We start from the raw sequence: 1,153,433 nt of genomic DNA on the forward strand, positions 1-1,153,433 counted from the left end.
TTTTCAAAATACAATGCCTCGGGGATTTCCGATAATGTCCTTGTAGAAGGCAACAACTCTTGAATAAGTTATAAAACAAATAAAACAATTATTGTATTTAAAGAATTTTGTATACTGACGTGAAAAATCACAGGCACGCGTTAAAACGATTAAAAGTACCGTGGTTAATTACGGATTGGGTGGCATGAAATAACATTCCACTATTTCACTTCCAAAACATTTAATATTTTCATTTCAAGATGGCGGAAACTTTCGCCTGTTTTCCTCAGCCGTCACCTTCCCTACCACTTCGAAACGAGCCAGACAGCTCAATGTACCCGCGGAGGCGCATGCAGACACGACTGTTACGTCACAGCTCGCGACTACCTCTCCAATGTGAATTCTAACACTAACGGCCAGAGTGGCCGGTCCGCTCCTGAAGCGACACCCCCTCCTCCTGATACTGGGTTCTCGGGCCACGGATGGAGGAGGGGGGAGGGCCAACTCACTCCCGGACCAGCCGTGCCGGGAGGCGAGCGTGTGGCAATCCCTCCCCTCTACGCGGGGTGTGCTGTAGAGGAAACCTGATCCCTCCCATTAGGCGCGCGTCCTCTCTTTTCCTTGCTCGTGCTGTCACTGGTGGGCGGAGAGGGGTCTCATTGCAACCGCGCGTGCGCGGTTGCCAAGGCGGCGTAAGGAGTAAAAGTTTAAATTCCCTGCGCGCATGCGCAGTTTCTTCCTCTCCCGGCTCGAGCGATAGGACGCCGCCACATTGGTCCAGCGTTTCAGTTTGAAGGAGCCAGAGAGCGGATCCTTGAGACAGCAACAGCTCGCCCCTAACATCACGTTCATCCATAACCTTCCCTCCCTGCGCGCGCCTAGCCCCACTGACAGACCGGGAATGGCACCAGTGCCTCTGTGAAGCCCCCGCGCGGCCCCTGCATGGATCCCAGAGTAGGCTGGATTCAGCCGGAGCAGAAGGGCCCTGCCAATGCCTTCTGGATGCAAATATGGGAGACCTCCCAACAAGGCTTGCGTGGCTCCTCCGCCGGGGGCTCCCGTGCCCCAGGGGGTCCAGACTGCTGTTACCCGCACTATCTCTGCTTGAACACTCCTGCCGAGATAAGCCCTCCGCCCTCCCCCGTTTCTTCCCCGGATCATGACAGTCCCCCTCCCCCTGGCTACATCAACTCTCATCGGGCGCACTGCCCGCAGCAGCAGCTCCCACGGCATCGGCGCTCCGTGCACTGTCCGGCCTGTACCCGGCCAGAACCCGCGCCTACCACTCCCTTACACCACCCAAACTACTATGACCACCTTCACCAGTACCACCCTGGCCGCCGGAAGCGCGAGAACAAGGCAAGCACCTACGGCATGAATTATCTGCTGCCGCACGGGGCCCCGCGGAGTTCCCCTGGGACCCCCTGGAGGAGGAGGAGTGGCAACTACAGTCCAGGCCTGCAGGGGTAAGAGTTTGGCGACTAAGGGGTTGGATTTTAAGTCATTGAACTAACGTTAAATTCCAAATGTTGAGATCTCTAAGGTTTCCGTCTTTTAGTCATATTGCCACGGCTGACTTTATTCAGGGTCCGGTTAAGTGGTGTCATGTACGTGTGACTCATGACAGCTGAGAGCGAGTGGGCCTGGCCCCTCTAGTAAGACGCGTGTAGGTAAAGGTAGCTCTGAAATCTCTGACCCTGGATCTTAGCAGTTGATAACCGCGCTCACACGTGGGTAGCTGTCAAAGGCGCTAGGTTTCGTTTCTCGAGCTGCTGTTCCTGGCACTGTCAGCCTCCCACCCCCGGGCTCTTCCCGCTGCTGTCACTGCGGTCTGTTTCCGCTGACACCGCATTTGACCCGGCCTTCCACGCTATCATACGGCATTTCTGGAAAGCTTTTTAATTCATGCCGTTTTCTATCAGAGTTTATATGCTAATTGCTGACCCGTCTGAAAATGTAGCATGCAATTTTCGAGGCTGCGAACCCAGTGTCACGTGTGCTACAGGCTGTCATTTTTGGTGCATTTGTGAAGCGAAGAGGTGTCCCCTTTTTGGGGCAACCCGAGCTTGTGTTTTGTCGAAGTACCGTGTACTAAGATGTCAAATTCTGTTTCAAAGATATAACGCCTACAATTTTGAAAATGGAGAAGTGGTTTTGGAAGGGTCGCCACTATTTTGACATAAGCCCGTGTAACTTTGTTTTGATGGGACAAATGCTTTTCTTGACTATATTAGACGTAAGTGTCTATTGTGAATAATTTCCTACGTTTTTGTAGAACGTCTTTTTTGGTTTTGGGAAAATCACCTGTGAAAGTTATTGCCAAAAGCCACTATGGTAGTTTTACGTATGTATTGTCGTAAAGTGACTTACTCGTGATTGTCTCATCGTGGTTATCGGTGGCATCGCTCCACTAAAACGAGCCCAGTGCGGATCGTGCCGACCAGGAGGGCTGACCTTTCCCTTCTAAAGTAGGCGCTGCCTTCATGCCCAAAGCATGCAGCAGCTTCGCTTTGATTTGCTAGTCGTGAACTCGATCCAGACCTTTTGGCCAGGAACCTCTCTGGTCTACTAGTATCAGTTTGTTGGCGGTGTTTTAATGTAAATGAGACTCCCCGTAGTGGTATCGTATTTCTTTTGCTGTGTTTACGATGAACCGTATTTTTGGTTATATGTTTAATTTTTAGAGTAACTGCAATTGCACATGTATTTATTTAGTGCTTACGACCCCTCATATAACATTGACGCGCTTTTTCGGGGAGTAAAAGTTACTCAACCCAACATTATTAATTAGTATGTTGGTACGTTTTTGTATGTTTTTGTTCCTTAGTTAATTTTGTTCCTTTGATTTCTTGCGTGTTTAGTAGAGTTTGCAGTAGGTATAGAATAATGGGAATGGAATTGAAAAGTGGAAGTAAGGTTTTTGTAAGTAGTGGTCATATGTGCGTGTTGGGTGGCATGGCTAAAAACGAGGGATTAACGTTTCAGAAGGATGTTTAGGAGTTAAGTCAGGTAGGTTTGACATGAGACGGTGGAGTGATGGAAAGGCGAGAAGGCATTCGTTTTTAATAGCAAAATGTGTGTATGTATGTGTGTATATGTGTGTGTATATATACACAATGCTTGATGAAGTTGTTTGCTTTATTAAATACCCATATGTACATTGAGCAATATTTGCATGGTTTGCAGTTCCCATTTATCTTGTGGTACAATTTTTTAAATGGGTTCAAATAGCTGTACCTAATATATATGTACACAGGCCATTTATTGAAGTTGTTAGTAGTAGGCATAACTATCTATTTATGCACCTATATGTTCAGGTAAGCAACAGTTTCAACATGATCCGAAATACACATGTATCTTGTGGTGTAGTATTTAGTTCTCCCCTCACATAAATGTATCTATTCATCACAAAGGTTACAAGTACAACAGCTATTTTTCCATACTGTAAGGAGTATAGTTTGACGTGTCGGAGAATACTGTTGTGGTATATTCTTGAGTTATGACTATAGTCATGTGGGTAAGAGCCAGCAGCTCTTGGCCAATCTTCTGAAGTTGAGATGGTTTTCTGTGGATCTTAAGTTTGACGGTAGGGAATGCCATAGATTGGCTGCTTAAGCAGAAATGGATGTTCCACCCATGTTTTGTATTCTTGTATGTAGCCATTGTTGACAATTATCCACTTTTGAGCATAGGTTCCTATATAGTATGTATTAGATTTCTCCCCCCCCCCCATTAAGTTGTCCGTTGTCCTATTTTGCTTTGTGTGTGATACAGAGCAGCATGAATGAGCATTTTGAAACTGGTAAATAGTGTAGCAAGCACCCTCAAAGCAGGTGAGATGTGTGCTTGTGGCTTTACATTTAGGTGGGAGTCTAGAAACAGCATTTTGAATTCTTTGTAATCTTAAAATAGTTGTTAAAGGTGAGCTGTGATATAGATCATAAGCATAATCCTGTTTTGATAGGACAAGATGGATGGTAGCTTGAACCTTGTGTGGGAATCCTAGATGCGGGAAGATGTCTTGCAGTGTTTTCATTGTGAGAAAGCATCATTTGGCTACCTTATCCACTTGTGGATTAATTGATAGTTAGGAGTCCATGGTAATTCTAAAGCCTTGTACCTCCTTATATATTTTTGGAGGTATTCTTATATCTGGCCAGGCGCAAAGAGCATTGTTGTTTTTTTAATTACCACAGCTGAGTATATCAGTTTTTGAGGCCTTCAATTAACAAGTATAACATCTTTTCTGTTTTTGTAGGGGTTGCTCCAAAATAGAGCTGTGCCCTCAATTCTGACTTTTTTTAAGTCTTTGGATGAGTGTATAATCAGCTGTGTCAAAGGCTGCTGAAAGGTCCCAAGAGAAGAAGGGTAGCAACTCTGTTCTGGTTTGTGTTTTTAAGGCCACCCGAGATGGAGATTAGGGACCATTTAGTGCCTCTTCCTGGATGGAATCTAGTTTCTAAGTTAAAATATGGCATTGCCAATGAATTGTGACATCTGGACTTAAGCTGCTCTTTCTATAGGTTTGCACAGGAATGATCAATTTGCTATTGCTCTGTAGTTGTCTGGTCTTGATCAGGTTTCGTTTTTTTTTTGGTGGCGTACGTGTGCCTTTTTAAGGTCTTTTGGGAAAACTCCTGTTAAGGAGTTGTTGATAGTGCTCTTACTGGGATGACCATTGAAGTTGATAGAATCTTTTTTAACATTTGAGGTGGACAATGGTCAGAGACCCAGTTGCCTGGCTTGCTCACTTTGACGAGCTCCAGAAATTCAGGAGGCCATAGTTCATTAAAGGGGTATAGTTGCTGTGTTTGCCTTATAGTTACTTTAGTCTTGCCTTTGTGTGTTGAGCCTGGTGTGATAGCAGGTCACTTTTGATGTAACCAAGGCTCATTAACCCCTTCAGCGCGGCTTGGATTTCCGCGCCACGCTGAAGGTTCCGTGCGCGGGCGGGGCCATGACGGAACCGTTCCGTCATGCGCGTCGAACGGGTTAAAGCCTCATCCGTTTCTGTCTCCTGTGAAAAGCATTGTACATTGCTTTGAGGTCCTTATCGGACTACTGCTGTGTCACAGCATAACAGATTTGCTGTTTTGAAATTGCCCTGTATTAAGTTTTCCCCTTCTTCCTTAACCTCTTCGCTGCTAGGCCTTTTCCCCTCCTGTGCTAAGCCTTTTTTGGGCTGTTTGGGGTAGTGCGCGCTTAGGCCCCTGTAACTTTTTGACCACATTAGGTATCCACGCCAAATTTGCGTCCTTTTCTTCCAGCATCATGGGGATTCTAAAGGTACCCAGGGTTTGTGGATTCTCCTAGAGGGTTCCCAGAAATTAGTCAAAATGCAACAACATTTTGTTTTTTTTGTGAAAAATGGGGAAAAACTGGAAAGCGTCTGGGTTTTTCTCTGCAAATGGTATCAAAAAAGGGTTTGTGGGGCTGAAATCACCGTTTCTCCAGCTTTTAGGGAATGACAGATTTTTGTCAGAATTCCAACATTTTTTACACAGTTTTGGCATTTTTCTGGGACATACCCTATTTTTGCTATTTTTTGTGCTTTCAACCTCCTTCCAGTTAATGATAGAAATGGGTACAAAAGCAATAATGGATCCTGGAAAGCTATACATTTTTGAAAAGTAGACAATTCTGAATTCAGCAAGGTCATTTGTGTAGATCCATCAAGTTTTCTTTTTAGAAGCTGACAGTTAAATATAGGGAAAATTAGTTGAAAAAAGCAGCCTTTTGTGTCAACGTTTTCACCTGTAACTTCTTCGAATTATGACATCTCTCTGAAAGTAATGTACCGTTAAATCCGCTGGACCTTCCTGGTTGTGGGGATGTATAGGACTTGTAGGTTCACCAAGAGCCCAACGAACCCAGAGTAAAAAAACTGACCAGCATTTTGTAATGGTTTTTTATTATGTTCTGGGAATGTAGCAATTATTGTGGGAAAATGTATACATGGAAAAATCGGTATGAAAGTCACCTATGTATTTCTGAAATGGGAACAAATTACAGAGTTTAGAAACAGTGCATAGTTGCACGTTTTCGAAATTGGGAATACTCGTACTAGCATGAGAATTATTGGTCCTTTTTAAAAATGACTTTTTTTTTTACACAATGTCTTTCATTTGGAAGGCAGAAATGCATCAAAAATCAATAGGTAATAACAGTTGCTTTACAAATCTGAATTACCCCAAGTCTCCCAATGAAAATGGTACCTCACTTGTGTGGGACCTCACTTGAGTGGGTAGGCATAGTGCCCACGACAGGAAGTGGCTCAAAACCCAACGTGAACATACCACATTTTCACAATGCAAATTTACAATTTTTTTGCGAAGAGTCAAGCTGTAGTTTTTGAACCCTAGCTCTGCCGGCACCTAGGGAAACCTAGCAAACCTATATATTTTTGAAAGCTAGACACCCAGGGGAATCCAGGATGGGGTGACTTGACTGCCTCCCACCAGGGTCTGTTACCCAGAATCCCTTGCAAACCTAAATAATTGACAAAAAAAACACATTTTCCCCACATTTCTGTGATGGAAAGTTCTGGAATCTGCGTGGATCCACAAATTTCCACCCACCCCGTGTTCCACAAAGTCCTACGAGAAAAATGGTACCTCACTTGTGCGGGTCGGCCTAGTGCCAGCGACAGAAAACGGCGCAAAACGCAACATGGTCACACCTCAATTTTCCAGTGAAAAATGACCCTTTTTTGGCAAAGTGCATAGCTGTAGTTTTTGAACCCGAACTCTGCCGGCACATAGGGAAACCTACCAAACCCATACATTTCTGAAAACTAGACACCCGGGGGCTTCCAGGGAGGTATGGCTCGCGTGGATCCCCCAACGTTTCCTTACCCAGAATCCCCTGCAAACCTCAATTTTAGCTGAAAAAATCACTTTTTACACGCATTTTGGTGTGGGGAAAGTTGTGGCATCACCGGGCTCACACAAATTTTCCACCACCCAGCATTCCCCCAGGTGTCCCGGTAAAAATGGTGCCTCACTTGTGTGGGAGGCCCAAGTACCCGCAACAGGCAAGGGCCCAAACATATTTTGGATAGGTAATGTTGATTTCGCCTCACGTCTTGAGCCCTTGCCTGCCGCGGGTACTTGGGCCTCCCACACAAGTGATGCACCATTTTTACCGGGAGACCTGGGGGAACGCTGGGTGGTGGAAAATTTGTGTGAGCCCGGTGATGCCACAACTTTCCCCACACCAAAATGTGTGAAAAAAGCGGTTTTTTTTCCCAGCTAAAATTGAGGTTTGCAGGGGATTCTGGGAAAGGAAACGTTGGGGGACACGCGCAAGCCATACCTCCCTGGAAGCCGCCGGGTGTCTAGTTTTCAGAAATGTATGGGTTTGGTAGGTTTCCCTAGATGGCCACCGAGCACCGGGCCAAAAACCCAAGTGACCCCCCTTGCAAAACCAGACTGTTTAGACATAATTATTGGTTTGTTCCTACAGCGTGAGAATTTTGGAACAATATTGCAATGAAAATGTGGCAGACATTTTGAGGATTGCAGGACATTGGGGATAAAAAAAACTTTTTGAATTCACAAGAGAGACATCACCATGAACTCCCATGGGTTTTCGACAATATCTACAGTTGGTGGGTTATTCTTACATGGAAAGTGTACCTTGGCAGAGAAACTAAAGACAAAGATTCCTGCACAACCATCTATTCCTCAAACACACACACATACTGGTTGGATTTGGCACGAGGTCAAGTCATGGTTCAGTGTATTAAATGTTATTAACAAGAGATTTCACAAAAATGAAATGCACTGTCAATAATTAAATGCACAAAAAACCAAGCCTATGACCCGCAGCTCGTGAGCTGTAATGCCACGTCAAGGCACCAACCACTTTACAGGCCATTCACACACCTTTCATACGTGATACAAACAAGACCATTCACACCACCAGGCACAAAAGCAACACATTACTAAAGTCACAAAAAGGGACAAGGTACACCCTGCTTCAGAAAAACAAATATTACTGCACAGCCATCTAACCCTCAAGCACACACACATACTGGTTGGATTTGGCACGAGGGTGAGTGATGGTTCAGTATCTACAATTGTATTAGCAAGTGATTTCACAAAAATGAAAAGCACTGTTAATAATTGAAAGGGTGAGAAACTGAACCATTGACTCGCAGCTCGTGAGCTGTAAAGCCACGACAAGGCACCAACCTGTTTACAGGCCATTCATACACCTTTCAAACGTGTGAGACATACACCTTTCATACGTGTGAGACATACAAAACCATTCACACCGCCAGCCGCGGGCCCATCACATAACAAAACTCACACCAGCACACAGCGCCATTCAAGGGCCCATCACTTTCACACGCCCACAATCCTGACACAGTAATTACACAGGCAGATGGATTGCGTGGAGTGGCTCTCAGCTAGTATTGTGTGTAGTGACCAGCAGAAAGTCACTACTCACACACCGCTAGCCGAGCGCCAGTCCACGCACACCGCCATCCAAGCGCCAGTCCAGGCACACCGCCATCCAAGCGCCAGTCCACGCACACCGCCAGCCAAGCTCCAGTCCACGCACACCGCCAGCCAAGCTCCAGTCCACGCACACAGAATCAAATTTTCCAAAGACTACAGACCAGGCAGTTCACTTTACCACTCATGGATGCTCCCAAAACTTCTTTTGCGTGTGGTACGCTCTAAAACAAGCAGGGACACACAGCCCAGGTTTAGAAGGACAGTCGGGGCAGTACATATGAATCTCCTTCCACGTACCTCTTCACCAACAGACTCTACATCTCCTACTGGGAAAATCTTTTGAGGGTGTGGGAGGAATGTGATCAGGAAAGTGGCGATCTCTCAATCTAGCAACATCCTCCATCGCTCCTACTCTAGGAACACTTGCCTGTTCCACTACAACAAGGCTGCCTATTACAGACTCCTGAAACTTAGCAAAAGTCATCTTTGACTCAGGGCAAGAATCCTGGAACACAACAAAAGCATTAAAGATTGCCAAGTGGAAAAGATGGATAGACAACTTCTTGTACCAAATGTAAGCCTTACGAAGAGCAGCGTAAGGTTCCAACCTCTGATCTACTGTGTCAACACCACCTATGTGCCTATTATAGTCTAAAATGCACATAGGTTTGCGCACTTAAGCGACCTGACCCCAAACAGTCACAGGTGCAGTGCTTTCATCATGGATGGTAGTCGGCATGTAGACATCTCTCCTGTCTGAAAACTTCACAGCAAGAAGCTCCTCGCAACGCAATGCACTGCACTGTCCCCGCACAAGCTTTTGACAAACAAGTTCTTTTGGGAAACCTTTACGGTTAGAGCAGATTGTGCCACAAGCAACAGTGTCCACTTTGGCCAATTCCCTGAACAACCGCACACCAGTGTAGAAGTTATCTACATATAAATGGTGGCCTTTGTTAAAAAAATCCTCTACCAAGTTCCCAAACAATTTTCTCAGTCACTCCAAAAGTGGACAGACAACCAGGGAGGTTAATCCTGGATTCCTTACCGGTGTACACCCCGAAATTAGAGACCTATCCAGTCCTACTGTCACACAGCATTTACAGCTTTATTCCATAGCGTGCCCTCTTACTAGGAATGTATTGCCTAAAAACCAAGCGGCCCTTGAACAACACCAAAGACTCATCCACTGCAATTTCTTTCCCAGGAGGATAGATCTCAGAAAATCGATCAACAAAGTGATCAAGGACAGGCCTAATCTTAAAAAGACGGTCACACTCGGGGTGATCTCGTGGCAACGCTAAACCATTATCAACAAAATGCATCATCCGAAGCAGAAGCAAATACCTGTCATGACTCATGACTGCCGGAAAAATAGCAGTTGCCAACAAGGGACTAGTAGACCAATATGAAGACATTGATGGCTTCCTTAGCAAGCCCATCAATATAGTTAAACCCAAGAACTTCTTCATCTCCAAGATTTGTGGGAGTCCACCGGGTAGTTCTAGAGTGTGGCTTAAGACTGGCACAGTTGTCCCTCAAAAATTGTTCGGCATACAAATTAGTCTGCTCAACAATCTCTGCCAAAAACACATCGTCCATAAACAACTGAAATCTTTTATCGGCAAACAATTTTCAGTATTCACTCTACACCCTGGAACACCAGTAAAGTCTGGCAATGCCGGCTGCACCATGCCAGGGGCAACCCAGAGGTCATAACTTTCAAAAGGAAACCTTGCAGCCCCAGCCTGCAGCCCAGATGCCCCTTGCCGCACTACACCAACGGGAAGCCTTGCAGTCCTAGGCTGCAGCCCAGATGCCTCTTGCCGCACTATCGGCACATCAGTCTCCTCCTCTAACACAGTCACTTCATCCGCACTAAGAGTATCTTCATCATCCGATGACTCCATATGGAGAGAACTCGCAGCCAGAATCGTCCCCTGCCTCCTCTTCCCTCAGATGCAGTCAGTCTCTGAACCATGGTCAGAGGAAGACTCAAAAAGCAAACCAACAACCTGCTGAGCAGTAATCCTGCGGCTAGCTATTATACTTACTAAGATAGAAGACTGCACAAACAAGTCAACAACAACAAACAATGTGCAAACCAAGTAAGTAAAGAAATGTGTACCTTTATCACAAAGATCAATGTACTCCAACTATAGAATTCAATTTCAAGAGACAGCTACACTCACCAGAACCTACTCTGCAGTGACACAGCAAAAACCAACGATATCCAACTAGAAAGAAGACAAAAAAAACAAATTACTCACAAGACAACAAAATACACATCGAGCACAAATGCAGACAGTTTTTGACACTCAAAACCAAATATACTGCTATTACACCATTTGCAAAAAAAAATTCATGCAGAGAAATCAAACACATTTACATTGTACAAAGAAAAGTCTCTTACCAAACTACACAAACAGCAGAATCACCAGTAACGAAACCGCAAACTGAAAAGAGCAAAAGCCTTCACCTAGAACAAAAAAGTAAAAAAAAAAAAACAATTGCAATTCACAAAAAATATAACACTAAACATTACAACATGCTATGTTACTACCCAAATGGTAAATCGGGTTGTGTGCCAGATGGGGCAGAAAACAGCAGGAAAAAAACAGGCTAATTTGTCCCGGGGCAGGGGGGGCAAAATACATATTATAAAAAATTGCCCCCTGGAAGCGACCCTTGCCCAAGGGGTCACTTCCATTTTTATTTAAACTAATTCCCTGGTGGCTAGTGGGCTTTTCTGCCCCCCCCCTAAGGACCAGAAATGGCTACACAAAAGACTGATCTGCCCCCAGGGGGGGCAGAAAAGTCCTAATAAAAATTTGGGCCCCCAGGAAGCGACCCTTGCCCAAGGGGTCGCTTCCTTACTGCTAAAACAGACATCCCTGGTGTCTAGTGGGCTATTCTGCCCTCCCTGGGAGCAGAAACTGATACAAACACGACCGATCTGCCCCCAGCGGGGGCAGAAAAGTCTTAATATTTATTTTGCCCCCAGGAAGCGACCCTTGCCCAAGGGGTCGCTTCCTTTCTGCAGAAAAAGACATCCCTGGTGTCTAGTGGGGCAGCCCTGCTCCACGATCGTGACGCTGTGCGCGATCGTGAAGCAGGAATGCCCAGCATTGAGACATCAGGGGAGAGGAAACACTCTTTCCTCTCCCCCCGATGCCTCAATACTTTCAAACATGCCCCCGCAGCCCCACCGGACAAGAACTCACCTGCTGGGACGCCTGGAAACAAATGGCTTCCAGGCGTCCCAGCGCGCTCTGTGCGTGCTGACGTCATGGGGAAGCGTGGGGGGCCTCGGGGGTGGCAGCGGAAACTCTTCCGCTGCCATCCCCCTCTGTGGGGGCAAGATCGATGCCCCAGGGGGGTTGCGCCAGCGCTTCCCCCAGGGGCTGTGCTCATGATGGAGCGGTTCCGTCATGAGCACCGAAGGGGTTAAAGGCAAACGGTTAGTAGCTAATGCCAGACAGATTAGCTGTTTTATAGGTCTGCTAGCCAATACCTTTCTGCGTTTACTAAAATTATGTATATAACCTAGTTTCTTACAGGGGATTTCAGCCAGCCGTTATCCATTGGTCTGTGGTTGTCATTCACATTTGTCAAGGGACAATGCGTCCGCCCACTGCAGCCACTGGCTGATTTTTTTTTTTTGTTACAGCACGTGTTTCTTACACAAGGAGCAAATCCACACACTAAGTAGTTCCCTTCAGTTTCATGGAGTATTATGGCAATGTGTTTGGTTTTTTGGGATTCCAAAACACTTTTGCCTTAATCCAATGTTTTATTTTACATTGTTCGTCTGGTAGCTTCCCAAACCGGTTTTTTATTTGTTTTTGGAGTAAAAACCATGAGAAAACAAAACAAACAGCTAAAAGGCTGGCTGCCGATGCCAGACCTATTGCAGAGGCGTGGAACTAATTAAAATCTCTACTTGTCGACAGGATAAGTTGCTTCCTAAATCTAACTGTCCTGTAAAGTAAAAAAAAAAAAAACAACTTGTCTCTTTGATGCCATGTAGTGCAGCTACAAATCATGCCAGCTATCTCATTATATAAAAGATCAGACATTAACCTTTCTGATTATGCCAGGGCTCATACAATTAGTAAGGTTTGAATTCTAGCAATTGCCTTATTTTACCACCTTTCCGCAGATCTACATACTGGGGCTGGAGGTAGCGTTAAGCAACATCTCCAGGGCTGGAATGCCCTCTTGAGTCTGAGCAAACCTACTAAATTGCATGTTTTAGGAGTTTTCACCAGCTGTTCACTAATCTTTACTCGTACTGAGGTTGGAAATTTATTCCTGACAATGTAGCATTAAAACTTCATCAAGATTGGGGGAAAAAGTGGTTCAGGGAAAGAAATTGTAAAGGCTCAATAGATTTCTCATGTGTCAATCTACACATGCACCTTTAATTGTGCTAAAAAGCAGTTCCCAACAATTTCCTATCCTATTTCTGTATTTATTTGTATATTTATGAAAGACCTAAATCTGCGCTTATGCAAGGACTTATACCATGGGTGCAATTTTGGCATTTTTGAAGAATCGGGCCCCGAATTAGGTCTCGAGTTACCTAAGACACTTGTGTTTTTTTTATTTTTTATTTCATAATTCTCTTTTGCACTATCTAACGAATGGCTTCCTCTGTTGCACAAGGAGCATATTGGCACTCAAAATAGTTTTTCCAGTGTTGGGAACTGCGTGCTTTTTGCAATCCCAAAAATGTGATTGATTTTTGCCAATGTTTGTTATAATGGTGAGGTCCTGGCAGCTCCCACAAAGTTTTACAAAAACCATATCAAAAGACACGCATTGATAATACCAAAATGATGACCACCAATATCGGGCCTATTGGCTTTACCAATGCTCGTTTATTTCCATGTTTACCATTATCTTTTTTAATAAGGTTGCACTGATTTTTCTATTATGAATGTTTTGGTAAAACACTCATGCATCAACACATTTTACTAAATGATGCTTTAAAGAAATGTCACCTACAACTTCACAGAAATTTAGAAACTTTTTTTTTCTAGTTTAATTTTTTTGTCAACATTTTGAGAGCAAAGGATCATGAGTCTTGCTTAAAAGCTTCTGCAGATATTTGCATCTAATTGGAGAGCCTTCTTGGAGCATTGTACTCTGTTACACAGGAGCCACTGTCAGTAGTGCCGTCCAAGCTTACGTTTCCTTAGAGCGCTCACCCTAATCAGAGACTTTTTATTAATCCTAAATACACTTTCAAACCGCATTAATATATGGACGCAATTAATCCCTGAATTGCAGACAATGCCCTTCCCTGATCCATAATGTGGTAGTGAACGGAAAGCCAAAGTATTTGTGCTGCAGGGGGATGGGCCAACTTGTACCAAGGACGAAATAAATATGAAAACTTGTCGTCCTTGACCCCAAACAATATGTCCTGGGTGTCAGGCTATAGGAATTCCAAACCCCGGTTTTGGCTTAGTTAGTCCTTATTTTTTCAGGATAGATTACTTCACTGCAGGTGGCATTAGAAGATTAGGTAGCATGATTCAAAGGAAGAATGTCAAATTCATGAAAAAAATCCAGTAAGAAGTAAAACTAGTGTCCATCGCGCTACACATTTACCTTGTCATGCTTCTTTCTGAGATGCTCAGCAATCCGAGGGATTGCAGTATTTTTCTACTTTAATACTTATGCATTGGGACAGACTTTACATTCACCAGCAGTTGCCTGATGGTTCATACTGCTTAGGACCTGTCTCTAGAGTGGCTAAGGTATTGGGCAAATATATAATCAGTGTTGTTAATTCCACAACAGGCGAGAACTCACTTTTACGAACAGTAGTATTACTATTTTTGCCAGACACAAAGTATATACATTACATTTTAAATCGTTATTCAGTGACTTTGTCCTTCTGAATGGTCCTATTCGTGGTTTAGTTAGACTATATAGAGTTTGAGCCAGCCTCAAACTTGAAGGTTCTGAACTTTTTGAAACCCTTGTTCAATATTATCTTGCATCATAATCTTGAAAAGTCTCTGAAGATTTCTTTGATATTTTCTAATGGGATCAAAACCTTTCAGAAACGCATTCTATTGTGTTAGGAGCCGCCCCCCCAACCCCAGATGACCTTTCCTGACAACCCTCCGTTAACTGCTACTTGAGTCACATAACTGGTCTTTAAAGTAAACATTTCTTGTGTCCCATGTGGAAGTAAAATGTATGTTACAGTATGCTAGGCACCACGATTAGAATCACTTGCTTATTGAGATTTGTGATGTTCACAAGGTACTATTCATTTTTGATTTTTAAACCTTTCTTTCTGAAAATTGTTAATACTTTTGATCGATTTTTAAATGAAATGTTAATATATAGAACCATGGTATACATTTTGTTTTCCTTCAATCCTCACCCCCCCCCCCCCCCCCCCCCCCATTTGGCCCAAGTTTGTAACAGACCCATTCAAACGAGCCATGTCTCCCCAGTCTTGGTGTCTACCTGGAAACCACCTCACTCCCAGTTGTCCAGCCCTCGTGTATGTGTTCTTTGAAGTCTCAATCATTTGTTGTAGCGTATGGCCAACACTGTTTCTGGGCATGCATTGCCTGGTGTTTCATTTTACTTGTGGTCTCATTTCTCAGATTAGAGAACATTTCTCATTGGCTGTAATTCTAGACCAGCTGTGGATGTCAGGTGGCTTAATCTTTTTCCAGTTAAGTGATGTTTATTTAGTTGCTAGTAACATCTGGAATATAAGTGGTCAGTCTGTACTCTTCATTCCTTACATTGACGTTGGGCATTTTTCCAGTACTCAAACAATTCACTAGGCTTTGGAAATCCTGTCACTTTTTTTTTTAATGTCTTGACTTATCTCCAAAATATTTGTTGGCTCGGTGGGTGTCCAACACCTACATTGTGCTCCCTCCATTCTGCTCTCCCTTTCACATTTACCCTCTCTAAGGATGGAGGTTTATCAATCCAGTCTGTGCTGTCATGCCATAACTTTCTCGATTCTGCAGTTATTTCCTTCCCTGCGAGTTTTGTTCATTAATGGGGATTATGACCCTAAACCAGAGAGATTTTCAATTTCAGCTGTGGGATTTCAGGACTGTAGGTGGTAAAAAATGTGATCAATGAAGTTGGAAGGCAGCTATGTAGAAGAAGCTTGCTTGGTTCGATGAAGTTGGCAGGCTGCTATGTAGAAGAAGCTTGCTTTGTTCTGCCAATTAATTCCTTGCAATGCATTGCATTGTCCAATGTACGGAGCCCCAGGAGACAGTTTTTTTTAAAAGATTTAAATTATATTTTGTTTTCATATAGTAAGGCGAAAGACATTACAGAATACCTCACCTACATCCATCGGCCAGGGAGCGAGGGGGGGGAAATGGAAGGGGAGAGGAATAGAAAGGGTATAAGCAGTTGCAGAGGGTGTGGTGGAGTAGCGAACGCTTCTTGTTCAGGAAGATGCCTTGTCTAGGTAATGGCTTATACTGATGCCTGCAATATCATGTGAGGGTATATACACAAGGGAACTCTTTAGCTATTCAATCAGTAGTGTTCTGTTGGCTTGAGGCAAAGTACACACAGGTATGTCTGTTAAGTCCATTCTATGAATTCATCTGTTAGAATTACTAAACGGGGGCCCCAGGTTTTATTCAATTGAGGTCATCGCTGCTTGGAGGCAACAGACATTTTTTCCTTACCTAATCCCAGATTTTATGGAGCCAATCGGTTTGACATGGTATTTTGGACACCCCGCAGCGAGCCATGAGAGCTTGTTTGGCAGAGCATATGGTTAACATGATTGCTTGTCCCATCGCAGCTGTCCCGGGATAGGTTAGGGGATTGGGGAGGCCCAAGAGGACACAACTCTGGAATCTAGGAAGTGTAGTGTCATACGCTAGATCAATGGCATCCAGAACTTCCCACCATTAATGGGTAAGCTTAGGGCAGTGTCAAAGGTGGTGTTAAATTCACCACCTGCCCACAACCCCTTCAGCAGTTTGCGTTTTGCCCCTCCCCTGTTTCCATTGTGCTGTGTGTTCTCGGGTATCGCACCAGTAATGCGCCAATTTGAGAAGTCTCCCTGCCAGCAGCACTGTCCGCGAAAGTGTTGGCCCTTTACTGAATGTCCTACCATTTTTTTTGTGAAGGGGCGTTCACCTTTTTGTTTCCCATCTCAGTTGATTTGGTGTGGGTTGGGTTGGGTTTGTGATGCGTTGAGAGGTTTATATGTGGGAGAGCAGGTGTCTGTCTGGGTATTGAGTAAGGAGCCACCTCAAGTGTCAGTAGGGGCCTATTAGCATGTGGGCGTACAGAGTTGTGTCCCAGTGTTGAAGTGGCATGTATTGCTAATGCGCCGTTGAGCGTAAGCCGTAATTGGGTCGAATCTGGTGGAAATCTATTGGCCCTGTATGGTCAAAGGGGTCACATATTCTCTTGCAATTAGCCTGCTGCCAAGATAAATAGTCAGATCCCTTCCCTGGTAGGCTGGGGCAAAGTCAGGGTTAAAAAATCATCGGGGTTTGTGGAGAGATGCGGGTGGATAGCTACTTGGATGTTGCACCTTATCCCAGGCCCCCATAGTAGTTTGGAGTACTAGAGAAATATCTAGATCTCCCCCTCCCCGGTCTGGGTAATCAAGGGATCTTCCAAATATGGTTACCTGCAATAGCCTGATAAAGCACCAATGTTTTCCGTAGTGGGCCTAGCCCATTTCACCAGATAGCAGAGTTGTCGCTTGATAGTAATGCATGAGAGAGGTTTTTCAAGGCCTCCTTCCAGGGTGTACAAGTATTCCTGTTACTTAAATATGCGTGCTTTTTTACCTTCCTACATGTAATTTTCTGTGAGATGTTGTAGCCTACCCAGGATTTGCAGTGGCGGTTGTAGAGGAAGAGTTTACATGTACAGGATCGTAGGCAGGAGTGTTATCTTGATACCCGTGAGTTGCCCCAGCCAAGAGAGAGCTTAATTCTTCGATGTCTGCAGTTTCGATCGCACGTTTGATAAGAGGATCCCTTAGCTGTTTTTGGCTGTCTGATGTGTTGTATACCTGGAGCTCCATATTCACTAGTCCCTACATGGCCCATGGGAAGGGAAGGAGGTGTTGGAAAGTGACCCTTTCAGCTTAACATCTGTGACGTTAGATGTCTGTGATTTTTGAAGGTTGACCTTGAATCCAGAGGCCTTCCCAAAGGCCTCTAGTTCCCACATAGGTGCCTCCCCTCCCCCCCCCCTCCTATTGAAATACCTGATATTGTGTGGATTCCACATACACATCCAGCAAATGGCTCCATATAAAGAGCAAAAAGGCGTGGTGACAGAGTGCACCCCCTGTCGTCTTCTGTGGGCAATATCAAAACGCAGGGATGTAAGGCCATTAGTTAGGACTGTCGCTTGCACTTTTAAGTAGCTACACCGTACACATTGTCTAAACGAATGGCTTTGTAGTACCAGATGTAAGTAAGGCCAGTGGACCCAATCAAAGGCCTTTTCCGCATGGACTGAGAAAAGGCGCACAAGCACTCTCGAACGTTGAGCTTTATCTAAAAGGTAACAGATGTGTTTGGTATCGCCGTAGTCAAAAAAGAAAGACCTCCCTTGGATCTGTATATATCGACAATCACTCAAACACACAAGTCTTAACCCCTTCAGTGCCCATGACGAGCTGGACTCGTCATGGGCCGCGGTGGCGCTGTGCCCATGACGAGTCCAGCTCGTCATAGACCCCGCCCGCTAATGCAACGGCCGGCACTGGGCGGGGAAAGGGGCGGGCACTGAAGGGGTTAAATTAGCAGGGTGAGATTCGGCATCAGCGAAGCAAACAAACTATTTGATCATAAATTTATTCAAGTTAATCACATATATCTCACAGAATGTAAGAAGTTATACACATACATTATAAAACAAATTTTTAATGTATGTGTATAACTTCTTGCATTCTGTGAGATATATGTGATTAACTTGAATAAATTTATGATCAAATAGTTTGTTTGCTTCGCTGATGCCGAATCTCACCCTGCTAATTTAAGACTTGTGTGTTTGAGTGATTGTCGATATATACAGATCCAAGGGAGGTCTTTCTTTTTTGACTACGGTCCTGCTTGGCATCCCTCTCCCTTGGTTTAGGGGTCCCTCTCTCTTTGTTACAAAAAAGTGTTTGGTATCGCTACAGCTCCGTTCGGGTAGAAAACCTGCATGATCTGGGTCCACTAGGAACTGCATTTATGGGGCCAGGCGAGTCGCCAATATGATGATTTTAGCATCCACATTAAGTAGCAAGATCGGCTGATGGGATGAACACAGAGTAGGGTCTTTGCCATGCTTGGGTAAGACCGTAACTGGTATCTTTCATGGTGTCTGAGTATTCTGTTTCACTGAAAAAAGGTATATAAGTGCCAGACAATGGGGGTAGGAGAGGAGGCAAAAGGTTTAAAGTCAGGGGGGATAACCATCTTGTCCTGGGGCTTTGCCTAATTAGATATGGGCGATCGCTTTCATCACTTCATCTGTGTATTTGTCATGCTCCAGGTGGCCTGGTCGAAGTGGCAGCATCCTCTGCCAAGTCTTCAGCTGAATAGAGGGCAGCATAGAAATGCTGTAAGGCTTGGCAGTATTTTTAGGTCTCGCCTGAGCCAGCGCATGTGCTGCACTGCGAGACATTTAGTAGGTGGGTTTTCAAAGTGCTAACAAAAATTTTGTGCTGGCTACAAGCTTGAGTGCACCATGGCGTGCACGTGAACAGCTGCTCCCCGCGTTCCCCCCTACCTTCTCGCCCAGCCATCTGCCTTTCCTGCGCCAGCCTTCAGCATAATCTCTGCCCCTCCCCCCGCTGCTGCGCGCGCATCCCTTTCAGAGAGATCGCGATGACTTTCGCTTTTACGGCCGCGCGGCATTACTTTTACTGCCACGGGGCCAATGCTTGTTTGCACTCTTGCACTATTTCCTCTGTTTGTTTCTTGCTGTTTTGCCCCTTCCTTCTCTCTTTGCCTCTCATTCTTGCTCCAATTCGCTGTAACCCTTTTGTTGCTATCCTGCTTTTTTTGTTGCCATGTCTGCTTCCGCATATTTTCTCATTTTTACCTCTTTTTAATTATGCATCCTGTTTCCTCTTGTTTCCTCTTTCACTCTTGCTTGCCTCAGTCTTGTTTTGCCTATTTCCCCCATTCCACTCTTTTTCCCTCACATTCTCCTACATCCAATTCCCACCTCCCTTACCTGCCTGCTTCTCCTGCCCCCAAACCTCAAGCTGACCAGTCCTGGCCACCGTATCTCCTCCCTCATCCTCCAGATCTTTATGGTGGCTGCACCGCAGACACCTAGCTGGCGTGCCAAACCCGCCCACTCAGCAGATGTGTGCCTCTCCCTCAAAGCAGACGCCTCTCCCCTCACTGTGCCAGGGCCTCCTCCACCCGGATGTTTGGAGCCTTGACCTGCTCCCCCTGCCTCCTCTCCTGCAGCTCGCCCTCATTTCGCCCAAGCACACTACCAGTGCATGGAACCCTGGCCCCTCACCACCCACCCCAGTCCCATCTCCCTCTGCCTCATAAGGAGCGAGCAGCCATCACGTGCCACGCTCCAATGATGTGTAAAAACATTTATTAGGACAGGAATGCAAGCATTTAAAGCGCGTCAATGTTTATCATAACATCAAAATGTCTTAAACATGTTCCCTCTCTCCACCCCAGCATTCTCGCGCCAATTTGCTTCACTCATTCTTTTCACCTTTCTCCCTATAACCTCCTTCGATTCCCAGACTCTTTCTTACTACTTTTTCTCAATCATCCTCCAATGAAGCCTCCTTCGCCTGTGTTTCCTACTCCCCCCCCCCCCCCCCCCCCCCCCCCCCCCATGGGTGGATCCGCCCACATCTGACTCTTTACCTCTCCAGCTACCTCCACCCAGAACAAGCATTGGCATAGCCAATAGGTCTCGCCTTTGGGACCTTATAAGTATTTAGTTATGCAGCACAATATCCTTGGTGTCATTAACACAAACTGTTGCATGGCTAAACACTTATGCTTGTTTTATCTTGGCTTAGCGGAGTTCTCTGTACTCCTTCTACCTCAACCACTCGTTGCCTGGTCACCTGTGCCAAAAGGCAATGAGCCAAGAAGTGACCCATTTTATTGCCCCTGTACAATACTTCTACGAAAAAAACAGAAGAGCGTATTCTGCCCTGTCCATGTTTAGTGCTTTAAGCTGCTTCTGTGCAGCAGTAAGCTGTCTGTGGACTTTGTGGGTACCCATTTAAATGTATTTCTTCCAGCTTTCTCACCTGCCCCTCTGAATCAATTCACATGTCATGCCTCTCTGTTGTGGCATTCAGTGATGGCAGTTATTGGACCCTAGATCACCACCTTCAATGTTTCCCATAACAGCACTATGGGCATCTCTGGGGTGGCATTAGTCTCCAATAATACCTTGATGGCCTCTGAGCTCGGTGACTGTTGCCACATATGTGAGTTGTTAAAGGTTAAGGTGCCAGCGGCAGCGCTGGGGAGATAAGCTAGGCACATACACAATGACTCTGATTGGAGAGTCCTCGGAGGGTAGCAACCCCGATCTCAGCATCCATAAGGGATGCCAACAAGAGTGATGTCACCAAGAAGTCCATTTGTGTTAATGGGCTGCTGAGAAAATTAAATAGGTTTTCTCCTTGGGTGGTGCCCACCCCATACATCAGTTAGACCATACTCATTTAGCTTTTGATGACCTTGACGTTTGAGTGCGTTTGTCTGTCCCACCCTTTGTAGTGAACTTTAAAGGTTGGCCTCCAAGACTAGGTTGTAGTCCCCTCTTAGGACGTCTGCTTCTGAGGTAGCCATTACCTGGCTCAATGCCTAAAGGACAAAATGCCTCCTGAGGATCCTTTGGAGCATAAATGGAGGTGGACGTAAATGAGCATACCCCAATAGAGATGTGCAGTGAAAGGATGACACCAGGAATTGCTTCTTGCATTTGAACCACCCTGCCAGCGAAGTGCGAGGCCAGCAAAATCGCAACCCCTGCGCTTTTCCCCGTGCAGAATGAAAAATATTGGCAATCAAACCAACTTCATCACATGCGCCGCCAATGTATATATCACATTTGGACTCCGTAGTATAGATCGGAAGGCCACATGTTTTGCTGGGTCGTTAAGGATTTTAACCATTAGTGAGTCTGGGTAAAGTAGATCCGTATGAGGCCTATGACATTAGTCGTAGCTGCCCTGAGAGATCAAGGAGTGGAATGTGGATGTGGGGAAATGCACCTGCATGCACAGTGATTGAAGCGGAATAAGTAAATTAGTGAAGAAATGACATATAGAACATTAAATACCAGAGCTTCGGTGGGCCCCTCTCTGGTTCGTCTGACACTTTGAGGGTTGGGTCCTAGGCGCAGCTGCACCACTTGGGGGAACTCTTCCGCCTGAAGATTATCATTCCTGATGGCGGGAACGGGGACTTAAACATGCACTGAATACAACTGGAGAGCGTCCCATCCTTCGAGTAAAGGGGCCTCAGCTGGAAGTCCTCAAGGATGGCTGCCGTTGAGCGCTATCAGTTTCCATGTGTCTCATGTCCTTTACGTTAATGTAACAGGGCCCGTCGTTCATTACGGCTTTCCATCTCCGAGGGTTTATTTGACTTTTTCTGTTTCGGTCTTGTAAAACATCTTGAACTCGTAATAGAACGGGAGATGTTATGCTGAGCAGAACTAGAATTCTCACTAGTGGGTTGTGCCTCAATGTGTAGGGACTTTTCTCGCCTCCTCTGTGGTGCTTATAGTTTGTGTCTCATTCTCCCAGACGAAGGTGAGGCAAAATAGGTGTCCCGAACAGCAACTAATCCCCTTCTCCTGCCACATTTTGGTGAGTGGTTTCAGCTTGCGGCGGTGCTGCAGTGTCATGGGGTAGAGGCTTGATAAAGTTTGATCTTATTACCTTTTATGTCTACAGCATTGTGAATCTCACTGCCACCATAATGGCCTCTTATTGCTTATAATAGTGTAAGCACCCGAGGCTGTCTTAAGGCATTCCCTGGGAGCTAGCAGGTTGGCCCTCTCTGGGGGTATGATCCAGCAGGATTTCTTGTGATTCAAAATTCTATGATAGGTGATGGAAAAGCCTTTGAACGTAGTTTTCTAGGTTTCCAGAAACTGCTTGGAGAGGGAACCCCTTGATATGCAAGTTCGACTGGATCTATTTTCAAGGTCCTCTACCTGGTATTGTAATTCTGTATTTTTATCTTGAAGATCCAGTAACTCGCGGTGGTAGGAGTAAAGTTCTTTGTTGCAAGAGTCGCTCGTGTGTTAATCCTCTGGTCTGGTTTACCCATTTCCCTCCTAAGATCTTTAATGTCTGTCGCCAATTCTTGTTTGAGAGTTGCAATATCTGCTTGTAGGGTACCAAAGAGGGCCTCCAAGAAAGCCCTGGTAACCGGTGCATCATCTTCTCCCTGGTCCGCTGCGGAATCTTCTGTCCGGGATGACACTGATTTACCTCCTCATGGTGTGCCACTTTCTAACCCACCGGTTTAGTGAGCAGGCCTTTGATAGAACAGTCTTTCTTACTGTTGCACGATGTGGTCATGCGCAAGGGTCCAGGCCAGTTATGTAGGTGTTGCTGGTCCTTCTGTGGCCTATATCTTGTGGGTGATGGATTTGACTCCGGGCTTCAACTTGGCCACTACAGTCCGGCGTGGTGGGCAGTGGGTTGTAATGGATACTATAGTTCCTCTTGGATGAGTTGTGAACGGTCTAACATGCCAGCTGCTTCAGGTTGCGTATTTCTCTGCAAAGCAGAGGGTCCAGTCTCTCGAAACAGCCGTGAGCGACCCCCTACTTTAGTCGATCCTCTTATATCCCTGCAGTTGGTGTAGACATCTGTAGCGGTGGGCCCCCCAATGTAATGCTTCATATAGGGGTTTCGTTGGTATGTCACAATTGGGATCTTAAGGTCGGGGCGAGAGTATGCACATTCGATGAGGCCTTGAATAGTGGGCCGGAAAAGTCTGTGTGCACCAGAGGTTGAGTCCTCAAGTAAAGTTACTTGTGCACTAGTTATGCTACAGGAGTAGGCTCCAAGGTCACATGCAGGGCTGCAGAACAGCTGGGCCTGAACTCCACTCTCCAGCTCTGCTCCCCACCTCCAAGCAGGAATCCTATAGGCCCAAGTGTCACAATGGCTTGGGTACCCTCTCTTAGCCTCCAGCGATCAATTGGTCCCCAGGTTGGCCTGCTACCATCAGCCTGCCCAAGCGCTCACACTCGGCCTGCATTGGGCTGTGCTGTTGTGGGATTACTTCTCACCATACCTGGAGCTGATGTCGTCTGGATCTTCATGCTGCTCCTGCTCGTAGCCTCAGGCCCTGCTGGTCAGCATCGGCATGCGGGGCTGCTTTGCTCCTCAAATTCTTTCCCGGGCAAAGCTCCTGCCTGGGGTGGTTGGACCCCTAGTCACCTGCGTTCTACGGTTCCGTCTGCTTCACCCTTGAGCTGTCGCCATCTTGTGCAGTTGCAACTTGGATCCCTGAAGAGGCAGGATATCTGTATCTCTGTGGCTGTTGGTGGTCGTCGGGTGCATTTGGTGGTCTCGGTGGGGGGGTGGGGGGGGCTGGTCTCCTGGGTAATGAAGGGTGGTTCTGGTTACCCTGTGTCTGCAGCTAAGGACGCTGTTGGCGATGGAGCTCTGAGAATCTGCTACCGCCCGGTCGCCGGAATAAACAAGTTGATGATTTTTATTTTGTTCTTTATATTCTGTGCCATTGAGCAGTCAAACTCTTAAAATGCTAGTCCACTTCTAAGGGTTATGTTGCCGCCTGCCTCCTGTTAAGCAGTTGTAAAAAAAAATTCAAGAACACATCTTAAAAAAAAAAAAATATATAATCATGTACATATTACATGGTTATAAAAAGTGAAATATAAAATTTGATGTCCTTAGTAAAAAAAGTAGTTTTCATGTTATTAAATGCAAACCAGCCTTTTGCTGATCTTGTGAAGATCCACCGTACATCTATTACTTAATCTACATGGCTTAAAATAACCTAATCTAAAAATGTTTTCTGTATGCCTTGATATTTTTTGTAATGTTTAAGGTTAAATTGAAACTTCTAGGAGAAGAATTTTAGGCTCGTCAGCCCCCAAGCAGGGGCAGAAAAGCAGGAAAAGTTTGACTGATGGTCTGCATGTACTAACCATTGGCTGACATTTTGCTGGTGGAGTACATGGTCTGGTGCTTGGTGGCAGAGTACGTGGACTGCCGCTTGGCTGGCATTGTGACTTGCATGGATCCCCCAGTGTTTTCTTACACAGAATCCCCCAAAAACCTTAAATTTACCTTAAGTCATATTTTCTTAACCATCTTTATCGGGAGATGTTGCAGAAGGCTGGGTGGGTGGAAATCTGTTGGCCTGATGATCCCACACAAACGTGAGGTGTGTTTTTTTATTTTTTTTATTTTTTTTTTTTTAGCTAAATTTGAGGCATGCAGGAGATTCTGGGTAGGAAAACGTTGGGAGATCCATGCAAGCCACGCCTCCCTAGACTCCACCAGGTGTCTAGTTTTCAGAAATTTCTGGCTTCAGTAGGTTTCCGTAGATGCCTGTTGAGCCGGGTCCAAAAACGCAGGTGACTCCTCCGCAAAACCAAGTCTTTGTGATTGATAATTTTGAAGTCTCCACCGTACGATGTGGGCTATTTCCTGTTGCGGACACCAGGCCTACCCACACAAGTGAGGTACTGTTTTTATTGGGAGATTTAGGGGAACACAGACCAGTAGAGCCAGTATTACCAGTTGACTTTCCATGCATTTCTGTCTTCCAAGTGTAAGAATGTGTACAAAAAAATGCTCTCCTAATTCACATTCTAGTATGGGTACCCACAAATTCGGAGATGTGCAAATAACCACTGCTTCTAAATTCTATATCTTGTTCCCATTTTACAAACACTTAGATTTCTGTGATACCTATTTTTCACTCCTAATATTTTACCAAATTAATTGCTGTATACCCGGTGCACAATAAAAAAACAATTGCAAGGTGCAGCTCCATTATTGGCTCTGGGTACCTCAGGTTCTTGATGAATCTAGAAATCCTCTACATCCCCACAACCAGAAGGGTCCAGCAGACATAACGGTATATTGCTCTCAAAATCTGCCATACCTTGAAGTTGTTAAAGGTGAAAATGTTGGCACAGATGGCTGTTTTTTCCAGCTCAATTTCAATATTCTTTTTGTTTCAACAGTTAGTTTTTATAGGAAAACCTTGAATACCCGTTGCTGAATTCAGAATGTTGTGTTAGGTTACAGAAATGTATAGCTTTTCGTGATCCAATATCGGTTTCACACCCATTACTACTAACTGGAGTAATCCCTCAGGGAGAGGAGTTGGCCTAACGGCTATGGCGGTCGACCTGGAATCTGGGTAGCTGGGTTCGAGTCTCTGCAATGATGCTCACCATCCTGTGATTCTGGGCAAATCACTTAATCTTCCTGCGCCTAATAAAATAAATGTGTCCTCATGTAATGCAACTGGGGCTATGTAAAGCGCTCTGATACCCGATTCGGGTCAAGTTTGCGCTATATAAAACTTTCTAGAAAATTGGTTTTTCTGACTAACCTGTTCCTGAAAGCCGGGAAGATGGTGATTTTAGCACTGCAAATCTTACATTTATGCCATTTGTAGGGGAAAAAACCCACTTTCTTCTGTAGCACTTTCCCATTTTTGTCCCAAAAACAATTTATCTGTATTTTTAACTAATTTCTTGGTCCACTCCAGGGGAATCCACAAACGCTAGGTAGCATTTAGAATTCTCACGATGTTGAAAGAAAAGGACACAAATGTGGCATGGATACCTTGTGAGGACAAAAAGGTACAGGGGTCAAAGCACCAACGACCCCAAATAGCACCAAAAAAAGGCTTTGCACGGGGGTGGGGGGGGTGGTGTCTGTGGAAAGCCTAACAAATGGGTTAATACTTAGATTGCCAAGGAATACTCCTAACGAGAAGGATAAGATTAGTATATGCCTATAGCTTGAATTGCAGAGACCTTCAGTCAGTTGTTAGTTTCTGATTAATTCTTTGTAGAATTTATAGTTCAGGAGCCAGGATGAAAAAAGATAGCGGGTATTTTTGTCACAAATGTATTTGAAGATTACACATGCCTGAAAATGCAGTTAGTGAGGCACCCTGAAGAGAGGAGCCTACCTTAATCCATAAACGTTTTTAAAGCTTTCCCTGCCTGTAGGGGGCTGTCAAAACTGTTTGTTCCTCCTGCTGGTTTTGTCCTGGATGGCGAGTATCTCCTGTTGACAGTACTAGCCCGACGTTACCGTGTTTGTCTTAGCACCTTCATTGAATATTCTTTCTGTTGCCAGTAAAGTCAAGAAGAGAACCTACTGGGCTAGTGTAAACTAAAGTCCTTCTCCAGGCATTTTCCTCTTTATAGAACACGAAACCGCTGGTAGATTCGCTGTGGTTGGTATGCTTCCTGATGCACATTTGTATGCCTATAAAAAAGATCTGTTGTGTGAATGTAATTATGAACGCAGCAAACTACAATATAATCAAGGGTGTCATTGGGTATATTTAGAAGGCATAGTTGGAACTGAAGATGTTTGCAAACAATTTTAGTCCATTTTGAATTGGACATGTAAATATAAGGTAATACCTGCATAACAAGGAAGATAAATCAATTTATAATTTACTGGGTAATCATTGCATTGGTGTTGGTGCATGAATCCGTGTCTCTAGGTGTACATAAATATTTTTACTTTAATAGCTCCGAAACTACTGAACACATTTACACCAAATTACAAAGAACTTTCTGGACCATGATCTACCTTACTGCTAAATTTAGTGTGATTTTGTTCAGCAGTTTGGGCTGTAGTGGTGTTTAAAAGTTATTAGCATAAGAAATGCTCTTCCTATTGAAACTAGTTCCTAACTATAACTCCCTATGTGTGTCGATTCTGGAGGGGTGCATCCCTATTGTTAGACCTGTCAGCCCTTTGGGTGGTCCCTCCTCATCATTATTTATTTTGTCCCACTTTTGCCTCAAACCCTGTTTGAATTTTTCCTTTTTGGGAACCACCAGACTTTTTCGTGTTGCTACAGATTCAGGGAGCCATTTTAGCTACCCCTGAAACTTCTGTCTGAGGGCCTGGAGCACAAAATGGTGGCCACCTGTGACATCACCAGCATCCACTGGAACCTACCAGCACCTTCCAGAACATTCCAGGAGATTCCAGAACTCTGTGACAGTTGGAGACCGTTTAGAATGTTGGGAGGATAAGAGAGGCAGTTGGCAGTTGGAGCTGGCAGTTGGCACCTGACTGGTGAAGGGAGAGGAGCACAACAGTGAAGGAGGAAGGAGTGAAGCAGCAGGGGTGGAAACTTGTGCCTGGAGTGGGGTCCATAAACCCACCCTTGATACTTGTCCCTACTGATGGATCCCAGCCTATAGCCCTGTGTGGGAAGAAGACAGAAAAACTCATCCTAAGGACCTGAACAGCAGGAACAGGCCTTAGAAGCAGAAAGCAGCAAGATCCTGACCTGGAAACTGGTTTCCCTGGAGTCCGGCGTCGAGTAGCCTGAGACCTGGAGCCCGAGGTGGAGAAGCGGCGCTGACTGAAGTAGCAGACGTCGTACCCGGAGCCGCCTGAGGTCGTGAGAGGGCGCCGACGGGGGTCGAGAGGAATACCAGAGGTCGAGGAGGAAGTGAACCGAGGTCGAGCGAGCGGCGTCATCGGAGGAGTGAAGTCCGCCCTCCGGAGTCGTCGGAGACCGAGGTAGAGGTGAACCGGAGGTCGGGAGTGAGGATCGCACTCCGGAGTCGCCCGGAACCTGAGAGGAGGAGCACCGGAGGTCGGGGGTGAGGATCGCACCCCGGAGTCGCCGGAAGTCGACATCGAGGCCAGGCCGGCCGACGTCATCGGAGCCGAGAGCGCCATCGGACCGGAGCCGCCCGAAGTCGACATCGTGAAGAGACTGCCCGACGCCGTCGAATCGGAGGTCGAGATCGAACCGAGGCCACCGACATCGGACCGGAACCGCCTGCCGGCGTCGTCAAAGAACTGACATTGTGCCGAGGCCGCCGAACCGGAACCGCCTCACGGCGTCGACACGACTCCAGCGGCGTCGGAACATCAGAAAAAGGGCAGTAAGTGGAGTAGAGGGCGCCTAAGGCCCTGCGGAGACCTGAGAGACTGCTCTAAGGGGCTAGGGAGGTGCTGAAACCAACCTGACTGTGCAAGGGGTGAACTGGGACTAACCTAGAGAGGTTGTGTGGAGAAGGAAAGCCAGGGCATTGGTATTTCCCCCCTTTGATCTACCTCAGTTTAGGCCTCAGCCTTGTCCCAGCCAGGGAGTAGCCTCCCCCTCAAGCCTTCCACAACCCTACAAGCTGTGCCTGGGCCAAATCAGCCCTTAAGAAGTGAAGTGTCATCTGATTATATGAGGGGTGCTGTATACTTGTAATTATTTATTGGGGATACTGTATTTATTGAATTTTTATCTATTTATTGCTGCACTATATTTATAGGTCCACAGGACTGGATGGTGTACAATATTTATTGGTACAGTATTTATTGCCTCAAAGTATTTAATTGTCTGTATATATTGCACTTGTATTTATGCCCTGTTATTTATGATCACCCCTATTTATTTCATCAAACAGCAAATATTTATTTGACCTGCTCTATTTAAGAATGTATATATTGTGATTGACTTATTTATTTTCCCAATCAGCAACTAAGAGAAGAAAGATAAAGAAAGAATATTTTCATAATTTTTACGGTGTAGAGTCGTTTTTGGAACGGATGCACGCATGGTTATTGTAAGGGTATATTGTATGCTTAGCACTGTGCCTGTTTCCTGACCACTCGAGCCAAGCTACCACAGTGTGTTCGAGGAGTCCACCACCACCCTGCGGAGTGGGAGTGGGCTGTTTCCAACACCTATCCACTGAATATAGTACAGAAAAACAATGTGGACGAACCCACAAATATAGCAAACTCACTAGTACTTTATTTTGAGAGCCAAAAACCCATTAGGTTTATAAAAAGACCCCTCACCCACCAACCTGTACACAACTTCCCAAGGAGTTACATCTTCCATCTATCATATATGGACACAAGTTATCTCAACATGGCCCCCTAGGTTGATGGGGTGGTGCGTTCTTGGCAGCGCGGGTCGCCGCCAATATATCCAGCTCCAAATCACCCTTCCGGTAAGAAGCACTCTAACGGCAGTATAACCTAGAGGGCCACGTGGGTCGGAAGTTTCCGGCCTCATTCTGTGGGGCACCAGCATTGGATTGAAGAGGTCTTCGTCTGCGGAGGCTCATCTATGGGCTTACACTGAACCAACAGTGAATTCTATGCTCTATAGTATGGAACTTGAATTCCTGCCGGCACTACAGTTCCCATGATACTGCGCGCAGTCTCATACAGAGCCGCCCATAGAGGGCGCGTGATCAAAAGTATTTCAGTGGATGTGATGACCGGACTGTGCATGTTCTTTCACACCACTAGCCTTTGAGAAAGAAGATTTCCTTCGAAACGCGTCAGGCACAGAGTGGTGCTGCAAGCTGTGAAAGGGGTCTGCAGATTGACGACTTCTGTACCATTTAAAAGCTCAAAGCTTATGCTGGCGTTAGAGTGCTTCTTACCAGAAGGGTGATTTGGAGCTAGATATATATATAAACACAATCTATATTGAGGTGTAAATTGTAAATGTTGGCACTGTGTGACGTGTAAGTAGTGTTGGGTAAAAGTTTTCAAAACGTAGTTGTATATTGTGCTGCGGTATAATGCAGTAAATACGAATAAGAAGCATGTATGTGATTGGCTAATGGCTTTTTTTGCCAACAATAAAGGGCAGCCATGTAGATTTTAGTCGTGTGTGGCTGCGTTCTGCATTTCTCTGCGTTCTGGGTTACGGTATTAGAATTAGGTAAGTAGCATTTTTTATTGTTCACTACCTATCACCACTTTATTAAAAGTGATAAGTAGAGAAATGTATTTATAATTTTCTATGTTTATAGCTGTTCATGGAGAACTGCACATTAAAAAAAAATTCCCATACTTACTATTACTTTATTAAACGATTATATATGTAGGGGGGAGAATATCAAACACAATACTTAACTATATCTGAATGTGGCATGGTGCAGAACACAGCCAGTACCTAAAAACATGTCTGCCTTTAACTTATATAAAGGCAGTCTTTAGCCAATCACAAAATGACTGATCATTGCTATGTACCCCAAAACTTTCACGAGAGTACAGCAACTACACATCACCAAGTTAAAATGCCTTATAACCAAGGCCACTGGAATTATGCAACAGAGGAGGGCCACATTAAGCGGCAGCGCTGAATGTATTATGCCGCAAGAAAAGGAAAATTAACTGAAATTATGAGGCACATTTTGAAACCGTATTGTCATTTTTTATTTTAAGAATGTCTGGGCATTAGTTGCAGCTCATTAATACCAGTTTAACACCCAAACACAGCAATAAGCTACAGAAACATGACCAGGCACATTTTGCAATGGTCCTTCCACTGTGTGGCAACACCTGTTGCTGTTTTTAGTAACTCTCTAAATGTTAAAGTTAGAAACCATTTTTTGTTTCTAAATCTGCTGATCATGCAGTAGATAATGATTATGTGGCAAATGTATAATTATGCAAAAATCTGTAATGGGTAATTGGATGAGTGCATGGGTGATTGGATGAGTCCATATTTGTTTATTATTAATACTATACTACACTTTATTGCAAAATCCTCACTAGGTAATCTTACCTGCCTTCTAAAACAATGAACCTAGACCTCCCCAATTTGTAACAAGCATTAGAAATGTAATGTGTCTCGCATATTTTTTTAGTTGGAGCTATTGGCGTATTAAAAGGCAATGTCTCTGACCCTTGTGTTATGGAGTCAATATATGTGGTTTGAGTAGAATTAGGTGTGTTGGTTTTGTTGTGTAATTGTGTGGTGTGGATTTGTGTAGTGAAAATGTGGTGTGAACTGGAATTGTGTATTATGTGGTGTAGAGCGCGATGGTGTAGAGTAAAGTTATGTATAGTGATATAGAGTGGCGCTATGCATATTGCAGTGGAGTGGCACTGCTTGTAAAAAAATTTAAGTGGCTTTGCGTGGTATAGCATAGTGTAACGGCATAGAGTGAAGTGGTATAGAGTGAAATGATAAAGAGTAGAGTGAATTGGCGTAGAGTGCATTGCCATAGAGTGCAGTTTTATATAGCAGAATAGCATGGAGGGGCGTGGAGTGGTTCAAAGTACAGTAGAGTACCCTATCCTGGAGTTGTATAGACTGCAGTTGTATATGGTAGAGAGCATTAGCATACAGTAAATTGGGGCAAAGTAGAGTAGAGCAGTGTTTAACATGCACTTATCGTTTTTGCATCTAGAATAAATAAAAAGATTTTTTCTTTCCTTGCTTGTATTTCCTCGGTTATCCTCCGGCCCGTTACGGAGTCTTTTACATCCAGGGTGACAAGACATGCATGTGTCTGAGATGATTTTGGGAGTTGACAGCTGGATAAATAAAGATTACTGCTGCAAGGAGGCCGAGCACTTTTTTTGGTCGAAGCGTACAAAACATGCACTCCTGCCTCCTAATGTGGATGGAGGTAAAGCCCCTCTCTTGATGTACATAATTTTCTGGCGATAGCTGTGCTGTCACTCCAGGCTATAATAAAAATGCTGTTTAACATTTAAGCTATCGGCAGATTTGCATCCCTCCTCTTGTGTAACTCTAAAACAATGAAGTAATAGCCCAACAGGTTTATGCATCTGCTGCAATGATCCTTGTGCAGCCTGCACATGGGAATCCGGAGCGGGGCATATCGGAAAAGTATCCTTCTGAAGTCCATAACATGTGCATTGCTGTGTAGCACAATAACCCCTATGAGCCACTGTGCTGTGAAGTCTGAAAGCTGTGGCAGAAACCACTTTATAAAAACAGGTCATTTCTGATGGATACATCTGCCTGTGGATTTCTCGCCTTTTGAATTACCCCAATGCGCAGTATTCCACAGAAACGTTTCTCCTCTGTTTTCCCACGTCGATGAGGACTTCCCCAATGGAACCGCTCTGTATGAGACTCCGCATGACTTCATCAGAGCAATAAGAAGACCTTGTTGGCTTGCTGATGATGATTCCCTTTTTTTCCGCGCCGTCGACGTGTAACAGTTTTTTCCTTGGCTCTCCATTTCTGGGAGTTTTGTTGGATACTGTTGCGATGTTTCAGCCAGCTGAAGATGACTGCTCCTAGGAAGTCTGGATTCAAGCCTTGCATAGAATGCCGAGGTCAGATGTCCATCACTGACCCGCACGAAGATTGCTTGTGGTGCCTGTCTTAGAATCATTAAGTCAAAACCTGCACTTCATGTAAGTGAATTAATCCGAAGGCCTTGAAGGAGAGGGAGGCAGAGTTGTTCATGGTCTAGACCAAATGGCAGAAGAAGGGTTGCAGGAGATCTCGGACCCGGTCGAAGTCGCCAACGGTACATGCCGCAAGATACTCCAAGAAGTGGCGCCATGGTTCTCAGCGTTGTTCTTCTAAGAATGCAACTCCAAAGTTTGTGTCTGAGTCCAAGGTGCCATTGTAAGGATAAGGTTTCTCCCAACTCTTTCTCGGGGGTGTGGGGAGCTCTGTCTCCGTCTCAGGCACCAAGGTCTGATACTCCTCCAACTTTGAGGAATTTCTCTACTCCTCTGGTACTGAGATCTCTGGCTCACGCGCTGAGAGAACAGACTACAAAAAATGAACCACATTTGGTGCCTCCACAAATGGCTCCAGAGCTCTTTGTTCTGGATCCTTATCCTGGGTTTCCGACTACGGTATCGGATCAATCACATTTCTCAAATGCCATGTTCGGTATTTTCGCAAGGCCTGCAAATCCATCTGGTGCACTGGCTAGCGCCATGGGTCTGCTAGCTTAATCTGGGAGGGGTTCCCCCTATTTTCCACAGGTGCCTTCTGACTTTCATGCTTGGGACGTCAGGGAGTTTGTCTCTACTGGCGCAGAGGTTGCTGATGCAGTCACAGGGTCGTGCTTCGTTGGATGGTTTTTTGGCGAGGTCAGAATCTGCACTGACTCCGGTACGTCCTCAACTGGTTTCAAATCCTGTTCACTCAGATCCTCCCCCAATGCTGGTACCGAAATAGCCGGCGCCGCGTCTGGAGAAGTCTGTTACGAAGATGAGGTCTTGCAGAGGCTGTTGGAGGAAGAATAATATCTTGAGCTTGAAGAAGGGGAAATTATAGAACTTGACCCCAGAAATGAAGGTTTGCAAGAGCCCTTGATACCTCCCCTGAAAAGGAATTGACCTCACCTAAGGACTTACCACCTCCTGAAGTGACTTCCTATCTACAGTAATTAAAAAAGCTGCGGACCATTTAGAATTGTCTCTAAGACTATTTGATTTCAATTCAACTGTAGGCAAAGTGGTGCTCCATACATCTACTTCTGATTTATTGCTGCTGTTCAATGAGGCTTTAACGGAGCCTATTTTGGATGTTTGTCAAAAGCCAATTTCCTCTCCTGCAGTTCCCAGGACAATGGCTAGGAGGTACAAGGTAGCTGCTGGGGACCCGGCTTTTCTATTGCCCTTCCTTCACGGACAACTTGGTGGTCCAGGCTTCTTGCCCTTCGAAGATGTCGGCAGGATCTTTTCCATCAACACCTGCTGATGGGGAGTCAAAACGTATGGAACAGTCGGGCAAAAACGTTTTCTCTTGGAGTATGACACTGAAATCCACCAACGCCACATGTCTCTTGGGACGTTACATCCATGCCCTCATGGACTCAGCCCATGGAGGTTGTACCGAAGTTGCCCATGAAGGTCCAAGGGCAGTTATCTGAAATGTTGGGTGCCCAGGGTTATGGTCCGCCAGGTAATCCAGTCTGGCCTGGTCACAGTGCACTCTGTTGCTAGAGCATTGGGATCTTCTGTAGCGAGACAAAATCATGCCTGGTTACGTGGTTTATGCTTTTCACCTGATCAGTCTACGTTGCTGGATTTGCCCTTAGATGGGTCCTGCTTGTTCGAGGCTAAGGGAGATTCTGTGCTACAGCATTTATAAGACCGCAAAGCTACAGCAAGGTTCTTGGGGTTTCAGACCCAGTCCAAGGATTATAGATCATTTTGTAGGTTTCGTGGCTCTGTGAAGAACTTGTCTTTTTGCAGTAGACAGCAGCAGAAGACCAATCCTCTGTATAGGTCCTACAGGGGAAGAGGAAGAGGCAGTCTGCTGGGTTCTGCCCAGCAACAAGTCTCCTAATCTTACTTCTCCTCCAACAGTTGTTGCACGGAAGCAGCTCTAGATCCGACACCTTAAATCATGCAGGTCCCAGGGTGGATGGGTGGCCTACTTTCTACCTCATTGGAGGTTTGTCACTTCAGACATCTGGGTTTTAATCATAATAGAAAATGTGTATGCCCTACCCTTCCAGGAGTTTCCCCCTATTTTCCCTCCCAGTCAAGGCATTTGCTTTGAAGAGCATCTCCTGCTTCAGCAGGAAGTACTGTTTATTACTTCAAAATGTGCAATCAAGATAGTTCCAGAGCAGGAAAGGGGTCAGGGGTGCTTCTCATGGTACTTTCTGATTCCCTAAAAGTATGGTCGTTTGTGGACGATTCTCGACCTCTGGATTCTACATTTTTACCTCAAACAGGAGAAGTTCAAAATGTTTACCCAGCTCTGATTCAACTTTTTCAGAAAGGAGCGGCTTTTCCGGTCCTGAAGGTCTTGCGCCTGCTTGGTCTGTTTGCTTCCTGCATACTGTTCGTCAACCATGCATGCTGCCATGAGGGCCCTCCAGTGGTGACTCTGCAGGCAGTGGTTTTAAAACAACTGAGACCTTGAAGAGGTTTTCAGAATCTTCAAACACACTGCAGTGGATCTGCAATGTTGGAGTGTTCCAGCAACTTGTCACAAGGGAAGCAGTTTCACCCTCCTTTTCCAGTGGCCAACGTGATAACGGATGTCTCCACTTTAGGGTAGGGAGCTTATCTGGGGGATCTGGAGGTCCTAGATCTTTGGTCTCTAGAGAACATGGTTTTACATCAATCGTTTGGAATTGCGAGCAATTTATTTGGCTCTCAAGGCCTTCCTCCGCAGTCTGTCCATTCATTTCTTGATGGACAACACTACCGCGATGTGGTAAATCAACAAACAAGGAGTAGTGTTGTATCTTCTCTGCAGATAGTCTCTAAGACTCTGGTCCTGGCCTCGTGACCATCAGATTTGCGTAATCTCAAATCTGGCTGGAGAGCTGTGTGTGTGTGTGGACAGTCTACAATATCGTCCGATTCAGAGTGTTGTCTCCACCTGGAGGTGATTCTTCATATTTTCAGATTGGGGGGGGGGGTTCCCTCCGTTGGACTGGTTTGCGATTCAAAAGAAAGCGTACTGTAAATCATTCTGCAGTCTCCAGTATCTGATGCGGGGATCGTTGGGTGATGCGTTTCAGTTAGATTGGAGCTCGCAGCTTGTTTACGCGTTTTCCCCCTATACCCATAATTCCTCGTTCTGAGGAAGATTCGCCAAGACCGGTCCCAAGTCATATTGATCACCCTGGATTGGTTGTGAAGGACTGGGTACACAGACCTTCTTTACCTCTCATTGCATCCTCCGCTCCTTCTCCCTCTCAGGCCAGACCTCTCGCAATCGCAGGAGCAGGTTTCACCCCCCCCACCTCCAGAGCCTGCACCTGTATGCCTAGAGATTGAATGGGGCAGCTGGTGTTCTTTCTTGCTCCCACCGGATGTGGTTGACGTTATTTTATCAGCCAGAAGATACTCTAACAAATCTTTTTATTCTGGTAGGTGGGCATAATTTGAAATGATGTGGAGTTTATTGACTCTTTTGAAGACCAATTTATCTGATGTTTGAGTTTTTCTTTCCTTGGCGCAACATGGTTGCGCAGTAGCAACTGTTAAGGGCTACTTATCTGCGGGTCGGCTTTTCCCTGTTTAACAGATCAACCATCGTTTTTTAAATTTCCCTCACTTATGATATTCATTAAGTGTCTCACTAATGGGTTTCCTCCCACTTCCTTTATTATGCCCCTGTGGGATTTGAATCTAGTTATTGTGTTACTGATGGCATCTCCCTTTGAACCTTTGCATAGTTGCCCTTTAAGGTTACTTGCGTTTAAGGCTATATTTGTAGTGACAATTACTTTAGCTAGGAGGGTGAGTGAATTGCAGGCTTAGTTCCAAGCCTTCTTTTACATCTTTCCATGTGGATAAGATGGTTCATAGGACCAGAGCTGCTTTCCTGTCTAAGGTGGTCACTCCATTCCACTTGGGACAGTATCACTTTACCTACTTTATACCCTCCCCTTCCTAAGGAGGAGGAGAGACTTAATCGTCTGGACCCCAAGAACGCAGTCAGCTTCTAATTTGACAGACTAAGAATTCAAGATTAGAAGATCAACTCCTCATTGGTTATGTTGGCAAAATGAAAGGCAAGGCTGTCCACAAAAAACGCTGTCCAGGTTGATACTGTGCATCAAGAACTTCTAAACCTTTGCCAAGAAGGGGCCTCCTGAAGATATTCATGCTCATTCTACCAGATCCAAGTCTTCCTGACTTTGGCTAGAGGTGTGCCTGTGGTTGACATTTGTAAAGGGGCAATTTGTGCCAACCTCCACACTTTTGCAAAGTACTATTGCTTAAATTCAGAAGTGAGGAGGGGCTACCATTTTGCTTGTTCTGTGTTGCAAGATATTTTGTATAGGCAGCCGTGCACCCTTCTCCGATTTCAGGACTGCTTGGGGATTCAATTCAAAAGGTGAGGATTTCACAGGCAGATGTATCCATCAGAAGAACAAGTTACTTACCAACGGTAAGACTTTTTTTCTGGTGGATACAGTATCTGCCTGTGGATACCTCACTTACCCACCTGCCTCCCTGTTATACCGAAAATTAATTGATTTGTGATTTATTACTTGAATCATGGGTTTAACTGGAACTAGGAAATATCTATGGCATTGGAATTTCCATGTTTTGGTTGTTTTGTGTAAGTTGTATACTTGTAAGAAGGTGGCTGCTTCACCCAATTCGACCCGAACGCATGGAAAAAATGTGTGAAACTGACGTCAACATGTCAACGAGGTCTTATAATGGCTCCGATGACATCAAGCAGACTCGTGCGGAGCCATTCCATTGTGTCCTACTCCGAGGAAAAATGTTTCTGTGGAATGTTGTGCATTGGGGTAATTCAAAAGGGGAGTAATCCACAGGCAGATACTGTATCCACAGGCAGATACTGTATCCACCAGAAAAAGCGTTATGGAAGGTTGTCGTTTATGAATACAAGCCTTCGCTTACTAATAAAGTATGTGTTTGCTACTAAATCAATGAAGTCTAAGTAATACTAATTGTATGTTTTTACTATAGGGTTTTGTTTAGGGCATTGCCTTTTTATTTTATACTATCTCTTATGGTAAACGGGACGCAAGTTAATGTTTTCCAGTTTGCAAAGGCACACTTTGATCTTAACCCCTTCACTGCCAGGCCTCCCACCCTTGCCGCTCCATTGTTGGGTTATTAGGGGTAGTTTGCACTTAGGCCCTCAAGTTCTTGTCCACAAACTGTATCCATGCCAAAATTGCGTCTGGTTCAATCATCTTGAGGATTCCAGATGGTACCCAGGGTTCGTTAATTTCCCTTTAGGGACCTGCAAAATTTGGTTTATTTTGTAACAATTGAGAAAGTGCTGCAGAACGAAACTTCTGGTATTTTCCTTGCAATGGTATCAACAAAGTTTGCTGTGCTATAATCCCCATCTTTTATGTACAGACTGACATTTGCCAGAAAACAAAAATATTCTATAGTTTTGAAATTGTACTTGGGCATAGCTTATTTTTTGTGCTTTCAACCTCATTCCAGTTTGTGGTACAAATGGGTGTGAAACCAAAAATGGATCCTGGGCAGTAGACCAAATTCTGAATTCAGCAAGGTGTCATTTGTGTAGATCCTTCTAGTTTTTCTATAGAAATTATTTGTAATAAATATTGAAATTGAGTTGGGAAAAAAAAACAGCTGTTTGTGCCTACGTTCTGATGGATACATCTGCCAGTGGGTTCCTCACCTTGTGAATATCCCCTGCGCCAGCAACATTCGGAAACTTTAGTAGCAGTCCACGCCGATGAGGTCGAAGACTACGTCACAGAGACACGGCTCCGCTCGCGACTCCGCTGACGTCACCGGCTCCATAAGAATACCTCGTCGGCGTGATGACGTCGGTTCCCTTTTTTCCGCGCCGTCAACGCCACCGGCTTTCGGGAACTGCTGTTGGTAGCTTCCCTGTTACTTTGTGTTTTTTTTTCTGGTTTTCTCTGTTTCTCTTTCGAGAAATATGTCGACAAGGAAGTCGGGCTTAAAGCCCTGTCGGGAATGTGGCAAGCACATGTCCATTACAGACCCACATGAAGACTGTGTTTGGTGTCTCTCGTCTGACCATGATGTGGATGGTTGTTCATGTTGCCGGAAGATGAGTTCAAAGGCTCTTAAAGAAAGGGAGGCAAAGCTTTTCATCGCCGGGATGAAGAAAGAAAAGAGAGGAAGGAGAAAGTCCTGGTCGAGGTCGGCGCCCAAATAGACTTCGGGACATGCTTCGAGAGGCAAGAAGCATAAGAAGAGGAGGCATTCTTCACAGCGTCACTCCGATAAGAGTTCGGCTCCGAAGTCGCCGGCTCGGCGTCGGAGGGAATCTGTGTCTCCTTCTCCAGTCCCGACCTCACCTCTGGTTCCTTCTTCTCAGGTGGCTTCGCTGGCTCCGGCTTCATCTCCGGTTCCGGTGATATCCCCGACGCCAGCTTCATCTCCGGCTCCGAATTCATCTCCAGCTCCGTCTCCGGCTCCGGTTGAGGATCTTTCAGTCCCGGGTGAGCCTGCGACGCCGTTTATTCCACCGTCGTCGCCGGTAGGCCCGAGTCCGGTGAGCCTGACCAGTACCCTGCCTTCCCTGGACCTGGTCAGGACCCCTCGCATTATTTGAATGCGATGTATGGGGTGTTTTCGAGGGCCATGTATACCACTGGTGCACCTGCAGGTCCGATTGGTCCAATGGCTTTTAACTTGGGAGTGTGGCAGGTCTATCCTCAAGCTCCATTCATGCCATTCTTTCAAGCGACGCCGTCTTGGCATCTGCCGGCGCAGAGGACGTCGACTCCGCTTCCCTCTTCACCAGGCGCCGGCTCGACCTCGTTCGACGCCGGCTGCTCCTGTGGATCCACGTTCGACGCCGCTGCTGGCGCCGTCTGATTCGAACACGGCGCCGCTGGTGTGGATTCGATCCAGAAGGAAGGCAGAGTGGTGGATGAAAGGAGGTATCTTTTGGAGGAAGCTGAACCTGAAGAGGGAGAGTTGGTTGAGTCAGATGAGGGGTATGAGGAGCTAAAGGACGCAAGTGGTTTGGATTTGTCTCCGGAGTGGGAGATCACTCCCATCAGATGAGCCCTCAAAGGATGCAGCGCCGTATCATGCGGTTATTAGGAAGGCTGCAGAGCTGCTTTATCTCCAGTTGCCAACTACGGAGTTTAAGTCAAATATATTGACTGAGGTATTGCATTCTCCTACGGCAGTGTCAGAGCCATTGCTTCCCTTCAATGAGGCTATTGTTGACCCGGTTTTAGAGGTCTGGCGTAAGCCTTTTTCTGCTCCTGCGGTTTCCAAGACTGTTGCTCGGAGATGCAGAGCAGCCCCAGGGGACCCGGAGTTGTTCGGGGATGTCCAGGGGTGCTTTTCCTCAGGTGCCTGGTGACAGAGGCTAAGAAATTAGATCAGTCGGCCACGAAGGTCTTTTCATCGGCCAGCATGGCACTTAAATCGACAAATGCAACTTGCCTCTTGGCATGCGCTTATGGATTCGGCTAAGAAACTGGCGCAAAAACTGCCTGAGGAGGATAGGGCTGGATTCAATGAGATCTTGTCGGATGCCCAGGCGGCTGCAGCCAGGTGATCCAGAGTGGATTGGACACGGCGGATTCGGTGGCGAGAGTCATGGGATCTTCTGTTGCCACCAGAAGGAGTGCATGGTTAAGATCTTCGGAGTTTTCACAGGATGTGCAATCGACTATTTTGGACCTGCCATTTGATGGTTCTGGCCTGTTTGGCAAAAAGGCAGATGCTGCTTTGGAGCGATTTAAAGACAGCAAGGCGACCGCTAAATCTCTGGGCCTGCAGTCTCAGTCGAGGGGGTCTTTTAAAAGATAGAGGTTTCGGAAGGACATCTTTTCAAACCTATAGGCAGACCCAGCAGCAGCAGCAGCAGCTGCAGCAAGGTTCCTCGTCTAGAGGTTACAGAGGAAGAATCAGGGGTCGCTCACGTGGCCGTCAGCTCTCGTCCTCCTCTTCATCCTCCTCAGCCCCTCCCACCACCGCAAAGCAGCCCTAGATCCGCCATTCCGGATCATGCTGGTCCTGTGGGGGGCCGGCTTACCCATTTTCTGCAAGATTGGGAGTCTGTAACTACAGATCTCTGGGTTCTGGATCTTGTAGAAAATGGGTACGCCCTTCCCTTTCGGGAGTTCCCTCCGAATTACCCTCCTTGTCAAGGTGCTTGCTCGGAGGACCACAGTCTTCTCCTACAGGAGGAAGTCCTGAAGCTGTTTAAAAAAGGTGCGATAGAGGTGGTTCCAGAGCAGGAGAGGGGTCGGGGATGCTACTCCCGGTATTTCCTGATTCCCAAAAAGGACGGCAAATTGCGTCCGATACTGGACCTCAGAATCTTTAACTTTTACCTTAAACAGGAGAAGTTCAAGATGCTCACCCTTGCGCAGGTTCTTCAAGCGCTGAATCAGGAGGACTGGATGGTGTCGCTCGACTTGCAGGATGCGTATTTTTACATCCCCATCCTGAAGTCGCACAGGAGGTATCGCCGGTTTACGGTAGGGTCGCAACATTATCAGTTTGCGGTCCTCCCGTTTGGTCTTACTTCGGCACCTCGAGTCTTCACGAAGGTGATGGCAGTGGTGGCAGCCCATCTCAGAAGGTCGGGGGTCTCGGTTTTCCCTTATTTGGCGTATCAAGGCAGAGTCGCTGGAGAAGGTGCTGCGTCATCTGCAGGATACAACTCGGGTGTTGTACAAATTGGGTTTTTCGATAAACGTGCCCAAGTCTCACCTGGTGCCCTCTCAGCGCAACCTGCCCATAGGTGTGGTACTGTACACTGTTTGTCGAGCATTCCCTCCTCAAAGGATTCTCGACATACAGGAAATGATTCCTTTATTTTACAACAGAGCGGTCGTTCCAGTTCTGAAGGTCCTTCGCCTGCTCGGTCTGTTCGCCTCCTGCATCCTGTTGGTCAACCATGCACGCTGGCACATGAGGGCGCTCCAGTGGTGTCTCCACAAGCAGTGGTATCAGCACAAGGGAGATCTCAGGGAGTCTGTGAGGATCTCCAGAGAAGCTGCAGCGGATCTATCTTGGTGGAGCGTGGAGGGCCATCTGTCCCAAGGAAAGACTTCCATCTACCTCCATTGGTGGCCACAGTGATAACTGATGCATCCACCTTAGGGTGGGGTGCTCATCTGGGGGATCTGGAGATCAAGGGGCTTTGGTCTCCAGAGGAAAGGTTGCTTCACATCAACCTTCTGGAATTGCGGGCGATTCGTTTGGCTCTCAAGGCCTTCCTCCCTTCCCTTCGCGGTCAGTCTGTTCAAGTCCTAACGGACAACACTACTGCGATGTGGTAAATAAACAAACAGGGAGGAGTGGGGTCTCTTTGTCTCTGCAGGGAGGCCCTGCGTCTATGGTCCTGGGCTCAGGACCATCAGATTTGTCTAATGGCAAATCATCTGGCCGGGGTGCTGAACGTACGTGCGGACAGTCTCAGTCGGCAGTTCTCCGCCGTTCACGAGTGGAGGCTTCATCCGGAGGTAGTTTGTCACGTCTTTCGGATGTGGAGAACTCCTCGGGTGGACCTGTTTGCCACTCACGAGAATGCTCACTGCCCGTCATTCTGCAGTCTCCAGTATCCGATGCAGGGAGCGTTGGGGGACGCGCTTCAGTTGAGTTGGAGATCCTTTATGCGTTTCCTCCCATACCCTTGATTCCTCGGGTTCTGAGGAAGATTCGCCAAGACCGGGCCCAAGTCTTATTGATCGCCCCGGATTGGCCAAGAAGAGTGTGGTATACAGATCTTCTCCACCTCTCCTCGTGCCCTCCGCTCCGTCTCCCTCTGAGGGCAGACCTCCTCTCGCAGTCGGAGGGGCAGGTTCTACACCACCACCTCCAGAGCTTACACCTTCATGCCTGGAGATTGAACGGGGCAACCTGAATTCTTTCTCTCTCCCACCAGATGTGGTGGATGTTATTTTATCGGCCAGGCGACACTCCACCAAATCTATATATTCATATAGGTGGTCTAAATTTGTGGTTTGGTGCTGAGAGAGGTCCATTGATCCCTTGAAGGCTCGTCTATCTAACATTCTACAGTTTGCCCTTTTCACTTGCTCAGCAAGGCTTTGCTGTGGCTACTGTGAAAGGATACTTGTCGGCTTTGTCTGCTTTCCTCTGTTTGCCGGATCAGCCGTCATTATTCAAATCACCAATTGTTCTTCGTTTTATAAAGGGCCTTACAAACGAGTTTCCTCGTTTTATAAAGGGCCTTACAAACGAGTTTCCTCCAACTCCTTTTATTATGCCTCAATGAGACTTAAACCATGTGTTAACTTATCTTATGGGTTCTCCCTTCGAGCCCTTATACAAGTGTCCTTTGAGGCTGTTGTCCTTTAAGACAGTATTCCTCATTGCAATCACCTCGGCAAGGAGGGTAAGTGAGCTTCAAGCTCCAATTTCAAAACCCCCATTCTTGACTGTTCATGCTGAACGAATGGTACTCGGGACCAGGGCTGCGTTTTTGCCTAAGGTGGTAACTCCCTTCCATCTGGGTCAGTCCACTACCCTTCCTTCCTTCTATCCTCCCCCTCACCCTTGCAAGGAGGAGGAGTGGCTTCACCGCTTGGACCCTAAGAGGGCGGTGAGCTTCTACCTGGACAGGGCAAAGAACTTCAGGGTTGATGACCAGCTCTTCGTGGGCTTTGCTGGCTGCAGGAAAGGTTGAGCCGTGCACAAGCGCACCCTTTCCAGGTGGATTGTTTTGTGCATCGAGATCTGCTACTCCCTGGCTGGTAAGGAACCTCCGTAGGGTTTGAGGGCTCATTCCACTAGAGCAAAGTCTTCCACGTCTGCTTTGTCTAGGGGTGTTCCTGTGGAGGACATTTTTAGGGCGGCAATGTGGGCCTCCCTCCACACCTTCGCAAAACATTATTGCTTAGACACTGAGGTGAGGAGGGACGGGCACTTTGCGCGATCCGTCCTTCAAGATTTTCTGGTATAGAAGGGTGGGTACCCTCCTCCGGGAGTGGGGACTGCTGTGGAACCTATTCACAAGGTGAGGAATCCACTGGCAGATGTATCCATCAGAAGAACAAGTTACTTACCTTCGGTAACGCTTTTTCTGGTGGATACAGTATCTGCCTGTGGATTCCTCACTGACCCACCCGCCTCCCCGTTGTCCATCCTTCTATACCTGTAATTCTATTGATGGTATTTCAAATGTGTTTTGTTACGGTCAAAGGCATTGTTATTGCTTGTGCCTTGCTATTTATTCTCCACACTGTGTGTTGCTTTGTATATCATGTACTGTGTATACTGTGTATATATTGCTGTCGGTCCGTCCGTGTGCCTCGAAGGCACGGAAAAAAGGGCGGAACTGACGTCCTCACGCCGACTAGGTCTTCTTATGGAGCCGGTGACGTCAGCGGAGTCGCGAGCCGTGTCTGTGACGGCGTCTTCGACCTCATCGGTGTGGACTGCTACAAAAGATTCCGAATGTTGCTGGCGCAGGGGATATTCACAAGGTGAGGAATCCACAGGCAGATACTGTATCCACCAGAAAAAGCGTTACCGAAGGGAAGTAACTTGTTCTCTTCACCTGTAATTTCTAACTAGGCTAGATTTTTTTTTTTTTTAAAGCAAGGGTCCGCGGGACCCTTCTGGTTGCAGGTATATAAAGGGCTTGTAGGTTCACCAAGAACCCGAGGTAGCCAGAGCCAGACACTGAGCGGCACCTTGCAGTGGCTTTTCATTGTGTACTGGGTGTACAGCAATTCATTTGGTAAAATATGAAGAGTGAAAAATAGTTGTCAGGAAACCTTTTGCTTTTTCAAAATGGGAACAAGATATGCAGTCTAGAACCTGTGGTTACTTGCACAGCTCTAAATTTGAGGGTACCCATACCAGCATGTGAATTAGAGGGCATTTTTCAAAATGTCTCTTACACACTATCTCGCATTCGGAAGACAGAAATGCGTAGCAATACTATTCTGTGTTACCTGAAGTCTCCCAATTAACGGTACCTCATTTATGTGGTAGGCCTAGTGCCTGCATCAGGAAACGTCCCGAAACGCTAACACATCACTTGCCACAGAAAACTGACTTTTTTTTTTTGTTTTTGTGCCGTGTGCCTAGATGTTGATTTTGGGCCCTAGCTCAGCCACCAGCTTGGGAGACCTAGCAAACCTGTATATTGTTGTGAACTAGACACCCAGGGGGATCCAGGATGGGGTGTTTTGTTGGCTTTCACCAGGTTGTTACCCAAAATTTGAGGTTTGCAGGGGATTCTGGGTAGGAAAACATTGGGGGATCCACGCAAGCCACACCACCCTGAACTCTCCCCGGTGTCTAGTTTTTTTTTTTCTCTGTAAAAAGTTTTGGGCCCTTCCCTGTCATGGGCACTTGGCCCAACCACACAAGTGAGGTACTATTTATATCAGGAGACCTGGGGGAATGCTGGGTTGGTAGGAAGTTTGTGTAGGCCCTTTGATCTCACAACTTCACAACACAGAAATGTGAGGAAAATGTGATTTATTTTTAGCAATTTGAGGTTTGCAGAGTATTATGGGTAAAAAAAGTTGGGGGATCCACACAAGTCACACCTCCCTAGACTTCCCTGAGTGCCCAGTTTTCAGAAATGTCTAAGTTTGGTAGGTGATCCCAGGACCAAAAACGCAGGCGACCCCTTTGCAAAACCACGTCGTTTTGTGATCGATTGATCTTTGATGCCTCCATTGTACATTTTGTACCCTTCCCTGTCACGGGCACTTGTCCCACCTACACAAGTGAGTGAGGTACTATTTTTATCAGGAGACCTGTGTGATCACTGGGTGGTAGGAAATTTGTTGTTGGTTTCTGACTCTGGAAGAATGTCACAGTAATTCAAGAAAAATGTATCTGTAGTCTCATTTTGAGGTTTGCAGGGCATTTTGGATAAGAAAACTTTGATGGATCCACGAGAGGGAGACCATCCTGTGCTCCCCTGGGTTTTTAGCTTAGGAAAATATCTAGAATTGGTAGATGTAGGAAAGTAGGATCTACTTCATATGGTTACCCCCACTTTTTACTTAATGTAATACTGTGTTTGACTAGTTTGAGTGGAATCCTGCGAATCAGGACCCCAGTCTATCTACTTTCTCGCTCAACTGTTATGTACTTGGGTACACCAGTTTGGATTCTGGGGTACCCTTGTCAGCCCCTAGTATATGGTACCCATGGCATAGGTACCCCAGAGGCCTCCCGTGGGCTGAAGCATGTATTAAGGCACCCATTAGAGGCCATAAAAAAATGGAACTACAGGCCCCCAATTGCAGCAAGTGTAAATTGGTTCATGCACCACTTAAGATATAGGTTTACTATATCTAAGGGTAACTACACTTCAAACCTATCAGTCACCCCTATAGCAGGCCTTGACAATCCTGAAGGCAGGGGTGCTTGGTTCTAAGTGAGAGGTGCCACTCACCCCTGCAGCCATTTAGGACATAGAGTGGCATTATGCGACTGCGTGATGACCAACTCTAAACCGGCTGAAAGTAACCCTATTGTATTTGGTGTCAAATATTGTGCAATCATACCCCCACACCAGTAACCGGTGTGGGAGGTATGATTTCACCCCTCAAACAGCTTTGTGAAGTCCCTCGTGTTCCTGGTACCAGCCTTTTAGTCCCGGGCAGCCCAAAATGGGTGCTACTGACCAGAGACCCATTTCTGCCCTCCTGCTGCTGAGCCAAACTCGAGCATGGGGAAGGCAGAAAAATAGGCATCCTGTCACAGGGTGGTGTGACCACCTCCCAGACAGGATTTAGTTTATTAGGCCTGGGTGGGTGCGCTTGCCAGTGACAAAGTCTGCATGAGGGGCACATTTGGTGCCCTGTGCATAGTCCAGTTCAAACCAGTCCTGGGAGCTGTTGGCTCCTACTCTGGCGCGAAGCTGGACAAAGAACATGGGAGTACATCCCCACTGTCTTGACCCTCCCCTGGGAGGGTCCTCGATCTGTCCAACCCTCTCCCGTGGGTACAAAAGGGCTTACCTGGCTGTAGGACTCTAGATTTGCGGTGGACAAGATTCTGCTCAAGAAACCACTGAATTTTGTTCGTCTTGACACTCTGGACTTTGTTTGGGCCCGACTTTCTCTCACTCCGTCCAAAGCATCGTCTGTGCCCGTGCACCATACAGGTTTCCTGCAGAAACTATGGAGTTTCATGGACTGTTGAACATATTGTGGAAATGTGCCCAAAAGTGAGCACACTGGTGCAGTGTCACCCTCTTGTCCACAGGTTCAAAGACCAAAACAATGGAGATCGGCACTGGTGTTGAAATAAAATAATTCAAGTTTATCACTCATGAGTGGGACCACGTCCACACAACTCTCGTGTTGCAGGAGTTAGTACTCTGAATTCACAAACCATCGTCCCTTTTATACCTGTTTTTTTGCAATGTAAGCATGTGGACAGAAAGGGAAAGAAAGTTTTAGAAATAGCTATCAGCAAACAAGGGCAGATGAATAACCACTTGGTCAGTAAAGTGGGAGGGGGAGCAGGAATGCTTATGGCAGCAGTAAATGGTCAACAGTTAACATCTGAGACGAGGTGCACTGGCAGCTACAAACCCCCAGCATGTACATTGCTTAGCCATGTCAGGAGGTCAACTAAAATAGATAACACAAGCAGAGTGAAAAAGAAGAGCAGCAGAGGGCGGAACAATTACGAAGGAAACAAAATGGACACCACAGCCAAAATGACTGTGGCTTATGCGAAGTAAAATATTACACTTTTCCACAATATCGCCCTTTGAGTGAAGGAGTCACTCCCCTGCAACCGCAGGCACCACATCTCAACTGACCAGTCTGCTGTTCCTGGACTCCGAAGGCTCCAGCAGCACAGGAGGTGGGTTTCCAAGTCCCTCAAGGTCTGAGCTGCCCTCTCACCAAGTTTGAGGTCAGAATCCTCGTTGGGGATTCAATACCCGTACCCCTGTGCACCGCATACTTGCGTTTCCAAAACAAGTGCCTCCGGCACCATTTCCTACAAAGAACTCTGGCCTCCTCGCAGCAAGTTCTCTGTGGGCTGCTGCTTTGTGAAACTGCTCTAGGTACCCTCACAACTCCTGTGGGTCCTCTTGTGGGTCAACACTGCTTTTCTTGGGCTTCCCTGGCTGCTCCAGGCCTGCCCCGACTCACCTGTGTTTGGTTAGTCCCCTAGACCTTGCTGGTCCAAACCGTAACCTTTCTTGACCTTCTGCGTGGGTTTCCCCTGCCAAGGCTTGTTGATGCTACAGCCGGATATCGACCCCTCAGCACTCGACATCCTTCGTGGGACAGCTCACATCTGGCTCCTGGTTGTCCTCGATGTCTCCTTGTCCTTGTGGCTGCAGAGTCAAGAACACTTAATGCACCTGAAGCACCTGACATCGGTGGGCATTGGTCTACCAAGCCCCTGGTCACTCTTGAGTGACCCAGACTCTGTTCCCTCTGCTTTCCGGTACCCTTCAACCAGAATCCACCCTTGGATTCCATCAGACCCTTTTCTTCTTGCCAGCAGTGGCTCTTCTTCGAAGTCCTCCATGGAGCTCGACAACGGTTTCCGACACCACTTCAGACCTATGCAGCAGCCTTCCCTGGGATAGTTAACTCTGGTACTATGGTTTCCACAGGTGGGGTGGCTCTCCAACCTCCCAACTTCCACTGGGTTTCTTCAAAATCCACTAAAAAGGGTCCCTAAACTTTAAAACTGCAACCGTGACTCTTCTATAGAATTGTAGGTAGCACGCGGTTGTGTTCCCACTCTGCAACTGTCCTCCGTGGGGTCCCTACTTAATCACCTTGGGTGGTTCCTTGGGGTCCCAGCGATTCTACAACCACTAGACACTGTTTTGACTCTAGTCGTAGTTTAAGGTTTTGTCTCCCCTGGAGCCCACTGTGTATTAGTGCTATTTACATTGTTTCTGTGCTACAGTATTGTTTGGTTTCTGATTATCTGCATATAGCAGATACTTTTATTGTACTTGGTGTGTTATACTAATAAATATATATTTTTAGAACTACTGTGTGGTTCTCCTTTTATTTAACCAATACTATAACGTTGCATTCTGGTAAAACAAGCTGCTTAACATACCTTAAAGACTAAGCCTGATGGCTGCTCTCCACAGCTACCACTTGGATAGCTTTCTAAGGTTAACTTGACCTCTTAAATCACCATAAGGGTTGTTTGGACTGGTATAGGGTGCCCACTTTAATTAGTGGACAGCATATACCAGGCCAATTTCTCACAGTAGATTTTTCCTAGAGACCATGTACACCTTGGGACATAAAAGACAAATATTACTTCACAGACAACTATCCCTCAAGTGTGTACACATACTGATTGGATTTCGTACGAGGGTGAGTGAATGTTCTAGATACCTCTTCGGGTATAGACTACATTTCTTAGCTGGCAAGGTGTTTATTTTTTTTATTTTTTTACTGTGGGCGGAATGTGGTCAGAAAAGTGGCTATCTTTCAATCTAAAAACAAAAAGAACAATTGATTGACAGAATGCAGAACAATGTCATAAATTCACCAAGGTACAGAGATCTGGGCCTAAATCCGTCGTGTTTATGCTCACCATGCCATTCCAGTCATGACCCTGCACCCTATGGGAACAGTCCAGCCCAAACTACCAGACCAGGTCCTCCCTGGACTGGAAACAAGCATCTTAAGACCGATTTCACCCCTCATCACCCAGGATAGCTTGACTCCAGTGGCATAGAGAGCACGGGACCCACGTCTGGGCATAACCGTCCCACTCTGGATGACAAATGCAAAAAGAACAATTGATGGACAGAATGCAGCACACTGTCATACATTCACTCCAGTACAGAGATCTGGGCCTAAATCCGTCGTGTTTATGCTCACCATGCCATTCCAGTCTTGACCCTGCGCCCAGTGGTAACAGTCCAGCTAGAACTGCCAGGCCAGGTCCTCCCTGTCCTGGAAACGAGCATCCTAGGACCGGTTTCGGTGTTTCATCCCTCATCAGCCTCAAGCACTGCTCCTCTAAAGAACTCTTGCCTGTTCCACTACAACAAGGCTGCCTATCAAACTGCTGAAACTGAACAAAAGTCACATTTGACTCTAGAGAATAATCCTTAAATCCAACAAAATCATTGGAGGTTGCTAAATGGAATAAGGGGATAACCAACTTCTTATACCAAACATATGTCTTATACGCAGCGGTGTAATGTTACAACCTCTGATATACTCTATCTCTACTACCCATCTGCTTATTGTAGTCTAAAATGCTCACCGGTTTGCTCTCTTCAGCAACCTGACCCCAAACAGTCAGTTGAATTAGTTGCATCGTGGATGGTAGTCCGCATATAGACATCTCTACTGTCAGACATCTCTACTGTCAGAAAATTTCAGAGCCAGAAGTTCATTGCTTCACAAGGAATTGCACTGTCCTTTCAAAAGTTTTTTTTTTTTTTTTTTTTTTTTTCTTTTTTTCAAACAAGCTCTTTTGGGTAACCCTTACTGTTAGAGCTGATAGTGCCACAAGCAAGATTGTCCACTTTGAGCAGTTCCCTGAACAATGGCTCACCAGTGTAAAAGTAATCCACGTACAAATGGTGACCTTTGTTAAAACATCCTCTACCAATTTTCCACACAATTTTCTCCAACTTCAAAAGTGGATGGACAACCAGGGGGGGCTAAATACTGGAATACCTACTTGTGTGGACCCTGATATTAATGATATATCCAGTACTTCTATGACCTCATATACATCTTAATTTTATAACGTGCCCTCTTACTGGGAATGTACTGCCTAAAAACAAATCTTCTCTTTAACCGGACCAAAGACTCACCCACAGCTGTTTCTTTTCCTGGCTCATAGATCTCTGTAAATCAATCTACCAAGTGATCACGGACAGGGTGAGCCTTTTAAAAGACAGTCCCAAGGCGGGTGAACTTGTCGCAACGCTAAATCTTTAGCAGCTAAATGCAACATCCGAAAAGCAAATATGGATTACAACTCATGGTTGCAGGAAATGTAGCCATTGCCATTAGACCAATATGAAGACCGTGAAGGTTTCCTCGTCAGGCCTATCCAAGTTAAACCCTTTAAGTTCTTCAACTTTTCCAGATTTGTCAGTCCACAGAGCAGCTCTAGAGTGGGATTTAAGTCTGACACTGCTGTCCCTCGAATACTGTTCAGCGTGCAAATTAGTCTGCTCAACAATCTCCTCAAATAATTCTCACAATTCACTCTACACCCTGCCACACCACTAAAGGCAGGCAACATCGGCTGCACCATATTTGGGTCAACCCAGAGTCCAGCACTTACAATGGGAAGCCTTTCAGCCCTAGGCTGCAAACCAGATACCTCTTACAGCACTATTGGCACACCAGTGTCTTCCTCTAACACTTTACCTGCACTGAGAGTGACTTCGTCATCAGATTCATCTCGGACAGAAAATTCACTGTTGGAATCCTGGCCTCTTTCCTCTGCCTCAGATGCAGAATCAGTCTCATAATCATGGTCAGAAGAAAACTCAAAGCATACCAACAACCTGCTGAGCTGGTCATCCTATGGCTAGCCATAATCCTTAGTTATACAAGTAACTTGACAAATCAACAGTACCAAATACTGTAAAAACAAAGTAATTCAGTGCAGATTTATAAAAAACCAAAACAGGAAAACATCTGGCCTATAGCAGATGTGAGGTAAAGTCAATCAATTCAAAGCACACAAAGACGTATATACTGTAAGAAAATACTACTCACTTGCCAGAAACTTCTAGACTCACCAGCACCTAGTCTGCGCTGACACAGCAAGCACCAACGATTTCCCACTCGAAAAGACAACAAAATGAAATTACACACAAGGCAACACAATACACATTGTGCACAAATACAAGGAAAATGTCACACATTCAAACGGAAGCTAAAAAGACTATTACATTCCAAAAAAAACACATTCATGCATTTCAGTGATGCTCATTTGGAGTAAACAATATAAGGTTTCCTTACCAAACGCTTGCAACTACACAAACTGCAGCTCTACCAGTGCTGTAACCGCAACAGTAATGACATCAAAGTAAAACAAAAGCTTTGCACTAAAATGAAAAGGAGAATAAAGTTCTGATTACAAATGATAGCAAAACATGCAGACCATCAGACGAACTACATTTCACACACAAACTTTCCCTGGTTGTTTAGTGGCTTTTGTCCCCCTTTGGGGCTCATGAGCCTAAAAATACAGGGCCTATTTGCCCCCAAAGTGGCAGAAACAGTCTAAATATTCACCCCCAAAAATGGGAGCAACCCTTGCCCAAGGGGCCACTCCCCAAAACATTTTACGCCAATAACAAAATCCCTGTTGGCCTAGTGGCTTCTGCCTCTCTTGGGGGCAGATGGGCCTAAAAATATAAGGCTGGTCTGCCCTTTAAGGGGGGGCAGAAATGGCCAAAACATAAATCCCCAAAAAAGGAGCGATCTGTACCCAAGGGATCGCTCCCCATAATTATTAAATATCTAATCCCTGGCTTCCAGTGGGATTCAATCCCCCCCCGGGCTAGATCAACCCCAAAATATGCCCATTCTAGCCCTGGGGTAGTGGTTTGGGGGACACAGAAAAAGCAAATTGACCCCTGGGGAACGACCCTTGTCCAAAATGCACAAAAATTAAATCCCTGGCGACTAGTGGGTTTGGGCCCCGGTGGGACTGATTGGCCTAAAAAACAGGCGAATCAGTCCCCGTGGGCTACACATGCTCTCCGGGGTTGCTCCCCCACCACCCAAAAAATCCCTGGTGGTCCAGTGGATGAATTCCTGCTCCACGAAAGTGTGCCACACCCGCGATTGTGGAGCAGAATTCCATTAAAAACTGGCTCATTCCTTTCCCACTGTCTGTTTACCCCCCCCCCCTGACAGAAGGACTTAGCCCAAATCCGTCCTCTCCGGGAGCGTTGGAAGCAAATGGCTTCTAGCACGTCCCCGGCAGCCTATGTCTGCTTGCTGCGAGCATGCTGATGCCATCACATCATTGCCGAGAGGGGATGGGGGGGTATGGCAGCAGAGGAAGCTATTCCGCTGCCATCCCCAGGAGGGGGGTATGTAGGTGGGTGGCCCACAGAGGGAGCACCGAACCCCCCCTCCCCCCGTGCCAGTGCCAGGACACAATGGTTACGTCTTTGGCACGGCAGCACCACTACTGAGGACGTAATCATTTCGACTACGGCACAGGTTAACGCTGGCAATGCAGTATCCTTAAAATCCAGGCTGTCTTTAGGTACAACACTGAGATATCCTAAGAGGCCAGTGCTGCTAGCTGCTTCTCTTGTCCCATAAGTATTTCCTCATTTTAAGTCCCCTAGGCAGTGCTACTTCAGACTCCTAGGACAATTCCTCATTCTTAGTTCTCTAGGCAGTGCTGCTGTGCTTGTCAATGTTTGGGCTGTAATAGCCTCTCGGCGCATACCTTTTTCCATACACCTTAACGTTAGCTATGGCCCATCTCCCTTTTTTGTCTACAGTGAACTACTCCAAAGTTGCTCCTATAGACCTTTTTAACCCCTTCCCTGCTCATGACGGAACCGTTCCGTCATGAGCCACGGTTGGCGTGTGCTCATGACGGAACGGTTCCGTCATGACAATCCTGTTGGCGGCCGCTCCGCCTCCGCGGCGCTGTTTCCCCGCCTGTGCGAGGGGACAACGCAAATGGGCGGAGTCATGACGGAACCGTTCCGTCATGAGCACAGCTCAACTGTGGCTCATGACGGAGCGGCTCCGTCATGAGCACAGGCCCACCGCGCTGCTCCCCTGCCCCCCCCCAGCGCTGCAGCGGAATGTCCGCAGCAGCGAAGGGGTTAAAGAGAATTACCACCTCTTTTACACAACATTCCTGGTTTGTACACACAATGTTCAACGCAATTTTGCTTTTCTTTAAAATGTTCGCCCATTCCTCTTAACAAATTTGTTTCTTGTATTCTTTCACTACTTGATAAAATGAAATGAAAATGTGACTTGTAGAGCGCTACAGTTGCCCTGAGGCGTCAAGGCGCTAAAACAGATGGAGCCCTCTTGAGGTTACTTTATTAGGCATTAAACAGCAGGGTTTTTAGCTGTTTGCGAAAAGTAGTCAGATTGGGGTTGTTCCTCAACTGCAGGGGGAGAGAGTTCCAAAGTTTGGAAACATTATACGAGATAGCCTCCAATACTCCAAGATTTTTATTTGGTTACTAGCTACTCTAAGGCCATTAATATTCCATGTTAGAATCCTAAGGGGCCTAACTTTAGATGGATCTGTCATGGTTCTATCCTGGGTTATAGGATGGTAGGGTATAAATAGCCTACCCTGGTCCCTGTAGTTTTTTTTACTACATGCGCCCACACCCTATCTCAAGTAAAAAAGAATCTCCTTTGTGCTCATAAGCTACCCACCCCACCCATGGGAACCCTCCATATCTCATCGGGAGATCTGTTTAGAAACTACCCATTCGAGCTCTCTTTTCTCTCCAGCATCCATTAAGCAAGTTAATTTTGTTGTGCTTTTATTTGCTCAAAGTCTCCACTTCTTTGGGGTCCTTAATATTTTGAATTTTGTTTTTCCACATTATTCTCAGTGTGGCCGGTAAGTGCATCTGGGCTGTGTCTCCTAATCTTAATTCTTGATTTTATTTGCCCAGCTCCCATTGCCTGTCTTGGGTGGCTCTCTATTTATCTGATCCAATGTGGAAAGACCACTCACTTTGTGTAAGTGCCCGCTTTAATGGCCTCAGTATTTTCTCTAAGTGCATATGTTTTGAAGTTAATCAATTTTTTTGAAGCCTTTCTGACAGGGGATTTATGAATGTGGTCTAGATTAATGAGTTGTATGTCTTCCTTAAGAGTACAAATCTCAAGATTTGGGATACATTCTTTCAGGAGGCCTACCACGGACCTGCTATCCCCCTTGAAACCTTCTGAAACATTTAGAACTCTAATATTGTTTCTTCTGGAGTTACTTTCAAGGACTTGGATCTTTTCCTGTAAGTCTTTCATCCATTTTGAGAGATTTCCTTTTGATTTAGTCCTACTTTCCTGTTAAGCTTTTTCACTGAGACTTCCATTAACTCCAGTCTTTGTACTAGGGAGTTTATCTTGGTTTCTAAGCCCTCCTGAAACTTCTCTGGATTCTTCTCCTATGTATCAAACCTTTTCCTGAATAAGGGGGTCATAATATTTTCCATTTCTGGCTGTGGACCTTTTTCTGTCTGCTGAGAGATCTCTGGCTGTGATTTGGTACTGCCCTGAGGTGGTTCTTCTGCCTCTTACTCTGCCCACACCTGTAATCTTAAATCTCCAAGGTTCGCTTTGTGTGGGACTCTCGGCTACTCCCCATAATGTCAGCTGCTGCTTGGTTATGCTGACCCTCTAACTAGAAGGTGGGTTCCCCCTTATGTTCCTGTGAGATCAATAATAGTGCTGATTTTTGATGGGCTCCCCCGAGGGTTTGCTTTTTGAACTAACATCTGGGGGACGGGTTTTATTTTTACTCTGTCCACTGTCTCTGCCCCTTTCCGCCCTCCCTTTTTCAATATTCTCTGGTCTTCTGGAGAGTTATTTGGCCTCTTTGCTGGACGCAGCAAACTCTAAGTGTCCTGATGTGGCAATACTTTTAATGATAGAACTGTAGTTTTAGAATTCTCTAGAATATGCTTATTCCTTGAAGCATATCTGTTCACCTGCCCCTCCCCTCCTTATATTCACCTACAATCTCTTTACCTGGTTTGTTTATAATTATTTTTCCTTTTCTTTTCCCTACTGCAGAGAACCTCAAAGCAGCCCCAACAGGATTCCTTCCACCCTTCTTTTTTGCATTTATGATCAAGTCCCCATCTTCATATGCAGCACCTTTCGTTACCTCTAATTCATCCAGCGTGGTGGTCAGCTGCTTGTTCCTGCTTCGGAGTTCAAATTTCCCCGAGTAATGTTTTCCATGCTGGTCTCAGCCTGGCTGACTCTACTGGGCGTGCTCCGGAAACAAAACCATGTAGAGGCTCGCTGGTCACTGTGCACTGCTGCCTCCAACACTCCGATTCTGTGTTGGAACAGAGCACCTGCAGCCGCCTAAGCTTCCTCTTGGGGCGCGGCATACATGGAATATCCTGGGATGACGCCAGAAGAGGCCCCTGCTGGCACCAACAGTTGCACACGTCTCCTAGAGACTCCAACTCGCCCTTCGCCAAAAGAAACCTACGGCTGCGACAAGCACCACCTAAGAAATCGCCAGAGAGGTAGGATAGCTCCCGGCCTGCCTAACTGCCGGCCACCATGTTCCCCCTCTGCCAGGCCCCTTGATTGGACAAGTGGGTCTTGCAGATTATTCAGGAGGGCTATTCTCTGCCTTTCCTTTACTCCTATTTCGCCAAATCAAGAACGACTGGTGTAGGATCATTTAAAATTGTTCGAAGAGGAAGTTGCAGCTCTCCTGGCCAAAGGAGCTATAGACAGGGCTCTGGTTTCAGAAGTAGGAATGGCTGTTAATCCTGCTACTTTCTGATTCCGAAGGAGAAAAGGGGGTTATGGCCCATTTTAGATCTTCGGACGTCAATTTCTTCCTCAAAAATAAGTTAATGATGCTCATGTTGGCTCAGATCTCTTCTGCTGCAGACCAAGAAGACTGGATGGCAACCTTGGACCTGCAGCATGTGTATTTTCACATCTCATCACCTTCGGTTCAAGGTAGGCCATGAGCACTTTCAGTTCATCGTGGTCCCCTTTGACCTTAATGGTGCCTCTCTGGTGTTCAAGGTTATGGTGGTGGTTTCAACTTTTCCTCGCAGATTGGAGGTTTCAGTTTTCACCTACCTAAGACGACTGGCTGTTGAAGGCGTCTAAGCCCCAGGCTGTCGTCTCCCACCTTCAGACTACAGAGGACCTCCTGCATTCACTGGGGTTCTCTCTAAATGTGCCAAAGTCACACATGTCTCCTTCTCAGACGATCCCTTTCATCTGAGCTGTTCTGGACACAGTGCAGTTTCAGGCTTAAACTCCCAATTTGAGAGTCCAGGATATTCAGGTTATGATTCCGATGTTTGAGCCTCTATACTTCTTTTCGGTGAGACTGAGGCTTTTGGGCCTCATGGCCTCCTGCATTCTGTTGGTAAAGCATGCCAGGTGGCATATGCAAGCTCTGCAGTGGGACCTGAAGTTCAGTGGGCACCGCATTGAGAACTTACTGATGTCGTCCAGATCTTGGAAGGAAGTGCAAGAAATCTGTAGTGGTGGTAGATGAACCGCGATTGAGTCGAAGGCAGACCTCTCTCCCTTCCCCAACCAGATCACACAGTGGTGATGGATGCGTCGCTTCTGGAATCGGATTGCCATCTGGGGGAGGTGGAGATTAAGGAACACGTCTCCGGCAGAGTCTGTGTTCCACATCCATTTGCTGGAGCTTTGAGCGATTCAGCTGGCATTAAAAGCATTTCTCCCCTCAGTCAAGAGGAAGTTAGTGCAGGTGTTCACGGACAACACAGCTGCCATGGGGTACTGCAATGGACAGGACAGGGTTGGGGACCCTTTGTCAAGCAGCCCGGCGTCTCTAAACATGGCTGCAACAGCGGGGCATATCCCTGGTGGTTCAACACCTGCCAGGTTCTCTGCACGCAAGGCGGACTAACTTGGCTAACAAAGCACAGTGGATCACGAATTGTCTCCAATCGGAGGTGGCGCAATGTCTTTCTACAGTGGGGAGAGCCTTAGTTGGATTGGTTTGCCTCCTGAAGAGAATGTGCAATGTCAGCAGTTTTGGGCGTTTTAGTTTCCAAGGCGGATTTCGCTCAGTGACGCGTTTTCATTGCGGGTGGAGGTAAGGCCTGCTGTATGCCTTAATGCCCTTACCACTTCTGACCAGAGTTCTGAAGATCAAGAGTGACTAGGCCCAAGTCATTCTTGGGGCTCTGGATTGGGCAAGGAGTCTGGTATCCAGAGCTTCTCAAAATAAGCATTGATCTTCTGATCAGGCTGCCTCTTCGGGAGGATCTTCTGTTGCAGCAGCAGGGGAGGGTTCGCCTCCCGAACTGGTCAATTCTCCGCCTTCATGTGTGGAGATTGAGTGGCGGCAGTTGATGGCTTTTGACCTTCCTCCCAAAGTTGCAATGTTATTTTGGCATCAAGGCGGCCCTCTACTAAGACGGTGTTGGCAAATGTTTGTGTAATATTGTGCAGAAAGGTCTATTGATCCTCCTTTCTGCTTCTGTCTACTGTTCTTTTTATTCATACCCTTGCCCAGGTACTCTAAAGGGTTTTCTTCCAGATCTATCTGCTTTTTTGCGGTCGCCAGACCAACCCTCTCTTTTTTAAGTTCCCAATTCTAAAGAGGTCCTTGAAGGGTCTGGTTCACTTGTTTCCACCCACGACCTTTTATAATGCCACAGTGGGACTTAAATTTGGTCCTCACTTTTTCTTGTGTGCTCCTTTTCAGTCTTTACGCAACTTTTCCCTCTGGCTGCTTGCCATCAAGACACTTATTCTGGTTTTATAACATCTGCCCGTAGGGTGCATAAGTTTCAGGCACTAACATGTAAGCCCCCCCTCTAGATGATGGCCTTTTCAGATAGTGGTGCTTCGCACACGTGCTTCATTCTTGTCGAAGTTGGTGATCCCAATCCATCTGGGTCAATCAATCATGCTGCCCAACTTCTTTGCTCCCCTGCATTCCTCTAAAGATGAGCATCTCCCCCGCCTGGACCCATAAAGAGCATTGTTGACCACACGAGTTCCGGGTGGACGACAAATTCTTTGTGGGGTACATGGTAGCTAAGAAAGGTCAGGAAGTGTAGAAAAGGATCATTTCATGCTGGTTCGTTCTCTACATAACGATCTGCTATGCTTTGGCTGAGAAGCAGCCCCCTTGAGAGATTAAGAGCCCATTCCAGCAGGGGAAGGGCTGCGATTGCATCCTTTGTTCGGGGTGTCCCGGTCCTGGATATCTGCCAGGCAGCAACGTGTGTCTCTGCACACGTTTGGCAAGCACTACTGCCTGGACAGTCAGGTCTGCAAGGATGGGCCTTTTGCCCGTTTGGTTCCGCAGGACTTTCTAGTTTGAGTAGTTTGTCTGCAGCCCACCACCAGGAGGGTATAGCTTGGATTTTTATTCTAAGGTAAGGAATCTGCAGTTGTTGATCTCTATCAGATCTACAAGTTACTTACCTTTGGTAACGCATTATCTGGTAGAGACATCTAGCTGGTGATTCCTAAAAGACCCACCCATGCCTCCCCACTCTTCGGACTTATTCTTTAGGCTAGGGTTATTCCTTTTTTTTAGGGCCATAGTTTTGGCACACACATCAGTCACTTCATGAATCCACACTTCTGGTGTGGAGAAGTGAAAAGTACGGACGTCGGTGCGCCTAACCGACTAACGAGGCAGTTGCATAGAGCCAAATGGAGCCACCTGACAAAGTGCGGAAGGGCTATTGTTCGAGGAAAAGTTCCCAAATCCAGCCTGACGCCTGGGAAGTTCTAAGGAACGGAATCTGCATCTAGATTTTCTCTCTACCAGATAATGAGTTACCGAAGGGAAGTAACTTGTTCTTCTGGTCTAATTGGATTTGCAGTCCTACCTCTGGGGAGGTAATGCTTGGGTATCTATTCTAAGGTAAGGAATCTGCAGCAATAGTCTGTCTGAACCAGTTTCTTACATTCAGTACTCCTTATCTGGTAGAGACTACCTGCAGATTACTTACCAACACGTTCATTCTTCCCGCACTGGGAAACCATTACTGTATACGGAACACTTCAAGGTCCTTAGCTTGTCACACCAGTGCTCATCCTGGCATCGAAAGTAACGGACAGCGGTGTGCTGAGGTGGCACCTGTATAAGTGCCACAGACGTCCCTTTTGATGCGGACTGAGCCATGCGGAACTGAACTACACCACCTACTGGTCACAGTGCTGCAGCGCAAATCTTCCGGATCCAGTTTTACACTTGGGTGTTATTTTTTAGGTAAGGAACCTGTGACTAGATAGTCTCTTCTAGACAAGGCGTTACCAAAGGTAAGCAACTAATTCTTCGAGCTAGAGCTGCTTACAGTAAAGAGTACGTCAACCTAATCCATCTGGGTCAATTCATCACCATCCCTCCTGTCTATTCTCCTACACATTCCATCAAAGAAGGAGGTGTGATGGGGAATGCCTTTCGGCAATAATTGCTCGAAGGGAGCGGTGAGGGAAGAATGCAACATGTGATCTGCTGTGTCCAATTTGTTGCTTGCGTAATGCCAGAGATGCCATGCTGTGCCATCTCTGCATAATGTCTTGCTTCATTTAGGCATTTGTAGATCCCTTACCTGAAAAGGTACTTGATCTATTTTTATTACGCAAGACTTTCTTTCAAGCAAACACAAAGTTCATATTAACATATTTATGAACAGGCCTTTGCTTGGGTTATAATAATGTGGTCCTTGGAAAGATTTTCACAAACCTGATTAACATTAATGTTCTTTGTTTAGGATAAAATTTCATTATATTACTTTTGTTTCTTTTGATTATCTACTTGCTCACATATACTAAGTTTGAAGAATCGTCATTTATATTTATATAGACTTCCAGCTTACCAATTCATGGGAACAGACAGAAGTGTTTGGTAATTGTCTATACTAAGAAGCACTGGAACCTACAACGCATCTAATCTGCAAGTCTTGCCATACAATTCACAATAATGAGGACATTACCTTCACTTTTTTTCAGTGGTGTAAGTGTCTGGCAAGTCGGACGGCTTGTTCAGAATAGTCTATGGATCGTGTAAAAATACAGAAAAGTAGCATTCTCATTTGATATATTCCTGACGTGTTTTTGTTGGTGACTAGCAATACACATTCTATCATCCATGCAATTGGCTGGTTTACAATAAAGTTGACGGTAATCTGTTCTCTTTGTAGTTTAGTAGGAAGCGTCCCACTGTGCTCACTGCACTTTATTCTATTTTTCTTATTAGGCTGCATGAAGAAATCATAGATTTTTATGAGTTCATGTCTCCGTGTCCTGAAGAAGCAGCAATGCGGAGAGAGGTTGTGAAAAGAATAGAAACGGTCATCAAAGACCTCTGGCCTACAGCTGATGTAAGTAGATAATCCTCATACTTTTTATGCAGATTATGTGGAAAATGTTAGTGAGGACATCAATGCTTTAAACTTCCTGATGGCATGTCTGATAACTTTATCTTCACCCTAATAGTGGGTTATGTAATGCACTAGTGGAGGATGTAGTTAAGACCTGTCTATGCTATGCTCATGGGCGTCTGCAGGAGGGGGCAAGGAGGGGCGCATGACCGCCCCGAGCGCCCCTCCTTGCCCCCCCTGCGTACGCCAATGCTTAGTGTCTGTTAGTCTCTACCTTCGTTTGCTGCTCATCTTTTTATTCACTCAGGTGTGCATTGATGGGAGATTTTATATATTTATAGTGTTCCGACGTGTGATGCTTGCATCAGGAATTGCCTTTTGTTAAAGGTGTAAGTTGTACTTCCAGGTTTCGGCTGCAGTTGTCTGTCTGTCCTTTGTTGTTTTCATGACCCCGCTAGTTTCTCAGGTGACTGCTGTTTGTTCGTGATGGGTCTGGTTCTTGGCTCTAGTGAAAGGCGTCCTTTGGCTGCTTTGTTGTGCTAAGAAGTGTGCGTTTCTTCATTTTACCGATATAAAGCAATGGGGTAGCCCAGTCTAGTGCAGAACCTGGGGATTAACAGTACAAGTACAACAGTGGTTCTGCCACTCTTAAAATTCAAAGGAACTTTTGTAAATTAGGTCTCTTTAAATAAAGGAGAGCAATCAACAAATGAGAAAAAAGGGAGGGCTTTTTGTCCAAACCACAAAACTCAATACTCAATACTCGTAACTTGTATCTAACGATATTTTATCTGTTTTAAGAAGAACAGTGTATCTTTATCATGTTACATATATTTTCATACACACAATCTCTTTTGACTTACATTTAAGACTACAAAATGCACATACATTGAAATATTTATATGTCACAAAAGTTCCACAGAATACACAAACCTACATTACATAGAAAAATTATATTTGAACACTGTTCAAATATAATTTTCTATGTAATGTATGTTTTTACAAAAGTTCCTTTGAATTTTAAGAGTGGCAGAACCACTGTTTCACTTATACTTTATTCATTTTACAACACCAGGCTCCCAGCGGAGCGTCTGCTTCTTGCTCTGGTGTTTTTGTCCTCCGGCTGCTCACCACCCCTTAACTCTGAGAGCCAGTGCCCCCTTTGACCCTCTACCTGCTGCCCAACCCCTCCCCCGCCTCTTCTCCCGGTTCACACCTTGGTGCTTTCACACTTAAAGTCTCCTCCAGTTCGCATTTTCAGAGGGGGCCCCGGGCTCCCTATCACTGACATGAGGAGGAAGAGAGAGGGAGGGAGGGGGGGGGGGGGTGGACTTTGGAAGACTTGGTGGGGTCGGGGAGACTGATACAGTGGGGGGGGGGGAGGGGGGGAGTGAAGGAAGAGGGGGGTAGAGAAAGAGGGAAGCAGTGGGGAAAGAGACCTAGGGGAGGAAGGAAGATGAGAGAGCAAGTGGAGAGAGTGGGGGGGACCTGTGTGAGGGAGAGCAGCTTCAGAGAAGTGAGACCTGTGTCCTAACTCCGCCTGTGAAGACAGCCGGTCCAAAGGAGAAAGAACCAGGCCAGACATAGTAGGTCCAGGCAGTGTGCACGGAGGCAGGCTCGGTGCGTCCGGAAGAGGGACAGGGCAGGCAGAACAGCTCCAGAAAAGGACTAGCATATCCTCACGTGCAGATCCTCACGAGCAGATAGGCGCGATACACAATCCGAATGTAGTGTTCAGCTTTTGGGGTGCCAGGGGGCAACGTTGGGGTTCAGGGTGGGTGTGGGTTTTAGGGTGCCAGGGGGACAATTTCTGATTGATACATCTGCAAGTGGATTCCTCACCTTGTGAATATCCCCTGCAACATTCGGAAACTTTTGTAGCAGTCCACGCCGATTAGGTCGAAGACGACGTCACAGACACGGCTCCGCTATCGACTCCGCTGACGTCACCGGCTCCATAAGAAGACCTTGTCGGCGTGATGACGTCCGTTCCCTTTTTTTCCGCGCCGTCGACGGATTTTGGGAATCTCTATCTGTAGCTTCACTGTTACTTTGTATTTCTACTGGGTTTCTCTGTTCCTCTTTTTTTCTCAAAAATGTCAACAAAGAAATCTGGCTTCAAGCCTTGTCATGAATGTGGAAAACATATGTCGATCACGGATCCACATGATGACTGTGTATGGTGTTCGTCATCTGATCATGATATGGATGGATTCTCTTGCTGTCGCAAGATGAGCTCCAAGGCTCTCAGGGAAAGGGAGGCGAAACTCTTAATCGCAAGGACGAAAAAGGAGAAGAGGAAGAAGGAAGTCTAGAACGAGATCGAGGTCGGCGTCTTAAGTCGACTTCGAGGCATGCTTTGAGATCCAAGAAGCTCAAAAAGAAGCGGAGACATTTTTCTCGACGTCACTCTGACAAGAGTTCGGCGTCGAAGTCACCTGCTCAACGCTGTAAGGACTGTGTCTCCTTCACCCGTTCCGGATTCGCCTGCTGGTCCTTCTCCAGTGGCTTCACCGGTATCCGGTTCCGTCTCCGACGCCGCTTCCATCTCCGGACCCGGGTTCGTCTCCGGCTCCAGTGGAGGAGCTTCAAGCACCGGGTGAGCCTGCGACGCCTCTGATTCCAGTCTGCGCCGGTTGGCCCGAGTCCGGTGATGCCTGATCAGTACCCTGCGTTCCCTGGACCAGGTCAGGACCCCTCGCATTTTTTAAATGCTATGTACGGGGTATTTTCGAGAGCCATGTACACCATTGGTGCACCTTTCGGGTCCGATGGGTCCAATGGCCTTCAATATGGGGGTGCCTCAAGTATATCCACAGGCCGCTTTCATGCCATTTTTTCCGGCGACGCCATCTTGGCATCTACCGGCGCCGAGGACATCGACGCCGCTCCCTTCACCGGCGCCGGCTCGACCTCATAAGACGTCGGCTGCTCCTGTGGATCCACGTTCGACACCGGCGCGGTCTGATTCGAACACTGCGCCGCCGACGCCGTTTGTACGAATCTGTTCCAGAAGGGATGCTCAAATGGTGCTTGATGAGCGAAGGTACATTTTGGAAGAAGCAGAAGAAGGTGAGCTGGTGGAGTCTGACAAAGTTTTTGAGGAGCTTAAAGAGGCTAGTGGATTGGATTTGTCTCCAGAGTGGGAAATTACTCCACCTTCTGATGAACCCTCGAAGGATGTGGCTCCATATCATGCATTCATTAGGAAGGCTGCACAACTGTTGAATCTTAAGTTGCCTACTACTGAATTCAAATCAAATATTCTGACTGAAGTACTGCATTCTCCTACTACAGTTTCAGAGCCGTTGTTGCCTTTTAATGACGCCATTATTGACCCTGTGTTGGAGGTGTGGCGTAAGCCTTTTTCTGCTCCTGCAGTGTCTAAGACGGTTGCTAGGAGGTATAGGGCAGCTCCAGGGGACCCTGAGTTCTTGACATCGCATCCATCGCCTGAGAGCCTGGTGGTTCAGGCTGCTTGTTCAGGAAAATCCAAAGGGTGCTTTTCCTCAGGTTCCGGGGGACAGAGAGGCTAAAAAGCTGGACCAGTCGGCCAAAAAGGTCTTTTCGTCGGCCAGCATGGCACTAAAATCAACAAATGCCACTTGCCTTTTGGGACGCTATATTCATGCGCTCATGGACTCTGCTAAGAAACTGGCACCAAAAGTATCTGAGGAGGATAGGGTTGGTTTTAATGAGATCTTGTCGGATGCCCAGGCAGCAGCATGCCAGGTGATCCAAAGTGGGCTGGACACAGTGGATTCAGTGGCAAGGGTCATGGGGTCTTCTGTTGCCACTAGGAGTGGTGCGTGGCTGAAGTCTTCTGAGTTTTCCCCGGAAGTACAGTCAACAACATTGTTGGACTTGCCATTTGGCTCTGGTTTATTTGGCAAAAAGGCAGATGCTGCTCTTGAACGTTTTAAGGAGAGCAAGGCTACGGCCAAGTCGTTGGGCCTTCAATCCCAGTCAAGGGGATCGTTTAAGAGATACAGGGGTTTCGGAAGGGCAACCTTTCGTTCCTACAGGCAGACCCAACAGCAGCAAGGCTCTCTGTATAAGGGATACAGAGGCAGAATCGGGGGTCGCACACGTGGCTGTCAGCTCTCTTCCTCTGCCCCAGCCCCTCTCACCACCGCAAAGCTGCCATTCTGGATCATGCTGGTCCTGTGGGGGGCCGGCTTACCCATTTTCTACAAGATTGGGAATCTGTTACTACAGAGCTTTGGGTTCTAGATCTTGTAGAAAATTGGTACGCCCTTCCCTTTCGGGAATTCCCTCCAAATTACCCTCCTTGTCAAGGGGCTTGCTCAGAGAACCACAGTCTTCTCCTACAGGAGGAAGTCCTGAAGTTACTACAGAAAGGTGCGATAGAGGTTGTTTCAGAGCAGGAGAGGGGTCAGGGATGCTACTGCCGGTATTTCCTGATTCCGAAGGAGGACGGCAGATTGCGTCCGATATTGGACCTCAGGATCTTGAATCTTTATCTGAAGCAAGAGAAGTTCAAGATGCTCACCCTTGCGCGGATTCTTCAAGCGCTGAGTCGGGAGGACTGGATGGTGTCGGTCGACTTGCAGGATGCGTATTTCCACATCCTGTAGTCACACGAAGTATCTCCGGTTTACAGTAGGATCGCAACATTATCAGTTTGAGGTTCTTCCGTTTGGTCTTACTACTGCACCCAGAGTCTTCACGAAGGTAATGGCAGTGGTAGCAGCCCATCTCAGAAGGTCGGAGATTTCCGTTTTCCCCTATCTGGACGACTGGCTGATCAAAGCAGAGTCGCCAGAGAAGGTGCTACATCATCTGCAGGATACAACTCAGCTGTTGTTCAAATTGGGTTTCTCGATAAACGTGCCCAAATCTCACCTGGTGCCCTCTCAGCGCAACCTGTTCATAGGTGCGGTACTGGACACTACTGTGTGTCGAGCATTCCCTCCTCCACAAAGGGTTCTCGACATACAGGAAATGATTCCTTTATTTTGCAATGGAGCGGTCGTTCCAGTCCTGAAGGTCCTTCGCCTGCTCGGTCTGTTTGCTTCCTGCATTCTGTTGGTCAACAATGCACGCTGGCACATGAGGGCGCTCCAGTGGTGCCTCCGCAGGCAGTGGTATCAGCACAAAGGAGATCTCGCAGTCTGTGAGGATCTCCAGAGAAGCTGCGGCGGATCTGTCTTGGTGGAGCGTGGAGGGCAATCTGTCCCAAGGAAAGCCCTTCCATCTACCTCCATCGGTGGCCACAGTGATAACGGATGCATCCACTTTAGGGTGGGGTGCGCATCTGGGGGATCTGGAGATCAAAGGTCTTTGGTCTCCAGAGGGAAAGTTTGCTTCACATCAACCATCTGGAATTGCGGGCGATACGTTTGGCATTCAAGGCCTTTCTCCCTTCCCAGTCACTGTTCAAGTCCTAACGGACAACACTACCGCAATGTGGTATGTCAACAAGCAGGGAGGAGTGGGGTCTCTTTGTCTCTGCATGAGGCTCTGCGTCTGTGGTCCTGGGCTCAGGACCATCAGATTTGTCCGATGGCAAATCACCTGGCTGGGGTGCTGAACATGCGTGCGGACAGTCTCAGTCGGCAGTTCTCCGCCGACCACAAGTGGAGGCTCCATCCAGAGGTGTTTCGTCACGTCTTTCGGACGTGGGGAGCTCCTCGGGTGGACAGGTTTGCCACTCACGAACGCTCACCTCTCCTTGTGCCCTCCGCTCCGTCTCCCTCGGAGGGCAGACCTCCTCTCGCAATCGGAGGGGCAGGTTCTACACCCCCACCTCCAGAGCTTACACCTTCATGCCTGGATATTGAACGGGGCAACCTGAATTCTTTTTCTCTCCCACCTGATGTGGTAGATGTAATTTTGTCTGCCAGACGTCATTCCACCAAATCTATCTATTCTTATAGGTGGTATAAATTTGTTCAAGAAACAGTACGAAACCCTGAGGTCTAATAATCCAAAAAACTAATCAAAAAGAACGGTGAAGTGTAGGCACAGACTAAGCCCGAAGGATACTTCCTGGGGCAATCCCTTTTTAGGACGTAATCCCTCAATCACCAAAAGGTGACATGCTTCATCATTTGGGATTCTCCTCCCAGAGGAAAAACCTAGTTCCTCTGGGGGCTACAACCCCCTCTCTGAGAGTGATGAGCTCAGGGATGTTTTAATGGAGGATAGACTAAATCCACAAATGATGAGCTAATAGTGTGAGTGAGGAGTGCAGTGCTGATCAGAAAACAATTAAGTGAAAAAGGTGTAATAAAACTAGTTCAAGGACGGCAAATGCAGAAACAAAATAGTCATTAACAGCCGTACATGACCAGGATTAAAATAGTGTACGCCAACAGTCAAAAGGTCATAGACTGTGGTGAATTACTAACAAATATTGGTCGACTTGTTTCAGCCACAACACCAGGAGGCTAGGCTTTCTTCAGGACCACTCAAGCTACTGCAGAAACAGACGTGTGGAAACCACACACATAAAGGATACAGAAGACGCATGAAACCACATGACATGTGTCCGTCACTGGTGTGTTACACCTTCACCCGTCAAGACTGGGTGAGTCACCAACCTCCGCCTGGCAACCGCTCAGGAAAGGACCACCGCTCTGTCGGTGAACCGGCTTTACAATGAGCCTGAAGCCGGAGGACAAATTTGTTCTCAGGTGTGGAGAGAAGTTAATTTATCCTTTGAGGGCTTGTTTATCTGACATTCTGCAGTTTGCCCTTTCTCTTGCTCAGCAAGGCTTTGCTGTGGCCACTGTAAACGGATACTTATCAGCTTTGTCGGCTTTCCTGTGTTTGCCGGATCAGCCGTCATTATTCAAATCACCTATTGTTTTACGATTTCTCACGGGCCTCACAAACAGGATTCCTCTTACTCCCTTTATTGTGCCTCAATGGGACTTAAACCTTGTCTTGAGTTATCTTATGGGTTCTCCCTTCGAGCCCTTACACAAGTCTCGCTTGAGACTGCTGTCTTTTAAGACGGTTTTCCTCATTGCAATCACCTTGGCAAGGAGGGTAAGTGAGCTTCAAGCTCTATGTTCAAAACCCCCATTCTTGACTGTTCATGCTAAACGAATGGTACTCGGGACCAGGGCTGCGTTTCTGCCTAAGGTGGTAACTCCCTTCCATCTGGGGCAGTCCATTACCCTTCCTACCTTTTTTATCCTTCCCCCCCCCCCCCCCGAAACCCCCCCCCCATCCTTCCAAGGAGGAGGAGAGACTTCACCGCTTGGACCCTAAGAAGGCGGTGAGCTTCTATCTGGACAGGACAAAAGACTTCAGAGTTGACCAGCTCTTCGTGGACTTTGTTGGCTGCAGGAAAGGCAGAGCGGTGCACAAGCGCACCCTTTCCAGATGGATTGTCTTGTGCATCTAGATATGCTACTCTTTGGCTGGTAAGGAACCTTCAGAGGGTTTAAGGGCCCATTCCACTAGAGCGAAGTCTTCCACTTCTGCTTTGTCTAGGGGTGTTCCTGTGGAGGACATTTGTAGGGCGGCAACTTGGGCCTCCCTCCCAACTTTCGCAAAACATTATTGCTTCGACACTGAGGTGAGGAGGGACGGACACTTTGCTTGTTCCGTCCTTCAGGACTTTTTGGTATAGAATGGTGGACACCCTCCTCCGGGAGTGGGACTGCTGTGGGAATCTATTCACAAGGAACGTTAGGAACATTATCTAAGATATAAGGAGTATGTCGTCCGCTCACCTGCAACTCATGTGGCATTACTTCTAAGACTCTGAAGGAGAGAACCGGACTCTGCGTTAAAGATCTTTTTATCTGGATTAAACTCCGGTCAACGACGTACGTCCTACGTCATTGTACGTATGCGTGTAATGTCATGGAAACGGGATAAACACCGCTCTAAGTGCAAATAGTGATTATAAAAATCTAAACTAAAACGACGTATATAACTCATACGTACAAAATGAAAAATGACCATTCCTTTTGTACATTATTTGTGTGAAAATCAATATACAGCTGTTCTGTTTTTTTTGTTTTTAAAGAGGTACAGAGCCTTCGGTACAATATGGATAGGACTAAAGATGAGCAGAACATTACAATTTCCTGGATCTCTAACTTTGATTTCTTCATGTGTTCAAAAATTTTGATTAGTGTCAAATGTCCGTTTAGTATGAAAAGATTTCAAAGCCCAAAATATTTTCCCCAAGAGTTGCTCAACTATAATTTATCAAATGCTTCACAGCAAGGTGGGCAGAGCTGCAGTGTCAAAACAGAGGACAGTGTTTTTTTTTTTAACAACACTTTTATTAATCAAGAAGGCAAAGGCTGCAGGCCCCTGTAGAACCAGGGGATCTGCCACATAGTAAATAGCAACAGCTCTTGATATTTTGACCATAACAAGGAACATTGGAGAGCTATTCATACATCATCTGTCAAGAAAACCCCCTCCCTTCCCAACACCCTGTCCCCCCCCCCCCCCGCCCCCCCCACCCCCCCCGACCGCACCACCGCCAGAGTCCACCAGCACCATCTCTATACAATTAGTACTCCGCGCCATACTTGAGGACAGTGTTCTTAGTTGTATAACCTGGTCTAGCTGTAAAAACAAAATACATCTAGAAACATACGATACAATCAATACAAATAGCTTTATTCGACATGTCATAAAAGCACAAACGATAAATATAACACAAACAATTAAATAGTACCTAAGTTTACACATGTTAAGAAATTATTATATACAGTTCATTATTGTCGAATAATTCATTATAAAATTCATATATAGCCACTAAAAAATATTTTCCTAAAAACCAGCAATAATAAAACCATCCTACATTATTTAACTAGCAGCTAGGATTGTACAAAACGTGAACGTATAATCCAAGCCCCTCTTAGAAATTTTGCTACAGCAATAGCTATGCAAGGGGAGCAATCTGACTCCAATATCCTCATGGCTTCGATATGCCGTTGTGTACCCATGTTTGAGCAGATGGGTTTCAACCACTTGCGTCTTGGACCAATGTATAGGGGACATGCAAAAAATAAATGAACAATCAATTTGCAAGTAAAAGCTTTAACTGGCAGTGATCCTACCCTGAACTGAAAAAACTGTTTGCGATCTAGGGGACTTTCAATAACATCCCAGTAGGATTCACGCCATGGTTTGGACTTAAATTTTAAAAAAAACAGCCTGTGAGGTTAGTATTCATATTGGCAGTATGAAGTGTAGGAAGGACCACTTCCCAATATGTGGCTTTTAGTTGCTTTTTTGATGGGAAGGATGTTGAATCCGGTGCTTCCCATAGGGAATTGAGGTCTAATTTTTTTTATTAGCAACCTGATCTCGCTAAGCCAATGGATTTTGTGGAATCGATCAGCCCGAATTACATCCTTCAGAGCTTGAGCTTAATGTAACAGTTCTGGTGTGGTCCAGATTCGCCTCCAGTATAGGAGAGGACGCAACCTCACTATATCGACCATTTTTCCTACCTAAATCAAGTAAAAGAGGGACAGTGGGAGTACTTTGGGGGACACCAGCTAAACTACGTAGGGTTTTGTTTTCTGCTTTGGACAGTTGGCTCAGATTGTTGAACCCCCATAATTCTGACCCATACAAGGTGGCACTCAGCACTTTCATATTATATACCTCCAGTGCAGGGGTGATTGGTTTAGTGAGAGAAGATTTGAATGTGGACAATAAAACGCCTGCATGCTGATGGAATTTTAAGGTTGCCATATCCAGATGGCGATTCCAACACATATTACTCTGGAGTAGAATTCCTAAATATGTAAAAGCCTCTACTTGCTCCAAAGGAGTTTTATTTAGTATGATACTACCTCTAAAGGATTTATGTGGATTGATAGACATGAACTTTGTTTTCGATGTATTAATTACAAATCCACGCTCCTGACAAAAATCACTAAAGGCATTAACTGCCTTCTGTAGCCCGTTAGGAGTCTTTGAAATAATCATCGTATCGTCCGCAAACATGAGGACAGGTACATGTTCCCCAGCTATTACAGGGGCGTCAGTGGGGGGGGAACTACGAAGATGGTTAACTATTCCGTTTATATATAATGAAAATAGGGTGGGGGCCAGGACACAAACCTGCCGAACACCGCGCTCGACAGGGAATGTGTCCGTGACCTCCCCCGTGCCCCCCATCTGATTCTAGCAAAATTGCCCTCATGCAAGCGGACGAGAATAGTCAATAACTCCGGGGCCATTCCCAGTTCAGCAAGGACTCTCCAAAGTTTGCAGCGGGGAGCCAGGTCAAAGGCCGATTTTAAATCTACAAAAACCGCGTAGAGCGACCCTTTAGTTAAAACCACATTCCTCCAGAAAAGCATAATAAAATAAAAAACCTGATCTACAGAGCTGGTACAGGGGCGAAAACCAGCTTGATATGGAGATAAAATGATGTTTCCCTCAATCCAGGATTGCACTTTAATTAAAACTAAACGACCCACCAGTTTTTGCGCAGAGTCAATAAGACTGATGGGTCTATAGTTACTTGGGAGGGATTTGTCACCTTTCTTAAAAACCAGAATGATTTCTGCTCCCTTCCAGGATATTGGGATTGGAGCACCCCTGGCCACAGCATTTGCTAGAATTACAAAGTATTGACACCAAGTTGGTCTGTCAACTCAAAAAAACATCAGCCGGAATGCCATCCATACCTGGGGCTCTGCCCCCTGTCACACAATCCAATGCCAAGCTGACATCGGTAATAGTAAATACCTGGGTTTGATAAAATATTTCTCGTGGTAATGGACACTCCTCCTCACCTAGGCTGCGAGCATATTGGGGTTTAAAAAAATCTAGCCATTGAGTCTGGGCAACATTATGGGGAGGTTCCGCATAACCTCCTCTATCCCATTTTATGATGTTCCAAAACTGCTTGGAATGTTTAGCTGCACAGGCATGTTTCAAATCCTGCCACCTCTCCTCATCCCATTGTTTTTTCGCCACTTGTTGAAGAGCTCTATATTGATCTCTCGCCTCTTATTTTGGTGGGGTTCCTTGTCCTTAATGCAGAACTTAGATTGTGCCGGGCAGACTTGCAATGTGTGCTATACCACTTGGCCTTTATTTGCTCTGCACATTTTTTTCCTGGGTTCCCATCCCTCACAAAGAATGTTTTAAGTCTAGAAAAGAGGAGAGAATATGTCTGTCATAATGGTGGGAAAGGCTAGATCACTGCTTTGGATCCTGAGTCGGGCCAGTTCACCCACAACCTCTGCTTTAAGCGCATCCATTTTTCCAGGATCCTCTGAGTTTACTCCACTTGATCCGATGCAGGTTGTTGGAAGCAACTATATCTAACGTGACTAACCCTTCTCCTGTGAGATCAGCTCTGTCCCCCTTTTGGATTTGGAATTTCGAACAGAGGGGGTTATGATCGCTTTCCAACTGGGTTTCAATGACCATATCTATTAAACAGTGCCATATCCTTAAGTCCACCAGGAGATAGTCAATTCAACTACAGTTCCTTCCATTATCAAACGTATTGGCTCCCTGTGTGTCTGAGGGAGTTCTCCCGTTTGCTGCTCTAAGATCTCTTTCTAGACACAACGCTTTTAATTGAATAGCTATGGAGGACCATCTTTTTATTACGGGAATTTCCAATTTGGGTACTCCCCATCTAAGGTCCTGCTCCTCTGAGAGGTCCTGGTCCTATAGGCCTAGTGGTTCGTAGGTGGTGTTAAAATCCCCTCCTACTATAGTAAAAATCTGTTCTGAGAGGGCTCCCAGTCTGGTATCAAGGGCTGCAATAACCTCTGAGCTATACCCCCCTATTATCCCCCTAGCGTACACATTAAAAATAGCCACCCTGTGGCCGTTAGGCCATTCTAATTCGATCATCAAAATATCCTATTCCTTAAACTCAGCCTGTACAACTTTACAGCACAAACTCCGTCGAACCCAAATCACCAATTCCCCTGCAGGCCGGCCCTTTGATTTTTTTTGTGGCTGGAACATAAAAATTGAGGTATCCCAGGCGACATATAGGAGTAATAGACCAGGTCTCCTGAAAAATATTAATATCATATCGGTCTATGAAACTACACCAATCCGGGGACTCAATCTTGTTACCCAGGCCCGCAATATTCCACGAGAGCAGGGTTAAATCTACCAATTGTTGTGAAGAGGTATTCGAGATGGAGGAGCTCTCCTTTCCTCCCTTTATGACACCCTCCTTCGTTAGAATCTGATTAGATATGTTAGACCTGGGAGATTGGGAATTCAACATAGTGCTAGTCATTGTTGTACAACCCTCATGCATTCTATGTTTATAATTTAAGCCTGAAGGAAACTTAGCATCGTGAGTTAGCCCCAGGTTAGCAAGCTGACATACTTTGGGGTAGGGGGATATAATGGGATCTTGGCATGTGACATCATGACCCAAGGACCAGTTGGTAACACCATTGCTCAGGGAATTATTACCTATAGGTATTGTTCGTTCATCCTAAAGTCAATCGCAATCTTCCATATTAGTAAGAACCCCAAACCTGTTCCTTGTACTTATTCCATCCCACAGAGGTACAATTCGCCTCCCCATTGGATTGTGGATATGCAAATTTCCCCCCCAAAACCTATGAGAGATTCTTGTGCGTCCAAGTTCTCCATAGAAGAAGTCCAATGTCAAGGGTTTTATCATCGACTCTGTGTTGTGGGGGAAATAGATTATTCAATACTTTTGTCATCACATGGGGACTGGAAAAGTTTATAGCTATACAGTCACCCTTAAATTATTTCTTTTGATTACCAAGCCATGACACCCTTCTAGCCATTATAATTTCGCTTGCCAATTTTTGCCTACCCTCTCTGGATATCCTCATGTTATTGGTTAACCAATGCGTTGCTTTATTAATGAGTGTGGATGCTGTTTCCACCTGACCTGGACCCAAGGGTGGAGCATTGGCCAAAACAAGTACCAAGGGGAAAGCCTCTGGGATAAACTGGAATGGTTCTCCCTCTGGTGGTGGCTCGTAATTACCCACCAGGACATTCCCATCTGTCACAGAATTAGCTGGTGGGGCCTCTTTCTCTATTATTGTACTGTCACCAGTGGTTGGTTGTAGATCTTTTGCCATTAAAGTTGAGCCTTCGTTCTCAGGAAGGACGCATGGATTAGAGCGACTTAGAGGGGTTTTCTTTTTCTCCGCCTGTCTATTGTTAATAGTAATTAGTTGCGTATCAGCCTCCTGTGAACCAGACATAGGTCGTCTGAGGGTAGGGATAGCTTGAGATACTATCCCTATATTTCGCTCTAAAGCAGACATCTTATCTTCTATAGAGGTCAATCTAATCATAATAGGTGCTAAGGCGGTGTCTAGTTTCTCTTGAAAAATCACTGAAAGGGAACTAGATAAGTCCTCTAGAGAAGGATGGGTATTTGGAGATGGTTGGTCAGATACTTTAAGTATGGTTTTTGATACCCGACCTCTATTTTGTTTTGTAGCTTTACTAGAGCGTCCCAACCCACCTGCCCTATTGCGTCGGTTCAACATAGGCGAAGGAGATAGACTAGACAATACATCTCTATTACTAATACGTGACATTTCAACGTGAGAATGATCACAATTTTCCTGGGGGACGCTAGATAGGTTGGCTTGACTAATGAGGGCCCGGGAAATACCTGGCGATATGATTGATACCAGGGGAGTTGTGCTTTCTACCCTTTCTCCACCTGTGAGATCAACAATACATATTTGGTCCAATGAAAGCCTTCGTTCTGTTCTTTCGATTTCATCATTTAACAAAGTCGAGACCTTCACCAGATATGAATCCAACGTTGCTACTCCCCCCGCCATTAGATTTTGCCAAGTCAAGACGCTTTTTCCCCATAGTTTTACTGGTTTGCGGAACTTTACTTGGGACAGTACCTCTTTTTTCTTGCAGATATTAGGTGGATGGCCCAGCCTCGTCCTGCCCCGGACGGCCACAGACGGCCCGCCCTTTGCCCGGGCTTCGCCCGGCGCGACCCCGCGACGCGGAGCCTGTCGCGGATTTATGGCGCCTCCGGGCGCAGGAACAGCGGTGCTGAGCAGGCTGGGAGATGTAGTCTCTCCCCTTCCTCCGCTCGGCGGCCGCTGGCTGGACTAATACAGCGGCGGGAGGGAGGGCGATGAAGGCAGCAGCAGCTTATGGGTAAGTTTCCCCCTGAAAACACAGCGCCCGCTCCACCGAGCCTGTCGCTGATTTATGGCGCCTCCGGGCGCGGGAACAGCGGTGCTGAGCAGGCTGAGAGGTGTAGTCTCTCCCCTTCCTCCGCCCGGCGGCCGCTGGCTGGACTACTACGGCGGCGGGAGGGAGGGCGATGACGGCAGCAGCTTGTGGGTAAGTTTCCCCCTGAAAAAACAGCGCCCGCTCCACCGAGCCTGTCACTGAAATATGGCGCCTCCGGGCGCGGGAACAGCGGTGCTGAGCAGGCTGGGAGGTGTAGTCTTTCCCCTTCCTCCGCTCGGTGGCCGCTGGCTGGACTACTACGGCGGCGGGAGGGAGGGCGATGAAGGCAGCAGCAGCTTGTGGGTAAGTTTCCCCCTGAAAACACACATACATGGGTGCACACTGAGAAAGATTACATTGATAGTTAGCTATTGAACACCAAAACTTGCATTTAAATTGAAAAACTGATTGGCCAGTTCTAGTTCAGTGAGATAACTATACCTTGTACCCAATCATGCATTGCTTGTGACTTCACATATATCACTCATGATATTGACATTCATGACCGTACTGATAGAAAAATCACTGATTACATCAGTTTTTTTGTTCGCTTTAAAATCACTGATTACATCAGTTTTTTTGTTCGCTTTACTACATAAGCTGTTATGTCATTCGTTAAGGGCCTATAGTAAAATACAGCATAGAATGCCTGTGTACACGTCTGTGTGGATAGAATGGAGATGGTATAATTCCTTGAAGTAAAGTGTGGCTGTGCATGGTGAAAGTTTAATAAGGTGCATGATTTACCAACCAGTAAAGTTTCAAGTGCGAGTAGTACTGCGTGTTCAAAAAGGCAATAGTTAAGCACACCTTGTTAATTGCAGAGGTATTATTCAAAGTAAGCTGTGGCCTAAAGCCTATTGCCAAAAACATGTGAGCAAAGCAAAACCTTCTGTTCACAATAGATCAGCCAGTGTATCTTTGGGTAAGTGCCCAGGTTAAATAGTTATGCTCTTCTATAGACCATTTATCTGTAAAGATTTTGAGACCTTGCAAATCCTTGTATATAGTGGAATATCGGTGTACCCCACTTAGATGGTTTAACTCTACATGGTTGCAAGCTTTGCTCAAAGTTAACATCAATCTGCTCTCACTTAACACATGGTGTAATTTAACATCCTATGGAGAGTTGTCAATAGGGCCTGGCTTAAGGGGTCTCTTCTGTGGCTAATGCATACCCATCAACCTCTTGAATCAAAATGGCAGCTCATATGCAGTCTAGTCTTTGAGAGTGTGAGGTCATTAAGAGAATCGCCACTTTTTGAAGAGTAGGTGAAAAATAGGGGAGACAGAATATCGGCCCTGTGCTTAATTCCAGAGCACGGTTCCCCATGCAGTAAATAAGTGAAAACACTAATGCTGTAACATCCAGGAAAAACTAATATCAAAATACTTCCATGGACAAATGAAAGTTTGTCTGTTTGCTGTCCTTTATTCCATCATGTAACTTCCAATTTCGATAAATTCCACAGGAATTTCCATGCAACCAAAGAAGCCAAAAATGTTTGTGAAAAAGGACCGGTCTCAGGGCAAACGGTACCTGTCCAGTTATACAATCTAAATAGAAAATAGCTCTAGATGTCATCAATGAAATCCCCATTGGGGGTGGACATGGGAGTCTGTCTGCTGCTATGGTTTCCCCACACATCGCGCACGAAAGTCACGAGTAAGTTTTGCGACTTAGGGCTGGTGGTGGCTAAAAGAGAAATTACCCTACACTGGAAATCGAGAACTGGTCCCAGCTTTGCGAGGTGGAGAGCTACCTTCACAAAATGGGCGGGTAGCGAGAGTACGCTCAGGTTGCAGCTAGCGCTGCGGGGAAACGATGAAAAGGCGCTAGCCATGGCACATGCATGGGAAGCACTAGTGGTTGACCTCCGGGGGTGGGGCACAGAAGCGGAGGAGGGCTCTGGAGCAGCATGCAGCAGCGTAGTGGCGGAGAGGCAGCTGACGGATCATGCATGAGGGCGGGAGGGCTTCCCTTCTCCTTTCTGCTTGGCGCCTGACCATGGGGGTGGGGAGTAGCCCGCGGCCGCTCACACGGCTAATTACGAGACACTTATCCCGGTACCTGCGGTTATGGCACACTGACATGTGGGTGGGGGGAGGGAGTATTTGCATTGGGGAGTGTTGGGGGGCAGTGCATTGGTAGTTGGAAGTTGTCTACACTGTACAATGCTATGGTGTTTATTACTGGGAGAAGACCAAGGATATGCTGGTCGTTGCGGATGGCAATTGTAATTGAATTATGCAATAAAAATTGTTTTTGCAAAAAAAAAAAAAATGAAATCCCCATGGTACTCTGATCAGGCTGCCACTTCGGGGTGGGGGGACCCTCTCTTTAAGCAGTTGGGCAGGGCCTTCACCTGAACCTACGCTCGCTCCACGCAAAGATAATGAGTAGTAACAGTTTAATGCCTTTGACCTGCCTCCCGTGATCTGAAATGTAATTTTGATTTTCGGGTGTCTCAACATAACTGTTTAGGCCTGCCTTTGGAACAAATCTGTGGCTTGGTGCTTCTCCTGTCATGTAGATCAGCTTTTCGCCCCCTTGTCGTAGGTTTTGCGGTTTGTGCTGTCCTTACCATGACAAGGCCTTAACCTGTCAGCATTTGTATTAATGTTCGATTGATTAAAATCATTACATGTCTAGAACTACATTGCAATTATACACAATAAGACCGCAGATATTAAAACCGGGGTAGTATTGCAAGACGATTTAAAATAATGCAGTCTGGTGTTTAATAACTAGAGACTCAGTACCTCCTAAACATGGATTAATCAGATTTAAAAAAAATGGTTTTAACATGTTAAAAAGTCAGTCCAAATAGTTTTGGCACCTTAAACCGTAAAGAGCAGTGACCAAGGTTGTGAGGATAGGGGAATAAACTGCGACGTGCCAAGTGTAAACTGGTACGGCCTCCTGCTGCTTGGGCTCAGGCTGCTGACGACTGGACACCTCAGGGTGGTTTAATATTGGCTGGTAGGGTGTCCCTACCCCCACTAGGCGAGTATCGGCAGAAGATGTGTTTAAGGCTGGCTGTCTTTTGAGCGTGGCGCCACATGACCATGTAGAGCGCTGCGTGTGTCCCTTGAAGTTGTCACTGCTGGTTGGCAGCTCTCCTGAAAGCTGACCGCTGAATGCCTATCCTATGGTGTGCGGCCAGTAGCTATTGCCATTCCTTCAATTAGACTTAATAAGGCTCCTAAGTTTCCAGTCTGGCTAGGGTGCTGGGTGTGTTTTCAGTGAAGAACAGATCTGAGGTCTCCCTGCAGCACGACTCCTTTAGACTGAACCAAGAGGAGAAGGCGGTATCAATCCTCTGTGAATTTGGGGCAGCAAAACAGCAGATGGAGCCAAGATTCTCTACGATCGTTTCATACCCTGCATGAAATTGCCTGTTCTTGATGGGCTCAGGCAATATTGAAATCTTAAAGTGGCAAAGTGATGATCCTCATATAGAGAATTTTCCTTCTAGCCTGGGTTTAAAGTGAATGTTGAAATTAGGTTTGTTCCTTCCCCGGGATGTAAGATGCGTCCAACGCCTTGGTCAGGGAGGGGGCTCACACGGAGAGGTTAGATGTCCTGTTGAAAGGAAGTTAACACCTGCCTGTTCACAACTTTTTTCTAGGTTGAGAATATATGCAGGCTATCTGCCCTAATCTTAAAAGTGCTGGTTACAGTTGCTAGCTGTGATTGCCAGGGAGACCCCGCTCCATCAACGATTGTTCTCCGATGGTATTTGAGCGATGTCTCTGAGCTTTATTAAATCCCCTGGCCCTTGACATCTGGGCTCTCGAGACTCGGCTCTGGTCTCTGACATGACCTGGGCACCGTTAAAGGTTACCTTTTGGCTGTATCTGCTTGATTGCAGTTGCTGGATCAACCCTTAAACTGTTTGTGCTTTAAGGCCTTGCAACATGGTACAAATACGCCAAGTCCAGTATAAAGGGGTTGAGGCCCCTCTAGTTAGCTATTTACACCGTTAATACTGTTCTATCCGGTTTAATGAAAGGTCTGCCCCCATCGGCAGAGACTGGACCACTGAGGAAACATATGTTTATTTCTGTTTGTTTAAACTGACCAACTGTGTTCAACAAATCGTTCGGAATTTATTTTTCTATCCCACAAGTAAGGGCTGTTTCATCTAAAGCTAATATTGATAGTAACATTACAAACTGTGAATCACGTTGATTTCACATTTATAGATTTCTTTAGGGATACATCCGTTCCTTGGGTTCTTCAGGAGGGAGATGGACTGTCTAGTCAAGATTATCGACCCAAGCGAGTATTTCGTAGGTGCCTGAAAGCAGACCATTTGTGTAAGTAAACCTGCTTCGGAGTATTATTCTGTATTACATCTATATGGTAAAGGGTAGGCTTCACTTGCAGTTTTTTAGAGCGCTGGGCACAAACGTAGGTGTTAGCATCTGTTTACAGATCAATGGCATTTAGCTTGAAACCAAAGAATGACTGTTTAGATGTTCTGTTTGTACGAACACCAACTAAGGCAAAGCCTGTCTTTAATGTGCTGATAATATTCCGATGGGGGCACTTGTGCATGTCTGTCCTCTGCCTCTACATTCACTTCTCTCATCTACAGAGCACGAAATAGCTCCCAGAAACCCTGTACTTCAATCATGCAATTTCTTTCAATTATTTTTAGTTTTCAGAAGTTCTGACCTTGTGCTACTGAAAGCCTTTCCCCATCTCACAGATAAATAAGTGAAATATTGAAATGTTGTTAATGTATTTTTGATATTTTTACTTTTAATATCCAAGGCAAATTAATCTGCATGTCAAAATGAAAGACTAAATCGCATCTTAATTTAAAAACAAAGTAATTTCTGGGGAAAAAAAACAATTATTCATTGTGATGGGTTCTTCTAACTGAAGTTTTTGGTTGTATGTCGTTACAACGCATTACGTTGCAACGCATGCATTTACCACGCATGCGTTACAACAAAATGCTATTCCCACGCACAACCTTTTCCACGAATATTCCTTTACCCCGCATACTTGCTCGGTAATGGAATACTCTTGGTAAAGGTTGTACCCCTCCCCTGTACCCTTACGTGACCACCCAATTATTATTACCCCTGCCCGTTACCCTTAAACAGTATAAATATTTTTAATACTTTTATTCTCCTTACCTCTTCACGTCTTCTCCTCGATCTTCTTTGATTACGTCCTACGTCGTAAAGAGGAAGCGTCATTCCGTTTCCTCTAAAACGACGCCGATTGTCAACACTTTCCTTCGTTTTTACATGTTCGTTTTTTTGGGGGTGGGAGACACCCACCCCCGCCCCCTTTTTCTGCATGCATTTTATTTTTGGGTGGAGAACCAGCCCCCCTTTTCTTTTTTTTTTTTTTTACCTTTCAACACACGTCTTTGCCGCCGACATAAAAAACTGACAACCTGAGAAAGATTAACTGGTTCCCGTGAAGCTTGCGTGGTAAAGACGGTCGTGGAAGGCATACGCGTGGTATATACGTTTACGTGGTAAGTGTACCGTTGTAAACGTAATGCGTAGAAAAGCCATTGTGGTTAAGGATGTTTCCCGAAGTTTTTTCGGTTACAGAATATTCCTCTGGCACTAAACTGAATCTGGTAACTTTGACAGTGCTTATGCATGCCTTTAGGTAGGCAGGTGCAACACATTGGCACTGATGGAGCAGAGCCGCTCATAAGCTCCACCGCTGCGCAAAGTCTGTCCTTTTATTTCTGTTTCTTCGTACATGATTTAGGAGCTCTGCCATGTCAGTTGACCAATATTTTTTTTTCGAAGTTCTTTTCCAGTATGCAGGGGATGAATGTCTTCACCGAGGATTACATGGTTCAAAAGTGGAAGAGGTGTGGCTCAACGGCCAGGGTGCCTGACTTCGGACCATGGGGTTCATGGTTCAGTGCCGGTGGCAGGTTAGCCCAGCACCATATGACTCTGGGCCATAACTCGCTTAATCTTCCTAACGGCCCCCAGTGCCGGGACACCTCTCCGGAGGTAGCTGTAAGCTTTACAAATGCTGGTATTTCATTTCAGTGCTGTGAGCATCTTAAGCAGATGTAGGTGACCAGCATACATGGTCTGCTTCAGGTTTTTATTCTCCGGGCACAACTCCAAGACACGTGAAACTTGTACCCTCATGCAACTGAAGGGCGATACGTGATGCAAAGTTTTATGTCGCATAACATCTGACTCTCAAAACTGTTTTAGTCAGTGAGATTGTTTCAGTTAGTCACATGAGTGGTATCCAGGCTCCAAATGTGCAGCCTCCTTATACCCTTTTTTCCTGACAAGTTTGTGCTGAAGATCATAGTGGCATTTTTGCCGAAAATCGTGATTTGTGTTTTTGCACTGGGCAATCGTCCCTCTTTTTCTTTGCTGCACCTAAGCCCTCAAAAGAATAGATATCGTTTGGACCCCAAAAGAGCTTAAGCTTCATTGATCGCACAAAGGATCAGGTTGGATGATCCGCTCTTTGTAGGGTTCTCTGGCAGAAACTAAGGTACGGCGTTGCAGAAATGGACTGGTGGTTAGTACTCTGCATTAAGACCAGGTATACATTTTCCAAGAAGCAGGTCTCAGGACTAATGAAGGCTCAATCCACCAGAGATTCATCCAGTGCTGCCTTTCTTCCATGTGGTGCTTTTATCCTCCTGTTGCATTTACCTCCCACCAACACCCTGTTGCTTTTATGTCTGTTGCTTATACCCCCCCCCCCCCCCCTCCAGCCAAATGTTGCATTTATCCTTATGTGCTACGTTTTTTATGCCACCCAACCTGGTGGTTTATTTTTCAACCCCTCCACACAGTATTGGTTGTTCTGATGGATACATCTGCCAGTGGATTCCTCACCTTGTGAATATCCCCTGCGCCAGCATTCCACGGAACTTTTCTTCCCCAGCATTCCACGTCGACGTGGGCGACGTCACAATACACCGGCTCCGCACGCGACTCCGATCGACGTCACCGGAGCCATAAGAAGCCCACGTCGGCGTGATGACGTCAGTTCCCTTTTTTCCGCGCCTTCGACGCGCAACGGTTTTTCTCCAGTGCTACTTTGTAGTTTGGTCGTGTATCTCTCTTTTCTTCGACAATGTCTTCGACTAGGAAGTCGGGCTTTAAGCCCTGTAGGGAGTGTGGAGGCCTGATGTCGATGACGGATCCACACCAGAATTGTTTATGGTGCCTTTCCTCGGAGCATGATATGGAGGAGTGCGGATGCTGTAGGAGCATGAACCCGAAGGCACTCAAGGAAAGGAAGACCAAACTCTTTATGAAGAAGGTTGGTGAAGAGAAAAGAGGGAGGAAGAAGGAGAGATCGAAGAGGGAGTCATCGACTTCGAAGTTGTCGAGGTCGAAGAAACACCATAAGAAGAGTAAACACTCTCGACGTCGATCCTCGAAGTCCAAGAAGTCGAAGTCGAGGTCGGCGTCGTCTCATCGACGTCGGAGCAGAGGTTTGTCTCCTTCTCCTTCTCCTTCGAAGTCGCCGGAAGGTTCTCCTTCGGGAAAGCAGACTCCGACTCAGTCTCCGACGAGGTCTTCGGCTCCGTCTAAGACGTCGACTCCGGTTCGTGTGGAGTCGGATGCTTATATGCATGAGTAGCAGGAAGAGTCGGTTCCAGTACCTGAAGGTTCGGAGGCTCCAGTGGAGGATATTGCGGAGCCGGTGCCGGAGGCCCCACAAGAGGTTCCTTTGCCTCAGTTCCCTGCCCCAGGTACGGATTCGGCTAATTTCTTGAATGCTATGTATGGCATTTTTAATAGGGCGGCCTACCCATCCGGAGCACCAGCTGGTCCCGTGGGTCCGATGGCCTTTACAATGGGGGTGCCACAGCAGTATGCTCAAGCCCCCTTTATGCCCTTTATGCCGATGGCGCCTTCTTGGCAGTTTCCGGCGCCGCCTGTGGATTCGAGTCGACCTCGGAAGGTTCGGCAGGCTTCGGGGACTCCTTAGATGCCGAGACTGGCTCCATCGACGCCGAAGCTGACTCCATCGACGTCGAGGCTGACTCCATCTGCGCCGTGTCTGGCGCCGTCGACGCCGGTTCCTCTGGTTCCTCCGACGCCGCGTACGGCGTCGCCGACGTCGGTTCCCCGAATCCGGTCGAGGAGGGAAGCCCAGAGGGTGTTGGAGGAAAGAAGAGTTCGAGGCATGTGGGCTGCTGAATTCATATCTGTGCATAGATCGCCGCCTAGTGTTGGGTCCGGATGTTTGCACGTTGTTGTCCTGGAAGAGTCTTCGAAGTATCCTTGGATAGGTGACTCCTCCCCTGGACTACAGTGCGCATGGGCATCCTCTCCATCCTCAGATTGTTTTTTTCCGCCATTGGGTTCGGATGTGCTATCTTAGCTCAAGTTAGGAAAAACTTTTGTCGAGGCCACAAGGCCTTTAGTTCGCGTCGGTACTGTTTATCGATCGGGTTTCGATACTATCTGTTAGTTTACTGACTTTCAGCACCGACTTTGTTCGCATTTACCTGTCCATCGACTACTTCGACGATGGAATCGAGGACGCCATTCAAAAGGTGTCCGGTATGTAATGCGAAGTACCCACACATCGACGTCCATCCGGTGTGCAACAAATGCCTTTCGCCGGACCACGACGAATCGACATGCATGGCCTGTGCCCGATTCCGTTCCAAGAAGACTCTGCGGAATCGTCGAGCGGCGAGGCTCGAGGCGCAGCACGCGGCACCGGCCCCAGCTGACATCTTCGACGAAGCCGACGACGTCGAAGAAGTAGAAGTCTTACCCTCCGGTCCCGTTTCCGACCACGACCCCGGATCGGACGAGGCCGAAGAGTCACTCTTCCACAGAGGTGAAGACGACACCGAGGTAGGAGACGACGAGGAGGCCTTAGGGGCCGAAGAGAGTAGCGCCGATGATGAACAAGGCCTACCTGTTCAAACCGAAAACTCACCAGTGCCACAGACTATGGCTCCGGTCGAGGGATCGCCTTCGGGCCTTACCCGAGACCTATCACACAGTCCTTCGGCCCCGCCCTCGGGCCCGGCCTCGGACGTTCAGCGGCAGCCATTACCGCTTAAATCAGCTGGTTTCCCTTCCACGAAACCGAAACCGAAAGCTGCTCAAGCTCCTACGAAACCGAAACTGAAAGTGGCGCAAGTCGGATCGAAGCCTTCCACACCTTCGACGCCAGCGCACCGTGTCGGCACCGACCGCACCAAGAGAGACTTCGGTGCCGAACTCGAAAGGGGCGACGTGGGAGTCGACAAACGGAAGAAGGTCATCGGCGCCGACAAACCTGCTCGGTTACCGGCTTCGACGCCGCCGACACCGAGGGCCGTACCGCCTGCTACGCCTCGCATCACTCCCTCGACGACACCAAAACCTCACGTGTCGAAGACGTCGACGGTGGTCTCCGCACCTCGACTCGATGCACCACTGGCGCCGAAGATATCTACAGCCGCGACCCAGACCGGGGCCACGTCCTCTAAGGCGCCCCGAGTACGACCTGGTGCACAGCCAGGCTGCAAAACCACGGCTGCCCTCCAGGACCCGTCGGGTTCCGGTTCGATCGGGGCTCCAGCGGTTTCGTCGGCGCCGACCAACATTACCTTCGGCTTGCCTCCATCCACAATTCCGAAGGTGTTTCAACTCAGGACACGGGTCACCAAGACTACGGTTACACCTGTTGAGACGCCTCCGTCACACGTCATCGACGCCAACACTGGCAGGATGATTCTCCACGACCGAAGGATAACTTCGGAACCGCCATTGGAACCTTTCAGGATCCCGCTAAAGAGGAAGCTGCCGGTGGACTCAGAACCTCTCCTGTATGAACCTTTCCATTCACCCTACCAGGATCCACACCGGGCCTCCCCCACACGCTCCGACACGGATGCATTGGGGGACTACATGGATGAACAAGTCCCCTACCATGTGGACACGGACCCTGATGACCAGCAGGACCCTGACCAAACTTGGGGCGACCCTGCAGACCCCAGTGCACCTCTGGATGCACAGGACCCACAGCTATATGGGGCAAAAACATCACCCACAGAGGATACTGCAGCGTTCAACGCTCTGATTGAACGTGCGGCAAACAACCACGATGTGCAGCTTCACTCTGATATCATCGAAGATGACTTTCTAATGGACACCTTTGCATCCTCAGAAAGACATGTAAAAACTCTGCCAATGTTGAAGGGGGTCCTCAAGCCAGCCACTGACATTTTCAAGGAACCCACCAGGGCACGAGTGATAAACCCCAGGATCGACAAAAAATACAGATCAGCACCTGGGGATCCTACTTACATCAGAGGCCAATTACCACTCGACTCCATCGTTGTGGCGAATGCCCGCAAGAGGGCACACTCACAGACAACGGGTGACGCTCCTCCCCCGGACAAAGAGTCCAAGGTGCTAGAGACCTCCGGCAAGCGAGTTGCCGCACAAGCTGCAAACATATGGCGCATAGCTAACACTCAAGCGCTCCTCGCTCGCTACGATAGAGCGCACTATGACACGCTGGAACAACTTCTTCAACACCTCCCTGACCCCTACAAAGAAGGTGCAGAAATCCTTATCAGAGAGGGACAGCTACTCACAAATGCTGCCATCAAATGTGCACTAGACGCCGCAGACACGGCTGCCAGAGCCATCAACACTAGCGTCATCCTACGACGTCACGCCTGGCTACGTATCTCAGGATTCAAGCCTGAGGTACAAAACAATATACTTAACCAGCCCGTCAACCCCGACTATTTGTTCGGGCCTGAGGTTGACACCACCCTCGAAGATAAAAAAGGACACGGACACTGCAAAGTCCATGGGCGCCCTACAAACTCAGTCCTTTCGGAGCGGCTCCTTTCGTCGCCCCGGAAACAAGGGAGCAGGCAGAGGACAGGGGTCACCACAAACATATAACAAGGGCAATACGCAGACCACCTACGATAAGAACACCCGAGGTGGCTATCGTGGCTCCAGTACCAAGGGCAGAGGACGTGGCTACGGCAACACCAGGTCCTCCCCCAAGAACAAGCAGTGACGCCCTCTCCCTTCCTCCCGACCACATAACACCTGTCGGGGGAAGGCTACAACGGTTCCTGTCCATGTGGAACTCCATCACCACGGACAGGTGGGTCAAAGATATTATAAAATACGGTTACTGTCTGGAGTTGACCTCCACTCCACCCACAATACCACCAAGAAACCGTCCTATGTCCTCAGAGCACTTAACGCTCTTACAGCAAGAGGTAGAAAGTATGCTTCTAAAAGGCGCTATCGAGGTCGTACCCATCCACGAGCAGGGCACGGGGGTTTACTCCCTCTACTTCTTAATCCCAAAAAAGGACGGGTCGCTCAGGCCTATATTAGACCTGAGACCCCTGAACCAGTACATTCTTTCAGAGCACTTTCACATGCTCACTCTACAGCAAGTCCTTCCGCTTCTCAAGCAGGGAGACTTCCTAGCATCACTGGACCTCAAGGATGCGTATTTTCACATACCCATCCACCCCTCACACAAAAGGTACCTCAGGTTCACTGTTCAGGGGCAGCACTATCAGTTCAAAGTCCTTCCCTTCGGCGTGACAACAGCGCCCAGGGTTTTCACGAAGTGCCTAGCTACGGTGGCAGCACATTTACGGAGACAGCACATACACGTCTACCCCTACCTAGACGACTGGCTCGTTCAAGCGAGGTCAGCCCAGCAATGTGCAAGCCACGTGTCCCGTACCATTCACCTTCTTCACAGTCTGGGATTCTCACTAAATTACCCAAAGTCCCATCTCCAGCCCGCACACGTACAACAGTACCTAGGTGCGACTATAGACACTCTGGCGGCCACAGCTCAGCCAAATTTAGTGAGGATCAACAGCATACAACTGCTGATCTCCAAGTTCAAACCCAATCACTCACTTCCAGCGCGAGTGTTTATGCAGTTGATAGGCATGATGGCTTCCTGCATCTTCATAGTCCCGCACGCGAGGTTACATATGCGCCCACTTCAGGAGTGCCTAGCACGTCAGTGGAATCAGGCTCACGGACAGTTGAAAGACCTAGTGTTGGTGAGCGGTCGGGCGTACAACTCTCTGCATTGGTGGAATCCACAAAACCTTTGCAAGGGCCGACCGTTCCAAGAGCCTGTCCCACAGATAGTACTGACAGCGGACGCGTCTCTCCAGGGTTGGGGAGCTCATGTACTCCACTACACAGTGCAGGGACTATGGACGACACAACAGAAGAAGATGCACATCAACCTTCTGGAACTGATGGCAATCTTCCTGGCCATGAAGGCTTTCAAAGTACACCTGTGCAACAAGGTCGTGTTGATCCGGACGGACAACATGACCGCAATGTACTACATACAGAAGCAGGGAGGAACACACTCTCCACAGTTGTCTCATCTGGCTCAGAGCATGTGGAAGTGGGCCATTCAGAGGAACATGTTCCTCATGGCAGAACACCTCCCTGGCAAGGACAACCAGATGGCGGATCTGCTCAGCAGACACAGCCACCAGATGCACGAGTGGGAGTTACACCCATCGGTACTCAAACCGTACTTCCAGCAGTGGGGTCACCCAGAGATAGACCTATTCGCGACAAGCGAAAACGCAAAATGCCAAAGCTTCGCCGCCAGATTCCCACATCCGCAGTCGCAGGGCAATGCGATATGGATGAACTGGTCCGGCAGATTTGCGTACGCTTTTCCCCCAGCACCGTTGATACCGCTGGTGGCTCGCAAACTCCGACAACACTCCCTGACACTTGTCCTAGTTGCTCCCACGTGGGCACGCCAGCCGTGGTACACCACCTTCCTCGAACTTTCCGTGGTGCCGCATCAAAGGCTGCGGATCAAACCCGCGCATTTGACCCAGAACCATGGAGAGGTTCAGCACCCAGATCCGCAACAGCTGAACCTGGCGATCTGGCTCCTGAAGTCCTAGAGTTTGGCTATCTCAACCTGCCACCTGACTGTATGGACATCATCAAGGAGGCCAGGAGACCCACTACCAGAGCTTGCTATGCAGCCAAATGGAAACGGTTCGTCATTTATTGCGGTAATAATGACGTTAACCCGCTGGACGCATCCATCCAAAACATCATCTGTTACCTCTTACACCTATACCGATGCAATCTGGCGTACACCTCTATACGTGTCCATTTGACCGCAATCTCAGCCTATCTGCAAACCAGGCAGCACCTCTCTCTATTCAGAGTACCTGCCATCAAAGCATTCTTGGAAGGGCTCAAACGAGTCATTCCACCTAGTCACCCACCGGCTCCAATGTGGAACCTCAACTTGGTCCTCACACGCCTGATGGGTCCACCTTTTGAACCTCTACACATGCGAGATTCAATTCCTTACCTGGAAAGTGGCCTTCCTTGTAGCGATCACTTCCCTACGAAGAGTTAGTGAACTCCAGGCACTAACCGTTCAAGAGCCATTTATACAGGTTCACGCCAACAGGGTCGTGCTACGTACCAACCCCAAATTCATGCCCAAAGTAATATCGCAGTTCCACATGAATCAAACTATTGAACTGCCCGTTTTCTTCCAAAACCCACAAACTGTTGCAGAAAGGGCACTACATACACTAGATGTACGGAGGGCCCTCATGTACTACATCGACAGGACTAAACCCTTCAGGAAGACAAAACAACTGTTCGTTGCCTTTGCCCCACAACACAAAGGTAACGCCATCTCCAAAGCAGGGATAGCCAGATGGATAGTTAAGTGTATTCAAATCTGTTATCAAAAGGCAAAACGCACATTAACTATTCCACCACGAGCCCACTCAACACGCAAGTTGGGGGCTTCCATGGCCTTCCTAGGAAATATTCCCCTGCATGATATATGCAGAGCAGCCACATGGTCCACTACACACACATTTACAAAACACTATTGCGTAGATGTGCAGTCAAAACAGCAGGCAGCTGTAGGACAGGCTGTTCTCAAAACACTTTTTCAGACCGCTGCAGCTGGCACGGGTAGCCGCCGCCAATAGAGGGCACTGCTATGTATTCTATGCACAGATATGAATTCAGCAGCCCACATGCCTCGAACTGAATATGCTACTTACCAGTATGCATCTGTTCTTGGCATGTAGGGCTGCTGACATTCATATCGCCCTCCCTCCTCCCCGGCGCCTGTCGCAGCTGCAGCTCTCAGAATTACTGCAAGCATGGTCATCACTTTCTGTATCAACTCCATCACTGCCACAATGGCGAAAAACAATCTGAGGATGGAGAGGATGCCCATGCGCACTGTAGTCCAGGGGAGGAGTCACCTATCCAAGGATACTTCGAAGACTCTTCCAGGACAACAACGTGCAAACATCCGGACCCAACACTAGGCGGCGATCTATGCACAGATATGAATGTCAGCAGCCCTACATGCCAAGAACAGATGCATACTGGTAAGTAGCATATTCATTTCGTGAGTTGGAAGAAGGCGAGGTTGATTCTTCTTCGGACGAGTTCGAGGGCATTGAGGATGCCAGTGGGCTGGATACGACCCCAGAGTGGGAACACGCATCTGGCAGGTCTTCTCCTCCTCATGAGTTGGCTCCCTATCACGTGGTGATTAAGAAAGCAGCAGAGCTTCTGGATTTGCAGCTGCCTTCTGTGGAGTATAAGTCCAACCTACTCACAGAGGTGTTACATTCTCCAACTGCGACATCGGAGCCGTTGCTACCTTTCAATGAGGCCATATTGGAGCCGGTTTTAGAGGTATGGAAGAAGCCCCTTTCTTCTCCTGCAGTGTGTAGGCAGGTGGCAAGGAGGTACAAGGTTGCTCCAGGGGACCCTGACTTTTTATCTTATCATCCGTCCACGGACAGTTTGGTTGTGCAGGCTTCTTGCTCCAAGCATGCTTCCGGTGCTTTCCCTCAGTCTCCAGCTGACAGGGAATCCAAAAAAGCTGATCAGGCGGCCAAAAAGACCTTTTCAACAGGAAGCATGGCGTTGAAGTCCACTAATGCTACATGCCTGCTGGGGCGTTGCGTGCATGCTCTTATGGATTCCATTAAGTCCTTGGCCCCAAAGTTGCCTGAAGGGGATAAGTCATCCTTCATGGAGGTTGTAGCTGACACTCAGGCGGCTGCCAGGCAAGTTATCCAGTCAGGATTGGATACTGCGGACTCCGTGGCAAGGATCATGGGGTCGTCTGTTGCAGTAAGAAGGCAGGCTTGGCTCCGTAACTCTGGTTTCTCGGCGGATGTTCAGGCTACTCTGGTCGATCTTCCATTTGATGGTCAGAAGCTGTTTGGGGAGAAGGCGAACTCTGCCCTTCAGCGTTTTAAGGACAGCCGATTGACTGCAAAATCTTTGGGTCTGCAAGTGCCACCAAAGGGTTCGTCCTTTCGGAAATTTAGGGGCTTTGGGCGATCGTCTTTTCGCTCTTACCGGCAGCAGCAGAATCACCTCTATAAGTCCTATAGAGGGAGACAAAGGGGTCTGAGAGGTTCTGGACGCAACCCCTCTTCTTCCTCCTCCTCTGCTCCCAATGAGGCCTCAGGGAAGCAGCCCTAGATCCCCCATCCCGGATCATGTAAGACCTGTAGGGGGTCGGGTGTCCTACTTTCTACGGGGTTGGAAATCTGTTACAACCGACCTTTGGGTTTTGAACCTCGTAGAGACTGGGTACGCCCTTCCCTTTCGGGAGTTTCCTCCCCCTTACCCTCCTTGACAAGGTTATTGCTCGAAGGACCACCTGCTTCTCCTGCAGAAAGAAGGTCTAGCCTTGCTTCAGAAGGGTGCAATAGAGGTGGTTCCGGAGCAGGAAAGGGGTCAGGGATGCTACTCCCGGTATTTTCTGATTCCCAAAAAGGACGGCAGATTGCGTCCAATTCTGGACCTCAGGATCTTGAACTTTTACCTGAAACAGGAGAAGTTCAAGATGCTGACCCTTGCGCAGGTTCTTCAAGCGTTGCAGCAAGGAGACTGGATGGTGTCGCTCGACTTGCAGGACGCGTACTTCCATGTCCCAATCCTGAAGTCGCACAGGAAGTATCTCCGGTTTACGGTTGGGTCGCAACACTACCAATTTGCGGTCCTCCCGTTTGGTCTTACTACCGCACCTCGAGTCTTCACCAAGGTGATGGCGGTGGTGGCTGCTCATCTCAGGAGGTCAGGTGTCCCGGTTTTCCCTTACCTGGACGACTGGCTTCTGAAGGCAGAGTCCCCAGAGATGGTGCAGTGCCATCTGCAGGTGACAACTCAGCTGTTGTTCGACTTGGGTTTTTCGATCAATGTGCCCAAATCTCACCTGGTGCCCTCACAACGCAACCTGTTTATAGGGGCAGTACTGGACACTACTGTGTGTCGGGCATTCCCTCCTCCTCAAAGGACTCTCGACATTCAGGAGATGGTCCCTTTCTTCCACAATGGAGCGGTTGTTCCAGTTCTGAAGGTCCTTCGCCTGCTCGGTCTGTTCGCTTCCTGCATTCTGTTGGTCAACCATGCACGCTGGCACATGAGGGCGCTCCAGTGGTGTCTCCGCAGGCAGTGGTATCAGCACAACGGGGATCTCGGGGAGTCGATCAAGATCTCCGGAGAAGCTGCGGCGGATCTGTCTTGGTGGAGCGTGGAGGGCAATCTGTCTCAAGGAAAGCCCTTCCATCTACCTCCATCGGTGGCCACGGTGATAACGGATGCATCCACTTTAGGGTGGGGTGCGCATCTGGGGGATCTGGAGATCAAAGGACTTTGGTCTCCAGAGGAAAGGTTGCTTCATATCAACCTTCTGGAATTGCGGGCGATTCGTTTGGCACTCAAGGCCTTCCTCCCTTCCCTTCGCGGTCGGTCTGTTCAAGTCCTGACGGACAACACGACAGCGATGTGGTATATAAACAAACAGGGAGGAGTAGGGTCTCTTTGTCTCTGCAGAGAGGCCCTGCGTCTGTAGTCCTGGGCTCAGGAACATCAGATTTGTCTGATGGCAAATCATCTGGCCGGGGTTCTGAACGTGCGTGCGGACAGTCTCAGTCGGCAGTTCTCCGCCGACCACGAGTGGAGGCTCCATCCGGAGGTGATTCGTCACGTCTTTCGGACGTGGGGGACACCTCGGGTGGATCTGTTTGCCACTTTCGAGAATGCGCACTGCCCGTCATTCTGCAGTCTCCAGTATCCGATGCAGGGGGCGTTGGGGGGACGCGTTTCAGTTGAGTTGGAGCTCGCGACTCCTTTACGCGTTTCCTCCTATACCCTTGATTCCTCGGGTTCTGAGGAAGATTCGCCAAGATCGGGCCCAAGTCATATTGGTCGCCCCGGATTGGCCAAGAAGGGTGTGGTACACAGATCTTCTCCACATCTCCTTGTGCCCTCCGCTCCGTCTCCCTCTGAGGGCAGACCTCCTCTCGCAGTCGGAGGGGCAGGTTCTACACCCCCACCTCCAGAGCTTACACCTTCATGCCTGGATATTGAACGGGGCAACCTGAGTTCTTTCTCTCTCCCGCCTGATGTGGTGGACGTTATTTTATCGGCCAGGCGACACTCCACCAAGTCCATTTACTCCTACAGGTGGTCTAAATTTGTAAAGTGGTGTGGAGAGAGATCCATTGGTCCTTTAAAGGCCCGTCTGTCCAATGTGCTCCAGTTTGCTCTTTCCTTGGCTCGGCAGGGTTTTGCTGTGGCCACGGTCAAGGGCTACCTTTCGGCCTTATCGGCATTTCTGTGCCTCCCAGATCAACCTTCGCTATTTAAATCGCCGGTTGTTCTGAGGTTCATCAAGGGCCTTACAAACATGTTTCCTCCTACTCCATTTGTAATGCCTCAGTGGGACCTTAATCTTGTTTTAACCTTTTTAATGGGGTCCCCTTTTGAGCCTCTACATAGTTGTCCTTTGAGGCTGTTGTCCTTTAAGGTGGTTTTTCTTGTAGCCATAACCTCGGCAAGGAGGGTGAGTGAGCTTCAAGCTCTTAGTTCCAAACCTCCTTTTCTTACCTTACATGCTGAAAGGATGGTTCTCATGACCAGGGCTGCTTTCCTGCCAAAAGTTGTTACTCCTTTCCATTTAGGGCAGTCTATTACCCTCCCTGTTTTCTATCCACCCCCTCATCCTTCCAAAGAAGAGGAAAGACTCCATCGCCTTGACCCAAAGAGGGCTATGAGTTTTTATCTGGACAGGATCAAGGACTTTCGTATTGATGACCAGCCTTTTATTGGCTACGTTGGTCGTTCTAAAGGTAAAGCGGTGCGCAAGCGCACGCTGTCAAGATGGATTATACTGACCATCAAGATCTGCTACGCCCTGGCTGGTAAGACTCCTCCTGAGGGTATTCGTGCTCACTCTACTAGAGCTAAGTCTTCGACATCTGCCCTGGCCCGGGGTGTTCCTGTGGCAGATATTTGTAAGGCCGCGACTTGGGCCTCCCTCCATACTTTCGCAAAGCATTATTGCTTGGACTCTGAGATGAGAAGGGAGGGCCATTTCGCGCGCTCTGTTTTGCAAGATTTTCTGGTAGAAGAAGGTGGACACCCTCCTCCGGGAGTGGGACTGCTGTGGGAATCTATTCACAAGGTGAGGAATCCACTGGCAGATGTATCCATCAGAAGAACAAGTTACTTACCTTCGGTAACGCTTTTTCTGGTGGATACAGTATCTGCCTGTGGATTCCTCACCTACCCACCCGCCTCCCCGTTGTCCACCTTTGTATACCATGAAATAGGTCTTGTGGTAATGTTTTTATGCTTTGTTGTGCAATTGTAGGAAATGCTTGTTTATTTAGCATTCTTTTCCTTTGTATGCTATGCATATGTGTTGGTGTATTGTATACTGTGTATACTTTGAGTCTGTCGTTAGTCCACCTGTTTGCCTCTAAGGCACGGGGAAAAAATGGGTGGAACTGACGTCATCACGCCGACGTGGGCTTCTTATGGCTCCGGTGACGTCGATCGGAGTCGCGTGCGGAGCCGGTGTATTGTGACGTCGCCCACGTCGACGTGGAATGCTGGGGAAGAAAAGTTCAGTGGAATGCTGGCGCAGGGGATATTCACAAGGTGAGGAATCCACAGGCAGATACTGTATCCACCAGAAAAAGCGTTACCGAAGGTAAGTAACTTGTTCTTTACTCCCTCCTCCCCTTAGTGTTGGTTTTGCCCCCCTCTTCTCCCAGTATTGATTTTACCCCCCAGCCAATGTGGCTTGTGTCCACCCCCTCAAAATCCTTTTACCCTACATTTTATTTACCAATCAAAGTTAGATCCGTAAAGAGCCTCCTTTTTTAGGTGTGGGCATGCATGTCGCACCTACCAAATGGGGTGAGTGGATGAGGCGTAGCGTTTACTTATACTCTTTAGCCGTACTGCACAGACATTGGCATAGCCAGTTTATTTTTAAAGACTAGACCTATTGGCTTTGTGCATACTCTCTCTCTATATATATATATATATATATATATATATATATATATATCATTCAGTTGGTACTCCATGATCTTGAACCATAACCTGCTTAAGTTATTGTTAATCAGGTTGTGGAGCTGTTGCCCAATACCCTTCTCTTCTACAGTGATCTCAAGTACCACTCTAACATATGTAAAAGACAGGGTAATTATCACCTGTGGTTATTTTGCACATTTTACTTAATGATCAAACGTGTTTGAAAACATTTTTTTAATTTAAAGTCACTGCATAAATATGTACAGATGCAAAAGAAGGCTCCCTGCCTTTTCTATTGAGGCCCTAGGGAGGAAAGATTCTAACATCTCGATCTACATTATGGAACCTCACCTGCGCACAGCACTAATAGGTTAAGCAATTTTACTCGTAGTTTATTTGGAACTTTATGTAGAGACTCCAAAAATTGAGAGTAGGCAAGCAGAATATAATTAAAAGGTGTGAGGGAGGTCTTCAAGGGAAAGAGATGCAGGCAAGAGGACAGATCTATGGAAGGTAAGCTTATAAATAGCCAGGCCAGGGCGAATTATTTAAGGGGGATGCACTACTTCTCCTACCCCTTTAAAAGATAAAATGGACTTTAATTTCAGATTAAGTATGGGCTATTGAATTTAAGGTGCAACGAATGAAACCAAGAAATGCACTTAAGTTACTTTTTAAAGGGGAAAAAAAACCCTTTCACCCTTTCCAATCGTTACACATGCAAAAGTATAGCTGCTGTGTCCTTCCATTTTTTTTTTTGTTTTGCCACCCTTGTATATGGAAAGGGACTACTTGCCCCCCGGACACAATTTAGCACTTTATTACTGGAGATCGAATACACAGTTGCAAGAATAAAGACCTCAAGCATAAATAGGTTAGGTAAGTGTTTTATATTGCATCGAAGTAGAATGAGTAATTCAACTGCATTGTCCACGAGTCATAGTTTTTCTTTAAATATGTTGAAGATCCTATTTTCTTTTTTTTTTTTGAAAACCTTTATTGACAGTTCTATCAAGAACAAGTATGGGCCTACAACCCCCCGGGGCCGGCCGCTAAGCAATCAGAGCAAAAACAGGCAAGTGTAAACACAGGCAGCACTTCGGGGAGCAGAATCGTAATGCTACTACCATGAACAAAGTAGGTAGGGCACCAGGAGAAAAAGGTTTTCATTTTATAATGAAACAAGGCAGAAGGATCAGGTGCCAAACAATTTTCAAACAGCAATTACAGATATGCAGAGTAATAAACGTAAGCGATTTACAGCAATCCATTAGGTCAATGGCGCAAACACAAGAACATCAGGATGGGGAAAAATATCATAAGCAGTTGCGCCTGCAGTCCTACGCCAGAACTCCCGGAGAGCGCCCCGGAAATTGCGGTACACACGGAGCGGCAACGAGTCATAGCAAAGGAGGTGTATCACGCTGATCCCAGAAAAGAAAAACAAAAAGAATCGGAGAAGAAAAAGGAGGCCATGGAAAAAGAGATAAAAGACGAAAGAATCCCCTCCCCCAACCCCCCACCCTGCACCTCTGCAGATGAGTACGGCCCCCCCCCCCAGCAGTGTGCCTGTCGCCCTGGAACCAGACCCGAAATATAGGAGAATAGGGAAAAAGAAGTAGGAAAAGAACCCCACCAGACGGGGGGGGGTAGAGAAAGTATTAATAAACTGGAGGAGGGCCTTCAAAACATACCCCCGGCTTCTCCCTCCCGCACGGTAAGTTTCCCCCAAAGTGAACAATAAACGGCACAAAATCTATCTTCTCAAAGAAAAATGGGGAGCATTATGCACCTATTATGCTGTTAGCTATGCCAGGAGAGCACGCAACCCCTGAGCCCGCCCGTCCACTAGATGACCACCCCTGAAGGATCAGCCTCATCCCTGACCACTCTTTGGGAGTCTGCCCATGCCTACCCCTCGACCCAGCACCATATCCGATGTTCCAAGGTAGAGGATTGTCCAAAAACGTCCGAGAAGCGACGCACACAGGTGGGGTGGAAGTCTCTGAGCATCAACACAGTCCGCAGCGTGGAGAAACAGGCTTCCCAGTGCTGCACAAGGATATGCACTGCACTCCAGGTCCAGGAAGGCAGAAGCAGCCAAAGCAGACAATAGTTGCTGGAGTTGTCTCTGGGTCGCAGGAGGGCACGTACGGGACGAGGCTACCACATCCCACTCAGGTCTAGTGCCTCCGGGGCAGATCAGGTCCTCAGCTGGACGAACACACTGTAGCATACTGGCCGGAGTGTCCAGCTGTGCACTAACCTCAGGGGTGGCCGCCAAAGTGTCCTCCTGTGCGCAGTGTGGGTAGTCCCTGTGTACGTGCGGACAGGCGGGCCGCCACTGCCCCAACGCCGACGCCACACCGTCGAGCTTACTCCCCAAGACCCCGACACCATGAATCAAGGAGGAGTGAAGAGCACCAAGGGCCTCGAGGAGGTCGCCGTACCCCAGCACAGCTCTCTGCGATCGCGCCGCCATACTCCCGAAAGTCGCACTCTCACAATCCCGCTGCGGCCCAGCGGACAGGATGGTAGGCTTCATTGCAACAAGATGGCCGCCAAGTATGCCCGACCCTCACCGGGGCCGGGACCCTGGGACAAGCGTCTCGATGTCCACGTCGCTGGTGACCGGGTTCCGGGGGCAGGCGAAAAGTTATCCGTTGCGTGGTCACGGGCAACAGTCGTCCCCACTACGGACCAGCTCCCGTAAAAATTCGGGGGCGGCCCGCAATGATCAGGGCAGGATACGGGCGGCGGCCGGGCAGCTCACCATCAAAGGCAGGAGCAGCCACCGGAGGGTCTGAGACTTGCACCCCCGAGCATGCACTCGGTCCGCTACGCATGACAGTAGAGACGACCACGACGAAATGTAGGCCGAGTTTGGCACCGCTCCGGTGGACCGACTCCACCCAGTCACAACAGGCCGCTGTTGTTGAACTGCCACCCGGCCACGGCGTCCACTCGAGGTCCCGGCTCCAGGGCCGCAAAGTTCAAATGCACATTTCTCCGGCGATACCGCAGCCAGAAACCTCAGAGTCACACAGTCGGGTGCCTCTCTCCTTCAGAAACACGACCGCGTAGCACAGGTTAAGGATCTCGTGCAGGATATCCGTGCGGGATGCGGAGGTTCACGGAGCCGGGAGTCTACGCTGCCGTCCCGGTCGCCATCTTGGCTCCTCCCCTGAAGAAGATCCTATTTTCTGATGGTTACTTGTAACACTCTACGGCAAAACTTTATTGCTGAGATTTGTTCGCAGGGCTCAAAGTTCATGTGACATGAATGCCCTTAATTTTGATGAGGTGGCTTCCTTAGAGCGGATTGTTTTTTGTTTTTTTTCCTTCTCATTCTATTGTATTTCAAAGAAAACAAATGTTCCGGAAAATCTTGGCGATGTGAAATTAAAATACATTTGTCCTCCAGGGAGGTTTTGTTTGTGTGATCATATGGTAATTCTTTGTTTCATTAGTTAGGGCTTAACTGGTTCGTTCTAGTTACTGCCAGTTCTTAGAAACCATTCCATGATTGAGGAAAAAAGGCTGAGTCTTCAGAGACATTTTTACCCATGTTAACTAGTTTTTCTACTGTATAACGTTATAGCTACCTATCCGTTCTTTCTGTTTTGTTGTCAATCTTTCCTTTTCTGGTTGGTGGTAGTAAATGGAAGGAAAAGTGTGTTAGACCAGAATCCTGTAATTGACCCTATCTGTACTATGTCACATGGTCCGGCCTTACTTTTCAGAGGTTACTGTATGTGAAGGGCACGAAAGCTCGAGGTTTCTGCTATTGCAATTAGGTTGAATAATGTGCTGTCTCTTTTATAGTTTCTTTTGCCTGTATGTTGCATGAAAGTTTTAAAGTAGCCACTCTTTAGGAATCTATAAATTGGATGCATATGGATAAAACCTTAACGATGGACCTTTTGCTAGAATTCGAATCAAATACTCTCCTATAACGGTGTGTAGTGCTTTTGTCCTGCAAAAACCAGCATAGGTCACCCGCATTTTGTATTGCGCATATTGAAAATCTAGGACATATATTTTTTAGTTACTTTAATGTCCTCCTCTAGTGTGCCACGTCGTACTTGGAAGTGGTTGACAAGCTGGATGAATTACGGAAAGAGTTAACCGTAATATCATCCTCGAAAATGTAACATCCGTAACTTTTAATTTTGTTTGTTTAACATGTTGCTTGTCTACTTTCAGGTTGAAATATTTGGCAGCTTCAGTACGGGACTTTATTTGCCAACAAGGTAATGCAAGTTGATGCTCTTATTCATACGTTTACTCAGTATTTAATTGGTCTCACTGGTATGCATTGTTTTTCTCACTTGCTGTTCATTATACTTCCCTACATGTTGACTTTTCCATCGCATTCAAGTTGAGGTTATTAAACCGCTTATATCTGAGACTTCTAGCTGCAGATTCCTTAACTTTAAATTTCCCAGGCGTCAGGCTGGATCCCAAAACATTTGCGTGAGCAGTACCCCTTGTGCACGTACTTGGGTGGCTCCATTCGGCTCAGCGTGACGTCTTTGTTTGTTGGTTATGACGTCGCCGTCACCTATATAGGCGCCACACAGGCTCATGGACCTCAGTTCTTTTCTGCTCGGGCCAGTTAAGTGCAGAAACAGAGAACTACTACCCCTCTGATTGGGCTTTTTCAACTTTGTAGACCAATCTTTTCTGTGTCGAGGGATGTCTTCTAGAAAGACAGGGTTTAAACCATGTGGGGACTGACAGCGCCATGTTGGTAACTGACCACCACCTCATCTGTCTCCGGTGTCTTAAACGCAACCAAGACTCTGTCGTGCTCGGATTGTAGGGCCATGGCTTCGAAGGCCTCTGGAAGCAAGCTATAAAGCTCCGTGCAGCCCGGCAGTCAACATCAGCCAGCAAGACTCTGCTGAGATCCTGGTCCTGAACGAAGAAATGGTCGCGGGACAGCTCCCAGAGTCCCAAGTACTCTAACTCCCACTCAATGTCTTTGGGACACTCTGGAAAGAACCCTGAGCAGACTTTATTTTCGCCTCAGCTGTTGTCCGTCGATAAACGAGGTAAGGAGCACTGATCCTCTAGGCATGGTTCTGTGGAGCCAGGGTCGACTAGCTCCTCCATCAGTTTCTGGGAGCCGGAGTAACCCCCACTCAAACAAAAATGTTACGAGTCCATGTGTTGCATTTTTGATTGGGCCGACCCCTCTGGTGAGCCTATGGGCCCAGTGAGGTCATAAGGGATCCCATGCGATTCAATGCTGTCTGCTCCGGGCTTTGTGCCGGTGGGGCCTCATGGATCTGATCCGGGACTACGATGGTCGTGCTAATGTGACCTTTCCTGGTGTCTGATTCGAAGTCTATGCCTTTGAAACCTCAGCTGTACCATCTCAATCCTTATTCCTGACTAGTCAATCTGATTGACATTACTTGATGCAGGGATAGCACCCAGAGGTTCTGTGTTGTCATTTTGAGGACTTTTCGTGCACGAGAGAGGACTGGGAGGGGTCTGTGGACCCTTTAGAACACCAGCTGTAGAACAGATTAACTGATCTGAGGAACTTGGAAGCCAGTGGACTTGATACATCTCCAGATGCTGGCATGCTCTTTTAGCTGACTAGGACTATGGAGCAGAGGGCTTCTTATGCCGTTGTGGTAAGGAGGTCAGCAGAAGTGGGGGGGGGGGGGAAGGGGGTGAGGATTGGTGGTGGCACAAGTCTCCGGCAGAGTCAGGGCTCCACATCAAATTGTTGGAGCTTCAGGTGATCCGATTGGCATTGAAAGCATATCTTCACTCTGTCAAGGGGAAGTTAATGCAGGTGTAAACGGACCACTCTACCGCCATGTGGGACTGCAGCAAGCAAGGCAGGGTGGGATGGTGGACACAGTAAAGAGGCCCTGCGTCTTTGGACATGGCTGGAACAGCAGGGTATAACCATGGTGGTTAATCACCTGGCAGGTTCTCTGAATGCCAGTGCAGGATAACTCAGTCGTCTGTCTAGCAGATCATGAACGGCGTCACCAGTCAGGTGGTGCTAGGTCTTCTTCAACAAGGGGGAGAGCCTTGGTTCTATCTGTTAGCCTCTGCAGAGAAAGTGAGATGTCAGCAGTTTTGCGTGCTGGCATTTCCAATGTGGCTATCACTCCTTGACTTTTTTCGGCACGAGTGGAGCTCAAGCCTACTGTATGCCTTTCAGCTCATACCACTTCTGCTGACTTCATCTTTGTGGCCCCGGACTGGGCAAACGAATCCTGGTATCCAGAGCTACTGAAAATAAGCATTGATCCTCTGATCCTGTTCTGTCGCAGCAACAGGTGAGGGTCCTCCACCAGTTTGTCAACTCTCCGCTTCAGGTGGGGGGGGGGGGGTCAGAGTTCAAAAACGATAATCTGTCACCACTCAGTCAACATGCATGAAGTGAGTGAGGTTATTTTGGCGGACAGGAAGCCCCCCACTACCAAAAATGTGTTAGAGGGTCAATAGACCTTTCTGCACAATATTTATCTACCTTCATTCTTTTCATTCTTACCCTTACTCAGCTGGGCTCTGCGTTGGCCCCTCCTCAAGGTTGATCTTTCTGCTCAGACTGCTTTCTTGTTGCTGCTGGAACAACCCTCTGTGCTTAAATCTCCTGTTGTAAATTGATTCTTAAAAGCGCTTGTACGTATGTTTCCACCTACGCTCTTTGTCCTGTCTCAGTGGTACCTTAATTTGGTCCTCACTTTTACTTCTGTGTGCTCCTTTTGAGTCTTTGCATAATTATCCCCTCTGGCGTCTTACCATCAAAACTGTATTTCTGGTGGCAATAACATTGGCCCGGAGGATGAGTGTGCTGCAGGCATGGTCATCCAAGCCTCCATATAGGATGATCTTTGCAGATAAAGTGGTGCTTCGCACTTGGGCTTCCTTTTTGCCAAAGGTGGTGATACCATTCCATTTGGGTCAATCCTTCACATTGGCTACCTTTTTTGCTCCCCCCCGCATCCCTCCAAGGACCCAAATAGTGTTGTTCTACCTTGACCGCACAAGAGTTCCGGGTTGACGACAACTCTTTGTAAGGTACGTGGGAACTAAAAATGGTAGGGCAGTGCAGTAGCAGACCATTTCTGGCTGGGCTGTTCTCTGCATTAAGATCTGCTAAGCTCTGGCTATGAAGCAGCCTCCTGAGGGCGTACAAGCTTATTCCACTGGGGTTGAAGGCTGCAACCACAGAGTTAGCTTGGGGTGTCCCAGTGCTGGACATCTGCCAGGCAGCAACCTGGTCATCTTTGCACCCATTTGCTGTGCACTACTGCCTGGACAGTCCGATCTGCAGTGATGGGTATTTTGCCAGTTTAGTCATGCAGGACTTGAGTGTAATCTCTCTGCAGCTTAACGCCAGGTTGGTATGGCTTGGGTATTTATTCAAAGGTAAAGAATCTGCAGCTAGAAATCTCCATCAGATGAAGTTACTTACCATCGGTAAACACATTTTCTGGTAGAGACCAGATCTAGCTGCAGATAACTTAGTCCCACCCATGCCTCTCTGGACTTACTCATTGGGCAAAGGTTATTCCCTTTTTCAGGGCCCCTACTTATGACACACATTCAAGTCAGTCATTTCATCGTTCTATGCTTCTGGGGTGTGAAAGCGAAAAGTACTGACTTACATGCCTCCGGGGTGTAGCCTATATAGGTGACTGCAACTTCATGAATAACGCCTACAGGTCTCATGGAGCCATCCGACTGCACACACAAGGGGTACTGCTCACTCAAGTTTCCAGATCCAGTCTGGGAATGTCCAAGGTAAGAAATCTGCAGCTAGAAAATGTCTACCAGATAATGCGTTACCAAAGGTAAGTAACTTGTTGTTTTATCACACCAACATAGTTTTGGTCATTATGTCAAAATGCACTGCCAAAACTGGCATAGCTTAGGCAGTCCACAATATTCAAGCATTAAATGGACTTGGTCTGTAATACATTCAGACTATAATGTTTTTCTTGACAGGAGTGATGTTAGGATTTTTTTTTTATATAACTCTTAACAAACATCGGCAAATCATACATTACAGAGGATCGGGTGAGTCAGTGATCACATTACACATAGTTGAAGGGACATACATACATACATACATACATTACAATATCTTTGGAACGTTACGGGGAGTCAGGGTCTTCATGATCATTGCTACAAGGTGGTGCACAAATCTCCCCTCTATAGCTATTCCACTGGCCCCAGACTCGCGACCACTTCTTGGGGCATCCCCTTGCCAGATACACCGTTTTTTCTCTGAACATGCACCAGCCGAGGTTTCTCTCCCAGTCCTCTAGGGTGGGCGGACGTGCCGCTCCCCATAGCTGAGCAATAATTTGTTTAGCTAACATGAATCCCAAAGTGGCCCACTGAGTCTGCGAGGTATTCGAATCTGTGGGCTCCCATATATTTAGTAGTCATCTCCGTGCCTCTGGTCGGAGTGGTGTGTAGTACCTTACTTGATTGTCGTGTATTTGAAGCCAATATGAGCGAATATGTGCACATTCCCAAATAGTGTGCCGATAAGGCCGCATTGTCTCTTGCATCCCCCCATGTCAGCCCACCCTATTATCACCAATCGGGTCCCCGTTAGATATATTCTGTGAAGGATTTTTAATTGAACCAGCCGTAGGCACGCTGTAATCGCCACCACTCAGAGGATATTGCCGACTGCCAGTCCTCGTCATCCATTTCTATCCCGTCCTGCACCCATTTATCTCTCAGTGACTGTAGAGGATCTGCCTTGTGGTTAATCAACTTTTTATATATTAGAGAGATCGTTATCTTGGGGAGGTGACCATCCAGCACCCTGTCCTCCAGTGGGGAGGCCTCCGGGGGAACTGTCCTTGGGTAACGCGGACCGGAGCGAATGACGAACCTGCATATAGCAGAAACGCTCCGCGTCTGCCAGCTCGTATTCAGTTTGAAGGTCTTGATCCCACCCTTCCCCCACATATCTTTGATAGCAGAAATTCCAATAAGATCCCACCTGTCTAAGCCCTTTGTTTTCCTTGGATCGCCCAGCTTCTCTGAGTCCCACAGAGGGATGGCTAAAGTTAACTTGTTTATCCATCCCAGGGAGTTTGTGGCGTCATGCCAAATTTGAACTGAATGTTTTGTGGGGCCTGATAATCAATCTCTTGGGACGGGAATAAAGAGCTCTATTGTAGTTCCCACCAGGTAGGATCCATTTATCCATGGCGTAGCCCGGATCGTCTACGCGGCCGAACGTGCCATGGTTAATAGCTGCCAAGTGGGAGGCCCAATAGTACTTCCTGATATCTGGGATACTGATGGCTCCATCGTACCAGTTCAACGTTGGTTTGTTTAGTGCAATTCGAGGTCTACTGTCCCACAGTAGGTCTCTTTGTAGGCCCTCAATTTACCTGATATAGGACGCTGGAACAAACTCTAACGTGTTTTGCAGGACGTATAGGAATCTAGGCAGGGCCATCATTTTGAAAAGGGCGGCCCTACCCAGGAGTGAGCTGGGGAGCTTCCTCCAATTTGCAATGTCACTTTTTTGAGCTTTTGGGGGGGGAGGTTACGAGCATATCGAACTGAAGGGTCGAGAGAAATAAAGATTGTAGGAAGGTGGAATCTGACTATATGGTTGCCCCCACTTTTTTCCTGGTGTTTGAATGGTTTTTGACTAGTCTGGCTGGGATCCTGCTATCCAGGACCCCAGCCTATCTGCTTTCTCCCTTAAATGACTTGGTGTGCATATTAGATGCACTAGTGATTGGATACTGTGGTACCTTATGAGCCCCTAGTATATGGTACCTTAGGTACCTAGGGCATAGGTACTTCACAGGCCTACCAGGGGATGCAGCATGTATTATGCCACCCCTGGGAAGCAGACTCAATCTGACACCACAGGCCTGCTACTGCAGCCTGTGTGAGGTAGTGTTAGCACTCCTCAAAGAGGTATAGGTTTCTATATCTCACCATACACACACATATAAACCTATCAGCCATCCCTGTGGCAAGCCCTATCAATCCTGAGGGCAGGGTGCTTGGTTTACAATGTGAGGGGTTGCCTCTGCCTGAGCAGGGCCCCTCTGCAGCTGGCAGGGTCTATTCATTGTGGCTGTTTCGATGCGGTTAAACACTATACCCTTAAGTGCATTATAACCTCACGGAAAATGCTAAATTTGGAATGACTGCATCAAAACATGTTGTGTTTGGTATCAAACAACTTTGAATCATACCCCCACACCAGTAACTGGTGTGGGAGTATGATCCCACCCTTCTAGAGGTGACGACATGTACCTACTGTGGTAACACAGTAGAAATCTGAAAGAGCCCTGGCATCACAAAATGGATGCCACCAGCACAGACACTGAGCTGCCCTCCTGCTGCTAACAAACTCGCAGTGGAGGAAGCCCAACAAAAGGCATCCTGTCACAGGGAGGTGTCACCACCTTCCAGACAGGATTTAGTGTATTGGAGCTGGGTGGGTGCACTCCTAGAGTGCTTTGAAGTCCTGCACTGGGGGAGCAGTAGGCTCCTCTGTGCATATGCCAGCTCAAACCGGTTCAGGGGCTACCTGTCCCAGCTCTGGCGCGAAACTGGACAAAGGGAAGTGGGTGTAACCACCCCCTACCCTGACCCTCCCAGAGGAGTAGTCATAGAGCTAGTCCCTCCCCTATCTTCACTATAAGATAGCAAGCTTTGCCATTGCAAATCAGATAACCCTGGACGACGCTCTACAAAGAAGAATCCTGGCCCTTCGACGTTCCACTACCTTTGGAAGACAGAAGAATCTCCCTTGGAGTCAAGAAGTGACTCCCCTGCTTGGCAGGCACCAAGAACCTTAATCAACGGTTGCAAACTTTCCCGCTCCCGCCGGAGTTCGAAGTCCCTGCTGCCCCGAAAGTGGATTTCCTGACTTCTCGACGGCCATTGTGAGTCCCCAGCAAAGCTGTGGCGAGTGGACCCCACGAGGAACAGCAATACCCGGGGACCGTGCACTATTGTCGAGGGCAATCCCTTCACGATGTTCTACGAAGTTGTGCTTTGGACCATTTAAGGCATTAGAGTAGGGGGACCGTGCCTTTAAGACCAGCAGGCGACCCCTTGCTCCCATGATGCACCACAGGTGACAGTTAGGCCAGTTCTTTTTTCCGGCTCCTTCTGAGGATCCTGGAGCTTGAGCTCTTCAGTTTTTTGACTGAAAGTTTTGTACTTCAGATTTTTTCAGAAAATTCGACATTTTCTGGCTCCTAAAAGCTGGTTTCCTGAATAATTTCTCATTTTTTCCAGTCAGAATGCCTGCCTTATTCAGGAAATACCCTTCCTGTGGCAATAAGATGGCACTGGCGGATCCACACTGTGTGTATTGTGTGTTGGCCAACTTCACACAATCCTGACCGGTGCCCCCACTGCCAGAAGTTTTCCAGGCGCACTCTGCGCGATGGAGAGCGCATTAAGCTGCATGCCCAGCTGGAGAAGGAAGCCATCGTGAAGGCGACCATTCATCCTTAAAACCACCCTCTTCAGCTAGACTACCTCAGAAATGGCGACATACCACCTCTCCTGACCCCAGGAAGACCAAGGTTCCATTAGATTCGCAGTCTACGTCGAAGGTACTGTCTAAAATATCCAGGACGACTTCTGCGTCAAGAGATTCATCTCGACGTCGAGATTCTCAGCCGCATACAAGTAAGTCGGCATTGAGGCACAGCCCTTCGGGCTCGAAGGCTGTTAGTCCGATGAGATCCGGACAGTCTCCGACGTCGAGACATTTGCCGCCGCCCTCGAGGGGGTCGGTGTCGAGAGCTGCGACATATGTCTCGCCGCGAGTGGGTCGATCGACGTCCAGGCATTCGACGTTGAAGATCAACCTCAACTCGACGTCATGGAAGCATACCGGACCGCCGGCGAAGGTAGACGTCAAAGTCACCGGCTCGACGACAGAGGTCGACGTTGAGGTCTCCGCAACGCCGTAGGCGATTGGCGTCGACCACTGTCCAGGGCGGAGCGGCATTCCCAGCAATCGGCACCGATGGTGACACAAACATCATCGACGTTGAGACGTTCAACGTCGAAGGATAGAACTGCAGTGGCCACGGAGAGGATTAGAGCCAGATCTAGATCTTCAGGAGATCGCTCATCTCCAGGTCTTCATATCGTGCAGATCTCTCCGGAGAAATCACCCAAGGCACCAGATAAGTTTGGTCTTTCACCTCGCTGGTTGGAGAATGTTGTTACAGGTGACTGCAGAAGTCCGTGCTCGGACTATTCTCGCATGTACTCTCCCTCCAGGATTTCTCCGCGTAGAAGCAAGTCTCCTGGTAGACCAAAGTCACCTTCTCCACGCCGGTTACGACCCAGGGATCGCCCTTCCTCTCACAGAAGGCCAAGATCTCCTTAACACAGATCACGATCCAGGGCTCATCTCAGTGACCGTCCCCACAAGAGGCGACGCACTAGATCACCCACCTGGTCTTCCTCCACAAGGTCTCGGTCTGGGACTATTCTCCGACATGGCTACTCTCATGGCGTATGCTCTCGGCGCTCAGCCTGGCGCGGCTAACGGGCCTCCAGCCTGACGCTCAAAAGAAGTTTCTTAATTTGCATTTTAACGGGTCATCCTTGTTTCGGTCTCTTGCTGATGACCAAATGAACAAGATGAAAACAGAGATGGACACTGTTAAAGCTGTTGGTCTGGAAAAGCGCAAGGAATATCGGAGGTGCTTTCGTCGGGGCGACGAGCGCGCTTTTCATCAGCGCGTACTAACACCCCAATGGTCCTCTCAGAACCAGCAGAGGCCCCAGTTCCAACAAAGGGGTTGTGGCAGAGGTAGAGGAAACGCCAAGCAGCAACAGTCCTCCACCAAGCATCCCTCCAAGCAGTGAGATCTTAATTCCTCCGCGCCCGTTCGCCACTCCGGTAGGAGAAGTATCAGTTTTCACCTGGAAGAGTGGGAAGCCATTACAAGAGACAAATCGGAACTGAATATTGTACAGCATGGCTACCTGCTGAGGTTCAAGTCTCCTCCTCCGCAAGTATCTCCACGGAGGCAGCACCTTCCTCAAATTCAAAATTGGCTTTTACTGGATGAAGTAGCTACTCTCCTCTCCAAGAACGCCATAGAGGAAGTACCTCCCCTGCAAAGAAATCAAGGAGTATACTCCCGTTTTTTTCTAGCTCAAAAATGAGTAGTCAAAGAGTACAGACCCATTCTCGACCTGCGTCTGCTCAACGGATTTGTCAAGAAGGAAAAGTTCAGAATGCTAGCCCTGCATCAAATCTTTCCGCATCTTCACCAGGGAGACTGGATGTGTGCCATTGACCTACAGGATGCCTATTTCCATATCCCTGTCTCAGTGAAACATCAAATTCCTCAGGTTTCAGATCTCTCGTCAGCACTACCAGTACAGAGTTCTGCCGTTTGGCCTCAAATCCGTCCCACGGACATTCTCCAAGTGTATGGCGGTGGTAGCTGCCTTCCTCCGCAAACGGGAGATATTAGTCTATCCCTATCTAGACGACTGGCTCCTGAAGAGTTCCACTCCTGTTCGACTCCAGAGCCATCTCTCGTTTTGCCTCAATCTGCTTCAGTCGCTGGGCTTACAGGTCAACTACAAAAAGTCAGTCCTCAATCCCACTCAGCGGATTCATTTCCTGGGCGCCTCTCTGGACTCCGCAAAGGCAAGCGTGTGTCCTTCGGAGGAGAGGTTATTATCCATGCTTCAGAAATGCCACGCACTTCTTGACACTGCATTCCCCACAGCCAGGCAAGTGTTGTCACTTCTGGGGTAGATGGCTTCGTGTATTTACATTGTATCCAATGCACGTCTTCACATGCGTCCTCTACAACAAGAGCTAGAGGATCAGTGGTTGCAGAGGTCCGGTCGCTGGGAAGATCTGATCTCTCTTCACCAAGCTGCCAAAGACTCCATCAGACGGTGGATGAAACGCTCCCATCTGCTTCACGGCGTCCCCTTCCATCAGACGCCTCCGACACAGACCGTGGTCACAGATGCCTCCATGCAGGGCTGGGGTGCTCATATGGACCAGCTTCAGGTACAAGGTCTCTGGTCCAATACCGAACAGAGTTATCACATACACTTCTTGGAGCTACGAGCAGTCCATCTGGCTCTCAAATCCCTGTACCAGTCTCTCCAAACCAGCCACTTTCAGATTCAGACAGACAACACGACCACTATGTTCTATCTGAACAAGCAAGGAGGCACCAGATCACAAGTCCTATCTCTGGAAGCTCAATCCATTTGGCGATGGCTACTGGCGAGAGGCCTTTCGATCATCGCTGTTCACCTGCCAGGGACCCTGAACGTGCAGGCAGACAGCCTCAGCAGAGACTTCGTTGAAGCGCATGACTGGGTGCTCAACGAAGACGTCGCCCAAGAGGTCTTCCGGCAGTGGGGAGTACCGGACATCGAACTTTTTGCAGACGCAGCAAACAAAGTGCCCCGTCTTCGCCTCCAGGTTTCCCCAACGGGGATCTCAGGGGAACGCACTTTTGATCAGCTGGTCGCGGACATTGCTGTACTCTTTTCCTCCTCTCCCTCTCATCCCTGCGGTGATACAGAAATTCTACAGGACCAGAATGCGGATGATCCTGAAAGCTCCAGTGGCCCCGCCAGTGGTGGTACCCGGATCTACTCCAGCTGTCAGAGGTACCACACCGGAGATTGCCTTGCCTGCCGAACTTACTGACCAAGAGCCAGGGGGGGAGTGTTCCATCCCAACCTCCCCTCTCTTCGCTTGACGGCATTGCTCCTGAACTCAGCCAGTACGGACATTTAGATCTTCGGGCGGACTGTATGAACATTCTTTGAGAAGCAAAAAGGCCCTCCACTAGGAAGTCTTATGCCTTCAAGTGGAAGAGGTTCTACATTTGGTGTAGAGAACGCCCTTGATCCAATCCAGGGTCAAGAACAGGTTATTCTCCCCTACGTATTACACTTAGCAAAGTCTGGTCTGAAGTATACATCTGTCAGTCTACTTAGCTGCTATCACAGCTTATAGAAAATCTCCTACCCAGATGCCGGTAGTCAAAGATTTCCTAGAAGGGCTTAAAGTATTTACACCGGTGAAGTCTCCTTCCCCTTCCTGGGAACTCAACATTGTTCTCTCTAAGTTGATGGGAGCTCCTTTCGAGCCTGTTCATAAGGCATTCTTGCAGCATCTGACCTGTAAGGCTGCCTTCTTAGTAGCCATCACTTCTGCCTGCACGGTAAGTGAAATTCAGGCCCTCTGCTGCAAGGAACTTTATACTGTGTTCCATACCAATAGAGAGGTGCTACATACTCATCCAAGCTTCCTGCCCAAGGTGGTCTCGGATTTCCACATTAATCAGGTTATCACGCTGCCCACTTTCTTTCCTCAGCCAACCACTCCTCCGGAGAGAGCTTTACATTCTCTAGATCTCCGGAGGGTATTGAAATTTTATCTTGCTAAAACCCTTTTGCTTAGAAAGTCTGACCGGCTTTGTCAATTGTGGTCCAACAAATACCGAGCTGGCTGCCTCCAAGAGGTCTATTTCTAGATGGATTGTTTCATGTATAGCCTTGGCTTATCAACTGTCTCACAAGGTTCTACAGGTTAGACCAAGAGCACACTACTAGAGGGAAAGCTTCTACTGTAGCTCTCCTTCGCAACGTTCCTGTAGGACTTGGCCCTTTTTCCCTCATTTGTTTTCGTTTTTCGTGTTGCTGCAGATTCAGGGAGCTATTTTAGCTACCCCTGAAACTTCTGTCTGAGGGCCTGGAGCACAAAATGGTGGCCACCTGTGACATCACCAGCATCCACTGGAACCTACCAGCACCTTCCAGAACATTCCAGAACCCTGTGACGGTTGGAGGCGGTTTAGAATGTTGGGAAGCTAAGACAGAGAGTTGGCAGTTGGAGCTGGCAGTTGGCACCTGACTGGTGAAGAGAGAGGAGCAGAAACCTGAAGGAGGAAGGAGTGAGGCAGCAGGGGTGGAAACTTGTGCCTGGAGTGGGGTCCATAAACCCACCCTTGATACTAGTCCCTACTGACTGAGCCCAGCCTGGAGCCCTGTGTGGGAAGAAGCAAGAAAAACCATCCTAAGGACCTGGACAGCAGGAACAGGCCTTAGAAGTCAAGGAAGCAAGTACCTGACCTGTTTATTGGTTTCCCTGGAGTCCGACGTCGAGTAGCCTGGAGACCTGGAGCCCGAGGTGGAGAAGCGGCGCTGACTGGAAAAGCAGACGTCGTACCCGGAGCCGCCAGAGGTCGAGAGAGGGCGCCGACGGAGGTCGGAGAAGTACCAGAGGTCGAGGAGGAAGTCACCCGAGGTCGAGTGAGCGGCGTCAACGGGGGAGTGAAGTCCGCCCTCCGGAGTCGCCGGAGACCGAGGTGAAGCGTGCCGGAGGTCGGGAGTGGAGGTCGCACTCCGGAGTCGCCGGAAGTCGACATCGAGTCAAGTCTGCCCGACGCCATCGAATCGGAGGACGAGATCGAGCCGAGGCCGCCGACATCGAACCGGAGCCGCCTACCGGCGCCGTCAGGAACTGACATTGTGCCGAGGCCGCCGCCGACGTCGAACCGGATCCGCCTCACGGCGTCGACACGACTCCAGCGGCGTCGGAGCTTCAGAAAAAGGGCAGTAAGTGGAGTAGAGGGCGCCAAAGGCCCTGTGGAATCCTAAGAGACTACTCTAGGGGTTAGAGAGGTGCTGGAACCAGCTGGACTGTGCCAGGGGAGAGCTGAGACTAATTTAGAGGGGTTGTGTGGAGTGAGAGAGCCAGGTCTCTGGTATTCCCCCCTTGATCTACCTCAGTTTAGGCCTCAGCCTTGTCCAAGCCAGGGAGTAGACCCCCTCAAGCCTTCCACATCCCCACAAGCTGTGCCTAGGCCAAATCAGCCCTTAGGAATTCAAATGTGATCTGATTCTATGAGTGTCACTGTCAGCTTTTAATTATTTATTGGAGGCACTGTATTTATTGTATTTAACCTATTTATTGTTTCACTGTATTTATTGGTCCACAGTATTTATTGATGCACAATATTTATTGGTTTACAGTATTTATTGCCTCAGAATATTTAATTGCCTGTATGAATTGCACTTATATTTATGCCTTTAATATTTATGATCACCCCTATTTATTGAATCATTAAGCCAGTATTTATTTGACCTGCACTATTTAAAAAGTTTGTATATTGTGATTGTGTTATTATTTATCTAATCAGCAACTAAGAGAAAAAGAAGATAAAGAAAGATATTTTCATAATTTTTACGGTGTAGAGTCGTTTTTGGAACGGATGCACGCATGGTTATTGTATGGGTATGTCGTATGCTTAGCACGGTGCCTGTTTCCTGACCACTCGAGCCAAGCTACCACTGTGTGTCTGGAAATACTCCGTTACCACCAACCCTTACCGGTGTGGGAGTGGAAGAATTTCTAACAGTTCCCATGTCTGAAATTTGCAAAGCGGCTACATGGCGATCCATACATACCTTTACACGCCATTATTGCCTAGATTCAGACGCACAGGCTGAAGCCCAGGTGGGGCAGGCCTCTTTGAGAAATTTGTTTGCATAACTGCTATGCTAATGGGATGTTAATGCATGTTCTGGATGCTATATTGCTCGTCCGCGAGACTTTGGGTATGGGCTTGCTACTCTAGTCATAGATTATGACTATTGATGAGTATCCCCTGAATGAGAAGGATTAGTTACTTACCTGTAATCCTAGTTCTCATCCAGGGGTATACTCCTCAAAGTCCTAAGCGACCCACCCACCTCCCCGGACGAGCATTTCTCATCAAGTTATTGTTTATTGATTGCAGATCTACTCGGGTGCAAGTGCACCGTCAAAAAGAACTGACCTAACTGTCACCTGTGGTGCATCATGGGAGCAAGGGGTCTCCTGCAGGTCTTAAAGGCACGGCCCCCCTACTCTAATGCCTTAAAGGCAAGGTGTCCGTTTTCTTTGTTTTCTTGATACTCTACTGCAGCCTACAGGCAAATGCCTGCAATTACAAGTTTGCTTTATGGCAATAAAGCATTGTTGTGTGACAATTGGCTTAGTGCTTCCTTTTTTCCTTATGGTTTAGGGGGTACTACATTGCAAACCTATGTAATTTCAGCATTGCCATGTTTGAAACATTTTAGACTGCATGTATATGTTTTCACATATGCATATATATGTACTTTCTATATGCTCCGGGATCCCGCACGTGGGCGGGGATTATTCATAGATTATGACTTTGAGTATACCCCTGGATGAGAACTAGGATTACAGGTAAGTAACTAATCCTTCAGTGCCGCTCGAGGTCCCGGTCGCAGAGTAGGTCGAGGGACCAGTCGTGTAGCCTACACTATTTTTCGTCGAAGTCTTCGCACTTGGGGTCAGGTAAATTGAAGCACTTAAAGTCGAAGCATAGTCGCTCTTCGACTTATCCCCGTCGGCGATGCGACGAGGCATGCGGGTGGTGCCCCTCCCGTAGTTCCGCATGCGGAGCCTGCTAGGTAGACTTTGGGTTTTCCTCCCTTACCGGGGCCCAGTGCGACCCCTGCCCAGCTTTGGAGTTTCTACAAAGTGATGCATGCCATCTTTGGGCAGCCCAACTCCGCCGGCGCGCCTTCGTACCCCGGGGCCCTGGGGACTTCGGGCGCTGCAGGGTCTCCCTGGATCCAGGCCTGGATTGGCCCCAGTCTTCCTCTTCTGATGGATACATCTGCCAGTGGATTCCTCACCTTGTGAATATCCCCAGCGCCAGCATTCCACGGAATTTTTCCTAGCTCTCCACGCCGACGTGGACGACATAATTCCACGGCTCCCCTCGCGACTCCGTATAACGTCACGAGAGCCATAAGAGCCACGTCGGCGTGATGACATTGTTTCCTTTTTTTTCCACGTCGGTAAGGCCTAACTGTTTTCTAGCACTCTCCTTGGTTGAAGAGTTACTTTGTTGTCAACTTGTGAGTTGCTGTTTTTTAAAGTACGCATGTCTTCGTCGAAGTCAGGATTTAAGCCGTGTAGTGAATGTGGGGGTCACATGTCCATCACTGACCCCCATGAAGATTGCTTATGGTGTATGTCGTCAGATCACGACGTGGAAGACTGTTCCTGTTGCAGGAAAATGAACCCAAAGGCACTTAAGGAACGGTAAGCCAAGGCGAAGAAGGAAGGTAGAGGTCGCAAGCGAGACAAGTCCGAGTCATCGACTTCGCACTTGTCGAAGTCGAGAAGACATAAGAAAGAGGAAGCATGAGTCTCGGCGCCAATCGACGAAGGGTAGGGCTTCGAAGTTGCCTTCATCTCGACGTCTCAGTAGATACTTTGTTCCACCTTCGCCTTCTCCTCGTGTCACTCCGGAGAAGTCTCCTTCGCCTAAGGTAACTCTGGCGCAGTCCCTGGAGCCGAGGGATTCGCCAGCTTCCAACGCCGGGCTGGATCAGGATGCTGAAAACTCTCCTGTGCCTGAAGGTGAACCAGTGGGTCTGGTAGAGGATCAGTCGGCTCCGGCGCCGATTACTCCCCAGCTGGATACAGGTTTGATTCCATACCCGCAATTCCCGGCTCCCGGGGCGGATCTGTCGCATTTTTTAAATGCCATGTATGGAGTTTTTCATAGAGCAACCTTCCCATCCAGTCCCTTGGGTTCACCGCCATTTATGCTCTTCATGCCGATGGCGCAGTCATGGCAGTTTCCGGCACCGTCTGGAGAGCCTTCCTCCCGGCGTAGTCTGGATCATGTGCCTTTGTCGCAGCCTCCCTCGACGCCGGTTCCAGCTGCGCCGTGTGTGACGCAGCAGACTCCATGAACGGCGCCGCCGACGCCGTGTGCACTGATTCGTTCCCAGAGAGCGGCTCAGAGGCTTATAGAAGAAGAGCAGTATCTTGCAGAGGAAGTAGAGGAAGGTGAATTAGACGACTCAATGGATGAGATCGAAGGAATTCAAGAGCATGCGGATTGGACACCACTCCTGAGTGGGACCTTTCTTTTTCGAGGTCTTCTCCGCCTTAAAAGCTGGCTCCTTATCATTTGGTAATAAAGAAGGCTGCTGAGCTTTTAGACTTGCAGTTTCCTTCTGCTGAATATAAGCCTAACTTATTGACTGAGGTTCTACATTCACCTTCCTCAATTGTTGAGCCTATGTTGCCTTTTAATGAGGCCATCCTAGATCCTATCATGGACGTTTGGCTCAAGCCACTTTCTTCACCTGCTGTTTCAAGGGCTGTGGCTGGAACATATAGAGTAGCTCCAGGGGATCCAAGCTTCCTTTCTTCACATCCATCTCCAGAGTTTGGTAGTGCAAGCATCCTGCTCCAAACAATCTTCGTGAGCATTTCCACAAGCTCCAGCTGACAGAGACTCAAAGAAGATTGAACAGTCAGCTAAAAAGGTTTTGTCTTCAGCTAGTATGGCACTGAAGTCAACCAATGCCACTTGTTTGTTGGGCCGCTACATTCACGCTTTAATGGACTCTGTAAAGCAATTGGCCCCCAAATTGCCTGATGAGGAGAAGGGTTGCTTCATGGAAGTTCTTTCAGACGCTCAGGCTGCAGTTAGGCAGGTAATCCAGTCAGGCTTGGATACGGCTGACTGTTGCCAGAGTTATGGGATCTTCCATAGCCACAAAAAGACAGGCTTGGCTCCGGTCTTCTGGATTTTCACATGATGTTCACGCCACTGTTGACTTACCCTTTGATGGGACAAAGCTTTTTGGAGAAAAAGCGATTTCTGCCTTAGAGGTTCAAGGATAGCAGGGCGACTGCGAAATCCTTGGGATTGCAGATCCAGTCGAAGGGTTTTGGCTTCAGAAAGTTTAGGGTTTTTGGAAGGTCTTCCTTTCGCACCTTCCGTCAACCTCGACAGCAGCAAAAGCCACTCTATAAGGCATATAGAGGAAGACAAAGGGGTCGACGTGATTCTGGCCGCAATCTCTCCCCCTCCGCCTTTTCTGCTCCCAATGATGCTACAGGGAAGCAGCCCTAGATTCCCCCCCAAAATCTTGGTTCATGTGGGGTCGGGTGTCCCACTTTCTGCAAGGTTGGAAATTGGTCTCAAAGGACATTTTGGGTTTTAAACCTTGTGGATAATGGGTACGCCCTTCCCTTTCTGGAATTTCCTCCCCCTTACCCTCCTTGTAAAGGTTTTTGCTCAGAGGACCATTGGCTTCTTCTGCAGAAGAAGGTTCTTGCTACAAAAAGGTGCAATACAGGTGGTTCCAGAGCAGGAAAGAAGTCAGGGATGCTACTCCCGGTATTTCCTGATTCCCAAAAAGGACGGCAGATTGCGTCTGATCCTGAACCTTTACCTGAAGCAGGAGAAATTCAAGATGCTAACCCTTGCTCAGGTTCTTCAGGCGTTGCAGCAAGAAGACTGGATGGTGTAGATCGACTATCAGTATGCGTATTTCCACATCCCAATCCTGAAGTCACACAGGAAGTATCTCCAATTTACGGTTGGGTCGCAACACTACCAGTTTGCGGTCCTCCCGTTTGGTCTTACTACTGCACCGCGAGTCTTCACCAAGGTGATGGCGGTGGTGGCTGCCCATCTCAGGAGGTCGGGGATTCAGTTTTTCCCCTACCTGGACGACTGGCTACTGAAAGTCGCCAGAGATAGTGCAACATCATCTGCAGGTAACATCTCCTCTGTTATTCAACTTAGGTTTTTCAATCAATGTGCCCAAATCTCACCTGGTGCCCTCTCGGCGCAACCTGTTCATAGGGGAGGTTCTCCTCAAAGAATTCTCGACATTCAGGAGATGATACCTTTATTCCACAATGGAGCGGTTGTTCCAGTTCTGACGGTCCTTTGTCTGCTCGGTCTGTTCGCCTCCTGCATTCTGTTGGTCAACCATGCATGGTGGCACATGAGGGCGCTCCTGTGGTGTCTCCGCAGGCAGTGGTATCAGCACAACGGGGATCTCAGGGAGTCAGTCAGGATCTCCAGAGAAGCTGTCTCAAGGAAAGCCCTTTCATCTTCCTCCGACTGTGGCCACATTGATATCGGATGCTTCCACCCTAGGGTGGGGTGCTCATCTGGGGGATCTGGCGATCAAGGGTCTTTGGTCTCCAGAGGAAAGATTGCTTCATATCAATCTTCTGGAATTGCGGGCGATACGTTTGGCGCTCAAGGCCTTTCTCCCTTCCCTTCGCGGTCAGTCGGTTCAAGTCCTGATGGACAACACTACCGCGATGTGGTATGTTAACAAGCAGGGAGGAGTAGGGTCGTACCGTCTCTGCAGAGAGGCTTTGCGACTCTGGTCCTGGGCTCAGGACCATCGGATTTGCTTGATGGTGAATCATCTGGCTAGGTTGCTGAACGTACGTGCGGACAGTCTGTCGACAGTTTTCCACCAACCATGAGTTGAGGCTTCATCCAGAGGTAGTTCAGCACATCTTCGGACGTGGGGGAGTCCTCGGGTGGACCTGTTTGCCATTCAAGAAAACACCCATTCTGCAATCTCAAGTTTCCGATGCAGGGGGCGTTGGGGGACGCATTTCAGTTGATTTGGGGATCACAACTCCTTTCCTCTGGTTCTGAGGAAGATTAGTCAAGACCGGGCCCAAGTTATATTGATCGCCCCGGATTGGCCAAGAAGGGTGTGGTACACAGATCTACTTCACCTTTCGTCGCACCCTCCGCTCCGTCTCCCTCTCAGGGCAGACCTCCTCTCGCAGTCGGAGGGGCAGGTTCTACACCCCCACCTCCCGAGCCTGCACCTTCATGCCTGGAGATTGAACGGGGCAACCAGAGTTCTTTATCTCTCCCACCGGACGTAGTGGATGTTATATTATCATCCAGGCGACACTCCACTAAGTCAATTTATTCCTATAGATGGTCTAATTTTGTAAAATGGTGTGGAGAGATCCATTAACCCTTTAAAGGCCCACTTGTCAAATGTGCTTTAGTTTGCTCTTTCCTTGGCTCAGCACGGTTGTGCTGTTGTCACGGTTAAGGGCTATTTATCAGCCTTATTGGCTTTTCTGTGTCTTTCGGATCAGCCGTCGTTATTTAAATCTCCTATTTTTTTTTAAATATTTATCAAAGGTCTTACTAATAGGTTTCCACCTACTCCCTTTGTAATGCCACAGTGGGACCTTAATCTTGTTTTAACTTTTTTGATGGGGTCCCTTTTTGAGCCCCTTCATAGCTGTCCTTTGAGGCTGTTGTCCTTTAAAACGGTCTTTCTTTTTTTATTTTTTTTTTGGTCCTCATTTTCCGCCCTTGGTTGCCAAATAGGAGCGCAAGAAGTTACACCTCCCTAGGACAACCATTGAGAGAGAAGGGGTAATATTGCTGCAATCAAATACCCATTGCTATTATCGTGGACGCCCTGATGGATATAACAGCACATGGAGTTCCCCAAGCAGCTTAATCATTGGACCATGGGGGGAACCCCCCCCCCCAAAAAAAAAACCCCATCGCCCTGTATACCAATTACGCCCAATTCAACAAAAACCCCAAACTTCTTTTATCAGCATTACCAACTCTTGTTAAATCAACTTTAGATGTTTGTAAAACTGAGGTACGCCAGACCAGCAAAATAGGTGGAGTCGGGTCCTTCCATTTTTTACAGATTTCTCTTCGAGCCAAAAGTATGTAATAGAAGAGAAGGTTCTTCGCCGGACCCCCAACTTCACGTGAAACTCCAAAGATTACAAGAGGAGAGGTTATCGGGATTTCAAAGCCCAGAGCAGATGAAAGTGATATACTTATCGCATTCCAGTACAGGGCCAGAAGGGGACACTCGAAGATGTGTGTATCAGAGGCAGCTATCCGCCCATATTTCGGACATGCCACTAAAGTGCCCTTAGAAAATTTTGAGTCTCTGTGGCGAATAGTAGGCCCTATGTAGGGTAAAAAGGTGGTTCCTACCAAGCCAAGCAGGTTTCACTATATCCCACATGATCTTGAAAGATGAAAACCACAAATTCTCGATATTCTGATCAGTAATGGTAGAGGCCCACAGCAACTCTGGCAGTTTGAATTCGCCATCCATCTCTTCTAATAGTAGCTCATACCATGTGGAAACCTCCTTTCGGGCTGGAGGCTTATCCAATAGCTGCGTCGCTAGATTACTATCTCCTCCTAACACAACAGCCCCTAGCAGAAATCTGTGAGTGTGTCCAACTTGCAATCTGAAGGTACTTAAACCTAGAGAGGCCCGGCCCTATTTTAGATAGCAGAGCCTCCCATGGAAGCAAACAACCTTCCACAAATAAATCCCCCCAGACCTCCAAACCTGCCTCCCTCAATGGTGTTGCAAGACTGTCCTTCAGCCAATCTGGACAACCTGGTGAATTCCACAATGGTGACCTACTTATAAAATAGCCAATCTTTAGAGAACCCCTGAGTTTACCCCAAGTTTTTGCCATGTCTCGCAACACCTTCAATATCACTTTTTTTTTAAAATTACGGATCTCCAAATTTAAGCAAAAAACCCTGCTGGGTCACACCTTCTCCACTAAGTAGTGCTGCAAACATACGTCCAATTGCAGAGTTTGTGGGCATTTTTAGCAACATCCTGGCATGGGACAACTGAAATGCCCATGCATATAGTTGAATATCAGGCGCCGCTAAGCCCCCCTTCTCTCTACGCCGTCTAAGTTTTTTCCAGGCAATCCTGGGTATATGGTAATTCCATATAAAGGAACTAATGAATCTGAAGTTTAGTTAACAGAGAAGGTTCAAAAAAGAGGGGAATGGTGTTAAATAAAAGATTTTTGGCAAGACAGACATTTTTATTAAGTTTAGCAACATTAGAAAAGTTTAATAATGCAATTTTATTTAGATCCGACAATATTAATACCTAGATACCGTAGACTAGAGCTTAACTGAGCCCCTGCCACGGGTGCGTGGTCATTCCAAACCATGATGTCCGTTTTGGAAGCATTAATCTCATAGCCTGATACTTTTCCAAAATCAAGTGCCAGAGCAATCACAGATGGAAAAGCCGTACTTGGCTCCGAGGAGAAGACAAGAATATCATCCGCGTACAAGGCTACCCTCTTCTCCCACCCCCCATAAATAAAAGGTTTAATATTACGCTCATCTCTCAACGGTTGAGCGAAGGATTCAATATATAAATCGAATAGGAGGTGGGAAAGAGGGCAGCCTTGACGCGTACCCCGTGATATATTAAATGGCATTGTCAACTCTCCGTTTACCAACAAGGAAGCTGAAGGGTTCTGATATAGGAGTCTCACAGCGCGCCGGAATCTCTTCCCAATGTTAAACCTACTCAGGACCCTTCACAGGTACATCCTGTTCACCCTATCGAAGGCCTTGGTGGCGTCCAATGTAAGTACAGCCAAAGGGAGAGACTCTACCGTTGCGATATCAATGGCTGCTATGAGATCATGTCAGCTCATGTAGTTGTCTGCCCCTCATGAAACCCTTCTGATCTGGGTGCAGAACTCCCGTTACTACTGCTCCCAACCTATCTGCCAGAACTGACGTAAATATTTTATAGTCAGAATTTAAGATGGAAATCGGTCTATATGAACCGCAACCAGTAGCTGGCTTTCCTGGTTTCAATATGAGGGTTATAGAAGCTTTATTCCATGAAGTAGGGGGAGACAGACCTTCCCGAAGAATCTTATTGAACAGAGCTGTAAGAAAAGGGAGGATTTTTGTCTCTAAGGCAATATACATTTCAGATGGCAAGCCTTCTGGGCCAGTTGCCTTACCCGTCTTACACTTTAAGATAGCACGCCTAACCTCTTCCTGTGAAATCTCACGATCCAGGGAGATACTCTGTTCAGGCGTCAATTCTGGAAGGGATATATCCTTCAGCCAATCCTCCACTTGCACTTCCTCAATGTCTTTGTCTTCCTGATATATGTTGCTAAAGAAATCCCGAAATGCTCCTCTAATATCTTCATCGGAGGAGTATGTTACTCCCCCAGAAGTCAGTCTATATTGTTTCTAACCTGGTCGGTTTTTACCTTCCAAGCTAACGACTTCCCTGCTCCCTCTCCATATTGGAAGTGAGCTAATTTGCTCGCTTCCCACCTCTCAAGAACCCGTGAATTCAAAACTGAGTCCAATTCCCCTTTCAAGACAACTAGCTTACTCTGCCATTCCTGGAGTGTTAGCAGGTACGTCCGGACATAGCACTATTTCTGTTTGCACTCTAACCATCTCAGCTTCCAATGAAGTTACTAATTCACTATAGATCTTTTTCTTGTATGTGGCCTTGTTCGTTATCAGGCCCCTTAAAAATGCTTTAAAAGCATCCCAAACACACTCGGGGGAGGCTGAGCCAATATTGTTGTCCATAAAGTTCTGGACTTCAATTTGAAGAGTTAATAACCTTTGACGATGAAAGCAAAGAGCGATCAAAAGACCAGCTTCTCATAGGGTTTAAAAAAAAAAAAAAAAAACATTCTAAAAAGACTGCCGCGTGGTCCGAGAGATGAAATGGGAGATACAAGATAAATTGCGTCGAGCTAACCAATTTTTGACTGATCAAAATATAGTCCATTCTCGACTGATAGTTACGAAATGAAACTGCTCTTTGTTGCGCAAACTTTCCCCTCCAGATATCTATATAACCTAACTGTTTCATATTATCAAGCAGAAAAGACCTGGTTTTAGACAAAACTATAGCTCTGCTAGTCGGGGACTTATCCAGTAAAGGATCTAAAACTATATTAAAGTCTCCTGCTATGATAGTTGGCTCTGGAAACAAAATCAAGTGGGAAAATCTAGTTTTCAGGACTGAAGGGTCATCGCAATTAGGGCCATAGTATCCTACTATAGTAATAGGAGATCCAGCTACGATTACTGATACAATAACCCATCTACCCCCTGGGTCCACCATCTTAGAAACTAATCTCACTTTTACAGCTTTCTTACAAAGAATTGCTACGCCCCTAATATATGATGTTTGCGAGGTCGATACACAAAGGTCAATCCATCTGTTCTTTTTAACCACTGAGAGCAACTCCCGTTCCGTTAAATGTGTCTCCTGGAGTATAATTACCTGCGCATCAGAGTCACGAAGATATTGCATTATCTTATTTTTCCTGGGACTAGTGCGCAGGCCATTAATATTCCAAGAGATAATCTTTAAGTTATTCATGACAAAAAGATCCTCTCTTCATTAACACCACCACCCTCATTCCAGAGCAACCCCAATAGCTTCTCCCACTCCCGAAAATAAACTAAAACAAGAACGAAAATGAGGAATTTTTTTGTTATTACCCAATGCAACCTTTCCCTGTGCCCCACCCATCCCCTCACCCCCCATGGAAAACCCTAACCCTGCCTATCTGGAAGCTCCAGAAAGTGGTATCCCCTCACTAAGCTCCCGTCCTTAACCTACTATACCTAATAGCCGTCTGCTAATTACGTGCTAATAATAAAAAAGTGTGTGTGTGTGTGTGTATGTATATATATATATATTCACTCAAATTGCCCAAGCATATCTGGACGCACTCAGTGCTACTGTGATCTTTATTTCTTGGCAGCAACCAGCAATTACATCCTGAATTAAAATCACATTGCCGACGCGTTTCGAGGACTTTCTCCTCTTCTTCATGGGCAGCTGCATTCAAAGTTTTTTCGGCGGCCCAGCACGCTTGTTAAGTAACGTCCCGCCCTGAGTGGGTGTAGCTAAGTGCACGGTGCATGCTGGACCCTGTAGTACATACCCTGAGTGGGTTCCAAGTATCTTCGTGTAGCAGCTCGTAAACAGACTCGAAGTAGAGCTCAGGTTGGAATGCTGATTTGGTTAAGCCCCAGAAGGGTATGTACTACAGGGTCCAGCATGCACCGTGCACTTAGCTACACCCACTCAGGGCGGGACGTTACTTAACCAGCATGCTGGGCCGCCGAAAAAACTTTGAATGCAGCTGCCCATGAAGAAGAGGAGAAAGTCCTCGAAACGCGTCGGCAATGTGATTTTAATTCAGGATGTAATTGCTGGTTGCTGCCAAGAAATAAAGATCACAGTAGCACTGAGTGCGTCCAGATATGCTTGGGCAATTTGAGTGAAGATATATATATATAATGTGTATATATATATATATATGTGTGTGTGTGTATATATGTGTGTGTGTGTATATATATATATATATGTATATGTAACTAGGTGTCTATTCTCGTAATAATTTCATACAATTTCAAAATGGTTTTACATATGATGACACTAGGCTTGCCCAGATGTCCCCTTATCTTTCCCCATATTCGTCAATAGCTCATCTGCTGCCAGCACCGACGTAATATTGTGCATTTTTTTTTTTATACATGATTTTCAAGGCAGCAGGAAAAACTAACTGAGCCACTGCGCCATAACCTCTGAAAGCTTCTAGCCTTCTTCCGAACTCCCATTGTTTAGCTAAGGTGGTCCTGGAAAGATCAGATCGAATCTGGAAATGATATCCCTCCCCACTCAGATTTCTGCTTAAGGGCCAGATTGAGAATTGCCTCCTTAAGAGAATATGTACGAGAATTCACCAAGATCTTCCTTGGCTTGGTTCTTTGGGGATTCTTCTTAAAAGGTTCTCTATGGATACGCTGAATGTCCAGGGTTAGTTCTTCCACTGATTGATCTAATCTCAAAGACTCTTTCAACAATAAGAGGATATATTTCTTTATATCTGAGCCTTCGCTGTCTTCCGGGACATTCAGAATACGGAGGTTATTGCGTCGAGCATGAGTCTCCATTCTCTCGGCCAACATCAAATCCTCTTTTAAGCTTAACTATGTCTTGGCTTCGTCCAAATATAGGGACAGTTCTGTTACAGTACTTTCCAAAGTTTCTGTTCTTGTAGAGACCACTGATTTTACTGTCCAGGGACTCGCAAAAACTTCTTATTTCAGACTGGTTCGCTGCTGATGTTTCGCACCCTTTTTTAATGTCTGCAGATAGAGAAGTAAACATGCCCTGTAGGGAGTTGATTAATGACGCGCTGTCATAATCCTCGGCTCGGGGGCCAGAGAGAGCAGATATGCAGTCTTGAAAAACTTCATGCTGTAAAGCCCCATTACCCCTACCAGATGCTCCCAGTAAGGAGTTAAGAGGAGCCAATAAAGGTGTTGGATCCAGTTCTAGGGCGGGAGGGGGAAGAGGGTACAAAGGCTCCAGATTTTCTGGAGTACAAATAAAAGACTCGCATGCTTTTAGAGCCCCATCTACTCGAACGCCCCCCCCTTCATCATCTGACCCACATCATCTAAAGTAACCCCATCTGCGATATTATTATTTTCCGCTACCCTACTGAGAGATATATTCGCAGGATTCACGGGAGTCACCTCGTCTGGATCTAATGATGCCATAGGAATCTGCGCGTTTCCTGAGTGCTCTTTCCAAAGATACTGTTCTGCAAGATGTAGAAACTGTGGGACTACTTTAAAGTAGAATCGAAGGGACGGGGTTATCTTCGACCCTGCGTTGTTAGCGTTTTTAGGATTATTAGCAGCCCTGCCAGTTTTGTTTGTATATGCTCTCTTAGCTTTAACCTGCCCAGTCAAAAAAGATGAAACTTTCTTTTTATTCGATGAGCAGGTAGAGTTTGACTCAGGGAGAAGTTGTTCAGGCTCCTTATTTAAATCCGAAGCAGGGCCAATTTTAATTTTTGCTGTTTCTATATTTTTTTTCCCCTTAGTCCCATTGCAGATTAGACCGCCCTTTACTTCCCCTGGGTCTTCTACAAAAACACCGTAGTTCACAGGATCAAGACAAGCCACAGAAGCACCGGCACCCCCCTGGAACCTCCTACCAGCGTTGTTACCGTGCAGCTGACGCTCTCTCTCCGTTCGGTACACTGGCACAAACACCGGCAGAAACACCGCGGGGTCTCGGATGAGGCTGCGGGTTTTTCTCCCCCGCCGCAGCTCCAGGGCGGCTAGACTCCAGCGCCGCAAGCCTGTGCCAGCCCGCAGCAGTTCCAAAGAAACCGAGTAAGGCTGTGCGAGACGCGGTGACGAGGCTCGGTCCGTCGATCCCGAAGAGCCTAGACCCGCTCCGTCCACACACATGGGGCTCAGCGTGGAAGTACAGGGCAAACAGAGGTAAACGGGGGGAAAAAAAGGATAACCAGACATCCAAATAATCAAAAAATATAAAGCCTCAAAAATTGCCTAAAACATCAAAAAGCAGGCCGAATCATGTAGACGAGTAAGTTTTAGCTAAAAAGAGAAAGCTGGACGGGAGCCCGTGAGCGGGACACCACGGCAGCTCAGCTCACCGCCGCCATGTTTTCCCTCGCCGTGATCGGTCTTTCTTGTAGCCATAGCCTCAGCAAGCAAGGAAGGTGAGTGAGCTTCAAGCACTTAGTTCAAAATCCCCGTTTTAACCTTACATGCTGAAAGGATGGTGATCAGGACCAGGGATGCTTTCCTACCTAAGGTAGTTACTCCTTTTCATCTGGGGCAGTCCATTACACTCAATGTTTTATCCTCCCCTCCCCCTTCCAAAGAGGAGGAGAGACTTCACCGCTGGGATCCTAAAAAAATCAGTGAGCTTTAATTTGGACAGAACAAAAGATATGCGTTTGGAAGTTAAGCTCTTCGTGGGCTATGTTGGACACTCAAAAGGCAAAGCTGTGCACAAGCGCACTCTGTCCAGGTGGATCATCCTAACCAACATCTGCTACGCCCTGGTTGGTAAGGTTCCACCTGAGGGTATTAGAGCTCATTCTACCAGAGCTAAGTCTTCAACCTCTGCTTTGGCCAGGGGTGTTCCAGTTGCAGACATTTGTAAGGCTGCGACTTGGGCTTCCCTCCATACTTTCGCATAGCATTATTGCTTAGACTCTGAGATGAGGAGGGAGGGCCGTTTTGCGTGCTGTCTTGCAGGACTTTTTGGTATAGGAAAGGTGGACACCCTCCTCCGGGAGGGGGACTGCTGTGGGAATCTATTCACAAGGTGAGGAATCCACTGGCAGATGTATACATCAGAAGAACAAGTTAATTACCTTCGGTAATGCTTTTTCTGGTGGATACGGTATCTGCCTGTGGATTCCTCACTGACCTACCCGCCTCCCCGTTGTCCACCTTTTGTATACCTAAAAAGATTCCTTTTTGGCTGGTTGTTTATTCATTGTATTTTCTATCTAGTACATTTATAGGCATGCTGTTTTTAGCTTTCCTTTTTGACTCTGTGCTGTATATATTGGTTCAAATGTTGTGTACTATGTATACTTGTCAATCAATCATGGAATTTATATCGCTCACTACTCACCCGGAAGGGTCTCAAGGCGCTTGGGGAAAGGGGTCTGCTACTGCTCGAACAGCCAGGTCTTGAGCTGTTTCCTGAAGGCCAGGTGGTCCTGGGTCAGCCGCAGGTGGACGGGTAGGGAGTTCCAAGTCTTAGCCACCAGGTAGGAGAAGGATCTTCCTCCGGCGGTGGCTCTCTGGATGCGAGGGACGACGGCGAGGTTCGCGGAACGTAGCTGGCGGGTGGGGTGTAGAAGGTGAGGCGGTCGTTGAGGTACCCTGGGCCCAGGTCGTGGAGGGATTTATGTGCGTGGGTGAGGAGTCTGAACGTGATCCTCTTGTTGACAGGGAGCCAGTGCAGGTCTCTCGTGGCACGAGATGTGGCTGCGTCGGGGGACGTCCAGGATGAGTCGGGCGGAGGCGTTCTGGATACGCTGAAGTCTTTTCTGAAGCTTGGCTGTTGTACCGGCGTAGAGGGTGTTTCCGTAGTCTAGTCTGCTGGTGACGAGAGCCTGGGTGACCGTCTTCCTGGTCTCGGTCGGGATCCATCGGAAGATCTTCCGGAGCATGCGGAGGTTGTGGAAGCAAGCTGAGGAGACGGCGTTGACTTGTCTGGCCATCGATAGGGAGGAGTCCAGGATGACGCCCAAGTTGCGTGCGTGGTCCGTTGGTTTGGGTGCGGTGCCTAGTGCCGGAGGCCACCAGGAGTCCCATGCGGAGGGCGATGGTCCCAGGATGAGGACTTCTGTCTTGTCCATGTTCAATTTCAGGCGGCTGATGTTCATCCATTCAGCGACGTCTGTCATCCCTTCGTGTAGGCTGGCTTTGGCGGTGTCGGGGTCTCTGGAGAGGGAGAGAATCAGCTGGGTGTCATCGGCGTAGGAAATGATGTTGAGGTTGTGTTGGCGTGCGATGGCAGCGAGGGGTTTCATGTAGATGTTGAAGAGTGGGGCTGAGCGACGATCCTTGCGGGATGCCGCAGATGACTTTGGTGGCCTCGGAACGGAGGGAGGCGTACTCTGTGTTCTGCCGGAGAGGTATGAGATGATCCATTCCAGAGCCTTCCCTTGGATGCCTTTGTCGTTGAGGCGTTGGACTAGTGTGCGGTGGCAGACAGTGTCAAATGCTGCGGAGAGGTCTAGGAGGATGAGTGCCGCTGTTTCACCGTTGTCGAGCAGGGCTCGGATGTCATCGGTGGCTGCGATGAGGGCGGTCTCGGTGCTGTGGTTGGCTCTGAATCCGGACTGCGATGGGTGGTGGGGTGCGATGGTAGAGGCGGCCTTGTTGAAGACATGATGGGGGCACGGGTCGGTCGGAGATCCGGAGTGGATGGTGTTCATCATGCGTGACGTGTCTTCGGGGGTCACCTCGGTCCATGTCTGGAGGGTGGCGGCGGGGTGCGTAGGTTCGACCGATGGGTGCAGGGGTGGAATGCCGAAGCTGTTGTGGATGTCGGCGATCTTGCGGTGGAAGTACGAGGAGAGGGAGTCGCAGAGGTCCTGTGAGGGAGTGATGTCGTTGTTGCCGGTGCTGGGGTTGGAGAACTCCTTGACGATGTTGAAGAGCTCCTTGCTGTCATGGGCGTTCTTGTCTAGTCGTTCCTTCAGAGATTTCTTCTTGGTGGTGCGGATGAGCTGGTGATGTCTGCGAGTGGCAAATTTGAGTGCGGTCATGTTGGCGGTCTTGTTGAGGAGCCAGGCCTTCTCGAAGGTGCGGCAGGCCTTCTTGGAGTCCTTAACTTCATCGGTGAACCAGGGGGCCTTCTTGCTTCTGGGCCTGGTGAGTGGGTTCTTCAGTGGGGCAAGGTCGTCGGCACAGGAGGTCAGCCACTGTGTGAGGTAGAGGGCTGCTGTGTTAGGGTACGTAGTCCTGACAGGTGGGCTCTGGCTGAGGGAGGTGGCGAGCTGGTCGGCGGTGATCTTACTCCAGTTTCTGTGGGGAACCTGCTTCGGGTGATGGTGGACCGTGTTCTTTCTGAAGCTGAAGTGGACGCAGCTGTGGTCAGTCCAGTGAAGTCCGGTGGAGTGGCTGAAGGTGACTTGTTTGCTGGATGAGAAGAGGGGGTCGAGCGTGTGGCCGGCGTAGTGGGTGGGGGTGTTGACCAGTTGCTGGAGTCCAAGGTTGGCTAGGTTGTCCAGCAGGGCGGTGGTGTTGCGGTCATTGTTGTTCTCCAGGTGGAAGTTGAGGTCCCCGAGGAGGATGTAGTCGGCGGAGGGGATGGCGTGAGGGCTGATGAAGTCCGTGATGTCCTCGCAGAATTGTGCGCGTGGTCCCGGGGGTCTGTAGATGAGGGTGCCTCTGAGGGTAGTCTTGGGGTCGGTGTGGATCTGGAAGTGCAGGTATTCGGCGGCGTTGAATACGTCGATGGAGTCCGTCGAGATGCGAATGGTGCTCTTGTGTACGATGGCGATACCTCCTCCGGTCTGGTTGACGCGATCCTTCCTGATGATCTTGTAGCCGTCCGGGATGGCTATGGCGATGTCGGGGGCTGAAGAGTCGTTCATCCAGGTTTCCGTGAGAAAGGCGACGTCTGGAGATGCTGTGTCGAGGAGGTTCCAGAGTTCCACGGCGTGTCTGTGGACGGAGCGGGTGTTGAGCAGGATGCACTTGAGGTGGTTGCTGTTGTTCGTCCTGATGGGTGCGGTGCCGGCTCGGAGGCAGGAGAAGTTGCAGGATCGGCAGGCGAAGGGTCCATGGGTGCGTCGCGGGGATGCTCGGTAGCACCCGGGGGCTCGGGCGGTGTTGAGTGCGATGAGTGTGGCGGCATCGTAGGTCCTGCGGGGGGCTGGCGGGGGCCAGGGGGTCTGGCGCTGGGCGCGGTCCAGGCGCAGCGGGCGCAGACGGGCTTACCTTTGGCGCACCTTCGGCGCTCAATCGATCAATCGGCGCGTCCGCTGCGCGGTCGCTGAGGGGGCGTCATAAGTAGGTAGCCGGGTGGGAAGGTCGGCTGGGAGGCGGAAGGCTGGGCGACCAATGGGAGGCGAGGGGAGGCGGGTCTGGGGTCAGCGGCGGGAGGAGCGACTCACCAGGGGCAGCGGCGGCGGGAAAAGGCACCAAGAAGCTTAGCGTCCGGCGGGGAGCAGGAGGTGTTCCCCACCTGAGGGAGAGAGGCAGCGGCAGCAGGCGGCGTCAGAGCGGAGCAGAGGTAAAGAGCGACCGACTGTGAGGGCACAGTGGGTCACTTGTCTGTCAGTCCACCTGTTTGCCTCGGAGGCACGGAGAAAATGGGTGTAACTGACGTCATCACGTCGGCGTGGAGAGCTAGAAAAAATTCAGTGGAATGCTGGTGCAGGGGATATTCACAAGGTGAGGAATCCACAGGCAGATACTGTATCCACCAGAAAAAGCGTTACCGAAGGTAAGTAACTTGTTCGTTACTCGTCCACCGCCGTCGGCTGTGTCCCCAGCCGGCGTCGACCCCGGCCTCCACCTCGAGGTAGACGGAGTCGGATCGGTGTCGACAGACGCCGGGTACTTTAGTGCACCCTGTTTTACCCTGGCTCCTTAAGAACAGATTGGCAGCCAGAGGAGGACTGGGAGGGGTCTGGAGACCCTTTAACAGACCAGCTGGTGTATAAGCAGGACTCGAGAGAGGAACCGGGGGAAGTCAGGGGTTTTAATACCTCACCAGACCTTGGCATGTTGTCTACTCCTGTGTTGCGTAGTGCGGCCGAGGCTCTCCACCTCAAGCTACCTACGGTGGCATTCTGATGGGATACATCTGCCAGTGGATTCCTCACCTTGTGAATATCCCCTGCGCCAGCAACATTTGGAATTTTTTCGGAGCTCTCCACGCCGACGAGGACTGCGTCACAATAGCGTGGCTCCGCTGACGCCACTGGAGCCATAAGAGGACCTCGTCGGCGTGATGACATCCGTTCCCTTTTTTCCGCGCTGTCGATTCTAACTGTTTTCTGGGACTCTACATAGCTTGTCTGGTTACTTTGTTTTTCTGGAGTGTTTTTGGTCCTCTCTTGCTTCTTTCCTGAAAATGTCGTCGATGAAGTCTGGGTTCATGCCCTGTAGAGAATGCGGAGGACATATGTCCATCAAGGATCCACACGAAGATTGTGTCTGATCCCTGTCGGATCACAACGTCGAGGTGTGTGCTTGCTGCCGTAAGATGAAACCAAAGGCTTTAAAGGAGAGAGGTGCCAAGCTGTTCATAGCGAAGATGAGGAAGGAGAAGAGTGGTCGAAGGTGGTCGAGGTCCAGGTCGAGTTCGAAGTCTACGTCTGGTCATGCTTTAAGATCAAAGAAGCATAAGAGGCACGGCTCTCGACGCCGTTCAGATAAGGAGACTGCTCCGAAATCGACTTCTCCAGTTCCTCTGCGTTGTAAGAAATGTTTCACCTTCTCCTTCGGCTTCGAATCCGGCTTCACCTGTTTGTCCGGCCTCGCCTGCAGCTTCTCCGGAGTGTTCTCCAGCTCTGGCTCTATCTCCGGCACGGACACATTCTCCGGCTCCGGTGGAAGATGCTCCGTTACCTGATGAGTCTAAGACTCCATTGGCTCCACCGTCTGCGCCGATTGGCCTGAGTCCGGTAATGCCTCAGCCTTTATTGAGCCCTTACCCGCCTTTTCCTGGCCCGGGTCAATACCCATCTTGAATGCCATGTATGGTGTCTTTTCAAGAGCAATGTACCCCTCTGGAGCACAAAGTTCTCTCAAATTCTTGCCTCTTGTGTAGGCATGTAATGGCTTCTCATTGATTAAGTCATTGAAATCTGATTCATTTTCCAATAGTTCCTTCTTGTGTTGATCACTCTCTTAATTGCTCTCTAGCAAGTCTAATATTTTTTGACAAAAGCCAAAGCATCATCTTTGGGCTTGTTTTGTTTAATGAACAGATCATCCTCTTTTTTTGGTTGACCCGTGTAATGCATTCCATGAGGGTATCTTCTGGGGTACCCTCTTTCAATTTATTTGTATTCTGTAATCTTTTGGACGCTTGTGGTTTGGTCCCAGCAGATACTCTTTATCCTCAAACTGCGAAAATGGTAGATTACAAATTCAACTCCTGGGATGAAAACTGGAAAATACCAATGCAATATTCCTGTCGGTTGTTTTAGCATAGATCTGAGTCTCTAACTTGGTCTGTTTTTCGTGACTTATACATCCAAAAAATGTATCTCTAATTTATCAATGCTGTGAGTGAACTTTATTCTAGGGTTCTGTGCATCCAAAAACAGAATCATATCTTCAAGCTCACTTCTCAGTTCCCAGTAAAAATATAATGCTATCTTTGTCTTCCACCTTAGGTTACATAAGATGTATTGATCCTCAAACTGTGCTATAAAAATATTGGCATACACAGGTGCTCCCGAAAAGCCCATGGATGTCCCCGTCTGAGTGTAGAATTTTTCTTGCCATCGGAAATGGCTATGATGCAGGCAAAAATGAAGTAATTCCAGTAAACACCTTTTTTGCCTCAATATAGTGTGATTGCAACAGCGCTCCTTTTACAGCTTCCATCCCTGCATCACAGGGAATGGAGGTATAAAGTGCCGTAACATCTATGGTGCTTAGCAGCCAAAGATCGCGTATTGATGCCTCTATTGTCTGGAGTTTTTGCATGAAATCTGTAGTGTCCCCGATATAGGAATACCATGTCTATGCAAATCTTTGAAGAAAATAATCGAGATACTTCTCTAATGGTTCAAATAATGAACTGCAACCTGAAACTATTGGTCAAAATGGCGGATCCTTCAGATCTTTATGAATCTTTGGAATCCTGTATAGTTTGGATATGCGTGGGTTTGTTTTTTTCAAGTATATTCTAATCTTTTCGTCTATCCAACCCATATCCTCTGCCTTTTGTAAAATCTTCATTAAGATTCCAATAAGTTGTGCTGTTGTGTCACTATCCAAAGGCGTGTATGAGATTTCATCATACGCGTGTTGATTGACCTTGAATTGATAATAAGGCGTATCTATCACAAGAAGAGCTCCCCCTTTGTCAGCTGGTTGAAACATGAGATTGGGGTTGTTTGCTAAAGACCATATAGCTTTCTTGTCATACAGTTCCAAGTTCTGACCCCTGCTGTTTCTAAATTTTACCTTCCTGATGTCATTCTTTAACATAATCTCAAATGTATCTAACATTTTATGAGATGCCAGAGCTTGGTATGTACTCTTAGGTTTGAAATGTATTTCTTCTTCTTCTTGGTTTTGATTGTCGATCATTATGTTGATGAAAATGTCTGAGTTGTTAGGGGCGCATGAATCTAAATATCTGTCTGTTTCCAATTCTTTTGTGAAATTTGTGGGCACAAAGGACCTGCCCTTACTTAAAACATTGGTTTGTTTGGTGCGTCAGTGTGACCGATGATATATTGACTTTTGTATTTTTGATGCGCAAGTTCTTTACTCCTTTTTCCTTGTCCTCTCAGGGTTTTACGATTGCCCCTTGTGCCCCTCGTCCCGTATGAGCTGGTGGTTGCCCCTGATCGTGAATCTGAGACAAAAAGATACCGATGTATTAGGCTGTGCGAATTTGCCGTATTCCGTGGGTGGTCCAGTTAGAGTTAGATCTACTGTTGTTGATTTGATAGTTTCTCTATTTGCTTCTGTGTCCTTATCAGTTGCTATACTCTCTTCAGACGATGTTGGTACCTTCTTTGTGTTTAATCTCCTTGATTAGATTTCCATCCTCGTGTACACTTAGTTTAGCTTGTAATCTATTGTATCTCTCTTGTATTTCCGTAGTTTTCCTTCTTGGAGTTCTTTACTGTACTTATCCAACTTCTGATTGAGTCCTTCTAAGGTGATCTTCCATGTGTCATTCTCCATCCTTATTTCTAATTCACTTTTCAGATGATATACTTTCCCCTCCAGTTCTCCTATTATTTTAGTTAATTCTTCAATAAGTAGTAATAAGTCCAGTGAGCATTTATTTATAATGGAATACCATTTTTCCATGAAATTAGTATTCAGATGGAACCTAAATAATATTGGTTTGATGGATAAGCTGAGGCCCCTAGGTATCCGTTTGGCTTTGTGATAGTGGACCTAAGGTAAAGCATGCAGTCTTTGAGTTAATGTCTGGTTAGATATTCTAGTTGCTTGAGTTGTTGGGAGATTTGATCCTCCGTGCGTATCTGTTAGTCTGACTTCCTGTATCAGAGCATAAATTTCAGATGCTTGGTCTGTTGTGTATTTCAGAGTTGTTGCTCTATTCTCAGTAATGTTTGATATTGAAACAAACTACATTTTAGTGGTTACTACCTCTTATATTTGACAGTGCTCAAGAAAAAATAACAAAGTTAGAGCAGCACTCCTTTATTTTCCTTTTTATTTTCAAAGGGGAACACACTATACAAGATAAACCAGTGGTACTACACCACTACGTGTGCTGTTGACGCACATAAATCATAAATGTACATGCAATAACAAGCCCATCCACTCAAATGCAGTGTGCGCTGTTAACTACTAAGCAATTAAACAATTTATAAATCACAATATGACCCTTAGTTTATAGTTGTTTAGTGATACAACATAGCTCTTAAATGAGCAGTGATATTCATAACTGGTTTGTTTCCAGCTGTTTGCTTAGTTATCTCTTTGGACTTCAATAGTATGAGATTAGTAACCTGTTCGACTGCATTGGGTAGGCAAATTGGTGTTTACCACTAGGGTGATGGCTATGATTACAGACACGGATGTGATTTGAAGCACTGAGTGATCAAGCATGATTGTAGTTAGGCTTATTTCTTCACAAATAAGCCTTCATTACCACAATTTTCACTTTCATTAAACACGTGTTCGAGGCATATGAGCTGTAGATCATATACTGTGCATAGATCGCCATCTGGTGGGCTCGGATGTTTGCAGTTTGTTTTTGTTCGACGAAGTCTTTGTAGTCACAAGATAGGTGACTCCTCCTTACGATGATCGTGCGCATGGTCACCGACTCCATCCCCAGATTTTTTTTTTTTCCCGCCATCGTGTTCGAATGTGATTTCCTGCGCTCCTCGTTGGTATAGTCTTCGAACCCCCTTTGACATGCAATCCTTCACCACTCGACTGTATTGTTCTCGAATGCGTTCCCCTATCGACACACGTCCTCCAACTTCAAAAAATCTGCGTTGGCAGTTGGGCCTAGCTGCTCCGACCACGACAGCTGTCGATGGAACAGACTTCGTTTAAAAAAAAAAATGCCCCATGTATTGTGCTAAATTCCCACACATTAAGTGTATAACCTCTGCGTCTCCCCCGAGCATGAGGAAAAACACTGCGAGGTCTGTACTTCGTTTAAGTCGCAGAAAACCATCCGTGATCGTCGGGCTTGATAACACAATGTCCCGCAGCTGCTCTATTCTAGACATCTTCGAAGCAGGTTCCACAGTCCATCCAGAAGTTCAACCTGCAGAGAAGGATATCTCCGTCTCCGAAGCAGACTACTCCGAGGACTACTAGCAGACTGTCACCCCGGCTCAGCGGACAGCGAGTACTACTACCCGGCCCGCCCCCAAACCTAAGGCTCCAGTAACACCTTTGCTCTCTGGCTCAGGTCAACACTGTGTTCATACTTCAGACACCCTACCCGTGGGCCTGGCTACGAAACCGAAACAAAAGCCTTACGATTCGTGCTCAAGTCGTCCCCACCGAAAACATTATTGCCGAAAACACCGACTCCAAAGCCACCAAGAGACAAAGCTTTGGAGCCAAAGCAGGACAAACCAAAAGCTTCGGAGCCGAAAACTCCCTCACCAAATATTTTGGTGCCGAAAACACCTACAAAACCGTCACAGCTTAAGCCTGGTAAGGGTTACTCTACAGCCAAGCTGCCGGCTCCGAAACAAGTCACCACTCAAAGAACTTTCTCTTCTAGAATCTTCAGATCCAAAGCAGAACGCACTGCATATTGACCCCAAAACTGGCAAACTTCTCACCAAACCTCCTAAAAAAACTGGAACTAGACCTTCCAGAGGATCCTCCCATACCTCTCAAATGCAAGGACATGGTTACTAACCCTTCTCCTCCTTGTAAACCTCCCTCTCCTCCTCATCCTTACTTATTCATCTCTTCATCACCTACACACTCACCTGTACCACAAGATGGTGGTGGTGGTGATGATGGTGGGGATGGGGTTACACCAGGGGATGACGACGACCATAACATACCACAGGACCCAGAGCCATGGGATGACTATGATTGAGATCCAAATCTCCACAATGATCCTGATCTGTATCCCTCCAGGCCATCACCACCTGATGAGAACATTGGGGTTGCACAACTTATCAATAGGGCTGCTCACTACCATGGGGTGGAACTAGACACTGATCCCCTAGATGAGGACTTCTTAATGGAAACATTTGCACCTTCACAAAAATCCACCCACACCCTGCCTATTTAAAAGGCATGTTAAAACACGCAACAGAAGTATTCAAAGACCCTGTTAGAGCCCGAATACTTACACTAAGGGTGGATGCAAAATAAAGCAGCTCCTACAGACCCAGTATACATCAAAAGCCAGCTACCTTTAGACTCTCTTGTTGCCTAATGCATGCAAAAGGGCTAATTCCTAGTCTACAGGTGACGCCCCTCCTCCTGACAAGTCAAAGCTTATAGAAGCTTCAGGGAAACAATTGCGTCTCAGGCTGCTAACCCTTGGCGCATCGCCAATGAGCAATCCCTCCTAGCTCTATGACCAAGCGCACTATGACGAGCTTGAAAAAACGAATGCAGTATTTACCAGCCTAACACAAAAACAAAGCTAACTCATTCAAGAGGGCGAACTGATAACTAACACGTCCATAAAATGCGCCCTAGATGCGTCTGATACAGCATCCTGTGCCATTAACACCAGCATATTACTGAGTAGGCATGCTTGGCTTCAAATCTCCGGCTTCAAGCAAGAAGTTCAAACCACCATACTCTATCAGCCCCTCTATCAAGAGCATCTTTGTGGACATACAGTAGATACTTCATTGGAGAAAATGAAGAAAGATACCGAGACTGCGAAGTCCTTCGGGGCTTTGCAACTCCCTTCCAACAGGGATTCCTATCGCCGCTCCTTTTACAGGGGTGGCTCCAACATAATCTCAGAAAATCCCTCCATCTTAAAAAAGCCTCAATCAATCTACCTCCCCTAAAGGACATTTTCGGGGAGGATACAGAGGGAACAAAAATAGGGGAAGAGACCGAGGTAACACCACCTGCAATTTCCCTAACACCAAGCAGTGACTTCCCTTCACTACCCCCTGGCCATTCCACTCCTGTCGGGGGACGTCTCACAGTTCCTACCTGTCTGCAACTCCATCACAACAGACAAGTGGGTAAAACAAATTATCCAGTATGGTTATTGCCTGGAACTCCCCTCTACTCCCCCCAAATATCCCTCCCAAGCATCGTCCTATGTCAATAGAACATCTGACTCTCCTAAAACAAGAGGTTACAAAAGCATGCAATAGAACCAGTCCCATTGCCTCATCAGGGCACAGGGGTTTACTCCCTATATTTCCTAATTCCAAAAAGGATGGCTCTTAGGCCAATACTGGACCTCAGAACACTCAATCTCTATATCCAATCAGATCACTTCCACATGGTCACCCTCCAACAGGTGCTCCCATTGATTCAACAAGGCAACTTTCTTTCCACTCTGGATTTAAACGACGCCTACTTCCATATTCCCATTCATCCAGCTCATAGGAAATATCTCAGGTTCCTGGTGGATGGTCAACGCTACCAGTTCAAATTCCTCCTGTTCGGGGTGACCACAGCACCCAGAGTCTTCATTAAGTGCATCACAGTAGTTGCAGCTCACTTAAGACAACACATTCACATGTTTCCTTACTGGACGACTGACTCATAAAAGCCAAGTCACACAGCAGCTGCGTTCACCACACCCGCAAAAGTTGCTTCATGATGGGGGATTTACCGTAAACTTCACCAAGTTCCACCTCCAGCCATCCAACAAACAAATGTATCTAGGAGCTACAATAGACCCTTCCAAAGCTCTAGCATACCCCAACCCAGTCAGAATACGCAACATACAGGAAATAATATCACAATTTCAGCCTCAACACTCATTACCAGCTCGAGTGTTCATGCAATGAATCGGGAGGATGGCTTCTTGCATTCTAATTGTCCCTTATGCAAGACTCCACATGCGTCCTCTACAGGAATGCTTAGCATGCCAGTGGAACCAGGCTCAAGGTCTGCTAACAAATCTGGTGTTGGTGGACCGACTCACATATCGTTCTCTGCACTGGTGGAACACACAAAACCTTTCCAAGGGGCGGTTGCTCCTCGACCCGGTTCCACAGATAGTGCTAACAGACTCATCGCTCACTGGCTGGGGAGCTTCTCTCCAAAACCTTACCATTCAAGGCATATGGACTACAAAGCAGAAACAATTCCACATAAACTACCTGGAATTACTGGCAATGTTTCTGGCATTAATCCTTTCAACTCCATCTAGTAGGCAAAGCTGTCTTAGTTTGTACGGACAACATGACAGAATTGTAATACATACAAAAGCAGGGAGGAACACATTCTCTACAACTTTCACACTTAGCTTAACGCATTAGGAAATGAGCAATCCCATAAACATACATCTCCTGGCAGAACACCTCCCAGGAGTACACAATCACAGTGCGGATCTGCTCAGTTGTCAACAACGGATCCACGAATGGGAACTTCATCCTCAAGTTCTTCTTCCATTCTTTCAAATGTGGGGCTACCCAGAAATATATCTATTTGCCACACACCAAAACTCAAAATGTCCAATTTTCGCATCTAGGTATCCACACCCATTGTCCAAAGGCAATGTGATATGGATGAACTGGTCAGGGAATTTGCTTACGCTTTTCCGCCTCTCCCACTCATTCCATTAGTGGTCCGGAAGCTCATACAGTCTTCCCACACACTAATACTGGTTGCTCCCACATAGGCTCAACAACCCTGGTTCACAACACTGTGAAACCAGAATGTCAGTAGTTCCTCATCAAAAACTGCAACTCTCTCCCAAACCTCACTCAGAACCATGGAGAGATGAGGCATCCAGATGCCAATCAACTCAACCTGGCGATCTGGCACCTGAAGTCTTAGTTTGGCTACCTTTTAATCTCCTGCCAGACTGCATGAACGTCATTAAAGAGGCTAGACGTCCTACCACCAGGGCATGCTACGCAGCAAAGTGGAAACTATTTGTAATTTACTGTACAACCTATAAAATCAATCCATTAGACTCTTCCACTCAAAACATGATCTGCTATCTATTACACCTACAATGCTGTAATCTAGCATACACATCTCTAAGACTACATCTAGCTGCAATAGCAGCTTATCTACAAAACCGACAACACTTGTCTTTGTTTCGAGTACCCGCTATTAAAGCTTTTATGGAAGGACTTAAAAGAATAATTCCCCCTAGAGTTCCGCCCTCTCCAGTGTGAAATCTTAATATCGCCCTTACAAGGCTCATGGTCCCACCATTTCAACTACAATTCCTCACTTGAAAAGTAGCCTTCCTTATAGCCATCACATCTCTTAAAGTGAGTGAGCTCCAGGCACTAACAATACAAGAACCATTTTTGCAAATTCATCATAACAAAGTGGTTCTCAGACCTAATACAAACTTTTTATCTAAAGTTGTCTGCCTTTCATCTTAACCAGTCTGTTTAGCTATCAGTTTTTTTTCCCCTCAACCAGACTCGGTGGCAGAAAGGGCACTTTACACGCTAGACTTTAAAAGAGCACTACTCTATTACATTGCACAAACAAAGTCCTTTAGACAGACTAAACAATTTTTCGTTGCTTTTTCCCCACCTCAAAGGCAATCCCATTTCAAAAGTGGGCATTGCATGGTGGATTGTTGATTGCATCCAAATATGCTACCTTCAAGCCAAACATACATTAAGCATTCCCTCTAGAGCTCATTCTACCCGCAAACCAGGGGCTTCTATGGTATTCTTGGGGAACATTCCCTTAGATGACATCTGCAAAGCTGCAACTTGGTCTACACCGCACACATTTACAAAACACTTGTGTAGATGTGCACGCAAAACAAGCTAGTGTGGGCCAGGCTGTCTTAAGAACACTCTTTCAAACCACTGCAACAGATGCAGCTTTGCCACCGCCACATACAAAACTACTGTATAGTCTATGCACAGTATATGATCTACAGCTCCGATGCCTCGAACGGAAAATGCTACTTACCAGTATGCATTTTTTCTTGGCATGTAGAGCTGTAGATTCATATACGCCCACCTGTCTCCCGGTTACCTTTATCTGTTGCAGTGTTATCTTACTTAGATACATCTCACATGGACATCTCTTTCTATTTCTTACTAACTTCATCACCTTTCTTGGTGAAAACAATCTGGGGGATGGAGTTGATGCCTATGCACACTATCATCGTAAGGAGGCGTCACCTGTCTCGTGACTACAAAGACTTCTTCAAACAAAAACAAACTGCAAACATCCAAGCCCAACACCAGATGGTGATCTCTGCACAGTATATGAATCTACAGCTCTACATGCCAAGAACAGATGCATACTGTAAGAAGCATTTTCCTTTAAGCTGATACGCGAGTACTCGCATATGGTGGTATCATTCTGTCCAAGGTTGGCAATTAGGTAGCACATTGTAATTGTGCACCAGCATGTATAAAATGGGTAATTGTTTTTTTTTATTTTACTCCATGTACTTAAAAGCAATGATTAAAAAGTGATGTTTCATTTGGGTTGTCAGGCATGCCTCTGAGGAAGGGACTTAATTGTCCCGAAATGCTTCGGGCATGAAAGGAATCTGGATGTGCATCTTCAGTATTATGTAAAATGTTATAGTATCAGTTTGATACTAATGAAGTGTAAAGTGAACTCATGTTTGAGAAAGTATTGTTCATATATTGTATGAGACATTGAAAATAATTCTGAAATACAAAACGACGTTGAAAACAAATTAAAAATAAGTTAGAATAAAGTACCTTGCATATTGTGATTTATAAATTGCTTAGTAGTGAACAGTGCACACTGCATTCGACTCGATGGGCTTGTTATAGCATGTACAGTCCTCTTAGCAGCACAGCAGTCCTTTCTGGCAGAGAATTCATTGGCCCAGAAGTGTACTTTAGTGGTGTCTGAGTTCTTCCTTTAATACACTGGTGCTCTGGTTCTGGAAGGTGGGTGAAGTTACTAGACGGAGTCTGTGAAGTGCATTAGATTCTCTACTTGCCCTGCCCTGGCTCCAAGCTGGGCAAAGTAACAATGCAGGGTTGTTGAGTCCTTTGTAAGGGAACAGGACACAGCCTATTGAGGTGTGAGGCTGGGCCAAGCTCATACCTCCCAACCTGCCAGTAATGGCCCATCCTCTCACCTAAGCTCCCATTGTGTGGCTGTCTAGGAGGAATACACATAGCCCTACCACACCCACCTCCTCGTCCGTGTTTGCTGCATATGTCCATTATTCCTTAATTACTCCTTATGCACATTGTTGCCTGGCCACTGTCGCTCGCCACTTCTTACTTATGCTCACCCGCCATACGAAAATCAGTCTAACAATGGAATCTATGCCCATGGTATCACCAACTAGGAAAAGAGTCACGAGAGATCCTCTAATTCAAAATTAGTCTTCAAACAAGGCAAATTGCAATGTCTGAGCCAAATACTAGAGCGCAGGAGCATACAGAACATATGATTCTACAGCACTATATGTAACAGATGCCTACAGAGCTACAATCTCATTTTCATGAAAGTTCCTGGTACTTTGCCCACTTACATTCTGGAATCTAGGTTAGTAGTTGTCTGTGATCAAGACATCTCCTCAGACTGCATACAGCCCTGCACAGCTAGATGGGTGTTAAATGATTTTTTAGGACTCTTTGGGAGAAAAGGAAAACCAAGAATAGGACTGTCCTCCACAAACCTTTGTAGCTGACAACCTCCACGTGGACTATTACTACAAAGAACCTCAAGTGATACAAAGTATCTTGGGTTCATGACATTTCAACGGGTGTTGGACACTTTTCAAAGGTTGCTTCCTTAAGCTTTTGGTCAACCAGCTATTACCCCTCAGTCTTCATTTTCATTGAGTAGTCGTTTTTGCCGTAACAGGCAAGTCCTGAACTTCAGACAAATTAGTGCAGCAGATTGTAAGCTCTGGACACAACCTACAGTTCATATATATACTACCTATCATCTCACCCAGGAAGAAGGAACATCTTCACTTGAGTTACAACAGGAATTACTTTTCCTAAAGGGAGCAAATGAGATAATCCAGAGATCGCAGAGAAACCGGGGAATTACTTTTTGGAGCATTACCATGTGAAACTACCATTTCTATAGGAACTTGTTCAGCAGCCCGGGGTCTAGACTAGACCTCCTCCATTGTCCTGTTTTCTTTGTAATGGAAGTGACTCTGGAATATAATTCCTGGTTTTTCTAAGATCATCTGTTATTGACTCATGATAAGCTAGAAAGGAAAATTCTTCCCTGATCTGAGGGGTTGGAAATTGCAGGGGGCAGCTGCACAGCAAATGTTGCATCTGGAGACTGTTGCCCGTGACCTCTTGACCGTGTTAAAGATTTTGCAGGGTTATCGCCAAACATTTGTCTTCTTCCTCCTATGTTTTCCTGACCTGTTTTTGTTGATTATAGGACTCTGGGCACTTGAACACTGCTATTCAGTGCTAAAGTACATATGCTTTCTGTGAAATTTGCATTATCGATTGGTGTTTCCACGATTGGCATATTTGATTTACCAGTAAGCCCCTAGTAAAGTGCACAGTGTGCCAGGGCCAGTAAATCAAATGCAACTAGTGGGCCTGCAGATTGATTGTGCTACCCACATGAATAGCACTGAAAAGGTAACTCAAGTCTGCCATTGCATAGCCTGTGTGCAGTCTGGTACTGCTTATCAACCTGGCAAGTGCACCCACTTGCCAAGTCTTAAGCCTTCCCTTTTCCTACATGTGCATCACCCCTAAGTTAGGCCCAAGGTACCCCTTTGGGCACGGTGCAGTGTATGTGAAAGGTAGGACATGCTCTGTGTGACACACGTCCTGGTAGTGAATCACAGTGCATTTTGTTTTTCGCTACTGAAAGGCTTTCTGTCCCATAGAGTAAATGGGACTTTATTCATAACATCTTATAAATATAACTTCCCGTTAGGACCAGATAGGAAGATAAAGGTTAGTATGCCTGAATTCAGAATGTTAAAATGCATCTTTTAGTGAGGGTGATTTTTACATTCTGTGTTTGAAAATACCACTTTTAGAAAGTAGGTTTTTTCTTGCTTAGCCATCCAGTGTGGCTCTGCTAGGATGTGTATTGACTGGCTTTGGAGTGTCAGGGGCTGGAGATGTGCAGTGGCTCCAAAGAATCTGGTTGAGTCGGGCTCAGCTCAATAGACTTGGGCTGCATTCATAGTAGTGGGAGGAGTTTTCACTAGCACCTGAAATGTCCCGGTCTGCATTTAGAGTAGTGGGAGATTTCCTTGCACGTGAATGGGCCTAGTCTGCTGTAGACTATGCTGTCTCCACCTTCTGCTGGGAAGCTGGGCCAAAGCGGACCAAACAGTTTGAACTAAGCACAGACACTGTCTGAGAGGACAAAGGATTTTGGGCTATATAAAGTGGGGCCCAGACCCAGAACATCAGAACTCTTTTGAACCAAGAAGTTTGCCAAGAAGAAGAGCTGGAGAAGCTGTGAGGAGAAACTACCGCGTTGCTGAGTGCTTTGCTTTGTTGGCCTGCAGTAGCTGCTTCTGTCTTGGGCAGTGAAAGAACTGGACTGAAATTTCTGCAACTTCTTTTTTGAATCTCAACAAGGGCTTGAGGTAGACCTTGCTGTGAGAAAGTGCCATCTTTCTTGCATGGTATGCCCCCACTTTTTGCTTAATTGCTGAATGTACTTTGACTGAGTGTGCCCTGGACTCCTGCCAGCCAGGTTCCCAGGGCAGATGTTCCTTACCTAAAAACCTCAAACCCAAATTGGCAAACCCTGGCCTCATGTCAGCCCCTGGTAAATGGTACCCTAGGTACCCAGGGCCTTGTGACCAGGGAAGGCCTCTAAGGGCTGCAGCACTCACTGTGCCACCCTTAGAGGCCCAGTATACACTCACTCACATCCCTGTGTGCCACGCCCACCACCTACACTGCCCTGGCATACTTCGGCCACCCCTCTAGCTGGGTGCCCTATGCCAGTGGTGTGGGCACAGGAGCATGAGCCCTGTGCCCCTACAGTACCCAGGTCCATTCCTGGGCACTAAGTGCAGTACTGCCATTTAAGAGTAAATGGTACTGAGAGCTCGTCAAACACGAACTCCACAGCACCATAATAGCAACACTGAAGACTGAGAAGTTTGGTATCAAACTTCTCAGCACATTAAACTCGCACTGATGCCAGTGTGGGATTTAATGTACCAAGCACCACAGAGGGCATCTTAGAGATGCCCCCTGAAACCTAATCTACAATCCACGTCTGGTCTGGGAGGCTGCCTAGGCTGCCACACAGCAGACATGTTGCTGGACCCCTGGGTAGGAGAGCCCCTGCTCTCCTGCGCCTGCAACAATGCACATCCTGGGGTGAGGTGCCATGTCTCCTCCCCCAGGATGGTCAGGGGGAAGCTTCAAAGGCATGCCACCTCTGTGAGCTTCCCCAGGCCACTTGCAGCCCCCACTCTGGCTGGAAGTCTGTCCGGAAACCCCAAATAAGGACAGGGGATGTGTCAGCCTGCCAACCCCACCCCTCAGGTGGGGGAGGCAAGTGAAGCACATCTCCGGGCACTCGCCATCTTGAAGATGGGAGGCCCTGCCCAATCAGGACTAGGCTACTGCCCCCCCCCCCACAGGAGTGTGGCAGAATAGGGGGTGTACCCACCCCAGGAAGGGAACGCATTGGTCCCTGCCATTTACCTACCTGTAACGCCCCTAAATCTAATATTTAGGGGCACCCTGAACCCTCCTTCCTCAGATTCCAAAATACAAAGGAGCAAGAAAGAATACCTGCCGTGCAGCTGCTAAGAGGAAGACACCAACTGCTTTGGCCCCAGCCCTACCGGCCTGTCGACCCTCGAACCTGCTCCTGCTACATCCCGGCACCTCTTGTGGCCAGCAACCTCACAAACCCTGGAGGACCTGTCTACCTTTTGGCTCTAAGCACCTGGGACTCCCATGAGCAGAGGCTCTGCTCAAAACCAGCTTCTAATCCCTGGCATCAGCCCGTAACCGCGAACCATGCACACTCTGCACCCGCCAACCCTGGCCTGTGCCGGAGTAAACAAAGACCATGAGGATGACCCCCCCCCCCCCCGGCAACTGTAAACCAGAGTCCGGCACCCAAGGACTTCCCTCGACGCTCCTGAGGATGCCTGCAGCCTCAGAACCAGCCCCCCCCCCCCCACCACTATAACAGAGGGTAAGATTTTCCGGCACTCCTGGATACCTACCTATCCTCCAACTACCCAACTTACCTCTCAAAGTGGTGGTGGCACCTGAAGAATCTTCGTCCCCGAGCTTGCAGCCTTTTTTCAACCAGGAGCTTTCCCATGGAAATCAATTGAGTGCCCGAAGGCTCAAAAGCACCCTGCACTTAGCCGCCAGAGTGGCCCTGGCAGTGTAAACTCTACACCGGTCTACTAACCCCTTTTGCCCTGAGCAAGTGACCAGCAGCCCAGCTCCCACAGCCGCGTGGCCTGCTAGTCAGCAGCCACCAACCAAGGCCCCCCTGCCTCCCATAGAATAACATTGGGCTTAACTCACACTGCACCCGGCTGCCCCTGCACCGCTGAGGGTGTAACAACTGTACCTACCTGACCATGGGAGACCAGAGTCTGTTCCCAGAACCTTAACTCTGCCAGTTGATTACTTACCCAAAAGCGGATAAACTCCATTTTCTCCATAGGGTAACATTGACTGGTTTCTGCTGACATTTCTTTTAAGTGTGGAGTTTCTAAACTTCAAATATTCACCAAAAATCAGCCGAGTAACAAACGAAAATACTCACCTGCTATTAGGAGAGATCCTAGTGCTGGATCTTGGTGCCCAGCACTCACCCTGAAAACTATTCACAACCGTACTTACCAGTAACCCAATTTTCACCCATAGGAAATCATTGACTGTTTTTCTGTGAAATTTCTTATGAGTGTCGATTTTTGCAAACTTCAAATTCTTTAAAAATCGTGCGAACTGTAAAAACGTAATTACTTACCTGTTTTCGATAGAGGTCCCAGTACTGGGTCTAGGAGCCCAGTACTGGATTACAAAAGTAACGAGAACATACTTTACCTGCAACTTGAATTTTCTTCCATAGGCAATCATTGACTGTTTTTCTATGAAATGAAGTGTCAACTTTTAAAATGGCAAAATATTGCCTAAAAATCACAACAGTAACTAAGGTGTGGGACCATTTGCTGACGGAGTGTGTGCAGCAAATGCTTTCCACTGTCCTCTGATACTGCCTTACTACTCGACCAAGCTACCACTTTGGAGAATAAGGTTATATCTAACTTTAGCCTCTGCCAAACCTCTGGGAACTGTGTACTCTGTACTCATTGTACCCATTTGGGAACAGTATATACAGAGCCACTTTCTCACACTTGCCCCATGTTCGAGAAGTCCCAGGAACAGCAAAGACTTAAAGTTCTTCTGCCATCATCACTGGGAACTGTGTGTTTTGTGCTGCAACAGAAGAAAGCAACCCAACACAGTCTACGCTGTCGACTGTGTCCTGAAGGCACCACAGAGAGCACTGCTGCACTACAACCCTGGTCTCACCGGCGACGTCCCCCGACGCTGCCACTGAGCCGCTGCTTGCACCACGACCTGGGGGTACTGCTCTTCACACCACCTCACTTAACAACTACGCCCTGGTATCCCCGACTACGCTGCTCCACGACATCGCTGCCGCTGCTTGCACTGTTCGAGGACACCGCTCGTAAGTTACACGACACACCATCCTCATCCCGCAGCCTTGGCCTGCCGGCACCATCGACTCCTATTTGTTTAGCAGACAACGTTTCAGCAACGACTACGTCGCTGCTTGCACCGTGACCTGCCAGAACTGCAACGAGCACCGCATTACTTTGCACTGCATCCCTGATCTCACCGACTATGCTGGACAACCGTCACTGAGCCGCTGCCTCCACTGCGACCTGAGGACACTGCACACTGCACCGCTGCACTTCGCACCGCAGCCCCAACGCTCCAGGAGTTAGATCGGCAACACGTGAGACTTCTAGGGCCCGACTAATCCTGCTCTGACCTCAGGAACAGACGCCGGCTCTTCAGGGCTCATTGAAAGTTTGCCGATGCCCTGCATTTCTAAAGGTACTGATTTGTGGGTATTCCCGACACCGTAGGTGGCCCGGGATGCTGTGATCAGCCAGAACTGTTTGGATTTGTTCACCATGGTGTGATAGCCCCAGACGGCTCGATCGACTTCAAGGAACTGTATTTCAAGTCTATTTTGATTATTGAAGATTTCTGACAACTTATGGTGGAGTTTTGTTTTAGTCTTGTTTTAGATATAGAAACATAATGGATATTTTTCTAAACTGGTGTGGTTTACTTTTGTAGTGCTATTACTGTTGGTTATGTGCAAATGCTTTACACACTGCCTCTAAGATAAGCCAGACTGCTTGTGCCAAACTACCAAGGGGGTGAGCAGGAGTTATTTTAGGAGTGTAACTCCCTTATCCTGACAAGGAAGGGTCCCTTGTATTAAAGGTGCAAACCCTTGCCAGCTAGAGACCCCCATTTCTAACGGGGGAGCATTTTTCCTCACCAGTCCACAGTTTGGGAGGAGTATTCATAAGGGAAGGAATCTGCACAACTATGCATCCACCAAAAATATTACCAAAGGTAATTAACTGTTTCTACTGTATACTTTCAAGTTTCAGACTAATGACTGAAAGTATTCAAAGCATGTGTGATATGAAGCTATGAATGTTGAAACACCAGTCCAAGTAACTTTTGGTTAGTGAGATGACTGTGCTTTTTCTCATCTACAGTATTTTTTTTAATATAAATGCTTACTAAACTTGAGGATTTTAACTTGCTTAATTGTCAATGTCTGATTTTGTTTGTATTGGCTTTTTTTCAGTGACATAGATTTGGTGGTGTTTGGGAAATGGGAGCGTCCTCCTTTAAATCTATTGGAACAAGCACTGCGAAAACGCAATGTCGCTGAGCCTGGTTCCATAAAAGTACTTGATAAAGCTACGGTAAGTGGCATGTTTTGTGTTTTTCTTAGTTACAGATCAGAGTTTATTTGGACAATAGTCTTGTAGACTAAATTTGGAGCAGAACATTGTAAAACCGTAAGAACAGCTCCAAAGTGTGTTATAGTAAGACTTTTGGAACTGTCATCCTTTGTGTGGCCTTCCCCAAACATTTTGCCTGCTCACCTCCACTTTTTGCTGTATCTTTTTGTTGACCTTTAGTACTCTTAGTACTTTACCACTGCTTACCAGTGCTAAAGCACAAGTAATTCTCCCCTAAACATGGAGACATTGGTGTATACATGATTGCCATTTTTAGTTTGCTTAGAAGTCCCTTGTAAAGCGGTATACCATACCCAGTGACTGCTTTGCATCGATCGGAACCGATGTAGTGTCTTTTCACGCTGACGCAGTCCCGACCCGAGGACATCCCTGCACAGCTCAATGCCAGACCCTACTGCAAGGGTCCACGACGACTCATCTACCCGAGCATGGGAATCTGAACCCCGACGGATGGGGACTGACGCTTGCTCCATCCAAGGTTCTTTTTCAGCAGACAGTGTGCGAATCTTGTATCTGGTCTACCCTCCATTGTGGTTAGCCTGAACTTTGGATTTGCCCTGGTCGAGTGCGACCAAAAGTAACTCTTTATCGCTTTTGTCTTCTAAGCATTACTGTTTGATTTAATCTTAAAATATTCATAACTCCACGTTCGTTGCATACGAGTCTGATTTTACACTATGCATAGATCGCCATCTGGTGTTGGGCTCGGATGCTTGCGCTTAGTTGTTGTCTTGGAAGAGTCTTTTGTAGTCACGAGATAGGTGACTCCTCCCTTGGGCGATAGTGCGCATGGGCATAGACTCCATCCTCTGTTTTTTCCCACCGTCTGGTTCGGATGTAACTTTTGCGGTTCGGTACTTTATTTTCCAAACCTTTTCGATGCGCAAACTATAACTCGACGGTATTGTGTTCGATCGCGTGATCTTCAACGGGAATCTCCACTAATTGATTCCAGTCCTCAATGTGGGCCGTTGGGCCTATCGGCGCAGTTCGGGCCTACAGCTAATGGAAAGTACTCAATTTATAAAATGCCCCCAGTGTGGAGCGAAATTCCCACACAGTGACCCTCACAAGGTCTGTAACCTGTGTCTCGAGCACGATGAGAACAAGTGCCAGGCCTGTGCTTCTTTCCGATCGAAGAAAACCATCTGTGATGGACTGGCCCGACGACGCATCATGGCGCAGCAATCAGCTCCGGCACCACTGGACATATTCGAAGGCCCCGATGTCCCGAAGGAGCATTCTGAAGACCTGGAAATCGTGTCCGAAGCAGACTACTCAGACTACCATATCACTCTGGTCAACGAGTACAACTGCCCCTACCCCAACTCCACCCGAAATAAAGAAGGTCCTGGTCAAGACTTCGCCTGCTGGCCCCAGTTGTGACCAAAAATAAGCTTCAGAAGCCCCGCCCTCGGACTCTACTCCGAAGATAAAGGACAAGCCTTCCGGTAGCTCGGGCTGAGCAGACCGCATATCAGTGTCCCACAGGCGCCTTTGACACCGAAGAAGGGAGACCAACCTACTCCCAAAAAGAAGTCTGCACAGACCACCTCGACACCGAAAGAAAAACTATCAGTTCCGAAGCCAAAAGCTTCAGAACCGAAAAAGATTTCCAGTCCATAGCCAAGCCAAAGGACCCTAAACCGAATCCTAGGGCCTCGGAGCAAAAATCCAAACCTCGCTTGGACCCGAAGGTCTGCGCCGAAAGCGGTTACCAAAGAGGAGGAACTCTTTCGACTGAATCCTGTCGATCCCAAGCAGAAAAAACTGCATATAGACCCTAAAACAGGACATGTGGCTGCTGTTCCACACAAGAAGAGGAAGCTGGACACATCAGACACTCCTGCAGTGCCTGTAAAGAAAAGACTGTGCCACTTCACCGATAAGACCCTCTTCTCCTGTTTCTCCTTCTGAGCCTGTCCCTCCTTCTGAGCCAGTTCTTCCTCCTAAACCGGTCTCTCCTCTGCAGCCTCCAAAACTTCCACCTCCACCACACGAGGATGATGACGATAATTTAGGGGGTGGGAGATGCAACAGTGACCCTTTCACTGATCCTGATGATGATACAGACGTACCACAGGACGATTGAGACGATTGATAACCCAAACATTCCCCAATAGAGGATATTTTAGAGGCGGATACAGGTTAAACAACAACAAAGGGAGAGGTCGAAGTAGCAACAACACTCGTACCTCCCCCACTACCGAACAGTGACTTCCCTCCGCTCCCTCCAGACCACTCTGGTCGGGGGAAGACTCTCACAGTTCCTACCTGTCTGGGATTCCATCACAACACACAAGCGGGTAAGACAAATTATCCAGTATGGTTACTGCCTAGAACTCGCAGCAACCCTGCCCAACATTCCACCCAAACAGCGTCCAATGTCCACAGAACACCATAAGCTCTTACAACAAGAGGTTCTCTCACTGCTTCAAAAGCAAGCAATAGAACCAGTCCCCTTACACCATCAAGGAACAGGGGTTTACTCACTGTATTTCCTAATCCCCAAAAAAGACTGGACCCTAAGGCCAATACTCTACCTCAGACCCCTCAATCTCTATATACAGTCCAATCATTTTTATATGATCACTCTTCAACAGGTTCTCCCACTGCTACAACAAGGCGACTAACTTGCCAGAGTAGATCTCAAGGACGCCTACTTCCACATTCCATACACCCTACTCACAGGAATTATCTAAGGTTCATAGTGGACGGACAACACTATCAGTTAAAAGTCCTTCCATTTGGGGTAACCACCCCACCCCGAGTGTTCAGAAAATGCCTTGCTATAGTAGCAGCACACTTGAAGACGACAAATCCATATCTTTCCATATCTCGACGATTGGCTGATAAAAGCAAAGTTCATCGCACATCAAACTATCCAACTGCTACATGACTTGGGATTCACACTAAATTACCCCAAGTCAAATCTCCAGCCCTCCCACATACATCAGTATCTAGGGGCCACAGTAGACCCCTTCAAAACTCTGGCATATCCCAGGATAGCCAGTATGCAAGCCCTAAGCAGCAAATTTCCACCGCAGCAATCCCTCCCAGCTAAAGTATTCATGCAACTCATAGGGATGGCCTCTTGCATCTTTATCGTACCTCATGCAAGACTTCAGATGCTCCCCTTAAAGGAATGCCTAGCACGTCAGTGGAACCAGGCTCAAGGACAGCTTACAGATCTGGTGTTGGTGGACAGTCGAACACATTGCTCTGTAGTTTAGTTCCGATTTCCCTTATAGGCTCTGTGCAATGGAATAATATACAGTATAGTTTTTGCATTGGACTAAGGTCCGTATGCTCCTATCAAGTACATTAAACTTAATTACTTGTGTGTGCCAGCTAACTCGGAGGTCACTAGAAACTTCTCGAAAGAACAAGAAGGGATTAGTTTCTGACAACTGCATAAACATGATGACTTTGTTTCCCTTCGAATCGGAACACGTCTTAATTGTGGAAACAATAGATAAGTTTCACTTCGTCAATCGTGCATGCTTAGTTTCTCCAGAGTTGCACAGAAAATAGAAAGATGGGCGCTTCAATAAAAGGGTTTATTTAACAGTCTTGTTTCTCGTGTAAGATATGAGCTGTTATGATCATTAGACAGAAAAAAATATATAATACTACGCACAGCATAAGCAGTAAGAAGAAATAATATTGCAATAGCAATGTCTTTTAGCTATGACCTCTATTCATATATACATACATAAATAAAACAGGCTAAAATGTGAATTCTTGTCTGATGCTTCTAAATAGTCCTACCCTGGTGTACCTAATCTAAGTGCGGTGCGAGGTAAAAGTATCTGGTATGGTATATACGAAGTTTAGTATGCCAAGAGTCCCTCTAGGTTGTAGTCTGCTACATACCGTTAGAATGAGCAAGGTGGGAATCTCTATCCGGGTCTCAAACTCTAACACCCTGTGAAGGGAGTCAGAACACTGGAAACTGGATTCTCTGCGAGCAGGGATAACAGCATCTGGTCAGTGCGTCAAGCCTGGATATGGTCTCTGCCGAACTTGCCATGGCGAACCGTGCAGTCAAGTCGTGCGGTGTAACCGCCATGCCTTTGTTTGCCATGGTAAGGGAAGGTATATTTATACCCGGAAGGTATTTAGGAATGATAGCATTGACCTAAAGTCGGGCAGAGGAAGTCATGGATGAACCCCTAAGGAATAGTAGTTCATGCATAATAGATGAGTTCTTGGAGAAATCAATAATCCTAGCTAGGGAAAGTCCTGTTCGGCTTAAGGGTCTGGTTTCTAAGAACTCATTGTGACGTGGGATGGATGGATGGATGTAGGTGACCATGCCTGTATTTGGTTAGCATGGCTAATGCCTAAATAAGGACTGGGATTCTGTGCCTAAATAAGGGCAATGCAAATTGTGCCTATATAAGGACATGATTCAGGGAAAACTATATACAGGCATCTAAATCAAAACCCAACAGCTCTCTGCATTGGTGGAACACAACCTGTCCAAAGGGTGGCCGTTCCTCGGGCCAGTTCCGCAGATAGTGCTGACAGCAGACACATCACTCACCGGTTGGGGAGCCCATCTTCTAAACCATACAATTCAAGGCAAATGGACAACTCAACAGAAAGTGCTCCATATCAATCACCTTGAATTGCTGGCAATATTTCTGGCATTAAAATCATTCCAAGTACATCTACAGCACAAAACTGTCCTAGTCTGGACAGACATCATGATAGCCATGTATTACATACAAAAACAAGGAGGCACATTCTCTGCAGTTGTCCCAGCTCACACAAAACATTTGGAGATGTGCTATTCCTCAAAATATATACCTGCTGGCAGGAGTTCACAATCAGATTGCGGATAGAAGATCATCCCCAGATTCTCCAACCTTTCTTTCAAATGTGGGGTCAGCCAGACATAGATCTATTCGCCACAAACGCAAAATGCCCAACCTTTGCCGCCAGGTTCCCACACCCGTTGTCTAAAGGCTATGCGATATGGATGAACTGGTCAGGCAGATTTGCGTACGCTTTTTCCCCACTCCCACTGATTCCCCTAGTAGTACGCAAGCTCAGACAAGTCTCAAGATCCTGGTGGCTCCCACATGGGCACGCCAACCGTGGTTCACAATACTACTGGAACTCTCAGTAGTTCCACATCAAAAACTACGCCTCTCCCCAACAATGCTAAAACAGAACCGTGGAGAGATAAGGCACCTCGATCCAGGTCAACTGAATCTAACGATCTGGCTCCTGAAGTCCTAGAGTTCGGTTATCTTAACCTTCCACCAGACTGTAATATCCTTAAAGAAGCCAGACGCCCTACTACTAGAGCTTACTATGCAGCAAAATGGAAAAGATTGGTTATCTACTGCAAAAACCATAAGATTGATTCGCTGGATGCTTCAATCCAGGACCTCATTTGCTATTTGCTGCACTATGATCTAGCATACTCATCCATACGATTACATCTAGCAGCCCTTGCTGCTTATTTACAAAACAGACAACACTTGTCATTAATTAGAGTACCTGCATTTAAAGCCTTTATGGAGGGCATTAAAAGAATAATTCCTCCCAGACAGCCACCCTCTCCGGTGTGGAATTTAAACGTTGTTCTTACCAGGCTCATGGGTCCCCCATTTGAACCTCTACATAAATGTGAACTTGCGTTCCTCACATGGAAAGTAGCTTTCCTTGTCGCAGTTACCTCTCTCAGAAGGGTAAGTGAGATCCAGGCTTTAACCATACAAGAACCATTCTTACAAATACATCAGAACAAAGTGGTTCTCTGAACCAATCCAAAATTCCTTCCCAAAGTCCTCTCTGATTTTCATCTTAACCAATCAGTTGAGTTACCTGTGTTTTTTTCAAAACCCAGACTCTGGCAGAGCGCTCTTCACACACTAGACGTCAACAGAGCACTAATTTATTACATTGACAGAACTAAACCCTTTCGTAAAACAACTGTTTGTAGCCTGCTCCCCACCTCATAAAGGTAATCTCATCTCCAAAGCTGGGATTGCATGGTGGATAGTAAAATGCGTTCAAATGCTACCAAAAGGCTAAACGCCCATTAACAATTACCCCTAGATCGCATTCAACACGCAAACTAGGGGCTTCCTTGGCATTCTTGGGGGAACATCCCCTAAGATGACATACGTAAAGCAGCCACATGGTCTATACCACACACCTTCACCAAACACTATTGTGTTGACGTACAAGCAAGCAGCAAGCTTCTGTAGGCCAGGCTGTTCTTGAAACATTCTTTCAAACCACTACAACAGATACAGGTGACCACCGCTAGGGGAGACACTGCTGTACAGTCTATGCATAGCGTACAATCTGCAGCTCGTATGCCTCTGACGGAAAATGCGACTTACCAGTATGCATCTGTTCTTGGCATGTAGAGCTGCAGAGTTGTACATGCCCACCCACCTCCCTGGAACCTGTATCTGTTCCAGTATTATCTTAATTAGATACATTCACATGGACATCTCTTACTTCTTACTGACTCCATTTCCCTTCATGGCGAAAAACAATCTGAGGATGAAGTCGATGCCCATGCGCACTATCGTCCAAGGGAGGAGTCCCCTATTTCTTGATTACAAAAGACTCTTCCAAGACAACAAAGTGCAAGCATCCGAGCCCAACACCAGATTGCGATCTATGCATAGTGTACAAGTCTGCAGCTCTACATGCCAAGAACAGAGGCATACTGGTAAGTAGCATTTTCCTTTTACCTATTGGATATTTGTAATTTTGGTCCAGTTTTATTCATAATTCTCTACTTCGCTAAACCTGTGTGGAGCTTTTTTGTGATGTTGTCGTTACTGTGTGTTGCACAAATACATTACACAATGCCCCTTTAGATGAGCCTGACAGCTCTGTGCCAAGCTTCCAGAGGGTGAGCATTGGTTATCTTTTAGTGTGTATCTAGCTTGCCCTTACTAGGATTGTGGTCCTTACTTGGACAGGGTGCATACCTCTGCCAACTAGAGACTTAATTTCTAACAAAGATATTAAGTTTGGTGACTGCGTGAAGGAATAGTCCTATAGTGATATCTAAAAAGGAATCTAAACTGATTTGATAGTAGTTTCCCATGGACACATTCTAGATCTTCCATTAGAGCTGATCCGATAAGGTTCTCTGCATTAAATGATGAGTTGTAACTTGCCGGCACAAAACATTCCTCTCACATTGTCAGTCTTGGTTAATGTATTTGAATAAATCCAACTTTTCTGTCATGTAATTCTCGCATATCCTTCAATTGTTGAAGTTGAAAATCTCTGCACGTGTGGTATCCTTGGAATACTTTAACAAAAAAAAAAGAGAAATTTTTAAACGACCAATCTTATTAGTAGAGTTAACATTACATTGTATTTGTATGTAAACACCACTGCCCTAGAAACTTTTAGAAACCCCAGAAGGCTGGGTGTACATTGTACTAATTGACCCTGTACCTTAAAGTAATTCTAGCCACTTCGAGCCAACCTATCATGCAGTGCAAGGTTAATGAAGCTCTTAGTTAAGTTTACAGGTCATCAGAAAAGGATTCCAAACTCCAGTCTAGCTAAAAACTAGTTTGTTTTTTTTTTCTTTTTTTTTTATCTGCACTTGACCTTTTAGAATTCTTATATTGTATATTTTTCTGAAGTGCCGATTTCCTGAGCTGGTTCTCCTTATCTCTCATCACAATTGAGACTCTTCTTAACTAATGCCCTTTTGCAAGAAAGCAATCCTAGAAGGATGAGCTCAGTGACATTTGTCTGTCTGCAATTGTTGGTCGAAGTACAAAGTCCACCAAATGTATGGTGAGAGTATAGTGGCTCATTTCTGCAACCAGTAAGCTCATGTTAAACTTACTTGAACAAGCGTTGATAACCTAACTGTTCAGCAAAACATTAGTTTCCTAACTTAGTGTTCACCATCCATTGTATCTGAGAGACATCTAGCCTCAGATTCCTTATATTAGAGTCCTCCCGAGGCACCAGACGGGATCTGGGGGGAAAAAAAAACATGTCGGTAGAGGGCGTTGAGCAACTCCGTAGCGATGTCTTCCGAATGGGACATCAACAGAGTCCATGTAAGCTGTTCTCAGACGCGCTGACTTCTTTCTTTTGGGACTATTTTTACACCAACAACAGAGCCACTTGCAGAAACAGTCTCTGGAAACTGTGTGCCAAAAAGGGAAAGAACTTTTATCAACAAGTACAGGTTGAACGAAATGTAGCAGTATGCAAAGAGGGCTTCTTGGAGACAACAGGAGCCTCTGATCGCAGAGCGGGGAGGATGGGTGGGTTGATGAGGAATATGCGGTTACATCCTGTCTCTGCCTGATATGGCGTTACTGAAGCTAAGTAACTTGCGCATGTGACAGACATCTAGCTGCAGATCCCTCATCTTTGAATTGGATACTCGAGCAATAACATCCTTGGAGGAGGGACTGCAAACTGACCTCACCAAAGATCCCCAAATAGGAGAAGCCAGTCCAAGGGAAGGCAAGGGACCAGACTATCCCAGAAATAGGTGCAGTAAAGAGGCTCCCTGAAAGGACTCTTGTCCAAGAAAGACTATGGGAAGCCTGTAGGAAGTAGAAAGCTATAAGATCCTGTGAAAAGCCGAGTAGAACTAGTAAGAGGCAACCACAAAAAGGGATGCACCCCAAATTCGGGGAATGGAGAGGGCCCTAGTACAATAGTGCTATGAGACGTGTTCATGTCAAACCTTCTCCATGTTAAAGGAATGCAGTTTAAGGCATGTGTGGCTGTAAATGCACATGCTGTGCATGCTCCTGCCATCTGGTGTTGGGTCCTAATGTGTTCAATTTTTCCTTGGGTCCTAAATCACGAGGTAGAATGACTCCTCCTGTTTGATAATGCGCATGTTCATAGACTCCATTGTTAGATTGTTTTCTTTGTCGTTTGGTTCAGACATGTGCTCCGGTTCAGCACTGTTGCGGTGCCTCTTTCGGTTCACTGTACCTTACCTCCATCTCGGTCCCAGGCAAAACATTGAATTACAAACCCTCTACGGGCTGCATCCTTGCCTGCGATTTGACCTCTGCTTCTCCAACATCCAAATGACTATCATTTGGACACGCCTGTTCCTGAGAAAATGCAAGGAGGCAGATATGGCCTCCACCCTCTTACTTCTAGCACTATCACTATCAACTATTACCTGCCTTTGCCTTTTGACAACATTGATTCTTTTACAAGATGACTGATATAGACCATCAGAGTATACACACCCTGGCCTTTACCCTGCCAGCCCCTCCCGATGACTCTACATCATATTGGAAGGGCTGCCTCCATTTATCTGGTGCAACTTCACAAATGAGCCCTTAGAGGAGGATTTCCTTTTTGAAACTTCTTGCTCCACTTCCCGCTCTACCAAATATCTCCCAATGCTCAAGGGCATGCTTAGTCACACCCCAGACATTTTTATAGACCTTGTCAGAGCAAGGGTTAAAACAACCGGGGTGGACAAAAAATACAAGGCCTCCCCATCTAACCTAATTTATATTTGTGGTCCGTTTCCCTCAGACTCAGCAGTCCTCACCACTACCTGTAAACAAGTGAACTCCCAGGCCAGCGCAGATACCACGCTGCCTGATAGAGTAAACTTACTAGCAGGGCTAAGGATAGCATTGCAATCCGCCAACTACTGGCGTCTTTGAAAATCTATGGGCCTCCTTGCTAAGTATGACTGTGCCCACTGGAATGAAAAGGAGGACCTTCTCCAATACCTCTCTGAGGAGCACAGCAAATGGGGCCATCAACTGGTATACAAGGACAAACTAATTTCAGACCCATCCATTTGTTGTGCTCTAAATTCAGCTGATGGTGCTACTAGTAGGATATACACCAGCATTATCCTCCGAAGGCATGCATGTCTGCATCTCTGGCTTTAGCCAGAGGTCCAGCAAGATCTGCTGAGCATGTTTTTTTGATGGCAACCATCTTTTTGGCCCCCAGGTGGATCAAACTTTAGAAAAAAAATAAGCCACATACCGCAAAAGCAATGGGGGCACTGCAAACACCCTGTAGCTCCTTTCGCCACCCCTCCTACGGTGGAGGTTCATAGACCACCTCCACCTCTTATCGGCGCACCCAGGGCCTGCAATTCCCTCCCAGCAGTTATTTTAGAGTTCACAAGAGCAACCACTTCAGAGGTAGCTTCCAAAATGAGCTACACCGCCACCAAACCCGGACTTTTCTCTTCTACCCTCTGACTACATAACACCTATCGGGACGACTGAAAAAAAATCTTAAGCACATGGTAAACCAGTCACTAAGACCAGTGGGTGTTAGATGCTATCAAACAAGGTTGTCTGGAGCTCACTTGCACGCCTCCCACCATTCCACCTTGCAAACAGACTATCAGCTGCCCATGAGACCCTACTCAAAGACTTGACAAAAGCTCTCCTCCTCAAAGGGGCTATAGAACCCGTTGCAAACCATCGACAGAGTACATGAGTGTACTCTGTATACTTCGTCATACCGAGAAATGAAGGGTCCCTCCGCCAATTCTAGACTTCAGGCCCCTAAATAAATCCTTTCAGAGCACTTCCAGATGGTAACCCTTAAGGATGCCATCCTGCTTCTCCAGCAAGGCGACTTGAAGACTGCACAAGATCTAAAGGAAGCCTATTTCCACATTCCAATACACCGGCACATCATAGATATCTCAGGTTTGTGGTAGGCAGAAGGAACTACCAGTTCAAAGTTCTTTCATTTGGGGTCACTACTACACCGCAGGCATTCACCAAGTTCCTTGATGTGGTAGCCGCTTACTTACGCAGACAGGACGTTCATGTCTTCCCTTACCTGTAAGATTGGCTTATCAAAGTGGCCACCAGTCAACATTGCCTAAACCACACGCAAATATTGATCTGCTTTATCACTTTAGATTCCCCATCAACGCCACCAAATCCCTCATTCAACCCCTACAGATTGAGCCTTACACAGAAGTAGGCGTATTTCCATTCTGTAAGGACACTATCCTTTCAAGCACAGATTTCCTTGTTCCAACTAAATTGGCAGCTCACAGGGCTGTAATGCATCTTTAAGACATGATGGCCTCCTGCATAGCCATAGTTTATTTAGGAGTTTTATATAGCGCTAGCCAGACCCGAGGGTATCCGAGCGCTTTACAACAAAAATAATGGTGAAATTAGTCAAAGAAAAACAATATCATACAATTGAGTCACGGCTAATCAAAAGTCTGAGAATATAATCATATTCTTGGCGTAAAAACGCATTGTATGAGAGTCATAACTAAATTGATTTGAGTGAGGACCTATTACTGGAGGGGAGGTCCCGGTACAGATTGGCTGGTGGGTGAGGTAGAAGATTTGATGCTCAGGTGGCTGAGTGCTGCGTAGGCCAGGAGTTTGCGTTTGAGCAGCGGCTATTCAGTCGGAAGGGATCGGTTGAGGAAGAGGTCTTTGAGTTATCTTTTGAAATTTACAAAGGAGGGAGTGGTCCTGATATGGACTGGGAACGGAGTGCCAGATTTTTGGCACCTTTCCCGAGATGGAACAAGATGCGTTTTTTTGTTTTTGTTTGTGAGTTCTTGGAGGGAAGAGTAGAGTGTTGCTACTCCTGAGGCTCCTTGTCTGGCCTGCTTTTTTGAGTTTTGCGGCCAGTTAGGTGGGTTTTCCGGTGTGTAGGGCTTTGTGCCTGAGACAGGCAGTTCTGAAGTTCGCACACATTTCTATTGGTAACCATTTTAGTTCTCTGAGCGCAGGCAAGATTTGTTCACATTTCTTCACTCCTGTGACCATTCTGGCTGCTGCATTCAGAGTGGTTCGGAGGGGAGCCAGGTGGGATTTTGCTGCTCCTGTGGGTTGCATTCCCATAGTCCAGTTTGGACAGCACTAGGGCTTAAGTAGCTTGTTTGAGGCCATTCAAAGGGATGAAGGGCTTTATTTTGTTGAGGAAGGCGCTCTTAGTGGAGTTTTTGATGTGTTTGGTCATGTCTAAATTGGGGTCCAGTATGATTCCCAGTGATTTCACGGAGTCGGCCGGGGTGAGATTGCAGTTTAGAGCATTCAAGGATTTGAGCCATTCTATGACTTGGGTTTCTGTTCCTTGTTGGAGATGAGGAAGATTTCTGTTTTGTCTTGGTTGAGTTTCAAGTGATTGAGTGATAGCCAGTGTTGGACTTCTTTTAAAGTGTTATTTAGTCTTCGGATGTTGTCCATGGAAGAGGTTTTGAGATGCATCTGAGTGTGGTCCGCATAGAGGTGGAAGGAGATGTTGGATCTTTTTAGTATGGCGGTGAGTGGTTCCATGTAGATGTTGAAGAGTTGCGGGGAGAGGACCAATCCTTGAGGTACACCCCTGTTGACGTGGCTTAGGTCCGACAGGATGTTGTTGATTTTTATCCTTTGGGTGCGCTTCTGTAGAAAGGAGGTGAACCACTGTAAGACCACCTCATCCGCTCCCACCCTTTCCTGTAGTACTTTAATGAGTAGTTTGTGGTCAACCGTGTCGAAGGCTGCCGATAGGTCTAAGAGTATGGGTAGACAGCATTGGTAGTTGTCTAGAGTTGCGGATGTCATCTATGACGTTCAGGATCGCTCTGTCTGTGCTGCATCCTTTTCTAAAATCCGATTGGTGAGGGTCTAGAAGATTATTGTTCATGCGTGCGTGGCAGGCATTGTGTGGTTTGGTTGATGTGTAATCGAACTAAGTGGTGGTCTGACCAGTCCACCGGCAGTATGTGGTTGATAGTGACTGTGTCTGCTTGGGCTATGATGGTATCCAGGGTTCATCCTCTGTGTTTCTTCTGTACAATGTTGGTAAAGATTGGTGTTATGTAGCAGTCCATTCAAGCTTTGGATCATAGTTGCTTTCCTCATTCCATTGTAGGTTGAGGTCACCAAGAATTATGCTGTTGGAGTCCCGGAGTGCACAGTGAGTTATCAGGTCGGAGAGGTGTTCACCGAATGCGGTGGTGTTGCCAGGTGGATGGTAGAGGAGATGGCATGGTAGAGTTTTGTTATCACTCAAGTTAATGTTGGCAGTTAGACATTCAAATGAGTTGTAGTTGAATGAGTCCATTTCCGTTACAGATATGCTGTTCTTGTGTGTGATTGCAGTACCCCCACCTCGTTTGATTTTTCTGTTTTTGTTAATGATTGACAATCCTGGGGGTACGATCATGTCCATGAATGGGGCAGAGAACTCATTGAGCCATGTTTCAGTTTTGAACATGTCTGTCGTGTTCAAGGATGCTTTCTACCAGTTCGGTAGCATGCTTTGTGGCTGATCTGCAGTTAGTGAGTAGGCATTTGATGTTGCTCTCCTTGTTAAGGGGTGGGGGCATGGGAATAGAAGAGAGGAAAGCAGGTGGTCTTGACCATCTGGGCGGTCTCTACCGAATCCGGTGATAACCAGGATCTTGGAGTTGGGTGTGCTAGTAGGGGATATTTTATGAGGTGGCAAGTTCAATCGCCTCTCATGGGCACAGCTGTATTTGTTCTATTGGGTCTCTGTGATATGTTTGTGAGGGGTGTTGTTTTCCAGCTTTGCCATTGAGCCTTTAGAGGTCTTGGGTGTTTCGTGTAATTGTGGGGTGTGGGCATTGCTGAATTCCGGAGTGAGGCGAGTTGTAATTTCATTGAGTCCCACGATAACGGTTTCAAACTGGCTTTCCAGTAAAGAGTCTGTTTCGTCTCCCAGGAGTGGGGGGGTGAGGGCTTTGGGGTGCTGGCTGTCATGGGAGTGTTGCCCAGGGAGGAGGGGAGGTTGGAATTGAGATAATGGCTTTAGGTGGTAATGTTGCCGGAGTTATTCCTGTGAGTGGCCTTGGACCTGTGGTGAGGAGGGTCACGTCGTGATTAGTGTGATAGCCTCTGGCTTGTGGGTATAGTGAGCGAGGTAGGAATCCATGATTGAGGATTCATTTTGGTAGTTGATAGTGGGGAAGAGTAATTTAGATGGGGAGTGGGTAGGTGACGGTCAGGGGGTTGTAATGGCTCGTCTGGGGCATGCCACTGTTTGGTGTTGGTAGGTAGGTGTGATTTGTGCATTTCAGAGGAGATGATGGGCGTGGTTGTTGCCCGGGGGGGCGGTTGGCGTTAATGGTGTAGCTGCTCGGGCGAGAGTGTCGTCGGTGATTGAGGGAGTTTCGTAGCGAGGGGAAGAGGTGGTCGAATGCGTCTAGGTTATCGTTGTTGGCTTGGATCATGACTGTACCATTAGTGTAGATGGTCGCCGAGGTGTTGCCACTACACGCGGGGTGGTTAGGGAATGAGTTAGTTAGTTTGGAGCTGTATGGAGTGTGGGTTGTTTTGGATATGTGGAGGTGTGTTCTCAGAATGGTATTCCAGTTTGTGGGACTTTTGTTGTGGAAAATAAGATACATTTCAGCTGGCCTTTAGATGTGCAGTGGTATGTCGGCGAATAGTGTATCCGGGTGTTGTCTGAATCAATGTTCGAAGTTTCTTTTCGCTTTTAGTGATCGGTTGGGGGGGGAAGATGATGGAGTTGGGGACATGTGGTTTCATGTAGTGTGGGAGGGAGAGGTCATGGAAGGTTGTGGTGGCTGGCGCCATTAGGTCTCCGTTGCGATGGGAAGGGGTGGGGGGGGGGGGGGAGTAGGACCCTGGAGCTTCAGTCAGTTGGAATGAGTGGGCTGGGACTGTGAGGTGTTTGCCGTTAGTGACCCATACCAGGATTAGGAGGCAGATCGAGGAGAGGTATTTCATTTGATTCCACTACCTCATAAGTGTTCAGGCTCAATGTATGAGTTGACTGGAATCCAAGGGGACGAGTTCACGTACTGGGATCCTGTGAGATGAGGGTATTGGGGGTGACTGTGGTTTTATTCAAGTTCCAGGGGGTGTTTCAGAACCCCTTCCTAGGGCAGCGCAATGGTGAAGCTTTCTTCAGGTTCCAAGGGGCTGAGTTCATGTTCTGAGATCATGTGATATGTGGGTATTGGGGGCCTCCGATCAAGTGAGGGACGGGTCAATGAGCGATAAGTTGGGGCAGGTCAGGCCCCAACTTATCGCTCATGATAAAGCATGACACCTGCAAGGGTGTGTGAGGGCATTTAAATCCGACATAAGGATTTTCCACAATAATTATACGGTGCTTTTTATCCACCTTAGCCTTCGCGGTGATACCACTCTTTCTCTCTCCTTTTTTTTTTTTTGAGGAACTATAGGAACATCCTTTGCCATTATTGGATCCGTGGAGTGAGTCACTTTATATTGTTTTCATGGGTCTCGTCTCGAAGGAGAATGATAGTGTGGGACCGGCAGCCATTTTGGTGTCAGTCATCAGGTAGTGTGGCTGGGGCTCCGGTTGTTGAGAGTGCTTTGTTTTAACGAAAGTTTCAATTCAGTTTGGTAATCAGTTTCCCGGGGTTTGAGATTTAGGATCCGATGCTCCGGTGCGTGGATCTAATCCGCTTAGTTGCACGGGAGCTCGCTCAGTGGGAGAATGATAGCCGCCAATTTGATGTAAAATGCAAAAACAGTTGATGGACAGAATGCAGAACAAGGTCATATATTCACCCCAGTACAGAGATCTGGTTGTAAATCCATTGTTTGCTCACCATGTCATTCCAGTTTGAAACCAGCCATATGCAGATCAGTCTTGACCCTGTGCCTCATGTGAACAGTCCAGCCCGAACTGCCATTCGCAGTCTCACCCTGTGCCTCATTCCCATGAGGCACAGGGTCAGTCTGATTTGCATATGGCCATGTCTGAACTGGGGTGGCGGAGTGAGCTAAAGAATGATGGATTAAACCCAGATCAGTCGACTGGGGGTGAGTGCTTGTATTGTTCTACACTCAGTTCATCACCCCCTTTGGTTTTGCCATTTTGATGTCCGGCATGATGACTGGGGCTCTCATTGCTGGAACAGCGCCTCTGTTGGGTCTAGTTTCAGATTCCTCGTGGATTCTTCTGAGGGCACCTTCACGACTCTAGTGTACCGGTGAGTGGACCCTTTTAATTTGTTTTGAGGGTGTACATTGGTGCTGCTTCCCATTCTTGGTGGGAGTGCGGATGCTTTTGGTGGGGGGAGCTCACTCCATTGCTTATGGAGTCTTACAGCAGTAATTTATTCCGGTAGGGCTGCCTCCCGTGGCTTTCTGGCGCCGGGTGTAGCTTGGGACTTGTTGGGACTCTTCCGGGTCCAAGCGTGGATATCCCGGACCAACAGCTTAGCGTCCTTCGGCCGTTCTCTCCCTCCGTAAGCGAGGGTACCGAGGAGCGGTTCTGCGATCCCGGTTGAGGTATCGTAGTGCGATTTTCGGGATACCCTCTTGGCGTTGTTGCATCGGTGGGTCCCTTGGTCTAAGAAGGGGTCCTTAAGGGGGGACGACCAGGATTTACACTAAGAAGTGATCCCTTGCCCCAAGAGCTTGCTCTCAGACCTCTCCTCCGGCAGCCATCTTAGTACCTCATGCAAGGCTTCACATGTGTCGGCTACAGGAATGTTTAGCGCAAAAGTGGTCTCGGTCAGAGGGTCATCGAGACGCTCCCAAAACCCCACTTGTCATTGGATACAGTAAGTCTCCACCCATGCGCATTGCAAACCACAAATTAAATCAGCTATTTAGGTTTCACATTTTTATGGAGCCAGATTGAAACGGCTCCATTCTTTTTTTTGCTTTCATTCAAAACCAGTTTTAAAGTCTGGATGTTTTCTGCTGAAGATAGAAGAGAATGAAGAGCAGGATGAAGGCAACTTGCCACCTCCAAAGAAGTCCTTGGACGTTTGGAAATATTTCTCCATCCCTTCAGGATAGTGTGGCAAAAATCGGGCAATTCAATATGCAGCAAAAACTGAGGTGTACAGAGAAGTATTAACATGACGCGTCCTCTGTGAGAACATCTGAAAAACATAAATGCAAGGACGGATGAGAGGGGGAAGGTGGCGCAGCATCAGCAGCTGGACCATCTGCGGGACCCATACCACCTGACCAAATGGTTGTCATCCCTGCTGTTTCACCAAAATTGCAAGACATTGTGACTCACTGTGGCAAGTGCCGTATGCCAGTTGTACTAAAAATGTAATCTGTTGCCCAGTTTATGGATGCTGTCAACAAGCAAATTTCTTTTTTTACCTAACCGTTCCACCTTCCATTCCTCTTAAAGACTGAAGCCAGTTACTACTTCCAAGTTGCCTTCCCTTACCACTTTTACTACCCTTGTTTTTCTCCATAACAAAAAAACCCCCAAAAATATTACTTTTTTGAGAAGTCCCCTTGCCGAAACTTTTTTAAACTACTTCATCTGGTGAAAGAGTGATAACTACATAGTTTGTTTTTGTTCAATTGTGTGTTTTTAGTGTTAGTGAGTTTTTCTATTTATACATGTATCTTAAGCTCCCATAAGTGAAATCAAGGTTGCACCTCTGATTACTTTAATATTCACAAAGGGAAATGCACCTTTAAAGTATTAAGAATACACTAGCAAATGTTTTGTAATGTCACCTAGAATACGGAAATGCAACTGGATATGTAAGTGCCTGTATGTGTCTCAGTAGATGTCAGTGCGTGTATGAGTATATCAGTGCTTGTGTAAATGGCTCTCTGGATGTGCAAGTGGCTTTGTGGGTGCCAGTAGCTGTGCGAGTGTCTGGGTGTATGAGTGGAGATGTAAGTGTGTGTGTGTATGTGAGTAGCTTTGCGAGTCTCTGGGTGTACAGGTGGGTCTCTGAGTGACTGTGGCTATGTGAGAAGTTAGCATCTGTATAGGGGTGAATGAATTTGTAAACCACATTATTCCTATAGATTGTGCCATTCTTGTGTGCAAAAAAGAAAAAAAACAAATGAATTAGTATTACAATTTATAATATAAATCAAATTTAGTAATTTCCATGCTCTAAAGCGGTTATAATAAAAATAAAGATTTAATTTTCCCTTATTTACTGTTCTCAGACTTCATACTTATTCAATATAAATGTTGTACTGTATAAAAAATCATCCTTGAACATTGGGGGACAAAAACAATCTCTGCATTAAAAAGCAGTTTACAGTATTTTACTGTAACACAGTGCACTGCACACACTACAGTTTTTAAACTATAAATATTTTCTATAATGGTGTACTAACCCAAGGGAAAACAAGTAGTTTAATTATTAGAAGTGCTACAGTAGCTCTACTAGATATATAATGTAGAGCAAACTTTATAGAGGCCACCTTTGGAAGGGGGCATGTCGTACATCCTGATGCATCTACAATAACTAGACTATTCAACTTTTATACTATCACTGTCATTAGAACATTGGTTTTTGAAAATCTTATTTTATATAGGTATTTTCGCTTATGGACAATTTTTTCTGTATTGTTTGTTCATGTTCATTATTATGAAAATTCAATAAAACATTTTGAACTCAGAACATTGGTTCCAAAAACAAAAGGTAGGAATTGGGTAACTTCAAAGGCAGCCATAGCCTGAATTTAAGGTTCCTAGCATTGCGTTCTGTTCATACGCTTCTGCTTTTAGATAGCCAGTACAATGACCAGATTTAATACTAACTCTTTTGTGAAATATGATAAAGTTAGCATGTTTTACCAGACATAGATATTTGTCCTGCTTTAAAATTTGTAATGTCAATAACTAATTTGCTGTCATCTGCTCTTTATTGTGGAGTTAAAATGACATACTTGTCAGTTCTTGCTACACGCAAAGTCCACAGAATATCTGTTTGATAATTTGGACATAGATTCTTTTGTGTAGCTTTTCTTATTAATCTCTCAAAAGGCACAGTCCCGGAATCTGGTAATGTTAAATAAAAAGGTCAGATACTATTTGTCTAGTTGATGTGTATGTGCAATCTTTACATTCATGGTGCCAAGAGTAACTAATTCCAAATAACTCGTTAACAGAAATTGTCTCTTGTTCTAAAACACCAAACATCATTTGCAACACCCATGCACCCGAGAGTATTTTGAGTAAACTGTACAGATCCACTACCTAGATCTACAAATTCTCGCATGCCTGGTGCAGTGTTTTAGTTCTCTCTACGCATTCCGTCCAACAAAACACTCAGTACAAAACAAAATACCTTCTGTTTCTCTCTAATTGCATCTACAACATGAGCTAATGCGAACAAAAAGATTACCACGCTCAGTAGTTCACTCCAGAAGGGATTGACAATTGGTAACCATTAATGTCTCTCTCGTTTTTAATTTCTTTGACACATTTCCTCCTTTTATTTCCTTCTAACAGCATCACTACACTGCTTTGAAACTTTCTGCTTTGGAAAGATGGAACGTTTCTCATAAACTGGATTCTGTCCTAAATGATGAGCATGCAGACTTCTTAATCTGTTGTATTCTTTAACACAACTTAAGTCTGCGTTTACTCTGCTCTCATCAAATGCAACCAGATACAAACCAGACAATGTTCTAACTCAAGACCAAGCTACATATGACATACCTCCCTTAAACACTGTACTACCAATATTAAAGAAAAGCTGGATCTACACTTAAACCTTGTGATTTATAAATAGTAAAAGCATATGGGAGACACATTGGACATTGTTGCCACTGAACATATAGATCTTTCATGAGAAATAAACTTTCCTTTTTTTTGTCCGGTTTGCATCACAAGGTATTCCACCTCATTCCCATAAGGAAAATTAATCAAATCAACCACTTGATTCATAGCGCCATTAATCAAACCTTCAACATTTACATTTTGGTGCAAAATCACCCTACAGTTTTTTGCTCGTACACTTCTCCAATCCTTCAGTTCTTTAATAGATTTTTCAATTTAATCCAATTTTGCTTGCAACTTTTCATTTAGAATGTGCAGTGGCACCTTGATGTTACATTTTATCTACTGCCTTTAGCTGCAAAAGTTCTTTATCCAATTCCGGGAACTCACTGTTAAAAGATGCACACTCCTCCAATGTAGGCATTAAGCACACAATGTTTACCTATTTATTAAGAGGGGGACTCTCGGAGCTATTCAAGAAGTCCAGTGACCCGTGCTCCCGAAGTTAAACTTGTACCAAAAGGGAGTCACCGTTCCTAAGTAGAGAGAGTAAGAATGGAAGTAAGAGGTACTCTCATCGTGTGCTACTCTAATTGTGGGGGGCAGTGTCATCTTGATGCCCTCACACACCCTGAAGGATGTCATGCTTTATCATTGGGCTTTTGCTCCTCGTCTGGCTGGAGCTACAATGCCCTACGGGTCCCCCGCAGGGTCTCCTTTTCGGACATCTTTTGATGAAGCCGTGTGGGTGTAAGTGGCAATGAAGTCCTAGAAGGTGTATTAAATGGCTAGGGGGAGAGTGATGAATTTTTACTTAGGTGATCCCTCTCATATTATCAAACCAAGTGTATGGTGCTGCTTTAAGGAGTAATATGTCCCTTGGTAGCTAAGTAACTATATGTCCCTAGTGGGCATATGATCTAGTCAACATGTTTTGCGCCATAGTGGTCTCCGGGGGAGATCCAGGGCGCTTTGTCAGGACCGAGTAAGAAAGTTGTATCTACAGTGGCCCGAAATTTTTGATGCCTCAACCCCCCCCCCCCCCCCCCCCACCTCCCCTTCACCCCGATGAGGAAAGGGAGCGAGAAGCACACAGCCCAGATGCACCGAGAACCCCCTCTTAAGTGACCCTCGCTGATCTCATGGGATCTTACCCTACCTACTAAGGGAAGTTCTACTCCTTTCGTTTAGCCGAGGGCACTGAACATTTCGGATCCTTTGGTATAGTACAGCACTCAGTGTCTATCCGAAAATTCCTTCTGGTATTTTCCCAGAAAGTAGCTGGTAGCCCATATTTTTGTGGCTTTGGCGTTTCGCCTAGTACTTACGTTTAGGTGATAGATGATGTTATTTATGTTTGATGGTAAAAGTTCTCTTTCTGAGGATCCTCATGGATAGTCCTAAGCATGTGAATATTCCCGCCCATGCGTGGGGACCCCGGAAAATATATAAAAATTGTATACGAAAATATTAGCATTTAAAAAACCTTAGAAATTCACTGAAAAAAACATAGGTTTTAGGGATGTTCTATTTAGCTGGACATTTCACTCTAACAAAACCATTGAAATTCCTCTGATATAGTTAGTTGTACTAACTACATCTTGCGCGCCCGCAATCCACTGCTGATGATGTCACATTACATCATTCATGACATGGTCAGTGACATCAATGACATCTCAAATGACATCATTCAGTGAATGTGGTTTGGTTCGTTATTTAAATATGTATTATATATTTATATTGATATTGAGATAATCTATATATATATATATATATATATATATATATATATATATATATATATATATATATATATATATATAGATTATCTATATATATATCTATATCTACTGGCGGTCGCCAGTAGATAGGTATAGTTACAACCTAGTTTCCATAGTAAATGTCAAAATTCTATTTTGAATAACTTTGGCGCCGGTTGACGAATCCTCGCAAAATTTTCAAAACTAATGGGGCGCTCCGTTCAGCTCCTACCCTGAAAGTCTCGGGGTTGTTCGTCAAGCGGGGGCCGAGAAAAAGGGGCGGTCCCAAAACGCGTTTTCCCCATGCATTTTCCCATAGGACCTTTAGTCGCAGCTACAGCCCGAACGGCTGAACAGAATTACGTGAAATTTGGCAGAGGTAGCCATAAGGTAAAGGAAGTGCCTTTTGCAGGTCTGGTGTAAATCTGTTCAGTATTTCCTGAAAAAATAGCATTTAAAAGCATATCCATATCTATACGCGCGCACCGTGCACGCACGGTGCGCGCACCCTGCCGTGCACGAGCGCAATTCTGATTGGTTGTTAGATGTCGGTAAACATTCGAATCAGTCGAAACCAGGAAGTGTCGGACACCATTTTGTGTGTGGCAGTGAAAAACAAAGGTGGAGAACGTGAAAAGGGGGCAGGGTAGAGTTCCTGACCTCCTAGCCTTTGTCAGGGGATCCCTGAAGGACCCCGAAGGGTGAATAAAACATTTTTTTTTTTTTTTCAAAAAATCGCGGGGTGCGCGCACGGCTGCAAAAAATTCATATAATAAGTGTTTATATGTTGGTTGGCTCTAAAAAGAGCCGTTGTGTTCATTGAGTGTTTTTTGGTACCTATAAGTAAGTACCGATGCAGAGTCTTTAGTTCAAGAGGAAGACTCTGTTCCCTTCATCTATGAAATGTACACCGTCTCCTCTATAAATGCCTTGCCACTCCCCTCACTATTTCTTCTTATTTCCTGGGAAAAGGAGCTGAACAGGTATCAAATTTACTTGTAAATAGCAGAACAGCAGTCTACTTCAGGGAGTGAGGAGGAGACCTGGATACACTCAGAAGGTGTCTTTCAGTAGAATGGCAATATGAAAAGAAAGATAGTTGTAAAATGGAGGCTTACATACTTTTTTTTTTTAATAAAAATAACTCATTGGCTGTTTCACACCATTCTACACTAAAAACTAGGCTGTATGTTTACATTTTTACAAGCAAGTTTTGTATTCGTTCAGAAAAATGTGTTCCCACAGAACATTACTTTGGATTTGCTGTTAAGTTTGAAAAGTCCAGCACTCTTGCTCTTTGGATTAGAAACATTGTGTGCTGAACTTCTGACCTCCCTGCTCACACCAGTGTTCCATGACCTGTTGCTATGCTAGCAGGCAGAAGTCATGTTGGGGGTAGGAATCATTTGGAAAGGGTTGAAATTTGCAACCAATAGAAATGTGTGTTTCCGTTTGAAAAAATGGCGGGAAGCAATGTGAACATGTATAATGTGTGAAAAAAGAGAGGGAAAGTTTGCCATTTACTGGTTCTGGTGAGAGGTGTACAGCTCAGATTCTGGCTCTGATAATCTGCTGTGTGAGTGCCACATTTCTTTCTCAACTAAATACTTTTAAAGGTGAGTTATGAATTTGAGAGTGGATGTATGTGGTGCATTTTGATATAAATAATAGAAATTTGTTTCTTCTTTTAAAGTTGTGTTTTACATTTTATGTTTTGGAAGAGATTTAACTGCCTTGAACTTGTAAGATATTATGGAGTATGTCTTCACCATAAGTTAAGGTGTACTGGTATCACTCAGGAATACTGTTTTGTGCCTAGAATCACTTCATGCGTCTGTGTGCACACAGGAATTGTTGTCGGAAATTTAATTCGTGTTGCTCTTGTTCTGTAAGACTTGCACTCGCAGGAAAGGGGCAGCTTGTTTTCTTGAACTGTGATGGTTAGCATTCAGCACAAATCAATATCTCACAAATGAGAGACAAATGCTAACACATTTGAAATCAACATGGTATATTTTCCTTCCACTCCTGCAATGGGTGAGGTAGTTCCTACTTGTTCAAAACTCCAATTAACCCTTACCACACATGTACTCTTACATACATCTCTGCAGTCTTCATGCAGTTGTGCAAGCGTCCATGCAGATCTCTCTTGCACCTGACAATACACATTCTCCAGAAGCACACTCTTAGCACACAGGCAGCTGATTTTCCTGCACTCCCATGCTTACTATTAAGCACTGTGTGGTATTTCAGATAGCAGTGTGTAACGCTAACACATTCAACGTCACCTAGGCTCATTTCCTTTGCTCTAATCTAATCACTCATCCAGGTTCCACATGCTCATGGTCTCAAGTAGCTGTTAGGACATGTGCTCTTTTCTGCCTCTCTAAACTATAAGGAAAATGTGTCAGGCTGTTACAGTAATTATCATTTGCTCTACCACAGTAGTAAATGTGCTTTGAAATTGCCAATCAAATATTGTTTTCTGCCTAGAATCACACCATGAGTCTGTCTGCACACAGGAATTGTTGTCAGATTTAATTAGTGTTGCTCTTGTTCTGTAAGACTTGCACTCGTAGGAAAGGGGCAGCTCATATGATAGGATTTGAAAAGCTCAAAATAAATATAGTAATGTATTTAAATTACATAAAGGTATTTTTTTTTTAGTTTCTTTTAGGTATTGCTGAACAACACTGAAATAAATTAAACATGCCTATAAAATCAAAAGAGAGAAGAACAGCAACATCTATATTTGAAGACAACTGGACAATACAAATTAGTTGAAGAACCTCATGTTGGAAAAAAAAGTCTTCTGGTAAGCAGACTAAGGATTTTTTTTTTAAATATCCTCAAACATAAAAAAAATGTAAAAAATATATCCATTGCAAATAGTGTTTCAAGTAGAAATCAACAAGACAATAGAAAGAAAATGCTAATGTACAATCAGAAGCAAGAAAGAATGACTTAAAAAGAAACAGAATTTCAAAACATTCGTAGAAAAATGTTTCAGAGAAGAGTGATGTTCAATTTGCTAAAGGATGTGAAAAAATATAGGAAGAAAGCAAAATTTTATAAAAAAAAAACGTATTGAATCAATTGTTGCAAAGGCTTTGGAATTAAAAAGAAAACTATTCATTTTAATTTTGAACAGGATCCGTACATTAGATAAAACAGTCAATGTAATGAAGTCAAAAAGGAAGAGTAGTGAAAAAATAACTTTTGTAAAGTGTTCCTATGAGAATGGAAGCATAGTTCAAGTACTGAACCATTTTTTAATGAAGAGAGTTATCTTCAAAGTAATAGTTTGCTGCATGCAGTTGACACCAGTGGTCGAGCTTATGAAGTTAAAGATGGTTGTGTAATGGAAAAGGAGAAAATGGTTCCAAGAAATGAGGAAGAAGTGATAGCTGATGAGGTTATGGGGAAACGTCCTAAAGCCCCAGTGTACACTTGGAATTGTAGTAGTATTTGTACTGTACGACAAGAATCTATTGATAAATTACGTGACTTTCTGAGAGAATATAGTAAAAGTGTTAAACAGAAGATTAAGGTGCTTCAAAGACTAGATCCATGCAGAGTGAGAAAGAATACTGGTTTGCAAGGACATTCTCTGGCTTGTCTTTCTAGGAAAGTTTGTCAGTGTTTTTCACCATTTTAGGATGCTGGCAGTACATCATACTGAAATGAGAGTTTGTGAGAAGATTGTATTTTGCTAAAAGTCCAGCACTAAAGTTAAATGAGTTGAATAATGCTCTGTTCCGTGGATCTGTATCAGATGTAGTGAAGGTTACTGATGAGATTCAGTTTTTTTACTTTGGTCCAGAGCAAGAAAGTGCAGGAATTGACAGTTATTGAGGAAAATGTGGAAGAGAGTGTAGAACTCACTGTTAGTAAAGATTTTGAAGATCAAATGACAAAATTTACTCATCTCTAATGAAAGACCAAATATTACTTGTATTTGTTTCCGGAGAAGCAATTATAAAACTCAAACAAGGAATGTTTATCTCTATAAAAAAAAAGTGAAAAAGAAAATTGAGTGGAAGGATTTTGCTACATATTTATTTCTGGAAAATTGTTTTGATTTGGGTGAAGATCAGCGTATTTGTAAATACTGTTATAACAAGTTAGAAGAAAATAAAATGCCAGCTAGAGCTGTACATAATAATTTAGAATTGGTTGATATTCCTGCAGAATTTAGTGATTTAAATATGTATGAGTCTATACTCATTCAATGTGTCCATCCGTTTCAGACTATAGTTCGTATGGAGCCCAAAACAGGTAAATTACCTCCTTTAGATTTACAAAGAGGTTTAAAAGGAAGAGTTGTCTATTTGCCATTAGATTTGATAAAAAATATTGAAACAATTGATGCAGATAGTTTGGAAACTGAACCATTAGTTATTCTGGTTAATGGTGTACCTACAAAGAATAAGAATTTGGCAGGAGCTAGTAGATGTACAAAGAGCAAATTTATATTTGAAAAGAAATAAGTACTATGAATCCATGTATATGGATGAAGATGACCAAGTTTTACTAGCATTACAACAAACAATTGATGGACGGAATGCTGACTGCAGGCATTCTCCCCCAGTCAAGGGTCGAGACTGATTTGCATATGGCAGTGTCTAAACTGGGGTGGCGTAGTGGGCAAAAGAACGATGGATTCAACCCAGATCTCTTGACTGGGGGAGAATGTCTGCATTGTCAGCATTCCGTCCAATTGTTTGTTGTAACGCTTTTCGCCCTAAGTGGGATGGGTATTCCCAGACGTGGGACCCGTGCTCACAACGCCACTGGAGTCCAGCTATCCTGGCTGATGACGGCTGATAGCCAGAAACCGGTCCTAGGATGCTTGATTCCGGTCCAGGGAAGACATGGCTTGGCAGTTCGGGCTAGACTGTTCCCATGAGGCACAGGGTCGAGACTGATTTGCATATGGCCATGTCTAAACTGGGGTGGTGTAGTGGGCAAAAGAACGATGGGTTCAACCCAGATCTCTTGACTGGGGGAGAATGTCTGCATTGTCAGCATTCCGTCCATCAATTGTTTGTTGTAAAGTTTTACTAGCAGACACAGGAATACTAACTGGGCAAATTGAAAAAGTGGATAAGTCAAAAGAAGAAATTTATGAACATTTCAGCATACATCCTCTTCTTTCTAAAAAAGTTATAGGAAACACTATTGATCTGTTTCAGATGAAAAAAGCAAAAGGAACTCCTGTGAGTGTATGGGAGGAGAGCTTGGAAGCTCGTTGTTTTCCCCAGCTGTTTCCTACAGGAAAAGGTGGACGATATGATGAACGTCAGTACAGATTCCTGCTTCTGAGTATCGGACTACAAGATTATATGCAGAAGATCCAAGATTTCATCAAAGTATTCCTTATTCGTTTCATCTTTTATTTGAAAGTGACTTGTCTGCACTATCTTATGCAGTAAATCACATTTTAAAAAGTGGAGTACATCTACATAATGTCTGCAAAGGATTTTATAAACAAAGTGCAACAGCGAGATGATCATTTGGAATCTCAATTGATTAATCTGATGGCTTGTCAGCATGGGACTAATTAATATCGGTACCGACGCCGTGGAGAATTGAAATGTATGTTACGGAATTTAGGAACTCCTACATGGTTCCTTACCCTAAGCTGTGCTGAGTACGCTTGGGATGATTTACTGGATTTTCTTCGAGAGGCAAATTCAAATATTGAAAACATCCAATACAAGACAGCAGGAGAATGTTTGCAGATATTTCAATCATAGATTTGAGGCTATGATGTCCTTCATCTGCAATCAATAAACTCCACCTTTTGGAGAAGTTGTGGATTTATTTTGGAGAAAAGAGTACCAAGCAAGAGGTGCTCCTCCTATTCATATGCTGTTGTGGATCAAGGATGCCCCAAAATTTGGAACAGATTCTGATGATGCATGCAGTTTTATCTTTCATTGAAGAATATGCAACATGTGCTATACCTAAAAGCACAGAAGAAAAAAACTTAAAAGAGCAAGTTTTACGTTTCCAAAGTCATCAGTGTGGAAAATACTGTCGACGAAAGTACAAGAGTAAAGATAAATTCTACACAAAATGTCGATTTGGATTTCCACGACCTGTTCTTTCAAAAGGAAGAGTAAACAGTTTTATGTCAGCTGTGCGACATACCATTACAAGAAAATCTCCGAAAAATACCTACAACCTAAGAAGAAAAGAAGAGTCAAAATATATAAATGACTGCAACCCAGTCATTTTATCCATGTGGAATGCTAACATAGATATTCAGTATGTAGCTGACAATTCTATTGCTGTTGCTCGGTATGTCACATCTTACATCACTAAATCTGAGAAAACGGAATTGAAAAATGTGGGAAGAGATTTCTCACGAGAAGACTCAGTAAAAAGCTAGACAGGTTCAGTTTAAAGATGTTATCGCATCGAGAAATTGGGTCAAATGAATGCTCAGATAGGTTATCATCTGCAAGTCTGTACTCCAAATCCAGAAGAATAATTTGGGTAAGTTTAGGCCTTGCAGGAATGCGAAATCGGGTATGGAAGTTTATTTGAGAAATTGAATGTTTTGCAGAGAACGAACCAGAAAGTACAGACATTTTGAAAACAAACCTGTTGGACACATATTACCCAAACAGAAGTCATCATCTCGAACATGTGTCTCTATGAAGTGCTGCAGAACTACATTTATAAACGGAATGCCACAGAAGACATCAACAATGGAAAATATAAAGTCATTGGTGAGGAAGGATGTTTGGTGAAACAAACAAAAGGAAGTTTGATTAATCGCAGAAAGTGGAGTTGCGACACTACTGACAAAGGAATTTTACTACTTAGCACTTTTACTGCTGTTTAAACCATGGCGTTCAGAGGATGAATTACTTGGACATTTTCAGAGCTATGAAGATTCCTTTAATGCAAGCAAAGGTAACCTAGAATGCAGTAGTTTCTCAAACTATGTACAAATGTTAAATGAAGAAATTGAAGAAGCTACAATTGCAGCTGAAGTAGCTAGAGACAGTTCTCAAGACAGTCAAAGTTCTGGTACGCTCAGTCAAGATCCCCTAGAACAACCAATCGTAGAAAATGAAGCTGCAATAGCCATGACTGAAGTTGAAACAGCTATGAATCAAGCTCAGGAAGATTTAATAGGCTTATCAAATTTGGAACAACTGAATGATGAACAACAACAAATTTATGAGGAAGTCACAAAACAAATTGATCATCGATTACTACATGAAAATAAAGAGTGCTCATGCACATCATTTGAACCAATCGGAATGTATGTGAGTGGACAAGCTGGAACTGGAAAACGTTTCTTAATTAAAGTAATTAGAAGCTACCTACAGAAAAAAACTGATTCAACTTTGTCTTGTGTTACTGCTCCAACTGGGTTAGCAGCATATAACATAAAAGGAATTACCTTACATCGTTTGCTAATGTTACCAGTAGAGCATGAGAACAAAATAGAATACCACAAGCTAACAGGAGAAGCATGTTTTGAAGTTTCAAGAGTGTTGAAGAAAATGAAAGTTCTCAATATTGATGAGGTAAGCATGGTATCAAACTTAATGCTTGCCTTTGTGCATTTAAGAATGCAGCAAATTCTAAAGACAGACTACGACCTGTTATTTGGAGGAAAACATGTTATAGTTTTTGGGGATCTACTGCAGCTCACTCCAGTTAAAGGACAACCAGTATTTCATACTCTTACACATGAAGACACGAAAAAGTTGTTAGGAAGTATAGGTAATGTGAATATTTGGACATACTTTGAGTACAAAGAACTCATTACCAATATGTGGCAAGCAAATGATGATGATTATGCAAGTATTCTCAAAGATATCAGAATTGGACTACTCACAGAAAATGGCAGAAAAGCTTTACAGAGTCGATTGCTATGTAATTTGTTTCCAACAGATCAAATAGTTCCAGAGAAAATATACAAGGAAATTGCAGAAAAAAATACTGTAATCTGCTTAATGCCAACACTACATGAATGCTCTATATTAAATGAAGAACTTTTGAAATTGGAAAATGAAGAGATTATAAAAATGGAAGCCGTGGATAAAATACAGCATGAAGGAATAACTATTACATTGACAGGCAAATTGAAAACTAAATTGGATTCTCTAGAGAAAAACCTATCCAACAGCTGGTTTAGAAAAGAATCTTTATGTATGTATGAACTGTCGAGTAATTTTAAGACTTAATTTGAATGTAGAAAAAGGTTTAGTGAATGGAGCTATGGGTAAAGTTGTGGGTCTTGTTAACTACCAGAAAAAAGATGGAATTGAATTTTTAAAAATAAAATTTGAGCAGATGGAAGAGGTTAAAGACATTAGTCGTTGTTCAGTTCGTTTTTTGCTTGTGAAAGACATATGTACGTAGGAAGCTGTTTCCCTTTTCTCTAGCATATGCTGTAACTATTCACAAATCTCAAGGATTAACTGTAGATAGTGCTTTTGTAAACATTGGATCTAGTGTGTTTAAAGAAGGTATGGCATATGTTGCTTTGTCACGAGTGAAAAAATTATCTTGTTTATTCATGATAGACTTTGACTCAAAAGTTAGTGCTGATGCAAATTGTGTAAAGGAGTATAATAGATTAAGAAGCTATGCTCCTCATTTAGGTCAGTATCCTGTGTTTGAAAAACGTGTTTGTCGGAAAAGGAGAGTTGATAATATCTGTAATGAGGATGCACAGAAGAGAAAACAAAAGGAGAGTGATGTGATTGCAAGCAAAAGGAAAATGTTGAAGAGGTTGTTGGTTGTCATTTTGAAAACAGCTCTGGTGTCAACTGCTACGCTAATGTAGTGCTGAATGTTGTATTTTATCTTGAAAGTTTGCAAGAGCAGATAATACTAAATCATGAAAAAAGATTTTGTTTTCTCCTGAGTTTCCTTTATGAGAAGTTGAGTAATGATCAAACTAAAATAGAAAGTGCTTCTGATGTTAGAAATCTTTTAGATGTATGTTCTGGATGTACAGTTTACTGAAAATGTCCAGCAAGATGCACAGGAATTCTTAATGTATATGCTTATGGTACTGGAAGATGAAGGGGTAGAAATAGAAAATATGTTTGGTCTCTTATAAATGGGAACATTGTTGTGAAAACTGTATGAACACATGCATCACTAATGTTGATTCTGAAAGGTTCATACATTTAACATTACCAGAGTAAATCAGTGACTTTTAGTAACTTAGTTAAAGATGCAAATCCCAACATGGAATGTTCTCAATGTAAATCAGAAATGGTATCAACGTTATTTTTAAAGAAATATGGACAGTATATAATTTTAATGATGCAACGTTGTAGAGCTGATGAAACCAAATTGGTCACTTTAATAAAGAAGTTTGTAGGAAATAAATTATCAATATCAGGAAAGACTTTTGTTGCAGTTGCAATAATTTTCCATGATGGACCTTCTATAACTTCTGGTCATTACAGTTTATCTAAAATGTGAAAAAGGCTGGACACTGTAATTCTCAATTGATTTTCAAGCAACGTTTGCCTGCAGAATTGCCAAATTCCTACTTAATTTTTCTAAAACCAAAATTTTAGATATAAATTGCAGCATCTGAAGAAACCAATATTTCGATTTTATAGGATTACCATTGGATATTTCACCTAAAAAGTGTTTAAAAATTACCATTTGGCCTCATGGAAAGGTAAATGTTTCTATTGTGGACTTCTTTGACAGATATTATTTTGGTGTATGTGCTTAAGCAACAAGATTTACAGACGTTATTTATTGCAAATAGTTATTGTTCTTAGAAGATAGTTTTAATATATATGTTACATTTCTATGAAGGTATGTTTTACTGAGGATAGATTCAGGGCTTTTTTTAAACAATCTTTCAGATTGTTTATTTTTTTGCCCGGTGTTAAGTGATGAATGCAATTGATATCACTATTTTCAGTGAAATTCAATATATTCTGAAAACAGCAAAAAAAGGGCAAAAAATTACTTTGTTAAATATGAAAATGTGTACTGTATTCTAAAATATATTAAATATTACTACTTTTTTCTTTTTTTTCAGACCGAGAAAGAAAATGTAGGAAATTGAATCCATTTTTCTTGTAATTAAAAAAAACAAACATTTATTTCTAATTAAGTTATTTTGTTGGTCAGGTAAGTTTAAAATATCTGTATTCCTCACCCCTTCACTTTCATGCTCCCTTTTCTTCACTTCTCACTCTGCTTTTCTCATTCCCCTTCCCTCTCTCTTCTTCCTTTACTGCTCTTTTGTAACTCCCTCACTCCTTCTCGACTACTCCCCTAGGTTTACTGCCTCCATCACTATTTTTTCAACCATGTTTCTCTCCCTGTTTCCATATGTCTCAGTCATTCTAACTGCCTTACTCCTTCTCAGTTCCTTGCTCTGTTTCTGTCTCTCTCCCTTTGTCTGTCTTACCCTTAATTTCCTTACTATCTCTGGGGCAGATTTACAAGCCCCCTGCGCCACCACTACATCACTTTTCATGACGTACTGGTGGCGCAGGGGGCTCCTCCATATTTACAAGGAGAGGAAAAGCCACCTTGCGTGACATTTCCTCTCCTCGTAAATACAGCCACTTCACACGAAGCACTGTGCGTTGAAGGGGCGTTCCATGGGTGGTGGTGTGGGTGTTCCCACGCAACACCCATAGAACTAGACACCTCTCCAGATTTACGAGAAATCGTAACTCTGGAGATGCGTGTGAATGCTACGCCACCCTAGAGGTGGCGTAGCGAGGCACAATGAGGAGAAATGTTTTCATTTCTCCTCGTTTTTCCTCTTTCAGTGCGTGCTGCATGCTACAGCACGCATTGAAAGAGGAAAAAGCCTCTTGTGATTGATCTTCTGCAGGAAGGGACACCTTCCTGCACAAAAAACAATCTCCCCACCACGCAGGCATCCTTGCAGCATGGTGCAAGGGAGCCTGCGCCGGCACATGGCTGCAGTTTGTGCGCCAGCGCAGGGGAAGCATAGAGATGCGACATATTCTTGTAAATGTCGCATCTCTGTGCTTCGAAACTAACGCAGCAATGCGCAGCAAAATTACTTGCTGCACCGTGCTGCGTTAGTTTGTTATAAATCTGCCCCTCTGTTTCTACCACTCCTCCTCTCTCCATCACTCATTTTCCTTCTGTTAATTTTTTAACCTTCTCCGTCATTCTCCTTCCCTCACCTTCCCTAACTGTCACTATGCTTTACTCATAGTCACTCCTATTCTCCTAATTCCCTTCCTCCTGTCTGTATCTCACACCCCTTCACCTTTTCGCATTCTTTCCTTTACTCTCCCTCATTCTGCTTTGCTCATTGAAATCCTGACTCCCTTTCTCTCGCTCCAGTTTCCTAAATCCCTCCATCCCCTCACTCCCCATCTCTCACTTTCTCTTACCCCCTTTTTTAATCCTCATACCTGTTATCTCACCATCACTCCACTTCTCTTACTTTCAATCCCTTTACCCTGCTGTACTTCCTCCGCTTCGTCTGTTACTCCCTTTTCCTATCTCCGTCCCTTACTCCCCTTATCTCACTCCCCCCTCCCTCTGTCTCCATTACTCACTGCCATAAACTTACTCATTCACTCTTCTTACCTGTATCCTCTACCCTTAGTCCTTTTGTTGCGGTCAGTCTTTCACTTCCCTTTCATGACTGATTATACTTTCCTTTTCTCACTCATTCTGACAGTCGTTTCCTCCTCTTCACTCAGTCATTTCAATCATTTCAATCATTTCAATCATTTATGTATACACTACATTCATTCAATAAAATTACAACACAGTATATTAGGAATATAGCTCTTCTTGGAGAAGTGAAGTGAGTTCTGAAAAGAACTGGTTTTTTTTGTCTTTTTTGTGTTGTATTTTTTTTGTTTTTTAACAATTTTGTATTTTTTTTATTTATTTATTTATTTATTTTTGAGCAGCAAAAAAAAACAGGGAATGAAAAACTGTTCAACAGGAACAAAAAGAAAAAATGAAAAATTATGGGGTGGAGCATGTGTGCTGCTGTATTTTGTTCTCTATTAAGTTAATGCTGCTCTCACCACAACAGAGAACAGCATTGCACACATTGCACCGTATATGAACCTTCTGGAACAGAGGGTGGATATCCAGAGGTCTTGAAGCGGGTGAATCTGCGGCCGCAGATGATGTGCTCGGCTGAGCAGCTGGAGGGTTGTCTCTTGTGGCTCTTCTAGACTCAAGTACATAAGCCACAGGATGCACTGTTTGGAAGTGCCTCAACATAGAATGAATACTAAAGGAGTATTTTTTTTGGGATCTCCTCTAGATAAGACAACTCTACAAACAGTGCATGTGACTTTTGGGGCATTCACCTTCTGCTGGCCCTCTGGAAAAGTAAAGAACTTCCATATGAATGAGTCCTTTTTGTTTTCTCTGCCTTCGTGGTACAAAGGTCTCCTTCACTCCCTGATGAAGATTGCTGTTATGCCATTTTCACGTACTGGAAAAGCTGTTCAGCTCCTTCACCCAGGAAATAAGAAGAAATAATGAGGGGAGTGGGTGTGGTGTTTGAAGATTCTGGAACTGAAACTACTATGAACCAATGAAGTGTTGTTTCATAATCACATGACTTGCCGTGCGCGCACCGTGCACACACGGAGCACGCAAGCGCGCACGGAGCACGCACGCATGCGCACATGGAGCACGCACACGGAGCACGCATGCGCTCACGGAGACGGTGCGCACACCGCGAAAAACCCTAAAATAAACGGTTTATAAGTTTATTGAAGATATTAACTATATTAACTATGCTGTTCAACTTTATCCAAATTAAAAAAAAAAAGAGCTGAGCCATTCCATATTACAGGATACAGTCAATCAATAACTATATATATTGGTAGTTTATTGTAAAATAAATATATATAAAATATAATGCATACATAAATTAGCATTTAAAAAAACCTTGAAAAGTCACTGAAAAAACCATAGGTTTCACACACGTTATAGTTAGGAATTAGCATTTAAAAAACCTTGGAAATTCACTGAAAAAACCATTGGTTTCACACATGTTATAATTAGCTGGACATTTCTCTCGTACAAAACCATTGAAATTCCCCCGTTATAGTTAGTTCAGCTAACTATAACTCACGCGCCCGCAATCCACTGCTGATGATGTCACATATTACATCACTGATGACCTGGTCAGTGACATCACTGATGACATCTCAAATGACATCACTGTTGACATCACTGATGACGTCTTCCATGTGATAAATTACAGCATCTTCTCACACCGTAATATAACCTTTGATACACGACTCAACATTTCAGAGTTTCATTCTCAAAACCATAGATACTCCAATACCAATAACTACATACCCACTTATTAACTCTTAGGTCGACATACACCTCCACTCATTCACCTGTACAGTCACTCATACTTACAGTCACTCCATACAAGACTATCGTATGCTTTTATACACCTATATAGACACACACACACCACCAATCATCCTTAGAGGTACTCTCACACCTAGTCAGTCATGCAAATAATTACACTCCCATTTACTCACCTATGCGGTTATACACACTAAAGTTCACTTACTCATAAAAATAGTACCACATTCTTACGCTCTTATAGAATCATTGATACAAGCACACACTCATCCATACAGTCACTCTCACAATCGCATCTACCCACTTATATACTCTTACACGCATATATACTGCCTTTCACATATGTAGTTAGTCACAAATGTACCCCTGAGATATACATTCAATCCCTATCATACCCATGCATACACTCACTCAACCATACAGTTCATCACAGATGCACTCTTAACCATGCACCCACTCACACATCTAGTCAGAGTAACACACACCCTACCCACACAAACACTCAGGAACCCATACAGATACTCAGACAAGCAATCAATAACTCATATAGACACTCATATAGCTACTCCCAAAACCATGCAGCCACTTATACACCAACATACAGACACTCACACAGTTTAGTCACTAGTCTGCAGTAAGATACATGTAATGACTCACTTATAGAGTCAGTTACGCACCACAGAAAATCATCCATTTACACACTTGTACTCCCACTTATTCTTCAACAGGCCTTTCCCTATATATATATATTAAACATATTAAAACTGTTCAGAAACACATACTCAATGGATGACGTCATCAGTGATGTCATTTGAGACGTCATCAGTGATGTCATGAGTGATGTCACGGACCATGTCATGAGTGATGTAATATGTGACGTCATCAGCAGTGGATTGCGGGCGCGCGAGTTATAGTTAGCTGAACTAACTAACGGGGGAATTTCAGTGGTTTTGTACGAGTGAAATGTCCAGCTAACTATAACATGTGAAACCTATGGTTTTTTCAGTGAATATATATATATATATATATATATATATATAATATATTTATCAATTTGCATTGAAGAATGAGTGGATATATGAATATAAATATCTGGATAGAGGATTTAGGAGCAGCGTAATTGACTGTTTACTTGACTAATTTAGTGTCTCACTAAATATGTTGGATAGTGCCTAAACTGTGTGAAGATCTGTATCACTTTGTCAGTTGTTGTGTAAACTGCTGCACCAGTTAGTTACTAGCTACGTGAAAGTCTATATTAGTTATTGATTAGTTAACTGAGTATTTGTATTGGAGTGTGTGTGTGGGGTTCGGTGGAGGGTGTGTGACAGCTCAAAGATGTGTGAATAGTCGATTCAGTAGGTATATGAAGTTAAAACTACATGTTATAACAGTTGTTTGTGTGAGTTAATATCTTTATGGGTGTGGTGATGAGCAAATATGTTTCAATGGTACATGTCCAACAAACTAGAAAAATAAAAGCCAGTGTATATATCAGTTGTATATAAATAAGTATACATAAGACTCCGTGATTGTATGAGTGACTGTATGGTTAACTGTATAGTTGTAATAGTGATTTTAAAACACACTAAGTATGAGCTATTATCTATATGAATAGAGGAAGTGGTGTTTTATAAGTGTATAGCTAAGTAAAAGTAAGTATGATCCATTGTTTGCATAAGTGAGTAGGATGTCTTCATAAGTGATTATGATGTGTGCTGGTGTGTAATGTAGATTCTGATGGATACATCTGCCAGTGGATTCCTCACCTTGTGAATATCCCCTGCGTCAGCATTCCACGGAACTTTTCTTTCGACGTGGGCGACGTCACAATGCATCGGCTCCGCTCGCGACTCCGTACGACGTCACCGGAGCCATAAGAAGCCCACGTCGGCGTGATGACGTCCGTTCCCTTTTTTCCGCGCCGTCGACGCGCAACGGTTTTTTTCCAGTGCTCTCCAGCTACTTTGTAGTTTAGCTGTGTTACTGTTTAAAATTCGGTATGTCTTCGACGAGGAAGTCTGGCTTTAAGCCCTGTAGGGAATGTGGAGGTCTGGTGTTCATGACTGATCCGCATCAAGACTGCTTGTGGTGCCTTTCTTCGGACCACGATGTGGAAGATTGTGCGTGCTGTAGGAGGATGAATCCTAAAGCGCTGAAGGAGAGGAAGACTAAACTCTTTATGAAGAAGATCGGTGAGGAGAAAAAAAGTCGAGGCGGGAGTAGTCGACTTCGAGGTAGTCGAAGAAGCATCACAAAAAGAGAAAGCATTCTTCTCGACGTCGGTCCTCGAAGACCAGGAAGTCGAGATCGACTTCGCCCCGTCGGCGTCGAAGCAAGGACTTGTCACCGTCTCCTTCGAAGTCTCAGAGGTTCTCCTTCGCCGAAGCGGGTTCCAGCTCAGTCCCCGGCGCAGTCACCGGCTCCGTCTAAGGCTTCGACTCCGGTTCGAGTGGAGTCGGAGGTCTCTATGGATGAACAGGAAGAGCCTACTCCGGTGCCTGATGAATCTGCGGCTCCGGTGGAAGACACTGCGGAGCCGATGCCGGAGACTCCACAAAGGGATACAGGGTCTGTTCCTTATCCACAATTCCCGGCTTCAGGTTCCGATTCAACACATTTTCTGAATGCCATGTATGGTATTTTCATTAGGGCAGCCTTCCCATCTGGAGCACCAACTGGTCCCGTGGGTCCGATGGCATATACGCTAGGGGTGCCGCAGCATTATGCTCAGGCCCCCTTTTTGCCCTTTATGCCGATGGTGCCTTCGTGGCAGTTTCCGGCGCCTTCTGGGGATCCGACACGACTTCGGATGGACCGTTAGACTTCAGAACCTTCCTCGACGCCGCAACCGACTCAATCGGCGCCGCGTCTGGCGCCGATGACTCCACCTATGGCGCCGCCGACTCCGGTACCTCTGGCTCCACCGACGCCGCGTACGACGACTACGCTGGCTCCCTGGATTCGATCGAGAAGGGTGGCCCAGAGGGTTTTGGAGGAAGGAAGATATAGAGCAGAGGTGGAAGAAGGTGAAGTCGACACTTCTTCGGATGAGTTTGAGGGTATAGAAGAAGCAAGTGGTTTGGATACAACCCCAGAGTGGGAACATACTTCTGCTAGATCTTCTCCACCTCAGGAATTGGCACCCTATCATGTGGTGATTAAGAAGGCCGCAGATCTTAGATTTGCAGCTGCCCTCTGTGGAGTACAAATCAAACTTGCTTACGGAGGTGTTGCATTCTCCGACATCAACTTCGGAGCCTTTGTTGCCCTTTAATGAGGCCATCTTGGAGCCGGTCTTGGAGGTGTGGAAGAAACCTCTTTCATCTCCGGCGGTTTCCAGACAGGTGGCAAGAAGGTACAGGGTTGCACCTGGGGATCCTGATTTTTTGTCTACACATCCCTCTCCGGAGAGTCTAGTTGTGCAGGCTTCTTGTTCAAAACATGCTTCGGGTGCTTTCCCTCAGTCTCCAGCAGATAGGGAGTCCAAGAAAATTGATCAAGCTGCTAAAAAGTACTTCTCTTCAGGAAGTATGGCGCTGAAATCATCTAATGCCACATGCCTGCTGGGGCGTTATGTTCATGCCTTGATGGACTCTATTAAATCTTTGGCCCCTAAATTGCCTGAGGGGGCTAAGTCGTCCTTCTTGGAGGTTGTTGCGGACACTCAGGCAGCTGCCAGACAGGTGATCCAGTCAGGGCTGGATACGGCGGACTCGGTGGCGAGAATTATGGGGTCATCTATAGCGGCAAGAAGGCAGGCTTGGCTCCGTTCCTCTAGATTCTCGGCGGATGTTCAGGCCACATTGGTTGATCTGCCATTCAACGGACAGACTGTTTGGGGAGAAAGCAGACTCTGCCCTTCAACGATTTAAGGACAGCAGATTGACGGCAAACTCCTTGGGTCTGCAGGCACCTGCTAGGGGTTCAGCTTTTCGGAAGTTTAGGGGTTTCAGAAGAACATCCTTTCGCTCCTTCCGACAGCCCCAACAGCAGCAGCAGCAACAGAATCCCCTCTATAGGTGCTATAGAGGGAAGCAAAGGGGTCGGAGAGGTTCTGGTCGTAACCCCTCGTCTTCCTCCTCCTCCTCTGCTCCCAATGAGGCTTCAGGGAAGCAGCCCTAGATCCCCCATCCCGGATCATGTAAGTGCTGTGGGGGGTCGGGTGTCCTATTTTCTACGGGGTTAGAAATCTATTACAACAGACCTTTGGGTTTTGAACCTCGTAGAGACTGGGTACGCCCTTCCATTTCGGGAGTTTCCTCCCCCTTACCCTCCTTGCCAAGGTTATTGCTCGGAAGACCATCTGCTTCTCCTACAAGAAGAGGTTCTAGCCTTGCTTCAGAAGGGTGCAATAGAGGTGGTTCCGGAGCAGGAAAGGGGTCAGGGATGCTACTCCCGGTATTTTCTGATTCCCAAAAAGGACGGCAGATTGTGTCCGATTCTGGACCTCAGAATCTTAAACTTTTACCTGAAACAGGAGAAATTCAAGATGCTGACCCTTGCACAGTTTCTTCAGGCGTTGCAGCAAGGAGACTGGATGGTGTCGCTCGACTTGCAGGACGCGTACTTCCATGCCCCAATCCTGAAGTCGCACAGGAAGTATCTCCGTTTTACGGTTGGGTCGCAACATTACCAGTTTGCGGTCCTCCCGTTTGTGTAAACTTGAGGTGCGGTAGTAAGACCAAAGGTGATGGCAGTGGTAGCTGCTCATCTCAGGAGGTCGGGGATTCTGGTTTTCCCCTACCTGGACGACTGGCTTCTGAAGGCAGTGTCCCCAGGGATGGTGCAGCGTCATCTGCAGGTAACATCTCAGCTGTTATTCGACTTGGGTTTCTCGATCAATGTGCCCAAATCTCACCTGGTGCCCTCTCAACGCAGCCTGTTCATAGGGGCGGTACTGGACACTACTGTGTGTCGGGCATTCCCTCCTCCTCAAAGGATTCTCGACATTCAGGAAATGGTCCCTTTATTCTACAATGGAGCGGTTGTTCCAGTTCTGAAGGTCCTTCGCCTGCTCGGTCTGTTCGCCTCCTGCATTCTGTTGGTCAACCATGCACGCTGGCACATGAGGGCGCTCCAGTGGTGCCTCCACAGGCAGTGGTATCAGCACAATGGAGATCTCAGGCAGTCGATCAGGATCTCCGGAGAAGCTGCAGCGGATCGATCTTGGTGGAGCGTGGAGGGCAATCTGTCCCAAGGAAAGCCCTTCCATCTTCCTCCATCGGTGGCCACAGTGATAACGGATGCATCCACCCTAGGGTGGGGTGCTCATCTGGGGGATCTGGAGATCAAGGGTCTTTGGTCTCCAGAGGAGAGGTTGCTTCACATCAACCTTCTGGAATTGCGGGCGATTCGTTTAGCTCTCAAGGCCTTCCTCCCTTCCCTTCGCGGTCAGTTTGTCGAAGTCCTGACGGACAACACTACCGCGATGTGGTATGTCAACAAGCAGGGAGGTGTGGGGGTCGCGTTGTCTCTGCAGAGAGGCTCTGCGTCTCTGGTCCTGGGCTCAGGACCATCAGATTTGTTTGGTGGCAAATCATCTGGCCGGGGTGTTGTGCGTGCGGACAGTCTCAGTCGGCAGTTCTCCGCCCACGAGTGGAGGCTCCATCCGGAGGTGGTTCGTCACGTCTCTCGGACGTGGGGGACACCTCGGGTGGATCTGTTCGCCACTTGCGAGAACGCGCACTGCCCGTCGATTTGCAGTCTCCAGTATCCGGTGCAGGGGGCGTTGGGAGATGCGTTTCAGTTGAGATGGGGCTCACAACTCCTTTACGCATTTCCTCCCATACCCCTGATTCCTCGGGTTCTGAGGAAGGTTCGCCAAGACAGGGCCCAAGTTATATTGGTCGCCCCGGATTGGCCAAGAAGGGTGTGGTATACAGATCTTCTCCACCTCTCCTCGTGCCCTCCGCTCCTTCTCCCTCTGAGGGTAGACCTCCTCTCGCAGTCGGAGGGGCAGGTTCTACACCCCCCACCTCCAGAGCTTACACCTTCATGCCTGGATATTGAACAGGGCAACCAGAGTTCCTTCTCTCTCCCGCCAGATGTGGTGGATGTTATTTTATCGGCCAGGCGACACTCCACCAAGTCCATTTACTCCTACCGCTGGTCCAAGTTTGTAAAATGGTGTGGAGAGAGTTCCATTGACCCTTTAAAAGCACGTCTTTCGGAGGTGCTCCAGTTTGCCCTTTCCTTGGTTCAGCAGGGCTGTGCTGTGGCCACGGTCAAGGGCTATCTTTCGGCCTTGTCGGCTTTTCTATGCCTTCCGGATCAACCGTCGCTATTTAAATCTCCGGTTTGTTCTGAGGTTCATCAAGGGCCTTACAAACATGTTTCCTCCCACTCCTTTTGTAATGCCTCAGTGGGACCTTAATCTTGTTTTAACCTTTCTGATGGGGTCCCCATTTGAGCCTCTACATAGCTGTCCGTTGAGGCTGTTGTCCTTTAAGGTGGTTTTTCTTGTAGCCATAACCTCGGCCAGGAGGGTGAGGGAGCTCCAAGCTCTTAGTTCAAAACCCCCTTCTCACATTACATGCTGAAAGGATGGTTCTTAGGACAAGGGCTGGTTTCCTGCCAAAAGTTGTTACTCCGTTCCATTTGGGGCAGTCTGTTACTCTCCCTGTTTTTTATCCTCCTCCACATCCTTCCAAAGAGGAGGAAAGACTCCATCGCCTGGACCCATAGAGGGCTGTGAGTATTTATCTGGACAGGACTAAGGACTTTCGTCTTGATGATCAACTCTTCATTGGCTACGTTGGTCATTCGAAGGGTAAAGCGGTGCACAAACGCACGCTATCGAGATGGATCATCCTTGCCATCAAGATCTGCTACGCCCTGGCTGGTAAGACCCCTCCTGAGGGCATTAGAGCTCATTCGACTAGAGCCAAGTCATCTACATCCGCTTTGGCCCGGGGTGTTCCTGTGGCAGATATTTGTAAGGCCGCGACTTGAGCCTCCCGCCATGCTTTCGCAAAGCATTATTGCTTGGACTCTGAGATGAGGAGGGAAGGCCACTTTGCGCGCTCTGTCTTGCAAGACTTTCTGGTATAGGAAGGTGGACACCCTCCTCCGGGAGTGGGGACTGCTGTGGGAATCTATTCACAAGGTGAGGAATCCACTGGCAAATGTATCCATCAGAAGAACAAGTTACTTACCTTCGGTAACGCTTTTTCTGGTGGATACAGTATCTGCCTGTGGATTCCTCACTGACCCACCCGCTTCCCCGTTGTCCACCTTTGTATACCATGAAATCGGTCTGGTTATGTTTTTTACACTTTCTTGTACATTTGTAGGAAATGCTTGTTTATTTAGCATTCCTTTCCTTTGTATACTATGCATATGTGTTGGTATATTGTATACTGTGTATACTTTGAGTCTGTTGTTGGTCCACCTGTTCGCCTCGAAGGCACGGAAAAAATGGGTGGAACTGACGTCATCACGCCGACGTGGGCTTCTTATGGCTCCGGTAACGTCGTACGGAGTCGCGAGCGGAGCCGATGCATTGTGACGTCGCCCATGTCGACGTGGAGTGCTGGGAAAGAAAAGTTCCGTGGAATGCTGGCGCAGGGGATATTCACAAGGTGAGGAATCCACAGGCAGATACTGTATCCACCAGAAAAAGCGTTACCGAAGGTAAGTAACTTGTTCTATAGGTGTATAAGTATATTTGATAGTGTTCTAGTGATGATTGACAGCATGTATGAGTGAATCTATAGGTAAGTGATTAGATGTGTGTATAGATCTAGGAATCACTGAGTGGGTGTTTAGAAACTAGTAATGGTGTGTCAATGGTTTTAAATCTGGTACTCTGTATTTTATAGTGAGTGATGAAAGGTTATAGTAGTGTATGATGAGGTGTATCTGATACATGGATGTCATCAGTGATGTCATCAGCAGTGGGTTGCGGGCGCGCGAGATGTTAGTACAACTAACTATATCGGAGGAATTTCAATGGTTTTGTTCGAGTGAAATGTCCAGCTAACTATAGCAACCCTAAAACCTATGGTTTTTTCTGTGAATTTCAAAGGTTTTGTAAATGACAATTTTTAATGTATTGTTATACTGATTTTTTTTCTATACTGATTTACTACATTTTTTAAACTATTTATTTTTAGATATTTTATTTTTTTAATTACATTATACATTACAATGCAAAATATACTTTCTCAGAATGAATTACTTTAGTTTAAATAATTTGCAAATAGGCAATAGACTTTTAAGTACAGTAGTTAGTTGTTGCAATGGGCAACACAATGCAACATTGAGCTCATTGTGAATTTCTAGTCAAATGCAATTAGTTACTTTATGGATTACTTTTCTACCACAGGACTGGATCCTAGATTCAGTCCTTGGACATCTCCTGTTAAGGAATTTTATTGTATTTTAAAAGTTGACACTTAAATGTTTTCACTTAGAATCACCAATGTTATCCTATGGCAGAAAATTCACTTAGCAGGTAAGTAGTGTTATTGTTACTTTTTCTTACTCAGTGGTGGATCCTGGATCCAGCACCGGTGCATCTCCTGTAAACAGTTGACAGAATGTGTTTAAGTCATACAGATGATTTTTTAGGAATATTTTTAGTTTGTGAAAATAGACGTTTAGAAACTTTTCTGCTGAAAACCACACAATGGATTCCTCTGGAAGGAAATACAAGTTACTGGTAAGTACGGTTACAATTACTTTTCAGGATCAGTATTGGACTCAAAGAAGCAGCACTGACGTCTCTCCTGATAACAGATGAGTAAATCGGAATTCGTAGTTCGGCTGATTTTAGAGGAATATTTGCACAATGGTGAAGGAAGGGGGCGGGGCCCGAGGTGACATGTGTGCAAACGCGCCCTGTTGTGTGTTTTAAGTAAGGGAATTCATCTTAAATCCTGAGGTCCCCTGGGGGCCAACTAGTCCACCAGGTACCTCCAGTGAGCTGCGTTGCAGAGGTGTTCAGAGGCCACGCCCCACTTTACAACACTCTGCAGCGCAGCTCCGTGGCGCTTACTGGAAGTACCTGGTGCGCTAGTTGGCCCTCAGGAGACCTCAGAATTGAAGAGGAATTAATTCCCCAACTTAAAACGCACCACAGGGCGTGTTTGCACACCTGTCACCTCAGGCCCCGCCACCTTCCTTTATCATTGTGCAAACGCGCCCGTGGCGCGTTTTTAAATTGGGGGATTAAGTCCCTTTGAATCCTGAGGGTCCCTGGGATCCAACTAGCCCACCAGGTACCTCCAGTAAGCGCCACAAGGCTGCGTTGCAGAGGTGTAAGGGGCGTGGCCTGGAGCACCTCTGCAACGCACCCCGGGTTGGCACCCCGGGACACTGCAGGAGCCGGCCCTGGGGGGTGGTGGTCCCCAGGGCCTGTACAAGACTCCAGGAGGGGGGCAGCGCGGCCCCCCTCCCACATCTGTAAGAAGCCCCGGGGGTGGCAGTCCCCGTGGCTGGGGGGCATCAGAGCCTTGGGTCTTTGTGAGACCCCCTGAGCAGGCTTAGGGGGTCAGGGTGTTTCTACTCTGCCCCCTTTTCGCGTTTTGCGACGTTTTGAGGGTTTCTTGTGCCTCGGTTCTACCGATGTAAAAACAACAATTGATGGACAGAATGCAGAACAATGTCATACATTCACCCCAGTACAGAGATCTGGGCCTAAATCCATCGTTTTTTTGCTCACCATGCAATTCCAGTTTGAACCCTGCCATATGCAAATCAGTCTTGACCCTGTGCCTCATGGGAACAGTCCAGCCCGAACTGCCAAGCCAGGTCCTCCCTGGACTGGAACCAAGCATCCTAGGACCGGTTTCGGGGTTTCACCCCTCTTCAGCCAGGATAGCTTGATTCCAGTGGCATGGAGAGCACGGGACTCACTTCTGAGCATACCCTTCCCAAGCAAGCCTGGCTGAAGACTGCTGAAATGCCAGAAACCGGTCCTAGGAAGCTTGTTTCCGGTCCAGGTATGACATGGCTTGGCAGTTCGGGCTGGACTGTTCCCATGAGGCACAGGGTCAGACTGATTTGCATATGGCCATGTCTGAACTGGGGTGGCAGAGTGGGCTAAAGAACGGTGATGGATTAAACCCAGATCAGTTGACTGGGGGTGAGTGCTTGCAATGTTCAACACTCCATCCATCATTTCCTTTGTTTTTTGCTAGGTTCTACCGAGGCACAAGATGGCTGCCAACACTTCCTGATTAGTGTTGACAGCCAATTAAAATACAGCTCGTGCACGGCAGGGTGCACTTAGGCTGCGCTTAGTGTACGCGGATTCTCCGAGGCCATAGATATATATGTACTTTTAAATGTAGTTTTCTCTGGAACTACAGAACGGATTTACACCATTTAAGCAAAAGGCACGAGTCTGAACTAAGGACTACCTCTTTGCCAAATTTGGTGTAATTCCGTTCAGCAGTTTGGGCTGTAGCTGTGGCTAAAGGACCTACGGCAAATTGCATGGGCAAAACTCGTTTTGGGACCCTCCTATTTTCTTGGCCCCCGCTTGACAAATCACCGTGAAACTTTCAGGATAGGAGCGGACGGGAGCTGGCCGAAAATTTAGCAAAGATTCGTCCATCTGCGCCAAAGTTATTCCAAATAGAATGTTGCGGATTTCCTATGGAAAATAGGTTCCCAACTAGATCTACCTACTGGTGACCGTCAGTAGGTAATATATATACATATATACATATACACATATATATATATATATACATATACATAGATATATATATATATATATATATCTATATCTATCTATCTCGCCTAGCAGCTCGCTTGCGCTGCTCTGAGACTTATTGCGAGGGTTCAAAAAGCTCACCCCACACGCCCTTGTGCGTGTGGCCTATTGCTTGCGGTTACCCGCACGGCGCCATATGTTTTGAGTTATCGTGCCCAGACACTGGCGCGATAATTTAAAACATATGGCCTGGTGCTCGCTCTCTCCACTCGTGGGACGTTGCATTCCGTGTTTCTGGTTACAAATCACCCATAGCTAGCCTTCTTGTTTTTTAGGTGTTGCCTGAGCCAGCGCATGCGCTGGTCTGGCGAGATGTTTAGTAAGTGGGCTTTAAAATTCCGACCACACGCTCTTGCTTGTGGTTTAACGCTTGGGGTTACGTGCACAGGCACCATCTGGCTTTACTCTGTCGTCATGGCTCATTAAGCCAGACGTGCCTCCTTGTTCCATGAAGCATCGGGCACTTTCTTTATTTTGCCTCTGGTAGCCGAGTTCTTTGGACAGCTTTTTTCACTTTCTGCTCCATTGAAGTGCACTAGTGACATAGAAACAAAAGTGGCTCCTTCAACGTTCCACAGGCTAAATACTACAGATTCGATTAAGATACAATTTTGCCATTATCCTGAAATAATTTTTTCTTGACAACTTCAAGCTCTGCTCAAATAAATACTTGCAACAACTCCTTTTATCCACTGGGTTTCGCTGCAACCTTAAGAATAATAGTGCTGCAGGAAACTTGTTTGATCGTGCACCTAAATATTTGAATACAACTGCAGTTTCAATAGTGGAAAATGCATTCTATATTTGTTTTGTCTGATGTACTAATGTTCGAGGCATGTGGGCTGCTGAATTCATATCTGTGCATAGATCGCCGCCTAGTGTTGGGTCCGGATGTTTGCACGTTGTTGTCCTGGAAGAGTCTTCGAAGTATCCTTGGATAGGTGACTCCTCCCCTGGACTACAGTGCGCATGGGCATCCTCTCCATCCTCAGATTGTTTTTTTCCGCCATTGGGTTCGGATGTGCTATCTTAGCTCAAGTTAGGAAAATATTTTTTCGAGGCCAAAAGGCCTTTAGTTCGCGTCGGTACTGTTTATCGATCGGGTTTCGATAGAATTTGTTAGTTTACTAACTTTCAGCACCGACTGCTTTCGCATTTACCTGTCCATCGACGATGGAATCCAGGACGCCGTTCAAAAGGTGTCCGGTATGCAATGCGAAGTACCCACACATCGACGTCCATCCGGTGTGCAACAAATGCCTTTCGCCGGACCACGACGAATCAACATGCATGGCCTGTGCCCGGTTCCGCTCGAAGAAGACTCTGCGGAATCGACGAGCGGCGAGACTCGAGGCGCAGCACGCGGCACCGGCCCCGACAGACATCTTCGGCGAGGCCGAGGACGTCGAGGAATTGGAAGTCTTGCCCTCCAGTCCCGTTTCCGAACACGAACCCGGATCGGACGAGGAAGACGAGTCACTCTTCCACAGAGGTGAAGACGACACCGAGGTAGGAGACGACGAGGAGGCCTTCGGGGCCGAAGAAAGTAGCTCCAATGATGAACAAGGCCTACCTGTTCAAACCGTTCAAACACCAGTGCCACAGCCTATGGCTCCGGTCGAGGGATCGCCTTCGGGCCTTACCCGAGACCCATCCCGCAGTTCTTAGGCCCCGCCCTCGGGCCCGGCCTCGGACGTTCAGCAGCAGCCATTACTACATAAACAGGCTGGTTTCCCTATCACAAAACCGAAACCGAAAGCTGCTCAGGTTCCACCGAAACCGAAACTGAAAGTAGCGCTGGTCGGATCGAGGCCTTCGACGCCAGCGCACCGCGTCGGCACCGACCGCACCAAGAGGGACTTCGGTGCCGAACTTGAGGCGGGCGACGTTGGAGTCGACAAACGGAAAAAAGCCATCGGCACCGACAAACCTGCTCGGCTACCGGCACCGACGACACCAAGGGCCGTACCGCCTGCTGTGTCTCACATCGCTCCCTCGACGACACCTAAGCCTCAGGTATCGAAGACTTCGACGGTGATCTCTTCACCCCGACTCGATGACCCTCCGGCACCGAAAAAATCTACGGCCGCCTCTACGAGCCTGGCCGGTGCCAAAGCCTCGAAGGCGCCCCAAGTACGACCTGGTGTGACGCAAGGCAGCAAAACCACACCTGTCCTCCAGGACACGTCGGGCTCCGGTTCGGTCGGAGCTCCCGCAGCCTCTTCGGTGCCGACCAACATTACCTTCGGCTTGCCTCCGTCAACAATCCCAAAAATGTTCCAACTCAGGACACGGGTCACCCAACCTACGGTCACACCTGCTGAGACGTCTCCAGCACGTATCGACGCCGGCACTGGCAGAATGATTCTCCAGGACCGAAGGATAACTTCGGAGCCGCCATTGGACCCTTTCAGGATCCCACTAAAAAGGAAGTTGCCTGCAGAATCGGAACCTCTCCTTTATGAACCCTTCCATTCATCCTACCAGGATCCACACCGGTTCTCCCCCACACGCTCCGATACAGACGCATTGGAGGACTACATGGCTGACCAAGTCCCCTACCATGTAGACACGGACCCTGATGACCAGCAGGACCCTGATCAAACTTGGGGCGACCCTGCAGACCCCAGTGCACCTCTCGATGCACAGGATCCACAACTCTATGGGGCAAAGACATCTCCTACGGAGGATACTGCAGCGTTCAATGCTCTTATCGAACGTGCTGCCAATAACCATGGGGTGCAGCTTCACTCTGATACCATCGAAGATGACTTTCTAATGGACACCTTTGCATCCTCAGAAAGACATGTAAAGACTCTGCCAATGTTGAAGGGGGTCCTCAAACCAGCCAAGGACATTTTCAAAGAACCCACCAGGGCACGAGTGATAAACCCCAGGATTGATAAAAAATACAGATCAGCACCTGGGGATCCTACTTACATCAGAGGACAATTACCACTCGACTCCATCGTCGTAGCGAATGCACGCAAGAGGGCACACTCGCAAACAACAGGTGACGCTCCTCCCCCGGACAAAGAGTCCAAGGTGTTAGAAACCTCTGGCAAGCGAGTTGCCGCCCAAGCTGCCAACATATGGCGCATAGCCAACACTCAGGCGCTCCTTGCTCGCTATGATAGAGCGCACTATGACACACTTGAGCAAATATTCCAACATCTCCCTGACCAGTTCAAGGAAGGCGCAGAAATGCTCATCAGAGAAGGACAGCTACTAACGAACGCTTCCATCAAATGCGCACTAGATGTTGCAGACACGGCTGCCAGAGCCATAAACACAAGCGTCATGTTGCGACGACATGCCTGGCTACGGATCTCAGGATTCAAGCCTGAGGTACAAAACAATATACTGAACCAGCCCGTCAACCCCGACTATTTATTCGGGCCAGAGGTTGACACCACCCTCGAAAAGATAAAAAAGGATACGGACACTGCAAAGTCCATGGGCGCACTACAAACTCAGTCCTTTCGGAGCGGCTCCTTTCGTCGCCCCGGAAACAAGGGAGCAGGTAGAGGACAGGGGTCACAACAAACATATAACAAAGGCAATACACAGACCACCTATGATAAAAACACCCGAGGTGGATATCGTGGCTCCAGCACAAAGGGCAGAGGACGCGGCTACGGCAACACCAGGTCCTCCCCCAAGAACAAGCAGTGACGCCCTCTCCCTTCCTCCCGACCACATAACACCTGTCGGGGGAAGGCTACAAAGGTTCCTGTCCACGTGGAATTCCATCACCACGGACAGGTGGGTCAAAGATATTATAAAATACGGTTACTGTCTGGAGTTAACCTCCACTCCACCCACAATACCACCAAGAAGCCGTCCTATGTCCTCAGAGCACTTAACGCTCTTACAGCAAGAAGTGCAAAGTATGCTTCTAAAAGGCGCTATAGAGGTCGTACCCATCCACGAGCAGGGTGCGGGAGTGTACTCCCTCTACTTCTTAATTCCAAAAAAGGACGGGTCGCTCAGACCTATATTGGACCTGAGACCCCTGAACCAGTACATTCTTTCAGAGCACTTTCATATGCTCACTCTACAGCAAGTCCTTCCGCTTCTCAAGCAGGGAGACTTCCTAGCCACACTGGACCTCAAGGATGCGTACTTTCACATACCCATCCACCCCTCACACAAAAAATACCTCAGGTTCACTGTTCAGGGGCAGCACTATCAGTTCAAAGTCCTTCCCTTCGGCGTGACAACAGCGCCCAGGGTTTTCACGAAGTGCCTCGCTACGGTGGCAGCACATCTACGGAGGCAGCATATACACGTCTACCCCTACCTAGACGACTGGCTCGTTCAAGCGAAGTCAGCCCAGCAATGTGCAAGCCACATGTCCCGCACCATTCACCTTCTTCACAGTCTGGGATTCTCACTGAATTATCCAAAGTCCCATCTCCAGCCCGCACACGTACAACAGTACCTAGGTGCGACTATAGACACTCTGGCGGCCACAGCTCAGCCAAATTTAGTGAGGATCGACAGCATACAACTGCTGATCTCCAAATTCAAACCCAATCACTCACTTCCAGCGCGAGTGTTCATGCAGTTGATAGGCATGATGGCCTCCTGCATCTTCATAGTCCCGCACGCGAGATTACATATGCGCCCACTTCAGGAGTGCCTAGCACGTCAGTGGAATCAGGCTCAAGGACAGTTAAAGGACCTAGTGTTGGTGAGCGGTCGGGCATACAACTCTCTGCATTGGTGGAATCCACAAAACCTTTGCAAGGGCCGACCGTTCCAAGAGCCTGTCCCACAAATAGTACTGACAGCGGACGCGTCTCTCCAGGGATGGGGAGCTCATGTACTCCACTACACAGTGCAAGGACTATGGACAACACAACAAAAGAAGTTGCACATCAACCTTCTGGAATTGATGGCAATCTTCCTAGCCATGAAGGCGTTCAAAGTACATCTATGCAACAAGGTCGTGTTGATCCGGACGGACAACATGACCGCAATGTACTACATACAGAAACAGGGAGGCACACACTCTCCACAGTTGTCTCATCTGGCTCAGAGCATGTGGAAGTGGGCCATTCAAAGGAACATGTTCCTCATGGCGGAACACCTCCCTGGCAAGGACAACCAGATGGCGGATCTGCTCAGCAGACACAGCCACCAAATGCACGAGTGGGAGTTACACCCATCAGTACTCCAACCGTACTTTCAGCAGTGGGGTCATCCGGAGATAGACCTATTCGCGACAAGCGAAAACGCAAAATGCCCAAGCTTCGCCGCCAGATTCCCACATCCGCAGTCGCAGGGCAATGCGATATGGATGAACTGGTCCGGCAGATTTGCGTACGCTTTTCCCCCAGCGCCATTGATACCGCTAGTGGCCCGCAAACTCCGACAACACTCCCTGACACTCGTCCTAGTTGCTCCCACGTGGGCACGCCAGCCGTGGTACACCACCTTCCTCGAACTTTCCGTGGTGCCGCATCAAAGGCTGCGGATCAAACCCGCGCATTTGACGCAGAACCATGGAGAGGTTCAGCACCCAGATCCGCAACAGCTGAATCTGGCGATCTGGCTCCTGAAGTCCTAGAGTTTGGCTATCTCAACCTGCCACCTGACTGTATGGACATCATCAAGGAGGCCAGGAGACCCACTACCAGAGCTTGCTATGCAGCCAAATGGAAAAGGTTCGTCATTTATTGCGGAAATAATGACATCAACCCGCTGGACGCATCCATCCAAAACATCATCTGTTATCTCTTACACCTATATCGATGCAATCTGGCGTACACCTCTATACGTGTCCATTTGACCGCAATATCAGCCTATCTGCAAACCAGGCAGCACCTCTCTCTATTCAGAGTGCCTGCCATCAAAGCATTCTTGGAAGGGCTCAAACGAGTCATTCCACCTAGTCACCCACCGGCTCCAATGTGGAACCTCAACTTGGTCCTCACACGCCTGATGGGTCCACCCTTTGAACCTCTACACTCATGCGAGATTCAATTCCTTACCTGGAAAGTGGCCTTCCTAGTAGCGATCACTTCCCTCAGAAGAGTTAGTGAACTCCAGGCACTAACCGTTCAAGAGCCATTTATTCAGGTTCACGCTAACAGGGTCGTACTACGTACCAACCCCAAGTTCATGCCCAAGGTAATATCACAGTTCCACATGAACCAGACTATTGAACTGCCCGTTTTCTTCCAAAACCCACAAACTGTTGCAGAAAGGGCACTACATACACTAGATGTACGGAGGGCCCTCATGTACTACATCGACAGGACTAAACCATTCAGGAAGACAAAACAACTGTTCGTTGCCTTTGCCCCACACCACAAAGGTAACGCCATCTCCAAAGCAGGGATAGCCAGATGGATAGTTAAGTGTATTCAAATCTGTTATCAAAAGGCAAAACGCACATTAACTATTCCACCACGAGCCCACTCAACACGTAAGTTGGGGGCTTCCATGGCCTTCCTAGGAAATATTCCCCTGCATGATATATGCAGAGCAGCCACATGGTCCACTACACACACATTTACAAAACACTATTGCGTAGATGTGCAGTCAAAACAGCAGGCAGCTGTAGGACAGGCTGTTCTCAAAACACTTTTTCAGACCGCTGCAGCTGGCACGGGTAGCCGCCGCTAATAGAGGGCACTGCTATGTATTCTATGCACAGATATGAATTCAGCAGCCCACATGCCTCGAACTGAATATGCTACTTACCAGTATGCATCTGTTCTTGGCATGTAGGGCTGCTGACATTCATATCGCCCTCCCTCCTCCCCGGCGCCTGTCGCAGCTGCAGCTCTCAGAATTACTGCAAGCATGGTCATCACTTTCTGTATCTACTCCATCACTGCCACAATGGCGAAAAACAATCTGAGGATGGAGAGGATGCCCATGCGCACTGTAGTCCAGGGGAGGAGTCACCTATCCAAGGATACTTCGAAGACTCTTCCAGGACAACAACGTGCAAACATCCGGACCCAACACTAGGCGGCGATCTATGCACAGATATGAATGTCAGCAGCCCTACATGCCAAGAACAGATGCATACTGGTAAGTAGCATATTCATTATTAGTTATGCAAATCGAATAACTAGGTTTATGCCCAAGTTAGTTTTTGCTTAACCTGAATGTGAGTAACATACTTGGTGTCTGCTAATCACACATACTTTAGAAGAGACCCGAACAATGCTAATCGCCATCAATCAATACTGAATCGAGGCAGCGGCGGCTTTCAAATATATATTTGTTTCCACCCTTTACAGGTTCACAAACAAAAGTAATTACCTTGAGGTGGGTTGTGAAGTTTGGTGTAAGGCAACTAAACTGACCTGGGAACCCGAAACCCCCTATATCAACATATTTTTATTTAGGTTTGTAAAGTGCTGTCTTGACGTTTTGCCGCTTCGTAGGCTAACTGTAGGGAACGGGGCAATTTTCGGTTAATGTACAGTTACTATTTTTGGATGAGGTCGGAGTGTATCTGACAGGATGATCCTCCTTGGGGAGAGGGGGGGAATGAGGGTGCAGAGGGGGCTGGAAGGCTCCATTAAATAGACTTCTTTTTAGGTTTGTGTGCAATGTAAAGGTGTAAATATGTGAAAACGAGCGGTTTAGTGCCAACTAAATTTTCCTACTTCCAGGCCCACATGGCACCACCTTAGGTATCTGAATCCTCTTTCAGAAGGACCCTAAGCATGATATTGTACAGAACCTTGTATTCGAGGAGTACTTGCTACAATAACCAGCATTGGCATAGCCAATAGGTCTCGCCTTTGGGACCTTATAAGTGTTTAGCCATGCAACACTTGATGTTGTTGTACCAAGGATATTGTGCTGGATAATTTAACACTTATAAGGTCCCAAAGGCGAGACCTATTGGATATGCCAATGCTTGTTAAAGCAGCCTTCCAGACCCAACAGGCTAAGCAATGCTGTAAACGCTTTCTTTGCACCTATCCAAATGAAGCAGGAAAACCAAAAGACATTTGAGATGCTTTTAATGAACAGAAGAATTGATATCCCTGAAAACGGACAAAGCGGGCATTGCTAGCCCTTAGGCTGCATAATAACTTAAATAGCATAGAATGGTGAAAACCAGTAAAGTGAAAAAAAACTGGCACCAAGCCTTTAAGGCAGCCATTGCCCCTAGCTTCCCATCATGCCTCAGGGGTGACAGGTTAGTTCTTTCTGGCTCCTGCAGTCAGGACTCTGGTTCATCAGCTCCACAGATTTTTTTTTTTGTCTTTTTCCATCAGAAATGTGATTCTTTTTCACTTAAAACTAATTACTTTGACATATTTTGCTTGTTGGAGTAGCGCTTCACTATTTTCAGGCGGTTTGGGCATTTTTCTTTCCATCTCAAAAATGCCTTCTTTATTCGATCCTTGACTCTCTTGTGGCAAAAAAAAGGCCAAAACGGACTCTCATCCAGTTTGTATCCTTTGCCTACGGGATTCTCATGTTCCTGTGAATTGCCTCCACTGCCAGCCTTTGTCAAGGAGTGCTCTCAAGGTTGGAGAGAGGCTTCGCCTTTATGGACTTTGAGACAGGTAAGGCTTCAACCTCTAGAGGCAGGTCTCCTGAGTGACATAAGAGACCCAGATCATCTTCCAGGAGCAAGATTACGGTCTGTTCTTCATCGGTGTCAGGCTCTGTGTCGAATGCCTCAATCAGCTAACGAAGCTAGAACAATCCCATCGACAGCGAGCTTGTCATCGAGAGAACCTCTGTAGTCTAAGACTTCCAAATACAGAGGTACGTCGTCTGCATCGAATCCGCCACCACAGTCAACCCGACGATTGTCGGCGTTGAGGAGTCTTTTTCCGTTTGTGCGGGATTGCCAACGTCTAGGCATCGCTTTGTCACTGTTGATATGGTGTTCGATGTTGAGGTGCAGTCCCAGTTGCTATCAAGCAGGCGGCGGTTAACGCCGAGGCCTAGGTCATCTTTGGCAAGAAAAGGTTCGACGTCGAAGCAGACTCACTTGGGACGTCGTTCAATGCCGAGGTGCAGGTCTCCTGGGATGTCTAGGCAGACTCCTCTGCGCTCAACGGTGAGGCTGGGGACGAGAATCTCGAAAGGTTTGACATCAAAGGAATTCTCAGTCACCCTCTCCTTGGGCTACGTCAAGACTTGGTACCCCATTAGGTACTCTTCTTCCAATGTCAATTCATAAGCCTCTGTCGGTGGGACACAGGTCGACATCGAGGAAGATCTATACACCCGACGTAGAGGCCAAAGTCTCCTTCAAAGGACTCCAGTCTTAGTGACGCATAGTCGCTCGACGTCGACACTACTGTTGACGTAGTCACATCATTCAAACACAGGCAGACGCTATTCCACGTCTAAAGACCGTTCTGAGCAGTCCGTATCTGCTGCAGGATCTCTGCTTCTGTCTCCAGAGAGGCGGGGGCAGAAAACCACCACCCAGATCGCGACTCCTCCGACACAAGAAGCACACAGGTCTCCGTCTATCCATCTTTCTCCAAGGTTGCTTAAAGGACTCCATCACTGGCAGAAAGAACAAGGTGCAGCAGCCTTTGGAGTATTGTAGTCCACTGCATAGATATCCACTGGCTCTGCTAGGCATGCAGTTGACCGACCACCCACCACACTACCCAGACAGCGCCACAGGGACAAGTTTCCACGTAGATCTGTTTCTCATGGATGTCATAGGAGACTAGGATATCCTTCTTGGACTTAGTCTTCGACCCACTCCTCCAAGAGATTATTCTCCCACTCTTGTGGACAGTCCACCCTCAAGAGTGTCACTGGTTGACAATGACGCATTCCATGATGTCCTGTCAAGAGGAGCACACAAGTTAAACATAGAAATGTCTACACCTAAAACTTCTACATCCGTTATATTCAAGACCGCATCAAAGGTGAGACCTTTGCCATTAATTCCTGGTTTGCTGCAGCCAGTCATGGATATTTTCCTTACCCCAGAAACCATAAAAACGTCTCTGGCAAGGGTTTTAAAGAAATACAGACCAGCAGAACAAGACCCTCTTTTTCTCAGGTCAGATCCTCAGTCGTATTCAGTGATCATCGCAGCTGCGACGTCTCATGCAGTGGCTTTGTCGGTCCCCTTAGACAAGGAGAGCAAAGCCCAAGATTCTTGTGTGAGAAAAGCTTGTGGTTCTGCAGTGGCCTCCTTGAAAATATCCAAGCGCTGCTGCCCTGCTGGGTTGTTAAGATAGAGCGCTGTGGGATTCCCTAGAACGTTTCAAGGAGAAATTGCCTAAAGGACGGCCAAGATTTTGGAGAAAATCTCCAGGAGGGGGCACTGGTGGCTAACCAGATTATCAGTGCGACAGCTGATGGGGCCTCTCTAGCTGCTCACTCATTTACGCATGGCATATGCACAAGAACGTCCTCCTGGTTGCGTCTTAAATGTATAAAACCTGAAGCCCAACAACGCATTCTGAATCTTCCATTCTTGGGAACTTCCCTTTTCGGTTCTCACACCGTTAAGGAGATGACCAGTATGAAGTCTGAACTGGACACAAAGCGGTGGTGCTAGAGAAAAAGGAGTACAAACGTCTGCACAGGCTCTATGATCAGAGAGGCTTCCATCAGAGGGTTCAAACTCCTCAATGGTCCCAAAGGCAGTACCATCAATACAAGCCCAGTTATCAGGGACATTGCCCTTCCAGAGGCAGAGGTGCGCCACAACAGTCCACTGCAACAACCAAGAAAACCGGCAAACCAGAAGTATTTATTTCTTCGGACGACGTTGCCCACTTCAGTGGGAGGAAGTATCGCCGGACATGTAAGGGTGGAGCAACCTAAACGATCGGTGGGTGCTGAATATATTTCAGAATAAGTGTGCACTACGTTTTCGGGCTCCTCCAAAGTGCATTCCTCTAGCAAAGTCAACCCACCAGCTGCTGTTGTGTCAAGGTATCCATTCTTCAGAAATCGGCCATTGGGGAGGTTCCTCCATCTCAACGAGGAAAAGGGGTGTACTCCAGATATTTCCTCTTTCTGAAGGAAGATCAAAAACAGTTTCAGACCAATTCTGGATCTCTGTTACCTCAACAAAGTAATCCTAAAATAAGTTTCATATGTTGGCGCTCCATCAAATCTATCCACGTCTTCAGAAAGGGGATTGTATGTGCTCTGTAGATCTCCAGGAAGCTTACTTCTATGTTCCGATGTTGTGGTGCAAAAGGAAGTTCCTGCGCTTATTGGTAGGCTCCAAGCACTAGCAGTACAGAGTCTTACCGTTTGGCCTGAAATCTGCACCTCTAGTATTCACGAAATGCATGGCTGTGGTAGCCGCTGCTTTGTGTCGCCAAGGCTTGTTCGTCCATCCATATCTCGATGACTGGCTTCTAAAGGGCACATCTCCTCAGACGGTAAAAAAACCACTATCAGATCTGCCTGAGCTTACATCGCTTGGGCTTGCATGTAAACATGGAGAATTCGAACTATCAGCCCACGCAAAGAATTCACTACCTTGGGTCCACTCTGGATTTATTTAGGTAAAACCAAGACAATTATAAAGTCTGATCGACTTTTTCTAAACTATGGTGCCATCAGGACAGGTTTCCCAGCCTCCAAGCGTTCCATCTCCAGATGGATAGTGTCATGCATCAAGCTGCCTCATCAATTGGCAAATAAACCCTTTGTTTTCTCCCAAAGCACACTCCACTGGGGAAAAGCAGCTACAGTAGCTTTTTTTACACAATGTACAGATGGCCGAGCTCTGCAAGGCAGCGACTTGGAAATCAGTGCATACTTTTCCGAGACCCTATTGTCTTGACTGATTCCAGAGCAGATACTCAAGTAGGGCAAGCCTCCTTGAGGAATTTGTTTCAATGCTAGTCTTTTGAATGCTATTCTTTGTTACGGTCATTTATGGTTCTCATTTGCCTGCACGAAGAGGGGATGGGCTTGTTACTCAAGTGCTTATGACTATTGATGTGGATCCCCTGGAAGAGTAGGATAAGTTACTTACCTGTAATCCTAGTTCTCTTCCAGGGGTATCCTCCTCAAAGTCATAAGCAACCCACCCACCTCCCCGGGCAAATGAACCATAATTGTTGATCTTTGAGTCTCGACCCCTGGGTCTCCGCAAATAACTGACCTAACTGTCACCCCTGAGACATGATGGGAATTTAGGGGTCATGGCTGCCTTAAAGGCATAGTGCCAGTTTTTGTTTTCACTGTATTAGCTTTTAGCTTTCTATGCTAATGAACTTAGAGTGCAGCCTAAGGGCTAGCAATGCCTGCTTATTTGCTTTTTGCAGAGATGTTTCCTGCTGTTCATTAAAAGCAGTTCAAGTGTCCTCTGGTTTCCCGGCTTTATTTGCATATATGCAAAGATAATGTTTACAGCATTGCTTAGCCAGTTATGTTTGGAAGGCTGCAATGGTTGTTTAAAAAAGGGTGTGTGTCTATATATGTGTGTGTGTGTGTGTGTGTGTATATATATAATTATATATATATAATTATATATATATATATTTATAATGTTTTCCGGGTTCCCCGCGCATGGGCGGGAATATTCAAGTGCTTATGACTTTGCTGAGGATACCCCTGGAAGAGAACTAGGATTACAGGTAAGTAACTTATCCTTAAGGACAAATCCTCAATTCCTACCTAAGGTAGTCAACAGATTCCATCTAACCAAAGCAAACAGCTAGCAGTCTTCTTCAAAGATCCACAGACACGACTAGAAAGGAGCATCCACACCTTAAACATAAGGAGGGCTTTATTGTACTATCTACAACAGACCAGACAAATTCGTCAAAAGAATCAAATGTTTGTCTCTTACTCAAACTCCAAAAAAGGAGCACCCATGACAAAGGGGACAATTGCTAATTTGCTTGCAGAAACACTCCAGATAATGCTATGCCTCAGCAGGCAAAAACCTGAACACACGGCCAAAGGCACATTCAGGGCACATTTAACAAGGGAAAAAAAACCCTAGTGTTCATGGCCAACATGCCAATAGACTCCATATGTGGTGCTGCAACATGTGCACGTCCACATACATTCATGAAACATTACTGTGTGGATATACAGATGCCTAAGGAAGCTCAAGTAGGACAAAAGGTACTTCAGCCCCTGTTCACAAAGTCTTTCTCATCTTACCGCAGCCACCCCCAGGAGGGAGACACCACTATATAATCTTATATCCGGCAGGTGAATCCAGAAAAGGATTCATGCTGCAAAATGAAAGTTACTTGCCTGTAGGATTAGTTTTACAGCTTGAAGAGTTTTCTGTATTTACATGCGAAAAAGACTATTCCGGACCCAACCACTAGATGGCGGAATAATGCACAGCATGTGAATCCAGATATCTTTTCAAGGTGATGAACTACTCCAGATAAGTAACCATTTAGTTTTATACTGCAGTCCCATAAGCAATATGCTTTCAGACCACTCATTTTTGTTCATGTATGGGCTTTGTTTACAAGGTAACTGGAATGTGTGCAAAGATACTTGGTGTGGTGGCCTCTGCATAGGCAGTAAGGTGTACCAAAGCAAGTTCAAATGTGCATTTATTTAATCTTTTGAAAGCAGCGTTCTTTCTTATTATAGTACAGGCAATAATGGTAAGGCTTGATTTCATTTTTCATTACCATAGTAGTTTTGGTGCAAATTCTATATGGAAATTCTTTCTAGACAACATTGTTTTTACCTCCTTTTTAAAAGTTGCCCACCACCCAAATACCTCTCCTACTTGGGCCTTCACAAGTTTAAGTGAAATGTTTTCTATTATCCTCCTGGAAGTTTGCGTTGTAAGCAAACAGCTGTTTAACATTCCATTCTAGGTAGCTTTCCATTTAAAACAAAAAATTGAAGCTTTTGTCAAACAGTGTTCGGTGTCAAATAATTGCATTTATTTTAAATTATCTGATCTGTTAAATAGTTCCTTTAGTAATATAGTATTTCAGAAACTTAATGCAGTACCTTACATTATATTTTTGTTTATAGGTACCAATCATAAAGCTTACAGATCAGGAAACTGATGTGAAAGTTGACATCAGTTTCAATGTAGAAACTGGTGTAAAGGCAGCTCGGCTTATCAAGGATTACATGAAGGTAAGAATGTTGAACTGTTCAAAACACTATTATTTCAGAATGTGTACGGCACAACAAATGATTCTTCTTAATAGTTCTTACTGTAGATTCCTCACCTCATGTATATGCCCCCGGTTCACATTGAATCCAGAAAACGTTTTCCTCCAATAACTCCCCAAGTTGGAGCCTCAACTCCAGTTGTAATTCCTTTCTGTGAGGATGTGAAGTTTTTCCATTTATTTTGTCTCTTGGTCCCTTTTTACCATGTCTTACTGATGCGGGGTTAGAGCAATTTATGGTAGTAGGTGAAACTACTTGTAAAATAAAAAGCAAAGTCAATTGTCAACCCCCTATAGTTTTGAGTTTGAACCTTCTCTATTGGCAGATGACTTTTTCTGTCCCAGCAAAAGACAATCTGCCTTGACTATAATTCTTTAGCGTGCGGCTCCTGCACCTCTGTGAACCGGAACTGTCTGAGCTGCTAACAAATTTCTTTTCCAACTCCAGCAGTAGTGCCTGCTCTAGTGCCCACCTTTCCTCCAGTATACCCTGAATTTCTGGTGCCCAGCATCAACTTGGCACAATAAATCATTTTTACGAAAGATGAAATTGTATGAAGGGGAAAAAACTGCAGCCTTTGAGGCTTTTGTTATAGAGAGAAAGGGTGTTGTCCTCTTAAGAATCCTTGAAGGTTCTTAACCCACAGTGCACCCTACTGGCAGTTTGTTTCAGACAACCTGTTATTTTTTTCTGCTCATGTGAGCAGGATCTTGAGCAATTGTGAGGGTTTTGAACCTCCATTCTTTTCCAATTTATATCTAAATATCCGCTTTAACAGCTTCAATCAACACTTTCAACCTTTTCTGTCGAATTCTGCCAAACAATCTGGATTCCTGCGAGGTTTTTTCCCTCAAAATGCCTTCTCTTTTCCTGAAGTACACCCAAGCCCCCCTCAAAAAAAAAAAAAGCCTACAAGGCTTGTGTGGTGTTTGGCAAAGCTTTGATAGATGCTGTGATAAAAAAGGCAGTGGATGCGTTAGTACTGTGCTAGGTGATGCTGCTGCTAAGTCTTCCAGACTATTTCAAATGCATCTTGTAGAAGTGGTCCTTGATGGACAGGATGCTAGAAAGCAGAACCCTGAGAAGCAGGTCTTGACATCATTCAGTTGCCAGAGTCTGTTAATCAACCTGACTTCACTGAATGTTATTTCTATGGAATGTTCAGGCAAATGTTATTTGCATGCCCTTTGATGGTCTCAGCTGCTTGGCGAAAAAGCAGATTTGGCCCTTTGAGTAAGGTCTGGCCATGGCTTGGGCTTTAGGATTAGCATCCCTGCCTGTCACTTTTTATAGGCAGTACTGCAAGTATTGTGCCTAATGGAAGGATATTCCTTTTCTTCAATGCTAAGTCTTCTAGCACTCAAACCAGCTCCTGCATTGGTACAGGGGTTGGCGGATTCATGGCAGGCAGTCCCAACAGTTTTCTGCTCTTTCTTTCATGCACCACCCAGAAATCCCTTTTCCTTAAGGGGTCACATGTGGCCTGTTGAGGTAGTTGTGGGGGTTAGTGTACCACCCCATTCTAAGGTCTGGTGGGCTATTGGTATTGTTAAAAATGTTAAATCATTCTTTCCATAGCAAACGTTTCCTACTTCTGTTCTACCAACCCCCCCCCTCCCCCCCCCCCCCTGGTTTTCTACTCCCAGTCAGGGGAGAATTTAAAGGTCTCAACGTTTTGTAGAAATGAGTAATGGATTAGTCTTCGAGCAGAAGTTTGTGCCGTTATATTACTTTTGTTACTTATGCTCAGGAAGCACACAAACTGTGCCCCGTTCTTGGCCTCTGATTTTGCAGCATAGACGTCTTGGATTCACATACGGTGCATATCCTGATCCCGCAATCTAACGGTTGGAGTTGGAAAGTGCCTTTCTTTTACTTTTTCTCTTGTCTTTTTTTTACCCCCCGAGGGGTGGTTGTAAAACCAGATCTTCCTGGTCAGCCTAGAAGAACCCCCTTTGTGTGTGTGCAAGCTCTCAGATTATTTTTTCCGCCATGGAGATCGGAGGTGCTGCTAAGACTTCTGTGGAAATTCAGCATCAAACGTATGCAAGAAAGGAAGCCCACCATACACTCCAAAGAGGTGGTACTAAGGAAGGTTGCATGAGGGGAACTATTGAGCAAAGCAGCTTGTTTGGTGCAGCTCACATTCTTCCTCATGCAACAGGACTAGTACACTTTCACTGCCCTTTTTAGGTCTTGCCTAGCATTGCTGCGCACATGCCCAGCTCGCTGGCGAGATTTATTGTAAAAGAAGAGTTTGAGAAAAGGGCTTGAAGCCCCGCCCCATATTTCCATTTGCTTGCGTCACCGTTTACGGTAAACGGTGGGCTGCCATTGGAAATAAGCTTTCTGGCGTGCCTCCTTTTTGCTTTTTTTGTCCGGCCCACCCGGACTGGCTCGCCTGCTTTCCTTCTGTCGTGCATGTATTTCTTATCTTTATGGGAACCATATGTTTTCACTCAGCCCCGTTAACACGGGGCTGAGTGACAACAGATGGCGAGCGCTTGTTTTTTTCTGGCTCCCATCCCTCATCGTGTCTTTAGTTTACATGATGATTTTGTCTTCGTTTGCATGATATTTGAGATCTTTTTTTATTTTCTGTCTTCCATCCTTCACTGTGTGTTTAGTTTGCGCCATGCTGGTGTTTTGTTTTTTCCCTGCTCTCATCCCTCACCGTGTCTTTAGTTAACATGTTGGTGATTTGTTTTTTCATCTCCCATCCCTCGCTGTGTCCCTATGCCTCTTCTGTGATTAGGACAGATTGCCTTGCAGCCCCTGCAGCAGGGGCAGCGAAGAGGCTCTTCCAGTTGTCCATTATGGGACAAGGGAAATAGCCATCTTAATGCCTCCGTCTGCAGCCCTAATGTCAGCGCTACCAGAAATTATGGGATGTCGGTTATTGGAAGGTGTCTAATAATTCCTCCGTGCCCGCGGCGGGGGAGTGTTTCTTGGCAGAACAGAGAAGCAGCCTGCCTGTAACAAAGGGAACTGAGAGCTGCAGCTCTGTTTACTCTGGGGCTGACAGAGCTGGGGACTAGGAACCGCTGCCCAAGGTGGCAAGGTCAGGGCCTGGTGCTCCCTTTCATCCTCTGACATGCGCACCTCAGGCTGTCTGCGCTGCTTGCTACCGCCTTTAACACACACCTGTCCGTATGTCGGAGTGTCTTCGCTGCTTGCTACCTCCTACCTCCTTTAATGCACAACTCCTTGTACCTCCTGCTGTCTGCGCTGCCTGCTACTTCCCTCAACGCACAACTCCCTGTACCTTGGGCTGTCTGTGCTGCTTGCTGTGAGAAAGTGCCATCTTTCTTGCATGGTATGCCCCCACTTTTTGTTGAATTGCTGAATGTACTTTGACTGAGTGTGCCTTGGACTCCTGCCAATCAGGTCCCCAGGGCCTATGTTCCTTCCCTAAAACAAACAAAACCCAAATTGGCAAACCCTGGCCACATGTCAGCCCCTGGTAAATGGTACCCTAGGTACCCAGGGCCTTGTGACCAGGGAAGGCCTCTAAAGGCTGCAGCACTCATTGTGCCACCCTTAGAGACCCTGTACCCTTATACACACACACTGCCTTTGCAGGCTGAGTGTTTGGGTGCAAGACAAAAACAAAGTCGACATGACACACGTCCCTGTGCCATGCCCATCACCTACACTGCCATGGCATACATCAGCCACCCCTCTAGCTGGGTGCCTTATGCCAATGGTGTGGGCACAGGAGCAGGAGCCCTGTGCCCCTACAGTACCCAGGTCCATTCCTGAGCACTAAGTGCAGTGCTGCCATTTAAGAGTACATGGTGCTGAGAGCTCGTCAAACACGAGCTCCACAGCACCATAATGGCAGCACTGAAGACTGAGAAGTTTGGTATCAAACTTCTCAGCACATTAGACCCACACTGATGCCAGTGTGGGATTTAATGTACCAAGCACCCCAGAGGGCATCTTAGAGATGCCCCCTTAAACCTAACCTACAATCCACGTCTGCTCTGAGGCTGCCTAGGCTGCCACACAGCATACATGTTGCTGGACCCCTGGGTGGGAGAGCCCCTGCTCTCCTGGGCCTGCAACAATGCACATCCTGGGCGAGGTGCTAAATCTCCTCCCCCCAGGATGGGCAGTGGGAAGCTTCAAAGGCATGCCGCCTCTGTGAGCTTTCCCAGGCCACTACAACCCCCCACTCTGGCGGGAAGCTTTGGCCGGAAACCCCAAATAAGGACCGGGGATGTGCCAGCCTGCCAACCCCACCCCTCAGGTGGGGGAGGCGAGGTGAAGCACATCTCCGGGCTCTCACCATCATGAAGATGGGAAGCCCTACCCTATCAGGACTAGGCTACTGCCCCCCTCCCACAGGAGAGAGGCAGGATAGGGGGTGTACCCACCCCAGGACAGGGACCCATTGGTCCCTGCCCTTCACCTACCTGTAACGCCCCTAAATCTAGTATTTAGGGGCACCCTGAACCTTCCTTCCCCAGATTCCAGATTCCAAAATACAAAGAAGAGCAAGAAGAAAGAAGACCTGCTCTGCAGCTGCTAAGAAGAGGAACACACCAACTGCTTTGGCCCCAGCCCTACCGGCCTGTCGACCCTCGAACCTGCTCCTCCTCCTGCTCCAACCCGGCATCTCTTGTGGCCAGCAACCTCACAAACCCCGGAGGACCTGGCTACCTTTTGGCTCTAAGCCCCTGGGACTCCCGTGAGTAGAGGCTCTACGCAAAACCTACCTCTGATCCCTGGCAGCAGCCCGGAACCGCAAACCCAGCACACTCTGCACCAGCCAAGCCTGGCCAGTGCCTGAGTGAACAAAGACCACAAGGACGACCCCACGGCGACTGTGACCCCGAGTTCGGCACCCAAGGACCTCCCTCGACACTCCTGAAGAAGCCTGCAGACTCCGAACAAGGTGCCACCCCTACCGCGTTCAACAGAGGGTAAGATTTCCCGACACCAAAAGGCACCCCTGCACGCGGCGCCCCGCGGTCCCCTGTGCCCAATCCCGGGCTACCTACCCATACTCCAACTACCCAACTTACCTCTCGAAGTGGTGCTGGCACCTGAAGAATCCTCGTCCCCGAGCTTGCAGTCTTTTTCCAAACCGGAGATTTCCCATTGAAATCAATTGAGCGCCCGAAGGCTCAAAAGCACCCTGCACTTATCCGCACGAGTGGCCCTGGCAGTGCAACCTCTACACCGATCTACTTCCCCACTTGCCCTGAGTAAGTGACCAGGAGCCCAGCTCCCACAGCCGCGTGGCTTGCCAGTCAGCAGCCACCAACCAAGGCCCCCCTATCCTTCATAGGATAGCATTGGACCTAACTCTCTCTGCACCCGGCCGCCCTAGAGTCGCTGAGGGTGAACCAACTGTTCCTACCTGACCCTGGGGGATCCCTGAGTCTATGCCCAGAACCTCAACTCTGCCAGTTGAGTACTTGCCTCTAAACCGATAACTCTATTTTCTTCATAGGGTAACATTGACTGGCTTTTTCCTCAAATTTCTTCTAAGTGTGGACTTTTCAAATCTTAAAATATTCACCAAAAATCAGCCGAGTGACAAAGGAAAATACTCACCTGCTCTTAGGTGAGCTCCCAGTGCTGGATCTTGGTGCCCAGCACTGACTCTGAAAAATACTTACAACTGTACTTACCCGTAACCCAATTTTCTTCCATAGGAAATCATTGACTGTTTTTCTGTATATTTCTTGTAAGTGTCTGTTGGACCTAACGTCCTAGAGGTAGCTTGGCTTAGGCCATCTGGCTTTTAACCCAACATCGCATCAGGTGCTTGCACCACACCCAGTTCACACCTTAATGCAACACCACGTAAAAAGGACACTACACCGATTAATGTTAAAGATTACCAGAAGTCTTTATCTTATCTTTTCAACTGTGGTTAAACATGTTCACATCTCAGAAGGAAACATTTCATTACATTTAGATCGACAGTACAATTCCCTTTGTTACTTCAGTATAGCATTTTCCTACACCTTTTCTGTTACAACCCAGCCCTGTACCTCTGGAGCGCCACTTTAAATCCTCACCAACGCGCTCCCCATAACATTTACATTTCTGCAGACGTCAGCTGGTTACTTAGACTACACAATGCTCTTCTGACAATTGGCTTCCCTAACCGCTATACCTCTTGGTCCTTGTTGCTGTCGTCAATACTCAGACTACTACATTTAAGACTAAGCTGGAGATTTACTCTATTACTGGCCTTCAATTGGTGACCTCTATGCCGTGTACATGTAAACTACTTTAACACTAGACAATAATGCATTACATTTAGGCATTGCACCTGAAGTCTTGCGGCCACTAGAGATTAAACTGCTATTTCAAACACTTTACTTCAAATTCTTAATACATAGACTTCAGTCTCACAGGTGTTTGTGTCAATGTACCCGTTTTATTACTTTAGAACCTGGCTTCCCCAGGGACCAATCGAGTATAATCAGGACATTAACCGTCCGTAGCTGCGTGCTCTCCTGGTCTCTCCCCCCTTCCTCCAAGGCCCAGCTTACTGTGCAATCCTGGTGTCCTCCGCTCAAGAAGTCCAGCAGGAACTGGAGCGGAGTACCCCTTTCTTTGGGAATGACGGGGCTCTCTGCGCCGGCGAGGAGATCTCTTCAACGGAGAGAAGGGCGAAAATCTAGGCACACCCACTGATACCCTCCCCCGAGGAATACCCTGCTGATGGATCCCCTCCGGTAGTGTAAGCCTTGCTCTGACACTCACCACAGATCCGAGCCTCACTCCTCAGCGGCCTCTGTCAGCCTCCAGAAGCAGTGCGGCATGCGGGGGCGCGGCCTTCCGCAACTACAGGCAATGGAGGGCGGCGCTTCGGCCCCTTTCCACGTGACCCGAGGACGGCGGTCTCCAGGCCTGTCACCCCCCCCCCCCCCCCCCCCCCCTCTTCCTGCGGCGACTCTCCTCACCCGGTCAGCGGCGTCGCTGGCTCCCCCGCCCCTCACCTTCACAGAACTCTGGACAACGGCGAGTCAACTCCAGGCCACCCTCCGATCACCGGGTGGCGGTGGTGTTCGTTCCAGGTAGGGACTCGTAGAAGGAGTGAAGGGGGGGGGGGGGCTGAACTTAAGGGTGCCAGGAACTCTCTGGTGCAGCTGACTGGGATGGCAAAGCCCTCCTATCTACGGGGCGCAGACATCTCCTCTTCAGTCAGGGATGTTGGGTAATCGCCACGGCCAGTCTAATTCCACATCTCCGGCCAAGAAGGGATGAGGGGGAGGTAGTCCCAGACAGCGATCCTTCCCCTGGTCCTCTTTCAGGGATACTGGCTACCTGTGAGTCTTCAGGGTAACGGTGTTCTACAGAGTCACTGACTGCGTTCAGGGACCGGTCAGAAGGTTGAGGGTGGTGTCAACAGATTTGGGAAGCTGTGCAGACCCTTAGACCTCTCCCTTCCCTATCTAGCGCAACCACCTCCCCACACAGGTGCCTTACTCCTGATTACCTCACAGCTCAACAACCTCTAAAATGGCCACCCCGCCCTCACCTCTATTTATCACCTGGGGCCTGACTGGCCAGAGTGGCCCAGAAGGTTCCGGAACCTCTCATGGCAGTGTATGGCCCAGGTGCTGAGGTGAAAGTTGGAACCACCATTTTATGAGACGCCCCTCCTCTTCCTGTCTCCTCAGTGAAGCACCTTGCACCTCTCCCTCAATTGTTAAGGATGAGGCGCCCAGAGCCTCTACATCGACACCAAAAGTGATTAGTGGACAGGAAAAAAAATGAGAAGGGAAAAAGAATAAAAAAATATGCGGAGGGAACTAACAAAGGCTGACAGGTCTAACAGTGTCAATTTCTGCAATCTTTAAATATTCTTTAAAAATCGTATAATATCTGAAAACGTAATTACTTACCTGTTTTGGATAAAGGTCCCAGTACTGAGTCTAGTCACCCAGTACTGGATTACAAAAGTAACAAGAACATACTGTACCTGCAACTTGAATTTTCTCCCATAGGGAATCATTGACTGTTTTCTTTGAAATAAAGTGTCAACTTTTAAAATAGCTAAATATTGTTTAAAAATAATCGCAGTAATTTAGTCGACTTTCATCACTTGATTCTAAGTACTGACCCAGGACTGAATCTAGGATCCAGTCTTGGAATTCCAAAAGTAATCCTAAAAGTAATCGGTTGCAAATAACTTGAAATTTCCATTGAGCTCAATGCATTGTTGTGTTTAAAATAGTTGCTTATTGCAACCACTTGTAACTGTTTACAAAAGTCAATTGCATATCGCAAAAGTATTTATATAAAACATCTCATTATGAGAAAGTATATTTTAAATCCAATTGTTGGCTCTAAAATCAAACAAGCATATATTTTTTATATATAAACCATTGGCCTAGAGTTCAGTTAGAGTGTGTGAGACCATTTGCTGACTGAGTGTGTACAACAAATGCTTTACACTGTCCTCTGATACTGCCTTACTGCTCGACCAAGCTACCACTTTAGAGAATAAGGTTATATCTAACTTTAGCCTCTGTCAAACCCTTGGGGACTGTGGACTCTGTACTCCCTGTACCCATTAAGGAACAGTATATACAGAGCCACTTTCTCACACTTGCGATCTCCTTTAATGCACACCTGTCTGTACATGGCAGTGTGTGCTGAGTGCTACCTCCTTTAAAGTACACCTCTGTACCTGGTACTATCTGCGCTGCTTCATTTAACACACACCGCTCCGTACCTCAAACTCCTACACTACTTACTTCCTCCTTTTAAAACACAGCGCTCCAAACCTCACACTCTGCACCTCATACAGTCTCCTCTAACTGACAGTCATTCCGTGATGGGTGAGTCTAGACCGAGTGTTGGCCAAGCACACAAACCGCTTTCTCTCCTCACACCCAACGTGCAAGTCAGTGGTGTGCCTTCAATTGATGCTGCCTCCTGGTTGCAGCGGAGTTTTACAGCAACTGAGTCACAAAGTGGCCCTCACCTTCCCAATGTAAAGTGGAGCCGGATACCTGTCCGTTCATCTCAACGCAGTCTGAAATAAACACACGCATGGTTAATTGGCAGAGATGATCAAATACTGGGAGCTACGCAGCAGCACCTACTTAAGCAATGTTAGCACATGCAAGAAGGAGAGATGGCGTCATGAATGCGTCCCTCAACAGGTCACTGCCTGCTCCCGTATCTGCTGCTTATGATTTAACCGACTATATATAACGCATGGGCCATTCAGCATAATAATCGATGCATCCATTTGATTAAGGAGGCAGCTGTGGCGGAGAGCACCACAGGGTGGCTCCACCCCCTCTCGCCTTCCTTCTGGGACAGCCTTCCCCTTTCCAGATGTGTCTGCTGTGGCCGCTAGGTGGTCTGCAACATCACCCTCCCACCTCACACCTCCACTCCTGCCTCTAATGTGGAGTCGGTACAAGAGGGCATGGGCATGCGCGAGGCCTTCGGGGTGCTTTCTTATTTCCCCACTCTGCTCTAGTCTGGCAGAGTCTTGCCTAGACTGGGGCACCGTAGAGCATAGTGTGTCTCCTGGGAAGTACAGGGATGGGGGTATCTTTTCTGGAGGTGGGAGGCCGCCTCGGCTGACTGATGTCTCACCTTGTTAAGATTCTCTGCCTCCCGCAGTAGAACACGCTCCCTGGATTTTCTCAGAAAACCAACAGATTTCTAGAAACATTGAAGCCGGCGCCCTCCCCAGCTGGGTCATTCAAACACCCTCATTAGAAGCCGAGAGCGCCAGTTCCTTGGGCGCTAGAAATTGAGGCAGTGCTGCTGGTGTCCGCCCAGATTAACAACTCAAATATTCTTTTTAAATTCTGCGCCCAAAAATACTTCATTTGGGCTCTATTTATTTTCAGCGCCTACTGCAAAGACTTCTTGGATTTGACATTTGCCAGCTTCAAGAATAAAAGTAATGCAATCGCAAGCATTTGCAATGCAACAGGTCTTGCATTTACGCAGGGTTAAGCTATTGGCATTGTAACGACAATGCGTTTTATTTGTGTTTCAAAAACTAAAACCTAAATAAAAGGCATTGTCATTTACAATGCCTATAGCTAAAACTCGCGTAAATGTGAGACCTGTTGCATTGCAAATGCTAGTTCAATACTGTCCCGAGACCGTTGGGGGATGCTCTGCAGGGATCTTTTGAAGAATAGTCAGCCCAGAAGGGGAGTTTCTTCCCTACTATTTTACTCTTTGGCATAAACATTTATAGAAGCACGAAATACCACTTAGGGCGGCTGTGAAGCAAGCCTTTTATTGCACGCAGTACAACTACAACGCAGCACAACTACAACACGGCTTCAGGTACAGATAAAATCTGAGAAGCTTCTGCCAGGCGACTGTGAAGGCCATGCACTTGACCCTTGACCCCCCCCCCCCCCCCCCCCCCCCCCCCACACACACACACACACACACACACACACACACACACACACCTTTAAGGCCGAACACAAGGGATTGTAAACATCAAGGGGCCTTCATGTCGAGCTCAAAGATCTCATAAATCAGATGCTTATCTCCGAGAAGCACATTCCATGCTGCCCTCTAAGCAGAGACCTGAAGGTAGGATTATAGTTGTACAAAGAGGAAAAAATAGATAAATAAAAGCACTTCATTATGTTTTTAGGTCAAGCCAAGGCAGGGCGCATGCATTGTCTGCAAGACCTTTAGTAATTAGTAGATGGAGTGTAATCCTGCCTTCTTTACGGTTAATTCAGGTGTTGCTCTGCTTTCCTGGCTCATTATTGGGTGGTGTTCCGAAACGTCACTTCTGCTTTAAGGCAAGCAGCATTGATCAACTACAGCTTAGTGATGCTGGTGGTCTCTCTGCTTCGTGTAGGGACTATTTCGTTTTTTTTATTAAGTTGCCGTGGCGCACGCTCCTCAGGCTGCCAGCCCATAAGTTTAACATGCACGGCGCATGCTTTCATAACTAATTCCTTACCATGTTGCCTGCTTCACAGGCCTCCATGCGTCTAATTTATGTGCCAGGGCGCCATGCTTTCTTTCAGCACGGCGCCGCTTTCATATATTTCCAGAAGCAGTCTGCTCAGCCTGCTTGCGCAGCTACGTTGTCACCGACTGTACGGTGTAAGGTTTGTTTTATTTCATATTTTATTTACACAGATGGGAGCTGAGGCTTTGACGTGTGCTTAGTCTGGAATCATTAAAAGGAAAGGGGAGTTCAGGTATTCGGTGTAAAGTAAGTCCACTATTTAATTTAATATTTCTTTGGAAAAAAAAAAATTGACAGCGTTGGGATTCGAACCCAGGCCTCCAGAGACTAGAGCCTTAATCAAGCGTGTTAGACCGCTCGGCACACTATTGCGAGTGCATTTTGTCTTCCTTCTGCTTATGGGTCTGTCCTAGCGTCAATGCGTCCACATGTTGATGTTTATAGCTTAAAATCAATGAGCGAGTGAAAATCATACCGGCGACAACTACGAAAGACTTGATTGGAAATTAATGTGATACCGTGATCAGCGACTAGGCTAAAGAGTGTTGCCAGATGGCAAAGTGTGAAACACTGTTATCCAGTATTGAGTTATCTTTCATAGATTCACATGTATGAATCATTACCCGTCGTTGAGATGGGAGTCCTCTGTTTAATCAAGCAGTAGCCAAATAATGCTGCAGGCTATAATGATCTTGAGCCGTGCTAATAGAGCCTATGTCTTTTTAAAAAGAGACCAAATGTTGAATGCAGCCAATTAGATGTTGGCACCCCCTAGAACCTTCCAAGCAGAGGCAGTTTCCCTCCGATTTTCCCAGCACAAGTGAGAAGATGTAAATCTATGAAAGATACCAATACTGGATAACCATGGTTACAGGTAAGTAACTTATTTTCTTATCCAGCATTGGGCTATCGTTCATAGATTCACATGCCTAAATCAGAATAGCAAGCAGTGACATCCAATCTTTCAGTTTCTGTTGCAGATGGTGGGAGACTTTAACATGTGTTGAACCCAAACAATCTTAGGTAACAAGAACAAAACCTCTGAGGGCTATACCTGTGCGAAGTGAATGGATGCCCAGCATATACTCTTAAAAGCATGGTAAAACATCACTTATGTAACAACATCTCCATCTACATGGTTTTAGCGAGAGGGAAATAATGTAACATATATACACACACACACATAATATAAAATTCGCAACAACCATAAAAACAAGACTTTCCAATGGTAAGAAAGAGGCTTACCTTAATGGAATAGATGACAAAGTACTGCCTGGCCCACCACCGCATCTGCGTCTTGTGCGGATTCCAGACAATAGTACTGCGTGAAAGTATGAGCGGTTCTCCCGGTTGCAGCACAACAGATTTTCTCTAACGTTACTCCTGCGAAGAGAGCCGCAGAAGTTGCAACCGCTCTGGTAGAGTGTGCATTTGCTATCCTTTTCAAATGGTTCTTGGCTTTGATATGACAGAATTGGATCGCAGCTGATATTCATCTTGCGACAGTGGCTTTTGTTATTGCAACCTCTTCTCTGACTTGGCCATAGGCAACAAGTAATTGATCAGTTTTTCAAATGTCCTTTGTTCTCTGAAGATAGAACTTGAGGCAGCGTTTAACATCAAGTGTATGTAGCGCCTGCTCCGCAGGCGTTGATGGTTGCAGAAAACTGGACTAGAGTATAACCAGCTCATTGAGGTGGAACTGAGACGGTACCTAAGTGATAAACGTGGGATTAGTCCTTAGTATCACAGCTTTCTCCTTAAATATTAAAGGATTTCTTGATTGTGAAAGCCTGGATTTTGCATACCCTCCTGGTTGAGGTGAGGGCCAGTAGAGCAACATTTTACATGTGAAGTATTTAATTTCAGCTTTATGAATGGGTTCAAATGGTCTTCATGAGCTGAGCAAGAACCCAGTTTAAATTCCATTCCGGTGGGGGTGCTCGCACTTGAGGAAAAGCACAGAACAGCCCCTTCATGAATTGTTTGATAAGGCTTGAGGCATACAGAGAAGTGCCACTGGAATGTTTTTCTAAAGAGATGGAAGCCAGATGCACCTTAACCCAAGAGAAGGTTAAACCTGATTTTGCCAAAGAGAGAAGATATGGTAAAATCTGTTGTGGGGATATTTGAAATTGATGCAGGTCTTTTTGTTGGCAGCAGACACATTTGAGAGAATATCGCTACAAGAAATGCTCATGTCTTTAAACTCCAAGAATTTAAGAGCCAGGTGTGTAAATGCAGAGACTCTGGATTCGGATGGTGCACTTGACTGTTGTCCCTGGAAAAAAGAGGAAACCGCTGCAGACAAATGGGTCTTGTTTCTGGAGGTGAAGTAGTTTCGGAAACCAATGTTGCCTGGGCCACCTGGATGCGATGACAATCTAGCGACATCCTTCCAGCTTCATTTTGGTCAGTACTCTGGGGATCAATGAGATGGGGAAGTGTAGGCATACAGCCTTGACCATCGCATTGGGGTACCTGCTGGCATAGGACCGGCATTTGATGTTTGTTTGTGGCAAACGGTCCAGAGCTCAGGGCCATTAATAGCCTATGGCATTATTTGGATACTGTTTGATTGTTATTCCGTGGGACTCATCTCGACGATTGGGAATGCTTCAGGCATGTGAATTGATGAAAGATACCAATACTGGGCAACCGTAGTTACAGATAAGTAACTGATTTTCTTTTGGATCAGGAACAACAGCAGGAATTAGTAGTGGAAGAGATTTAAAAAAATGATGAATAAAATGTCAGGTGTGCATTTTTCAACTCCTAATTGGGGCACAAGTTCCCCAAAAAATTTTGAAGGGATTAATTATTCCTGATGACGCTCTGATAACACAAGGAGTGACATCACAGGAAGTGATGCCAAAGTCCTATCAAATCCTTTTACGAAAATCAATGCATTTTACCCTCCTTGCCCGTTTTGCCTTTACCCTACAGCCACTTCCTGTGACAGATAACCGAGCTTCGGGCAAAACATGTTGTCTCAGCGATTGCTTTGGCACACCAACAGGCTGGAAATGCTTGGGACACAGGCGTTACTCCTATCCCTACTCATCCCCCCAGTCCTCACTCATGAAGATTACTGGTAAGTAATTGTGTTATTAGCTCTAAGCAGGGCTTTAGGTGGCATAAATAAACTGGGGGAAGGGGAGGTCTCTTAGAGGGGCATGGCCAATGTAATCACAAGCATTTGCAATGCAATAGGTCTTGCATTTACGGGTACATTGTAAATGACAATGCCTTTAATGTTTCAAAAACTGAAACATAAAAGGCATTGTCATTTACAATTTACACGTAAATGCGAGACCTGTAGCATTGCAAATGCTTGTTTATCCTTGCCTTCTCAAAGGCCAAATAGAACATAATCCTTTCAAAACGCATAAGAAGTTTGTTTGCAATTCCCAAAGCTATGCTGCAAAACATATTGCAACCACAGTAACACAGCACATGTGCCTAAATAAAGCACAAACAAGTGCGAGACTGCAACATTTAGCAGTTACTACAGCAGCTGGCAAACAATTCACTGCAAAGCATTTCGCTTGCGCAATAGAGAACAAGAGTTCACAGGTACCCTATACATATACCCTAAAAATGCACTAACGGAGGTACCTGTGCAACATAGCACAGCGACTGCAGAAAATAATTTGCTTTAAAGCATATAGCACATGCAATAAAACAAATGTTTCATAAGGCAACTACTAATGCATGTACATGTGCGACTTGTGCAAATGGGCCACAAGAACTTTAGAAACAAATTGTGCTATATAACATATAGCACTCCCAGTGAAAGAACATGTATCCCTAAGGAACACACTGATACAGGTACTCCACCGACATTTACCAGTTGCTGCCAAGGGAAATATGAATAACATTGTCAAGATCTCCCTTGGCACTGCAACCGATCTGCAGATGACTTCAGCTGTGGAACGTTTATTTGACCACCACCAGCGGTGCATCTAGTTTAATAGGGTGACCAAGTGCCCCTCAGAACCTGGGTGTACAAGAAGGTGGAGAATGTTGGTTCTGTCTGGTACTGGATTGATTCTTGGTTTCCTGAATATTAACCAATCAAAAACAATACTCAAACCTTTCAGTAATTCATGAAAAGGCAAGAGAACAAACAAGCATTTGCAATGCAATAGGTCTCGCATTTATACGAGCTTGAGCTATTGGCATTGTAAATGATAATGCCTTTTATTTATGTTTTAAAAACCCACACATAAATAAAAGGCATTGCCATTTACAGTGCCAATAGCTCAAACTCTTAACTGCGAGACCTGTTGCATTGCAAATGCTTGTTCTTTTATATTGTAATTTCGCGACTGTGGCATCACACTTAAAAGTGTCCGCCTGTAGGAAATGAGAAAGCTGGACGTTGTTTTGGTGTGACCCGTGATGTAACATGGGGGCTTTAAGCTATTAAACAACTGGTAACTGTTATCAACAGAGCGAACTCTGTGCCATGACGTCGGAATGAGCCGCGCCGGTCTTCATTTCTTCACAGTGCCAAGAAGTCTGGCATGGTGGGAAATCGTCCAATTGTTCTTTTATCGGAGGCTGTGGCAGCAAATAAAACCCACAGAGCCTGACTTTGAGATTGTTATCTGTTTGAGAGCACCGAATGATTGATGTCTGGTGACCCCTAGGTAAGAAGTATCCCACAAACACTGCAATGTTGCTTTGAACCTTAGATCCCGTTTGTGGTGATTGCTACAGTTGTAGGCGCTGTTCTGTTTTATAGGAGCAGTGAAAGGGAATCCCATTATGATAGAAGGAAGACGGAAACTTTATAATAAGAAAAGAGCAAACTGTGTGTGCTAGGAGAGGAATACTAACATATATGAAGTTGAGGGTAAAAAGGCACAAAAATACTAATTTTGAAAAAAGTATTTACCAAACCTGAAATCCTATTGGTAATTATTATTCCGTGTTAAATTATAATGCATTCTGGGATATATACAAAGCGACAGACGCGTCCACCTTTGATAAAGGGCCAGGCCGGATGACCTGTGCAGCGAACGTTAAAAGAAGGACTTTTCTACAGTGTCTGCTTTCATTTTCCAGCTGCTGGGTAATCCCAGCCTGTGTTGGAGTTTTGCACAAGGAAATGCCTGAATTTAAAGGAGCAGATGAATGAGGAGCGTATAATGGGAAGGGCAGAGAGGGGGCCACAGGCAGAAACACTAGCCCTGTGGGCAGCAGTCGGAAGTCCCTTTGTCGGTGTGGCCCCAAGCCTTGCAACCGGTTTGTAAAATAAAAGGGGTCTGCGGGTTTTATATTGTGAAGGGGGAATATTGCATGTACTTGAAGCGCAAACTTTATAAACTCGGTTACTTTTCCTGGCAGCAGAAGAGGGATCCACTGGCAGCAGAGGAGGGAAAAGTGCCTAGCACGTTAGAGTTCCACCGAGGGCGTGCTTTTGTCACTCTAGCTGAGGGGAGGGAAGGGGGAGGTGAAATGAAAGGGGGAGGGGGAAGCAAATGGAGGTCTGGCAGCACCCTGCCGCGGAGCTCTAATCTCGTGCTTTAAGAATGGAGGCGGCGGGGGAGGAGCAGGTGGCCAGTTGGTTTCAGTGCGTGAAGAGGTCAGTGCTCTGCTTTATATAACACTGCCCCCCTTCGGGGGGTTTCTAGGGTTTGACTCGCCTTTTGCAGCAACTGCTGCAGAAAGTTGCACAGGGGACGTCTCCACGCAGCTCTGTTTCCTGTCCCGTTTGCTTTACGTTTAACCGCTCTCTGACCAGTTTTCTGCTCAGTATGTTGACTAGCTGTTCTTTTCGTCCACACCGTAAATAAACACATAATCATTTTCTTGCAAAGCAACAACAAAAAATACACGCTATTACTGCACACCCATTGCATTACGTTGTGGCTGCTAAAAAAGGAGCATACCACACTGGATTCCGAGGTGAAGTGGGGGATGGTAGTGGGGAGGGGGTCGGGGGTGTAAACAGTATAACATCCGAGGTGGTCGACAAGTTAATAGAGGGAGTCAGAGCCGAGTGATGAAAAGCCGGGCTTGCCTCAGTCCGTGCACCAAATGAACATTGAAAATATTTGGCATGTAAATCACGCAAACGATGTCATGTAAATAACAAGCTCTCTCAATTTTAGAGTAACTAATTCAAAACACATTATACAGAAACTGTGAATATTCGTTTTAGGACAGTGTGTAGTGATTAAATTAGGAAAGATTATTTTTGAAAATGGTGCACAATGTCTGTTCGATGGATCAAACTAACGTGCTCTTATTAAGAAACTGCATCGTTCCAAGATGTCCGCGTTCTTTGCCTGGTCTGTGCACTGAAGCCTTTTGTTTATTGTTAATAATTGTATTAGTCACGGCGCTTTGATGAACATTGCGATATAGTTGTGAAATTGTGAAGAACAACCTCGCCGAAGTAACCCGAGCTGGATGGTGACAGGTACCACGTGCGGGTGGCTCGAAGGGTGGAGCTTGGGGAACAAAAAGGCTCCTTGATTATGTACATCAGTACCCCTAACTGCCATTCTGCATGGCGAGTACAGGCAGTGTTAAACGGCGTTTAATATGTGGGAGTGCAGCGCTCTGATGTTACACAAACCCTTTCGTGAGAAACACATCGCATCCTGATATATCGCTGCATGCTTGTTTTGTAGTCCTGTTGAATACATTATAAACAAGCGTGAGGTACAGGCATGGAAAGAGTAAGGGAAGGAGGGGAACGATAGAGGCATGCAGGAAGGAAAGAAAGTAAAGGAGAGGTATTCATGGAGGGAGGAAGGGAAGCGGCTGTGCGGGCGTGAAAGTGATCGCGATCGCTTTCAGGCTGCCAAATGGTGCGCGCGCACATGCACTGTATTTGGAGGCCTGAAAGCACTAGTTTGCACTTCCAGATCCCCCATTTACAAAAGCTCTCGCGAGAGCAGCGCTAAAGCGCTGGCTCAGGCGAGACCTAAAAACAACCATGAGTCAAAACTAAGAACACACCAAAATTGACTTAATCGAACTATGTATTCTAGGATAAATATATATATATTTTTTACATTTTATAGTGTCGAGATGACATTAGAAGGCTGTCAAAGCTCATGAACATACAATTTGTTCCAACGGCACAAGTGATGTTGTGAAAAGTGCAGAAAGTGCTAAAATGTGAACAATATCTATACAGTGCTGTAAGAATTGTTGAAACGGGTCATTCAATAGACAACCATCCCTAGGTACCTGAAGCTCCGCACAGCTTGGAATTTTACATTTCCATTTCATGTTGGACGGAGAGAGTAGGGTCAAGATTATCACAAGCATGTCGACGTTTCGACCCAAAGAGGTGTGTGATTGAGAATTAGGCACTGCGGGTCTTCCTCAGGACAAGGCGATACAACGGACAGCCAGTATTAATGGAAGAAAAGTCTTCGCGTAATGGTCCACGGTGGGTTGCACTCAAAGGAAGGTCCTTCATGGTGATAAATCGCATCAAAGGGGCAGCGTAATTCAGTGGCTCTCGGGCGAACTTTTAGTTCCAGAGCAGTCGCTACTTAATGTTAGCCTATTGCTCACATGATGTCTGTATAATGTTATTTTAAGGTTTTGGTCATCTTGGGGATTGAGTACTGAAATGATTCTCATTTGACTTGGACTGTAGAGCAATTCCTAGTGTATATAAAAGTGCCTATCCAGTGGAGAGACCAACATTCTTTACTTGGTACTGATTCTTGACCAGTGATATGCATTCTTGAATTTTTCCTTGTTTGATATCTTTGTTTTGAGATCAGTCATTCACCGGCTGGCTCCTCTAATCCTATAGCTATATAGGTAAATGTGCATGAAGTACTTTTAAATCCTCTCTAAGCATGATAGTTTGAAATATAATGAGCTAAAATGATAAACGTGTCTGTTTCTTTTGTCTTTTAGAAATACACCTTGCTGCCTTTTTTGATTTTAGTGTTGAAACAGTTTCTCCTTGAAAGGGATTTGAATGAAGTTTTTACTGGTGGAATTAGTTCTTATAGCCTAATTTTAATGGCCATTAGCTTCCTACAGGTAAGTTTCTTTCATGATGTGAATATTGTTTTGCAGTTTATAGTTAATTTAACGGAGATACTGTGAATGTGTACTTAACAAAGGTATGCCACTGCAATCATTTTACTATTCAGTCAATATTTGTTTTTCTACTTCTGAAGTATATTGTTTACTCTTTTACCTGTTAGACATTGATCCTAATAATCTGCTAGGGTTTGCCCACTAAGAACCTTCTTGTGATGAAAGACTGGCTCCAATGTAATTCCTTTCCAACATCATGAAAGTAGCCCTCTATAAATTCAGCGGAGACCAGATCCTAGCTAGCTGAATAGGTATGGTAACAGATCTGGTTTACTAAGGTATGGCTAGTGATCTTCCATTATTTCAATATTTGTGGCTGCAATTGAACCACCTCTTCCATATACCTGTGATTGCCCGGATAGGATAGATCTGACAGCAGCATACTTCCTAATAAACGTTTTTGACCTTATACGAAGCTCAAAGATGAGAAGCTCTCCAGCATTGGCTCTTTCCTAGACACAATGTAATCATGCCCTGTTGAGCCAGGGGTGACATGAGACTGGCACTGCAATGTTAAACATCTTTGATTATGCCTTGGTCATTGTCACTTTAAAATACCATTAACATTGCAAAAGACTGAAACTTCAGCCATTGAGTTAAAAGCACAGCACAGATTCTCCAAAGAGGATATCTTACCTTTGTTTTTTAATGCACATCATTAATTACAGAATCCTTCCGACACCAGCGTAAACAATTTCAGATTAATTTTCTTTAAATTTTCGCTCGTCTTAAGCTAGATGTAGAAAACTAATACCTCAAGTGTATGATCAAGCCTTTGTTATTGATACTTCTACCTTTGATTCCTCACTCTGTGAATCTCCCCAAGTCCCTTTATTATCAGAGTATAAAAGCCTCAAGTGCACCATTCTCGCCCCATTCTCCCCCGCCCCCCCTCCCAAAGAGAACCTATTGGGGCTCTAACTAGGCTGTATGTGCCACAAACAGTCCCAGAGCAACAACAAGGTGATGGATGGAATGCTTGAATTGATCTCTGCCACTGGCAGTCACTTAGGGCCCACCCCAATCCATTGTTTTCTGCTCACCATGCCACCTCAGGTTGGACCCAGCCATACCCCAATCAGCCTCAAACCTGCTCCTCATGGTAACAGTCCAGTCTGAACTGCCCAGCCAGGTCCTACCTGAACTGGAATACAAACAACCTAGGGCCTTTTTCACCCTAATAAGGGTGTCCTCAGCCAGGTATAACTTGATTCTAGTGGCTCAATTAGTTGATCCAAACTTTCTTCTGCTCCACCAGACAGATTTGCAAAAGATTGACGTTCTTCAGCCTAGTGCTTCAAACGTTAAAAATGCTCTTCATCCCCTGGGTTGTTGCTCTTGTGCCCTTTGGGGCATGGCAAGTAAAGTTCTTCTACCTTAGATTTCAGTCTGGTCTAGAGTCTGTTGCCTGGGCAAATGCACCAGTGTTGACGTGCACCAAGCTTAGATGCATGCCACTTGGTATTCTGAGGATGTCAATTTTTTTTATCATCGACATGCCCTTTTATGGGGTTCAGTAGTGTGGTGGGAAAGCTGATTCTCTAGCTTTCATAGTTTTGCAGGCTTGAATGGTTCCCAGTGTCGAAGTGGGAGTCCCACGGTACTATAATAAAGCAATGTGTAAAATCACAATAGGCTATAATGACAAAGAACCATTGATATATAGCCTATCCATTTCCGTTTTGAAAAAATACAAAACTACCATCTTTAAGCAATCAGGTGATGGCAACCTCTAAAACACTCCCAAGAGGCTGAATCCCTCAGATTTTCTACCGCATGTTAGGAGTCTCCTTGAGCTCTGCTCAACTTCATACCTTTTTTTTCAGTCCTTGAGAGGAATTTTCTTCAGAATTGTAGACCAGCATGTCTACCAAGACAGGATTTTTTAGATCCTGTGACTCATGTGGGAAGATGAGGCTTTATTCTAAGAACCCACATACATAATGTATATACTGTCTTCATCAAGAGTTTAGGGGGAGAGACTGCAAGATCTGATGTATCTTTTCTCAATCTTGAGAGATGGGAAGGTAGACTTTTATATGGCTTAAAACTAATAACAAAGGAGTGCCCTTTGTCGGAAGTTGAGCGAGTCTTCTAAAACCGTCTCACCTAAGAAAAGACAGATATGTAGAAGAAAAAGCTCTTCAGACTCTCCTTATAAGTCATCTAAGGAACATTCTTGGACCTTAGAGGCAGGAGGCACACACTTCTAAAACACAATGTGTCCTCCTTTTAAGAAGTTCCTCCTTATATCTTTGAAGTCTCTATAAATGACGACTGCATCATTGTCCTCTTCAGGCTTCAGATCAGTATTCTCATCTACTACCGCATCGTCCACAACCAACTCGTCGGCGGTAGTGTCAATGTTTGACTATCGCCATGTCAATTTTCACTGCAACTACTTTGCCTATCATGATATCCTCTTCTCTGCTGTCAACTACTATCATTACAACAAGGATATTCAAGGACAGTGAACAGGACTGAAGAGAGGAACTGGGGGATGCCAGTGGTTTGGACACCTCCCCTGACCTTGGCATGTTGTCTCCTACTGTGGCTACGGAGGAGGGAGCGTCGTATGCAGTGGTGTTGCGTAGGGCAGCCGAGGCGCTCAACCTCGAGCTTCCTACGCTGGTGGTCAGGATAAACCTGACAGAGGTGCTTCAACCGGCTGCAAGCTCTTCGGAGCACTTGCTACAGTTTGAGGCCCTCACCGACATCCTTTTGGGCACATGGTCCAGGCCCAACACGGGGGCTCCTGTGGACAGGATGATTGCCAGACGCCACCGCCTGGCTCTGGGCAACCCCACTTTCCATATCCAAGAAGCTGGACCACATTGGAAATAAAATGTTCTATTCTGCCAGCTTAGAACTGCGGATCCTTAACACTGCTTGTCTCGTGGGCCATTATTCCCACTCTGTGTAGTATAAGGTAGCGCAGGTGCTGCCTCAGTGTCCAGAGGAGGCCCAGACAGTGCTCTCCCAGGCTGTTGCCGCCAGGAGGGATGCAGCTACATTCGCGATACGTTGTGGGCTGGACACTACCGACTCTGGGCAGAACCATTTCAATGTCTGTAGCGCTTTGTCGCTACACCTGGATGAGGTCGACTGGTTTTTCAGGGGTTGTCCAGAACACCTTGATGGACATGCCCTTTGATGGCCGTAGCCTTTTTGGCAACAAAGCAGACAACTCTCTAGAGCGTTTCAAGGACTCACGGGCTATGGTCAAGTCCTTGAGCCTCTCCACCCACCCTGCGCAGTCTGCTTTTTGCCCCTTTTGTGACTACGGAAGGGGTGCCCCGCTATGTCCCGTCCAGAGCCACAGGCTGCAGCAAGTTACCCAACCTTTGCGCGGCTGGAGACGTGTGAACTGTTGTGGTTCCGGGAGCCAGCGGGTGGGCCAGTCCACCAACCCGCAGCAGCCTCCAAACCCTTCTAATCCGATCTTTCAGGCCCATCAAACACCAGTCGGTGGCAGGATTCGCCATCACCTCCCCCACTGGCGCACCAGCACGTCGGACAGGTGGATTTTGCAGATAGTCTGAAGGGGCTACTCCCTCCCCTTCGAGACTATCCCTCCAGCCATGCCATCAAGATACCACCACATGTCGATCTGGCCCTTCTCCAGCAGGAAGGTACTGCTCTCTTGGCTAAGGGAGCCATCGAGCACGTTCCTGTCCCAGAAGTAGGTGGTGGCTGTTACTCCCACTACTTTCTGGTCCCCAAGAAGGACAAGGCCTGCGTCCTATCTTGGAACTCAGGGACGTCAACCACTTCCTCTGGAAGGAGAAGTTCAAAGTGTTGACGCTTGTTCAGGTCTTGTCTGCCCTCGACCCGGAAGACAGGATGGTAGCGTTGGACGTGCAGGACGCTTAATTTCATATCCCTGTCCTGCTGGCCCACCGGCGTTACCTACTGTTCACGATAGTCTACGAGCATTTTCAATTTACCGTGCTCCACTTTGGCTTTACCAGAGCCCCTCGGGTGTACACGAAAGTGATGGCGGTGGTTGCAGCTCAGCTGCGCATATCGGGGGTTTCAGTCTTCCCCCTATCTCGACGACTGACTGACTGGCTGTTAAAGGCGTGCTTGCCCGAGGCAGTCCTCTCCAACCTCCAGACTACGGCCAACCTGCATTTGCTGGGGTTCTCCATCAATGTGCCGAAGTCACACCTGATTCACTCTCAGAATCTCCTCTTCATCGGAGCGGTTCTGGACACGACGTGGTTTCAGGTCTATCCTCCCGAACAGAGAGTCCAGGATATTCGGGCTATGATTCCGATCTTTTAGCCTCTATCCCAGGTTTTGGTCAGAATGACTGACTACTGAGCCTCATGGCCTCCTGCATCCTGCTGGTCAATTATGCCCGGTGGCATTAGTGGGCTCTGCAGTGGGACCTGATGTTCCAGTGGGTGCAGTATCGGGATTCTGTCCGATTGCGTCCAGATCTCGGTGGGCACTGCAAGACAACTGCAGTGGTGGCTCACGAACCAGGATTTGGTCAATGGCAGATCCCTCTCCCTTCCCCAAGCAGACCACACTGTGGTGACGGATGCATCCCTTCTGGGATGGGGTGGCCACATGGGAGAGGCGGAGCTCAGAGGCCTCTGGTCTCCGGCGGAGTCTGGGCTCCACATCAACCTTCTGTAGCTCCTAGCGATTTGTCTTGCACTGAAAGCATTCTTCCCTCTGTCTGGGGAAGAGTAGTGCAGGTGTTCACCGACAACACCATGTGGTACTGCAACAAACAGGGTAGGGTGGGGTTGTTGACCCTATGTCAGGAGGCCCTCCGTGTCTGGACATGGCTGGAACATCAGGGCACCAGGGCACCAGGGCGGGCAAACTCCACCGCAGGTGCATGATGGATCACGAATGGCGTCTTCACTCGGAGGTGGTGCAAGGTCTGTTTCAACAGTGGGGACAGCCTTGGTTAGATCTATTCGCCCCCCCAAGAGAACGCGTAATGTCAGCAATTCTGTGCATTGGAATTTCCAAGGCGGCACTCGCTAGGTGACTCTTTTCGTCGCAAGTGGAGTTGCGGTCTGTTGTATGCCTTTTCACCTATTCCAATTCTGCCCCAAGTGTTGAAGATCAGGCGCGACTGGGCCCAAGTCATTCTTGTGGCTCTGGATTGGGCACAGTCTGGTATCCCAGTGCTCAACATGGCCATCGATCCTCCTATCAGACTTCCTCTTCGGGAGGATCTTCTGTCGCAGCAGCATGGGACGGTCCTCCACTTGAACCTGTCCAGCCTCCACCTCCTTGCGTGGTGATTGAGCGGCGGCAGTTGATGTCTTTCGACCTGCCTCCTGAAGTCTGTGATGTAATCTTGGCAGCCAGGTGTCCCTCCACTAAGACTGTATACGCCTGCCGGTGGAACAAGTTTGTGGCATGGTGCGCAGCAAAGGCTGTGGATACCCTTTCTGATGGATACATCTGCCAGTGGATTCCTCACCTTGTGAATATCCCCTGCGCCAGCAACATTCGGAAACTTTTGTAGCAGTCCACGCTGATGAAGTCGAAGACGACGTCACAGACACGGCTGCGCTCGCGACTCCGCTGACGTCACCGGCTCCATAAGAAGACCTCGTCGGCGTGATGACGTCAGTTCCCTTTTTTCCACGCCGTCGACGCCAATGGATTTCGGGAACCTCTATCTGTAGCTTCACTGTTACTTTGTATTTCTACTGGATTTCTCTGTTCCTTTTTTCGAAAAAATGTCGACAAAGAAATCGGGCTTCAAGACATGTCGTGAATATGGGAAACATATGTCGATCACGGATCCACATGACGACTGTGTATGGTGTTTATCATCTGATCATGATATGGATGGTTGCTCTTGCTGTCGCAAGATGAGCTCCAAGGCTCTCAAGGAAAGGGAGGCGAAACTCTTCATTACAAGGATGAAAAAGGAGAAGAGGAAGAAGGAAGTCGAACGAGGTCGCGTCTGTCGACTTCAGGGCATGCTTCAAGATCCAAGAAGCACAAAAAGAAGAGGAGACCTTCTTCTCGACGTCACTCTGACAAGAGTTCGGCGTCGAAGTCGCCTGCTCGAAGCTGTAAGGACTGTGTGTTTCCTTCACCCGTTCCGGATTCGCCTGCTGCTCCTTCTTCTCCAGTGGCTTCTCCGGCTCCGGCTACATCCCCGGCTCCAGTTCCATCTCCGACGCCGGTTGCATCTCCGGCCCCGGGTTCGTCTCCGGCTCCGGTGGAGGACCTTCAAGCACCGGGTGAGGCTGTGACGCCTCGAATTCCACCGTCGGCGCCGGTTGGCCTGAGTCCGGTGATGCCTGATAAGTACCCTGCGTTCCCTGGACCAGGTCAGGACCCCTCGCGTTATTTAAATGCTATATACTGGGTATTTTCGAGAGCCATGTACAGCACTGGTGCACCTTCGAGTCCGATGGTTCCAATGGACTTCAATATGGGGGTGCCTCAAGTATATCCACAGGCCCCTTTCATGCCATTTTTTCCGGCGACGCCGTATTGGCATCTACCAGCGCCGAGGACATCGACGCTGCTCCCTTCACCGGCGCCGGCTCGACCTCGTTCGCCGGCTGCTCCTGTGGATCCACGTTCGACACCGGCTCCGGCGCAGTCTGATTCGAACACGGCGCCGCCGACGCAGTTTGTACGAATCCGTTCCAGGAGGGAAGCTCAAAGGGTGCTTGATGAGCGAAGGTACCTTTTGGAAGAAGCAGAAGAAGGTGAGCTGGTGGAGTCTGACAAAGTTTTTGAGAAGCTTAAAGAGGCTAGTGGATTGGATTTGTCTCCATAGTGGGAAATTACTCCACCTTCCGATGAACCCTCGAAGGATGTGGCTCCATATCATGCAGTCATCAGGAAGGCTGTTAGATCTTCAGGTGCCTACTACTGAATTCAAATCAAATAGTCTGACTGAAGTATTGCATTCTCCTACTACACTTTCAGAGCCGTTGTTGCCTTTTAATGAGGCCATTATTGACCCTGTGTTGGAGGTGTTGCGTAAGACTTTTTCTGCTCCCGCAGTCTCTAAGACTGTTGCTAGGAGGTATAGGGCAGCTCCAGGGGACCCTGAGTTCTTGACATCGCATCCGTCGCCTGAGAGCCTGGTGGTTCAGGCTGCTTGTACAGGAAAATCCAAGGGTGCTTTTCTTCAGGTTCCGGGGGACAGAGAGGCTAAAAAGCTGGACCAGTCGGCCAAAAAGGTCTTCATCGGCCAACATGGCACTAAAATCAACAAATGCCACTTGCCTTTTGGGACGCTATATTCATGCACTCATGGACTCTGCGAAGAAACTGGCACCAAAAGTATCTGAGGAGGATAGGGTTGGTTTTAATGAGATCTTGACTGATTCCCTGGCAGCAGCACGCCAGGTGATCCAAAGTGGGCTGGACACGGCGGATTCAGTGGCAAGGGTCATGGGGTCTTCTTTTGCCTCTAGGAGGGGTGCGTGGCTGAAGTCTTCTGAGTTTTCACCCGATGTACAGTCGACAATGTTGGACTTGCCATTTGATGGATCTGGTTTATTTGGCAAAAAGGCAGATGCTGCTCTTGAAAGTTTTAAGGAGAGCAAGGCTACGGTTAAGTCGTTGGGCTTTCAATCCCAGTCAAGGGCATCGTTTAAGAGATACAGGGGTTTCGGAAGGGCATCCTTTCGTTCCTACAGGCAGACCCAACAGCAGCAAGGCTCTCTGTATAAGGGATACAGAGGCAGACTCCGGGGTCGCACACGTGGCCGTCAGCTCTCCTTCTCCTCTTCCTCAGCCCCTCCCACCACCGCAAAGCAGCCGTAGATCCACCATTCTGGATCATGCTGGTCCTGTGGGGGGCTGGCTTACCCATTTTCTACAAGATTGGGAATCTGTTACTACAGATCAATGGGTTCTAGATCTTGTAGAAAATGGGTACGCCCATCCCTTTCGGGAATTCCCTCCAAATTACCCTCCTTGTCAAGGGGCTTGCTCAGAGAACCACAGTCTTCTCCTACAGGAGGAAGTCCAAAGTTACTACAGAAAGGTGCGATAGAGGTTGTTCCAGAGCAGGAGAGGGGGTCAGGGATACTACTCCCGGTATTTCCCGATTCCGAAAAAGGACGGCAGATTGCGTCCGATATTGGACCTCAGGATCTTGAATCTTTATCTGAAGCAAGAGAAGTTCAAGATGCTCACCCTTGCGCAGGTTCTTCAGGCACTGAATCGGGAGGACTGGATGGTGTCGATCGACTTGCAGGATGTGTATTTCCACATCCCCATCCTGAAGTCGCACAGGAAGTATCTCCGGTTTACGGTAGGATCGCAACATTATCAGTTTGCGGTCCTTCCGTTTGGTCTTACTACTGCACCCCGAGTCTTCACGAAGGTGATGGCAGCCCATCTCAGAAGGTCGGGGATTTCCGTTTTCCCCTATTTGGACGACTGGCTGATCAAAGCGGAGTCACCAGAGAAGGTGCTACATCATCTGCAGGATACAACTCAGCTGTTGTTCAAATTGGGCTTCTCGATAAATGTGCCCAAATCTCACCTGTTGCCCTCTCAGCGCAACCTGTTCATAGGTGCGGTACTGGACACTACTGTGTGTCGAGCATTCCCGCCTCCTCAAAGGATTCGTGACCTACAGTAAATGATTCCTTTATTTTGCAATGGAGTGGTCGTTCCAGTCCTGAAGGTCCTTCGCCTGCTCGGTCTGTTTGCTTCCTGCATTCTGTTGGTCAACCATGCATGCTGGCACATGAGGGCGCTCCAGTGGGGCCTCCGCAGGCAGTGGTATTGGCACAAGGGAGATCTCAGGGAGTCTGTGAGGATCTCCGGAGAAGCTGCGGCGGATCTGTCTTGGTGGAGGGCAATCTCTCAAGGAAAGCCCTTCCATCTACCTCCATCGATGGCCACAGTGATAACGGATGCATCCACTTTAGGGTGGGGTGCGCATCTGGGGGATCTGGAGATCAAAGGTCTTCGGTCTCCAGAGGAAAGGTTGCTTCACATCAACCTTCTGGAATTGCGGGCGATACGTTTTGCACTCAAGGCCTTTCTCCCTTCCCTTCGCGGTCAGTCCGTTCAAGTCCTGACTGACTACACTACCGCGATGTGGTATGTCAACAAGCAGGGAGGAGTGGGGTTTCTTTGTCTCTGCAGAGAGGCTTTGTGTCTGGTCCTGGGATCAGGACCATCAGATTTGTCTGATGGCAAATCATCTGGCTGGGGTGCTGAATGTGCGTGCGGACAGTCTGTCGGCAGTTCTCCGCCGACCACGAGTGGAGGCTCCATCCGGAGGTGGTTCGTCACGTTTTTCAGATGTGGGGGAACTCCTCGGATAGATCTATACGCCACCCACGAGAACGCGCACTGCCTGTCATTCTGCAGTCTCCAGTTTCTGATGCAGGGGGCGTTGGGGGGACACGTTTCAGTTGAGTTGGGGCTCACGACTCCTTTACGCGTTTCCTCTCATACCCTTGATTCCATGGGTTCTGAGGAAGATTCGCCGGGCCCAAGTCATATTGATCGCCCCGGATTGGCCAAGAAGGGTGTGGTACACAGATCTTTTCTACCTCTCCTCGTGCCCTCCGCATCGTCTCCCTCTGAGAGCAGACCAACTCTCGCAATCAGAGGGGCACGTTCTACACCCCCACCTCCAGAGCTTACACCTTCATGCCTGGAGATTGAACGGGGCAATCTGAATTCTTTTTCTCTCCCACCTGATGTGGTAGATGTGATTTTGTCTGCCAGACGTCATTCCACCAAATCTATCTATTCTTATAGGTGGTCTAAATTTGTACTCTGAAGTGGAGAGAAGTCAATTGATCCTTTGAGGGCTCGTTTATCTGACATTCTGCAGTTTGCCCTTTCTCTTGCTCTGCAAGGATTTGCTCTGGCTACTGTTAAGGGATATTTATCGGCTTTGTCGGCTTTACTTTGCTTGCCAGATCAGCCGTCATTGTTCAAATCGCCTATTGTACGCTTTCTAAAGGGCCTTACAAACAGGTTTCCTCCTACTCCCTTTATTGTGCCTCAATGGGAAGGGTTCTCCCTTCGAGCCCTTACACAAGTGTCCTTTGAGACTGTTGTCTTTTAAGACGGTTTTTCTCATTGCAATCACCTCGGCAAGGAGGGTAAGTGAGCTTCAAGCTCAAAACCCCCATTTTTGACCATTCATGCTGAAAGAATGGTACTCAGGACCAGGGCTGCATTTCTGCCCAAGGTGGTAACTCCCTTCCATCTGGGGCAGTCCATTAACCTTCCTACCTTTTATCCTCCCCCTCACCCTTCCAAGGAGGAGGAGAGACTTCACCGCTTGGACCCTAAGAGGGCGGTGAGCTTCTACCTGGACAGGATAAAAGACTTCAGAGTTGATGACCAGCTCTTCGTGGGCTTTGTTGGCTGCAGGAAAGGCAGAGCGGTGCACAAGCGCACCCTTTCCAGATGGATTGTCTTGTGCAACAAGATATGTTACTCTCTGGCTGGTAAGGAGACTCCAGAGTGTTTAAGGGCCCATTCCACTAGAGCTAAGTCTTCCACTTCTGCTTTGTCTAGGAGTGTTCCTGTGGAGGACATTTGTAGGGCGGCAACTTGGGCCTCCCTCCACTCTTTCGCAAAACATTATTGCTTAGTCACTGAGGTGAGGAGCGACGGACACTTTGCTCGTTCCGTCCTTCAGGACGTTTTGGTATAGAATGGTGGACACCCTCCTCCGGGAGTGGGACTGCTGTGGGAATCGATTCACAAGATGAGGAATCCACTGGCAGATGTATCCATCAGAAGAACAAGTTACTTACCTTCGGTAACGCTTTGTTCGAGGCATATGAGCTGCAGATTGTACACTTAGCATAGATCGCCATCTGGTGTTGGGCCCGGATGTTTGCAGTTTGTTTTTGTTCTTTGGACAGTCTTTGGAAGTCACGAGTTCGGTGACTCCTCCTTCGGTCCGTACTGCGCATGGGCTTCGGCTCCATCCTCAGATTGTTTTTTTTCCGCCATCGGGCTCAGATGTGATACTTCGTGCTCCGGCTTCGAACTTCTACGGTTCCAGCCTCGACGGAAAATCCTCGTTCTTCGAGTTTTCTTCATCATCATCTTCATCCCTCGAAGCGGCACTTTTCTCCATCCCGTACATCGGCACCGGCCTTCGGGCCCTCCTCGACTCCGGTCCCAGCCGATGGAAAGGACTCCGTTCAAAAAGTGCCCAAAATGTGGGTCTACATTTCCCCACACCGACCTCCATCAGGTGTGTAACCTTTGCCTCTCTCCAGAACACTAGGCTAGAGACTGCCCCGCCTGTAAGTCTTTTCGATCAAAAAAGACCATCCGGGATCGAAGAGCTCGACGCACCATGGCGCACTCATCGTCCGCAGCTCCACCGGACATCTTCGGAGACTACGCCGAAGCTTCGGGGCAACTACACACCGAGCAGGAGGACGACGTCGTCAGCGCTTCCGAGGCCGACGACTCCGACGTGGAGGACATCACACCGGCGCAGCGGGTCGTGAGTACTGTACCCCCTCCCACCCCCGTGCCCAAAACCAAAGAGACTCCGGTTACACCCTCTCCTGCAGGCCTGGGCAAAACCAAGCACACAGCTTCTATCACCCCACCTTCGGGCCCGGTGTCGAAGCCTCAAAAGTCTCACGGCAGATCGGGCTCGAGCCAGCCGATGCCTGGTGCCGAAAAACGCCATCCGGCACCGAAGAAAGTGATACCCAGCTCGACTCCGAAGCCACCTGTGCCGAAGCCTGGACTCTCGGTGCCGACCAAACACAAATCTGTCGGCACCGACGCTCCGGCGCCGAAAACTCCTTCGACGCCGAAAAAACCGGAGGCTCCCAAAAAGCATGGCGCACAGAAACCATCGAAGCTCTCTGCTCCGAAACCATCGGCGCCAGCGGACGATTCGGCGCCTCTGGACCTCTTTACACCAGACCCTTTGCAAAAGACTCTATCTAAAGATCCAAAGACTGGGCTATTGACTTTAATTGTCAAAAAAAGACGTCTTGACACACCAGCTCCTCCTCCACCACCCAAGCGGAAGGTCTCTGCTACTTCTCCTCTCAGAGTACCCTTCCCATTACCTCCTCCTCCGCCTCCTCCACCTCCTCCACCCCCTCCCAGGTCTCCGCCACCCTTACCTTATCACTCCCCGACCCCGTCCCCAGATCCGGATTTCGGGGATCCACATTATGACCCAGCGGACGCCCCAATGGACCCCACTCCACCGGGGACCCCAGACCCATGGGAAGACTACCATAACCCTGACATACCTGATATGCCTCAGGACAACCTATACCCATCCAGGCCGTCTCCTCCAGAGGACTCCTTAGGTTTTCACCACTTACTGCAGAGAGCAGCACACTACCATGGGGTGCAAATGCATAGTGAACCAGTGGAAGACGACTTCCTACTGGACACATTTGAGATTCAGGACAAGTCCACGTCTATTTTGCCCATGCTTAAAGGTGTCACCAAGCATGCTGCAGAGGTGTTCAAAGACCCTGTCAGGGCCAGGGTATTGAACCCTAGAATAGAAAAAAAGTACAAGGCGGCACCCACAGACCCTGCATACATCAAGGGCCCTGCTCCCTTAGATTCCCTAGTTGTGTACACAGCTAGAAAGCGGGCTAACTCCCAGTCCTCAGGAGAAGCCCCACCGCCAGATAAAGAATCCTAACTTCTAGACGCGTCTGGCAAACGCACCGCCTCCCAAGCTGCAAACATGTGGCGCATTGCAAAAGCACAAGCGCTACTTGCGCGCTATGACAGAGCACACTACGACGAGCTTGAGGCTCTTATGCAGCACCTCCCCGAAAAACACAAACGCAAGGCTCATGACCTAATACAGGAGGGTAAACTAATTACTAACACCTCTATTAAGTGTGCCCTCGATGCAGCTGACCCTGCTTCTAGAGCCATAAACACTAGTGTCCTGCTTCGTCGTCATGCCTGGCTCAGGATCTCAGGTTTCAAGCCTGAAGTCCAGGCGTCCATACTAAATCACCCCTTTGACCAACAAACTCTCTTTGGGCCAAAGGTGGACGAAGCATTAGAAAAGATGAAAAAGGACACAGACACAGCAAAGTCTATGGGGGCACTACAATCACAAGCCCCCAAGCGCTCCTTTCGACGCTCATCCTTTCGTAGCACAGGCAGAGGCTACTCCACCGATAGCGCCTCTACCTCCTACAAGTCCCCTCCTCAAAATACCTTTTCAAAGGGCAACCAAAGGGGTGGTTACAGAGGCAACAACAATAAGGGCAGGGGCAAAACTAACACCACCCGTTCTGCCACCCCGCCCGCACAATGACTTCCCTTTGCTCCCCCCAGACCATTCCACTCCAGTCGGGGGCAGACTACAAAACTTTATACACGCATGGGAGTCCATAACATCGGACAAATGGGTGACCCAAATTATTCGGTCAGGGTACTGTCTCGAGCTAACATCTACCCCACCCAATATCCCACCAAGACACCGTCCAATGTCTCAAAAACATTCCACACTACTCAAACAGGAGGTGCTCTCCCTCCTCCAAAAACACGCTATAGAGAAGGTCCCCGTCAATCAGCAAAATCTAGGGGTCTACTCTCTGTATTTCCTGATACCAAAGAAAGACGGGACCCTGAGGCCCATTCTGGACCTCCGGCCTCTCAATACATACATACATTCAGACCATTTCCACATGGTCACCCTACAAGAAGTCCTCCCGCTCCTCTGTCAGGGAGACTTTCTCACTACCTTGGATCTGAAAGATGCATACTTTCACATTCCAATACACCCTTCTCACAGGAAGTACCTCAGGTTCGTCGTGGACGGTCAGCATTACCAATTCACGGTTCTCCCCTTCGGGGTCACCACCGCACCACGGGTGTTTACCAAATGCCTAGCGGTAGTAGCAGCACACCTCAGACGTCAACAGATTCACGTCTTCCCCTACTTAGACGACTGGCTGATAAAAGCCGCGTCCTACCACCAATGTGTGCAACATACAAACAGCACCATCCAACTGCTCCACCAGCTAGGCTTCACGGTGAACTACCAAAAGTCCCACCTCATACCATCTCACACAAAGCAATATCTCTGGGCCACTATAGACACCTCCAAAGGTATTGCCTATCCAAACTCAGCCAGAATCGCAAGCATACAAGCCTTGCGCAAAACATTCCTTCCTCAACACTCTCTTCCAGCAAGAGTGTTTATGAAGCTCATAGGAATGATGGCGTCTTGCATTTTCATAGTGCCCCATGCAAGACTTCACATGCGTCCACTTCAAGAGTGCCTAGCACAACAGTGGAACCAGGCCCAGGGTCAGCTGACAGATCTGGTGTTGGTGGACGGCCGCACCCATCACTCTGCAGTGGTGGAACACCACAAACCTTTCCAAAGGGCGGCCGTTCCTGGACCCGATTCCTCAGGTGATTCTAACAGCAGACGCATCGCTCTCCGGCTGGGGAGCGCACCTCTTACACCTCACCATGCAAGGTCTATGGACGCCACAGCAAAAATCGCTCCACATCAACCATCTGGAGCTCTTGGCGATCTTTCTAGCCCTAAAATCTTTTCAGAAACAGATTTCGGGCAAAGCAGTCCTCATTCGCACAGACAACATGACTGCAATGTATTATATCCAGAAACAGGGGGGGGACACACTCTCCCCAGCTCTCCCGCTTAGCCCAGAGCATATGGAGATGGGCAATTCCCCAAAACATCTTTCTCCTGGCACAGCACGTTCCAGGCGTACAAAACACCATGGCAGATCTGCTCAGCAGACAAACGCAACAACTACACGAATGGGAACTGCATCCACAAGTTCTTCACCCATTCTTCCAACAGTGGGGGCATCCTCAGATAGACCTCTTCGCCACCCACGAAAACAAAAAATGCCCAAGCTTCGCCGCCAGATACCCACACCCATTGTCCAAAGGCAATGCGATATGGATAAACTGGTCAGGCAAATTTGCATACGCCTTTCCACCTCTCCCACTAATTCCGTTAGTCGTAAGGAAGCTACAACAGCACTCCCTCACACTCATTCTGGTAGCCCCAACATGGGCCAGGCAGCCGTGGTACACCACACTACTACAGCTATCGGTGGTGCCACATCAAAAACTGCACCTGTCCCCATGCCTCCTAACCCAGAACCATGGAGAAATCAGGCACCCGGACCCAGCTCAGCTCAACCTGGCGATCTGGCTCCTGAAATCTTAGAATTTGGATACCTTAACCTTCCCCCTGATTGCATGAACATCATCATGGAAGCCAGACGTCCTACCACTAGAGCATGCTATGCCGCAAAGTGGAAAAGATTTGTAATTTACTGCCGTAACAATACAGTCAACCCTTTAGATGCATCCATACAGCACATCATATGCTATCTGCTCCATCTTCACAGGTGTTACCTAGCATATTCATCCATACGTCTACACCTAGCAGCGATTGCTGCTTATCTACAAAACAGACAGCATTTATCACTGTTCAGAGTACCTGCTATTAAAGCCTTTATGGAAGGCCTTAAACGAGTAATTCCTCCCAGGGCACCACCTTCCCCTGTGTGGAATCTAAATGTAGTTCTTACACGGCTAATGGGTCCACCCTTCGAACCAATGCATAAATGTGAGCTACAGTTCCTCACCTGGAAAACAGCTTTCCTCGTAGCTATCACTTCCCTTAGAAGGGTTGGTGAAATACAAGCGTTCACTATACAGGAACCCTTCCTACAAATACATCACAGCAAGGTCATACTTCGTACAAATCCGAAGTTTCTGCCCAAGGTCATTTTCCCCTTCCATCTCAATCAATCGGTGGAATTACCTGTCTTTTTTTCTCGCAACCTCAATCTGTTGCAGAAAGGGCCTTACACACACTTGATGTTAAAAGGGCTTTGCTGTACTACATACAAAGAACGCAACCTTTCAGAAAGACTAAACAATTGTTCGTCTCCTTCTCTCCACCACATAAAGGCAACCCCATCTCTAAATCAGGGATAGCTAGGTGGATTGTAAAGTGCATACAAATTTGCTATCAAAAGGCAAAAAGAACATTATCTGTTCCACCTAAAGCCCACTCTACTAGAAAGTTAGGGGCTTCTATGGCTTTTCTATGGAACATACCCTTAGATGACATCTGCAAGGCAGCCACATGGTCAACACCGCACACCTTCACAAAACATTACTGTGTAGATGTGCATTCCAAGCAGCAAGCTAGTGTGGGCCAGGCTGTACTAAAGACACTTTTTCAAACCACTGCAACGGATACCGGTGGTCGCCGCTAAGGTTGGGTACTGCTATACAATATATGCTAAGTGTACAATCTGCAGCTCATATGCCTCGAACGGAATATGCTACTTACCAGTATGCATCTGTTCTTGGCATGTAGAGCTGCAGAGTTGTACACGCCCACCCGCCTCCCCGGCTACCTGTATCCGTTCCAGTCCATCTTATTTAGATACAACACACATGGGTTTCTCACTGTTATTACTACGCTCCATCATTTCCCTGTTGGCGAAAAACAATCTGAGGATGGAGCCGAAGCCCATGCGCAGTACGGACCGAAGGAGGAGTCACCAAACTCGTGACTTCCAAAGACTGTCCAAGAAGAAAAACAAACTGCAAACATCCGGGCCCAACACCAGATGGCGATCTATGCGCAGTGTACAACTCTGCAGCTCTACATGCCAAGAACAGATGCATACTGGTAAGTAGCATATTCCTTTTTTTTTATACAAACCATTGGCCTAGAGTTCAGTTATTGAGTGTGTGAGACCATTTGCTGACTGAGTGTGTGCAACAAATGCTTTACACTGTCCCTGATACTGCCTTACTGCTCGACCAAGCTACCACTTTAGAGAGTAAGGTTATATCTAACTTTAGCCTCTGCCAAACCTTTGGGGACTGTGGACTTTTTACACACTACCTTTTTGGGAACAGTATATACATAGCCACTTTCTCACAGACGGGCACCGCAAGTTTAGCGTTTACGAGGTCTTACTCAGGAGAGCGTGTCTAAGGAAACATTAAAACATCTAATTTCATAAAAGCAATACAGAATTAAAAAAGCACAGTGGACACACTCGCAGCCAGAGTACAGCCTTTCAGCAGCGCTGCCCCAGCTTTACACCCGCTGCGCACTCGCGCCAGCGTGACTTTTAAGGAGTTTAAAGGGGAAGAACTAGAGCGCTAACCCAGGTGGAGGCGGGCCCGCTCGCACGGACAGGCACCGCAAATTTAGCGTTTACAAAGTCTTACTTAGAGCGTGTCCCAAGTGACCCAAAGTTGCTCAAAGAACCAGTCCCCTCCCACCATCATTCCTCCGGACAGGGATGAACATAGGCTCAATAGTAGTGGAAAGAGATTCTTTTCCATAGCAGTCTCAATAGTGAGTGGCAATTTCTCTTGCAGTTTTAGACCACTTTGACTGCCAAATAAGATCCGATATTTCCACATACATAGGCCTCTTACCAGAAGAGTCCAAACTGGAAGCCCGTAAGATCCTACATGAGGGGTAAAGAATCTCAGCAGATCATAGATCCTTCCATTGACCTATTCTCTACAGGATTCAAGCAGCTTGCAGGGCCTGCTATACTCAGTCGCCAGGGATAGCTCAAACCTACCTCTTTCCGCCTGCAAATCCAAAGCAAAATACTGGACATGCCTTATGATGGCGAGTCGCTGTTTGTGAAACATTGACCACACTCTCCTGCCCAAGGCTGACCAGGATACTGTCAAGTCCCTTGGAAAACTTCAGTTTAACAAGAAGCCTTTTCAAGGAGCCAGAGGGGCTTACCTCTTGGGGGAGGTTACCAGCCCCATCGACAACTATCAGTTTAGTACCACTCAGTACCGGCCACAGTACTCTCACTAACAGCAGCAATCCAGATGGCCACAGCATACAAACACTCAGCCAGAGGAAAATCTGCTTCTTCATCAGTCTTTAACTGAAAAGAACCTATACATGGTGTGGCTGCCCCTCTCTGTTCTCCAATCAAACTTTGGGGGCCGAATTTCAAACTATCTTACTCAGTTTTCCAAGATAAAATCTGACAGATGGGTGCTCTGTCATTACCTTGGGACGCACCCTAGAGTTAACTGAAATTCTTTCAAACGCCATGCCAAAAGGACCACCCCACCTAAAACCATTCTTAATTCAACTATCAACCATGCTGAAAAAAGGGTGATGGAAGTGGTTCCAAAACCAGAGGATTCTGCTTTTACACTCGCTTCTTCCTTATCCGCATAAAGTCAGGAGAATGGCGCCCTATTTTGGATCTCAGAAAACTATAAATACATTTCTAAAGTAATCTTTCCACATGGTGACACTCCAAGATGTACTGCCCCTTCTCAACTAAGAAAACATGAAAACCCTGGACCTCCAGGATGCATACTTCCAGGTCTCAATCAACCAAAAACACAGCGTATTCCTGCGTTTCAAGGTAGCTGCACCCACTGCCAGTTCTGAGTGCTTCCATTCAGACTGAAATCAGCACCACACATTTTCACCAAGGTGTTAGCTCCAGTGGTGGCCTATCTCAGACAGAGCGGAGTACAGGCATTCCCATACCTGACGACTGGCTGATAAAGGCAAACCCACATTAACAAATAGCCAAAGCCACAGCAACCTACCTATCACTATTTGACAGACTACATCTCACACTAAGTGGACAGAAGTCTCATCTAAATCGAACTACAACTTTGACATTTCTAGGAACGTTTCTGGACAAGGTCCAGACCAAAGCATTTGCATCACTGGACAGGCAGACAGGAATTTGACAATTAACACAATTATTGGCTGCTAAAAAGTTTGTATCTGGAGGTACAAATCACTACTCTGAATGATTTCCTCTTGCATCCCGCTCATTCCAAATTGCTGTCTACGGATGCACACACTTCAAGAAGAACTTGACAAAAATGGCTGCAGGCAACAGGGTTATTTGAGAATACCATACAAATAACTCTATTAACCAGAGACCTGCTTTGGTGGGCACAAACGTCAAATATTTTCAAGGGTCTCATTTCTGACACCAATTCCCGAATGTGATAACTATAGATGCGTCCCTTGAAAGTTGAGGTGCTCACCTCCAAAGCCTTACTTTAAGCAGCAAAAGGGATACCCAGCAAACAAAGATGTACATCAGTCTCCTAGAACTGAAGGCCATCGTCTTGGCATTAAACTCCTCATGGACGCACACTACGCAGTGCTAATTCGGACAGACAATTTCACAAACCTGTTCTACATAAATAGGGAGGCACAAATTTAACAGCTCTCTAAGTGCAGCAGATATGGAACTGGGCTCTCAATCACCAAATAGCACTCAGAGCAGAACACGTACCAGGAGTATCCAATACCCTTGCAGGACCAATACCACATTCCAAGAACGGGAACAAACCATCACATTCTTGACAACCTCTTCCATCGTTGAAACAAGCCTAACTTCGACCTGCTTGCAGCAAATGAGAACAGCAAATGCCAATACTTTGCCAAAGTTGTTACCGACATGAGGGTTAGTGGGGGAATGCCACCCCCCAATTCAGTTGATTTCATGGCTTCTCAACAAAATGAAGAGCCCTGTTGATTTCGCCTAATTGCTCCCAGGTGGCTCTGACCGTTTTGGTTTACAGAACTTTTGCTTCTGTCAGAGCATCCTCAGCCTACAGCAACATTGCTGATAAGCCACAGACCGGTCCGTCATCCCAACCCGACATAACTGCATTTTTTGACTTGGCGCGAGTACAATGAGTCTGCCATGCTAGACATTCCTTCAGATTGCAGGGAGGTACTTGCGAAGGCAAGGGCAGAAACAACCAACAAAAGAAGCAAACTCAAATGGTTGGAAGCATTTTTGCATCTGGAGTACTTAGTCCCAAGTTCACCCTTTTACTAAACCAGAAGAAATTCTTCCATATGTACTGTTATTTTTTTTTTAGTTATTTTATTTATTTGCAGAGTTATTTAAAATTAGTGCAGTACATGCAAAAATAAAACCATACATAAAATTTTCTGCCACCGTAATAAAATGTCATACTGGAAATGGAAAACGCTTCTGTTGCTTTACAAGTTAAAATACAAATTTAAACATGCGGTAGCCACCTATGCAAGTAGCCCAATCACCTGCATTAATTGGAGCTCCCCCTACGAAAATTAATAGAACAAAGACTCCAGTGCCCAAAAGCTTTAGTGTCAGTTTGGCATTTTTGCCCAGGCCGCTTCGAGAAATATAACTAGTCTAGTGTTCAATTGTGGTGATGCTGGGTCGAAGCAGGCCAATACTGCATGCCTCCTTGTCCGAATCCCCCTTTGATTAAAAAGATTTTTTAGCAATTGCCTCCTTTCTTGAAGCATCTCCGTGCAAGAACAGATGGTGTGGATGATGTCCCCTGGCCGTTTTTACACAGACTGCATACTGTGAAAGTCTGCGCCCTTTTCCATGGGGGGAGATGCTGTGTGCATGGCATCACTCTGAGTCGTAACATTAGGAATTTAAATTTCAGTGCTTTTGAATAGCCCAAGTTAAAGTATTGTTGCGGGGCTAGGGTCTTATACGAATTCAAAGTCATCCAAGCATGCGCTCTGGCGGAGAAGGCAGCTTTGTCCTCCACCAGTGACTGAATTTTCAGTGCCTTCCACACTAATTTTTTTTAAACTGAATGGTGACAATGTGTATCCCATAGGGGCGATAAGCCTGTGTTTGCCAGAGCCTCCTGCAGGTACAGTCTACAGGGCTAATTCTCCCTCTGTTGTAGATCTTGCCACAGCAGGTGGTTTAATGTGTTCGGGTTTGATGTTCTGATTTTATTCCAACAGTTGATGTATACTCAGTAGCTGGCACAAGTTTGCTTTATAAGGCCAAATTCCAATCGGATTTGCGCCGGGGAGGTATAGGTCGGGGAAGCTGAACATAGTTCTGTATGCTTTTACAAGCGTTTTGTCCAAAAGATTGGTATCTCTCCCGCGCAGTGCTTCACTACCATAGGTGATAGTATGAAGGATTTTGGCCCTTGCTACCACCAAGAGAGGGCTCAGCGCAGGGCCCAATAGTTTGGCTGATAAGCCTTTCATGGTTAAGGCAAGGATCATCCCTTTTCTTTTGATCTCTTCTTGTTGACGGGTGAATGATCCTTCTTTATCAAAATAGACTCCCAGATACTTGTAAGCCTCCGCTGGTTCAATATGTTTGTCACCCAGATACCATAGGTAGCTCTTTTTTCATTTGCTGTTGATTGTCATGGTCCTGGTTTTATTTAGGTTTATTGAAAGGCTGTTCTCTTCTACGTAGACCTGCAGACCATTAAGATGTTGCAAGCCAACTGCCGTATGGCTAAGTAGGACTACGTCGTCCGCGTATAGTAGATTGGACAATGAGGTGCCCCCTATTCTAGGCTCATGAGAATTACAGATGTTCAGTGTCTGTGTTAAGTCTGCCATGAATAAGTTGAATAAGATATGGGCCAGCACACAGCCCTGTTTCAGTCCTTTCGTTGTTTTAACTCTTCTTGAGAGATGGAACCCTGAACCTAACTTGACCTGTACCCAGGTATTGGTATGTAAAAGCATTATCATTGATAGAAGGGTGTTTGGAATGCCCCATCTGGCTAGCTTGGTCCAGTTTGGACCTCTCCACGTTGTTGAACGCGGCGCTGAAGTCGATAAAACAGACATGCAACTGTGTTTTCCTCATTTTTGTCGTGTCCTTTATCAGTGATATTGCCATGTTATTGGATATCGTGCCAGAGTTTTTTCGGAATCCTGTCGGATTTAGCGGAATTATTTCATTATTTTCAGATCAAGTTGTCAGTTCCTCCAGCAGTGTTCCCGGCAAGTATTTAGCCTCGTTATCGATCAGTGTTACTAATCGATAATTGGCTGGCAAGACCTTGCTGCCACTTTTATGGATTGGAATGATCGTTGAACCTTTTCATGAGTCTGGGATTATACCCAGTCGTCTTACTTCCAGAAATAGTGAATGGAATATTTCTGCCCAATCTTCTTTCTTTAAACACTGCTGGTGGGATTGGATTCGGGCCCGGCGCTCCTTCCTTTCTTCCCCTCCTGATCTGTTTCCTGATTGTTAGCTGATCGGTGACGAATGGCCTTTCCTCCTCATGATTAAGTCAGACAAATTCAGTGTCATTTGCCCTTAAGCGGAGAACGGCGGCGGAGCAGTCAAGGAAATAGTTGGTTCGAGGCATGTGGGCTGCTGAATTCATATCTGTGCATAGATCGCCGCCTAGTGTTGGGTCCGGATGTTTGCACGTTGTTGTCCTGGAAGAGTCTTCGAAGTATCCTGAGATAGGTGACTCCTCCCCTGGACCATAGTGCGCATGGGCATCCTCAGATTGTTTTTTTCCGCCATTGGGTTCGGATGTGCTTATCTTGACTCAAGTTAGGAAAAACTTTTTTCAGGCCAAAAGGCCTTTAGTTCGCGTCGGTACTGTTCCCGATCGGTATCGACAGTTACTTGTTAGTTTATTAACTTCAAAAACAACTTTTTTGCATCGACCATCAACACCATCGACTATGGAATCGAGGACACCATTCAAGCGGTGTCCTGTTTGCAATGCGAAATATCCCCATATCGACGTCCACCCGGTGTGCAACAAATGCCTTTCACCGGATCACGACGAATCCACATGTATGGCCTGTGCCCGATTCCGATCCAAGAAGACCCTTCGGAATCAACGAGCGGCGAGACTTGAAGCGCAGCAAGCGGCACCGGCCCCGACCAACATCTTCAGCGCCGAGGACGAAGATGTAGAAAGCGTGGAGAACCTGCCCTCCAGCCCCGCTTCCGTACACGATTCCGGATCGGAAGACATCGAAGAACAACTCTTTCACAGAGATGAAGACGACACCGAGGTAGGAGACTACGATGAGGCCTTAGGGGCCGAAGAAAGTGGCTCCGGTGACGAGCAAGGCCTACCCGTACAGACGGAGGATATCCCAGTGCGTCAGTCTATGGCTCCGGTCGAGGGATCGCCTTCGGGCCTTACCCAAGACCTACCTCGCGGTTCTTCGGGCCCGGCCTCGGACATTCAGCGACATCCATTAGGACCCAAACCGGCTGGTTTCCCTTCATCGAAACCGAAACCAAAAGTCGTGTCGGTTCCACAGAAACCGAAACTGAAAGTGGTACTGGTCGGATCGAAGCTCACTACACCTTCGACGCCAGCAAAACCCGTCGGCACCGACCGTGCCGAACTCCCAGCAGAAGACGTCGGCGCCGACACACGGAAAAAGGCCATCGGCACCGACAAACCGCCTCGGCACCAGGCACCGAAACAATCGGCTCCGGCCACGAAGGTCAAAATGGCCACGAAGGTCAAAATGGCCGCTGCGTCGCACACCCCTTCGAAAGCAGCACCTAAGGCACAATCATCGACGCGGTCAACTGCTACCGCCTCTCCTTGACTCGATGACCCCGTGGCCCCGAAGAAGCCCACGCCTGCCTCTACTGAACCACTCGGCGCCAAACAACCGTCGGCGCTCCAGGTGCGACAAGTTGCAGAATCCTTGCAACGCATCAAAGAAAAGGCAGCCCTCCAGGACACGTCGGGCCCAGAGCCGAAAAAAGCTCAAAAAGCTTCTCCAGCGACACCTCATATCACTTTTGGCCTGCCACCATCCACGGCGCCAAAAATGTTTGAAATAAGAACTAGTGTCACCCAAACTAGGATCACACCTGCCGAACGCTCTCCTACGGAGACGTCACCATCTAACATCATCGATGCCGACACCGGCAGAATTATGCTCCACAAGCAGAGAATATCTTCCGAACACGCTTTGGACTCCTACCGGATCCCGCTGAAGAAAAAGCTGCCAGCGGATTCGGAGCCAGTTCTTTACGAACGTCTCCATACCTCCTACCCAGTTCCACAGTCCTTCTCCCCGACACAATCCGAAACCGACGTTTTGAAGGACTATATGGGTGACGACGTCCCCTACCCAAGAGGGATGGACCCTGCGGGCCAACAGGACCCTGACCAGGCTTGGGATGACCCTGTAGACACAGGTGCACCTATGGATACACAGGACACGCAGCTCTATGGCGCAAAAACATCTCCCACAGAGGACACTGCCGCATTCAACGCCCTAATTGAACGTGCTGCGGAAAATCATGGTGTGCAACTCCACTCTGACTCAATCGAGGACGATTTTCTAATGGATACTTTCGCATCCTCAGAAAGGAATATCAAACTCTACCCATGCTAAAAGGTGTCCTCAAACCAGCAAAGGACATTTTCAAAGAACCCACCAGGGCAAGAGTGATAAACCCCAGGATTGACAAGAAATATAGGTCGGCTCCTGGGGACCCTACGTACATTAGAGGCCAGTTGCCTCTGGATTCCATCGTAGTCGCAAATGCTCGCAAACGGGCACACTCGCAAACAACTGGGGATGCTCCTCCCCCGGACAAAGAGTCCAAGGTGCTAGAGTCCTCCGGCAAACGGGTGGCAGCTAACATATGGCGTATTGCCAATACACAGGCGCTCCTAGCTCGCTACGATCGCGCACACTATGACACATTAGAAACCCTACTCCAACATCTCCCTGACCAATACAAAGAGGGAGCAGAGATCCTCATCAGGGAGGGACAACTCCTCACAAACGCATCCATTAAGTGTGCACTGGATGCCGCAGATACAGCTGCCAGAGCAATAAACACCAGCGTCATGCTACGACGACACGCCTGGTTACGAATCTCCGGATTCAAACCTGAGGTTCAAAATACCATTCTCAATCAGCCGGTCAACCCCGACTACTTATTCGGGCCGGAAGTTGACGCCACCCTAGAGAAAATAAAAAAGGACACAGACACTGCAAAGTCCATGGGGGCTCTCCAAACACAGACCTTTCGGAGTGGCTCCTTTCTTCGCCCCGGGAATAGAGGAGCAGGCAGAGGACAGGGGTCACAGCAAACCTACAACAAGGGCAACACACAAAGTACCTACGATAAAAACACCCGGGGTGGGTATCGTGGCTCCAGCACAAAGGGCAGAGGACGCGGATACGGCAATACCAGGTCCTCCCCCAAGAACAAACAGTGACGCCCTCTCCCTTCCTCCCGACCACATAACACCTGTCGGGGGAAGGCTACAACGGTTCCTGTCCACGTGGAACTCCATCACCACGGACAGGTGGGTCAAAGATATTATCAAACACGGTTACTGCCTGGAATTAACCTCCACTCCACCCACAATACCGCCAAAACACCGTCCTATGTCCTCAGAGCACTTAGCGCTCCTACAGCAGGAAGTACTAAGTATGCTGGAAAAAGGCGCAATAGAGGTCGTACCCGTCCACGAGCAAGGCATGGGGATATACTCCCTGTACTTCTTAATACCAAAAAAGGACGGGTCACTCAGACCTATACTAGACCTGAGACCCCTCAACCGCTACATTCTGTCAGAGCATTTCCACATGCTCACCCTACAACAAGTCCTCCCGCTGCTCAAACAGGGAGACTTCCTAGCCACGCTAGATCTCAAAGACACATATTTCCACATACCCATTCACCCCTCACACAGAAAATATCTCAGGTTCACTATTCAAGGGCAGCACTACCAATTCAAGGTTCTCCCCTTCGGCGTGACAACAGCACCCAGAGTTTTCACAAAGTGCCTAGCTACTGTGGCTGCACATCTACGGAGGCAACACATTCACGTCTACCCTTACCTGGACGACTGGCTTGTTCAGGCAAAGTCAGCCCAGCAATGTGCCAGCCACATGTCCCACACCATTCACCTTCTTCACAGTCTGGGGTTCTCACTAAATTACCCAAAATCACATCTCCAACCCGCACACGTACAACAGTACCTAGGTGCGACCATAGACACTCTGGCAGCCACAGCTCAGCCGAATTTAGTGAGGATCAACAGCATACAAATGCTGATTTCCAAGTTCAAACCACAACACTCCCTTCCTGCGCGAGTGTTCATGCAGTTGATAGGCATGATGGCCTCCTGCATCTTCATAGTCCCACACGCGAGACTACATATGCGCCCGCTTCAGGAGTGCTTAGCACGTCAATGGAATCAGTCTCACGGGCAACTGAAAGACCTAGTGTTGGTGAGCAGTCGGGCATAGAACTCTCTGCATTGGTGGAACCCACAAAACCTTTGCAAGGGCCGACTGTTCCAAGAGCCTGTTCCACAAATAATACTGACAGCGGACGCGTCTCTCCAGGGATGGGGAGCTCATGTACTCAATTACACAGTGCAGGGACTATGGACAACACAACAAAAGAAGATGCACATCAACCTTCTGGAACTGATGGCAATCTTCCTAGCCATGAAGGCATTCAAAGTACATCTGTGCAACAAGGTCGTGTTGAACCGGCCGGACATGACCGCCATGTACTACATACAAAAGCAGGGAGGAACACACTCTCCACAGTTGTCTCATCTGGCTCAGAGCATGTGGAAGTGGGCCATTCAGAGGAACATGTTCCTCATGGCGGAACACCTCCCCGGCAAGGACAACCAGATGGCGGATCTGCTCAGCAGACACAGCCACCAGATGCACGAGTGGGAGTTACACCCATCAGTACTCCAACCGTACTTCCAGCAGTGGGATCATCCAGAGATAGACCTATTCGCCACAAGCGAAAACGCAAAATGCCAAAGCTTTGCCGCCAGGTTCCCACATCCGCAGTCGCAGGGCAATGCGATATGGATGAACTGGTCCGGCAGATTTGCGTACGCTTTTCCCCCAGCACCACTGATACCGCTGGTGGCGCGCAAACTCAGACAACACTCACTGACACTCGTCCTGGTTGCTCCAACGTGGGCACGCCAACCATGGTACACCACCTTTCTCGAACTTTCCGTGGTGCCGCATCAAAGGCTGCGGATCAAACCCGCGCATTTGACGCAGAACCATGGAGAGATTCAGCACCCAGATCCGCAACAGCTGAACCTGGCAATCTGGCTCCTGAAGTCCTAGAGTTTGGCTACCTGAATCTGCCACCTGACTGTATGGACATCATTAAGGAAGCTAGAAGACCCACTACCAGAGCTTGCTATGCAGCCAAATGGAAAAGGTTCGTAATTTATTGCAATAACAATGACATTAACCCGCTAGATGCATCCATCCAAAACATAATTTGTTACCTCTTACTCCTATACTGATGCAATCTGGCATACACCTCAATACGTGTCCATTTGACCGCAATATCAGCCTATCTCCAGACCAGGCAGCACCTCTCTCTATTCAGAGTGCCTGCCATCAAAGCATTCTTGGAAGGACTCAAACGAGTAATTCCTCCAAGCCACCCACCAGCTCCAATGTGGAACCTCAACTTGGTCCTCACACGCCTGATGGGTCCACCCTTCGAACCTCTACACTCATGCGAGATTCAGTTCCTCACCTGGAAAGTAGCTTTCCTAGTAGCGATCACTTCTTTAAGGAGAGTTAGTGAACTCCAGGCACTAACCATTCAAGAGCCATTCATACAGGTTCACGCAAACAGGGTTGTACTACGTACCAACCCAAAATTCATGCCCAAAGTGATCTTGCAGTTCCACATGACTCAAACTATTGAACTGCCTGTTTTCTTTCAAAACCCACAAACTGTCGCAGAAAGAGCACTCCATACACTGGATGTAAAGAGAGCCCTCATGTACTATATAGACAGGACTAAAGTCTTCAGGAAAACAAAACAACTTTTTGTTGCCTTTGCCCCACACCACAAAGGGAACGCCATCTCCAAAGCAGGTATAGCCAGATGGATCGTTAAATGTATTCAAATTTGCTATCAAAAGGCTAAACGCACATTAACGATTCCCCCACGAGCCCACTCAACACGTAAGTTAGGGGCCTCCATGGCTTTCCTGGGAAACATTCCTTTGCATGATATATGTAGAGCAGCCACCTGGTCCACTACACATACATTTACCAAACACTACTGTGTAGATGTGCAATCAAAACAGCAGGCAGCTGTAGGACAGGCTGTTCTCAATACTCTTTTTCAGACCGCTGCAGCTGGCACTGGTAGCCGCCGCTAATAGGAGGTACTGCTATGTATTCTATGCACAGATATGAATTCAGCAGCCCACATGCCTCGAACTGAATATGCTACTTACCAGTATGCATCTGTTCTTGGCATGTAGGGCTGCTGACATTCATATCGCCCACCCTCCTCCCCGGCGCCTGTAGCAGCTGCAGCTCTTAGAATTACTGTATAGCATGGTCATCACTTTCTGTATCTACTCCATCACTGCCACAATGGCGAAAAACAATCTGAGGATGGAGAGGATGCCCATGCGCACTATGGTCCAGGGGAGGAGTCACCTATCTCAGGATACTTCGAAGACTCTTCCAGGACAACAACGTGCAAACATCCGGACCCAACACTAGGCGGCGATCTATGCACAGATATGAATGTCAGCAGCCCTACATGCCAAGAACAGATGCATACTGGTAAGTAGCATATTCATTACCTCTTTCCCTTCTTCCTATGTTGCTATTATGTTCGTCTGTGGCTGCTCTGCTCCAGTGTGGGCTAATTAATGCTTTGGCTGATGAAGTGGGAGTTTAAGTAGCTTGCCCAGGTTTCCTCTAATATGGAGGAAGCAAGTCCCCCATGATGCGGGTGTATGATAGTGTTTGTTTTCCAGAAACGATCGCTGGCATTGTGCATATTGTGCAAGAGTTTTGCCCAGAAAACCTGTTCATTGTTATTAATGTTCCATTTCAGCCTCTTTAGTTGAGTTCTTTGTTGCCGCAGGGATAAGAGGAGCAGTGGGTTACCTGGTTTGTGGCGTAGAGATCTTACAGAGCCGTTTATCAATCTCTGAAGTGCTTTTATTTGCGCTCTTTGAACTTTGGTTATCTTTTTTTCTCTTGTCTGTACCGGAAAACTCCTTTTTTTTTATGGCTGTTGCCTTTAAGTTGCTGATGCAAAAACAACAATTGATGGACAGAATGCAGAACAATGTCATACATTCACCCCAGTACAGAGATCTGGGCCTAAATCCATCGTTTTTTTGCTCACCATGCCATTCCAGTTTGAACCCAGCCATATGCAAATCAGTCTTGACCCTGTTCCCCATGGGAACAGTCCAGCCCGAACTGCCAAGCCAGGTCCTCCCTGGACTGGAAACAAGCATCCTAGGACCGGTTTCGGGCTTTCAGCCCTCATCAGCCAGGATAGCTTGATTCCAGTGGCATGGAGAGCAAGGGACTCACGTCTGAGCACACCCTTCCCACTCGGGGTGACAAATGCAAAAACAACAATTGATGGACAGAATGCAGAACAATGTCATACATTCACCCCAGTACAGAGATCTGGGCCTAAATCCTTCGTTTTTTTGCTCACCATGCCATTCCAGTTTGAACCCAGCCATATGCAAATCAGTCTTGACCCTGTGCCCCATGGGAACAGTCCAGCCCGAACTGCCAAGCCAGGTCCTCCCTGGACTGGAAACAAGCATCCTAGGACCGGTTTCGGGCTTTCAGCCCTCATCAGCCAGGATAGCTTGATTCCAGTGGCATGGAGAGCAAGGGACTCACGTCTGAGCACACCCTTCCCACTCGGGGTGACAAATGCAAAAACAACAATTGATGGACAGAATGCAGAACAATGTCATACATTCACCCCAGTACAGAGATCTGGGCCTAAATCCATCGTTTTTTTGCTCACCATGCCATTCCAGTTTGAACCCAGCCATATGCAAATCAGTCTTGACCCTGTGCCCCATGGGAACAGTCCAGCCCGAACTGCCAAGCCAGGTCCTCCCTGGACTGGAAACAAGCATCCTAGGACCGGTTACGGGCTTTCAGCCCTCATCAGCCAGGATAGCTTGATTCCAGTGGCATGGAGAGCAAGGGACTCACGTCTGAGCACACCCTTCCCACTCGGGGTGACAAATGCAAAAACAACAATTGATGGACAGAATGCAGAACAATGTCATACATTCACCCCAGTACAGAGATCTGGGCCTAAATCCATCGTTTTTTTGCTCACCATGCCATTCCAGTTTGAACCCAGCCATATGCAAATCAGTCTTGACCCTGTGCCCCATGGGAACAGTCCAGCCCGAACTGCCAAGCCAGGTCCTCCCTGGACTGGAAACAAGCATCCTAGGACCGGTTTCGGGCTTTCAGCCCTCATCAGCCAGGATAGCTTGATTCCAGTGGCATGGAGAGCAAGGGACTCACGTCTGAGCATACCCTTGATTTGTGGCGTAGAGATCTTACAGAGCCGTTTATCAATCTCTGAAGTGCTTTTATTTGCGCTCTTTGAACTTTGGTTATCTTTTTTTCTCTTGTCTGCACCGGAAAACTCCTTTTTTTTTTATGGCTGTTGCCTTTAAGTTGCTGAGGTTAGTTGTGAAGCATTCCCAGGTTTGTTTCAGGTTCTTTCCGAGCAGTTGAGCGGTATCTGTTATGGACTCTATGCTTTCTGTCGTAAACTTGATCCTCTTATAATTCGTTGTGTAACTTGAGCCTAGATGTGGGGCAGGATGAATACTAGTCGTAGCAGTTGCCGCTAGAGTAGTCTCTTATGGACGGTGATCGCTGTCCCCTTTGTCTCCCATTCTAAAGCCTGTTACGTGTTGAAACGAGAGGCTGACCAACGTGTAATCTAGAAGCGAACTTGTTAGTTCAGTGTGATAGCTTGCCACTGGGGGAGTATCGCCGTCTGTTCTTCCATTGAGGGCCCTAAGATTTAGGTGTTCTAGTTCTTCCAGCAGGAGTCTGTTTACCCTGTTAGGCCTCCCATGCGTAAAGGATCCCTGTATTGATAAATTGTAATTTAACGATTGGAGTGAGACCTCCTTTGGATGATCCCATTCGGTATAAATTCATGTCCCCCGATAGTATTAGATTTGGGATTTCGGCGCTGCCTAAGTAGGAAGTTATTTGATCTGTTAACTTCACTGAGTCAATTGCTGTCCGTTTTGGGTGGATATATGCGTTAAGCAGTTAATTCATTTTGTGCCCCTGCCAAGGAAATGGTGAGTTTGACTGCTAAAGCTGTTTCCTGCCAATTGCCACCGCTGTTATGGATGTTGTTGAAAAATAGCTTGCCAGCCCCCCTGAAGAATGGCCTATTTACTACCCTTGACGGCAGGACGGTCAGAGCAAAGGAACCTGTGTATGTGTAGTGGTTCCATGAACCATGATTCCTGTAGCATAATGATATAAAAGTTAAGATATATTGTAGGAATTCAGGGTCTTGAATTTTTTACGCTAAGCCGTTTACATTCCACAAGCAGAGACCTATCGCTGGTTCATTGAGTTGCTGTCTCAAGGGTTATGGTTCTTGTAATTGGATCAGCGTACCAGGAGTTGTGTTCGCGTAGCATATCCGCCCTTGGAGATCCGTGTTGCATGCCTTGGATGAAATCCCTTCTCGGCGCTAAGTGGCCAAGTGCCCCTCTTAATAGAACCCCTGTTTACCCTGTTAGGCCTCCCATGCGTAAAGGATCCCTGTATTGATAAATTGTAATTTAACGATTGGAGGGAGACTTCCTTTGCTTTGGATGATCCCATTAGGTATAAATTCATGTCCTCCGATAGTATTAGATTTAGCATTTCGGTGCTGCTTAAGTAGGAAGTTATTTGATCTGTATGTGTGTTGGTTCCATGAGCCATGTTTCCTGTAGCATAATGATATCCAAGTTATTAAGATATTGCAGGAATTCAGGGTCTTGAATTTTATACGCTAAGCAGTATACATTCCACGAGAAGAGACATATCGCTGGTTCTTTTTGTCTATTGTTACTAAGGTCTGTATGGTTATTATGTCATTGAGTTGCTGTCTCAAGGGTTATGGTTCTTGTAATTGGATCAGCGTACCAGGAGTTGCATCCGCATAGCATATCAGCCCTTGGAGATCCGTGTTGTATGCCTTGGGTGAAAGCCCTTCTCGGCGCTAAGTGGCCAAGTGCCCCTCTTAATACAGAGGTTGAGGGCCTTGAGCATTCTTTGGTGCCTGGCCTTGAGCTCAGGTTTAGTAGTGGTTCTGGATAGGCTGGAGGTTGGTAGGGGCTGATTTGGATGCCCCAGTCTTTAAAGGTGAGATGGTGCTTTAGTACTCTCTGCGCTGTTGCGGCTGTTTTCCATAATGCCGTTGTTATTTCTGGCTTGGCTGGATTATCTGCGGTGAGAAACTCAATTGCGAGAATCTGTTGTATTCAGGTCTGCAAAAGTGGGTATGGCCCGGAGTAATTTTAAAACGTTGCCTCGGTTAAGCAAATCGTGGCGTCTTTTTGTAATATACTCTGATTTGAGCAATATGTATCTCGAGGCCAATGACTAATCATTTGGGGGATAGGTTGTGATTTCGAGTGTCCCCGTCCATTTAGCAGCGGTGTGTTGTTGTATTAGCCGGTGAGGCTCATTCTGACCTGATTGCACAACTGCACAAATGGTATTAGAATCTTTTTCCATATTTATTGTTGAAGTTGAGTTTCCTAGTTGACTCTGTTGTTGCCAGGGAAGAGAAGCCTGAGGTAGTTGGTCCGGGGCTATCCTCTAGTGCTTCCCCCCGTTGAGGATGCCACTATCTGAGTTGTGCAGATCATTCTCTTTGCTGTTTTATCTGTTCCAGCTGGGAGGATGGTGGGAAGTTGCCCAGTTTCCTGCCGGGTATGCTCCTGGTTGCTATCCTTTACTAGGGCCTTGATTTTATGGTGGTCAGCTAGCCCAGCATGCCAATTTGAGTTAGATCTGGTGGTTTGTAAAAGAGGATCGGGAACTGAACTGTTGACGACTTTGTTCCTTTCTGACCCTGGGACCACCTCATCTTGCTTCGAAGGCCTTTCCTCTGTTCCTGCTAGAGGCCCTCCAAGGTTATAGGAACAAGAGGGTGCTGCTATGACTTGAATTTTTTATGTGAGCCAGATTGTCTTGCGTGTCACCCTCTTTTGGAGCAATGGTTGGATTCAGGCATTGTTTACTGAAAATTGAATAAGTGGCTGTTTGAGGAGAAGTAATTTCTGATTGCGACCTTTTATTCTCAACTGGCGGGTGTTTGGTGTTTGTTTTTATCTCAGCTGAAGTAACCAAAGCTGTCTTTGAAAGGTCGCTGCTGCTACCAGTGGTGCCCGCGCTTTGTTGTGAGTCGGTTTGAGTGTTTTTGCAGAACTGCTTTAAGTTGCTGTCCGCTATCGGGAGTGCGGTGAAGTCGTCAGCGGGGCAGCTAACACTGGCAGTGGTGGTTGATTTGTTCTTCAACTCATTGAGTGTAGTGGAAAGCATTGTCGGAAGGGTTGCCAGCTTGTCCACAATCTGGCTACACCCGCATTGGAGGTATGTCTGTTTGTGCCCTTCTTAGTGTATTGAGTTCCCCCAGTTTTTTGTCAATCCCTGATGTAAACACTGACCGTGTTTAATAATGAAAGCTGTATGTCCATCTTGTCTGATTTGGTATTGTAGTGCCTCAACTGACAGTTGCATGGTTTTTAGGAGGGAGGCACAGGCGCTACCATCCTGCTGATTTGGGTCCCCCCGCTCCTTTGGGCCCACTTCCTTTTTGCCTCACGAGGGCTGATTGTCTGATAAAGGCGGGTGCAGATGCTTTGTCTTCTCAGAGTTGGTCTGGGGAGTATGCTGCCAGCATGTCCTCACATTCCTGTGTTCCTAAGTAGGATAAAACAGCCCTACCTTCATCCTGCTTTGGGGATTATAGGTTGGCTGGCGGGGGTGTCATCTTATGTCTACCTGTAAAGTGCTGAATGCGCGATCAAGACCATTTATGTATAACGTAAACAGGAAGGGAGCTAATATGCAACCCTGTCTGACACACTAGAGCACATAAAAGGTTCTGTTTTATTTCCAGCCTGACTGTATCTGACCGCAGCAGTGGTGTTCAAGTGCAAGGTTTTTAGTTGTCATCTTACAGTGCCAGACCAGCCAGGTCAGAGGAAGTATTGGGGCATTGTGGTCACTATTCCCTCTTTCTATAACTAGCATATCTGAAAGAGACCGTAGATAAAATTCCTTACCTTCGAATAATCCCTAGCGTCAGAATGGATCCGAAGAAATGTTTTTGTAGCAGTACCCCTGCGTGGTGGTGCGTCTGTCGTCTGCATCGTGGTCACCAGGGTAACGTTGCGATCTCTACTTAGACGCCGCCCCTGACGCTGATGTCAGTTTTCTTTTTCTGTGACAGCCAGCGCAGATACAGAGCGTGCCCCTTAGTCATTTTTTGCCTATCCCTTTTTCAACTTTTGTTGTCTTTTTAGTAATTGACTCCTGCTGCATGAGGTATGTCCCGTTGTCGGACTGGTTTCAAGCCCTGTGACGCCTGTCACAAGCTGATGTCGGTCACCAATCCTCACCCTGTCTCTTTGGTGCTGGAGCGCGACCACAAACTGAAATCGTGCTTCGATTGCTGTGCCATGAACCCAAAATCTTTGTTGGACTCTGGAAGATATTGGGGGTTTCCATAATCTTCTGGAGAGAGCAGACAAGCGTTTTGAATTACCAATGCCTGTGCATCAACAAGATTGCTTCCTGTATGATTTTAAAGAGCCTTGCAGGAAGTCTGTAAGGGCTATGCCTATTGATTATATTTGGATAGAGGGACTGAGAATCATGCAAAATCCAGCTATTGTTCCACCTGTTTTGCCAAGGCTTGACAAAAAATATAAAGCTCCGGATAACGCTCCTGCTTGCTTAATAGGTCATTCAAAACCAGACTCTGTGATCTCACAAGCAGTGCAGCGATGATCTAAATCATTCAGCTCCTCTGACTGCGCCTCCAGATGAAGAAGGTAAAAGACTCGTCAACATTGGAAAGCGTTTTTCGACTGTCAGCCTTAACTGTATGAGCTGCAAACTCTCTTGCTTTACTGGGCCGTTATAATAGGCAAATGTGGTCCAATTTGGCACCTTTCTTGCATAGACTCCCACCAGAGGAAAAGGAGGAAGCTATGAAAATTCTTCTAGAAGGCGAGCGTTCTGCCTCGGAAGTAATAGACTGCACTATGGATGTGGCATCCACTGGTTTCCAGCAACTAGCTGGAGCGGCTGTCCTGAGGCATCAAGGTTGGCTGAAAGCCACTTCATTCAGGCCGGAAGTGCAAACAAAAATATTCGCTCTACCTTATAATGGAGAAGAATTGTTTGGCAGCCATGTTGATGAAGCTTTACAAGCTATTAAAGACATGGATACGACTAAGTCTTTAGTTACTTTACAGTACTGGAAAATGCATTTCCATTGCTCCCGAGGAAAAGGTCACCAAATACAGGCCTCCTTTTCCTCCCCGCCAACCACCTGTGGCCGCTTACAACAAGACTTCCTTCAGATGCAAATCAGGATGCCAGAATAAGGACACCGGTCGCCACAAATAACTTCTCCTAGCTGCCTGCCTCCGCTCCACCTATTCCAAGCTCTTTTGGCGGCAAAATATCCCATTATTTTCAGCAGTGGCAGGAAATAACCTCGGGACAATGGGTTCTACATCTAATCCAGTACAGCCACTCTTTGGAATTCATAAAGATCCCTCCACCAACACCTCCTGTGCCCCGCTTTCAAAAACACCTACATCTCTTAAAGATGTAACTTACCAACATGTTGAAAAATGGAGCAATAGAAACCGTTCCCCTCCACCAAAGAGGAAAAGGTTTCTACTCCCATTTCTTCTTGATTCGAAAGAAGTGGAGACCGATCTTGGATTTAAGGAACCTAAACAAATTCCTCGAAAAACAATTGTTCTGCCTGATCTCTATTCAAGATGTGTTGCACCTCCTCAACGGAAAGGATTACATGTAGTCTCTGGACCTCCTGGATGCATATTTTCATATACCCATATGCCGAAAGCTCAAGTGTCTAAGATTCACGGTGGCCGGCAGGCACTATAAATTCCACGTCCTGCCTTTCGGACTAAAATCTGCTCCCCGCGTTTTCACGAAGTGTCTAGCGCCAGTTGCAGCATATCTGAGTTCTAGGAATTTCCTTCAAGACTTGCAAGTCAGCGAAAATGGCCATCCTCCCACCGAGATCTTCATATCAATCTTCTCGAGCTGAGATCAGTTTTTCTGGTGCTTCAGGCGTTCCTGTAAAAAATACAAAATGCTTTGGTGCTTGTCAGAACAGACAATACCACGACAATGCACTACGTGAACAAACAAGGAGGAACAAGATCTCTCTTGCACACTCAGGAAGCCCTGCTTTTTTGGCGCTTGATGATTCAACTAAAAAGGGCATATATCAGCGTAGTGCGTTCCAGGAGAACGGAACATCATAGCAGATACTTTGAGCAGACAAAAGACAACCTGCCACTAGTGGGAATTGGATCAACGCACTCCTCGACAGCATCTTCCTCCGATGGGGCAAGCCGAACATAGACCTGTTCGCATCTCCAGACAGCGCGAAATGCCGGAACTTCGCAAGTTGGCGTCACCATTAGGGTTCATGGGGGAATACCTTTTCAATAGCTTGGCCTGGCGTATTTGCTTACGCACCTCCCCCCCCCCCCACCCCCCATGCCTCTACTTCATGAGTACTGAAGTTACACTGAACCCTGCAAAATCATACTAATGGCAGCAGCCTGGCCTCGCGAAAATTGGTGCACAGAACTTCGCCTACTCTCAGTCAAGCCTCCGATCCATCTCAAACCATTTCCGTCCCTTTTGACGATGAACCAGGGACAAGTTTGTCATCCGAACCCCAGTTCTCTAAAATCATCAGCTTGGCTCCGGAGTTCCAGGATTTTCAACATTTAAAGATCCCACAGGAGTTTAGGCAGGTGCTGGCTAGGGCATCAGCAGACGGCACTAAAAGTACTTATTCGCTCGAATGGAAAAGATTCTGCATCAGTTGTGCATCTTCTAAAGTCAATCCTCTCTTCACCTCCAGAGGAAGTTTTACCTTCTCCTACGCCGGGCTCGCTCCAGCTTAGCTCGCGCATCAGTTAAAGTTCATTTAGCTGCCATCTCCAGTTTTTGCATGTTAGCTAATGTCCCATCTCTATGGTCCAGCACGCTGGTCATACAGTTTCTCAATGGGCTGTTCAGGATGTTTCCTCCAGTAAGGGTGCCTCCTCCTACATGGCAGCCGAATACAGTACTGAGTCAATTAATGAAGCATCCGTTTGAACCTTTTCACAAAGCTGATATGAAGTTATTATCCTGGAAGGTGGCTCTCCTCCTAGCTCTTACTTCAGAGAGAAGTTAGTGAACTCCAGGCTTTACTACCCAAGAACCTTTCTTACAATTTAAACTTTACAAAGTTATTCTATGAACAGATCTTAAGTTCATCCCCAAGGTTCCTTCGGACTTTCACCTTAATGAGCCAATTGTTTTGAAATCATTCTTTCCAACTCCACAAACTGCAGCAGAGCGTGCTCTGCACTCTCTGGATGTCAAACAGTGCCGAAAATGTTACCTGAACAGGACAATCCTATTGCTAGTCAAATCAACTTTTTATAGCGTACAGTGCATCTAGGGAAGGTTTCCCTATCACTAAACAGAGCATTTCAAGATGGATATCGAGTGCCATTGTTTTCTGTCATCAGCAAGTGGGCCAACTTCTGACGTCAAGAGTCCATGCTCACTATCAGAGCAATATCCACATCTACAGCGCTGTTTGCAGGTGTCCTTTCCTGACATTTGCAGTGCAGGAACTTTGAGAACGCTGCACACATCCACCAAGCACTACTGCTTGGACGCTGAGATCAAGCGGCAGTGGGACAAGTGGTTCTCAGACATCTTTTTCAATAAGGTGAGCTTTCTTTAATTTTTTGGTCCTTCCCGCCATCCTTTACTGGCTCACATTTTCGATGATTTCTGGTCTATCTGTATACATGAAATTAATTTACACGTGTGTGTGTGCGCGTGCAATACTATTTGGTGTGACTATCGTTGGTGGTTATGACCAATGTGGTATACGCTGCTCGCTACTCTGATTCAAGCATGTGAATCTGACGGTTTCAATACTGGAGTAAGAAATTAATTACTTGTAACTGTAGTTCTCCAGTAGATTCATAGATGCACATGCGACCAGCCCACCTCCCCTGGAGAAGGATCACTTGGATAACTCAGTTTTTTCTATGTGTGCGCACTTGTGCTTGGAAATCTGAGGAACTGGAGCTTCTCTCAGGAAGGTCCTACAGGGTGATGTCTATTGATTGGCTGGGTCTAAGTTTAGTCTTTTTTAGGTCACGCCTGAGCCAGCGCATGCGTTGCTCTGCGAGACATTTAGTAAGTGGCTTTTAAAAGTGCTGCCACACGCTTGCGGTTACCCGCGAGCGCAGCTGCCAGCTTTCAGCGCCCGATCAGGTGCCATCTGTCTTTCCTTTATGGCTTTCCTTTGCCGCGCGCACCACTCGCAGGCACCCTTACAGCGCACGATAATACTTTCACGGCCGCGTCAGTTTCACAGCCGCGCGGCCAATGCTTGTTTACAGAGCTCTCTTGCACGTTTTGTCCTTCGTAGATCTGTAAGTAACTCATGTTGCTTTTACCCAACTCGTTGGAGATGTTTTATCGACCTCGGAAGGGTGGGCGAACAAGTCGATGTCTGGGTTTCGCGGATCTGTGTTGGGGAACTATGAATTATTTTTGTTCCTTGAGTTTTAAGTGCTGGTGCTGCAACACATGGGTAGGCGCTCTCTCTCTCCCCTCAGCCCTCTCCCCCACTCCTTTCTCAGTCTGCTCTGTCCGCCCGTCTGTCATTTCTGTTAAACGTAAAATGTTCATATAAATAAGCGGTTTTGAGCTGAATCACTCTGACGCTGCAAATGCTCGTTTTGTGTGGGATGGCAGTGCTGGCTATGATTAGCTTTTGAAATCCCATGGAAAAATATTTTCTCATCTAGTGGTTAATAGGTTTTGGATGCCTGTAAGCAAATACTTAAGTGGTCTAGGCTACACTCACACTATGGCCATGTTATTTTGCTACTAACTTAAGTTACCCTGTACAAGCGTGCCTTGATTTTCTCCACAGGCTTTTCTGTGGGCATCTAGCCTGCTGTATTGGGCATACCTTTTGACTTCAAGAGGCTTTTCAGGGAGAAAGCTACAGTGTGCTTGCTGGAACATGCATCCTCTGTGTGCTTGCTGGAAAATGCATCCTCAACCAAGCAGTTCCACCAACAATATTGTTGCTTTTCTGGGGGACAAGCGCTCTCGGCAGGGTCAGTCCTCCCCAGTTGGTTCAGCCCCTGCAACATACCCACGTCTCCTTTAATGGGATGGGTGGACCGAAGAGTTAAGAGCAGCAGCTCCAGTTTCGCCAAAGTTTCTCTGGCACTGCTTCTTTTAAACAGCTCTGCATTAGACTATTTTCTCTGTGGTGATCCACTGGCTTTTAACCTGCATGTGAATGGAAATGTCCTTCATCACCTGTCTCTGGAGAATCACAAATGAGTGCTTTAAGTCAGTGTGACTGACATCTTGCCAGGCTTTAATATCTACACATGGGTCTCTCTGCCATGGTTCTGAACAGGAAATGCCCTCTGTCCTACACTCTGTCCTTCCCCCTGTTCCCTTGGGAACATATTTTAGTTCTGCTGACGACAGTACCGGATGTATGCGTTTTCTCTCCCTTTTTGTTTTATCTGTCTTGCAGAAGGTGCAAGGCCATCAAGCACAATCTATTCCCATCATCCCATATTGAATGAGGAGTGACAGGATTTGTTACGCCTATCTTTTGGAACTCCATGTTCCACACTGTTTGCAGCAGGATGCTTCTTCTAAATGCTTGGAGGTTGAACTGTGTGAATTCGAGGCCATAAGACGTGGATGTATTTTTAGCTGCTTGCAAGTCCATTACAAATTTAGTCTTTGTGGGCCTGCTGGATTAAGCTTGTTCTTTTGTTGCGAGTTGTCATACTTGAACTCCTTTCATGCTTGCCTTTCTGGCGTTCTGTGCTTCAAGTTGCTCAGCAAGATTTAGCAGTCTCTACTCTGCAAGGATGTTTAGCTGGCCTATCTCCATTTGTTTTCTCTACTAGCCTTCTTTAGGTTGTCTTTAGTTGCTTGGGTCTCAAAATGTTACCATTTGACCTAATGCACCTTTGTGCTGTTCACCTGCTGATGCTGAAAATCCTTTTTGCTAGTAGTAATTATCTCAGCCTGCAGGGTTTGCAAGTTGCAGGCCCTTTTAGTTTATATAAGGAGGACCCTAAAGCTTGCTGTAAAAAGGTGCCACAAAAAGTGCCTCTCTTCTTACTTGAATCAGGCAGCAACACAGGAACATCTATGTTTACTTGACCTGTTGCTGTTTTGTCATTTACGAGTAATAAGTATGCACAAAGAATGAGTATATAAAGTGGTAAAGTGTAAGAGCATATTTAGATTTTGACTGGTAATATGGACTTAATTGACCAACACAGTAAATGTACAGTACAACTTCTAATAAATGGTCTTATTGGCCAAACAACCCAGTAGACTTAACACCCTCATCACAGCCCTTATGTATACCAGCATGGCATCGTGATAGATGAACTCTGCAGACTTTTACCACCTCATCCTACAATGAAAAACATTCAACCATGTCAACCAGCTCTGAAATCACTTCACTGCCTAACCTCTCGATTACCTTTGATCACATCAAATTAAAATCATTATTGGTGATCTTCAGTCATCTAGCGTTTCAGTGACTGTATTAGTGTTTTCCAAGGAATCTGTGCTACATGCTTTTTTTCATTAGCAATGAAATAACAAGCATTGGCATACCAATAGGTCTTACCTTTGGGACCTTGTAAGTGTTTAGCCATGCAACGGTTGGTGGTGTTGCACCAAGGATATTGTCCTGCATAACTAAATACTTCTAAGGTCCCAAAAGCGAGATCAATTGGCTATGCCAATGCTTGTTACAAGAGGACCGGAATATGTTACAAATGTTTTAAGGCCTTGGGCCTTATGTTCTATGTCTAATAGGACATTACTTTTAATAATACCGGCGAAAAATAGTGACCCTGCATCATGTAGACTTTGTGGATCCAAGAAGGAGGACTTCATACATTTAATTTGAATGTGCCCCTTTTTACAAAAGTCACGCGTCACTTTGGTAGAAAAGAGCTTTAACTCTTGGGGCATACGAGCAAGTAAGGCTGCCATAATTCTTGCACCTGTTGACCCCCAACTAAACTGCAAGCCGATGAAATGTGTTGCATGAAAAAGCAGTACAACTCAAAGCGAAAGATCCCTACTGCCAACTGCCATGGCTAGAATGGCGATAAAGGCACTGAACTTTGCTAAGGAACCTCTTGACAAATACTTGTACTAATCAGATGGTGGCACGATTTTAGCACTATTGCACTTAATCAGTGTACTTTATTTTATTAACACAGTTAAGTTGTTGCCAATTTTATCTGTCAATAAATTGGAATTGTTGCAGTTTATAAAGTTGTTCTCATTTTAAGTATTTTATCTAGTATATCTGTAACTTAATTAACATTTTTGCTGTTTTAATTAACAAATCAATTAAATGTATTCCCGCTACAAGGAAGGTTGTGTTTTTCAAACAATTGTATACTGCATTTAATTTTGCACGTCTTTGTATATAGTCAGCAGAAGCCTGTGCCCAGGGAATAAAATGTAAAGCACTGCATCAAATCCGTTAATTTTTTTAGCCTTCATTTTGTACTGGTCCCTATGTTCACACAGCTGTAATATTTGTTCATGGATTTAAAATAATAGTAGAATAGCAAACATTTGATTGTCATGGAGTTGTGGAAGACTATTTAGGCCGTCTCTCGCTGAATGCTTCAGAATAATGTTTTGAGCCTCTTGGGTAATACCATTCAAATTACAAACTCCTTTGTCTGGTGAGCCCTATTAATGATTCCCTTGTGGACATAACCTTCACAATGTCCCTTATAATGAGCTACGAGAGGAAGTTGGCTGTGACAGCTGATACTGTTTTTATCCAATATAGATGGGGTTTCATGAACATTATAGCTGTGATGGAATTAGCGATCTGTTTAATTGTGTGGTTTCCAGGAATACATTCACTGTTTTGTTATGGATTAGCAAACCATGCAGTTGCCAAAAGTCTTTGACAGTAGCAAACCCCTGTTGATATTGACACATAATTTGCAAATAGTTTAAATGGGTAATGTTTGTGTCAAATGTCTGACTTCTTGTCAAGGAGTCTCTATCCCGTAAGTAGTCATTTTGGCTTGCTAATTCCCTGGTTTCAGAGCAGACACCAATGGTGGCACACTCACTGCTGCGGAGTACACCATGGCCCCAAGTCGCAAAATGTTGTTCATCCCAGACTGGTTAACATGCACACAGGATCGCTCATGTAAGGGCTTTGTACCCAGAAGGCTTATTAGTGTCCTATAACTTGAGGCAGTTTCAGACATTTTCTCAGTGTGGTGGTATTGCACAGACATTGCAACGATGTACTACTTGCAGAAAAGGCACTTGTTCTCATGTCAGCAGTTTAAAAACTGCCAGAACTTTAAGACCTGCTTGACCAACATTTCCACAAGAATTCTGATCCTAACAATTGATCACTAAATTCTGCACGCGAAGTATTCCTTTCTTGATAACTCCATTCACCCATAGAATTTACATCTTTAATTACAGAAGCTCACCTTTCAACAAGTGCATATTATCCTACTAATTGAAGCTTTTTGTAAATCACTGAGTTACTCTATTGCCATAACTTTTCAGTGCACGATGATTGATAATTACTTAAACAATTTGGTTTAGCCTTCACTTGCATTCATGTGCATTTAACAGCAGTTGCCAGATTTCTAAAATAGTACATCACAGAATTTATGGAAAGGCCAGAGTCATTCCACCTGTAGCAAGTCATACCTTTTGTAATAATGTTCCCCACTAATGGGACTGTCTTTTTGAGTCCGAACACTACGATGAATGTCAAAGTTGTGGAATGGCTTTTTTTCTTTGATTTGGAGGCGGGCTATTACTTTAACTCAGTGCTGGCCTTCACTGTGAAGGAAGTGGTCAGATTGAGAAGCAGTAATATTGCACACAAATCCTATTTCAGTTGAAGGTTGTCACCTTTTCACAGTTTCCAGTCAAGTTTCCTTTATCCAGGGATCACTCTCCTGTATTTCAGTGCAGGACCTTTTTGTTCTACTGAACTGGATGTGGTTGTTACACAACCACAGCACAGGAAAGCTAGTTCCAAACTTGGAATAGGTCACTGGATAGTGTGTACATGTGTTGTACCGATTTGAATGGTGCTCTTCATATGTTTGTTTTCAGTAAATGGAGTACTACTGTGTGCTTCTTAGGAGATATGTATTGAGCTGATATTCCCCTGACAGCAGAGGACATCTGAACATATTTACTAAACATTCTGTCGACTACATGCTTGAACGAAAGGCTGATGGGGTGAGAGAAATTTGGTTGAACTTATTTGCTTCCATTTAACGCTAACCTGCAGTCTGTTCATTTTTTTTTTTAATTGACATGTTTTTATTAGGGTTTTTTCATGGAATGCATTACAAGTAATAATCATCAGTATTATCATAAGTTCTTGTACTACGGCACAGCATAACATTAGGGATCTATAGGGAAGTCAGCGTGTGTATGTGCTGTTGTCCGGCAGTGGCTCATATCTCTCGTGGTGTCTTGAGAGACTCGTCTTCCCAGTGGTCGGCTCCGTCTGGCCCCCATGTATGCCGACCTAGTCGTGCCTACATTTTCGGCCTCGGTCGGGGGACGGTTGCCCCTTCCTATCGAGGTCCGAGCTGCGGTCCCCTCCCTCCTGGATTCCCTGTCATGTCATGTAACTACAAACAACTGTGTTGAAACCGCTAACTGGGGCTCTTGCTGCCTACGGGGCGGCTTGAACAGGGCTCTTGGGTAGGGGAGGGGTCTCGTAACTAGGTAGAGTAGGGGAGGGAGGGAGGTGATGGGGAAAGCATGGGGGGAAGAGGGAGTGCGGGGTCGGCAGACGAAATAATCTCGTGGTAGGTTGGGTATGGACCGGTGGTAGGTGTGTGTGGCGTGTCCCGGGTATCCCTGGGCGGGGGGGGGAGGCGGGTCCGCTACCTGACATTAGGCGGGGGGGGGGTCGGGTTCATACGTGTTCTCGTGTCTAGGCATGTTGTCTGCCTTATGGTTCGCCTTTGTCTCTTGTCGTATCGGGGCCACCGGGGGGGGCCACTGGGGCGTGGGGGGCGAAATGTGTTAGGTCTAGGGTTTCCCCCGTTGCTCCTGTTTGCTTAAAAAGGATGAGGAGCTGAGCCCACTCCATAGATATCGGGTGTTTGCGGGCGCCGTTCGCCTCCTCCTCTCGCAGTAGCTCCTCCTCTGCTGCACCCCACTTGAGCACCGCGCCCACCCATGCCTGGCTGGAGGGCCCTTCCGGGGCCCTCCAGTACATCGCGATGTTCCTCTTCGCGAGTAGAAGGGCCAAGGAAATGAACTTCCCGGATACCTTCGCGGATTTTCTCCTCGGGGTCATCCCCAACGCGCATTCCTCCCATGTGGTTGGGGGCGGGAGGTCGGTCGTCTCTTGAAGGGCTTGGTGCACTCCCCCCCCCAGAAACATTGTATGGACGGGCAGGCCCAGAACATATGTTTGAAATCGGCGTCTACTTGGTGGCATCGGGGACATTCGAATCTCGTATCGGGGTAAAACCGGTGGAGCCTGTCCGGGGTGAGGTATGCCCGGTGTAGGATATTAAATTGGATATTTTTAAAACGCGCATTCCTGGACACCTTTTTAGTAGATTCCAGGGCTTTACGCCATTCCACGTCGTTGAATACTCTGCCGGCGTCGTTTTCCCACGCTTCTCGGAGTTTGTCTAGGGAGACTTCTGTGAGCTCCCGGATCGCTTTATATAGCCAGGTGATGAGGTGGTTGCCCGCCCCCATCCGCAGCACTGTGTGCAGCACCGGGTGTGTCGGGGGTTCCCCATCGCGTGTATGCCAGAATTGGCCGCCACTCTCCAGCAGCTGTCTGTGTGTCAAAAACTGCCCCTGAGGGAGGTCATGCCACTCCACCAGCTGTGCGTACGTCCGCAGTTGTCCCTCTTGGAACAGTGCCTCCATCTCAGTGACCCCGTGCTCCGTCCACACCCGGAGGGCCTCCGCGGTGTAGTATCCGCTCCGTCGGGGGAAGCCCACAAGGGGGAGCAGAGGGGAATATATTGGCTGGCCCCTCGACATGCGGTGTATCCGCATCATGCATCTGCGGGCTATAGCAACCTGGAGCGGGTGTGTACGTGCCGGTTTGGAGCCCGGCATGAGCAGCCGGCGGATCATCGGTAGAGGAAGTTTGCCGCCCTCCGTGATCGTCTCCCCCACATGTCGCTCCGCCGTCCAGTGTGACAGCCACTGGAGCTGCGCCGCGAGAAAATACGATTCAAAGGATGGCGCTCCCAGGCCGCCAGCGGTCGTGGGGAGGTACAGTGTACGCAGCGCCACCCGGTGGCGACCGCCCCCCCCAAATCAGGGTCGTCAGCAACGTGTCTAGCTCCCGGAAGAAGGAACGTGGCGGTATGATGGGGAGATTCGCGAAGTAGTAGAGCATCCTTGGGACCATGATCATTTTTGCCAGAGCGACGCGCCCTATAGGGGCTAACGGCAATGTCTTCCAGAACCCTACCGCCGAACGCAGCCCCGTCAACGCTCTTCGGTGGTTCCCCTCAAAGAGGTCACTGGGGGAGTGATATAGGCGTACCCCCAAGTATCTGGGGGCCGTCCCGTCCCATCGCAGCGCCCGATCGCCCAACGTGATCTCTAGGGGTTCCGTGCGGGCGCCCAAAGGGAAGATGGACGATTTCTCCCAGTTGACCCGGAGTCCCGAGGGTTCCCCGTATTCTCGCAACGTTGCCCAAATGGGCGTGAGGTCTGCCGAGATATCACGGACATATATCAGGAGGTCGTCCGCATATAGTGACACACAGTGGGTAACGTCCGCTATGGGTATCCCCCATGCGTCCCCATCCCGTCGTAGTCGTATTGCCAGAGGCTCCATGGCTAGGGCGAAAAGGAGAGGAGAGAGGGGGCATCCCTGCCTAGTTCCGCGGGTCACCGGAAACGGCGCCGATATGAGTTTGCCGAGTCGCACTCTGGAGGTGAGGCCGTTGTACAGCAGGCGGGTGTAGGCCAGTAGCGTGGGCCCCACACCCACGAGCCGCAGAGCCTCGAAGAGGTACGGCCATAGCAGGGTATCGAACGCCTTCTCCAGGTCCAGGACCAGACATGCCGCCCGGGGATATCGTTCTTTTGTCTGATCCTGAATGTGGAAGAGGCGACGCAGATTATGTGAGGTGTTTCGCCGGGGAACGAATCCACACTGGTCCGAGTGGACCAGTGCGGGAAGAATTTGGCTATAACGATCCGCTAAGATTTTCCCGAGGATCTTGCAGTCCGCGTTCAAAAGTGTTATCGGCCGATAGGACGCCGGGAGCTCGGGGTCTCTATATGGCTTCAAGAAGGTCACTAACATCGACGTCCGCATCGAGTCCGGGAGCATTTGGCGGGTCACCGCCTCTTCGTATATGGAGACCAGCCGCGGCGCTAAGAGCATCGCGAACGTGTGGTAGTACTCGACCGGGAATCCATCCATTCCCGGTGCCTTCCCGCGTGCCAGAGCTTTAATCGCTTGTTTCACATCGACCGGTTTGAGTTTCTTGTCGAGATCTTTTCCGATCTCGGGGGGGATCCGGGGTAGAATCAAGCCATCCAGGAATCCGGTAAGGTCTCCCGAGGGCTCGTCCCGTGGGGAGCGGTACAGGGTCGCGTAGTACGTGCGGAAGACGTGTAGGATATCCGTCTGTGTACTTTTGAGTTGCCCGTCCGTGGCCCGGATTTCAGTGATTGGGCGCGACACTGTGTCTTGCTTGGCTAGCCAAGCCAGCAGGGATCCCGCCCTATTCCCCTCCCTGTGTGTCCGAGCTGCATATGCTCGGAAGTTATATTTGCGCAGATCTCGCATCGCCGAGGCATGGGAGGATTTGGCCGCTGATAGTTGCGCCTCAGTGGCGGCTCCTTGGTCTACTCGCCTTGAGAGTTCCGCGAGCCGGGTCTCCGCCCCCTGCAGTGTCCTATCTAGCATTCTTCTGACCCCCACTACTTGTTGAATGCAGTGGCCTCTGGCGCTTACTTTGAACGCATCCCATTCAAACGATCGTGCGGTCGCCGTGTTATCGTTTTGTCTAAAGTGGCCTTGCATAAATTCCTCTAGGCTTTGGCGGAATACCGGGTCTGTCAGGCATTCTCGGGGCATCCTCCATGTTGGGATTGGGGGGTGAGTGGGTGTCCATCTGAGGACCGCCGTGTGTGCGTCGTGATCCGACACTACTCTACCTAGGTAGTCCGACTCTTGTACCGAGGATAGGAGCGACGCGGAACATAGGAATCTGTCTAATCGGACCCTCAGATCGTGTGGGATCGAGTGAAAGGAGTACAGCTTCGTGGTGGGATGGCGTGCTCTCCAAATGTCGGTCAGTCCCCATCTGTCTGCCCAGTTGCGTAGGTCCGTGGCTTGTTTGTATGCTGGCGAGTGGGCCTGTGGCGGGTGTGAACGGTCGAGGTGTGGATCCAGGGTGCAATTGAAATCCCCTCCCAGAAGCCATGGGACCGATGTGTGGGGGGCCAATGTGTGGGTGAGCTTGCCCCAGAAACTCTACTGCTCTGTGTTAGGGGCATATATACTCCCTATCATCAGTTGTCGGCCCTCTAACAGTCCCGTCAGTAGTGCATAGCGGCCCTCTTTATCCACAAGTCTGTTTTGCTCTTTAAAGGGTACCCCCGGTCTGATCCAGACGAGCGCACCCCTAGCGAACGCTGAGTAGGTCGTGGCACAAATGATGCCTCGCCATTTTCTCTGTAGTCGGTCCACCTCCCCTGCCGTCAGATGTGTTTCTTGTAAGAGTGCTATCTGGGCTTTTTGTCGCTTGATGTATGCATAGACGGAATAACGCTTGCGGGCTGTATGCATCCCCCGAATATTAAGTGTCAGGAATTTTATGTCCGTGTTGGGAGAGTTGTGGGATATGGTGTGGGAGGTCATGTGAATACGTCTTTGTAATAGTGTGGGCCCTTCGGCCGTCTCCCCCAGTCGCACGTCCCCCACCCACCATCCATCTGTGTATTGTCTCGTCTGCGAAGGTTATCTTGTCCGCGCTGGGAATGACGGGGAAGGAACATAGGGGATAAGGAAATGAACCGTAACAAGGGTGGGAAACAGTCCCAATGCTGGGGGCACATCGTGCGAAGCGATGCGCTCAAACTGGTTGCCTTGGCGTAGCTTTAGTTCGTAAGCGCGGGGGTGGTGGATCTAGTGGCTGCCGATTCCTGCTCCGGCGGTCATCCGTAAATTATTGAAGTCTATACATGTTCTGCCCAGTGTCGGGCCTCGTGGCTATACTGTTCCTCGTAGTCTGCTGGGCTGGTCGTGCTTGTTTTGTCGCCGACCCGATCCGTGGGTCCCTTGTCAGATGAGCGTGTCCGCGGTCTGGGGGGTCACCACAGGGGGTGTCATCGAGCCCTCTCGTGATCCTGGCGTTGCGCTCTTTTCGTCATCTGAGCTGAAAATGTGAGGGCCTCGCTCCGAGTCCGAGCCCCTATCCTGGGGACTCAGGGTGGCCACTGCCTGGAGCGCCCTCCGTCGCTCCGCGATTATCTGAGCGAGGTCTGGAGAGCTGGCGGTGGTAGTTCCGGTTTGTCGGTTAAGCGGTGTGGAGGACGTCCCACGGGTCCGGCGGCCCGGGCGTCCGGGTTTCGTGGGCAGGCGAGGGCCGGGGCTATCTCCAAGTTGTCGTGTGTGCTGCTCCGCCCAGACCGCCGCGGCGCCCGGGTCCGTGAAGAAGTGTGTCTCACCCCCATAGATGATCTTAAGGCGGGCCGGGAACAGGAGCGCATATTGGATGTTCTGCGAGCGTAGGGTACGCTTCACTGCCAGGAAGGTGGCCCGTTGCTGCTGGACTGCACGGGAGTAGTCCGGGAACAGCATAACTTGTTTGTCTTCCAGCTGTAGCCGTCCCCGCTGTCTGGCTGCCCGTAGGATAGCGTCTCTGTCCTGATAATGGAGGAGTTTAAGCAAGAAGGGGCGAGGGGGCATACCCGGTGGCGGTCTGCGAGCCGGTACTCTGTGAGCCCTTTCCACGGAGAAAAACGCGGTGAGTGTGTCTGCGGGTGTGAATGTGGCTATCCAGTCCGCAATGTATTTGACCGGATTGGGCCCTTCAATGCCTTCCGGCAGGTTCATGATGCGGATGTTGCTTTGCCTGGATCGCCCTTCCAAATCATCTGTCTTAGACTCCAATACCTTTACCCTAGCGAGTAGGTCCTGGAGCGTGGTGTCGTGCTTTTGCACCTGCGGTTCCAGTGTTTGGAGAGCGTGCGTGTTGTGCGTCACTTTGTCCGCCAATTTTCTGTGGTCGTCGCGAAGAAGGCCCAGGTCCGATGACAGCTCGCCGAATTTCCCTTCTAGTGCCACTCGTGATTGTTCTATGGCTACCAGGACCTGGTCCAGTTTTCTTGACATGGAGTCATCTGTGACTGACTCCGCGGTGTGGGGGGGTCTCGCCGGTGTCGACTCGGTTGTCCTGGCCTGATGAGAGGCCGGCGGCATCCCCGCCGTTTTTTGACGGCCCATCGTGGGAGGGGTCCTTTCGCGTCTGTGAGCACGGCCACTCACCTATGCCCACACGCTGGTTCGTCCGATAGGTCCGCTCTTCACGCCGTCGTGGCACTTCAGGCGGCCATCCCCATCGGGTCACGTCTCGTCGGGAAGTGCACCACCCGTGGTCCTCCTATCCCCTACTCGGTCACGGGGTTGGCGTATGGGGCGTCGCGATCCTGCAGCACCCGCTGATCCCGCGTCTATGGCGGAGATGTGCGTGCCGTCCTCCTCTGTCTCCGGGTGTTACTACCAGGCCCGTCGAGTCCGCTGGGCCTCTTAAATTCAGGGCCATATGCTGCACGCACCTCCCGATCTGCCAGTCCCGTGGAGGTCGCGCGGCCCGCTCGACAGGACCGGTCCAGCGCCGGCACACGGTCGGGGCGCCCCTCTCTCCCTCGTCGGTGTCCCAGTCCGAGGTTTCCCGATATGGTCGTGGTTGGGGTCCCTCGTCGCGAGTTCTCTACGCCGGACCACCCCTCGCACCCCCGTCCAGCGCTGCTCCAGCTCCCTCCCTTATATATGGCGCTGGGGGGGGGGGGCGGGGGCCTTGGGGTCTCTCGGGTGCCCGCGCCCCGCTCGGGGCTCACCTGCTACGTGGGTCGTCCTGCCCAGTCGTCCTTGTCCTGGCTCGAGTCCCGCCTGGTATCCTCCGGTCGCCGCCACTGAGGGGAAGGGCAGGGGATCCGCGCCGCCTCTCTCTCCCGGAGCCGCTGGGGCTCCCAGATCGACCCTCCGGGTCCCGCTCCTGCCTCGGCCGTGCTGTGCACCCTACCGGGTGGTCGCGGTCTCCTGTCCGGCCACACACCTCGGCCGAGACGTCGCGGTTCACCCCTCTTGTCGCCGTGTCTCTCCGCTCTGTCCGCCATCTTGTGTGAACCTCATCCGAGGTCACTCAGGGAGTCTCTAGCGTCGTTCCAGCCTTGACCGCGTAGAGTCGGAGCCAGTCCTGCGGATCGCCGCTGTTCTTGTACCCGGTGCGTTTTTCTGCAGGGTCGATGGACGCACGGGTATGCAGGGTCGATGGCAGTCCCGTCTATCCACTGCCGCAGGGGGGAAGGGCAGGGAGAGCAGCGTTCTCTCGTCACCCCGCTCTCGGATCCTCCGGGTCCTGCTCCTACTTCAGCGCCGCAATGCACCACCACGGGCGGTCGCGACCCCCAGCCAGGTCACATATAGCGTCTGGGACACTGCGGCTCCCTCCTCTCTTCGCCGCCGCGGTCCGCTCCGTCCGCCATCTTGTGTGTAGCTTGATCGCGGCCACACACTGAGCTTCCAGCGCCGTCCCGGCTCCGATCTCGGAGCTCCGGAGACCGTCGGGTGTGTCGCTGCCGCGGTCTGATGCAGTGCGCTTCGTTGCGGGGCCGATGAGTGCCCGGGGCAGGTAGGGATAAATGTTTTACGGGCCGCCGAGCAGGAGCCTTAGGAAGAGGAGTCCGCCATCTTGGCTGGCTCGGCCACCAACCTGCAGTCTGTTCATAGTGAGTGAATCTGGAAATGCTGCTATCCTGGAAGAACTAGTTAGATTCACATGGGTCCTCCCACTCTCCCTAGTGTTTAGTGCAGATGTTTCATTTTTGCATTGGAACATAGGCTTGATACATGTTTCAGGGACTAAGGGTGGATACAACGCTAGAATTTAAATTAGTGTTTATCCTGGTGGACTTGATAAATCATTACATTATTGCCTGAAGCCCGAATACACCCCAAAACACATTACAGATAGGAATGGCAATAAAAAACTGAAAAGGCTGCTGGCCATATGTAACAGGTAAGTAACACTTTGTTTTTTAAGCACTCAACCACTTATTCTAACCATCTTGCTGTCCTGGCTCATGGCTTTGTGTTGTAAGGGGAGTGGGACACATTTTAATTTGCAAGCAACAAGAGGTACAGAAATACTAACAAAAGGTGTAAGGGGAAATTGAACGAGCTAGATTTTGGGCTCAAGAGGGTTATGGAGTATTGAATGCGTGTCCCTAAAATGTGCGCTTTTCAGGAACTTCTATGCTGCTAAATCATAAATGTTAGCTGGTGTGTATATGTGTGCATCTGCATCTATATTTGTTTCTCTCCTTTTATTCAACATTGCTTTAGTTGCTTTTTAATTTTAATGCATCTTTAGTTAATTCTGTGGCAGTTGCCTTCCTCAGTTAACCAAAACATACTTTGTTTTACAGTTACATCCAAGAATTGACGCGAGGAAAGACAACGAGAACCTAGGAATGCTTCTTGTTGAGTTCTTTGAACTGTATGGAAGAAATTTTAACTACTTAAAAACTGGTATTAGAATAAGGAATGGAGGTGCCTACATCGCCAAAGAAGAAATCATGAAAGCCATGACGAATGGGTATAGGCCATCAATGTTGTGTATTGAAGATCCTCTCTTGCCTGGTAGGAACTGCGCTGGACTTTCAATACCAGCAATGGTACAGCAGAATAGATTGTGGTGCTCAAGTTAATGATTTTAATTGTGACTAGCTCATTCAGAACTAAGCATGGAAATCTAGAAAATGTTTTCAATATAAAAACATTTAGCTTCTGTAAGAGTACACGTTTTCCACTGTATTGGTGTTGATACTGTGTTATTCATACAGAAAGATCTCCACACAAGCCATACAACATTGGTAACAAATAGTCATCAAATTAGGCAGCCCTGGATATTATATAGATCCTTTAGCCTGCTGTAAATCACCGAGTGAGTGTACAACTAAAGTGAGTACTGAACTTTACAAAAGTGGTGTTTTCTTTGTTCCCTTGCAGATTAAGTGTCAATTGGATGCTTCTTGGCATTGTACAGGATTGTCGTGTACTTGCTGTTGAACATTAACGCTTCATTGCATGATAATCAGTTTAGCCTGGGTGGTATCTCAATTAACTTTTCACTACCAGACATATCCCTCTGTAGATTGTCAACCATAAATTGGAATTACCCCATTCCATCCATCAGCCCTACAGCAACCACCTTCCCTATTTTCCCAGAAACGTTTGTGTCAAATGCATTGTGTAGCAAGTTATATATGTAAATTCAATGAATGAAGACTGCAATCAAATTTGTAGTGTCCAATCTCTCACTGTTAGCCATATATTCTAGCTTTCACCTAAACAGATTTTTTTGGTGTGGTAAAGCATGTATCATTTTTTGTTGAGCAGTTGGTTTGACTTTCAAACGGAATAGCTAGTACTGAATACAGTTGTAGATTTAGCAACCCTTATTGTGTGCCTGTTTTACTTCAGGTGTTCATTCCAAAGAAGGCTTGATTTTAATTGCAAGAAGACTTGTACTCCATCACCATTCATTCTTAACGCCACCTTAATTTTTTTCTTGCATTGCTGTCTTAAAAGTTTCCGGGATATTAAGATGTTTTAGTTAATCTGTCTCTTCCCCTCCATGCATGTGCCAGCGTTATGCTGACAGATTGCACTTTGTGAGCCCCTGTTTGTATAATTGGGGTTAACTGTTATTTTTAGCATTGGCCCTTTCTTAGAATAAGTAACTTGAATTCCCCACTCCCTCCAGTAGGGCTCGGGACTGCCTGCTTATTTTAAATCTAGCAGTAAAGTTATGTCGTCAAGCAAACTGTGTTCTTTTAGTAATCTATTGACATCATTGTAAGCTGGTTGCTCTAGCCTTGTTCATGTAAGTTTTTTCCCTGCTTATTTTAGTTTTTCCTGACTGTGCTTCCCAACCCATATTTAGCCTCATACCTCTTTAAGGGGGGTGGGGGAGGTTGGTATGGTTTGCTGGGCAAGGAGTTGACATTGGCCTTTTCCAAACTGACACACACCTTTTTAAGGAGAAAATTCACTTTTTTGGGCATGTTATTAGGATACTTAAAAATCTATGCTGGTGAAACAGTACTCCGAAATCCTTTCCTGGTACACCCACACCATGTCACAAAAGATTGTGAAATTAACTTTTCAGGTGGAGCTATTCCAAGCATGCATCCTCGGCTTGTGTTGCGCTTAAGATACCATCTTTATACCAGACCGTGATCCACCATCGGTTGCCACTAAAGGTGTAAAATATTTCGAAATTCCATAATTGAGATGAACTTCCACACAGATGTGGGGCATGTTATATCACTTAATTACAAAGCTTTACTGAAGCATTGGCATTGATTACCTATCTGCTTGGTAGATCAATGTAACTATCAAAATTAACTTATTACACAAACTTTTTTTTTTCTGATCAATATTGTTTAGCCTTACTAATCCTTTTTTCACTTGGATTGATTCTGCTATTAATAGTTTTATCTGGGGCTATCATAAACTAAGAAGGGCCCTCCAATTTATTAAGATTCCTCTACATAAAGGTGGATGGTCCCTTCCAGGTTTTAAATATTATCTAGGAATAATGTCTGTATATTCAGTACTGAATATCTAATAATGGGGAGAGTAACCCTTCTATCAAATGATCTTTGATACTAAGGGTAGTGGAATTTAGCTCAAAATGACAGCTCCTAATTATAATTAAGGCACCCTGTTTTGCTGTTTTATACTGATAATATAGATTACACTGATACAGACCAAAAATATAATCCTATTGATTTTATGATCTGTGGGTGTATTCATCATTGAAAATTGTCAGACATTCAAGAAGATGTGTATTTTTTGTTAAATGTGGAAGTATACACGATTCAGCTTTGTGTTTTTTCACCCCCAACACCCAAAAATGGATAAATACAGATGGAAATTTGAAAAAATGAATTTCATAAAACCGGGAGACGTAATTATAATAGGGTGTGCTGCAGGACTGTTCACTTCATTCATAAAGTCTGGTCTCCGATATTTCATTAGACTGGGAATAAGCAGATTATTCGATTAACAGTAAAGTTTTCTATTACAGAATGAGACCAATGTGGATCAAAGTGATCTATTTATGTGGGCCAAATTTATAAAGAGGAAAACGTTTATTTGAGGCAATGCATAGTAGTTATGCACTGCCTAGAAATAGCTTTACATTTTTACAAATTCACATATACTTTGAGTGTTTCTTCAAGAAGTGAGTTTAGAACATATAGAATTATATTGAAAATGCATACTGGCCATCAGGCTAAAAATACATACACAGGAAATGTATGATACTTTGACTAGAAAGCTTGAAGATGGTATTGGGGAAACTGCGGATAAATGGGCAGTGAAACTGGAGATTGAAGCTACTCCAAATTATGTTTTGTTTTTTATATTCAATACCACATGTGAGCTATCAGAACACCAGTTTTAAAACGAAGCAGGTTAAGATGGTCAATTATTTTCACAATATTACACTGAAATTATATTAATGGGGTAAAAAGGTACATTCAAACTGACCTTGATGTGGACAGTCTGATCAAGTTCAAATGCTTGCAAGCTGTTCCAAAATATACATTTTGGACTTAGACTTCTAAAAAGCGTAAATAATAATAAATAGGATCTGGTCTTAACTGTACAAAGCAGCATGCTTGATTTAAATAATATACCTAACAATTTACGCAGGCAATGTATGAGGTAATAACTGCCTAGATTAATTGACACGTGTGGAGCTATAGTGGTACTTGAGATTTTCATTATGAACATAATCTTGCAATCCCAAGAAATAAGGCTGTGCTAACATGAAGATTTAGAAGAATGAGCATTACTTAATTTAATGTGAAAAATGTACTGCCACTTACAGGTGAATCGTTATAGTAGTGGATAATATACACGTTTGTTTGAATCATTTGTAAAATGACTATTAAGAGTAATTCTTAAATGTTTTGTAATCCTTACCTGAGCTCTATAATGTATACAAATATTTTAAGTGCTAAGTTGGCTAGTGTGTAGTTCAGACTTGGATCAGATCTTCTAAAATGTGTTGCAACTATTAAAAGCAAAAAAGCAGTAAAAGCAACTGTAGGGCTCCTGTTTCCCTAGGCCAAATTATTGTCCATGTCAACCTCCAATTTTTCCATGCAAATCAGACTGCATAGGCGTCTTTGACTTATTACAAAATGTGTGTTGCGTGGCAATAAAACACTAAATGCATTTTCCCTTTGTCACATCAGTCCATAGCTGTACAGCTGGCAGCTTCTTCCTTGTTAATGATTGTCCCATCTACTGCAGTCTCAATCTGTCTTATCTGATGGAAACTTCTAGCTACAGATTCCTCACCTTTGAATTCCCAGGCATCCAGCTGGATCCAGAACCTTTGGCTGAGTAGTACCCTGTGCACGCTGTGTTGGGTGGCTCCATTCGGCTCCGCGTGACGTCGTCCATGTCTGTTATAACGTTGCGGTGCCTATATAGGCGCCACCCAGGCGCACGGATGTCAGTTCTTCTCTTTCCACGCCAGTTAAGAGCTGATTCAGGAATAGCTATCTCTCTGCTGCTTTTTGGCAGGCTTTTTCTCTACTTTTGTCAGTCTTTTCACTTCGTGTGCGAGGGATATCTTCGAGGAAGACTGGGTTCAAGCCATGTGTTGCTTGTCACCGCATGTTTTCGGTAACCGATACCCATCCGATCTGTCTTTGGTGTCTCGAGCACGACCATGATACAAAGTCGTGCTCAGACTGCCAGGCAATGGCTCCCAAGACCTTAAGGTATCGGGCGCTGAAGGTCCTCCCAGCCCGACAGTTGCCACCCAGCGAGACTCCGCAGTGGTCCCGATCAAAGAAGTCGTCCAAAAACTTCTCTGAGCACAAAGTTCTGTTCATCCCACTTGAGGTCCTCTGGACACTCGGGGAAGAGACACAAGAAGTCCAAACAGACTTTTTCTTCACCTCGTCTGGCGTCCATGGAGCCGGAGCCTAAGTCGACTTCGCGCCTCCCATCCTTTCTGGGAGCCAGAGTGTCTCGCGGTCAAATTAGTTTGACATGGCCATGCGCCACATATTTGAGCAGAAGGACCTTGCTGGGGAGCCTTCTGGCACTGCAAGGTCAGAAGGGGCCCCATTGGGTTTGATGCAGTCTGCTCCGGCCCCTGCGATGGTGGGACCTGAGGGATCCGAACACTGATCCGGGCCGATGCTGGTCATGCCATTGCGACCTCCCCGGCGTCAGACCCAAAGTCTGTGCCTGCAACGCTGCCGCTGGTGCCCGAATGCAGCGCCATCCCCAGCCCCATCCTCCTTCCCAATGACATTGAGCCGGAACGACGTCGCTCAACGCAGATTCGGACACTGCATGAACGCAGAGGTTCTATTATCGCCTAAGCACTTTGAAGATGTGCTAGGCTCATGAGAGAAATGGGAGGAGTCTAGAGACCCCCTGGAACACCATGAAGTTTCTGGGGAGAACTTGGACTGGTATAGGGAACTTGGGGATGCCAGTGGACTGGACACCTCCTTACTGGCATGCTCTCTGCCAATAGTGTCTACAGAGGAAGGAACCTCCTATGCCATGGTTGTAAGGAGGGCAACTGAGGTCCTTGGACTGGAGTTACCCACTGTGCAGGTCAGGACTAATCTCCTGACCGAGGTGCTTCAACCGGGGGCTTATACATCCAAACCCCTTTTGCCCTTGAAGCACCTACGGATTTCCTTCCAGGCATGTGGTCCAAGCCTTGCACAGGGGTTCCTGTGAATAGGACCGTTGCACGCAGTCATCGCCCGGCTCCCATCTACCCAAAGTTCCTCAGCCAACACCCCACCCCAGAAAGCTTGGTAGTGCAGGCCCCCCAATGCGCTTTCCCTTGCGCCCCTCCGGACAGGGAATCCAAGAGGTTGGATGCATTTAGGAAGAGGTTTTCTTCATCCACCCTGGCATTGCAGTCAGTATAAACCGCATGCTTATTGGGCCGTTTCTCCCATTCCTTATGGGAGACTGTTGCGTAAGTGCTACCACAGGTCCCGGAGGAGTCCCTTTGATGGAACCTGCCTTTTGGGGGGACAAGGAGGGCTCGGCCCTGGTCCGGTTTAAGGAGTCCAGTGCTACCGCCAGATCCTTGGGCCTCTCCTCCACTCCTCATGTCCAGTTGTCCTTTCGTGGTAACGAAAGGGGTCTCCAGCCATATCCCAGACACCATCCCGCACAGGCTGCAGAAGCCGGGCAAAGTCACTGTGCATTCCAATCCAGGAATGAAGGCCAGAAGTCTTTGGCCACACTTCCTTCTACAGACTCTGCCTCCAAGCATTCCTAGGCTGATTCTGCAGGACACACTACTCCAGTTGGTGGTAGAATTTGACCGACTGGAGGAAGACCGGGATACACCATAGATATCCAGTGAGGGAGTACCTTGACAAAGACTACAGGACTCCCTCCCCGCCCCTCCATGAGGCACAACTTTTAAAGTACAGGAAAAGGTTCCTCCAGTTAATAAAGAACCAGATTCGTGCCAGATGTCACATGTTGTAGAGAAGCACCATAGGGACACATCAGGTTCATCGCGGTCCTGAAGAAAGCCCCGGACCCCTTATGGGGCCACAACAGCGCTGACGCATGTTGGCCTGATCTAGTGGACAACTAGCACCAGAACAGGGCTATTATTGTCCTAGATTTCATATTTTTAATTATCGCTCCATCACCAACAAATACAATTTAGAATAGGTGACTGGCAGGCGGTAGGGATTTTTTTTTTAAACCACCCCCACCCTCTTTCTCCTTTCTTTTTCACCTTGGTTTCCTACTAATATTGGAACTATCACCCTAACATGGACTCATTCGCCATTGGAGGATTCTTTGGCAAATGTGGGATGGCCGATGATGAAGTCTGACACCTGGGAGGTGTGTTAGGCCATCCTTTTCAATTTTTTGCACACAATTGTGCTGGTCCATAATATTGGAATATCTAAGTAGCTAGAGTTATTCCTCGGCGAAGGTGAACAAAAATCCCCAATAAGCGGGGTTGATAACAGAAGGGCCTGTTAGTTTCTTTAGTGAAAACGGGTGAATTGGTCATCTCCCCCACTGTAGACCCATAACATTTGACAAGTGGGTTTTTGCTGATCTTCCAGGATGGTTATTCTCTGCATTTCCTTTATTTTCCTCCTCCCCTTCTGCCAAAACAGGAACCGCTGACAGAGGATCATTTAAAATTTCTCTGGGAGGAAGTTGCAGTTCTCTTGGCCAAGGGAGCTATAGAAAGGGTCCCAGTTTTAGAAGTAGGCAGTGGCTGTTATTCCTGCCACTCCCTGATTCAAAAGAAGGGGCTACAGCCCATTCTAGATCGTCAGGCATTCAATCTTAGTCAAATAGTAGAAATTCAAAATGCTCACTGGGGCTCAGGTCTAGTCTACCCCAGTCCAAGAAGACTGGATGGTAGCATTGTACCTGCAGGATGAGTATTTTCACATCCCTATCTTGCCGGGGCACAGGTGTTACCTGTGGTTCATGGTAGGCCACGAGCACTTTGTTTACCGTGCTCCCCTTCGGCTGTACCAGTGCCCCTCGTGTGTTCACAAAGGTGATGGCGGTAGTCGCAGCTCATCAGCACAGATTAGCGGTGTCAGTCTTCCCCTACCTCGACGAGTGGCTGTTGAAGGTGTCCTCGCCCCAGGCAGTCGTCTCCCACCTTCAGACCAGGGCTGACCTCCTGCATTCACTGTGGTTCTCTATTATGGTGCTGAAGTCACACCTGACTCCCTTCTCAGACGCACGCTTTCATCGGAGATGTTCTGGACATAGTGCAGTTTTGGGCCTATCCTCCTGTGCAGCGAGTCCAGGATATTCAGGTTATGATTCTGATGTTTCGGCCTCAATTCTGGATTTCGGTAAGACTGAGGCTGTTGGGCCTTATCGCATCCTGTTGGTGAAGCATGCCAGGTGGTGTATACGGGCTCTGCAGTGAGACCGAAAGTCCAAATGGCCCAGCATCGGGGGAATCTCACCAACATAGTCCAGATCTTGGAAGGAACTGGAGAGATCTGCAGTGGTGGTTGACGAACGGCAATTGGGTCAATGGCAGACCCCTCTCCCTTCCCCAACCAGATCTGTTGTGACAGATGTGCCCCTTCTGGGTTGGGGCGATCATCTGGGAGAGGTGGAGATCAGGTGTCACTGGTTTCCACTTGAGACGGGGCTCCACATAAATTTATTGGAGCTCCGAGCGATTCGATTGGCATTGAAAGCATTTCTTCCCTCTGTCAAAGGGAAGCTGTTGCAGGTATTAAGACAAAGCCACCGCCATGTGGTAATGCAACAAGCAGGGTGTGGTCTTGGATCTTCTGAGAGGCTCTGCGTCTCTGGACATGGCTGCAAGAGCAGGGCATAATCCTGCTGGTTCAACACCTGGCAGGTTCTCAGAATGCCAGGGCAGACTAACTCAGCCATCGATGCCTACCGGATCACAAATGGCATCTCCAGTCTGAGGTAGCACAAGGTCTCTTTCAGCAGTTGGGAGAACCTTGTTAAGATTTGTTCGCCTCTGAAGATATCGCATTGTCGGCAATACTGTGCGCTGGAGTCTACAATGCCGCTATCGCTCGGCGACCCCTTAAAACGCAAGTAGAGCTCAGGACTGCTGTATGCCTTTCTGCCTGTAGCACTCCTGCCCAGGGTTCTGAAGAAGATCAGGAACGACTTCACCCCTGTCATTCTTGTGGCTCTGGACTGGGCAAGGAGTCTGGTATCCAGAGCTTCTGAGAATGAGCATCGATCCTCCGATCAGGCTGCCCCTTCGGGTGTATCACCTGTCACAGGAGCAGGGGATGGTTTTCCACCCGAACCCATCATCTCTGCGCCTCCATGCATTGAGATTGAGCAGTGGCAGTTAATAGCTTTTGACCTTCATCCGGAAGTCTAACATTATTCTAGTGGACAGGTGTCCCTCCAACAAGACTGGGTATGCCTGCCGTTGGCAGAAATTGGTATTCTACTGTACAGAAAGGTCTATTCACCCTCATGCTGCTTCTCTTTCCACTGTTCGTCTATTAATTTTAACCGTTGCCCAGCAGGGCACTCTTAAGGGTTACCTCTCTGCTCCGTCTTTCTTTTTGGTTTTTTTTGTGGCTGCCAGACCAACCTTCTCTCTTCAAATCTCCCATTGTGCATAGATTTCTAAAGGGGTTTGCTCACCTATTTCCACCTATGCCCTTTGTCATGCCACTGAGGGATCTTCATTTGGTCCTCACCTATCTGATGTGCACTCCCTTCAAGCATTTTGAACAATTGTCCCCTCCGGCTGTTGACCATCATAGTGGCGATTACATTGGCCCGGCGTGTGAGGTGAGTTGCAGGCGTTACCTTGTTTGCCTCCTTATCTTATGTCATTTCCGGACAAGATGGTGCTTGGCACCAAGACTTTTTTGCCAGAAGTTGTGACCCCATTCCATCTGGGACAGTCCATCATTTTGCCTGCCGCCTTTGCTCCCCCGCATCCCTCTAAAGGAGAGGACCGTCTTCTCCGTCTGGACCCAAAAAAGAGCATTGTTGTTCTACCTTGACCGCATTAGAGTTCTGGGTCAACGACCAACTCTCTGAGGCACTGCAGGCCTTCTTGGCTCCTCCTTCCCTTCCTGGGACATCCACGGACCCCTCGCCATGCGCGTGGCCTTCTGTGGAGTCACCAGCGGCTCCGGCTCAGACAGGTTTGGCTCCAGGTTTCGGGGATATGGTGTCGGTGTGCGGCCCTACGGGGGGTTCCCCTCCTTCGGCCCACGACGACTCTGCTTCGCCACAAATCCCCGTGGTATCACGTGAGGTTGCCGGAAGTCGTGGCTTGTCCTCAAGTCCTCCTTGGTCCCTTGGGCAGGCGGTGGCCTTGTCCGAGGCAGAGTTGACACCGCTCAGGCGCCGGCGGCTGTCGACCCTGACTGCACCGCTGGGCGCTGGGGCATTTCCCCGGGTCCCCCCTAGTCACTTCACGCAGGCAGCTGCCTCGTCTGAGGTCGAGTCAGCGCCTTGTCGGCGTCGCTCTTTAGCTGCCCTGGCCCCGACCCCTGCTGCGCTGGTAGTGGTGGTCGTCTCAGCGTCCCCTTCGGTGCCGGTTGATGTCGAGCTGGCGCCTGTGGCGGACTCCACGGCGACGTGCTGGCGTTGTGTCGTTGATTTGTCTTCGGAGGCCCCCAGAGGTTCAGCAACCTTTTGTATCTTCTTCTCCGGTGACGGGACGCCACGTTGTTGCCTTTTTCCCTGACGTCTTCCAAGGAGGGCTCTTCGCCGTCCCCCGCCCCCAGTCTTCCACTGAGGCGCCGCAGGCTCCCCACTCGTCTGTCCAGCCTTCTCCTGTCCGTGCTTGGCCGTTTCTTCCTCCGGTTGGGCTGGGGGATGGCCGGCTTAGCTTACAGCAGTCTCCCATGGAGGAATTGCTCTCCCCACCGTGTTGCCTTACGGAGGCGAGTGCTGCCTTCGCACCGGCTGTCTCCACGGCCGCTGGAGTTTTACGCATGGGCGACCCGGCTGCCCATTTCCCCGCGGACCATTTGCTGGAGGTACTCCATCGGGGCTCTGGGGGACGGGAGCTGCTTCTTCCTTCCCCTTCCCTAGTGCTTGGTAGCCCCTGTTGCGTGTTCTGTCTGGTTGGTGTGCTTTCAGGGTCTTTAAGTTGGCCCTTCGGTACTGTTAGCTGCTGGTCTGGCCCTTTTTTGACGTGTGGATTTGGCTGTTCGTAAAGCAGTGTGGGTTCTGTGATTAGGCCTTTTGTGTCTTTTATTGGCCGATTGACAAGCCGTCTGCGGTTTCCCCCCAGGTCTTTGTTTGTACTCTGCTGCGGAGATTTTTTCCTAAGAGGTGTTCCCATGTTTACTTGGGATGTAACATGCGCTATGTGGGGCAATGGTAGCTATTACATAGCTCTGTCATGTGCTGGGGAGGTGTGGTTGCCCTTTTCGGGCTCCTTGCTCTCCGTGGCGTCATTGTATGCCTCGGGTGCGATCTTCTTGCCAATTGTATTGCGGCAGCTTGCGTTGCGCCCAGGTCCGTCCTCCTGTTCACTACGTCGCTAGGCCAGTCTAGCCTGCTGTCTGCTGCATCGTGTTGTGGTGGTTCTGTCCGGTGTTCCGGCTTGGTCCTCTGTCTGATGTTCCAGAGGGACTGGCTTTCCTTGGCTTCTGTGTTCTGGTGGACGGCTTGGTCCGTCCTCCGCTTCCTTCTTTTCTGCCTGGTTCCTCTTTGGTGGGTCTGTGAGTGTTTCTGGACCAGCCCCTCCTTTGGGGGTGTTGCCTGGCCCTCTCTGACCTCTGCCTTCGGCTGGCATCTGGCTTGTCCTAGTTGCGCTATTCTGTGGTGTTGGCTGCGCATGCCCGTGTAGGCCTGCTTGTTCTACTCCTCCGTTGTGGCCTTTGATGTGTTCCTTTGTGCCCCTATCTCTGGTTTTGCTGGGGCTTTGCGCAACTGTGCCTTATTTCTTCCACCTGTGCTATTGGCGGTAGAGCCGTTCCTGCCTTGTCCGCTGCTTGCGGCCGAGGTGTGTTCATCTTTTTCTATCACTGTCTGTGTTTCTTACGGTGAACCCTGCCTCCAGTTCTACCTCTTCTCCTTGGGGGTTTGAGGTGGTCCTTGTGTTCCTTGAGGTTTTTCGGACGCTGTCTGCCCCTGCGGGGTGTTGGGCGGTTCTCCCTTGGTTGTGCTTAGGATATCCTGGCCTTTCCCTTCATGTCCCTTTGACATGTCCCCTGCTGGGGCCCTGTCTCTCTCTTGGTGAGGAAGCTCTCTCGCAGGCCCTCCTCCCTTCTGGGTATGGCTAGGGTACCTATTCTACGTTGAGGAGTCTGCGGCTAGTAGTCTCTATCAGATGTACAAGTTACTTACCTTCGGTAACGATATATCTTGTAGACGATTTTAGCCGCAGATTTCTACTCGACCCGCCCTTCCTCCACGTTCTGCGAGGACCCTCACCTTGTTTTTCTGCGCTCGCCTCCCTCTGGGTGGCTTGTCTTCTGGTCAGGCATCCCTCTAGCTGGTTTTTCTCGAATGTAGGGGCCTACTTTTGCTCCTTTCCCTCTGTGGTTAGACTTTTTGATCCCCTTGCGGTCTTCTACATTAGGGATTCTTTTGCCTGTCCTTTGGCCTCCTGCTCCTTGACAGTGTAGTCTGGGTGTGGATTGCTGTTGCTCCTCTGTTCCGGGCTTGTCTCCCTTCACTGGGTGGTTTGTGGTTGCAGACTCTCGCTCTTTTTGTTACGGCGCTTTCACATGCTTGTGCCTCCAGGATGGCCAACGCCTTGGCTTGTACGGTGGTTCCACGGAATGGTGCTTTGCACTTTCCCTGCTATGGCCTTCTGGTACTTTGGTGCCATCTGGTGCTATCGCCTTGGCTTGCACGGTTGTTCCTCAGAGTGGTGCTCTGCTCTTTCCCTGCTCTGGCTTTGCTGTTGTAGCCTCCTGGTACCTTGTTGCCAACTGGTGCTGTTTCTCACCTTTTTGTTTCTCTTTGTTTTGTTTTTGGGTTTTTCGCACACTGTTCCCATGCTCTCCTCAGTTTTGTTGTGATGGCTCTGCGTTTTGGCGCGTAAAAATTCTTTGAAGCAAACTGACGTCAGCGCGCCGGGGTGGGGTTTATGTGACCTTGCTGACGTCATGCCCACGGAAGACGTCTAGGCGGAGTCGCATGGTACCGCCCCCCCGGCGTGCAGAGATGCTGAGCAAGAAAGGTTTCCGGGTCCAGTCTCACGCCTGGGGATAATTCTACATTGAGGAATGTGCGGCTAGAATTGTCTCTACCAGATACATCTGAAAGAAACACGTTAGTTAGATTCCTCACCTTAGAATATCCCCAGGCATCCGGCTGGATCCGGAAAGATTTTTGTGGCAATACCCCTTGCGCGTCGCTAGGCGTCGTCTGCGGCTCCGCGTCTGTCGTCGGCATCGTGCGCCTGAATGACGTCGTCGGAGTACTTGAACGCCGCCCTAGCGCGCTAATGTCAGTTATTCTTTCCGCGCCAGTAAGCGCCGATCCGGGAAGAGCTTACCCAGAGTCATTTTTTGAGTAACTTTTTTGACTCTTTTTGGTCTATCGACTCGACTCTGGTGCCAGTAGGATGCCTGGTTTCAAGGCCTGTGGCGCCTGTCATCGCCTGATGTCGGTGACTGATCACCATCGCCGGTGCCTTTATTGCCTGGGGGCCGACCATGACGCGGAGTAGTTTCTCGATTGCCAGGCCTTGACATCGAAAGCTAGGCGGGAGCGGTCCTGTAAGCTTCTCGAGCTTCGCCACTCCGCTCCGCTCTCGGTCCAGGAGGAGGTCCAAGGACCAATCGCGGAGCCGCAGCCATCGTCATCGCTCGTTTGGGTCTTCGGGTAAGTCGAAGCACTCCAAGAAGTCCAAGAGACGACATCGCTCTTCGGACTCCCCTCGCGTGACTCGGCCGAGGGTCAGGGTGGTCCCACCCCCGCGGCGCCGCAGGAGCCGCGTCCGTCCCCATACCCGCCGGTCCCTGGGACTGACGCAACTCCGGTGGAGGTCAGTGCCTTCCTCTCGGCCATGAGGGGCCTGGCTCCGCCGTCGACGCCTGTAGGCGCACCTTCGGGCCCCGCAGGTTCGACTGGGCGACCTCGTGTGCCGGCGGCCCCGACGCCGCAGGTCCCCGAGGGATCCAGGCCTGGATCTCGGTCGGCGCCGGTCGACCTCATGACTCCTCCTCCGCCGGTGCCGACACCGGTTCCACCTCCGACGCCGTCCCCGGACGACGACGTTCCCCAGTTTAGCCCCGGTCTGGGCCCGACGCCGGCACGGCGCTGCTGCCGGCGCTGATTGGTGAACGCTTCTTCTACTGCCCGGCTCCGATCGTTCCTCCTGTTTATTGGGAATCGGATGACGAGGGCGACTGGGAGGGGTCTGATGACCCTATGGCCACTCAGGCCCAACTTTCTCAGGACTGGGCAGAGGAATTGGGGGATGCCAGCGGTCTGGATACCTCCCCGGATGCTGGTTTCATCTCTCCTCCGACTGTGGCCTCGGAGGAGGGTGCAGCCTTCTCAGTGGTGCTGCGCAAGGCGGCCGAAGCCCTAGGGCTCGAGTTGCCTGCTGTGGCCGTGAGGACTAACGTCCTCACTGAGGTCCTTCAACAGACAGCAAGCTCCACTGAGCCTCTGCTGCAGTTTAATGAGGCCCTCATTGACGTTTTCTGCAGGGCACTTGGTCCAAGTCCTCCACAGTTCCTCCTGTGGACCAGAACGTTGCCCGGCGCCACCGCCCTGCTCCGGGTGACCCCAGTTTCCTCTCCCAACACCCCACCCCCGAGAGTCTGGTTATCCAGGCCTCCACCTCCCAATCCTCCTTTCCGTCCGCTCCTCCGGATCGGGAATCCAAGAGGTTGGAACAGTTTGGCAAGAAACTGTTCTCGTCCCTGAGTTTGGGACTGCGGTCTTAAATACCGCTTGCTTTTTGGACCGTTATTCCCACTCTCTGTGGGATACGGTGGAGGACGTGCTGCCCTTGTGCCCGGTGGAGGCCCGGACACGACTCACTCAAGCACTTGCTGACGGTCGAGATGCAGCACGGCATGCCATACGGTGTGGACTTGACACCACGGACTTGCTGGATCGGATGATTTCCACCATGGTGGCCCTTCGGCGTCACGCCTGGCTGAGGTCCACGTCATTTTCGAGGGATGTTCAGAGTTCCCTCATGGACATGCCCTTTGATGGCACTCGCCTTTTTGGCAAGAAGGCGTACAGTGCGCTGGCTCTGTTCAAGGACTCCCGGGCACGGCCGAGTCCTTGGGTCTTTCGGCCCCGCGGCCGCAAACTTCCGCCTTTCATCCCTTTCGTGGCCAAGGAAGGGACGCCTCCTCACGTCCGCCCAGCCACCGGCCGCAGAACCAACCTGGTCGCGGACGTGGATTCCGCCGAGGCGGTACTAAATCCGCCTCAAAGCCCTCCTAGTCCGAACTTTCAGGCCCATTCCACGCCAGTGGGCGGCAGAGTTCGCCATCACCTGCTCCACTGGCGCTTCATCACGTCGGACAGGTGGGTGCTGCAAATCGTCCGAAGGGGCTACTCCCCTTCGAGACGAGTCCTCCAGCCATGCCACCGCGGAACCACCGTATGTCGGGGGATCATTTGCATCTTCAACAAGAGGAAGTTTCGGCCCTCTTGGCCAAAGAGGCCGTTGAGCGCGTTCCTGGTCTAGAAGTAGGTCGTGGTTGTTATTCCCACTTTCTGGTTCCCAAGAAGGGCAAAGGGGGCCTACGCCCGATCTTGGACCTCAGGAGCGTCAACGCCTTCCTCCGGAAGGACCGGTTCAAGATGCTCACTTTAGCCCTAGACCCTGGAGACTGGATGGTAGCGTTGGACTTGCAGGACGCTTATTTCCACATCCCCGTCCTGCCGGCCCACCGGCGTTACCTGCAGTTCACGGTGGGTCAGGAGCACTTTCAGTTCACCGTGCTCCCCTTCGGCCTCACCAGTGCCCCTCGGGTGTTCACAAGTGTGATGGCGGTAGTCGCAGCTCAGGGGTTCCAGTCTTCCCCGATCACTACGACTGGCTGTTGAAGGCGGGCTCGCCCCAGCAAGTCGTCTCCCACCTCCAGACTACGGCCGACCTCCTGCATTCGCTGGGGTTCTCCATCAATGTGCCGAAGTCGCACCCGAGTCCCTCCCAGGAGCTCCTTTTCATCGGAGCGGTTCTCGATTTGGCGCAGTTCTGGGTCTATCTGCCGGAACAGCGGGTCCAGGACATTCAGGCCCTGATTTCCATCTTCCGGCCTTTGTCCTGGGTTTCGGTCAGGTTGGTGCTGCGGCTTCTGGGGCTGATGGCCTCCTGCATCCTGTTGGTACCTCACGCCAGGTGGTGGATGCGGGCTGTGCAGTGGGACCTGAAGTTTCAGTGGGCCCAGCATCGCGGCAACCTGTCCGACCATGTCCTGATCTCGAAGGGCACTGCGAACCAGCTGCAGTGGTGGCTCACTAATCGCGATTGGGTCAGCAGCAGATCCCTCTCCCTACCCCAACCGGAGCATGTCGTAGTGACGGATGCGTCCCTCCTGGGATGGGGGGGGCCATATGGGAGAGGCGGAGATCAGAGGACTGGGAAGTGTCGTGCAGGTGTTCACGGACAACACCACCGCCATGTGGTATTGCAAGAAACAGGGCGGGGTGGGGTCATGGACCCTTTGTGAGGAGGCTCTGCGCCTATGGACATGGCTGGAACATCAGGGCATCACCCTGGTGGTTCAACATCTGGCGGGCTCTCTGAACGCCAGAGCAGACCAACTCAGCCGCCGGTGCATGATGGATCACGAAGGGCGTCTGAACTCGGACGTGGCGCAAGGTCTCTTTCTGCAGTGGGGAGAGCCTTGGTTAGATCTATTCGCCACCGAAGAGAACGCTCAATGTCAGCAGTTCTGCGAGTTTTAATTTCCAAGGCGGCACTCGCTCGGAGATGCTTTTCGTCGCGAGTGGAGTTGCGGTCTGTTGTACGCCTTTCCGCCTATACCACGTCTGCTCAGAGTGCTGAAGAAGATCAGGCGCGACTGGGCCCAAGTCATCTTGGTGGCTCCGGATTGGGCACGAAGGTACTGGTATCCCGAGCTACTCAGTATGTCCATCGATCCCCCGATATGACTGCCTCTTCAGGAGGACCTTCTGTCGCAGCAGCAGGGGACGGTCCTCCACCCGAACCTGTCCAGCCTTCACCTCCATGCGTGGAGATTGAGCGGCGGCAGTTGATGCCATTTGACTTGCCTCCTGAAGTCTGTGATGCCATTCTGGCAGCCAGGCGTCCCTCCACAAAGACGGTATACGCCTGCCGGTGGAACAAATTTGTGGCATGGTGCACAGCAAAGGCTGTGGATCCCCTTTCTGCCCCTCTTTCTGAGGTTCTACTCTTTATTCTTTCCTTGGCCCAGCAGGGCTCTGCTCTGGGCACCTTTAAGGGTTATCTTGCTGCAATCTCTGCCTTCTTAAGGCTTCCTGATCAGCCTTCTCTTTTCAAGTCCCCTGTTTCACGTTTTCTCAAGGGCATTACTCATATGGTCCCTCCTGTTCCATTCATAATGCCTCAGTGGGACTTGAACCTTGTTCTTACTTTTCTAATGTGCGCTCCCTTTGAGCCCCTTCACAACTGTCCACTTCGTCTACTGACTCTGAAAACTGCCTTCCTGGTGGCTATCACCTCCGCTAGGCGGGTGAGTGAGCTCCAGGTTCTGTCAGCTAAGCCTCCCTTCCTTTCGGTTCATCTGGATAAGGTTGTCCTCTGGACCCGTCCTTCTTTCCTTCCTAAAGTCGTGACCCCCTTCCACATCGGGTAATCTGTCACGCTGCCCACCACCTTTCCGCCTCTGCCTCCGCATCCTTCAAAAGATGAAGAGAGGCTCCACCGTCTGGACCCAAAACATGCGCTGTCATTTTATTTGGCCCGCACAAACCAGTTTCCGGGTGGACGACCAACTTTTTGTTGGATATGTAGGTGCGAAGAAGGGTAAATCTGTGTACAAGCGGACCATCTCGCGATGGGTCATGTTGTGTATTAAACTCTGCTATTCTTTGGCGAAAAAGTTCCCTTCTGTTGGGCTGCGAGCCCATTCCACCCGGGCCACAGAGGCGACAACTGCCCTGGGACGGGGAGTCCCCTTGCAGGACATCTGTCAGGCGGCGACGTGGGCTTTACTGCATACGTTCGTCAAGCACTATTGCCTGGACAGCCAAGTCCGGAGAGATGGCCACTTTGGCCGTTCTGTTCTCCAGGACTTTCTGGTGTGATCTTGGTTTGCAGGCCCACCTCTGGGGTTGGTATTGCTGGGGTATCTATTCTAAGGTGAGGAATCTAACTAACGTGTTTCTTTCAGATGAACAAGTTACTTACCTTCGGTAACGATGTATCTGTAAGAAACATTAGTTAGATTCCTCACCGACCCACCCAGCCTCCCCGTTCTGCGAACCGACATCTAGGGTTAAGGTTCTCCCTTTCAGAGCCCTAGATTTTTTGGCACCAGTGTCTGTCTCTTGCATGGCTCAGCGTCCCTGGCGCGGAAAGCTATGTATAAGAACTGACGTCAGCACGCGAGGGTGGCGTCTAAGTACTCCGTCATTCCGGCGCACGACGCCGACGACTGACGCGGAGCCGCAGACGACGCCTAGCGACGCGCAAGGGGTATTGCTACAAAAATCTTTCCGGATCCAGCCTGGCGCCTGGGGATATTCTAAGGTGAGGAATCTAATGTTTCTTACAGATACATCGCTACCGAAGGTAAGTAACTTGTTCTTTTGTCCATATTGCTCTTGACTGTACTTTTGTGGCTGAGGATGCATCTCCCACAAACCATTTAGGGCCAAAAATCAAAGGTCTGCCTAATCTGCTCCTGTACAACCCCATCCCACTCCTAGGGGCAGTGGCATAGTCATAGGCTCATTAACTAGCCGTCAGTACATCCAGTTGACAGCAGAATCAGATACTATCTGCATCAATGAAGGGGGATTACATCAAATTCCAGATTGTTCGACGGGGTACACCCTCCTTCTCCAAACCCCACAGCCACTCCCTCCATCCCCACATCAACTGACAGAGTACCACCATGTGCTCTTGTGACAGGTAGTATTAGCCCTTCTGCCCAAATGAACCATCGATGGGGTGCCAGCATCAGAAGGTCATGGTGGTGGTTCCGGCTACTTTTTGGTGCCACAGAAGGTGGGAGGCCTCTGTCCTATCTTAGATCTGTGTCCTCTCAAGTACTTCTTAAAAAAGGAAAAGTTCAAGATGCCCACCCTTACTCTGGTTTCGTCACTTGACCCTTGCGACTGGATGGTAGTATTGGACTTGCAGGGTGCCTATTTTCACATTCGAATACTGCCTGTCCACAGGCACTGCTTCATGGTGGACCAGGAGCATCAGTTCGCTGTGCTCCCCTTTCGCCTTACTAGTGCCCCTTGGGTGTTCATAAAGGTGATGGTTGTGGTTATAGCACATCTGTGGAGGTCAGCGGTGCCAGTCTTTCCCCACCTAGAAGATTGGCTGTAAAAGGTGGGCTTGCCACATGCATTCGTCTCCCATCTCCAGGCTATGGCGGACCTCTTGTACTCACTGGGTTTCACGATCAACGTACCAAAGTCACACCTGACTCCCTCTCAGACACTTTCATCTGAGCTTTTCTGGATACATTGTAGTTTCAGGCTTATCCTCTGGAAGAGCGTGCCCACGATATATTTGGGCTATTATTATTCTGATGTTTGAGCCTCTATTCTGGATCTTAGTCAGACTTACTCTTACACTTGGGCCTTATCGTCTGCTCCATCCTGTTGGTATAGGTGGGCTCTGCAGTGGTACTTGAAGACCTAATAGGCACAGCAGTAGAGGAATATCTCTGGCCTAGCGCAGATAATGCAGGGAACTGCAAGACCTGTGGTTGTGGCTCAAGGACCACAATCTTGTCAACGGCTGACCTCTCTTCCCCACACAGAGCTCTCAGTAGTGACAAATGCGTCACTTCTGGGTTGGGAAGGTCACCTGGAAGAGATGGAGTTCAGAGACCTCTGGTCTATGGCAGAGAATCGGCTCCGAAATTAGTTTTTTGCGACTGAGAGTGAGCTGTTAGGCATTGAAAGCCTTTCTTCCTTCCATCAAGGGAAGGGTAGTTCAGATGTTCACGGACAACACCACCTCCATGTGTTACTGAAATAAGCAAATGAGGGTGGGGTTGTGGACAGTTTGTCGAACCTCTACATCACTGGACATGGCAGGTCAACAGTACATATTCCAGGTGGTTTACCACCTGGTGGGTGCTCTGAACTCCAGAACAGACTAACTCAGCCTTCAATGTATAGCGTATTGCGAATGGCGTCTGCATCCGGAGGTGGTAAAAAGACTCTTCCAAGATTGGGGAAAGCCTGGTTATATCCGTTCGCTACTGCCAAAACGCAGTGTTCGCACTAATGCGCACTGGAGTTTTCAAAGCTGGTCTCACTTGGCGACTCCTTTAGTCGCGAGCAGAGATCAGGACTCCAATATGCCTTAACACAGATACCACTCCTTTCCAGAGTTCTCGATATCTGGTACAACTGGGTCCTAGTTATCATGGTAACACTGGACTGGGCACAGATTATGGTATTCTGAACTTTTGAGCATATCCTAATCTGGCCTCCAGTCTGGCTGCCCCTTCGGGAGGATCTTCTGTTGCAGCTACAGGGCAGGGTACTGCACCCAAACCTATCCACACTCGATCTTTATGCTTGGAGGTTGAGCGGCAACAGTTGAAGTGTCATTCAGGCAGCCAGGTGTTATACTAAAACCATCTGTGCCTGCCAATGAGACAGGTTTGTGGCTTGGTGTAAATCTAAATCAATTGATCCTCTGTCTTGCACCCTTTGTCTGAAGTTATTCTGGTTTTCCTCTCCCTGGCCCAGGAAGGCTTTGATTTTGGCGCAGTTAAAGGCATCTGTCCACCATTTCTACCTTCCTGTGGTTGCCGGACTAACTCTTCTTGTTCAAGTCGCTTTTGTGTATATTGCCTAAAGGTTTGCAGCATATCTTTACTCCCAGGCCCTTCATTATGCCTCAATGGTACTTGAATTTAGTTCTTACTTTTTAAATGTTTTTCTTTTGAGCAGATGCACAGCTGGATTCTGCTGCTCTTATTTCTGCACATTTTTCCTTGTGGCGATAGCCTCTGCCAGTAGCGTTAGCGAATTGCAGGCACTTTCAGTTAACCCTCCCTACACTTCATTCTTAGACAAGTTGGTTCTTCCAACTAGAGATCCTTTTGACCAAAAGTGGTCGCACTTTTTTACATCTGGCAAAAAATCACCCTGGATAACTTATTCCCCCCCCCCCCCAGCCCCCCTTTCCAAAGAAGAGACTGTCTGGATCCAAAGAAGGCGTTATTTTTTGTATATTGATTTGTATCAAAGAATTCCTTCAGAAGAGAATAATTTCTACTGATCATCCTCTGCTTTGTTTTTCTACGCAATAGCTAAGAAACAGTCTCCTGAAGGCTTACAAGCTCGAGCTGCATCTGTGAACACTATTTTGGCTAGAAGAGCCCCAGTCCTGGAAATCTTGGGCCACTAAGTAGGCATCACTGCACACATTAGCCAAACCTACTGTCTCTACAGACCGGTTCAGTGAGAGAGGCATTTTAACTGTTCGAACCTCCAGAACTTTGGTTTACAACAGTCCACAGACCCCCTTCAGAGGAGTGATTGATTTGGTATCTATTCTAAGTTAAGTGTCTGGAAGTCTCTATAAGATAAACAAGTTAATTGCAAGTTACTAACCTGTAGAGACTATCTAGCTTGCACATTACTTGCTTTAGAATATTCCTAAGCATCAGACTGGATCTGGAATTATTTTAGCAATCCTCCTTGCACGACGTTAAGGAGGGTCGTTCAGTTCCACGAGGCGTCCTAGTCCGTAGTTACATGCATGGTTCCTATATAGCAACCCCCCCAGTGCACTTATCTTTTTTTGACTATTTTCCACACCAGAAGCAGAGACAACCTGAGGCTCCATGTACCACGTGTGCCAAAGTGAGGTCGCAATGGATTTCATAATGTGAAGACAGTTGGCAGAAAGGGGGGGGGGTGGATGGAATGGGAGGGCCAGAAAGGAATCTGCAGTTAGAGGGAGTCTCTCCCAGGTAGTATTACCAAAGATAAGCAACTTTTGTTTTTAGTCCATTGTCGAAGGCTAAACAGTATCCCCAACATACAAACCAATATAAAGCCAACAAGCTGCCAACCAACGCTAAACATATTGATTTTGCCTATGATTGTTTACTATAGCTTTAAACCTTTGTTCACGGATATGGGGTGGTATCGTGGTATACAAATTTTACCTTTCTGCTTTGTTTGACATTTTCCACTCCTGCCTTGAGTGGCGTAGTAGAAATTTGTAGAAAATCAAACCAGCGTCTACAAATACCTTGGCTAGCTGGGCATTAATCTTTAATAGTTGTAATTTAGGGTTTGACAGATTTCTTCTAACACACCACTTGTTGACCACTTAGCTTTTAGGACTTGGTTTTTCAGCAATAGTTTAAAGGCAAGTGCATGGAAATAGCTTTAATAAAACTCTGCACTTGGTGTGAGAATAAATCTATACAGAATACCCTTTAAGAAAGTTAGCCATTTAAAAGCTGTGATTTCATTGTGCACGTCTCACTTAAAGTTCTCTTTGTTCCAGGAAATGATGTAGGCAGAAGTTCGTACGGTGCTATGCATGTCCAGCAGGTCTTTCATTATGCCTACCTTGTCCTAACTCATGCACTATCACCACTCGCAAGACTGTATCCAAATCGAGACCTTGAGAGGTACTTAAATTATAACTTTTATTATGTTATCACATTTGACTTCTCAGTTAAAACGGAGTAATTCATGTTAACCTGTCTTTTAATTACAGGGATGACTACAGCTATTGAAGTCTTTCTTGGTCGAATTTGGTGGTTAGCATACTGTGATGGAGATACAAAGTGTTAGTCTTTTAGTTGACAATGATTGCTTTCTAGCAATGGGCTATATATTCCTTTTACTAGTAATATGTGGATGTTTTTGAAGTTGAATGTACTAGCAAGTTTAAGTGGTTGGAATGGATTTAGACCATTGTATAACTCCTTAGCTGCAAGGATGTAAACTATTTTGTGATCATCCCTACTAGCATTTAGTCATAGACTGTAAATTTGGTTTGTATGAAGAATTCATGATTTAAAATTCGTAACAGTAGAACTTTGTAATGAACATTTACATTTTGCCCCGCTTCCTTGCCAGTTCTAAAAGGATGTTCTAAGTAGTTCTCCAGCATTGCTATGTTTATTCATTCACGTGTTTAAATTTTTTGTCAGGCTGGGAACCCTTGGTACCCAATGTTAACAATGCAATGTGCACTACAGTCAACCTTGAAAAGGCTATCTACTACACACAAGCAGTCTATCTTTTTATGACCCACACTTCAGCCAGAGCAGCACCTTCATCTTTTCCCCTGACAGGGTTTTCGTACTGCCAGAATTTCTACTGCACTTTCAGTGATGCAGAATCTTCTGGAGCTGTCTCGAGTAGAACTTTCAAAAAAAATTCTTCAGCCCTGCAATGATTTCTTCACCTACAGCTGTGAGGCAGAGTTCTGTACTTGACAATGAGGCTACTAGCCTTTCCACAGTAAAAATAAACAATTCTGAGTTTTTACTGCTGATACATGTAAAAGTACATGTTCCACTTTTTAACTTAGACCACCCGAAGTTGGGCTATCCCAATTGGGCATGCAAATCAAACGTACACCATTTAAAGATCAGAGCACATGCACAGAGTCCTGATTAGCATGGTTCAGGGCATGGCTGCCATTACACCAGTTTCTTGAGGTCAAAATGGGGACAAAGTGGGGGGAAACCCGTAAATAGTCTTTCCTTTCACACGGTCTGTTCCTCTTGAACCTGTATTAAGTTTCGCTTTGGTGCAGGTATTAATTTCTGTACCAATTTCTTTTTTTTTTTCATTGACTGCACCAGAAAATGAGCTTATTGTGGGATTCTGGCTGTCACAGCTATGTCTAGCTTGTGTCATCTGGTTTCTCTAGGTTCTTATTATGATGTAGGAATGTTCTAGCTGTTACCTAGGTTAAGGAATGTGTAGGTTTGAAGGTGTGGGCTGGGTCAAGCGACAGTTGAGTGATAACTGTTGTCCTGATGAGCTGGATGTAGGTTTGGATGGGTCCTATCATTTGGAATAAACCTGCGTTTACTTCAAGAATTTCCTGCGTCAAAGCATCTTATTTCGCCTTAAGGAGATTCTTAGATTTATTTATTGTGATCTCATCCTCAGACTGCTTTAAATCAACCTTGAGCGTGGAATGGCACGCAACCTTTAACCAATCTTTTAGACTACAATATCTTGTTCCTACCACACAGTAAAGCCCACACCATGCACCCGCTCTGTGGAACAGATTGTGATAGCCAGGAGTACGATGAAGAGGACAGATTTGCAACTCAATATTATTGGTATGCTGAATTGCAGAATGCCAGTGGTCCTGATACTTGCCTAGACAGTTCCAAAGACACTGTCATAAAGTGCACTCTTTTTGCATGGTTGCCCCCCACTTCCTTGTACTGAATGATGGAGGCCTTCGTCCTATTTTCGAACTCTGCTCTCAATTCCTTGCTGTGAAAGTACACTCCTCTTAATCTGAGCTATCCTGGATATTGTGCAAATTTTCTATCCCCCCTGGAGTATGAACCTGATGTTTCAACCTCTAGCCTAGATTGCTGGGAACATGGCATGGAGGTTGCTTGGACTCCTCGACTGTTGCATCCTGCTAGTCCTGCGCACCAAATAGGACATGCGGGCTCTGCAGTGGGATCTGAAGTCCCAGTGGGCACAGCTCCAGGGGAACAGGTCTGATTACATTCAGGTTGTCTCAGACAGCAAAAGATTTGCAGTGGCGTGAATTTCCCCAATGGATGGCAACCTGTCTTAACCAAAAGCAGTGCAAGGGCGCAAAAACTCCTGGATGATTTGGGCATCCCTCCAACATAACCTAGTAAGGCCATGAGGGGGGTGGGGTTCTTCCAGCATTAAAGACAGCGCCTCAAACACTTTCATCCAAAAGAAGGCGACTTTGGTGCAAGCCCACGCCATGTGTGGGAAATTGGCCATGGGAGTCTTACATCGGGGACACATGAGGTCTGGAGGAGTCCATACGGTGGACGGTGCTTGGCGTTACATATGCCCGCGGTAGGAATTTGAAATTTAGCAATTTATGCCTGTAATTAAAGGAAACCTTACGGGTTTGCGCACAACAAACACCACTGCTCATCTAAAAGGGGGTGACCCAGATCTTTATCCCATGCCTGCCGCAGATTCGAATCCCAAGGCAGGAGAAGAGCAATAGAGGCCTTGTACATTTTGGATTTTAAATGATCTCCACCGGCATCCTTGATTAGGAGAGACAGAGGGGGAAAGTCGGGTGGTTCTATCGGGTAAGTCTGGATAGTGGCTCTCCACACGCTTAGTAGTCTGCATAGTATAAAGTGGTCTAAGAATGTGACGTCAGTGAAACTAGTGTCTTCGCAGCGAGAGAAAATGTGATTCTTCGGAAAGAGATCCCCAAATGTTCCCAAATGGAATTTAGAGAGTGAGCTGCACTACTGCCTCTTTGGTGATGGGGAGCCAAAGGTTTCCGTCTAGTGGGAGGGAAGGGTAATACAGCAGTGGAACCCCTGCTGCCTGGGCCAATCGCTTCCATGCCCAACTGGTTGTGGAGTGTCTGCAAATCCTGGGGATCCCAGGACAACCCGATCGTTAATAGGGCTGACAGAGGAGCAGGGAGAGCGAGGTCCGCTTCAGGCCTGAGATATCGTATCCGGGCATCGGAGTGGAACCAATTATGGGAGAAGCTGCATTGCGCAATCAAACTGTAAAAGCGAAAGTTAGGAACACCGAATCCCCCGTGCTCAAAAGGCAGTCAGGGCGTCCCAGCTGACCTGGGGTTGGCCACCCTGTAAGAAAGTGGGTTTCTGTTGCAGGAGCCAGTTTCCCCAGATCCGTGGCGCCAGTCACGTTTCTACCCCTTCCAGAACAGCTGTCAGTTACACGGTCTGGGATACTCCAGGGATATAGAGACTTTGGGCCAGTGGTAGAACTTCCTATCCCTAGTCCCTTCAGAAGTCCTGACTAGGCAAATAGCCCATAAAGTAGGCTTGTTCCCCCATGGTCAGAGGCTAGAGGCAGGGTTAGGTCACAAGGTAGGGGACAGTGTCGACTGGGGTGGGAAAAGCAGGCCCTAGGTACGGTCAATTCCCCCCTCTAGCGCACCCACCTCCCTACTCAGGTGCCTGGCTCCTGTCTACCTCACATCACACCTACTGCACAAAATGGCCGCCGCCCCTCACCCCTATATATAGCCTGAGCCCTGACTAGTCAGAGTGACCCAGAAGGTTCTGGAACCCCTCATGACAGCCTATGGCCCAGGTTCTGAGGTGACAGTTTAGGCCACCATTTTGTAGAGTAGACCTCATCCACCCTCCATTTTGGAGAAGTACCTTGTGCCTCACCCTCAATTGGTGAGAATGGGCACCCAGGGCCTCTACGTCCACACCAAAAAGTGACTAGTAGACAGAAAAAAATTGGAGGGTAAAGGGAAAAAAAATAAGGAGGGAGCAGCCAAAGGACTGGCAGGTCTAACAGCCACCCTGTAAGAAAGTGGGTTTCTGTTGCAGTAACACCCCCCCCCCTTTTATTTTGCCTAATAGCTGATGCACTTTTCCTTGTTGTGCCCTGGGCTCCTGCCAATCAGGTGCCCAGGGCCTGTGTTCCTTCCCTAAAAACTGCCTAACAGTCAAAATCCAAGTTGGCAAACCCTGGCCACATGTCAGCCCCTGGTAAATGGTACCCTAGGTACCCAGGGCCTTGTGACCAGGGAAGGCCTCATTGTGCCACCCTTAGAGGCCCTGTACCCTAACACACACGCACTGCTCTTGCAGTTTGAGTGTGTGGATACAAGACAACAGAGTCGACATGGCACACATCCCTTTGTGCCCTGCCCACAACCTACACTGCCCTGGCATACATCAGCCACCCCTCTAGCTGGGTGCCCTATGCCAGTGGTGTGGGCACAGAGGCAGAAGCCCTGTGCCCCTACTGTACCCAGGTCCTTTCCTGGGTCCTGTAAGTGCAGTGCTGCCATCTAAGAGTATATGGTGCTGGGAGCTTGTCAAACACGAACTCCACAGCACCATAATGGCAGCACTGAAGACTGAAGTTTGGTATCAAACTGCTCAGCACATTAAATCCACACTGATGCCAGTGTGGGATTTAATGTACCAAGCACTAAAGAGGGCATCTTAGAGAGGCCCCCTGAAACCTAAACCTACAATCCATGTCTGTTCTGAGGCTGCCTAGGCTGCCACACAGCAGACATGTTGCTGGACCCCTGGGTGGGAGAGCCCCTGCTCTCCTGGGTCTGCAACAATGCACATCCTGGGCGAGGTGCTAAATCTCCTCCCCCAGGATGGGCAGGGGGAAGCTTCAAAGGCATGTCGCCTCTGTGAGCTTCCCCAGGCCACTGCAACCCCCCACTCTGGCGGGAAGCTTGGCCGGAAACCCCAAATAAGGACAGGGGATGTGCCAGCCTGCCAACCCCACCCCTCAGGTGGGGGAAGCGAGGTGAAGCACATCTCCGGGCTCTCGCCATCTTCAAGATGGGAAGCCGTACCCAATCAGGACTAGGCTCCTGCCCCCCTCCCACAGCAGAGAGGCAGGATAGGGGGTGTACCCACCCCAGGACAGGGACCCATTGGCCCCTGCCCTTCACCTACCTGTAACGCCCCTAAATCTAGTATTTAGGGGCACCCTGAACCTTCCTTCCCCAGATTCCAAAATACAAAGAGCAAGAAGAAAGAAGACCTGCCCTGCAGCTGCTAAGAAGAGGAAGACACCAACTGCTTTGGCCCAGCCCTACCGGCCTGTCGACCCTCGAACCTGCTCCTGCTCCAACATGGCATCTCTTGTGGCCAGCAACCTCACAAACCCCTGAGGACCTGGCTACCTTTTTGGCTCTTAAGCCTCTGGGACTCCCATGAATAGAGGCTCTACTCAAAACCTACTTCTAATCCCTGGCAGCAGCCCGGAACCGCGAACACAGCACACTCTGCACCAGCCAAGCCCGGCCAGTGCCAGAGTGAACAAAGACCACGAGGACGACCCCACGGCGACTGTGACCCCGAGTCTGGCACCCAAGGACCTCCCTCGACACTCCTGAAGAAGCCTGCAGCCTCAGAACAAGGTGCCCCCCCCCCCTACCACGATTAACAGAGGGTAAGATTTCCTGACACCAAAAGGCACCCCTGCACGCGGTGCCCCGCCGCCCCCTGTGCCCAATCCCGGGGTACCTACCTATCCTCAGACTACCTAACTTACCTCTCGAAGTGGTGGTGGCACCTGAAGAATCCTCGTCCCCGAGCTTGCAGTGTTTTTCTAAACCGGAGATTTCCCATTGAAACCAATTGAGCGCCCGAAGGCTCAAAAGCACCCTGCACCCAGCTGCCAGAGTGGCCCTGGCAGTGCAACTTCTACACCTACCTACTTCCCCTCTTGCCCTGAGTAAGTGACCAGGAGCCCAGCTCCCACAGCCGCATGGCTTGCTAGTCAGCAGCCACCAACCAAGGCCCCCCTATCCCTGATAGGATAGCATTGGACCTAACTCTCTCTGCACCCGGCCGCCCTAGAGTCGCTGAGGGTGAACCAACTGTACCTACCTGACCCTGGGGGACCTGTGAGTCTATGCCCAGAATCTCAACTCTGCCAGTCGAGTACTTACCTCTAAACCGATAACTCTATTCTTCATTTTTTTATTTTTTTTATTTTAATAATTCTTTTTATTGGCATTTGATAATTTAAGCGTACAAACATCGTGTTTCGTAAAGAGGACTGTGATACATAAGTAGCAGAGTAGACCATCAATACATAGAGTACGTTTTACATCTTATTCAGTGTGAATGCGGTCTGTGTTGTAGCAGGTCTTTTGCCAGTAAGAAAAACTGGGGGAAAACTAAACTGGGATGTGCCATGGGGTTTTCGGTGTTTAGGCCAGACGTGTACTGTGGGTCTGTTATTGCCTACTCGCTAGTGCAGCTACTATTCACCCGGGAGGAAGCGGGTGCGCGGGCCGACGTGGGGGGCCGTGGAGTGTGGCAGACGGGCGAGGACAGACCCGGTGGGTCTAGGAGTGGCGCGGGAAGTTGTGGAGGGGAATCCCCTGCCTCGGGAGCCTGTGCAGTGTGAGGCTGTACGGTGTCGGGGGTATGTAGGTCCGTGCCCGGGACCTCCGGGGTCTGGGATTGTCTGAATTGGTGCAGTAGAAGCGCCCATTCTAAAGAGATTGGGACCTTGCGGATACCTTTGGCTTCTTCCTCGCGAACTGCATCCTCCTCGGCTGCCGCCCATTTCAGAACCGCACCCACCCATGCCACTAGTGGAGGACCCGATGGGGCTGCCAATGCATGGCTATACAGCGTTTGGCCAACAGGTGGGCTAGGAAAACAAAGCGCATTGTTATTTTGTGTTGTTTCCTCCGTCGGAGTATGCCCACCGCGCACTCCTCCCAGGTAGTCAAGTGGTTCCCCGATGTAAGGTCGGAGTATGGTCGGTAGTGGCTGAGAAGTTGGCGGTGGAGCAAGAACTGGCCTGGGGGCAGGTCAGAATCGTCCATCAGTTGTCGGTACGACCGGAGCTGTCCTTCTTCGAACAATGCTTCTGCCTCGACTATGTCTCTAGACGTCCATTCCCAAATCATAGCAGAGGTGAAAAACCCCCGTGTCTGGGCCAGCCGACTAGCGGTAGCAATGGTGTGTATGGGGGGCATTCTGGTGCCATGGGATGTGTACGTTGAACGCACTTCCGGGCGATGTCTACTTGTAGGGGGTAGGTTCGAGTGGGGCGGGATCCCGGTATAAGTAGGCGGCATAACTCTGGTATGGGCATACGACCTGTGGTAGTACATGTTTCGAGTGTATCTGTCCGCCGTCCAATATGAGAGCCACTGAAGCTGCGATGCCAGGAAGTAGGCGTCAAATGACGGCGCGCTGAGCCCCCCCTGTGTCGTGGGTAATTTCAGCTTTGCTAACGCGATCCTGTGCCGCCCTTTACCCCATATTAGGGAACTTAGGAGTGTGTCCAAGTCCTTGAAGGAACAGGGTGGGATTACTGGGAGGTTGGAGAAGTAATATAAGAGCCGCGGGACCAGTATCATCCTTGCGAGGGCTACCCGGCCTCTCGGGGCCAACGGGAGGCTCCGCCAGAACCCGATGGAGGATCGTATCCCTGCGAGTGCCCTGCGGTGGTTACCCTCGTAGATGTCGGCTGGGGAGTGGTATAAACTAATCCCGAGGTATCGGGGACCCTCTGCCGCCCAATGTATTTTCCGGTCACCGATCCAGACATCTTGGGAGGAGGCGCCTGGATGGAGGGGGTACACCATCGACTTGTCCCAGTTCACTTTCAAGCCCGAGGCCGCCGTGAACTCCAGGGCGGTCTCGAGCATGGTGAGATCCGCCGTCACGTCTCGTATGTATATGAGTAGGTCGTCTGCGTACATGGACACGCAGTGCGTGACGTCCGCTAGTGGAATACCGCAGGTCTGCCCGTCCCGGCTAAGGGCTCCACCGTGAGCGCGAATAATAAGGGCGAGAGGGGGCACCCCTGTCGCGTGCCTCTGTGTATTGCGAATTCCGGGGAGGTGTAGCGACCAAGGCGGACCTGAGATGTAAGGTTGGTGTAGAGCAGGCGAGTGTAGGCTATGAGCGTGGGACCCAATCCCGCCCGTCCGAGGACGGCAAAGAGGAACTGCCATGTTAGGGTGTTAAACGCCTTCTCAAGGTCCAAAATCAGACACGCCGCCCAAGGGAATCGGTCGCCAAGCTGATCCTGGTTGTGAAAGAGGCGCCGGGTATTGTGAGAAGTATTCCTCCCCGGGACAAAACCACATTGGTCAGGATGTACCAACGGGCGTATAATTTGTGAATATCTATCTGATAAGATTTTCCCTAGGATTTTGCAGTCGGCTGTAAGTAGTGTGATGGGGCGGTAAGAGGCTAGGAGTTGGGGGTCCCGGTCGAGCTTCGGGAATGTCACTATCACCGACGCCCTCATGGAACTGGGTAGTTCACCGATTCGGAGTGCCGAGTCCAGCACTGCTGATAAACGGGGTGTCAGCAGCGGGCCAAAGGTGGCGTAGTATTCGAGTGGAAACCCGTCCAGGCTTGGGGCCTTACCACGGGCCAGGGCGCATATAGCGCTTGTAATCTCAGTGGCTTGTATCTTTGCATCCAACCCCTTCTTGTCTGCCTCAGATCTGGGGGAGGGGGAGAGGATCAAGGAAGTGGTCGACAGCCCCTGGAACGAGAGGTGAGGGGACAGTATAGACCGCTGAATAATGTTGGTAGAATGCCTGGAGGATTTCATCCTGGGAGTGCACCAGGGTGCCATGGGGGTTTATGATTGCTGTGATGGGTCGGACTTTAGCATCTTGTTTGGCGAGCCATGCCAGGAGTGTGCCAGTTTTATCACGGTCCTTGTGCATTCGGGTTGCATAGGTCCAGAAATTGTGACGCCGTAGGTCCATGCACACCGCTTGATATGTTGATTTAGCTTGGGCGACTTGGGTCACCGTAATTTCCGACTGGTCTGCGGTTTTAGTGGCCGTGGCCAGTCGCTGTTCGGCCTTCGCTAGGGCTCTCTCTAAGGTATGACTCATCCCGACCCTCTGCTGAATACATTCCCCGCGGGCTACCACCTTGAAGCCGTCCCACTCGACCAGGGTCGAAGATGCGGTCCCCGTATTATGCGTAAAGTAATCTGGAATGCTGCGTTGGTGTTCGAGTGTGAAAACCTGGTCTGTGAGGCATTCCCGAGATAATCGCCATGTGGGGACTGGGGGGTGCGGGGGTCTCCACTGGAGGCCGAGAATGTGTGCATCGTGATCTGAAACGAGACTGCCCAGATAATCTGAGTGGCATACTTGCGGGAGAAGCGTTGCGGTGCAGAGGAATCGGTCGAGCCGGACTCGCAGGTTGTGTGGGATGGAATGGAAAGAATAGATGCGGGCCTGGGGGTGGTGCAGTCTCCATGAGTCTGTGAGCGACCAGTGTGCGACCCATGCTTTAAATCGTTCGATTTGTCTGTAGGTGGGGGATGGAGGGGAGGGGGGGGGGGGAGGGAGGGGGGGGGGGGGGTCTGCGGCGATCGGTCCAGTCTCGGATCCAGGATACAGTTATAGTCCCCGCATAGTATCCAGGGTATATGTGTGAATTGGGCAAGGGAGGTTGTGAGTCGGTCCCAGAATTTATCCTGATCGACATTCGGGGCGTATACACTCCCCAAAAGGATAGCCCTCCCGTCCAAAAGTCCCTCCAGTAGGGCGAATCTGCCTTCTTCGTCCACCACCCGTCTTAAGTTCCAGGAATGGGGTTCCTGGGCGGATCCAGATCAGTGCCCCCCCGGGCAAACTAGGAGTAGGTCGTGGCGCAGATAAGTCCGCGCCATTTTACTCGTAGTTTGCCCACTTCAGCTGAATTAAGGTGGGTTTCCTGCAGGCAAAGAATGGACGCTTTCTGTCGCTTCGCATAGGCGTAGAACGCATAGCGCTTGCGTGGAGTGTGTAGACCACGTGTATTGAGCGTGAGTATGTTAATGTCTGCGTTGTTCATCAGCTGTGCCATGAGTAGTCTGGTCTGTGTGTGGGTCGGGTGAGGTGCCCGCTAGGTAGATTATTGAATGGCCTCCGAGGGATGCGCCGCATCTGGGGGGAGAAGTTATGTGGGGAGCCTGTCCAATCTGATGGTCTGTGACATGAAGCCCCATGGCGGGGTGGGACATGTGTGAACCGGGGTATTAACAACGTGTGGGGTTGCGGGAAACTGTCCCAATACATAGGACTCATAGTTACGGAAACGGTGTGTCCAAACTTCCTCCCGTAACATGAGGGGGGGGATAACTGCTCTGTGATAGGGGGTGACGGTATGCAAGTGCGAGGCCACCCGGTGAGTGGGCATGTAGAAGGAGCAATGCGTGTCGTGTGTAGGGTGGCAGCCCCTGTGTTGGAGACAGTGGGCATGAGGTGAACAGTTCATATAAGGATACAGTGCGGCAGTCTGTGTGCCTGAGTTGCCTCAGGGCGAGGCATGAGAGGTCAGTCTGTCCAGCAGCCCATCTGCGGTTTGCGGGGTGGCGTGGGGGAGTGCAGCCAGGTCTGCTCCCGAGCCGGTGCTGTCGCTGTCGTGTTCGCCTTCCGAGGAGAACAGGTTCGGGGGTCGATCTATGGGTTCCGAGGGTGGCGTGAAGCGTAGATCGATTACTGCTTGCAGAGCCTCGCGTCTCAATCGCATAATCTGTTCGAGGTCGGGCGAGTCATGGGAGCCACTCGTTGTTCTGGGCTCTATGTGGTGAAGCTTCTTGGGACGTTTCCGAGAGCGGAAAGTTTTGAGAGGCGAGCCCCTTTGGGGATGAGGATTGGGTGCCCGCGAGTAGTGCTGATCTGCCCAGTCTTGTGCGGCTTCCACAGATGTGAAGAAGAGGGAAGACCCGTTATGGAGGACCTTTAGGCGGGCGGGGAAGAGCAGAGCGTATTGAATGTTATTGTCTCGTAGTCTCCGCTTTACGTCTAGGAAGGAGGATCTCTGCTGTTGGACTGCTCGGGCATAATCCGGGAAAATCATTATTTGGTCGTTTTCCACCCGCAGTGGCGCCGCCAGTCGTGCCGCCCGGAGTACCGCATCCCGGTCCCGGAAGTGTAAGAACTTAGCTAGGAGTGGCCGGGGCGCCGCACCAGGCGGGGGTCTCTGGGTCGTCACTCGATGAGCTCGCTCTATGGAGAAGAAAGCTGTTCGGTCTGAGGGCGGGGTAAAGGATTTCAGCCATGTGTCCATATAGCCAATGGGGTTTCCTCCCTCGATATCCTCCGGTAGCCCCAGCACTCGGATGTTGCATCGTCTCGAGCGACCTTCCAAGCCGGTGGCGCGCTCTTATTTATTTATGTAGTTTGTAGAGCGCGCAGCTACCCCCGAAGGGGTGTCCCGGCGCTAGAACCTGAGCCTCAGGGGGAGAAAAAGAGGGAGGAAGTCAGCAATGTGAGTATCAGAGTCCAGAAAATAGCCAGGTTTTGAGTCTAGCCCGAAAGATGGATTCAGAAGGGCAGAATCTAAGATCGATAGGAAGAGCGTTCCACAATTTGGCAGAGAACACTGAACCCTCTGCCGCCCATTCTGGTGAGTCTAAAACGGGGAGAGATCAGAAGGCGGAGGTCGTTGGATCTCAAGGATCTGATGGAGTGAGATATTGACACTCGTTTTTTCAAGTAATTGGGTCCGAGGTCATTGACAGCTCGGTAAGCAAGGGTAAGGATCTTGAACTGGATGCGGCTGGCAACGGGAAGCCAGTGAAGCTTTGTACGATAGACGGTGACTGACTGACGGTAGGGGATATTTCCAATCAGTCTGGCAGCCGCGTTCTGGACAATCTGAAGCCGGTCGATCAGATATTGAGGGGCACCAGCATAAAGGCTATTGGCGAAGTCTAGGTGAGACGTAATGAGAGCATGGGTTACTGTTCGGCGGGAGTCCAGGGGGAGATAGGGAAGTATCTTTTTAATCATGCGCAGCTTCAGGAAGCAGGCAGATGTAACTTTATTAACCTGAGTTTTGCATGAGAGAGAGTCGTCGAACTGAAATCCCAGGTTGCGGGCAGAGTGAACGGGGGAGGGAGCGGGATCAAGTGCCGTGGGCCACCACCGTGAGGAAGGGATGGGATTTTTCTGGTTAAAAAACAGCACCTCTGTCTTGTCTGCATTAAGCCTTAGATGGTTGTTAGTCATCCAGACACTGATGCTGTCGAGACACTGGCGGAAGTTGGCGAACGTGGAGTCCGAGTGGTCTCTGAAAGAAAACATCAGCTGAGTATCATCAGCATAAGAGACCACCCTGACTCCACAGGACTCCACAACATCGGCCAGTGGGGCGAGATAGACGTTGAAAAAAAGAGGGCTGAGGGCAGAGCCCTGTGGCACACCACATGACAAGGGTTTATCCTCAGATTTGAACGGCCTCAGCAAGACCCTCTGACTTCTACCTGTAAGGAAAGACTCGATCCAGCTGATGGCAGTGCCGCCAATGCCTATCTGTTTGAGTCGGTCAAGGAGGATGGGGTGGGAGACCGTATCAAAAGCAGCGGACAGGTCGAGGAGGACAAGCATGGCCTCCTCGCCCCTGTCCACGCACTCCCGGACCGTCTCCGACACCTCCAACAGAGCCGTCTCTGTGCTGAATCCCGCTCGAAATCCGGATTGTGAGTCGTGTAGCAAAGAGTTGTTCTCCAAGTACTCCGTAAGTTGCAGCTGCACAGCTTTTTCCAGGACTTTAGCGGGTTTGGGGAGAAGGGAAATGGGGCGGTAGTTGGCAAAAATAGTAGGGTCGGCATCTGACTTTTTAAGGATGGGAATCACCAAAGCCTCCTTCCAAGTGGTTGGGAAAAAGCCATAGTGGAGGGAGGCATTCCAGATGGATAGGAAGGAGGTGGCTAGTGAAGGAGCTAGCTCGCCCATAAGTTTAGCAGGGACCGGGTCGGAGGGGGCACCAGATTTGCAGTGGGTGAGTAGCCTAATAGCAGTGTCCATGGTAAGTTTATTGAAGGATAGTAGGGACGAGGAAACTGGGGACCTAGTGAGGGGAGGCAGGGAAAATAGCCCATTAGGGAAAGAGATACAAAGGTTGTTTATTTTATCGAGGAAATAGTCAGAGAGTCCATCGCATAGGGCCTGACTAGCAGAGTTCTGTGTGGCCCTAGCGGGGGGGTTAATGAAGTCTTTGACAATGGTGAAAAGGATTTTAGACGAGTTTTTGGCATTTGCAATTTGAAGAGAGAAATGATCTCTCATAGTAGTTTTTTTTAGTTTGAGGAATTTTTTCAGAGCAGATTTATAGGTAAGTTTGGCTTCAGGGTCGTAGTTCTGTCTCCACTTACGTTCCAGTGCCTTGCATCTGCTTTTTTCCTCACGGAGGGAAGTGGAGAACCAAGGGGCGGATGGGCAGGATCGAGCGGAGGAAATGATTTTTTGGGGGGCAATGGCGTCAATAGCTTGGAGTAGGGCGGTGTTAAGCCTAGAAACATTTCCATCAATGTCAGTGGAGAGATGTTCCGCCTGGAAGTGGAATACTGGGTCCAAAGTGGCACAGGAGACCCTGTGCCACTTTCTTCCCAGCTCTTTCCTGGGGACCGTAGGGGCAGGTTTCAAGCCCAAAGCAAGGATAAAGGGGATAAGATAGTGGTCAGACCAGGTGAGGGGGATGGGGGGGGGGGAGGACTGTGATAGTCGAAGTTGGCAAAGATAAGATCCAGAGTGTCACCAGCCACATGAGTGGGGCCAGTGACTAATTGTATAAGATTCAAACTTTTCATGATTTCCAACAGATTGTTGGCTTTCACGCAGAGAGGATTGTCTACGTGGAGATTAAAATCACCTAGCACTAGAAAGTGTTGGTGTTTGAGGGAGAGATCAGCCAGCAGGTGAGTAAGTGCAGTAAGTGACAGGGAGGCGGCAGCTGGGGGGTTGTAAACTAGAGTACCAGCCAGTATTGCTGCCGCGGAGTCAGAGACAGAGAAGTACATAGCTTCAATTATCCCGATGTTAGTTAGTTTGGTAGTGGTTAAATGAAGATGGGATTTAAGGATGACGGCTAAGCCGCCTCCCGATTTGCCCCCAGCCCGATTGATGCACTTTATGTCATACCCTGGCGGGGTGGCAAGGTAGATATCTGGGGAAGAGGAGTCGGTGATCCATGACTCAGTGAGAAATAAAATGTCCCAATCGTCAGAGGTGATTGACATCCAGATATCGTTGGCATGGCGGGGCAGTGAGCGGCAGTTGACCAGGCCTGCTTTCAACGTCCGGGGGTGAGACGTAGGGTGCTGCGGTGTAGGGTATGGAGGACGACGAGGTATATAGGGCGGGAGTGTGAAGTTACATTGAGGGCAGTGGAAGGAGGCATTTTCCAAGTGGTCAGGGCTGCAGCGGATAGTGGCCGAGCAGGAGGAAGGATTAAAAAGGAGTAGTTGGGTATTAGTCCAGCACGTGCGGGCAGAGCCAGCTGGACAGGCAGGGTGCCTGGCCCTGAGCACTGTCCAGGCGCGGACGGGCGCAGACGGGCTTGCCTTAGGCGCGCCTTCGGCGTGCAAACGGCGCGCCCGCTGCGCCCGTCCGCTGCGCTTACGGAAGTGACACATGTTTTAAGTAGGAGTAGGGAGGGGCGTGGCCACCAAGGGGGCGTGGTTCAATCGCACGCCGGCAATGGCGCCGAGTTAGTTTTGCCTGAAATCCGCTGTCAGCGCTGAGGCGGCGCTGAGCCCGCAGAGCGGTGGAGATGGCGGTAAAAGTCCCTAAACAGAGGTGAGAGTGCTCGTAAAATCAGCAATTTCAAATAGTGACATAGAATAGTTAAAACAGATTTAAAACAGGCTCCCGGCTTTTCGCCTCAGGAGTATCAAGGCTCTTCCACTGCAGTTAGACGTGGAGGACCCCCTGGAGCGTCGTCTGGTGTTCTTTCAGCCTTGGCTGTATTTCCTCTAATGTCCGTTCCTCTGTGCGCACCCGGTCAGCCAATTTACGGTGATCGTCGCGGAGAAGGTTGACATCTGTTGCCAGGGTACCAAGGCGTTCCTCCATAGACTGACAGGATAGCTCAATGGTGGCGAGGACCTTATCCGCTTGTCCGAGATTGATAGGTCTGCGGAGGACGCCGTACTGGGGGACCAGGTCGAGGTCTTTGGCATGTTCTCCGGGGCTGTCTCTGGGACCGCTTGGTGTTGCGCGGGCCTTGATTTCCCCACCTTGACTCCACGTGGGGTGGGAGGGCCGGTGCCGTTGGTCAGGTCCCGAGAGCCCACAGTGGCGCCAGGGGTCCGCCAGGGGAGGAGGGCGCAATGGTGAAGGGTGGCGAGTGAGCGGCACTGGAAAACAGCAGCCCGGGCTGGTACTCCGGGTCTCCCTTCGCAGGCGGGGAACAGGAGTCACCAATGTCAGGCCTCAGGGGCCACACGTATGGCGCTTCCAATCGTTGACCACCCACACAGAGATCACGTCTGCGTCCGATGTTATGGGTGGGAGATCACTTGCGGTGTCCTCGTGAATTGGGGCGCCTTACACAGGAATCGAGGGATACTCCGAAAAAAAAAAAAAAAAACGGAGCACAAGGAGACACTTGAACTTGCTTTGATGAACAGCAGAAAGCTGTAATGTAACATAGCGGGCATTATTAGCCCCTAGGCTACATTGGAAACTTAATAGCATAGTCAAATGAAAACAATTGTAAGAGCAAAACTGGCACCATGGCTTTAAGGCTGCCATGAACCCCTGCTTCCCACCATGCCTCGGGGGAGACCTTTCAGTTCTTTCCAGCTCCTTCAGTCAGGACCCTGGATTTTCAGCTCTGTATTTTTTTGGGGCTTTTTGTCCACATTTTCTTTACTAGCTTGGAACTTCTGTTCATTTGAAGTTGAAGTAAGAAGTTACCTTTTTCTGACAAATGTTGCTTTTTTTCTGTGGAATTAAGCCTTCTCTTTTTGATTCTTGCCCCTCCTGTGGCAAAAACGCCAAACAGATCATCTTTCTGTTTGTATTCGGTCTTCCTGAGTCTCAAACACCTGAGACCTGCTGACACTGCAATAATCTTTCTAGACTCATTCTCAAGGAGAGAGAAAATTTGACTTTATGGCCTCTTAGAGAAGAAATCTACCGCCAGAAGCAGATCTCCAATGAGGCACAAGGCGAGACCCATGTCAACCTCTAAGAGTAAGGCCCAGTCTGTTCTCCTTCGACGTTGGGCTACTCCTCAAAATTGCTTTCAACTGCAAAGAAAACTACTTCAAGAGTCTTTCCGTTGACTAGGCTTCTGTTGAAAGTATCGGAACACCGCTTGTAGTCTAATTCTCTGGAAAATAGATAGAATAGAATGTATACCCATTGACGTCATACACCGGAATCATACCCACCACCTCAGTTGCTGTCAACTCTGCAACAGTCAACATCGAGGAGTCTTATCTCTGTTGACGCCTATACAGCGCTCAACATCGAGACATCGCACTCTGACGCAGTAACTAAGGCACTCCACGTCGAAGTACACTCCCAACGTTGAAGCACCAGTCTCCATCGGCAGGTCATCACTAGACATCGAAGCAAAAAACTCACTCGACGTCCAGACTACAGTCGCCGTTGGCGACTCATCTCCTGACCTCAAATTAGAACTCAGTCAGTGTCTTACCAGCCAGAGGTCTTGGTGGTGCATAGCCGCTTGATGTCAAGGTAATCTCCTCTCGATGTCGACACCGACCACCATCGGAAAGACGCTCAGTCTACCTGCTCAGCGTTGAAGGAGCGCTCAGTGTCCTCAAACTCGCAGACGTGAGCTCCGCAAGTGCCTCTCTAGGCATCAAGGAGCTCCATTTCTCCGTCTCCTGAACGGCGGGCACGGAAGGGCACACTAAAGACTGCCTCCTGCACAGCAAGATAAAGGGGCAGAGATCACCTTGCATTTATCTATCTCCCAGATGGCTCATAAATCTTCCACTATGCAAGCTCAACAGCCTCAGGACTACTCTAATCCTCTCCACGGATCGCCTCTGACTCACTTGGTGCAAGCGGTCGACCTGTCCCCTATCACTCCTTCCAGAGGTCAACAATGTGGCTCGACTTAAACTCCATCACCGCTTTGGAGGTCCACTGCACGCAGCCACCGCAAAAGGAATAGGTCACCTTCATAGTCCTCTTTTTCGCACTCTCCCAAAAGGGACCATTCTCCCACGTTAACACAGTCCACCTTCTAGAATATCTCCAGTGGATTACATTAATACCTTTCACGAGGTGCTTGCACATATATTGAATATTGAGATGCCCACTCATTAATCAACGGCTTTGGTTATCTTTGAGACTTTGCACTAAAGATCTGCAACAAGACCATAGCTACCTTTGGTACAGGGACTTTTACAACCAGTCATGAATAACTTCCTCACTCCAGCATCTCTCAGAATGGTTCTAGGGAGCATCCTAAAGAAATATAAACCTCCAGAGCAAGACTTTATAATCCGGAGAGTGGATCCGCCTCCTGATTTCATTATTCTAATTGCTGCAAAAAAGACTTCTGCAGTGGCCTCTTCAATGGTGCCTCCAAAAAGATTAGAGCACAGGACTCTTGGGGAAGAAAGTTTTGTGGCACTGCAGCTTCATGTTTCGTTATCTAGGGCTTCAGCTCTCTAAGAGGCTATGGTGGGGCCCTGTGGGACGACTTTGAGTGCTTCAAAGACAAGCTACCCAAGGAGGATCTCCGGGACTTCGAGGAGATTCTTCAGGAAGGAGGTTTAGCGGCGAACCAGATGATTAGTGCGGCAGCAAATTGGGTATCTCTACCTGCACACTTACTCCCACAGTATCTGTGCTAGATCATCCTGGTTATGGCTCACTGCCCTGAAACCCGGACGCTCAACAGCGCATTCTAAACTTTTCTTTTTCCAGAAACTCTCTTTGCCGCTCACATGGATAAGGAAATGGCCAGGATGAAAATCAAATTAGACACTCTAAAGGTGGTAGGTCTGGAGAAGAGAAGAGTTCAGTTGCCGATACAGACATTACGACATCAGGCCATTCCATCAGAGGGTTCAAACCCCTCGATGGTCTCAAAGGCAGCATCACCAGACCAGAATGCACTACCAATTTCATCGGCCCTCCCATGGTAGAGGCACTCCACGCCAACCCTCCTCCACCTCCAAGAATACAACCAAATGATGAGCAGCCACTTCCCCGGTCGCCGTTACCCACTCCAGTGGGTGGGTGGTGGGGGGGGGGGGGGGGGGGGTGAAGAGTATCGCCTAACATGTGCAAGAGTGGCGCAGCATCATAAAGGATCAATGGTACTGAATATGCTGCAGAATAAATACTCAACGTTTCCGCTATCCACCTCAAGCAATCCCTTCAGTAAAAACAAGGTGTCTCCAGCTGTCACAGCGAGAAGTAGCCACTCTTACAACAAGCATTTGCAATGCAATTGGTCTCGCAGTTACGCAAGTTTGAGCTATTGGCATTGTAAATGGCTATACTTTTTGTTTTGGTATTGATTTTTAAAACCTAAATAAAATACATTGTCATTTACAGTGACAATAGCTTAAACTCTCATAAATGCAAGACCTATTGCATTGCAAATGCTTGTTAGAAATGTTGTAGCAAGGTTGCCACTGAGCCCAATGCCAATAAGGAAAAGGGCCACTGCCCCCGGTTGGCAGCAGAAGACAGCCAATGACAAGGCCAAGCCCCTGCGCAAACCTTTTGTAAATAATTTCTTCACTGTTTACGGAATTAGCAATCAGTTCCCCAATCTATCTCACGTGGGATCGCAATATGCACTGTGCGCATTACCCAGAGGATTAGCTATCAGGAGTGAAGCAGGTGCAGTGGCACCGGGGCTCAGCAGTGTGAAGGACCTGTTGCCCCCTACTTATTGCTGATTTTTGTTACCAAACCAGGACATGGAGGGATGGGGTGGTGCATTCTCCTTTCTTGCATTCGGGCCCCTGGCACCTTGGTTACTCCTCTGCTGGTAGTACCACATTTCCACGAAGGAAATCTGCGCGACATTGTGTAAAAGTACACAAGCTGTTTTACATATATATGCTCTCTAAGGGCCTGATGTGTGAATGAGTTCGTTATCCAGGGATGCAGAATTGAAAGAAAGTAGAGAGTTCGGGCGCGCACATGTCCTTTACAAGTCAGGGCTTGACTTTTTGCCTATCGTCCCGCTGTATAAACTCGATTTGAAGCGTGAGGCGGGCCTGTGTACTACGGGCCTGTCGCAGCCCTGTCTGAGAGTCAGGGAGGGGCCCCCCTGGGGTGGAGGGATGGCTGTCCAATCTGAGGGTTGAATCCCAGGAAGAGGTGTGTGGTGGATCCGAGGGAGCACCTGAAAGACAAAAGTACCCGAGTGGGCACACCAGAGCTGAATGTGGCCTGGTGCCAGGGTCGGACCCAGCAGGGAGAACTGATCTGCTGAGCCAGTCAGCGTACTGAGAACACCTATCCTGGGCTAAGTGAACTGGGGAGGGTGAGAGATGGGAGGGGGGGCGCGAGAGAAGAGAAAACAATAGGTGAGGTGGTGTGAGACGGAAACTCGTACAGTAGGTAAAGAAACTGTGGAGCGGGAGTAAGACTAGCATAATCATGGTGGGTGAGCGATAGGAACAGGGGAGGGGGGGCAGGGGTGAGTGATGGAAATAGTGTGAGGTGGGAACAGGGAGGAGGGGTGAGAAGAGGTTGGAGGTGATAAACGGGAGAGGGTGAAAGTTAGAGATAGGTGGAGGGTGAGAGATGAGAAGAGGGTGCAAAGATGAGACAATAGTGAGATGGATGTGATATGTTAGCAACATGGCAGAGGGGAGAGGAATGGGAACAAAGTGGGGGGGCGAAGTGGGAACAGTGGAGTGGTGGGAAGCGGCTAGAGCGATTGAGAGATGGGAAGAGAATGGAAAGAGGAGAGGAAGACAGTAGTGAGTTGGATGAGACATACAGGAGTGGGGTGCAGAGGCTGGGGATGGGATACAGGGCGTAGAGGTAAGAAAGTAACAATAGTGTGAGGTGCCGGGAGAGGGAAAGGAACTGGATGGATGAGTGAGATGGGAACTGTCTGGAGAAGTGAGAAATAGAGCAGTGGGCGAGGAGTGCAGATTGGGACAGTGCGGAGGTAGAGGTGGATGGGTTGAGAAAGAAACAAGCAGGTGGTGAAGAGATTGTTGGGGTAGTAATAGGCACCTTGAGGGTAGATGGGTGAGGGATCAGTGGATAGGTGAGGGACTGACTGATAGACTGACGAGAGTCCAGGTCAGGGTGACTGACGTGTAGAATGGGGAGAGAGGAGGCAAGCGGATTGGGAGAAGCAGTTGAGAATAGTGAGAGGCGGCTGACGAGGTGAGAGCGATAGGTGGATGGGGGACCGCAAGAGGGAGCGGAGGGCCGATGGGTGAGTACACGAATTGAGATGAAAAGCGGACGAGTGACTACTTGGGGAGTAATGAACGGTTGGAAAGTCATTGGGTCATTAATTGCGATGACACATGACGAGAGAGGAAAGCCAGATGGCGCCTGTGTGCGTAACCGTGCGCATAACCACACGCTTTAGGCCACACAAAGGGTGTGGTCGGATTTTTGAAGCCCACTTACTAAAAGTCTAGCCAGTGCAGTGCATGCACTGGCTCAGGCGAGACCTAAAAATCTGCCATTGAGGAAGTTTCCCCCTCCCAACGAGGGAAAGGGGTCTACTCAAGGTACTTTATAGTGGGAATAGGTCGCAAAGCAGAGTTTAGACCTATATTAGGCCTTCGCATTCTCAACCAATCCATCCAAAGAGAAACATTTCGTATGTTGGCTCCATCAAATATATCATCTCCAGCAAGGAGACTAAATGTGCTCGGTAGATCTTCAGGATGCATATTTTCATGTCCCAGTCACCTTACGCCACCGTAAGTTCCTACGCTTCATGGTATGGACCAAACACTACCAGTACAAGAGTCTTCCGTTCGGATTGAAGTTGGCCCCGTGAGGGTTCATTAAGTGCATGGTGGTAGTAGCGGCTACTCTGTCTCAAGGGACAATTCATATATCTGTACCTGGTCGATCTGCTCCTGAAGAGCTCCACTTCTCGGGTTGTGAAAGACCATTACCAGATCTGTCTAGTCTGGTTACAATGGCTGGGCCTTCCGGTCATTTTGGAAAAATCAGTTCATTTACCTACTCAAAGAATACACTACCTGGGTGGTAATCTAGGCTCCACCACAGGAAGAGTGTATCCTTCGGAGGAGACACTATCCTCTATCACTCTGAAGTGCAAAGAACTTTACTCTCCCCATCCCACGGTCCAACAGGTTGCCTCACTTCTAGGGTCGATGGTATCTTGCATCTTCCTAGTTCCCAATGTCAGACTGAGGATAAGACTTCTGCAGCAGGATCTGGAGGACAAGTGGGATCATAAAACCCCTTGATGGGACCACAGGGTTCTACTTTCCTAAGCTGCAAGATCGTTCATGATGTGCTCATCGGAAAAATGTTCTGTAGAAATTCCTTTCCATCAGACCCCGCCAACACAATCTCTGATCAGATGCCTTCCTTCAGGGTTGGGGAGCTCACATGGGATCTCTTCACACTCTGGGTCTGCGGTCAAGCAAGGAACAGGCATGTCACATCAAGATGCTGAAGCTACGGGCAGTACATCTAGTCCTCAAAGCCTTCTACCCCTCCATCCAGACCAGATCCATGTCGGTCCAGACGGACAACATGACCACTATGTGCTATCTAAACCAGCAGGGAGGGACGTGCTCTCGCCCTCTGTCCTTGGGGCTCAGCTGATCTGGCATTGGCTTCTGGCCAGACGACTTTCAATCATGGCAGTTCATCTGCCAGGAGATCAAAATGCTCAGGCAGATTCCCTAAGTTGTCACTTCGACGGTCAACAAGACTGGGTTCTGCATGATGAGGTGGTGGCAGACTTCTTCCAAGAAAGGGGTCTTCCAAGTATCGATCTCTTCGTGGACAACACAAAAAAATGGCAAGACTTTGCGTCAAGATTTTACTGGCCAGGGTTGAAAGGGAATGCCTATTTTAGCAATTGGTCGCGGGACTGCTTGTATGCTTTTCCTCCTCTTCCTCTCATCCCGAAGGTCATAATCAAGATCTCACACTCCAGAGCGAGGATAATACTGATAGCATCAGGCTGGCCACAACAGTGGTTGTACCCAAACCTTCTACATTTCACTGAGCATCCACACAGGAGGCTTCTGTGCAGACCAGACCTGCTTTCCAAGCTGACCTGGAGAATCCATCCCAACCTGTTCTTTGCTGAACTTAGCTGCATGGCTCCTGAGGCCCTCCAGTATGGCCATCTAGGACTTCCTCAGGACTGCATGAACATTTTTATCGGAATCTAGAAGGCCTTCCTCAAGGCTCTTATGCCTTTAAATGAAATATTCTACATGTGGTGTATGCAAAAGGGTTTCCAGCCGACCCAAGGGCAGGAGGATGTAATCCTTCCGTATCTCCTACACTTTGCCAAGTCAGGCTTAAAATTTGCCTCGATAAAAGTACATCTTGCCACCATTACGGCATACAGTAGGTCATCTTCCAACCATCCTTCTTCCAGATTCAGGTTGTTAATGATTTTTTACAAGGGTTAGTCCTTTCCCCGATTCGTCCTTCTACTCACTGGGAGCTCAATATGGTTCTTTCTAAACTCATGGGTCCTCCCTTTGAACCAATTGATAAGGTGACCATGCAACATCTCACATGGAAAGCCTCCTTGGTGGCAATCACTTCTGCTCGTAGGGTGAGCGAGATTCAGGCTCTCTGCTCTAAAGAGACATGCACAGTTTTCCACAACAGTGTAGTAACGAGAACATACCCGTTCTTCCTCCCAAAGGTGGTCTGATTTTCATGTTAACCAATCCATCTCACTGCCTACTTTCTTTCCAAATCCCTCCACGCCAGTTGAAAGGTGTCTCCATTCTTTAGACCTAAAAAGAGTCTTAAAGTTCCATCTGGACAAGTCTAAGGCTATTAGGACGTCTCATCACTTGTTAGTAAGCTATGGTCCATCAGAACAGGTTTCCCAGCCTCTAAACATTCCATCTCCAGATGGATAGTGTCCTGTATCAAGTTGGCTTACCAGTTATCAAATAAGCCCCTCTTGTCTTCTCCCAAAGCTCATTCCACAAGGAGAAAAGCAGCTACGGTGGCTTTTCTACACAATGTACCGTTTACTGAGATCTGCAAAGCAGCCACTTGGAAGTAGGTACATACATTCACAAGACACTATTGCATTGATTTGGATACTAGAGCAGATACTCGGGTAGGCCAGGCCTCCTGGAGTAATTTAATTCAATGCTGAATTCAGCTGTTATAGATTCTAATCATTTGCCCGCAGGGGCAAAGTATCAACTTGCTTTTCGATTGAGTGCTTATGACTATTGATAAGGATCCCCTGGAAGAGAGGGATAAGTTACTTAACTGTAATCCTAGTTCTCTTCCAGGGGTATCCTCGTCAAAGTAATAAACAACCCACAAGCCTCCCCGGACAAATGACCTATTGGTTCATTGTTGCGCCCTGAGCTTCGAATCTCCGCAAAGAACTGACCTAACTGTCACCCCTGAGGCATGATGTGAAGCTGGGGGTCATGGCTGCCTTAAAGGGACAGTGACAGTTTTGCTCTTACATATGCTTTCATTTTCTATGCTATTAAGTTTTCAATGCTGCCTATGGGCTAATAATGACTGCTATGTCACATTGCAGCTTTCTGATGTTTTTTTTTTTAAACAGTTCAAGTGGCTCCTTGTCCTCCAGTTTTCTTTTGTTTTCTTCCTGTGGTTAAAAAAAAAAAAGAGAAACCGTGATGTATATAGCTGCAAAAGCAAATCATAGCATTGGTTAGCCTTTATTTTTTTCTTAAAGGCTACATTGGCTTGTGAAAATTGTGTATATGTATGTATGTATTTATATATGCATGTGTTATATATATGTGTATATATATATATGTATGTATGTATATGTATGTATATGTATATATGTATGTATATGTATATATGTATGTATATGTATATGTATATTCACTGAAAAAACCATAGGTTTACTGATAAAAAACCAGTGAAATTCCCCCGTTATAGTTAGTGCAGGCAACTATAACTCACGCGACCGCAATCCTCTGCTGATGCTAATACTGTATTTAGACACTTATTTGCCCATGTCTTCTTCCATACATTTTTAGCTATACATATATTACAAATATTTTTTTTTCATAAAGACACATATGTCATCAGCAGAAGATTGCGGTCGCGTGAGTTATAGTTGCCTGCACTAACTATAACGGGGGAATTTCACTGGTTTTTTATCAGTAAAATTTCCGCTAACTATAACATGTGTGAAACCTATGGTTTTTTCAGTGAATTTGCAAGGTTTTTTAAATGCTAATTCCTAACTATAACGTGTGTGAAACCTATGGTTTTTTCAGTGAATTTGTACGGTTTTTTAAATGCTAAGTTACTTTACGCCAATCGTGGCGTGCGCGCCCACTTAACGCAGTTCGTTCCGTGCGCGCACGGTGCGCTTCGCGCACCGTGCGCGCACAGTAAGCACGCGGTGCGCACCGCGTGCCCACGTTACGCTAGATGGGCCATGTACGCCTTGGGGGATCTTTGGGGACTCCCTCAACATGGCTATGTGTGTGGGAGCTGTCTAAACAGCCCCTTTACATGTTTTTTGGCTTTATTTTAAAACCTAACTCTCAGTGCGAGAGAGAAAATGGCGGCCGCCGCTTCCTGGTTTCGGCCGATTCGAATGTTTACTAAGATCTAAGAGCCAATCAGAATCGCGCACGCCACCGTACGCGTACGGTAAGCGTACCGTAAGCGCACCGTAAGCTGGCTCAGATATATATATTGATTTAAAGGCTATTTTCTCAGAATCTACTGAACAGATTTACACCAAACCTACAAAAGGCACTTCCTTGACCTGAGGACTACCTCTCTGCCAAATTTCTAGTAATTCTGTTCAGCCGTTCGGGCTGTAGCCCTGTCTAAAGGTCCTATGGAAAAATGCATGGGAAAAACGCGTTTTGGGACCCCCCTTTTATCTCAGCCCCCGCTTGACGAATCCCCCCGAGACTTTCAGGGTAGGAGCGGAGCGTAGCGCCCCACCTATTTTGAAAAATTTGCGAGGATTCGTCGACCGGCGCCAAAGTTATTCAAAATAGAATGTTGAGGATTTCCTATGGAAACGTGGTCCTAACTATAACTGCCTACTGGCGACCGCCAGTAGGTAATATATATGTATGTATATATATATATGTATGTATATGTATGTATATGTATATATATATATATATATATATATATGTATGTATATGTATATATATATATGTATGTATATATATATAATATACACACACACATCTTATATTCCGGCGTCGTCCCCGCATATGGGTGGGAATATGCAGTGCTTATGACTTTGAGGATATCCTTGGGAGAGAACTAGGATTACAGGTAAGTAACTAATCCTTATTTCAAAAATTATGTATTTCATTGATTTGGAGTATACATAAAACATTCAGAACAATACTACAGACACTCTGCTAGTATGTTCATTCACTAAAACTACTTACATTTCCAAATTCACATTAAAAATGCAATATTTAATCGTAGCAATTTATCAACTTCTAGTAGGAAAAATTAAAGCCAAACCCCACAATTCATACCAATCACTAAATAAAACCTTTTCCAAACGCTATTCCCTCCCCCACGGGTGTCCCTGTAGCAGCATAAAGAGGAGACCCCCCCTCTTCAGTCTTCCATTAATGTCTTGATCAGGGAGGGTCAATAGTCAATACATGGTTCGGTAGCCTCTAACTCATAACCACCTTCAGGATCCTTTTTCAGTGTCCTTTTTAGGTCTCGCCTGGCATAGACTGCGCAGACCTGTGCAGTCTCGCTGGTGAGATTTAATGAGTTGGGGTAGATTTCTCTAGTGGTCTTTAAGCCCCGCCCCTCTTTTCCATTGGCTGGTGTCACCGTTTATGCTAAACGATGGCCAGCCATTGGAAAAGAGCATCAAGTGACGTACACTTTTCTCTTTTAGAGCCGTCCCAGTTGGACTGGCTCGGTTGCTTTACGTTTGTAGTAAAGGCTTTTCTTATCTTTATGGGGCCATGTGCTTCAAACATATGGCCCCATAAAGACAAGAGATCGGCTACAGCGCGGTCCTCCTTCACTTTCGGGACCGCGTTGCTCTGCCTTGACATTTTATTTCGTTGGTTACGTGAGAAAAGTCCCCTCTGAAAAAACAGGAACTGCTTTTGAGTGTGACTACGCATTAAATTGCGGTCAAGAGAAGAACAAATTCCTACGGTCTTAGGGAAGGAAACACAGATGAAACCACTTCGGCAAAAGCTACACTGCATCCTTTGAGGTTCGGGCGCAGCTGCCCATACACTCTCGCAACTTTTCTCTTGTGGAAAAATAAATCTTTGATTTGTGATGCGTTCTGCTTTCATTTTTCCCTTGAGTAGGAAAACAGGAACCGCGCGTGGAGGTGAGGCGTTTGTGTGCCGTCATTAGCGTGCTCCCCAGGCTGGCTGTGCAAGGCTGAGGTGCGCGCAACGCCGCTGGCTGTCAGCGCGTGCTCTTCTGTCAGCAGTTTCCCGCCTCCGCCGCCGCTGATTTGTCTGGCGATCTACAGTGTACACCGGCGGCCAGGAAGCACGGGGTGGGAAAATGCGCTGCCTGCATAGGATTTCCAGCCACCTGCAGTCGCTCCACCGCGGTTCCGTCTTCCCTTCCCTAACATATCTGTTCCCAGACCAGTGGCTTCCTCCCCACGCTTCACCTCAGCTGAGGGAACGTTGCATCATTCTGTCCGCTGCCTGCTACCTCACTTGCCCTCTGCTACAGCTCGTGTTTTGTCGCATTCAGCACCTTTTTTTTTGTTCATTTTTTTTCATTAAGAATGTCTTGTGCACTATTCACTGTTGCGTCCTGCTTTACTGCGCTCTGTTTATTAAACGTTGTCTGACCATTTGTTATAACTGCTGTAGCTGGATTAATAAACGCCATTCACATTGCAGGTTTTTCTTTTTGTTGTGCTTGTTGCTTGTAAACACATGGGGTTTCCTTTAATCCTGATCCCTACAGGTTGCCAGCTGGCTGGAATATTCTAACAGATATGCCTCCCCCCATCGCTATACAGCATGCTTTGTGTTGGCTGTTTCTCCAAATGTTATAAAAGCTTTTATATTTTTACAACCATGATAAATAGCTCATTTCGAATAGTAAAGTCCTCTTTAGCACAGCCACAGAGATGGCAAATATACCTGTCCAAAATTGATGACAAATTTCCCTTGATCCTTGAAAAGCCCTGGTGTTGGCAACACCATGACGCAGTGGTATTTTTGCCTTTTAAAACTAGCATTGGCATAGCCAATAGGTCTCGCTTTTGGACCTTATAAGTGTTTAGCCATGCAACAGTTGATGTTGTTGCACCAAGGATATTGTGCTGCCTAACTAAATACTTATAAGGTCCCAAAAGTGAGACCTGTTGGCTATGGCAATGCTTGTTCTTATAAACATGTAGGGTTTGCATAGATGTCACTCAATGATTCCTTCAATGTTTCCTGCATCTGGTATATCTCCTCAGTCGAACCTTCTATGCAGTGTATCTAGGCCTCTATTAAATACTAAGTAGTAGAGCTTTGTAAATAGCAGTTTTACTGCATCACAACTCTAGGTGACACATCAATTAGGATGATTGCTGGTATGGAGAACCGCTTTTTGAAAGTGAAAAGTTGTTAGCTGCCACATATATGCATACACATCACGTTTATCTTTTTGGAAGTGGCATTTGAGAAGAACTATAGTGGACGTTTTTTTTTTTACTTCTATACAAACCCTGCATTTTCATACGAAAACTGTGTAGGAAACTGGCTCTATATATACTACACCAAAATGAGGTGTAGTGTATATAGAGTCCAGGTGACCCCAGAGGTTGGCAGAGGTTAAAGTCCGATAGAACCTTACTCTCTATTTGTGGTAGTGGTTGAGCAGTAAGGCAGTATCACGACAGTGTTAAGCATTTGATGTACACCCTCAACCAGCACATGAATTTACACACTCGAACTGAACTCTAGGCCAATTGTTTTTGTATAAAAAATATACTGTTTTATTTTTAGCAGCAAGCCTGGCCCAGGTAAGTATGAAATACTTTACAGTAATAAGTTGCTGATTGTAGAACAGTTTGAAAATGTAATAGGAATTGTACTTTGTTTGATTTACGGGGGATGCAGTAGGTTGCAGTACTTAGCAAAACAGTACATTGAAATGAATAGGATTTTTCAGTAAATTACAGGTTAGTTACTTTTTACGCTACTTTTCTAACTCAGTGCTGGATGCCTAGATTCAGCACTGGGAAATTTCCTGCAAACAGGTAAGTAAATGCGTTTTGGTTATTCGTGTGATTTTTAAAGAATATTTTTAGATTTCAAAACTCCACACTTTGACAATTTTTCTCCCAAAAAGTTTCTATGTTATCCTATGGAGGTAAAACAAGTTATCGGTTCAAAGGTAAGTTATCGACTGTGGGAGTTAAGGTTCTGGGGTTAGACTCAGGGGTCCCCCAGGGTCAGTGATGCACTCTTATTACACCCTCAGCGGCACTAGTATGGCCGGGTGCAGAGTGTTGAGGCCCAATGTTCTCCCATGGATGATAGCGGGTCTCCGGTTGGTGGCTGCTAGCAAGTAGGCCACACGGCTGTGGGAGCAAAGCTCCTAGGGTTTAGCTCACGGCAATTGGGATTGCAGGTCAGCACAAAAGGTGCACCCTCAGCGGCACTGGGGCGGCCGGATGCAGAGTGTTTTGGCACCGGGCACACTGTTTGCTATTGAGAGAATCCGGTCGAAGGAACACTGCAGGCTCGGGGACAAAGATCTTCTGGGTGTGACCAGCACTTTCAGGGGTAAGTTGGGATTTAGCAGGAGCAGGTTCGAGGGGAGACAGGCTGCTAGGGCTGGGGCCAAATCAGTGGGCGTCGTCCTCCTGTTAGCTCTGCACTGTTCTTCGGTCCTTCTACTTGTCGTTTTTGTCGTTTATGGATCTGAGGAAGCAAGGTTCAGGGTGCCCCTAAATACTAGATTTAGGGGCGTTGCAGGCAGGTAGAGGGCAGGTACCAATGGATCCCTTCCCTGGGGTGGGTACACCCACTATTGTGCCACCCTCCCGTGGGAGGGGGCAGGAGCCTGTCCCTGGTTGATTGTGTCCCCCCAGCCTTAAGATGGCCGGACTCGGTTGTGCTTCACCTCGCCTCCCCCACCTGAGGGGTGCAGTTGGCAGAGGTGGGCACACCTCTCTCCTTCACTTGTTTTTCCCGCCTGTTCTCCTGCCCAAAGTGGGGGGCAGAACCAGTGGGACCCAGTTGCTGAAAGCAGTAAATGGTCTGGGGAAGCTCACAAAGGCGGCATGCCTTTGAAGCTTCCCCTTCGTGAACCCTGCCCATCCTGGGGGAGGAGGCTTGGCACCTCGTCCCAGGATGTGCATTGTTTCATGCCTCCGAGAGCAGCAGGCTCTTGACCCAGGGTTCCAGAAACATATCTATTGATGGCAGCCTAAGCAGCCACTGAGTCGGGACACTAGAAGTTGGTCGAGTTTCAGGGGGCACCTCTAAGATGCCCTCAGTTGTGCATCTTACATCAAATCCTACACTGGCATCAGCGTGGGTTTAATGTGCTGAGATGTTTGATACCAAACTTCCCAGTCTTCAGTGTAGCCATTATGGTGTTATGGCGTTTGTAATGACAAACTCCCAGCACCATATACTCTTTAATGGCAGCACTGCACTTACAATGCTGAAGAATGGACTTGGACACTGTAGGAGTACAGGGCTCATGCACCTGTACCATCACCACTGGCATAGTTCACCCAGCTGAAGGGGTGGCTGATCTAGTCCAGGGCAGTGGGTTGTAGGCATGGCACACAGGGATGTGTGCCAGGTAGACTCTTAACTTTTTTTCTGCACCAAGACACGCAGCCTGCAAGGCAGTGTCTGAGTGCAGGGTCTCTAAGGGTGGCACAATACGTGCTGCAGCCCTTATAGGTTTTCCATGGCCACAGTGACCTGGGTACCTGTGGTGCCATTTACCAGGGGCTGACCTGTGGACAGAGATGCCAATTGGGTTAGTTTTGGGGGAAACACAGGACCTGGGAACTTGAGTGGCAGGGTCCCAGGGCACATAGTCAAAGTGCATCAGTGGTCTGGAGAAACGTATGCAGGTTATTGCAACAGAAACACACTGTTCGAGGCATACGAGCTGCAGATTACACACTATGCATAGATTGCCATCTGGTGTTGGACCTGGATGTTTGCACTTGTTTTTGTCCTGGAAAGTCTTTGGAAGTCGCGAGATAGGTGACTCCTCCTTAGGATGCTAGTGCGCATGGGCATCGGCTCCATCCTCAGATTGTATTTTTCCGCCATGGGGATCGGATGTGTTTCTCGTGCTCCAGTTCGGAACAGTTATCGATTCAATTTCGATGCGCAATCCTTCACCGAAAAAGAAACCGCCCTCCTCTTCCATGTAGACCGCTGCTTCCACCTCAAAGCTCTAGACACCGAAAACAAGCACCGACTCGCCGGCACCGAAAAAACACTCGGAGCCAACCAAGAAGCCACTCACCAAGAGTTCGGACACTCTTTGGTGCGGAAAAAATCATCGGGACCCAAAAAACATTCAGACTGCAAAACACGGGTCCAAACTCACACTCTGGAGTCGATGCCTAAAAAGTCCTCAGAACCGAAACACTCAGCGCTGAAAAACCAAGAATCATCAGAAGAGGTTTATTGACCAGATCCTGCCCAAAAAACTCTGGTTAAAGACCCTAAAACTGGTCATTTGACACTAAGCTCCAGGAAAAGACCACTGGACAAGCCTACACCTGCTCCACGACCCTAAAAGAGGGACATTGCTACATCCACCTTCTCCTCCACCACCTCCACCCCCCCCCCCCCCCCTCCTCCTCCACCACCACCTAACTCTCCTACACCATCTCCTACACCAGTAGACGTTGACACCTCTGACACGGGGGGTGCGGATGATGTGCCACTAGGTGATCCCAGCCCACCTGGTTCCCCTGACCCTTGGGATGACTATAATACACCTGATGGCCCAAATCTCCTTTAAGACTACGTCTGCCCTTCTAGGCCTTCCCCACCAGAGGACACCATGGGCTTTAATCAGCTCGTACAACGAGCTGCCCAGTACCACTGGGTCGACCTACACACACACCCCGTTGAGGAGGATTTCTTGTTGTACACTTTTGACACCACACAAAGGTCAACATCTACTTTACCCATGCTCAAAGGGATTATTAAGCATGCTCCTGATATATTCAAAGATCCTGTTAGGGCTCGGGTCATCCACCCTCGCATAGAAAAGAAATACAAAGCTGCCCCTACAGACCCAGCTTACATTAAGGGCCCTGTTAAATTAGACTCCATGGTGGTATCCAATGCCAGGAAGAGAGCTAACTCTCAAACATCAAGTGACGCAGCCCCACCTGATAAAGTCTAAACTCTTGGACGCCTCTGGCAAGTAGACAGCCTCACAAGTGGCTAACATATGGCGCATCGCCAGCACTCAGGCCCTGCTAGCCAGATATGATTGGGCACATTATGACGAGTTAGAGTCCCTATTGCAACACCTTCCAGACAAATCTAAAAACAAAGCCAACAATCTCATACAGGAGGGTAAACTAATCACCAATACCTCCATTCATTGCGCTCTCGATGTGGCAGATACCGCCTCCAGAGCTGTAAATACCAGTGTGCTTTTGCGTGGGCACGCTTGGCTACCCATTTCTGGCTTTAAGCCTGAGGTACAAAGTTCGATCCTGAACCAGCCATTAGACCAACAGCACCTCTTTGGCCCTGATGAAGACTCCTTCCTGGAGAAAATGAAAAAGGACACTGCCACAGCCAAGTCAATGGGTGCCTTGCAATCGCAAGCTCCCAGACGTTCTTTTCGACGCTCCTCTTACAGAGGCAACTCTAGAGGATACTCATCAGACAACCCTTCCACCTCTTACAAGGCTTCCACCCAGTCAACCTTCACCAGAGGTTACCATAGAGGAGGGACCGAGGCAACCATAACAAGGGCAGAGGCAAGACTAACACCCGCTCTGCCTCCACACCCACCCAATGACTTCCCTCTACTTTCCCTGGACCATTCCATTCCTGTCGGGGGAAGACTATAACAGTTCCTTCCTGTCTGGACCAACATCACCACAGACAGGTGGGTGCGACAGATAGTTCAATCAGGTTACTGTCTAGGACTCACGTCTACCCCCCCAAACATACCACCCAAACAGCGTCCAATGTCAAAAGAACATACATCTCTGCTAAAGCAGGAGGTAATCTCCCTTCTACAAAAAAATGCAATAGAACTGGTTCCCCTGCGACAACAAAACACGGGCGTGAACTCCCTGTATTTTCTCATACCAAAGGACGGCTCTCTGAGACCTATTTTAGACCTCCGACTCCTAAACCTATACATACACTCAGACCATTTCCACGTGGACACACTCCAGCAGGTCCTTCCTCTTCTTTCACAAGGCGACTTCCTTGCTACCATAGATCTTAAGGACGCCTACTTCCATATTCCCATTCACGCAGCTCACAGGAAGTATCCCAGGTTTGTAGTGGACGGGCAGCACTATCAATTCAAAGTACTCCCGTTCAGAGTCACAACAGCACCAAGGGTATTCACCAAGTGCCTAGCGGTAGCAAGCTCACTTAAGAAGACAGCAAATTCACATCTTCCCATATCTCAACGACTGGCTTATAAAAGCCAGCTCATACAACCAGTGTGTACACCACACTCCTGCTACTATCCAACTACCCCACGACCTGGGGTTCACAGTAAACTACGCCAAGTCTCATCTGCAACCGTCCCACACACAATACCTCGGTGCCACCATAGACACCTCAAAAGCACTAGCCTATCCCACTCCAGCCAGGATAGCGAGCATCCAAGCTCTTCTCACCAAATTCCAACCGCAACACTTCCAGCTAGAGTGTTCATGCAACTCATAGGCATGATGGCCTCTTGCATATTTATAGTGCCTCATGCAAGACTCCAGATGCGTCCGCTACAAGAGTGCTTAGCACGCCAATGGAACCAAGCTCAAGGTCAGATCTGGTGTTGGTAGACAGTCGCACTCATCGCTCTCTGCAGTGGTGGAACACCAAGAACCTTTCCATAGGGCGACCGTTCCTAGAGCCAGTTCCCCAAATTGTCATGACAGTGGACCCATCGCTCTCAGGATGGGGGAGCTCACCTATCACATCACACCATGCAGGGCAGATGGACACCTCAACATAAGTTACTCCACATCAACCACCTAGAGTTACTAGCCATATTCTTAACCTTAAAAGCATTCCAAAAGCAAATATCAGGCAAAGCTGCTTTAGTCCGCACAGACAACATGACAGCCATGTACTACATACAGAAACAAGGTGGGACACACTCTGCAGCTCTCTCAGCTAGCACAGAGCATATGGAGATGGGCTATACCACAGAATATATTATATATTTCTCTTAGCCCAACATGTCCCGGGAGTCCACAACACAATCGCCAATCTGTTAAGTCGTCAAACACGAGATCCACGAGTGGGAACTTCATCCTCAAGTTCTTCAGCCATTCTTTCAAATGTGGGGGCAACCACAGATAGACCTCTTTGCCACCCACAAACGCCAAATGCCCAAGCTTCGCCACCATATATCCACACCCATTGTCCAAAGGCAATGCGATATGGATAAACCGGTCGGGCAGATTTGCCTACGCTTTTCCGCCTCTCCCACTCATTCCACTGGCGGTGCGCAAACTACAGCAACATTCACTAACTCTCATTCTAGTTGCTCCAACTTGCCCCCCCCCCCCCCCCCCCCCCCCCCACCCTGAAGAAGATAGTTAAGTTATTGTGGCCACCAAAATATGCATTGACTGCTTTGATCTCCCTGGTTAAGACACTTTGATGAAAGACTGCAGAGGGGTCTCCTCTTTATGCCGTTATGAGGATACCTGGAGGCTATAGTGTTTGGGGTATGTTATTGAGTGATTGGTAGGAAGAGATGAATGGTTAGGGGTTTGTTTTTGTTTACATTTTTCCTTCTGATAAATTGCTATGATATATTAACTTTGTAATGTGAATTTGGAAATCTAAGAAGTAATTATATTGAATGTGCAGATCAATGGAATCTTTTTGTATTTTTAATGAAGTATTCATAAAATATTCATTAAATGAAAAACTTTTTTTTAATTAAGTGTTGGCAATGATTGAAGATTGATTAGTTGCAAACAAATTAGCTAGTGCGTTCTTGAATGTATATTTCCACCCATTCCTAAGCCACAAAGATTTTTTTGGGGGTATACTTTACCAAACCGTTCTTGCAGAAAGGGTCCTAGACACTCTAGATGTCAAGAGGGTGCTACTATATTACATATCAAGTGCAGTGAACTTTGTTTAGTCTTTGCCAAACCCTACAAGGGCCACCCCATCTCTAAATTGGCTTTCCAAGATGAATTGTCAAGTGCTAATTCCATGCTTACTCCAAGGTCCCGGAGGGCCCACTCCACACACTGAGTGCCACATTGGTCTTCATGGGTAACATCCTGTTCGAGGCAAATGAGCTGCAGATTATACACTGTGCATAGATCGCCATCTGGTGTTGGGCCCGGATGTTTGCTGTTTGTTTTTCCTCTTGGAAAGTCTTATGGAAGTCATGAGGTCGGTGACTCCTCCTTTGGTTCGTATTGCGCATGGGCTTCGGCTCCATCCTCAGATTGTTTTTTTCCGCCATCGGGCTCGGATGTAATACTTCGCACTCCGGTTCCGAACTTTTCCAGTTCAACGATCGACGCAAAATCCTCGCTCATCGAGATCCTTCAGATAATAAATCATCTTAATCACCTTCTCTTCGGCACTTCTTCGATTCCGGTTGTCGACGGCGGCCTTCGAGCCTATTCCGGCTCCGGTCTCGGCTGATGGAAAGAACTCCCTTCAAGAAGTGCCCTCGATGTGGGTCCATATTCCCCCACACCGATCTTCATGAGGTGTGCAACCTCTGCCTCTCCCCTGAACACGAGGCCCGAGACTGTCCCGCCTGCAAGTCTTTTAGATCCAAAAAGACTATTCGAGATCGAAGGGCCAGACGCAACATGACGCACTTCTCGACCTCCGCTCCAGTCAACATCTTCGGGGACGACGTCTAAGCTCCGGGACAGCAGAACATCGAAGAAGAGGAAGACTACCTCCTCGGTGCTTCCGAGGCCGACGACTCGGATGTGGAGGACATCATCCCGGCGCAGAGGGTCGTGAGTACTATACCCCCTCCCACACCGATACCCAAAAAGGCTTCGGTCACGCCTTCCCCTTCGAGCCTAGGCAAGACCAAGGACACTGCTTCTCACACCCCACCTTCGGGCCCGGTAAAGAAGCCTATTAAGCCTTCCGGCAGCTCGAGCTCGAGCCAGCCTACCAGCGGTACCGAAAAACACCCTTCGGCACCGAAGAAAAAATCGGCCTCCACCCCGAGCCCAGCACCAAAGCCCTCGGTGTCGAAACCCGCCCTCTCGGTGCCGACCCAACATCATAAGGCCCTCGGCACCGACACTCCCGTGCCGAAGCCTCTTTCGGCACCAAAAAAAAAATCGGAGGTTCCGAAGAAGCACGGCTTAGACAAGCCTAAAAAGCAGTCTGCCCTGAAAACCTCGGCGCCGACCGAACAACCAGTGTCGCAAGAACTTTTCACACCGGATCCTCTGCAAAAGACACTTACCAAGGATCCAAAAACTGGACATATGACACTGTCTTCAAAAAGACACTTGGACAAACCAGCTCCACCTCCAAAGAGGAAGGACACTGCTACCTCCCCTTGCAGAGTGCCTTTCCCGCCTCCTCCACCTCCTCCACCCTCCCCACCTCCACCTTCTCCACCCCTGCCTCATCGCTCTCCGACCCGGTCTCCAGACCAGGATGATCTAGGGGACCCTTACTATGATCCAGCAGATGTGCCACAAGACCCCACCCCTACTGGATCCCCAGACCCATGGAATGACTAACAATCCGAACATCCCAGATGTCCCACAGGATGACCTTTACCCATCTAGGCCATCCCCACCAGAAGACTCGTTAGGATTTCACCACCTACTACAGAGGGCGGCACATTATCATGGGGTGGAGTTACATACTGACCCAGTGGAGGAATATTTTCTCCTAGACACCTTCGATAATGCACATAGGTCTACTGCCATACTACCTATGCTAAAAGGAGTAACCAAACATGCACCGGGGGTTTTTAAAGACCCAGTCAGGGCTAGGGTCCTAAACCCCCGTATAGAGAAGAAATATAAAGCCGCCCCCACAGATCCTTCATACATTAAAGGCCCTGCACCACTGGATTCCTTAGTGGTATCCACAGCTAGGAAGCGTTCAAATTCTCAGGCGTCTGACGAAGCACCACCACCCGACAAAGAGTCCAAGCTCCTAGACGCGTCAGGGAAGCGCACTGCGTCACAAGCCGCCAATATATGGTGTATCGTCAACATGCAAGCACTATTGGCCAGATACGACAGGGCGCATTATGATGAGTTGGAGACCATCATGCACCATCTCCCTGAAAATTACAGAAATAGGGCTAATGAATTGATCCATGAGGGAAAAACTGTAACTAATACCTCTATACGCTGTGCCCTAGATGCGGCAGATACAGCCTCCAGGGCCATGAACACCAGTGTCCTTCTCCGTCGCCACGCCTGGCTAAGAGTTTCAGGTTCTAAACCTGAGGTGCATGCCTCCATATTGAATTACCCATTCGACCAACAACATTTATTTGGTCCAAAAGTTGATGAAGCCCTCGAAGATGACGAAAGATACAGATACGGCGAAATCCATGGGAGCCCTACAGTCACACACTCCTAGGCGCTCCTTTCGCCGCTCTTCCTTTCGGGGCACGGGCAGAGGCTACTCCTCAGATAGCGCATCCACGTCCTACAAATCCCCTCCTCAGTCTACCTTCACAAAGGGTTATCAAAGAAGTGGATACAGAGGCAATAATAAAGGCAGAGGCAAGACCAATACTGCCTGCTCTGCCACACCGCCTACCCAATGACTTCCCCCGCTCCCTCCAGACCATTCCACTCCGGTCGGGGGCAGAATACAAGATTTCCTTCACGTCTGGGAGACAATCACCTCAGACAGATGGGTGACTAAAATTATTCAGTCAGGGTATTGCCTAGAATTAACATTCCCCCCCCCCCCCCCCCCCCAAACATTCCACCCAGGCAACGCCCAATGTCTCAAGAACATGCCACGTTACTAAAACAGGAGGTAATCTCCCTCATGCAAAAACAAGCCATAGAGCAAGTCCCCATCGATCAACAAAATTTAGGGGTCTACTCCCTGTACTTTCTGATTCCAAAAAGAGACGAGACTCTACGACCTATCCTAGATCTCAGACCTCTAAATACTTGCATACATTCAGACCATTTTCACATGGTAACCCTTCAACAGGTTCTTCCACTCCTCTCCCAGAATGACTTTCTCACCACCCTGGACTTGAAAGACGCATACTTTCACATCCCAGCACACCATGCTCACAGAAAGTACCTCAGATTTGTAGTGGACGAGCAACACTACCAGTTCAAGGTGCTCCCGTTCGGGGTCACAACAGCACCAAGGGTATTCACCAAGTTTCACGGTGAACCACCAAAAGTCCCACCTGGTACCATCACACACAAAACAATACCTCGGTGCCACCATAGACACCTCAAAAGCCATAGCCTATCCCAATCCTGCCAGGATTGCAAACATACAGGCTCTTCGTCAAAAATTCATACTTCAACACTCTCTCCCAGCAAGGGTGTTTATGCTACTGATAGGGATGATGGCCTCTTACATTTTCATAGTGCCCCATGCAAGACTCCAGATGCGTCCACTCCAAGAGTGTTTAGCGCGCCAGTGGAACCAGGCCCAGGGGCAACTGACAGATCTGGTGTTGGTGGACGGTCGCACCCATCGCTCTCTGCAGTGGTGGAACACCACAAACCTTTCCAAAGGTCGACCGTTCCTGGACCCAGTTCCACAAATAATCCTAACAGACGCATCGCTCTCCGGCTGGGGAGCTAATCTGTTACATCTCACAGTACAGGGCACATGGACGCCGTAAAAGAAGTTACTCCACATCAACCATTTGGAGTTACTGGCAATCTTCCTGGCCCTAAAATCTTTCCAGACGCAGATTTCGGGCAAGGCAGTCCTCATTCGCACAGACAACATGACTGCCATGTACTACATTCAAAAACAGGGGGGCACACACTCTCCACAGCTCTCTCAATTAGCACAGAGCATATGGAGATGGGCAATTCCACAAATCTTTCTCCTGGCCCAACACGTCCCAGGAGTCCAACACTGTGGCAGATCTGCTCAGCAGACAAACCCAACACATTCACGAATAGGAACTTCACCCACAGGTTCTTCACCCGTTCTTTCGGAAGTGGGGGCATCCACCGGTAGACATATTCGCCACCCACGAAAACAAAAAATGCCCAAGCTTCGCCGCAAGATATCTACACCCATTGTCCAAAGGCAATGCGATATGGATGAACTGGTCAAACAAATTTGCATACGCTTTTCCACCTCTCCCACTAATTCCATTAGTGGTGCGAAAGCTACAACAGCATTCCCTAACACTGATCCTAGTAGCTCCAACATGGGCCAGACAACCGTGGTACACCACACTGCTGGAACTCTCGGTAGTACCACACCAAAAGCTGCACCTCTCACCATGCCTCCTAACCCAGAACCATGGAGAGATCAGGCACCCGGACCCAGCTCAGCTCAACCTTGCGATCTGGCTCCTAGAATTTGGATACCTTAACCTTCCCCCTGATTGCATGAATATTATCAGGGAAGCTAGACGCCCTACTACTAGGGCATGCTATGCTGCAAAGTGGAAAAGATTTGTTGTTTACTGCCACAACAACACAATCAACCCTCTAAATGTGTCCATACAGCACATCATATGTTACTTACTCCATCTACAAAGGTGTAACCTAGCATATACTCCAGTATTGGAGCCTTTCATAGATTCACATGCCTGAATCATTCCCCGTCGTCGAGACTGGAGTCTCCGGTACATAAAAAAAGCATTGCTTAATATCATAGCAAACAGAAAAAAGGCCTAGGCCCATTTTCCTTTGCAACCCATATCCTTCGTTATGTAAAAAAGGACTAAACTTGTCCCTGAACCAATCGGAGCCTCTCACCCTCTAGAACACTCCTGAGAGAACCTTCTGCCCTCAGATTTTCTACCGCACGTTGTGTTAGGGAGTCTCCTTTGAGCTCTGCTCAAATTCTACAGTTGGTTTTAGATTGAGGAGATTTTTTCAACTGAAATTTCTACATCATCTTGGAGAATGGCTGATAAAGAAAATAAAGGCTTGTTTAGGGCCTGTGCCACCTGTTCAAAGAAGAGATTATATACTGATGGTCCTCATAAAGACTGTATATACTGCCTTTACCCACACCACCAGGCGAAGGAGTGTAAGGTATGTCGCACCTTTTCTAATAAGACTCTAAGGGATCGTGAAGGCAGACTGCTAATTTGGCTCCAAAAACCTAAAACCAGGAAGGACGTCGTGTCTAGTGACCGTGAGGAGGCGTCAACTGTTTCAAGTAGATCTCAGAAGAGAGGAAGTTATCCTCAGGCTCATACCTCAGGGGAGAAACCTGAGAAGGCTCTTAAAAAGACCACTTCTGGGTCTTCAGAGCGCGGTCCCTCAATCTCCTAAAACTAAAGAAAAGGAGAGCAAGGGTCATGCTTCAGGGGTGAAACAGCCAAAGAAAACCAGTTCTAAGCCTTCAAAATCACCCCTTAAAATTAAACATGCGCTTAAAAAGCCTGCGTCTACTTCACCTGAGGAAAAATTAGAAAAATCTACATCGTCGACGGGATCGTCGCCGAAGAAGGTAGCGTAGTCGACGAAGAAGAGTGAAGTAAAAGTCATTATTAAACCTATACTCATCGACGATGGCATCGTCGACGGCAGTGTCGACGACGAGAGCGTCGACGACGACAATGACTACCACAACTACATCGTCGACGGTGACGGCTGCATCGTCGACGGCGGCAATGACGATGTCTACAGCGTCGACGACGGCATCGACGAGTGTGTCGTCGGTGGTTACTATGGCAATCTCGTCGACGGGCTAGTCGACTAGGGAAAAAACCCCAGAAAAGCGGGATTTTGCCAGGAAAAGGATTACTCCGGATATTACGTCTCCTAGTAAGGCAACGCCTCTGGTTCCATCCCATTTATTGGAGGAGGAAGATTCGCAGGAAGATGATAATGAGGGTCCATTTGGCTATGCAAGTAGCCCCTCTCAGTTGCATGTTAAATGTCAGGAGGATGACTTGGAGGATGAGTATGGGGGTTATCAGGACTGCCCCCCACAACATGATCAGGAAGAGATGGAGAGTGTTCCAGCTTCTCTTCTGACGGATTTGCAGTTCATGTTGGATGTTTACAAGAAGAGGCATACTTTGCCTCAGTCTACCCAAAGGATGCCAGGGGCTCTGGCGCACTCTGTTCCATGTACACCAGTGTGAAGACAGGAGGTACCGGTTCCGTGGCCAATATCACCTTTGCCACAGCCGGTTCTGGACACTTCTGAGGATGAAGAGCAGGAGGAAGGGGAGATAACAGATCCTAGTAAGGAATGGGATGAGTATTTGATTCCGTCCCCTTCATCTCCGTCACCAAGACCTGTGGATTCCCCTCCGGAGGACATTGGAGGGTTCCATAATCTGATGGAAAGAGCCGCGCAGAGATTTGCGCTCAATATGTCATCAGATAAAGCAGAATGCTTTTTATGATTTCAAAGAACCGTTTCGCAAGACTGTTAGATCTCTTCCAATTGTGAGTCATCTATGGGAGGAAGGTCTCAAAGTTATGGAGACGCCGGCAACGGTTACTCCAGTGCTTGCTAGGCTGGACAAAAAATACAAAGCGCCTTCCGATGCTCCGGCTTGTTTATTAGGTCACCCCAAACCGGACTCGGTTATAACTCAAGCGGCGCAGCAAAAATCGAGGAATCCGTCTGCTCCAATTTCGACGCCACCGGACAGAGGGTAGGCGCTTGGATAATGCAGGGAAAAGGTTTTCGTCCATGTCTGCTCTTCTGGTCAAGGCAGCAAATGCACTAGCCATCCTGGGCAGGTATGATAGGCAGATGTGGTGCGACATATCACCATACATTGATAGCATACCTGAAGCGGACAGACAAGAGGCCAGAAAAATCCTCCAGGAAGGTGAAAGGACTTCGGCTGAAGTCATAGATTGTGCAATGGACATTGCGACCACGGCCTTCAGATCTCTGGGAGGAGCGGCTGTTTTACGCAGAAAAGGATGGTTGAGAGCAACATCTTTTAGGCCTGAAGTCCAGAATAAGATCTTGGATCTTCCGTTCAATGGGGAAGATCTGTTCGGAAAGCATGTGGATGAGGCCTTACAGAGTATCAAGAAGGATACGGAAACAACGAAATCTCTGAACATTGCAGTATAGAAAAGTTCCTTTTCGTGGCTCACGAGGTAGGGGCCAGCCTTCTTATAGAGGAGGTTATCAACAAGGCCGCTATTCTTCCTACTCCACATCATCTCAACCATATCGTCAACAACAATATTCACAGAGGTTTCACAAAATCTACTCCTAGAGGTCGAGGAGGTCGCCAAGGGAAAGACACCACCCGAACACAATGACATTCTGGTGACACTCACTCCTCATATGTCACATATTCCCCTGGGTGGAAGTATTTCCTATCATCATCAAAATTGGCAGCAGATAACGGACCAATGGGTCCTCCACATAATACAATTCGGTCATACTCTAAAGTTTCTGGAAATACCCCTTCACCTCCAAGAGTTCAAGAGGTCAAGTATTTACATCAGATGCGTCAAATTCGGACAATGCTCCGAAAGGGAGCAATAGAACCGGTACCGAATTCCCAGAAAGGAAGGGGATTTTATTCCCAGTTTTTTCTGATCAAGAAAAACATTCTTCAATGGCGCCCCATTTTGGATCTCAGATCCCTAAATACTTACCTCAAGGATCAGACCTTCAGAATGATCTCCCTCCAGGATATTCTCCTGCTGTTAAACCCAGGGGATTATATGACCAAACTGGACTTACGGGATGCGTATTTTCGTATTTCCATATCCCAATCAATCCTTCACACAGGCAGTACCTTCGGTTCGTGGTGGCCGAAGATCATTACCAATTCAAGGTGCTTCCTTTTGGTCTGAAATAGGCCCGAGCATTTTTGCAAAATGCCTGGCTCCAGTGGCAGCGGTTCTAAGGAGACAGAAACACCAAGTGTTTCCTTACCTCGACGACTGGCTAGTCAAGGCTCCATCGAAAGCGTCAGCCCAGTTGTCAACAGAGGCTTGCATAGAACTATTTGCCAGTTTAGGCCTCACTCTAAACGAGGAGAAGTCTACTCTGCAACCATCAAGAAATATAACTTTCTTGGGAGCGATTCTGGATACGGAGGTAAACTAAGCGTTCCCCTCCGAGGAGAGACAGCGGGGAATAATATCTCTATCCCAGGCGTTTATAAAAAGGTCTCTTTCAGTACGCAAGTAAGTCTTTGCTGGGAACGATGTCATCTTGCATTCCCCTCGTACCTTGCTGCAGGCTACGGATCCGTCCGTTACAAGAGCAGTTGGATCTTCAGTGGCATCAAGCGACAGGATCCTTCGAGGATATAATCAAAGTGACGCCGATCATGATCCACGCGGCGACATGGTGGACCCGAAAACGAAACATCTCGCAGGGTCTTTATTTCCTGACTCAGCCAGCTCCATTGGTCATTACGACAGATGTGTCCTTGGAAGGATGGGGAGCATTCCTTCAGGATCTGCAGGTCAGCGGTCGTTTGAAAGCGGACAAACCGCAATTGCTTATCAACCTTTTGGAGCCCAGAGCCGTCCGCTTAGCATTGTTGGCGTTCCTGCCAAGGATTCAAGGTGCAGCCGTGTTGGTAAGAACAGACAACACAACAGCAATGCACTATTAGAACAAACAGGGAGGAACAAGATCACGCTCTCTGTCTCTGGAAGCCCAGTGGATATGGGAATGGGCTCTACGACACGAAGTGTCCATTACAGCGGAACATCTTCCATGGGACCAGAACACCAAAGCGGATACTCTAAGCAGACTAAAGTCTGTCTGTCACGATTGGGAAATCGACAACGGGATTTTGAACAACATCTTCCAGAAATGGGGAACTCCAATAGTAGATCTTTTTGCGACAAGGGAGAACAGAAAATGCCGGTTCTTCGCAAGCTGGCTTCCCCAACGGGGATCTTGGGAGAATGCGTTTTTGATGGCATGGTCAGGCATCTTTGCCTATCCCTTTCCTCCAATTCCCCTCCTGCCGCGGGTTCTCATGAAGATCAAGAAAGAACCATGCAGGTTAATCCTGGTAGCTCCGTGGTGGCGCAGACAGCATTGGTTTGCGGAGCTTCTTCTACTGTCGTAGGAGCGCCCGATTTGCCTGCAGCCGATACCGTCTCTGCTGACAATGTTCCATGGGGAAGTTCTGTGTCCGGATCCGAAATCTCTGCAGTTAGCAGCCTGGCTCCTGAATACCATGAATTTCAGCATCTGAATATCCCTACGGAGTGCAGAGAGATTCTATCTAGAGCCAGAGCGGATAGTACAAACAAGACATATCGGATGAAGTGGAAAAGGTTCTGTTTATGGTGCAAAAGGTCTAACATTCATCCGCTGCTTTCAGAAGCTCACAAAATTATTCCATACCTCTTGCTTTAGGCTAAGTCAGGTTTGGCTCATGCGTCTATAAAAGTACACCTAGCTGCAATTTCACGCTTTAGAAGAACGGCCTCTTGTCCATCTCTGTGGTCTGCTAGAGTCATCAAGCAATTTATGAAAGGTCTGTTCCGAGTTTTCCCTCCAATAAAACCGCCACCACCTCTCTGGCAATTGAACGTCGTTCTTTCCCAGTTGATGAAACAGCCCTTTGAGCCAATTCACAGGGCGGAACTGAAATTTCTTTCCTGGAAAGTTGCGCTTCTCATTGCGCTCACTTCAGCCAGAAGAGTGGGAGAAATTCAGGCTCTCACGATCCAAGAGCCTTTCTTGCAGTTCAAGGAGGACAGACTAATACTCGGGACTAATCCAAGATTCATCCCTAAGGTTCCAACTGACTTTCATTTGAACGAACCTTTAATTCTCAAAAGATTTTTTCCACAACCATCAACAGCGGCGGAAAGATCTTTCCACTCGCTGGATGTCCAGTGTTGTTTGAAATTCTATTTGCAGAAAACTAAGCCTTTCCGCAAGTCTTCACAGCTTTTTGTGGCCTACAGCGCACCCAGAAAGGGTTTCCCTTTGTCAAAGAGAGAAATTGCCAGATGGATATCAAGTGCCATAGGGTATTGTCATCAGGCAGCTGGCCGACATTTGAATGCACGAGTCCGTGCACATTCTACAAGAGCGGTCTCGACCTCTACTGCTCTATTTGCAGGAGTACCGATCCAGGATATCTGCAGAGCGGCGACCTGGACGAGTACGCACACATTCACCAGGCATTACTGCTTGGATGCAGCCACAGAGCGAGATGTGGCAGTGGGAGAAGCGGTGCTGAGGAACCTTATCCAGTAACGGTGAGCCTTCTTTACCATCCTGCCTCCCTTGGTTATGTACGTTGGCACATTTTATTGTTGTTTATTTCATTACCATTTGCAAAGAATTTTTGATATGTGGAATTTGGTTTACAGAAGCCATTTTTATCACACTGTATATGTTTCCTGGTTTCACTTTCTAGGTAACAAAAAATGTGCATTTATTTACTGCTCGCTATTCTGATTCAGGCATGTGAATCTATGAAAGGCTCCAATACTGGAGTAAGAAAACAAGTTACTTACCTGTAACTGTAGTTCTCCAGTATTGGACCTTTCATAGATTCACATGCAACCCACCCTCCTCCCCTGAGAGGCTCACCTCGGATTTAGCACAAAGAGTGGTATTGCACAAGTGCACGAAAATCTGAGGGCAGAAGGTTCTCTCAGGAGTGTTCTAGAGGGTGAGAGGCTCTGATTGGTTCAGGGACAAGTTTAGTCCTTTTTTACATAACGAAGGTTATGGGTTGCAAAGGAAAATGGGCCTAGGCCTTTTTTCTGTTTGCTATGATATTAAGCAATGCTTTTTTTATGTACCGGAGACTCCCATCTCGACGACGGGGAATGATTCAGGCATGTGAATCTATGAAAGGTCCAATACTGGAGAACTACAGTTACAGGTAACTTGTTTTCATACATCCATTCGGTTACACCTCGCAGCAATTGCTGCTTACTTACAAAACAGGCAGCACCTATCACTTTTCAGGGTGCCTGCCATCAAAGCCTTTATGGAAGGCCTCAAAAGAGTAATTCCACCCAGAGTACCACCCTCACCTGTCTGGAACTTAAATATAGTTCTCACAAGGCTAATGGGACCCCCTTTCGAACCATTACATAAATGTGAGCTGCAATTTCTCACATGGAAAACAGCTTTTCTAGTGGCCATCACTTCCCTTAGAAGGGTTAGTGAAATACAATCTCTCACTATACAGGAACCTTTTCTTCAAATGCATCAGAACAAGGTTGTACTCCGCACCAATCCAAAATTTCTACCCAAAGTCATTTCTCCCTTCCATCTAAACCAGTCGGTAGAATTACCAGTCTTTTTCTCACAACCTCAAACCGTTGCGGAAAGGGCTTTACACACACTGGATGTTAAAAGGGCCTTACTTTACTACATCCAAAGAACACAACCTTTCAGAAAAACCAAACAGCTATTTGTCTCTTTCTCTCCACCACTTAAAGGCAACCCTATTTCTAAATCGGGGATAGCTAGGTGGATTGTAAAATGTATACAGATTTGCTACCAGAAAGCAAAACGAACGCTATCTGTTCCCCCTAAAGCCCACTCTACAAGGACGATAGGGGCTTCTATGGCTTTTCTAGGGAACATACCATTAGATGACATCTGCAAAGCAGCGACATGGTCAACACCGCACTCTTTCACAAAACATTACTGTGTAGATGTGCAAACCAAGCAACAAGCTAGGGTGGGCCAGGCTGTACTAAAAACACTGTTCCAAACAACTGCAACGGATGCCGGTGGTCGCCGCTAGGGTTGGGTACTGCTATATAGTCTATGCACAGTGTATATTCTGCAGCTCATATGCCTCAAACGGAATATGCTACTTACCAGTATGCATCTGTTCTTGGCATGTAGAGCTGCAGATCTATACACGCCTCCCCGGCTACCTGTATCCGTTCCAGTATATCTTATTTAGATACAACACACATGGGTTTCTTTACTGTTACTACGCTCCATCTTTCCCTGCTGGCGAAAAACAATCTGAGGATGGAGCCGAAGACCATGCGCAATACGAACCAAAGAAGGAGTCACCGACCTCGTGACTTCCAAAGACTTTCCAAGAGGAAAAACAAACTGCAAACATCCGGGCTCAACACCAGATGGCGATCTATGCACAGTGTATAGATCTGCAGCTCTACATGCCAAGAACAGATGCATACTGGTAAGTAGCATATTCCTTTAGTAGATAACTGCTAGGAAGCCACTTTGTCAACTCCACAAATTCAACAAGCACTACTGTGTGGATATTCTAACCCTTTAAATGGGACACTATTTCAAACATCTGCATAATCTGCTTTCTTGCCACCTCTTTGGGATGAAACTTCTGTATTATCTATACAGAACATGTCTCTAAAGCCACACATGCTACGAGTGGAAACTTTACTTGTAGTTTAACCATCTGTTCGTAGCATGTAGTGCTGTAGATTAACACGTGCCCACTCGCATCTACAAAAGCTAGACATAATCAGATGTTTCTTCACTTTGTTACAGTGTACAGCAAACTCTTCGCTTCACTCAGCTTACAGTACTTGCCCACTGAACAGAAAACAATCTGAGGTGGAGTCTGTCCTGGTGCATTGTGGGCGAAGGGTCAAGTCACAACAGGTCTTGTGACTCAAATTTCAAAGACAGCCAAGTTGTAGACATGCAGACCCAACACTAATGGTGTGAGTATGCCTGCAGAGCATTTGAATCTACAGCACTACCCACTATGATCAAATGGTTAGAGGAGAAAGTTTGTAGCATGTGTTGCCTTGAAGAGACACACTGTGCATAGTCCTGCCATCTATTGTTTTGCTCTGACATTTGCAAGTTTATTTTCTTTAAAGTCTTCTTTCGCATCACAAATTATAGGGTGACTTCAGCCATGGATGCTGCTGACACCACGGCCTGAGGAGTTAATAAGTGTACTGGTTAAATGCAATACTTTCTGTGACTCTAGTTTTAGACCTGAAGTTCAACAGCATCTCTCTAACCTGCACTTTGATGAAAACCTTTGGACCACAACTTGACCAGTTGCTGGAAAAAGTAGAGGACACTAACATTACCAAAACTATGTGTAGATGCTTTTCGGACTATTTCACCTAGGGCTTCCTTTCGGAGGCAGCAGATTAGGGCAGATTTCAAGGCCACCTCACACGACCCTACTCCCTCCTACCAGAGGCAGCTGCTCAGTCACGTAACGTTTGCTCCCTCTCACACATACATCAATGGATCAATCTGCTTAAGTTATGTGAAACACAAATTTTTACTATCCTCATCTTGCTTGTATTTATTTATACACCACTTAAAATAAAGACCTGCCCTCACCCTGCTAGGTTAATGTATGAAGGAGCTTCTGTTTGCCAATGAACGCTAGGACACATATACAGTAGTGTCATTACTTCAATAAAAATCAATGTATTTACATTTGTAAAATATTCATCATGATTAGCTTTGGCACTTTATCCTGTGGTAAAAACACAGATCACTGAAATAGTGTATACACATTTATATGTTGAAACACCCCTTCAGCTCTTCAACGGTCATTTAAACCACTAGCATGTGACTCGAGGGATACCTAGTAACCACTTGAGGTACTGCAGCTTCAGTGAAGAATTTTCGATGTTTGACACCAGACTCATGAGGCACCTCTAACTAAAGGTACTGCTGGTTTTAGAATGTGTTACCAACTTCTAGAAAAATCCACAGTACATCCAATACATTTATGGCCCCACCAGGCACTACTTAGGACTTCACATATGACATGTTTTGACTTGATTTATGACATCTGTGACATCTCAAATTGTTGTAAATTGAAACAACGATGTGATTAAGCATTTACTAAAGACATTAATTCCCCTTTTATAGATCGTGTTTTCTCTGTTATGTTGACCGAAGCTTGGACTCCATTTTGTATTGTCATGCTTCCACGTGTTCCCCACGAGAAGAGTCCAACCTCTGTGTTAGTTGCTCTTGTAATCTGCCTAGTAACAGTCTATAAATAGCTCCTTTGTCTATCTGGCACATGCCCAGACTTGACCACATCTGTTATCAGTTAGCCTTGCTTGACCATGTTTTCGCGGGCTCAAGGAGTGCGTTAGCTCCGCCCACATATTGATTCAGTATCGAAAATGACCATAAATGGTAATGTTCTTCGTCTTCATGTTGTATCCACCCACTTATGAGCCCCTCTACTGTGTATAAAAGGGGACCATGTACGTAAGTTCTTTGTGCTACTCTATGCAATACTGAAGAGTGTTGTGTGGATTGTAGGACCACCCTTAAGGGTTAATAAATGCTGTCTTTGTACTTTGCAGTTTCCGTGCCAACTTCCTTATAGATTCCATTACAGGAGAGCGAACCCTTGTGTCCTGCGGGCCTAGCTGGGGCCTGTATTCATCAAAATGACGTATCTTTGTTTTTTTTCCTGTTAAAATATATTTTATATATCACTTGGTGGCATCGCCACTACGTAGTTGTAGTTAGGTCTGCTTATCCATAGGCATAGTAGAACTACTTCCCGGGAAGTTTATTGGTGATCTGTGAAATGCGGGATAAGAAATTGGGGAGCGGGAACTCAAAATGCAAAATCCCGATTCATTTTCCATAGGCTTCTTTAGACAAGGCTACAGCAATAACTGCTGAATGGAATTACATCAAAATTGGCAGGAAGCTAGATCTTGGTCCACAGATGGTGCATTCTGTGCTATGTAAGGTCTGTAATTTAAGAAATTATGGGTAAAAGATAATTGTGTAATTTGGCAACTGGGCTCACAAGAGTCTGACGCTCATGGGAGCGCCAGTTTAAAAATAGTGTTTTGATTTGCCAGGTGAGCTTTTATTTGTGTTGGCAGCCAATCTGACCGCTCACTCCTGCAGGAGCGAGTTGGCCCGACGGAAATTAATCTGCAGTGGCCAATAAGAATGCTCTATTTTTAAACTTGTGCTCCTTCAGGTCTCAAGACTCAGACCCAACCATCTAGATACACAATTAGTTTTAACCTGAATTTCCCATAAACTACTGAATGTTTTTACGCCAAATCACAAAAAGCACAATCTGTTGTCCAAGATCTAGTTTACTGCCAAATTCGGTGTAATTCTGTTCTGCACTTTTTGCTTTAGCCACTCCTAGAGAAGTCTATGGAAAATGCGTGGGAATTTTGCGTTTTGAGACCTGCCCCCTTTCTCTGCCCCAGCTTTATAGAACTTTGTGCACCTTTTCATGCACATGGAGGTGCACCTTTTTGGAACTTTTTGTGGTGTTTCGTCAAACGGTGCCAAAGTTATTAGCAACACAAATGCTTTTTCTGTGTTACAGCTGACCTAACTATAACTGTTTAGTAGCTGTTCCTGGGGCCGGAGAAGACTTGGGGGAGGGAGGCCGCCCAGTCCCCCTCCTATTTATGGAAACAAATTCCCTGGTTAGTTTGGTCCCCAGGGCCTTATGAGGCTCGGGGAGGAGAGCACATGGCCAAACTCCCCTTTATTAAAGAAATAAAAGGTGCTGTGGCCAACCCTTTGGCCCTAATCTGCGGGGGTTGGCTTTGTTTGGTATTAAAACATTACATTAAAAACGCTATCGTTCACTGAAAAAAAACAAATGTTAAAATAACTTAATTACATTAATGTCTGACAAAATTAACTTAATGAACTGAAAACCCCCCACAAATTCACAAGTTAGTTAGCAGAGCTAGCTATAACCTTCTCACCAGCCATACACTACTTATAACCTCACATTTTAAATCACTCATGATCTGTTCTATGACCTCATTTGACATCACTGACAACTATAATGACATTTAATGACATTCTTCACCTTTCCTTGATTACATTTGCAGCACTCTGGGGCGGATTATTAAGGTAACACAGGAAGTGATCGACTACCGGGAGTGGATTAGGAAAAAATGGGGAAGCAAAGTAAATGAATCATCCGATCTGCTGGGTAAGTACTTCCCTAGTACCCACTTTTTAAAACTTCCTTTTAATGTCTTAACTGAAAATATTTCTGTTCATGGGATTGTCTTAAGTACGTATGAGCCCTCTGCATGTGCGGGACCCATGACCCCTTTTAAAATGCACTTAATTTGTGTAAAGCAAAAACTCCTGGACCAAATGTTCTTTTTCTAAACCCTTCACTTGAATTTCTTTCGCATTTAGGAAACATTGTGTATACTTAATTGTCATATAAATCCATCCGGCACATTGCATCCATTGCAGCGTTTATATATCCAATAAGGTATATACATCCAGGATTGAGCTCTGCGATGCCATCCTGTTGAGATTCCTAGGATCCCTCAGTTTGGGTGTTAAGTCTACTGGTCGCCTTTCTTCGTTGCCAGGTGTGCAACCCCTTCCCAGTACTCTTGAATTATCTCGAAAGCCCAGACTGCATGGAAAAATACTTATTGCAGAGTGGCAAATAACAGTGCCCTACCAGCCTTCTAGAGATGATCAGTGTTTCAAATGACTGTGGAGATGTGTGAACCGAATGACTAGTAGCTTGGCGAATGTGGCAAAGTCTCTAGGAGCCATCTTTGCTTCCCTTCACTCATCCTCTCTTAACTGACCCAGATCTTGGTTCAAAAGGATTGCAGCTTTAGGAGTAGTTTAGGAGTATTTATCTATACAATTAATTTCAGGATATCTGGTCCTGCTGTTACATCTGTAGCAAATGTGCACTATAATTGGATATACGTGGGCAGATTTACTAAATCTGTGATGTAGTTCTTAGTCATGTCTTGGATGTCTCCGATTTCTTAGAACTGAGATTTGTGGAGTTAATGTTCTTTGCTTAATTTAGGAAAATACTTTGTCTTCCTTTCCAAAAGTTGCCTATCTCTGAGATCCCAATACGTTCCCATGACCGTTATCAACGTACATTAGTAGTGCTCCTAACCATTTGCCCGGCCACAGCATGAATTTCGTGAGTTAAATTGACCTCCTTTCTAGAGTAGGATCTTGCATCAGCAGTGTAACACCACTTTGATAACAGATGAAAAACTGTTGTTTGCGACCCATTAAGGAAATCTATTAAGTCAGGTACCAAGAATACGTCCATCTCTAGTCTTAGCGTGGTCATCCGACAAGCTAATGGTTTACAAGAAATAGCTGGTTGGTCCAATAATAGAGGTCCATGTCTGCCATACCTAAACCTAGTCTTGCACTAACTGTTAACTTGTTGAATGCAATCTTGAGTCTTGTTTACTGACAAACATGTTCTATATAGTGTTAAAGTGTGCAGGTTATCATGGCGATATTTCAGTGGACAGGATGTAGGGTGTTTATTTTTAATAGAAAGAATAGGTCTACAGTACCGAAAATAATCAGTAATCTGTCCAGCTGACTAGGTCTCTCTGCAGTCTTAATTGGAATATTGTTAAAAGATTCTAGTATAACATACCATTGCCCATCCATCTGGACCGCTATAGGATATCTCAATCAAGAACTCCCAGCAGAATATGGAGTTTGGAAACCTTCCTCATTCTTTCCCAAGTTTGAGATCCCTTAATATGCGTAGAAAGCAGCTGAGCATGTTAAAGCATGCATGCATGCACACACACTGACATTTTTCATCCTGTATAGTTTGATACAGCCATTGAGGAAGTCTGTTATCTATTTAGGCAGCATCTGGGAGAGGTTATCTGGAGGGCACATTACCTGTAAGCATTTGTATTAGTTTTCTATACTCTAAGGCAAGCAGTGTGATGAAAGGGGTTTGTCCATAAAGCAAGTGCCACTTTCACCACCACCATCTTTCATTGCGTGTTGTTTCCCTGTGTGATCTGGGAGATGTCCTGCTGGAAAAGGTTGGCACAGAAGTATTTCACTAAGGTCCTCAGGTACTTGAATCTGAAATACTCTGATCTCCAAAATTACTTCTTCCCTAAATTTACCTTACCTGATGGACTTCCTGTCGGATTCCTTACGTTAGAATTTTCCTTGGTCATCAGACTGGATACAGAAAGCTTTTCTGAGCAGTCCCTTTGCGCACTGACCGGAAGTAATCGTTCAACTTGGCATCATTGGCATAGTCCTCTCCAGCAGTGACTTGTGCTGTGCCTATAGAGGCACCACCCTAGTGTGCTGACCTCAGTTTCATGACTTCCTTCGTTTCTGTGCCTGCATCTTGGATCCGGTTCGCACTCGCCTCAATCACTTTGACTCAGTGTTTTGTCAAACGCTTCGGCCTGGAGGCAGACCATGATTCCCAAGGCCTGCCCAGGTTGTAAGACCATGAATCCTAGAGTCATCAATGAGTGAGCCATGAAGCTCCTGGCCACACAACATACAACTCTGCACTGCTTCTTGTCAAGAGGGAGGGCCCGGGACCTCTGAGTCACTCGCGCCATTCATCATGATTCAGGACTACTCCAGGTAAGTCTCTCAAGAAGTCGAAGTGCATTTTGACTTCTCCAGGCTGGTCCAAGATATAAGACGACATGTGAGAAGAACGCCTTGAGTCTAGGCCCTGCTCCCACGTCTTGCCCATGATGCCTCATCCTGGATCTGTTCCACGATCCCCAGGGTTTGCCAGAGTGACTCTTGACCACTTATGCCTTGAATGTCATTTTTGGGTTGCTGGGTGCCTCTGGAGCACCTTTGGACCCCATGGGTTTGGGAGGAACACCAACTGGATTTTGGCTGACTGGTTTGCCCTTTGCCAGTTGAAACCCCTGGATCCATTTGTGGATCGGGATCGCCCCGGCCGTGACTTAACTTCTTTCGGTGTCTGTTCCAATGACACCGTTGCCAACATCGCCAACCCCATTGTAATTCTTGAGTCCGATACAGAGCTCGTCTTGCACGCTACCAACTGGACCTAGCATCAAAGGGCACATTTACCTCTCCAGTGCACAGCTTTTGGTACTGTTTTATTACTGGCCGATGACTTGAGAGGTCTGTGCCCGTATGTGTGAAATAACACTTGCCTAAAACCTTGTTGGACCATGTGCCTGTCAGTCTAGAGCCGAGTCCCCACCTGTCTTACTACAGTTTGTGGCAGTTCCTACCCATTTCTCAGTTAGACCTTGTATTCTGTGAGATGCTACACTCTGCAATTATTGTGTATTTTATTGATGAAGGTTCCTTCGTAGGTTTCTGATGGATACATCTGCCAGTGGATTCCTCACCTTGTGAATATCCCCTGCGCCAGCATTCCACGAAACTTTTCTTCCCCAGCATTCCACGTCGACGTGGGCGACGTCATAATACATCGGCTCCGCTCGCGACTCCGTATGACGTCACCGGAGCCATAAGAGGCCCACGTCGGCGTGATGACGTCAGTTCCCTTTTTTCCGCGCCATCGACGCGCAACGGTTTTTTCCCAGTGCTCTCTAGCTACTTTGTAGTCTAGTGGTGTATCTTTGTTAAAATCGGTATGTCTTCGACGAGGAAGTCGGGCTTTAAGCCCTGTAGGGAATGCGGAGGCCTGATGTCCATGACTGATCCGCATCAGAACTGTTTATGGTTTCTTTCCTCTGATCATGACATGGAAGAGTGCGGGTGCTGTAGGAGCATGAATCCTAAAGCGCTGAAGGAGAGGAAGACCAAACTCTTCATGAAGAAGATCGGTGAGGAGAAGAGGGGGAGAAAAAAGGAGAAATCCAGGCGAGAGTCATCGACTTCGAGGTCGTCGAAGTCGAAAAAGAACCGCACGAAGAAGAAGCATTCTTCTCGACGTCGGTCCTCGAAGTCTAGGAGGTCGAGGTCGGCTTCGCCCCGTCGACGTCAGAGCAAGGCCTTGTCCCCTTCTCCTGATAAGTCTCCGAAGTCTCCCTCGCCGAAGCGGGCTCCAGCTCGTTCCCCGACGCCGTCACCGGCACCTTCCAAGGCTTCGACTCCGGGTCGAGTGGAATCTGATGTTCATTTGGATGAGCAGGAGGAGGCTGTTCTGGTGCCTGATGACTCTGCGGCTCCGGTGGATGATTCTGAGGAGCCGACGCCGGTGACTCCACAAGGGGATACAGGGACGGTCCCTTATCCCCAATTCCCGGCTCCAGGTACGGATCCTTCGGGATTTCTGAATGCCATGTATGGTATTTTTCAGAAGGCATCCTTCCCATCCGAAGCACCAGCTGGTCCCGTGGGTCCGATGGCGTTTACACTGGGAGTGCCGCAGCAATACGCTCAGGCGCCCTTTATGCCGATGGCGCCTTCTTGGCAGTTTCCGGCGCCGGTTGGGGATCCGATTCGACCTCGGATGGACCGTCATTCTTCGGAGCCTTCTTCGACGCCGAGGCCGACTCCATCGGCGCCGCAGACTCCACCTATGGCGCCTCCGACGCCGGTGGCCTTGGCTCCACCGACGCCGCGTACGACGTCGACGACGCCGGCTCCCCGGATCCGATCGAGGCGTGAGGCCGAAAGGGTATTAGAGGAAGGAAGATATCGGGCAGAGGTGGAAGAAGGTGAAGTCGACTCTTCTTCGGATGAGTTTGAAGGAATAGAGGAAGCAAGTGGTTTGGATACCACCCCAGAGTGGGAGCATGCTTCTGCAAGGTCTTCTCCTCCACAGGAATTGGCACCCTACCATGTCGTGATCAAGAAGGCCGCGGAGTTGTTAGATCTGCAGCTACCCTCTGTGGAGTACAAATCCAACCTGCTTACAGAGGTGTTGCACTCTCCGACGTCGGCTTCGGAGCCTTTGTTACCTTTCAATGAGGCTCTCTTGGAAGCCATTCTGATGTCGGCTAAGTAGCCAACTCGTGAAGATACATACGAGATAAAAATCTTTATGGGCAGGATTCAAAGTGCAAATGGGCAGATAGTATTAAAATACAAAACTTCAATTATCTTTTCCTATGAACCATCTTACAATGCAAAAACTTTGCTAAACATACAGTACAAACTTTTATAAAGTGCAAGGTGCAATCGAACAAGCTCATACATCTGAAAGAAACACGTTAGTTAGATTCCTCACCTTAGAATATCCCCAGGCGTCAGGCTGGATCCGGAAAGATTTTTGTAGCAATACCCCTTGCGCGTCGCTAGGCGTCGTCTGCGGCTCCGCGTCCATCGTTGGCGTCGTGCATCCGTAATGACGTCGTCGGAGAACTTAGACGCCGCCCTCGCGCGCTGACGTCAGTTCTTTTTTCCACGCCAGACAGCGCCGATCCGGGAAGAGCTTACCCCTTAGTCAATTTTTGACTAAACTTTTTTGACTCTTTTTGGTCTTCTGTCGGTAGGATGCCCGGGTTTAAAGCCTGTGACTCCTGTCATCGACTGATGTCGGTGACGGACCACCATCGCCGGTGCCTTTACTGCCTGGGGGCCGACCATGACGCGTTGTCGTGCCCTGATTGTCAGGCCTTGACCTCGAAGGCTAGGCGGGAGCGGTCCCGTAAGCTTCCCGAGCTTCGGCACTCAGCTCCGCGCTGCTCACGGTCCCGGTCCAGGAGGAGGTCCAAGGACCGTTCGCGGAGCCGCAGTCACCATCGCTCGTTGGGCTTGAAGTCTTCGGTTAAGTCGAAGCGATCTAAGTAGCCCGAGAGGCGACACCGCTCTAAGGACTCCCCTCGCCGGTCGCGCGACTCTGCCAAGGGTCAGGGTGGTCTCACCCACGTGTCTTCGTCTCACCCACGTGTCTTCGTCTCACCCACGTGTCTTCGTCTCACCCACGTGTCTTCGTCTCACCCACGTGTCTTCGTCTCACCCACGTGTCTTCGTCTCACCCACGTGTCTTCGTCTCACCCACGTGTCTTCGTCTCACCCACGTGTCTTCGTCTCACCCACGTGTCTTCGTCGGAGCCACAGTAGCCGCATCCGTCCCCATACCCGCCGGTCCCTGGGACTGACGCGACTCCGGTGGAGGTCAGTGCCTTCCTCTCGGCCATGAGGGGCCTGGCTCCGCTGTCGACGCCTGCCGGCGCGCCTTCGGGCCCCGCGGGCTCGACTGGACGACCTCGCGTGCCGGCGGCTCCGGCGCCGTTGACGACTTCGGCCCCGACACTGCAGGTCCCCGAGGGATCCAGGCCTGGATCTCTGCTGGCGCCGGTTGACCTCAACGCCTCCTCCGCCGACACCGGTTCCACCCCTGGCACCGTCTCCGGACGCCGCCGTGGTTTAGCCCCTGTCTGGCCAGTCGCCGGTGCGGCGCCGCCCCAGACGCCGATGGATGAGGTTTTCATCTACCGCCCGGCTCCGATCATTCCTCCTGTTTATCAGGAATCGGGTGACGGGGGTGACTGGGAGGGGTCTGAGGACCCTATGGCCCTACAGGGCCAACTTTCACAGGACTGGGCAGACTAACTGGGGGATGCCAGTGGTCTGGACACTTCCCCGGACGCTGGTTTCATCTCTCCTCCGACTGTGGCCTCGGAGGAAGGTGCAGCTTTTTCAGTGGTGCTGCGCAAGGCGGCCGCAGCCCTGGGGCTCGAACGTCCTCAGAGGTGCTTCAATCGTCAGCAAGCTACACTGAGCCTTTGCTGCAGTTCAATGAGGCCCTCATGAACGTTATGCAGGGCACTTGGTACAAGTCCTCCACAGTTCCTCCTGTGGATCGTAACGTGCCCGGCACCACTTCCCTGCTCCGGGCGACCCCAGTTTCCTGTTCAAACACCCCACCCCCGAGAGTCTGGTTATCCAGGCCTCCACTTCCCAATCCTCCTTCCTGTCCGCTCCTCCGGATCGGGAATCCAAGAGGCTAGAACAGTTCGGAAAGAAGCTGTTCTCTTCCCTGAGTTTGGGCCTGCGGTCTTTGAACACTGCTTGCTTCTTGGACCGTTTCTCCCACTCTGTGGGATACGGTGGAGGACGTGCTGACCCTGTGTCCGGAGGAGGCCCGGACAAGTCTCTCCCAGGCGCTTGCTGACGGGCGAGATGCAGCACGACATGCCATACGGTGTGCACTAGACACCACGGACTCGCTGGGTAGGGCGATTTCCACCACGGTGGCGCTCCGGCACCACGCCTGGCTGCGGTCCACGTCTTTTTCGGGGGATGTCCAGAGTTCCCTCATGGATATGCCCTTTGATGGCACTCGCCTTTTTGGTGAGAAGGCGGATAGTGCGCTGGCTCGTTTAAAGGACTCCCGGGCTACGGCCAGGTCCTTGGGTCTCTCGGCCCCACGGCCGCAAACTTCCGCCTTTCGCCCCTTTCGTGGCCAAGGAAGGGGCGCCTCCTCACGCCCGCCTTGCCACCGGCCGCAGACCCAATCTGCACGCGGACGTGGATTCCGCTGTGGCGGTACTGGAGGACAACGTGCCGGTCAGTCCACATCCACCCCGGCAGCATCCGCCTCAAAGCCCTAGTCCGAGCTTTCAGGCCCATTCCACGCCAGTGGGCGGCAGAGTTCGCCATCACCTGCTCCACTGGCGATCCATCACTTCGGACAGGGGGGTGCTGCAAATCGTCCGAAGGAGCTACTCCCTCCCCTTCGAGACGATCCCTCCAGCCATGCCACCGCTGTGCCACCGTATATCGGAGGATCACTTGAATCTTATGTGGGAGGAAGTTACGGCCCTCTTGGCCAAAGAGGCCGTCAAGCGTGTTCCTGGTCCAGAAGTAGGCCGTGGTTGCTATTCCTACTACTTTCTGGTTCCCAAGAAGGGCAAAGAGGGCCTACGCCCTATCTTGGACCTAGCTCAGGTTCTGGCTGCCCTCGACCCTGGAGACTGGATGGTAGCATTGGACTTGCAGGACGCCTATTTTCACATCCCCGTCCTGCTGGCCCACCGGCGTTACCTGTGGTTCACGGTGGGTTAGGAGCACTTTCAGTTCACCGTGCTCCCCTTCGGCCTCACCAGTGCCCCTCGGGTGTTCACGAAGGTGATGGGGGTGGTCGCAGCTCATCTGCGCGGATCAGGGGTTCCAGTCTTCCCCTATCTCGACGACTGGCTGAAGGCGGGCTCGCCCCAGCAAGTCGTCTCCCACCTCCAGACTACGGCCGAGTTCCTGCCTTTGCTGGGGTTCTCCATCAACGTGCCGAAGTCACACCTGAGACCCTCCCAGAAGCTCCTTCATCAGAGCGGTTCTCGATTCGGCGCAGTTCCGGGCTTATCCTCCGGAACAGCGGGTCCAGGATATTCAGGCTCTGATTCCCATCTTTCGGCCTCTATCCTGGGTTTCGGTCAGGTTGGTGCTGCGGCTTCTGGGGCTGATGGCCTCCTGCATCCTGTTGGTGCATTACGCCAGGTGGCGAATGCGGGCTCTGCAGTGGGACCTGAAGTTTCAGTGGGCCCAGCATCGAGGCAACCTGTCCGACCATGTCTTGATCTCGGAGGGCACTGCGAAACAGTTGCAGTGGTGGCTCACGGACCGCAATTGGGTCAGGGGCAGATGCCTCTCCCTACCCCAACCGGTGCACGTAGTAGTGACGGACGCGTCCCTCCTTGGATGGGGGGGGGCCATATGGGAGAGGCGGAGATCAGAGGCCTCTGGTCTCCGGCGGAGTCTCAACTCCATATCAACCTGTTTGAGCTGAGAGCGATCCGGCTTGCACTGAAAGCCTTCCTTCCCTCTGTCCGGGGAAGTGTCGTGCAGGTGTTCACGGACAACACCACCGCCATGTGGTATTGCAACAAACAGGGCGGGTGGGGTCGTGGACCTTTTGTCAGGAGGCTCTGCGCCTCTGGACATGGCTGGAACACCAGGGCATCATCCTGGTGGTTCAACATCTGGCGGGCTCTCTGAACGCCAGAGCAGACGAACTCAGCCGCCGGTGCATGATGGATCACGAATGGCGTCTGAACTCGGACGTTGCGCAAGGTCTCTTTCTGCAGTGGGGAGAGCCTTGGTTAGATCTATTCACCACCGAAGAGAACGCTCAATGTCAGCAGTTCTGCGTGTTGGAATTTCCAAGGCGGCACTCGCTCTGAGACGCTTTTCGTCGCAAGTGGAGTTGCGGTCTGTTGTACGCCTTTCCGCCTAAACTACGTCTGCCCAGAGTGCTGAAGATGATCAGGCGCGACCAGGCCCAAGTCATCTTAGTGGCTCCGGATTGGGCACGAAGGTACTGGTATCCCGAGCTACTCAGTATGTCAATCGATCCTCCGATACGACCGCCTCTTCAGGAGGACCTTCTGTCGCAGGGGACGGTCCTCCACCCGAACCTGTCCAGTCTCCACCTCCATGCGTGGAGACTGAGCGGCGACAGTTGATGCCATTTGACTTGCCGCCTGAAGTCTGTGATGTGATTCTGGCAGCCAGGCGTCCCTCCACAAAATCGGTATACGCCTGCAGGTGGAACAAATATGTGGCATGGTGCACAACAAAGGCTGTGGATCCCCTTTCTGCCCCTCTTTGAGGTTCTACTCTTTCTTCTTTCTTTGGCCCAGCAGGGCTCTGCTCTGGGCACCTTGAAAGGTTATCTTTCTGCAATCTCTGCTTTCTTACGGCTTCCTGATCAGCCTTCTCTTAAAGTCACCTGTTTCGCGCTTTCTTAAAGGCATTACTCACATGTCCCCTACGTAATGCCTCAGTGGGATTTGAATCTTGTTTTGACCTTTCTGATGTGTGCTCCCTTTGAGCCCCTTCACAATTGTCCACTTCGTCTTCTGACTCTTAAGACTGCTTTCTTGGTTGCTATCACCTTGGCTAGATGGGTGAGTGAGCTCCAGGCTCTGCAATCTCAGCCTCCCTTTCTGTTCATCCGGACAAGGTTGACTCGTCCTTCTTTTCCTCCGAAAGAGGTGACCCCCTTTCACATCGGGCAATCTGTCACTTTGCCCACCTTCTTTCCGCCTCCGCATCCTTCGAAAGAGGAAGAGAGGCTCCACCGTCTGGACCCAAAACGTGCGCTGTCCTTTTATTTGGACTGCACCAGACAGTTCCGTGTGGACGACCAACTTTTTGTTCGATACGTAGGTGCTAAGAAGGGGAGAGCCGAACACAAACGGACCATCTCACGGTGGGTCGTCTTGTGTATAAAAGTTTGTTACTCCTTGGCGAAAAAGGACCCTTCTGTTGGGCTGAGAGCCCATTCCACCCGGGCCACGGCGGCGACTTCTGCCCTGGGACGGGGAGTTCCCTTGCAGGACATCTGTCAGGCGGCGACGTGGTCCTCACTGCACACGTTCGCCAAGCACTATTGCCTGGACAGCCAAGTCCGGTGAGATGGCTTCTTTGGCCGTTCGGTTATCCAGGACTTTCTGGTGTGATCTTGGTTCGCAGACCCTCCAAGGGGGTTGGTATTGCTGGGGTATCTATTCTAAGGTGAGGAATCTAACGCGTTTCTTTCAGATGAACAAGTTACTTACCTTCGGTAACGATGTATCTGTAAGAAACATTAGTTAGTTAGATTCCTCACCGACCCACCCATCCTCCCCGCTCTCCGAACCAACATCTAGGGTTCAGGGCCCTAGAGTTTTTGGCACCAGTGTCTGTCTCTTGCATGGTTCTGCGTTCCTGGCGCGGAAAGCTATGTACAAGAACTGATGTCAGCACGCGACGGCGGCGTTCAAGTACTCCGATGTCATTCCGGCGCACGACGCCAACGACGGACGCGGAGCCGCAGACAACGCCTACCGACGCGCAAGGGGTATTGCTACAAAAATCTTTCCGGATCCAGCCTGACACCTGGGGATATTCTAAGGTGAGGAATCTAACTAACTAATGTTTCTTACAGATACATTGTTACCGAAGGTAAGTAACTTGTTCATTAGGACAAAACATATTAGTCCTCAAGATAATAGCATATTAAACACTTTTGAGCAAAATTCAAAGTGCAAAAGGGCAGACATATTAAAACAAAACTTTGATTATCTTGCCCTATAATACATCTTAAAGTGCAAAATTTTTATACAGTGCAAAATGCTAAAAGGATATACTCCAGACGGGGTAGACTACAGACATATCATTCCTGACAACCATAGAGGGTACCAAGGCCTGCTCTACATACAATACAAAAACATTATGTTAAGTGCGATAGGGCAAACTCTGATATTAGGATGATCTCTGATTTTAACACATAATGGGCCTCCGAATAAAAACAAATTAGGAACCATAATATCAATTAAAAGACCATTTTTTCCTACGCCTAATGGTTCCAGTTAGGAAACTTGCCACTCTAAAACAAACCATGGGGGATGCTAGCATCTAAAGATACAGTAAGTCTGGCCTAACTTGGACAAAGTGACAGTCTCTAAGCAATGGTAATATACATTTCTTACGTAGGACCTAATAATCACAAAAGACAGTGAAGAATGTCCTGTTGTGAAAAATTGTCACACTGGCATGGTTTTAAAGTGCCAGGTTTAGAAAAGCCCTAAGGTAGATAGAAGCCAATGAGCCATTTGCAGACAATCTTAATAGAAAACAAGAAAAGGTTTGCCAAAACTTAATAGGTAAGGTTGGACTTGATTGTTCATAGATAATGTGACATAACGTCTTATAGATGGCTTTTGCAGCTCCTCTTCTAGCAGATGGTTTTTGTAGATCCTCTTCTTCCCTCAGACCGTGGCGCTTAGACAGAAACTGAAATCTAATATTTTTGATTGTAAGTTTATCCATGGGTTTGGGGCTTAAGAATAAGACACGGCAACCTAACCAAGTAGTCCTTTCCTTTAGGTACCTAAACCAGGGAATATGTGTGGCTCTATCTAATGCTAAGCAGTAAGTAATTATTTGATTTAGGTTTATAGTGGGACTTGCCCAAATTCTCAACCAACGCATCAATGGAGTCACTGCAATCTGATCTGCAATGTATCCTATCCCTAGTTCTTCATGTGTTACACAAGTGGTGGTGGAATACGGGACTGCCAAGACCTTACATAAAAATGTACTTTCCTCCTGCTGAATACCCCTCCCTTTGTATCCCCAAATGTCACTGCCGTAGGTTGCCATTGGGATGCATTTTTCCTTGTACATTTTCATCAGGGCTGCAATGGGTTTGGTCCCTAGTTTTTTTTTTAGCAAAATTTAGTGCAGCCCCTGTAGCCCTTGCAAGGATATTCATTTTTTTTTTTTTGTGCATAATTTGTGGGCACCATGAAGCATTTTCGTCAAAGTACCCCTAGGTAGGGGAAGCTTGGGACCTTTGTTAGCTCTATCCCTTTGCACTAGAATTTTCTTTTTTTTGTGGGACTTTTCAAGGCTAATGGACATAGTGTGCGATTTTTAAAAATGTATTGATAAATCTAAAGAATCCATAAAAACTATAGAAGCATTTAAATGATTGGAGGCCCATTGCCGTTCTTGCTAATATAACTGCGTCATCTGCATATAATACGAGATCTTGTCGCCGAATCTAGGGATGTCTTTACATCGGACTATTAAGGAGTCTCCCAAATTGTTTATATATATAATGTGAACAAGAGAGGGGCCAGGATACAGCCTTGGCGTACCCCTCTTTTCACATCCCAGGTAGATGTCCGGTCCCCATTGCAATTCTACCTAACAGCTGTTGTGGTGTTCTTATGAATGGCATATAAAAAGGCCCATGTCACTCAGGATAGACCACAACTTTGATCTGTTAACAGTCAAACGCTTGCGTTAAATCCATAAATGCCAAATGGATTGTTATTTTTTTGGCGATGGTGTACTTGCCTACCGTTAAGTGTACGTTTAAGCATTGGTCCAGGGTCCCTTTACCTGGCCAAAAATGGATTCTTTAGATTTATCAATACATTTTTAAAAATCGCACACTATGTCCATTAACCTTGATCTATACAGTCTGTGCCTCCGAAATTGAGCTTTGCTTAGTTCCCGATATGCAGGATAGCTCCAGTATAAAAGCCTTCGAGAAATTAACAAAACAGATCCAATCAGATCTTACAATTACTGGTGGGCTTAGACGCCCCAAATAGCAGGTGATAACAGGAAAAAGGAGCTAAAAACAATCCTGGGACGCACTACAACAAGCAAGAATATTGAAAGAGAGTGCGAATTTCTGTTCGGTAGTTAATTGCCCCTTCCTCTCTGAAACCGCCAAATCAAATACTGACTGGCTAGTCCCAGCAGATAAATGGGTATCGCATTTCAGAAATATCTTTAGCGATGCAAATTTTGATTGGGGTCCTATTAACTAGGGAGGAAACCTGTTTATCACCTTGCTCTAGTCAGTCATTTTCATCCAAATTTTGGCAATCTGCCAGAGCTTGAAATTTATAGTATTTTGGCAAATTATTTCCTATCTTACTTATAGCCACGGGTTCCCTGACTTTCGTGTTTGCCATTGCCCTTGCATAAAACCTCCACGCTGTCTTGGGGGGGTAAAGGTATTGTAGTGAGACTTATTTTATTTGAGAATTTAAATTGCTCTGGGATGCACTGTTTTAGAATCTTCGCTTTCTCAGGATCCTTAAAATTAACTACTATGCAATCTCCTACACCAATCTTACTAGTTTGTTGGCCTATCCACCCACTCTTCTAGCCATTATAATGTAAGATGATAGATACTGGCCATGTATTACATTTTTTGTGCACCAATGGGTCACTTTATGGATTAAGTCCTGGGTGGTTTCCCTAGTTTCTTGGGAGAGGGGGGACCTCTAGTAAGACTGCTACTAAATGGGCAGATGCAGGGGGTAAGTCAAGGATACTTCGGTTCGCAACTTTAGGTATGCCATGTGTAGGCTGACTGCGTGTAGATAAGGGTGCCCTATATAAATCCAGGGGTCCTTTGGCCTGAGCTGCCTCAGCGTTCTGGGCTGCAAGTTCTGTTACTTCAGGTGTATTTAACTGACTTAGGCCATTTGATATACCAGTGCTCCCTGGAATAATGGGGACACTTAAGCTTCGACCAGGTAGGACAGGTTCAGTGTAGGTTTGAGTCTTCTTTTGCAAAACAATTCCACCCCCTGCCCCTAAAAGGTTTGGCACAATAGACGTAGAGCGATTGTTACAATTGGTTATTACATTTTGGACCAATTCCTCAACTTTTTCTATTTTTTGTGGTGTTGGCACTAAGAGGGTCTTCATCATAAGTTCCAGCTTTAAAAAATAGTCCAATAACCGCCCTCGGCCTGGGTCAGGTTGTGAGAATAGCTGGGTCTGCATTTGTAACCGTGGGGATTTCCTTATAGACTTTTTGTAAACAGTTTGTTTCTCTTCGGCGGTGGTAGGTCCGGGGCCACTTCAGTACACTCTGATATTTTATCGATTAGAGTTTTAGGGGACATGTCCAACTCGCCAGAAATTAGTGTCTCGCTTAGGGGTGCACAGATTGTTAGAGCAGGTTTCTGGGGGGACCATATTAGCCGCAGAGTCCCCTTGTTCTCCCTCCTTGCTAATGATTTGGCTTTGGAGGCATTTACTAGCCTCTATGGATAGCCTCTGCTCAGTCAAAGCTATTTCCTTCGTAATTGCATGCGCGGCTTTGGTCAGAAAGCAATCAATTTTGCCCACCTCTCATCCCTCCCTGAGCACCCCCCGTGAGGCGAGTGTATTCCTTTTACCCATATCGGCGTAGGTCATTAGAACCCCCTATCTCAGTTCAAAGTCTTCTGTAGAGTACTTGAAAGTACTTTTAAGTTCAGAAAAAAAGTGATTAAAAGTTACCTTGCTGCTTTGGCTGACTGCCGTACTGGGACTCAAAAATTCAAGACTTCCGGGCACACTTTACAGATTTCAGCCTGAAAATGGCCTTGGTGACTGGCCCAGCCCCGCCTCCTCCAGTCGCAGACTGGCCCGCCCTTGGCCTGGGCTTTCCCGGGTGCGGCGTGGGCACACCTGCGCGCTTCCCGGGCACGCCTGCACGCGTCCTGCGCTGTGGGAGGGCCGCTGTGATTTTATCGTGCCCCCCCGGTGCGGTGACGAGTTCGCAGGAGTACAATGGCCTCTGGGTAATGTGGTTTCATTGGGCCGTTCCCCTCACGGCCGAGAAAGGAGAGATCCAACCGTTCACCTCACGGCGGCAGCGGAGGCTGCTCAGCAAAGGCCCCAGTCAGGTTAGTGTCCCTTAGACACATTTGATAACCTTGGTGTGGGCTGGGAAGCAACCTAGAAGCAAATTGGATTCAATTACTCTACCATATGCGCAGGGCGGTTTTAATGTCCCAAACCTGGAGCTGCATTACTTGTGCGCACCAACCCACTTCGCTCACTACTAGCATCTCGCCTACGCTCCACATTTAGCAATGGAGCATGATGCTCTCCCCATTCCGCTGGATGTCATCTTGCCCCATACAAGAGATCCCATTGCACCCATTGAATTTAATACCCTTCTCTTTACCATGTAAGCATGGCTCATGCTCTGGATACATGCAAATCTGGAACCCTTATATTCACCGGCACTCCTTTTATTAAATCACCCAGCTATCAGGCACGCAGTAACCCAGGGCGCTGGAGATCCTTCGTAATGTGGAGTTGCGTACAATGAAGTAGATCTATCTCGGGGTAAATTTATAGCACTAGAAGACATACCCGAGGCACAACATCGCGCCTCGCTGCTGACCTTTATGTACATGTGGCTCCCTGCTGCAGTGCGAGCTCTATTCCCTCTATTTCCATGTGAGCCTCCTGCTCTACACGTGCTACATACATTGCTGACGGGCACCACACACAAAGATTACTACTAGAATATACATCTCTATGCAAAATGTAGACTAGCTCCTGATGTGGCGCTTGTAAGATGGAATGACTTGCTGAATCGGACATTGGATTTCGCTTATTGGGTGGTCGTCTTTTGTACTCAAACTAGCATGCTCATGTCTAGTTGCAACTTGAATATAATGGATTAAGTATCTCCATCAAATTTATTATACCTCTGTCAAACTGTATAGGTTTAGCTTGTGGGAAGAAGCAAAATGTGTGCAGTGCAGAACACCAGACGCTGGCTTTATGCACCTGCCATGGACTTGGCTTCCAGTATACCAATATTGGGTGCAGATCACTGGAACGTAGTCTGCAAGTATGTCTTCTTGATTTGGTAATAAAACTTGCAACCCACAGTACTTATTCTTATGACTGTAGTGCTGCTGTTAGCTAAGAGAAGAGTTGTGCTTTGCTGAGGCAAACCACACCAACGAAACTTCAATGTCTCGAGGACATGACCAACTGTAAAGAACAGTTGCAGTTGTATGCTAAAGAACTGCCGGAACCTTTGTGGCCTGAGAATATCTGGGCCCCCTTGACTACATTCACCACTCCGAATCTCTTCCGGATAGACCCGTCACGGTCAATAGCCTATGAACTGGGTCATAATGTCTGGTATTGCCCTTACCGGGTTTATGAAGTAGCTGCTTACATTGCTTCTGTAATATGCTGTGGCATTGTTTCTGTGTTTATACTCTGAACTGCATAATGAAAAATATTTCTGGCAGGAGTGTTCCCAACCTGGCAGCCAGTATTCCAGTTAAGTTTAAGTCTATTTAAGAGTTATAGGCCTGTACGAAAAGCAGATTCTTATTGGGTTTAGTGATAACTAACCTAGATGATTCTCATTGTGGCAGTCTCCATGTCTGCTTCACCGAGATAGCTAAGGTATTGAGTCTAATTTACTACAGTTTGTTAAAGGTGGCTATCAAGCCATCTTCGCCGATTGACTTTTTTTTTTTTTTTAATCTGGTGATCACAACCACAATTTCCTCTGTGGGTTCATCTAATGTATCTCTCAAATCTATAGGAATGGGAAGTTTGATATTTATGGGCATATTCCAATCCAGAATCTGAGGCGAGTGTCTCCCTCGTGTAAAATTGTTTACAAGAGACATGAAAGGCCACCGCAATAGTCTTTTAACTTTCTCACCTTTATGGATGGTGATCACTTTGGTTCTCGCTGTTCTTTATATTCACTTTTGCTTCTAGCCTTTCTCTATACTTATCCAGTATTGGGGTATCTTTCATAGATTCACATGCCTTAATCATTCCCCGTCGCCGAGATGGGAGGCCCACGGTAAAATACAAAAGTAGTGCTGTAAGTAATAGGCCAAAAGAGGCCAAAGGCTATATCTTAGTAGCCTATCTACGTCCTTATAGGAAAAGAACTAAGTCAGCTCAAACCAATCAGCTATCAGCACCCTCTAGAACACTCCCAACAGAAGCAGTTCTCTTTAGATTTTCACCGCACGTCATGTGGAAGGGAGTCTCCCGGAGTGCTACTCATTTTTCTTCTCTTAAGCTCTTCAAGCAAGTATTTCTGACAAAAAGGGCCTCTTCCGCCCCTGCAGGACCTGTGGGAAGAAGAGGGTCCATGTAGATGATCTACATAAAGATGGTCTTTATTGCCTCTACCCTAAGTATGAGGCTAAAGACTGTAAGATCTGCTGTACCTTTCCCAGCAAGACTCTAAGGGACAGAGAAGCAAGATTACTTCTATGGCTCAAAACTACCTAAGAGCGTCCTCCTACAGCTGAGGAAGAGGACCAAGCTTCCACATCTAGTAAGAGGGCTAGATCTCAAGAAAACTCCTCAGGTGAGGGCAGGAAACATCTTAAAACTTCCCAGGATAGGCCTGGTCATAAAGAGGATTTCTAAACATTCCTCTGAGCCAACGTCGTCTCCGCCCTCTACACCAATCAGAGTGTCCAAGATAGTCTTCTACTGACTGTGTAGAAAACACATCAAAAAATGTGTCGACGACTGTTCCTTCATCGTCGACTGTGTTACGTCGACGCCAACTGTCACAAAGACTGGTATTTCCTCTCCTATCTAGTCGACAAGGATCACTATTACGAGGAGGCCATCGTCGAAGTCCGTCGATGACCCATCGTCGACGAAGAAGCCAACGATAAACTGACCGTCGACCGTGTCAGCGCCGACTACGGCCGAGCCATCAACTGCACCACTGACGACGAGCCTGCAGACAACGTAGTCTGAGTGCGCCGGTTATCTTGCCACCATCGAGGGACCTTCCTACAATACTTATTTCAGCACTGTCGACACCCCTGTCGACTAGTTTCTCAACTGAAAACATTTCCGAGGCCTTTTCAACAGCCTTTTCAGGACTATAGTAAAGTCACTAATCTTTTGCCATCCCACCTTTTGGTGAGTTTCGTAGATAAGGTTTATGATAATGATGAGGGTCCATACAGAGTAGCTCATAGTCCATCTGAGCTCAATGTTAAATGCCAAGACCTTGACGATAATTGCCAGGAGGAACATTGTTATCATGAACAATATATGGCTCCACGTAATGCTTCAGTTCCATCACAGACCGTAATCTCGCCATAGATAACTTATCTTCCTCCAGCACTTATTCAGGATCTGTAGGCTGTGTTGGCCGATTATCGTCAAAGATTTCCTCCAACAAAATCAGACAGAGAACCCTCTTCTTCAAGTAGAGGTTCCTGCTCCGGTACCAGAGCCTACTTTACCTAGTACACCGGCTCCTGCACAGGGTCCACCTGAAACTGAACACCAGGACACTGTTTCCTCAGATGAGGAAGTTGAGGAAGGTGAATTGCCTAATAAGGCAAATGCTTTGGATCCCTGGAATGATTATATAATCCGAACACTATCTCAGCCTCCGCACTTACCCTCCGATTCTCCTCCTGAAGACATCGGAAGACTTCATAATTTGATGCAGAGCAGCCACTAGGTTCCAACTGCCTTTTACTGTCAAGCAAACAGTTTTTTTTGCATGATTTTAAAGAGGACACTAGAAAGGTGATATCCTCTGTTCTTATTCTAGATTACTTTGGCAGGAGGGCGTAAAATTCATGAAGATGCTGTTGCAGGGATTCTGCTTATACACAGAACTATGCGTAGAACCCCAGGACCTCAGTGAGTTGTGGTGTACCAGAAACTCACCTCAGAACCCAGAACCCAGTATCCGGCTAGCATAAGTGTCCCATTCGTTATCCGAGATTTAGCTCGGCGGTCCCAATGAAAAGACAACCCAGAACACGCGACTCAGTACATACTCAGGAATGGTGGGAATCGGAAATACCTGTTCGTATATTATTCTCACATCAGTCCACAACAAGAATCAACAGAGACACGGTGAAAATAAAAAGAGTTTATTTTTATAGACCACGTGTCCTAATATGCAGTACTTTGGCTAATACAAGCAGACAAATGATTAAAATCAAAACCTTCAACATAGTTACAATTCCATAGAATATAAAAGGGGTGATCATGTTATAATGACAGTGGATACTACCACTTTCCCTTTACTAAGAAGCTAATATTATTATTAGTCTAACAGAAGGTCTCTTAGGCTTGAATAGGGGACCCCATACCTCAAAGATCAGCTTAGTGAAATCACATCACAGGAGCATCAGGAGTCTTCTCGCAGGAAGGCTCGTCTTCGGTCTGAATAATAAACATGATGTCCGTGATATTAAAAGCACCAACTTTCAGGTATGTGCAGCTGCTCGTGTGTTATGACTAAATAGTGGGTCGATCAACCTAGAGTGGAAAACATGCATTGTCTAACAACTCAGACTGTTTGTCACATCGTGTGCAGACCAAGGTCGCTTCGCAGAGCTCGGGATGGTAACAACAGATTGCTCTCGTGTGAGGCAAAACTCGAGTCAGCAGTTCGTTTAAGCAATAACATGTGAACGCAGTGTCGTGTGCAAAAGCAGCAAGATGGCTTTCTAACGTGGTTATGCTAACTTAACAATGTATGTACGTATTAAGGGAGTCCTTACTACAATGCCAGCATCCATACCAGCGGTGCTACCTCATGTAGACAAAAAATAACGCGCTCCTGAGGACAGGCCATCTTGCCTTGTAGGACACCAGAGTCCAGATTCGGTCATATCTCAGGCCGCACAGAGGTGTTCGAAAAACCCTGCAACACCTATTACCTCTCCTCCAGACAGAGAGGGACATCGTATGGACCTTATGGGGAAGAAATTCTCTTTTATGACAGCGGCATCAATGAGAGTTGCTAATGCTTTAGCAATCATTGGCCGTTATGACCGCCAAATGTGGTCCGATATGGCGGGATTGATAGAGCTCATCCCGAAGGAGCAAAGACAGGAAGCCCGGAAGATTTTATTAGAGGGTGAACGAGCTGCCTTCGAAACAATTGATTGTGTGTTTAGACATTGCCAACACAAGCTTTCGGCAATTAGCTGGTGTAGCAGTTCTTCGACGCCAGGGGTGGCTTAAAGCTACTACCTTCAGACCTGAGGTTCAGACTAAGATCCTGGACATGGCGTACGATGGGGACTCACTGTTCGAGAAACATATTGATGACGCTCTTTTAGAAATAAAGGACACGGACCCTGCAAAGTCTCTGGGTGCTCTGCAATATAGACGTGTACCTTTCAGAGGAGCCAGAAAGCGAGAATTCACAACATACCGGGGCAGATATCAGTCGAATCAATAGTATAGTCAATACCAGCCTCCATATCGCCAGTCTTACAATTGTCATACCGTCAGTCATCGACAGCTGGTTTCTCTTGTCAGGGCAGCCTTAAGCGAACACAGCAACAAGGCCGTGACTCTGCCAGGAAGCAATGAGCTTCTCAGGGTGGCAGTCAACTTTCCCTTCCTACCCGTGGGTGCGAAAATTTCTGCTTAAGCACAGCGTTGGCACGAGATCACTTCAGACCGCTGGGTGCTGGACCTGGTCAAGGGTCACACTAGAATTTGTCCAGAAACCACCTACCACTCCGCCCAGGGGGCCCCCTCCCCTTCGTATTCACTTATTGCACAAAGAAGTCTTGAACATGCTGCTTTAGGGAGCGATAGAAGTACCATCCACACAGAAAGGAACAGGTTTCTATTCTTGTATCTTTCTAATCAGAAAGCAGTCAGGAGAATGGCGACCGAATCTGGACCTCCGAAAACTCTACAAGTTTCTCAAACAAACATTCTGGATGGTAACGCTTTCCAATATTCTGGGATGCTTAAACGAACGGGATTTTATGACTTCTCTGGCATTGGAAGACTCATACTTTCATATCCCTATCCATCCAAAACATCTAAAATATCTACGATTTACAGTGGCTGTCACCCACTATCAATTCAAGGTGCACCTGTTTGGCCCAAAATCAGCGCCACAGATTTTCACCAAGTGCTTAGCACCAGTAGCAGCGACCTTACGATCCCAGGGAAATCCAAGTTTTCCCATACCTCGATTGGCTGCTCAAAGCTCCGTCACAGCAGGAAGCCAATATTGCCGCTACAACTTTTCTCCATTTGTTCAATACACTGGTACACTTTGAACAAGGACAAACTGAGTTGGAAGCAAATTCGATCATTTTGTTCCTAGGAGTGTCCCTGGACACCGTCCAGTGCAAAGCATTCTTGTCGCAATCCCGTCAAGTGCGCCTTCAAATATTAGCGACGACCATTTAAAAAAGAAAGTCAGTTTCTGTTCGAACATTCAAATCGCTCCTAGGGATGTGCTCTTAAGCAATCAACGTAGTCCTTTTGGAACGGCTCAAGATGAGACCTCTTCAAGAAGAATTACAGAAACCATGGCAACAAGCATTGTGTTCTTTTGAGGATGTTATCCGAATAACTGCACGAATGGTGGATGCACTCCATTGGTGGTCCCAAAAAGCAAATCTTGCCCAGGGTCTCACCTTTCTGCAGAACATCCCGGTCTTCGTCTTGACAACAAACTCTGCTATGGAAGAATGGGGAGGTCATCTGCAGGATTTGCAAATCCAGGGAAAGTGGTCTCAAACACCACATCAACAGTTTGGAACTCCGAGCCATATTTTTCTCTTCAGACTTTCCTTCCAAGGATAGCAGGTTCCTCAGTGCTGGTCCGTTCCGACAATATGACCAGCATGTATTACATAAACAAGGAGGAAAAAGTCTGACGCTTTCCCAAGAAGCTCAGGAATTATGGTAATTGTCAACCTTCAATGGCATATCCTTGAAGGCAGAGCATGTCAGGGGTCTGCACAATACCCTAGCAGATACACTAAGCAGGTCTCAATCCGGCGGCCATGAGTGGGAGTTGGAACAAACTCAGGTGAACAAGATCTTTCGGACATGGGGCAAAACAGCTATAGTTCTGTTTGCATCGAAGGAGAACAAATGCCAATATTATGCCAGCAGGTTCCCTTAACCGGGGTCAGGGGAATGCCCTTTCAATGAGATGGTCCGGGATCTATGCCTACGTTTTCCCCCCATTCCATGAATCCCTAGGGTGCTCAAAAAGATGAAACCGGAGGGCTGCTGCCTAATTCTGATTGCACCTCGATGGCCCAGACAGTATTGGTTCCAGGAGCTTCTTCTGTTGTCACAAGACAGACCCATTCGCCTTCATCCAACGACGACGATGTTATCACGGAACAAGGGTCAGGTAGTCCATCCAGATCCAAGTCCCTGCACTTGCACGCATGGCTCCTGAATTCCTAGAGTTCAAAGACCTCAATATTTCACAGGACTGTCGAGACATACTGTCTAAATTCCTTGCTGAAAGCACTGTCAAAACATATCGTTTAAAATGGAAAAGATTCTGTTGGTGGTGTGAAACCAATAATGTTCATCCAGTTCAAGCCCCTGCTGAACAGATTTTCCCTTACTTACTCTCACTGGCCAAGTCTGGCCTCACGTTTTCGTCAGTCAAGGTTCACCTGGCTGCTCTTTCCGGGTACAGGAAATATCCCCAGCTTCCATCTTTATGTTAATCTTCTCTGACAAAACAGTTTGAGGACTTTTTCGCCCTTTTCCTCTTGTGCGTTCACCTCCAGAGTAGAAACTCCATGTGGTTTTAGCACAACTGATGAGATGACCATTTGAACCAGTCCATAAAGCAGAACTCCAATTTCTCACATGTAAAGTAGCCCTCTTGCTAGCTCTTACTTCTGCAAGAAGGTTTAGTGAGATTCAGGCTTTTACAATCAAAGAACCCTTCTTACGCTTTACACAGGATTACGTAATCCTTCGGACAAATCCTAAATTCATGCCAAAGGTACTTGCACAATTTCACGTGAATGAACCAGTAATGCTGCAAACTTTATTTCCGAATCCATCCAGTCCAGCTGAAAGCGCTTTACATTTATTGGATGTAAAAAGGTGTTTGAAATGTTATCTTCAAAAGATATCAGAAAGATGGATCAACTGTTAGTGGCCTACAGTCAAGGAAAGCTGGGACCCGCAGTAACCAATGCCACAATAGCCAGATGGGTCGCAACTGCCATTCAATTATGCCATGAAAAAGCCAATAAACCTCACTGTGAAGGCTAAAGCACACGCCACCAGAACTATTGCTGCATCTACAGCTTTTTTTGCTGGGGTTACACTGGACAAAATATGCTGTGCTGCGACATGGAAGAATGTCCACACGTTCACAAGACACTACTGCCTCCAAACTGCACAAAGGGAGGATGCAGGAGTTGGACAAGCTGTTACGCCATCTTTCACTAAGGTCAGATTCTTTACATTTCTTTAAGGCATTTCTATTATTGGCTTTCTTTACTGTTATATTGCTTACAGTGTTCATGTTCCTATGTTTCTCAATTTGTACGTTTCTCATGCTGATATCCGCTATCTCTTTTAATATGATTTATTCCTTTTTATGCTGTCTCATTACAATATTTCAAGGTTGTGGATGTCCATTGGGAGTTTTAGAATACATGTCTCCCACCATCCGCTAACGACAGTACAATTGAGGTACTGCTTGATATTCTGATTCAGGCATGGGAATCTATGAAAGATACCCCACTACTGGATAAGAAAACCAGTTACTTACCTGTAACTTCAGTTATCCAGTATTAGTATTTTTCATTGATTGACATGCCTGAATCTTTCCCCATCGCCGAGATGGGAGTCCCACGGTAAAATACAAACGTAGTGCCATAAGTAATAAATGGGCCACAAGAGGCCAAAGGCTTTATCTTAGTAGCCTATATATATCCTTATAGGAAAAGGACCAAAAGTCAGCTCCAACTAATCAGCACCCTCTAGAACACTCCCAACAGAAGCAGTTCTCCTCAGATTTTCCAAGCACAAGTGGCAAGTAAATATCTCTAAAATCCTGGAGAACTGATTCCACGGGCAGGAGGGTGGGTGCATGTAAATCTATGAAAGATACCAATACTGGATGACTGTAGTTACAGGTAAGTAACTTGTTTTCTTCTGCAAGTATTGAGTGCCTCACTGCCTGCATTCCTGGTACCTCCCAGTTTCTGCCTGCTGCCCTCACATTCTCCGCTTCCTTGAATCTTCAACGCCACAGATGCCAGCTTCACTCAGTGTAACTTCCCTACATGGGGCCGTATTATATACTGTCTTCAAGTGTGTGCTACTGCTTTGTGACTATGCCAGCGCTATGATGAATGTATTCCATCATTTGCCTGGAGGCGTAGCTCCATGCAATTGATGGAATATCTTTGCCTCTGCGACCACACCATATTATAGAAGGGGGCACAGGAGCAAATTGGCCTGTAAGAGGTGCACTTACAGTGCGCAAAAAACGGGCAGTACATTTTCAGTCCCCTCCTGAAGGCAACACCCTCGATGGGTCAAGGGGGTCTCGAACAATCTCCCCACCCCCCTGCACCCCCTTCTCCAACATCCTCTTGCAGGTGGTTGCAGTCGGTCACTGCACCCACCTGTAAGGGAATCTTTCCCCTCTTCAAAGTGCAGGCGGGTTGCCTCTTGCACAAACAGAGCGGATTTGAAGCAGCCACTCCATATTTCAAGGAATGTGCTGCTCCCGGGGCAGTGTGGGTTTACTGCTGCCTTCGGAGCAGCTCATTTTTTGGAATTGAGCGCACTATGCCTGTTAGTGTCCGGCACACCTATGAGGTACACCATGGTGCATACAGGGAACGTGCGCCTACTGGCAATACGGGCCAGAATCGTTCAGGCACCTGTTCCTAGTATACTGTTCCTGTACAGAAAGTAATTGGGTAGCAGGTCCTGTAGTCTAACACAACCTTTAATTTTATTACCTGATTAACACATGTAGGCTTAGGGCACAAATTGAAGTAAATATGCAATAAACTGTTAATGCCGTTAAATGGAGTATTTTACTTGTAAGCCTCATCTTCTAAAAGATGAAGCCGGTTTTTCCCTTAAATTTATTATGATGAGACAATGCTAGAACTAGACATTGTTACCCTGTGCAACACCAACAGTAAGCCTTGAAGACTGAATTGACAATTCGTTCAGCTTAGTCGTACCTGGTGTATTTACAGGGACACAACAAGCTTTGATCCAAGGTTCGCTGGACTGCTCTTGAGTCCTAGATTGTATTGTAATTGCATTTATATAGTGCTTACTAACCCTGTCGAAGTGCTTTTTCGGTGAGTAGCACGCTACTCCAGAACCCATAAAGGATTAGTGTTGTTAGTATGGTGCAATATTAAAGTTATTTGGTGAATAGGTCAGTTATTTGGTTAGATGACCCCAATAACTAGTCTGACATGTTTAAAATAGTCAAATACCACCTGGGTTAAACAATCTACCTAGTATGTTTGTGAGAAAAGTAAGGACCCTGCTGTTAATTTCAAAGCAGTAACAGCTGGGAAATTATTTGATGCCCTATCATGTTCCCTGGGCACAGGAGACCTTTGCATTTAACATCAAGAAGAATGCAAATTACTGTGACTGTACAATGTGATTCATTATTCTAAGTGGCCAGACGTCTTCTGGACCTTTCCCTCTTGATCTAATATTTCTTCTCCAAAAAGAGTAAAGAAATATTGCAGCTTTACCTAAATGCTGACGCAAAACACTTGACACACATCAAATAAGTTGGCCAACCCATATTTACAGGGATTCCGGTTTCCTAACTTCTAGGTATTTTAATTCACCGAATGACAAAAGCCCTTATGCAAACCATGTGCTCCAGAAAGAAGCCAAGTTTCTTGTTCCATATGGCCTCGAAGGAGACTGGCAGGTTTTCTATTGAGCCTTGCTAGGCTTTACAAAATATGGAAGTCAAGTGGACAATTCTGCCCACTTCACATGGAAACTGCTGACTGGGCAGGGATCGAACCGGGCAATTATCTTCTGCTCCTGGGGAACTTGTTCTTCCTTGTCTGCAGTAAAAAGCTATACATTAAGCTTCAGTTGAACAATGGTAGCTGAAATTGTCCATGTGAAGGACAACTTATGGCTGTGGGTGCTGCACCTTTCCGTGCGTAAATATTTACTCTGCAAGACAATGTAAGCTTTTTCTAGCCTGGTCAAAATAGACATTGAGTGCTTAACAATACTGAGTTGCCGTTTAGAATATTGAATTGTATCATTTCAGTCAACTTGTCTTTGAATGGGCAGTGGAAGTACAGTAGGTTTCTGTGAGAAAGTGCCATCTTTCTTGCATGGTATGCCCCCCCTTTTTGCTAAATTGCTGAATGTACTTTGAATGAGTGTACCCTGGACTCCTGCCAATCAGGTGCCCAGGGCCTATGTTCCTTCCCTAAAACCCCAAATTGGCAAACCCTGGCCACATGTCAGCCCCTGGTAAATGGTACCCTAGGTACCCAGGGCCTTGTGACCAGGGAAGGCCCCTAAGGGCTGCAGCACTCATTGTGCCACCCTTAGAGGCCCTGTACCCTTACACACACACACACACTGCCTTTGCAGGCTGAGTGTCTGGGAGCAGGACAAAAATGAAGAGTCGACATGGCACACATCTCTGTGTGCCATGCCCATTACCTACACTGCCAAGGCATACGTCAGCCACCCCTCTAGCTGGGTGCCTTATGCCCATGGTGTGGGCACAGGAGCAGGAGCCCTGTCTCTACAGTACCCAGGTCCATTCCCGGGCACTGTAAGTGCAGTGCTGCCATTTAAGAATACATGGTGCTGAGAGCTCGTCAAACACGAGCTCCACAGCACCATAATGGCAACACTGCAGACTGGGAAGTTTGGTATCAAACTTCTCAGCACATTAAACCCACACTGATGCCAGTGTGGGATTTAATGTACCAAGCACCCCAGAGGGCATCTTAGAGATGCCCCCTTACAACTAACCTACAATCCACGTCTGCTCTGAGGCTGCCCAGGCTGCCACACAGCAGACACGTTGCTGGACCCCTGGGTGGGAGAGCCCCTGCTCTCCCGGGCCTGCGACAATGCACATCCTGGGTGAGGTGATAAATCTCCTCCCCCAGGATGAGCGAAGGGAAGCTTCAAAGGCCTGCCGCCTCTAGGAGTTTCCCCAGGCCACTGCAAACCTCCCACTCTGGTGGGAAGCTTGGCCGGAAACCCCATACAAGGACAGGGGATGTGCCAGCCTGCCCACCCCACCCCTCAGGTGGGGGAGGCGAGGTGAAGCACATCTCCGGGCTCTCGCCATCTTGAAGATGGGAGGCCCTACCCTATCAGGATTAGGCTACTGCCCCCCTCCCACAGGAGAGGGGCAGGATAGGGGTTGTACCCACCCCAGGACAAGGACCCATTGGTCCCTAGCCTTCACCTACCTGTAACGCCCCTAAATCTAGTATTTAGGGGCACCCTGAACCTTCCTTTCCCAGATTCGAAACTACAAGAAGAGCAAGAAGAACAAAGACCTGCCCTGCAGCTGCTAAAAAGAGGAAGACACCAACTGCTTTGGCCCCAGCCCTACCGGCCTGTCGACCCTCGAACCTGCTCCTGCTCCAGCGCGGCATCTCTTGTGGCCAGCAACCTCAGAAACCCCGGAGGACCTGGCTACCTTTGAACTCTGATTCCCTGGGACTCCCATGAGTAGAGGCTCTACTCAGAACCTACCTTTCACCCCTGGCAGCAGCCCGGAACCGCGATCCCAGCCCACTCTGCACCCGCCAAGCGTGGCCGGTGCCGGAGTGAACTAAACCCACGAGGACGACCCCACGACGACTGTGACCCCGAGTCCGGCACCCAAGGACCCCCCTCGACAATCCTGGAGAAGCCTGCAGCCTCAGAATAGAGTGCCACCCCAACCGCGATCAACAGAGGTTAAGATTTCCCGACACCAAAAGGCACCCCTGCACCCGGCGCCCCCACGGCCCTCTGTGCCCAATCCCGGGGTACCTACCTATCCTCAAACTACCCAACTTACCTCTCGAAGTGGTGGTGGCACCTGAAGAGTCCTCGTCCTCGAGCCTGCATTCTTTTTCCAAACAGGAGATTTCCCGTAGAAATCAATTGAGCGCCCGACGGCTCAAAAGCACCCTGCACCCAGCCGCCCGAGTGGCCCTGGCAGTGAAAACTCTACTCTAAACTACCTCCCCACTTGCCCTGAGTAAGTGACCAGGAGCCCAGCTCCCACAGCCGCGTGGCTTGCCAGACAGCAGCCACCAACCAAGGCCGCCCTATCCCTCATTGGATAACATTGGGCCTAACTCTCTCTGCACCCGGCCGTCCTGAAACCGCTGAGAGTGAACTAACTGTACCTACCTGACACTGGGGGACCCCTGAGTCTATGCCCAGAACTTCAACTCTGCCAGTCGAGTACTTGCCCTTAAACCGCTAACTTCATTTTTCTCATAGGGTAACATTGACTGGCTTTTTCTTGAAAATTCTTCTGTGTGGACTTTTCAAATCTTCAAATAATCACCAAAAATCAGCCGAGTGATAAAAACGAATTTACTCACCTGCTCTTAGGTGAGCTCCCAGTGCTGGATCTTGGTGCCCAGCACTGACTCTGAAAATTACCCACAACTATACTTACCTTTAACTCATTTTTCTTCCATAGGAAACCATTGACTGCTTTTCTGTGAAATTTCTTCTAAGTGTTGATTTCTGCAATTTCTAAATATTCATCAAAAATCGTATACCATCTGAAAACGTAATTACTTACCTGTTTTGGATAAAGGTCCCAGTACTGAGTCTAGACACCCAGTACTGGATTACAGAAGTAACGATAACCTACTGTACCTGTAACCTAGATTTCCTTCCATAGGGAATCATTGATTGTTTGCTCTGAAATATTTTCTAAGTGCTAACTCTTGAAATAGCTAAATATTAGTTAAAAATCATTACAGTACCAAAGTCGACTTTCAACAGCTGATTATGAGAACTGACCCAGGACTGGATCTAGGATCCAGGCCTGGAATTACAAAAGTAATCTAAAAAGTAATGTTGCTTATCATTTGAATTTATCATTGAGCTCAATGTATTGTGTTTAGAAATAGAGTTGCCTACTGCAACTACTTGTAACTGTTTACTAAAGTCTATTGCATATACAAAAGTATTCTTATGAAACCTCTCCTGTCGAGAAAGTATATTTTAATTCCAATTGTTGATTCTAAAATAAAACAAGCATATATTTTTTATATACAAACCATTGGCCTAGAGTTCAGTTATTGAGTGTGTGGAACCATTTGCTGACTGAGTGTGTACAACAAATGCTTTACACTGTCCTCGGATACTGCCTTACTGCTCGACCAGGCTACCAATTTGGAGAGTAAGGTTATATCTAACTTTAACCTCTGTTAAACCCTTGGGGTCTGTGGACTCTGTACACCCTGTACCTATTAAGGAACAGTATATACAAAGCCGTTTTCTCAGTTTCCAACTGCTTAATATAGCCGTTCAATCAGTATGCATACAATAAATCTATGTACCACAAGATAATTGGGCCCTCTGTTTTCATTAATCCTTGAAATTGTAGGGTTGGGTGCCAGCTACAGTCAGACCATAAAGCAGAATGAAAAAGTGAATATATAAAAGCATGTTTGTCAGCCCTACTTTGTCTATCTCTCCTTCCTCCTTACAGTTTACTTATTTAGCATTTAACCTTGTATGCCTCTTTATACTTTTCTTGTATTGACGTGTCCTTTTCAAGTATGGCGAACCGCATTATTTCTGATGGATACATCTGCCTGTGGATCCCTCATCTTTACCCAAATCGTAGCATTCCACAGAAACTTCTCCATAGCTATCCCACGTCGACGAGGACGTTCTAATGCCACGCCTTCGCACGCATCTGTGCGATGTCATTGGAGCCATAAGACCTTCTCGGTGTGCTGATAGCTATTCCCTTTTTCCGCACCGTCGACGCGTAACTGTTTTCCCAGGCTCTTCGTTCTCCGGGAGATATCTTTTATTCTGTAGGTGTAACTTAGTTACTTGTGAATAAGTCTCTGGCAAGGAAGTCTGGCTTTAAACAGGTGTAGGGAATGCAGTGGTCAGATGTCTATTAAACCGCATGAAGACAGTCTCTGGTATTTGCCATCAGACCATGACTTTGAAACCTGCTCGTCATGTCGCCAGATGAATCCGAAGGCCTTAAAGGAAAGGGAAGCAAAGTTGTTCAAGTTAAAAGCTAAGAGTCAGAAGTGAGGTTGTGGGAGATCTCTACCAGATCTTGTGCTGGATTTGAGAGGCATTGATATTCCTTGAATTGGAGCATCTCTTATCCCACATTAAGGGGTTATGAAGCGAGCTAGAGTGCAAGACTGTGAGTGAAAGCTGCAAGTACTCAAACATCAAGTGGCTTGCAAAGTAGAGATCTTCATTTACCTCTGGTGGAAAGAACACAACTGGAACATACACATGAAAGGGTGGATAAAGTGTAGGGAGGTGAGCAGCACACATGCAAGGAAAAGTAGATGTATGGAAAGTTATATCTGAAAGAAACACATTAGTTATAGATTCCTTACCTTCGAATTACCCCCAGGCGTCAGACTGGATCTGGAATGTTTTTTTGTCAGCAGTACCTCTGCTCTCGAAAGGTGGCATCGGTTGGCTCTGCGTCCGTCGTTGGCGTCGTGGTTGCCGGGATGACGTTGCGGCAGCTACTTAGACGCCGCCCTCGCGCACTATCGGGTCTTTCTCTTTTTTTCGCACCAGCCAGCGCAGATCTGGGCAGAGGGGTACCTCTAGACATTTTTTTGCCCGGCTTCAATCCATGCGGGTCCTGTCATCGGAACATGTTGACGGATCCGCACCACGTATTTTAAATTTTTTTTTGTCTGGAGCGTGACCACGACCCCAAGTCGTGCTCTGACTGCCGATCGATGCTGCCCAAGGTTTTGCGCGAGCGGTCCCGAAAGCTGCTTGAGCACCGGCAGTCGGCTCCGCACCGTTCAAGGTCCTGGTCGTGAGGGAGGTCAAGGGACCGGTCACCGAGCCACCATCATTCGGGTTCGAAGTCTTCGCACTCTGGGTCGGGTAACTCAAAGCATAAGTCGAAGAAGCACGAGGCTCTTAGACTTCTCCTCGGCTGACCTGACGAATGCGGGTGGTGCCCCTCCCGCGGCTCTTCACGCGGAGCCCGAAGAGTCTACTTCGCCTTTCCTTCCCTTTCCGGGACCCGGAGTGACTCCGTCCAGCTTGGTATGTTCTACGAGGCAATGCACGCCATCTTTGTGTGGCCTGAACCCGCCGGCTCGCCTTCGGTCCTGCAGGCTCATTTGGGGGGCCTAGGCCTATTCTGCACACGTGTCTGGCTCCGGCGTAGCAGGCCCCGTTTGGATTCAGGACTGGCTCCGGATTGGCGCCTGTTGAGCTGATTACTCCTCCTCTGGTGCCTCTTCCTCCGGCTCCATGACCGCGTTCGACGCCGGTCGGCCCCCCGGCCAGCGTCTACCCCGGTCTCCATCCCGAAGTGGCCCTGGAGCAGGACTGGCATCGTTTGACGCCAGAACGGCGCCAAGAGGGTTTGTTGTGCCCCTGTTCACTCCTGGGGTCCCTTTTCAGCCAGATTGGCACCCAGAGGATGAGGACTGGGAGGGGTCAGGAGACCCTTTTGCTGAGGTAGAATCTGAACAGGACTGGAGAGAGGAACTGGGGGATGCCAGTGGTCAGGACACCTTCCCTGACCTTGGCATGTTTTCTCCTCCTACCGTGTCTATGGAGGAGGGAGCTTCGTACGCAGTGGTGTTGCGCAAGGCAGCTGAGGCTCTCAACCTCTAACTCCCCCACTGTGGCAGTCAGGGCTAAGCTCCTGACAGAGGTGCCTCAGCCGGCGGTGAGCTCTTTGGAGCCTCTGCTTCCGTTCAATGAGGCCCCTACTGACATCCTTTTGGGCATTTGGTCAAGGCCCAACACGGGGTTCCCGTACACAGGAAGATTGCTGCCGGCTCCGGGCGACCCCCACTTTCCTTTTCCAATACCCCACCCCAGAGAGCTTGGTGGTACAAGCCTCCACTTCTAAAAGCGCCTTCCCTACCGCTCCACCGGAAAGGGAATCCAAGAAGCTGGACCACCTTGGAAAGAAAATGTTCTCTTCTGCCAGCTTAGGACTGCTGTCTGTAAACACCGCATGTCTCTTGGGCCGTTCCCACTCGGTGTGGGATAAGGTGGCGCAGGTGCTGCTCCCGTGTCCAGAGGAGGCCCAGACAGTGCTCTCCCAGGCTGTTGCTGCCGGTAGGGATGCAGCAAAGTTTGTGATACGTTTAGGGCTGGACACCGCCGACTCTCTAGGCAGAACCATTTCATCGTCGGTAGCGCTTCGTCGCTGCTCCTGGATGAGGTCGACTGGTTTTTCAGGGGATGTCCAGAACACCTTGATGGACATGACCTTTCATGGCCGTCTCCTTTTTTGGCGACAAAGCAGATAAAGCTCCAGAGTGTTTCAAGGACTTGCGGGCAACGGCCAAGTCCTTGGGCCTCTCCACCCACCCTGCGCAGTCTGCTTTTGGCCCCTTTCGTGTCTACGGAAGGGGTGCCCCGCTACGTCCTACCCAGAGCCACAGGCCGCAGCAAGTTACCCAACCTTCACGCAGCTGGGGACGTGGGAACTACTATTGTGGTTCCGGCGGTCAGCAGGCGTTCCAGTCCACCAACCCCCCTCTGCAGCAGCCTCCAAACCCTCCTAGTTCAACCTTTCAGGCCCATCAAACACCTTGGGGGCGGCAGGATTCGCCATCACCTCCCCCACTGCGCTCTATCACGTCGGCCAGGTGGGGTTTGCAAATAGTCCGAAAGGGCTACTCCCCCTTCGAGACTACCCTCCAGCCATGCCACCAAGATACCAACGCATGTCGGAGGATCATCTGGCCCTTCTCCAGCAGGGAGTTACAGCTCTCTTGGCCAAGGGAGCCATGAAGTGTGTTCCTGTCCCATAAGTATGTCGTGGTTGTTACTCCCACTACTTTCTGGTCTCCAAGAAGGACAAGGGCCTGCGTCCTGTCTTGGATCTCGGGGACGTCAACCGCTTCCTCCGGAAGGAGAAGTTCAAGATGTTGACTCTTGCTCAGGTCTGGTCTGCCCTCGACCCGGAAGGCTGGATGGTAGCGTTGGACTTGAAGGACGCTTAATTTCATATCCCTGTCCTGCCGGCCCACCGGCGTTACCTACTGTTCACAGTAGGCCACAAGCATTTTCAATTTACCGGGCTCCACTTTTGCCTTACCAGAACCCCTCCGGTGTTCATGAAAATGATGGCAGTGGTCACAGCTCATCCGCGCAGATGAGGGGTTTCAGTCTTCCCCTATCTCGATGACTGGCTGTTAAAGGCGGGCTCGTCCCTGGCAGTTGTCTCCCACCTCCAGACTACGGCTGACCTGCGTTCGCTGGGGTTCTCCATCAATGTGCCATAGTCACACCTGATTCCCTCTCAGAAGGTTCTCTTCATCGGAGCGGTTCTGGACACGGCGCGGTTTCAGGTACATCCTCCCGAACAGCGAGTCTGGGATATTCAGGCTATGATTCCGATCCTTCAGCCTCTATCTCTGGTTTTTGATCAGAATGACTCTGAGGCTGCTGGGCCTCCTGCTTCCTGCTGGTCGATCATATGTGGGCTCTGCAAGTGGGACCTGAAGTTCCAGTTGGCGCAGCATATGGGGAATCTGTCAGATTGCATCCAGATCTGAGGGCACTGCTCATCGACTGCAGTGGTGGCTCACGAACCAGGATTGGGTCAATGGCAGATCCCTCTCCCTTCCCCAACCAGACCACACTGGTGACAGATGCATCCCTTCTGAGATGGGTCGCCACATGGGAGAGGTGGAGATCAGAGGCCTCTGGTCTCTGGTGAGTCTGGGCTCCACCTCCACCTTCTGGAGCTCTGGGTGATTTGTCTTGCACTGAAAGCATTCCTTCACTCTGTCTGGGGAAGAGTAGTGCGGGTGTTCACGGACAACACCACCGCCATGAGGTACTGCAACAAACTGGGAGGGGTGGCGTTGTGGACCCTATGTCAAGAAGCCCTTGAAAGGCATAACTCATCTCTTTCCTCCTAGTCCCTTCGTTATGCCTCAGTGTGACTTGAACCTGGTTTTAACTTATTGAATGTGGGCTCCCTTTGAGCCGCTTCACAAGTGTCCTTTAAGACTTGACTCTCAAAACTGCGTTCCTAGTGGCCATCACCTCTGCCAGACCAGTGAGTGAGCTCCAGGCGCTTTCTTCTAAGCCTCCTTTTCGCTTTGTACATCCAGACAAAGTTGTCCTTAGGACTCCCCGATCCTTACTGCCCAAGGTTTTCACTGCCTTCCACATCGGGCAGACTTTCACTTTGCCCACTTTTCTGGGTCATTTTGTGTATAAAAGCATGCTATTCTGTGGCTAAAAAGAAGCCTCCAGTGGGGCTATGCGCCCATTCCACCAGGGCGACGCAGCCACTACTGCCTTGGGAAGAGGAGTTCCTCTGCATGACATCTGTCAGGCAGCTACGTGGGCATCACTGCACACATTTACCAAACACTACTGCCTTGACAGTCCAGAGAGATGACTTCTTTGGCCGTTCTTTTCTCCAGGACTTTCTGGTGTGATCTTGGTTCGCATACCCACCACCGGGGTTGGTATTGCTGGGGTATCTATTCTAAGGTAAGGAATCTATAACTAACGTGTTTCTTTCAGTTGAACAAGTTACTTACCTTAGGTAACCATATATCTCTAAGAGACATATATTAGTTCTAGATGCCTTACCGCCCCATCCATCTTCCCCGTTCTGCAAACTGATTTCTAGGGTTAAGGACATCCTTTCAGGGCCCTAGTTTTGTGCACCAGTGGTCCGTGACTTGCATGGCTCTGCGTTTCTGGTGCAGAAAGTCATGTACAGAACTAACTTCAACGCGCGAGGGCGGCGTTTAAGTAGCTGCCGCGCCATCATTCCGGTGACCACGACCACGACCACGACAACGACGACGGACGCGGTGCCGACCGACACCACCTTCCGACGCGCAGAGGTACTGCTGACAAAAAAAAAACTTCCGGATCCTGTGACGCATGGGGATAATTCTAAGGTAAGCAATCTATAACTAACGTTTCTTAGATATATGGTTACCTAAGGTAAGTAACTTGTTCATTTAGACTTACTGATTTTGAAGAACCGGTTTAGTTGATCTCCAATACTCTATTGGTAAATCAGCATCAATAAAGGTTGATTGTTGGTGTGCAGCAGTTATTATGCCTGTACTTTATTTTGGCATAATTATGGTATGCATTTTTTCTTCAGTTTAGTTTTGCCTTTGTTGCTTACTATAAAATCTTGTCAGGTGGCAAGTGTTTAAGCATCTGTACATGGTTAATGAAATTCCAGTGTGGCTCTAGAGTTTCGGTATTCTATTCTGAAAGGATGAGGGAAGATAAATTGCATTCTCAAAACATTGCATGAGGTTCTAACTTGACTGACTTCTAATTTTGTTTGAAAAATATTAACACTGTTTTCAAATGTCTTGCAATAAATGTTTATTTTGTGGTTGTTACAAACAGGTTCAATTGGTGTTAAAGAACTTATTTCTCCCTCAAATGAAGAACAGCAGCAGAACAGGGATACTGATTCTCCTTGCAGCCAGCTCGTGAGCTTGTCCAGCACTCAGCTTCTCTCTTCTGGATCATCAGCATCTTCTGTATCTTCATTGTCTGGAAGTGACGTGGTAAGCTCAAATTGCTATGCCAAGGTGTTTGCAATTTGCCTAGTGTACCAGTCTATACCAAATCAGTACTGGAGTAATGAACGACTAAAACCAGGGCCTTCATTCTACCCCAATGAGTGTTTACAGCATGTGATTCAAATGGAGATCGCTCATGTGGTCTTGTTTTTTTGAAGATTTTTTGTTGATTTTTGCTAGATCCAAAATCATTCCGAAGTTTGCGTCACTTGTATTATGTTAACAGGCTTCTTTCATTGATTTAATACATCAAATTTACTCAACACTTGTGGTCTGCTGGAGGAGAACAGTAATAGGGGCCCACACTATCCAATTCCCCCCTAGATTTTCAGGTTTGTGCGGGCAGTCATGCTATGTGTGTGTAAGTATGTTTATATGGATATGTGTACATATATATTTTCCTCTGTAATGCTACAGGGATGAACCTACCCACCCCAATATTGTCCCCCTGTTTTTTTTAATTACCATTTCAGTATTGTAGTCTCATTAAACACATTAACCACTTACGGCACTCCTGGGACCTGTGGCTCTTTGGAGGACCTTGATGGCATGGTAGACTTCCTTAACACCCTCTTCTGCGGTCATTGTTGGCAATCTCCGTCCAAGCCACCAGCACAAAATCCTGCTTTGATATCCGGCTACTTGCTGACAAACTCACTGCTCCCCAGTACCCTAGCATGGCAAGTTAATGAATCTCATTGTGCTGCACAGCGAGTGCCTCACTTCATTACAGCCCCCTTTAAGCATTGTAGTACCTTAATTGATCGCCCTTAATGCTGCAATATTCTGTACTGCTTTACATTGACCATGGAAAACCTTTTTCATCATTATCTTCCATGGAAACAATAGAAAATGTCTGCCCCTTTCCCACAGTGCCTTTTACTGGCAGTTGCCTCCCCTTGGCAGTTATTTTTCTTGCTCCTGAGAGAGGGATCTCCGAACAAATGTGAGGATTTTACACCTCAACCTTTTTTCCTGTGTTAGTGCTGAACTGGACATCAAGTTACATATGCCATCCAATGCACTTGTTTCAAGCTCATTTAGGCAAGGCTTCATAATGCTTCCCCTTTCCTCAGTGTCCCTAGTGTGTGTGGGGAAAATGCAGTTATTGATGCTCATATGTTCTGTGCAGCCTGCCCCCTCACCCCACTCACACCTCACACTGTCAAGGAATGACACTTGCCCCCAAAAAATCAGACCTTTAAAAGACAGTTGGCATCAGATTGAGAGGCATTCTTAAATATGAAAGCAGAGAGAAGAAAGAAAAATGCTGCCTCGTCCTTACAAGGACTCTTACTAGGGTTGAGAATAAAGTGTCAGACTCCATGGTCATTGTAGCTGTTCTAGAAAAACGACAAAAGCATTGATAACTCGTTCAAAAGCATCAGCGGTGACCTGTTTGCTGTCAAAGTATGTACTAGTCTCAAACATTGTCAAAACAGAAGGTCAGTGCCAAATAACATCCGTCGATTCATCATCCTTAATCATATAGTCATGCCCTCAACGACCATCTCCAGCAACTGCGCTAAAACGTGTTTCAGTGGCTTCACATTCAGCGATGGTGAAAGCACCAAGCTGATCTGCGACATGCCAGTGGCGTGAAAAACCAAGATTGACGTCTCAACCCAAGTCTCCTGCACTGTGATCTGTGCCACCATCCGCTTAATTATTTTATGTTGCGCTCAGACCTTCAGTAGATAAGCATGCTTCATATTCACCAAAATACAGATCGGAAACTTATATGCCTCTTTGTTGTAGAGTAGCTACATCACTTGATCCTACTCTTTTACCTTATTGACTGTTACAGCTAATCATAGCTTTTGAGAATCAGACTGACACCTTGATCTTTATCCTCAAAAGCGTCTAATGTGCTGCCAGTTAAAGTGGAAACCATCTCCTCCACAGGAGTCTACAAGGAGCAAATCTTATTCTCCTCCCTCTACTCCTATAGGTATATAACAGAGATCATACGTAAGATCCCGATCTCTTTATTAGATCACGTATGTCTCGCACATAGTACACACACACCTGTCTCAAACAAGAGCATCACTAATGGCTGGCTTCCTCACAATTCAAGCAGTGCTTGCAAGAGGAGCTGATGAAACTAATATTGCATTGGAGATTTTGCAACCACCAGTTTCTGTCATACTCCAAACTCTACAACTAAGGGAAACACTAAAACTTCTAATGCCTTAATTACCAGGCCTTTTAGAAATAGCATCGGAATTTGTCTTAACATATGCTGCATTCAAGGTAGTATCAACTTACCCAAAGAAAAAATAAAGACCACCTCAACAAGATCTGGATTTTCTAAAGGCTGGCCCAAATCTGTATTCTGAATGTTGCAGCAGTCTTGAGACCTTTATCTGCGTCTGTCATTTGCACTGTTAGAAAGGCAAAGCAAGAGGTTAAACCCCATTAGCAAAATGCATACTGCTTTTGCTCATTTAAAAAAGGGCAGATTAACAGTACTATAGAAATATCACTCAGAAATATGGGATGGCATGCATATTTCCTTCCTGATTTGCCGAGATATCTGCAACAAGATTTGATAGAAATGTAAGCTTAGTTGTTTGTTTTCAAACCAGGTAATAAGCTCTACAGTCGACTGCAGAAATAGCTGCTACAAGATATTTTACATGATATCACTTTGAGGAGGCATTCATGGCTTAAACTGTCAGTCCTGAAGCTAGATGTGCTTTAGAAAATGGTAGATCTGCCCTATCCATGTTAGTTTATTTGCACAGCCCACTAAAGAAGAGATGTTGCACATGAAGAATGAGGCGGAGAAAATTAAAGCGGTCAACCTAAGAGGACAAATTCTTTTTGCAACAATACAGACCCAGAGAGAGGCCATACTTCCATGCAAGAGTTAAATTACCAAGATTGTCGTACCGCTCTCAAGAGGTGTCAAAGAAATCGGTACCACAAGAAATTACACCCCCACAATCACCTCTCTGGAAAGGTCTTATTCTAGAGGAAGATACAACAGCAAAATTGACAATGAGGCTACAACTCCCCTCATGCATTTTTCTGCTTCTGAATGAGTGGTGGAGTCCCACCAGGAAGAGTAGAAATTAATCACCACAGAAAATGGGTCAATAGCATATCCATTGAATAAATGTACTGCAATCCCACCCTAGTATTTCAATTGTTAGTTGTTTACATTAGGGAGTCACACATGCTACTATCAAAGTGTGCAAAACAAAAGATCCCATTGAAAACAACAAATCAAGCGAAGTGTACTCAAGCTACTACTTAAAATTAAAGGTCATCCTCCATATTTCAGGCCGGTTCTAAAGATCTATGGTTGATCAAAAAAATAATCCTTAAGAAAAAATCTGGAATCTCACTGCACCAAATTTTCCCGCAAATGACAATTGACTGTTGTGTAGATCTCCAGGACTCCTATTTTTTATTTTTCAGTTTGTTAATCAGAGAATCCTTCATATTCACAGTGGAAGGTTATTACCAATAAACTCTTTCTTTTCAGACTAAAGTCAGTTCCCCTACACTTCTTAAAATGTTTGGCAGTTGTAGCCCAACTATGAAATATTTGTTTACCCATATCTCTGACTAGCTTACAAAGACATGTACTCAAAAGCAGAACAGGATTTCCAAACTACTGCAGATCTGCTAAAACACTAGGCTTACAAATCAGTATGGAAATCATTCCAGTGTCTTGTGTACTTGGTAGCCAAAATAGCTACCAAAGCAAGTGTCAAATGTGGAGGAGGGAGCTTAATCTAATCTGATAGACTTCTGGCTGCAACTTCTCTGCCTTAGAAGTATCCCCAGACGTCCAACTAGATCTATAATTTGTTTGTGAGCTGTACCCCTGTGTACTGTTAGGAGCCGTTGTCTGTCTGTGTGTAATGTTGTCTGCACCAGAAACCTCATGCGCGGTGCCTATATAGGCACCACAGCGTGCTGATGTCAGTTCTTTTCTTTCTGCGTCTGTCACTGCAGATCCTGTAAGAGCTACCCCAGTCAATTTTTGACTGAGCTTTTTTTTTTTTTTTTAGGAATTCTCCTGGTGTGGCATTGGTGTCCACTAGGACTGTCAGCTTCAAGCCCTGCGGCGACTGTCATCAACAGATGTCGGTGACAGACCCGCATCTTCTTTGTCACTGATCCCTTGAGCGTGACTACAACAAAACCTACTCCCATTGCTTTGCCATGCACTCAAGTCCTTGAGGGTGAAGTCGCTCAAGAACTCCCTGCTGCCCGATGGCCCAGCTGTCTCGACCACGGCTGAGAGGAAGATCCTGTGTTCGGTCACGGAGTCCAAGATCCTCGTTGCTTTTAACTAGTCAGGCCACTCTTAAGTCCCCCAAAAAGAGGTGAAGTAAGAAGTTATAAGTCTTCAACTTCACTACATCTGTTGCGGTCTTCAGACTAGACGAGCGACCATCATGTGAAGCTAGGTGGTTGAGCCGGTGCCTGGGCTGACTCAACACCTCCCTGTGATTTCGGGAGCTGGAACAGCTCCCGCTCAACTTTAGGAGTTTTGAGACCATGTGCCTCATATTTCATCACCAGTTCCCACCGGAGAGCCTTCGGGTTCCACATCGGTGGCTCTGCCTCTGGTGCCAGTCGGGCCCCTTTGATCCACAGATGAATCTGGACAAGAACCTGTCGTACGATCTCTACCTTCTCCGTCTCCATCCCCTTCTGATTCCGACACTGAGTAGGAGGGCCATCGTGGACTCCAGTGCCAACTGGACCCATGCCTTCCTGTCCGTTGCCTGAGCCCTTAACCTATGAGCTAGGACTCAGAAGATTAGGAGGGGTCTCTGGACCCTGACGAATACCAAGCCCTTAGATACCAAAATGGACTGAGTACTTGGCAGAGGCCGTTGACTGGATGGTTCTCCAGATACTGCTGTGCTTTCTCCCCCTACTGTGGCTACTGATCAGGGAGTGTTTCAATTGGTGGTAAGGGCGGCCAAGGTCCTGGACTTTAGACTACCCTCACTGGCAGTCGAGACTAATTTCTTGACAGATGTTTCAGCTGTGGTGACACCATCAGTACTGCTTCTCCCATTTAATAAAGCCCTTTCCGACATGTTGATTGCTTGGTCCAAGTATAGCCCTGGGGTTCATGTGATCTGGACATTTGGCCCACCCGCGTTGTAGGGGACCCCAATTTCGTCACACAATAGCTTATCCAGGAGAGCTTGTTTGTCCAAGCCTCCACTTCCTGTGTAAATCTGGCACATCCAGCCATGTCTATACTCTCCCAGCCACCAAGCCCTGCACGCTTTCCAGCCTCTGTTTGGCAGAGGACATGGTACCCACACTCTGTGGGTCTGGCTGCCAGAGGTTGGGCCAGTCCATGCCTCCTCCCCACCCACAGCTTCCAAACCTTTATAGATGATCCTTTTGCCATCATAAGCACCCAGTGGTAGGCAGGGCCCTTCATCACCTGTCCCACTGGGGATTTATAATATCAGACAGTAGGGTATTTCAGATTGCCTGAAGGGGCTACTCCCTAAAGCCCAGCCCCCCCCCCCCCATGCCGCATGCTTGCAACAGGCTAATGGAGGACAATCTTGCCTTTCTCCAACAGGAGGTGACTGCTCTTGACCAAGGGAGCCATAGAAAGGGTGAGTATGCCAGAAGTAGGTCATGGTCGCCTTTCCTGCTTTTTTGTAGTGCAAAACAATGACCGAGGCCTTTGTCCTATCCTAGACCTGAACCCTATAAATTTCTTCCTTGAGGTCACAATTACTTTCAGTTCACAATGCTCCCTTTTGGCCTTATCCTCGTCTCTCAGGTGTTCACCAAGGTGATGGCGGTGGTTGCAGCTTATCTGCGGAGATGACTGGAGCCAGTCTTCCCTTATCTCGATGACTGACTGAATGCTCTCACCTCCAGACTACGGTGGACCACCTTCAATTACTGGGGTTCACTAGCGACGTGCCGAAGTCGCACCTGACTCCCTGGGAGATGCTTTCTTTCAATTGAGTTATTCTGGGCATGGCGCGGTTTCAGGGCTATCCTTCCAAATGGCGAGTCCAGGATATTTATGCTTTGATAAAAATGTTTCAGCATCTATCCTAGATTTTGGCGAGCCTGCCTCTGAGGATGCTGGGTCTCATGGCCTCCTGCCTGTAACACATGGCCACTGACATATGCAGTATGCGGGCTCTGCAGTGGGATCTAATGTTCCAGTGGGTGCAGCATCAGGGGAATCTCAGATATGGTCCAGAACTCGGAGGGAACTGCACAAAATCCGCAGTGGTGGTTATTTCATTGGCGTCCTCCGACCCAACTCTCTGTCCCTTCCCCAACCAGATCTGGTGGTAGTGACAGATGCAAAAACCAAAGGAAATGATGGACGGAGTGTTGAACATTGCAAGCACTCTCCCCCCCCCCCCCCCCCAATCAACTGATCTGGGTTTAATCCATCACCGTTCTTTAGCCTACACTGCCACCCCAGTTCAGACATGGCCATATGGAATTCAGTCTGACCCTGTGCCTCATGGGAACAGTCCAGCCCGAACTGCCAAGCCATGTCTTCCCTGGACCGGAAACAAGCTTCCTAGGACCGGTTTCTGGCATTTCAGCCGTCTTCAGCCAGGCTTGCTTGAATCCAGTGGCAAAGTGAGCAATGGCTTGGCAGTTTGGGCTGGACTGTTCCCTGCTCTGAAACGGATTACTTGAACATGGGTTTCCCCTTTAAGAGCTTCAATATTCCACACCAGTTGTCAGTTCTTTGTGGCTCCGCGCTCCTGGTGTGGAAAGTCACAAAGTTACTGATGGCATGCTGGGGTGGCGCCTACATAGTCACTGCACATGTCACATCTGGCGCCACGTGGAGCAGATAGACGCCACTTACCGGCGCTCAGGGGTACTGCTCATGATCGCTTTCTGGATCCAGTATGATGCTTGGGGATAATTCTAAGGTAAAGAATCTGTGGCTATTTAGTCTATACCAGATAAGGTGTCACTGAATGTATGTAATTTGTTCTCCATGGCCAAAGAGAAAACGGTTGGCGAGAGGGCAACCCTCTCTATCCCAAATCAGCCTAATTTGATTTGAGAGTTCACCTTTTTATTTATTTTTTCCCATGGTTGGAGATGATTGGATGTTTGCTTCTGTCCAAGCCCTTATCTCAGGTCACCATCTAATCTTTAAAGTTTCAGATGGGAAGGATCTTTCGATTCTATCATATGTCCTCTTTGCATCTTGTGAGAGAATGACTATTTGTGTACTGGATTTTTCAGCAAATTCAAATGTATCAACTCCCAATTGTGTATTGTGACTAGTCTAAGAATGAAACCAGATTGGCACAAGGATATAACCTTTGGGCTTATTTCATTCAGGTGAGTAACCAATGTAGGTGTGAATATTTTCACAGTAACATTCAATAGAAATCTAGCTGTCTACAGGAAACTTAAGCAGATCTTTATCTGTTTTTAATAGTAAAATAATGGTTGACTTATTGATTTAGTTATAGATTTGAAACCTAGGCAATGGTTATACACTTGACAGTGGTTGTAATCTAGCTTCTAATAGGTATTTAGATAAGAAATAATCAATGCCTTAAGCTTTGTTTCCTTCCAGTCTCTAAAGGCAGCCCTAATTTCCTCAATTGGCATGGACTCCTCCCTATGTTAATAAATCGTAGTCCAAATTTGGAGTGACTTCTGTCTCTAAATATTAAATTTAGATTTCTTCTATGGGTTTACACGTATGAAGGTTTGTATGGTAAGATTCAGATTCTTTCAATATGGCATGGGTTGACTCTGCCTTGAATCTAGTTGGATGTAATATCTGGGACATTGCAGCATCAGTTTGTAAGCTAAAAGCCTATCTGCTTTTTAATCTTTATATTTTTGGTTTGCAGGTTTGCTTGCTGCCTCTTACGTATAGGTGTTAAGTTCCCCTTTAGTTGTAGTGAACCTTTTCTAAATTTTCTATAAGCAGTCGTTTATATTTTTCTAATGGAGTCAGTTATGATTCAAATTGTTGCTTTATCTTACAAAAGTCTTACAAAAGTGGTATCAGTTTGTAAAATACCTCTTATTACTGCTTTTAAGGCATCCCAAATTATATCCATGCAACCTTTTCGTTATTTTCTCAAAATTGTTTTAATCCTTCTGACACATTCTGAAAGTGGGACCCCTGAATGTTACCTCTTTGATAAACCATCGAGTGGGTTGCAATGGTAGTGTGGAAACATCTAGATGTAAAACCACAGGTGCATGGTCAGGCTACACCTGTCCCTATATTACCAACTATACGTGGTGTCAGCCTGTTGCTTATTAGAAATAAAACAATCCTTGTAAGTGGTTGTGTATAAGTAAAATGTGTAGTTTGTATCGCCTAAACTCTGCTCTCAGGTCTTGCATTTCTTGGAAGTCGCTGGTTATTTGTTTTATGGACCTGTCTGGTTCAATAGTACATTGTAGTACCTCCCCCACTCCTACACTCCAGCACGGGTCTAAGTTTTCATGGAAAAAATACTCTTGCCAGGAATACTGCTGTAAAGAATTCTTCCCTTTTCTTATTTGGGTCTTAATCCTAGAATTAAGGTCCATCTAATAGGCCCCAGTTCCCCTTAACCCCTCTCCTGCTACCAGTTATGGCTTTTCTTCGCTATTTAATTTTAAAGGAAGCTGAAAATTAGGGAAATTTGAAGCTGTGAGCATGGAGCTAAAACCGGAGGAATTATATTCTTATTCGCTGTGTCCCTTTTGAGACAAAAGTAGAAATGTGCAGGGTTTTAAATAGAGTCCGACCGGCAGGTTGGGAATTGGTGTAGCAGAGATGGCAAGGAAAGAGGCAAGGTGAGTGAGGCAGTGAATCGAACTATGGCGGTTTCCTCTCTGTATTTTTACTTTTACCTGCTTGAAGACCTCTCCAAGGGACAGATTTCATCAGATTTTGTCAGCAGCCAGTGATCGGATTACTGGCAATAGGTATTGGCCGGGGCAATTTCTTTTTTGCAGTTTGGAGGTTGGTATTACGTTAAAATATGCCCGATAAAGAAAACTGCTCATTTGTTCATTTCGAAGCATTTCAAAGCTTGCTTGGCTTTCTGAAATGTACGGTTACAAGCTTGCACGCTGGGCCTCTTGTGTACATACACTACACATTGCCTGCTCATTATGCACACACTTTGCATCAAGACTGTTCAAGTCCTGTGGGTTGAACTTAGCACACGCCTGTTACCTGTACATGTAACTTGATCCCCGGGGGCTCTCGCTGTGAAAGCTCAATCCTTGACTGGCCAGTGGAGACAAGCCAGACTCTAGTGCTAGTGCAAAACAAAGGTGCAAAATCTTTTGCACAAGAGAAATTAATATTGGGTGGGTACTGCCCCCCTCCCTCTCGACTTTTGCTCTTTGTTCTCTGAGGGAGTAAAAGAAATGGCTTCTTGAAATGCCATAGTACCAAAGGCCTGTGAACCCTCTGATTTCATTCTGAGTGCCCTTTCAAATCTGCCCCTTCAGCGTTACAAGATCCGCTGCAGATCTTGCATCGTTCACCCAGAAGCCACACATGCTAAAAAAAACTGTCCCCCCCGGGAAAATAGCAGCAGAAATAATGAAGGGAATCTGGACTGGAATTACCAATTTCACCGATAATTCCTCATTTTCAAGGAGGCCCTCCGAGTCTCCCCTGTAAATGGCTGGTAGTTACTCATCTATGGAGTTACGGTACCCTCAGTATGGGCATCTTGTGGGGCAGGGGAATTATTGGTGCTTGTATACTACGACAATGGATGCGATTTTGTGTTGTAAAAAGACCTTCACATCAAGTGATTGACGCCTTTATGAGCATGCAAAACTGGAAGGTTTTTTTCCATTATTCCTCAGGGATGCACATCTTATTTGCAGAAATATAACGAAGGGTAAACGGAGTTGCAGATTTCTTGAAATTGCAATGTCTACAAACCTGGGTTTGCGCAGGGATCACAAAATAAAGATATAATCAAAACGGAGGCCTAAATGTTAAGTTCAGAAACGCAGATTAAAATCTATGGTTTATATTCCCAAGGTTTGTAAGGTTTTTTTTTTTTACTTTTCTCTTTTTTTTACAAAAGAGCATACAGCCGTCTTCAGTATACAATGACTGAATATGTATTCCACGGAAAAAAACAAAGGATGGTTCAACCTTTGGATGAACCATCTCACTACCTTCAACTGCTCCCCCATTATTGATTCAGCCAAATCTTTGAATCACCCTGGACAAGCATTTAAATATGAAGAATCATATTAGCAAGGTGTACAAGGGAGTGAACCACCAGATGAGATTACTCCGGAATATCAAACCTTTCCTTCCACAAGCTGATTTCAAGCAGGTGGTCCAAGCGCTGGTTTTGCAGAGGCTAGACTAGGGCAGTGCTACACTTGGTGGCCTTCCTAAATATACCGTGGCCCCACTTAGGGTTGCACTGAATCCTGTGGCCAGACTGACCACAAGCACAAAGAAATGCTCACATTTCCCCATTCTTAAAATCTCTAAATTGGTTGCCTTTTGAAGCAAGAATACAGCTAAAGATCGCCTGCCTGTCTCACAAAGCTCTCTATTTCAAAACCCCCAAGTATCTAGTCCAAAGGTTAGAATTATCTGGTGGTTGTAGACCCTCAAGAAGTGTTAACTCCTTCCTCCTGAATCCACAGATCTTTCGCAATAACAGAACTGGTCAAAGAGCTTTCTCCAGCTCTGCCCAGAGGATCTGGAACGCTCTCCCTCCTGAAGTACGCAGACTCACCTCCAAATTGGAAGTAAAAAGATTCCTTATGAGGAAGTTCAAACCTTAATTGGGTTTGGATCATCTGTTGTACGATACTGGACTGACACCTTCAAGTCTTGTACTGATTTGCTATATTTCCTAAATTAATCTTTTCTTCCCTTCCCAGATTCGCTATTGTGCTGTTTTTGATGCACCCTTTGTAACTTTCATTTGAAATGTATTCCTCCCGTAATTGTGAAGAGCTCTTGTATCCCTCGGGATCATGTTCGTGCCATATAAAACTTTATAAATAAAGGGAGCTCCTCTTCCGATCAAGTATTGCCAAACCTTTGGTTTTATCTGTACTATTAGCATTGTATTGTATGGGGTACTAGTACAATCTCAGATGATTTAAGATGGATCTCCTGGAGATTTGCTACATTAACTTAGTAGTTTGGAACCAGTTCAAGAGTGCTTTGTGTTTCATAGACTACCTTAAACGAGTTCTGAGAGGTTGAGTGATCAGGATCACACCAGACAGTCGTCCTCTCACAAAAGATCTACCTCTTCACTTGCATTGGTTCCAATGGCACCCTTTTAGGAACCAGCTACTCAAAAAATCGGTCTATGGATCCGTCAACAAAAACCACTTTCAACGCCAGTGACTACAGCAATGTCGACGCCGCCTACTAAGAGGGCAATGACAACCACCTCGTAGTCGTCTAGGGCAAGGATAACAACCCCATTGTTGAGGAGGCAGTCAGCAGCAAGAATCTAAACTGTTACTCCATAGATGCAGTCTCCTGATGATTAAGATTCAGTCGACTACCTCGACTGCACTGTTAACTGCAGTAAAAAAAAAAAAGACCATTATCTCTACATAGGGAATCCCGGTGTCTCTACAAGTTGACAATTCCAAAGTGTCAACTTTGCCTCTGGTTAAACCATTGAAGATGCGGCACTCCGGGGATGAAGGTTTGTTTGGCCCTGCGTACAGTCCATTTCAATTAAATGTCAAGTGCCAGGAGACTGAAGATGTTGACCAGGGTCCTTCTACTCATCTCCACAGCGATTACTCTTTTCGAGATCGAGGCAAAGAGTCAGTTCCAGGTTAGGTTACGTTTCAAGAACATCATCCCTATGAGGATCCTGAGGATGAACATCAAGCACAAGGGCCCTCTATTGCAGTCCCAGTGTCTCTGGCTACATAAATTTGTATAATAAACGATTACTACAAGTGGTTTCCAAATGCCAATCCATCAGCTCTATGGACGGTGATGCTAATGGATGTCTATTAAACAGCTCCCCTCCAAAAATCCCTATAGATACCTATTCCATCTCCCATCACTATCTCTGGGATACCTTGGTGGCTAGCCATGGCGACCAGAAAACTGATTAAGGAGTGATGGCTTTTGACTCATCTGGGGATAATCCTCAATGGGATGACTGCCTCTTTCCTCTACCTGCATCACCTACTCTACCTCCTGCTGACTTACAGCAGTAGACAAAGTTAGCTTCCACGACCTCTAGGAGTGTGGGTCCAAGCGTTTTGATTTACTGCTCCTGACTGAGCATACAGTGTGCTTCCTGTATGATTTCAGATACAGTTCAGCGCATGATAAGATCCATGCCAATTGTGGAGTAAATGTGTCAAGAGGGGCTAAAACTAAAAGTCTCTACATCAGTGGGAGCAGTGATGCAGAAACTGGACAAAAATATAGAGCCCCTAGAATGCACCAGCATGCCTTATCGGTTGCCCTAGACCTGATTCAATTATAATACAGGTAGCATATAGGAGAGCTAAACATATTGCTCAGCTCCACCTGTTAAAGGTCACAGGCTTGATAATATCGGTAAGAGGTTCTCTGCCATGGCTGCCACATCATAAAAGCCTCAACCTCTATAGCAATTTTGAGACTTTATAATTGTCAGATGTGGTTTGACATGTCAGCATGTTTAGAATTTCTCCCAGAAGAAAAAAAGAATGGAGGCAGGGGGAAAAACTACCGGAGGGCAAAAAGTCCTCTTTGTAGATTGATGCGGCGAAGGACATATCTACTGCTTTCTGTCAAATGGCTCTGGCGGTTTAGCGACGTCAGGGCTGGTTACGGCTAAATCTTCCCTCCCGGAAGTTCAAGCAAAAATTTTGAACATGCCATTTGATGGAGGAAACCTATTTGGAGAGCATGTAGGTGACGCTCTACAGTCCAGTTAGTCTGACACCAACTACCCACTCATTGGGCACGCTCCAACACATTTTCCTTCCTTTTGGGGAGGAAGTGAGAGGTCAGTTTACATCTGAAACACTTTACCAACAGCCCAGGTACCTGCCATATGCCCATCAGGGATTTCGGTCATTTTAACCTTTCCAGAAAACCTACAGGTTGGCGACAGGTTCTTCCTACACTAGGCAGCCAGCTTGAAGACTTCCTCTGGCTGGAAAAAAACAATAACTCTTCTCAGAAGACAATATGTTCCAGGCGCTGGCCATCTCAGTCCCACATCAACAATTCAGCAATTTCCTTTCCAAATTTTATAGCTGGAAAAACAGCTCTTCAGACAAATTGTTCAACATAATCCAGCTTAGTCACACCCTGGAATTTGTTCTAAAGCCTCCAAATTTATCACCATGCAGAACATCGTGCCAGCATTTGTTTCTGCTAAAACAGGAGATCAGTTTGCTTCTCCCCAAAAATGCAGTAGAGGAAGTCCCGTTGGATCAGCAGAACAAGGGATTCTGTTATTTTTGCCTCATCTGAAAGAAATCAGGCAAGTGGAGGCAGGTGATAGGCTTAACAATCTTGAAGGGATTCATCAAGAAACAGTCCTTTCGAATACTGTTCCTACAGAAATTTCTACAGCTTGTGGATCCAGGAGATTTCATGACATCCCTGGATCTGCTGGATGCGTATTTCCATATCCTCATCAAGCATCTAAAGGTCCCTGTGGTTCAAGGTGGCAGGGTGCTATTATCGGTTTATGGTGCTTCCTTTTGGCTGTCGATCTATGCCAGTGGTCTTCACGAAATGCATGGCTCCGGGAGTCATTTTTCTGAGAAGATCAGGGCACCAGGTTTTCCTGTACCTGGGCGACTGGTTTATAAAAGGATCCTCCTTCCGTTTGGCCAGAAGCTCGACTCTTGTATGTCTGACGCTATTTAAAACTCTAGGACTCAAACTAAACAGGGAGAATTCCTCTCAAATTCAGTCAAGATCAGCAGTTTTCCTGAGAGCAGTTAGTGACCTGAAAGTCTCAAAGGCCTTTCCTACTATGGAGGGGCTTCATTGAATCAAAACATCCGTCAGCAAGATATTCCACTTCTGTACGAAAGTACAAATCATTTTTGGGAATGTTATCCTGCATCCTGTTGATTCCAAACTGCTGCCTTCGTATGTGTCTGTTGCAGGAAGAGCGTTAGAGCAATGGATTCAGTGCCAGTATCCTTAGAAGATTCCATCACAATCACTCTGCAGATGAAATCCGCATTGTCTTGGTGGATGGACAAGAGCAATATTTCGAGGGTCTCTTTCATTCCTGTTCGATCACACATAGTGATGACTATAGAGTCCTCCTTGGAGGGATGGGGAGCTCCTATGCAGGATTTGGAAATCCATGGAAAGTGGACCGCCCACAAAGCTTAATCTCCAATCAATCTACTGGAGTGGAACGCAGTCTTCCTGGGTCTTCAAGCTTTCTTCCCCTGGCTCCGCAACTTCTCAGTATCAGTGAGAATGGACAACTATATCAGTGTATTACCTCATCTAACAAAGAGGAACAAGATCAAAGATTCTCTCGGCTCAAGCACAAGGAATCTGGGAATGGGTGCTCCCAAACACCACCCTAATGGTGGAACATGTTTCAGGTGAACAGAGGGAATAGGCAGATATCTTAAGCAGGACAGACCGACAATGCCACGAGTGGGAACTCAGTCAGCATCATCTAAGTCAGGTGTTTTAACGTAGGGGGATCTCCCAACCTGGATCTCTTTGCTACCCAATACAACAAAAAATTCTGGTTGTTCGCCAGCAGGTACCCTCCATTAGATCTTGAGGAAATCCATTCCATCTGGCATGGACGGGTCATCAGAAAAATAAACCTTATCCTTGCCCTCTCATACGAATATCTCCAGCTTGGCCAAAACAGTACTGGTACACCAAGCTTAATTTTCTATTGGAGTGTTCACACCTCTCATTCCAACCAGCAGAGGATCATCTTTTGTTGAACGTAGGAAGAGTTCTTCATCCACAGATTCAATCTCTAAACTTGTCTGCTCTGCTCCTCACAACACTGAGTTTAAAACAGGTGGTCTCTCAGCGGATTGCTGAGTGATTCTACAAGCTCGAGCAGAGTCCACAAATAAATATAAATCTGCAAAGTGGAAAAGGTTTTGTCTGGTGTAATTCTCAAACACTGCACCCCATTTCCTCTTCTCCAGAAAAGGTTCTTCCTTATCTGCTGCAGCTTGCGAGGTCAGGTGTAACTCGTTCATACATTAAGGTACACCTAGAGGTGTTGTCCAGATTCAGGAGATGCAAAGTAGAGCTCTTTGTGTTCCAGTGTACTGCTAGAGGAGGTTGACTGTCTTGTTTTGGGCCTTACCTCCGGTTAAACCTCCACCATTAGCATAACAACTTAAACATTTTCAGCTGATAAGAGCTCATTTTGAATCAATCCAAAAGGTGATTTAACGTTTGTTCTTGAAAGTTGGTTTTCTTTCAGCTGTCACCTCTGCAAGAAAAATAAGCGAAATTCAGGCATTCACAATCCGTGAACCATATTTGCAGTTTTGAGAGGATAGGGTTATTTTGAGAAGCAATCCAAAGTTAATCCCAAAGGGGCACCCACTTTTCACCTCAATGAGCTGATTATATTACCCCCTTTTTTCTGAAAACTATCTTTGTTAGCTGAAAGTCTTACATTTACTGCATATTAAACGCTATCTCAAGTTTTACATAGAGCTAATTAGTTCAGGAAATCCAATCAACTCTTGGTTTCCTTTGTTTCACCGAGAAAAGGACAAGCTCTATCAACGGAGAGTGTCACTCGCTGGATAACTGCGGTGATTGTGTTCTGCCATGAGAAAGCAGGAGATCGCTGGCGGCGATAGTGAAGGCCACAAAGGTCGCTTCTGCTTCACCCCTCATTGCGGTGGTATCGCATTCTGACTCCTGCAGGGAAGCCACGTAGGTTAATGCCCATACTTTCACATACCACTACTGCATGGATTTATGGCAAAGCGCAGAGAGAGAATATGAATGAATATTTAGGTGTTTTACTTTTTAGAGGTATCTTCTTCACATGTAACACATGCCTGCATATATGACTAACAATACTTGAATTTTACAGTTACGGTTGCATTTGTTTTAATGGTGGGGAAGTTTGCCTACCCCACCACCAAGTCTTGTGATACTGCTTGCTAATGTGATTCAAGCATGTGAATCAATGAAAGCTATCATACTGGAGAAAAAGCAGGTTACTTACCTGTACACTGTGATTCTCCAGTATTAATCTTTCATGGATTCACATGGGACCTGCCCACTTCCCCGTTCAGGCTCACCATTTTGTACCTCTCATCTTTCTTGTATTACTCTTGTGCTTGAATTCTGAGGTATGGTGGCTCTGCAGGGGAAGAATGCTTCAGGTTCTCTGCTTTCCTGAAGTTTGGATGGATGGATGCATTAAAACAATGTCAATTGGTTAATGTCTATTGTTTTCAATGGGTTTTCTAAGGCCTATCTAGTAGCATTGCTTTTTTTATTGCTGTTAACGTGGGACTCCCATGACTATTTGGAAGATTCAAGCATGTGAATTTATGAAATGTATAAATATTGGTGAACCATAGTGTACAGATAAGTAACTTATTTTTTCTTGATGCTCACCTTGGCCCAGGCTTTGTCTGCACTTGACCCCAGAGACTGAATGATACTGCTGTACCTGCAAGATGCTTATTTCCCCCTCCGCAGTCACACAGACTTTACCTGGGGTTCACAGTGGTCCTGGAGCATTTTCAGTTTGTTGTGCTCCCCTTTAGGCTTACCATTGCCCCTTGGGTGTTCACAAAAGTGGGGTTGGTTGCAACACCTCTTCAGAGATCAGGATCCTAGTCTTTCTCTACCGAGGGCGGACTCGCCCCAGGCAGTCATCACCCACCTGTAGACTACAGCAAACTTATTAACATTTTAGTTGCTCACAATCCCCATGCCCAGCTCACACCTGACTGGTTTGCAGATGCTCCTCATTGTCAGAGCCTTTGCGCTGTTGAAGTTTTGTGCCTCCCTCTCTAGATAATACAGTTCCAGACTTTCTGGCTATGATTCTAATGACTCAGTCATCCTTGTTGAGATTTAGGACCGAGGCGAAGGCTGGTGGAACTGATGGCCTGCCAGGTGGAAAATGCAGGCTCTGCAGTGGGATTTGAAGACGTAGTGGGCACAGCACTGAGGGGTTGAGGGGGGGGGGGTGTAAGGGGAGGTTATGGGGAAAGTGGTGTCTCATGGGGAAAGTGGTGTCTCATGGGGAAAGGGGTGTCTCTGATTGAATTTATATTTTGCAGGATGCTGTAAAAGTTCTGCATTAGTGGCTGCTGGACTGCGATTGGAACATTGTAGATCCCTACCCCACCCAGAGCAGTCGGTGGTTTTGGATGCATTACTACTGGGTTGGGGAGGCCATCTGAGAGAGGTGGGAGATTAGAAGGGCCTGGTCTGTGGCAGAGCCTTAGTTCCACATTAACTTTCTGCAGTCACTTGGCATTGAAAGTCTTCCTACCATCCATCAAAGAGATTGGTGCAGGTGCTCACTGACAGCACCAAAGGGATTGTGGACTCTGCCAGAAGGGGTCTATGCCTCCAATTGGCCACACCAGGGGATTTTCCTGGTGGTGAACCGCCGGGGGGGAAATCTCTAAACTCCAGCGTGGACAAAAGTAGGTGTTGAGATTTAGCTGATCATAATTGTCGGTTACATCTGTAGATTGCACTGTATCTCTTCTGGAAATGAGGAGAATCTTTGCTCGATCACTTAGCCACTACAAGCATGTGCAATGTGAGTACTTCTCTGCATTGAAGTTTCCAAGTTGTCTCCCACTCGGAAAGGCATTCCATTTTGATTACATCTCTGGATTACTGTACACCTTTAGGCCAATACTTATCCTACCCATAGTCTGAAAAAGATTAAGAACCCAGCCCAATTCATCCTAGTGGCCCTAGATTGAGCAAAGAGTATGGTATCTAGTAATCATGAGCATCTGTTCTCCAATCAGTCTGCTCCTTAAGTAAGATCCACTTTCGCAGCAGTGCAGATTCCTGCACGTGAGCCTGCACACACTGCTCCTCCACGCTTCCTGATAACTACCTTGGACCTTTCACTTGAAGTTGATTTAGTCTTTGCTGCTAGGAGTCCCTCAACGAAGTCTGTATACGCCTCTTTGGGACAGTTTTGTGGCTTGGTGGAGCATCCACCAGATTGACCCGCTTCAGACAAAAATTCCTTATGTGTTGCTGTTTGCATTTTCCTTAGCCCAGGAAAGCTTTGCTTTGGGCACAGTAAATGGGTATTTGTCACCTCTTTCGGCTTTGCAATAGGTTTTGTCCTCCATTAGTTATACCCCAGTGAACCCTGAATTTGGTTTGTACGTTCCTTATGTGTACTCCCTTTCAACCTATTGACAGCCACTTTCAAGGCAGCCTTCCTCACTGCTGTAACATCTGAACAAAAGGTAGGTGAGCTGCAGGCTCTCTCCCTCAAGCCGCCACACACCATGTTCTACCCAAACTGGTTTTGAGGACCCGAACCTTCTTTCTTGTGAAAGTGGTTCTGTAGTAGGGGATCTCTGTGTATAGTCCTAATCATGTGAATAGTCCTGCCAATGTGCATGGACCCGGAGCACTTGAATAGATAGTCTCTTAAGCTGTCTTCTGCAGTCCTGCATAGACACTTAAGAGATAATAAGACAATAATGCAGCCTGAAAACACTAGGCTTCTCTGGCCATTACTTCATCTGAAGTGAAAAGAATAGCCAGGTAACAGTTAAATTTAACTTTTTCACTAAGTTTCACACATATAGAAACTTTCCTTCACATAAATCCCTCTTTCATGATAGAGATGAAGGGTTGGACAGACAAGCCCCATAGGCTGCCATTATGTCTGTAAATGTGTACCATGCCTTTAAGAATCCTTCCAGAGACCCTCGGTATCCTATGATGCACAGCCAAAGGCCAGTTACTTTCAGTTCTTTTTTCCGGCTCCTGGAGGATTGAGCTGTACCGTTTTGGTATATCTTTCAATTGTTGAGCTTTAAAAAGTTAGTTTGAGTGCTTTACTCGACGTCTTTGGCCTTTCCCTTCCTTTTGCTGTCTTTTTTGGGCAGTTAGCCCACTTTTTTCTTGTCAAAATGCCATCTTTATTTGACAAGTGTCCTGAGTGTGGCAGGAAGAAGGACAAATCGGACTCCCACAGAGTTTGTATTCGGTCTTCCATCATCACATGTTCCTGAATCCTGCGCCATCTGCAAATCCTTCTCCAGGAGGACACTGCGTGACAGGGAGAAGATTTGTCTTCAAGGCCTGGAGCAGAGAAGACAACAGGCTGCAGGTGCGAAATCTGGGCAAAGAGTTTTTCCTCCTCCACAACCCATGCGTCTCCCTCTGGGGGGGGGGGGGGGGCTCCCCACAGTCGAAAAAAAGCTCAAACTACGCCTGTCCCGGTCGACATCGACGTCGAGACCTGGTATGACCACGATATGCTTCCCGTCGACTCAAGGCTCTGAGTCTAAGCAACATCGAGGTCGAGGGGCATGACGTCGAGATCTCGGTCGAGACCGACGTCTAAGACATCCCAGTCAACGTCGACACATCATTGCCGTCGATCTGGGTCTCAAAGACATCAGCGCTCGCTGCCGAGGCGACACTGCCGCTCACCGTTTACGTCGACGCGAAGGTCGGCGTTAAGGAGACAAGGTTCGGCGTGGAAGAGGTTCGACCGACATCGAGAAACAGGTCTTAGTCTGTGATCAGCATCTCAATGTCAGCGAGTTCTAGATCACGTCGACGTCTGTGCTCGCCGTCAAGGGGCACATCCAGGGCTCCCTCTTCAAGGCCAGCATGCAAATGGAGGAGAGAAGTAGCCACCTCAGACTGAGTATTCCAGGACCTACACTCCATCAAGAATGCTGGAACCTGCTCAACCAGTGTCTCCACGTCCGTCGCCTCGGCGACACAGGACTCCTACTCCACCGCCTACACCAAAAACACCTACGCCTCCTCCCCCTGCTCCTCCGCCTCCTGCAGCTCCGCATGTGATCTCTGCAGAACTGAGAAGGCCAAGATCATGGTCCCGGCCAAGACCTCGCCCTCGCAGCACCCTAGGGTTTCACCGGTCGCTGACATTACGTTTCAGGAGGTTCTGGTGAGGGGAGCGACGAACCTGGGCATTGTGCGGTCTGTGCCCACGCCAACTACATCGGTGATCTTTGAGACACTGCAACATTAGCAAACCTCGTGTCCTCTGCTTCTTTTGGTGCCCGGGTTGGAGGAACCAGCGATGGAACTGTTCCTTACGCCTGCCTCTGTGAAATCGGCTCCTTCAAGGCTCCAAAAGAAATACCGTCCCCCGGACTCTGACCCTGCATTTTTTCGGACGGACCCCGTCCCGGATTCAGTCATTGTGGTGGCGGCGAAGAAGCAGCACACTACGGCTCCTTCGTCTACAGTCACTCCGGACAAGGAAAGCCGAAAGCTGGACTCTGCAGGGAGCTAAGTCTGCAGCACTGCAGCCACATCAATGAAGGCGGCTAGTTCAACTGCCCTGCTGGGCCGTTGCGACCTTTCCTTGTGGGAGTCTCTTCACCAGTTCATGGACCTCCTGCCTAGGGACAAACGTGAAGATTTCCAGGGGATACTCCACGAGGGGCTGATGGTCTCTAACCAGATCAGCGTGGCAGCGGACACCTCTCTCCTGGCAGCCCATGGGTATTGCCATGGTGTTGCTCTCCGGCATTCCTGGTTGCGTCTCACCTCCCTAAAACCGGAGGCTCAGCAGCGCATCGCAAACCTCCCTTTCTCAGGTACAACCCTCTTTGGTTCCCATGCGGGCAAGGAAATAGCCTGCATGAAGGCTGAGGTTGAGACTCTCAAAGATTCCAGCGCGGGCAGGGCCATCAGTCTGGACGACAACAAGTTTGAACTGCAACTGCTTCGGCCTGAAGTCAGCACCCAGGGCTTTCTCAAAATGCATGGCGGTAGTCGCAGCACACCTTCGGAAGAACAAGGTGTTCGTCTATCCCTACCTGGACGACTGGCTGTTCAAGGCAGCCACGTTTCAGGAGGCATGACATTTCAACACGACGTCCGCTCTGCTGACTCGCTTGGGTCTACACATCAATCTGGTGTAATCTGTCTCGATTCCTGTACAGTGTCTGCAGTATCTGGGAGCCTCCATTGATACACGCGAGGCAAGCGTGTGTCCTTCGGAGGAGAGACGCTCATCAATCCTTCTGAAGGCTCAGGCTCTCATGACCATTCCCTCGCCGACGGTGAGGACGGTATCCTCTCTCCTGGGTTCCATGGCGTCTTGCATCTTCCTCACTCCACATGCACGCCTCCACATGTGTCCTCTACAAGAATTTTTCTGGAGGATCAGTGGGACCAGAGACGAGGGAACTGGGAGGACAGGATTCAGCTGTCGCAGCACGCCCTCCAGTCCATCAAGTGGTGGTGTTCGCCTCACAATCTTCTCCGAGGGGTTGCGTTCCACAAGGAGTTACCCGCTCGGACCATTGTGACAGATGCATCTCTCCATGGCTGGGGAGCGCGTTCGGACCACCTTCAGATACAGGCAACGTGGTCCCAGGAGGCCACGTATCGCATCAAATTCCTGGAACTCCGAGCGGTTCACCTGGCGCTGAAAGCCTTCCAGCCGTCCTTTCCCACCAGTACCCTGCTTGTCTAGATGGACAACACAACAACGATGTACTATCTCAACAAGCAGAGGGGATCGAGATCGCAAACATTGTCTCGGGAAGCACAGTTGATCTGGAACTAGCTGCTCTTCAGGGATCTGACCATAATGGCGACCCATCTGCCAGATGTGCAGAATGTGCAGGCGGGCGCTCTCAGCAGACTCGTTCAGCAAAATCACGAATGGGTCTTAAACGACGAGGTAATAAGAGAAATCTTCTGAAGATGTGGCATTCAGACATCGATCTGTTTGCCACCGCAGAAAACAGCAAATGCCGAGACTTCGCCTCCAGGTTCTACCAACCAGGAACGCTGAGGAATGCACTGTGGATCAACTGGTCAAACAGCTTTCTCTACGCTTTTCCACCCATTCCCCTGATCCCGGCAGTGCTGATCAAGCTTTCCCACTCCCGGGCCAATATGATTCTCATTGCTCTGGAGTGGCCTAGTAAGTGGTGGTTCACCGACCTACTACACCGGTCTCTCCTGCCACACCTTCGACTTCAGTGTCGGCCGGACCTTCTCACGAAGTTTGGAGGGCAGATAGTGCATCCCAACCTCTCGTCGCTGAATTTGGCAGCATGGCTCCTGAGCTAGTGCAGTATGGACATTTAAATCTCCCTCAGAACTGCATGGAGATACTAAAAGAAGCGAAAAGACCATCTACCCGGACTTCCTATGCATGTAAATGGAAGAGATTTTGCATCTGGTGTGCCTCTAAGAATGCTGATCCTACCTGCAAAGAGGATGTCGTTCTCCCTTACTTGCTGCATTTAGCGCAATCTGGTCTTAATTTTCATTCCATTAAGGTTCACCTAGCAGCATTAACTGAGTATAGAAAATGTCCTTCACAAACTTCCTTTTTCCAAATCCCTGTCATCAGATTTTCCAGAAGGTTTGAAGGTGTTTCCTCCCATTAGGCGTACTTTGCCCCCGTGGGAGCTTAATGTGGTGCTGTCTAGATTTATGAGGGAGCCTTTTGAGCCCATTCATAAGGCTTCTCTTCAGCATCTGTCCTGGAAGGTGGCGTTCCTTGTAGCCATAACATCAACTCGCCGGGTGAGTGAAATTCAGGCTCTGTTAAGGGCCTTACACTGATTCGTTCTTCTAAGGTAGTCATGAGAACTCACCCTAAATTCCTTCCTAAAGTGGTGTCGGAATTTCACGTGAATCAAAATATTTCTTTGCCCACGGTTTTTCAGCATCCTTCCTCTCCTGCTGAGAGGTCCATTCACTCTTTTGATGTGTGAGAAGGGTGGTGAAATTCTACTTAGACAAGACAAAGGAGATCCGTAGATCGGATCAGTTGTTTAACTATGGCTCTGTCAGGACTGGTCTTGCTACCTCTAAGCAATCCAGATCGAGGTGGATTGTGTCCTGTATTCAATTGTGTTATCAGAAAGCCAACAAGACTCTGGGTAGTAGACCTAATGCTCACTCTACCAGAGGTAAGGCTGCTACAGCGGCTTTACTACGCAACGTCCCTATTGCAGAAGTCTGTAAGCCTGCCACTTGGAAGTCCATAACTGCCAAGCACTACTGCCTGAACTCTGATGCCAGTGCATATGCTCAGGTTGAGCAGGCTTCGCTAAGGAATCTATTTGCACAATAGTGGGTATGCTTGTTTCTTCCACCGCTGGGTTGTTTTTTGGGGATGGGCTTGCCGTTCTATTCACATGATTAACTATACACAGAGATCACATATTACAGTAGGAGTAGTTTCTTACCTGTAACTCCAGTTCTGTAGTAGGGGTATCTCTGTGATAACTGAGATATAGCTGGTGAACAGTCACCAGTGTACTGAGTGCACTGCTATGGAAAGAAACAAATGAGATAATTTTGTACAACTCAACTGGGTTACCATAAAATCTTGATGTGTTTAAACTGTAGTGAAATAACCAGCAGTCTGGTAAACAATCAATTAAACAAACAGCACTTAATTTGTTGCTTACTATTGTATTGAGAACGAAAAATGCAGTTACTGTTCAAGCTGTAACCAGTGAAACAATTGAAAAATAATAGTACACACAGTAATAAACTGCCCTAGAGCAGCGGATTGTATCATCAATTCTAAAGAAAATCAAGAACAAGCCCAATGCATTTCGGGATGATTCTCATCCCTTCTTCAGGGGCAGCTGAAAAAAATGAGAACAAAACAACATTGAGAACCGTAGCTATCTACATGCAAGAAATCTTTTTTGTCATCAAACATATACAATTGTGTGCAAAATGCAGCGTATCAAGGCACAAAGGATTCACGACTGGCCTGTGTTAGAGCATTAGCAATTCAATGGAGAAGAGGTTATAGAGATGCAGAAAAGAGTGAATTACTCTAAATTTGTGATTGAAGAATATACGCAAATGTGCCCAAGAATACTGTTTTTGAAAACATTTTGAATGAAAGACACCCGTGAAAATGTGACTGTGAAAAGAATGGGAAGAAATCTAGAAACTCTTACTGATGTGCGAAGTGACGATTCAATGCAAAACTAACCAATAGCGCCGAAGGCTGCCAAACACTGGGGTAAGTAATGAAAAAATAAGCGTCAACTCGTAGTGAAGAGAAAGGATGAATGAAGTGTAAACGAGACTAAACACAACTTACTCTCGTGCCGTGATGGTAAAATGCTGTGTCGCTTATGTGTAGCTGAGTCAATAACTGTTCTGCTTTGTGTTAAAGTTTGGCTGTAGAATGAGAGAGAAAAAAACAACCAAGATTTTGACGGGGAAACGAAAACAACTGATGTTGAAATGGGAAACAAAAAAAGAAGAAAGAAGCGGAAGGATGGGAACAGGAACCTACCCATGGGCTGGATGGGACCCTGCATGAAATGTAATCAATCCTCGGGTACTCAGTGCGAACGGGAATGAATCTGCCAACGGGCTGCTGAACGCGTGGACCTCCGGGAGGACCGGTGGTCAGAGACTGACTGGCTGGATTTTTAATTGGAACGAGCTGCGTGAACGCGTCCAGACGGACGTGATGGAAATGAAAAGAGGACTGGACAGACTGTGAATGCTGAAATGTGGAATAAAGTTATGCTGAAAGGAAGGGAAAGAAAGAAATAAGGGGATGCACACGTGTGGGTGTGTGTAGCCGAACTGAATGGTTGATGTGGGAACGAACAAACGCTGAAAATAAAAATAAAAAAGAAGGGAAAAATTCTTGAAACTGACTAATGATGGTATGATGGTGGAAGAGTGAGTTGGTGATAGGTGAAGAAACGCTGATGTGAAAGGAGGTGAACTCAGACTAGGAAAAAGCTGAATGAAGATAGGAATTTAGACGGAGGAGAAAAAAATAGTGGTAAGATAGTGTCTGATAAGACAATATTGCTAAGTAAAGCAGAAAAGGACTGTGGAACGGCTGATAAAAAAGATACAATGAAACATAGTAAAATGCCCAAACGAACCAAATATAAAGCGTACATAGCTGAGACACATATTGAATTGCTTAGTCTCTACAGACGTACAATCTGAAGGAAATTACTAAGGTATGATACTCTATTGAAAACGGGACTGGAGAGATGGTGAGTCCGAATGAACACAAGATTCCCATATCATGTAATAAGTATGAATGACCAGAACCCTGGTGCTGGGGATGTCGTTTTATAGAAAACATTGCATCTCAAATCTGTCATTAAGACCAAAAGGTGTAAGGGTTTGTAAATACTTGATCCACCACGCTTCTCTCTGTGAGAGTAATTTGTCTGTGTTGATCTGAGTGTTGCGAGGCATCATCTCAAGTATGGTAAATCTGAGTTGTGCGATAGTGTGATGATGTTCTGACCAATGTGAAAACAACGGAGATTTGAGGTTGTTGGTGCGGATTGAGCTTTTGTGTTCTGAAATTCTGGTTTTGATCTTTCGGGAAGTTTTACCAACGTACATTGAACCGCAGGGACACTTGATAGTATAGATGACATTGGTACTGTCACAAGTGCCAGTGTATCGAAGTTTAATGGCTATGCCTGAACGCGGATGGTGGATGACGCTGCCAGTGATTGCATTGTGGCAATTGACACAGTTGTAGCATTTTTGCATGCCCTTGAACTCATCACAATCAATTGTGGAAGGTGTTGATAAAATGTCTCTGATATTTTTGCTCCGAGTGAAGGCGAAGATGGGTTCAGTAGAGAAAAGATCTTTGAAATCCGGTTCCTGTTTTAACACTTCCCATCTTCTTCTGATGATCTGGCGAATACGCCGTGAACTTGTGGAAAATGTAGAAACAAAAACATGTCTGGCATGGGTATTTTTCTCTGTGGGTGCAAGAAGTTCCGCTCGTGTTTTGTTTGAAGTTCTAGACATGGCTGCCTCTAGAACTGGTGCTGGATAACCCCGCTGTCGGAATTTCTCTACTTGTCTTTGGAGTGATGGTCCTAGAAGATGGCTGTCTGAAATGATTCTTTTGGTTCTGATCAGCTGTGAATACGGAAGATTGCGAATCAATGATGGAGGATGGAAGCTGGAGTAAAGAAGGAGATTATTTCTATCTGTGGGTTTTGAGTAGATAGTTGTGACCAGAGAATTGAATTGTTTCTTGATTAGTACATCCAGAAAAGATATTTGTTCCGGACTGATGTTGTAAGTGAATTGAATGCGTGGATTCTTTTGATTTAATTGACTGATTTGTTCAATCAACAAATCTTCAGAATTCTTCCAAATTAAAAAGATGTCATCAATGAACCTGGCAAAAAACGCCAAGTTGTCAGTCCAAGTGTTGTCAGAAAAGATATGGTCTTCTTCAAATTTGGCCATGAACGTGTTGGCGTAAGCAGGAGCGCCAGAAAAACCCATAGATGTTCCACTTATCTGTAGATAGAAATCACTGTTCCACTCGAGATAACTGTGTTGGAGGCAAAAGGTAAGTAACTCCATGATGAAAACTTTGTCTATGGCGGTTTCTTCAAGCTGGAGTAGCGCCCATTCACTGGCTTCAAGGCCTTCCAACAATGGTATGGATGTGTATAGGGCTGTGACATCTATTGTACAAAGAAGCCATGATTCTGAGACATTGTTAACTTGATCAAGAAGAGTTAAAAAATGAGTGGTGTCCTTGATGTAGCTTTTCCATGACTGCACAAACTTCTGTAGGAAATGATCCACTAGTTGACCTGCTGGCATGAAAATTGAGTCGCATCCAGACACAATGGGTCTGAACGGTGGATTTTGTGAATTTTTGTGTATCTTGGGCAACATGTAAAATTTAGGTCGTCTGGGGAATGGAACCGTGAGAAAAGTGCGGATTTTGTTGGTTATCCAAGACATTTCTTCTGCGTGATTCAAGATCTGTGTCAGAACTGCTTGAAATGATGATGTTGGATCCTCTTGAAGTTTGATGTAGGTGTTGGTGTCTTGTAGATGAAGGACTACATTGCGTTCATAAAATGCTCGATCCATAATCACCAAGGCGCCACCTTTGTCCGCTGGCTTCATTGTCAATCTGTTGTCTTTGGCTAGGTTCTTAATAATAGCCAGTTCATGTTTTTTCAAATTGGTGGGAAATTGTTGTTTCAAATTGAGTTTAGACAGATCGTTGCGGACAAGTGTTTCGAACGTGTCCAACGTTTTATGAGACATGGGTGGCATGAAAGTCGATTTTGGTTTGAATTGCTGGAGATCTGGATTGCTTTCCTCTGTTTGTCCAACTGGAGAATCTTGCAAGGGTACAATGTTAGAAAAGAAATGCTTTAGTCTGAGGTTCCTCATGAATTTGAATAAGGAGATTTCTACCTCTAAGGGGTTGGTGTGATACACTGGAACAAAGGACAAGCCTTTATTCAAAACTTGTTCTTGACTTAGAGATAAAGCAATCGATGAAATATTTATGGCAAGGGTTTGCCTTTGCTCCTGAGGTTCCGAGCTTCCAATTCCTTTTCCTTTTCTTTTGCTCCTCCTGGTTTTCTTGGATCTGGTGGTCGGCTGGATGGTGGGCCCTTGGACAAAAAAGAAGAAGAGGAAGAAGAAGTGCTTGGTTGAACAATCGTGTCTTGGTCAGTAAGTGAAGCACTCGTTGTTGGTGGATCTTCAACCAGTGATGCAGGTGTACGGGAAGCGTCAAGTTCACGATCTGAGACGACAGACTCTTGAGATGAGGTGTTAGGTCTCTGAAATGGTCTTCGCCGAGCGTACACTTCAGCCCATGTATAAACTTCGTTAAGTTTATAATCTATGGTGTCTCTACGAAATTTCCGTAATTTGCGCTCTTGCAATTCCTTTCCATAAGACTCTAATTTATTGTTGATGTCATCGAGAGTGAGTTTCCAATAGTCTGCTTCACACCGAGTGGACAATTCTGTTTTGAGAGAATCTATTTCCTCATCTAGTTCACGGATTGTTCTGGCCAATTCTTCAATGAGCAATAAGATGAGGTCCAGTGAACATTTGTTTAATACGGCTTGCCACTTATCCATGAAGGTTTTATTGAATTGGAACTTGTAGAGTAGCGGTTTGATAGGTAGGCGTAGTCCCCGTGGAATCCGTTGAACTTTATGGTATTGAATGAGTGTTGAAGCGTGAAGTCTCTGGCTCAAGGCCCTGCGGGTAACAAATTCGAGTTGGCGTATCTGTTGTGATACTGATCCACTTTGTGCGTTGAAAGACGGTGCATCTTGAATGAGTGAGTAAATTTGATTGACTTGTGATGAAGAGTATGTTAAAGTATCAGCTCGATTGTCAGTTAAATTTGAAATGCTATCAAATGACATGGTGTAAGGAATGTCTCTTGGACCAGGAGGTGCTGCTAACTAAAACGGGCTGACTGGGTTCAATGAGGAATATTTCGAAGTTAGCGCACACAGGGGATAGACAAACGAATCATATATTGCTCTAATGAAAAAATTGTGGCGTGCTACTCAGAAACGAGGAAGCCCACCTCGCTGAACTAAACTGAGATATAGCTGGTGAACAGTCACCAGTGTACTGAGTGCACTGCTATGGAAAGAAACAAATGAGATAATTTTGTACAACTCAACTGGGTTACCATAAAATCTTGATGTGTTTAAACTGTAGTGAAATAACCAGCAGTCTGGTAAACAATCAATTAAACAAACAGCACTTAATTTGTTGCTTACTATTGTATTGAGAACGAAAAATGCAGTTACTGTTCAAGCTGTAACCAGTGAAACAATTGAAAAATAATAGTACACACAGTAATAAACTGCCCTAGAGCAGCGGATTGTATCATCAATTCTAAAGAAAATCAAGAACAAGCCCAATGCATTTCGGGATGATTCTCATCCCTTCTTCAGGGGCAGCTGAAAAAAATGAGAACAAAACAACATTGAGAACCGTAGCTATCTACATGCAAGAAATCTTTTTTGTCATCAAACATATACAATTGTGTGCAAAATGCAGCGTATCAAGGCACAAAGGATTCACGACTGGCCTGTGTTAGAGCATTAGCAATTCAATGGAGAAGAGGTTATAGAGATGCAGAAAAGAGTGAATTACTCTAAATTTGTGATTGAAGAATATACGCAAATGTGCCCAAGAATACTGTTTTTGAAAACATTTTGAATGAAAGACACCCGTGAAAATGTGACTGTGAAAAGAATGGGAAGAAATCTAGAAACTCTTACTGATGTGCGAAGTGACGATTCAATGCAAAACTAACCAATAGCGCCGAAGGCTGCCAAACACTGGGGTAAGTAATGAAAAAATAAGCGTCAACTCGTAGTGAAGAGAAAGGATGAATGAAGTGTAAACGAGACTAAACACAACTTACTCTCGTGCCGTGATGGTAAAATGCTGTGTCGCTTATGTGTAGCTGAGTCAATAACTGTTCTGCTTTGTGTTAAAGTTTGGCTGTAGAATGAGAGAGAAAAAAACAACCAAGATTTTGACGGGGAAACGAAAACAACTGATGTTGAAATGGGAAACAAAAAAAGAAGAAAGAAGCGGAAGGATGGGAACAGGAACCTACCCATGGGCTGGATGGGACCCTGCATGAAATGTAATCAATCCTCGGGTACTCAGTGCGAACGGGAATGAATCTGCCAACACAAAGCAGAACAGTTATTGACTCAGCTACACATAAGCGACACAGCATTTTACCATCACGGCACGAGAGTAAGTTGTGTTTAGTCTCGTTTACACTTCATTCATCCTTTCTCTTCACTACGAGTTGACGCTTATTTTTTCATTACTTACCCCAGTGTTTGGCAGCCTTCGGCGCTATTGGTTAGTTTTGCATTGAATCGTCACTTCGCACATCAGTAAGAGTTTCTAGATTTCTTCCCATTCTTTTCACAGTCACATTTTCACGGGTGTCTTTCATTCAAAATGTTTTCAAAAACAGTATTCTTGGGCACATTTGCGTATATTCTTCAATCACAAATTTAGAGTAATTCACTCTTTTCTGCATCTCTATAACCTCTTCTCCATTGAATTGCTAATGCTCTAACACAGGCCAGTCGTGAATCCTTTGTGCCTTGATACGCTGCATTTTGCACACAATTGTATATGTTTGATGACAAAAAAGATTTCTTGCATGTAGATAGCTACGGTTCTCAATGTTGTTTTGTTCTCATTTTTTTCAGCTGCCCCTGAAGAAGGGATGAGAATCATCCCGAAATGCATTGGGCTTGTTCTTGATTTTCTTTAGAATTGATGATACAATCCGCTGCTCTAGGGCAGTTTATTACTGTGTGTACTATTATTTTTCAATTGTTTCACTGGTTACAGCTTGAACAGTAACTGCATTTTTCGTTCTCAATACAATAGTAAGCAACAAATTAAGTGCTGTTTGTTTAATTGATTGTTTACCAGACTGCTGGTTATTTCACTACAGTTTAAACACATCAAGATTTTATGGTAACCCAGTTGAGTTGTACAAAATTATCTCATTTGTTTCTTTCCATAGCAGTGCACTCAGTACACTGGTGACTGTTCACCAGCTATATCTCAGTTTAGTTCAGCGAGGTGGGCTTCCTCGTTTCTGAGTAGCACGCCACAATTTTTTCATTAGAGCAATATATGATTCGTTTGTCTATCCCCTGTGTGCGCTAACTTCGAAATATTCCTCGTATCTCTGTGATAGTCATAAGCAACCCACCCTCCTCCCCGGTGGATGAAACAGTGATATCCTGAATGCATCAGGCCTTACTTTATACGCCTTCAAAAAGAACTGAAAGTAACTGGCCTTTGGCTGTGCATCATGGGATACCGAGGGTCTCTGGAAGGATTCTTAAAGGCACGGTACCCATTTACAGACATATAATGGCAGCCTATGGGGCTTCTTTGTCAAACCCTGCATCTCTATCATGAAAGAGGGATTTTTGTGAAGGAAAGTTTCTATGTGTGAAACTTAGTGAAAAAGTTTAATTTAACTGTTACCTGGCCTTTTCACTTCAGGATGAAGTAATGGCCAGCGTAACCTAGTGTTTTCAGGCTGCATTATTGGCTTTTATTATCTCTTAAGTGTCTATGCAGGACTGCAGAAGAAGACAGCTTAAGAGACTATAGCTATTGAAGTGCTCCGGGTCCACGCACATGGGCGGGACTTTTCACATGATTGACTATCGGAGATACCCCTACTACAGAACTGGAGTTACAGGTAAGAAACTACTCCTTACTCCTTTTCACGTTGACCATATCATCCTCCCGTAGTCCTTTGCTCACCTCACCCCTCTGAGTAGGAGGTTTAAGAGATCGGTTGGATCCTTAAAGAGAAGTTAGTGTTTAATCTATCCTTCCAGGAAACAATGTGTGGGCAACAGCTTTGTTGGATTTGCTGGAACAAAAAAGTGAAGAAGAGGACCATCTCATTAGATTGTGATCTGCATTAAAATCTACTGCTCACTGGCTAAAAATCTGCCTCCAGAAAGATTGTGTGCTCATTCCTCCAGATCAAAGTGTTTTACCACTGCACTGGTACGTGGTACAATTCTGAACATTTGCATGGCTGCTGCGTGTGTATCACTTAAGATAGCCAGGTTTATCAATGGCTCTTTGGTCCCGAAGAAAAATGTTGGTTTGCGCCAGCTCACATACTCACCTCCTGGATTGTACTACCTTGATATCTGCTCAAAAAGTGAGGAATCTACGTTTAGAAGTCTATCAGAAGAACAAGTTACTTGCCCTTTGGTAATGCATTTAATGGTAATGTCCAGCTTTAGGCATCTGTACACTAGCCCAAGCAAATCTGATTATGCTCAGTATCTGAATGCACGGACAATTCAGAAGGAAACTGATGTCAGTGTGCCTGGCTCGTTCCTAAATGCAACTCTGCACCTCAATTGCGGAGCAACATCGTTACAGAACTGTGCAACACCATCTACGATGCTTTCTGCTGCAGGTTTTCCAGATCGTGTCTGGCGCCTTATGGAATATTCAAAAGCGGATAAATCGGCAGTTAGTCTGTGCTAGAAAATGTGGTGTTGATCCCAAGCATACAGTGACATACTTATCAAGGTCTGCACTGCAGGACTTTCTTGGATAATTTGAGACTCCTGCTTCTTAGAGATTGGTGTGATGAGGATTCAGTTCGAAGATGTATTGCAGGAAAATGTAAGTATCTTTGGCTATTTCTTCAGATTCTTCACTGCCACCTTTCCTATTGAGTGAGTGAAAGATATCTAAATTTGAGGTCACTGTCATTGACGCACTGTTCCTATGTACATTCCTCACTGGGGTGTGGGAAAATCATCAGGATCTCAGTCTGTAGATGAATGCTTGTAATATACAGGTGTCCTGTTTGGCAGGTGGAGTTGCTGAAGGAGCACATCTACCTGCCAGCACTGAAGAGGTACTGCTGGGGAACATATTCCAGACCAGTAAGACACCTAGGAGAATAGTAAGATAAGGAAATCTGTAGGACTTTTATGTATCCACCAGAAATATTTCTCTGAAGCTAAAGCTAATGAAGTATTTTTTTTTTTGCTTAGGGCCATTGTTAATGGCAAGAGTTTTCTATGCTTTGACCCCAAAATATCCTCCAGATCGCTTACCTGCCCCTCAGCAGCTTACATTACTGTCAGCAAAGGCTGTCGTTGTTGGTATTTCAATGTCCAGCTAGTCATCCTTGCATACTTCTGCCAAACATAACTGAGTTTCTGCCCAAGCACAAAGTGATAGGTATTTTGCCCCTGTTGTATTGCATGATATCCTTGGATAATTGGCACTACTCAATCCCACCAGTGGAGGGCATTGGTGTGGTACTCCTTCATAAGTTGAAACAAGAGAGGGGCCCTACTAACACGACAGGGCACCAACCCAACAATAAGTTAGTTTTCCTCTTGGGTAACCTCACAAGTTAGCTTTCAGTCATTCACTTCAAAGACCAACCAATACCGCCAAAAAAAGCTAAAATAAATCTTCTATAGAAATAGAGCTGTTAGAGATGTAATATACAATGGTTGAAAACATTACATATGGAATTTTCTAATCCAAGTATATTTAACATGTAGAAAAAGCGCAGTGATCATATCGCGAATGGGTAAAAAAGGACAATGAAGAAGACAAAAACATTAAACCTTCATCTGCACATTGAAAAATAACAGGAGAGTATATTAGAAAATTAGTTTTGTCATTCGAGGGAGATCAATCGCAGATAAATCATTAATTGAACCAAACCCTTATTAAAATGAGGTGATTTGTCTTCCATAGTTTAATTAAATGTTTAGGTGATCTAGTCTACAGGTTTTCATAGCATTGACGCGTTTCTGTGGATTAATTTCTCGACCACTTTCCTCAGGGAAAAAGATATCTCCCACCAACGTTATGTCTTTATGTATAGACTTTTATCTGACAATAGGGGATTAATCCTTCACTCCTTAAACCAATTAATGCTGGTTGGAATCTCTAAACGTTGTACCACAGGTTCTGCCAGACAAAGAATATGCACTTTCGAAGTGCTTAAAATGGCATTGTAAACCTCCACTTCTTGCTGGTTTGTAGGCTTATGCCACCATCAAATTTAACAGGTCCCAATAGCCTCAGCCGTGCTTCAGGTAGGGGATAGAGCCTTTACGTTTATAATGCAAAGCCTTTTAAATAGCTGTCCGATATATTTTAGGTTCTTTTTTTTGGTGAAATTTGTTGGCCCTTGGAGTGAATGACTGAAAGCTGACTTGTGAGGTTACCCAAGTGGAAACCTTTTTGACTTATTGTACTTCTTCGTAAGGTCGGCAATCTGTATTAAGGTGTTTCTTTCCTTTGATACCAATATTTGTGGTGAACACAATCTTCCAACAAATTCTTCAGTGCCCTCCCTCCTTCCCTGAAGAGTAGTCCAGTGATTAAAAGAGTGCAAGATGTAGAAACATGTTTGGTTTATTTGTTGCTGATCCACTTACGCTCAGCACACCTCAAGAGGGCTCGGTAAAGAAGTTCTATTTAGTGATGCAAGTGGATTGTATACTTCTTTGTCAAATCCAGGGTAAGTAGAGTCTGTGTTCAAGCTTCAGGATGCTACCTGGAACCCTGGAAAGCCCTTGCTGGTGGAAAAGGGTTCCATAACTAGTCTGGCAGCTAGAATATTTATAAAGTCTGGCATCTAGTGGAAGATTATGTATCCATCAGATATAGTTGCAGAAGGTTAGCAATGTTTTCTTCCTAGTAGGGGTGGGCGGAATTGGTGGAGTTTGATTCCACAGAATGACATTAAAATTCCACTAAATTCCGGAGCAGGGTGGGCATTTGGCACTGTTTTCGTAGCGCAAAATGAAACCTTGAGTCCAAAAATTATTGCAATGATGCGTTTGTGCTAAGCAAATAGCGCAGCCGAATATCACTTGTTGCCCTAACATTATCTGCAGTGATTACCGCAGAGTATGTAAGGGCACCGAGGGGTATGCACTGCAGTGGTCTGTTTTCTAACAGGGGCCCCAAGAGGGAGCAGTTTCTCTGTTTAAAAGCCACTGCAATTTAAACTTTTGTTCTAATAACCAACACTACAGGCTAATTCCGCCAACGGAGTTCATCACTAATTCTGGGTTACAAGAGTAACATGGAATTGTAAAATTTCTTTGCTTCGGATTAAACATTCTGTCCAGGTCTTTTTCGGAGTCTTGTTCAGAATGCTAACTGGAGATGCTTGAAGACAGAATCTACATATGGCATGGAGGTATGGTAAAAAGTGAACTCTAATCCTTGGAAAGTTGCTTAACAGGGATTGTGTGTAGACACATGTTCCATGATTTATCTACCAGTTCAGCTTGACACGTGGGATGATTCAAATGGCATGCAAGTCTAAAAGCTAATGTTGGGATGGAGTACCCTTTAAAGTTAGGTAAATTCTCTTTCTACAGCTAATGGACTTCATTTATAATATCTGTTTAGGAGAGCATCTCTGTTTAGCAACATGTTAAAAAGATAGCTAGACTGGATTATTGGACCAGGGTGGTTACTGCTTAGTTGTAACATCTGTTAGTTTTAGTGTGTTACTAATAATTTCTATTAATGGCAGGTTACACATAATGAATTCAGATCTAGATCTTCACAGCCTGGAACTGAAGAAAACTCCACATTGGTGAATGATGTGGGTCCTGAAGTCCCCTTGATCCAGCCTTATGATTTTGAGACCGTAAGTGTTTTTGTAAAATCATTTGAGGCACTTTGAGATATGTGAACACTTTGATATCGAAAGGGCAAGAGATGCAACTGTTAGGATAGAGTAACTCTTGTGCTTATAGTATGTAATGCCATATGATTTTGAGCAGTAGTTGGTGTAAATTTTGAGCACTTATAGTTTTCTTTGATTCATCAGTATCTACCTGATCATTCTTCGCAGGGAGCACGTTTAAAAATGCATAAAAGTATGATGGACCCGTAATTATTGTAATGCCTGTAACACAGTTGGGGTTTTAGTTAAGTTTAAATGTTGATTTGTTTAGTAGGCTGCATTTGCCATCCTCTGAGTCAAAATGTGAAAATTGCTCTTCTTTGATTGTTGAACGCTCCTCTGCGTACTCCTGGGTTAAGATGGCCCAGTTAATTTGTCTCCTTTGCTGAATTGAATTCCTGGCATTGGGCATTACAATTAAAACAAGAGGCTGAAAGCTGCCTTCTTGAGCACCAACCTCTGAAATGCCAGCTGAATACAGACTAATGTGGTATCAAATGCATATTAATTTTCACAAGGGCTATATTAATGAATTTCGATTTAAGATAGTGGTGAAAAAGAACATATGACTGGTTTGTTTTAGTTATTGAGATAATAGGTGTAGAACTTATTTGAGGTATTAGGCAAGTCTTCAGTTACAGAACAGTGAGTACTACATAACCTCTGAACATGTTAACTATTGTGCAACACTGCAATAAACATTTATGTGTAGAAGTACACCTGCCACTGCAGCTTAGTTCTCACTGTAACATGCTCATATTGTAGAGCCAAAACAAGCATGTTCAGTTAATTTTTTTTAATGAAACGTTTTTACAGGCAATTCGGAGGTGAGCCCCTCAACTACTGTCACACCCCATGCCTGCACAGACCCTGGAGTCTTGTTCCTTTCTTATTCAACTACTTTAGTGCCCTTGCTCCTTTGATAAAATCCCGACTGAGAGCCACAGCTACCAGGGTTAGACTAAGGTTTTCCAAACTAATCTGAATGGACACAGTACAGGTAGTGAGTTTATTACAGTTTGAGTTCTCATAACCACACCATATAATAACCAGCTTTCCTTACAATAATAGATTACAAATGAAAGTATTGGGAAGAATTTACCTAGTAAGTAACATTTTGGGTGCTTGTTTAGGTCTAGGACTATATATATTTCGGATGTATACTTTCAGCAGATTACTCATTTTAAGAATATCCCAGAGAACAGACTAGATCTGGAAGCTTCACCAGAATTGTGTCTTTCAAATATTCACATACTTGTATCTTTCCCTGCCTGCAGACTGGAAAGATAACTTCAAGTAGCAGTAAAGTGTTAAAATGGCTATAAGCCTCAAAAGGGTATTCCTGAAGGATTACTTCTAGCTGCAGATTCCTCACCTTGTGAATATTATCTGGGTGCCCTACAAGATCTGTAAACTTTAAAGCAGAGTCCCTGCATGCTGGAAGATGTTGTGCTTTTCCCGGTCAGCATAGTTTTGGATGTGGTGAGCGGTTCCACATATGTGCCACCCATACCTGCTGATGTCCACTTTTGTTTCATGCCTTCAGGCGTGGTTCCGGAGCTGCTGCTTGGTCTTTTCAAACCCCGTTTCAGGTTTTGTCTGCATAGCGCTTATGAAATCTAGTCTATTTAATATAAATCTTAAAAGGGACTTACAGGCCGCCCTTAATTTTCATTGTTTTATGTGCCTGGGACTTTTCCGCCATTTCTATTGGCTGTAAAATAAGATTTCCTGTTCCTGTGTCTTATCCAGTGTGTCAGTATCCCATGACCCAAGTATGGCTTGCATCCATTTTTTTTGCATGCACAGTGCAATGCTTGCGCTGTGCTTGTTTACATAATCTCTCTGTGGTTGCATGCATTTCTGCTTTACTAAGGTTTGCCCTATACGGTGCATGTTTTTTGGTGCAATTTTATAAACCGCGATACATGAGCACCCAGTTCCATTACAGACCACACATTCACACAGAGATTAAGTGATAGTGAATTGCCCAGAATCACAGATACTCCTTCTACAAGCTTTGCTCTGCGTTTAGTGAATGCTAGGTGTCTTCTTGGTCGCTACTCCAATGCTTTTGTGGATACAGTGGCTAAAATATTGTCTGCAGTTCTGGAAGACCTTAGGGCATCTGACTCAAGCTATCCAGGATGGCCACCACATAGCAAAGTTTGTCATCAGGTATAGTTTGTAAACCGTGATCGCCTCCGTTGGGGCCACTAATGCCAGTGTGGCGCTTTGGCTCCATTCCTATGTGAGGTGTGCAGGCTTCTCCAGATATGTCCAGGCATGGCCATGCTGTTCTATGGCGCACTGGTCTTTTTAGGAAACAGATTATGCCCTGGAGCGATTTGAGGAAATGTGAATGTGTGAATGTGTGTGTACTTGTAAAGCGCACTATCACTCCTGTCGGAGTATCCTGGCGCTGAAGACCGCTGGGGAACCCGTCCTGGTTTTCCCTGTGAGATGGTCCCTTACTGGGTATCTCCAAGGTGAAACCAGGCATCCCCGGCGTCTGTGGGGGGCCGTTGTAGAGATGAGGCAAGCTTAATGCCCAGAGTTGCCGAGTGTGTTCCTGGTTAGAGTAGGTACCGAGGCGAGAATTATCGAGTCCGTTTTGACCCTGGTCCACGACCCTGCCGCGTCGGGAATTGAACCCTGGTCCCTGGCCGATTCTCTGCTTACGGGTCTGCCGCCTCTAACCAGTGAGCCACACCTCTCCACAAATCAGGGCCACAGTTTCATTCCTTGGGTCTTTCCTTCCCTCTACTTGACACATCCACCACTATCGTTGGATTGTTGTAACTACTTACCCTAACATCCATGTTAAAAGGCTGTAATGAGTGTTAACATATTTCTTTTTAGAAACCCAAAGGATTTAATTGAGCGGTGCTTCTTCAGGCTTCACCTTGAGATGAAACTCTGGCAAAAATGAAAAAACCCAAAACGGTTTCAACAATTTTTCCCTCTTTTGTGGCTATTGCAAGGTGGAGTTCGGTTTTTCCAGCATCCGGCCCCTCCACCAGCCCAGCAGGCTCTTCAGCCCTTTCATGGCCGAGTCCACGGCTCAGAGGCAATGCCCAGATCAGCAGAGACAACATTCAGTTTAGGTACTTGCCCCGTCATCATCCACCACTGTCAAAACTGCTTTAGTGTCCTTGCTCATACACAACCTCCTTGTAAGGGGCGGGGTCCAATGTTTCCTCTAAGGGTGGCAAGCATCATGTCTGACAAGTTGGGTCCTCCAAGTTGTATGCCATACCCCACTTTCCGTTTGTCATGGTGGAAGTCATGTTGGTTTTGTTGTAATAAGTTAATGCCCGATCTAATAAGTAGGAACTGGGTGTTTATGATGGATATAGCGGTCTGTGGATTCCTCAACTTATGACTCACCTCACTGCGCAGACTTCGCCAGAATTTTTTCTCCTTAGTACTCCCACATCGACTAGGATGTAACTTTAGAACGTCTCCATATGCTGCTCCGTGTAATGTCATCGGAGCCATAAGAAGACCTCGTGGGAGTGCTGACATCCGTTCCCTCTTTTCCGTGCCGTCGAAATGTAATTTATTTTTCCCAAGCTCTACATTTTTGGGAGTTCTTCTATACTGTTGTTGCTACTTTGTATCCTTTGAAGATGAGTCCTAGAAAGTTTGGATTCAAGTCGCACAGGTGATGTGGGGGTCAGATGACCATCACCGACCCGCATGAAGATTGTTTGTGGTGTTTGTCTTCTATCACGACATCGGTGCATGCTCTTTCTGCAAACGGATGAATCCAAAGGCCTTGAAGGAGAGGGAGGCCAAGTTATTCATGGCCAAAGCCAAGAGACAGAAGAGGGATTGCATGAGATCTCGGACCTGGTCGAAGTCAGACACCACATACTTTGAGATCCTCCATGAAACATAAGCGGTGCTCCGATTCTCTGCTTCCCCTTTGAAGGATGCAACTAAAGTCTGTGTCTCGGAGTCCTAGGTGACATCGCAAAGATGAAATGTCTCCAACACCTTCTCCACATGTGTCGTTGGCTTTGTCTCCGGCACAGAGGGCTGTTACTCCTCGGGCTCTGAGGAATGTTACTCCAGTGCCAGGGTTTGCAACTCCAGTGCCGAGAACTCCAACCGGAGCCAAATGTAGTTTCTCCATGTACTGCTCTAGAGCCCTTTGTTCCAGATCCTCCATATCCGTAATCCTGGCTCCGGGTTCAGATCCGTCTCCTTTTTTAAATGCTATGTCAGCATTTCTGCAAGGACTGCGAATAATCTGGTGCACCTGCTGGCTCCATGGGTCCACTTGCAATACTCTTGGTGGTTCCCCCTCATTTTCCACAGGCACCTTTTATGCCCTTTATACCAGTGACTCCAGGAAGTTGCCTTTACCAGTGCAGAGGCTGTTGATGCCATTGCATTTTCAAGAGGGCTGCTTGGAGGGTTTATCTCCAGTGCCGCCTAGATCTGATCTGGCACCGGCTTGACCTCAACCGACTTCAAACCCAGTTCTTTTTGAACCGGCATTGCCTAAGCATCCAAAATCACCGGAGCCGCCTTTGGCGCAGTCTACACTGATACCAAGAATGAGATCTTGGAGAGAGGCTCAAAGGCTGGTAGAATACCAAGAGGAGCATGAGGGAGCTGAAGAAGGAAAACGTGGACCTTGACCCTGAGTTTTAGGGATTACAAGAGGTAAGTGGTCTGGATACCTCCCCTGAGTGGGAATTTGCATCACCTAAGGGTTTACCACCTCCTGAGGTGACTTCATATCAGTTATTCGTAAAGCTGTAGATCTTTGGGAGTTTCCACTTCCCACAGCTGAACTGAAATGGAATATCCTCACTGAGGTGCTCCATTCTTCAGCTTCTGCACCAGAACCATTGTTGTCCTTCAATGAGGCTTTCACTGAGCCTATTTCAGAAGTCTGATAGAAGCCAATGTCCTCTCCTGCAGTTTCCAGGACAGTGTCTAGAAGATTAAAGGTAGCTCCTGGGGATCAGTCTTTTTTAACTTCCCATCACTCACTGGAAAGCCTAGTTGCCCAAGCTTCTTGCTATTCAAAGTTGTCAGCTGGGTCTTTTCGAACCACTCCTGCTGATAGGGAATCAAAAAGAATGGAGCAGTCGGCCAAAAGTTTTTTCGTTCGGGATTGTCTTGAAATCTACAAATTGCACATGTCTTTTGTGCTATTACATTCACGCCCTCATGGATTTGTCTAAAGAGGTCGTCCCAAAATAACCTAAGGTCCAGGGGCGTTTTTCTGAGCTGCTGTCGGATGCTCAGGCTGCTGCCCATCAAATAATTCAATCCCGGCTGGACGCAGCCGACTGTGGCGAGAGAAGGCCTGTATTGTGAGGGGTTCAGGTTTTTCGCCCAATGTTCAGTCTACATTGCTGGACTTGCCTTTTGATGGATCCTGCTTGTTCAGATCTAAGGCAGACTCTACACTGCTATGCTTTAAAGACAGCAAGGTCCTTAGGACTTCAGACCCAGCCCGGGGACTATAGACCGTTTTGGGGCTTTGCTAAGAACTTGTCCTTTTATTGCAGACAACATCCACATCAGCAGACAAATCCGCTATACACATCCTATAGGGTAAGGGGCAAAGGTTGTGGGGTTCTGCCTGGCAAAATGGCTACTTCTGCCTCTCCGACTGTTGCAGGTAAGCTGCTCTAGCGCCGCCATCTTAGAGCATGCTTTTCCCGTGGGAAGACGGGTGGCCTATTTTCTACGTCATTGGAGGTCTGTCAGTACAGACCTCTGGGTTTTAAACATCGTAGAAAATGGGTATGCCCTACTCTTTCAGGAGTTTCCCCCGTCATTTCCTCCCTGACAAGGCCTTTTCTTGGAAGAGCATCTTCTGCTTCTCCAGCAGTAGGTACTGTCATTGCTTCAAAAGGGTGTAATCGAGATAGTTCCAGAGCAGGAAAGGAGTCAGGAGTGATACACTCGCTATTTCCCGATTCCTAAAAGAGGATTGTCGTTTATGACCAGTTCGCGACCTCTGGATTTTTATCTTTTTCCTGAAACAGAAGTTCAAAATGTTGACCTTGGCCCAGGTCCTTTTTGCGTTGGAGAAGGAAGACTGGATGGTGTTGAGTACAGGATGCCTATTTTCACATCCTCATTCTGATGTCGCATCGAAAGTATCTTGTTTTGATGGTGGGTACTCTGCATTATCAGTTTGCAGTCCTTCCGTTTGGCCTTATTCCCCAATTCGAGTTTTCACAAAGGTTTTGCCAGAGGTGGCAGCACATCTCACAAGATCAGGGATTTCTGTGCTTCCTTATCTGGACTACTGCCTGATCAAAACAAATTCGCCGGAGATAGTGTTGCATCATTTGCAGGTAACACAGCTATTCAGTTTGGGATTTTCAGTAAATGTACCCAACTATCACCTGGTTCCCTCTGTGCAACCTGTTCATGGGGGCAGTCGTTCCTTCCTGTCTCCAAAGGATTCAAGACAGCCAGGCTATGATTCCACTATTTAAGAGTGGAGCGTCTGTTCCAGTCCTGAAGGTCTTGCACCTGCTTGGTCTGTTTGCTTCCTGCATTCTGTTGGTCAACCATGCATGCTGGCATATGAGGGCCCTCCAGTGGTGCATCCGCAGGCAGTGGCTTCAACAAAATGGAGATCTCAAGGAATTCGTCAAAATCTCCAGAGACACTGTAGCGTCTCTGCAATGGTGGAGTAATACAGGCAATCTGTCTCAATGGAAGATGTTTCACCCTCCTTCTCCTGTGGCCACAGTGATCACTGATTCCTCCACTTTAGGATGAGGAGCTCCTCTGGTGGATCTGGAGGTCAAACTTTTTTGGTCTCCAGTGGAAAGATTTTCACATCAATCTTTTGGAAGTGCAGTGATAACGTCTGGCTCTCAAGGCCTTCTTTCTTCCCTTTTTCCCTTTTCCCCTTTTCCCCTTTTCCCCTTTTTCCCTTTTCCCCTTTTTCCCCTTTTTCCCCTTTTTCCCCTTTTTCCCCTTTTTCCCCTTTTTCCCCTTTTTCCCCTTTTTCCCCTTTTTTCCCCTTTTTTCCCCTTTTTTCCCCTTTTTTCCCCTTTTTTCCCCTTTTTTCCCCTTTTTTTCCCTTTTTCCCTTTTTCCCCTTTTTCCCTTTTTCCCTTTTTCCCTTTTTCCCTTTTTCCCTTTTTCCCTTGCACTCCAGTTCTGGGCTCAGGGCCATTAGATTTGTGTAATTGCAAATCTGGCTTGAGTGCATGCCCACAGTATCAGTCAGCAATATTCGGGTGATCCCGAGTGGCGTCTCCATCCGGAGGTGGTACTTCACATTTTCTGGATATGGGGGTTTCCTCAATTGGACCTGTTTGCCACTCACGAACGCACACTGCCCATCATTCTGCAATGTCCAGTATCCGACACAGGGAGTGTTGGGGATGTGTTTCAGTTAGATGGGGGCTCAAAGCTTTATGCCGCCCCCATATCCTTGAGTTCTGAGGAAGATTAGCCAACACCTTATCCAAGTTATAATGATCGCCCCAGATTGGCCTCATAGGGTGTGGTACACATACCTCTGTTACCTCTCATTGCAACCTCTGTCTCCCTCTTGGGGCAGATAGCTCGCAGGATCAGGTTCTACACCATTCCACTTGGGGCAGTACTTTATTGTACCTACTTTCTACCCTGCCTCTCACCCTTCTGAGGAGGAGAGAATTTATTGTCTGGACCCCAATAGGACAGTGAGCTTCTACTTGGACAGAACCAAGGACTTCATGCTGGTTGATCAACTCTTCATGGGATATGTAGGCAAGATGCAGGGCAAGGCTGTCTACAAAAGGATGCTGTCCAAGTGGATAGTCCTGTGCATTAACATCAGCTTATCCTTGGCCAAGAAGGAGCCTCCTGAAGGTATTTGTACTTATTATACCAGAGCAAAGTCTTCTTCGGCTTTGGCAAGAGGTGTCCCTGTTAACATCTGCAAAGTGGCAACTTGTGCCTCCCTCCACACTTTTGAAAAGCACTATTGCTTGGATTCGGAAGTGAGGGACGACTATTTTGCTCTGACTGTTGCATAATTTTTGGTATAGGCAGACAGGCACCCTCCTCCAAGAGCGAGACTGCTTTGGGATTCAAGATGTGAGGAATCCACAGGCAGAATTATCCATCAAAAGTTCACTCCCATGAGATCCTCATCAATAGTCATAAGCACTGAATATTCCCGCCCATGCGCGGACACCCAGGAAAACTATAAAAAATTGTATTTGAAGACCGAAAGATAGAGAGAGATATATATATATCATATTTCCACATATCAGTGTAGCCTTCAATAAGACAGGCTAATCCGAGGCAAAAATCACTAATAAAATTGACAAAGTCAAAATTTGTCAGAGCTGTAAACTCCAGGGTCCTGATTGAAGGAGCCAGAAAGAACTGACCTAACTGTCATCCCTGAAGCATGATGGAAAGCTGGTGGTCATGGCTGCCTTAAAGGCACGGTGGCAGTTTTTATGTTTAAAATTGCTTTTATTTTCTATGCTAGTGTTTTTCAGTGCAGCCTATAGGCTAATAATGACTGCTGTTTAGCAGATGGAGTATTTTGGATTCTACTCATTAAACAGTTAGTGATGCTTTTCCTCCTGTTGACTATATATCTAAATTATATGGTTGCTAAAACAGTGTTAGTGAATTGATTAGCCTTTTTAGGTCTCGGCTAGCGAATGCTGCGCTTGCGTAGTCTCGCTTGGCGAGATTTAATGTTTTCTAGTATGGGGCTTGAACCCGCCCCTCTTCTCCATTGGCTGGCTTCCTAAACGGAGGCCAGCCATTGGAGGAGAGGGGCGTCTGTCCATTTAAGCCCCGTCTTTTTCGGATTCGGGGCGTGTTTTTTACTTTCTTTCTTCCAGCCAATGGCAAGAGGAGAGAAAGAAAAGCATGCCCCTGAATCCGAAAAAGACGCTGCGTTTCTCCGAGGCATTTCTGCTTGACCTCGGAGAAAGATGGTGGTGTTCATGGCGTCATCCCCGTCCACACGGCCCGGCTGGTGCTCGTCCCCTCCCCCTGCTCTCGGCTCCCTCGGTGCTCGTGCTCTTTTGTTTTGCTTAGGAGGGAGGGTGATGGCAGACTCCACGTGCATAGTCTCCCCAGTAGTCTCTATGAAGGGCAGGCTGCTGGGCTCCGCAGCGTGACAGACGTGTAATACGATCCATAAATCTGTCCCTGCCAGTGCTGCGAAGCGCCGGCCAGCGCTCCGCCGTCTGCAGCGGTCCTGGAGCCCCTGAAGGGTTATTGCCGCAGGCCCCGCCTCTTGAACCCCCGTAGGGGCGGATCGGAGCCTGGCTGCTGCACACATGCCCCCGCCAGTGCCCTGATCTCCGGCACACTGGCCGCCTACGAGGGACATGTCTCCATCCCCGGTGCGCTCTCCATCCCGCTCCCCCTGCTGGAGCCTGAGCCCCTTCAGGAAGGCACCCACCCGGGACCACCCGGCCCTCAGGTAGGCAGGGGGATGGGGGCGTCCAGGGGGCTGTCCAGCCGTCAGGCAGAGGGATTTGGGGGGAGGGGCGCGTTGAAGGGGCTTCCGCCTCTCCGTCTGGGACCACCCGGCCCTCAAAGGCATGGGCATGGGGTCTGTCCGGCCATCAGGTAGGCCGAGACGGGGGAGGGGCCATAAAAGGGACTGTCGTTTCTCCGGTAGGCAGGGGGATGGGGGTGTCCAGGGGTCTATCCGGCCGTCGGGTACGCAGAGATCTGGGTGCCAGGGTGTAGGCAAGGGGTGTTAAGACTCTCTGTTTAGACCTTTGCAAGTTCAACCGGGCGTACGGGGCACGTGGCAGAGGTAGTGGTGTTGTGAGTGACATCTATGTGCTGGCAGATATCTGAGGTGTTCGGGGCAAGTGGTGGCGGTGTGCGACAGCAATATATCATAATTAGGGGCCACCGGAGCATTGTGGAGAACGACCCCATGTGTTTGTTTGCGGGTGCGAGACTGGTACTGCCAACTTAGTCACACAAATCCGTCCAGGGCCGGCTGGGTTGAGTGGTCTAGCGCGGCGCAGGAAGGATGGGAGAAAGGGAGGAGAGCATCGCTAAGGGGCCCCACCTGCAACCACCGGTTCACATTTACCGGTGTGTGTGTGTGTGTGGTGTCAGTGTTATGCCGTTGTGTGCTGCGAAATGCACGCATGCGTTGTGGTTGTGTTAACTATTGTTACGATTATTTTGGATATAGAAATGCGTTTAAGCGTTGAACGTGGTTCCTTATGCCAACGAAGGTGCACTCATATGCAGAAATGTGTGTTTGTTGAAGTTTGTGTGCGTTTCTTGTGCGTGCTTGTGAGGCTGTAAGAAAATAAAACTTTATTAAAGATAATAAAAACCCTAATGTGTATCCGTGCTTTGCGGCGAATGTCTATACGGGTTGTGTATTTAGAGCAGACGATTGTCACGCCATCATAAACCTTTTAATAACTGTGTAGGTGGCTCTATGGGTGGCTCTATTTGTGTGTGGGTTGCTCTGTGTGTGTGGGTGGCTTTGTGTGTGGGGCTCTGTGTGTGGGTGCAAATGCAATAGGTCTCACATTTGAGAGTGATTAAGCTATTGACATTGTAAATAACAATGCAGTTTCTTTAAATGTTTTAAAAACAAACATCGACAAAAATAATGTCATGAGCAATGCCAATAGCTCTAACTTTAACAATGCCGAGACCATTGCATTGTAAATGCTTGTTTCTTATTGAAGGCTGCATTACTATGTGGAAAAATTAGAGGGATATAGATAGATTTAAATTTTTTAATAGTTTACCGGGGTCCCCGCCCATGGGCGGGAATATTCATTACTTATGACTTTCGAGGATACCACCGGAAGAGAACTAGGATTGCAGGTAAGTAACTTCCCGTTACTTACCTTCGGTAATGCTTTTTCTGGAAGATACAGTATCTGCCTGTGTATTCCTCACTGACCCACTGCCTCACCATTGCCTGTCTACTTATACCAAAAATTGATTGTTTTATATGATTTTATTGCTTGAATCGTGACGCAACTTCTATAGGGGAAATATCTATGATGTAGTATTTCCATATTTAGTTGTCTTTTGTATACTATGTATACTTGTGAGAAGATGGTTTGCTCACCCATTTCGCCTCAAAGGCACAGAAAAAATGGGTGGCAATGACGTCAGCACACCGACCAGGTCGTCCTATGGCTCTGAGCCATAGTTAGTTTTTCCCCATACCATTCATAGTTACTTTGGGTCACTTCATCAGTTAGTTTCCCCATCTACTTCATAACCTTGGTGCATGAATAAATGAATGAAAGATGTATTTAGAGCTCAACATCAAACAGATGCAAAGGAACAGAACGCAGCCAGCTACCCAGTGCCTTCAGACTAAAGAGATATGTTTTCAATGCTTTGGTAAAACATGTTTCCTCTGTCATCAATCGCAGATGTCCAGGCAGCTGATGCCACATGCATTTGGTCAGAACCATAAAGGCGGATCCTCCTCTCGGATGCTTTTCAAAGCTGGGTACAGATAACAGCCCTGCCTGAGTAGAGCACTGCACATAAGCGATCCTCCAATAGGGGTCAAGCCCCCACATTTTGGAACGTGTCCACATGTGAAAGGAGAGGACCTGATGTAACAAGTCTTCAATTGGCGTGCGAGAACATTTTTAGGTCGAAGCGCTGTCGCTAGCGAGATCTATTGTTACTGACTTGCTTCGAAAGGGAGACAGGAGATGGGCACGCGCCAGTGAACACGTACAACAGCGTTACTTTCACTTTCCATCCCCCCCACCCCCACCCCCATCGCTTTTTACATTGGTCTCTATAATATGAAGACCATAACTTGGTGCATTTTTAACACCAATGAGAGCATTAGAGCGGGCTATGTGAGAAGCAATTGCTTGCTGGAATTAATAAAATAGTTATGGTTTCCGAAAGAGCTTAAGCTCAATAGGCATCAGATTTAGAATAACTTGCATACAGGAGAGGCAGGTAGAAGGGAAACAGTGGTGCACTTACAAAAAATAGGGACTGGAAGTAAGTAAAACATTTGATAGAATATACATTTTTAATGCAGGATTTTATGGAATATAGCAGGTTGAGAATTTTTACATGCAATGTATATATGTAAAGCTGTTGAAAGACACTTTTTAAAATTCTGCTCCTAAGAATTGTAGCTTACACAATCTTTCTAGAGGCACTTACAAGGTGACCGATACTTCCAACACTGAAAAGTAAGCCCAGTCAGTGCTCGAAAAATCATAAACTTTTACTAGGCCTGCAGGTCTAGTAACTTTAATAATCTACTTGACCTAGCTGTAATGTACTTAACCCGTGAACTGGTCACAAATTGTGTGATCCAAGGCAAATATTTTGTTGTATGGAGCCACCTTTTTCTTTAATATCACATAAAAGAGCACATTCAAATATGCAAGTTCAGTGTTTCTGCTGTACAAAAAAAACTTTATTTACTATACTAAATGTTTGTTCCATGTATAACAAGAATCAAGCCCATATATAGGGTACACATGATTCCTGTCTTGCCTCTTACTTCACTAATAGCATTGTCATCTGGGCAGGAGCATTAATAATTCCCAGAGCATGTTTAACAAGCATTTGCAATGCAATAGGTCTCGCATTTGCGAGAGTTTGAGCTATTTTTATTGTAAATGACATTGCCTTTTATTTATGTTTTGGTTTTTGAAACATAAATAAAAGCCATTGTCATTTACAATGCCAATAGGTCAAACTTGCGTAAATGCGAGACCTATTGCATTGCAAATGCTTGTTCTTTAAATTGAACTAACTAGCACTTTGACCGGGCTTTCTCCATACTAACACGAGAGATTATTGCCTTTTCCCATCTCAGTATAGTTGCTTTTTTTTTCTCCAGAGTGCTTTGGTTTTATGAAGTTTAACAAGGGATGTACTCAAGGCGAAATTTCTTCTATTCTTCCCTTATAGGCTCTACCCATAAACAGAGGGTACTACCTTGCCTTAATTTGGCAAAAGTCTTCAGTTTTCCTATTCAATACGTTTAGCTATCATTACTGTTTGCACAGAAAAGTCCTACCCAGGTACCATTTCCACTGTTATTGAGGATTTCCTAGAATTCCTGACTCAGGTTTTTCCATTAATTAGAAGACCTTATCCCCCATCAATTTCCAGCCCCTATCCCAGCTCAATATTTGCCTTTTCAAGTCAACGTGCCCTCTGTTTGAACTTGTTCCAACACTGATCTTGAACATCTTGCATGGATAGATTTTCTCAATGGGATTAAAACTGCTCGGATGTTGAGTCTGCTTGAAGCTCTTCAGATCAACCTTACCTGCTTTTTCATTGTGTCTCCTCCAGTACTTTCACTTTGTCCTAAAGTCAATTCAGATTGTTATATTCATTGAACATTTATCACCACTTTCTTTCCGGAACATACCCCTGGCAGACAGCACCCTACAAACGTTACTACAAAACCTGTTTTTCATTTTCTGGATACGAATAAGGTTATCGCAGCAAAAAGAGCATACAGCCGACTTAAGTGTACAAAGACTGAATGAATATGTATTCTACGGAAAAAAACAACAAACTATGTTTCAACCTCTGGATTAACCATCTCACTGCCTTCAACTGCTCCTTCATCTCCCCCCCCCCCCCCCCCCCCCCCCCTTCATTATTGATTCAGCCAAATCTCTCAATCGCCCTGGACAAGAATTTAAATATGAAGAATCATATTAGCAATATGTGCAACTGAGCGAACCACCAGATGAGATTACTCAGGAATCTCAAACCTTTCCTTCCACAAGGTGATTTCTAGCAGGTGGTCTAAGTGCTGGGTTTGCCAAAGCTAAACTATGGCAGCGCTACGCTCTGTGGCCTTCCTAAATATACCTTGGCCCCACTTAAAGCTGCACTGAATGCTGTGGCCAGACTGACCACGGGCACAAAAATAAATGCGCACATTTCCCCAGTCTTAAAATCTCTAAATTGGTTGCCTTTTTAAGCAAGAATACAGCTAGAGATCGCCTTACTGTCTTACAAAGCTCTCAATTTCAAAACCCCCAAGTCTCTAGTCCAGAGGTCAGAATTATCTGGAGGTGGTAGAACCTCAAGAAGTGCTACCTCCTGAAACCACAGATCTTTCGCAAAATGAGAACTGGTCAAAGAGCTTTCTCCGGCTCTGTCCCGAGGATCTGGACACCTCTTCCCCCCCCTGAAGTATGCAGACTCTCCTCCAAATTGGAAGTAAAAAGATTCCTTATGAACAAGTTCTTACCTTAATTGGGTTTGGATCATCTGTTGTAAGATACTGGACTGACACCTTAACGTCTTGTATTGATTTGCTATATTTCCTTAATTAATCTTTTCTTCCCCTCCCAGATTCGTGATTGTGATGTTTTTGATGCACCCTTTGTAACTGTTTCGTTTGATATGTATTTGATGCCTGATCATCCTTCCTTCCCGTAATTGTGAAGCGCTCCGATATCCCTCGGGATCATGTTCGCGCTATATTAAACTTTATAGATAAATCGGTGTTCTATTTATCATGCAATTTAAACCGGCCAGCTGTACTCTAAGCAAACCGAGCTAAATGAATAGTCTTGTGTGATGATGCATGTTGCCAAAAGGCTAATCAGTCTTAACCATGCAAGCATAAGGCACGTTTCACTATAGGGAAGGAAAGCTGCTATGGGCAGCCGTAATAGGAAATGTTCCATTTGCAGACCAATGACCTGGACATTAGTTCATTCATCTAAGCATTATTTTATTTACTAATACTCTGGAACAGATACCCTATTGGGGTCAGTCCTTGTTACTGTCGATTTGCTAAGACATTCTTTTTTAGCTGCCCATGCCTTTGATCCTTCATCTAGGGCTGAATGTTTAGCTACTCTGTACTACTGTTTATGAATATGAGAGATTTCGCAGTTGAAATTAAGTTACTTTCATGTTTTCAATATTAGTTCTGTTAGGAATGGAGTTAGTTTCATGTATTCAATATCTGAAAGACACGTTAGTGATAGATTCCTTACCTTAGAATATCCCCAGGCGTCAGACTGGATCTGGACAGTTTTCGTCAGCACTACCCCTGCGCGTCGGTAGGCATCGTCGTACGTCACTGGCGTCGTAGCCGCCGAGATGACGTCGTCTGAGCTACTTGGACGCGCCCACGGGCGTTGACATCAGGTCTTTCTTTTTCTACGCGGCAGCGCAGATCCGAGAGCAGTACCCCTAGTTAAAAGTTTTAACTTGGTTTCTGACCACTTGTTTTGTCGAGTACTCTACTCCTGGTGCAGTAGGAATTCCCGGGTTTAAGTCTTGTAGGGCCTGCTGCCAGTACATGTTGGTAGCAGACCCGCCCGACTCGTCTCTTTTGCTTGGGGCACGCCCATGACCCCGAGGCGTTCCCCGATTGACGGTCCATGGCGCTGAAAACTTTGCGGGAGCGTTCCTGAACGTTGTTGGAGGTCCAGCAATTGGTTCTGCACAGATCGAGGTCCAGCTCCCCTGGGAGGTCGAGGGATCAGTCGCGGAGCCATCGGCATCGCTCACCGGATACGGGGACAAGTACGTCATGGCGCCATAAAAGGTTGAAGAAGCGACGTCGCTCTTCTACCCCTCACCCATCGTGAGACGTGGTGGAGGGGGCGGCCCGTCACTCCCCCACGGCTACGTTGGAGCCTTCGTTGTTGCCTGCGGCATACCCACCCTTTTCCAGGCCCGCACGCGACTTCGGACGAGATACAGGCCTTCGTGTCGTCTTTGTGCAATTTGTTTTCCCCATCGGGTCCCTCCGGAGTGCTTTTGGGCCCCGCGGACCCGTTGGGTGGATCTGCCCCTGTGCCGCTGCCTTTGGCCTAGGCTATGCCGGCACCATACCCTGCGGCAGCGGTGGCTCTGGCCTCGGCGCCGACACCGGACGGCGCCGAACCAAGATTGGTCTCTTACCCCCAATTCCATATCTTGGTGGGGAATTTGTCCCTTTTCCCAGGGCACCTTGTCCCTACCGGCCTCCACAACAACCAGTGGATGAAGGAGTACTGGGAGGGATCTGAAGACCCTCTTGCAGCTCAATGCGAGGATGAGCCTGAATAGGAAGGCAACATGGAGGGTCTAGTGATCTGAATTTTTCTCCACACCCTGGTACTGTCCCCTTCTTCCGTGGCTACGGAAGAGGTTGGGACTTTTTCAGTGGTTTTGCGTTGGGCGTCCGAGGCTCTGAACCTCGAGCTCCCTTCTGTACCCATCAGGACCAATCTCCTGACCGAGGTGCTGCAGCCACCGTCGTCCTCCGCGGTGCCGCTGCTGCCCTTCAATGAGGCGCTTTCTGACATCCTATTGACCACCTGGACCAAACCTGTAAGATAAGGGTGTGGCATGCCGCCATCGCCTAGCGCTGGGCAACCCCAGCTTCCTCACACAACACCCGACGCCTGAGAGTCTGGTTGTCCAGGCTTCTGCCTCGCCGAGCACATTCCCTTCTGCTCCTCTGGACTAGGAATCTAGGAAACTGGAGCAGTTTGGGAAAAAGATTTTCACTTCTGCCAGTTTCGGGTTGCGAGCGGTGAATACTGCGTGCCTGTTGGGCTGCTATTCCCATTCTGTGTGGGACACCGTGGCACATGTGCCTCCTCAGTGCCCTGTGGAAGCACGGGCGGTTCTCTCCCAGGCCATTACCAAAGGGAGGGATGCTGCTAAATTTACTATCCGTTGTGGGCTTTACACGGCCGATTCCCTCGGCAGGGCACTTTCCACAACAGTGGCGCTCAGCCATTACGCTTGCCTCAGAACTACGGTCCTCTCCGGGGATGTCCAGAACACTTTGTTGAACATGTCCTTTGATGGCACTCGCCTCCTTTGGTGACAAGGTGGATAGCACCCTGCAAAGCTTTAAGGAGTCTCGGGCTACGGCCCAGTCCTTGGGTCTCGCCACCACGTGTCCACTTTTCGCTCCTTTCGAGGTCAGGGTTGAGGTGCCCAAGCGCGTTCCTTTCAGAGCCGCAATCTCAGCGCGGACGTGGGACCCGCCATGGCGGGTCCTGAGGGCAGCGGGCAGGTCAATCCTCCACCACCCCAGCCGCCACGGCCTCAAAACCTTCCTACTCTGGTCTTTCAGGCCCACCAGACGCCAGTGGGTGGCAGTATTCGCCATCACCTTCCCCACTGGCGCACCATCACCTCGGACAGGTGTGTTCTGCAAATAGTCCGAAGGGGCTACTCACTTCCCTTCGAGTCTACCCCTCCAGCCATGCCACCTCAGTACCACTGCATGTTGGGGGATCACTTGGCACTTCTCCAGCAGGAAGTTGTGGCCCTCTTGGCTAAGGGGGCCAACAAGCGCGTTCAGACGCTAGAAGTAGGTCGTGGTTGTTCCCACTACTTCCGGAACGTCAATCGCTTCCTCCGGAAGGAGAAGTTCAAGATGATCATGCTTGCTCAGGTCTTGTCTGCCCTGGACCCGCAAGACTGGCTGGTAGCGCTGGACTTGCAGGATGCTTACTCTCATATACCCATCCTGCCTGCCCACCGGCGTTGCCTACGGTTCACGGTAGGCCACAAGTATTTTCAGTTCACCGTGCTCCCTTTTGGCCTTACCAGCGCCCCTCGGGTGTTCACGAAAGTGATGGCGGTGGTCACAGCTCATATGCGCAGATCAGGGGTTTCAGTCTTCCCCCTATCTCAACGACTTGCTGTTGAAGGCGGGCTCGCCCCAGGCAGTCGTCTCCCACCTCCAGACTACAGCCGACCTCCTGCATTTGCTGGGATTTTCCATCAACGTGCTGAAGTCGCACCTGATTCCCTCCCAGAAGCTCCTCTTCATCGGAGCGGTTCTGGATACGGCGCAGTTTCAGGTTTATCCTCCCGAACAGCGACGGGACATTCGGACTATGGTTCTGATCTTTTGGTCCTGGATTTCGGTCAGGAAGACCCTGAGGCTGCTGGGCCTCATGGGCTGCTGCATCCTGCTGATCTAGATGGCCTATGCGGCTCTGCAGTGGGACCTGAAGTTCCAGGGGACGCAGCATCGGGGGAACCTGCCTGACTACTTTCAGAGGACACTGCACAGGACTTGCAGTGGTGGCTCACGAACCAGCATTTGCTCAGCGGCAGATCCCCCTCCCTTCGCCAACCGAAGCACACAGTAGTGACGGACGCGTCCCTCCTGGGATGGGGTGGCCACATGGGGGAGGTGGCGATCAGAGGCCTCTGGTCTCCGGCAGAGTCCAAGCTCCATATCAATCTTTTGGAGCTCAGGGCGTTACTACTTGCACTGTGGGCATTTCTTCCCTCTGTCAAGGGAGAGTAGTGCAGGTATTCACAGACAACACCACCGCCATGTGGTACTGTATCAAGCAGGGCGGGGTGGGGTCGTGGACCCAATGTCAGGAGGCTGTACGTCTCTGGACGTGGCTGGAACGTAAAGGCATTTCCTTGGTGGTTCAACACCTGGCAGGTACCCTGAACGCCAGGGCGGACAAACTCCGCTGCAGGTGCATGTTGGATCACGAATGTCGTCTTCACTCTGAGGTGGTGCAAGGTCTCTTTCAGCAGTGGAGAGAACCTTGGTTAGATCTATTCACCACCGAAGAGAACGCGCAATATCAGCAGTTCTGCGCGTTGGAGTTTCCAAGGCGGCACTCGCTCGGAGATGCTTTTCGTCGCGAGTGGAGTTGCGGTCTATTGTCCGCCTTTCTGCCTATACCACTTCTGCCCAGAGTGCTGAAGATCAAACGCGACTGGGCCCAAGTTATTCTTGTGGAGCCGGACTGGGCTCGAAGAGTTTGGTATCCCGAGCTACTCAGTATGAGCGTAGATCGCCCTATCAGATTTCCTCTTCGGGAGGATCTTCAGTCACAGCAACAGGGGATGGTCTTTCACCCGAACCTGTCCAGCCTCCACCTCCTTGTGTGGAGATTGAGCGGCGACAGCTGATTCCATTTGACTTGCCTCATGAAGTCTGTAATGTAATTCTGCAAGCCAGGCGTCCCTCCCACTAAAACGGTATACGCCTGTTGGTGGAAAAAATGTGTGGCATGTTGCACAGCGAAAGCTGTAGATCCACTTGCTGCCCCTTTTTCTGAGGTACTATTGTTCCTTCTCTCTTTGACCCAGCAGGGCTCTGCTCTGGGCACTATCAAGGGCTACCTTTCAGCCTTTCTTAGGCTGCCTGATCAGCCCTCATTTTTCAAGTCCCCAGTTGTCAATAGATTTCTCAAAGGCCTTACCTTTTCCCTCCTATTTCTTTCTAGATGCCTCAATGGGACTTAAACCTGGTTCTCATATACTTGATGTGCGCTCCCTTTGAACCTCTTCATAACTGTCCTTTGTGATTTATTAACTTTGAAAACTGTCTTCCTGGAGGCCATCGCCTCCGCTTGGTGGGTGAATGAGCCCCAAGCTCTTTCCTGTAAACCTCCTTTCCGGACAAGGTTGTGCTTCAACCACGTCCCTCCTTTCTACCAAAAGTAGTCTGTCTTTCATCTCGGGCAAACTGTCACTCTGCCTACTTACTTTCCGCCTCCGTACCCTTCAAGAGAGGAGGATAGTTTTCACCGTCTGGACCCAAAACGTGCGCTTTCGTTCTCTCTCAACTCCACACAATTCCAGGTGGATGACCAGCTCTTTGTTGGCTACGTGGGTGCCAAGAAAGTTCGGGCTGTGCACAAGCAGATTATCTCCCGATGGGTTGTCTTGTGCATTAAAGCCTGTTACTCTCTGGCTAAAAAGGAACCTCCGGTTGGACTCCGTGCCCATTCTACCATGGCGACAGCAGCTACTTTCACTAAGCACTATTGCCTTGACAGTCAGGTCCGGAGAGGTGCTTTCTTTGGGCGTTCAGTTCTCCGTGGCTTTCTGGTGTAATCTCACTTCACAGACCCACCACCGGGGTTGGTATTGTTTGGGTATGTATTATAAGGTAAGGAATCTATCACCGTGTCTTTCAGATGCACAAGTTACTTACTTGTGTAACAATATATCTGTTAGAGACATTAGTGATAGATTCCTTACCGCCCGCCCATCCTCCCCGCTCTGCAAACTGTTCTCTAGGGTTCAGGTCATCCCTTTCAGGGCCTTAGTTCTATTGCACCAGTAGTCTGTCTCTGGCATGGCTCTACGCTCCTGGTGTGGAAAAGTTGTGTTCAGAACTGACATCCGCACGCGTAGGTGTCTAAGTAGCTCCGTCATCTCGGCGTCTACGATGCCAGCGACGTGCAGGGATACTGCTGATGAAAACTTTGCGGATCCAGTCTGACGCCTGGGGATATTCTAAGGTAAGGAATTTATCACTAACTTCTTTTACAGATATATTGTTACACAAGTAACTAACTAGTGCATTAGTTATGTTAGGGGTGTTCTTTGAATCCATACAGGACCCTTATGCCTTCCTGTTCCAGTGACTTGGATGGACATTTTTTAGTAGTTATCATTCTAATTACTTATAACAAACTGCCTCCCTAACCCTGCACTTCATGATTGGGATTGAAGGTGCAGTGTCATTGGGCATGGTCAACATACAGCATCTTGGACGGTACATTTTCTCTTTCTTTTTTTGTGTGCTTATATGTGCCTTTTTAGCCAAATAGTTTTAACCCAAGTAAATTTTAATTCATGTATTCTTTTTTTTCCCCCCAAGATAAAGAATGTTTACAAAAATATCCAAAGTTTTCGCTTGTACTGGGACCTATTTTGTTTATGGATTTAGCAAGAATACCCATGTTTAATGTAGGATTGTAGGTGAAAAACACATTTCTTCCGCAGATTTTTAATCTTCTGGTGCAGGATTGCATCTAGAATTTTTTATTATTGCTACCCAAGTGTGACAAAGGGCATCTAGGTGCTCCAGGTGGGTGCAGCCCCTATTCCATCCCTAGTCCTGACAAGGAACCATGTAAGGTGCCACCCTCCTTTTTGACATCCGTTATGTTTTTTATTGTTGTAGCACCTTTTCCAGATTTGGAACTCCATTTGAGGATTACCAATTTTGCATTGTGCCGCTTCACTTGCTGTCCTATTTGAAGTTTTTTTAAAGTGGGATCCATATGACCTCTACCTCTGCGCCAAACATGACTCTATTTCCTTTCCTAAACCATCACTCATGCGTCTAAAGATCCTCAAGAATAATAGGCGTTTCTCTGTTTAGCCTGGACTCCCAAAAAGACTGTCTACTCGCCAAAACTCTTGTTTAGGTAAGTTGTGGCGGAAGAATGTTTCTGCACCTTGATGACTCGTTGCTAAAGGCTGACTTACCTCACAAGTTCAGACTGCTTGCAAACAACTATTTCATTGTTATCCACCATGGGTTCTCCATTAATGAGCTGAAATCTCACCTTCGAATTGTGCAGATTAGTCCCTTTACAGGGGCTATCTTGGACACTTGCTTTGAAGACCTTTCCTCTGCAACAAATGCTTTCTCAAGGACACTAACCACATATTCCTCTCTGCCTGCTTATTCTCTTGTTCTGGGATGTGGACTCTTTGGGAAATGGGGCCAGAGTTAGAATTTGCTCATTGTCAGTATTTTAATTTCTGATGGATACATCTGCCAGTGGATTCCTCACCTTGTGAATATCCCCTGCAACATTCGGAAACTTTTGTAGCTCTCCACGCCGACTAGGACGACGTCACAGAAGCACGGCTCCGCTCGCGGCTCCGCTGACGTCACTGGATCCATGAGAGGACCTAGTCGGCGTGATGACGTCCGTTCCCTTTTTTCTGCGCCGTTGACGCCAACTGTTGTCTGGGACTCTCCGTAGCTTTGGCTAGTTACTTTGTTTTTCTGCTGGTGTCTCTTTCTTCTTGCTTCCTGTTAGATGTCGACAAAAGTCCGGTTAAGCCGTGCAGGGAGTGCGGTAAGCACATGTCCATCACGGATCTGCACGAGGACTGTCTGGTGCCTGTCGTTGGATCACGACGTCGCGGGATGCTCGTGCTGCCGGAAGATGAGTTCTAAAGCTTTAAAAGTAAGAGAAGCCAAGTTGTTTGTTGCTAGAATGAAAAAAGAGAAGAGGTCGAAGACTATCCAGATCGAGGTCGGCGTCTAAGTCTACGTCTGGGCATGCTTCGAAGTCCAAGAAGCACAAAAAGAAGAGGCATGGTTCTCGACACCATTCGGATAAAGAAGCGGCTCCAAGATCGACTTCGCCTACTCGACGTCGTAAGGACTGTCTCCTTCTCCTGTCTCTCTTCCTGCTTCTTCTTTTGGCCTGAGCTTGCCTGTGGCTTCACCGGAACGTTCTCCATCTCCGACTCATTCTCCGGCTCCAGTTGAAGATCTGGCTCCTGATGAGTCTTCGACTCCGTTGGCTCTACCGTCAGCGCCGATCGGCCAGAGTCCGGTTATGCCTCAGTCAGAGCCCTATCCCCCCCCCCCTTTCCAGGCCCTGGTCAAGATCCATTGCATTATTTGAATGCGATGTATGGAGTCTTCACTAGAGCGATGTAACCCTCTGGAGCACCTTCGGGTCCCATGGGTCCAATGGCTTTCAATCTGGGGGTACCTCAAGCCTACGCTCAGGCTCCATTTATGCCTTTTTTCCCGGCGCCGAGGACATCAACGCCGCTTCCATCTTCACCGACTCCAGCTCGACCTCGTTCGACTCCGGCTGCTCCTCCGGATCCATGTTCGATGCCGGCTCTGTCGGAGTCTGTTGCGGCGCCTCTGACGCCGGTCATAAGGATTAGGTCCAGGAGAGAAGCTCAAAGGGTCCTGGAAGAGCAAAGGTACCAGGTTGAGATGGAAGAGTGAGCTCATGGAGTCTGATTTATTTGAAGAGTTGAAAAAGGCTGGTGGCCTGCATTTATCACCAGAGTGGGAGATTACTCCTCCAGCTGATACTCCCTCTAAAGATGTGGCCCCCTACCAGACTGTTATTAGGAAGGCTGTGGAGCTTTTGGATCTTCAGCTACCAACTTCTGAATTCAGGCCAAACATCCTCACTGAGGTCTTGCATTCTCCCTCCACTGTATCAGAGCCCTTACTACCATTTAATGAGGCTATCACTGAACCAGACATGGAGGTATGGCGAAAGCCCTTTTCAGCTCCTGCGGTCTCTAAAACTGTGGCTAGAAGGTACAGGGCGGCTCCAGGAGATCCAGACTTTCTTACTTCCCATACTTCTCTGGAAAGTCTGGTGGTTCAGTCTGCTTGCTCTATGAGGTCTTCAGGTACATTTCCTCAGGTCCCTAGTGACAGGGATGCTAACCAACTTGACCAATCAGCCAAGGTGGTCTTCTCCTCGGCCAGTATGGCTTAATCGACAAATGCCACCTGTCTTGGACCGTTATGTTCATGCTCTCATTGATTCCGCAAAACTGGCCCCTAAGTTATCAGAGGAGGACAGACAACTTTAATGAGGTGCTATCAGACACTCGGGCGGCTGCACATCAGGTTATCCAGAGTGGCCTGGATACTGCGGACTCTGTCGCTAGAATTATGGGCTCTTCTGTTGCCACAAGGAGGAGTGCGTGGCTGAAGTCATCTGAGTTCTCCCCTGATGTGCAGGCAACGCTTCTGGACCTGCCTTTTGACGGTTCTGGGCTTTTTGGATAAAAGGCTGATGCTGCATTAGAGAGATTTAAGGAAAGTAAAGCTACAGCCAAATCTGTGTCTGCAGTCACAACCTAGGTGTTCTATTAAGAGGTACAGAGACTTTGGAAGGTCGTCCTTTCAAACCTACAGACAGCCCCAGCCCCAGCAGCAGCAGCAACAACAGCAACAGAACACCCTGTATAAGAGCTACAGGGGCAGAATCAGGTCGTGCTCTAGGTCTGCATCTCTCCTCCCCCTCCCCCTCTTCCTCTTCCTCCATCCCTCCCACCATTGCAAAGCAGCCCTAGATCCACCATTCTGGATCATGTTGGTCCTGTGGGGGGCCGGCTTACCCATTTTCTACCAGATTGGGAATCGGTCACTTCAGAACTCTGGGTTCTAGATCTTGTAGAAAATGGGTACGCCCTTCCCTTTCGGCAATTCCCTCCAAATTACCCTCTGTGAGAAGTTGGCCTGGCATATGCTGGTCACTAGTTATAGTGGCCACCTTGCACCAGTCCAATTCGACTCTTATGGTAGATAGGTTTAAGACAACCTTTTAAAGAAAGCTATCCTAGTGGTAGCTGTGGAGAGCAGCCTTCAGGCTAAGTCTCAGAGGAATGTAAAGCAGCTTGATTTACATTTATAATCTCTTGAATTACCAAATGAAAGGATACCACACAGGTGTGTGTATATATCGAATATATATGTATTTATTACTAGACCCACTACTAATCTATGAGATTAGAAACCAGGTACACATTCAAATGTCAACGTTTCACAATAAATTAAGCACAAATATGGCTGGAGCCCTAGGGGCGTACCAGACCATATACTAAAAGTGGTATAAGGATGACGACTTGCAAAATGACAAGGCCTAGGGCCTGGAGAATCGCTGGGGCTTCACTACTGCAGTGTTAGCAGGTAAGTAACAAACCCACGGGAGACGCGTGCAGTGTGTGAACACAGCCGCGGGTTCCCTATTGATTACAATGGAGCAAGTCGCGGTTTGATTTTTAAAGTTTTAGGGTACTTCGAGGAAGTCTACAAGCAAGCCACTTACAAGGTAAGTACTTCGAGGGCCAACACACAATAGGGCACCGGAGTGCACGAGTTACCTCACCGAGGGAAGCCGGGTGCATAGGTGTCGGGTCGTGTCGTTTTCTATGGAGATCAAAGAAGACTTGCTGATTGCGTCGACTGAAGAAGTGTCTGGTGGAATCCGAAGGTGGATTCAAGAAGATGAAGACCTGAAAATTGAGGGGACAGTGTTCAAGGTCACTTGCCAGTGACCGGTGGCCAGCAAGATGGATGACCACAGATGTCGCGTCGATTCAGGTCGTCGATTGTGTTTTGTCTCTTCGCTCACGAGGTCCAGGAGGTATCGACTAAGACCAGCAGCTGGATTTGGAGTGTCCCACGACGTCTGCAGCTGATGGCGCGATGTCTGCAACCGGATTGGAGCCAACAAGTCATGGCAACTGCAAGTCTCGTGTAGACTGAAGAAAGTCGATGGTGCAGACCAGCAAGGTCTGAGGGACTCACCCAGCGAGGGTTAGTGAGGGCAGGCCTGGAGCAACCAGGGGAGCCCTTTGAGTCGGTGAGAGTCTTCGGGGGACCCACTGACCAACGGGCAAGTGATTGTGAAGATGCCTCCTCAGGAAATGCTTCACAGGAGCCCGCAGTCACTCGGGACGGGGTAGGCAGCTGATTTTTGGTGCAAGACCTGCTGGAGGCTCGTAGAACGATGCTTAAGGTTTGCACTCGACAATAGTGCATGGTCCCCGGGTATTGCTGTTCCTCGTCACTCATGGGGTCCACTCGCCACAGCTCTGCTGGGGACTCACAATGGCCGTCGAGGTCAGGAAATCCACTTCCGGGGCAGCAGGGACTTGGAACTCCGGCGGGAGCGGGAAAGTTTGCAACCGTTGATTAAGGTTTATTTATTTTATTTATTTATTGGATTTATTAAGCGCGACAGATGCCCAAAAAGGGCTTCCCGGCGCTAGAGCAGAATACTGAATCCAAGAGGCAGGAAAAGGCAGATCACTGATTAAAAAGCCAGGTCTTAATGGCTTTACGGAAGTGAGTGTACCTTGTTTCTAGGCGGAGAGGTAACGGAAGGGAGTTCCAAAGCTTCGGGCCTAGGAGGGAGAAAGATCTACCTCCCATCCTTGCACGGAAGGTTTTGGGGACACAAAACAGACCTTGTGTAGTAGATCTCAGGCATCGGGCAGGAGTGTAGGTGTATACAAGGGTTTGGAGATATCTGGGAGCATTGCCCCATTTTATCCTGTGCATGAGGCTCAGTTTTGAATTTGACCCTGTTGTCAATTTTTAGCCAGTGGAGTGCCTTTAAGTGACTGGACATACGCTCTCTCCTGTTGCACTTGCAAAGCAATCTAGCTGCTGCGTTCTGTACCAGTTGAAGGCGCCTTATGATTGCCTGAGATGCCCCTAAATAAAGGACATTCCCGTAGTCCAAACGGGAGGTGATTAATGCATTAATCACTGTCTTTTGAGTGTCTGCAGGGAGCATCCACATGATTTTCCTGAGCCATCTCAAGATAATGAAGCAGGTGGCTGTGAGATTGTTCACCTGGGGCTCCATGGTAAAGCCACTATCAATGATAAAGCCCAGATTGCGTACTTGGTGCAATGGAGTAGGCAGGGTGCCCATTTCGGATGGCCAATGTCTGGAATTCCAGAGATTATGATTGGGACCTACTATCAGAACTTCGGTTTTACTTCCATTGAGTTTAAGCATATTTTCATTCATCCAGAAGAAAATATTCCTAAGGCCAGTCTGAAGGCGTGAAGGAAGATCTTGGTTTTCGTTTGATAGTGAGAAAACGATTTGGGAATCGTCCGCGTATGTGAACATGTTGAGACCAGCTGATTCAGCGATCTGGGCCAGCGGGGCTGCATAAAGGTTAAATAGCAGGGGGCTTAATACTGATCCTTGTGGAACTCCATATGGAGAAAAGTGGACCTTAGATGCCGCATTACTGGAAGAGATTTGGAATGTCCTACGAGTCAGAAAAGATGCAATCCAATCTAGTGCAATTCCTCTTATGCCTATGTTGAAAAGGGAAGCGAGCAGTGTGTCATGGGAGATGGTGTCAAACGCCGCGCTGAGATCCAGTAGAATCAGCGCGGCAGAATTACCCTTATCGACCATTTGTCGGAGGTTTTCCACAACTCCAAGTAATGTGGTCTCCGTCGAGAATCCGGTGCGGAAACCCGATTGGGAGGGGTGAAGAATACTGTTTGCCTCCGTGAAGTTGGTGAGATGTTCATGGACATGCTTCTCCAGGATTTTGGAGAAAGCAGGCAGAAGAGATATTGGTCGAAAATTTGCCAAATTTTTAGGGTCGGCTGATGGTTTCTTAAGAAGGGGTGAAACCAAGGCATGTTTCCAAGATGGCGGGACCGTGGCGGAGGAAAGAGATAAATTTAAGAATTGACATAACACGGCAAGAAGAGGGGTGTCCAGGAGTCTAAGAGTAGAAATCGGAAGGGGGTCAGCAGGGGATCCAGATTTGACCTTCCCTAAGATGTCACGCAGACCCCGGACATCCATCTCGGGCCAAGAAGCAAGCGGCGCGTAGGATAGATGGGGTTGGACATAGATGTCATCTGTGTTGGATCCAAGGTTTTGGGTACTGTTGGATTGGGCCTGCTGTTGTGTTGCTATATTCTGGTAGATATTCTCGAACTTAGATGTAAAATATTTCGCCAGTTCCTCGCATTGAAGACTATTAAGGGGCGGAGGTTTGGGAGGAGTGTTTGCACCTGCTAACTCTTTTACAAGGTTAAAAAGAATTTTCGATTTGTTGGTAGCTTCAGATATGGATTTTGCTACATAGTCAGCTTTTGCCTTGTTACATGCTTTATGATAAAGCTTGAGCTCGCTTTTGTAGTGTGTACTGGCAGCCGAAGAATAATCCTTCCTCCATAGGCGTTCTAGTCGTTTGCATTTTGATTTGGTGGCTTTCAGGTGTCCGTTGTACCATGGGGCAGGCGGGTTGTGGGAAGTGGTTTTTTTGTAAGCTAGGGGCAGACAGATGTGTAACGCCCCTAGGAGCCATTTATTGATATTAGTGTCTTCAATTTCAATATCTCTGGTGTTTAAAAATTCCTCCGGTATGGTCGCATTAAGGATGGACATAAGGCTGTTGATGTCCAAATTTTTCTGATTTCTTTTAAGGGACTTATTAGTCCCGCTGGGGGGGCCGACGGCTGTATGGTCCCCCAGATGACATTTTATTAAGAAATGGTCTGACCAGTCTAAGGGCAGAGCCTGCTGGCACTGAGGCTGGGGAAGGCTGGAGAAAAAAGGATCCAGAAGGTGTCCCCTTATGTGGGTGGGACCTGAGTTCCATAGGGTGAGATTCATAGCAGCCAGGTCATGTATTAGATTTATGCCTGGTTTGTTTGTAGGGTCATCGAAATGAATGTTTAGATCGCCTAGTATGGATAGATTGCTGTAATTCACCCATACGGAAGCAATCCAGTCCACTAATTGGGTAGCCCAAGGGAGAGTGGGGCCGGGCGGACGGTAAATCAAAAGGCCTGTGAAAGTGAAGGTCGGGTGGAGTTGAAGTTTGAACAGAGCAGCCTCGCATGCGAGTAAAGGAGTGGGCTCCAAAATACACTGCAACAATTTTTTAAAGATGACTGCTATCCCACCTCCAATTCCGGAAGTTCAGTCTTGTCGAATGATGGCATAATTGGACGGCAGGGCTTCGGCGATGTCTGGGCCAGAACTGGCATGTAGCCACGTCTCAGTAAGAAAGAGGGCATCTAGGGAGTTGTCAGACAGAAGATCGAAAATGTCCCTTTTGTGTTTGCAGAGCAACCTACAGTTAAGACTACCAAGTAACCATGAACGCGTTGGCTTGAGGCCGTTAGGTCTGGGCCGCTGGGCACATAGTTTCGGGGTGTCAAGATAGAAGTTACATGCACAACATGCAATACTATTATTCCTGTAGTTAGATAGTATTTTGCAGGTGTGTTTGACAGGGGGACGTAAGGACCGCAATAGGTTGGACGTGTAACTAATCACTTCTGCAGCGTATATGGGCCCTGGTTTTTGGTGCCTGCCAAGCAGGGGAGTCACTCCTTGACTCCAAGCGAGATTCTTCTGTCTTCCAAAGGTAGTGGAACGTCGAAGAGCCAGGATTCTTCTTTGTAGAGTCGTCCAGGGTAATCTGAATTGCTTTGGCAATGCTTGCTATCTTATAGTGAAGATAGGGTAGGGACTAGCTCTATGACCACTCCTCTAGGAGGGTCAGGGAAGGGGATGGTTACACCCACTTCCCATTGTCCAGTTTCGCGCCAGAGCAGGGACAGGTAGCCCCTGAACTGGTTTGAGCTGGCATATGCACAGAGGAGCCTACTGCTCCCCCAGTGCAGGACTTCAAAGCACTCTAGGAGTGCACCCACCCAGCCCCAATACACTAAATCCTGTCTGGAAGGTGGTTACACCTCCCTGTGACAGGATGCCTATTGTTGGGCCTCCTCCACTGCGAGTTTTAGTCAGCAGCAGGAGGGCAGACCAGTGTCTGTGCTGGTGGCATCCATTTTGTGATGCCAGGGCTCTTTCAGGATTCTACCGTGTTTCCACAGTAGGTACATGTCAATCCCTCTAGAAGGGTGTGATCATACTCTCACACCAGTTACTAGTGTGGGGGTATGATTCCAAGGCGTTTGACAACAAACACAACATGTTTTGATGCAGCCTGTGACCGGATGCCTTTTGTTGGGCTTCCACCACTGCGAGTTTCAGTCAGCAGCAGGAGGGCAGCCCAGTGTGTGCTGGTGGCATCCATTTTGTGATGCCAGGGCTCTATAGGATTTCTGTTGTTTAGTACAGTGGGTACATGTTATCCCCTCTAGAAGGGTGGGATCATACTGCCACACCAGTTACTGGTGTGGGGGTATGATTCCAAGTTGTTCGACACCAAACACCACATGTTTTGATGCAGTCATTCCAAAGTTAGCATTTACCGGGAGGTTATAATGCACTTAAGAATATATGGGTTAACCGCATCCACAAACCGCTATAGAGAATAGACTCTGGTAGCTGCAGAGGGGTCCTGCTCATGCAGAGGCACCCCCTCACATAGTAAACCAAGCACCCTGCCCTCAGGATTGATAGGGCCTGCCATAGGGGTGGCTGATAGGTTTATGTGTGTGTGTATGGTGAGATATAGAAACCTATACATCTGTGAGGAGTGTTGACACTACCTCACACAGGCTGCAGTAGCAGGCCCGTGGTGTCAGATTGAGCCTGCTTCCCAGGGGTGGCATAATACATTCTGCATCCCCTGGTAGGCCTGTGAAGTACCAATGCCCTAGGTGCCATATACTAGGGGCTCATAAGGTACCACAGTATCCAATCACTAGTGCATCTAATATGCACACCAAGTCGTTTAAGGGAGAAAACAGATAGGCTGCGGTCCTGTATAGCAGGATCCCAGGCAGACTAGTCAACAACCATTCAAACGCCAGGAAAAAAGTGGGGGCAACCATATAGTCAGATTCCATCTTCCTACACCCTCCTTGTCAAGGTACTTGCCCGGAGGACCGCCTTCTTCTCCTGCAGGAGGAAGTCCTACAGTTGTTAAAAAAAAAAAGGTGCGATAGAGGTGGTTCCAGAGCAGGAGAGGGGTTAGGGATGCTACTCCCGGTATTTCCTGATTCCGAAAAAGGATGGCAGGCTACATCAAATTCTGGACCTCAGGATCTTGAACCTTTTTCTGAAGCAAGAGACGTTCAAGATGCTCACCCTTGCACAGGTTCTTCAAGCACTGCAACAGGAGGACTGGATGGTGTCGATCGACTTGCAGGATGCGTATTTCCACATACCCATCCTGAAGTCTCACAGGAAGTATCTCCGTTTTACAGTAGGGTCGCAACAGTATCAGTTTGCGGTCCTTCTGTTTGGTCTTACTACTGCACCTCGAGTCTTCACCAAGGTGATTGCAGTGGTGGCAGCCCATCTCAGAAGGTCGGGGATTCCAGTTTTTCCCTATCTGGACGACTGGCTGATCAAAGCAGAGTCACCGGAGGAGGTGCTTCATCTGCAGGATACAACCCAGTTGTTGTACAAATTGAGTTTCTCGATAAAGGTGCCCAAATCTGACCTGGTGCCCTCTCAGCGCAACCTGTTCATAGGGGCGGTACTCGACACTACTGTGTCGAGCATTTCCACCTCCACAAAGGGTTCTCGACATACAGGAAATTATTCCCTTGTTTTACAGTTGAGCGGTCGTTCCAGTCCTGAAGGTCCTTGGTCTGCTCGGTTTGTTTGTTTCCTGCATTCTGTTGGTCAACCATGCACGCTGGCACATGAGGGCCCTCCAGTGGTGCCTCCGCAGGCAGTGGTATCAGCACAAAGGAGATCTCAGAGTCTGTGAGGATCTCCAGAGAAGCTGCAGTGGATCTGTCTTGGTGGAGCGTGGAGGGCAATCGGTCTCAAGGAAAGCCCTTCCATCGGTGGCCACAGTGATAACGGATGCATCCACTTTAGGGTGGGGTGCGCATCTGGGGGATCTGGAGATCAAGGGTCTTTGGTCTCCAGAGGAAAGGTTGCTTCACATCAACCTTTTGGAGTTGCAGGCGATATGTTTGGCACTCAAAGCCTTCCTCCCTTCCCTTTGCGGTCAGTCCGTTCAAATCCTGACGGACAACAATACCGCGATGTGGTATGTCAACAAGCAGTGAGGTATGGGGTTGCGTTGTCTCTGCAGAGAGGCTCTGCATCTCTGGTCCTGGGCTCAGGATCATCAGATTTGTCTCATGGCAAATCTGGCCGGAGTTCTGAACGTGCGTGCGGACAGTCTCAGTCGGCAGTTCTCTGCCGACCACGAGTGGAGACTTCATCCGGAGGTGGTTCATGACGTCTTTCGGACTTGGGGAACCCCTCGTGTGGATCTGTTTGCCACTCACGAGAATGCTCACTGCCCGTCATTCTGCAGTCTCCAGTATCCGATGCAGGGAGCTTTAGGGGACGCGTTTCAGTTGAGATGGGACTCGCATCTCCTTAACGCATTTCCTCCCATACCCTTGATTCCTCGGGTTCTGAGGAAGATTTGCCAAGACCCGGCCCAAGTCATATTGATCGCTCCGGATTGGCCAAGAAGGGTGTGGTATACAGATCTTTTCCACCTCTCCTCGTGCCCTCCACTCCATCTCCCTCTCAGGGCAGATCTCCTCTTGCAGTCGGAGGGGCAGGTTCTACACCCCCACCTGCAGAGCTTACTCCTTCATGCCTGGAGATTGAACAGGGCAACCTGAATTCTTTTTCTCTCCTGGTGTAATATAGTCTGCCAGTCGTCATTCCACTAAATCTATTCTTATAGGTGGTCTAAATTTGTTCTTTGGTGCGGAGAGAAGTCTATTGACCCTTTGAGGGCTCGTTTAGCCAACATCCTTCAGTTTGCTCTTTCTCTTGCTCAGCAAGGCTTTGCTGTAGCTACTGTAAAGGGATATTTATCTGCTTTGTTGGCTTTCCTTTGCTTCCCGGATCAGTCGTCTTTGTTTGTCACCTATTGTATTACGATTCCTTAAAGGACTTACCAATAAGTTTCCGCCTACTCCTTTTATTGTGCCTCAATGGGACTTAAATCTTGTCTTAACTTACCTGATGGGTTCTCCTTTCGAGCCCTTGCACAAGTGTCCCTTAAGGCTGTTGTCTTTCAAAACGGTTTTTCTCATTGCTATTACCTCGGCAAGGAGGGTAAGTGAGCTTCAAGCTCTGAGTTCTAAACCCCTGTTCTTGACCATTCATGCCGAAAGAATAGTACTCAGGACCAGGACTGCTTTTCTGCCAAAGGTGGTAACTCCTTTCTATCTGGGGCAGTCAATTACCCTTCCTACCTTCTATCCTCCCCCCTCACCCTTCCTATGAGGAGCGGCTTCACCGTTTGGACCCTAAGAGGGCGGTGAGCTTTTACCTCGATAGGACTAAAGACTTTCGAGTGGACGACCAGCTCTTCGTGGGCTTTGTTGGCTGCAGGAAAGGCAGAGCGGTGCACAAGCGCACCCTTTCCATATGGATTATCTTGTGCATCAAGATTTGTTACTCTTTGGCCGGTAAGGAACCTCTAGAGGGTATAAGGGCTCATTCTACCAGGGCAAAGTCCTCCTACATCTGCCTTGTCTAGAGGTGTTCCTGTGGAGAACATTTGTAGGGCAGCAACTTGGGCCTCCCTCCACACTTTCGCGAAGCATTACTGCTTGGATTCTGAGGTGAGGAGGGACGGACACTTAGCTCGTTCCGTCCTTAAGGACTTTCTGGTTTAGAAGGGTGGACACCCTCCTCCGGGAGTGGGACTGCTGTGGGAATCTTTTCACAAGGTGAGTAATCCACTGGCAGATGTATCCATCAGAAAAACAAATTACTTACCTTCGGTAACGCTTTTTCTGGTGGATACAGTATCTGCCTGTGGATTCCTCTCTGACCCACCCGCCTCCCCGTTGTCCACCCTTGTATACCTACAATAGTGATGATGTTTCAAAACTGTATTTATTACTGTCAAACGAAGTGTGTTTCTTTTGCCTTCCTGCATTGTCTTAACTGTGTGTTGGTTTGTATATTATGTACTGTGTATACTGTATATTGCTGTGTCCGTCCGTGTGCCTCTAAGGCACGAAAAAAAGGGTGGAACTGACATAATCACGTCGACTAGGTCCTCTTATGGATCCAGTGACGTCAGCGGAGCCGCTATCGGAGCCGTGCTTCTGTGACATTGTCCTCGTCGGCGTGGAGAGCTACAAAAGTTTCCAAATGTTGCTGGCGCAGGGAGTATTCACAAGGTGAGGAATCCACAGGCAGATACTGTATCCACCAGAAAAAGCATTAGCGAAGGTAAGTAACTTGTTCTTTTCAGATGCTCCACATCTGAAGGATTGAAAACAGTCTGAAATTGCTGAAATTTTCTAGTACTAGAAAGATTCTGTAGGTGAGTAATCTGCACTCGGTGAATCAACCAAAAAGTGTTGGAGAGTAACTTACAACTATAACACTAAATATTTATTAAAGTAAATGTACTACAAACCCAAGTGTAAAAAAATATAGAAACGTTTAATTGTTTGGTGAAATCATTTAAACGCCTACCAAAAGTTACTGCATTTTAATTTAAATGAAAACTAGGAACATGATCATAGACAACACGAAATTCAGTTGCAAAAATTTCGTCAACATGAAACTACTCACCCAGGTCTCCAGTAAAACTCTTAACCTATACTATAAACTTCATTATACAGGCCAAAAATACATTAACATTTCAGAAAATATATCAAATCAGTTTATTAAGAATGGAATTTTTACATAAAGCACTACCCCAAAACACCCCTAGATATGTACCCCATTTCAAATAAAAACACGTGTGAACCCTCAGTTCTTAATTTAACACTAACAGTACCCGAACAACTCGCCCTTAAAATAAGCAAGGCTTTATTCTCAAAAGAAATGGTAATGTATATTACATTATAAATGTTATAAAATCATTTAAAATAAATTAAAAATGTAATAGCAAAATTCTAAACTTAACTTCCTCCCTTTTGAGTCTACTCCTGCCTCCAAGCCACCTACTTATGATTTATACATGATGACACCTATCCCTTCTCTGTCTGCAAAGGACAGCTGTTTTGGCTGAAGGAGCAATAAAGAGTACGTGCACCAGAAGTGGGTCTTGGTTGTTATTCCCTCTACTTTCTGGTGCCCAAGAAGGATGACCACCTTTGTCCTATCCTCCACCTGCACACTCAACTTCTTTCTCAAGAAGTTCAAAATACTCACTCTTGTTCAGGTCCTATCTGCCCGGGACCCTGGAGACTGGATGGTAGCATTGGACTTTCAGGACGCATTTTTCTATATTCCTGATATGCTTGCCTACGGGTTTTACCAGCATTTCACGGTGGGCCACGAGCACTTTCAGTTCACATTGCTCCCTTTTGGCCTCATCAGCACCCCTCAGTTATTCACCGAGGTGATGGTGGTGTTTCAGCTCATCTGCAGAGTTCAGGGGTTCCAGGCTTCCCCTATCTCGATGACTGGCTGTTGAAGATGGTCTTGCTCCTTGTGGTCATCTCTAGATTATAGCGGACAGTCTTTATTCACTGGGGTTCACTATCAACATGCCAAAGTCACACCTGACTCCCTCTCAGATGCTCCCTTTCATCGGATCTATTCTGGACACTGTCCAGTATCGGGCCTAACCTCCTAAATGGCGATACCAGGCCTTTCATGCCATGGTACTGATGTTTCAGCCTCTCCTGGATTTCTATGAGACTGACTCTGAGGCTACTGGGACACAAGGTCTCCTGCATCATGTTGCTGACCCATGCCTGTTGGCATTTGTGGGCTCTGGAGTAGGACCTGAAGTTCCAATGGGCGCAGCATAAGGAGAATCTCTCAGACATGGTCCAGGTCTCGGAAGGGACTGCAAAAGATCTGCAGTGGCTGTTAATAAACCATGATTGGGTCAGCGGCAGACCCCTCTCCCTTCCCCAACCAGATCAGACAGTAGTGGTATGCGTCACTCCTGGGCTGGGGCGACAATCTGGGAGATGTGGAGATCAGAAGACTCTATTCTCAGGCGGAATCCAGACTACACATTAGCCTGTTGGAGTTTCAAGTCATCTGGTTGGCATTGATAGCCTTCTTCGCCTGATCCAGGGAAGGCTAGTGCAAGTGTTCAGAAGTCACCGCCATGTGGTACTGCAACTAGCAGGGAGGGTTGGGTTCGTGGACCTTTCTGTCAAGAGGCCCAGCGTCTCTGGACATGGCTGGAACAGCAGGGCATATCCCTGGTGTTTCAACATCTGGGGGCTCTCAACCACAGATGCATCGGAGATCACAAGAGTCTCCATCCAGAGGTGGTGCAAGGTTGCTTTCAGTAGTGGGGGTATTGCCTTGGCTAGATCTGGTCACTACTGACCATGCACAATGTCAACAGTTCTGTGTGCTGTCATTTCCAAGGTGGCCCTCGCTCTGACACTTTCACCTCGAATGGAGCTCAGACCTCCTGTACGCCTTTCCTCCCATACCACTCCTGCCCAGAGTTCTCATGAAGATCAGGAACAACTGGGCCCAAGTCATCATTGTGGCTCCTGATTTGGCATGGAGATTCTTGGATCCCCAGCTGTTGAGCATGGCCATTGGTCCGCCGATCAGGCTGCCCCTTTGGGAGGATCATCTTTTGCAGCAGCTGAGGGTTTTCCTCCAGATCCTGTCAGCTTTCCTGCAGGGAGATTACGTGGCAACAGTTGACGGCTTTCGACCTTCCTCCTGAAGTCGGCAATGTTATTCTGTCAGCTAGGGTATGCGCCTGACGTTGGGGCGAGTGTGTGGCATGGTGTGCAGAGAAACAAGCGGACCCTCTTTCTGCTCCCCTCTCTCAAGTTCTCCTGTTTGTTCATTCCCTCGCCCAGTAGGGCTCTGCTGTTAAGTAAGGGATATGGGCTCTGCTGTTCAGTAAGGGATATGTCTGTTATCTGCTTTTTTGTGGTTGTCTGATCAACCTTCCCTTTTCCAGTCTCCGTGCAGTGTAGTTCCTAGGAATCCCCAGGACCTGCGCGTTTTGAATGACCTAAACTGAGGGCTTGGTGTCCAAACTGCCCCCCAACAGGGTATGTCAGCCGTCAGACCAGCTAGATCTACAGTGCCACTACCACACCCCTGTATCTTACAATGGTGTAGATAGTTTCATGCATCCACTGAACATCACAACCCTGATTCCTCTGGGATCGTGGAAAACAGTACAGTACTTTTCGCTCAGTCACTTGTGCTTACTTATTCACAGGATGGCGATTAGGACGTTTCACTAATTTTTTATTGGTCTAGCGTCAGTCTTGTGTAAAACCATATGTTTGAGGCATATGAGCTGCAGATCACACACTAGGATAGATTGCCATCTGGTGTTGGGCTCGGATGCTTGCAGGTTGTTGTCTTCAGAAGAAGTCTTTGTGGTCACGAGATAGGGGACTCCTCCCTTGGATGACAGTGCGCATGGGCATCAACTCCATCGTTAGATTATTTTTTTCCGTCATTGGGTTCGGATGCAACTTTTCCGCTCTGGTTGGAAATCTCAATTCCAAGCTTTTCGTAGCGCAAAACTTCCACAAAACATCGAAGCACCTTCATTCTCGACATCGATTTAATTAGCTCGATTCCGGACATCGACGCGGGCCGCTGGGCCTATCCACGCCGTTAGACCTACGGCTCATGGAAAGGACGCCTTTCAAAAAATGCCCCCAGTGTGGAGCAAAATTTCCTCACAGTGACGACCACAAAGTCTGCAAATGTGCCTTTCACCTGAACACAGAGTCCAGCTGTCCAGCCTGCGCATCCTTTCGGTCCAAAAAGACCATTCGAGATCGAAGGGCTTGAAGACACATCATGGCACAGAGAACAGCTCCGGAACCAGGACATCTTTGATGAAGGCCCCGATGTCCCAGAAGACGATTCCGAGGATCTACAAATAATCTCCGAAGCAGACGACTCAGACGACCCCATCACTCCTGGGCAACGTTTGAGTACTTCTGCCCCTGCCCCAACCCCTCCAAAATCAAAGGCATTGGTCAAGACTTCACCTGCTGGCCCCAGTCGAGACCGAAAATATCCTTCAGAAGCCCCGCCTCCGGACTCTGCTCCGAAGAAACATAAGCCTTCCGGTAGCTCAGGACCAAGCAAACCGCATGTCATTGTTCAACCGGCACCTTCGGCACCGAAGACAAAAGACCACGCTGCACCGAAATTGGCTCCCACGCCTTCGGCCTTGAAAACACCAAGGCCAATAGATAAACCGGCACCGAAGGTTCCCAAGCCTAAGGATACAACTTCGGCTCTGAAACCATCATCGGCACCAAAACCAACGGCTAAGGACTCTCATACACCTCCTAAAGCCAAAAACTTCATGATCAACCAAAACCTCGATCAGAACTGAAAAAATCGGTACCAAAGACTGTTCCCGGGAACAAGAACTTTTTCATCCAGATCCCATCGACCCAAGGCAGAAAAAGATTTATATTAACCCAAAGACTGGACATGTGCCCAAGGGTAAGTCGAGCGCTATATAAGAACACACATACACACACACATACATGTCACTGCGGTGCCATGTAAAAAACGGAAACATCGCCTATGCCCCCTTCCTCTCCTATACTGCCTTCTAACCCTCCCCCTCTGCCTACACCACCCTTACCTATACCCTCTCCATCACATACACCATCTCCACAGGATGATGATGACCTGGGGGTGGGGGTGACCCTAATGATCCGTTCACGGATCTAGATACCTCACCACTTGATTGGTGTAGGACAGTAGGATCTGCACTTATGTTGCCCCCACTTTTTTCTGATGTATACACTGGTTTCTGGCCCTAGTCTGGCTCCCTGCTAATCAGGGCCCCAGTCTCTCTGAGCATATTAGATGCACTATTGATTGGATACTGAGGTACTTTATGAGCCCCTAGTATATGGTTCCCTAGGTACCTAGGGCATAGGTACTTCACAGCCCTACCAGAGGCTGCAGCATGTATAATGCCACCCCTGGGAAGCAGACTCCATCTGACACCACGGGCCTGCTACTGCAGCCATTGAGGTAGTTTTAGCACTCCTCACAGAGATATAGGTTTCTCTATCTCACCATACACACACACAAACCTATCCGCCACCCCTATGGCAGGCCCTTTCAATCCTGAGGGCAGGGTGCTTGGTTTACAATGTGAGGGGGTGCCTCTGCCTGAGCAGGGCCCCTCTGCAGCTGGCAGGGTCTATTCATTGTGGCGGTTTGTGGATGCTGTTAAACCATATACTCTTGTGTATTATAACCTCGTGGTAAATGCTAACTTTGGAATGACTGCATCAAAACCTGTCGTGTTTGGTGTCAAACAACTTGGAATCATACCCCCACACCAGTAACTGGTGTGAGTATGATCTCACCCTTCTAGAGGGGACGACATGTACCTACTGTGGTAACACGGTAGAAATCTGAAAGAGCCCTGGCATCACAAAATGGATGCCACCAGCACAGACACGGGGCTGCCCTCCTGCTGCTGACTGAAACTCGCAGTGGAGGAAGCCAACAAAAGGCATCCTGTCACAGGGAGGTGTCACCACCTTCCAGACAGGATTTAGTGTATTGGAGCTGGGTGGGTGCACTCCTAGAGTGCTTTGAAGTCCTGCACTGGGGGAGCAGTAGGCTCCTCTGTGCATATGCCAGCTCAAACCAGATCAGGGGCTACCTGTCCCTGCTCTGGCGCGAAACTGGACAAAGGGAAATGGGTGTAACCATCCCCTTCCCTGACCCTCCCAGAGGAGTGGTCATAGAGCTAGTCCCTCCCCTATCTTCACTATAAGATAGCAAGCTTTGCCACTGCAAATCAGATAACCCTGGACGACGCTCTACAAAGAAAAATCCTGGCCCTTCGACGTTCCACTACCTTTGGAAGACAGAAGAATCTCCCTTGGAGTCAAGGAGTGACTCCCCTGCTTGGCAGGCACCAAAAACCTTAATCAATGATTACAAACGTTCCCACTCCCGCTGGAGTTCGAAGTCCCTGCTGCCCCGGAAGTGGATTTCCTGACTTCTCGACAGCCATTGTGAGTCCCCAGCAAAGCTGTGGCGAGTGGACCCCACGAGTGACTAGGAACAGTAATACCCGGGGACCGTGCACTATTGTCGAGTGCAATCCCTTCACGACGTTCTACGAACTTGTGCTTTGGACTATTTGTGGCCCAAGCCTCCAGCAGGTCTTGCAGCAACAATCAGCGGCCTACCCTGTCCCGAGTGACCGTGGGCTCCTGTGAAGCATTTCCCGAAGAGGCGTCTTCGCGATCCCTTGCCCGTTGGCTTGCGGGTCCTCCGAAGACTTAACGACTCAAAGGGCTCCCCTGGTTGCTCCAGGCCTGCCCTCACTTACCCTCACTGGGTGCGTCCCTCATACCTTGCTGGTCTGCACCATCGACTTTTTTCAGTCTACACAAGACTTGCAGTTGCCAAGGCTTGTTGGCTCCAATCCAGTTGCCGACACTGCCATCAGCTGCAGACGTCGTGGGACACTCCGAATCCAGCTGCTGGTCATCGTCGATCCCTCCTGGACCTCATGTGCGAAGAGTCAAAACACCAGCGACGACCTGAAATCACCCGACATCCTTGGTCAGCCATTTTCCTGGCCACCAGTCACTGGCAAGTGACTTTGAACACTGTCCCTTCAATTTTCAGGTCTTCAGCTTCTTGAAGCCACCCTTGGATTCCACCAGACACTTCTTCAGCCGACACAAGCAGCAAGTCTTCTTTGGTCTCCATAGAAAACAGCGACGCGACCGACACCAAAAGATACCTATGCACCCGGCTGCCCTGGATGAGGTAACTCGTGCACTCCTGTGCCCTAGTGTGTGTTGGCCCTCGAAGTACTTACCTTGAAAGTGGCTTGCTTGTAGACTTCCTCGAAGTGCCCTAAAACTTTAAAAATCAAACCGCTACTTGCACCATTATAATCCATAGGGAACCCGCGGCTGTGTTCAAACACTGCACGCGTCTCCTGTGGGCCTGTTACTTACCTGCTAACACTGCAGTAGTGAAGCCCCAGCGATTCTCCAGGCCCTAGGCCTTGTCATTTTGCAAGTCGTCATTCTTATACCATTTTCTTAGTATATGGTCTGGTACGCCCCTAGGGGTCCAGCAATATTTGTGCTTAATTTATTGTGAAACGTTGACATTTGAATGTGTATCTGGCTTCTTATCTCATAAAGAGATTAGTAGAATGTGTCTAGTAATAAATACATATATATTTGAGATATATATCTGTGTGGTGTCCTTTCATTTGGTAATTCAAGAGATTATAAGGTAGAACAAGCTGCTCTACATTCCTCTGAGACTTAGCCTGAAGACTGCTCTCCACAGCTACCACTAGGATAGCTTTCTTTAAAAGGTTCTTAAACCTATCTACCATAAGAGTCGAATTGGACTGGTGCAAGGTGGCCACTATAACTAGTGACCAGCATATGCCAGGCCTACTTCTCACAATTGAGCATTCCCTCTACCAGACATGCCTGACCCTCAGCCATATCCCTCCAAACCATCGCCTCCAGACGATCACCTGGGGTTAGGCCAATTATTAAATAGAGCAGCACTTTACCACGGCGTCACAATGCACTCTGACGCACCAGAGGAAGACTTCCTATTAGATACTTTTTTTTTTTATTATTATTATTATTAAAGTTAGGGCAGAGCACAATCACAGGAATAGCTATACAAATGCATTCTGTTGGTACATTATTAGACGTCACCGCTCATAACACTGTTACATCAGAATATTGGTCAGATCTCATCTACGGACCCATAGATAGCGCCTCACCCCTTCCACGCTTCAGATGGAAATATCCTCATTCGGCAATTCCGGTGGTTCACAGATAAAGCCCCTGTACTTGTTCCAGGCACCCCAAACCTTCCCCCATTTCTGCGGACAACCACGGTTAACATATGTAGTTTTCTCTGCTACCATTGCTTCATCCATGTCCCCACACCATGCCCTGACCCTCGGCAGGCATCTGGAGCCCCACAACCTGGCTATATTCCGTTTGGCGACCATCATGCCTAATGTGGCCCAGTCCTGTGCCGTATGGTTTAGATCATTTGGCTCCCATATATTCAACAAACATCTTTTAGGTTCTGGTGTTACCGATACCCCCTCCACTTGTGAGATAGTACGCATTACTGCCACCCAGTATGTCATAATCCTTGGACACTACCATATAGTATGATAAAAAGTCCCCTCTTCTCCGCATTCTCGCAGACCATACGGGTGTAAGGCATGCCCTATTTTGTGTAAGGTTAATCTAGTGAAGTATACCCGGTGCAGTATCTTCAACTGTATGAGTCTCAATCTAGAGGGTATTGCAACTTCCCGCGGTGAAGAGAGTGCCATCTGCCATTCCGAGTCATCCATGTCCCCAAGGTTTGCAAACCATTTGACCTTCAGCGCCTGTGTCGGGTCAGGTAGGTTATTTACTAATTTACGGTAAGTGAAGGAGGTGGCTTTTTTCGTCATGTAGTCAGTGAGGAGTCTGTCCTCTAATGGAGAGGCCTCCGGCAGGACGGTGTTGGGCGGTATTGCTGCCTGCAGTGCATGCCTAATCTGTATGTACCTGAATTGTTCAGCCGCGGCCAGCTCGTATTGTTCCTGCAGGCGTTCGAACGCCACCACCCCACCCCTCACCCACAGGTCTCCCACCGTAGAAATGCCTATGGCCTCCCAGGCGTTGAATCCTTTACTCTTTCTAAGCTTTCCCAGCCTTCCTGTATCCCAAAGTGGTGTAAGCTGTGTGATAACCCCCTGCCATCCCAGTTTCTTTTGCGCCATATACCATACGTCTATTGTATGTGCCGTCGGGCCAATCAGTGGGTTAGGTTGTTTTTTATTGTATAGGGCTGCCATAACTCCTCCATCTCCTAATAGATATCTGTCCGCCTGGAACGCAGGGTCGGACTGCGGGGCGTGTATCCATTGATTATTTTTAACTGCGCAGCCCAATAGTACAGCTGTATGTTGGGTAGCGCTATTCCCCCATCATACCAACCCCTAACCAGCTTTTCCATTGCAATTTGCACTGGTTTGTTTCCCCACAATAGACTAGAGACCTCTGTGGCTATTGCTTTAAAATAGCTCGCTGGTACCGGGAATGGAGTATTTTCCAGAGCATACAAGAATCGGGGGAGTGCCATCATTTTAAAGAGTGCTGCTTTCCCAGGCAGCGTCAAGGGCAATGCGTGCCAATGCACGGTATCCCGTTTTAGACGGTCCAAGGGGGCAGTACATTTTTGGTAATAAAGTCTTCTGGCTTAGGTGTCACATAGATCCCTAAATACTTAAAGCAGTCTGTCGTGATTAGGAGGTCACACCCTTTAGGCAGTTGTGGTGGCGGACCGTTAAGTATAAACAAGACCGATTTAGACCAATTTATGGTGTAACCCAACACCCTCCCATAGTTTTCACAAACGTTCAGCAGCACCATAAGGGAACGTCTGGGTGAGGCCAGGTATAGTAAGATATCATCTGCATACGATATGCGGTCCTCCCACCCCACCGCCCACTTGAGTCCCCTGATGGTTGGTTCCCACCTGATCAGTGCTGCCAATGGCTCCAACACTATGGCAAACAGCAAGGGGGATAACGGGCAGCCCTGGCGAGTGCCGCGTCCTAGCGGGAAATCCCCTGACATGTGCCCATTGGCCGTGACATGTGCAAGCGGCTTCGCGTATAACAGGCTCACCCATGCGCAGAATTTAGTGCCAAAGCCCGGATGCCGAAGGACCACAAACAAGAAGGGACACTCCACCATATCAAACGCCATGCGGGCATCTAAGGAGAGAATAACAGCCGGTTCTTCGATATAAGGCGTACGGGCCAGTACCCCATGGAGCCGTCGCAGGTTAAGGGCCGTGTTTCGACCTGGCATGAAGCCCGATTGGTCCGGGTGTATGAGGGTCGCCATATATGGCGATAAGCGCGTTGCCAGAAGTTATGTGAGTATTTTAGTTTCAGCATTAAGTAAGGATATGGGGCGATATGAGGTGCATTCCGCGGGAGGCTTTCCCGGTTTCGGAATTGCCACAATGGTCGCCATGTTTATGTATACAAAAGGCTATTGAAAATGATTTTCCTTTTGCCTAAAGGGTGGAGAGGATTCTGGGTCAGAGTAACACCTCCCTATATAATCAATTACACAATTAATTTTACTCCAACTGACCAACAAATGGTCAATATCAATACACGTGGATGGAATGATGTGAAGGAAATAATGAGGGGAAATTGAACTTCACCAATAGGTGAGCAAGGAAGCAATTCCTTTTGATTTAGGTACCCTCACACACCCTAGTGGTGTCATGCTTCATCATCGGGTCACCCCGACGCCTAAAAGTCGGGGTGGGCTCAACCACAGTGTTTGGAGCTCTTTGAAGATATTATAGACCAGGGGGGCTAGAAAATTAAAAACCTCAGGCAGATCCCCAGTTTCCCTTTATTATCGGGTCTGTCTGGGTTATTAAAATTACTAAAAATGGGGTCTTGATAGGAGTGGTATGGTCCTATGACCCTAGTGCCATCCGGGTGTATGAGGGTCGCCATATATGGCGTTAAGCGCGTTGCCAGAAGTTTTGCGAGTATTTTAGTTTAAGCATTAAGTAAGGATATGGGGCGCTATGAGGTGCATTCCGCGGGAGGCTTTCCCGGTTTCGGAATTGCCACAATGGTCGCCACCCTTTGGTCCCTCGGTAGTTCTCCCACTTCCAGACTTTAAGTGTACATGTTTAAGAGGTGAGGGGAGAGTGTACCCGCCATCTTCTCATAATATTCAACGGGTATGCCGTTAGGCCCGATCGCCTTCCCCGACTGTAATGACTCAATTGCTGACTTCAGTTCGTCCGCCGTGAGGTCAGCTTCCAGCGTGGCTGCCGCCTCCGGTGGTAACGTGGGCATTTTTATGTCGTGGAGGTAAGCCAGCGCCTCCTCCATGGTGTTGGTCGTCGCAGGGGTGTACACCTGTGCGAAGTAAGCGGCTAAGCCGTTTACAATTTCCTGAGGGTCGGATACCATCCCTCCCTCCTGTCAAGCTGCGCTATCCAGCTCCTCGCTCGTTCTTTCTTGACCAGCCAAGCCAGAAGCCTACCCGCCTTATCCCCAATTTCATATATCTTATGTTGTGTACTCTTTAACTTGGACTTCGTAATCCCCTTTAAGTGTTCTCTATATTCCTGCTGCTTAACACAGAGGGATTGTGCCGTTTCTGGTGTTGGGTGCTGCGTATGGTGGTCTTCAGCCTGCTGCAGACTCGATTCTATGTCCGCTAATTCCCGTCGCTGCTCACGTTTATGACCAACTATGGATGCAATGGCTTGCCCTCAGATAACAGTTTTGTAGGCCTCCCAAAGTGTGACTGAAGATGAGGCTGACTGTGTATTTTCTGTAAAGTAGAGGTGCGTCGCCTTGGTTAGGTCGTCAACGATTTTGTGATTATTTAAATACCCTGGGTATATGAGGTAAATGCGTCGCCTAACTGTGCGGTGACACGTATATGTAAGCATCAGTGGGGAATGATCCGATATCCCTCTGGAGTGGATCTCTATGTCCACTACGTTCTGTAGGCTGTCTGCCGATGTCAAGAAGTAATCTATCCTGGATAGACTATTATGAACTCCTGATTGGTAAGTGAACTGTCGGGTTGTGGGGTGACGGCATCTCCAGGCATCTAGGAGACCAAGGGCATCTATGAAACTCGTTATATTACTAGTGTGGGGTTTGGGAGGATGCCGGTCATTAGTCCCGCTGATTGTCGCATTGAGGTCACCCCCAATTATCATTTCTCCCGCTGGGAGGGCGAGCAGAAATTTACTGAGCGCTGGCAGGGCCACAGCGTGGAGCGCCGGAGGGATGTAGACGGACACTATATTAAAGGATCTTCCCTCCCACTGACAAGCTATAGCCGCGAAGCAGCCCTGTTCATCTGTCCATGATTGATGGATAATCAGGGGGGATTGTTTGGGTACCAGGATGCCTACTCCCCGTGACCCGGAAGAGAACTCGGAGTGCGCAACCATTTTAAAACCAAATCTGTCCAACGATTTACATTTTATCCCCCAGCCCGCGGACATTCCATATAACCAATGAGAACGGAACAATTGGGCCCATCTGACTGCAGTGCCTCAGCGTTTGCGTGATCCTGAGCCATCATGTCTATCCAGTTTGAAACTTAGTCTGTGCCATTGCGCGTCTGCCTTCTCTGTACCCAGTGTCTGTGTACCCTGGTGCATCCAATGCCCTAATAAAAACAACTAAAAGCATCCAACAGTGTGCTAACAGTCCCAGCCCCGCCTCCCTGCCTCCCTGCTTGACGGACCCCAAACTACCTGCCACCCCAACAGTGCAGAGTGCCTAAAACCCCTCCCCGATACCATTACGTGGGGGCGAGAGCTATCGCCCGCTGTCCTCGGAGACCCATCTTTCCCTCTGGATTCGTAGCGGTCTCGTTGTCCCTCTCTGATAGTTCGCATAGAGCGAGCGATGGGGCAGTCTCACTTCACTCCCTCGGATCTTTCTGGTTGCATCAATGACTCCCCCCGATCCTCTGCGCGAGGAAGTCTCGGTGGTGGCCCAGCAAGGTCAATGAGTATCAGGCCTGTTGGCCTATTCCCAGATTGCAGCCGTTAGGCTCCGTCCGCCTTGGTAGTGCCGTTTATTCCTCCGCACTGCAGCTAAGAATGCCACCCTCGCCTGCAGTCTGTTACATTACAACTTCTCGCTCTTCAGGTTCCTCACGGTGAGTGTGTCCTCCTTGTCGGCGCTCTGAACGCGGGGTTCTACGCCATCCCTCCAGCCATTCTTGTGCTTCTTCCGGCGACTGAAAGAACCATGTTTTACCGTTGGCTTCCACTCTCAACTTCGCAGGGAACAGCATCGAATATTTGTGTCCACGGTCACGGAACAGTTTTTTTACTTCCTGAAATCCGCGGCGCTGCTTCGTGACTGCAGCAGTGTAGTCTGGGAAGATGGTAATATTAGCGTTATCGAGTCTCAGAGGGGGGGGCGACACGCGCAGCCTGCAGTATCGCGTCTCTATCCCGGTAGTTGAAAATGCGGGCCAGGATAGGGCGCGGCGGGGCCCCAGGCTTAGGCTTACCCCCCGGCACTCTGTGCGCCCGCTTCACGGAGAAGTAATTGGATAGGCCCTGGGGGCGGAGATGCTTTGTGATAAGATCTTCTACAAACAGGTCAATGGCAGGACCCCCTGCCTGTACCGGCATCTCAATAAGGCGTATGTTCCGTCTGGAAAGCCCTTCCTGGTCCTCCAGCTTGGCTGCTAGTAGTTTGTCTGCTGTGAGCTGCTGCTTAAGTGCGGCCGTGTCGGTGGTGAGAGTTGTTGCCGTCACTTCCACCTCAGTTACCCTGTCGGACATCTTATTAAGGTCCACCCGGATTAAGGATAGTTCTACCGACCGGGATCCAATGCGTGCATCCAAGGATGTGTGCACTTTATTCAGTGTGGCCATAATGTCTTGCAGCGTCACTTCTTTGGCATCCCCCGTGGTCGGGCCCGGCCCCGCCTCGTGACTCGCAGGCTCCGGTTGCGATTTTGTGTATGCGTACTTTTCCAGCTTCGCCTGGTTTGGCCCCTTCGCATTTCTGCCGCTCATTGTCACTTGGGGTATGCTCGCACTGGGAAGACGCGCAGGAGTGGTAGTCACCGCCGCCTGCCAAAGGGCTGACTCCGCCCGAGCGGCCTGTCGGGTTTCCCACCCTGCTTCGCTGGGTCAGTATGCGCAACGTGCCGTCGGCCAGGCGCTCCGGACCAGGACTTCTGCTCTGGGCTAGGTTGGCGCCGTGTGCCACTCCGTGGCGCCCTCTGTAGCTATGGGCACGCTCACTCGCCCTCTCACTTGTGCTTCTCCTTGGGGCCGCTGTCGGAAGACGAAGCGCGCCGGGACTAAGCGTGTTCCGCCCCTTCTGGCGCTACCTGCAGCAGGGGGAAAAGAGCCCCACGAATATGCTCACTGTTAAGTCTCAAGCGGGTGGGGGGGGTCTCCCCCTCGGTCACCGTCGAAGCCGCTGAGGCGCTGCTCGTGTGAGCGGGCGTGTGGACCAGCGGGACGGCGCTTGCTGCCCGATAGCATTTGGCTGGTGTTGCAGAGCGCCACAGTACCTGGGCAGTCCCTCGACTCCTGCGGTGGGTCGCGCTGTCGTGGTCGCGGCTCCTTGGGCAGCCCGCGGGCGTGTGCCACCAACTCCTCGGTGTGGCAGCGGCGGGGGACACGTCTCGCCCCCGGGGCGGCAGTCCGCTCCCCCTCGCCTGCACCAGTATTATGCCTGCCTCTGTCCCGCTGGCTCAGGGGCGCCGCATCCAATGCCCCGCCCGTGTGGGGGGGGCCCTTCTCAGGCCGTCAGCCACTGCGCACTCACGCTCTGCGCGCCTCGCGGGCCGTCCCGCCGAAACTGCACTCCCCGGCTCTGTGCGCCGGGAGCAGGCCCCTCGCCGCTGCCGATGGTGTCAGCGCCCTCCGCTCCGCTTCAGACCGGGATGATCGGTCGCTCTCTGATTTCCGCCACCACCAGTCGAGGTATTTGCTGCAGGAAACCGCCGGATAAGTGCTCGGATGGTTAGAGGGCTCCTCGGATTACGGAGCTTCTCTAGTCTGCGGCCATTTTCCACGGCCGTTAGCCACGCCCCCCCCTATTAGATACTTTTGAAGAATCTCAAGTCTGTACACATTCTGCCTATGATTAAAGGAGTCATAAAACACGCCCCCGAGGTATTTAAAGACCCCGTCCGTGCCAGGATTCTTAACCCGAGGATAGACAAATATAGGCCTGCCCCTGAAGAACCTAATTACATCAAAGGGCAGCTCCCTTTGGATTCTTTGGTCATTTCCAATGCTTGGAAACGTGCCAACTCCCAAACCACAGGAGATACACCACCCCCCGACAAAGAATCCAAACTGTTAGAAGCCTCTGGCAAAAGAGTAGCAGCACAAGCCGCTAATCATTGGTGTATTTCCAACACCCAAGCCCTTCTAGCACACTATGACAGGGCCCACTACGACTAGTTAGAGAATCTATTACAACATCTGTCAGAGCAATTTAAAACCCAGGTAAATGACCTTATCCAGGAGGGAAAACTTAATTCAAATGCGTCAATTAAATGTGCGCTTGACGCCGCAGACACCGCCTCTAGAGCAATTAACACCAGTGTGCTCCTTAGACGACATGCCTGGCTACTCATTTCAGGCTTTAAGCCAGAGGTACAAACTACCATACTTAGTCAGCCATTCAATGGGAGCGGACACCTCCTCAACATTCAAAGCCGCTGCACAAACATCCCCCAGTAGAAGATATTTTAGAGGCGGATACAGAGGAAACCACAACAAATGGTGAGGTCGAGGTAATAACATTCGTCATTCGTACCTCCCCTGCTACAAAACAGTGACTTTCCTCCACGACCCCCCCCCCCCCGACCATTCCACACCGGTTGGGGGAAGACTTAAACAGTTCCTACTTGTCTGGAACTCCATCACAACAGACAAGTGGGTAAGGCAAATTATCCAGTATGGTTACTGCCTGGAACTCCCAACTAACCCCCGACCCCACATATACCACCCAAACAGCGTTCCATGTCACCAGACCATCTTACGCTCCTCAAACAAGAGGTTCTCTCATTGGTTCAAAAACACGTAATAGAACCAGTTCTCTTAGAACAGCAGGGTACAGGGGTATATTCACTCTACTTCCTAATCCCCAAGAAGGACGGGACTCTAAGACCAATACTCGACCTCAGAACCCTAATCTGTATATAAACTCAGATCATTTCCATATGATCACTCTTCAACAAGTGCTACTGCAACGAGGCGATTTCCTTGCCACACAAGATCTCAAGGACGCCTACTTCCACATACCCATACATCCTGCCCCCAGGAAGTATCTAATCTAAGGTTTGTGGTGGACAGACCACACTACCAGTTTAGTCCTTCCTTTCGGGGTAACAACCGTGCCCAGAGTATTCACGAAATGTCTGGCAGTAGTAGCAGCACATCTCAGAAGACAACAAATTCATGTCTTCCTGTATCTAGACGACTGGCCAATAAAAGCCAAGTCATTCAACAAATGTGTTCTACACACTCACCAAACCATCCAAATCTTACACAACTTGGGATTCACAATCAACTATCCCAAATCTCTTCCCCAACCCTCTCATATACAATCAGTATCTAGGAGCCACCATAAACAACTCCACAGCCCTAGCATATCCCAGCCCAGCCAGGATAGCCAATATACAAGCTCTTATCACGAAATTTCAAATCCAGCACTCTTTTAGCAAGACTGTTCATGCAACTCATAGGCATGATGGCGTCATGCATCTTCATTGTACCTTATGCAAGACTTCAAATGTGTCCCTTGCAAGAATGTCTAGCACGTCAGTGGAACCAGGCTCATGGACAACTCACAGATCTGGTGTTGGCAGACAGCGGCACACATCGCTCTCTGAAATGGTGGAACATAACAAACCTGTCCAAAGGGCGGCTGTTCCTAGAGCCTCTTCCACAGATAGTGCTGACAACGGACGAATCACTAACAGGATGGGGAGCCCATCTCCTCGGACACACCACTCAGGGCAAATGGACCACGCAACAGAGTGCTCCATATCAATTACCTGGAACTGCTAGCAGTGTTTCTAGCACTAAAATCATTCCAACTACATCTCCAGAACAAAACTGTCCTCATCCGGACAGACAACATGACAGCCATCTATTACATACAAAAACAAGGAGGCACACATTCTCTCCAGCTGTCCTAGCTCGCACAGAAATTTGGAGATGGGCCATTCCTCAGAACATATACCTACTTGCAGAACACCTTCCAGGGGTTCACAATCAAATTGCTGATCTGTTAAGTCAACAAACACAACAGATCCACGAATGGTAACTACATCCCCAAGTCCTACTGCCCTTTTTCCAACAATGAGGCCAGCCAGACATAGATCTGTTCGCCACACACAAACGCAAAATGCCCAACCTTCGCCGCCAGGTTTCCCCACCTGGAGTCAAAGGACAATGCGATATGGATGAACTAGTCAGGCAGATTTGCGTACGCTTTTCCGCATCTCCCACTCATTCCATTAGTGGTACGCAAGCTCAGGCAACAGTCTCTCAAACTGATCCTAGTAGCTCCCACATGGGCACGCCAGCCATGGTTCCCAACACTACTAGAACTCTCGCTAGTTGCACGCCAAAAACTGCATCTCTCCCCGTCCTTATTAACCCAGAACCATGGAGAAATCAGACACCCAGATCCAGGTCAACTGAATCTGGCGATCTGGCTCCTGAAGTCCTAGAGTTCGGTTACCTCAACCTGCCACCAGACTGCATGAACATTATAAAAGAGGCCAGAAGACCTACCACTAGAGCTTGTTATGCTGCAAAATTGAAAAGATTTGCCATTTACTGCACTAACAATCCTATACACCCACTGGATGCATCCATCCAGGACATCATTTGCTACTTACTACACTTGCAAAGATGTAATTTGGCATACTCATCCATACGTCTCCACCTAGCAGCATTAGCAGCCTACTTGCAAAATCGACAGCACTTGTCACTCTTTAGAGTACCTGCGATCAAAGACTTCATGGAAGGACTCAAAAGGATTATTCCTCCCAGATTACCACCCTCTCCAGTGTGGAATCTAAACATTGTTCTTACCAGGCTCATGGGACCCCCATTTGAACCTCTGCATAAATGCGAACTACAGTTCCTCACATGGAAAGTGGCTTTCCCTATCGTTATCACATCCCTCAGAAGGGTAAGGGAAATCCAGGCTTTAACCATACAAGAACCATTCTTACAATTACACCGTAACGAAGTGGTTCTTAGGACAAATCCGAAATTCCTTCCAAAAGTCATATCTCCGTTCCATCTTAACTAATCAGTAGAGTTACCAGTGTTCTTCCCAAATCCAGACTCGGTAGCTGAAAGAGCTCTTCATACCTTAGACGTTAAGAGCCCTTCTTTACTACATTGACCGAACCAAATCATTCCGCAAAACAATTTTGTAGCTTTCTCTCCACCACATAAAGGCAACCCCATTTCCAAATATGGGATAGCTAGGTGGATAGTTAAATGTATCCAAATATGCTACCACAAAGCTAAACGCACATTAACGGTTCCCCCTAGAGAGCATTCCACACGCAAAATAGGGGCTTCCATGGCATTCTTAGGAAACATTCCCTAAGAAGATATTTGTAAGGCAGCCAAATGGTCTACAACACACACCTTCACTAAACACTATTGTGCTGACGTGCAAGCAAAGCAACAAGCTTCTGTGGGACAGGCTGTCCTTAAAACTTTATTTCAAACTGCTGCAACCGATACAGGTGACCACCGCTAGGGGAGATACTGCTATATAGTCTATCCTAGTGTGTGATCTGCAGCTCATATGCCGCGAACGGAATATGCTACTTACCTGTATGCATCTGTTCTTGGCATGTAGAGCTGCAGAGCCACACACGCCCACCCACCTCCCTGGGACCTGTATCTGTTCCAGCATTGTCTTACTTAGACATCCCACATGGACAGCGCTCTCTTTTCTACATACTCCATTTCCCATCATGGCGAAAAATAATCTAACTATGGAGTTGATGCCCATGTGCACTGTCATCCAAGGGAGGAGTCACCCATCTCGTGACCACAAAGACTTCTTCCGAAGACAATAACCTGCAAGCATCCGAGCCCAACACCAGATGGCGATCTACTATCCTAGTGTGTGGCTCTGCAGCTCTACATGCCAAGAACAGATGCATACTGGTAAGTAGCATATTCCTTTATGCGACAATCAGGAGACAAAAGCCTATGAAAAATCGCAAGTACTAAAATAGGAAACAGATATATTTCTACCATAGTGCTAAGAAGATGAACATAAACAGTTCAGATACGACAGTAGCACTTGCATACTCCTATGATGCGCCCTACGTAATTTGCCTTAATGTACCTAGCCTTGATATGTAGGTGTAGCATGTATAGGTGTATAGATATACATGTATGTATATAGCCAAGAATACCCTAGGGAAGAACCAACCTCACTTGATGGTAGAGAATGAAGGACCCCATCTCTGCTCAGAGGATGACACCCCACAAGGTAGAGTAGAGTTCTCTTCTATTTGGCAGGGGGTAAATAAGGGTCTTATATACTAGAGTGGTCACTCCAGGGTTTCTTCTAGAATCGATATGTTTTGAAAACAATCATAAATGTTTTTCTAAAATACATGCGATCATGTGCAGCAGGCCTGTTGGCCAAGGATGGAAAAAAGTGATTACCTTTATACAGAATAATTAGGCAGTGCCTGAGGACAGGTTTATGTACAGGTTTATGTACATCAGGTACAGGGGTTATGATGGAATACTAAAACATGAGCAAGTTACTAGGTAAAAGCTCACCTGTTCAGGACCGTTATTGTTGAGTGGATGGGACGATGTATGCGAAAACGGGATATACATGACAGGACTAGCCTATAGGACATGACATCCTTTTGTACATAGGTTTTGAAAGTTTGCAACATGCATTTCCTTCTCCTTGTTATTCCTCAGTGGGACCTTAGTCTGGTCCTGATGTTCCAGATGTGCTCTCCATTAAAGCTTTTACAACTGTTCTCTCAGGCTCCTTACCATCAAGACAGCCTTCCTGCTGGAGATAATCTTTACCCAGAGTGTCTGTGAGCTTCAGGCCTTCTCATATGAGGCTCCAAACCATCATTCTGCCCACTTCTTATGTTCTGCTTCATCCCTCCAAGGAAGAGGAGTGATTTTACCACCTGGACCCTAAAAACATAGAGTTCTACATTTACAGTTCTGGGTGGATGACCTACGATTTGTGGGGTATTTCAGAGTGAAGAAAGAACCCTGGACATCTGCCTTGGGGCAACGTGGGCTTCCTTGCACACATTTATCAAACACTACTACTTGGGCATTCAGGTCCGTAGGAACGGCCTCTTTGCCCGTTTGGTCCTGCAGGACTTCCTCATATGAAATTGGTCTGCACACCCACCTCCTGGGGAGGTATTGCTTGTGCATATTTTCTAAGGTGAGAAATCTGCTGCTAGAAGCATCTATTTAATGAACCAGTTATTTACCTTTGACGCCTTATCTGGTAGAGACTTTCTAGCAACAGATTCTTTACTGACCCACCCATCCTCCTCGCTCCTCCTCCAGCAGGGTTGACACCACACAGAGCTGTGCAACACCACCTACCGGCACACTGGGGTACTGCTAAAGGAAAAATCTGAATCCAGTTTGACGCCTGGGGATAGTTCGAAGGTAAAGAATCTGGGGCTAGATAGTCTCTACCAGATTATGCGTTATAGAATGTAAGTAACTTGTTATTTCACTCTCCTTCCTCAGGCATTTCCCGCCACATTCTCTTGACGACCCTCATTTATATAAATGTTAATGGGCAGAAAATTGATTGGCCAGCAACTGCTGCACTTAGGATTTATTTTCAACTCCTATAAAGTTTAACTTGGCCTACCGTATTTTGACATTATGTTTCTTCTGTACGAACGAAGGTGGGTGAAGGCCAATTAACTTTTTGTACAGCTTTGCAATAGTCTGCATGTAGTTCGATCCTCATTGCCCTTTTTTCTCCTAATATTCCAGGACCGGATCCCATTATCTTCTACCGTTGGTGATCCCCAACCTCCCTTCAGACCGGTTAGTATCGCATTTGACTTATTGTAGTAGCTCATGCCTCTGTTAGCAGTATCCTGTTGTCCTTCATTCCAAAGTGTGCTATGTTTTTCACAGATTTGTTTGTTGTCGTGAATCAGCTGACCATATTAAAAATGTGCTGCTGTGAGCTAGTACGATGGAAATATGCAAAAGTTACATTTTTAATAGGTTTTTCGTTTCAAATACAATGAATGACACAGGGCTTTACATTTAGAGTTTGCAGATCCAATGTAGAGCTTTCTCATACTTTTCTGTGCTACTTACTGCAGTGAGTACTACGGTGATTTTGCACATCTGAAATATTTCAAATGGTGGAAGTCAGTGAGCCATGTGTGGCGCATTAACAGCTAGGGGCTGCAGATGCTGAGCCTTTTTTTTGTTTGCAGCACTTAACGATTAGGCTTTCATAAATTGACACCAAAGGTTTTTGGGTCAGCTTTGTGTCCATTGTTCCTACTTGTTGGGCTTATTATAGGTGCCCAGGATTTGTGAATCATTCTAGAAGGAACCTAGAAGTGGTCAAAATTTGTAGTTTCTTCTATGGCAAGAAAGTCTGCTTTTCCTGTGTAAAAAATGCCTTCAATCGAGGGTTTGAGGTACACATTTTACAGCGTTCAGGAGCAGGCTGTTAAAAAAAAAATTGTAACTAGTTTTTTTCAATTATTCCAAGTTGTAGTCAATTATAGTTTTGTGTTTTTTACCTCCGTGGAGTTTGTAGTGGAAATGGGTGTGAAATCCTTGATGGCAAAAGAAAGTTTTCTACTTTTTGAAAAGTAGACAATATTTGGAATACTTGCGTCCATTTTTTCATCTGGAATTGTGTCCCAATGTCCAATTTAGAAAAGCAGTATACATTTTTGTCAGAATCTTCTGTTTGCTGGTACATGTAGTGTTGGTTGGTTGTCCTTAAAACTGGAATACTCAAAGCCAACGACTGAGCTGCAGCTTATGATTTCTCAGGGTGTCCAGACATGCATATGAATTTATAAGTTAAAAATCGAATGAAAAACTGGTTTGAAGGAAACCTGTGAATTTGTGAAATGTGCTGAAAACATTGAGTTTAAGAATAGTGATTATTTGTACACTACTGAATATAAGGTTACCCATAATACAGTGTGATTCACAGGGCATTTTGGAAGCCAAAAATGTAAAGGAATTTCTCCTGGTAAACACTGCACCCACGTATGTGGCTGGGCCTATCTTCCTTGATATGGAAGGCCCTAAAACGCTACACAGACAGGTTATGATTTTGCTCTGAAAATTGACCCATTTTGGCAATGTGAGTAACACCAGTATTTAGGCCTGGCCTCTGCCACCATGTAGGGAAACCTACTAAACAAGCAAGTTCTGAAACCTAGAAACCCAGGTAAGATTACAGGGTGGTGTCTTGTGTGGATCTCATTGTCTCCCTACCCCGAATGCTTTGCAAATTTAAAGCTTTTGCTTAAATCTGTAATCTTACTGGGAATATTTCAGAAATCTGAAAGGATCCACAGAATACCGAACATTCAGTATTGCGGCTTTGTGGCTCACTCCTGCCTTGACCCATTTGTTGTCTTTCTACATGTGATCCCTATGAAAACGTGTCTCTCTCTCTGCCCTGACTAATACTGTAAGGGTGCCAGGGGACCATTAACTAACTTTTAACGCAGTCACTGCACTAAATCAAGCTCATTCCTCTGCATGTAGCAAGTGTGATGGATTGGTCCACAAGACTGACACCCCCAACTTAGTACCATGACTTGTTGACCTGTCCCTCAAACAATATGAGCGTATTTGAAAAATGAAGTAAACATACAGAGGCAAACTATCCCAAGTTCCCTAAAATGCTTCTAGAAAGACTAATTACCTTGGGGTTTGGCTTACTAGGTACTATGTCAAAATGTGGTTGCTGTCCTATCCACCGTTGTAGTGCATGGACTAAAATAAATTTGTAATATTGGCGACCAAACATCTACCGTATTTTTACAGAGAATGAAAGCGACAAGCAGGACAAATGTGTGTACCATGTGTATCTATGTACTAATATCTGAAAAACACCTAGTGGCTCAGAATTTATTAAAGAATTAACAGTGTTGGATTATGTTGGTACTCCTTTGCCAAGAACTTATATTCAGCATTTGAAGGATCAAGCTGAAAGGCTGCATAGCAAGTCAAGTAATGGGTCAGGGAAAAGCATGTATCTATGCACAGCCATTTAAAGTTGCATGCTAACCCTTATTCAGACTTCACCACTTCAGTCAGTTTTCCAGAACCTCTTTTTTGTAGTATAAAGTCAAAGAAGTTGGTGAAAAGGGCTTGGCTCAAATGGGCACTGGAGACACTAGTAACCACATAATTGCTGCTTTCCTTGGCAAGTACAAAGTGCATCTGTGATATGGTTGACTCTTTGTTGCAGAAATTCAGATGTACTGATCCTGCGGCTTTGCAATGTCTTTAACAACAGATGAAGTAGAGATTGCTGCTTCTACAGCAGTAAGACTAAGAACTGCCTACTGAACATCAAAGGAGGGCATCTGTCTTCCCATGGTAGTCTTAGACGACATACGCATTGTATGCACATGCATCTAACTGGAGTAGGTGGACATCCACCTTCTTGTACCTCATGCAAGTTTTAAAAGTTAAATCTTATGATTCAAATAGCTGGTCAGTTATAACTCTTCCTATGCATTTATTATAGTTTGGTATACAGTTGGGCTTGTATACTTCTGCTAGTTGGCCCCTGACTGGAGAAGTGCTCTCCTAGTGAATTGTAGTGAGCACCTGTACTCCCAGTCACAACCAGCAGTTCGCTGTAACACGCTGCTTTTCGTTTTTTAATAAAACCATTTTTTTAGCTTCTTACAAACAAGCTCCAGAGGGAATTATTTGCTGTGACTTAGAATTGTTCTGCTGGGCTCATGTACAGAAATCTTCCACATAAAGGTTCAAAACTTCATGAAAAAGTGGGAAAGATCCATGCAATCTTTCAATAATTCCTAATGTGGAAGGCAAACTGCAGGTTTTAAACTTTAGTCTATCCCAGTATACGCTTTCGGGCTGCATGCATAACCAATGGAGCGCTCACACATGTACAGTTTGGTGTAACAATCTCTTATGCATGAAATTAACTGCTTGAACAGCAGCTACCATTTGCACAATATCGGAGACTTGTCAACCTCTAGATTCTCCTGTAGTATAAGTCTCTGGAAACTTGCAGGCTAATTTCTGCAATATTCTGAATTTGGAATAACCTGCAAAGGTATGTTTGTAAATGTCAAGGTAAATGTCAAGGTACTTATAGAGCGCACTGTCACCAGACGGCCACCTTGCGGTGTCGCCTTTGCGGTTTCCTGGCGCTGATACTCATACCGCTGTGGAACCCCTCCTGGCTTTCCCTGTGAAGTGTCCACTCCTGGGCAACCCCAGGGTGAAGCCAGGCATCCTTAGCGCTGTTGGGGCCGGTGTGGAGGCTAAGCAAGCTATTGCCCAGAGTTGCAGCGTGGGGCCCATGATTAGAATAGGCACCGAGGCGAGAATAGACAGGTCCGAGGAAATTGAGCCCGAGCCCTGCCGAGGCGGGAATCGAACCCTGGTCCCTGGCCAGAACTCTGCTTCAGGGTCTGCCGCTCTAACCATTGAGCCACACTCCTCCTCTATGTTTGACCCCCTGGTAATGCTGCAGAGCTATCTGTCAGATACAGCGTGCACTTCAGATTCAGAAATCAATCTCTGGACACGCCAGACCGAAATAGGGGGGTGTTGCCCAAGTTGAGTAGAACAGTACGATTTTACTGTTGGTTTGTGCAATATATATACACAAGTAGTTTAAGGCCCCAACATGTTTTCAACACGAAGTGGGAGTTCAAGGGAGTGCTCTAGAATGAGGCACCAGTGTGCAGACATGCTACATCAAGCTGTTCACAACATGTAGATTTGCTTGGTGTCTATTTGCTCAAGGATCATATCCGCAATAAAAAGATGGCAATAGTCAATGGGCAAAACATTTGCAGTGTTCACTTTACATCAGCTTCTCTAGTGTATGTGGGGAGTTAACTGCGGAAATCTAATAGTAGGCTGCTGAGGGAGCATGCCGGCTGCGCTCTGAGCGGCTCATGCCTGTAATTCAGATTAAACTACTCTTGCTACTTGCACAGGCTATGCTTTTGAAGCAACAGCCATGCAAATGCTGCTTGGCTATATTTTGAATCTCTGGAAGACCAGTTCTCATCAGATTGAAATCCATCAACTGAAATCTCTGCTGGATATTTCCACCTGCAGATTCCTCACCTTTTGAATATCCTAGGTGTAAAACTGAATCCGGAAACTGTTAAGCTTTAATAGCTGTCCATGCTGGTGACTCCACTTTAACACCAGAAGTCACTCCATTGTGGCAACACTGGAGCTATAAAATACCCCACTGGCGCCCTGATGTCAGTTCCCCCTTTTTCTGCTTCATCCGCTTAAATCCAGAGGTTATCTCTCCTGGGGAAATCTCCTGAAGTTTAGGTTTTTTAAAGTTTTCTTACAAGTGCAGTAAAGGGGTGTCTCCTATGTGATCAGGGTTCCTAACCTTGCAGGGACTGTGATCTACAAATGTCCATCGTGGTCCCACACAACATCTACTTTTAGTCTTTGGGTTCTGATCACAATATCAAGGACTGTGCTTATTGCTGTAGGTTCGTTTGTGTCAGCCTGGGAAAAACAGGCCATACAATATAGGGTACAATGATAAAATACAAATTATATTTTGGACAACATATCACCATTTCATACACAAGTTTGAAAGCCACTCTCCTTGTGAAAACACACTTGTATTACAAAATGATTCCAGTTAGTAAAGTGCAAGTTCTCATTAGTTCAGCACTAAAAGTAAGTGCTGATATCTATAAGTGCATAGGCGACTGCCCAGCCAAAAGTGCCATCTGGCTGGTTTAGAAAACAATTAAAACACCTAATATTTCCTTGAACCTAATGCTTAAAAAGCTCAAAGTGCAGATGCCACTGATTGGAGAGGTCAGGTCAGGTTAGGTTGTAAAAATAGACCAACTGCTCTTGATGGGATTATCCTAGCATACAAAATTGGCGCTTGTAGATGCAAACAATAAAATACTAGCTACTATGTAATAAAACTTTAGACCGTGCAGTAGCATGACCTGTTGGAACCGGACTTTTATTGTGAAACCTAGATCATCGCAGCTGGCAGTGGCTAGTGGTCTATTTGCCCTCCACATTACATATAGATATGAAGACACCTGATTCAAGATTGGTTTGGAATCTGTACACACATTTAAAATCTGTGCCCTAAGTGTCTCGTCCCATGAACAGTAAAAAGTAGGCTGAGGTAATAACTTCTGGCCTTCCAGGAAAAGGAGCAGAATGTAAATTTATTACTGATTCTATTCCCCCAGCCCCCCTTACCCCCCTCCCCAACAAAAACTTGAACTAAAAGTTGGTGGGCTTCTGTCTTTTTTTCAATGTACTAGCATAGACTTTCACTGGCAGGGTGCCTAACCTAAATCTGATGTATAAGAACCATTTCGGGTCTGGATACAGCATGTCCAGGTATTATTTAATTATAGGAATGTGTTGAGGATCTGGAGATGGTCTTAACATTTTCCTTCTTTTCAAGTGGTTGAGATTGTAAAGCCAAAGATTCTCCTTTACCAACTGTCCACTTTCTGCGGCCATGCTTTCTGGTTAGAACCAACATTCTGGGCTGCCGATGGTTTTCAGTGTGATGGCCAAACAATTGTACCAAGGTAGTTGTTCTAGCTTGACCTGCGACAAGACATCCCGCATTGTATCCCGATAATTCAGTAACTCTGGTTTTGTCCATTTTCTTATCCTGTATTGGAGTGGGTATAGTGCCACATGCTGCTCGACTGAATTGAGGCCCTAGTCAAGCCTCAGTGCATCCATTGGGGTCCCTGAGTCAAGCAAGAGAAGTTGGTGTAAAAACAGATTCTCTGCCCATACAAACCCATGTGCTTATCATAGCCCCACAACTCTTCCTTATTAGTCCTTGCTGCAATGGCTTGCGCTCAATATGCCTCAAGAGCGGGCCTACTAATCCTCGGCCCAGGCTTTTAGTAAAACTGAACTCATCTGACATACTGGCTCAGCTTGACCTCTGTTTAGTAAGTGGACCAACCAAGAGTGCTTGGAGTTGAACCTCACTTCAAGGTAATTGTAAAGATCCATCAATTCTAGAGGAATTCCATACATTTTAAAAGCCTTCATAGGCATAGTACTTTTCTTTAGAATCATGTATTTTGTTTTTGAGGTGTTGAACTGCAGCTTCTTTATTTTGCAGTAACCCCCAGATGCCTTAAGAAATTTGTGCATGGCCATCTCCGTGCCACACAAGCACAGCATCATCCACAAAAAGCAAGATTGCCATTTTTTTTCCCACCACAGACAGGCACATTGATGTTTTGGGTCCTTCAAATAGCTGTCAATGTCATTGGTGAAGATAATAAATCTAGGGCTAGAGCACAGCACTGCCTGAACCCAACATTGATATCAACTCTGACAGTTACTTCTCCTCTCGTGCCGTAACTGATGCCAGTTTTTCAATGCAGCCTGATAAGTGTCTGCCAGAGCAACTCAGTGTAAATAGTGTCGAAGGCCATTTTAAGATTGAAATGTCATGCGCAATCTTGACTTTTTAATGCAGGTGTATTCCAGGCTGATGTTGAATAGCCTCATGGCTTAATCTATAGCCTCATGGATTAATCTATAGCAGCCTGGCCTCTTCTAAAACCTGTACAACAATAAGGAGCTATAGAGGGAACAAAACCTAGGTCGCCCTCCTCTCAATCATTATGTTTCACTACAGACCTAGGTCTTTAGAAGGTATACTGGTCAAACACAATATGGTTCAAAACCCTTTCAATTAGGTTTTTCCATGCTCCCCATATTTTCAAACTTTGGGGTAGTAACCACAAGATTCGCCACCTTCAATTTCAATAAATAAACTCTTTACTTGAAGCAGTCTCCCCAATGAGGCTCCTGGTGTAAAGACTCGTGTAAAATACACCAGATGTTTCTCTAATCAGTCGATTTAATAGAAGAAACGTGAAAACAAAAATGTGAAAAGACGTGATAGCACCTCACTTGCGCAACACCAATTGAGCCTGCTGACTGGTACTCATCAGCTATGCCCACTTTTATCATCATCGGTAACCATCACGCTAAAAAAGAAGAGTAAAGAAAGTGTCCACACTGTAAACCCAAAAGAAATTGTTGAAGGTAAGTGATGAGACTAAATAGTGAAGATTAAAAAATGAAAGGGATGCACCCTCTATAGGTTCCAACTTTATTCTTCCTTAGAAGTGCACCCAATCCAAAACTTAAAGGTTGCTAAATATGCATACCATTAGTATGTGCCAACATGTTTCATCGCCAGGTTTATTTGTGGCGATTTCATCAGGGCAACTACAGTCGCTAGGCACACGTCAAGGACACTTCTTAGAGTTTCATCGGGGGACTGCCAAAAGTAAAACACAGAGATACACACAACTTAACCATTACCACAACTCGTTATATACGGGAACAAAAATATCTCTCATCTTAATTAAAGATATCAGTTACCCTTGTGGAGCCACGGTCTCTCGTACCGGCTCATTCATGAAGGTCACCCAAAGGCTCCTAGTGTGAGTCCTCGTGATGAGAAAGCATTCAGCCGTAATGCCAATTTATGGATAGTATGGTTTCGATACGTTCAGACATCCAATATTTACAAATCTAATATTTACAAACTCGTGACCACCGACTCACATCAAATAGTAATACTCTTTACCCCTTGTTCTAAAACCTGCCTGTGAGGCATTGATCCAGTTGTCGCGCCTTCAATTATCTAGACTAGTATGGATCTTCCCTACTGCGTCGAGTAAGTAAATTGGTTGGTAATTGGTGGGTTCTTCTGAGGGCCTTTCTTATAGAGTGGAAAAATTATGTCTGTTTTCAATGAGCCGGTACTATCTCCTGGTGCCAGATGGTGGGGTAGACAGATACTAAAATGGGTACCGAAGCTGTGAGGTCTGATCGAAATAGGTGAGCTGGTACCCCGTCGGGCCGTGGGCCTCGTTTTGCTTCTAAGATTTACTACATAAACCTCACCTATGGTGAATTCAAAACAAAGTGGGACATTTCCAGGTGGCACGATCAGAGGCCGGCCTTAGGGCCTCCTCCCGATATTCTTCTTCGCCCAGTGCACTCGTAGTAGATGTTCTGTCGTACAGTTCGTACTTTCTCAGTAAAACTATTAGTTTGCTGGACAACAAAAGTTTAAATTGCGCAAGACTGATTCTAGGCACACCATCAGGATAAATTGGCTTTAGTCCTGCTAGTTCAAAGTGCACCATCTGTACCCCTAACAGGTGGATTGGGCAACATCCGAACATAACAGCCCTGACTCCCCCAGGTAATCGTGGAAACTGATCTAGAACCCTTTTGTTTGGTAACTAATGCATACACCTAGATCTACAAGAAATACGCAACTTGACGTTTTAGTATTTATTGAAGCAATATTGTGTAATATAAGTGTGCTGCAATTATTAATGTAAGGAAACAAAACTATGTAATCGGTATTACAAGAATTGTAAAGAAAAATTCAACCATTGTGCCGTTACATAGACTATATGTTCCTATATACAAAGCTTTTAATTATAAACGCGCATTGACTTTACTTAAAGATATTATTGTTCACAGTACGGACTCTAATTCCCATCATGCATTGCTGTACTAAACAAACGCCCATTGGGGGTCTACAATGAAATAAAAGAACACCGGAAGTACTGTGAAATCTTCAGTGTGATGTTTTCTCAGAAGCAGCCCAGGAAGAAGAGGATTCTTACCTCGAAACGCGTCGGCTCCAAACATGAAATCGGAGCATTTGGGGGAAGCTGCATTACAATGCTGAATTGGCCAGAGCGATATCGAGTGACCTCTTAAATGCTTAAGGGCACTTTGTTTTCAGATGTTCCTATATGAGTACTATTCTATTTGGTGCTCCAAAATAGTGCTTCCTGTGTACCCATGTCTAGGGTGGGTGAAGCTGCCAGAATCCCTGTAGGGTGATCTAACTCCCAGTTACCTGTTGGTGTCGTTAGGGAGCCCATATTGGTGTGGATAGCTGGGCATCTTCCGAAATCAGCTGGGCTGGAATTTGGGCATGGGGCGACCTCCGCAATGTCTGCTAAATGCTCCTGTGTCTAAAAAAAAGTGTTTATTTAATAAAATACACTCATGTAATCATGCAGAAGCCCTAATCTGGCTGCTAATGATTCCTGCATGATAGCCCTGTTGCCGGGCTGACATTATTAAACATTTTGTGCAGTAAATGTTAAAGGCAATCGATGATATGCGTGCGAAAGTGTAAATGTAAACTAAGCTATTTAGAGAATATTATCCGGCAAAGGCACGCAAGCAAATGAATGTCAAATGTCGACCTTTAAGGAAAGATAACTTCAAACCTGAGCCTGTAAAATACGTATGTATCTATTCGGGCCTTAATATAACCACATGGCATTTCCGTGGCCAGCAGCGCTGTACAAAGATGAAAAGTAGTTTGCTGTACCTTCAGGTCCCAATCGGAATAATTCCCGGAAGTGCTTGGTATTCTTGCTTCTCAGTGCTTCCGTAAGTGCCTCGCACGCTTTTACGTGCATATGGCTTTTTAAATTTCACAGGCTGCTCATACTACTGTCCTAGTGTTTTTAAACTGATTTTGCTGTCTGGAGTGCAGTGCTTTGTTTTAATGAGATGGATAGAGATTGGTTTGATGTGGAGTGCAGCCAGTAAAAACATTCAATAAGCGTATGGTTGCTGCTGTTGGTATGTATGTGTGCTTGAACATATTGCGGCATGCTTATCCACAGAGATAGATTAAATAGGATTTCAGATGTTGAAATTGCCTCTGGATCAAGGGGGTTCTCCTTTTGCCAGGTTTTCTGTGGTCTTAAGTTGCCAGCAATTAAAGACTGGTTCGTGGCGAGTGCTATCCTTGTTAATCTGCCCCCAGGCAATGGACTTCCTGTTTAACTGCTGTGTTCCTGTTCTTGATTTTTGATGTGTGGGTAGAAGATGCCCTCATTGGGACTCTGAGGTGTGCTATCAGTGGGTCATGGTCGCTCTCGATTCTTTGCTTCTTTGCAAGAGACTAGCTGCCATGCTTCCAGATTGACAAATATGTAATCTAACAAACTTGGAAGGTCCCCAGATTGAAACGTATACTGAGCCGGTGATCCTGAGGGCATGGATCTATTTAAGGGACGTAAGTCGTTAAGCATGAAAGAGGAGGCGCCAGCTTCTCTCCTTGAACTATAAATTGTCAAAGTTAAAGGGTATGTAGGACTGCAGACCACGGAATTGCGTGGAACATCTAGGTTGTTCTGCATGACAACCGGTTTGGTGTTACAATCCCTGCATACCAAAACAATTGGGGACCTTGCCCCAAACTAGCTGGGTTGTGGGATAGAGTTGCAACAGAGTGCCAACATGTTTCTCAAATACAGCAAGCTTTTTGTGAAATTCTGACTGAAGCCCCAGCAAAGAAATATCCATTTAGAAATGCTAATTTTATTTTAGCCCTGCAATGATCCACTTTTGCACATTTATCTGGGCTTCAAGGCCTGAAGGAGAGGCTAGCTCATATGGGTGGTACACTACAAGAGCTGATGGTCCTGTGAAGCATAAGTCTGTGGGCCTAGGCAATCTGCTTGGTGTGGTTTATTATAACATAGGATTCCTGTTGGCAGATAATTGATAGTCACTTAGGCTCTGGGAGTTAATGCTTGCTGTAGATTGCATGTTTCTTCTCAGGCTGCAAAAATTGTTCTTAAAGCTACAGCTATCAGGACCTAGGGCTGATACCAAGACCGATTACATGGGGTGCTCTTCATGCTGTTGGCTTGCGGATGCGGCTTACCAAATTTTTAATTCCATTGGGTATGGCCTGTACGCACCAATTGCCCCAATTAGCCAGAGTAGTGAGACACTTTTAAAAGTTGATGTATGAAATTATTGTGGCATGTCAAAAACTTCATTTTTTGTTCATTGTATCATATATTGTATGGCCTGTTTTTCCCAGGCTGAAGCAGTGGCTAGACATTGCAAAATATTCTATGATTTGAAAATACATGAAGTCTAGAGCATTTCATGTTCTGGAATGAATTGTTCATTGATTTGTCATAAGGCCCATTTCCAACAAACTTCCTAAGCTCAACAGTTGCTACCTTTTTGTTGTTTTGGTCTCTAATCTATAAAAAACATTACTCCTTAGTTCCTACAGATTTTAATTAGAGCAAACTACATAGAATCCACTACTACAGTAACTCATGGCACAGCCACAAACATTTGGTTCCAACCAGAACACCAGCCCACAAACCAGTCTAACCCGTACTCCAGCAGCTGCTGGAGCAGCTCAAACCCCCATCAGAAACAAATTGTCTATCTGATAGACTTCTAAAATCAGATTCCTTACCTTAGAATTTGGCAGTAACCATGCGTGCCAGTAGGTGGCGTCGTTCGGCTCTGTGGCGTTGTCTTCACCTGAAGTGACGTGCGCGGTGCCTATGTAGGCACCACCACTGCGCGCTGCATAAATTCATTTCTTTCCGCGCAGGTCCATTTTTTGCCTTACTTTTTTTGACTTTTTGGCCAAGTGTTTTGTGTGGTGTTTTTTTTTAGGGTGGGATGGGTTCCTCCTGGTGTGGCAAGCATGTCATCTAAGGCGGCCAACTTTAAGCGCTGCGGTGCTGGTCACTGCTCAATGTCAGTCTCAAACCTTCAGTGGCTGTGGTGCTTCGAGCTGGACAACAACCCAAAGGCCTGCTCTGATTGCTGCACCATGCACCCAAAGACCTTGAGGGCGTGATCCCTCGAGGTCCTGGCGATACGATGTGCAACACAGCGACTATCTAGATCCTGACCGAGAAGGTGGTCCCAGGAGCAGTCTCTCAGTCCGTGAAGCTCATCGCACTCCACCGTCTGGCCATTCGGGCACAAGAAGTCAAAGCGTGCTTTGACTTCACCTCATCTGTTGGCCAACGAAGGACTGTCACTCTAGGCCTGGCTCCACGGTTGCACCTGGGCCGACTCCACACCTCCCCAAGTTGACAGCAGCTGGAGTGCCACCCGCCCAATTGAGTTTTGAGTGTATGCACCTCATATTTGGGAGGGCTGTTCCCTCTAATGCGCCTTTGGGCCCCGCTGGTTCAGGAGGGACCCTGACTGGATCTGCACCAGGCAGCTCTGGCACCAATCAGGCCCCAGGGATCCACAGATGGATTGGGATCAGCGCTGGTTGTGCAATGTCAACCTTCCCGATTTATAGTCCAGACTCAGACACGGAGCCAAGGGGCATCGACCAATGCCAACGGGAGCCATGCCTTCCAGTCCGGAGTCTCAGCCCTATTTTAGGACTCGGGAGGAATGGAAGGGGTTGCTGGACCCCGAAGAATACCAGCCATATGATGTCAACATGGACTAGTGTGAGGATTTGCATTGGTGGGGAGGAGGGCGGCTGAGGTCCTGGACCTTAACTTGCCCTTGGTGGCAGTCAAGACAAATGTCTTGACGGAAGTGCTTCAGCCAAGAGTGTCTGCTTCAGAACCGCTTCTCTCATTTAATGAAGCACTTACTAAGGTCCTGCTTAGGACCTGGTCCAGGCCTAACACAGGGGCTCCTATGAACAGGACAATACTCTGCTGCCACCCCTGCTTCAGGGGACCCCAAATTCTTCACAGGACACCCTACCCCGGAAGCTTGGTGGTCCAAGCCTCCACTTCCCACATAAATCCTGGTGCATTCTCAACTGCTCCTGCTGATCAGGAATTCAAGAGGCTCGACAACTTGGGCAAGATGTTTTCGTCCAGCCTGGCACTGCGAACCATCAAGAGTGTGCCCTTTGAACCACTATTCCCACTCTGTTTGATACGGTTGCGCAGGTGCTGCCCAGTGTCCTGGAGGAGGCCCGATCCGTGCTCACCCAGGCTGTTGCCGAAGGGAGGGATGCAGCCAAGTTCACCATAAATTGTGGACTTGCCACCACCGACTAACCGGGCAGAGGTTTTGTCTACAATGGCACTTTGGCACCACACCTGGTTGAGGACCACTGTTTTTTCTGGGGATGTCCATACATCGCTCATGGACATGTCCTTTGGCTCCTGTCTCTTCGGAGACCAGGCGGAGACCAGGCGGATTCAATGCAGGAGTGCTTTAATGACAGCAGGGCTACCCCCAGAACCTTGGGCCTTTCTGTGGCCCCTCGTCATCACCAATCTGCATTTCGTGGCCACAGAAGGGAGTTTCTAGCCATATTGTAACATGCCCAAGCTTCCCAGCCTCTGCGTGGCCGTAAACACAGTACCAACAGACCCTGCTGGCTGGGCAGCCGGAAGTCTGGCCATCTCACCACTCCTCTGGCAGCCTCTGCCTCCAAAGCCTTAGTCTGCCCTCTTACCAACATGGGTACAGAGTGGGTGGCATGATCTGCCATCACCGCACCCCCCCAGGCTGTCTGTTACATTGGGTCAGTGGATTTTGCATATCGTTGGAAGGGGCTACTACTCCCTTTGAGACTACCCATCCCTCCATGCCACCTACTTACGACAGGCTGACGGAGGACCACCTTTCTCTTCTCTGCCAGGAAGTTAATAACTTTTGTGGCCAAATGAGCAATAGAGGATTCCGACGCCAACAGTAGGTTGTGGCTGCTATTCCCATTATTGCCTGGTGCCCAAAAAGTACATAGGCATTCGTACTATCCTTGACCTGCTCTTGAGTAAGAAATTGAGAAAGAAGTTCAACAAACTCACTCTTGCTCAGATCCCGTCTGCCCTGGACACGAGACTGGATGGTAAAGTTGGACTTGCAGGATGCATATTTTTAAAATCCCCATCCTGCTTACACAGACGTTACTCGCTGTTCACAGTAGGCCATGAGCACTTTAAGTTCACCTTGCGCCCCTTGGGTGTTAACAATGGTGGTTGCAGCTAATCTGCAGAGATCCGGGCTGCCAGTCTTCCCCTCTCGATGACTGACTGTAGAAGGCTGGTTCGTTTAGGTTTTCTTCCACCTCTAGTCTAAGGCAAACCTCTTGCATTCGCTGTGGTTCACTATCAACGTGTTGAAGTCACACCAGACTCCCTTTCAGATGCTCTTTCATCTGAGCCTTTCTGAACACAGTGCATTTTTGGGCCTATCCTCCCGATCGGCGAGTCCGAGATATTCAGGCTATCATACCGATATTTCAGCCACTATACTGGTTTTCGGTGAGATTGCTGAGGCTGCTGGGCCTCATGGTCTCCAGCATTGGGGGAATCGCTCTACTGTACCCTAGACCTTGGAGGGGGTTGCAAAAAATCTGAAGTGGTGGTGAACGGACTGACTGGCTCAGCAGCAGACCCCTCTTCCCAGCAAGATCTGACTATAGTGACATGAGTCACTCCTGGGATGGGGTGTCCATCTGGGAGAGATAGAGATCAGATCTCTGGTGGAATCCAGACTCCACATCAACCTGTTGGGGTTCAGGGCGATCTGGCTGGCTCTTGATGCCTTTCTACTGTCCATCAATGGGAGGCTAGTCTGAGTGTTTATGGACACCACCATCATCATGTGGTACTGCAATAAACTGGGAGGGGGTAGTCGTGGACCCTTTGTCATGAGACTGTGCATCCCTGGACATGGCTGGAACAGCAGGGCATCCCTGGTGATTCGACATCTGGTGGCTAACTGAACGCCACAGCTGACAAACACAGCTGGAGTTGCCTAGTGGCTCACGAGTGGTGTCTCCATCCGGAGGTGGTGCAAGCAGTGGGGAGAGCCTTGTTTAGATCTTTTCACCATGGACGAGAAAGTGCAAGCTCAGCAGTTCTGCGCACTGGAGTTTCCAAGGCGACTCGCTCAGGGATGCTTTTTGTCTCCAGTGAAAAATGTATGTTCAAGGCATATGAGCTGCAGATTACACACTTTTACATAGATCGCCATCTGGTGTTGGGCCCGGATGTTTGCAGTTTGTTTTTCCTCTTGGAAAGTCTTTGGAAGTCACGAGGTCGGTGACTCCTCCTTTGGTCCGTATTGCGCATGGGCTTCGGCTCCATCCTCAGATCTTTTTTCCGCCATCTGGCTTGGATGGAATACTTTGCGCTCCGGTTCCAAACCTTTCCAGTTCGACAATTGAAGCGGAATCCTCGCTCTTGGCGGTATTGTTCAGATCCTGATCTCCTCAATCACCTTCTCTTCCAGTCGTCGACGGCGGCCTTCGGCCCTATCCAAGCTCCGGTCCCTGCTGATGGAAAGAACTCCATTCAAGAAGTGCCCTCGATGTGGGTCCAAATTCCCCCACACCGATCTGCCTCTCCCCTGAACACGAGGCTAGAGACTGTCCCGCCTGCAAGTTTTTCAGATCCAAAAAGACTATTCGAGATCGAAGGGCCAGACGAAACATGGTGCACTCCTCGACCTCCGTTCCAGTCGACATCTTCGGGGACGACGTCGAAGCTCCGGGAGAGGGCACACCGAAGAGGACCTCGTCAGTGCTTCCAAAGCCAACGACTCGGATGTGGAGGACATCACCCCAGCGCAGAGGGTCGTGAGTAAAATACCCCCTTCCACACCCGCGCCGACACCCAAAAAGGCTTCGGTCATGCCTTCACCTCCTGGCCTAGGTAAGACCAAAGACACTGCTTCGAACACCCCACCTTCGGGCCCGGTGAAGAAGCCTAATAAGCCTTCCGGCGGCTCGAGTTCGAGCAAGCCTGCCAGCGGTGCCGATAAACACACTTCGGCACCGAAGAAGAGATCGGCCCCTACCTCAACACCGAGCTCCGCACCAAAGCCCTCGGTGTCAAAACCCAGACTCTCGGTACCGACCAAACATCATAAGGCCCTGGGCACCGACACTCCCGCGCCGAAGCCTGCCTCGGCGCCGACCACAAAATCGGAGGTTCCAAAAAAGCATGGCACAGACAAGCCTAAAAAGCCATCGGCCCCGAAACCTTTGGCACCGACCGAACAGCCATTGTCTCAAGAACTGTTTACACCGGATCCTTTGCAAAAGACACTTACCAAGGATCCAAAAACTGGACATTTGGCACTGTCTTCTAAAAAGAGACATTTGGACAAACCAGCTTCACCTCCAAAGAGGAAAGACTCTGCTACCTCCCCTTTCAGAGTGCCTTCCCCACCTTCTCCACCCTCTCCACCTCCTCCTTCTCCACCCCTGCCTCATCACTCTCCGACCCAGTCTCCAGACCATGATGATCAGGGGGACCCATACTACGATCCAGCAGATGTGCCACTTGACCCCACCCCTACAGGATCCTCAGACCCATGGGACGATTATAATAATCCAGACATTCCAGATGTCCCACAAGATGACCTTTATCCATCCAGGCCATCGCCACCAGAAGACTCATTAGGTTTTCACCACCTACTTCAGAGGGCGGCACATTATCACGGGGTAGAGCTACACACTGACCCGGTAGAGGAAGATTTCCTCCTTGACACCTTTGATACCGCACATAGGTCTACTTCTATACTACCTATGCTCAAGGGGGTAATAAAACATGCGCCAGAGGTTTTTAAAGACCCAGTCAGGGCTAGGGTCCTAAACCCACGCATAGAGAAAGTATAAAGCTGCCCCCACAGATCTTGCCTACATCAAAGGGCCAGCGCCACTGGATTCCCTAGTGGTATCCACTGCACGGAAGAGGTCAAATTCCCAGGCGTCAGGCGAAGCACCACCACCTGACAGAGTCAAAGCTACTGGATGCGTCAGGAAAGCGCACTGCGTCACAGGCAGCCAATATATGGCGTATCGCCAACACTCAAGCGCTATTGGCCAGATACGACAGAGCGCATTATGATAAATTGGAAACCATCCTGCACCATCTCCCAGAAAAATACAGAAATAGGGCCAATTAATTAATTCAAGAGGGTAAGACCATAACTAACACCTCTATACGCTGTGCCTTAGACGCAGCAGACACAGCCTCCAGGGCCATCAACACTAGCGTCCTCCTCCGTCGCCATACTTGGCTCAGAGTTTCAGGCTTTAAACCGGAGGTACAAGCCTCCATATTAAATCATCCATTTGATCAAGAACATTTATTTGGTCCAAAAGTAGATGAGGCCCTCGAAGATGAAGAAAGACACAGATACGGTGAAATCTATGGGAGCCCTACAGTCACACCCTCCTAGGCGCTCCTTTCGCCGCTCTTCCTTTCGGGGCAGAGGCTACTCCTCAGATAGCGCGTCCACTTCCTACAAATCCCCTGTTCAATCCACCTTCACAAGAGGTTATCAAAGAGGCGGCTATAGAGGCAATAACAATAAAGGCAGAGGCAATACAAATACCGCCCGCTCTGCCACACCGCCTACCCAATGACTTCCCCCTGCTCCCTCCAGACCATCCCACTCCGGTCGGGGGCAGACTACAAAATTTCCTTCACGTCTGGGAGTCCATCACATCAGACAGATGGGTGACCCAAATTATTCGTTTAGGGTACTGCCTAAAATTGACATCTACCCCCCCCAACATTCCACCGAGGCAACGCCCAATGTCACAAGAACATTCCACGTTACTAAAACGGGAGGTAATCTCCCTCCTACAAAAAGAGGCGATAGAACAAGTCCCCGCCAATCGGCAAAATTTAGGGGTCTACTCCCTATATTTCCTGATAACAAAGAGACGAGACTCTACGACCTATCTTGGATCTCCGACCTCTAAACACATACATACATTCGGACCTTTTTCACATGGTAACACTTCAGCAGGTACTTCGGCTCCTCTCCCAGAACGACTTTCTCACCACACTGGACTTGAAAGACGCATTCTTTCACATTCCGGTACACCATGCCCACAGAAAGTACCTCAGATTTGTAGTGGACGGGCAACACTACCAGTTCAAGGTGCTCCCATTCTGGGTCACAACAGCACCAAGGGTATTCACCAAGTGCCTAGCGGTAGTGGCGGCACACCTCAGAAGACAGCACATTCATGTCTTCCCATATTTGGACGACTGGCTGATAAAAGCCACGTCCTACAATCTATTTGTACATAACACTGCTACTACAATCCAACTACTTCACCAGCTAGGTTTCACGGTGAACCACCAAAAGTCCCAGCTAATACCATCCCACACAAAGCAATACCTCGGTGCCACCATAGACACCTCAAAAGCCATAGCCTACCCCAATCCTGCCAGGATTGCAAGCATTCAGTCTTTGCATCAAAGATTCATGCCTCAACACTCTCTCCCAGCAAGAGTGTTTATGCAACTGATAGGGATGATGGCCTCTTGCATTTTCATAGTACCTCATGCAAGACTCCAGATGCGTCCACTCCAAGAGTGCTTAGCGTGCCAATGGAACCAGGCCCAGGGGCAACTGACAGATCTGGTGCTGGTGGAAGGTCGCACCCTTCGCTCTCTGCAGTGGTGGAACACCACATCTTTCCAGAGGTCGACCGTTCCTGGACCCGGTTCCACAAATAATCCGAACAGGCGCATCGCTCTCCGGCTGGGGAGCTCATCTACTACACCTCACAGTGCAGGGCACATGGACACCGCAACAAGTTACTCCACATCAACCATCTGGAGTTACTGGCAATCTTTCTAGCCCTGAAATCCTTTCACACACAGATTTTAGGCAAGGCAGTCCTTATTCGCACAGACAACATGACGGCCATGTACTACATTCAAAAACAAGGCGGCACACACACTCCACAGCTCTCTCAACTAGCACAGAGCATATGGAGATGGGCAATTCCACACACAATCTTTCTCCTAGCCCAACATGTCCCAGGAGTCCAAAACACCATGGCAGATCTGCTCAGCAGACAGACGCAGCAGATCCACGAGTGGGAACTTCACCCGCAGGTTCTTCACCCGTTCTTTCAGATGTGGGGGCATCCACACACAGACCGCTTCGCCACCCACGAAAACAAAAAATGCCCAAGCTTCGCCGCCAGATACCCACACCCATTGTCCAAAGGCAATGCGATACGGATGAACTGGTCAGGCAAATTTGCGTACGCCTTTCCACCTCTCCCACTAATTCCATTAGTGGTGCGAAAGCTACAACAGCACTCCCTCACACTAATTCTAGTAGCTCCAACATGGGCCAGACAACCGTGGTACACCACGCTGCTGGAACTCTCGGTAGTGCCACACCAAAAGTTACACCTCTCACCATGCCTCCTAACCCAGAACCATGGAGAGATCAGACACCCGGACCCAGCTCAGCTCAACCTTGCGATCTGGCTCCTGAGATCTTGGAATTCAGATACCTAAACCTTCCCCCTGACTGTATGAACGTCATCAGAGAAGCTAGACACCCTTCTACTAGAGCCTGCTACGCTGCAAAATGGAACAGATTTGTTGTTTATTGCCATAACACAATCAACCCTCTAGACGGATCTATAAAGCATATCATGCTACTTACTCCATCTACAAATGTGTAACCTAGCATATACATCCATTCGGCTACACCTCGCAGCAATTGCCGCTTACCTACAAAACAGACAGCACCTATCACTTTTCAGAGTGCCTGCGAATAAAGCCTTCATGGATGCCTCAAACTAATAATTCCCCCCAGAATACCACCCTCACCTGTGTGGAACTTGAATATAGTTCTCACGAAGCTAATGGGACCGCCTTTCGAACCTGTGCATAAATGTGAACTGCAATTTCTCACATGGAAAACAGCTTTCCTTGTAGCCATCGCTTCCCTTAGAAGGGTCAGTGAGATACAAGCACTTACTATACAAGAACTTTTTCTCCAAATGCACCCAAACAAGGTTGTTCTCCGTACCAACCCAAAATTCCTACCCAAAGTAATTTCCCCCTTTCATCTAAACCAATCTGTAGAGTTACCGGTTTTTTTCTCGCAACCTCAAACTGTTGCAGAAAGGGCTCTACACACACTGGATGTTAAAAGGGCCTTACTTTGCTATATCCAAAGAACACAACCTTTCAGAAAGACAAAAAAACTGTTTCTCTTTTTCTCTCCACCACATAAAGGCAACCCCATCTCGAAATCTGGGATAGCTAGGTGGATTGTAAAATGCATACAGATTTGCTACCACAAGGCAAAACGCACGCTATCTGTTTCCCCTAAAGCCCACTCTACACGAAAGATAGGGGCTTCTGTGGCTTTTCTAGTGAACATCCCATTAGATGATATCTGCAAAGCAGCTACATGGTCAACACCGCACACTTTCACTAAACATTACTGTGTAGATGTGCAAACCAAGCAACAAGCTAGTGTGGGCCAGGCTGTACTAAAAACACTTTTTCAAACCACTGCAACGGATACCGGTGGTCGCCGCTAGGGTTGGGAACTGCTATATAGTCTATGCAAAAGTGTGTAATCTGCAGCTCATATGCCTCGAACGGAATATGCTACTTACCAGTATGCATCTGTTCTTGGCATGTAGAGCTGCAGATCTACACACGCCCACCCGGCTACCTGTATCTGTTCCAGTCTATCTTATTTAGATGCAACACACATGGGTTTCTTCACTATTATTACTACGCTCCATCTTTCCCTGTTGGCGAAAAACAATCTGAGGATGGAGCCGAAGCCCATGCGCAATACGGACCAAAGGAGGAGTCGCCGACCTTGTGACTTCCAAAGACTTTCCAAGAGGAAAAACAAACTGCAAAGATCCGGGCCCAACACCAGATGGCGATCTATGCAAAAGTGTGTAGATCTGCAGCTCTACATGCCAAGAACAGATGCATACTGGTAAGTAGCATATTCCTTATTTGTGTTTTGTAATTGAATAAATACCTTTACATTTCTAAATAAAAAGCTCTTCTGACGAACTTATTAGTTTCTGTGGTCATTGTTCTGTTAAAATTCATATTGAGGGACGACCTGTTACTCTATAATCAAGTGGAGCTCAGGCTTCTTGTACACCTTTTTCATCACAACTCCTGTCCAGAGCCGTCAAGAATATTGGGTGCAACAGGGCCCAACTCATCCTTGTGGGCATGGAGAGTCTGGTATACTGAGCTGTTTAGTATGGCTTTTGGTCCTCTGATCAAACTGCCCCTTCGGGAGGATCTTCTGTCTGAGCAGCAGGGGAGGGTTCTACATCTGAATCTGTCAACACTCTGCCTTGCGCAGAGATTGAGTAGCAACAGTTGACAGTTTTCGACCTTCTGCCTTAAATCTGCAATGTTATTCTGGCAGCCAGGTGTCGCTCCACCAAAACAATATCCGCCTGCAGTTGGTGCGAGTTTGTGACATTTGTGCCGAGAAACAAGTTGACCCTCTGCTCCCCTTTCTCAGATTCATGTTTGTTCTTTCCCTTGCCCGGCAGGGCTCTGGGCACGAAGGGATACCTTTCTGCTACCTCAACTTTTCTGCGGTTGCTTGACAAGTTCCCTTTTCCAGTCCCCTATTGAAAGGTTTGCAACATACATTTCCTTCATCTCCCTTCATTATGCCTCAGTGGGACCATAATCTGGTCATGAAGTTTCTGATGTGCGCTCCATTTGAGCCCTTGCACAACTGTCCTTTTAGTCTCCTTACCGTCAAGACGGCCTTCCTGATCGCAATAACTTCTCCCCGGGTCAGTGAGCTTCAAGCCTTGTCATCCATGCCTCCATACCTGAACAAACCGGACAAACTGGTACTTTTCACGAGGGCTTCCTTTCTACTGAAAGGGGTCACACATTTTACGTAGGCCAATCCATCACCCTGCCTAATTTTTATGCTCTGCCTCATACCTCAAAAGGAAGAGGAGCGATTTCACTGTCTGGACCCAAAAAGAGCACTGTTCTACCTTGAACGCACACGAGTTCTGGGTGAATAACTTTATGGGGTGTCTGAGCGAAGAAAGGATGGTCCTTACAGAAGAGGACCATCACATGATGGATCGTGCTCTGTATTCAAATCTGCTATGCATTGGCTAAGAATCAACCCCCTGAGGTTTTGCGTGCTCATCCCACCAGAGCAAAAGCTGCAAGCACTGCATTAGCACACGGGGTTCTGGTCCTAAACATCCATCTAGCATCGTGGGTTTTCTTGCTCACATTTACCAAATTCTGCCTGGACAGTCTTGTCCTTAAGGATTGTCATTTTGCCCATTGGGTTCTGCGGATTTCCTTGTGTGAAATTGGTCCGCAGACCCACTATAATAATCCACATTTGTAAAGTGCGAACAATCACCCGTAAGGGTCTCTAGGCACTGGGGGCCGTCGGGAAGATTAAGCAAGCTATTGCCCAGAGTCACATGGTGCTGGGCTAATCTGGCGCCAGGGATCGAACGATTATCCCCAGATTCCGGAGTCAGTCGCCCTGGCTGCGGCGCCACACCTCTTCCCCTTTCCCTCCGAATAAGTATTACTTTGATATCTGTTCTAAGGTACGGAATTTGTAGCTAGAAGTCCATATCAGGTGAAAACGTTACTTGCCTTTGCTAATGCCTTATCTGGTTAACTCTCTACTGCAGATTCCTTACCGATCCAGCCATCCAACCGGTACTGCGAACGGAATTCTAAGGACTCGGCTGTCACCTTTCAGGGCCCTTGTATTCCACACCAGTTGTGAGTGTGCTTCATGGCTCGGTGAGTCTGGCGTGAAAGTCACAAAGTAACTGACGCACATGTCCCTTCTGGTGCAGATGCTGCTGCCATGTGGGGCTGAGCAATGCCACCTACTGGCACGTAGGGGTACAGCTCAAGAAAAATATCCAGATTATCCTTAGTCATCATTCTAAGGTAAAGTATTTGTGGATAGATCTATATTGGGTAAGGAGTTAGCACAGGGAAGTAATTTGTTCTTCGTCCCCAAACGGACTGGATACTGACCCCGCCTCAAACGCCGGATCCTCTGCCTCTGAAGAGGCAGCTCAACTTTGAAGAAGCTCATGAGCCACCATATACAAAGCAGTGGAAGAAGCAGGATAAAGCCACTAGCGTACTACTTGACCCTGAACTGCCTCTGCCCGCTAACACTACACCCAGACCCCCACTATCACCTTCCCCACCCTTTCTTTGCCTGACTCAGTTACACTCCACAGGGGTCACCACATTCTGACAAGGTTGAAAACAGTGAGGGGGGACTTATGAAGTTCTGCATGCGAATTCTGATCCCAAACTCTACTCTTCCCGACCTTTCCCGCCTAATGACACCTTCTTACCAGGAAACTCTTGGTAGAGCTGCTGCTTAACCCAACGTTCAAATGCATAAAGAACTCATCAAGGAGGATTTCCTCTTTGAGACTTACTTCAGCTCATCTTTCCATGCAGTATCTGCCCATGCTGAAGGGTATGCTCAAACCCGCTACTGATACCTTCAAGGAGCAGGTAAAGTCCTATATTACCTCACTGGCTTGCAAAAAGTACCAAACCTCCCCTTAAGACCCCATTTGTAGAGGCCAACTCCCACCAGATTATCTAGTGGTTCATACTGCTTGTAAGTAGGCAAATGCTCCTCTGACTGGCAGTGCTCCTCTGACCAGCATCGAGAGTAAAAGGATAGATGCTGCTGGAAAGAGTAGCGTAACAGTCTGCCAACCATTGGCGCCTCACCAATTCCATTGGTTTGCTCTCTAGGTATGACTGGGACAAAATAGAGGTACTTCTCCAACACCTCCTAGAGTACTGTAAAACGGGACGTGAGTTGTCACAGAATGCAAACTGATTTCCAACACAATCATCTGGTGTGCCCAAGATGCTGCTGGCACCGCTGCTCAGTTATCCTAGTGTCCACCTCCACAGGCTTTCCTGTCTGTTTCCAGCTTTAAGTCGAATGTTAAACCCAATCTCCCCAACCTGCCCTTTGAATCGCAACATCTATTTGGGCCTCAGGTTGAGGAGATGCTGGAGAAAATGTAAAAATACAAACGGTGAAAACAATGGCGCCTTGCAGACTCCTTCCCCGCGGGGGTCCTGTCGCAATTCCAAGTATCGCGGAGGCTCCACGACCATGTCCCTCAAAGCTTCCTCATACTTACAATGCCAGCCTTCCCAGCCAGCTTTCACAAGGGGCTACTTTAGGGATTTCTATTGATAAAGTAACACCAAAGGTAGCTCCCCCAAGTGAGCTGCCCCAGCCAATCAATGACTTGCCACTCCTCCCCCCACAATCACACACCTGCCGGGAGACAACTTCATATGTTCTCTCCTACGTTGCAACATTTCTCCTCAGATCAGAGGGTTTGGACATCATCCAAAACTGTTATTGCCTGAAGCTCACCTCACCTCCACACCACATAACACCCCACAGACATGTCCTCTCACCCGGACACCAATGCTTCGGGAACAGGTCAAAGCACTGCTCAAGGGAGCCATAGAGCCTGTGCCACAACACTAGGACAGGTCCCTCAAGCCCATTCAGGACCTCAGACTCCTGAACGAGTACATCCTATCAGAAAACTTTCACATGGTCACTTTTCAGGCAGTCATACCTCTGCTGCAGCAAGGCAACATCATGGCTGCACTCTACCTCAGATGCCTACTTCCATATTCCGCGTCATCCGCTCATTACTACCTCTGGTTTGTGGTAAGTGGTCAGCATTACCAGTTTAAAGTGCTACCCTTCAGGTTCAACACAGTACCCTGAGTTTTTACTTAATGCCTTGCTGTCGTAGCTGCGCACCTGCGAAGACTAGTCATTCATGTATTCCCCTACCTGGGTGATTGGCTGATAAAGAACGCAACAGCAGTGCTGTGCACCCACCCTTGTCACAATAGACCTCTTGTGCAAACTGGGCTGTAAAGTCCTATCTCCAACCCCTTCAAATTCGTCCCTGTCTGGGAGCTATCCTACGTTCAGAGGTCGGCAAGGCCTATCCCAGTCCGGCAAAAGTCCTGTGCCTTCAAGCTTTGCTGCCTCTTTTTCAGCCAAATCACCAGTTCACAGTACATAGTCATGCGCCTCCTAGGCATGATGGCCTCCATTGCTATAGTACCCCACACAAGATTGCACATGCGCCCGTTGCAGGAATACTCATTGCATCGGGTGTCTCAAAAGGAGTGTCATTGGGACGATTTACTGTTGATCAGCTGCCACTCGTCACTCCCTACAGTCTTGTAACACAAACAGCTTGTTGCTGGAAAGGCTTTCTCGACCGAGCTCCAGAGATTAGTTACAACTGACACATTCCTCAGTGAGTGGGGTGTGCACCTACAAAACTTGACTGTCCAGTACCAGTCTTGTCCCATCCACCAGGAGCTCCAAATCAGTTATCCGGAGCTGCTAGCTGTCTAGCCCTCAAGGCCTCCCCCTCCACTTACTGGGCAGAGTTGTCCTAATACGGATAAACATGACAGCCATGTATTATATTTAAAAGATCGGGGCACTCACTATCCTCTGCTTTCTCTGTTAACTCAGTCCATCTGGTGCTCAGCTCTCCGCCACAGGATCCACCTCTTGGTGGAATACCTTGCAAGAGTGGACATAGACTTTGCCAACCTTCTCAATGGGTTGGGGCAACAAGTCCCTGATTGTGAACTCCACCTGACAGTCCTCCTTTGCTACTTCCAGCGATGGGGGTTTACAGACCTGGGCCTCTTTGCCACAGCAGGAAATGCAAGATGCCCAAACTTTGCCTCCAGATTCCACCAGTCCATGAAGAATGCACTATGGATGAACTGGTAAGGGATATTCTCCTACGTTGTGCAGGAAAAACAATGGTGACAATGGAGCTGCCAATGACCATGCGTATTTCAAGCAAGAGGTGAAGTCACACTACCTCGTGACTCTAGAAGAACAAAGTGCACACATCCAAACCTAACACTAGATTGCAGGAGTATGACCAGCCTGTAAATTTACAATACTGCATGCCACTAACATATGGTTACATGGTAATTAACTTTTTTCCCTTTTTCCTAGCAATTCCATCCAAGGCTCGCATGTAAGGTCATTCAGGTCGGTCTGGTGCATCCAAACTCAAGTGATGCAGGGTCCACCACATTTGTGCACTGACAGTTCTTTTCTTTCCTTCTCACTGTGATCTGAAGCTCGCTTCCTCCTGTTGTCAGGCTTCACATTAGCTTTTCCCAATTTTTTTTTTACTTTTTTTGGTACATGTCTTCCCCCAAAGACTATCAGTTTCAATCCCGGTATGGTTTGCTTCTAATAGATGTCAGTAAAGCACCCCTACGAGGTCTGTCATATCTGGGCTCCTAACATGACTGGAAGTCTTGCAGCAGCTATGTACAAATGAGCCCAAATGCCACCTGCAACAGTGAGGCCAAATTATATGTTGCTAAGCACCGCAGGATGTAGCGGTCCACATTGTGGGCAGGATGTGCTCTTGTTTAAGAGGCTGGTCCCAAGATAGAGGTCCTCACTTTAGAAATCCTCAGGTAAGTTAAAAAAAAAAGCACAAGACATCAAAGCACGGCTCCCCTTTATCCCACCTCTCCCACTAAGAACAGTCACGGGCTCGGTCTTAAACCTCCAAAAAATCTTTGGTTTAGGCCTGTCTGTTTCTGGGTCCATTGGTGACACCGCAGCTGGTTCAGTGCTTCCTTTCCTGCCAGATCCCTCTGGAGAGTCCTTCAGCCCAACAGATCCACGGAGGCCTCCAGTCATGATACCACCTGCAGATTTGACCCATACTCTGGGGCAGACACCTTCTCCGACACCTCAACCGGTGCTGAGTCCGGCACGAGATCCCCAAGCATTGACTCTAGAGGAGGAGCTGATAGTCCTTTTGGACTCCGAAGCCAATTCACAGCAACCTCAATTGAAGTCTCACCTCACTCAACCTCAATCGTGTATCTGATAGAAGTCTAGCTGCAGATTCCTCAACTTAGAATATCCACAGGCTGATGACTGGTCCGGAAACTTTTGCGCAGCAGCACCTCTGCGCGCTGGGGGGCGGTGCCGTACGGCTCCGGCCTGATGTAGTCCATGGACGTGACTTCAGCGGAGCCATATATGCCCCGCCCCGGTGCGCCAACATCCGTTTTCTTTTCCGCGTCACGACGCGGTGTCGTACCGGAACAGTGTGCAATGCCCTCCGGGTTCAAAGCCTGTGAGGCCTGTGCGCGTCAGATGTCGGGCACTGACCCGCACCTTATTTGAATGTACTGCCTTGGTTTGCACCATGATTCCAAACAATGCAGCGACTGTCAACAGATGAAGCCGAAGTCCCTATGGGAACGCCATATGAAGTTGTTGGCTGCACGGCTGTCCGGCCCAGCTTCTTCTCGTCAACGCTCTCTCCTTCCAGAGAAAGTTCGTTCCCGAGGCCGCTCCCGGCGCCCTAAAAAAGGTAAGCGGAGCCACAATCGTCCACTGAGGTCCACCTCTTGTAGGCGTGCCGCTGGCGCCCATTCCTCTCGCAAGATGTCCGCTACGGGCGCCCGGAGGTCACCTCCTCCATACCCTCCTTTTCCAGGAGTCGAAGCGATGTGCGCCCAAATAGAGGCCTCCTCCCGGGCTCTTCAGGCCTACTTTGAGTCCCCCTCTCTCCTTGGCGTGCCTTCGGGCCCCACAGAGGCAGAGAGTACTCTGGCTGGGCCCTCGTCGGCGGATCCTTCCCCGACCAGGGTTGTGTGCACAGACTCCGACTCCAGGGCTGAGGCGACGACATTGGGCCGTGGCCCAGACCGTCCTGGTCGCTCTAGCACACTCCGCCAGTCAGCGCATAGCCCTGGGCGGCTTCCTGCGTGGATGGCGGGAGCGGCGTTGGTGACGCCAGGCTCGACGGCAGGTTCGACCCCAGGCTCACACCGCCAGTCAACGCATAGCCCTGTGCAGCTTCCTGCGCGGATGGCGGATGCCGCATTGGCAATGCCGAGCTCAGAGCCGGGCACCACGTCGGACCCAATGACTGGCTCGACGTCCAAACCCACACCAAGCTCTAAGCCTGATCCCACGTCTGGGGCAACGCATCATCCGACGTCAGTCAACGCCTGGGGTTCACCTTCCTCCGGATTCCTCGTTTCTGTCCCCTCAGTGGGGTCGGGCGACTCCGGTATACGCTACGGCCTTTTCGGAGGCGGCTGCTGCTGCTTCCCCTTGTCTGGGGCCACTGGTGCAGGTCCCTAGTGTGGCACGGCCTTCGGGTCGTTACCCAGCCCCGCTCTTTTTGGCAACTGGGAGAATAAGCCTCCAACTGTCTCCTACAGACTGCCTCTTGTCCCCTCCAGACTGCCTCTTGTCCCCTCCTAGGGTGACTACTGAGCTAGGGGCTGCCTATGTGCGGACTATAAACCAGGCATCTGCTGTCCTCTGCTTTCAGCCTCCTGTGGTACCCCTTATCCCCGATCCCTTAATGGCTCTGCTCCACCTCGAGCCCATTACCATGGAACCCTTGCTACCCCTTCGGGGTGCTTTATTAGAAGCCCTGCATGGCACGTGGGCATGACCCTCTTCCGGAGCCCCAGTTGATCAGGCCATTGCTGGTAGGCACCGTCCCGGGGGATCCACTTTGCCTGTCCCTCCACCCTGCCGCTCAGGGTCTGCTAATTCAGGCGGCCTTTGGGTTGCAGGACTCCTCCACTTTGCCCTGGTTTCCTCCCACATGGGAATCCAGGTGGCTGGATCCATGTGGAAGACAGCTTTTTGCTTCTTCTATGGCGGCCATCTGCGCTTTAAACACCACATGTGTGTTTGCACGTGCGTCCTCTGCACACTGGGACTCGGTGGCTAACCTTCTCCTTTCCTTTCCGGAGGAACTGTGCCCGGAGTTACTCAGTCTTGTCCTTCACGGCAAGGAAATGGCTCATTTTACAAAACGCTCCTCCCTGGATACCACAGACTCTGTGGGCCGTGCTCTTGCACGGTCGGTGGCTTTGCGCCGTCATGCTTGGATGCGTGATAGTCACTTTCCTGATAATGTTCGGGAGAGCCTCCAAGACCTGCCGTTTAATGGAATAGACCATTTTGGGTCCCACGCTGACTCTGCGATCTCCAGGCTTCTGTCAGGGCTACCATAATTCTGCCGTGCCACTGACTGCTTGGATTTTCTTCTTCGTTGCGGTCGTCCTTTCTGGACCAGTTTTTATCAGAGGCAGGTTGGTGCCTCTGTATTGTCTGTATAGCTGTATGGCTGGGTTGTTTTTGTTTCAAGTCCTCTGACTGTCTGTTTTGCCAAGAGGACCCCCTTCTTGCCAGGGGTTGACCCTTGCCCTATGTGGGGTATTCCCTTGTTAGGCTAGTCTTCTAAATTGTCCTGCGAGGGGACTGTTCTCTCTCTTCCAAACTGGCGACTGATGTTGCTTGTAGCCTGGCCAAGTTCCAATTTCAGTGTAACTGCGGGTACTTTTGAGCGTACCCTAGTGTCTGGGTTTGGCCGGGTTTCAGCATCTTCTTGAGGGTGTTTCATGCGTCCTGTTCCTCACGGCTGGTGCGGCCCGTTGCCTTCCTCCTATTGGGCGCATCGCAGCTGTTCCTGTTTTCTTGCTTCCTGGTGTTCCTCCTGGCCGCTTATGAGCATCTCTTGGGCTGTGTAGCGGCATACTTTCAGTGCTCTCCACATGTCTGACTGGCAAGGGTTTCCGCAGTACTCTTCCTCTGTGGTACATGTGAGGGCGCTACGCGTTCTCTCCACCATACCACTTAACCAGTCCTTTGGGTTGGCTTGTTGACTGCCACATCTTGCAGTTCTTTCGCGCCATAGGGTTCAGTTCTACTTCCTGCGAGGTACTGAACTATCTTTTGACGCCAGTTTCTTTGCTGGGTGTTTTTCTTCCATGTCTAACAGTGCTGGGCGTGGGTCAGTATCCTGCTTCATTCGTATCTTTACGGGAGCAGGTTTGACAGTGTTTTACGCTGTTCAAGTTATTTAGCTGGAGCTAGCGCTGGCTTCTTGTCTACACCTTGGATACTGTGTATCCTTCATGCCTCTTGGTCTTTTTTCGAAGTTCGGCATTTGTTTTTCAATCCGGCACAAGCATTCTGGCTTGGTGTTTTCCTTCTCTCATTTCAACTACATGTGGGGGTTTTCGTGTTATTCTGGATGGGCTGTGGTGCCCTTGCCTCCCCTTGATTCCTTGCTCTCATCAGGACTTATGGGTCTGGTGGTTGGCTGCGCTGTCACTTCTGTCCCCACTGTTTCGCCCTTTGGTTGACAACACTCTTTTGGTCATGTTATTGACGTCTGGGTTCTCTCTGGACCTTCGTGGGGTTTAGTCGCAGTCCCACCTCCTCTAGGGGTATGGCTTTGGTATCTATTTTAAGTTAAGGAATCTGCAGCTAGACATCTCTATCAGAGGAACAAGTTACTTACCTTCGGCAACGATGTATCTGGTAGAGACATAGTCTAGCTGCAGATTCCTTAACGCCCGCCCGTCCTGCGACAATCTTTTCAGGTTGGGCTTCTTGCCTTCGCCTCCCTTTAGGTGGCTTTATTCCTCTGCCGGGTGACTTCGTTTCTTCACTCCAACTCACGAAGCTACGTTCTGTTTCGGGGCTCTGCTATGCCCATTCTTGTGATTGGACGGTATGCTAATGTGTCATGTGTCCCTTACAACCCCTACCCTGGGTTGTCCAATGTGAGTCTAATTCCCTTCTATCTTCTTCAACTGCTTGAGGTCTCTTGCCTCTCCTGCAATCTAGCGGTTGCAGTCTCTGACAATGCTGCGTTCGGCGGTCCATTTTTCGGATCGGACTTCTACTTTTGGGTGACGCTTTATGGTACTTTGTCTTTGCTCCTGGGTTGTCAGTGAACTGACCTATATTGTGGTTGCAGCCTTTCTGCCGGCTGCTGTGATGGTTCACCACAGAGCTATGTCTCAATGGTGAGTCTTGTGCCTCTGGTGGCACAGGCTCACACAGGCCAATGGTTCAATCCTGCCTATGCTCTGCATCTTCTTCTGCCTCCAGGGGAGGTTTTGGACTTAACGATTGAAGGAGTCCCTCCCAGAGTGGTGCTCTGTTCTTTTCCCTCCCTCAGTTTACAATATACGGTGCCTGGCACTCTTTATATGGTGATGTTTTTTTCACTTACCTTGTTTTTTATTTTATTTTCCTGCACACTGTCCCCAAATTTCACAGTTTTTGGTGGTGGCTTCGTGTCCTGACGCGGAAAGGTCTTCTGACAAACTGATGTAGGTGCGCTGGGGTGGGGCATTTATGGGTCCGCTAACGTCACGTCCATGGACGGCGTCCGATGAGCCATACGGCGCCGCCTCCCAGCGTGCAGAGGTGCAGCTGCGCAAAATTTTACAGACCAGTCTGACGCCTGGGGATATTCTAAGTTACGGAATCTGCGGCTAGACTATGTCTCTACCAGATACATTGTTACCTAAGGTAAGTAACTTGTTCTTTCTTCCTATAAAATACAGGTACTTGCAGACAGAGCCACGTTCACATTAGGACAATCGGTCTCATCTTTAAAATGACCAAAACCTTTTTCTCAGTTTCAAGAGGCCGGTGCTCTTGATAAATCACCAGTCACTGGCCTGAATTCGCCAGCTCCTTTTACTTGAAATGTACCCTTCTACTTAAGAATCTGCCTCCTTAGCATGGTTTAACCCCTTCAGTGCCCGCCCCTTTCCCCGCCCTGTGCCGGCCGTTGTATTAGCGGGCGGGGTTTATGACGAGCTGGTCTCGTCATGGGCACAGCGCAACCGCGGCCCATGACGAGACCAGCTCGTCACGGGCATTGAAGAGGTTAAGGAGGGCAGCTGAAATACTGGATTACTAATTCCATCAATGGAAGTAAAAGTAATGTGCTTAAAGAGGTCCTGCGACCAGGGTGGACCTCCCAGGAACTCTCCTATCTTATAATGAAGCATTAACAGGTTCACTTGGGCAAAGGCAGGATCTTGTTCTCCAGCAAACAGGGAAATTGGCCGGAGACATAGGCCCGTTCCAGTAAGCCCATCTGGTCTCCTGTAGCACTCAACACCTGACAGTCTAGTGGCTTGAGGCTTTGATCTCCAGGTTGAATCCCAATGCTTTTCAGACCACTCCACCAGACAGTCCAAATACATGGAAGCATTTGGCAAAAGCATATTCTCTCTCATGGGATCTCCATTGATAGTCTCAAGCACTGAATGGTCCTGCCCACATGCAGGGATCCCGGAGCAAAATGTCTAAAGTGTAGTCTTTTTTGGATTTTTTCAACAAAAATCTCACTAAGGAATGTTTTGAGACGTTTTACTTAACAGATTTAACCTATCCCAAGGTTTTTCTGCCTTTTTCTGACCATTTATTTTTATCCTGTTAAATAAAATGCCACATATACTTGACAAGTGTCCTGCCTGTGAAAGAAATGCGAAGTTAGACACTCATGTTGTCTGCGTCTTCTGCCTTCCTGAGAGCCATGTACCTGATAGATGTCCACACTGCTAGAAGTTGTCCAGGCACACCCTGAGGGAAAGGGAGCAGATTCACTTCCATGGTCTAGAGGAGAGGCACCGGCAGCAGGCAAGGTGGGACTTCCAGAGAGTGAGGAGAGTCAGCCCTCTACCATGCCTCTTCCACTTTTTTCTAATGACTCCAGGTGTGAGAGATCCAAAGAGAAGCCCACTTTGTAAATGTCATTCCAGATAGACATCGAGAGTATCGATGTAGAGACCAGGTACAATACCTACATGTTCACATTAGAGAGTTGGGTTGATGTTGAAGAGATGACTTTCGACGTCAAGACCTATAAGGTCGATTTGAAGACCATCCAGATATGTGGAAAAGGTTAAAAAAATAAAATAAAGCAAAAGTCTTCCATCTCCAGAGTGAGTACCCCAGAGCATATTCTCCTTCGTCACCTATATTGCTTCCAGACTCTCCTCTTCGATCTCCACCAGCATCCGTCATCTGGTGCCTCTTCCAACTCTAGCGCCAGCACCTCTTCCACAACCTTTGGAAGCCCCTCCTTGGAGGCATCTAACTTCACAACGAAGATCATGTTCCACATCGCACCATCATTCACAGTGTGACAGGCATCGCTGCAGATCTGTTCCCTTATCACAGCCATCTTCAAGATGCGCACATCACCATCATGCATCCAGGTCAAGAAATCGATCAAGATATCATTCAGCTTATTATTCTTTCACTTCTCCCAGCGCTGGCAGCTATACACCAACATGGTTGGATTCCCCCAAACGAGGGTCTCTCCAGTGGATGTTAGAACACCTTTCCGGAGATTGTTGCGAGGTGCTTCATAATTGAACATCCTGATGCCAGCTCCTTCGCCATCTACATCTGTAATTTTCTAGACTGTTCACCACCCATCAGCATCCAGAGCTCTCCTGCCATTAGTTCAGGGCCAATTAGGCCCAGCATGGAACTGTTCCTCACACCAGCCTCAGCCAAAGCTGCTCAGTCCAGACTACAAAAGAAATATAGACCTCCAGAGCAGGGCCTACTGTTTCGCCGCTCAGATCTTCTCCCACATTCTGTGGTCATCCTTGCGGCTAATATTCCACCACTCCGCCTACAGTACAATCAGACAAGGTAAGTAATAAGTTTGATTTACTGGGTCGCAAGGTTTGTGGTATAGTGTCCACCATGAAGGCTGCAAGTGCATTGGCTTTCTTGGGCAGGTATGACCGAGCCTTGCAGGAATTTGCAATGACTGCCGTATTGATAAACTACAGGACTTCAACGTGGTAAACGAGGGCATGATGGTCTCCAACCAAATAATTAGTGCTGCTACTGATTCATCATTATTGGCAGCCCATGAATACGGTCATGGTCTGACCTTGATGAGGCACTCTTGGTTTCCTGCCCTTAAACACAAATCCCAATAATGGATTCTTAATATTCTATTCTCTGGATCTAATTTATTCTGCAGCCATATGGATGACGAAATGACGACCCTGAAGGCAGTAGGTCTTGGAAAAACAAAGACGTCACACCTACTGGCCTTACCAATTATGTTTATTTCCCACAGAGCGTTCGAATCACTCAATGCTACCAAGCAAGATTGCCAACAAACCTTACTACAAAGCCTTTACCACAGCAATGACTGCCCTGAGGAACGGGTATTGTCGCCGATTTACCAGTCTTCTGACCTATAATCCCACCAAGACTCTCCACTGCAAATTCTTAAAGTTTGTCAATCATGATCATTACCAGTACAGCCTCAAATCAGCCTCCAGAACTTTCCCAAACTGTATGGCAGTGGAATCTGCACACCTCAGAAAAGTCAGTTTCTTTCTACCGATTAACTAGATGGCTCGCTGGCCAAGGCTCCAACACCTCAAGAAGCTGAACTACATTACCAGTTGACAAGCCATCTTCTCCACAGATTAGGGCTGCATATCAATTGCAGCAAGTCAACCTCTATAGTCCAAACAAATTACTTGGGGGCCACCATGGACACCATTCAAGCATGTATCCTTTAGAGGATTGACGGTCATCAATCCGTTTGAATTGTCACTCACATGAGTCTATCACCCCACAGAGAGAACAGTGTCCTATCTGATCAAGAGCTTGATGTATTTTTCTGACTCCAAACTCCTGTCTGCACATGCAACCTATACAGGAATGTCTCTAAGACCAGTGGAATAAATTTTCAGGAAATTGTGACAACAAGATCACCCGTTCTCCCAATGCAAAGCAGTCTCTAAAATGCTGAAGCTCTCAGACAAATCTGCTTCATCAGGATCTCCTTTATCAGACAATAGTGACAGATGCTTTGCTGTTAAGATGGGGAGGGCATATGGGTCACCTTCAAATCCAGGGAACATAGTATCCAAGAGCAATGATGCACCACTTCAGTCTCCTCCAGCTACGAGCAGTTCATCTAGTGTTGAAGACTTTTCTGTTCAAGACACAATCCCTTCTTATTCACACACGCAACAGGACAACCATGTACTGAGTCAACAAGCAGGGAGGGACAAGGTCTAGGCATTTGTCTCACAAAGCCCATTCAATTTGGAAATGGCTTCTATATTAAGTCTTGTGGATCACTGCAACTCATCTCCCAAGTGTTCGAAATGTTCAAGCAAACTCCCTAAGCAGAGTCCTTCAGGAAAACCACAAATGGGCCTTTTATAATGAACTTTTTCAGTATGTGGGACACTGCACACGTGTTTACTTGCCCCAGCAGAAAATAAATTGCCCAGGCTTTGCCTTAATGTAATTCTAGCCAGGGACACTGGGGAATGCCATATGTATCGAATGGCCCGGCAAATTTATCTACACCTTTTCTCCTTGATTCCATCAGTTTTCAAACTGTCTTACTTGAGGGCCAGAATGATCTCGATTGCTCCGAATTAGCCCCTGCAATATTGTTTTGCAGACCTTTTCCATGTGTCTGAGCGTCCACATCTGAAGCTGCTGTGCAGACCGGATCTTCTCAATCAATATCGGTGACAGTCATTTGGCACAATACAGCATAAGTAGCTTTTACTTCCACATTAGAGCTTAGCTGCACAGCTCATTTTTACATCACATGCTGGCTGTCTGTTGATTTTCCTTTACTTAGCTGTGGGAGCAATGTTTCTTTGCAGTTGCCTGAAGGCGCCGTTCTTAGTAGCCATTGCCTATACATTTAGTAATGTTCCTTTGCAGCGAGCATGCCTCTGTGGCTGCAGCGGTTCTGGCAACTTACACTTCAAATGTTCCACCAAATGCCACTCTAAAATTGAACTCCATTGAACGGGTGCATCCGCATCGTTAGATTAGCTTCACGTCTATTAATTTACCATCAACATTACACAAGGAGCACTCTGCAGGTTGCTAAAACTGCGCTTTAATTGCCAATATTGCCAGTAGAGACGTTACGTCAGACTACCTTTCTCAATACTGGCTTTACGTGTGAAATGTTGATGGTAAATTAATCGACGTCAAACTACTCTCATGATGCGGATGTACCCTTCAATGGTCTTGCTGCACTTTTAGAGTGGCATTTGGTCTGTATTTCCTACTGGCAGCGTAGTGCTTCTATAGAAAAATCGTTCTTGACTTGCCTATATCTTTGGCACCTTTTGATAAATCTTCACAATTTTCCCCAAAAAGTGTCATAGGGAGACTTGTGTGCATGGAAAGTTTCAGGGTGATCTGTCAAGTGGGGGCCAAGGAAAAAAGGGGGGGGGGGGTACGGGGTTTGAAAAAATAAAGATTTCCGATAGGCACTTTGAACTCTACTACAGCCCGAATCGCTGGACGGAATGACACCAAATTTGTCAGGAAGGTAGATTTTGGTTTGCAGATCACTTTTTAGCTGATGTAAATCGGTTCTGTAGTTGAGAAATGTATGGGAAACCCACTGTGGATTTTTGGGCAGATCTTAAGCACACATCTCACGGTGAGATCTGATAGGCTGCCAACACTTCAACCAGGCAGTGTTGACAACCATCTTAGGACTGCTCCAGCAGAGTCCGGCCCCCACAACGTTTGAATAAAAGGGGCCAGGGTAAGAATACCCTGAACAAGGCCCTATCCCCTTTCTCAACTCAGCAAATGCGCTTCCTGTCTTACCACTTGTTGGGGGGATGAAGTCATTAGTCCTTTGGGGGGGGGGGGGGGCAGCGGGATAGCTCGGACCTTGTCTGAGGCCCTGGCCCCTTTCTCAACCACTCTGCAAATGCACCTCTGGGTACACTATTAGTTGGGGGGTTGAAGTACCCTTGTCTGCTGAAGGTCGTTGGGGCCAAGAACCCCTATTGTTGCCACAAGTCTTCCACAGCAGGATTGCTCAGACCTCATCTGAAGCCCTGCCCCCTTTCTCAACCACTCTGCCAACGTGCCTCCCGGTTAACTACTCTTGGGGGGGTATAGTCTATGGGGTGAGAGTGCCGGTAAACTCTGCTCTGCCGGTGGTTGGCGGTCTTTTTGCCAAACTCCGCATTCCAAGCAGTGTGTGGAGTGGCAAAACTCTGCTGGCAGAGTGGAGTTTTATCATACAAACTGGTCACTCACACCCACTCTTACTCTCTCACACCCACTTACAAACCCGCTGAGGCACCCCTACACCCACTGAGGCACTCACAATGTCACAGGTTAGTGGTTACAGTTCGAAAATAACATTTAAAAAACGTATACATTCACTTAATCAAAGGTTACAATAACGTCCTAGTTGGGAAATGGGATTTTAAAAAACGTAGAAATTCTCTGAAAAAAACAAAGGTTACAGGGACGTTCTAGTTGGGCTCGGATCTCACTCGTACAAAATCAGTTCTAGTTAGCTGAGATACAACTTCCAACCCTACAATGCACTGCTTATGACCTCCCATATTACATCACTCCTGACATGGTCATTGACATTACTGATGGCATCTCAAATGACATTACTGACATCCACAGAACTTACACCCCCGTACAACCTTTCATACGGCTACTCGCACTCATACCCATTCACAGACCCACACAAGTATTTACACAACCACTCAGCCATATAGCCACTTGCACACCCACCCACAGAGCCTGATCATACAACCAGCCACTCACCCATACAGCCACACACCCATACAGCCACACACCCACCCAGTCACTCACCCATACAGCTACACACCCACCCAGTCAGTCACTATTCCATAGTCACTCACACACCCACCCACTCACTCTTCAATACACTCACACACCCAGTCACTCACTCTTCCATACAGTCACACACTCTTATAGTCACACACACCACCTCAATTAACTGAACTCTCACTCAAACAGCCATTCTCTCACCTATTCACCCACCCACCCACCCATACAAACCCACCCACTTACTGTCACTGACACACCTACTCACTCAACAATACAGCCACTCGCACACCTGTACAGTCACTCGGATACGCACTCATACACATATACACGGTCACACAGTGACTCATATAAACTATGATAAAGGGAATCACTTAGTAGTGCCCAAGGTATACTAATTTAATTTTTGTGGTACCTTAGTACATACTTTTAGCACACAAAGATTTAGAAAATGATCATAATCACTGAATAATGTCATTGATGTAATCCGTGACATCTCAAATTAAATCACTGATGTCATCGGTGATGTTACTGAGCATGACATGAGTGATTTAATGTGAGGTCATAAGCAGTAGTTAGCTGGGTCGTAAGTTATAGTTAGCTCAGGTAACTGCTGAATTTAACTGGTTTTGTACGAGTGAAATCGGAGCATGTATGTGTGTATATATATATATATATATATATATATGTGTGTATATATATATATATATATCACCCCCACGAAACCACTCCCATCTACAGGTTAAAACGGAGTACAAAATTACTATCTGGTGCGAGCAAAATTTCTTCTGATGGAATTTCTAAAACCGATATCTGGACTCAAAATGAATTAGTGTGTGATTGATCTCAGGAAATTAATTATCTGAAAGAAACACGTTAGTTAGATTCCTCACCTTAGAATATCCCCAGGCGTCAGGCTGGATCTGGAAAGATTTTTCGCCAGCAATACCCCTTGCGCGTCGCTAGGCGGCGTCTGCGGCTCTGCATCCGTCGTCGTGCGCCGGAATGACGTCGTCGGATTACTTAGACGCCGCCCTCGCACGCTGACGTCAGTTCGCGCCGGACAGCGCCGATCCGGGAAGAGCTTACCCCTTAGTCATTTTTTGACTAAACTTTTTGACTCTTTTTGGTCTACTGTCGACTCAACTCTGGTGCCGGTAGGATGTCTGGGTTTAAAGCCTGTGACTCCTGTCACAGACTGTCTGTGACGGATCACCATCGCCGGTGCCTTTACTGTTTGGGGCCCGACCACGATGCAGAATAGTTTATCAACTGTCAGGCCTTGACCTCGAAGGCTAGGCGGGAGCGGTCCCGTAAGCTTCTCGAGCTTTGACACTGCTCTGCGCCGTTCATTTAGCACTGGACTGGGCGGACGAACTGGGGGATGCCAGTGGTCTGGACACCTCCCCGGACACTGGTTTCCTCGCTCCTCCGACTGTGGCCTCGGTGGAAGGTGCAGCTTTTTCAGTGGCGCTGCGCAAGGCGGCCGACGCCCTTGGGCTGGAGTTGCCTGCTGTGAGGACTAACCTCCTCACTGAAGTGCTTCAACCGTCAGCAAGCTCCTCGGAGCCTCTGCTGCAGTTCAATGAGGCACTGGTGGACGTTCTGCAGGGCACCTGGTCCAAGCCCTCCACAGTACCTCCTGTGGATCGGAACGTGGCCCGGCGCCACCGCCCCGGGTGACAATAGTTTTCTCTCCCACCACCCCACGCCCGAGAGTCTGGTTATCCAGGTCTCTACTTACCAATCCTCCTTCCCATCTGCTCTCCGGATCGGGAATCCAAGAGGCTAGAACAGTTCTGAAAGAAGCTGTTCTCTTCCCTTAGTTTGGGCCTGCGGTCTTTGAATACCGCTTGCCTCTTGGACAGTTACTCCCACTCTCTGTCGGATACGGTGGAGGACGTGCTGCCCCTGTGTCCGGAGGAGTCCCGGACACGGCTCTCCCAGGCTCTCGCCGATGGGAGAGATGCAGCACGACATGCTATACGATGTGGACTAGACACTACGGACTCGCTGGGTAGGGCGATGTCAACCACGGTGGCGCTCCGTCGCCACGCCTGGCTGCGGTCCACGTCTTTCTCAGGGGATGTCCTTTTTGGCGAGAAGGCGGATAGTGCGCTGGCGCGCTTCAAGGACTCCCGGGCTACGGCCAAGTCCTTGGGCCTCTCGGCACCGCGACAGCAAACTTTCACCTTTTGCCCCTTTCGTGGCCAAGGAAGGGGGGCCCCCTCACGTCCGCCTAGCCACCGGCCGCAGACTCAACTTGGACGTGGATTCTGCCGAGGCGGTACCGGGGAACAACGTGCCGGTCAGTCCACATCCACCCCTGGCAGCATCCACCTCAAAGCCCTCCTAGTCCGAGCTTTCAGGCCCATTCCACGCCAGTGGCGGCAGAGTTCGCCATCACCTGCTCCTCTGGCGTTCCATCACGTCGGACAGGTGGGTGCTGCAAATCGTCCGAAGGGGCTACTCCCTCCCCTTCGAGACGACCCCTCCAGCCATGCCACCGCAGTACCACCGTATGTCTGGGGATCACTTGAATCTTCTGCGGGAGGAAGTTGCAGCCCTCTTTGCCAAAGGGGCTGTCGAGCGCGTTCCTGGTCCAGAAGTGGGTCGTGGTTGCTATTCCCACTACTTTCTGGTTCCTAAGAAGGGCAAAGGGGGCCTACGCCCTATCTTGGACCTCAGTAGCGTCAACGCCTTCCTCCGGAAGGAGAGGTTCAAGATGCTCACCTTAGCTCAGGTTCCGGCTTCCCTAGACCCTGGAGACTGGATGGTAGCGTTAAACGTGCAGGACGCGTATTTCCACATCCCCGTCCTACCGGCGTTAACTGCGATTCACGGTGGGTCAGGGGCATTTTCAGTTCACTGTGCTCCCCTTCGGCCTCACCAGTGCCCCTCGGGTGTTTACGAAAGTGATGGCGGTGGTCGCAGCTGATCTGCGCAGATTAGGGGTTCCAGTCTTCCCCTATCTCGACGACTGGCTGTTGAAGGCGGGTTTGCCCCAGCAAGTTGTCTCCCACCTCCAGACTACGGCCGACCTCCTGCATTTGCTGGGGTTCTCCATCAACGTGCCGAAGTCGAATCTGAGTCCCTCTCAGAAGCTCCTTTTCATGGGGGCGGTTCTGGACTCGGCGCAGTTCCGGACTTATCCTCCGGAGCAGCGGGTCTGGGATATTCAGGCTCTGATTCCCATCTTTCAGCCTTAATCCCGGGTTTCTGTCACGTTGGTGCTGAGGCTTCTGGGTCTGATGGCCTCCTGCATCCTGTTAGTACATCACGCCAGGTGGCAAATGAGGGCTCTGCAGTGGGACCTGAAGTTTCAGTGGGCCCAGCATCGGGGCAACCTGTCCGACCATGTCTTGATCTCGGAGGGCACTGCAAAATAGTTGCAGTGGTGGCTCACGAACCGCGATTGGGTCAGCAGCAGATCCCTCTTCCTACCCCACGCGGAGCACGTAGTGGTGACGGATGCTTCCCTCCTGGGATGGGGGGGCCACATGGGGGAGGCTGAGATCAGAGGACTCTTGTCTCCGGCGGAGTCTCGGCTCCATATCAACCTTTTGGAACTGAGAGCGATCAGACTTGCACTGAAGGCATTCCTTCCAGTTGTCCGGGGAAGTGTGGTGCAGGTGTTCACGGACAACACCACCGCCATGTGGTATTGCAACAAACAGGGCGGGGTGGGTCTCTACTAAGCCTCCTTTCCTTTCTATTCATCCGGACAAGGTTGTGCTCCGCACTCGCCCTTCCTTCCTTCCTAAGGTTGTGACTGCCTTTCACATCTGGCAGTCTGTTACGCTGCCCACCTTCTTTCCACCTCTGCATCCTTCGAAAGAGGAAGAGCGGCTCCACCGTCTGGACCCAAAACGTGTGCTCTCCTATCTGGACCGCACAAAACAGTTCCGGGTGGATGACCAACCCTTCGTTGGCTACGTGGGCGCTAAGAAGGGGCGGGCGGTGCACAAGCGAACCATCTCTCAGTGGGTCGTTTTGTGCATCAAAGCTTGTTACTCCTTAGCTAAAAAGGAACCTCCTGTTGGGTTGAGGGCCCATTCCACTCGGGCCACGGCGGCGACGACGGCCGTGGGTCGGGGAGTCCCCTTGCAGGACATCTGTCGGGCAGCAACGTGGGCCTCGCTGCACACGTTTGCCAAGCATTATTGCCGGGACAGGTAAGTCCGGAGAGACGAGTTCTTTGGCCGTTCTGATCTCCAGGACTTTCTGGTGTGATCTTGGTTCGCAGACCCACTACCGGGGTTGGTATTGCTGGGGTATCTATTCTAAGGTGAGGAATCTAACTAACGTGTTTCTTTCGGATGAAAAAGTTACTTACCTTCGGTAACGATTGTAGGAGAGTAGGGTCTGCTTTCTATGTTCACCCCCACTTTTTGCTTTTGCTTCACTGGTTTTCGACTTAGATGTGGCTGTGGGCCTGCTAATCAGACCCACAGCCCAGCTGTTCTCTCTAAATTCACTATGCACTTTAGGTGCATAACCCAATTGGTAGGATCACCTTTTTGGACCTTGTACAGTGTACCTTGGGTACCCAGGGCATAGGTGTACCCTAGGCCTACCAGGGGCTGCAGCATGTATTATGCCACCCCTGGCCTGGCCTTCCATTATGACACAACTGGCTGATCACTCAGCTGGGGCAAGGTCGTGTAATCACCCCTTGCTTAGGTGTAGTATTCCAATACATACCTTATATATAGACATATAGACACATGGGTAACCTATCAGTCACTCCTATGGCAGGCCTTAACAATCCTGAAGGGAGAGTGCTTGGTAACATGTGAGATGGTGCTCTAGCATGAGCTGAGCCTGTCTGCAGCTTTCTGAACCATGTCCTTATAGCTGTTCTATGATATCGCCTACCATATATTCTTAAAGTGCCTTATAATCCTCGCGGTTATGGTAACTATGGTTTGGCTTTATCAAAACATGTCGTGTAAGGTGTCTAACACTTTGGAATACTACCCCCACACCATTTCTGGCGGTGAGGATAGTATTCCTCCCTTCTAGAGGGAGAAGACATGTTGAAGACCTACTGCCTGGTTAAAGTTAACCAGAGCCCCAGCGTCACAAAATGGACGCTGCTGCCACAGACACGAGTCTGACCTCCTGCTTCTGGGAGACCTTCCAGCGAGGGAGGCTTGGACAATTGGTTTCCTGCCTTGGGAGGTGCTAGCACCACCCTAGACAGACCTTAGTGTATTGGGGCAGGGATGGATGAATGAAACGAGACACTGCCTGGGGCACACAAGGTGTCCCATGCATAGTCCAGTTCAAACCAGTGCTGGGGCACTCCAGCCCCAGTCCAGGCGCAAAACTGGACAAAGGGAAGGGGGTGTAACCACCCCCCTCCCTGGTCCCACCCATAGGAGGGACCTAGCAGGTAACCCAGCCCCCCAGATTAGTATAAGAGTGGGAGCTGAGTCCCTAGGACTTTGGATTATCCTGTTAACTGAATCTTGAACAGAAATTCTGGACCTTCGACATTAGACTACGGAAGAAGACTGAAGAATCTCCCTTGTGGCCAAGGAGTGACCACCCTGTGCAAACAGGCACCATCAAGCGACCTGCCATTTGCTTTGCTCAACGTTCTACGAGGAACCGACTGCAGAGCCCGACCAGCGCCTTGACTGCCAGACTTCTCAGACCCTGATCCACAGCAAAGCTGAGATCCGTGGAGGCGACGAGAGACGTGGGACTGGCTACCTGGGAGAATTGGCGACTTGCTTCCAGCGCAGCTTCTGAGGCATCCTTGAAGTTGTGCTCTGGGGATTGAGAAGCCCCAACCCCGAGCACCATCTGCACCGAAGATCAGCCCTCCACACTCCAAGAGTTCTGCGTGGGGCCCTTCTGCATTTTCCTGCTCGACGCGTCTGTCCGGTTGCTTGCCCGTTGGCTGGTTACCCCTGCGACGACGAACCTGTAACTTTCCACCGCTGGTTTGGCTCCTCCAGACTGGCCCTTGCTTCCCTGCAAAAGAGAAGCACCTCAGACCTTCCTGGTCTGCAACAGAAGCGAATCCTTCATTCTGCGTGGGTTGCGCTTGCCAAGGCTTGTTGTGTCCCAACTCGACATCGCCGCCGCCGACAGCAAGAGCCCTCGTGGGACAGCTCAACTCCTGGTTCTGGTCGTCCTCGACGCCTCCTGGTACCCGTGGCTGCTGCGACAAGCTTCACCTCTTCACCTGCATCTTCACGACATCGCCTGGTTCCTTCCCGGCTCCTGGCTGGTGACCTAGACTCTGTCCCCTCTGCTTGCAGGTATCTCCTTCCTGATTCCATCCTTGGAATCCAACGGACATTTCACTGACTGCCTGTCAGCAACTTTCTTCAGGCATCCATAGGAGTCGACGACGAAACCAGACGCAAGTTCACACCTATGCACCCGCAGGCCGTAGGCTAGGTAACTTGAGTACTCCGGTGCTCACAAGGGTATTGACTATCCAAGTGTCTAGTTTCCAAGTCTCTAACTCCTAGCTCCTTCCGAAGTGTCCTAAAACTCTTAATTGCGCAAATACTACTATTTCTATCGACTAACGCATTACGCGTGAGTGTTTCCACTCTGCACCTGAATCCCGTGGGCCTCCCACTGCCTAGCAACTGATAGGATAGTGTAGCCCCAGCGATTCCCTAGGCCTAGGCCTAACCTGTGTTCGTGACAGTGGTTCTTATACCACTTACTTAGTATATGGTTTGCGTGGCCCCTAGGGCCTAACTGTATTACTTACCTGTGTGACTTATGTATGCTTAAATAAGACTGTTGTACTTACCTCGAATCTCATAAATAGTGCTGAGGGTTTGACTAGAATAAATACATTCTATTTTTATAATATATCTGTTGTGGTGTCCTTTCATTTGGTATTCAAGGGGTTGCAAATGGTAGAACAGCTGGCTTCACATGCCATACAGAGTTTAGCTTAAGACTGCTCTTGTCCATGCTACCACTAGGATAGCTGGTCTATAAGGTTGACTTTACAACCAATCACCATAAGGGTTGTTTAGACTGATACAAGGTGTACACTAGAACTAGTGACATCATATATCAGGCCAACTTCTCACAACGATGTATCTGTAAGAAACATTAGTTAGATTCCTCACCGACCCACCCATCCTCCCTGTTCTGCGAACAGACATCTAGGGTTAACGTTATCCTTTTCAGGCCCCTAGACTTTTTTGGCACCAGTGTCGGTCTCTTGCATGGCTCTGCGTTCCTGGCGCAGAAAGCTATGTACAAGAACTGACGTCAGTACGCGAGGGCGGCGGTTAAGTACTCCGTCATTCCGGCGCAAGACGACTGACGCGGACCCGCAGACAACGCCTAGCGACGTGCAAGGGGTATTGCTGACAAAAAATCTTTCCGGATCCAGCTAGACGCCTGGGGATATTCTAAGGTGAGGAATTTAACTAACTAATGTTTCTTACAGATACATCGTTACCGAAGGTAAGTAACTTGTTCGATAGGTAGTTAATTGTCCCAACGTACACCAAGCTGCTTTTTACATAGGGAGTGAAAGAGGTAAGCCATGCACTGCTACCAGTGCTGGAATTGGAAAAACTTCACTCTGGGAACCCATTATTTGGGGGTTCAAGGTATGGCAACTAAAAGGGGGTGGTGTCAAAAGGGGCAGTCTCATGAAAAACAGTCAGTCAACTTTATACTTTTTTTTTTAATGCATAACTGTCACAAATTAGCAACAAGGAGGAACTTAAAAGTAAATCTGTTCTGCCTTAATGGATTGCAAAGGCTGCATTTTAAAATATCTTATGGGGTTAAGACACATGCTGCAGAGAGCTTTGTGTGCCCATTAAATGTCAGTGAATAGTAATGCTAAGAACTCTGGTGGTTAATGCGCTTGCTATAGAAATCTGCGTTTTTTTAAAGTTAGTTTTGACTCGTAAAGTAGCATAGGAGGTTAATGTCTCCTGCAAAGTGCATTGCGTATCTTGCAGATAGGTGGTCCTGTAGATAGGTAAGTGGGTCACTCACTGCTTTTCACACATATCCTTTTATTACTTGCCGTTCATGAATTGCAATCCTTCTAATATAGCACTGAGCTATTATTATTATTATTATTATTTACATTTATAGGGCACAACAGCTACCCAAAAAGGGTTTCCCGGCGCCAGACAGACCACGGAATGTAAAACTGCTTAAATGTATATTGGTTAAAAAGCCACGTTTTCAAGGATTTGCGAAATTGGACATGTACTGTTTCATTCCGAATAGATGTGGGAAGGGAATTTCAGAGTATTCAAATGAGTCTGCCACCCATCCGAGATAGTCTGACTCTGGGCACAGAGAATTTCCCTTGAGTAGATGAGTGAAGACATATAAGCGGCACATAGGGGCAAATCAGGGCTGCAGGTACTGAGTGGCTACACCTGTTTTGATTTTGAACATGTAGCTCCGGTCTTTGAACTTAATTCGGTTCTAGAACTTGTCAGTGCAGATCCCACAGGTGACCGGAAACAGAAGAGACTTTAAGAAACCGTCAAAGTAGCCTTGCTTCGGAGTTCTGAACCATATGCAGCCTGCGAGTGACCTACTTACTGGACCCTAGGTAAAGAAAATTACCGTAGTACAGTCTTGAGGTGATTAGCGCCTGGGGTACTGTTCTCTTGGTGGATTCTGGCAGCGTCCAAATAATTTTTTTTTTTTTTTTAGCCACTTCAGTATGGTGAAGCATGTGGCAGCCACCTTGGTAGCATGATGTTGCATAGTTAGTCATCAATGATGACCCCCCAAATTACGGACTTGACGGGACGGTTGGGGAAGTATGCCCATCCCGCTAGGCCAATGTTGTGGATCCCAGAGATCTTTGCTTTTTCCCCAATATCAAGACCTTGGTCTTCTCCCCGTTGAGCTTAAGGTAATTAGCCACATCCAAGATGCGATTTTCCCCAAGCCCAGTCGTCCGTGTAAGAGAACAGGGACCGCCTGGCATTTTCAGCGACTTCGGCCAAAGGTCTAACGTAACATTGAATAGTAAAGGGCTAAGGATGGAGCCCTGAGGTACCCCATAAGGAGAAGAATGGGTATCAGAACAAGCTGTTGGGGAGAAGACTTGGAATGTGCGGTTGGCAAGAAATGAGCCAATTTAGTGCTGGGCCGCAGATGCCTAATAGTCTTAATGTTTTATCTAACACGGTGTGAGACACCATGTCGAATGCTGCGCTTAAGTCCAACAGAATAAGGGCCACTGTGTCTCCAGCATCCAAGTGAAGCCGCAGTCTTTCCGTTACCCCAAGTAGAGTTGTTTCCATGGAGAAACCGGCTCTGAAGCCGGACTGGGATGGGTGAAGAAACTTTTGTGATTCTACAAAGTTGGAAAGCGGAGCGTGTGTGTTTCTCTAAAATGTTTGAGAAAACCGGCAGCAAAGAGATGGGCCGATAGTTGGAGGGCGTCTGGGTCCGCATTGGCCTTCTTCAAAAGGGGGAGCTCCATAGCATGCTTCCACTCTGATGGAACTGTGGCTTCCTGTAGGGAGGCGTTTAAAAGATCCATAATTACAAGCAGAGATGGCGGCTCAAGCTGCTTGAGCACAGAGATAGGAAGAAGGTCCCTAGGCGATCCTGATTTGACGCTGTCAAGAAGACCTTTAAAATAAGTTGTGTTAAGTAGGGGCCATGTATCTAGTTTCTTGGAAGGCTCATTAAGCACTCTGTCATGGTCAGAGTGAATATTTTCAGCTGAGGGCAATGTCAGTTTGAGTTGGAGTGAGTTAATGGGCTGCGGTGGAGGGAGGCTATCATACTGCAAGCAAACTATTTCTGAATGTATTTTTTCAACTTTCTGGACAAAAAAAGCAGCCAGACCCTCGCATTGCCAGTTAAGTATGGGGGCCCTAGATTGAGTTTCGGAGCCAGCGAGTTCCCTGACCATGCTAAATAATGTTTTGGAGCAATTCAGAGGACCAAAGATGGTGGTTGTTACATGCTCCGCGTGTGCTGACCTACAAAGATTGTGATATTCTCTTTTGGCCTTCAAGCTATCAACTGGCAACACAGACCTGAATGCAAACTGCAAGGCATAGGTTTAGAAACTTGTTTTTTCTCAATTTGTTTTATAAGGCTGCTGAAAAGGGTTTCTTTGGGTAGTACTGATTTACACACTTGCATGATTTATTGGCAATGTTTAATTTGCACATGATGAAAAGCGCTGATAACCTACATTAGCCTATTAATAAAAGTATTACATAAAAAATTGTAAGGGCTATCTATTAACAGTGTGTAAATATACATACTAGTGCATCTGACATTCTTAGGGTGCATGCAAATCTTTCATGTAAGTGGTTGCATAAAGTCAACAACCTGCCTCCAAATCGTAGTTCCCAATTACTTGTGAAATTATAGCAATCTGATGGAGACTTCTAGCTGCAGATTCCTTACCTTTGAATTTCACAGGCGTCAGGCTGCATCCGGAAACTTTTGCTGAGCAATAAATACCCCTTGGACTCGCTGTTGGGTGGCTCTATTCAGCTCCGCGAGACATCTGTAGCATCGGTTATGTCATCGCGGTGCCTATATAGTCGCCACCCAGGTGCACAGACTTCAGTTCTATTCTTTCCATGCCTGTCTCTGGTGTCTTGAGCGCGACTTGAAGTTGTGCTTGGACGATCGGGCCATGGCTCTGAAGGCCTTGAGGGAGGGGCGATTTAGCTCCTCGCAGACCGATAGTCTAGCGAGACTCCACGTAGGTTCTGATCGGAGGTCACAAGGCCGCTCCTGGAGCCTTTATCCTTTTTTCCCCACTTGATGTCCTTGGGACACTCGGGAAGAGGCATTAAAAAAAATGAAGTCCAAGCGGACTTAATCTTCACTTCGGCTGTCTGACAACGAGGGAGGTAAGGAGCACCAACGCTCTAGGCATGGTTACACGAAGCTGGAGCCTGGGTTGACTTTGCGCCTTCCTCCCTTTCTGGGGGCTTGATCAGCCCCTGCTCAAGTAAAAATTTTAAAAGTCCATGGGCCGCGTATTTGAGTGGATCAATCCCGCAGGCGAGCCCTCGGGGCCCCGCAGAGTCAGAAGTGGCCCATCTGGTTAAACGCAGTCTGCTCCGGCCACAGCGCTGAAGGGGCCCTCGTTAATCTGATCCAGGTCGACACCGGTCATGCCAACGCAACCTCTGGCATCAGACCTAAAGTCTGTGCCTGCGGCTCCTCCTGTGGCCATCGGCAGTGACCGCTCCATCCTTATCCCTTAAGACACAGAGCCGGCGCCCATTGAATTCAGAGGTTCTAAGTTGTCGCCTGAGCCCCTTGAAGATGTGCTAGGCGAAGGAGAGGAATGGGAGGGGTCTATGGACCCTTTGGAACACCAGGAGGAGACTGTGGAGCATTTTGACCGGTATGGGGAACTTACTGAAGCCTTTGGACTGGACACTTCTCCAGATACGGGCATGCTCTCTCTGCCAACAGTGGCAACGGAGTAGGGGGCATCCTATGCCATGGTAGTTAAGAGGGCAGCTGAGGTCCTTGGAATAGAACTGCCCTCAGTGCAGGTCATGGTTAATCTCCTGACCGAAGTGCTTCAACCTGGGGCTTACATTTCCGAATCCCTCTTGCCCTTTGAGGCACCTACAGATGTCCAAGGCATGTAGCGCAGGGGTTCTTTGAATAGGATGATTGTATGCCACCATCACCCAGCACTGGGTGATCTAAAGTTCCTCTGCCAACATCCCACCCCTGAAAGTTTGGTGGTGCAGGTCTCTACATCCCGGGGTGCGTTCCCTTTCGCCCTCTGGATAGGGAATCCAAGAGGCTGAACTCATTTAAGAAGTTTTCTTCCGCTAGCCTGGCATTGTGGTCGGTAAATACAGTATGCTTTTTGGGCCGTTTCTCCCACTCCCTCTGGGAGACGGTGCGCAAGTGCTGCCACAAGTCCAAGCAGTCAAGGATGGGAGAGATGCAGCAAAATTCACCATACGGTGTGGCCTAGATATGACCGATTTGCTGGGCAGATAAATTTCAACAGCATGGCCTTGAGGCGCCAAGCCTGGCTTAGGACAACTGACTTCTCGGGCGATGTCCAAGCCAATCTGATGGAAATGCTTTGAGATGGAACCTGTCTTTTCGAGGAAAAGGCAGGCTAGACCCCTGTCGGGTTAAAGGCCTCTCGTGCTACGGCCAGATCATTGGGTCTCTCCTCTACCTCTTGTGGCCAGTCTTCCTTTTGCCCCTTTCGTGGCAACTGTAGGGGTTTCCAGCTGCGTCGGCCCTATCGCAGCCACCGTCCTGCACAAACGGCCTAAGCCATGCGAGGGCATGGACGCAGTGCATACCGATCCAGGAATGGAGACCGGAATTGTCTGCCGCTGTGCCCCTAACAGCCGCAGCCTCCAAGCACTTCTAGACTGAGTCTGCAAGACCACTCTACCCCAGTTGATGGGAGAATTCGTCCTCTCCCCCACTGGAAATCCATAACATTGGACAAGTGTGTATTGCAGATCAATTCTGCAGGGCTATTCTCTTTCTTTCCTCCATTCCTCTTCTCATTCTGCCAAATCAGTAATCGCTGACAGAGGATCATTTAAGGTTGCTCCAAGAGGAAGATTCTGCTCTCTTGGCAAGAGAGCTATAGAAAGGGTCCTGGTTTCAGAAGTAGACAGTGGTTTTTATTTTCGCTACTTTGTTTCTGAAGAACAAATGGTTGGGGCCCATCTTGGTTGTTCGGACCGTCAGTCTCTTCCTCAAGAAGTTCAAGATGCTCGCTCTAGCTCAGGTCTGGTCTGCCCTAGACCAAAAAGACTGGATGGTATCGTTGAACCCGCAGGAAGCGTATTTTCGCACCCATCTTGCTTGGCCACAGGCGTTATTCGATTTCAACGTAGGCTGCAAGCTCTTCAGTTTACGTTGCTCCCCTTCGGCAGGACCAGCGTCCCTCGGGTGTTCTCCAAGGTGATGGGTGTGGTCACAGCTCATCTGCACAGGTTAGGGTTGTCAGTCTTGCCCTACCTCGACGAATGACTGTTGAAAGCGTCCTCTCCCCAGGCGGTCGTCTCCGACCTTCAGACTAAGGCGGACCTCCAGCATTCTGTGGGGTTCTGTATAAACATGCCAAAGTCACACCTGACTCCTTCTCAGACGTCACTTTCATCAGAGCGGTTCAGGACACAGTGCAGTTTCGGGCCTATCCTCCTGAGCAGCGAGTCCAGGCTATTCAGGTTCTGATTCTGATGATTCAGCTTCTATCCTGGATTTCGGTGAGACTGACTGAGGCTGTAGGGGCCCCAGGGCCTCCTGCATCCTGTTGATAAAGCATGCCAGGCAGCGTATGCGGGCTCTGCAGTGGGACCTGAAGTTCCAGTGGGTACAGCATCGAGGAAATCTCACTGACATGGTCCAGATCTCGAAAGAAACTGCCAGAGATCTTCAGTGGTGGTTGACTAACCGTGATTGGGTCAACGGCAGACCCTCTTACTTCCCCAATCTGAACTCACAGTAGTGACGGATGCAGCACTTCTGGGATGGGGCAGCCATCTGGGAGAGGTGGTGATCAGAGGCCACTGGTCTCTTGCGGAGTCGGGACTCCGCATAAATCTGTTGGAGCTCTGAGCGATTTGATTGCCATTGAAAGCATGTCTTCCCTCTGTCAGGGGTAAGTTAGTGCGGGTGTTCACGGACAACACCACCACCATGTGGTACTGCAACAAGCAGGGTAGGGTGGGGTTATAGACACTTTGTTGAGAGGCTCTGCATCTCTGGACATGGCTGAAACAGCAGGGCATAACACTTGTGGTTCAACACTTGGCAGGTTCTCGGAACGCCAGGCTGTTAGAACTCAGCCGTCAATGCCTAGCAGATCACAAATAGCATCTCCAGTCTGAGGTAGCATAAGGTCTCTTTCAGCAGTTGGGACAACCTTGGTTAGATTTGTTCATCTCGGAAGAGATTGCACAGTCAGCAGTATTGTGCGCTGGAGTTTCTAAGGCGGCTATCGTTTGGCTGCGCCTTTCATTGCACGTGGAGCTCAGCCCTGCTGTACGCCTTTCCGCCAGTAGCACTCCTGCCCAGGGTTCTGAAGATCAGGAACAACTGGGCGCCAGTCATCCTTGTGGCTCTGTACTGGGCAGGGAGACTCTGGTATCAAGAGCTTCTGAGTGAGCATTGATCCTCCGATCAGGCTGCCCCTTTGGGAGTATCTTCAGTTGCAGCAGCAGGGGAGGGTTCTCCACCCGAACCTGTTGAATCTGCGCCTCCATGCGTGGAGATTGAGCAGCGACAGTTGAGAGCTTTTGACCTTCCTCCCAAAGTCTGTAATGTTATTCTGGCGGCCCTCAACTAAGGCGGTATACGCCTGCGATTGCCAGAAATTTGTATTTTACTGTTCAGAAAGGTCTAGTGACCCTCTTTCTGCTTCTCGTTCTACTGTTCCTTTGTTGATTTTGACCCTTTCCCAATAGGGCTCTCATTTGAGAGCTCTTAAGGGTTACCTTTCTGCTCTGCATTTTTGAGGCTGCCAGTCCAGCCCCCTCTCAAGTTTCATATTGTACATAGATTTTTAAAAGGCTGGCTCACCTGTTTCCACCCACGCCTTTTGTTATGCCACAGTGGGACCTTGATTTGGTCCTCACTTACTGATGTGTGCTCCTTTTGAGCCTTTACACAAGTGTCCCCTCTGGCTGTTGACCATCAACACAGCCTTCTTAGTGGTGATTATTATCGGCCTGAGGGTTAGTGAATTTCAGGCGTTATCTTGCTCGCCTGCTTATCTGATGTCCGTAATGACAATTTGGTTCTTCGCACTCTGGCATCCTTTTTTCCAAAGGTTGACCCCTTTCCACCTGGGTCAATCCATCATGTTGCCCACCTTCTTTGCTCCCACACATCCCTCTAAGGAAGAGGAGCGTCTCCACCAGATGGACCCAAAAAGAGTGTAGTTTTACCTTGACCACACGCGTCCCGGGTGGATGACCAACTCTTTGTGGAGTACATGGGAACGAGGAAGGGAAGGGCATTGCAGAAAAGGACCATATCTTACTGGGTCATTCTCTGCATCAAGATCTGTTGTGCCCTGGCAAAGAAGCGGCCCCTGAGGGATTATGCGCCCATTCCACCAGGGGAAAGACTGAGACTACGGCCTTGGCTCGGGGTGTCCCAGTTCAAGACATCTGTCAGACGGCAACGTGGGCATCTTTGCACACGTTTGCAAAACACTACTTCCTGGACGGTCCGGTCCGCAGGGACGGACATTTTTGCCTCTGTCCTGCAGGACTTCCTAGCATTGGATATTGTTCCGCAGCCCAACGCTGGGATGGTATGGCTTGGGTATCCAATTCAAAGGTAAGGAATCTGCAGCTAGAAGTCGTTATCAGATGAACAAGTTATTTACCTTTGGTAACTCATTATCTGGTAGAGACTCTATCTAGCTGCTGATTCCTTACAGCCCCACCCATGCCCCTCTGCTTTGCGGACTAATATTGTAGGGCTAGGGTTACTCCCCCTTTCAGGGCCCTAGTTTTGCACACTGCTTTGCCAGTTACTTCGTGGCTCTGCACTTCTGCCGTGGAAAAAACAAAGTGCTGACGTCCATACCTGGGTGGCGCCTATGTCAGAACAGATGCTGCCGACTACCTCACCAGTAGCTGAATGGAGCCACCCGATGGTGCTTGACATTACCGGAGCCGAATGGAGCCACCAGACGGTGCACGCAAGGGGTATCGCTCAGCAAAAGTTTACGGATCCAGTCTGACGCCTGGGAAATTCAAAGGTAAAGATTCTGCAGTTAGATAGTCTCTACCAGATAATGCTTTACTGACGGTAACGTAACTTGTTCAACTGTGCCTTTGTTGCCCTCATTGCATTGGCATTCTGATGGATACATCTGCCTGTGGATTCCTCACCTTATGAATATCCCCTGCGCCAGCATTCCTTGGAAACTTTTTCTCCTAGCTCTCCACGCCGACAAGTTCGTCACAATGCCACGGCTCCGCACGCGGCTCCGTGTGACGTCACTGGAGCCATAAGAGGGCCATGTCCCGGTGATGTCAGTTCCCTTTTTTCCCGCGCTGTTGACGCGAACGGTTTCTTCTGGGACTCTCCTTACTTTTGTCTGGATTCATTGTAACTTTGATTGTATCCCTCTCTGTTTTGGCATGTTGGCCCGAGGAAGTCGGGCTTTCAGCCCTGTAAAGAATGCGGGGCTCACATGTCAATTACTGACCCTCATGAGGACTGTCTTTGGTGCATGTTGTCTGACCACGACATCGAGGGCTGTTCATGCAGGAAGATGAGCCCGAAGGCTCCAAAGGAGAGGGAGGCCAAACTGTAGATGGCTAAGGCAAGAAAAGAAAAAAGGGGTCGCAAAAGGTCGAAATCGGGATCTTCGCATGATTCCAAGAGAAAGCATAAGAGGCATGCATCTCGGCACTGTTCTTTGAAGGCTGTGGCTTCGAGGTCGCCTTCTCCAGCCCATCGACATAGAGTAAAGGACTTTCTCTCCTTCAGTTTCTCCTCCGGTGACTCCGGTTCATTCTCCATCCTACAAGGGGACTCCGGAGCGTTCAGACGCCGGGATTTTCACAGACTCCAGAGGGTTTGTCGAATCCGGCTGATGCTGAGGTTCCTTCGGCTCTGTCTGGGACTCCGGCGGCTCCGACTCAAGAGGTGCCTCGTTCAGATCCTGAACCGGCTCCGTACCCTCAGTTTCCGGCACCGGGTTTGGATCCATCGCATTTTTTTAAATGCGATGTATGGTGTTTTCGCTAGGGCCTCGTACCCCTCTGGAGCACCTTCAGGTCCCGTGGGTCCAATGGCTTTTACTTTGGGTGTGCCTCATCAGTATCCTCAGGCCCGCTTTGTACCATTTATGCCGACGATGCCGTCCTGGCAATTTCCGGCTCCGAGGATGTCGACGCCGTATGGGCAATCCGCGGCTCCATCCTGTGAGCCTTCTCGGATTCGATCGGTGCCAGTTACAGCGGATCCTCCTTTGACGCCACTCCCGGAGCCATCGACGCCGCAACCGAAGATACGCTCGAGGAGAAGCGCAGAGGTTGTTAGAGGAGGAACAGTACCAAGCTGGGGAGATTGAGGAAGGGGAAGTTTGATGCAGAAGATTTGTTTGAAGGCTTGTGTGAGGCAAGTGGACTTTATACTTCCCCAGAGTGGGATTTTGCTGCTCAGGCTTCCCCCTCGAAAGGAGTTGCACCTTATCATATTGTAATAAGGAAGGCTGCTGAACTTTTGTATTTGCAGCTTCCTATGGCTGAATATAAGCCTAACTTACTTAGAGGTGCTTCATTCTCCTTCCTCTGTGGTTGAGCCTTTTACCTTTCAACTATATAAGACGTTATAAATAAATAAACAAAGCATTCACTGAGCCAATCCTTGATGTATTGAGGAACCCACTTTCTGCTCCTGCGGTATCAAGGTCGGTGTCCAGAAGATATAGACCTGCTCCAGGGGATCCGGTTTTCCTGTCATCCCACCCTTCTCCTGAGAGCTTGGTGGTGCAGGCTTCTTGTTCCAAGCAGTCCACAGATGCTTTTCCGCAGGCTCCTGCTGACAGTGATTCCAAGAAGTTGGAACAATTGGTGAAGGTGTTTTCATCAGCTAGCATGACTCTGAAATCTACCAATGCCATTTGTCTGTTGGGTAGATACATTCATGCCCTTATGGACTCTGCCAAACGACTTCTTCCTAAATTGTCTGAGGAGGGTAGGGGAAATCTGAGTGAGGTGCTGGCAGATTCTCAGGCTGCGGCTCGCCAAGTCATCCAGTCTGGTCTGGACACGGCGGATTCGGTTGTCAGGCTGATGGGTTCGTCCATTGCAACAAGAAAACATGCGTGGTTGAGGTCTTCTGGTTTCTCTCCCGATGTACAGACTGCTCTTCTTGATCTGCCTTTTGATGGCTCTAGACTATTTGGGGAGAAAGCTGATTCTGCTCTGCAAAGATTTAAGGACAGTAAGGCCACAGCGAAGTCTTTAGGTCTGCAGACGTAGGCGAAAGGTTACGGCTATAGATGTTACTGTGGCTTCCTCAAGTCTTCCTTTCGTGGTTACAGACAGCAGCAACAAAACCCCTTGTGCAAATCCTGTAGGGGTAAGGGCAGAGGTCGCCTTTGTGGAGCCAGACGTCAGCCCTCTTCCTCATCCTCCTACCTCCCCAACCCCTCCTGGTAAGGCAGGAAAGCAGCCCTAGATCCGCCATCCTGGATCATGTTGGTCCCGTGGGAGGTCGGCTTACCCATTATCTACAAAAATGGAAGTTGATCACTTAGGACCTTTGGGTTCTAGATCTGGTAGAAAATGGGTACGCCCTTTCCTTCAGGGAATTCCCTCCTCCTTGCCAAGGGTTTTGCACGGAGGATCATTTGCTACTTCAGAAGGAGGTGCTTGTCCTTCTACAAAAAGGTGCGATGGAGGTGGTTCAGAAGCAGGAATGCTACTCCCGGTATTTCCTGATTCCTAAGAAGGATGGCAGGTTATGACCCATCCTTGATCTCAGAATCTTGAATTTGTTTCTCAAGCAGGAGAGGTACAAGATGCTCACCCAAGCGCAGGTTCTTCAGGCGCTGCAACAGGAGGACTGGATTGTGTTCATCGACTTGCAGGATGCGTATTTTCACATCCCAATCCTGAAGTCTCACAGGAAGTATCTCCGGTTTACGGTTGGTTTGCAACATTACCAGTTTGCGGTCCTTCCGTTGGGTCTTACTACTGCACCTAGAGTCTTCACCAAGGTGATGGCGGTGGTGGCTGCCCATCTCAGGATGTCGGGGATCCCGGTATTCCCCTACCTGGACGACTGGCTTCTGAAGGCAGAATCGCCAGAGATGGTACGTCATCTGCAGGTAACAACTCTGCTGTTGTTCAATTTGGGGTTTTCAAAAAATGTGCCCAAGTCTCACCTGGTGCCCTCTCAGCGCAGCCTGTTCATAGGGGCGGTACTGTCGAGCTTTTCCTCCTCTAAGGATTTTCCACATTCAGGAAATGATTCCTTTGTTCCGCAATGGAGCGGTTGTTCCAGTTCTGAAGGTCCTACGCCTGCTCGGTCTGTTCGCCTCCTGCATTCTGTTGGTCAACCATGCACGCTGGCACATGAGGGTACTCCAGTGGTGCCTCCGCAGGCAGTGGTATCAGCACAACGGCGATCTCAGGGAGTCTGTCAGGATCTCCAGGGAAGCTGCAGTGGATCTGTCTTGGTATAGTGTTGAGGGCAATCTGTCAAGGAAAGCCTTCATCTTCCTCAATCGGTGACCACAGTGATAACGGTTGCCTCTACCCTAGGGTGGGTTAGTCATCTGGTGGATCTGGAGATCAAGGGTCTTTGGTCTCCAAAGGAAAGATTGTCTCATATCACTTTTGGAATTGCGGGCAATGCATTTGGCACTCAAGGCCTTTCTATCTTCCCTTCGCGGTCAGTCGGTTCAAGTACTGATGGACAACACTGCCGTGATGTGGTATGTCAACAGGCAGGGAGGAGTAGGGTCGTACTGTCTCTGCAAAGAGGACTTGTGACTTTGATCCTGGGCTCAGGATCATCAGATTTGCTTGATGGCAAATCATCTGGCCGGGGTGCTGAAAGTGCGTGCGGACAGTCTGTTGGCAGTTCGCTGCCGACCACGAGTGGAGGATTCATCCGGAGGTAGTTCAACACATCTTCCAGATGTGGGGGGCTCCTCGGATGGACCTGTTTGCCACTCTCGAACGCGCACTGCCTGTCATTCTGCAGTCTCCTGTTTCCGATGCAGGGGGTGTTGGGGGACGCGTTTCAGTTGAGTTGAAGCTCGCAACTCCTTTATGCGTTTCCTCCCATACCCTTGATTCCTCGGGTTCTGAGGAAGATTCGCCAAGACCAGGCCCAAGTCCTATTGATTGCCTTGGATTGACAAAGAAGGGTGTGGTACACAGATATACTTCACATCTCATCTCACCATCCGTTCCGTCTCCCTCTCAGGGCAGACCTCCTCTTGCCTTCGCAGGGGCAGGTTCTTCACCTCCAGAGCCTGCACCTTCATGCCTGGAGATTGAACAGGACAACCTGAGTTCCTTCTCTCTCCCTCCTGATGTGGTGGATGTTATCTTATGGGCCAGGCAACACTCCACTTAGTCAATTTACTCCTACAGGTCGTCAAAATGTGTTAAATGGTGTGGAGAGGGGTCTATTGATCCCTTAAAGGCTCGTCTCTCTGATGTTCTTTCTTTTTCGCTGTATTTGGCCCAGCAGAGTTTTGCTGTGGCTACTGTTAAAGGATATTTGTCAGCTTTATTGACATTTCTTTGTTTGCCTGATCAGCCGTCTCTCTTCAAATCTCCTGTTTTAAGGTTTATTAAGGGCCTTACTAATGTTTCCACCTACTCCATTCATTATGCCCCAATGGGACTTGAATCTAGTTTTAACGTTCTTAATGGGTTCCCCTTTCGAACCTATGCATAGTCCTTTGAGACTGCTGTCTCTGAAAACGGTCTTCCTTGTGGCTATCGCCTGTGCTAGGAGGGTGAGTGAGCTTCAGGCTTAGAGTTCAAAGCCTCCGTTTTTGACCATACATGCTGGAAGGATGGTACTCCGGACCAGGGCTGCTTTTCTGCCTAAGGTGGTAACTCCCATCTGGGACAGTCCATTACCCTCCCTATTTTCTTATCCCCCCCCACCTTTCCAAGGAGGAGGAGGAGAAGCTTCATCGCTTGGACCCTAAGCGGTCGATTAGTTTCTGGATAGAACAAAGGACTTGCGACAGGACGATCGGTTCTTTGTGGGCTACGTTGGACGCATGAAGGGCAAGGCGGTGCACAAGCGCACTCTATCCAGGTGTATTATCTTGTGCATCAAGATGTGCTACACTCTGGCCGGTAAGGAGCCTACTGAAGGCATTAGAGCTGATTCCACCAGGGCGAAGTAATCTACTTCTGCCTTGTCCAGAGTTGTTCCTGTGCTGGACATCTGTAATGCCGCAACTTGGGCCTCCCTCCACACTTTCGCGAAGCATTACTGCTTAGATTCTGAAGTGAGGAGGGACGGCCAGCGATTTTGCGCTCTGTTTTGCAGGACTTTTTGGTATAGAATGATGGACACCCTCCTCCGGGAGTGGGACTGCTGTGGGATTCTATTCATAAGGAGAGGAATCCACAGGCAGATGTATCCATCAGAAAACCAAGTTACTTACCTTTGGTAATGCTTTTTCTGGTGGATACAGTATCTGGCTGTGGATTCTTCACTGACCCACCTGCCTCCCCGCTGTCTACAGTCTTATATCTTGAAAGAGGTGTTCATTAATATGTTTCATATTGTCATTCTGTATTGCCTCTGTTTGCCTTTCTGTAGGTTTAAAGGAAATGCTTGCTTTCTTTTGCTTTCCCTTTTTCACTTTACACTGTGTGTATTGGTGTGAATACTGTGTACTATGTATGCATTGTCTATATGGTCCGTCCACTTGTTTCGCCTTGGTGGCACGGAAAAAATGGGTGGAACTGAAATCATCACGCCCACGTGACCCTCTTATGGCTCCAGTGACATCACGCGGAGCCGCATGCGGAGCCATGGCATTGTGACTACCTAGTCGCCGTGGAGAGCTAGGATAGTTTCAGAGGAATGCTGGCGCAGGGGATATTCATAAGGTGAGGAATCCACAGGCAGATACTGTATCCACCAGAAAGTGTTACCAAAGGTAAGTAACTTGTTCTTTAGGTGTTAGGCCTCATATAGCTCCCTGCCAGGATTATATTCGAACAAAAGGGCTTTTATCACTTTAAATTCGGTCATTGTTTTGGTCCCAGCTGTGAAAGAAAGCCCCCTCGCCGCCTGCAGGTTGTTAAATTGCGTCCCACACAGGACCAATTCAGCATATTCTACTGGGACCCAGGAGGATCCACGATCCGATTCAATATTAGGTGCCAGATGTGGAATCCGTATCGTTCCTCCTGAATTTCACCACAGATTGCCACAAGAAAAATAGTTAAAACATGTCAGCTGTGGAGAATGCAACTCCTCCAGTCATATGGACAGTAAAAAGTAAATGCTCCTTGGGCCTGACAAACACAAATACGGAGGAAAGCCAACCGCTCAGAAGTGCTTTGTAAATTCTGCTGCCACAACAAGGAACTGGAATCTCAGTATCCTCCGACACAGTATTGAGTCTTAGTAGCCACGCCCTCCACAGCCGCTGGAACGCTACCTAAATTTAAAACACGCGCGTAATCTAATCTTAAAGTCCACAATAAAGCCATGGAATTCTTTCATACAATTTGTTAAAGGAAGCGCAGGGGAAACACCTCAGTGGGGTGAAAAACGCGAAGCAGATAACCATCAAAGACGCAGACCAGAAATAGACTGGTTCACCAATCAACCCGGAAGACCGAATTTGCCAGTAACGTGACTTGTGCAAAATACAGTTTCCCCTATCGCTCCACCCCCTACAAAACACTCGGGCACCTATTTCCCCACTTCTTTTGTTATCCCTTTAAAAAGTATTGCATTCTAGGTTACCTGCCAAGAAATTAATAGCAGCAAAATAAGTATGCATTTTGCACACAAAAAATGCATTGTGCTTAAAAGATGGTCTTCAAAAATCTTTTAAACTGTCCTGGACAGACTGTAATAGTTGAATGTGTTTTTCATGTTTTCTTTGGCAGCGTTTGTACAATGTACAATTGCAAAACCCTATAGTAAATAATTTGGCATTAGTTAGTTGCAACGAGGTTGGACACGTTACTGACTATGCTTAACGTCTGTTTTTTCCTCATCTTTCAGCAACACGGGATGAAGTATTCCATCAAAGTTTACAATCACAACCAAGGCAACTCCCTTAGTCCCATCAACAGAGGCATGAAGCAACCCGCTGGCAACAGGGGGTTCTACCAGTATAACCACAACAGCTGGAGAAGGAAAAAGCATACGCGAGAAAGCTTGCCGATCAGTCTCAGCAGATAATGACTCCGTCTTCCTAGTTTTATTTTACTGACTGAAACTACAACGCTTGTGGATTGAGTGGGGATGGTGGTCTCGGACCAGCATTTGGCTTTTAACCTCGTGGACATTGCCAAACTCTGCAGAAGCTGAGACGTTGCATGTTTTTCTGTGGTGGTCAAGTCCGTTTGAAAAGAAATAGTTGTGCACATCTGTGAAGCCTTATTAAATGTGGAAGTTTTTCTTCTTCCCGTGATTATTTTGTGCCGAAGCATCTCTTGCAACCAGGCTGCAGAGATGATGCTCTGCCATTTGTTCGCAGTAGATGCACCTATTTCTTTGAATCCTTTTCTTTAATACGAGCAGGTGAACATTCTGTCCCCGGGCTTATTTTTTGCAACGTATGGAGCCCAGAGTTCATCAAGAGTTTGCTGCCCTCATGTTTCAGAATTTTATTTTGTACTATGTTCTGTAAATATTGAAAATATTTGTGCAATAACATTTTATTTAATTTCATACGGTCACCTAAGTTATATTCATGGGGCGGAGGGAAGTAATTTTGTTTACAGATCCTTTCCAAGGTTGCATCGTATAAGTTGGGTTCACAGGTTTATCAGCAGGTGAAGTTTCTGAACTATTTTGTAAGCATTGCAAGGATTTTTTTTAGTTTTACAATGGAGGTTTCTTGGTTCACACTGTAAGGGCTTGTTTTGTTAGTTTTAAGAGGCTTTCTAAGCTCCAAATAATTCTAACTTGTATGCATCTACTTATGCGATGTTATTCTGGCTTCCGTCAGTTGTCATTCTCGATTTGTGGGTTTTAATTTTTCTTATTCCTTTTAATCTACACAACTAATCCAGCATTTCAAGTGCTTTAATGAAACTTCATAAAGGTGAGAGAAAGGGAGCTGTGATAAGTAGGGTTTTTGCACTATAAAGTTGTGAACCAAGAAAGTCTTCAGTTTTAGTAACCTGCCTGATAGGGTCCTAACACTTTTTGAAAGGGACCCAGTTTAAAGAATGCTAAGAAAGGAATTATGTTGATTCCATTGTGGAATCTGTATAGCAGTATGCATTCGTTCTGTTAAGAGCAAATATATACATATATATAGTACTTGAGCTGCTGTATGCATTATAAGAAGCATCTTTTAATGTATTGCAGAAGAGCACATTCTGTTGCGCACAGTCTGCGTGGCTGGCACTTAATGTACAGATGCATACAGGTATACTATGCAAGTGTATTTTGCCATGACAACCACTGTTTTATTGCCTTTTCTTGAACGAGATAAATTACACCCTATCTAGCCCTTACTTTTAAAAAGTACCGCAGTTGTCCTAGGAGCTAGAAAGAGTGTACTGCAACTAGCTTTCGGTTTTTAAAAATAACTGTGGTCTTAAAGTGAATTCACACTGCTGGTTAGATGGATGGCTGCAGTCCATTAGTGGAGAGTTGAGCTGAATGCATATTACCATGACATCCTAATGATGTACTGAAGTGGGCGTTTTAACTGACAAGCTGTTATGAACTAATGATGGGCATCTAGCATGATTAAGCTTTAGAATATCTACACTATGCCTCATGCAGGAATAGCTCAGTCATTTATAGGTTGCATTCAAATGCAGTTTTTATATGCGTGCTAGGTAAGGTTAACATTCCAAAGTAGTTTAGCACATTTTTTTATCTGCAGTACTTGATCTGGATTTATCATGCTCAAAATGTTAAGCCATTTTTGAAGTGCAGATAAACAGATCTTATACCAATTTTTACACATTGGCAATAGAGTATACGAAGGTACATTAGGGAGAACACTACAAAGGCTTTATTTGGTGTCTACATTAGTGCGCATTTTAGAACTAGATTTATAGGACATGCATCATGTTCCATGTCAGTCATGGTAAACCAAATCAATTGGCCCGACTACCACTGTGGTTTTGTGCTACAGGTCATAAAATATCATGTGTATTTTTTTGTTTGGGACAACAGTGTGGGGCTAAAATCAGACATATTTTTATGTAAAGTTTTTCTATTCTTTAATTTTTAATAAACTTTGAAGACCACTTGTTACTTTCTCGAAGCAGTCTTTAATTTTGGTTGTACTTTTCCTTCAGTAATTTGATATTCTTTGGAAACAGATCAGTACCACAATACTTAGTGTGGATTAGGATACCTTACCAATAAGTCATTTTTTTCACCACATTTACTCTCTAAGAACCGAACATCTTGGAGCCAGTCTTTTCTGCATCACACAATTTTAAATTCGCATAAGCATATTTCTGCTGGGTGTGACACAAACACTAAAGTATGTATATTTATATATATGCACACACGCCTGTACATTTATGTTCTGATGAACATTTCTACCCACAGATTCCTCACCTTAAGAGTATTCACCAGGCAGGATCTGGAAAAAATTCAAATCCGTGCTCCCATGCGGCGCTAGGTAGTATCGTGCCACTCCACTTTGTTTCTGCACTAGAGGTGACACACCAAGCTGCATATAAGAAACCCCTTTGTGTTGGCATGAGTTCCTTTCTTTCCACACCTCTGAACGCGGATCAGAAGCTCCGCTCCATCTTTTGCCTGGATTAGATGCCTTCAAATCTTGTAATCCAGTGTGCAAAGAAACTGTGTCCCCCATCTAAAACTACAGGATTCAAACTGCCGTAACTGAAGAAAACCAATGTAGCTGAACCCCATGAGGTGTGTTTAGTGCTTGGGTTCGGGACAGGACTTCAGATCGTTCGATGAGTGTGCCTTCATGATCGGCGACCATGATGCAAAGCTGTATGTTGCCGAACATTGGAAGAAGTCACAGACCTTGCATAAGTCGCATTGCAAGTAAAGGATGTGCCACCTGAGCCCCTGGAACCCAGATCTGCTTTCACAAAGACTCTGGTGCAGACTTCCACTCCAGCAACGGACCTGCTTAATCTGTTCCTGTGCTGCTGTTGCCCAAGGGGAATTGAGTGCAGACTTCAGTGTCTAACCCCCAGCTGAATCCGTCTTGATGCCAACTGAGGTTTTGCTCTGATTCCATCCCAGCGCACCCTATTCCCAAACAGCCTGATTCGGACAATGTAACTCCACTACAGCAGAGCTGTTTTCTGAGTCTCAGGCTTTTTGGTTCCAACTCTGATCATAGTTTACCGCCACCGAGAGATAATGAAGGAAATGACTTAGTCCCACATTTTGATCGTTTCTACATGGATTTTCAGGAGCCAGTTGGATTGATAATTCTGATAAAGGGTTTATTTTCTCCAACTTTTGATGTAATAGGAGCTAATTTTCAGTGAAAATCATTGAAAGATAATATGATCCATATTTTAATAGTGACCGCATCATACATATTTCATTAGTAGCCACCCATGCAAGATTATCAGCTGTGATGACCTCAGTGCATTAGGCAGGGTTGCCAGCAGTAGTGTAAAAAAGGCTTTATTAATATTGAATGTCTGCATGGATAATGCAAAACAGCTACATCTGTGATGCACCAAGATAGTAATAATTCCCCAGTGACATATGATTTATCACTTACAGATCGGATTTAATGGTAACATCTGTCAAGCGCACATTCACACTGAAGGCAATCTTCAAGTTGAAATAACAATGTTTGTTACCCAAGTCAGTGATTCCAATTGTTGAATTGGAAATTCAGTGGTTTATCTCCAAAGATCATCTTACGAGTTCTGAAAATACTCACATTTTCATCTTGAATACACTTTTCAGTTTCGTTTTAAATCCATTGATTTAACCAAGCATACACTTTTACAGTAGCTGAAGTGCTACCAGTAGCTCTCAGGCTACTTATTGGCGAAAAGGTGGGCTTGATTAAAGCTGGCTCTTGCCCGTCAGTTGCAAATAGAACATTTGATGGACGGAATGTTGAACAATGTCAAACCATCACTACCAGTACAGAGATCTGGGCATAAAACCATCGTTTTCTCGCCCCATGCCATTCCAGTTTGGACCCAGCCATTTGCAAATATGTCTTGACCCTGCTCCCCATGGGAACATTTCAGCCTGAATTGCCAGGCCAGATCCTCCCCCAGACCGGAAACCAACATCCTAGTACCAGTTGCGAGTTATCACCCCTGATCAGTCAGGAGAGTGTGACTCCAGTGGCATGGCAATCATGAGACCCACATCTAGGCATCCCCGTTCCACTTAAACCAACACAGGTTAGCAGACAGGGCCAAAGCGCCATAGACCGATGCCTGGCGAACTTGATTTTCTTATGCAGCATACTACTCTGCTGCAGCTTCTTCCCACGTCAGAATGACTGAGGAACACCTGTCCATCTTGCTGCAAGAGGTGCAAGCTCTACTTACCAAAGGAGCAATCGAGAGGCTTTTGGTCATGTAAATAGTGGCAGGTTATTGCTCCTGCTTTTTTCTCATTCTTAATAAGGTTAGAGGCCTTCGGCCTATTTTAGACCTTCGCCACAGATGGACAAATTCAAAATGTTCATGATGGCCCAGACTGTCTTCCCTGCATCCGAGCGACTTGGTAGCCTTGGATCTGAAGTATGCATTTTTATACGCCCCTCCTGCAGTATGAGAAATGTCACCTGCAGTTCAAGGTAGGCCAAGATCAATTTCATTTTACTATGCTCCCTTTCAGCCTCGACAATTGCCCTCTGGTCTTCTGGAAAGTGATGGCAGTAGTGGTAGCTTCTCTTCAGAGGTTAGGGATATCAGTTTACCCAGCCTCAACTGGCTGAAGATTGGTTCACCAGTCAGTCAGGGACAGGTTCAAGCCAACGTCAAACTTCTTGACATCGTTGGGGTTCTCGAGCAACAGGCTGAAGTTGCACCTGACTCTTTCCCAGGAACGTTTCTTTTATATACGCTATCTTTTTTTTGGTTTTTAATTTTTTATTGAAAATCGTATTAATGAATCATTGGTACAATACTGTGTACAAATTGCAAAAGAAAAGGGAAAAAAGGGGGACGAAGGCGAGGTTTAGGGGGAATCGCTCATTACATAAAATAGACAGTAACCTCAGAAAAACATTGTCAAGAAGTAAGAGAAACCAATTGCTCCACTGGGAGGAGTCGCACACTAAAAGCATTAAGCAAGGAAGTACGTGAATTCGTGTGGGGGGGGGGGGAGGGGGGAGAGGTTGAATGTCAGGGGAATATGACAAGGAAAAGAGGTGGAAAACATACCTTGTCATCGGCAAGAAGCGGTCATAGGGGAAAGAGCAGGTGGTGGTGCATGAATCTGCAGAACAGGGCTCTGCATATGTTGTGACAAGGCGTGTCTGGTGGGGGGGAGAAGAAAAGAAAAAAAAAAGGGTGTAAGTGAGTAAGAACAAGAGTGAGATATGAGGAGGAAAAGATAAGGGGCGGGGTGAGTCTGGGACCACACTGATGTTGCTGTCTGGATTCGGTGACGCAAGCTGCCAGATGCTATAGGAATTGTCGCGGACGAAAAGCGACCAAGTCTGCATAAAAAATTGGTCTGGTCTTGAAGATTACAAATGATTCATTCTTGGGCTGCCGTCTGAATCTTTGCCACTATCTAGTCCTCCTGTGAAGGAGGTATTGGGGAGTGTCATTGGTGGAGGATACAGATTTTTGGCTGTCGCCAGGGCTGTATAGGAGGCGGCGTTGGAGACTGGATAAGTCCAGGGACTTTCCCACGTCATGCAGAATAATCAGATAGCGGGTGAAGAGGGATCCTAAGTGTCATGGAGTCCCCCAGCAGTCCAGTTCAGAGCCTTCCCACTGTCTCAACGAGCCCAGGACATTCTGGCTGTGAGCCCGATGTTTAATCTTCTGTCCTGGATCGTGGTGAGAGTAGCTCTGAGGCTTCTTGAACTGCTAGCCTCTTGCAGCCTGTGTGTTTGCTGCACCAGTTAGCATATGTAGACTCTGCAGTGTAATTTGAAGTCTCAGAAGGCCCGACACCATGGAAACTTGTCGGATATCCTGGTTTTGAAGGAGACTGCACAAGATTTGCAGTGGTGACTTATCTACCTCAATCTGACCAGCAGCAGGGCCCGCTTTCCCCACCTAGAACTGGTGGTAATGTTGGGTGTGTTACTGCTGGTCTGGTGATATGTCAGAGGGGGGTAATCGGAGGACTCTGGCTCCATATTAGTCTTGTAGTTGTGGGCCATTTGTCTGGCTCTGAAGGTCTTTACTGTCCATCGAGGAGAGGCTGGTGCGTGTTTTCAGACAGCACCAGCAACCAGCATGGTGGAGTGGGATCCTGGGTCCCATTTCAGGAGGTTCTAGGACTTTGGGTGTGGTTGGAACATCACTGCAGCTCCCTCATGGCTAGATACCTGGCAGGAGTCTTGAATCCCAGGGAGGACCATCTCAGCCGGTGGTACTTGGCAGATCACAAATGGCAGCTGCACACCTGTGGTGGCACAGGGAGTCTTCCGACACTGGAGAGAACCCTGACTAGATCTTTGCTGCTGTCAAATCTGCAGTGTTCAAACATTTGTGTGTTTGAGTTCCTATGAAGATTTGGCTAGGAGATGCAGTTCATCTGGAGTCCTGTACAGCTTTTTAACTCTTCCTCTCATGCCCAGAGTACTGCAGAAGAACAGGAACAACCGGGCTAAGTCACCCTGGTGGCTCTAGATTGGGCCCACGCAAGTGTGGTACCCGGAATATCTAGGTGTGGCCATCTGCCCCCTGGTAAGGCTACTACTTCTAGAGGATCTTCTGTACCAGCAGCAGGGCATGATTCTCCACTCGCATCAGCACCATCTGCACTTCCATGCATAGAGATTGAGCGGCGTTAGTTGACTGCATTTTATTTGGCACCGAAAGTTGTGGGTGTCATCCTGGCTGGCAGGTGCCCATTTACATAGTCTATTTAAACACACTGACTAATTTATGGCATGATGTCGAGTCCGCACGACACATTTTACAGGCGAACTGTCTGAAATGTTTATTTTTTCTAACCCAGCAAGGTCTTGCAGTGGGCACTATTAAAGGTTATTTTTTCTGTGTGTATTAGACTAACCGTCCTTCAAATCACCTGTTGTGATGAGTTTTTTCTTAAAGGTTTGGCCCATATGTATTCTCCCAGACAATTTGTGATGCCACATTGGGAACCTAATTTATTCCTGATATTTTTGTACTCCCTTCAAGCCAGTGCAAAGCTGGCTTCTGTCGTATGACTCTAAAGACTGTTTTCTTCATCTCAATCACTTGAGGTCATTTCATGAGTGAGTTGCAGGCACTCTCTGCAGTTATACACCACCTTTTTTCCAGAAAAACTGGTGCTAATTACCCTTCTTGCCAAATTTTGACTCATTTTCCCATTGGGCAATCCATAACTCTAAGAGTGATCCTTGCCTGACTCAGCCCTCAAAAGAGAAGCTCCAGCAGCTGAACCCCAAAAGAGCTTTAAACTTTTATATCAATTACACTAAAAACCATAAGGTGGATGATCAGCTTTCTGAGGTTTTAAGGGTCAAAGAAAGGAAAGGCATTGCAGAAAAGGACCGTCAATGTGTATAGTGCTCAGTATTCAGATCTGCTACGCATTGGCCGAAAATCACCCCCTGGAAGGACTGACTGCCTGTTCTACCAGGGCCAAGGCTGACACCACTGTGTTGGAATACAGAATATCACAAATATCACAAAAAAATACAGAATGCCTGTCCTTGACATCTGTCAGTCTGTTGCGTGTGCATCCGTGCACACGTTCGCAAAGCACCACTGCCACGATAACTTTCAAGTTGGGAGAGCATTTTGCCTATTTTTGTTCTACTAGATTTCTTGATCTGAGCCCATGCCATCGACCCTCCACCTTTAAGAGGTACAGCTTTGGCATCTATTTTGAAGGTAAAGTTTGTGGTTAGAAGTATTAACCCCTTCCCCGCTCGTGACGGAACCACTCCGTCACGAGCCACGGTTGAGCTGTGCTCATGACGGAGTGGTTCCGTCATGCTACGGCCGTTGGCGGCCGCTCCGCCCACGCGGCGCTAATTCCCCGCCTGTGCGGGCGATTAGCGCAGTGGGCGGAGACGTGACGGAACCACTCCGTCATGAGCACAGCTCAACCGTGGCTCGTGACGGAGCCGTTCCGTCACGAGCACCGCGCTGCCCCCAAACCCCCCCCAGCCCAGCGGTGGAATTCCTGCCGCGGCGAAGGGGTTAATCAGAAGAACTAGTTACTTACCGTCAACGTTCTTTTTGATGAATTTTCTAATTAGCCTCCCACTTCCCCTTTCTATGTTTTTCTAGCAACTAAAAATGTCGCAAATTAGTGATCTGTGAACTGTTGCCCCCAGTAATGTGATCCCGGTCCAGGGCATGGAAAGACTTTGGCAAGAAACTAACATCTCATGCAGCGGTGATGTTTACATGCAGCTCTGTTCTGTCACTTCTGTGGTGGAACAAAGCCAACGTGAAGCTGCACGGGAGCAGTGATATGAAAAATGTCCAGATCTAGTCTGTCTCCTGGGAAATATTCTAAAGGTGAGCAGTCTGCAGTTAGAGAATCCACCAGAAAGAGCGTTGCAGAAAGTAAGTGACTTATTCTTTGTGTATGTATTTAGAAGAGTGTAGAGTACATAATGGGCCAGTGTTGTATGGTCATGTCACCACTGGCCAGTTCTGGTGACCTAAATCATAAGGCTAATGGCCGATTGGTTTTCAGATACCACCATAACCCTGAGATGGCTATATACAAACATATTCCACCTTTAACAATGTTTTTTTCCAGTCTGGAAAATGTTATTGAAACATTGTGCATAATACTATAGTTCTGCAGTACAAGGAACAGAATTAGGCAGCTATTAAGAGTTCTAGAGAAAAGTGCCTTGCTTTGTTAAAGTATATTGTCTGTAGAAGTCAGTTTGTTGAAGCTATTGCCAGCTAACAATTGAACATAATTGCACTCGGATTGGCGCTACACTTGCAGTATTCAACTATCGCATCAGACAGCAATTGAGAAGATCCTATTCTGTTTGTAGCATGTGTGGCTATAAGTGCACATGCTCTTACCATCTAGTGTTCTGTTCAGAAGTTTGCAATTTATTTTATTTCGAAGAAGTCTTCCAAGTAATATGATATAGTGACTCCTCCCTTAGTTGGCAATGCTCGTGGCTACCAGTTCTATTGTTTTTTTTCCCACCATTGGCTTCAGACGTGTACCAATCATACTCTGTTTGGTGCCTAACAGTGCTTTATTATTGACCCACTCTATTGCTCAACTCCTCTCATTACAGAATAACTCACTGCAATTGATCTTCGGTCCAGTTTTTTTTGTCTTGGACGTACACTGAAGACTGAGCTCCTCTCGACACCACCTCACTCCTGGGACACTGCCTCATGTTTCGAACCTCATCAATGAGAATTCAAGGTCAGTGATGTAACTGGTGCCCTTCCAGTACTGCCCCAGTGGTGTTCCACGTTCCCCTGGACTGACCAAGTCTGCAATCTCTGCCTCTCCCAGTAGCACCACAGCACGTGCCACGTCTTCCTTGAATTCTAGCTGAAGAAGGCTGTTTGGTACAGATGCAGGGGGAGGTGGGTTCATCAGATAAAGCAGAGGCAGGAGTCTGTCTGGACCCAGACCTCTTTGGAGAGCACTGTGTTGAAGTGAAGGAAGAAGCCAATCCCTCAGAGGCCCAACTGATACAGTCCAGCGGAAAGCGAAATCCTTCAGTCAAAGGAAGAAAAGCCAACAAGGCCCCCACGATTCACAACCACAATTTCTAACCATGAGTATGGTCAGCACCAACAGGCAAATCACTCTCTCAAAGGCCACGTGTACAGGCAGAGCAGCGCCCCAGAATTGGTCTGGTGTCCAACCCAGAGTCTAAACAGCAGCTTTTCTAGACAAAGCACTCTCCTCTGGCCATAAAGATGCCTGAAAAAGCCTCCGGCCCCTTGAAGCCAGCAGGGTCTTTGACACTGGCACCAAATCCTACAACGGCTTCAAAGACATCAGCACCACCCCCCCTAGCTCTGAGTATTCAGACCAACCTATCCTGTCTCCAGAAGAATTTAAATGCTCTCCGAAACTGTCTGTTAAAAATTTCCACAAAGCTGCCTCCAAAATGGGAGACTCTCCCAAGGAAGAGGGAATTAACACTGAAGAGCAAATTGCTTTGCAGCCTGCTCAATCTCTCAAGCATAAGAGGCACAAGGACAGGAACTCTAGCTTCCTCCCTGCTCAACCTAGACCTCTCATCACCACCACCTCCTCCACTACCTCAAGCTCCATATCGTTCACATTTACCAGAAGGATTAATCCGCATCTTTTAGGGAGGGTAGCCCACTCGAACCTGCTGATCCCAGGCCCCCCACATTCTTATTCATTTTCTCGAGGAACAAGCAAGATCCAATCTATGAATTCGTTTCACCGAAGCAACCCAATCTAGTATTAATTGGGGTTGAAATGTGGATATGTTGGCAAAAGGTTGTTGTACCTTCTGTCCCTCCTACGCTTCCTTGTTAATTTGGATGTCCACACAGTGTTTTGTGAAAGTGTGTGGAGATGAACAGGTTGCTGTTGTGCAGATTTCATCAATGGGTACATTTGCTAGGAACGGAAGTGATGCATCCTCCTTTCCGCTGGACTGCACTCTGGGGGACAAGTGTAATGTCTTTCCCGCTCTGGTTTTAGTAGGTCGGTGTAGTTTTCACTATCCATTGTGCGATTGTTCGCTTGGTACCAGTGATCCCTTGCTTGCACTGGCAAAGTAGACAATTGGTTTCCCTTATGAAATCCTTTTGTTTACTGTAGGTAGTACATTAGTGCCCTCCGCACGTCCAGTTTGTGAAGGGCCCCTTCTGCCCTTGTTTACTTCTTGGAAGAAAGCTGGTAGTTTTATGCTTTGGCTGACATGGAATTGTCACCACCTTTGGTAGGAACTGTGGATTTGTTCTAAGGACCACCTTGTCCTTGTGGATCTGCAGGTAAGGTTCCTGTATTGGAGCTTGTAATTTGCTGACTCTGCGTACGGATGTAATAGCTGATGGAAATGTTTTAAGGGCTAGAGATTTTAAATCCGTCTTGTGCAAAGGTTCTAAAGGCAATGTCATCAGTTGTGCTAGGACAGTGTTTAGATTCCACTTTGGGGTTGATGCTCTTTTTTTATTTTTTTAGTGACATTTTTTGTCCTAATTTATAAATAAGCGGATAATCTTTAAGCAAACAAGCGGGGGCACCTCCAGGGATCAGTCAAAACCAGCTGCAAAGATCCTAGGGAAGGTATTTGGTGGAGAGGAAAAAACACCTCCCCAAGATCGTGCCCCTTCCTCTAATCTCACTTATTTTATAATCATTGATCTTGTAAGTGTTGTGTATTTTTCAGGATATTGTATTATCAAGATTATTAACCCACCCATTCCAGGCCCCCCACATTCTGATTCTTTTTCTCGAGGAACCAGCAAGATCCAATCTATGAATTAGATTCACCGAAGCAACCTATTCTAGTATTACTGGGGGTTAAGAGGAAATCCATTTTAAGCAAATTTCCATCCTTGCAAGAAAATAATAGCGATGCTTGAAAGTTAGAAAGCTTATGGCTGGCACTGTTCTCAGAGTACCCCCAAAATAACCAAAATCAGGCTTACCTTAATCTCTTGCCCCAAGACCTCCGAAACAGTCTTACTAACATTGTGCCAGAAGCCCTAGATAGGAGAACACTGCCAGAACATGTGCAAATCGTCTGCATCACCCGAGGCAGACCTTCCACCCTTCACCTCCTAATTTTGAAAGTTTCTTCAGGGTCCAATATGCCCTATTGAGTGTAAACATATGATTTCTCCGGAGATGGGAGGTTTAACCACATTCCATAAAGTTTGCATCAATACTTTGCCATAAGTGTGTTAAGTTGAACAAAGGCAGGTCCCTACTCCAGGACTTCTCCATGGGTACTAGTGGTGGCTCCCCCTTAACCAAAAGCCAATACCATTTAGAAACCTCTTTACGTTGATGGAGGGGGCCTCGAATGATATTCTCATGTTCTTCATTTACCTCTCCCTCCTGATCCAACTTCGCGGCCCAGCTGGATAGCTGATAAAACTTGCATCTTGAGTCTTTGATCGTGGTGTTAGAGTACATCCCATGGAAGATCTTTATTATCTCATAGGAGTTGACCCCATTTCAGAATACCTTCCGCCAATAAAGGAATCGATAAACTATCTTTAAGACACACAGGAGTGCCTGAAGACTTCCAAAATGGGGCACCCGGGCTATAGTATGGAATCTTAAAACTTTTCCTGGCATAGTACTAAACTTCACAAGCAGATCTTAGGACCTTAAGTTAGATTTTTTTTTTATTTATTTATTTTTTAATTTTTTTTTGTTAAATATTTTTGGGTGCCCAAACTTTAACAAACCTCTATCGACGCCCTTGGGTGTAAAAATGTGTAATTTGTATGCCTAGATATCTGATTTGCTGTTTAACTGTTAAGTTATTGATTGCGTATTCCACAACATAATTTCAGTTTTTTGGGCATTAATTAAGTTCCCTGAAACCCTCCCAAAACTAGTCATAATTTTCTCCAGACTAGGCAGAATAGCAGGGGGAGTCCCTAATGAAGATCATCAAATTGTCTGCATATAGCGCGACATTTTTTCCCATGCCTCCCATCCAAATGGGGCAAAGATATAACTGGTCCTAATACTGCAAGCCAATGGTTCTATATGTAGATCAAAAAGTAAGGGGGACGGGGCATCCCTGTCTCATGCCCCGCTCCAACATAATCAACTTAGTCAGGTTTCCATTAACAATGATCGTAGCTGTAGGGTTTTTATAGATGTTACTAATAACTCTGACATAGTGATCCCCCAACCTAAAAGCTCGCATTATAGCTTAAAAAGCACCAATTCACTCTATCGAACGCCGTGGCTGCATCAAAAGTAAAGATTGTAAAAGGGTAGGCTGTTGGTCGAGGCGATGTCAATCACGCCAATCAGTTAATGTGTTAAATCATGAAGTTGACGGCCCTTGATTAACCCCTTCTGATCAGGATGAATCAAAGTACTCGTTACAGGGTTCAACCTCCCCGCTAGGATTTGCACAAAGATTTTATAAACTCGATTCAGCAGGGAGATGGGCCTGTATGACTCATTTTCTTGAGTCTTTATTTGGCTTTAAAATCAAGGAGACAGAGGCCTCATCCCGGGACCTAGGGATTGGGTTTTTTGAGAAGATCCTATCGAGTAGAACCACAATAAGAGGGGCAATCTCCTCAATCAAAGCCACATAAAATGTGTTGGGGATACCATCTGTCCTGGCAGCCCTACCTCTTTTTAGATGTTTCATCACGATCTTAAGTTCTGCCAGAGAGATGTTCTGATTCAGCAAACTAGTTTGATCATCTGCGAGAGATGGTAAGGTTATAACCTCAATATATATTTTTTTTTTTTTGAGACTCCTAGACCACTTGGTCCTCTGTGTATATATCCTGAAAAAAAAAGTCAAAAGCCTGTTCTATTTTGGACTTATCTGAGAATCTCGTCTGAATCTACGATAATTACCTCCTTAATTATATTCCTAGTCTGGTTTATCCAGAACTTGCAGGCAAGGCGCTTCCTGCATCCTTCACCATATTCATAATTCGCTAGCTTCCCGTTTTTTCCTGGTAACGTCATCTAAGTGGTCTATTAGCACCAATCTCTTAGCTATATCCTCCCTGCTATCCTCCCGGTGCAATTGCTTAACTTGGTGAAATTTATTTTCAGTCCTTGCCCTAGAAATGCCATCTTCCAATTTCTTAATCTTCGCTCTACCCTCCTTATGTTTCTTAGCTCCCAAACGTATTACTCTACCTCTAATAAATGCCTTATAGGCATCCCATATTACCTGCAATGGAGCTGAATCTTTGTTAATTTAAAAAAAGGATGTTTCTTTCTTCAATTGTGAGATTAGGAGCTCTAGGAGTAGGGTTCTATTAAAAGTTCACTTTTTAGTTAACATAGCTCCCACCAATTGTAACTCTAGGACTACAGCAGAGTGGTCAGAGAGGTGCTCCAGGACATGCGTTGCTGAAGTGATGTAATTAAACAGTCTGCCATCTACCAAGTAATATAAATCCTGGAAAAGTGCCCATGTTTTTTATTATGGAATTGAAAGTCTGAGGGGCTGCCCTATCCCTTACATTTCTTTCTCCAGATATCTATCAGGCCTAGGTCTTTCATTAACACTATGAAAGAACCCATCTTTGTGGTCACTACCCTTCCCTCTTTAGATCTATCAAGAACGGGATTCAAAAGAATATTAAAATCACCCCCCATGATGATGGGTAAGTTGGATTGAATCAGATCACTATAAATAATATTTCGAGGCCCATCGTCGTCTATATTCGGACCATAATACCCTAGCCACTCATTTTGGATTTTAACATCCGCAATAAACCAACGCCCCTTAGTGTCTGCCTTAACATCCCCTATTGTTTAGCTAAGTGTTTGAAAATCAAGACCACTCCTTTGGTACAACACGTTTGGGGTGTATGAATAAAACTTTTGATCCGTCTCTGCTTGGATTGAATAGTCTCCCATTTATCGGAAGTTAAACGTGTTTCTTGGAGGATAATATACTTCGATTGACTCTGGTATTGGAGGATTCTCCTCTGTCTGCCCAGAACTCGAAGTCCATTAATATTCCACATTAAATTTTTTAATGTTTAAAGGAGGCATTACGATTTTATCCTGCCCACCATTAGATATTACAGGCAGCCAACAGATTCCTTGATCAAGGACTACTCTATTTTTATTTACAATAGCCTTTAGGTTAAACACATGAAGACTTTTTTTTTTTCCCTAATATGCTCCCCACCCAGTGAAAACCAAAAATAACTTTCTCCATCTGTGACCCCCACCTCTGAAGGGAACCCTCCCTGATGATGCCCTGGGCCTGGTGATGAACCACCGAGTGGAGCTCACACCCTCCTCGGGAAGGAGATAAATGCAAAGTATAGTTTATCCCGGAGCTTTGATTTGATCAATAAATGTCCCTACCTCCTTAGGGTCTAGACTAGAGCGGTCAGCTGAGGGCACATGGCAGCTGGTTAGACCTGCTGCGAGCTCTCTCCACACTCCTCTGGTAGTTTTGGCTTAACGTCCCAGATCCTTCGAGTTGATTGTACTGGAGAAAGTGCCTTCTTACCTGCCTTTCGCCTGTTGAGTCTTCAACGTTATTTTCCTCGTTGCCCATTTTCTGCAGAGCCGGAGCCGGCTACTTGGTCTTGACAATCTGGGAAGAGCTGTTCGTGCCGGTATTCAGTTAGGTGAGACGCTTGTCCCTGCCCGCTTCCTTCTGCTTGTTGCCTTTACTGGACTGCAGGTAACTGTGGGGGGAGGCTGGTGACCTGGAAACGCTGCCGGCTGTTACAGGGGGTTTGTTGTGGTTTTGGAGACTGGCCGGGTGTGTACACAAGCCGGCCCCGTGCTGTACCGGGGGTTGGCTGCGTAAGGCTGCAGGTGGTGTTTGTCTTGAAAGGCTGGTGGCCGCAAGGATCTCCTTCTGGGGCACTCTGGACAGAATCAGTTGCTGCGGAGTGTCCCGATATGTTAACCAGAGTGTGGATGGTGTTGAGGTAGGTGAGACTCCGTTGAAGGGAGCACTGGTATCTGTTATACAGCAAATCTGCTAGTGGTATCGGCATTAAGTCACACTCTGTAGTTATTTCAACAGTTACTCTTTCCGCATTGCACATGAGCCCTAGACGTTCTAAAGGAGCACTTGGCAGGAATCTGATTTTATCACAATAGACCCCTCTGAAGAGAGGGGTAGAGAAAAATAAACCAGAGTCAAGGGGACTCTCACAGCTTAGCCCTAAGCAGTACCACCTTGGATATTAATACTGGCGCCACGGGCCCTTGGCATCAGATTGTGGGCATGGGTAGTATAGCTGATGTGAAGGGGGTGGAGGTCCCTAGTAGGTATACTTTAAGAAATAAAATCTTCAGCACTTCGAAATCCATAGGTAATTCCACCACTGCTCCTTCGCCTCCTGGCTGGCAGAATTGTCTAAAAAGTCTGGCAGGAGGAAAGATACCTCCAAAGCCCCTAAACTCTCAACTACCCCCTCCAACTTAATTGGCACGGTAGCGAAAGGAACTGTCCCAGGTGAGAATTAGCCCATCCCTTAGATCATATTTTAAGGTGTATCCTAAAATCCGACAAGCTGGTGTATCCCTGTTGGAAATGGTGGAGTCATATCAAGCTGTGAGCCCCCTGATAAAACTCCGTATGTAACAATGGACCCTAAATGTGATAACGTATCGGCTGCACAGGGAGCTCATTAGAACCTTCCGACCTCAAATAGGTATCGGGTGTTGGCGGATTGCGATAGCGACCTTGCCAACTTCACTGTGGAAATTAGCCAGCACCCCATACGATTTTTTCTTTTCTTTTCAGGTTCCTCCAAAACCGACTCGTTCCAACCAATCTGAGCTGATGAAGTTAGTGGAGTTATCCTCAGAGATCAGGAGCAAGTTTGCCATCTCAGAAAAAAATCAGGCAATAATACAAGACACTTGCGAAGCTCTAGAGGTTAAAATATCTGCAATTACAGAGAATTTGTTTGATGGAGGCCTCTGTCGAGGCTCTGAAAAAGGAAGTTAAGATCCATCGTGTTGAGATTCAATCATTAAATAGTGGTGTAAAATCTATTCTGGATAAAAGTGAATCTCTCGAATAACTGTAGACGTAACAATATCAAAGTTCTTAATGTCCTAGAAGGTCTGAAGGGCGATAACATCAACGTTTTTTTTTATAGGCCTCTTAAAAGTTTATCACAACTGTTGATCCTCTAGAACCTGAGGCCGATATTCAGAGAATCCATAGAGATCTGTTTTCAAAAAATCCAAATAGGAAAACCCCCAGGAGAATCTTAGTTAACTTTAAAATGTTCCTATTAAGAGCGCGTATTATCCAAGTCACTTAAAGCAGGTTGTTATACTAAAGGAGACTGGTCGTTCCAGATTTGGTCAGACCTTTCCAGAATTACGCAGGGTACACAATGGGAACTGGGGAAGTTTATCCCACTGCTAAGATCCCTAGGTGCAACAGCCAACTGAGGTGTCCCACTCTTTTGAAAGTAATGTGGAAGAATAAAATGTTTAATTGGTTGGAACTGTTCTTGGTGATGAAACACTTTTTGAACCTTCCTAGAATCTTTTCACTACAGGGACTGTAAAGAGACCGGTTTTTGATGTACCTCTGGTATACACTTCTATTGCTGCTAGCTATACCTTTATTGAAGTATTTTTATCTGGGTCAGTCGGACACTGTTTGACCCTTTTTCGTTTCTTGTAATATAGGGAGGTGCGTGGCTCCACTGTTTTCTTATAACTCTGTAGAGTCCTTTTGTGTATGGTTTGGTTTTTACCCTATTACTGTAGTTACTTTTCCTTGGTAGTGTGTGGATCAAGGGCGCTTGACCTCACACACCAGATCTGCCGCAATCTAGTTTGTTTTTGTTTGCCCCCCCCCCCCTCCCTTTAACTGTTAAAGCTCTGTACTAGTGCATTGCTAAGTGTCTGCAAAGCGGACATGTCGCTAGCACGCCATAGGCTAGCCCGTCTGCCCCTGGACCGCACCCAGTAACATCCCCCCTTGCTACTTGATTTCAGCTCTAGCCAGATAGTTGGCAGTAACTTCTAGAGCTCAAATGTATATTTAAGCTCCTGCATGATGTAAAGTCTGAATAACCCCCATCACTCCCAAAGGCTTGTCGATTTATATTTTGTTTGCTCCTAGCCATTCTCCGCCCTTTAATAATAAAACATCCAACCCTCGTATATATGAAGTATACCTAATTAAAAGTCCATTCTTTGCCTAGGCATAGATTGGATATTTTTGATTTTGCTCTTTCCTTACTGAAGCCTGGTTGCAGGCTAGCTCGTTACCGGGCATCACAGAAGCCATTCCAGCTAATTCACCCATTTTGCAGCACAATAGGCTGGAAAGGCATGGCGATGCAATGGTTTTTAAAGAAGCCTTTACCTGCTTCAGGTTTCCTATTACTTATCGCTGTAATTTTGATGGCCTGATTTATTTTTTTCATTGACTGACGCCTAATTTCACCCTATTGAGGGCTCTGACTTACAGAGCAGCAGGATATGGCCTGGTCTTCCCCAGTGCATTAATGGTTCTGCTAACATCCTGCATTATCAAAGCATTCAAGTTTATGGTGCTGAGTGATTTTAATTATATTAATAATCCAGATGCCCCCTCCTCGGTTTCTTAAAGAGCTGACCTCTTCAAATCCCTAGTTTGTCTTGTTCTCCCCATTAAGCAGGAAATAGTCAGGATTTAATGTTCATAAACTTGAATAATGTTTGACACACCTATTTCCTTAAACTGGTTGGACCATTTAGCAGTACCTTTTTCTATCTCAAATACCAGCAAGAGAACGCTGCCTGAATCCTTTTTTAAAGCTCCTCCGGCACTGCATTATTGATCGAGGCATTGAATGCCCTTTTAACTAATGCACAACCAGCTTTCTCCGGCGATCTGGCAGAAGATTGGTCCATCTTTCAGTCTTGTATTACCTCAACTCTGGACATCCTTGCCCCTTAGAAATTAAAACATGTTGGAGACAAGCAAACCCCATGGTTCAAACCCAATCTTCTAACTTTGAAGAGATGATGCAGACAATGTGAATAAGAGGCGCTTATCTTTCACTATATCAGATAAATTGATACATATACGGAGAGCATAAAGATAAATTATAAAGAAATTCGGTGAGCAACAACCTCTTTGTACACCTATAAAATATTAATTGAAGACCATTTTCAATTTTTTTAAAAATCTAATACCTCTTGAAGTGGCTAAGGCATCAGTTAATCCTTCCCAAACTAGATGTGATGGATTGGCGCCCTATTTTAGTGATAATGTTGTTTATTCAAACAACTTTTGAAATTCTTGAGGCTACATTTACTCAGTCGAGGGAGATTCATGATGGCCCTAAACTTAGACTTTGTTATTTCTAATTCTGAAATGATGACTGTTACATTGCTCTTCCAGAGCACCAAATGTCCTCTCTGTATTTTTAATTCCGATTGATACATCTGCCTGTGGATTCCTCAACTTTTGATTTACCACAGCGCCAGCATTCCACAGAAACTTTTTCCATAGCTCTCCATGTCGACGAGGACGTCACAACAGCACGGCTTCGCTCACGACTCCGTATGTCGTCATCGGAGCCATCAGAAGACCTTGTCAGCGTGATGTCAGTTCCCTTTTTTCCGCGCCGTCAATGCGTAACATTTTTTCTGGTACTCTCCATTTCCTTAAGGATTGCTTTGTTTCATTTTCTGTCTTTGGTGTAATAGTGTGATGGCTACACAAAATAATTCCAGGTTCAAGGCTTGCAGGGACTGTGGGGGATATATGTCCATCACTGACCCCCACGAAGATTGCCCGTGTTGTCTGTTGTCAGATCACAACATCGAGAGATGTTCATCTTGTCGGAGGATAAATCCGAAGGCATGCCAGGAGTGAGGTGAAGCTATTCATGGCCCGGGCGAGAAAGGAGAAGAGGGGCCGCAAGAGATCCAAGTCTAAGTCGGCGACCCCTCACACCTCGAGGTTGTTGAAGAAGCACAAAAAAGCATCTGCATGTTGCTCAACGTCTGTCTTTGAAAGGCAGGTCAGCTTCTCCAGTCCACTGGCGTCATAGGAAAGATGACATCTCGCCCTCTCCTTCTCCACAGGCATCTCTGGTGCCGTCTCCGTGGCGCCAAGAGATTCGCCGGCACCCAGACAGTTGTCTCCAGCTCCTCTGGCTTCACTTGCCCCGGCTCCAGTGTAACCGGTGCTGCAGCCGCAGCCCGCCTCCTGGCCTCTGACGCATCAGACAATGCGGCTCCGGATCCTTACCTACCCTTCCAGGTCCGGATCCATCGCCTTTTCTCAATGCGTTCTTTAGCATGTTTGCCAAAGAAGCTCACCCATCCGGCGCACCAACTGGCCCTGGTGGGTCTGCTTGCATACAACTTGAGCATCCCCCAACAGTATGCCCCGGCACCATTTGTGCCCTTTATCCCGATGAACCCATCTTGGAATCTCCCAGTGCCAATCCCACAGTCTCCAGCGCTGTCTGGTTTTGGGCCGATGCCTTCCCGGCTTCGAGCGGCACCGATAACCACTACTGAGGGTCCTCCTTCGGATCAGATGTCACCAGTGCCGGGCCTAGCGCCTTAGACGCTGATCTCGAAGATGCTTTCCGGGAGGGATGCTCAGACTGCTTGAAGAGGAGTTCCAGGGGCAGCTGGAACAAGCTGAAAAGGGGGAAATCCTTGAGTTCGTGGGTGACTTTGAAGGTCTTCAGGAGGCCAGTGGATTGGGCACTTCCCCCGAGTGGGAGCTTTCTATCCCAAAAGCAATGCCTTCTCAGGACGTGGCTCCCTCTCATGCGGTCATCAGGAAAGCTGCTGACCTGTTGGATCTGCAATTGCCACAAAAAACCTCTCCTTAACGTTGAATTACTATTCGATTGATACCTCCATCATCAAAAAATACATTGTCCCACTAATTGTATTAATTATTCATCTTTTTATTTGTCACAACTTTTTCTTTTCTTTTTTTATATATATATATATATATATATATATATATATTTTTTTTTTTTTTCTCTCAAACAATGGCCCTTACGCTTCGGGAGATCACTCGACGGCGCTCGTGTGCCATGCAGCTTGCCTTCTTGATTCACAATTTATTAGTTTGCCCAACGCGTTTCAAGGTAAAACACCTCTTCCTCTGGGGCTGCAAATTATACATCTGGGGCTCGCATCATGTGTTTCACATCGGATTTTATTAGCTTCTCACACCGCCCCCAGTGGGCATGTGCACAGTGCCTGTTGTTGTAATGCATGATGGGACATTTAGTCCTTGATGCGAGAGTCAGTGATAATTTCAAATGTTCATTTGCATATTTTTTCTGTATATTGTTACCTTAGTAGGTCGTTTTTCATTCCAGCAAGTAAAATTTGCATATGGAGCGTCGTGCTCAGCAGGTTCAGACAGTGCAGACCTGCAGCCTCGTTCGTCTGGTTTCCATTTCGCTGCCTGATGACGATGGTGCCTCTCCCCACGGCCAGGCTGCCGTGTAACAATATTTCAAACAATGGCCCTTACGCTTCGGGAGATCACTCGACGGCGCTCATGTGCCATGCAGCTTGCCTTCTTGATTCACAATTTATTAGTTTGCCCAACGCGTTTCAAGGTAAAACACCTCTTCCTCTGGGGCTGCAAATTATACATCTGGGGCTCGCATCATGTGTTTCACATCTGATTTTATTAGCTTCTCACACCGCCCCCAGTGGGCATGTGCACAGTGCCTGTTGTTGTAATGCATGATGGGACATTTAGTCCTTGATGCGAGAGTCAGTGATAAATGAAAAACGACCTACTAAGGTAACAATATACAGAAATATGCAAATGAACATTTGAAATTATCACTGACTGATGTGAAACACATGATGCGAGCCCCAGATGTATAATTTGTCTGAACCTGCTGAGCACGACGCTCCATATGCAAATTTAACTTGCTGGAATGAAAAACGACCTACTAAGGTAACAATATACAGAAAAAATATGCAAATGAACATTTGAAATTATCACTGACTCTCGCATCAAGGACTAAATGTCCCATCATGCATTACAACAACGGGCACTGTGCACACGCCCACTGGGGGCGGTGTGAGAAGCTAATAAAATCAGATGTGAAACACATGATGCGAGCCCCAGATGTATAATTTGCAGCCCCAGAGGAAGAGGTGTTTTACCTTGAAACACGTTGGGCAAACTAATAAATTGTGAATCAAGAAGGCAAGCTGCATGGCACACGAGCGCCGTCGAGTGATCTCCCGAAGCGTAAAGGCCCTTGTTTGAAATATTGTTACACGGCAGCCTGGCCGTGGGGAGAGGCACCATCGTCATCTGGCAGCGAAATGGAAACCAGACGAACGAGGCTGCAGGTCTGCACTGTCTGAACCTGCTGAGCACGACGCTCCATATGCAAATTTAACTTGCTGGAATGAAAAACGACCTACTAAGGTAACAATATACAGAAAAAATATGCAAATGAACATTTGAAATTATCACTGACTCTCGCATCAAGGACTAAATGTCCCATCATGCATTACAACAGGCACTGTGCACACGCCCACTGGGGGCGGTGTGAGAAGCTAATAAAATCAGATGTGAAACACATGATGCGAGCCCCAGATGTATAATTTGCAGCCCCAGAGGAAGAGGTGTTTTACCTTGAAACGCGTTGGGCAAACTAATAAATTGTGAATCAAGAAGGCAAGCTGCATGGCACACGAGCGCAGTCGAGTGATCTCCCGAAGCGTAAGGGCCATTGTTTGAAATATATATATATATATATATATATATATATATATATTCACTGAAAAAACCATAGGTTTCACACATGTTATAGTTAGGAATTAGCATTTAAAAAACCTTGCAAATTCACTGAAAAAACCATAGGTTTCACACATGTTATAGTTAGCGGAAATTTTACTGATAAAAAACCAGTGAAATTCCCCCGTTATAGTTAGTGTAGGCAACTATAACTCACGTTACGCTAGATGGGCCATGTACGCAAGATGCGCTTTGCGCACATGGAGGACATATGATGCACTTCGTTTTGAAAGGTAATATTTTAATTTTTCGTAATTTTTATAAGCCATGCACAAATGGTGCCCTTCGGACATCATTTGCACACGGGGTGGAGAGAGTGTTGTTAATTTTTTCTTTTATTATTTTTGTTTAAAATATTGTGGTTTTTCACAACAATAAAAAGCCCTGTACATTTGGGGGCCTTCGGCCACCAAAAGCACAGGGGGTGGGGAGAGTGTGGATAGTGTTTTTTTTTTTTTACATTTTTTACCGTACGCGTACGGTAAGCGTAATCGGCGAAATTAGCGAAAAAATAAGAATTGCATTTTTGGCCTTGGGGGGTCTTTGGGGACTCCCTCAACATGGCTATGTGTGTGGGAGCTGTCTAAACAGCCCCTTTATATGTTTATTGGTTTTATTTAACAACATAGCTCTCAGTGCGAGAGAGAAAATGGCGACCGCCGCTTCCTGGTTTCGGCTGTTTCGAATGTTTACTAAGATCTAAGAGCCAATCAGAATCGCGCTCGCGCACGCCACCGTACGCGTACGGTAAGCTTACGGTAAGCGTACCGTAAGCTGGCTCAGATATATATATTGATTTAAAGGCTATTTTCTCAGAATCTACTGAACAGATTTACACCAAACCTACAAAAGGCACTTTCTTGACCTGAGGACTACCTCTCTGCCAAATTTCTAGTAATTCTGTTCAGCCGTTCGGGCTGTAGCCCTGTCTAAAGGTCCTATGGAAAAATGCATGGGAAAAACGCGTTTTGGGACCCCCCTTTTATCTCAGCCCCCGCTTGACGAATCCCCCCGAGACTTTCAGGGTAGGAGCGGAGCGTAGCGCCCCACCTATTTTGAGAAATTCGCGAGGATTCGTCGACCGGCGCCAAAGTTATTCAAAATAGAATGTTGCGGATTTCCTATGGAAAAGGGGTCCTAACTATAACTACCTACTGGCGACCGCCAGTAGGTAATATATATATATATATATATATAGTTTTCAAAATATAATACAAAATCTCAACATATTTTGTGAGCACCAAGACAAAAACAGATAAATTAAATCTCTCACGAATGCGCTCAACTATCCCCAAACACACAACTAGCAGTCATACCACAACTCAGTCATACTCAGACATAACTTAACATATCAATTCTTATTATAGTTCATTTAATAAATACAGTAAAAACAGGGGAAGGAGAGCGCAGACGCCCATTGCTGGTACCCACAGATGTGGCGATTGCCATGCTTGTCGTTCAGATATTGTATCTGCAGAATTGGAATGGGGAAAGAAAAAATTCTCCTTCAATGAAATGACTAATTGTAGATCAGCTAATGTCTACTTAATTTTCTGCCCTTGCCACAAAGGATATGTGGGTGAGACTAGTAGAGTTTAGAATCAGATTGAGTGAACATAAATACTAAATCGAAAATAAATGAATAGGGGCTCCTCTTGTTGCACATTGGCTCAAGAAACAACATATGACAACTGAGCTTAGATGGATCATTTTAGAGTGCACAATCCAAAAGATAATAACATTGATGCCTTAAGAAAACAAGCATTTACAATGCAACGGTCTCGGCATTGTTAAAGTTAAAGCTATTGGCATTGCTCATGACATTATTTTTGTTTGTTTTTATAAGATTTAAAGAAACGGCATTGTTATTTACAATGTCAATAGCTTAATCACTCTCAAATGCGAGACCTATTGCATTTGCACCCACACACACAAAGCCACCCACACACACAGCCACCCACAGAGCCACTCACGTAGAGCAACCCACACACAAATAGAGCCACCTACACAAACAGACACGCAGTAGCCCACTGACCTATTTACATTATGTGCACTTTGTGATCTGCATGGTACATGTTATTTGCTGCAGGCACATTAACCCTATGTGCTACCTTTCCAGGAGTCAAAACTTCCACTAGACAAAACTCCGATCTCTCTCTAGGAAGAACATTAAACACCAGAGTCATCATGACATTTTTATTGTTGCCGAAAATTGCTGGAGGCCAGGAAGGAGGCAGCAAGCGCTTTTAAAACCTTAACTTACTTGCAAACAATGTCTCCACCCAAAGTCAGTGCCCAGTCTCTCCGGTTGCACTGCCCTAGAGCTGGCCCTTCTCAAGGGTCCTGTGACCTAAGTGACAGTCACTGTTCTTGGCTGTGCTGCTTTATAGGCCTGCTAGCAAAACTGGAGGTGAACTTCAGTAAGAGAAGAACTGCTAGACAGAAAGAAAGGGAGGAATGAAAGAGTGGGGGGGAGGAAGTAAGAGACAACATTTTTTAAAGACCGGAAGTATTTGCTTACCTAGCTTTGGTTTGCTCTGGCAACGTTCTCAGCGTTTAGTCCTCTGAAAATAAGAATGAAGTAATTCGGGGAGGAGCCTAGCGCGCATCCAAGATGGTCGCGTGAGCACAGGGCTCCCCGGACCCTTGCTGCTCCTCGGAATTTATCCTGAGACTATCCTGATGTGGTTTGTGGAATCTGGCAGATGAAGACCGGCTGAGCACGTATCTCTTTTCAGAACTCGAATCGGACCTGGGAATCCTGAGTTGTCGTTGTTCGAACTTTTGGGACCCACCCGACGGAGGTGCCCGGGGCGAAGGTGAACCGTGGAGCCGTGTCGTAATTGAACAACAGCGGCTGCAGCGCGGTGCCAGTGGCCGCTCTACCACTTTCGGTTTCACTTTCGGACTTCAGGGGGCTGGCCTGCGAATGCAATTGATGTGGCGGGGTGTTTCCTTGGCCTCTGTGCGAGGCCTTGTCACCACCGGCCACTAGAGTGCCCATCGCCTTGGGTCCCCCCGCACCGGTATATTGTGGTCTCTGGTGAGGCGCTGGTCTGCGGTGCCGTTGCCCCTACGACTATCGATCAGCGATCCCTTTCGGTGTCCGTGACCACATGGGGGGCAAGGGGGGCCCCGAGGGGCGTAAGACTAAGACCTCCCTCCGCGGGGGACCGGTCCAGGCCAACAACATGGACCGCTATACTCAGGGCAGAGGGTCCCCTGGAGCGACCGCCCCCCCCCCGGATGCCGTCGGTGGTGGCACGACCGTCTCTCCGGAGCTCTCCCTGCAGGATATCATGGGCGCCATTGATGGCATCAGGGAAACCATCGCCACGCAATACGAGTCCCTGCCCCTTTAAATCTACACGGTGGCGATTGATGTCACCTTAATTCGGGCAGATCTCTCCAAAACAAATGAGAGGGTCCAGGCTCTCGATGTGCGGACCTCCACCCTTGGTACGGATGTGTCGGACCTGCAGGCCGCGCTTGGTGACATTAAGGCGGTCAACGACCAGATGGCCCGGCGGCTGGAGGACTTCGAGGGACGGGCCCGACGCAACAACATCCGTGTCATAGGCGTACCGGAGTCCTCCGATAGCCGCCCGGTTGACCTCCTGGTTGAGGAACTCATCCTCCAACAGTTGGCCCCTGCAGGCCTAAGTAAGTTCTTTGCCGTGGAGCGGGCACATCGAGTTCCGGGCGGTCGGCCACGGCCGGGGGCCCCCCCGAGGCCTATCGTGGCCAAACTGTTCCACTACAGAGACCGAGATGCGATTCTGCAGGCCTCACGGCCCGGTGCGTCATGAGAACTCATCCATTAACTTTTATCCGGACTTTACCCAACTTGTTCAGAAACAGCGGATGGGATTCCAGGGGGTGAAGCGACATCTCCGTGAACTGGGCCTAAAGTACTCTATGCTCTACCCTGCAAAACTCCGGGTGGAACATGAGGATCGGACTGCCTTTTTTGACTCTCCTGTGGCCGTGAGTGACTGGCTGGACTCGTTGCCGGACAGAGGTGACCGTCCCGGGCCCTCTGCAGGCGCCGAAGGTGACGGGTCCCCTTTGGAGTGACTTTTGGTCCTTGATTTTGCCATTTTGCACTGTTCAGCTGGGTTTTACTTCTTTTGTTCATTTTGTCTCACTAGGACCTGTGTGTGGGGCGGGCGGGGACGGGTCCCTTTCCTCCTCCGGGGTCTTTTCGTAGAATGGGGTTAGTAGGGCGACAGGCACACTGCAAGTTGGGGGGGTTTTCAGGCCCGCAGGGGTGCAGGGTGGGGGGAGTTGGATTTGGGGGGGGGTTGGGGGGAGGGAGGGGTTGTTTTGCTGTGTGTTTTTTGTTTACAGGGCGAGGTATTGATTTTTGTCCAGATACGGGAACTGTGCTACTGACTGGGGGGCCTTTGATCTATTGGAGGGGATGGGGGGGGACGGGTTGAGACTGATGTCATGGAACCTCAATGGGTTGGGGGATCGTATCAAACGGGGTATAGTACTGCAGTATTTGCGTCGTCTTACTCCTGATGTGGTGTTTATCCAGGAGACGCATCTGGTGGGCAATGTCTGTCATGCAATGAACAGGGGAGGATACCGCCTCGTGGCCCATTCTGGTTTCACAACTGGTTCCAGGGGGGCGGGCATTCTCCTGCGATCCTCACTTCCGTTGGATATCACTAGGGTAATCTCGGATGACAGAGGGCGCTATGTGTGTCTGTCTGGGAGGTGGGAGGGGCAGCCCCTTTCCCTGGTCTCAGTTTACGTCCCCCCGGGCCTCCAGAACTCCACCTTCGCGGACTTGGGTCGAATGCTGCTTGAACTTCCGGATGGCCTTTTGCTTATGGGCGGGGATTTTAATTCGGTTGTTTCGGGTGACCTGGATCGTCACCCACCCAGGGCCCTCCCCGCTGCCCAGGCATGGCTTGGTGGCCTGCTGGAGACCTTCGGCCTGGTAGATAGCTGGAGATTAATGCATCCGACCCAATGTCAGTACACCTTTCACTCTGGGGCGCATGGGAGTCTTTCTAGGTTAGACTATTTCCTTATGCCCGCGGCACAGACGGGTCGGATTAGGGAGGTTAGGCACCTGGCGCGGGGTATTTCCGATCACTCCCCGCTTTGGCTGCTCTTTGACACCGAGACGCGGTCTGCAGGGCGGATTGCTCCCATTAACCCGTGGTACCTGCGAGACCCTATGACTCGCGACAGCCTGGTTAAGGCTATGGACCAATACTTCCTTGACAACGAGGGGTCGGTGTCGTCCGCAATGTCCCTGTGGGAAGCCTTTAAAACCGTAATCCGCGGACACGCCCTCTCCCAGATAGTGGTGGCTAAGAAACTCAAGAGTGAGGCAGTGGTGAAGCTGGAGACTGACATTTCGGGGCTGGAGTCGGCCTTGGAGGCGGGTGTCACTCCGGACGGGCTCCATGCCCTCAGCCTGAAACAGTTTGAATACAGGTCTCTTGTCACTGACGCCGCCAAAACGTTGTATAGGGAACAGCAGGGTCGATTGTATGAGGCCGGGGACAAGGCGGGAAAGTTGATTGCGTGGCTGGATAGGAAGGAGAGAGTGAACCGTGTGGTCCCGGAGCTGTGTGTCTCGGATGGAGTGTGTGTGACTGAGCCTGGCGAGATTGTGGAATGTTTCGCTGACCACCTCCGGGCCGTATACTCCCCGGTGACTGATAGGGATGAAGAAGACTCTCGCCTTCTGCTGAGGGATATTGCTTTGCCCGGCCTGTCTGTCGAAGACCGTGAGCAGCTGGACGCCCCCTTGTCTGTAGATGAAATTGCAACGGCGATTCGGTCCCTTCGTTCGGGCAAGGCGATGGGCCCCAACGGGCTGCCTATTGAATTATATAAGTTGCGCCCGGATAAACTCGCGCCCTTCCTCCGTCGTATGTTTCAGGAGTCCCTTGAGGCAGGCTCCCTTCCTGATGACCAACGTCTGGCAACGATAGTCGTGATCCCCAAGGACGGTAAGCCACGAGACCGCTGTGCCTCCTACAGGCCTATTTCGCTGCTAAATGCAGAGCCTAAAATCCTGGCGAAAGTCCTTGCCAACCGTTTGTTGAGCGTCCTCTGCGATTTGATTCATCCTGATCAATGCGGCTTCATCCCTCACCGTAACACCGCTCTTAACTTGCGGCGTCTTCACGGCGCCCTCGCCAGGGCGGAGTATCTCTCCGAACCAGCCGTGCTGGTTTCTTTAGACGCCACGATGGCCTTTGACACCATCGAGTGGCCATTTCTCTGGGCTGTCTTGACCGAATCCGGCTTTGGGGAGGGATTTCTTGGCTGGGTGAAGCTTCTTTACACGGGACCCATGGCTCAGGTGGTGGTTAATGGGCGGGTCTCTCGGCCCTTCGCTCTCGGTAGGGGTACGAGGCAGGGGTGCCCGTTGTCCCCTCTGCTCTTTGCTCTTGCCTTGGAGCCGCTCGCTGCTTGGCTCCGCTGGGAGCCCTCGATCAGAGGGATCCGTTGGGCCCCGGGCTTCGAGGATCGGGTCTCGTTGTATGCGGACGATATTCTCCTGTATCTCACCTCGCCGCGGCAGTCGCTTAATGTTCTCTTTGATGTTCTGACTTCCTTTGGGAGAAATTCGGGTCTAACGTTCAACTGGTCTAAATCCTGTGTCTATCCTATCTCCGGTGACCCTCCTCTCTTGCCGCCTCGGCTTCCGATCCAGTTATCTCTGTCCGGCTTTAAATACCTGGGAATATACGTCTCGATGGACCCGGTGGCTCGCTATGAGCAGAATCTCCTGCTTCCACTTCGGCGTTTGAGGGAGGACACGGCTCGGTGGTGTAAGCTGCCCTTGTCCCCGCTGGGCCGGGCAGCACTGTTTAAAATGATGTCTCTTCCCAGATTTCTCTATGCACTTCAGAACTCCTTCGATGTTATTCCTGTGTCCTACTTTCGGGAGGTGGAGAGCCTGCAGAGGAGATTGGTGTGGGACGGACGGGCGCGTATCGCTCTGGCAAAGCTTACTCTCCCCTGGTACGACGGGGGCATCGCGCTTCCCGACATTCGCAGGTATTATTGGGCCTCCCAGCTGTCGGCCATTAACCATGCCACGTATGCGCCTGGCTTGAATCCGGCGTATGAGATGGATAAATTCCTGCTTCCCGGCGGCAACTATAACAGGGCACTTTACTCCAGCTCGGCTGGACGGACCCTTACGGGCCCTACTAAGATTGCGGTACGGATCTGGAAGTCGGCCAATGTAGCCTTGGGCTGGAGTGAGCGTTTAACATGTGCTACTCCTCTGTTTGCCTCCGACCGCCTGGGAAGCCTTTGGACAACGAAGGGGTTTGAACGTTGGGACACGATTGGTATTAGTAGAGTGGGAGACTTATGGATTAAGGGTGCTGTTAAAACATTCGCGGCGCTCCAGAGCGAATACGAACTTACGGAAAGGGAGTTCTTCCGCTACGCCCAGATTCGGTATGCCCTGCTCTCTGTTTTTGGGGAGGGGACCAATATCCCGGCTTCTTCGCCCCTCGAGGACCGCATACTCGACGGTCATGTCCCCGACAGTACTATTTCATTAATTTATAAAAAACTTATCAATAATCGGGCTGACCTCTTGGTGCGCCTCCGGGAGGCGTGGACGGGGGACGGGGTGGAACTGGACGACGAGGACTGGCAGTCCGCACTGGCGTCACCCAAGGAAGTGGCCATTCCAGCCCGTCTCCGCCTGGTCCAACTTAAGATTCTCCACCGGGTGTATGTGACAGGTCCCCGTTTGGTCTTGATGGGATTTTCTGAAGACGGGCTCTGTAAGCGGGGATGTGGACTCAGAGCCACCTTTCTCCATATCCTTTGGGAGTGTCGCGAGGTGGCGGAATACTGGCGTCTGGTTCATGTGATCATGGGTCAAGTCACCGGGGTAGTGCTGCTGCCGGAGGTGCGTCGCTGTGTCCTGAATGTGTGGGAGCCCAACGATTATAACGCGGCTCAGACTCGGTGGGCGGCCCTGGGGAACATGATTGCCAAGAGAGATATAGCGCAGCTTTGGGGTTCCCAGCGGCCTCCCACCGTGTCCGTATGGAAGGAGAACATGGACTGGTGCATGTTCAGGGAGAAGACCGTGTATGTGGCTCGTGGCAAACCGGGGGCATGGGGTAGAATCTGGGGGCAATGGAACGCGTATCGTGGGGGTATCTGTGTTCCCCCCCTAGTGGACACCGATATTGCCTTGTCCCCCTGACCCTTGATGGTTCCCTGCGACTTTTGGGATAATCGAATATAGACGTTCCTCTCCCGTGACCCCCCCCCCCCCCGACCTATCATTACTCCTTCCTTTTAGTAGCTATTTGAAGGTCAGAAGTAGAGTCCCCCGGATGTAGCCAGACCCACATTTTTTGCGCTTACGCCTCGCCTTTTGTTTTTTATTTGTTATTTATGTTAAACCTATGTATCCTGCTTCCCTAGGACTATCCGGAGTCATGTACGGGGCTGGACCCCGGGAGTCGACTACTGCCTTAACCTCTGTATGATCCTTCCCGAATCTAGCAGCCGGCCCTGGTGGTTGTAGGCCCATGCTTGTAATTGATTTATTGTTCAATAAAATTTTCAAAAAAAAAGAATGAAGTAATTCAAAGATGGCGTTCTATTTACCCATGCAAACCCAGAGACCGACAGCATGATAGTCCTTTCTCCATGGTTACATGCAGTTACCGTGAGGCTAGAGTGTGTGCCTACAACTGCAAAACGAGAAAAAACAAGAAATCAGACTTTTAAAGAGACAAGTAAAGACTAGCCTTATTAAAGCCAAGAAACCATCACAGCCCAGCTTTTAGGATTAATTTCTAACAGACTGAATATCACCATATAAATATATCCCTACAAAATTGACATGCTGCGAATAACATTTTAAAAGAAAGTTGTTGCAGTATGGCTACTTTGACCATTATATCACCTAGTACCCACATACCTCGACACTTAAGCTTTCATGACTTCTTAAGAAACCAAATTCAGATCTCTTGGGCTTGTAGATCAGTTGACAGCATAATGTTTGCCGCATATCCTAATAGAAAAGGCAACTGGTAAGCCGTCTTGGTTTTCGAAGACCAATGGCATTTAACGTGACCAGGTAAGTTTTAGTAACAGACGAGGGGAAAGGGTGTCAACAATCTAAAGCGCCTGGCGTGGCCGGGAACTCCGACATGGCGGCCGCATATTAGCGAGGCTCTGTCCCCTAACTAATCCTAACCTTAACCGCTCTGGGGCGACCCCGCTGCGTACCGGAGGTGTGGATACCCCGCAGCCCGGCACCGGCAACCAGAGAAGTGGAGAAAAGGAGCCTGACGCCGTGCAGCTCCGCAGTGCAGAGAGATCATTGGGCCATAGGCCTTGTGACTCAGAGCACTCTCAAAATGGAGGCGGCCCCTGGAGGGACCTGGCGTGGGGCGCGTCGGAGCTGCGATGCCTGGGTCCGGCGGACAGACGAAGGGGCAGGAGAAGTTGAAAGCGGTATTTTAGTGGGGGGAGGGAGTAACGTACGCGAGGAGGTACATAGAGATAAAAGGGACTAGCTTGTCAAAGCATCTTCTTGAGGTTTTAAAAAAAAAAAATTCATAGAAACCGAAGGAGGACCGGCATGTTAGTTTGCGGAGTTTGAGTGGGTTTAAGTAATTGGCTTTTGTTTCTCTGCAGTTTGGTACAGTTGGGCATTGTAGTGTTCTATTTCTTTTATGTTTTATATTATCAATTATTTGGTTTACACGAAAGTGAAGAAGAGCTGTAAAGAACCCAGCAGTGATGTACCTACTGATTATTTGATAAATTAAGAAACTCAAACAAGGTAGCGTTGATTGAGACCTTTTACAAAGAGGCTGTTGTTAGACGGTTGCACACCAAATAGGTTTCATGTGTTTTTACAAAGTAGATGCTATGCAGGCCTGCCAAGTATCACCCATTTCAGTGTGGCGTAAAATCACGCTAATTCCTTCAACGAAGGATGCTTTTCAAATGTTTTCAACCCGCAGTCCTAACATCACGGAGCTAGGCTTGGGTCACGCCATGAACACCACCGCCTTTCTCCGAGGTCAAGCAGAAATGCCTTGGAGAAACACAGCGGCATTTTCGGATTCGGGGGCGTGTTTTTCTTTATCTCCTCTTGCCATTGGCTGGAATGTTTACATTCCAGAGGAGAGAAAGAAAGTAAAAAACACGCCCCCGAATCCCAAAAAGACGGGGCTTTTTTGGAGTTAAAGTTTTACTCCAATGGCTGACCAGCATTTAAGAGGCCAGCCAATGGAGAAGAGGGAGAAGAGGGGCGGGTTCAAGCCCCTCTTCTGAAAAACATTAAATCTCGGAGCGAGACTGTGCAAGCGCAGCCTTCGCAGCCGAGACCTAAAAAGGGAAGTATCTTGGATGTTCACCCTCTAGACAGTAACCTCAGGACTCAGTGAGCACTTACCATGGGAAAATGCTTTACTCTAAATCACACCCTGGCAGAGTGCTCGGTGCCATACTCTATTCCTAACCGTTTAGGATACTTTTACGCAGAAGTGGTTTTCCTTTTCATACTTTAGTTATCTTAGGGTGATTCTATGTATGGAACTATCAATCTTGCCATCCCTCAATAGATTATAGTTATTTTAACATCCTTCCTTATAGTCCATGTCCTTGAGAAAGGTTCTGTCACTAACCCTGGCACTTTAGGGGATGCCCGTTACTCTGTCTGCCTTTGCTGGCTGTTATAACTGTGGTACCCAATCTAGATTGGACTTTATCAGACTTTTTTTCTCCAGGGTAGTATCCACTTTTTTTTTACCATCACATCTATCAGCGCATTACTTAACCGGATATCTCCTCAGCGATCGGAAATTCAGGGTGCTGCATATTAGCGTTTTGATTTACAATCCTTATGGTTCTCATTAGAATCCATTTCGATTGAAAGTGTGTGAATTCAGGGGGATTTCGTTAACTTGCGATTCGTTTCTCTATTGTTATTCCCCTTTAATCATTAGTCATCTGATTCCACACTGGTCATTATGTCCCTAAAAGCATATTTTCCAAAGAACTTTCGTTCGTTACTTTTAGTACTTTGCCGATAGGTCTTTGAGTAATTTCTAGGAGTTGCCACTTTTTTCATTCGTTAGGTATTACTCAAACATTTGGTATTTTATATTCTGTTCCATATTTTTCTTTTCACTCCTCTTAGCGGTTGTTCATGTTGCGATGTTACTCCCAATATTGCGCCCAAAGTTCCCGACCCCACCCTCTTGGAGTCTGTGACCTAGGGTATCATTCACCTCTCCACGCACGCCGTGCTCTTAAGCAAATTACGTAAAACACTCAATAGTATACTCTGCGTCTCTAGGTATATATACCCCAGCCTATTTCCTGTGTAAACGCGTATGCCCGGTGCCTGAAGGTATGGAGGAAACATCCCGTCTGCGGTCCTGAAAGTATATAACAGGTACGTGAGGTTTGGGATAGCGATTATTTTACCTAGGCTGTACTCCTGACTTTATATATAATTGATGCACCTCCTTTCATCTTTTTGTAGTGCATTGTCACCTTGATACGCAATATTTATGTATGTGGAGCGGGACCAGAGCCAATAAGGACTAAATCCTTGCTAACTCTAGCTACATATTATGTAAGTAACCTGTTGTAGCGTTCAGCCTTTGCGCGCTGAATCCCTTTCGTAGTAGATTACTAATTTTCCTTTTTCCGTTTTCCTTAGAGTTTCTGCCAATAGATTAACTAGTTTTATCTGCTAACAGATCGACTCGATTATCAGCCGAGCATTCTTATGCTGTAGCCATATTTCTTTCTTTGTATATAGAGTGAACTCATGTAGGTTTTTCTTCATTTTAGAAACGACAAACACACCCACAGTATTTCTGCCATTGAAGATTGCTGTAGGGACCTGATTCACTTTTCTCTTGGTAAGAATTTTTGGCGCTAGCTTTTGGGGGCCATTCCATGGTCTATAGTTGTCATTTGTTCAGTATAATAGGATATGTTAAACTCAATCTAGTACTTCAAAATTCTTTATTTCGATTCATTTAGAACCATAAAAGATGCATATAAAATTACATTCCATAATTCAAATACATTTGTTAAAATATAAATACTATACAATACATACATCGCAATAAGGGGCTTTGGGACGAATTTATGGAGTGCAACCTGCCCCTACTACAGCCAATAAAACTATATAATACAATAAATATCTAAAAGCAGGTATTTATAATCATAAAATCAGTTTAGGCCAATTCAGTAACATTTCTATATAGAATGTGCTTCCTCACAGGATCCCTTTGTAGTTTCATAATACCACAGGTAACATCAATGTGGATCTCACTTCATAATTCCAATATTCCACCATTCTATCATGTGTATAAATATTTCAGCTTCCTAGTACAACATAAAAAGGAATATAAAATAGTTTATGCAGAATGATAACATAGGCGCAGTTTTCCTCTGGTTCTTCTATTGTTTACCAAAGTATCAATTTTTCAAGCTTTAATCCTACTTTGGCTCTTATAAGATTCACATTAAATAAGTACCTACTTACGCCAAAGACAATTACTTGCAATGTGTCAGTTTTCAAAATTCTCTCTGCCTCTTTACAAACCCTAATATTCAAGTTTTTACAAATGGGTATAATCCATTTCTTCCTTGGTATGTTATACGATGGGCAGAAAAATACATGCAGATCATTTTCTTTGGCTTCACTTTGACATAGTAGACACAGTTCACTACTTTCACTTCCAGGATTGCTACGCCATCTGGATCTATTAACATTTGTTTGTAACACCCCGTACCTAAATTTTGCATATAGGGACTGTAGGAGAGTAGGGTCTGCTTTCTATGTTCACCCCACTTTTTGCTTTTACTTTACTGGTTTTCGACTTAGATGTGGCTGTGGGCCTGCTAATCAGACCCACAGCCCTGCTGTTCTCTCTCTAAATTGATACTATGTACTTTTGGTGCATAACCCATTTGGATAGGATCACCTTATTGGCCCCTGTACAGTGTACCTTAGGTACCCAGGGCATAGGTGTACCCTAGGCCTACCAGGGGCTGCAGCATGTATTATGCCACCCCTGGCCTGGCCTTCCATTATGACACAACTGGCTGATCACTCAGCTGGGGCAAGGCCGTGTAATCACCCCTTGCTTAGGTGTAGTATTCCTATACCTATCCTATATATAGACACATGTGTACCTATCAGCCACTCCTATGGCTGGCCTTAACAATCCTGCAGGCAGAGTGCTTGGTAACATGTGAGATGGTGCTCTAGCATGAGCTGAGCCTGTCTGCAGCTTTCGGAACCATGTCCTTATAGCTGTTCTATGATATAGCCTACCATATACTCTTAAAGTGCCTTATAATCTTAAACGGTTATGGTAACTATGGTTTGGCTGTATCGAAACATGTTGTGTAAGGTGTCTAACACTTTGGAATAATACCCCCATCCCATTTCTGGGGATGAGGATATTATCCCTCCCTTCTAGAGGGAGAAGACATGTTGAAACCTACTTACCCGGTTAAAGATAACCAGAGCCCCAGCATCACAAAATGGATGCTGCTGCCACGACACGAGTCTGACCCCCTACTGCTGGGAGTGATCTAGGCAAGGGAGGCTTGGACAATAGGTTTCCTGCCTTGGGAGGTGCGAACACCACCCCAGACAGGCCTTAGTGTATTGGGGCAGGGAGGGATGAAAGAAACGAGACACTGCCTGGGGCACACAAAGTGTCCCATGCATAGTCCAGTTCAAACCGGTGCTGGAGCACACCAGCCCCAGTCCTGGCGCGAAACTGGACAAAGGGTAGGGGGTGTAACCACCCCCCTCCCAGGTCCCACCCATAAGGCGTGACCTAGCAGGCAACCCAGCCCCCCAGATTTGGATAAGAGTGGTAGCTGGGCCCCAGGAGATTAGATTATCCTGAACCTGCAACTTGAACAGAAACTCTGGACCTTCGACATTCGACGCAAGAAGAAGACTGAAGCTCCCTTGTGGCCAAGGAGTGGCTACCCTGTGCAAACAGGCACCATCAAGAGACTTGCCCTTTGCTTTGCTGAAGTTCTACGAGGGACCGACTGCAGAGCCTGACCAGAGCCTTGACTTCCAGACTTCTCCAACCCTGATCCACATCCACAGCCGAGGCGACTAGAGACGTGGGACCGGCTACCTGGGAAAAGTGGCAAGTATCTTCCAGCGCAGCTTCTGACGCACCCTCGAAGTTGTGCACCGGGGATTGAGAAGCCCCAACCCCAAGCACCATCTGCACCGAAGATCAGCCCCCCACACTCCACGAGTCCTGCGTGGGGCCCTTCTGCATTTTCCTGCTTGCCGCGTCTGTCCGGTTGCTTGCCCGTTTGCTAGCGGCCTTTGTGACGAAACACCTTTAAATCTTCACTGCTGGTTTGGCTCCTCCAGACTGGCTCCCGCTTCTTTGCAAAAGAGAAGCACCCCAGACCTTCCTGGTCTGCACCAGAAGCAAGTCCTCCGTTCTTCGTGGGTTCCGCCTGCCAAGGCTTGGTGAGTCCTAGTTCGACTTCGACGCCGCCGACAGCAAGAGCCTTCGTGGGACAGCTCACCTCCTGGTCCTGGTCGTCCTCGACGTCTCCTGGTACCCGTGGCTGCTGCGACAAGCTTCACCCTTCACCTGCAATCTTCACGACATCGCCTGGTTCCTTCCTGGTTCCACATGGTCACTGGCTAGTGACCTTGACTCTGTCCCTTCTGCTTGCAGGTACCCTTCCTTCTTGATCCCGGCCTTGGGATCCACTGGACACTCTGCACTGACTGCCGGTCAGCAACATTCCTTCAGGCATCCATAGAAGTCCACGACGAAACCCAACGCAAGTTCACACCTATGCACCCGCAGCCTGTGGGCTAGGTAACTTGGGTACTTCGGTGCTCACAAGGGTAGTGACTATCCTAGGGTCTAGTTTCCGAGTCTCGACTTTCTAGCTACTCCAGAAGTGTTCTAAAACTGCTTATTACAGAACTGTACTATTTCTATCGATTATACGCATTACGTGTGAGTGTTTCCACTCTGCACCTGAATCCCGTGGGCCTCCCACTTCCTAACTGTTGGTAGTGTAGTGTAGCCCCAGCGATTCCCTAGGCCTATTCTATTTCCGTGACAGTGGTCCCTATACCACTTCTTTCGTATATGGTTTGCGTGGCCCCTAGGGCCTAACTGTATTACTTACCTGTGTGACTTAATGTATGCTTGAATAAGACTGTGTTGTACTTACCTCGAATCTCATAAAGAGTGCTGAGGGTTTGACTAGAATAAATTCTATTTTATATATATATATCTGTTGTGGTGTCCTTTCATTTGGTATTCAAGGGATTATATATGGTATCACAGCTGGCTTCACATGCCATTCAGAGTTTAGCCTAAGACTGCTCTTGTCCATGCTACCACTAGGATAGCTGGTCTATAAGGTTGACTCTACAACCAATCACCATAAAGGTTGTTTGGACTGATATAAGGTGTACACTAGAACTAGTGACATCATACATCAGGCCAACTTCTCACAGGGACTTAGCTAATTGAGGGCGCACCTCGTCCATAAATGGCTCAAAGCATGGGACATCTTTAAAAAGAAGAAACTTATTTGTAAGTGACCCTTTATTGGAGCTATATAACATGCTGTTTTTGATATGAGCCCAAAAGGTTATTTTTAGCAGTTTCTTTGATATCAGCTGGGTCGGATCTCCCCAAAAATAAGATGTACCTAGCTTTGAGAACCAAAAGGAGATCTGTTTGAACCAAGGAATATCCTTGCTCCTATCGTTCTTTAATATCTCCTCTAGACCTTCCCTATAGTGTTTCAGTTCCGGGGTTATCCAAAGTCTTACCCAGAATAGGAGCGGTCTTAGTTGGGCAGCAGAGTCAGTGCGTTTAACATTCAGGTCCATCGTGATAGGAATCAGGGGAGTTCTTATGGGAAGACTTAATATTTTCCTAAAGAATTTGTTTTCTCCCAGTTCAAAGTTCTTTTTACAGTAAGGCCCCCAGATTTCAGCTCCATAAAGGGAAGCTGATTGGGCTTTGTGTTTAAAAACCTCCAAAGCTGGAGAAACTGCTTTCGAAGTGCTAACCTGATGTTTTTAGGCTATCGGCACCGTATTTTGCAGAAGGATTATCTTGTTTTTTTCCAACTGGGTTTTCCAACACATTTTTGTATCTAAGGTTATACCCAAATAATTAAAACTTTGCACGTACTCTAATTTTTCGTTATTTAGTACTAGATTCTTTTTAAATTATCTGTGCGGATTTATTGCCATATACTTAGTTTTTTGGGAGTTTATTTCAAGGCCTTTAGTTACACAGTATGTATAGAAACGATCTATTAAACACTGTAGTCCTTTCGGGGTCTGTGATATCAGTATAGTATCATCAGCAAATAGTAATGCTGGTACCAGATCCCCCCCAACTTAGGAGCATCATTAGCGCAACCATACAGATACTCGGGAATATCATTCACATATAAAGAAAATAGAGTGGGCACCGGTACGCACCCCTGGTGCACACCTCTTCTTACAGAGATTCGCTCTGTGAGTTCGCCCCGTGGTCCCCATCTCACTTTAGCGAAGATTTTCTCATGTAGTCTCATAATTTGTACTATCAATTCGCTAGGCACCCCTTGGCGTTTTAGTGAATCCCGTAATAAATTCCGTGGTAGCGAGTCGAATGCAGCTTTCAGATCTACGAAAGCAATATACAAATGGCCCTTTCTTAGATTTATATACTTCCAACAAATACACATAAATCTAAATACTTGATCGATTGTGCTGGTTTTAATTCTGAATCCTGCCTGAAATTTTGAAAGCACATTTTCTTCTTCTATCCAGTCAGTGTCTATTTAAAATATGCCTGGCATAAATCTTTTGTAAAATGTCAATTAAACTAATTGGGCAATAGTTTACGGGATCATAACGGTTGCCCTTCTTAAAAATCGTCACAATTTATGCTCAATCTAGTATTATGTCTTGGACTTGGCCACTTTTCTTTAATTTCATAATGGTTATAAGTGGAAATTGAACATGATTGAAAGTGGACACGATTTAAACTCATTAAATACATTGAGTTGGAGGATATTATGCACCACGCAACTCACTAAGTGTATATTCTATCTGAAAGAAACACGTTAGATTCCTTACCTTAGAATTTTCCCAGGCGTCAGGCTGGATCTGGAAACATTTTTCGTCAGCAGTACCCCTGCGCGTCTGTAGGCGTCATCTGCGGCTCCGCGTCCGTCATCAGGGTCGTGATCGCCGGGATGACATCGTCGAAGTACTTAGATGCCTCCCTCGCACGCTGACGTCAGTTCTTTTTTCTGCGCCAGCGAGCGCAGATCCGGGAAGAGCGTACCCTTAGTCATTTTTTGACTAACTTTTTGGACATTTTTGTCTATCTTTTTCAAGTCGACTTCGACTCCTGGTGCCGGTAGGGATGCCCGGGTTCAAGCCTTGTGACGTCTGTCATCGACTGATGTTGGATACCGACCCCCACCATCGGTTTCTCTACTGTGTTGGGGCCGACCACGATGACAAGTCGTGCCCCGACTGCTGGGCCTTGACGTTGATAGCTAGGCGGGAGCGGTCCCACAAGCTCCTCGAGATCCGGCAGTGTGCTCCGCGCCAGTCGAGGTCCTGGTCGAGGAGGAAGTCGAGGGACCGGTCGCGGAGCCGCAGTCCTCACCGCTCGTCGGGATCCAAGTCCTTGCACTCAAGTAAGTTGAGGCTTGGCAAAAAGAAGTTGAAGAAGCGACATCGCTCTTCTGACTTCCCTCGCGGGTCACGCGACTCGGCCGAGGGGTCGGGTGGCATCACCCGTGCCGCTCCGCCGGAGTCTCATCCGGCCCCACACCCTCCGGTTCCTGGGCTTCATGCGACTCCGGGCGAGATTCAAGACTTCCTCGTTGCCATGAGGAGTCTCTTTCCACCGTCGAGGCCTGCCGGAGCGCCTCCGGGCCCCGCAGGTCCGACTGGGGGTCCTAGCGAGCCAGCGGCTTCGGTGCCGTTGTCGACTTCGGTCCCAACGCCGCAGGTCCCCGTGGGATCCAGGCCTGGATCCCGGTCGATTCCTCCCCTGGTGCCGACCCCCATGGTGTCGCTCCCGGCGCCGTCCTCGGACGACGCCGTCCCTAGTTTCAGGTCGGGGTCTAGCGTCGATGGGTGAGCCTTTCACCTATGACCCGGCTCCGTCATTTATGCCTGTTTACCAGGACACGGATGAAGGGGAGGACTGGGAGGGGGTCTGAGGACCCTCTGGCACAGCAGTGCCAGTTAAGTCAGGACTGGGGAGATGAGCTGGGGGACGCCAGTGGTCTCGACACTTCACCTGACACTGGTTTCATCTCTCCTCCTTCTGTGGCTTCGGAGGAGGGTGCTACTTATGCTGTGGTGTTGCGCAGGGCGGCCCAGGCCTTGTGCCTGGAGCTCCCTGCAGCGGCCGTGAGTACTAACCTCCTCACTGAGGTGCTTCAACCGCCAGTAAGCTCTTCGGAGCCTCTGCTGCAGTTTAATGAGGCCCTCAACGACGTTCTGATGGGCACTTGGTCCAAGCCCTCCACAGTCTCTCCTGTGGATCGGAACCTTTCCCGGTGCCAGCTCCGGGCGACCCTAGCTTTCTGTCCGTACACCCCACCCCTGAGAGTCTGGTTATCCAGGCCTCCACGTCCCAAACCGCCTTCCCGTCCGCACCTCCGGATCGGGAATCCAAAAGGATGGTACAGTTTGGCAAGAAACTGTTTTCCTCCCTCAGTCTGGAGTTGCGGTCCATTATTACTGCGTGCCTTTTGGACCGTTACACCCACTCCTGTGGGATACGGTGGCGGACGTGCTGGCCCAAGTGTCCAGAGGAGTCCAGGACACGGTTCGCCCAGGCTCTTGCTGAGGGGCGTGATGCAGCACGGTATTCCATCAGATGTGAACTTGACACCACGGACTCGCTGGGTAGAGCCATTGCAACGACGATGGCGATTCGTCGTTACGCCTGGCTGAGGCCCCCAAACTTTTCAGGGGATGTCTAGAGCACTGTCATGGACATGCCCTTTGATGGCCGTCACCTTTTTGGCGACAGAGCAGATAGCGCGCTGGAGCACTTAAAGGACTCCAGGGCTACAGCCAAGTCCTTGGGCCTGTCGGCCCAGCGCCAGCAATCTTCTGCTTTCCGCACCTTTCGTGGCCAAGGAAGGGGCACCCCCACACGTTCGTCCAGCCACAGGCCGCAGAACCAGCCTCAACGCGGTCATGGACGTGGATTCCGCTGTGTCGGAGCAGGGGGACAGAGCCGGTCAGTCCACATCTGCTCCCGCATCTGCCTCAAAGCCTTCCTAGTCCGAGCTTTGGCCCATTCCACGCCAGTGGGAGGCAGAGTTCGCCATCACCTGCTCCACTGGCGTACAATCACTTCGGACAGGTGGGTGCTGCAAATCGTCCGAAGGGGCTACTCCCTTCCCTTTGAGGCAACCCCTCCAGCCATGCCACCGCAGTACCACTGCATGTTGGGGGATCACTTGCAACTTCTGCAGGAGGAAGTTACAGCCCTCTTGGCCAAGGGGGCCATCAAGCGTGTTCCTGGCCCAGAAGTAGGACGGGGTTGTTACTCCCACTATTTTCTGGTTCCCAAGAAGGGCAAAGGGGGCCTACGCCCTAACTTGGACCTCAGGAGCGTCAACGCCTTCCTCCGGAAGGAGAAGTTCAAGATGCTGACTTTAGCTCAGGTTCTGGCTGCCCTAGACCCTGGAGACTGGATTGTAGCGTTGGACTTGCAGGACGCTTATTTCCACATCCCCGTCCTGCTGGCCCACTGGCGTTACCTGCGGTTCACGGTAGGCCACGAGCACTTTCAGTTTACCGTGCTCCCCTTCGGCCTCACCAGTGCCCCTCGAGTGTTCACGAAAGTGATGGCGGTGGTCGCAGCTCATCTGCACAGATTAGGGGTTCCAGTCTTCCCCTATCTCGACAACTGGTTGTTGAAAGCGGGCTCGCCCCGAACAGTCGTCTCCCCCCTCCAGACTAGGGTCGACCTCCTGCATTTGCTGGGGTTCTCCAACGTGCCGAAGTCGCATCTGAGTCCCTCCCAGAAGCTCCTCTTCATCGGAGCATTTCTGGACTCGGCGCAGTTTCGGGTCTATCCTCCCAAACAGCGGGTTCGGGATATTCAGGCTCTGATTCCGATCTTTCAGCATTTATCCTGATTTTCGGTCAGGATGGCCCTATGGCTGCTGGGTCTGATGGCCTCCTGCATCTTGCTGGTACATCACGCCAGGGGACAGATGTGGGCTCTGCAGTGGGACCTGAAGTTCCAGTGGGCTCAACATTGGGGCAACCTGTCCGACCATGTCCTGTTCTCGGAGGGCACTGCAAGACAGTTGCAGTGGTGGCTCACGGACTGCGCTTTGGTCAGTGGCAGTTTAACAAAACAATGTCTCAACTGGATATCATTACAATGGCAAATTTCAAAACAATAATGAAATCACTAGGGAAAGGAAGGGAGACCACAAAGGAAAGTATGGAAAAGGTATATATTGTAGGTAGTTCAAACAGCACTACGGTACAATAAAGGTACAAATGACCAAACCACATAAGTGAGCACTGAGCGTGCTAGTGAAAGTGAACGGCGCAGTGAACACAGTAAGTGAAGACAGCGTGAACGGCGATAAAATAATAATGACAATGTGGTCAAGAAAACCTAATTATATACAATCTAGTTTGAACAAATTTATAAGTGACCACAGAAAAGCCAAAGTTCTTTGCTGAAGATTGTCGACGGCGTTTCAGCCTGATTGATTTCAGGCCATCATCAGGACAATGGTCATAAATAAACGTGTGCTGGGCGTAGTACAAGTAAGTATGGGGAATCCAATAGAAGTGAATCAAGCCGGGTATAAGTCAGCGTACAATCAGTAATTTAGTAGTCTGGGATCAACATCAAGGGGGTCTGCAACCGGAAGGCACTTGAAGTCCGGGAGCCAGGCAATGCCATTAAATTTACGTGCCTCGAGAAAAGAAATCTCAATCAAATAGATGACTGGATCGAAGGGCAGGAACAAATCCACAAAGATTACGGGGCGGGACGGGCGAATCAAGCGTCCATGCCGGTGAGTGGCAGATCCCTCTCCCTACCCCAACTGGAGCACGTAGTGGTGACTGATGCGTCTCTCCTGGGATGGGGGGGGGGCACATGGGAGAGGCGGAGATCAGAGGCCTGTGGTCTCCGGCGGAGTCCCGGCTCCATATCAACCTATTGGAGCTGCGGGCGATCCGGCTTGCACTGAAGGCATTCCTTCCCTCTGTCTGGGGTGGTATTGCAAAAAACAGGGCGGGGTGGGGTCGTGAACCCTTTGTCAGGAGGCTCTGCGCCTCTGGACATGGCTGGAACATCAGGGCATCACCCTGGTGGTTCAACACCTGGCGGGCTCTTTGAACGCCAGGGCGGAAGAACTCAGCCGCCGGTGCATAATGGATCACGAGTGGCGTCTGAACTCTGACGTGGTGCAAGGCATCTTTCGGCAGTGGGGAGAGCCTTGGTTAGATCTATTCGCCACCGAAGAGAACGCACAATGTCATCAGTTCTGCGTGTTGGAATTTCCAAGGCGGCACTCGCTCGGCTACGCTTTTCTTCACGAGTGGAGTTGCGGTCTGTTATACGTCTTTCCGCCTATACCACTTCTGCCCAGAGTGCTGAAGATCAGGCGCGACCGGGCCCAAGTCATCCTTGTGGCTCTGGATTTGGCACGAAGATACTGGTATCCCGAGCTACTCAGTCTGTCAATCGATCCCCCGATTCGGCTGCCTCTTCAGGAGGAACTTCTGTCACAGCAGCAGGGGACGGTCCTCCACCCGAACCTGTCCAGCCTCCACCTCCATGCGTGGAGATTGAGCGGCGGCAGTTGATGCCATTTGACTTGCCTCCTGATGTCTGTGATGTCATTATGGCAGCCAGGCGTCCATCCACTAAAACACATACGCCTGCAGGTGGAATACATTTGTGGCATGGTGCACAGCAAAGGCTGTGGATCCCCTTTCCGCCCCTCTTTCTGAGGTTCTCCACTTTCTTCTTTCCCTGGCCCAGCAAGGCTCTGCTCTGGGCACCATCAAGGGATATCTTTCAACTGTTTCAGCCTTCTTGAGGCTTCCTGATCAGCCTTCTCTTTTCAAGTCTCCTGTTGTCAATAGATTCTTGAAATGCATTACTCACATGTTCCCTCCTGTTCCCTTTGTAATGCCTCAGTGGGACTTGAATCTGGTGTTAACTTATCTGATGTGCACTCCTTTTGAGACACTTCATAACTGTCCTCTTTGTCTTCTGACTCTCAAGACTGCTTTCCTGGTTGCCGTCACCTCTGCCAGAAGAGTGAGTGAGCTCCAGGCTCTTTCTTTTAAACCTCCTTTCCTCTGTCCATCCGGACAAGGTTATTCTGAGGACTCGCCCTTCTTTTCTTCCTAAGGTGGTTACTGCCTTTAACATCGGGCAGTCCATTACCTTACTCACCTTCTTTCCGCATCCCTCGAAAGAGGAAGAGAAGCTCCACCGTCTGGACCCAAAACGTGCGCTCTCCTTTTATCTGGATCGCACAAAACCGTTCCAAGTGGACGACCAACTCTTAGTTGGCTACGTGGGTGCTAAGAAGGGGCGGGCAGTGCACAAGCAAACCATCTCTCGGTGGGTCGTTTTGTGCATTAAGGTCTGTTATTCCTTGGCTAAGAAGGATCCTCCTGTGGGGCTGAGGACCCATTCCACTCGGGCTACAGCGGCTACTACTGCTTTGGGATGGGGAGTCCCTCGGCAGTACATTTGTCAGGCAGCTACGTGGGCCTCGCTGTACACGTTTGCCAAGCATTACTGCCTGGACAGCTAAGTCTGGCGAGACTGCTTCTTTGGCCGTTCCGTTCTCCCTGGTGTGATCTTGGTTCGCAGACCCACCACCGGGGTTGGTATTGCTGGGGTATCTCTTCTAAGGTAAGGAATCTAACTAACGTGTTTCTTTCAGATGCACAAGATACTTACCTTCGGTAACGATATATCTGTAAGAAACATTAGTTAGATTCCTTACCGCCCCACCCATCCTCCCCGTTCTGCGGACCGATATCTAGGGTTAAGGTCCTCCCTTTCAGGGCCCTAGTTTCATGGCACCAGTGTCGGTTTCTTGCATGGCTCTGCGTTCCTGGCGCGGAAAGCTATGTACAGAACAGACGTCAGCGCGCAAGGGGGGGCGTCTAAGTACTCCGAAGTCATCCCGGCGATCACGACGGACGCGGAGCCGCAGACGACGCCTACCGACGCACAGGGGTACTGCTGACAATCTTTCCGGATCCAGCCTGACGCCTGGGGATATTCTAAGGTAAGGAATCTAACTAATGTTTCTTACAGATATATCATTACCGAAGGTAAGTAACTTGTGCATCTATCCCATCGTTTTGTCTTGACCAGGTTTCTATATCTAGAAGGAAAGATACCAGGCCCGTTGGGCCTCAAACTATTTTTGTGTGCGAGACGCAGTTCTTTTCACTCTGAAAATGTAGGTTTGTACTTTTATTTGTGAACTATCTTCCTGCATGCACACTTGATCGGGTGTTGGAAATTGGATTTATTTAAATTAACACTTCCTGTTTCTCTTCATATCACTTGGAGCACAAATACTACTGCTTTCTAACTCTATCTCCTTGGGTTTCTGCCAATGCTTCATGTTCATTGTTCTGTACCTATATTAAATTAAAAAAATAAGCTTATATGGTTTTCTCATTGTTCCCACAGATTGTTTTTAAGTCCCAAATTATCGTTACATAGAGCCCTTGTTGCAACTCATATAAGAAAGCATTTGTATGGTTCTGGAATACAATTGACCTCCTCATGAATAATTGAAACTCTGCGCCCTGACAAAGGAATTGTGGTTGTTTCACTCCACTCCGAAACACGCGTCGGCGCTCTCCTTCCCCTGTTTGTACTGCATGTATTTATGAAATTAACTATAATATGCATTGATATGTTAAGTTATGTCTGAGTATGACTGAGTTGTGGTTTGAGTGCTTGGTGATAGTTGAGTGCATTCGTGAGAGATTTCATTTATCTGTTTTTGTTTTGGGGCCCACTAAAAGTTGTTGAGATTTTGTATTATATTTTTGAAAACTCATAAATGTATATATATGAGAACGTTTTGTGATAAATAAAAAGATGAATAATTAATACAATCAGTGGGACAATGTATTTTTTGATGATGGAGGTATCACCCGAATAGTAATTCAACGTTAAGGAGAGGTTTTTTGTTGCTATTGTTCTATTGATCCCTGCCTTCCTCACCTTACACGATATAACTCAGGGACCCTCTTTTGTTCACTAATGGATCTGCAATTGCCCACGGCTGAGGTTAGGTCGAATATTCTAACTGAAGTTTTGCATTCTCAGTCTTCAGTAGTTGAGCCTTTACTACTATTCAATGAGGCGATTGTAGAAGTGTGGCAGAAGCCCTTGTGTGCCCCGGCAGTTTCAAGAGCAGTCGCAAGACGCTATAAGCCTTCTCTGCAGGATCTGGCTTTTCTAACCTCTCACCCTTCTCCTAGGAGCTTGGTGGTTCAAGGGTCTTGTTCATCCAAACAGTCAGCAGGATCCTTCCCCCACCACCCTGGGGGATAGGGATTCCAAAAAGTTGCAGCAGTCAGCCAAAAAGGTGTTCTCTGCAAGTATGGCTTTAAAATCTACACTCGCCACATGCTTGTTGAGAAGATATACCCACGCTCTGATGGACTAAGCCATAGAGGTGGCTCCTAAACTGCCTGATGATGTGCAAGGGCACTTTCTGGAGGTATTGACTGACACGCAGGCTGTAGCTCGTCAAATGATTCAGTCAAGTCTGGATACCGCGTACTCAGACGCCAGGGCGATGGGCTCCTTGGTGGCTACCAGGAGGCAAGCCTGATTGAGAGGTTTGGTGTTTTCGCCAGATGTGCAGGCAGCTCTTCTTGAGCTTCCTTTTGATGGATCCAGACTCTTTGGGACAAAGGCTGATTCTGCTCTGCAACGCTTCAAGGATAGCTGGGTTACTGCTTAATCCTTAGGCCTGCAGTCCCAACCAAGTGGCTATGGTTACAGGAGGTTTCGTAGTTTTGGAAAGGTGGCTTCCTTTTGAGGCAGTCGGTAACAGCAGCAGCAGAACCCCTAGTACAAGTCGTACAGAGGGAAAGGAAGATGCCGCTTTTGGGGAGCTGCTCAGCAACGGTCCTTCTCTCCTGTCCCACCCCCCTCCCCCACCGGTTCCACAGGGAAGCAGCTCTAGATCCCCCATCTTGGAGCATGTTGGTCCTGTAGGTCAGGTGTCCCATTTTCTACAAAATTGGAAATCTGTTACTTCAGATCTTTGGGTTTTGAATCTTGTAAAAAATGGGTACGCCCTTCCTTTCCAGGAGTTTCCCCCTCCTTACCCTCCTTGCCAGGGCTGGAATTAGGAGGACCATCTGCTGCTTCTTCAGCAGGAGGTCCTGGCCTTGCTTCCGAAAGATGTGATAGAGGTGGATCTGGAGCAGGAAAGGGGCCAGGGGTGTTAATTCCGATACTTCCTAATTCCCGAAAAAGACGGGCGATTGAGGCTGATCCTGGACCTCTGGGTCTTGAATTTTTACCTCAAACAGGAGAAGTTCAAGATGACCCTAGCTCTAGTTCTTCTGGTGCTGCAGCAGGAAGACTGGATGGTGTCGATCGTTTTGCAGGATGCGGATTTCCACACACCCATCCCGAGGTCACATTGGAAGTATCTGTTTTACAGTGGGATCCCAACACTACCAATTTTCTGTCCTTCCGTTCGGACTTACTTCTGCACCGCAAGCCTTCACAAAGGGGATGGCGGTGGTTGCATAAATCAACATGAGTAGTGTCCCCGACTAAATATTCATAAAAACAGGTAGTTTATCCAAATGTATTTATCATCCACAGAGTTTTTAGTTTTCAGATGGCGGTGGTTGCAGCTCATCTTCGAAGGTCTGGGATTTCGGTTGTCCCCTATCTGGATGACTGGCTGCACAAGGCGAAGTCTCCAGAGTTGGTGCTGCATCATCTGCAAATAACAGCTCGGCTGTTTGACTTGGGTTTTTCGATAAATGTACCCAAATCACATCTGGTGCCCTCCCACCACAACCTGTTCATAGAGGCATTACTGGACACTACTGTGAATCTTCCCTTCCTGCCTCCTTGGAGGATCCTAGATATCCAGGCTATGATTCGATTGTTGCAAGAAGGGGCAGAAGTTTCAGTCCTGAAAGTCTTAAACGTGCTCAGTCTGTTCGCTTCCTGCATACTGTTGGTCGACCATGCACGCTGGCATATGAGGGCACTCCAGTGGTGCCTCCGCAGGCAGTGGTTTCAGCACAACAGAGATCTCAGGGAGGTGGTCAGAATATCTGTGGCAGATCTGTTATGGTGGAGTGTTCCGGGCAACTGGTCTCAAGGGAAGCCTTTTCAACCTCCTTCACCAGTGACCACAGTGATAACTGATGCCTTCACTCTGGGGTGGGGAGCTCATCTTGGGGATCTGGAGAGCAAAGGCCGTTGGTCTCCAGAGGAAAGATTGTTTCACATCAATCTTCTAGAATTGTGGCGATACGTTTGGCTCTCAAGGCTTTTCTTCCCTCCCTTCACGGTCCGCCAGTTCTGGTCCTGACGGACAACAATACCGCGATGTGATACATCAACAAACAGGGAGGAGTAGGGTCGTATCTCCTCTGCAGAGAGGCTCTGGTCCTTGGGCTCAGGGCAATTGTATTTGCGTGATTGCGAATCATCTGGCTGGAGGGCTGAATGTGCATGCGGACAGTCTGTCGGCAGTACTTGGCAGATCACGAGCAGCGTCTCCATCCAGAGGTGGTCTGCCACATTTTCAGGATGTGGGGGTTTCCTCAGTTGGATCGGTTTGCCACTCACAAGAATGCGCACTGCCTGTCGTTTTGCAGTATATGTTGCAGGGAACATTGGGGAACGCGTTTCAGCTAGACTGGGCCCGCAGCTTCTTTATGTATTACCCCCATACCTGTGTCCTCGGGATCTGAGGAAGATTTGCCAAGACCGTGCTTTAAGTCCAATTTATTGCCCCGAATTGGCCAAAAAGGGTGTGGCACACAGACCACCTTCATCTCTCATCGAACCCGCCGCTCTGTCTCCCTCTCAGGGCAGACCTCCTCTCGCAATCACTGGGGCAGGTTCTACAACCCCACCTCCAGAGCCTGCACCTTCATGCCTGGACATTGAACGGGGTAACTTGAGTTCTTCTTCACTCCCACTGTATGTGGTGCATTTTATTTTATCGGCCAGAAGACACTCCAACAAATCAGCTTATTCCTGTAGATGGGCCAGATTTATGAAGTGGTGTGGAGAGAAATCGATTGATCCCTGGAAGGCTCATTTATCTGAGGTGCTTACCTTTTCACTTTCCTTGGCCCAGCAAGGTTTTGCTGTGGCTGCTGTTAAGGGTTACTTGTCTGCTTTATCTGCCTTACTTTGTTTTCCAGACCAGCCTACGTTGTTCAAGTCTCTCATAGTTAGGAGATTCATTAAGGTCCTCACTAATTCATTTCATTTCCTCCCACTCCCTTCATTATGCCTCAGTGGGACTTGAATTTGGTTCCGACTTTCCTGATGGGTTCTCCTTTTGAGCCTCTTCATAGTTTGCCCGTTGAGGTTTCTCACATTCAAGACTATTGTTCTAATTGTTATTACCTCTACCTGGAGGGTAAGTGAGCTTAAGGCGCTTAGTTTTTTTTTTTTTTTTGAAACCTTTATTACAGAATGCAAAAGATATACAAGGATGGGCCTACAACCTTCAGGCCGGCCGCCAGCAAACAGTGGGAACATAAAACACAATTATTAAACACAAGCGGCAAGTGATAAAGGTCCCAGAAATCGAAGGAAGCGTTGGCGGCCACACCGTCCGGAGCCCCCAAATGGCGGTTCCATTTTTTATAAGAAACTACAAACAAATCCACAAGGCAGCAAAAGTCAAAGCAGCATTATGAGCTCTCCTGGGGAGGACCCTACCGATCCACAGGAATAGGGGAGGCGCTTAGTTTTAAGCCTCCTTTCAAAGCATCCATGCAGACAAGATGGTTATCAGGACCAGAGTTGCTTTTCTGCCTAAGGTGGTCACTCCGATTCATCTAGGGCATTCCATTACTTTACCAACTTTCTATCCTACCCCTCCCAAGGAGGAGGAGAGACTTCACAGTAGGGATCCTAGAAGGGCCATCCGCTTCTACTTGGCTCTTTGTTGGTTACGTGGGTCAAATAAAGGGCAAAACTGTCCCTGCGCCGTTCATGATTCAGGGGCTGCTCCAGAGAACGCTCGCGGGGCCACCATTATCGCTGCTCGGGCTCCAAGTCTTCACCCTTGGATTTGGGTAAGAAACGATACAAAAAGAAGTCGAGGAAGCATTGTTGCTCTCAAATGTCCCCCTGTCGGTCCCTGGATGCGGACGAGGGGGACAGGGGTTCTGCCCCTGCGGCTCCCTCAGAGTCCGGGAGTCCCATGGCCTACCCACCTTACCCGGGTCTGTAGGCGACTCCCGCACAGGTGCAAGAATTTCTTGCTACCATGGACTGCCTGTTTAGGCCTCGGGCTCCCGCCGGCATGCCCTTGGGCCCTGCGGTCCCGTGTCAGGATCCTGGCGGGCCGTCGGCGGCTCTGGCCCCGGTGCCGCAGGATCCTGCGCCGCTGACTCCGGCCACGGCACCACAAGGTCCCGCACTGCCAGCTCTGGCCCCAGCACCGCCGGCTCTGGCCCCAGCACCGCCCTCGGCTCCGCCTCCGATGCCGCAGTGGATGCCATTTGTTCCGCCCCTGCCCAGGTTCTCTGACAACTTTGTCCCTACCTGGGATTTGCATTGGGACACTGTGCCGGTTCGGCCCCGTTCCCGGCACAGTTTGTTCCCTGCCCTGCCGCCACAGTCTGTCCCACATACGGCTGAGGTGGACGACGACTGGGAGGGGTCCGAGGACCCTCTTGCTCGCCAGTGTGACTCTGAGCAGGACTGGGCGGACGAGTTAAAGGTGGCCGGCGGCCTTGATCTCTCCTCTGACTCGGAGCTTGCCTCTCCTCTGCCTACCATGGAGGAGGGCGCTTCGTACACCATGGTGCTTCGTTGGTCCTCAGAGGTCCTCCACCTTGATCTCCCTACGGTGGCCCTAAAAACTAATCTCACTGAGGTGCTCCAGACGGCGTCCACGTTGTTGGAACCTCTGCTGCCATTTAACGACACCCTCACTGACGTCTTACTGGGCACTTGGTCGAGGCCAGCCACAAGGGCCCCGGTGGATACGAATGTCGCCAGGCGTCATCGCCCGGCGCCGAGTGACACTGCCTTTCTGACCACTCATCTTACGCTTGAGAGCCTGGTCAACCAAGCTTCGACGTCCCAGAGTGCCTTTCCCATGGCTCCTCTGGATAAGGACTCTAAGAATATGGAGCAGTTCGGCAAGTGGTTATCTTCGGCCAGCTTAGGGCTGCGGTCGGTGAACACTGCTTGCCTCTTGGGCCACTATTCCCACGCGGTGTGGGATGCCGTTGCACAGGTGTTGTCTCAGTATCCTGAAGAGACCCAAGCTGTGCTGTCTCAAGCTGTTGCCGAGGGTAAGGATGCGGCTAAGTTCGCCATTCGGTGTGGTTTGGACACCGCAGACTCACTTGGTAGCGCCATTTATATGACACTGGCACTTCGTCGCCATGCCTGGTTGAGATCTACCGGGTTCTCGCCAGATGTACAGAGCTCACTCATGGACATGCCCTTTGATGGCACCCGCTTGTTTGGCGATAAGGCCAACAGTGCACTGGAGCGTTTTAAGGACTCGCGGGCTATGGCCAAGTCCTTAGGTCTTTCCACGAAAAGCCCAGCCACTCCTGGTTTTCGTTCCTTTCGTGGCCACGGCAGGGGCACCCAGGCACGTTCCTTCAGCAAGCCTGTGCAGAACCAGCATCAGCGCGGACACGACTTCCGCAGGGGCGGGTCTGGGAATCAGCGTGGGGGTCAGTCCACCTCCGCCCCGCTGCTTTCACCTCCAAACCTTCCTAATCCGAGCTTTGTGGAGCACCCCACACCAGTGGGTGGCAGGATCCGCCATCACCTCTCCCACTGGCACGCTATCACATCGGACAAGTGGGTGTTGCAGATCATCCGCAATGGTTACTCCCTTCACTTTCAGTCCACCCCTCCAGCTATGCCACCTCAGTACCACCGCATGTTGGGGGAACACTTGGCAACTCTCCAGCAGGAAGTTACGACCCTCTTGGCCAAGGGGTCCATCAAATGCGTTCCTGGGCCGGAAGTAGGAAGTGGTTGTTATTCCCACTACTTTCTGGTCCCCAAGAAGGACAAAGGGGGTCTGTGTCCCATCTTGGACCTCCGGAACGTCAACCACTTCCTCCGGAAGGAGAAGTTCAAAATGCTGACTCTGGCTCAGGTCTTGGCTGCCCTCGACCCTGGAGACTGGATGACAGTGTTGGACTTGCAGGACGCATATTTTCACATCCCCGTCCTGCCGGCCCACCGGCATTACCTGCGGTTCATGGTAGGCCCAGGGCATTTTCAGTTTGCCGTGCTCCCCTTCGGCCTTACCTGCGCCCCTCGGATGTTCACGAAAGTGATGGCGGTGGTTGCAGCTCATCTGCGCAGGTCAGGGGTGTCAGTCTTCTACCTCGACGACTGGTTGTTGAAGGCGGGCTCGCCCCAGGCAGTCGTCTCCCACCTTCAGACTACAGCAGACCTCCTGCATTTGCTGGGGTTCTCCAACGTGTTGAAGTTGCACCTGAGTCCCTCTCAGCAGCTCCCCTTCATCGGAGCGGTTCTGGATTCGACGTGGTATGTGGTTTATCCTCCCGAGCAGTGAGTCTGGGATATTCAGGCTATGAATCCAATCTTTCAGCCTCTATCCTGGGTTTCAGTCAGGATGACCCTCTGGCTCCTCGGCCTGATGGCCTCCTGCATCCTGCTAGTGCAACATGCCAGATGGCATATGCTGGCTCTGCAGTGGGACCTGAAGTTCCAGTGGGCGCAGCATCAGTGTAACCTGTCTGATCATGTCCAGGTCTCGGAGGGCTCTGAACGACAATTGCAGTGGTGGCTCACAAATCGCGATTGGGTCAATGGCAGATCCCTCTCCCTTCCCCAACCGGAGCACATAGTGGTGATGGATGCGTCCCTCCTGGGATGGGGAGGCCACTTGGGAGAGGCGGAGATCAGAGGACTTTGGTCTCCGGCGGAGTCCCAGCTCCATATCAACCTTTTGGAGCTTCGGGCGATCCGACTTGCACTGAAGGCATTCCTTCCCTTTGTCCGGGGAAGTGCGGTGCAGGTGTTCACGGACAACACCACCGCTATGCGGTATTGCAACAAACAGGGCGGGGTGGGGTCGTGGACCCTATGTCAGGAGGCTCTGCACCTCTGGACATGATTGGAACATCAAGGCATTACCTTGGTGGTTCAACGCCTGGCAGGTTCTCTGAACGCCAGGGCGGACAAACTCAATCGCTGGTGCTTGATGGATCACGAATGGCGTCTGCACTCTGACGTGGCACAAGGTCTCTTTCTGTAGTGGGGAGAGCCTTGGTTAGATCTGTTCACCACCAAAGAGAACGCACAATGTCATCAGTTCTGCCCGTTGGAATTTCCAAGGCAGCCCTCGCTCGGCGACGCTTTTCGTCGCGAGTGGAGTTGCGGTCTCTTGTACGCCTTTCTGCCTATGCCACTTCTGCCCAGAGTGCTGAAGAAGATTCGGCGCGACCGGGCCCAAGTCATCCTTGTGGCTCCGGATTGGGCACGAATATACTGGTATCCCGAGCTACTCAGCATGGCGATCGATCCCCCGATCCGTCTGCCTATTCGGGAAGATCTTCTGTCACAGCAGCAGGGGCCAGTCCTCCACCCAAACCTGTCCAACCTCCACCTCCATGCGTGGAGATTGAGCGGCGACAGTTGACAGCTTTCGATCTTCCTCCCGAAGTCTGTGATATCATTCTGGCAGCCAGGCGTCCATCCACTAAGACGGTATACGCCTGCTGGTGGAACAAGTTTGTGGCATGGTGCACAGCAATGTCTGTGGATCACCTTTCTGCCCATCTTTCTGGGGTCCTTCTGTTCCTACTGTCCTTGGCCCAGCAGGGCTCTGCTCTGGGCACTATTAAAGGTTATCTTTCGGCCATCTCCACCTTTCTAAGGCTTCCAGATCAGCCTTCTCTCCAAGTCCCTGGTTGTTGACCGTTTCCTGATGGGCATTATGTACACGTTTCCTCCCGTGCCTTTCATAATGCCTCAATGGAACTTAAATCTTGTCTTGACCTATCTGATGTGCGCTCCCACTTGGGCCCCTTCATAACTGTTCTTAACGTCTTCTCAAGACGGCTTTCCTGGTAGCTATCACCTCTGCCAGAAGAGTGAGCGAGCTCCAGGCTCTTTCTTCTAAACCTCCTTTCCTTTCTGTTCATCCGGACAAGGTGGTTTTAAGGACCCGTCCTTCTTTTTTGCCAAAGGTTGTCACGCCCTTCCACATCGGGCAGACCATCACCTTGCCCACCTTCTTTCCGCCTCCGCATCCTTCAAAAGAGGAAGAGAGGCTCCACCGTCTGGACCCAAAACGTGTGCTCTCGTTCTATCTGAAGCGCACACAGCAGTTCCGGGTGGATGACCAACCCTTTGTTGGCTACGTGGGCGCCAAAAAAGGTTGGGCCATGCACCAACGAATCGTCTCTCGGTGGGTCGTTCTGTGCATCAAAGCATGTTACTCATTGGCTAAGAAGGAGCCTCTTGTGGGGGCTGCGTACCCATTCGACCAGGGCAACTTCAGCCACTACTGCCTTGGGACGCGGCATTCCCTTGCAGGATATTTGTCAGGCAGCCACATGGGCCTCGCTGCACACGTTTACCAAGCATTACTGCCTTAACAGTAAAGTCCAGAGAGATGGCTTCTTTGGCCGTTCTGTTCTCCGTCACTTTCGGGTGTAATCTATTCGCAGACCCACCACCGCAGTTGGTATAGCTGGGGTATTTATTCTAAGGTAAGGAATCTATCACTAACGTGTCTCTTTCAGATGCACAAGTTACTACTTGTGTAACGATATATCTGTAAGAGATGCAAGTTAGAGATAGATTCCTTACCGCCCCACCCATCCTCCCCGCTCTGCGAACTGATTTCTAGGGTTAAGGTCATCCCTTTCAGGGCCCTAGTTTCATGGCACCAGTGGTCAGTTTCTTGCATGGCTGTGTTCCTGGCGCGGAACGTTGTGTACAGAACGGACGTCAGCGTGCATGGTTGGCCCCTAAGTAGTCTCCGTGACGTCTTCTCGGCGCTTACGACGCCAGCGACGGATACGGAGCTGCATGATGCCACCTACCGACGCGCAGGGGTACTGATAACGAAAAACTTTTCCGCATCCAATCTGACGCCTGGGAATATTCTAAGGTATGCAATCTATCACTAACTAATGTCTCTTACAGATATATCGTTACACAAGTAGTAACTTGTGCATCAGCACTGCAGCTGATGGGGCTATTCTTTCGGCTCATGCCTATGCGCATGGAATATGCGCTAGAAGAACATCTTGGCTCTGGCTCACTGTGCTCAAGCCAGAAGCCAGTCACGCTTCCTGAATCTTCCCTTCTCCGGTTCCTCTCTGTTCGGGGGCTCACATGGAGGAAGAAATGTCCCAGATGAAGACAGAGCTGGACACACTAAAGGCCGTGGATCTCGAAAGAAGGAATTCTGCAAGCGATTCAGGCCTTACAATTGGCGATCCTCCCAACAGAGGATTCAAACCCTTCATTGGCCGAAAAATTAGGATCAGTAAGGTCAGCAAAGGTCTCAGTATCAGGGCAGGCGTTCCTCCAGAGGAAGAGGAAACCAGCATCAGAATAACATCTCTGCCAAGGCGCAGGCCACACAATGAGTGCCCACTCCCCCCGTCGCCGTTCACCACTCCAGTGGGAGGGGAAATATTGCAAATCATCTCGAAGAGTGGCGAGCTATCACAAAAGACCAGTGGGTGTTAGCTGCACTGCAGAATGGGTACTCTACATTTTCGACGACACCCTCCCTCTGTCCCTCCGGTTCCATCATCGTATCATCAGCTGAAAAGCTTACAGAAAGAAGTTGCCACCCTTCTCAGAAAGTCTGCCATCGAGAAGGTGCCAATATCTGAAAGAGGGAGAGCGGTTTACTCAAGATACTTCTTGGTAAAGAATGGTTGAAAAGCAGAATACAGACCCCTGCGAACACTCAACAAATCAATCAGAAAGGCGAAGTTTCGCCTGTTAGCTCTCCATCAAATATATCCATATCTCAGGCAGGGAGATTGGATATGTTCGCTGGATCTGCAAGATGCATTCTTTCACGTTCCGGTCAATCAGCATCTCAGACAATACCTAAGATTCCTGGTGGGATCTTATCACTACCAGTTCAAAGTACTACCCTTCGGGTTGAAGTCCGCTCCCCGGGTGTTCACGAAGTGCATGGCAGTAGTGGCAGCCTCACTGCGCCGCAGAGGCATCTTTGTGTACCCGTATTTGGACGACTGACTGTTGAAGGGTCCCTCACCACACAGCGTGAAGACATTTCCTACACTGCCTAGAACTTTGTCGCCGGCTGGGCCTTCATGTGAACTTCGACAAATCGACTCCACAACCAACACAGAGAATCCATTATTTAGGTGCTCTGGTAGACTCCGAGGCAGGAAAAGGGTTTCCTTCAGAGGAGAGGCAGTGTTCCATCATACAGAAATGCAAACTTGTTCTGGACAACAGACGGCTGTCAGTGCGTCGGATTGCCTCCCTGTTAGGGTCGATTGGCATCCTGCATCTTTCTTGTTCCCAATGCCAGACTACGAATGCGTCCTCTTCAGCTGGATCTGGAGGACAAGTGGAACCAGCAGACAGCTCGCTGGGACGACAAAATAAGTCTCTCAAACGTGGCAAGAGCTTCCATCCCTTGGTGGATGAGGAAGGAGAATATGCAAATCGGGATATCTTTTCATCAAGCACCGCCCTCTCAAACGCTGATCACGCACGCTTCCCTCCAGGGCTGGGGAGCCCACATGGGATCTCTCCAGACACGAGGTCTATGGTCACAAAAAGAGCGGTCCTATCACATCAACATGCTGGAGCTGAGGGCAGTTCACCTGGCCCTCAAGGCTTTCCTCCCCTCAATTCAGGCAGGTTCAATCTTAGTACAGACGGACAATACAACCAGCATGTACTACCTGAACAACAGGGGGGAACTCGCTCAAGCATACTGTCACTGGAAGTTCAAACTCTCTGGCATTGGCTCCTGGCACGGAACTTATCAATCACAGCAGTCCACCTGCCGGGAGAACAGAACGTGAGAGCAGATGCTCTCAGTCGTCACTTCATAGACAGACAAGACTGGGTTCTCAGCAACAAGGTTGTCGCAGACATATTCCAGGCTTGGGGTCGTCCCACCATCGACCTCTTCGCGGATGACGAAAATACAAAATGCCGAGACTTCGCCTCAAGATTCTACTGACCAGGGTCGAAAGGGAATGCCCTTTTGATAGACTGGTCAGGGGCATTTGTGTACGCCTTTCCACCCCTTCCTCTCATCCCGAAGGTGGTGACCAAGCTGTCTCATTCCCACACGAGGATGATACTAATTGCCCCGGACTGACAGAGACAATGGTGGTACCCGGACTTTCTGCACCGGTTGGAATCCCCTCACAGGAGGCTGCCGTGCGGACCGGACCTGCTGTCCAAAATGAACGGGAGGATTCATCACCCCAACCTTCCCTCACTGAACTTGGCAGCATGGCTCCTGAGGTCCTCCAGTATGGCCATTTAGGACTGCCACAGGACTGCATGTCCATCTTAAAAGAAGCAAGAAGGCCGTCCACTAGGCACTCATATGCTTGCAAGTGGAAGCGTTTTTATATGTGGTGTGTTCAAAACAATTGTAACCCAACCAAAGGACAGGAAGTGGTCATCCTTCCATACCTGCTTTTTCTGGCGAAAGCAGGTTTGAAGTTTCCTTCCATTAAGGTGCACTTAGCAGCTATCACTGCATATAGGCGATCACCTTCTTTCTTTCAACTGCAGGTTGTTAAAGACTTTATACAGGGTTTAAAGAAGGTATACCCTCCGGTCCGGCCTCCTTCACCACCCTGGGAGCTAAACCTGGTGCTATCAAAATTGATGGGTCCGCCTTTCGAACCCATATCATATACAAAGCAACCTTACAACACCTTTCTTGGAAGGCGGCTTTCTTGGTAGCGATCACGTCAGCTTGCAGAGTGAGCGAAATACAGGCTCTCTCATCTAAGGAACCTTATACCGTTTTCCATCTTAATAGGGTTGTAGACTCACCCCTCTTTCCTCCCTAAGGTGGTGTCAGATTTTCATGTAAATCCAAATATATCTCTGGCCACTTTTTTCCCTAATCCCTCCACTCCAGCTGAGAGGGCTTTACACTCCCTGGACCTGAAAAGAGTTTTAAAATTCGATCTGGATAGGTCCAAGTCCACGAGAAAATCTGATCAGCTATTTGTTAACTATAGGTCGATCAGAACAGGTTTTCCAGCTTCAAAGCGGTCCATGTCCAGATGGATAGTTTCATGTATCAAGCTAGCTGATTAATTAGCGCAGAGGCCCCTTGGGTTTACTCCCAAGGCGCATTCTACCAGAGGAAATGCAGCTATGACTGCTTTTCTTCATAACGTGCCCATATCTGAAATCTGTAAGGCGGCGACTTGGAAGTCCGTCCATACATTTACGAGGCACTATTGTCTAGATTTAGACACCAGACAGACACCCAAGTAGGCCAGGCCTCCTTGAGGAATTTGTTCAACAGCTGATTGCAGCTGTTATTGTTTGTTGGGTCATATTACTCTCATTTGCCTGCAGGTGGAAGATGGGGCTTGCTATTCTATTCAGTGCTTATGACTATTGATGAGGATCCCCTGGAAGAGAACGATAAGTTACTTACCTATAATCTTCCAGGGGTATCTTCATCAAAGTAATAAGCAACCCACCATCCTCCCCAGGCAAATTAGATTTTTTCCTCATGGTTAAGCAATATCTTTGTACTCTGTTCTTCAGGATTACACAAAGAACAACTGACCAAACTGTCACCCCTGAGGTATGATGGGAAGCTAGGGATCGTGGCTGCCTCAAAAGCACAGTGCCAGTTTTTGTGTGAAAATGCTTTCATTTCCTATGCTATTGGTTTACAATGCAGCCTGTAGGCTAACAATGTCTACTTTATTTGCAGTTTTCTCTTCCTGAGTTTTACTCATTAAAAAACAGAGTTAAAGTGCTACATGCCCTCTTGTGTTTTTATATATTTGCAAATACAGGGTTTGTGTGTTATTACATTGTTTAGCCTCCTAGATTGGAGCTGTATTGGTTAAAAAAATGTATATATATATATAGAGCTGTATATATGTATGTTTTCCATATATATTTTTAATATTATTTCTGGGGTCTCCGCACATGGGCGGGAATATTCGGTGCTTATAACTTTGATTAGGGTACCCCTGGAAGAAAACTAGGATTACAGGTATGTAACTTATCCTTACTCCATGTCTCTGGCTTTATACCACAACAGCATCTGCTAAACCTGCTGTTAGACGACAAAACGGCTCTTCGGACTGCGGTGGGCCAGATGCTGGAAAAACATACAAAGAAACAATCAAAGCTATGGGTGCCCTTCAGACATCTACTCTAAGGGGGTCATTTCAGAGACTACAATCTAAGGAAGACCACCTTCTCAGACCCTCCCACCTCTTATCAGAGGCAATAGTAAGCCTACCACCGGCTGTGAGAATGGTGGTACCAAAGTAGGGCCTGAGGAGGCCACACCACCAGGTGTAGGGTCAACGGAGGCTCAGGCGAGTTTAGCTGGCTCCTTAAGGCATTGACTCCCTTTGCCTTCCCCACCCCCCAAAATCACACAACTCCTGTCGGGTGAGACTTCAGTTTTTTTTTTCCTCACTGGGATCAGATCACCTCGATCATAGAACATGGCTACAGCCTCAAGCTCACCTTAACCTCACCAAACATCACACTTCTCAGACACCCTCCCTCTCGAACACCAGTACAGTTTTCAGGAGTGGTTCCGAAGCTAATCTCCAAAAAGACCATAAAGGCCTTACTTTTACCACACTGCTGTAAGGGAGTCTACTTCCTATACTTCATCATTCCTCAAAAAGGACAGATCCTTAAGTCCCATTCCAGACCCTAGCCTCTCAACAAGTACATTCATTCTGAATAGTTCCACATGGTCACTGCAGGCTTCCATTCCATGGCAGGTGACTTCATGACCGCACTCTATCTGAACGATGCCTCTTTCCACATACCTATCTATCCTGCTCATCATAGATACCTATGTTTTGTGGTATGTGGTCAACATTAATAGTTCAGTGTTGCCACTCTGTGTCACCACAGCCCCAGGGTATTCACCAAATGCCTAGCTGTGTTAGCTGCCCATCTCAGAAGGGGGCACCCATGTGTACCCCTACCTTAACGATTGGATGATCAAGAGTGCAGGCAAGTGAGAATCTCGCTTACACCCAAGCCACCATATCCCTCCGCCACAGATTGGGGCTCAACCTAAATGCAGTGAAAGTCCAATGCCCAGCCCCTTCAGATCCAGCCCTTTTTTGGCCATATTCTCAATACAGCCATGGGCAAGGCCTACCCATGCCATATCGGGGTGTAGGTATTCCAACAGTTACGTCCTCTTTTTCAGCCAGATCATCAAATTCATCAGTTATGCGTCTCCTTGGGTAGCCTTAGACCCCTATGCCAGACGGTACATGTCTGCTCTGACAGTGCCTATAAGCACAATAGTCACAAGCAGAGGGTTACTTGGAAGATATAGTGGTGATACAGGGTAGAACCCATCACACTCTGCAGTGGTGGAACAGCAACATTATGTTGCATGTCCAACCCTTCAAAAGACACTGTTCTGCAGGTGACAATCACCATGGATGTCTCACTCTCGGGCGGGTATCGCAACTTAAACAAGTAACTTTACAGTGCTGTGGTTAATGTAATAGAGGTGTTTCCACATGAATTACCTCAAGGTCCTGGCCATCCTGCTAGCTCTCCAGGCCTTCTTTCACGAGATTTAGTGCTGAGCAGTTCTCATAAAGACTGACATGACAGCCATGCAATTTCTCCAAAAGCAAGGCGGCACAAACTCACTGCAGTAGCACAGAGTATTTGGCACTGGGCGATTTAACACCCGGTACCTCTCCTGGTGGAGTACCTTCCAGTAGTGGACAACACATTTTCAGACCTGCTCAGCAGGATGCAACAAGTTCAAAAGTATGGAGTCCACCCACATGTTCTACCCCCCATACTTCTGCCGCGGGGGTCCCAACCTTTCCACCACTGCCCACTATGCCAAAGGTTCACCTCTAGGTTCCCCCCCCCTCCCCAGTCTATGGGCAATGCTGGATGGGTGAATAGTTGGGGATATTTGCCTATACTTTTCCTCTTCTCTCATTCCTGTGTGTGGTCCGGAAGCATCAGCAAACTTCCCTCACTCTTATCCTGGTGACTCGTACATGGCCCAGACAACCCTGGTTCTCTATCTTCTTCGAGATGTCTGTTCCTCATGCGCAGCTTCTCAACAGGCTGAGCCTTCTCACTCATCTGAACCAAGGCAAAATCAGGCAACCCAACTGTTGGATAAAATATATATAGTCATAAGTGTAAGCGGGAGAGCATAAGTCTCTCTCCCGCTATTTGGAAGTAGGCAGAGTCCCGCGCGGGCTCTGCATCATGTTAGCTCCCAGCTACGAGAATCCTGACCCTAAAATGTTATCTGAATGGGCAGAGTGTAATCTGGATTCTTCTTGCCGCCTATTGAGAATACTGGTGAGATAGGCAGAGAGTGATAGAGCTGCCTTGCAAGTAAAAATCAATGATTTAAACGAGCAAATAGCCAAACTTGGTGCAAGTGAGCAAGAGAAGAAATATCGTGAAGAGATGCATGCCAGATTAACCAAGGAGGAAGAGATCATTAAAAAGCGCAAAGCGTTTAAATTTCAAAGGGACAAAATTGACTATCAGAATGGGCAGATATTCACATATGCGAAGAAATATGATTTCATGAAGAAGTCAAAAATATCAACACATGCACAGCCCTCTAGTTCCAACATGGGAGATAGGGCACAATTATCTACCTCTGTGTCCGATCTGAGTTCAGCGCCTGGGAGTGAGTCTGAGAACGAGCAAGCGACAACAAACCCCCAATTGGGGTTTATAAAACTATCATTGGCCCAGGAGTTAGATTGCCTGCGACAAGATCGCAGACAAACTTTAAGACCGCGAGCAATTCATCAAAAACCAGACAAAGAGCCAATATCAAACGTCACGAACGCAGACACTGTCACGCCATCAGACAGCAGAAAGAGGTCAAATTACAAGAAGCCGCAAAGGAAATGGAACTGCAAGTGATTAACCCTCCTTTGAAATCTTTGTCAATCATCAACCTAACTGACATGCCACTCACTCCTAGTGAGATCAACACTCTTTCACTGGGATTAACGTATTGCCCTCCTAACAATTTTAATTATGCTCAAACACGCATCGACTTTTACAAATACATCCGCAAAATTAAATTGCGCAAATTCTTTCTACTCAACAAAACCAGACAAGAGACAGTACAACCATTGAATGTTATTGCAGGTTCCAAGCCCCCCACAATGACTGCAGGGGAATATGAATTGTTATGTGATTTACAAGACAAGCACAATGAAGGGACCATTGACGAAATGACATCAGTTGCCGATACTACACCTAAACTAGATCTGCCAGGGCTTACAAAGTTCAAACCGAAATCTGTTTTTAACCCTATTCTGTTGCACGATAACATTGGCGTATACAGTGATCTTGTAACTTCTCAATTAAATAGGCTACACAGAACAACTTTGCAGACCCAACAAAAACTTGGCAGACAAAACAACTGCTATGGGAGTCTGATGAAGAAACTACAAAGCAATGACAATGTTATAATACGGCAATCAGACAAAGGGGGCAACATTGTCCTGTGGTCCAGACCCTTGTACATGGAAGAAGCTTTACATCACCTGAATGATCGGCAATGCTACAAACGTAGCGACTGGCCAACAGTTAAATCAGCCTGGAATAACTTTAACATCAAACTATTGGCTTGGAAAAGTCTGGGGTTGTTGAGCAGCAATGAATTTAAATTTTTGAAAGTAAATCACCCGGTCATTCCTGTTTTTTATCTAATCCCCAAGGTACATAAGAACTCAGAAAAACCTCCGGGTAGGCCAATCATCTCCGCTAAGAACAGTATTATGGAGAACACTTCTAGATACATTGACTTTTTTCTCCAAGAACATGTAAAGAACTTACCATCCTATTTACAGGACACGGGGGACTTCTTAAGAAAGATTGATGCTATTGTTTGGCAGGATGATTTTTTGTTGGTGACATTAGATGTCACAGCTCTATATACCAGCATACACCATCTTGACTGTATTAGAGCTGTGGAATATTTTCTGCGTTCAAGATCTGTCAATATGCTGGAGCACAATAGGATGTTGATAGACATGATTCGTACTTGTCTTCATCACAATTATTTTTTGTTTCAGAAGCAGGTGTTCCAGCAGTTGCGAGGCGTGGCCATGGGGGCTTGCTTCTCCCCCAGTTATGCCTGCTTGCATATGGGTCTGTGGGAGGAGCAAGTCCTCAAACTTCAATTTGGCCACATCCTTGACAATCACATTATAGCATGGCACCGCTATATTGACGATTTATTCTTTATATGGCGGGGATCAGAATCATCAGTCAACCTGTCTATCGAGGGTATAAATAAAAACCAGCTTAATCTCGAGTTTACAGGGCATGTGAGTAAGACCTCAGTGAACTTTTTGGACGTAGAAGTATACATAAATGACAATAATTTGGAGACCCGTTTGCACCGCAAATTGACAGCAGGCAACACGGTCTTGCATGCCACCAGTCACCACCCTGACCTTCTGATACGCAGTATCCCCTACGGGGAGATGCTGCGGATCAGAAGGATTTGCAGTGTAGAATCAGACTGTGCAGAGGCACAGTTGTCTAGCAAGTTGAGGTTTTTGGCCAGAGGATATGCTGTGGAAACAATCAACACAGCAATCAGAAAGGCCAATTCAGTTCCCCGGCATGTAACATTAGCAAAAGTCAACGTACAGAGAAGTACATTAGTGGAACCCTCAACAAGCACAGAACCACCCAGACTGATTACTACCTATAATCGCCAGCACAGAGCATTAGGCATGATCTTTAACAAAAACTGGCCAGTAGTTCAAAATGATCCAATCATTGGTCACCTTCTTAAGAAGAATCCAGAGATATCATTTCGTAGGGCCAGATCCATGAATGATATGCTAGTTAAGAGCAGTCCTGAAATTTGTACCAATGTTACCTGGTTACAATCCACCAATGGCTTCATTAAATGTGCTTCATGCAAAGCCTGTAAGTACGGTAGGAACAAGACTGGCTATAAAACACCTTTCAGCGATATCATTGTGCCCATTTCCAAAAAAATGACATGCAAATCTGACTTGGCGGTGTATGTGCTGGAGTGTACATGTGGCCTGCAATATGTTGGTAGTACCAAATTGCAGGTCCACAAACGTATACTCCAGCACATGCGGGCCATCAGCAACAACGATGCAACGTACCCGGTCGCTAGGCACTTTAAAGAGGTACATGGTAGCTGTCTAGACTGTTATTTTGTGGTAGACCTGGTTCCACCACTATGCCGGGGGGTAAACCGTGAGGTTCAGCTTAGGCAGCTTGAAACAAAATACATTCTCGAGCTGGATACCAAAAATCCGAATGGCTTGAATTCAAGTGAGGACCTCTTTACTTGCCTTCATTAACAGTACCATGATATTTAGTATTGACAGTCCTACGATCCATGTAACAGAAGTATACATAAACTGCACCATACAAACTTTTAATATCTTTTGTATCTGAGACATTTTAAAAAATATTGCAGACATGTAAATACATCTGGTATACTTTTTTAAAAAAACATTTTTTTTTTTTTTTTTTTGTGTCCCCTTCTGTCCCCTTCTGTCACTTCACCCCTCCTTTCACTTTTTATCTGTGATTTAGTGGCCAAATTAGTCTTATATGCTGGTAATGGACATATAAGATTAAAAGAATTTCTAGGGCAGTTTTTACAAACAAATAATTTTTCCTATTTTAGGAGAAGAACATACAAGTGAGCCAGCAAGCTGTATTATATATGCTAGTAGATATTTAATCTCAGGAGATATCAGTCATGCAGCAAGGTCCCTTTTTCCTAATCCCACAGCTACACTAGCTAGAGGAGTAAGTCGGCTCACATGAGCATTTACATAACTTGTGTAAACACGGGTTTTTACCGAGGGTTCTAAAGTATTATCATACACACAAATGAGCTGTGGCGAGTTGATTATATGCTATTTTTTGCACTTGCATTATTTGCACATAAATACTCGCTATTTGCACTTGCGCAACTTTGCACATTTAGGACTTTACCGGGTAACAGCAGTGTATTAAACATATAAAGGAGCCAGGGTAACTTCACTGTGACTACGGTACGTACCTAATGAGGTCACTTGCATACAATCTGCACTTGCATTTTTTTGCACATTTGTACCTGTCATTGCACTATTTTGCACAATTGGGATTAACCCCTTGAGTGCCCCGCCCTTTACACGCCCTGTGCCGGGCGTTTCATTAGCGGGCGGGGTTCATGACGAGATAGTCTCGTCATGGGCACAGCGCAACCGCGCTCCATGACGAGACTATCTCGTCATGGGCACTGAAGGGGTTAATCCCAATATTAGCAGTGTAGGGATTTTAGAATTATCACCTGGCTTGACTTCTCTTCATATATTTCTTGCGAATGACATATGCGACTTGTAAGCTCACTATTTTCTGTCTTTGCATTTTGTCAAGTAAGTGAGTATTTGTCTCTCTTTTTTATAAAACCATAATTGTGGGTTTTTGTACAAAGAAAATTGTAATATTAACCAAGTGGTTTATATGATCCTGCAAATTGCCAAATGTGTTCGTTGAATATCAGCATGTAATATATTGACACAATGTATGTTTTTTATGTCTATTGGCCCACCTATCACCTGATTCGCACTGTTGCACTTTATAAACCTATGGGCTGCCTAAGACAGCGTCATGTGATCAAGGCCTATCTGAGGCCGAAACGCGTCATGGCGGTGCTGAACATACCTTCGAATTAAATTGCTTGCACTCATATTGGGTCTGCTTCGTCCTTTTCTGCCACTTTGAATATTGTGGCGAAGTTCCTGCATATATATATATATATATATTACCTACTGGCGGTCGCCAGTAGGTAGTTATAGTTAGGACCCTGTTTCCATAGGAAAACCGCAACATTCTATTTTGAATAACTTTGGCGCCGGTCGACGAATCCTCGCAAAATTTTCAAAATAGGTGGGGCGCTGCGCTCCGCTCCTACCCTGAAAGTCTCGGGGGGATTCGTCAAGCGGGGTCTGAGATAAAAGGGGGGTCCCAAAACGCGTTTTTCCCATGCATTTTTCCATAGGACCTTTAGACACAGCTACAGCCCGAACGGCTGAACAGAGTTCCTTGAAATTTGGCAGAGAGGTAGTCTACAGGTCAAGGAAGTGCCTTTTGTAGGTTTGGTGTAAATCTGTTCAGTAGATTCTGAGAAAATAGCCTTTAAATCAGTATATATATCTGAGCCAGCTTACGGTGCGCTTACGGTGCGCTTACCGTACGCGTACGGTGACGTGCGCGAGCGCGAATCTGATTGGCTGTTCGATCTAAGTAAACATTCGAATCGGTCGAAACCAGGAAGCGGCTGCCGCCATTTTCTCTCTCGCACTCTGAGGGGGGCAGCATAAACAAAGTCAAAAAACATCTAAAGGGGTAGTATATTTAGTTCTTAACCACCCAGCATCGATATAGGTGTCCCCCAAAAACCCCCAAGGCCAAAAAAACAATTTTAATTTTTTTCGAAAAATCGTCGATTACGCTTACCGTACGCGTACGGTTAAAATTATTAAAAAAAAAAAAATTATCCACACTTTCCCCACCCCGTGTGCAAATGGTGCCCGAAGGGCAGCATTGGTGCATGGCATATAATTCGCAAGGAAACTAAAAATGAATACCTTTCACAACGAAGCACATAATATGTCCCCCATGTGCGCACGGTGCGCGAAGCGCATCGTGCGTACATTGCCCATCCCGCGTAACGTGGGCACGCGGTGCGCGCAGCGCACCGCGTGACCACCGTGCGTGCACGGCACTAACTGCGTAAAGTGGGCGCACGGTGCGCGAAGCGCACCGCGTGCTCACTGTGCACGCACGGTGCGCGAAGCGCACCGTGCGCGCACGGAACGAACTGCGTTAACTGGGCGCGCACGCCACGAATGGCGTAAAGTAACTTAGCATTTAAAAAACCGTACAAATTCACTGAAAAAACCATAGGTTTCACACACGTTATAGTTAGGAATTAGCATTTAAAAAACCTTGCAAATTCACTGAAAAAACCATAGGTTTCACACAAGTTATAGTTAGCTGTACATTTCACTCGTAAAAAACCAATGAAATTCCCCCATTATAGTTAGTGCAGGCAACTATAACTCACGCGACCGCAATCCTCTGCTGATGACATATGTGTCTTTATGAAAAAAAAATATTTGTAATATATGTATAGCTAAAATTTAATGGAAGAAGACATGGGCAAATAAGTGTCTAAATACAGTATTAGCATCAGCAGAAGATTGCGGTCGCGTGAGTTATAGTTGCCTGCACTAACTATAACGGGGGAATTTCATTGTTTTTTTACGAGTGAAATGTACAGCTAACTATAACTTGTGTGAAACCTATGGTTTTTTCAGTGAATATATATATATATATATATATTCACTGAAAAAACCATAGGTTTCACACATGTTATAGTTAGCTGGACATTTCACTCGTACAAAACCATTGAAATTCCCCCGCGCGACCGCAATCCACTGCTGATGTCACATATTACATCACTCATGACATGCTCAGTGACATCACTGATGACATCTCAAATGACATCACTGATGACATCACTCATGACATCATACAGTGAATGTGTCTTTCTGAAAAATAAATATTTTTTATATATGTATATCTAAAGGTTAATGGAAGAATAAATGGGTAAATAAGTGTCTAAATGGATGGTATTTTTGGAAAATTAATTGTATAACTGACTTATTAACAGTATCTTAGTGAATACAAGTATTAGTAATGTTTAAATATTTAAATATCTGTATCAGTGTCTCACTTTGTGTATAAGTGGCTGCATGGGTTGGTGAGTAGCTACATGAGTGTGTATATGGGTTATTAGTTTGTTTTTAGAGTATCAGTATGAGTGTCTGTATGGTTCAGTGGGGGATGTTACTTAGCGTATAGATGCATGAATGAGTGACTCCCTGTTTGTATGTGTTTTGAAGACAGTATGTGAGCAGAACAGTATGGGTGGATGAGTGTGTGTATGGGTGAGTAAGAGTGTGAATGACTGTCTCAATAGTGTCTTTATGAGTAAGTCCATATGTTTTAAACTAGTATATGTGAGTATTGATGTATATAAGTGAGGATATATGAGTGAGAGATTGGAAGAGTTCCTGTATAAATAAGTTTGTGTTTCTAGAAGTGATTGTTTTATAGAGTAAGTATGTGTATGTTTCTGTAGAAGTAAGTGTAGTGGTGTGTGTATAGCTGTATATGCAAGTAAATGGATGTTTATTTGCATGTGTGACTGTGTGTGAGTAACTATGTATGAGTGTAGGTGTGTAACAGGATGTATAGGTGTATGAGTACATATGATGACTGAGTGCATGTATGAGTGACTATATAGAAGTGTTGATGAATGAGTGGATGTGTATGTAGATTTTGGAATTACTGAATAGGTTGTTCTAACTGGTATTGGTATCTATAGTTTTCAAAACTTTAGTTTGTATTTTTCAATGTGTGTATCAAAGTTTATATTAGGATAAGAGGAGGTCTGCCACTCTTACACAAGGATGATGTCATTTGAGATGTCATGAGTGATGTCATGAGTGATGTCACTGAGCATGTCATGAGTGATGTAATATGTGACGTCATCAGCAGTGGATTGCGGTCGCGCGAATTATAGTTAGCTGAACTAACTATAACGGGGGAATTTCAATGGTTTTGTATGAGTGAAATGTCCAGCTAACTATAACATGTGTGAAACCTATGGTTTTTTCAGTGAATTTGCAATGTTTTTTAAATGCTAATTCCTAACTATAATGTGTGTGAAACCTATGGTTTTTTCAGTGAATTTGCAAGGTTTTTTAAATGCTAATTTATGAATGTATTCTATTTTTTAAATATTTATTTTACAATAAGCTACCTATGTATATAGTTATAGATTGACTGTAATATGGAATGGCTCAGCTCTTTTTTTTTTTTTTAATTTGGATAAAGTTGAACAGCATAGTTAATATCTTATATAAACTTATAAACAGTTACATTTTTTTAAAATGTTTTTTTTTTAGGGTTTTTGACGGTTCCGCGCACCGTGCGCGCACCGTGCGCGCACGAATACGTGCTCCGTGTGCGCATGCGTACGTGCTCCGTGTGCGCATGCGTACATCGCGCGTGCTCCGTGCGCGCATGCGCGCGTGCTCCTTGCGCGCACAGTGCGCGCACGGTGCGCGCACGGCAAGTCATGTGATTACGAAATAACACTTTTCAGTGGTTCATAGTAGTTTCAGTTCCAGAATCTTCCAACACCACACCCACTCCCCTCATTATTTCTTCTGATTCCCTGGGAGAAGGAGCTGAGCAGCTTTTCCAGTACCCCAGTACTTGAAAATGGCAGAGCAGCAGTCATCTTCTGGGAGTGAGGAGGAGAGCTTTGTGCCACCAAGACAGAGGAAACAAAAAGACTCATTTGTTTGGAAATATTTTACTTTTCCAGAGGGCCAGAAGATGGTGAATGCTCCTAAAGTCACCTGCACTATTTGTGGAGTGGTCTTATCAAGAGGAGATCTTAAAAAAAAAATACTCTTTTAGTATCTACTCTATCTCAAGGCACTTTAGTGGAGTACATCCTGTGGCTTATGCTCAGGAGTGTACTCGAGCTGCAAGAGACAAACCTCCAGCAGCTCAGCCGAGCACTTCATCTGCGGCCGCAGCTTCACCTTCTTCTCGACCTCTGGTCATATACGGTGCAATATGTGCAATGCTGTTCTCTCTTATGGTGACACCAGCATTAACCTAATAGAGACCAAGATACAGCAGCACACATGCCCCACCCCATAATTTTTGTTTCTTTTTGTTCCTCTGTTCCTCAATTAACACAACGGCTCTTTTTAGAGCCAACCAACATCTAAACACTTGCACTTGATTTTTAATTCTATTTTTTTTAATGATTTTTTTCTGCCGTGCGCGCACCCCGCGCGCACCCCGCGGTTTTTTGAAAAAAAAATAAAATGTTTTTTTAACCCTTCGGGGTCCTTCAGGGACCCCCTGACAAAGGCTAGGGGGTCAGGAACTCTCTACCCTGCCCCCTTTTCACATTCTCCACCTTTCTTTTTCCCTGTCACACACACAACACACAAAATGGTGGCCGACACTTCCTAATTCCGACCGATTCAAATGTTGACTGACATGTAACCAGCAATCAGAATTACGCTCGCGCACGTTATGGTGCGCGCACGGTGCGCGGCTATAGATATTTATGTATTTTTAACTGCAATTTTCTCAGGAACTACTGAACAGATTGACACCATATATGCAAAAGGCACATGCCTGACCTGAGGACTACTACCTCTTTGCCAAATTTCAAGTAATTCTGTTCAGCCGTTCGGACTGTACCTTCGACTAAAGGTCCTATGGGAAAATGCATGGGGAAAACGCGTTTTGGGATCTCCCTTTATTCTCAGCCCCTGCTTGACGAATCACCCCGAGACTTTCAGGGTAGGAGCTGAGCGGAGCGCCCCATTAGTTTTGAAAATTTCGCGAGGATTCGTCAACCGGCGCCAAAGTTATTCAAAATAGAATTTTGAGATTTCCTATGGAAACTCGGTCCTAACTAGAAGTATCTACTGGCGACCGCCAGTAGATAATATAGTTATATATCCATATGTATGCACTACATAGATATCATACTTGGTTCTAGTTTTCACCCACACTATCTTAAACCTACTAAACTATCTCACTTTTCCCTGTTACAATCTGCTCAGGCTTCCATTCTGACCTTGCCTGGACAAACTTCAGCAGCTGTTCAGAGCCCACTTAAAGATCACTTTGCTTTTTATAACTTCCTGTTAATTTTCTCATCAGGTTCACTTCTGCTTACATTGTATGTCTGTATTATATTTGGCGCAGTGTTGATCTTTCATTTCTCTATTGCACATGTTTAGCACTGTCCTTTTCCTGGTTCTGCTGCAGTTGCATTACTGTATTGTATATATTGCCCAAAGACCAGTCACTCAGGGAAGAAGCAGACTGAGATCACCATTGTGTGCACTTATTCCTTACTGGCAAGCAAGTCTGCTTTGGTACCTACAAATACATTTCATTTTCTTTCTAAGCAACTGCTGTGTATTATTTTTTTCATCGCTCCTTGGAGGGTGCAAATGTTTTTGCTGACAAAATGGTTCTGTGACTATCATGGTGTGAATTGTCGCACCGATAAGTAAGCTGAATACCGATCCGATTTGGCCCTTCAACGTTTCGAATATAGCTGGCAGTGAAACGGAGGACTAAGTAGTAACTGCTGTTACTGCATGTCAGTAATATTAACTGACAGTGGCCGATCCCTTTCTGGCGATTGTAACCCACGGAGGAGAGTCTGTGCCGGAAGAGGATCTTTTTAGGGTGACCCCAGGAGCAAAACTCTGATTGTAGCGAGGGGAACATCTGATTGGCAAGTTGCATCAGGACAGAGGGAAATGTTTTTGAAATGTGCATAAGTGTAACAAGTTATTTATCAATAACTGTACTCAGAATATGTTGACTAATGGTGCTGTGCAGAAATGTTTTGTTACATTTTTGCATAGAGCGGTGTTTCTTTAAGAAATGCGTAAAAATTGTCAACAGTTGCTTTTTCTCAATCCCCCTGTCTACTGCATAACATTTGTTTTTGTATGAGACCTTTTCTTGTTTTTATCTTTCTGGGCATAAGTGCACATTGTGACTAAAAAGCACCCTTCACATAAGTGGATCTCGGAGGAAACCATGGTAAGCCTACTAGAAAGTTAGCTCTGCAGCTAAAGTTAAGGAGACAGATTGTCTAAAATATGTAAAATAGTTTGCGCATTAGTGTGGAAAGGGAGAGGTAAGGCATGAAGTGTAGCTGACACCCAGACTCTATGTATTGAAGACAGGCTGCATTCACACACAACCACAAGAGCAGAGAAATGCCTACGTTCCGGAAGTTTTATTTTTTTAAACAGTAATGTTAAAACTAACTTTACTAGTAAAGAGCCTCCCAATAGGAGTGGGTCTCACAGTAGTAAAAAACGAATTTGTGTGTTTGGTACCACCAAGATGTGTAAAACTTAAAAGTACATTCTCCACCTTTTATTTATTCTGAGGCCTGCCCTATTAGCTACTTATGGCCTACCTTAGGAGTGGCTTACATGTAGGAAGAGGGACGTTTAAGGCTTGGCAGTAGTTTTACGTGCCAAGTCAAAATAAAAACTGCACACACAGGACCTGCAGTGGCAGGTCTGAGACAGGTTTGAAAGGCTACTTTGGGAGGGTAGCACAAGAAGTGCTGCAGCCCGCTGGTGGCATTTTATTTACAGGCCCTGGGCATGTGGAATACAACTTATAATGGACTTACAAGTAAGCTAAAAATGTCAATTGAGTATACATGTTATAAAATAGTTAATAAAAATAGGAAAAGGAGCGAGAGGTGGCTTAGACTTGCTTCTCCTTAGATGATATTAAATATTGATGGGATTTGCGCTGTATGAGTGATAGTTTGCTGCAGTCGGATTAAACTGTTGAAAAGAAAGCCCTCCTTCTATTGCACCTTAAACAATGATTGACTGGCATGGAATGAGTGGTTTTAAAAAGACCGAACTGAGTTTGTGACCAGCATGAGCTCAGTATGAGCTTTAAAAGCTGCTGAGGGCCACAGTGTTTTCAGTGCATCATCCAGTAAAAAGGGAATACTAAAATTAGCATACAGTATTCACAGTGAGGTGCAGTTAATTCATTGATACTGTGGGACCAGCAGTATGGGTGTATTTACACTGTCCCAGGCGTACTGATGAGCAAAGAGTGGAATCTGAAAGACAGTTATGGATTCCTTACCTTAAAATTACCCCCAGACGTCAGACTGGATCCGGAGAATTCTTTCCTCAGCACTACCTCTGGGCGTCGAACGTGGCGTCGGTCGACTCCACATTCGTCGTGGTAGCTGGAATGACGTTGTGGTATCTACTTAAATGCCGCCCTAGCGCGCTGACTTCAGTTCTTTCTTTTTCCGCGCCAGCCAGCGCAGATCCTGAGCGAGTGGTACCTAGAGTCACTTTTTGACTCTGTTTTTTGCATCTTTTGTCGACACATTTTATGATTCGATTGACTCCTGGTGCATGCAGGGATGTCACGTTTGACCCGCTTCTAAGGCTTGTGATGCCTGTCACAAATTGATGTCGGTTACGGACCCGCACCTCATGTGCCTTTGGTGCCTGGAGCGCGACACGACCCAAAGTCGTGCTCCGACTGCAAGGCCATGAACCCGAAGTCTTTGCGTGAGTGGTCCCGAAAGTTTCTCGAGGCCCTGGTCGAGAGGGAAGGTCCCAGGACCGGTCGCGGAGCCACCACCACCACCACTCGTCATCGAGTCTTCATGTAAGTCAAAGCTCTCCCCGTCCATCGGCATGCGGGATGCAGGAGGTAGTCATCCGGCTCCCCCGCAGAGCCTGTTGGGTCGACTCTGGCCTTCCCTAGCTTTCCAGGACCCGGAGTAACCCATGCCCGAAGCTTTTTTGAAGCCATACATTCCAGGCAGCCAGACTCTGCCGGTGCGCCCTTGGCCCCGCAGACTCGGTTGGGGGCTCTAGGCCTTCGATGGCAGCTTCGGCGCCGCAGGGCCTCCAAGGATCCAGGCCTGGAACTGGATTGGCGCCGATCAACCTTGTGACACCTCCGGCACGGAATCCAGTGACGACACCACCGCCGCCCCTGCTGGTTGTGTCCCAAGCAGGTGTCAACCCCGGCATCCCCCTCAATGAGGATATAGAGCCAGAACAACGTCGTCCAACGTTGGGACCGGTGCCGACCGGTACTTTTGTACCCCTGTTCTTGCCTGATGCTTTGTACTACCCTGAGTGACTCACAGGAGAAGGTGAAGAGGACTGGGAGGGGTCTGTGGACCCTCTTGCAGGCCACTTGGAGGAACAGGACTGGAGAGAGGAGTTTGGTGAGGCCAGTGGTCTGGACACCTCCCCAGACCTTGGCATGTTATCTCCACCTACTATGGCTACAGAGGAGGGTGCATCTTACGCAGTAGTGTCACTTAGGGCAGCTGAGGCCCCTCTCTACGGTGGCGGTCAGGACTAACCTCTGCGGCAGCCTCCTAATCTGACCTTTCAGGCCCATCACTCGCCAGTGGGCAGCTGGATTCCCCATCTGCAGATAGTCCGAAGGGGCTGCTCCCTCCCCTTCGAGACTACCTGTCAGGGACTGTCCGGGACTATGTCAGGAACACTATCAGGCACTTGGGCAAGAACTGGGAACGGAGTCGAAAATGTACACAGAGAGAAGTATAGCGCTGCCCAGGATCACACAGGAAGTCAGAGGAGGAAAAGGGATACAAAGGGGGGAAGCATGTACAAGTGAACAAGATGGCTAAGACCCAGAAAGGACAGGCACTTATGAAGCAATTTAGCATTCAAAAAACTACACACAGGACAAATGTGCAGGACATATATAAGAAACAACATTAACAATAAAGGGGAGTGTGGGGTAAAGCACTCAGGAGCTCCACACGGTAAGACAGAAGCTCAGTAAGTTTCTCACCCACAATTGCTGTTACAGATACTGACTGCAAATACCCACATATAGGATATGCATGCAAAGGCAGGGTCTGTGGAGCGGATACCTATGGTGATGTTATAAATGCAACTCAAAGGCAATACTCACAGTGAACAAGAAACACCACCTAGGTAGTCAGCTGTGCCCACGGATCCTGGCGATCAAACAGGAACACGCAAGACAGTAACAGCAAGGGGGTAGAACTAAACACAAGCACAATAGACAAGGAGCGAGCAAGGAGAGTGCTTAACAGGAAATGAGGGAAATCACAGTGCACACTTGGCAGAAATCAGGTAACAAACATACAAGGCAACAGAAGCAAGACAGCAGAATAGAAGGACAGCAAACTAGGAACTGGAACTAAGGAAATTGGAAGAAAGGCAGGGACTTGAAAAGGATATACAGAAAGGGAGGCTACACAGGTATACTAGATAAGTGCATGTTCAGGAATCAAGAAAACAAAGTAGCACTGCAGGCAGTGCTGGTTCAGGAACAGGGAATTACTAAAGCTTCAGGGATCAAGGCAGGGATCAAGGTAGCACAGGCAGTGCTGGTTCAAGGAAACAGGAAATAGCTACAGCACAGGAAACAAGGAGCCAAGAGAGCACTGTAAGCAGTGCTAATCAGGAACAAGAAATAGGTGAAGCCCAGGAACAGGAACTAAGAATAACTACAGCCCAGGAAACGAGGTCAGGCACAAGGAATGGCTATAGCTCAGGACTCAAGGAACAAGGATTAACTATAGCTCTGGAATCAAGGAATAGCAAAAGCTCAGGGACAAGGACTGGTCTCACCGGAACACAGCTACGACGGGGGCTGGGGCTTAAATTAAGAGCTCACAGTAATTACATGCATGAGCTGAATTCCTCCACCCATCCTTGGCCTGCAGGGGTGGAGACAAAGCAGTGAGCAGGGAATTATAGGTAATGGAGTTCCCAACATGAGCAGACTGGCTTCCACAAAACCCGGCATGGATTGAGAATGGATGTCAATTCCTAAATGGTGTCCAAATGCCTGGAAGTCAGGATATGCATGCAGGGGAGTGTCTGGAAGCATATTAGAACACTGGAAAGCCCCACAATGTGGCCCCCTGGTGGTGGGCACGAGAGCACAGGGAGTGAATCGTGACACTACACCCCCTCCAACGACCGGCTCCTGGAATCTGGGGATGGATTCAAAGCCTTTGCTGCTATGCAATAAGTACATTTCAATCAGATATAGAGCAAGATACCAGAGGACTACAGGAAAACTGTGATGTTCTGGAGGGTTGGATAATAGGCTGTAAATTAACAGCAGTATTGAAGGCAGTAGTTGAAGAGTCCAAATCCAGTAACGGGGGCTTAGAAGCCTGAATTAAAGGTGTTTGAAGTGCTGATGATGGCAGGCTAGAGTAGCACTCTGAAAACAAAGGCAGGTTGACTAGGGTCAAAAGCATACAACAGATTGGCAGGAGGCAGAGAGGTCAAAGGCAACCTGGCTGAAGACGAAGGAGGTGACTGGAAGCAGAGCTTTTTATGGTCCTGGAGGAAAACATACAGAAGACTCACATGCAGGAGACTTTGGAAGCAGGTATGCAGGAGACCCAGGCACTGGAGGCTTACATGTTGAGAGTTTTGTCTCTGATGCTGGAGGTTCAGTCTCTGAATTTATATGTACGCAAACTGGGTGCACAGGGTCAAAAAGTAGGCAAGATAGAGGCTCAAGACTAGAAGGCAGGGAGCCTGGAAGCTCTGGTGCTGAAGGCAGGGAGCCTGGAAGCTCCGGTGCAGAAGACCGGCAGCCTGGAAGCTCTGGTGCGGAAAGCATGCAGCCTGGAAGCTCTGGTTCGGAAGTCAGACAGGCTGGAGACTCTGACTTAGTAGGCATGTGAGCTGAGGGCTTGTGCTCTGTATGCATGCAGTCTGGAGGCTCCAGTACTAATGGCAGGTAGGCTGCAGGCTCGGGCTCAGATGTCAGGCAGGCTTGGGCTCAGATGGCAGCAGGCTGGCTGAGGACTCTGAAAGCAGCAGTCCGGCTGAGCACTCTGGGGACTCTGAAAGCAGCTGGCTGGCTGAGGACTCTGGAGAGACTGAAAGCAGCAGGCCAGCTGAGGATTCTGGAGGCTCGTAAAGAATACAAGCTGATGGCAGAGAGGCACAAGTATAATAGACTTTGAAGGCTGGGAATGGCGATAGCCCGTGAACAATAGATTCCCTATTGTCAGTAATGAAATCTTCACAGTCCCTTGACTCATTAAAACACACTGAAGTGCTTTCTTCGGGATGGCTAAAAGTCCTGCTTCTCTTAGAGTCTCTGTTGGTCAGACTTCCTTTACTTTTTGGCACTTCACATCTCTTAGAGGAAATAGGTCAGAGACCTCTTGTCATGGGAGATTTGTTCAATTCCTTCTGCATTACAAGGTGGTACAGATGCATCAGAGCATAGAGTAATACTATTTCCTGACTTTCCAATATGTGGCGTGCTTGAAGGCGAGCATACAAACAAGGGGTCAGGATTTTGTTCCTTCTCAGTGAGGAGGTTGGCTTCAGTCGCAGAAGTTAGACCAAGAGCTTAGCATGTTGTCACATCTGGGATTATGTTGGATACTGGTTTAGGTTTTGTCCGTATGCCAATGGCCAGTGTATGTGACACCCCTGGGGGTGGAACTGACCTCACTACCAGGAAGAGAAAGCAAACAAGTATTCAGTGTCTTTCCTGGCATCCGGGGTTCCTTAGCCCCTTAACTGCTGGGTCTTTTCCCCTCCAGTGCTGAGCCCTTTTTTGGCTATTTGGGGTAGTTTGCGCTTAGGCCCCTGTAACGTATTGACCACATAAGGTATCTACGCCAAATTCGCGTCGTTTTCTTCCAACATCATGGGGATTCTTAAGGTATCCAGGGTTTGAGGATTCCCCTGGAAGGGACCCTGAAATTCCCAAAATACAGCTAAATTTGGTTTTTTGGGGAAAAAATGGGGGTAAAAGTGCTTGAAATGAAAGAGTCTGGTTTTTTCCCTGCAAATGGTATCAACAAAGGGTTTGTGGGGCTGAAATCACAATTTTCCCATCTTATGGGGACTGACAGACTTTTGTCAGAAAACCACCTCTTTTTTTTTTTTACACAGTTTTGGTATTTTACTGGGATATAGCCTATTTTTGCTATTTTTTGTGCTTTCAACCTTCTTCCAGTTAATGGTAGAAATGGGTATAAAAGCAATAATGGACCCTAGAAAGCTATACATTTTAGAACAGACAACATTCTGAATTCAGCAAGGGGTCATTTGTGTAGATCCTTCAAGGTTTCTTTATAGAAACTAACAGTTGAATATAGGAAAAATTGAAAATTAGTTGAAAAGCCATTTGTGGCAACTTTTTCACCTGTAAGTGACAGCTGTTTGAAAGCAATATACCCTTACATCCGCTGGATCTTTCTGGTTGTGGGGATATATAGGACTTGTAGGTTCACCAAGAACCCGACGAACCCAGAGCCAATAACAGAGCTTCGTCTTGCAATGATTTTTCATTATGTACCGGGTTTATATCAATTAATTTGGGAAATTATACACATGGAAAAATCGGTATGAAAGACACCTATGTATTTCTGAAATTGGAACAAAATATAGAGTTTAGAAACAGTAGATATTTGCACATTTCTGAAATTGAGTGCCCATACTAGTAGGAGAATTATAGGTCATTTTTCAAAATAACTTCTTTTTTACACATGGTTTTTCATTTGGAACGCAGAAATGCATTAAATGTCAATAGGTAATAACAGTTGCCCTACAATTCTGTGTTACCCTAAGTCTCCCGATAAAAATGGTACCTCACTTGTATGGGTAGGTCTAGTGCCCGCGACAGGAAACGGCCCAAAACGCAACGTGGACATACCACATTTTCATTATGAAAACTGACCCTTTTTGTTTTTTGCAAAGTGCCTAGCTGTAGATTTGGAACCCTTGCTCTACCGGCACCTAGGGAAACCTAGCAAACCTATACATTTTTGAAAACTAGACACCCAGGGAAATCTAGGATGGGGTGACTTGTCTGGCTCTCACCAGGTTCTGGCAACCAGAATCCCTTTCAAACCTCAAATTGTAAAAAATAAAAATAATAATAATAATTTCCGCACATTTCTGTGGTAGAAAGTTCTGGAATGTGTGTGGATCTACAAAATCCCACCCACCCCACATTCCCCAAAGTCTTCCAAGAAAAATGGTACCTCAATTGTGTGGGTGGGTCAAGTACCCGCAACTGGCAAGGCCCAGAACGTATTGAGGAGACCTCAAAATAGCCTACCACAAAACGACCTGGTTTTGCAAGGTGGGTCACCTGTGTTTTTGGCCCCTTGCTCTGCAGCTATCTAGGGAAACCTATGAAACCCACACATGTATGAAAACTAGACACCGGAGGGATTCCAGGGAGGTATGGCTTGCGTGGATGCCCCATGTTTTCCTACCCAGAATCCCCTGCCAACGTCAAATTTAGCTGAAAAAAAACACTTTTTCCACACATTTTTGTGTGGGAGAGTTGTGGCATTACTGGGCTGACAAAAATTTGCTACCACCCAGCGTTCCCCCAGGTCTCCCGAGAAAAATGGTGCCTCACTTATGTGGGAGGCCCAACACGTATTAAGGAGACATCAAAATTGCCTATCACAAAACGACACGGTTTTGCAGAGGGGTCACCTGGGTTTTCGGCCCGTGCTCGGCGGCCAGCTAGGGAAACCTACCAAACCCACACATTTCTGAAAATTAGACACCTGGGGGATTTCAGGGAGGTATGGCTTGCTTGGATCCCCCAACGTTTTCTTACCCAGAATCCCCTGCAAACCTCACATTTAGCTGAAAAAATCACTTTTCCCACACATTTTTGTGTGGCAAAGTTGTGGGATCACCGGGCTGACACACATTTCCTACCACCCAGCGTTTCCCCAGGTCTCCCGATGAAAATGGTGACTCGTGTGGGAGGCCCAAGTACCTCCTCAGGCCACTTATGCCCCCGGGGACCCCATCCCCCGGGGCCAGCCTTTGTTTTTTATTTTTATTTTTTTATTTTGACATTTTGGGGAGGGGGCTGCGTGTAGCTGGCCCTCTCCGTTGGGGAGCGTTGGGGGGGGGGTCCCAAACCCCCCACAGTCCTGCCGGCTCCCCGGCATTGCTTTTCCACATGGGAAGCTGCTAAGAAGCAGCTCCCCGTGTGGAAAAGCAATTTGGTTTGCATTTTGAAAGAGAGCAGGTTTCCTGCTCTCTTTCAAAATCCAACCCTAGTCTGCCATAGCAAGCTACAGTGTCCCGGGGGTGGGCACCCGGGGACACTGCAGGAGCCGGCCCTGGGGGGGGTGGCGGTCCCCAGGGCCATGACCAGGCTCCAGGAGGGGGGCTGCGCAGCCCACCCTCCCACAATTTACAAAGCCCCAGGGGTGGTGGTTCCTGGGGCTGGGGTGTCCGTCACGGACCCCCCAATTTTAATATTTAGAGCCCCAGAGAGGTGGCGGTCCCCGGGGCATGTGGGGGGACTTGAGCCCCCCACACAGGTTTTTTTTTTTTTAAAAGCCCCAGGGAGTGGTGGTCCCGGGGCTGCGGGGGGGCAGTGTGCCCCCATGCAATAACAATTAAGTAAAGCCCCAGGGGGTGGCAGTCCCCTGGGCTGTGGGGGGGCAGTGAGCCCCCCCACAATTGTTTGAAAAGCCCCGGGATTTGGCCCACCGGGGGCTAAATATTAACGAAGCCCACGCTTCATTTTTTAAAAAGATTTCGGCTGCCTTTTTGCGCATTACTTTTTCTGCTTTCTTGTGCCTTGGTTCTACCGAGGGCTAGTTGGCCCCCAGGGACCGCCTGTATTCAAGGGGAATTCGTTCCCCATCTGCAAACGTGCCAGGGGGCGCGTTTGCAGAGGGGGGCTGTGTGGCCCCCCCTTCTTTTTCTAATTTATTGGTCCTGGGGTCCCCATCCCGCAGGGCCTGCCCCCTATTATTATTTTTTTTTAATTTGGAAGGGTCCGCGTGGCCCCCCCTCCAGAGGCCTTAATCGGCCCCGGGGACCCCATCCCCCAGGGCATGGCCTTTTATTTTTATTTTTTCAATTCTTTAGGAGGGGGGGCTGCATTGCCCCCCTCCTCAGGCCACTTATGCCCCTGGGGACCCCATCCCCCGGGGCCAGCCTTTGTTTTTTATTTTTATTTTTTTATTTTGACATTTTGTGGAGGGGGCTGCGTGTAGCTGGCCCTCTCCGTTGAGGAGCGTGGGGGGGGTCCCAAACCCCCCACAGTCCTGCCGGCTCCCCGCGTCCCTCGGGAGCCGGCATTGCTTTTCCACATGGGGCGCTGCTAAGAAGCAGCTCCCCGTGTGGAAAAGCAATTTGGTTTGCATTTTGAAAGAGAGCAGGTTTCCTGCTCTCTTTCAAAATCCAACCCTAGTCTGCCATAGCAAGCTACAGTGTCCCGGGGTGGGCACCCCGGGACACTGCAGGAGCCGGCCCTGGGGGGTGGCGGTCCCCAGGGCCATGACCAGGCTCCAGGAGGGGGGCTACGCAGCCCACCCTCCCACAATTTACAAAGCCCCGGGGGTGGTGGTTCCTGGGGCTGGGGGGTCCGTCACCCCCCAGCCCCAGGTTTTTTCAGTGAATTTCAAAGGTTTTTTAAATGCTAATTCCTATCTATAACTTATCTCTGAAGATATCATGAAAAGTATTCTTTTTTAAAAGTAGGGTGCACATTAGTTTTGTGGAAAAGCATATTTGTGATTGGTTAAGAAAAGGCAGTTTCAACGTGGAGTACATATCATAGGATAAAATTTGCTCAGCTCAACCACACCTGCTACTTGCATTTGGAAGGCACTGTTCAAACTTAAAACAATCGTCAACTTTTAACCTGCACGTGTCGCTAAATGTTCAAAAAAATGTTACAAAAAAATATCGTAAAGTTTTAAAAAATTGATGAACTTTTAACCTGCATGTAATGTAGAATGTTCTAGAAAGTGTGTTGATAGAATAAGTTGCACTTCTGACTTCTATGTGTTGTTGAATATTTAAAAAAAACGGTTCATATGGAAAATTAAAAAGAAACCAATAGAGAAGTTTTGAAACCTAAAAGAATCAAGGAACTATTCTAATTTATTCTTTACATGTATTTATGTGTGCAGCAACAAAATTATAGACACAACAGCACTAGGAAGAGGAAGAAGCAGGGAGTGGGGGGAGGGGGGGAGATGGGCAGAATGGCACACATGCACAATTAAGTACAACACACATATAGACTAACAATGGCCAAAATGGAACACACCAACAAGGAGCACAAGTCACACAACCTGCCAACATCACACCACGGAACGAGCATAGAAGTGAAAACCACGCTGCATTCATACAGGATGTGTACAAAGGCCAGTTGTTGGTGTTGTGGGATGTCTGCGACCGTGGTCATCATGGATGAGATGCCCAGCATGTGGCACATGGTCGAGTTCACTGTGTGTTATGTTGCCGTGTTATGTTGCCAAACGGCTGCTCCTCCCTCCCACGAGCCCCCACACTTTTGTACGGTGAGCTGTTGTATCTCGTGCACTCGTACGGCACGCCATTGTAATGCCTATTTGCGCATGTCCCGCTACATTCCAACTACAACATCACAGTGCCGTTTGGAGGTGGTGCATGCCACTTTACAACATCGACTGCTGCGGCTCTTGTATCAGGCCACACCAGAACACAGAGACACACTTACCGCACTTCCTGTACACGGACATGTCCGAGACACCCCGTTCCCCTTGCCGGATAGGCACACCCCTGCACTGACCTGTGAACGACAGACCAGCACACGCCAGTTGTGCATGCAGGAGGATGCGTACGTAGCTACACATCCAGGCTCACGGCCAACGCTGAGGTGACAGCACACTGTGATGTTGCAGGGCTCGTGCCTATCATGCTAAGACAATGACCACAGGGACACACTTACTAAGATGTGTGTTTGGGGGGCATTGGCGGTCCTGGAGTTGTTGAGATGAGTCTTCTGGCCCTCATGGGTATCCCTGTATCATGCTCATTGACTCTATGGCACCTGTGGGTGTTCTGGTGTGGCTCTTGGCTGTGTTCCCTTTCATGGTGCAGGTAGTTGTCCTGCTTAACACCAGCAGAAAGCAAGTGTAAAATCCCTGGTGCTAACGTGTCTTATCGCCGGAATTTGTTTTGCATTGCAATTGGTGTGAAAGTTGTGATGTGATTTTTTTCGTGTGCACAACAATATACGAACTGAGCAGTGTATCTCGTCAAGATCCAGCACCTGACGCACTATTCCCAATCAATATAAATACAATGAGATTTCTTAATAGATTTTGTGTGTACACTGTAAGTGCAGCCAATACCTCAGTGCAATACAATACAGGATTTTACTATTTAGAATAAATCGCAAAGGTGCACCTTGTGTCTTTTTGCACGGGAACGGCTACTCTCCATTTCATTATCAGCACTTTAACGGAAGTAAAGTTGAGATAAATCTAACACACTATTCACAAGTTGGTGCAAACTGCAGACATCACCAGTATTCCCGCGATAAGTGCCCTAAAATGTAACACCATGGTGGAATCCATCAAATAACAGTAATAAGAACAAGAAAGAGAGAGTCACACAGCAGTTAAGAGAACAACCCAAAACATTATTTATTTTTTTTTCAAACTTTATTTTTTATAATAATAAATATATAAACGATAAACTATTTTCAAACGTTATTTTTTTATTAACATAAATATAAACAATAAACTAATAAACAAAATGTAACAACAATAATACAAAACAACAAGGCGGAACACTCCTGTGGGAACCACGGATGTCGACGACAGACCTGGAAAATCAGAAAGATTGTTATAAAAAAACCAACATGGTAGTCTCAACAAAATACCACAAGAAACAAATCACAGATATATATAACTATAACATGTGTGAAACCTATGGTTTTTTAAGTGAATTTGCAAGGTTTTTTAAATGCTAATTCCTAACTATAACGTGTGTGAAACCTATGGTTTTTTCAGTGAATTTGTACGTTTTTTTAAATGCTAAGTTAGGTATTTTTTTTTTTTAAGGTTTGTCACCGTGCGCGTACCGTACGCGCACGAAGCCCTTCGCGCGCCCACGTTACGCAGTTCGCGGAATTTTTCCGTTTTTACCGTACGCGCACGCTACACGTACTCCGCAATTTTTCGCAAAAAAATTAAAGGAAATTTTGGCCCTTGGGGGTCCTTCTGGGACCCCCTGACAAAGGCGAGGGGGTCAGGAACTGTCCACCCTGCGTCCTTTTCACGTTCTCCACCTTTGTTTTTCATCCCCTCAGACTGCGAGAGACAAAATGGCGACCGACACTTCCTGCTTTCGACCGATTCGAATGTTTACTAAGATCTAACAACCAATCAGAATCGCGCTCGCGTACGGTAAGTTTTACCGTACGCGCACGGTGCGCGCTTATAGATATATATATGCTTTTAAATGCTATTTTCTCAGGAAATACTGAACAGATTTACACCAGACTTGCAAAAGGCACATCCCTGACCTGAGGACTACCTCTCTGCCAAATTTCAAGTAATTCTGTTCAGCCGTTCGGGCTGTAGCTTGGACTAAAGGTCCTATGGAAAAATGCATGGGGAAAACGCGTTTTGGGACCCCCCCTTTTTCTCAGCCCCCGCTTGACAAATCCCCCCGAGACTTTCAGGGAAGGAGCGGAGCGGAGCGCCCCACCTATTTTGAACATTTCGCGAGGATTCGTCAATCGGCGCCAAAGTTATTCCAAATAGAATGTTGCGGATTTCCTATGGAAACACAATCCTAACTATAACTATCTACTGGCGACCGCCAGTAGATAATATATATATATATATATATATATATATATATGAGATCTCTTTCTAGATTTTTTTTACAGTTATGGCTTCCCTGGGGGCTGATTGTGGCCCCCATGAAAAGCACATGACGGCCAATGAGCAGGAGAACCGACACCCTGCCAATATTGCTGCCATTTTTTTAATACCTTTTAAAAAAAATCTTTTTTCTTTTTTTTATCGTGTCCCCCCCCCCCCCCCCCCAGAAAGCCAAAGTATTTTATTAAATATAAGCCCCCAAGGAGGGGGGGGGGGGTGACCCCCCAAAGACATCCCTGGTGTCTAGTGGGGTTTCCTGGCCGTGGATCACAGCGCTGCTGCGATCCACGGCCAGGAAACGCTTTCAGGAAGGCCTCGTTTGAAAGGGGAGACTGACAGCTGAGGAGGCAGTTTTTGGCCTGATTTCCCCATCGGAGTCTAGCGTAGCCTTACCAGCAGCTGTCCTCGGCTCCTGTGGGATAAAGGCGGCCCTCCCTGGAGACGGACAATGGTTGTGTTCCGTACCAGGAGCGCCAAAAGGGTTAGAAGTGAAGGGACACATCTCAAATGTACTACCTATACACAGTTTAGCACTAGAAGACAACACATCAGAGGAGGTAGAAATTTCAGACTTCAAACAAATACCTTCATTGACTGCCCTGTGAGACAAGGTACTATGGCTATTCTGAGTGGAATATGAGTGATAAGCCACAGTATTATTCACACAATCGCTGGACCAGCTCTGAGGGGAACGCAAAAGAGCGCAAGGTTTCATTCGCCATTTCTAAGGAGGCTAAACTAGAGGTGGAAAAGTTGTTTTCTACAGGGGTTTTAGATTCCCACTTGAACTCTGGTTTATAATTTTTTAACAGTCTGAAACATTTTATTCTCTCCTTGTAATTCAAGAATAGTAGATATAACTATATCCCGTGAAGACTGCAGATCTTTCTCTAAAAGGACAGTGGTAGACTTGGCAACTTCACAACAAGCAACAGAGCTATACCTTCGACTTTGTTCAAAGTGGCTGTTAGCCTCCTGTGTTCTAGTAGGTCTTTTCTCTTTTTTGTTAAACTGATTGTTTACTTTGAATGTGGTATCTAACAAGGTCCCTTTAGTATCCGGGACTGTGATCTCTACTGGACTACAAGACTCGGTAACATTATTTGAATGGAGAACCGAGGTTATGAAATGAATCTGCTCTTTCTTTGGCTGCTGTGTGGTTAAACATGTTTTAACTGGGGCCATTGAACTACCAGTTTGGTAAGATTCTGATAAATACTGTCTCTGGAAATTGTCTTAAAAGAAAACATTGTTTTGACAGGGGGTCTCTGAGTTACAAACTTGAGAAAAATTTCCCCTAATAGTACCACTCTCTAAATTAATCTAAATTACTATTTTGTCTTTCTGCAGCTAACAAGGTGTGCAGAGATTAGTTTTCATCCTGTAGGTCACAGGTTGACATAAGGTGCGGATCAGGGTTACAGAGGGAATGAAAATCTAACATAGAAGGATCAGCCAACCACAGGGAATAATATTCAGCACGTAGAGAGTCTGTTTTGTTCCATGAATCTATCTGTAGAGTCCAAGGACTTTCTAATAGGTTGTACGGAACTGCGCTGCCTTGGCAATGGATGTCTGCCATCATACGCAGACTTTCTGGTTCTGATGCTAAACATCTTGACAAGGACTGACTTAGGGAGCTTTGAGGAAAAAAGGTGGTAGCTAACTGAATGCAAGGAAACCTCACAAGTGACCCTGGAAATGTAGGTTGGTCATTCTGTCAGGGACTGTCTGGGACTATGTCAGGAGCACAGTCAGGGACTTGGGCAAGGACTGGGAATGGGGTAGAAAATGTACACAGAGGAGTACATCGCTGCCCAGGATCACACAGGAAGTCAGAGGAGGAAAAGGGATCCAAAGGGGAGGCCTGTACGAGTGAAAAAGATGGCTAAGACCCAGGAAGGACAGGCACTTATGAAGTAATTTAGCATTCAGAAAAACGACACCCAGGACGAATGTACAGGACATATATATGAAACAACATTAACAATAAAGGGGAGTGTGGGGTAAAGCACTCAGGAGCTCCACATGGTAAGACTGAAGCTCAGTAAGTTTCTCACCCACAATTGCTGTTACAGATACTGACTGCAAATACCCACATATAGGATATGCATGCAAAGGCAGGGTCTGTGGAGCGGATACCTATGGTGATGTTATAAATGCAACTCAAAGGCAATACTCACAGTGAACAAGAAACACCACCTAGGTAGTCAGCTGTGCCCACGGATCCTGGCGATCAAACAGGAACACGCAAGACAGTAACAGCAAGGGGGTAGAACTAAACACAAGAACAATAGACAAGGAGCTAGCAAGGAGGAGTGCTTAACAGGAAAGGAGGGAAATCACAGTGCACACTTGGCAGAAAGCAGGTAACAAACATACAAGGCAACAGAAGCAAGACAGCAGAATAGAAAGACAGCAAACTAGGAACTGGAACCAAGGAAATGGGAAGAAAGGCAGGGACTGGAAAGGGATATACAGAAGGGGAGGCTACAAGGGTATACTAGATAAGTGCATGTTCAGGAATCAAGAAAACAAAGTAGCATTTAAGGCAGTGCTGGGGTAGGAACAATAATTGAGATAATACTCAGGATTCAAGGTAGCACTGCAGGCAGTGCTAGTTCAAGAACAGGTAATTACTAAAGCCCAGGAGTCAAGGTAGCACTGCAGGCAGTGCTGTTTCAGGAACATAGAATTACTAAAGCTTCAGGGGTCAAGGTAGCACTGCTGACAGTGCTAGTTCAAGGAAACAGGAAATAGCTACGGCAAAGGAAACAAGGAGCCAAGAAAGAGAGCACTGCAAGCAGTGCAAATCAGGAACAAGAAATAGCTGAAGTGCAGGAACAGGAAAAAAGACTAACTACAGTCCAGGAAACAAGGTAGCACTGCAAGCAGTGCTAATTCAGGCACAATGAATGGCTATAGCTCAGGAATCAAGGAATAGCAAAAGCTCAGGAACAAGGACTGGTCTCACGGAACACAGCTACAATGACGGGTGCTGGAGCTTAAATTAAAAGAGCTCACAGTAATTACATGCATCAGGTGTGAGCAGGCCAGCAGCAGCCAGCCACAGGTGAGCTGAATTCATCCACGCATCCTTGGTCTGCAGGGGTGGAGACAAAGCAGTGAGCAGGGGATTATAGGTAATGGAGTTTCCAGCATGAGCAGACTGACTTCCACAAAACCCGGCATGGATTGGGAATGGATGTCAATTCCTAAATGGTGTCCAAATGCCTGGAAGTCAGGATATGCATGCAGGGGTATCTGGAAGCATATTTGAACACTAGAACGCCCCACAATTCGGCCCCCTGGTGGTGGGCACAAGAGCACAGGGAGTGAATCGTGACACTACCCCTCCATCCATGCCACCTTAATTCCATTGCATTTCGGTGGATCACCTGGCCCTTCTCCAACAGAAAGTTACGGCTCCCTTGGCCAAGGGAGCCATTGAGCGCGTTCCTGCCCCAGAAGTAGGTCGCAGTTGTTATTCCTACTACTTTCTAGTGCCCAAGAAGGATAAGAGCCTGCGTCCTATCTTGGATCTCAGGAACATCAACCACTTCCTCCGGAAGGGTAAGTTGAAGATGTTGACACTGGCTCAGGTCTTGTCTGCTCTTGATCCTGGAGACTGGATGGTAGAGTTGGACTTGCAGGTTGCTTATTTTCATATCCCCTTCCTGCCAGTCCCCCGGTGTTACCTTTGGTTCACGGTAGGCCACGAGCACTTTCAGTTTACCGTGCTCTCCTTTGGCCTTACCAGCACCCCTCGGGTGTTTATGAAAGTGATGGCGGTGGTCGCAGCGCATCTGTGCAGATCAGGGGTTTCCAGACTTCCCCTATCTCGACTTCTGGCTGTTGAAGTCTGGCTAGCCCCAGGCTGTCGTCTCCCACCTCCAGACTACGGCCGACCTCCTGCATTCGTGGGGTTCACCATCAATGTGCCGAAGTCGCACCTGATTCCCTCTCAGAAGCTCCTTTTCATCGGAGCGGTTCTGGACACAGCGTTGTTTCGGGCTTATCCTCCTGAGTAGCAAGTCCGGGATATTCGGGCTATGTTTCCGATCTTTCAGCTTCAATCCTGTGTTTTGGTCAGAATGACCCTGAGGCTACTGGGCCTCATGGCCTCCTGCATCCTGCTGGTGGACTATACCAGATGACATATGCGGGCTCTACAGGGGGACCTGAAGTTCCAGTGGGCACAGCATCAGGGGAATCTTTCCGATTGCGTCCAGATCTTGTAAGGCACTGCACATCAAATGCAGTGGTAGCTAACGAACCAGGATTGGGTTCACAGCAGCTCCCTCGCCCTTTCCCAACCAGAGTTCACAGTGGTGACGGATGCATCATTGCTGGGGTGGGGTGGCCACATGGGAGAGGCGGAGATCAGAGGCTTCTGGTCTCCGGCGGAGTCCGGGCTCCACGTTAACCTTCTGGAGCTTCGTGCGATTCAGCTTGCACTCAAAGCATTCCTTCCCTCTGTCCGGGGAAGAGTAGTGCAGGTGTTCACGGACAACACCACTGTTATGTAGTACTGCAACAAACAGGGCGAGTGGGGTCCTGGACCCTATGTCAAGAGGCTATCCGCCTTTGGACATGGCTGGAACATCATGGGATGTCCCTGGTGGTTCAACACCTGGCAGGTTCACCGAACGCCAGGGCAGACGAACTCAGCCGCAGGTGCATGATGGATCACGAATGGTATCTTCATTCGAAGGTAGTGAGGTCTCTTTCAGCAGTGGGGAGAGCCTAAGTTAGATCTATTTGCCACCAAAGAGAACGCGCAATGTCAGCGGTTTCGCATGTTTGAATTTCCAAGGCGAATCTTGTTACCAATATTTTATATTGTGGAGAAGTGTGGCTCAATGATTAGAGCGGCAGACTCTGATGCAGAGGTCCAGCCCTGGACCAGGGTTCAATTCCCCGCCTTGGCGGGTCTTGGGCTCAAAAAATTCCACGGACTTGATAATTCTCTCCTCGGTGCCTATTCCAATCATGGAGTCCCACTCTGCAACTCTGGGCAATAGCTTGCTTAATCTCCACAAAGGCCTCCACAACGCTAAGGATGCCTGTCCTCCACCTTGGGGGTGCCCAGGAGTGGACGCCTCACAGGGAAAGCCAGGATGGGTCCACAGCGGTATTCGTACAAGCGCCTTGAGACCCTTGCGGGTGAGTAGTGCGCTATACAAGTATCAAATTTACATTTATATGATTCTCTGCTTAACCAATATGCCGCAGAGTAAAAGTGGGCTAAGGCACAGCGCGCAACAAAGTGAATATTGGAACACAACAGTACAACAAAAAAACTCCAAATTGTTTGAAAAAATTATTTGCTATTTTTGAGCTTTTCACAAAACATATTGAAAATACGGACTGCTAAATGAGAGGCGTTCACACCTATGGACTTTTTGACTGGTTTTACTTCATATTTTCCTGAGTCATTTCCTACTCAACATAGGGCACAACTTTGCTGTGTTATTTCAAGGCGAATTAATCAGTTTACCTCATCTCAGAGATTCCACATACCTGAGCTTTACTGACAAGTGCAGGTAACGTTTTCATTCAGCGCGCCAGGTTTTTCCTGTCCCCCACAACTATGGTTCCCATTATAACTTTCTGATACCATTTCAGATCTTTCTGGCAGCCTCGACTCCGCAAGGGACACCTAGGGATACTTCCTACTTGCTGGGCTGTCTTTTGTCCTGAAGAAGACCCGCTTTGACACCATACTAATGCAGGATCGGGGTTGAAACGTCGACGATACCACATGGCTCAGTCTTAACAAATCTCTTGGTGCACACTAACCCCGCCACAACCAGAGATATTCGTCGTTGTTGTGACCATTCTTCAACTTGTACATATTTGTATATAGCTTCACTCTTGTATATATGTACTGCACCATCAGCATTGGGCACCCATTGTCACATTGAAACACTTGTCACTTTATAGTTATGCCTCACCTTGACAGCCCTTGAAAAATGTATTTTCAATATGGTTTGTGAAAAACTCAAAAATAGCAAATAATATTTGAAAACAATTTGGAGTTTTTTGTTGTAATGTTGTGTTCCAATATTCACTTTGTTGCGTGCTGTGACTTAATGCGACCTTCCTCCCGAAGTCTGCAATGTTATCTTGGCAGCCAGGCGTCCCTCTACCAAAACAGTATACGCCTGTAGATGGAACAAGTTTGTGGCATGGTGTGCAGCAAAGGCTGTGGATCCCCTTTCTGCCCCTCTTTCAGAGGTTCTCCTCTTCATTCTTTCTTTGCTCTGGGCACTCTCAAAGGATATATTTCGGCCTTCCTTAGGCTGCCTGACGAAGCTTTTTCTTTTTAAATCCCCCATTGTAATTCGCTTTATTAAGGGCATTACTCACTTGTTTCCTCCAACTCCTTTTGTGATGCCCCAGTGGGACTTGAACCTGGTTCTTACTTTTCTTGTGTGCTCCCTTCGCGCAGCTACATAACTGTCCTCTCAGAATCTTAACCCTTAAAACTGCCTTTCTGGTTGCCATCACCTCTGCTCGCAGGGTGAGTGACCTACATCCCTTTCTTCTAAGCCTCCTTTCCTGGCTGTTCATCCGGACAAAGTTGTCCTCCGCACTCGGCCTTCTTTCCTTCCCAAAGTGGTTACCTCTTTCCATATAGGACAGACCATCAGTTTGCCCACCTTCTTTCCCCATCCTTCTAAAGAGGGAGAGGCTCCACCGTCTGGATCCAAAACGTGTGCTTTCCTTCTATCTGGATCGCACAAGTCAATTCGGGGTGGATGACCAGCTCTTTGGTGGTTATGTGGGCGCCAAGATAGTTCCGGGCGAGCAAAAACAAACCATCTCCCAATGGGTCATTCTTTGCATCAAAATCTGCCATTCCTTAGTGAAAAAGGAGCCTCCAGTTGGGTTGCGTGCCCATTCCACCAGGGCGACGGCAGCCACTACTGCTTTGGGAAGTGGAGTCCCCCTTCTTAACATCTGCCAGGCAGCTACGTGGGCTTTACTGCACACGTTTACCAAACACTACTGCCTGGACAGCCAAGTCCGGAGGGGTGGCTTCTTCAGCCAATCGGTTCGCCAGAACTTTCGGGTGTGAACTTGGTTCACAGACCTACCACCTGGTTGGTATTGCTGGGGTATCTATTCTAAGGTGAGGAATCCATAACTAATTGTCTCTTTCAGATGAACAAGTTACTTACCTTTGGTAACGATATATCTGTAAGAGCCATAGATTTGTTATGGATTCCTCCCTGTTCTGCGATCTGACTTCTAGGGTAGGGGACTTCCTTTCAGGGCCCTAGTTTTCGTGCACCAGTGGTCAGTGTCTTGCATGGCTCTGCGCTTCTTGTGTGGAATGTCGTGTAAAGAACTGACGTCAGCGCCCGAGGGCGGTGTCTAAGTAGATACTGCGACATCATTCTGGCGACCATGACGCCAACGACGAATGCAGAGTCGACCGACGCCACCGATCTACGCGCAGAGGTACTGCTGAGGAAACAAATCTCTGGATCCAGTCTGACGCCTGGGGGTAATTCTAAGGTGAGGAATCCATAACTAATCTATGTCTCTTACAGATATATTGTTACTGAAGGTAAGTAACTTGTTTTTTTCGCACATTTCCGGGTTTTGGTGCTACACTGTTCTCTCGACTTGCCAGATAGCCTCCCTTTTGCTTAAGTTTTGCATTAATTTCACAGCTTGTGGTCGGCCTGTGCTTAGGAGCACCTAGTTTTGCATTTTGAAAGGGAGACCATTGCAATTGCTAAAGAGGCTAAAATGCAGGTTGTGTGATGTAGCCATTGAGTCTAAAGACATTGGGGGGATGACTTCATGCCGATTTTAAAATAACATCGACAATCCATATTATATACCATTTTGCAGTTCACTGAAAATGTATCCATATTATTTGAATCACAAACTCAATTGTGCAAGCTAAAAGCAGTATTTGTAAAAGTAGGTCACAACTTTCCAAAGCCTCTTAAAATTGTTTTGTAATTACAAATTTCTTGTATAGTCCCAGTTTCTTGTGGTAACTGTTGGGATGGCTTCAAAACTTAGTGATGTAATACTGAAGGGTCTACATTAGACTGTGAAATCATGACAGACAGTCAGCAGCTTATTTTAAATGAGCTATATATGTATATGTGTACATTTTTAATTGTGTAAATGCAATATGTGCATTTTGTATATAGCCTTTGTAGTAATAACTATAAAGAAACTGACCAGGGTGAGCTGGTTGGGAAGGGAATCTTTCTTTTCAGCAGTTTTGCTTCTTTTTTTGGTCTGCAACAGAAGCTTCATGTAGGGAAACTTGCAGCCATGTCCTCATTTGAGACCGCTCTCTCTGCCACACATGTGCAAACAGCCTTGTATTGTGATATCCCTCACCACACTGAATGAGGACAGTTTGCAAAAAATCTAGTAAAAGCACACTGGAGTGCATCTTGTTCTACATAGGCACTCCGGACCAGAGGAAAAAATATATATAATGGATGCTGGTGATTTTGTAGTTTGACAATTATTTAATTCCTTTGTATTAGATTTTCCAAATATTCCATGGTGGGAGAGCACGCTCTGAGTAATGACAGTCAAGAACATAATAGTTAAAAATAAATAAAAATAAGTGCTAATTTATGAAAATGTTAAATAGACCTTGGCTCTGATAGTGTAGTGGGGCTTTCATGTGATAGGAAAAAGAGGATCAAATTGATGCTGAATACATGTTAAAATTGTCAAGATATCGTCATTAGTAATTGTGAGAGGCTGGCCTGGTATATGATGTCCACTAATGTAAGTGGGCACCCGGCACCAGTCCAGACAACCCTTATGGTGATTTAAGAGGTCTTAAACAACCTTAAAAAGCTCTCCAAGTGATAGCTATGCAGATCAGCCTTCAGGCTTAGTCCAGAAGGAATGTTAAGCAGCTTGTTTTTACCAGAATGCAACCTTATAGTATAGACAAATGAAAAAGAACCACATAAGATATTTATAAAAATATGTATTTAATATATAATACTGTCAGGATTGCCGTCCCTCCGGAGCAGGAATACAACCGTGGACAGCGAATGCGCAAACAAGTCCGGCAGCCTCAAATGCCTGGCTTCCCCCGGAACACACGCTTTGCGATCCGCAACATGGAAACCCCGTGTCCTGAAGCCCGTTCCCTGTTTGAACTTGGAATCTGAAGGCTCAGACCTTTACCTCCACGAATCTTTTGGAGTCCCGTCTCCTTCTCTGGAAAATTAGGGCCGTAGTTGCTCCTGGAAAACTTTGCCGACTCGCGAGGAGTCCGTATCCTTTTTTTTTTTTTACAAAGTAGTATTGGGTGTTGGTTCTGGTGGTTGGGTTCCGGTCGGAGCAGTTCCGCCTTTGAGTGGTGACGGCGGCTGAAGATTCCGCCCACGGGCCGGACTAGTGTTCCGCTCGTCGGCCGGATCGGGGGCTTGCCGCTCAACTCTTGGCGGGATTCTCCGCTCCGGGGTCCCATCTCCCGCTGCCTACATTTCTGCTACTTATTCAGGGGTCCTCAACTCCTCTCTACAGAACGACAGAAACAACCCGTCTCTGTCTCCTTCTGCCGATGTGTTAGGAAGATAGAGAGCACCTCTGCACGTCTACAGCTTCTTCAGTGTGGACAACTTGGACTTCCGTCTTCGGATCATTTAGACACAGAACACCGGTAACAGCGGGGTGTCCGCTGCTTAATTTCTTCTTTTTCGTATTTGATGTACATACCTTATAATTACTTTAAGGACTTACGTATCCTGCGAAGCCAGATTGAGTGTCCTTACCCTATGACAATGAAGAGTTCATAACCTTTAATACCTGGCTGACCCTATTGTGAGTCCTAGAATATTCCACCAAGGCAGCGAGTACTCAGAGTGGTGAGCGTAGTGTATATAATGTGCTCATACGTATAAGAAGATATCACATTGTATGGTAATTCTGTTTTCTGTTTTCCTTGTTTATGCAGCCTCGCTTTTGCCTTACCTGAGTTTGTTAGTGGTTCCAGATGGGAAGAGGGAAACATTAAGGTATTGGTTCGAATTGCTAGAGATATAAGAAGCGAAAGGTGTGTACTCTGTTTTCTAACCCCTCCTCTTTATTGTAGTTGCTTTGAGGAAAACACTTCTGGAAGCGGTGACAACCTGAGGACTTCCTCCCCTTTTTTTATCTCTTCCTTTCCTTGTTTTGTTTCCCCTCTTCCCCAGGTTGCCCTTGTTGCATAGGATCTGATATGCTCAAGAGGTAATCAGGGGAAGTGGAGGACCTTGTCTTCAGTTCCTGGGCGTCTCTGCAGAATCACAGGTGAGAAGTCGCTTACCTGACTGAACCTGACAATACTCCCTAGTACGTTACAGTATCTCCCACACGGAGATATACACAAAGCACACAATACTATAGCAAAGAAATCACAGTAAATATCACTAATACACAGTGGGCCCGGGGGGGGGGGGGGGGCCAAACCATGTACTAAGAAAGTGGTATATTAACCACAACTTGAGTCAGGACAATGTCAGGAGGATGTAGAAGTGCTGGGGACCCAAGGAACCAGTCAAGGGGAGTAGATCGGGACCCCACAGAGAGCGTGGCAAGTGTGGGAACACAGCCACGTTCTCCGTACAAGTCAACGTGTAAGTGGTGGTTGGAATTTGAAAGAATAGGGACCCTTCCAGTTGACCCTGAAGAAACCCCTTAGAAGACAGAAGGTTGGAGAGCCACCCCACCCGTGAGTACCTTAGTACCCGTGTTACCTACACCAGGGAAGCTGGGTGCATAGTTGTGAAGTGGTGTTGGAAACCGTCGTCGAACCCAATGGAGGACTTCAGGAAAGTCCCGCTGCTGGAGAAGGAGAAAGTGTACTGTGGAATTCGAAGGTGGATTCTGGATAAGAAGTACCTGCAAGCAGAGGGAACAGTCTGTCACTCAGGAGTGACCAGGAGATCTGGAAGACGAATGCCCACCGATGTCAGGTGTTGCAGGAGAGTTGACGATGACCCTGACTCTGCAGCTGTGAGGACCAGGCAACGCTGTGGAAGACCAGGAGCCGTGCACGAGCTGTCCCACGTCGGATGCCGAATGCTGAGGGGTCGGCGTCCGTAAGCACCAACAAAACTTGGCAAGTGAAAATGACATGAAGGTCGAAGGTGCAATATCGGGACCAGCAAGATTCAGGGGACTCACCGCAAGCAAGGGAGTCAGGTCAGGCCTGAGCAATCAGGAGAGCCCAAAAGAAACAAAGGTGACCCTCAACAGGACCCACAGGCCAGAGGTACTGGAGTCACAAGAGGACCTCGAGCAGCTCACCAAAAGATGCAGACCACTGTGCAAGCAATACGGTGTGGACAAAGATTCTGGTCACTGGAGATGCTTGAGGTTGGGGCTACTTGGAGCCCATAGATCTTGGTGGAAGTAAGCCAACAAGTCTTTGCAACAGCAAGTCGACGCAGTGCACAAGGGTTCGGATCCTGCGGCTCCCACGAGGGACGCTGGCCTTAAACTTGGTGAGAGGGCAGGGAAAGCTTCGCGAGCTGTGGAGAACCACCACCTGTGATGCAGAACCTTTCGGAGTCCGTAGGAGCTCAGGATCAACAGACTGGTCAGCTTGGTTGTGTAGAAGCCATCTTTCTTATGTGAAACCAGATGCAGTAAGCTTCTAGGCCCTGTTAAGGTGACGTGAAAATCACTGCACAAGATGCTTGTACTTTTCCTTGGCTTCAGAGAAACGGCTTTAGTAACGCAAGGCTTGCTCAAGACAGATACGTGACAACGGGAGATGGTCGCTTAGACACAAACATTTCAACATATCCCAGTTCGCAATATTTCTGGTCATTACTATTATGTTGCAATTATTAACTGGAAAAGAACCAAAACTGATATCTTACATTACAGTGGAAAGTCCCAGAAACTGCCTACTTGGGACACGTGGTCAACAACAGTATATTTCGAACCTTAAATGGTCTAGCACAGCTTAGGCCTTTGCTAATTTGTCAAATGAACTATGCTTATTTTGTACTACGTATGTTATGATGCTGCATCCTTTGAGGTTTGGGCCTATAAAGGCTGTCAAACATCACATCGTTGGACATTCAGTATCTGAGCTGTCTGTCTCCATGTGTCACGTATTTTGCATTGTTTGTTGGCCTCCAATAAATTGCACTATTTTCTGTGCTGACCGAGAACTGTATTTGTGGTATTATTTCTTAATATTTCAGATCCCACATTTGGTGTGAGAATGCGACTCCAGGATCACTGACGACTTCACAAGCTGGCTGCTGGACTCCAGCTTCCATCGGAGTTTGAAGACCTGAGGTGCGATAACCTTTTACATTTGTCTTTTCTCTCCTCAGATCCCTTGGACACTGGCAGACTGTATGCCTGTAAGTTGACTTCGTCATTTCTCTCTCTCCGCACAGTTGTATGGCTTTCGCCTAATGAGTTTTTCTCTTGCGCTCTTCTTCCGCTCTTGATCCCTTGATCCCTCCTTATGCATGGGACGGTCTGTTTGTGTCCCGGTGATATCTACATCTCTTGCTTTACGGATACCATACCTCTCGTTGCAGCAGTTCGTATCACTTTCTTCTGCGCCCTTTTCGTGGCTCTGGTAATTTATTTTTCGGTCTGTCACCATTCTGCTGAAGACTGTGCCTCTGTTTAACGTCAGCACTTGATAAATGGTGCAGACAGAATTTTTTCTCCTGTTCTGTTTGCGGTTCTTGACCTCTGACATTGCTGCGGATCTCTGCCAGATTCCTCTAATGTACATTTTTGCTCTACGTTTGTGTCTGGTCCTGATACCTTCCCCACCTGGCCGGTGACAGCGTTGTTCTGCAAGTTCCTTGCACGCAGTGATTCCCTGATGCTAAGCAGCACCTAGCTGACGGTGTACCAAGGATGGCAAACTACTGCGCCCCTCTGTCTTGCCAGCGGAGAGTCCCCGGCCGATGGGGGTGGAGGACGTTCACAGCTGCTTCCCATTGACTGGAGCTGAGGACGGTACGCTTTGCCAGATCCAACATACACCGGTGAGTCTTGTTTGAGGATTTCCATCCTCCATGTTGGGTTGTAGCAGGTAGCCCCTCGTTTTAGAGTTGGGGCAGTTTTGCTCCCCGGGTACAGGTGGTGGCGGTAAAAGCACCCCTGTGGCTGCACACACTTCATGTGCAGAAACAATATTGTGGGATTTGTAGCTAGGTAGGCTGTTCCTTGAAGTTGCAACAAGATTTCAGGTAGACAGATACTAGGTTTTTATGAGCTCAGATCCAGGTCCAGATAACTCTCCCCGCAACCGCTGGCCAAATTTATCAGCTTTCATGAAAGCAGGTTTTGGTGCAGCTAACCCACCCCAGCACCGCTGGCTGCCTCCCCCTGGGCGCCCCAGGTGGGCTCCAGCTGTGCTTAGGGAATACTCCTAGGCACAAACAGGAGCGAGTGTCGGTTCTTATATTGTCTGTAATTGTTGATTTCACTGCATTTTTCTATTGTCATTGTCATCTGCCTCTCATACATTGTGGTTAAATACAGTTAGGATTGTAGGGTGTTTCCAGTACTTTTCAGGTTATTCTTTATTTGGGTATTGTGACGCTACGTGACTGGCATTTGACGCTGCTACCTCCCTGACAACGAACTTAGCACCCCCAAAAATACTACTCATCACTGGACCAGTTGTCCCTTTCTATTACCATCCCCCTAAAATGAACTGGCTGTCTGACTTACTAATACTTGCCCTATACTGTACAATACCTCCTATTTGCATCTTGCGACCTCGGATCCGTTAAAATACCAATATTATTGTTCCTCTTACCCCTGTTACTCTTCTGGGATTAGTGTAATCACACTGCGCATATTCGCAGCACATACACTCTCAGACAACGCTGCCGTGCAGGGATGCCAGAGTTTGCGTTTGTTTCATGTGTTTGTCTGAACTGCACGAAGAGTTCACCACTTCTGCACTGTTTATTTGAATTACTGGACCTATTGGCACTGTCCATAGGGTATTCTATTCCGTCTAGCCACTCCTTCTGCCCATTTAGGGAACAACGGGAGATTGCAAGGAGACGGAAACACTAATCTTTCTTCTAAATACTTTCCTGTCATCTTTTGTTCTGTCCATGGAGTGCCAGTAAAATGCCACAAAGCACCCAGGACATTTTCTCTTTCCTACTTGTGAATGCTTTGGTGAGCTAGTACAGATTGAACTGTCTGTTTGCCTGATGAATGGCTTCCTCTGCTATCGTGAAAGCTGGAGCATGGCTGAAAAGCACATGATAACGTTCGTCCACCCATTGTGTTGTCTGTTTGCAGTATAGTGCGACACCCCATTCCCCACCCTCCATCTGCTTGGTATATCTGAGCTGTCGTCGCAAAGCAACGAAGGTTAGCGCTTGCACTCTGCACACACTGTATAGCACACTCACTCGCCATGGGGAACCCTCTAAGTGATAATAATTTAAACAGTAGTCAGCCAGTTCCACCGAAAGACTCACCAGCATACAATGTAGCCTTACGCTAAGGACTGAGTTCCATATTTATACATAAATGGCATGATCTGATAGCTAGAAGACCGGACTTACAATTTCCGTGTCACTGGACATACAACATAAACAAATTGTCATATTTGAGACAAATGCTGAAGTTAAAAGGAAAAAAGGTCAGGCCGGCCGAGTGGGAATCGTATTTTCAGTTTGGATTTGGTCCTGCGCGACATGCGCGCAACTAATGACGTGAAATCAAAGATCCACAAGGAATTGTTAGACGTTAAGAACAGAATGCTAAATGAGATGACAAAACAGAAGATAAATGAAAATTGGAGGAAAGTGCAAATGGATGTGGTGGGGGTATATCCATGCATCCCTGTTACAAAAGAGAAGCAAGGAAGTAAGGAGGGAGGGACAGAAGAAGACTCGCTACTTGAGGACCTTTTGATGGGACGAATGAGAGGGGCAAACAAACTCCCGTTCCTAAAACAGACAAAGCCACTTCACCCTCCGCTCCCCCGCCACTACCCACTGAGCTAACTCACGAACAGCAGGCAGCTGCTATAGCTTTAACACACAGGCTTCTCAACGAAGAGGCTACCAAAATAGACTTGGACACTGTCCAAAGCCATTGCCGTCTTATGACTAATGAGGACAGAAGCTGCCAACAAATATTCTGATAAGAAAAAACAGCTGCTGACTCAATGCGCACACAAAGACATAATACCTCCAAAACTAATAGATCAGGCATGGCTACAACTGTTCGACAAGTCAACAGACGACCTTCTAACATTAAGCCAGTGGCAATACCTGGTATGGGACGCTTGTACATATACACTACAGACGGCCCATGACATTACTACAGTAGAGCAGGCTCTAGAACGGGCTAATCAGCCTCCACCACCGGCCAGGCGAGACAGCATTAGTAAAACAATTAGTGCGACTTCATCTACACACAGCTCACCAACAGCGCAAAGGAAATTGCTGAAATCAGACACCACTAAATGCCAGACTTTCTTACACCAGAACTCTGCAAGTAGAGGCCTTCACAGAATACCAGAGCAGACAATACTTAGAAAAAGTACTGTCATTGGCACGAGCACAGTTAATGGAAAAGGGTCCCCAAGCTCACAACGCATATGTCCAGCGGGCCAAGAGCAAATGCCCAGATCTTACAGGTGTACCTCCACCACTACCTGCACAGTATGACTGGGACATAGCAAGGTTCCGCTTCACAGACTCCGAACTGCAAACATGTGTTGAGAACAAAATAAGATACAATAAATACGCAGTAGAAAAACTGCAACAGTGGAAGCAGCTGGTGCACACATTTGCAGTGTTAAAAGTAGTCCAGACCCTCACCCCTTACATGGGGGCACCAGCCCCCGCAGCAGCACCACCAACCCTCAATATGCCCCTACGAGAGGTACCCCACCCACCAGGTAGTAAGGACAACTAATTGACATATGTCCATGTCCCCTGGTCCAGACAAGACATTATGTGCTTTACTAAAGGCTTCCCAAAGCTTCAGAGAGGAACCAAGGAAGTGGTACGCAAAGTTAGACAGAATGGCAGTGTTGGGAGGACTGTTATGGAGAGATTTTGACACCCTATTTAACATAATTGTGCCAAAGGACTTGTAGGAAGATTGTAAAAGGAAAGTGGAGTGGCCAAAGGGGGAGCCGCAGAGGGTTAAGGGAGGAGTACCAGGAGATGAGGTTGAACAGAAGTATGAAGAGGTAGTAAAATATTTAAAAGAGAAGATTCCGGAGGACAAGGTAGATTGGAATAAGATCACAAATACAAAACAAGAAAAAGATGAGTGATAACTCTTACTTTGACCGCCTTCTGCAAGTCTACCAGCAGAACAGTGGACTAAAGAACCTAATGTGAGAAGCTATGCCAGCATTTGTCACCACGTTTGTCCAAGACCCCCCATTAAAGCACATCTACAAACATCATTTTTTTGCTGGCAACAAGAGGCCATAGAAAAGGTGCTGGCAGCAGCCATATACTGCTCTGATTATCAGTCCAACGCACAGACAATGGAGGCAGAAAAAAATAAAGAAAAAGTAAGACTGATGGTAGCACAAGAAAGATTTTACACGAATCAGCAAGGCAGAGGCAGGGGGAGAGGGAGGAGTAAAGGAAGACCACAGAATGGCAGGTCAGCTTCCCTACCCCCACCAGGTATAGCTTGCTTCTACTGTAAGGACCCCAACCACTGGAAGGCGGACTGCCCAATATTAAAAAAGAAAAATGCGGAAAACAGACCCATACAGAATAGGGGACAGGGCAAACAACAATACCAGTTTAACACCCAGAACACAGGGTATAGAGATAATGACCAGCAAGGATATATGTCAGATGACATGCCTCCAGCACAGCAGGACTGAACAGGGAGGAACGGCCTCGCAAGAGTGCCACAGTACAAGATTTCCAAGGAAGGGGAGGAGGGCATAGCATCAGTAATACAAGACCTCCTGAAGCAGCGAATAATAAAGGAGATACGCTCCAGCCCATGCAACACACCAATACTCCCTGTAAAGAAAGCATCTAAGGGCCCGGATGGGGTCCCTGTATATCGTTTTATCCAAGACTTGAGAGAATCAAACAAAATAGTGGTACCGTCCTTCCCAGTGGTTCCAAACCCAGCAACAATATTGTCCAATATCTCAGTGACAGCCACACACTTCACGGTACTGGATCTGAGCTGCGCCTTCTTTACCATCCCCTTGCATCCAGACAGCCAGTCCTCCTCCTGTTTCCGGTCTAGGAGATTCACCTGGTGTCGTCTCCCACAAGGCTATACAGAGTCTCCCTCCATCTTCACACATGCATTAAAGACAGATTTAGACTCCCTGGTACTAAACGAAGGCTCCACACTTATCCAGTACATAGACGATTTACTACTGGCCTCACCGTCAAGGGATGCTTGTGCAAAGGACACCATTGCCGTTCTGTGCCATCTGGCACTGAAAGGTAACAAGGTTTCCCCAAAGAAATTACAGGTCTGCCTTACTGCTGTAAAATATTTAGGCCACGAACTGTCCGAAGGGACCAGAAAATTACTACCTGACAGAATACAACCAGGCCGGCAGAGGAAGAGACTGCACAAGAGCAGGCACAGCCCTCGGACCGCCCGCTGAAGCCCGCACTTTGGCATTCAAGGTTCTAATTGAACATTTGATAATTGGGTCAATATACCCTATTTCCAGGAGACCTTAACAGGATACGGCCTCCCCCCCTTCGTTTTCTAGGTCCTGAAGAAAGCCTACCTGACCCACTAGGGCAGCTGCAAGGAATGAAACATGTCGACCTTTTTATGGACACCCTTAGTACACTAGACCATTAATAGTCTTCCACTGCACGACAAGATTTTTTAAATTTCTCCAATCCGGTTTGATTAAAATACGCATCTGGATGTACGAGATTTTAACATCACTTCTATTCACTTCACTTAACACCATCACCTATTTTCTGATCACTACTGCAATAACCAGTGGTTCAACCTCCTGTTGGGGGAAGCACAAAACTAACCCTATGATGATGCTGTCACGTAACTAATAGCAGAGCAGAGAATCAAGATATTTCGCTTTCTCGACTTGCGTAGGTGAATGAGGGTTTTTTATCGGTATACTATACGAATATTGCAAACCCTGGTTACTCAGGTCAAGTGACCCATTCCCCATTTGATATTACGAGTATAACTAAGGAAGCTGAATGGATCATGAATCCTTCTTTCTCCCCCCTTTTTAAATGTGATAAATACCTGACAGAATATCCACCATCATCCATTTTCCCCGACCACGCACACAAAAAGAGGTCCGGGCTTTGCTGGGGGTGGCGGGATACTGTCGGCACTGGATCCCAAACTTCTCCCTGATTGCCAAGCCATTACAAGCACTAACACACATAGAGGTCCCAGACATGGTACCTTGGTCACAGGACTGTCACCAGGCATTCCACAAACTCAAAAGCGAACTCAGCGAAGCACCAGCACTAGGCCTCCCAGATTACAGCAAAGCCTTCCACCTGTTCTGCCATGAGAAGGGAGGGTGCTCATTGGGGGTATTAAGTCAAAATCACGAATCATTCTACCGCCCAGAGGCATACTATTCCGCCACACTAGACCCAGTGGCCTCCGTGCTCCTGCCTTGCCTCCGAGCAGTGGCGGCAGCAGCACTGTCAGTAAAAAAGTCTGAAAATATAGTGCTGGCACACACTATGGTTTTGCACATTCCCCATGCAGTGGACACACTACTCACCTCCACTAAAACCCAGCACCTAACAAACGCACGCTTCACCAGGTATAAGCTGGTGTTAATAGCACCACCCCTTGTTATCAAGAGATGCACCACACTGAACCCAGCATGCCTTTTACCAACAGAGCATGATCTGGATGATTTTGACTCAGATGATGCCTTTCATGATGCCCACTAGCTATAGACAGGCACACAAAGGTGCGCCCAGACTTAAAAGACACACCACTGCCAGATGCCCAAGGGGATTTGTTTGTAGATGGGTCATGTCTAAGGGACGATAAAGGGATGCTGCAGGCCTCCTATGCAGTGGGCACCGCTACTGGAATGGGGAAGGCTGATGGCTGCCAAAAGCGCACAGGCGGCCAAACTCATGGCACTGACGAGGGCATGCACAATGGCTAGAGGAAAAAGAGCACACATATACACAGACAACCAGTATGCCTTCGGGGTTGTCCATGACTTTGGCCAGCTGTGGTCAATGAGGGGATTCCTCACATCAGCAGGCCAACAAATACAGCACGCACAATTGATCAGTGACCTTCTCCAAGCTTTGCTACTGCCATCGAAAGTAGCCACCATAAAATGTATAGCACACACTTCATTTAAAGACTACGTATCAAAAGGCAACACATTCATTGATGGGGAAGCAAAGAGAATAGCACTGACACGCTGCCAGCTAGCAATGGTACAGCTCATAAGCCACGACAAAGACACAGATACTAGCAATGATTCATTACATTTTGACCCTATACACATTCAGGAAAGGGTTGAGAAACATGAGAAGGAGGAGTGGGCAAAAGGAGGGTGTGTGCATATGCCTGCCTTCATCAATGCTTCCCTCCAAAGCACGTTCCTTCCATGGTCCTTCACTTGTGGGCCGAGACGGCATGATCAGATTATTTTCCCAATGTTGGTACAGCTGCAAGTTTCGTCAAATAGCAGAAAGACTTTATAGGCAATCCACTGTTTGCGCACAGTATATTACTGGGAAGGGTACACCAACTGCACCTGGCCATTTCCCACCGCCCCACGGACCCTTCGAAAGTCTTCAACTAGACTTCATTGACATGCCACCCACCCAGAAGTACAAACATATGTGGGTAATTGTGTGCATGTTCAGCAAGTGGGCCGAGGCATATACAACAAAGAACTGTCATGCACATACTGTTGCTAAATGCCTTCTGAAAGAACTTATCCCTCGTTTTGGAATTCCAGCCCTCCTCGGCTCCGACAGTGGACCTGTGTTCTTTTCCCATGTCATAAGGGGAATATGTAAGGGGCTTGGAGTCCCACAAACTACACTGTGCCTATCACCCACCTGCAGCGGGTGCTGTGGAGAGAAAGAATGGGGTGTTAAAAAATAAGATTGGAAAAATCTGTGCATCAACTGAACTTTCTTGGGTGGATGCACTACCACTAGCCCTGTTGGCAATGAGAAGCACACCAGACAGGGTAACGAAGCTCAGCCCCAATGAAATAGTGTTTGGCCGCCCTTTGAACATTGCAGGCCACATGTCCACTCCCCACTGTCGATAGCAGACTATTTGCTTTTGTGCTATTGCAAGACATTAACAGAGACATTACGTTCTCTTCATCGCCAGGTTCTGCAGGCTCTTCCAGAAGCAGCAACTCCACCGCCAAATGACCTGCAGCCTGGTTATTGGGTCCGGGTAAAGGCCCACACCAGACGACACTGCCTCCAGCCGAGGTGGAAAGGCCCCCACCAGGTCCTGCTGACAACAGCTACTGCAGTGAAGTGCGAACGGCTGACATCCTAGATCCACAGCTCCCACACAAAGAAAGCACCAGGGACGGGAAACGGAGAGCAAGCACCACCAGTGGCAGCTGAGGCACCTCGCAGGTACAAACTTCGCTCCACCAGGCAAGAAAATACCGACAAGAGATAAGAGGCAGTTACCTGCTCGCTGCAGGCCAGGCCTCCAACAGAAGACAACATACCAGAGGCAGTCCCCTGCTGCGTACAGCAGCCCAGGCCTCCGGTTATCATCCTTCCAAAGACACCTGTTTTCTTCAAAAGTGCCCACTGTCATGTGCTGGTAACCTCTGACGGTACACAACAAAGGCACCAATGACTCTCTTCAAGTGTTGCTGGTGTCTGTGCTAATATCAATAGCAGCGCAGACCCTGCTAGTTAACGTTGCTGGCGTCTGTATCATACACCCGTAGCGTTGCAGACCCTGCTAGGTAGATACCAAAGACAAAGCTATCATGGACATGCCCAAAACATAAATAGACTCATCTGATCACAAATGCCAGTGATAAGATCTGGAAGACTCCGATGTATAAAAGTGAAAGTGGAAGAGTCAGAACTAATAATGAACATAAGACTATTGTTCCCTGGAATAGATATAAACAAAGTACTGCAACTGACTGTGCCAAACCCCCTGCTACGGAGTGGGTTAAGAGACCTGATTTTTCAAAACATTTAATTCCCCACATTTGGATATCAGGCATCAGCACAAGATATCGCAGACACATGCCTTGACATTTTAGATTGCGTGATCTACGCCATAGAAGCCATTGGATCTGGTTTTATCAGAGACGTTAACTGAACAGTGAACTGGAAATAGGTAGGAAAATAGGAACTATGCAAGGAACAAGAAGAGAGGAAAGGAAATGGCCATCAGTGCTACTGGCAATACTATCACCAGTCCCAGGGATATTAGTGACTACACTGATAATATTATATGCAAAAGATCTGGAAATACCGTTCCTTAATTTCGAGGTGAGGGATGGAAGTGGTTCAAATGTAACATATGAAGAAAGGAAAATTATTATGACAGAGCAAGACATTCCGGGGTAGGTTGTAATTAAAGGAGAAAAGGAACGGGAATTATGGGACGAGTACCAAGGAAATAAATATGTTGAAATGCTAAAAATATATGTATGCATTATGAACATATCAGGATGTTATGTTTGCACACATCTACCAACAAACACTGTAAACAGCATAAGCTACAATGTCCTACCTGTCTCTAAATATATGCGGTGTGTCCTAATGCGCAATATACTCATCAGACAGCATAACATGTCCATAAATGTTGCAGTTTCTACGAAGGGGATAGCAGTAGGACCAGCAACTGCAAGACCTAAGACACAGAGAGTGCCATGCATGAACATGCAACCAACAAAAAGAGATCAGGCACTGCTCGATACATTTGACAAGACTGCTAGGAATGAGGAGTTGTAAGACAGAGATGGTTGGGACAAAGGGGCTGAGGTAAAAATCCCAAGATTAAGGGTAAGACAACAGCTCATCGCACCATCATGCATTCAGAATGATAAATGGATGGCCCCTAAAAAGCCAGCTGTGCTGATGCGCCCCCTCAAGCAACCATGCCCAATATCACAACTAGTGAAGTGAAGGGAATAATGGAAGAAATGCAGTTCGGGTGTAGCATTGCAGAATTAGCAAAGGGTGAGCAAGGATTAAGGGAATGCGACGAAAGGAATGATAGTCCTAGGAATTTCAGAAGGAGAATATTCAGTAACACCATCCATTTTCGTTGGTGAGAGTAACTGCACACACAACAAAGCTATCACGGATTAGGAAGAGTGATCAAACTAGAGGGTTTCAAAGGACTGTTCTTCGTCTGTGGCCAATGGGCGTACTCCTATTTGCCCCCGGGATGGTATGGTAGTTGCTACCTTGCCTCCATCCTGCCTCGAATTACACACTTCACTGACCTAGTACAGGTTGAGCACCAAGAGAAATTGATCTCCACATGTTTTTGAATTGGCTTAATAACCTCGATGAGTGTCTAAAGTTCACTTGGACCATTAATAGGTCAACAGCGACCTATTTGGATATGGATATTAAGGTGGAAAATCACAAACTAGCCACTAATGTTCACCAGACAAGAATTCGCTATTACATTATAGGTCCTATCATCCTAGGGCCCTTCGGGACAATTTACCCGTAGGACAGTTTTTGCGATATCGAAGTAACTGTTCCTCTACTGAGGTATATATAGAGCAAGCAGATGACCTGTCCCGTAAACTGGAAGAGGAGCATATCCCAGAAAAGTCATTAAGCGAGCAAAAAAGAGAGCTCTTAACACTCCACGATCTGCGCTGCTTGAAAGAACACCCAAGAATAATGGGGATTGTATTCCAGTGGTCACTACATTCGGACCACTCTCGACAAAAATCAGACAAATAATCAGAAAACACTGGCACTTGCTGAACACTTCCACCATGACTATGCCCCAACCTAGATTTGCTTTTAAGCGATCCACTAATTTGCGAGATCGCCTGGTTCACTCACGACCCACACTAGAAACTAGAGACACAGGTATACCATCGAGACATTATCAATGTGGGGGATGCTCAGTTTGCGAGCTCACTGAATCTGTTAAAAGTGTCACCTTGGCGGGAGGTAAGATCTGGCACCTTAACAGGTTCAATAATTGCAACACCTCAAATGTTATCTACAGACTCACATGTCCATGTGGACTCCATTACATCGGTCTCACGACACGTAAGGTCAAGATTAGGATACAGGAACACCTTAGCACCCTGAGAATAGGTAAATTGACCACGAAGCTTGTGCCGCACTTTCGAACAGCCAAACAGTCCCCAGGATTTACAATGGTTAGTTTTGGAAAGACTTCTGGGTGACCAATACAATATGGAAACGAGGCTGAGTACAAAAGAAGCACGTTGGATTTATCAGGAGGGGGTGGACCAACAGGGGCTGAATGACTTCATTGAATGGCACAAGGTTGCGGTTCGATGAATGTGTAGTCAGTGTCCCCCCTTCCTTTACACCAGTGAATATAGCTGTGTTGTTTACCTGTACATGGCCTTGCTGGCCCCAGTTTAAGGGCTTCTCTATTGAGGTATACTTGGAGTTCATAAGTACAGTATTTGAGTGAGCTTATGCATCAGCATACTGAAAAAGAATAAATTTTCAGAAGAAAATGCTTTTCTTGGAGACACTCCCCCGTATTAGTTAGTTATGGATGGCACAAGTTCAATAACGAGCCACACGTCTTTTCACGAAGTGTGATATCTACGAGTCATTTTTAATATGCAAATTGTATTTACGGGATAACGTGCGTATGAATATCCATTATGACAAACTTGTTTCCAGATAACAGGCTCATTGGATATGGAGATACAGAGCCGTGTTTTTTAAACATCTGGGATTTAAAATATCGGAGATAAATTACCTACAGTTGATTATTTCAATAGTATGGGTTACCTAGGGTAACACCTACATAAGAGGGCGGCCGTTCCCCTCGATACTTACAAAGCATACAACAAGGAAACACGCATGCGCGAACGCGACGCGCCGTGCGTTAAAGACACGGGTAAACCGGTGCAGTATTGAGAGGCTGAGCTAAGGCCGGGTTCTCGGGCTGACCAGGTGAGCGGGCAATGATTTATCAAGCAAATTGGGCATTGTTTGACACAGGGTTTTAAACAGGGACATGGTAGCATATACACATTGAAACATCGAAACACGCAACGCGATATGCCTAATACGCTCATATGTAGTCTAGGTAGTTTTTAATCCTGAGAATTATCAAGCTTTTGCATTTAAGAAAGAGACAACCCCATATTCACCATTGCTCGAGCAATTTTGTATCAGGCTTTCCATGGACTAACGTACGATAAAGAAGTATGTTGGAGGGCACAGGTGAATGTACTTATACAAATACGACGCTGGTTTTAAATCTTTTATTTTGCTCCATAGACTGACGCACATTCAGATTATTTGGCGGCCAGTGAAAGAGTGGACTGGTACACTCATACACAAATTTAACCCAATAATCAGAGGGGTATAGGTATGCAAACGGTGGAAACTTTCCTGACTGCTGAACAGTAGAAGCGTGTGTTGCCATTTTTCGTGCACTTACTGCCTGGGGATAATTTCTCTGCTCGTGGACCTCCTACCGCTTGTCTTCCGCCGCCCTTTGCTCTCCTGACAACTGAGCGGGGCCGCCGAGCGGAGACGAGCGAGGACTGCACTACAATCCCCAGAAGCCCCAGCGCCCTGCCGCGTCACGTGCTAGCGCCAGGAGGCGCTCAAAAGCAGCATTACCACGATCGAGTGGGTGGAAACTTTCCTGACTGCTGAACAGTAGAAGCGTGTGTTGCCATTTTTCGTGCACTTACTGCCTGGGGATAATTTCTCTGCTCGTGGACCTCTTACCGCTTGTCTTCCGCCGCCCTTCGCTCTCCTGACAACTGAGCGGGGCCGCCGAGCGGAGACGAGCGAGGACTGCACTACAATCCCCAGAAGCCCCAGCGCCCTGCCGCGTCATGTGCTAGCGCCAGGAGGCGCTCAAAAGCAGCATCACCACCGTCTCGCGGGACGCGAGCAAGACGCCGGGCGAAGCCCGGGCAAAGGGCGGGCCCTCTGTGGCCCTCAGTGGCCGAGGTAGGCCGGGCAGGGCCCTGTTATTTTTATTTTAAGTAAGTCCTGACAGTGATCGAAGGCGAGTAAACTGTGAAGGAGATATATCTATTGACTGGCCGCATATTTACTTCTTTTTCTCCGTGGATTCATACCTTATTAACTGTTTATTTATTCATATAAATTTAAAAACATTCACATATTCCGTTTAAAAAAAAAACAAAAAAAAAAACCTGCTGCTTGGTTAGTCATTTTCCACATAAAATGACAGCAAAGAAATTACGCTCTGGAAGAGTCCTAGGGGGGAGGTCATGTATAAAAACCAGATCCAACCCCTTGAGTAATAAATATGAAAATAGCGTACAACTTAAGGGACAGATGCAGTTGTTGAAATTATGGGAAAAACCAGTGAACAAATATATGGAAGTTCCAATAATCACTGACGATGAGATGATAACAATGACGGAACCGCAGTTAGAAGTAGTGAACGATACTAATCCTGTGCTAACTACGGAAAAAAACTCGCCCACCCGGTCTCTGACTAAAGATGTAGATCTCCTAGTATGTTTATCCAAAGGAGACAACTCTGACCTTATGAAAGCAAATTCGAAAGTTCTTCAGCTTAACACTCTTAAGGACACAGAAAATCAGGAGGTGGATATAAAAGAAATCTCTATTCCGTCCAGTATCGATCTTGAATTGTGTGGTCGCTATATGGACGAGAGAATCTTGAAACAGCCTGAACCTAGTAAAACTCCAAATGGAGCAACGCCATCAGGATTACTGTTATATAGTAGCACTCCTTCTATAACATCCAATGATATTCCCTCAATGCAGAGTGATTTGAAATCTCCGCAATTCAATTTATCAGGTATCTGCTCTCTCACTGCATCTGGATATTCAAAAAATGATAAACCAATTTCTGATTCTCTGATAGCACTTGAACATTTATTGGCTTCCATATTATGTTTATTGGGTAAATTTGTTGGGAGTTCTGACTGCATTTTGGGCTCAGTTACTGAGATATTGAAAGTATTAATTGCTAAAAATGCTGAGAATGGGTCTATTTCCCCTATTGAACCTGTTGTCCAGAATGTTCCTGACAGCAATAATTCATTGAGAAAAAATGTACCAGTGGGGATGTCATTAAAAGTAGATATTCGTGAGCCCTCTAAGACTCCTACTCCATTCTCTTTAAATTGGAGGAAAGAGTTGGAACCGACTTTGAAGGAAGAAAGTTTGGTAGAGGTTAATCAAACCGCTGGAAACAAACTTTTTCCCATTTTTAATCAGGATAAAAAAGAACCTGAAGGAACCGTAGTGACTAAGGGGATAGTAAAAGAAAAAAGTAGAAAGAACAAAGGGAAAAATAGGAAACCTGTTCGCAAATATAAGAACAAAAGACAGAGGCAAATTATTTTTCAAAAGCACGTAAATACAGAAGCACTTGATGTTATAGAAACTCCAGATAGTTTATTATTGGATACTTCCTCTAATGAGGCTGCTGGTTGTTTCACTAACCCTATAGCAGAAGGTCCCCTTGATGACAGCACTATGAATGGGGGAGTCCTATGTTCTGAGGTTAATGAGATAGAGCCTCCGGCACCAATGGATGAAGTTACAAGAAATATGCCTACTGTAACAAGGGTACTTAATCCATCGGCACCTATTTTTCGGTCCCCAGCTGATGTGACCACAAATGTAACTATTGCACCTTTAAAATTTTTTAATCCATGTGTGGATACCTTGTCACTGGATTTTCTTCCCTTATTTGATTCAGACCTAAATTTGAACAGATCATGGTTGCTCAATTGCTTTAAGGATATTGACAGCTTAAAACTTATTTTGTCAAGTGATATTGATTTTGTTTCAGTAATAAGGTTTGAAAATGGGCAACGAGCAAGGGTAAAATTCTGTTCAAAAATAATTGCTAATCTTGTCCTCCAACAAGCGGAAACATTCCAACGTAGAGGGATTGACGTGTTACCCTTTTTTAATAATGGAAAGCGTATTTTCTCCAGAGAAGGAGTTTCAAAGTTGGGTTTTCGGCAGGAAGACCCGTCCATCCACATTAAAGATCTAAAGATCTGGGTCTCTAGAGGTAAACGCATGGTTTCTCAGGTACTCCCACCCCCTGAGAATTTGGATATTCCTCTAACAGAAGATAATCAACACTGGAATTGGCTACCAGGAGTCTTATCTAATAACACATCGAATAATCCAAGACTGTTTCAACATCTTTAACAGACAATTAAAAGTCATATCTTGGAATGCAGCAGGATTATATAATTTCCCAGAGAAGCTAGATTATCTATTCTCCTTGAACGCAGATGTGCTATGTATTCAGGAAACATGGTGTAAAAATATCCTATATGGGGGGAAAGATTATTTTGTCTTCGAGGCCGCCGCTATACCCTCAAAAAAAGGTCATGCGAAAGGTGGAATTGCCTGTTTTTTATCTAATTCATTACAATGGCAATTTTCCCATTATAAGGACACTAGAATCTCTTTCAATCAATAACTATCAATAATCTAGCGTCTGTAGGTAGACGGACTTCTCTTGTAATTTTAAATGCATACATACCACCTGAAGATATTTTTAACATTGTCTTGAAGCGAATGTTTTCCTATGTAAAACAATTATTAGAGCTTGATCAGCCCCCATATATCTTACTCATGGGTGACTTAAATAGCAAAGTGTCCACTTCAAGTATAGATATGTTTAGAAGCAAATTTAAGGAAGAAGCATATAATATACCCCAAGCAATCTTTCCTAGTAAAATAAAAACTAATAAAAGAGGAAAGATATTACTTGAAGAACTTAGTTATTTAGAGGGGCTAACCGTAAATGGTAGGATGCCTTCTGACATTCCCGCTAAATTTACACATAAGTCATTTAGGGGTGAATCCATCCTGGATTATGTAATTACGGACTATGATACATTCTCTTATATTCGAGACATAATGATCTCTCAATCCTCCTTGAGCGACCATAATGTGATTAATATAACTGTCTCATTACAACCTCCAGATACTGACTCTTGGTCTTTAATCAATAAAGGTGTTTCTATTCATTGTAAGTCTGGAAGGTGCTTCTGGGACCCTTCCACTATGAAAGATGTACAAAATATTCTTGCCCAAACTTTATTTGAATTAGATGAATGGCAGGGTAGGGAATTCTCACACTTTGAAATTTTTAAGAAGAAGCTTACCATGACAGCTAAGAAATCAAGAAATCCTAAGAAGTTACACTTCCCTCCTAATATATTACTACCTTTAAATAAGGAAATAAATAAACTTGTGAGGCAACAGTACCTTAGTAGATCTAGGGAAAATGAGCATAAGTTAGCCTTACTAAGAAGAAGGAGGGCCAGACCTAGAACAAAATTAAAAAGAGAAAAAGAAGATTCTCTCTGGATTAGGTTAAGAGAGGCATCGGCCTTTAATAAATCTAGAGAATTCTGGTCCATAATAGGGAAGGGATGTGGTGCAAGAACTTCCCCCATCCCCATCTCTATTGCTGAAGATGTCTAGATACTATTTATATCTAGTTTGTACGCATCTAACAGTGTAGAGGGTGATAACTGGGACCTAGCCCCGAATAGTGAGCCTAATATAGAGCTTCCGACCGAGAAAACCATAGCTTCGGTGATAGAGTATGCGCGCTTCCGGAGCTATGGGTCCAGACGAGTTGCCCATGTCAATAATAAAGCAAGATGTCTCTTCCTGGAGTAGGATTCTTTTTCCAGTGTTTCATGCATGCTTCCTATCGAGATCAGTCCCTAACTCTTGGAGGGGAAGTATATTAATTCCCATATTTAAAAAGGGAGAGCGGGATAATCCTGCGAATTATCGTCTAATAGCTCTATTGGACTCTATAGGAAAAATCTTTGCTAAATGTCTTTTGATTTTAATTACTGAATGGATAGAATTAAATGATATTTTACCCTTGGAACAAACTGGATTTCGCAAAGAGCATGGTACACTTGATAATTTAACAGCATTACAGGTGATCGTTGATAAATACGTACGTGTTCGAGGTGGTGGAATATATGCGGCATTTATCGATTTCTCCACAGCGTTCGACAAGGTACATCGTCCAAAGCTGTGGAGAAAGCTTGCTACATTAGGCATGCCAATACAGTTACTTGAACTTGTAAAATCTCTTCACTCGAACACGTGGTGTAAGGTACTACAAGGCGGAGAAAGGGGTCTTTCTCAATCTATCCCTTCTCCGAATGGGTTGAAACAAGGGTGCATACTGGCCCCTATATTGTTTTCACTATATACGGTAGACCTACCTACTTCCATTTCAGTGTGTGGTGGGATAGCCCCGATAATTGGAGGATCATCAATATCAGTTTTAATGTATGCAGATGATATCTTCATATTAGATTTAACCCCGAAGGGCTTGTCTAACCGCCTACATGCATTAAATCAATTTGCAGAAGCACATTACATGAAGATTAACGCTTCGAAAAGTAAAATTATGTGCATTTTTGGAAAGAAAAAATGTAGGTCTGAAAACTATAGATGGGCCATAGGAGGACAGAAACTAGAGGTGGTTAAAACCTACATCTTCTTAGGTAAAATAATTTCAGCAAACCTAAGTGAGAAACCCCACATTGAGCATAATTCGCGTAAAGCATCGGCTCATGGTATGGGGTTATGTTCCTTGTACAATGCTACAGGGAAGAGACATTTCACACTATTTTTGGATGTATTTAGAGCAAAGATCCCTGCAACTCTACTGTATGGATTAGAATTAGTGGAGTTAAAACACTGGGGATTCTTGCATAAAATGGAAGGAAAGGTACTAAGAAGAATTTCTTCTTTTAACACAGCTTGCACTGTATCTTCATGCAGGCTGGAATTCGGACTCCGAAGTTGTTGGGTACAGGGGTTGATTGCCCTCGTAAGGTGGGTAGCTTGCTTAGCTAGAGGTAAATCGGATTCCTTACGGGAAGCCATTAAAAATGAGCTACTGGGCAATTTTAACGAGTTTTCCCTGTTAGTAAAAAACTTTAGAAAAGCAGTAACTTTGTTAGAGTTGGATGTAAGCACTTTGTTTTTACTTACTCCCTCTGAACTAAAGTCTAAATTAAAAAGTGCATCTTGGGAACTCAGTTATAAATTGGATATGATTGCCCAACAAGGAAAAAAAGAAAGGCAATTACTCCTAAACACATACACACCAAAGCTGGCACAACAATACCTTACCTGGAATATCCCCCACAGAGTCCGTAGGTTATGGTACCTTTTAAGACAAGATTTGCTCCCACTAAATCTCCTTTTTGCAAAATGGTATGGTGTATCTCCAATATGTAATCTTTGTTATAATACTGTACAGGATCGTAATCATGTCTTGTTTATTTGTCCCGCACTACGCTCATTGCGCTATAAATGGTTAAAACCTATTTGTCTACAATTAGGAATTTTAAATGTAAAAACTTTTTTCCATGCACTTTATTGTCCGCCAAATGAAATGTTCTGTTTCAGAATTTTTAACTTTTTTAAAGGGTTTTTAGATATTTATTAATGATACATAGAGAAATGTTAGACGACTGTTCGACCAGTGAATATGAAGTATTACCTTTTTTCTGTCTTTTTTGTGATTTTATTGTAATTAATGTTGTATAATTGTGTTTATTTTATGTGGCCCTCATTTGAGAGCCAAAAACATAATAAACTTAAACTTGAAAAACTTGAAAACCTATGCAAACGGAGGGCGACAATTTGGTAAATATACTTGTTTGTTTCAGGTGACTTTTCATAAAGCACAATACAATACATGATTTTATTTGGTGCAGATTGATTGGTTGTTTTTTGTTTGTTTGTCTCCCCTAGATGCAGATAAAATAAAAAACAAAATAATTGATAAATAATGGTGCAGTGTGGCTAGTTGACCCTTGCCCTGATGAAATTGCCGCAAGTCCCCCGAGGCAATGAAACATGTTGGTTTTTAAGTGAGCAAACACACAGCATGGAATAAAAAGATAAATAGCTAGTGGTGTTTAGCTTATTTTTAACTAGGATTGGCGCGGGTTCTGAATAGACCACGTCACTCTTTTTAGGGTTGACATTACTTTGGGCCCGGATGAGCTTACCGGTGTCTAGTGTTCACACGTAGCACTTTTTGTATTTGTTTTCATATCACACATCATTTTTGTTACAGGGTGGCAGTTGCTAATGATGAGAACCTGAGGAAGCAGGCGAGTACCAGTTTGCTAAACTCCCATGGTGTTACTCCCGTGAGGCACTGCCATCCTTTTTCACTCATTTTTTCACTCTTGCATGTTTTTCTTTCTCGTACACTGTTTGTAGGGAGAAAGCCGTGGAATATATACACAGTCTTTTTTTTAATAAAGATTTAGGTGATCCAGGACCCCTTCTTTAGACGGTATAAAGATAGCTGCTATTTGGTCATGACAATTAGGATGACGTTTGAAGTTTGAAGGGGCCACTGTTGAAAGTTTATCACTGTTTATTTTGAGCAGGTCCTTTGTTGTTACTGATTGATGAGTGGGGGGCGACCTGCCCATTTACCCCCTAAGCTCCTTGTTGCACATGAGCACCAAGAGCACCATACAGGAAGGGTTAGGAGGACACGAGAATGTCAGGATGACTTGCTGACAGGGTTAGGGGCCATAGTGCCTGTTGTAGGGGTAGTATATACCTCCATACCGATGCACCAGTTAGCAAGGAGGATTGAAGATCTTGCAGATTCAACAGTAGCAGCTTTGGGAAAAATCTCTGAAGAACTCACTGCCATGAGAGCAGTAGTAATATGGAACAGGGTTGCATTAGACATCATCCTGGCGAAGGAAGGTGGAGTATGTCACACCATCCACCAGGTGTGGTGTTTCTGGATACCTGACAACAGCCGTAATATAGACAAGGCAATACATAACATAAAAGACATAAAGGACGAAGCACACGGCATACACACTGGAGGGATGAGGGAACAGTTACTGCTATGGTTAGGGAACTGGGGATCAAGGATATTAGAGGTGATTATTGTAATAACAGTGTTAATCACCCTCTGCATAGTGATCCATGTTTGTCCAGCATGCTGCACAGTCTTTATATCCTGCTGTGCACAATGTATGCCCCACAACAAATGGCAGGGACCTCACGAACATCACACCAATACTGATGATGAAGAGGAGATGGTGGTCAGACGTTAGGAATTAGTGATTTGGTATCAGATAGGGCAATGTAGAAGCCATCTTTCTTATGTGATTCCAAATGCAGTAAGCTTCTAGGTCCTGTTAAGTTGACGTGAAAATCACTGCACAAGATGCTTGTACTTTTCCTTGGCTTCAGAGAAACGGCTTTAGTAACGCAAGGCTTGCTCAAGACAGATACGTGACAAAGGAAGATGCTCGCTTAGACACAAACATCTCAGCATATCCCATTTCGCAATATTTCTGGTCATTGCTATTATGTTGCAATTATTAACTGGAAAAGTACTAGAACTGATATCTTACATTACAGTGGAAAGTCCCAGAAACTGCCAACTTGGGACCCGTGGTCAACAACAGTATATTTCGGACCTTAAATGGTATAGCACAACTTAGGCCTTTGCTAATTAGTCAAATGAAGAATGCTTAATTTGTACTACGTATGTTATGATGCTGCATCCTTTGCCGTTTGGGCCTATAAAAGCTTTCAGAAACGTCACATCGTTGGACATTCAGTATCTATGCTGTCTGTCTCCGTGCCGCACATATTTTGCATTGTTTGTTGGCCTCCAATAAATTCTGCTATCTTCTGTTCTGACAAAGAACTGTATTTGTGGTATTATTTCTTAATATTATTATTTCAGATCCCACAGTTGTGGTGCCTGCAGATGCAGGGAAGTGACTCCTTCACTTCAAGGGAGATTTCTTCAAGTGTCTTGGATGCCCACTGGCCTTGGAAGGTTCCTGTATGGTGCACAGGCATAGACAATGCAGCAGACTGAAAGGGGGACGAAGTCCAGTGAAGTTCAGAGTGTCCAGATGGTAGAAGAAGTGGTGTATGAATTGAATCTTGTCCCATGATGAATCTAGGGACCCACCCACAGGTAAGCCCTTATGTACCCTTTGCAAAGGGTTGGGACGATTCAGGGTACCTTTCCAGGGTAGGGTCTGGACGGGGGAGGTTACCAAGTCCTGTTTACAGTTTTGCTCCAGAGCGGGTGCCAACGGCTCCCAGAGCTGGTTTGAACTGGACTATGCATGGGGACACCAAATGTGCCCCTCATGTAGACTGAGTGGCGCTGGCAAGGGCGCCCACCCAGTCCCAATACACTACATCCTGTCTGGGAAGTGGTCACACCTCCCTGTGACAGGATACCTATTGTTCTGCCTTCCCCTGCTCGAGCCTGGCTCAGCAGCAGGAGGGCAGAATCGTGTCTCTGGTCGGCAGCAGCCATGTTGTGCTGTCCAGGTGTAGGAGACTTGTACCGGGTGCATGGAGAGCCTAACGTGGGGGCTCTTCCAGTGCTTAGAGTCATACCTTCCACACCGTTTATGGCGTGGAAGGTATGATTCCAACTTGGTGTGGAAGATATGATTCCAACATGTTTTATACCAAACATGATAGGATTCGTTGCAGCTGTTTTGGAGATGGTCATCGTGTAATTACGTGGTGCCCCTCTATATTGTATATGGCTGCTTCACTTAAAACCTGGCAGAATGGACTCCGTAGGCTGGAGGGTGGTTCTGCTCATGCAGGGACACTCTCATACTTAGAACAAAGCACCCTGCCTTCAGGATTGCAAAGGGTTACTTATAGGGGGGACTTATAGGTTTTAAGTGCAGTGACCCTAGATATAGGAAGCTTGAGTTTGAATGGTCTCCCATGGGTGCCATAATACATACTTCAGCCCATTGGGGGACCTCTGGGGTACCTATGCCCTGGGTACCTTAGTACCATATACTAGGGACTGATAAGGGTAACCCAGTATCCAATCCGGGATGTACCCAAGTACTGAGCATACCAAATTAAGGGAGAAAGCAGTGAGACTGGCGTCCTGATTAGCAGGATCCCAGTCAGACTAGTCAAAAACAGCTTAGCACCAGACAAAACGTGGGGGAACCATGCAGAAGGATCCTACCTTCCTACAGTAATTTAAATGCATTTTACAAATGGAAGAATTTACATAGTGGTTGCAATGAAATTCTGGCCTTGAGTCAGCTCTCCTAGGACTAGATTGGACACCACAGGTCTGTTCTAGTTCCGAGAATGAAAATAATGGACCCTTTATGGTGCATCTTGGAGTGATGATCAACACTAACTAAAAGGAGACCGTCTCTCGCTGGATTGTGACTTGCTTCAGAGACTGGCTAAAAGATTAATTGCAATTTGTTAGGAGTAGAGCTAACATCTGCTTTCTTGAGGAAAAGTACTCTTGTTGGAGATATGCAAGGTGGGGCTTACCTTACTGAATAACATTACCATTGGCACAGCGTAGATAAGATGGAGGGCGAGGATACCAGAGAGGAGACATTAGTAGTGATCCGTGTTATTCCTGCTGATACCAAGAGACTTACAGGAGAAACAGCGCTACATGAGGAACACTTTCCAGTAAAAACAAGGATTAGCACAGGATGTCGTGGAGAGATAGACGATCACCCTATTTGCAGAACACCCAGCCAGTGTTTTAAGATGAAGGTATCAAACACGTATGAGAAGAATGCCATGTTTCCACCTAAGGTAGGAGAGGACAACAATTTTTTTTATTTTACTATAGATACGCCCGCCAATTTGCTAGGATTTACTTAAAAGTATCGGACCACAGGTTAGAATTGGCTAATAGAGCACTAACTGCGGTGGTGAGCATTGAACTAGGCTCACAGGAAGCAATTATTTTATTGCAAGCTCCAGAACCACACGTCGATATAGCCTAAACATTTGGGCCTTATAGTAAAACGCCTTCAGGACTAGCAAAGAACTAAAGATATTACATTTACATTGGGACTTGTGTATGTGTTGAGAGATTATGCATTATGGTCTTAAACTGCAGTTTTTATAAAACTGAAGGAAATATGGCTTTATAGATGACTAAAAATAATGTTCTAGAACTAGTGAACTCGGAGGTTTGGGGAAAAAAAACACAAACTAGTAAGGATTGTTGGGTGCAAAAACCCTCCCCATAAAGTGACACCTATGGAGAATGCAGAGTTACCTTATGCATGTCAGGACAGACTGTCACCTCAGGCAGAGGAGGGAATAAAACTGATGATTTAGTATTTCTTATAGCAGGGTTTCATTAATAAAGACCATTTGTACCTGTAATAATCCTTTTATTCCACTGCCCAAAGACAATTCAGAGTGTACAAGATTTAAGTCGGGTAAACAAATTTGTTGTTTACTCGGAGCCTTCACCTGAAGGGCCATAGCGGACAATAAAGATAAGATCCGGGTGTAGGCACATAGTGTCCGTAAGTCGCAATCCACTCCTATTTTACCTATTAAATCCCACAGCTTCATGTGATACACAAGATAAAAGGCACTGGATAAATCAATGAAAGCAAGATGCAAAGAGCCTTTCTTAGCCTTCATGCACTACCCCCAAATTAGATAAAGATATAGAGATTTCTCAATTGTCCCAACACTGTGTCTAAAACTAAATTGGACATCTGATAAGATGGTTTTTGCAAGAGCCCATGCTGCAATGCATGCCTGTAAAACTTGGCCTAAAATCTTAGCACTAAAGTCGATCAGAGAGATCGGCTGTTAACAGGTCGTCTGAGACGATTCCCTTTTTTTAAAAATAGGTACTATGATAGTGGACTTGTAAGACTTAGGAATCGGCCCATGCACTAAGGATCTAAACACGTTAGTAAGGGTGCCCATAAAGAGGGGTTTGTTTAAAAATTAAAAAAAAAACACTGGTAATCCATCTGGGCTGGGAGCCTTGTCTCCTATACTCTTATTTATAGCATTAATAATCTAATAAAGTTCAAAAGGAGATTGGAAATCACATGGGAGTAAAGATGAATATCAGTCATACCCTCGTAAAGGGGACATATCCTCTGAGAGTGAGTACCTCTTTGCCTTCGCCCCAAGATATTCAGTACACTTCCTTCTCTGAGAATCCCAATATCAATGTGCAGGCACTAAAAAGATACTTGGATCACCTACTCCTGGAAAGTAGTAGTGTCTTTCACTACGCTGATGACCTCCTTATAGCATCTCCATTACTTGACATCTGTGAAAGATACTGAAGCTCTGCTGAACAACCTCCAAGAGAGAAGACACAAAGCCTCATTGTCAAAATGCCAGTGAAAATAGGTCACTTACCTGGGTTATGTGATATCCCAAGGTACACTCCTCATATCACTTGACAGAAAAAAATGATTCAGGCTTGCAGCCCCTACCCACTGAGAAATAAATGTCCTTCCTGGTGATGATGAACTGCTGCTGCCAGTGGATCTCCGAGTACAGATCCAATGATGCCATCTTGAGACAATGTATGCTAAAAGATGCACCCAACAACATTGTATGGACTAAGGAACTTGCAAACTGTTTCAAGAAACTGAAAGAGACATTGTGTACTGCGCCCGCATGTGGGTTGCCTGACTACAAACTGCCCTTTCATCTGTCAGAGCAAAATGGCAATGTAAATGGTGTGCTGTTGCAGATGGTGTGCTGATATAGCTGGAAAAAGACATGTGGCATACTACTATGTGACTTTGCCTTCAGCAGTGACTGGGAGTTGGCTGCTGTGATGGTAGAGAGAAGGGCTGCCATTGTGTTGGACTATACTTGTATTGTTTCGGTGCCACATTCGGTACTGTTGTTTTTGTCATCTGCAGCAACACAAATTTCGCCCACAAGGCACACAGTTTATAAGGTCACCTTGTTGTCTAAACAATATCACAATTAAAAGATTCCCATCTGTCAATTTGGCAACATTACCTGCAATAAGTGATTCTGATTATACCCCTAAGCATGACTGTGTTGACACTGTAGAAAATTGCTTCACACCAAGACCAGATTTACAGCAGACACCATTAGAAATGGCAGACTGAGCGGTACACAGAGTGTTCCTCCGGCAGACTGAAGAAAGCTAATTACAGAGCAGGGTATGCTATTACAACAGTTAACACCATACTTGAAAGTCTGGTCCCAATGTCTTGTCTATGCCCAACATTCTAAAGGTTGGTCCACTGCTACACATGATCACTTGCCGGTCGCACAAGGTCTCCTTAAAAACTTGCAGATAGATTTGCTTCCCAGTGAATGGATTGAAATATTTGCGTGTGTGTGTGTGTGTGTGTGTGTGTGTGTGTGTGTGTGGATAAGTTTTCAAAATTGATGGATGCGTTTTAAACAAGGAAGCTTGATGCAGCAACAGTTGTGCAATGCTTGATGAAAGATAGCATACAGAGGTTTTGTATTCACCAGGGCATAAAAGGTGTCAGAGGCGGGGGACTGTATGGCTGCAGTTGTGAAAAAGATGTCTAAGTGTTTGGGAATAGATTGGAAATTGCATGTCCTACACCACCCCCCAATGTTCAGGACTAGGTGGAGAGGATGTACTCAAATAAAAAATAGATTTCTTAAGATAACTGATGCAACTGTCCTGATGCTCTGTCTTTAGTAATGCACGTTGTAAAGGAAAATCCATCTAAACCAATGCTGGAGACCTGGTCATGGTGAGAAAAATAAGATGTTTCTTCTAGTTCTAGGTGGACTAGACTAAAGACGGTGAACAAACACCCTGCATGGATTAAAGGAACAAGATGCAAAGCTGCACCACCAGTGCCCTGAGGTGGAGGTACCAGATATTGATGAACATCTGTCACCAGTGGAGCTGCACAACACACCAGATAAGGAGAGGACAGACCACACAAGTCGCTCTAAGGGCCCATGATTAAGTGTCACAGGGACGGTGACACAAACTGATGCTTTCAAGTAAAGCACACAAGTCTTGAAGGAAGGTGATGGTCTACGCCTGCAGAAAAATAGATCGAAGAAGACAATACAGGGCAGGTCTGTAAAACCGCAACTGAACAAAACTGTGGCCAAGGAGGAGAAGCAGATGACCGCATACTGGGTGCCTTTACATTACTGACACTTAGAGAAAGTGCCCTGGAACTGCGTGGCTGAGGGACATTGTACAAATATGCAGCACTTTTGCTAACAATATTTGTTAGACAATTGTGTGCTGCCTGTATTACAACCAACCGCTGACGACATAATCAAACAAGAAGTAGAAGAACCACAAAGAAATATTTGAATTAAAGACTATAGGCTTATAGCATATAAATGCATTGAGTACTAGTATATCATTTTCTCTGTTTCAATGATTCTCATCGGTGTGTATCTATGTGACAATATATTCATTTTATCTAAGCTGTGTAATGCCATCCAAAGGTATGTAACTGTTTCTACTATATATGTACATATTTTGCACTACATATATATATCATGCTTAGTTCTAGTTTTCACCGACACTATCTCAAACCTACTGAACTATCTCTCTTCTCCCTGTTACAAGCTGCTCGGAGCTGCTCAGGCTTCCAATCTGGCCTTTCCTGGACAAGCTTCAACAGCTGTTCAGAGCTCACTTAGAGGTCACTTTGCTTTTCTGGGCTTCAACCTTGGTTAGCTCATCAGGTTGTTAATTTCTGCTTATACTGTATGTATTATATTTGGCACGGTGCTGATCTTCCATTTCTTTGTTGCCCATGTTTTGCACAATGTCCGTTTCCGGTTCTGCTGAAGTTGTATTACTGTACTGTATATGTGACAGAGACATCTAGCAGCAGATTCCTTATCTTTTGAATTCTCGCCAGCTGTCCAACTGAATCCAGAAATGTGTCAGCAGGCCCTCTGCATGCTGGTGGACGTCAGTGGAATTAGAAGTCCCCTCTGTTGAGCAGACCTCAGTTTCTTCTTTTCCGCTCTGCACTGCAGATCCGGAGACGCGGTTCCTCAGGCCATTTTTCTGACCTATTTCAACAGTTTTGCTGGTTGGAAACGGTGTGTCTTTTTTCCTATGTCAGGCTTTAAGCCTTGTGGGTCTTGTACTTGGCAAATGTCAGCTACAGACCAGTATTCCATGTATATGTGGTGTTTTGGAGAACACCACAACTCTGAGGATTGTGGCTCCTGTCAGAGGCTGTATGAAGTTACTGGTGGTGCGTCTTTCGCGGTCCTCTGAGACTTTCCTTTTGTCTGTCTTAATCTTCCAAAATGGAGGTCCATTCCAGGAGCCGAAGTTGATCTCTGGGACGTCGCTCTCCAGGGAACTCCAAAGCTTGGCGCAGGCATTTGAAGTCATGTGTAGACTGTCTCCCATGGCTCGTCCCGCTTCCCGGTTGAGGAGGCCGTACATGACTCCACCTTGCATCTCCCAGTCTTTCTGGAAGCCGGGCATTGATGGCCCAGATGAGGGAGTACTATAACTCTCTACATCTCATCTTTGGACACCTGCCTACTCTAGAGCGTCTTTGGGTCCCAAGGATGTGAGTGGAGCTACATTGGTGGGTTCGTCCTCTGTGGTGCCATCTGAGTCGTTGGGTCACTGCCGGTCAGCATAGTCTGACTCTGCATCAGCGCCGGTGCACAGCCCTCCTGGGACTCCACCTTCGGCGCCCGTTCTTGATCAGCTGACTTCCGCATTGACGGCGCCGATCAAAGTCACTCCTCCTCCTCTTATCGATGTCAGGTGCGGCGGCGACAGAGCAAACTGTGGGGAATGTGGCATTTTTACCTCCTACTCATGGTGAGATGTCTGGGAGTCACCTTGTGGAGGGTGATACAAGGGAGTCTGTGGCATTTCTGAGCCTATTCCACCTCAAGTGGAGGAGAGTTGGATATCTGCACTTGGTGAGACTACTGGGCTGGAATCTTCCTCAGCTTCTGGGTTACTTTCCTCTCCTAGTTCTGCTACTGAAGCAAGTTCCTATGTTGCTGATATGTTGAGGAGAGTGGCTGCAGTTGTGGAGTTGTCACTGCCTATGGTGGAGAAGTCCACCAACCCTCTTGATATCCTTCATCAAAGTCAGATGGAAGAAGAACCTGTTCTTCCATACTTTGAGGCTCTCTTTGACAAATTGTTGGGAACTTGGGCCAAACCTGATACAGGGGTCTCAGTGGACCATGCTATCTCTTGCAGGCACCTGCCTGCTCTTAGAGACCCAGATTGTCTCCTCAAGCACCCTACCACTTGTAGTCTAGTAGTTCTGGCTTTTAAAGCTTCACAGGATGTGGATTCTTTGCCTAAGACTCCATTGAATAGAGTTGAGGAGTCAAGATGCATGTGTCAAATCTTTTCTTCTGCTAGTTCTTTTTTAAGGTCCACCAACACGTCTTGTGTTCTTGAGCGTTTTCCCCACACTTTGTGAGATTCTTTGCAGACTGTTGCCATCACTTCTGGATAACCTCTGTTCTGATGTTGAGCAGCTGATTAGAGAAGGCCAACAGACAGCTAAGCTAGTATGTAGAATGGATACTGCTGATTCAGTAGGTAGGGTTATGGCATCTTCGGTGGCGCTTCAGCGTTGTGCATGGTTAAGAACTTCAGGTTTTGCTGAGGTTGTCCAGTCAACTATGGTCGATATGCCCTTTGAGGCCACCCATCTTTTTGGGGCTCAGGCCGACTTGGCATTAAGGTACTTCCATGATGGGCGAAGTGATACAGTCTTTATTACTCTCTCTGTTTGTGTTATTCAGTTGTCCCTCTACTTGGGTTGTATAGGTGATACAGGATGTTGTTTCTTCAAGCTAACCTTTTTAGAATTTTGGCATGTTCGCTTTTTGGTTACATCAGATTGGTGTCTCTGCAAGTAGCAGATGTTATTATTTCAATATTGTATTTAACAGTTTTTGTGGTAAAAGATGTCTGAGGTTTGTTTTTCCTTTTTCCTCTGTAAATTGGCTTCATGTTCAAAAGGTCATTTGCAGGTCCACCTTCGTGTTAGGGAGTTTACCTTTTGACATGCTACTTCAAAGCAGTTTGGTATGCTAGTGTGCTTTTCTGTGCCTTACAGCAATTTGCATAGAGCATCTACTTATGCCAATTATGAGACCTTGTATGTAGAGTGTTAACTTGTTTGTGTATACTCTGAATTTCCACTTCAGGGTAATTTTGGTCTGCTTTTGAGGTTAGCTGAGATGCAGTGGCTGAACATTTACCTCAGGGCTGTTTACGGCCATGTCTGACATGATTGAGAAGATTTCTGTCTTTTCAGAAGAGAAGGGTTTTTTAAAAATCTTTATTCACTTTAAGAACATCCTGGATATTTTCATATTCATTGGCCTTGGCGCTATTGATAGCCATAAATTTCCTGTTGGGAGATTGGATCTTCTGTCTGTTTGGGGACATTTCTCTTTCTCTATTAAGAATTTGTTGTTTTCTGTACCTTACAGCCTTTTAAGGGTTTATACAGTGATGAATGATCTGGTGCTTCGTGTGTTGTTATATAATTACATTTGCATATTACAGTCCTAGTTGGCCTTACCGTCAGATTGGATTTTGGTTCATATGCTAATGTGGACAGTTTCTTCAACCAGGTTGACTTTTTTGTGTTTTTTTCCATTGGTTTGGTTTATCTTATTTGTCTTTGCCTTCTAGGCCAAGCATGGTAGTAAGTGCTTGCTGCCGGCAAAGGCTCAATTTTCCTGTGGGTTCACCCTTAGGTAGCGCCAGCCTGTTAGTATTCTTTTGACAGGCAGCATTATCTTAATGCTAACTCACTCAAGGTGTTTCATTAGGGTGCGATATCTTTTTGGATGTTATATTGTATGGTATTTTGGTACTGGTTTTAAGTTCCCTTTATCCATGTGTCCATACAGAGTTTACACAACTGTGTTGCACATGTGTTTACACATGCTGAGATATAGTTCTGCTAGATGTAATAAGAAGGATATTACATTCTATTTTAAAGTTCGGATCTCTATGTAGACTTGGAACGCGGATATATAGTTCTGGATCTAGTTGATCAATAGTTATAGCAGATTTTTATCAGTTTAGTTGCTATTTTTTTCATCTCTATGGACATTATGCATTGTGATCCTTCGGGTGGTCATTTTGTCTAATGTAAAAAAAGTTTTAGGACTGGACTGACGTTCATCCTTGTAGACACTTGGTCTGATCTTCCCGACCTTGCAGTGAAAGGGTTTATTCATCTTGGTTTTATTAGGAATGAGGTTTGAAAGCCCTTCTTTTCTGGCGTTATTCTGGCATTTACGTTGCCTTTGGCCTTTCAAGAGCTCACTTACCCTTTGGGGGTTAAATACTATTGTCTGTCTGTGAGATGTCTTCTCACAGGGTATTTTACTGTTTCCCTAGAGGCTTTAGTTTTTCTGTGCCTGTTGGGCTCTTTCTTCTTTACATTGGCTGTGGTGGCTACCACTGTTTTTATAGAGATCCACGATTTTATTTATTTAGTGTTTTATATAGTGCGAACAAGACCCAGAAATGGGTATCAGATCGCTTCACATAAATTGTAGTTTTAAACAGTACAATTGAAACCTATAAGTAGTTGTAGTTGTCTCAATAAAAATGTGAAACAAGGAAAAACATTTGTATAATCACTAATACAATTAGAAAGAGCCTAGGTTAACGTATAATACATCTGTACTTGTTCTGGGTATTTGCAAATGTGACAGTAGATGTAGCAGTCCTCCAGCAGAAATCTCAGTGTAAGTTAAGGACAAGCTGGATGCGCCTAGCAATAGAGTGAAGAGCTCCATCTAGAGTCTGGTAATGGGTGAGCTTAAAGAGAGTTACTTGGCAGGCGTGAGTGGGTAGAGCGATTGTCTGCATGGGGCTTCTAGAAAATGGAGTGAATAGGCTGCTGTGGATTAAGGGAGGAATTTGCTCATTAGGAAGGACTTACCTTCTTTTTTGAAAGTAGAAGTAGATGAGATTTTTCTGATGCTTGGTGGGAGCGAGTTCCATATTCTTGGTGCAGCCCTGGAGAAGGCTCTTATGTATGTTTTTTTTCTTACCGTAGAGTGGAGGTTTTAGAAGAAAAGTACCTGCGCTCCGTAAGAGTCTGCTTCATCCAGAAATCAAAATTTTCTGTGCTAGGTACAGTGGAGTTTTGTGATAGATCACTTTGAGTGATGCAGACTATCTTTAGTTAGATTATTGCTTCATAAGGCAGCCAGTTGAGAGCTTCAGATGTGGGGTGATGTGGTCAAATATTTTTATCCTGTTAAGTGTCTAGCGGCTGCATTGAGACAGGCTTTAAGCAGGGCTGTTGAGATAAAGTAGTACATCCATATTCAAGTCTCAAAATGACTAATGACTGAACTGCAGTTTTGAGGTCTTGTGGTTCGATATAAGGTTTTATTTTTCTAAGATAGCTGTGGTGGAATCAGGCATTTTTAGCCATCAAGTTGATAGGTGATTGCATATTAAGGTTCTTGTCTAGAGTGATTCCTAGCTACTTGGTAGAGTGCAGTTTAGTGCAGTGATCAGCTTGATCCAATCCTTTCTCACCATGGAGTTTTCTTGGGGAGAGATTGGAAGGAATTCGGTTTTTGAGAGTTTAGCTTATTGTGATTGTTAGCAACTCGACGGGGTTTTTTTTTTTTTTTTTAATAAATCTTTTTTTATTAACAATCATTAACATTTACATATAGTACGACGGATTAGGCATGTATGCTGACAGAGAGAACAAGCAGAGATCATCAACAAATACATCTATATAATGGAAGTCATGGGGTGGAGGCAGCATCACAATCAATTTCATGGGGCGGGCCACAGATATCCCCCCTATAGGTGTTCCAATGGTCCCAAATTTTGGACCATTTGCGGGGGCAGCCACGGGCGATACAGACAGATTTTTCTCTGAACATGCACCAATCGAGGTCTTTTTTCCAGTCTGCTATCGTAGGAGTATTTGTGGCTCCCAGAGCTGTGCAAAGTTCCTTTTGGCTATTGTAAGACCTAGGGTGGCCTACTGGGTTTGATAGCTATTTAAATATGTAGGCTCCCAGATGTTAAGGAGGCAACAGCGTGCCTCTGGGCGGTGTGAAATTCCCAGGACCTCACTAAGTACCTCTTGTAGTTTTCCCCAGTACGATTGGATATGAGTGCAGTCCCAAATGATGTGGACGGTCTTTTTTGATGCTTGGTTCATCGTCTTAATCTCTTCTAGGGAAGTGATCTTAATATATAGCTGGGTGTCGTCCACATACATGTAGAAGGAGATCTTAGCCTGCTGTAATATTTCAGTTAAGGGTTCGATATAGAGATTAAATAGTGATGGGGATAGTGTTGAGCCTTGTGGTACTCCTAATAGCTTAGGGGATGGTGTGGATAGATTTTGATTAAACAGGAATCTTTGTGTTCTGTTATCTAAGAAGGATTTAAACCATTTTAGGATTGTTCCCGATATACCCATCCTGTTCTCAAGTCTCTCGAGTATTTTGCCATGATTAACAGTGTCGAAAGCAGACGAGAGTTTAAGCAGACATGTTTCATTACGGTCTAATGCTACTAGGGCGCGTCATCTACTATATGTAGAATTGCTGTTTCGGTGCTGTGCCTGGGTCTGAAACCTGATTGGCAGATGTTAAGTAGCTTGAATTCCATATTGTGTTGGTTAAGCTGTTGTTGAACACATTTTTCTATTACTTTGGCTAGCTTGGAAATGTTGGTTATCGGTCACAAATTGTTTGGGTCGGAAGGGTTCTCTGATTTTTTTTTAGGATGGGGGTGACTTGGCCGGTTTTTAGGCAATACGGGATGTATCCTTGTGAAAGCAATGCATTGATTATCTTGGTCCAAATGGGGATGACAGTATGGTTGATAGATGACAAACAATTCTATGGGAGGGGGTCGTTGTAGTGGTTGTTCGGTGTTATAGTCAATAAGATTTTGGTGATGTCTCTGTGGTCGTAAAGTTTAAAGGAGGTCCACTGGGCTTTATTTTTGGACCCTGACAGAGTAGGTTGGGTTGGATGATTGGTTGGAGAATTTTTAGGGGGAGTGGGGCTGTCAGCAGCAATCTTGAGTTCCTGCTCTAGGGAAGTGTCTTTAGCAGTAAAGAAGGAAGAGAATTCTTCGCTGCTTAAATGTGATTTTGATGTCAAGAGTTCAGATTTGGCCATTTTGTTTGATTGCTGTTTTAATTTTTCGAATAGTTTCGTCAGTCTGTTTTTGGCGTTGTCAAGTTGCGATCTAAGAAATCTTTTTTAGATTTTAGGATACTTTTGTTGTAGGAGTTTCTGGACTTTCTTAGCAGTCTTAAGTGAGAGGATGTAGGATCATGATCTTTCTCATTTAATTCCTATATCTGTCTGGTCTGTGGTGAATTTCGAACAGCTAGCTCTCTTCGAGAGCTTTTGTAGGTTTAGTTTGCACACCCTCCTTCGGGTGGGTATACAGTGGTATTTAATTAAAAAGTTAAGGAATCTGCTGCTAGATGTCTCTATCAGATTAACACGTTACTTACCTTCGGTAACTTATTATCTGGAGGCAGTCCAGCTGCAGATTCCTTAACGCCCTGCCCATCCTCCCCTCTCTGTGAACGGTCTGTAGTTTACGGGTTATACTCTTTTCAGTACTGATTTTATATACCAGTGATTACTGTTTCACGTAATATGATTTAATCGACTATTCGATCTTACTCCTTAAATTTTGTCTTTGATATTGCCATACCCTTCATTTCCAGTTGCTGCGTCTCACCATTAGATCTTTCCTCATGGGCCTTGTCCGGGTATTATCGTACCATTTATTTCCATTTTTGAATTGTTTTTAATAATTCATTTATCTTTTTTGGCACACTGTTTACATAGCCAGTTTGTACAGTGGCTCTGCATTTTGGGACATAAGGTTTCACAGAAGAAACTGATGTCCGCGTGCCAGAGGGGACTTATGACTCTGATGATGTCACAACCAGAGTCGACGTCATCACAGAGTCATAAGGCACCGTCCCGCGGCAGGCAGAGAGACTCATGAAAGGTTCTGGATCCAGTCTAACACCTGGGGAGAATTCAAAAGTTGAGGAATCTGCGGCTAGACTGTCTCTACCAGATAATACGTTACCATAGGTAAGTAACTGGTTCATATGGCCCAAAAACAAGTCACTCTGGAAAGAAGCAGACAGAGCACCATTGTGTGCATGGATTTCTACGTTGATAGACAGCAAGCATGCATTGGTATCTACAGATCTATTAAATTTTGTTCCTGAGCAACTGCTGTGTATTGTGTGTTCCTTTCATTGCTCCTGGGAGGGAGCAAACTTTTTTCCTTGACACCAATCCCAGGCCGCTCAATCTAGCATTCTAGCTCCTAGCGTTTGGTTATCTCAAGTTCCTGCAACTCAACGCATAGACCTTCTGAAGGAAGAATACAGGGCCACTATGCGTTCCGGTTATGCTGCCAAGTGGAAAAGGTTTGTTCATTTGTGCATTCCCAAGCACCTGGACCCTAAACTCTGCAGTTCAAGATATGCTGTTAACTCCATTTCTCCAGTATTGGATCTTTTGTAAATTCACATGCTTGAATCTCACTAGTCATGGTGGGAGTTCCGCAGTAACAGTGAAAATAGCAATGCTAAAGCATTAGCCTTTAATCTCCATTGAAATAAATAGTATTTAGCAACCTATTTACATGGTTTTAAAATATCCAAACTTCAGCCAATCAGAGCAGAGACCCTGGCATATTCATTCCCTGCAGAGCCACCATACCTCATATTTCTTACTGCACATCATCTTAGGGTGTCTCCCTGAGCCCTGCTCAGTCAATGTTTCAGCTGTTACCCTCTTGTACTTAGTTTCCAGTTCATCTCCTCACCTCATATATTCATCTGATGTACAGTTCGGAAGTGTCTGCCTGTGTTTCTACAGAAGGTCTGAGTCTGGAAAAAGGTTGTTTTGGCCCTGCAAGTGGAAAATCCAGACTTTACTCTGAAGATCCACACAAACTGTCTCTATTGCCTATATCCAGACCATAAGCCCAGAGAATGCAAGTATGGTCTTACTTTTTCTGCAAAAACCCTCAAGATCTGCCAGGGTAGATTTCTTCTCTGGCTACAGAAAAAGATGGCTGCCAAGGAGTCAGACTCTGAATGTGAGGAGAAGCCTCATACCTCCTCTAGAAAGAGGAAGGAGAGAGAACCATCCTCTTCTCAAAGAAACTCTAAAAAAAAAATCTAGGTGTCGAGGGATAGAAACGTCTGAGGAAAAGAGGGCAAAAAAGGAACTGTCTGGTCCTTCTACCTCATAGCAAAGAGCTGGTTCAGCATCACAATCTGGGTCTCACAGTCCCTTCAGAGAGTCATCTTCAAAGAAAGACTGCCCGTCAACTACCCCGTTAACAAGCACTCACCTTCTATGGCTTGGTCTCTTCAGGATCAGGCCCACCGTTAACTGTCTCATCAGCGGAAATGGTGATGTTACTGTTGTCTGCAGCTTAGAGTCCAGCTCAGTCAACGAAGATTTCCTCATCGACCACATCACTGTTGATGGCCGCACTTGTGAAGGTCCTGTCGGTGGAGATCCCTATTCAAGCTACTACATTGGCATTACTGTTGACGATTACGTGAGCGATCCCGATGATGGGGGAAATAATGTTGCACTTCCAAAGACCTTTTTATATGTGCTTCAGTATTTCTCAAAAATCTCTCCATTGCCTCCTAGATTTTCAAGAATTTGAGGATGAAGGTTCGTATGGCCCGGCATACAGCACCTCGAAACTCAGTCAAATGCCAAGACTCGGGGAAAGATTAGGCACTGGACAATCCTTCAGCCTATCTTGAGGGCGAATACTCCTTCTCTGATAGAGGGCATCCAAGAACATTACCCTTATGAGGATCAGGAAAATCAGCGGCATCTCTCTCAGGAGGCTTCCATCAATGTACGGATTTTCTTAGTAGCAGATTTAAGTTTGATGAAAAATGATTATTACAAGCGCTTACAACTCTGCTCAGATGCCTCCTTCCGTACAGGAAGTTCCTATTGTCATTCCTGTGCCACAAGCCTCACCTTCGCTATCAAAGAAAAAAAATATACCACCCCCATTATTAATACAGGATGATGTGCAGGACAACGATGACCAGCAATAAGAGGAATGGGAGCTGCAATTAGACCCGGATGCCATGATGAATGGGCCGCACCTATGCCATCTTTGTCGGCTCCTCCTCTGGCTGATTGGCTGCCTGTGGAATCTGATAGAAACTTCTAGCTTCAGATCCCTTACCTTTGAATTTCCCAGGCATCCGGCTGGATCAGGAAACTTTTACTGAGCAATACCCCTTGCACACGACGTCGGGTGGCTCCATGTGACGTCGTTGGCGTCGGTAGCATCGGTTATGACGTCGCGGTGCCTATATAGGTGCCACACAGGCGTGCGTACATCACTTCTTTTCTTTCCACGCCAGTTAAGCGCCGATCTGGGAAGAGCTACCCCTTTGCCGCTTTTTGGCAGGCTTTTTTCTTGACTTTTGTCGACATTTTTGAGTACAACTTTGTGTGCGAGGGATGTCTGGTAGGAAGACAGGTTTTAAACCATGCAGGACTTGTTCCCGCATGATGTCGGTTACCGATCCCCACCGCGTATGTCTGTGGTGTCTTGAAAGCGACCACAATTTGAAGTCCTGTACAGGCTGGTGGGCGATGGCCCCGAAGGCCTTGAGGGAGTGGGCGATGAAGTTGCTTGCGGCCCGACAGTCAACCTGGTTAAGCGAGACTCCGAGGAGGTCATGGTCCCATTCGAAGAAGAGTGGGTCACGGGACCGGTCACGGAGCCCTAAGTCCTCTTCTTCCCATTCGAGGTCATCTGGACACTCGGGGAAGAGGCACAAGAAAAAGTAGTCATCAAACGGACTTCGACTTCACTTCAACTGGCGTCTGTCGTCGAGAGAGGTAAGGAGCACCGACACTCTAGGCACGGTTCTGCGGAGCTGGAGCCTGAGTCGACTTTGCGCCTCCCACCCTTTCCGGGAGCCGGAGTGACTTCCGCTCAAATAAAAGATTTTTACGAGGCCATGCGACGTGTATTTGAGCAGAATGACCCTGTTGGTGAGCCCTCGGGCCCCACGGGGTCGGATGGAGCCCCATTGGGTTCTACGTCGTCTGCTTTGGCCACGACGCCTGTGGGGCCTCAGGGATCCGATCCCGGATCCGGTTCGACGCCGGTCATGCCAAAGGGACCTTTGCCAGCGTCGAACGCGAAGTCGGTGCCTTGGACGTCACCGACGCTAGTCAGTGACGCAAGCCCCATCCTCATCCCCGTCAACACAGAGCCGGGGTTCTATGTTGTCGCCGGAGCACTTTATGGACGTGCTGGGCTCAGGAGAGGAATGGGAGGAGTCTGGTGACCCATTAAAGAACCAGGATGTCTCTGAGGAGACTATGGACTGGTATGTGGAACTTGGGGAAGCCAGTGCTCTGGATACTTCCCCAGACATGCTCTCTCCGCTTACAGTGGCTATGGAGGAGGGGGCTTCCTATGCCATGGTGGTTAAGAGGGCAGCTGAGGTCCTTGGACTAGAGCTGCCTCAGTGCAGGTCAGGACTAATCTCCTGACTGAAGTGCTTCAAACTAGGCCTTCCACCTCTGAGCCACTATTGCTCTTTAATGAGGTACTTACGGACCTCCTTCTAGGAACATGGTCCAAGCCTAGCACAGGGACTCCTGTGAATAAGACGATTGCATGCCGCCATCGCCCACATCCAGGCGACCCAAAGTTCCTGAGCCAACACCCCACCCCAGAAAGTTTGGTGGTGCAGGCCTCTACTTCCCTGGGCGCATTCCCTTCCGCCCCTCCAGATAGGGAATCCAAGAGACTGGACTCATTTGGGAAGATGCTTTCTTCCTCTAGTCTGGCATTGCGGTCGGTGAATACTGCATGCGTGTTGGGCCGTTTCTCCCACTCTTTGTGGGAGACAGTTGCGCAGGTTCTGCCACAAGTCCCGGAGGAGGACCAGCTGTGCTCTCCCAAGCTGTCAAGGACAGGAGAGATGCAGCAAAATTTGCCACACAGTATGGTTTGGATACAACAGATTCACTGGGCAGATCAATTTCCACGATGCTGGCCTTAAGGCGTCACGCCTGGCTTTATACAACTGGCTTCACGGGGGATGTCTAGGCCAATTTGATGGACATGCCCTTTGATGGAACCCACATTTTGGGGGGAAAGGCAGACTCTACCCTAGTCCATTTCAAGGACTCTCGAGCGATGGCCAGATCCTTGGGCCTCTCCTCCACTCCTCGTCGCCAGTCTTCCTTTCGCCCATTTCGTGGCAATGCGTCAGCCCTATCCTAGCCACCGTCCCGCTCAGACTACCCAAGCAGTGCGTGGACGTGGTACATTCTGTCCTCGGAATGGGGGCCAAAAGTAGTCTGCCACACTGCCCCCAGCAGCCACAGCCTCCAAGCACTCCTAGGCTGATTCTGCAGGACCATACTACTCTAGTCATCATCCCCCCCGCTGTAGATATATAACAATAGACAAGTGGGTCTTGCAGATCGTTCAGGTGGGCTATTCTCTTCCTTTCCTTTCTTTTCATCCTACCATTCCGCCAACTCAGTAAAGGCTGACGGAGGATCATTTGAAGTTGCTCCAAGAGGAAGTTACAGCTCTTTTGGCCAAGGGAGCTATCGAAAGGGCCCCAGCTTCAGAAGTAGGTGGTGGCTGTTATTCCTTCTACTTTCTGATTCTGAAGAAGAACAAGGGGCTTCGGCCCATTTTAGATCTTCAGACTGTCAATCTCTTCCTCAAAAAGGAGAAATTCAAAATGCTCACTTTGGCTAAGGTCTTGTCTGCCCTAGACCAAGGAGACTGGATGGTGGCATTGGACCTGCAGGATGCATATTTTCACATTCCCATCCTGCCGGGCCACAGGCATTACCTGCGGTTCAAGGTAGGCCACGAGCACTTTCAGTTTACCGTGCTCCCCTTCGGTCTTACCAGTGCCCCTCGGGTGTTCACCAAGGTGATGGCAGTGGTTGCAGCTCATCTGCGCAGGTTAGGGTTTTCAGTCTTCCCCTACCTGGATGACTGGCTGTTGAAGGCGTCCTCACCCCAGGCAGTCATCTCCCACCTTCAGACTACGGCGGACCACCTGCATTCGCTGGGGTTCTCTATAAACATGCCAAAGTCACACTTGACTGCTTCTCAGAAGCTCCCTTTCATCAGAGCAGTTCTGGACACAGTGCAGTTTCTTGCTTATCCTCCCGAGCAGTGAGTCCAGGATATTCAGTTTATGATTCCGATATTTCAGCCTCCATCCTGGATTTCGGTGAGGTTGACTCTGAGGCTGTTGGGTCTCATGGCCTCCTGCATCCTGTTGGTAAGACACGCCAAGTGGCTTATGCGGGCTCTGCAGTGGGACTTGAAGTTCCAATGGGCATAGCATCGAGGAAATCTCACCAACTTGGTTCAGATCTCACCGCAAAGGATATGCAGTGGTGGTTAATGAACCGCGATTGGGTCAACGGCAGACCTCTCTCCCTTCCCCAACCAGATTTCACAGTTGGGACGGATGCCTCCCTTTTGGGATGGGGCACCCACATGGGAGAGGTGGAGATCAGAGGTCACTGGTCTCTGGCGGAGACGGGGCTCCACATTACTTGTTGGAGCTCCGAGCGATTCGGTTGGCATTTCTTCCCTCTGTCAAGGGGAGGTTAGTGCAGGTGTTCACGAACAACGCCACCGCCATGTGGTACTGCAACAAGCAGGGCGGGGGTGGGGTCGTGGACCCTTTGTCGAGAGGCTCTGTCTCTCTGGACATGGCTGGAACAGCAGGGCATAACCCTGGTGTTTCGAAACCTGGCAGGTTCTCTGAACACCAGGGCGGACAATCTAAGCCGTCGATGCCTTCAGGATTACGAATGGCGTCTCCAGACAGAGGTGGCGCAAGGTCTCTTTCAGCAGTGGGGAGAACCTTGGTTAGATTTGTTTGCCTCCGAAGAGAATGCGCAATGTCAGCAGTACTGCGCGCTGGAGTTTCCAAGGCGGCTATCGCTCGGTGACGTGTTTCATCGCGATTGGAGTTAAAGCCTGTTGTACGCCTTTCCACCCATACCACTCCTGCCCAGGGTTCTGAAGATCAGGAGCGACCAGGCCCAAGTCATCCTTGTGGTGCCGGACTGGGCAAGGAGAGTCTGGTAGTGTAGTTCCTCCGATCCGGCTGCCCTTTCGGGAGGATCTACTGTCGCAGCAGCAGGGGAGGGTTCTCCACCAAAACCTGTCAACTCTGCGCCTCCATACGTGGAGATTGAGCGGCAGCAGTTGATGGTCTTTGACCTTCCTCCTTAAGTCTGTAATGTTATTCTGGCGGCCAGGTGGTATACGCCCGAAATTGGCAGAAATTTGTATTGTTCTGTACAGAAAGGACTATTGACCCTCTTTCTGCTACTCTTTCTACTGTCCTTTTATTCATTCTAACCCTTCCCCAGCAGGGCTCTGCTTTGGGAACTCTCTAGGGGTTACCTTTCTGCTCTGTCTGTGTTTTTTGCGGCTGCCAGACAAGCCTTCTCTCTTTAAATCTCCTATTGTAAATAGTTTCCTAAAAGGTCTGGCTCATTTATTTCAACCCACGCCATTTATTATGCCACAATGGGACCCTAATTTGGTCCTCACTTACCTGATGTGCGCTCCGTTTGAGCCTTTACACAATTGTCCCATCCGGCTGTTGTCCTTCAAACGGCCTTTTTAGTGGTGATTACATCGGCCCGGAGGGTGAGCGAATTGCAGGCATTATCCAGGCCGCCTCCTTATGCAGTTGTCCTTTCCGGACAAGGTGATGCTTTGCACCAGGGCATCCTTTTTGCCAAAGGTTGTAACCCCATTCCATCTGGGTCAGCCCATTACCTTGCCCACCTTCTTTGCTCCCCCACATTCCTCTAAGGAAGAGGAGCGTCTCCACCGACTGGACCCAAAAAGAGCAATGTCGTTCTACCTTGACCGCACAAAAGAGTTCTGGGTGGATGACCAATTCCTTGTGGGGTGTGTGGGAGCAAAGAAGTGAAAGGCAGTGCAGAAAAGAACCATCTCTCGCTGGGTTGTTCTCTGCATTAAAATCTGTTATATCTTGGCGAAGAAGCAGCCCCCTGAGTGATTAAGAGCCCATTCCACCAGGGGAAAGGCTGTGACTACGGTCTTGGCACGGGGTGTGCCAGTCCAAGACATCTGTCAGGCAGCGACGTGGGCATCACTGCACACATTCGCAAAACATTATTGCCTTGATGGTCAAGTGCTCAGGGACGGGCACTTTGCCTGTTGAGTCCTGCAAGACTTTTTAGTCTAGGTCGTGAGTCTGCAACCCACCACCGGGATGGTATGGCTCGGGTATCTGATTAAAAGGTAAGGAATCTGCAGCTAAAAGTCCCTATCAGATGAACAAGTTACTTACCTTCGGTAACTCATCATCTGGTAGATGCTATCTAGCTACAGATTCCTTACAGCCCCACCCATGCCTCCCCGCTTTGCGGGCTGATGTAGTAGATCTAGGGTTACTCCCCTTTCAGGGCCCTAGTTTTGCACACGTTTACGTCAGTCACTTCGTGGCTCAGCGCTTCTGGCATGGCAAAAGACAAAAAGTACCAATGTTACGCAGAGCCGAATGGAGCCACCCGACGTCGAGCGCAAGAGGTATTGCTCAGCAAAAGTTTCCGGATCAAGCCTGACTCCTGGGAAATTCAAAGGTAAGGAATCTGCAGCTAGAGTCTCTACCAGATAATGCGTTACCGAAGGGAAGTAACTTGTCCATTAGGCTGGTTTTCATGACCTTCTGTAATGAGCGTCGAAACACTTTGACCCTCCTATGCCTGCCAAACATACAGAGTGCTTCCTTTATCATTTTAAGTCTTGTACACAGTGCGCCACTCAAGCCATTCCCATCATGGATTTTTTGTGGTTTGAAGGCCTAAAATGAATGACGCCAGCTTCTATTCCTGCTGTTGTTCCAAAGCTGGATAAAATTCTCTAACATGCCTCTTTGGTCATACTCGATCTTCATGCAGTCTGCTCAGAGGAGATCTAAAAATCCTTCCTCGCCATGTACAGCCCCATTGGACCAAGAGGGATGCCGGCCAAGTACATTGGCAATAGGTTCTCCGTACTGGTGGCTACTTCCATCAGAGCCTCCAATGCATGGCTATCTTGGGGAGATATGACCGACAAATGTGGTCTGACATCTCGTCTGTTGGAATATCTCCCTGAGGGCATGAAGGGAGCAAAGGACATTTTATCAGAAGGTCACTTCTGAGATAATTGATACAGCTATGGAAATTTCATTCACAGCTTTCAGGCAGATGGCCGGAGCGGCGGTGTTGAAGGACAAGGTTGGTTCAGGGCTACAGCATTCTGCCCAGAAGTCCCAGCCAAAGTGCTAGATATACCGTTCAATGACGAATATCTCTTTGAAAAGCACGTTGATGACGCCCTACGGTCAATCAAGTCTGATACTGACACGGCTAAGTCGCTGGGGTGCTTACAGCAGAGACATTTTAATCCTTTCTGGGCAGAGGAAGAGGACAGTATCTCTCTTGGCCGCAAGTACAACAGCGTTTTCAACCCTATTACTAGCAGGGGTTTTGATCACAGTGTTTGACTCGGGGTTGCCGACCAACTTCGATGCCTGCTTATTCTAGAGCATCAAGATGTCTACATCCAGCATCAGGAGGAAAATCTCAAGATTCCAGCAGGAGATGATGAGGATTTTCAGTCCCCTGCCACCACTGTCCCACTTCAGCACGGTCCCAACTTACCCAAATTCTTCAATCAATCGAAGCCCATATCTTCTGACAAATGGGTGTTAAACTTATTCCGGCATGGTCACACCCTGTAATTTGTTCAACAGCATCCAAATTTCCCACTATGGAAGACTTCACATCAGCTTCTTCCAGTTCTCAAAAAAGAAATTGGATCACTTCTCTGCAGACAAGCAATAAAGGGTTTCTACTCTCACTTTTTTCTAATCAACAAAGACAAAGTGAAGGCAAAAGATGGGCATCAGGTTACTAAACAGGGTAATCAAAAATCAACACTTCAGAATGCTGTCTCTCCAGGAGATTATGCTACTCATTGATATGGGAGAATAAATGTCTTCCCTTGATCTGCTGGATTAATATTTTCACATCCTCATACGTCCAAAGTACCAAAGGTTTCTCAGATTCGAGATGGCAAAGTGCCATTACCAATTCAAGGTACTTCCCTTCGGGCAGAAGTCGACACCCAGGGTCTTCTCCAAATGCATGGTGTCAATGGCAGCCTCTCTCCGACTTTCCGATCACTAGGTATTTTCCTACCTGGATGACTGGTTGGTCAAAGCTCCATCCTTCCAGGTTTCAGCTTTTTCAATCCATAGGTCTCAAACTCAACAGAGAGAAATAGTTTTTCATCTCTTCCAGGTCGCTGGTGTTTCTAGGCACAACCCTGGACACAACACTTTCAAAGGCTTTTCCCACAGAGGAAAGGACTTCCCGCCTACAGAAGATAACCCAGTCACTCTCTTCAAAAAGGTGCATTTCTGTAAGGACATAAAAAATACATGCTAGGAATGACATCCTACATCCCATTGATAACAAACTGCCACCAACAAATGAGGACTCTACAGGAGCAGCTCGACGTGCAGTGAACTCAATCTTGGGGCTCCTTTAACTACAACATTTCAATAACCTCAGAAATGACCTCAGTGATTTCCTGCTGGATGGTCAAAGACAACATCTCTCAGGGTATCTCCTACCTCCCGGCAAAACCAAAGGTTGTGATATCGGATGTTTCCGTAGAGGGGTGGGGAGCCCACCTGCAAGAATTGCAAATCCGCTGGAAGTGGTCTACACAAGAAGCAATGTGTCACATACATTTACTTGAATTAAAGGCAGTTTTTTTCTGTCTCTAAGCTTTTCTTCCAAGGATCCGGTGATCATCAGAACAGACAACACCACCACAACCATGTTTTATCTACGGAAACAAGGTGGAACAAGGTCTCAAGCCCTCTCAGCCCCAGCACAACAAATAGGGGAGTGGCTGATGGATAATGAAATCTCGTTACAAGTGGAACATGTACCAGGAGTCCAAAACAAGTGGGCCGACTCCCTCAGCAGGGACTCCAAGCAATGTCACGAGTGGGAGCTCAATCAGGGACAGTTACAAAAGGTTTTTCAGTCTTGGGGATTTCCAACCGTAGATCTATTCGCTACATCCCTCAACAAAAAAATGCTAACTGTTTGCCATCTGTTTTCCTCAACCAGGCTCTATGGGGAACGCCCTCCACTTTTCATGTGAAGGAATGTTTGCTTATGTGTTCCCTCAGTTTCCTCTCATTCCAAGAGGTCTACAGAAGCTGAAACAAGAACCGTGCCGGCTCATCCTCGTTGTCCAGGCAAGACAATACTAGCACACTGAGCTGCATCACCAGTCAGTGCTCTCCAATTCAGTTTTGGCCAACGGAGGATCCCCTGTCTATGAACCAGTGCCAGGTAGTCCATCCACAGATTCACACTCTACATTTGTCTGCCTGGTTCCTCACTATGCTGAATTCGGAGCTTTAGCAATCCCTGACAAATGTTGGTCTATATTTCAAAAAGCCTGATCTCCTTCTACGCTCAGTGCTACTTGGCAAAAATGAAGAGATTTTGTTCATAGTGTGTCGCACAGTCGTGCCATCCTCTCTTCCACACCTGAGGACATTCTACCCTATCTTCTACATCTTGCCAAATCAGGCTTTACCCATTCATCCATTAAGGTACACCTGGTGTCAATCTCCAGATGAAAACTACGTTCTGGTCAATTGTCCTTGTGGTCTAACAGACTTGTGAAGGAGTTTATGAAAGTCTATTCAGAACTCATCCGCCTGTTAAGCGTCCCTGAGTGCTTTGGCAGCTGAATACTGTCTTATCACAGCTCATGAGTTTCACATTTGAGCCGATACACAAATTTGACTTCAAATTCCTTTCATGTAACGTGGCTTTTCTATTGCCCAATATGTCTGCTATACACATTAGCAAGATCAAGACTTTTCCCACAACAGAACCTTACCTACAGATTCTTCAGTACAGACTTGTCCTACCAATCCTGCTTTGATTCCCAAGGTGCCTTCAGCATTTCATTTAAATGAGCAAGTGATTATGCTTCCATTTTTTCCTGGTCCGACTTCACCTGCAGAGAAATGCAGAAACAACAGTTGATGGACAGAATGCAGAACAATGTCATACATTCACTTCAGTACAGAGATCTGGGCCTAAATCCATCGTTTTTTTGCTCACCATGCCGTTCCAGTTTGAACCCAGCCATATGCAAATCAGTCTTGACCCTGTGCCTCATGGGTACAGTCCAGCCCGAACTACCAAGCCAGGTCCTCCCTGGACTGGAAACAAGCATCCTAGGACCAGTTTCGGGGTTTCACCCCTATTCAGCCAGGATAGCTTGATTCCAATGGCATGGAGAGCACGGGACCCACGTCTGAGCATACCCTTCCCACTCGGGGTGACAAATGCAAAAACAACAGTTGATGGACAGAATGCAGAACAATGTCATACATTCACCCCAGTACAGAGATCTGGGCCTAAATCCATCGTTTTTTTGCTCACCATGCCGTTCCAGTTTGAACCCAGCCATATGCAAATCAGTCTTGACCCTGTGCCTCATGGGTACAGTCCAGCCCGAACTGCCAAGCCAGGTCCTCCCTGGACTGGAAACAAGCATCCTAGGACCGGTTTCGGGGTTTCTGGTCCAGGGAAGACATGGCTTGGCAGTTTGGGCTGGACTGTTCCCATGAGGCACAGGGTCAGACTGATTTGCATATGGCCATATCTGAACTGGGGTGGTGGAGTGAGCTAAAGAATGATGATGGATTAAACCCAGATCAGTTGACTGGGGGTGAGTGTTTGCAATGTTCAACACTCCGTCCATCATCCCCTTTGTTATCGCTTTGTTCGCCCTAAGTTGGCAGGGTATGCCCAGACGTGGGTCCCTTGCTTACTTTGCCACTGGCTTCAAGATAGCCTGGCTGATGAGGGTTATGAACCCGAAACCGGTCCCAGGATGCTTGTTTCCGGTCCAGGGAAGACATGGCTTTGCAGTTCGGGCTGGACTGTTCCAATGAGGCACAGGGTCAGACTGATTTGCATATGGCCATGTCTGATCTGGGGTGGTGGAGTGAGCTAAAGAATGATGATGGATTAAACCCAGATGAGCTGACTGGGGGTGAGTGTTTGATTTGCTCAAGCGCTCCGTCCATCATCCACTTTGGTATCGCTATGTTCACCTGCAGAGAAAGCGTTACACTCACTTGACATTAAACGTTGTTTCAAATTCTACTTGCAAAGAACAGACTTTCCGTAAATCTACTCAGTTGCACATCATCTTCTCTGTTCCCAGAAAGGGTCAGGCCTCAACACAGGCTACTATTGCCTGCTAGCTCTCTTCGACTATAATAATTTGCCATGAGAAGGCAGGGCGTTCGCTCACTACAAAGGTGAAAGCTCACTCAGCTCAAAGTTGCAACGTCCTCAACTCTGTTTGCCGGAGTGTCTTTGCCCGACATCTGCAGGGCAGCGACGTGGGCAAATGTCCATACATTCGCAAGCCACTACTGCCTGAATGCCTGGAGGAAGGCGTATGTAGCAGTCGGCCAAGCTGCCCTACGAAGGCTGTTCGCTTAAGGTATACACCTACTAATGTTTTTTTGTTTCTTCATTTTAATATTTGTTAGTTGCATAATTTTTGTGCTTTTATTTTGATGAATTAATAAGACTGTGCCTGTCTTTGTTTCTGCAATTCCAGTAACTGCTTTCGACTATAGTATTTTAGTTTGGGTCGCATGATGGGATGATTTGCCTTACCTGCTGCCATTGCCATTTGGATTCTGCTTACTATTCTGATTCAAGCATGTGAATCTATAAAAGATACAATACTGGAGAAAAAAAACAAGTTACTTGTACACTGTGGTTCTCCAGTATTTTATAGATTCACATGCGACCCTCCCTCCCTCGTTCAGACTCACTTTTATATACCTCTATTGGCTTTTATTTACTCGTGCTCGAAATCTGAGGTATGGTGGCTCTGCACTGAATGGATTTGCCAGGGTCTCTGTTCTGATTGGCAGAGTTTGGATTTTTAAAACAATGTAGCTAGGTTGCTAAATACTATTGTTTTCAATGGAGATTAAAGGCCAATGCTTTAGCACTGCTATTTCTACTGTTTCTGTGGGACTCCCACCATGATGAAGGGGAAGATTAAGGCATGTGAATCTATAAAGGATATCAATACTGGGGAGCCACAGTGTACAGGTTAGTAACTTTTAAAAAAAATCTTATTTTATTAAAGTTCTTTTTTTTTTTTTAGTTAGTAAACATACATGTGTAGTTAGGCCTTCATAAAATAGCATCTTTCAGATATTGGGCATGTAAATACATACATTTTCCAATTTCGTCTTTAATCAGTGTAAATTACAGCATTCCTATAAATGACATCTAGAACTGATTTAGCGTTGAAGCCGCAACATCCATCTTGCAACAAGTGGACGTTTGCTTATTATGTTTAAAGCAATATTTCAAATTCTTATATCTGAACATGTTAAATAACAGTTACTTATAGAACTTCACTAACAATGAGAGCACCCAAGGGTTATTGTTAAGGATAGTTCGGTATCTAACTAGTTGTCTTGATGGCTCGTGGTATATGCGTATATTTGGTATAGTCTAGTGCTACTGGTAAGGCAATATGGGAGTCGTGAAATCGAAGTGTTTGAGTTGAGCAGAGTTATTTACAGGTTAGTAACTTTTTTGTTGTGTTTTTTTACAAAAATCGGTCCTAGCTTACACATCCATGCACCTTCACTTAGACGCTTTTGCAGCCTACTTGCAGAACAGGTAACACCCTCCTTTATTCCATACCCATCTTAATGAGATTTCATGGAATTACTCAAATTGCTTAATCCACACAGAGTTCCCTCTGCCTGGAACCTTAATGTTGTTCTCACCCCAGACTCATGGGACCTCCTTTGGAACCATTACGCATGTGCCCTTTACAGTGTCACTATTGCATGCTTAAGACGTGTTAGTGAGCTGCCGGCCCTCTCTTTTGCAGGAGCTCTTCTTCCAGGTTCATAACAGGGTTGTCCTCAGGACTAAAACTTATTTTCTTCAGAAGCTGATGTCCCCCCCGTCTACCTCAACCCGACCATAGAGCTCCATCTTTTTCCCTCATACGGATACTGTAGCATACAGGGCCCATCAAAAACATTTTGCCAAGCGAGCCTTTGTGTACCACATTAATGGGACCAACCCTTCTGCAAAACATAGCAACTTTGTTGCTTTCGCTAAATCTCACAAAGGACATGATTCGTCAGAGGCAGGCATAGCCAGATGTATTGTCAAGTGCATGAAAAACTGCTATACTAGGGATAAAATAACTTCTCCTGCCCTGCCTAGGGTGTATCGGCACATAAAAAAGGGGCAACTGACATTCCTTGGAAATATTCCCATAGCTAGAGAGAGAGAGAGATTTAAGCTCTTTGTATAGAGCTCCCTTGCATGGTCGCCAAACAATCCTTTCTATTGCTTCTTGTCAACCCTCACCCAGTGTGTGAAAAACAATCTAACAATGGTGCTGGTGCCCATGCTCATTGCCACATTAAGGAAGAGTCCTTATACCTCTTGATTTGAAATACTTCTTAGAAGAAAAATACATTGCAAACATCCAAGCTCAACAGTAGATGGCAGGAGTGTGCAGAGCATGTGAATCTACAGCACTAAATGCTAGGAACAGACGCTTACAGGCTAAGTAACATATTCCTTATCTATTATGAAAAGATTGCTATTGAAACAATGAACCATAGTTAAATTCTGTATACATAACTGTGGCTGTCCTTCCAAGCACAATGTTGTGCTTGGAGAAATTCATAATTTACAGGTATATGTAAAATTATATCTGATTTCTGAGAAATATGGGTTTTTATATCACTGCCTTTTTATGGAGTAGAAGAAGCCCATTGGGGGTGTGTGTGTGTGTGTGCGTGCGTGTGTGTGTGTGTGTGTGTGTGTGTGTGTATATATATATATATAGGGAGAGAGATAGAAAAACTGTTAAATCTAAGTTATGGTTAAGTTTGCTCATAAAATAGTACCACTTGTTTGCTAATATAGTGATTGACTTTGCGTGTTGAAGAGGACAAATTAAATGATGCGCAGCATCTTTGGGAACATCACCAATCGCTTAATTTCACATCACTATGGATTTGCCGTTGCGTGCATGCTACCAGTGTTACTGTCATTTATTGAAAAAGGTCACCTGACCTTTGGCCAAGCACTGGCCCCAGCCTCAATGTGGTCAATAAACCTCTGGGATTGGCCATAGGTTCTCATGAAGGCTGTGCCCTGTGCTGAGACCCTATTCAGACACAATCTACTGTGCAGGGTGTATTTGGAGTGGGGGTGGAGAGCAGGGTTGAGGGTAGTACCTAGCTGTGCTCAGACCTTTGATATACTTAACCCCAGGTCTCTATTTCTGGTCATGCATAGTGGGTGGATGAACGCAGGTCTTGTGCCCAAACCCTGTATGGACCTACCCACTGTTGATTGTAGGGCTTAGCATTTAACCACATCATGCCCGCAGGCCCCATTCGTACTAACCTAAAGAGGTTCTTGCATCTGCATGAGCTTTGCCCTAGATCATTAGCAGGATCCTACCCATTTGTCTAGCCAGATTACTGCATCTGAAAGACATCTAGCTGCAGATTACATATCTTAGAATTCTCCCCAGGAATCAGACTGGGTCAGGAAATGTTTCAGCATTACCTCTGCATGCCGGGGGATGGTGCCATATGGCTCCATGACGTCAACTCCAGTCATGACATCAGTGGAGCCATATAAATTCCCTCCGGTATGCGGATGTCTGCTTCTTCTTTTCCACACTGCAACGTGTATCCAAAGAAGCAGTTACTCAGACCGTTTTCAGCCTGCTTTGAAATTTTTTGTCGCTGGAAACAGTGTGCCTTTTTCCCTCCATGTCATCAGGCTTTAAGCCGTGTGAGTCCTGTAGTCTCCAAATATCGGTTACAGACCCACATGTATGTGGTGTTTTGACGAACACCATGATTCCGAGGATTGCATCTCCTGTCAAAATCTGAAGCTGAAGGCGCTTAAAGAGCACCAGATGAAGTTCCTGGCAGTGCGTATGTCACGATCTTCTGAGACTTCCTGGCCTCGTTCTTCGTCGTCCCAGAAAGAGGTCCATTTGCGGGCCGATCTAGAAGTTGGAGCTGGTCCAGGGCACATCGTACTCCAGAGTCGTCAAAAGGTAGGAAGCGATTGAAGTCACGGCATCCCCCGGCTTCTGTCTCCACAGCTCCTCCTGCTCGACGATTGAGGAGGCCTTACGTGACTCCACACAGAGTCTGTCTGTCTTACTGGGAGCCGGGGTGTCGATGGCCCAGATGAGGGAGTCTTATAACTCTCTACACCTCATCTTTGGGACTCCATCTTCTTCTGGAGTGCCTTTGGGCCCCAAGGAAGTGAGTGGGCACTGTCAAAGAGTTCGACCTCAGTGATGGTTAGGCAATCTGACTCATTGGGTTGGCGCTGATTGGCATCGGCCAGCTCCGCTTTGGTGCAGGTATACAGTCCTTCGGGATCTCGACCTATGGCACCTGTTTTTGATCAGCAGACTCCAACCCTGACGTTGGCGGCACCAGTTAAAGTAGTCCCTCCTCCTACTGATTTCTAGGTGTCGCCTTCTCGGTGTCGTATTTTGTTGAATAGGGAGTCGACAGTACAGTCTGAGGGGAATGTGCTGTTGTTGGTTCCTTCTCAGTAGTAGACTTCTGAAAGGCACTTTGTGTCTGCTGAGACAGGGCTTTTTCAGCCTTTTTCGGATGCTATTACAGCTCAGATGGAGGAGAGCTGGATATCTGCTCTTTGAGAAGATAGTGGACTGGATTGCTCACCAGCTTCGGGATTACTTTCTCCCAGTAGTCTTGCTACTGAGGAGAGTTCATCCTTCACAGAGTTCCTGAGAAAACTGGCTATAGTTTGAGACTGGTCGCTACCTACAGTGCTGAGTTCTACTGACCCTCTAATTGAAGTCCTTTACCATGAACAGATGGGGGAAGAGTCTGTTCTTCCATACAGTGAGGCCCTGTTTGATATTTTATTAGAGAATTGGGCCAAGCGTGAGTCAAGGGTCTCAGTAGATCAGAATATTGCACGCAGACATTTGCCTGCACATGGGCACCAGTTTGCCTCCATAGACATCCTTCCCCTCATTGCCTGTTGGTTCAGGCTGCAACATCTTGACATGATGTAGATTCTGCGCCTAAGACTCCAGTGAATAAGGATTCTAGGAGTCAAGATGCATGTGGCAAAACATCTTTGTTTCTGCCAGCTCTGCCATGAGTCCACCAACGCGTTTTGTGTGCGGGGGCATTTTTTCCCATGCTTTGTGGGATTCTTTGCAGAATATGTTGCAGTCTCTTCCCGATAACCTCCAGTCTGAGGTTTCTGGCTTGATAAGAGATGGTCAATAAACAGCTAAGCTTTCAAATAGGTGTGGCATGGACACTTCAGATTCTGTAGGTCACGCCATGGCATTGGCAATGGTGCTGTTAAATTTAAAATTCCCTTTCCTATGACCCCTCTGCCGTGCTGTTTTAGATTAGCAGTGTGTGGCTAAATTACATGTATTGATGCTCGCATCCAGTATCCCGTCAAGTATTCCTCGACGTATGCAGGCCCCATAGCCAGTGTGACTCCATTTGGTATTTCGCAATTCTTACAAGACTACTTGTGCCGTGCTCATGTTAGGCCTTAGAATTTAGAATTGCTTGCCTCAGCAGAACATTGCATTTCGTTATATTTTCTGTTAATGTTCAAGGCTGCAACTCGACTTGCTAACAGGACAATTATTCTGCTCTGCATTCCATTGTATACATGTAACTCTGCTCCCACGTTAAGAGACACTGAGACTCGGCACAGTGGCCTTGGGCCGCTGACAGTGCGCCCATCTGGCAGGTGTTAGCCCATCTTTCTGTGCCTTCTTTGTTCGTGTTCGGCTCAGGCCGGTACTTTTCCATTAGAGCCGTAGCCGAAGTCTCCTGAAGGCTTTATCATCTATTAGCGAATGTTGGAGAGCCAGTCCCTCGGCATCCATCTCAGGGTGAAGGCCTGACAGGGCTCTTCTGCAGAGAATATATAATAAATAACTTGAGTTTTCATTCTCTACTGTCTGATCAACTCTTCATTTTGGGAAGGCATAGCAGGTGGTCGCAGGTACCCACGTGGCCCTAGAGGGCCATGTTCTTTAGTGCTGTACTTGGCTAGCAGCTTCAGGTTTTTGGGAGACTGTATAGTCGACTTTGGTCGATATGCCATTTGATGGTTCCCAGCTCCTAGGGTCTCAGGCTGATGTGGCATTAAGATGTCTCTGTAATAGGTGAAGGAATACAGAGTTGTAATTCCTCATTCTCTATTTATATGCTATTTGGCCTATACTAGGATTGTATAGGTTATCAAGGGTTAAGCCTTGTTAAGGCATTGTCATGTCCACTTTTGGTGCATCAGATGGTGTTCTTGCGAGGAGCAGATGTTTTTGTATCAATATGATTTTTATTGGTGTCTAAAGGAGGGTTTTTTCTTTTACCTTTGAGGATGAGTTTATTCTCAAGAGGTTTATTGAAAGAAAAGTCTCTTCCCGTTGGTCTGTTCAAAAGCTTCTTTGAAGCAGTTCAGTATGCTAAATTTGCATGGCTTCTATTTCTTATAGAGACCTATTGTTATGCTGGTTATGAGACCTAGTACATAGGGTGTATATCTGTTTTTGCATATACTCTGATTTTCCTTGCAAGATAATCAGCGCAGTCCTTTTTCACTATTTAGAGTGCATGTTCACTGTGGGTGCTTCTCTTTGTTGAAGTGTTGCACTGGCAAGCTCAGTCTTTTTTGTATTCTTTCGCATACTCACACTCTGGGTTGCCTCCTTTATTAGAGGGTATATGTAATTCCTGTGTTCAGTTTTGGAACAGTGGGATTGTGTGTCTAAAGTTATCTAACAGGCAGTGTCTGAAAAGACTTTACCTTCATGCTGTTTTCAGCTATGTCTTACATAGTAGGAGAATTTGTCTTATTTTTCTTTATTTTCCTGCAATGTTCTCGACATGCATTATTCTGTCTGGGTGTTAGATGTCACCTGTCTCCTTGAGGACATTTGTTCCTCTAGTATGCATCTGTTTTCTTTGTACTCTACAGTCCTTGAGAGCTCATGATGTGAGCATATGATCTGTTGCTTCTTGAAGGAGCAAGTGTGATAGTGTGTGCTTGTTGCTAGCAAGGGTTCATTTTTTGTGTTTTCTTTTAGGTAATATAGACTTTTTGTCAGACAGCATTATCTTTATGCAAGTACCTACAGTGTATTTGTGATGGTGCGATATTCTTTTCTATTATATATGGCATGGTGTTATGAGGATGGTTTTTCAGTTCCATTTATCTGTTGTGTATACAGGGTATACATAAGTGTGCGCATAGATGTTGCACATGTTTGGATATAGTTCAGAGATATATATATATATATATATATTCACTGAAAAAACCATAGGTTTCATGCACGTTATAGTTAGGAATTGGCATTTAAAAAACCTTAGAAATTCACTGAAAAAACCATAGGTTTCAGGGGTGTTATAGTTAGCTGGACATTTCCCTCGTACAAAACCCTAGAAATTCCCCTGTTATAGTTAGTTCAGCTAACTACAACTCGCGCCCCCCCGCAATGCACTGCTGATGACGTCACATATTACATCACTCATGACATGGTCAGTGACATCACTGATGACATCACTGATGACATCTAAAATGACATCACTGATGACGTCATCCAGTAAGTCTGTGTTTCTGTAGAGTTTTAATATGTTTAATATATATAGGGAAAGACCTATGGAAGAATGAGTGGGTGTATAAGTGTGTGAATGGATGATTTTCTAGGTGTGTGACTGACTCTATAAGTGAGTCATTAAATGTATCTTACTGCAGACTAGTGACTAAACTGTGTGAATGTCTATCTGTCTGTATGTTGGTGTATAAGTAGCTGCATGGTTTTGTGAATAGCTATATGAGTGTCTAAATGGGTTATTGATTGGTTGTCTGAGTATCTGTATGGGTGCCTGAGTGTTTGTGTGGGTAGGGTGTGTGTGACTCCGTGCATAGATGTGTGAGTGGGTGATTCTATGGGTGCATGGTTTTAAGAGTGCATCTGTGATGGGTGTGTTAGTGATTGAATGGATATCTCAGTGGTACATGCGTGAGTAACTGCATATGTGAAAGGCAGGGTATCTGTGTGTAAGAGTATATAACTGGGTATATGTGAGAGTGTGTGATTGTGAGAGTGGCTGTATGGATGAGTGTGTGCTTGTATCAGTAATTGTATAAGATATTATGAATGGGGTAGTATTTTTATGAGTACGTGAACTTGTGTGTGTATAACTGTATAGGTGAGTAAATTGGAGTGTGATTAATTATTTGCATGATTGACTAGGTGTGTGAGTATTTCTATGGATGATTGGCGGTGTCTGAGTGTCTATATAGGTGTATAAATGCATATGATAGTCCTGTACTGAGTGACTGTAAGTATGAGTGACTCTACAGGTGAGTGAGTGGAGGTGTGTGTAGACCTAAGAGTCAATAAGTGTGTATGTAGTTATTGGTATTGGAGTATCTATGGTTTTGAGAATGGCCGTCTGAAATTTTGAGTCGGTGTATCAAAGGTTATATTAGGGTGTGAGAAGATGCACTAATTTATTACATGGATGATGTCATCAGTGGTGTCATTTGAGATGTCATCAGTGATGTCACTGACCATGTCATGAGTGATGTAATATGTGACGTCATCAGCAGTGCATTGCGGGGGCGCACGAGTTATAGTTAGCTGAACTAACTATAACGGGTGAATTCCTAGGGTTTTGTACGAGGGAAATGTCCAGCTAACTATAACACCCCTGAAACCTATGGTTTTTTCAATGAATTTCTAAGGTTTTTTAAATGCCGATTCCTAACTATAACGTGCATGAAACCTATGTTTTTTTTCAGTAAATTTCAAAGGTTTTTTAAATGCTAATTCCTTTCTATAATTTATCTCTAAAGCTATGATGTTTAATGATTTTCATTGAATTTCTAAATTTTTCAATTTCAGTGTGTCAATTCCTTTAATTGTTTTTTAAAAATACTTTATCACCTTTTTTAACTTATTTTTTCAATTAATTCTTTTAAAAATAAAAAAATATTTGTTTTTAGTGGGTTTAAAAAAAAATTAAGGTTTTAAAATATAGTTTTATATTTTTTTAAATATTTTGTAAACTATATTTTCAAAATCTTTTTTTTTTGGATCCGCGCACCCAACGCACTAGGAACCGCGCACCCTGTGTGCATTTCGCCATTTAAAAAAAAATTGTTAATGTTTTAAAATATAGTTTTATATTTTTTAAATATTTTTTAAACTATATTTTCAAAACGTAATTTTTTTTTTTTCCATTTTTTGGGAATCCGCGCACTCTGCGCGCATTTTGCCATTAAAAAAAAAAAAAGGGGGGCCCCAGGGGGTCCTTCTGGGACCCCCTAAGCAACACTAGAGGGTCAGAGTATTTCTACCCTGCCCCCTTTATATGTTTTAAACACTTATTCCCCTTACTTCTTCAGCCTCGCTTCTACCGAGGCACAAAATGGCTGCCAATGGTTCCTGGTTTCGAATGTAGACAGAAATTTGACAGCCAATTAGCATTCAGCGCGTGATCGGGAAGGTGCGCGCTCGGTTCGGGGAGGGTGCGCTTAGGGTGCGCGGATCCTCCGAGGCCATAGATATATCTATCTTTTTTACTCTAATTTTCTCAGGAACTACTGAACGGATTTACACTATTTATGCAAAAGGCACGTGTCTGAACTGAGGACTACCTCTTTGCCAAATTTGGTGTAATTCCGTTCAGCAGTTCGGGCTGTAGCTGCGTCAACAGGTCCTATGGGAAATTGCATGGAGAAAACGTGTTTTGGGACCCCCCTTTTTTCTCAGCCCCCGCTTGACGAATCACCACAAAACTTTCAGGATAGGTGCGGACTGGAGCTGGCCAAAAGTTTGGAAAATTTCACGAAGATTCGTCAACCGGCATCAGACTTATTGGGAATAGAATGTTGCGGATCTCCTATATATATATATATATATATATATATATATATATATATATATATATATATATATATATATATATATATATATATATATATATATATATATATATATATATATATTTTTTCCTACAAAGAAAAAAGAAAGAGGAAAGATTTTATTGTGGGATGCGATGCCTTCTGTTTTCACTGTTGCTATGTGATACCCGATCAATATCTATAACAGACTCAAATCTGTTTGGTTGTCATCTTTACGTCTTCGCTATCAATATGTAAACCTTCGGGAGGTCATTTTGCCTAAAGAAATGTTTTTTGTTCCAAGGATGGACTATTGTTCATCTTTCTTGTAACATTTTTTGTGTCTCCAGACCTTGCAATGATGGTTTATTCATCTTGGTTTTAATGGGAATGAATGCTGGAAGTCCTTCCTTGGACTTATTTGGACAGGTCTTCTTCAAATATTTCTTTATTCATATAGAGAATGCGGTGGCATGGCATTCCTTTTCTGCTTGGCTCTTCTGGTCTAGGAGTTTCCTTTCCCTTTTGAGGTTATTTACTAATGTCTGACTGTTGTAAGATGTTCTTGCTTGTTGGGTTGTATCCTGTTCCCCTTTAGTCTTGATTATTTCGTGCATGTGGGGTTGTTTCTTCTTTATATTGTCTGTGGTCTATGCCATGGTTTTTATGATAAGAGGCCAGGCTTTTTTTTCTTATTACTATATTTGGTTGGATGTTGATTATGACTGACTGGCTCTCTTGGAGAGCTTTTGTAGGATTAGTTTGCAGGCCCTCCTCGGGGTGGAAATCGCTATGGTGTTTAATTCAAAGGTAAGGAATCTGTGGCTAGATGTCCACATCAGATGAACAAGTTACTTACCTTCGGTAAAGTATTATCTGGTAGAGACACCGTCTAGCTGTAGATTCCTTAACACCCCTCATGCTGCAAACGACCTATGAGGTAAGGGTTGTACCCTTTTTCAGTTCTGATTTTATATACCGGTATTCAATGTCTCAAATAACATTGGAACTCAACAGATCACTTGGTTTTGCCACAAAGGTATTGTTTAGATGTTGCCATGCCATCCATTTCCAATGGTGAGTGATTGGTAGAGTGGAGTGTGTTTTCTCTTTTACACTTGATTAAGCACCAGTGATCAGTGTTGGTTTAGTTGGTTCTTTCTTTTAAAGTCTGTCTAGGATTATCATACCTTGTCACTACCTCACGTAATGGTGTGATTCAACAAACAGCTTGGTGGTGTTTTCATAGGTTTTGTTTGGATAGTACCATGCCATTCATTACTATTGGTGAATAGTCTGGAGAGTGTAAGGTGCTTTCCCTTACATGCTGGTTATACACCAGGGTGAGGGGTTTCACGTAGTCCTGTGCTTTGTTGATTTTTTGGGGGTTTTCTTTAAAATCCATGACTGGTATTATCATACCATTTGATGATTCTTTTTTGTTACTGTTTCAAAGATTTGTATACTTTTTAGAACACTGTTTCCACAGCCAGTTTCTATAGTGGCTCCACTAGATTCAAGCTAGCCTGGCTGAAGAGGTCTGTTGGCCCAAAACCGGTCCCAGGATGCTTGTTTCCTGTCCAGGGAAGACATGGCTTGGCAGTTTGGGCTGGACTGTTCCCATGAGGCACAGGGTCAAGACTGATTTGCATATAGCTGTGTCTGAACTGGGGTGGCAAAGTGTGCTAAAGAATGATGATGGATTCAACCCAGATCTGTGACTGGTGGTGAGTGTTTGAAAAGTTTCAGCACTCCGCCCATCATCTCCTTTTGTTTACTCTCCATATACTTTCCAGACAAACTGGTTCTTAAAACATGTCGACCAGACCATTACACTACTAACCTTTACTCCGCCACACCCTTCCAAAGAGGATAGAGACTCCATCTCCTAGACCTTAAAGGAGCGTTGTTGTTCTACATTGATTGTACCAAGGAACACGGAGTGGATGATCAACTCTGCATTGTGTTCGCTGGAAAAAGGTGAGGAAAGACCTTGCAGAAAAGGGCCATGTCAAGATAGATCGTGCGATGCTTTATAATCTGCGACACACTGAAGCAATCTCCTTAGTGCTTGCAGACTCCTTCCACCAAAGCCAAGGCTGCAACTACAGCATTTCAGGCTGTGATGTGGGCGTCTCTTCACAAGTTCACCAGCACTACTGCCTGGACAGTCAGGTCCATCGCGATGGGAAGTTTGCCTGTTAAGTACTCCAGGACTTCCTGATCTAAATCTGTTTCCAGACCCTCCTCCAGAGAGGTATTGCTTGAGTATTCAATCTAAGGTAAGAAATTGCCAGCTAGAAGTCTCTATCAGGCGAACAAGTCACACACCTTATCTGGTAGAGACTGCCTAGCTGCAGGTTCCTTACCAACCCTCCCGGCAATCGGATTTCTCCATATAGGGTAACCCTTATGAGGTCCTTATTGTGTCCACACTGGTACACCAGAAACCTTAGTGGCGACACGCTTCTGGCATGGAAAGGTCGTGATAAGTAACTGTCAGTGTGCTGGGGTGGTGCCTAAATAGACACTCCTCACGTTACTTCTGGCGCTGACGTAGATTCGGACCACACCATCTACTAGTGTGCAAAGGTACTGCTCAAAGTTTCTGGATCCAGTCAGATGCCTGGGAAATATTCTAAGGTAAGGAATCTGCAGCAAGATTGTCTCAACCAGATAAGGTGTTACAAAAGGTAAGAAACTTGTTCATCATCTTAGTGGTTTGCCTTCTTAATCAACTACCCAGCAGAGTATCTTGCAGAGTATTTTTTATCAAATGATACATTGTGTTGTTTTGTGTCAGTTTTGCCCATGACTGTCCCATGACTGAGCTTAATGTTATAGATCCAGTACACTTGTAAGACGGTCAGTGGGGCACCTTTTGTTCTTTTGCCTTTCCTAGGCCTTAACACCGCCAAGAGTATTGCTTACATCCCCAGTTACCAGCAGTGTATTGCGGTAACTACTCTCTCTTCTAACACACCTCATCACAGGCAAAGAGGGTTAAATCAGCATGTTGATCCAGTATCAAGCAATCTGCTAGATACTTCTAGTTTCAGATTCCTTACCTGAGAAAATTCCTCAGGTGTTGGACTGAATCCTGAAACTTTTGACTTGCATGGTGCCTATATAGATGCCACCCCAGTGCGCTGACTTCAGCTCTTTTCTTTCCACCCTAAGGTGCTAAGCGACAACTCCCTAAAGCTCCTTGAAGCCAGATGTCAATCAACTCCATGACTGTCGTGAGGAAGGTCCCAAGATCATTTTCAGTCGTACCTGGCTTTTGTTCCAATCCAAGTCTTCGGAAGTCACACAAGAAGAAAAAGAAATTCAAGATGTCTTAGACTTCACTGTGCAAGCCTTCAGACGAGTCGCAGGGCCGTCGGAACTCGAGGCCGAGCTCTGAGTGGAGACTGGGCCGTCTCTTCATTTCTGGGAGCCAGAGCGACTCCCGCCCAACGTAGAAAATGTTATGGGCCCATGAACCTCATTTTTGGGCAGGCCCACACCTCTGGATAGCCAAGGGTCCGGGAGGGGCCTCTACTTGTCTCCCGCTGGTGGTTCGCACTAGACGCCTGTTGGCCCCCAAGGATCCATTGACAGAGCTGGAATCATGCCAGTCAAGCAACCTAGACCTTTCTTGGTGCCTGCTCTAGTGCAGACTCCCCCAGTACCACTGACACCTATTGGTGGTGCCCCCCATTATTTCCTAATCCAGTACAGGGCCAGTTTGGTACAGACTTGGATCAGACTCCCCATATTGAAGCCAGTGCCTTATTCATACAACAGGCCTAAATTGGGTGCTGATTTGGAGCAGGTTGCTGTCCCTTATGAATATCAGACATTGGAAGATCCCAATTTAGCAGATGCCAGTAAACTGGATACCTCCCCAGACACTGGTCGGATCTCTCCTCCTACCTTGGCTATGGAGGAGGGTGCCTCATTCGCAATTGTGGTGTGGAGGGTGGCTGAGGTCATGGACCTTACACTTACCTCAGTGGCAGTCAAGACAAACTTCTTGACGGAGGTGCTTCAGCCAGGAGTTACCCCCAAGAACTATTACTTCTATTTAATGAAGCTGGTACCAATGTCCTACTCTGGGTCTGGTCCAAGCCCTGCATGGGGATTTCTGTGCATAAGAAAATTGCCCACCTACATTTCCCTGGCCAGGGGACCCCAGTTTCCTCACCCTGGAGATCTTGATTGTCTAACCCTCCACCTCTAAAATCAACCCAGCACATTCCCTGCCACTCCATCGTATAGGGAATCCAAAAGGTTGGAAAACTTTGGAAAAGGGATGTTCTCTTCTGCCAGCCTGACACTGTGGTGGGTGAACACTTATGTCCAGCCTGTTGCACAACAGAGTACCAGATGGTATGGCAGTATGGACCCAAGTGCTGCCCATGGTCTAGGAGGAGGCCTGAGCCATATTTTGCTGACCAGAGGAAAGCAGACAAGTTTACCTTAAGATGTGGGCTGAACATTACAGACAGAGCAATTTAATAGTCTGTGGACTCCAGGTGTCACATCTGTTTGAGAATCACTGGCTTTTTGGGGAACGTCCAAGCTTCACCCATGACCATGCTTTTTCGTGGCCCTCGTATGTTTGGAGAGAAAGCTGACTCATTGCTGGAGCGCTTGAACTGTCTTTGACTTTCCGGGGGGGGGGGGGGGGCAGGATACACAATCACCAGCACCACTAGAGGTCAATTACATCCAACATTTGAGTTTTGCAGCTCGTCCAAAAGGGCCAATCCCTCCCTTTTGTGACCAACCACCCCCACCCATGCCAACCACTTACTACTGTTCAAAGTATCAAAAGGCGATTTGGCATGATACCTCGGCGTAAGCACTGCCTCGTGCATGCGGGGTCTGTGTTGCTGGCTCTAATATAGTTACCTGGTATAGAATAGGGGGACCAGAGCCTGGTAGTCCCATCGTAGAGTTTTCTGTTAGACTATTGACTGCCTTTGGTTCAGAAAGAGGCTGCCACTGGGACTGAGCTGGCGCTATAATCAGGGAAGGAGGAGAACCTGCAAAATGTTCGGATGTTACGATGCCTGGGGCATTTGCTGGAGGAAAATAGGTGCTTCCATCCATCTTCTTGAATGGTGCTTGGACGTATGTGTGCCCCAGGTCGGGACTTGCCTCGTCCGAGGCCTGAGGTTCTGGTGTGTTCTTAAAGGGAAGGTGGGTCTTTGTTCCCTGAGCAGTGCCCACCTGTGATGAGTGATTTGGAGCCATTTTAGAGTTGAAGATTTGATATAACAGAACGTGCTTATTGGCTCTCGGTATATGACTGTTCAGTGTGGATGGCTACTGCACCACTCTTTTGACTGTAGGTTTGTTTCCTCAGCTTTTTATTAGCCCTTCTGGACAGAGAGACTTCAATTCTGCAAGTAGCTGAAGACCTGGCTCTTCGGCTAACTGTGCGAGGTAGAAATCCAACACCTTCAGTTGTGCGCCAACTCGCCTGATACAGCTCCTGGATACCCTCAAGGGTGGTCAGTTGTGCTATACAAATCCATATGACAAATCACTTACCTAGGTATGGTTTCCCCAACTTTTGACTGGTGCATACAAAAGGCTTTTTTTGTAGCTAAGTAAAACCCCTTTTTAAATGACTTAATACAGACCCATAATTTTATTAAATGTATATGACTGAATTACTGCTAAACAAGATTTACTCTATGTGGCGAGTTTCTGATTAATAGTGGACTTTATTCTGTCACGTCATTTGGTATCAAATGCATGCTACTCAGCTAAGGCTTTGGAATTCTAAGAATATTATGCCATACCAGTCGTAGTATAAGTAACTGGAGCAAAAGCGTTTGATCTTCTCAGCTAGAGTTTTCTTTTTATTGTTCGGCATTAGTTTAATTCTGCCTGGCTCAGAAAGCTGATAGTGTTGCTATATCTGAATATACCAATTGCCATAGTCATTCATACAGCATAGATAATGGCTGCATGTAGAGTGCACCATTGGAAACTTTTATCTCAAATTTATTTACCCTCATCATTGAACTCTGGCCATCTCTATACATAGTCCAAATCCTATCCACACAGTGGTAGGGACATTGTAATTTAAACTATGCAAATGAAATTAAACTTGTACAAGTTCTAATTTTTAATGCCACATTTGACACTTCCTCCAGTCCTTGAAGAGGGGTAGGTTTATGGCCTCAAGCGCTATTTAGGTGTAAGAGTATCTATCGACAGTGCATAATGTCCATCTGTGATTGAAGTGGTGTTCTGATGAGTACATCTAGCCTTAGTCACCCTATGAATGCTCTTTCCAGGCTTCAGACTGGGTTGAAACTTTGCCCAGCAATGAGACTCCTGCACTGCCAGGTGATGGCACGCTACTCCAGCCATAGCTGCACCTTTGCATGTGAGGTTGTCAGTGTATATTAATTGCCAACTGGCGCGCTTCAGTCATTTGCTTTTTGTGCTTCATTGACATGGTTTGGAGCTTTGTCTCTTACAGTGTTGCATAAACTGAATCTCTGGCTTATGTCTACAAGGTTTGCTTTCATACCCGCGGGTGACAAAAGGGACCTTAGTTCAATGCACCAATGCTTGAATGTGAGAGACAGGGTATTCCAAGACGTGGGTCCTATGCTCACTATGCGACTGGATTCAAGCTAGCCTGGCTGATCAGGGGTGATACCCTGAAACCAGTCCTAGGATGCCTGTGTCCAGTCCAGAGAGGACATGGCTTGGTAGTTCGGGCTTGACTGTTGCCCTGAGGAACAGGGTCAAAACTGATTTGCATATGGCTGGGTCCAAACTGGGGTGGCATGGTGAGCAAAAGAACGATGGATTAAACCCAGATCTCTGACTGGGGGTGAGTGGTTGAAAAGTTTCAGCACTCCGTCCATCATCTTGTTGTGTTGTATTTCTGGCAGTCATGAAATTGAAAGCTTGTAATCGGTAGTGAAATAATGCCGTCTATTAGACAGAAAATAGGTGGGTGGTCAGTAACAGAAAATGGTGCTTCTTTCACTTGCTAGGAACTAAACAAAGTATATTGTGGTTCTTTTTTGCCATTGTTTCTGTGTTAAGGTTAGATTGTGAAGTCCAAAAATGACTATTTGGTTAAAAAGTTGCCAAGGTGCAAAACCTGATCTCAGTGTTTGTACTGCCCAGCTATAGTGAATAAAAGCTCTTAAATTTGCCTGACCTTGTTGTAACAGATCTGAGTTTCCTTTGAGAAAGTCTAAGGCTGAGGGCAGAATGTGATTTAATGAATGCACTCTTAGAGAACATGTGCATACCATTGTTGCTAACTTAAAAAATTGCTTGCAGGTTTTAAAAAAAATATATTTGTCTCATTCTCTCTGCAGCTTCTTTTTCTGAGTATCTGTTCCATTCATTATAAATGACATAGATGCTTTTGCCAAGAATAGGTTATTTCTAATGGAATCTGGTCCCATATATAAGTCTGTGAAATCCATGTTTTCTTTGAGAAGTGTTATTTCACAGCTGGAATGGTGTAATGTGCTTATCAGTGCTGGCACAGTTTGCCTACACTATATGTGGTAACTACTACAGGTGCTTGTGTATTATATTGCTGATCAGGTTTATTAGCTTTAGGGCAAAGGGTGTTGGAAAGAAATCAACGCATGCAGGTATCATAGGGCCACAAGGCTAAACCTTCTGGAGGGAACTTAGCGGAATTAAATGGTCCATTTTGAAATATTTAATTTATATCTGAATCAGAAATTGAAATGTTAATTTGTGATTGCCAGTTACTACACAGAGTTGAATTACCTTTTGGTATTGAAGGTTCTTTAAAGTCTATCACAGTACTAAATCCCAGACAGGTAGTCTGGATAGTTGTTTTCAAGAAAATCATTTTCTTAGATGTGACATGCCCAAAGTAAGGTCTCTGCCTTGAATCTGCCGAAATGTTGTTCCACAAATACTTCTCATCAATATTTTCCTTTCCAATACTTATAGCCTTGGATGTCCGGGGTGTGACTGAACTCATTTGAGTAAATCAGCTTATTGATTGCAATCAGATTCTTCTGAAGTTGTTGTGGACTTTGTGAAAAATAGAAAGCTGAAGGAGGTGACCTGTTGTCACTCTGAAAGTATGGAAATTTCTTCAAGGAATATGGGTAACTATTAGTAGGTGGAGCTTCACAATGCTTCCATTGTGTAAAATTGTAGACCTCCCAAGCGTAGCTAGTTCTGTATATGTTTTAATGCGCATAGTGATAACTGTACATTTCTTTATAATTCACGAAATTCAAATAAGTATCTTAAATATTTAAAGTGACATATGCCTGTAAATCAGACATTATTCGCTTTACCGTCTCTATAAAAACCAGGGATAACAATATCATTCATGGAAGCTTTAGAAACATAAGGTAAATGCAATATCTCACTTGGGCCTATAATTGAATTTGCAACTTTTTTCACATGCTATGCCCTAAGGCACAGGGTATCGCTTTGTTCGCCCTAAGTTGGCAGGGTATGCCCAGACGTGGGTCCCTTGCTCACTTTGCCACTGGATTCAAGATAGCCTGGCTGACGAGGGTTATGAACCCGAAACCGGTCCCAGGATGCTTGTTTCCGGTCCAGGGAAGACGTGGCTTGGCAGCTCGTGCTGGACTGTTCCCATGAGGCACAGGGTCAGACTGATTTGCATATGGCCAAGTCTGAACTGGGGTGGTGGAGTGAGCTAAAGAATGATTATGGATTAAACCCAGATCAGTTAACTGGGGGCGAGTGTAACTGGGGGCGAGTGTTTGATTTGCTCTAACGCTCCGTCCATCATCTCCTTTGGAATCGCTTTGTTCGCCCTAAGTTGGCAGGGTATGCCCAGACGTCGGTCCCTTGCTCACTTTGCCACTGGATTCAAGATAGCCTGACTGACGAGGGTTATTAACCCGAAACCGGTCCCAGGATGCTTGTTTCCGGTCCAGGGAAGACATGGCTTGGCAGTTTGGGCTGGACTGTTCCCATGAGGCACAGGGTCAGACTGATTTGCATATGGCCATGTCTGAACTGGGGTGGTGGAGTGAGCTAAAGAATGATGATGGATTAAACCCAGATCAGTTGACTGGGGGGCGAGTGTTTGATTTTCTCTAACGCTCCGTCCATCATCCCCTTTGGTATCGCTTTGTTCGCCCTAAGTTGGCAGGGTATGCCCAGACGTGGGTCCCCTGCTCACTTTGCCACTGGATTCAAGATAGCCTGGCTGACGAGGGTTATGAACCCGAAACCGGTCCCAGGATGCTTGTTTCCGGTCCAGGGAAGACATGGCTTGGCAGTTCGGGCTGGACTGTTCCCATGAGGCACAGGGTCAGACTGATTTGCATATGGCCATGTCTGAACTGGGGTGGTGGAGTGAGCTAAAGAATGATGATGGATTAAACCCAGATCAGTTGACTGGGGGCGAGTGTTTGATTTGCTCTAACGCTCCGTCCATCATCCCCTTTGGTATCGCTAAGGCACAGGGTAAGCAGTGTTATTTGCAGCATAGATACCTCTTCGAGCTCTGTGAGATGAAAGATACAACTACAGTTCACTAGCCATAGGTTGTGCAATTGTTCTTTCTGGAACATAGTATCCATTTAGTAGTAATAGAACAGTAATCATTGTTGAGAGCCATATGATGAGTAGAAATATGCCTAGAGTAGTCCAGACGTAGGGCCAAGGTGGAATTAAAGTACTGGTCACAAACCAGTGATCAGCATGAAGCAGCTTTGGCGTGAAGCGAGGCGGTGCGGAGTGCGCTGCCCACAGATTGCGGTGCAAGCAGCGGCTCGGTGGCGGCGTCAACGGGCGTCGATGAGAACAAGGTTGCGGTGCGGCATTGCAGCGGTGCCCTCTGTGGTGCCTTCAGCACACGGCAGCGGCGTAGTAGACATCGTCGAGTTGCTTTTCCTCTGTTACAGCACAAAACACACAGTCCCCAGTGCTGTGGCAGAAGAGCTTGAAGTTTTTGCTGTTCCTGAGAATTAGTGAACAGGGGGCAAGCTCTACCTCAAGCCCTTGGAGAGACGCACAAGTAAGGTTGCAGAAAGTCCAGTCCAGGCCTTTCAATGCCCATGACAGAAGCAGCCACTGCAGGTCAGCCCAGCAAAGCACTCAGCAAAGCGGTTGTCCCTTCTCGCAGCTTCTCTAGCTCTTCTTCTTGATCCAGATGAGTTCTAAAGTTACGGGGTCTGGGACCCAATATTTATGTCCAAAAATCCTTTGATCTCTTAGGCAGAGAGGGCCTGTGCCCGGCCAGAACCAGTTCTGCCTTCTCTGGTGTGAATTCCTGGCAGGAGGTGGAGACTGCATGGTCAGAGGCAGACCAGACCCTTTGAGGTGCAAGGAAATCTCCTCCCTCTTTCCCCATCACAGCCCAGGTCTATTCAGCCCTTTCCTGTCCTACCTAGACTATCAGGAGCCACTCTTGCTTCCTAGTCATCTGTCGTCCAAAACCCAGACAGGCAATCCACATTCCAGCAGAGGCACACGTGATGACTGAGCAAGGAAATACCCACTTTCTAAAAGTGGAATTTTCAAACCCAGAATGTAAAAATCCCCTCCACTCAAAGATACATCTTTAGATTCTGAGTTCAGGCATACAATACTTCATTTTCTTACCTAATTCCCTGGGCCAGTTATGTTTAGAAGATGTTATGAACAAGCCTCTCATTCTCTCCTACGGGGAACCGGTAGATTTGCATTGGTGAAAAATGACATGCCACACACACCCGGGCATGTCCCACCTTTCACATACACTGCATCCTGCCCACAGGGTTACCTTGGGCCTACCTGAGGGCTGCCTGACGTGTAAGGAAAGGGAAGGTTAGGAACTGGCAGTGTGTGCACTGATCAGGATGATATGGCGATTCCGGACCACACACGGGCTCTGCGATGGCAGGCCCGAGTTACCTTTTTACGGGTTGTTCAGGTGGGTGGCACAATCCAGTGCTGCAGCCCGCCGACGGCGCTTGAGTCGTAGGCCCTGGCACACGCAGTGCACTCTACTAGGGACTGACACATGAGTCAAGCAGGCCAATCATGGAAACGCCAATCCATACTCATTTTACCACAGGAGCACCTGCTCTTTACCACTGATCAGCAGTGCGAAAAGTGCGCAGAAACGCTAAACCAGCAAAAACAGAGTGAGAACCAGGAGGTCAGAAAGCAGAAACTCAGGGGAAACACGCCAAAAGATGCCAAGTCTAACAACTGTCTATTCCCATTCATCTATGTTTGGAGTTTTATTATACGTCTGATTTTATTGCTATTCGGTTAACTTTGTCTTTTGCGGTTTGTGCCACTTTGTGTTGTGTTATTTTATTAAATTGTAAATCATGCTACTACTGTTTATAGTGTATGTTACGTGATCCCATGGTGGTATTAATAGTGAGACTTTTTGATTTTTAAAAAACTTTATGATGAAACGATTGTTTGTTCTTAATATCCGTACACACTGATACAAATTGACTTGTAAGATCTATTTAGTAGTTAAATTATGTATACTGTGTTGAACTTGCTTTTCTGACAATATTGTTGAAAAAAAGCTTTTTGAAGTGAAGTTAATCACTCTGTGTAGAGTTTGAGACACCGAATACTCAAATATCCCTGGTTGGGAATTCAAGCCAGTGATGCTACTGCTCTCATTATGGGGTATTTCAGTCAGAGTATGGAGAGGCGTAGAGGTTTACTCCGAATCATTCTTGGTGTCTGCGATGGTCTGCTATAGTGAATCGGCAGCGTCGATTTTTCACATGATTGACGGACACCTGTCTGTTTTTCTTTGAACCAGACAAAGGAGGCAGAATGACATTTCCTTTGCCTTTTACCCCCAAGAACAGTAAAGGTTGGTCTGTATGATGGTTCTAAAACATGCTTGTTGTAGATTTTTTCACATACTAGATCCCCTCCTTTAGGAATCCACCCGTAGGCAATGGTTTCAACTTTCTCTTTGCTGGTGGTAGCTTCAGAATGGCTCACACTAGACAGATTGTCTCTGCCCTCTTTAATACTCTGTAAGATTGTGAGAAGTTGGCCTGGTATATGCTGTCCACTAATTAAAGTAGGCACCTTGTACCAGTCCAAACAACCCTTATGGTGATTCAAGAGGTCAAAGATAGCCTTAGAAAGTTACTCAAGTGGTAGCTGTGGAGAGCAACCTTCAGGCTTAGTCTTGAAGGAATGGTAAGCAGCTTGTTTTACCAGAATGCAACCTTATACTATTGGTTAAATAAAAGGAGAACCACACAGTAGTTATAAAAATATGTATTTATTAATATAACACTCTCTAGTACATAATAGTATCCGCTACATGTTGATAAACACAAAGCACACACTACTGTAGCACAGCACAGAAACAATAGTAAATAGCACTAATACACAGTGGGCGACCAAACCATATACTAAAATAGTGGTACAAGAACCACAACTCGAGTCAAGACAGTGGTTAGAGGAAGTAGAATCGCTGGGATCCCAAGGTGAGTAAGTAGCGACCCTATGGAGGAAGGGTGCAGTGTGGGAACACAACCACGTGCTCCGTACAATTCTATCTGGAAGTTGCGGTTGAAGTTTTAAAGTTTAAGGACACTTTCCGGTGGACTTCGAGGAAACCTCATGGAACTTAGGAGGTTGGAGAGCCACCCCACCCGTGGATACTGTAATACTAGTTACCTATCCCAAGGAAGCTGGGTGCATAGGTCTGAAGTGGCGTCAGAAACAGCAGGCGAACTCTATGGTGGACCTCAAAGAAGAGCCACTGCTTGGAAGAAGAAAAGTGTACATCGGAATCCAAAGGTGGATTCTTATTGAAGAGTACCTGAAAGCAGAGGGTACAGAGTCTGGGCCACTCAGGAGTGACCATGGGCTCGGTAGACGAATGCCCACCGATGTCGGGTGCTTCAGGCGCGTTGAGGGAGTTCTTGACTCTGCAGCCACAGGGACTAGGAGCTGGATGCCAGCTGTCCGACGGAGGATGTCGAGTGCTGAGAGTTCGGTGTCCGGATGGAGCACCAACAAGCCTTGGCAGCGCCAACCCACGCAGAAGGTAAAGGAAGGTTACGGTTTGGACCAGCAAGATCCAGGAGACTCACCAAACACAGGGGAGTCAGGGCAAGCCTGGAGCGACCAGGGGAGCCAAGGAAAAAGAGTGCTGACCCTCAAGGGTACCGACAGGTCAGGAGGCACATGAGTCACAAGCCGACCTTTAGTATTTTCACAAAACAGCAGCCCATGGAGCACTTGGTGCGAGGAGGGCTGAGTTCTTTGTAGGAAATGGTGCCGAGGTTGGGGCTACTTGGAGCCCAGTGCAGTTGTTCTGGAAACGCCAACAAGCAATGTGCCCCTCATGCAGACTTTCGGTCGCTGGCAAGTGCACCCACCCAGGTCTAATACACTAAACCCTGTCTGGGATGTGGTAACACCTCCCTGTGACAGGATGCCTATTGTTCTGCCTTCCCCCGCTCCAGCTTGGCTCAGCAGCAGGAGGGCAGAAATGTGTCTCTGGTCAGCAGCAACCATTCTGGGCTGCCTGGGACTAGAAGCCTGGTACCGGGAACACCGGGGACCTAACAAAGCTTGTTTCGGAGGGGTGGAATCATACCTCACACACCAGTTACCGGTGTCCGGGTATGATTCCACAATGTTTGACACCAAACACGATGGGGTTACTTTCAGCCGTTTAAGAATTGGTCATCACGCGGTCACATAATGCCACTCTATATGTCATATATGGCTGCAGCACTAACAACCGGGGCGAATGGACTTCGTAGGTTGCAGGGGTGTCCTGCTCATGCAGTGGCATCTCTCACTTAGAAGCAAGCATCGTGCCTCCAGGATTGTTAAGGCCTGCTATAGGGGTGACTGATTGGTTTTATGTGTAGTGACCCCTAGATATAGTAAACCTATATCTAAAGTAAGTGGTGCATGCACCAACTTACATAGGCTGCAATGGCAGACCTGTAGTTCCATTTTGCATGGCCTCTCATGGGTGGCATAATACATGCTTCAGCCCATGGGAGGTCTCTGGAGTAACTATGCCCTGGGCACATGGGTACCATATACTAGGGGCTGACAAGGGTACCCCAGTATCCAATCTGGAGTGTACCTAAGTACATAACATAACAGTTTAGGGAGAAAGCAGATAGACTGGGGTTCTGATTAGCAGGATCCTAGTCAGACTAGTCAAAAACAGTATCACATGAAGCAAAAAGTGGGGGTAACCATAAGATGCAGATCCTACTTTCCTACAAAGATATTGAAACTTTTTTTTTGTAAGTAAAACTTTTCTCCGATCTGCCAACCCACATGGTTATCTAGGCCAGGCACATACACAGTAACCCCAAAGAAAACCTCACATGGAGTGCATCCCCCCAGTACTCATTTTGGCAAGTTCTTTAATGCTCTTTAAACTCTATACAGATTATGCTCCCAACTAAAACCACAACTTAGTACCCTAGTGGTCAAGGCTTGTTTAATCATGCCATTAGCATGCTCAACTAACCCACTGGATTCTGTCCTAAAGAGTTTGCTGAATTTCAGACAAACTCCCATTGCCAACAATGTTTACCAGTAAGCCTTGGAGGCGAACGCAGAGCCATTATCCCAGTGAAATGAATTAACTGCCCCCATCGCTACTCAACACTGCAAATCCTTTGACTGCTGAATCACTCACATTTCTCTGTGACCACACCCATAGGAATCGAAAGCATGAATCAATGGCTACCAGTGTGTATTTATGTCAGTTGACAGAATTTATTGGGCCGATGCTGTCCAAATAAATTACCCTGAAAGATGTTGCAGACTGTGAGGTGAGTTGGAAGGCATCTCTTAACAGTACAAGGTTTGATCTGCTGAGAAATGTCATACTTCCTGATTCAGTCACTAGTCTGTTTATATAAAAAATAATGCTACCAGTAGCGTTGCTGCAGCATGGCTACGGTATCATGAAGCCCAGATTGGGCAGTAGCCATTCCGTCAAAAATGAGCATATAAAGACAAAGCAGAACTTGTGCCCATCCCACCACTTGAAGTCCCGCAAGAAGGCACAAGAGCCTCAGATAAGGGTTACTCCCCTTCAGTCCTGCGAATTCAAGCCAGTGCCACAACTGCTCCTGGAATGCCCCACGTTCCCTGGACATCAACCCTACAGTAGATATGGGCCTTCAAAGAGATCATGCTGCAGTTTTTCGCCACACTTCTGGCTCCCTCTGGCACACCTCCCAGCCCCAAGGAGCCACAGGGGTCTTTAGTCTTGAAGAACCAGGCTGAATTAGGCCTGGCGGCGCAGGGCCCGCCTTAATCTCCTGAGTTCACCTGCTTTGTTGAACAGAGACACAGGACACTTTTGAGCGTAGAAGATCAGGTTTATTAGCTGCAGCTAAGTACAGTTTTCCGAGAAGTACACCTGGTATGTTCTTAGGAGACTGCCACTTTACTCCATGGCGCACAATCTTTTATAGCACATAGATTCACCAAGAACACTCCCAATGCATACATGATTAGCCAATGAGAAGAGTTTGAAAACAAGGTATAACCAATGAAAAAAGTTTGAAAACAAGATATCAAGTAACCCAAATAAACCTCTTTTCCAACTGTTTTTGTCACCACTCTCCACAAGTTAATCAGTGGTAGTAAATACAACTCAACTTGCAGGTGGCAGGACACATTTGTATGCTTTGGAGGACAGTTGTAAAATGAGAGAATACAAGTAGAGAATAGCGAAGGCCAGAAGATAAGATTAAGTCAGGAAAGAATGGTGCGAACCAACAGACAGTTGAGACAGGGATCAGTCAGACCAGACGGGAATTAGTGGATTTAGCTAGTCCCTGACATCAGTCTCGTGAACAGAGGCAGGAGGTTATTTTGACACGTTGCAGTGAGACCAGCAGAAAAACCTCGTTTATTGTGCTGCCTGAGTGAGGGCAACACAAAATGGCGGTGGAACCCAAAATGGTGGCTAAATACAAGCAAGATCGAAAATCGAATTTCCTCAGACCCTCCTTTTGCCATTACTCAGGCAAATCCTAATTCATTGCTAGGTGAGCATTTTCCATTCTACACATTTCATTTAAGCAGGTATATGTAAGCTATCAACAGGGATACAAAGAGAACAAAGCATCGGGTCATAATTAACATTCAGATAGCAGAAGGCAGTAATGACCACTATTACAAACAGGATTATCATTTTTTCACAACCCTAGGCAAAAGCAAATCCTAAAATTATTTAGCGAACCTTTTGAGGGCTCCTATGCATTTCAGTGACTATTGTATACTCAGGTGAAACAGTGGCGATCCTTATCAATGCTCTCAGGTGAAATGGAGATACTCTTCAACAGAGGATAGACTTCATTCTGCTTTTACTAAACAGAATACTATTCTAAAACAATGCCAGCAAAACAATAAGAATCAGTCTCCTAACACCCATTCTATGCAATTGCACGGGAACCCCTTGTGCAACCATAACTATGCCAAAGTCCGTTATAAGCCTCTCTGGTAGGCTTCTATCGTCCCTCAAATCTTCTTCTGTTGTTTTCTTCCGCATTGGGCCTCTTCATTTAGGCCTTCCATGAAAATAGTGCTTCTCAGTATCCGTTGGAGTGCGCTCCTGGCAAACACTCACAGCTCACTCGAAAGTCTCAATGTCTCAAGGCAGTGCACCAATATATTTCCTCTGCGGCAGGCACTACATATATTGTGCTCTTCGTTGGTCATGGGCACAGATCATCTCGTGCAGATCCAAGTACTAGTAATTGGAAAGAGCAACAGACTTTCACGCTCAGCAACACTTTCAGGCTCCAACACTCGCTATTCAGTGTCAGAGGATGTTCGGGCTGCTCTTTCATTTAATTTTCCTTTCATCATGTAGTGCCTTAGATCCTCCGGTGCACTGCCCTTCCGTTGGAGCAAAGAAAAGAGAGGGGGGAGGCAAAACTCAGGCCAAGGGGCTCAAGGGACTGCACACTGTCAGAGGTTACCAGCACATGACAGGTAGAAAACTGAAGCCTCAAACCAGCCCTGCTATCAACAACAGGGATCCTTCTCTTTCGCTCTTTTACACTGAAACTCTGGTTTTGTGATGTCCAATGCCATCTGATGGAGCAAGTACAATGCTTTGGAGATACCATTGATGGCGCGCTGGCGATCGCTGTCCAGCCTTGCTACTTTCTGGGTGCTGGGACTGTAGGGCCAAGACGTCCGTCTTTCATCTGTAGCTGTCACTGATGGGAATTAGGCTTAAATCAGTGTTCTGCAGGTTATGACTTAATTCCCGCAGAATCTAGTGACGTAGGGAATGTGACACAGTTGTTAGTTTCCTTCAGTTTAGTATATAAACAGTTCATTGTATTTAACAATAGGACTGCAGGCAGGTGGGCTGCAATCTTCAAGGGAGTGGCCAGAAGCCATGGGACAACTCTGGTTTAGAATACACTGTCACTCTCATATGATGCAAAGGCAAAGGCAGTACTTCTAGTCCAGGGGTCTCCAACGAGTAGCTCGGGAGCCACTGGTAGCTCACCAGTACCTTCAAAGTAGCTCTCTGAGGTGAAGTTAAGCCCAGAATCAATTTCAGAGTAGGTGCCTATTAAAGAAGGCAGCACTGATCATCTCAAGACCCTAAGAGTGACAGCCAGCCAAACGTATCACAGTAACTCATACTAACACTCAAACACACAGTGTGCCAGCCTATAGGATCTGCTACATGACAGTCTGTATCCAATCTCAATATAATTAAGCCACAAGGAGATTGACCATGTTGCAGTCTCTCCTTTATCAGTCACAACATGTGTGTGAACAGTGCACCATCAAAAAGGTATGGCAGCAGTAGCCTGAGCTGTAATCAGTGCTGACCCACCAAAATGCGGGACTGCAGGAGTCAGAGTGAAAATGTGTCAGTTTAGATGCATGATCAGCTCAAAACCTGAGGAGACCAGGGAAAACTAAGAGACTTTTAGAACAGATCACCATATTAAATGCTCCTAATAGAGAAAGAGGTTGCTCCAAGGGGAGTGTGAAAAAAAGAAAGTGCTCATGAGGTAGGACAGATATCAAGGAGGGGAATCCAAAAGGCAAATTCAATAAGTAATCAATTAAACATTCTGGTATCATTAGTAAAACTGGACGTGGTTCATAGTGGCACCAGTTTTACAGATAGGCCAGTCCCTTATGGATTTACAAATATTCATTTCATGATTTTCTAATGGGATAAACATCTCTTAAATTACTACATCTGTGTGTTCCTACATTCCTTATCTAGAACACCTCAAAAGAGGAAACGCATGACACAAATTATCAGGGGTATGCAGATACCTCCCTTTATTAATTGTGCAGCAAGTGCACCATGCAATACACAGGCTAAACAATATCTCCACTGAGAATACCTGTCACCCTAGTCTAATAATTCTCAGGTCTCTGGTGTCTGATCTACAATTTTTCCTTTCCCTAGTCACCTGTCCAGAGGGGGCACTATACCCACTTAAAATCACAATCCTGCTACTCAGGACAGCAAATAAGAAACTCTTGGTGTCTCTTATGACTACATGTAGAAGTGCAATATCATAAGGAAAGTTAGGTCACCTTTAGCAAGAGCCACAGATTTATAGTTCATCCTTAGGGTCTAATCAGGGAATATCAATCTAGGCTGCTCGTCCCTTAAAGGAAGGAGCAGTAACATGACTAACTGCAGGTGACACACTTTTAATCCTGTATCTCTCTTTTGTTTTTTTTGTTTTTTTTTCAATACCATTATAGCCAAATAGACGTGCACTGGTGAAGTGTTGTCTATCATATTCACAGCATGAAATATCATATCTGTGAAATTTAGTAACCAGAACAAGTCCAACCAACTGTTGCGTAGCGATGGGCATCGTCATGACCATCCCCTCACAACACAGGGGAGCTTGTAACAGTATTAAAAGCAAAAGCGTAAACACAACGCAAAAAAAAAAAAACGTGCATAAAATAAAAACACACATGCCAAGCCATCAGGTATACTTGCTGTATACCAAGCACAGAAAGCATAGACAAATTTCAATATCATATGTAAATGAATGGTGACGCACAACACTATGTCATGTACTTTATGCCCAATGAACCTGCAACTCAACAACTAATATTCTGGCCTGCTTAATTTGTCAGGCTGCACAAAAATAAACCCAAACATTTCTTTCCAAAGAAGTTATGCAAAAACACATCTGTTTCAACACACAGCTGACAGCACCCTCCTTTTTGCAATTTGCACATTGATTAGGTCCCACAGGCACATATGGAACACTCGTTCCACCACCTCATGATATGGACCATTGCTGTTTCATTGGCTGTTAACCCCTGCTTTTTTCACTACTCCTCTTCACCTACTGTAACATTCTTAGTCCTTTCTAGCCTTCTCTCACCCTGATTTCCTGCCTATAGCCATTCAGGGCGCTCATTTCACCATTATTCCTTCACAACTGCCATCTTCGTCAAACCAACTCATGTGTCCAACTGTAGTCTTGTCAGCCCTCGAACCACCCAGAGCAATCCATGAATGATCTGTGGACAGAAGCAAAAAAATGCACACAAAAACACTTCACATAACACACAAAAATATCAACTATAACTTTTAATCAGGAGACAAAACATAATACATATTAACAAAACACAAAAAAAATAAAAAAATACAAACCTAGTGGTACTTAACTGTAACCATCTTGTCAACTTAACAATGACTAAAACATGTAAGCATGTTAAGCCACCTTAATTTTAACTGTCTAAAAGGAAAACATTTTCACAGACACTCTGTGTTCCCTTGCGCCACAATTCCTCCTGTGAAAAATGAATCTTAATTTGCTGATCGTTTTTACCTAGGCATGTAGCCCACAAAATTCTAAGAAAGAGCTTCATCTTACTTTTTGTCTGAGGCTAATGCCACATTTGTTAAATGAAGGCAACTACGTGGACATTATTTTTCAAAAGCAGAAATACCAATGTATCATTTTCTTCTCAGCACTCCTTTTTTTTTTATTTTGTCTTGAACAATATGGGAACAGACAGGGCTCCGTAACGATTTTCGGCTGTCCTATCTTATCAGAAAAGCTAAAAATAGCACCTCAGCGCGGAACCAGCCACTGTGAGCACTCCTGGCCCCCACCTCTTTCCAAGGCTCTCCTGCTGCAAGCATTACACATTTTCATGTCAGAGAAGCTTTCTAAGCAGTGATTTCACCTCCTGGTTTACTCGCTCCTATTTCTAGCCCCCACCTTACAGGCTTCAAGGTCAAAATCTGCCTTCAATTTCTGCATCGCATTCTGCGCTCTTTAGCCCCGTTTCTCTCCTCACCCTGAAGCTTGTCACAGACAAAAAAAACCTTCCTAACTCTTCCTAACCTGCAATAATTAACCGTTTTTAAAAACACATGTTATATATATTACTTCTTTTAGGGGCTACAATTTATTTCTATTCTTAAATTTTTAAAACATTTACTGTGAATAACTCACAGAACATAATAACATAACATACTAGCTTTAGAACAAATGTTTGTTACTACCCTATGCAACGGTACTTAGAAGGATGAACGTCTCAGTAGGTCTAGCTAGAGTTAGAGCCTTCAATCTTGATATTAAACTCAAACCTCTGCACTGGGCACATTGGCTCACTGAGACATTAAAAGCAACCCCAAATGGGAACAACCTGCAAATTTGTATTATACCTAAATATATGCATTTACTGAAGCCTAAGGCACTTTAAAGCTATTGTTAAGGGCAAGAATGCTGTTAAAATAGTCTATTTTACCCAATTTCGACTTTGATATTTGGGGCACTTAAAAATAAAAATAAATATCCTATAATTGTGCTACATATTAATCATCCTCAGAATGTTCTTTACAGATTGCAGATATTGGATATTAGACATATCTCTTGCAAATCCTTTAAAAAAAAGTTTTTTTAAAGCCTGCGCCAAGTGAAATTCCATATACAAATGTCCACATTATGCAGTACAACACAACTTATAAAAATGCTTAAAGAGAGGAAACCCTTAATTGAAATGTCTTCCTGTAATACAAAATAATGAACCTTAGTTTTGGAACCTTTTTAAAACAACATTTTGAAATGCAAAGTTTCACCCGTGTTCAACTGAGGGCGAAGTCCTGGTTGAGTAAACATTCCTGTCTATTAGAGCTGCTTGCTTAGCGACAATAAAAGCTTGTCTCTCAGTGTTGTAACATGAGCACGGTGGCAGTTTGTTTTCCAAACGAAGACATATCAATGCGTGTTGGGTTTGAGTTCAGCAAAAATTTACTTCAGCTGAAGTGTTTGCCTGTTAATATCTAATACAATGTATGTAAGTAAAAAATACTATAAGTTTATTTTTCTACAAAACACACAATTTAGTTTTTGAGGCCATTGTATTCCTAGTGAATGTGAATTTTAATTTATTTTTTTAAGCATTTAACAGTTTGTACATGTGCATAATTGCTTACTCTATAAATTATATAGCAACATATAGCTATTTAGCATATCACATGGTTCATTTCTGGATTTTTATTTAATTTCTACTGACATTTTGCTTAACAGACTGAAAACATCAAGAAAAACAACAAACACACATTGAGCTCATTTCAGACATAAACAGAAACACTTAGGACAGAAACAAAGGACAGCCCACAGATTGTACTTAAACCAAACCATTTGTAAATACTAGTTGCAAGTCATATTTACAAGAAACACTTCTTAATAGTGTTCCAAAAGACTGCAAAAAAAAAAAACCAGCCCAACAGACTGCTATATGTCCAAGAAGCCAAAATACACTTCATTCATAAGATTGCGCAGAACAAAGGATCCTTGTATGTATTATGTCCATATTTTAATTCCATGGGGATACAGAATCACCAAGGAAGAAATATGTTTTTATACCTAAACCTATTTAGGTATTCCCTCAAGGGAGCCGGCTAATTTAATTCACATAGTTCCAACCGGAGGAATTGGACAAGAGTCCTCCAGCCGGGAATCCCTATCACAACCAAAACAACAAAACTTTCTAAACTTACTCAGACCAGGCATCGTTATTTCACTGGACTGTTCACAAACATCAAGGGGTTAAATCAAATAACACAGCACAAATGTACTCACCCCTGGGCTTCGGCTTTTGCAATAGCCGAATCAAAGACCCAAATCAAACAAAATTGTGGGAGCTACCCACCAATACTTAACTAAGTGTCTTCTTACGCCAACAGAGGCCCGTCTAACGTCTCGCATTACCATACATCACCAAAAAGGGCCAAAGCAAGGCGGCAGTCAGGGCAGCAGTCAGCAGCCGTCAGGAAGGAGAAACCGCGCTGAAAAAGACCTTCAGACCACTTTGACATACAGGGGTCGCTTGACGTGGTTCGCGATTCCTCCAGAATTTTCTTGCGGGGTTCCTCACGACCTTCAGGCAAAACCGCTACCTCTGAAGCCGCCTCACAGAGGGCACCATTTGAAGAACCAGGCTGAATTAGGCCTGGCGGCGCAGGGTACGCTTTAATCTCCTGAGTTCACCTGCTTTGTTGAACAAAGACACAGGACACTCTGTTGAGCGTAGAAGATCAGGTTTATTAGCTGCAGCTAAGTACAGTTGTCCCAGAAGTACACCTGGTATGCAGTTAGGAGACTGCCACTTTACTCCATGGCGCACACTCTTTTATAGCACATAGATTCACCAAGAACACTCCCAATGCATACATGATTAGCCAATGAGAAGAGTTTGAAAACAAGGTATCAAGTAACCCAAATAAACCTCTTTTCCAACTGTTTTTGTCACCCCTCACCACAAGTTAATCAGTGGTAGTATCTACAACTCAACTTGCAGGTGGCAGGACACATTTGTATGCTTTGGAGGACAGTTGTGAAATGAGAGAATACAAGTAGAGAATAGCGAAGGCCAGAAGATAAGATAAAGTCAGGAAAGAATGGTGCGAACCAACAGACAGTTGAGACAGGGATCAGTCGGACCAGACGGGAATTAGTGGACTTAGCTAGTCCCTGACATCAGTCTCGTAAACAGAGGCAGGAGGTTATTTTGACACGTTGCAGTGAGACCAGCAGAAAAACTTCGTTTATTGTGCTGCCTGAGTGAGGGCAACACAAAATGGCGGTGGAACCCAAAATGGTGGCTAAATACAAGCAAGATCGAAAATCGAATTTCCTCAGACCCTCCTTTTGCCATTACTCAGGCAAATCCTAATTCATTGCTAGGTGAGCATTTTCCATTCTACACATTTCATTTAAGCAGGTATATGTAAGCTATCAACAGGGATACAAAGAGAACAAAGCATCGGGTCATAATTAACATTCAGATAGCAGAAGGCAGTAATGACCACTATTACAAACAGGATTATCATTTTTTCACAACCCTAGGCAAAAGCAAATCCTAAAATTATTTAGCGAACCTTTTGAGGGCTCCTATGCATTTCAGTGACTATTGTATACTCAGGTGAAACAGTGGCGATCCTTATCAATGCTCTCAGGTGAAATGGAGATACTCTTCAACAGAGGATAGACTTCATTCTGCTTTTACTAAACAGAATACTATTCTAAAACAATGCCAGCAAAACAATAAGAATCAGTCTCCTAACACCCATTCTATGCAATTGCACGGGAACCCCTTGTGCAACCATAACCATGCCAAAGTCCGTTATAAGCCTCTCTGGTAGGCTTCTATCGTCCATCAAATCTTCTTCTGTTGTTTTCTTCCGCATTGGGCCTCTTCATTTAGGCCTTCCATGAAAATAGTGCTTCTCAGTATCCGTTGGAGTGCGCTCCTGGCAAACACTCACAGCTCACTCGAAAGTCTCAATGTCTCAAGGCAGTGCACCAATATATTTCCTCTGCGGCAGGCACTACATATATTGTGCTCTTCGTTGGTCATGGGCACAGATCATCTCGTGCAGATCCAAGTACTAGTAATTGGAAAGAGCAACAGACTTTCACGCTCAGCAACACTTTCAGGCTCCAACACTCGCTATTCAGTGTCAGAGGATGTTCGGGCTGCTCTTTCATTTAATTTTCCTTTCATCATGTAGTGCCTTAGATCCTCCGGTGCACTGCCCTTCCGTTGGAGCAAAGAAAAGAGGGGGGGAGGCAAAACTCAGGCCAAGGGGCTCAAGGGACTGCACACTGTCAGAGGTTACCAGCACATGACAGGTAGAAAACTGAAGCCTCAAACCAGCCCTGCTATCAACAACAGGGATCCTTCTCTTTCGCTCTTTTACACTGAAACTCTGGTTTTGTGATGTCCAATGCCATCTGATGGAGCAAGTACAATGCTTTGGAGATACCATTGATGGCGCGCTGGCGATCGCTGTCCAGCCTTGCTACTTTCTGGGTGCTGGGACTGTAGGGCCAAGACGTCCGTCTTTCATCTGTAGCTGTCACTGATGAGAATTAGGCTTAAATCAGTGTTCTGCAGGTTATGACTTAATTCCCGCAGAATCTAGTGACGTAGGGAATGTGACACAGTTGTTAGTTTCCTTCAGTTTAGTATATAAACAGTTCATTGTATTTAACAGTAGGACTGCAGGCAGGTGGGCTGCAATCTTCAAGGGAGTGGCCAGAAGCCATGGGACAACTCTGGTTTAGAATGCACTGTCACTCTCATATGATGCAAAGGCAAAGGCAGTACTTCTAGTCCAGGGGTCTCCAACGAGTAGCTCGGGAGCCACTGGTAGCTCACCAGTACCTTCAAAGTAGCTCTCTGAGGTGAAGTTAAGCCCAGAATCAATTTCAGAGTAGGTGCCTATTAAAGAAGGCAGCACTGATCATCTCAAGACCCTAAGAGTGACAGCCAGCCAAACGTATCACAGTAACTCATACTAACACTCAAACACACAGTGTGCCAGCCTATAGGATCTGCTACATGACAGTCTGTATCCAATCTCAATATAATTAAGCCACAAGGAGATTGACCATGTTGTAGTCTCTCCTTTATCAGTCACAACATGTGTGTGAACAGTGCACCATCAAAAAGGTATGGCAGCAGTAGCCTGAGCTGTAATCAGTGCTGACCCACCAAAATGCGGGACTGCAGGAGTCAGAGTGAAAATGTGTCAGTTTAGATGCATGATCAGCTCAAAACCTGAGGAGAACAGGGTATGATACAGACCAGAGAAAACTAAGAGACTTTTAGAACAGATCACCATATTAAATGCTCCTAATAGAGAAAGAGGTTGCTCCAAGGGGAGTGTGAAAAAAAGAAAGTGCTCATGAGGTAGGACAGATATCAAGGAGGGGAATCCAAAAGGCAAATTCAATAAGTAATCAATTAAACATTCTGGTATCATTAGTAAAACTGGACGTGGTTCATAGTGGCACCAGTTTTACAGATAGGCCAGTCCCTTATGGATTTACAAATATTCATTTCATGATTTTCTAATGGGATAAACATCTCTTAAATTACTACATCTGTGTGTTCCTACATTCCTTATCTAGAACACCTCAAAAGAGGAAACGCATGACACAAATTATCAGGGGCATGCAGATACCTCCCTTTAATAATTGTGCAGCAAGTGCACCATGCAATACACAGGCTAAACAATATCTCCACTGAGAATACCTGTCACCCTAGTCTAATAATTCTCAGGTCTCTGGTGTCTGATCTACAATTTTTCCTTTCCCTAGTCACCTGTCCAGAGGGGGCACTATACCCACTTAAAATCACAATCCTGCTACTCAGGACAGCAAATAAGAAACTCTTGGTGTCTCTTATGACTACATGTAGAAGTGCAATATCATAAGGAAAGTTAGGTCACCTTTAGCAAGAGCCACAGACTTATAGTTCATCCTTAGGGTCTAATCAGGGAATATCAATCTAGGCTGCTCGTCCCTTAAAGGAAGGAGCAGTAACATGACTAACTGCAGGTGACACACTTTTAATCCTGTATCTCTTTTTTTTTTTTTTTTTTAAATACCATTATAGCCAAATAGACGTGCACTGGTGAAGTGTTGTCTATCATATTCACAGCATGAAATATCATATCTGTGAAATTTAGTAACCAGAACAAGTCCAACCAACTGTTGCGTAGCGATGGGCATCGTCATGACCATCCCCTCACAACACAGGGGAGCTTGTAACAGTATTAAAAGCAAAAGCGTAAACACAACGCAAAAAAAAAAAACCGTGCATAAAATAAAAACACACATGCCAAGCCATCAGGTATACTTGCTGTATACCAAGCACAGAAAGCATAGACAAATTTCAATATCATATGTAAATGAATGGTGACGCACAACACTATGTCATGTACTTTATGCCCAATGAACCTGCAACTCAACAACTAATATTCTGGCCTGCTTAATTTGTCAGGCTGCACAAAAATAAACCCAAACATTTCTTTCCAAAGAAGTTATGCAAAAACACATCTGTTTCAACACACAGCAATTTGCACATTGATTAGGTCCCACAGGGACATATGGAACACTCGTTCCACCACCTCATGATATGGACCATTGCTGTTTCATTGGCTGTTAACCCCTGCTTTTTTCACTACTCCTCTTCACCTACTGTAACATTCTTAGTCCTTTCTAGCCTTCTCTCACCCTGATTTCCTGCCTATAGCCATTCAGGGCGCTCATTTCACCATTATTCCTTCACAACTGCCATCTTCGTCAAACCAACTCATGTGTCCAACTGTAGTCTTGTCAGCCCTCGAACCACCCAGAACAATCCATGAATGATCTATGGACAGAAGCAAAAAAATACACACAAAAACACTTCACATAACACACAAAAATATCAACTATAACTTTTAATCAGGAGACAAAACATAATACACATTAACAAAACACAAAAAAAATAAAAAAATACAAACCTAGTGGTACTTAACTGCAACCATCTTGTCAACTTTGCAATGACTAAAACATGTAAGCATGTTAAGCCACCTTAATTTTAACTGTCTAAAAGGAAAACATTTTCACAGACACTCTGTGTTCCCTTGCGCCACAATTCCTCCTGTGAAAAATGAATCTTAATTTGCTGATCGTTTTTACCTAGGCATGTAGCCCACAAAATTCTAAGAAAGAGCTTCATCTTACTTTTTGTCTGAGGCTAATGCCACATTTGTTAAATGAAGGCAACTACGTGGACATTATTTTTCAAAAGCAGAAATACCAATGTATCATTTTCTTCTCAGCACTCCTTTTTTTTTTTATTTTGTCTTGAACAATATGGGAACAGACAGGGCTCCGTAACCATTTTCGGCTGTCCTATCTTATCAGAAAAGCTAAAAATAGCACCTCAGCGCGGAACCAGCCACTGTGAGCACTCCTGGCCCCCACCTCTTTCCAAGGCTCTCCTGCTGCAAGCATTACACATTTTCATGTCAGAGAAGCTTTCTAAGCAGTGATTTCACCTACTGGTTTACTCGCTCCTATTTCTAGCCCCCACCTTACAGGCTTCAAGGTCAAAATCTGCCTTCAATTTCTGCATCGCATTCTGCGCTCTTTAGCCCCGTTTCTCTCCTCACCCTGAAGCTTGTCACAGACAAAAAAAACCTTCCTAACTCTTCCTAACCTGCAATAATTAACCGTTTTTAAAAACACATGTTATATATATTACTTCTTTTAGGGGCTACAATTTATTTCTATTCTTAAATTTTTAAAACATTTACTGTGAATAACTCACAGAACATAATAACATAACATACTAGCTTTAGAACAAATGTTTGTTACTACCCTATGCAACGGTACTTAGAAGGATGAACGTCTCAGTAGGTCTAGCTAGAGTTAGAGCCTTCAATCTTGATATTAAACTCAAACCTCTGCACTGGGCACATTGGCTCACTGAGACATTAAAAGCAACCCCAAATGGGAACAACCTGCAAATTTGTATTATACCTAAATATATGCATTTACTGAAGCCTAAGGCACTTTAAAGCTATTGTTAAGGGCAAGAATGCTGTTAAAATAGTCTATTTTACCCAATTTCGACTTTGATATTTGGGGCACTTAAAAATAAAAATAAATATCCTATAATTGTGCTACATATTAATCATCCTCAGAATGTTCTTTACAGATTGCAGATATTGGATATTAGACATATCTCTTGCAAATCCTTTAAAAAAAAGTTTTTTTAAAGCCTGCGCCAAGTGAAATTCCATATACAAATGTCCACATTATGCAGTACAACACAACTTATAAAAATGCTTAAAGAGAGGAAACCCTTAATTGAAATGTCTTCCTGTAATACAAAATAATGAACCTTAGTTTTGGAACCTTTTTAAAACAACATTTTGAAATGCAAAGTTTCACCCGTGTTCAACTGAGGGCGAAGTCCTGGTTGAGTAAACATTCCTGTCTATTAGAGCTGCTTGCTTAGCGACAATAAAAGCTTGTCTCTCAGTGTTGTAACATGAGCACGGTGGCAGTTTTTTTTCCAAACGAAGACATATCAATGCGTGTTGGGTTTGAGTTCAGCAAAAATTTACTTCAGCTGAAGTGTTTGCCTGTTAATATCTAATACAATGTATGTAAGTAAAAAATACTATAAGTTTGTTTTTCTACAAAACACACAATTTAGTTTTTGAGGCCATTGTATTCCTAGTGAATGTGAATGTGAATTTTATTTTTTAAGCATTTAACAGTTTGTACATGTGCATAATTGCTTACTCTATAAATTATATAGCAACATATAGCTATTTAGCATATCACATGGTTCATTTCTGGATTTTTATTTAATTTCTACTGACATTTTGCTTAACAGACTGAAAACATCAAGAAAAACAACAAACACACATTGAGCTCATTTCAGACATAAACAGAAACACTTAGGACAGAAACAAAGGACAGCCCACAGATTGTACTTAAACCAAACCATTTGTAAATACTAGTTGCAAGTCATATTTACAAGAAACACTTCTTAATAGTGTTCCAAAAGACTGCAAAAAAAAAAACCAGCCCAACAGACTGCTATATGTCCAAGAAGCCAAAATACACTTCATTCATAAGATTGCGCAGAACAAAGGATCCTTGTATGTATTATGTCCATATTTTAATTCCATGGGGATACAGAATCACCAAGGAAGAAATATGTTTTTATACCTAAACCTATTTAGGTATTCCCTCAAGGGAGCCGGCTAATTTAATTCACATAGTTCCAACCGGAGGAATTGGACAAGAGTCCTCCAGCCGGGAATCCCTATCACAACCAAAACAACAAAACTTTCTAAACTTACTCAGACCAGGCATCGTTATTTCACTGGACTGTTCACAAACATCAAGGGGTTAAATCAAATAACACAGCACAAATGTACTCACCCCTCGGCTTCGGCTTTTGCAATAGCCGAATCAAAGACCCAAATCAAACAAAATTGTGGGAGCTACCCACCAATACTTAACTAAGTGTCTTCTTACGCCAACAGAGGCCCGTCTAACGTCTCGCATTACCATACATCACCAAAAAGGGCCAAAGCAAGGCGGTAGTCAGGGCAGCAGTCAGCAGCCGTCAGGAAGGAGAAACCGCACTGAAAAAGACCTTCAGACCACTTTGACATACAGGGGTCGCTTGACGTGGTTCGCGATTCCTCCAGAATTTTCTTGCGGGGTTCCTCACGACCTTCAGGCAAAACCGCTACCTCTGAAGCCGCCTCACAGAGGGCACCATTTGAAGAACCAGGCTGAATTAGGCCTGGCGGCGCAGGGTACGCCTTAATCTCCTGAGTTCACCTGCTTTGTTGAACAAAGACACAGGACACTCTGTTGAGCGTAGAAGATCAGGTTTATTAGCTGCAGCTAAGTACAATTGTCCCAGAAGTACACCTGGTATGTTCTTAGGAGACTGCCACTTTACTCCATGGCGCACACTCTTTTATAGCACATAGATTCACCAAGAACACTCCCAATGCATACATGATTAGCCAATGAGAAGAGTTTGAAAACAAGGTATAACCAATGAAAAAAGTTTGAAAACAAGATATCAAGTAACCCAAATAAACCTCTTTTCCAACTGTTTTTGTCACCCCTCACCACAAGTTAATCAGTGGTAGTATCTACAACTCAACTTGCAGGTGGCAGGACACATTTGTATGCTTTGGAGGACAGTTGTGAAATGAGAGAATACAAGTAGAGAATAGCGAAGGCCAGAAGATAAGATAAAGTCAGGAAAGAATGGTGCGAACCAACAGACAGTTGAGACAGGGATCAGTCGGACCAGACGGGAATTAGTGGACTTAGCTAGTCCCTGACATCAGTCTCGTAAACAGAGGCAGGAGGTTATTTTGACACGTTGCAGTGAGACCAGCAGAAAAACTTTGTTTATTGTGCTGCCTGAGTGAGGGCAACACAAAATGGCGGTGGAACACAAAATGGTGGCTAAATACAAGCAAGATCGAAAATCGAATTTCCTCAGTCTGACTACTGCCAGTGAGCCCAACACTGCCTGCCCCTCACACCCACTACAGGGTCTGTACTGGCTCCTAGGTACACACCAGTCCCTTTCATGCGAGAACAGACTGCCGCTAAATGAACATCTGGTTCCAGTACCAATCATGGACTCTGTGCCAGCATCTGTCTGATCTTGACTGATCTTATGCTGTGAGATCACAGTAGTGAAACCACTTTTAATTCAACCTGAATTTGATCCGAGACACCATTATCAGAAGAGGATCCTCGTGCTCTCTCGCTCTGACTTGATTCCAAGAGCCACCCTATGTTCCTCAGGACCCTGATGACTAGGAAGGGGACAGGTTGCTCACAAATGCAGTATATTTGGTCTTACAGTACACTAGCAGGCCACCTACTGAGGATAGCCCCTTATTCTCACTGCTGGTTCGGAAGGCAGCTAAGGCACTATAACTACAGTTACCCCCCTGGATATAAAATCAAATGTGCTGACTGAAAACCTTCAACCAGGATCCACATCATCTGAGCCACGGCTGCTATTCAATGAATCCCTTACTTATGTACTCATGTCTGCCAGTCAGTTGCCCCATAGCTCGAAGGCATTGACATACCTCTGGTGATCCGGACTTTCTACTAGCCTGATCTTTACCCACAATATAGATGGTCAACCTCGGTTCCTTACCGAGCAATCTCATGGATAGGAAAGCAAAAAGAATATATGCCTTTGGTAAGAGGATGTTCTTTCGCTAGTCTAGCACGTAGCTCTGTCAACTCAGTACACACATGCCTTATGGAATACGACACGTTAGAACGCATGTGTTTACAACGCATGCCATTACAACGCAGTCATTACAACAACCACGCTGTTGCTATGCATACCATTACAACACAAGTCATTACAACGACTTGCTGTAGGGGGGCGCTGGAGCTTGGAATAGTATAATTTACTATTCCAACTCAAGTCTGTGCAATAGTAGGGAAGGTTTTGGATTTAAAATCCAACACCTTCTGCCCCCTACTGCAAGTCGTCGTAATTACTTGCGTTGTAATGTTATGCAATGTAACAGCGCGGTCGTTGTAATAACCGTTTTGTAACAGCATGCGTTGTATCACATGCATTGTATGGTACATAGCCAAGTATATTTTGCCAGCAGTATGAGAGGATCTCCGGGCTTCCAGTCTATTATGACGCTCAAACAATGATAAAACTGTATATAATGGGGATCGATTACATCCAAACTGTTAATCACAATGAAACACTTAATTCACATTGGAATCTGATTGAATCAAGTATATGAACCATGTTATATAACCCATCCCTCTTTACATCTCATGTACCGCACAGTCCCTAAATACATATATATGTGCATTTTTGCACGACCTATACCACAAACACGTGCAGAATTCTTTATACACCAATAAAATCTTTGTTCTATTGTCTCTCCAGGACAGTTCTTGGCTCTTGATGTAAAAACTGCCTTTCTAATTGCCATCACATCAGCACTCTTCATTACTGAACCGCAGGCGCTGTTGATACGGCCACCTTACACCCCCTTTTTCCTGGTCGAATCGGTATTGCGAAGACTGGTTGTGTTCCTTCCAAAAGTCATGACCCCTCTTGACTGCTCTTGATCACTCTGCCAGCATTCCTCGTTCCAAGTCATGCCTCGAAAGAGGAAAAGTGACTTTGTCTTGAACTCTCACGTGAGTGCTTAGCTTTTACATCGACCGCTCAAAGGAATATCAGCTGAACGATACGCTCTGTTGGATTTTCAGATGAGGAGAAAGACAAAAAAGTGCAAAACAGGACCTTGCCAATGTGGATGGTCCTCTACCTTAAGATCTGCTATCTACTGGCCAAAAAGAAGCCCACTGAAGGATAGGTGCCCATTCCACCAGTTATAATAGCGCCACTATGACTTTGACGCCAGGAGTGTCTCTTCTAGATGTTTTTCTGGTTCCAACATGATTCGTGTTGTTTATGTAACTGGAACACTATTGTCTTGACAGCCAGGTCTGGCAGGAAGGTCACTTTGCCTGCTCGTTTCGGCCGAACCTTTTAGTCTGAGTCCACTTCTCAGACAGTTCACCTTTGAGAGGTACTGCTGTGGTAGCTATTCCAAAAGTGAGGATCTGTGGTTAGAAATATCCATCAGAAGAACATGTTATTTATCTTTAGTGACACTCTTTCTGTTACATAATCTAACTTTAGATTCCTCTCTGCCATCACCCCTCTCCGTTCTGTGGCATGACCTCTTTATCATCCTATAAAAGTCCTAAGTTAGAGATCAGCAGACTGTCACCCAAACTTTGTTCAATGCACCACATCAGATGGCGCAATTGAAGAAAGATACAAGAAACTGATGTCCGCTGGTTGGGGTGGTGGTGACCTAGTCTGATACCTGGGTCTTTTCTCTAAGAAGGGAATCTATGGTTAAATGGAATACCATCAGAAACAGCTTTATCCTTAGTAGGTAACTTTTATACTGATGAGTGATAACTTTAATGCAGTGTATAGGTATGTAACATTTGTATTCAGTTGGACGGCTAAACTACTGAAATTGGAAAACCAATTCTTGCATTTATTTATTATTTCATGCGTGATCTAATGTTATAGTAAAACCTTGTGTACATCTGACTTGCGGGGTGTAAATTAAGCAATTATTCGCAATTTATCAGTTGGCTATAATTTGTTTTTTGATTAAACAGTGGTGTGCTGCTACTTGTGAGAAAGTATTTATTTTGTTAATTATATTTATAATTGCAACATTGGAGCTGTCCAGTTCCTTCTACCATATTTGACTTATTTATTGGGAGATGTGGTTCTTGTAGTCTTGTCTGTTGAATCACCTAAGGATGGCATTTGTGCTCAGTTGGGAGTGCTGGTTCTTTTTTGCTTTTTACTGAATGATTTCATATGGTTATTTTGGTGTTGGGGTTGCTTTCACTAACAAGCTGTTGGAAAGTGGATTATTGGTAGGGGCAAATGTAGGTCTGCCACTGGCAATAAGGCCACTAACACATGGTAGGACTCAGCATAGGTCTTAGAAAATTATTCCCATGCTCAACCCTTGGTAGCTTGGCTGCGAGCAGACAGGCTTAACTTCAAAGACAGGTATGTAAAGCATTCAAAAACACAATTTCAGTAAATAATTCAGACACATCACATAATAAAAGCCCAACACCAAATTATAAAAATAGGAAATATTTTTATCTTTAAAATGACACCATGCCCTGTCATGGTGGGGTTTCAATCTATTCACATGCAGGACCCTATGAGGGTTCATGGGGGTGCCAAGGTCAACCAAATAGGTAACCTCACCAATCTTTTCTAAGATTGGATAGGGCCCACTCCACTTGTCATGGAGGGCCCTGGGAGCCACAGGCTCCAACACCCACACCAATTTTCCTGGAGTATACTCAGGCATAGTAGCCTTTTGATCATACCAGTGCTTCATGGGCTCCTGGCTGGCCTCCAGTTTCCTGTTTGCCTTGTACATGTACTCTACCATTCTAGATCTCAGGCCTAGCACATAGTCAAGCACATTGTCCTTAGCTTCTTTAAGAGGCTTCTCTAAAGACACTTTCAGCAGGCTCAATGGCCCCCTCACAAGGTGTTCAAACACCAACTCAAAGGGACTGAAACCAACCCTTTCTGTGGCACCTCCCTGTAGGCAAACAGTAAGCATGGGAGGAGAACATCCCATCTCCGCCTGAGTTTCTCTGACAACCCATTTATACTGCCCTTCAGGGTTTGTTGAATCTCTCAACAAGACTATTTGCTTTGTGGGTGATAGGGGGTGGTGAACTTGTAGTTGACACCACACTCATCCCACATAGCAGTCCGATAGCTGGACAGGAAGTTTGTGCCCCTATCTGACACCACCTCTTTTGGAAAACCCACTCTGGTGAACACACCAAGCAGTGCTCTAGCCACCGCAGGAGCATCAATGGTTCTACGAGGTATGGCAGGGTATCTAGAGGCATGGTCAACCACCACTAAGATATACCTATTCCCTGATGCTGTAGGTGGGTCCAGGGGACCAACAGTGTCCATCCCCACCCTTTCAAAAGGAACCTCAACCACTGGCAGTGGTATTAGGGGAGCCTTTGTCTTGCCCCCTGCCTTGCCACTGGCCTGACAGGTGACACAGGAGCTGCAAAACTCCTTTACCATTTTAGACATATGGGGCCAGTAGAAATGGTTCACCAACCGGTTCCATGTCTTTGTCTGTCCCAAATGTCCTGCCAAGGGGATATCATGACCCGAAGTCAGGATGAACTCTTTGTACTTCTGGGGCACCACCAACCTCTTGGTGGCCTCCTCCTTGAGGTTTCTGGTCTCAGTATAAAGCAGTCCATCTTCCCAGTAGAGTTTGTGAAACCCACTGTCATCCCCTTCCTCTTGCTTGGAAGCAATCCGCCTCAAGCCCTCAAGGGTGGGACAATCACGCTGTCCCTGACTGAACTCCTCTCTGGAGGATCCACCTGCTCCTGTCAGTTCTGCCAAATCTGACAGCTCTGGCACAGATGGAGTCCCTCTCTCAGAGGCCAGATCCTCCCATTTCAGGGTTAGATTCTTCCTGCACCTCTGGAGTTCCCTGGGCTGGCTCACCAGGCCCAGTGCCCTTGGAAGCTTGGCCCTTTGTTCCAGGGTCCAAGTGTCCAGCCCCTCCCTTCTGGCTAGTCTGTGACCTAGTCACAGCACATACCCACTCAGGGAGCTCCAATATTTTCATATGGAGTCCTCTCTCCACCTCTGACCACACAGAGGCTTCAAAACCATTGCCCAGTAAACACTGGACTGGGAGCACCTTTGACACAGCTACTGTAGTGGAGACGGAGTTCCAGGTACACATTGCTGTGTTAGCATAAGCGTCTTAGATTTAAAACACCATCTTGCCACTTTTGCTGCTTTTGCACACAACACTGCAGGTAGCTGTTATTATGAGAAAACTGCTTGCTTGCTTTTTCTTCACATGAGAACGGTCTGTTGTTCCTATCCCTAGACGTGCATCGCGACCTTGGTCTGAACAATGTGTTTAGAAGCAGTCAGGGCCAAATAACAATGAATGCTTTTGAATTCATGTTGATCGGCCCACGCTCTAGCCATAACACACACACAGCTGCAAATTTCTGAAACTCGAGTGCCTTTAATATTGCAGTTTGGATGCATGATTCAGACGCTTTGGAGAAGACCTTTTCCAGACATAGATCAAAGCTCATCCTGTGATGTGATTCACCTAAGCTGATCTTTACGGTATGGGGCTCCCCATTCAAACCTAGAGACCTTATAATAGTTTAATAATACTAGCTTTCTTATGAAGGGAGGGTGACTATAATACACTATCATTTATAACATGATTTCTCCCTTCATTTTATATGGTATTGTAACAATGCTGATGGTTTTATTTTTAATCATTTGTCTGCTTACGTTAGCCAAAGTACTGCATCTTAGGGCACGTAGTTAAAAATAAAGATTTTAAACTATATTGTGTCTCTGATTACTCTTGTTGTGGACTGATATGAGAATAATAATGAAAAGGTGTTTCTAATTCCCACCATTCCTGAGAGTACTCTAAGTCTCTTGTTCTGGGTTGTCTAATCATTGGTAGCTTCGGGATGATACGGAGAACGAATGAGACACTGATGCTAGTCGGATAGGGGTTCTGGGTACTGAGGTGAGTTTTTTGGTACACCACAATTCACTGAGGTCCTGGTTTCCTGCGCATAGTTCTGTGCATGAGCAGAATCCCTGCAAGATGGCGCACCTAACGTTTTGTCTTATGATTTGAGACGCCTTAGTAATGCGTATATCAGGTCCACAACGCCCTCACTCTTGTTTCCGGATAACAGGAGTGACGGCTTTTAACCTACCTATTAGTGAATATATAGGTTCTTTCAAGCTTGTCAATGAAAAAGGTTTTTACTTTATACCCTTTTTGTGCTACTGGTTATATAGATTGTCTATCTTCCCTGTGTCCTTATGGCTGAGGTCGCTATTGCGGTGCATAGCCGCGCACCTCTCCGGCGTCATTTGACGCAGTTCGGGGTGCGTGACGACGCAGATGTCTATTATATTTTTAGTGAGTGCCGATGCATCATATCCCTATGAGTTGTTTTACTCTTGGGTTACCTTGCCGGCGGTGAGTGCGGACGATCATACGTTTCACTCTTACACTCCTACGGCAGTCCCAGCGGATTATACTCCGTATAGGACGCAGGAGATTCCTGTTTCAGCTTGGCAGCATCGTATTTGGTTTAATGGCGCCCTCCCCCATATTGTTACACCGGTTCGAATGGGCCCTTTGTCCATTCCAGGGGCCAGTTGGGCGGATTTACGCCTCGTTATTTACGTGCAACGGTGGATGAATTACGTCAACTTCATACAGCCCTGATTACTATTCATCGGGCTTTGGTACAATATGTTTCACGCAACGTGCAGGAAGGGGCACCTGTTGTTGCGGGGCAACCAGCTGGCCCGGCCGGGATTGTTATTAGTTAATTCGGTAATGGGCAAGCGCCCCCAGAATAAGGACGATTTGCCTTATTGGCTTGCTGAGAAATTTGGACAGCTGGAAGCAGTAGTTCTGAACTCTACTCCTGTGGAGCAGCACAGGATACTCACCATCAGTTTGCAGAAAGACTTAGTCCCAGAAGTGTCCGATTGTGAGAACTGGGGTAAGGTTTTTGCAGTGGCCTACTCGAAGTGCTTCGGCACCCTGTCTATGGCCGTACTGCCCTCCGTGATCAAACGTGTTCAAGATCAACACGGTCCGGAGGTGGCGGTCAATTTGGGAATGAGGCTTGTCGGTGTATTCGACGTGGTTGCCACTCTCATCCTTGGTAACCTCAAGGGAGATGCGGTTCACTTTCAAGTGGCAAATGGTCTAGCCCTCGTAGACGACGTCGATAAACCCCAAGAGTTGCCCAAAATTATTGCAGAGGCATATAGGACCATAGTTTAGGGGTTAAGCCTTCTGTTCAGACCACAGTTGTGCAACAGCAAACTACGATGGGTTCGTCTTTCAAAGACGATCGTCCTGCCTTTCCTAAACAAAATTGGAGATCTAAAAAACAAGGTAAGCAGCAACAGAAACAGGGATGTCGTCCAGCGTCGCCTGTACTGCCGACTGGTGAGCGCACATATGACTTGCGCGATCGCACTAGGATTAGGTCTCCTGATAGATTTCAGGTTACTGAACAACGTTCTCCTCGTTCTTCACAGGAAACATCGGTCTCACAGTCCGGTGGAGGAGAACGTAGCAAGGGTCGGGGTGCCCAACAAGGACGTGAGCAACCCCGTCAGCCTGACGGTAAAGGCATGCAGGACAAGTTTGCACGTCAACTTGCCCCGTTTCAGAAGAAGAAAGTTGCTGCACTAACAGCAAGGTATGCCACAGATAGTGAGAACGCAGCTTCGGAACCTGACATGGGCACGAACGCTGCTCGACAGCGCAGCGGAGGTTACAGTAGTGCGGCAAGCACTGCGTCCATATCTGGAGGCGACAGTAACTGACACATTCATTACTGTAGAAACTACGGATACTAGAGTGGCTCCCCCTGACAGACTATATGACATAGTCCTTTTAATAGAAGGTGACATACAACGTACCAGAAACTGGATTTTTTTGGGAAAATCTGACCTCTACATATGACATTGTTAGCAGAGGCAGACTGGCCCCCAGCTTTCGTTTTGGCCGCTCCTAGAGGGGAGGAGGTCATCCTCCCATCTTTCGCGCACACTGTGCCGAAGGATCAGGCACAGAACTTTGCAGAAGAGTGGGTTCAGGTACTTGCTCCGGCGTTGTACCGTACTCAGGTTGGGTGGGATAAGTTGTCGCCCAGCCATAAGATTCCATTACGGTCTATGCCCCAGCCGCAACCCCAATATCCAATGCATCGCGAAGCTAGATCTCACGTCGCAGAAATCCTTGAACAATTGGAATATCAAGGTGTTATTGAAACGTGTGTCACCCATGAATAATCCTTTATTCACTGTAACTAAACCTGATGGGTCGTACTGCCTAGTTTTGGATTACCGGCATTTGAACTCTCATTGTCGGACCTGTGCGTACAGAATACCCACAGTTCTGCCCTCGTTGATAGTCTCGTGAGAAAAAGGTTTAAGACCACACTTGACATCTCAAATGGCTTTTATAGCCATAATCTGTCCTTAATTAGTAGTCAGTGGACAGCCTTTACTTCTGGCGGCAAACAAAAACAGTTTAAGAGATTAGCCATGGGCTATAAAAACAGTCCAGGCGTCTTTGCCGCATGTGTAGTCTCTCCTGACGCGTACTCGTATGTTGATGATATCTATCTCACAGACGAATTATGGCCGCATCTGTGTCGCGTTGACCGCATCATTGTCATGTTTGCGGACTTCGGTTACAAATTCAATTTTGCAAAATCACACATTACAGAGTATACAGTGTTGTTTTTGAGCTATGAACTCAACAATGAAGGTCGAGGTTTGGCCCCTCATTTCCTGGAGAAGTGCGCATGTTTGCGTGCTCCGACAACACTGAAGAAACTACAATCTTTGCTGGGTTTTCTAAATTTCGGGCGTACTTACATTCCCGATTATGCCCAGCGTATCAAGCCGCTATATGCCTTGATACAACCTACTTTTTCCAAATCGAGCTGGCTGCCAGAGCATTCAGCTATCTTGCAATCTTTGCAGGCTGATCTTGCTTCAAAGTACTTATTTACACGTGATAACCACACTAACTTGGTGATAAGAATTGTGCCTGGTGCAGTGGGTTTCACGTACCTAACGTTCAATGAGGGTGACAAAGTCCCCATTGCATACAAATCACACTTGTACACTTCGGCTGAAATGTGTTTTTCCACTGTCGAGAAAGTTTTGCCTGCAATGCAGATGGCAATTCTGAAAGAAAGAGCGCTGTCGCAAGGGAAACGCATGTTGGTTGTCACACCGTATCCTGCTCTAGAGGCAGTGACGAAAGCCAGTGTACCTAATTCTAAAGCTTTGCACCCACGTTGGATACAATGGGCCACTTCATTGACATCACCGGATGTCACCTACATCTTTGATGCCTCATTGCAGACTCAGGAGTATTTGCAGTATGAATTCGTTCATCCAGCCCCTCTGTCTTTGTGCCTGCTTGAGGATTACCATTGTGTCATTTACACGGACGGGTCGGCGCAACCGGCGACGGAATCAAAGCATGCATTTTCAGCGGCCTGTGCAATTGTGGCTGGTACTTTAGTGAATGGTGAATTCAAGTCTGATGTCATGCATACGCAGTCATTGGGTGATTGTACCGCCCAGTTGGCAGAGCTACGTGCTCTGGTGCTCACACTGGAGTTTGCTGATCCTCGAGTTACAACTCTTATAGTGAGTGACTCCTTTTACTGTGTTCAGTCTTTTAACAACAATTTATTCTTTTGGTCTCGAAATGAATATCGTGATTCCAAGGGTAGCACAATCAAGCATAAAATGCTTTGGGTTCGAGTTGCAGAACTTAAACAGAATCTGCCTCTCGTGAGTGTAATTCATACCCTTGGGCACCAGCGAGTTGGTGTCCACGCTGTCGGAAACAGCTTCGCTGACGAGGCAGCGAAAACAGCAGTGGCAACATATCTAGTAGCAGCAGTTACAAGATCCAAAAGTAAGATTGATGATGACATCTCTACAGCTATTGCTGCGACCGAGAAGGGGAGTAATTACCCGAGAGGTTTCCCTTCTAAATACTCTTATCATTTAAGTCCTGATAAAGTTCCTTATGTGTGAATTAACAAAGTTGGTAACAGATTGATTCCCAACGCGGACTGCAGACTTTCCTTGATAACAGCCGTTCACGAAGGCATGGCTTCTGCGCATGCCGGCGTTTCAGCGACTGTTACTCTCTTACAACAACGTTACTGGTGGCACAGGTTGTATAAACAGACTGAAGCTTATGTTCTTAATTGTGACATATGCCAGCAGATTAAACCTTCGACTGCTGCGCCCCCACCACGAATACAGTTGTACATATCTAATAAACCACTTGGGTGTCTTTATTTGGATCACTGCGGTCCTTTCTCCTCTGATACTGCGTACAAATACATCTTAGTTGCAGTGGATTCGTTCACACGTTTTCTTTGGGTATGGCCACAACGGAGTGCTGATGCTCGAACTGTCATCATGGATTTGCGTGTCTTTGTGGGAATTTTCGCATGTGGTACCCTTCAGTCTGACCAAGGTCCTGCGTTCGCCTCTAAGGCATACAAAGAAGCCATGAGATCTTTGGGGGTCCAAGTCAAATATTCGTCTCCATACCGGCCTGAGGGCAATAGTGTTGTGGAGCGAATGAACCGTGACTTAAAGCAATCCCTGACAGCTAGGGTTTTAGGCACTGGCAGGAACTGGTTAGCCCATCTGTATAACGTTCAACGTGCACTTAATAATCTCCTTAGAAGGTCTCTGGGTGGGCGGACCCCATACAAAATGCTCTTTGGCATAAAGATGTTTGCTCTGGACCTTGATGGTCAAGACATGGCGCGACGGCCGCACCCTTTGACGTAGATGATCACTGTGCTGTATTACAGAATCTACAAGAGACCAGAGACGGTCTCGCAAAGGAACACTTGCCCTCCACGACTGATGCTGCGCTTCAGATTCTGGTAGTCGGCTGGCTACCTCGAGTTGGTGACTGGGTCCGTGAGAAGGTGGAGAGCAAGAAGGAGTTTGGCCCCTCTTATCGTGCTCCAGTACCAGTGCTTGGCATGCAGGGTACAAGAACAGTCATTTTATCTCCACTTCCTGGTAGCAAGGATAACAGGTACATCTCCATTGACAATGTAAAACTACAGCGAGTGGCCGATTCTTCTTAGTATGACTCCAGCGGTCTCTTGTCCAGCGATGCTGAGAAATTCTGTTTTGGTTCCGGCGTCTACCGATGGCCTGACATTGCCATCGAGGTGCATACGGTTACTAATCCTTTGTTGCCACCACCGGCTGGTGGTCCACCTGAAGATACTGAGTATACTTATCCCACAGATGTGTCGTTGCCTGGTTCACAATCAACTGCAGTTGACCAGTCACGTTTTTCATTTGACATTAACTCTGACTTCCGAATCCCCATCAAAAATTTCTATTTTTGCTGCTTGGTTTAAAAAACATTTTTTAATTCCCCCCTGGATTTACATTTGGCTGCTGCTCATAAGTATTTTCTTATTTCTGTCCATCGGATTTGTGGTGGTATTTTTTCGTCTTGTAAATGGACACTATCTCACCAAAAGATCTGCAATTAGATTAATTGATGGAACTTTGGCCCCCCACTCCTCATCACACATTATGAAAAGGGACCAGACTTTTGTGAATATTACTGCCTGGCCTGTGTTGGATGGGATTGTGTGGGATGCTGTTAAATTTCAAATTCATGGTCGCACAGAGGTGATTAATGTCCCCAATGTACTTCGTGTTGCTATGGGGGATGTTGTGAAACAAAACATCCGCTCTGATGATTGGGACGTCCAGGTCATTGAGGCACTTTTTCTGATTTGAAATATTATGCTGCTTTTGATGCTGAAGATTTGTATTTAGACACGGCTAACTATGGGGAGTTGTTTTGCTGCCAACACTATGGCAATCATTTCCTGCATAAAGCGAATACATTTAGAAATGTTGTCAATTACACACAATGAGAGCATTGCCCTGCGCCCATTGAAGGCAGCTCTAAAACTTTAGTGAAAAAATTTACATATTTTACCGATTTCAGTGTATCTATACCTGAAGCATTTTATTTTAAATTGGCTGTGGAACCAGCTTCTAAGGTTAGACTGACCCACACTAAATTATTATATTCCAAATCCTTTATGGATGATTTGGCTATAGGGGGCTATGAGCTGTGGAAAGATACCATTGATCTTAAATCACTTTGGGGTTCTAAAAAGTGGCAGGTACAAGGTGCGGAAGCTCTGCATCTACTATTTTCAAACCACCTGCTTTGGATTGGCTACTACTAAAAAGATGAATTCACCCTCTATTCCTGCTCTGGGTACTTATCCAAAATGGAATAATCACACAGATCTGTCCCTTGATGCGTTGCAGTCATACATTACTAATACATCCTTCAACATTTCCGAATAAGATCCTGAAGGATGGTTGATATGGCAGAAGAGCTCGGATTCCTGTCAACATCGTTTTCTGGGTCTATACCCTGGATATACACAGGTTAGAGTGGACCCCCGCTTTGAATCTTCCCATTCGGTTACTACCTATTCTGTAGGGAAGTTATGTGAGAACTGGCTGCAACATTCCACTTTAGCATCTGTTAAACTTCATTTATTAAAATTAATTGACAAAGTAGATTTGAATGGTTTTGTTAAGGGTCCTGTGGGTGGCAGGTCCAAAAGATGGGTGTATGCTATTTATAACAAAGTTTGGAAATTATCTCAAATTGAAGCTGCTTCCAGATTAAGAGCTATTGATCAAGCAAATTTGGAAAAAGTGCTAGCTGTCATCGATAATAGCATTAACACCCTTTCTTCCAGAATTTACACACTAGATAGTATTGTTTAATCCACTGTGGATATTGTACAAGATGATATGTCTGTTTTATACCATGGTCAAAATCAATTGCGTTCTGTTATGCAGTTTGCATGGACTTTGCAAACATTGAAGGCTGGGAAAGTTCCATTGGGATTACATGAATACATCTTCTTTATTTCTGCCGTTTAATCTAACAACAAAACAAGAATTCATGTCCATGAAAGATACAACATACTCATTACTGCATATTGAGAAGTTAGAACCTTTACCTTTCTCTGTGGCCGAGTCGAACTCAGCTGTGTGGCTTATCCACGGTTTGATCACCTAAATTCAGTTTGTGTATGAAACATTATGCCCTAGGCAGATATGAACCATTGGGTACTGCTTTCCTACATGAAGTTTGGTCACTCCCATTTACATACAGATGCATGAGAGAGGGTAAAGAGGTTTATTTGAAAGGAGAGGAATGCACTTCCACACCTGATCATTCAGTAGTCTGTAGGCATATCCAATTGGCGCATGCAACGTTCAGGCACCAAATTTAGCTTGCGTTCTAAAGGGAAATCCTGTGCCAGCGATTACGCCCACTTTTACATTATTAGCTAATGGTAGTTATTTGCTTTTAAATAATGAGGCATGCTGCGGGATGCTAATAGGAATCCCGTACATTGTAACTGTCTCACAACGCGTAGTATGCTGTCAAAATTTCCTTTTCCCGCTCCTGCATGGGAGACTGGATGTCTCCATCTGGCCTTCCATCCCAACCTTGAAAGCAGAGTTCAACAAGATGAGCAGAATAAGGGCTCTATTGTCTCAAAAAGAAGTCGCACTGACTTCCTCCCATGAAACATTCGTCCTTCACGTAGCTAACACCCGCACCGAGGTGCATGCGCTTTTAAATACTGATCTCCCCCTTCATTTCGGTGCTCTGATTCATACTATATTCAATGCCTCGTCCACAACTGGCTTAGCGCATTTTTTCAAAGTTGTGGGCTCCGGCCTCGTAACCTCCTTCCAGACAATCTTTGGTGTGATACCGGCATTTTTTCATTCTATTTTTTCCAGCATCTTCGGCGGGCTCCCGTTGATTCTCGCCCTCACGGCTGGTGTGCTCCTGTTGCTCTGCTTGCTGCGCAATGGCTGCACAATTTGTATCACAAGACAGCCTGCCCCGGCTGCTCCAACTTCGTAACTGGATGCTTGAATATTATGGAACAGTACCACTGCCACTTTAAGCGTAGCCTATGGATTGTCCTTCCGGTTTTCCTACTTTACTTGCGTGCAACCTGTTTTTCATTGCCTAGATTGTCCTCTCGAATGGGCTCTGGATTTGTGCCTGTCGAACTCGGTGTCTCCTGCCCTCGATTATGATCGACTGATGAGTCCCTTAGTGGCTCATGAGTTGGACTGTTCTGGTATCGGGATTATGGCCAGTGGAGTGGCACATGGAGTCCTAGGGAATAGGGATATCAATACGGCAGCGTATGACTTCTTGGCGAGAAGTTATCTTGAAGAACACGCAAGTTGTCCTCTGATTGTGCTAGAGGCTCCAGTTACCGAAGAACATGTATGTTCATTTACTTTGCTAGACTGGATGGCGGAATCTTTTACAGAGCATTATAATGACTTCCTCTTGGAGGCTGACGCTACTTATTGTGCTTACACGTTGATGGATTAACTTGGAAGTTGTGCATCTTCCAATAGTCAAACCACAAGTTTTTTAGTTTTTCCCATTTTTTATTTTTTTATTTTACTCCACATCTAGGCTCTGTCGAGCCTTTTCGAGATGTTACATATTTTTTTTCTTCCTCCTTTTTCAAGCGGGTTTTTCGACCTGTCTCTACCATTTATATGGATGGACAATACATGAACTTGGTTCTGCCTCTGTCGAACTTGAACTCTGCGTTCCTAATTTGCATCCCTATTTGTTTGTGGTCCGATCAAGGGAGGGTGTAGTAGAGACGTGTTCCAGGTACACACATTGCTATGTTAGCATAAGCGTCTTAGATTTAAAACGCCATCTTGCCACTTTTACTGCTTTTGCACACGACACTGCAGGTAGCTGTTAATATGAGAAAACTGCTTGCTTTTTCTTCACATGAGAACGGTCTGTTGTTCCCATCCCTAGACGTGCCTCGCGACCTTGGTCTGAACACTGTGTGCAGAAGCAGTCGGGGCCAAATAACAATGTATGCTTTTGAATTTATGTTTATCGGCCCACGCTCTAGCCATAACACACACACAGCTGCAAATATCTGAAACTCAAGTGCCTTTAATATTGCAATTTGCATGCATGATTCAGACACTTTGGAGAAGACCTTTTCCAGACATAGAGCAAAGCTGATCCTGTGATGTGATTCACCTAAGCTGATCTTTACGGTATGGGGTTCCCCATTCAAACCTAGAGACCTTCTAATAGTTTAATAATACTAGCTTTCTTATGAAGGGAGAGTGACTATAATACACTATCATTTATAACATGATTTCTCCCTTCATTTTATATGGTATTGTAACAATGCTGATGGTTTTATTTTTAATCATTTGTCTGCTTATGTTAGCCAAAGTACTGCATCTTAGGGCACGTAGTTAAAAATAAACATTTTAAACTATATTGTGTCTCTGATTACTCTTGTTGTGGACTGATATGAGAATAATAATGAAAAGGTGTTTCTAATTCCCACCATTCATGAGAGTACTCTAAGTCGCTTGTTCTGGGTTGTCTAATCATTGGTTGCTTCGAGATGATACGGAGAAAAAATTTGACACTGATGCTAGTCGGATAGGGGTTCTGGGTACTGAGGTGAGTTTTTTGGTACACCACAATTCACTGAGGTCCTGGTTTCCTGCGCATAGTTCTGTGCATGAGCAGAATCCCTGCAACACTACCTTCATGGGGCCTGTCACACCTCCCCATTCCAAATCCACCACAGCCATAGGATGGAGTTTGGTAGTGCTGTCTGCATAAGTCACCTGGTGAAACTCACCAGGTAACAACCTCTCTGGAGGCACCAGTTCGTCCAGGACCATAGTTAAACTATCCCCAGTGTCTCTGATAGCCTCAACCTCAGTCCCATTCACTTTAGGCCTCTGCCTGTACTTGTCCATGTTTGGAGGTAAGGCAGCAAGGGTGGCAATATTCACCCCACCCAGTTGCTTCCACCACCTGACTACCACTCTCTGGGGCACCACTCTCCACCCCTACACTGGCAATCCCTGTGGATGGCCCCTTAGGGGGGAGCTTCTTGGCGCAGACAGCATCTCCCTGCTTGTGCCCTGGCTGGTTACAGTCAAAGCACTTACCCACCTTAGAGGGATCAAAGAACCTACCAGGCTTTCCCTGTACCCCCTCCCTTTGAATTTGTGTTTGCTCTGGCCCCCCTCCTTGTGCAGGTTTTTGTGGGTCTTTGGTGGACTCCTTAGGTTTTTGACCTTCATTTCCCTGGGCTTTCCCTTGGGAAGGGACCTGTCCTCCTTTCTTCTGGTCACTCCCCTGGTGCTGAATGGAAACCCAGGTTCTCCCCCACTCATCAGCTGACTCCCCCAACTCTCTGGGGTCTGTCAGCTTACAGTCCACTAGATACTGGCATAACTTCTCTTCTGCACAATGAGTCAAAATATGTTCCTTCAAGAACAAATTATACAATCCCTCATATGTGTCAACTTTGTTACCTACAATCCAGCCTTCCAGTGCCTTTACTGAAACATCCACAAAGTCTACCCAAGACTTTGAACTCAATTTCTGGGTGCCTCTAAACTTCACCCTGTACTGTTCTGGAGTCAGCCCAAATCTCTTGACTAAGCATGCTTTAATCTGCTGGTATGAGTCTGCATCCTCTCCCTTCAGGGTCAGGAGCCTATCCCTCCCAGCTACTGGAATCAACTCCCACAGGAGTGCACCCAAAAACCTAGAGGGGACCCTAATCATTTTAAGGGCCCTCTCAAAAGCTGCTAGCCACCTGTCAATGCCATACCCCTCAGTGTACTTGGGCATTACACCCTTGGGAAGTTTAGGTTCAAATGCACCTCCCCTGGACATCTCAAAATCGTCATCATTTTCACTGTCACCATTTCTTCTCAACTCCTCCCTCTCCCATCTCCTCTTTACCAATTCCGATTTCTCCTTCTCCAAGGCAATCAACTCTAATTTAGACTGCAGCTGTCTCTCTGCAAGAGACGGTAGTGCTGCCTGCGTAAGGGACCCTACCCCACTCCCACCACCACCTTGATTCACCTGGCTAACACTAGTCACATTGGAAGAGGTCTCTTCCTTATCTCCCTCTTGAGTGAGGTTGGGGGAAACATCCTCCCACCCCCCTGCGTTCTCCTCAGCTGCCCAACCCAGGCCTGTAGGGACTCGAGCAACCCTGCCTTCCTCATCTTCTTGGCAGCAGGCAGCCCCCTAAGCCTAAGCTGTCCCCTAAGCTCAGAAAGCTTGAACTGGGACAGTTTTGCCAGGTCCAGCTCCATGGTTCCCTAGTTTTGGGTCACAACAACTAGGCACAACAGACTTAGAACAATTTGGAAAAATCAAAACAATGGATTAAAAACAGTTTAGTCCAAATTCCAAAAATACACTCAAAAGTTTTGTTCTAAGGCAATTTAGAGGATTTTTATAATCTTAAATCATTCACTAAAAGGTGTACTTTTTAAACACAAGTCCGCATCCACACCGCTGAGCACCAAATGTTGGAAAGTGGATTATTGGTAGAGGCAAATGTAGGTCTGCCACTGGCAATAAGGCCACTAACACATGGTAGGACTCAGCATAGGTCTTAAAAAATTATTCCCATGCTCAACCCTTAGTAGCTTGGCTGCGAGCAGACAGGCTTAACTTCAAAGACAGGTATGTAAAGCATTCAAAAACACCATTTCAGTAAATATTTAAGTCACAACACATAATAAAAATCTAACACCAATTTATAAAAATAGGAAATATTTTTATCTTTAAAATGACACCAAAACTACAAACATCCAATGTAGGGACCCGGAGATATGAATTTTCAAAGATTTATTAAAATATAGCACTTAGAAGTTTATAGCACCATATTGTGATACCTGCTTGAGATAGACCGGGCACGATGGAGCTCTCAGCGGCTACGGCTCGCGGCAGGTCCTGGTCTCAGTTTCTACCTTCACACTTATAAACTTTTCTGGAGTTTTTCTTCCCGAGTGCCCTCAAAGCTCCCAGCCAGTCTGGATCTGGTGAGGGTTCGCCGTCATGACTTGTGACGAGGTCCCGGTCAACTTCCCTGGAGCAGACCTTTTCTACGAGCGGACTTAGAAACTTTTCTGGAGCTTTTTCTCGCGGGGCTCTTCATGTAGCTGGATCCGGTGAGGGTTCGCGGGCTTCAGTTTTCTTCTAGTCCCGGTCAAACTCTGGAAGTTGGACCCATGGAGCTTTTAACTGGACGAACCTGGTTGGCTTGGATGCCTCGCCGTTGAAGGCAGGCGGCCTGGCTGGCCAGGTTGAATTGGTCCCATTATGGAGCTTTTTTTTAAACGTTGCTCTAAAGTTCTCCAAACTTCTTGAACTTCTTCCTGAAGTTCCTCAAGGGGTCCCAAAGTGTCTCAGACCTACTCCAAGGGTCTGGAAGCTCCAAGATGGTCCTTGAAAGTTGAGGACGTCAGTTCCCACATTCCACTGGTACAAAACCCTTACAAAGCACTGATGGTTCACCAAGGTGTAGATTTAGCTGGTGATGTTCCAGATGAGCTCTTTTAACCTGTAGCTTTCAGGGAGTCCACACCTTAGTTCTTTTTCAGCAAGATAACCCACAGGGCTGTAGTTTCAGATGGTGCAAGCTTCAGAGGTCAGGCCTCGGAAATCTTTGCACAGCAAAACTTCTCAACAGGGCACTTCCTCCTTTAGTTAGTTTCGAGCAGCAGATCTGGAGGGCTCTGCCCCTCTCAGATACTTATTCCTAGTTCTCTGGGTCAAGCAGGAGGTCACTTCTGACCATTGGGAGCAGGGTAACTCCTCCAATATATGACCACATCCTGTAGAGTGTGGCATTATGTTGTCCCAGAGTGCATCAAATCTTCCAAATCCATAATGGCTGATTTTCCAGCAAGGACGTAAGAGCTGGCTAAAAGCACCCCTAGAATGGCTAATTTACTTACTCTTCCCCCTGCATCTGCTCATACCTTCCTTAATCCTACAACCTGCCTAAGGTGGGAAGTTCAGAGCTGTAAATGACACAGGTCTCTACTCTCCTCTTTGAAGAACATATTGTGACTCCTCCCCCTGGCCTAGCATTCCTATGGAACAGCACACCGCCCTGCCAGCAGAGCTGGTTAATCCACTTAACTCTGACCAATTAGGCTGAATTTGGACTTACAAACAAGAAAGTCCTATAACTTCTTGTATGTACACTTTAGGAGAAATTCAACAATATGATATTGTTGGATTTATGAATACCATTCTGGAAAGTATTTGAATGGCATTTCTAGCCCTCTCCTATCAAGAGTTATTAATCAATAACTTCCTACCATTTTAACCTATGTAGCAGGGGATTTGCAAAAATGACTTGGACCATTTTCCCAGCACCAGGACTTACAAAAACATAATTTAGAAGTACTTGTCTTATATCTACAGGAACCCCACCCCATGTGCAACTAGGAGAGACTTTAGGGGTTCTGAATTTGTATAAATATTGCAGACCCTCCCTCCACAGTGCACCTAGCATTAAAGTCGAATTTGAGCAGCACTTTACCACAATGTGGGGAGTGAAATGTGAAATTTCACTTTACCCAGGCATATAAAAACTCATTTTATAAGGTTGTACCTTCTAAATACCTGACTCCCCACCCCTGGGATACCTAGGGGAGGCCGTGAGGGTTCCTAATATGCCAAAACATTGTAGGTTATCCATGTTTAAGTGCCCCAAACACCAAAGTCGAGTTTGTGCAAAATTTACCTTTTAAAAGCAGTCCTGGTACCCAGGGCTGTTTTTAACCTGACCTCAGGCTTCAGCAGTGCACACGTGCAAGTGCAGAAAAAGGCTGATGGCCTCTAAACTGCCATGCCCCCCCAGGGTACTGGTGACTTCTAGGTAGTTTCAATCCCCCTGCCCTATTATATACTAGGGGCTTATAGGGTAGGTCCTGCCAATCACAGGGGTACCCCACCATACCATTGTGTACCCTAGTGTATGTAGGTGTCTTAACTGTATTCTAATGTGTCACTTTCAGCATACCGCTGACCCTGGGCCTGGTTAGGCCGAGCCCACAGTCAGTCAGAGTCAGTTACCACCAGTATCATTCAGCAAAAAGTTGGGGGGTGCCCAGGGCACAGGATGACTTTGCAACACAAGCCCAAATGCAGGGAAAAGAAAAATAAATTCCCTGTAATCTAAGGGTCGAACTATCAATATTGGCTCAACACAGGTGGCCTTCAGTAAGTTGTAGGCTATATAAATTGAGAGTGCTATGTTTGTCTTTCCTATGGTCAACATAAATCCTTAAAGTCTTTGACATAATGTAGTAAATAGAAGCAAACCACAGGCTCCCAACAGAACAGCCTAAGACCCACTTACTGTCCACTAGATCATCTTCAAGATGATGGTGAGATTGTAGTTTTAGAGATTAAAATAGAATAACAAGATACTAATTAATAATAAAAAGCAAAGCTTCACTGTTAAAGACCACTTAAGTCGGGGAAGAGGAGAACAAGTAGAAAACAAAATACTTTAACAGCGGTGGACTAACACTCACCTCTTAGTCTTTAATAGAATTTGGACTTCCTTCTTTAGAAATGAGAAAATCTGCATTTTATGAAATGTTCAGTGTCTACTGTTATGCATGCCCAAAAGGTATTGTTAACATGTATAGAAGGATGAAAAATAGGTATATGGTAGAAAGTCCAGCAGGTAAAAACTGAGGAACAGTCTGCAGCCTTACCATCTCTTTATCAAACAATCAGGATTTATAGAGCGTAGCTAATCACCCGATAAGATAAACAGGAGTTTGCAGGTCCAGGCGGCTTATTCAAACAACAAAAAGGTCTTGAGGACGATTCAGAATTCCAGAAGTGAGGTGATGGTCTGGAGGTGTGTGGGGAGGCTGTTCCACCTCTTTGCTACGATGTGAGAGAAGGAGTACCATCCACTTCTGCAGCAGTAGATGCGTGGAGTATGGGCAAGTTAAAGGGAGGTGGAGCATAGTCTTCTCGATGGTTGGTGGAATTTCAGGCAGTGGTTAATGTATGCAGGTCCTTGGTTGTGTAGAGCCTTGTGCGCGTGAGTCAGCAGTTTGAATTGGCAACTCTTCTTATGGAGAGCCAGTGGAGTAGCCTGAGTTTGGATGTGATGTGGGTTTATCGGGCAAGGCCGAGGATGACTGTCTGTGGCGTTCTGTATGGTCTGAAGTCTCTGTAGGTGTGCAGTGCTTCCTACATAGAGGGCATTGCCATTATCCAGTTGGCTGGTGATATGGGCATGTTTCGCAGTGCACCTCGTGTGTAGGGGTAACCACTTGAAGATCTTACGCAGCATGTGCAGAGTAAGAAGGCAGGCAGAGGAGGTGGTATTGATCTGTGATTTCATGGTGAGTTTGTTGTCAATGATGATTCTGAGGTTTCTGTAGTGGTGCAGTACCTAGGTTTTATGCCACTCAGAGTCATTCCATGTGTTGCTGCTGTTGCCAAAGATAAGTACTTCATCATGTCTGTGTTCAGCTGCAGGCAGTTGTTTTTCATCCAGTCTGTGACGTTTGTCATGCAACCGTGGAAGTTGCTTCTGGTGGGGTCGTCGATGTGGGAGAGGATCAGTTGGGTGTCATCTGTGTAGGATATTATGTTGAGACCATGGGATCTGACGATGTTGGCCAGCAGGGTCATATATGCGTTGAAGAGTGTGGGGCTGAGGGATGAGCCCTGGAGGATACCGCAAGTGGTCTCCTTGGGTTCAGAGGTGGGAGGTTGATCCTCTGGGTTCTTTTGGTGAGGAAGGCGGTCATCCGAGTGCAACCCCTTGGATGCCGATGTGGTGGAGTCTTTCAATGTGGTGGGATATGGCAGCTGGCAGGTCAAGGTGGATCAAAGCTGCTGTTTCTCCTCAGTCTAGGAGGGTTTGGATGTCATCAGTGGCTGCGATCAGGGCAGTTTCAGTGCTGTGATAGCTGTGGTATCTGGATTGGGAGGCATAGAGTAGCTGGTTCTGCTCCAGGTGTGTCATGACTTGATTGTCGTTGATCTTTTCCAGTACCTTGTCTTGGAATGGGAACTGGGATATTGGCCGGTAGTTTGTGAGTTTGCTGGGGTTGTTGGAGGTTTTTTTGTGTTGTGGTCAGATTTTAGCATGTTTCCAGGCATTGGGAAATGTTGCTGTGGTGATAGAGGTGTTGAGTAAGGTTGTGAGTTACTGGCTGATTCTTTGGTTTCCGAGGTTGAAGATGTAGTGCGGGCATGGGTCTGTTGTAGCTCCCGAGTGGATGGATTTCATTATGGAGGTGGTGTCCTGGGTGGAGAGGATGTTCCAGGTGGTTCGATTACGGTGATGGCTTCTCTGTTGAGGAAGTCTGTATGTTTGGGTTTGGCTTGGGGTTTGAAGTTTCTATATATGGTTGCGAATGTGTTGTGGAAGAAGTGATCGACGTCGCACAGCTCCTGTGAGGGTATGATGTTGTTTTTGTTGGAGAATTCCTTAATGATGTTGAAAAGGCCCATGATGTTGTTGGCTGTGGTTTTGATGCGCACAGCAAGAGCTGTCTTTGTTGTACTCAGCAGGCGGTGGTAGAGGTAGGTCTAGAAGGCTGCCCTGATGTGGGTGTCCTTGCTGGTGTGCTATTTCCTCTCCAACTGCTTGCTGTCCCATTTTGCTTTTATGAACTCTTGGGTGTACCAGCTAGCATTTTTGGAGGATTTTCTTTCGATGTTGCAGTTGATGAGGTTGATGTGGTCTGCACAATTGGTGATCCAGCCGTTAATGTTTTTCACTCCCTGATCGAGGTTGATGGCAGTAGTAGAGTTGGAGGTGGTGAGGGCGTTCACCCAGCTGGTCTCTGAGTTCGTTCCACCTCCGGTAGGGGCAGTGGTCATGTTGGAGGTGGTGGTGCAGGGGCTGGAGATGATGAAGTAGATGATGGAGGAATCGGTCCATGTGAGTTCTGTGACATGGCTGTATTTGACATGGTTGCTGAAGTGAAAACTTGTTACAGCTTGTGTCCTGCAGTGTGTGTTAGGTTGTGAACGATCCGGACCAATCCAAGGCTGCTCAAACTGTTGAGGAAGTGTGCCATATTTTTGTTATTTGGGTTGTATATGTGGAAATTTAGGTCACTGAGGAAGATGAAGTCATTGGAGTCTAAGGCTAGGGGTGCAATGAAGTCTGTGATGGTGTTGCAGAAGCTTGTGGGGTCGGTATGCGAGGGTTGTCTTGTCATCTGTCTTGAGCTTTAAGTTGAGATGTTCCATGGGGGGATGGTGTTGGTGGTGGTACACTGCATGGTCTCTTTGTGGATGATGGCTGTTCCTCTTACCGACTTGGTCCTGGTGAGTGATTATATTCACCTGGGATCGCTGTGGCATTGTCTGGAGTGGATGTGGAATTGAGCCAGGTCTCAGTGGGGAAGACTATGTTAGGTGCGAGGATGGCGATGAGATCACATAGTTCAATGGAATGCTTGCACAGTACGTGTGTGTTGAAAAGGGCGCATGCGAGTTGGTGTTTTTATTCAGGTGGAGCTGGTTGGTGGGCTGGTGTGTGTACAATGCGATACCAAAGGGGATGATGGACGGAGCGTTTGAGAAAATCAAACACACACCCCCAGTCAACTGATCTGGGTTTAATCCATCATCATTCTTTAGCTCACTCCACCACACCAGTTCAGACATGGCCACATGCAAATCAGTCTGACCCTGTGCCTCATGGGAACAGTCCAGCCCGAACTGCCAAGCCATGTCTTCCCTGGACCGGAAACAAGCATCCTGGGACCGGTTTCGGGTTCATAACCCTCATCAGCCAGGCTATCTTGAATCCAGTGGCAAAGTAAGCAAGGGACCGACGTCTGGGCATACCCTGCCAACTTAGGGTGAACAAAGCGATACCAAAGTGGATGATGGATGGAGCGTTTGAGCAAATCAAACACTCACCCCCAGTCAACTGAACTGGGTTTAATCCATCATCATTCTTTAGCTCACTCCACCACCCCAGTTCAGACATGGCCATCTGCAAATCAGTCTGACCCTGTGCCTCATGGGAACAGTCCAGCCCGAACTGCCAAGCCATATCTTCCCTGGACTGGAAACCAGCATCCTGGGACCGGTATCGGGTTCATAACCCTCATCAGCCAGGCTATCTTGAATCCAGTGGCAAAGTGAGCAAGGGACCCACGTCTGGGCATACCCTGCCAACTTAGGGCGAACAAAGCAATACCAAAGGGGATGATGGACGGAGCTTTTGAGCAAATCAAACACTCATCCCCAGTCAACTGATCTGGGTTTAATCCATCATCATTCTTTAGCTCACTCCACCACCCCAGTTCAGACATGGCCATATGCAAATCAGTCTGACCCTGTGCATCATGGGAACAGTCCAGCACGAACTGCCATGCCATGTCTCCCCTGGACCGGAAACAAGCATCCTGGGACCTGTTTCGGGTTCATAACCCTCATCAGCCAGTCTATCTTGAATCCAGTGGCAAAGTGAGCAAGGGACCCACGTCTGGGCATACCCTGCCAACTTAGGGCGAACAAAGCGATACCAAAGGGGATGATGGACGGAGCGTTTGAGCAAATCAAACACACACCCCCAGTCAACTGATCTGGGTTTAATCCATCATCATTCTTTAGCTCACTCCACCACCCCAGTTCAGACATGGCAGGTGAAGTGACAGTGGGTGCAGTTGAAAGGTCCTACCGTGAAGCATGGGTCAGTGTGATGGCAGTGTTTGTTGTGGCATCGAGGGTGTTGAGCTCTGCGATGGTGTATCTTCGGGCGGGCAGCAGGGCCAGGAGCGCAGGGCAAGGTCCAGGCATGGACAGGTGCAGACGGGCTTGCTTTTGGCGTGCCTTCGATGCGTTCACACTACAGCCTGAATTAAGTAGGTCCTGAGGTGGCCGGGGGTTCTGTTGGTGGGAAGAATGGTGAGTGGGAAGACCCAGTCAGAAAAAAAAACAAAGGGAAAGCCCAGGCAGCTGCGGAGTCACTGGATCAGTCGGGAACAAGCAGGAATTGGAGGCCACAGCCAAGTGTCAAGCTGGTTGGCCAGGTGCCAACTGATGTGATCGCGCTGTGGCCTGCATTAAGTAGGTCCTGGGGTGGGCGGGGCTTCTGTTGGCAGGAAGAACAGTGATTGGGAAAACTCAGTCGGGAACACCCGGGCAGCTGCAGTGTTAATGGATGAGTGGAACAAGCAGAAACTGGAGGCCACAGACAAGTGGCAAGCTCGGTGTCCAGGTGCCTACTTCTCCACTATGCATGTCGCCATACAAATTGTTTTATTGGCCATATCTCCTTGGGGACAGTGAGCCCCTAAAAACTATCAATTGGGCTTACATTCATAACTTGCAGGATCCACATGGAAAGATTTAGAGAAGTGTTAAATGGGGTTTTCTAAAATAAATCAACAATTGGAAGGCAGAAAATCTTAATAAAATGGTCTTTGACATGCCATTCCACAGTTTTGCATGATCTGGGAACCGCTACTGGAAGGTGGTCTGGGTTCTTCTAGAAATAAAGACCAAATCTCCAGAGGACTTAAATTGTTTGCCGGACATGTCCAAGGCTCTGACATCAGGCACTCTTGAAAGCAATAAACATAGGGATGTTGTTAATTTGGCAGACAGAACTTTCAATAAAATGGCATGATTATTGTTCCATGACTCAATCATTTGCAAAACTACATTTAAATTCTATAACTGATATTTGGATGTAGGGGAATGACTAACCCAATCCTCTGAAAAAGTTGGCTTACTATTGGGTATTTACCCACTGGTTAACCTTTAATTAACTGGTACTGGAGAGAAATTGCTGCTCTGCAAGTGTTGACAGTCCTGTAACTTTTACCTTAGGGTGTCAAAGAAGCTAGAAAATGTTCTACCTGTTGGACCTGTGCTAAAATGGGATTGGTTTCTGATTCTAGGCACCAGCTTAACTAAAATGGTCAGGCAGGTTTGTATATCTTCTAGATAAAAGTGGCCCGGTCACTGTTGATGGAGACAGAGTCTGATGAAAGTCTTGGGACATTGAAAACTTTGGCAAATATGTTCCAAGCCATTAGCCGTGGTTTGCCTGAGAGGATGAGGTGGTGGGGGTGATGTCCACAACAATTGGTGAACAGATGATTTTAAGATGGAAGTAGGACAGGAAAGTTCACTGACATTTTTAGAGGGTCTGGAAACCAAACTTTGGAGCTCAAAATGGGAGTTTTTTTAGTTAGTTCCTTGTTCTCTCTAGATGTGTAAGAGATGCCTGTATATACTCTGAAATGAAGGAAACTCTCAGGGAAGACCCAGAGACCCTCTACAGCTTTGGGGTCCAACCTCAAACTGCAGAATCTGGGGTGTTGATTATTGAGGGGAGTAGAGAATAGGTCAATGAACAGGCTCCACCACATTTGGAGTGCTTTGAAGACAGGAGCATGTAGTTGTCAGTCGCTTTAGTCTGACAGATGACGAGACTGCCAAACTGCTACTGCGTTGCTGAAGCCTGAATGTATTCTAGTTTCACAAAAAATAATAGTTAATTCAAACTTCTGATGATTTCTATACTGGACTGCTGTGAGATTGTCAATTTTTGTTCTTTGGCGAAGAGTTGGATTGCAGAGGAGCCGCCAAGTAGCTCTTAACAGTTGATGTGCATAAACAACTCTGTTAGAGACCATGGTCTGCAATTGAGGCCTGGCCGCAGGAGCAAGCCATCAGACATAAATACAGGTTACTGATTTTTTTGTTTACATTTATTTTATTAGTTCTAACAGTTATCAGCAGACATTCCCATGTGTATAAATCAGAGGTAGACACATACAGATCACTGTTACATGACCATGACATCATTGGTGTGTTTTCTGTGCACACACAGTCTGTGGGATCTAGGGTAAGAGGGGTGGTAGGGAACTGGAAATGGGGTAAGGAGGATAATGGATAGGTAAACGAGGTGTTAAATGCTGCCTAACTACTTATACTGTTGCCCTCCTGCAACTGCACCACTGCTGTGTCTTTGATTATTAATCCTCGTATTGAGTGTGATCTAGTTGTGTGATATAGTCTCCATCTTACTAATCCACTGTAGTGTGCCCTGGATATGTGTATGAGGTGCCCCAGGTATGAGGTCATGCAGAGCACCAGGCCATGGGTCCTATTTGGCTACCTGTGTTACTCTGCGCTGGTTACTGGTTTTTGCATCTCATCTGCGTACTGTGAGGTCTCTTGCATCTCTTCGCCCTCCTGCCAGGTATTGCAGAGGTCTAATAGGATTGTGTCCCATGCCACCGCTATCGGAAGTGTTCGCAACCCTAGAGTATCCTCACTGTGATGCAACGCTTTCTGCCTGAACCCAATTCACCAGTGACTGAGACCAAGCTTTCTTAGGCATGGATTCTGAGGACTTCCAGTGTCTAGTAATCAAACGCTTAGTCACGGTTATCCCCAAATCTATGAATCGGGATGTCACCTTGTGTTTTTTGGATCTGCGATATAGACTTAAAAGACAGACTTCCCAATTACATTCCACGGCTCGGCCAATGCATTGCGATAAATATGTAGAGACAGCCTCCCTGTAAGGGACGAGAGCAGTGAAGGCCCTTAACCTGTCCTGTCTTCCTGTCTACATCTGGGACAGTGGGCATCAGTGCATGTTGAAGTATTTGTTTATCTTAGCTGATATCAGGTATGCTCTGTGTATTCTGAAGTATTGTATCAGTCGGGACCTGGCATTTTTAGCAATGCGTGTGGGTCCCTCAAGTATGGTCGACCATTCCCATTCCATGCATTGCCTCTGGAGGTCAGTGCCCCAGTGCTGTTTGAGTGACGCCAATGAGTGTGCTGCATGCATCCTCAGTGATTCTGCACACCACTTTGTGAGGTGTCTCCCGGTGCCCATCTCGTGCATGTATTGGACTGTAAGGTGTTGTGGGCTCTTGCGTGATGTCTTCCCACAATGTTTGCAATGCCAGTATCAGAGAGGCGTGTAATAGGAATTGGCCTCGTGGCAGGTCACTCTCCTTGGCCTGAGTGTCAAAGGGCATTAATTGTTTGTCATGGTACATATCTCCTAGTGTCTGCGTCCCCGCTCCCCCCCAGGCAGAAAGTTATGTTGCGGTGACAGTTTTGCACTTTCTGGGCGTGCCCTGTATCGGTTGAGTAGGCGCATATGAGATGACATTCCTTATGCGTCGCAAACTGCGGTGCAAATAGTTATAGGCCACCGATAGCATCAATTTGGTGGGTGTGTCTCCCTTTCTGCTGGCATGGAACAGGCTTATGATGTAGGGATGCATGTGCGTCGGTTGCTGTCTGGCAGTGTCTGCAGTCCGCTAATCCAATGGTCTGTCCACTATAATTGCGCTGCTAGGTAATAATTAAGGCTTCCATTTTTCCATTTTTCCAGATAAATACAGACAGAAAACAATGTGTTTCCCATCTGTATTTATTTTTAAAAGCGGAAAAATACTGACAATGTTGCTTTTTGTGAGAAACTTTCCATGCTGTCTTTCATGAATTCTAGGCACCAGCTGAGCAGGCAGACAGCTTGGAGGGTTAAATACAGGATGAGATTTCCTTAAATACAGGCATATGTTAACATGTATTTGTAGTATGATGCTAATATGTACCTGTGAGTGTAGTGTTTTGTTATATGTGGCTGCTTAGTTTGCTAAACTGTGACAGGCATCCATGTTTGAGTGCACATCGAAGAGTCATATCAATGCAGATATATACCATTTTACAGCTACATTTATTCTTGAAACACAAAATAAATACCAATAAGCTGGCCAAAAAATAAATATGGATAAATACAGACGGAAATGTTAGAAAAATAAATACCATAAAACCGGGAGCCCTAGTAATAATGCTCTATATAGAGTAGAGCCAGCCCTCCCTGATCCGTTGGCTGGTAGAGCTTGGTAAGTACTAATCTGCATCTTGAACCATGCCATATGAAGTTCCGCATAGTGTGCTCAAACTTGATATATAGTGGAAGGTTGGTGAAATAGTATAGCAGACGTGGGAGGACCACCATTTTCAAGAGCGTGATTCAGCCCATGACCGCGAGTAGAAGAGTGTGCCAAAATGTCATTTGTGATTTAATCACATTGATGGCTCGTGTGAGGTTCCCTTCTAGCAGATCCTTGGGTTGGTGGTAAATCCGGACACCCAGGTAGTGGAATGCCGATGGTTGCCATTACACTGCGGTGTACCTGACCACGAGTGCCGGATCAGAAGCTGCCTCAGTGAATGGGTATAGGCATGATTTTCCCCAGTTTATATGCAAAACCCACCGGGAGGCAAAGTTTGATAGTGTCTTTACTATGGTATCACATGGTCTCCTTGCATCTTGGAGGTATATATACAGGTCATCAGCGTTCAGGGATACCACGCGTACACCATCTCCCAGGGGGATTCCCCATTCTCCCCCCCCGTGCAAAGTCTTGGCCAGTGGTTCTGTGGCTAGGGAAAAAAGTAATTGAGAAAGTGGGCACCCTTTCCTGGTGTCGCGTCCAATGGGTATTGAGTCTGTTATGTAGGGACCTGTCTTGATTTGTGCGGTGGGCTGGGTGTATAGGAGTTTAACCAAACTCAGGAAATGGGTGCCTAGTTCGTGCCTGCTTAGGGCGGCAAATAGGAATTCCCATGCTAGCGTGTCGAACGCTTTCTCCAGGTCGAGTATTAAGCAACCTGTGGCTAGCATTCCACAGAGTAAGTAGCTACTCAGAAAAAGCGTTGTAAGTTCAACGATGTGCTACGAGCTGGCACAAAACCATTTTGATCTATGTGGACCAACTGGGGTACCATTGGGGCCAATCGATTCGTCAGGATTTTGGCCAGTATCTTGTAGTCTGTGTTTAGTTGTACTAATGGATGATAAGAACCCAGTAGCTCAGGATTCCTGTCGGGCTTAGACAGTGATACAAGGAGAGACTCCCGGAGTGACACTGGAAGGGTGGAGGCCTCCAATGAGCTATTGTACAATGACAGTAGATGCGGAGCTAGAACTGTTGTATAGGCCTTGTAATTTTCAGCTGGTAGCCCGTCTGGCCCAGGTGCCTTGCCCTTAGCTAATGCTTGTATGTCAGTCTGACCCTCCAAGAGTGTTATTGGTTCATCTAGTTCTGACCTCTGAGCTGGGGTCACCACCGGCGTGGGCAGAGGGGACAAGAAGGCCATCAGTGTCGTGGGATCTACTTTGACAACTGACTTATATAGTTTAGTGTAGTGTTCAGTCAAATCTTGGTGAATTTTGTGTTGGGTAGTCAGTGAATGTCTGGACATAATGCGTAGCGAAAGAACCAAGTGTTGTGCTTGTTCTTTTCTGATGAGTCGCGGTAGCAAGCGTCCCACCCCGTCCACTGTTGTGTGGGCTCGTGCTGAGTGCACAGCATAATTCAGACATGCAGTTGCTCTATAGCTTCTGTGTGCTCTCGTCTCAACTTGTCCAAGGTCGGCCGAGCGGCAGTGTTCCGCACTCCATCTGACTCCAGTCTGAGGAGCGAGTCTTCGATGCACGTCACCTCTCAGTACAGCTGGCGACAAATGCCCCAACTGAGACCTAAGCATTGTCCTCTCACCACTGTTTTAAATGCTTCCTACTCTGCCTTTGTTTAGTTTCGCAGTAAGTATCCATGGTTGTGTGCAGTGATGCTCTGAAAGGGGGTTCCTCCATTGCAGTTGGTTCCAGTCTCCACAGGCACTTGGCCTGCCCTACTCGCCCTCCCCGAAGCTGAAGTACGTGTGGATTGTGATCTGAGTGTGTGCGGCTTGGGTAATCCACTTGAGTGCAGTCGATGATTAAGTTGTGATTAGCAATCGATACGGACATGAAGCCCACTTGGGGGGGGATTGAAAGGAGGAGAACCGTGTTTTCTGCTTCAGTATTCTCCACACATCAAGTAGTTGCCAGTGATGGGGCCACTCTTTCAGGGCCCTGGCAATTGAAGTGGTGGTGGTTTGTGGAAGTGGTGGGAAGGACCTATCAAGACTGGGGTCCAATACTACATTAAAATCCCGTCCTAGCAGGCAGGAGACATCCCACCAGTGAGATAACACTCTGGATAATGTATGCCAGAAAGTTGCCTGTTCTGTGTTTGAGGCTTAAATGGACCCTAACAGTAAGGCTGCCTTTTACCGACACAAAGCAACCGTGTGTGTCTAATTCCACCTTGTCAGCGATAAAGGGGGTTCCCTGGCTAATCCAGACAAGGGATCCTCTAGTGTATGATGAGTATGCTATGGTGATTACTTGCCCTCGCCATCTGTGTTGTAACCTTCGTAACTTGAGTTGCGCAAGGTGTCTCTTGTAGTAATGCTATGTGAGTTGCATGGCATTTGAAGTAAGCGTAATTTTCATATCAATGCGCTGGCGTATGCATACCGCTTACATTCCAGGTGATTGTTTGTGAGTGACATATATTATGTAGGTTGGAGCATCGCTGAAAGAGGGTGGCGCTGCTCGCTGGGGGTGAATCAGCTGTGATATTCTTGGGTTATAGGCGGCAGCTGCGCCTGTGCAAACGATAGTTGCATGAATATGAAAAATAGTGTATCAAACTAAATGTGTAATATTGCTTAACAAGGAATGAGTAGAAGGACAACATGTGTCTGCCCAAACTATGAAGTTTGCCAAATGGCAACTACCAACTGGTCGCGTCTGGGTCTTGGGCGGTGGTTGTGTTTTTTGGGGGTGTGCAATAGCGCATCCCCTGGATTAACATTAAATTGGGCGTGTGGTGCATCTGTGGATATGTGGAATTCAGTAGCTATGTGGTGCTCTGTAGCTAGGTGGCTGACCAAGCCCCCTGAGCATGACTTATGTATAGACCCCTATCCTGGTGCCCCCTGTGTCTGCTGGCGGCATGCAGGTTTGGGACGCACATGTTAGTGTAACTGTCATGCAACTTCATAAGAGTCATAATTGCCATCAGATCATCTGCTGTCTGGGGTGTCACTGTCGGACGTTGCGCTTCTGTGTCAGGGAGACTCCAATCTTTTCCACTGCCTGGAGTACAAAGTCTATTTTAGATTCCAGTGTGAGTGTTGGGGTAGAATTTAATGGCTCTTGGTCCTACCCGGGTTGCTTGGCACTGATGGTTGGTTGCCTTCCTCTAAGGAGCTCCAAGGGAGGGCGCTGCCCCACCGTCGCTAATGTGTGGAGTAAATCAAGGATAAGATATGGTATCCATTCATGACTGCGTGACAGGGGTGAGGGCGCTTCACGGGTAGCGCAGTTGGGGGCACTGCAAGCAATGAGAGGTCAGCACCACCGCACATCCAGAGGGCCGCAAGCCCCGCAGGAGGCCCACAAGCCAAGGGTGCCCCTGAACAGTCCTCTTCTGGTGGATGGCACTGCAGGCCAGCAAGCAGCGCTGGCTGCTTTATCCCTGTGCGTGAGGCAGTGGGTGATAGGTCTGTGCCTGGTGGGGTCCCTGGATCATAGGGTTGTGGGGGAAGTGTTTGGTGGTGGTGCAGAACCTGCGCAACTGGTCTGGTCGCGTTATGGCAGACTTTGTAGCAAAGGCGGTATCGTGGGTTTTCCTTCTCTTCACTTCCTCTGGGCAGGCAGCCGTTACAGTGCCATGGGCGAGAGGGGTTCCCCTCGTGCAGTCTCCCCTCCTTCCCAGTCTCTGGCAGGGCAACAGTTTGCGTGTATGCCTCAAGATGGGAATGGATAGCAGTCCATTCTTCCAGTTTGGACTGGTGTGTCTTTGATAACGTGAACCTGGGTCCTATATGGCCCCCGTGCCCTAGCACTGTAATAGCCCTCCCCCCCCTTCACCTGAATGAGCCGTGGATCACCGACACCAATTCAGGTCCTCAGGAGTCACGTGGCATATCTCATGTTCCCTGTGTGTTGTAGGCTTCCAGCTGGTGCCACAAGTCTGGACCTGGCAGGACTCCCAGGTCCTCACATCGTTCCACTGCGCACACCACTCCTGTCAGGTGCGTCAGTGCCTCCCGCCGCAGACTGCTGTGGCACACAGGGTGTTCCATAGTTGTTCTTGCTTAGTGCTTGACTGAACGCTGGTGTCGCGGGTCCTGCCCCGACGAGGCCCCCTGGTTACCGACGGGGGCAGGGCACCTCAGTTTTGCTCAGCCTAGGTGACAACTCACAGCTTCAGGTCAGGCCCTAGTGGGTGTGCAGGGAGTACCGCAGAACTTTCCACGTGGCGGCGGCTATGGGTACCTTGCTGCCTCAAAGTCCATTGTGAGGGGTGCACTGCTTGGTGGTGTTCAACGTGAGACACGCTGTTCACATCCGACCCAGCCAGGTCATCCATTGCGTCTAGCACTGGTTCAGGAACCTGGCCTTGCACCGTCCCTATCTCGGATAGCTTGTTCAATCCCCAGAGTCTCTGCTCCCACCTCTGGGCTCACGTCTCCTCCTTCTCCGCGGTGGATCGTCTCTAAAGCTGTCTGAAGCCCTGGAGTCCTCCCCTCTAACCACTCGCGTTAGCGGGCACTTGCGGAGGTCCGCAGGGTCTGCTTCTTGAGGTTCTGCTCCGTGCAACTCCTGGTGAAGCAGCGGCCCACAGGGTGCAGGAGCTTGGGGGTCAGACTCCCTAGGCACCAGGCTGCCGCTCAGCTCTCAGCAGATCATTTCTCCGCATCATATTGGTGTCTGCCATACAGGGGGCTCAGCCAGATAAGTAGATGGCACTGCAATCTGGATTATTGAGGCGGATAACAGGGCCGAGTTGCGGAGCTGCGTTAGAGTGCGACCGCCAACTTGGCTGGCTATGACATACATGTTATTGATGCCAATAAATCTGGGATGGAATTTAGTATTGTTCTGCAGTTCCAACCTTGAACATGTTCTAGCCATCACACTGTTTCCTCCTTTGTCTTTAAATTTACAGGTACTAGATCTGAGTAGGAAAGACCCTTGTTCAAGCGATGTAGCCATGGTCTCTTAAGAGCTCAAGAGCCTGTAAATATTACCTGAATGGAGGATTCTAAGACAACTAAAACTGTGGCTAGCTCAGAGTGACCTGAAAAAAGGGATATCAAGTGTAAGATTTTTGACTGAGGTAACTAAAGAGGGGTTGAAAGCAGTTCACCTGAAACCCTAGGAAGTCTAGAAGTCTACACGAGAGAAAGAACTTCGATTGACTATATGCAAACCTTCCAATAAATAAATTTGCAAGTCTAGGAAAAGAAGGCATTAGTTGTTGGCTAACAGAATGCCATCCAAATAAATGTAGTCTGATGCCCCACGTTCTGGGAAGAGCCACAAAAGATTTGTTAAGCTCGGTGAAATAAAAGGAGCTGAGGGAAAGCAAGTCAGAAGAGTGGTGAATTGAAAGCATTGACTTCCAGGTGAATTGAAGGTAGTATTTTGAGAACTGAATATAAACACTAAAAAAGGAGGGGTACTAGTTGAACTGCTTCTGTTGTTGGTGGCAGACCTTGAAAGATGTCTGCTGAACTGTTGCCTTAACCTTCTATACGGCTGGGAGAAGGCAGCTGGTCTTGTTTACTAATAACGCAATCCCTCTAAACTGTTAAAAGGGTTAGATTAGGAATGTGGGTCTGGTTGTCATAGGCAAAGCCTTTTCAAAGAGTTGTTGAGCTGTGCCTATTGTGGAAAAAAGTTGTTACATTTTTTGAAATTTCTTTGATTAAATTTTTTCCAAAGAGAAAGCTGCAGGTCCATCTTTGGAAGATGCCAATTCAAATAATGTTTGCGTTCCCTTTAAAAACAGGTGCCTCTCTGTAGCCAATCAGATAGTTCTGAAGGATCAATTTTAAACATTTGTTTCCTTAGCATGCTCAGCTAATTCAGATTTGTTTTTATCACGGGACCTTTAGCTCCTAATTTATCCTGCCAAGATAGACATGCCCAGTCAATTTATTTTTTGGGACCTTTGCCAAACTTCCCAATTAAAGTTGGCAATTTGGGTTCAAAAGTTAGAGTCAGCACCTAATCTGGGATTAAAGAGTTAGGACATTCAGTCTTACTTCTATTTTGAATGGACTTTTCCAGAGAAGAACATATGGGCCACCCTTTCAAATTCAGCAATATTTGGTACAGGAGATAACTCTTAAGACATTGGACAGATAATGAGAGTGGAAGCAAATACATGTTTGTCCATGGGATCAAGAATCTCCTGAAGATCAGATCTTTTTTTTGTTTTCATTTTCAATTCTTTATGGATATTTTTGGTTGGTTCTGTCATGGCTTGCCACACGTGTTCGCTCCCTCTCCCATCCACTTCTGGTACTGGATATTTTTGCCCCCCCCCCCCCCTTGCTCTCAGTTGTCTGCGCTGGTGAAATGATTGTGGCTTCTTTGTGTGCTGAGGAGTTGAGATTCCCCCTCCCTCCCCCCATCACCAGCGCAGTCAATCCTGCCTTCATGGAGGCGATACAGAAGTCATGACAATAATGCCCCATCTGAGATTCAGGCTATAGTGGGATTCGAGGATCCTGGGGTTTGATGATCTACTGCAGGATTTGAGAATTCCACAGTCTATAAAAGTCACACCCAGCTTGTGGTATCCTGACTGTTGACGAGAGGAAACTCTGCTAGGCATCTGCTCTTCACCTGTGGTATTCTGCTTGGGTTCTGCTCGTTACCTGTATTCTAGGGGCTCCTGTTGAAAGTCTTTAAGCTGGATACATAGTTTATCTCAGAAGTATACTGCATGGGGGTTGGTTTCGGCTCTGATCCAAGATGGCGTGACCGCGCGAAGCTCTGACGGACAGAGGAACCTTTTCACAGCCAGAGACCGCTTCCAGCACTCACCGAGGGACGAGATTTTAGGCATCTCTCCCTCATGCTGTGGTGAGTCGCTGGAGCTGTTTAAAAATCTACGCTGCAGTACTTTCAGTGCCATAATGTCTTCGAGGGATTTCTCCTCATCTTACGATGGTGTCCGCCATCTTGAATGCCGAGAGCGCTTTTTCTTTCCCAGATGAGACAGCCTTCTTTGAATTTACCGCGCTCCTATACTTAAGGCATCCTTAATCAGATTAATTTGAAGCCTCTTCTCAGCGCTTTAGTTTTCTTTTACGCTGCTGGCATATTCATTTTTAAAAGAAACATGAATATTACGTTTTTTGAACCCTTCACTCTGAGTAATTCATTTTTGTGAAGAAGTCTCTTCATTATAAGTTGGATAGGTTAATTACCCTCATTATGTGAACATTACTCTCTGCTGTTTGAATCTATAGTAACACTATTGGATAAGGAGGTAGACCCTGCGGTTTCCTGATATATTCCAGTGTGCTCAGCTCTTCTAGACCTGAAGTTTTCTTTTTCTCACAGTGTGCCTGATTTTGTTGTACTTCTTTTGGAGGTTCAAATTACGCACAGTTTTACAAAACCTCCTTTTTCTTATTTATGGGGAAACTAAGAAACCTTAAACTTTCTGCTTCCTCCAAACATACTGCGCACTCAGATTCAGACTCTACTCATAAAAAAATGGAAGACATTTCTCTTCATAAATCTGACCATACACCAGGCGCCATCCCAAAATCACAGCTTTCAAGCAAGAGATCTGTGATACCCACCATGCGACCAAAAAAAGACCCCCTTCTCCAGTGAACTCTTCCTCAGCTTTCATTGATGTAATTCTTGAGGAAATTCGAGCTTTGAAACCCTTCATGGAAGAAACCAATAAAACTCTGCAACATCTGGGATGACAAGTGGTCTTTTTTAGAATCAATTGTACTCATTGTGGAACAAAGAACAGAATCTCTTCAATTCTCATACTCAAGCATTTCATTTCTAGAATATCTCTCCTCGAAAAGCATACTGAAGATTTAGAGAATTGAAATCATAGGCATAACCTCCGAATCTATGGTTTCCCCGGATATATAGAGGGTTCCAATCCGACTGTTTATTTTCAGACATTTGTGCCTAAGCTTCTGGACATATCTGCTACTTCTCCACTTAACATTCAACGGGCTCATAGACTTGGTCCCAAGATTTCAGCAAAACCACGTGGAGCATCATGTTCTTCTTGCAATATACTGACCTCCGACAAGTCCTGTCTGCTCTCAAGTCTAAAAAACAAATTTTTTGGGAAGGTCATCGACTATTTTTCTCTCAGGATGTGGCTAAAATTACAGAGGATCGTCGGAAAAAATTCCTTGATCTCCGTCCTCAGTTGCGATCGATTAATGCCAGATATGGACTAATTCATCCCTGCCTTTTCAAAGTTACCTATAAGGAAAAGACTACCGCTTTTGAGGAACCAGCTGCTTCATTCTTTTCTTGTCTGTGTAACTCCTCGAATGTCATTTTGCTCGTGTTTACTTTTGTAATGCTCAAGTATTAAGTCTTTTTGTCTATTTTCTTTCTTATCCCTCTCTTTTAGGAAAATATCTTATTCATAATGTATTCTTTCATCCTTATACAGTTTTTTCACTTCCCATTTCCCATATGATCTCCCATTATGTTGACATCCTTACCCATCCATGGTTCCCCTGAGGTTCGGTGGAGTTCGAGTGCTGTTGTTGTCGTCTTCTGGTGTCGCCACCCCCCATTTCATCTTGTGTTTTATAGGTATGTTCTTCAGTCGTCATTTGTATTACCTATATTGTCTTTTTGTTCTCTGATTCTTCTTTTAGTGTTTTTTTCCATGGTTTCTTTATATCATCCTCTTTTTTCTTTTATTTATTTGACCTCTTCCTCCTTCATGCTTTTTTTCACAAAACAAATGCCTTACTTCTTTCACTTTTCTTCCTTATGTCTGTCTTATTCTAACTTCATTTTCGTTCTTGTAAGCATATTGTTTGTTCATGCTCTTATCTGTAAGTTAGATTTCGGGTTACTACTTGGAACATTAAAGGAATAATCAACACTATTAAAAGGCTACAGGTGTTATCTCATCTAGCTAAATTAAAAACTGATATTGCATTGCTTCAAGAATCTGATATTTCCGAAGATGAAGCAATGTTGGGTGGGCATGTGTTTAACTCTTCAGCTTTAGGTAAGAAAAATGGGGTTTTGATCTTATGCCATAAAAAATTTCATGTCTCTGTTGTTAAGCAGGAATCTGATATTGAAGGTCGATGGGTTATTGTTAAGTAACTTATAGATACGATTCCTTTAGTTATTTTTAATATATATGGCTCTACTTTGGTTGATAAGGTTTGCTGGACAAAAGTTTCTAACAAACTGCTTTTATATAATGATGACTACATTATATTTGGTGGTGACTGTAACCAAATTCATGATCCCATATTTGAAAAGATTTATGTCCCGCACTCCATATTTTCAAGTTAATCAAAAGTTGAAAGAGAGCTATCCTGGTATTACGCCTTAGATACAGCATGTTAAAATCCCAAGCTCCGAATAATGTCAGAAGTTTAACCCAATGCATTTCGAGCGATTACTGCCCTTCGTCAGGGGTTCTTTTCTGTAAAGTTAAAAAACAAAAGGAATTGCCATTACACTAATATGGACTTGGTATTCACAACATTACATCTTCTCTTCCCAGTTATCCAAACTCCCATGAAAACGACCCTTTCCCTCTACGAAAGCGCAACTGAACGCTTTCACAATTAATTACCAAATTTGACCAGATCTTTATCAACCTCCCAACATTCTCCATATTCTACAATAACCATAAACTGAAATTGATAAGGTGATCCTCCATACCTCAAATATCCATTCAGATGCAAACATAACATATTTCACCTTCCCCGTAAGGTTCGGGTCGTTTTACCCTCCCGCGTGATGCAACGCAATTTATACGTAATGATTGTTCCCACCTGATTGATCACAGGTTTCAACCCGCCCATAATACTCTGTTGAAAAACTACATTTCCCACAAATCACCCTGTCTGTCAGTTAACGTTCCTGAACCAAATCTTTATTCATTTGTGTACTTGCTGTTATGAAACCTCTCTTGATAATACATATAGAATGCCCCGCCCTTCCCTAAGATGTCAATCAAATGTGCTGTTTCTATACCAACGTTGTTAACAATATTTAGCATGTGTACGATAAAAATCACATATCGAGTTTGAAACTTAATACAATGTTAAAAGTCCAAATTTCTTCTATCCCAATGTAGCAAACAACCCTTGTTTTCCACTTGTTATAATGTCCATGAATGATTTGCTTATTTTTAAATTGAGTGTAATCCTTGGGTGCTGGGTCACGGTATAGGACGACTGAGTCAATACTATGAAAAGATTTATGTCCCGCACTCCATATTTTCAAGTTAATCAAAAGTTGAAAGGGAGCTATCCTGGTATGCACTTCGTCCTCAAGAGCGCGATGAGAGTAATCAAAACGGTTGCTGATATTGATGATATCAGACCCAGGATGCATCGTGCCAATGGAGGTAATGAAATCCTCGTAAACCAAATGTATTCAATTTCAACGAATGTACAATATAATGAATCTTATGTGAGAAAACGTGGTGGACATTTAATACATTTGGTTTACGTGGATTTCATTACCTCCATTGGCACGATGCATCCGGGGTCTGATATCATCAATATCAGCAACCGTTTTGATGATCCCATATTAGACAGACACTCAACAGTTAAGTTTTTTCCCCTCTAAAATGCATTCACAATTTACATCCGCAAATTTACATCGCAAATCGTTGGTTGATATTTGGCGACTTTGCCACCCAGCTCTTCGGGTGTACAGTTTCTATTCAGCTCCACATCACTCACAATCCTGTACAGATTATCTTTTCCAAGCAAATCTTTGGCCCAATATGCTATTCAATCTGAAATTGGATCAATTTTAATCTCAGATCACACTCCAGTACATGTAGATATAGACCTTATCACTTTTTCTCCCTGCCCAGGACGATAGCGCCTTAATAATTCCCTACGTCTAGATCCTAATTTCTGACAACAATTCAATTCCGTTGCCTCCAAATTTTTTACTATTAACTCAACCCCAGAATCTCCTTTTGTTATGATATGGGATTCCTTTAAGGCAGCCGCCAGGGGTTTTATTATAAATGTTGTATCACGAAAGAAAAAAATCCCTAGAGGCCCAATCCACTCAATTACTTAATAAAATTAAACAGTTGGAATATACTTTTTATCATTCTAATAATGAGTCTTCCTTGACAAATCTTATTGATGCTAAATTTTTAATAGATTATCTACCAACGCTGTCTCCTCTTACTTATTGAAAAGTAGTACTCGCTATTATGGGGGTCAAAACAAAATGGGGAAACTGCTGGCTAACTATTTAAAAGTAAGAAAGGACAGAACTAGAATAGAATCTTTATAGGTCCCTACAGGTACTCCTATTTTTAAAGATAATGATATTTTAAATGAATTTGTATCATTTTATAAAAACTTGAATTAGCCTGTATATCAATCAGAACAGTCTAATCTTTCTACTTCTTTTCAATCCATTGCTTCTCCTCCTTCCCATTACATTGATTTTGATTCCTTGGGAATAGATATTTCTTTAGCTGAAATTTCCCATGCAGTCTCGGTGTTAAAACGCGGGAAGGCACCGGGGCCGGATGGCTTTACTATTGAGTTTTATGATCACTTTGCAAAACACCTCTTACCCAATCTTTAACTTTTATTTAAATCTTTCTCTAATAATGGTACATCTCAGGGCACGTTCCAAGAAGCCTTGATCTGCTTAATTACAAAAGAAGATAAAGATCACTTCTTGGCAAGAATTATTGTCCCATCTGCTTAATTAATACTTCCTATGAGATCTTTGCAAAGATTTTGGCACTTCGTATTTATCCCGTTCTGCCTGATCTGATAGGCCCTGAACAATCCAGCTTTGTTGAGGGAAGACTAGCCTCTGACAATTCTCCAATCTTTTTCATTGTCCTCAGCAAAGCCTCATCTTTAGATTGCCCTATTGCCGCTATCGCTTAAGACACAGAAAAAGCCTTTGATAGGATCGGCTGAGATTTTATGTTCCACGCATTAAAATGGGCTGGCTTTCCTCCTAAGTTGATTGCATTCATTTCTTTGTTATACTCAGGCCCAAAAGCTTCAATATTTGTAAATGGTAAAACCTCAGTGTTGTATCCTGCTTTCCCTCCTGTTTGTCCTTTTTCAGTGTCTTGTTCTCTGCTGCTCAGCCAATCTCTGTGATGTCATCTTCTGTTCCATCTGTGTATGTTCAAATGTACTGTCAGTTACCTTGGAGGCTGAGCAGCAGGGCAGCTGCTCCTGGTGGGGCCTTTACTGGATTCTACTGTCTTGATTATATGTTGTGTCTATTTATCCTATGACTTCATATCAACAATAAATCTACATCTGGAACACAGCAACCAAAGAGTCATCTTTATTTTATGGAATGTTACACTGGTGACAATTGGAGAAAAGAAACCACGCGTAAAGAGAAGAAATTGCTAAAGAAAAAGAGAAACTAGCTAAGCCTTATGCCCAACCCCTTAGATGCCCCACCGGTGTCTACAACATCAGACAGCCTACAGAAGTAAGTTTTGGGCGTATGTTTAAGAACTTTTGTGAAAGTCTGAAGTCGGTGCAGTCTACTTATGCATTCATCTGCCTTGTATTAACTTTTACATGACTGAGAGTGACATTGTTTATTCTGATTGGTTTTGGTGCGCTACGAACAATTGGCACTTCTACTGTTTGGCTGTGCAACTGAGAGTAGCCGGGGAGTCTGTGAACCTTGATCGGCTAACCGCTGCCACACCGTTTTTCCCGACTCCAGAAAGGATTTTGATGCCATGAAACTGATTTTAACGCATTAGAGCTCCCCATTCCTCTCCTGCATTTTTTGATTGACCTGCCGTTAGTCTGCTTCGTCACTCCCACGCGAAGCACCTACTACAGCTACCTGAAGGGCAGAGGATGGTGCTACGGATTCTGTTGCCAAGGCGGCATTTGTTGTAGTTTCCTGGATACGAAGAGGCGTAGACGATGTGGATGCCCAACTTCGTTTCTGTTACCATGGCAGCACGCATACGCTGTGGTGAAACGCTCTGTCAAGTCCCTCTTACAATGCGAAGACGTCATCATGCAGCGCGGTGTTTCAAAGCATTTGCGTCACCGTCTGGCGCCGTCTTTGATTTCCCTTCCCAGCGTTGATGCGCACGACTGCACCCAATGTACTCCAGGATTTCCCTTAATTCCTCCAGTGTCGGTGCACACGACAGCGCTTGGGAAGTTATTTCTTTTTCTTAATTACAATCTGTTTATACTGAAACCCACGCTGACTTTGTGCTATTACCACAGCTAACTAACGGTACTGATGTTCATATAACTTCATTTAACCGTCGACAACTTCTGCACGTCACGCTGATGTGCACAGCTGCCTATAATTATTTTTCACTTATTTCTTGCCATGACAGTGTAATGTATAGTGCTTTTATTACACTGTTGGAAATTTTGCAATTGTTTTGTATATTCCCAGTACTTATCTTTTACTGTGCAGTTAGGCACTGTCTTTGGAACAAGTAGAGCGTCTGAAACCATTTCTCTACGTTATAAAAGCTTCTACTATATTCGAGTACTGGCACATTTTCTCTCCAGATTTATCCATGGTGAAAAAGGTTTACTGTTTTCCTGCTTGAATATTTTCTTTGCGTTGTTATACATGCTTATCATTTACATGATGGTATATTTATCTTCTTTTTACTTACCTGCAATGTAATGCTCTATGAAGGTTATTGCATATGTGTCTGTTTACAGTGCTTTCTTTAAGGTACGAGGATAGCTCAGTTCTGGCAATCTAACTTATTGTGGTGAACCACTCATGTGCTCATGTGCTCAATATCTATTGAGCTGCTCAATGTTTATCTTTCTGGTGCATTCTATTCCGTTATGCTTGCTAGACCTGAACCACTTTTGTGCTCAATCTTTTTGAGGTGTTCATTTTCTATTTGAAATTGCTGTGATGAGTTTTTGAGATGCTCATTCTGCTTTATTTGCTTTTACTGAGCTGAACCACTTTAGTGCTCAATTTTTTTTTTTTGAGGTGTTCATTCCTATTTGCATTTGCTGGTGATGCGTTTTTGAAGTATTTGATTCTATTGATGCATACTTGTGCGGAGACACTTTTGTGCTCAATTTCTATTGAGGTGCTCCAGTCTTTTCATGCTTATTGGTGATGAGCCATAGCGGTGCTCAGTGTTGTTTATGCTTACTGGTGAGGAGCAGTAGAGGTGCTCAGTTTTGTTTATGCTTACTTGTTATGAACCACTTAGGTGCTCTATTTCGCTAGAGGTGTTCAAATTGTATTTACGTTTGGCGGTATTGAACCTTTTTTGCTCAATATCTATTGAGGTGTTTAGTTCCACTTTCTTTGTGATTAATTAAATTATTCTTGCATTCATTTGTTATCTTCTGGTGTTGGTACAACCTTTAGTACTGACGCCCCTTTTTGTGTTTAACCTCTTCTCCCTACTATTGCGAAGAGGGTGTATTTGTGGTGTGTGTTCTTTTATTCTTTTGCTCCTCTACTTACTGTTCTCTCTTCCTCATTGTTTCTGTTAAGGGAAAAGGTGTGTTGTATCCTGCTTTCCCTCCTCTTTGTCCTTAACCAGTGTCTTGTTCTCTGCTGCTCAGCTGGTCCCTGTGAGGCCATCTTCTGTTCTATCTATGTATGTTTAAGTGTACTGTCAGTTACCTTGGAGGCTGAGCAGCAGGGCAGCTGCTCCCGGTGGGGCCTTTACTGGATTCTACTATTTTGATTATATGCTGTGTCTATTTATCCTAGGACTTCATAGCAACAATAAATCTACATCTGGAACACAGCAACCAAAGAGTCATCTTTATTTTATGGAATGTTACACTCAGATTACTTCCCACTGCTTAGAATGGTACGACAAGGGTGCCCCTTATCACGTTTATAGTTTGACATAGCGTTGGAACCCTTTTTAACCAAAATTAGGCAGGATGTTCATATTTCAGGTTTTCAATTTGGTCCCCATCAGGTCAAAATGTCAGTATATGCATGTGACATTCTCTTATACTGTTCTAACCCTGTAACTTATCTCCCCCCTTTTCTTCAACAAGTAGCCACTTTTTCTCAACTTTCAGGATATCATCTTACTACCGACAAATGTGAAGTTTTGCCTTTAAATGTTTTATGTCAAAAACATTTCTTTGTCCACTCCGTTTTTTCATGGCAACCATCTAAAATAAAATATTTGGGCTTGTGGTTCGCCCCGACAATTCCTGAAACACTAAAATTACATTTCGATTATATCACCCAAAAATTATTTGACACTATTGCATGTTGGCATCCCCTTTTTCTCTCTTGGTGGGGCCGAATGGATTCGATTAAAATGATGCTTTCCTCTGATACTATATATTATCTCCATGATTCCGGTTCACATTCCTGGGTATTACTTTAAGAAAATTGATTCTATTTTAACAAAATTTCTATGGAAAGGCAAACCCCATTGCATAGCTTTGTCTTCTCTAAAAAAGGATAGATCTAACGGACGTCTTAGGTTTCTCGATTTCAAAACTTATCACTCCGCTTTCTCCCTAAACCAAGCTGCCCGTTGGCTCTCTTTGGAACGCCCTGTATGTGGATACAAATAGAGAAATTTCTTATTGCCCCCTTCGATTTTCAGGAAATCCTTGCTTTTACTAGTAATATTTCATCTTTATGCTCCCCCATCTTTTCTCATTCCCTTAAACTCTTGGTTCCTCTCTTACCATCATCATATCCCTCAATTAACTCCAATCAACAACAACCCATTTGGCATAATAAATCACTACAAATCCATAACTGTTCTATATATTGGAAAACATGGCGTTCTATGGGCTTACGTTGGATATCTCAACTTCTACTTGATGATCAACCCCTTTCTTTCACTGATCTCCAAGCTAAATTTTCTTTACCAGCTTCCTTTAGATTGGAATATAATCTTCTTTGTCCCTCCCTCAATCATTATCTTCTTACTTTACCAAGTACTTCCAACCTCCCTGCAAATTGCAAAAACCTTTTTTCAATATTGGATACTTCCCTCTCTGCATCCGCTATATACAAATCTTTACGACTGCCCCCAGACAGACTCAAATCTAAGATTGAATTGGCTTGGGAAAAAGATTTTCACAAAGTTGGACAATCACTACATCGGATAAATTATGATCTAAGCTTCGCAAAACCTCTCGAGCTGTTAATACCACACAAACCCTTTACTTCATTTATCAACAGGTGTTATTTTCTCCAATGACTCAAGCATCTTTCTCACCAAATTTGTCCTCTGCTTGTTGGTCCTGTCCTTGCGAGGCTGCCGACTTAAAACACGTTATTTGAGTGCCGCCATAGACACCAATTTTGGCAGTTGGTTTGGTCCCAAATTGGGACATTTTTTAAAGTTAAGGTTCCTTTTTCTTTAATAGACATATTCCTAGGTACTCTGTCACCGCAATGGCCCCAGTCACCACTGAGTTTTAAACTTTTAGATTTACTGTTAGCTATTGACTTTCATTTAATAACTTCAAATTGGAAGCAAGCACATAGTCACTTACATATCCTGGTGGAACGCTGTGTGTTCATCACAGACTAGACACTAATTATGTTTCCCCTATATCTCTAGCAATTAAAAGAGATCTCTTATGGCTTCCGTTAACAATATATTTATCTGCCTCTTCTATTGTTAAACTTCTGAATGTATCAGATGATGTACGGAAGCCAACTTCACCCTTTGCCTCTCTGTTCCTAAATGGTTAGAAGATTTGTATTCCTCTATATTTATACCCTGTTATTCAGTTTTAGTTATTATTATGCTTACAATGTTAAAATATTTATTTCTTATGTCTTTTACTTTTAATTATTATAAACTAATTTCATATTGCTCCCCTTCCCTTGCCCTCCCCCCTATTGTTTATATTGTGTATATTCCTTTTTTGTATAAAGCTTGATAGTTCTATTCCGCATATATTCTTGCTTTCCCTACAAATTTTATGTTAAATACGATTTGTTGTATTCATTTAATTGCTGTTCATTTTCTTGTTATTCTTTGATAAACTCAAACTTAAAAAAAGAAGTATTCTGCCTGAGAGACATCTAGGAACAACTTCAGCATCACTTCAAACAATGTACCTTTTCTCCAAGGAACTCATTGACTTCTTCCAGCACTCTCTTCAGGGGCCCCAAGTTAGTGATGAGCTAGGAAGAGTTAGATGTATTTATTTGGATTTTGAAGTTATTGTTTTATTCCTGGACTGCTTGTTGCACCTACGTAGTGGAACTCTACCTTACCTTCTAAGTTGTGCTGTAACAACTGTCTCTTCTGCCTACAAAGAGTTATTTACAGATGTTGAAAGGACCTTAGTTTCTATTTGGTGCTTCGAGTTGTGGAGCTTTATGGTTTAAATCTTTTATTAATTTTCAAAGACAAATAAAGAAAAAAGGAAACCAGACCCCAGCTCCTAGATACAATTTATGACGGACACAATTGTCGGGACTAGTAGCATTACCCAGGTAAAAGGCATGGAGCGAGTCTGTCAGCAAAACAAATATAAATAAAAAACAAAAAAAGAAACCCTCAACAGACATTATCCCAAAAGAGGAAAAAAAAAAATAAACATGTCCACCCTCCACACCGCCCCTCCCCCTCTCGTCAACCAACTGAAAACCCTCGGGAAAGGGAACAAAGGGATTAGAATACCTGCAGAGGATCATCTTAATCCGAAAGCTCTGCGCGAGGGGGCCTTCTGTGGGATTTGTGTGCCAACCAGGCGAAGTAGTCTTAAGTAGCGGGGGCAAGTCAGTTCCCTGAATTCAGTGATAAGGAGGGTGAGGAAGGGACGCCAGAGCTCCGGAAACTCAGACCCTCTGCCCGCCAGAGTAAAAGTGAGCTTCTACATCCCCCAATACCAGCCAGAGTCTCTGCAGCCATCCAGAGTGAGGTGGGGGCAGAGGGGAGCGCCAGTATGCCAGTATGTTCTGAGTAGCCGCACCCAGGGCGATGGCGATCAGGCGGCCTCTTCGGGATTTTAGGGGGTACATCAGCGGATTAGGCATGCCCAAGAGGATGTAGGCGGGAAAGCGTGGAAGTTGTGTGTCCAGATGGGTATCTATTTCATCCAGGGTGTGAGACCAATATGGTTGAATGCGGTCACAGCTCCATAAAAGATGTTCTAGGATACCCACCTCCCCACAACCCCTCCAACACAGAGCACTCCGGCGGGGATCAAAATGATGGAGGCGCTCCGGCATATAGTACCAGTAGGTAACCACCTTAGTCAATGTCTCAGTAAGGCCTGTGTGGTACGCTGAGTGTCGAGCCCTGTAATAGATATTGTCCCATTCCTTATGGGTAAGGGACCTGCCTATTTCCTGTTACCAGCGCGCCCGACCAGCATTGTGAGTGAGTGTGGTAGTAGCCAGGAGGTGCTTGTAAAGATCGGAAATAAGCTTTTATTCAGAAGTGCGGGTGATAAGCCATTTCTCGAATGTGGTCAGGGGGCGCTTTGCACCAGGCTTCACATGCGGCTGCAGGGCCCAATGTCTAAGCTGTAGATATGGGAGTCTCTCAGTTACCGGGATGCCATATTCTGTACGGAGCTGTGGGAATGAAAGGACGCTCTCCATGTCGAACAAATGCCCTAAGCGTCTGCAGGGAAAGGGCCGCAAATGCTCAAAGGCCTTGGCTTCCATGCCGGGTCGGAATTCTGGATTGATAAAAAGTGGCGTTAAGGGGGAGAGGAAGGAGGTCAGGTTGTGAGTAGTCGCGGTACGGTCCCAAGCCTCCAAAATTGTGCTCGTGATATAAGATGCATAGAGATTTTGCGGCATATGAGCCTTACGGAGAAAGGGAACGCCCTGCAGGGTCGTCGCCGTGACTGCCTGGTCTTGAAACAACCAGTGCTTCTCGGACTCTATGCGGCTCCATTCTACAAGATAGCGGAGCTGTGATGCGTAAAAATAAAGCTGTAAGTCAGGAATCCCCACCCCACCCCGCTCCGGCGGCAAGATCGCTATTGCATGCTTGAACCGGGGCTTGGGCCCTGCCAAATGAATTGCGCCAAATCCAATTGAGTTTGCTGAATCCAGCCTGCCGGAGGACGAAGAGGAAGCGTCTGGAAAAGACATAGGATCCGGGGCAGGATAGTCATTTTAGTAGCCGCAATTCTACCCAGCCAGGAGAGGGAGTGATTCTTCCATTGACCCAGTTCCTTGCGGATATGAGTGCGCAGCCTATCATAATTCGCGGTGACTGTAGCTTGGATAGTGGGACCTAAGTGCACCCCCAGGTAGGGGACCGTGGAAGCAGCCCACTGTATCGGGTGTTTATCTTGTATACGGGCCAACGTGTGCGGAGTAACGGAGATATTAAGCGGGGTCGATTTGTCCATGTTATTTTAAAGCCCGAGGCCTGCCCAAAACCGTGTAGTTCGATGAAAAGCGCTCTCAGTGACTGAACCGGGTTAGTAAGGGATAAAAGAATGTCGTCTGCATAGAGGCTAATGGCGTGGACGTCTCTGCCGAATTTGATGCCGGTTATGAGGGGGTGGTGCCGAATCCGTAGCGCTAGCGGTTCCATATAGTGCGAAAAGAGGAGGGGGGGGAGAGGAAACCCCTGCCTTGTGCCTCTACCGATGGGGAACCGAGAAGATGTCTGCCCGTTCACCCGAACCGTGGCCTTGGGTAAACGATAACAATTCAAAATCCGCGTACGTAGCTTCTCACCGAGGCCGAATCGCAACAGGACCTGCTCCAGGTATGGCCAATGCACCCTGTCAAAGGCCTTCTCTGCATCAATGGCCAATAAGATGTATTCCCCGGAGGTGTGCAAAGCTTTTTCAATGAGATGGAGGACTCTCTTCGTGTTATCACTCGTCTGCCTTTGCAGTATGAATCCCGCCTGGTCCGGTTCCACCAGTTGGGACATATAAGGCCCTAAACGGGTTGCAAGGGTGCTCGTGTAGGGTTTAAGATCGACATTGAGGAGGGAAATCGGTCTGTATGCGCTTTGTGGAGCTTTAACAACTGTGCGTTGGAAATTGTAAGAGGGCCAGTCTCGCAACTGTTCCCGTGGCTCTAACAAGATAAAGATACTGTGTTATTGATATGTTGATTGTGTACTATTAAGTGTCTGCTACCATAGCAACCGGGACTTGGAGCACGTACACTCGACCACGTGAGAGCGTGCGCTATGCCGGGCCCCCTCTTCCCACCCTATCACACGATGATACAGATGCACAGTCGACGCAGGATGCGCAAGACCATGCCTACTATTCTCGGCCAAGAACCGAGTATTTCACCAACGCCTACTCCCTTCTGAGACAAGCAGGGGAGCGGAGCACAGTTGTTCTCCTCTGGGAATAGACCTTTTATGAAGTACGTTCTTTTTTTTAGGTAACTATACCACTGGCATTTGATCAAAACACACGGAGCTTCCGTTCCACGGCTCCGTGCCTTAAGTACTATACTTACCTACTCTGTACGTTTTCTCTTTTCTTGACTTACAGAGTGTAACTGTAAGGCCTCCCCCTCTAAGCCCCTCTTTGGGAGCTTAAGCCCTGTCATTCCGGGGTGAGTGTCTTAACCTTACCGCCTCTACAAGAAACTCGCTTTTAGTCAGCAGTCACTACATGGTTTTCAAACAAGATAAACAACAACAAATACGAGTAACATTTTTCATGTGTATGTATGTGTGACACGTAGTGGTAACACTCATTGCGTATGGCATGAATTAAATAAATCTGCTGCCTGCATGATTTTCCATAAATTACATGGCAAAACCACAAATCCGTGAATGAATGTCACTGGTACAATTTCCCTTTAGTGATAAATCCACCCTATGGTGCTCCTCACACCATACCAGTCACTCTCACGCTAATTCACCCAGGGGAACAACAACGATGAAGCTTCCTTGCAATCGACAATTTTTGACACTACCGCACATAAGTCACAAATTGTCCATTTATGTGTATGCACGCATTTTCCTTTTTCTTTCAGAAAATACCTTTATGAAAACAGCGGCAGGTATCAAACTTGTCCCTTAAATAATAATAACATATATACTAATGTGTTACATGTCAATTGCATGACACCTTTGCACTCGCGTCTCTGGGGTTAGTGACCTCTTCGCATCCCAGCCTGACAAAAGCCCAGGACCATAAATAGGCCAGCATTAGGGCTGAAACATGTTGATGATCAGTTAGGGTCATAGGACCATCACATCCTCCCACCCTACCATTTTCTTTTTTGACCTTTCCCTCCCATTCCACTAATAAAGGATACTTTAGGAGTGGGAGAGGAATTTGTATCTTAACGCTATGCCCCATACCAAAATATCTTCATTAGTGCTCCCTGAAACACGGTCGAGCCCACCCTGACCTCTAGGAGCCAGGGTGAGCCCAATGATGAAGCATGTCACTATTAGAGTGAGTGAGGGCTATAATAAAGAAAAGGGTCTCCCTCCCTTATCATCTTTCAACCAAGGAATATCACTGAACTAGCCAGTGTAGCCAGGTGTAGACTCTTTTGGGTGCTCTGTATTTTTCCAGAACCTGGTTGTTCTTTGTCTCCCCCCGCCCACACTCCCATCCGTCATATAGGGACCTTGCCAGGTCTCCTGAAGTGATATATTTTGAGTACAGTGGAGTGGCAAACACTGCAGTGGGATAGAGTGGAAAAGCATACAGTGGAAAAGAGTGGAGTGGTGTCCAATGGAATAGTGTGGAGGGGAGTAGCATACAGTGGAGTGGAATGAAATGGAATTGCGAACATTGGATTGTCAGTGTGTAGTTGCATACAATGGACTACCGTTCAGTGCAGAGGCATACAGTGGATTTGCGTATAGTGGAATAGCATATAATAGAGCAGTGTACAGTGGAGTGGCTTATAGTGGAGTAGAGTGGAATACCATACAGTTGAGCGGCAGACAGTGGTGTGGCACCCAATGGGATAGCGTAGAATGTAGTGGTGTAAACTGGAGTTGCGTACAGTGGAGTGACATACAGTGGAGTGGCATACAGTGGAATAGCATAGAGTGGAGTGTCATACAATGGAGTACCATACAGTGCAATAGCGTACAGTGGACTGGCATAGAGTGAAATAGCGTATACTGGCATAGACTGTAGTGTCAAATATTGGAGTGGAGTATACTGAAATACCACACTCAGTAGTGGGGTAAATTTACATTCTAGTGTTCAGAGTAACTAAAAACTGCAAATTATGCTCCTTTGCGTTTCTCAAACTTTATCCGACAGGGTCTCGCAAGGTGTCCTTGCATGGGTTTGTAAATGTGATCTAAGTATTGCGTTGCCCATGTGACACAATGCGTGCTACAATGGTATCGCCATACATTAGTACAAGTAGGCATTCGTTATATTTTGTGGCATGGTATACCGTTTTAACGTTTCAGTATTGCATGGTACAGGGCGATAATATTGGTGGGAGAGGCACTCACTGTATAGTTCAGAAAGATCAACGAATTTCTTATTTCAAGTTCATAAGATAAGCGTGCTGTAGAGGAGGCATACAACAGTCAAGAATGCCAAGTATACTCACCAATTTCAGGGTTTGTGGGACCCTACCTCTACGCACTGTTGCTCTCAGGTATCAAATACTTTTATGAATATTCAACATATATACATGAATTTCTTTTCTTGTTAAAAATTTGAATTTCACTTTTTGCTTTGCATTGAAGAATAAGGCGATACTTTGTTACAGGTTCATCTCAATTTTATTCATTGGATGTCCGAAGTGTTCATTTTGTAGATTCAAATTGAAGAAATTATAGAAATTGTGATTTCAATACATTTGTTATGATTGCCCAATGCATTTCGAGCCGTTAGGCTCTTCCTCAGGGGCTCAATTTCTATGAAATAAACAACAATAAATCAACTTCACAATGATGCTAGAGCGTCATATTGCCAAAAAAACAATAATAATGGACATTCAGGGTTTATAGTGGTTTCTGTGATGGACATTGACCAGGTATCACCACCACCAGCAAAGTGACTGAATAGAGATGTGAGTGGGTGTGTAAAGATGCAAGCAATAAGTCGATTTGTGATAGAAACGGGAAGGAATGAAGCATGTATGAATAAAACCTGTACCTTGACCTTGGGGAAATGAAATGGATTCAAGATAAGTGTCGCGTTCTGGAAGAAAAAACTCAAATAAGTGGGCTGGTCTTAGTACCGTCTCAGATTAACTCGCTTTCAAAATAACTGGTGCGTTAGTTACTCGGTCTTACCGATAACGAGGAAACCCTTTTCCCGATCGCTGTACGAAATGGTAACAGAACGGAAGGTCCAACCGAAGGTCTTCTTCGTGTTCAGTTCCCTAAGTTGACTGCGTATAAATAAGAGTCTAAACCAACTTACGAGAATGAGAATCTCTCGCGATGCAGTAGTAGATTAGTTTCCCGTCACTCCATTACAGCGATTCTTTTCTATAGATCTTTCTTCCACCCCATTATAAGATGGCGACTCCTTTTTTCACCGTTATCTTTCGTCAGTTTCCATTACCATCGCCACGCTACTGCATCGCGAGAGATTCTCATTCTCGTAAGTTGGTTTAGACTCTTATTTATACGCTTGGTGAGCTACTGCTTGGACTCCAGCTTCTGCTCCACCCCTACTCGTCATCTCCCTGAGGGGGCCTCCTGTTGCTGCAGGCCAGATGTCGAGGTACTGAGAGTTGCCACCCTTGCTGCTGCCTCTCCATTGCCTGATCAGGGCGTGGAGTGGCGGGCAGCCTTGCAACGTCGCAAGCAGGGAGTATTGCTGCTGTAGTCTGTGCCTCTCTGCCAGCCATCTTTCTTCCAGCAACCACTCCAGCTACCAGCCCACCGGCCTGAATTCCTGCGGAGGCAGCAGCATGGGTCAGCAGTTGGCATCAGAGCCAGAGATCCGAGGTGAGGCTGGTACTTGATCTGTGTCCTCATGCAGAGGGTGGCGGCATAAGCACAGCGAAGGTGGAGATGGGGGCTGCAGCCCCACATACCCCTGGACCTGCTCCCTGCTCACTCATCCACTGATTTCTTTCCTCTCTATCTCCTACCCCCTACCTCCTCACTGCCTCACACCCCAGGCCCACGTACAAACATGAGCATGCTTAAGGGGGTGGAGAAAAGGAAAGGCAAGCAGCTTCCCAGGCCAAGCTCCTGCTTGTGTGCTTAGCCCTTGTCACCATCATATTCATAACCACAAATCACAACCATAATGGCAGGCTTCTCCCCTTCTTCGGTCCCACTCCATCGCCAAGCAGCAACACAGCAACCCGCTAGTTGCTGGCCAGGCAAGTCAGATGGGAGCTGCTGGCAGCCGCCATTACTCCGCACCTCGGGAAAGGACCTGTTTCCTATCAGACCTATTAGTCTACCAGTCTGCAGGAGCCTTGAGTGACCAACCTTCCTGACCACTCAATCTGATTCTTAAGCGTCAGCCAACCTAGCTCGGACAGTCCTGAACTCTCTGGACATCAGACATCAGTCATCTCACCGGCCACTCCACTAATGATGTAACTTTGCACTGAGTTCTTGAGGCCCAGGGGGACCAGGGCTTACACTAAGGACTCCACTGACATCAAGTATCGGAAAACTCAGAGTGATTCCGATTCAGACCCACCCTTGGTCCCCCGCCCTTTTAATGTCCTTGGCATTACCCTTAGATAGAACAGGGGCCGATCTCCCACTAACTCCTGGGATTCTGATTACTGACTTTTTCTGAGGATAACAAAAGCAGCATCGGCGGGTGATTCCAGAAACTGCAAAGGGGGGTAGCAAATGTCACAGCAATTAGCGCAGCAACCAGCACACCACCTCATAAGTCTTCTACAGTACCTCAAGCACAGGCTTGGTATCACACACAGATGCTGAGCTCTCCCGCCCAGCAGCCCAGTGACGCGAGGAAAACATCAGTCAGAACAGCCATAGCTTTGAGCAACCAAGATCCAGTCTTTCCTAGATCATCTAGATCAACAGCTAAAGAGACCCCGACCCATTTGATATTGCCCTCACCATGGAAGTCTTAATGCCTATGCTTAATTGACACTCGATTTCATGATGAAGCAGGTTCATCCAGACCGGTGAGAGGCAAACAGCAGTCAAAGCACCATGGTTGCCAAGGAAAGCTAAGTGAGGCACAAATGAGGTCCTATGTAGGCACCTCCTTCACCGCTTCCAACCTACCAACTTCATTTGTGGCTCCCCTATCTACTTCAGTCCTCATAATTGAAACAGCGCCCAAGGCATCTGATCAGAACATTATCACATCCTAAGCCCACGTAGGGCTCAGAGCTCAAGGGAACCAGCCCTTAAACAGCAAAAACTCTTCCATCTCAACAACGCAAACAATGGACACTTGGAACTCTTTGCTGAGCACCATTCAATCCACGGCAGCTAACCTGACTTACCACTCTGGAAAACTATATGCGCAAGTGGTCATCCTTAGCACTCTTGCGACTGCATTGATAGGAAACTAGACACTCTGAACGACATGATCAATTGTGCACAATCACTGGCAGACATAGCTGATACCCCGGCAAGGCTGCCAGGCTTCTCCCTGTGCTCCCCAATCTTTAACAATCTCTCCCCCCAGCCGCAAGTTTCAAAGAACTGTTGCAGGACTTTAGATCTCAGCTTCTGACCCCCTACCTCCTAGTAATGGAGCACGACCCACAGCATACCAGTTAGGGACCTGGCAGGACACAAACTGCACAAAAGACCTCCCCTGCTGCCCCCCCATAAACCTCAGCAACTGATCCAGCACCCCACCCAGGAATTTCCAACTCTGGATCAAAAGCTCTCCTGCAGTCTCCTGAGCAGCCCATCGTTTTATCGCCCAGCCCAGCAAAACACCCCTTCCAAAGATAAGCAAATTATCATGCAAACGGCTAAGAAAACAACGGAACAAGAGCCCTAGGGCATCTATTACCATAAAGCAAGGGTCGCTATACCCTATGTTCATCAAAGATAAATGTAATAAAACCACTCACCCCAATGACCCAGCAGCGCTGACTAGTGTCCCTCCCCCATGTACACCTTGACGCTAGAAGCTGTAGTGCCGGAACATCGAACCCCTCAAGCTCAAGAAGAGGCAGGGAAAAGGCCCTCCATGCACCCAAGAAGAGCTATCACAGGCACCGCCAAGAGCCTCTGCCCAATCAGACTGTCCAACAGTGGCGGCTCCTCCATAGGGGCGTTTGGGCGTTGCCCCACTGCTTTCTCGCACTGCGAGAAGGCAGAAACAGAAAATGGTACAAACAACCATTTTATGTTTCTGCTTCTTGCACTGCGAGAAAGCAGAAGTGCCTGGTTGGGGGCGGGAGAGTGGGTGGTCCTGCTCGAGGGCAAGGGGGGAGTGGCTTACCCACTGTTGTGGGTACTGACTGTTTGGTCGGCCCTGGAGCCGGCCAAACAGTCAGGACCCACAACAGTGGGTAAGTCACTCCCTCCCCCTGCCCTCGAGCAGGACCACCCATTCTCCATTTTTCTCTATGTAGGCTGCTGCATGCAGCCTACATAGAGAAAATGGCACGGCTGGGGCGCTCTCTGCTGCGCCTCACAGCGTTGTGATTGGCTCCCATGTAAAGTTGCGGCGGGGCGGCGGCATCATGACTCGTGGGCCGTGACTTTTGAATACAGTTCCTTAAATTGTTGTTTTCAGTTTAAAACGGGTACCTGTACTTTTGAGGGACGCCATGTTTGCAGTCTGAGCAATGTACCCGCAGTGTAGGGTGAGGACTGAGATATGTTACTTGTGAACTAAGATGTTTTTATTTATGCATGCAGCGTATGAAAGGCGAGCTTTAACTTAAAAGATTTGTGTATGCGTGCACTCTGTGCCAAAAATAAAAAGAGATGCGGTGTGACGAGGCGTGCAGGGAGCCGGGAAAGCGCCACGCCGACTGGAGGCTTCACTTCTTCTAAACGATAGCAGAGGGCCCAGAAGTGTTTTTAATAACAACCTGCGGGGCTGGGTCTGCACACGCACAGGATGCCTCAACGTCACCAGGAGATGCTTAAAGTAAAACACAGATCAGGACGTGTAACGGAAATGAGCGGGGGGCGTGCAGGCTGGAAGCACGAGAGGGCAGGTGGGGGCTGATCAAGGCCGGGCATCTTTCAGCACAGAGGCATCTGGTGATGCCAGGGGGGGGCATGTGCTTCTGATGGGCCGTGGTACCAGGTGGACAAGAATGACAGCTGACGGGGCACGAAGCTCGTGCAAATCTCTCGGTGGCTTCAAGTGTGCCAAGATTGGCACCATGCGGGGCTTCAGTTTGCATCGCCCTGTGAAACCAATTCCCCTAAGCAAGTCAGGCAGAAGCATACAGACATCAGGCATTCCACCGAGAATAACGTCAAGCAATATGCGAAATACTTTCCGAGGCTTGCATACCATCATGTCTTTATGCTGGGCAGAAAGGTGTATTTCAGAGCACAAATTTCAACATGAAGCATGGAGGTAAGGACACTATGCAGTGTTTTTTTACTAAGATCCGATTTTACATTGTTGTTTTCATGCTGGTGGTTGGGGTGAACGGTAGCGTAGGGGTACAGCTCCCGTGATATTGGTGTTTCAGCTTCAGGAGGAAACTCTGGCTGTGGTGCGAGCAGAGGCGTGGTGACTAGGAGCACGTTACCAGGGAATCAGCTGGGAGCACGATGCAGTCCAAGCGATGAGTTTCAGCGCCCCTCGTGCTGCTGCTTTTAAAGGTACATTAATTCATGGCTTGGGGCAGTGGGGGCTTTAATTTTCCTTGTTTCCTCAAAAAAAGTAAAGCATTTCCAAACTTCAGCCTCATCTGATAAATCAGCTTTTTATTCCTGTCATAGCCCTTATCTTCCTGGCACCAATAAAAGTGTTACATTGGGAAGGCAGAATAATTACTTTCATTACTGGTCCTGGGGCACCGGCATCATAAAAGTATTACAGGGGTTGACACAACCTGAGTCCAACCTTGAAAATCTTTTCAAGAATTTTTTGTTTAAAATATGTGATGTTGGGCCTCCTTCAAAAACATTCAACTGACAGTATTGTGTGATGCGTGTTGTGACAAGTATTCTCCCAACAACCAACCATTGTGATGTCCTGTGTGGTGGTGTTGTGTTCTGTGTTACTGTTGTGTTCTGTGTGATTTCCTGTGTATTACGGGTGTGCTCTGTGTAAGGTCCTGTGTGTTACTTTTGTGTTCTGTGTGATATCCTGTGTGTTACAGTTGTGTTCTGTGTGATATCCTGTGTGTTACTGTTTTGGACTTTTACACCCCACTACTTTCAGATCCCACCAGCCGCCACTGCTGCCCAAACATTCCTTACAGCATGCCAACCAGGGGACAAGCATTCATTGAGAACCCCAACTATCCTGCCATTTGCCAGAATTCATGCTATAACCTGTCCACAAGTATACCCCCTAGTGAAGCTTGTCAGAACAGTTTTCAACTCCATTACTCTCCCCCCTATGAGGATGAGCACGTGGGACCTCCCCATTTGCTCGGCTGACTCTCCTGCTGATTCTTATACCTAAATATCAGTCAAGAGGGGCCAGCGACATACAGGGGTAACATTAGTCTCATGCTTCAATCGATCTTTGATCTAGATCATATAAATTCTGCCAACTTATCTGCCATTGAGTTCTTAGAGCCAAGACGTCGCTTATTGATCCTTCGATGTCGGCTCTTCCTATCATTGTGAAGCAGAATTCACCAAGCGTTGGATTGTTCACCCTCTAATAGGGAACGTGAGCTGAGTTTAGACCGTCGTGAGTCAGGTTAGTTTTACCTTTCAGAACCAACTCAGGTCACATGTGTTTCATCAGCATGGATCAAATCAATTTTGATTAAATCTGTGATTTTAGAAGGATGGGGTATAAAAGCTGAAGGATATCCAATCATGCTCTCTAGACAGTCCATCCCTTCCACTTACTCCAACTTAAAAAAGGCACAAGGAGCTCAAGGTCTTAAAATCCCTGTCCCGCTGATACGTACGGCTCCCCAGGTTAGCTACTCTGGAGCAATAAGTGCATGTGGAGCGAATGACCACAGGAAAACCAAGACTTCCCCCAAACCAATTGTAACTGGCTGCCAAATGCCCTCCAGGCAAGGAATCCTCTGTGACAAAGCAACAAAAGGCATGCCAATCAATCTCCAGCCAGGGCTAAACTCAGCCTATATTCATGGAATATTGACGGGCTTACGCAAAAACGGGAGGACTACCAAGTCTCAATGTTCTGGAGTGGCTTTGACCTCATCGTATTACAAGAAACTTGGGCTCAAACTACAATCCCTCTGACCGTCTATGTCGAGTACCAGAAAGCTGCCATTAAAATCAATAGACATGGTCTGCCAATGGGAGCCCAAGCCATTTACATTTCTACGTTGCTGCATTTTTCGGTAGAGGAGATTACTATGGAAGTACCATGGTACCAAGCAATTCAACTCAGCATATATCACACTAACACAAAGTATCTACTCCTTATCATTAGTGTCTATATTAACCCTGCCAAGTCTGGGAAGAAGAAACAACTCAGGGACTTAGTTTCCACTCTAACAGAACTTAAGCTAAGGTTTCTGACAGTAAATGTTCTGTTATCCGGCGATTTTAATGCCAACTTATTCAGGAGTTGATAGATCTCGAGGTTAACAACTTGGACATTGTGTATGACATCTGAGCCCAAAATATATCTGCTGCAACTCAAAGGAGCAAACTACATTCCTACGTTGATTTAAGTGAGTTGTGGATGCACCAATAGAATGAAGTCCAGAGATCATCAAGTAATGTCAATAAAGTTGTTTATTTTCAATTTATACAAATTGCACCAAGTGTATCAAGACGCAGCCAACGCGTTTCATTCCCTCTTGGGGAACTTCATCAGGGCTCACAGATAATAAGAAAGAGCAACTGGAGTTCCAACCGGCCCTACTGAAGATGCAGCACGGCACACACTGTGGGATTTCCCTGTTGCGTAAGTAAGAACCAATACTCCTGAGTTCCAGCACCTGTGGTTTCAAAAGGCCGATAATAAAAATGTATATGATCAATCTCGATGTCAAGGTCCAGTATAACACACAGGAACAGTTTGGAATGTTAGCTGTAAAGATGAGTTTCTTCAATAGAGAACCTGTGGTTTTCACGAGCCGAATATCATAAATTCATGTGGCCAGGTCAAGTATCAACGTCCAGTGTGTGAGACTGAAACCCATTGAAAGGGCAGCAGGTATAATAAATACTGCACCAAGAGGCCATTTTCCAAATCCGTCCGGTCCGCACCCCATCCATGCATACATTCTTACATTGACTTTACCCTAGGTACAGTCAGACTTTTCACGTACATCAACAACTTCCTTCTAGGGGCCCAGTTTGACAGTGACCATAGACCGCAACAAATCTATTTTTCTATCTGCCCATCAAAACTGGAAGCCGCTCCTCTCACCAGCACTAGAGTGTGCACAGAAAATATTAAACTGCTAAAATCGGACAACGATATCGGCCAGCAATCTCTGCCATGGGTGAGGGCTCAATACAATGCAAACGTCGTCCTAAGAATTTCCCTCGATAAGACAGTAGATGTTTTCATTGACAAAATTCTCCAGAACTTTCAAGTCAAGCCAACTTTCCTTCACATGTCAAGCTATGCTACTCTTCTAAACCTAATCTCAAACTGACAGGATCCCAGAAGACTGAAAGGTGAAGTCAACCGCAACATGCACATTCTTGTCTAAAGGCCCTCCTCACCAACTGCAATATCAATTTTTTTTTTAAATTATGTTTATTGAAAATAAAAATAAGACAAATACAAAATTGGCGCAGTAACAAGACAAAATACAGTACCGAAGGACTGCAGAAAACATTAATGAAACCATACAATACATTGGGTCAAAGGAAAAAAACTTCAATGTCATCAACCCCTGCGACAGCCAGCCTATGGTGTCACGTCGTCAACAACATCACTCGGCTCTGTAGATGGGGTACAAATAAAGCCTCTACTTTTGTTCCAGGGGCCCCATACCTTGGTCCATTTACCCAGGCAACCTCTACTTTCATACACCGCCCTTTTCACCTGCATGTACCAGTCCATGTCTGATTCCCATTCCGCATATTTAAGAGCAACTTCCCCCTTCCAGGTTCTAGCGATGTTGCGTTTGGCGACCATACAACCCAGTGTGACCCAGAGACGCTCATACCTGTTTAGATCAGTAGCCTCCCAAACATTCAAAAGGCAGAGAAGTGGGGATAGAGCTATTAGTTTATGGCATAATTGGGACATGGCGGAGACAACTCTTCCCCAGTATCTCTAGAGGTCAGGGCAGTCCCACCACTGATGTAGGAAAGTACCCAGCTGTCCACAACCCCGAGGACAGTCCGGCGAGCACAAAAGGCCCATCTTAACGAGTGCTGAAATGGTGTAGTATGTGCTGTGAAGCACTTTAAGTTGGATCAACCTAAAACGTGAGCGAATCGCCACCTCCTGTGGCGAGGCCAGGGCTTCCCTCCACTCCTCGTCGTCAAGCTCTCCTACCTTGTCATTCCATTTTGCCTGTATCTTACCCATAGAGTCCGGCATATTATTGAGAATCTTACGGTATGTCAGAGATCGCTCGGTCTGGAAGGTAATCATCCAGTAACCGATCTTCTAACGGTGAGGAAACCGGCAAGTCAGAGCTGTACTGCTAACACCTTCAGCAGTACACTCCACACCTGAAGATACCGGAAAGTTTCCCCTGCCTGTAGGTGGTATAGTCGTTGCAGCTCACTAAACAGAACAACTCCCCCCTTCTGCCATAGGTCCCCCACCATCGAGAGACCTATCAAGTCCCACTTACCAAACCCTGGGAACCTTGAGAGCATGCCCAACTGAAGAGATACAAACAGCAGGGTGGCCCTAGTAATCCTGCCTTTCCAGCCCAACGCAGCCGTGGCCACGCTCCATAAAACTACCATAGTCGAGGTCGGGGTGTACTTAGGTGCGTACCCCCATACAGAGCCCAAAGAAAATTACCCGAGGACATATTGTACCAGTCCATTGTGTACGTCGGGTCCGTGATGGGTCGATGCATCCAGCGGTTGAGAACCACCAGCTGCGCGGACCAGTACTAGTGTTGAATGGCAGGAAAAGTTATGCCCCCATCATACCAGCTTTTGGTAAGCTTAACGAGGGCAATTCTGGGTGTCCTGTTGTTCCATAACAATGAGCGAACCTCGGAGTCAATAGAACGAAAGTATTGGGAAGAGATCAAGAAAGGCGTATTCTGCAATACGTAAAGAAAGCGGGGAAGTGCCATCATTTTATAGAGTGTTCCCATGAGGCACAGGGTCAGACTGATTTGCATATGGCCATGTCTGAACTGGGGTGCCAGAGTGGGCTAAAGAACGGTGATGGATTAAACCCAGATCAGTTGACTGGGGGTGAGTGCTTGCAATGTTCAACACTCCGTCCATCATTTCCTTTGGTTTTTGCCTTGTTGCCCATAAGTTGGCAGGGTATGCTCAGACGTGAGTCCCTTGCTCACTTTGCCACTGGATTCAAGCAAGCCTGGCTGAAGACGGCTGAAATGCCAGAAACCGGTCCTAGGAAGCTTGTTTCCGGTCCAGGGAAGACATGGCTTGGCAGTTCGGGCTGGACTGTTCCCATGAGGCACAGGGTCAGACTGATTTGCATATGGCCATGTCTGAACTGGGGTGCCAGAGTGGGCTAAAGAACGGTGATGGATTAAACCCAGATCAGTTGACTGGGGGTGAGTGCTTGCAATGTTCAACACTCCGTCCATCATTTCCTTTGGTTTTTGCTTTGTTGGCCATAAGTTGGCAGGGTATGCTCAGACGTGAGTCCCTTGCTCACTTTGCCACTGGATTCAAGCAAGCCTGGCTGAAGACGGCTGAAATGCCAGAAACCGGTCCTAGGAAGCTTGTTTCCAGTCCAGGGAAGACATGGCTTGGCAGTTCGGGCTGGACTGTTCCCATGAGGCACAGGGTCAGACTGATTTGCATATGGCCATATCTGAACTGGGGTGCCAGAGTGGGCTAAAGAACGGTGATGGATTAAACCCAGATCAGTTGACTGGGGGTGAGTGCTTGCAATGTTCAACACTCCGTCCATCATTTCCTTTGGTTTTTGCTTTGTTGGCCATAAGTTGGCAGGGTATGCTCAGACGTGAGTCCCTTGCTCACTTTGCCACTGGATTCAAGCAAGCCTGGCTGAAGACGGCTGAAATGCCAGAAACCGGTCCTAGGAAGCTTGTTTCCAGTCCAGGGAAGACATGGCTTGGCAGTTCGGGCTGGACTGTTCCCATGAGGCACAGGGTCAGACTGATTTGCATATGGCCATGTCTGAACTGGGGTGCCAGAGTGGGCTAAAGAACGGTGATGGATTAAACCCAGATCAGTTGACTGGGGGTGAGTGCTTGCAATGTACAACACTCCGTCCATCATTTCCTTTGGTTTTTGCTTTGTTGCCCATAAGTTGGCAGGGTATGCTCAGACGTGAGTCCGTTGCTCACTTTGCCACTGGATTCAAGCAAGCCTGGCTGAAGACGGCTGAAATGCCAGAAACCGGTCCTAGGAAGCTTGTGTCCGGTCTAGGGAAGACATGGCTTGGCAGTTCGGGCTGGACTGTTCCCATGAGGCACAGGGTCAGACTGATTTGCATATGGCCATGTCTGAACTGGGGTGCCAGAGTGTGCTATAGAACGGTGATGGATTAAACCCAGATCAGTTGACTGGGGGTGAGTGCTTGCAATGTTAAACACTCCGTCCATCATTTCCTTTGGTTTTTGCTTTGTTGGCCATAAGTTGGCAGGGTATGCTCAGACGTGAGTCCCTTGCTCACTTTGCCACTGGATTCAAGCAAGCCTGGCTGAAGACGGCTGAAATGCCAGAAACCGGTCCTAGGAAGCTTGTTTCTGGTCCAGAGAAGACATGGCTTGGCAGTTCGGGCTGGACTGTTCCCATGAGGCACAGGGTCAGACTGATTTGCATATGGCCATATCTGAACTGGGGTGGTGGAGTGAGCTAAAGAATGATGATGGATTAAACCCAGATCAGTTGACTGGGGGTGAGTGCTTGCAATGTTCAACACTCCGTCCATCATTTCCTTTGGTTTTTGCTTTGTTGGCCATAAGTTGGCAGGGTATGCTCAGACGTGAGTCCCTTGCTCACTTTGCCACTGGATTCAAGCAAGCCTGGCTGAAGATGGCTGAAATGCCAGAAACCGGTCCTAGGAAGCTTGTTTCCAGTCCAGGGAAGACATGGCTTGGCAGTTCGGGCTGGACTGTTCCCATGAGGCACAGGGTCAGACTGATTTGCATATGGCCATGTCTGAACTGGGGTGCCAGAGTGTGCTATAGAACGGTGATGGATTAAACCCAGATCAGTTGACTGGGGGTGAGTGCTTGCAATGTTCAACACTCCGTCCATCATTTCCTTTGGTTTTTGCTTTGTTGGCCATAAGTTGGCAGGGTATGCTCAGACGTGAGTCCCTTGCTCACTTTGCCACTGGATTCAAGCAAGCCTGGCTGAAGACGGCTGAAATGCCAGAAACCGGTCCTAGGAAGCTTGTTTCCGGTCCAGGGAAGACATGGCTTGGCAGTTCGGGCTGGACTGTTCCCATGAGGCACAGGGTCAGACTGATTTGCATATGGCCATGTCTGAACTGGGGTGCCAGAGTGGGCTAAAGAACGGTGATGGATTAAACCCAGATCAGTTGACTGGGGGTGAGTGCTTGCAATGTTCAACACTCCGTCCATCATTTCCTTTGGTTTTTGCCTTGTTGCCCATAAGTTGGCAGGGTATGCTCAGACGTGAGTCCCTTGCTCACTTTGCCACTGGATTCAAGCAAGCCTGGCTGAAGACGGCTGAAATGCCAGAAACCGGTCCTAGGAAGCTTGTTTCCGGTCCAGGGAAGACATGGCTTGGCAGTTCGGGCTGGACTGTTCCCATGAGGCACAGGGTCAGACTGATTTGCATATGGCCATGTCTGAACTGGGGTGCCAGAGTGGGCTAAAGAACGGTGATGGATTAAACCCAGATCAGTTGACTGGGGGTGAGTGCTTGCAATGTTCAACACTCCGTCCATCATTTCCTTTGGTTTTTGCTTTGTTGGCCATAAGTTGGCAGGGTATGCTCAGACGTGAGTCCCTTGCTCACTTTGCCACTGGATTCAAGCAAGCCTGGCTGAAGACGGCTGAAATGCCAGAAACCGGTCCTAGGAAGCTTGTTTCCAGTCCAGGGAAGACATGGCTTGGCAGTTCGGGCTGGACTGTTCCCATGAGGCACAGGGTCAGACTGATTTGCATATGGCCATATCTGAACTGGGGTGCCAGAGTGGGCTAAAGAACGGTGATGGATTAAACCCAGATCAGTTGACTGGGGGTGAGTGCTTGCAATGTTCAACACTCCGTCCATCATTTCCTTTGGTTTTTGCTTTGTTGGCCATAAGTTGGCAGGGTATGCTCAGACGTGAGTCCCTTGCTCACTTTGCCACTGGATTCAAGCAAGCCTGGCTGAAGACGGCTGAAATGCCAGAAACCGGTCCTAGGAAGCTTGTTTCCAGTCCAGGGAAGACATGGCTTGGCAGTTCGGGCTGGACTGTTCCCATGAGGCACAGGGTCAGACTGATTTGCATATGGCCATGTCTGAACTGGGGTGCCAGAGTGGGCTAAAGAACGGTGATGGATTAAACCCAGATCAGTTGACTGGGGGTGAGTGCTTGCAATGTACAACACTCCGTCCATCATTTCCTTTGGTTTTTGCTTTGTTGCCCATAAGTTGGCAGGGTATGCTCAGACGTGAGTCCGTTGCTCACTTTGCCACTGGATTCAAGCAAGCCTGGCTGAAGACGGCTGAAATGCCAGAAACCGGTCCTAGGAAGCTTGTGTCCGGTCTAGGGAAGACATGGCTTGGCAGTTCGGGCTGGACTGTTCCCATGAGGCACAGGGTCAGACTGATTTGCATATGGCCATGTCTGAACTGGGGTGCCAGAGTGTGCTATAGAACGGTGATGGATTAAACCCAGATCAGTTGACTGGGGGTGAGTGCTTGCAATGTTAAACACTCCGTCCATCATTTCCTTTGGTTTTTGCTTTGTTGGCCATAAGTTGGCAGGGTATGCTCAGACGTGAGTCCCTTGCTCACTTTGCCACTGGATTCAAGCAAGCCTGGCTGAAGACGGCTGAAATGCCAGAAACCGGTCCTAGGAAGCTTGTTTCTGGTCCAGAGAAGACATGGCTTGGCAGTTCGGGCTGGACTGTTCCCATGAGGCACAGGGTCAGACTGATTTGCATATGGCCATATCTGAACTGGGGTGGTGGAGTGAGCTAAAGAATGATGATGGATTAAACCCAGATCAGTTGACTGGGGGTGAGTGCTTGCAATGTTCAACACTCCGTCCATCATTTCCTTTGGTTTTTGCTTTGTTGGCCATAAGTTGGCAGGGTATGCTCAGACGTGAGTCCCTTGCTCACTTTGCCACTGGATTCAAGCAAGCCTGGCTGAAGATGGCTGAAATGCCAGAAACCGGTCCTAGGAAGCTTGTTTCCAGTCCAGGGAAGACATGGCTTGGCAGTTCGGGCTGGACTGTTCCCATGAGGCACAGGGTCAGACTGATTTGCATATGGCCATGTCTGAACTGGGGTGCCAGAGTGTGCTATAGAACGGTGATGGATTAAACCCAGATCAGTTGACTGGGGGTGAGTGCTTGCAATGTTCAACACTCCGTCCATCATTTCCTTTGGTTTTTGCTTTGTTGGCCATAAGTTGGCAGGGTATGCTCAGACGTGAGTCCCTTGCTCACTTTGCCACTGGATTCAAGCAAGCCTGGCTGAAGACGGCTGAAATGCCAGAAACCGGTCCTAGGAAGCTTGTTTCCGGTCCAGGGAAGACATGGCTTGGCAGTTCGGGCTGGACTGTTCCCATGAGGCACAGGGTCAGACTGATTTGCATATGGCCATGTCTGAACTGGGGTGCCAGAGTGGGCTAAAGAACGGTGATGGATTAAACCCAGATCAGTTGACTGGGGGTGAGTGCTTGCAATGTTCAACACTCCGTCCATCATTTCCTTTGGTTTTTGCTTTGTTGGCCATAAGTTGGCAGGGTATGCTCAGACGTGAGTCCCTTGCTCACTTTGCCACTGGATTCAAGCAAGCCTGGCTGAAGACGGCTGAAATGCCAGAAACCGGTCCTAGGAAGCTTGTTTCCGGTCCAGGGAAGACATGGCTTGGCAGTTCGGGCTGGACTGTTCCCATGAGGCATAGGGTCAGACTGATTTGCATATGGCCATGTCTGAACTGGGGTGCCAGAGTGGGCTAAAGAACGGTGATGGATTAAACCCAGATCAGTTGACTGGGGGTGAGTGCTTGCAATGTTTAACACTCCGTCCATCATTTCCTTTGGTTTTTGCTTTGTTGGCCATAAGTTGGCAGGGTATGCTTAGACGTGAGTCCCTTGCTCACTTTGCCACTGGATTCAAGCAAGCCTGGCGGAAGACGGCTGAAATGCCAGAAACCGGTCCTAGGAAGCTTGTTTCCGGTCCAGGGAAGACATGGCTTGGCAGTTCGGGCTGGACTGTTCCCATGAGGCACAGGGTCAGACTGATTTGCATATGGCCATGTCTGAACTGGGGTGCCAGAGTGGGCTAAAGAACGGTGATGGATTAAGCCCAGATCAGTTGACTGGGGATGAGTGCTTGCAACGTTCAACACTCCGTCCATCATTTCCTTTGTTTTTTGATTTGTTGGCCATAAGTTGGCAGGGTATGCTCAGACGTGAGTCCCTTGCTCACTTTGCCACTGGATTCAAGCTATCCTGGCTGATGACGGCTGATAGCCAGAAACCGGTCCTAGGATGCTTGATTCCGGTCCAGGGAAGACATGGCTTGGCAGTTCGGGCTGGACTGTTCCCATGAGGCACAGGGTCAAGACTGATTTGCATATGGCCATGTCTAAACTGGAGTGGTGTAGTGGGCAAAAGAACAATGGATTTAACCCAGATCTCTTGACTGGGGGAGAATGTCTGCATTGTCAGCATTCCGTCCATCATTTGTTTGTTGTAACGCTTTTCGCCCTAAGTGGGATGGGTATTCCCAGACGTGGGACCCGTGCTCACTACGCCACTGGAGTCAAGCTATCCTGGCTGATGACGGCTGATAGCCAGAAACCGGTCCTAGGATGCTTGATTCCGGTCCAGGGAAGACATGGCTTGGCAGTTCGGGCTGGACCGTTCCCATGAGGCACAGGGTCAAGACTGATTTGCATATGGCCATGTCAAACTGGAGTGGTGTAGTGGGCAAAAGAACAATGGATTTAACCCAGATCTCTTGACTGGGGGAGAATGTCTGCATTGTCAGCATGCCGTCCATCATTTGTTTGTTGTAACGCTTTTCGCCCTAAGTGGGATGGGTATTCCCAGACGTGGGACCCGTGCTCACTACGCCACTGGAGTCAAGCTATCCTGGCTGATGACGGCTGATAGCCAGAAACCGGTCCTAGGATGCTTGATTCCGGTCCAGGGAAGACATGGCTTGGCAGTTCGGGCTGGATTGTTCCCATGAGGCACAGGGTCAAGACTGATTTGCATATGGCCATGTCTAAACTGGAGTGGTGTAGTGGGCAAAAGAACGATGGATTTAACCCAGATCTCTTGACTGGGGGAGAATGTCTGCATTGTCAGCATTCCGTCCATCATTTGTTTGTTGTAACGCTTTTCGCCCTAAGTGGGATGGGTATTCCCAGACGTGGGACCCGTGCTCACTACGCCACTGGAGTCAAGCTATCCTGGCTGATGACGGCTGATAGCCAGAAACCGGTCCTAGGATGCTTGATTCCGGTCCAGGGAAGACATGGCTTGGCAGTTCGGGCTGGACTGTTCCCATGAGCCACAGGGTCAAGACTGATTTGCATATGGCCATGTCAAACTGGAGTGGTGTAGTGGGCAAAAGAACGATGGATTTAACCCAGATCTCTTGACTGGGGGAGAATGTCTGCATTGTCAACATTCCGTCCATCATTTGTTTGTTGTAACGCTTTTCGCCCTAAGTGGGATGGGTATTCCCAGACGTGGGACCCGTGCTCACTACGCCACTGGAGTCAAGCTATCCTGGCTGATGACGGCTGATAGCCAGAAACCGGTCCTAGGATGCTTGATTCCGGTCCAGGGAAGACATGGCTTGGCAGTTCGGGCTGGACTGTTCCCATGAGGCACAGGGTCAAGACTGATTTGCATATGGCCATGTCTAAACTGGAGTGGTGTAGTGGGCAAAAGAACGATGGATTTAACCCAGATCTCTTGACTGGGGGAGAGTGCTTGCAATGTTCAACATTCCGTCCATCATTTGTTTGTTGTAACTGGATTCAAGCAAGCCTGGCTGAAGACGGCTGAAATGCCAGAAACCGGTCCTAGGAAGCTTGTTTTCTGTCCAGGGAAGACATGGCTTGGCAGTTCGGGCTGGACTGTTCCCATGAGGCACAGGGTCAGACTGATTTGCATATGGCCATGTCTGAACTGGGGTGCCAGAGTGGGCTAAAGAACGGTGATGGATTAAACCCAGATCAGTTGACTGGGGGTGAGTGCTTGCAATGTTCAACACTCCGTCCATCATTTCCTTTGGTTTTTGCATCATTTTATAGAGGGCAGCTCTACCCAGGAGTGTGAGGTTAAGCTTTCCAATGTTGCATGTGTGCACGAAACCGCTGGAGTGGAGGGATCAAGTTCTGACGATTGAACACCCCTTCATCCTTGGTAATATATATCCTCAAATACCGAAACCCTTCAGTGACTATTTGGGCCTGGCATCCCGCCGGAATGCAATATCAATTCTAAGCAAATCTAGATCCTTTTTCAAGAAATCAATCTGAATCTCCAAAAAGGAAAGAAATTAGGATTTCTGGACCCATCTGCTGTTTGCTAATAAATAAAAGAACACAAAACAATTCTGGTCAATGGTCAATTAAGTTACATCCGGAAGTAAGAGGGTCTCCAACACAAATATTCCAGTATTTGCTTGGGTCTCATTCCTGACAACACACTGCTCATCGGATGCTGAATGCCCAACCATTCAACATCCTCATCATCCACCAACCGAACCACTCGCAGTTCTATAAACTGCAAAAATGCCTGCAGCGAACATGCTCAATAATAAACCACCCACCGACTGCCATACACCTAGTCAGAGGAATGTAGCATCTCAAAACTGGCTGGGCTGCGGAAAGACAGGGCACCTGGACCTAACAGACTCCCCACAGCTTGTTTGAATATTGCTTATCAAGTAGCAGCATACCGGATTCCTGGAGAAGCTCCATTATCCAGCCAATCTTTAAAGGGGGCACGAAATCCGATCCTCACCATTAATGACTTATCGCTTTAATCAATAATGAAGCTAAGCTCTACGCTAGCCTGCTCCTTGGCAATCTAAGAGCCTGGGCAGAGGAAAGTCAGGCCATTCCAATGAAAATCGCTGCAGCTTCAGGGAAAAATGCAGCCCTACCTCAAATTTGAAGGAGCTGGCCCTTATAAGTTACAAAGCCCTCAGAAATATACAGGCGCTTGATTTCTTCTTTGTGGAATTTAAAGCTGCTTTCGATAGCATACCAAGGGGCCCCTTATGGGGCCTGCCAGCCACCTTACTGAGATCAATTGAGCAGCTGTACACTAACACCTGGGTGAGGGTCAAACCTGGGGATGGCTTCCTGATCTCAAGGAAAAGTCATCCAAAATCTGGGCTGAAGCAAGGATGCATGCTCGCTCCCTGCTCTTCAATTTATACATTGCTGATATGTCGAAGTCTCTCGACGAGGCAAACTGTCACCCATCCAAACTGGGAAGCAGACGCATGACCTACCTGCTATACGTAGATGAACTTGTGCTCTTTAGCTTGACAAAGATTGGCCTTCAGCGGCAACTGTCCATCTTACATGCTAATACTACCAGGAACAGCCTGGAAATTAATCAAACAAAAACCTCGACAGCCACATTTGGTTCTAAACTAATCCGATCTGGCAGGTGGCAGCTCAATGGTGCCTGGCTCCGACATAGCAGCGGATACAGATATTTGGGCATCCACTTAGACAGCAAAGGATCATTTAAATCTCACTTTAGCGATCTGAACAGCAGAGTCCCCAGCTTAATGTTTGCTCTTTCAGCAGCCTCTCAGAACCTGCTAGGACTAAGTCTTGACCACCTTCTCCAGGTGATGAAAGCAAAGGTCACCCCGGGATTAATTTAAAGGAGCAAGATTACCCTGGGCAGGGAGGCTACCATAGTAGACAAACTCATCATCTGATTTTATATAAAGGGGTTCTCTTCCTTCCAAAGAGAGCATCTCCAGTATTCTACAACAGCACTGGGCTAGAGGCAGCTGCTTTTTGGACTTCTGCCACATGCTCAGGCCTGCACCGCAAATCTCTGTGCATGGCTTAATCTAGAGCAAACTGGAGGTCACCGGTCCAACTTCATCCTACAGGGACCACCTTGAAGACAAAAGAATATTCACTCACTGAGGCCTGGGGCAAGCATCCCTCCTACTAGAACTTCAAAAATTTAACAACATCCACAGCAAAACAAATCTCCAAATTGGAGGATATGGCGGCAGTGAGCAAGCGCTCCCACGCATGGTCAGTAATCAACTCTGACTCCTCCAGTAAGCAGCAGAATTACATTTCCTGCTCATACCCCCTGTGGATTAAGGCCAGGTTAGTGACACTAAGATTGGGGGAGTGGAACTTGCGAGCTCTCCTTCCGGCATTGCGTCACTAAGATCCCAACAATATAACTGTCTTTGTGGTCAGGGAAAGGAAACCTTAATTCATATCCTATGCACTTGCCCTTTTTGCCGCAGCAAAGGAAAATCCTTTTCCGCACAGACTTATTTTGTTCAGGAGTTCACACCTGCAGACAGGCAGTAATAGCCAGTCTGAACCGCGCATACTCATTTTTAAACTGTTACGTTTCTGCGGCCACACTAGGGGGCATATGTATCAAACAATTTCGTATTCGCAAACGCTGCGAATCGCAAAAAAACAGCGTTTGCGAATACAAAATCGCAAAAAGCGATGTATGTGACATTTTCGCATCGCATTCTTAAGGAATCGCTAATTTTGCGATTCCTTAATTTTGCGTAAGCATTTAAGGAATTGCAAATAGCGATTCCTTAAATGCTATGCAACACGCACCCAAGTTGTGCAAATTCTCCTTAAGAAATCGCAAATTACCACCAACTTCAAGTTGGTGGTAATTTGCGATTTCTTTGAAAAATGCAATTTTTGGCATTTTTCAAAGTGCCATGTGGCGCACATACATGCCCTTAGGGCATGTATGTGCGCCATATGCGCACACATGTTCATTTCAGGGGTGCATCAGGGTGTCATCATGACACCCTTGCACCTTTGAAATTATTCTCAATTTGCCTTCTGGCCCATAGGAATGAATGGGAAGGTATTCCTTAATTGCGATTTCGCAATTTGCTAATCGCAATTAAGGAATATTAAGAATTCGCAAAATATGTGCGAATTTTTAAATACATCCCATTTTGCAATTCTCAAATAGCGATTCTCAAAAAATCGCTATTTGAGAATCGCAAATACGGTTTTTGATACATATGCCCATAGATGATGTCCGGTACTGCAGTTTAAGCACAATTACTCTTTCGTCTTGCACATTGTACCCTTTCTTTTTCTTCAATATCCTAAAACCGGTGCAACCTGATTCTGCTGGTCTGTGCTTGAAAATGTTTTGATACAAATGGTACTCTTCAAAATTTCACGGGCTTGGCACTGTCTATGTTGGTACTGCAAGCTTATACATTGATTCTTAGTAATCAAATATGCTACGAAACCTGTGCTTTTGTTTTAGTAATGGCTTAAAGTAATCCTTTTTGTGCCTCAAACGGGCATGCTGCTATTTGTTATCCTGCACACTGCCTTTTAGTGATAAAATATGCTGCAAATCATGTTTTTCTGTTTTAAAATTACAAAATGTTTTGATACATATGGTACTCTTCAGAATTTCATTGCACATGGCAGCACTGAGTGCCTTAAATGGGGCTGGCACTGTCTGTTGCTATTGCAAGCGTATACATTGAATCCTAGTAATCGAATATGCTGCAAAATCTGTGATTTATGTCCATCAATTGTTCTTTTTGCATTTGTCACCCAGAGTGGGAATGGCATGGGGAGCAGAAAAACAATGGATTTAGGCCCAGATATCTGTACTTGGGTGACAGCATGACATTGTTCAGCATTCTGTCCATCAGTTGTTCTTTTTGCATTCGTTTTAATACTGGCATACAGTAATCCTCTTTGTGCCTCGAACGGACTGGGTACTGTTTATGATGCTATTTGCTATCTTGCACACTGCCTTGTAGTAATCAAATATGCTGCAAATCCTGTTTTTCTGTTTTAACATTGGCTCAGCTTAATCTCTATGCCGAGCTCAGACCTGCTTGTTCGTATGAGATATATTAACTTTCCACGAAGAATGCTTTTAATTTGTACGTCTGTTTAAGTTTTTATTAACCATACAATAAACTAATTCACATTCATTCACAGTAAAGTAGAGTGGCATACAGTTTAGTCATAGTTTGTGTACAGTACATTGTTGTAGAGTATGACACAGTGGATTGGCATATAGTAATCTAGAGTACAATGGCATTGAGTGGCATAGAGTGGAGTAACATATAGTTGAGTAGTGGAGTAGAGTACAGTACTGTGTCGGTGCTGAGTGGAGTAAAGTGGGGTGCAGTGGCATACAAAGAATTGTGTACAGTGTCATATAGTGGACTAGAGTATTGTAGACTGGAGTCGTGTTGTACAGTGGCATACAGTATAGTAGCATGGAGTGAAGGGTATAGATAGGAGTAAAGTGTCAGAGTGGCATACTGTGCAGTAGAGGGTAGTTGCATAGAGTACAATAGTGTGAAACAGTGGAGCTGCATAGAGTGGATTGTTCTATGGTAGCGTAGCGCGAGGTAAACTCTAGAACAGTAAAGCAGAGTCAAGTGGACTTGTGTAAAAGAGTTAAGTATAATAGATTGTATTAGTTTATTGTAGAGTGGCGTAGAGTGTATTGGCGTAGTGTAGGTACTAAACTCTTATAGGAAAGTTGTATAGAAAAGTGTCAGATAGTGGAATAGAGTGTTGTACATTGGAGTGTAAAGGCATGAAGTGGAATATATAGTTGGCCAGTGGAGTGTACAAGGATAGGGTGGAGTAGAATGTTGAAGAGTGGTATGAAGTGTGGTAAACTTTTATAAAGTGGAGTTGTATAGAGTGGAAAAGTGTGTCATACAATGGAGCGGCGTAGAGTGGGGCAGCGTACAGTGGGGTGGTGTATAGCGGGGTACCATACAGTGGAGTTGCGTACAGTGGAGTGGTTTAGACTACAGTGGTGTTTTGTGGAGTAGAGTGTAATAGGATACAATGGAGTGGCGTTCAGTGATGTGGGGTAGAGTGTGGAATTCCATACAGTAGAGGGGAAAAGAGTGAAGTTGAGTTTAGTGTAAAAGTTTAGAATGGAGTGGCGTATAGTGGAATAGCGTAGAGTGGAGTACAGTGGAGTGGCATAGAGTGTATTAGAGTGGAGTGGAGTAGAGTACAGTGTAGTGGTATAGAATGAAGTCTTGTACTGTGGAGGGGTGTAGAATGGAGAGGCGTAAAGTGGAAAAGAATATAGTGGAGTTACTACAGCGGCACAGCATACGGATTTATGTGAAATTTATCAGCATTGTAGATTATTGTGCGCAGAGTAATGTCAAACAGCGAATTGGGCTGCCTTGCGTTTCTCCAGATTTACCAATCAATGCAGGGACACGCATGGTGGCCTTGCGTTCCTTCGTAAATCTGACTTAAGTATTGCATTGCCCATGCGACACCATGAGTGATGCAAGGGTACCACAAGCCAATAATACAGCTAGGCCTTAGTTATATTTTGGGCCATGGTATACAGGGATAACTTTGCAATGTAACTTGGTACATGGCGATGGCAAGCCAGTATATTTTTGGGAATGGCTGTTTTTAGAGCAAGAAAAGGCAGATGTATTATCTTTACCGCACTTTGGCTGTGTTCAGTGTTGGAGCATTAGATAGAGGTAAGTGGTAGGTCCCTATCTAATACCACTGTATTAAAGAGATAATAGGCAGGAAAATTGATTTATATATTTTTTTAGATTTTTAAATAAGTTTACGATCATGTATAATGGTAGTTTCACAAACTTTGTGAAATAACACAAAAGTAAAACCGTGACTGATATCACCAAGTTTAAATGCCTTATAACTTAAAAAATACTTGCTATACTTAGCTACAGTACCCAAAAAGCATCATCTCTGCACCATAATTTATAGTCCTGCCAAATTTCATGCGAATCCATTCAGCCGTTTTCATGCTACGTCAAATTCAATAGTCTACAGAAAATGCATTTGTGGAAAGACGCGTTTTGGAACCCCCTTTAATCTTTGCACCTCCATAACATAACGATTTACCCCAGAAACTTACATCATCTCAAAATGTAGAAAATGTTATGGGTCTGGAAAGTTTTATGATGTTTCATCAAATGGGTGGAAAGTTTATTAGGAGGGTAATGTCTGAGGAATTCTTATCGTTGGGAAGACTAACTATAACTACAGAGTGGCAATTATTATTTTATTTTTATTCTTATTCTTATTTGTAGGGCGCAGCGAATCTTCCCCAGGGGGATCTCTCGGCGCCTGAGAAGCAGTCACCTATAAAAGAAACAGATTCCTAAAACAGCCAGGTCTTAAGCAATTTCTTAAACTGTGTCAAATTGGAACAGGTACGATAAATGAGATGAAATGTGATATCTTTCTTCTTATCTATTGTATTTTTTATGTATTCGTTTGCTTACATAATCATGTGGCCATAAATGTGTCTTTTAGTTGTTCATGTAGTAATTCTGAAACTTTACATATGCAGTCTAGTTTATTCTTTGGGCTTCCTTGCTACTTATGAAGGCAAGAGAGAATGAAAGGCAAACATTTTTATAAAAACTGAGATTAATATATTTTTTCTAGTGCCCATTTATCATGTCCTTCAAATAGTAGTTTGTGTGGCTCACTCCTAGGGCAATATTTCATGTTGTTGCGAAGGGGTGCATAAAAAAAGACTATTTTTGTTTGGCTTGTTTGGCTAGTTTGATTTTGTCAGCCAGAGAGCATGCAAAAAAACTTATGTAGTTTTTCATGTAGTAAATCTGAAACTTTGTATATGCAGTCTAGTTTATTTTTGGGCTTCCTTTGTACTTTTATCTTTTAAAGTTTAGCTACTTTAGCTTTTATGCTGGTGCTCGAATTGAGGGCTGTTTTTAATAGATATAATGCTAATGTTTTTACTTTTCTGACAAAGTGATCTGGCATTACGTCACATAAACCTTGAGACTGAGACGTTGACACACATTGCATTTCAAATTCTGATGCTGCTGCTAAAGTTAATTTGTGGGGCATCTGTTAGAAATCCCTTGTAGTGATCTGGTTTTGATATTTTGGTGATAGATTTATAAATCCCGGTGAGCCTCTGAAGGTGGTTGTCTAGGTTGCTTTTGATTTGAACAATTGGCATTGAAGGGTGCACAGTGGAGTTTTTATCTTTATTACGTTGTCATTCATTCTTAGTGTATTCTGTTTTCTTTTTTGTGGTGTGGCAGTTTTATGAAGCTTAGTCTGGTGAAAACTTTATTCATCCAAACAAAACATTTTCTGCCATGGTTATCTGTCGAAAGTTTCCGATTACTGTAAGATGAGCTTTGAGTTCTTCCATGTTGAAGTTTTTTCCCTTGTCTGTTGGTTGTCAAGTAAAAGGTTGTTCACAGGTCTTAATGGAATATAATAAATGAAACAAATATGGTGATGATCCTTCCTACCAATAGTGTCAGTTTAGTTGAGGCTGATTGATTGTAGATTGCGAAGACAATGTTTAGTGTGTGTACTGCTCTATGGATAGAGTACAGAGATGAGCTGGTGATGACTGAAAGCATTGTGGCATGTGATATTTTGTGGTGGCTTTTTTTTTGTTTCTCAAACCACATTGTAAAATTACCAAGGATGTACAGATTAATCTATCGGATATGACATCTAACAAGGTATATGAATGCAGCTTTACTCATAGTTGGCTTGTACAGTAGTAGAAATGTACAGGGGTAGGATTGAATCTTAGCAATGACTTGCAAGCTGATAGCCACAATGAATTAATTGAATATATAGTCCTCCTTTTGTGTTGCCTTGGTGATTCTGTGTATGACTTCAGTGTCCTATGGGATTGCCTCACTGAGTGCTGGTATCATGTCATCTCTAAGACATCATTGAGTAATGAAAGCCGGTCTGGTTAGATCATACATATTTAGTTCCTTCTTGAACATTGATTGGGCACTGATAAGCATACACTCTAGGTGGGGATGATGGTGTATTAAGGGAGTAGGTTGAGGCAAAATATGAGTCTGAGTTACTTGAGTCGTTGTTCGGGTTGGCAGGTGTGAGGTGTACTGTAAGAGTTGAGGGTCATATGGTTTAGGATTGTAGTGCAAATTAAAGAGAGAGACCTCTTATCTGACCTATCTTTTTTTATATATTGTGTTAATCACTAATTCTTTACAAAAACCCCAGGAAACAATGTTATTTCAAAAACATTTTCATTCTTTTTATTATTTTCTTTTTTTTATAGATAAAAAACATTCATATATGTTCTTTTAGTGTGTAATTTATATACAGTTCAAATATTACTACACAGATGTTTCTTCACTGATTGATTTACATGAACAAATTTGAAAGGCAAAACAGTTTAAAAAGCTCATACAAGGAACCCCCAAACTGATCGTTTCCAAAAGACCATTGCATTCACAGTCTCACCTATCAATCACTCTTACGTACCATCAGACATTCTACACAGGAAAAAGGGAAAAAAGAGAACAAAAGAAATTTAAGTTTTTTTTTGGTAAAAACATGAACCAACTCTGGTATGAGATCCTACTATATTGCAATCCAAGGAATTGGATTTTAAATAGTTCTTACAGAGTCCTATGATTGTATAGTCAGGACGTTGACGTTAGATTCTTCTATGGGTCTCCCAGATGTGTGGTTGGTACTCTTGGTCTACGTACGTTTCGGAGACTATGTGCGATTTTCGCGTCTCCTTCTTCAGGACCAAAGTATATTTTGGAGGTATCTTTGTCGTCTATACGATGAAAAGAGTGGGGGTTCTCTGTGTATTTATTGACGTTGCCTCTGGTTCCAAAAAACCTGATCCATATTTCAAATAGGGCATTAGGCGCGAAAGACTTCTAGAGGATAATTCCTTTTAGAGATGGGCAGGCATGGAGAGTTTTGTGTCCTGATACATTAGACTATTGATCATCCTACTTATTTCGGTAAGACAAAATGAAGAGATAAGGCCACACTGTGGATGGTCCTTATATAGATTCCATCTAGGCTGATTAAGTGCTTGAATCCTCAACAGGACACACTTCGTGTTTTCTCTTATCGATTGGGGCGGTTGAAAACCAAAATTTGCTTAAATACGCAATCTCATGTATTGTGAAGTCTTTCGCGCCTAATGCCCTATTTGAAATATGGATCAGGTTTTTTGGAACCAGAGGCAACGTCAATAAATACACACAGAACCCCCACTCTTTTCATCGTATAGACGACAAAGATACCTCCAAAATATACTTTGGTCCTGAAGAAGGAGACGCGAAAATCGCACATAGTCCCCGAAACGTACGTAGACCAAGAGTACCAACCACACATCTGGGAGACCCATAGAAGAATCCAACGTCAACGTCCTGACTATACAATCATAGGACTCTGTAAGAACTATTTAAAATCCAATTCCTTGGATTGCAATATAGTAGGATCTCATACCAGAGTTGGTTCATGTTTTCACCAAAAAAAACTTAAATTTCTTTTGTTCTCTTTTTTCCCTTTTTCCTGTGTAGAATGTCTGATGGTACGTAAGAGTGATTGATTGGTGAGAATGTGAATGCAATGGTCTTTTGGAAACGATCAGTTTGGGGGTTCCTTGTATGAGCTTTTTAAACTGTTTTGCCTTTCAAATTTGTTCATGTAAATCAATCAGTGAAGAAACATCTGTGTAGTAATATTTGAACTGTATATAAATTACACACTAAAAGAACATATATGAATGTTTTTTTATCTATAAAAAAAGAAAATAATAAAAAGAATGAAAATGTTTTTGAAATAACATTGTTTCCTGGGGTTTTTGTAAAGAATTAGTGATTAACACGATATATAAAAAAAGATAGGTCAGATAAGAGGTCTCTCTCTTTAATTTGTCTTTCTCCCCTCCTCTTGGACCTAAAAGTACCCAGGGGAAACCTTTGCGCATTAGGATTGTAGTGCATTCTGTATCATCCGGGTATTCACTTTCCTGCTCAAGGAGACTTAGGAGTTGAATACAAGTCTGGCGGTCCATGGACCGCTAGACTCGCGGGGGCTGTCTTCCTACTGCCCTATTATGACCAGGGCAGTTGAGCCGCCCTGAGACCACCGCAACTGACAGGGATCAGAGATCCCTGGTGGTAGTCTTGAGGCCGCAATATGCTTGGCGGTCCGCTATGGCCCCGCCAAGCATATTACGTGTTTCCTTACCACCACACTTTACATGGCTGTATGACCGCAATGAAAAGTGTGGAAGTGAGGAAACAAAGGGGGCCCTCTGGTGCCTCTGTGCCATGGTGTGCATGCAGGGGAGCACATGGTGTGCATGCAGGGGAGCACATGGTGTGCATGCAGGGGAGCACATGGTGTTCCCCCTGTCTGTATGCACCTCCGTGTTCCTGCACAGATGTTATGCATTTCGGCCCGTGCAGGAACATGGTTTGCCGTTCCCATGGTGGTGGGAACGCCAAAGAACTTCTCACCAGCGACTTAAGAAGTCGTAATCTGGATGGCGGTCTGTTTTGGTTTTGGTAGTGTTCGAGCGTGGCGGACCCGCTCCCACTTCCAAAGTCATAATAAGGCCCTTAGCAGAGATGTAATTGATTTAGATTGGTATGGACAATCTAGAATATCATATGCTGGGTATAAGTGGTTCGGACATTGTGGATATTTTGTATAATGATTCTGTATAGTTGTCGTTTTTGTAGTGCAGCAAGGCTGAAAAGACAGATTTAATTGAAAGTGAAGTACCTTGCCTCCTTTTTGTGCCTCCAGAATGTGCACAGTGTGTGTGTTAGTGGTGAAAGTTGCAATCAATGTTGTGTGTTTGAAGCTTCATCGTATGTTGGTGTTACATAGGTAAGGTTGTGGGGTGTTGGAATGGGGGCATTGACAAATGGTAACTTTTTTTTTTGGTAAGCCGGCATTTACTAGACTAAACTTTTGGTACTCTTGCCTGAGCATCCTTGCATAATTTACAATGCTTACCATATACAATAAGTGGCAAAATGAGTTGTTATAACTGATTTGATTTTCTGGGTGAATAAAACTTAAGTCCACATTGACATTGGAGGAGTACTTGAGGAGTCAAATCCACGTCTTATGCCATTTTATGGCTTTTACAGTCAACTCTGATGTTTCTTCATAAAATTAAACTGAATACATTTGAACAATCCCCGAGGTGCTCGAACAGAGGAGACTGGGAACATTGGTGTTAGTTTTACTCCCATTTACAGGTGTTTTGTCCAGTAGACATTTTGTTAAAGTGCTTTCATTTTAAGCAGGTGTTTAGATCTTTAGACAACACTTAGACCAGTATCCCTGAGTAAAGGGGAACAAGTGTTGGATCCCAGGGTAATATTAGTTAACAGCTCAAGCAACACCAGGCTCAATCTGCTATGCTGCAAAAGTCCAAAAAGATATTCAGAGTTTATCAGTATGAATATTATCGCTAAGGCAACACCAAAATGTCTAAGAATTTAAAGTGAATTTGACAGTTACTTCACAAGTTGTAAGACTTAGTTTTAGAATGCTGATTTAAATTATTTAAATTCAAATTGATTTTCCGTGTCTCAAGCATGACTTTTAGAGCATTTGTGAATTGCATTAAGTGAATGTTAATGTATGATTTTCTTATTTTGTGTTCCTACAATAAAAAAGTAAACATTTAAAAATGAGAAGTTATTTGAATTCATAACATTGCACATTATAGGCCAAAATACATTTTGTTTATAATATCTGTAGGAAGGCGGAGTATTATGTGGTGATGCTGGTTAGGCCTTACCATGCAATACTCTCACAGATCCTAAAGATGGTCTTTGGATTCATAATAATAAATCCTTAACTCAGTCCTGGTAGTGTGACAAAGAGAAGTCGGGCTTTACTAGAGAAACATGTGTTAAGCATTTTAGAGTACCAACATGGATGATAAGTAATTGACACGACTTGATAGAAATCAGACACCAATACGTTATAATAAAGGGTATTGTTATCTTAATTTAGACACCAAAAGGAACATGATCAGATACGCATAATCGGATTTATTTATTTTAGAAGAAAACATATATCACAGCAATTCAATGCTGCAGAACCTTTGCATTGCGGTCAATGGGAAAAAGTGGTAGCGACAATCTGTCACTTGCAGGTCGAGTTGCATAGAACCCAGGGAGGGTTAAGGTGATGCAGGATCAAGGACCAAGCCACAACAGTCAGTTCACCTTTTCCTGGCCCGTGGAGCCGGGGTGCAGAGTTGTCCTGGCAGTCCCTGGTGCTGAAAGGGAGCCCTGGGAGAGCTGCTTTTTATCACTTACATAGTGCAGCGGAGATGCAAAAATACAACAACGGGGTGGTTGCTGACATTGGTCGAAGGTCGGATATATTTCCCTCTAGGTGCACGAGAAGTGCAACTGTTGGTTGCCGGGCTGCGGACCAACAAGCCTTGGCAGCGGTAAACTTTGGAGAAAGGTACTTCGATGTTTAGTGGCCCTGGGGAACACAGTAGCTGCATGTAACTTCGTGGAGGGCTGGACTAATGTTCTCACAATGCACTAGGCCATCTGGATTTGGCGATCCATCGGAGGGCCCCAAGGCCACTGATTCTTTGGGTCCAGAGTGTTGTTTTATCTGCAGCTTGCAGGGGACAGACACCACCAGTCCAGGAGAGTCTGAGGGTACTTTAGTCTACCACAGGGGTCGGACTGTCTGGGGGATCCAAGAGTTAGCCTAATGTGAGTCTCAATCAGGCAGATCCAGGAGCATTGCCACAGATGCAGAGTATCCCTCTTTTGCTCTGTGCAAGTCCTATTGTCGCAGACACGGGTCTCTTCTTTTTCCTTTTCGATTTTACTTGAAGCCAGAACTGAGGTTCTTTTGTCAGGGGGGAGTCCTCTAAATCCGATTTTTAGGGGAGTTAGAGATGTGGGAGCAAGTAGCCAATAGGCTTCTTGTCCCTGCAGCTAGTCCACTCCTGAGGTGACCACATCTGGGGGTGTAGGTCAACCTTGCTATACAGAGCCCACTATTTCTACCACTTTTAAAAAATGGTAGAAGTCTTCCCTAGGTGTACATGAGAAACTGCCTTTACCACGCAGTCTGAACCACACATTATCTGAATTACTGGAAGTCTTAACAACGCATGTTTTACCACGCATGCCTTTACAAACACATTTACCTGAACCATGCATGCCTGAACCACACATTTTGGTAAGTATATATATGTTTTTTTCGAAATGTTGTTTATAAAGGTTTTTTGGTGTGTATATATATATATATCCCTCCCTCCAAAACAGTGCTCCTTCTGTCCCCCCTACCATTAGCAGAGGATCGCTATAGCCGGCGGAGCATGCCAGACATCGTATCTGTAAATATTTTGCAGAAAGTGATCACTCAGAGTCTGTCCTACTGCCAGATGATGGTTCATTCAGTAATGCGTTTCGCTTGTCAAGCAAGGTTGTTCACACCTTGACAAGCGAAACATGTTACTGAATAAACCATCATCTGGCAGTTGGACAGACTCTGACAGATCGCTTTATGCTAAATATTTACAGATATATATATATATATATATATCACCATATATATCCATTGGTGGTATAGTATTTTAAATTAATTATGTAATTAAACTTAAATTATTTTTTAGGAATTAGTAACACCCTTCTTTAGGGACGGGGTGCAAGGGATATAGGAGTTTTGGGCGGGGAAGTGTATCAATACTTAGGTGTTCATTTTTATACCAGAGTATTAATTAATAATGGCAGAAATGTATTTCATTTGAATTATGTAATAAGAATTACATTATTTTTGAGAAACCAGTGACATCCTCCTTTAGGGAGGTGATGCAAGGGATAGAGTGGTTATGGGTGGGAAGTGTATTAATACTCTGGTATTAATAATACCTGCTTTTTAATAAATAATAGTAAGAATGTAGCTCAATTAAACTAAGAAATTACAATTAAATAATTTAAAAAAAATCATTAACACCCTCATTTAGGGATGGCATGTAAGTGATATAGGGCATATGGGTGTGCATGTGTATTAATACTTGGGAATTAATATTAATACCTGTGTATTAATAAATAATGACGGAAGCATACTTAATTTTAATTATGCAAATAAAGTATAAAAAAACAACTAACATCCTCCTTTAGGGACAGAATGCAAGAGATATAGGGGTTATGGGTAGGGAAGTGTATTAATACCTAGGATTAATAATACCCGAGTATTCATTTTTACAATTGAAATAATAATTATATTATATAATTGTTTATAATACATTGTAAAAAGGAAGTTGACATGGATAAAGATGTTTAAAAATTAATAATATATTTGCAAAATATTTATAACACTGTTGAATATTTTTTAACAATAACAAAATAATTTTACTAAAAATAGTATGACAAAAAACTAAAAACTTAATTTTTGGAAAATAAACATTTTTGTGATAGTAAAATAAACAACAAACATTTTAAAAAAAACTTCATAAATATATAATTGTCACGGGGCGGGAGTTCTCAGGGAAAGAAGGGGTCAAACAAAAGACTGGTGGGAAGCCTCGGATGTCATCACACCTCTTCTTTTTCCAAGACAGGATGAATGGAGTGACCCGAGCCCCGTAGCTACCACCGAAAGAAGCTCGTGTCTCTTTAACTGGGACCCAGTCATCAAGGACTCCACCCCCTGGACGGACGTCACACACCTCGGGCCAACAAGAGACGACGAGACCCAGAAGAAGGGGTGTATCATCACCGGCGGAGAAGATCGAGGAGAGGTGGAGAGCGGAGTACGGAGGACTGCGGAGGAAACATCGTGCCAAGCGAAGGACCGGAGGAATACGGAGGGAGTATCGACCCGAGGGGAAGACCGGAGGAGCACGGAGGGCGCACCACGCCAAGGAGAAGTGGAGGAGAGTCGAGAAACAGCGGGAAAGCCAGGAGGCCACCAAGGACACGCTTTGCCCAGCCACGTTCCTGGAGGAGCGTGGCTAAGCCAGGTACGAGCGCGATTTGCGGGCTGGGCAGGGAGGCGGGAGAAGCCTGAGGGGTAGAGACGCCAGCCCTCTTGTGCACTCATCAAAACGCGTCCCCAAACCCAACACCATCACCCCCTTTGTGCCAGGCAGTGACTCACTGGTTTTGGTTGGTGCTGCTTCACCCCCTTCCCCAACACTAATACAGCGAGGCTGTACCACTGACACCCTATTTCCGTCTTCCTTTTCTTTTTGAGCCCACAAGTTTGGTGTCGTCACCGGCTCGCTTCTGGGACGAGCAGAGAAGAGAGGGAGAGAACCGGGGAGAAAGAGAAGAAGACCTAGAGAGCGGGAGAAACACCAAAAGGACATATAGACTATATCATTCCTTTGCCGGTATATACTGGCTGCAAGGAGAAGACGTGTACCTTTCGAAATAAAACCCGCTTTGACCCGCCCTAGAGTCCCTGTCATTACTTCAGAACCGCTACAATAATTTATAAAAAAATATATAAGTTGAATTTTTACATTTAATAACATGTTATAGAAATAACTTTTAAGTACTTTCTCATGCTTTTCCATTGCTTTCAATGGCATAAAAAACTTTGTTTTTAATGTTTACAGCTTTGCCTCACATATGTGGTTGTGTGTCTGTTTTGACAGTTGGTGGGGCATCGAGGTCAAGATCGGAAGCAAGAAAGATGTTTGTCCCAGTAAGCACGATTTAACTTATTAATCTAAGTATATAGGTGGCTATTTTCCATGTATGGATAGAGGGGGGACGTAGTTAGATGATAGGTAGTAATATTGTAAATGTATATGTTGTTTTAACCACAAATTAATTCCCATACAGGTTGTGATCGCATGCCCTCGTGGGCCCGGTTGCTTTTATCTTGAAAATAGGTTTAAAATACTAGTTCAAAAAATTAGTGCCACTATTTTAAATCATTTTCAAATAAAAGTGACATTTTACATTTTTTTGCTTCGTGTTTTTCAAAGCAGTACTATTTTTTGTGAACACTGGATGAAGACCACATGGCTGTTGTGGAGTATGGATAAAGTACTTGCCTTTTTTTAAATGGGACTTTTTGTTGAGAGGACTACTTTGGATTCCGATATCTTTTTAAGGATTTTAAGATAGGGTATGCAATTTTAACGAGCAGTACTCCACATTGACAACGAAGGACCAGTGGATTTTCGAAGAGAAGGTGACTGGGGCAGAAGAAAACTTTCAGGATCACAAGTATGCGTTTTGGGGTGGTGTTTTTGGAACAGATGTGGATTTATTTACTGGCATGGGATTTTGCACTTAGAAAGACTCATGGTGACAAGTGGATTTAAAAAGGCACCATGAGTTAAAAATAGGAAGACAACTTTAGGTAGGAACCCCAAAACCCCTCTAATTTAGATAAAAGATAGTTGCAACAATTTCTAATGAATTAGTGTGTGGTTTAAAACTTGCAAGTAATGCAGGAAGTTTTTAGTTAGTGTTAGAAATGTTATGTAAGCAATACTGTCAAGGTAGTCTGAAGCCACCATCACCGAAAATTGTTGAATTTTATCCAATGGTTTTTCAGACATTTCTGCACTTTTATTTGACACTCTTCGGTTTAGGCTACCTGACCGTGATTGTGCAAGCCTCAGTTCTTTGAAACGTTGTTCCTTCTTCACAATTTCCAAGAAATTATACAGAATTGAGTGATGTTTACCAATTGATTTGTTGATGGAATTATGTGATTCCCTCAATGGCATTGTTATTTTTGCACCACCTTCTAAGCAGGTCAAGTAGCAGTTCCACCATTCAATGGGAAACCTTGGCTTTCTCCTGCGACTTGACCTGCTTAGATGGCCAATCTACGTATCTTCAAAGTATTTGAGCCAATTTCTCTTCATATTGGGTAAAAAAATTCAGATTTTGTAATTGAAGTGTAGAACCCATTTACACTGTCAGGTGGTACAAAACATAACACAGTTAATTTTCTTAATTCAAATTGTAGTTTACTGCTTGACAAATAATCCTCATCCAAGGACGGTTCTTGAATTTTTTGCCAATACGCCTGAGAAAAGGAAAATAAACATCCTTGAATTTGGGTATCGGGGTATAATTTAGTGACTGTATTAATCATTTTTTATTCAAAATCAATAATTACTTTTCTCAGACTTTTATTCACAGTTTTGGTTTTGATCACTGTTAAAAATTCAGTGTACTTTGAGGAATGTCATCAGGGAGTAACGCATGCAATAGTGGGATAGTCGTGTTATTCTTGTTGGCATGAAGAGTAAACATTTGGGTGAATGGATGGGGTGTTGATTTAAATGTACCATCGATCATCCAAAGTGGACTATTTTTCCAGGGTTACTAGATTATGGGTATTGCTAAACATTATGTTACTTTTTTGGTGGTTTTCATTGTCATTCAGGAGGAAAGGTTCACTGGAGAAAGTGACATTTAGTTGAGGGGGATATTAATGTCTTCATGGGTTTGGGATGTTACACAGTGGGGATTACTTGCCAGTTTTTGCCTCTCCTAAGGTTGGGTATAGAGTGCATGCTACTGTCAATGTGTATGAAAATGTTTTGTGCTACCTCCCTGAAAACTGCACCACAGGGTTTAGTGTAGGTATGTACAAGAAGTTGAATTTGTTGTACATTTTCTTGTACTTCAATTTCCATTCTAGAGGCAGAGTGGTTATGCTCTGTGGTATCTTCCAGAGTAACCGCACTGCCTGTGCAATGGGAGGAGACATATTGCACACACCTCCAATGCCACCTGGATTCAGTCAGTCTCTCCTTACAGTAAAAATAGCCACCATACTTTAGAAGCTTATTTCCTGTTCTGGATTTAACACAAGTTGCTTGGCATTCTGACAACAATGTTGGTTATTCTGTTGGAGAAAGGTGAAAGAAAAAATGTTGAAGTATGTGATTTTACATTTTACAAAATGCTATTTTGTTTTGTATTGCCTGTGGCGCGAAAGATATGTTTGTTATTTATTGTAGCCTGTGGAGAAAGGAAACAGTTCAAAATCATTATGAAGAAATGATTGTTACTTTTGTTTTGTGGTTATTTTTTAATCCAAGAGTTACGGTCTTCGATTTTTAACCCATTGACTGCGGCGTGCATTCCGCCGCAGTGCGGGCGAAATATTGAGTGGGCGGGGTTCGGACAACCGGGGGCCATCCTCCACACACCCACTGTGGCGTCAGACAGCCAGGGGCCGTCCGACGCATGGAACGGGTTCATAGTGGGTTTAGCTACCTGCGCTGAATGTGGTATTTTGGCTTGTCCAGTGGTTGGAGGATTGGATCTTTGTCCTCAAAAGGTTCTCAGATGTTGACAAGTATGTTACTTTTGGATTTATAATATTCCTGCGAGAAGAGTGAAACAAATTGTTTTTTCTTTGAAAATGTATAGTATTGTATGGTACTTGTATGGTACTTATGGTTACTTTCAGTTTGCTGAACTTACTTTGCAGTCTTGAAGAATGATGGTGAGATTCCAGTGGAGTAGGAATAGCAGTTTTGCCCTCAGTCACTGTCCAGCAGCTGCACATAGGTAAGTATCCAGCAGTGAGGGAATAGCAATTTTCTAGCGGACTGGGAATAGTAATTATACCCCCCAAACAATGTCCAGCACCTGCTAGGAGATAAGCACCCAGTGGAGTAGGAATAGTAATTTTGCCCCAAGTCATTGTACAACACCTGCCCTGAGGTAAGTACCCAGTGGAGTAGGAACTGTAATTTTGCCCCGTCACTGTCCAGAACCTGCCCTGAGGTAAGTACCCAGCGGAGTAGGAACAATAATTTTGCCCCGTCACTGTCCAGCACCTGCCCTGAGGCAAGTACCCTGTCAAATAGGAATAGTAATTTTGCATCCCAGACACTATCCAGCACCTGCCCTGAGGTAAGTATAAAGTGGAGTGGTAATAGTAATTTTGCCCCCAGTCACTGTCCAGCACCTGCCCTGAGGTAAGTACCCAGTGGAGTTAAAATAGTAATTTTGCACCCAGTTACTGTCCAGTACATTTATCTATGGGAAGTTCCCAGCAGAGTTTCATTTTTTAATGAATTTTTACCTGAGATTGTTTGTAATCTTTTGTAATCTGCTTTCTGGCAGTAAGATGTTTCCCGCTTTGGGCTGTTTGGTGGATGGCTTGTATGTTTGTGAAGTTTTGTTGTTTGGTCTATAAAATAATTTAAAAAAGCATTTTGAGAATAGTAATTTATGAAATTGTTTTTTTTGTAGAACAAAATGCCTGGTAAGGAAAAAGGTATTGCATGGTTGTTTAAAACTGTTTATACATAATAAGAAACATGTTCAATGCCTCTCTAAATAACAAGACGTTTTTGTGTCACTCTTTGCTCATGCTAAGAGCCTTATTATGAGTCTGGTGGTCCACGGACTCCCAGACTCACGGTGGCAGTCTCACGACCCCCTATTACGATTAGGGTTGTTAGAACGCCCTCGGACCGCAGCAACAGCTGTTCCCTGGCGGTTGCTTGGCGGTCCTGAGCCCGCAATATGATGGTGGGACCGCTGCAGTCCCGTCAAGCATATTACGAGTTTCCTCTCCACCACGGTTTTCATGGCGGTGAGCCCACCATGAAAACCGTGGCAGAGAGGAAACGAAGAGGGCCCTACAGGGCCTTGTGGTGCCTCACGCCATGTGAATACAACAGGGGGACACAACATGAGCCCCCAACATGAGCCCCCATGTGTTCATGCACCCCAGTACCTGCATGACATCGACTGCAGCAGCCCATGCTATGCAAGTACTGCCTTTGACGTTCCCATTGCAGTGCCTATTTCAAAAGCACCACCCTGGAAAGGCCAAAGAACAGCTCGATAGACCATGACAGAACTCTTCATCTGGTGGGCGGTTACTATACAGGTTTGGCTGTCCGGGAGCAGGGTGGTCCTGCTCCCACACTGCCAAACTCGTAATGAGGGCCTTTGTTTAAAAAAAAAATGTTTTCCAGAATAGGTCTTTGTCTCCTCATGCACAGGGTGTGCTGGAGATTATTTAATGAACAGTTAATAGATTTGCAAATTCTTTTCAGAAATCTTAAGGTCTGTATAATAGAAAAAAGAAATTACTTGCACTTCAATTTTACTATTTTCTTCCCCACCAACAACTGTCCAGCACCTGCCCTGAGATAAACACCAGGAAGACTTGGAATAGCAATTTTGCCCCCCCCCCACCCCTCGCTGTCCAGCACCTGCCCTGAGGTGAGTAACCATTGGTGTAGGAATAGTAATTTCTCTCACCAGTCACTGTTCAGCACCTGCCCTGAGGTAAGTACCCAGCGGAGTAGGAATAGTATTTTTGGCCCCATCACTCTCCAGCACCTGCCCCGAGGTAAGAACCCAGCGGAGTAGGAATTGTAATTTTGCCTCCCTAGTCTCTGTCCAGCACCTGCCATAAGGTAAATTTGCAGGGGAGTAGGAATAGTAATTTTGCCCCCCAGTCACTGTTCAGCCCCTGCTCTGAGGTAAATACCCAGTGGAGTAGGAATAGTCATTTTGGCACCCAATGACTGTCCAGCACCTGCCATGAGGTAAGTTCCCAGTGGAGTAGAAATAGTAATTGTGCACCTCCATCATTGTCCAGTGCCTGACCTGACGTAATCAACTGTTTGATATTTGCACTGTTGAGATTAATATATATAATTGGCACTTTTGGGGTTATAAAAACCCCCAAACCCATTTTATTTGCTACCATTGTAAAAATATTGAGTTAATTTACCTTCCGCATTTGAGGAACAGTGAATGGAAGTTGAGTTCACCTCAGAAATATTTTTTCCCAAAATCTAGAACAAAACGTACAATTATTTTGAAAATGTATGTTTTGGATATGTTGGACATTTGATTTTGAGTGAATATTGCTATCGATTTACCTTTGTTTGGCACTAGATGGCAGTATTTACCACAAGATGTGGGCCTCGGTTCTCAGCTGCTAACGATGTATGTTGTCACGAAGAGATTGTGTGTGTACCACTGATTACAAAATTGTGGATGACGGTTTATATATTTATTTTGTGGTGTTCCTCAATTCAAACAAAAATATGTTTAGAACATGATTTTTAAAAAGTGTTTATTACGGACAAAATGTATATTTTTGAAGTTTAAAAAAATGCTTTTAATTACGTTGGAGTCAAAGAATGTTGGCCATTATACACAACTAGTAGTAGTAGTTTACTTTAGTGAAAATAGTGGAAGGACTACTTTAGTAATAGGATACCTCGCAACCTGTTTTAGTTATAAAAAGCGTTGTTGGATGCTATTTCTTTTTTATGTTGTCTTTAGAAATTTGATGCTGGGAAATTATTTGTTCTTTGTACTGTTTAAAAAATGAATGTTTTCTAAGGGAAAAAATATGTGAGTGTATAAAAAATTCATGTTTACTGACCACTATGTAAGCGTTGCATGGTTTAGATGTGTTTCATTTATTTAACATAATTGCGTGGTTCAGACGTGCATGGTAGAAACTTGCATTGTTCAGGTATAATCATTGTTGCGCTTGCGTTGTAAAGGCATGCGTGGTTTAAGGTTTCGTTGTTCCATCATACAGCCGTATAGACCAGGCAGATCACCCTAGAGGTGTGTCTATACTTCTGGGGATGTACACCCCCTGCACACCTAATTTCCTATTTGCTAGGGTTCAAATGTGCCTGGGGCATGGCAGGGTTCTTTCCTCCTTTGGGAGTCAGCCCTGATGCATATCAGAGGCGGTGTAGTCTTTGAAGCTCACCGCCCTGATGTACCACATCACGAGCCTTCCTGGGAGGGAAAAGGTATGACCTGCTTTTTGCCCAGGCCTTTGTTCCTGACTCCTGGGAGTGATCCCACTGCCTGGCAAGAGGTCAGAATCCTATCTTGGTGGCAGCAAGTGTGGGGTTCCAGTCAGAGCACAGAAAAACTGGGGCCACCAGGTAGGCAACATCTAAGGTAGCCACCTGGGTACGTACCACATTGCCCTCGAGACGAGATTCAGGTCAGAAGTGAGAAGGCAAGTTGTTAAATACCAAACCTGACCTATTTAGATGGTACCATAATGGAGCTTGCAACCCTGGGCTTGCCCGGGTCCCAGCCTATGTTACACTATGGACCACCTATCACTTATATTGTACATTAACGGAAAAGGGCACTAGAGGGACATATAAGCTTGCACTTACATGCCCACACCTTTACTATAAAGCACCCTGTCCCCCTGGGCTCAGGAGGTTTCCTTAGGGGTGACTGACATATATTACTAGCAGTGCATTGACTTTGCCACACATGGTGAGGGCAAAGTCAAAATGGAACAGTTTACACTGTTCCTGCAGTCTGCAATGGCAGGCCTGCTGTCAGTAGTTTACTTGGGTCACTCAGGGTGGCACAAACAGTGGAGCAAGCCCTGGGGACCCCTTTACCATCCATGCCATGGGTACCACTGGTACCATATACTAGGGACCGATAAGGGGGGTAAAGTCCATGCATTGTCAGAGTCAAAAATTAGCATCTAGTAGTTCAAATGGGGGCAAAAATTGGGGGTACAGCTGAAAAAAACCGCCCCCCCAAACCCCCCCCCCCCCACCCCGCTCCCTGCCAACACATCCAGGAGACTCAACCCAACTCTGGGAACATTTTCCTGACTTGTTATCAGGGAAGAATGTAAAGACAACTGACTGACTATTGCAGGGCCTACTCTGCCTCACATCCTTCTGTGAGGGTCACTTCCAAAGGACAGTTGACTAATCTCAACAAACTAGGACCCAATTTAAACTGGACCTTAACTACAGCTGTCTTTATCTTACTCCCCTTTAACCTTGAGTAGTGAGGTGCCCACCTCCCCATACCATATCTTTGCTAGGGCAGCATCTAGCTTACCCACAGAGGTCACCCAACACTTGAGCAGCCTCACCATGACCCGCAGGGTTAGGGTGCCTAACTTACTTTTGGCCATGGGGTCTGCCTCCCATGCCAAGTACAATGCTGCCATGAAGGCTACCACCCACCAGATGCTACTGACAGCTGTTAGAATTCAGACCCACATCTTGAGCACTCCACTGACAGGTGGTTGAGCTACCTTAGGAGCAACTGTGGGTTCTTAGAACCTCCCTTGCTGTTTAGAGTGGGGGGCTACCACCTCCTGCGGCAGACACCCTTATTCCACTCCTCCTTTCTTCTGTCAGTTCTGATTCTGGACAGCTGCCTGAATTTTCAGGACTTCTTGGGGTTCAGGAGTGGCTTTATCAGTGCCAACCATGGGGTTCTCCCTTGGGGTAGAATGCCCTTGGCTTGCTGGATCTCTAGTTAAGTGGTATGACCCTGACCTCCGTCTGTTCTCACTTCTCCTGTACCTTGTGTGTGGGGGGCTTGTGGGTCTGAGCACATATCTCAATGACTCCCTGACTGTTCATGGAACTCATTTCCTTGTAGACTTGACAACGTTCTTGGCATGGTAATCATCCCTCAGTGCTCTAGGCCACTGAGTCATGAAACACCAAATTAAAAACCGATACATCCACTGTTGTATATGCATTTCCTGTTTGTTCTCGAGCTTGCATGCACGCTTTATACATTGTGTGTTTCCTTTTGAATCTCCTGGCTCATGGCAAGATCATGATGTTCTAGAATAGAGCATCTGATCGGGCCAGTGTGCCGAGCGAGTCAGTTTCCTAGAGTCTGCCGGTGCCGGTGGAGTTGTTGCCAGTGTTGCTTCTTTTTGTGAGAATAAACTGCTCTTCAACTTCAACTGCTTCCGATCTCTACTTAACAATTTGGCGACTAACTGGAAGAAGCACCATATTCACGAAACCTATGTGTGGATTATTTCATCCTATTTTACGGATTTGTTGGATCCTGTTCATTTCTTCAACTCTTTCTCGGAAACTCCGATTTACCACCTCATCCATTTGTTATCCCGAGGAGCTTCTACATATTCTACTTTCCAAATCCAGTTACTTTTGGAATCCACTTAGAGAATTATTCTGGATTGCATCCGTTTCCTTTACTACCTTCAGGTATAATCTCTAGTTTGTTTTTGTGATTACTAGTGTCTACTCTGAGGTTTGTCTTGGAAGGGTGTGTCCAGTACCGTGTTGATTTTTGCAGCGATTTTGCGGAACAATTATCAACGTTTTACACTCCTCGCATCTTTTATTATTCTTCAAACCGAACAAACGTTCTACTCACCAGCGAGACTTTGGCATTCCTTTCTCGAACTTCATACGCCATTTCTTCTCCTGTGGAATTTGCTGCTTGCCATGGACACCGAAGTGGAATCTCTTCACTGGAACTATCTTCAATGTTCGTGACGTTATCACATTCTACACGAAAGGCGACTGCGCATTTGCATTCTTCAATGTTACCTATGTAACCAACACATCTACGCATTACGTCATACGCGCAAGTCATTTCACGCTTCGTTTTTACATAGTTCAACGTTACTTAGGAAACCAACTCTTCATGTGTCACTTTGCGCAAGCTACCTCACGCTGCGCGGCACACACTTCAAGATTTCAAGGCAACAACCCTTCACTCGCACTTTTGAACGCTTACTACGCTTTTCTTTCTTGCCATTCGCCAAAGAGGATTCTTTTCAAATTTTTGGCATTACGTTTGTGGCTTCTTCATCTGGGACATTCGAAATGGTACTGTTTATTTTTTTTCTCTTCTTTCTTCACATTCATTTTGGTTTTCTCTGCTTAAATACTTCTACGTACCGCACACTGTAACTTTTTGTTTCATTTTTCAGTGAACAATTCCCTGTACATTTTCTTTACTGATCTCAGCCAGAAGGAATTCCATTACCATTCAGATCCAACTGTTTGCTGATTACCTTTATTCTTTCTAGTCCCTATCTCCTTTATTCCTTTCCTTCACTTTCTTTGATTTTTTTTTTCTTTTTAAAATGTGTGCTCAGGGATACACACTTGCTCCACCACCACCACCTTGTAGGCCATGGATTGAATGGAATTTTTTTTTTTTTTAAACAATTGAATGAAAGCTCCTGAAAAAAGGCATTTTCTTACATTTTTTGGGTCCCGAAGGACTCAAAGCTTTTAATCAGTTGCCTAGAGTTGAAAGTGATGGTGATAGAAATGTTTTTGAAAAAGCCATTTCAGATGTGGATCGTTATTTTTCTCCCAAGGTGTGTATAGGTATTTCTAGGTCACATTTTTCCAGAGAAAACAGCTAATTGATGAGTCAGTGGACAACTATGTCTCTGCTCTTAAGACATTGTCTCTCGATTGTAAGTTTGGTACTTTACAAGAAGACCTAATTAGAGATCAGGTTGTTATGCATGTTAATAACTCAACCATTCAAGAGAGATTATGGATTAATGGTGATAACGATCTAGAAAGTATTTTAGCTATTGTAAGGAAGTCAGAAATGTCTTGTAGGAGTGCTAAACAAGTCAAAGGTGATGTTAACAATACCAATAAGGAAATTGTTGCTAAAGTCAATCCTAAACATGATGTAAAAAACAGAAGATTTTAAAAATAAGAAACAAATTAATTCCTACAAGGGTAAAGCTGAAGTCAACAAAGATAATTGGAGATGTTACAGATGCAATAGCAAGTCACATCTTGCCAATTATAAATTCTGTCCAGCAATTAAACAGAAATGTTCTAATTGTGGTGTTGTTGGACATTTTTCTGCAGCATGCAGAAGAAATAAAAATAACAAAGTTAAATGCATTGAACAGAACGGTGACAGTGAGGAAGAAGATAACAACACATATTGTGGTGATAGCAGCTTTTTTGTTCTCAATATTAAGGATTCTGATCCTACCATTCTCAATGTGGATAATTTTTCCATTTAAAAACATACCAGTTTGTGACAGTTATTGGAGGTGTGAGCACCCGTAATGTGCGCTAATTCTGGGTCACCTTATTCAATTGTAAATGAAAATGTGTGGCAGTCTCAGTTTGCTAAAAGGTTAGGTAATGATTTAGAAATTTCTGATATCAATCCAGAAGGTTAATCTGGAGAAAGGTTTGAGATTCTTGGTTTTAGAACTCAGTTTTCAGGTTCAAGAATTGTGAATGCATTGCTAAATTGTATGTTTCTAAGAAGGGATCCTCAGTTCTCAGCTGGTTTGAACAAGGTAAGCTTGATATCATCTTTTATCCCAACAGTCCAGATCCCGTCATGGTTATTGATGAACAAAATGGCATTGGAAATCTCATGTTAAAAAAATTCCCTAGTGTGTTTAGAGATAGAATTGGCAAATTAGTTAGTTTTAAACATGAGATACGCTTAAAAGAAAACGCTTGCCCCAAGATTTTCAAGGCACGCGATATTTCCCATAGCTGTACGAGAAGAAGTTAAGAAAGAACTTGAAGCTCTGGTTGAAGAAGGGATTATTGAAAGGATTGAATCTTCTGAGTGGGTTTCGCCCATCGTAGTTGCCAGGCGTGCCAATGGCAAGATTAGGCTCTGCATATATTTGCACCCTCTCAACAATAATATTGTTGTAGATTAATTCCCCTTACCTCGTATATCTGAAATGTTAGCCAGTGTTGGTGGTGCCAAAATATTTTCCACTATAAACTTATCTGCCGCCTACCACCAAATTGAACTTCATGAGGAATGCAAAGACTACACTTCATTCATCACTCCCTTTGGTTGTTTTAGATACAATAGAATGCTCTTTGGATTAGCTTCCGCTGCAGCTATTTTCCAACGTGTCATGCAAGACATCTTGAACAATTGCAGGAATGCAATATGTTTCCAAGATGATATTCTTGTCTTTGGATGTAATGAACTTTAACATATTTCAGCATTGGAAAAGGTGCTAAGAGCCCTCAATGATCATGGTCTCACCATAAAACATTCCAAATGTAAATTCGGTGTCAAATCAGTAAATTATCTTGTACATGAATTATGTGAAGAGGGCATTAAACCTAAAACTGACTTAGTTGAGGCCATTCAAGCTGCACCCCACCCCAAATCCAAAGATGATGTCAGATCATTCCTGGGATTAATGGAATTTTTTTCGAAATATATTCCCACATTTTTCATGTCGCATTTTTAGCATAAGACAGTTAGTAAAGAACAAGAACACATTTTTATGGTCTAATGATTATGAAGCTGAATTTCTGGATGTTAAGAAAGCTATTTGTACTGCTACCGCACTTTCAGGTTTTAACCCTTCACTAACTTGTATCATTACCACTGATGCTAGCTCACAGGGTTTAGGAGCTGTTCTAGCTCAGAGACCTCAATCTGGCAAAGAATGTATTATTGCACACGCGTCCAGAGCACTTACTCCTGCGGAAGAGAAGTATTCTATGATTGAGAGAGAAACCTTAGCAGTTGTTTGGGCTCTGGAGCACTTTAGGATATTTGTTTAAGGTAAAGAATGTTTAATAAGGAGTGATCACAAACCCCTTATACATTTACTCACCACAGAAGGCATGTTGAAAGCTTCTGCACGCATAGCACGCATGTCTATGCGTCTCCAAGATTTTGTCTACACTATAGTTTATGTTCCGGGCAAGAATAATGTTACAGCCGATTTCTTGTCTAGAATGCCTCTACCGCTGAAATAAAATATTCATAATGAGTGGGATGATTTTCAAATTGCTTTAGTGCATGACGAAGGGTGTATGCCTATAGACCAGGATATGTGGAATGAGGAATTTGCTAAAGATATCTTGTAAAAAAAAGTGGAAAGCTATGTTTTGAGTGGATGGCCAAACAAAAATAGCATCAGTCCTGATCTAAGATGTTATTGGGAGGTAAGAAATGAATTGTCTTGCACTGATAGTATACTTAGAAGAGGCGGTTCTAAGAAACTGTCTCTATATATACTGCACCAAAGTGAGGTACAGTGTGTATAGAGTCCAAGAGTCTCTAGAGGTTTGGCAGAGGTTAAAGTTAGATAGAACCTTACTCTCTAAAGTGGTAGCTTGGTCGAGCAGTAAGGCAGTATCAGAGGACAGTGTTAAGCATTTGATGTACACACTCAGTCAGCAAATGAATTCACACCCAAGAACTGAACTCTAGGCCAATTGTTTTTGTATACAAAATATACTGTTGTTTTATTTCTAGAACCAAGCAAGCCTGGCACAGGTAAGCATAAAAATACTTAGCATTAGTAGATTACTTGTCTGAACACAGTTCAAAATTGAAGTATAACTTGTACTGATTTTGGTTACAGTTTAAGTAAGCAGTTTGCAACACTTAGCAGGTATAGTACAGTCGAATGAATGGGCTTTTTAAGTAAAATGCAATTAATTACTTTTCAGATTACTTTTGCTAACACAGGGCTGCATCCTAGATTCAGCACTAGGACATTTCCTGAAAACAGTTGAGTGAATTTGTTTTGGTTAGAGGTATGATTTTTAAAGAATATTATTGTATTTCAAAAGTTGACACAAAAACTTTTTCACATAGAATCACCAATGTTATCCTATGGGAGGAAATTCACTTAGCAGGTAAGTTACTTTAACAATACTTTTCTTACTCAGTGCTGGATACCTAGATTCAGCACTGGGACATCTCCTGAAAACAGTTGAGAAAATGTGTTTTGGTTAATCGTGTGATTTTTAAGGAATATTCTCAGTTTTCAAAAGTCGACAGAAACTTTTGGGAGAAAAAGTGTCAATGTTATTCTATGAGGAAAAAGAGGTTATTGGTTTCCAGGTAGGTAATCTGTCTTTGGAGTTAGGGTCCTGGGGATAGACTCGGGGGTCTCCCAGGGTCAGTGATGCACTGTTGTTGCACCCTCAGCGGCACTCGGGCAGCCGGGTGCAGAGTGTTGAGGCCCAATGTTATCCTATGGAGGACAGGGGGACTCCGGTTGGTGGCTGCTGGCAAGCAGGCCACGGGGTTGTGGGAGCCAAGCTCCTTGGGTTAAGCTCAGGGCAAGTTGGGGACCAAGTTAGCACAAAAGGGGCACCCTCAGCGGCACTAGGGCAGCCGGATGCAGGGTGCTGTTTTGAGGTCGGGTGCCCTGTTGATTTCAATTGAGATTCTCCGGGACAAAGAAACACTGCAGGCTCGGGGACGAGGATCTTCCAGGAGTGACCACCACTTCGAGGGGTAAGTGGGAATGTTGAGGGCTGGTTAGGCACCTCTGGGTTGGGCACACAAGGCCGTGGGGCATCGGGTGTAGGGGTGCCTTGGGACGTCGGATTTTCTTACCCGCTATGGTCGCTGTAAGGGGGGTCCTCTGGATTGAGGCTGCAGGTGTCGTCTGGAGGCTTGAGGCATGTCAGGGGTCGCCGGATCTCGGGTCAGGATTGCCTAGGGGACCTCCTTGTGGTATTTTTCCACTCGAGCTTGGGCCGGGTTCGGCGGGTGCAGAGTGAGCTGGATTCGCGGTTCCAGGCTGGCACCAGAAGCTGCAGTTCAAACACGTCTGTTGTTCATGGGAGAAACAGCTTGGCAAGTGAAGGCATTCAGGTCCTCCAGGGTTTTTGAGGTTGCTGTCCGCTGGGCACGTCGGGGTTATGCAGGAGCAGGTTTGAGGGGAAACAGAACCTGTAGTGCTGGGGCCAAGTCAGTGGGCGTCGTCCTCTTGTTAGCTCTGCACGGCTGTCGTCCTTCCTCTTTTCTTCTTTTTCTTGTGGTTGCTGGATCTGAGGAAGGAAGGTTCAGGGTGCCCCTAAATACTAAATTTAAGGGCGTTACAGGTAGGTAAAGGGCATGGAACAATGGGTCCCTTCCCTGGGGTGGGTACACCCCCTATTCTGCCACTCTCCAGTGGGAGAGGGGCAGGAGCCTGTCCCTGGTTGGCTGGGTCCCCCCATCCTCAAGATGGCTGGTACTCGAGGTTGTGCTTCACCTCACCTCCCCCACCTTCGGGGTGGAGTTTCCAGAGGTGGGCACACCTCTCTTCCTCACTTGTTTTTCCCGCCGGTTCTCCTGCCCAAAGTGGGGGGTAGAGCCAGTGGGGGCCAGTTGCTGAAAGCAGCAAATGGTCTGGAGAGGCTCACAAAGGTGGCATGCCTTTGAAGCTTCTTCGTGAACCCTGCCCATCCTGGGGAAGAGGCTTGGCACCTCGTCCCTGGATGTGCATTGTTTCAGGCCCCCAAGTGCAGCAGGCTCTCGACCCAGGGGTCCAGAAACATGTCTGGTGGTGGCAGCCTGTGCAGCCACTCAGTCAGGTCACTGGTAGTTGGTCGTGTTTCAGGAGGCATCTCTAAGATGCCCTCTGTGGTGCATTTTACATTAAGTCCCACACTGGCATCAGTGTGCGGTTAATGTGCTGAGAAGTTTGATACCAAACTTCCCAGTCTTCAGTGTAGCTATTATGGTGCTGTGGAGTTCGTAATGATAAACTCCCAGCACCATATACTCTTAATGGCAGCACTGCACTTACAGGGCCATGGAATGGACCTGGGTACTGTAGGGGTACAGGGCTCATGCACCTGTACCCTCACCACTGGCATAGGGCACCCAGCTAGAGCGGTGACTGATGTATGCCAGGGCAGTGGTTTGTGGGCATGGCATACAGGGATGTGTGCCATGTCGACTTTGTTTTGTTCTGCACCAAGACACTCAGCCTGCAAAGGCAGGCGCCAATTCTGACAAATCTCTCATTACTCTCAAACCTAATATGGGAGATCACATAATTCAACCCATGGAATACCATTGCTATGAATATCATGGGACCCATTGGACCAAATTGTAAATTTATCCTGGCTATCATCCATTGAGTATGTGTTTCTGAACAATTTTAATATGTTTAATATATATAGGGAAAGGCCTGTTGAAGAATGAGTGGGTGTACAAGTGTGTAAATGGATGATTTTCTGTGGTGCGTAACTGACTCTATAAGTGAGTCATTAAATGTATCTTACTGCAGACTAGTGACTAAACTGTGTAAATGTCTGTATGTGTCTGTATGTTGGTGTATAAGTGGCTGCATGTTTTTGTGAATAGCTATATGAGTGTCTATATGAGTTATTGATTGCTTGTCTCAGTATCTGTATGGGTTCCTGAGTGTTTGTGTGGGTAGGGTGTGTGTGACTCTATGCATAGATGTGTGAGTGGGTGATTCTATGGGTGCATGGTTTTAAGAGTGCATCTGTGATGGACTGTATGGTTGAGTGAGTGTATGTATGGGTGTGTTAGGGATTGAAAGTATATCTCAGTGGTACATTTGTGACTAACTACATATGTGAAAGGCAGTATATATGTGTGTAAGAGTATATAAGTGGGTAGATGTGATAGTGTGTGATTGTGAGAGTGACTGTATGGATGAGTGTGTGCCTGTATCAATGATTCTATAAGAGCGTAAGAATGTGGTACTATTTTTATGATTAAGTGAACTTGAGTGTGTATAACCGCATAGGTGAGTAAATGGGAGTGTAATTATTTGCATGACTGACTAGGTGTGAGAGTACCTCTATGGATGATTGGTGGTGTGTGAGTGTCTATATAGGTGTATAAATGCATATGATAGTCTTGTATGGAGTGATTGTAAGTATGAGTGACTGTACAGGTGAATGAGTGGAGGTGTATGTAGACCTAACAGTTAATAAGTGGGTATGTAGTTATTGGTATTGGAGTATGTATGGTTTTGAGAATGGAACTCTGAAATTTTGAGTCGGTGTATCAAAGGTTATATTAGGGTGTGAGAAGATGTGGTAATTTATCACATGGATGACATCATCAGTGATGTCATCATTGATGTCATTTGAGATGTCATCAGTGATGTCATGAGTGATGTCACTGACCATGTCATGAGTGATGTAATATGTGACGTCATCAGCAGTGGATTGCGGGCGCGCGAGTTATAGTTATCTGAACTAACTATAACGGGGGAATTTCATTGGTTTTTTACGAGTGAAATGTCCAGCTAACTATAACATGTGTGAAACCTATGGTTTTTTCAGTGAATTTGCAAGGTTTTTTTAAATGCTAATTCCTAACTATAACGTGTGGGAAACCTATGGTTTTTTCAGTGAATTTCAAAGGTTTTTTAAATGCTAATTCCTAACTATAACGTGTGTGAAACCTATGTTTTTTTTAGTGAATTTGTAAGGTTTTTTAAATGCTAATTTATGTATGTATTATTATATTTTTTATATAATTATTTTACAATAAACTACCTATGTATATAGTTATAGATTGACTGTATCCTGTAATATTGAATGGCTCAGCTCTTTTTTTTTTAATTTGGATAAAGTTGAACAGCATAGTTAATATCTTCTATAAACTTATAAACACTTAAATTTTTTTTTTTTAGGGTTTCTGACCGTGCACGCATAGTGTGCGCTCCACGTGCGCATGCATACATCATGCGTGCTCCGTGCGTGCGTGCTCCGTACACGCATGCACGTGTGCTCCCTACGCGTGTGCTTCGTACGCGCATGTGTGCGTGCACCGTGCGCGTATGGTGCGCGCACCTGCGTGCTCCGAGTGCGCATGCGTACGTCATGCGTGCTCCGTGCGCACGTGCTCCGTACGCGCATGCGCGCGTGCTCCCTACTCGCGTGCTTCGTACGCGTATGCGTGCTTGCACCGTGCACGTACGGTGCACGTACTGGCGTGCTCCGAGTGCGCATGCGTGCATGCTCCGAGTGCGCATGCGTGCGTGCTCCGTGCACGTACGGTACGCGTACGGTGCGCGCATGGCAAGTCATGTGATTACAAAACAACACTTTTCATTGGTTCATATTAGTTTCTGTTTCAGAATCTTCAAACACCGCACCCACTCCCCTCACTTTTTCTACTAATTTCCTGAGAGAACGTTGCTGAAGAGCTACTCCAGTGAAATGGCAGAACACCAGTCATCTTCAGACAGTGAGGAGACCTTTCAAGAACCACCAAGAAAGAGCAAACAGAAGCACTCTTTCATTTGGAATTATTTCACTTTTCCAGACGGGCAAAAAAAAGTGAATGCGCCAAAGGTCACTTGTACAATTTGCGGAAGTGTCCTGTCTAGAGGGGATCCGGCCAAAAAATACTCCTTCAGCATTCATTGCATGTTCAGGCATTTTAAATCAATGCATCCAATTCGGTTTGCTCGTGAAACCACAAGAGCCCTAAGGGAGAACCCTCCACCTGGACCTTCTCAGCCAAGCACATCATCTGCGGCTGCAGATTCACCATGCACCAGGCCTCTTGACATCGGCCCCTGTTTCAAAAAGGGCTCATTCATTGCAATATGTGCAATGAGGTAATTTGCTACGGAGAGAGTAGCATAAATTTAATTGAAAACCGTATACAACAGCACACATGCTCCAGGTCAAAAAAATTTTTTTTTTGTGTTCCTGTTGAGCAGTTTTTTGATTCCCAGTTTTGTTTTGGTGCTGTAAAAAAAACCCCAAAAAATAAAAAATTGTTTGAAAACTAAAAAAAAAATATAAAACAAAAAAAAGACAAAAAAAACAGTTATTTTAAGAACACACTTCACTTCTCCAAAAAGAGCTATATTCTTAATATACTGTTTTTTATTTTGATTGAATGAATGTGTAGTGTATACAAGAATGATTGAAATGAGTGAAGAGGAGGAAAGGACAGACAGAATGAGTGAGAAAAGGAAATTATGATCAGTCATGAAAGGGAAGTGAAAGACTGACTGCAACAAAAGGACTACGGGTAGAGGATACAGGTAAGAAGAGTAAATGAGTAAGGGAATGGGAGTGAGTAATGGCGAGTGATGGAGGGGGAGTGAGAAAAGGGGAGTAAGGGACAGCGATAGGAAAGGGAGTAACAGATGAAGCGGATGAAGTACAGCAGGGTAAAGGGATTGAAAGTAAGAGAAGTGGAGTGATGGTGAGATAAGGGGTATGAGGATTAGAAAAGGGGGTAAGGGAAAGTGAGAGATGGGGAGTGAGGGGATGGAAGGATTTAGGAAACTGGAGTGAGAGAAAGGGAGTCAGGATTTCAATGGGCAAAGGAGAGTGAGGGAGAGTGAAGGAAAGAATGCGAAAAGATGAAGGGGTGTGAGATACAGACAGGAGGAAGTGAAGTAGGAGAATAGGAGTGACTATGAGTAAGGATAGTGACAGTTAGGGAAGGTGAGGGAAGGAGAATGACGGAGAAGGTTAAAAAATTAACATAGATGGAAAATGAGTGATGGAGAGAGGAGAAGTGGTAGAAACAGAGATGTTAAGGAAATTAAGGGTAAGACAGAAGAAGGGAGAGAGACAGAAACAGAGACAGAGAGCAAGGAACTGAGAAGGAGTAAGGCAGTTAGAATGACTGAGACATATGGAAACAGGGAGAGAAACATGGTTGAAAAAATAGTGATGGAGGCAGTAAACCTAGGGGAGTAGTAGAGAAGGAGTGAGGGAGTTACGAAAGAGCAGTAGAGGAAGAAGAGAGAGGGAAGGGGAATGAGAAAAGCAGAGTGAGTAGAAGTGAAGAAAAGGGAGCATGAAAGTGAAGGGGTGAGAAATACAGATATTTTAAACTTACCTGACCAACAAAATAACTTAATTAGAAATAAATGGTTTTTTTTAATTGCTAGAAAAAATGATTACATTTCCTAAATTTTCTTTCTCGAGCTGAAAAAAAAGAAAAAAGTATAAATATTTAACAATACATTTTAGAATACAGTACACATATTTTCATATTTAACAAAGTAATTTTTTGCCCTTTTTTTGCTGTTTTCAGAATTTATTGAATTTCACTGAAAATAGTGATATCATCACTTAACAGCTGGCAAAAAAATTAACAATTTGAAAGATTGTTTAAAAAAAGCCCTGAATCTATCCTCAGTAAAACATACCTTGATAGAAATGTAACATATATATTAAAAATATCTTCTAAGAACAATAACTATTTGCAATAAATATCGTCTGTAAATCTTGTTGCTTAAGCACATACACCAAAATAATATCTGTCAAAGAAGTCCACAATAGAAACAGTTACCTTTCCATGAGGTCAAATGGTAATTTGTTTTTAAAAAATTGTGAAATATCCAATGGTAATCCAAGAAAATCGAAATAATGGTTTCTTCAGATGCTGCAATTTGTATCTAAAATTTTGGTTTTAGAAAAATTAAGTAGGAATTTGGTAATTCTGCAGGCAAACGTTGCTTGAAAATCAATTGTGAATCATTACACAGTGTCCAGCCCTTTTCACATTTTAGATAAACTGTGTAATGACCAGAAGTTATACAAGGTCCATCATGGAAAATTATTGCAACTGCAACAAAAGTCTTTCCTGATATTGATAATTGATTTCCTGTAAACTTCTTTATTAAAGTGTCCAATTTTGTTCCATCAGCTCTACAACGTTGCATCATTAAAATTACATACTGTCCATATTTCTTTAAAAATAATGTTGATAACATTTCTGATTTACATTGAGAACATTCCATGTTGTGATTTGCATCTTTAACTAATGTACTAAAAGTCACTGATTTACTCTCTGGTAATGTTAAATATATGAACCTTTCAGAATCAACATTAGAGCTGCATGTGTTCAAACAGTTTTCACAACTATGTTCCCATTTATAAGAGAGACCAAACATATTTTCTATTTCTACCCCTTCATCTTCCAGTACCATAAGCATATACATTAAGAATTCCTGTGCATCTTGCTGGACATTTTCAGTAAACTGTGTACATCCAGAACATACATCTAAAAGATTTCTAACATCAGCAGCACTTTCTATTTTAGTTTTATCATTACTCAGCTTCTCATAAAGGAAACTCAGCAGAGAACAGAATCTTTTTTCATGATTTAGTATTATCTGCTCTTTCAAACTTTCAAGATAAAATACAACATTCAGCACTACATTAGCGTAGCAGTTGACACCAGAGCTATTTTCAAAATGACAACCAACAACCTCTTCAGCATTGTCCTTTTTCTTTTTGCTTGCAATCACATCAGTCTCTATTTGTTTACTCTTCTGTACATCCTCATTACAGATATTCTCAATTCTCCTTTTCCGACAAACAACACGTTTTTCAAACACAGGATACTGACCTAAATGAGGAGCATAGCTTCTTCTTAATCTATTATACTCCTTTACACAGTTTGCATCAGCACTAACTTTTGACTCATCAAAGTCTATCATGAATGAATGAACCAGATATTTTTTTCACGCGTGACAAAGCGACATATGCCATACCTTCTTTAAACACACTAGATCCAATGTTTACAAAAGCACTATCTACAGTTAATCCTTGAGATTTGTGAATAGGTACAGCATATGGTAGAGAAAACGGAAACTGCTTCCTACGTACATATAAGTCTTTCACAAGCAAGAAACAAACTGAACAACGACTAATGTCTTTAACCTCTTCCATCTGATCAAATTTTATTTTTAAAAATTCAATTCCATCTTTTTTCTGGTAATTAACAAAACCCACAACTTTACCCATAGCTCCATTCACTAAACCTTTTTCTACATTCAAATTAAGTCTTAAAATTACTCGACAGTTCATACATAAAGATTCTTTTCTAAACCAGCTGTTTTCGATATGTTTTTCTCTAGAGAATCCAATTTAGTTGTCAATTTGCTTGTCAATATAATAGTTATTCCTTCATGCTGTATTTTATCCACAGCTTCCAGTTTTATAATCTCTTCATTTTCCAATTTCAAAAGTTCTTGATTGAATATAGAGCATTCATGTAGTGTTGGCATTAAGCAGATTACAGTATTTTTTCCTGCAATTTTCTTGTATATTTTATCTGGAACTATTTGTTCTGTTGGAAACAAATTACATAGCAATCGACTCTGTAAAGCTTTTCTGCCATGTTCTGTGAGTAGTCCAATTCTGATATCTTTGAGAATACTTGCATAATCATCATCATTTGCTTGCCGCATATTGGTAATGAGTTCTTTGAACTCAAAGTATGTCCAAATATTCACATAACCTATACTTCCTAACGACTTTTTCGTGTCTTTATGTGTAAGAGTATGAAATACTGGTTGTCCTTTAACTGGAGTGAGCTGCAGTAGATCCCCAAAAACTATAACATGTTTTCCTCCAAATAGCACGTCATAGTTTGTCTTTAGAATTTGCTGCATTCTTAAATGCACAAAGGCAAGCATTAAGTTTGATACCATGCTTACCTCATCAATAATGAGAACTTTCATTTTTTTCAATACTCTTGGAACTTCAAAACATGCTTCTCCTGTTAGCTTGTGGTATTGTATTTTGTTCTCATGCTCTACTGGTAACATTAGCAAACGATGGAGGGTAATTCCTTTTATGTTATATGCTGCTAACCCAGTTGGAGCAGTGACAACACAAGACAAAGTTGAATCAGTTTTTTTCTGTAGGTAGCTTCTAATTACTTTAATTAAGAAACTTTTTCCAGTTCCAGCTTGTCCACTCACATACATTCTGATTGGTTCAAATGATGTGCATGAGCACTCTTTATTTTCATGTAGTAATCCATGATCAATTTGTTTTGTGACTTCCTCATAAATTTGTTGTTGTTCATCATTCAGTTGTTGTTCCAAATTTGGTAAGTTTATTAAATCTTCCTGAGCTTGATTCATAGCTGTTTCCACTTCAGTCTTGGCTATTGCAGCTTCATTTTCTACGATTGGTTGTCCTAGAGGATCTTGTCTGAGCGTCCCAGAACTTTGACTGTCTTGAGAACTGTCTCTAGCTACTTCAGCTGCAATTGTTGCTTCTTGTTCAATTTCTTCATTTAACATTTGTACATAAGTTGTGAAAGTACTGCATTCTATGGTATCTTTGCATGCATTAAAGGAATCTTCATAGCTTTGAAAATGTCCAAGTAATTCATCCTCTGAATGCCATGATTTAAACAACTGTAAAAGTGCTAAGTAGTAAAATTCCTTCTTGTCAGTAGTGTCGCAACTCAGCTTTCTGTGATTAATCAAACTTCCTTTTGTTTGTTTTACCAAACATCCTTCCTCACCAATGACTTTATATTTTCCATTGTTGATGTCTTCTGTGGTATTCCGTTTAAAAATGTAGTTCTGCAGCACTTCATAGAGACACATGTTCTCAAGATGATGACTTCTCTTTGGGTAATATGTGTCCAACATGTTTGTTCTTAAAATGTCTGTACTTTCTGGTTCGTACTCTGCTAAATATTCAATTTCTCGAATAGATTTCAATACCCGATTTCGCATTGCTGCAAGGCCTAAACTTACCCAAATTATTCTTCTGGATTTGGAGTACAGACTTGCAGATGATAACCTATCTGAGCATTCGTAAGAGCCAATTTCTCGATGCGATAACATCTGTATAGCTTTTTACTGACAGTCTTCTCGTGAGAAATCTCTTCCCACATTTCTTTCAATTCCGTTTTCTCAGATTTAGTGATGTAAGATGTGACATACCGAGCAACAGCAATAGAATTGTCAGTTACATACTGAATATCCATGTTAGCATTCCACATGGATAAAATGACTGGGTTATAGTGATTTATATATTTTGACTCTTCTTTTCTTCTTAGGTTGTAGGTATTTTTAGGCGATTTTCTTGTAATAGTATGTCGCACAGCTGACATAAAACTGTTTACTCTTCCTTTTGAAAGAACAGGTCGTGGAAATCCAAATCGACATTTTGTGTAGAATTTATCTTTACTCTTGTACTTTCGTCGACAGTATTTTCCACACCGATGACTTTGAAAACGTAAAACTTGCTCTAAGTTTTTTTCTTCTGTGCTTTTAGGTATAGCACATGTTGCATATCCTTCAATGAAAGATAAAACTGCATCATCAGAATCTGTTCCAAATCTTGGGGCATCCTTGATCCACAACAGCATGTGAATATGAGGAGCACCTCTTGCTTGGTACTCTTTTCTCCAAAAGAAATCCACAACTTCTCCAAGAGGTGGATTTTTTTTATTGCAGATGAAGGACATCATAGCCTCAAATCTATGATTGAAATATCTGCAAACATTAACCGGATCCAATGAGCACAATTCTCCTGCTGTCTTGTATTGGATGTTTTCAATATTTGAATTTGCCTCTCGAAGAAAATCCAGTAAATCATCCCAAGCGTACTCAGCACAGCTTAGGGTAAGGAACCATGTAGGAGTTCCTAAATTCCGTAACATACATTTCAATTCTCCATGGCGTCGGTACCAATATTCATTAGTCCCACGCTGACAAGCCATCAGATTAATCAATTGAGATTCCAAATGATCATCTCGCTGTTGCACTTTGTTTATAAAATCCTTTGCAGACACATTATGTAGATGTACTCCTGTTTTTAAAATGTGGTTTACTGCATAAGATAGTGCAGACAAGTCACTTTCAAATAAAAGATGGAACAAATAAGGAATACTTGTAGTCCGATACTCAGGAGCAGGAATCTGTAGTGGACGTTCATCATATCGTCCACCTTTTCCTGTAGGAAACAGCTGAGGAAAACAACGAGCTTCCAAGCTCTCCTCCCATACACTCACGGGAGTTCCTTTGCCTTTTTCATCTGAAACAGATCAATAGTGTTTCCCATAACTTCTTTAGAATGAAGAGGATGTATGCTGAAATGTTCATAAATTTCTTCTTCTTTTGACTTATCCACTTTTTTAATTTGCCCAGTTGGTATTCCTGTGTCTGCTAGTAAAACTTCTTCATCTTCATCCATATAAATTGATTCATACCATTTATTATTTCTTTTCAAATATAAATTTGCTCTTTGTACTTTTCGTACATCTACCAGCTCCTGCCAAATTTTCTTATTTTTTGTAGGTACACCATTAACCAGAATAACTAATGGTTCAGTTTCCAAACTATCTGCATCAATTGTTTCAATATTTATTTTCAAATCTAATGGCAACTAGACAACTCTTCCTTTTAAACCTCTTTGTAAATCTGAAGGAGGTAATTTGCCTGTTTTGGGCTCCATACGAACTATAGTCTGAAACGGATGGACACATTGAATGAGTATAGACTCATACGTATTTAAATCACTAAGTTCTGCAGGAATATCAACCAATTCTAAATTATTATGTACAGCTCTAGCTGGCATTTTATTTTCTTCTAACTTGTTATAACAGTATTTACAAATACGCTGATCTTCACCCAAATTAAAACAATTTTCCAGAAATAAATATGTAGCAAAATCCTTCCACTTAGAATTATTTTATAGAGATCAACATTCCTTGTTTGAGTTTTATAATGGCTTCTCCGGCAACAAATACAAGTAATATTTGGTCTTTCATTAGAGATAATAGTAAATTTTGTCATTTGATCTTCAAAATTTTTACTAACAGTGAGTTCTACATTCTTTTCCACATTTTCTTCAATAACTGTGACATTTCCTGCACTTTCTTGCTCTGGACCAAAGTAACAAAACTCAATATCCTCACAAACCTTCTTCACATCTGATACAGATCCACGGAACACAGCACTATTCAACTCATTTAACTTTAGTGCTGGACTTTTAGCAAAATACAATCTTCTCACAAATGTTCTCATTTCAGTATGAAGAACTGCCAGCATCCTAAAATGGTGAAAAACACTTTGACAAACTTTCCTAGAAAGACAAGCCAGAGAATGTCCTTGCAAACCAGTATTCTCTCTCACTCTGCATGGATCTAGTCTTCGAAGCACCTTAATCTTCTGTTTAACACTTTTTTTTTACTATATTCTCTTAGAAAGTCACGTAATTTATCAATAGATTCCTGTTGTACAGTACAAATACTACTACAATTCCAAGTGTACACTGGGGCTTTAGGACGTTTCCCCATAACCTCATCAGCTAACACTTCTTGGAACCATTTTCTCCTTTTCCATTACACAACCATCTTTAACTTCATATGCTCGACCACTGGTGTCAACTGCATGCAGCAAACTATTACTTTGAAGATAACTCTCTTCATTAAAAAATGGTTCAGTACTTGAACTATGCTTCCATTCTCCTAAGAACACTTTACAAAAGTTTTTTTTTTCACTTCTCTTTTTCTTTTTCTTTTTGACTTCATTACATTCACTAATTTATCTAATGTACGGATCCTGATCAAAATTACAATGAATAGTTTTCTTTTTAATTCCAAAGCCTTTGCAACAATTGATTCAATATGTTTCTTTTTCTTATAAAATTTGGCTTTCTTCCTATATTTTTTCACATCCTTTAGCAAATTAAACATCACTCTTCTCTGAAACATTTTTCTACGAATGTTTTTAAAATCTATTTTTCTTTCCAAGTCATTCTTTCTTACTTCTGATTGTACATTAGCATTTAGTATATTCTGTCGATTGTCTTGTTGTTTTCTACTTGAAACACTATTTGCAGTGGATATATTTGTTAAATTTTTTCTTTGCTTGAGGATATTTTTTATAAAATCCTTAGTCTGCTTACCAGAAGACTTTTTCTTTTTTCCAACATTCTTCAACTAATTTTTGTTGTCCAGTTGTCTTCAAATATAGATGTTGTTGCTGTTCTTTTCTCTTTTTTTTTATTTTATAGGCATCTTTAATTTATTTCAGTGTTGTTCAGCAATACCTGAAAGAAACTAAAAAAAAATACCTTTATGTAATTTAAATATATTACTATATTTTTTATGAGCTTTTCAAATCCTACCATATGAGCTGTCCCTTTCCTACGACTGCAAGTCTTACACAATAAAAGCTACACAAATTAAATCTCTGACAACAATTCCTGTGTGCACACAGACTCATGGTGTGATTCTAGGCAGAAAACGATATTTGATTGGCAATTTCAAAGCACATTTACTACTGTGGTAGAGCAAGTGATAATTACTGTAACAGCCTGACACATTTTCCTTATAGTTTAGAGAGGCAGAAAAGTTCACATGTCCTAACAGCTACTTGAGACCATGAGCATGTGGAACCTGGGTGAGTGATTAGACTAGAGCAAAGGAAATGAGCCTTGGTGATGTTGAATGTGGTAGTGTTACACACTACTATCTAAAATACCACACAGTGCTGAATACTTAGCATGGGAGTGCAGGAGAAGCAGCTGCCTGTGTGCTAAGAGCGTGCTTCTGGAGACTGTGTATTGTCAGGTGCAAGAGAGATCTGCATGGACGCTTGCACAACTGCATGAAGACTGCATAGATGTGTGTAAGAGTACATGTGTGGTAAGGGTTAATTGGAGTTTTGAACATGTAGGAACTACCTCACCCATTGCAGGAGTGGAAGGAAAATCTACCCTGTTTTTTTCAAATGTGTTTGCATTTGCCTTTCATCTGTGAGATAGTGATGTGTGCTGTATGCTAACCATCACTGTTCAAGAAAACAAGCTGCCCCTTTCCTACGAGTGCAAGTCTTACAGAACAAGAGCAACACCAATTAAATCTCTGACAACAATTCCTGTGTGCACATAGACTCATGGTGTGATTCTAGGCAGAAAACGATATTTGATTGGCAATTTCAAAGCACATTTACTACTGTGGTAGAGCAAGTGATAATTACTGTAACAGCCTGACACATTTTCCTTATAGTTTAGAGAAGCAGAAAAGAGCACATGTCCTACCAGCTACTTGAGACTATGAGCATGTGTAACCTGGGTGAGTGATTAGACTACAGCAAAGGAAATGAGCCTTAGTGATATTGATTGTGTTAGTGTTACACACTACTATCTAAAATACCACACAGTGCTGAATACTTAGCATGGGAGTGCAGAAGAAGCAGCTGCCTGTGTGCTAAGAGCGTGCTTCTGGAGACTGTGTATTGTCAGGTGCAAGAGAGATCTGCATGGACGCTTGCACAACTGCATGAAGACTGCAGAGATGTATGTAAGAATACATGTAGGGTAAGGGTTAATTGGAGTTTTGAACATGTAGGAACTACCTCTCCCATTGCAGGAGTGGAAGGAAAATCTACCCTGTTTTTTTCAAATGTGTTTGCATTTGCCTTTCATCTGTGAGATAGTGATGTGTGCTGTATGCTAACCATCACAGTTCAAGAAAACAAGCTGCCCCTTTCCTACGAGTGCAAGTCTTACAGAACAAGAGCAACACCAATTAAATCTCTGACAACAATTCCTGTGTGCACACAGACTCATGGTGTGATTCTAGGCAGAAAACGATATTTGATTGGCAATTTCAAAGCACATTTACTACTGTGGTAGAGCAAGTGATAATTACTGTAACAGACTGACACATTTTCCTTATAGTTTAGAGAAGCAGAAAAGAGCACATGTCCTACCAGCTACTTGAGACTATGAGCATGTGGAACCTGGGTGAGTGATTAGACTACAGCAAAGGAAATGAGCCTTAGTGATATTGGTTGTGTTAGCGTTACTCACTGCTATCTGAAATACCACACAGTGCTGAATAGTAAGCATGAGAGTGCAGGAGAAGCAGTTGGCTGTGTGCTAAGAGCGTACATCTGGAGACTGTGTATTGTCAGGTGCAAGAGAGATCTGCATGGACGCTTGCACAACTGCATGAAGACTGCAGAGATTTATGTAAGAGTACATGTATGGTAAGGGTTAATTGGAGTTTTGAACATGTAGGAACTACCTCACCCATTGCAGGAGTGGAAGGAAAATCTACCCTGTTTTTTTCAAATGTGTTTGCATTTGCCTTTCATCTGTGAGATAGTGCTGTGTGCTGTATGCTAACCATCACAGTTCAAGAAAACAAGCTGCCCATTTCCTATGAGTGCAAGTCTTACAGAACAAGAGCAACACGAATTAAATCTCTGACAACAATTCCTGTGTGCACACACACTCATGGTGTGATTCTAGGCAGAAAACGATATTTGATTCGCAATTTCAAAGCACATTTACTACTGTGATTTTGCAAGTGATAATTACTGTAACAGCCTGACACATTTTCCTTATAGTTTAGAGCAGCAGAAAAAAACACATGTCCTACCAGCTACTTGAGACTATGAGCATGTGTAACCTGGGTGAGTGATTAGACTACAGCAAAGGAAATGAGCCTTAGTGATATTGATTGTGTTAGCGTTACTCACTGGTATCTGAAATACCACACAGTGCTGAATAGTAAGCATGAGAGTGCAGGAGAAGCAGCTGGCTGTGTGCTAAGAGCGTACTTCTGGAGACTGTGTATTGTCAGGTGCAAGAGAGATCTGCATGGATGCTTGCACAACTGCATGAAGACTGCACAGATGTATGTAAGAGTACATGTGTGGTAAGGGTTAATTGGAGTTTTGAACATATAGGATCTACCTCACCCATGGCAGGAGTGGAAGGAAAATCTACCATGTTGATTTCAAATGTGTTAGCATTTGCCTCTCGTTTGTGAGATATTGATTTGTGCTGAATGCTAGCCATCACAGTTCAAGAAAACAAGCTGCACCTTTCCTACGAATGCAAGTCTTGCAGAACCAGACCACAACAAATTAAATCTCTGACAACAATTCCTTTGTGCACACAGACTCATGGTGTGATTCTAGGCAGAAAACGATATTTGATTGGCAATTTCAAAGCACATTTACTACTGTGGTTTTGCAAGTGATAATTACTGTAACAGCCTGACACATTTTCCTTATAGTTTAGAGAGGCAAAAAAGAGTACATGTCCTAACAGCTACTTGAGACCATGAGCATGTGGAACCTGGGTGAGTGATTAGACTAGAGCAAAGGAAATGAGCCTTGGTGATGTTGAATGTGGTAGCGTTACACACTACTATCTAAAATACCACACAGTGCTGAATACTTAGCATGGGAGTGCAGGAGAAGCAGCTGCCTGTGTGCTAAGAGCGTGCTTCTGGAGACTGTGTATTGTCAGGTGCAAGAGAGATCTGCATGGACGCTTGCACAACTGCATGAAGACTGCAGAGATGTATGTAAGAGTACATGTGGGGTAAGGGTTAATCGGAGTTTTGAACATGTAGGATCTACATCACCCATTGCAGGAGTGTAAGGAGAATCTACCCTGTTGTTTTCAAATGTGTTAGCATTTGCCTCTCATTTGTGAGATATTGATTTGTGCTGAATGCTAGCCATCACAGTTCAAGAAAACAAGCTGCCCCTTTCCTACGAGTGCAAGTCTTACAGAACAAGAGCAACACCAATTAAATCTCTGACAACAATTCCTGTGTGCACATAGACTCATGGTGTGATTCTAGGCAGAAAACGATATTTGATTGGCAATTTCAAAGCACATTTACTACTGTGGTAGAGCAAGTGATAATTACTGTAACAGCCTGACACATTTTCCTTATAGTTTAGAGAAGCAGAAAAGAGCACATGTCCTACCAGCTACTTGAGACTATGAGCATGTGGAACCTGGGTGAGTGATTAGACTACAGCAAAGGAAATGAGCCTTAGTGATATTGGTTGTGTCAGCGTTACTCACTGCTATCTGAAATACCACACAGTGCTGAATAGTAAGCATGAGAGTGCAGGAGAAGCAGCTGGCTGTGTGCTAAGAGCGTACTTCTGGAGACTGTGTATTGTCAGGTGCAAGAGAGATCTGCATGGACGCTTGCACAACTGCATGAAGACTGCAGATATTTATGTAAGAGTACATGTATGGTAAGGGTTAATTGGAGTTTTGAACATGTAGGAACTACCTCACCCATTGCAGGAGTGGAAGGAAAATCTACCCTGTTTTTTTCAAATGTGTTTGCATTTGCCTTTCATCTGTGAGATAGTGCTGTGTGCTGTATGCTAACCATCACAGTTCAAGAAAACAAGCTGCCCCTTTCCTATGAGTGCAAGTCTTACAGAACAAGAGCAACACGAATTAAATCTCCGACAACAATTCCTGTGTGCACACACACTCATGGTGTGATTCTAGGCAGAAAACGATATTTGATTCGCAATTTCAAAGCACATTTACTACTGTGATTTTGCAAGTGATAATTACTGTAACAGCCTGACACATTTTCCTTATAGTTTAGAGAAGCAGAAAAAAGCACATGTCCTACCAGCTACTTGAGACTATGAGCATGTGTAACCTGGGTGAGTGATTAGACTACAGCAAAGGAAATGAGCCTTAGTGATATTGATTGTGTTAGCGTTACTCACTGGTATCTGAAATACCACACAGTGCTGAATAGTAAGCATGAGAGTGCAGGAGAAGCAGCTGGCTGTGTGCTAAGAGCGTACTTCTGGAGACTGTGTATTGTCAGGTGCAAGAGAGATCTGCATGGATGCTTGCACAACTGCATGAAGACTGCACAGATGTATGTAAGAGTACATGTGTGGTAAGGGTTAATTGGAGTTTTTAACATATAGGATCTACCTCACCCATGGCAGGAGTGGAAGGAAAATCTACCATGTTGATTTCAAATGTGTTAGCATTTGCCTCTCGTTTGTGAGATATTGATTTGTGCTGAATGCTAGCCATCACAGTTCAAGAAAACAAGCTGCACCTTTCCTACGAATGCAAGTCTTGCAGAACCAGACCACAACAAATTAAATCTCTAACAACAATTCCTTTGTGCACACAGATTCATGGTGTGATTCTAGGCAGAAAACGATATTTGATTGGCAATTTAAAAGCACATTTACTACTGTGGTTTTGCAAGTGATAATTACTGTAACAGCCTGACACATTTTCCTTATAGTTTAGAGAGGCAGAAAAGAGCACATGTCCTAACAGCTACTTGAGAGCATGAGCATGTGGAACCTGGGTGAGTGATTAGACTAGAGCAAAGGAAATGAGCCTTGGTGATGTTGAATGTGGTAGCGTTACACACTACTATCTAAAATACCACACAGTGCTGAATACTTAGCATGGGAGTGCAGGAGAAGCAGCTGCCTGTGTGCTAAGAGCGTGCTTCTGGAGACTGTGTATTGTCAGGTGCAAGAGAGATCTGCATGGACGCTTGCACAACTGCATGAAGACTGCAGAGATGTATGTAAGAGTACATGTGGGGTAAGGGTTAATTGGAGTTTTGAACATGTAGGATCTACCTCACCCATTGCAGGAGTTTAAGGAAAATCTACCCTGTTGTTTTCAAATGTGTTAGCATTTGCCTCTCCTTTGTGAGATATTGATTTGTGCTGAATGCTAGCCATCACAGTTCAAGAAAACAAGCTGCCCCTTTCCTACGAATGCAAGTCTTACAGAACCAGACCAACACAAATTAAATCTCTGACAACAATTCCTTTGTGCACACAGACTCTTGGTGTGATTCTAGGCAGAAAACGATATTTGATTGGCAATTTAAAAGCACATTTACTACTGTGGTTTTGCAAGTGATAATTACTGTAACAGCCTGACACATTTTCCTATAGTTTAGAGAGGCAGAAAAGAGCACATGTCCTAACAGCTACTTGAGAGCATGAGCATGTGGAACCTGGGTGAGTGATTAGACTAGAGCAAAGGAAATGAGCCTTGGTGATGTTGAATGTGGTAGCGTTACACACTACTATCTAAAATACCACACAGTGCTGAATACTTAGCATGGGAGTGCAGGAGAAGCAGCTGCCTGTGTGCTAAGAGCGTGCTTCTGGAGACTGTGTATTGTCAGGTGCAAGAGAGATCTGCATGGACGCTTGCACAACTGCATGAAGACTGCAGAGATGTATGTAAGAGTACATGTGGGGTAAGGGTTAATTGGAGTTTTGAACATGTAGGATCTACCTCACCCATTGCAGGAGTGTAAGGAGTGTGTTAGCATTTGCCTCTCATTTGTGAGATATTGATTTGTGCTGAATGCTAGCCATCACAGTTCAAGAAAACAAGCTGCCCCTTTCCTACGAATGCAAGTCTTACAGAACCAGACCAACACGAATTAAATCTCTGACAACAATTCCTGTGTGCACACAGACTCATGGTGTGATTCTAGGCAGAAAACGATATTTGATTGGCAATTTCAAAGCACATTTACTACTGTGGTAGAGCAAGTGATAATTACTGTAACAGACTGACACATTTTCCTTATAGTTTAGAGAAGCAGAAAAGAGCACATGTCCTACCAGCTACTTGAGACTATGAGCATGTGGAACCTGGGTGAGTGATTAGACTACAGCAAAGGAAATGAGCCTTGGTGATGTTGAATGTGTTAGCGTTACTCACTGCTATCTGAAATACCACACAGTGCTGAATAGTAAGCATGAGAGTGCAGGAGAAGCAGCTGGCTGTGTGCTAAGAGCGTACTTCTGGAGACTGTGTATTGTCAGGTGCAAGAGAGATCTGCATGGACGCTTGCACAACTGCATGAAGACTGCAGAGATTTATGTAAGAGTACATGTATGGTAAGGGTTAATTGGAGTTTTGAACATGTAGGAACTACCTCACCCATTGCAGGAGTGGAAGGAAAATCTACCCTGTTTTTTTCAAATGTGTTTGCATTTGCCTTTCATCTGTGAGATAGTGATGTGTGCTGTATGCTAACCATCACAGTTCAAGAAAACAAGCTGCCCCTTTCCTATGAGTGCAAGTCTTACAGAACAAGAGCAACACGAATTAAATCTCTGACAACAATTCCTGTGTGCACACACACTCATGGTGTGTTTCTAGGCAGAAAACGATATTTGATTTGCAATTTCAAAGCACATTTACTACTGTGATTTTGCAAGTGATAATTACTGTAACAGCCTGACACATTTTCCTTATAGTTTAGAGAAGCAGAAAAAAGCACATGTCCTACCAGCTACTTGAGACTATGAGCATGTGTAACCTGGGTGAGTGATTAGACTACAGCAAAGGAAATGAGCCTTAGTGATATTGATTGTGTTAGCGTTACTCACTGGTATCTGAAATACCACACAGTGCTGAATAGTAAGCATGAGAGTGCAGGAGAAGCAGCTGGCTGTGTGCTAAGAGCGTACTTCTGGAGACTGTGTATTGTCAGGTGCAAGAGAGATCTGCATGGATGCTTGCACAACTGCATGAAGACTGCACAGATGTATGTAAGAGTACATGTGTGGTAAGGGTTAATTGGAGTTTTGAACATATAGGATCTACCTCACCCATGGCAGGAGTGGAAGGAAAATCTACCATGTTGATTTCAAATGTGTTAGCATTTGCCTCTCGTTTGTGAGATATTGATTTGTGCTGAATGCTAGCCATCACAGTTCAAGAAAACAAGCTGCACCTTTCCTACGAATGCAAGTCTTGCAGAACCAGACCACAACAAATTAAATCTCTGACAACAATTCCTTTGTGCACACAGACTCATGGTGTGATTCTAGGCAGAAAACGATATTTGATTGGCAATTTCAAAGCACATTTACTACTGTGGTTTTGCAAGTGATAATTACTGTAACAGCCTGACACATTTTCCTTATAGTTTAGAGAGGCAGAAAAGAGTACATGTCCTAACAGCTACTTGAGACCATGAGCATGTGGAACCTGGGTGAGTGATTAGACTAGAGCAAAGGAAATGAGCCTTGGTGATGTTGAATGTGGTAGCGTTACACACTACTATCTAAAATACCACACAGTGCTGAATACTTAGCATGGGAGTGCAGGAGAAGCAGCTGCCTGTGTGCTAAGAGCGTGCTTCTGGAGACTGTGTATTGTCAGGTGCAAGAGAGATCTGCATGGACGCTTGCACAACTGCATGAAGACTGCAGAGATGTATGTAAGAGTACATGTGGGGTAAGGGTTAATTGGAGTTTTGAACATGTAGGATCTACATCACCCATTGCAGGAGTGTAAGGAGAATCTACCCTGTTGTTTTCAAATGTGTTAGCATTTGCCTCTCATTTGTGAGATATTGATTTGTGCTGAATGCTAGCCATCACAGTTCAAGAAAACAAGCTGCCCCTTTCCTACGAATGCAAGTCTTACAGAACCAGACCAACACAAATTAAATCTCTGACAACAATTCCTTTGTGCACACAGACTCATGGTGTGATTCTAGGCAGAAAACGATATTTGATTGGCAATTTAAAAGCACATTTACTACTGTGGTTTTGCAAGTGATAATTACTGTAACAGCCTGACACATTTTCCTTATAGTTTAGAGAGGCAGAAAAGAGCACATGTCCTAACAGCTACTTGAGAGCATGAGCATGTGGAACCTGGGTGAGTGATTAGACTAGAGCAAAGGAAATGAGCCTTGGTGATGTTGAATGTGGTAGCGTTACACACTACTATCTAAAATACCACACAGTGCTGAATACTTAGCATGGGAGTGCAGGAGAAGCAGCTGCCTGTGTGCTAAGAGCGTGCTTCTGGAGACTGTGTATTGTCAGGTGCAAGAGAGATCTGCATGGACGCTTGCACAACTGCATGAAGACTGCAGAGATGTATGTAAGAGTACATGTGGGGTAAGGGTTAATTGGAGTTTTGAACATGTAGGATCTACCTCACCCATTGCAGGAGTTTAAGGAAAATCTACCCTGTTGTTTTCAAATGTGTTAGCATTTGCCTCTCCTTTGTGAGATATTGATTTGTGCTGAATGCTAGCCATCACAGTTCAAGAAAACAAGCTGCCCCTTTCCTACGAATGCAAGTCTTACAGAACCAGACCAACACAAATTAAATCTCTGACAACAATTCCTTTGTGCACACAGACTCTTGGTGTGATTCTAGGCAGAAAACGATATTTGATTGGCAATTTAAAAGCACATTTACTACTGTGGTTTTGCAAGTGATAATTACTGTAACAGCCTGACACATTTTCCTATAGTTTAGAGAGGCAGAAAAGAGCACATGTCCTAACAGCTACTTGAGAGCATGAGCATGTGGAACCTGGGTGAGTGATTAGACTAGAGCAAAGGAAATGAACCTTGGTGATGTTGAATGTGGTAGCGTTACACACTACTATCTAAAATGCCACACAGTGCTGAATACTTAGCATGGGAGTGCAGGAGAAGCAGCTGCCTGTGTGCTAAGAGCGTGCTTCTGGAGACTGTGTATTGTCAGGTGCAAGAGAGATCTGCATGGACGCTTGCACAACTGCATGAAGACTGCAGAGATGTATGTAAGAGTACATGTGGGGTAAGGGTTAATTGGAGTTTTGAACATGTAGGATCTACATCACCCATTGCAGGAGTGTAAGGAGAATCTACCCTGTTGTTTTCAAATGTGTTAGCATTTGCCTCTCATTTGTGAGATATTGATTTGTGCTGAATGCTAGCCATCACAGTTCAAGAAAACAAGCTGCCCCTTTCCTACGAATGCAAGTCTTACAGAACCAGACCAACACGAATTAAATCTCTGACAACAATTCCTTTGTGCACACAGACTCATGGTGTGATTCTAGGCAGAAAACGATATTTGATTGGCAATTTAAAAGCACATTTACTACTGTGGTTTTGCAAGTGATAATTACTGTAACAGCCTGACACATTTTCCTTATAGTTTAGAGAGGCAGAAAAGAGCACATGTCCTAACAGCTACTTGAGAGCATGAGCATGTGGAACCTGGGTGAGTGATTAGACTAGAGCAAAGGAAATGAGCCTTGGTGATGTTGAATGTGGTAGCGTTACACACTACTATCTAAAATACCACACAGTGCTGAATACTGAGCATGGGAGTGCAGGAGAAGCAGCTGCCTGTGTGCTAAGAGCGTGCTTCTGGAGACTGTGTATTGTCAGGTGCAAGAGAGATCTGCATGGACGCTTGCACAACTGCATGAAGACTGCAGAGATGTATGTAAGAGTACATGTGGGGTAAGGGTTAATTGGAGTTTTGAACATGTAGGATCTACCTCACCCATTGCAGGAGTTTAAGGAAAATCTACCCTGTTGTTTTCAAATGTGTTAGCATTTGCCTCTCCTTTGTGAGATATTGATTTGTGCTGAATGCTAGCCATCACAGTTCAAGAAAACAAGCTGCCCCTTTCCTACGAATGCAAGTCTTACAGAACCAGACCAACACAAATTAAATCTCTGACAACAATTCCTTTGTGCACACAGACTCTTGGTGTGATTCTAGGCAGAAAACGATATTTGATTGGCAATTTAAAAGCACATTTACTACTGTGGTTTTGCAAGTGATAATTACTGTAACAGCCTGACACATTTTCCTATAGTTTAGAGAGGCAGAAAAGAGCACATGTCCTAACAGCTACTTGAGAGCATGAGCATGTGGAACCTGGGTGAGTGATTAGACTAGAGCAAAGGAAATGAACCTTGGTGATGTTGAATGTGGTAGCGTTACACACTACTATCTAAAATACCACACAGTGCTGAATACTTAGCATGGGAGTGCAGGAGAAGCAGCTGCCTGTGTGCTAAGAGCGTGCTTCTGGAGACTGTGTATTGTCAGGTGCAAGAGAGATCTGCATGGACGCTTGCACAACTGCATGAAGACTGCAGAGATGTATGTAAGAGTACATGTGGGGTAAGGGTTAATTGGAGTTTTGAACATGTAGGATCTACCTCACCCATTGCAGGAGTGTAAGGAGTGTGTTAGCATTTGCCTCTCATTTGTGAGATATTGATTTGTGCTGAATGCTAGCCATCACAGTTCAAGAAAACAAGCTGCCCCTTTCCTACGAATGCAAGTCTTACAGAACCAGACCAACACGAATTAAATCTCTGACAACAATTCCTTTGTGCACACAGACTCATGGTGTGATTCTAGGCAGAAAACGATATTTGATTGGCAATTTAAAAGCACATTTACTACTGTGGTTTTGCATGTGATAATTACTGTAACAGCCTGACACATTTTCCTTATAGTTTTTTTTTTCTGATAAACAAGTTTTTATTGTTTTGAATAATACAACATAAAGACCATGAGCCCGTCGATCCATCAGCTGACAACAGCATTACATGAGAACACGCCACATCCCCGCCCCCCCGAAACCCTCCTCCCGCCCCCTCCCCCCAAAGCGCCTGCTCATAATACATTACCCAACCATTTCCCCCAGACCTTGCGGTATTTCTTGTGGCAACCTCGTGCCTGGTAGAGAGTCCGTTCTTGTGCCGCACACCAGTCCACCCCGGTGCTCCATTTGGCCAAGCTAGGTGGCTGCGGTTGTTTCCAGGCCGCTGTAATGTCTCGCTTCGCTACCATGAACGCTGTTGTGAGGAATAGCTTCTCTGCGCGCGTGCCATCTAGGCCGTCAGTGATGCCCAGTAAGGTATGTTTAGGGTCATGTGGCACCTCCCACCCCAGGACCTCCGTGAGCTCGGCCTCTATGCCCCTCCAGTACCCCCCCAAATCCGGACAAGACCACACCATGTGTATGAAGTCAGCCGGCTCAAAGCCGCAGCGAGGGCAAGCTGCGTCAGTGGAGATGCCCGCGCGGTGAAGGCGAGCCGGTGTGAGGTAGGCAGTGTGGAGGTAGTAAATTTGAATAAGCCTCAGTCTGGCGGAGGCCGTCACCAGCCTGGGGGCCATAAGGGCGTACCGCCAGTTGGCCTCGTCCAGGGGACCCACCCACACCTCCCACCATTCCTTCAGGTCTTCCCGGGACACGGGGGTGTTATTAACAAGAGAACGGTATATCCTGGAAATACCCCCCCTCCCTAGGTTGCCCAGCATGACCTGAGCCTCCGGGGGGCTGTGATCCGGCAGCCTAATGTCCAATGGGGTGTACGTGCGTATGGCATGGCGCAGTTGAAGGTATCTATAAGGAGGAGTGGAGGGAGAAGCGCGCCTGCAGTTCTGAGTACGAGCACATGCGTCCCCCCCAGCCAGACATCTCCCAGCTGGGAGATGCCAAGTAGATCCCATGAGCTAAAGCCCTCCAGGTCCGCAACCTCCCGCAACCAAGTCCCATGCCAGAGGGGGGTGGCGCGAGTCAATTTCCGGGTCCACCGGGTGTGGCGAAGCGCCGCCCGCCAGGCCATGAAGATCGCTTTGGTGATGTCTGGGCAGGAGGCGGGGGTGCCGTACAGGCGGTCCTGAATACAGGAGAACCCCAGGTCCTCTAATTCCACTCTATAGGCCGGGTCGGACCATCCCCCCCCAAACCAATCGTGGACGACCAGAAGGCTGGTAGCCAGGTAGTAGAGGTAGAGATCAGTCATGCCTAGCCCTCCATCAAAGGTGGGCAGGCGACATGTCGAGAGGGCCAACCGCGGTCTCCCACCACCCCAGAGAAATTTGGTTGCCATCCCGTCCAGCTCGCGGAACCACGGCCTCGGGAAGGACACGGGAGTGTTCTGCAACACGTAAAGGAACCGGGGGAGAATCATCATTTTGTATAGGGCCACCCTCCCCAGCGGATTGAGCGGGAGTGATTGCCATCTTGTCAGGTCCACCTTAGCTTTCTTGACCAGGGGGGTCACGTTAAGTGCCCAGCTCAATTCCGGGAGAAGGGAGACCAAGATGCCCAGGTACTTGAAGGACAACCGGCGGAGGGGAATAGTGTCTTGCCAGTCAAAGCATTCCCGGGAGGGGTGCAAAGGCACAAGGACCGATTTCCGCGGGTTGAGGTAGAGGCGAGATGCGCGACCAAAGCGGCCCCAGATGTGGAGTGCGCGTGGGCCCGAGCGCGCCGGATCCCCGAGGTACAGCAGGACGTCGTCTGCATAGAGGGCGATTTTGTCCGCCTCCCAGCGCGGCCACTCCCAGCCCTGAAGGAGAGGTTCCGTTCTGATCAGGGCAGCCAAGGGCTCCATCGCAAGCGCGAAGAGAAGGGGCGATAGCGGGCACCCCTGCCGCGCCCCCCGGCCGATCCGAAACGGCCGCGACAGCGCCCCATTAACCAACACTCTGGCGCGGGGGCACGCGTAGAGGACCCGTACCATTGCAACAAATTTGGGGCCAAAACCCATGTGGGTCAGGACATCAAACAAGTAGGCCCACCCAACCGAGTCGAAAGCTTTCTCGAAATCAGCGAGCAGGAGAGTGAGATATGGAGGTAAGCGATGGCGGTGGGACAAGGCCACATGAAGGCGACGGAGGCAGTGGCGGGTGCCCCGGTCCGGCATAAAGCCGCATTGGTCCGGGTGTACCAAACACGACAAAAAGGGTCGGAGCCGCCGGGCCAGGACTGCTGCATAAAGCTTGATGTCCGTGTTAATAAGGGAGATCGGCCGGTAGGCCGACCTGTCAGAAGGTGGCGGCGCGGACTTGGGCAGAACCACAATCGTGGCAATGTCGGCCTCTGGAGGGATGGAGCCTTTTTTAACCACTTCGGCTAAGAGATCACGCAGCCGCGGGACCAGGTGATCTTTGTAGGTGGCATAAAACTCTTGGGGGAAGCCGTCCGGTCCCGGGGTCTTCCCCGAGGACGTGCGCCCTATCGCATCTCCAATCTCCTCAGGGGAAATGGGCACCTCCAGACTCTCCCAGTCTCCCGACCGAAGTTGGGGAAGGCGTAAGTTACTAGCGGCGAGCAGAGAGGTCAGGGAAAGGTCCGGCGCCCGGGCCCGATATAACTGCGAGTAGTACTGAGTGAATCCTTCGGCTATTGCCACGGAGGAGGAGTGGAGCACGCCATCAGAGTCGGTCACCACCGGAATAATGCGTGAAGCCCTGGGGTAAGTGGCCAACCGGTGCAACAGCACACCGTTCTTATCGCCCCACCCGTACACCCTCGCCAGCGAGGATTGCCAGAGGAGCTTAGCCGCGTCAAGCGACCATTGACGAATTTCCTCGCGCAGAAGTCGCAGTTGCCGAGCCCCGGCCGGATCATCGGATTCGGCGAGAGACCGCTCAAGTCGCAGCGCACGGGCCGCACAGGCGGTGAGTTGCTGCAGTTGCGTCTGGCGATGCCGTACCACATGTGCCTTGGCAGCCCCCCTAATGGTGGCCTTACAGGCTTCCCAAAGAGTGCCCGCCGAGGAGACCGACCCGTCGTTATTAGCATAGTAATGCGTCAATGCGGACCCCACCTCCTTACGGAGCGTCTTATCCTGGAGGAACCAAGCGTTAAAACGCCACATCTGGCGGGCCCCGCAGGGCGGGGGGCCCAGGCTTAGGAGGACCGGAGAGTGATCGGATAGCCCCCTAGGGAGGATGCGGGTGTCCTGGATGCCTACACAGTTGGCGGGGGGAACAAAAATCGCGTCGATGCGTGCATGGGTGTGATGGGCGGCCAAAGTATGAGTGTATTGCCGTGTGTGCTTGTGCCAGGTCCGCCATGCGTCGCACAAGCCCTTAGCCTCCGCCCAACCCGCCAACTGCTTCGCCCGCGCGGCGCGGGAGTCTGAAACCGGGCCCGAGGAGTCGAGCCGCGGGGCCGAGACAGCATTGAAGTCCCCCCCCAGAACAATAGTTCCCGGAGGGAGAGTCGTCAGCCAAGAGGTGACCTGAGCCAAAGCCTGAGACAGCCCAGAGGGCGGCGCGTAAAGCGACAAGAAGCTGAGCGGCCGACCCTCAAGCGTACCGCTAACGGCAACCCCCATTCCTTGGGGGGGTCATGGATCACCTGGGTAAAGACAAAAGGGAGGGAGCGGCGCAGCAGGACGGCAAACCCCCGCGAGCCGCGCGAGAACCCGGAGTGCCACACCCGGTCGTACCCATAGCGCGCCAGAAAGGGGCATTTCTCGCCAAGCAGGTGGGTTTCCTGAAGCAGGAGCACGTCTACCTCTGCGCGCTGGGCATATTTACGGACGGTGGCGCGCTTGAGCCTATCCAACAAGCCGTTAACGTTCCAGGACAGGATGCGCACCTGGGCCCTAGGGATTAGGTCCTCCATGACATCGGCGGGAGCGGAACGCGCTGGGAGCGACGCAGCCAGGGGACGCCAGGAAGACACCCTACAACGGATCTCACGCTAGGGAGAGCCAGTGGATGGTGGCGGCAAGCGGACGACGGCGGAGTGCGTGGCAGTGTCTGCGTGGAGCAGCGCGACGACACTTGTGGTGTGGTGCTGCGTGAGAGGCTCAGTGGAAAACAAACCCAAACCAAACAAAACACCCTCCCAAGGAGGAACAACCAACAAATACCCAACCCCAACCCCCCACCCCCCACCCTACACTTCAAGAAAGAAGCATCTGTCGCCCAAACTGAACCAACATGTACAAGGCCCCAAGCTTGGGTGCTCGGGTGTAAAGAGCGTGGTGGACCCCTCCTGAAGTACGGATTACAATGGCGTGTCCTAGGTTGCTACAGAAAACGTGAGGTTGCAGAACCCCCCACTACCGGGCAGGGTCGCCGCCCCCCCCGTGGATATAGAGAGTACAAAGAGAAAGTCATATGGCAGGGCTGCGGGAAAGGTCTGACAGGTCAATTGGTGCTTGGAGGGGGGTTGGAGGCCCATCCAGCCGAGGCGACAGGTGGCGCCGAGACCCCCCGACCACAAGAGATGATGTCCCAGACGAGGCAGAGGAGTCTCTCACGTTTCTTCCCAAGAGGCTCGCGGACCGGGTCCTGGCCCCTGTCGCAGCACGGCGTTGCCAGGAGTGCGTGCGCTTCTTGCGCCGGGATCGTTGGGACCCAACTGCAACAGGGCCCCGGGGCACAGTACTGGGCGACACGCCTCTGGACCGGTGCATAGGTTTTTCCTCGGTGAGCCAGCTCCACGCTGCCCTGGGAGTGTCAAAGAACAGTGTCTTGCCCTGGAAAATGACGCGCAGGCGAGCAGGGAACTGGAGCTGGTATTGGAGGCCCAGGGAGCGCAGCTTTTGCTTCACCTCCGTGTAGGAGCGGCGTTGTTCTTGGACCTCCCGGGAGTAGTCCGGGAAGATCATAATGGTGTGGTTATTAAAGGTCAAGGGGCCGCTCACCCGTGCCTCCCGAAGGATAGCGTCCTGGTCCCTGAAATTGAGGATCCGAAGAATAAAGGGGCGCGGGGGGGCCCCACTGGTGGCTTTGCCGCCAGCGACCGGTGCGCCAAGCCACCACGAACCAGGTCGACATCCAGGACTTGAACCAAGCGTCCAGGAAGTCGTCGGCTCGGCCAGACTCGACCCCCTCCGGAAAGCCCACCAGGCGAAGGTTGTTGCGGCGGGCGCGGTTTTCGGCATCCTCCACCCGTCTATGCAGTTCCTTGGAGTGGGTCGTGAGCTCCCGGACCTGGTCCTGTAGCTGGCGAATGTCGTCCTCCGCCGTTGAGATCCGGGATTCTGTTTCCGTAATGCGGCCCGTGGCGTTGCGGAGGTCCTGCCGCAGGAGTGTAACATCCACCTTCACTTCCCCAACCATTTTCCTTATAGTTTAGAGAGGCAGAAAAGAACACATGTCCTAACAGCTACTTGAGAGCATGAGCATGTGGAACCTGGGTGAGTGATTAGACTAGAGCAAAGGAAATGAGCCTTGGCGATGTTGAATGTGGTAGCGTTACACACTAGTATCTAAAATACCACACAGTGCTGAATACTTAGCATGGGAGTGCAGGAGAAGCAGATGCCTGTGTGCTAAGAGCGTGCTTCTGGAGACTGTGTATTGTCAGGTGCAAGAGAGATCTGCATGGACGCTTGCACAACTGCATGAAGACTGCAGAGATTTATGTAAGAGTACATGTGGGGTAAGGGTTAATTGGAGTTTTGAACATGTAGGATCTACCTCACCCATTGCAGGAGTGTAAGGAAAATCTACCCTGTTGTTTTCAAATGTGTTAGCATTTGCCTCTCATTTGTGAGATATTGATTTGTGCTGAATGCTAGCCATCACAGTTCAAGAAAACAAGCTGCCCCTTTCCTACGAATGCAAGTCTTACAGAACCAGACCAACACAAATTAAATCTCTCACAACAATTCCTTTGTGCACACAGACTCATGGTGTGGTTCTAGGCAGAAAACGATATTTGATTGGCAATTTCAAAGCACATTTACTGTGGTTTTGCAAGTGATAATTACTGTAACAGCCTGACACATTTTCCTTATAGTTTAGAGAGGCAGAAAAGAGCACATGTCCTAACAGCTACTTGAGACCATGAACATGTGGAACCTGGGTGAGTGATTAGACTAGAGCAAAGGAAATGAGCCTTGGTGATGTTGAATGTGGTAGCGTTACACACTACTATCTAAAATACCACACAGTGCTGAATACTTAGCATGGGAGTGCAGGAGAAGCAGCTGCCTGTATGCTAAGAGTGTGCTTCTGGAGACTGTGTATTGTCAGGTGCAAGAGAGATCTGCATGGACGCTTGCACAACTGCATGAAGACTGCAGAGATGTATGTAAGAGTACATGTGGGGTAAGGGTTAATTGGAGTTTTGAACATGTAGGATCTACATCAGCCATTGCAGGAGTGTAAGGAGAATCTACCCTGTTGTTTTCAAATGTGTTAGCATTTGCCTCTCATTTGTGAGATATTGATTTGTGCTGAATGCTAGCCATCACACTTCAAGAAAACAAGCTGCCCCTTTTCAACGAATGCAAGTCTTACAGAACCAGACCAACACAAATTAAATCTCTCACAACAATTCCTTTGTGCACACAGACTCATGGTGTGATTCTAGGCAGAAAACAGTATTCCTGGGTGATACCAGTACACCTTAACTTATGGTGAAGACATACTCCATAATATCTTACAAGTTCAAGGCAGGTAAATATCTTCCAAAACATAAAATGTAAAACACAACTTTAAAACAAGAATCACATTTCTATTATTTTTATCAAAATGCACCACATACATCCCCTCTCAAATTCATAACTCACCTTTAAAAGTAGTTAGTTGAGAAAGAAATGTGGCACTCACACAGCAGATTATCAGAGCCAGAATCTCTGAGCTGTACACCTCTCAGCAGAACCAGTAAATGGCAATCTTTCCCTCTCTTTTTTCACACATATACATGTTAACTTCAAATCACAGTGCTTCCCACATTTTTTCAAATGGAAACACACATTTCTATTGGTTGCAAATTTCAACCCTTTCCAAATGATCCCTACCCCCAACATGACTTCTGCCTGCTACCATAGCAACAGGTCATGGAACACTGGTGTGAGCAGAGAGGTCAGAAGTTCAGCACACAATGTTTCTAATCCAAAGAGCAAGATTGCTTGACTTTTCAAACCTAACAGCAAATCCAAAGTAATGTTCTGTGGGAACACATTTTTCTGAACCAATACAAAACATGCTTTTAAAAATTAAAACATACAGCCTAGTTTTTAGTGTTGAATGGTCTGAAACAGCCAATGAGTTCTTTTTATTTAAAAAAAAGTATGTAAGCCTCCATTTTACAACTATCTTCCTTTTCATATTGCCATTGTCAGGAACCTGGTGAATACCCTTACCATAGGGAAGTGTTATCCCAAGAGACGTAGAGCAGTAATCAAACCTTCTACTGTGAATTATTGGTTTAATGTAAACTCGGTTAAAAAGACCATTTCAAGATGGCCGCCGTGTTGCCCACAAAGTACCAGAGCCTCCGAAAGTGACGTTCTAGCCTTGAAGGCTTTTCGGAATGATGCGGCTCGCGAGCGCACTCAACTGCGCACTTCAATTCGTATCTGAGGAAGAGAAGTCCGAATTCGAAGCGCGCTTCTTTTTAAGTAGTTAGCGGAAGCGGCGCTTTCTCAAAGATATAATTTCACAGAGGGAATTATTTCCCTTTCAGGTGGGCGGAGTACTAGTGTCCTATTCTTATTTGGGGCATTGCTATATCCGCACTGTGAGAGGCCAGTTGTTGAAGCCTTCCAGGAATTCTGAGAGTCCAAGGTTGGTGTGCCCAGATTCTTCACAGCCAAGTAAGCCAAGAATTTATCCTGCATCTGTGCTAAGGAGACTGCAAGTTTGGAGCAGCGCGTTTGCTTCTGTACCCTTCCTTCCTTGCGAACTTCCCTTTCCTCTCCTTCCATTCTATCCTTCCTTGTTCCTTTTTGCGCGTACCTTCCACAAGCTATTTATCCACACAATATCACAAGGTGAACAGAACAAGGCTTCAGGAAGAGAGACTTCATGTGAGACCTTCATTTAATTAAACTAGAATTCTGAACATTGTATGAGAACCATATGAGATAGGTCTAGCTGCCATTTAGGTAGGAGACGTTAATTTCCCAGTTAGTAAGAAGAAAGGTTGAAAGTTAGGGAGCTGCAGTTCCAGGCCAGTAGGGACTGAGAGACCTCAATACAGAAGAGGAGCCTATACTCCAGCCAAACCTGGTAGGATAGAGTAAGAAGTGAACTGTTTAGTAATGAGCAGGACTGCCATGTGTATTTGAATGCTTCTTTTTCCCCTTATGTGCATTAGGAATCCCAGAAAACAGGAAAACAGAAGACAAGGGAATTCAGGTCCAGCTCGAGTATCTTTCTCTTCTCTGTCCACTCCCCTTTCCCCCTGCTTAGAGCAGATGCTAAACGCAGTGTATTCTGAGAGGAAGGAATTGGGAATAAGCTTCTTCTGCCTCTGTGGAGAATCGACGGCCTGACAGCCATTCTACTGAAAGACACCTTCTGAGTGCATCCAGATCTCCTTGAAAGATGTTCACAGTGTGGATTGTAGGTCATAGCTATGTCTTCTGGAGTGAAAAGTATGCAGAAAAAAGAGGTATTGTGAAAGACCTTGCTTTGCCAAATGTAGACATTAAATGGATTGGTCAGAGAGGGTTAAAGTGGCACCAATTAATGCCTTTGGTGAAATCCTTTCTACATCTCCCACAGCCTGACCTTATAATTGTGCACTGTGGTGGAAATGACCTAGGCACTTTAACTGGGGTAGGTCTGGAAATGCTTGTTAAGGACATCTTTGTGCAATTGATGTCACTTTTTCCACAAACTACCTTTGTATATTTTAATATATGCCAAAGGCAAAAGTGAAACTGGTCCAACCAATATTGTCCGCAGATTGACAAAGCAAGAAAGCACGTCAATAAGTCTGTTTCTGCTTTCCTCAGAGACTATGGTATGGGTTCTATATACCACAACAACTTGCGTTACAACATGCAAGGCATTTATAGAGGAGACGGTGTACATTTCACAGATAAAGGCAACAGAGTCTTCCTCTTGAACTTTAGACTCTGCACCGGTACTTACTTGTAGGTACAAAAAAACACTCAATGAACACAACGGCTCTTTTTAGAGCCAACCAACATCTAAACACTTAAACTTGATTTTTAATTCTATTTTTGTTATGTTTTAATTGCCGCCGTGCACCGTGCGCCCACCCCTCGATATTTTAACATTTATTTTTTTTTGTGACCTAAGGGGTCTTTCATGGTCCCCCTGAGAAGGCCTAGGGGGTCATGAACTCTCTACCCTGCCCCCTTTTAACGTTCTCCACTTGTGTTTTTAACTCTCTTCTGCCTCTAAAACTCAAAATGGCGGCTGGGGGGTGCGCGCACCGTGCGCGCTCCCCGCGATTTAAAAAAAAAAAAAATTTTTTTCACCCTTCGGGGTCCTTCAGGGACCCCCTGACAAAGGCTAGGGGGTCAGGAACTCTCTACCCTGCCCCCTTTTCACGTTCTTCACCTTTCTTTTTCCCTGTCACACACACAACACACAAAATGGCGGCCGACACTTCCTGATTTCGACCGATTCGAATGTTGACTGACATGTAACCACCAATCAGAATTACACTCGCGCACGGTGCACGCATAAAGATATTTATTTGCTTTTAACTGTCATTTTCTCAGGAACTACTGAACAGATTGACACCATATGTGCGAAAGGCACATGCCTGACCTGAGGACTACCTCTTTGCCAAATTTCAAGTAATTCTGTTCAGCCGTTCGGGCTGTACCTCCGACTAAAGGTCCTATGGGAAAATGCATGGGGAAAACGCGTTTTGGGACCTCCCTTTTTTCTCGGCCCCCGCTTGACGAATTACCCCGAGACTTTCAGGGTAGGAGCTGAGCGGAGCGCCCCATTAGTTTTGAAAATTTCGCGAGGATTCGTCAACCGGCGCCAAAGTTATTCAAAATAGAATTTTGAGATTTCCTATGGAAACTCGGTCCTAACTATAACTATCTACTGGCGACCGCCAGTAGATAATATATATATATATATATATATATATATATATATATATATATATATATATATATATATATATATATATATATATATATACACATACATACATGCATACATACACACTGTGCCCACTGGAACCAGGTAACAATTTATGGCCAGGCCAATAGGGCCACGTTCAGAACCATCAATCAGAATGCACAAGTAGTAGAAATAATATCACCTCCAGTAATTACTGGCATAATAATGACCTCAGCATTATCTTAGGCCCAAAACATCATACACATAACATTTGCGTTAGGCCTCACATTAGAATACAACACCTTATGCCAAAAAAAAAAAAACAGAAGCATAAACATATTATGCATACTCATTAGGCATAAACACATTAGCGTTAGGCATACCTACATTAGCTCAGGCATAAAATGAAAGCATCATGGTATGTCATTAGGCAAACTCACATGAACATGGTGGCATAAGACATAATCAGTAGTGCCCACGGTAGGTTATCACCATTATTGTACCAAACAAAGTGCCCCCTTGGTGCAGCTGCCCGCTACGGCAGTGCAGCTGTGCAGGAAAAATGGTGCTGGCAACCCTGTGCCTACTGAGCCCCCACTGGGGCTTGGTAAAACAAATGCGCCAAATGTTGCAGCTGCCCGCTACGGCGGCACAGCTGTGAGTACAAACTGGCACTCACTGTGCCCCGAGAGACCCCGCTACCGGGACTCTCCTGGTGCCGTTCCCAGCACCGCAACTCTAAAGAAAGGTCGGAGAACTCTCTGTGCTCTAAGGGTGCCCCACTCCGGGACTCTGTGAAACGATTTTGCAAACAATGTTGGAGCGGCCCGCTCTCCTGCGGGGCCCGCTCAAGAAGAACGGGCACGACTGCACGGGTTCCCCGCGAGCAACCACAGTGAAAGAGAACGACCTCCGCCCCACTCACCGAGGCTTGGTGCGGGCTCCTCTGGTCTCCGGCACACGTGGTGGGTTCCTTGATGGGTCTCACGATGGCGGAGTAGGCTCCTCCGTCTCCTTGTGTGGCATGTGCGGGGCTCCCACCAGCTCACGGGAGCCCCATATCAGGACAAGGCGACTTCCTGGTTCCGCGGCAGGCCCTGCCCACAGCCAAGCGGCACCTGCCTGACTTCCTCTTTTCTGCTCTCTCAGTGGTGGCTCGGGCTGCGGCGGTGATTTCGCTGCAGGAATGCGGGGTGGGCTCCTGCCAGCAAAACAAGCAGGAATGCGGGGTGGGCACCCGCCGAAGTCTCAGAACGCAGGGTGGGCACCCGTGAGAAGCTGTAAAATGCGGGGTGGGCACCCGCTGGCAAAACAAGCGCAAATGCCGGTTGGGCAACCCCGACAAGCTGCAAAGTGCAGGGTAGGCTCCCGCTGGCCTCAGGAGCGCAGGGGAGAATCCCACATGCCAGGATTCCCCTCACAGACATCGTAGCAGCACACTACAGGCCACCAGCTCCCCTCCTTGACTTGGGCAGTTACAATATAGCACTCATGAGGCGCTGGAAGGCTGGCAGAGCTCCAGGATGTAGAGGCAAAGCTGGGCAAGGTCGGCAGACCGGGGGACAGCACACTAGGCAGAGCAGCAATTCCTAGGAACAGTCAGGCACCACAAAGAGGCCATCCTTCCAGCGCAGCAGCCTTTACTCCTGCAAAGTCTCTTCCTGGTTCAGTGAAAGTCAGAGGAGCAGAGTTGGGCACAGGCAGGCCAGCACGCAAGGATCCCCAGGAGCCAGCAGCTGGGTCCCACAGCGGTTCCTCCTGGCAGAGTGTCCCCTCCAAGTAAACACAAGCACAACCACATGGGGTCACAGCCCCTCTATTTATATATACATCTCTTCTTTGTCTGTCCCTTACTAGAAGCTTCTGGATGGGTCTTGGAGGTTCCATTCCCAACTGGCTCTGGGAGGGGTGTCAATCACTTTGTTTACCAGGCTTCCCTCCTCCTTTGTGAGCTGGGGCTGGGTCATCAGACACACCACAGGGTGGCGGAGCCAGCATTGTACAGGGCAGGCACAGATCTATTCAGGGACAAGGGACTTCTCCTCCCACTACTCCAATTGCAGATCTTCTATTCAGCCTAGTGCTGACTCACCCTGCCCTCTCTGGAGCCACCCACACCTCACCAGCCCCGGTCACTTCTAGAGCCAGACATGCAATACACATCAGGCAGGCAGACACATAGAAATGCCAACTTCTAAAAGTGGCATTCCTAAAATAGTGCAAATAAATCTGCGGACACCATTGCGTAGCCTTTATTATTTCCATTCCAAACATACCAAACATGACATACTTATTTTGTTCCATTTAGGAGTTATCCCATGAGGAGGGGGGTTCCCAATGTTAGCCTATGGAGGGCAGAGAGCACACACACTTTGCAATGCTAAACAGTGCAAAAGTGCCCAGAGTCCTAAAATCACTGACACCATGTCAGAAAAAAGGCTAGGAGGAAGGCAAAATGTTCAGGGATGACCCTGCAAAAAAAGTGCCAAGTCCAACACACTCAAACCATAAGACAGTACTTGGCTTACCCACTGGTTGAAGAGAACGGGTCCTCTTCAGGGATCTCGGTCACCTGAACGTCTCCACGGCCTGCCTGAGCTTCCTCTGATTGCCACTCTCCTACAAATCTCTGATGCTGCAGACATCTTCTCCCCTGCAAATCCAGCGATGCAGCAAACTCCATCCCTGCAACGGCGCACGGCACTCCTACGAATCTCCGATGCTGTGGGCATATTCTCCCCTGCAAATCTAGCGATGCAGCGAACACCATCCCTGCTACACTGCACCTAAAATGAGAAAAAATGCTCGAGTACCATCCTTAAAGTTAGTGCACTAACGGAAAGAGTGTCAACCAAAGACTTGTTTATATCATGCTGAAAACCAGAAAACAAGATAACTCTTAAATACTGAGACATTGTGGGTATTATTTAATGAGCATACTAAGGTCTTGGTATTAGTGCACAGTGACTTTCTTATGTGCCATCCTTTATTGTGCTGGATTCTGTGAACACAAAAGCACAATCTTGCGCACCTTGTGCTGAACAAACAAGAGGTGTGATGGGAAAACAAGATATAGCTTCTGCCGGGAGTGTCTCAACTCCAAGATAACAGTTAATTAGTGGAAGTCTATGCGAGAATGGATTCATTTTTCTGTAAGTGACTGTTAGTATACAGGTCAAAGGCGGCAGGGAATACTCATTTGTTGAATAACTTCTTAACTTGTATTTGCAGTACAGCTCATTGCACACTACATTATGCACATATCAGACAACACTCTTCAGACGATCGTACGACTCCAAGAAGACGGTGACTCAGCTCAGAGGCATGCAAGTCTTTATTTATTTCCAACCTCCCTTCCCTTCTGGGGCAGCAGTTGATTCACGGTTACAATTCCATGATCAGACACCACCCTAGGAGTGATAGGAGGTCCGGCACGGTCCCTACGGACAAGTGCCAGGTGAGTGTCATGACATTAAGAGTGGCTTTCCTTTTCTTGTTTCTTTTCCATTTCTGTTGGGGCCTAAGTCTCCTGACTTTAGGAACAGGATCTCCAGTATTTGTCTGGGATATACTCTGGTGGGAAGTCAGGACTGACTACCACCCTGTGCCATCTAAGAGCACCCTTTCTCGCTAGGGGCACAAAGGCTACAGGTCTGACTGTGACCTCCCTGAAGAGCTGTCTTTATTCCATGGGGTGGAATTTGGAACTATCTGGATGGGGTGGGGTGTTGTTCTTTGCATGTAAAGGTAGGTTGGAGCTGAGAAGCTGGGAGAGCAAGCTGGAGGAACCTTTACTTATCATGAACAGAATACAGTTAATATTTTGGACCACACCGCTATCGGAGTGGATCTCTACATTGGCGACAACTTGAACACGACCTGCGCAGGGGGCATACAACTAACACCTCCACCCCTGGATTTCAATTTGCCTACGAAGTGGCGACAGTTTTCCAAGTACTGCTCTCCTACACTGTTCTACCTTGTCAATGATCTGTGAGTACTATTCATATGAGCGAAGCTGCATGCTTTAAAGAAACTTGTCATTGCGTGCTCCACGCTCCACCGTATGTGCCAAGCTACCGTAGTAACCTTGATTCGTTGTAGGAGAGTAGGATCTGCACTTATGTTGCCCCCACTATTTTTCTGATGTATACACTGGTTTCTGGCTATAGTCTGGCTGGGTCCCTGCTAATCAGGGCCCCAGTCTCTCTGTTCTCTCTAAACGACTTGGTGTGCATATTAGATGAACTAGTGATTGGATACTGTGGTACCTCATGAGCCCCTAGTATATGGTACCTTAGGTACCTAGGGCATAGGCACTTCACAGGCCTACCAGGGGTTGAAGCATGTATTATGCCACCCCTGGGAAGAAGACTCAATCTGACACCACAGGCCTGCTACTGAAGCCTGTGTGAGGTAGTGTTAGCACTCCTCACTGAGATATAGGTTTCTATATCTCACCATACACACACATATAAACCTATCAGCCACCCCTATGGCAGGCCCTATCAATCCTAGGGCAGGGTGCCTGGTTTACAATGTGAGGGGGTGCCTCTGCCTGAGCAGGGCCCCTCGGCAGCTACCAGAGTCTATTCTCTATGGCTCTTTGTGGATGCGTTTAAACCATATACTCTTAAGTGCATTAAAATGTTAACTTTGGAATGACTGCATCAAAACATGTCGTGTTTGGTGTCAAACAACTTGGAATCATACCCCCACATCAGTCCATGATGTGGGAGCATGATCCCATCCTTCTAGAGGGGACGACATGTAAAACGACAGAAATCTGAAAGAGCCCTGGCATCACAAAATGGATGCCACCAGCACAGACACTGGGCTGCCCTCCTGCTGCTGACTGAAACTCGCAGTGGATGAAGCCCAACAAAAGGCATCCTGTCACAGGGATGTGTCATCACCTTCCAGACAGGATTTAGTGTATTGGAGCTGAGTGGGTGCACTCCTAGAGTGCTTTGAAGTCCTTCACTGGGGGAGCAGTAGGCTCCTCTGTGCATATGCCAGCTCAAACCGGTTCAGGGGCTACCTGTCCCTGCTCTGGCACGAAACTGGACAAAGGGAAGTGGGTGTAACCACCCCCTACCCTGACCCTCCCAGAGGAGTGGTCATAGAGCTAGTCCCTCCCCTATCTTCACTATAAGATAGCAAACCTTGCCATTGCAAAGCCGATAACCCTGGATGACGCTCTACAAAGAAGAATCCTGTCCCTTCGACGTTCTACTACCTTTGGAAGACAGAAGAATCTCCTTTGGAGTCAAGGAGTGACTCCCCTGCTTGGCAGGCACCAAAAACCTTAATCAACGGTCGCAAACTTTCCCACTCCCGCCGGAGTTCGAAGTCCCTGCAGCCCCGGAAGTAGATTTCCTGACTTCTTGACAGCCATTTTGAGTCCCCAGCAGAGCTGTGGCGAGTGGACCCCACGAGTGACGCAATACCCGGGGACTGTGCACTATTGTCGAGTGCAACCCCTTCACGACATTCAACAAACTTGTGCATTGGACCATTTGTGGCCCAAGCCTCCAGCAGGTCTCGCGGTGAAAATCAGAGGCCTACTCCGTCCCGAGTGACTGTGGGCTCCTGTGAAGCATTTCCTGAAGAGGTGTCTTTGCGATCCCTTGCCCATTGGCTTGCGGGTGCCCCAAAGACTGTCTTATCAACTCAAAGGGCTCCCCTGGCTGCTCCAGGCCTGCCCTCACTTACCCTTGCTGGGTGAGTCCCTCAAACCTTGCTGGTTTGCACCATCGACTTTCTTCACTCCACACAAGATTTGCAGTTGCCAAGGCTTGTTGACTCCAATCCAGTTGCCGACACCACAGTCAGCTGCAGACGTTGTGGGACACTCTGAATCCAGCTGCTGGTCATCGTCGAGCCTTTCTGGACCTCGTGAGCAAAGAGTCAAAACACCATCGATGACCTGAAATCACCCAACATCTGTGGTCATCCATCTTCCTGGCCACCGGTCACTGGCAAGTGACTTTGAACACTGTCCCTTCAATTTTCAGGTCTTCAGCATCTTGAATCCACCCTTGGATTCCACCGGACACTTCTTCAGTCAACGCAAGCAGCAAGTCTTCTTTGGTCTTCATAGAAAACAGCGACGCGACCCGACACCAAAAGACACCTATGCACCCGGCTTCCCTGGGTGAGGTAACTCGTGCACTCCGGTGCCCTAGTGTGTGTTGGCCCTCAAATTACTTACCTTGCAAGTGGCTTGCTTGTACACTTCCTCGAAGTGCCCTAAAACTTTAAAAATCAAACCGCGACTTGCACCATTATAATCAATAGGGAACCTGCGGCTGTGTTCACACACTGCATGCGTCTCCCGTGGGCCTGTTACTTATCTGCTAACACTGCAGTAGTGAAGCCCCAGCGATTCCCCAGGTCCTAGGCCTTGTCATTTTGCAAGTCAACCTTCATATACCATTTTGTTAGTATATGGTCTGGTACGCCCCTAGGGCTCCAGCCATATTTGTGCTTAACTTATTGAGAAACGTTGAATTTTGAATATGTATCTGGCTTCTAATCTCATAAAGAGATTAGTAGAGTGTGTCTAGTAATAAATACATATATATTTGATATATATACCTGTGTGGTGTCCTTTCATTTGGTAATTCAAGAGATTATAAGGTAAAACAAGCTGCTCTACATTCCTCAGAGACTTAGCCTGAAGGCTGCTCTCCACAGCTACCACTAGGATAGCTTTCTTTAAAAGGTTGTCTTAAACCTATCTACCATAAGAGTCGAATTGGACTGGTGCAAGGTGGCCACTATAACTAGTGACCAGCATATGCCAGGCCAACTTCTCACATTCGTGAACTGTGAGCAAGCGACTGAGGCCCTGCTGGAATCACATACTTCGCATTGTGTGCTTCACGCTGCACTGTATGCCCTTGAGTGGTTGACTTTTATGCCAAGTAAACTGTAAGTGTGTGACGCCGCGCTTGAATCTCAACTTTTCTCAAGTGACAAACAAACAACAAATTTCATAAACCATTGGTCATGCTCACTTTCTCGCAGACTCCCCGTGCCCTCATCTCCATCTTGCAAAGTTCTGAGCTGCCATCTAATTCCCGTCGAAATAACAAGCAACACGACGTACCGTTGAGGCCATTTTAAGAGGTTGGGCGACATCTGCCATCTAATTCCCGTCAAAATAACACACAACACGACATACTGTGGCAGCCATCTTAAGTGGTTGGGTTGGATTTGCATCAAAGTCATTGACACTCCAGCATTTAAATTATGCGGTAAAAAACCTGTTGAAGCTCCTCGTCAATTTCCTGAACGGTTACAGCATCTCTTTTCCGCAGCACTTTTACGAGCACAGATCAAGAATCGAAGGAAGTGATCTCCACTCAACCATTGGGTTGGTTTATTATTTTGATATTATTATTTACATTTTTTGTATTAATATATTATTTATTATAATCTATATTCCTTTTACAGGTGGGACTCTTTGTGGATTATATCATAAACAGTTGATAGTACAGTATTGAATCATAGGAAACGTATTGGGGGTGTTTACATGAGTCCAAGAGTTGACTATTTACTCATATATATTTGTCAGTAATTATGGCTGACCAAGGCTTGTCTACACCACCTACCTTTCTTGCCACTCCTGGTTAACCCCCTATTCCATGGAAGGAGTGGAAAAAGTTATTTCTTACTTACGTGTTGTCAACCAGTGCAGAAAAGTATGGTCCAGTGCCCAACAAGCCAGTCTACTCCATCACTTGGGGGTTGAAGGTCGACGTTTATACGAAACTCTTCCTGAGATTTCCTTGGGCATGGATAATGGTCAACCAAATAATGTCTATGAAATGACATTGCAAAGGCTGGTAACACGTTTCACTACAAAAGTTAACACTGTTTTAGAGAGACGCAAATTCTTCTGTCGTGTCCAAAAGGTAGATGAAGATATTGCAACGTACGTTGCTGCATTAAGGGGCCTTTCGCTAACATGCAAATTTGGAGAATTAGGGGTTTCTCTTATACGAGATCAGATAGTGAGGTGCACCAAAAACAAGGGAGTGAGAGAGAAATTGTTGATCAAAGATCCCACACTAGAGGAAGCAATCCGAATCGCTTTAAAGCACACAGACTTGTGGATCAAGGAGATAGACAAGTGTAACAGTTAATCAGAGAGAACGAAGGTGCACACCTTTTTAGTCAGACCTAAGTAGTATCTTATTATATTAAAGTTAATGGTGCTACGGTGCTGCACTGACTGTCTGGCCAAGTTTTTCTTTTGTACAATAGAATACTAGCAAGAAACCTTGCTGGCCCCATGCACTGTTCACTGGGTTTTCAACCGAACCCTACTTAGTGATTCAATATGCTAAAAAACTCAACACTTCTTCAGATTAATTTCATCCAGAAATTGTTTTGTACTCATTATACTCATCAATTATGTAATTATCTTTGAATATAACCAATGAAATGAATACCTTAAAAATAAATTACAATAGTTTTCACATGTTTTTACATGAAACACGTCAGAACTAATGTGTAACAAAACATAAATAATCAATCCATATGCTTGTCGAGAAGGCCCGATGCATTTCGGGACTATGTCGTCCCTTCCTCAGGGGAAAGCCTCAATCTCAACTGTAGTAATGCGATAGAGTGATACGCCTCATATTATATGAAGCATGTGGTAGGAAAGGATACCTTGCTAAAGGTTGTAGAGGTAAAGCTCAATTTGGTCGAGTACAAGAAGTGCACGATACATGTGAAAGTGTTTATGAATTAATGTTGAGTGTGGAAGTTTGCGAGGTCTCAAGTGAGTCTGGTGCCAATCCACATGTGCCAGTGAACAATGTTGTCAGAGAAAGCACAAATAAGCTAGAGAAACCTCACTGAAATATAGGCTTGGACAAGTGTGGCGTCAAGATGTTCGTAGATTCTAGAAGCCTGTTCACACTACTGTCTAGAGAAACATTTTGCAAAACATGGAAGAGATAAGAATCTTTGTGGGATAAGTCCGACATAAAAGCTGCTGGTTATGGTGGAAATATCATTGAGATTTTGGGAATGAGATGGATGGTGATCAGCTTTAATGGGAAAAAGTTATATGGCCGAGTGTACTTAACTGAACAAGGCTCAGACTTACTAGGTTGGCGTCACCAGAAGGACCTCAATATAATTTTGAATCCCAATGCCACTGAACCAGTCATGACCACGTTTGCACACAATATTGATACTTATGAAGCAACTATGATGTAGAAGTATCCTAGGGTTTTCTCTGATAATTTGGGGGAAGCTTAGGGATTTTTCCCACAGAATCAGCCTGAAGAAAAATGCTGTGCCAGTTGTACACAAAGTTAGGAATGTGCCACATCTAATGAAAGAACCTCTCCAAGAAGAACTTAAGAAGTTATTAGTGAAAGGAATAATATAACCCATTGAGGCCTCTGAATGGTTGCTTCCCATTGTAGTTGCACCCAAAGATGGGGGCAAAATCCGTTTGTGTGTGGATTTGCGTGGCCTGAACAAAAATATTTGGGTCGACAGGCAACCCCTACCCAATATCTCTGTAATTGTAGAGAGCTATGGGTGGAGAGAAAGTATTTAGCGTGATCGACATGTCGGCAGCATGCCACCAAATCGATCTGCATAAAGATTCTAGACATCTCACGTCATTTGTGACACCGCTGGGAGCATTTCGTTATTGCAGAATGCTGTTTGGTTTGGCATCTGCCTCAGCGGTGTTCCAGAGAGTCATGCAACAGATTTTTGAAGGGTTGAAAGATATTCTTTGTTTTCAAGGTGATGTGCTGGTTGTGGGAAGGTGATGGATGAAGTGTTGAGGAGGATAGAGAACCATGGTCTAACAATTAAGAAGGAGAAAGGCCAACTGAGGAAAGGTGTGTGACCTATTTGGGGCACGAAATATCTAAAGAGGGGATCAAACCGAAGAAGAGTATTGTCTTGGCTGTCAAGGATGCTCCTACTCCTCTTACCAAGGAACAATTAAAATCTTTCCTTGGTCTGGCTGAATATCGTTCTAAGTTTGGGAGGTTTCACTGAGATTGTAGAACCGCTGAGTCTACTGATAAAGAAAGGCGTTTCGTTTGTATAGGATGAGACTTGCAATAGGGTGAAGACCTGTATACCTCATGGCCTGACCCTTGGTCACTTTGACGTCAGAGCCAAAACTTTTATTGCTACTGATGCTAGTGCAGTTGGCATTGGGACTGTGCTGACCCAGGTATATGATGATCAGGAGAGAATCATAGGGTTTGCATCCAGGAGACTTCGGGGCTCAGAAATTTCCTATTCAGTTATTGAAAAGGAAGCTCTGGCATGTTGTTGGGGCATAAAACACTTCAGCTACTTTGGGGTCTACCTTTCAAGGTCGGAACTGATCACAAGCCCCTCATTCATTTGTTCAAGGGAGGAAGGGGTTTGGCAGGTGGTGTGACCCCCAGGATCTCCAGGTGGATGTTGTCAGTTCTGGAGTACAATTTTGAAGTAGAATATGTGAAAAGTTTGAAGAACGTGGTGGCTGATTATTTGTCCAGGATGCCAGTAGATGAAATTGAATTGGAGGTGGATGAAGAGATTGGGGCAGTAGGGAGCGGAAGAGATGAGTTGGTTCCTAGCAAAATGGAGTGGGCAACTGCCATGTCAGAAGATGATGTTTTACAGCATGTTATGAGGTGCGTACCCGAAGGCTGCTGAAGAGATCAAGAGGAGAATGTCCGTTTCAAGGGTTATTGCCACGTGGAGGCTGAGTTAAGTGTATGCAATGGAAGGTTGTTGAGGAGGAGTCAGTTTGTGCCACCGGTGGGACTCAGGAGGAGAATTATCGACATCGCGCATGAAGGTCACCTGGGTAGGAACATGATTAAAAGAAGGATACGACAGTCTTTCTGGTTTCCTGGCATGGACAGTGATATAGAGGAGGTTGTGAAGGAGTGCTGTGCATGTGCGAATAGTAACAAGACTAAGATCGTGAGGTAACCTCCCCTAAGTTGTGTGGCTCTTCCCAAGTGTCCTTGGGAGAGGGTAGCGATTGATTTTTTGGGCACAATATCTAAACTTGGGTCACGTAGCAGATTTGTGATGATTCTAGTGGATTACCACTCTAAGTGGTTTGTTATTGAAACCACTGATTGCATTGACATAGAGAAGGTGGTGGGGTTTTTGCAGAGGGTGTTTATGAACGAAGGAATTCCGAAAACCCTAGTATCTGATAATGGAGTACATTTGGTATCAAGGAAGATTAAAGATGTCCTGGGTAAGCTGGGAATCAAGCATGAGAGGGTGGCTTTGTTCAGGCTTCAAGCCAACGGATTGGTTGAGAGAATTAATAGTTTGATAATGGGTAACATACAACTCTCACTCTCGAATGGGCTGTCCTGGTTGGAAGAGTTGAAGAAATTGGTGTGGTCATATAGGGTGTAGCCACATTCTGTGACTGGAGTGTCGCCGTTCATTTCCCTCAAGGGGCGTGAGCCTGGTGTGAAGGAAGATCCTGATTGGTTGAAAGATAAAGAATGCGTGTGGGTCGATTGAGGGGAATGTCTGTAAATGTCATGCTCCCCAACCAATTCTTTGTATCTGATGCATTGATGGTGATGTCTTACTCCAACCTATTCACCATGTTTATTTAAATATGTTAGCATATGTGCTGTAAGGGTCTTGCATTTGTTCTTGTGTATAAGGTGGAAGATGTGTATGTAGGAAAGTAGTATCTGCTTCTTATGTGTACCCCTACTTTTTTCTGATATCACACTGTTTTTGGCCTAGTCTAACTGGGATCCTGCTTCCAGGACCCCAATCTATCTGCTTTCTCCAGTAAATTGATATGCATGTACTTTAGGTACACTCCAGATTGGATTCTGGGGTACCCTTGATGACGCCGGATTCCTGTCTACCTTACCATCACCAAGAATCCTCTCAGGTCGCCAGGATCTTTTTATCTGCTAAATAGTGTAGAGGGTTAGAAATTCAATTCTTAGTACATAATCAACAGAATCCAATCTCAGGTTCAAAGGACCACTGACTCCGAATCAAAATTTTTAGGATTTTATTACAACCAAGAATAACTGCACATACAAGCACCTCGATATAAAGTGGAGAAAATAAATGGGCACTAATACAAAAGAAATTCTACACAAGAGTCTCATTCGACTCAGAACAAGAAGAATAATCAATTCCAATAACATCAGAAGTGTGAAAATTAGTCCAAGTTCTACATTAGAAGTCATTAGCTAAAAAGAAAAACAGTTAGTCTATCCCTACACTATTTCTAAGGTAACATCGCTACTTAGCATTTCCCTCCCAGGCAAGAGAGTAAAAAAAAAGGTGTCAGAAGTGAAGACTTCCTTAGAAGTACATTCACTTAGTCAGAGCTCGTTCTAAGATGCTCCTTTTAGCTCCCCACCTAAGCCTCAACTGCTCCACCCTAGGGGCACTGTCCCTAATACAAAATCACAAAAACATAGAACACGCTCTTCTGCACACCTCTTCAACCAGGTCTTCTTCCAGTACTTTTTCAGGGAAACTTGTCTCCCATCCAACGACGGTTAGCTTGACCTTGGATCCCAGGCACCTTCTCCGCTGAAAGTATCATCCGTAAATTCCAATGTACTCCCCTGTTGGCTTCTCGTACCATCCCAACTCCTAAAACAAAGACCTAGTCTCTCTAACGAGCTAAATGTCCTTGCACCTGCAACAGAAACATGGGAACGAAAAACTTTTCACTTCTCTAAGATTTTCCATCCTCCTGAAACCCAAAGCCTTTACCAAGGGAAATCATTTTTCGGCCTCCAACATTGAGCTAACATAAGAAATGAACAGGCCTTTTCTCTTTAAACGTATATGCGATCAGGCCTCTATACACAATTTAAACTCACATTTCTAAAATCACACTATAAGCATTAATTTCATTATACTTATACGTGAATAAGCAAACTACATGTGCAACGTTAATATGGTACACGTTTAAACCTAATACATTGCATTACACGAAACCAATCATTATGCATTGACTAAAATACATTGTAATGATCTACGACATTTCTCTTAATGAAAAACATAGTTACGCGTCTAATCACACCTATGTTAAACAATTCTAGTAATATATTTCTGCATCACATCTTAATACTACTTCGATTAATATGTGGGTGCGGACTAACAGTGAATATGATGCACCCCTACAAATTTCAGAATAACGTGGCGCTCTATCAGTTCCCCCCTTTGATGACAAATGTCATCATACCATTTCACAATTCCTTGGAGAAAGAACCGACCTAAACAGTACTTGTCGTCATCCTCCCCTGTCGGAATCTCTCCATTCTCTTAATGTTCTGATATTGACTGTCCTGCAGTCTGGCCATTCGCATTTCACTCACTCTGATAGCTCTCTCAACTCGGTTTCCTATGTACCACTTATAAGCTCTGATGAATCCCCACAAGCAAACCACACAAACCACAACAATGATGAGGGGTTTTAACACAAAACCAAGGAACCCCTTCCCCAAATTCGCAAACCAACTTCCCACATGACCAGATCCCTTACCAATCTTTTCCGACACTCCATCTTCAGTCAAATCCTCAATCTCTTGATGGATCGTGGTAATGTTGTCTATATATTTCTCCAGATCCTTGCTGTTGTCTGGAATATACGTACAACATTCCTGAACTTTCAATAATTTACAGACTCCGCCCTCTTTTGCTAATAATATATCTAAAGCAAGGCGATTCTGCAAAACCATCGTCCTTATCGATAACATCTCTCCATCCAACAATATCAATGGCCTTGCTGTATTCATCGACAACTCATCAACCACAGTCGCCAATCTTCTGATCTTCACATCATTCAAGACGGTATCATTGCTCCAAAGATATCTCCGATCACCATTCCTGCACTTGCAGCTCTTTTTGCTCCAGAATGCTGTCCAGTTTCCAAAAGCTCCAAATCTTCTGCATGGTAGATTTTCGGAAAAATAATTCCCAAATAGCATGTACCATACCAATTCGCAGGCAACCTAACATAGGCATTCCTTCCACACACATAATAAACAGTTGGAATCACTTGCACCGAGTCTTGCAAAAAGTTCTTAGCAGAATTTTCCATAGTGAAGATATGATCACACGTACTTTGTCCTACCGAAACCTTTTCATAGTAGGTCTGAGGACTTCTCACACACAATTTCCCCTTTTGCTCCTGGTCCAATGCTATTGGACCATAACTACCCTTAGATCTGTGTAATCTTTCCCCATCAGTCCAATCTACTGGACTATCCCCTGTATTTCGTGTTTCAGTTAGTTTTCTATATCTATCTTCTACTTGACCTATAAACTTTTTCTCTGTATCTGACAACAAACAAGTCAAATTATGCCGATGAGCATAAGCTGTATCCAGTTCCAAAGACGCTATGAAATACTTTCGGAGTCTGTCCTCTGACTTGTAATAATCGTACTTATTCAAATGCTTGTAAGCTGGAACTGCAGGAAGTACTGCATCGTAATTGGAAAATAAATACTCAAACTGACCTCTTCCATAAAAGATACTAAGCAACAAACTACAAGAAATTCCATACGTCAGTCGAAGATGATGGTATCTGATACTCTCGTCCACTGAGGAAGGTAACTGCATGCACACGTAACAGTCTTTCGCATCCATCGCATCCACATATTCATATAGCAGCTTCGCATATGCATTGAGCTTAATCACTTCTAGACATATCTATGTGAAATCTACGACTCTCTTCGATTAGTAAAGCTCTTTTAGCTCCTATAGTGACCTCCTTTTGGCTTGAAGTGGTAGGTGTTCCCTGTACCTTATCTTCTTGCTCATGTGAAACGGTATATGAGGCTATGATTATTACGAATATAGAAACTAACACTAACCCTATAAGTGTACCTATTACTAATTTAGATTTACGATGAGCACATCCATGATTTTGCAAATTCTCAAAGTTCTTGGTTTCAGCAACAACAATTAAGTGTCTATTTCTCCTCTGGGTGTCACTTGCTAACCAGTTCAAATGATACTTCAAGAGCTGGAAATCCCCTCTGCAATTTCAGTTCCTTTTTTACACAGTCCACAAAAAGACATCCCTAGCCCTCTTTCGTCATCTTGAGGGAAAGTCCCTAAATTTATTCTTCTTCCACTCCGGCCTAGGTTATCTTTTCTACAGACTTTTTTATACAACAAAGTTTACCTTCAGTCCAAAATAAGATCAGCTCCCAAAATCTATAAAACACGCTGAAAAAGTTCAAGACGAAGCAACACTGATGTGGTGGTACATAACCAAAGGTTGGAAAAACCAACGTCCTGATGCGGTGGTACATAACCAAAGGTTGGACAAACCAACGTCTCCTGAATTAGTTCACGGATTTTGCTTAGAAGTGGTGGATTCGGAATAGTGAGAGTCAGTATTTCTTCGATCTCCACTCCTGGAACCAACAACAGCACATCCACTTTCAGGTTCGGGAAATCGTTGACCAGCGTCAAAGACTTCAGCCTCCCCGAGCTCACCACTCCTGGCATCAGTCACAGCGTATGTCCACTCTGGTGAGGCGTACCTTTGACACGGCACTCTTGTTCTCCTGGATCTTCTCAGACTACCTCGAGCTTGCTCTTCGTCACTCTGTTCAGACTCAGAGGTTTCAGAAACTGGGGCAAGATCCCTTTCAGGTGCCAACCTCAGGTTCAGCCGTCTCTGACTCACAGGCCAAACCCCTTCTGCTTCTATTGCACTTCTGCTCTCTCTCTGAGTACCCTGTGCACTACTTCCTTCTTCGTCTGAATTTGTCCCTACTCCACCCACAGCAATACTTTCTCCGTCCGAGTCAAATTCGGGGCTTTGATTGGCACAACCCCTTTCAGCTCGATCCAGTGCACAACCAACTGTGTCAGCAACCCTCACAGCTTGACTTGCCCTCTCAGATGGCCCTGCCACCTCAGCTGGATTTTCATTTAAGAGAGGGGCTGTTTCTTCCAAGGGTGCTGGAACTCTGCGGGTATGGGAGGCATGCACCCATTTCGGCAATCCTCCACACTTCACTGCCGTGTTCGTGACCAGTATTACCTGGTTCGGGCCACACCAACGAACATCCAGGCAACTCTTCCTCACGTTTTTGCAAACAAGAACCCAATCTCCCGGGCACAGGTCGTGGCACAGGTCACTTGTGGCTGGAACAGTTGCTGCTTGTACCTGCTGGGACACAGAATGGACTACGTCAGCCAGTCCCTTACAGTAGTCGAGAATCAAGTCATCAGTGATGCTAATTAGAGCAGTAGCAGGTACCGCTGGTAACCGCATTGCCCTCCCCATCAGGATCTCATGAGGTGACAATACCGTTCTCCTATCGGGAACACTACGTAGGCTCATGAGGACCAAGGGCAGTGCATCAGGCCATTTCAGTGATGTCGAAGAACACACTTTTGCCATCCGTGCTTTCAAAGTTCCATTAACCTGCTCCACAATCCCAGAAGCCTCTGGTCGGTAGCTGCAATGTAACTTTTGACCCATATTCAAGGCAGCACAGAGCAATTTCATGATCTCGCTATGGAAATGCGTCCCTCTGTCCGACTCCAAAGAGGTCAGAAAACCGAACCTAGGGATAAGTTCCCTCAGCAACAGCTTAGCTACAGTGAGTGTGTCACACCTACGTGTTGGGTAAGCCTCCACCCACCTTGAAAAGACACACACCACAACCAAGATGTACCTCAGCCCATTACACTTAGGCATCTCAATACAATCCAGCTGCATTCCATTGAAAGGCCCTCCTGATCTCCCAATATGACTCAAAGTTACAGCAGTTTTCTTTCCTGCATTCATTTGTTGACACGTGACACACCTCTGACATGCAGCTTCAGCAACCGCACAAAACTTATGATTGTACCATGTCTGTCTGAACACTCGCACCATTGAATCCCTGCCAAGATGTACTGCACCATGTATCAATCTTGCCATTGGGCTCAACAAACTTTCCGGTAACACAGCTCGACCATCACTCGAGACCCACACATCCACATCTCCTTTCTCGCATCCTGATCGCATCCAGCCATCTCGTTCTTGGTCAGTAACCTCATCCTGTAACCGTTTTAGTTCCTCCCAAGTATCGGCCATGGCTAACATCATGCTGAGCTCGGTTCTTTCTTGGCTTTCTCCAGTATAACCTCCTGTAAATATACATCCTTGTTCTGCACAGAAATGGGCAACCTCACCCGCGTAATTATTTCCCAGTGAAACAAAGTAATTTCCTTTACAATGGGCAGAACATTTGACAACCGCAATTTCCTTGGGACATTGTAATGCTTCCAACAATTGTCTCACATATTCCCTGAAGATGTCATGAATCCTCTCTGTGACCACAACTGCCCGAAGTCGTGAACCATACCAAACCCGTACTGACTGTCAGTGTAAATCGTTATCCAAATCTGATCAGCAGCCAAACAGGCACGAATCAAAGCAATGATTTCAGCTACCTGTGCGGAGTATACTCCCTCTAGACAAGCAGCTTCAACCACTCCAGCGATGGTACATACAGCAAACCCTGACTCTCAATCAACCAACATCGTCTCTTAGGCATGAACCGTCCACAAAGAAAATTTCATCAGGGTCAGGGAGCAGTTCATCAACAATGTCTGGTCTCGGTTTGGTGCATAGTTCAGTCATATCGAGACAATCGTGATCCTCACAATCTTCACCATCTGCATTTGGAATGGGCATCAATGTTGCGGGATTCAAAACAGAACACCTCTTCAAAGTCACATTTTCTGCAGCCAGTATAACTTGCTCATAACGTGTCAATTGATTATTAGTGAGGTGCTGTATTTTGGTCCTCGTCATCAACAATTCAACAGAGTGTGGCACATAAACTGTAAGTGGCTGTCCCATGACAATACTCTCACACCTTTCAATACTGACACCTGTTGCAGCAACGGATTTAAGACATCCGGGCAACGCACAAGCTACTGGATCTAAAGTAGCTGAAAAGTAGGCAACTGGTCTATGGACACCCCCATGATTCTGAGTCAGGACGGACAATGCACAACCTTCTCTCTCGCAACAGAACAAGGTGAAAGCCTTGTTGTAATCAGGCATTCCCAAAGCTGGAGTGCGACACAGGGCGTCTCTCAGCCTTAAAAATGACATCAAACAGTCATTGTCCCATGGTACCGGATCACTCACATCCTTGTGCGTCAGCTGTTGTAGAGGCTTCGCTTCAAAGAAGAAGTTGGGAATCCATTGGCGACAGCAGCCAAAAATCCCCAAGAACATTCTGACCTCTCTCTGGGTAGTAGGCACAGGCATGTTCATAATGGCCTCAATGCGATCTGGTGACACCTTCCTCTTGCCCTTCTCAATTCTGTGACCCAAATACTGCACTTTACTCAGACTGTACTGCAACTTGTTTGGGGACACTTTGTGTTCATTCTCTGCCAAATGATTCAGTAAAGCAATGGTATCAATCCTGCAAGCGTCTTCTGTTTCTGAAGCAATGAGCAAGTCATTGATGTATTGCATCAGAACAGAGTTCTGTGGCAACACAAGACTCCCAAGATTCTTCTTCAAGATCTGGTTAAAGATCGATGGACTCTCTGTGTACCCCTGGGGGATTTGACACCACGTTAACACACGGTTTTCCAGCAGGAAAGCAAAAAGAAATTGGCTTTCCTCATGGAGTGGGATCGAGAAGAATGCTTGACACATATCGATCACCGTAAACCATTCAGCGTCGCACGGAATCTGAAACAGGATCACAGATGGGTTCAGTACCACCGGACAGCATGGAACAACTATCACATTGACCTTTCGCAGGTCCTGCACAATTCTGAATTTCCCACTCGGTTTCTGTAGTCCCATGATAGGTGAATTACATGGGCTATCCATAATCTCCTTCAGAATTCCCTGCGTGATCATAGAATCGATTACAGGTTTGATCCCTGCAATAGTCTCAGGTGACAAATTGTACTGAGGTGTCCTAGGGAATTCTACATTCGGCTTGACCTGAATCTTCACTGGCTCTACACCTTTAATCAATCCAATCTCCTCTCCAGTGAAATCCCACACGTCAAGTGACACAGAATCCCTCAAGTCAAGTGGAAGTTCCTCCACTGTCAGCGCTGGGTACATTTCTATACACAAGTGCTGATTTGCAACTTTAGAGGTCACATCATCATCCTTTGTCTGTACTTCAACTCCCTTCGGTGTACAATAGATGGTGCAATTCAGTTTGCACAACAGATCTCTCCCTAACAGGCAAACTGGACTTGAGTCACACACCACGAACTGGTGTCGATCCTGGAAAGTTCCTATCCTCACAGGAATTGGCTCGGTCAATGGACTGGTCATTTTCTTATTTGCTACACCAAAAACTTGGATCGATTGTTCCAAGAGGGGTAGGTTAGGGACTACTGCGGATCTTATAGTAGACTGGGTAGCACCAGTGTCAACTAGAAAGGTGGTAGGGTGACCATCAACATCTGCTTCTACAAATGGTCCCCTCTGGTCTACCTACAAGACTGCTCCAAGTGTGCAGTCTTCCTCCCCTCTCAGGCACTGTCATGCCAACGGGTCTGAACTGAACTCCTCATACCCTTCGAACAAGGGCATCTGTTGATAAGTCTGAGTTCCCTACTGAACATATTGAACTCTAGGTGGCTGGGGAACTTGTACCTGCGGACTAATAGTCCCCCCTTTCTCCAGCCTTGGCCTAGTCACTGTCGGGACTGCTTCAGGTACAGGTACCTGAGCTATCTCTACTTCTTGCTGCACCTGATTTATTGGATTCAAGGGACACTCACGTTTCCAATGTCCAACCTGGTGACAAAGATGACACGCAGTGGTCTTCTTCAATGTCGCCACATCCATTCCTGTCTTAGGATCTACTGACTTGGGTTTTCCCTGACCTTGGACATTCTGATTCCCTCCTTGGTTATTTCCTTCCCTCCTTCCTAACTTCCCTCAGCTAGGCTGAGCTTGAGCCGTTTGCATCCGAACAAGCATCAATTTGTCCTTCAACTTCCTATGCTTCGATTCTATCTCATCACTACAGTACCTGGCATACCGCAAGATCTTATCCACTGGTTTGTTCTGCCAGCAAATCAGATGTTGCTGTATCATGAGACTAACCTCTGGTCTCAACCCCAACACAAACTTCGAAACCAACTGTCCCATGTCTTTTGTATCCAAGGCATCCAATCCACTGTACTGCTTGAAGGCCTACAAGTGGCGTTCATTGTACTCATGCACTGTCTCTTTTGGTTCTTGGACTGTCCAATCTATCTTAACCCAATCAAGATCCTGAGGTGAAATTTTCGACTTTAGCCATGTAATCACTTGCTCAAACTTCTTCATGACTATGGGTGAAGGACCTTTCGAGATAGGATCTCTTTCAGGCTCTGAAGTCGGCCATTCAATTGCAATTTTACATGCAGACCATAAATCGCCTGGAACCACAATGTCAAACAACGTGTTCAAATAAATCCACAACACCTTCGAGATCTTAACAAACTGATCAACCTGCTTGTACCACTCAACAGGCTTCTCCCGCAAGCGAGGGAAATTGTTCGTAAATGCAGCCAAATCACCCCTACTCCCAGGCACATGCACGTACCCTCCATTCTGTACCTCTCGTAAAGGGAAATTTCCTATATCTACCGTCCCTCCACCTGGAGGTAGCATCTCTACTACCATCTTTTTAGAACTCTTCTTCTTGGACCACCTTTCTTCCCATTTGTCGAGCATGATCCATGCACGCATTGCTATAATCAAATCTTTGATGTGGGTCCTCAACCCCATTACCCTTTTCTCTTCCAGTTCTTGGTCGCTATACTGCAACCTATGGCTTCCTTGTAATGACTTTGTTTTAGACAGATCCACCTTATACCTTTTAGCCAACTCTGACAATTTCTCATGTGCAGTTCTTGCTTTTCGAGTCACATCCTTCACTACAAACAGTAACTCATCTTGTTCCTACATGTATATCCTTTCAAGAGGCAAATTTCCATTTATTATTTCGTCTACTTCTGCTTTCAATCTTACTACATCTAGCATCCTCCCTTTCAAGCCACCCTTCAATATTTCTCGACAAGCCGCCCCATTCCGTTCGTCGTACTCGCAGTTCTGTTCTCGAGACCTATTCCTGAACTATTTTGCTCCTCACTCTACGGTTCTCTCACACTGATTCCTTACATGCGGTACCCACATTCTCAAATCTGATCTTGACCCGGCCAAAGACCTTGGTCTTATTGATCTCGCATCCACCTGTCCCCTTGAGGAATCTGCGGTGGCTGGCAATGGCGTACTCCATTCTATAGGTTTAGGTGTCTGCTCCATTCCACTCACTGTTCCATTTCCCTCTACCACACTCCTTGATCATGCAGCTGACTGCGCTAGACTACCAACTCTCTCTTGATCTGGGTCGTAAACTGAAACAATGGGTCCAATGGTAACCGGTACCTTTAAAGCATCCGGTAACCTCACACCTCTCCCAACCTCTGTGCTTGCTACAGGCTAAATTTTCATGCCCTCTGTTCCTGTCAAGATTTTCCCTACTACTTTCACCTCTGACTGAGTCTGTAATCTACTGGTCCCTTCTGCTTGAACCTATTTCCCTTCCTAGGAATCTGGATTAACTGGAGGCGGTCTTTCGGATAACAACCTCTCTACCAAGCTGTCATCCGTATCACTGTCATTCTCATCTACACTCTTTGTTTTAACACTGTTTGTTTTCTCCAGTAGTGGGTACAATTTGTCTCCCTCTATAGTCTCTACTCTCCACCTCTTCTCTAACGCATCCCACCTCGAATCCTGGAATGCCTTAATTGACTTCTTCACCCTTTCTTGACTTCGATCTCTTTTCCTGTCATGCGCTACTCTGATCCAAACCTGCCTCAAACTGAGTTGGTCTTGGCAGAGGTCGCAACGAAGACATTACAGATTTCAACTGATACAACACCTCCAACCTGAAAGTACCATATCGTGGGAAAGCCAGTTCTCCCTCACCATGTGTCATTTTATGCCAATTTTCAAGCCAAATTATAGTATGCAATCCCACATTCCTTGCCATATAATGCGCCGGAGTATCCTCAGGGTGGGCTTCTTCTCCCCCTCGAGTAACCACATGTTTGTCACCTCTACATACTTCTTGGAAAATCTTAAAACATTTCATGATAAACAATTTTTTTTTTGATCGCACACAATGTTTTCGTTCACTTCCTGATGTCAATCCATCAATAGCAGCGCGACTCACACCAACCGACCTATCGCAGCGCGACACCTTCTGATGTCACACTTCCTCCGCTCGCAGCAGTTCCCCTCCTTCACGATTCGCGTCTCACCCTTGCATTCGTCCCAATCACACTCTGAAGTAATTATCTGTCCACAAAACGACCGGACAATCACTTCTCTGACTGCCTCCGACAGTCTCTCGAAATTGTTGACCTCAAACCTGGCAACTATCTGTCCGCGAGACAACCGGACAATCGCCTCAACTGTTTCAAACGCTCAAAGTTCCACATACAACACCCACGACCAGCGTTGGTTACTCATGCACTCACACATTCGCACCCCCTATCTCGGTCTGGGTAATCGATGACATCTCACGATTCCCTTTCAATGGTCAACAAAATCTACCTTGGGTGTCTTCTACACCACAATCACTTAAGCTACTCGTCGAGCCTGAGATTTTCCTGGGCTGCGCGCACTCACTACCTGATCTCACAATCACTCAACACTCACTCCAGCTCCGCAAGACATCACACAATCAAATCAACACCACAATCTACAAAACATATCACCCTATTCATACTCACTCCTCCACGAACTGCTGCTGTTCGCCGCACCGCTACTGTCCATCAATCTCCATCAACTGCCGTCGTCTGCTGCTCACCATCCGATGGGTCACCATCACTCGACTTCTTTGGGCCTCTAGAGTCTCTTATCTTGATCTAGTTCTCCCCTCACTATCAGAGAAAACCATCCTACTCTGCTACCAACTGATGACGCCGGATTCCTGTCTACCTTACCATCACCAAGAATCCTCTCATGTCGCCAGGATCTTTTTATCTGCTAAATAGTGTAGAGGGGTAGAAATTCAATTCTTAGTACATAATCAACAGAATCCAATCTCAGGTTCAAAGGACCACTGACTCCGAATCTAAATTTTTAGGATTTTATTACAACCTTTATTTCCTCCTGCTCTGGTGTGAAACTGGACAAAGGACATGGGTGTAACCACCCCTCTGTCCTGCCCCTCCCCTAGGAGGGTCCACAGAATCTTTCCAACCCCTTTCCATGGGTATAAAGTGGGTTACCTGACCACAGGACTTTAGATTATACCTGGACAAGATTCTGCTAAGAAGAAACCAACTACTTCGACTGCCTGCTCGACGCTGGACGACTGAAGAATCTCCCTTGGAGTAAAGGAGTTACTCCCCTGCAAAGCAGGCACCTAAACGCAACTGGCTGGTTTGCTTCTCCCGAGCTCCTGCAGACTCCGAAGATTTCAGCGACACAGGAGGTGGGTTCCTGAAGGTCCTTGAGGTCGATCTGCCCTCTCAGCGATTCTGAGACCAGTATCCCTCGTGGGGATCGTGCAACCCGAACCCCTGTGCACCACGTACTTTTGCAAGTGCATGTGCTTAGTGACGATTCCTGAGCCTGTGCTTTGGACGCTGTGTAGTCCTGACCCTGAGCAGTATTTGCATTGAAGATTTCCGGCCGCCACTCCACGAGCGTGCTGTGGGCTGGCGCTTTGCAGACTTGCTTGAGGTCTCCTCACGATCCCTGGTCTGTTGGCCTGTGGGTCCTGGCGAGGGTCACCTTGCTAATTCTTGGGCTTACCTGGTTGCTCCAGATGTGCCCTGACTCTCCATTGCTTGGAGAGTCCCCTGGACCTTGCTGGTCCACACCGTAACCTGTTTCCCCTGACCTTGTGGGTTGCAGTTGCCAAGGCTTGTTGGTGCTCCAGCCGGACATCGAGCCCTCAGCTCTCAACATCGTTCGTTGGACAGCTCACCTTCTGACTTTGGTTGTCCTCGACGTCTCCTGGTCTCCGTGGCTGCAGAGTCAAGCAACCCTTCTTCACCCTGAAGGACTTGACATCGGTGGGCATTCGACTACCGAGCCTCTGGTCACCTGAAGTGACCCTGACTCTGTCCCCTCTGCTTTCAGGTTCTTCTCACCTTGAATCCAGGCTTGGATTCCATCGGACATTCTTCGCCCTCCTGGCAGCAGGACTTCTTTGCAGCTCTCCATTGAAAACGACACCACTTGACCCCAATGCAACCGGATCCTCTGGGATAGGTAACACGGGTACTCCGGTACTCAAGGTTGGGTTGGCCTTAGAACCTCCTAAGTTACAAAGGGTTTGCTTGAAGTCCTCTTAGAAGTGTCCTTAATGTGTAAATTTTGTGACTTTCCAATAGAGTTGTACGGAGTCTGCGTCTGTGTTTCCTCTCTGCAACTGTCCTCCGTGGGCTCCCTGTGTCACTCCTATGGGTGGTCCCTTGGGGTCCCAGCAATTCTACGTGCTCCAGGCACTGTCTATTGAAATCGTTGTTGTTATACCATTTTTTAGTATATGCTTCGGTCTCCCCCTGGAGCCCGCTGTGTATTTCGCTATTTACGAATGTTCTATTGATCTAGTATTGTGTGCTTTGTGCCCTAGTCTCATGTAGAGACTAGCAGAGAGTGTTATATTAATAAATACATATTTTTTATATAAACACTGTGTGGTTCTCCTTTCATTTAATCACTTAGGAAGTGATATTCTGGTAAAACAAGCTGCTTTACATTCCTTCAAGATTAAGCCTGAAGGCTGCTCTCCATAGCTACAGTAGGATAGCTTTCAATAAGGTTATCTTTGACCTCAGACATCATAAGGGTCATGTGGCCTGGAACAAGGTGCCCACTTTAAGTAGTGGACAGCATATATCAACCCACCTTCTCACAGTGTAGATCTGTATTTATTTCTTGGGGTAGAATTTGGAACTATCTGGATTGGTGGAATGTTGTTCTTTGACTGTAATGGGAGGTTGGAGCTGAGAAGCTTGGAGAAAGCTGGAGGTACCTTTACTTATCTTGAACAGAATAAAGTTAATATTTTTGACTACACCGCTGTCGGAGTGGATCTTTACACTCCCCTGGGACTACCCTTACTCTTCTTGTCTCCCCTGGCACATACTGATCTTGAGACACTAACCTGTCAATCACTATGGTTTGACTGACTTCTGCCTCTCTCGGGCCAGTGGTAGGGATTCCAATTCACCTGAATGGAGTGGAAGTGCTTACTGCCACCCTCAGGGATCCCTAGCTTACCATTTGGACCCTTCTCCCAGTCAATGTCTAAGAGGACCTCCTCATCTGAGGTGTCATACCCAATGGCTACACTGGACAGCCCAGTTCTATCTACCCTTTTGGAACAGGCTACATCCCCTATGTAGTGCCCTGCCTGTTTGCAGTCAAAGCACGGTCTATTATCAGGAGTTTCTGCAGCCCTGTGTCTGTTTGACAGAGTTGGGGTAGGTTCTGCTCGCCTCCTTTTTGGGGTTATGGGGTCCTGAGGGAATCTCTTTGGTGGGCTTGACTCTTCCCTCCTTTGCTTTTGTGTGGACCTAACACTACCCCCTTTTTTAGGTCACCCCAATGGGTTTTCTTGGGTACTCTTGTCCTTACCCTCTCATCAACCTTCTTGCCCATCTCTCTAGGGCTAGAAAACACTGATTCTACCAGATGTTGTTGTAACTTTCCTGAGGTACAGTTTTGTTAAAATGTGCTTTTTCATAATTAAATTATAAAGCCATCATAAGAGCCACCACATTGCCTTTTATTCAGCCTTTCATTGCTTTGACTGAAGAGTCCACAAAGTCCACCCATGTTTGGTGTGGACCTTTTATGGGTATCCCTAAACTTCAGTCTATACTCTTTTGTGGTGAGTCCAAACTCTGCTATGAGTGTCTCCTTCAGATGCTGATAGGACTGAGCCCACGCTTATCAAGGGTTAGCAGGCTATCTCTACCCGTTACTGAGAATACCTCCCAAAGTAGAGAGCTCCAGTGTTGATGACTTATCCTTCTCATTTTGCAAGCCCTCTCAAACTCTGCAACCCACTTATCAATGTCATCGCCATCACTAAACATGGGGACAATCCACTTTGGGATGTAGGGTCAAAGGATTCCTCCTTTTCCCTGTAACTGTTGCTGCCACCATCTTTAGAGCTTAAGCATGTCTTAGCCCTTCTTTCCTTAAGGTCTAGTCTCCTCTCCTCAAGATCAAGCTTCTTCTCCTCCAGGGAGAGTAGGTCAAACTCTTCCTCAAGGGTTCCTACCACCTTACCATTGGGGGAGTCTACTAGAGTGACTCCTGTTACTTCCCACAGGTGAAGGGGATCTGGGAAAGGGTGGCGAGTTGATTCTTCACCTTCTTCCTATTCATCATCAATTTGGACTAGGGCCTCCTCCTCATCCTCTTCAATGTTTTCTTCAGAGGAATGGTATTTTTCAAGTTCCTCCTTTTTAGCTGTGTCTTTATGGCTAATGCCCCTTGCTTTACACAAAACCCTCAGATTAGGGATCCTAGGGGTTGGGATGACTGACAAATCGAGATTCCTGCCAGCCTCCATTGTGCCTCATGTTTTAATTGGGAATTGGGATCTTTTTACATTAAAAATAAAAAATTTTGAACCTTTCCTAACTTACCTAGACTTTTTAAATGTACTGTTGGAATGGGGGGTCTACACATGGCCCTAGCAATCCAATAAAAAAAATTAACAAATTCAGATAAAACTACTTTTATATGAAGTCAATAAAGTGGATTTCTTGTGCAAAATCACTTACGAGCACGTGGTACTGTGAAACACAGGTTCGGGATACCACCCCTTTAACACCAATGTAGGAAGGTGGAGTTGATTAGGATTCACCATGCAGCACTCTCACATACCCCAAAGATGGTTTTGGATTCACAATAATAAATCCTTAGCTCAGTACTGGTAGTGTGGCAAAGAGCAGTCAGACTTCACTAGAGGAACATGTTAGGCATTTCAGAGTTCCAACATGGGTGATAAGTAGTCGACACAACTCAATAGAAATCCAACACCAATTTATAAAAATAAAGGTTATATTTTCTTAATTTAGACACCTAAACTATTGTGATCAAATACATATAACCGAAGTTATGGATTTTAGAAGAAAACCTAAATCGCTACAATTCGAAACTGCAGAACCTATGCATTTCAGTTAATGAGGAAAAGTGCTGGTGACAATCAGTCACTTGCAGGTCGAGTTACGTGGAACCCAAGGAGGGTTAAGGTGATGTCGGTCCCAGTTCCAAGCCGCGACAGCCAATTCAATTTACCTGGCCCGTGGAGCCAGGGTGCAGAGTTGTCCTGGCTGTCCCCGGTACTGAACAAAAGCCACAGGAGATCTGCTTTTTACTGCTTGCACTGTGCTGCGGGAAACAAGGTGGAGAAACACAACGGGGTGGGTGCTGATGTCAGTCAAAGGTCAGATGGAGTTCCCTCTAGGAGAAGGGTCGAGTGAAGGGGTCGGTTGCCGGACTGCTGACCAACAGGCTGCGGCAGTGGTAAACTTTGGAGAATGGTACTTCAATGTCGGTGGTTCTGGGGAACATGGTAGCCTCCTGTAACTTTATGGAGGGCTGGACTACGGTTCCCACAATGCACTAGACCATCTGGATTAGGGCGGTTCCCTCAGAGGCCTGATGGCCAGTGATTCTTTGGGTCTGGAGCGTTGTTGTCTCTGTAATTTGCAGGGAACTAAAGCCACTAGTCCAGGGAAGTCTGAGGGTGATTCAGTCTCTTACAGGGGTCCCTCTGTCTGGGGGATCCGAGAATTAGCCTAGGACGAGTCTCGATCAGGCAGTTCCAGGAGCGTTGCCACAGATCCAGAATATCCCTTTTTTGCTTTGTGCAAGTCCTGTTGTCTCAGACACGGGTCCCTTCTTTGTCCTCTTCGATGCAGTTGAGTCAGAACTGAGGTTCTGGTATCGGTGGGGGGGTCGCTTAAATCCTAGATTTAGGGGAGTTAGCGGTGTGGGAGCAAGTAGCCAATGGGCTGCTGGTTCCTGCAGTTAGTCCGTCCCTGAGGTGAGCAAAGTGACCTTGCTACCCAGAACTCACTATTTCTCCCACTTTTAAAAATGACTGAAGTCTTCCTTAGGTGTACAGACTAGGCAGCTCACCCTAGAGGTGTGGCTAGCCTTCTGGGGGTGTACACCTCCTGCATACCTAATATCCCCCCTGCCTGAGTGCAAATGTACTTGGGGCAGGGGGAGGGCTGTTTCCTTCTTTGAGAGTGAGCCCTGATGCATATCAAAGGCAGTTTAGCCTTTGAAACTCACTGTCCTGATGTGTCACTTCACTAGCCAGGCCTATGCTCCTGACTCCTTGGAAATACCACAATGCCTGGCAGGAGCCCAGAAACCTGTCTTGGCAGCAGCAAGCGTGGGCTGCCAGCCAGCCAGAGCACAAAAATTGCTTCAACCAGGTGGGCAGCCTCTAAGGTAGTCACCTGGGTGCATTTTACATCGCCCTCGACACAAAATTTGTGTTAGGGGTGAGAAGGCAGGTTGTTTGATACCACACATGACAAAATAGGTGATACCATAATGAAACTACTGACCCCAGGTTGGCCCCAGGTGCCAGCCCATGTTATCCTATGGACCACCTTTCAGCAGGGCCACTGGATTTATGCAGCAGGGGGAAAGTCAAATTATGCGGCAGGGTTGAGTAAATTATGCTGCAAGAAAAGGTAAATTATGAAGCATTATGCGGCACATTTTGTGATAGTATTACACCATTGCTTGGTCATTTCTAAACTTGTTAACACTGTCTGGGCATTAGTTGTACTTCATTATTACCAGTTTAAAACCCAAATATACCAACAGGCTATGGAAAGGTGACAGTCATCCTTTGCAAAGGTCCTTCCACTATGCAGCAACACATCATTGCGTTTTAACTAACTTTTGAATTTATTTTTTGTTAAAATCTGCTGATCATACGGCAGATATTGGACTATGTGACAAATGGGGCAGGTCTATAATTATGCAAAAATCACTGCAGCCACACAATCGCAGAATTCCAGTGGCCATGCCTTTCACTTATAGTGTACTTAAGTTGAAAAGGCCACTATAGGGACATATAAGCTTGCACTTACTGGCCTACACCTTTAATATAAGGCACGCTACCCCTGGGCTCAGGAGGCCTTCCTTAGGGGTGACTGGTATATAATAAAAGCAGTGCATTGACATTGCTACACATGGTGAGGTCAAAGTCAAAATGAAGCACTTTACACTGTTCCTGCAGTCTGCAATGGCAGGCCTGCTGTCAGTAGTTTACTTAGGTCACTCAGGGTTACTAGGGACTTATAAGTGGGGTAAAGTCCTTGTCAATTGGGGATGCCAATTTACACATAACAGTTTCAGGGAGAGAGCACTGTCACCGGGGCATGGTTAGCAGGCTTCAGTGAACTGTCAAAGTCGAAAACAAGCATCTAGTAGTCAAAATGGGGGCAAAAAGTGGGGGACATCTGCACAAAGCCCTGCTTTCTTACAATATCATAAAACTTTGAAACATTAAGAGAATCACCTGGTTATTTCTGGGGGGGGGGGGGGAAATGCAAACTTCCTAGTTGGTGTTTGTTGGAAAAAGCATGCACCCATCTACACACTTGCATATCAAGGTGTTTTTTTTTGTGTGGGTGCAAAGCATACAAAAACATTGTAACTTTAACAGGCTTTAAACCTTGCCACTTTAGCATCCCAGCCACCACACTGAAAAAGACCCATACTTCAGCCAGTGAGTTGAGGGCATAGTGATCACCATTCTCCCCGGAGGCTGACATACCTCAGATGTCTACTACAAATCATGTGTGAAGGGAGTCCTTTTGAGTTCTTCTGTAATCTATTTAGATGTACCGCTCCAATTTTAACTGCAAGATCTGCTCTTGTCATACCCTAGGAGCAGGCCTGTGAGCAAACAATAGTGAACCTTTCAAAAAAGGAGTCTGTTGGTTACTGTGGGAAATCAAGACACCATGTGGGGTGTCTCGAGAAAGAGCACATTTATTGCCTCTATCCAGCCCACAAAGCCAACAACTGTACAATTTGCAGATAATTCTCCACAAAATCACTTAGGTCCTGATTTAGATCTTGGCGGTACTCCTGCCGTGCCTCCGTGGTGGCGATTTCAAGTACTCCGTTAAGTTGACGGAATCCCGCCCGCTGTATTTAGAAGTGTGCTGGCTCCATTGCAGGCAGGCCAGCAGTATTGCTCCAAGCCTAATTAAAAGTCTCTGTTGTGCTGGCATTGTCAAAGCGGCGGTTTGCTGACCAAGTGCATCCCTGGTGGAGTGGAGACTTTTAAGTACTACTTATTTTCATGTCAATACACATATATGTTGTGTTTACCTCAAAAACATATGTAGATAATGTATTATGCCCCTTTTTGTTACATATTGCATGCCACGCACACAATATACACACACTATTGAATGCACACCCACAGGCACCACAAGCATACCACTAAACACCACAAAAACAATATATATTTTTTAAGTGTCTATACAGGTGTGTTCATTTTACCTTGCTAGGTTGGAAAATGAACACTACTGCATTACACATAGCAAAAATTGTATGTAAGAGCAATGCAAAAATAGACAAGGCTACTGCAATTGTCAACACATGATTCATAGTAAGACAGTTGTAAAGGTTGCTTACCTTAGATTCCGGAGACAACAGAGTCGTTTGTCGTTGCGGTGTAGTCGGAGCAGCATAGAAGGGACCTGAACAATGGGGTTGAAGACGGAAGTGGGAAACAGTAAAAAAAAAAAAAAAGGTTACGTTCTTACCTCATTTCCTTTGTTTCCGCCAACTCAAAGTAGGAAGTATTCCCACCACAGTTGCCTCAACTGAAAGGCTTTTCGTGATTAGCTTGGCGGTGATCTTGGCTGGACTCCCGCCGGCAGCCGTTTCTGCCCATGACGCAGTCGACATGGGTGAGAATTGCTGGCAGAGTCGGCTGGACTCTGGCGGTCTTTCTTCCATGGTCCTGCCAACATCTATGAACGCCAAGTAGGCAAGCGTTGAATCCATTGAAAAAGTGACGGCAGAAACATTACCTCCAAGATATAAATCAGGCCCTGAGATATAGAGAATGTCGGCTGCTACAGAGAATGTCTGCTGCTACAGAGAATGTCTGCTGCTACTATGACCTCAGATGTGAAAGCACGAGATTCCCTCTTTTAAGGGAAAGTTTCAGACAGCATTCCACATGCTCAAAAAGCTATAAAGAGTATTGTGAGCTCAGATATCCTTCCAAAACTAATTTGTCAAACAGCATTCTTACAATGTCTAAAGAAGTACTTCAAAACATTCCTAGAAAGACACAGAAGATCTGCCTAGGGCCACAATTCATCTTTGGAGGTTATATCCATGAACAAAACATTTAAGCAGTCTTTGGCCACTTTAACACCTTAACTGTCATATTAACTTACTCTGACGTTAAATCCATCCTCAGGGAATCATAAACCATTTCTTTCCAGATCTTTTTTTACTGGGGACTTAAGACATTCATCCCTCCACTAACACCAGTCTGTTGATGGGAGCGCCACTGTCACTGAGGAAGCCTGCTACATAAACTGCTGTTATCCTGATTTCCAAAAATGTATTTCTTGAACACTGCATCTGTCAAGAAGCTTAGTTGCTATGATCAAAGGGCACTCTGAAGAGAAAGCCTTTTTTGTCCAGCCTACAGCGCAACACAGTCAAAGGTGAAATTCCAGGACCTGGATGAGGAAGAATGTCTTTTCATCCCACATGATACATCAGAACCATAGCATAAACACCCAAATGAAGGGCGTTGGCCTTACAAATCATTATTCTGCCATTATGATATTTACTATAGGGAGATGGAATTACATGAGCCAGCCATAGTACAGATGTCTATCATTTTGGCTATAGATATTCAGCAAATGATGGTAGTCTCCTTCTTGAGATTGCCAAACCAGCATAAGTGTGCAACCATGCCACAACTTCCTTCATTCTCACCAACTCAAGCTACACAATCTCAGGTGCCCCCTCTGCCTTGACCATAGCAATTGCCTCTGTTGCACACAGAGCTGCTACCAGTAACTTCAAGAGCCAATGATATTGCTATACCCTGCAGAGTGAGCAGAGCCCCCTCAGTATGATTGTATACTACTCAGACCATCTGCTTTTCCTGTGCACTGTTTTAACCCAAAAAACTAAAAATAGCAAAACAAATGTTAATTATGCAAATAACGAGAACAATGTGAATTCAATAAAATCTAGATACTCTTTGTGCTATTGAATCAGTCATTATTTGAAAACAACCACAGGACCCATCTATATGCTACAATGCTGATCTGTTGGAAACATCCTCAAAGTCACTGAATTCTGTTCAGGAATGGTATGTAATTGGCTCTCTGCCACCTAATCAAAGGAGGATGTTGGAAAAGACCTTAATGCTTAGCTAAATGTGATCGCCATTAAGGTACTAATCCAGTTGATAAGATAACAGGAATTTTCCTTAAATACTGAATTCTATGCAAATATACATTTTCTCCCTCAAATAAAAAACATTTTGTTGCCATAAGAAGTTAACCTATGTATATGAACAGCTGTCTGTGTTTCTGAAGAAACCATCCTCCCTCTGCTCCCATGGAACAATTAGATAGGTACTCTGCTTAACAATTTTCTTACTGTCAATATCAAATCTCTAATTTCACGTGTGACGTTGGCTGGATGTGAGGTAGTCACTCAACACAGGATGTTTGCATGCATTGGTTGTGCAAACATACATCGGGTCTTAAAGTATACATTATGATCCATAATACAGTATTTTTTTATTTCTTAAAAATATATGTTGGCACACATGTAATTACTATGCATGCCTTTACCAACAGTTTATTACAATGCCTTGACCTTTCCACCTCACTATAATACCATGCATGGTCTTACAAAGCATGCCTTTACCAGACATTTAAGTCGTATCGTCTGATATCCGTGTGTGTATATATATACTGAAAAAAACAAAGGTTAAAGGGATGTTATAGTTAATTCAGATTTAACACACACAACACCATGGAAATTCAGACGTTATAGTTACCTGAGCTAACTATAACTTACGGCCCCGCAATGCACTGCTTATGACTTCACATATTACATCACTCATGACATGGTCAGTGACATTACTGATGGCATCATCCAGTGAGTGTTAGTGTTTTGTAATAGTTTTGAAGCCAAAGTTAAATTAGTATTCTTTCTGTATGACTAATTAGTGATTCTATTTCTAACATATGTCATCTGATTTATAATCCCATTTTTAAAGCGGGTGTACTGTTTATCAGTAAACTAGTCTCTACACTGACACATGTCCCCTGCTAATATATGTGCATGGTAGTGCTTTGCGACAGTCTATACCCTGTAACCTTTGCTTTTTTCAGATAATTTCTATGTTTAAAAAAAATATATATTAGATTTTTTTTCATAGCAAGAAATCAGCCTATTCCCATAGCACGGGTATAAATGCATAACATATCCAGCAAACAAAGGGAAAAAAAGAAAAAGAAACATGCTTTAATAGCAAACCAATACTGATAAACCAATTGAGGAATAGCAGACAGAATACTTACATAAAAATAGATGTGCAACACAAGACCAAGGAGGATGAGAGCACAGTGAAAAACAAATAGGAATAGTACTACAGACTATGTGGACCAGCTCTGGGAAGCAGCCACCTCGGCCAACAAGCCCCAAGAAGGATCCCAGATCCAACTCAGCTTTTTCCTCTGAGGATCATTCTCGATTAACACCATCTCCAGCCTGCTCATATGCAATAATTCCCACCAGCAGACCCATGGATCGGGTGGCTCACTGTTGAGCCAGAATTGTGCCAGAACCAGCCTAGCTAACATGATAGAAAATAAATATACACCTCTTAGGTAGGGGGAAATAACTGTTGAATGCCCCAGCAAACTAAACTTTGGATCTGCAGCTACCGCCAGATTAGGTATACCACCTTGCTGGAAGGACTTTCTGATTCACGGACCTTCACTCCCTGGAATCCCGTGCTGGGTTGCTGCTAGTTGCTGAACAATGCTCGCCGGACCTGCATCGTACGAACAGTTGGTGGGGGCCTTGTGTAGGGGCAGTGACGTGTGAGGAGTGCTGGGGCATTGTTGCAGGGCTGCGAGCGTTTTCTGCAGGGACTCCATTTCCCAGGAGTCCCTGCCTGGCCAATTAGCACCACCTGGCCCGCTCTCCCTGCCAACCCCACCCCCTGTGCACAGGCTGTTACTAAAGATCTCCCCTGCTCTTACATCGGTGGGACCCTTTGCTGGAAGGACTTTCTGATTCACGGACCTTCACTCCCTGGAATCCCGTGCTGGGTTGCTGCTAGTTGCTGAACACTGCTCGCCGGACCCGCTTCGCGGGTCCCGCATCGTACGAACAGTTGGTGGGGGCCTTGTGTAGGGGTAGCGACGTGTGAGGAGTGCTGGGGCATTGTTGCAGGGCTGCGAGCGTTTTCTGCAGGGACTCCATTTCCCAGGAGTCCCTGCCTGGCCAATTAGCACCACCTGGCCCGCTCTCCCTGCCAACCCCGCCCCCTGTGCACAGGCTGTTACTAAAGATCTCCCCTGCACTTACATCGGTGGGACCCTTTGCTGGAAGGACTTTCTGATTCACGGACCTTCACTCCCTGGAATCCCGTGCTGGGTTGCTGCTAGTTGCTGAACACTGCTCGCCGGACCCGCTTCGCGGGTCCCGCATCGTACGAACAGTTGGTGGGGGCCTTGTGTAGGGGTAGCGACGTGTGAGGAGTGCTGGGGCATTGTTGCAGGGCTGCGAGCGTTTTCTGCAGGGACTCCATTTCCCAGGAGTCCCTGCCTGGCCAATTAGCACCACCTGGCCCGCTCTCCCTGCCAACCCCGCCCCCTGTGCACAGGCTGTTACTAAAGATCTCCCCTGCACTTACATCGGTGGGACCCTTTGCTGGAAGGACTTTCTGATTCACGGACCTTCACTCCCTGGAATCCCGTGCTGGGTTGCTGCTAGTTGCTGAACACTGCTCGCCGGACCCGCTTCGCGGGTCCCGCATCGTACGAACAGTTGGTGGGAGCCTTGTCTAGGGGCAGCGACATGTGAGGAGTGCTGGGGCATTGTTGCAGGGCGGCGAGCGTTTTCTGCAGGGACTCCATTTCCCAGGAGTCCCTGCCTGGCCAATTAGCACCACCTGGCCCGCTCTCCCTGCCAACCCCGCCCCCTGTGCTTCACATACCCCTTATTTTGGTTGCGCTTGCTTCCGCTGCGCGGGAGCGTCCCGGGAGAAGCCCGGGACAAGGGCGGGACCGTCTGTGGCCGTCCGTGGTCGGTCGCGGTTGGGTTGGGCCACCCCCCCCTGTTCTTTTATATTTTTTGGTCATATCGTTGTGTCAACTTCACCCTGTTGTTGTAACCATGCCTTTACGTTCTGGAAAGGAACGCACTGCACAGCTGCAGACTACCAAGGGGGTAGTCTCTGGCCCCTTAGATGCCTTTATCACCAGGGCTACAGGTATACTTGAAAAAGAGATAGCCATGGTCGAAAAACGGCTTTCATTAGATCTGGTTAGCGGGAAACGCTCTTCTTTAGGAAAATTGGCCACAATACCCAGCCCTGATGCACTGGCCTCGAGTACGAGCAACCACTTGGTCGAAGCCGCGGTGGATGTGCACCGTGAGGTGGAGGGGGAAGATCTATATTTGACTCCTTCAGAGAGCGATTCAAACCCTGACAACACACAAGATAGTGGAGAGGAGGGTAATGTGCTCCTGGCCAGTCAATCTCAGTCGGACCCAACCATGGATGAGGACTCTCTGAGAAATGTACCCCGCAAAAGGAAAAGATGCAAGGGCCACCAGAGGGGGGGTGTTACTAAGATCCAAAGACCCAATGCCCCAGCTCAGCCCACCATCATAATCCCCGAAGTCATCCCCACCTCACACCCTGTCTTGGTTTTAAATGATCCCCTGTGCCCCCCCCATATCCCCTTTGGGTCCTCGGACCCATGTCCTACCTGTTATAATAGTGATGATAGCCTGCTGGCCAAAATGGAAGCTTTGTTTAAAACTCTTTTACTTCCCGTACTTGAAAGAACACGTTTGATGACCTTAAAATTGGACGCACTTGAGACTCTTGTAAACACCAATACTGGCTTTTTAAAAAAGATAGTTAACCCTCAAAATGCCTTGGGGAATCCTAGTTCTTTGAGTAATTCCAAAGGTCAGAGAAATGTAATCATAGGTAAACTTCCATCCTCAGCATCTGCTAGACCAGTATCCACTAAGCCTGATCCTAACAAAAACAAGGGCTCAGTGGCAGGGGGGGGCTCTGGGAATAATGATTGTACGCCTGTACCAGCCACTTTGCTACAGGTGCCAAAGAAGGCTTCTTTTAAACTTAACCAACAATGCCAGCCGAACATCCCTACACCTCCTGTGGCTACTCGGGTACAAGATAAGGTGAGTGGTGTTCCGAGTACATCATCACAGCCCAAAATAAGTAATGGAGCAAAGGGGAGCAGATCCATCAACCCCCCTATTCCCCTTGTGAAAGCAAATAAACGGGCACCCCCCTGTACAGACCTACCTTCAGAAGCCACCCCATACACGATAGTTCTAACAGGTGTTGCCCCACTTAAGGAGGGTTCAAATGAATCACATGGGGACCTCAGAAACAAAGTTGTATTCTGGCTAAATAAAAACCGCCCTCTTCCCCCCTCCTCCTCGACTGAAATATTGTTTGTGAGAAGAGTTGAATGGGTGGGCCACTGTACCAAGGACCTAGAGGGGGACTGCATCATTATATCCTTTAAGGACCCCTGGGTGGTAGATATCTTGCGTAGGGAAGCAAGGTTTGGGAGGTTGGGTGATGTGCAGACCCTGGGCCTTGGGTATTTTTATCCCAAACGATCCTGCGAGTTCCCCTCTACTCACACCTTCCCTAGAAGACCTGTTAGGAGATATCTTGCCAATAGAACACCTTACATCCCGCAGTACCCTTTATTATCTAATCGCTACGAACCCCTCTCTGGCCTGGAGTGTATCGATTGACTTTACCCGGTAGCTGGCAGCGGGAGTGTTCTGGGTAACCAAGTGGGTGGGGCTGACAGAGTCTGTACCGAGGTATCGATCCAGGGGGGTGTCACCATGGAGAAGGAGAAGGTGGCGGACTCTGCATATGATCATCAAGATGACAACATAGTGGAGGGGTCCCTATTTAATATAGTCTCATCTTTGGAAGTGGATCATTGTAGCATGCATGGTACAACAACACCCAGTCAGTTCGTGACACTCAAATTAGCATCATGGAATGTAGCAGGGCTGAAGGGGCGTATGGCTTCAGAGGACTGGCTGGACTTTATTGATACTTTTGATATCCTACTGTTCCAGGAGAGCTGGGCCCCTGATCCAATTCATAGGGCCGGGTTCCTAAATTTTTTTAAACCAGCAATAAGGGGCAATAAAGGTCGAGCATCGGGGGGGGGGGGGTTAGTGATCTGGGTTAAACAGTCCATTGGCTATCGACCAATGGAAATTGTTCTGGACAACCCGGACCTCTTGGGAATTAGATTACGTAAGGATAACTGCCCAGACATTGTAGTCATTAACATCTATGCACGTGGTCAACCTGGAGGGCGCTGTCCTAGTATCCTAGATGTGTTAGACTGTTACCTCGAAGGGATAGAGAGAGACAAGCTACTCGTCCTAGTACGGGACCTCAACTGCACCTTTGAGCCTCTTTATAATGCGGGGGAGGACCTGGGGTTTGAGGAGGACACTGTCTGGAATATCCCGATGCTGTCTTTGAATAATATTAAAAGAGGCTCTGAGGCAGCTTTACACTGGTTGGGGTTGTGTCTGGATTGGGGTTTGAGGGCAACCAATGGTCGTACGGCCTCTGATAAGGATGGCAAACCCACTTTTGACAATGGGGTGAGGAAAAGTAGAATAGATTACATCTTGTTAAAAATGGAATATTGGTCACTCTTGGATGATATGGAAGTTGTGTCCCGTCCTGAAAGTGACCACAACCCTTTGTCATTAAGCATGAGACTCCTAGGTGGATTCGGCAGGTCTATAACTGCTGTTCATCTAACAGGTGATGCTATCTTGACAAACGATAGGAGAAGGCTCAGATGGTCCAGGGTGGTGGAGGATCCGACCCTTTTAGATAGCATAATGAAGGTAGTCTCGTCGACTTTGAGTGATATTTCGATTCTCGCCCCCACCATGGATGTTAGTGATTAGATTTGTGATCTTCACGAACGATGCTTTACTAATCTTAAGGCCCTCTTAACCCTTCCACCCACACAAGGCAAAGTAAAGGCATATGGATCCCGTGAGAAATGGTACAATAGAAACTGCAGGGAGGCACATAGTCGTTTAGTCAAAGCAGTGAAATCTAGGATTTCCAGCGATATAAAAGAGGCACGTTCATTGTATAAAAAAATTCAGTGGGAAGCAAAAAAGGAGTGGGATGACCTACATTGGTCTGACCTATTGGATGCCTGTACTTCTGGCAACCAGATTAAGTTCTGCGAAATCGTTAAGTGGGGCATAAACCCCGATTCCCAAACTCCAGTTAATCATGTATCTGCAGAAGCATGGGTTGATTTCTATTCTGGTCAGTTCATGGATCCTGATTTAGAAATCGACATGGAACCGACCAGGCAGGAAATTACCCTTACTCCCAACCAAGAGTTAAACTTCACGCCACTGGAAACTGAATCTGCGCTCCGCCTGGTCCAAAGGGGGAAGGCGCCAGGGATGGACTCCATCCCGGCTGATTTATTCAAAATCAATCCCCAACTCTGGGTTCCTTATATAACTGCGGTAGCGAATGCTATTGCCAAGGGGACCCGGATCCCCGTGTCCTGGAAGGGGGCGGAGATTCTCCCCATTTTTAAAAAAGGGGACCGTTCAGTCCCAGGAAACTACCGTCCCATAAGTTTAATTGATTCACTTCAAAAGGTCATTGCAAGGATGGTCCTTGCCAGAGTTCAGGGATGGATGGAGTTGGAGGGTATCCTGTCCCCCCTACAGGCCGGTTTCAGATCGGGTACCAGCACCATTGACCAGGTCTTCAGATTTTGTCTGATCTACTGGAAGGTGGTGCTGTTGGGTGGCGGGTCCATCTACGCAGCCTTTATAGATCTGAAATCGGCCTTCGATCTTGTGCCAAGGGCTAAACTCTGGACCGTTCTTAGAAATTTGGGACTGCCGTTAGAAATAGTGGACATGATTGTAAGATTACATGAGGGAAATTTTGCTAGGGTGAGGTGGGGAGGCCAAGGGCAGGTGACGGATTGCTTCCCCGTAACACGTGGCGTCCGTCAGGGTTGCGTTCTGGCACCTACACTCTTTTTGTTGTTCATTGACCAGGTGGTCAAGTTCTTTGCTAAGACCCCCACTGATGCACCCACTTTGGGCAGGACCAAGTTCCCTATGCTCATTTTTGCCGATGACACCTTACTTCTCTCAAAGACTCGTAGTGGTCTGCAAATTGCATTGACCCGATTTGAGGAGTTTTGTAATGTCAACGATTTAAAAATCAATGTGAGCTAAACTAAATTTATGGTCCTAACTAAAAGTCGCCCTATTAAGAGCTCAGTGAGCATGAATGGAGTCGGTTTGGAACAAGTTGAGGTTATGACCTATTTAGGAATAACCTTGGACTACCGTCTCCGCTGGAAACCACAGGTTGACGTATTACACCTAAAATTTGCTCGCCTTACTGGTTGTCTTCTGCAGGAGCAAAAAAGGTCCTCAACTAAACGTGTCAAACCCGCACTTAAGATCTATGCCACCAAGGTAAGCTCCGCGATACTGTAAGGGGCAGACCTTTGGGGGCATATGGACCTATCAACCCTGGTGAAAGTTCAAAATAAATTCTTGCGGAAACTGGTAGGACTCCCCCAATCAGCTCCAATCAAACCACTATGTCTGGATATGGGCTGCAACCCAATTAACGAAATGGCTCGATACAGGCTAGTAGCCCTGTGGAGACGTATCTGGACTTCCCCAGATTTAAGCCTCTTTGCTAGGGAACTTGAGGAAGTAAGATCTATTTGGGGGTCTAGTAGCATACCCTGGCTTCGTGAAGTGAAATTGATCTTGGATGACATGGGTCTTAATCAGCTGTGGGTTTCCCCGGGTTCAACCACCTTTCCTTCAAAACAGGAATTTAAAGCACTCTACTGGGCTTTTGTTCGCCAAGCATTAGTTAACGCCTCAGAGTGTACTAGCTTAACAGGAAGGTTCTTGTCCCATAAATTGGACCCTTTCCTGGAGAATTACTGTGACGTTATAACTAAGACACTTGACAAAAAGCTCTACCACCAGTTCCGAGTAGGGTCTTTGCCCTTAAGATCCTTCACCAAGAACTGGTCTAACCGAGTGAGTGATTTCTGCCCCTGGTGCATTGGTCACAAGGAGAGTGTTGGCCATCTCCTATTTGCATGTCCAGCCTATTATGCTCCAAGAAGCAAATGGATTAGATCCATTTGCCGCCATCTTAAAGTCAGAGGGAGTGCTGAGGCTATATGGGTGCTTCGTACCAATACCTCTGAGGTGGTAGTTGTGGGCGTAGCCAAATTCCTGGGGTGGGCATGGGTGATTAGAGCAAGATATCTGCAGGCACCTTGATCTTGCTCTCGTTTTTTAACTTCTCAACGGGTTTTTTCATGTACTAGGTCTTTATCATATTGTTTAATTCTATTTTTAACGCTGTAATGTTTTTTGAAATTTATGAAATTGTAATTGTGATGGTTTTAAATTACCTATTTTTTGTATGTCTAATTTTTATTGCTCTCAATTGTCTTTTATGATGTAAAAATCGAAATAAAGACTTTAAACCGTGAACCGTGATATACCACCTAGTTTATCGAAGACAATTTGCCAAGACAGGCGTAGCTTGGGGAAAAAATGCTGCAACTGTAAATATCTCAAAAAGAACACAGACAAAAGGAAGCCTGTTGCTGAAGGTTACTGAACAAGGAAAATACATCACCATTAAAAAGTTGCCCTAAGGTCAAAAGATTGACCTTGCGCCACTTCTCCCGGAAACCATAATGAACACCATTAGGGAAGTTAGGATTATAGCCCAAGTACATAAACTGATTAAATGAGGTAATACCAGAAAATAATCTCTTAAAGGAACACCAAGTGTAATGAAAGTCTTTAAACGAGTTTGCTTAAATGACATTGCATCGACAATACCTGAAACGGGGACTATCGATTCGCCCAGCAGACGAAACCCTGTGAGCATGCCACCCAGTGGCCATGTTGTCCACCCCAACACTGACCACAGTCATGTGAAGAATGACACCAGAAAGTAAAACCCAAGAATAGGAAGTGATACCCCCCCTCTTCCTTAGACTGCTGTTAGAACTGGATCTTACACAGAGGTTTATGGTAGGAGCAGATCAACTTCCATAGTGCCTCAACTCTAATTAAAAAAGGCAGCTGGAAAAAAGTGGAATACAGTGGAAATAGATACAGAGAACGAATAATTATTTTAGGATTACAGTGACCTATCAGTCCCAGATGCAGACGGCTCCACTTAAGAAAAATGTCTGCTGAATGTTGATACAACTTCCCATAGTTATTCTCCAGAACATCAGGGATATTGATTGTTATGATGACCCGAGATAAACCAAGGACTGCACCCACCTCCGGTCCTGGGCAATCTGAACCACCCTGGATAAGATCTGGGGGGGAGACATCCTTTACAACGCAGACATTACAATGCAATGCCTTTACAACGCAACTATTACAACGCAGACACCATTACATCGTATGCCTTTAAAACGCATGGTATTACAACGCACATACCATTACAACGCATGCTATTACAAAGCATTGGTACGTATTGGATGGTAAGTGTATGTTTTGGTTGTTGATAATGTTTGTTTAATATTTTATAAAGTATTAATAAATAAAGAAGAACGATATTAATTAATACTCGAGTATCAATATTAATACTAAATTGTGATTAAATATTTAAACATTAATAGTAAACATTTTATTGAAAAGATTTTGGGGGATCATTTAATACTCAGGGATTCATATTTATATAACATTTTTAATAATTAACTAAAAGGTTAATATTTACTATTTAATATTTACTATTTAATATCAATATTAATATTTAATATATAATGGAAATTGGCTGTTATTGCGTAATTTAATACTTAAGTAAATATTTAATTTAATTTTTGATAAGTTATGAGTAAATTATGTTATTTAAATTAGTACGCAGGTATTAATATCAATACTAAATTGTTAATATTTAATTAAAAAATAATTCTGAAGAATTACTGGAAAAAAATACGTTTTTAGTAACTCAATACTCAGGCAATCATATTTATACTACATGTTTAATAATTAACTAAAAAGTTATGAATAAATAATTAATAATAAGATTTAATACTCAATATGCAATGGAAAATGGGTATTGTGTTATTTAATATTTAGTTTTAAAAAGTATTTAATTTTTGATAAGTGATGAGGAAATTATTTAATTGTTTAATTTAATACTCAGGTATTAGTGTTAGTATTAATATATTACAAATATTTGAAATATTAATAATTAGTAATGGAAGAAATTGTGATGTTTGAATATTATGATGGATAAGAGTTTAATGGAGAAAAAATTATAAATATGAACTAATGTAAAGTAGATGTAAAGTAGTATTCAGGGTTTAAAATAAGTACTAGAGTATTTTTAGTAATTTTTAATAATATATTTTGGGATAAACAATTATTTCATAGGGTTATTGCAATATATTAATAATTAATGAGTTAAAAATTAAAAATTATACATTTAAATGTATAATGTAGTATATTATTTTGCAGTTTTATATTTTTGGGGAGATAAATAAATATGAATAAAGAAATCCAAGACATGTAATGCATTAATAACATATGTTATTAATACGTTTTCATGTTTTTAATTATAGAAATAATTTAAAAAAAATATTAAAAATAGAATAGAAACATTAATATTTTATATAAATAATTTTGCATATTATTATGTACAGTTACATTTTATAATACATTTTTCTCAAGCTTTTCCATTGAAGTCAATGAGAGAAAATTTCCTTTTTTATCTTTACAGAAAGAATAATGTACACACGTAAACGTAACTTTCATCATTACGGAGATCGTCGCGGGAGAGAACAGAAGCAAGGGATAGCTGCGTTAAGGTAAGACAAATTTAAATTATTACACTACATAGTGGAGTGGTAATGTTTATTGTAAGCAGAGAGGAGGGAGGTACATAGATGTAGAATGTGTTTTAGGTATTTTTGATGTGTGTTTACTAACTATTTTCTGCCATTACAGGTTGCAGTAGTAGGCCCACGTCGCGTCTCTTCTTTTTCGAAAAAATTTTGGTTCAATAAAGTGATTAATGATATATATATATTAAACACTTTATTAAAAAAAAGTGTTGTGAAAGGTGTGCTTTTTTAGTTTTGTGACACAATTAAAAAAAGAAAACTTTTATCGTCATCGCGGTTAGATGTATTTATAATGTGATTTAAAGTTAAAGATTTTGGATGTGCTCATTATCATTTTTAGAAAGGATTTTCGGGCAGATGGATTGCATTGTTGGAATTTGCGTTTTTTCTAAAAATAAAAAAGCTTTTCGGGATTTTTTTCTTGGGTGTGTTTATTTTGGAATTCTACAGATATCGAGATGTCATTGTCTTTATATAAGAATTGGATTGCAACGTTGGAATTTGTTGAGTTTTTTGATAAATACCTTCATTTTTCGGGATTTTTTAATTGGGTGCGTTTTTTGAGATATGCACTGTTTTTTGTGTGCATATTAATATCTTTTAAATTGGGTTATGGATTTTCCCAATGGATTGTTAATTATTTGCTATGAATTCCCCCCCCAAAAAAAAGGACTCTTGGTGAACTAATGGATGGAATGTAAGTTCAAGAGTTGAAGAAAGAAAACATCGGGAGTTAAGTAGACCCGACTTTTATTATTAATTTAAAAATGTTTGGAAATAACCAATTGAATTAGTAGTGTTTGTTTTAGGGCAAAACAGACAAGTAAAACGATAGTGTGTGTTAGAAAAGGAGGGTATGTGCAAGATTATCAAGGTAGTCTGAAGCCACTGTCAACGTAAACTGTTGAATTACACCCAATAGTCTTTCATATATTTCTTTAGTTCTTTTAGAAATACGTGGGTTCAGACAACCTGTTAATGATTGCGACATTCTCATTTCTTTGAAACTTTGCTCCTTCTTCAAAATTTCCAAGAAATGATAGAAATTAGGATGAGGTTTGCCAATTGATTTATTGAAGGAGTTGTGCTAGCCCTCTATGGCCTTGTTTGTTTTTGCCCCTCCCTCTAAGAAGGTCGAGTAACAGTTCCACCACTCCACATGGGGACGTGGCCTCCTCCTGTGACCCAACCTGCTTAGATGGCCAATCCATGTTTCTTCAAAATAATTTCGAATAGGTGCCAAACTGTAGTTTGCTATCTGATATATAATCCTCAAATAAGGATGTTTTTTGAAGTTTTCTCCAATATACCTGTGAAAAGTGAAAAAACATCCTTGAATTTGGGTATCCGTGTACGTTTTGGTTATTGTATTAATCATAGTTAATTCAAAGTCAATTAGTACTTTTCTAGGACTTTTGTTTGATGTTTTAGATTTTATCACTGACATTAATTAAGAGTATGTTGAGGATTGTTTATCAGGGAGTAAACTGTAAACTAAGGGAACTGCTGTATTGTTAAAGTATGCATGAATAGTGTATATGTGTGTGAATGGATGGGGCGTGCTTTTAAACGTTCCATCCATCATCCAAATATCACTGTTCTCTAGCTTTACAAGATTATGGGGTGTGCTAAAGATAAGTATTCTCTTTTGAGGGTTTTGGTTGTCATTCAAAAGGAAAGGTTCATTAGAAACAGTGACAGAGTGTTCAGGTGGAATTATTATGTCAGAGTAGGTTTGGGGTGTTACTCTTTTTGGGTTACTTGTCTGTTTTTGACGTTGAATAATTCTTCACAATTTTGGTATGGTGGGCATAATACTTGCAACATGTGTAGGAATATGTTGGGATGCCTCCCTAAAACTGCACCACAGGTGAATGTAATATCTTTAATCTCATTAATTGTTTCTCTAACCTCAATCTCCATTGCAGAGGCAGAGTGGTTATGGTCTGTGGTTCTTAAAACAGTGTCACCAAGAGTAACCGTTCTGCCTGTGCAATGGGTTGAGTAGTATTGCACAATCCTCCAATGACACCTGGGCTCCGATAGTCTCTCCTTACAATAAACATACCCGTTATGATTAAGTACTTTGTTTCCTCTTTTGGAGGTAATGTATTTTGCTTCTGTGGCAGACATTTTCAGTTCTGAAAAGAAAAAAAAATGAAGGTTTTTTTTTATTTCTTGTATTAATTTATTGTGTCTATCTGTTTAGAGGAAAAAGATACAGTACATGTTATGTGAATAATTTAACAGTTTAAAGTTTATGCTTTTTCATGTTAGGTTTAATTTTTCCAACTTGTTGCATTTCTATATTTGCTGACTTTTTTTTTTAACTTTATTGGGAGAGAAAAATGGTTAAGTATTTTTAGTGATAAATATTTTTAGTTTCTTTCCTTTGGATTAGATGTTGATTGCTGCGTTTACTTTGGTGGATTGTTTTGTTTATTTGTTGGTTCTGACATGATAAAGATTTGATGTGTTTTATTAGACAGTTATTATTTTTAATAAAGTTTACTAGGAAGTTAAACATAATTAAGTATTTGCATTGGTTTTTGGGTTTTTAAATTTTACCTTTCTTAAAAATATTTTGGTTGTTTGTTTTTTTGGGATATGAACTTGGATTGTATAATGGTCTGAAAAAGTAGAAAATAATCATTGTGAGGTTAATGTTTTGTGTTTTAACACAACTTTTTCATTTTTCACAGAAGAGATACATTTGTATTTATTTGTCTATATTTATTAAGTGAAGTTTAAAAAATGTATTTACCTGCAAAAGGTATATTTCATTTGAAGAAGAGAATTTTATTGAATTCTAAATACTATTAGTCAAAACTTTATTGAACTATTTTATTGATGTGAAAATTATCTTGTTATATTTTTGTTTTTGATGAATGTTGAAAGATTTCAAAGCTGAAAGATAAAATATTTTAACATTGTTCAGAAAATGTAATGAGGGTGTAATTCTATTTTGCACATTTGTCTGCTCATATTATATCATTGGTTTACTTCTTTTTGGTGTACATATTTAAGTAAATTACCTTGCAATATACTTTTCAGAAGGTATTCTGTAGATATATTTTCGGTCCAAAATTGCTGTTATTTTACTGGTGTTGATGGATGTAGTAGCAATCTGTTGATATAGTAAAAAGTAGATTAAATATTTATATTTTTTAAGAATAGTTATATTCTAATAAAATAAAATAAAAACATGTTTTACAGAGATAAGTTAATGTTGGAGCAGGATTAGTAATTTAGCTTTCATCAATATCCAGTATGTTCACTTAGGCAGGCACCCTTTAGAGTAGGAATAGTAATTTCGGTCTTATCACTATCTAGCACTTTCTTTGAAGTATGCACCTTTTGGAGTAGGAATAGTAATTTGAACCCCTTTACTATCCAGCACTCTCTTTGATGTATGCATCCCTTGAAGTTGGAATAGTAATTTAAATAACATCACTATTCAGCATTTTCTCAGAGGCAAGCACTCTTTGAAGTTGGTATGGTTATTTAAACCCCACTACTATCCAGCATTTATCCTGAGGCAAGCACCTCTTGGAGTTGGAATAGTAATTTAAACACAACCACTATCCAGCACTTTCTCAGAAGCAAGCACCCTTTGGAGTTGGAATAGTAATTTAAACCGTAACACTATCCAGTATTTTCCCAAAGGCAAGCACCCTTTGGAGTAGGAATAGTAATTTAAACTCCACCACTATCCAGCATTTTTAGAGGGAAGCACTCCTTGGAGTTGGAATAGTAATTTAAATAACATCACTATTCAGCATTTTCTCAGAGGCAAGCACTCTTTGAAGTTGGTATGGTTATTTAAACCCCACTACTATCCAGCATTTATCCTGAGGCAAGCACCTCTTGGAGTTGGAATAGTAATTTAAACACAACCACTATCCAGCACTTTCTCAGAAGCAAGCACCCTTTGGAGTTGGAATAGTAATTTAAACCGTAACACTATCCAGTATTTTCCCAAAGGCAAGCACCCTTTGGAGTAGGAATAGTAATTTAAACTCCACCACTATCCAGCATTTTTAGAGGGAAGCACTCCTTGGAGTTGGAATAGTAATTTAAATAACATCACTATTCAGCATTTTCTCAGAGGCAAGCACTCTTTGAAGTTGGTATGGTTATTTAAACCCCACTACTATCCAGCATTTATCTTGAGTCAAGCACCTCTTGGAGTTGGAATAGTAATTTAAACTTCACCACTATTGAGGATTTTCTCAAAAGCAAGCAGCCCTTGAAGTTGGAATAGTAATTTAAACCCAACATTATTTAGCATTTTCCCTGGTGCAAGCCCTTTTTGGATTTGGAATAATAATGTAAACCCTTCCACTATCCAGCATTTTCCTTGAGGCAAGCACTCTTTGGAGTTGCAATAGTAATTTTAACACTACCACTATACAGAATTGTTTGTGAGGTAAGTATTTGTTGGAGTTAGAATAGTAATTTAAACCCCATTATTATGCAGCATTTCACATGAGGCAAGCATTCTTTGGAGTTGGAAGAGTAATTTTAATCACAGCACTATCCAGCATTTTCCCTGGGGCAAGTAAATCTTGGAGTTGGAATAGTAATTTGAACTCGTACTATATAATATTTTCCATGAGGCAACCAGTCTTTTTATTTGGAATAGTAGTTATAACCCCATTAGTATGTAGCATTTTACTTGAGGAAGCAGCCTTTCTATTTGGAATAGTCATTGTAAGCCCACCACTATACGTTTCATTAAAAACGATAAAAAAAAGTATATAGTTGCGTTCACTCACTTTATATATATTGCCGAAAACAGCGTTTTTCAACTCTTTTATAGAAGTTTGAAAAGTTTATAAACAAACTAAAAGAAAAGTAAAATGACTTATTTACGATATTTGCATTTAGATTAATTTGTAAATATTTTATAATTGCTATAGTTTTTACTTACTTGGGTGCCGATCACGATCCGGTAAAAAAAATTCCCGTACGACTCGTATCCGGTCTTTTTACCGTACGAATCGTACAAGTGCCGTACAAACTGGCAATCACGATTCGCATGGTAAAAAGCCCATACGAGTCGCATTGAGAATAATTCCCCACACGTCCTCGGGTCGGAAAAAGTGTCCGACACGTCCTCGGACGATTTACCGTACAAACGTGAAAAGCGAAGTCCGACCGGGGAATCACGATCCGTCCCGGGCGTCCGAATGTACAACCGTATGGTTAAAAGACCGTCCGCACCGAACTCCATTAGCAACCATGGAGACGTCTATACAGGTGCCCGGTACGCGCCGTACCCCCCCCCAGCCCCCGCATGTACGCACCGTACCCCCCCAGCCCCCGCATGTACGTGCCGTACCCCCCCAGCCCCCGCATGTACGCGCCGTACCCCCCCCAGCCCCCGCATGTACGCGCCGTACCCCACCCCAGCCCCCGCATGTACGCGCCGTACCCCCCGTGTATGTACACCCGAGTACGTGTCGAACCCCCCCGTGTATGTACACCCGAGTACGTGTCGAACCCCCCCGTGAATGTACACCTGAGTACGTGTCGAACCCCCCGTGTATGTACACCCGAGTACGTGTCGAACCCCCCCGTGTATGTACACCCGAGTACGCGTCGAACTGTACGTGTCGAACCCCCCCGTGTATGTACACCCGAGTACGTGTCGAACCCCCCCGTGTATGTACACCCGAGTACGTGTGTGTACATACACGGGGGGGTTCGACACGTACATTTCGACGCGTACTCGGGTGTACATACACGGGGGGTATGGCGCGTACATGCGGGGGCTGGGGGGGGTACGGCGCGTACATGCCGGGGCTGGGGGGGGTACGGCGCGTACATGCAGGGGCTGGGGGGGGTACGGCGCTTACCGGGCCACCTACTCTGGTCGTTTCGCGCCGTACTTCGCTTTTCCGGCACTTTTTGGGTGCCGTAGAAATATTGCCGTCCGGACTGCTGTTGGTTCGAATCGTACTTCCTGGGTCGTGAAACGCGGCCTGAGAGCGTCCCGACGTCACGTCGGCGCATTCCCCGGATCCCATTTGTATGTATCTTTTCGTCGGTCGGTGTTTTGTACGACTCGTACGGAAATGGTGTTTCCGTGCGAATCGTACTTGCATGTTTGTAAAGTTTTGCGACCGGGTACGAGTCGGACGGAAAAAAGCCTCCGTCCGACGGTTCGTACCCGGTTTTTGCCGGATCGTAATTGGCACCTAGGTGTTTTAGATAGCTTGCTTTGAGGTTTTAAATGTTTAATAGCAAAACATGCGTACAGTCTCTGGTAATAAGGTAACCACTGTTTTTAAAATGGTGGACAGGTCTTTTTACACGTTTTGTGGTGTTGAATGTTATTTGGAATTAAAATATGTTCTGTGTATATTTATTTGTTGTGTTTTTAATTCTGCGCAAGAATGTAAATAATTATTTTGTTATGTTAATGTTTATAATTTTTTTAATGTATGTTATGACCTCCATTTTGGCTATTTCCGGGTTGAAGTAATTTCATTGAAAGACTTGTAGGACTTTCGTTTTAGTGCATTTTCAAATGGTGTACTGTTTGTTTGTGTTTGTATTAGTTTTGTGTTATTGTGTTTTAATTGTTTGATTTTGAAAATTATTAATGGTAGATAGTTTGGTAAAATCAAGTGTATTAATGTTCGTTTCTTTGGCTGGTGTTTATATTGACAACATTTTGAATTATTTGATAAAATGTGTATTTTATTAAAATATTCGTATATGAATTTATTATTTTATTTGAATTTTAATAATTTTTGAACATGTGTATATTATATTTGGGTTATATATAGTAGAAGTCTATGTCAAAATAAAAGTTCTTTAAAAAATACTTGAGTATTAATTTTAGTGCTCGAGCATTAATTTTAATGTTTGGTACTTTTATTACATATTATATAATGAAATAGTAATTGTAATAGAAATTATTTTTGTGATACCTAAATAATTGTTAGCATAATATTAATAATATAAATATTAAACTGGAGTATTAATTTTAGTACTCTGGTATTAATTTTACTGCTCATGTACTAATTTTACTGTTCATGTACTAAATTCGAATACCCACGTTTTAATACACCAGCCCACCCAAAACCCCTATTTTCCCTGCATCCCGCTCCAGGGGTTTATTATACGAAATAAAAATAAAAAAGCGTTGTAAAAGTGTGCATTGTAGTGGTATGCGTTGTAATGGATCATTCAATGTATTATCCTACTTTTGTGTTGTAATGGTATGCTTTGTAGAAACATGCGATGTAATGGTACTTGCGTTGTAAAAGCACGCGTTGTAATTATTTGTGTTGTAACATCATATATTCAGATCTGGGTCTTGTCGGAATTTAGCTTGTAGCCAGCAATCACCCCAAATGATTGGGCTGCTGCCATCACTCCCCCTAGACCTCGAATTGGAGCTGGTGTCAAGACAGCAATGTCATACGCAAAGATTTTAACTTCATATTGGTGCATCCTCAAGATTGTATCATCATTTTGTTTAAGAGATTGAATGAACGGTTCAATTGTGAGTGCTAATAACTGATGGGAAAAAGGGCACCCCTAATGGGTACCGTGAAGAATAGCAATAGGGTCAGATAATAGGCCTGTGATGCGTTTGCTTGCCTTAAGGCCCGAGTAAAGGCGCCAAACCCAGAAATAAATATGAAACCTAAGCCAGCGAACTCCATGACCTCCAAAGAAAGGGCCAGGAGACCATATGAAAGGCCTTCTCAGTGTCCAAACAGATCATACCTACTCGCTCCCTCTGGCTGAGGCCACCTCCATAGCCATAATTGCTGTATGTTCATGCAACATTGTATCACGGCCAGACATGAAACCATGCTGATTTAGGTCCACCAATTCCAAGATAATTACTGACAGCAGATTAGCAAGGACGTGCGTATACATTTTAGAATCTGCATTGGTTAGGGAAATTGGGGGATATGACCCACGAAATGTAGGATCTGTCTCCCTTTTGGGAAAGATGACAATATTTGTCTTGCTTCAAGATACAGGAATACTATCCAAAAGATAAAAAATAATGAAAAAGATCCCTTCACATTCAGGCCAAAGTCTGTGAGAAGGTGACATAAAATGATGATGCTATCTGGTCGGGACCGAGTCCTTCCCTCTGGCCAGGGATCAAATGACATCTTTGACCTCAGCGAGAGTAGCAGGTGCCTCTAGCTTAGAATGCTGGGTAGGGGTAACCTTGTGGTCTAGATATCACCAGATAAATCGGGAGATATCATTGGTGGAAGAAAAGCACTCCTCCCTATAGAGATCCTGTTAAAACAGATGAAAAACTTCACACACTGAAGCAGGATTCGTAACTAGAAACCCGTTCTCTTCTCTTATTTGTTCGATGTTATTCATTCTAGATCTTTCTTATACTAAACAATAGCACCCGTCCTATTTCTGCACTATTCTCGAAATATATCATCTGTCTGGCCCTTCTGTTTTTGACCCCCCTCTATCAGATTATTTTTCTAAGGGAAGCTATGAGAACGGTGGACTGCTCCAAAAGCCGGTCAGCCCGAGGCCCATCCTTCCCACAAACTCAATTTTCTAGATCAGATTCTACAGACCCAAGAGTCTGTTGGATCACAGTTTTCTCTGCCAATGCCGTCCTCAAATGGTAAGTGGCAAACTGGAGAGTCTGACCTCGGCATGAGGCTTTAAGAGTATCCCAGACCACGGGAAGTGATGCTGTCCCTATATTAAATTTAAAAAACTCCCTTATGTGAGCATTCATGAAACTAACATACCCATCTTCCGACAGTAGCCTGTGTTTGAATGTCCAGCTCTGGGAGCCTGATGCCTGCGTAGACTTGCTGAGTTGTAAAAACAATGACAAGACATTATGTTCCGAAAGGACCCTCGGGTTCAGTGTCATCCTAGAAGATGAAACCAGAGTATTGCTGACCAGAAACATGTCTAGTCTTGACATGACCTTATGAGGAGCGGAATAAAACAAAAATCTGGGATCCCTAGGATGCTTGATACTCAAGAGATCAGCAAAAGCCTATGTGGAAAACTGCAGTACAGCCCCATGGAGGTAGTGATTGCCCCAGCCAGGTCATTAAAAGGCTGGTCTTAGGACACAAGCTGGGATACTGAATCATTTTTGGGGCCCAGTGTGACGGTAAAATCACCACACATGACATAGGGTGAGACCCAGAGACACAGCTCCGATAAAAGAAAATCCAAAACCTTCGGGTCATTTGTGTTAGGCCAATATAGAACACAAATGGTGAAGTGATCCCTGTCCTTGTTAATAGTCACCACCAACTAGCACACCCCCGGATCTGTCATGTGTAGGCTTTCCTGTTTTCAGTTTCTATTTTTGGTGAATTCTGGTGGTGTTTTTTCAGTGTTTTCCAGTGATTTCAAAACATCAAAAAAACAGTGCTTTTCAGTGGTTACTCATTTTCGCGCCATAAAAAACAACCAAAACGGTGTTTTACCGGTGTTTATGGAACGCTTTGCTTTTATTATTGCTTGCTTTCTTCATTGATGCATGGTATATAGCCAGTGTACGTACAGTGTAGATGAGGTCCAAATACATTTTTACAAGTCGAAGGTTAAGTCAGTACTTTCTGAAATTTGCCTGAAAAGGGTGGCTCTGTGCAAGGCACACCTCTTGAACTGCGGGGTACAGAGAGAACTTTTTGGAAATGAGAGATTTCTGGGGGTGTTGGGCGTTGTAGGCAAGGCAGGCAGTTTTCATAGTTCCCCGCCTAATGCTGTCTACGGCTATTGGTTGACAGATGTTCAGAGATTCCTCACTGATCCTGTTTAGATGGAATATATGACGTTTCAACGCATACATTCACAATGCAAGGCTTTACGACGCGGTCGTTACAACTACTGCGTTGTTACTACGCGTGTCATTACATCGCAAGTCATAGCAACGAATTGCTGTAGGGGGCGCGCTGGATTTAGGAATAGTATTAATTACTATTACTACTCCAGTTTGTGCAACAGCAGGGAAGGTGTTGGATTTATAATCCAACACATTACCTGGTGTTGCACGCCCCCTACAGCAAGTCGGTGATACGACTTGTGATGTAATGGCATGCGTGGTAACAACCCAGTGCCAAAAGTGTGTAAAGACTCTCCATTTGGAGGAGAACCAAGTTTTTTCCTGATATCCTTAGAGGTAGACCCCTGTGTCATACCAATTTACTTGCTTAGGTTCCTTGCCGATCCGTTTAGAGAACGGTCTCCATCAGGCCCGGACTGGCCATAGCAGGCACTCCCCTGGTGCGCCGCACGGGTGGGGGCCGGTTTTGGGCCCCTGGGGGCCGTTTTTGTTACAGGGCCGTTTTTGCAGCTTAGCTGCAAAATCGGCCCTGTAACAAAATCGGCCAAAAACCGGCCCTGGCAAAGAGCTCGGCGGCACCCCCAAGCCCCGGGGGGCCAGCTGAGCACTTTGCCAGGGCCGGTTTTGGTTCCCAGTCCGGCCCTGGTCTCCATGTTAGTCTATCGATCTGCACTTAGAATCTTTTCATGTTCTCTTCTGCCTCAAACTCAGTAGTCCTTTTGATATTTTGCTTGTTATTTTCCTTGTGCAGATTGTAATTGGTTCTGGCTAGTGATGAGATGAGGGATCCTTATCCCCTGCAGATTATATTTTGCAATGTGCACTAACAAGAGGCATCACCATGAAATGAATCATATTATTGACTAAGTTATGAAAAAAGAAAAACACAGAGGAGGGAAAGAAACAGGCATGCAGGAAACGTATTTGTGCAACCTTTAAAAGCCACGTTTACAGCTGTCAGTGGAAATGGACAAAGGCCCCAGCAAATTAGTTTTGTAGCTTAATTATGCTAACTAAACACACGAAAATAAACATTCTTTTCTGAATAATATAAAGCTCTGACAAACTTCCCTACCTTCAGTTATAAAATAAAAAGCAGTAAAGAAGCTGTTTGTGTGTACTGAGAGAAATAGTGTAAACTTGGAGAGACTGATGAAAAATTATTTAGAGACTGTATTCCTAAGTAAGTCACTCTTTGATGTTTGGTACAGGATAGGGCAACATAATGTAACACTGAACAAGTTGTAGGAAAGTGAAGCTTACCTTCTGTTCCCGCAAAGCGTGTTCTGTTTTTAAATAATTGGAATTTGACATTAGGTGAGATTTTGGCAGGTGTTCCAAATATCACCATTTTCAGTTAAATCCAATGTGTAGACGTAATCCGCTTTTAAATGCAGTTGAAAATCCTTTGTCATTTCTGTGGTATGGGCAACATTGCTGCTAAGAACTTTTCGGCTGCTTAAATTCAACTTTGCTGAAAAGTAGAACTAGTCAACTATAATTCTCATATATATTTAGGGGGCTACTTACTTCTCTCAGACAGGGACGAAGAGAGTAAGACAAAGAAAGTTAGTGAGACAGACAGGCAGACTGAGCGAGAGAGAGGCAGAGTGTGTGTGTTTAGTTTTTGTTCGTCTACATTTCACGAGGAACCAACGGCAGATGTGTGTTGATTTGTGTGAGATTTTGATGGCTTTGAGTGACTGAAATGACCATCATTTGCATATCCAGGTGACTCTCCATTGCACAGTGGCGAGATCCTTCTCTGGGTCTTGCTACTTTCACTATCGGTCTTGAAACCTGCACACAAAATGAATTTGTGTTGAGTTATGTTACGGGGCGAGTTTTCTTGTGTTAGGTGTTAAATCAAATGCGCCACGTAATAAAGATACGTTGTTTATTAGCTGGGCCAACTAGAACCTATTGCCAGTTTTTTTTTTTTAATATGCCGATGCTGGTACTTGCAACAACAAAATCCACGTCCTGGGACATTAGCAGGCATTTTTGCATCTGTAAATATCGGCAGGTGTCACCTCCATGTGTCCCCCTCATACCTGAAGCGTGGCGCCCCTTCCGCTCAAGGAAATCATGATTCGGGCTCCAACAGCACAGCGCCCCTCCCCGCAAAAGAGAAACAAACCCATCTCATCGCAGGGTCTGGGTGTGCTGTCCCCCTCTCCAGCACCCCCTCCCCCCCCCGCCCACCAGAGTCTTACGTGTTATCACTGAAAAGCGACCGAGATGGGGCTCCCTAGAAGCTTCCAACTGTCTCAAACTGACCTACAAAACGTGACCTGTTCATTCGTGTCTTCTGGCTTCAATAACATCTGAGTGAGTGAGAATCCCTCCCCTGCCGCCCACAACAGTGACACGGGGATTTTATTACAGGGAATAGAATACCTAATGTGATGGGTTGTGTGATGCTCTGTCTGAATTGTCTGGAATTAAAACAATTAAACCGTATTATCTTTAAAAAGCTTTTATCCAAAGTGATTTACACAGAACACGTTTGCATGCAATTAGCATTATTAAAGAACCTTGTGTTCATTACAACGAATTCTTAACAACACAATCAAGATTTTCTAACAACTTCTAATATTTCACATCTGTTCGCTCTCGTTCGTGCTTTATTCCTTATTCATTTCTAAGTTCCACCAAGAAAGTTAATTGCATTTAAATATTAGACTAAAACACCTTGAAGAGGGAACGCTTCTTACTAGAAATTGGCGCACCGAAAGTCCTCGGCGCGAGCACAAAACAAAGCCCACACTGACCTCCAGAGGCCAAGTTTAAAAACAGAGCTGGAGTAAAAGATTATGTAAATGGTCTTTTTAAAGACCTGTGAAGTACTCGGGTGCGGCCGCAGTCAGACAGACGGCAGACCACAACAGCTCCTCTCCCCCGCCAACTATGAAAATCAGTGACACTCGGTTTAAACCGGGTCAGCTGATTTTCATCCGGTAGTGTACAGTCAGTTAGAGTCGGTTTAAACCGAAATCCGGACAGCCTAGTCATGTGATACAGGACCACCCACTGAGTATCCCATGCCAAAAGTGCAACCCCCCCTCTGGGAAGAAGTATAGCATGAAAGTGATAGCATCTGATATCCCAGTACTTTTAACACTGGGCCCTCAGTCTGACACAAATGAGTCTCTTTGAGACATACATAGGATTTGTGGCCAAAGAATGTTCCCATACAAGTTTACACTCATGTAGTGACTTAACCCTATTGACGTTCCAAGATAGAATTTGCAGCTGCTGACCAGGATCTCCGCCATAGCTAGCTCTTGCCATTGCCCTATGAAATCCACAGGCTTTTCCTCCACCCGGCAAAATAAAATGTACCAACTCCATTGATCTTTTTCCAGACCAAAACATACATATTACTTACACCATGAGCAAACTTGCTCCAATTCAAGTTGTCAGAAGAAATGCCCAAAATGCTCTGGAAAACAAACACATAATCCCCATCCTCCACCCCTCTACCCCATACCCAACCCTGGCTCCCATGTGGGTGAGTTATCCTATCCCCCAATAATATGCCTCACTAATTTAGGGCCTAACCCCTGCGCCGTAATCCAAAGAAGCCCACTGCTGGTTCAGAAAAAAGCCCAGCCCCCCCCACCACCCTTGAGTCCAAAACTGAGACAAAAAAGTACACCCCCTGAAATAAAGCCTACTATTAGAAGAGACCCTGACCTACCCAACCAACACCCCCCCACCCCACAAAAGCACTACACCTTTCAAACAACAAGAAGAAATGATCCAACCCTGGAACGTTCGTGAGGGATTAATCCTAGTCCAGATTGAAAACAAGTGATTTAACAAGTAGAAATAACAAGTAGAAAACCCCTCTGACTAAGCCTGCACATAAATCAGCAATAAAACAACATCATCCACCCCCCCCCCCCGGTTGCCACTTGGTTAGCAGTTCCTGAACTCTGACCAGCATAACAGTAAAGAGTCTGGCCATCCTTACGAATCCGCATATTTGCAAGCTCCATAAAGAAACAGAGGGACCAAGCTTCTGAAGCGCCCTGAATGTACTCCAGCAGCTGTCATCATCTCACGACTGTTTGATGACAAAAGTCGAAGCAAACCAAAAAATCAATGCCGGTGGCTTAGGAGTTGCCTCCCGAAAGATCTCTGGTCGACGAATGAAATTCTCAATATAAATCAGTATGGCCCGAGGGTACTGGGAGGGTTTGCTGGGAGAGCGAAAGGGAAAATGATGTGCATGCTGAATCATACTATCCATATCCCAGTGACTCAGAGCTGAGAATGTCTCTCAGAACAAGCAAAGCCACAGGGATCGTCACCTTCTGCCCCTTCCAGGACTCCCAGATTATTCCAATATGACCTGTTCTCCAATGTCTTCCACCCTTGTTGACAGAGCGGTAATCTGCAGCTTGTGCTGAGCAATCCCCGAGCAATTGGATTCCACTGCTTTTTGGAGAGTCGCCTGGGAGGCTTCCACTACCCCCAACTGTGACTGGAAGATGACTATATTTTGTACAGCTTGCGGAGAACTACTTGGGTCTTAAGGTGGGCAGCCTTCAATGCCATTGAGTCCTTGTGATAGACCTCTGTGCTGCAGGAGATGGCCTGAGTGTGGGGAAACCCTGTACTGAGACAGTAGGTAGAGATCCGGGGGGGTTGAGGACCAGCCAAATCATTAGAACACGATGGTGCAGCTAGGGATGAGCGGTTTGTAGACGTCAACTCAGTTCCGTTAAGATCCCATAAAAGCTCATCCTCTGCCTACAGTGGAGCAACAGGATCAATTAGACCTTGATCAAACACTGCCGACACAAGGTCGTCTACTAAATCCGCAGGCAGGCCATCGCCCTTACTCCTCTATTGGGAAGTAATAGTGGAGGGAGCGGAGCATCCAGGTGTAATCCTGGAGGGGTCATTGTGGGCACTATAGGCCAATAATGAATAGATCACCCGCTTGAGACCTTCATCCAGATCACTGTCAGTCAGAGCTGAAAAAGGCCTCTTGACTGTCCCTCCCCCAGTCGGAGCCAACTGTAAGCTACCAGGGCAGAACAGCCGTAAGAGATTGTGGCATTTTTTTATGTTATCCGGTGAACTGCTTAGGGCTCTGCTTCGTGAGACACCGGGACCTCCGGTGGATCTAGTTGCAGAGGTACGGCAAGGATCAGAGGGATAAGCCTCCCACTGCCAGGTGTAGCTTCACTTCAACAGAGAGGATTTGTGGCTGCCGATGGAATCATATGGCCCTTATTCTGACCTGCCTTGGTAGGTGCAGCAGAGAATCAATAAAACACAGTTCTTCCGACTCGGTTGCTCCTCCTGGGGCTACCACAATACTGAATACAACAGAGTCTAACAATTCAATGACTGTTGTTCCATGCTTCTCTGAGAGGCCACAACAGACCTCACCAGCGCCGCTGTCGAAGAGGCCCCACCAGACCTTCCTCGTGATGACGAAGCAGCCCCACCAGACCTTCCCCATGTCGCCACACCATGGTCCACCCCTGCCGAGAGGTCGGTCGCCTGGGACCTTACTGTCTCTTCACCCTGGGGTACATGAGGCACACTAGACTTTCCCAATTCTACGTCGACAACCTGACCTATAACTGAACAATCAGTGATGAGGTCCAGCGTATTAAAACTCCTCTTCCCTCACCCTTTCTGCTGCCTATCCTCTGTTACCAACACTCAATGTCCAAGACCAGCCCCTTTCTCCCCTATCCCCTGTTTCCCATCTGTTTTCCAGAATCCTGTTCTCTCCAAACCTTGACCCCCAGTACTGACTCTGCCCCCTGCTCCTTTTACTTTCCCCCGCTCATCCACCAGCTTCTCTGCTTAGTGCCCCTTTGACCGCCTTAGTGACCTCTCTACCCCTGTGGTTAATTTGTAAAACTAATAAGTGCCGGGGCTCTCATCAGGAGGCAGCTTGCACCAGTCCATTTCTCCTATTAGTTCTGCCTAAAACAGAACAAACTACTGACCATGAAAGTGGGGAGAGGATGGGGTACAATGACCAGAGCTTGTGACCTCGGAGCTGCGGAACCAGGTTCGAGTCTCGGCCTCGGCTCAACATCCTGTGATTCTGGGCAAATCACTTAATCTCCCAATGCTTACTATAAATGTCCTTAACTGGTGCTCATGAAAAACCCCGGTGTTGATAATTAGGTGCCGATGCTGAGCACCGGAAACCACTGACTCAAATTAAGCTCTGCTCTGCCTATTGGTTTCCTATCATACACCTTTATCGGCCTCACCACACTGTCCCTAAAAAGAAAGGGGCCCGTCTGGTCACTAGCATCCTCCCCTCTTGTCTGTCCCCTGTGTCCTCCCCTTCCCCATTCAAGCATGGGCTGCACTATAGCAGAGAATCACACTTACAACGAGGCTACAGCTCTATCTCCATCTCTACCAGACACCTCAACCGTACCTACCTCCACCTCTGCCCCGTCCGCCCACAGTTAATCCCTCATTTACACCTGACCACCCTAAGTGTACCTGGTGTCCCACTAACTCCTCAGGAGCCTGCATAACTGCCATGTCTTTCTCTGGACTCACTCATCTCATGTCTGCAGCCTTCGAAGTCTCCCATGTTCCTGGTGTGCCTAATCCAGCCCCCAAGGGGCCATCTGCCAACATCAGGGTTCACTCCCTCAATGTGACTCTCATGCTCCTCCATTTCATTTAATGGCCATACCCCTGGGTGGGCCAACCCCTGCAACGTAAGGCCTCCCGTCCCGTGCAGTAAAACCTCTGCTGCTGTTCTCTCACCACCTTCCCTGTCAGCTCCTTTATTGGGCCCCCAATCACCCGTTTGGTGCAGCGACAAGCAAGTCAAAACTGCAGCTGCCACCCCCTCTGATGTGCGGTGCATAGGCTGCATCCTTCCCTCCCCGCACCTGCTTCAGTGCTATCTACCAAGAGGTCCTCGCAACCTGCCTCGCATCCAACACTTTCAAATCCATTACATTTATTACTCTTTCTCTAACAAAATCTGCCAACAAATCTGACCCTATCTTTTGAGCTACCTGCCACCACGTTACCTCAACACAAAATGGTGGCTGGTAGCCCAAAACCCCTGTATCTATAACCTAACTACTGCCCCACCTATGAGAAATGTCCAAGTCTATCATGGCCCCCCACTGACTGTAACACCTGTCCAAACAGCCTGGGGGCAGACCTCCTCTGTTGGTTGCCCCCCAAGCCCCTAATCAGTGGAGAAAGTGTGCGGGATCCAGACGGTCCCAATGAATTATGCTGCGTGTAATCGGCACAGCCAGAAACACAGGCATACCGCATTTTCAGAAAAAAGGATCAGTGCAGAAAACAAATTAATAGGTCTTTTAAAAAAGACAATTATCCAAATTCAACTAGAACCTTTTCAAAAGTGTATTCACCAAAATCTAATGATTTTCTCATGCGCACAAATAACAGGAACAGTTATTAACTTTGCCCTTTCTAAATCCCAGAGTAAAGCAGATTGTATAAACATATATAACAGGGAACGCCAATCATTTCTGTAATAAGAGCTACTTATGTTCAATGAAAATCCTGCCGAGCTACTAATATGATTAGAGATGTAAAGGTAACCACATGCGAGAAGATTACATTAGTGGCCACAATATGCAAGATTACCAGCAGCGATCGCCTCAGTACATCAGGCACGGTTGCCAGTAGTAACATAAAATATATTTTGTCAATGTGGAATGCCTCTACATGGTAATACATAACAGCCATAGCTGCAATGCCCCTAGCACCAAGTTAATAAAATTATTAATAGCCTCCCCAAAATCATTTGATTTTTATCAAATATCAGCTTTAAATCTTCTTTTTAATTTAACCACTTTTCTCCAAACATCAGCTTATGAATTTTGAAAATGCACACGTTTTTGTCTTGATTACAGATTTTCAATGTGGAGATAGACATATTAATGCAATCAAGCAAACACTTCTAATTTAGGTCACTGGGCTGCACACAGGAGAACTACTTAGAGCTACCAGCAGCTACTCATTTGAGATGCCTGATATATAATGTTGCATTCAAGCCTAGGTGTACAACCTTGTAGTAATAAAGGTGTACCTCATTTATTTTGCACACCTGAGTTCATGTTCTGAAAGTAGTCTCCATTTTACTGAGTGTTCTCACTACAGGTCCTCCGGAAGCTTCTTTTGGTGTTTAGAAAAAAGTCACCTGAATTGTATATTACATTTCATATGTATTATACACCTGATGCAGTAGAAAATACTTTAGGATTCGAGTCATGAGACCTTAAAAAGAAATGCACTGTTTGTAATTCTTCAAAAATATGTATGTTGGAAATAACTTTTGCTTTCGGAACAGTGTATGTGAAGTAAACATTAACTTGAGCAAAAAGTAAAAAGATAAGTTTTACCTCTGAGTTTTGTCAGTGCAGCTGTCAAAAAGACTTATTTCTTACAATATAAATAGAATGAGATTTGGGCCTGCCCCATTCATGTAAAAAAGACATAGGGGCATATTATTAAGCCTGGCGATAAAATTATTGCCGCTTTAGCGGCAGAAAACTTCCGCTAAAACGGCGATAATGGGCTTGATAATATGCTCTATGGAATTCCAATTGAAGCCCATGTTAGATGTGAAGGACATCTAACATGGGCTTCAATTGGAATTCCATAGAGCATATTATCAAGCACATTATCGCCAGGCTTGATAATATGCCCCTTATTTCTTAAAAAATAAATAGAATGGGCTTTGGGCCTGCCCCTTTCATGTCAAAAGGACTTATTTTTTTTAAATATAAATAGAATGGACTTTGGGCCTTCCCCTTTCATGTCGAAAAGACCTATTCCTTAAAATATCAATAGAATGTGCTTTGGGCCTGCCCCTTTCATGTCAAAAGGACTTATTTCTGGGGGGGCGTGGCTTGGCGCCCGCGGGTGACGGCGGCGCTGATGTGAGGCTCCGGGGCAGTGTTGGGAGACGAGCCGGTTCCCGCTTGCTTTTCCTGAGGACATTTGGCTGCAGATGTGTCGGAAGATGCCCTGACTCTGCGCGTCGTCGATGAAGTGTTTTTTGTGGCTTCACACCGCTGTACCGGCTTCCGTAAGTCCTGACTGGAATTTTTCCGGTGCGGCCGCCATCTTGGGCCGCCAAATGACGCGCTCTACGCTGTGGTTTCTCCGCTCGTTATTCAGCGCTCTGTTGCCTGACGTCCAGCAATCATAATGGCTCATGTTTCACTCTTCTTCTCATTTTGTCATTCTCGTGTGGGGCCTTGGCATCATTAAACGCTCGTCCTCTCAAAAAAACACAGTCTACATCCCAGATGAAGTGCCTTTGCTTTTACTTTACTGCTTCTATGCCATTTTTCAAGACATAGCCTCGCCTGCATGGATTTCTTGTTGGCTTTCCTTTCATTTAGCGCCTAGTTCCATTGAGGTTTGCCAGGTGGCTCTCCGCTGTTAGCATAACCATTAACTGTGGTTTCTTCAATTTGACTGACTCACTTCATGCTGTGCAATAAGCGGTTGCCGCTTTTCTGCATTATAATATTATTTGAAGGGGCGCTTGATGTCTGTCATCTGAGATGCTGTGAAGTTGGCTACATTCCCTCCATGAAGTAGTCAGATACCATCGTGCTCCTGTCTCGCCACATCATATATTGCCCTCATCCTTGCTTCTTGTGGCCTGCACTTTGTCAACATTCCACGGCTCTGCTACCTGAGTAGACTTAAATCATCGCCACGCATGCCTCGTCCTACTAAGCCTCAGATTGTGAAAAATTCCAGAGTTTTTTCTGCTTTCTCACAACTGGAAGATTCTCTTAACTCATCTGGCTCAGAGGCATCAATGGATCCCCCCAGAAACCCACATGATAATTCTAAATCTAACACGAAAAGACTCAAGTCAAGTTCTCTCTCACCTCCAAAGCATTCCGGGCCAGTTTCCATGGAATTATTGTTAGACGAAATAAGATCCTTACGTCCTTTCATGGAAGAGACCAATACCAAACTCCAGGTCCTTACGGATAACTGGTCGCAAATGGAAACGAGGGTAACGTCGATTGAAAAATCTGTTCAGTCGTTCCAAGAGACATCCTCTGTAGTCTCCCACCTGAAGTCACAAGTCTCAGATCTTCAACAGCAAGTGGAGCAGTTAGAAAACAGGAACCGACGCAACAACCTTCGTATTTATGGCCTGGCTGAAGGGCTTGAAGGGTCTGACCCAATCGCCTTCTTCAAGTCGTTCCTTCCCAAACTCTTACACTTGGCACAAGATAAGACCCTTAACATTCAACGTGCTCATAGGTTGGGCCGACCGCCCTCTTCTACATCCCCCTCTCAGAGACCCAGAGGGGTTATCATCTATTTTCTGGAGTACACTGATCTTCTGCTGGTCCTAGCGGCGGCCAAATCCTTTCCGAATTTAACCTGGTCTGGTTCGTCCCTGTTCTTCGCACAGGATTATGCTAAGGCAACTGCTGCTCGACGAAAGGCTTTTCTGAATCTAAGAGCTGATTTGCGGGCGATGGGGGCGCGATACGGCCTCTATCACCCGTGTCTATTCAAGGTCACCCACAACAACAAGACTACAACCTATGAGGACCCAGTGCGCCTACAAAGTTTCATCAATGCGCACCACTCCTCTGCTATGGATGCTTCCAGACCGTCATCCTCTGATTTCGGATGAATATTGTTTTTATAATTCTTATATGGCTTTGCATGTTATGCTGTGTTTCTTTATAATTATCTCATTGCTATAGCTCGCCTGTATTTCTCTGCTCCCTCAGATGGCGACGTTAAGGTTTCTTTTATTGTTTAACATTATGGCTGTTCCTTGTTCTTCGTGTTCAGTCATAGTTCCATCTTGACTTCCTGGCACATTTTAACCCTTTGTTTTCCTTTTTTCGTCTTACAGGAGTTTGTCCTCGTGTTTTGATGATGTCTCCCGACCCCAGCCACGCTGCTCCTCGATGTGCTGCCTCACCTCTGTGGTTCCTTCCTCCTTCCACCCTTTCTCGTATCTTCCCTTTGTAGGTATGTTTTTCCCCCATTTCCTTATTTACCCTCCTGGCATATCTGTTGGTTTTTCTCCTTTCCCTTCCCCTTTATCTCCTCTTATGTCTGTGTTCTTGTCCACATATTTTCACGTTGATTTATTATTATTGATCGACACTCTTTGCTCTTATGAGGATTGCATTCTTCTTTTTTCTTGCTATACTCGCTTTTCAATCTACTTCCCCTTTCTAGCTCCTTACTCCAGCGTCTTTATTTTCCTTTTATACTCTTTGCCTTCTGCTACTGCTTTTGCACTTGTCTTTTATAGGAATTGCATTTCTTGTCCTCCTGACTCCATGTTTCTCTCTACCTCTTCCTTACTTCTAGCTTTCTGGGTCACGTACGACGTTGTTGCATTTTATTCTCCCTTTCTTGGTATGGCTCATACTTATGGTCACTTGTTCACTTTCCTTCTCTTCACTATGTTTCCACTAACTCTTCTTTTTTTCTCCTTCTGTACTTTCTACTCTTTATGGGCTTATCTCTCATTGGATTTATCACGTACATTTTTTATAAATAAGTTGATAACATGTCATTGAATATATTGTCATGGAATGTGAAGGGTATTAACTCTCCGATTAAGCGTCAACGGATTCTGTCACATCTTGCCAAATTGAATGTCGATATTGCATTCCTCCAAGAAACGCATTTAACTGACGCTGAATCTGTTAAGCTTAAGCGTGGTTGGGTGGGTGAATTGTTTTTTTCACAAGGTGATGGCAAACGCAATGGTGTGGCAGTCCTTTGTCGCAAGTCTCTTCCCCTCCAGGTTATCACCCATGAGTCGGATACTTCTGGTCGTTGGGTCTATGCTAAATTGTCACTTAGAGGTGTTCAAGTCTCTCTTCTCAATGTATATGGTCCTACCACTGGTGAACCTTCTTTTTGGGCTGATTTTTCTCCACTTTTAACTAAATTTATGGATCACAATTTTATCCTGGCGGGGGATTGTAATCAGCCCCTTGATCCTTTTATCGATAGGGAATCTATAGCCCCTTATGTCCCCAACAAGCCCCACAAGTTATTCAGCCATGCTAACTCACAACATAAACTAGTAGATTCCTGGCGCCTCTCCAATCCAAAGTTGCGGGAGTATACTTTTTATTCTCCCTGTCATCGTTCCCAGTCACGACTTGACTACATCTTTCTTTCCCACAACCTCGCTCAGTCACTCCTACACTCTGAGATAGGCCCGATATTGCTCTCTGACCATGCCCCCGTCCTTACTAGTGTTGATGTACTCCCTAAAACTGTTGGCCCTAGGAGATGGCGTTTCAATAATTCCCTCCTCACAGATCCCAAATTTACAGCCACCTTTACTTCCTTTTTTGATGAATTTTTCCTCCTCAACGATGATGATACCCTCCCTGACCATACTATCTGGGATGCTTTTAAGGCGGCAGCACGTGACTTTATTATAAGTTATGTCGCGAACAAGCGTAAGAACGCCCGAAGGTTTACTAAAAATCTCCTTTCTGACATTAAAACACTGGAACATGCGTACTTTACCTCACACTCTCCTGATAGCTTGACAGCCCTCATTGCAGCAAAAATGAAGTTTAATGAGAAGTCTACAGAAGATGCCTCCTTGTACCTGCTGAAATCTACTGCTAAATTCTATGGGGGTAGGAACAAGGCTGGAAAGCTCCTAGCTAATTATTTGAAGATTAAGCACAATAAGTTAAATATTGAATCTATTTATGACTCTGATGATAATTTAAAGCATACAGATGTTGATATTCTTGCTGAATTTTCACGTTTCTATGAAACCTTGTATACCTCTGAAACCCAATCTACCCCTAGCTCCCTTGACCGTTTCTTCTCCACCATTCATACACCAGCTGACTTTCCTCCAGATCTTTCCTCCTTAGAATCAGAAGTCACACAACAGGAACTACTTACTGCATTGCAACACCTCAAACCCAACAAAGCACCCGGGCCTGATGGCTTTACTGTCTAATTCTACCTTCACTTTTCTAAACTGCTAATCCCACGACTTCACTCTCTATTGCGTACTTTTATTTCTTGTGGTGCCTCCTCAGGAACTTTCTCCGATGCCCATATTTGCCTCATACCTAAACCCGGAAAGGATGCACAATACTGCAAAAATTACAGGCCCATATCTCTAGTCAATATTGATTACAAACTCTTCGCTAAAACATTAGCGATTCGACTGGACCACCTTCTCCCCGACCTACTGGGAGAGGAGCAATCTGGGTTTGTTAAGGGCCGGTATATTACGGACAATACTAGACTCTTATTTAATATCCTATCAAAGTCCTCCCGCTATCAGCACTCACTTGCAGCGATTGCCCTTGACGCCGAAAAGGCTTTTGATCGTGTTGAATGGTGCTATCTCTTCCACACCCTCACTTGGTTTGGTTTCGGTCCTAGATTTATCTCTTTAGTTTCCCTGTTATATTCCCATCCTAAAGCGGCAGTTTTTGCTAATGGTCAAATCTCACCCTATTTTGACCTAGGCAGAGGCGTCCGCCAGGGCTGCCCCTTATCCCCTTTTCTTTTCAACCTTGCTTTGGAGCCCTTCCTTTCCAGGTTGCGTCAAAACCCTGCCATTCATGGCTTCCAGATTGCGGATTCGCATGTTAAACTCGCTGCATATGCAGATGATATATTACTCTTTCTTTCCAAACCTGCAGAATCCATCCCTGCTTTCATGACTGAGGTAAGAATGTTTTCCTCTATCTCTGGGTATAAACTTAATCATGATAAATGTGAGATCCTTCCCCTAACCAAATTTACTTTCAAGCAAGAATGTATTGAATCTCGGTTTACTTGGAGTCCGTCCCACATTAAATATCTAGGTTTATATATTACTCCCTCAATTTCAGACACTATCTCTATGTGTATGTCCAAATGCTCACAGAAAATTGCAGACCTCACGACAGATGGCATCCTTTATACCTCTCCTGGTGGGGACGTCTCGACACTATCAAAATGATGATATCTCCTATTGTTCTATACACACTCTCCAATATTCCACTCCCCATTCCAGTGAAATTCTTTACCAAGATTAACTCAACGTTATCTTCGTTTTTATGGAATTCCAAAAAACCAAGAATGTCTCGGGCTAGGCTCATACGTCCGGCTTCTGAAGGTGGTGTCAATTTTCCTGACTTCCCTGCATACCAGAAGGCCTTTTTATTGCGTCAAGCTTCCCTTTGGTTACAAGATTCCACCTCCCCTTGCCACTTGTGGCTTAAGGTTGAGCGTACTTTACTCTCCCCCTTCTCTTTTGCAGAATATCTTGCTTTTTCTCGTAAGCCTTCGTTGATTCCCACTCCTATTCACAAGTATACTCTTAAGCTCTTACTGTCAGCTGCTCCCGGCCCCCCTGTGACCGTGGCTGATTTCATCTCTTCCACTATCTGGCATAATAAATATCTCCTAATTGGTAATAAGCCCTTTTACTGGAAATCATGGAGATCCCGTGGTTTGATTTGGATTTCGCAACTCTTTTCTGGCTCCACCTTTGTTTCTTTCTCTGACCTTTGTTCCTCCTTTGGCTTACCCAAATCCTTTCTCTCCAAGTATCTTCTCCTCAAGGCTGTTGTTCTGGAGATTTATCTACGACTTTCGGCTTCTTCTTCTCCTCCCCCTATTCCTACCACCCCTGCTGTTCGACTTCATTCTCTCCTCCGCACTGCCCCCAAGGCATCTCTTCTTTATAAACACCTTCATACACCCGAGTCACTCAGGCCTAAATCCAAGGTTGAACTTCAATGGGAAGATGACCTTGGGATAGATTGGCCGATTTCCTTATGGGACAAAATTTGGACAAAATTGCGCAAAACTTCCAGAGCGGCTTCGTTGACACAATCCCTATTTTTTATTTATAACAGGCTACTTCACACTCCTTCTACATTACATAAGCGATTTCCTACTACCCCAGACAAGTGTTGGTCTTGTGAGGCTTCCAATGCTACCCTACCACACATGCTATTTCTTTGCAAGCATGTACATGACTTTTGGTTACAGGTGTGGGCCCAAATCAATGTTATTTTTCATACTAGCATCCTCTTTTCCCTTATTCACCTTTTCCTGGGCAGTTTGTCTACTAGCTGGAATAATGTAGATATATCTGCTCACATTGTTGATCTGCTATTGGCTGCTGCTTTTCAACAGATTACTGTCAATTGGAAAAATGCATCCAACATTTCTTTTAAAGCGTGGTGGTATAATGTCTGTTATAATCATAGACTTGACAATGCATTTGTCTTCCCTGTTCACTTGGCAGCTAAACGTGCAGACTTGTGGCTCCCCATTACGCTATATTTAGATAATTGTGCTGCTCGCTCTTCCCTTCCATCGCCTGCCCAACAAGAAGTTCCCAAGCCCCCATGATACCCTTTTCATGTTTTGCATATTTTACCTTGCTGTTTCATTTTTATGCTCTTTGTAATTTATTGTTTGATTAGGATTGACACAATTTCTTTATTTCTTTTCAATGCCCATGTTCATTGTTTTTGTATGCAATTTCTCTTATATGTTTCACTTGCAATCCCACTCCCCTCCCCCTTCCTACCCCTTTTATCCCTCCCTATCTCCCCAATTGATATCTTGCATTACATTTACCTGTTCATTGTTTAATAAAACTCTTTTGAACTGAAAAAAAAAAAGGACTTATTTCTAAAAATATAAATAGAATGGGCTTTGGGCCTGCCCCATTCATGTCAAAAGGACTTATTTCTTGAAATATCAATGGAGTGGGCTTTGCACTGGCTTTCTTTGATCGCCTTTTTGCAGTCAGTGGCTTGAGACTTTCACAATCACCTCTTGGCAGTGTTATTTCACCTATCATCAAAAGCTATTTGGGAATATCCTTCCCCTTACACTCCAATGCTTGCAATTGCATGGGAAACTACATTAGAAGTCTGTCTTTCCACTCCTGCCGGCTCACTCTAATGTGCCAACGCTGCATATGTGAGCACACGGACCCCGGACCTACAAGCTACTGTATCCTATTATATATTAGTTTGCAGCTACATGCGCTGCTTTCTAATATATAGTGGAATATTTTCATGCAGCTGAGTCACTTTATTTGAACACCTACCAAAGAAAACGTCAAAACTAGAAACGCTTTCATTGTTACCATCGCAAAAATGTGTTTCACAAAGATGAGGAGCCCTCCCTTCCCCGCGGCCAGAAGGACGTCATCCGTCACACATTTGACGGTGTTGGGCGCACATCTGCTGCCTGCGCATGTCCTTGGCAGATGGCAAGCAGGCAGGGCGCACGGCTCCTAAATAAGACCGCTCCTCTTTCAAATCTGTTCCCAGTGACAGAGGTCGCCCTAAAGATCGACCCCTCCCCTTTCTTGCTTGCTGCCTCATAGTGAAAGCTGGAACTGAGGACTTTATTTCGGTAGGAAACAACCAAAGGGTGTCCTTGCTTTAGAATGGGAAATCCCCCCACCCCCTCTCCCGAAACTATATTCAGTGCGGTGGAATCGGGAATGTGCAGCTACTTTCTTAAGTAAATCAGAACATTTTACACACCTTCCTCGGAGTACTGAGTTAAATGCTGTATTAGATGCCGGAAAAATATTTTTGTACCGTATTTTTTTTCTTTCCAATTTTTTTCTTTCCATTTCCTAAAGCATCAAATACATATTACATGGAAAGCATTTGGGACGAACACTATAGAGATAGAAAAGTGTAGGTGGAAAAAAAACTAACATTGAAAGAAGTGCAGTTAACTTTGTCTATACCGTACCACATAATGTACCTACCTGTATACAGAGGTTACAGCCTGGGCGAAGTACGAAACAGGCACTCAAAAACTCAAGGTGGTGAGCATTGACTATTACTGAAGGTCTGTACGTAAAAGTAAACAGTGCACTGGCCATTGTGTCATTTGCAGTTGTGATTCTATATGAATGTGTGAGAAGGGGGTATACGCTTGTCGAGATATTGACAAGGAAAAGTAAAATTAAATGCAGTGCTAACAGGCGAGGGGGTGAGTTGTGTGTGTAGGGGTGGTGAAGTAAAGAAGATGCGATGAAGGGCATACAGGAATGAGTGAAAGGGGGTGCTGAAGAGGAAAGACATGAGGTGTGAGATATGCAGAGGGAGAGTTTCAGAAAGATGTGAAATGAAAAATGGCATATGTGTCTTATAGAGACTAGAGAGGACATTGCTCTGAAGGGAAGAATAACAGTGCTTGGGACACTCCTAAACTACGCTGTCTTTCACAGATCTCACGTTAAATCAAATCAAATCAAAATTGACTTTATTTCGGATATATTGCAATCCATAAAAGTACACAACATTAAACAATTCATATTAAAAAACATCACAATAATTACAAAGTCAATCTAAGTTACATACAACACATATGTTTCTTAAAAGAGTGCATAGACGAAATCAGTACAAGAAAAGTGCAAGTAATGCCCACATACAGAAAAAGTACATTAGTGCATTGGGCTGCAGATGATTCACAGTTACTCATCTAAACATTTTCTTAGTCTCATGGTTAGTTTTAAAAATTCTAGCACGTTAATTTTGCATTCATATTTTAAAAACAGAAAGATTTCAATTCTAAATACTCACAGCAAAGTAATTACTGTTACTCAGTTATCTGATACTGGTCGTAAGCACTGGCAACGCCAATAGGTTTGGGTTGTTTTGAGTGCATGTACAAAAGGAAAAAACAGCAACCTCGTCGTGGAAAGGGAAAGGTTTTCCTTTTAAGTAATCCTCACCCACCAGGGTTACTCCTTGGTGGCATGCTTCATCATAGGGTTCATCCCTAACCTGCTATGGAAAGGGGTGTGCTACGACCAACGAGTACGCAGGAGCACTAATAGTGTGATGTTCCTGTACACCTATGCTGGTAGTAATGGTATTGGAGTGGGGTTTTTTGTGTATAAAAAGAGGTTTAAAAAATATTAGACTAGTGGGAAAAAGTTAGTTTATTCCCTCCCCTAGCCGATATGATTAAAATATGACCGTCCTGATTCTGTTGGACACGGTCGCTCCCTCCTGCCCTGCTCTTCCCTTAACGCTGGCTGGGTATCGTTAGCGCTGCTACTGTGCCTACTTTGACTGAAGCATTATTTAACTGCGCCTCTGCTTGCTTGAATTTACTGTATCTCGCTAGCGCTGTGAGAGTGCCTACATCGATTGAAGCTTGTTATTTTTCACAGTGCCTTGCTCCTAGAGATAGCGCTTTGTCTGTCTGCTTGACTGTCTGCGCCCCGCTACTCACCACAGATTAATTATTTAACTATTTCTCCCCAACCCGGTCGGCTATTGCCTTTGAGCCGCCATTACCTGGGTTGTTGTTGTTGTGGCCGGAGCCCGCCCCCTACACCACGCACCCGCCTCCCAGCAGCTCCTCCCTCGCCCCTCCCCCTCCACTATCCTTATATGACAGATGCAATAGCGCGCAGCGTTCACGCGCAGCGATCGCGCCCCAGTCGCGCCGAAGGTGCGCCAAAGGTAAGCCCGTCTACGCCCGTCCGCGCCTGGACCGCGCCCAGCGCCATACCCCCTGGTCCTCGTAATGCCCACCCCTCCCGCATTACTTACGATGCCACCACCCTCCTAGCCCTCAACCCCGGCCGTTCCCCCAACTGCGTCCAAGCCGCCCCTGGACACACCCATGGACCCTTCTCCTGCAACTCCTGCAAGTTCGACGGCACCAAGAACAACTCCTCATCCACGAACACAAAACATATAACCGACCCCAACCATCTAAAATGCATCCTACTCAACACCCGATCGGTCCACATTGACCTCTGGAATCTACTAGACACCATCTCTCCGGACGTCGCCTTCCTAACAGAAACATGGATGAATGCCTCTTCAGCCCCAGACATCACCATTGCCATCCCGGAAGGCCATAAGATCATTCGCAAGGACCGTACCGGCCACACAGGAGGAGGCATCGCTATCGTCCATAAGAAATCCATCCGCATCTCAACCAGCTCAGACGTCAATCTCGCCAACTCTGAACACCTTCACTTCCAGATCCACACCGACCCCAAGACCACGCTCAGAGGCACCCTCCTTTACAGACCACCAGGACCCCGCGCACAATTTAGTGAAGACATCACGGACTTCATCACTCCACACGCGCTCCCCTCCGAGGAGTACATCCTTTTGGGAGACCTCAACTTTCACCTTGAAAAGAACAACGACCGCAACACCACCACCCTTTTGGACAACCTCGCCAACCTCGGACTTAAACAACTTGTCACTACCCCCACCCACATCGCAGGTCACACACTCGACCCTATCTTCACCTCCAGCAAACATGTCTCCTTCAGCCACACCACAGCTCTCCTTTGGACTGACCACAGCTGCGTTCACTTTACCTACAACAAGCCCACATCCAACATCCACCCCCAACCCACTCTGCAAAGAAACTGGAACAAAATCACCATCGACCAGATCTCCTCATCGCTTCTGCAAAACCCCCCAGCCCACTCCTCAAACCCAGACCAAGCAGCCACCAACCTCACCCAATGGTTATCCAACAGCGCCGACATCCTAGCACCACTGAAAAAACGACAAATCAAACTAGGCAGCAAGAAGGCCTCATGGTTCAACGATGATCTTCAGAAATCCAAGAAACTCTGTCGCTCCCTTGAGAAGGCCTGGAAAAAAGACCCAACCACCAGCACCAAGGACGCCTTCAAAAACGCCACCCGCATACACCACCAACTGATCCGGAATGCCAAGAAAGCCGCTTTCAAGAACCGACTAGACAACAACACCCACAACAGCAAGGAATTATTCAACATCGTCAAGTAATTTACCAACCCCTCGGCCAACTCCAACGACATCACCCCCTCTCAAGCCCTCTGCGACTCCCTAGCCTCATTCTTCCACAACAAAATTGCAGACATCCACAACAGCTTCGACAACCGACCCAGAGACCAACCCACCCAACCCCCTGCAGGACCCCCACCCCCCCCGAATAGCCTCAATGACTGGAAGCCAATCTCCACTGAGGACACCATCCGTCTGATGAACTCTATCCACTCAGGATCCCCCACAGACCCATGCCCTAACCACATCTTCAACAAAGCAGACTCCGTCATAGCACCACACCTCCGAGACGTCATCAACTGCTCCCTCAAATCCGGCACCTTCCCGGACAGCTGGAAACATGCCGAACTCAGCGCCCTTCTGAAGAAACCCACAGCTGACCCCACCGAACTCAAAAACTACCGCCCCATCTCGCTCCTCCCATTCCCGGCCAAAGTCATCGAGAAAGCGGTCAACAACCAGCTCGCCGCCTTCCTCGAAACCAACAAATCCCTCGACTCCTCACAATCCGGCTTCCGAGCCAAGCACAGCACTGAAACCGCCCTCATCGCCGCAACAGACGACATTCGAACTCTACTGGACAATGGAGACACAGTCGCCCTCATCCTCCTCGACCTCTCCGCAGCCTTCGACACGGTCTGTCATAGCACCCTTTTACAACGCCTCAGAAACGTCGGAATCCAAGGAAAAGCACTGGAATGGATCACCTCGTTCCTCACCGGAAGAACCCAGAGAGTCCGCCTTCCACCATTCAAGTCAGAGGCCACTGAAGTCATCTGCGGCGTACCACAAGGATCTTCACTCAGCCCCACCCTCTTCAACGTATACATGAGCCCCCTCGCGGTCATCGCACGCCTACATAACCTCAACATCATCTCCTACGCCGACGACACTCAACTGATCTTATCACTCACCAGAGACCCTAACACCGCCAAAACCAACCTGCATGAAGGAATGAAAGAAGTAGCCGAATGGATGAAACACAGCCGTCTGAAACTGAACTCAGACAAAACAGAAGTCCTCATCCTAGGCACCTCCCCCTCCGCCTGGGATGACTCTTGGTGGCCAGAGGCCCTTGGAAAAGCACCCATCCCGACAGACCACGCACGGAACCTGGGCGTCATCCTGGATTCCTCACTCTCGATGAACAGACAAGTCAACGCCGTTTCTTCATCTTGCTTCAACATTCTTCGCATGCTCAAAAAAACATTTCGCTGGATCCCCACCGAAACTAGAAAAACAGTCACCCACGCTCTGGTCACGAGCCGACTGGACTACGGAAACACCCTTTACGCCGGTACCACCGCAAAACTCCAGAAAAAACTCCAACGCATCCAGAACGCTTCAGCTAGGCTCATATTAGACATCCCGCGTAAAGAACACATCTCTGGTCACCTGAAAAGCCTCCACTGGCTCCCCGTCAATAAGAGGATTACTTTCCGCCTCCTAACCCACGCACACAAAGCACTCTACGAAATCGGACCCGAATGCCTCAACACACGACTGTCCTTCTACACCCCCCCCCGCCAGCTACGATCCTCCAACCAGGCCCTTGCCACTGTACCTCGCATCAACAAAACCACCATGGGAGGTAGATCCTTCTCCTACCTGGCAGCTAAAACCTGGAACTCACTTCCCACTCACCTTCGCCTTACTCAGAACCACCTAGCATTCAGAAAGCAACTTAAAACGTGGATATTTGACAAGTAAGTCCCCACCCTTCTTCAAGCGCCTTGAGACCCTCTGGGTATGTAGCGCGCTATATAAATTTATTGACTTGACTTGACTTGACTTGATGTAGAGAAACACCTAGGGTATAGGACCCACTGTTTCCCTGGTCAACTAGTTTCAAGCCCTACATCAAGGCTTTTCTTCAGGACCTATGGGGGTTGCTCCCTGTTGGAAAACGAGGCAGCATCTGTGAGGCCTGCACAAATAACATGACTACATTTGTCCTTCACTGGGAACCAAACACCCAATTGTAGCGCCTGACTCTCAGAGGGTAGCGTTGCAGAGCAGTCTGAGGCTTACTCAAGGGAGGTGGTGTGGGCTAGTAATCGCCATTTGCAGGTGCACAAAAATAACACTCAATAATTGATTGTCCAGTCTGTACTTTGCTTTATAAAAGTAAGAGTACATTTATTAAACACACACGCCACTCAATACTATGCACCAATTTACAAATATACATAAGCTGTTGGAATTTATTTGTGACATTGCATAACATCTCCACCCCTCCCGCAGGGGGGGTGGGGTCGAGTACCACCACTCCCATGTAGGCACATCAACTTGCCCCCAATGCAGTTAGTTGAACATAACCTGGAGCGAGGGCCCTGCGCACTGGCACCATCCCAGTGGCGACCCAACCCATTACCTCAACAAGCATTAAAAAGGGGTAAACCTGCCTTGGTGACACATGACCCTGACTGAGCATCTCCTACTGACCATAAAGTATGCACCTCTATATCTTAAGGGCTAGCAGTCTGGGGTCTTCACCTAAGCGCAGCAGCAAGAATCCATGTTTACGCACACTTTAGAATGACAGTACTCATCACCTTGGTTGATCATTTGAATGCATTGCAATTACAGCCCCTAAGGGCATCACAGATGAAATCACAGGATTGCGCATATACAGCCAGACACCCTAGCAGGACTGTCTGGCAACATAGCCCCTCTTGGCTTATGACATCTCCTTACACACGTGCCTTACAGTCCCTTCAAAAGAAGTACTCCTGGCAACTACACTTCTCCTGCAGTGCCTCTTCACTTTAAAAGGAATCACAGGTAAAAGCATGGGATTACGTAAATACAGCTAGACCCCCTAGCAGGAAGGTCCAGCAACATAACTTCATTTAGCTTAACATCACCTTACACAGGTACTTCACTTTACACATGTGACTTTCAGTCCACCTAAAAAGAAATAACCAATAGTAAATGCATTTCGGTGCAATTACACCACTTCACCTCCAGGGGATGCCCTTCTCCAGACATCCCCAACTCAGCCCTTCTGCTGAGCCCTTGAGGGGTTATTCTTTCAGATGCCCCGTGAAACTTAGGGGTGGACTGTTCTTCTTTATGCTGGGTGAGACTGCGGTGCTCCTGCCGCACCCCTGCACCCCTTTTCACAGATGAGGTTGACCCCCTCCTCTGGAGGCCACCAGGCACAAAAATGGCAGATTTCTTCGTGCTGGGGGGGGGGAGGGGGGAAAGGCTGTGCTCCCCCAGCCGCTCCCCCAGCACCTTTTCACAAGTGAGGGTGGCCCCTCTCTTCTGGGGGCCACAAAGCACCAAAACAGCAGATTTCCAAATTCCTGGCGAGGCATTATGGGGCACTTCATGCTCCTCTTTACCAGCCCCCGCCACTGAGAACACTCTCCTCTTCCCTCAGGGTCTCTGATTCAGCAGGGTGCTGTCTTCACTGGCTCCCTGCGCCAGCCTCTCGCCAGGCTCTCCTTCTGGGACTCACCAGCCCCCGCCACTGGGAACACTCTCCTCTTCCCTCAGGGTCTCTGATTCAGCAGGGTGCTGTCTTCACTGGCTCCCTGCGCCAGCCTCTCGCCAGGCTCTCCTTCTGGGACTCTGTTCTTCCTGCGCAGAGGCCCCTGCTTCTGTGCACCAGTCCTGGGCTCTTCTTCTGGTGCTGATAGGGTCCTGGGGGCAGTCAGGGGGTCTCTCCTTCCAACTGCCCATTGCGCCAGGCTCCAGCACCTTCAACCTCAGCAGACCACCCCCCAGAGAGCTTCTCTTCCTCTGCAAGCACTTTTTAAAAGTTGAGTAGGGGGCTGGCCGGAAGTCTCTGTTGGTCCTATCAAACAGCGACACATCACGTCCCTGCCCCTGCTCCCCCCTTCTTGTCCAGCCTCTGGGTTTGCTCAAACATGGCGTCGTCGTCCAGTCTCTGTGGCCACATGCTCCCCTTCCCCCAGTACTACCTTCACCTGGGTTCAGCTTGGTGCCTGGCACCCAACGACAGCGGTTGATGGATTGGCTTGTAGCTCCACCTATCTCCCTTCCTTGGAGGGAAGATCTTCGCTCAGGGAAGAAAGGGCATTAATTTATCCTGCCAGGGCCAGACCCCAGCCAGAGACTCAGAGAAATATGACATTTCTGGACGACCCAAAAGCAGTACAAATATGACTTTGGACTCTGCAGAATACTTCTTTTCACCTCCAATACAATGGACTTTAGTGCATGTCTGGAAACTGTAGGCCTTGTGGAAGTTAATTTAGCCATGGGCCCCACATTCCCCCTAGGGAAATAATGAAGTGAAAACACAGTAAGACACACTGACTTTCCCTGGCATGTTTCCAGTGTATAAAGCCTATTCCACCCAATACTGCATAAGTCCTGCCACACCATTCACTTTGTAGCTGCTCCTGGACTGCACACGCTAGGAATCTCCCCTGAGCTGCCCGTACACGTGTGCACACGCATGTACACATGTGTCTTCATGTAACCAGCCCGGTGTCCCTTACTCCAGCTGCTGCGCAGTGGCCTGGTCAAGCCAGGGGAACACCAGTAAAATCCCCATGCAGTCTCTTACATCCTGAGTTCACTGTGGGTGAGTCCCAACTTATGAGGCTCCCCCACAGTAAAAGCTCAACAATTAGGTGCTCAAAAATCAAAAAAATCCGGGCGGCCCATAGTGTCAGAACCACCTTTTAACACTCCCTGTTACCACTCCTATAGTCAAATGATCTCTAAGTAATAGCAAATCATGAATATGGTGAAAATAGAGAATATAGTGAAAATAAACAAAAAAGTATACAGCACCTAATTGGTCTGTTCTAATTTTTTTCAAATTATCTACGAAAACGACCCTTGTCAGGACTCATGAGTCCAAATCGGGGAAGGAGGGACGCCTGTAGTCAGACCTTCTTCAAGGCTACTCCCTCACTGGGGAAGACCCTTACTAACTGTAGATAACCTGATTCCCCATTCCGAGGCAAATACACGCAGATGCGTAACAATCTGCCCTCCCCACGCCCACCCGCTGCCATTAATATTTTGTCCTGTCTCCTACTGTAGTGGATGAAGAAATGCTTTGTTTTTACTCACACTTCACCTCCTGTCTGCCCACCAGTAGCATCAATCTTGGAGCCTTATCATGGTTCTCCAAAGGTCGGTGGTGTTGTGTACCGGCTGGGGCTCCGTCAGCGCAAGAGCGGTGAGAGTCCTCAGTGCCCCCGAGGTGGCGGAATGATCATTAAAGAAGAACTTGAGCGAGCACAACACAACAAAAGGCCTGGCATGCTTCACGTGCCAGCCCAGGAGAGGGAACCTTGGCATGATGGTCTAGGCGTGCACTCTGCCTGAGACAGCGACGCCGATAACCTAATGAGTGGGAAAAAGGCGGCTGAAGAAGTAAGTGTTGTATTCTCTAGTGGAGCCAAACTGAAAACAGGGCACGGACCTTTGCCTCTCTGCCTGCTGTGGACGGGGGTGAGTTGAGTTTCCGCCAGGGTTCAGGGGAGACCAGTACATGAGATGAGTACATATGTAGCATTATTGTTAATTAGCGCATAGATAGTGACATGTGGTGAATGTCAATCTATATGGGTTTTGCTTGTGTGGCACTTTGAAAGGCCCTGAATGAAAAAAATAATTGGCCTTCAGAAGATTTGTAATAACCAAGTCGTATTATGTCGTATTATGTTTTAATAATAACCCCCCAGTTTCTGTGCCAGCATACTGTCAGTGCTAGGAAAGGAAACGTGATCCATTGTATATGATTGCCTGCATATGTACGTGGTTCATGTGTGCAAGTTCATGGTGCGTGCGACATCACAGCACAGGCTGATTGGTGTGAAATACCAAGTTGATGTTGGTGGTGGGTGTGTGTATATTTTTGATTTCTGCAGTCGAGACCTGCATGACTCGCGTGTGGGGGGCAGGTAAGGGGTTACACGGGGGTTTGCGTGAGGGGTGGGGGTATTGGGGGAATTTAAAAATACAAAAAAACTTACCGCACCTGGTCCCGCACCGCTTCTGCTCCTGGTCCCGTTTTCCTGATGCACCTGCTTTCCTGCTCTCCCCAGGCAGCCTCCCTCCGCTCCCAAAGCCAATCACAATGCTGCAATGGCAGCGTTGTGATTGGTCCGGACAGCGCCCAGCCAGGCACCTAAGGGGAGGCCATTTTCTGCCTACATAGAGAAAACGTAGTGTGCGCATGACTGCTTTGGTCGGCCCCAGAGGGCCGACCAAACAGTCAGGGTACTCAGAGTGGTGCAAGCCACTCATCCTGGACCCGCCCACCCGCCTGCCCCCAACCGGGCATACCCTCCCACCGGCCCCCAACCAGGCAAACCCTCCCGCCCGCCCCCAACCAGGCATACCCTCCCGCCCGCCCCCAACCAGGCATACCCTGCCGCCCGCCCCCAACCAGGCATACCCTGCCTTCTACTTTCTCGTAGCATGAGAAGCAGAAACATAAAATGGTATTTAAAATACTATTTTATGTTTCTGCTTCTCGCGCTGCGAGAAAGCAGTGGGGCAACGCTCCTCCACCCTAATGGAGGAGCCGCCCCTGGATTTCTGGTTCCAGGATGTGACTTTCTTCTGAAAGTTTCTGGCCGCAAGTTTCGGGTTTTATTTTGGCACCAGTCTGACATGGGGTTCGCTGCATTTTCATTTCTGGGACCTAGTGCACGCCATAGAATGAGTGAGTTTCAACCGTGATTCTTTTCTATTCACATTCTGCCAGGCCGAGAAGAAGCTTGGAAAGCAGCATATTATTTTCACGCTTCACTTTGGTTTTAGCATGATATATTTGAACTTGCAGCTCCATCTAGTGGCATCTTCACTGTACACGTTTCTACTTATCAATTTATCATCAGCTGGAATTAGTTCCAGTGCTTAATGGCAATGTGTACATGTGTCCAGCAATACTCTACTAGCTTGCGAAATCGGGAGGAGTTTTTCTTTAACTCTGCAGAATACTGTGGAGTGGAACTCCATGAACTCCGCCCACCCTTACTTCCAGGGTTTACATTAGTTTCATACCTTTTTGGTAGAGAAGGTGAATGCGGTCATAAGAGCTGCAGTTATAATACATAGATCCAAAATAAAATGAGGCAGCATTTTCAGTGGGGTGAAATAGGTTTGTGTGTGGGGGAGAGACTACAAGGGCCCTAAGAAGCGAAATTAAGAATCTTCTACAAGACTCATGGCCCATGTCGCTAAGAGTGTGGCCTAGTTCACTTCAAAAAGATTCCTGCACTTGACAAAGCCATAAATATAGCCTTATAGGAACAAGAATAACCAAAGATATAACAGTTTATATAGCAGCATTGTCCTGGGCCATGAGCAGTAAAACACTTACATCTAAAAAGAAAAGGCACATTTACTGCCTGCTTTTGTTGCCTTTGGGGAGTCAAGCGTACAAAGAGAAAAAAATGGTTTTCATCCGTGGACAAAAAGTAATTTGGGCCCTGGGACACCAATGCTAAACCACAGCATCCACTATGGATGCTAATAACCACCTACAGCCACAAGATCCATACAAAAGGCCTCACATTCTGTTCTTAGTAAACATTGGGAGTGCTAAGAAACGGGCTCAATTCAGGTAGTGAGTCCTCTTAAGAAAAACAAAAATAAATCCTTGATTGAACCCTGAAGAAGGTGGGCAATTCACTGTGGCGGATAAGAGAACGGCACTACACAAGAGAGCATGTCCTGTGCCAGCTGCCCCACTCAGTCCAACTCTCCTCAGCCCATTTGCTGCTGGGAGCACGCGCCCTCACCCCCCTCCCGACTGCCGTGATCCCGCTCTGTGAAGCTGTGCCCTGCCCCACCCCTGCTCCTGTCAGAGCCTGTGGTTAGTCAGCATTCTCTTTTCTGTTTAGTTATTATTAGTTTGCTTTCAGTGCCCATTAAATACCGTGTAATATTTTGTACCCATCATTATTGTCTCCTTTGCTGCCTTTCCCGCTGTGTCCTTGCCCGCTGCCACAATCCAGTGCCACACACCCCCTTCCAGGACCTACTTAATGGAGGCCGCAGCGCAGGTGAGCCATGCCTGGACCGCGCCCAGCACCAGGAACCCTAGCCCTCCGACCACCCACCGATACTCCGGTGTCAAGCTCTGGGCCCTCGACCGCAGACGGCACAACAACAATTATTGCATAACTTCTCCCCGATCTATGGAAGGACCCTTTGCCTGCCACCATTGTGTCTTCACATGCAAAGCATGACTGCCAGTCCACACAGGAATTCACGCCACACCCATCCAGAATACCATAAATACCCCAGAACTGCTCCAGTGCATTATGCTCAACACACGGTACCTCTGCAAACTCTCCACGGAACTCTGGGACACCATCACCACCCACTCCCCCATCGTGATCTTCATCACTGAGACCTGGCTCAACCCCTTCTCATGCCCGACATCACCACCACAACGCCTGATGGCTGCAAAATGATACATCATGACGGCACTCAGTAAACAACAAGGGGGACAATGAGGGCTTGATAAAGGTCCACCGTACTTGCCCTGGGTAGAACTAGAAGACAAAAGATGTACGGTGTTCCTGGGTGGCAAGTTGGCCACCTGGTGAGTACTCAGAGTGGTGGGGAGGTGGGAAATACCTCCTTTCTGAACTAGGACCCTCACAAACCCAGCAAGCTAGGTGTCATGCTTCATCATATGGGTCTGCTCCTTGTCGAACCGGTGCTGCAATGCTCGACGGGCACCCATGAAGTGGCTCTTTATTGGAGATCTTTTGTTCCTTGCCGTATAGGTGCTGTGGGTGTGAGGGGCCTGGTAAGATGTAGATGTGGTGTGTGGGTTAATACAGGTAAGGGAATCCTCTATAATTATTTTTATTCTGGAGAGGTCACAACCTGATTAAAAAGTAAAAAGAAGAAGGAGGGCGACTATTTTGTTTTAATCTGACAAAAATTACGCTCTACCCCTTAGTGGTCAACATGTTTCTCGCCTATAAAATGTCTCTAATAGATCAGTTGGCGATTTCTCAGGACCTAGTGACTAAATGAAAATTATCTACAGTGTGTGGTGGGGTTCTACATACCACTTCTTCTCTCAGTAGGATGTTCCCCCGGAGAAAAGCAGCCAACCTCTTAAAGATTCAAGTGCTGCTTCATCAGACTGCAGTGGAGTATATGGACACTCAACGTAGTGTTGCTGCTCCCGCTCAGAGCAGTCCGGCTTACCTACCCGCTCCGCTGCATCATGACGGCACCCACAAATATGCAGCAGGCATCTTCATCATCCAAAAGAAAACTATCCGATGCACTGCCACCGAAGACAGCACCAAACCAATCATGGACCACCTGATTTTCCAACTCCGGACCGACTCGAAGACGACCATTAGAGGCACCCAGACCCCAGGGCCGCGATCTGCATTTTGCAATGCCGTCTCTTAATGTATCCCCCCACTAACCATCATCTCCAAGCCCTACATCCTACTCAGTGACCTCAACTCCCACCTCAACTCCCATGACACCAACTCCACAAATCTCCTGGAAAACATGAGCAACATCACCCTCACCCAATTGGTCACAGACAGCGCAGTACATACAGTAGATCGGATCTTTACATCCAGCGACAGAATCAAATACAGCCATATCACAGAACACACCTGGACTAACTATGCCATCATCCATTTCACCATCATAGGTTCCCAGGGCACCGCCACCAAGCCTCCGAGCTCCTCTCACTGCAGCTGGAACGAAGTAACTGTATTCGAGTGGATGCAGGCCATCAACACCATCCAGCCCAACACTGCATCAGACCTGGAGCACGCTGTCCAAATGCACGGACAGAGTTGCCCACATAAAGGCAGCCAAAACTTGCAGAGCCTCAAGAAGAGCCAGCTGGTATACACCAGAACTCAGAACCATCAAGCACAACTGCAACGACTAGAGAAACAATGGCACACCACCAAAGACTCAGCCAACCGAACTGCCTTCAAGTCAGCCCTCAACAAGTACACCAATGCATCAAGGACAGTAAAAAAAGACACCGTCAGAGACCACATCAAAACTAGTGTCAACCACATGAAGTAACTCTTCGACATAGTCAGGGAGTTGTCCTGCTCATCTGTCACCGAGAACACAGTCAGCCCTTCCCAATAACGCTGCAACTACTTTCACAGCAAGATAGCCACCATCTACAACAACTTCGACCTCCAACCTATCAATGTCAACTTAAATAACCTCAGCCCACCCATAGAAACTATCATCTCTTTGAATCCAATCACCATGCACACCACTACAGCCCTTACGTCCTCCATCTTTTCCATCTACTCCTGATCACCCACTGCCCCCTGCCCCCACCATTTCTTCAACCTCAGAACCCAAGAAATCAGCGCGGAACTGACCAACATCCTCAATGTCTCCATCCCACTGCAGTCTTCCTAGACAGATGGAAACAAATGGAGGTCAGACCTCTCCTGGAGAAACCCTCCGTCGACCCCAACAAACTCAAGAATTACTGTCACATCTCGCTGTTTTCGTACCCCGCTGAAATCTTCGAGAAGGTCATCAACCTCCAGCTCACTAAATACCTAGAAGAAAACAACCTGCTCAACGTCTCCTAATCTAGTTTCTGCGCCAACCACAGCACCGAGAGAGCCCTGATCGCCACCACAGATAACATCAGATCCCTGCTCGACCACAGTGAATCAGCAGCCCTGATGCTCCTGGACCTCTCAGAGGCATTCAACACGGTATCCCATCACACCCTCATCAACTCTCAACCACATTGGCATCCAGGGGAACACCCTCAAATGAATCACATCTTTCCCTTACGGGACGAACTCAGAGAACCCACCTGTCACCCTTCACCTCAGAACACAAGATCATCATCTGCGGCTTCCCCCAAGGATCTTCCCTTAGCCCCATCCTGCTCAACACATACATGACACACCTCCCAGACATCACCAGAACCCATGGACTCAACATCATATCCTACGCAGACAACACACAACTCATCCTCTCACTCACCGAAGATCCTTTCACCACCAGAACAAACTTTCCACAATGCCATGAACAGTGTCGCCGACTAGATGAGGACCAACTGCCTGAAGCTCAACATGGACAAGATGGAAGTGCTGATCTTCGGGAAGAACACCTCCCCGTGGGACAACAGCTGGTGTCCCTCCGAGCTTGGATCCACCCAACATTTACAGACCACGCCCGCAGCCTCAGCATAATCTTCTACAGCAAACTCACCATGAAGCGTCAAATCAACACAGTCGCCTCCTCCTGCGTCCAGATCCTCCGCATGGTCCCAAAAATCTTCATATGAATCCCTATCAATACCAGGAAAACAGTCACCCAGGCCCTCGTCACCAGCTGGCATGACTACGAGGATGCACTCTACTCTGGATTCACCACCCAACTTCTCAAGAAACACCAGACCATACAGAACGCAGCCGCCAGACTCATCCTCAACTTCCCCAAACATACCCACCCCCCCCCCCACCTCAACACCCTCCACTGGTTTTCTGACCAGGAGAGATGCCAGTTCAAGCTTCTGATACACGTCTACAGAGCCTTACACAACCAGGGACCAGCATACATGAACCACCGTGTGATCTTCCACCAACCCACCAGACACCTGTGCTCTTCTTCTCAGGCCCTCAACCACACCCCCTGCATTTTCCTCAACCACAGCGGAGGTCGCGACTTGGATCTCACCACAAAGGCCTCGAATGACCTGCCTCTCCACCTACAAAAATCACACTCCCTGGCAGAATTCAGAAAATAATTGAAGACCTGGCTTTTCGGCTGAGAAAACCGATACCTCAGCAGCTGGATAACCTCAGCGGTGGAGAGTAGTGCTTTATAAACCTGATTGATTGATTGATACCTTCACCAATTAATCTGGTCCCGTATACATGTCATCTAATCATGGCTTTACCAAAATATGTTGATACAATGAGGGGAAAGTCCAAACATACTTGTATTTCCATATAGCTGTGCATTTTTTATTATTGATGAAGCTTTTACCGTTATCCTATTAGATGTAATAGCTGCATTGTATTCCTGTTCACTTTTAGTTCTATAGTCAGGGGACATTCTACAAAAGACATTTGAAAAATCCTGTGAGTTAGCCATTAGCTAATTGTTTCGGAGAATCTTTCTTAATATTCCATCATGAATTTTTGCTTTGTCTTTTGCAGTCTGTAATTAGTTAAATACTTAATACTGCTTTCTGTAGTCGAATGGGCCTGTACGAATGCCCCTTCTTAACTCGATCCTCAACATGGACTTGCGTCATTCGCTTTGGCAGCAGTTTTGACTATACGTTCGCCATCTCTCCTAATTCAGGCTCACGGGAGTGCCTTTCTTGGTGAATGATTATTCACGTCTTCCTTTAAGTGTATTTATATAACAACTGCGTACTCATACCCACTGCCTATATTTTTTTCCTTTGCATATTTGCCACTCTGAGTTGTCACTAGTGTTACTTTCCACCCTCTGAAATCTCTGAATAGACATGAGTTTTGGTTTAGTCTTCAGATCTTATTTGACGGAGTTCTTTCCTGCAGAACTAAAGCTGTGCTAATTATCTAGAGCAGGTATTGGTTGTTTCCTGTGTGCACACTTACATAGAGGGATATTCTTACTGTAGTAAAATATAGATTTCTTCTATTTTGAATTTTCTATAAAATGTGTCTTGAGTTAAATTACTTGTAAATACTTTTGGCACTGTTATCCTTTTTCTTCACTGGGTGGAGGCAAATATGTTTAGCAATATGATATGTAGGGACTTGCTTTTATCTAACATATTCAGTAAAAAAGTAGAATCCTGTTAAATAAATTATGTCCTGCTCATGATTCAGCAACATTAAATGCATCAAAAGATCAAAACTCAGAAAGAAGGGCTTCTTTTCAGTTTGGATTGTCTTTTACCCATTTCTATTTTTTAAATGGCTAGTCGATTTTCCGATATGTATATTTGCTAATATTCATTTAGTATATATATTCCTCCCTTGAGCCTTGTTATATATGATGCAAATATGGCATTTAATTGTCTTAAAAGTACTGGAGAAACAGTTATTGCGGTTTCAATGCTTTTTGGGTTTCGGCCAGGGGCGGCTGGCACGGATCGGGGTTTATTGGACTGTATGGCGTATTTATAGAGCAAACTGTGTTCAGACTGGCTTCCTGGCACTAATAATGCTACAGTCCAAGACCGAGGAGGGAAAAAGTAACAGAAATGCAGAAGAAGCATCTGTTGTTCTGGTCAGTATTATTTAGGAAAAAGCCAGGTCTTGAGGGCTTTCCTAAACTTATACAGCTCAATCTGGGATCTTAATTGACTTGGTAACTTATTCCATGTCTGCGCGGCTTTAATTGATTAAAGCACGCCCTCCTTGATGCACCCGACTGAATCTACATTCTTGAACAAGATTGGCTGTAGCTGAGAGAAGCAGCCTTCCTGGAGTGTAGTACCCCAGTTTGGTCTGCAATGGCTTTGGACCCTTATTCTGGAGGGCTTTGAATACAACACAAAGGGCCAGATAGATGTACGAACATTCACATTTGCGAATCGCAAACTGCGTCAAATTGCGACTCGCAAAAGTGAATGTACAACAGTTTTTCAGACACTGTTTGGTATTCCCAATGGGGTCGCTAATTGCATGCCTCATTAATATTCATGAGGCAGTCGCAATTTGCGACCCTATTGGAAATTGCTAACACTTACAGTGTATTCCTTGAATGTGAGGTTGGTGTCCCAGCTGAATCCAAGTGAGAATATTACTTTTCTCATATTTTATCTTGGCCTATTTATCTCTTATTAGCTTCTGTGTATTAAAAGTGATCTGAGTATCAAACATGGCCTTTTGTCATCAATTAAAATGTCACTGTAAACATACCGTTTGAGTTGTCAACTTTTTCTCCAGGTTTTTTTTTTCTCCTTTACAGGTCCTCGGTGTCTAATGCTCGTCTTTTCAGTGATTTCTGCATTTGAAGTACAGACATTTAGGGAGCAAAGCATGCCAGTGAGAAATAACAAGCAACAGCGCTCTAGACTATTTCTGGAACATGCCCTTGGCTGAAACTATTTTGGACGCCGAAGAACAGCTATTTTGGGAGCTTCTATGCAGACCAAAAGTGCAACGTGATATCAGGTAACCACTCAATACACATGTACCTTGCTGGATGCCTAATATTTGGCAAAAATCCATACAATAACATACACATGGTAATTTATATTCAGAAAATGAGTTGCAATTTGCCCATCTGTCAGACTTGCTATGTGTGCATATGTGTCATCCAGTGCGATTATTTGATTAAACAACACCCCTTTTACTGGCATTTCATGGCACATCTAGCATGTCTTTTTCATGACTTTACTTTTGGAATATCTGAAGAATCTATCGAGTTTGAAGCTTCCTGTACATGCACTTCCAAACAGAGGCACCCACGTGACCCCAAGTCCATACCCCAAAATAGGAGAGAGGGGAAGTGGAAAATGGCTGACCAGTGGGAGCTGATTAAAAAGTTACATGAACACGCCACTTACATTCTGTTTTTTATATGGATAACCCATCTTCCAGTAGATTTTTCAAATTGTAAAATATTGTGTTAAATGTACCTAGGTGTCAAACCAGCTCTGGCAAATTTTCAGCCCCAGCAGTGGCTGCTAGGTAGTTCCAAAATGACTGCTGAGCCGTAAGGTAGTGAGTGTGACAAGAGAGCGCCCCCTGGCGCTCATAGCATCAGTTCTTTCTTATTTCTAAGCTCCACGGCCGGAGCATGGATTACCAACAAACTACTGCTCAACGGGTGCAGGGAAGAAAGAAACAACGAATCTGCGGGAACATACTTGTACCAACCTGAAAGACAGTTACCAAAGTTAGGAAAATTGCACTTCTTACAAATATGCCTTCTCGAAGATGCCTCATCTAACAAAAAAACTCAGGGTCCGATTTACAAGCCCCTTGCGCCACTTTTGTGTCACTTTTAACATGGGAAAAGTGACACAAAAGTGGCGCAAGGGGCTTGTAAATCTGCCCCTCAGTCAGCAGCAAGCGCCAAAGAAAGCAGAACAGAGCCACATAAAGCCAGCAAAAATACGGCAGAACTAAAGCAGGAACTGCCGAAGCACCGCCTGTTACAGAACAGCCTGGCTAGAACTGGCCTCATTTCGAGTGTAGGAGTCTAGTACATAGTGGTTCCCGAAAGGGATGGACCGAAGTCCACTTTATTGCATGAGAAATGTCGGAAATCGGAACATCCTTCAACAACGGTGTGCTCTTCCCTAAGACAGTCTCTTTAGAGTCCTTTTTTTCTCAGCTCATAATAGTCTGATAGAAAGAACAGTCCACCAAAAACCAGTCTGATTGAATCTAGGCTGAATTTCTGGATTTAACTGTAACATCCTCCCCAGCCTTGGTAAAAGATTATGCCACACACAGAACTTATTACACGTCATTCCTCAGCATGTAAACGCGAACTGAACATTCTAAATCAAGAAATATATTAACCACATCCAAACGCTTATGTCCCAGTTCTACGGAGTCCATCAGGAACCAAAAGGGCCATCTCTAGCTCACAAGACACTACATGAATGAATGAATGAATGAGGTAACATTTGTAAAGTGCCTGGTTACCCGAAGGCATCCCAGCGCTTAAAGTTAAGCAAATACCCGATTCAAGACATATCAGGAGAAGAGGAAGGTTTTTAGCTCTTTACAGGAGTTCGTGTGGTTTAATTGAGAACGAATGTGGAGGGAAATGTGATTCCAAGTTTTGGCAACGTTATATGAAAACAGACGACCTCCACTTCTTATTCGTTTAATTTTTGGAACTGTCATCAGATGTTTACTTTCTGATCTTAGAGTTCTTTTGGGCTGGTAGGGATTAATCATCGCCTGAATCATGGGGGATCCTTTTCCGGAACGTGCTTTATGGGCAATGCACATAGCCTAAACTGAATCCTCTCCTAGATTGGAAGCCAATGCAGAGAGGCCAGAGCAGGTCTACCTGAGAGCCGTTTCGGAACATTTAGGACTGCACAATTTTGAACTGTCTGTAGTATTTCGGCTGTGGAAAGTGGGGTTCCTAGGTGAAGGGCGCTAGCATAATCAAGTCGTGACAGGATCAATGCTTGTACTAGCAGCCTTCTGGCCAAGAAAGGTGATAAGGGGAGGATTTTCCTGATCATCCTCAAAAGGCCATAACAGGTGGCTGCTACTTTCCGAGCTTATTCCTTAAAATCCAGGTTAGAGTCAAGCACGACTCCTAGGCTTTTTATGTGCTTTTTCGGGACAGGAGGAGGGCCTTGTACAGTTGGGCCTCAGGCCCACATAGTAATAAAGGACGGACACAGACACTCTGCAGGGTGGTGTAACAATTGCCCAGGGCATGAGCGCCCGGCCCCTTTTATTGATAGGGTCACCTGACTGGTGACGCCTGTGGTGGGTGGGTGTGAAGTGTGTATTACATCACTGGTGGAACACTAGAGCGTGCCTAGCTAGACACTACATCCCCCCCCCCCCCCCACCTTTAATGAAAAGAAAAATAACAGTCCAACCTGGAACAACATAAACACACAACGGATAGTACTGAATCAGTTTCTTCAGGCCATCAACCAGGCGGTGCTGGTGCCTTGGACGGCATGGTCATGATGTTTTTGTTGGCCGTGGCAAGGTGTTTAGGCCGGTCTGGTCTCGCAGCATCTAAGTCCCTGGATGAAGGTCCAGCATCAGTGCATTGAGAGCTGCGGTGAGGTCGACTCTGGAAGATCTCTGTATGTGAAGCCTTTATCTGGAGGCGGCGTGGTTGATGGTCTTCTTTGCTTCTGACTGCCAAGCTACTTCTGGTTTACCTCTCTCACTCACACTCTTCTCCCATTGGAGCCTCCTGGAGAGTCTTCCCGCTGGGCTGCCCTGGAGCCGTGTGGACCGTGAGTGTGCTCTACTTCGGGTTGCTGCAGGTTGACAGTGGCACACAGACAGGTCCTGGGTGGCTCGCCTCGTGGAACTCCGGTGATTGTTCTTCAGTTGGGCCGCAGGCGGCGGTCTGATCTTGTGGAGCAAGGACTGGAAGGGCTTCGCATTTTGCCTTTATCTTGCTGAGGCTGTCCGTCACCCGTGGCATCTGCGGTGAGATGCAGGGATGTCATGTGACTCGGGCCGCCGATGTTTGGGACTGACTAGTCGGGCGGGGAAGCATTGGAGAGATACTCGCTTCGCGCTAGTTACGGCTTGCGTTTGGTTCTTCTCCGTGGGCTGTCTCCCGGGACGTCGGTCTGGCGAGTGGCTGTCTGGTGTCTTGGGGTGCGCTCATATTGTGGTGGTATGAGCCCTCTGCCTTGTCGCTCTGTTCCTTTTCTCCTGCACGCCCGTGATGGTTATCTGCCCTGTGGCACTTAGTCGCTGTTCCTTCTCCCTTCGTGGAGTGGCTGGCGTTATGCCACTCTCTTCTCCTCCATTCGATCAGGATCCCATGTGGAGGTGATATCCTGCCAGACGTCTCATGTTCACGTCACATGGACACCTCGCTGGCCGCGTCGTCGTCCAACAGTTTCACCTTCCCTGTGGGCCTGTCTCAGGTCTGTCCTGTCAGTAGGACTTGTACTTCCTCTTGGGGACTTTCGTTGCAACCATCTCTGTGAGAAGGTCTTACTCTTCTGCCCTCTTCGGGGTCTTCTTCAATTCTGCCCTCTTCGGGGTCTTCTTCACTTCTGCCCTCTTCGGGGTCTTCTTCGATTCTGCCCTCTTCGGGGTCTTCTTCAATTCATCCCTCTTCGGGGTCTTCTTCAATTCTGCCCTCCTCGGGTCTTCTTCAATTCTGCCCTCCTCGGGTCTTCTTCGATTCTGCCCTCTTCGGGGTCTTCTTCAATTCTGCCCTCTTCAGGGCGTCTGTGCTTCTGGTGGTCTAACTTCTTCAACCTCTTTCTGGTCGCCTCTGCTTGGCGCACCTCCGACTGCGCCTTTCGCTTGTTTTCTCCACTGAATGCGCTTGTTGCACATTTCGTTCAGTGTTCTGTTTCTGAGACTGTAGCAGCTGTTCCTGTGCTGCTGCACACTTGCTTGATGTTGTATTTTCCTTTTCAACGTCTGCGTATGGAGTTGCCTCTCTTTTTGCAGTCTCTGCATGACCTGGCAGTCTTCATTGTGATCTAACTACGGTGTACAGTCTTTTTTTTAGTGCTCACCTCCCATCACTTGTGTTGCTTTCTTTTGCACTGTGCCCTGTGGGGGGTTTCATCTAGCACGGGACACCACTGTAGTAGGGGCTGCTTTGTCCCCTCCTGCTGTCACTTAGTCTTTTTTTTACCTTTGCCTCAATTGCTGTTTCTATTGTAGCAGCATGCAACTGTCTTTCCGTGCACTCTCCTTCAACACTGTGCTCTTTTCTTAGAGGTGGTCCCCTCAGCAGCCATCAGGTGGCATTGCCGCTTTAAGCCCCACTACTGAGGCATCGCCGCTTTAAGGATCCCAATCAGTTTCTCAGGCTGCTGACTTTGCAGATCTCCTCCGGTGCTTTGATTGCGGGCTTACTGGAGTTAAGGATTTCCCAGCCACATGATGGGCACCTTCTCAGACGGATATTTCCTCTGGGAAGCACGCTTGTTGCCAGCCTCGGCAGGACCTTCTTCACCGCAGTGAGTCTTGTTTCTTTAGTGGGGCCAAGCAGTCAGGCCAGGTGCAACTTCAGTGGATTACATGGAGAGACACTTCTTGCCACTTCCGATGGCTGCAGTTGATTATTCGCAGTACGTGCTGCAGATAATTACTTTCAATTCTCCCTTGCTTTCATCACTGCATTACTCTACCCGCCCTCCGCAGTCTTCTTCCACTTCCCTCGCTGTGCAGAGAAGTAGGGGGGAGGGGCTAGAACCGGTGCCAGAACTTCCTTGCTCCGCTACTGGCAGAGCTCCTCTTCCTCGCGGGTAGCTACCCCGTTCTCCCTCCTCTGCGTGGCAGGCTTGCCTTCTACCTTCCAGGCAGGTGGGCCCCCACAGACCTCCTGTGATTTTGTAAGCAGGCGGCGGATGCGTGCCACGGCTCCCTTTACTCGCCCTACAGTCGGCGTCAGGGTAGTCTGGCCTCGCAGGGCTTACCTCGTGGGGGACGGCACTGCTGCAGACTCTTCAATTGGGGGTGGGCTCCCGCTTATCTTCTTCACCCCGGGGCTTCTCACATTCCCCGCAGCTCTTCCGACAATAGCTTCGCCATCCGCAAGGGGGGTGCCCTTAACACGAGCCGCACACATCCCCTTTCACACCATCTTCACAAACGGCAGCTGGACACGCGGGCACATTCCACCCTCGTCGCCACTGTACAGTTGGGCCTCAGGCCCACATAGTAATAAAGGACGGACACAGACACTCTGCAGGGTGGTGTAACAACTGCCCAGGGCATGAGCGCCCGGCCCCTTTTATTGATAGGGTCACCTGACTGGTGACGCCTGTGGTGGGTGGGTGTGAAGTGTGTATTACATCACTGGTGGAACACTAGAGCGTGCCTAGCTAGACACTACAGACCTAGACAGTTAGGCCAACAGGAATCTATATTGAGGGGAACAGCGTTGCCAAGAAGCATAATCTTCGTTTTTGACCCATTAAGCTTCAAATATGAGGTATCCATCCATCTGGCCACTTTTTCTAGGCAAGAGGTTAGGGCCGTTCCAGAGTTGTCATTTTTATTCAGGGAAGTGACTAACTGAGTGTCATCTGCATAAGTAAAGATCTGCACCCCAAACGCAATGACTATATGTGCCAGGGAGCTCAAGTAAACGTTAAATAAGGTGGGACTTAATGCAGATCCCTGAGAAACTCCACATATGAGAGGCACTTGTTTGGACATGGTTTCATCCTCAAAGACTGAGAAGACTCTGTTTTCTAAAAAAGACTGCAACCATTTAAGTGCCATTCCTGTCACTCCTACATCTTTAAGTCTGCTAATCAAGAGCGGGTGGTTGACTGTGTCGAAGGCTGCGCTCAGGTCTAATAAAATAATTGCCGCACAGCCTCCGCTGTCAAGGATTTTTCTGGTTTCCTCCACTACCGACAGGAGTGCGGTCTCGGTACCCTGCTGTGATCTGAAGCCTGTCTGTGAAGGATGAAGTAGGTTGTTATTTTCCAGGAAACCCGAAAGGGATGAGTTCACATGCTTCTCAGCAATTTTACTTATACCTGGCAGCAAAGATATAGGTCGGTAGTTTGCGCAGTATTCCGTGTCCAGATTAGTTTTTTTTTTAACAGAGCCTTGACCATCGCCGGTTTCCACAGCGGAGGCACAATTCCTGTGAGAAGTGAGGCATTAATCAGGTGTAATATGATTGGAGAGATGGTCTTACTAATCTTATTTAGAATGGGGGGCGGAGCCGGATCTATTGGTGAGCCAGTTTTAAGATGATTCAAGATGTTTTTTAAGGAGGTTTGGTCCAATGGGGGGAATTCCTCCAATAGGTTCTGTTCCTTTATTAAATCAGTTGAAGGTAGCAACTGCAGATCTCTTTCCAAAGAGGACGCATAGATGGTTTGTTTTTTAGCAAAGAAAAATTCTGCTAACTGGTTACATCTGAGTTGGGGATTATCTGCAGTCTGTAGAGGGGCCGGGGGGAGGGCAAGAATGATTTTCCAATAAGGAAAATTTCTCGCGGGGAGTTTGCAGCCGATGTAATTCTGTCTTGATAATAGCAGCTTTGTGCAGATTTTATTTCTGACTTATAGTGTTTTATGGCTTCTCTATATTTAACTTTATTGCCGAGTGAGAAGTCCTTTCTCCACTTTCTTTCCATTATTTTGCAATTTTGTTTCAGAGTCCAAGGGTTTCTGTTAGTTCCAGTTTTTATATGTATCTCTTTATTGGGAAGGATGGTGTTAGGCGAGGACTCTAACAAACTATTAAATATATCATTTGCGATAATGGGATTTGGGTGGAGTTTTGGCCTTGTGGTTTCCAAATTGATCTCCGATGAATCCCACGGACGTTTAGACAAAGTACGGATAAGCTTTTTAGTTTCCCTCACAGATGGACTTATTTCCCGCATAACCCAAGTAAATGGGAGCAGGAAATGGTCAGACCATGGCAGTGGGGTAGGTTGAGAGGTAACCAAAGTTTGAATGTTTGAAAAAATAGGGTCCCGTTAGTGGCTTTTGTTGTGTGTTGGGACTAGGACTTTTTGATTAAGCTGGAAAGCCGCTAACCCTTCTACAAGGTCTGATATTTGGGGGAGTTGAGCATTATCAAATGCATATTTAAGTCTCCCAATACAGTAAAATTGGGCAGGGAACTTGCGAAGTTGGCTACAATCTCTGGCAGGGACTGACAAAATTGGCCATCAGGGCCTGGGGGACGATATATTAGGATCCCTGACAGAGTAGAAACATGAGATACCCGGATGGAAAACAAGATACTTTCACAGTCAGGTATGGTATTAGTGGTGATGCGGAATTTAAAATCATCCTTATAGATAATAGCAATACCCCCTCCCCGACCAGCGTCTCGGTCTAGGCTCTGTATTACATAAATAGGTGGAAGGGCTCGCACAGTTGCATAGTCCAACTCTTTGTTCAACCATGTTTCCATGAGAAATAAGATATCAGGTTTTTCCTCTTCTAACAGGATGTGAATTTCTAGAGCGTGTTTGGGAAGGGAGCGACAATTAAGTAGAAGCATTTTAAGCTCCCTTTCGTCCGATGGGGTATCAGACCTGCCCACAGAGGGGCAGATTTTATAATCACAGCTAAGACATTGTAAAACGTTATGTTCAGGAAGTATAGAGTGCCTGCACTTACTTTTGGGCTTCTCTCTAAGACGTTTGAGCTGCTCATGAGTATAACAGAGCCTTCCGTTATTGGAACCGGCAGGGTTCCTGGCCCCTGGTCCCATTCGGGCGCAGACGGGCTTGCCTTAGGCGCGCCTTAGGCGCGCCCGCTGTGCGGACGCGTCATCGGCTCCTAATGAGGCAGACTGTGCGTGATGACGTCAAGGAACTACATCTCCCCCTTTGTAAATAAAAATATTATATATATACATCACAACTCTTCAATGAATCATCGTGGACCTTGCATCAATCGCCCAGACCATGTCCTTTGAGGCTGTGAAGAGATAGGAGACGTGCCCATGACTGGCACTGGTGATGCAGAAGTCTCAATTGAAATAGTCTCGTCTGATAACTGGAGCTGACGAATTATGAGGCTGATGCTTGAAATACGAAGAATCTTGCGGAATGGACCTTCCAGGAGTGTGGGCAGTCACCATGTGTCCTTTACTAGTTACAACTTTAAATGGTTCAGCATCAAATGGAGCATCAGGCTTGCATTTTCTCTTTTGTCTTAATAGGAATTGATCCCCTTCTGTAAACATAGTGTTCATAGCACAACAGTGTTTGTCTGTGTAGATTTTCATCTTGTGACACAAATCTGTATGATGAAGTTTGCCATCAATTGTTGATCATTCATTAGTCCATTGTGGCAACTTGGTCATCATGGCCCTCCCGAACTTCAGGGTGGCAGGACTATCACCTATTGTTAAACGGGGAATTGACCGGTAGGCACGACGAGCAGAATGAAGAGCTGATTTCAGATCAAGCTTCTCCAGTGCAGCACGCTGAACAGTCTTCTTGAATGTACTCTTAAAACCCTTGACAACTCCATTTAATTGTGGCCAAAGAGGTGTGCTTTTCTGATGCTTAACATTGAGATGATTAAGAAAGTCTCTGAATTCTCGACTGTAGAAAGGTGGGCCTATGTGAGACTTTAGAATTGTACAAAAATGCCATCTAACCTCTTGATAACTTTTTTTTTAGTGATCGATGAGACGTATTCTACCAAAGGAAAACAAGAGTACTCATCAATGGCCAAAATGACCACCATTAGGTGATGTCTGTTGTCAAGGGGTCCAAAGATGTCAACAGCGATTCTCTTCCACACACGATTCGGAAGATCAGAATGTGTTCAATGGTTGCTGGGTTGTTTTGGAAGATAAGCATTTGCACCAATGACAGACCTTTAATTATTTTTCAAGTCTTTCTTTCAAGATGAGGAAACCAGACTCGGTCTCAGAGAGCTCGTTTAGTGGTGACAATTCCCCGATGTCCTTCACGTGCCACTTCAATTACTTATTCACACAGACTCTCCGGTATGACTATTTTTGAACCTCATAAGACAATACCTTCCTGAGTAACAGACAGTTCATCTTTCACATTTTTGAATTTCTGATATTCACTGTCATTTGTATGAAGATGAGTGTGCTGTTTCCAGGATTCATGTGCAATAACGTCTTTAAGTATTTGCATGTTAATATCTGTGCTTGTGGCAGTAATGATTTATTCCAATGAAAGAGCAGCAGGTGTGCTGGACTTTACGATCAAGTTAATATATGCTTCAGCTACTTTGGAAGTGGTAACATGACACTGTACTGACCCTCGTGAAAAATAGTCGGCAGGGTTTTGATCTTTCTCTGGTTGGTGCACAATAGTGTAGTCATATTCCTATAGCTGCAAACCCCGATGTTCAATACGAGGCGGCATCTTGGCTTTAAGATTGCCAAAGATGGTAAGCAATTCTTGATGATTTGTGACAAGGGTGAAATACTTTCCATATAAAAATTTGTGGAAATGTTCTGAAGACCACACTACTGCTAAACTCTCTTTTTCAGGTTGTGAATAGGCATGTTCAGATTATGACAAACTTCTGCTAGCATATGCCGCAATATGCCTTTGAGCATTTGGGTTTCCATTGTGTTGGGCAAGGATCGTCTCCAACCCGACTGGGCTTGCTTCAACAACAACCAATGTATGAAGCTTCGGATCAAAGTAGGCCATTTCAGTGGCGTTCTCAAATGCATGTTTGATTTTCTTGAAGCATTGTTCACATTCATGTGACCAGTAAAATGAAGCATTTCTTTTTGCTAAGTCTCTTAAGGGAGCACTTACTGTGGCAAAATCACAAATGTACCTCGAACAGTAATTGGCCATGCCACGAAAAGAACGTAAAATGGTATCATCTTGTGAGAGACTGGTGGCTGATGAAGCCTGTACTTTAGCCGAATCTGGAGTCATTCCCCCATTAGAGAAAATATGGCCAAAGAATTTGAGTTTTGTTTTGTGAAATTCACAGTTTTCTGCATTTAAGGTTAGACCGGCATCAGCAAGTAATTGACACACGTGTGTAAGTGCTTTATCATGTTCTTTTCGTGTAGCCCCATGTATGTCATCACTGTAATTGAAAGTATTAGTGACAGGCTGTATTATACGTGAAATTATTTCTTAAAAAAGTTCTACAGCAGATGACACACCAAAACCTAATCTTTTATACCTGAAAAGGTGGTAATGTACTTGCAATTTTCTTTGAGTTCCAATCGATGATATCCTTTGTACAGATCAAGGCAAGAGAAGACTTCAGAACCATTTAGCTGTGTGATCATGTCGGAAATGTGTTGACCTGGGTGTCGTTCTCTTTCAATTGCCTTGGTAGATTGACGCATATCAACACAGATGCGTACAGCGCCTTCTCGGTCCTTTTTGGGCACTACCACTATGGGTGAAACTCATGGTGTCAGACCAGTAGATCACTCAATGATATCATGCTTTAATAATGTCTCGAGTTCCTTTCCACCAGCTTCTTCAAAATGAAATACAATTCTACGATGTCTTTGAGCAACATGACAAATGTCCTCATTGATATGCAGTTATATTTTCATGGTCTTAAGTTTTCCTAATCCATGAAACAAAGATGGCAACTAACGTACTATTTCGTGATGAGAATTCATATTGTAGTTTACAGATATCAGTCCCATATCAGCAGCTGTACTGAAACTGGGTAAACAGGCATTTCACACAGTATCTTAAAGTACATGAATGGGTGCTTGTACTTTTGTCTTTTTGTGTTTCATGGTTGCTATGAATGAATCTTGACGTTTTAATGGTGTCTATGCAGCCCATGTAAACACTTTAGTCTTTGACAGTGGGAGACAGGGAACTGGAGATAATTTGTGGTACTTCTCCTTGGCAGAAGGTTTATTGACACACCACTGTCTATGATAAAAGGTATGGAGCAACCATTCACCTTTAGTGTCATTTTATTACAATGTTTGAAAAGATTTTTTTAAATTTGACTTGTCGACTTTTCTTTGACGTGTCTTATTCCTAAATTCAATCCTGTGGGGAGCGCGTAATCCGCGTTCCACTTCCAGTCGCACTGTAATAGTGGATACCCGATCCAGCCAATATTTCTTCATTTAACCATGTTCACTGTTCATCTGATTTTTAACCACAAAATATTACCACATTTTTAATCTCGCTTTTCTGATCCACATATCTAACATCATGTATTTTGGAAGCTTCTCATAATAACATGTGTCCATCCGGACCTCTTCGTGAATACGATCCAAAGTACAAAGGATAGTTCAGAGCAGCAAATCTTTATTCACAAGCCAATGCATTTCGGGCTTATTTCCAGCCCTTCGTCAGGGGTAACTGTAAATCAACAATTGCAAAAATTCATCATTACTACTTTTTGCCATTATCAGCTGTAATCACATAAATCTGTATTTAATCTGTATTTCTCTCTAGCACCGTGTAGTACCTCTTTCACGGCCTCACCAGCAGATTTCTGGCCAACGGTGAGTAAACTTCTCAGGGAGGCTTTTATTTTCTTCGAAAGCTTCACACTGGCTGGAGTGAGGCTTTAACTCCACATACGCCAACCATCTATCTTCACTTCGACTGAGACACGTGTGGGCCGCACATTCAGTATGCTGGACCACGGCAAACTCTCTGGGAGAGCATGGTCGATTCTTTGGGTTATGTATCTCCTATCTTGTCACCAGCTGTAGCGTCCTCCCCAGTTTCTGTACATGTAAATGATTACACCACACACGGAGCTTGATATTACATGTCTTTATTCCTCAGCATGTAACCACAAACTCAACATTCTAAATCATGAATTCTATTAACCACAGCGAACGCTTACGTCAACGTTCTATGGAGTCCGTCAGGAACCAAAAGGTTCCATTCAGCTCTAAATCTCAAGACACTAGAATAACGCCCAAGAACACATTAGTCATCAAAAATGTCTTCTTGTGATTGGTCTATGATGAATGAAGGATATGGAGGAAAGAATGCATAACCAACTTGACAGTGAAATGAGCATATGCACAAAGTGCTGCACTCAACATGACCTGCCTGCTGTTCTTTTTTTTATTTTTATTTCAATAGAATTTTATTAAGTTTTGTCATATACGAAAATCATACAAAACAAATACAAATACAACTAAACATAAAACATGCACTTTGTATCGCATAAAGTTACAGGGCAGCTCATGTTGGATGTACTAGTTGAGATACATTTTTTTTTTGTTTCATTTTTAGGCTGCCACCCACCCTCTGTTCTTGTAAGCGGTCACATGATGCACAGATAGGGACAGGGAAGAAAGGGCCAGAGAAGAGTGAGAAGAAGCTTGATTGTCTTTGTCTAAAGGGGTTGTTATCAGGTCGAACTGCTAGACATCTACAGGGTGGTTCAGGGTGGGTCATAGGGGTCTAAGTATTTGTCCAGGGATGCCCACATGTTCCTGGCGGGCTGTCTCCACGGTGAGTCTCGAAGGGCCACCGTATCTGCACCTCTAAGGTACGTCGCCCAGTTGAGCCATCCCTTAAATGATGCCTTGGAGGTGTCTTTCCAATTACTTAGAACCATTTTTACACCTGCTGTTAGTAGAAGATCAAGTAAGTCGCTATCCTGTTGTGGGGCTGTCTCTGTCCTAATGGGGGCTGTTACCAGAGTAGCAAACTCGGTTTTGAGGGAACATCCTAGCATGTCGTTTAAAAAGGCAAAGATCCTTTCCCAGTATGTTTTGACTTTGGGACAGTGAAAAATGAGGTGGGCCAGATCCCCCCTTCCGCTATTACAATTCCAGCATTGGTCATTGGTGTTCAAGTCTAGTTTCGCCAGGCGCGCTGGGGTCCAGTGTAGTTTGTGTAGAGTCCAGAATTTTGTCTGCGCTAGTACTGGGGTTGTCTTGTTTTGTGTGGGGGAGGACCAAAGAGCTTGGGTTTCATTCTCGCTCAGTGTAACTCCTAGTTGCGACTCCCAGTATTTACATGTCTTCTCGTTAAGTTTAGATGTGTTCGGCCGTAGGAGTCTATAATTGTGTGAAACTTGGTGACCTATTTTATTGAGGTTGGACATATACTGGATGATTGACTGCTTGGTAGCAGAGAGTCTCGATTTGGACAATGCTGTTTTGATTTTTAGGAAGTTATAAAGTTCAATGTCTGGTAATTTGTGCTTGGTTTTTAACGTCCTGAAGGTGGTGGGATTCCCTTCCTCTTTGAGTTGAATAGGGAGTGAGATCCCTGTTTTCCTCCACGCGTCCATAGAGAGAGGTTTGCCTTTGTATTTTATCTTATTGTTTGCCCATAGTGACTCCCATCTCGAGGTTTTTACGCTATGCTCCATCTTCTGGTCTAACTTCAGTAGGGTGTTTCTAGTATTTTTGAGTATTGGGTTTACTACCATTTTGTGTTTACTGACTGTTAGCAGTGCTAAAGGTTCGAGGTTGTTCAGTATAGCTCTCTCTACTGGCAGCCAGGCTGGTGTGTACTCCTGGTCTGATAGAATCCAGTGGCTACCCTGTTTTGCCAAAAAGGCCGTTTGGAAGATCTTAAAATCTGCCAGGTTTAACCCTCCTAGCTTTTTCCCTAGTCTTAGTTTTTTTAAGGCTTACCCTTGCTTTTTTGCCTCGCCAGATGAAGTTATTCAGCAACTTATCTATTTTGCGATGGAAGTCGTCAGTGAGAGTCAGAGGGAGCATATTTGCCAGGTAGTTGACCATTGGGGTAACCATCATTTTAATTGTCTCAATCCTTCCCCACCACATAATGAATTTAGGTGACCAGCCCTCCAGCAGCTTCTTTATTTTGTCCAGCATTTTTTTTTCATTTTGTTCCAGTGTTTCTCTAAGGTCATTGCCAAAGTAATTGCCCAGGTATTTTATGAAACTGGTTTGCCAAGCGAGACCCGAATCCCCCAATATGTCCCTAGTGGTATGTATGTTGAGTGGTTTGCATTCTGACTTGTCTTTGTTAAGTTTATATCCAGAATAAGCCGAATACTTGTCTATAGATTCCATGAGGGCCTTGATAGAGGGACTGGGGCTTTCCGTGACAACAAATATTTCATCCACATACGCTGCTAGTTTGATTGTGACCTCATTGATGGTGAAGCCTTTCATCTCTTCATTGGTCTCGATGTCTTTAATCAAAGGCTCTAGTGCTAGTAAGAATAGTGAGGGGGACAGGGGGCAACCTTGCCCTGTCCCTCTTTGCAGAGTGAAGCGCTCAGAAACAGCCCCATTTACCACAATGCGAGCCGTAGGTTTATCGTATAGTGCCATAACTTTCCTTGTGAAGGGGTTACCCAAGTTGAAAGCCCGCATACACTGTTCTAGGAAATGCCACGATACCCTATCATACGCCTTCTCTGCGTCTAGTGTGATGGTCACTGCAGGTTTGATCGACTTGGCTGCTCTCTCAAGAATATGGCATAGAAGTCTGGTGTTATCGTGTGACATGCGTGTCTTGAGGAAGCCAACTTGTGTGTTGCTTATAAGTTGTAGAAGAACCTTATTAAGCCTCGATGCCAGGATTTTTGCATATATCTTACAATCTAAGTTGATTAGAGAGATAGGCCGGTAGTTTTGGGGGACCTGGGTGTTTTTGCCTTCTTTGGGGATAACTATAATATTCGCTTCGGACATAGTATTCGAGACCATCCCTGCCCCCTCGCAATGGTTAAAAACTTTCCTCATAGTTGGTAGTAGCTGTGTTATGAAAGTCTTATAGAAAGTGGCTGTGTATTCATCTGGCCCGGGTGCCTTGTTAGCTTTAAGGGACTTAACTGCCATCTCAATTTCAGCTGAACTAATCTCTTTTCCTAGGGTGAGAGCGTCTTCTGGTGTTATTTTCGGGAGGTTTAGTCTGTTAAGGTATTCGGTGCAGCCCTTTTCATCCAAAGTTTGGTCTTTGTTGTAAAGCTCCTGATAAAATCCAGTAAATGTGCGTAGAATTTCTTTATGTTGTGTGTATGTGATGTTTTGTGAATCTGTGATTGTGGAGATGGTATGCTGTTTTTGTTTGTGTTTTAGGTAGGATGCCAGGATCTTCCCAGCCTTATTGGCCTCGCATAGGTTTATTGCTTTAAATTTGTTTATCCACAGACCCGCTCTCTCACTCAGAATTCTGTTGAATTCGTATTTCTTCTTTGTGAGTTCTGTAAGTGCCCCTGCATTCTTTGGGTCTGAGATATGGGTTGCCTCTAGTCCTTGGATATCCGATTCTAGTTGGTCTAACTGTGCTTTTGCGTTCTTATTCATCTTGCCTTTAGTGTCCATAATTGTCCCCCTAATTGTGGCTTTCAAAGCGTCCCACATGGTTTTGGGGTCTGTGTCTGTATTGTCGTTAAAGTTAATGTAATCTTTTATGGCCATCTCTATTTTGGCTCTGTTGCTGTGGTCTGTCAGCACATAACTGTTGAATCTCCATCTTCGTGGATGGTCCTCATTGTGGCATCCACACAGTAGGAGGCTGATGCAGGAGTGGTCTGAGACAGTTCTCGTGGCTATGTCTGTGTGCTCTATTAAATGGGTGTGTGTACCTATGATTAGTATATAATCTATTCTGCTGTATGAATTGTGTGGGTTTGAGTAAATTGTGTAATCTCTCGTGTCCGGGTGTTAAAGTCACCACGTGTCTTTGAGATTGAATCTGGTACATAGATTTTTCAGTATGGTGTGGGCCCCCGGGGGTAGTGTATGGCACTGTGATTGTCTGTCTATAGTGTAGTCTAAAGCCATGTTGAAGTCCCCTGCCATCACTGTTAGGTCATTTTGCGGGAGTGACTCCAGCCTTTTCGAGATGCCGTCCCAGAAACCAGAGTCATCCGTGTTTGGTCCGTAGATGTTGAGTACATGAATGTTTTCTTCCCACCTTTTCAGCCGTGTTAATATAATTTTCCCTTCTCCATTGCATTGTTGATCTTCAATACTTATCTTGGATTTCCTGTTTGTCAAAGTGATAACACCCCGTTTCTTACCCACGGCTGGAGAGCATGCCATCCGACCAACCCATCTCGCCCTAATCCGTTCTGCATCGTCCAGGGATAGTCTAGTCTCCTGTAGGAGGAAGATATCTGCCTTAGTTTTAGCTAGGTAGTCAAGTATTTTTTTCCTTTTAAATGGGTGATTGAGCCCTTTAACATTTAGTGAGACTATCTTTAAGTTGGACGTTAGTGTTTTCATAGGGCTAGATGTCATTTTATTATGCTCGGTGGTGGTTTATAGCTCAAAGCCATTTTCCTTCTCCGTTCGGTATTACTCTTACTGTCACTGAGGCTTCTTGTGTGTGAATTCTGTGGCAATCCTCTCTGGTCCCACGCCCCCGCACCCTCCCTTGGCCTGATGTCATTCCCTACAGTGCGTGCAGAAGTGTAGAATGAAAATTTTGAAGAGGAAAGGGTAGAGACAAAGCATGAGTGCCTGACAAACATTACTAACATGACGTAAAAAGGACTAAACCCCCCCCCCCGCCAAATCCCTCCCCCCCGCAACCCACGCATAGAATTCTGGACGTGCGATAGCAAAGATCCAGCTCCATTTCCCCTGGGATACTGTGGGACCGTATGTATATGCATCTGTGGCTTAATCACCTTAGATTCAAAGCTAAGCTCATCCTGTCTAGCACGCTATGTTCCCCTCTTGAGGAAAACTGGTGTTCCCACACGGCTAAAACAAGTACAAAAACACCTTATGTATATGCATCCGTGGCTTAATCACCCTAGATTCAAAGCTAAGCACATCCTGTCTAGCGCGCTATGTTACCCTCTTGAGGAAAACTGGCGTTCACACACATTTAAAAAACAAAAAAATACAAAAACCCATTCGTGTAGTACAGTAGTAATTATCTTAGAAAGGATATTAGCTGATAGGTTGTTCTCTTATCAGCCTTATTTGTTCGTCAATATTTTAATTTTGCGCGCACAGTTAGTGCTCAAAAGCCGATGTGGTGGTTTTAAGATCCATGTGCAGGACCTTCCCCTGAGGTAGTTTCGGCCGTCTGGCCATTGAGGTAGATGAGTGTGCAAAATTAGCGGCCAGTCTGAGGTAGTTCGTGAGGTAGATCATGAGTGATTGAGTTTTAGTGTAGATCGACCGCAAAGCCAGACATTTGAGATGACATACATTTATTCATTACTCCCTAGCTCTGGCGAGGCTCTCCTCTTGTTCGCGCTTGCTTGGGAGAATTCCATTTCTTGTTGAGTCGGACCTTTTAGATAGCTGGACAGGTTGTTGGGGTCTTCGATGATGTGCGTTCTGCCTTTGTCGGTGATTCTGAACTTGGTAGGGCCTATGAATGAGAATAGGATGTTTTCCTTCCTTTATCTATCTCTTTGGGCTAAAAAACCTTTCCTTACGTCCACAGTGTGTTTGGAGTAGTCCTGGGTGAGGATGATTTTTTGACCATTCCACATCAGATTCTGTTTTTTCCTTGCCACTGCGAAGATGGCTTCAGTGTGTTGTAATCTAAGAGGCTTGCAAATTATGAGGCGTGGTGTAGTGTTATTTGGTGTTCTTAAGGCTGGGTCTCTGTATGCCTTGTCCAGCTCCAGCGGGAGGTCAAACTTAATGTTAGTAATTTTGGGGATCATGTCCTGTATGAACGCAATGCACAAACCGCATTTCTCCTCTTCTCCTTCGGCGACCCCTAGTATTCTGATGTTTCCCCTCCTGTTGCGGTTGTCTAGTTCTGCAGTTTGTTTTTGGAGCATTGCTGTGGTTTTGGCAAGTTCTAACAAAGCCTTGTATTCCTTTTGTTCGCTATCCTCCACATCACTCACCCTCTGCTCTACTTCTGTTAGTCTATTGTTCGCTGCATGTATGCCAGCTCTGACCGCAGCCATTTCCAGCTGGATAGCATCCGTGGTTTGTTTAGTCGATTTTGCTAGGTCATGTACTTCCGCTAGTTTTTTCAAAATTATGTCCAGCGTGCTGTTGATATCCGGTCCTTGTTTGATGGGGGAGTCAAGAGTATCAGTCTTATTCTTTTTTGGCTGCTGCGTGTGTTTCCCGTCATTACCAGCCATGGCTACTAGCCGCCTTCTCTCCTGCTGTAGGCTGAGCCTTCCTCTGGCTTTCCGCTCTATGATTGTTTCTCTATGTGATCCTCCCTTGTTGACACTTAGTTAGCGCTTTTGACCTCCCTCGGTTACAGTATAGGCTCTGAACCGATGCACTGTTGTTGGGCTTTGCGTTCTTGCAGACTGTGTTTACACCCAAAAGCTCTTGTCCACTCTGTATGTTGGTATGTCGGCTGCCCTGCGCAAGTGAGTTGGTTGGTGCTATCCTTTAGACCACGTTGAATTATATTCTTGTTTTTGGAGTTTGGCTGCTACTGGTTAATCCACGTTATGCACCCCGCTGAGTTTTTGATCCTCATGTTCACCTTGGTCATACCATATTTAGCTGTTTAGGAACACCACCACGCCTTTCTCGAAATCGCGTTTCTGTGATATTGTGAGCAGCTGCGACAGAGGAGTTGGGGTCTTTCCAGTCTCTCTGTGGTTTGTGCGCCTGTCTTTGTTATGTTTCGTTATGAATCACTAGGGGTTCTACCATTAAGTTGCGCGTTTAACGGTATGCCAGTATGCCAATTCTGGAGGTTTTTTTTTTTTAATGAGTTTCTTTCCCCTCTGTGTTGGTGGTAGTTACTGATGACTCTCTTTCGTTCCCTTGCTTCAGCTGCTTTCCAGTAGTCCCCTCACGATAGCCTCTTTAGCCTGGGTTGTGTCGGACCTCCGCTGTTTGCATCCGCAGCTACAAAAGGTCACGCTCTCACCGTTCTGACAAGGACCTTGTATAGACCAAGTTGATTGTCTGGCGGAGCTAAGATGGCGGCGCAAAGTATTTGGCGGTGGCTCCAGCTATAGACTGCACTTTCGTTTTCGTTCCTTTTTAAAAAAAAATTTATAGAGAACACAGCATCCGTTCTCGTTGGTTTTTGTGCTTGATGGCACCTGTTAGACCAAAACACGACCTTGTGTTTGCCAAAGGCCGCACGTTTCACTCTTTTGCTGCGGTGGCGCTTATCGAGTCTCTAATCTTCCGTTGCACCCCGGTTGCAAACTTACTACCGGCCGAGTTGTTTTTGCCAGCATTCACAAGATGGCGGCCCCCATTCCAGGTTTTTGTTTCGTTCTGGGAGGTTTATCGATCATCTTAATTTCCCCACCCGGGCTCCTACATTGAGTATCGTTGCCTCCGTGAAGCCTCACGGGAGGTCCCCAGCACTAACCTGGTGAGCTAGCTGCTGGTTTCTCTGCGAGCGTAGTTATTACTCTCGATCGGCGTGTGATTCAGGCATCGGCAAGGAGGGTTTCACTTTGTGGGCACCATCTTGGATCTTCCTTCTCTTTCTCGCCGGGAATGTTCTTCTTCGCAATTCACTCTGTTGCCGGGGTTGGGTCCGATAGACGGCTCATCACCTCCTCCAATCGTTCCGGCGTCATTTCGTATGCTTGCTTTAAGGTTCCTCAGCTCATGTGTGTTCTTTTTTGTTGCTCGTTTTCCAGGGATCAGCGGAGCGCTGGATTCAGGCGTCTGCACCCATTGCCGTCCAAGCCACGCCCCCGACCTGCCTGTTGTTCTGATTTAAAACAACTCAGGGCATATTTAGGTGTGGGGTTTTCTCACACGTGCACCACGCAACGTGGTCCATTCATGACGCAAGCCCAATATGTGATTTATGAAGCCATGCAAGGCCACAGCATTCCAAGGACATTATGTTGGTGTCTCCATGCATCTCCCATGATTTTGACACATTCTCAAATTTACCAAAATTGGTAAACCTGGGAATGTGACAAAATGCTACACCTTCCCAGGTGAGGTGTAACAAGGAGAAATATCATTATTTTTCTACTGTTACTTCTTTTTATGTGTGCGGCATTCTGCAGCACACATAGAAAGAGGAAAATGCCTCTCAGGTTTGTTTTTGTGGAGGAAGATGCAGGTACCCTTGCACCATGGTGCAAAGGTGCCAGTGTTGCCGCTAGGCAGCTAAAGCGGCAGCAGCGCAGGGTCAAAGGCAGGAATGCACAGTATTCTTTTAAATGCCTTTCCCATGCCACGCAGCACAGCAAGGTGACTTGCTGTGCAGCGCTGCTTGATTTTGCCATAAATATGGCCCACAGCATTTAGTGACAGCGACTAAATGTAACAACCATGCAGAGCCTCCATGAGTTAAGCCAATATCCAAGGAGGAGAATCTAGTATTTTAGGATGGAAGGTGTTCTGAAAGCCTTAAAAAGAGTAGAATTGAAGGGCTCATTTGTATTGAACTCTGTTCTGGTGGCTGGTGAAAGTCTGACATAGTAGCAAATATCTTATTGCTGTAACAAGAAAAAACAAATTGTAAAATCCGGCATATCCGACTTTTAAATGAATCAACCTTGTAGTCTGTACTCCAAAGGTAAGTCTAAATTATTCTGGAGAAATGGCATAAGGCTGCTCGACAACTGCAACATACTCCTCAGAGAGAGTGACCAACTGCACAAGGTGCCCCTCTTAGTTTGCACACCTACAACACATACAGAGAAAGGTTGTCTAAGTTGAGTTGAAACATGCTCCCTCCTTGAATGAAAAGAAGAACGGGCCTCGATGAAAGTCAAATCAGAAGAATCAGGGCAATGAAACCTCTGCCTTTAAAACTGGAGGCAGGGCAGGGTCTAGGCGAAACATATAACAGATACAGAAGATCCAGGGCCAGAATTACCAATTTCTCACACAGCACAGTGCAGCAGCCACGAATGCTGCGCTTCGTGAAATAGAGAGAGCAGGAGAGCACCAAATTTACTGAAATATGGCACTCTCCTCCCCTCTCCCTAATGCTGGCGCTGAAATTAGCTGCTGTGCTCCACGGGTCATCTTTGCACCATAGTGCAAGGGTATATTTCCCTGAGTCAAGCATAAGTTCTATACCCTTCCAGTACAAAATACTATGCTTAGACTAATTTTACAAATTTTCCCTCTTTGTATGTGTGCAGTGTAGTGCAGCACACATGCGAAGTTGGAAAATAAAGGAGAAAAAAGCATTTCTCCTTCATAGTGCCTGGTTGAAGGGTGCACTATTTTCTGACACAAAACCTGTCTACTTATTTAGTAAATTGGGTTTAGTGTCAGAAACATTGGGTGGCTGCATAGAAGCGCCCATGTACCAACCATGGTATGCCCCCTTGGCACTAAGTAATGCAAAGCAGCGTTATGTGCTGCTTCGCATTACTTTCACATTATTTCCACAGCTAAACAATGCTGGTGCTGGAAAGAAAATCAGACAAAAAGATTTCGCGCCGATTTGCGACACTTTTGTGACATAAACACGAAGTAAAATCTTAATAAATCTGCCCCCCAGTGTACTAAGAGTACAATCCCCTCCCCCAAAGAGTGCCATTGTCTTGCAGCGGGAGGGAGTACAGTTTCCATTTACTTGGGTTCAAACTGGTTGACCGTAGAAGTCTCTCAAAGAGAAAATACCTTCAGTACCACTTCTGGTATGATGCCATCATATGCCTGCTTGTAGCATCCTCCCAAGCTTTGCTCATTCTTGCCAGGTGTGCAGTCACAGTGAAAACATGCATCGTCTGACCCTGAACTAATGTGATGAAGGAGACAGAGGACAAATTGCCCCATGATCTAGCAGGTTGATACACTAATTTCTTGTCACTGGGTCCTTAGGGAGGTGGCAGACATCTCCTATGTAAGTAAGTTCCCAATCCAGTAGGCAAGCATCTGTAATTACACTCACCTCTGTTTCTCGTTGCTAGGAAGGATGACAGATCATTTGGGTTTATACTTATTTTGACCATTCTAGGTCCTCCCGTAACTCTCCTGGGAGATCAGGATAAGAGTCTGCAAATAAGCCTTAACTCCACTGCAATAAACACTTTTGGAAGTGGGACTGAGGAACATGGACTGAACACCTCACTATTTTCATCTCCACACTCAGTGCCCAACAAAGCACCAAGGCTCCTGAATCCCATTTGGGGAACATGCAACAAGCACAGGCTACCAGGTGTCAGCCGAGCTGGTTGGAGATTTTTACCAGCCTGGCCTACTACGGCACTGCTAACTGCCCACCAATTACACCCTTTTTGGACTTTACTCTCAGGATAATGAGGGCGACGTTTCTCAGGGCGGTAGTGTTGGGGTCAGACAGTGAGAACTCAACAATTATGCAACAGAGACAATAAAAATACTGTCAGGCCCGGTGCTTTTCTTTTGATAAATTCCGAACTACATTTAGTATATTCTAGAATGAAATTCTGCACAAAATTATCACGCACAGGGTCCTAAAATAGATACTATGGGGTTATTTTCAGAAGATTATAATAAGGTGAAATTAAGAAATAATGTAAGCTCACTATGGTATCTGCGAGCATCTTCCTGGATCAATAACCAGTAGCGCTGTTCACTTGAGTCCCACTACTAAAGAGTTCACGTAGGAGAACTTCATTTTTTTTTTCTCAAACATTTTTATTGATTTTCTGACTTTACAACAGCGCACTTCAGGAAAAGAAGAATATATCACATGGGAAATGACCATGAAAGGTGATACTGGACTCGTAATACAATATTGTACAAGTGAAATAGATTACAGCCAGGTTAAGGGACATGGATCTGCGAAGTTGAAACAGGGCCGGACTGGCCGTAGCGGGCACCGGGTGTTTCCCCAGAGGCCCGTCAGGGTGGTGTCCAGGTTCGGGCCCCTCGGGGCCTTTTTTGTTACAGGGTGCCGGCAATATCAGCCCCCTGTAACAAAAACGGCTAAAAACGGCCCAAACAAACAGCTCGGCCGACGCCCCCCCACCCCCCACCCCCCACCCAAGGGAACCGGCCGAGCAGTTTGCTAGTGCCGTTTTCGGTTCCCAGTCCGGCCCAGGGTTGAAACATGGGTACCACCTTATCGTAAACATCCCTAGGTGGACTCAAGACTTACCGCCGTGTTAGCAAGTCATCTGAAATCCCGTAACTGAAGTGTACATTTCCAAGTATAAGTACAAAGACCCCCCCAATCAGCACAAAAATTAAGGAAGAAAAGAACTGTCGAAAAAGGGGAAGAGAAGAGGCAAAGTGAGAAAGAAAGGAAGAAGGGGGGGTTATATGTTGTATGCAGTTGGCAGGACAGCGCACTATAGCCAGTCACAGACAACACCTACAGGCACCCAACATGTAATTTGTAGACCCACCGTGTACATTAATTCATAATACCATCAAGAGTGGCTTGCTTTTCTGTAAGTCCCATAAGCGTCCGGAGCTGAAGGTGGTATGCAATCTTGCATACATTGTTATCTGTGCTTGTAATAGAGCACAGCATGTTCCACCACTTTGTGAAGGGGATGACCGGGGTTAGTTTCCACTCTGTCAAGACCACCTTCGTGCCCACTGTTATTAGTAAGCCCAGCAGCATTGCGTCCTGCTCAGTGAGTTCTGGTGTGGATGAATTCTCTGGTAGCCCCAAGGCGACTGCCAACAGAAAGTGTAGCGGGGTAAGAGGGCAACCCTGCTGCATGCCCCGAGATGGTAGAAAGGGCTGGCAAAGGTGACATTAACCCTACCTTTTGCTTTCGGGTTTGAGTAGAGGACCATAGTCATGTGAATAAAATCCTTCCCGAAATGGTACTCATGTAGTGTTGCGCGGAGAAAGGACCTTGAAACCTTGAAACCTTGTCAAAGGCCGTTTCCGTGACAAGCACCAGTGCAGTTGCTGGGGAGTTTACAAGTTTTGCTTTATCAAATGTGTGGCAGAATAACATGATGTTGTCGGCGGCAAGTTTACCCTTTAGGAAACCAGTCTGTGAGGGACCAATTAGTTTTAATATGACTGTCTCCAGTCTGGGTGCGATGATTTTGGCATATAATTTGCAATCAAGATTGATAAGCGATATGGGTCTATAATTTTTAATGTCTAGATGATCCTTCCCCTCCTTTGGGAATGACCACTATAGTGGTATAGTGGCCTCAGTAGCAGAACCCCAGTCCATGTATTAGCGGAAGACAGCCCTCAGAGGGTCCAACACCAGGTCCGCAAAGGTTTAATTCAATTTACCAAAATACCTGTATGGACCAGGTGCTGTAAGGCAGCGAATGGCGTTCAGGATCTCCCCTTCCTCAATGTGTGCCTTGACACTGAGTTGATCATTGTGGTTTACGTGCAGTAGGACACAGGAATTTAGGTGTTCATTACATATATTCACTGGGACTGCTTTATTGGCGCTATATTGGTCACAGTAGAATGTTCTAAAAGCATCTAAGATGCCCTGGGTGGAAGACACCACATCCCTGGATGTATTCCTTATTCCAAGAATATTTCAGAAAGCTAGCCAATGTTTTCCCCACTTCGTTCCTTTTGCATGTTTTCCCAGCTACAGGGACCTCAATCCATTTTTGTGCTTTTACTCAGTATTTTGTTGTATTTGCACTGCAAGTTAAAGTAGTTTTGTTAAAAATGCAGACCCCTTAGTATGTTTGAACTACAGTTTTATTTCCGGTTCTAAGGTTGTTAATTGTTTGGAAAGAGTCTTATTTTTAATTGACATTAGAATTATTAGAAATCCTCTTATGGTGGCCTTAAGTGCAGCCCATGTATAGGTAGCCGAGGTGTCCTCAACATAATTCTTTTCCAAGAAGTGGCCTATCACTACAGCTATGTTCTCTCTATTATTATTATCATCATCATTGTGTAGATTGGTATTGACAAACTAATGCCTGGGGGTAGGGGATGGGTCACCGAAGTTAAGGTCTAGAGATACACAAGCATGGTTCGAGATTACAATTGGTTCTATTTTGAGATCGCAAGATAAAGCATGCAATCATTTACTAACCATAATATAATCGCTCCTGAAGATGGAGTAATGTAATGGGGAGTATAAGGTGTTGTCGCTGCTGGCTGGGTTATATAATCTCCATACGTCTACCAGGATATTTTTACAGCATAATCTCATTTGTTTTTATGATCTATTACCCAGGAATTTGTGTATCCATATCCTGTCTAAGGATCCGTCCATTAGGTTAAAATCCCTCGAGTATCACTTCTAGGTTATCGGATAGCTCTAAGATTTGTTTGTCAAGATCTTTCCAGAAATCTACCAAATTGTCATTTGGGGCAAAACAATTCACTATAAAGAATTCCGTCTTTTTCCTTAACTCTGGTGATAAGCCAGCTCCCCTGGTGGTCATGTGAGTTAGACACCACCTTAATTTCAGATGTTTTAAGGGAGCAGAATTTAGTTTCACTAATGGAATCAAGGTGTGTTTATTGTACTAAAATGATATCCCCTTTGAATTTATTACAGTAATATGCTATAGTTTCCGTATGATACAGTGGTTCAGACCCTTGGGGGCATATTTATGAGAGGGTTGCGCTGTGTTTGAACCATGCAACGTGACACATGCGTGACACGTACTTCTAAGTCACATTTTTTAACCCACACAAAGCCACCTTCCGTGGCTCTTAGTAGCTTAAAAGATCTGGCGTAATACAAAGCAATGAAGATCACTGCATTGTGTTACTCTGCCCTGAGAAGGTGTTCCATGGGTATTGAGTGGGTGTTCCCACGAACTCCCATGGATTTTGACGCATCCCCAGATTTACAAGAACTTGTAAACATGGGGATGCGCCAAACTCTTACACCTTTCCAGGGGAGGCGTAGCTAGGAGAAATATCTCTACTTTTACTCTTTTCTTCCTCTTTCTATGTGTGCTGCAGAATGCAGCACACATAATAAGAGGAATATGTCTCCCAGGATTGTTTTTGCACAGGAAGCTGCACCTTCCTGCACAAAAACAATCCTGCATGCAAAACAGGCACTCTTACACCATGGTGCAAGCGTACCTGCATTGGCAATTAGGCTGCCAAAAGGGCACCAGTGCAAGGGAAAGGACAGGAATGCACTGTATCGCCTTAAATGCGACGCCATCCTGTGCTTTCCCTGTCACGTAGTGCACTGCATCAAAAACTCATAATTGAGCTCCTTGGTGTTTAGTGAGAGAATTTCAATAGCGGGTGGCATCATGTGTTTGAATATTGTAGTGGTTGTGGAAAGTAGAGAGATACAGGAAGGGCGAGGGTGTGTGCCATCCTTCCATGCATATGAGACTGCAGTTGAGTGTATGTCGGACTGACAGTTGGAGAGAGCAAAGATCAATTACAGACGCATGATAATGTTACATTGCATCTGTGTGAGGCATGTTACTGCCTGTTAGTGGGGTGTAATAGGGCAGGCTTGCTGGATACTATGTAATAGAAGAGAGAGAAATGAAGAAAAGCAAGGTAGAAAGATGAAAAAACAAGGGGGACCAACAAAAACAATCGTCAAAGAAGCAAAAAAAGAATTGCCTAATAAAAGCCCTCCCGCCATGCCTCGCTTGACATGCGACGTGAGCGCATTTACCCACCCTACAGCTTACCGGGACAACCACTGGTGCAGGTCCCCCCACAATCTAATGAACAGGAGAACAAAGGAGTCTGAATGACCTGAACATATAAGTAAAATACATGTACCTATCTAATGCCCTAAAGATTTGGCAAGATCAACATTTATTTATGCAGTTGATTCATAACCATAAGCAAACCAGTTACCAGGGACCAGTGAGATTTAGATTGGTACATCCTACAGGCGAATAGTGCATGGGTTGGTGCTAGGGAGACATATTAAAACATACAGACTTTGGAGAGGATAAACCAGGGACATGCGCACATTAACAGCATTTGGATCAGCCATAGGGCAGATTTTGATGTCTAATGTGAAGTGAAGCGTCATAAATATGCAGTATGTAGACTTAACCTGCGAGTGCCTGCAACATGGTGATAGTTGGTATACCCAGCAAGTTCAAATTGCCAACAACACCATGGGGAGTGTGATAACCGAAAAGAAGCATGCAGAAGGTGAGACATGACCCACATCTCAGGTTACCATATCCGATGGGGTCTATGCAGTTATGAAAGACTGGAGATCCGCTTGCTCAGTGAAGATCTTCGATTTACCTTTATATGCAATGCAGACTTTGCCGGGACCAGCAAAGGAAAAGGAGATGGAAAGATCTCTCAGTGGTTGACGCAGTGCCAGAAAGGCCATCCTGGTGGCTACAGTGTATTTAGAGTAATTCTGTGTGAGTTATCATGGAGCTGTTCCATTGCACGTATTGGATTTTTATCATGTGGGGCAGGATTATTTGGGTGTGACAGTACCATAGTGCAGGGGCGTAACACAGGCCCCCGCGGTGCGGGGCCCCCAAGCTCCAGGGAGCCCCCTAGGCACAGCACTCTGGCTGCAGAGCTTCTGATTGAGCCCGGAGGGGGCCCCTATACATGTCTTGCAGGGACGCCCCCCCAAGTTTCGTTACGCCAGTGCCATAGTGGTTTGAAAATCATCGTTCTCAGCTTTGATGCAGGATTGGCAGGGTTAAGCAATGGTTTGCCCAGTGGTATCCTATGTGCCCTTTCTATTTCAAAGTATTTTTCAAATTTGATTCAGAGGAAACATGGTATGCAAGATTCGAAAAATTCAGTGCAGGAATTCACACCACCTTCCACATTCTCAGGGGACCAAAGATACATGGGCTGCCCCTACAGCTGCGGTTCTCAAGTTCTGTCAATTCGCTTTTTATTGCTTTCACCCTGTGTCCTGTCACATCTGCACGTTTACGATCTGATATGTGGGAGTCCTCCAAGATACAAATTCTGGATTCTGCTTCAGTGATTCTGTTTGCTATCCCTTTGAAGTAATTTCGTACCCCCTTTAGTTTATGATGCATAGCCTCGGTATTGAATTTGGTTTCTGGCGCCAGATCGCGAAGTGCGCCCAGTCTCTGCATAATCATATTCAAGCTTGTGGATGTAGTTAACTTTGTGTTTTAGTGGTCAGTCTGGTGTATGCGGTTCCTCTTTGGCAAGTTTTAGGCTGGACTTTGAGGCCTTGACGTCTTTGTGGTCTTTAGGTTTTTTACCCCTGTAGTCTGCCATTTAAGACTGTGGGATGTGCAATACAGTACAGATTTGCAAAGTGTCAGGGAGTGTGCCGATGGAATTGTACAGCACTAAAACAGATCAGGCTGCGTCTCGTTAAGTGAGAGCATAGTAGCCCAGCAGAACTCCGTAGGGGATAGAGAAACATTAGTTCTTAGAGGGTAAGTGGGAGCACACTGGCTCAGCAGACCCTTGTAGGGGGATAGAGCAACACTAGTTCTGAGAGGGTATGTTTGGAGATGTCCCATACCTCATTAATTGTCAAGCTTTCCAGTAGTGAACCATTGCTGTTGGTATGGGACCTCCACTAAGTGTACAAAGTGTTGGGCTGGTGCAACATTAATCCAGGATGGGAGGTGCTGGGATAAATGAAAGTGTAGTAGAATAGTAGACCCCTGTAGAGAGATAGAGCAGCACTAGTCCTTAAGGGGTAAATATCGATAAGTCACTGACCACAGTGACTTCTTTAACACCAGAAGGACCATCACGCATGTCCTCATTACCAGCAGGTTGGACTACGGGAACACACTCTACGTAGGACTCACCGCATGCCTCCTGAAGAAACTATACACAATACAAAACTCAGAGGCAAGACTCATCCTCGACTTCCATACATCACACCCCACCTCAAGAAGCTGCACTGGTTCCTGATCGAGAAGAGATGCCAGTTCACGATGTTGACCCACGCAAACAAAGCCCTGCACAATGAAGGACCAGCATACATCAAAAAAACACATGACCTGCCACCAACCAACCAGACACCTACGATCTGCCTCCCTCTCCGACACCCCCCGGATCCATCAAGGCAACATCGAAGGACTCTCTTTCTCACACCTGGCAGCCAAAGCTTGGAACAACCATCCCCTGCACCTCAGGATTGCCTAATTGCACCAGCAATTCAGGAAATAACTCAAGACCTGGCTGTTTGAATGAACAGCTCAGCATGAAGCAGTTAGCAACTCAAGCACCTTGAGACCCTCACAAGTGATTTGTCGCGCTTCCTAATTGCCAAAGTCAAAGCTGGTGGACCGCTGCTGATGTTATGGGGCCTGTACTAAGCATGCAAAATGTTGTGCTAGTCTCTGCACTACCAAACACGCTGTATGTAGGTCAGTCGGCAACTGTATAGGCAATGCTCACACAGCGGTAGCGGCACCTCTCTCACTGGAAGTGTGAGGCAGGTGAATCCAGCTAAGATCTGCACACGCTCGTTAAGCTTTTTGGACTACTGCCTACCAATGTGCACCCAAGTTGATCAGCTCGTTCCTTTTCAATTGTTGGTGGCCATCTCGCTTGGGTGCCAGTCACGTCCCCCGTAGGGTTACTTCATAAAGTGAAATTAATCAACTACTTGTTTATTGCTAGCGGTACACAGTCAATGTTCATTTCACTTGTTTGCATTTTACTAGCAGCGGTGACACGGGGGGGGTCCCAAGTGTGAGGTCTGCGTGCAACAGGAGTGGTAGTGGTCCTAACAGCGTTTCTCCGGTGAAGGCAGGTGGCTTTCTCTGGTGTTGGTCGAGGGCGCAGCAGCAACAGATGGTCTATACACAAAGGCCTTCCCTGGACGGACTTCTCCTCCTCAGGCAGTCACCCCCTTGCACAGTCAGGTGATGCCCCTTTACCTTTGGCAGACCTCAGTCAGGCCCTGGGTCTCATAGTCAGTTACAGGGCGTAGGCTTCTCTGCACAAGGGGGATGTGAGCCAGATCCTTGCCAGCTCTATATCCGATGTTGACACTCTTCTAAATGACTTAAATGCATTTCTGGACAACCATGAGAACACCCAAGCTGCAACCTAAACATGAAAGTGTAAACTGAACACTTCAGCACCCTACTTATCCCATGGCCTCACTGACAAAAAATGCCCCATCTGCAGACAAAGGAAAATGTGAGAAAAACAGAACCTCTTAGGACATCACATTACTGAGGTTCCTCTCTGCCGCAATCAGAGAACTCGTCACATCAGCAAAACCTCAGTACTATAACACCATCAAATAAGCTGCCAACAGAAGCAGAATGTTCTTCATGAGAATCAGCACAGCAGCATCCCCTGCTTGACCCTCCTATCACATGCTCTATAAACAAGAGCAATGCCATTAATCTCTTTTTCTGTAAGAAAAATACAGAAGAACTAACAGCACATAAAACAAAGTCTGCTATCCTGTTGATAACTACCCTCTGCGCTGCATTACATGATAGCCATCCTTCACACCCTACCTCTTGCAGATCTGGCTGACAGTCAACTTCCTTCCTTGTCATCCATAACGGCCTAATTCGGAGAAGCTCCTTCACTCAAGGCATCTTCTTAAACATTCGCAATATTGACTAAATTCTCCCCCTCACGAAGAAACCCACACTAGCCTCTAATGCCCTCACCAACTAGTGGCCCATCACTCAACTACCCTTCGTTGGCAAGATCATTGAAAAAGTGTGTAAGCAAAACTCTTAAAATCACTGCAATACTAAATATCTCCTGCAAGACTACCACTCTGGTTTCAGATTACTATGCAGCACTGAGACCGTGACATTTCAAATCATAGACCATGCGCTCCTGACCACAAATAAAGATAACAATGCCTCCTTAAATTGCTCAACCTCTGAATCATCTTTAACATTGTAGATCATCCCTCCCTCACTCTTATCTGAAGTCTCAAATGGAATTCCCTTGCAACGTATATCACTGTTTCTCCTCCTACCTTTCCAATCAACCCCAGTCACAAATGATCCTATGCCTGCCAGTCCCAAATGATCCTATCATCTGTGGAACTGCCAAGGGTTCCAACTTGTCACCCATCTTCTTTAACAACCTCTACATGCAGCCTCTTGAGTTTCTACTCACCGAGAATTAAAATTCTGAAATACATCACAGATCCACAACTACACTAGAAAGTGTCCTCTGCTCCAGACATCCAATTCCTCAAAAACTGCTGACACCTCATCCAGACCTGGATGCCCAGGGCCTGCCTGAAGTTCAAGCCCACCAAAAGCTAATTCTTACTGCTCGCTATACCCAACAAGCAACCTCTAGGCCAAACCTGGATTAACAACATGAACCTGGATGGGTTTCAACTCCAACTTTCAACTTATACAAAGTCACTCAGATTCACCGTTAATAGAAACATTGTAATGAAAACCAAGCTTGCCTGGTACAGCTCACTACAATGAAAGTGAAACTACTACTCCCAGAAACCAAAGTAAGGTCTGAGGTAACTCAGACGTGCTGTTGATCGCTTCATACTTGTACACCTTGATTGTGACAATGCTCTCCTCCATGACATCCCACACTGCAAGCTGGCCCCCATTAACTATACTCCACATTGCACAGCAGGAGTCATCAAGGCCTGAAGGAATACAACCACATCACTCCCACACTGATTGAACTCTACAGACTCCCTTTGCCAGCTTGCAACATCGTCAGACCAATTGCCTCACAAATAAAAGCATCAGCACTGGCAGTCCTTTTGTCTGGCTGACAAGGTCCCCACCTCTGGTGGTCACTGTACATTTGCAGCCAGGACACCATCAGACTGAAGATGAAGAAGCGCAAAAAATATAAAAAACCAAGACAACAGGACTTCTCTGTTTTCGCACTCTGAATCTATAACCACATCTCTGAATCTATATGGACCACCCTGCCTTGTTCCAATTTAGGACAGCTGAAGACAGCCACTTTTAAGAATACTGCTGCACGTAAAAAGTAACAGTCTATCTCCACTCCCAAAACCCAGCTTTTCCTTCAATTTTTCATTGACTGTATCTTTGCATTTGATCCTATGGAACACTCTGCGGCCTTTCCAGATAATTTGTTCTTCACGAATTCCAAATACATACTCTATGCCATAAAGCCTAGAAAGATCATTCTCTGACTGCAGATTCCTAGCAGAAATAAGAGTAGTTTGTGGTTGACAGACTCTCACCAATGGGTAAAAGGCATTGCGCTGAACAGCGTCTATTACTACTTGGATGAATTGGAGATGTTGCTTCAGAAAAAGGGAAAAGTTTAGGACACTGACGGAAAGTCCCTGTTTGTGCAGCAGGTCGCATGTTTGATACGGATGAAACAACAATCTAGGGAGAGTGTCTGCATATAGAAGCAAGTGGTTTGGTTAGAGATAGAACTGAGATGCATGAGCATCTCAAGCTGGCTGCCACAATTACTGTGAAACTTGTGAATACTGGGAGAAAACATAAAGAAAACCATGGCCGGCAGACCCTCGCTGGAATATGCAAATACGCATCTTGGAGATCCAAGGAAAGGGTCAGCATCTTGAACTGACCCATTCAGAAATGAGACCCGAAGTACAAACTCATATGGGAGCAGAGCTGCATTTCATAAGGACCTTAACACGAGACTGAGTGCTTTATGATTTGGAAAGCAATAAGAAGGGCACACTATGGAGTCTTCTGAAGGCATTAGGACCTGTTGCTGGTTTTCATCATACTGCAAGATGTCTTCTGGCTTGTAATCTGACTTTTCACTGCTGCTTCCCCTTCTCACTGGCACTCACCTTCCAGGAGTGATGCCAGAGGTGAGGGCCGGAGGACGAGTTAAAAAAAACCAAAAAACAGGGGTATGAAGGGTACCTCCATAAAATCAAACCATCGATCAGTTACCCATTCCCAAGTTGGGGTGCTAACTGAGTTACAAAGGGGAAGAAATACCCTTTGGACCCCTCCCTCTTTGTGATTCGGGGTGGCAGCCTCCAGAAGAACAGGCAGCATCCAAAGGACCACTGCCTGCTCTCACTGACGTCTCCCAATTCAGAAACTTTTTCTTTTAAAGGCAGCACAAGTTCCTTCAAGGAACTCGAGCTCCTTCAATAAAATGAAGTTTTCCATTTTGAAATGCCATCACAACAACGGTGATCTGCTGTCCCTTGCACACCACCATCCCTGTGATTGTACCACTTGCAAGGGATCGCAAATTGTGACTTGCCAAATTAAGATTAATTAGTTAGGCCATTCTGCAGTCCTCTGCAATTCCTTAGTTTATGAACTGGCCTACTAGTAAATAAGTCAGTTCACAAAATAAAATACTGGTCGCAAAATGTTTTTGAGCAAATATGTGACTGGTTTTCGTGAGCAGGAGATTAGTACATCGGCCCCTAAAGATTTCAGCCAAGTTTTGAAGCAGGGAAATGACCATCTGCCTGCACTCATGGAGAGGACAGATACTCGGCTATGGGCTGCTAGACTAAAGCTGATTAGTTTGCCTTAGGGGTCTGAAGATGAACAAACTCAGTTTCGGCAGCAATGGATCTTAGTGTCAGTGGTACACGTTAAAAAGCAGCTCAACACAAGGCTGCCAGGTGTTGCTAATACGGACCAATATCATCACATCTGCTGATGTCTGAACACCACCATAGTTGGTGCTACCTATCAGCCATTGCTCCAAATGAAGATTTTCCAGATCCAGTCTCACACCCGAGGACAATTCACAAGATGAGGTTGATACAGGCGACTTATGCTTTAGAAAAGTTTTTTCAGGTGACCATTTTGCAAGCAAAAAAATGTCTGCTATGTCCTTATTGTGGGGAAAGACACCTTAACAGGGCTGAAGTGGCAAATTTAGGACACTTTATGATCCATCTAGAGAGACTAAAAAAACAGTAACCTACAATTCCTTAATGAGTATCGGCCACTTTGAGCCACAGAATACTGGCCTAAGCAAATTAGGTGAATATAGATGCTGGGATGGAAAAGTCCTCTGCATGGTTAAAGACATGTATCCCTGCCCTGAGTGCCCACCAGTACTGTTGTCGGGATCCCTAATGCTGATTTTTTTGTCATAGGCGAACACTGATCAAGTGTGTGTGCCACGGCATAGGCCTGTCTCGCGAATTGGGGTGTTAGAATGGGAGGGGTGGCCGCAGCACTACTTTAACACTGGTGGAAAGCTTCACCAAGAGTTAATCAGCACAAGTAGGTGGTGGCAGCATTCCCTATAGTGATCAGTAGTAGTGAACAAGACCTTTTTACCCTGTGTCACTGGAGTGAGGCCTATAGGCTCATTCACCTTTTTAAAGTTCCGCTCCAGTGTGCTTAACTCATCCTTGGCCAATATCAGGTAAATGTGAAGAGTTGTGCCGCAGCGGAGTAGTGATTCTGTGCTGGGTGTGTGTATGCCTGGGAAGGGTGCAGCACAGGGATAAAGCAGCACTGTGTAGTACATGTGGGATTAATGCATGTGCTGAGTGTATGAATGCACGTTCTAGGTGAATGTGTGCTTGCATGAAGTGCAATACATGAAGTGTTGTACAGCATGCACATGGTGAATGTTTGTGTTGGCAGAGGGTGTGCTTGCAAGCAGCACACCCTCGCACAGTATAGAAGAGCTTCAGTGCTGAACAGTGCACGCAGATTGAATGTGTGTACTGAATATATGTGTAGTTGTAACGGTACAATGCATGGAGAAACCAGTGCTGGTTGGACAGTAAGTGTTAATAAACACTAAGTAAGTGTGCCTGCATTGGTACATTATATGGCGGATCTGGGTTCTATTTAGGGAAGCCCGGGCCTGCCTGGTGAAGACTTGAGGGGTTGAGGAATCACCCCAGCCAGATTGGTGTATTGCTGCATTCCTGTGAGCTGTGTGGGACACACTAAGGGAAGGGGCCCTCGCTTTCCACTTCAAAAGGTTGCTCTTTGAATCAGTGATAGACCACAAGGAAGGGGCCTGGACCCAGTTCAAGAAAGAATCATAAAGAGTAGGGCTGGGAGCCTGGTATTAACGTTGTAATGCATACATCACGGTGGCTGACACCTAGGTGTGAACGAAGGCCACTCCCACTAATTGTGTTGTGGATCAATGAGCTTCTGATTGTTGCCTGCTATGACAGACATCCTTTCATGAGGAACGAAGAAAAAGAGAAGTGGGCACTTCAAAAGAAACAGAATCCATACATAAAACTTCATAGATTCAGACCCTAAATCCCATTTTGGTGTCTGGAAATGGACTAGAAGAAGGGGAAGTTGACACCCCAAATGTTGTCATCTGCCAAGCAGCCAGAGAGGCTGCGTGAGAATGGTAAGCTCTGAAAGATTTCTGCCTGTGACCAGGGCTGGGGGGGGCAAGGTCTGCTAGTCTCTCTGCTGAGTGAGGGGAGATCACCCAGGGAAAGCCAAGATCACCTTCTCCTGGAGCCTGGAGTCACAACGCCTGCCTGCTTGGCAAGACCATGTGAGGAAGAGGAGAGCATTGGAAAAAGTGAGGTCCAGTGTAGAGCCCTACCAAGAGGACACCCTGAGCAAGGTGTGAGGAGAACTGCTGTGAACCAATCGGGTCATTGCCTGTGTGCAGGTGCTGGAGCAGAGTTTTCTGTTGAAAATCTATTGGGTTTTTTTTTAAGCTCTGGTTTGTCTATTGTCGAAAGAAATTAAAATTATTAATTTATAATTACTAATTATTTGTTTTGTGTAAATGTTCTGATTAACCAATACGTACTAACAAGAGAAAACTATATGTGGGGTTGCATTCATGTTATTTACTAATAATGTGCAGGTTTAATTAAATAAATGTTGCTGAGTGCTGTTTATTTTAAAGCACAAAAACGCTTTTTAAATGTCGTGTACTAATGCTTTTCTTGTGTTGCAAAGGCTAGATAATTACATCCACATAAGGGTATTAGTGCGGTTAACACTGTTTAATCACTATGCTGTGGTAACGTTGTTTTTGTCTCTTTTAATTAAGATGATACGTTTTGGCCTAGTGAAAGATGGCTGCCGTTTAAAGCCTGTATTTGAGTGCTGAGATTTGTGATGAGAAGGCCTTGCTGAACATGGTCGAGAGTCATCTGACCACAGTCTTCGCCTGGTTAAAAAGTTTTCCGTGAGGACAGCAGCTCTGGGCAGACATCCAAATGTCCTTGGAAGACAAAGGAGCCTCAATGAACATTATTATCATCATGCTGGTTCCGAGGAAATATGAACATGAAAAAGAAACATTTTCAAGATTTAGTTCCTTCTTCCGTCTTTTTATTTTTATGGTTTTTTCTGAGCGGAGATTTTCCAAATGTAGCGATGCTACATCCTTTCCTGCTCGCTCTGCTCAGTGGTTCAGCGGATATCTAAAACATTTTATGTTGCCTTCTTTTGTTAAATTTATTATAAATATACTAGACTAGAGAGGGTCTGTGGTCGTTGCAATTTGGATTCTGAGGCCACTTCTTTCCGAACTTGCGTTGGTGAGGATCGATGCTGTGAGGACGGTGACCTAAGAGACTTCTATTGAGAGACCTGTCCTGACTCGTACATTTAGCTAGAATAGGTAATTATGAGAATAATGATTTTGCTTTTGAATTGATTTTCTTTGAACTAATTTTATATAAATTACCATTATTTGAGATACTGTGTTGGTGGTTATTTCTTGTCAATTATTGAGTACTCTATTTGGATTATTGTTGATTATATTTGGTTAAATCATGACTCAAGACAGTGTCAATTAGGTCTTATCGACCATAAGTGTAGATGCAGGGTGTTTGAAGGGTTTTCTTTCCACAGGTTCAGTGTTGATGGAGTAATCTGAGTGTATGTTAGTGAAATGGGCCCAAGCGTATGATGAGTGTATGTGCGTGTATCTGTGAATTTACTCTATCCGTGGAAGTAGGGAGAATTTGTACACCCCAATCTGCACCAATTTCCTGGTAGCAGAATTTGATGGTTATTGATGATTGTCTTGATCTGATTAGATTGCTTGTACATTGGCTTTTTGATTTATTGATTATTGATTGATGATGGTATATGTACTAATACTATATGTTGGAGTTGTCATGTTGAGTTTTATGTAGTGCTTCTGGAATTTGGGAGCTGGTAGCAGTTCCGTAGTAGGGCAGAGGGAAGTATATGCTGCTCTCGGGAAAGACGGGATTGTCGGTCCTGTACGTATGCAGGAAAAACGTGTGACAATTGAAGTTGCGCGTCACATTGTCTGTGTTCGGAATTAGTGACATTGTTGTGTGTTACTATTAGAAATATTCTGGTATAAAAGGAGTGTGTATGGTAGCGAAGGTTATCTGTGAAACTCTGGTCTTAAGTCCCAGGGATCCGTAAGGTTCACCGTTAAAGCTTATTGCGGGAGGAGTAATAGGTATTCTCTGAGCTTGTTTGAAGGACTGGGCAGAGGTAAACACTGCTTGGTTAACGTATGTTATAATTCTGTAGTGGGACAGATTGTTCGCTGTTCTCGGGAAAAGCAGGATTCTGTGTGTATGTACTACATTTTCTTGTATGAATGTGCGTGAATGCTCATACATTTAGTTGATTGTAAAACTCTTTGGAGCAGTCCTAGAGGAAACAGTTAATGAATGCATGTTAGAAGGGCAAAGTAGAGGGATGTGCTACTGTGTCAACGGGATTCTTGTGAAATAGATTTTCTTTACTATTCTTTGGTTAGCGAAGCAGACAATGGAAATGTTTATATGTTGTAACTAATAGATTTTGTAGAATCTGACACGAAGTCTACTGAAAAGTTTTGTAAAGGAGGGGTAGACGAGTGACAGGAGACAGGAGTAGGAGAGACTGCAGCGACTGCTGACGTCAAACAGACCGCGCTCTGATTGGATATTAGATCAGAACAGTGCTCGCGCTGAGATTGGTGCGTTGGTGTGAGCCGCGCAAGGATTGGAAGGAATACAGGGTGACGTAGACGCTCCAGGATTGGTGCGTTAGTGTGAGTCGCGCTGTTATTGGATAAAACATCGTACTATCAAGTTGTATTACGGAAGGGATTAGAAAGTTTGGTAAAAGTTAAAATGTATTACCAAGAAGAGAAAAAGAAAAAATCTTTGTTCAGAAAGATTAAAAATTGGTTCGACAAGGATAAAGATGTTAAAACGAGAGAAGGTGAATTGTTACCTCCATCGAAAACGCCTGCATCCTTTATGGCTGCGAGATATGGGTATCATACCTGTATATGGTTGGAGAATTGGGTTAGGTATACTAAAGAAGATGGTGTCCTAGCATTTCCAGAACATGGTTCATTTAATCTGGCCGTGTTGAAAAATTTACGGGAAAAGATGTTGTGTCTTGACCCAAGACCAAGGCCGACACAGTTTGAGGCTTTAGTGGAATGGGAAGAGGAAGTACATGAGCGAGAAAAGCAGAGGTCTGGAGGAAATTACAGGTACATGTTTGGGAGGAGACATGATCGTGAAACTCATCATGATCGAATGAAGAGATGGCGAGATGCTAGTATGTCAGAGGGATTATACCCTATGAGAACAGTTGAAGAGAAGGGTACAGAAAGGGTTCATGAGGCAGAAGTGAGAAGATATGGAGTTAATGAGTATGAGGATGAGGTCTTGAATGACATGATTTACAAAAGACCACCTCCATATAGACCAGAACCAGAAGAGAGCACACCAATTGTTTCTCCGATAAGAGATACATTGCGCCTTATTGAGACAGAAAATGTGACACCTGAGTTAAGAAGTGGTAATCCTTTTAGGGAAAGAGAGAGTAGAAGCAGTGGCGAAAATACGAGAGAATTAGCCAGAACTACATCGGAGTTGACTGAAAAGATTAGAGAGTTGACAAAGAATCTAGACGCTGTTACGGTGCCTGTAACCATAGGTCCGGTTATGCCTGTTTTTGATAAGCAGAGGACAAGTGAAAATAGTTTGGTGATTCCATATGTTGGGAATAGATTGACAAGATTGGCTGGTCCTTCAAGAGATTCAGGGAAAAGGACAGAAAATGATGATTTGAGACAATCCAGACATGAGACATGTAGTGAAGGATTAGAGATACAGTCTAATTCAAGATTGGATGCTGGTGAAGCTAGTTGTTCAGGGATGCCGATTTTAGAACCGCAGAAGAAAATGGTTCCAGTAAGAAAATCTAATGAAATAACAGCTGAAGATTTGAATGAATGGATGAAAGTTCTTCAAAAGAGGGATAAAGATTCACAGGCAATTGATGTGGCTAGGTTACGTGTAGAATTAGAAGAGCTTGTTGCAGGGACAGTTCCTGCAGAAATTCTGAAAAATCATCATGATGGTGAATTGTTGTTTATGTGCAAAAACATCACCTGGAGAGCTAAAAATACACATGACAGGTTAAGAGTAGTAGCGAATGAGCAGGGAGTTGACATGGATAAAGTGAAAGCTTTGCAGAAGTCTTACAGGATGGACTTCACAGACAAAGACATTGAAAATCTGAATGGTGCTGGTAGAACAGGACAGATTAAAGAGATGATCACTTTATTGCGAAAATGGGGTGATGTTGAGAAGTGGAAGGATAGGTGGTATAAGAAAAGAGAAGAATCAGGGGATAGGACTTATTCAGCATTTCCTGTGAGAGAAAAAGCGAAAACAGTGGATGCTTATCCTATGAGAGAAATACCTGGAGGAGGATATGTACATGTTCCATGGACCAGACAGGATATTTTATCATTTACGAATGATTTCCCTCGATTGAGAGAAAAGCCCGTCGAGTGGTATAGGCAGGTAGACAGGTTTGTGAAATTGTCAAAAGTGCTGTGGATTGACTTGAATAGTCTGTTTGATATAATTGTTTCAGCAGACTTGTGGGCTGAGTGTAAAATAGTTGTAAGTTGGCCTACTGAGGAATATCCAAGAGATCAGAGAACAGGAGCACCAGATCCAGAGGTAATGAGAAAGTATGAGCAGGTGATCGTATACCTGAAAAATAAAGTACCTCCAAAAGAGACAGACTGGGTTAAAATAGATCGAACACATCAGGAAGCAAAGGAATCGGTTCATGCTTTTTATGAGAGGCTGATACTGGCATTTAAACAATTCAGTGGGGATGAACACCTGGGTGACAAGGATTTGAGTCATTTTGTATACAGATTTGTATATGGCCTGAGACCTGAGATTAGTGAGAGAATTTGTGAGCATACAGTGGACTGGCAGAGTAAGAAAATAGATGAGATTTTGAGACATGCAAAATACTTCAGTGATGAAATTGAAGCAAAACAGAGAAAGCTGAAAGAGAAAGCAATGTGGGCACAAGTGAAAGTTGCGGAAAGACAGGAAGCACAGTTGGTGGAACAGGCGAATAATGCAGGACATAATCAAGGGAATAGGCCCAGATATGCAGGGAAAGGAAAGGGGAATCTTGAGGAAGCCAAAAAGAAGTTCCCGTGTCACAACTGTGGCCAACTGGGACATTGGAGATCTGAATGTACCAATCCACCATTAGCGAATAATGAGAGTAAACCCTTAAATCAACAGGTGCAGAACGAAGGGAATAATCAACAGCAGCAACAACCTTCTGTTGTGAAACAGCAGAGTCAAGAGCCAAAACCGCCCTTGCCGCAGAATAGAGGAACACAAAAGTATAATCAGAATTCGGGATTCTACAATGATGAGCAGGTAAACAAACCAAGGCGTTCTAACCAGGTACAGCAGTACTTGTTAAAGAATGAAGGGAGTGAGTCTGAAGGTGATTATTGACGGTGCCGAAGAGAGGAGGAAGAGTGCATACTTGGTGCAACTCTAGAAATAGACCAGGCAGGACCATTTGTGGATGGAAAAATAAATGAAGAAGGTGTTACTTTTTTAGTAGACACAGGTGCGACAAGATCAACTGTCAGGTCAACAGATATTAGAAATCTTCCTCTCTCGGATGAAGCAATCCAAGTAGTTGTGTAGCCAATACACAAATCAGGACACGTCTTACTGAACCAGTAAGAGTACAAATAGGGAAATTTTCAGACATGCACAGATTTATTGTCTGTGACACTAGTCCAGTGAACCTGTTAGGTAGGGATCTGCTTTGTAAAATGAACTGTACAATTTTTTGTACACCGAATGGAATAGCTTTTGAAACACCAGATGAGGATGTTTTGTACCGAATGACTCTAGAAAATAGAGAGAGTGAGTTAATTGGTGCATATGCTGTGTTTGATCCGGAGGATTTGCCTCAAGAGCTGAGAGACACAGTGAAAAGGACAGTTTGGGATTTTACTGGAGAGGATGTGGGATTAATGAATAATGTAGATCCTGTGAAAATTGCAGTGAAAGAGGGAATTACTTATCCTAACATTCCTCAGTACAAAATGACACCAGAAATAATTGAGGGAATAACTCCTATAATTGAGAAAATGATTCAGCAAGGAGTTTTAAGAGAACTATTGAGTAGCCTGTGTAACTCACCGATAATGGGGCTAAAGAAACCTAATGGGAAGTTCAGGATTGTACAGGATTTGAGAAAAGTTAATCAAATTGTGGTGGCATGTTGTCCTATTGTGCCAAATCCGTCAGTGATTTTGTATCAGATTCCACATGATGCTGAATGGTACACAGTGATCGATTTGTGTCATGCTTTCTTTTCAATTCCATTGCATCATGACAGTCAACCGATTTTTGCATTTAGGTTTGGCCAGCGTATTTTAGCTTGGTGTCGTATCCCACAGGGGTATACAGAGAGTCCTTCGATATTCAATCAGTTATTGAAAAAATCATTGGAGAGCTTGATTATGCCTGAAAAATCAGTACTAGTGCAGTATATTGATGATTTGCTTGTGGCATCAAAGACATGTGAAGCTTGTGAAGTAGATACCATAGCTTTACTGAATCATCTGGCAGATGGAGGGTTAAAGGTATCTCCAGCTAAATTGCAATTTTGCAAGAAAGAGGTGCATTATCTTGGACACAATATTGAAAAAGGTCTAAGAAAAGTGACTGATGACAGGATTAGAATTATCAGAGAAATGAAAGCCCCAAAGACCCAGAGAGAAGTGAGAATGTTCCTGGGAATGGTGGGTTATTGTCGTCAGTGGATAATTAATTTCTCGCTGATAGCAAAGCCACTGATTAAGCTGACAAAAAGTGAGATGACAGATCCATTAGAACTAGATGGAGAACAAATGGCAGCATTTGAGGAGCTGAAGAGCAGAATGTGTGAAGCACCTGCTTTGGGTATGCCAGACTATGAGAAAGAGTTTGAATTGTATTGCAGTGAGAGAAATGGATGTGCACTTTCAGTGTTAATTCAGAAGCATGGATTACTGAGAAGGCCTATTGCGTACTTCTCATCGACACTTGACCCTGTAGCTGTGGGTTTACCAGGTTGTCTGAAATCTGTGGCTGCAACATGCAGAAGTCTGGAACAGAGTGAGGGAATCATAATGGGATATCCTGTAAGGGTATTCGTACCTCATAATGTGGCAATTCTTTTGACAAGAAGCAGAACTCAGTACATGTCACATAGTCGGCTGACTAAATATGAGAAAGTCATTCTGGGAGCATCAAATGTGACTGGAGAGATGTGTGAATGTGAATCCAGCGACATTGTTGCCGGATATTGACAATGTGGGTGTGAAGACAGAAGATGATCACAATTGTTTGGATGTGCTGTATTACTGTACAAAACCGAGACCAGACATAAGGGATCTTCCCTTACTCGAGAGTGATCATGTGCTGTTTGTAGATGGATCATGTCTGAGGAATGATGAGGGTGTGCTGAGCGCAGCATATGCAGTGCGCAAGGTTTCAGAAGTTATGGAAGCATCACCATTGAAAGGAGTGAAATCTGCACAAGTTGCAGAATTGGTGGCATTGACGAAAACTTGTGAGATTGGGAAAGATCTGAGAGTGACTGTGATGACTGATAGTCAGTATGGATTTGGAGTTGTGCATGATTTTGGCCAACTTTGGCTACAGAGAGGTTTCTTGACGTCGAGTGGGACTCCAATAAAGAATGCTGAAGTGATTGGAAAATTGCTTGAGGCGATACAGCTGCCTAAAGAATTAGCAGTTGTGAAATGTGCTGCTCATGGACAAGGAGATGATTTTGTGACAGTTGGAAATAGATTTGCCAACAACATTGCACAATATTGTGCTAAGAACAATCACTCGATTAATAGGGAACGAGAAGGGGAAATGTCTTTTTGTTCTGTGATGTTTACTAATGTCCTAGAAACGTGGGATGAAGTGAAACAGTTGCAGGATGAGGCAGGAAAGGAAGAAAAGAAAGACTGGATCAAGGCAGGTTGTGCCCCAAGAGAAACAGACCATGTTTGGGTCTATAGAGATGGCAGACCAGTCATGCCAAACTCAATGCTGTCGACAATGGCAAGGATGTATCATGGCCAGGGACATTTGGGAAGGGATGCGATGATCAGGTCTTTTAAACAGACTTGGTACAATGCAAAGTTCAGGACGATTGCAGAGAGCATCTGTCAGAGATGTTTGATTTGCCAGCAATTTAACACTGGGATAAAGACAGTGGTGAGTCTGGGAACGATAGGTAGAGAAGGTGGTCCTTTCACGAGAATGCAGGTAGATTTCATTGAAATGCTCCAAGTGAACAGACTGAGGTATGTTCTAGTGGTAGTCTGTTTGTTCTCAAGATGGGTGGAGGCCTATCCGACTAGGAGAAATGATGGAATAACAGTGGCAAAGTTACTGTTAAGAGAGCTGATTCCTAGGTATGGGTTTCCAGTAACGATTGAGTCTGATAGAGGTGGACACTTCTATAAGTTTGATTTGTGAAGCATTGGGCATACAGCAGAAGCTACATTGTGCATACAGGCCAGAGGCTTCTGGTGTTGTTGAGCAGATAAATGGCACAATCAAGAACAGGATTGGTAAGATGTGTTTAGCCACTGGAATGAAATGGCCTGATGTCTTGCCTCTAGTGCTAATGACTATTAGATCTACTCCAGATAGAACTACTGGGTTGAGTCCGCACGAGATTTTGATGGGACGTGCAATGCGTCATGCATTTGTACCTGTCAATAGGTTGATGACAATAACTGATGACATGATTTTGGATTACTGTAAAGGCCTGGCTGACGCAGTTCATTCTGTGTTTCACCAGGTTGGAGAAGAAGCTACCACACTTGAGAAGAAGCAAGCTCATGATCTGAGTCCAGGGGACTGGGTGAGGATTAAAGTACACAGAAGAAGAAATTGCTTGGTTCCAAGGTGGGGAAGGCCAAGACAAGTTATTTTGACTACGACAACTGCAGTGAAGTGTGCTGGTGTGAAAAACTGGGTACATGCGAGTCATACTCTGAGAGTTCCAAACCTAAAGGATGGGACTGGTAAGGAGTATTTTGAAGAATCAGATTCCAGTGATGATGAAGACCCAGAACCAGTGAGAAAAAATCAAAGTTCAGAAAAAGAAGTAGAAAAGACTTCAAAAGAACCATTGAGAGTCTCAGAAGGGAGATCAGATTCTGTAAGAGAGCCTGAAGTTCCAAAAAGCAGTGGAGGAAAAAGAAAAGAAAAGAGTAATTCCACAGAGACTACTCCTGAATCAGAAGAGGAGATTGAAGAACCACTTGAGATTATACCTGAAGAAGAAGTAGGGTCAGAAGAAGATAGAGAGGGACAGATTGCGGAAGACCCCCGAGGAGGTGTAGGGAACATTCCTGATAAGCTAGGTGAAGGGACAAGTAGACAGCAAGAAGATTGCGTGTCGGAGACCCGAGGAGGGAAAGAAGTAGGGAAGTCTCAAACAGTGGTGAAAAAGACTGTGGAGCGAAAGAAAACTGCTAAAAAACAAGAGGCATTTGAAACAGAATCGGATGAAAGTGAGAATGAAAAATCAGAAGGTCGAGTTCTGAGAAAGAGAACTTGGATTGGAGAAAGAAATAATACAGAAACAAGACCGAAAAAGGTTGTAAGAGGAGATCTTTGGCCTAACAACAGAGTAAAGAGGCTGAGATACAGACTGATAAGAGCAAATACATCGAAAGCTGAACAATTGAATGAGGTGTCGAGTCAAAATGAAATAAAAAGAAAGGAGCAAAAGGAGTCAAGAGAACCCGAGGAGATAAAGAGAATTAGAAGACCCAACCAAAAGTACAGATCACCGGAATGGTCTTATGTGGCACTGTCTGAAGGAGGAGAAGAAGAAGAAACAGTGAATCGAGACAATCCGGAGGGGATCTTGAGAAAAGTGGTTGAGGAAAAGGAAATCTGTTGGAATCTTAAAAGTTATTCTGACTGACATTGGAGAAGAGTCAGATGCACAGGATGTCGTTGATGATCTGATACAATTTGATGTTGCTGAAGAAGAAGGAGTGAAAAGTGATGAATATCCAAATTGAGTGAACTGAAGAAATCACTTGGAGAAAAGTGAAAAGGAGAAAATCTGAAATTCAATTGTCTGAAGTGAAAAAAAAAAAAGAATTGTAGTAGTGGAGTAGTAGAGGCTAAGTCAAAAGACACGGTCAAAGTAGTAAAATGGCTAATATAGAGAATAATCAAAGTAGATGTGCCTTCTTGAAAAGATGGTGTAGAATGTGCTGTTGCTGTACTGCATTATTAATGCTACGTTGGGGTGTTTTAGCTTTATTAGTTACATTTAGAGTTACAATAGGTACATTTGAAATACATACTGAGAATGAGACTAATGTAGAGAAAAATTCACAAAACGTAGTTCCAACTAGAATTAGTAATATTTACATGCATAAAGATAGGTCAATTAATGATTTTTCTAGCAATGTTTTTTCGAAATTGTTGTACGAATATGTGAAGACAATGGAAGTGAGGGATTGCTACGTTTGTATGCAGTTACCTGCATCCGTTTCAGAGGGTGTTACTTATCACCATTTACCAGCTACGTATGGAATTTCTTGTAGTGTATTAAGTAGTGTTTTTTATTTGCTAGGGAAAATAGATTATGAGATGTCTAACAAAGATAGTATTTTTGGGCAATTGCCTATGAATAAAAAGCTGAATCCAGCTAAAGAAGCTAACATTTTTGGTGAGATTTTTATTGAGAAAGAAGAATTAACATTAGATTACATTTTTAAGAATAATTTAACTTGCAGTCTGAAAGAAGAGGAGAAAGCTTTCCTAAACATGGTGGAGGAAAGGAGATTGAGCATGCATGAAAAGGTAGGGAAATACAAAGTGAGTGAGACAATTTGGGATATTGAGATGGGAAAAGAGTTGAAAAATGGAGCTAGTCCAACCTTAGCTTTAGATGACCCACAGAAGGGTAAGCTGTGCATTACAAGAAGGAAATCCCAATATGATACATACTTTGTTGGGACTAGTGAATGTCATGATACATACTTCATTGCAACAGGATGGGGTTTAGAGGAGGAGAGGATCCAGTTTTCCCAGGAGTGTATTATGTTTGTGGGAACAAGGCTTATTACAAGTTGCCTGACCATTGGTATGGCACGTGTTATGTGGGCCTGGTCTTTCCAAAGATTTTTCATATAGATAGAATAGAAGATGTAGAACATATTAATTTACTAACACGTTTTAAGAGAGAAACTTGGTCAGAAATAGTGGGTGATATTTTTGGAGCTTTAATTCCAGCAGTGGGAATTTCTTTGAATGCTTATGGGATTCGAAAACTGTCAACAGTGGTGGATCGCTTATCGACAAATACCGCTGGAGGGTTTGTTTTGGTGAATACGGAATTGATTGCCGTACGTGCCATGTCTATGCAAAATCGACTTGCCCTTGATATTCTATTAGCCAAAGAGGGTGGGGTCTGTGGAATATTGAAAGTTCAACATTGTTGCACTTACATTCCAGACGAAAGCAAAGACTTGAAGGTCTATATCAAAAATATTACTGATTTGCATGAAGAATTAGTACCACTGGAAGCTGAGAGTATTTGGACTAAAATAGCTAATAAAATAGTTGCTGTTAAGAGTTTTATTGCAAAAATAGGTAGTACTATTATAGGTAAGATATTGTTTCCTTTGACTTGTATAATTGTTGCTTTATTGATACTAAGATTGGTGTGTTTGTGTTGTAACAACAGGGGAGGGAAAAAGAAATTAATTAAAAGAAATATTGAAAGGAGAAATAAAAGAAAAAGAGATCCACAAGAAATAGAATTAGAAGAATTGAGGGAGAGTGTTTATTTGGAGACAAAGAGGGATGATGAAAGGGAGTCTGGTGTCTAGTGTTGTCAAAAAGAAAAAGACATTTCCAGTTTCTCCTAAAAATTGGGATTACATTTTACTATTTTTTTTTGGGTTGTTTATTTGGTGATAATATCACCAAAGGGGGGATTGCTGGAGCAGAGTTTTCTGTTGAAAATCTATTGGGGTTTTTTTTAAGCTCTGGTTTGTCTATTGTCGAAAGAAATTAAAATTATTAATTTATAATTACTAATTATTTGTTTTGTGTAAATGTTCTGATTAACCAATACGTACTAACAAGAGAAAACTATATGTGGGGTTGCATTCATGTTATTTACTAATAATGTGCAGGTTTAATTAAATAAATGTTGCTGAGTGCTGTTTATTTTAAAGCACAAAAACGCTTTTTAAATGTCGTGTACTAATGCTTTTCTTGTGTTGCAAAGGCTAGATAATTACATACACATAAGGGTATTAGTGGGGTTAACACTGTTTAATCACTATGCTGTGGTAACGTTGTTTTTGTCTCTTTTAATTAAGATGATACGTTTTGGCCTAGTGAAAGATGGCTGCCGTTTAAAGCCTGTATTTGAGTGCTGAGATTTGTGATGAGAAGGCCTTGCTGAACATGGTCGAGAGTCATCTGACCACAGTCTTCGCCTGGTTAAAAAGTTTTCCGTGAGGACAGCAGCTCTGGGCGGACATCCAAATGTCCTTGGAAGACAAAGGAGCCTCAATGAACATTATTATCATCATGCTGGTTCCGAGGAAATATGAACATGAAAAAGAAACATTTTCAAGATTTAGTTCCGTCTTCCGTCTTTTTATTTTTGTGGTTTTTTCTGAGCGGAGATTTTCCAAATGTAGCGATGCTACATCCTTTCCTGCTCGCTCTGCTCAGCGGTTCAGCGGATATCTAAAACATTTTATGTTGCCTTCTTTTGTTAAATTTATTATAAATATACTAGACTAGAGAGGGTCTGTGGTCGTTGCAATTTGGATTCTGAGGCCACTTCTTTCCGAACTTGCGTTGGTGAGGATCGATGCTGTGAGGACGGTGACCTAAGAGACTTCTATTGAGAGACCTGTCCTGACTCGTACATTTAGCTAGAATAGGTAATTATGAGAATAATGATTTTGCTTTTGAATTGATTTTCTTTGAACTAATTTTATATAAATTACCATTATTTGAGATACTGTGTTGGTGGTTATTTCTTGTCAATTATTGAGTACTCTATTTGGATCATTGTTGATTATATTTGGTTAAATCATGACTCAAGACAGTGTCAATTAGGTCTTATCGACCATAAGTGTAGATGCAGGGTGTTTGAAGGGTTTTCTTTGCACAGGTTCAGTGTTGATGGAGTAATCTGAGTGTATGTTAGTGAAATGGGCCCAAGCGTATGATGAGTGTATGTGCGTGTATCTGTGAATTTACTCTATCCGTGGAAGTAGGGAGAATTTGTACACCCCAATCTGCACCACAGGAACGGTCTGGTGATCCCATATTCCAGGAGAGGGCTGCCATGATCTAAGCTGTGTGAAGAACACCAGGCCTGCACTGCTGTGACGGCGTATGCTAAAGGGCCTACTGTTTTGCTTATTTGGGACAGGAGTGTGAGACTTGTGCCCGCCGAGATCGGCCACCCCATATGCCAGGAGGGGCCACCTTAGTTAGGGTGATTGCAGTAGAAGTTTTCTGCTCACCGTTTGTGGATAATGTGGCAAGCTCGTATGCCAGGAGGGAATGCCGGTACCACTCTGGCCAAGTGTTTGGGTCGTGGCACATACAAGAGGTTTACTGCTGTGACTGCCAGGTCAAGCCTGAAAACTGCACCTGACTAATTACCCGAGGATCGCAAGCACTCGCCGAAGACATCACACCCTTGCTGGAGCTCCAGTCAGGAGTTGGAGAATCCCCCTACCACCCCCCTCCCCACCATTAGGGGAAGAGTGACTACACTCATGTTTGGTGAGTGAAAGCAGCTCCAATCACTGGACGAACCTGCAGTGGTGCTTGGAGGAGAGAGCCTGCGCCTGCCTGGTGCGGCCGCATAAACTGCACACGACCCGTATTAGTCAAATAGGATCTGAACTCAGGAGTGCCCATGGAGAGGGTGCTTGCTACACTGCTGCTGTACACTTCCATACCGTCTGAGTTATTAAGACTTGAACTGGGCCTGTGGGGCCTAGGGAAACTTGCTGCCTACGGTTTTGCTGCACCATAGACACTTTTGATTATTAATTAACGAGTCAAAGGGGATCTCTTGAATACAGCCTATTAGTATGTATTCCCTGGATGTGGCCACCAGTGAATGGGGGAATAACCCCGAACATGTTACAAGGATGTGGGTGGGACAGGGAGTCGCCTGACAACTAATAGAGCCCCAACCACAAGTGGGGTGTATTATTGCATATGAATATTGTTATTCCTTTGCATGTGTAGAGTTAAAATAAAATACTTATTTTTCTTATAAAAGTGTTGGACTGGACATTGATTTATTGTTTGTAGTCTGCACACTTTGGGTTATGAGTTTTTGTTCCCTCACCGGTATCTACACTTCCACTCCCCTCCCCACCCCACAGACGAAGCCTTTGACTGCTCATCTACAGCTACCACCGAGAGTCAAGTGCAGAAGGGGTTTTTGGCCCAGTTGCTTAGGCTTCATAGCAGAACGGGCCCTGAGATAGCAGGAGTAAAAAGCCACAACCACCACAGTTGGGCCCCGTAGTCCCTGCATTCCAATTGGCCCTCTGACAATAGTGAACCAATTGCTGATATTGTTTTCCCACTCTTGGCAGTACCTTCTTGCTTAATTGAGATCTAATACATCTTCAAAATCATGCTGTACCAGCAGCACCCACACATTGGGAATTCTAATATCAACATCATAATACCCACCTGTCAAAATATGAAAGCCAAAAGTAGTCCTTGCGTTTTGAGTAGGGTGAAAGCTGAATGATCTATATCTATTTTTTAAATCAGTGAGCAAAACTATGGCGCTTTATTAACCTGACTATAGAAACAGACCGAACATGTGTGCTGAAAAATTTGATATGGTTTGGAAAATTGATGCTAGCCACAGCTTAGTCAACAAGAGTTAAGAACAGACAAGTATACTATTTTCATCCTCAACATTACCAACCATTGTTGGAAGGTAAAGAGTTTATTTTATGAACACTGATAATTTGGATTAATGTTCGTTTCTTTGATCCTGATTCACAAAGGTTAACTTACACTTTTGTTTGTTTACTACTGTTTGGTATTCATCAACTACGTGAGGAATTTTACGACTCTGCACTCCCTGTGCTTCGGAGTTCTCCACACATGGACCCTCTGCAATCGGGGTGGAGAACTCTGCACACAAGTGTAGGGAACGCAGAGTGGTAAAACTTTGCACTTAGTTTGTGAATACTAAAACATTGTAAAGTTACACATACGTGTACGTTTACCTCTGTGAGTCAGGCCCTTTGGGTCAATATTCACATTTGGCGTCAGCATTCCAGACAGGGAGCAGCAGTCAGCCGGGGCCCCTTGAACTCAGGGCGCTGAGTTGCCTACTGAAAAACAGTGAGAACAGACCAGTTATTGATAGCAATCCATTCTAACATATACAATATTTGTGAGAGCACGGTAGGGTTGGCAATTGCTCAGTCATTTAATGTATTCTTAGAATGTAAACACATTTATTTTCACAATGCTTCTGGGGATGTGACTGGCTTTGACAAAGTTTATTTTCTGATTCTCTCATTGTGTTTTTTATGTTTCCATTCAAAAAGGCTTCAATGTTCTTTCCTTTTCCCGAGGCAGTCACAAAGCTTCAATTGTATCAACACAGGGGATAAATTAAACTTTAATTAAATAACATTACATTTATATACAGCAGTGGTTTCTCTCGGTCGCTTGACTCAAAGTACACACACATCGACTAATAAATAAATAACACTAATAAAACAAATCATACTTCGGTGTCATGCAAATCATCTCACAAACAGTTAGAATTCCTTTTTTTGGGTCTGCTTCAAGGCTTTGTTGACAGTGGTCACCGTGTCGTTTCTAAACGTCATCTTTGCGTTTGTCTGGCAGGAACCCAGTCCTGTTTTCACGTTCGGTCAATCAGTAGTTGATTAAAGCACACAATGATCTTGAACTGTGGTTGTAGCTTTCTTGCAGATGTGCCTTTCGGCCTCTACTCAACAGATATCTCTGGCAGATGAATGTTAATATTTATCTGCAATCTGATGGGCTTTGATTGGGTGGTAAAGAGTGAAACGGCCTGGTGACGATTTGAACGACTCAGCTATTCGTGGCTTTACGGTAACCTGCAATACTTTTGATGAAGCGCACCTGGACATACAGTATTCGCACAGCCTCACTGTACATTGGCAGGAAAAAACGAGAATACCATGCGCTGGTATAACACAGATGATGGGGGCCCCCAAGACTCCCGTATTTTATAGACATTCATTCAGAGGCTTCAGGCTGGATGGGCCCCCCTTGCGCCGCAGGGGCCCGTTTTACTCCCCCGGCCCAGTGGGAGTCCTGTGGTACACCGCATACTGAGCAGCAGTTTTGCTTCTAACTAACAGCACAAGTTTATCTTTGCACAACAGCACACCAAACAATCAGCAGGAACGACGGTCATTTACTTGGTTAATTGTAGTCCAAAACCATTTCACGGTCGAGCCTAATCACATTCATCTCTTCCACGGTTTTAATCCCAATTCAGTCGAAGTCGCGCCTGCCATTTCCTGCGCGTGCAGGCTCTCTCGGTTCAGTGGGAGTCGGCCGGGAAAAGCATGAGCTCAACAGCACAGCAAACATGTACCTGACAATGCTATGCTAGGCCGGCCTATTAAATATTGACTGCCTCATTTACATGTCAATGAGCCGAGCAGCAGGTGGATGGAATTTCCACTGCCGCCGTCTCAAAGCTGCCGTCATGGAAAGAAGCGGAGGACAATACGGCCAGGACGGACAAATGACGCAGTTTCAACCTCTCGCAAGAAGGTGACCCCAAGACTATCATTCATTAGTCTGGAAACTTCATCTGGAGAAAACGCCGGTTTTCCTCTCACTCTTACTTCTCTGTAAACACATCTGTCCATAAATAAGTTAAAGTCTTCTTGACATTCATGATTTCAAACAGAAAGGGTAGTAGAAGAGAATGTAGGTGGGGAGAAAGGGGCCTGGGAGTGATGAGACACAGCACAGAGTACAAGATGGCGGAGTACTTTTCTTTGAGTGTGTGGGTGTACGTGCGTGAGTGTCTGCTTGTGGAGTCTGAAAAGCGTCTGTTTTTGTTGTTGTTCCCTCGACGCCGGCATCAGCCATCAGAGACGGGAGGGGTGACCCAGCCATATTTCTCGTGAGTCTTCACCAGGCTTTTAAACGTGGCCTCTGCTTCTTTGCGGCTGAAGGACTTTTTCGACTTGGCAGCTTTCCGGCAGATACGACCCTGCAACAAACAGAACAGAAAAACACAATATCACTCACTGAATTCAACAAAATGGTTGGATTTTAAAATACGAAAAATGTAACCCAGATGTACAAAACATCAGTGGGTACAGCTGAGTATCAAGCCTGCAACAACTGATGCTTCTTGCACAAGTAAGCAAAAATGCAGCACTAGAATGCACATTGTATTTAAAAAAATATATTTCTAAGTCTGGCTTTCAGTTTTGTAGGTTTCTTTTTTTGCCACTGCTGCGGGCACCATTTCAAAAAAGTGATAGGACAGATATATAGGCTTTAAAGTTTCAGGGCCTTATTTACAAAAAATGAACGCAGCACGGTGCCACAAGCCATTTGGCTGCGCTGCGTTAATTCCGAAACAACTAAAGCTACAATGATATGACGAATCTCGTTGCTCTCCCCTGCGCTGACGCACAATTAGCTGCAATGCGCAGGCACCCTTGCACCATTGCATGGGGAGGATTGTTTATGTGCAGGAAGGTCTTCCTTCTTGCACATAAACAATCTGAAATGGCGTTTTGAAAATTGTATGTGTGCTGCCTTAGCACACATAAAAGTTGCCAAACGTCATTTTTTTAATGATTGGTTGTGTGCAGGAAGGGACACCTTCCTGCACATTAGCAATCACAAGAGGTGATTTCCTCATTGTATGTGTGCTGCAGAATGCAGCACACATAGAAAGATGGAAAAAAAACAAGGAGAAATTAATACATTTCTCCTCGTTGCGCCTCATTACGCCTGGGGAGGTGTAGCATTCAGACGCCTTTCCATGGTTACAATTTCTTGTAAATCTTGAAATGTGTCGGGTTCCATGGGTGTTGCGTGGGAACACCCAATGCAACACCCATGGAACGCCACTTTCACGCAAAGTGCTGCGTCTAAAGAGGCTGTATTTACAAGGACAGGAAAAGCCACGCAGGGTGGCTTTTCATGTCCTTGTAAATATGGGGCAGCAAAATGCGCCGCTGGTGCGTCACAAAAAATGACGCACTGGCGGCGCAAGGTGTATCTAAATAAGCCCCTCAGTTTTTAGAGGCAGATGTTAAATGATGCTGGTGAAATAATTGTTGACTCCAAGATCTATCAATTTAATGTAGACGCACCTTTTCATTACCCTGCATCGAAAAATGCATTATGGGCCGGTTGAAAAATTGGATGTGCAATGGAACCGTTGGATTTTCTGTAGATACATGTTTGTGCTACAATGCAAAATTATCGGACATCCTGTGACCGAGTAGAGCATCTTCTATCATTTGAAATAATACATATTTTAGACACTGTGCTGGAGATATGCTACCCATCGCAGTCGGCGTACTAGTGAAAATCAAATAGGAAATCTTGTGCATCAAAATTCATTAGCATCTTATATACTGCTATCACCTATCAGTTTAATAGTACTACATATCTGGGTGCTGGTAAATATGCCAGTAATCTATTGGGCTGGCTTAGATAGTAAGAAAATCAAGAAGAGCTCAATATGGCAGTGGGCTGGTTCTCATCCCAGCAGGTGGCTCGATGCATTGAAGATTTCCCTTCACATTCTAGCTGTGGTGGCTGGGCACTGCCATAGGGAGTTGCTTAATAAGGCACTCTTCAGTATGCCAGGGACTGTTATGTGCTCCAGGGGGTGGCCGTAAATGGCAGAGAATGGGAAGCTCAACATGCATGACCCGGTTTAATATGCTAGGGAGTGGAGTAATAAGCCATTGTGTTGTGTAATAAGCCTGAGTCATGTGCTGGCCAATATACCAAGATGCCGCCCTATAGGACTAAGTGCTGCCCGAAATGCTAGTATGACTGCTGTGCTGTCCAATATGCCAGAATGTAGGTGTGTGCACCACCCCCACCGCCACCAACACCACCACCACCACCACCACCACCACCACCACCACCACCACCCCCCCTCCCCCCTATATACTGACAGGTTTCTGGCTAGTATGGCAGGGGTCGCACCAGTAACCTTACAGCAACGCTGCCGGCTTCAGGTGGGACAAGGCGCAGAGATGGTCTACAGCGGGTAGAGCTCCTGAAAGGTTTGTGCCTATCTACCTATCATGACAGAGAGTTAGGGAATCCCCACGCAGGCATGGTGGCCACAGCAGGCCTCCGTAATAAATCTTAAATGATTCAGCCCTTACATTTTGAAGAAGTTTGAATTCTTGATGTTAGCTTTATCCTTAAACTGGTTTTAGACCTTGAGGGTGAACCTTCATAGTTTGGTTTCGACAATTTAAGGAATTTATAGTTCAAGGAATAGAAGAACAGACTCAGGAGTACATGATGCAACTTCATTACAAATCCCCGCTAAAACGGATTTTTAAACGGTTGTTACATACGCAACAACTCATATTTTGAAAACATGTGGGCAATTTAAATGCAGTATGCGAGAGATACTTCGTAGACTTTTGGGAGCCGAGTTACTCCTTCCATGAAAGCTGCACATTTGACCCTGCAAGAAGCCAACCAGTGATAGATAATCTCGTTAAACACTGCTGATTAACAGGTGCATGGATAAACCACGGCAGGTCAGGGGTCAATGAGATGCTAATATGCTTAAGAATATATCCAGCAGGGAGAAAGGGATGGCAAATGGGCTTACAGAATACATTAAACATATGAATTGATTTACATAAAGTGATTTTCCAAAGTATATTTCTGAAATTGCTAAACGTGAAAATTATAAACAGTGCAACCGAAGCACACTGAGGGAGATTGTGTAGCACAGTGCTAGTGAATGCAACTCTATGTTGTTACACATTAACATCAAGTTTCAAAAATATTGAGTCAACAACAAAGAGTTACTAAAATAAAGTTACCTTCAATATTTAATAACTCCCAAATTAAAAATAAATCAATTTACATGTTTAATATTGTTTTTAGAGGCGGTGGGTCACTCAAAGTTGCTCATGGGGCAGAAGGGGTGATTTTTGTCAAATTATCAAGATAGGCGTTGACAATGCACTAAGTAACATTAGTCGGAGGACCATTATAAGGACGCAGTGACTCTACGCCATCTTTTCCCTGCTGTTCCATTCCCCAAATGGATTCATCACAGTTTTCCCTGTTGCCAAACTAACATAATTAAACTTCCCTTTCCTTCTAAATCAGAAGTATTATGAACCATGTGGGTCTTATTGAGTAGAGCAATTCTACTGATATTCCCTGAACAGTGATAAGCAATTTGACTGCTATCCATTTTGTTTGATTTTGGCTTCACGGTTAATGTTTTAGGTCGATCCTACCAGGCAGCACAAGCTGCTTGGTTGCAAAGACCTACTGTGAGCTACTGTGAGTGGTCTTACAACCTGCCCATTGCTTACCACGGGTTGGCTCTGTCACTCTTATTTGCGTGCTTGCATATTCAATGGGTTGCCTTCTCTCGTGTTTTCTCCCTCCTCTGGAGCACACCCTCTTTACAATCTTTTTCATTGGCTGACTTGCATCCTTCTACTGCTAATATTTAAGGAACTGCTTTTTTTCTTTTTCATTCAGCACTCAATAAGAGTGCACGTGTGTGCTAGCTCTATCCCTCTCATACTGCTTCAGCCTCAAATACGCCCCTTCATGCTGTATTGCTCCCACCCTCCAAGCTTTTCTAGAATCACAACAGGGATATTTTTGTTGTACTAGGGCTTAAAAGCAGACTTTAAGGGATCTTTTTGTTTTATCTCATGCATTCCGCATATTGCATTAAAACCAAGCTTTGGCAAACAAAAGCTTTCATGGAGTAGTGGGGAGGGCCATCTGCTGCACTCACTTAGTTGGCGTTTGAGTCAGAGGGTGTACTTAGCATGACACTTCTCTTTGAGGCCCATAAATCTTCCCCGTGGGCTAGTGTAGAGGTGCAAATGGCTAAATACTAAAAAAGTAAATTAAGGTCTGTTCAGAATTTACTAAATAAAAAATATTTGAAAATTAAACCATGCAATTCATAACAATGGAAAACATTTTTTAAACAATGCTTTACAGACAAACACTGCCAAAACCAACAGCTTGGCACTCCCATTATAATTGCAAAACGTATTGGCTTTGACAGTGCTTGTTTTTCCTGATATATATAATTGAGCCAATACAAACTGCATGCCTCAGAGCAATGGGGTTTAATTATAACACATTTGGATGCCGGATCTTGACATGAGATTATGGACATCATCCAAAAAACTATCAATGAATAAATGCCTGGACGATAGGTATTACATTGATTATATTTCAAGCCTAATAAAAAGGGAAAGTGGAGGGGTAAATATAAACCTGCCGCACTCATATCTTGGGCATTTCATTGTACTGGTTCCAAAGTCCATACAATGAAAAGTACACAAATCAGCTCTGCATAGAAAGGACAAGTTCCATTTCAATAGGACTGCGATTTTAAAACCTTGTGGAAGTGTAAATGCATTAAAGATTTTCCGAATGATTCTTTCCTTTGTAAGAAAACATATAAAGTGTGAGTTTTCTTTGCCAGTACGGCTAGTTGCCCCCTTTATACCAGGTCAGGTAACTCAGACTGAGTGTACCTAAATCGATTTATAATGGAAATAGGACTGCACTCTCCCTATAAACCCTTTAAATTATTTTCTTGTACAAGCCTGCTCTGACATCACAGCATGTTTGTAAAAGAAATATAAAAATCACTTCCATTCACCCACAACTATACTCTAAACATTACATTATAAAAGTGCAAAGAGCAAGGCACACCTCTCTAGCATATCCTGGACTAGGGATCTGTAAATGAAGGTGTCTCAGAGTTCAGCTAGGCCAAGCCTCTTCCTGTGATGGTCATGGAGTTTATAAAGTAAAATGCATAGTATTTGTCATTCACAATACAAAACCCTTTCCTACTGCATTCGTCACATGGTTACACCCTGCCAAGCCCCTTCCAACGGTATTTGACACATGTATGCATTAACAATATATATATCACTTGTGAGCAAAGAAACTGCTTCACAACTGCTCTCTGATCAAAAGCCTGTAAAGGAGATTAACAAAGAGCAGGAGGAAAAGTTGCTTTCTAATTTTTTTTGATGATTACATGAGGTAAGCACAGCTAATGCCATCTCTGGCCAGATTTTAAAATTGCTACCTCTCCCACTTCCTCAGCCTCTTCTAAAGCAGTTGGTTGAGACCCACCTGTCTGGGTCTCTCCCTTGCTTTAGCCGAGATGTAGGCAAAATCAGCCAATGGCTGATTGGATATTCCACTCAGCAGCATCAAAGGGAGTGGCCTAGACATACGTTTCTCAACAATCTGCTTCAGAAGAGGCCGAGGAAGTTCTCTGAGGGAATGAAGCAATGTTTGTCAACCTATCTTTCCAGTAAGAGGCAGCAGCTGGTCCCACAGCGCACTCCGTTTTGAGTGGTGTTCGCCCTGCAGGGACCAGAGCACAGCTGATAGACAGTGGGAGCTGGCAGCACAGAATGCTTCCTGGGTCTCTAAAGGTAGCTGTATCCTGCATTCTGATTCGCTGGCCACCTCCCAATGTTCTATCCAAGGGACTAATAAAGAAAACAACAGCACCCATACATACAATGCCTAATAACTCTATCTCACTGCATGGATTTGACCCGTTGTGTTCTGATTACTGTTAAATAGCATTTTTAAAACCACTGCACGTGAAGCAAGTATTGCCAAAGCCAAAAGGTGAAGGTTAAGCTACTGGTTTTGCTATTGCTTGTTTGTAAAACATAGAGGAAAATATCAATAGATTATTCAAACAGCCTCCCTGTGTCTCGCATGTTTGCACAACAATGGTCATCTTGGAATGGTTTGTCTTCATGAGAAAATACAGTTCCAAGATGGCCACCACTGCATCATGACACACGAGCAAGCATGGCTAAACATTTTGAAAAGTATTTGATGAAAGCCAAGGCAGAATGGCCTTCAGTCCATGGGCATGCCTGGTAACATTATAATGCATGTGTATATGTCGTAAAGTACTGGCAGCTCTTCAGCTTTTGTTGGGAAGCTTAATTTACTGTTCCAAGAAGACTGACGACCATTTTCAACAGTAAATTAAATTACAGAAAAATAAGCAAAGGAGTTAAAAAATTAGGGAGTGGGCACACCAGTAGTTGTATGGCAAAAGAAAAAAATGAGGGAAGGGTGGCTAAGTAATGGCTGGACTGGAGGGGGACAAATAGCAATGAAAGAGTGGAGAGGGGTGGCAGAATAACAGCAGGTGTGGGAACAAAAAGAAATGGAAGAGCAGGGAGTGGTGGGAGAGAAATAGGGGAAATGGGGGGGGGGGCAGCATGCATAGCGGAAAGTGTCAGAAACATAAAAAAAAATAAGCACACAAGGGAGAGAGAGGGAGAAAAACATGCCAACTCCCAATACGTACTGATAGAAAAAGAAAAAACGTATTTACCTGATTTTAAGGAGTGGAATCATACTACTCATCCAAACAAATCACTGTAAACCCCAAGCCCCCTTTGGATTATTGTAATTACGTACAATAGGTTCTTAGACAAGTCACCTAAAGCTATCTCTCTATGGAGGACCTACAAACAGCATGGCACAGTCCATATCTGCAGTTGCACGGAATTCAGCTAGGCAAAGTCCCTTCTTGTGATTGAGGGCCGTGGCACTATTACTCACTCAAGGCTTTGCCTTTTGTGAGTCATGGCCAGTCTCCACACAACAGTAGTAGCAAATAGTGTATCAATCTCTGTGCATCTGTATATATATATATATATATATATTATATGTATGTGTAAATAGGCAGAGGAATACACAGATGGCTATAGCTATATACACCCAAACACACACACACCCCCAATCACCCCCCCACAAACACAGTTGACATGGTTTAGAAGCAAAACCAAAAAACCACAAACACTTTCGACCATTGTGTAAACTATGGGCCTGATTTAGATTTCGGCGGATGGGTTACTCCGTCAGAACGGTGATGGATATCCGGTCCACCAAAATCCAAATCCCATAGGATATTATGGGATTTATATTTCGGCAGATGGGATGGCCATCACCATTGTGACGGAGTAACCCATTTCCCAAAATCTAAATCAGGCCCTATATCTCAACCCAACACACTTTCTTGACTTCACACATGATGTCAAAGATGACGTCACAAATGACATCCTTGATTTCCTCACTGGTGCTTGTAAGCGAAAACTTAAGCCTGCTGAGTAAAACTGAACGAAACCCTCACACTTATGAGTACTACATGCTGAAGAGACTTACATGTGCTTCAATACACAGCATGATCTAGTGTATGTATGAACACCTTCAGAAGATTGAAGTTTATAAATTGTTTCCATCAGTTGGTAGGTACGAGACTCCTAGAGAACCTTTCTGACAACCACATTTTACATCCACTGACTAAGTAATTCTGCAAAACATGGCCCCAATTCACAAACAATCTGACCATGCTAAGGTTCTGCATAATTGTAACTTTATATGTATTGCCTTGCATAAATTAGCCATGGCGATATATGCAAACAAAACTGTAAAAAGTACACTGAAGGAAAGAGCATTTTGGCTATAGTTTCTGCCACAAGACTTGTGAATTGTAATTGCATATGGCAAAATGCAAAATTCAAACAAGTAATCTTTCCCTGCACTTAGGTAGCATAGATAGATGTTCAATGAAATGAAAGGGGGAGCAAGTTAGTTCTTTAAGAGTTATTAATTGAATAATATACATTGTTTTTTTTACATTTGTCCAGATAAAGTTCCTAATTATTGCAATATTTAACTGGAAATACTTAACTGTCAGAGAACACATGAGCAAAGAAATGAGTTACTTAATGGTAACTCCATTTGTCCAGTCTTGATATCTTTCAGATATTCCAATCTTTGAATTAGTTCATGTTGTCAATAAACAGTGTTAAAATTGAAATAGGCCCAGCAGGAGGGTGTGTTTATAAGCACATACATGTCCATTGAAACAAGCCACAATTCGGCCAGTGCAGTGGAAATGATGAGCTCCCTACCCGCTTAGAGGCCATGGTAGCTCAGATTTCTGCTGCTGCATGTCTTGTCCCTTGAAAGAGGCTCTACTCTTTGCTACCTAAAATTAATCATTCTGGATTTTTGGACATATACTTGAACTTCCATGGATTAAAGCAAGCATTGAGTGGACCACCCAAGAAGAAGTGATACAATTGGGTCATTTTTTCCAGAGATAAAAAGAAGTGACAGTATGGGACTATATTTGTGTTTAGACAAGCCATTAAAGATGACACAAGATTAAAAGAAAACATATAGAGGCCAAGTGAAACTGAACTTGTTCACCCTGAGAATGAGCATTAATAGAGATGGCACATCAGGACTGAGTTAGCCATGCACCATTGGCAAGCCAACTTTCTGAGATTCGATGGCGCCACTAAAATTACTGAGTGGTCATATTCTAAGAGTTTATACATTCCTGGTTTAAGGAACAATTGAGGCTCATGCAAGATCCACCTGTATACATCACCAAATGCCATCAGATCAAATTTAAAGGAGAGCAGGTTCAGAGGCTCCTGGGCATAGTCGTAAAGTGAAGCAGGCCAGGCAGAAATACTGCCTGGAATTAGGAAAAATGGAAGCTATACTATGGCTCTTCGCAGGTATGCTTTTCGAGACGTGACTCAAGGAATATATGGTGAGTGGAGGACACTTAGGCCAGTGAGGAAGGATTTATTAGGACTTGGGAGAAAAGCCTGTAAGTTTTTGTCAAAACAAAACATTTCCTTTAAAATGTAGGGTATAGAATACATCTTTGCTAGCAAGAAAGTGTGTTAGGGCAAATGCCACAGACAGAAGAGTCAAGTACTGTGGCATTCCTTAGTTGAGGAGGGCTGAAGCGTCCAGCACATATAGGCTTTGAGCCAACAATGTTATTGGTACCAAATGAGGGGATGGGTCCTAACATGATTTATTGGCAAGGTATGGACGCCTAGAGATGGAAAATATGTGATAGCAAGTCATCACTCTTTGCCTTTTGTGTGTTACCACCCCACTTTCAAGATACCTTGATGTGAATAGGAATTTGTTTCATAATTTTTGTCCTTGTGAATTTTATTTTATAAAATTACAATTACAGTAAAAGTGGTTATATACATTTATGATAATAATAGTATACAAAGTAAAATGTAAACATTTTGAATTCATTTTTTTCCAGAGCTGGTTGTGAATGACCATGCAGCATCATCAAGAAGACTGATCAAGCACATCCTGTCCCTCTGATCCCCAGTATACAATTGATTAATGGTCAAATGTCCAACATAGAGTTACGCGGAGAAGCCTGCAGGACTACTCATCATGGGAATCTTTGTTAGAGGCAGCTCAAGTAAGGAATCACATTCCACTGTTAGACAGTGCAAGAAATGTGGAAAGCAACACAGTTCCCCAAGTATTTTACCACAGAAAATGGTGGAGCCTGTTTACTATGAAGATGGTTAAGTGTGGCAATTACTTCGGTAGCCCCTGCTGAACCAAAAATAATCAGGAGAGGTAAGTGTACTTCCACGTGGTTTAATGACACGGTTAGGTCTGCAAAACAAAGCTGTCTCAGACAGGAGAGAGTTTGGAGAAGAGAACACAATAATACTGAAAGAGAGAACTACAAAGTGTGTATTGCCCAGAATAAGATACTTGTTACAGAATCTAAATCTGCTTTCTCAGTTGAACAAATAAAATCCACCAGTAATTCTACCAAGATCCTCTTCCAAGTGGGCACAAAGCTCTCTGCCCAAGCTTCTGGTAATGGGACAGAAGGCAGTCAGGCATTTTGTGATGCTCTGATAAAATATTTTTAGCAAAAAGTGGAAGTATTCTTCAACAAATTCCCCCGAAACAGGTCTATAGATTAGGTTAGGAAAAAAAAACCTCAGTAAGCCCTCTAAACAAACCCACTTTTCATGAGTTTGGCGCATTAGCGGAGGAATAAATGATCAAAGAGATTTCCAAGCTAAGTATGGGTTCCCGTCAGTTCCATGCCCTCCTAAGATTTTTCATCTTATCCCAGAAGCTGTAGCTCCATGCATGACTAACCTTTTTAATTCGATGTTTAATTCAGGGATCTATCGTAATCAGTGGAAGATAGCCCTTGTGCTGCCACGTCTAAAGAAACCTAACCTGAATGAGCAGGTTCTGAATAATTACCATCCTATCTCCAGGCTTCCGCTCCCAGTCAAATTATGAGAGAAAGCCATGAATTCTCAACTATCATCTTTTCTAGAAGAGAATAACCTTCTTGATGACACCAATGTGACTTTCATAGTGGTTTTAGCATTGAGTCGGCCTTCAAGGTGGTGACGGAAGAGATCAGGGCCTCAGTGGATCTGGGAGGCAATGCTGGCCTCATTCTGTTAGACCTATCTGCGGATTTTGACACAGTCAGTCAACAGACCTTGGGGATAAAATCTATTGAGATCTTTCTTGACAAATCGCATTTAATCAGTTCCCTTTAAGGGCTTCACCTCCAAGCCCTTCAGGCTGCCATGTGGGGAATCACAGGACTCTTCATTGAGCCCACTTTCTGTTTAATCTAAATGTGACCCCTTTGGCAGCCTTAATCAAGTCATTTGGGTTGGCATTGTTATCATATGCCGACGAGACCCAAATAATTAGGTCAATACCTAATAAAGGCCCAAACATGAGTGAGATTTTTAGAAGCTAGTGGTCGTTAAATGGACCACAACTGTTTAAAATTGAATTCCACAAAGACAGAGGTCATTTTGTTTGGCAATAATCCTATTTTCTGGTTTCCAGTTTGGTGGCCAGAAGAACTTGGCATGTTGCCAATGCAGAAGGTAAAAAATCCTAGGATTCATAATCGACTAGCACCTATCATATAAGGAACAAGTAAACAAGGTTGTCTCTGCTTCTTACTTGTCTCTCCACATCCTCAGAAAAAGTTTGGATTCTTTGCCCTCAGATATGCCGAAAACTGTTGCTATTGCTCTAGTGCTATCGAGATTGGACTACGGTAATGTATTCTATGTAAATCTAGCAAAGAAACATCTAAAAAAAAGTGAAAATTGCTCAGTATGCGGTAGCCCGTATTCTAACTAAGACCTCCAGATATGGGTCAGCCTCCAACACGGTCAGTAATCTTCACTGGTTGCCAATCACAAAACATTATCTTTAGGACCTTTGCAGAGCTTACAACGCTTTTCGGGATTTGGGCCCAGCTTACCCCAAGTAGAACTCTCCATTCTAGTTTTTCTTGTGAGCTGACAGTTCCCTGCCACAAACTGGTGGGACAGGAGCCTAATCCGATGTGCGGCTTTAAACTGGAACCGCCTACCCCTTGAACTGAAAATGGGTACTTCTCTTCTCAAATATTGGACGGGTCTAAAGTCTTGGCTTTTTACCGTAGATGTGACCAATTATTCTTTGAAGCTGGTAGCTTGGTTGTCCTCTCTTGTTTTTAGGCAGTGCCAAGACGCCGTTGGGCAATCATTTGCGCTTTAGAAATATTTAAATAAAATCAATAGAGATTTTCAGACTATTAGGCGAAAAGCTGAAGCAAGTGTCAGGGATGATGCTGGAATGAGGGAGTGCATGAGTTAACGCTTAAACAGAAGAACATCATTAAAGTCAAACATGTATGCTGAAGAAAGTATATTCTGTGGAAAGATAAAATGCTACAAGGGAACATGAACAAATGAGAAATTAATCAAGACCACAGAGCTTAGAGTTGTCAAAAGGCTTCGAGATTGCTCAACCATTAATTGTGATTCAAAGATCTTAGCAGTTCATAGTAGGGACATAGTGGCTGCAGAAGCCCATTATCATGCATCTCGTTATAGAAACTATATAAAGGGTTAAATGAAAGGAAGAAGATTATGCATCTAGGATTCAAACCGATGATCATTACAGAAATATGAGAGATGAAGCATATGATGAACTATTTCAATACATTAGAACTGTGATTATTCCTAACAAAGAGGTAATACATGTGACGACTCTCACTGAAACGTTTGGAACCCTCATGACACGCAGAGGAATACAGGGAAAAGATCAATCAACCAAGAAGCATATTAGAAGATAATTGTAATACGAGTTCGGTGACAGCCTCCACATATTCCCAGACCACCAAGGAAAATTTTGAAATCATTTGCACTCTAAACAAACTTGGTCATGGGATTTCATACTCACAACTGGAAGAAAATTATACCACTTTATGTCTTTGGAAACATGCTACTACCTTAAATGAGCAAATTGTTCTTCCAGCCAATGTTCAGTCTCATGTCTTCACTAAATTAGCATGGAATAACACTCTTACTGGTAAGGGGACAACTCATCGAGTCAACGGTATAGCTGAGCAACCCAAGTTGTTTGGACCACAACTTTTTAATGAGGGTATGAGGCTGTAATAATAATCTCAGATGACACTGATATGTTTATTATGTGTTTGGGATTCCATGACAGAATCTTGGCTAAATTGTTTCTGAAATGGGGTACTAAAATACGCATGAAATTTCTTGACATTGGGAAAATAGCTTCAACTCTTGGAGAAAATGTTTGTCGAGCTATGATAGGTCTCCATACGTTTACCGGATGTGACACAGTATGTGCATTTGCAGGAAAAGTAAAAGTAAGTGCATTCAAAATTCTGTCTGCCAACAGACATACACAGGACACATTTTCGCAGCTTGGAGATAAATGGGATCTCTCTGAAGAACTAATGAACAAATTGCAGCAATCATGGATTAGTGGAGGAATCTTTAGGAGATACCCTAAAGTAACGTACCCTTATCAGTAACGATGTTTAATCATGTGAACCAACAACAACATGCAATTCAGAAAGAAAGAAAAAAAGACTAAAACCAAGAGTGTGCTTTGGAAATTTTCTTTACATTGAATAATCCATGTATTAAGTATTTAAAACACTCTTCTGGCTTTTCAGAAAATGAGCTGGTGTTGTAAGCAGACATAATTAAAAATGCTTCAGAACTTAATCAGCCAGTTTAATTACTTGATACAGGTGCTGTGCATGGGCAAGCCTACTTAAGAGGCAGCTATTTCTCTCGTAAATAGAGCCGTAAGGACCATAATAAGACAACGTATACGAATTCCAGCAGAGCTCTAAACAAAGTGGGAATTATTTTGCAAAATGTGTTCTCTTATTACAGGTACTTAGGTCAAAAGATTTGTTCTGCAGGGCCAGGATATGAAAGCAACCATAGCAACAATTAATCCCTTCTGTGAATAACAGAACACTTTATGTTTCTATTAGAAGTTTTGTATTTCTTTTCAAATCATAGTGCTTTCAGAGTGTTATTACATACACACATGCACCTTCCATTTTAGGAAGATTAGGACTAATTACAATTAAAGCACAAAATAATTATATTTACTTGCAATGTGTTTTTTAGCTTTGCTAACAGTGTTCTTTAGCACTATCTTGAATACCCCATAAGTGGATGAGAGGATCACGATGGAAAAATTCCACAATGGAGCTGTTCCATGACTTACTTGGCTATTCACTCTTCATGGACAAAAAGAACCAGTCCCTGCAACAACAGTCATCAAACAATCGCTGATCAAACTTTTAATGGGACAGATGTGAGAATAAGGTAGTAACTGGCTAGGTGATCGATCGAGGACATAGCAATACAATGGAGTACAGTTCCTTCATTCTTTTTCCTGTAGCATGTGTTGGTTTTCATTGAACTTCGATTGAGGACATAGCAATACAATGGAGTACAATGGAGTACAGTTCCTTCATTCTTTTTCTTGTAGCATGTGTTGGTTTTCATTGAACTTCAATAAAAATTAAAGATAAGTACACAACACAGTACTCATGAAGGGTGGTAAGAAGAACATCTTCATATGTTATATATATATTTGTGTAGAAATTGAACACTGGAAGCCCCATGCTTATTTATAGCACTGCTTCCATTATTACAACAGAGCCTCAGCTTGAGTGTTCAGAGAAGAGGTAAAACTCTCCAATTGAGAGTATTTAATTCCCAAGCTCCTTTTCAAAAGTAGGATCAAGCTTTGATGTGAAAACCCAAACTATGCTATTTGTGAAAGCTTGTAAACCTCCAGAAGAAGAATCGGCCTAATTAAATAGGAAGATACAGGGCCAGAGGTACAAAGCATTTTTCCAGTTGTAAACGACCTGATTCGCAGAATGTTGCTAAAGAGAAACAATATTTTAAGTTAAAAAGAACTGTATGTGAAATGGGATATTACGATCTACTTGCCCATCAGGAAGACACGCCTTACAGTTTACCATCATTGAAAGCTCAGGTAACAGACTTTACAGCTCACTCCATCACCAAACAGTTCAAATTCTTCGTATTTGAGCCTTGTAAAGACTAGGCTCAAACATTCCTGTATCTTAGTAGTGGAGAGAAGTGGTGCCCATGCCTTGGGAGAAGAGTAATGCACACTGGAATCTTCGCTGAAGGCAACATATGATATGAATCTCATGGAGCTCTAAGAAATAGACTCGTTGTTACTTACCAAGTGGGGGCTAGAATGCTATGTGCTGGGCTGCTCCTGATTTTGACTAGGCCTAAGAAAGAACACTACTACTACAAAATGAAATGGCTGTATGTTGGAATATCGATAATTTAAAATAATGTCCTACAAAAAGTCATATCCAGAATATATTTTTCATCAATATCATGACAGTAAGTATGTATAGGTAAGTATATTTGTTATTCATAAATCTACATTCATCTACCACGAATATATAGATGGAAAGATGTTTTGTCAAGGGATGTAGATGTTCATTTAAGAACTGTAAAATTATAATTACCTGCTAATTCTTACCACCACAATATTGTGGTAGAATATATCCTGGATACAATATTATTGGGACGATATTTAAAACCCACCACTCTAGTAGTAAACCAAAAAAAAAAAACGTTCCCACATTACCAGTGAGACATTACCAACCATGGGGACTATCTTGATTCACTTTGTTCTACATCTTGGGATTCTCTGGAGTTTACAAGCCTCTGATGGACTAAACCCCAAAATGAGCACCAAATCAACAATTTGAAGAACTGGTAATTTTTTAATTTATTTAAAATATATATTTTTATTGAGTTTTTCTGTTTCCGCACAACAACAAATCAAATAATTTTACACATAGCACTGACACTTGTCCGAGATGAACAAAACTATCATTAAACTCAATGAAAAGGGATTAACATGAATTCAAAATTTTACACATTCTCCTTTCACCTCATGATAGGTTCCCAGATGCGTTTACCAAGAATTCTACCTTTCCTCCCCTTCCTGTCATAAATCCCTTTTTCTAAATTATACACAGAAAGCAGCCTAGCCAACCATTGATAAAAGGTTGGGGCTGCCTTATCCAACCATGCTGGTGCCACACACATTCATAGCACCGACATGGCCATAAATAGAAAGTAATGTAACATGCATTGGTCATCGCCCCCGCTTACCCAGAGAATAAGCCAAACTGGCGTAAGGGTAACGCTGATTCCTAAAGCTTTATCCAGGAAGGATTCAATAGCCCTATGTAGTAACTGGAGTTGAGGACAAGATGCAAAAATGTGGATTATACCAGCATCTACACTATCGCGGTCCCTCCCCACTGAGCTATCCTAGCAGGCGTATGGTACAAGGAGTAAATCGTTTTATATTGTTGGGCCTGTAGCCCTGCCGAGCAAAGTATAGTCCGTCGCAACTCAAGAGAGTCTTGAAAACAATCCTGATCCACATCCTTATCTGCCCACTTCCTCCCATATTTTTCCAAATCACCCCCTTTTGAAGCAGAAAGCTCCAAGTAAAACCTTCTAATAGAACACTCTGCACCAACCTCAATAACATCCAATATCCTATTCTTAGAAAACCCGGCAGAGCCCCCCTGTTTGTTTGCTAAATAACTCCGGACCTGTAAAAACTTAAAGAAATTATTATTATCAAAACCATACGCCCCCTGGATAACAGAGAACTGAAGGACTCCGTTAGCCCCCATCAGGTCGCCAAATTTCCGGATTCTCCGTCGTCCCCAATCAACCATAACAGAATCTGCAAATATTTCTCCCGGGAGAGAGGCATTCCTATCGATCCGTGTATAAGCATTGAATCTGCCCAGCCCAAATTTTTTACAAAATGACGCCCAGATTTTATAAGCTGCCATCAGTGTCTTAAATCTAGTTCTTTTAAAATAGCTGGGATCAGCATATTTAAGAAAACAATTCTCTGCCTCCTCACCGATAAGTATCGCATATATATCAGTCAAACCTGTGGATCTGAGGCATCTCCCCCCAGCAGCCCAAACATATACCGGAGGGCTGCTGCCCAGTAATGCATCATAAAATCCGGAACCGCCCACCCTCCCCTGTCCCTAGAAAGTGTCCTAAAACGAAGGACCCTCCTGGTCTTCCCGTGCGCCCAAATAAATCTGTTAATTAAGTGCTCCAATGCCAGAAACCATTTACCCTCGAAAATCAATGGAATTGTCCTAAATAAATAGAGAAACTTGGGCAAAATGATCATTTTCACAACTATGAAGCGCCCTACTAAGGAAAGATGAAGATTATGCATTCTGTCAAGGTCTTTTGTAGCTTTAACAATTACAGGTTCGATGTTTCTATCAACGATTTTATCTACATCTGCTGATATACTAATCCCAAAATACACTGCGGAGTTGACAACACGTACATCATCACATACCACTTGACTATTCTTAATAATCTGGGTCTCAGGACCATTTAACGCATAGCCTGAAATCCGAACAAAAATCGCGGTCTCCCTTTCCACTTTCAGTATAGCGCTAGTAGGAGAGGGAGTTACTATCACCACGTCGTCCGCATATGCCAGGGTTTTAAAAACTTGGCCCTGAACCCTAATCGGAAGGATCTTTTTTTTTTTTTTTTTTTTGAAACCGTTTATTACATGTTAAAAAAAGGTTACAAGTATGGGCCTACAACCATCCGGCCGGCCGCTAGAGTGGCAGAAGCATATGACATACCTACAGTAAGAGTCTCTTGGCGGTGCAGATCGGGAAATCAGGAGATATCAATAGCGCAGGCCCCATAACTCCAAGCCCACAATACGGTTTCCTTTTTGCAAAACAGAACAACACAAAAAACCACACCCGCAAGGCAACCCGTCATCCAAAGTGACGGCACGTGCTCCTTAAGTGGGGGATCCCAACCAGCAGCCAAACTCTGAAGAGGGGAATGGGAATAGATCAGGGACAGGGGAACCACATGCCCGCGGCTGGGGGAGGGGGTCGGCTAGGGGGACGGAGCTGGTGAGGCGGCCGGTAGCAGTGGCGGCTCACAAATACCCCCGCGATAGGCGTTCCAGGGGCCCCAGATTTTCACCCACGCCCCAGGCTTACCCCTCGCCACATACACTACCTTTTCACGAAACATACACCAATCCATATGTTCTTTCCAGGCCAACACCGCTGGGGGCCACCGGGATCCCCACAATTGAGCAATGTCGCGCTTAGCTATCATGTATCCCAGAGTCACCCACCGCGTCTGCGGGACCGAATAGTCATCTGGTTCCCACACATTCAGCAAGCATCTCCTCGCTTCAGGCAACAGCGCGACACGCGTCACCACACGCAGGACCTCATGCACACCACGCCAGAATCGCTCCACCTGTGGGCATTCCCACAGAATATGCATGAAAGTTGCCAAGGCACCACAGCCACGCTTACACAATCCGTCACCAACAAAGCCCATACGTAGAAGCCTTGGCCCCGTCATGTAAACCCGGTGGAGGATCTTAAGCTGGACGAAGCGAAGGCGAGCCGGGATGGCCACCTCCTTCGGAGAGGCCACCGCGGAAATCCAGTCCTCGTCGTCCAGTTCCAGCCCGTCGGCAACCCAGGCCTCGCGGAGACTAGTCAGCAGGCACGATCTGTCGTTGATCAGTTTTTTATATATAAGGGAGATCGTGCTGTCTGGGACATGGCCATCCAGCACTCTGTCCTCCAGGGGGGAAGACTCCGGAATGGACGTGACATCAGGGAAGACGGAGCCCAGCGCGTGGCGGACTTGTAAGTACCGAAAGTACTCACTGCCTTGCAGCTGAAATTCCGTCCGCAGCGTCTCAAAAGTTTTGAATCCACCCCTTGTCCAGAGGTCTCCCACTGTGCTGATTCCGATCGTGTCCCACTTCTCGAAGCCCTTCGATGTCCACAGGGAGCCCAACCTCTCAGACGCATATAGCGGTGTCGCCCGGGTCAAACGGTCCTTCCACCCCATCGCTGCATTAGCCGCGTGCCAGACACGCACCATGACACGCGTCGGTCCCGTCAGACGGGAGTCGGGCGCGCCAGAGTAGAGCGCTCGATTGTAGTCGCCACCGGGCAGGAGCATCTTGTCCATTTCAAATGCCGGGTTCAGGGCGGGCCCGTAAAGGCCATGATTAATCGCAGCTAGCTGGGAGGCCCAGTAATACCGTTTAATGTCCGGGAGGGCAACCCCCCCATCGTACCACGGGAGCGTCAATTTAGCCAGAGCAATACGCGGCCTCCCGTCCCAGAACAGGCGCCGCTGCAGGCTCTCCACCTCACGGAAGTAGCGCGCCGGAACCAAGTCCATAGTGTTCTGAAGCGCATACAGAAAGCGCGGCAAGGACATCATCTTAAACAAGGCCGCTCGGCCAAGCGGCGAAAGCGGAAGACGCCGCCAGCGCGCAACGTCCTCCCGCAAGCGCTGGAGGGGGGGTAGCAAGTTCCGCTCGTAGCGGGCCTCCGGGTCTAGAGTAATATATATACCCAGGTACCAGAACCCCTGGGAGGCAATCTGGATCGGGCAGTCCCGTGGTAGGGCCGGAGCCTCCCCGGAGAGCACATACACGCAGGATTTCGCCCAGTTGATGACAAGGCCTGAGTTACGACCGAAGGAGCGCAAAACATCAACCAGGACAATCAGCGAGTTACGCGGGGAGGCGAGATACAGAAGGATATCATCGGCGTAGAGGGACACGCGGTCCTCATGCTCGGGGGTCCAGCGGAGACCACGGATGGAGGGGTGCCACCGCAGCCACTCCGCCAAGGGCTCCAAGGCCAATGCAAACAGGAGCGGTGACAAGGGGCAACCCTGACGCGTGCCCCGCCCCAGCGCGAAGGGGGCCGAGACTCGCCCATTCACCACCACCTGCGCCAATGGGCCCGAATACAACAATTTGACCCAGCTAATGAATCCCGGTCCAAATCCAAATTTCGCCAGCATCGCCCAGATGTATGGCCATTCAAGCGTGTCAAACGCCATGGTGGCGTCCAAGGACGCCAAGATGGCCGGCTCCCGCACAAACGGGACACGCGCGAGCACCCCATGCAAGCGTCGCAGATTAAGAGCCGTGTTGCGATGGGGTATAAAGCCAGATTGGTCTTGGTGGACCAAATCGCCCACCACGCCAACCAGCCGGTTGGCCAGTACCTTGGCGAGGATTTTGGGCTCCGCGTTCAAGAGCGAGATAGGCCTATAGGATGTAACCCGCTCACGGGGTCTCCCCTCCTTGTGGACCACCACGATTGTGGCCAGACGCTGGTCCGGCGGGAGGGAACCCTGCGAGTGGGCCGCCAGGAACATGGCGCGCAGGTGGGGCGCCAGTACATCCGGTCGCAGCTTGTAAAGCTCGATGGGGATACCATTGGGGCCCATGGCCTTGCCGGATGCGACCGAGCGAATAGCCAGGGCAATTTCGTCCGAGGTGGGAGGAGCGTCCAACAAATCCCTGTCCTCCACCGTAAGGGAGGGCAGCGCGATGTCCCGAAGCAGGGCATGGGAATCTTCCTCCGAGCAGGGAGAAACCGGGGAGTACACCTCGCGGAAGTAATCCGCGAAGCAGGAGACAATGGCTTCCGGCTCGGTGACAGGCACACCATCCATCCCCTCAATCAAAGGAACCACACGACTCGCTCTCTCCCTCTTGTCCAACCACGCAATCAATTTACCAGCCTTATCACCCACATCATACAGTCGCCCCTGTTGCTCTCTACTGAGGCCCCTGGCCGCCTCCGTGACGAGGGCCCTATAGGCCGCCTGCTTGAGGTGCAGAACATGCAACTTGGCGTCTGTTACCCCGCTCCCCAGGTCACCCTCTAGTTCCGCAATTTCGGCCTCCACCCGGGTTACCTCCTCCCGCTCGCGCCTCCGGGCATGGGAGATAGAGGAGAGGGCCTCCCCTCTGAGAACTACCTTAAAAGCCTCCCACAGGGAGATGGCCGAAGGGACAGACCCCACATTCTCATCAAAGTATCGCTGTAAGGATTTGATCAAGTCGGCACGAATAGTGGGGTCACGCAAGTACCAAGCATTGATTGGAGCCACCCTGCCCTCCCCCCTAGGGAAGACATCGAAATGTAACAGTACTGGGGAGTGATCTGAAATGCCCCGCGCCAGATGGCACACCTCTCCCACCCTCCCAGCATAGGCCGCCGGGACAAGGATGTAATCAAGCCGCGAGAGGCTACCATGGGCACCCGAGTGGAAGGTGTATTGCCGCTGTGCGGGATGCTTTAGTCGCCAGCAATCCACCAGGCCCAGAGTATCTAAAAGGCCGGACAGCCAGGCCTGTGCCCGGGGGAGGTCCCTAGGGGGATGGCGATCCATAGACCCAGAAACTACCGCATTAAAGTCCCCCCCAACCACCAGCAGGCCACCCGGGAGGTCCAGGAGGAGGCGCCCCAAGTCCGCAAATGTAGTAGATTGTAACCCAGGCGGGACGTACACTGATATAAAAACAAACACTCTACCCTCCATTCTACCCACCAGAACAGTGTAGCGTCCCCTCTCATCATGGCGCACCTCATCAATCTCCAACGGGAGCGAGTTCTTAATCATGATACCCACCCCCCGCGAGCCCGAGGTGAAGCCCGAGTGGGCCACCAAACGATAGCCTCGCCGATTCATGGCATGAAAGGAGTTACCTATAAGGTGTGTCTCCTGCAGGAAGATAACATCTGGTGAGATACGTTTCAGGTACTGCAGGACCACACCACGCTTAATCCTGTCCCCCAGGCCGTTAACATTCCATGACAACACAGTCAAATCCCTACCCCCCATCATACGTAGAAGCAATCAGTCGTCCCCCACAGAGCATCTCGAGAGCAACAATACAGTAAAGGGCTTGCCTTGCGGTGCAAACAAACAACACACCCCCCCACCCCCCCATCCCAACAGAACTCCCCCCTCCCTGCACCCCTGCATGAGCCCAGACAGCCCCCCCAAAGTGCAGTGTGCCTGTCGCCCCATAGATGAAAACTAACTAGTCCCCCAGAGGAGGAGGGAAGCCCCCAACAGACCCCACACGCCCTCCATCGGAGGGGAACCTAAACGATCAGTAAATGGTAAAGGAATGTTGTCCAGAGCAAGGCCTATTCTTCACCCCTCAGTTCTGATCCGGCGGGCCCTCCCCGCCAACCGCACCCCCCCCACCCCCTCGTCCCCGATCTCCAGGCAGAGTGTCCAACCAGTCCCCAGCCGCCTCGGGTCGGTCAAAAAAGTGCGTGCGCCCATCCACCTCCACCCTTAGCTTAGCTGGAAAAAGCATTGAGTACTTAAGGTTCAGGTCCCGTAGGCGACGTTTAACTCCGAGAAAACTCAATCTCAGTTTTTGGACCGCCGGAGTAAAGTCTGGGTAGAAATGCACATCCATGTTATCAAGCGTGACCGGTCCCTGTTGCCTGGAGGTCTGCAGGATAGCGTCTCTGTCCCGAAAATTAAAAATCCGGGCAATGAGAGGCCGCGGCGGGGCACCGGCCTTAGGTCTGCCCCCAGGGACCCGGTGAGCACGTTCCACCGCAAAAAGCTTACTCAGCCCCCGGGGCTGGAGATGGGTAAGGATCAATTCTTCCACAAAAAGATCTGCCGCCTCCGCCTCTCGTCCCTCCGGCACTCCCACAATGCGAACGTTATTCCTCCGGGCCCGACCCTCGGAATCCTCCAGTCGCCGGTCCATCAGGGCGCTCGCCTGGCCGAGCCGGCGCACCTCCTTTTGGAGGGCCACCACGTCCGTCATGAGGCTCGTTGTGGTGTGGGCCAGGGAATCGACCCGGTCGTTGGTTTTGGACAAGTCAGCCCTCACAAGGCTAACATCCACCAGGACCGAGTCTATCTTTTGCGCTAGGGTGTCGAAGCGCTGGTCCACCGAGGCCTTCATCTCTGCGATGGCGCCCATGACGTCCCGGAGGGTCAGGTCCACCGGTTGAGCAGATGCCTCCGTCGGGCCCGCCGGGGATGTGCGCGATGTCTCCGGAGATCCCTTCTGGAGGGTGTAGCGGTCCATACTGTTGGATTGAGGCGCCGGGCCGCGGCGGGTCGTCTTCACCTTCGCCCGGTCGCCATCTTGTTTGGTGGACATGCCTGCTCTCCCACCGTCGTGCCAATCTCCTCGAAAGGGCCGATAAACCAGTTCACGGGTTCCGGGGGGGGGAGGGCGACCACTGGGCCGCGGGACGACTCGCGGCCGGCGGGTCAGCCGGGCACCTGGACAAGGCCACACCACCGCACCCCGCTCCGCAACCCTACCTCGCTTGAGGGCAAGGAGAGCGCAAAAGCGAAAGTGAAAGCACGGGATACGCGAGTCGCCCAGCCCTGCCCGCCGCTGTTGTTCGCTTTGTCCCCGGATCGCCCCACTACTCCAATCCGGGGGGCCAGCGCGGAGAAGGCCGCAACCTTCAATCGGTGCTCCCACCGGTGTCCGGGGTCCGATTCGAAAAAGAAAAACGGATGGCGCCTCAGCTCGGGTTCACCGATGCAGTCCCCTCAACAAGGACAGGATATAGCCAGGATTAATTCAGGAGGTCGTGGTGGTCCTCGGGAGCCTCGCACCTACGCGGCCATCTTGGTTGCGCGCTAGGCTCCTCAATCGGAAGGATCTTATCATTTGCTTCCAACTTGCGGATCAGCGGATCAATATATACCACAAATAACAGCGGCGAACATGGACACCCTTGGTGAGTTCCACGCTTAATCTGCAAAGCCGACGTATACCCTCCATTAATTCTAAGTCGGGCTGTAGGGGATTGATATAGAGCCTGGATAGCCTTAATAAATCCCTCCCCAATACCACACCAAGTCAGGGCCGTCCAAAGAAAGTCCCAGGAGACAAGATCGAATACTTTTTCTGCATCCAAAAGCATAACCGCCATGGGGTCTCCTGAGACTTCCAAGGCGTCGAAGAGGGTGATAACCTTACGAACATGCTGTGCAGTACCCCTCCCTGGGATGAAACCATGTTGGGTAGGATTGACCAACTGCCCTTTAATCTTACACTGCCTAAGAGCCATTGCCTTAGAAAAAATCTTAGCATCCAAGTTCATAAGGGTTATAGGTCTGTAAGACCCTGGTTCTAAAGGTGGTTTACCTTTTTTTGGTATCACCACAATATCAGCGCCTGCCCAAGAATTTGGCACAGAATTTCCTAATTGGGCCTGCAAAATTGTATCAACCAGATCAGAGCGAATTACCCCTTGAAATGTTTTATAAAATTCGGTGGGGATCTGGTCAGGTCCCGCAGCTTTACCCGATGGAAGACTATTGAATGCTGCAGAAATCTCTTCAGGGGTCAAGGGTGCATCAAGTGCCTCCCTGTCTCCTTCGGAAAGCAAAGGAGCAGAGACATCCCTGAGATACTGTTGGATATCTAAGAGGTCCCCTGGCTGATACTCCCTATATAGCCTGGCATACACCTGTCTAAAGACCTCCCTGACCCCCTCGGCGTCCACAACTGTGCCTCCCTTATCATCCGATATCTCTTTAATTTCTCCCGAGGCCAATCTCTGTCTTGTACGAACCGCAAGTATGTGCCCCACGCGCTCGCTCAATTCGTGACATTGCTCCCTTTTTGTTAAATAGGTCGCGGCCGCCTTAATAGCAATGCTTTCGTTCACCTCTGCCTGATCCGGAGAGACCCTGGAAAAGATTGCCAAACTCAGTTCTTCCTCTGCATCCGAAATTGTTTTAACCAGCTTTTTGACTCTAATCTCCTCTTGTTTTTGTTTATGCAAACTAAAGCTTAACGTCTCCCTACGAATGCCAGCCTTAAAAGCGTCCCAAAAAAGTTACTATCCAGTCATTCATGTGCTTAAGATAGCCTTCATCCTTAAGTAACCCTCTTTCAAAAGGTCCATATCTGCTCCCGCCTGGCCACACCTGTGATTTTTAATGTCAACACCAGCGGATTATGGTCAGAGATGATCCGAGGAAATTTCACAATCTGACTTTTTGACAATAAAGAGTTTGATATAAAAAAAATAATCCAATCTGACACAGACCTTGTGTGGAGCAGAATAGTAAGTAATACCATTGTCAGATGAGTTCAGACGTGCCCACACATCCACTAAAGAATTATGACGTACCAGATTAACTATCGCTCCACATGGTTTTTTTTACGGCCTCCGTAACGTTGTCCAGGCTCCGTACCTAGACCCCCAACCCCGTTTATATTACAGTCGCCGCACAAGATAACCGGCTTGGGCCAGGAAGACAACTCTGAGTCAAGAAATTCAAAAATATCCGGATCATCCTCGGTAGACCCATATACCGATTCTATGGTAACTACTTCATCATTTATTATACATTCCAAAAGGACCCATCTACCCCATTGATCTACCTTTTTTCTTTTAACTTCAACATCCTTTCTTTTAGACAATATAGCCACCCCTCTAGTCTTAGTCCCCTGTTTCGAATGAGCAAGCAGAGAAAAACCCAACTGCTCCAATAAATAGCCCCTTGTCCCTTCTACATGCATCTCTTGAAGACAAACAAAATCAAGTCGCATTGATCTCAGGGTGGCCGCGACACGTTGCCTTTTCAGATGATCATTCAACCCGCACACATTGATGGAAGCAATCCTTACACTCATTAGAACACATCGAATACCTGTCCCATCCAATTAACCAATAGATCAATACACAATTTCCTCGTCCCTTCTGAAAAACCTTTCATTCTTTTACTGCTACACCTCATATAACTACCCAACCATCTCAGATGTCGTGCTGTGCTGTACCACCCTCTTGATAAAGTTGCGATGTGGCGGAATAGTACCAGTGGAGTTTCCTGTTAGCCCCAGCATTTAAAAGGGCTGAGCGGGGGTTTAGATATTGACTTAGTCCTTTTCTTCTGCTGAAAGCCCCTATGAGTCGCGGGCGCCTTCTGCACTGACGAGCTCACCGCTGAATCCAAGTCAGAGCTACTGGATAGACTTCCTTCACTGGATAAAAGGGAGTCCGAGTCGTCGTTAAGAGAGAAAAAGCAATCCCCGTCTGGAGAGCCGGGATTTCCCTTTTCCTGAGTTAGCCCGTATGTCTGTCTTGTAGCCCCCAGATTACCAAGTGCAGAAGAAATTGCGAGGGGGGTCTTTACAAGGCTGATCATATTATCGCTCGGTAAAACCTCTTCCCCCCCCCCCCCTGCTGCTCCTCCAGCTAACTCGGGCTTAGAACAAACAACAGCGTTCACTCCCATCGTAATCAAACTCATGTCCCCACCAGCGGACTTGCCTTCCTCCATGATCCGCGTGTCCTGGACACCAACTAATGGCCCCGTAAGCACAGCGCTCGGCTTGCTTTGCATCTCGCCGGGAAGTGCCTGCAACATTGTTTACGCTCGTTGCCCAGCAACTGCACTTCCAGCGTCGTTCGGCCGCACAGCTCCAGACTGATTTTCGACCGTCTTTGCCGCCTTCGTGAAAAAAGACTCCTGTAAGGTAGGCTGCCGGAATACAGATTCCTTGGGTTCCTTAGACTTAGCCCCATCCGTCCCAGCTTTCGCCACTGCTGATTTTCGAGTGGCTCTGGTCGGATCTTTACCGCCGCTGTTCACCACGGATCCACCGCCGCCATTACCTTGCGGCTCGTCGGGTTTTTTAGTGATTCCTCTATGCGGCTGTGTCATGCCACGCTGTATAGGAGCCAGATCTGCCGGGTCCTATGATGTTTCCTTGACGCCACCATTCTCCTGTTGGTCCTTCTGGCTGTTCAGGTCCTTCGGTTGCTTGGGCCCCCTTGGTGCCATGCTGTGCTTGCCTCTCAGCGCCTGTAGCCAACTAGACAGCCGACCAGAATGATAATGTATCAAAGATGCCGTTATCTGCGGCAACCACCAGAGCAGACAGAAGTCCTGGGCCCAGGCAGCCAACCAATAATTTGCTTGAAAAGGGACCTCCAGCATTACTTACAACATGATTAGAGCATGGGAAGAGGGAGAGAGAACTGCGACCTCTCGCTGCAGTCAGTCAGCGGCCATCTTGCCAAGAACTGGTAATTTTTACCTGATCGTGTGCAGGCACCAGGTAGGAAAACGCTAATACAAAAATGTTAAAGTTATATGTTGGAATTTGAACAACAAAAATATTGTACTAGTACGTGAAGAAAAAATAGCAAGGAGAAAGGGGCCCTAAGTACACCATTCCAAGTATATTACCTACCAATAACGAAGTACCCAGGAGATAAACCTATAATAATCTCTGAATGTCTCTCAGAAACTTGTTACACTAGTGGACTTACAACATTTTTTATGTATATAGGAAGAAAGTAGCCACCCACCGAATGGTTGGTGTGCTTCCTCAAAAGGGTTCCTCCTCACATTGATAAGGTTGTATATCAATGCAAACTTCTATCCTGAGAAACACGAGAGAAATATGCTGTAGGTGTGGGTGTCAGCTTAAAGTGAAACAGAGGGGCTAGGGAAAGGGGATATAAAATGGCCTATTGGTAGAGTAAACCATATTTTATGCGTCTCCCCAGTGAGTAGTATTAAAAATGTAGGGGAATGTTTCAACCTTCTGAAAAGGTCGACATGTTTCTGCACTTAATTCTGCACTAAAGAAAAGTTCCAACGGGCATCTTCAATACCTACCCTCTCTGTGTAGTGTTCACTAAATAGTGAAAAGATAGAAGATCAAATAAGTTAGACTGAAATACAAAACAAGGGAATTCCTCAATACATATATATTACAGAGTAGCGGTAGCCACTCTATAGTTATAGTTAGGATTCCGATTGGAATTCCTCGGATTTTTGCTTCCTAAAATCTTTGTCAACGTTTGATGAATCTCCATGAAACTTTGCAGACCCATTCTTTTTTCTACATTGCCAGAAGATTCAAAGTTTCGTGGCGATTAATTAAGTGGGTGCAAAAAAAAGAAAAAAAAGGAGGGCAGGTCCCAAAACACGTTTTTCCACCAATGCATTTTCCAATAAACTTTTTAGACTGACGCAGCGGCAAAATGGATGTCTAGATTTACATGAAATTTGTCAGGAATATAGATTATGTAGTTGAAACAGTCCTTTTTGCTATTTTATCGGAATTTGTTCACTTGTTTTTAAGTAATAGGGGACAAAAACTTAGTGATATATTGGGCCGTGGGCCGAGATATACTGTGGTACCTTTGAGGTATACGGTGGTACATGGCCATGATAAAACACAATATTATTGGTTAATCTAAGCCCTGGGAAAATAAAAAGGCATCAATATTGTTTAGCTTACGCTTTGTCTTTGTTTCAATGTGAAATCTACATCATTACTGTTTTTGTAATGTGGGGAAAACATGAGGCAGTTTAGCAAACTCTGTAGAGTAAGGGATTTATTTTATTGAGTTATATATATATATATATTTATTCTAATGTTCTCGATATACGTGTTTCTTTCTTGAAATTATCAAAAAAGTATTGCAGTACTATTGAAATGAGAAAAAAAAATCCTCTGCGCCACTCTATTCAGCAGCATTCTACTCTACGCCTCTGTACTATACGCCACTCAATACCGATGCACTCCATGCCACGCACTCTACTGTGCACAACTCTACTCTGCATTACTGCACTCCGCACCACTTTACGACATTGCGCTTTCCTCTCTTCTTTCCTGCTTTGATGAGGAACTGCATACCTTAGTGGTTTACGTTACATTTAAGGAGCATGTGTGCTGGACCTGATAATTTGCTCCTTGTCCATAGCCGTCCACAGAACTTTTTTCATGGGGAGGGGCATAATTTTAATGTCATTCATCCTCAGAAATATTTTGACAATGCCAAAAGGCAGGGGCACAGTCAATAAAGGGCAAGAGAAAAATCTGGGAGGGGGGGGGGGGGTAAGCACCCCCACTTACCCCTCTTCACCCTCATGTAGACGTCCATGTCCTTGTCCTGCCTTATTCTCCTTTGCTGAAAAATGACTGACAGCGGAGGCTGCTAGGAGAAACAACGTTCATTGAGGCTGCTATGGTAAACCCAGATAGAGAGATTGTAGGACACACACAAGAGGCAAGGACAGACGTGGTCTGTTATGGGACACAAGCTCCACTTCACTGATGAAGGCAAAATATGTTCAGGGACTGCTACTGCTCCTATTCTGAGTGGACATGACAAGGGTCCTTCGGTTGGACCATCCCTTTTTATAGGATGGCTGATTTACACATGGTGCATCTTTATAATGGCAGAGTTAAATTTTTCCCAGAAGAACTAAAAGTGGTTAAGATCAATTCAAGTATACCATCCATTGCTTTTTATTATTATGGGAACATTAAATAATGTGGAAACATTATTGAAAAAAGAGGGAAAATGTAGTGTGAAATAAAGATCAAAGGTGAAAAAAGACACATCAAAACAAACAGGACTAATGAAAGAAAACACAATTGCAAATTTAACATTTCCAGTGTTATACTTAGGAGACAATGAAATTGGAAGTCTGTAACACTGGCCGGACATTTCTAGGTGCTTCCTAGTTAATTTCTTGTTCTCTTGGTATTTCTGGTGCGATCATTGGCGCTGTTCACAAAATACCATAAATATAATAAAAACAAGCGATGTGCACTCAGAGAACAAAATGGCAAATGTGTGCATATATGTGAAAAGGTTTATTTGGATAATAAAAATAACACAAGGTATTGCTTTATGTTTACAGTGAATATTTCCCTTAAATATTTGACTGTGATTTTAAGATGAAAAATAGTTCCTGGTGCACTTCAATGGAGCAAGATAGATTCATCCATACATCTAAACAGGCACCAACATGTAATGACAGAGTAATACTCCTTGGAGACTGAGGCAAAGGCTCTTTCTATCTACAGTTGTGGCCGCCACAAACAAAAAGTGGTGGGCAGGTGTGGGGAGCGGGGTGCGGGAGAGGGAGCACGGGGGTTAAAATTGTTTTTTTAAAGGAACTTACCTGAAGCTGCCTCCCGCCTCGGTGTTCTTCCTGGTCCCTGCAGACACTGGGACAGCATCACAGACTCCCTGTGCTGCTCTCATGCTATGAGGGTAGCGTGGGAATTGGCCTGAGCTGGCTGGTTTGATGCTCCGCTAAGGACAGGGAGTCTGTGCTGTTTCTCCAAACCCGGCTGTTCCATACAGCTGGGTTGGAGAAACCTAAGTGCGCATGTGGGTTTGGCCGACCCAAGACGGCTGGCCAAACACACATGCGCACTTAAAGAAGTGCACCAACCGGTCATCCTCCCACCTCCCTGGCCCTGTCCCTCCCTATGCACGCTGACTCAGCCAGCAGGTGAAAAATTAAATGATGATAGAATATCACTTTATTTTTCACCTGCTGCCTCTACGCCAGTGGGGCGATGCTCCTCTGACATTGCAGACGTGGTAATCCTGCTAATTATTAAAACTCGTTGTCAAATATTCCGTGGTTCCTGAGTTGGTGGTTGCGCATATTACACGGACCGGTGTGTGTATAAGTCACTGGGACTTGAAAGGGGACCGACTTACCAGGGTTCGGCCCTTGGACTGATGTCTTTGAATTCATAACTTTTACTCAATCGGCAAGTAGGATCTATTTCACCCTACCGCCAGGTGGACTACATTTGTAGCTTAAGTGTTTGGCCCAACTCTGGAGCCACGGAATATTTGACAACGAGTTTTAATAATTAGCAGGATTACCATGTCAGTACCACGGAATCAACACTAGAGCAGTGCATATCAAGACACTACTGACAAGGGGGACTCTCTGCTTTATGGAACCGCGGTTCTCATTCCATCCATTCTGCCTTGAAAAAGTCTGAATACAAATTTGTACAGACGAAACACGTGTTGGCTTCTTGAACTGCTGGGATTTGGTACCTATATGAATAAATGGATTCTTCCAATTTGATGTGACTTGTGGACAATCATTGAGAACATGCATATGATCTAAACTGGACATACTCGCCTGTGGACTTAAGTTCTTTAGTATACTTTATTATGACATATACTTACTGGTTATATGTTTCTTTTGTAATGTTTTGTGACCAACAAGGCAGTGCTTAAACTGTGCTTTTATTTATATAACCGTGAGGTTGTAGTCAGCAACGTCGTCTACATGCCATGTCATTCATAACTGCATCTTATAAATCTTTTTGGTGCAAATAAAGTGGGGAAGTGACCAGGGTTCAGCCTCTATTAACTTAGTGAAAAAAATCAACAAGAAGGGGCTTTCTTTCTCTTCCAGAAATGCACTGCGTACTTGGTCAGACTTTGGGGTGTGGGGTGGTTGGGATGCTGGCTGGCTGGGAAGAGACAGACTTAAAGCATAGTATTTTTTTTAAAGAGGAAGCCTTTCTTGATCAAACATTCTGACCAATGAAGTTAAGTAATTTGCTAAAATCAACATCTAAAATAGCACCAACAATCCACAAGAGCAGACTAGTCCAACGTTGGTCCACGAAGGCCTGCGCTACGACCCAGACGCTTGATCTAGACATTGAAAAAAAGTTTTCAAAATGACCACAGTCAGGTGAGCCCCTCAAGTCAAGCTATGTCTAGGAACACGGTAGATCTAAGGCCCTTCCTCTTAGTCCAAGCAAGAGAAAGTCCATCCAAAAAACCTAGCCCTGTCTTAAGTAACTTGAGAAGGATGCGACGAAATACTCAGAAAAGGTGGAGAGATAGCCAGAAAGGTCAGGGGAAAGGCCCGTTGCTCTTCATTGATTAGCCAAAAGTTCACCTTAACATCAAGTGGTGTAGCAATATCTAAAGTGGCCTGTTCAGAAGCCAAACTCAGTAACATTCCGCCCAGTCCTCCGCTGCTGTAACTGAGCCAGAGGCGGCTCAGCTGTAATGTTTTTTATAGGGGTCTTTGCATTCATGCTGGGTGCCTTAAACTTTTCTTTTTTTAATTTGCCCTACATTGTATTCTGGTTCACTTTGCACTGATTTTATAATATCCATATGCATCTATGTTTTTAAATCGAGGCCCAACCAGTGAAAATCAGTGTGCTCCTTACAATAGAAATGAGCACCTTGATTTGAGTCATCTTTGACGTTTTGATTTGATGTTGACAGCACACCACCCAAGGCAGAGGCATCCTTAAATTCCCAAAGCGTCACGTGTTCCCCACTGATGGAGCTAGGCTTTAAGGCGCTAGGGGATAGGTAAGGATTGAGAATAGCGAAAGGAAGGAAGGACAATCCGACAGTAGGGGCCTGCTAAAGCTAGTCAAGCATGTGGCTCGTTGAATATCGGTGAAATATATTCGTGTCTTTAAAAGACGCCAGCCCCTGCGTCCCAAGAGTTTAAGTTTGTGTGCACGTGCTCTTTCACCCTTTACTCATTGGCCGAGATACCACGCAACTCTGAGCAGCTGCAGTTCCCTGAATGAGCACACAAACAGGCAGCTCTTGTTGCATTAGACAGCAGTGACATCATTTGCTATTGCAATTTTATCCTCTTGTTGGGTGCACAGCGGCAGGCTCAGAGTATACTGGCGTCCCTTGACTGAAAGCGGTGTCAGCGTCTATAGCATTATCATAGGCTCCTTCCAAAGCACCAAAAGGGATTCCACTGTCTGTGTCTGCAGTTTGTGTTGTGATTCAGTGTAAACACTGCATCTTGTCTTTCTTATTCGCTCATATGGCCTTCTATTTGTGCCTGTGCCCTGATCTCAAGAGGGCAGTCCGGGGTAAGTTAACTTCTCGCCTTGTGGGGAAAAAGCCCTCCTTGGTACTGACATTGTACAAGTGGTGCCCAATCCTGTATGTCAAAACAGGACGGGCATGGCGATGAATGGAGACCACCGTACAACTCGAGAGGGTCACCGTTGTCAGGCTTAAGGCAAACTGCTCAGCTTTGACTGCAATTTCTACAAAAGGACAAAATTCATAAAGAACCCACACCCGAAACTTTAAGATAAATATCATGACAGACAAAATACCACTTTAGGGAATAAATCCATCTTTCGACAGAGTCCACTGATGAGCAACATACCAAATCAGGAAGAACACCTTTTCAGGAGACTCGTGCCAAGGGACTCGTGCACATGAAGACAAACCAAATCAATGATAAAATGAGGAGCAGGTGGTCCCGTAGACTTAGCACCAGGGACCTTCTACCATACACTTCGTACTAGCTTCACCCATGTATTTTTCCTGAGGGACAGTCCATGTTGATCTGCCTAGTGAAACGTTGGGATGGCTGTAGACAGGAGGTTCCCTATCTGCCCAGTAACAGCTTGACTGCATTTGTGATGTCTGGCACACAACTTCCCAAGCCACATCCTAGTGCAGTGTTTCCCAGTCTGTGGGTCGCAAGGCGATTTTTGGTGGGTCGTTAAAGTCCAAGCTATAAATAAAGATGCCTTTAAATGCTGTATTTATCATGCCACATTTGCTGCACTTCAAATGCAGAGGTCAAACGTCAAGCTTAATCTTCTGACAAATTTTTACTTTTTTTCCATGGGAATTGGTGTTGACAAACTCCTCTCACTTTGCAACCAGAAAAAGAGGAGTACAGTGAATTATGTGACAATATTGCTGGGGTACAAGGAGTGTAACGGCAAAGACAAAGACGGCAGGATGTAATTGTTTTGGAACACACAACAAAATGTAAATACCTATAAATTAACTGTTCATATTCAGCAGTTAGGAAAGCAAAAATGAAGCATAGTTTTTGTAATTCTGACGTGTGATGGATGCACAGACTTTAATAGGATCAAAACGAACCAAAACACTGTACTTGGTGATGCGCAAATGATGAATATTCACTGGAACCCAATTTCTGGACATTAATGTATGTGTGAAATATATAGTATTTTCAGTAAAACAGTGTCGGTGCAAAATAAGTGGCTATTTCAATGGAAAATGAGGTGTCTGTAAATGACATTATGCTACCACACAATGCTTAAGTCACATTAAATACTCGCCGCAGCATGTCCATTAAAGTGATGTGGGTCGCGGAATTTGGTTGAAACTGGATGCAGCTCTAAAAAGTTTGGGAAGCACTGTCCTAGAGACTATTTATAAATTCCAATGCCTACAGCTCAGGAACATCTAGAAATGCCTTGATGGTGTTATGGTGATCTGGAGAGCTTGAAATGCAAAAGTACAATCTATTGTGAATATCCATTGACTCCAGTTTGCCATAAATGCTGGTCCTTTGGAGCGAGTTTCTCATACTCATTCTGGATAGCAGAAGAAATCTCCACAGCAGGAGGTCAGAAGAGACATGTCAGAGGCATGTTGCAGCTGCTAACGAAGTTGGGACCAAGCTTAGGACCACGGGAGAAAGCAGAAGCTGCTGACCCAGCGAGGAGCTGGACTTCCAGATGTGGTGAGGAGTTGTTCTGGTTGGGCAAAACATAGCCAGGTCCTAGCTGACGGAGACCAGAGTGGAGGAGTGACTCATGAAGACTGCCCAGGAGACAATTATTTGTGGCTCTCAGGGTCAAGGACGCATTGGAGACCATGACGGACCATGTTTACAGATGAAACTGCACCGCTTCCTTTACCTGCTCCTCGGTCCATCAGGCCAACTGCGTGATGGTGAATTTGAAGTAATTTAGCTTAGCAAGTCGGACCCCGAGAGGTCACCACAGCCTTGTGTTACTCTGAGATGCTTGTACCCCCAACGTTTGAGCTCTTCATTCACGCTAGGGTTTTCCCACTTCCACTAGTGAGTGATCCAAGAGTTTCCTTGGCATTGGCACCTACGTCCTGGCTTACACTAACCAAACTATTAATCCCCCCACACATCTCTGCTAAATTTGCTGACTGCAGAGATTCAAGGACCAAAGGCAGGCCAATCATAGCCCGCGTGGTATTTGTAATATCTCACATCTGCTACCTAGACTACATTGATTTGGGTATAAACACAACTGAAACCTGGAGTAAAATGAAGAGGTAGTGGTGATCCCATTTCTGTTGAAGCTTCTGTCACCTAAATTAAATTCAATTATTTATAATGCGAATGAATCCTCCCCGGAGGGATAGCTACACATTGATACAACCATGTAGAACAGAATCATGAGCACAGACCCTGAAGGCACTAGAGGCTTCTGGTATGCTTTAAGCACCTAACTTTAATTGCCATGCCTTTCACTGCTGTAAATACCTACCTTGATAAAGATACAGCTCTTACATACTCATGTTTTATGTGCTTCACAGTTGCAACCGATTTTCATCTCTTTTACCACTTCTTGGAGTAAGCCAAGACTGCTGTTGAAGGGATCTTTGAGGAAACATGAGTACTGAAGGAGTATGTGTTTAACCAATTGGATTGCAACCGCACTTGTGCCCTTTGGAAAACAGTAGGAGGTGAAATAACCTCCATAAATACTGCCCAGGAACGAGGAAAATTACCTCACGGTACCTTGTGAAAAGCAGTTCAAAGGGTGTGAAAGGGAACATATGGAAAAGAATAAAGCAGTGAGAAAAATAATTCGTAGGCCGAACTGCTGCAGCTAAATAGTCAGCGTCATTACATACGTGGTAAATCAGCCAAGATTTTTTTTTTAAATGTTGTGTTAAGCTTTCCGGAGTGAGCCCGTTGTGTGATGAAATGCGAAGTACATTGACATAAAAACCGGATCAGGAATATCCAGGTAAAACAATTGGAGAAGCAACATCAGGTTTAAAAAATGCGCGACTTCAAGTATCCGCTGGGGGTTTGGGCTGAAGCCCTTTGACCCAATGGGCGTTGTGCGCCTGACCGCCTACAATATATCTTGTCAGTTCTTCAAGATACAGTTAGGCAAGAACTTTTGAGTTTACTAAAATTATTTCTACAAGATTCTTATTATTGGGGCTTTCAGCAAGCCCTCTTTATCCAGATATTCTGTCATTTACAGGTTTCTCCTGCCTGCTGCCGCACACAGCTAAAGCAGTGGGTCCTACTTCAGACATTGGTTGACTTCTCTGTGAGTGAGAACGTCATACTCCTTCACACGGAGCACATTCACACACAAAGTAGTCTCCCTAAGTGCTAGGGGCTACTATGGCAATGTGCACTTTTTCATCACACAAAATAATATTTTTGCTTTCAACCAATGTTTTTTTATGTTAGTTTGATGAGGGTCCAGCAGCTACCTCAACAATAACGTTTTGCAAAAATCGAGACAAATCAAAACAAGAATTACCAAAAATAAAAAGGATGGTGGCTAACGCAGACCTATTGATTTCAGCAATGCTTGTTTTCGATGCCAGCTGTTTCTTTTCTTCGTTTCCAAAAGTTCTCAAGGATTTTCATTAAATCAAATGTTATAACTGCCAAGACAAGATCACAGAATGCAGGCAGTATTCATCAGCTGCAGATAAAGCTGCTGAATAACGCAGTTTCGCCCACGTGTTTAGCAAATCTTGCAAACGGACGACAGCCACAGCTTAGCCTACAAGCATTGACCTCATCATGCAAATAATACATCTTCTGTTGACTCTCCCAAAGGCTAGACTGTGTTTAAATGTTGACATCAGGACACACAGTCTCGGCCTCATGCTGGACAAGAGACTCTAAACGAGACGCCTACATGGCCCAAGGTCACATCCAACAACACATTAGTATGAATCTATATGACTTTGTGCCACATGTAAAAACAATTTGTGACTCGCAAATCGGTCGCAAACGATTTTGCGAATGCAAAAATGGCTGTACGCGATGTACGACTAACAATAGCAAAACATAAATAGTGATGTGACTGATTTGTGAATCTGTATTTTTTGCGACCAGAATTTGCGAGTCGCAATTATGAAATCCCTAATTGTGAGTCACAAACGACATGTACAAGCGAGTCACAAATTGCGAATACTTGCAAAATAACCAGTTTGCACATACAATTTACCACCAATTCAAATTCGGTGGTAACAGGGCCCAAAGTAAGAAAGCAGCCTCAGAGTGCATCAGGGGCTTCCACAATGGCTGCCCTGTATGTGATCGAGAGGAGGATACGCATACTGGCTGCTCAGCAGAGGAGGCAGAGACAGGAGAGGGTATTCTGAGTCAGGCTGACCATGTTTGAGAAGACAGAGGAGGAAATCTAAGAACAATTCAGACTGAGTAGCATTGTTATCTTCCAGCTAATAGCAACCTTAAATCTGCACCTTGAAAGCAGTACGCAGCACAGCAATGCAATCCCCACCCATGTCCAGGTATTGTGCTCCCTCCACTTATTGGCCGGCCAATGGCAGTTACCAAAATGTGATAGCTGTGGCCTCAGGGTTGTCGCAGAGTGCACAGTCAAATTTTCTTTAGCAATTTCCTAAACACCATGCTCCTCTACATAACCAACACATTAACCTGCCCAGGAATGATGTTGAAATGCAAACGTCAAAAGTGCAATTCTACCGGATAGCCAGATTCCCACAGGTTATAGGGTGTATAGACAGGGCCCATGTGCCCATAAGTCCCGCATCCCACCTAGAATACCTATTCAGGAACCCCAAAACCAGCCATTCTCTGAACATCCAAGTTACCTGTAATGCACACAATATCATCATAGATATTGTGGCACAATATCCAGGGAGCACACATGACTCCTACATGTTCAGGCATAGTGGAATTTACCATCGACTTGAAAGAGGGGGTTTGATGAAGGTTACCTACTCGGTACTGGAAAGTAATGTTAACACTTATTCATTATTTCCCAATCACAGCTACTTGTATGCTGTTTCACACATAAATTTGCTTTGCCAGGTGACAGTTTGTATGCCCTGAGGCCATGGATCCTCACACCCTACAAGTCTCCTAACAACCGATGTAAAAGGCAGTATTAAACAGCACATAGGCACACCTGGTCGGTGATTGAGCTGTTATTTGGGATCCTCAAACCTCACTTTCTGTGACTGCACAAGAATGGAGGAGTCTTTTAGTATGCACCTACACTGCCTGGAAGATTGAGGCAACCCGTGCCATAGTCCACAACATTGCCTGCAGAAGAGGCTTACCCATTGAGGTGACTGAATTGGTCTCCGAGAATAAGGATTCTGGCCCACCTGCCCAGCAGTCAACCAAGGCAGGCAGAGCAGCTGAGGGGAGAAGGTGCAGGGACCACATAGCCAGACATTACTTTGGACTGTAAGACATATCGAAATACACAATACTGCAAACACAAGGAGATGATGGACAGAGTGCTGAAACGTTTCAGACACTCACTCAAGTCACAGATCTGGGTTGAATCCATCATCGTTCTCTAGCTCACTTAATCACCCCAGTTCAGACCCAGCCATATGCAAATCAGTCTTGACCCTGTGCCTCAAGGGAACAGTCCAGCACTTCCTGCCAAGCCAGTTCTTCCCTGGACCGGAAACATACATTCTGGGACTGGTTTCGGGGTAACACCCCTCATCAGCCAGGCTAGCTTGAATCCAGTGTCAAAGTGAGCAAGAGACCCATGTCTAGGCCTACCCTTCCAACTTAGGCTGAACAAAGCAAACACAAGGAGATGATGGACGGAGAGCTGAAACTTTTAAGACACTCGCCGATCTGGGTTGAATCCATCATCGTCCTTTAGCTCACTACGCCACCCCAGTTCAGATCCAGCCATATGCAAATCAGTCTTGACCTTGTGCCTCATGGGAACAGTCCAGCCCAAACTGCCAAGCAATGTCTTCCCTGGACCGGAAACAAGCATCCTGGGACAGGTTTTGGGGTAACACCCCTCATCAGTCAGCCTAGCTTGAATCCAGTGGTAAAGTGAGCAAGGGACCCACGTCTGGGCATACCCTGACAACTTAGGGCAAACACCCATGAGGCACATGGTCAGGAATGATTTGCAGATAGCTGGGTCTGAACTGAGTGGCAAAGTGAGCTAAAGATGATGGTGGATTCAACCCAGATCTTTGACAGTGGATGAGTGTCTGAAAAGTTTCTGCGCTCCGTCCATCATCTCCTTGTTTTTGCTTTATATACACAATACTTTCAGAAAATGCACAAGTAATTGATTGCTCAAAATTATGCTCCCTTTAATGGCAGGGTTCAACAAACTTTTACAGTTAACCTGTCTGTCACACAAAAGCATATATACATTGAGTGCACATGTTGGTCGGTTACATCACCGCCAACTGAAAGGGAAGATCAGAAAAGACAATGCCTGACTACCACCCAGAACTCATTTCTTTCAACCGAGTCCAGTATGCGAGCTGGTGCCATGCGGAGGTGCTGGAGTGCGTCTGCAACTCCATCGCCGCACATAGGCATCGGAGGCAAATACGCTGCTGAGGCTTGACACCTCACTGTCTGGAGCCTCAGCACTCACCCCGCTGGCAATGTGGGCATTTTGGATGGCCTCCACGAATGCTGTGATCTGGGCTAGGCCCCATGAGACATGCCCACTGTAGTGGCCCATCTCCACCTGTAGGGCCACTGTGTGTTTCAACAGGGTAGTGGTCGCCTGTGCAAGCCTCCCTATGGCCATTGTCATGGCATCCATCCTGGCACCTCTGTCCTCTCCTTGCGCCTTTGAAGGCTCCTGTCCTCTGACAGGTCGGTGCACAGTTGGCCAACGGCGTTCATTTTGAAGTCTATGCAGGCCTGATTGTCTGCCAACTGCTTCATCAAGCTGTTGAAGCCCAGTGTCAATTTCTGGTTAAACAATCACATTTGTTTTTGTTGTAGGAGCTAAACTTGCAGTATCGATTTCTTGAGTGGCATCAAGTAGAGTACAGCAGAGTGAAGTGTCGTAGTGGAGTGGCGCAGAGTGGAGTGGCATAGAGTGGAGGAGCGTAGAGTGAATAACAGTGGATTGGAGTGGTGTAGAGTGCAGTGGCGTACAGGGGATTGGCACAGAGGGGAGTGCAATGACGTAGAGTGCAGTGGCGCAGATTAGAGTGGCGCAGATTAGAGTGGCGCAGAGTAGAGTGGCGCAGAGTGGAGAAGAATGGTGTTGAGTGCAGGGCGCAGCATACTGTGGCGTGGCGTGGAGTGGTGTAGAGTAGAGTTCAGTAGCATAGAGTAGAGTGGTGCAGAGTAGAGAGGCATAGAGTGGTATAGGGTGCAGTTGCTTGGGGTGGTGTGCTACAGAGTAGAGAGGTGTGGGGTGGAGTGGCATGGAGTGGCGCAAAGTGCAGAGTCATTCCAGTGGGGTGCTAAAGAGTGGAGTGGCGCAGAGTGCAGTGGCTTGGGCTGGAGTGGTGTGGAGTGGCGTGGAGTGCAGTGGCGTACAGAGGAGAGGAGTGGCGTGGCGTAGAGTGCAGTGGTGCAGAGTAGAGTGACATTGAGTGCAGTGGTGTAGAGTAGTGCAGAGTAGAGCAGGGTGGCACAGAGTGGAGTAATGCAGAGAAGAATTGTGTAGAGTGGTATGGAGTGGCAAAGAGTAGAGTGGCACATAGTGGAGAGCAGTAGCATAGGCTGTAGTGGCAGTGATACAGGGTAGAGCAGGGCGGCATAGAGTAGAGTGGCGCAGAGGCAGAGTGGGATGGTATAAATTAGAGTGGAGTAGAGTAAAGTGGTGTAGAGTGGCGTAGAGTAGAGTGATGTAGAGTAGAGTGTTATGTTATGTTATTTATTCTTGTAAGGCGCAACAGCTACCTGAAGGTTTCCCGGCACCGCCTGACAGGAGCAGAAGGAAAAAGGAAGATCTATTGATTAAACAATCAGGTTTTTAAGCCCTTTAGGAAATTCTTGTAAGCTGTTTCTTTTCGAAGTGGCATAGGGTGGTGCAGAGAAGAGTGGCCTAGAGTGCAGTGCAGTGGTGTAGAGTGGAGTGGTACAGAGTAGAGGTGAGTGGCATAGAGTGGAATGGTGCAAAGTGGAATGGCGTACAGTAGAGTGGCGCATGGTGGAGTGACACAGTGTGGCCTGAGGCAGATTGTGGTACAGAGGCGTCGAGTAAAGTGTTACAGAGTGCAGTGGTAGAGTAGAGTGGTGCAGAGTAGAGCAGAATGGTGTAGGGTGCAGTGCTGCAGAGTAGAGTAAAGTGGCATAGAGTGAAGTAGCACAGAGCGGAGTGTCGTACAGCGCAGAGGCTTAGAGTAATGCAGTCAAAGACCTACATCAGAGCCTCAGTTCAAGTTCTACGGGCCCTTAATCTCTGAAGAGAAGCCACTCTCAAGGGTTTCGTCAATGTTTCACAGAGGAACTGCACTGGTGAGCACGGTATTTTGGACAAAGTAGAAGAATGCAGCAGTAACAATGTTTTACTCAGTAAATGATATATGGGGATAAGAAATAATGTTGCAGTGTTTCTTATTTGGAAGGCACGCAGAATCACAGTCACACTTTGAAGTACAAGGATATTCGTATTTTGTGCCACAATGGGGTACCTATTCAAGGTCATAGATTAGCTGATTTGCTTACATTGTTGGGCATGGAGGTGGGAGGAAAATGAAACAACATGGAAGAGGTGGATGAGTGGGAGAAATTAGAAGCCACATGGACAGGTATTTGGGAGACGGACTGAAAATATAAGCAATCATATGGAGTATTTGATCTCCAGAACAAAGTGGCTCCAAAAACGAGAACAGAGGAAGGACACGGGTACTTGGTCTGCGCTTCAGGTAAGGGCCAAATACAAGAAGAGGACATGACACAGGTATGCCGAGGTAAACGGGAAGGAGGGAAAAGAGAGCGATGCTGAAGCTAACAAATGATAAACTATGGGCGGGCCGAAAGCCCACTATTTGTAAACGAAATGTCTGCAGTTCCTGCTTACGTCACTCATCATTCTCTTTCCATATTAAATTGGAATGTTGGAGGAATTTGGCCTAAATTACAGAACACCGGGTGGATTACTTTCATTGAAAATTCTGACATTAACCTTTTCAAGTGAACCTGAACATCTGTCTTACAAAGATTGTTTGATATTCAGTCTCGCGGGATCCGCCCCTCTGCAGGGCGTGCAAAAGGTGGACTTTCTCTTTGGGTTAGAGTCACTTTGAAACTGGATCAGAAGGAGATCCCTACTGGCCATCAAGCCTTCCAATGTATCCTTATAAAAGGGATTGACAACTTAACCTTCAATTTGATAATTGTTTTTAAAAAAACGACTTCAGTAATAGTGATCACTGTCTCTTTGAGGACTTGTTTAATTGTATTGCCATTTTAGGTGATCAGTGTCATACCCATGTGCTGAACTGCAAAATGTGATTTTAATTTTGTTGAGATATTCAGCACCTCTCCCTACTTAAGGGCCACGGTGCAATTTTACCATTTTTAGACTGTTATATGGCGTTTTTAAAATCGCATTTTTGCACTGATTGAATAGCAGAATTCGGTAGCCTTCCTCAGTTAATCCTTCCTGACTCACTTGTTTTTATCTGTGTTACTAGAAATTGCCATTGAATTGCCATAACGAAACGCTCGCTTACCTGCTTGGAAGCAGCACCTGATAACGCTTGGGGGCTTACTTTTCCTCACTTCCGGTGAGCGTCGGAAGCCAGTTTGGGGCCGGAACCTCCGGTTAACGGTCTAGATGCGCATTTATGAGGGCTTCTTAAGCACGGCACGCCAAAGGCAAGCCCGTCTGCGCCCGTCTGCGCCCGTCCGCGCACCGGCCGTGCACAGCACCAGCCATGCGGACGGTTCTGATCCCCAATTAGGGAGGAAGCAACGACAGATGTACACATGGGAGCAACTCCTACGGATGAGGGAAGGTAGGATTGATGACTCCCTCAATACACCCTCCCTGCAGGTTAAAGCACCTATTGTGGAGAGCGAACCAGCAGGCCTTAAGTGCGGTTTGCTCAATGTTAGGTCCCTTGTAAAGCACCACCAGGAGATTCATATACTGATTGATACCCTTAAACTTGATGAATTATTTCTCACTGAAACCTGGACCCGCCCTGACTCTGAGGTTGAACTGGGAATGGCATGCCCAGCTGGCTATAAGGTGCTTCACAAACCACGGGTTTCTGGGAGAGGTGGGGGAGTTGGATTGATTTTTAAAGATAGCTGGAACTTTGTGCAACTCTCCATTGACGACACCGAGGGCATGGAGCTCATGGGATTTTCCCTTATGAGCCCCAGTGGACATTTGTTCTCTGGCATGGTCTGCTATCGCCCGCCGGTGCAGTCAACCCTCATTTCCAGAATTTAATTAATAATTTGTTTAATCTGGCACTCTCACATTCCTATATGGTTATCGTAGGGGACTTTAACCTCTGGGCTAATGGAAACAATGGGTCAGCACTTACCGATCTTGTGAAATCTTGTGAGAATTTGAACTTACAACAGCTGGTATTGGTTCCTACCCACCAAGGTGGTCACATTTTAGATCTCAATACAGCCAAAGTTGAGGCCATTTCGCCTCTCTGCTGGACGGATCATTTCCTTGTTACTTTCAAAGTGGGTATCCCCATTAAAAACCCAGATCTCGCCACCACACCTATTTATCGCCAAGGCAGGGAGTGGAACAAAATGCATGATATTGCCAAACAAATGTCTTTATTCACTGATACTAATGTGTTTGACGAAAATAAGCCTGTGGAAACTAACAACCAGGAATTTTGTAAACAGATCACTAAGACGCTTGATCTGTTAATTCCCATAAAAATCTTAAAAACTAAGCGTAAGCCATCTGCCCCCTGGTTTAACGAGAATTTAAAAGTTCTTAAAAAGAACTGTAAACTTGCAGAAAGGAAATGGAGGAAAGGCTATGATACTGCTGATAAAGAAGCGTTGAAGGTCACTTTGAATAACTATAAAAATGAAATCTCCAAAGCAAAGGCGGAGTTTTTTGCTAATTCCATTTAAGAGGCCCCTAACAAAACCCGCAGGATCTTTAAAATAGTCGAAGAATCATCCAAACCTGACTGCTTGAAAAATAAAACTGTCGCAACTCAAGAACTTTGCGACAGCTTAGCTATTTATTTTGAGGAGAAAATGTCAAGGATAATAACTGGATTGTCAGTAAGTCTGGATAATTCTTGTGATTCGGTCTCTGAGACTTACGCTCAGCCATTAGCTTGTCAGATAGATGAAGGGGTTCGCGTGTATAGACCTATTACTCTAAGCCAGTTTGCCTTACCCACGGAAGAAGAGTTCTACAAAATTGCTATGAGCACCAAATCTGGATCCCCAATGGACCCCCTCCCCCACAAGGTCTGGAAGGAGTACGGCAGACAGCTAGTACCACAGCTCTATCGGATCTGTGGTCAATCCTTGAGCAGTGGGACAGTCCCTCCCTGCTGGAAACAGGCTTTAGTGACACCCCTGTGGAAGAAACCCACCCTTGGCCCTCAGTGCCCAAACAATTTTCGCCCTATCTCCCTTCTCCCTTACCCTGTAAAAATTCTCGAACGCCTGGTCAGCAGAACTCATTTTTGGAAACTAATTTGAGATTTGAAGACGAGCAAGTTGGCTTTCGACCAGGCCATGGGACAGAGACAGCACTAGTAGTGGTCTTGGATGAACTTAGAATGCGGGCAGACAGAGGTCAGTCAACTGTTCTGATTTTGCTCGACATGTCTGCTGCATTCGACACCGTCAATCAAACTTTTATTGAGGCAGCTTGCGGAACTTGGGCTTGCGGACCTTGCTTTTATTTGGCTTAAGTCCTATCTGGAGAATAGGCAACAAGCAGTATGCCTCCCCCCCCCCCCCTTCCATCTAAATTTAGAACGGTTCAGCATGGGGTCCCCCAAGGATCATCCATAAGCCCGATCCTTTTGAATATTTATTTAAGACCACTGATTTGCATCATTAAATCCTATAACATTAAGCTGGTGAATTATGCAGACGACACGCAGCTCATCCGGTCTCTGGTAGGCAGAGAGTCTACGTCACTCAGTGACTTCCACGAATGTATGTAGAAGACTGCTAGTTGGCTCATGAAAATTCCCTGCAGTTCAATGGTGGGAAAACAGAAATACTGCACTGTACAGTGAAAAAAGTCCCTCGCCCACTTCCAGATGAATTCTGACCTATCCAGGCAGACACACCTCCCACACCAGTGGCTGCTGTGCGCAATCTGGTGGTAGTTTTCAACAACAAGTTAAGTATGGAGAAACATGTAAATAAAACAGTTGGAACCTGTTTCTCCCTCATTAAAGCCTTGCGGAAAATCCTTCCCATGTTGCCTTTGTCAGCCAGGGATTTAGTAGTTAGAAGCGTCATCCTGAGCCGGCTGGACTATTGTAACGCCCTGCTTGTCGGTGCACCCAATTTCCTCATTAAGAGACTACAAAGAATGCAAACCATAGCTGCTAAGTTAGCCTTAAAGAGGAGGCGGGATGACTCTGCATTTGCGGCTCTCATCGATCTCCACTGGCTGCCTCTAGTCCAGAGAATCCAGTTCAAAGCAGTATGCATTGTGTTCAAGGCCCTTCATGGACTTGGACCTCTGCCTTTGCAGGAAAAATTTGTCTGGCACTTCCCGTCACAAACTCTTCGCTCTTCTACTGCTCACCTGGTCCGCACCACCAGAGCAAGAACTTCCAGATATGGAGGCAGAGCGTTCAGCTGTGCAGCAGCACAGCTGTGAAACAACCTCCCACCTAATATCAATTAGAGGAATTCGTACAGTTTAGGAAAAAACGTAAAACTTACCTTTTCCCTAGGTTGTAGTGCTTGCATCGCCTGCAGTGGTTAAGCTCTGTGTGTGTAGAGGAACCTCTGTCTTTTTAGTGCCAGGATATCCGTAGGGTGATAGAGCGCTTTATAAATGCTGGTTACATTACATTACAAGCACAATAGATTATCTGCATGGTGGAGGTAGAGGCTCCCTACGTTTAATGGTAGGCGCATTGCAACTGATTATATATCTGTTAGTAGGGGCATATTGACATTTGTGTTGGGTGGGGCCATTAGCAAGTGGTCCTTATGCTTTGACACTATCTGCTCCCTTGTGGAGAACTAAAGCCCCTCGACCAACCTGGCCCTCCTGTATATCAAGGAGAGTGGTCTGAGATTGTCGTGGTTTATGCAAAATTCTAGCAAGAGCTTAAACAAACTACTCAGATAAAATAAGAATGCATTCCTTTTTTGTCATTCTGAAACGGTCAAGGGATCTGACTTGAAGAATTACTATGAGGATTTATGTGGCTGTGTTGGAACATCTCTCCTCAAACCTATTAATAAGAGTCGCAAGGTACCAAGGTAGTTTGATTCACAGCGTTCATCCACCAGTAGACACCTAAGGGATGTACTCCATGCCAAGCATAGGATCCCAGAGGTGATGGCATGTGCTAGGTCCCAATTAAAAAAATTGAAAGGAGAAAAGACTAACTTAATGACAAGGATTGGGACCGAGTCAAAACAAAAACATAAAACCTTTTGGAGCACACGTGGTAATTGTAAGGCTGAGGGGGGCGACCTGGAGCTTAAGATCTGTAGTAATATTAATGCTACTGATTGGGTCAAGCATTTGTGCACTACATATAGCCCACAAAGCATAGATTAACCTCTTATCAAATTTTGTGCAAGCTTTCCTACCCCCTATCCAAGATTAATAGTTGCTATTAAAGATGCTATCGATAAAGGCCCCAGCTTCATAGCAGCAGTGCCGGACTGGGTACCTATTGATCTAGTCAAATGTAACATAGAACTCTGGGCACCTCTATTGACTAATGTTTTTAACAATTTGTTCCTCCAACAACCTTCCAAGGTCCTGGTCCATTTCCATGATCGTGCCCATTTTAAATAAGGGAAATAGATAGGACCCCAAGTGTTATTGTCTCACTTCCCTGATTGACACTTCGGTAGAGATTTTGGGTAGGGTCGTTTTTAACAGGATCCGGGATTGGGCAGGGGAGAACAACATATTGTACCTCTCCCAAAATGGTTTCAGAGAAGGGCTGGGTATAGGTGAGCAGTGCCTCATTCTCAACCTCTTTGTAGGGAAATGTACAGTTGCTAGGTGCTGCCCACTATACCTAGCATTTATAGACCCATCTACAGCAATGGATATAGTATGAACCGTTGTACGCTATGGAGGGTGTTGCTGGGCATGGGGCTGGATGTTGCCCTGGTCCATTTTCTGCATTCCTTGCATGAGCATCTGGGGCAAGCGTGCGGTCTGCACACCATAGAGAACTCACGGAGGCATTTAGTCTTGAACGTGGGGTTTGTTTGGGATGACACCCTTGCTGCTTGTTTTGTACATTAAAAACCTGACCCCATTTCTTGCATAGGAAATTAAAGATGTGAAAAAAATTGGCAGTTTGGCCTTGCTTGTAGTACTCTCCAATGAAGATGCGGTTCTCATGGCTTGCACACCTGTTGCACTTAGGAGGTTGGTGGACTCCTTCGTTGACCTCATGACTAACCTGGATTTGATCACTAGTTTTAGTAAATTCCACATGACTGCATATAGTCCTAAGACGCGTAATGTTCCTTCTCTTGTATGTGATGGAAAGCGGATAACTAATGTGCAGACCTTCCCTCTGCATTCAGGTGGATGGGGTGCTCATGCTTCTGCAAGTGCTTTGAATCTATCAAGGGCAGATGGGGCCCTGCTGAATCTCATATGGCCCAAAGATCGTAAGGCACTGTCCCCCCTTATCACTTTTTATAATTCTTAGTGCTTTCCTATTGCTTATTATGACACCGGGGCCTGGTGATATTCCGCCTCTCATCCCCTACAGGTTGAGGAGAACTGAATTTGTATGAAACCTTTGAGCCAACCTCTTGCTCGTTCTAATTTTATCTGTCTTAACGAACTGGGTTTATTCTACTTGGAGGATCACATCAAACTGGCCCCTATTCTATTGTGGAGATGAATCTGGGCCAACCCAGCGACCAGACTGGATAGAGATATTACTTTTGACTGCCTCCACCAAGATTGGGGCAGCAGGATCCCTTGGCTGGCTTACGCTCGTACAGTCCTAATAGACATAGGCCACCCGAGTTGTTCGATTCTCCTGCTTTGATATGCCCCACAGTTAAAAAAGGATGTAAAATCATCGCTTTTCCAGGAAAAAAGACTGCTTTTGAGGGAGGGGTCTGAATGTTGCAAAGGCACAGCTTCTAATGACCTTGCTCTGAAGGAGACAGAGGGTATGGCGCCGTATCTGACCGAAAAGCGCGGGAGATAAAGATCTCTGAGGTACTGTGCGCCATCAACTGCGGTTCCTTTGGGATACTCTCATGACTCTCAGAGGGGCCCCTGTCCTTGTGGCGGCACCTCAGAGCAAACCCTGCTTCATTTTGTCTTTTTTGTAAATTTTAACTGCTTTACTCCAGTCGCATTTTATTACTGTATCTTCGAAATAATTGTTTTGATCAATGCAGGGTGGCGTTGACACTTGCAAATATTATGCAATGAATGAGGGTGTTTGTTCTCGAGTAGGTTTATTTCTGAACTTTAACAGGATGCATTTTCAAATAAATTGTTAAAAGCATCTTACTGAAGCTAGTTTTAAAAACTGTTATATGTACTTTAATGTGCTTTTATGTGAGCTACTGGTGCGGGATTAAAGATGTAATGATGACGATGAAATGTCATGCGCTCTCTACGGGAAACCTAAAAACAAGCTGTTAATGTTTTATCTGGATTTGTTAATGACAGATTATCAAACGTGACACTTTTTTTTTTAGTCTCCTCTATTTTTATTTTCTCTTGGTTAGAACATCTGAGCCCCTCTTTTCATCCCAACCTTCACCACTACCCACCATTCTCCCAATCCCTTGTTACTGCACAGGTACTTTTCTTCAGTAGCTGATGCATTAGTTAACCCTTTCACACAATGAAAGAACCTGATGTTACTTGCCAACAGGCAGCCAAAGATTAAAGAGATAGGCAGGGGTTGTGAGGTGCTTTTCTGGCTATTGGTGCCAGTACCCGAGGTTACCTGATACTGTCCATGTAGTAAAGTACCAGGGATAGGCCCGAAATCCCAGTATTAAGTACATGGAGGAAACCTTCCTCACGCTAATTTTGGCATGTTATCTGTAAAAAAGATTTTCAATCAATCAATGACACTTATAGAGCGCGCTACATACCCGTAGGGTCTCAAGGCGCTGGGGGGGGGGGGGGGGGGGGGTGCCGCTACTGCTCGAACAGCCAGGTCTTCAGCTTCTTCCTGAAGGAGAGGTGGTCTTGGGTCAGGCGCAGGTCGGGAGGGAGGGAGTTCCAGGTCTTGGCGGCCAGGTAGGAGAAGGACCTTCCTCCTGTAGTCGCTCTTCGGATGCGGGGGACGGCGGCGAGGGCGTTGTTGGCTGATCGGAGGTGGCGTTTGGGAGCGTAGAAGTTGATCCGGCTGTTGAGGTAGCTCGGGCCTTGGTCGTGTAGGGCTTTGTGTGCGTGGGTGAGGAGGCGGAAGGTGATTCTTTTGTTGACGGGGAGCCAGTGAAGGTCTCTCAGATGTCCGGAGATGTGGCTGGTTCGTGGGATGTCGAGGATGAGTCTGGCTGAGGCGTTCTGGATCCGCTGGAGTCTCTTCTGGAGCTTGGCGGTGGTACCGGCGTAGAGGGCGTTGCCGTAGTCCAGTCGGCTGGTGACGAGGGCCTGGGTGACGGTCTTCCTGGTCTCGGTGGGGATCCACCAGAAGATCTTCCGTAGCATGCGTAGGATGTTGAAGCACGCCGAGGAGACGTTGTTGACTTGCCTGGTCATGGAGAGGGAGGAGTCCAGGATGAAGCCCAGGTTGCGTGCGTGGTCCGTTGGTTTGGGTGCGGTGCCCAGGGCGGGAGGCCACCAGGAGTCGTCCCAGGCGGAGGGTGAAGAGCCCAGGATGAGGACCTCCGTCTTGTCAGAGTTCAGTTTCAGGCGGCTGGTCGTCATCCACTCGGCTACCTCTTTCATCCCTTCGTGCAGGTTGGCTCTGGCGGAGGCGGGGTCGTTGGTCAGGGAGAGGATCAGCTGGGTGTCGTCGGCGTAGGAGATTATGCTGAGGTTGTGTTTGCGTGCGATGGCCGCGAGGGGGCTCATGTAGACGTTGAAGAGGGTGGGGCTCAGAGATGATCCTTGAGGGACGCCGCAGATGACTTCGGAGGCCTCTGACTTGTACGGTGGTAGGCGGACTCTCTGTGTTCTTCCGTCGAGGAAGGAGGTGATCCATTCCAGCGCCTTGTCCTGGATTCCGATGTTGCTGAGGCGCTGTACTAGGGTGCGGTGGCAGACAGTGTCGAATGCCGCAGAGAGGTCTAGGAGGATGAGGGCCGCTGTTTCTCCGTTGTCCATCAGGGCTCGGATGTCATCGGTGGCGGCGATGAGGGCGGTCTCGGTGCTGTGATTGGCTCGGAAGCCGGACTGTGAGGGGTCGAGGGATCCATTCGTCTCGAGGAAGGCGGCCATCTGCTTGTTGACGGTCTTCTCGATGACTTTGGCTGGAAACGGGAGGAGCGAGATGGGGCGGTAGTTCTTGAGTTCGGTGGGGTCCGCTGTTGGTTTCTTGAGAAGAGCGCTGAGTTCGGCGTGCTTCCAGCTCTCAGGGAAGGTGGCCGTGTCGAAGGATGTGTTGATGATGTCTCGCAGGTGGGGTGCGATGACAGCGTCGGCCTTGTTGAAGACGTGGTGAGGGCAGGGGTCGGTCGGTGATCCGGAGTGGATGGAGTTCATCGTGCGGATGGTGTCTTCGGTGCTGATCGGGGTCCAGGCGTGGAGGGTGGTGGTGGGGGGTGGTTGTTCGGTCATGGTGTGCGTTGGTTGGTTGTTGAAGCTGTTGTGTATGTCCGCGATCTTGTTGTGGAAGTATGAAGCGAGGGAGTTGCAGAGGTCTTGCGATGGGGTGATGTCGTTGTTTCCTGCGCTGGGGTTGGAAAGCTCTTTCACGATGTTGAAGAGTTCCTTGCAGTTGTGTGCGTTGTTGTCCAACCGGTCCTTGAATGCTGTTTTCTTGGCGGCGCGGATCAGCTGGTGGTGCTTCCGGGTGGCAAGCTTGAAGGAGGTCCTGTTGTCCGGTGTAGGTTCCCTTCTCCAGACTTTCTCGAGGGCTCGGCAGTTCTTCTTGGAGCTCTTGAGTTCGTCGGTGAACCACGGGGCTTTCTTGCTGCCGGGTCTGCTGGGCGGGGTCCTCAGCGGGGCGAGCTCGTCCGCGCAGATGCTGATCCACTTCGTGAGGTTGTCGGCGGCCTGGCTGGGGTTCGCTGAGCTGGCAGGAGGGTGCTGGCTCAGGGAGGTGGCGAGCTGGTCTGCTGTGATCTTGTTCCAGCTTCTGCGGGTGGCCTGTTGCTGGTGGTGGTGGGTCGTCGTTCTCTTGAAGGTGAAGTGGACGCAGCTGTGGTCCGTCCATTGAAGCTCTGTGGCGTGGCTGAAGTCGATGTCTGTGCTGGAAGAGAAGACTGCGTCGAGTGTGTGTCCGGCGAGGTGGGTGGGGGTGGACACCAGTTGCTTGAGTCCGAGATTGGCGAGGTTGTCGAGCAGGGTGCTGGTGTTGTGGTCGTTGTTGTTTACAAGAAAATAACGCTGCTTTAAATTATATGTGCAGAAATAACTTGCAAGCTTTGAGAAAAATAATGTACTCAGCATGCATAAAACTGAAAACTGATCTATTTACTCCTACTAGGCCTCAAAAAGACTAAATGGATGCTACTTGAAAAATAAGCTTGAATATAAAATGCTGACATTAAAAAGTTTGATTCTTGACCACTCCATGAAAATGTTTTCCCAGTAATTAATAAGCTTCTTATATAGTTTCAAGTATTTCCGCAGAATGTTTCTACATATACAACAATAACTGTTTACACATAACAAATGTTTGTTGCTTAATAGGATAATGAAGAGTTCATTCATTGAAATGCAGAGATTAAAACGTGAACTTGACTTTCTAACCTACTTGTCCCCCCCCCCCTTAAATGATTATCCTGCAGGAATGTTTTCTTTTCATTAATATAGGTGTTTCAATTTTTACAGTTTTAAAAAATTGATATAAAAGTTAAAGACTTCACAGATATGTGGGAAAGCAAGCCGGAATGAAGCAAACTCCATATGAGCACATAGTTGATATTATTTAGGTGCAAACATAACATTGATGTCTGAGGACTATTGTATTTGTGTGAGGAGATGAGGAGTGATCATGTTCCCCGGAGAGCATCAGACGACATTTGGCTGACGGGGACTAGAAGAGCAGTATGTTGCAAAAGCTTCATGAAATGTGATGTATATAATAGTACACGTTCTTAGACTAGATTACCACACCTTTTTTCCATTTTACCCAGACTTTATGTCACATTGCTTTGAGACTCTACTGAGTTTTCTGAACTTGATATTTTTGATCTTTTTGAGATGGTTTAAAAGCTAAAGCTTCATGCTTTTCTTACTCTCTCTTGGACTAGAACTCTTTATGGGCTATGACTAGCTCCATTTTCCCTGATTCTTAGAATATGAATTCTTTCCTTTCTGGAACATGCTTTAACCCATTTATTCCATGATTTGATTAGCATTCTGGCCAACAGTACCTGATTCCTGCTGCCCGTTGACCCGCGACCCGCGTCCGTAAGTTCCCCGCTGCCGCTGCCTCTCTCCATCCCGGCGGAGCAGCGAGGACTACAGCTCCCAGGTGCCTCGGGGCAGGAGCCAATCATCGAGGGCGTGCCAGGTGGCGTTTAAAAGGCACCCAGACCTACCGCCTCACGGGACGCGCGCGGGCGGCGCCGGGCTGAGCCCGGGCAGAGGGCGGGCCGTCTGTGGCCGTCCGGGGTCGACCAGGGTTGAGTCGGCTTACCCTCTGACATCGCGACCCCGGAACTATAAGGTACTGTGCTTATTGTTGAATAATTTTCCGAGCCATGGGCAAGAGGAAAAATACGAAGGGCGAGTCTGAACTAACTAGCTCATTACCTGTCAAATCCAAAATGAGGAAGACTAAATCTAAGAAAAATCGCCAGCATGCGGGTGGTAATTGTGTAATGGATCGCATTGATGAATGCGGGGAGCTGCTCAATGTCACCCCTACGTCTGTTACAAGTGGGAGGAGGGAGGTCACTAGAGGTTCTGTTACGGTCCCGGATATGTTTCTCTCGAAAAAGGGTGGGGAGGAACAAACAAATGGGGTGAGGGGCAAAGTACCCGTTTGTAGTGCTCCTATTGTATTGTCGGATGAGGGACAAGCATTTCCTCCTAAGATTCTTCCCGTCTCCAACCAATCACCTGACATTGTTTGCAGTAATAGGTTTTCTCTTTTGGGTGAAATTGATACCGATACTTGTAGTCCTGCCCTGCCTTCCACTGTACTTTTGGACTCCATTTTGGGTACCTCTGCACCCGAGGGTAGTTCTACCACTAATCTTTCCGAGGGTCTTACTGTTATTGAATCAAGTAATCCTGATATGAAATCTCTTCTGGTGGTAGTGAAAAATCTTTGCTCCTTGATTGAGTCTATGCAAACCAAGATTGAAATCCTAACGGTTACTGTCAGAAAACTCGAAGAATCTAAGTTGGGCCCTGGCACCTATCCTAAAACCGATCCTTCTACGTCTAGGGGGGGTTTGACCAAGGCCCCTTTAAAAGTGGCAGATAGGCAGTGCGTGCTCCCTAATATTTGTGGAAAGATTTTACCCCAAGACTCTCCTTCCCTGAGTAATCAGTCTAGTTTCTCAGTCTCATCAAGGGTTGATCGATCCTCTGATTGTACCCCGTCTACTGTCGGACGTCCTATTAGAGCCCCCCCTGGTATTTGTCAGGCTATTAAGCGTGCTGGAGGTCCTCCCTCTGTAAACGAGAGATCTGGTATTAACCCTAGAGGTAACCCTTATCATCGAGCCCAAACCTATGGATCACACACTCGCACTCCTCACTCACAAAAAATTTATATGGTGAATGTCCCTAGTTTGCCTTCTGGGTCCGACCATGAAAGCAGTGAATCCTTGATTAACAAGGTTATTCACTGGATTAGATCCGTGAGGGGCTGCCGCTCAGTAATCAGAGCTGATATAGCTGGAGCATGTAGGATTTCTCAGGCTGGTAGAGAGGTGGATTATATTGAGGTTACTTTTATCAATCCTACCATTGCAGGGAACTTATTTAATCTTGAGTTCAGAAGCTGTTCCCCGGATTGTTCTGCAATCCAAATGAGGTCCACTCCTATGTGGTTTTCTCGCCCAGATGATCTTTCCAGCCCGTCTGTAGGAGAGTCATGTCTAGAACAAAATGGCTGACTGTGCAAAGAACCCACTCTAGCTCCTCCCCCAGCTTGTTCTTCCCTGTTTAACAAAACCAAAAATACTGAGTTGGGTACTCCGGCCAGTTCAGAAATTCAAGGTCTTCCCATAGATTTGGCAAGGATAAACCAACTGAGTAGTATCTCGGAGGTCCATCGGGAAGATAGTGTAACCTATCCAGAGTTTGGGATGCTCCTGTCCTGGAACATCGCAGGATTAAAATCTAAGTTGAAGGATCCAAACTGGGCATTGTTTATTAATTCCTACGATGTCTGCTTATTTCAGGAGACCTGGCTACTTGAGGCCCAGTTTTTACAAGGTCATTTGAACTTCAACGTTCTGGCAGTTAAGGGCAAAAAGGGGCGCCCCTCCGGCGGTCTTACTATCTGGATCAGACAGGACCTTGGTATTGTTGACAAAGAGCTTCCTACTTCGCATCCAGACATCCAGCTTCTTAACCTCAAGTTTAAAAATTGAAAATTGCTGGACATCTATAATGTCTATGCTAGAAGTACTGGTGGAAAGAAGTCTGATACAATAGCTCGTCTGGATGAACTTATGCTTCTTTACTCTCAGCACTCCCATGTAATTTTAGGTGGAGATTTTAATACTACTTTCGAACCCCTACTTGGTGTTGATTGGAGCATTTCGGAGGTAGAGGATAGTTTATGGGGTGTTCCAAAATTAGATCTCGAACCTGTCACTCGTTGGTCTGAACTGGCAATCCAGATCAACGCCCTTTGTTTGAATAAAGGGCTTCGTGCAACAAATGGCAGGTCTGAGCAAGATAAATTAGGGTCCATTACTTTTAAGAGTGGCTCACGTGCTAGCAGAATAGATTATATTCTGCTATCACTAGATCTATGGGATGCCCTGAGGGGTATGGTGGTTATAGATAGATTGGAGAGCGATCACAATCCTCTCTCTCTGTCTACCTTGTTTTGGGTGAACCCCATTGCCCCTAATGATTCTTCTCCTCAGTATCACCAAGATGTAGTCATCGCAAATGATATGCGCCACGTTAAATGGGCCAAGGTAGCTCAAAGTCAAGAATGTCTTACCCGTATTTTTAACAGTTTAAAGCTTGCCATTCAGGATTTAGGGGTTGAGTATAACCAATGCCCTTTGGAACCATCTTGCATACCTGGAATATCGATCCATGACTCCTTCTTTTTAGAACTTAAAGATATCTTTGTAAGGCCCTGCAAACCATCTACGTCCAAGTATGACCCCTTACCGCGATGGTATACCGCCGAGTGTAGAGATGCTCGCGCGAACCTGGGTATCGCCCTGAAAACTGGCGATAGTCTCAAAGTTCGCTCTGCTAGATATGCTTATAAGCAAGCAATCTCAAAATCTAAGCGAGCGTGGGATTACCAAAGATGGCAGGGTCTTAGGGAAGCTGGTGCCCATAAGGACATGAGACGTTTCTGGTCCGTCCTAAAGTGGGGGAATGGGGGCAACCCTGATAAACCTCAAAACTGGGTTTCGCAAGACGCATGGGTCAAGCATTTTGAGTCCCTCTATGCTGTTGGAGAGGATCTGTGTGCCTCCCCCAAGTACCAATTTACCTTTTATAAGGAAGATGCTTTTACCTTGGCTGACGTTGCTAACGCCCTTAAACTTCTGGTTCCTGGAAGGGCCCCTGGGATGGATGGTGTCCCCGCAGATATTTTTCTGTGTAATAGCGAATCTTGGGGAAATTATATCCTAATCTTAGCTAATTTGATTGCCAGAGGTGCCCCGATTACCACTTCCTGGAAAGGCGCCGAAATTATTCCGGTGTTCAAGAAAGGGGATAAGTCCCTCCCTGCAAATTATCGACCAATCAGCCTGATTGATACCATGCAAAAAATTCTAGGCAGGCTGATCTTGAACAAAGTGTTGGATTGGGCTTCTGAAAATGCAATTCTCTCCCATTTACAAGCAGGTTTTAGAGCTAGAATAAGCACCATTGATCAGGTGTTGCATTTTGCTATGCTTTACTGGAAGGTGGTTTACTTGGGGGGGAGGCAGCCTATATGCTGCCTTTATTGATCTTAGGGCAGCCTTTGATCTTGTCCCCCGGGCATCTCTATGGGCTGTCTTAGATAAAATGGGTATGCCACCTGTTTTAATTTCCCTAATTGCTAGACTCCATGTAGATAATTTTGCACAGATTAGGTGGGGTGGTGTAGGTCAAGTGACTAGACAGTTCCCTATCCAGAAGGGGGTTAGGCAAGGCTGTCTTCTTGCGCCAACCTTATTCTCCTTGTATATCAATGACGTGGCCAAATTATTAATTGATGCAAACGTTGACGCCCCCTCATTGGCAGGTGCTAAAATTCCTATTTTAATGTTTGCCGACGATTGTCTTATTATTGCCAAAACCCCAAGTGGTCTACAGAACTCCTTAGGTATTTTCGAGGACTTCTGTTTAGCCCGCGGGCTTGAAATAAATGTTTTAAAATCAAAATTTATGACTTTCAACCAGTCCAAATCCTTCAAAGGCAAAATATATATGAACAATCTGCCATTGGTCCAGGTTCAAGATTTTATTTACTTAGGTATTTGTATCCAACATGATTTGGGATGGAAAAAGCAAGTAGATTTGGCAACTCTTAAACACTCTCAACTCTCCGGTGCGCTGAGTAAAGAACACATCCAATCTCTGACTAAACCTATTGACCCTGCACTTCGCGTGTATGATGGTAAAGTGGTTGGTGCTGCGCTCTATGGAGTTGAGTTATGGGGATTCGATAATGTACACAAACTATCTACCTCTGAAAATAGATTCCTACGAAATTTTACTAAACTACCTCAGAGTACTCCCCTGTGCCCTCTGTTCTACGACCTAGGAATGAGACCAATAGCACTAATTGCCTCGTTCCGCCCCATATTGTATTGGCGGCGCTTATGGGTTACTCCAGAACTCAGGCTCTTTGCTCTTGGTCTTATGGATATTATTAAATTGGACACCTTCCATAAGGTAAAGTGGCTCCGCAGGTTATATGAGTCGCTTAAGGACTTGGGCCTAAAATCCTTGTGGGAGGATCCAATAAATGCTAGCTTCCCGCCTAAGCAAGTACTGAAGGCTTTGTATTGGGAAATGGTAGCTACTCGAATCTACAGAAGTACAGCCCCACTCTCATTGTCTGGTGTATTTTTTGACTTCAAGGATACGACCTCCTTGGCAACCTTCTGGGATGACATTACAAATCCTTTGGATAGGAAGCTCTATTTCCAATTCAGAGTTGGCAGTCTCCCAGTAAGAGAGTTTTCATCTAGATGGGCCTTGACTAATGTGCACAATTGTCCTGGCTGTACTGCACCTACTGAATCTGTCAACCATTTCTTGTTTCAATGTCCATCCTATGCAATTCCGCGCCGGACCTGGTTAAAATCAATGTGCCGACAGCTGGGCACGAGGAATGCCAAGGTGGCAGTGCGAATTTTGCGTTCTGCTGAAATCCCACTTGTTTATATTTCTGTCGCTAAGTTCCTTGGATGGGCCTGGGTGATTAGGAGTAAAATGTTGGCTGGTTAAATCTTCCTAGACCCTGAAATGTTAATCTTTCTGCAAATACCTTTATTTATTGTTTTAAACTAGTTTAATATGTCCTGACTATTTTGTACATATATACATTTTTGTACGCTTTTATGACAATTGTCGAATAAAGCTATCTTGACTTGACTTGATTAACCAATTTTGATTTTATATTTCTGTCATATATTGACTATTGAGATTAATCTGAATTTAACTAGAGATTTGCAATGAAGATGATCTACTTAAAGATATGATTAATAAAATCCTTTAAACACATACCAACTCTAGTTATTAGAATCGTTACTGTGATTGTAATTTGATGTATTGTTTAAATCCTCTTCTCTAGAACAGTGACAGAGGCAGGCAGGAGAGGGTGGTCTAGGGAGCAAATAATAGGGCTAGGCAGGTGGTCGTATGATTGTTTCCAGAGGTATGTTAGGAGCAATGAGTGGGGAAAAGGGTGATTGTTAGTTTGAATGATGTGCTTTCACTATTTTCTCTTTCAGGTTCAGTTCCAGGTCCTTTGGTTGCTGGCTTGCCAGTGTGGATTGTAGGACATTCTTTAATAAAGTGGATGGACTGGACAGCAGGGAAGAGTGTTTGAGGTAGGAATTTGGGGTTTATCAACAGCTTGTTGTCCATCAATTGGTTTGGGAAAGGGGGCATGAGGTGGAGGGAGTTGTTACCCTAGCTCAACCAGTTGATTAGGAATATTTGCCTCGATATTTTTCTGCTCCATATAGGGGAAATGATATGGTGGTCAAGAAAGGTCTGACACTTATGATCCATGAAACAAGATTAGAGAGAGATAAAATCACAATGGTCAGGGTGTTTTGTATCTTGGAGGGAGTTTATCCCCAGGAGGTGTTGGAGCGGTGCAGACAAGCCATCAGCCATAGATAAAACAAGGAGGAAGGCGAATAGAGGAATGTGATGTTTCGGCAGGGATGAGGGTTTAGGCAGGCTACAGCATGTTGATTTACATTATAAAGAGGTTGAGTTTTTCACACTGTTAAAGTTTTGCCATGCACTCTGTCACATTGCCCCACTTTAGCACTAGCCAACAGGTTATACCAAAGCAAACTTGGCAAAACATAAGAAAGATCCTCTAACGTCTAAACAACGCAGCTCAGATATATCATATATTTAGCTGACCTAGTATTGCCAACAGCACCAGCCACCATCTTACACCACCAACAACACACCAGATTCTAAAGGGGCCACCAACTCTTTCTGTAAAAAGAGCTATTTCTGTCAAATGAAAATCATCCTAAGTTAATTAATATTATTAATATTGTCATGGTAACCAGATCAGATAAGATAAGATTGCATTAGTGGCCCCTTAATGCAAGATTAGTTGAAGGCTCCTAGTGTAGCTGGTTTAGGCTATGGTCTGAAGCTTGTTAGAGTGCAGGGGGGTGGCGGTTACCGGATGGTAGTAGCAACTCATGAATTACTTGTGCGGCTCATTCCAGTGCGGGTAGCCTAGTTCTACCACGTGTCGGCCAGCCAGCCAAATAATAATGTTTAACATTAGAAGCTCCCAGGCCCCCCTTATCAACTGACAGCTGGAGCTTCTGCAAGGCAACTCGTCTACACCCTTTATTTCAGATAAACGACCCTAGGATGCTATGTAAGGTACAGAAGGTAGAACTTGGTGAATGGACAGGAAGATTATGGAAGTAGTAAAGGAGCCGGGGGAGCATCACCATCTTAGCAATAAAGAGTCATCCTTCCACCGTACCCCAGAAGGGCATCTGCAGCAGCAGTGAAGCGATCGACCTCGTGAGATTACCATCAGTTAAGTCCTGAGTGTCGTAATACATACGAATCCAGAGATAGCGGAATGTAGACGGCTCACATCACACCTCGTATGGTCCACCATGAGGCACTGCGGCGGGCATGCTGGGATGACAGGGCTTGGGCAAATTCACTCCCAGGCCCAAGGCTCTCCAGAACTTCTCAAATACCAGCTCAATTCTTCAAGCCTGTGCTGGATGCCCTGTATGTAAATGAGGACATCATCTGCGTATAGGGAGACCGCATGAAGCTCATCTCCTAGTAGGATACCCCACTAGTCGTTGGACTAATGGTTCTACTGCTAACATGAAGAGGAGCGGTGACAGTGGACATCCCTGATGTGTTCCTCGACTGATCCTAAGTGGAGGGGGGGGGGCGAGATAAGCTGGCCCGCTTTGACTCTGGTTGGTGGGGGGGTTCTTATAAAATATGCGGATTAGAAAGAGCAATTACGCCGGAAGCCCAAACCGCTAATGTGTCGCAAACATGGCATGACCTCCCCTCCTCCAGGGCCGTCCGATATACCTCGAACAATCTGGGGACCAGGATATCCTCATAAGCTTTATAAAGCTCAGCAGGGGGACCATCCAGGCCAGGAGTTTTTCAGGTGGCTAAATCATGTATAGCCGCCCTGATTTCATACTATGTTATGGGTTGATGTAGTTTCTCTTGGGCCGATCAATCAATGGAAGGTAGCTCCACGGCCTCAAAGAAAGTTTGTATAGGTAGCTCACTGGCAACAGGGCGTAGGGGGTTCATATATTGCAGTATACTATGACAGGAATGCATCATGTATGCCCAACTGGTCAGCGACTGTGCTAATCAGGGATTGTCGGATCACAGTAATCGGTACTGCTGAGTTTGCACTGCACAGCAGTCAGACCAACAGGCGGCTGGCCTTATCTCCCTCAGCATGCATCCTGGCCTGGTATGCTCTGAAATCAAATCTTTGCAGCTGATCCAACAACTGCATGCCGCTCCCTAGCATCCCCAAGGGTGAATCCGCCAACAGGAATCCTCTGAGATTCTGCCTCCAGGGCGCCCAGGGACACCTCCAATGTTACTAGATCCCTGTGTAGGTCTGTCTGTACCACCACCACAGTATTGATACAGTGCCCCCTCAGGACCACTTCCAGCGCCTCACATTCTGTTAGTCTGGACACCGCTGGGCCCCAGTTTTCCTCGATATTGCAGGTCATTTATGGTGTTCTATCTTGAAATACTCTATCCTCCAGTGTGGCAGGCTGCAGTTGTCAGGTGGGGAAGGGTGGGCGGGGGAGACCCAAGCTATGAGTAATAGCAGTGGATTATGGTAGAAAAATGTCCGGCCTAAGTACTCCTCAGCCGTAACTTGTGCATGAATAGTTGGATGGCAAAGAATCCGGTCAAACTCGACATGTAAATCATTGGGTGGGGAATATTAGGAATATTCCCTCTCATCCAGCTGCAATGTGGGCCAAGAATCTAGGAGGGACCAGTGCGGAATCCACTATGCCAATCCCATTGCAGATGTAACCACGGGGCTGTTGGTAGTGGGGGGTGGGAACGATCCAGGTCAGGGTCTAGTACGCTGTTGAAATCCCCTCCAATAAGCATGGGGATATGCTCCCACTTTGCAAGCAGAACTGCGAGAAGGGGTTAAAAGGCCTGTTGCACTATGTTCGGTGCATAACTGCTACCCAACAGTAGCAGATACTCATCAAGTTGACCCTACACAAATACATAGCTCCCCTGTGGGTCAATCTCCACTCTCAGCGGTTTGAAGGGGACCACTGGGCGTATCCATACGTAAGTATGTGGTGCTAAAACATTGCCCCGCCACTTCTTTTTGAGACTGACATCCCCCCTACCGCCACTTCCATCTCCTGTAGAAATGCAATGTGGGCCTGTGCAAATATTGTTGAATTACATGCCGCTTACACGCTGACACCATTCCACATACATTCCAGGTGAATATATGTGCTCACTGCCTTCTGTGTTGTAGGCTCCGAGTCCGTGCAGCAAGTTCTCTGCCAGCCCTTTCACTCGAGGGGGTCAGCAGGGTTTCGCTCCTGCCCCCGGGCAAGGGCCGAACGTCCGACATCTCCTTCAGGGTCTGTGACGCTGCCCCAAGATCGCTTCACCTTCAGCGCCGGCCTCCTCAAGGAACTGTTGCTACTCTCTCCAGGCCACCCACTTGCAGGCACGTCTCAGCCAGCAATCCCCATCACTACACTTTCAGGGGGACAGGGTCATGCCATGCCAGAGGGTTGCTGCTCAGTTGCAGCAGTCTATCCGGGCACAGGCGGGCCTCTGCATATAGGCCCCAGATCGGATCTCCATGAGAGCCTCCTATCTCTCAGGAAGTGCCTATCAAGCCACAACTGCTTTCGGGGTCATTAAGGAGCTCCCCGAGTCCTTGTGGGTGCCCTGCATCACTCTGGGCCCTAGTGGAGGTGTTGGTGTGTCAATGACAGGATGGTTTGCTGCGAAACGTGGGTGGGACATGGAGCAGCCTCAGCTCGCGACCGCCATCTTGCCATGCTCGGCCACGGCCCCTTGATGCCAACTGCATTAACCATTATGGTAGCAATCACATCCAAAAAGAGTAGTATTGGCTCTACCCAGCCACACAGGACGTTATTTCCGTAGTATAACTAGAAATCGCACTCAACCATCTAATGGTTTTACTGATCAGAAACCATAAATTCAAATGAACAAATATATGTAAAAAGGGAGTGTTTAGGAAGTCCCCAATTTATTTTTAGCTAAAATTAAAATTAACTCAATACAATGTCAGTCCAAATGATTATTCCAATAATGCAACTTCTTGTTTCAGGCCCAGCCAATGCACATAAATCAAATGGGAAGCCAAGTGAGTAATATTCCAAATGTGGGTTCATGTAGAGATCTTTCAAACACCGAGATTCTTCTCATAGATTTCAATATAATGCAACCAGGGCATGATATTTCGAAGCAAATGTATTCTGTACATTATCCAATAGCAGCCCAGCCAACGAGTTTCATCCCTAAAAGGAACTTCAGCAGGGATTAGAAAAATTATTGATCTTCTTTTAGTGACGCTTTTCTAGATAGAGATATCCCATAAAAATGCAGGGGTAGAGTGAATGTATCCCCAGTGGGACCTGCTACGTTATGCAGAATGGTGCCAAATCATATCTACATGAATCCTTATTGATAAGGATTCACTCTACGCCTGCATTTTCATAGGATATCTCTATCCAGAAAAGTGCCACTAAAAGAGAGAACAATCATTTTTCTAATACCTAATGAAGTCCCAGTTAGGGAAGAAACGCGTTGACTGGGCTGCTATTTCATTTTGTAAAGAATAAAGAATAACTTTGCTTTGAAATATCATGCCTTGGCTTCTGCATTATATTGAACTCTATGAGAAGAATCTCGGTGTTTGAATGATCACTACATGAAGCCAAATTGGGAATAATATTCACTTGGCTTCTTAAGCAATTTTTGGGTATTGGCTGGACCTGGAAAAAGAAGATGCAGGATTAGAATAAGAATGTTGACTGCAATTGTATAGAGTTAATTTAAATTTAGATAAAAAAAAAATCTGGACTTCCTAAGCACTTCCTTTTTACGTACATTTGTTCATTATGGAAGCCAAGACAACATAAACAATACAGTAAGCATTAGAGAGAACATGGCATGCACATCCAACACAACTGAGAAAAGGCACTTCAGCAGAAGCAGAACACAGAAAATAACTAACTACTGAGCCACTAGCTTCCCACTAAAGACACTTAACAAATGATAACGCCTTCTAGACATGTCTTCCCGTCATTAAAAGTCTGCACTCAATGAAGTAAGACAGTGTTATCCATCCATCTCATATGATCACTTATATTCCTACTTCAATCAAACTCAAAGCTCAACTATCACAATACACAATGAACACAATCCTTAAGAATGGAATATTTCTCTGTGACACACACCATCCCAAGACGACGCTGACCTCGGTCTGTGATGAACGCTAGGATGTGGAGGAAGCACGCCTACCAGACAGCACAAGCACTTAAGTTCTTTGCGAATGCCGACAACACAACAGACCATATCATAGCATTGCAAGCAACAAAGAAAACTCTTCATGTGAAATAAATACGGTATACTGGATAACAGGAAGATTACAATTATGCCAGAGCAAAGAAGTTCCTGTTGACTGTTTTATTATTATGTCCGGGGTGGGGTTTTTTGGGGGGTTAGGAAAGAAAATGAATTATCTCAAAACACCCATGTGTGTTGAAAACGGCTAATTTATTACCTTGTTCCTGGTAATATTATTAAATGCAATTGAAAACATAAAAAGCAGCCATTCTGTAATATATCCCATCATTAGTGCTCATAACATCAAAAACACTTAATCGGAAATTAAAAGCCCCATGGAACAAAATCACTAGCAACTGGTATTGCAAGACTGCAACAAAACATATATTATCCAACAAAATGCTTCACAATGTATTATATTTGGTGTTTTCTCTCACCACTATTTAATGTTGATATATTTCCCAGGCGACCGTTAACATGTGAAATATGTTAAATCTCCCAATTAGTGGGATGCAACCCTCCAAATACAGTAATATCGATATATGCAACTAATGCCAAACAATTTACAAAACGGATTATTAGCCATAGATAATGTGCGTGTGGGAACCTTCAAGAATTAGCAAACTAGCCCCCCAGGTATCCACACAAACCCTCAGTGTGTTTCCTTTTGAAAAATAAGTTTAATCCTACCAGCATATCCATTAATTAATTGTTTTACTCGAATTGTTTGTGAGGTATACTATTTATGTTTCAGCTCAGCTCAGATTTTTTTGCAGCGTGTTCCGTTTCTCTATTGTCTTTACATACTTATACTTTCTTCTTTCAAATTGGCATTTTGCATACCATACTTTAAGTGAGTGACACTGACACCAGGCCAGCCACACGATTATTTAGTGAATCACGTTTGCAGGTAGGTGCTATTCACCCACTGCCTTAAACAATACCCCTACAGACAGACCTGGAGCTGTACAAAAATTAAATCCACAATTTCCTCCTATTTAAGATTGACTTTCGTGCTCTCCCTTCTATTTCCCAAAACATACTTTATGGAGCACTGAATACATCTTCGCGGTAGTCGAGTGTGGGTAAGTTGACTTTGCTCATTAATATCAAGCAGATTTCTTGTGGCAAAAGAGATTTAGGGGTTTCCATAAAGGAAGAAGTTGTAGTGGGGAGATTTGGTAAATGCACAGATTTTGGGCTGAAACATACGGATAGACTCAGGGGGTAGCTTCCACTGGTGCAGCAGGTGCTGTGGCACCAGAGCCCAGAGATTTGAGGGGCCCACCAAATCCTGACTGCTGTGGATTTTTTTACAATTCAAACAGCAGTCGAAGGGCCAGTTGCCTTCCTTCCACTAGTGTCTATGACACACTAGATATGCAACTGGATATAATACAAAAATCACCCCATATTTAAGGGATCTGGTGACTCGGAGAGGTGAATGTCGTAGAACATGTAGTCATGAGATTGGTTTCCGGCTGGTGGGATGGCTCTCAAATCAGCCTTAGACAGCTTTGCTAAAGCCATTGTTGGATTTGGGGGAAAGCAGTCCGATAAGACGGTTATGATCAAGTTGTTATCAGATACCTAGCAACATTTGTAATGGATTTAAGTGCCCCTAGCTTGTCCTTGAAACTGATGATGTGGGATTCAACAAGGTCAGTGAGGGGACACATGCCTGCATCGAACGCCAGTTGTGAACGTGAGGAATGTTCGCAAACCTCACAGATGAATGATATTTCCTGATTTCTTTTCTTCTGGTGGGATTTTTATTGGATTGACAGATGGCCAAATCATGAGAGATTCACAATGCATGAATTTTAAATTTAGTCTCAACTGGAGTAATTCACTCAGTCAAGCCCACGTTATGAATAGGCTTGTGCTTCAAATTGGCAGCGGGGAAACTCCCTTTCCATACCTTGTACGTTTTGCCCTCGGATAAATGACTGCAAATTTCTGAGTTTCCTTGCTCAGAATGAGGAACGAGTGAAAGTGGCGCTATTACAACCAATAGACACATTTTCTGCCTTCTGACTAGTTTTTCAGATGCAAGGGTGGGGGGGGGGGGGGGGGGAAGGCAGTTGTGTGATGTTTTTGCACAATTTGGAATACCAGCGTCAGGCACATACATTGTTTGTACGCAATACTGCCATTTCCAAACAAACCATGCTGGCCTCCGATTCTGGTATCTGCAAGCTACATTTAACAAGGGCCTCAGAGGTTATTCTGAACATCTGGCAGGGCCTGGACCTCACTGACTCCAAATCTGACTTCATGCCTCTTGGCAGCACTCCTGGGGTTCTAATGCATATTTTTATCCTGTGTAAAGTAATGGAGTGAGCAGAAAGGTGTAGGAGGATCAAGCTAGTCTTGTAGGCCTTGACTAGAACGGTTATCAAGCCGTCCTCGCTGTTCATCAAGAAGAGCTGGGTTTCACTTCCAGGTCTAGACTCCGAACGGTGCTCCTGTCAAGTGTTTTTTTCAGTTTCTTATAACAGCTGTGTAGTCCTGTTCAAACATTTTGATGATGAATAGAAGTGATGAAGAATAGAAGGGTGAAATTTGATAATAGCTAATAGCTAGCCATAATATTATGTTTAGTATTTACAAATAGGACGATACATCATTGTTAAAATCCAATTGATGCCTCTCTGTTGGACAGACAAGTGTTCATTCCAGCCGCGGCGGCTGCAGGTAAGAGCGGTGGGGTCGGCTGGGGGGGATTTCTAGAGACGACCACGAGGGAAAATGAATTATTTAATTTCCCCTTGTGACCGTCTCTCCAAATCACCCCCCCCCCCCCCCCCCCCCCCAGCAGGCCCCACCGCTCTTATCTGCAGCGGCCAAGGCTGGTTTATTCACAGATGAAAAATTAAATCAATGTCACTGTAAATCTTGTTACGAAATGTGATGGGTAAGGTGACTGTTGACCAGGAAAGTTTATGACATTTGTCATTTTGTTAGTCTTAGTTTGGCATTGAGGAGAACCTGCTGAATAACAATGCCATCAAAATACATAGTTTAACTTTTCTAACTAAACAGTAAGGTAAAACCCTCTGTACTGGGTCTGGATTGTCAGGATTCTAAGTTACAAATATGTTAGTCTGAGCTGTCGTAGCCTAGTGCATCTTCATACAATGTCACACTATTTTCTAGAAGAAAAGTGCTGTACAATTTCAAGAGCAATAACATCCGTAGGCTAGAGTTAGAGAAATGTAAAGTTCTCCATTTTGAGATACCTAACATACTTTCATTTATTGTTGCAAAAACTGCAAAATACAACTTTCTGGGTGATAGGGGAGCAGATAAATCTAGTGTTTTGTTGACAGCTCTAGTTTACTGTATTTGTTGATGTAAACTTACAATTTACTACCTAAATACATAAAATAATATTGCCCAGAAAAGAAAACTAATCAGTGGAATTCATGTCTACCATTGGAAATGGGTTCCAGTTTAAGCACAGACCTTTTGTCCTTGTTGGTTTGGATAAAATCACAATAAGTGGAAATTCAATTACCATGGTAGGACCCAACTATGACATTTTCTCCCTTCCCTAGATAGATACCCCAGGGGATTTAGAGCCCAATGTACAAACTGGTTTTGCGGTTGTGGTAAAATTACAGACTTTGCAACTGCAAAATCAGGAGTTCCTATCTACTAAACATGCTCTATGAGTCAGAACTATGAATCAGAAAAGTCTTTCTGATTTGCAAAGTGCATTTTACAACCCCATTCCAAATCGCAAAGAACAGGGTATGTCAAAAAGATATCCCTCTTCTCTTTGCAATGCCATTTATTAATGGTTTGCAATAGCAGTTGTGGTCACAAACCTTTGAACTGATACCGACACCAGACCTTAAGGGGCCTCTTAAATCAACGCAAACTTCCAAATGTTTTGATGCCAGACCCGATATACTAAGATAGGCAGACCGTGCTTTATCGTGTAGTTCCTACTAATGTGTAGGATCTGCGCATTTGTTGGACAACAATAAACTTTGGGTGAGGTGTCCAAACTGATTCCAGGCATCCCCGCAGGATATGTTGGCCTAGAGACCAGGTAGCTCTTAGTGCAACCATAAGCCCCCCTAACCCTACCGGGGAGCGAGTGGTTTCTGGCAACCACTGAACATGACAAACCTGACCCCTCGGGGATCGTGGTAACACAACAGAACCTTTCGCTCAGTCACTCGTGCTCCTTGTTCTCAGAGAAATATACAGAGAATACACAGTGGCACGGATTCAATATATTTTCTGAACCAACATTATTCTTGTATAGAATGCATGTGTAGTGATAATCAGTAGACAGAAACAGATGAAAGTGATAGCAAGCACCAAAAGAGTGAATAGTAAATATAGTTCTACCATGACGCTAAAACTGTGTGTAGGAAGGTGGAATCTGACTAATGGTTGCCCCCAACTTTTTGCCTGGTATTTGAGTGGTTTTTGACTAGTCTGGCTGGGATCCTGCTATCCAGGACCCCAGCCTATCTGCTTTCTCCCTAAAACTGTTGTGAGTACTCTAGGTACAAACATAATTGGATGCTGGGCATGCCCTACCAGTCCCTTGTAGATGGTACCCTAGGTACCCAGGGCATGGGTCCCTCAGTAGGCCTACCAGGGCTGCAGCACTTATTGTGCCACCCTGGGACAGCCATACAAACTGACACCACCAGACTACTACTGTAGTCTGGGTAAGGTGGTGCTAGCACCCCTTACAGGGATATAGGTACCCTATATCCCACCCCAATACAAGACATATACTCTCATAGGTCACCCCTATAGCAGGCCTTGGTAATCCTACAAGGCAGGGTGCTGAGGTATGTGTGAGGGGGGACCCCTACATGAGTAGGGCCTCTCTGCAACCTTCGTAAAATCATTGCTGGGTTGTTTGTAGTGTAGCCATACCATATACTCTTAATCGCATTATAAGTCTATCGCGATAACGCGATAACTTGAGAATGGCTACACAGAACCATATTGTGTTTGGTGTCAAACATGTAGGAATCATACCCCCAGTCCAGCCATGGGCATGAGGGTACGATTCCCCCCTGCTAGAGGGGCGATATGGGAAAAGCGGCAGAATTTAGACACCAATTTAAAAGTGCACAAGCAGTACAAAAGGGCTACTACCCGCCACCTACACGACCCTGGCTGGCTGTTGCTGGGGAAAACCCCAGCCTCGCCAGCTGGACAATAGGGCTCCTGTGGCAGGGAGGTGCTAGCATCTCCCCAGACAGGATAATGTGGATTGGAACAGGGTGGGTGCACCAAATGTCCTTTCAGAGTTGCACGTAGGCAGCTGCAGAAGCCTCATTCTGCATACACCGCTTGGAACCGGTTCAGGGGCATCCTGCCCCTCGCCCAGGCAGGAAACACAGAAAGGGGAGAGGGTGTAGCCACCCTTTCCCGCCTCACCTCTCATTGGTGGACACTACTCTGGACACTCCCCTAATCTTGGGGATAAAGGTGAATAACGTGGCCCCAGAGCCTCAGATTAATCTTGAACTTTACAGTCTTGACCTTCGACTTGCTGCTGCCCAGCTGACGGAAGAAATCTCCCTTGGGATAAAGGAGTTATCCCCCTGCTTGGCAGGCACCTGAAACACTGCCAGTGACCCGGTTGGAACTTCGCTGCTCTCACGAACTTCGACGACTTCCAGAACCCTTGAGGTGGGTTTCCAGCGCATCCCAGAGGCCAGTGAGTGTGCCCAACAAGTTTGGGCACCGTGGACCGCGTGGGTGCCGAGATCCCCAATACCCCAGGACACCGGCCACCTCTTGCGTAGCACACGACCCTGACCAGTGGGGAAGTTGTGCTTTGGCCCGTTTTCGAGCCAACCACTCTACAGCAATTGTGCCAAAGACCAGCGCCCTAGCCCCCTCCAGTGGCCCGTGGGTGCCCTTTTACGCACGCCAAATTGCCGCCTCCCGCGGTCCCTTGTCTCTCGACTTGTGGGCCCTAGTGGAGGTCTATCTCTACAATCAAGAGTTCCCCTGGTTGCTCCAGGCCTTCTCGACAGTCTCCTAGAAGGAGACCTCTCCCAGACCTTGTGGGTCTGCACTGTAGCAGATTTGTTTATTCTTCGTGGGTTGCGGTTGCCAAGACTTAGTGGATCCATTCCGGACACTAACACCGCAGCGACCCTCATCCGACGTGGGACAGTCGCCCTCCTGAAGCTGGCCTTCCTTGAAGCCTCCCGGAGCCCGTGGCTGCAGATCCAAGCTACACCACTTTCCACCTGAAGCACCCGACATCGAAGGGCTCCTTGCTTTGAGCCTCCGGGTCACTTTGCCGTGACCCAGACTCTGTCCCCTCTGCTTTCAGGTTCTTCTCTACAATCTTCACATCTTGGATCTTTACGGCATCATCGACGCTTTTGGCTAGCAGAACTTTTGACTATTTTCCCATTGAAAATCAGCCCGCGACCCGACAGCAGAAACGACCTATGCACCCGGCTTCCCTTGGGCAGGTAACAGTGGTACCTCGGTACTCTCGTGGTAGTGGGCTCTTCAAAAGCTTAAGTCTGAAGTTTTAACTTTGTACTCCTGCTAGAAGTATTTTTAAACTGTTTATTTCCAACCGCGACATTCTCCATAGGCTGTAATAGAGATCCCGATAGCAGCTACTTGCACTGCACACGCCTCCCGTGGGTCCCCTTCCTCATAACCTGGGGTGGATTCTTAAGGGGCCAGCGATCCTGAATGCCCTAGGCATTGCCTGTAGAATTGTCGTGGTTCTTATACCACTTTTTTAGTATATGGTTTGGTCCCCCCCTGGGGCCCAATGTTAATAGTGCTATTTATTGTGTCTATCAATGCTTGTTTGATATTGTAACTTTGCCACAGCTTCATAAAGAGACTGTGGGATTCTGTCTAGAATAAATACATATATTTTATATATATACCTGTGTGGGCTACTCTTTCATTTGGTTATTCAAGAGGTTATTATGGTAAAACAATAAGCTTAACACTCCTTCAAGACTTAGCCTGAAGGCTGCTCTCCACAGCTACCACTAGGATAGCTTTCTTTAAAGGTTGTCTTAAACCTATCATCAATAAGAGTCGAATTGGACTGGTGCAAGGTGTCCCTATAACTAGGAGACAGCATATGCCAGGCCAACTTCTCACACTGTGTATTTATTCAGGCATATATAAAAGGTAGCAATTAGGCGTACTCCTACTATGCAAACCCTACACTGCGTGTACCTAGAGTGTGTGTAGGTGTGAAGCCAAGAATCCCCCCATGGGTCAATCCATCCCCATTAGCTGGTGGGAAAGAATGTAGGAGCCCTTCTTGGTCTCAAACTGGACACCCCCTCAGGGAGATGTCAGACCGCTGTATGGTCTCAGCATGCATGGACCCTCGGTGTCAGCTGGAGTGCCTCCTCTGTTAATCTTTTGGGATGCTTGTTATTTATAATAGAAAGCATCCTTGTAATGTAGGTATAAATTAGCAATGTTATGGATATGTAGATAGATGTGTCGCCCCTTGGATGAAGATAGAACAACAATTGTACATTGGGCGTAAAAGGGGCTTGCACATGGTATTCGAGGCATCGAGATAATGTTATGCAAAGCTAAATGTGTAAATAGAAGTAGTTTCATAGAAACGTATCGAACACTGTCACACATGCGAATATCTGCAAAAGGTCCCAGCAGAAATGTTATTGTGCAAAATTAGGACACTGTAAGAAAATTTGCAGCTTCGTTACTTGGGCCTAACTCGGGCAAGTAACAGCTTAGCATCAAATACTAACTCCTACTTGAAGAAGGTGCAAACAAAAGGTAAATGTGTTCATTTCTAAATACAATTTTATTTTAATGCACAGCACACATCCAACGCAGAGGATCCATCTGAAACTACTCTAGGACGAAGAATTTGTATTGGAAGGGTATGCTTACAGTACAGATTTCTATGTTCGACTGTGCACATTCTGCTCCATAGTATGCTGTCAAGCTTTGCCTCACGCAAACTAACCTGTTCTTGTGCCACTGTATGGGATAACATTAGCAAGTGACCAATTTGTGTAGCTAAGGCACGGCTCCAAATTTCCCCTTTATGCAACGGTGCAAATTTGAATGTTGTGCTGGATGTAATTCTTTTTTATCTGATCCTATTTTTCATGTGTTGCTGTTCTGCTCTCCATCAATGTAATCAAACTTCCCGGGAAAGACATATGAACCTGGGGATATAAGGTTTGAAGAGCTTCCTTGTTTGTCCAAAACTAGATGGGGGAATGAGCCAGGATGTCACTTCAAGCAGGGACTGCAAATTCCACCTGCCCAAAGGAGAAATTGTGAGGCCTTTTTATAGGTGGGCAAGACAATGAAACCAGGCCCAAAGTAGGAAGGTTAAGTTCATTGTGGATTGAAACAATGTGAAAATCTTCCTCTCATACATTTTCTGCATGCATGCCCGAATTTACATTACCTGATAATTTTGCACCAATTTTTAATATGATAGTGCACATAGTTGGTCCTTTGCTTTTTTTCTACATAAGGATAAACAGGTATACTGAATACATCTGCCTCAGGTTTACATTATATTTAGCAGTGTGGAGACACTACACACACTCACTGCTGTGCCACATGAATAAGTGCCTAATAACAAGTTGCAGTGCCTTTGTAAATAAACATATTTTTAGGTTCGGTATTAGCAAAGACCTTTTGATTTAACTAAAATATGTATAATATAGGAATATATATATATTTAGTGGCTTTCAGCCACCTCTCTTCATCCAATGGTCTGATATTGTGTCATTCAGATTGTCCTTCCACCCACTACAGCATATAGCATGGAGTGGTCGGTCAGCCTACTTAAGCCACTGATTAATTTCACTTTGTGTAACTTCATTTTGGTATCTCACAAACGGCACATCTGGAAACAAACTAGTTCCCTTCACTGCAAGTGTTTTTTTTTTTTTAAACTTTATAATTCCTTTAGTGTTGCCTTTGTGTTTGGAGCCTGATGTGATAGCAGGATGCTTCTGATGCACGCACATTTCATCTGTATCAGATCTCATCTCCTGCAAATGTTGTTGTAAATTACTTTTGAATGGTTAAGCTTTTCTGGCCGCTGCTATTTCACAGCATACCAAATTGTGTCAATTTGAAACTGTTCTATATTAAGTTAGCCTCTTTTTATTTGTATTTCTCTTTCTCTCTCTTTTTCCCTTTTTACTCCCCTCCTGTTTCTTTCTTTTGCCTTACTTCCTTCTTGCTTGCCTCTCTTCTTTCTTTCTTTCAGACACTGCAGCATGCATTAAGGAGCAAGGTATCAGCCCACTTCAACCATTGGCTATCCTCACTATGAGTTAGGGCATGCTGCACATATCCACCCACAAAGTAGTTCCTTTCAATGCCAGGGAGTACTAATGTGTGTTTTTTGAGAGCCAGAAACATTTTTGACTCCAATTTTCTTTTGGGACTGATGAGGACTAACGTTTTGCAAAGTCCATCACAAAACAAAACATGCCAGAAGGCTGGTGTCCAATGCCAGACCTATTGGCTTTGCCAATGAAAAAAAATATTTAATGCACAGTTACTTAAAACTATTTGCAATATAACAAAAAGCTTTAAAATCAGAACATTAAAAAGAACTAACATGAGATTCTAACCAATTTCATTTTTGGAAAAATACTATTAAAGTTAAAAGCAAAAAGCTATATGTAAAGCATTGTGATAGAAATGATTGTGTCATTTTTAAAATGTGCCTTAATCCATCCGCAGCAAGTCTATTTTCTGGGGGATCACTTGATATGATTTAAAACCCCTCCGAGGTTGCAGAGAACTTATTCTTCGGCAAGTCTGGAACGCACCTCGTCCATGTATCTCCCGATTCTAGCCAAGTCAGTCGGTAACAAAAAAACACTTTTTTGTTATGGTGTGGTTTACTAGTTTGACTTTTATCCAAGTGTTACTATACAGGGAGATAATAGCATTGAGGAGGCAAATGCTGGTTGTAGATGCTTTTCACTAAAAGCAACTGTTAATGACTCACAATTCAGTCCCTCCTCCTTTCAGGCTAGGAGGCTTGTGCTCAGCCTGTGTTTACACCGCTGATCCCGGGACAAATACCTCATCTGTTGCCTGCGCTGGCTGCTGCTTCGACCTGCAGACATATCTGCAAACCAGTAATCACCCTTTGTGGCTGCGTCCCCAGTGAGCAGGCGGAGAGCACAGCTCGGCGCTGTGACTCATAGGTCGCATTATAGCCGCCTACACTTTCATGTAGCTGAGGGGATCACAAACAATCAGCAGCAGCTTTCCTGATCCTGGGGAGAATATCCTGGAAGGCTTCACAGCTCCTTTGCGCCTCGATTTTGGGTTCCTGTTGGCGTCGATTGTCGTGCACACATTGCTGGTTTCTTCTCAAGGAAGGGGTTCCCGTCAGTGTCCAGTGCAGGTTGCCATGTGGTGCACACAGTAAAAGCCATCATCAGAAGCCTTTGTGAAATGCGAAGGCCTCTTTGCTGAGAAAGAGCAACATTCAAGGCCCCACCACAGACTGCACTGCAACCCCTGCAAACATGCAAAATCAAAATTTTCAATGTACTGTTTTTAGGTCTCGGCTAGGCAGCGCATGCGCTGTCTCGTCGAGAGATGCTGTATACAGTATTGTGGGGGAAGCACCGCCCACGCTTTTAATTGGCTCAAATCTGAAATGCTGCATTTTGATTGGTTGCCGGCGTATTAGTCCCGCCTCCTTACTGCTATGACATCATTTTTGCCCTTCCATGGCTAACAGCGCCTTTACTTCAGCAACTCTTTTGTTCCCCTGCCTCCCCCTGTTCCCTCCCGCAGTCCGTGACTTCTCTGACCACCACCACCCCCCCACCCACTCCCGTTCCTGCCTTCTTCGGCGCACGCACTTTTGTTTACAATGCAAAGGGCTCGCGTAATTACGAGTCCTATTGCATTTGTAAATGCTTGTTTTGTCCTGGGATTGGCTGGGTGAGTTTGCACTTTTTTTGCCTGACCTGTCCTATCCTGTCCAGAACACATGCGCATAGAATGGCGGAAGGCAGAGAAAGCACAAGCAGCGAAAGGAAACAGGACAAAGTCAAGCACAGTGGGTTTCGACCTCGCAACCGCAGTTTTTTTTAAAACTCACTTTGCCTACGCATTTATGTTTTTTGTTTTGGTTTTACTGTTATGGTGAGTGTGGTGCCCACTTAAGGGACGCCGCGCTCCGTTTAATTTTTGCCGTGCTTTTACTGTTATGGTGAGCGCGGCGCCCTCTTAAGGGACGCCACGCTCCGTTTCATTTTTGTTTTGTTTTTACTGTTATGGTAAGCGCGGCGCCCACTTAAGGGACGCCGCTCTCCGTTTCATTTTTTTTTGTTTTTACTGTTATGGATGAGCGCGGCGCCCACTTAAGGGACGCCGCGCTCCGTTTTTTGTTTTTTTAATTAACTATAACAGTCTGCCTGCAGGATCCGTCTACCGCCGAGAAGGCACAAGGCTGTGCGTCCCATTTACGGAGCACGGCAGCTTGTAGGGCAGAGCTGGTAGGCGGCAAAGGAGAGACAGATGGAACTGTTCTGCCTTGGGTTGAGTCGGAGCCAGCAGAAGGACACCCAGGCAGCACAGAGCAGTTTGGAAAGCACCTAAGCACCTCCTTGCGCTGCAGGCTCTTATTCCATCTTCGTGGGCAAAGTGTGGAAACAGCAGATGTACCCCCAGTACACCACCTACTACTACCCGCAGTATCTACAGGCTAAGGCAGGACCGGCTTCTTGTGACCGACTGCTCACTGGCATCAGTGCAGAGAGTTGTGCAAGCTGAGTAATATGCGGCTGGAGGCGTGCCGGACGCTGTCACTAGTGCAGGTCTCTGGCGATGAGATTACTGGGCGATGACGCAGGCAGGGGACGAGCCTGATACAGGCCTCACTGGCACGGAAACCAAATGCTACTATTGCAGGCCCCATGTGTACCAGAATACAGCTTGGTTACCGTTATACGATTACAGGACTCATACTTTTAAGAGCCCCCACAACTGTTCCTTGTGGGTACCACCCCAGTGACTGTTGCAGGGGTCAGCCGGTGCTACGTTCCACAGGTAGAGACCCTGCTGGTGTTCCAGAGGTAGAGGGGGGAAGGCCTCTGCGGCAGATCCACAGGTACAGCGCCTGATGCCGTCACATCTGTAAAACCAATGCACCGTCACAAGGTCACAGCCCCCAGCTCCAGTGTGACAAGGATATAATGTAGAGTTATCTTTGGTTGTAAGGGATAGCGTCACCGGCGTCAGGGGTAGAGCGAGTGCTGCATTCAGAAGGCCGCAGCCCGTCTACCTGTGGTATGGATACAGCACCAGCAAATCTGTGCAAGTCCCTGATTAATGGGCACTGTACCCTGTTGCCTGCTTTTACCCAGGCGCCTGGGACGTTCCTACAGTACGGTACCCCATTGCAAGCGGGGTCTTCTCTCTCTGTAACTAGCAAAGTCACAGGAAACTGCCGCGTTTTTTTTTTTTAAATGAATTTCCAGAAACCCATTTAGGCCTTGCAATGGTGGCGAAAAGTGATGTACAAGTAAAACAAATGACGCAATACAGAGCTGTTGTATTGTAAAGATAGGCATTTGGAACAAAGTGATTACAGCCACTAGCCACACATCTACTGAGCGCGAGGTGAGAATTTTATATTTTACATGTGTTCGCTTGCAACTGGGAATTAAACGTTCTTAGCGAGAGGTCAAAGAAACAAAAAAAACTGCCACAACAATGAGGCGTCACTTCAAACACACTCTTCAACAAGATGACCTTTTCTAAAAACGTTCACTTCCTTTCCAAATATAAATATACATTTTGCATCTCGTTAGCGCCGAGAGCGGCTTGCTGTTGTGGACTGCACCACGTTGTGTGTATATATTTATGCAGGAGTTAGTGGATTTTCTTCGTATAGAGCACACAAGGAAACAAATGTCCCGCCAAGGCACTTGAGAGCATGCAGACTGTAAAAAAGATGCCCATAAAATGCCGTAATTGTCACGCAGAGGGGATGCCAGCGAGGTCGTGAACATGCACCTGCGATTTTATATGGGGTAGCGGGGGTAATTTGGTGAAAACTTGCAAGCAAGTCTTATCACTATAGCAAGCGCAAGTTGTATCTATGTGTTTCAGGGAGATTAGTGCACTGTCATTGAACGGGCGAGGAATGAAGGCACATCATAGCTAAAAGCATATGAAGTCCCAAAGGCGAGACCGATTGCATTGCAAATGCTTGCTTCAGTGAAGTGGAGAGTGGGGTGTATGTTTCAGGAAGGAGTCATTTTGCACATTGAAAAAACTGGGCAACGAGAAGTATGGTGCTAACAGCTTTATGGGCAAATGAAAAAGAGACACAAATAACTCAAAAGACAAATAAACTAAATACAATCAAGGAGGCCGACTGGCCCTTTACTTACACAACCCGAAGCGACACTAAAGTACAATGGAGTAAATATGCGCGCAATAGACAGTAAAAGCTCCTCTTAAGAACGCCCAATAGAAAGGGAATAGGGCCTCTTTTCTGCCTCAGTTCTCCTGTTAAGGCTTTGTGACAAGCAATATGCTTCTCCCGAGGCTAGCCATTTAGATATTAGGGAGTTCAGTCGGGTCAAGGCTGCTAAATTATTGCCCCCAGACAACAAGCAGCAGCTTGTCTAATCTAATATTTCATTTGTCTGAAACCTATTAACAAAAGCCCGAATGCGCCAGGTTTCCCGGTTAAGTGTTTCTCGTGGGCTGAGTGCGCACCTGAGCACGTGCCCATATAATTACGCAGAGTGGGGCCCCTGTGGATTTATCGCGATGCTTTCCTTTCTTTTGGCGAGACAGTCAGTGTGCAGGGATCTCATATTTCATACTACCCTCCCCCTCAGGTTCTGGTGTTCATCCTCTATAAGAGCCTACACTCCTTCCAGTTTCTGTGGTTAGCAGTTCATCTGAACTGCCGTAAATGCCCAAAAATGAGGAATTTATTGCATAAAGTGAAAACGAAAATGACGAGTTAAGCCAGTGTAGGCAGCCTATAAAATACATTTTCGCCAAAGAGAGAAGGACATCAGCCGACATATGGATACACATTAAACAAGGGTGTCATTTACTAAAGGTGCCCTGGTGATTTGTTCTTCTGGTAGAGATTTATTAGCATGGATCTAGGAGTTGGGCTACCTTCCTGCAATAGTGGGGGTTTCAGGATTGATTGAGGGTTTAAGGATGTGGGCCCAGATTTACTAACATTTTGCTGCCTTGCGTTACCCTGTGTCGGGGAGATGCTCCATAGGTGAAGCATGGGCGTTCCTGTGATTTTGACACACACCCATATTTACTGAAGTCTGTAAACCTGGGCTTGCCCCATAATGGTGCACCTACCAGAGGCTAGTGTAACGAGGAGAAATATCATTATTTCCTCTTTGTATGTGCAGCACACTACAAAGAGGAATAAGGCTCCGCAAATAGTTTCTGCACAGGAAGGAACTCCTACCTGCACAAAAACTATTCTGAACACACAGCAGGCCCCCTTGCATCCTGACGCAAGGGTACCCGTGTTGGCCCTAGGCTGCCACAAGTGGGCCAGCACAAGGGAAGAGTAGAAATTTGCCAGATCTTGATAAAAGTGGGCCATTTCTACTCTCTCCCTTTCACGAAATGCAACAAGTTCCCTTGCTTCGTTACTTAGCTTGAAGAAAAATGCGGGTCCTGGTACACTTCTCTTCATCGCCTGACTTCTCAAAGTACAGTTCTGAATCAATTGTGGAGCTAAAGCAAACATTGCCAATTCTGCAGAGGGTTGACTCTACAGCTTGTGTTTGGGGGAAAGAAGCAAGAGCTCATATTGTATTAAGTAGGCAGAATATATATTTGCTGTTGCTGTACCCAGGGGTTTAGGAAACTTTTACTTAATTCATTTGATTTTTGTTTTGCCAGCATTAATATTACATGACCACAAACAAAAAAGCAAAAAAGATTAAACCTGCACGCATCTTATAAAAGATATGAATTTAGGTTATGTTATTGGAAAAAATGCTGGTGCCATTTCAAATACGATCTTCTTAGATAGCATTCACGTGTAGAGAAGGCACCAAATGCTATGGCTAACGACCTGAGGGCCGGCAGAAGAAGATTGCATTGATTAAAAGAAAGGATTTTGAAGGAGGCGTGATTATTAAATGTTTTGTTTTTTTAACAGAATACAAATTCTAGCAGAGACCGAAATGGCAGGTAAAATGGAGGTATGAAAAAGTCGATCTCCTTCAAGAACACTCACCTCAGTATGGCCTTTGGGAAATTCCTTCAGCAGCGAAATTTAAGGCTCTGGAATGCGAGCGACTCAGCAGGCTTAAAATGGTGGCAACCAAGGAAATGTCAACCCCATGAAGCTTTAGGTTAATTAAAAAAGTAAGCATACTTAAGCATTTACAATCGGATCCTTAGCCATAGGTAAGCTCTCCTGGGCCCCAGGCGCCTATATATTCACAGCCAGACCTTCACCCTGATCCTGTAGCCGAAGGCCTATTTCCATGCCACATCCCTCATTGGGAGACGTTTAACTTGGTCGGTCTTCACAGAACCTGTAATGGCCAAGAAGTAGTAGAATAATCACGAAAAGCCATTCTGCCTCTCTGAGGAATTAGGCTATCCTATCGCAATCTGGTGTCTACTCCAGATTTAAAGGAAGTCTTTCTTATTGGTTAGCAGGTAAAGACAAAGGGATGTCCCCTTGTGCCTATGTAGAGGGCAGTGAAAAAAAGGGCACTTTAATTCTAAACCTGCTTTGGTGCTTGGAAATCTTTTATCAGTAAGCTTTTGCCAACTCCTACAATGCAATTACAAATGGATAACCATTTGCAATCTGGAAGGGGCCTGTTGTAGCTGCGCCATTAAAATTGCAAATTAGTATTGAGATGTATCAATGTTTTGATACTGTAATCCGGTTGCACAACAATGAAAAATTACAGACTCCAAGAAGAGATGATAAAACATTTACAAAATGGAAAATGTGTAAAATTATTTTTAAAAAAATAAGAAAAACAAAAGTTCTTGGGGAGTAGACAATGAGTCTCTAGGGACCATAGTCTACTAACTCTCAACCTTTTTCAAACCTCCCATGCTTTTTTTTTAATTCACCCCGGTTTCCATTATGATAAAAGTTGTATTAAAAAAATTTACTTCGAACAATCACATACAAGGTGGTATGATGACCTTTGCAAGCCACCATACTTGTGAATGTGTCCAATCGGATTGAGTGGCAATTTGAGACCTGCCTCATGAATATTAATAAGGTAGGATGGATTGAGACTCAATCTATTCTACAAGTAAATAGTTGGTTCACAACATGCCACAGTGGTTGCAAAAATATTGATTGGAAATTCCAACCAGGTTTTGGGGTCAGAGAATTAGTACATCTGCCTTTTAGATGGCGTTGTGAAAAGAGCTCAAGTGAGCTACTGTAACAGGTTAGCACTGTAGTTTGCGCCCTGCTCTGGATCTCCTATAGAATTAATGTAACTGAGGGGGGAGGGACGTACAAATGTAAGTATTTATTACTTTCTAACATCTGACTGGCTGGTACTCTTCTGAGAGGGGCACAGCACAGATGAAGTTGAGACAGAAAGGTCCTCTTTATGGTTAAGGAGGCGCACTCTTACTTTGATTGTTCTACTATTCTGTTGTCTGGATACATAATGCTGAATTTTGTTCTCATAGGCAAACATGGATCCTGATTGTGTGCAATGACATAGGCCTGTCTCACTGACTACAGTCCTGTTGGACCCGGAGGGGCGCCCAAAGCAGTTTGAGAGCTGTGGTGGCAGCATACCGTGTAGTGATCAGTAGGAATAAACAGGTCCTTTTTAAACCTGTGTAACTGGGAGTGTGGCCTACAGGCTCACTCACCTTTTGAAAGTTCCACTGCTGTGTGCTTAACTCCCCCTTTGCCTATATATGTCAGCTGTAGAGTGCTGGGCAGGGCAAGAGTGTTGACTCTGCGCTGGATGTAGGTGTGTCTGGGAAGGGTACATTACAGGGATGGAGCAGTGCTGTGCAGTGGATGCTTGGTGAGTGCGCCTACTGGGTTTATGTATAACAGTGAAGAATACATTACATGAGGGAGGTAGAGCTGTGCGGTGCGTGCACAATTAAAGCAAGTGCTGGATGTATATGTGCTTGCGAGAAGTACAATGCATGAAGGGTGAAATGTTGTCCATTGTGCACATGGGGAATGTTTGCACTACCAATTGGTGTGTTTGAAAGTAGCACACAATAGCACAATACAGAAAGGATACAGTACTGAGCAGTGCACACAGAGTGATTGTGTGTGCTGAAAGCATGTGTGCCTGGGGTGGCACAATACATAGAGGCGACAGTACTGGACAGTATGTGTGATGCGTACACTGAGTCCAGCTGTGCCTGCAATGGTACATTACATGGAGGACCCTGGGTTCCATTTTGGTAAACCCAGGCCTGCCTGTGAAGCCATGAGGAGGAGATGAATCCCCTCAGACAGATTTGTGTAGTGCTGCATTCCTGTAAGCTGGGTGGAACACACTGGAGAAGGGAGACTTACCATGTACACTTCAAAGGGTGCCCTTTAGTCCAGTGAGAGATCATAAGGGAAGGGGCCTGCACACATCTCAGAAAGGAGAGGGGACTGATGAGGGTATCATAAAGACTAGTGCTGGGAGCCCAGGATTAATCTTCTGATGCACATATCACTGTGGCTGACATCCATGTGTGAACTCAAGTTTCTCCCAGGGCATATGTTGTGGGACTATCAGCTTCAGAGTCTGTCCTCCTGTGACAGACAGCCTTTCAAGAGGAAGAAGAGAGAAGAAGAGAGTACACTTCAAAAGAAGTAGAACCCCAATATAAAAATTCCAAGACCTTACATCACATTTGGGGTCTGGAAATGGACTATAAGAAGGAGAGATTGAGACTTAAAAAATGTGTCATCTGTCAAGTAGCCAGATGGGCTGTGGAGGAGAGGAAGCTCTGAAAGACTTCTGCCTGTGACCAGGTCTAGTGGCGAAGGCCTGCTAATCTCCCTCTTGTTGGGTGAGGGGATATCACCCAGGGATACCAAGACCACCTGTTCTGGAGTCTAGAGCACCAGCAACTGTCTGTATGTCAAGACCAATGTGCCATGTGAGGATTAGGAAAGTCATTGGAGAGAGTGAGGTCCAGGTGGGAGCCCAGCTGAGTGGACTACCGGTGCGAGGTGATGGCTGTTGCACCGATCGGGCCCTTGTCTGTGTGTAGATTCCAGTTAGTGACACCTGTATGTCAAGAGGGAGCTGCCGTGAAGAAAGCAGTGAGCGGAGTGACGAGCGGGGTGAGGGAAGCCTGTGCACTGCTGACTGTGGTGAACCCATATGCCAGGAGGGGCTGCCATGTAAGTTGTGCTAGATACGAAGGGCCAAAGACTTTGTGGAGCCTAGCGGCGACCCAATATGCCAGGAAGGACTGCCAGGGTATGGATTGCCATGTGGTGAGGGCTAGCGGCTTGGCGGGTAGAGTTACGGCAACCACGTATGTCATCCAAGGAGTTGCAAGGATCGTGCCGATACCCGACAACTGTAACAGCACCCCCCAACTAGCCCAGTGCCCAATCTGTTCTCCGAGGAGGCCAATCACCAAGTATCAGATCTGCTCTTGGACTCTCCTCCCATTTGCCTCCCAACTATAGGCACACAGTATGCCAACCTTTAAGGCCGGCCAAAAAGAATCAACATGCACTGCAGCAGAGGCGACCAGTAATCTCTCCAGCCCGCAAAGCTCCCCCAATATGCTGCGCAATTAGGAGGTAGCATGAGGACACCATAACTAGCTGCAACCATGCTGCTGAACCAAGGGATAGCAGGGCAGCCCTGCTCCATACAATTCAAGAAGCTGCAAAAGCCATAACTTATCACTCACTAAAACCGGAACACCAAGTAGACCTCCTAAATACCCTAGCCATATTTATGTCAGGCATAGATGCGAAACTGGAGGGCCTTGGTAACAAGGGCGCACATTGAGTAAACTCCCCTCCTATATTGCCGAAGTAATACAAGCATTGAAAACGAGACCTGCATCACCCACACAACATGTATTAAAACATGAGCCACTTGCCTGTGACTCCCTTCTAGGAAAGGCAACCGAAAGCCCGGTAATGCCGCAATCCAGCCTCAAAGTAAAACACAGCCTAATGGAGGCCTCTCTTTCACCCAAAGAGGAGCTCCTCACAGCACTTAGCTTGCCGGCTTCCAGCGAGACTCCTTACACTGATGTAGCAATTAGCTTAACTGAGGCCCCCATCTCCACCAAAAGAGGCCATTTCATGAAAACCAGCAAGAGCAATCCCCCAGGAAGCAATGGGCCTAGCTGGGGGAACATGAGACCACTCTCAGAGAGGGAAAGAAAATGGAAGAGCAAAAGCCGAAAAATTTCTGAAACCAAAGTAAGAGCCCATGGGAACGAAAGAGCATACAGTCTTTCCTATTTTCACACCCAAGACAAATCAACAGAATCGCCTTCAGGTAAAGCATCAAGCGATTATACCTGGCCCACATGAGGCGCCCACAAAATATTCAACCTCTTATGCAGAAAAACACGATGGTAGCAGAACAACTAATTCCCCATTTGAATGCGAAAGCCACAAGACAGTCCACTGCACCCTTTCAAGGGCCAGCAGAGGGAGAGGAGGAGGAGTGGCCAAGACCATCAAACTCCAGCTCCATTAACTGTCAAGAGGCGGTTCAAACATACTCCACAGCTTGGTTGGCCACCAAACCCCTTGGATGTGGTGTGGGAGAGGAGGAACAGCCAAGACAGCAGGCCCGTAGTACGACAAGCCACAAAGCTCACTTACCCTGAGCCCACAGGACCAATGGGACAAAAAAGCCTACGGTAAACTGAGCCACATATAACTTTCTGTCAGACCCAAGATCCACATGCACAAGCACACAACTTCTATTCTATCCAGAATATGCAACAAAAGGTCCCCAAGATACCTTAAACTGAGGCAACATTGTCACATTGCTCCATGTTCTCCCAGACCTGGAACACATCAGATCACAGGAAATAGCGTCAGTACAATTCTTACAGAGAAGTGGTAAGCAGGATAAAGAACCAACTCTGATAATGTGGGCTTCTCCAATAATCAAAAAAGTCCCGGAGAAAAGCTGTGAAACACGAACACTGTCATGACCGCCCTCCCATTCAGCCGCAAGAAAATATATGCTCTTACCCCATCTTGAATTGCAGAAGAGACTCAATCCACAAACTCGTCCCCGGCACAAATGCTTTCCCCCTGAAAATCAGCTTAAGCAATGATGAGAAGCGCACACATATCCTTCTATTGTATCCCAATGGGGCATTGCAGAGCCTTAAATAGAACAGGGCTTCGTCCATCGCAGGGAACACAGATAGTGTTAATCGACCAACTCTCGATTCCAGTGCCTCATCGTAGTCCTGGCTGCCAACAATCAGCCAGCAAAAATTGAAGCCAAAAGCATGGGCTGGGGGGCTTTAATGACAATATGCTCATTGAATTTTAGAGGCCTGAAAACAACTCTAAATGATTGTGACCCCCCCCCCCCCCCTTTCCCCATTATCTGCAGAAGTATGACATTCTTACCCTCCAGGAAACTTGGAGGCTAGAGCAAACCCCATTAAATTGGATATATTGAGTTTTTCAACCCAGCAGGAAATAGCTTGCTCAAAGAAAGACAAAAGGGAAGCACCTCTACTTATGTCTCATCTAATCTAGCCCTAAAATGTACTGGATTACAACCGGAAGAACTGTAGCTGTTGCTGGTGCTGCTTGAAAATCGGCCCCAAGGGATGGCCCAAAATTATTAATAATAAATATCTACATAAATCCACTTAGAAATCAAAAAAGTGAACAGGTCTGCAAACTCCAACCCATTATCAAGGCCACTACAATGGAATACCCGGGCACTTTTCTACTCCTCTTAGGCAACTTTAACCTGAACCTTTTCCACACACCCTTGATCAAAGAGATAACAACCTTGTTCGATAGCCTTTGGAACGTTCCTCATCAAGCAAAACTAGCTACTTCAAAAAAAAGACCACCTGGGTGAATTATTCATTAACCATAGTACATTTCTTGGTCTCACAGTTCTTAACGGCCACCTGAAAGAAATTCAACCACCCCGTTCTCCACACAGTCTCTGGAAAACTCCTTACCAATACAAGCCTGAATTAGGGGTGTGTCCTAGGCTGCTTCTTTTCACCCTGTTTCTGGCAGACCTGGCAATCTCCTTAAACGGCATCAATGCCCATCCTCTCAAAATAGTTGGAAAGCAGTTGGACTGCCTGTTCGACGAAGACGATGCCCTCATTCTAAGCCACACCAAAATAGGCCTTCAGCGTTCGATAAACACCATGCAAGCATATATTTATTAATTTTAAAGTTTTATAGAGTGCAAACCAGACCTGTGAGGGTATCAGAGCGCTTTACAGGATTGAAGGGTGGTATACAAAGGACTTAGGAGGGAAGGATATCAATGGGATACAAAGGGTTAGGTACATTGTACCAGAAAAACAAGAAGTCTCAAATTCCCGATACATTTGGGATAAAAACAGGTAGAATCATTATACAAGAAAATAAGTAGTCTCAGCTCCCGGGTTGGATGCCCAGAAGGGCTGGGAAGGTATCATCCGGAAGAAGTCAAGGATAATGCCGTAATGGTGGGTGGAACAAGGTTGTAGAGGAGATTGTAATGCGATAGTTAGGCGAGGAATTTGCCCATAAGGAAAATTTTGGTCTCCTTTTTGAAGCGTGCCAAAGACGACAGTCTTCTGATGGTGGGCGGAAGAGAGTTCCATATTCTTGGAGCGGCCCCAGAGAAGGCCCGATTGTAGGTTTTTTTTTGGGAAGCAAGCTGGTTGGAGCAAAAGGTCTCTGGCAGACCGGGAGTTTCTGGCTCCTCCGGATATCACGAGTTTCTGGGCGAGGAATGCTGGGGAATTGGAGTATAGAGCCTTGTGAGTAATGCAGGCCATCTTAAGTTGGATTCTGGCCTCGAGAGGAAGCCAGTTCAGCGCTTTAAGGTGGGGAGAGATGTGGTTGAATTTCTTTGAACCGGTTAGGAGTCTGGCGGCAGCATTGAGGCAGGCTTTAAGTGGGGCCAGAGAGTTCTTAGGTAGACCTGTGAGAGTAGAGCATCCGTATTCTAGTCTGGAGATGACTAGTGCCTGGGTTGCCATTTTTAGGCCGTGAGTGTCAAGGATGGGTTTCAGGTTTCTTAGGTAACTCAGGTGAAATCTGGCAGCTTTGGCCATCGAGTTTATATGGCCACGCATGTTCAGGCTGTCGTCTAGAGTTATTCCAAGGGATTAACAGAGTCCACAATGGTAGGAGGGCAGTTTAGCGCTGTGATAGCCTTGATCCATTCTTGGATGTCTGGATTGGTTTTGGGTGGGGAGATAAGAAGAAACTCTTTTTTTTTTTGCGTTAAGTTTGAGCTGGTTAGAGGAAAGCTAGTGAACAGTCAGCTTCAAGGCCTCATTCAGGGAAAGACTGTCCTTAAGAGGAGATTTTAATGTAGATCTGTGTCTCGTCGGCATACATGTGGTAGGAGATATTGGCGGTGCATGGCACCTGTGCAAGCGATTCCAGGTAAAGATTGAAAAGCGTAGGGGACAGGGTTGAGCCTTGAGGGACTCCCACGGTGATCGGAGAGGGAGCGGTTGGGTAGCCGCTAATTAGGACTCTCTGTGGGTGATTCTGGAGGAAGGACCTGAACCATTCAAGAACGGTGCAATCCAAGCCCATCCTGAGTTTGAGGCGTTCAAGGAGTGTTTCGTGGTTGACCGTATCGAAAGCAGAGGATAGGTCTAGGAGGATAAGGAGACAGGTTTTGCCTTGGTCCAGGGCTTGGAGTATCATCCACGATGTGGAGGAGGGTGGTTTCAGTGCTGTGTCCAGGTCTGACCCGGATTGGAAGTAGTCTAGTAAGTGGAAGTTGGTGATGTGTAGGCTCAGCTGCTGTTGCACACTTTTTTCCAGAACTTTGGCTAGGAGTTGGATATAGGTCTATAGTTGTCAGGGGAGGTAGGATCCGGCGTAGGTTTTTTTAAGATGGGGCGACTTGGCCGGCTTTAAGAGAGTCAGGTATCGATCCGTGTAGGAGGGAAGCGTTGATTATTGCAGTCCAGGAAGGGATGATAGCTTGAGAGGTGGTGGCTAGGCAGTTAGAGGGGAGAGGATCATTGAAGTGATTGTTCGGGTTTAAGGAGGATAACATTTTCGAGACAGAGTGTTCGTCATAGACTTTAAAGTTGGACCAGTGCGCTTGGTTTTTGGGTGAAGTCTGGGAGGGCAGCGCGGAGAGAGGAGGTAGAGCCAATGGAGTTAGGGAGAAAGTTGCTGATTTTAGTTCGATTCCTAGGGCAGAGATTTTGTTGCAGAAGAAGGAGGAGAATTCCTCAAGAACCATCTGGTGGTGAACCCACTAAAGACAAACAATGATTATAGGTAACAAAACCAACAAGCATTTGCAATGCAATAGGTCTTGCATTTGTGTGAGTTTAATCTATTGGCATTGTAAATGACATTGGCTTTTATTTACCTGTTTTGATAATTAACACATAAATAAATGCATTGTCATTTACAATGCCAATACCGAAAACTCTTGTAAATGCAAGACATTTCATTTCAAAGAAGCGGGCGCCATTGTCCCGGGCTGCTTGGAAAGTAAAAGCATGCAAGGAGCGCTGAATGTTGCAGGAAAGCATGTCTGTCTGCAGTAGGAGAAACTCATTAAAAATAAGAGTGCTCACAGACTAAATAAGACATACCATGTAACAACAGAGGCAAAAGGGCCAGTCCTCATGGGAGGTTACAAATGAAGACAAGGTGGTACTAAGGAGGGACTAACAAGCCTATTAATGAATCAGAAGCCAGCATTTACAAAGGATAATGACACAAGTCGATGAAAAATATAGGCGGAGAGTGGGCGGCGCTTCAATTCCATACTCTAATACAGCATGCCTCGCAAGGCCAGTGCAAGCGCTGCCCAGGCTCGACCTAAAAAGGAGGTCAAATGGTTTTTAAACCGAAGTAAAAGCTCCAAAGATAACGCTTACATGTATTTAGGCATTGCGATAGACAGCCGTGGCTCATTTTGACCTCAAAAGCAATACATAAGGAATAGAGCTGGAGCTTTTCATAATGCTTTTGGAAAATTGGTAAACAGGCCCTTCACCGACGCCTCTCATTGAAGTAATCAAGACAAAATTGATACAGACCATCTCTTATGGGTCTGAAGCACTGCATGGCAGGGACTCCTTCCTTCTTGACAGCCTGATTTCAAGTACATATATGAAGACCTTTAGACAACCACAAAGTGCATCCTGGCCCAAATAAGGCTGGAACTCGGGCTGATTAGTCAAAATATAACGCGTCAGGGTTTTCATGTAAGGCTCTGCCACAAACTTAGTAGTTCAACGCCTGATACCCTAAATCACCTCCTATGGTTAGAAATCTCGAGCCAAAACCGATCATCCCTGGCCCCATGGGGGGCAGAAATCCCCACTAGGCACCAGGAATTATGTATTTAATGCATGGAAGTGACCCTTGGGCAAGGGTCGCTTCCAAGGGGGCATTTTACTTTGGGATGTTTTTCTGTCCCCCCGGGGGCAGATAGGCCAGTTTTCTTGGCCTTTCTGCCCGGGGGGGGGGGGGGGGTGTGGGGGCAAAAAACCCCACTAGGCACCAGGGATTTTGTTTATTGTTGTATGAAAGCGACCCAAGGTATTCATACAACAAAAAACAAAATCCCTGGTTGCTTCCAAGGGCGTCAGATTTACTGGAAGCCCTTTCTGCTCCTAGGAGAGGCAGAAAACCCCATTAGGCACTAGGGATTTTTTTTTTTGCAGGTGGAAGTTACCCCTTGGCCAAGGGTTGCTTTCAAGGGGCTTACGTTTATGTATTTTCTGCCCCACCACGGGGACAGATCTGCCCGTTTTTTGTTGGCCTTTCTGCCCCCAGGCGGGAGGGTGAGCTGAAGACCCTACTAGGCACCAGGGATCTATTTCTTTTGTAAGGGTGCAAATTTCTTCCTCCCTTTTTCTGCCCCACCTGGGGAAAGATCGGCCTGGCAGAAAACCCCACCAGATCCCTTGGGCAAGATCACCCCCCATTTTTTTCAGCCCTATTTGAAGGCCCATCTGCCCATTAAGAAGTGACATAGCGTGTTATAATGTTAATTGTTTTATTTCTTCTGAATTGCAATTGTAACGTTTTATCTTTCCTTTTTATTCTAGTTCAAGGCTTTTACTCTTTAGACTGATGTTCCAGGTTGCAGTTTTGTTATTGGTGTTGCTGCAGTTTGTGTAGTTGCATGTGTTTGGTAAGAGACTTTTGTGCTATTTAACTCTGAGTTTTATTGTGTTTTTTGCAAATGGTGTAATAATAGTAGTATGTTTTTCTTCTGTTTTTTTAGGGTCAAAATCTTTTTGCATTTGTGCTCGATGTGTATTTTGTTGTCTTGTGAGTAATTGGTTTTGTTTTTTTCTTTCTAGTGGGATATCGTTGGTTTTTGCTGTGTCTGCAGAGTAGGTGCTGGTGAATGTAGCGGTCTCTTGCAAGTGAATCATATAGTTTTTGAGTATATAGATCTTTGTGATAAAGGCACACATTTCTTTACTTGCTTATATTGCACAGTGTTGGTTGTTGTTGACTTGTTTGTGCAGTCTCCTTTCTTAGTAAGGATAATGGCTAGCCGCAGGATTACTCATCAGCGGGTTGTTGGTATGCTTTTTGAGTCTTCCTCTGACCATGGTTCAGAGACTGACTCTGCATCTGAGGCAGAGGAGGGAGTGGAAGATTCAGGCAGTGAGTTTTCTGTCCACGATGAATCATCGGATGATGAAGCTACTCTCAGTGCGGATGAAGCTACTCTTAGTGCAGATGAAGTGCCTGTTTTAGAGGAGGACATTGATGTGCCGATAGTGCAGCAAAAGGCATCTGGGCTGCAGCCGGGGGCTGCAAGGCTTCCCGTTGGAAGTGATGACCTCTGGGTTACCCCAGGCATGGTGCAGCCAGCATTTCCAGACTTTACTGGAGTTCCAGGGTGCAGAGTGAATACTGTAAACTTTTTGCCGATACATTTTTTCCAGTTGTTTTATGTATTTTTGGCAGAGATTGTTGAGCAGACTAATTTGTATGCCGAACAGTTTTTGAGGGACAACACTGCCAGCCTTAGGTCCCACTCAAGAGCTACCCGGTGGACTCCCACAAATCTGGAAGAGATGAAGAAGTTCTTGGGTTTAACTTTTTTGATGGGCTTGAAAAGGAAGCCATCAATGTCTTCATATTGGTCTACTAGACCCTTGATGGCAATGGCTATATTTCCGGCAGTCATGAGCCGTGAAAGGTATTTGCTTCTGCTTCGGATGCTGCATTTTGTCGATAATGGTTTAGCGTTGCCACAAGATCACCCTGATTGTGACCGTTTTCTGGGATCTATGCTCCAGGGAAAGAAATAGGAGTGGATGAGTCTTTGGTCTTTCAGGGGCCGCTTGCTTTTTAGGCAATACATTTCTAGTAAGAGGGCACGCTATGGAATTAAGATGTATATGCTGTGAGACCGTATGCCTCTAATTTCAGGGTCTACACTGGTAAGGATTCCAGGATTAACCCCCCCCCCCCCCCCCGGTTGTCCGTCCACTTTTGGAGTGACTAAGAAAATTGTGTGGGAACTTGGTAGAGGACTTTTAACAAAGATCACAATTTATATGTAGATAGCCTCCACACTGGTGTGCAGTTGTTCAGGGAATTGGCCAAAGTGGACACTGTTGCTTGTGGCATAATCTGCTCTAACCGTAAAGGTTTACCAAAATAACTTATTTGTCAAAAGCTTGTGGGGGACAGTGCAGTGCTTTGAATAGTGAGGAACTTCTAGCTGAGAAGTTTTCAGGCAGGAGAGATGTCTACAGGCTGACTACCATCCATGATGAAAGCACTTCACCTGTGACTGTTTGGGGTCAGGTTGCTGAAGCGCGCAAATCTGTGTCCTTCTAACCCTGCGCTGTGTGTGCCTGCTTGTTTTAGAATGTACCACATGCAAAATAATTTTTGGGAGCATCCATTTGTGGTAAAGAGAACTGCCTGCTCTCTATTGTTTTATATTTTTTGTTCAGTTTCAAGGTTGGCATTTGTGCAATGTATTTCAGAGTTTGTGTTAGTAGATTTGTATCTATTTGCAATTTGTTTGTGTTTTCTTTTTTGTATAAAAAAAACCTAAATGTGATGGCGGTGTGTGTAGGCTGGCGCTTGGCTGGTGGTGTGCGTGGACGGGCGATTGGCTGGTGGTGTGTGTGGACTGGCACTCGGCTGGCAGTGTGCGTGGACTGGTGCTCAGCTAGCAGTGTGCATGGACTGGCGGTGTGCGTGGACTGGCGCTTGGCTGGCAGTGTGCGTGGACTGGTGCTCGGCTGGTAGTGTGCGTGGACTGGCGCTCGGCTGGCGGTGTGCGTGGACTGGCGGTGTGTGTGGACTGGCGCTTGGCTGGCGGTGTGTGTGGACTGGCGCTTGGCTGGCAGTGTGTGTGGACTGGCGCTCGGCTGGCAGTGTGTGTGGACTGGCGCTTGGCTGGCAGTGTGCGTGGACTGGCGCTTGGCTGGCAGTGTGTGTGGACTGGCGCTTGTGGACTGGCACTTGGCTGGCGGTGTGCGTGGACTGGCGCTTGGCTGGTGGTGTGCATGGACTGGTGCTTGTATGGCGTGTGCGTGGACTGGCGCTCGCCTGGCAGTGTGTGTGGACTGGCACCTAGCTGGCGGTGTGTGGGGACTGACGCTTGGCTGGTGGTGTGCGTGGACTGGCGCTCGGCTGGTGGTGTGCGTGGACTGGCGCTTGACTGGCAGTGTGTGTGGACTGGCGCTTGACTGGCGGTGTGTGAGTAGTGACTTGCTGCTGGTCGATACACACTGCTAGCCAAACGCCAGTCCACACAATCAATCAGCTGGTGTGGTTACTGTGTCAGGAATGTGGGCCTGTAAAAGTGATGGGCCCTTGAATGGCGCGGTTTGCTGGTGTGAGTGTGATGGGCCCGTGGCTGGCGGTGTGAATGGTTTTGTATGTGTCATACGTATTAAAGGTGTATGAATGGCCTGTAAAGAGGTTGGTGCCTTGTTGTGGCTTTACAGCTCACGAGCTGTGAGTCAATGGCTTGGTTTCTCGTCCTTTCAATTATTAACAGTGCATTTCATTTTTGTGAAGTCTCTTGTTAATACAATTGTATATACTGAACCTCACTCACCCTCGTGCCAAATCCAACCAGTATGTATGGTGCTTGAGGAATATATGGTTGTGCTGAAATATTTGTCTTTCCCATCTTTCTCAAGCAGGGTGTACCTTGTCCCTTTTTGTGAATGTTGTAATTTGTTGGTTTCGTGCCTGATGGTGTGAATGGTCTTGTGTGTATCACATACGAAAAGTGTGTTAATGGCCTGTAAAACGGTTGGGGCCTTGACATGGCTTTACAGCTCACGAGCTGCGAGTCACTTGTTCAGTTTTTTGCCCTTTCAATTATTGACAGTGCATTTTATTTTTGTGAAATCTCATGTTAATAAAATTTTATATAATGAACCATCACTCGCCCTCATGCCAAATCCAACCAGTATGTGTGTGTGCTTGAGGAATAGATGGCTGCGCAGTAATATTTGTCGTTTTTGTCTCTCTGCCAAGGTGTACATTCCATCCAAGAAAAACCTACCAACTGTAGATATTTTCGTAAACTAAACACCCATGGGAGTACATGGTGATGTATCTCTTGTGGATCCCAACAAGTTATCTTACCCACAATGTCCTGCAAACCTCAAAATGTGACTCACATTTTCCTTGCATTATTGTGCCAAAATGTTCATGCTTCAGAAAGAATCAACAAATTTCCTACCACCCAGCATTTCTCCAAGTATCCCAATAGAAATGGTACCTCACTTGTGTGGGTGGTCCAACTACCCGCGGCAGGGAAGGGCCCAAAACGAATTGTGGAGACATCAAAATTACCTATCACAAAACAACCTGGTTTTGCAAGGGAAGTCACCTGGGTTTTTGGCCCCGGGTTCGGCGGCCATCTTGGGAAACCTACAAAACCCACACATTTATGAAAACTTGACACCCGGGGGAGTCCAGCGTGGTATGGCTTGAGTGGGTTCCCCAACGTTTTCCTACCCAGAATTCCCTGCAAACCTCAAATTTAGCTGAAAATAATCACTTTTTCCTCAAATTTCTGTGTGGGAAAGTTCTGGAACCTACGTGGATCCACAAATTTCCTACCACCCAGCGTTCCCCCAGGGCTCCCGATAAAAATGGTACCTCACTTGCGTGGGTGGGTCAAGTACCCACGACAGGCAAGGGCCCAAAACGCAATTGTATTTATGTAGCACTTACTACATCTGAAGAGGCATTGAAGCGCTTTTCCGAGAGTTGCAGGCTACTCTGGAACCCAATGTGTATTAGTGGTGGATCGTGGAAATAACAATTTTTACTGGGAGTGGTGGACACATACACCTGTTAGTTGGATGAATAAGTTAAAGGATAGTTCGGAAAGGATTATTTGAGAGTCATCAGTAGCATGAGAGGTTTGGGACAAGTCGGAGAGTGAACGTAGCAGAAAGTTCAATAGAGGTTTTGGATGAGTTTTAGAAGAGATTTGGGGAGGGGTGTAAAGGCCTTTTTTTTCTCCACATAATGTGGAAAATATACGGATATATAGATACATACCCACACATAAAAGGTATACCTACTTAGAGATGTTATCATATTATGCAAAAGCAAAATAGTTTAAGGATTGTTTGGGCAAATGTTGGGGTCGGTCATCCAAAACCAGCACCGCCCTCGGAACATTAGAAGCCGTACAAACTACATAGCAAGTATATGTAATTTCATTTAAAGGACAGAGGTTGGGTATATTTGAGATATGTTAAATGAATATAGTATAACTAATACTAATTAAATTATTAAAATATTTATTGAATTACTGTATTAGACATACTCATGTATAGCAATATGTCAAAGAAAATATGGTTAAAGCAAAGATGAATTTGGGAATAGGTGTGTGTATATATACACACACACACACACACGTGTGGCATAACAATGTAATGAATGCATGCATATATAGGGGTTAGGGAATTGGGAGTACAGTAACATAGAAAAGAAGGGATTGAGTTCCCTCCAATTATAGGGTAAAAGGAGATGGTGTGTTTACATCCCCTGAACACAAAAGGAGTGAAAATAAAAAACAGAAAGGGAGAGTGAAGGAGATGGTTTATCCCCAAAGTAAAAAGGGACAGGAATATTTTTAAAAAATGAGTGATAAATATGCCTGCGAAAAGGTGTAAAGGTACTCCCAGTATAGTGACTCCCGATGCAGAGGACATACTGTAATGATTATTGATGTAATTACCTGTGAAGTAATGACTGACAACCTCCTAGGCATCTTTCACTCACGCCAATGCGCCACGGAGTCAATCATCCAAAGTGCCTCCCCTCTCACGGATGAATATTAGCAGTATTACTATTGGCGAGGGTTCTGGCGAGCCACTCAATGTAGGTACTACATCAAGTTCTACCATTGGGTCAGTCTGGCTTTATGCCCTACAGGCCCACTAGACACAGCCTTCAACGTCTGTTTGGATGTTTTGCCAGGGAGGTACAGATAAGAGAACCGGCTGTGCGTTTTGCATTGGATGCCGAAAAAGCATTCGTCTCAGTGGAATGGTTATACTCACAGGCAGTCTTGGAACGGATGGACTTTGGCCCCTCCTTCCGAGCCTGGGTGAAACTGCTGTACTCTAATAATCGGGTCTCTTCTCCCCTATCTCCCCACTCTATCCCACACAGACACTTTGATGACTGCGTCCTAGATTCCTGCCCCTTCCCACCCTCTTAACCCTCCTCCCCTTTCCGGCCCTGCCAATAATCCCTGCTGCACTGAATGCCACGGGCCTGACTGTCCCTTCCTGTTTTCCTTTTGCCACTCAATACTTCACCCTGACACTGCACCCGGTCTTCCAGTGGTTTCCTGCTTGTCTTATTATACCTTGTAGCATTGTGGTTTTACACTTGTTCTTTGGTGTGGAGGTTATCTGTGCTCATACTCTGTATAGTTCGTTTCCTGCAATATAAAAAGTCTCCAACTGAAAAATAGAAACTGCTGTACTGGCACCACACAGCCCCCGTTTGGGTAAATGGCACACTGTCAGAGGAATGTCCCTTTGGGAGGGGTCAAAGCAGGGTTACCCCCTGCCCCCACCCCTTCCTGTTTGGGCTAGCGATGGAGCTGGTGGCCAACTGGATGAAGAGAGATGCTCTGATTTGGGGTCTTCGCTGGGACTATAAATGGAAGGAAGTTGTCTCACTCTATGCGGATGACATTCTCGTATATCTGGCGGAGCCAGAGAACTCAATTGATTTACACTGTGTTTAGGTGCTAGTCCAGCCTCCGCATCGATTGGTCCAAATCTTGCAGGCTGGGAACCCAGGGAGCACTGTCAAAGCCCCATACCATGGGAAACAACGGGGTTCAGATACCTCGGCATCTACATCACAGGGAGCGTCACCTTTTTATGACCATAATCTGGGCAGGCTCCCAGAAGAATTCAAAAGGGATGTGGGCTACAGGCAACAACTGCCCTTGTCATTTATGGGCAGAGCAGGCCTTTATAAATTGAGTAACCTGCAAAAATTCCTGTATACGCTACAGAACTCCTTGTTTGAAATCCCCAAGGGTTTTTTTAAAGTTGGTGAAATCTAAAACCAGACATCTGCTCTGTGACGGGGCACGCCGCGCATAGCTCAGGAGACACTCACCAGGAAATCAGCAGAAGGGGGTATTGCACTGCCAAACCTCTGCGTCTCCAAGTGGGCAGCCCAGTTGGTTGTACTTAACAGATGGTGCTTCACAGACCAGACAAATCCCTTTCTACGGGCGGACAGCAGTGTCCTGGACCCACAGGGGTATATCAAATGGATATACGGGAAACCGAGACTGAAGGAGTTACCAATCCCCACCACCACGGTTGTGGATTCTTGGGAGGAATGCTACCAAAAGGACGGGTGGCAGGGAGTGTGTACCTTGAAGACACCGCCCTGGAAAGCAGCTGGGCTGGCCCCCCTATAGGGGGTGGAAGGTCATAAGAAATAGGATGTGCTCGGTTTCTCGAAACTGGGAGATGTTTGGCCAAATCAAGGAATGTTACCTTTTGAGGAACATTAGACTTAGAACAACTTGGCTGGGGGCTAGTACTGATGGTACCTACAGGTTAGACACCTTCTATAGACCCGGAGGTAGAGATAAATGACAAGAGCATGCTAGAGTATAGGGTACTGGGCGCCCCAATTCACTGCCATGCCATCTCCATTATCTACAGCACTCTTCTGGCTAGTAGCACCCCCTCGCTGAAGACACTATGGGAGAAAGACCTCCGCAAATTGGAGGATCAGGACTGGTGGGCTGCGTGCCGCTACCCAGGGGAGGTAGCGATCAGCGCAGGCTTTAGGCTCAAAATCCTGCACCGAGCGTATAATACCCGATATAGTTTATTCGCCATGGGCAAGGTAACAACAGATAGTTGCCTCAGGGGGTGCACACAGTGTCCTACACTCATACATACGACATGATATGGGAGTGTCCAAGGATCTGCCCATTCTGGGAAGCAATTAAAAGCAGGCTTTCCCAAGCCCTATATAACCCATTGGAATTAAATGACGGATGGTGATGATGCATATCTGGGGGGGGTGGGGGGGACCAGACGCTGGATAAATACACACTTCTTTTCTGCAAGGTGTGATGATAGGATACAGAAATGTGGTTGCACAATGGCCACAAACTTGAGGCTGTGGGAGGCCAACAAGGACTGGTGCACGAGAGTGGAGGAACAGATCTAGACAGCGTGTATATACCCCACAAATTCAATAAAGTATTTTGACACTGCAGTGGCTGGAGGATCAACTGTCAGAAGACAGGAGTGATGGGGGGTCTAAAGACGAAGCTGGGTCCTAACTCTTGTGACAAAATGAAGCATAATTATACATAAAAGAGATGTCTTGTTCTGGGAAGCAGCCACTGGAATCACAATGAACAGCCGGATAATTTGCAACTGCAGGGGGAGGCGTAGTTCTTAAACGGTTATGTACTTGTAAGATGCACCAAAACTTATTTTTTAAATCCCCAAAACAAAAAGAAAATAAACAGTATTCATTTCCTCCAGATCTTTACGTTTTCCTCTAACTACCGAAGAACCAGAGAACCATTCGAATGCTGAAGCAGGAGGCATCGCACCGAGAATCTGAAGATGAAGAACTGTTGCCCCACGTCGCCTTCCAAAAGCATCAGCACATACTGTTCTCTTTTTCTTATCGGTGACCCGGGCACCCATGCTACAAGTAATCAAGGCTGGCACATCAGGTATATGTATCTTAAGCTGTGTTCCTCGTGTATTGTGGGTGTAGCAGGCCCCACCAGTGTGCTGCACTCTGCCGTCAGTCTCTGCTGGGCTCAGATCTCCTCCTCCTCGGCACCACTCACCACTCCTACAACAGGGGGGGGGGCATGATGCTGGTGTCTGCTACTTTTCAGACACTTCTTCTGGAAGCCAGCGTCCTTTGCTAAAAGGGGTTTGGGATCACCCTGAGAACTCATTGAGAGTCAGAATACACAAGGTATTGCTTGCTCCTACACCGCCATCATCCCTGTGTTCACCAAAAACGTGCTTACAGGTGAATACCTCTATGCGGCAGCCTCACAATAGACATGTGGACAGACACATACATGACCATGGTTTCCGAGTACCTTTCATTCTATCGCTAATTCCCACCGCGGTCTCACACCCCATCCCTCACCTTGGTGCTCATTTCTCTCGCCAGTACAAGGCTACCTACCTCCAGGGCCGAGTACTCTGTCAGTTTCAGGCGCAGCCCACGGCTCCAGCTTATTCTAAAGCCCCTTGTGGGGTAAACACCCGGCGTAACAGAAACCTTAATTCAACACTGCAATTATCCGAACTGAGACGCAGTTTGTGTTCTGGAATACATACATTTTGTGAGCCTTCTGCGACGTGCTATAAATGGTTTCGTTCACTGTGTCTCCCCCTCCCCACAGATGGGTTTTAACATCTTGCAAAGGGACGGATTCGTCAATATCCACCTGTGTCCAGTTCCAAAGTGCTGCTCGAGGGAGGGCGCAGTGTCCTAGATGCAGGAACGGTGACGTCAGCCTGCGGGGTTACTCCTGTAAAATGCTCCTGTTTACTGTTCTGCTATATGGGCGGTAACACTATGTCTTGCTGGGGCACGGAATGCCTAGGACTGCACACAGGGCCCCTTGTAGTCCTGACTTTGAATGAAAATGGTGGAAGAGAGGAGGGTGGTGAGTCAGGAACATCCGCAGTGCCGCGCGGCGAGGAAGGAGGGAGCGCAGCCCAAAGAGGGCACAGGCGCTAGCAGGGCAGAGGCTGGTACGGTGCACAGCACTGCAAGGAAACATAGCAGAAGGGGGGGGGGGGGGTAAACTGAAAACACAACGTACAAAGCAATGATCCTGTGTGATTGTTCATTTCTGATATGTGCCATTTTCGATAATTATGCGTGCCACTTTTGACAGGGCGACTGGCCAGAGGCCAGACAGACTTCGCCTCGTGTGAACGTCTGCCAGCTTAATTAATATCTTGCTCAGGCGCTATGGAGTGCTATGCACAAGAGAACTATAGTCCAACGATAGATGTTATAAACGTGCTTATGCTTTCACTGTAATGTTTTAAGAATGCTGACAAAATAATTATGTTTTCGTGTGCACAATGGCACATTCATGTCTCAAGAAACCACGTTATATTGAGTTTTATCAAAAGAAATAGCACGTGTCCTTTAGCACTCCAAGGCCTGTAAACCACCTTTGAAAAATGGCTCTGGTAGTTGTGTACGCCGTGTAATAATACACTGATTGACTCTGGAAGCTTTTTTAGAGGTGCCTTTCCTTGTTTCTGCTTTGGTGACCAGCCTTGCGCCAGTGAGGAACCGTGCAGCCATGACCTGGGCCTTTGTTTTCAAGCAGCTCCCGGCCCCTGCTGTCTAGATTTGGGAGCGTGAAGGGCATTCTAATTGCCCGCACCCTCTTCAGTGTCCCTCCAGCCTCCGTGACTCAGATTCGGGACAGCTGTGCCCTCTCTTGGGCAGGGTCGGTCTTCCGCCTCCACCTGTTATCAGACGTCGCTCTGCGGTGCAGAGATTCTCACTCCTGCATCACACGGACAAGTCACAACAGCTCCCACATGCGGGAATAACAAGGCGCACCCCAAAGCTCACGCACAGATAAAGGGGACTCAGTCACCCTGAATCCCAGATTCTGCCAAGTGGCCCGACCAGAGCCAATGTGGCAAAGCCGTTCAGGTCTCACTGAGAATGTGTTTATTTGCCGAGTATTATTGTCTCTTGACACCCATGAGAAGCCAATCTAGGCGGGCTCGAACATGCCCTTCTACAGATCAGGTGGAAAGCAAAACACGAGGCTGCCGGAAGCTAGATTATTTTAATGTGTCCCCACACCTTCACGTGTGCCTGTCATGGAGGTTCTCGGGCCTAAAGTGTCCAGGTTTGGGTCCATGGGTTCGCTCTGCTATCCCCACCCCTCTCCGCTGGCTCTGTCCAGGGGGCCGTTGTCGTGAGCTATTAGCCCACTCTGCTGGAACCGAGAGGCAGAAGAAAAAGCAGTGCCCCCCCCCCCAAAAAAAAAAATCTGGTCAGGAGCCTAATGCGGCGTCATGTCGAGAGTGCTCGTGACGGGCCGCGTCTAGCAAACACCTTTTGAGGTGGCCTGCTTTAAGGCCTGCTGTATGGCCTGATTTAAGTCTCAGGCCCAAATTCTAAGGTGGCCATCACCAAGCTGCACGCGAGATGTACGAACACAGGGGCTGCTGGAAGCTTCTCACCTGCACTATCCACAAGCTGGGGATTGCTGCTGCCATTATCCTCTAACCACCCCCCCCCCCCCACACACACACAGTCACTGACCCCCGCTAATCATAGAGAGGTTCACTGGCGATGGTAGCAGTCAATCAGTTACCGCGTCGGTTGGACTGAACTCGGTTGCGAACGCTTTTGGGCATCTGAATACGTATGCCCTGTGGAAAAACCACTGAAGAGTCGTCTGCTGGTCTATTGATATATATTTGTATATTTGTGGGGTATTTATAGAGCGCGACGTTCGCTCCGGAGGGAGCATCTTGGCGCTAGGGAACCTAAGTGAGCCAGTGCAAGAGGATTAGATGGAAGCTTTGGAGTGATCGTCCGGGAGATTAAAGATCCAGGTCTTTAGCAGTTTTCGAAACGGTTTTTCCTGGGTTTGTTGTCTGAGGGATTTGGGTAGTTTGTTCCAGGCTTTGGTTGCAAGGAAGCTGAGGGTCTTCTCGCCCTTCGTTTTCAGATTGTATTTGGGGAGAAGAATGAGGTTGTCGTTGGTTGAGCGAAGGTGACGGCTGGGCAGGTAGTGGGGGAAGCGTTTGGTGAGGTATTTAGGGCCAGTTTTGTTGTAGGCACGGAAGGCTATAATCAGGATCTTGAAGAGAATCCTTTTGTGAAGGGGGAGCCAGTGAAGTGAGCGAAGTGCTGCAGAAATAGAGGATCTGCGGGGAAGGCCCAGGACAAGACGGGCGGCTGTGTGTAGTACGCTCTGCAGTTTTTGGATGGTTTTCTTTTTAGCTCCTGCGAGCAAGCCGTTGCAGTAGTCCAGTCGCGAGATAATGAGTGCTACTGTCACCGTCTTTCTGGCATCGATGGGAAGAAAGTCAAAAAACTTTCTCATGGATCTGATCATTCCAAAGCATTTGCCTGCGACGGTTCTGGCATGCTGATCGAAGGAGAGGTCGGAGTCAAAGGTAACGCCGAGGTTCCTGGCTGACGAAACTGTCTGGGGGGGGGCAACAGAATTGTCAGGCCACCAAAGTGATGGACAAAAGGAGATGTTAGTACCGATCGGAAGGATTTCCGTTTTGCTCGAATTGCATTTCAGGTGGTTATTGTCCATCCAACGAAATACTTCAGTCAGGCAGTGTTTTAGGTTGAGTTCAGCTTTGGTGGATAGTTTGTCTAATGGCACAATGAGCTGTGTGTCATCGGCATAGGAGGTAACAGGTATGCCGAAAGATTCTATTAGATTAAGGAGGGGAATGAGGTAAACGTTGAAAAGGAGAGGGCTCAGAATGGAGCCCTGCGGGACACCTGAGGAGACAGGTTTGTCTTTGGAGTGAAATGGGCCCAAAGAAACGGCTTGGGAACGGTCGGAGAGGAAAGAGGAGATCCAGGAAAGGGCAGAGTCAGAGATGCCGATGTCCCTGAGTCTGCTGATAAGGATAGTGTGGGAGACAGTGTCAAACGCCGCCGTTAGATCGAGAAGGATGAGGATGGAGTTTTTTCTCTGATCATGCAGGGTTTTTATAGTGTCAGACAGTTCAATGAGGGCGGTTTCTGTCGAGTGCTTGGGGCGGAATCCAGATACAACCAATGAAACCAACTGTCATAATACTCGAACTACTCCATAACAAGTTGCTATGACATGAATTCATTTGACAAGTCCACTTTTGGTAGCGCTGTATGCTACCCATTCCCTGTGGTACAACAGCGGGTCTCTATCCTGTTGGCAGTAGCACAACATGGATGCCACCGGCTCTGGTTCAACATGGACCCTTTGCCTGCTATTGGGGTACTAAAATCCCTGCATTCTCCAGCTTGCCCATTCAATAGGATGCCACAGAGAATGAGTAGTGGGTCCCCCATGCCAGTGTACATTTTACCCACGCACTAAACTATCCCTGTGCCAGGCACCAGCGGCAAAGTGCAACCTAGGGGCCGATGCCCCGATGCTGCTCGCCCTCCTTACCTGCCCTTTCACCAGGCTGGCAGCGAACTGCCTCATGACGGCCTCCACGGTGTAGGCGCTGGACCAGCCGCGGGGGGTGAGCAGCTCCATGCAGATGGCCCCCCCGTCCAGCACGTAGCCGTTCTCCAGGCGCGGGCTGAGCACCCGCATGAAGGGCGGCGAGAAGGGGAAGTTGTCCGGGAAGGTGAGGTTGAGCAGGATGTACTCGGTGCCCGTCTCCTTCATGTCCTGCCACAAGGTGGAGTCCTTGTCCAGCTGGTGCAGCTTGACGTTCCAGTCGAAGAGGCTGTCCTCCACCAGCTCCACCGTGATGAAGCGCTCGCTCAGCTTGCGGATGTCCTGCAGCTCCTTCATCAGCCGCCGGCTGCGCACCTGCGTGCAGTGCTGCCGGTTGGGGGGCAGCTGGCACGGGGCGGGGGTTTTGGAGGCGCCGCCGACGGGCGCCCGGCTCTCCTTGGCGGCGCCGGGGCCCGGCTTGTCGGCGGCGGCCGTGGCAGTGGCCGTGGCCGCCGGGCACTGGCGCTCCTTGTTACTCTGCTCCAGCTGCCGGTTCTTGACCTCTGCCGGGTTCACCTCGCTGCTGCTGCCGCTGCCCCCGGGGCAGGGCCGGTGCAGGTTGCTGCTGTTCTTCTGGTTGCCCTTGTTGCTGCCCTTCAGGGAGCCCTGGTGGCGGTGGTGGTGCTTCGGGTCCTCCGTGTCCCGGTCGTGCAGGCGGATGAGCCCGATCTTGCGGAGAAGGGTGGCCATTTTTTTTTTTTAGCTGATGCTTGATCTGCGGCGGCACACTTGCACAAGATCACACGAGGCGCGGGGAGGTCAGTTCAGGGGTGCTGCTCGCTCGGCTTCTAAAGGTTCTGCTGCATCGATGCGGCGCCTACCATGGCTTAGCAGAGGCGGTGATCAGTCCCCAGCCAGAGCAGCCAAAACCATCTCGGGCTAAAGGTGAGAACGACGAACAACCTCATCCGTCAGCAACAAACAATCCTTAGCACTGCCCTTCAACACCCGCCCTCACTGGAACGCGGCGGGTCATTTGCGTTGGCCCATTCTAGCCCCTTGGACCTGTTCCCCACAGGATGGGGCTGCTGCTGGAAATCCCATTCACCGATCCAATGATAACAAGATGTGGAGTACAGGCTCCTTCCTCTGTGTGATGGTTCTTTTTAGGAGGACGCCCGCATCTCCAGCCCCATGCACCCCTCGGCGCAGCGTCTTGTCCGTTGGTCGGGAGCTGGCGCTCAGGAAGGCCAGGGGCTGCTGTTCTCCGCCAGCGGTGCTGCTGCAGCTCCCGGCTCTCCGCAGACCTCGCTCTGCAGGGCTGGATTTCAGCGAGTCCCACATAGCGGGCGGAGCTAGGGGCAGGCCCCGCTCCTGGGAGGCGGGAGATCGGAAGGAGTGACAGCGCTTCTGGCCTACCTGCAGCCTCACTCGCGGCAGGCAGAAAATGAAACGTCATTTCATTAATGCGGCGGAGACGCCCACTGCCGGCGACGTCAGCCGAGCCCACTTAAAGCCCACGCCTGCAATACCTGCACTGCATCCCCAAGCAGGCAGGCCTTGCGGCCATCTGCGACGAGTGGGGGGAGGCAGGACCAGGCAACAGCTGCCCCCCGCTTGTCGATGGAGCAGAGAAGAAGCCTTCAACAGACCGTCCGTTCACACCTCCTGCACACCATGTGTGCAGCATCCATGTACCTACGGCGGAGGTGGCAGCCAGGCACAGACACGAATGTACCTCTCGCACTCCATGTCAACATCTTATTGACCCGATGTGAGGTGGCCAGTGTGGATAGCTGTGAACGATGAGTGGGTTTGAAGGACCTGGGTTCAGTTTACAAACGTGCATCCACCTTTATAGTTTGACGGCTGCAGGGGCGGCGGGGTGTAATTCTCACATTTTATTTTACCCGTCTTTAATATGTATCCACGATCACGCTATGGGAAAGGGGGAGGGAGCGTGGTGATCTTTGAATCATGCAACATGCATTGTAGGGCTACTCATGAACCCAGACGCGCGCCCCCGGACTTATGAACTACGTGGACATAATTGTAGGGCACATTATATTAGCCTGCAAATTTACCCTTTGAACTCGGCTGTTACCCGAGCCACTCGGATTCACGCCGAAGGACATCTACGAACCAGTTTCCCCTCCGAGCAACCCCTTTTATTTTTTTTATTGTCATTTTCAGCGGTGACATTTTTGTAATTCTTTTTGAAATATGATTTCCATAAATCGGCACGCGAACATTTTGCAAATGGAAATTGGTACATAAACGTGAGAATGAAAGCTTCTGCTCCGCTTTCGCAGTCGGATTCTTTTATTACACGGGCAATAAATTGAAGAGGGCGACGGATGATTCATTAAAGGCAGCGGAGCTCAACACGTTTGCGGCACTATTGATAGAGCCCCTTGCCGGTGTTTTCAGAACAATAATTTACGGGTAGAAGTTGGGACATGCCATCAGTAACCTGTTAGCAAAATATAAAGCCGGTTATACTTGATCAAACGCGGATTTGTGTATGCGCCTCTTCATTCGGTTTTTCCAAGGCAGCTGCCTTCCGTCATTTGGACTGTACTTTTTATGGCAGCCATGTAGACGAGTCTTTTTTAGCTTCCGTGCAAAGCCATCTTCGATGTTAGTGCCCTATATTTTGTTGTGGATAGGCCCCCCTCCCACCCTCCGCGAAAACTGTAGCTCGCCCATTGTTAAATGTATCTTTAGCAATCCCCTTCAGACCATGATTATGCAGCTATAGCTTTCCTGCCGTTGACCTTCAACGCTCTGTGAGCGACAGCATTTCTGACCTACATTCCCAGCCCCTTCCTTTCACCTCCTGCGGTAACCAGGTGGATGTCTGCGGCGAAAAGCGAGAGTCACAAAAGCATACGTTTTCAAGGGTCCTTTCGACACGCGCTGATGGTTATTCTATTTATTGCTTGGATGTCTGTCTACCACAGTACTGTAAATATATTCGCCTCTAGGCGCTTTGGGGGTTGGCTTTCAATTTCTCAGTAAGTCCCCCCGAGCCTCTCTTAGAAGGCAATATGTTAGGAAGTTTACCAAGATAAATAGTAAAAAAAAAATAGGATACTACTCGAAAGACAGATGGCCAAACAGTAAATGAATGAAAGTATCCAAACTGCACTCAGGTGGAGAATAAGGCTTCTGAAAAGAATGGGACGGAGTAAGATTGCTTAAAAAGACAGAGGTCATTTGACACGAGTTTACTTTACTAGAAGCTGGCCAACACCATTCGCCAAGGTAAGCATGCCATAATATAGTAGTCATGCCTTAACTAGCCACGTTGCTTGCTAAAAAAAATCTGTTTATGTTTCAGCTTTACATGAACAATGAAACAAGTTTGGAGTGAGGAGGGTCCAAGGGACTGTTTAAAGACCAACAACAGACTCAATCCCCTATTCAATAATTAATTAACCAAATAAGTCTGGTGGTCTACACACTCAAGAGAGACACAAGAAAACATGCAAGAAGCAGGAAAGAGAGAAAAAGAAGCTTTAAAGTCCTGTTTGACTAGAAAGGATTTCCATCAATAACCAGTGACTGGTCAGTATCATCATCTGGATATCCAACCTTCCCACCACTATAACCCTCTCCAATAAGAGGTATTCAATGTGGTATATGTGTCAACCAGATCACCGAAGATAAACCCGGGAAGGGGAAAAAAGGAGGACAGCAAAGATCACTGGCTCAATCAGAAAATATCTCAAAAATGATATAAGAAGGGTGCAGTGCATAAACGTGAGATCTAAAAAAGGATTTAGAGGAGAAAAATAATTTTATTCAAGGTTTTCCTACTAATCCTTGGAATAAAAATGGTGCAAAAACAGCTTTTAAAAAATAGGCTGTGTTACAATACGGTCGACATGTTTCAGCCTTCTTGACCCAATGGTCAAATGGCTTTCTTCAGGACCTTATATCATGCTTGTATTGCTACTGCAACAATGTATGTGACAAAAAAATTAGAAAGTGAGTGCATAAAATACAACCTTCGTGGTGTACATCCCTTCATGCAACCGGTTTACATGAATTACCTATACACGATAAAGGAGAAAGACGAACAAAAGAAAAAGAGAAAAAGAATGCATGTCTGAATTCAATAATTCACTCTCTTGATCTGACAGTGTGTATTGTATAAGACCAATACCGTATCACCAAGTGCTTACTTGTTCAGCACGAGGAGTAAGCCTCACCTCACCCGGTAATAACTCAGGTTGAAGGAGGCCCGCCCTATAAAGTAGAGGGAGAGGTAGCGAAAAAGTGGTTATCAGTGAGAGAAATCTCTCGTTTGTACTATTCAGTTAGTATTGGTTTTAACGGATCGCATTCTGGATCCAGAGATGGGACATCCGCCCCAGCACTCCACTAGACAGCTCTTCAAAGCAAAGAAATGATATATGTAATATTTTAGTAAAGAGCAGATAAACCGTCTGTTCTTTGTCCCAGCAGTTATGAACCAATGGCGTCTATAACAAACACACCGAAAGCATGCTCTTCGTTTATAGTAACAGCGCTGAGGATTTTATTGAGCTATTTACTTAATAAGCTTAAGGTGAATAAAGAAAAGAGTGTCAACCAAGGGCCAACACTCCGTCGCTATAACGCCGAACACAGGAGAACCTATTTTCCAAAGAATGGCGCTCGCTTACCTCTCCGTCGGTGCCTCTAGGTCTGCCTGAGCCGTTTGGGAGGTAGCAATCGGTCTGTATCGTGGTCATTTAAACATCAGCAGAGCGCGCAAGATTGCGTGCATCTCTAACGACCAATGACCTTCTTGTGACGTCATCAACAGGAAGTGTGTTACCAATCAGTGTGTTGTAACGTTCCAAACTACAAAATGACGTGTGCGGTATAGGAAGCAGTAGTTGGTTCCATTCATCATTAACCAGTCATACTAAGTAGTTCCACTGAGAACAGACACTCGAGGTTATCATTTACACTCGGAGTATGTGAATTCCATTAGCATTCACTCACGTGGCTGACTCAATAAAGTTTTACAAAAAATTCAAAATAACAAAACGCCTACTTTTTAAAGGGGTGGTTTTGAGACACTGAGCGTCAGACACTATACTAATACATCATGATCAGCCTCTATAACAACAATTTCTGAGGTTGCTAAAAATTTCTGAAGTTGCTAAATCTGTCCCCTGCCATGATTGATAAAGAGAGCATTTTCTGAAACTACTGCTCCCTATACCGCACACGTCATTTTGTAGTTTGGAACGTTACAACACACTGATTGGTAACACACTTCCTGTTGATGACGTCACAAGAAGGTCATTGGTCGTTAGAGATGCACGCAATCTTGCGCGCTCTGCTGATGTTTAAATGACCACGATACAGACCCATTGCTACCTCCCAAACGGCTCAGGCAGACCTAGAGGCACCGACGGAGAGGTAAGCGAGCGCCATTCTTTGGAAAATAGGTTCTCCTGTGTTCGGCGTTATAGCGACGGAGTGTTGGCCCTTGGTTGACACTCTTTTCTTTATTCACCTTAAGCTTATTAAGTAAATAGCTCAATAAAATCCTCAGCGCTGTTACTATAAACGGAGAGCCTGCTTTCGGTGTGTTTGTTATAGACGCCATTGGTTCATAACTGCTGGGACAAAGAACAGACGGTTTATCTGCTCTTTACTAAAATATTACATATATAATTTCTTTGCTTTGAAGAGCTGTCTAGTGGAGTGCTGGGGCGGATGTCCCATCTCTGGATCCAGAATGCAATCCGTTAAAACCAATACTAACTGAATAGTACAAACGAGAGATTTCTCTCACTGATAACCACTTTTTCGCTACCTCTCCCTCTACTTTATAGGGCGGGGCCTCCTTCAACCTGAGTTATTACCGGGTGAGGTGAGGCTTACTCCTCGTGCTGAACAGGTAAGCACTTGGTGATACGTTATTGGTCTTATCCAATACACACTGTCAGATCAAGAGAGTGAATTATTGAATTCAGACATGCATTCTTTTTCTCTTTTTCTTTTGTTCGTCTTTCTCCTTTATCGTGTATAGGTAATTCATGTATACCGGTTGCACGAAGGGATGTACACCACGAAGGTTGTATTTTATGCACTCACTTTCTAATTTTTCTGTCACATACATTGTTGCAGTAGCAATACAAGCATGATATAAGGTCCTGAAGAAAGCCATTTGACCATTGGGTCAAGAAGGCTGAAACATGTCGACCGTATTGTAACACAGCCTATTTGTTAAAAGCTGTTTTTGCACCATTTTTATTCCAAGGATTAGTAGGAAAACCTTGAATAAAATTATTTTTCTCCTCTAAATCCTTTTTTAGATCTCACGTTTATGCACTGCACCCTTCTTATATCATTTTTGAGATATTTTCTGATTGAGCCAGTGATCTTTGCTGTCCTCCTTTTTTCCCCTTCCCGGGTTTATCTTCGGTGATCTGGTTGACACCTATACCACAATGAATACCTCTTATTGGAGAGGTTTATAGTGGTGGGAAGGTTGGATATCCAGATGATGATACTGACCAGTCACTGGTTATTGATGGAAATCCTTTCTAGTCAAACAGGACTTTAAAGCTTCTTTTCCTCTCTTTCCTGCTTCTTGCATGTTTTCGTGTGTCTCTCTTGAGTGTGTAGACCACCAGACTTATTTGGTTAATTAATTATGTTTCAGCTTTGACAACACCACTCAGTTTTTCAATTTTATTGAAATAGGGAGGCAACATTGGTCTATTTCTCGCACTCCATGCTCACACAGGTAAGTGAAGTAAATCACATAGGGCAGGCTTCTCCAATGAGTAACTTGATCTACCAGTAGCAGTGGCGTCCGCAACTTAACAGGGGTGGAGAAGCGGGGGATGCTGAAGGGACGTACAGGATGGGGTAAACAAGAGAAAACAAATAATAAAAAAAAATACTTACCTGCAGGCCGACTGCCGCCTCTAGGTCCTCTTCGCCCGCTTCCAGGGCAGGAACAGGAAGCACCCAGGCTTCCAGACTCCCACAGCCAATCACGACGCTGCTGAGCATCGTGATTTGTCTGAGCGCTGTGGTTCGGCGCTCAGAGAGGCACTGGGGGCCTGGTCATGCTCTTCACCCAGGCTGCAGTATGGCATGAATGAAGAACATGCAAAGTGTGCAGGACTGTTTTGGTCTGCCTGAGAGGGCTTGCCAAACAGTCCTGCGCACTTACGTGAGGGCCTACCATTCCTCCCCTGTTCCTGTTAGAGCCTGCCCTGCCCCTAACCAGATAAGCTACAAATAAATAAAATTATTACGTTTGTTATCATTTTATTTTTCCTTTTTTATGTTTGATAAGCTTTATTGAATTAATAACAAATACAAGAGAATAAGCCAAGCTTTTGACATATTAACTGCAAACTAAAACAAATAAAAATAGGCCATAAAACAGATAAGAAAGCTATTTTTGTTTTGGGACAAAATCATAGGAGGGAGGGGGGAGTGGAGAGGGAAAAGGATATAAATCTGTAACTGAGGATCGAGTAACATTATAAAAATGATCTAAAAGGTAAAGAAATCATTAGAATAATCAAAAGAAAAAACAGTTCAATAATGGACGATATTAAAAGGGGGAGTAAAGCAGAGAAATTAACGATTCATGGAGGGTGAAAATTTTAAGAACGGTTGCGTTAGATATGAGATGTTGTAATTGTATTCAAATAATTGGTTAATGGTGTCCAAATTAAATCTCTATTCACAAATGGTTTAAAAGAGGAGGCAAATGTAGCATCCAATCTTTGAGAGTGACAGACACTGTTCCACCAGAACTTAACAGACCGTTTAGTTGAACATTTACAGTTTAACGAAATTTTCTGAAAAGCTAACACCCGCATTAAGTCAAATAAACGCCTACCATGTAAAGGCAATCCCAACAAATCTGATAAGCTACTTGTAAAAACAATAATATGTGATAGGGAGATGTGTAAATTAAAAATAGTTGAAATACGAGACCAAATATTCCTCCAGAATGAATCAACATTAGGGCACGTGAACAAAAGGTGCATCAAATCTGCCAAGGGACAATCACAAGACCAGCAACTCTTGTCATCAGTGTGTGTCAAGTTAGCTATGGATAGAGGAGTAAAATATAATCTATGATAAAGAAAAAAACATAGATTGAGTGGTGGAGGCAGATCTATATATTTTCAAAGATCTAGCCCAGATCTTGTCCCAGAATTCAATGTTCCAAACACAACCCAGATCTGTCTCCCAGGCAATTTCTACTTTAGATTTAGGACAGTCAGAGTTTGGGGCTCTAAAGTATTTCTAAATCAGGGAAGATTTGGGAAGTATTGCTATTATTCTGAGTAGTGGATCTCTGCTGACACAGACTCATTAGAAGGGAGAGAATAAAAAACATCCACAATTATTCCCATAAGAGTTGAGAATTTATGCCAAAACAAACAAGGTCATTTAAAAGTTTCCTGAAAACGAGGAAAGGAGTAAGGAGACAAGCCATCAAACATATCTTGGGCCCAAACGATTCCCTTAAGTCTCCAGGTCTTCCAATAAAGGGGTCTATTATTGATGGTAATGACATGATTGCGGGAAAGAGGGGAGCACAAGAAGGATTCTTTAGAGTCAATTTTAAACTGACAGTGAGGTCCTAATAATGAGCATGTGTGCTTAAATAGTGGAGAAGTGACATTAACTTTTAAAGTAAGTAAGGATCACTGAACATTTACCTGTGAGAAGATGGCCTGGTATATGCTGTCCACTAATTAAAGTGGGCACCTTGTACCAGTCCACACGACCCTTATGATGTATGAGGTCAAAGATAACCTTATTGAAAGCTATCCTAGTGGTAGCTATGGAGAGCAGCCTTCAGACTTAATCTTGAAGGAATGTAAAGCAGCTTGTTTTACCAGAATATCACCTCCTAAATGACTAAATGAAAGGAGAACCACACAGTGTTTATATAAAAATATGATATGTATTTATTGAATGAATGAAATAAGCTTTATTTCGATAAAACATATCTTAAAAAGCACATACAAGTGTGACATACAAGACAAAATTTGAGAGACCAAAAGACAAGCCATGTAAGTACAATGTCGTCATGTTTCCCAGGATGGGCAAAAGGTTAAAAATACATATAAACATTATAAATAGGACAATTTAAAAAGAGAGTATAAACAAACAGTAAAAACAATCAGCCTACTAATTAAGGGCTACAAGGGCTTTAGTTCTTATAAGCCAAGACCACCTCAGAAATTTCGATAGAGCGCAGACGTGCAGAGATCGCATGTCTGATTTCAGAATGCGCAAAGCTGTGAGATGGTCGCGTGTACCCAGGGCTCTACATAGGGGTTTAAGCCAATAAGATCTTGGGGTTTTGTATTTGGGACATGCAAATAAAACATGTACAATTGACTCAACTTTGGTCTCGCAAAAAGGGCAAAATGGTGATGTCTGGGAAGGTGGTTTCCAGCGTGCGGTCAGCTCGCGGACCGGAAGAGTACCAACCCTAAACTTAAAATAGAGGGCTCGGTCATACGACTTTTGGATAGTGTCAAGATAAGACTCATAACACACTTCGTCTTTGAGCATAAGAAACTCAGTAGATCTACTGCCACCTTGGGAGCTAGAGTTCCTTTTTGCGATCACCCAGCTCTAATATAATTTCTTTAACTCTGCTTTCGGGGGTGAAGTTCTATTTACCCAAGCGTCTTTAAGGCCAAGGTCAAAAAGCAGGGCCTTTACGTCTTTCAGCCATTTGATTTTGTGCCAGGAAGGCATAGACAGTATTTCGGATAGGCCTTCCGCATACTTGGCTAGCTCAGGAGTCCGCCAAAGCCTGGCCCAGAGGAGTAAGGGGCGTACTTTTGCCAAGTCTTTCATCGCATGGCACCCTAGATCCATTAGTAGGGGCACTATAGGAGTGCTCTGCGGAAGTGCCATCAGTTCCTTATAGAAACTAGAATCGGACTTGGCGAGCTCATCAATATTATTTAAGCCCCATAGTTCGGCACCATAGAGTGCCGAGCTCACACCTTTTGCTTTATATATATCCAGGGCTAGAGCTATTGGCCTAGACGTAGAAGAACGATGTTCCCTAAGGAGGGCACCAGTAACCCTCTTATGGGTTAGAAGCATCTTTTGTAAGTGGGATGACCAGCGCATAGTATCTGTAATACGAATGCCCAGATAGTCGAATTCTTTTACCCTTTCAAGGGTGACTGCATTCAAAACTGGGGGCCGCCCTAATTTTCTAGGTGGATTCAAGATTAGGTATTTTGTTTTGGTAGCGTTTATGATAAGGCATCTAGCACTACAGAAGGTTTGGAAACTATCAAGAAGAATTTGTAGACCCATGGGTGATTTGGACAACAGAAGAGTGTCATCAGCACACAGGAGAGTTGGAATGCGTTCGCCCGCAATTATGGTGCATCAGAAGGAACTTTTTTCAGATGATCCACTACACCGTTCACATAAAGTGAAAAAAGGGTAGGGGCAAGAACGCATCCCTGGCGGACGCCCCTGTTCACTGGGATTCTCTCTGTTTTCTGGCCCTGTGGGCCCCAGCGCACTTGAGCGTAATTTCCCTCATGAAGTTTTATTAACAGAGCCAGCAAATAAGAAGGAATATTCATATTGGCCAGGACACGCCACAAGGTATCGCGGGGAACAAGGTCGAATGCTGTTTTAAGGTCTATAAAAGCAAGATAAAGGCTGCCCTTTCCAAGAAGGACAACCTTCCAATAGATGAGAAACAGTCTAAAGACCTGTTCTATGGTGCCAATCCCGACCCTAAAGCCTGCTTGATAGTCTGAGAGGATATTGTTATCATTTGCCCAGGATAAGATCCTCTCCAAAATCACTTTCCCGGTCACCTTCTGGGATGAATCGATCAGACTAATTGGGCGATAGTTAGCTGGATCGTCTCTAGCGCCCCTTTTGAAAATGGGAACAACCTCGGCCCCCTTCCAGGATTCGGGGACCGGGGCACCATTAGCGATGGCATTGATTAGGGTAGAAAGGAGCTTCCCCCATCTAGATGGATCTAATTTGAGGACGTCACCAGGAATGCCATCCGGGCCAGCTGCCTTCAGGGGGACAATGGACTTGATGGCATAGAGCACTTCCCTATCAGTAAAGGGGTCAATGCTCGGTGCGTCCATAGAGGAAAGCACCCCATCAGAAGGGAACATCCCCACGTCTTCGGGCCGAGAAGAATAAAGTTTGAGAAAATGCTCAAACCAGGCCGTACTAGTAATATGACATGTTAGGAGTTCGTGGGCTGGTCTGTTTTTAGATCTAATTGCATCCCAGAAGGAACCAGGGTCACGTTTGAGGGAAGCCTCCCTTAATGCCTGCCAATACTGTTCTTCCCAAGACTTTTTGGCATTAGAGACAGTGATCCTATAGTCCTTCCTAGCCATCTGGATCTTGGGTATAATCCTGGTTTTAAGAGCGGCAATTAGGGCAGATTTCTTCTTCCTGCAATTTTGCGTGTACCAACCGTCCATAGGAGTGCGCTTGGCCTCACTTCTCGGTGGGCCGCCATTGCTGTGTACTCGAAATAGGTTTCCCAGCTTATTAATAGTGTCTTGGAAGACAAATGAAGCCTTATCACAAGCAGTCTCATGGGTGCTTGGTGAGGCCAGCTCATCTTGTGCTGCATGCAGTATTGACCTTATCAATTCAACTTTCTCATCATCTTTACGCCATTTAAGGCGCCTCTCGCAATTAGCAGGACGTACCTCATGAGTTTGCATAAAGCTGGCTGCTGAGGGGAGCAAAGGCCCATGTGCTTCCTCCCATAGCGATTTAATACTGAGGGATAGCTGATTATGGTCGCTATCGTATGAGGGGATTATTTCCATATCCACCTCATATGCCCAAAGATTAAGATCGAGGAGTATATAATCGATCCTTGAGGTGTGATTTATCCTATTATAAGTATGTTTGCTTTGGAGATCAGACGGTGTTCTACCGTTTGCCGCCCTTAATCCAAACTCTAGAGTCATAGTGTTCATAAATATGACTGATTTGGTCCATCTCTTGATAGGGGGCAATGATAGTATTGGGATGCCTCTTTTAGTGTCGTCCTCAAATAGATCAGGAAGATCTAATGAGGCAAGAGGCTCAAAGGAGCAATTAAAGTCTCCTGCTACCAAGACGTGGGATGCATGGTGACACTTACGTAATTCACCCTCAAGAAGAGTGAGTGCAGGTGACAGGGTACCACCATTGAGACCCCTGGCATAGACATTGAGTATATCAAGAGACTTCCTTCCCTGGGTTCCCTTAAGAGTAAGCCTTAAGATGTCAGGGGAAACAATGTGGGCCTGCCTAGTAGTGCACCCGAGGGAAATACTAACCCAAATCAGGAGACCACCTGAAGGGCGTCCTCTTCCTGTCGAGGGTAGAGTGACCGGTACGAAGAAGGTAGTGTAACCGACCATGTGGTAGGGCACTATGCTCCAGGTCTCCTGGAAAATACAGATGCTATAGGGCACTATTAGAGAGTTCCAATATGGGAGATCTAGTTTGCTGGCGAGGCCAGCTACATTCCAGCTTAGGACCCTAAAAGAGGAAACGTCAATGACTACATCTCGTGTTATGGGAGGAATAGGAGAATTAGAAGTAGCCTGAGGCAAGCTATGTAAGGAGGGCGGCGGAGAGTAATTACTATCCTGATGAATTGGGATAAGCTGTGGACTATACTGCTGGGCATGGGGGCTCAGAATGTTTTGGGGGGAATCCCCGGCTAAATCAGTAAGCACATTAACATCTTCAGTATTTTGGACTCCTGCGAAAAGGTGAGTGCCATCCCCAGCAAAAGTTCCATGTCAATAAGATTCATAGCGACCATAGGGTTCACAATATCTATTTGGAACAGATGGAAAATGGGCATTATCGCTGGGGGTCCAAACTCCCTTAAAATACCCATCATGAGGCAAGTGGAGAAGGGAATGTGAGTGATGAAAGTACACAGGGTCTGAGTAGAATTGGCTTAAATCTAAACATCCTATGCCATTGGTATTAAAACCTGATTGTCGATGATTACAGATTAGCTTGGTGACACGGGGATCCCTAAAGTTTATAATGACACAATCGCCAGACATTTTCTTTGGTCTGTTACCCACCCAAGAAACCCTTCTAACATGAAGAACGTAACCATCCAGATGTCTAGGGAGCGGCCTATTGATATTCAGCCAGTGTGTTGTTTTGTTTTTTTAACTCGGTAAAAGATTCTGGCTTGCCAGCTTTAAGGTGTGGAACTCCTGTTAAAACGGCAACAAAGGGTAGGCACTCCGGTGGGAGATTAATATGGGGTAAATTTTGTTCAGGGTAGGTAACAACGTCATTCAATTGGGCTTGCACGGGGTCTTTACTAGGTAATTTAGAAGAGTTCTGTGTGGGTTTTACCCCGCGTCCCGATGCTTCAAGGGTTATGGGACTATCAATCGGACCAGAGACTGTTTTTTTATTTGTGGATAGGCTGCCCAGGTTGGATGTGGATGCTGGGGGCTTGGTACCGGAGGAAATAGCTCCATTCTTTGGCCCTAAACATGAAGCAGCATTTGGATGCGATGGAACAGTTTGGGAGGTAGGGTCATTGTGGATAATTTGAGGGGGGTCAACAATAGCAGGATTATCCCGGCCCATCTTTGAATATAACTTGATCAAGGATTTGAGAGAAAAGAAGTTGTCCAGAGAGGCCTGTTCAAATTTCTCGAGCCTCTCGGACAATGCTCTTACTCTTTCCATCAAAGGGAGTATGAGAGATTTGATGAGTAGCTCGAGTTGACCAACAAGAGAAACTTGGGATTCTAGATCTTCTTGTGATTCAGGATGTGAGGAGAGCTGCTCTACAGAACTTTGGGGAACCAGATTGGTGGAATGTACAGAGGATAGTTTAGTCCTCTGTTGGTGAAATTTGGGAGGGGCTATGCGACCCACTTTCTTGTCTTGATTATTGCGCGTTTTACTTTTACATTTCTTGGGTGCTTTTGTATGGTCCTCGTTATTGCCACTACCCACTCGTTTTCTTTTACTTGGAGCGGATTTTGGACCTGCTATAGTAGATGGCTCAGGGGGGACAAAAGTTTCAGGAGAGGAAGTTATATTATTAATAGATTCAGGGGCGACTAAAGGAGTGACCAAGAGAGGAGAGTATGATAAATCAAGCTGTGTTTGGGGACCATGGTCTGTAAAACTAGCAGGATTTGTACCCACACTAGTCAGCATGTGTTGTATGTTCCCCGTTATAATTCCATCTGGTTGAATATTGTCTGGGACAGGGGAAACAGCTGATGCAATTTTGCCCATTGAGGAGCGTTTGTCTTTAGCAAATCGAGAGAAAGTCGGCGTTCTGTGATGGCAATTTCTTTTTCAAGCACAGAGCAAGCACGTATTATAAAGTGATCTAAGGTGCCACTCACTGACGCCCCGCCTGACGCACCTCCCTTACCCGAACGCGTAGACATTGCCATTGATGGAATATATGCATACAAATTACAACATGTGATGTAACAGGCAGTATGCTACACGTATGATACACCAGGTCAATCAGAATGAAAAGCCAAAAGTCACGTTACCGGGAGTAGCAAAATCGCAGGGCCAAGAGGGGTGGCCCGACCCGACCTCCTTTGGCCTCTGACGGCCACACACAGCCCGCCCTTTGCCCGGGCTTAGCCCGGCGCCGCCCGCGATCCCGCGACGCGGGGTGTGCTGTTGTATTTAAAGCGCCTCCGGGCGCTGGACAGGTGACGCTGCGTCCGGTGTGGGCCCGGGGAGCCTGGGTGATGTAGTCCTCACTCACCCTCCCTCCACGCTGCGGCCACGAAGGTCTAGAACGCGGCGGCGGGAGGGGGGGAGGGACGATGCAGCAGCAGAGAGATGTCAGGGAGCAGAGTCAGCCGTGCCTCGGGTGCAAACAGGGACAGCCAGGAGCCAAGAACAACAACAGGAGAGACTATATTTATTAATATAACACTCTCCACTAGTCTCTATACGAGACTAGGGCACAAAGTACACAATACTGAATCAATAGAACATTAGTAAATAGCAAAATACACAGCGGACTCCAGGGGGAGACCGAACCATATACTAAAACAATGGTGTAACAACAACGACTTAACTACACACAGTGCCTAGAGCATGTAGAATCGCTGGAACCCCAAGGAACCACCCAGAGGAGTGACACAGGGAGCCCACGGAGGACGGGTGCAGTGAGGAAACACAGACATGTGCTCAGTACAACTCTATGGGGAAGTCGCGGTTGGAAATTTACAAGTTAAGGACACTACTAAGTGGACTTTGAGCAAACCCTTTGGAACTTAGGAGGTTCTAAGGCCAACCCACAAGTGAGTACCAAAGTACCCATGTTACCTATCCCAGAGGAGCCGGGTACACAGGGGTCAAGTGGTGTTGGAAACCTTTGTTGTTTTCAATGGAGAGCTGCAAAGAAGTCCTGCTGCCAGGAGGGCAAAGAATGTCTGGTGGGATTCAAGCCTGGATTTAAGGTGAGAAGAACCTGAAAGCAGAGGGGACAGAGTCTGGGTCACCTCAGGTGACGAGGGGCTCGGTAGTCGAATGCCCACAGATGTCGAGTACTTCAGGGGTGCAGAAGGGTTGTTGACTCTGCAGCTACGGGGACCAGGTGACGTGGAGGACAACCACAGTCCGAAGGTGAGCTATCCCACGAAGGATGTCGAGAGCTGAGAGGTCGATGTCTGGCTAGAGCACCAACAAGCCTTGGCAAATGCAACCCACACGGTCAGAGGAAACAGGTTACGGTAAGGACCAGCAAGGTTCAGAAGACTCTCCAAGCAATGGAGAGTCAGGGCATGTCTGGAGCAGCCAGGTAAGGCCAAGAATTAACAAGGTGACCCTCGCCAGGGCCCACAGGCCAACGGACCAGGGATCGCGAGGAGACCTCAAGCAAGTTTGCAAAGTACCAGCCCACAGGACACCCGTGGAGTGGAGGCCGGAAATCTTTGGTGCCAAACTGCTCCTGGTCAGGACTACACAGAGTACACTGCACAAGCTCGGGCATCGTCACTAAGCATATGCAACTGCAAATGTACACGATGCACAGGGGTTCGAGTTGCACGGTCCCCACAAGGGATACTGGTCTCAGAATCGCTGAGAGGGCAGATCGTCCTCTGGGACCTTCGGGAAGCCACCTCTTGTGTTGCTGAAATCTTTGGAGTCCTCAGGAGCTTGGGAGAGGCAAACTGGTCAGATGCGTTTAGGTGTCTGCTTTTGTAGGAGAGTAACTCCTTTACTCCAATGGAGATTCTTCAGTCCTCCAGCATCGTGCAGGCAGTCAAAGTACTTGGTTTCTTCTTAGCGCAATCTTGTCCAGGTAAAATCTAAAGTCCTGTAGTCAGGAAACCCACTTTATACCCATGGGAAAGGGTTGGAAAGATTCTGTGGACCCTCCTAGGGGAGGGGGAGGACAGAGGGGTGGCTACACCCATGTCCTTTGTCCAGTTTCGCACCAGAGCAGGAGCAAATGGCTCCCAGAAGTGGTTTGCACTGGAATATGCACAGGGACACCAAATGTGCCCCCAGTGCAGTCTTTCTGGCACTCTAAGTTCACCCACCCAGCCCCAATACACTAAACCCTGTCTGGGAGGTGGTCACACCTCCCTGTGACAGGATTCCTTTTGTCTGCTCGATCTTGGCTCTGCAGCAGGAGAGCAGAATCGTGTCTGTGGCTGGCCAGGTCGGGAAAGCTGATACCGGGTAGACCGGTGACCCACATATGTCCCCTTGGAAGGGTGGAATCATGGTGTGGAGGTATGATTCCAAGACTGTTTGACTCCAAACAGAACCTATTTCTAATCAGCCGTTTTAAAGTTAGCATTTACAGCGAGGTTATAATGCACTTAAACATATATGTCTGGCTGCAACACAGACAACCCTGGAGAATGGTCTCCAAAGGCTGCAGAGGGGCTCTGCTCATGCTGGGGCACCCTCTCACGTAAAACCCAGCACCCTGCCTTCAGGATTGTTAAAGCCTGCCATGGGGTGACTGATAGGTTTTTAAGTGTAGTGATTTAGATAGATATAGGGAACCTATATCTTAAGTAAGTGATGCAAGCAGCAGCTTACTCAGTATGCTATAGCAGGCTTGTCGTGTCAATTTGGATGACCTCTCAGGGGTGTCATAATACATGCTTCAGCCCATGGGAGGCCTCTGGGGTACCTATGCCCTGGGTTCATGGTGTACCATATACTAGGGACTGATAAGGGTACCCCAGAATCCAATCTGGAGTGTACCTAAAGTACATGCATATCAATTTAAGGTAGAAAGCAGATAGACTGGGGTCCTGGATAGCAGGGTCCCAGTCAGACGGGGCCAAAAACAGTGTGACATCAGCAAAAAGTGGGGGTAACCATAAGAAGCAGATACTATTTTCCTACACAACCCCCCAATGTAAGGACATTAAACTAACCATGACCAGTTGAGTCTTAATGTTCTAAGTGGAAATATCTGGAGAGTCCATCTGCATTGGCATGGTTACTCCCAGGTCTATGTTCCACTGTATAGTCCATCCCCTGTAGGGAAATAGAGCACCCCAAAAGTTTGGGGTTTTCATCCTTCATCTGTTTTAACCAAAAGAGGGGCTTATGGTCTGTCTGAACAATGAAGTGAGTGCCAAACAATTATGGCTTCAATTTCTTCAGAGCCCAAACCACAGCAAAGGCTTCCCTCTCAATAGATGACCAACGTTTCTCTCTGGGCGTCAGCCTTCTGCTAATAAAAGCTACTGACTGATCCTGACCCTCTTCATTCAGTTGTGATAACACAGCCCCTACCCCCAACTCAGATGCCTCAGATGGAACACTGAATTGTTTGGAATAGTCAGGACTTTTGCAGAATGGGAGCAGTGCACATGGCCTGCTTCAGGTCATCAAATGCCTTTTGACAGCTAACTGTCCACTGAACTTTCTTAGGCATTCTTTTGGATGTTCGATCATTCAAAGGGGTCACTATGGAGCCATGGCCTTTGACAAACCCCCTGTAGTACCCAGTCAGGCCCAAGAAAGCTCTGACCTGAGTCTGGGTCGTTGGAGCAACCCAATCCAGGGTGGTTTGGATTTTGCTCTGCAATGGTTGAACCTGTCCTCCACCTACAAGGTGGCCTAGGTGTACAACCTTACTCTGCTCTATCTGGCACTTGGTGGCCTTGATAGTGAGGCCTGCCTTCTGCAGGGCCTCCAAAACATTTCTCAGGTGGACCAGGTGATCCTCCCAGGTGGAGCTCAAGACAGCAATATCATCTAGATAAGCTGCACTATAGGCTTCCAGACCTGTGAGAACGTTATTCACCAGCCTATGAAATGTGAAAAAGCTGCGCCATCAATTGAGCTGACAGGTCGACGGCGTTTCGATCCAGTTTATTTTGGATCATCATCAGGACCGGGTTGGAATATTCAGGCGGTGCTGTACAAGGGGGAGAAAAAGGGGGTAAGGGTGAGGAAGAAAAGGAAGGGCATAATAGGAGGGAATAAGAGGAGGTAATGTATCTGGGGACAGGGTAAAAGTAAAAAGGCAACTAAAAGGGGTGATCAATCAGAAAGGGAAGCAGCAAGGAATTAATTAATGCCACAAGCCTATGAAATGATTGCAGATTACGAAGGACTACCAGACTGTGATATCATAAGGAGAGTGCTGGTATGCGTGGGACAGGGAGCGCAAGGGGGAGGGAAGGAGGAAGAAAAGAAGGAAGGCGCCGCCAGGTGAAACAATAAGTACCTGAATTAGGTTAACCGGCAAGCATGAAAAAACCGTGACAGAATTGGTACATCGGCAATTCGAATTACGAAATGCAGGGTCAGGATCTGTGGAAAGGAAGGGAGGGGTAATATAAGGGATAGGGGCAACTGATACATACGAGGAGTTAGGAAGGAAAGGTTAAGAGGATGTCTACCTTGAGGTAATTGAATTAGATCTCGTAATCCGGTTGCGGGCAATGCGCTGCAATTCAGGGAATCTGAAAGGGAAAGCGAGGAAAGGGTAAGGGGAACCATCGCGGGCCGGAATCGGGGGGGGGGGGGTTGGGGGAAAATAAGTAAGCCGAGCGCAGCATACCTAATGAATAGAGGGTCGGCGCAAGGCGTCTCAGTCAGCCAGGGTCCGGTGCATTGAAGGAGCAGGTCGGAATGGAACCAGGAAGTAAGGGGAAATGCGAGGGCGTTGCTATGACGTAGAGTGTGCATGCGCATCAGGGGCTCAGACAACAGAAACAGAAAGAGGATTAGGAAAGGAAAGGAGTAGGCGGGGAAGGGAAGGAGACCAAGGCAACAGTTAAAGTGAGAGGGGACAATAATTGCAATATAGTTAAAATAAACTTCGGTCCACAGTTGATGGTACCGGAGTATGAACTTGGCACAAAATCAAATAGAAAGAAAGCATTGTTAATTGCGACCCTTGACAAAAACAAAAGAGTAAGCAATACTCATGAAGGTGGAAGAAAAACTTCGGTTCACAGTTGAAAACTGTGTTCGTGGTACCGGAGCATGAATTTGACACAAAATCAAATAGATAGAACACATTATTAATTGCGAACCTTGACAATTACAAAAGAGTAAGTAATACTCATAGAGGTGGGGGAAAGGAGGGTGGGGATTGAGAAAGTGGCTGCGAGTAAGAAAAATGAAAGGGAGAAAATAAATGGTGACAGGAGATGTATCAAGAGCAAGTAAAAGGTAGTCAATGATGGGGGTAGTTGCAGAGGGTCTGAAAGTCGCTCTAGAAAGCGGTGTTAACTGGCATAACATCTAAGGGTGGATTAGAGCAAGATGGTACTGTTCCATTCATCGATTGTGTTTAACCCAGAATTAACAGATTTGCAGATGGTCATCCATTTAGATTCACTTTTGTTCAGTAATGCTTTAATATTGCCGCCTTGGTGGGGTAGTGTAGGCTGGTCTACCACTTGCCAGGCAATGTCTGTCGCATTGTGGTCTTTTTCAAGGTAATGGGTCACAAGGGGAGAAGTCAATGTTTTACAATGGATTCGACTCTTATGTTGAATGATCCTCTGTTTAATCATTTGGGTGGTCTGTCCTATGTACGTGAGGTTGCATGGGCATCTAATAGCATAGATCACGTTCTGAGACCTACAATTTGTCAAGGTTTTGAGTGTATACGTTTTGTTACCAGTTTTGAACTCTTTTGGGTTTTGTGTGAAGTCACAAACTGAGCAATTCTGACATTTGTAGTGTCCAATGGGCGGGGGAAGGCCCCAAGATGCAGTGATGGTATTTGTTCCACTGGTGTTGGTGGGCCATGTTATGGCGTGGACCAGATGTGTAGCCAGGTTCTTGCCCCGCTGGTACAAGAATATGGGAGGTTCCTTGAAGGTGTCTAGGTGTCTGAGTAAAGGCCAATTGCGTTTGATGATTTTGGAGACCATATTGCTGCATGGACTGAACTTAGAGACAAAAGGAATCCTGGACATAGTTTTTTTGGGGTGTGGAGTAAGAAGTAATTCACGTGGGCAATACCAGGCTCTTTTGCGGGCTTTGATCAATAGGCATTTGGGATATCCTCTAACTGTGAGTTTCTGTATTAGGATATCTGATTGAAGGAAATAATCCTTCCGCCACTTGCAGTTCCTACGGATGCGTAAGAACTGCCTATATGGGACACCATCCCGGAGTGCTCGGGATGGTAGCTGGAGTATTGAAGGAGAGTGTTATGTTCTGTAGGTTTGCGGTAGAGGCGAGTGCCAATTTTGCCATCCTCAGCGTGTTATTGTTATTGTTATTGTTATTAAAATATTTCTAGAGCGCACTATCACCGATTGGTTGCTTGGCGCTAAGATCAGCAGTAACATGAACATAGAGGGGAGAGTGTTTATGAGAATGCTTGTCTGAAGAGCCAGGTCTTCAAGGCTTTCCGGAAGGATAGAAGGTCTTGACAATTCCGGGTCTCCACAGGGAGAGAATTCCACAAACAGGAAGCGAGGGTGGCAAACCTACGACCTCCTGCGCGCTTTAGTTTGAAGGAAGGCGTCTGCAGGAGGCTCTGGTGGAGTTAGCGTAGGTTGCGGGAAGGGGTGTATTTAGAAATCAGGTTGTTAATGAAAGATGGACTTTTGCAGTATAGAGACTTGAAGATTATGCAGCCAGTCTTGAAGGCGCAGCGCTGGGCTACTGGAAGCCAGTGTAGTTTCCTTAAGAGGGGGGTGGCTGCCTGACGCCTTGGTTGGTTCAGGATTAGCCTTGCGGCATGGTTCTGTACCATCTGGAGTCGCTTAACCAGGTAGTTGGAAAGACCTAGGTAGATGGCATTTGCGTAGTCCAGATGGGATAGTACCGTAGAGATCACAACCTGGGTGATAGCCTCGGGTGTGAGCAGGCGACGTACCTTCCGGATTTTTTTCATTTGGAAGAAGCACTTGGAGACCACCTGACCTACTTGTGTTTTAAGAGATAAGTCGCAGTCCACCGTGACTCCAAGTGTTTTAGCTGACAAGGAGGGCGTTGGAGCTTGGCCCAATTCAGAGGGCCAGTAGTGCGGGCCCCAGTACTTGCCGCTTTCGCCGGTCAGGACTAGCTCGGTTTTACCCGGGTTTAATTTGAGCTGGTTCTGGTCAATCCAGGTTTTAATGAAGCTCATGGTAGACTGGAAGTGCCGTATGGAGTCTTCGGTATTGTCGATGGTAAAGAGCAGTTGTAAATCGTCTGCATAGTTGAAGACTCTCACCTGGTTGTCTCTTAAGGTCTGAATCAGGGGAAGTATATACAGATTAAATAGGTGGGGAGACAGGGAGGAGCCCTGTGGTACTCCACAAGTGATAGCCTGTTTGACGCCCATTAAGTCACCAAGGCGTAGAGTTTGGTTACGGTCTGTCAGGAAGGATCTCAGCCAGCCGGCTGCTAGGTCCCGGATGCCGGCTTGTTCGACACGGTCGACCAAGATGTTGTGGTCGACCGTGTCGAAAGCGGCCGAGAGATCCAGGAGCACCAGGGCTTGTGGAGAGCGTCTGTCGGCACAGTCACGCAGGGTGTCCAGGACTGTCGTGACTACTGCTTCAGTCGAATGTGCAGGCCGAAAGCCTGCCTGATGGGGATCGAAGCAGGAGGATTCCTCAAGGAAGTTAGATAGGCATTTGGCCACGTGTGCCTCCAGGACTTTTGCCAAGTAAGGCAGCAGCGAGATAGGTCGAAAATTGGCTTTACAGGCAGGATCTGCCCCTGGTTTTTTTTAGAAGCGGAATAACTATAGCTTGTTTAAAAGCTGCGGGGACTAGTCCAAGAGTCAGGGAGTTGTTCAGGAGTGTGAGGGCAGGGGCTGGGTGAGTCAGGAAGCACTCTTTTAAGATGTGGGGCGGGCAACTATCTGAAGGTGCACCGGATTTTACTCTTGACAGTAATTCCCGAAATTGGTCCTGGGTGATGGGTGGGAAACTACTCAGGGTGTAATGATTCGGCTTGATTATCATACCAGATGTAAGGGGGGACACCGGTCGAGGAATGCTGGCTTTGATGTCCAGTATTTTGTCAAAAAAATAGACATTAAGTGAGTCGCATAGGGACTGAGTGGGGATGATCTTGGGTCGAACCGTATCTAGATTAGTAAGGTCATTGAGGATAGAAAAAATGTCCTTGGATTTATTTGTAGACTCCAGAATTTTAGAGGAAAAGTAGGACGCTTTCGCCGCCAAAATGGCAGTCATGTATTCTTTCCTAGCTTTAGTGAAGGTCCTTTTTAAGTCAGGGTCGTAATTTCGGCGCCACTGACGTTCTAATTGCCGTAAGGCCAGTTTCCTGGCTTTTAAATCAGTGGAAAACCACCGGTTGGCGTCGGCACGTCTTGCCAATTTGATTTCCTTAAGAGGGGCATGAGAATCCCTGGCCATGTTTAGCCAGTTGGTAAGCGAGGAGACTGAGGAATTGATCTCATGTTGGGGAGGAGGGCCGGTATTGGCTAGTAACTCTAAAAAAGCTGTTTTATTGAATGAATTTCAATTCCTGGCTAACCCGCCTCCGGCTGGTGCGGTGAAAGTCGCAGGGGTGATGCAAAGATTAAATTGAAGGAATGCATGGTCAGACCAGATGCATGGTAATATGGATGGAACAGTTGTGCAGGTGGTGTTAGACCACAACTGGTCAAGGATGTGGCCCTTGCAGTGAGTGGCAGAGGGAACTAGTTGGTTAAAGTTTAGGTTAGATAGGAGGTCCGACAGTTCGGCTGAGTGAGGGCCTTCCAGGGGATCTTTATACCAGTAGTTTAGGTCTCCTATCAGAAAGATTTTGGGGTGTTCGAGTGCTAAGTTTGCAAGTTGGTCGGCCAGATTCATAGGAAATGATGGCATCAGAGTCGGGGGTCTATACAGTAGGACACACGCAATTGTCGAGTCAGGGGTGGTAATCTTCAGCACAAGGTTATCTGTCCCCTCCAGCGATAGGCCAGTAAGAGAGGTGACAGTCAAGTTGGAACGGATAATAGCTGCGACTCCTTCCCCTTTCCCGTTGGTACGATCAGCGTGGATGATGTAATAATTGGGTGGGAGTGCCGCAATTATGTCGGGGGCAGAGTTGGGAGTCAACCATGTCTCCGTAAGCAGGAGGATATCTGGTTTCTCTGTGTCTAGCAGGAGGAAGATGTCCAACTGGTGTTTTACCAGGGAGCGGGTATTTAGGTAGAAGATGGTGAGCGGTGGCATGGGTAGGTCTCTCTGAGTGTGTTGTAGCGCAGGAGTGGTTAAGTGGCAGCCTTTAGACAGGATGCCGTTGGAGCAGAGTCGGCAGAGTGTATGGTAACATCCAGGAAAGGAAGGTCATTGTGTTTTGCCTCGCAAGTAAAATTAAGGTGTTATGGAGAATGGTTTAGCCACACCATGAACTGGTCAAGATTGTCTGTGGTACCTTTCCAGAAGACCAAAATGTCGTCGATATAGCGACGCCAAAGGGAAATGCAGTTAAGAAATGGGTTGATGTTAGTGAGAATATGGGTTTTCTCCAAGTTATGGACGTAAAGGATCGCAAAATTTGGAGCAAAGCAAGCGCCCATGAAGACACCTTTGATTTGTAAATAAAAAGAGTCACGGTATAGGAAATAGTTGTTCTCCAGAGCAATTTGAAGTAGGTCCATGACAAAGTCTGTGGGGATCAATGTGGGGCGTGGTCTGGTGTCAAGTAGATCTCTGATAACATGAAGTCCCTCTGAATGAGGGATATTTGTATAAAGGGATTCAATATCTAGCCCTGCCATTAGCTCGGTGTTGTTATCAAAAGGTCTATCCTCAATAGTTAGGATGAGATCCATAGTGTCCTTAATATAGGTGTCAGTAATGGGCACAATGGGCACAAATTCTTTAATAATGGCATCAATATACTTTCCAAGGGGTTCTAAAATAGAACCACAACCTGACACGATTGGGCGGCCAGGGGGGTTGATACAATATTTATGAATTTTAGGAAGTATATAGATGACAGGTGTGCGTGGAAATTTGTTATTTAGAAAGTTGAATTCTTTGGGAGATATGATGTTAAGGGCTTTTGGTTTTGCATCCTCAGCTAATCTGATTTGCCAGTAATCAGCTGTCAGGTCAAATGTACTTAAGAACTTGACTGAGGCCAAAGTATCAATTAGTTCATCTGCCCTTGGAAATGGATGAGCATCCGTCCTAGTGACTGCATTGAGTCCCCTGTAGTCAACACAGAACCTCATCTCTCTCTTACCACTCCGGGTGTGAGGTTTTGGTACCAAGGCTACTGGACTAGCTCAAGGGCTATTTGAGGGGGCTCAATCACTCCCAGTTCCAATATCTTCTGGACTTCAGTCCTGATACAGTCCCTGACATGATCAGGTTGCCTGTAAATCTTATTTTTTAACAGGCAGACTTTCACATGTAGAGGAAGGAGCCCTAAGACCGAGCTCCTGGTCACCGATATCACATCTGCAGTGTAAATCCCTGCTGCCCCCACAGCCCTCACAAGAAGCAGGACTCACTGGACCGTAACCCAAAGGGGGCGAGCCAGAATCGCACTGTACCCTCCTCAGGAAACAATGATCTGCGCTTCAATACCTCCCAGGACTGCAACTGATGCCTCGGAGGTGATCGTCTCTGCGGACCCCAAAGGATTCCAGGACAGCCCCCACATTGGACCCGCGAGAGTCCCGAAAAAACAAACAAAAAAAACTAGCTGATCTTAGGCAGGCACGGCAACCAGGACCCAGGACCAAGGAGAAGCAGGCACTGAGCCAACGCTGATCACAGTTGCAAAATCGCCACTGCCTGACCTTATGATGGTCGTCCATGGCCTACCCCCAGAACTCTCTCCGAGGAGCAAACTGCGCCGGTGAGTACCTGATCAACACAAAAGAAGTGGTCTTTTCAATCTGACCACCGCAACAATTCGCCCCGATACGGGCCCTGTACCAACGCTACTGCCTGACCTTATGATGGCCGCCCAGGGATAACTCTCGGAACCGTCCTGGACTAATATGCTGAGCTGGTGAGTACTGAAATCCACTCAAGAGAAGTAGTCTTCCTAATAGTCCAAAGCAATAACTCACCTCGAACCTGCAGTCACGGCAACAAAGAGACGCCGACCCCACATAATCGCTACTACCATCAGCCCTACTTCCTGACCTCATGATGGCCGTCCATGGCCTCTTCACTGAACTCTCCAGGATGCTTTAGCTGCGCTGGTGAGCACCGGATAACCTAAGAGAAGTGGTCTTCTCAAGAGACCTCAGCAGCAATTCGCCCCTGACCCACCGGTCATGGCAACCAAGGAGACACAGGCCCTGGTGGTAAAAACCTGGATGCCTGACCCCAAAATGGCGGCTCTGTGAACTCGGATAACTTCGACGCGTGAACACTGTTCTACAGCGCGAGGAGTGGTACTGTACTGTACCGTATTTTTGGCAACACAAATTGATCAAAATTGCGAACAACTGCCCAAGAATCGCCTGCAACCTGAAAGCACTGGGATGCAGGGTACCTAGTTGGCCGCACACTAGGTCAGAAATGCTTGACTACCCGACCCAAAGATGGTGGCGCAACGAGACTACATATCATCGAAGCGCTCCGCATTACAACAGCACATAGAATACCGGTAATACATAAACCCAAATCTATTACCCCGAGCATGTCTGCCAACATTGGCCCAGTAGCGCCCGCAGCCTTGATACCACTGGGGTGCCTGGTACGTAGATGGCCGCTCATCAAGACAGAATGGCCTGACCCACAGATGGTGGCGCTTCAAGGTGTCATACAGCCTCCCATAACAATAGCGCGAGGAGTAACACTAGTAACCCTAACAAAGAACCAAAGGACAAACGGAGAGGAACTGCTTGATGAGCTCCAAATAGCGGTCAGACAAGCTACATAGAGTCTCCCTCAAGCGACAAGAACGGCCCTCTCCCACTCCCATCGAGAACAAGAAGCCAGCTCCGGTGAATCCCCGATAAGAAACAAAGACAGGGGCTACTCACCGACACATTGGCACCTGAACTACTTTGTACAAGAGGAGCAGACCCATGAGCAAGAGTAACAGGGCATGTGACCCCGTTGCTTGACCTCAAAATGGCGGTCTCCAACCCACATTAATCACTCATTAAGCAGATCATTGCCCTTTACCCCACTCAGCACCTCCACTGACCTCATCGTCCCTCCGATCAGGGCAATAGCTAACCACAGACCCCTAAATACGGAAGGCTCATCGCACTTCACCCCTTCTCACCACGCGATGCCTGTCCTGAAGATGGCGGCTCCCGGCCATATTTAACCTACAACATCGAAAAAAGCCCAAGACTCCCCACACGGAAACGTAACAAACCTACCCCAAAGGGAGCTATCCTCCCGTCCAACTAAGACAAAATTCCATCTGCCACGGCAGCCTCCACACCAAACTATTTAAAACTGCACGACCCAAACTCCTTCTTGATTAGTTTCCCCCCAACTTCTTACCCAAAGCGAAAATAAACTTCAAACACCGACTGATTAGACAACACCAAGAAACACTATTCGCAGACATATATCACTGCTCCTCCAAAGGGCAGATAAAAATGGATCTCATTTTCCACACAGAATGACCCGAAAACTGGAACTCCATTCTCATATCACAGCTCCACAATTCCAAAACAACTAACACTCCTCATAGCTGCAAACTGACGATCTCAACCCTTAACCCCCCGATGCGGAATGGTAACACCTCTGTGACCATCTACTCCAACGGCACAGTCCTGATCCAAGCCAACAACGACAACCTAGAGGCATTTGACTCCCTCTTTCCCTCACTACAGAATGCCCCGTCTCACACACATCTCCCCCGCCCAACCTACTCCCTATCCTTGGACGGCCGGACCCACCAGGAGAGCCCACTAACCATTCCTGCGCCCTATGCAAACACTGCCAACTTTTCCTCACGGGACACCATCCGCACCTCTGCCCTCACGAACAAGGCTCTCCAACCCCCTGCCGACTGTCCCCTTCACCATCCCCCACTTATCACCTCCTCCAACAAACAACGAACGACCCCAATCCGCAGCCAACAACTCTCAACCACCTCTCTATATGCACATGCAAGAGGACGCTGAAATCACAACATGACCCACCACACGCCATGCCCACGGCCCCACACAGAGTCAACACTGGCAGCACAATCACCAAAAGGTAACATAGCAACGACATGCTCTCACCTTCTCGGGACAACCTCGCCCAGAACACTCTAACGGCCGCCTCAGAAGAGACGGCGCAGCGTCTCGCCCTGCTGGAAAGCCAGCTAGAAACTATAATCCTGGGCCATAACGAAATCTTAACTAACCTCGCCACGCTCCGAAAGCCTAGCCAACACCCTCATCTGTTTCCCACTTTGTCAAGCCCCACACACCAAAGGCCTCTCAAGGTTCCTTGCTCTAGTTGGATCTCAACCCCCTCTCGAACTAGATACAGAGACCCAAAAGAACAAGGGATGCAATGTCCTCGAGTGAAGTGGCAGATCTTGCCTCCTCGTATGATACTCCCTCTACTGTCACTCCAAGATCCAGGTGATCACTGGATTCAGGAGAGACTACTCCCCTCCCAAATCCTCAAGACCCCCAGTCTCCCTTACTAACATCCCCAGGGGTCCCCTAATGACGAAACCCAAAAAAGAGATGACCTCGACCAACTGCATGCTCATAAACTGCAGATCAGCGACATGCAACAGAGCTAGCAGAATCCATCATCACCCATGACATAGACATCGCTTTCATCACTGAGACATGGTTAAATGAGTTCTCTTCCCCAATCATGGATATGCTTGTGCCCCCAGGCTTTGCAATCATCAACAAAGACCGAAAAGACCAAAGAAGAGATGGTATAGTAATCATACACAAAAACAACATCTCTGTGATGGGAATTGACACCTTTAACTACAACACCTTTGAATGTCTAACCGCCAACATTAAGAAAAGCGACAACAAAGCACTCCTCTGCCATCTCCTATACCATCCCCCAGACAACACCACCGCATTCATTGAACATTTGTCTGACTTGATCGCTCTCTGCTCACTCCGAGACTCTAACAATTTAATTCTTGGTGACCTCAACCTACACTGGAATGAAGAAAACAACTCGCAAATCCAAACCCTGAATGATATTCTACACACCAATAACCTTACTCAACACTGCTCAGAGAAAACCCATAACAGAGGAGCAATCCTAGATGCCATTATTGCCCAATGCGACACAGTCACGATTGACCTCATCCTCCCCGTTGACTGGTCCGACCACCACATAATCCTATTCCACATCAACCAACTGATTCTATACCAACCCCCCACGCAAGACCCCTCCCAAATGGACGAGAAATCTAACTCAGATTACCCTGGCTGACCTAGAGGAAAGGTTAAGCTCTCTCCTTCCCATCTCCACTAATGCTTTTTCCACAACGGAACTCACCTCTCATTACAACACAACTATGATGTCCATTCTAGACCAATTAGCCCCCTTGAAATTAAAAAGAACCAGGAACATTCCATCCAGATCCTGGTTCAACACTGATATTAACTCCGAAAGAAGACAACTAAGAGCTACAGAAAGACTTTGGAGGAACAACCCTCTGCGAGCAACTCAAATCAGCTCGACGGAAATACAAAAAACAGATCAAGAACGAAAAAACTACCTTTTTCTGCACCGCACTGGACAACGCAATAAAGGCACAAAGAATTCCTTAACAAAATTAGGCAACAGACGTCCAAGCCCCCTGCATCCTCAGTTCGGGCCTCCAAAGACCTGTGCGACAATGTTGCCAACTTCTTCAATGACAAAATCACCAAGATTGAGCTCTCACTGGATATCAACCTCAACCCCTGCAAAAGCCCATCACCAGGGACTGAAGACATCACATTCAAGCACCCCACGAAATCCTGGAAATCCTTCAACCCCATCCCGGAAGCGGCGTTTGTCAAATTGATCTCCACCTCCAAACCTTCATCCCACCTCCTAGATCCCATACCTGCCCAATTGACCAAAAAGCTGAAACGCTCCCTAGCCCCACTCTGGTGCAAGATCATAAACAGCTTCTTGAGAACCGGAGTCATACCAGACTGCCTCAAAGTCGGCCAAGTCACGCCATTACTGAAAAAACCAAGCCTGGACACCAACGTTCTGAACAACTTCAGACCCGTCTCTAATCTCCTTATACTATCCAAAATCCTCGAAAGGTGCGTCCTCCTACAACTGACCCAGCACATGGACAGCATCAAACTTCTAGATCCCCACAAATCAGGCTTCAGAAAAGGCTGCAGCATCGAGACCACGATCCTTAATGTCATAGATAATATCCACACGTCACTCTATACAGACCAATGTTGCCTACTCATTCTCCTGCACCTTTCGGCAGCCTTCGACACAGTTGATCATAATCTTCTCATTAAGGTTCCACAAGAAAAGGTAGGTTTTGATGAGGTGGTCTTACACTGGTTCTCCTCCTTCCTGCACAACCGTACCCAAAGAATAGAAATCAAAAACTTCACGTCCGACCTACACCCCGTCAGCAGGGGTGTCCCCCAAGGCTCAGTGCTCTCCCCGCAACTTTTCAATATCTACATGGAACCCCTCAACACCATACTCAAAAAAGCCAACATCCCCTTCCACGTATATGCAGACGACACCCAGGTCTATCTGGAAACCTCCTCAATTGATGACATTCAGAGACTCAACAGAGAAGTCCAGCTCTGGTTATCAATAAACCACCTAAACTCAACCATGACAAAAAGGAAATTCTCCTAATTTTCGACAAAGTAGAGAACCCTCAAATCAAAGAATGGTTAAAAGCTATTGATGCTATCGAAGGAAACCACCCCCTGGCTGACTCTGTAAAATTGTTAGGAATCACCCTAGACCCAAAACTTGACATGGCCAAACACATTAAGAACTCCGCAAAGAGCGCCTTCCTCAACTTGAAGCTACTCAACAAAATAAAACCCTTCATTCGCCCAAGGACCACAAACAAGCCACTCAATCACAGGTGCTGTCTAGACCCGACTACTGGAATGCAGTTCTCACTAGTACAGCAAAATCCCACCTAGCTCCCCTCAAAACAACTCTCAATGCAGCAGCCAGAATGGTCACGGGAGTTAAGAAATATTAACGCTGCCCAGTCCTTCGCTGGAAACGCGCTCAAAATCTGGAACTCCATTCCATCCCATATCAAGACTATCCCCTCCTTTGTAAAATTAAAAAAATAATTTAAAGACCTCTTCCTCAATCGTTCCCTCCCGAACCGATAGCCGCGCCGAAGCGCATAAGCCGACGCATTGCAGCACAGTGACACTGCGACATTAAAACCTACCTCCTCCACCTCCCTGAGACTTGCCTCGTTCCCCCCTCCTTAAGATGTTCAGCTCAAGACAACGTGCACACAACTAGGTTATTTCAGGACTTCCTTGCCTTAACGTGGCAAAGCGCGCTGGGACTTTCGAACCAATATTTACACTGCTGTTTTTTGTGTTATTCTCACATTACGACTGTTGTAAAGCGCTCCGATAACCTCGGGTCTGGCCAGCGCTGTATAAAACTCCTAATAAATAAAAAAATATATATATACCTGTGTCCACCTCATGTGTACACCAGGTAGTCTGACTTGGCGTCAGTGAAAACATATGTCTGTACTGAATGAGGACTTTCCTACAATCAGTCTGTTGCTGTTCAGTGAGGCTGCCTGCCAAAGCTACACCATCAACTGAACCATCATCAGGGTTCGGTGAAAGGAGATCAGGGAGTGGATCACGCTCTTCCTCCTTTCCCTCATCAGTAGCCATGAGCAAGCCCATGTCTGCCCTGTCCACATATGGCTTGAACCTGTTCACATGGAGCACCCTGTGGGGGCTCCTGGGAAGTCCAAGGTACACCAGGTAGGTAACCTCTCCCTTTTGCTCAAGAATGGTATGGGGCCCACTCCACTTGTCTTGGAGAGCTGCTGGGGCCACAGGCTCCAACACCCATACCTTCTGTCCTGGCTGGTATACAGTCAAAACAGCCTTTTGGTCATGCCAGGCCCTTGGGCAATTCCTGGCTAGCCTCAAGGTTTATGGATGCATTCTTCATGTACTCAATCATCCGGGAGCGGAGACCAGGTACATAGTCCACTATGTCCTGTTTAGGTGGTTTGAGAGGTGACTCCCATCCCTCCTTAACCAAACATAAGGGACCCCTAACTGGATGTCCAAACAGATGTTCAAAAGGGCTGTAACCAACCCCCTTCTGATTAACCTCTGCCTAAGCTTTTCAGGGAGACCTTTTATCAGAGTGGAGACCAAGTACATAGTCCACTATGTCCTGTTTAGGTGATTTGAGAGGTAACTCCCATCCCTCCTTAACCAAACATAAGGGACCCCTAACTGGAGGTCCAAACAGATGTTCAAAAGGGCTGTAACCAACCCCCTTCTAATGAACCTCTGCCTAAGCTTTTCAGGGAGACCTTTTATTGTGCCCTTGAGGGTTTTGTTGAATCTCTCAACTAACCCTTTGCATTGTGGGTGATAGGGTGTGGTGAATTTGTAATTCACTCCACTCTCCTTCCACATAGCAGTCAGATAACCAGACATAAAGTTTGCATCTCTGTCTGATACTACCTCCTTAGGGAAACCCACTCTGGAAAATACACCCAGGGGAGCTCTAGCCACAGCAGGAGCTGTGGTAGTCCTAAGGGTAATTGCCTCTGGATACCTAGTTTTTTACAGAAACAAAGGCCCTTAAAAACACTATACAATTACGGTAAATATAGACTAGAATCAGCGCTATATTAACGATGTCCAGTCGGACAAATAATTTAATGAATCAAAGAATGCAAAACGAATAAGAGCACAGTAATAGAGTGGGACACAGTCCTGCGTCCTACACAAACAAAACAATTACATTTGGACAAAAACATTTCAGGCAATATAAGAGAAGCTTGTAGCCAATAGGAATACTTAGGGCAAGCTTTTAGAAAAAACAGTTAGTGCACTTGTTTTAACACATTGGATTGATGTGCATACTTTTTTAACAAGTCGACGATGTTTCGATCCTTTTTAAAACAATAATAGGATCATCATCAGGACGGGTAAAATACAAGCCTGAATTTAAACACTGCCTGTGGAATAAAGGAAAAATGAGGAAGGAAGGCAGAAAACTAAAAGATATTAGAGGACACGTTGTTAAGGAGCTAAAGGTGACAGCCTGGGGAAAACTACTGTGCATGCTGAATTTGAATTGCTTTAGTCAGACAGGTGCAGAAGAATTGAATTTATTTGGAACAAGGCAACATAGTGGTAGTGAGTGCTACTACGTAAAATGTGGTGTGCTGGTGCTGGAGTAAGCTGTGTGAGAACCGTAAATAATTACTTCTTGGATTGGCAGCCCACTAGCTTAATGATCTACTGAGGTGCTGGTATAAAGTTAAAACTGTCTTGTCCGTGCTTATTGAACCACTGGAAAGGCCTATATGAGAATGGCTGCAACCAATCATGCATTTAGATACCCGGTCGCTGTGCCTAAGGATTTGCCAGGGCGGCAGGTAGCGGAACATGCTGCTAGTGCCATGCTTATGTGCAGTATAGCAATATCAGGCGGCGAGAGGGCGGCGGTTATTTGGAATTGCTAACCTTGATGCCGTGTTGCGGGCGGATTGAGGAACAGCGTGGACGCTCTAGATGAACTTTTGGGTTCTCTGCAATGAGCGGTCCTGGTAAAAAAATAACGCAGTGTGAAATGGTAGGTGAACGCGGTGGGCGCCGGCAGAAATCAGTTAAACCGCTTACCTTGAGTTTATACAAATGCGGTTTGCACATGGAGTCTTAATGGAGAGAAAGCGTTAGAACTCTAGTCAGTGATTGCTAGGTCGGGGCTGGGTGAAAATTACACTGGCAACCCTGGGAAGAAAAAGGAGTGGTGATCAGAACGTGTGGAAACGATCAGTTCTGAGGTGTGCGTGTGCGAGGGGTGTGCACTTACTGATAGTTGAAGATTCGGATCACGAGCTCGATGGCTTGGATACGATGGGGCAGAATGCACCCTAGAGTATATAGTGTGCAAGAACACACGTGATCTCAGGTGAAGTTAGGGCGGCCTTGTTGGGTGAGGGGTGTGTTGACACTAAAGAAAGACTAAGATTTAGTTGAGCATGCTCCCGCGATTGAAACAAACAACCGTAAAAAGGAAGAAAATCAAAGAGAAGCAACCAAGGGAAATGTAAATACATGCATCTCAATTTACCACATTTAAAAGCGGAATTAATTCTTTGTTGTATAGTAGGAAAGCCATATTCTCAGTACTAACAATGTAATGGATTAAACAGTTCTGGTGATGTTGGTAGCCCAGCATGGGGATCCTAAAGTAAAGTGGAATTAAATGAAGCACGCTCCAGTAATGGATCCATAGGGACAAGAGCTAGGGATGATGAATACAGAAAGGAAATATAATCAACAAAACATCCCTTAAAATACCACATTTAAAATTTGCATTTAATGGCAGAGTTAGATATAGTTTCGGTAGTTGTATATATATTATCAGGCATGCCATTGTTGTGAGAGGAACAGTTCCAGAAAAGTTGATAGTACATCATGGGGATCTTAGAGTAAGGTGGTCCAATCTTCGTTCCTGTTCAATCCGTTCTTGATGCTATCCATGCGGATAATCAGTTTCAGTTCCTCTTGTTTAGAACTTGTGCAATGTCGGCACCTCTAGGTGGTGGTTTCACAACACTGAGAACTGTCCATTGAATGTCCTTGTGGCTGGCAAGATTGAAATGTTCAACCAGAGGCGCATTCGGGGTTTGGCAACGGACCCTGCTCCGGTGCTGTCCAATGCGAATCTTCACTTTCTGCATAGTTTGTCCAATATAGACTTTAGGGCAAGGGCATTGAATCAGATAAATTACATTGGATGTGTTACAGTTTGAAAATGACCGTGATTTAATTACAACATTGTTAAAAGTAAAAACCTTGCCTTCTAATGTGAAGTCGCACACATTGCAATTACCACATTTTGAGTGTCCAATCAGTGGTTCAAGGCCCCAGTGTGCATCAAGAGTTAGAGACGGCTTGGAATTAGGTAACGCTGCTCTCACAAGGTGGTCTTTCAAGTTACGGCTTCTGTAAAATGCAAAAAGGGGGCGCTCAATATTCAAATGACCAACGTTAAGTGTTGCCCAGTGTCTAAGAATGGACTTACGAATGGGATTTGATACTGGCGAGAATGTTGTCACACAGACTATTTGATTTGTATTGGATTTGACCTTCGGTGATAGCAAGATTTCCCCTGGACAATACCATGCTCGCTTCTGGGCATTGCGTACCAATCATTTAGGATCACCCCGTGCCTTGAGCTTGGTTGATAAGGTAGAGGCCTCTTGTAAGTAATCTTCTTTTGCAAAGCAGTTACGCCTGATGCGTAAAAATTCGAGAGTATGGTAGAGAGTCATGTAGTGCTCATGGGTGATTACTTTTTTAGCAAAGTCGCGTGTTTCATTCCGTGGTTTTCCTGTAAAGCCTTGTGAGTAACTCACCGTTAGAGTGGTAAATGGTGAGGTCCTGGAAAGCAATTGAGGACTGGTCAAGGGACAAGGTGAATTTGAGTCCTAGGCAGTTGTTATTTACCAAGTGTAAAAATTGGTGGAGTGTGACCTCATTGTTGTGCCAGATTAGAAAAATATCATCTGTGTAACGGCACCATAATGTGAAGCCTGAAAAGGGGTTTGTGGGGGATAGGATTACTGTCATCTCAAGGTAATCCATGAAAAGTATCACTAGGTTGGGGGCAAAAACTGCCCCCATTGATGTTCCTTTGACATGCTGATAGTACTCATTATCGAAGGAGAAAAAGTTCCTAGTGAGGCGGAGTTCGAGTAGTTGGAGTATGAAAAGTGTTGGGACAGTGTGAGGGTGAGGCCTGGAGTCAAGAACCCGTTGCATAACGGTCATAGCCAAGACCTGGGGAATGTTGGTGTACAAGGATTCAACATCCATTGTACACAATACGTCGGACATTGGATTGAACGGGTGGTGTTCAACTAGGTTTATCATGGCCATGCTGTCCCTTACATAGCATTCAGTTTTAGGTACAAAGTCCTTAATAAAATAGTCCACATATTGGCCTAAGGGCTCAAGTATAGAGCCGCACCCAGAAACTATGGGTCGTTCAGGAGGACTCGTGAGATTTTTGTGTACTTTTGGGAGTGTATATATCACTGGCATTCGTGGTGACTTTATGTTTAAGAAGAGAAATTCTTTTTGGCTTAGAAAACCTTCTGTTTTTGCTTCAGTGGTAATCTGTAGAATAAGGCCTTGCAGTTCCCTAATTGGTTTGGTGGGCAGTCTGCAGTAATGGTCAGTATTGGTGAGTTGACGTAGGATTTCTGCTTTATATAAGTCCTTTTCTTGTAGGACAATCCCTCCCCCTTTGTCTACAGATTTTATAATTAAGGAAGGATTTTGTCTTAAGTTAGGATTTTGTCTTAAATTAAACTTAAATTTAACTAAGTTTGTCTTAAGTTTAATTTAAGACAAAACCCTAATTTAGGACAAAATCCTAATTTAAGATAATATCCTAATTTAGGACAAAATCCTCACTTAAGAAAATCCTAATTTAAGACAAAATCCTAATTTAAGACAAAATCCTAATTTAAGACTACTAAATGCCTTCTGTGAATACCAAAAGTAGTAAGTTTAGGATTTTGTCGTAAATTCTGTGAATCGGTCCCCAATAGAGGCACGCATACCCTCTTTGTGGGGTACATTTATTCAATAAAAACCCTAAAACCTGCGTTATATATTGAGATTAAAGTTGAATTGTATAAACTCATATTTTCAAGTGTTGCTGTACTTAAAGCTAATTTATTAATTAATTAATTATAATTAATTATAATTAAATATATTAATATTAATGTATTTTTTAAAATTAATGCAAATATTTTTATTAATACTTCATGTGATGCACCACAGAATGGGTAAAAATGACAAAATATGTAAATGAGAAGAAAGTTTTAGCTAGCAACCTGGAGCAGTCCTATAAGTAGGGCGCACCTTCCCTGTTTGCGCCATGGCGCACCTTAAAACAGGTGTGCCGGGTGCAAACAGGGAAAGTGCGCCCTATTACAATGAATGCGCTGACCCTATGGCAGCTGCAAACTCATACTGCCCCGTGGCAGCTGCGAACCCACAGTGCCCCCAGGGCAGCGCATTCAAGTGAAAATTGGAACAGTTTCGAAGCAGCTGCTCCGTGTTTCACCATACAGGCAGCAACCCACCTGCACTTTAACGAGGGTAGAGAGATCCACTTGCAGTCGGGTGCGGTAAGTGACTACACTGCCTGCAAGGCGATGTGTGGTGGGTCCATAGGACCCCCTTCAGAGGACTGCTATCAGGTGACTCAGTGTCAGTGCGCCTCCTGACAGCTTCTTTGCCTCTGCACCTGCACCGTATTATAGACACAGGTGCAAAGGGATTCCCTAATTTGCAAGGAGCCATGCCCCCATTCAAATGAGGGGATGCCCCCTGGTGATAGCTCTGTGCTATCTGTATTAAAGCAAGGGCCACACAAGCTTCTGCGGTCCCTTCTGTACTACCAATGTGCCCCAGGGGCGCGCAAAGCGTGGGCTAACGCCTGTTGTGGCTCCGGGGCACTTTGGTAATACAGCCCCAGATCTATAAATACTTAAATGCTGTTGAAATACAAAAGTCATGATAAAAATGGTTCAGTGGACATACAATGATTGTAAAAAATATTTAAAACAAAAACACGAGAAAAAAAGTTTTATAGTCTAAGATTAGTACATAGTGATAGAAATACTTTTCATGGCACCAAGATTTGGCAACCCTGTGTGGCTGAGGACTGAATTCGTGAAAGATTCAGCATGCAGCCAGAGACTGTAGCCCATTCAGAAGGTCTAGATACAGGGCAAGGAGCAGTGCTCAGGTACTGAGATTGGTCTGTTGTCAGAGAACAAGAACCATGTCACGGTTCTAGTTACAGATCATGGCAGAGAACACAATCAAAGCAACACGGATCTACATAATGGGAATGAACATTCCTCACACCCAAGGGGCCACATAAGTGGTGATATGTGTACAGTACTACATTTTGGTTAACTGTAGACCCCCTCAAAATTCTCATGTTCCGATATCGTAATTGTTGGGTTGTATATAGGTATACGGGGAGCAGCACGACACAGCTGCGAACTGTGTGCCATACACACTGCAGTGAAGGTATGCGGGGTACTTTCTTTCAAGTGATCACATGCACATATATATATAGAGGGAAGACTGCATTATGCTCACATTCAGTTTACTTACAGACCTGTGGTGAGAAAGCCAGACACAATTCTCAACGTGGGAGTCGTACATAGATATGATGAGAGAGACTACATGTAACAATCACACTTTGTGGGTTATAACAATGCTCTTCGAGAGGAACAGCAATCCACAATACTTAACCCTCAGGGTGTATATAGCGACTTGTAGTCAGGAGCTTTATTGCAGTTGGTGCTTGTGACTCTTCCGGAGACTGATGGCGAGAAGCACAACACTCAAGTTCAATAAGTTACACATACGTTTATATAGGGGAACAATTACACCCAATACACTCAATGCACCTGCAGCCCATGCAGAGGCAGCAGGCGTACGCTTCCAAAGGGTTTGCTTGAGATTAGTCTGCAAGCTTCATTTGTATCTGGCGCAAAAACTTGAACTATCTTGTGGTGTAAGAGACTCTAGAAGCTCTACTACCTTTCTTTTGAAACTACCTATCCTTAACAAAAAAAGAACCTCTAACAGAGCCTTCTCTGGCGCGGCTCCTAGGATATGGAACTCTCTTCCTCCAGAAATACGCAGAATCACCAGAACAACGGTGTTCAAGCTGGAAGTCAAAAGATTCCTGTTGAATAAACTCTTTCAGTTATTGGGCAAACCCCGGGGCCCTCTGAACAGCATTCTTTCTTCCTTGGCGTTACACTGTACTGTGCTTATCATATCATCCATGTGATTTTGCGTGCACTTTATGTTCCTCCTGTGTATGTTAGTTGTGATTGTTACTTTATTTGCCTTCCAGTATTAATGTGATTGTTAAGCGCTCTGATATCCCTTGGGATCTGGTTCGCGCTATATAAAACTTTATATAAATAAATAAATAAATAAAGATTGAGCACTTGGTATTTCCCAAATGTGTATTTTCCGAGTTTCTAATAGAGGGGATACCACGTAAAGAATTGTTCTTTTTAAATGTCAGAGTTGTTCGAAAACGGACTGCATGTTTGTGTGAGAAAGTGGGTTTCTGTTGCAGTAAAGCCCCCCTTTTTTAGGTCTCGCCTACGCAGCGCATGCGTTGCATAGGAGGAGACCTTTAGGAATCGGTTCGCCTTTTCTGCCAAAAACGTGCACACATTGCATTGCTTTCAATGGCAATGCGTGCACGTCTGGCGATTCCCTTGCAGGAGCGAGCTTTGACACCATATGTTTGTAATTAACTTGCAAACATATGGTGCTCCTGCTCGCTCCCGCAAGGGAAACAGGCGCAGGCCCCCTTCTCTCTCCACTCCCCCTGCTGCCTCCTCCTCTAAGCCCCGTTCACACCACTAGCCCCCATTAGCAGCCCACGCATGCTCTTCGGCACTTCAAGCAGGTGAGCGAGTCCTTCGCTTCCTGGCGCTTTCTCCCCTGCCTTCCTCCGTACCCCCCTAGCTGGACGCAGCTTCTTGGCGCTACACTTTTCAGGTTCTGCACGTCTTCCCTTGCTCCCTTCTTCCCGCTCCTGTGACAGGTCCGGGGATGCGGAGGGCTGCTGGGAAGGCACAAGTGGCACTGACAGACCACGCACCGCAGCTGCAAACGTCTCTCTTGAAGTTTGGCATGCTGGTGATTTCTGATTGCGTGCCCCCACTCTGCCTCTCGGAGAGGAAACAGCCTGCAGGAGGCCGGCAGCGGATGGACACTGCCTGTAACCCCAGTGGTAATGCCGCCGTGTGCTTTTCCTGCAGCTTGCACTTGAGATGGCGCCGCTGCTCTGGACCTGAGCCACCCAGCGGCCGAGAGCGCATGCCTGGTGGCAGGGCAGGTGTGCAGAGCCACCATTGATTCAACAGGTAAGACATGCATGTCACAGAGTCTCCTCTGCTTGTGTGGGGAAAAGGGGCACGCGGCTAGTACACATGGAGGCACGAGTCGGCAGGTAAATGGTGGAGGCCTGATGTGGTGGTGGTGGTGAAGGATACCCCAAAGTACTGCCCTCTGCTTCACCCCACCGACACTAAACCCGGAGTGTTGCATTCTGTCTTGTTTGTTGGGCTCTGTGCATAAACAAATGGCCTGTTACTGGTGAATACATATTCGAGAAACTGCATAATCTTAAACATTTAAAGTCACCAAATCGGGTGAAATATGTTTTTTTCTTTTTGAAGGGTGAACCCTTTAACATCAATTATCGAGATTAACACTTTTGTGTTGGGTGATTAATTTAAGAGGGTTGTCAGAGATAACGTCACTGGGGGAAGGAGGGAGAACATGCAGACACACAGAGACGGGACATGTAAAAAACAAGTTGTAGTCTCATGGCAAATTGCTATTAAACCAGAGTCTTAATCTGAGCACGGATCCCGGCTTTCCCCGTCAACTAAATTGTGTGATCCTGGTCACACGACTGCATCACGCTGTATTCGCGTGTCTGTCGTGTTTGAGAACTCTAAGAAATCAGCATTTACAACCCAAATAAGCAGGGCCGCTGAAATGATGTGATCGTACATTTATTTACGTATTCCTACAGAGTACACTCAACTCAAAAGGCATCAGCGTGCTGTGCAATAGACAACACAAAGCATAGCGTTGTTGTACATCATCAAAGTAAGGAGCCATGTAAGTGGAATCGATTATGTGCATCTAAGACTAAGCATTAAAACCCCAGCTCGACACACGAGGAGAGAGAGGGATACAAGACACAAGAAATCAGGAGGTGGGAAATAAACTGTATCAGGCAGTAACAAATTAGACACGAGAGTATTATTAGCCTAACAATAGTGAAGAGGAGAGCAAAAAAGAGAATACTTATAGCTAGAGAGAACAACCACTACTCCGGATATAGTTTTAACAAGAACTTTTTTTCAGTTTTTTTTAACCAAAATTGAGTTAGTGTTCTGAAGGCCTCGCATCAACTGGGAGACCGCTCCAGAGTGTAGGTGCTACACCTGAAAATAATTTCTTTGTTGATTTTTACGATTGTGATGTCCCAGCATTTACCACACAGTTGTGTATTTACCACATTTGCCACATAATCTAGCTTCTGCAGAGTTTGCATATTTTAACACAAAAAGAATCTCTAGCTCTAACTTCTGTTGCCCTGCAGTGGCTGGCCCTTAGCTTCACAGCGGGAGGTCACCTTTCAGTTACAGATTGCTGCATTTAAGTGTTAACTTGAGGTGAACCATTGCCTAGACATTATTAACATCTAGAAAAAAATGCAACACAGTGAAATAACACTGCCTCCAAGCCTGACCCATGATGGTAAGATTATAGTTTTATGAAGCACATTTTCTTCAGTTTTTCTAAAATGAACAAAATCTCATATTAGTCACCCGGCCATGCCATAATTTACAATTGACTCAGTCGCTTTTGAAAATGGTTCAATCACCTGTGTGCCTTAGTACATGTACGGCTTTAGAACATAATCTGCTGTGAGCCAAGGTGTACTCTACAGGCTTTCTATAATGTCATTTTCTTTATTAAATATCACTACCAGATATTATAGGTGTCTACAGGCTCAAGTCGTACTTTAATTAGGGCCCAATTAAATGAAATTCTTTTGCCCCCAATCTGTAAGATTTATGTTTTTGTTGTACTGATTATGAGAATGTTATGTTTGTATTAAATAAGTTTCAAGAGATCAGTGCCTCTAAAGGGCAGTAATAGTCTAAAATTAGCAAATCATCTGCATAAAGTAAAAAATTGACTAGAAAAGGGTTATTACCCAGATCAGTGAGAGTTGGCGCTTTGGATCAAAAAATAAGATGCAGAATGTTTGCTGGACATGGGTCACGAGGAGAACCAGATTTACTAGTGGAAGCAATCAACAGAGGCATCAGTTAAAATGAAACCACAAATAGCAAAGATTTTATCATGGAAAAATATAAAAGGTAATTACGTAGGTCTTGAATGGTACAATCAAATTGGAATAGCAAATGGGCGGGAGGAAGGAAATGGCAGTTTTAAAGATCGCTTTGGCCGAGCTGTGGGAGGTACATTATAAGTATCTGGAAGTTCTGATCGCTTTTTAAAAATATTTTGTAAGTTTTGTATGAAAGTTTTTACTTGTAGCTTGATAATCTTGCCTCCAGAGTTGTTTAAGAGCCTGACAATGTCTAACAAGCATTGGCATAGCCAATAGGTCTCGTCTTTGGGACCTTATAAGTGTTTAGCCATGCAACGGTTGATGTTGTTGCACCAAGGATATTGTGCTGCATAACTAAATACTTATAAGGTCCTATGCCAATGCTTGTTATTTTTTTGTTGCCAGACTACCGATGCTCTTTGACTTAGTGTGCCCTGGGCTCCTGCCAATCAGGTGCCCAGGGCCTGTGTTCCTTCCCTAAAACTGCCTAACAGCCAAAACCCAATTGGCATCTCTGGCCACATATCAGCCCCTGGTAAATGGTACCCTAGGTACACAGGGCCCTGTGACCAGAGAAGGCCTCTAAGGGCTGCATCACTTATTGTGCCACCCTTAGAGGGCCTGTACCATGACACACACACACTGCCTTTGCAGGCTGAGTGTCTGGGTGCAGAACAAAACAGAGAGTCGACATGGCACGCATCCCTGTGTGCCATGCCCACCAACACACTGCCCTGGCATACCTCAGTCACCCCTCTAGCTGGGTGCCCTGTGCCAGTGGTGTGGGTACAGGTGCATGAGCCCTGTACCCCTACAGTACCCAGTTCCATTCAGTAAGTGCAGTGCTGCCATTAAGAGTATATGGTGCTGGGAGGTCGTCAACACGAACTCCACAGCACCATGATGGCTACACTGAAGACTGAGAAGTTTGGTATCAAACTTCTCAACACATTAAACCCACACTGATGCCAATGTGGGATTTAATGTAAGATGCACGACAGAGGGCAACTTAGAGTTGCCCCCTGAACCTAACCTACAATCCACGTCCTGTCTGAGAGGCTGCCTAGGCTGCCACACAGCAGACATGTTGCTGGACCCCTGGGTAGAGAGCCATCCTCTCTCCTGGGTCTGCAACAATGCACATCCTGGGCGAGGTGCTAGCTCTCCTCCCCCAGGATGGGCAGGGGAAGCTTCAAAGGCATGCCACCTTTGTGAGCTTCTCCAGGCCACTTGCTGTACTCAGGAACTGGCCTCCAACGGTTCTGACCCCCACTCTGGCAGGAAGACTGGCGGGAAACCCCAAGGGAGGAAGGGGGGGGCAGCCTCTGCCAACCCCGCTCCTCAGGTGGGGGAGGCGAGGTGAAGCACATCTCCGGGCTCTCGCCAGCTCCCACAGCCGCGTGGCCTGCTTGCCAGCAGCCACCAACCAAAGGCCCCTTGCCTGCCGTAGGATAACATTGGGCCTAACTCTCTCTGCACCTGGCTGCCCCTATGCCGCTGAGGGTGTAACAACTGTACCTACCTGACCCTGGGAGACCCCTGAGTCTATGCCCAGAACCTTAACTCTGCCAGTCGAGTACTTACCCAAAAGCCGATAACTCACTTTTTCTCCATAGGGTAACTTTGACTGGTTTCACTTGGAAATTCTTCTAAGTGTCGAGTTTTGAAACTTTAAAATATTCACTAAAAATCAGCCGATCAACGAAAACGAAATAACTCACCTGTTATCAGGAGAGATCCCAGTGCTGGATCTTGGTGCCCAGCACTGACCCTGAAAAGTAATTACAACCGTACTTACTGCCAGCTTAATATTCCTTCTTAGGATAACATTGCCTGGTTTTTGCCAGAAATTCTTTTAACCCCTTCGATGCTCATGACGGAACGGTTCCATCATGAGCATCGGTTGCGCTGTGCGGATGACGGAACCGTTCCGTCATGGCCCCGCCCGCGCTCGAACCCTTCAGCACAGCGCGGGAATCCGCGCCGCTCTGAAGGGGTTAAGTGTCGATTTTTCAAACTTACAAATATTCCTTAAAAATCGCCTGTATAACAAAAACGATTTCTTTCAACTGTTTACAGGAGATGCACCAGTGCTGGATTCAGGATCCAACACTGAGTAAGAAAAAGTAACAATAACCCTACTTACCTGCTAAGTGAATTTCCTCCCATAGGATAACATTGGTGATTCTATGTGAAAAAGTTTCTAAGAGTCAACTTTTAAAATACAATAATATTCCTTAAAAATCATACCTGTAACCAAAATGTATTTACTCACCTGTTTCCAGGAAATGTCCCAGGACTGAACCGAGGATCCAGTCCTGTGGTTAGAAAAGTAATCCTAAAAGTAATTAATTGCATTTACTTAGAAATTCCCATTGAGCTCAATGTTATAATTGTGTTTGAATTGTGTTGCCTATTGCAACAACTGTAGCTATTGCATTCAAAAGTCTATTGCCTATTGAAAGTATTTAACTAAAGCATCTCATTCTGAGAAAGTATATTTTGATACCTGTTGTTGGTTCTAAAATAAAACAACTATATATTTTTATACAAAACCATTGGCCTAGAGTTCAGTTAAGTGTGTGAGACCGTTTGCTGACTGAGTGTGTACAACGAATGCTTTACACTGTCCTCTGATACTGCCTTACTGCTCGACCAAGCTACCACTTTAGAGAGTAAGGTTATATCTAACTTTAGCCTCTGCCAAACCTCTGGGGACTGTGGACTCTGTGCACACTGTACCTATTTGGGAACAGTATATACAGAGCCACTTTCTTACAGTTTGTTTTGATTATGTTCCCTTTGTGGTTAGGGCAGCCATATTTATTGTTGGCCCTTGATGATCGTGCCCATAACAAGTTTATAAGTTATTCACATTCAATATATTTATATACAGTAAATCTATAGGGGAATAATTTACATAATCAGTGCTTATCCCTAAAATGTGGCATAGATACATTCCTTGTGGACCAACATTGGACTTCCCTGGGTTCTGTTCATCAGCCATTGTGTAGCAGCTTCACCCAGCATGGTGAACAGTGCTATCCCAGGGCAGAATTAACACTCAAATGTTTGCTCTTCCAGGATACTGTTCACTTGCCTTTTTCCAATCAGGCAATTTTGAATGGTTCTTCCATTTCCTGTGATTGCTCCAGCATTTAGAGACGGGTACATTAAGAATGTGTTTTAGTGCTTTTGGTTCCCCATCAAATTATCTCTCAGTGTGGGAGGCTTAAAAGGGATGTAAATGTGCATGTATAAGTTTGTGGTATTTTCAGAGAACGCGCGTGAGCCAGAAGACAGAGGGGCACAGTACAAGGCTCACGGCTCGTGTTACGCAGGTATTACCGGCAGTGGAAGCCTTGTGAAAGGGTAAAGCAATGGGTTCACACAATGCTGTGATTGAGTGTCATCTGAAGAGGTGTGTCATTTTTTTCCTGAATTGGAGGATGGCATGGGCAGTTTTGATGGCTAAGTAGAACATTTTCTACGCCTCAAGAGCATAGATGGCAAATGATAATTTCTTACAGGATTATCTTTTACATACATGACGAAACACTAGAGATAAGTAGATTTTCCACCACATAGGATGGAATGCCGTGCTGGACAGTTTTATAGATTTGTATAGATAATGGAGCTGGTTTAGAAGGTGTTACGTGCCTAGAGGTGTAGTGAGTAAAGTTCCTTGAGGGTAGGGTGATGTAGTTGAATTTCTCCCTCTGTTAATAAGAGGTGCTGTGGTGTGTTGAAAGCTTTTCAAGGGTCAGAATGGAGTCTGGGAGGCCATAGAGAATGTCATTGCTAGTGTCCAGGTGTGACAGTGTATTCTCTTGGACAGTATTTCTGAAATCATTGTGCAGTGGGAATGACAACACTTTCTTCAAGAGGACTGTTGGAAATGAACATCTTTTGTGTGGTATTTCCTCAGGGTTTTGCCTTCACTACCCTATTTTTTGCTGAATCATTTTTATTGCTTTAGGACTCTGCATACTTTACCCTTGCTAACCAGTATTAAAGTGCTTGTGCGCTCCCTTCTAAGCATTGTAAAATTGGTATGCATCTAATTGGCACATTTAATTTACTTCTAAGTCCCTAGTGAATGGTATTACATGTACCCAGGGCACGTAAATTAAATGCTGCAGCCCTCATTGTGCTACCCACTGAAGTTGCACTGTAAACATGTCTGAGACCTGCCAGTTTAAACCAGTAGTAAAAGAAGAGAAAGCTCCACTTACAACAGGGACAGGGCTCAGTAAAAAGGCCTGATTTAATTTCCCCTTTCAAGATCAATTCAATCACTTATATACTTTACAATCACCCCTCAATCATCCCAGAAGTCAAATCCAGTACCACAACACTATCACGGAAGTACAAAAGATTTAATGTCATCTTTCTTTGAAATACATTACAATATGTATGCACCAAAAAAGTGTCCAATCATCACAGTGATCATACCAACAATTAAAATACAACTTAAAAACGATTTTCTCAATGGGTAAAAACTCCTGTATAATCTTCACAGCATGGCGCAACACAGTTCAATATAACAAATATATATATTAACATAACAATGAGCAAAAAATGGGAGAGAAACACCAATCATGTAGTGTCCACATCACCATGAACCAAGTCCCCAATCTTCAGAGATCTAGTTTTATAGGTTATGTTGACGCGTTTTGGGGGACCGGACTTAAAGGTCCCCACCTTCCTCAGGACAGACAAAATGATTATCCCACAAACGTGTAACACAAAAACTGCGAATTAAAAAGGCCGCCAAAAGGCTCAAACTTGAATCCCTCTACGATAATCCAGAAACTTTAAAAGATCTTCGATATCAAAGGGGAAACATTAATTTGGTCCAGCAATCTTGTGAGATATTAGGACTTCCAATGACCAAAAGCTATTCGTCAAGAGTTCATCAAGAACTTTGCACTATTTTAGAAAATTGTGTCGGTTTTGTGTTTCTCTTCCCTTTTTTTGTCATTGTTATGTTTATATGTATATTTGTTATATTGAATTATGTTGCCCCATGCTGTGAAGATTACACAAGTGTTTTTTAACCTTTGAGAAAATCGTTTTTAACTTATATTTTAATTGATGGTATAATCACTGTGACCCAATGGGTCCCATAATGTCTATAGCAACCGACTCCCACGGATGCTGAGGATGTTTCCGCTCCACCATGGGAGGTCTACAAGTTTGTAAAGTTTTGTCTGCCTACGAGAAATCAAGGCATTCGATTAACATACGCTCAACAGCTGAATCAACTCCTGGCCACCAGAACAGTTTTTTGACTACAGATTTAGTGCACCCAATACCAAAGTGGCCCTCATGACTTAACAGTTAAATGTCTTTGCGTAAACTTATAGGAGGAATAATCCTCTCACCCCTTAGCAGCAAGCATCAATCTACAGTAAGTTCAGATCTTACTTCCTAATAAGGTCTAACACTAACAGATAAATTCCTTTTATTAGGCCAATGATTGCCTACAAAACCGGTGATCTCCTGTAGTAAGGTATCTTTTTTGTACTCTTTTTCCTAATGGTAGGAAATCCTGAATCATTAACTAAGGCAATTTGACAACCATTCCCCTTCTCATCCTCACATTCCTCTAACAAAACAGGCATACGTGACAAGAAATCGCCTACAACGTTAACTTTCTCAGGTTTATACGTATGTTTGTATATGCAATCTTGCATGCGCATAGAAATACGAGTAATTCTGGAGGAAACATTAGCTTTACCTTCCTTGCTCAATAAGTGTACCAAAAGCTTATGGTAACCTTGTATCATCACAGGTGTTCCCCAGACAAATGCACGTAAATACTCCAGAGCCGAAGCCCATGCTAAGGATTCCTTTTCAATAGTGGAATATGTTTCTTCGGTGGGAGACAATGATCTGGAAGCAAAAGCTATCACATATTCCAAACCTTGTCTATCCACCTGAGAAAGGCTGGCTCCCAACCACTTTTTGCTTTAATCTGTGGAAATAACACAATCCAACGTAGGATCAAAGCTGTGCAGCTTGGTGGAATTGGAAATAGCATCCTTAATAGTTTTAAAGTCATTCTCACACTGTAAAGACCATTCAAACTTACACCCTTGTTTGGCGAATGTGATAGCATTTTTCAGAACATGTAGGTATGAATTTAGTGCAATATTCTGCTAACCCTAGAAAAGACTTCACATCATCCTTGGATTTAAGCTTAGCGGCATCCTTCATGGCTTGAACTAAGGAAGGTTTAGGTTGAATTCCTGCTTTGTCTATAATATGGACTAAATAGGTAACAATAGAAAAAGCTTTCATCAACTTTGCATCATGTTCTTACTTGTCCTTTCCAAAGACTAATATGTCATCTTGGAAGAACAACAGGTTCTTTTCTTTAGAAAATAAGTTAAACATTAGTCTTTGGAAAACTGCAGCAGCAGAAGTGAGACCAAATTGCATCTGCGTGTACTGAAAACATCTATCAGGGGTAATAAACGCAGCATAATTCCTAGAGTCAGGCGTCAAAGAGACCTAATGGTATGCAGAAGACAGATCGATGATGGAGAACCACTAAGCTCCTTTTAGTAGTGTTACCATTTCGTTAATTTTAGGGAGCGGAAATTTATCAATCATGACATTATTATTCAAATAGCGCAAGTCCACACATAATCTGATTTTTCCATTATTGTGTCTAGTGATCACAACTGGAGAAATCACTCAGATACTTCCACAGGTTCAATTACTCTTGAATCCACTAGTCTTTCTAACTCCTTATATAACTCCTCCCATAAAGCAATAGATGCAGTTCTAACTTTATGAATCTTTGGACAAGCATCTTCTTTTAAACAAATTCTATGCTCAAACTCCACTAAATTCCCAAGTGGCTTCCTAAAAACTTTGGGGAATCTCTTACGCTCATCTGCAACAGATGTTCCCTCATCAAATATTAGAACTATGGAGATCCCTCTGATCTCGCCATCCTAAAATAGACGGTATCCTCTTTGCTACATACAATTTCCCCTGTGAAGTTCTGTGCTTGAACATGAAGGTAAACCACTGAAAACCCAAAATCTGATTTTTTTTCTCTCCTCCCAAACCCCCTGGATTTATGTCAGCTTCCAACAAATATTCACCAACCTTCTCCACAAATCTTTCCTTCCATATATCTTCACTCACTATGGTATAGGGAGACCCAGAATCTGCATACATGGTTAATCCTACACCCCCAATAGACAACCAACATTCAAGTTTACCTTTGCAGTAAACTTCACTCACATTTAAAATGAGTTTTTCTCTGACATACATTACAAAATTCGATATGTCATTCTCTTCCTCCAGCTCTTCATCACATACTTGCTCTTCTTGCACATAATCGGCACATTTTTTTTGTGTGCATACTTTAGCATAATGGCCCTTTATACCACAATTACCACAATTCCCGTTTATGGCGGGGCAACTCTAACTGTAAGCCAAATGCTCATTAATATCACATCTGTAACATCTGCTCCCTTCACCTTTACCTGTGAACTTACCAACCTCCTGTTTGGTAAACTGCTTCCTTTGGTGCTGTAAGTCTTAAACACCCTTTTAACTGAGCAAGATTCTTTATCATTAACCTGTAAAGTTATGGCACTCTTTTCAGACATTTCAGCTCTCCTAACTAGGGCTAAAACAGTGTCCAAAGGGGCATCCCCATTGATCCATAATCTTTCCTGAATTGCAGGATTGCTAGCGTGCATCGCTACTTGGTCTCTAATGAGATTATTAAGTAAGTCCCCAAACTTACAATCTGCTGCATTTTTGGGCAAATCTGCTACATATTCATCCACCGTTTCAATCTTAAATTGCTTGTGTTCTTTTTTTTGTATCTACTGATACCTATACAAACCTTTGGTGCAAAGTGTTTATCAAGATCATTAAGAGTATTAATAAAGACATTACTGTCTCTCACAACAGGTACTTTAGATATGCGAGAGAACATTCTTAACCCAATTGGTCCTAATGAATGTATTAGAATCCTTTTCTTCTGTGCCAGGGACATCTTTCCTTCAATATCAATCGCATCAATGTAATAATGAAATCCTCCTTCCATTCAATCCATTTAGGTTGTGGTTCATTTTCCTGAAACCCAAAATGGCTGAGGAGGGCTGATCATGAAGTTTGGAGCACTTATGATTTAATGGACTAGTTCAGTGTTATCCTCCTGGGAAATCACACTGTCCTTTCTTCAACATTAAAACAAAATAAGTAGAAATGACTTACTTGGAGGAGAACCGGCAAGCCAAAGTCAATAATTAAATGGTATAAACTACTGCGGTAACGAGTTTACACAGTAGAAAACACTATAATGACGTGCAGACTCGCGTACAACCAAGGCGTAATCATACGTGTGACACAGTAATGGAGTTACCACTGCTAGGCAATGTGTCAGCAATCCATTGCGTGCCATGCTGTGCACAATAGGAACAACGAACGCCACATCAGCTAGGCAACGTGTAAGCATCCCTTTTGCGCATGTTGCTATGGGGGGGACAACCCCTGCTGATACGCAACGAAGACAATGAAGGTGAGCGGTAGCAATTGCACGTAACTGAAATATCGTCGCCGCAGCTAGGCAACAGTACGCATCTCCCTTGCGTACGTAGCTACGAGGTGACATCAACAGCAATGAAAGCGTGCACTTCCGCACCGCAATCAGTAGAATAAATCTAACTCACCCAAACAAACTCTGAGGAAACAGGCGAGAGGCGAATTCTTCCACAGAATGGTTACCCTTCCAGGTGGCCAACTCCGTAAGTAACTTCTAAAATAAAGTGAATTTATGCCAGCCCATCGAAGAAATTGAAGCTCCAAGGACTGGAAAATAAGGTCCAAATTGTGCGTGAGTCCGTAGGCAGCACTCAAGAATACTTGTCGCCAATTTGAAGAGATGAGGCACACGAAGGTCAAATAGACGTACTTTATTTCTCAAGTACAGACACAGGGTAACACGTCCATACAGCGAAGTCTCGAAGCAACTGGGTCCAACTCCTTTCCTAACATTCTTAGAATCTTTAACCTATTACAAACCTAAACACATAGTGTGCACAAGGCTATCGCACAACATACACTAAGCGCGAGCCACAACACATTGTTTGCATATTTGAGAATAAAATGACTAATGGAGTAATTAATGAGTTCTTTTGAAACAAAGTTGTTTCATTTAAATGACATATGGTGAAGCGGATGTCTTTAGAGATTTGTACCCCGTGGATCTAAAGTGAGCTTTTGCCTACTTGGATTTATGTTTCTTATGTGACTGTAGTAAAGGGTATTAAGAATGACTTGGCTGACTCGTGTTTTGGTTTGCTGTGGGTGAAGGGTGTTGTGAATGAAGATGAATGGCATTATCAGTGGGGGTGGGTGAGGATGAGTGGAATATCAGATTTCGGTGAGTTTTGTTGCAGTGACTGTTGAGTAGGATACTTTGATAGGCTATGAATAGAAGAAGGTGGTGCGAGTGGTTTGGGGTTAGACTTGTGATCAGCCTTGGTTTGGTGCTGGTGTGAAGTGTTGTGGTGAGTGGTGTAGTGAATTGCATCAGTGACTGTTGCATCAGGATGAGTGACGATGGACTAGAGATGAGGTGAAGAGAGAGCATATATGTGAGTAGGGCTCCAAAGAACTTGACAGAAAATAAAGAAATTCAATTTCATAGTTTCTAAAGTTCAATATCATAGGAACATGGGAAAACTGCTTCAGTCTGCTACCTTAAATATCGGAGGAGGGGTGGAGTTAAGGGGCATTTATGAAGCAAAGCAGCACTTCCATAACGAAATGCCCCACAGAAGGGAAAGATGTGTTAGTGAAATGAGCTGGACACTCAAGTAGCACTTTTACAAGTCAGCAGGTACAAGGACCCAAATCAGAAGCAATAGGATGCAATGCTCACAATGACAGGCAATCTAAATGAGTTTGTGATGGAAACACACACTTTAATAATACTCACAGGTGTGTAGAGAAATCCAAATAATATGACCATTACGGGGTAAACGACCCGCGGAGCGTACATTTGTCGTTTTCAATGGTAAATCAAACGTAATTCTCTCTGAGTTTCCGGAACTGGCAGCTGATTGTTGTATGCTGCGTTTCAGTCACACAGACGGGCCACGTGGGTGGCTCAGGTGGCATCAGAAGCTCCCCGCTCTGTAATCCACTTGAACCTCGCTCTGTCAGCGACCTCCACCATCGTTAGACTCTTCACATAGAACACAATGGTAATTCATTTTGGAAACACATCTGCTGCCCTAACATCACAATGTTTAGCGAGGCATCGTCGATAATTCGTGACTGCGTTTCTGAGAAACCGCAGGAGTGACTCACCACATGGTTGTTGGTATTTGAACTTTCCCTTACACCTGGGGGTTCCGACCTTTTGTGATACAGGGACATAATCTACACGAAAACGAAACATTGAGACACAATTATTGAAGGTGTAGCAATTCATAAAATCTCAGTAAAATTATCTTTAGCTACTATACAAATACAGCAAACTATTCCTGTAGTTGGACTGAAACAGCGGCCTGAGGACTCCGGGGGATGGTTTACAACAGGATGTAAAAACATTGACGTCAAAATGTTACATTTGTGAAGCCGGACGAAGTTTCGGAAACTTTCGATATACTGCCCGACTTCACCAACGAAAGGTGGAGTCACATGCAGGAGTCTCGAGTAGAACAGACTGTGTCATTGATGTCAAGAATCTGCGTCAAAGGTCTTCTTTTACGACTTTCTTACCCTCTATGAAATTACAGCATTGCCTACTTATTGTTACTCGTATTTGTAAAGATGGTCTACTCATTGTATTTGTAAAGGCTATGCATACAGAATTACATACATATGTGTGTGTGTGTGTGTGTGTGTATATATATATATTTGATGAAAAATCAGCATTTAAAGATAACTTATGGTTCAGGCAAACAAAACAATTCACTGTAATTTGCCATTATGATATGCAACACACAATGTACATAGTAACGGATGCTCTGCCATGCTCTGCTCATGGAAGGCAGTTTTTTTTCACATGCCTATGGCAAAAGGGTGCAGAGAGTATGGCCAACACATCAGTCATGGTGTATGTGTTATGTTGCACACCATAATGGTGATTTTCAGCGCTTTAAAAAAAATCTTAGTTCATGAACCGTAACTAATCTTAATTGTTCTTTTCTTCATTAAAGATACTGTATCCAGCGTTTCACTTGCACCCAGCCTGCCATGGTTGGCAAACACTGGTGAGCGATCTACCTCACATTACAAGCCTTTGACTGTGTGTAACTAGTGCTTGATGAAGGACCACTACTCTGTCCTTTAATCTTGTTTTTACTGGTGCCTTGTATGAGTGTTATTTTGTTGTTGTTGTACCAAAAACTCATACATTTTCTAGAAATCGTGAAGATGGGATCCATTTCTAATTAAAAGTGGTGGCCATCTAATAGTAAATGTTTACAAATTCGCAAGTTTAGCATCTAATAAGTGCATCCTTTAAATTTTTTTTGTTAATTTTTCCCATGCATGTGGGTACCTATCTGCTCCCCTTGGGGCTAGAACTGGCCATTGGTTCTCCTCATTTCTGTATGTTTTTTCCCAGGGAAACAGCATTTACAATGCTGCTGTTACCACGCAGGTAGGTAACAACGCAGTCGTCACAATGACCGCGTTGTTACTACGCGTGGCTTTACATCGCAAGTCGTTTCCATGACTTGCGCTAGGTGGCGTGCAACACCAGGGAATGTGTTGGACTTTAAGTCCAACACATTCCCTGCTGTTACGCTAACTGGAGTAGGAATAGTAATTTATACTATTCTTAAGTCCAGCGCGCCATCTAGCGCAAGTCGTAGAAACGACTTGTGATGTAAAGCCACGGGTGGTAACAACGCGGTCGTTGTAACGACTGTGTTGTAACCTACAGCGTAGTATTTGCTCGCGTAGTAACGTCATACATTCTTTTTCCCATGGCCTGATACTTGCACACTTTTGAAAAGTTTCAAGCCTCAATATAACAGAAAAAAACAATTGAAGCCCTTTGGCAGCCAAGCACATTTCTTTAAAAAGTATAATGGAATTGACAAGATTGTGAGTTTCTAGCTCCTGAGTTTAAACGGAATGGATATTGCAAAATGTTACCTGTTTGATACCCGACAATTGTATCAGCTCAGTTCAAAATCTTTATTCAATCTTTAAAAAAAGGTCTTAAAAGCACAATATAAAACACAACAGCACACTATAGCTTTAAAAACAATTGTCATAAATTACAGATAATCCATCACATAACGTTCTCATTATACACATGTTAAAAAACAATAAAAGTCAATTTAAAACATGCAACTATTCATACATGATGAACTACAGATAAAATATTTGAACCCAGAAAAGATCAGGCCTGCCCTCCTAACTCCTCTCGAAATGTCTTTTTGCAACATATGGCCATTTTCAGAAAACAGCACACATTATAACAAATATCCAGGTTGTTTAGCGTTTGAAGGTAGATTAAAGTCTCTCTACATTTCTGAAAGGCTAACTCTTTCAGTGTGGGCTTAAGACAGCGCTGAAACAATTTGCGATAGAAAGTGCAAAAAAAAGGTAAAATGCTACAGGGATTGCTCTGCCAAACCATAACAAGGGCAAGGGGGAAAGAGCTATCCCACACCTTTGCCTCATCAGGAAAGCATGTTAAATACCAGGCCATTCCAGATCTAACTCTAAAAAGAAGGGACCTCTCCCAGCGTATAAGCTCCAGAACAAGATACAGTGAAGTGTCTCCTGTCGCAAGAGTAAAATAGTAATTACAAATAGTTTGTTTAATAATAGCTTCTTGGATTCTCTGCGAGGAAGTACATTCGGTGTACCTAGACTTAACCACCTTCTTTTTGGATTTATTAATTGGACCAGGGCTACTAAACAATCCAGGGATATGAATGTCAGCAAAAGATTTGCTGTCATACTTCAGCCCTTCATCTTGGCTAAGGCAGTCCACTATTACTGCTCGGTTAAAACTTGCCTCAATGTTACTCCACACATCGACCCAAAGCAGGAGAGGTGCCAATTTGATGATGTCTAAAATATATCCTAAATTCAATTCAGAGTGCAAAATGAAATTCGCACTAGAATGTGAGAGATTCATTAACCTCCTACACATTCTGTTTTCTTCTATCTGTATGGCAGTAGCATTATGGTGTCTGCACATCCCTGCTCCATATGATGATCTAGGGACACATCGCGTATTCATACTTTAAGGTAGGGAGAAATAGTGGACCTACCATTCTTCTTGGCTAAATTAAAAATGGAGCCTGCCACTCTTCCAAGTCTCAGATGAGCTGTGTTTACTTGTGGCTGCCATGAATTGCCTGAGTCAAACACCAAGCCCAAATAGCAAAAGCTCCATACTGCGCTTAGTTGTTGCTCATTCAGTTTTAAGGCTGTCAGGATTTTTCTAACGGGCCTACAAGCCATTATGTGGGATTTCCTCAAATTTGTTTTCCTGTCAAGGGTACTCATGAATGACACAAAGGATTCTGCTAAGATACCCACTGCACTGGCTGTTCTAGCCAACAAAACTCCGTCCTTGCCTTGTAATAATGCCTGGACAGCAGAGTGGGCAATTTTTGGCACATTCCCAGTAGAACTCGATAGATGGGTGTTTGAATTGTTAATATACAAGATAAAAAGCAGGGGAACCAACTCACACCCTTGGCATACCCCACTGACTAGTGGAAAGGCATTCAAGAGTTCCCCTGACTGTCCATATCATATCCTAGCAGCAAAATGATCAAGGAGACTGTGTTGAAAGTTGACTAAAAGGACTTCTACCCCTAATCTGATTAACATCACCACAATTTACTCCTATTTACCCAATCAAAGGCAGTTGAAAAGTCCATAAAGGCCAGGTACAGTGATAGTGTATTTACTCACATCAGATGTAAATTCAGGCTCCGCTCCACTGTACCTAGCCCTGGACAAAAACCATACGGGCAAGGGGATAGAATTTTATTGTCAGTGGCCCATGACTGCAACCGATTGAAGATAACTCTCCCCAAAATGTTTACAGAGCTGTCAACCAGGGAGAGCGGCCTATAACATTTAGGTGACCCTCTATTATTCTTCTTGAAGATCTGCATGATCATAGAAAGGGAGGATCTTGTTACACAAAGAATTGTTAAATATATTTGTAAGTAAGGGGTCCCATGGATCTAAATTATATTGAAAAAGATCCATGGGGATCCTGTCTGGTCTAGGCGCCTCACCACCGGCACTAAATAGGAGATATTGCAGATTAGGAGTTGGTTAGGTGGAGCAATTGTATCAAATGTGCAGGTCTTGTGGGAAACATATATTTTGCCTCCATAAGGCTTTACAACATTTTAGAGGACAACTGAGGTTTTATCAAGCACAATAAATGGTGGAAGTGGAAGCTAATTTTCTATTACAATATCTGCTTCCAATCTTTTACGTCTTTGTGGTACACCAGACAGATGAATGGTACTTTTAAGCAAGCAGGGGAACTTGGATAACGTTTTCTGTGTTTTCTGACAAATTTCTTTCCTTTAGAAGGATTCAATGATGAGCTCATATGTTGTAAGAGAGGGCGCTTTGGCATGAAGTCTGTTAGCTACCTCCTTCGTTGCTATATAGGAGACGGCTACCATGCATCTGATGAAGAAGCAGATTGCTCTTGAGAGACAAAGTGGATATCTGGCAGTTAATGTTGCTCACATGCCACATATGTTTTATGTGTATTTTGCTTAGTTTTTTCCCCCAAAAACCTTTATTGAACATTAAAGCATGTTACATGTTACAAATTTCAACAGAGATCATGGCATCCAGTACATTCACAGATATGATTGACACTGTTAAAGGTATTTTAACCAGTGTGTCCCCCAGCCCGTCATGACTGAAGAAAGAAGTAAAGTCAATGTGATAACAGTGTGTGGAGATAAACCGTCAAGCTTTAGGGGTCAGTCTTGTCAGGGCCACTCTCTGCGATCAGGGGGTCAGTGGTGGGAGGGCTGTCAGTGGGTTCATCAGGGTTAGCCAAACGGTGAAGGTAAGAAATGAGAGGGCCCGATATATCTGGAGGTCTGCTCGCCAATTCCCCTAGGAGCGATTGGCAGTGGGCGCTATTGGCCGTCCAATGTTTGGCTAGCTGCGCTGGCCTACGGCCCCAATGAATTGCCACCCGGCACCTGGCCAGCACTAGTAGCATGGCAGTTAGTTTGTGGTTAGAATCTGGAATGTGTTTGACATACCCCAGAAGGCACAGGAGGCGGTCAGGGACTATGCACTCCATAGTAATGTCGCTAATTACAGTGCACACCTCCACCCAAAAGCTGGAGACCTTGGGGCACAACCATGCCAAGTGCATGAAGTCGGCACCAGGGGATGAGCAGCGCGCACATCTGTCACTGTCCAGTAGCCCCATCTTATGTAGTGAGGCGGGTGTGCAGTAAAGTCGGTGAAGATATTAATTATTAAGTCGTAGTCGATAATTGGGGGAGAGGCGCTTAGTTTGGCTGTAACAGTATTGCCACTGTGCGGGAGAGAGGCCGTCAAACTAAATCTGCACCCCATGTGTTACGAGCACGCTCCGTGTCTCTGGGGGAGGCCGTCAGTGTGAGTGCACATAACCTTGTGACCAGCTTGCGGTTTTGCTTAGTCTTTGCCTTATAACTTGAATATTCTTTTCATTGTGTACAATACCACGTTCTGCTTTTAGATGTTATGAACTTTCAAGTGCATTTGCTTTAAAGTATTGCAATTGTCTCTATGTCTCAGAAGTAGCAGCAATGTCCTCAATGTCCACAAAATTGTATCTATGGTATCTACACTGAAAAAACAGAAGCATCACAGAAGAATGTGCCATCTTCATAGAGTAGTGGCCTCTTTCAGAATTATCAGTTACTTGATTAAGATATGCTGGCCACAGGTTTCTCTGTTTATCTAATTTCTACTTTACCCTAATTCAGCGGTGCTGACATTTTAAGTGGATAACTTGTTGTATTATCTATTTTTTGCAGTGGAAATGTGCGGTTGTGTGACAGTAGTTAGCATTCTAGTGCAGCTGTTCCTCGGTTTTATGACTGTAAAGTAACTGACTAGCCCATAAGAGTCATGTTAGAAACTTCAGGTTGACTGAATTTGCTGGTCAGAGAGTTGGGTGTTGTTGAGGGATTTGACCTGGCATTGGAAGTAGTTGTTTAGGGACTTATTTTAAAGTTTGGTGGATGAATTACTCTATCACAGGCATAACAAATATCTTGTCCTCTACATTACAAATGCAATATTGTCGATGGTTATTCTAATACGGCAAACAGGATATCCTTCATGTTTTGACAGAGTATCCCGCCTGCCAGACTCTTAATAAGCCCATAGTATTCTGGCATCAATAAGTTCAAGACTAAGCCACCTATATATTGGTGGTAAAGTAATATTAACAGAACCCACTTTTACTTTCCGAGGATAGAATCTGAACCCGGCTCATTAGGGGGCTCATAGGAGAGTCAGCTAAGGCAATCTGTCAGCTGAGGTAACATACCTTTTGCTGACCCGTAAATATGTATTAACTTGAAAGTCCTTTGATGTTGTCAACAGCTGTTAGAAACAGTGGTTTCGGGCTGGCTGAGATGCATAGAAGCCAGTCAGAATCCACTATTCCAAATCGGATGAGTATGATACACTTGTCGAATAGCCGCTGCTCCCCCTCAGGTAGCTTGGCACGAGCAGTCACGCTTATTCTCAGGGCTCGAATGTAAAGTATTGGTACAACACCACCATCGCAACACACTGCGTACACCACAAAAAGACTCATTTTGGTATTCACAGAAGGCACTTACTCATTTCGGTATTCACAGAAGGCACTTACTCATATCGGTATTCACAGAAGTTAGGAGTCCTAACTTTAGGACTCCTAAATATCTTCTGTGAATACCGAAAGTCTTAAAGTTAGGAGTTTTCTCAGTTTAGGAGTAGTAAAGTTAGGACTCCTAAATGCCTTCTGTGAATACCGAAAGTCTTAAAGTTAGGAGTTTTCTCAGTTTAGGAGTAGTAAAGTTAGGACTCCTAACTTTAGGACTCCTAAATGTCTTCTGTAAATACAGAAAGTCTTAAAGTTAGGATTTTTCTCAGTTTAGGAGTAGTAAAGTTAGGACTCCTAACTTTATGACTCCTAAATGCCTTCTGTGAATACCGAAAGTCTTAAAGTTAGGATTTTTCTCAGTTTAGGAGCCCTAATGTTAGGAGTCCTAACTTTACTACTCCTAAACTGAGAAAAATCCTAACTTTAAGACTTTCGGTATTCACAGAAGGCATTTAGGGGTACTAAAGTTAGGAGTCCTAACTTTACTACTCCTAAACTGAGTAAAATCCTAACTTTAAGACTTTCGGTATTCACAGAAGGCATTTAGGAGTCCTAAAGTTAGGACTCCTAACTTCTGTGAATACCGAAATGAGTAAGTGCCTTCTGTGAATACCAAAATGAGTAAGTGCCTTCTGTGAATACCAAAATGGTAGTAAGTTTAGGGTTTGTCTTAAGTTAGTTCTGTGAATCGGGCCCTATATGTATAAAACACTTGTCTTTGTATTACACACAAACATTGATAAAAATGAGATAGCAATTGTGTATACACTCTATAGTAATGCACAATTGTCAGACTTCTCTATTCAAATCAACACGAAACATACATTGTATGTACACTTTACAGTTATATGCAATTGTTGGACTTTCAAAATGTCACAGGTCTTTGACTGCAACTTGTGATCCAGCCCTCAGTTCTTTAACTCCATCAGCCAACAATACCCTTTGGCTTGGCTGGCGCCCTGTTGACTAGACATTTGGAACCACCTTTCATAGTTTCATCCATCCGGATTTCAGGAGTGTGGGATCACACCATCCCCCTTCGACAAAAGGTTGTGACCCAGGAAGCTTGCACGCTTCCAAGTCTAGAGAAATGATATCCCCTCAAGCGGAGGTGTGACCTGCCGTAGCCCAGACAGTCAGCTGTCGGTGCCCACAAGGCACACAAAACCCCTTGGGCCTCATCACGGTGTTCTCCACTTCAAAGCACCTTGTGGCATGAGTTCAGGGAGCCAACGACCTCGGACAGAAACCGGAATGTCAGGCACTGTCGTTCTCCTGATCTGGAAGGCAAAGACAGTCTCAGCTCCCAGCTCAGGTCCACCCAGTACCCCTCGGACACCAAACTATCTTGAGTGCAATGTGGCACAGGTCTCCTGGTTGCAAACACGGGTTCCTCAGACACTGGAAGCTTCCCCCGCACTCCTTGTACTTCACATCCAGGCACCTCAGGTGGCTGCTGTTCTTTATGTGTACACTCCTCTGCACCGTGTGATGATGGTGTACATCAGGATGGTCCTAGTACCAACCATGCTCACTTCCACCTGTCTCCGCTGCACCCAGTGTGGTCCTTATGATCTTATGGAGACAGTGAGATCCTCTGCGTCCCTGGGATCTCGTGGACTGGCAGCCAGCTCACCGTCCCTTGAAGATTGACAGTTGGCACTTAGCTGTAGTCCAGCAACATCCATGCAAAATCCACCAAGTGATGATCCCCTTCCTGGAGCACGCCAACCTCCAGGCCACCACAAGTCTGCAGATAGTCCCATTGCCGTCCCTCCTGTCCTAATGATTCGTAATGTCAATGTCCCAGTGTCCAACCAGCGTAGTATAGTCCCAAATCCAAAAGTGTCTCTAGCTGCTGAGGCCAGAGTCCCTGTAGTTACATCCACCATAGTGTTTGAAGATACAATCAGTTCAAGAGGCCACATTTGAAATCCACAGGCCCTCTCTAAATTCTGTCCTGCCTGGTTTAGTGGGGCCAAGACTCTGCCCTAGGAATGTATGTGCCAATTTCAACCCCCCCCCTGGAACCATCCCAGAAAGGCCCCTCAGAGTCGGAGGTCTGCAGTTTCCCTTGAGCCCCTAGTTCGTGGCCTTCTTTCAGAAATGCACAGATGTGGCTGTCCCCGTAGCACTCAGTTGTGAATTAGGAGACAGGACGACAGGCTCACAGAGCCACGAGCACTGAAATGCCAACTTTCCTAAAAGTGACAATTCCACACAGGTAATGTTGAATTCACTCGCACTACTAGGAACAATTGACCATTACAAACTCATTGATACCAGACATAATACTGTTACTATTCTGACCATCCAAAATACTGCTCAGTAGCCTTTCCCCATGCTAATTCAATGTAAGAAGCAGGCCCCGTCGTACCAAACACATCACCCGGTGCCATTCACAACCATTGCATGTAATGCACACACCCATACACCCAACCTTTTCTCAACACCGCAACTTGTCACCAGGGAGAACTTCTATATAGCAAGAGACACGCAGAACCTTGGTACATATCTTTTTAAATGCCAAGCCGAGTAACAGTAACCCGCGCACACAGACCCCACCAGGGCAAACCTGTGGCGCAATCGAGGAGCTACCTCAGTGGATGGCACAACCTGTACTGCAGGCCCACGGAGGCGCATTTGAGATACATGCCCCAGGTGTAGATCTTACCCCTTGACAAGGTACTTACACCTAACTCAAATCAGTTAGTCATATATACACCAATCACCAGTAAATATATGGTGAGCACAGCACTTTGGTACTGCACAGCAGTGTCAGATGTGTTTAAAGTCCTATGGTTAGCATCCAGAGCAGTGGAAAACTGGGAAGGAGAAAAGCAAAAAGTCGAGGGAAGGCACTCTAAAAAGAGCCATTTCCAACAACAGCTCAACATTTATGTTACAGACCATCCTTTCTTAATGAATGCTTTATGAATACTACTGCACAATTCTCTTGGGAGAGAAGAATTACAGATTAGACAACTACACGATTATTTGGAATGGGGATCTCTCTTGTGTTGTTCTTTAGTGAGGTCTCCACAGACTGACCAGCATGATTCTGAAATACATTGATGAGTAAGTATTGAAGTAATGTGAGATAAAGTCAAGCATGTAGAACACTGTAGAATACTACATGCTTGGGTGAGATGCCTTAATAATAAAAGCCATTCTATACGTATGAAGAGTTACCGACTGAGAGTAAATATCACTTGTTAGTAAAAAGGAAATGCCAAAAGGATGATATATTGGGAAGTTAGTCTTATTACAATGCTTTCTTCCTTTAGGGAGTAAAATATAATCATTAACAGAGGGTAAATGATCCTTCTGACAAAATATGGGCTACAAATACAAAAGATGAGCTACAGTGATGGGAAACTTCACCGGATAGGGTACATATTTTGTAATTGCAGTATAAGAACTATGAGTAAATAAGAACATCAGTAGATGTATGAGAATTCCAATATATTGTGGGACAATCCAACTTATACTTGCAAAAAGGTGAGAGTCTGGATCCGAGTTTTGTTTGTCTCTCAGTGTCCGATAGATACATTTGCATGTGAATGCATAACACTTTAACTATTATTTGCACAAAATATAGATAAGTTATTTAGATGAACTGGACCACATGTTGAGACAAGCAGCTGGTGTTGTAATTGCATTAGTACCCCACTACTTTCTGGGTTCTGTGGAAAGATCCCATTTCCAGCTCATTAAGCCTGTAGATTGTGATGGGAGTTGCCAAGCAAATTCTATCGGCTTGTCGGGCTCAATCGCTACTTGATAATCCTTGTGGCAAGTATTGCTGTTGTGTCTGCAACCACAAGTGCCAGATGTTACTGCCAGCCCAATGAATTGTGAAGTATCTCGAATGTAGTATTTGACCTTAAGGGAGTACCAGGGTTGAGCACTCAAGACTTACTATTGTATGGGGGGGGTTGGTAGAATTGTTACCGACAGCCAGTGCTTAATGTGAGCTGGTGATAACTGATGGGACCCGCCGGCACTCTTTTTTTGGGGACCAGCACCAATCTTTCCCCATCAGACTTTCACCCAAAGCAAGAGAGAGAAAAACACAAAAGGGGAGAACAGAGGAAAAGAAAGACACAAAAACAGTGACAAAGGGATGCAAAAGAACCTGCAAGAGTGAGATAAAGATGCAGGGAGTGTCTCATGGTGGATGAAAAGGCATGAGGTGGAATCAAGACTACGCAGCTTCGGTATTGTATTGTATTGTATTGTATACAGATTTATATAGCGCGAAAAAAACTGTAACCCTACGGGTATCCAGGCGCTCTGACCAGGCGAGATGATAATTGCACAGAGAGGCAGGGTCAGGGGCTTCATGCTGCTGGGAAAAGCCAGGTCTTAAGGCTCTTCCTGAATTCTGTCAGTGACTGCATCTGTCTGAGAGCAGGTGGAAGTGTGTTCCAACTTTGAGCTCCTACCACCCTAAATGCCCTCCCTCCCAGTCTGGCTCGTTTAAAGCTAGGCTGTACCAGCAGGTTGGCCTTAGATGACCGTAACTGCCTTACGGGGGAGTACCAGGCAAATCTTAACTGGAGTGGGATCGGGCCTGTTCCATGAATTGCCTTGTATACCAGGCACAGAGATTTGAAGAGGACCCTCTCTTTGACGGGTAGCCAGTGTAATTCTCTTAGTGCCTGGGTGGAAGATGAGTCGAACTTGCGACCAAGTGCCAGCTTAGCAGCGGCTGACTGAACTCTCTGTAGCCCCTGCATAATGTATTGGGGGGCTCCGAGGTACAGAGAGTTACAGTAATCCAGTCTGCTGAGAATGATGCTTCTGACAACCGTGTTACGGGAATCTGCATGCAGCAGCGGAAGAACACGGCGTAGAAGTCGCAGCAGACCATAACAGGTGCTGGAGGTTTTACTAGCCTGTGAAACCAGCTGGAGGTTGTTATCAAATAATACCCCCAGATTCCGTACGGTGCTAGCTGGCGTCAGTGGGGCTGAGTCCGGGGCAAGCCTAAAATCCACTGGGGGATGTTGGATCTGTTTCGGTGGTGCGAAAAACAGCAGTTCAGTTTTGTCTCCGTTGAACTGCAGACAGTTCCTCCGCAACCAGTCCGTGGTCTGCCTCATGCAGCTTTGGAACTGTTCCAGAGGAACCGCCTGTCTACCTTCCAGGGAGAAAGCCAGTTGGGTGTCATCCGCGTAGTTAATCAGCTCCACCCCGTACGCTTTAATGATGGAGAATAGCGGTTGTAGGTATATATTAAACAGGATGGGGCTGATGCTGGAACCTTGTGGGACTCCAAAGTCCACAGGTGCGTTCTCTGAGACGAAAGGTCCCATGGTCACCTTTTGATGCCTTCCCATTAAGTAGGAGCGAAGCCACTGTAGTGCCTGGCCCCCCACCCCGACCTCGGCCAACCGTCCCAGCAGCGTGTCGTGACTCACGGTATCGAAAGCGGCTGACAAGTCTAGGAGCACCAGAACGGCGGTGCTCCCTGTGTCAGCCCGCATCCGCAACGAGTCCATCATGGTGACTAATGCGGACTCGGTTCCGTGGCAAGGACGGAAGCCGAACTGGTCCTTGTCCAGCAGGCTGTTGGCTTCTAGGTAACTCGAGAGGGATCTGCTCACCGCCTTCTCCAAGATTTTAATATTCATCCCCACTGACATTTGATAATGCCAGCTGCAGGCCGCTGAGGATAATTTGGGTCCCGCCTTATTGTTTTACAAATTAAACACTGCAAACAGCACATATATCACTCACATACACTGTCTTGGCAGTTATTTCTTTATAAGATACGGCATTATCTACATTGAGAAAGAAGCCTATTTACTTGTTAATTGGTATTTTGTGAGCTCTTCCTTTGGTTCAGTGGTTACTTTGTAACTTATACTGAGCTGGTTCTGTGCACATATGCAGCAAGAATACAATTGCAATGGCAAAAAAATAACCTTTTCCTCTATCACCCAACAAAGACTAGCACTTTTAGCCAAAGCACATTGCCTGTTTTTTTGTTGTGTTTTTTTTTACTGTATTAAGGTTTGCAGTTCAGTTGTACAGGTTTGTTCCTGGCCTAATGGGCAGGGTCATAGCTTTAGGAAGGGGTGTTTGGGGTGTTACAACCACCCCCAATAAATCTTTCCTCTAATAAATAGTTAGGTACAGGAGCTTTCAATAGGGTATGGTGAGATGGCTGTCGGATGTTACTCAGGATTTTTACATGCACACACAGACAAAAAGATACGCACAGACTCTCTCTCTCTCTACTATCTGTTTTGAAGTTCTTAAATCTGTTGGTTATCTTACTATATATTGTCTTTGAAGCAACCCTAACAATCCGCACTGCTAGCCCTTCCCATTGCCCCGTCCTGTTCTGCCTCTCATATCATGTATTTTACCATAATATGCTAGGGTGATTGTTAGGAGATTTGAAGCTCACCCCCCAATCTTACTGACCAAGCTACGCCCCGATTGAGGTGAAAATGGTGATTCCCTGGTCATGTTGTACTGTATTCTCAGCTACTCAAAGCAAATGGCTTTATTTGGTTCACATTAAAACCATAAAAGACATCGTCATAAAACTATAAACCTTGAAAACAATATTCAATAAATACAGGCAACAAGCAGACGTGGTCTTTACAATGTAGCAATCACTATGGAAAATTAACCAAGCACAGAACAATTAAAAGCGTCAACATAAAAATTCCCTCCTAAATAAATTGTTGTTACTCGGGTAGGAACGATCTTTCACTTTTTGGGACTGCCAGATAAAACTGGCAACGGCCAGGCAAGTAGAAGGAGAAAGCAATTGTTCCAGAAAAATAAATGCAGGTCTGTACTGGTTGACATTTAAACTCAGTAAAAACGGTTTGCTATAACAATGTCTCGGTACAGTATAAAAACTTCAAAAAAATGAAATGTAAAGTGCATTGTGCTGAAATACACTAACACGGACACAAGGGAGGTTCTGGGGATCATCATATTCTCTGGGAATGCTACCAAGAGATGGACTGCATTCAACGCAAACCTTGTTAGTAGAAATCTGTGCTGCACATTTGTTACCAGAGATAGGAAGGTGTATTGTTGTTACTTTATTCGCCCTACCTTTGCAGAAAGCTCAGAATCAAGGTGGTGACCAAAAGAAGCAAGATGCTAAAACATCAGATAAGGGATGGGAGAAGGGTAAAGACCAGAAGTCTTCACAAGGGCCCCAAAAACCTGCATCTGGAGGGGAGTCACAGTCTAGCAAAGGAAAAGGCAAAATGAAACCTTGGTGTCATATCTGTAGAGAGAAGACACATTGGACAAAGGATGCCAGTTGTCCAAGGGCCAAGGAATCTACTCCAGCCACCACTGCCCCTAAGGCAACTGTTCCCCCTAGCTCAGTTTCAAGTGGTGGTGTACAGAACAAGGGTATTGTAGGGTTAACCTTGGGATCTGAGATGGATTCTGGCCTAGTCAGAATTCCAACTCAGGCTGTTTTGGTCTGTGATGGAGGCATGGATATTGCCTTCTTATTTGTCAGTCCCAGTAATCTGGGCAAGTACAGACAACAGCCCTTAATCAATGGTGAGGAGGTCATGGCATACAGGGACACAGGTGCAAGTGTCACAATGGTCACAAAATATCTTGTGGACCCTGAACAGATCATACGTGGTGAGAT

At 46.1% G+C, this 1,153,433-nt stretch overlaps 2 protein-coding genes and 1 long non-coding RNA gene across 3 annotated transcripts; 2 read left to right on the forward strand and 1 right to left on the reverse strand.

Annotated features, from left to right (window-relative positions):
• The first annotated feature begins 397 nt into the window (after window positions 1-397).
• Window positions 398-535,724, forward strand: TENT4A (terminal nucleotidyltransferase 4A). The gene is made up of 13 exons (XM_085606105.1): window positions 398-1,445; window positions 60,757-60,880; window positions 98,642-98,688; window positions 146,617-146,737; window positions 206,045-206,152; window positions 225,039-225,167; window positions 276,877-277,090; window positions 298,647-298,773; window positions 348,877-348,980; window positions 384,344-384,507; window positions 419,580-419,696; window positions 473,410-473,463; window positions 533,512-535,724. The coding sequence occupies exons 1-13, from the start codon at window positions 922-924 to the stop codon at window positions 533,689-533,691; spliced, it is 2,013 nt and encodes a 670-aa protein (XP_085462231.1). The 5' UTR covers window positions 398-921; the 3' UTR covers window positions 533,692-535,724.
• Window positions 535,725-642,990: 107,266 nt separating this feature from the next.
• Window positions 642,991-657,539, forward strand: LOC146832774 (uncharacterized). The gene is made up of 3 exons (XR_014961337.1): window positions 642,991-643,071; window positions 651,893-652,132; window positions 656,742-657,539. It is a non-coding gene; the product is annotated as an uncharacterized LOC146832774 (long non-coding RNA).
• A 327,836-nt stretch (window positions 657,540-985,375) lies between these two features.
• Window positions 985,376-1,088,668, reverse strand: UBE2QL1 (ubiquitin conjugating enzyme E2 QL1). The gene is made up of 2 exons (XM_085606107.1): window positions 1,087,355-1,088,668; window positions 985,376-987,009 (listed from the first exon to the last, which is right to left on the reverse strand). Exons 1-2 carry the CDS (start codon window positions 1,088,099-1,088,101, stop codon window positions 986,878-986,880), a joined length of 879 nt encoding a protein of 292 aa, XP_085462233.1. The 5' UTR covers window positions 1,088,102-1,088,668; the 3' UTR covers window positions 985,376-986,877.
• Window positions 1,088,669-1,153,433: the final 64,765 nt, after the last annotated feature.

Source organism: Triturus cristatus, chromosome 5_1, assembly GCF_964204655.1.
Source record: "Triturus cristatus chromosome 5_1, aTriCri1.1, whole genome shotgun sequence".
Lineage (NCBI taxonomy): Eukaryota > Metazoa > Chordata > Amphibia > Caudata > Salamandridae > Triturus > Triturus cristatus.

Coding starts and splice junctions, on each gene's coding strand:
- UBE2QL1 (XM_085606107.1), bottom strand. CDS start 1,088,101: ATGGCCACCCTTCTCCGCAAGATCGGGCTCATCCGCCTGCACGACCGG. Junction 987,010..1,087,354: donor CCAGCCTGGTGAAAGGGCAG/GTAAGGAGGGCG, acceptor TGTTTGTTGCAG/GGTCGTATCTGCCGGAAAGC.
- TENT4A (XM_085606105.1), top strand. CDS start 922: ATGGATCCCAGAGTAGGCTGGATTCAGCCGGAGCAGAAGGGCCCTGCC. Junction 277,091..298,646: donor TGAAGATCCTCTCTTGCCTG/GTAGGAACTGCG, acceptor TCTTTGTTCCAG/GAAATGATGTAGGCAGAAGT. Junction 384,508..419,579: donor CATTGTCTGGAAGTGACGTG/GTAAGCTCAAAT, acceptor TATTAATGGCAG/GTTACACATAATGAATTCAG.